This window comes from Rhinatrema bivittatum, chromosome 1 (genome assembly GCF_901001135.1).
Source record: "Rhinatrema bivittatum chromosome 1, aRhiBiv1.1, whole genome shotgun sequence".
Taxonomy (NCBI): Eukaryota; Metazoa; Chordata; class Amphibia; order Gymnophiona; family Rhinatrematidae; genus Rhinatrema; species Rhinatrema bivittatum.
This window is the reverse complement of record NC_042615.1, coordinates 706,597,496-707,750,928: the sequence shown is the minus strand read 5'-3', so window position 1 is coordinate 707,750,928 and position 1,153,433 is coordinate 706,597,496. Positions and strand designations below refer to the sequence as shown.

The following is a 1,153,433-nucleotide window of genomic DNA, read 5'->3' as shown; positions in this document are numbered from 1 at the left end:
TCCAGAGGGTGGGCCCGGCTGTAGAAAATGTGCATTTTCTTCATGTGGTTTTTACCGGTGGTGCATATAGGGATCATTTATAGGCGTTTCTGATTGGTCTATCAGATGTGTGCGGGCGGAGTTGGGAGCTTAGTTTGAGATGGGCTAAGCCGTGAATGTCCTTATGAATCATCATAAGGGTTTTGAAGGAGATCCTGGATTTTATTGGAAGCCAGTGAAGGCTGTGCAGTATAGGTGTGATGTGGGCTCTTTTGTTTGAGTTTGTAAGTATCCTAGCCGCAGCATTCTGGACCATCTGTAGAGGTTTGATAGTTATCGCAGGGAGGCCAAGGAGAAGAGAATTACAGTATAACTTTGTAAGGATGATAGACTGAACTACTAAGCGGAAGTCGTTGAAATGTAGGAGAGGTTTTAGATTTTTGAGGACTTGTAGTTTAAAGAAACATTCTTTTGTTGTATTGAGGACGGAGGATTATAAGTTGAATAGGTTATCAAGCCGAACCCCTAAGTCTCTGACAGAAGAGGAGTGGTTGATGAATGAATTTGCGAATTGTGGAGCGCTTTGGGTGTTGAGGAGAGCGTGATTATCGTCTGGAGAGATGATGAGGATTTCAGTTTTATTTGAATTAAGGATGAGGTTCAGGCTGGTAAGCAGACTATTGATGGATTGTAGACAGCTGTTCCAGTGTGCCCGGGTTTTTTGTAGGGATTCATAATGATCCATAATACCTATTAAGATTGATATGCTACTATTTTTTGGTATGAAACCAGATTGAAAAGGGTCTAGCATAACTAATCCAAAAATTATTGTAATTGCATAGCCATTGTTTATTCTATGATTTTTCTAAGAAACAGGATATTTGATACTGGCTTATAATTTTCTAGGGTTTGGACTTTTTAAACAATGGCTTAATTACTGCTTTAAGAGTCAGGGTATATTCCTCTCCTTTTGTGAGGGATGAAATATCTTTTTTAGTGGTCCTAATAACCCAACCTTAGAGTATTTAATACATTTACAAGGGCAAGGATCTACTTGAGAGGTTGTTGGATGCATTTTCTGTAAGGTGTGACTAACATAATTACAACTGATCTCTCTAAACGCTGCTAGTTTCATTAGACTTGGGAAGTCAGACTTTAAAAGTTGCCTTAATATTAATTTCATCTAACAAAATTTTCTCAGAGAAATAATGTGCAAATTTCTCACAATCAGAATTTGAGTGAACAACTGAATTAGTACCAGCAGGCAGGTACAAAAAGCCCTTCACAATCCTAAATAGCTTCTTCAGCCAATTTATAGATGATTGAATAGCCATGGAAACAATAACTTTTTTTTTTAGCACTCAGAATTGCAAGCTGATAAATTTTGGCATGTGTTCTACATTCCTGTCTATCAGTATGGTTCATGGTCTTTTGCCACAACTTCTCTAAGCATTGACCCTTTCATTTTAATTCTCAGAGTGCTTTGGAAAACCAGGTACAGGCTTAGCTTGCCTGCGAAGCATATTCCTTCTGACACAAGCAGGTTAAAAGTTCTACTAAACACAGTATTCCAAACAGCCACATGCTGTTGCTATTGTAATTAATGACTCACAAGCGAACAGGATGTGGAACAAATAACCTTTTCTTAAACAATCCAGTGCAAATTTACTTAATACATAATTGCTTGGCTGGTCCTTTACTGCTTGCTATTGCCTCAAAAAAATCACCTTTTTGCATCTGTTCCTGGATTACTTCTTTTCCTCACAATTTCTTTGCATGTAAATTAAGGGAGGGTAACTTTCAAACAACTCTGCCACATGTACACATATATATGGCTGTGCAGAAATCTACGAGAGTATTTTATAACCCACATGTATCAGACAGTCATGTATTATAAATTCTGCAGATACTTTTTAACCACAGAATATAACCTGAATTGTCAAAATGGATTTATGTGTGCAAATCTGCTTTGAAAGTTTTCAGTCGTGTACAGAACCAGGGCTGACATGCATGCACAAAGTTCCATCTGGTCCTGTATTTGTATATTTGCGCGCATCCTTTTGAAAAATGAAAGTATGCATGTAAATCATGTCTCTGCTCCCTCTCTGCCCTCCGGAACACCTCTTTGTAAGTGTAAGCTCCTCCCCAAGAACGCCTCCACTAGTCTGGGTAAATTTATGTGTTCACTGCATAATCGGTGGGCAATTTCAAAGGAGCCCATTTTTGCAGATAAAGCACTGCAGAAATACTTTCAAAAATTACCCTCGTATAGAATGGACGTCTACATAATGAAAAACCTCATCTGACTCTCCTTAAGCTGAATATTCAGCAGAAAAATGTTCTTGTTTCTTGAATAATAGATATGATTTATATATTTTGCTTTTCAGGCTCTTCAAAGTGGATTATATTCAGGTACTCTGGTATTTTCCTGAGCCCAATGGGCTCAGGCCTCAAGGATATTGCATTGGTTAACAGGCCAATGCAATATCAGGTGCTCACGTCAGCGTGCCACTAAGCGCGTGGTTGGAATTCTGTTTTAGACGTGCCAGACATATGCCCAATGCAATCCCAGGATCAGCACATCCAAAACGCGCATCCAAAGCAGCGCGTAGCTAATAGCGCTCATCACATGTATGTAGATGAGGCTATTAGCTGCACGCGATTCAAAAAATTCCTGCATGGCCAATGCGCCCATTGTAACATGGCAAATTTAACGCCAACCCAGGAGCTGGCATTAAGGCATGCTGTGGTCAAGGGCTCAACCAAAAAAACCCAAAATCCTGCTTTCTGTGGTTCCCCCTATTACTATCGTCGTGATACAATTAGGAAGAACCACAGAAAGCAGCATTGTGCAAAAAATATTAAGTTTTGAATGTGTATATTGGATCCCCAATATACACATTCAGTATACACGGCCCAGGCCATGTATATTGTGCATATATATTGGCTGGAAGCGGGAGAAAACGGATGCTGATATTGAGCATCCGTTTTCCTAACATTCACTGACAGCTACGTCTCCAGGGCGCCTGATGCAGAGGAGGAGCTAGGAACACACAATTTCCCCCAGTGCCTCCTTTTTTTACAGGGCAGCTCATTTCCCTATTGTATCGTGCCCAGAAGAAGTGGGTGGGCATGCGTTAGGAAAGCGGGCGGTCAATCATGAGCACCAGTTTTTCACGCACCAACAATGCATCGGCCTATTTGTCTGCACTTGAGGCAATGGAAGGTTATTTATTTGTAGTCCTTTTATTATACCTTGAATAATGTGCAATATTAAAGATTTAAGTAAAAAAAAAGACCTAATATAAATAGAAAAATTAATAACTCAGAAGTATATATCAATAATATGAATGTCATGAGTTAGCATCAGTTAGTCTCCTTCGAAAGATATCTGCTGTATAAAAAATCCAAAGTATTATAACCAAGAAAGATTCTGATGGAGAAAAGTTCACCAATTCACAGAGGTAAAACTTCAACCTTGACATATCTGCATTTCAACTCAGTCAGAGCTGTATGAAAATAAATACTTTTTAAAGCTCCAAGTCCAATCTGTAACCAAAGCAGGTTGTATTGAGTCACCTTATAATGTGACTAAGAGAATATAAATTGTTCAAACACAGCTAATCCATCTAGAGTAGCGATTTCTTGGATATCTGCAGAACACGCATAGCTGCTGCAACATATGGTCTATGTCAGTTAATATAGAAGCAATAGCTGTTTCTTTTTATCCCAGCAGCTTCATCCTGCTTCTAGGCTTCCAGCTCACTTGAAATATGATCTGCATCAGGAACATTAATTCAATATTCAAAAGATTTGTCTGGGTAACATTTGGAGATTTTAATATTATCCCTGCTCCCCAGCTACATTTTGTCTGGGAAACTCATTACCTGCACAAAATCTAGCCAGGTACAAAGAGGCGGTACTGGGGGCATTCCCAGAATACAATTTCACTTTATATGGGCAATATTGATATTCAGTGCTGCCTGGACATTACAAAATTATGTGGGCAACTCTGGTTGGTCAAATAGCTATTCTAAAGTTACCCAAATAAACAGAGGAACCAGGTTGCTGGCACTAACTTTCAAAAAAGAGATTGATCAGCTTTTAAACTAGAGCAAGGGAGGAAGCTGACAGTCACTCAGCAGTAGGGATGTGAATCATTTTTTGACGATTTAAAACAATCATCAGATATATTTTAAATCATCAAAAATCGTTAGAGCCGCGATACAATAACAATTCCCCCGATTTATTGTCAAAAAATCGTAAATCGGGGGAGAGGGAGGGCGGGAAAACCGGCACACCAAAACAACCCTAAAACCCACCCCGAACCTTTAAAACAAATCCCCCACCCTCCCGAACCCCCCCAAAATGTTTTAAATTACCTGGGGTCCAGTGGGGGGGGGGGGGGGTGTCATGGCACGATCTCCCGCTCTCTGGCCACGGCTGCATTAAGAGAAATGGCACTGGTGGCCCTTTGCCCTTATCATGTGACAGGGCAAAGGTAGCGCCAGTGCCATTTTGGTTCCTGGCTCCCAACGTCACGCGTGCAGGAGATCGCTCCCGGACCCCCGCTGGACCCCCAGGGACTTTTGGCCAGCTTGGGGGGGCCTCCTGACCCCCACAAGACTTGCCAAAAGTCCAGCAGGGGTCCGGGAGCGACCTCCTGCACGCGGGCCGTATTGCCAATATTCAAAATGGCGCCGGCACTACCTTTGCCCTCACTATGTCATACGGGCGACGGTCAATTTTGGCTGGGGGGGGAGGGAAATCTGATCATCGTGTTTTGTTTTTTTTAAATCATAAATCGGGGGAGGGCGGGAAAACCAGCACACCAAAAAAACCCTAAAACCCACCCCGAACCTTTAAAACAAATCCCCCACCCTCCCGAACCCCCCCAAAATGTCATACGGTCGCCTGTATGACATAGTGAGGGCAAAGGTAGCGCCGGCACCATTTTGAATATTGGCAAAACGGCCCGCGTGCAGGAGGTCGCTCCCGGACCCCCACTGGACTTTTGGCAAGTCTTGTGGGGGTCAGGAGGCCCCCCCAAGCTGGCCAAAAGTCCCTGGGGGTCCAGCGGGGGTCCGGGGGCGATCTCCTGCATGCGTGACGTCGGGAGCCAGGAACCAAAATGGCGCCGGCGCTACCTTTGCCCTGTCACATGATAAGGGCAAAGGGCCACCGGCGCCATTTCACTTAACGCAGCCGTGGCCAGAGAGCGGGAGATCGCGCCAGGACCCCCCCACTGGACCCCAGGTAATTTAAAACATTTTGGGGGGGTTCGGGAGGGTGGGGGATTTGTTTTAAAGGTTCGGGGTGGGTTTTAGGGTTTTTTTTGTGTGCCGGTTTTCCCGCTCTCCCCCGATTTACGATTTTTAATGATTTAAAAAAACAAAACAAAACACGACGATCAGATTTCCCTCCCCCCAGCCAAAATCACACCCCTACTCAGCAGTGCATGGTTTGGAGTAATGTATCTTTGAAGGATAAAATGAACAGGAGAGTTAGTGCATCCCAACAGAGAGGTTCCAATAAAAGCAAAAGTAGCCCATGTGCTTATAAGTAAAGAATCACTTGAGCTAAAGAATTCCAAATTATCAATATCAACTAAAAAGAAGGCTGTTAATACAAACAAAAAACACACATGTCTATGCCAATGCTAAGAAGTAATATGGAAGAGTTAGAATGTATAGCAGTGAATGATGAGATAGATATAACTACTAGCATTTCAGAGACCTAATGGAAGAAGGATAACCAATGGGACAGTGCTATATTAGGGTACAAATTTTACCATAATGATAAGGAGGATCAACTTGGTGGGGATGTAACACTTTGGGGTAGATTTTAAAAGGGTTACGCGCATAAGTTATGCGCGTAACCCTTTAAACACCCCCCCACTGTGCGCGCCGAGTCTATTTTGCATAGGCTCGGCAGCGCGCGCAAGCTCCGGGACGTGCGTAAGTCCCGGGGCTTTGCTAGGGGGGCTTGTCGGAGGTGTGTCAGGGGGGCGTGTCGGGGGTGGCGTGACGTTCGGGGCATTCCAGGAGGAGTGGTTCCGGGCCGGGGGTGTTTCGGGGGCGTGGCCGAGGCTTCTGAAATCGCTCCCGGGCTGGGGAATCGCGTGGCGGTGGCCGACTGGCGCGCGTAACTTTCACGATAAAGGTAGGGGAGAGTGTAGATAGGGCTGGGGGGGTGTGGGTTAGGTAGGGGAAGGTGGGGGAAGCTGAAGGAAAGTTCCCTCCGAGGCCGCTCCGATTTCAGAGCGGCTTCGGAGGGAATGGGCAGCGTGCACAGGGCTCGGCGCACGCAAGGTGCACAAATTGGAAGAAGGATCCATCTGAAGAAAATAGGAAAAAGATAAGTGTAAAACATTGATAAGGCAGGCTAAGAGAGAATTTGAAAAGGAGGTTGGCCGTAGAGGCAAAAGCTCATAGTAAAAACTTTTAAAAATATATCCAAAGCAAGAATTCTGTGAGGGAGTCGGTTGGACCGTTAGATGACCGAGGGGTTAAAGGGGCTCTTAGGGAAGATAAGGCTATTGCAGAAAGACTAAATGAATTCTATGCTTCTGTGTTTACTAATGAGGATGTTGGGTAGAAACCAGAGATGGTTTTCAAAGGTGATGATTCAGATGAACTGAACCAAATCACTGTGAATCTGGAAGATGTAGTAGGCCAGATTGACAAGCTAAAGAGTTGTTGTGGAGCGCTAGGAGAGTGGTCCCACTTACCAGGAGGTGTGTGTTCTTGGGCCATGGCTCGACCTCAGAGGAACTCCGAAGAGGTGCCGCGGTAGGCAAGGCATGCCCGAGCATGGGCTGGACGGGAGCGAGGCTGGACTGAAGACTGGAGATACTGACCCTCCTCCGGACCTGCACGCTTCGGAAGACCAACAACGCAATGATGGTCTTATGAACAGTCCTCCGACCGTTCCAAGCCCTTTCGGACCTGCCGCAGGGTACGGCAAGAAGTGGCAGTCTGGATGGAGGCCAGCTCAGCGAAGACTGGAATATGGAGATTCAGACGAGATTCAGGGATGAGGTACTTCGATGCACAGATGTAGACTTCAGGAATGAGGTACTAAGATGCACAGACGTAGACTCAGGAATAAACGTAGACTCAGGAACGAGGTACTTGGATGCACAGACGTAGACTCAGGAACTGACATAGACTCAGGAACGAGGTACTACGCTTTCAGAAGACTCAGGAACGAGGTACAAGGCTTTCATCAAACTCAGAAATGAGGTACAAGGCTTTCAGCAGACTCAGGAATGAGGTTCAAGGCTTGCATCATGAAGTGCCCTACTCAGCCCACCCGTGGGGCTGGTCACGGACCATGACATGGCTTGCCGCGGGGTACCAGGCTTTAAGCAGACTCAGGAATGAGGTACAAGGCTTTCAGACGATTCAGGAATGAGGTACAAGGCTGGCAACATGAAGCGCCCTACTCAGCCCACCCGTGGGGCTGGTCACAGACCACGACATGGCCTGCCAGGGGTTCAGGACAACTGAAGAGGAACACAGACAACAGGATCAGGAGAAACAACATTTGGACTGTAACACGGATACTGGCTCAGGAGACAGACCTTAGACTTGGAACACGAACAACAGGCGGACATCTGGACTGGAACGTAGCTTACAGGAACAGTAGGTGGACATCTGGACAAGACGAAGAGCTCCAACGAAGAACAGGAAACACAGGACCTTGAAGAAATGCTGGAACAAGGACGACTCCTGGAGCGAAGGACAGCAGGATCCCAGGAGTGACCAACTCCTTGCGAAGGCAAAGCTGGAATGGATGCTGAGCCCTTTTGTAGGGCTGAAGAGGACAACGCCCAGAGAGGGGTCAGCAGAGGGCCACACCTGGCTGGCCCTTGAAAAACAGACGAGAGGCACGCACCCGCACCTAAGGAAGCTGGTGAGAAGAGAAGCAGGATCCGCTGGTGGCGTTCCCAGCCACGTGGAAGGCTCAAAGAGAAGCAGGCAGGCAGCGGAGCAGCCCTGCCACAGAGCTGAATGTAGGCAGGCTGCAGGAGCAGCTCCATGCCATGAAGACTGAAGCTGGAAGGGCTGCAGGAAACAGATAATGGCTGCAGGCACAGGCAGGGATGGCTTCCCTGCCGGGTGAGGACCTGGACTGCAGCAGGCACCGGCAGGGACGGCCTCCCTGCCGGCTGAAGACCCCGGCATCGGCTGCAGCACGTTGGACGGCACAGGAGCGGCTGCGGGGGTCCTGACCACGAGGGAGAGCTCGCGGCGGGTCGGCCCTGCTGTGCAGAGCAAAAGGCAGCCGGGGAGGAGTCCGGACACAGCGGCAAGACTGCCAAAGAGGCAGCAGCCTCAGCGGCCTGACTGGCCTCATGAGGTAAGGAGCCTGCCTGTGCTCCTTGCGGGCAGGACCACAACAGTACCCCCTCCTCAAAGCCCCCCCTCAAGCCTCTTGTCAACAGCTTGGGGAGAAGGCGGTATTCCCTATACCGTCAGGGGCAAACAAGGATCCAAGGACAAAGCTGGAACTTCTTGGCGAGGAACTGTAGCGAGAAGAATACTTGAGCAGAAGACAAGGCAGAAGTGGTCAAGGTCCAGGCAAGACAAACACAACATGGAATGTTGAAGGCGCAGTTCAGGCAGGGTGCCGGGTTCAGAAACACAAGATGGCATCTTGGTTCAAGGATCAAGGTGGCAGAGGCAAGGCTCCATCCAAGACTTTGGCTTTGAATGGAAGTCCTTAAGGCTGAAGCTGTAGTGCAGGATGGAGTAACCAAGCGAAGACTAGCCGCTGGGTTGACGGTTCCAGGAACTTAGCACTTCAGTGACTCACGATGGATGCATGGAGTCAAGGTAGCAGTTTGAGATGCGGCAAGGATTAACCTTGGTATCACTAGAGGATGTAAGACAAGTTCAAGTTGGCTTTGAAGTATGGTGGGGTACTTGGTGTTGGATACTAACCAATAGTTCAAGAATCAAAGCTTGGGAGTATTGGTGACCAGATGACGTGGCAGTTTCTAGATGATATGCAGTAAGAGCAAGTGTGACTTCCTTCTAGGCATTGGTGCAAGAGGGCAGGTGAACTGCTAGTCACTGCTGGCGGTCACAGATGGAAATATGCTTGGCAAAGCATGTAAGCTGAAGTTCTTTGGTAGGCAATTGTGTCCCCAGAATGGACGTATGGCCAATGCTAGGCTAGTTGAACTGGTAATTCAAGTGACTGGGGGTGAGACCCAAGTTTTAAGGCAGAGCAGAAGTACTGTAGGTTCAAAAGTTCTGTAATTCCCATCTTAGGAGTGGGCCCAAAGGCTGGGCAGAATATTGCGGTGCTTGGTTAGCTGACACTCCCACTAGAGTGGTCTTAGACCGATGGTAGGAGATGGAAATCCTCTGGACTACTTGAGAGCAAGCTGAAAATAAATGTACTTGGCAAGGCACACTTGGACACCTTTACTTGGATGGTGAAGCTTGCAGTGAATTCCAGAGAAGAGGTCGCTGGTCTTGAGCTCGGAGTGGTGAGCGAGGCAAGCATGTGGTAACTGGAAGCACTGAAGAAACTGAGTGGGAAGAGCGAAGAAATCTGCTGGTTCAGTGTGAAGAGATGATCGATGCTCCAGGCCCCATTGGACGGATGACAACAGATGGGGTGCAGGCGCATCCTGTAGGTCATCTGGAGAGAAGTGTCACAGGCTGGCAAGTTGAAGACATCTCTTGCAGGATTCCAGCAAGATAAGCTCTACGGAGCAAGTGAGTCCTGAGAGTAGAACAAGAGTGCTCAGAGGAGAAAGATAAAAAATTCTGGACAAGATGGTCATGCAGGTCAGGAACCAGATGCTGCAGCTTGGAAGATGGTGGTGAACCTGGGTGCAGGTGCCTCCTGCAGGTCGTACAGCAAGTATACCCAGGTTAAACAAAGTCTCAAGAAGGCACTTGGTGGAAGCAGGTGCTAAAGCCTCTAGCGGTGTGGGAAAACAAAAAATTCAAGCAAGCTGGCGCCTCCAGTAGATTGGTAGATCATAGCGAAAAAACTGGGTCAGAAGTTTTTTCTTTAAAAAAAAAAATCTCTTGGCAAAGAACTCCGAAACTAGGCATGGACCCATCACAAGGACATGAACGCCGAACACATGGCCTTTGCAATCTGTTGTAGAGCGCTAGGAGAGCGATCCCACTTACCAGGAGGTGTGTGTTCTTGGGCCACGGCTTGACCTCAGAGGAACTCCGAAGAGGTGCCGCGGTAGGCGAGGCATGCCCAAGCATGTGCTGGATGGGAGCGAGGCTGGACTGAAGATGAGATACTGACCCTCCTCCGGACCTGCACGCTTCGGAAGTCCAACAACGCAATGATGGTCTTATGAATAGTCCTCCGACCGTTCCAAGCTCTTAAGGACCTGCCGCAGGGTATGGCAAGATGGATGGATGGCCGGATGGAGGCCAGGGCAACGAAGACTGGAACATAAAGATTTAGATGAGACTCAGGGACGAGGTACTTGGATGCACAGACGTAGACTTCAGGAACGAGGTACTAGGATAAAGAGACGTAAACTCAGGAATTGACGTAGACTCAGGAACGAGGTACTTGGATGCACAGACGTAGACTCAGGAACTGACGTAGACTCAGGAACGAGGTACTAGACTTTCAGAATACTCAGGAATGAGGTACAAGGCTTTCAGCAGACTCAGGAACAAGGTACAAGGCTTGCATCATGAAGTGCCCTACTCAGCCCGCCCGTGGGGCTGGTCGCGAACCACAACATGGCTTGCCGCGGGGTACCAGGCTTTAAGCAGACTCAGGAACGAGGTACAAGGCTTTCAGAAGACTCAGGAATGAGGTACAAGGCATTCAGACGATTCAGGAACGAGGTACAAGGCTGGCAACATGAAGCGCCCTACTCAGCCCACCCGTGGGGCTGGTTGCAGACCACGATATGGCCTGCCAGGGGTTCAGGACAACTGAAGAGGAACACGGACATTAGGATCAGGAGAAACAACATCTGGACTGGAACACGGATACTGGATAAGGAGACAGACCTTAGACTTGGAACACAAACAACAGGCAGACATCTGGACTGGAACGTAGCTTACAGGAACAGCAGGTGGACATCTGGACAAGACGAGGAGCTCCAACGAAGAACAGGAAATACAGGACCTTGAAGAAGTGCTGGAACAAGGATGACTCCTGGAGCAAAGGACAGCAGGATCCCAGGAGTGACCAACTCCTTGCGAAGGCAAAGCTGGAATGGATGCTGAGCCCTTTTGTAGGGCTGAAGAGGACAACGCCCAGGGAGGGGTCAGCAGAGGGCCACACCTGGCTGGCCCTTGAAAAACATACAAGAGGCGCATGCCCGTGCCTAAGGAAGCTGGAGAGAAGAGAAGCAGGATCTGCTGGTGGCGTTCCTAGCCACGTGGAAGGCCCAAAGAGAAGCAGACAGGCAGCGGAGCAGCCCTGCCACGGAGCTGAAGGTAGGCAGACTGCAGGAGTGGCTCTATGCCGCGAAGACTGAAGCTGGAAGGGCTGCAGGAAACAGAGGATGGCTGCAGGCACCAGCAGGGATGGCCTCCCTGCCGGCTGAAGACCCCGGCATTGGCTGCAGCACGTCGGATGGCACAGGAGTGGCAGCGGGGGTCCCAACCGCGAGGGAGAGCTCGCGATGGGTCAGCCCCGCTGTGCAGAGCAAAAGGCAACTGGGGAGGAGCCCGGACACAGCAGCAAGACTGCCGCAGAGGCAGCAGTGTCAGCGGCCCAACTAGCCGCGTGAGGTAAGGAGCCTGCCCACGCTCCTCGCGGGCAGGACCGCAACAAGAGTAGCAAATCACCTGGACCAGATGGTATGCATCCCAGGGTTCTGAAGGAATCAAAAATGCAATTTCAGATCTATTAGTTAAAATTTGTAACCTATCATTAAAATCATCCATTGTACCTGAAGTCTGGAGGGTGGCCAATGTAACCCCAATATTTAAAAAGGGCTCCAGGGGTGATCTGGGAAACTACAGACCAGTTAGCCTGACTTCAGTGCCAGTAAAAATAGTGGAAAATATTCTAAAGATCAAAATCACAGAGCATATATAAAGACATGGTTTAATGGAACACAGTCAGCATGGATTTACCCAAAGCAAGTCTTGCCTCACAAATCTGCCTCATTTTTTTTGAAGGGGTTAAACATGTTAAACATCACTTCACAATTTCAAGAAAGGAGTCAAGACATGGCTCTTCCGACAGGCCTACTCCGATACAAACCAAACATAAACTATCTCCCTTACTCAGCTCCACTCTACTCGACCTCCACTCCCTTTGCCCCCCCCCCCCCCCCTCTGTCCCATCCATCCTCTGCCCTTCTACACCCCACCATGCTACCCCTAAATCCTCCATGCCATCCCCAAAGACTTTATATGTAAGAGAACAACCGTCGAATTGATAAAATATTGCCGGTCTTGTATAATACCATCTTAGTACTACATAAGTTGATTGTAACTGTACATATTTTCAACTGTATATAGTTTCCTCTATTTGTTTTTATTTTTCTCAATTTTTACTGCCTTCCCCATCTCCTCCCTGTCCCCTCCCTCTCCTCTTTTCCCCCCTCCCCCTCCCTTGTTTTATTGTAATTTTCCTCCTTCAGTTCATTGTAAACCGGCATGATGTGCTTCACGAATGTCAGTAAATAAAAGTTAATAAATAAATAAAATAAATAAAATAAATGTGGATAAAGGTGAGCCAGTAGATGTAGTGTATTTGGATTTTCAGAAGGCATTTGACAAAAGTCCCTCATGTGAGGCTTCTAAAGAAACTAAAAAGTCATGGGATAGGAGGTGGTGTCCTTTCATGGATTACAAATTGGTTGAAAGACAGGAAATAGAAAGTAGGATTAAATGGTCAGTTTTCTCAGTGGAAAAGGGTAAATAGTGAAGTGCCTCAGGGATCTGTACTTGGACCAGTGCTTTTCAATATATTTAGAAATGATCTGGAAAGGAATACGACGAGTGAGGTAATCAAATTTACAGATGATACAAAATTATTCAGAGTAGTTAAATCACAAGCGGATTGTGATAAATTGCAGGAGGACCTTGCGAGACTGGAAGGTTGGGCATTCAAATGGCAGATGACATTTAATGTGGACAAGTGTAAGGTGATAAATATAGGGAAAAATAATCCATGTTGTAGTTACACGATGTTAGGTTCCATATTAGGAGCTACCACCAAGGAAAAAGATCTAGGTGTCATAATGGATAATATATTGAAATCGTCAGCTCTATGTGCTGCAACAGTCAAAAAAGCAAACAGAATGTTAGGAATTATTAGGAAAGGAATGGTGAATAAAACGGAAAATGTATCGCTCCATGGTGAGTCTGCAACTTGAGTACTGTGTACAGTTCTGGTCGCCACATCTCAAAAAAGATATAGTTGTGATGGAGAAAGTACAGAGAAGGGCGACCAAAATGATAAAGGTGATGGAACAGCTTCCCTATGAGAAAAGGCTAAAGAGGTTTGGCCTGTTCAGCTTGGAGAAAAATGACTGGGAGGATATGATAGAGGTCTTTAAAATCATGAGAGGTCTAGAATGGGTAAATGTGAATCAGTTATTTACTCTTTCAGATAATAGAAGGACTAGGGGGCACTCCATGAAGTTAGCAAGTAGCACATTTAAAACTAATCGGAGAAAATTCTTTTTCACTCAACGCACATTTATTTATTTGTTTATTTATTTGTTTGTTTGTTTTTTATATACCGATATGCAACTAGAGTCTTCACATCGGTGTACATATAACAAAAAATTAGAAATGTTACATTGTAATAATCATAACAGTGAGAAGACTAAATGTAAAAAGAGAAGAAAAAATAAAAAATGTGTGAAAAAGAAGTAATGAGAAATAGTTAAAATGATATTAGAAGAATAATACGATTTATCCAGTTGAGTATGCTTTTTGAAAAAGCCATGTTTTCAGTTCTTTTTTAGAAGATTGTGAAGAAGGCTCAAGTCTTAAATCAATTGGTAGGGAATTCCATAGTATTGGGCCAGCAATTGAGAAGGCACGTTGTCTTGTTGAGATGAGACAGTATCTTTTAGGAGAGGGAATTTTGAAGAGGCCAGTGTTTGTGGAACATAAAGTTCTTTTTGATGATTGAAAAGTGAGTTTTGTATCCATCCAGTTAGACTTATTATTGTATAAAGCTTTATGAATAAGATATAAAGTGTAGAAATAAGATATAAAGTGTAGAAATTTGAGAACTGGGGAAATGTGATCTGACCTTTTGTGATTACTGAGTAATCTAGCAGCCGAGTTTTGTAAAAGTTGAAGAGGAGTAATGGAAGAAGCAGGTAATCCAAGAGTAATGTATTACAATAGTCTATTTTGGTAAATAGTAGAGTTTGCAGAACAATGCAGAAGTCAAAATGGTGAAGGAGGGGTTTAATCCTTTTCAAAATTTGAAGTTTGAAAAAGTCATCTTTTATAATGTTGTTAATGTGCTTCTTAAAAGATATTTCAGAGTCTACATTAATTCCAAGGTCTCTTACATTGAGTAAAATTGTTTTGCTAGATAAATAATTAAGATGTATGTCAGGTTCAGGTGAGGATTTGTTAAAAATATATAGTATTTCAGTTTTATTATGATTGAGTGAGAGGGACATTTGTATTAATAGATTTTGGATTGTAGTAAGATATGAATTCCAAAGATTATGTTATGACCGCTGCCCACGGGTTTCCCCACGAGCAGGCACCTTACCCCGTGCTGCCGCATTCCCGACGCGACTGGTCACCGCCAACGTCGGGCCTCCCTCGCGGCCGGAGCTGCGGACTCAAGTTCCTCTCGCGGCCCGGAGGCCATCCATCATGCCTTCCTCTTCGGCGGCGTGAGCCGCAGACCTTCTGCGCCTTCTTCCTGTTGGGAGCCGCCACCATCTTCATTGTCCTCTTCACGGCTGGAGGCCGCAAGCCCCGAGCTGGATTGGTGGCTGAAGCTGCCCTCGGGGTCTCCTGCAGCAGCAGGAGCCGCTGCCATCGTCGGGGCCTGCATCCAGGCCCAGCCCTGCTGCTTCTGACGTCGACGTTGGTGCAGGACCGCTGTAATTTCAGCAGGGTACAGCGTTGACCAGGATGGCCAGCCAATTTGGAATCATGAGCCCAGTATAGAAGTTTCTGCTGCGTTCATGCCTATTCTCACCCTCACTCCACCCTCTCTACCTTTGTGGCGACTCCCTTAGGCTCAGACTGACAGATGCAGCCTCAGCTTCTCTCCACCTCTTGGTCCCGGAATCCCCGAGCTGGCTTGACGCTACGGATCCGCCATGTTCCTGATGACGTAAGGGCGCGTACGCGCTCCAGAATTTGTACCAGCAAGGGCGCGAACCTCAGGGGGTGTTCCCCCCATAGTGATGTCATCCATTTTTGATTTAAAAGGTCTTTGTTTGCTAACTGCAAGCGAGTTAGCAAGGAACTCCAACAGGACTTGCTTCGGCAGTCCACGCTACTTGCAACTACATTCCGAGTCAGCAAGGGGAAACCTTTCTCCACTGCTCGGCATTTTCAAACTTACCACGAGTACCCCGCTCCTCGGGGGCTCCGCTCTTCTTGATTTCAGATTGCTGGACGGGATCTGGTACTCACTCCTCGAGGGCCTACGTTCCCGAAGACTCAGAAGACTCCTATTGCCTGGAGGCGATCGCAGACGTGAACACAGTGAGTCCTATTACAGACAGGAACCAGTACTCACTCCACGAGGGCCTATGTTCCTAATTCCTTTCTCAGACTCTCTTCTTCCTCAGAAGATACCGCATACCTATAATACAGATTAATAGATAGGAACCGGTACTCGCTCCATGAGGGCCTATGTTCCTAAATCTCTCCTGTCCTCTCTTCTATTCCAGAAGCCATCCCATACACAGCTATTGTGAGTTCTATTTCAGACTGCCTATAGGAACCAGTACTCGCGTGCGGCTCCTGTTCCTGAGTACTGAAGATTCTCTGTCGCATAAGAAGACATTACAGTTATCTACTATTGTGAGTGTACCATCTACCATCTACCACTGGTTATGTCCAGCATACCTTGTCTACTCACTACCTATAGTCTTTCCATATAGCTCAGCAACTCAGAGATCGTAGTACCAGTATCAGAGGGACTTCAGCCCTGCCGGGCACATCAACTCACTACTGTCACCTCTGGTGGTTCTACTTCCAGTCTAATAAAGAACTATCTGTGTTTGTCTCAATACTCCAGCCTAGCCGGTGGTCCCTCTCAGGATCTCCACTTGAGGGCGCTGTCATCTGCCATTGGCCCAGGGATTCACTATTCTACTACGTGTTATTCCTTACACTAACAGAGCAGTATTATCATCTGCCACTCTGTGGGAGCCAACCTACATCAAACCATTACTCCTCTTTCTATGGAAGCTGTTCCATATCAGATAGCTATCTCCCTGTGGAGATCATACAGGTTGCTGGCTCATCTTCTACAGGAACAAAGCATAACAGTAGATACTCCTTCCCTCTGGGGAAGCAGAGCACTAACAGATTGCTATACTCCTCCTCCTACAGGAGTCAAGCCTATCAGATTGCTAACTTCCTAGCAAGATCAGTAAAAGATTACTAACTCCGCCTCCCTGATGGGGTGATCCTTAACAGATTGCTAACTCCGCCCCCTCTGGAGGGGTGGTCCTGAACAGTTTCTTTCTGAGGTTCTTAGGCACAATTGTTTTACTGGCAGGCACAGAATGAGTAGCCGCCAAGATGACTTTCTTCGGGTCGATGATGTGCTGAGGTTCTTCAGGAACCTCCTCAGAGAGGAAAGAGTGTGATAGGGCATCAGCTCTGGTATTCTTGTCTCCGGGGCGATATTTGAGCATGAAGTCAAAGCGATTAAAAAACAAGGACCATCTGGCATGTCTGTGGTTAAGACGTTGTGCATGACGGAGATACTCTAGATTCTTGTGGTACAAGAATACGGTAATTTGATGTTGGGCACCTTTGAGCCAAGGCCGCCATTCCTCGAATGCCAGTTTAATAGCCAGGAGCTCTTTATCTCCGATCCCATAGTTCTTCTCTGCAGGAGAAAACGTTGCGAGAAAAAGGAGCAGGGATGTAAGGCTTTAGAATCTCCAGTTTGGCTTAACACAGCCCCTATAACATCTGAAGCGTCAATCTCCACGATGAAGGGTCTATTGGGGTCTGGGTGACACAGACATGGCTCAGTGGAAAAGGCAGTCTTTAATTTCTCGAACATGGAAATGGCCTCTGCAGACCATTTAGAAGCGTTGGCCCCTTTCCGTGTCATTGCAGTTAAGGGCACCGTCAAAGAAGAATAGTTCTTTATAAAGCTTCTATAGTAATTTGTGAACCCCAAAAATCATTTCAGGGCCTTCAGACTGGTAGGTTGAGACCAATTCTTGATACTCTCTAATTTTTGGGGATCCATCCGGAAGCCTTGTTTCGAGATGATATAGCCAAGAAAAGGCACAGACTCTTTGTGGAATTTGCACTTTGACAATTTGGCGTAGAGGCGATGTTCTCGAAGTCTCAGAAATACTTGTTTGACATTTGTTAGATGAGTAGCCATATCCTGTGAGAATATCAAGATGTCATCTAGGTAAACAATGACACTTTTGTACAGAAGGTCCTGCAGAATGTCATTCATCATGTTCTGAAACACAGCAGGAGCGTTGCACAGGCCGAAGGGCATTACCATATATTCGAAATGGCCATCTCAAGTGTTGAAAGCTGTTTTCCACTCGTCGCCGTCGCGAATGCGAACCAAGTTATAGGCTCCCTTTAGGTCAAGTTTTGAGAATATCTTGGCTCCTTGAAGTATTTGAAACAGCTCTGAGATCAGAGGTAAGGGGTATTGGTCTTTAATCGTGATCTCGTTCAGACCTCGATAGTCGATACAAGGACACAGAGTGCCATCTTTCTTCCCCACAAAGAAGAAGTCTGCGCCCGCAGGAGACTTAGATGGTCTAATGAAACCGTTTTGCAGGTTTTCCTCAATGTATTCGGACATGGCCTTGTTCTCTACCACTGACAGCGGGTAGACACGTCCCTTAGGAGATTCAGCATTAGGTTTCAGTCGTATTGCGCAGTCATAAGATCTATCTGGCTGAGGGATGTCAGCAGCTTCTTTGGAGAAAACATCATGAAATGATGCATACTGAGGCGGCAGTCCTGGCATCACTGGAGTTGTAGGCATGCAGAGAATAGGAGAGACCTCCTTTAAGCATTTGCCATGACATTCTGGGCCCCAACGGGAGAGTTCCAACGTAGTCCAGTTGAATTGTGGCATGTGCAGCTGCAACCAGGGTAACCCCAGAACGTTAGGGTGCATGGCCTTATCTAACACAAATAAGGAAATTGACTCTGTATGGAGGGCTCTGGTGCAGAGGGATACCGGTTCGGTACAACAGGTAACATCACCTGGTAACCGCTTTCCATGTATAGACGATAAGAGTAGTGGAGTCTTCAAAGTGGTGAGAGGACTCCTCATATGTTCCAGTAATCATCGTAGAATAAAATTACCTCCTGCCCCTGAGTCTACCAGGGCAAGGGTCTGGAACTCCGAAGGTCCGCAGATCAGAGAGAAAGGAAGAGAGAGCGGAGGAGAGAGTGTAGTAAGGCCTAAGAAAAGTCTTCCCACAGGACTTAGGCCCGTCCGTTTCCCAGACATATGGGGCATGTTTGGTCTGCATGACCAGCTTGTCCACAGTACATGTCAAACCATTCCTCTTCCGAAGTCTTCTCTCTTTGGATGTCAAGTGACTGCGATCAAGTTGCATTGGTTCTTCATCACTGGCAACAGGCATTACAGGAACCATCCTGAGTGCAGGCTTAGCACGAACTTCTTTCTGAACAAGTCCTTTACCAGGCTTGAGTTCTTGCACCTTATCACAAAGCCGGTGATCAATTCTAGTAGCTAAGGCCACTAGCTTATCCAGTGAGTCAGGTATCTCACAAGCAGCCAGCTCGTCCTTCAAGCGGGAATCCAAACCTCTGAAGAAGAGAGTTATCAGGCATCTAGGGTCCCAAAGTAACACAGTTGCAAAAGTCTTAAACTCTATAGCGAAATCAGCCAGTGGTCAGTTGCCTTGATTCAGGTCCACCAAAGCAGAACCAGCAACAGTGTGTCGGGCAGGATCGTCAAAAACGGATTTGAACAAGTCCATAAATCCGTCAATATCCTGGAGTATAGGGTCTTTGCGTTCCCACAGCGAGGAAGCCAAGACAAGTCCCTTCCATCAAGATAAGATAGAATGTAAGTAGTCTTGGCATAGGCTGTAGGGAAGTGAGAAGGTTGTAATGCAAAATGCATACAACACTGGTTTAAGAAGCCTCTAATTCTATGAATCTTCCCAGAGAAATGTATTGGAGCAGCAAGAGGCACAGTAGTCTTTACAGTTACTTCAGGTAACTGAACTTCAGTACTGGAAATAGAGCCTTGATTCTTCTGTGCATGCAGCTGATGAAACGCAGTAGTGAGTTTTTCCAATGCATCTTGTTGTTCAGCAATGCGCAGGGCCAGGCCTGGAATGGCCTGCAAGGCATTGAGCTGAGCCGGATCCATGGAGTTAGCAATCTGTTATAGTTATTGATGTTTGGGTGGATCCTTGGACACTGTGGCAGCTGACCATGCCCACAGGGGGCAGTCCTGTGAGGGACCACAGTGTCAGGCTAGACTCTGGACACACAAACACAGATTTGAATCTTTTATTAAACAGTTTTGGAAACCACTGGCAGTAGTGAGTAGTAGATGTTGAGCCTGGCTGGGCAGGTCTCCCACAGAACGCTGGAACAGCAAATCCTCTGCTAGGCTGTGCTGTAGTGGAAAGAGACTGAGAGTTATGAGTACACGGTAAGGAGCATTCAGAGTCTCAGGTAGACTTAGGAGAAGCTCCGAGACAGGGAGAGCAGGCCCTTGAGGAGCGAGTACCTGATCCCTTAGAGCAGAGAGACTCAGTTGTATTGTACTCACGTAGCAGTAACAGAGATTCCACTAGACGAGAGGTCTGGCACCGGAACAGAGGGCAGCCCTTGAGAAGCGATTACCTGGTTCCAGTGAAGCAGTACTATGGAATAGATGGTAGTTGTACTCACAGATGGAACTGTTAGTGAAGTCTTCCAAGTAGAAGGGTTTGAAGATGCAGGCAGCGACTCTGGGAACATGGGCCCTCGAGGAGCGAGTACCGGTTTCCTGATAGCACCTGAAAGAAGCAGAAGAGGCCCCCGAGGAGCGGGTAACCCGTTAGCAAACCCCGAAGGGTGTAAGAGTTCCAGATAGCGCTGGAGTGGCAGAGCAGCTTCGGTATGGAGAGCGAATCCCATCCGTAGAGTTACCGTTGCTAACTCAATGAGCTAGCAAATACTGTAGGCTTAAATATCCGGGTAGCGTGAGGTCAAATCAGGGGGACGCCCCTGAGGTTCTCGCCAATGTGGAAATAAAGATGAGGGCGGCATGCGCGCGCGCGCCCTAAGGTACCTTGGAGGAGCATGGTGGGAGGCAGCACCAAAGCCGGTCTGGGGATGCCGGAGAGGACGGCAAACAGACGCCATGGCAGCCAGTAGTCCGAGGTGAGCGGGAGGAGCTGCAAGTAGTGAGAGGTAGGTGGGGCGAAGCTGTCGAAGACCAATGGTCGCAACACTGTTTACCTATTCAGTTCCACTCATGATTTTATAAACTTCTATCATATCCATTTTCACTCACCTCTTCTCTAAACCAAAGAGCCCTAATTTGTTTAGCAATTCTTCATAAAAGAACACTTCCATCCTCTTTATTATTTTTGTTGCCATTCTCTTTTCTAGTTTGGCTACATTTTTTTCAAGATAGGAGACTAGAAATGCACACAGTAATCTATAGGGATGTGAATCGTTTTTTGACGATTTAAAATATCGTCCGATATATTTTAAATCGTCGAAAATCGTTAGAGGCACGATACAATAGGAATCCCCCCGATTTATCGTCAAAAATCGTAAATCGGGGGAGGGGGAGGGGAAGGGGGAGGGCGGGAAAACCGGCACACTAAAACAACCCTAAAACCCACCCCGACCCTTTAAAATAAATCCCCCACCTTCCTGAACCCCCCCCAAAATGTTTTAAATTACCTGGGGTCCAGTGGGGGGGTCCCGGTGTGATCTTCCACTCTCGGGCCACGGCTGCGTTAATAGAAATGGTGCCGGTGCTACCTTTGCCCTGTCATAGGGCAAAGGTAGCACCGGCGCCATTTTGGTTCCTGTCCCCCGACGTCATGAGCGCAGGAGATCGCTCCTGGACCCCCGCTGGACCCCAAGGGACTTTTGGCCAGCTTGGGGGGGGGCCTCCTGACCCCCACAAGACTTGCCAAAAGTCCAGTGAGGGTCCGGGAGCGACCCTCTGCACTCGGGCCGAATTGCAAAATGGTGCCGGCCGTATGGCCGTATTGCAAAATGGCGCCGGCCGTATGGCCGTATTGCAAAATGGCACCGGCCATATAGCCGGCGCCATTTTGCAATACGACCCGAGTGCAGGAGGTCGCTCCCGGACCCCCGCTGGACTTTTGGCAAGCCTTGTGGAGGTCAGGAGGCCCCCCAAGCTGGCCAAAAGTCCCTGGGGGTCCAGCGGGGGTCCGGGAGCGATCTCCTGTGCTCGTGATGTCGGGGGACAGGAACCAAAATGGCGCCGGCGCTACCTTTGCCCTGATGACAGGGCAAAGGTAGCGCCGGCGCCATTTCTATTAAAGCAGCCGTGGCCCGAGAGTGGAAGATCACACCGGGACCCCCCCCCACTGGACCCCAGGTAATTTAAAACATTTTGGGGGGTTCAGGAGGGTGGGGGATTTATTTTAAAGAGTCGGGGTGGGTTTTAGGGTTGTTTTAGTGTGCCGGTTTTCCCACCCTCCCCCGATTTACGATTTAAACGATTTAAAAAAAAAAAACAAAACCGCGACGATCAGATTCCCTTCCCCCCCCAGCCAAAATCGATCGTTAAGACGATCGATCACACGATTCACATCTCTAGTATTCAAGGTGCAGTCTCAGCATAGATCTAGTATGATGTACTTCATTTTATTCTTCAATCCTGTCTGAATAATTCATAATATTTTATTTGCTTTTTTTGACAGCTACCACACACTGAGCTGAGAGTGTCAAATATTGTCCACAGGGAGTTCAGATCCTTTTCCTGGGTGGTTATTCCTTTTGGATGAATTTTCAAAGCCATTAACGTGAGGAGTCAAGATCTGTGCTTGGCTCTTGCCATCCCTCCCAATAAAACAAGACACATTCTTGGCGTTATAAAAGGCCACAGTTTATTAATCATAACCGAGCCCCGCCTGAACAATAAACATCATGCTGACAACATGTCAGCTGAAACATTCCCCCCCTTCGCTTATGCCCTCACTCACCACCACGTCCCAGCAGTAAGCGATATGCCCCCCTCCCCCCTATTGTCTTACCCTGTGTTGTACCAGTGAGGGCAAGCCATGGCTTTTGAGCTTTAGCCCCCTAGCTCATTCCAGTCTTCTCGTGCAGCAGCTCCCCCCCCCCAACTGCACGAGACCCCCCCCTTCCCCCCCCCACCCCCCGTGTCCTTTAAACATCCAATTATTTACAACATTCAACTTGGGCTCGGGTTTCCGCCACAAAACAAGGAAGCGTATGCTTCCTTGTTCCCCCACTGTGGCCCCTTATCTACCTTCAATTGCAGCCTCTAATCCTTCTTGCAAGGCATTGGGAGTGGTGCAGGTAATAAATCGGCTGTCAGCAAAATGTTTAATGGTTTCTGCCTTGATACGAGAATTAGTAGGCATGTGCTTGAAGTTGAATGTGAAGATTACAGCAAAGCATGTTCCAGGAGTGGGAAATCTTATAGCAGGGGAGGGGGGGGGGGGGGGGGGCAGGTACCCAGGTTAGTGAAGAAGTATTCATACCACTATTGGTTTGGTTTACTGATCGATTGGTGCTTGAGATGATAATACCACTTCTGTTGGTGCCCTTTGCCTATCTTTTGGAGCCTTTAAGTATTCTTACTACTGTTGGTCCTTCTTTCTTCCTCTCACAGTGCCTTGGAATGTTCATGCCTTTGTTTGGGCTGCTTTCTCCTTTACCTTGGACTATTCATGCCATCTTGGAGTCACTTTACCCAACTCTTGGTGTCTTGGAGTGTTCTTACCTCTGTTGTGATACCTGCTTCAAGTTTCACTAAACTTGGATAGAAAACTCCAATTTTAGATCTAAAACAGAATTCATTGCTTCCCCCACTGACTTTAATGGAAAATGAATGTTTAAATGACATGAAAAAAGAGAATTGTTTTGGCCCAGTTAAAATGAAACAAATCATTGAGCCAAACAAACCAAATGAATGAACCAATCTGAACTTTTTTTCTACTTTGGGATATTAATGCCACTGTGTTGATATCTTGTGATATTGATATCACTCTTCTTCTTGTTTACCCCTCAATCAATGTCTTTAGGTGTTGATGCCACTATACTGACTGCAATACTCCTCACGCAAAGGATTGTGGTTTAATGTCACTCTTTTTTCTCCCTTACCTCTCTCTCAGTGCCTTTAGGTGTTGCCTCTTTTCTTGATGTCTTTCTTTGTACATTGTTCCGTTGGGTATTGGTGCCACCATGTTTGCTGCCTCACCCTTCACTCATTGTCTTTAGATGAAGGACTAGAGCGCATTCCATGAAGTTAGCAAGGAGCACATTTAAAAAAAAATCAAATAAAATTCTTTTTCACTCAACGCACAATTAACCTCTGGAATTCATTGCCAGAGGATGTGCTTAAGGCAGTTGGTATAGTTGAGTTTAAAAAAGGTTTGGATAAGTTTCTGGAGGAGAAGTCCATAAATTGCTATAAATCAATAAGGAATAGCCACCGCTTGTGTTATGGTTATGAGGTGTTGGAATGGATTCTTGGGTACTGAGGTGCTGGCCACTCCCATGGGGAGAAGCCCTGTGAGGAACCGCAGTACTAGGCTAGACTCTATACACGCAGACACAGAGAAGTTGTATTTATTGTACAGCTTGATGGTACTGCCCGGGGAGCGGGCAGCAGTGAAGGTAACCCAGCAGAAGTAGTCCAGGGGTCCTCAGCAGAGGAGACCAGTCTCACACTCGAGTAAGTGATAGGCAGCGTGGCATAGCAGGGACAGGTCCCGGATGTAGACACAGAGCGCTGAGGCTGAAGGTGAGACAGACTGAAAGAAGGGTTAGTACTCACTGAAGCAGAAAGTTGTATTGTTGAAGGTCCTGGCAGGCAGAAGTTGATCAGTGGCAGGCACCAGATTAGGGAGAGCAAGCCCTCGAGGAGCGAGTACCCGGTATCCCAAGATAGGTACCTGAAATAGACCAGAAAGGCCCCCGAGGAGTGGGTACCCAGGTTAGTGAAGAAATACCCCGAAGGGCAGAGAGAGCTTCCTGCGGCAGCTAGGAAGCAGCAGAGCAACTTAGACCGGAGGCAGTCCAATCCAATCTCGATCCTTGCTAACACACAGGTCTATCCAGTACCGAGCGGTAGAAAGAGCTGCGTTAGTGCCTACGGCACCCGTGGTTGCCGCACGCACAGTGCAGCTCACCTACCGCTCGATCCTGAACACTAATTTTATTTAAATGTAAACCGCGTCCGTAATGCCTTAGGCCCGCGCAACCCATTTTACTGGATAGAGCGCCTATACAGTATCCTGGGTGCGCGGGCCTAAGGCTTCATGCCACACTGGTATCTGTCATTTCAAATGTCATTTGAAATGACAGATACCAGGGAGGAGGGGAGAAGAGATGACAGCGGCGAAGCAAAAAAAAAAGCAAAAAAACCAAAAGCAAAAAGTAAGTCGCTTCGCCGCTTCACTCTTCCCTCCTCCCGGAGCAGGGAGCGAAAAGCAGCCTTGCTCCGGGAGGAGGGAAGCGGCGAAGCGACTTACTTCTTGCTTTTGGAGGAGGAGAGACACAGCGGCGAAGCAAAAAAAAAACAACCAAAAGCAAGAAGTAAGTCGCTTCGCCGCTTCCCTCCTCCCGGAGCAGGGCGCGAAAAGCAGCCTTGCTCCAGGAGGAGGGAAGCGGCGAAGCGACTTACTTCTTGCTTTTGGTTTGTTTTTTTTTGCTTCGCCGCTGTGTCTCTCCTCCTCCCGGAGCAGGGCGCGAAAAGCAGCCTTGCTCCGGGAGAAGGAGAAGAGACACAGCGGCGAAGCAAAAAAAAAAACCAAAAGCAATTTTGGTTTTTTTTTTCAAAAAGCGACAATTTTGGTTTTTTTCCAAAAGCGACTTACTTTTGGGATCTTGACAGATCCCAAAAGTAAGTCGCTTTTGGACGCCTGCAGAACTTACTTTTTTGAAGCCATCAGCAGGAACACGATCATAGCTCCTCCCGACGAAGAAAGATGGCCGCCTGCACGGGGGGAAGCGTACAATTGGCCGCTCAAGACGTGGCGTCACATCCCGTGACGCCAAACGTCGTGACGTCACGTCTTCAGCGGCCAATTGCAGCTTTCCCCCGTGCAGGCGGCCATCTTTGTCTTCGTCGGGAGGAGCTATGATCGTGTTCCTGCTGATGGCTTCAAAAAAGTAAGTTCTGCAGGCGTCCAAAAGCGACTTACTTTTGGGATCTTGACAGATCCCAAAAGTAAGTCGCTTTTGGAAAAAAACCAAAATTGTCGCTTTTTGAAAAAAAAAAACCAAAATTGCTTTTGGTTTTTTTTTTTGCTTTGCCGCTGTGTCTCTTCTCCTTCTCCCGGAGCAAGGCTGCTTTTCGTGCCCTGCTCTGGGAGGAGGAGAGACACAGCGGCGAAGCAAAAAAAAAAACAAAATTGCTTTTGGTTTTTTTTTTCTTCGCCGTTGCTTCGCCGTTGCAGTCTCCGTGGCAGCCCCAGTCCGGACATCGGAGGGGGGCTGCAACGTTTTTCTCGCTTTTTTTTTTTTTTTTTTGGCTTTGGGAGCAGGGGAGAGGACTGGGGCTGCCACGGAGACCGGCACCCATGATCGCGGCCGGGGCAGGTGAGCGGGGGCTGGGGGAAAGCTTGCCACCTACCCTTACCCCTGCCTCTACCGCAGGGGTCAGGGTAGGCGGTAAGTTTGCAGGTTAAACGCGTGACAAAACGGCAGGGAAAGCTAGCGATAGTCGGGGCGCGGGTTACGGGATGCTAGGGAATAGCTAATTCGCTCGTTTGCATGCAATATGCATGCCGCGTGCGGAAGGGGTTGCCCGGGGAATTTAGGACGCGGTAGGAGTAGGTTAAAGGGGATTCGGGATCGCAGGAAGGGCTAACATGGCCGGAAAGTGAGTAAAAGGCGGCTTAGGAGCAGGGTAAACGCGGCCGCACTTTACAGGATGGACCCGACAGTTTGTTAGCAAACGAAGGGCAGGCTAAATACCAGGATGTAATGATGTCACTCGGAGGGGATGCCCCCGAGGTTCCCGCCATGATGTGGATAAAGACGTGGGTGGCGTGCGTGCGTGCACCCTAGGAGGCCCTCAGGAAAATCATGGCGAACACCGTTGCCGTTGCTGATCTGGGGACACCGGAGAAAGCAGCATGAAGACGCAGTGGCAGCCATCTTCCCAAGGCTGAGGAGAGAGAAGGAAGAAAGGTGAGGCACAAAGGTCAAAGCCATCTGAGACCGATGGATGCAACAGTACCCCCCTTCAAAGGGCCCCCTCCAGACCCCCTACCTGGTCTAGGTTTTTGAGGATGCGATCGATGAAATTGACGAAGCATCTCTTTGTCCATGATATTAGCCAATGGTTCCCAAGAGTTTTCTTCTGGTCCGTATCCCTCCCATGACAGGAGGTATTCCCAAACTCTGCCGCTCTTTCTTACATCAAGGATGGCATCAACCTTATATTCGATGTCTTCTTCTTCATCAACCGGGGTACGTTCAGGTCCCTTGGTGGAAAACTTGCTAAGAACAAGCAGTTTCAGCAGCAAAACATGGAATGCATTGTGAATCCTCAAAGCTGGAGGGAGTCTCAGACTATAGGTGAGTGAGCCCAACTGTCGGAGAATAGGAAAGGGTCTGACAAAGCATGGAGTAGAGATGTGCAGGCAAAACGTTTTCGTTGCGTATGCGATCCGTATTCGTGGGGGGTCAATTCCGTTTCATGCAGAAGTATGGAGAATTCAATAAGTTGTCGATCTGTAAATACGTTACTACTAAATTAACTACAACCCCCCACCCTCCTGACCCCCCCAAGACTTACCAAAACTCCCTGGTGGTCCAGCGGTGGGGTCCGGGAACTCACTCACACCCTCGGTGCTAGTTTCATCATGACGCCGATAGCCTTTGTCACAGGGGCTACCGGTGCCATTGGTCAGCCCCTGTCACATGGCCATCGGCGCCAGCTTGTGCTCCTACCATGTGACAGGGGCTGACCAATGGCACCGGTAGCCCCTGTGACATAGTATGGGCAAAGGCTATCGGTGCCATTTTGAGTCCTGGCCTGGCGTCGGACGGCAGGTCGCTCCGGGACCCCCGTTGGACCCACAGGGACTTTTGGCCAGCTTGGGGGGGCCTACTGACCCCCACAAGACTTGGCAATAGTCCAGCGGGGGTCTGGGAGCGACCTCCTTTCACGTCCGCCGCCCGATCCCAATACTTAAAATGGCGCCGATCGCCGCCATTTTGAGACTCAAAATCGCCGTCCCGGCAATACTCAAAATGGCACCGATTGCCTTTGCCCTCACTATGATGGCGATCGGCGCCATTTTGAGTATTGGCGGGACGGCGATTTTGAGTCTCAAAATCGCGGCGATCTGCGCCATTTTGAGTATTGGGATCGGGCGGCCGGCGTGAAAGGAGGTCGCTCCCGGACCCCGCTGGACTTTTGGCAAGTCTTGTGGGGGTCAGGAGGCCCCCCCAAGCTGGCCAAAAGTCCCTGTGGGTCCAACGGGGGACCCGGAGCGGCCTGCCGTCCGACGCCAGGCCAGGACTCAAAATGGCGCCGATAGCCTTTGCCCATACTATGTCACAGGGGCTACCGGTGCCATTGGTCAGCCCCTGTCACATGGTAGGAGCACAAGATGGCGCCGATGGCCATGTGACAGGGGATGACCAATGGCACCAGTAGCCCCTGTGACAAAGGCTATCGGCGTCATGATGAAACTAGCACCGAGGGTGTGAGTGAGTTCCCGGACCCCACTGCTGGACCACCAGGGAGTTTTGGTGAGCCTTGGGGGGGTCAGGAGGGTGGGGGGGGGGGTTTAAATTTTTATTTAGGCCGAATTAAACAGAAATCTGTTTAATACGTGGGGAGTTGCGATGCGTTTCGCCTCCCCACGTATTTAACAGATAGCAAAAAATAAGTTGCGGATTACAAATACGTGGAAAACAGATGCACACCTCTAGCATGGAGCAAATCGAACAGATGGAAGCTTAAGTCTCAGATGTTTAGTATAAAGCCAAACTTTATCACCAGGCTGGAATTCAGGAGCCTTGCTTCGGTGAGTGTCATAGCCTTTCTTTGCTCTTTGTCCTGCTTTTTGGAGCATCTCTTTAGTCTTTCTCCGGAGCTTCTGTATATTTTTGGCAGTAGATTGAGCTGCCGGGGACAACACAAAAAGTGGAAGTGGTAAAGGTGATAAAGGTTGTCGTCCGTAGACCACTTCAAATGGAGTAGATCCAGTAGATGACACTGGATGCGAATTGATGGCAAATTCAACCCAGGGCAACAGTTCAGCCCAGTCATTCTGTCGTGAACTGACATAAGCGCGGAGGAACTGTTTGAGAGTTCTATTCATTCTTTCAATTTGGCCATTCGACTGAGGATGATACACAGAGGTGAAGTCAAGTGTGATATCGAATTTTTTATACAAGGCTTTCCAGAACTTTGCTGTAAATTGAGCTCCTCTGTCAGAAACAATATGTTTAGGCATGCCATGTAGGTGAAAGATGTGACTGATGAATAACTTAGCAAGTCCCATGGCTGATGGTAAGTCAGGGAGAGCCATGAAGTGAGCCATCTTCGAAAATCGGTCCACTGTAACCCAAATGATATTGTTACCTCCAGATAGTCGCAGGTTCACCACAACATCTGTTGCAATATGGGTCCAGGGCTCATCTGGTGCTGGCAAGGGTTGAAGCAGGCCCCAAGGATGTCCGGGCAGAGGTTTCTGTCTGGCACAATTGGAACAGAAGGCTAGGTAAGCTAGAGTGTCTTCTTTCATGGTGGGCCACCAATAGTACTTTTGTAACTTGGCCAGTGTTCGCCGTTGACCAGGGTGTCCGGCCAGTTTCGAATCATGAGCCCATCTTAGCAATTTCTTTCTTAGATTGCAGGGTACAATGGCCTTGCTCGGGGGTACCAGATGTGTAGCTGTGAGAACCACTCTCTTCGGGTCAATAATATGCTGGGGTTCATCAGGTATGTCTTCTGAGAGGAAAGAGCGAGATAATGTGTCTGCTCTGACATTCTTGTCACCAGGGCGATATTTCAGCAAAAAGTCAAATCTACTGAAGAACAGGGACCACCTCGCCTGTCTATGGTTGAGGCATTGAGCATGACGGAGGTACTCCAGATTTTTGTAATCAGTGTAAACAGTAATCTGATATTGTGGACCATCAAGCCAGGGGCGCCATTCTTCAAATGCCATTTTTATTGCCAACAGTTCTTTATCCCCAATGCCGTAGTTCTTCTCCGCTGGTGAGAAGCGTCAGGAAAAGAATGAACAGGGGTGCAAGATCTTTGAATCACCGGTCTAGCTTAGCATGGCCCCTACACCTACATCAGAGGCATCGACTTCCACAATGAAGGGTCGAATAGGGTCCGGATGGCGGAGACATGGTTTGCTTTGAAAGGCATCTTTTAACTTCTGGAATGCAGTCACAGCTTCCATAGACCAAGTAGCAGCATTGACTCCCTTCTTAGTCATTGCTGTTAATGGAACAGTGAATAAAGAGTAATTTTTAATAAAGGTCCGGTAGTAATTGGTAAATCCCAAAAATCGTCTTAGAGCTTTTAGGCTCGTGGGTTGTGGCCAGTTTTGAATACTCTCAAGCTTCTGAGGGTCCATTTTGAAACCATTGTTTGAGACAATGTAACCTAAGAAGGGCTCAGATTCTTTATGAAATTCATATTTAGACAATTTAGCGTGCAAGCGGTTCTTGCGAAGTCTCTGCAGAACTGTTTTGACATCTTCCTGATGGGATTGCAAGTCCTGAGAAAATATCAAGATGTCGTCTAAGTAGACAATGAAACATTGGTAGAGTAAATCACGCAGAATATCGTTCATCATGTTTTGGAAGACAGCCGGGGCGACGCACAAGCTGAAGGGCATCACCAGGTATTCAAAGTGTCCATCCCAGGTATAAAAAGCAGTCTTCCATTCATCGCCAGAGCGAATGCAAACTAAATTATACGCTCCTTTGAGGTCAAGCCTGGAGAATATCTTGGCTCCCTGTAACCTATCAAATAGCTCCGAGATGAGTGGTAAAGGGTAGCGATCCTTTATGGTGATCTCATTCAGACCTCTGTAGTCAATTCATGGACGTAACGTTCCGTCCTTTTTCCCCACGAAGAAAAATCCTGTGCCGGCAGGAGACTTAGAAGGTGTTATGAAGCCTTTCTGGAGATTCTCCTGGATGTACTCTGACATCGCCTTATTCTCCACTATGGAGATGGGGTAGACCCTTCCTTTGGGTGGTTCCGTATTTGGCTTCAAATTAATTGCGCAGTCATATGATCTGAGTGGAGGTAACACATCAGCAGCTTCTTTTGAGATACATCTTGGTAAGATGCATATTGAGGCAGCAATCCAGGCAACAACAAGGTAGTTGGCATGCATGGTATTGGAGAAACTTCCATTAAGCATTTGCCATGACAATCTGGACCCCAACGTGAAAGCTCCAAAATGGTCCAGTTGAATTATGGCATGTGTTTCTGCAGCCACGGTAGCCCAAGTACCAAGGGGTGCATGGCCTTCTCTAGCACAAAGAAGGAAATAGTCTCTGTATGCAAGCTCACTGGTTCTGTAAGCAGAGTTACTTCACCCGGTAAGGGCTCTTCATGAATAGAGGACAATAGTAATGGTGGTGTCATAGTAGTGGTAGGGATCCACAAATGTTCCACTAGACGTTTCAAAATGAAATTTCCCCCTGCCCCAGAGTCTACTAAGGCAAGGGTCTGATATTCCAAAGGTCCGCAGATTAAAGATACTGGAAGAAAGAGTGGAGGAGAGGGTGCAGTTAGACCTAAGAAGAGTCTTCCCACAGGACTTAGGTCTCAGAATCTTCTCTCTTTAGAAATCAAATGACTGCGGCCCAATTGCATTGGTTCTTCTTCGCCAGCAACAGGCCCTGGGAGTGTAGGCCTGGGTACAGACTTGACACAAATCTCTTCCTGGAGTGGTCTTCTGGGACTCTTGACCTCTTGAACTTTGTCGCAAATTCAGCGATCAATCTTTGCTGCCAACTTCATAAGTTCCGCTCAGGTCAGGCATCTCACGAGTCACCAGTTCATCTTTCAACCAGGAGTTCAGGCCTACAAAAAGATAGGGTTTTCAGACACCTAGGGTCTCAATGTAATTCAGAAGCCAACGTCTTGAATTCAATGGCAAAGTCTGGTAAAGGTCTGTTACCTTGTTTTAGATGAACTAAAGCTGATCCTGCTATCGAGAACCGGGCTGACTTAAACAGTTCAAGAAACCCAGCAAGATCATTCAGGATAGGATCATTGTGCTCCCACAGCAGTAAGGCCCAAGCCAGTGCTCTTCCATCCAGATACTAAAGGATATAGGTGGTCTTGGCATATGCTGTAGGGAAATAATTCGATTGCAGAGAAAAATGCATGCAACATTGATTAATAAATCCTCTACACTTCCAAACTTCACCCGCGAAGCGTGTTGGAGCAGATAAGGGGACTGTAGACTTGACCATCAATTCTGGCGGTGTAACTTCTTTACCTGCGGCAGCCGGTGCATCCATCTGTGCGTGTAACTGATTAAAGGCAACAGTCAAGTTGTCTAACAAATTCTGATGTTCGGAGATTCGCTGGGCCAGGCCCAGAATGGCCTGCAAAGCGGTGAGTTGAGCCAAATCCATGGAGTTAGCAATCTGTTATGGTTATGAGGTGTTGGAGTAGATTCTTGGGTACTGCGGTGATGGTCACTCCCACGGGGAGGAGCCCCATGAAGAACCGCAGTACTATGCTAGACTCTATACACGCAGACACAGAGAAGTTGTATTTATTGTACAGCTCGATGGTACCAGGGAGCATGCAGCAGTGAAGGTAACCCAGCAGAAGTAGTCCAGGGGTCCTCAGCAGAGGAGACCAGTCTCACACTCGAGTAGGTAATAGGCAGTGCGGCATAGCAGGGACAGGTCCCGGATGTAGACACAGAGTGCTGAAGCTGAAGGTGAGACAGACTGAAAGGGTTAGTACTCACTGAAGCAGAAAGCTGTATTGTTGAAGGTCCTGGCAGGCAGAAGTTGATCAGTGACAGGCACCAGATTAGGGAGAGCAGGCCCTCGAGGAGCGAGTACCCGGTATCCCAAGATAGGTACCTGAAATAGAGCAGAAGGGCCCCCAAGGAGCGGGTACTCAGGTTAGTGAAGATATACCCCGAAGGGCAGAGAGAGCTTCCTGCAGCAGCTAGGAAGCAGCAGAGCATCTTAGACCAGAGGCAGTCCAATCCAATCTCAATCCTTGCTAACTCAGTTTGTTAGCAAACGAAGGCTGTTGCATCAGCTGCTGATGCCTGCCTACAAGTTTCATAAAATTGGGATGGAAAATCTCAATGTCAGAGTAAAAAATAGTACTCAATCAACTCAGAGGAACTCGGCAAAATATCAAATCCACACTTTATTATTCAAATAATTTTTAAACATCATTTGCATCATCACACTACTATGCAACCACAATGCCTACCTCTATCTAAAATATTCCACCTCATTCATGCATTACCTTTCATTCACATCACTCATACCTTCCATACCACATATCTCTTAAAATATGATCACATTTTATTTATTTATTTATTTATTAAAGGCTTTTATATACCGACTTTCTTGATACAAGTCAAATCAACTCGGCTTACATCGAACTAAGCAGTAACTCTGAAGAGAGAGCAGTTTTAAGTGGTGTACCGCAAGGATCGGTGTTGGGACCGGTCCTGTTCAATATCTTTGTGAGCGACATTGCGGACGGGATAGAAGGTAAGGTTTGTCTTTTTGCGGATGACACTAAGATCTGCAACAGAGTGGACACGCCGGAAGGAGTGGAGAGGATGAGATGGGATTTAAGGAAACTGGAAGAGTGGTCGAAGATATGGCAGCTGAGATTCAATGCCAAAAAGTGCAAAGTCATGCATATGGGGAGTGGAAATCCGAATGAACTGTATTTGATGGTGGGGGGGAAGGCTGATGTGCACGGAGCAGGAGAGGGACCTTGGGGTGATAGTGTCTAATGATATGAAGTCTACGAAACAATGCGACAAGGCGATAGCAAAAGCCAGAAGAATGCTGGGCTGCATAGAGAGAGGAATATCGAGTAAGAAAAGGGAAGTGATTATCCCCTTGTACAGGTCCTTGGTGAGGCCTCACCTGGAGTACTGTGTGTTCAGTTCTGGAGACCGTATATACAAAGAGACAAAGACAAGATGGAAGCAGTACAGAGAAGGGCGACCAGGAAGGTGGAGGATCTTCATCGGATGACGTACGAGGAGAGATTGAAGAATCTAAATATGTACACCCTGGAGGAAAGGAGGAGCAGGGGTGATATGATTCAGACTTTCAGATACTTGAAAAACTTTAATGATCCAAAGACAACGACAAACCTTTTCCGTAGGAAAAAATCAGCAGAACCAGAGGTCACGAGCTGAGGCTCCGGGGAGGAAGACTAAGAACCAATGTCAGGAAGTATTTCTTCACGGAAAGGGTGGTGGATGCCTGGAATGCCCTTCCGGAGGAAGTGGTGAAGTCTAAAACTGTGAAGGACTTCAAAGGGGCGTGGGATAAGTCTAGTGGGCATAAATAGAGAGGAGGCAGCAAACACTGCACGGAGCGGCAGTAGCCACTGAGGCATTCACGGAGCGGGATGCCAGTGGCCAGTAGTTGGTGTTCCACCTTCAGGCAGCAAAACACTGCACGGAGCGGCAGTAGCCACTGAGGCATTCACGGAGCGGGATGCCAGTGGCCAGTAGTTGGTGTTCCACCTTCAGGCAGCAAAACACTGCATGGAGCGGCAGTAGCCACTGAGGCATTCATGGAGCGGGATGCCAGTGGCCAGTAGTTGGTGTTCCACCTTCACGGAGCGGAAGGATGGAGGGCTGCCATCTAAAAAAAAAACAAGCAAACAAAACAGGGGTGGGTAAGGGGCAGGGGTGTGGCCTGCTGGTTGTGGCGGTTGCTACCCCTGATTGAGCTGGATGTTCACTGGGATGGCGCTGCTCTCTGCATTGGTGGAGAGGTGGAAGGGAATTGGGGCCGGAGGGTGCTGGAAGCCAATAGAGACGGGTGGGAGGGAGAAAAAGGGGGGGGGGGGGAAATGGATAAACTGCGTGGCTTGCTGGGCAGACTGGATGGGCCGTTGGTCTTCTTCTGCCGTCACTTCTATGTTTCTATGTTTCTATGTAATTAACAAGAGACAATTTAAAGGAGCATAAAGTTACATTATAACAAGGATGCCTTAACTGGGAGTAGGAAATAAAGAAAGGGAGAACGAAGATAAAGTACTATATGCATGGGAGGGAGGCAAGGAGCCAACCTCATGATAGTTTGTAAGCGTGATTTAGCATTTGTTTATTTACATAAGTGATGGAACAATTCTAAGTCAGGCTGTGGGGCTTGTAGTGGAGAAGGCTCGGCAGAACAGCCATGTCTTTAGTTTCTTTTTAAAAGTTAGTAGACAAGTTTCCTGCCTAAGGTCCGAAGGCATGGCGTTCCAGATGGAGGGGCCTGCGATAGAGAATGTCCGGTCTCTGATGTTTGAGTGGTGTACAACTTTGATTGGAGGAACATGTTAAGGATCCCTTGTAGGCATCCCTTAAGGGTCTGGCCATCGAGTGCAATTTGAGAGGGTGTAGCAGATCAAGAGGGGTCTGATGGTGAATATTTTTATGGATAATTGTGAGTGATTTATGGAGAATCCTGAAGTTTACTGGATGCCAGTGAAGACCTTTTAGAATGGGAGAGATATGCTCTCTCCAATTGGTATTCATCAAAATTCTCGCCGCTGTATTTTGGAGCAACTGGAGAGGTTTTATTTTATTTATTTATATTTATTTCAGATTTTTATATACCGGCATTCGAGACAGAAGTCACATCGTGCTGGTTCACATAAAACAGGGGTGCATAGTAAACATAACTATAACAATGGTGTTGAAAAGGCAGTTACATATAACAGGGTAATAAGAACTTGGCTGAGAAGGAAGAGAAAGGAAAGGTTATTAAATTCACACAGGTAAACGATAGAAGATAAGGATGACCATGGTGTATTTGGAGATTAGTTAACCGAGTTGGAGATTAGTTAACCATGTTGGAGATTAGTTAACCATGGTATAGTTGGAGATAAGGGGTGGCTTGGAGGTGTTCTATCAATTGGCGTCCGGGAAAGCTTGTGTGAATATCCAGGTCTTTAGTCTTTTTTTGAAAGTTGAGATGCATGGTTCTGTTCTGAGATTTGAGGGGATGGAGTTCCATAAAGGTGGAATGGCTGTAGAGAAAGCCCGGTCTCTTAGTGTGCAGTGTCTGGTGGATTTGGACGGAGGTACCTGTAGCGATCCCCTGTATGCATCTCTTGTCGGTCTTGACGAATTGTGTAGTCGGAGCGGGATCTGTAGGTCAATGGGAGCCAGTTGGTTGATGTTTTTGTATGTGGTAAGAATGGCCTTGTATATTATTCTAAAGTGTATAGGTAGCCAATGGAGGCTCTTTAGAATGGGGGTTATGTGGTCCCTTCTCCTGGTATTTGTCAGAATTCGTGCAGCTGCATTTTGCACCATCTGAAGCGGTTTGGTGTATGAAGCGGGAAGGCCTATAGTAGAAGCCGGGAGACCTTGCAAGAAAGAATTGCAGTAGTCGATCTTGGAGAACAGAATGGCTTGGAGGACGGATCTGAAATTGTAATGGAATAGGAGCGGTTTGAGTTTTTTGAGTACTTGTAACTTGTAGAAGCACTCCTTTGTAGTGTGTTTTATAAACTGCTTTAGGTTCAAGTGACACATAAACCTAGCATTACTGATTTTCCATTCTAATGACCCCACCACTTTCATGTAATCTATACGCTTAACACTGTAATATTTTAAATCACATGACTACCATGTTACATAATGAAAATTGATTCTAGTAAATGTATATCTGTTTTATACAATTAATGTTTCCATTTAAACCATATACATATTCCAATCTGCTGCATTTAATAAATATTGTATAATTATATATGCATATTGATATTGTCATTAAACATATTTATATCCCTCCTGTGTATATATGGGCCTCCAAAAAATCAAGTACCTTCTTGCCAGCCTAAACCTCGTATTAAATGCTGCCAAAACTGAACTCCTACTCATCTCCCCAGAAAATAGCAACACCATCATTACTCCTCCAGCCAACCCACTCTCCACCCAAGTGAGAGAATTAGAATTGATAACAGGATGAATTTGAAAGCTTTTATCAACCGTACAACCAAGGACTGTTTCTACAAACTCCAAGTGCTGAAAAGGATAAAACCTCTATTCCACTCTCAAGATTTCAGAACGATACTACAAACAATAATCTTCTCAAAGATAGAGTACTGTAACGCTATCTTACTAGGTCTCCCATCTTCGTACACCAGACTGCTACAGATGGTCCAAAATGCAGCAGCAAGAATTCTTACTAACACCAGGAGAAGAGACCACATATCCCCTATCCTAAAAAACTTACATTGGCTCCCTATTCACTTCAGAATCATCTTCAAGTCCATCACCATTATATATAAAACCATCCACCACCTTACAACACGACCTACTATTCCCACTCAGCCAACATAACTCCTCAAGACCCACCAGAGAAGCATACAGAGGATCTCTTCAGGTACCTCATACTAAATCCATTCGGCATATAACTTTAAGAGAATGGGCCTTCTCGACAGCTGGACCATCACTCTGGAATTTCATCCCACCGGATCTCCGACAGGAGCCTTGCCTCCCAACCTTCCGAAAAAGACTTAAGACTTGGCTGTTTAAACAAGCTTTTCCGGACTACTCCTAAATTCCACCTCATCAACATCTATAATGCAGCCACACTAGTTCTTTGTAAATAACTCTATATGATGTTAAATTACTACTGTATTTCTATCTTCTCCCAGTTCAATCATCCTTGTTCATTGCAACGGCAATTTCCTCTGCACAGCTTCCAGTTTTAATGTATTCTGCACCCCCTTGTTCAACTGTAAACCAGCATGATGTGATTGTGTCATGAATGCCGGTATATAAAAACCTTAAATAAATAAAATAAATAAATAAATAAATATATCCAACGAGAGCCTCGTTTCGCCCTCAGAACAGGGCTTCTTCAGGGAACTACAGTGCTTGTACGTATCGTCAAACTTTCATCATAAGATGTATTTTTCATGGATCAGCGACAACTTTTCATCGATGAACTTTTGTACTGCATGTGGTCTATTCCATAGCAATGATATCTATAAATGACATACTATCATGATACAACTACTTATCTCATCTTCCTGTAACATTTAACATCATTTTATACACCATCACCACTAATATGGACAATACCAGCTTGATGTTATCTTGATCATGTGGATCTCATAACCGCCACATCTCTTCATTGGAATGTCATGTTTCACTAGCTCTATGACTAAATCAAAAATTTACCGCATATCAGCTTCTTATATAGCTCATGCAATCCCATATCTGTAACAAATATGTAGTAAAAATTAGCCACTATCCAAATAACTCTAGTATACTGTTCTTAATACCAACACTTTCAACAAACTTAAAAATCTCCCCCTGATTTACTCCATATTAGCTTACCACGTAATCCCTCAATAATGACTAAAGTATTTCAAAAAATGCCGCGTATTGGCTTCTTATATAGCTTATGCAATCGCTTATCTGTAACAATTGTATAGTAAAGATAAGCCACTATCCACATAACTCTAGTATACTTAATACCAACACTTTCAACAAACTTAAAAATTAAGGATGTGAATCGTGGGCCCGATCGTCTTAACGATCGGGTTCGGCTAGAGGGGGAAAAAAATCTGATCGGTGGTGATGTGAATCGGAATAGGTTCCGATTCACATCATTATTTATTTTTTAGTAAGGCTCGACCCTTTAAAATTGACCCCTTACCTTCCCCCACCCTCCCAAACCCCCCCAAAACTTTTTACGATTACCTGGTGGTCCAGTGGGGGCGCGGGGACCGATCTCCCGCTCTCGGGCCATCGGCGCCATTTTGGCTGCCACTCAAAAATGGCACCGATGGCCCGATAAAAAAACCCCCACCCGACCCTTTAAAAACGACCCCTTAGCTTTCCCCACCCTCCCGAACCCCCCAAAACATTTTAAAATTACCTTGTGGTCTAGTGGTGGTCCCGGGAGCGATCTCCCGTTCTCGGGCCGTCGGCTGCCACTCTTAAAGATGGCGCTGATGGCCCTTTGCCCTTACCATGTGACAGGGTATCCGTGCCATTGGCCGGCTTCTGTCGCATGGTAGGAGCACTGGATGGCCGGCGCCATCTTTAAAGATGGCGGTGGCCATCTTTACGACGGCAGAGGCCATCTTTAAATACGGCGGTGGCCATCTTTAAAGATGGCGCCGGCCAGCCAGTGCTCCTACCATGTGACAGGGGCCGGCCAATGGCACGGATACCCTGTCATATGGTAAGGGCAAAGGGCAATCGGCGCCATCTTTATGAGTGGCAGCCGACGGCCTGAGAATGGGAGATCGCTCCCGGGACCACCACTAGACCACCAGGTAATTTTAAAATGTTTTGGGGGGATCAGGAGGGTGGGGGAAGCTAAGGGGTCATTTTTAAAGGGTCGGGTGGGGTTTTTTTTATCGGGCCATCGGTGCCATTTTTGAGTGGCAGCCAAAATGGTGCCAATGGACCGAGAGCGGGAGATCGGTCCCCGCGCCCCCACTGGACCACCAGGTACTCGTAAAAAAGTTTTGGGGGGGTTCGGGAGAGTGGGGGAAGGTAAGGGATTCGTTTTATAGGGTCGGGGTGGGTTTAGGGGTTGTTTTGGTGTGCCGGTTTTCCCCGCCCTCCCCCTCCCCCGATTTACGATTTTTCACGCTAAATCGGGGGAATTTCTATTGTATCGTGACTCAACGATTTTTGACGATTTAAAAAATATCTGACGATTTTTTTAAATCGTCAAAAAATGATTCACATCCCTATTAAAAATCTCCCCCTAATTTACTCCATATTAGCTTACCACATATTCCCTCAATAATGACTAAAGTATACAATCTTTACCCATACAAAGCTTGTTAGATTTAATATAAGTATTGTTAATCTTCTATCCGATTGACCACTCACTACAAAAAATCCCAATGACCCGATACTCACTCAAACCAGACTTCAGACGTTCTCCCACCGAACCGTGTAGATCCTAAATAACTTGATAATTATACAACGCCACTCTGTGCATATTTAAATGTAATATACCCAATCAAACTGCATGGTATGTCACGTTTACGTACGGTCTACTACATCCGTTAATCTTGTTATTCAAACCAGCTTTATCAAATTTGAAAACTACACCACCATCACATTAATACATCCGGGAATTGGCTCACTTTATCAAATAACTTTATGGCGCATTCAAATTCAAACACAATTTCAACCATGATGATATGATCAAATACACACAAAAACTTACGATAACAGCTTTTATCCACTTAAAAATCTCCGTTTTAACTGCCCCTATAACAGGAAAACCTCTTACCTCTGCAATCACAAATTATCACCACACTACCCTTATTGCTACACTAGGTTCCCTATAATCCCAAATTATCACCACACTAACCTCATTGCTGTACTAGGTTCCTTATTCTATTCCCCAATCACGTCTCCCAGTATGACCCATACTCCATATCATACATAGTACCATACATAAACAAATCTACATCTTTAGATATTCAAATCTTTACATGTTCAAATTATCTGAAACTAAAACTCCATCACCTATTTCATCCAATCTTAAATTGTCCAGAGCTAAATACCTCAATTGTGTATGGGCTATTATTCATACTGTATACTAGCCAGCAATTCCTGATCAATTAATTACAAGATAATAACTCCTAAGCAACTGGTTAATGCATACCTTACCCTATTATGATCCATAAAAGGCCTCCCATTCCACCATCTCATTAAGTCCCCTGGGGGAAACTGTTTTCCATTGATATATGTATTTCTGCTCTATCCTTCTTAATGCTGTAGTTATCTCGCCTTGTTGACGAATATAGCACTGCTGGACAACGAAAAACTGAAGTTGCTCAATACTGTGATTTGCATCCCGCCAATGGGCTACCAGGGGGGCTCCAATTTTCTGAGTTCTCAACCTACTTTTATATTCAATAATGCGCTGTCTGATCTGTCTCTTTGTGTGTCCTATATATAGGAGGTCACATGGACATATAATCGTATAAATGAGCATGCTAGAGCTACATGTGAATCTTCCCCTAATAATAAACGGGTACTTCCTGTCCGGTACATTAAAAGATTTTATCTCTAATACATTATTACATATAGAGCACTCCCCACATTTAAATTGGCCCCAAGTTACCTCCTCCTCCAATTTACCCCTATTAGTTAGCATGGACCTCAGATTAATCCCTCTTTTCATGGTGAAGATAGGTGGTTCATCAAACCCTGGCAGACCATTTAAAATGTTCCAGTGCTTGAGTATGCTTCGTTTAATAGAGTAGGACTTGGATGAAAATGGGAGTGTGCATATTGGTCTAGTTATCCGATTACAAGGACTCAATTGCAGGAGATTATTTCTATCAGCATATAATGCCCTCTTATATGCTCACTTTATGCATTTTTGGGGGTATCCTCTCTCTTTAAACTTAAACATCAGTGCATTAGCATATTTTTTATATTCATCAACCGATGAACAGATGCGTCTATACTGCAAGAATTAACTTACGGGTATACTCTCTTTTAATTTTGTAGGATGGGAACTTTGAAAGTGGAGTGTTGTGTTTTTATCTGTTCGTTTTATATATATAGACGTAGAAATTTTTCCATTGCTTAATCTCACATTCATATCTAAATATGGCAGTTGAGTTACACTGGATTGTACAGTAAATTTAAGATTAGAGTCACAGGAGTTCAAATACTGTTCAAAATCCTTCAACTCTTCAGTATTACCCTCCCAAATCCAAAAAAGATCATCTATATATCTCTTATAGAAACATACTTGATGAAAATATCTAGATGTATATAGATATCTCTCTTCATACATGCTGACATACAAGCAAGCAACTGAAGGTGCTAGGGGTGACCCCATGGGAATACCCTTGATCTGATCGAACAATTTACTCTGAAATTGAAAATAAAATTTAGAAATTTCAGTCTCTGCAAGTTGGTTGATGACATCCTTTTTTGATCCTCTAATACCTAATTTAGTTAGAGACATATTAATAATGTATAGAGCTTCCTGCTGGGGGACGTTCATATACAGCGATATAATATCCTCTGTGACGAGTCTGCTGTTATACCCTACATTATCCAGATGTTCAATCATGGTGATAAATGCAGTGGTATCTCTAACATAGGATTTAATATCCTTAACTAAAGGTTGCAATACATTGTCAATAAGTTTAGCCGCATTTTCAAAGACCGATTCCCTCCCAGAAACGATCGCCCTCCCTGGCGGCTTCAATAAAGATTTATGTATTTTGGCGGTAAAATATATATAAGGAGTACTAAATGTTTCTATCCACAGAAACCTCTCCTTTCTGTGTGTTATACTACCTTGTTGTTATACTACCTTGTTGTTTAGCATTTTTTACAATGTCATTAATCCATATCATGATATCTATATATTCATAAAATTCAGTATTATTTAACCGCGACCAAGCCTCTGCATCGTAATCTACAGTGTCCATAATAACCAGGGCACCCCCTTTATCGGCTCCCTTAATGACTATGTTTGAATCCTCACATAATTGTTGGATAGATTTTCTTTCCTCACTGGATATGTTAAATTCAATCCACTCATTTTGGGACTCAATTAAATCCACCTCCCATATGACTAAAGATTCAAATGCCAAAATTAATGGATTGGGGGGTTCTTTCGGTAGCCATCCAGTTGACTTGACCAGTGTATTCCCAATATAATCCTCTTGTTGAGGACCAAAGAAGTTCCTGGGTATTAACCTCCTAAAAAATCTCTGTAACTCGATACGAGTTGAAAAACTATCATGTTTCCTTACCGGAACGAATGACAAGCCCTTATTTAACAAATCCAGGGTGACAATTCCAAACTGTTTAGAGGACAAATTAACCACATTATCAGTTTGCCCAACATTTGAAGCAACCTGAGAATATCCCATATTATCTCCGAAAATTGTAAGGTTCCCTATATCCATAGGATTTCTCGTTTTAAAATTCTGATTGTCCCTTGCTCCTCTTCCTCGAGTTATGGATCCCTCTTTAATCAGATGATGTTCCTCATGATGTTGTACATCTAACATATTAAAACAGACCTGTCTGGCATTCTCTTTATCTTGAATATTCTTATCCTCATCAGAAGACTCTTCCGATGAGGTTGACAAATCTCCCTTACTCTTATATTTGTTGTTTTTCTTGGTTTGCATCCAGGAATACACGTAGCCAATAGTATAATCTTTCTCATCCTGTTGAAATTTGCTGAGTTTAATTTTCTTAATGTCATTGCGATAATTATCTAGTTGCTTCTGATGTTCACTTAATTGCAACTCAAACGCCTCTATAGAGAAATTGGTTTGCAATTTAAGTGCCTCCCTTTCTATTTCTTTATTTATATCTTCTGTGTTTTTATTGTAGAAACTATAAGAATCATGAGATCATGACTACATTTGTTTAATATGGCATTCCAACAATTAACAAAGGTATCATCAGTGGCAAAAAGATGAGGCTCTTTAAAAATTCTTAAACCCCTCGGTATTCTATTAGCATACCACAATATTCAGCCAAAGTGAGATAGAGAATCCATCAAGTTAGGTTGAGAGAACATTGCACAAATCTCATCTTTGGGTGAGTTTCTCACTCCGAAGGTCATCAGATCTTCACAAGAGAGCATTATTCTGTTCTTACGTCTCACTTTGAATTTCAACGTGGCCCCTAACCCCTACACTAATACCTAAACCTCACCTTGAGTGACTAGGTAGGCCTCATATAGAGGTATAAATACCTACCTAGTATGAGGGCATTATGGCAAGGTTCTCTCTCTCTTTCTCTCTCTCTCTCTCATTTGAAGCAGCATAAAATGTTCCCCCCAGTGGTTGTATATAGGAAATAGAACAATTCTAACACTTATCACAGTGAGAAAAAGATATTGCAGTTTGTTCTAATTCCTATGCAAAGCACTAAGATAATGCACTTTGCAATAAACTGCCTATTACCATAAAACAAGCCCCTTTTCCTATCACATGCAATATTTACTGCATTTTGATAAATCCAGGCCTAAATGACCTAATCAAGAAACAAATGAAATGACACAAAATGGCAAATGAAACAAAATAATGTAAAACAAAGGTTTTTTCTGTGCATACCCCTATTCACTTGAGCTCACAGAGTACTCCTAACCTGAAAAAAATCCTATGAGTGACAGCTATCATCCACTCCTGGGAAACTCTCACTTTCCTGGGCCATGATCTTACAGGTTGATTTTAAAAGCCCTGCATGAGCCAAAAATGGGAAATACGTGCACAAGTTGGGCTGTTGTGCACAGAGAAATTTATAAATCATCCACGAACCTGCATATCTCCTGTGCAAGCACAAGGGAAGAGGTTTTAAAAAGTGGTAGTGCATAAGCATAGTCTGGGTAGGAAGTGGAGGTGTCAGGTCTTGGCCAAAAAATATGCATGCAAATGCATATGTGCACAGGCATGCGCTGGGGTCCCCTACCTCGTAAATTTACTTCTGCTATGGAAGATGTGTAAGTAGTAAACTAAAAGAATTTAGGCCAGGCAGCAGGGTTTTAAGAGGCAAGACTAAAAGGGGAAGGGGGAAGGTGGTTATAAAATTAGGGGGGCTTGGAAGTGCTATCCCTAAACTGGACGAACAGGGACCAAATAGGGAAAACATGGAATAGCAAAAGCATGCATCCCTTATAAAATTCCTCGCACATGCGCGCATCCATATAAAATTGCGCACACATGAATGCACATATAATCTACTTTATATCGTGTGCATATATGCACTAGAGATGTGAATCGGAACCAGAATCTGTTCTGGTTTCGGGGACTATCGGGAAATTTTTTTTCCTGCGGTCCGATCGTTTTTTGTTTTTTTATCGGCTGTGCCCGAGCCGATAAACAAAAAACCCACCCTGACCCTTTAAATCTGATTCTTTAGCATCCCCCACCCTCCAGACCCCCCCAAAACTTTCTTAAAGTACCTGGTGGTCCAGCGGGGGTCCCGGGAGCGATCTCCTGCTCTCGGGCCGTCGGCTGCCAGGAAACAAAATGGCGCCGATGGCCCTTTGCCCTTACCATGTGACAAGGGCTATCTGTGCCATTGGCAGGCCCCTGTCACATGGTAGGAGCAATGGACGACCAGTCCTCCGATATTTTCATTCGTCAGAAAAACTATTCACATCCCTAATACCCCCAAATGTTATAAAATGGCCACATCTATTAACTCGAGCTGGCAAACATGGCTGTTTCAAAGTTATCCTCTTAGGAAGAAAATTAGAAATGGAAAACTTTAGCCTTGCTTTCCTCTCCTTAAATCTTTTTGGAGAGAGGGAGAGAGAAAACAGACCCTTTTTAATCTGCTCCCTGCACACTACAGCTCCTTGCTGTCTGTGTGTGTTCCAGTCCTTACTTCTTCTGACTTTCTTGAAATTCTAAGGATTTCTATAATCATTACTGCACAATCCACTCAAACAACCTCACAAATGGATCATACCAATTCCTTACCAACCAAAATGTTTCCTTTATTAAAGGGACACTTTAATTTAGTGGGGAATCTAAGGGGTCCCTACACTAGCAAGGTGTATGCTTTCTGAGATGGATTATAAAGACATTTCACATTTTCCAATATGCAGGACCTTCCTCATTCTTGGACTGCAAACAAACTCACAGCTGTTATTTGTTAAACTATTCATGTAAAATGTCCGAATGAAAGTATCAAAAGCTGTAGTCAGCTTATGAAGAGGTTTCCAACCAAATCTGGTCATCACAAGCAATTCAACAGAAGCACCAAATAGATTTTTATTTCCAATCAGTGGCAAGGACTGGAAAATGTATGCAGGCCAAGCATCTTCTTGGGTCTGCTTTTTATTATTTTAGGGGTTTTTTTTTATTTACTCCATTTGTATTTTACCCATAGCCTGCTGATCCAGTTAGTTTACTAAGCATGCCAAGTTAGAGACCATATAAACTTGCCACTTCATGGATCTAGTGTTTGCAAACCTCGCCTATCCAGCAAGAAGAATGTTCATCTTAGCTTTTATTTCCTCCCAAGACACTGAAAAAAAGCCTCAGGTGGTTGTTTCTGCGTCAGCCTTCACTGAAATCTAAACACTTGATTTTCTTTGCCACCACATCCTTTCACTGGTGCAATCTCTCTGTCTTTTTATGTAAAACAAATACTTTCCAAAGTCTCACATTTTTGTTGGGTTCTATTTACAAGGCAATAAAACAACATAACACAGGATATTTATAATTTGTTCAGTTTCATGTTTAGCTATGAAGTCCTGACTGTAATGGCTGACAGCTATGAAAACAGTGAGTTAACAGCAAAGATAAAGCAAGAAGTAATTGAAAACAGATAAATAGCTCTGTTTAGAGCTATCGCAATGTTCTTTTTTAGAAAAAATAACTGATTGTGGACTACGGTATCTCTAGGGTTGCCAACTGGCTCCCTTTTTTTTTTTTTTCCAGAATATGCTGGTCTAGTCCTGATTTTTTATCTTGGAGAAATCAGACCTACAAGTCTCTGCCTGCAATGAAATAAAACCAGGGCTGAATCAGCTTGTCCTGCAAAAGTGGAGCCAGATGGCAAATCTAGATCTTTTCAGAGCTAGTTATATTTTAATCATGTATAAGTTAACATATCTTACAGGTGATAGCTCTTATTGTGAGACAAGTAAAAAAAAAAAGTAAGTGGCTCTGTCAGCCAAAATTGCTGACAGATACAACTTCATAAGACATATTAATGTCTTTTAAAAAAAAACTTAGAAATTTCAGAGCCATAAGCGTTTTATGTATGTGAACTTTTTGTGCATAAAAAGGGGGAAAGATTTTCAACAACTTGTAGTGGAAGGGACAATGGGACAATTGTGTGTGGTGGCACTATATGAGAAAATAAGGGCAGGGTTATCTCAATCAATCCACTGATCTGATTGACTTAATGCCAGGCCTCTAGAGGTCACCCACATCCTCTCATGGACTAGTAGATACTCACTGTAGAAGAGTTCAATTGGTTGGAAAGATACCAAAAAGCACAGCAGGAAGTCGGTAGTGGTGCTGAAAAGAAAAGAAAGAATTAAATTCAACTTGAAAAATAAAATCCAAGCTAACAGGGTGATTCATCAAACCGCATTAGGGTTCTAACGAGCATTAAATCATGTATATCCCCGCCCAGATACCTTCCTCTATTACAATGACCTTCTTTGTATGTCATTTGCATGCATGAATAATGCAAATACATGCAAAGAAGGTAATTACTAGACAATTCAATGCAATTATTTTATTGTGGGAACTGAAAAGGTGGTGGGGGGAGAGGGTTTCTCCTTCAGGGGGCATGGGGTAGGGGTGCTTTGTCTGTTAGGGGGCCAGAGGGTTGCTCCATCAGGGCTGGGGTTGGGGGGGATGGGAGCTTTGCCTGTCAGGGGACAGGGGGTGCGGGAAGGGGGCTTTGTCTATGTGTGGGGGCCAGGGGGACTTAGACATCGGGGAGTGGTCACCGCCACTGCTGCCACCGCCACACAAATACTTTAAACCATTTTTTTATTTTGGGGGAGTTGGGGCCCTCCTCCACTGGTGGCCCCAAGTTAAATGGGGGTCAGCAATGCCCCCCACTCAACCTCCCCATTTGCCTGTGGTTTATTTTTTTATCAGCCAGCAGCCCTTTAAGACGTTGGTGGTCCTTTGTGAGTGGGGCCGCCATCACATTAAGGGCTGCTTGCCACATCCTTTTGTGTTGCGGTGTTTGGGCAATGACACAAATGAATGCAACATCAAATCATGATGTGTTTTTGGGGGAGGGGCCCCACTATCAAGGTGACAACCCCCCACCCTATGACAGTGGGACCTCTCCTGTGAGAAAGAATTGCAGCTTGATAATCTAGGGATAAGACTGCAAACAGTAAAAGAAAGATGATTATGATTTGTCCATGGTGCACTTTATCCTTGTTCTCTTCCTTTGGTCTGAATCAGTGTCCACTCCAGTACTCCCTCCCCTTAGAGAATGGGAAAATTCTCATTTCTCAATATCATTTCTCAATTCTCATTTCTCAATATCATACACCAGATGGAAAAGTTTGCAAAAAGGAGAAAAATCCTTATTGTTTCAAAACTATAGACTAAAGTTCTCAAAAACCAGCAGTCCCCACATTGGTTGCAGCGGCAAAGTGGCTGAAAAAGTCCAGTCACTCCAGCAAGGGTATTGAGCTCACTGCTGGCAACTGGTCAAAGAAAACTGAATACAAAACTCTTCTGTATATTAGTCCTTGTCCCACTATTAAATGGTCACAGATTGAAACCACAGTGAAATCCAGCTCTTGCAGACAGGGGTGAAATGGCTCTCCTGTTAAAGACTGGTCAAAAATCTCAAAAGTCTTCCAAAATCTTCTGCTGATAAACCATGTGGCTCACCAAAAACACCACCTCAAGACTCCTTCCTCTCCATACTCTGACCCAAGAGGATCCAGAGGGAATTTCTCCTGAAAATGCTTAGCATGCACTTATATATCTACTGAGCCCATCCCAAAAAGAAGAAGGACAGAAGCTGGAGGGAATATCCTCATAATGGAAAAACCCTCCTGAAGACTGGAAAAAGGTTTAATAATGGTGGGAAGCTACTGTTACATGCAGTAAAGACCCCCATTGAAGGAGTAAGTGGGGCCAAGGAAGCTCTAGCTCTGTCTTATATGTGGGGGCAGGGAAGGCAGAGAGACCTGAGGAGGTCTGGAATGGGCTTGGCTCAGCCCAGCCATGGGAGGCTCTGGCCCCAGCACCAGGTGATAGGTAGGAGCTGGGGAAACTATAAGGTCCAAGGGTGGCCCTGGGACTGGAAGCATCAGGGAGGCTAGAGAGGCTCCTTTTTTATTTTATTTTTATACATGTTTACATTTTATCTTAACAAATTGAAAATATTCAAAATATTTTGGATATTGTCAGTCATCTCCAAAAATAGACTTTTTCTTTATATAAAATGCATTCATTCAAAACAAATGCAGATCCGTAGTGTACAACATTAAAATAAACATCATAGCACATGATGCACACTAAGGGCCAAATTTTAGAAGGGCTACGTGAGCCGGGCCCATTTTCAAAGGCCCGGCCACGCACGTAAAACCCCGGAACACGTGTAAGTCTCAGGGCTTCGGGAAAGGGGTGGGGCGGTCAGGGGGCGGGACGTGGCTGGAGGCCCCCCTGCACCGCAGCCGAGACAGGCACAAAAGGTAAGATAAAGTTTTGGGGGGGGGGGCTAGGTTAGGGTTAGAGGGTGGGTAGGTTAGGGGAAGGGGAAGGGAGGTTAGTGTAGGGGGTTGGGAAGTTTCCTTTCAATCCACTCTGAAATTGGAGCAGACTGGGAGGGAACTGAGGAAGGCTGCAGGCTTCAGCGACTCCCTTGCACGTGCCAACCCCTAATTTTGTAACATGCGCACACCTGCATGCGCATGTTATAAAATCGGGAATCGATGTGTGTGCGTGCGCTTCTTTGAAAATCTACCCCTAATTGTCTTCTTCCTTTTTCTGTTTCCATTTCCACTCCTAAAGGAGCAGCTCATTGTGGGGAATTATGAGCTTGCCAGCAGGCCATGTCAGGGGTTAATACTAACTCTGACCTTTGCACTGAATACAGCAACACTAGTGCATCTAAATCTCTAGCTTATAATTAAACCTCTCTGCCTAAGGAGAGGATACCTGGCTGTCACGTATTTCTCTAGCTTATAATTACCCCTGACTGCCTGAAAGGATAGCTAGTTGCCATGTAGTCAGATGCAGGAAAAAGACAGACACATTATGGTATAGGATTCAGCAGCCAATGAAATGATCTGTGCACACCCCCTGAGCCAATGGTCTAATGACACGTCTGTATGCTATGGCTAGGAGAGCCAATGATATAATGACACGTCTGTATGCTATGGAGAGGGGAGCCAATGATGTGATGGCACATTGTATGCTATGGATGTATGTACAATAAAAAGGGACCCACGGGTGTGGTCAGCCCTTCTCTTCTCTTCACTTCCCTTCTTGCCATGAATCCTGCCTGATGTATCTTCATTGCCGCAATATCTGGTGACCCGCGCCACGATAGCCCCTGCTCACTCGGCTGGAACAGCCTAGGTAGCTACCGCAACAGCAGACTTGCTCCCGTAATCGTAAGTAATTTTTCAGCAAGTCTGCTCCCAACAAGCGTGAGTATGGGGGGGAAACTGTCAGCTAAGCAGACGTGTCATGCTAGAAAGCTGCAGATAATAATAAAGAATCATTATTTCGTCACCAAGGGAGAAATAGCACAAGTCAGACTAGGGGACTTAGAAAAATTGATAGGTGAGATAGCTTGCCATTGCCCATTTTATCCAGAGGCTGGAACTCTGGATGTCCAAGATTGGATTAAGATAGGCAACAGCCTGCATACGCCCCCATGAGCTCCTATAAGGCAATTGTTACTCTTGCAAAAATGCACAGAAGCGATAGAATATCTGGGGACATCACCGTCCCCTCCCATGGCTCCTGTGGCTTCCTCTGCATCCACCTCAGAGAAAAAACCCCAGGAAACTAAAGACACTGAAATCAGAGAAGCTAGCCTCCCTCCACCTTACCCGCAAGCCCTTCCCCCACCAACCACCAACTCCCTGTACCCCCAGTTGCCATTGCCTGAGACAGTCATTGATTCTGCATCACTGATTTGTCCAGGTAAATTACCATCTCAAACCGCTGCTCCCGGTAACAATTTATGTGCTGTGGTCAGCATTGAGTTTCACCTAGAACAAGTGAATGGAAATCTCATAAGGGAGGAATTATTGGAAGGGATTCAAGCCTCTCCCATTACAGAAAGGACCAAAGAACTAGGTGGGACAGAATATAGTTTGTCCGCCCTTCCCTATAGTGTTCTTAGAGAACTCTGCACAAGTATCAAAGAGGTAGGGTTTCACTCCTCTTACACCCGAAGGTTGCTAGAGAGATCCCTGACAGCAATCGAATTGAATACCGCCCGGAGTGCCATAAGCAGTAACTATGCCCCCAGGTCTTCAAAGAAATTTGCATATAAGACCTTGGGCCAAGTAGCCGCACTCCTGATAACACAGTGGCATTACCTTGGTACTGTTTTTGTTTGTGAGAGAAATGATCTAATGAGACAGTACAATGACCTGTTACAAACCAGACTACACCTAGTGCTGGAGCAGACACAGCGAACCTGAAAGGAGTGTTTATCTTGGTCTTTGATATTCCATTACAGAAAGTCTGCATACTTAGAGAGCATTTCCCCACAGAAAGTGTATACAGAGCCTTATGTTATAACTGTACTGAAACTCGAACAATATACTGTGTAAATTTCATGTGAAATGTTCCCCTTTTGCAAAGTTAAATTGTCTCTCATTTAAAATGACTCCATTTCTCTGAGATTTAAGTTTATAGCAATTGCTTGCATTGCCAGTGCATACAACTTGTATTTTTACTGCAATTTTCCCTTTAGGACAAAGTAAGTTAAGATAGAATCTGTTTACAAGAGATCAGCAAATCCTTGCCAGTCATTGTCTCTGGTTGATGTTATCTAGTTATGTTATCACTTGCTGGTACACTTCTTGCATACGGATTATAGTTTAACTAAGTTAATGTTAAACAGTGCTGCCTTTCAGTTCCTATAGACTGAAGGATTAATTGATTGAATGAAGTTCTCTCCTCTGTTTATTTTCTTTTGAGAAACACTGTTCCTCCCCCTCTCACTCTGTCTTTCTGTTATTAACTCTTGGTTGCCACTCATGGGGGGGGGGGGGGGGGCAGGAGAACTTTTGAAAAGAAAAAACTGGACTTAGTACTGCAGTTTCTCTCCCTAATTTCTGTATTTGTTATAACTCTGATACATTTCATTAACTGTGCGCTGCAGCTTTCAAAGGGGGGCACAGATCAGATCTCCTGCTGATCCAAACCTCCTTCTCCCTCTACCTTCAATGCTGAACCTTTATTACATTAATACTTTCAAACTTCTTTAATACTGAACTGAGGTTACTGACAAGGACATCTAATAGTAGTAACAGTTGCTTTAGCATGCAGCAGACAGAGCTGAGCGAACAGCATGTTTAATTTCCTATTCTAATAATTAAATGAAGATATTGTATTCTGATATTCCACATTGAAATTAAGCTCAGAGTATTATTGATTGAATTTATTGTTCCAGGTTGCAATCTATAAAGTAATGATGGTGCCTCCACTAGGAGGCGCTATGCTATTCTACCAGTTATATTATATTATTATTTTAATAATTCTGTTGTATACTAATTTTTATTTTTCAGGTCTACAGTCCTCCGGTCTTAAGGAAACTTCAGGGTTTTTTTTCTTTTTCTAAATTTTATACAGAATTCTGAACCTTAAAATTTTTACTGACAGGTTGCTACATCTAAAGCAATCCCTCCCAAGCCTTTTCTTGCAAATCCAAATTGATTTTATTAAATTGAATAATAGAATTGATTCTCCAAGGTTAAAAAAAATAAAAATTTCACTTTAATCATTACCTTAGTAAATTTTTGCTGTGTGCCAGTTTTTAATATTTTCCAGATTGACAGCCTTCCTGCCATGAGAGATGTGAAGATGAACACTTTGCAGCTTATTTTAACATTTTTCAAACATTTTTCTGACACCTTTTGATTTTTGATCTTTGATCTAAATTTGTTTTTGATACCTTTTTGATACGAATTTTGAACTCAAATTATGTGTTATCTGTTGTCTGTCTTGATGTCAAGAAGACTATGAATGAATATTTGCAGGATGAATGAATATGTGTCAGTCTTGTGTAACATATATTTAATGTAATGTCTGAAATACTTGTTGTTTGTGGTTCAGCCTACTGCAAATGACTTTTCCTTTAAATGATTAGTTTTCATTCAGTAAAATTGCATAAATGCAGCCACGAAACAGGCAGTGCTTACTGTCACTCCCTGGAATAGTCATTCCATGTTTCATCAGAATGCTAAGTCTATTGTTAAAACATTAAACACATATTTGGCATTCCCTACAACTCCACAGGTCAAGCCATTGTGGAGCGAGCCAATCACACCCAAACGAATGCCCTTGACAAACACAAATAAAAAGCAGGGATTGCCCCTGGACTTCCCCCTAAGCAGGACTGGCTGAACAAAGTATTGTTCACTTTAAATCATCTAAACATATCAGGTTCAAATCAGACCACAGCCGTGGATAATCATTATGGGACTAGGGTTAGTCACCCACAGCCGTCAGTCTTGTATAGAATGTTACCTAACCCTGTCTGGCATGGAAGCTGCTGTGCTTGCTCCCACAGGTCCACTTTGGGTTCCAAGCCGTTGTATCAAGCTGTGGAAAGATGGAAAGGCGTCCGGATCTACAGAACCCAATCCCCAACTTCTCCCTGAGCCTCCACAGCCCTCAGAAGGACAGAGACCGGACTCCTCACAAAAAGCAGCACCACATGACCTGGGGACAGATCAAAGCCCTATCCAACCAATCTGCACAACTCTTGGAACAGCAAGGCCTTGAGAAAACTCCAGAGAACTTCTTATTAGCTGCCTTTTCTTGCCTGAATGCCAACTCATTAACAATGGTGCTCTGCACCCTCCTCTTTTGCCTTATTTCTCCAGCTATGGCGATTTCCGAACAAGGACTCTGGCAGGACAACATGTACATCCTCGATGCACAGAACTTTTCACACCTGTTAAATCGAACAGACTGTTGGATCTGCACACACATGCCAACTCATACCTGTGGAGGACTACTGATGCATGCCGTACCATTTAACCTTAAAGTATGGACTAATTATCATTTACAGAGAGGTGTTTTCATTAACTCTCCAGTTAATAATACCATACTACACATTGGTAGCTGTGTTCAAGAGACTGCTGCACTTTGTTAGGAATATGATCCAGGCGATGGTAAGGGGCTTCAGGTGGGAAAATATCCATATTGTAATCGAACCTTTGTATTACAAGAAGCCATGAATAGAACACATTTTAACGCACGCACAGATGGGCCCATAATCACTGAACACTTACATAATTATACCACATATATGTGCAATTGGCAGATTTCAGGATGTGCAGTGGGAGACCCAAGCAGGTGCAGAGAGTATAGAGGGGACGAGGGATTTACCCTTTGTAGTTATGTAGCCCAAATGATAACACAAATTAAAAATACCAATGACATGTCAACTAACCAGATAGGGAACATTTGGATGTTATGTGGGTGTAGAGCATATATGCGAATTCCCCCCAACTGGACAGGCAGATGCACTCTAGGCTACATCCTCCCCTCATACTATGCAGTCAACAATTTACCCAAAGCAAGACTCCGTAACAAAAGGGAGGCGATCAAGAGTCCCATAGATAACTATACAGAAACCCAGGTAGCTAGAAGCCTGTTTCCTCCAATGGGAACAGCTATGAATTACAGGGACTTATACATCCTAGCTAACTGGACGACTGCCCTATTCAATCAGACAGTCCATGCATTAAAACTACTCACAACAGAAGTTTCTCAGATTAGAGAGGTAGCATTATAGAACCACTATTCCTTAGACACCATTTTAGCTTCAAAGGGTGGTGTTTGTGCATTAATTGGATCTCATTGCTGTGTGTACATATCAGATTATAAAGCAAACCTCACACATACCATAGAGTAGATAGAAACCATGGTTGCTGATGCACCACTTTCTGACAGAATACCAACTTCTCCATGGGACTGGCTATGGTCCTGGCTCCCTGATATTTCTGGTCTCAAAAGGGTGATTTCTATTATAATGACTGTAATTGTCTTATTTGCCTGTGCTGCTGTATTCAGTGCATACCCAACCTCATATCCATACTAAAACCTTGCTTTCAGCCTGGATACAAAGATGTCTTGTATGCTGCTTAATAGGGAATCCTGAGCCCTGCAGCAGTTGGCACACCACGCTGCACCAGCTCTGGGTGATGTGGAGATTCAGGAGCTCTACGGCAGCTGGCACACCACGCCGACCCAGCTTTTCTCTCCATATCCCCCTTCCCCTATCTCCAGCCCATACCAAGACATAACAGATTTCATTAGAGGTCTAAAGCATGGATTCAGAGATATTCTTATGCTGCTTAAATAAAAACAGAAAAGGTGAGATGTGGGGAATTATGAGCTTGCCAGCAGGCCATGTCAGGGGTTAATACTAACTCTGACCTTTGCACTGAATACAGCAACACTAGTGCATCTAAATCTCTAGCTTATAATTAAACCTCTCTGCCTAAGGAGAGGATACCTGGCTGTCACGTATTTCTCTAGCTTATAATTACCCCTGACTGCCTGAAAGGATAGCTAGTTGCCATGTAGTCAGATGCAGGAAAAAGACAGACACATTATGGTATAGGATTCAGCAGCCAATGAAATGATCTGTGCACACCCCCTGAGCCAATGGTCTAATGACACGTCTGTATGCTATGGCTAGGAGAGCCAATGATATAATGACACGTCTGTATGCTATGGAGAGGGGAGCCAATGATGTGATGGCACATTGTATGCTATGGATGTATGTACAATAAAAAGGGACCCATGGGTGTGGTCAGCCCTTCTCTTCTCTTCACTTCCCTTCTTGCCATGAATCCTGCCTGATGTATCTTCATTGCCAAAATAGCTCATGCCATCTATGATGTCCTAAAATTTTGTCACAACACTCCTTCAGATCTTTTTCATTGGCTTCCTATTGTCCAACCTATTCTTCTGCTTGCATGTAACCTTTCATTTAAAACAGCAATGATTCCTGAAGAGTGGAAGGTGATGCTGATTTTTAAAAAGGGCTCTAGGGGTGATCCGGGAAACTATAGACCAATGAGCCTGATGTCAGTGCAGGGCAAAATGATAGAAGCAATTTTTAAAAATAAAATCACTGGCTATATAGATAAACATGGCTTAATGGAGTGGAGTCAATATGGTTTTAGCATGGGGAATAATTTTTTGAAGGTGAAGTTAAACATGTAGGTAAAGGTGAACTGATTGATATATTGTATTTGGATTTTCAGAAGGCATCCATCAAAGTTTCCCATGAGAGACTCCTCAGGAAATTACAAAGTCATCTGGTAGGAGGCAATGCAGTAGAGTAGATGAAACTCCATTTCAGAAGAGAATATATGAGAAGAGCTAGGAAAACTGAAAGTGGACAAAGCCATGGGGCCTGATGAGGTTCATCCCTGGATACTGAGGGAGCTCAGAGATGTGCTGGCGGGTCTGCTGCATGATCTGTTCAATAGATCCCTAGTAACGGGAGTGGTGCCAAGTGATTGGAGAAGAGCAGTGGTGATCCCGCTTCACAAGAGTGGGAGCAGAGAGGAGGCTGGAAACTACAGGTCGGTTAGCCTCACCTCGGTGGTGGGAAAAGTAATAGAGTCGTTGCTGAAAGAAAGAATAGTGAACTATCTACAGTCAGAAGAATTGCTGGACCAGAGGCAGCATGGATTCACCAGGGAAAGGTCCTGTCAGACAAATCTGATTGACTTTTTTGATTGGGTGACTAGGGAATTGGATCGAGGAAGAGCGCTCGATGTCATCTACTTGGATTTCAGCAAAGCTTTTGATATAGTCCCGCAAAAGTGGCTTGTGAATAAAATGAGAAGCTTAGGAGTCAGTGCCAAGGTGGTGGCCTGGATTGCAAACTGGTTGTCGGACAGAAGACAATGTGTGATGGTAAATGGAGCTTACTCTGAAGAGAGAGCGGTGTTAAGCGGAGTGCCGCAAGGATCTCCAGTATTGTATATTTGTTTGTTTGTTTATTCTGTTATTTGTCACAGGTGTTCTCATAAGCACCTGTTGTGTACATATATATATATATATATATATATATATGTATATGATATAGCAAATATAGCTTGTCATTGTTTCACAAAAAAAACATAGGGGCGGATTTTAAGAGCCCTGCTCGCCTAAATCCGCCCAAATCCAGGCGGATTTAGGCGAGCAGGGCCCTGCGCGCCGGTAAGCCTATTTTACATAGGCCTACCGGCGCGCGCAGAGCCCCGGGACTCGCGTAAGTCCCGGGGTTTTCGGAGGGGGCGTGTCGGGGGGCGTGTCGGGGTGGGCCCGAACCGCGCGGCGTTTTCGGGGCATGTCGGGAGCATTCCGGGGGCGGGCCTGGGGGTGTGGCCGTGCCCTCCGGACCCGCCCCCAGATCGCGGCCCAGCGCGCTAGCGGCCCGCTGGCGCGCGGGGATTTACTTCTCCCTCCGGGAGGCGTAAATCCCCTAACAAAGGTAAGGGGGGGGGTTTAGACAGGGCCGGGCGGGTGGGTTAGGTAGGGGAAGGGAGGGGAAGGTGAGGGGAGGGCAAAAGAAAGTTCCCTCCAAGGCCGCTCGATTTCAGAGCTGCCTCGGAGTGAACGGGGGTAGGCTGCGCGGCTCGGCGCGCGCCGGCTATACGAAATCGATAGCCTTGCGTGCGCCGATCCCAGATTTCAGCGGCTACGCGCGTATCTACTGAAATCCAGCGTACTTTTGTTTGCGCCTGGAGCGCCAACAAAAGTACGCCTATTCGCGGTTTTTGAAAATCTACCCCATAGTGAGTGTTGTTAAGAACATAAGAAATTGCCATACTGGGTCAGACCAAGAATCTATCAAGCCCAGCATCTTTATTTCCTGTTATTTTCTTAGTCTGACCATGTGATAAACACCACAGGGCAAATATAAATACCTCACCCCAAAAAACCCATTAACAAATGGCGATGATGGGATATAAAGTCTGAAGTGTATTTGACCCTGATTGAGTATTTTTTGTTTTTCTAGTGTGACAGCCAGATTTGTTTGTTTTGCTCTCATGTACTTTGTATTACTGCTTTTTCTGGTTACAGGATTGCTCTTAGGAAACATGTTGGGTACAGACTTTTGTGTGTATTTAAATTCCACATTATGTGGTTGCAAATATTTCATTTGTTAGGAATCTAAAAGATTGTAAGGTAGAACCAGCAGAACCATGGAGGAAGTCCCTTTTGGACATTGCAACAGCATGTGGAAAAAATCCATGGGATCCTACTGTCACGTTAGGCTTATATTCTTTTGAGGATTTAAAGTTTACTTTTCTCAACTTCACTTTTGTCCATGGCAAAAAAACAACAGCGCTCTTTCTTGTTGTGGTTGCTGTTAGACTGTGTAAAAGTATGGTTTGCAGCATGATATACAGGAAGGGATATCTGCTGCTCAGTTGGTGGCAGATAGGCTACAGGATGAGGAGCATGCAGCTGATTTACTTCTGAAGCTCAAATTTACTAGTGCCCCGAATGAAACTTTACAGTGTGACAATAACCAGTTTTGTACCCTGCATGAGGCTTTAATGTCTGAAGCTACCCATTTAAATGCCCAGAATGAGGCTTTAAAGTCTGAACTTACCATTTGTGTGAACAGTTTCTCACCACAAACGAGGCTTTACAGTCTGAGATTTTCCATTTTACGGACCAGTTGCTTGATAAAGATAACAAGCTGGCAATCCTAAGGGACTGTTGTACACCTAAATTGTCCTCTGATGCTGAGGATTTGGGAGAAGATATGTAAGTGAAGTTTCACTATATTTGCTTTCCATGTAAAAGGAAGGGACATAGAGCCAGGAATTGTTCCCAGATTTCACATTTAGTATCTAACTCTCCCTCCCAGCAGGTTTGATGATTAACCCCATACAAAAGACAGGTGACTACATATCTTATACATTGTATGTGGCAAATCCAGTATTTGCTGAAGCAGTGTGGTGGTATCTGGATTACTTGAAATGCTTATCCATGGTAGTAAGAGTATATTATCTTTTTTTTTTTTTTAGCTACTCCCTTTCATATGCTGTGCTGTGGAGTCTCTGCCTGTGAGGGCTTAATTGGCTTTCTTCTGAATTCCTGACAGTTTTAGAAAGGACAGTGATTTATTATTTTTCCCTGGGCACTCCACAGTTCCCCAGGCTGTGAAACTGATGCTAGTTTCACACTGCTTTAAAGTGAGATATTTTTCTCCTGATTTGTTTGTGATTGTTTCTGAATATGCCTTTTGTGGTCCCAGATAGTGATACTGCCCCTAACCACTTTGCTTTTTTGCCTGCCACTGTTCAATTACCTTCTGGGAGTGAATCTCTGGATTCTATACACAGACCAGTGTTATGTGACATCTCTGCTGTCTTACAATGTGTCCCTTCCTCAGCATTTGTTTCAACTAAAGATTATGCAGGATAAAAGGCATTTTGTCCAGTTAATCTTCTATAGATGCTGCAATTGCCAGCTGGCTCTGGATCTTCCAATCTAGAGACTAGCTCGAAGTTTTCAGACTCTTTGCAAAGGGAGCGTGCTCTAGGTGCCTGGCCAAAAAGGTGATGGCAGGGGGATGAGTTCATCCTGAGCCTGTTAAAGGTATACCACCCATCATGACAGGAGGGCACTCAGGACCAAAGGCATCCTGTTTCCCACTTTATTTAGAAATAAATATGTATAGCTCTTTTTGTCTTGTGATGTGCTTTGCTTTTAAATATTGAATTAACCTTTCTTTGTATGTGAGATTTTTAATTGATAGAGACTGATGAAGATGAAGCCTCAGAACTGAATATAATTCTGAAGATTTATATTACCCATTTGTTCCTTTTACCTTTTTGAACAGATCGGTTTTGTTTTTTATTTAATTCTTACTTTTGCTTAATTTTGGATCCAAATGCTTTTTTTCTCTCTTCCTTTTCTTTCTTTTTGACTTTTTTGAGCTTAAATGTTCGATAACTGGTGTCAGTCATTATGTGTTGTGTTTGTGCATTATTACAGATGAAGACAGTAGAGTCTGATGAAGAAATGTGCAATGAAGGCATTTGTGCAGTCAGTTCAGTGAAATAAATGTTTTGCGTCATGATCCTCTATGCAATGTTTAAATGGATGAATGAGCACCTAAGTTGCTTGTGTCTTTGAATATTGTATGTTAAATAGGGGGATGGGAGACAATATCATGTAGTTATTTATAGTGTACATAGGGATTATTAGATACAAGAAGTTATTGACATTTATTATTAAGTTTCTCTATTAATTAATTTGAATTTTTATTGATCTTATATCAGGCTTAATCCATAGCACACACATCTGACTTAATGATGAGGGTGCAGAGGGTGTGCTTCAATGACAGAGTATGCAGTGCTGAACGAATTGTATATATTAGAGATGTGAATCGTGTGATCGATCGTCTTAACGATCGATTTCGGCTGGGAGGGGGAGGGAATCGGATCGTCGCAGTTTGGGTTTTTTAAATATCGTGTAAATCATGTAAATCGTGTAAATCGAAAACCGGCACACTAAAACATCCCTAAAACCCACCCCGACCCTTTAAAATAAATCCCCCCACCCTCCCGAACCCCCCCAAAATGCCTTAAATTACCTGGGGTCCAGTGGGGGGGGAGGGCGGGAAAACCGGTACACTAAAACAACCCTAAAACCCACCCGACCCTTTAAAATAAATCCCCCACCCTCCCGAACCCCCCCAAAATGCCTTAAATTACCTGGGGTCCAGAGGAAGGGTCCCGGTGTGATCTTTTACTCTCGGACCTCGGACCTCCGTGCGTTGTAGAAACAAAATGGCGCCAGCGCCATTTTGTTTTTTTGTCCCCCGACGTCAGGAGCATAGGACATCGCTCCCGGACCCCCGCTGGACCCCCAGGGACTTTTGGCCAGCTTGGGGGGGCCTCCTGACCCCCACAAGACTTGCCAAAAGTCCAGCGGGGGTCCGGAACGACCTCCTGCAGTCGAATCGTTTTTCGCTCCCGGACCCCCGCTGGACCCCCAGGGACTTTTGGCCAGCTTGGGGGGGCCTCCTGGCCCCCACAAGACTTGTCAAAAGTCCAGCGGGGGTCCGGAATGACCTCCTGCAGTCGATTCGTGTTGCCGTACAGCCGGCACCATTTTGCACAAAATGGCGCCGGCCATTCGGCAACACGATTTTAAATCGTCAAAAAACGATTCACATCCCTAGTATATATCATTTGTCAGTGATAACAGTCGATATTGCACCCATGGCAGCAAAATTACACTTCTACCCTTCATTTTATGGATTGAAGTGCTCAGAATTTATGCATATGCTCTGTCTTCATGTTTTCATGTTCCATGGGGGTGGTCTTACATAGATATTGTTTTTTTTTTATGAAGCAATATGTCTTTATTTGAAATGTAATTACTGATTATCATATCAAATATTTTTCTGCATGCTTAGTTAATACCCAGTTACATACTTACTTGCAGATGCCACTATTTTGATTCTCACAATAATGATGCAGTCTGAATTGATGCAGTTTTATTGCCCCTTAGTTGCTACTTTCTATATTCATGGTCAGCAGAATATACTATCTGCATGTCGATCTGATATTCATATAGAAATCTTTCTTTTTAGAGAGAACTAGAATAGATTTTTGAAACAGGGGTTTGTTTTTGTTTTTCATTTATTTGTACCACCGGTGGTGGTGGGGGGGGGGGGGGGGGGGTAGGTAGCATACCTGAGTTTGTTCCAGATACCTTAAAAATAATGATTAGCAAGCTGTGCACTGATTGTAGGAGATACCGAGGAGCAAGGATCTGAAACCATACTTCATTACAGGGTGAAGAGACACCAAAATAACTACAAATGTAGAGCTTTCATTACTCAGGCTATGCTGAGTGCAGTAAGTCTGACATTGAACACACAATGAAAGATGACCTATGTATTTAATCTGATGAGTCAGGTATCCTCTGAAAGTTAGATAGGCTAACCATTTGTACAACTACCTAGATGGAGATCACAATGGACAACATATAATACTACAATCAATCACTGTGGATGCTCATGGCAGATCAAAGTTACACTTTGCCATGGATTTAAATTGGACAGCTTTCTGGATCAAGTAATCTCCAGGTATACTTGAGTTGGGGTTTAGATGTTACTGATGAGGGTTATCTTACCAATTGAACAGAAAAAGCAATACCTTTCCCTCTTTAGTGAAGACATTTTAAGAACATAAGAACATAAGAAATTGCCATGCTGGGTCATCAAGCCCAGCATCCTGTTTCCAACAGAGGCCAAACCAGGCCACAAGAACCAAGAAGAGCCCATGCTACTGATGCAATTAATAGCAGTGGCTATTTCCTAAGTAAACTTGATTAATAGCAGTTAATGGACTTCTATATGTATGTTGCAGACGAGATGTACAACTGTTTGGGAAATGGTTAGAGACAGCCACATGGAGAGAGAGAGAGATTGATTAATAAGAAAGATTACAGAGAAACTGATGGTGTAAAGTTTGGACTTTTGGTATGAGAGGCATTGTGTTGTGCAGCTCCTCATTTTTTTCTTTTTGGTATTTTTTGCTCACATTTTGGGGGACTGAATGTATTAGCATATATATAATTGTGTATTTTATAACACTGTCATATTTATTTATAATGATTGCATATGGTTTTGTGTTACTAAGGAACAGTTTGCTTCATGCTTAGAAGATCAGTATGCACACAGGCATTCACTCTCCCTAGTCCCCCTTCACAAGAATTCCCCACCATCTCCCCCTTCACATAGTTCCCCTTCCTTCTTCACCTACAGTTCTCCCCCTTCACACAGTTCCCCCTCCTTCTTCGCCCATAGATTTTGCAAGTAGCCCTCCCTTCTTGCAAAACTTCAAGGTCACAAACCAGTACTGAGCACTGAAACATCTGACAACTATCCAGGGCAGAAAGCGTTATATGGCAATTATAAGCAGTGAACAAGAAAGACAAGAAATCCACAATTTTAGAGTTCATACTCATAAATGTTTTCTTAGTGGCAACTTCATGATTGTTCTGGCCATGCATAAGTGAAGGATATAGTATACAGATGCAAGGTGGAAGAGGAGACACTGTTGACTAACCAGAACTGACCAGGGACAGAGGGAAAGATTCAGCATCTCAGGTATTGTATATTGGTTTGTTTGTTTGTTTACTTTATTTGTCATGGATAAGGAAAAATGATTTTATTGTTGGTACCCTCACAAACTTTCAGCCTCAGGAGGAATCTTAAGAGTGGGGATATAGTTGCTGGCTAAGCCAGTGAACCGCTGATCTTACCTCCCAGCCAGGCCCTTACTTGCCCTAGATGCCACCACCATCAACCTCCAACACAGCAGAATGCCACCAGCCCGACCAACCAGGCCTCTTCAGGTGCTGTCTGTACAAGGGCTTGGAGACGCATGTGCACACCTCTTCCTAGGTGTGCGCGCATGCCTCTCCTCTTGATTTAAAGGGAACATGGTGGAAAACCCCCCATAGCCCCTTTTGATGATGCCAGCCTTAGGCTCTATAAGAGGGCAGCGCTGCAGTCACAATTTCCCTCGGCAAGAGGTCTCTACTGTCCAAGTAGTGTGAGTTGCTACAGCATCCGTGTTCTTCAGTCCCAGCATCTTCTTCAGTTCCAGCATTCTTTGTCCTTGCTCTTCGTTCCACTGGTTGTCATCCTTGTTCTCAGTTCCTGGTCCTTGTCTCATTCCAGTTTCCAGTGGTCATTGTCTTCATCTTCAGTCCCAGTGGTCTTTGTCTTCAACTCCTTTTCAGTTATTGTGGACAGTTCTTCAGTTCTTCTGTGTTCCACTTCTCCTCCCCTCTCTGCCTGCCTATCCGCTCCACTTTCCCTTGGACAGATTCCCAGTACTGACCTCGGCTTGCCTTCTCGGCTTGCCTTATTTGAATACCATCTGCTACTGACAACTGCCTGACTTCTGGATATCCTTGAACACTGCCTGCCACTGACCACTGCCTGATGTCTGGATATCCTTAAACACTGCCTGCCTCTGACCACAGCCTGCTTACTGAATATCTCCGAACAACATCAGACACTGATCCTGGTCTGTCTCAAGATATGCCTGGTCTCTCACCTCTCTGACCCTGCTACTTCAAAGAACCTCGGCAGTCTGCAGAGACCTCCTCCTAAGACTTGCTGTCCCCAGCACCCAATGGCTCAACCTGAGGGGAACAAAGGCTGGTAAAGGCGAAGCTCCAGTTGGGCCTCTGCCTCATCCAAGTTCACCTGCCGATGGTGGGGACCTGCAGGGCTCCTCTCTGCAGGTTGAGTGAACACCACCTTGGCCTAAGGGTCCATGCCTGCCACAGAATGAACCTGACAAAGTTTTCATTACATCTTCCAGCTTCACTGAGATTTATTTCAGTTCTTATGAATCTTTACTTTTAAATATCATTTCTGGCATGTGTATCTGCCTTACATCTTCCTCAGTAAAGGCCAAAGCAAAGAATTGATTTAAACTCTCTGCTATGGCCTTGTCTTCCCTAAGTTCCCCTTTTACCCCTTGATCATCTAATGGTCCAACTGACTTTCTCAAAAGCTTTTGTTTTGAATGTACCTTGTATATGTGCTTCCATCATGCTCACTGCACAGGATGCAGATAGTTTAAAACTGTGCTGCTTATTTGGCAGCTGGGGAGAGAAAAAGGAGTATTTCACTCCAATTTTAAATATTTATTTATTATTTATTTATTTGAAAACTCTTCTATGCCATTGTTAAGTTAATTCACCATCACAACGGTTTACAGAAAGGCACAATAAGGAAAAACTATAATTGGTATAGATTACAAATTATATATGTGCCAACATAAAACGGTAACATATTTTAATAAGAGAAACTATGTGTTTAATTAAGGCTTATATGCCAGTTGAGAAACTGTCAAGCAGTTCAAATCTAGCATTAATATGCAATTGGAGATATTAAAGAAAAAAAACTGATTACTTGGTGCGTCCCTATCTTTCAACTGTTTTCCTCCTTCTCTTTCTCTTTATAAAAAGCGTGTTTAAAAAGCCAGGTTTTCAGACTAGTTTTAAATAGTTTCAAATTTCTCTGCAGCCTTATTTCGAGTGGCATGGAGTTCCATAGAACAGGTCCAGCCAGTGACAGTGCTCTCTCCCTTACCTGAGTGAGGTGTGCTGATTTAACAGAAGGAATAGTTAGTAGAGCTTTATTAGCAGATCTCAGGTTTCTGTGTGGTACATGTACACACAGTGCTGTGTTAAGCCAGTCGGCCTTTTCATCATGGATTAGTTTATGAATTATACACAATACTTTGTATTGTATTCTTTGTTCAATTGGAAGCCAGTGTAGCTCAGCAAGTGTACCTGTGATGTGGTCTCTTTTCTTTTTGCCTGTCAAAATTCTAGCAGTGGAATTTTGCAATATTTGGAGAGCGGTCTAATGGTAACTTGAGGTAGCCCTAATAGCAGAGAGTTACAGTAGTCTGTGTTCGCGAATATCATTGCCTGTAAGACTGTGCGAAAATTATTCAGCGTTAGCAGGGGTTTCAGTCTTCTAAGGATCATTAATTTAGCGTAACCTTCTTTTAATTTCTGTGCAATGTATTGTTTCATGTTAAGCTCAGGGTCACTTATTACCCCTAGATTCCATACTTTTATCGCATTGTCTTCCTAGAGAATAAAATTTAAGATGGTATGTTTGGCTTTTCAATCCTTAAGGGAAAGCGGCTTATCTTATCTGCAATCAAATCTCATGTTTCTCATGAAGACCTTTAATTAAGGCATAAATATGTATTCCAACGCTTAAGACTTTTCATTTGACCTTTTCCTGCAATTGAGCATTTTCATATGAAATGGCCATAATTTGGAATGATTTCTAGCTACAAGAAAATTATCTAAGATTTATAAAATTATTGAAAGCTTAGGGTCAGATTTTAAAAGCCCTATGCACGTAAATTGTGCACCCCCTTGTGTGCGCCAACCCCCGATTTTATAACATGCGTGCACCTGTACGCACATGTTATAAAATCGGGCATCCATGTGTACGCGCTGGGTAGCGCGTGCATATGGACACCTGCGTGCAATTTGCTAAAATCTACCCCTTAGATTTTAGAGATGCATTCCTTGGCTGCTAGTTTTCACTTATAACATGGAAGATTAATTCAATAGTCTTAGCACTTCTGTGAATATTTAATCACATTTTGAATTGGAGATTCTTAATGTTGGAGGATATGTAATTTTGCACTGAAGTATTATGACTAGATTTTAATTCCTAATTTAGGTTAAGATGTTCATTTTTAATTATTTTCAGGATTAAGATATGCATATTTGTATTTGTGTATGATTGTAATGTGCTTTTATATTTATATAGGGGTAGATTTTAAAAGGCCTACGCTATAAATCCGGTGGATTTACATGTGTAGGAAGACTTACCTGTGCCGGGCCTATTTGAAAAAGGCCCGGCCACGCACATAAAGCCCCAGGACATGCGTATCAGAGGCTCCCGACACAGCGGTCATTTGCTGCTGTGCCAGGAGATCACGTGCCTGCAGGCACAACAGGTGGAACAAACATTTTGGGGGGTTTAGGTTAGGGCTGGGGGTATAGGTTAGGGGAAGGGGAAGGGAGGTTAGTTTAGAGGGTTGGAGCGGACTGGGAGGGAACGGGGGAAGGCTGTGGGCATCAGAGTGTGCAGGTTGCACAATTGTGTACCCCCTTACGCGCACCAACCCTCGATTTTATAACATGTGTGCACCAGCACACGCATGTTATAAGATTGGGTGTCCACGTGTGCGCGCCGGGTAGTGCACGCACATGGACACCCGCGTGTACGTTTTAAAATTTACCCCTTTTTGTCTATTTATTATAGTAACATAGTAGCATAGTATATGATGGCAGAAAAATACCCAACTGGTCCATCCAGTCTGCCCAGCAAGTTATGATTGTAATTTCTGTTCCGTGCAGGTTACCCCCATACAGAAATGTTATAGCAAAAGTTACACTTTTTTTCTCTCCTTTTTCTCCTTCTTTCCTTCCCACTCCCCCTTTCCTTTTTTCTCCCCACCGCTTGAAAAATGGTTTGGCCCATCCATTGCTCCTACCATGTGACAGGGGCTGACCAATGGCACCGGTAGCCCCTGTCACATGGTAAGGGCAAAGGGCCACCGGCACCATTTTGATTACTGGAAGCTGAAAGCCCGAGAGGGGGAGATCACTCCCAGGACCCCCGCTGGACCATCAGGGACTTTAGGCAAGTCTTGGGGGGGGGGTCGGGCAAGTCTTGGGGGGTCGGGATGTGGGGGTTTGTAATTAATTAAATTTGAAGGGTTGGGGTGGGTTTGGGGTTTGTTTGTTTTTAAATGTGCCCTTTCTCCCCCCCCCCCCAAAAAAAAGATGGGAAAACCACACGAAATTTTGTGGGTTTTCCTTTCGTTTTGTCAGCCCCCTGAAATGCAACAAAATAGGAAATATCGTCTTTATTTCCTATTTTGTTGCAAACGAATGCACATCCCTACTCAATATTTCATTTACATTTTTTTGGTTTATAGATATATGGAAGGTCACGTCCTCTTGACACAGCCCTGACGCGAAACACAGCTGTGCCGGGGTCCTTGTTCTTACACTACGCATCATTATATTTGCCTTTGAACATGTACCACTGATGTGACTGTATTCACAATAAAAATGTGTTGTTAATATGTATTGACCAGTGAATATTGTTTGCCACACATTATTTACGTTACTACAGGTTACCAGGTTTCTTCATTTCTATCCTTTAGCCTCTGTATCTATTCCATGACCTTTTGAATTCTGTTTTTTTCTTTACCACTTCTTCCAGAAGGGCATTCCATGCATCCATATTCCTTTCCATGAAAAAGCACAGGACTGCTTCTACAGCCAAGTCCTAAAGGAAATGAAGAAAGCGTGCATGGGGGTAACTTGCTGGTGCAGGGGTTACTACCCTTAACCAAACCTTGATATTTTTGATGCAACTCCAACATTGCTCTCTGTTTCAACGGCAGGGGAAAAGAGGAATTGGATTCAGATTGCAACCAACAAGGGCCCTGATTTTCATGGTCTGGGAAACTGATAAGCATGGGGGTAACATGCACAGAGCTGCAGTTACTACCCTTACCAGAAGGCATGGGATTACTACCATTAACCAATAAGCAATGATGCTTTTGATGCAACTGCAAAATCGCTCTCTGAGTCAAAGGGGGCGGTGTGGAAGGATAGAAGAATTTGGATTCAGATTCAACCAACACGGGCCATGACTTTTTTACAGTCTTTGATAGATGAGCAGACATTAAGGAAGAAACACAGGACTCCTTCTATGGTCAAGTCCATAAGCAAAGCACATCAAGCAGCACTGGGGGTAATCTGCATGCACAGCATATACTACCATGGGAAGCTTGCTGGGCAGATTGGCTGGACGATTGGTCCTTTTCTGCCATCCTTTCTATGAAGAAATATTTCTTGACATTGTTTCTGAGTCTCCTTCCTTGGAGTTTGATATCATGACTCCTAGTTCTGCAGTTTCTTTTCCATTAGAAAAGGTTAGATTCATGTGCATCATTTATAACTTTCAGGTATTTAAAAGTCTGCATCATATCTTCTCTATCTCTTCTCTCCTACAGGATATACATATTTAGGTCCTTCAGTCTCATCTCATATGGCTTTTGGTGCAGACCCCACACCATTTTGGTTGTCTTTCTCTAGACTGCTTCCATCCTGACTCTATCCTTTTTAAGATACAGTCTCCAGAATTGAACATAGTACTCCAGGTGAGTACTGTACCAATGAGCTGTAGAGAGGCATTATCACCTCCTTTTTTCTATTGGTCATGTCTCTCTCTTTGCAGCTTAGCATCTCTCTGGCCTAAGTCACTCAGTTGTCACTTTTGTTTCACCACCTTCAGATCATCATACACTATCAACCCAAAGTTTCTCTCAGTCCGTGCATATCAGCCTTCTTCCCCCATCAGATACAGCTCCTTTGGTTTGCTGCACCCAAAATGCATGACTCTGCATTTCTTGGCATTGCATCCTAGCTGCCAAACATTTGACTATTCTTCAACCTTTCTTAAATTGCTTCTCATTCTCTCTATTCCTTCTGGTGTATCAACTCTGTTGCAGATCTTAGTGTTATCCACAAAAAAGGCAAACTTTTCCTGCTAACTCTTGAGTCCAACAGTTATCACTCTTCTCTCCTCAGATTAGGTTCCATTTATCACTACTTGCTGACATCTATCAGTCAACAAATTTGTAAATCATTCCAACACCTTGGAATTCACTTCCAGACTTCTCATTTTATTTATGAGCCTCCTATGCAGAACAATATTAAATGTTTTGCTGAAATCAGATTTGTTTGACATGACCTTTCTTTGGTAAAACCATGTTGCCTTGGATCCAGCAACCCAACAGATTGAAGATTAGTCACTATCCTTTTCTTCAGCAGAGTCTCCATTAATTTTCCCATCATTGAGGTAAAGATAACCGACCTGTAATTTCCAGCCCCTTTCTGCTATCGCGTTTGTGAAGTGGAACCACAACTGCCTTTATTCAATCTTGTGACACCACTCCCGTCTCCAAGTATCTATTGAACAGGTGCTTCAGTGGACCCACCAGGACATCTCTGAGCTTCTTTAGTATCCTGGGATGTAACTCATCTGGCCCCCATGGCCTTCTCCACTTTCAGTTTTGCTCATTCTACCCAAACACTGTCCTCTGTAAATGGGATGATATCTACTTCATTCTCATATATGCTCTTGCCAAGCAGCAACGGTCCTCTTCCATGGTCTTCAGTGAACACTGAACTGAAGTAAATGTTTAATATTTCTGCTATTTCTTATGCTTTTTCCACCCAAGGTTCCTTGTCTCCTTTCAATCTTACAGTTCCACCTCTGGCCTTCCTTCTTTCTCTGGATATATCTGAAAAATGTTTTGTCTCATTGGTGATTCTTTTTCCACTTGGGATTTTGCTATCCTGATTTCTTTCCTCATCTCTTTCAACTTCACCAGATATTCTAATCTTCCCTGTGTTCCTCTTTTGAATTCCTTTGTACTTTTGGAATACTGATCTTTTTGCCTTTATTTTTCCAATCACCTTACAAATACAGCATCTTTTGAATTGTTGTAATAATGATTTTATTATCTGCTTTGACTGAAGTTCTGAAAAGCAAAATATAAATATGCTAAATAAATAAAAATATAGATTTAACACTTTCATTGCAAGTTTGTATATAAATTATAACACTGTCTCTTCTCAGATTTTTACCTCTGGCACTACCTTTTAATCCTCGTTCAATATTTTCTCTCTTTTTTTATACTAGGGTTTCCCAAACCTGTCCTGCTATCATCCCTGCTATGGTATTATAGTCTTATCTCATACTTTTGAAATCTAAACATCATTTATTGTAATCTTTTTCTATTTTTAATTTGTTTACTAGGAAAGTCATATTAAGACTAGAGATTTCTGAATTGTCCAAAGTTGAACATGAACCAGATGAATTCAGTGAAAAATTTGTTTTTTGCTACCTCTAGGTTTCTGTTGGTAATGTCACCCCCTTCTTTCTAGGAATGTTAGACAGAGCCTATGATGGGAGCCCATGGTAGCATCAAAAGAGCCCAAACCTTGTGTTGCACCCTCCTCTATCCATTGAAATCTGTAAAGCTAGCAGGCAGGCTGATTCCATGAAGAATATCTCTGACCTTGTGTGGACTGCTGGGGCTTCAAAATTCTGTTTTCCTCAATGGAACATGTAACTCTACCATCTAACAGGACAGGCAATAGGTGTTGAACTCCTCTTGTGGCTGGAGCCACAGGAGGTGCTTACCTTTGTGGCCCGGAGGCTGCAGAAGCCAGGGCCTTTCCTGCAGCATGGAGCCAGTCCTCCTGGGAGCTTCTCCTCCATGGACTTCGCTGCACCTTGCTCCTGCCTGGCATCCGAGTTCCTGATGTCCGCGTTCTTGAAGTCCGAGTTCCTGATGTCTTCATCTTATGTTTCAGGTCCTGAGTACCCATGCCTCCAGAGGTTCCTTGTTTTTAAGTGATCCGAGATTCCGGTATCCAAGTTCCGTGTTTTAAAGATTGTATCCTGTTCTGACTCCGGAGGATCCAAGGGGTAACTTGTCCTGACCTGTGTCTTCGTCCAGAGCTTGCTCGCTCCTCTCGTGGTCCGCGACCAGCCATCCAGCTGAGTAGGGAGCGTTGAGGACAGTGTGGTCTGTTACCAGCCTGCAAGCTGTCTAAAGCACCTGAGGGACCTTGCTCGCCTTGTCTCATCCTCTGTGTTCCAAGTTCCACGTCTTGTCTTCAGAGTTCCAAGCTCCACTCCCAGATAAGGCTTCATCTCACCACAAGGGGGACACATTCCTCGTCCTGCTCTGGGGAGTGCCCCCTAGTGCTCCCTTCCACCGCAATGCAACAGATTTGCCAAGGCCTCCGAGCGTCCCGATGCTCAAGGCCTCCACCACAGCGTAACAATGGGATGATGCAGCTTGGATCCACTCCAACATTTTGCAACTCTCTGAACTTTTCCACCTCTAGAATTTTGTACCTTAGCCACAGGCCTAATAGATTTATACAGAAATACAGGTCTCAGCCTGATTTGAGTTTAACAAAAGCTGCTGAAAAAAATCCATCAGTTTTTTAGATCTCAGAAAGGTTCCATGTGTATCTACAGAAATTCACTCTGGATTTGTTCAGATCCACATCAGATTTTTGCATGTTAACTGCTGATTTTGCCAGCAATAATTTTTTAAAATAAGTTTGTACATTCCTAATTAAGAAAAATATATTGTTTTTAATTGAGCAACAAAAGCAAAGAGACTCGCTGAAAGTCACAGAGTCAATGGAAGAGTGGAATTTTGAACTTTTGTTCCAGGACTTTTGACTCATAGTTTAATACTGTAACTATTAGATCACTTCTCCTCCCTAATCTCTTAGGAACTTTCATCAAAGGTCATTTTAAAATGGTATCCAGTGGTTTGTGGTTGGAGAATATATTCACCACATGCCCATATACATAACTGTGGAATTTCTTCTTGTCAAAGAGGACACTAACAGATCCTTCTCAGTTTACAACAAGATTTCCCAAACCTGTCCTAGTAATCCCACAGCTGGTTGGGTTTTCAGGATTTGAACAATGAATATGGCGTGAGATAAATTTGCATATGGCCTCCAATGTATGCAAATTTACTTCATGCATATTCAATATAGATATTCTGAAAACCAACTGATTGTGGAGTCACCAGGACAACTTTGGGAAATATTGACTTACAAATACTCTGAATTTCTGTCTGGTTGGAAAATTAGTTACCTTGAATCCTGATCATGAGAATTAACTTTTAACAACTTCTAATTTGCAAGAATCCTAATTCCAAATTTTCAGATCATATATTTCAATATTGAGCTCTTCTTGACTGTACAGAACAATATTTCCCAACCAGTCCAGGAGGCATACCTAACCAATCAGGTTTCCAGGACACCCACAACACATATGCATGAAATATATTTGCATACACCAAGCCTCTAAAGTATGCAATTATATCTCAGGCAAATTAATTATGGATGTCCTGAAAACTAGACTGGTTGGGTGTTTTTGCAGGGCAGTGTTGGGAACATTTATTAAAGAGCAGTATTTCTCAAGTCAGTCCTGGTCTGTCCCCAGCCCTGGAATCCCCAAAGTTTCAAGGGAAAGACCACATAGGAAATTTTAAATCATTAAGAGGGCTGGGGAGGCTCCATGGAGCTTCCTGACCTGGGGGGGAAGCATATCTGGCCCTTTGGGTGATTTGAAATACTGGGAAAGAAAGGAAGCAGGATTCCAGTAATAGTATTTCTAGATATCTCAGAAGTTGGCAGTGCTACACCCTGAGAACCCTGCTCCCTTACACCTGTCCCACTGAGATAATTGTGTGGGCAGGGGGAGAAAAATACCACCCTTCCCCTCCCTTCCATAACATCTCCCCTTCCTCTTCCTTCTCTTCTCTCCCCTCACTCTTTTCTACCCTACTCTTTTCTAGGGTCACCAACTCACCCCAGATTGATTGCTCCAGTCCTGATTTTGCCCCATTGCATGAATGGAATTGTAGTTCTGACTGTCTAAGAGAATCAATGGGATAATCAGAATTATAACTCCATGTATGGATAAAGGTGAACCGGTAGATGTAGTGTATTTGGATTTTCAGAAGGCGTTTGACAAAGTCCCTCATGAGAGGCTTCTAAGAAAACTAAAAAGTCATGGGATAGGAGGCGATGTCCTTTCGTGGATTACAAACTGGTTAAAAGACAGGAAACAGAGAGCAGGATTAAATGGTCAATTTTCTCAGTGGAAAAGGGTAAACAGTGGAGTGCCTCAGGGATCTGTACTTGGACCGGTGCTTTTCAATGATCTGGAAAGGAATACGACGAGTGAGGTTATCAGATTTGCGGATGATACAAAATTATTCAGAGTAGTTAAATCACAAGCGGTCTGTGATACATTACAGGAGGACCTTGCAAGACTGGAAGATTGGGCATCCAAATGGCAGATGAAATTTAATGTGGATAAGTGAAAGGTGTTGCATATAGGGAAAAATAACCCTTGCTGTAGTTACACGATGTTAGGTTCCATATTAGGAGCTACCACCCAGGAAAAAGATCTAGGCATCATAGTGGATAATACTTTAAAATCGTCAGCTCAGTGTATTGCAGCAGTCAAAAAAGCAAACAGAATGTTAGGAATTATTAGGAAGCGAATGGTTAATAAAATGGAAAATGTCATAATGCCTCTATATGGCTCCATGGTGAGACCACACCTTGAATACTGTGTACAATTCTGGTCGCCACATCTCAAAAAAGATATAGTTGCGATGGAGAAGGTACAGAGAAGGGCAACCAAAATGATAAAGGGGATGGAACAGCTCCCCTATGAGGAAAGGCTGAAGAGGTTAGGGCTGTTCAGCTTGGAGAAGAGACGGCTGAGGGGGGATATGATAGAGGTCTTTAAGATCATGAGAGGTCTTGAACGAGTAGATGTGACTCGGTTATTTACACTTTCGAATAATAGAAGGACTAGGGGGCATTCCCTGAAGTTAGCAAGTAGCACATTTAAGACTAATCAGAGAAAATTATTTTTCACTCAATGCACAGTAGAGCTCTGGAATTTGTTGCCAGAGGATGTGGTTGGTGCAGTTAGTGTAGCTGGGTTCAAAAAAGGTTTGGATAAGTTCTTGGAGGAGAAGTCCATTAACGGCTATTAATCAAGTTTACTTAGGGAATAGCCACTGCTATTAATTGCATCCGTAGCATGGGATCTTCTTAGTGTTTGGGTAATTGCCAGGTTCTTGTGGCCTGGTTTTCACCTCTGTTGGAAACAGGATGCTGGGCTTGATGGACCCTTGGTCTGACCCAGCATGGCAACTTCTTATGTTCTTAGGGCAACACTAAGACTAGATCAACCTGTTCAGTCAATTTGGAATGAGTTGTCAACCCTATTCCTCTCCTCTCCTTCTACTCCTCCCTTCTTATTTATTTATTTATTTATTTATTTATTTGATTTATAGTCTGCTTCTCAGGCACTTCTAAGCAGATTATATTCAGGCACTGTTGGTATTTCCCTGTCCCCAGTGGGCTCACAATCAAAATGTGTACCTGAGACAATGGAGAGTGAAGTGAGTTGCCCAAAGTCACAAGAAGCAGTAGTGAAATTTGAACCAATGTTTTCCTGCTTCATAACCCACTCTTCTAATCCTCCACTCTGCTTTCTTCTGGTAGCCAAGTTTGGACTATGGGCTGTATTTTTCTATGGAGGAATTTTCTTTTTTACCTGTAGCAATGTCAGAAAGGCTGGCAATGAAAAGAGGTCCAGTATCCACCCGCTTCATTGAAGAACATCAGAGACAGCGAACCACATGACTCCACAGCAGGCCAGTAGGGGTATGGCCTTCTTTCTATAATCCCTCCTTTCCCTTCCCAATCTCATCCCTCCCCTCTCTCACCCCACTGTCCTTTCCCCTACTCCCTTCCCCTCACTTCACTCACCCAACTCTCCTCTCATGCTACTCCCCTGCCTTCCTTCACATTCCCTCCCCACCTTTCCCTTTCTTTTCACCCTCTCCCATCAACCTACTTTCCTCTCACTCTAATCCCTCTATCTCAACCCAACTCCTTCCCCTTCCCTCACTCATCTTACACTTTGCTCACTCTACTACCCTCCCTTCCTTCTCATTTCCTCCCCTTCCCTCCTCTCCCTTCAATATCTCCACTCTCTTCTCATCCAACTCCCCTTTCTTCTCATTTCCTCTCATTCTTTTCATTCTTTCTCTTCACTCACTCCACTCTTCAATCTCACCCTATTCCCCTATTTCCTCTCATTCCCTCCAAACCTTTTCCCTTCCTCTCACCCCTACCCTTTGCTTCACTCACTCTCTTATCTGCTGCCCTTATACTGGCCACCTTGCCAATGACATTGTTTATTGGGGCAAGTCCTAGGGAGTCTTTCCCCACTGGTGGATTCTAGCCTTCTCATCAGTGGCATTGTTCATCAGGGTAGATCCCAGCAATTCTTCTGCTGGCAGGGCCTGACTTCTTCACCAATAGCATCAGAGCATTCATCAGAGCAGATCCCAGTGCCTCTTCTCTCACTGGTGGTGGGTGGCCTCCTCATCAGTGTAGTTCTTCATTGGCCTGTAACTGCATGTGGGAGAGACACCCAGGCAGGAACTAGGGATGTGCATTTGTTTTCAACGAACGTGCAATCCGTAACACATAAGTCCCTGTTTGTTTGATTCATGGGTTCACGAAACGCATGGCGATCCCCCACGAATGAAACATATCATATTAGTTTCATTCTTTTGGTTTGCAGTGATTTCTTAGTGGCCGTTTGAAATAGGAGAAGTCCATGTGGGAGTATCCATAGCAACAACCAGCCCTTTCCTGTGACCTCACAGCCCTGTCATAGAGCGGGTCAGACAGGTTGGCAAGGAGACCAGAATACCAACGTATCAGAGCCAAGCATTTTTCTAATGCAGCCAACTGCTGCTCTCAGTGCTCTGTGATGCTGTTTCTGCTGTACTATTTATACCTTAAGCACGCGGCACGCCACACACTTTCTTCTTGGCTGTTGCCTGGGTAGGTGGCATTACTCAGAGCTAGTCTGAGTGTCTCAAATCTGTATTCAATTGTTTTGCTTGCTACTTTGATAGAATTTTCTATTGAAAAAATATTTTATTTTGCTGCTGTGCCAGCTAGGCTTTTTTTTACTGCACTTTGTTTTATTGAACTCAGACTGTCTCTCCCACTGAGACAAGCTACCAGCAGTGGCATTTTGCTGCTGATCTTACCCCCCTGGGGTAGGTTGCAGGCAGGGTATGGGTACGGTGGGTGGGAGATAGTATGAGAGTTGCAGTGGCTATCTGGGAGTTGGTATTTTCAAACAAGAAGCAGCATCACTAGGAATTGTTCTTGCTCAGTCTTCCAGTCTTGTCTCTGGAGTTTCATTTTTTTGTGCACATTCAGCAGTCTCAGTTGTAGTGTACAGCAAGGCACAGCACTGTGCATCTATGTATAGTTTTCCAGACTCATATATATTAGTACAGAGGTGTTCATTCACCAATAAAGAAATAATTCTTTTAATTGAAATCCCAAGTAGGCAGTGACATTAAGGGGCAGATTTTTAATATTACGCACGGGGGATACATTTGTGCACGCTACCCGGCGCGCACAAATGTACACCTGATTTTATAACATGTGCGCGCTGCCGCAAGCATATTATAAAGTCTGGGGTCAGCACGCGCAAGGGAGTGCACACTTGTGCACCTTGCACGTGCCAAGCCCTAGGGGAGGCCCGATGGCTTTCCCTGTTCCCTCCAAGGCCGCTCTGAAATCGGAGCGGCCTTGGAGGGAACTTTTTTTTTGGTCCCCCCCCACCTTTTCCTCCCTTCCCCTATCTAACCCACCCCCCAGCCCTACCTAAATCGCCCCAACCTTATTTCGTTGAGTTACACCTGCCTCTGGCAGATGTAACTTGCGTGCACCAGCTGACTGCTGGTGCGCCAGGCCCCAACACAGGCCGCTATGTTGGGGCACTTGGCCATGCCCCCAGACTGCCCCTGGACTGCCGCCATGCCCCAGGACATGCCCCCGGACTGCAGCCCCACCCACAGCCCCGCCCCAGGCTGCCCCTTTTTCGAAGCCCCGGGACATACGCTCGTCCCAGGGCTTGTGCGCGCCGCCGAGCCTATGCAAAATAGGCTCGCCACACGCAAGGGTAAGTTTTCAGGGATTCTGCACATATCTTAAGCGTGCAACCCTTTGAAAATCTAACCCTAAATCCAGGATGTCAGGGAAAGGTATGCGAGTGATTGGGACTGGCAGAGGAGGCATTTCAAAAGGCAGTGCCAGTCTCCCATTAAAGTTAAAAAGGGAGCTGTTCCAATCTAAAAATTCTGGAGGGGCAGGCAGTTCCATCCAGAAAAAACTGAAATTTAAAGATGGTGCACTGCCACCACTTGTTTCTGACCCTGTTGTTTTGGAGGTGAGGGAAGGGAAGGCTGAGACATGCAAGACAAAAGGGCAAGACCCAAAAGCAGCAGTGCGACAGCAGACTCTAGTTAGCGCTGACAATGTAGCACAGACACTGCTTCTGATTCTGCTGAAGAATCATCTTGTGTGGGATTCTCATCATCAGAAATGGAAGACGTAATAGCTGAAGAAAGTTTAGGAGGATTAGTTAGTTCTGTCTTAGCCTCCACTTCAGTGCTGGAGGGGAGAGATGAAACTGATGATGATCAGAGGAAGAGCAGTCAGCGCAGGCACAGAGTGTGACTGATGCCCCTGGCATTGCTTCTCAGGGTGCTTTCAGTACTTCAACTCCAGTGCCAGCATTCACCCCAAAGCCTATAGAGAAGAGATCACAAAAGAAATCTGTGATCTAGAGCCACTTTAAAGTGATGGAGGACCTGCATTTGCTCAGTGTAATTACTATGCCAGGGCTATTAGCAGAGTCAGGCAAACGAGACATCTAATTTTGGCATGATGCATCATATGCAGAAGTAACACAGAACAGCACTGCCATCTGCGGATGGTGGCAGTACCAATCAGGGGACTCCTTTTTCCAGGCAGTGTAAAGTGGTTGAAAAGGAGCAGAGTCATCCCATGCCCTCAGCCCCTTCTAGCAGTCATGTGGCAGGCCAGCAGCCCCCTGCCATGTGTCAGAAGCGACAACCCACCATGGTGGAAATGGGGTGCTGTTCGATAACGCTATCCCGGGGAAGGAAGCAGGCAGCCTCAAAAGTTGTAACCAGGAGCATTGGGGAAATGATTGCCCTTGATGACCAGCCCTTGCAGGCAGTGGACAATGGGGGTTTCAAGCATTTGCTAAAGGTCTTAGTTCCAAATTACAAAGTCCCCTTCAGACCCACATTTAGCAGAAAGGTCATCCCCAGCCTGTACAACCAGTGTCGCAGTCGCATCCAAGCGCTGCTAGCTAAGGCAGAGGAGAGTGTGCATTTCACCTGCGATATCTGGACTGCCCATGAATGCTGCACACTCTTACCTCTCCCTGATAGCACACTGGTGGGACTCAGGGACAGGCAGCAGCTCTATTTGTGAATAAGTATCAGGGGAATGTGGGCTTTACTGCACACCCACCTGACGGATGAAGCCCATACCTCAGCAAACATTCTAGCATGCATCAGACAGATGCTGGCAGGCTGGCAGCTACACCAGCGAGACAAGAATATTCAGGCAGGGCTCTATGTCGCAGACAATGGTGCAAACATGGTTCAATATCCTACAGGCGCTTTCAGAACATCCAATGTTTTGCACACACTCTGCACCTGGTAATGGTCAGCTCTGGGGTTGGAGTCCAATCACCAAGAGAATGAATACCTGCATACGTTAATTCAGAAGTGCAGGAACATAGCAGTGCACTTCCACAGAAGTGTGAAGGCGGGGCAGGTTCTCCGTGAAAAGCAGACTGATTTAAGGATGCCTCACAAGCGTCTCATTCAAGACATTGGCACCAGGTGGAATTCCAGCTATATTATGCTGCAGAGGGTAGTGGAGCAGCAGACATCCCTTCATGACCTTTCTGTGGAAATGGACATAGGTGTGCAGAGTCCCCTAGGGCATCATGATTGGTTCGTCATGCGTCAGCTGGTAAAAGTCCTGCAGACCTTCAAGGATGCCACGGAGGAGCTGAGTTCCAGAAGTGCCACCTTGGCTGACATCATCCCTATAGTTAATTTTCTGGAGGAAAATTTGGAAGGCTTTAAACAGGAAGAGGGAATGACAGCAGAGGTCTGCATTGTCTGGACTTTTTGCAGAAGCAGGTGCAAGAGAGATTAAGACCTTTATTATTTATTTATTTATTTATTTATTTATTTATTTAACATTTTTATATACCGAAATTCATGTAGCAAAGTTACATATCAATTCAGTTTACATTATAACATTAAACAGGCATGACCGAATGCAATTACATCGAACAGGAGAATAAACTTGGATCAAGTAAACTGGGGATTAAATAACAAAGAATACAATAAAGAATGAGTGAGGTTCTAGAAAGGATCTGGCTAAATATAAAGTAGTCATGGTACAAGGTGCACATATTTGGAAAGCTTGAGTGGAATTATTGTTATGGATAGAAAGCTTGTTTGAATAGCCAAGTTTTGAATCTTTTTTTAAAGGCAATAGGGCAAGGTTCTTTCCGGAGCAATGGTGGTAGAGAGTTCCATAGCGCGGGGCCTGCTGTGGAAAGAGTACGTTTATTTAATGAGGTATTGATGGTTGGGGCGAGGAGAGTATCCCTATAGGCTGTTCTCACCAGTCTGGAGGGTATATGTGGCTGAAGAGGGATATTGAGTTCCAGTGGAATGAGCTTGTGTATAGATTTGTGTATGATTGTTAGTACTTTGTAGGAGATTCTAAACTTGATTGGGAGCCAGTGTAGGTTTTTCAAAATGGGGGTAATATGATTTCTTTTGTTAGACTTAGTCATAATCCTGGCTGCAGCATTTTGAAGCATTTGTAATGGTTTTATGGTGTTGGTTGGGAGGCCGAGTAGGAGGGAGTTACAATAGTCAATTTTTGAAAAGATGATTGCTTGGAGAACTGCCCGGTAGTCTTTAACAAAAAAAGACCTTTAACAAAAGACCACAGATACATGCTCGCCACATTCTGTAATCCCCATGTGAAAGGGAAACTCGCCCTACAGTCCAATTGTCTCACATTTGTGAAGGACCTGCTGTTAGTAAACATCCATGAACAGGAGTGCCATAGGCAGAGACATATTAGGCATGAAGCAAAGGAGGAAACTGCGGGCACTTCAGAGAGTAGTGCAAACCCAAGCAGGAGCAGCACTCTGTCAGTGCTAGCTAGCACTTCCTCCTCCACTTCAGTACGCCAAAGTCATGTTGCCCCTAAAAAAAATCATCTGTGCTGGAACGGGCTAGAGTGAAAGCAGCTGGCAAGAAGGACTCTCAGCCCACCCAAGCAAAGGAGACACCAGCACAAATGTCAGTGACATGGTATCTCACAGAGCCCATAGAGGACATGCAGCCAGATCTGCTGGCATATTGGGCACCCAAGTCCACTGTCTGGCCATCCCTAGCCAAAGTGGCTCAGCGATATCTGTCATGTCCACCAACCAGTATGCCCAGTGAATGTGTATTTTCAATGACAGGGGATATCATGAGCCCTCATCGCTCAAGGCTGGCACCAGAGTTGATGGAAATGCTAGTGTTTTTGAAAATAAACATGCCTTTGCTGGGGTTTCCAGATCTCCCCTGTGAATGGCAAGATGAATAAAAGCAATTGAAAGCTTTGCAGCAGCTCCAACTGCCTCATATGCTCCAGATAATATCAGCACATGTATCTGACCTCAACCGCTGTGCCTGTCCATCTCGCCCTTACGTCATCACAAGGGCCTGACCCCAAATGCTGTGCCTGCCTGTCCAGCCCTTACGTCACTACAAGGGCCTGACCCCAAACTCTGTACCTGTCAGTCTAGCCCTTATGTCACTACAAAGGCCTGACCCCAAATGCTGTGCCTGTCTGTCCAGCCCTTACGTCACCACAAGGGCATGACCCCATATGCTGTGCCTGCCTGTCCAGCCTTTACGTCACTACAAGGACCTGACCCTAAACACTGTGCCTGTCTGTCCAGTCCTAATGGCACTACAAGGGCCTGACCCCAAACGCTGTGCCTGTCTGTCCAGCCCTTACGACACTACAAGGGCCTGACCCCAAATGCTGTGCCTGTCAGTCCAGCCCTTATGTCACTACAAGGGCCTGACCCCAAATGCTGTGCCTGTCTGTCCAGCCCTTACGTCACTACAAGGGCCTGACCCCAAACGCTGTGCCTGTCTGTCCAGCCCTTATGTCACTACAAGGGCCTGACCCCAAACGCTGTGCCTGTCTGTCCAGCTCTTACGTCACTACAAGGGCCTGACCCCAAACGCTGTGCCTGTCTGTCCACTGTCCAGCCCTTACGTCACTACAAGGGCCTGACCCCAAATGCTGTGTCTGTCTGTCCACTGTCCAGCCCTTATGTCACTACAGGGGCCTGACCCCAAATGCTGTGCCTGTCCTTCCAGCCCTTACATCACTACAAGGGCCTGACCCCAAACGCAGTGCCTGTCTGTCCACTGTCCAGCCCTTATGTCTCTAGAAGGGCCTGTTCCCAAACTCAGTGCCTGTCCGTCCAGCCCTTACTGTAACCCATAAGGGTTAAAATAAAAAAAATGTAATTCCCTGGATCTCAGGCTGGGAAATTGGTGTAGGGGGAAAAGCAAAGGAGGGAAAAGAAATTAAAAAAAAGAAAAGTGCTAAAAAGAGGTAAGGGGGAATAAAGAGGGCAAGTTTAGGTGTGGCTGAATGGAGGTTGTGTATGGATGTGGCTGTCACAGGGTCACTGAGCTTGGGACGGCTGCTGTCAGCATTCCAAGTGTGACAGTTAAACAGTGAGTGGGTGGGAAGCCTTGAGAGAGGAAGATTGTGTATGGGAAGATCCTCTCTTTCAAAGGCATTTTTGTGAGGTTTTTTTATGACAGTCTGAGAGCGTAAGGGGGTGAGTGTAGGAATGAGAGTCTTAGTTAACTTAGAGAGCCCTGCGGGAGTTTGGCTCTAGCGTGTGATTGTGATAGGGACTCTTAAAAGAAAAGAAATGGAAAAGAATTTTGTTGAAGTTTTGTTAGTTTTAAGCTGACAGTGGCTAGTTATTGTAACAAACCTCCTATCTGAACTGGTTGAACGTAACCCTGGCTGCTAGGAAGACAGACCACTGTTAAGTTGTTGGTTCTGTCTGAATTTAAAAGGAATCATTTAGGAATCTAAGGATCCTATATTGATTTAAAAGGAATTTCTATAGCCCTAAGAAACTTTTGTATGAAGTTTGTTGGTTTTGAACTGACAGTGGGCTAATTGATTTCCTCTCTGAAGCAGGTTGAGCTTAAACCTGGCTGCTAGGAAAGCAGGACCTCTGTTAAGTTACTGTAACTGTCTGAAAGTAAAGGAATCATTTAGGAGTCTGAGGATTCTATATTTATTTTAAAAGGTATTTCTTAAGCTTTAAGAAATATTGTGAAAGCTGAGGCACAAATAAAAAAAAAAATCACTATATTTATTTGCCCAAGTGTCTATAATTAATAGAGATGTGAATCGTGTCCTCGATCGTCTTAACGATCGATTTCGGCTGGGAGGGGGAGGGAATCGTATTGTTGCCGTTTGGGGGGGTAAAATATCGTGAAAAATCGTGAAAAATCATAAAAAATCGAAAAAACGTAAAATCGCAAAACCGGCACATTAAAACCCCCTAAAACCCACCCCCGACCCTTTAAATTAAATCCCCCACCCTCCCGAACCCCCCCCAAATGACTTAAATAACCTGCGGGTCCAGCGGCGGTCCGGAACGGCAGCGGTCCGGAACGGGCTCCTGCTACTGAATCTTGTTGTCTTCGGCCGGCGCCATTTTCCAAAATGGCGCCGAAAAATGGCGGCGGCCATAGACGAACACGATTGGACGGCAGGAGGTCCTTCCGGACCCCCGCTGGACTTTTGGCAAGTCTTGTGGGGGTCAGGAGGCCCCCCCCAAGCTGGCCAAAAGTTCCTGGAGGTCCAGCGGGGGTCAGGGAGCGATTTCCCGCCGCGAATCGTTTTCGTACGGAAAATGGCGCCGGCCATACGCGTATGGCCGGCGCCATTTTTCAGCGCCATTTTGGAAAATGGCGCCGGCCGAAGACAACAAGATTCAGTAGCAGGAGCCCGTTCCGGACCGCTGCCGTTCCGGACCGCCGCTGGACCCGCAGGTTATTTAAGTCATTTGGGGGGGGGTTCGGGAGGGTGGGGGATTTAATTTAAAGGGTCGGGGGTGGGGTTTAGGGGGTTTTAGTGTGCCGGCTCACGATTCTAACGATTTATAACGATAAATCGTTAGAATCTCTATTGTATTGTGTTCCATAACGGTTTAAGACGATATTAAAATTATCGGACGATAATTTTAATCGTCCTAAAACGATTCACATCCCTAATAATTAAGCCTTTTCATTTTTACTTTCCAAAGAGGGTTAGTATCTGTATACTATGCTGATGCATAAAGAACCCTTTCATCTATTTGAATATATTTTTTAAGACTGTCTGGTTAAGGGTTTAGTTAGAGGGATTATAATTATTCATTTATTTGTATTAGTTAGATAGTGTAAAAAAAATAGAATAGATAGTTTCTTTTAATTAGTTTTTTTAGATAGGTAGTAGGTGCCTGAGGAACCTGCAGTGGAGAAAACTGGACTCTTTGAAAAGAAGAAGTGCAACCTGAAAGAAAGGGCCCCACCAGCTTTCAATTGGTGAGCTCACTAAACCAAAGACAATATAAAAAAATGTCTTTGTAGGAAAAGAAAAGGAAAAGGAGAATGGACCGAAAAGCATGTTAGAGGCTATGTGTAAAGACTGAGAAATTTATGAAAATGAAAAGGAAGGATACATAATTGAAAGGATAGAGGAAGCAAATGTTGTTGTATTTATATTTTTCTGACTTATGTTGTTGAATCTGTTGTATTTGAGATATCTTCAGAAAGTTATGTAACAAACTAAAAGTTTTTTTTATAAAGAAGTTATTAGCTCTAAAAAAACTATCAGTTTGAGTCTAAGTGTTTTTTTTCCTATGAAATAATTCTTTATTCTTGTAAACCTTGTTGCCCACAGCTAACAACCACCCCTTACATTAAACGGCCAGTTTAGCGACTACTCTAGCTTGGAGTGTGAGTTGTTTCCCAGGGGGCGGGGTTTACATTATATCACTACAAGGATCTGACCCCAAATGATCTGCCTGTCTGTCCAGCCATTATGTTACTACAAGGGCCTGACCCCAAACGCTGTGCCTGTGTCCAGCCCTTAAGCCACTACAAGGGTCTGACCCCAAACACGGTGCCTGATGAGTTTAGTTCTAGTATCTCTAATTTCAGTTTCATGTATTTGTGCATCACTTCTTTCCAGAAAATTATTTTTCCTGTTTTGCAACATTTGGAATGTAAGAACATAAAAAGCTAACCTAAGATGTTTGGAACTTGCATGTTTCATATGCTCAATAGTTTTCATGACCTTCATAATATGGGCCAATTTCCCTAAATCTTTGTTAGGTGCCAACATTAATGTTTCTAGTACTATAGAAAACTGGTGGTAGTTGTACTCTAGTTCATCCTCTGTGTTCCCATAGTTTACAGAGGCACTGTGTAGGGTACAAACTCAACATAAGTTGATATTGTAGATTTGGACTTGAGTAGCAATTTTCTTATTTCTGAGAGCTCTTCAAGTTCCTTTGTCATCAGCTGAAGTGCATAAGTACAGTTAATAGCTTCTGGGTATTCACAAATAATCTCCAGCTCAGATCTTGCTTCACAAATGGCAGTATCTATTGCTCTAAAAGCATCCTCTGTTGAATTATCTTTCACAAATGAAAAAGATGCCATTTTATCCACCAGATTTTAAAAGACCAGCGAGAGCTCACTAGATGCCAACGGATCCAGCACACTCTAGGAGTGAACCCATTCTAGGGATCCCTTTCCTGTGCAAAGGAAAGTGAATTCTCCCCGGGGCTCTTGTTTGAATATTTGCTACTACCACCAAGATCGGCACCTGCAGTAGCTCCACCCCACCCAGGCATAGTTCATCATTTTTCAGGTCCTAGAATGCGTGTTAGACTCCTTATTCCGTGTTTCAAGACAGTAAGCCCCGGTTGACAGTCGCACCGCATGCAGGGGGCCCCATCCCGCTTCACCCCGCTCCCGTCATCTTGGGTTCTATCTGAGAAACTTGTTTGCTGTTGTTGCGTCCGTCAGTCTCAGACAGCTTTGACCCTTGTGCCTCACCTTTTTCTCTGCTCTCCCAGCTAGCCTTGGGATGATGGCTACTGCCGCGTCTGCAAGCCGCGTACTCCAGCGTCCCCGGAACGGCTATGGCAAAGCCTCACATCATGTTTCTCCTAAGGGCCTCCTAGGGTGTGTGCACGCACACCACCCATGTCTTTATCCACGTCATGGCGGGAACCTTGGGGGCATCCCCCTTGAGTGATGTCACGCCATCCGGGTATTTAGCCTTCGCTTGTTTGCTAGATCATTGAGTTAGCAAGGATTGGATTCATCTTGTCTAAGCTACTCTGCCGCTTCCATGCTGCTGCTGGAAGCTCTCTCTCTGCCCTTTGGGGTAATCTCTAACCTGGGTACCCTCTCCTCTGGAGCGCTTTCTTTCAGGTGCCATACTGGGATCAGGTACTCGCTCCTCGAGGGCCTGCTCTCCCTGCCTTGGTGCCTGCAACCATCTACTTCTGCCTGGCGGAATCATCAACCTTACAGCTACCATCTAGTGAGTAATCTAATTTTTAGTCTGTCTCATCTACAGCTCTGCTATGCTGGGATCTCCCTAGACCAACTTGATGAGACAGGTTCCCTCTGCCGAGGGTCCCTGGACTACTACATCTGGATCTACTCACTACTGCCACCTATGGTGGTATACACCAGCTGTTCAATAAAAGACAAAACTGTGTTTGTGCGTCCTCAGTTTAGCCCAGCACTGTGGCTCCCCATGGGGCTGCTCCCCGTGGGCGTGGTCATCTGCCACAGTACCCAAGAATCCACACAAACACCTCTAAACCATAACAGCTGTTTGAGCTCTCTGAGTGTCTCAAATCTTTATTCAATTGCTATTGCTAGTTTGCTACAATTAATTTTCTATTGCTGAAAAAGATATTTGTCTTTTTTGCTGCTGTGCCTGCCAGGCAGCCAGGCTTTTTTTTACTGCACTTTTTTAAATTGAACTACTTGTTGACTATCGGTCTCGTGCCGGTATTTAGCCTTAAGTGGAGTTTACCACCCACTTTCGGCTGCATTCACAAACAACCCGACTCCGAGAAGACCTGGTCACGGCACACCGGGGGCCATTACTACCGACCTAACACCATCCACGGGCTGAGCCTCGTCTTGTCTTGTCTTGTCTCCTTTTCTTTCCCCTATCAAAACCACAGGGATCTGACTACCTCAGCTCTGCCAACCTGTCTTGCCCCTATCAACTTTCTGCCACTCTGCCTTGCTGCCATACACCAGATGACTCACTCTACTCCTTGTGGTGTTCTTGCCACTATCATGGTTCCTCAGTGTGTTGGAGCTAGTCTTTCTGCAGCTTTGTCCTTTATCAGCGCCTTGTGTTTTTTTCTGACACTCTTTCTGCTTGCTATGTTCCCCCTTCATTGTGCTGTAGGATGTTGATGCCACTTGTCTTGCCACCTTGCCTGTTGTGCTGTCTTCGAGGGTTCATGCAACTGTTATCGGTGCTCTCTTTTGAAGCTGTGGTGTGTTTTTGACACTCTCGCTGCTGCTTTGCACCTCTGTTAAAGCACTCTTGCCACTCCTGGTACCCCTTTGCCCCTTTACAGTGCCTTAGGCTATTAATGCCACTTTGGTGCCACTTTGCCACAGTCTAAGTACCTTGGAGCTCTTTTCTCATTCTGATGATTGCTCTCCAGAAGTTTCATCAGAATTGATAAGAAAACCCCAATTCTGTAGCCAAAAATAGGCTGCAAATACTTCCCCCCATTGAATTTAATGGCAAACGAAAAATGAATGAAACTAATAAACAAATTGGTTTTTCCCCTATGAAACAAATGAAATGAATTTGGGTCCTGATGAAATGAAATCCAAAACAAAACAAATGTTTTCCTTCTGCACTTCCTCAGCAGGAACCAAGGCACAATCATGAAGGGTCTAGAGAAAATATTTCCTCAGATCCATGCCAGTGCTTTCAACCCCCACAGAAAGTTGGAAGATCAATGGAGGGAGTGAGTGGAGGATCACTGTCTCTCCCCCCTGTCCACTGAAGTAACTGATGGTATTTTGTTGTGGCTGAGCCCCTGGAATCAACTATTTGGGTCATTGGAGGTTTTCATCTTGAGAGACCAGCAGCTGAAAAAAAGTTGTTTGGTTCTAAACTGAAGTGTTGCAGGTAAGATTTGGCCTGGAGACATGCAGGTTAAAGATTGATGGAGAAATGCTTTTGTTTTCTGATGAAGTAAAATCTTTAGGTGTGAAGCTGAATTCTGGTTGGGATTTGGAGGATGGTGTTACGAGCGCGACCTTCGTCGGCCGCTACGCTCCGAGGCACGGAGGCGCGGTTGTCTCTAAACAGGGTTGTGAGCCCTTGGGCCACTGCATGACCCAGGGAGGAGCCCCAAGCCAAACCATGGGAGGTGAGCTGGTACGAGTATGGGTACATGGCAAGACATGGCAGACGCAAGGACTCGGGTACAAGAGCTGATCTTCAACCGGACCTGAACACCCCGGACAACCAACAACGCAATGTTTATTGATGAAGAGTCCTCCGACCGTTCCAAGCCCTTTCGGACCTACCGCTGCTGGGTATGGCAATGGGCGGCAGGCCGGAACGAGGACGAGGGCAGACGGAGTCCTTGGAACACAGAAGACTTGGGACTATGACTGATGCGAAGACATCACAGACGAGGGGCTGATGCGAAGATATCACAGATGAGGGGCTGATGCGACGGCATCACAGACGAGGGCTGATGCGGAGATATCACAGACGAGGGGCTGATGCGACGGCATCACAGACAAGGGCTGATGTGACAGCATCACAGACGAGGGGCTGATGCGAGGGCATCACAGACGAGGGTCGATGTGACAGCATCACAGACAAGGGTTGATGCGACGGCATCACGGACAAAGACATCACAGGCGAGGGCTTGATGCAACGGTATCCCAAACAAGACGAGAAGCTGGGAAGGTAGACATTGGCACTGTCTCTCAGGGTGCCCTACAGAGCCCACCTTCACAGGCGGACCCAATGGGCTGGTCGCGGACCACCCCGTCCCACTGCGTGCCCTACACAGCCCGAGGAGGCTGGTCATGGACCATGCTGGGAGCGGGACAAGTACAGGAAGGAATCCAGCAGAGGCGGGACTTCGATGACGGAGCTGATGTCATCTGGAGAACCACAAAGGCTGGCAGGTCAGGAAGCTCAGGAGCACAGGACAGAGTCCACGGCCGGCATCTCCACAGACAGAGATGTGTCACCCGGAGATCCACGGCCGGCAGAACGGAAGGCTCAAGAGCACAGGAGCAAAACATCCGGAAAGGCTGGAACATTAGGTAGGCTGAGACATAAGGAAATGTGGACGAGGGACCTCTGAAATATGGAGACATGGAACACAGGAAGCATGGAGACAACAAAAGAGCAGAACATCAGGTACCGGGAACTTGAAGACATCTGAAGACAGGAACAAAGGACGTCAGGAACCTGAAGACGCTGAAGACCTGTACGAGGAACATCTAGAACATGGAAACAACTGAAGACACGGACATCTGGACTTGGCTGACGTCAGGACTGGAAACAAGGAACATGAAGACACTAAACATGAAGCCATCAAAGCAAGGAGACCATGGAGGACCTAGACCGGTCTGAAGACACAGGCAACTGTGGAACCCGATCCGAATGTAGACATCAGGACTGAGGACAAGGAACATGAAGACACTGAACACGAAGCCATCAATACAAGAGGAGACCTTGGAAGACCTGGATCGATGAAGGAGCACAGACGACTGTGAGACTCAATCCGAAGGCAGACATCATAGAAACATAGAAACATAGAAACATAGAAATGACGGCAGAAGAAGACCAAATGGCCCATCTAGTCTGCCCAGCAAGCTTCACACATATTTTCTCTCATACTTATCTGTTTCTCTTAGCTCTTGGTTCTATTTCCCTTCCATCCCCACCTTTAATGTAGAGAGCAGTGATGGAGCTGCATCCAAGTGAAATATCTAGCTTGATTAGTTTGGGGTAGTAGCCGCCGCAATAAGCAAGCTGCACCCATGCTTATTTGTTTTACCCAGACTATGTTATTAGCCCTTATTGGTTGTTTTTCTTCTCCCCTGCCGTTGAAGCAGGGAGCTATGCTGGATATGCGTGACGTATAAGTCTTCTCCCATGCCGTTGAAGCAGAGAGCCATGCTGGATGTGCATCGAAAGTGAAGTATCAGGCCCATTTGGTTTGGGGTAGTAACCGCCGTAACAAGCCAGCTACTCCCCGCTTTGTGAGTGCGAACCCTCTTTTCTTCTCCCCTGCCGTTGAATCAGAGAACTATGCTGTATATGCATTGAAAGTGAAGTATCAGGCTTATTTGATTTGGGGTAGTAACCGCCGTAACAAGCCAGCTACTCCCCTCTTTGTGAGTGTGAATCCTTTTTTCCACATTTCCTCTTGCTGTTGAAGCTTAGAGCGATGTTGGAGTCAAGCCTGTGTATGTTTATTTAATAAGGGTATTGACTCCAGGCAGTAGCCATCATTCTGGCGAGTCACCCACTCTTCATTGGCAGCCTCTTGACTTTATGGATCCACAGTGTTTATCCCACGCCCCTTTGAAGTCCTTCACAGTTCTGGTCTTCACCACATCCTCCGGAAGGGCATTCCAGGCATCCACCACCCTCTCCGTGAAGAAATACTTCCTGACATTGGTTCTGAATCTTCCTCCCTGGAGCTTCAAATCGTGACCCCTGGTTCTGCTGATTTTTTTTCCTTAGGAAAAGGTTTGTCGTTGTCTTTTGATCATTAACACCTTTCAAGTATCTGAAAGTCTGTATCATATCACCTCTGCTCCTCCTTTCCTCCAGGGTATACATATTTAGATTCTTCAATCTCTCCTCGTACGTCATCCGATGAAGATCCTCCACCTTCCTGGTCGCCCTTCTCTGTACCGCCTCCATCTTGTCTTTGTCTTTTTGAAGGTACGGTCTCCAGAACTGAACACAGTACTCCAGGTGAGGCCTCACCAAGGACCTGTACAAGGGAATAATCACTTCCCTTTTCTTACTCGATATTCCTCTCTCTATGCAGCCCAGCATTCTTCTGGCTTTAGCTATCGCCTTGTCGCATTGTTTCGCCGACTTCAGATCATTAGACACCATCACCCCAAGGTCCCTCTCCTGCTCCGTGCACATCAGCCTTTCCCCCCCCCATTAAATACAGTTCATTTGGATTTCCACTCCCCATATGCATGACTTTGCACTTCTTGGCATTGAATCTCAGCTGCCATATCTTCGACCACTCTTCCAGTTTCCTTAGATCCCGTCTCATTCTCTCCACTCCTTCCGGCGTGTCCACTCTGTTGCAGATCTTAGTGTCATCCGCAAAAAGACAAACCTTACCTTCTATCCCGTCCGCAATGTCGCTCACAAAGATATTGAACAGGACCGGTCCCAACACCGATCCTTGAGGTACACCACTTAAAACTGCTCTCTCTTCAGAGAAGGTTCCATTTACCATCACACATTGTCTTCTGTCCGTCAACCAATTTGCAATCCAGGTCACCACCTCGGCACTCACTCCCAAGCTTCTCGTTTTATTCACCAGTCTCCTGTGCGGAACCGTATCAAAAGCTTTGCTGAAATCCAAGTATATGATATTGAGCGCTCTTCCTCTATCCAATTCCTTGGACTGGGACTGGGACTGGGAACAAGGAACATGAAGACACTGAACACGAAGCCATCAGTACAAGAGGAGACCACGAGGACCTGGATCGATGAAGGCACACAGACGACTGTGAGACTCAATCCAAAGGCCGACATCAGGACTGAGGACAAGGAACATGAAGACACTGAACACGAAGCCATCAATACAATGAGATCATGGAGGACCTGGATCGACGAAGGAGCATAGACGACTGTGAGACTCAATCCAAAGGCCACGAGAGACTGACGAAGAATCCCTTTATAGGGCTGAAGCAGGAAGTCATCATTAGGAGGAGCCAGCAACACTTCCTGTGGCTGGCCCTTTAAAAGCTGTGAAGAGGCCCATGCTGGCGCCTAAACGAAGGCTGGAGAAGAGAGCAGGACCCTGGACAGTGGCGCTCTCCTGCACTCTGCCTCGACAGAGCAGGGAAGGCAGATTGGTCGCAGGCAGGCCCCGGGGCAGCCTCCAGGCTGCCGAACGAGGACCCCATCAGTGGCGTCATGGCTCCCGGCCACGGGGCAGGCCGGCAGTGGTTCCCTGCCACGGAGGCAGGCTTTGGGATGGCCTCCAGGCTGCGAAGAGGAGTGTCGGGGGCCCGGCTTCCAGGGCGCGGGTCTCAGCGGCGATTCAGCCGCGAAGAAGACAGAGAAGTCCGCGGCTCCGGCCACGGTGAAGAAAGCCTGATGGGCGGCCTCCAGGCCTCAGGAGGCAAACGGAGTCTGTGGCTTCGGCCGCGCAGAAGGCCTGATGTTGGCGGTGTCCAGCCGCGTCGATTAAGACAACCACGGCCTCCGGGCCGTGGCAAATGGAATCGGCGGCGTCCTGCCACGTCGAGGAGACCAGGTGGGTGGCGAGGCCTGCTCACGGAGAGTAGCTCCGCGGGCAGGAATCATAACAGATGGTCAAAGCTAAGATGGATACAGCCTATGGATGTTTGAGGGTGTTGAGATAACTAAAACCATTTCTGAATTTTAAAGCACTAAAATCTATCATTTATGCTCTATTATTAACAGTACTAGATTATTGGAATGCTATATATTTTGGGGTCTTCCTGGTGCTGTGGTTCAGAAACTACAAGTAATTCAGAATATGGCTGCAAGGATTGCTCTGGGCTGGTCCAGATGGAACTCTGCAGCAACCTTATTCATAAAGTTACGCTGTTTTCTGGTAAAATTTAAAGTTTAAGATTCTGGTACTTCTATTTAAGATCTTGCATGGAGTGTGTCTGCCATATAAGCAACATCTTTAACACTGGAATCTGTCATCTAGGAATTTGTGTTCGCTGTACTGTCATCAGCTTCAGCTTCCCTCTGTTAAAATCTATCAGTATGTTAAGTTACAGAAAAGATCATTTTCCATGATGATACCCAAGTTATGAAATAATCTATCTCTGTCGATTAGAAAGGAAAAATATTTAATGTGGTTTCAGCATCAAGGAAGACCTGGCTAATGATATCTGAGGTAGGAGTTGATAGACCTAGTGTTAGTAGTTGCAGATGAGTTTGCTCTGTTATGAAGGGATGGAGCTGTATATATATATAGAATGTTTTGTTTTTGTTTTAATTTTTAATTTTGTTTTTAGTTTTTTATTCTTATGGATTGCCATGTTGTTGGTTATATGTATTGTATTATTGTTCTGTCCCCAGCAGTGGGTACAAGTTGGTGCCTGTACATACATTGCAGTTTAACTGTGTCTGGTGAGTCCTTATTTGTAACCCATGATAAAAGCCTGTGAGCCCTGCCTTTAAGGGGAGTTTTGCCTTTAAGAGAAACTCCCTCCCCCCTGCTTCTCTTATTGGGAAGGGTCTGCATGCTCTCTCAATCTAACTTGAGCCTTCTTAAGTGCCTTATTAGCTCAAGAGACTGCCCTTCATGTTCCCCCCTGTGTCACATGAATCCTAGGCTCGCTACCATTGGATCTCGCCCTCTAGCCCCAGCTTGTGGGGAAGTTTCCTGTAATCACTCTCCAAGACTGTTAGTCAGTCTTGAGGCTTCAAAGTCCAGAAGTGCCTGCGCCCTCTGTAATACAAATAGCTTTTTTACATTTCTTCTTACCACTTTAATTCTAAAGACTAATCAGCTTCAGAATCCCTTGCCTTCTCACCCTGAATCCCAAGAAACTCCATCTTTCCTCTCCTGCCTATCTCCAGCTACAAAGATCTCTGCTGGAAGCATATGCGTTTGGAATGCGATAATTGTAAGTAATGGAAAATTATCTGTACAATAAATAATTTCAAACAAAAGATCTTTGTCCTGAGGACTGATTAAGAAGAAAAGTTAGCTGTCTGGAGGAGGGAAATTCGTATATTTCTTATTGAGCCAGCACAATTATATTATTCCTATGTACATCGCTTTGGGTGACTTAATTGTAAAATCTGGAAAGCGAGTCATAAATTTTATTCAATAAATAAAAAAATTAAATCACTCTGGAAACAATTTGGCTGGCTGTTTTGAACTTGTGTAACACAATATGGAGTCATTTTTAAAACAAGCATGTGTGTCCCCATACATGCGTTTATCGGCATGCAAGCGAGGATGCGCTAGAATTTTTAATCATGCGCACACTTACGCATGTATGTTTTAAAATGCACCAACTGCACATAAGTATGCTTCTAATTTTAAGAGGTTACGCAAGCACAGCTAGCTCGCATGTGTCTGCAATAGGACCATGTTGGCTTTTAAACACATATGTCAGCAAATTTTAAAACATGCTCACGCGAGGCACGTTCCTAGTTTCCAATTAGTCCACCAATTTTCACAGTTAATAGTGAGAGCTTTCAGATCCGTCTGGTTCTTCATCCTGAATGCTATCCAGTTGACCTGGACCTCTGATTCTGTCCTATAAGCCCTAAAACCTGAGATCTATAGATTTGCTTGTCATCAGGAGCAACAGTAAAGTTACATGGATATCTAGTGTATGTGTGTTGCGAGTTTCATTTTTAAAATTAAGAGTTATGCATGTAAGTCTTGGCCCCGGCCCCAGAATACCCATACCACACCCCTTTTTGCCCCCTTATTATGAACACATAGTTATATATGTGCATACTTTGTGGCTTTTTAAATCTGTGTTGGTAGTGCATGGCCCACATGTGTGGGTACGAGGGCATTTTTGTGCAAGCAATGCTTTTATAATCGACCTGTATAAGGTGAACTTTAAAAAAATGCATGCATACGTGCGTATAATAGCACATACGTGAGTATATGCTATTTTAAAAACTGAAACATATGGGCATAAATAAGGATCCATATACTGAAAAGGGGCAGGTCAGGAGTGCTCTGGGGAGGAGACATATTTATGCACATATGTTGCTATTTTACAGCCTGCCAGTTGATGCTCTTAAGTCTTTTCCTTGCATATATTTACTTCTGTTCAATATCTGGTGTAATTGATTGTAAACATCTCAAAAGTCAAAAAATGACTTCGTGAGGGTTCTGGGTGACATGGGTGGACTTCAGGCTGAAGAGCCAGGAGGGTCTTCATGAGGTGCAGATGGACTGGGAGAATTGGTAGACTAATTGGTAAAACTTGTAATTTCATTGCGGCGTGCATGTTATAAAATCCCCTGATTTAGGGCCTCATTTTCTAAACGGATCGCACGCGTGCGATACCAAAATGGGGGCGGAGTCGGCCCCAGAAGAGGAGGAGTCAGGGCGTCACCGGGGCCGACTCCACAAAGACGCCGCGGACGACGAAAAGGTAAGGCCCTTTTCACGTCCGAGTTCGCGCCTAATAGCTACACCTTCTATGGTGGCACTATTGGGTACGAAACCGTAAGCAATCGCACCGCGACGGTGCGATCACTGCCGGCTAGCACAGGCCCGCCCCCCCGTTTCAGCCCCCCGCCCCTCATTCCCTAAAGTATCACAGGCCTGCGATACTTTAGAAAATGAGGCCCTTAAACATGTAAAAGCTGACTTATGGGAGTTAAATGTGTCTAAATAATATGAGTAAAATCTATTCACATATCCCTTTAAAATCTGAAGTACAAATATGTGTGTGTATCATTTACATACACTTAACCAGCTAATTTCTTTTACCACTACTTTGATGGACAAATGTGAATTTATGTGGATAAATTGTGCTTTTTTTTTAGACTTTTCCAACTGTCTTACATACGTGGAAAAGTCCAAGAAGTGTTACTTAGATCGATAAGTACCACTTTTCATATGTATCCAACTAAGTACCACTACTTAGCCACATAAATTGGAACTTATCCAGATAAGTGCCACTATTTTTCCAGATAAGTCTGAACTTGTGCGGCTCACGGTTTTTACATATTCAAGCATGTATATCATTTGTACGCAGGTTATAAAAATACAGTAGTAAATTACCGTGCTCATATACACGTGTATATGGGCACACGTGAGAGTTTTGAAAATTATCTTCTAAAAGAGCAGATAACTTTATTTATTATTTCACAAAAGAGGATAACTTTATTTAATGAAGGCTGAGAAGAAAATTCTGAAAAGTGACCAGCATATCTTTGATTTAAAAGAATGTAAAACAACATTAGAAATTAAATTTGAGAAACAGTAGAAGGTGGACAGCCTCAAACAAATTGTTTGGTATTGAGTGCGGAATATTAAGACCTTGCAAATAAATAAGTTATAAATGATGGCAGATAAAGACCCAGTGGTCTATCCTGTCTGCCCAGCAAGCTTTCTTTTTACTTTTTTTTTTAAGGAAGTAACTACTGTTCCCTGCTGGTTTACCCCTCTCCCCCACCCCCATGCTTTCTGATAAGGGTTAACTACCACTCCGTGCAGGTTATCCCAGTTAACACAGGTTACCCCTTTCTTTCATTTCTGTCTTTTAGCCATTAGGGATCCTCTGTGTTTATCCCAAGCCCTTTTGAATTCCATGATCATTCTTGTCTTCATTACCTCTTCCAGGAGGGTATTCCATGCATTCACCCCCCTTTCTGTGAAGAAATATTTCCTGATGATGTCATGAGTCTACCTCCTTGGAACTTCATATTATGTCCCCTACTTCTACAGATTTCTTCCCACAGAAAAAGGCTTGATTCCTGGGCATCATTAATGCCTTTCAGGTATTTAGAAGTCTATATCAAATCTCCTCTGTGCCTCCTCTCCTCCAAGGTATACATATTTAGGTCATTTGGTCTTATCTCATAAGGCTTTTGGAGCAGATTCCACAAAGGTTTGGTTGCCTTTCTCTTAACCACTTCCATCCTGTCTCTTTTATTTTTGAGATACAATCTCCAGAACTGAACACAGGCCTCATCAGGGACCTGTACAAGGGCATTACCACCTTCTTTTTCCTGCTGATTATGCCTCTCTCTAATTAAGGACAATTTGTGTATCTCTCTAATTTAGCATAGAAACCATGGAGTTTCCACCATATGTCCCTAGTTCCCAGCCCTTGGGTAGACAGCAGCAGAGGGACAAAACATTCTGGTGCGCACCTCCTCCACAGCTTGTCTGGAATTGGAAGTGTCTTAGGCACCAGAGAGGGCTACTCTAGGTGAGGTGAGGGCCCATGTAGTTTGTTTTCAGAAGTGAAAGATATGTATCATGTGCTTTCTGAGTTAGGCTCCGAAACTGAAGAAGAGAGGCACATGTCTTGCCAGTTCCTTTAATAGCAGTGGAAGGAATAGGGATATTACAGTTTTTTCTGGATTCTATATTTTGACCTGGTCCATTCCTGGCAAGCAGGATACCCTGCCCAAGGTGGTCAGGAGGGACTGTACACCTTTTCAACCAGCATAAAAGTAGATTTCCGCACCCAGCTGTGAGAAGAGATCCTGATTTAAGTTTTGTGAGTTTTGTATTTTTCCACCTTTGAGAAAGGGAGTTTTTTTTCCTGCCCTCTCCTTTTCCCTGAACTGGAAACTTTTAGGGACTGTTTCCAGTATAGGCCTTTCCTCCTGGGAGACCAGCACAGAGCTGTTGAAGAGGAGCATCAAAGGTTTGAAAACCTTTGGAGACACCCAATGGAGTTTCCAGCTATGGAGGATAAGTCAGTTTCAAGCCTCTGCCTAGCGGGACACAGAGTTAGAAAACATTCAAATCCTGGCTCAGGTAAATCTGGGGAAACTGGAAGTAATTGGACACTTACTGTTCTGCATCTATTGATTATTTTAAGAGGAATTACAGTCAACTTTAATTTGAACACCCATCCAGAGAGTCCTGCTCGATTTCTAAGTGTACCTGTCCCAAAGAGTTATGGTAACACACTCACAGAGAATATCATTAGTGCCTGGACCAAGAAGGTTTTGCCTTCACCACCATGGAAAGGACCCACACATTGGAGATTGTAGAGAGGGGAGTGAGAAATGAATGCACACAACTCAGTGAATAAGAGCGATTTATTTCATTCAGGGGCCCCAAAAGAAATCGAGGGGCCCATGAATGAAACAAGCCTTAATCATTGCATTTGTTTTAAATGAATGCATCAGGCCTAGGCCTAGCACTGATGATGGGGCCTCGCGTATAGGGAATAGGCCGAGGTCGCACCCTGTGCCTGAGCATGATACTAGCATTTCAGCCTAGGCCTAGGCCCAAAGCGGGGCCTCTGCCAACATCCAAGCACCCCCCTGAATAATCACTTGCCTGATCCATTGGGTATCCGCGGAAGCAGCCAGCTGGTTCCCAATGCCTGGGCCTGAACCTGGACCCAGGCTTGACACCAGGGCCCAGTACAAAGACCAGGTCCCCACACCTAGGCCTCAGTCTAGGCTGGAACCTGGGATGCTGCAGCTCGGCCCTGAAGCCGGGTCCTGATGTTGGGACCTCAACCCAGACCCAGGCCCAACACTGGGACACAACCTGGAGGCTGTGTCCCAATGCTTGGGCCTCAACCTAGGCCAGAGCCTGGGCCCAGGGCTGATGCTGTGACCTGGCCCAGAGGCCAGGTCCTGATGCCGGGGCCTCAGCCAAGACCCAGGCCTGATGCCTGGACCTCGGCCTAGGGTCAGGCCCAAGCCTGGACCCTGGGCCTTGAAGCAACTCCCACAATGTCCTCTTCTTTCTTCTTTAACTGATGCTGTCTGCTGGGATTGTGCCAGAGTTAAATAGTTGTATCCGGCTAACTTAACTCGCGGTTCTGCGACTGAATATCAGCCCCCCCTGTTGCTAGAGTGACTATCTTCTGCTCTTTAAGAAGAAAATGGGAGGAGGTGAAGCTGGACAAATAAAAATATCTCATATTTCTCAGGAGATTTTGAAATTGACTCTTACAAAGTTCTAACAAGAATATTGCAATTGCTGCAACTTGATCCCTGATCGTGACTAGATGCTGCTCTTTCCTTTAGATGTCATGTTATCTTTTATAATATGAAAATCTGGATTTTTCCTGATATATTTAAGACAACTCAAATTAAAAAGATGTCTTTTCTGGCACTGCAAGCAAGGTACATAATTTTTTCTCAAATTCCCATGTAAATATTTGATCAAATATCAGGGAACAAGTTATGTTTTGTTCAAGCCATCTCATCTCTCATTCACTTACGCAATGCCAAGCTGCCGCGGCCAAGCCAGTCCCTGGCGCCCTCATGATGGTGGGCAGTCGCCGCCGACGCTGTCCCTTATACTTGCAGCCCTGAGTGCCGCTGCCACCATGGAGTCACTGCTTCTCCCTTGCAGTTCTGGGTACCACCACACTGCTGCTGCTTCTCCACAGCTAGAATGTTGCCTATGTCCTGCCATGCGCTTGACCTCCTAGGTGCGCGCACGTGCCTCTCTGCAGGAGTTAGAGGGCCCATGGCTGGAAAAAGCCCACTGCCCTTGCTGATGACAACATCACCCAGGGACTATATAAGGCTGGTCCCTGCCTGCAGTCCTTGCCTTGGCAATAGGTCTTCTCTCTCCTGAGATGGCTTGCCTGGTCCTGAGTTCCTCCCTCGCTCCTTCAGACCGATCTTGGCTTTGACTTTGGACTGGACCTTGACCACGAGCTTTGCCACCTGCCACAACCTTTGCCTGGACCGTGACCATGAGCCACACCACCTGCCACAACCTTTGCCTGGACCATGACCATGAGCTTCACTGCCTGCCACAATCTTTGCCTGGACCTTGCCCATGAGCTTTGCTGCCTGCCTCTGACCCTTTGGCTTGTCATCTGCTATGCTTCTTTTACCTGGTCTTCAATCCTCGCAAAGACCCCACCTAAATCCAGCTGGTCCGGCATCTAAGGGCTCAACCTAAGGGGAACATGGGCTGGTGGTGGTGAAGCTCCAGCTGGGCCTCTGCTTTCCACCAGCCTCACCTACCAACAGTGGGAACCTGTGGGGCTCCTTCCTACAGGTAGCATCAACTCCCCCATAGGTCCAAGGGTCCACCTGCATAACAGAAATGTTCAGCCTGTGACTAGAGGAAGGGTCCCTAATTTATAAATTCTCTTGCTTATGCTCCTTTTATCTGCCTTTTTATTTCTTTCTTTTTTATTTCCTTGGGGATTTAGGCTTGGATCTCTTGCAATTGTGGACTTGTGATGGGGCTAGTGATGTGTTTCTTTATGATATTGATTACATTTTATTTTTTTCTCTATCCCTTGTTTTTGTCTCTCATGATATTTCCTTGACGTTATTGGAAAATTTGCATAAATAAAATAATACTAAAAAGAATGAAATGAAACTCCATAAAGTCTAAAAATTGTCTTTACCACCAATATATGCCATGCTCTGAAATGATTCTGAAATTGTGCCATAGCATGTGTACATATCTGGTTTTCAGCCTAGCATAGTTTTGAAAATTAACCCATATTCAAACACACATACACACACACATACCAATACAGAACTCGCAAAAATCATACACAGAGAAATATGCACCCACTTACACAAACACCCAAACATGCACACATAATACATCACACATATACAAAAACATAAAACGTATATGAGGATACACACAATTGGTTTTATGTTAGTCTGTGGAATGCTTCTTCACAAATTGTTATTGAAAGTTGGGGCACCTATCATATTATTGTGAAACATAGCCATCCAAACATATAACAGTAGATGTTTTCTGGTAGTAAATCTAAAGTTACATGTCACAGAGTTCTCTGGAAATGGAGAAAATGCATTAATCTTATTTCATTTTGTTATTTATTTTACTATATTATTTTGCTTTTTTACTCCCAAGGTTACATATTATTACTTAACTTTTAATTTTTTAAAATGTATTCTCCCATAAAGTGAAACCCTATTATTGCTAACATCAAACTTATCTCAATCTCTTGCTGGCAATCAAAAACGCTACGAATTGACCGCTTCTTTTACTGCTGCTCACTGTCGCCCACTACGTTGCTCCATTCTTAAACACCCAACAATGACAATGTTTCGGTGTGTGGTCACGCCTTCTTCAGGGGACTCAACTTGCTCCTACAAGCAAAAAAAACACTCCATTCATACAACCTATCTCATACTGTAAACAATGACTAACTTTCTTTACTTTAGCCACTTTCCTGTGAGACTTACTCATTGGCCGATCTCGGCTCTAATATCTCAGCACTCCTTCAAAAAATGGCGCTCAACGCTTTAACCCCTGAATACTGGAAGATTAGTATTTATACACTCCCTTTTACTTGAATCTTGACCAATCAGAGTATCTTTCTCACAAAAACACAGACCAATCAACTTCTTTATTGAGCCTGGCAGGATATACTGTATTCAACTTAAAAATCCACCACTGCTCTCTTTGCAACAGCCTTTGATTCACATTGCCACCACGTTCATCTTTATAAACCACTTCTAAAACAGTACAATGCAAACTTTCAAAAGTGTGACTCTTCTCTATGCAATGCTGTACTAAAGCTGCCTCCATTTTATTGCATTTCAACGTGCTTTTGTGCTCAGTCAGGCACGTTTTGAGTTTTATGGTGCTCTTATCTATATATAATAACTCACATGGGCACCAAATTACATAGACAAGATTTTCTGACACACATACTGTTTTCACTATAGGCATGTATTTCCTCAGTTTGGCTAGTGGAATATTAATGTTTGGATGTGTTTGTGCACACATTATACAGGAATTACACAGAAAATGTCCCACTTCGCCTATTGCTTTTGCTTCTGCCCCTTTAAAAAAAGAATGCACTACCTGGTCTTTAATATTATTGCCACATTTGAATGCTATCAGTGGTTGGTTTTAAACACTGAATACAATTGGATGACATGCCAGTGTTTTCTAATACTTTTCACTACCTCCTGAATTCACGGAGAGAAGGGCAATACACAAGTTATCTGATTAACTTCTTCTTTTTTCTTCAATGTAAACAACAACTCCCTATTGTTCCACTTGGCTCACTTCCTGGCCTTTCGCACCACACTCTCTGGATACCCTCTCTGAATGAACTTCTGACTCATGTCTTCCACTCTTTCTTTAAACTCTTGCGTGGTGGAACACGATCTTCTGAGATGTAAAAATTGTCCGAAAGGAATGCTATTTCTTAGATTCTGCGGGTGGCAACTCGAATAATCCAACAGTGTATTTCTATCTGTAGGCTTTTGGTATATTGTGAAGAGAAATTTTTCTGCAACAATGGATATTTGTATATCTATGTTGTCTCCCCAAAGGTGTAAGTAAATTGTAATGCTGAATCACAAGTATTAAGCCTGTTGACAAACTGATGAAATAATTCTTTACCCCCACACCATAGAATAATGATGTCATCAATAAAGCGGTGCCAAAAAACTATGTGTTGTTTATATGGCGAATTATTTATCCATTGTGATTCAAATTGGCCAACATACAAACTGGCCACACTTGGGGCCATAGTGGCTTCCATTGCTGTTCCACCGACTTGTTGATAGAAAACACCATCAAATAGGAAAACATTTTCCTTCAATGCTAACTTTGCTAAATCAACTATAAATCTGACTGGAGGTCGTGAACCCCTCCCCTGTCTGTCAATTGGTCACTAATAACACGCAAAGCTGCATCTTGGGGTATATTTGTATACAATGATACAATATCAATCGTTGCCAAAGAAACCCCCTTCAAGGGAACATTCATTTCTTCCAAAATTTTAATTAATTCTCCCGAGTCTCGGATATAAGATGGTAAACCCGGGATTAGGGATTTCAGGAATACGTCTACGTACTGGGATAAGGGCTCCAACAATGACCCACGAGATGAAATAATCAGATGTCCCGGGAGGTTCTCCAGGTTCTTATGAACCTTTGGTAGATGGTAAAAAACGAGGACCTTAGGATGATCTACCTTTAAAAACCGGTATTCCTTCATTGTCACCCACTCTTTTAACAAAGCCTCCTCCAAAATTTGGTCTATGCGATTTTTTAAAAGAGATGTTGGATCTCCATCCAACTTTTTGTAAAACTTTACATCAGCTAGTTGTCTCAACGCTTCCCCTCTATATTTATCTCTGTCCATCACAACGACAGCTCCCCCCTTGTCTGCTGCTTTATCTATTATATCTGGATCTTTTTTTCAATTCTTGCAATGCTTTGATTTCTTGAAATGACAAATTTTTGTTCCCATACGATGTCCCATACGATGTCCACTTGCACCAATCTGCAAAAGGTATGGATTATCGGATCGATACTACCAGGTGGGCACCAGTTGGACTGTGGGATCACTACTGAATCATCAGAACCACACTCTGTTGGCTGTGTGTCAAAAAATAGTCTTAAACGTAAATTTCTAAGAATTTTTTGAAAAGATTTACACACCTCGAAGTGATCAAATCTAACTGTTCGAACATATGACAAATCTTTATCAAGAACCCTCCATGTTCTTGAGATAACTCTTTGGTAGACAAATTTATTACTATTGTTCCTTGTTCATCCGGCCTTTCCCTTGTGACCGTGTCCAGCATTTCTGATATCTTTGTCCGACCTGCGGGTCTTGATTGTTTAACTGAAACCTGACTTTGCGATCTTGTCTTGACTCTAAAAAAAGTTGTTTGTTGCCCACCTCGGGCTTCATTACTTACTGCTACTCATGGTATATCATCGCCCAAAGAATTGTCCGAACTTGAATCAAATGTTTTACTTTGCACATGTGATCTTTTCAACTGTGGATTCATCCTAAAATAGATTGATCCCTTCTTATAATCCTGCTCATCTCTAATGAATTTTTTAACTTTCTGCTGTTTAACTTCTTCTGTAAAATTGCTCATAGTGCCTTGAAATTCTTTCCATTTGCTATCAAAGGCTTCTTCATTTTGCACTTTTATCCTTTGTATTAGCTGTTCTTGTTCATGCTGTAAGGTCTCTGCTGTCACAGGAGCAGTTTGTTTGAAAATGCATTAATACCATGAATATCATTACTTTTTTTTTCCCCACTGACTTTTACATTCAATTTAAACATCTACAATTTTCAGTAAAACTTTGATTTGCTATGACTATCAATAAAGCACAAGGTCACTCTTTAAAAGTTGCAGACATAGCATTACAATTACGTTGTTTTTTGCAGGGAGAACTGAATGTGGCCTGTTCCAGAGCTGGAAGTCCAAATGTTTTGTACATTTTCTCACCAAGTGGAAAAACAGCTAATAACAATATATAAAAGGAAGTTCAGGTTATATCGGTGGTGTTTGTGAATGTGAATGTGCATCTGCAGCCCACTCTGTGCAGATGCAAATGTCATCAGGCACCATTTGAATGTTTGCCAGCTGCAGACCAGGTGCATTGTTGTGGCAGCACAGGAGGAGCAGTAGTGCTGGAAAGGTGGCAAAACCCAAAAGTGCCAGTGGTGGGGAGAGAGAGAAATGGGGCAGTACTGGGAACCATTCTAGGCTGGCAATACTGAGTTCAGATAACAGTTTGGTTGCTATGCCCATCATGTTGTGATGAATAGCATGGGTGTAAAGCCTTAGTGCTGTGGTGTAGTTGATGCAGCCTCGTAGGTGAACCTATGAGACACCAACAGCTTTCCAATGCGCCCTGAAGCGAAAAAGACTGGAAGTTCACCTATACTGTAATACCTACAGTTCCTGAATGTAATCCACTTTGAAGTGCTGAAAAAAAGTGCAAAAAAGCGGAATATAAATCTAAATAAATAAATAAACACTGGCCACCTCCCCCTCAGGGGGAGCCCTTGGGTTCTAGCGGCCAGCAGGTGTGTCCCTAGGGTGATAGGATGAGTGAGAGTCAAGAACATGCCAAGGTCAGGACAAGCTGTGGCCAGGAGGGACCGAGAACAGGCCGAGGGCCGGGACAGGTGGCAGGCAAGCATAGTGGGTTCCAAGGCAATGGTCATGTCCAGGCGACAGGCAAGTATAGTCAGGTCCAAAGCAGTGGTCAGGTCCAGGTGGCATGCAAGCATAATCAGGTCCAAAGTAGGAAGTCAGTAGAGGAGATCAGGCCAAAGAATGGATGAGAACAGGTGAGGAGACACTGGACAAGACGAACTGGACAAAACAAAGCTACACAAGACAGGCTGGGCAAGGCATGGCTGCATGCAGGAACACTGGAACGAAGAGCAACACATACTGCACTAGGCAAGAGACCCATTACTGAGGCGAGGAGTGCAGGTCTCAGTGGGTTTAAATAATCTGAGGAGGGTGACATCATCTGCACACACGGTGTCTAGTTTCCCGCCGTGGAGGTCTATATCATGTGCGCACAAGCATGCGCATGCCTAAAGAGGATGCCAGCGGGGACGTGATGGCAGCATTGAAGCCGCATGGACAGCCAAGGCCCATTGGTAAGCGCAGCCGGTTGCGGGCCTACCACATGTCCAGCCAAACATAACACGTTTGCTGCATCTCCACATAAGAAGGCCTGGGTAATGTGGGAGTTTCAAGGCAGGAGAGTGGTTGTCTAGGGAAGTGGGGGATGGGATTTTCTCCCATTGTTTTGGGAAGGGCTTTTGTATTAGTATTGTATATCAAGAGTTACATAGAGGTTACATTACTAAAATTGGCATACATGTTTAAATAGCATGTAAACACATATATGTGGAAGGCAGGGGAGTGCAGACTACCCTGCCACCTTTTACATGGCAGCAAGGGTAGGAGCTGGGATTTGGTTGGAAACAACCCCCTGTCTCCTCGTTCCTGGAGGTTTATTTCCTTGACTTTTCCACCCGAGCCTTGGGTGTTCATGGGAGGTGGGTTAGAAATGGGAAAGGCTAGCACTCTAATTGATCAGTGGGGAGAAGAGGGAAGGAGAGAGAGAGCATGGGCAGTTAGTTGGAGAGGGTTAAACTTTTTCCTCACTCTGTGTACTATGGGCTCAAAGCGTCCTCATCTTTCATCTGGTTGTGGCTGCAGCTCTGGTCTGTGCGATGAGAAGGGCGGGCATCTTTGGGGCTGCGGTAAAGAGAGGCACAGTTGCTGGGATTCTAGGTGGCGCTGTCCGTGAGGAGCGGCATCCGTGGGGAGCGGCATCTGGTATTGGAGCAGATTGAGCACATTGTAGGGGGAGGGTTGGAGACCTGGATGCAAGAGGTGGGAAGCAAGTCCAGCGGATTGCAGAGGGGGGCGGTGGCCCTGATGCAGGAAGCAGTGACATCGAGCGAGCAAGTATGGAAGTTGGGAGGTGGTGTTGTGGGATGGTCCGGACTGCAAGGGTGAGCAAGGAGGAGGCAATTCAAGTGTAGGCATGGTGTCAGCATCGTACGTGGAAGAGCATGAGGATCAGGTGACGCCGGGGAGGCAGGGCCCTGAGTATGGTGCTGGAGACTCAGGGCCAGTGAGACAGCCAGGGTGTGAGGAGGGTGTCACGGCGCATACAAGGGAGCTTGGGCCGGCCATGGGAGGAAGCGAGATGCAAGGTATGAGTCCACAGGCAGAAATCATAATGGGGTGCCCAGGGACCAGGTTCTGCATCACAGATATGCACATGTATTTTCAGAGCTGAAATACAGGGTATTTTTATAAACTGTGCTGCTCTCACAATATAGTTTATAAAATCCTAGCCTAAATCTCTGTGGGCCCACTTACAAGCACATTTGGTTACTTACACAGACCACTGAAAATTGGGCTCCCAATTTTTTACGAATTATACGATTCCTTTTCTGAAGAAAAACTTTCACTACTAGTCAAACATATAGATATATTAGCCTTCGTTCTGCTAAAATCCTGAGCCATGTGGCAGGACAAATATCTGGAAATATTTACATGCTGCATTGTTCGCATGCTAAAAGAAAATATTTGTGTTGGCACAGGAATATTTGTTCTGCTGATGGAAAATTTTTTTTGCCATAAAGTAGGAGTGTCTCTGATAGACACTTCAATTCTGTCCTCTCCTATGGTCAAAAAAGTTTTCCTGCAAAAATCTCAGGATGTCTAAGTGTGTAGTGTCTTTAGAATTGGAAACTGTATGCCTGCCATATGAAGGGCAGACGTGTTCTATATTTATTTTATTTGTTTGTTTATTTATTTATTAGCATTTATATACCGACATTCTTGGGTACATCATGCCGGCTTATAATATAACTGAAGGAGGAAAAATACAAAAAACCAGGGAGGGGGGAGGGGAGCAGCTAGGAAGAGAGAAGGGGCAAGAGAAGAGGGGGAAAAAGAGGAGGAGGAGAATAGGAACAGTACCTGATGGAAAAACAACCAAAGAACATAATATGTAATATTGCAAATTATACACTCAAAAAGGGACTGTGTATAACCTTATACACTCTGGATAACATTATACACTATATATAAATTATATACTCCAAAAAACACTATATACAACAATATACATTATCTTTAACTAGTACATACAGAAGACACTCTATATGACATTACAAATTATGGGGTAGATTTTATAAGAAGCGCGTGGGCGTACTTTTGTTCGCACAACCCTGCGCAAACAAGAGTACGCCGGATTTTAATAATTACGCGCATAGCCACGCGTATCTTTAAAATCCGGGGTCAGCGCGCGCAAGGGGGTGAACATTTATGCACCTTGCGCACGCCGAGCCCTGCGAAATAAGAGCGGCCTCGGAGGGAATGTTTTTTTTGTTCCCCCCCACCTTTCCCTCCCTTCCCCTGCCTAACCCATCCCCCAGCCCTAACTAAATCGCCCCCCATGCCTATGCCTAGGGTGGCAAACATTTCGAGGTAGCAAAATCCTAAATCCGCTCCCTGAGTGGGAGCACCTTAAGGTCTGGGGCAGGGGTGGGCGGCTCCGGTTCTGGAGTGCCACAGGACAGCTCTGATTTTCGGAACATCCACGATGAATATACACGAGGTAATGTATGTTTGCATGCATCCCCCTCCACTTGAAGTCAAATCTATCTCTTGCCTGTTCATCGTGAATGTCCTGGAAAAGCCAACCTGTTTGTGGCACTCCAGGACCGGAGTTGCTTACCCCTGGTCTAAGGGGATCTCAAGACTGAGAAGCCCCAGAGGTAAAGATTGGTGAAGGGGTGTTAGTGCCATGCACCTTGGTCTCCTTGTAGTCTAAAAGGTTTAACGTTTTCGAGAAGAGTCAGAGGAAGGACTTCCAGACCTGGGAAACAGCTAGAGAGTTGTTTTTCCTCAGAGTTTCTGCAGGAGCTCGTCCATATTTGTATCAGGAGACGTATTCAAGGGTTTCTAGTGAATAAACAAATAGAATTTAGGGATTATTTGGAAAGGAACAGAAAGACAAGCTGGGAATAAAATAATGCCTGTGTATGGCCTGGTCTTTAAGATCATGAGAGGTCTTGAACGAGTAGATGTAACTCGGTTATTTACACATTCGAATAATAGAAGGACTAGGGGGCATTCTATGAAGTTAGCAAGTAGCACATTTAAGTCTAATCGGAGAAAATTCTTTTTCACTCAATGCACAATAAAGCTCTGGAATTTGTTGCCAGAGGATGTGGTTAGTGCAGTTAGGGGCGGATTTTCAGAGCCCTGCTCGCCTAAATCCGCCCAAAACCGGGCGGATTTAGGCGAGCAGGGCCCTGCGCGCCGGTGAGCCTATTTTACATAGGCCTACCGGCGCGCGCAGAGCCCCGGGACTCGCGTAAGTCCCGGGGTTCTCCGAGGGGGGCGTGTCGGGGGCGGTCCCGGTCGTCGCGGCGTTTTCGGGGCATGTCGGCAGCGTTTTGGGGGTGGGTACGGGGGCGTGGCTACGGCCCGGGGCGGTCCGGGGGCGTGGCTGCGCCCTCCGTACCCGCCCCCAGGTTGTGGCCCGGCGCGCAAGAGGCCCGCTGGCGCGCGGGGATTTACGCCTCCCTCCGGGAGGCGTAAATCCCCCAACAAAGGTAAGGTGGGGGCTTAGACAGGGCCGGGTGGGTGGGTTAGGTAGGGGAAGGGAGGGGAAGGTGAGGGGAGGGCAAAAGGAAGTTCCCTCCGAGGCCGCTTCAATTTCGGAGCGGCCTCGGAGGGAACGGGGGTAGGCTGCGCGGCTCGGCGCGCAGCGGCTATACAAAATCGATAGCCTTGCGCACGCCGATCCAGGTTTTTAGCAGATATGCGCGGCTCCGCGCGTATCTACTAAAATCCAGTGTACTTTTGTTTGCGCCTGGAGCGCAAACAAAAGTAGGCCTATTCGCGGAGTATGAAAATCCGCCCCTTAGTGTAGCTGGGTTCAGAAAAGGTTTGGATAAGTTCTTGGAGGAGAAGTCCATTAATGGCTATTAATCAATTTTACTTAGGGAATAGCCACTGCTATTAATTGCATCAGTAGCATGGGTTCTTCTTAGTGTTTGGGTAATTGCCAGGTTCTTGTGGCCTGGTTTTAGCCTCTGTTGGAAACAGGATGCTGGGCTTGATGGACCCTTGGTCTGACCCAGCATGGCAATTTCTTATGTTCTTATGTCTGCCTGAGGCAGGCGTAACTCGCGCGCGCCGGACAGCTGCCGGCGCATCATTCTCCGGCCTGCGAGCAATTTTGGAGGCCTCGACCATGTCCCCGGAATGCCCACAGGCCGGCACCATGCCCCCGACATGCCCCTCCCGACACGCCCCTGAATGCCACACCGCCCCCAACATGCCCCCCCAAGCAAAGTCCCGGGACTTACGCACGTCCCGGGGCTTTGCGCGCGCCGGCAGCCTATGCAACATAGGCTCGGAGCACGCAGGGGGAGCTTGGGGCAGGTTTTCGGTGGGGACATGCATATCTTATGCGCGTACCCCTTTGAAAATCTGCCCCTATATGTTCAGAAAGGCAACTATATATGCTCTAGCCAGGATTGCTAATAGGAAGGAAGGGTTTAAGGACAGGGGAAAGGGGTATATAAAGGGTATAAAAAGGGGGTATATAAGGAGGTGCAGAGATATGAGAGACAAATCGGAGTACAATTAAAGGAATAAAGGGGAAGGCATTAAGGCAATAAGTATGGTAATGACAGGGCTCTTTCTCTGAAGGAGTAGAAGGAGCACGGGGACTCCGTAGGATCCGAGACAGGGTAGGCCATTTTAATGATCCATGTTTTAACCCCTGTTTTAAATTTCCGAATGCATGGTTCTAGTCGGAGCTCAAGTGGCATAGTGTTCCAGAGGGAGGGGCCTGCAATGGATAGGGCTCTTTCTCTGGTGGAAGTGTGGTGAGCACATTTAAGGGAAGGGGTGTGGAGGGTTCCTGATAGTGCGGTTCTAGTATATATATGGTAATTTACTTGGAATTGCTGTTATAAGGCAAGAAGAGAGGAGACAATGAACTAAAGGGGCAAACATCTCTGCAGGCCCTTCCGGTGGAGGCTGCCTGTAAGTTTAAGGAGCCTGAGAAATTTTCCATTTGTCACAATGCTTCTGAAACATATTCTATACATACTAGATATCATTTTGTTTTAAAGTGTTTTAAATGACCAAAAAAACTTTAAGTAGTGCCTAAAAGGTACAAGTTATATAGAGTATTCCCTAAAATGTAATACTTTAATAAAGTAATTATTTTTAGCTACTAAAACAAATGCAAATGTCAGTTGTTTTTTTTTTTAACACTTGACTTTTCTTCTACCCATACATGCAGAATTTCTTTTGCACATCTAGGATGTGCTTCATAATAGAAACCTATTTTCTGAAGCATTTAAAAAAAAAAATTGTATCGCATAGAGACTGAAAGGGAAAAAAGCTTTTGGAAAACAGTTCTCTAGTTATGGAAAATTGGTTATCAAAATATCCAACTGAAAGTGCTATTCTGTGTATTTTTTGTGAAACACAGGCATGTGCTTATAAGGAATGATTAAACTAGTCATAGTTTTCACTAGGAAACCACTGACCAACTATGGAAGAAAACTTAAACAAGCTTTTTGCTGTTATTAAAAACTTTTCATGTCTATGCTTTTTGAGCTTCAGAAGCCAGAAGGTCTCTTGGATTATGTATACAGCTTTTGTAATTGCATTCGTGGAGCCCAGAAAATGCCACAAAGCTCAGTATTTTCCAAAACAGCTATTGCAAACAATGACAATTGCTGGCCAGAAAGAGTCAAACACAGCAGGTTATTGGCTTTGACAGTGATGGAAACCATAAAAAACACATAAATATTTTAGAATACACAGTAAATCAAACTTGTGCATGACAATAACATTGGTTAATTTGCCTCAAAATAGTCAAAACATGTTATTAATGTCTTTGTTACAGGAAAATTTGAAATATTGAATATCTGGAGATACTTAGTTTGTAACACTAAATAGAAGAATGAAACCCGCAGACAGGAGAAACGATACAAACCAAAAATGCAAAAGGCCTCCCGCTAAATAGAACGCATTCAGAGCACCAACAAATCAAGGATGATAAATCATAAATTCAGACGTAACATGAAAGTGACCTGAAAGTGTCAGAGACCACTTGACAGTGGACAAATATAATCTGTCATTTATAATCATGAATCACACATATTTTTATAAACCTTTTTTTTATAATAATGCACATAAAAACTTAGCTTGTGAAGCACACTGTGATCCGCTAACCCAACCCTGGTCCAATGTTTCAAAATCTGCGTCAGGGGTAAGAGAGAATGATGCAGAAACCAAAGTAGCTAAGGCCTGATCACCGGACCTTACTCCATTTGCATGAGGCAAGATCAGGTCAGTGCTATTTTCTAAAATGGCGCCAACCAGAATAGGTGTAAGGGTACATCCATCCCAGATGCAGAATCCAGGTTAAGGTAAGGTGGGCTCTGGGGAGGGCTGGGGGATGGGAGGTTTGTATGCATCAGAGGGGCCAGGGAGGGGAGTTTAGACTTGGGGGGCCGCTGAAGCTGCCAAGCGCATTATTGAAATTTTATTTTTTATTTTGGTGGCAGTCGGGGCCACCTGGATCGGCTGTACTGTGTTGAAAAGGGGGCCAGCACTAACCCCCCACTTGACATCCCCATTTGACCGCATTATTTGGGGGGAGCCAGCAGCCCTTTAAGCTGATGGCGGTGCTGTGAGGTTTGGGCCACAATCGCGTTAAAGGGTTGCTCTCTGCCTTCTTTTCTATTGCAGTGTTTGGCCATGACACAAAAGAATGTGCCATAAAGCCGCGATGTGTTTTCGGAGGAGGGGGGCCCACTATCGCGGTGACACTTCCCATGATAGTGGGACCCTGCCTGTGAAAACACATTGCAGCTTGATGAATCTAGGTGTTAGTTTTTGACATTTTTTCTCATGCTCCAAAAATAATAGAGGCAGTTATGGAAGAGGATGACTTAGATGTAGTGATTGTCAAAGAGATGTGGTACACAAAAAACCATAACTGGGATATAGTTATACTAGGCTACAACTTATTCAGGAAGGATAGGGTAGGAAAAAAGGGAGGAGTGGTGCTAGTCTAGATATAAAAAAATAACATTAAAGCAATAGAACTTCAGGGTTTACAAGGTAAGGAGTAGGCACTGTGGGTTAATCTGGAAAGTGGTAATGGAACATTATTTATATTAGTGTGATTATACATACTTCATTCATAGGCACAAGAAATTGATAAAGATTTAATGGAGGATATTCACAAAATTGCTATGAAATGGGAGATGCTATTGCTGGGTGATTTCAATCAGTCCTGATATTCCTGGTCTTTATCCTCCATCGGAGCTCTTTCGTCACCTGTTCCATGTCCTGATGTTCTGTTCCTGAGTCCTGATGTTCCAGATGTTCTATGTTCCTGATGTCTTGGTCCTGATGCCTTCATCTTCGCCTCTGCATCCAGTTCCCAGTTTCCTGCGTCCACCTTTCCTGGCGTGCCACCGTTGTGGTCCGTGACCAGCCCATGGGTGGCTGAGTAGGGCACTTCGTGGTACAAGGCCTTCTTCTCGTCTGCAAGCGCAAGTTTCTGGAAGACCCTTGTTTTTAATGTTCCAAGTTCCGAGTTCCAAGTTCCGAGTCTTCAAGACTCGGAACTTGGAACTCGGACCTGTCCTGGTCTTTGTTTCTTGCCTGCTTCCGTCCATGCCCAAGACACTGCCAGAACCTGCTCCGCTTCAGCGTGGTCCATGACCAGCCACAGGCAGCTGTGTAGGGCGCACCCTGGTGCAGTCCTCTACTGAATTTTCAACATGTTCCAGTCTCAAGTTCCATTACTTCACCTGGAGTCTGATTCGAGCTCAGCGTTGTCCACGACCAGCCATGGGCGGCTGTGTAGGGCATGCTGCGATGCAGTTCTCACCCAGTACTTTCGCCTGAGTCCTGAAACCTTGTTTGAGACCTTCTGAGTAACCTGAATCCTTGTCCAAGTCCTTCCAAGTCCTTGTCTGAGTCCTTCCAAGTTCCAAGTCCTCATTTGTTCCTGCCCTCAGCCTCCGTCTGGCCTCACGCACTTGCTGTTCCCAAGTGGTGGGTCCGAAAGGGCTTTTGAGTGGCCGGAGGGCTACTCCTGAGACCAGCATTGCATTGCTGGGTCTCCTTGATGCATGTAGATCCAGCGGAGGGCTGATCCTGCTTGGTGCCTGTTCCGAGTTCCTTGTTTTAGTTCCAGTCTTGCTTTGTTCCTGCTCCGTCTGTGCTTGCATGTGCTCACATCCTATGGTGTGGCTCGGGGCTCCTCTCTGAGTCGTGCTGCGGTTCAGGGGCTCATGCTCTCCCATGAGCTAGTGGCCGCGACTGCATCAGGACCTGTAGGTCGCGGTCACAACAGGATCTGAAAGCCATGAGACCAGTGATCTGTGCCTGTGATGGGCTCAAGTTCCTGGATATCTTTTTAACCTTGTTCCTTGCATAGAAATGTTTTTTGCTCCTAGTTCCTGGACCCTTTCTCTGGTTAACATTTTTTTTGGTTGTTTGCTTCGCTTTTGAGTATGTCCGGATTTTTTCACGACCCGCAGGAGGCGCCTGCATCCAGATCTTTTTTTTTAGCCAGTCCAGTCCTGGAACTCCCTTTGACCAGCAGGAGATGCCTGCACTTGTTCCAGAGTCTATCTCTGTTCGATCCTACAGAGATATGGTGTTTCATCCTGTGTTCTACATGACCTGCAGTAGGTGCCTGTGCCCAGGTTTCCACATCACCGTTACCAAGTTCCGCTTCGTCACTAAGCATCATCAAGCTTCAAGGAGTATATACCTACTTGAATCAGATTACAGCAATTCCAGGCCCTTGGGTTTGACCGACCGGCAGGAGGCGCCTGCACCCCAGGCCTGACTTTGTTCCACTAGTTCTAATTCAGCCCATGCCTTTTCCAGCTTGGTACTTGTCATGGAACTAATTACAGCTTCAATCCTGACTCTGCTCTGCACAAGTGGGAGTCCCAGCTTCTAATTCCACTTCAGTTTCAGAGATGTCATCTTATATCTCTCTCCTTAATTCCAACATAGTGAGTTGCCTTGTATCTACAGCTTGCAGACCACCCTTCATCCTTCTGGTATTCTTTGCACAGCTTCTGAGCTGCTAGAGTCTGGATTCAGAAATCCGACTTGCTCTTCATCCGTCCATCTGATGCTGTCTCTGCTGCCAGACAGGGTCCGTGATCACCACCTTCAGGCTTCTCTGGAAAGCCAATGTTGTCCTTCAGCTCAGCTTTCATCATGAAGGACCTCTTCCTCCATCAAAGGATGTTCAAATCTTGCCAGCCTTTTGCTGTTTTCCGCCTGTGATGGAATTGACCGTCTAACAGTCTCTGCTGGAATCTCCACTTGTCAACTGCAACTCTGTGTCATCTATTATCAAAGCTGTAGAATTACCTCAAGATCAGCTTTCCATTTTTTGAGCAATGTTTGTTGGACAGTCTAGCTCCACCTGGAGCTCTTCATACCAATGTTCATCTAACAAGTGGGTACTGCAAGTTTGCATTCACCTGATACACTATCTTGCATCCAAGATTCCAATAGTGATGCCTTAGACCACTATTGGCTATTGCTCTCTAGAAGAAGATGCTGTGGAGGTGTTCATCACTCTCGCCTTGATGTAATACAAACCTGAACTGGACCATCTCTTAAGATGATTTTTCTACTTCTATGCCTCCAATTCAACCTGGGTCATGTCGTCTTTTGAGTTTCTTCGTGTGTCTACGTTGTCTTCAGTATGTTGCTTCTCCTCATTGCTTCAGCTCCTTCCAAACTTTGAAATTCTTGTGTTTGGACCCCCAAGTTCCCCAGCTGGTGTAGTAGATATGCATTCTCGCTTTCAGCCGTTGAGAAGAGGCTGAATGGGGGGCTTTGAGGAGGGGGTGCTGTTACGATCCTGCTCGCGGAGCCCTACCCACGAGCAGGCCTCTTACCTCCAGCGTAGCTACCCCACCTGACACCACTGCCGCCGGGATTTAATCTTCGTGGCTCCGTGCCACCACCACTCCTCCGCTTCTGTGCGGACCTGCAGCTGCCGCCACTGCCACTGACTCCATTTTTTGCATGGCATGATGCTGATACCCCTGGATTTCTGCTGCAGCAGGAGACTGTCGCTGCCATGGTCCCATCTTCGCGGCCTGTTCGCCACTACCAGGACCTCCCATGCAGTGTGGGAGCTGCCTTCTGGCCTGCTCTCCCTTGCGGCAGGAAGCCGCCAACATCGGGCCCTCGTTTTGCAGCCTGGTGCCGCCCCTGCCTGCTTCTTCGTGGCGGGGACGCCATTGGCCATGGTCCTGCTCCTCTCAGGGCCCTCCTCTAGGTGCCAGCGCGCACCTCTTCAAGATATTTAAAGGGCTAGTGGCGGGAAAATCCCGTGGCCCCACCAGAAGTCCTCTTCACTCCACTTCCTGCTTCAGCCCTATAAAAGGGCTCAGTTCCCGTTTGGGGCCTTCGAATCCAGAATTCACAGTTGTCTGTGTTCCTCTTCGGGTCAAGGTCCTCCATGGTCTTCACTTGTCTAGATGGCTCTTCGTTCTGTGTTCCTGGTCTCCTCATCCTATGTTTCTTGTCTCATCCTCCGTCGGAGATCCTTCATCACCTGTTCCATGACCTGATGTTCCGTGGTTCCGTTCCTGAGTCCTGATGTTCCAGATGTTCCGTGTTCCTGATGTCCCAAGTTCCAAGTCCTCGTTCCTGCCCTCAGCCTCTGTCTGGCCTCTCGCACTCATTATTCCCAAGCTGCAGGTCCAAAAGGGCTTTTGAGTGGCTGGAGGGCTACTCCTGAGACCAGCATTGTGTTGCTGGGTCTCCTTCGTCCATGTACGTCCAGCGGAGGGCTGATCCTGCTTGGTGCCTGTGCCGAGTTCCTTGCTTTAGTTCCAGTCCTGCTTTGTTACTGCTCCGCCCGTGCTTGCATGCGCTCACCTCCCACAGTGTGGCTCGGGGCTCCTCTCTGAGTCATGCCACAATTCAGGGGCTCACGCTCTCCCATGAGCTAGCGGCCACGACCGCATCAGGACCTGTAGGTCGCGGTCGCAACACTTTCCTCATAGAAGAATTGTTCTATCCCCTTTACATTTTAAACACCCTTCTCTGAACCTTTTCTAATCTTTCTATAATCTTTTTAAAGATGTGGTAACCAGAGCTGCACACAGTATTCAAGATGAGGTTGCACAATGGAGGTATTATGATATTCTGTGTTTCATTCTCCGTTTCTTTCCTAATAATTCCTAGCATTCTGTTTGCTTTCTTGGTTGCCGCATCTGCACACTGAGCAGAAGATTTCAACATATTATCAACAATAACACCTAGATCCTTTTCCTGAATGGTGATTCCTATTCTGAAACAATGCATTGTATAGCTATAATTTGGGTTACTCTTCCCTAAGGGGGTCATTTTCAAAGGAGTTACGCATGTAAATGTGACATACTATCGTAGCAATTTTCAAAAGCTATTTACTCGAGTAAAGTGCACTTACTTGAGTAAATCCTATGGACAATTAAATGGCATATATTGTAGCAATTTTGAAAAGCCCACTTACTTGAGTAAAGTGTATTTACTCGAGCAAAAACCAGTTTTGCTCGAGTAAATGCTTTTTAAAATCTACCCCTAAGTGTATCACTTTGCACTTGACCACATTAGATTTAATTTGCCATTTGCTTGCCAAGTCTCCAAGATTTGCAAGCCCTCTTGCAATTTCTCACAATCCTCTTGTGATTTAACAACTTTGAATAATTTTGTGTCATTGTCAAATGTGATCACGTCATTTTTGTTCCTATTTCCAGGTTGTTGATAAATGTGTTAAAAACAGTAGTCCCACAACAGATCTCCATTGAGAAAATCTACCATTTAACCCTACTCTCTGCTTTATCTTTTAATTAGTTTCCAATCCACAATAGGGCACTGCCTCCTATCCCATGACTTTTTTAAATTGTCTATGAAGTATTTTGTGAGGGACTTTTACAAATGCTTTCTGGAAATCCAGATAACATTATCAACTGATTCATCTTTATCCACATGTTTATTTATTTCTCAAAACATGTAGATGATTGGTGAGGCAAGACCTCCCTTGGCAAAATCCATGTTGGCTTTGTCCCATTAAACTATGTCTATATCTATATTCAGTAATTTTGTTCTTTATGATAGCGACTACCATTTTGCCTAGCACAGACATCAGATTCACTGGATCTACACTGGATCCCTTTTCAAAAATTGACGTTATATTGGCAACCCTCCAATCTTCAAGTGAGTTTAAGGATAGTTTACAAATTACCAATAACAGGTCTGCAATTTCATTTTTCAGTTCTTTCAGCACTCTGGGATGTATACCATCTAGTCTAGGTGATTTATTACTCTTTAGTTTGTCAGTTTGCCCTAATATATTTTCCAAGTACAATGAGATTTGTTTCAGTTCCTCTGAACTGCTCTCAAGTCCCGATAAGGGCACCAAGGGCAGAAGAGGCCACTTACTGTAACCACAATGGGCTTCTCCTCCCTCAATATGCAAGTGGTTTGCGATGCCATGGGCTTCATCCTGGATGTTGTGCCAGGTATCCGGGATTCACTCATGATGCCTACATCCTCTTGCAGTCAGGAATTTATAACCACTTCCAGGAAAGACACATCATGGGGGGGGGGGGGGGGGGGTGTTTGGCTGGCTTCTAGGTAGGAAGGAACTTATTACACCACCATACACCAACTAACCTCCTATTATTTTCTCCCTCATGTCTAGATGGACTGACAGTATTAGCCAGGAGGACTGCTCTAACCATGTCCTGTGAATTGCCCTGTTGCCCGGCTCTAAGACATATATACCTCTGCTTTTTTCTACCTTCTCTCTCACAAGTGACATATACTCAAAACGTGGCTCCTCATCCCACTGGCTAAGCAACAGACTGTTGCAGAGTCTCACTATAATAGGGCTCACTGGTAGACCAGGTCAATCATTAATAGAACCTTTGGAATTATCAAAACACAATTCTGACAGATCTGGAGGATGCCTTCTCTACAACCCACCTAAAGTTTGTAAGATATTTCTAAACTGTGGTATACTGCATACAAAAGCAGTAGGCATGAGCATTTGGGTAAACTCAATTTGAAAAACAAAATGAATAAGGCCAATTTGTTTCTTTCTTGGGGTCACGAAACAAATTGAGGGGCTCCCCAAATTAAAGGAATCCTAGTCATTTCCTTTGTTTAAAAAAAATCTCCCATTGAGTCTAGGCCCAGGGCCTTGGATTCGCCTAGGGATAAGCTGAAGCCGAAAGCAGGGGCTGTGATATAAACCTATGTGAGACACTGAGGTCTCACTCTAGGCCTAGATCCACTGCCAGGGCCTTGGACATGACCCAAGCAATGGCCCAGGTTCCCAAAAATATTTTGCCCCACTTACATGATCCATTGAGAATCCAATGCCACAGCCAGGCTCAGGCCTTATGCTGGGGTCCAGCCCAGATTTCAGGTCCCAAAGCCTGGGTCTCAGTCTAAACCAAGGCCAAGGCCCAGGCCCAGGCCTGACACCAAGACCCAGTCCAGGGAAAATAACCCTTCCTCCAAACTGCAGTCTTGACATTCATTGCCTGACAAATGCCCTATAGCACATGCTGCATGCCCAGCATCTCCTCTCTCACAACATCCCTGAGACCTTACATTTCCTGCCTCACAGCATTCTGGAGGCCATGCATCTCCATTCTGAATCCCACTATCTCCTCCACCACTCTGAAATTTATGTCAAGGAGTTGCCTCTACACAGGAGAGACCTGTACCTCTTCTTCTGGAGGAAAGACAAGCTCCTCCACAGCTGAGCTGCCTTCCTGCTAGCCACCTGCAAGCTCCCCAAGGTCAAGAGACTGTGTGAAAGAGAAGTGTCTGGCTGGGTCTTTTCTTCTCATCTATGGGTTGTCGCTGCTCCTCTGCTGCTCCCTCTTCTGCCTCAGTGTCCTTTTTGGGGCTAGCAGGTAGCACCCATAAGTACTGCTGTGCCCTTTGGAAGCCACTTGGTCCTGGATCATCAGAGTCATCACCAGGCTGTTCCTCTGCAAAATGGCAAATGTGTACATACTTTTAATATGCATGCTGTTTGGGTATTTCTTTTAATACTCAGTTGACAGTACTTTCTGTCTAACAGAACAGCTCTCTGATCCTTAATATAGTACCTCCTGCTACACCATAAACTATATAGAAACCATTCTTGTGGTCAGGGCCAGATTTAAGATTTTGATACCCATAGGCAGAGAGCCATGGTTATACCTCTTTGAAGCTGTTTCAGCACATGGCCCTAATGCAAGCCTGCATTTTTGATGCCTTCAAAATTTGGAACTCTAAGCAATTGCCTATGTTGCCTATGCCTGTGGTGCAGATATATATCCTGGAAACACTTGTTCAGCACCAGCTTGCAAAGCCATAGAGAGGACTTACTAAATGGTGTGGTTCTGCACATGTTGAGAACTGGAAGATCCAGTCCTGGAATTTCACCATAGCATTCTGGAACTTGTACTTCAAACTTCCATTAAGTCCCTGCATGCCTTGGGGTAAAGCCTGGACGAGGTCAGCCTGTTCAGAAAATCTGGAGCCAGTTGGCAACTCAACTCTTGATTGCTAGGCTATTTACATTGTGCACCAAATGATATATGCAACTGCTGTAAATAAGCTAATATTTTATATATATGTGTTTAATTGTTTAATAAGTTTTTCAATGTAACCCACCATAACTGCTGTAATTAAGCTTTAATATATTTCATTATATAATCTATTTATCCTGCATTAACCGCTGTAATAACCAACCATGTTCTAACCTCGTTAAGCAACCTTTTTTGTAAATACTGATACGTTCCTTGTACCTTTCTCAGCTGCTGTCTTTCCTCCTTTACCTCTCTCCCCACTCTCCCCCCCCTTTTTTTTCTCGCTCCTGCTCCATTCCCCCACTCCCTGTTTTTTGTAATTTCCTCCTTTCTCAAGTTTATTGTAAACCGGCGTGATGTGCTTGCACGAACACCGGTATATTAAAAGCTGTTAAATAAATAAATATAGGTAAGGGGTTGACCGATTGTGTACTTGTAGATTTCTTGGCTCCTTTCTAACATCCTGTAGGTACCTTTAGCTGATCTGAGAAGCCTTAGTAGGACACTGGTTTCATGAGGCCTAGCCTGTCAGTTGTTATCATAGTGGCAGTTTGCAAAAGAGGTACTTCACTCGCCCACTGGGTGGAATGTGTTCCCTGAGTGCCAGCATAGGGACAGTATCTTCACAGAACAGGCTCAGAGAAGAGTAGAAGAGAAGCTTTCCAGATAAGAATCTAGAAAAGTATAGAATAGTGATGAGAGAAAGAAGGTCCAACAAGCAGAGGACTAATGTCAAGGGAGATGCAACAGATGCCTAGATCTTCTAATATGGAACGTAACATTGTGTAACTATAGCATGGGTTATTTTTTCCTATATGCATCACCTTGCACTTATCCACATTAAATTTCATCTGCCATTTTGATGCCCAATTTTCCAGTCTCAGAAGATCTTCCTGCAATTTATCACAATCTGCTTGTGATTTAACTACTCTGAACAATTTGGTATCATCTGAAAATTTGATTATCTCACTCGTCATATTTCTTTCCAGATCATTTATAAATATATTGAAAAGTAAGGGTCCCAATACAGAACCCTGAGGCACTCCACTGCCCACTCCCTTCCACTGAGAAAATTGTCCATTTAATCCTACTCTCTGTTTCCTGTCTTTTAGTCAGTTTGTAATCCACGAAAGGACATCGCCACCTATACCATGACTTTTTACTTTTCCTAGAAGCCTCTCATGAGGAACTTTATCAAATGCCTTCTGAAAATCCAAGTACACTACATCTACCGGTTCACCTTTATCCACATGTTTATTAACTCCTTCAAAAAAGTGAAGCAGATTTGTGAGGCAAGACTTGCCTTGGTAAAGCCATGCTGACTTTGTTCTTTTTTACTCGGTGCGCGGTTGAGCTCTGGAGTTTGTTGCCGGAGGGTGTGGTTGGTGCAGTTGGTGTGGCTGTGTTTGGGAGGGGATTGGGTGGGTTCTTGGAGGAGAGGTCCATTGCCTGCTATTAGGTTCGCTTGGAGAATAGCCACTGCCATTAGCAATGGTAACATGGAATAGACTTAGTTTTTGGGTACTTGCCAGGTTCTTATGGCCTGGATTGGCCACTGTTGGAAACAGGATGCTGGGCTTGATGGACCCTTGGTCTGACCCAGTATGGCATTTTCTTATGTTCTATTAAACCATGTCTTTCTATATGTTCTGTGATTTTGATGCTTAGAACACTTTCCACTATTTTTCCTGGCACTGATGTCAGGCTAACCGGTCTGTAGTTTCTCAGATCGCCCCTGGAGCCCTTTTTAAATATTGGGGTTACATTAGCTATCCTCCAGTCTTCAGGTACAATGGTACCTGATAGAACCTGATGGTACCTGATAGAACATAAGAACATAAGAAATTGCCATACTGCCATACTGGGTCAGACCAAGGGTCCATCAAGCCCAGCATCCTGTTTCCAACAGAGGCCAAACCAAGCCACAAGAACCTGGCAAGTACCTAAACACTAAGAAGATCCCATGCTACTGATGCAATTAATAGCAGTGGCTATTCCCTAAGTAAACTTGATTAATAGCACAAGAGCATGCCATACTGGGTCAGACCAAGGGGCCATCAAGCCCAGCATCCTGTTTCCAACAGTGACCAATCCAGGCCATAAGAACCTGGCAAGTACCCAAAAACTAAGTATACCCCATGCTACTGATGATAGTAATAGCAGTGGCTATTTTCTAAGACAACTTATTTAATAGCAGGTAATGGACTTCTCCTCCAAGAACTTATCCAATCCTTTTTTTAACACAGCTATACTAACTTCACTAACAACATCCTTTGGCAACAAATTCTAGAGTTTGATTGTGCGTTGAGTGAAAAAGAACTTTCTCCAATTAGTTAGGTTACAAATTTTTACTAAGAGGTCTGAAATTTCATTTTTTCAGTTCCTTCAGAACTCTGGGATGTATACCATCCGGTCCAGGTGATTTACTACTCTTCAGTTTATCAATCAGGCCTACCACACCTTCTAGGTTCACCGTGATTTGGTTCAGTCCATCTGAATCATTACCCATGAAAACCTTCTCTGGAACGGGTATCTCCCCAACATACTCTTTAGTAAACACCGAAGCAAAGAAATCATTTAATCTCCCTCACAGGCTTTCTGCTTTGGATATATTTTAAAAAGTTTTTACTGTGAATTTTTGCCTCTATGGCCAACTTCTTTTCAAATTCTCTCTCAGCCTGTCTTATCAATGTCTTACATTTAACTTGCCAATGCTTATGCATTATCCTATTTTCTTTTGTTGGATTTTTCTTCCAATTTTTGAATGAAGATCTTTTGACTAACTTTCATCTAATGATGGGGGGGGGGGGGGGGCAGAGTTGAAGTGGTAGCTGTCCCAAAGGCCTATCCAGTTTTGTGGGTCTGAAGGTGACAGGAAAATGGGATCTTGTATTTCTGTCTGCATACAGATACTGAGGCAACACAGGACAGAAAAGGTTCCTGGTTAGACATTCATTTCCAAGCCAGCAATTAATAATGTTTCTCCTATACCATAGAGGTATAGATTGTTTTATTGCAGTTTGACTAAGGAGCTGGAGAATTCTCATTGCTCACAAGAGCATTATGGCTAATACAATATGCTGCTTTTTATCTTGTCTAGAAACATTGGTAGGTCAGAAGGCCTTAGGTGCTTACTGGCCCTCCCTGTGTTCCCAAATGCTCAGGACCTTCACTTAAAAAGGACCATGTATATTAAAATATGGTACTATACATATTATATAGCATTCCATACACACTTTATCTGATGTTCCAATATACAATGCACACCTTGCTGGTGTTTAGTTTGGGAGGTTTTCAGGCTGCCAAACTCTCCCACAGCTGCATCAGAAATAGTGCTCAGCACCAACCGTTCAGCTCCAGTGAAGCTGACCTGGCTATCAAACCCCTTAGCTAGCATTTTGGCCTGTTTCCTCTTCACTAATTATCGGAGGTTCCGCTACTTGTGGCTCAGGTCTTTTGCACTGTAGACATTATAAAAGACCATATTGAGCCTATAGCAGATCTTCTCCCACCCTGTCTCTTTCCTGTAGGACCTCACTATCCTTGTCTGGGGACCATATAGGACATGCTAGACCTTCATCACCTGATGGATCAGAAGGTCTACCTTTCTAGGTAGGAAGGTGGACTTCCTCACGAGTGCTCCACTCGTTTGGGACATGGTACAATTAGGAAGATATGCACTGAATTTAGCCTTTTATACCTACAAACATGTGTAAATGGGACTGATTTGCATGTGTAAAGGGGTGGGGTATACACAAGCAATTATTACCCATGTAAATAATTTAACAGGAGAAAGTCTGTAATTTACTGATGCAATTACTGTCACAGTTATTGATAGGTAGCTCTGATATGATTACATCCAACTCTGTGGTTGTTTGGCAAAATTATGATTTGTTTACCCCTACTGGATTACAGGAAACTGTTGCGGGATTAGGCTGACTTCATGTTTATTAGTTCCCTGTCCCTTTTTATTGATTAAAAACAAGCTGTCTCTATTTGATAATTATCTTGTGCACTTACTTTATCTGTGATTAATGAGGTTCTACTGTCTGCATTGAAATAGGCTATAGTGCGGCTGGTACAGACTGTTTCATCAGATTTGCTGTCCAATTATTATCCTATATAGAATTTGTGTGCCCTCAGCAAACTTTTAGAAAAGTGAGTTCTGAAGCATTAGAAAATTAGAAATTGCCATACTGGGTCAGACCAAGTTTCCATCAAGTCCAGCATCCTGTTTCCAAAAGTGGCCAATCCAGGCTACAAATACCTGGCAAGTACCCAAAAACTAAGTAGATCCCATGCTACTGATGCCAGTAATAGCAGTGGCTATTCCCTAAGTCAACTTGATTAATAGAAGTTAATGGATTTCTCCTCCAAGAACTTATCCAAACCTTTTATAAACCCAGCTACACTAAATGCACTAACCACATACTCTGGCAACAAATTCCAGAGCTTAATTGTGCGTTGAGTGAAAAAGCAATTAGATGATTATATTGAAGAAAATAATGTGTTGGATAAACAACAGTTTGGGTTTTGACAAAGTCATGGTACTGAAACATTACTGTTAATGTTATTGGATGAAACACGTTGGTTTTGGAGCAGAAAAATCAGGCATTTTGATACAATTAGATATTACATCAGCTTTTGACACTGTAAGTCATGTAAATTTACTAGATAGATTAAGTAGTATAGGGCTTGGGGGAACAATATTGAAGTCGTTTGCATCCTTCCTGGAAGGAAGAATATAAGAAATTTGTCAGAATATCTGCAGTTCAAATTGATTTTCCTGTAAGGTGGGTGTCCCTCAAGGTTTTGAATTGTCTGCTGTACTTTTTAATATTTTCCATAGTCCATTAAGTAAATTGTTAAATGAGCTTGATTTAATTTACAAATTTTGTGCAGATAATATGTAGTTTTTCATCCCCGGTATTGTACCAGGTGAGGTCCCTGTAGAACGATTTCAGTTTTGCTATAAAAGAATAGGGTATTGGATGACAAAAAGTGAGTTATTTTAAGATGATAAAACATCTATTCTCTGGCTTGGAAAACAATTTAATGGGCCTTTTCTAAGAACATAAGAAATTGCCATGCTGGGACAGACCAAGGGTCCATCAAGCCCAGCATTCTGTTTCCAACAGAGGCCAAACCAGGCCACAAGAACCTGGCAATTCCCAAACACCAAGAAGATCCCATGCTACTGATGCAATTAATAGCAGTGGCTATTCCCTAAGTAAATTTGATTAATAGCCGTTAATGAATGATAGCTATTGGTAATTATAAACTTCAAGTTAAAAATTAAGCTCACAATCTAGGTGTTTTACAAGATTCAAAGTTGTAACTATGATAAAAAATCAATAGAGTGACTAAATTAGCCTTCTATAAACTCCAGCTTGTTAGGCCATTGAAAAGAGTGCCATTGAGTTCAAACTTGTAGTATAAGCTCTTTTCTATATCATTTAGGCTACTGTAATTCTATTACTTTGGCTTTCCAGCTTATTTACTTAAAGTTCTACAACTTGTGCAAAATACTAAAGTAAGAACAATATTTGGCCTACAATGGAGAATGAGTGTTACTTTACATATGAAAGAGGTCCATTTGCTGCCATTAAGCAGCGTATACAATTTAATGTCATTGCTGTGCTTTATAAAGCTATGTATGGTAAATAAACCCTATTGTTTAAGCAATAAACTCTATTGGTATGTGCTGTCACATATGTTTCACTCTTCTTCACAAATAATGTTTATAGGTTACTTCAGTACATGATTACCATTTGCAAACTACAAGAGTGTGAGCTTTCTCTATAGCTGCTCCAGGTCTGTGAAACATTCTACCATTAAATATAAGACAAGAACAAAGTTGATTACAGTTTCGTGAAGGCAGATTTATTTAAGCAGACCTATGCAGGTAGTAAGCATCAATAAGATGGAGTATCTAAAGATTATGCAGGCTATTGAACAGCACTAGATTGATGTTTGATTTTATGTTTGATTTATTTTTGTTTGTATATGCTTGTTTTAATACTATTTTAATAATGTTAAGTTTTGTGTTCATATATTTTGTTATGTATGTGCATATGTGATTTGTGCTGAATACTATGTATTTGTGGGAAATAATATGTACAAATAAATAAATAATAGATAAAAATATAGCAAATATGCATGTATTTGTTATTACCAGCATAAATATATGTACTTTATGTGTGGATATACTATTAAAACAACTGAGATACCTGTATTTTGGGATAATAGCTGGATCCATCTGCTCAGGGACTTTAGGATCTGATCAGTGTTTCTCCCTACAGTTTGCAATATGGGAAAAACCTGGAACAGACCTGCATGTCACTGATGTCATGTAGTCCATGTAGGATGCCATGTAGTCTACCTACAAAAGACATATATTGGATGTTGAGAAAGCATGGCAGGTATGGTTGAAAATCTAACTGAAAGGAACCCAGATTATTTAATAATTAGGCTAGTCCTTTGTTCATTTAATAAAGTTTTTCTCCAAAGTATGACAATGTAACACCAAAGTGGGTGAGGATCCTTTCTTATAGTATCATCAACTTGATCACTCGAAGGCAACGGAAATCCATCTTTAATATAAATAAAGTAAACAGGAAGTTTATGGTCCCCAGAAAAATGGACCATGTTTCACCACGTCGGCTTCATTGGGAGGGACAATTCAGAATAGCTACAAAGAAACAAATAGAGTAGCGTAAGAAGAAGGATCCAGGAAAAACAAGGCTACAGGCTACATAAAACAAAGGTTAGGATGCATACCTAGGAGTTCATAGCACAACATAGAATATGGAGATGGCAGGACAGCCCAGAAATGTCAAACGACAATGAGAAAGTCAAAAGAAAGCTTAAGTATTTATGCGGACACAAGATAATCAGAATTTTTTTTATGTGAAAACAGGAGTATACATAGTACTGGCAGGGTTACAACAGGTTACATGAAGGGTTAAAAAATTGAATTCAGTGTATGCTTGTAGTGTTTACAGAGATGACAAGAGGCAGGGTACAAATACTGTAAAAAGAGGAGATTTCACAAAAGTGTTGAGTCATGTGGTGTGACCCAGCAATCGTAGTGGGAGGTAGGTCAAACCAATCAAAAGGCAGGGTTAGGAAATCATCCATGTATGAGAACAAAACAAAAAAACAAAGAAATCAGAAAAAGACGGCTAACTCAGTTTCAAGATTGAAATCAGATGAAATCAGTAAATTTAATATATAAATCCACCATTGTTCCTGGCGTACTAGCTATTCTCTGAAGTTACCACCATGGGGGCACTAATAGGGTACTTTGATGGCGAGGAAGTGTATAACATTAACTGTATGGCTAAATTCCAGACAGTGGGAAACTAGCGAGCTGTGAATGGAACTGAGGTGTTCAAAAATGAAGGTTTTTAACATGCATGTGCTCTTACCTTCATAAGGAAGTGGGCAGGGGCATGTGAGTATATACACTAACCCACTAGTGTGGCAAGTTGAAGAGTAATGTAATGGAAAAACTTGGCCAGTATTGGGATGTGTGAATTCCATAATAAGGTATGACAAAGGGCTGGCCACGCAGGAACTACCAAGGGCAAGACCAGAAAATGATGGCATGCTAGCCATATCACCATGAAACTCAAATGAGATCAATTGATCTCTCAAGTTGCGTCCACAGGTAAAGGCAAAGTGAGGCAGTTCACGAAAAATTGGATGGGGAGAAAGCACATTCCAAAAACATCTAATGATGGAACACACCTGGCCTACTTTGGTGGAGAAAGGCAGGACACAGATCAGTTGGTCAGATGTTGTTTGGGCATGAGGAGCCAATAATACATTGCGGTCTCTGTAATATGCTCTTTAAGTGACGGTTTCGAAGGTTTATATGGGTAACCACAGGATTTATTTTATTTTATTTTTTTTACAAGGCAGTGAGTCCCCCAACCAAAATAAAGAGGGATTTTTTTCAAATCCAAAACATCAGGACAGACAGGCATGATAATCCTTAAGAAATTGAAATTTGGGGAGGATATGCTAGCACCAGCTGTGTTGCAGCCAGAACCTGTTGTGTTAGAGGAGAGGGAAAGCACAGGAACTAGTAGCAGCCACAGAGTACAACCATCAGTGCCTTTGGAAGAAGTACAAGCGATAAAACTTAAAGCACCAGCAGGGCTTAGTGCAGCATAGGCTGCAAAAAGAGGGTTTTTTTTAATATTCCTCCTCTGAATCAGAAGTAGAAGAATCTCCCTTGAAAGGATATTCTGAAGCAGAAATAGGAAAGGTTTTAGCTGAAGACCTTGTATTAGAAAGATTAGTTAGTAGTGTGTTAGCCTCCAGTGATGGAGAAGAGAGAGGCAGGAGCTGTTGTTGATAAGAAAGTAGGCCACATTGACAGTCCAGGAACAGAGGAGGAGTGGGTCTACTGCCACAGTTTCTCACGGTTAGTCTCCACTGCCACTTCAGTGCCAGCATCATCCATCCTAAGGATGTAGACAGAGGCATGGGATCATGAAAGAAATCTGTGATCTGGGCCACTTTCAAATGAGGGAGGACCCACGCTGTGCTCACTGTAACTCTTGCATGAAGGAAATCAGCCAAGGGAAGCAACTGTGATGCTTCTGGGATGGAGCATGACATGAAGAAGCAGCATGCCCTCCAGCAGTACCCCTTCTGCAAGACAGAGGGCACTATTTGAAAAGGGGATGAGTGTTCAAGCTGCTTCCAGGCCTTTGGCTCCTTCTACCAGTCAGTTGGCAGGCCAACAGCAGCAGCAGCCCCCCAGCTGTACCTAGGAAGCAACAGCCCACAATCAAGGAAATGGGGTGGTGTTTGGCGGCACTGCCACGAGGAAAGAGGCAGGCAGCATCCAAAGTGCTGACCAGGAGCATCGGCGAGATGATCGCTATAGATGATCAGCCCCTGCAGGTAGCAGAGAATGTGGTATTCAGGCATTTGCAGCAGGTGTTAGCCCAAACTATAAAAAGCACTCTAGGACTATGGGTCTGTAGAGGCCTAAGGAGCATGAATGTGGCAGCTGAAAGCTGCAATTAAACTGCAAGCTGCTCAGCTGCAAAGATCAATCCACAGTGAGGTGAATGCGGCAGAGTGCCATGTCATTGCAGGAGATGCTGCAGGAGCCTGGAGAGGTCCCAGCAACTGAGAAAGAAGAAAGCCATGTGCACAAGAGCTGGAGTGGGCAGGTGTGAGACAGCCATGACCTCTCCAGGTGTCCTGTGCAGCTTTTTGTGTCCCACCACATCAAAAAAATTAAGGTCCAGATTTTCAAAAGGTTACGCGCACCAGGCTTATTTTCAAAAGGCCCGGCAACGCGCATAAAGCCCAGGACGCGTGTAAGTCCCAGGGCTTGTAAAAAGGGGAGGGGCGGGGTGAGAGACCTCCAACACAGCGGCCATTTGCCGCTGTGCCGGGGATCGCATGCCGGCAGTCAGCCAGCACGCACAACTTAGTTCAGCCCCAAGGCTGAGGTAAGTTTTGCAACAAAACCAAAAAGAAGAAGAAGATGGGGGTAAAGGGAGGGGGAGATAGGGGAAGGGAAGGGAAGGTGGGGTGGGGGGTAGGGAAGTTCCCTCCGAGGCTGCTCTGATTTCCGATTTTGGAGCGGCCGGGGAGTGAACGGGGGAAGGCAGCGTGACTCGGCGCGCACAAGGTGCACAATTGTGCACCCCCTTGCACGCACCAACCCCTGATTTTATAACATGTGCATGCCTGTGCGCAGATGTTATAAAATTGGGCTTACATGTGTGCGTGACGGGTAGCATGCGCACATGTACGCCCACACGCACATCTTAAAATCTACCCCAAAATGAATAAAAACACTTGCATAGCCACGCAATTCAGGCAGTCCTCGGAACACTGCCGCTGCACCAATTAGGAGGCAATCATGGAATCAGGGCCTTAGGCAAGTCCCAGAGTGATATTAAAGGCAAGCCTGAGGACCCCTGATGAATTTATCAGTGATGTCATTGGGCAGCCAGAAAAATGCCTGTAGGCATTATTTTAAGTAAAAAAAAAAAAAAAATAGAAATGGGCAATTTTATGTTTTGAAAAGATGGTGATTTTGGTGGCAAGGCAGAGAGAAGGCTGCCACCTAAGTTTTAAAGCCCTAGGAATACTTTAAAATACACAATCCCTAAAACACCAAAATTCAAAAGATTCACTTTTGTTGGTGGTGGTCATGAGAGGAGAAATGGAGGTCCAGATTAAAGTGGAAATAGTGTCTGAGCAAGTGATTTAAAGCGAAATATCTGCCCAAGTGCACCCAGTGCCCATTCTAATGAATTTTGAATAACTAAAGTGCCTCAGGGCAGGGAGGGGATTATTGAGAGGACCAGGAGAGGAGCTGAGAGTCACATTGAAGCTATTTCAAAAGAGACATTTTTTTTTCATTTGGAATTTTAGTACAAAGGATATTTCCAAGGGAATTTCTAAGTTTTTGTCATGGTGGTTGTCTTTGGTGAATGTGGGTGTCTTTAAGAAATGTGTGAGAGATAGATGAGTTTGGAGTGATTTTTGTATTTTAAGGGAAATTTATATTTTATTTGGGTGGGTTTACTTAATTTTATTTTAAATTTTAATGCTGGCCATCAAAGAAAAGTCAGATCCATCACTTGGAGCAACAGGGAGATGGCAGATAAGGAAGCCAGTTTCCAGGAAACACCATGATGATGGAATATTTCCTGGAAGCCAAGATGCTGAGGGGCCAACATAATTATAGTTTTATTTAGGCAAAGTACAATTGGTTTTAGTTTATTTTATTGATTACAGAAAATGTAAAAACTACCTAAAATATCTCTAGTTCCTGTACACATAGGCTGAATAATTTAAATACAAATCTATGAAGTAAAATGTTTAGAAGAGATGAGACAAGTGCTATTTTGAGAGATGACATCACTAAAAGCAGGAATCTTTTTGAAGATATGTATATGACAGTTTTAGAACACTGTGGTTAGAGTTGCACTGGATTGCAGTGGGAGAAGAGTTGTGTTGCCTCTACTCGCACAAAGGCTTAGTTGGCATATAAAACACCATAGGGAATAGAGAGAAAACATTTTAGATGTTAGAGTGTGATTGTTCCTAATTTATTTCAGTAACCTAAAAAAGTAAGAAAGTGTGCGTGACAATAGAAACTTAGAATTAAAAAGCTGATTACCGTTATCATTGATAGTATATTAATTGAAAGAAAAGAGGATGGGAGAAGAATAGAAAGAGAATTTCCACACTTAGGGCCAGATTAAAAAAAAAATACTTGCACACGTCCACGTGTGCGCACTACCCAGCGAGCGCATGTTATAAAATCCCGGGCAGCGCATGCAAAGGGGGGTGGAATATCGCTAAATTGTATGTCGACGAGATCGGGGCTTCCCCAGTTCACTCCCAGTCCGCTCCAATTAAGGAGCGGACTGGGAGGGAACTTTCTTACCCACTACCCTACCCTCCCTTCCCCTTCCCCTTTCCTCCCCAACCCCAAATTTACATTGTTATTTATTTTTTTACCTTTTTGGCCCAACTTACTTCAGCTCCCAAGCTGAAGTAAGTTGTGCGCGCCAGGACAGTGAACAATGGCACTGACCCGGCCCGACCCCCATTCCACCCCTCCCTGCCTATAACACGCCCTCCGGCTCACCCCTTCCAAGAAGCCTGCCACTTGAGCACGTAACGGCCTTTACGCTTGTGGCCAGGCCACTTGGAAGATTTGCCCGGTGCACATAAGGCCCAGCCACGCACATAAAGGCCAGGATTTACGAGCATTGGGCATCTAAAATCTACCCTTTAAGTTCTATAATTCCCAGAATTTATTTATTTTTGATGTAGATAAATCAGCTCCTTTCTGAATAACTTTCCTTATTAATAAGGTCAGATTAATAAATACCCTGTTTAATACAAGTGCTGAAATTGTACTTAAACAGTCAACATTGGCAAACCATATAGGGTGAATTTAAAAGTCCTAGAAGTTTAACAATATTGTTTTTTGCCTAAGCTAAGTTAAAGGACTGTTCTAAAAATTGAAAAAAATGGTGATAATTAGTTTCTGATCAGATAGTCACAACGATAAAAAAATAAAAAAAACAGAGCATATACACTATATTGAGCTAACAGAGATCCAGAAATGTCTCTAAAGTGTTATAGAGGAACAAGTGAAATGTAGTATGGAAAAGAAAGCATGTAAATGTGCATGAATGAGAATCTCTTTGAATGAACACATGAACACAACATTATACTAGTACCTTATCAGGTAAAAATATATACTATACCTCATTAAGATATTGTAAAAAAATAACTCCCATCTAAAATTAGGTAGGGTGGTCAAATTATCTTTTGTTTTGATAGCTAGTTTTCAAAAATTCAACAAGTCTTCAAGAAATACGACAGCAAAACTTTAGTTTCCAGAAAAGAAATTGGTAATAGGGAGATAACATTTCTTTTTAAGTTGTTTATAGTTTGGTTACTAAGATGACGTGGTCAAAAGCTGGGCTTTGAATCCAGCTTTGAATCACTAGCATCTAAAGTTTCCCATTATCGGGGTATTTCAAACCAATGACAGCTGGCAGTAAAATCAAACTCCACCCCCATCTCTCTAACATCTTTGCTGGCCTCCCTTCCAAGCTCCGTCACTCCCAATAACCGCCGGCATGGTCCAGTGCTGACATATGCTGCAGGGGCTGCCCCCCGATCGCAGCACTCTTCACCCCAGGCATTCTGCCTCACCACAGCCCTCCCAGCCAGCTAGGGACGTGCATCCGTTTTCCACGGATTTGTAATCCGCAACTTATTTTTTGCTATCTGTTAAATACGTGGGGAGGCAAAACGCATCGCGACTCCCCACGTATTAAACAGATTTCTGTTTTATTTGGCCTCCTAAATAAAAATTTAAACCCCCCACCCTCCTGACCCCCCCCAAGACTTACCAAAACTCCCTGGTGGTCCAGTGGTGGGGTCCGGGAACTCACTCGCACCCTCGGTGCTAGTTTCATCATGGCGCCGATAGCCTTTGTCACAGGGGCTACCGGTGCCATTGGTCAGCCCCTGTCACATGGCCATCGGCGCCATCTTGTGCTCCTACCATGTGACTGGGGCTGACCAATGGCACCGGTAGCCCCAGTGACATAGTATGGGCAAAGGCTATCGGCGCCATTTTGAGTCCTGCATCGGACGGCAGGTTGCTCCGGGACCCCCGTTGGACCCACAGGGACTTTTGGCCAGCTTGGGGGGCCTCCTGACCCCCACGAGACTTGCCAAAAGTCCAGCGGGGATCAAAATGGCACCGATTGCCTTTGCCCTCACTATGACACACATAGTGAGGGCAAAGGCAATCGGTGCCATTTTGAGACTCAAAATCGCCGACCGATATCCAATACTCAAAATGGCGCCGACAAGGGAAACACTCACCCACCAAGGCTTGAAAAAGTAAGGTTTCCAAGAGGGCAGGGATATTCTTGTTTGGGTAGAAACCCCCCCCCCCCCCAAAACTGGTAATAAAAACAAAAAAACAGTCTTTGCAAAGGTGAAGACTCCAAAATGGGGGTTTCAGAATACGTTAATTTGGTTTTACTCACAGTTCTCCAGGCTCTCTCTCTCTCTCTCTCGACTTTCACGATGTTCCTACTTCAGGGCAGGAAACCTTTCTCCCAGATCTCCCAACTCAAAAAACTTTCCACAAACTGATTCCAAACACTGGAATTCACTTGCAGGGGTCACCACCATACCTCTCTCCTTGTTGAGGATGGAAAGGGGCAGGTCTTCCCTATCTTGGCTCATCCAGGGAAAGACTTCCCTGTAATCTCTCTCCAGGCCAAAAACCAGGGTTCTCACAAAGTTTCCTACCAATAGACTGGAAAAAAATCCTCAAAACAAACCAGAAGGCAAACCCAACTGGCCAAGAAATAGACTGGAAAGGTAGCTTTCTGACTTTTTCCAAGGGACGACATGCTGGAGTGCCTGAACCCCAAAGGTAGGCCCAAAAGCAACCGAGGCTAAAACTCTTCTGCTTTCTCTAACTCCAGAAGTCAAGCTGCACTGCTCTACTCTCTCGGGGAGAGAGCTTCTTTTATACCCAAGGGGGTAGCTATCCTGGTACCCTCTAAAAGGAGGAGCTGTACCAAATGGTGCCTCCCCTAACTTACTTAGCTCTGTCTTTCCTAGCTCAAGGAATTTACTAGGGCCAAAGGATCATTACACAGGTGCAGAAGTCTGCAGGTACTTTGTACTCATGTGAAGTTTCAAAGGAAAGGTACACTCAAAGGGGTTGATGCAATAAATCAGTGTGGAAAACAGGCGCTCAGTGTTGTGCCCACTTTCCTAACGTGCGTCCAGCACCTCTCCTGAGCACACGATCGAATATTTAAATGAGGGGTTCATGCTGTCAAGTAGGGATAAATGTGCGCCCCTAGTGCCTCCATGGCAAAGGGCACACAGAAGAGGTGGCTGGCAGCGGGTTAGGGAAAACAGACGCTCAATTTTAAGAGCGTCCTTTTTCCTAATTTGTGCACAGCCATGGGTTAGAAAAATGGACTCTCGTTAATTGAACATCCCCTTTCCTAACCTGACACCTGGTACACTTTTATTTTTTTTAATTGCTTTTTTTTAAACCTTTTGGTTCCTCTTACTATTGCCACGATATTAAGTCAGAGAAAGTATAGAAAAGCAGTATTTTCTGCTTTTCTGTACACTTTCTTGTGCTGTGTAAAAATGCGAGAGTCAGGCGCGCATTTGTTTTGGATCTGGGAAGAATAGCGAATAGCCTTATCAACATTCATTTGCATGTGGTGAATGCTATTAGTTTTGGGGGGAGGTTGGATGCGCTAATCCCCTTATAGAATAAGGGGTTGTGGGCGTGTGTCCAAAACCTGCATCCAACCACAGGTTAAAGCTGAGCACACTGTATTGCATTGGCCCTAAAGTTTGAAAATTAACCCTATAATGACTCTTCCAAACTAATTTCCTCCTTGTTGGTCCCTGCTGATCAGTTTCCTCATTGTTTCTGCAAGGTTTATTCAGCTGTAATCAAAACTGAAATTTTGGTCCTGTGAAGCCCAGTGATCAATTTTGCTTGCTACACTTTTCTCTTTCAGAAAAAGAACAAGATTTGTCTCTAAGTGTTTTCTAGTGACTAATCTACACACATTTGTTAATCATCAGGCCTTTTGCATGATTAACAAAATATGTGGTGACTCAGAAGGAAGTTCCACAATATGAAATAGTGAACAGTACTAAATCAATGTCTTTTCAGTGTTAGTGTCACACAGATTTTAATTAGGACGCTACACATTTCTGGCTCTCTCTGCAGGCAGCAATTCAGTGGGATTTCTTCAGGTAAGAATGTTTAAATTTGTTAGACCTACTGATTACTGCTCTTATTCTGATTTTTGGTTTCAGAATAGGAAGTGAAATTGCTGGTCTATTCAGAATCCCACCCATCCCTTTTTCTGCTTTTCTTATCCAGGGCCTGATATAATAAGATCTGAGTGAAAAATACTGTGCTGAATTTCAGTGCAATTTTTCTTTAATCATGTACAAAACAAAGAGTTAACTCCTGATACAGTAAGTTAATGACATGTTAATGCAATGGGAGTTTAAAAAAAAAAAGTACACCAACCCGGAAATGAGTATATAAAGCCATTTTTTGCATGCACAAAATAAGGTTTATGTATATTATTGTGTACAGAAAACATGATTTGTGCACTTAAAGGTGTGCACACAAAACATGAGTTAGGAATATAAAAGTGGTGCTCATAAACGTTAAGAACACAAAACATGAGTAAGGAGTATAAAAGTTGTGCTCAGAGGGCCTGAATTTCAAAGTGACTTCTGTGCATAAAAGTGGAACTATGAAAATTAACTGAAGGTGCAGATGCTTATGCACATAACATGGTTTTGCAAATATTTTTACACACACTGTAAGTAGACACTCTGGAGGGCAGGGTTGGAGCCGGGATACAATTTACATGAACACACGTATTTTTGGAAGTATGCATGTAAGTTATCATGTACTTACAAACAGAGAATACCTTATAAAAATTGATGATTTCGAATCTGCTCACGTTCCCCTCAAGCAAGGCGTCCCCCAAGGCTCTTCCCTGTCCTCCACTCTTTTCAACATATACCTCCTCCCACTCTGCCACCTACTCTCAGACCTAGGCCTGGACTTTTTCTTATATGCAGACGATGTGCAAGTCCTCATCCCCATTCAAAAAACACTCAATGACACCATTCATTTCTGGGAATCCTGCCTAATCGCCATCAACTGCCTTTTAGCCAACATTCACCTTGCACTCAACACAACCAAAACCGAATTACTCTTCATATCCAAGCAACCTGAACACACCTCCTCCGCCTCCCCCCTCTCCACCCTTACCCAATCCCTACCCCCCGCTGTAAGAGACCTGGGAGTCTCACTTGACCAGCACCTCAACTTCAAGCCACACATCAAATCTCTACTTAAAGCGGGTTTCTACAAACTCCAGATCCTCAAAAAACTGAAGCCACTACTCCACACACAAGACTTCCGTCTAGTCCTGCAGTCCACTATTTTTTCCAAAGTGGACTACTGCAACGCCCTGCTGCTAGGCCTCCCATACTCCACCATCAAACCCCTGCAAACATTACAGAACGCCATGGCAAGAATTCTAACCAACACACGCAAAAGAGAACATATTACACCCACACTTATAGATCTCCATTGGCTACCCATCCCATTCCGCACCCAGTATAAAACCCTCACCATTCTTCACAATATTCTCCACAAAAGCAACTCCCCCTGGCTTAAAGAAATGCCCCACTTTCACTGTTCCCATCGCCCCACAAGATCCTCCCTTGCAGGTACCCTACACACCCCACCCCTCAAAACAGCGCACCTCTCCACCACCAGGGAAAGAGCATTCACCATCGCAGGCCCTGCCCTCTGGAACTCCCTCCCTACACACCTTCGTCTTGAACCCTCCCTGCCCAAATTCAAAAAAGGCATCAAAACCTGGCTCTTCAGACAGGCCTACCCTGAAACCAACCCCCCATAGGCACCTCCCCCCCTACACTTCGACCCACCTGCATTACATACACCCCCCCCTTGGACACCTCACAAACCTGCTACACGAATATTCCTGCCATAAGTTAATTGTGACCTATACCCTGCTGTAAATAAGTTGTATGTATTTTTTACAATTTTTAAGTTAACTGTTCCTAAGTTATAAGTTAATTGTAACCCTCTGTCCTCTTAGCTGCTACCCCTCCCTCCTCTGCCTATCCACCCCTTCCCGCCCCTCTTTCTCACCTGTCTCCATCACCCGCTCCCTGTTTTTAATGTAACTTTTTTCCTCCTTTCTCAAGTTTTACTGTAAACCGGCGTGATGTGCCCTACGAACACCGGTATATTAAAAGCTGTTAAATAAATAAATAAATAAATAAATAAATGTACAAGTTATGCTCTGCTTAGAGCATGTGTAAATTTGAACAAATCTTGTTCCTGGCCAATTAAGGAAATGATTTCCATAGTGAACTTATGTGCCTGTTTACTTTGAAAATCCTCAGCAAAGTCTGCACGTGCATTGTGCATACAGACTTTGCCACTATGCAGGGAGTTATAAAATTATTCTTATAAAATGTAGACATGCACAAGTTGTGCTCACAAAAGATTAGCTATATAACTAGTCATGGAGATTAGCTATATAACTAGTCATGGAGATAAAAGTCCCACTGAATATCCCCAATTAAACTTATCCAGCTAACCTTAACCAGATAACTTTAAACATAACTGAATGGATCACTAGGGGGCATTGTAGGGAGAAGATGTGATTCCTTCTCTCTCCGCACCAGACCTCTAAATCGGACCCCATCCAACCTCGGATTGGCGCATAAAAACCCCAATATTGCAGAATAAGTGTTGCAGTCCCTGAGTGCCTTTTTGCTGGTATGTCAAGCCGAGTGATACGCAAGGAGAAAGACAAGGGAAAGGAGAAACCGAAGCCTGCATCTCCTCCTGCCATGGCATCACCCGGTGAGAATTCCCATCCCCCGGTAGCGCCCATTGCAGACATTAAATGTGCAGTGCTGGAGGCATTGGGTCCGGAGCTGCAAAATCTCTCATCTAAAATCACAGAGTTGTCTACGACCCTGGGGAAATTTGAAAGCCAATTTGCAGAGATTGAATCCCGCGTTTCAGAAACCCAAGATGGTCTCCACGTGGCTCAGTCTGAAATTGGTGATCTAAAAAAAACGGTAGCTGCTCAGGCGGCGCGGCTTGAGGACCTGGAAAATAGATCACGCAGGTCAAACCTGTGGTTCATCGGGGTGCCGGAGTCTATTGATGACAGAGCTTTAGCCCCGAGGTTGGAGGCCTGGTTGGTCGCGGATTTGGGGATACCGACAACGAATGGTCGGCTGCGTGTTGAGAGGGCACACAGGCTGGGCCAGAAAACTTCCAACGCGACGAGACCCCGGGTTGTCATTGCCAAAATTTTAAATTATGCGCACAAGCAAGCAATATTACAGGCAGCCCGGGTCAAAAAAGAGCTTACCTTTGAGAATTCAAAGATTATGATCTTCCAGGATTTCTCCGCGGCCGTGTCCGCGCAGCGACGATTAATGGCGCCGTTTTGCACGCAGCTCATTTCGCAGGGAATCCGTGCCACCTTGGTGTATCCGGCGAGACTGCGAGTAGTCCTGACTTCGGGGGTGCGTTGGTGTGAAACAGCAGCGGAGGCGCGTCTGTTGATGGCTGAGAAAGGAACGTCGGCGGCAGCGGGTTCATTGGCCTGAGCTTCAATTAGACTCAATTAGTGTTAATTGGCCACGTGGTTGATGGACGGCGCTCTTAAAGCAGCAGGGCCTGTGCACGAGCTTTTCTCTTCTATGAGTTTGGCGGAGGACTGGACTGGGGACCATAATCGGTAGTGTACCTGGACTGGGGGAAATGGGGGAATATATTGTTATAACAGTAAATGTTTGTTTTGTGTGCTAGCGCAACGGCGGCGGGATGGGCAGTGGGAGGGGGAGGGGAGACGTGGAGCAAAGACTGCAGTGGAGTTCAAGTTATACTTTAACGGTGGATTAGGGGATTGAATAAGGGATAGGGTCCGCTTTGTTGGGGCAGATGGGGACCTGCTTGTTTCACGTATTGAGGGGACGTTTTTTTTTGGGTTTTTTTTTAGTTTCGTTGCACACTGCTCGTTGAGGATTTTGGTCGCACACATTTGGTTTAGCTCGAGGTAAAGGGGGGGGGGGCGGGGTATAGGAGGAAACCCTTGTTAATGGCGGTAGTTCCCACCTGAGTAAGAGGGAGACCATTTTTGGCGTACCGGGCTTTTTAGGGTCTGTGTGTGCAGTCAATTTGCGCTGGCCTGGGACTTTAGGGTAGGGGATATTGGGGCAATGTTTCACTGTGTGGCGCGAGGCGGGAACTAGGGGGTGGGGATTGTTTGGGCCATCACGTGGGGCGCTAGTAGTTTCGCTTTTTGGGCCACAGTAGGCTAGGGGGGGGGGGGGGGACATATGTGGCACTCAGAAAGGAAAATAGTGGAGGGTGGGTTTCGTTTGGTTCTTTTTTTTTTTTTTTCTGTCTCGGCAGGGCCGACGTGTAAGTTGTTGCTCGGTTCAGCTGCACTGTTCAATGTGATTTGGGGGAGTTTATCAGTAGCTCCAGGAGGAGTGGATGGGGTCCAGAGGTGGGGTATCGGGGTTCTATAGAGGTCAGTGATCTTGATCTTAGCTAAGATCAGTTGGGTATGAAGGGGGTTGGTGTAAACGGGAAGGGGAGGGGAGGTTGGGGGAGGGGTAGGGGAGTTAAGGGGGGTGTTCTCTTTGCCATCGTTGGGGGTGTGTTTTTGTTACTAGAGGGCAGGTGGACAAGGGATTTGGGAATCCTTTGGCAGGCAGTGGGAGATCTTAGCTGGGAGGGTCTCCACTGTGGCATATTAACACATTGGTTTTTTATTCTGTCTCACTTATTAATACATCTCTAACAATCACTAATGTAACAACATGGAATGTGTGTGGAATTAATTCGCCTGTTAAGAGGAAGAAGATTCTATCTTTGTTGAAACGGAGGAAGGCTCAAGTGGCTTTCCTGCAAGAGACTCATCTGACGGATTTGGAACACATTAAATTGGGCCGTTTATGGGGGGGAGACATCTATTATGCGTCAGCTACCACAAAGTCGGCAGGGGTGGCCATTCTCCTGCAGCGCTCCTTAGCTTATACTTTATGTAAGGAAATTAAGGACCCTCTGGGAAGATACCTCATTTTGGTAGTTGAAATTGCAAATTCCAAAGTAATTTTTTGTAATGTGTATGCACACAATAACTATATACACAGTTTTTATAAAGATTTGCATAATCACTTGATCCCTTACTTGGGGGATTTTATGATAGTGGGCGGAGATTTTAATACAGTGCGCGATCCGATTTTGGATAGGTCCCCACCTCTGAAGCAAAAATCGGATCTGGGTCGCGGCCCATCTTTCCTAGAATCCTCTTTGCAGTTAATGGATGCATGGAGAGTTTTTCATCCAGGAGAGAAGGATTTTACCCACGTTTCGAGAGCACATGGGACTTTAACCAGGATTGATTATTTTTTGACAAGTGTTCAGGGATGTGGGAAGATTCGGGGCATTGAGATAGCGGACATTGTGATCTCGGACCATGCTTTGGTGAAGTTAGAGGTCGAATTAAGTCCCTCTGGCCTGCATTTTAATCAGTGGAGATTTCCCTTTTTTCTGGATGCTGATGAGAAGTTCCGAGTGGCGCTACTTAAAAGTTGGACAGACTATGCGACCTTCAATGAGACACAGGTCTCTTCTCCAGTGCTTTACTGGTATGCTGCTAAGGCAGTATTACGAGGAGATATCATCTCTTATATGTCGCATAGGACAAAAGTCATGACGCATAAGCTCCTCTCCCTGACTGCGCAGCTTAAACAGGCACGCCTTCGTTTAATACGGAATAATACCGCAGAAAATAGAGCATGTTATCACACAGTTCAGGGTGAGTTAAACACCTTATTGCATCATAGAGCTCGTAAAAGTATTTTGTTTTATCAATATAAGTTGTATCAGCATAGTAATAAGTCTGGGAGGTTGATGGCTAATTTGGTGAGGTCAGCACGGGGAACGCGGCATATACCCGCGATGCATTCCCGCGCCGGGGCCTTACTTACCGAACGCAAAGAGATCTTACAGCGATTCCGGGATTTCTTTAGTGATCTATACACCACTGAGGGTTGGAGTAAGGAGGCGTGTGAAAACTTTTGTTCTAAATTTCAATTCCCGCGGTTAACAGCGGCCAAACCGCTGGTTTGAATAGGCCTATATCAGAGGCCGAAATACGTGGGGCGATTCAGGGTGCGGCCAAATTTAAAGCGCCGGGTCCGGATGGTTATGGGGCAGAATTTTATAAATGTTTGATAGACCAGGTTACTGGACCGTTGGCACAGGCTTTTGCTGCCATGTTGGAAACGGGTTCTTTCCCACAAAATGAAAATCGCGCTCATATCACGCTTATTCCCAAGTCGGGACGGGACTTGTTGGATCCTGAATCTTATAGGCCAATTTCCCTGTTAAACTTTGATAATAAGATTTTTGCAAAGGTCATGGCGGATAGGCTGGCTACTGTAATTCCGTCATTAATTGGGGAAGATCAGGTGGGATTTGTGCGGAAACGTTACGCGCTTGCTAATATTCGGAAGATATTGGCAGCTATATCCATGTGTCAATGCTCAGACACACCCTTTTTGGCGATCAGTTTCGACGCTGAGAAGGCCTTCGATAGGGTGGAATGGCCATATCTTTTTCATGTATTGCACCTGATGGGATTTGAAGGGTTATTTGTTGACGCGATACAGCTACTATATTCTAATCCGGAAGCGATCGTTTTGGCAAATGGTTCACAATCGGATGTATTCCCGATATCCCGCGGCACAAGACATGGCTGTCCGTTGTCCCCGTTGTTGTTCATACTGCAATTGGAGCCGCTATTACTAGCTATCCAACTCACAAGAGAGATCAGAGGGGTACGATTTCAATTGTCCCTTTTTAAGTATGCAGCGTTTGCAGATGACATGTTGGTTTTTTTAACTGACCCGAGAGAGTCCTTGAGGCGGCTTTTACAGCTTATCCGGGTGTTCGGGACGTTTTCCGGGTTGCGATTGAATATGAGTAAATCTAGGGCCCTGGCAGGCAAGGTGTCATTGCAGCAGGCGTGGGGGGGAGATTTTCCTTTGCAATGGGCGGTGGATTCTTTTAAATATCTTGGTATTCACATTCCCCGGGACCTCACGAAGTTATATTCCTTAAATGTGCTTCCACTGATGCAGAGCACCCGTGACAGGCTGAGTGCTTGGACGGACCTCCCCCTTTCGCTGGGGGGACGAGTGCAGCTGTTTAAGATGGTGATTTTGCCTAGGTGGTTGTACCTGTTTCAAAATTTGCCTATTATTTTGCGTCGGGCGGAGCTGACTCAGCTGGATAAGCTGCAGAGGCGTTTCTATTGGAGGGGGGGGGGAAAGCGCGCATTCCTTTGGAGTGGCTGCGAAGCCCTTGGGGGAGGGGCGGATTGGGGGTCCCAGATCTGGCTTCTTATAATTTGGCAGGAAACCTTCGATTAATAAAAGACTGGATATTGGGTGACTCCACCTATTCACCTATTCGGGTGGATCAGGCATGGGCACACCCGTATGGTTTGATGTCTGTATTGCAAGCCTCGCCTACAAGCTTGAATACTTTCTTGGTCTCAAATGTCCTGGTTAAACCCCTTCGCCAAACATGGGTTAAATTTACGCGCTTACTCAAGATCGATAGGGTAAGCCCCTTCTTGTTACCCGTTCAGGGAAACCCGGATTTTGTGCCGGGATTTACTACGGCTCCCTTTCAAAGGTGGGGCAAGCTGGGTATTACATATGTGGGACATGTGGTTAATGCAGAGGGCACTCTTTTCTCTTTGAAAGAATTGCAGGAAATATATGGAGTTTCAACTAAGGAGGTGTTCCCATACTTACAACTCAAGCACTATATAACTTCTTTACCACAGGGAGGGGATCGGGTAGCCTCACTCGGGAAGATCAAGGCCTGTTTATTATTAGAGCAGGTAAAGCCAACGTCACTTTCTCAGCATTATCGGCTGCTTAAGCAATTACGAATAAAAGATAATTGTGCTATTTTGGTCGAAAGATGGAATAGGGATGGTATATTTGTGTTAAATACCGCTATTCTTAATATGTGTTTTCGACGGATCTCGAAGCTTTCTACCAACATGTATTACCGCGAAATGCAGTATAAATTCTTACGTCGCAGCTATATAGCCGCTCAAGAGGCGTATTACTGTAAAATCGCTTCTTCCCCGCAGTGTGTGCGCTGTGGCGCAGTGGGGGGCTCTTTATCCCATGCTTTTTGGCCTTGCCCGCAGGCTCAACTATTTTGGCGAAGAGTGGTGCAGTATCTGGAGTGTGTTTTGGAGCTCCCTATCCCTCTTTCATATTATTGGCTACTTTTTGGCTGCATTTCGCATCTGAAGATGAAAGCGCTGGGAGCTCGTCTGTTTATACAAAAGGCGTGCCTAGTAGCTAAGAAGACTATTCTTCTCTATTGGAGGGAACCTACTAAGCCTTCTTATTGGGCATGGCGCAATAATTTGCATCGTATGATGCAGATGGAAGCCTCAATCATGCGCCTTGACCCGCGGCAGAGGAAACACTTCTTGGAGATTTGGGAGCCGTATTTGCAAAGACTTCCACACCGAGTACGCAGTTTAATTATCAATTGATGATTGATGTCTGATGATTTCCACAGTTAATGTCGCAGAACTGAAACAGGACCTGGATTACAGATGGCAAAGAGACTTTGGGGATTTGGGGAGGGGGGTGGTGGGGGTGGAGGAAGGGTTGAGGTGCTTCTTGTTCAGGCAAGCTTTGTATGTCTTGTCAATTTGTTTCTTGATTTTGTTGTTATTCTGACATAAAAATTCAATAAAACAGTTTAAAATAAAAAAAAAACACAAAAAAAAAAAAAACATAACTGAATATTTGAGTAACTGCCATACAGCAGAATGATGCCCTCAGCTGAGTTGAATGCGCTGGAGTTAATTACTTCAGTGCATCCGCAGCAGATGGCAACATTTGAAGAAAGAAGAATGAAGAAAGTCTCCGAGGAGGCCTGGACTTGGTCTGAGGCCCAAGTGTCGGGACCTGGCCTCCGGGCTAGGTCCTGGCATCAGGCTTGGTTGGGCCTGGGTCTGGGTTCTGGCTTAGGCTGATGCCATGGCGTCGGACCTGGGACTGGGCCTTGATCTAGGCTGAGGCCCAGGCATCAGGACCCATCCTCCAAGCTGGGCCCTGGCATTGGGTCTAGGCCTAGCCATGGCATCACATTCTCGACTGATCAGGTAAGTGGTGTCAGAAAATTTCCTGACCTCAGCAAACTTTTTCAGGGGGCATGGGCCTTTTCTCGAGTCTTGGCCAAGTCCCTGGCATCAGGCCTGGGCCGAGGATGAGACCCTGGTATCCTACTCAGGCATAGACCACGGACCCTGCATTGGTGGGACTATGGTCTATGCCTGGCCTTGGGCCTAAGCTTAGGCCCGATGGGAGATTTTTTTTTTTAATGACCCAAACAAATAGAATTTAATTAATTTGTGGGGAAGGCCTCAATTTGTTTCCTGGCCCATGAAAGAAATGAATTAGCCCTATTCATTTCATTTTTGCATTCAGGTAAAATGAATCGCCATCCCTACTAATCAATCACACAAAGTATTAAATCTTCATCTAATACGAGAAATTAAGAAAGAAGTCAGGAAAAAATCACTAATACACTTTTACCAAGCTCCTCAGTCACTTCAAATTAATCAGAAATAAAAGCCTTGAAATCTTGTTCCTCTGAAAAACCACTACACATTTACAGGGAAATTTCAAAGTAAAAGAAATCCATAGCTCTAAAACACATTTTCTAAGATCAAGAAATGCCTCTTTCTATCCTGAGTCTCCTTAGATATATCTGGAAAGATCTGTATCATTTGCCTACAGAATGGAACCTCCTTAAATTTGAAATATTGCTGAAAAACTGAATCTTTATCAGATTCTAAGATAAATTAGATTACCAGAGTAGTTCTTGTGGTGTTATGGTTAAGTGTGTTTTGGTGGATCCTTGGGTGCTGTGGGAGATGACCACGCCCATGAGGAGGAGCCCTGTGAGGAGCCACAGCACTGGGCTAGACTCAAAATGCACAAAACACAGTTAGTTCTTTATTAAACAGCTTGAAGAGAGCCACCAGAGGTGGCAGTAGTGAGGCAGTCTGGTAGTTGCAGTCTCAGGGACCTCAGCAGAGGGAGCCCTTCTCTCCTTGATAATGATAGGAGGTTCTGCAGCAGGTTTCCCAGCTAGGAGATACTGTGGATGAGATAGACTGAGAGTTAGGTATTTGCTGTTGGTATGCGATTCCACCAGATATGTTGAAGAAGGTACAGGCACCGAGGCAGGGAGAGCAGGCCCTCGAGGAGCGAGTGCCTGTACCCTGTAAGACATTTGAAATAAAGCAGAGGGCCCCCGAGGAGCGGTTTCCCAGGTTCACAGTTACCCCAAAGGGCAGAGAGAGAGCTTCCAGCAGCAGCACGGAAGTGGCAGAGTAGTGTAGACAAGAACGAATTTGAGACCTTGCTAACTCAATGAGCTAGCAAACTAGTGAAGGTAATATACCCAGATGGCGTGACATCAGCATGAGGGAATGCCCTTGAGGTTCACGCCAAGGGTGGCATAAAGACGAGGGGTGCATGCACACGCGCACCCTAGTAGATACCTGGGAGGAGCAATGGCGGGAGGCTGCACCATAGCTGTTCCGGGAATACTGGAGAGGTTGGCTTGTAGACGCTGTGGTAGCCATCTTACCCAGGTAAGCGGGAGGAGCCGTGAATAAGGTGAGGCAAACGGGGCAAAGCCGTCTAGCACCGACAGATGCAACATGTGGTTATATTTTCATAAGAACCCTGAAAAAAGGGAGCAATCAGAGCTTTCTAAAGGGGCAAAAACATTGGAAGTACCTTCCTCTGGATTTATCAACCTTTTTATCCAAGAAATATAAAAACACTTGGAAAGATCAACATTTTTTATCAATGGAAAGTTGTAACACTTCAGTAGCATATTTCTTAGAAAACTCAAATCCTGAAAGTAGACTTTTGAGGAAAATTCAAAAAGTGAAGGCTTTTAGACCTTATTTTCCAATATTTCACTTTTAAGATATAAAGACAATCACATTTTAATGTCAGCCAACACAGTTATAAATTAACAATTGAATTAGAGGTAGATTGCAAAGTTCTAACCCTCTGGTCCAATTGAGACAATGTAGAAAGAAACCCCACTAAAAAGACATATACATGAGAGACAGGCTGAACTAAGGAGGCCTCCATACAAGTAATCACTCTCCATATTCACATCACTTGAATCAGATTTTATGGAAACACCACTGACTCCGGAATAGGAAAAACTTTATTTCCCATTAGATTTTGAGATAGAGAAGAATTCACAAGGAAATTACCTCCAGAGTGAAATTGTGCCCCCAGGATGCTCCAATCCAGAGGAACATTTATACCTTCCCGGCCTTATCTACATTGAGATGCATCCCCTAACCCTGATGAGTTTACAATCCAAGAAGGATTCCCAGCTACTACAACTTCATGCGACTTAGACAATACAGGTGAGTAGCGCTCACCAGGGCTCAAGGCAGATTCCAACCTGGATTTAGCTGGCTTGTTGGGCCTGAGAGGATCACATGATCCATCAGAACTCTCATTGGCGTCAAAGTAGTAAGTGATGAAGAAGCTGACATTTTGCCCTTCTACTTCTTTTGTATAGTCTCAAGAGAGAGAGAAAGGAAAAAATCATCCAGGGGCATGCCCCTTTGGCGTGCTGTGTACTGAAATGTAAAGGTTACGGCATTCCAAATCAGCACCAGCTGGAGGCTTCCGATCTTCCCTGCTTCCCGGGACCTCAACTGAAACAGCATCAATAGGAAACGGCTCCCTCACAGGTAACCACAGCATAAGGAAATTTAAAGGTTCTGGTGTTGCAGTTCTGGCCGTGAGCACCGCAGCCAGGCCCTTACCTCCGGGTTCCCGGTCCTGCTCCCGCTTCCAGAGGCCTGGTTGGCGGCCTGTTTGGCGGTGTCCCCACTGGGGCTACGCCGCTGTGAGCTCTCCCATGGACGCCCTGCTCCTAGGCATGCGCGCGCGCCACTTGAGCGCTTTTCTAAGCCGTTTCCCGCCAGTGCTGACTCCGCCCAGACCCTGATGTCAGACGCCGCGGCCTTCATAAGCCGGCCGCGGCCAACCAGTCTTTGCCTTGCAACGGGTTAGCCTCCTGGTTCCCTGTTGCGTTGTGCCCCGGAGCGTCTTGTTTCATCTCTCCGTTCCTGCTTGCCTGCTACTAGGGATGTGCAGCCAAAAAGTTTTCGTTGCGTACGTGATACGTATTCGTGGGGGGTCAATTCTGTTTCATGCGGAAGTATGGAGAATTCCATAAGTTGTCGATCTGTAAATACGTTACTACAGCGAGTTAAATTATTGTCCCAGCTAAAATTAAAATTGACTACAACCCCCCACCCTCCTGACCCCCCCAAGACTTACCAAAACTCCCTGGTGGTCCAGCGGGGAGTCAGGAAGCCATCGCTGCACTCGTTTGCCGGTTTTATCACGGCGCCGATAGCCTGTGTCACAGGGGCTACTGGTGCCATTGGTCAGTCCCTATCACATGGTCACGGCACCATCTTGTGCTCCTACCATGTGACAGGGGCTGACCAATGGCACCGGTAGCCCCTGTGACATAGTATGGGCAAAGGCTATCGGCGCCATTTTGAGTCCTGGCGTCGGACGGCAGATCGCTCCGGGACCCCCGTTGGACCCACAGGGACTTTTGGCCAGCTTGGGGGGGGGGCCTCCTGACCCCCACAAGACTTGCCAAAAGTCCAGCAGGGGTCCGGGAGTGACCTCCTTGCACGCCGGCCGTCCGATGCCAATACTGTGTCACAGGGGCTACCGGTGCCATTGGTCAGCCCCTGTCACATGGTAGGAGCACAAGATGGCGCTGGTGACCATGTGACAGGGGCTGACCAATGGCACCGGTAGCCCCTGTGACACAGGCTATCGGCGCCATGATGAAACCAGCACCGAGGGTGTGAGAGTGCAAGGAATGGCTCCCGGACTCCCCGCTGGACCACCAGGGAGTTTTGATAAGTCTTGGGGGGGTCAGGAGGGTGGGGGGTTTAAATTTTTATTTAGGAGGCCGAATAAAACAGAAATCTGTTTAATACGTGGGGAGTCATGATGCATTTCGCCTCCCCACGTATTTAACAGATAGCAAAAAATAAGTTGCGGATTACAAATCCGTGGAAAACGGATGCACATCCCTACCTGCTACAGTACCTGCTTGGTTCCTGCTTGCCTGCCACAGTACCTGCTTGGTTCCTGCTTGCCTGCTACAGTTCCTGCCTGGTTCCAGTACCCGAGTCTTGCTACAGTTCCTGCCTGGTTCCAGTACCTGAGTCTTGCTACAGCTCCTGCCTGGTTCCAGAACCCGAACCCAGTTACAATATTGCTACTGTCCTAGTCTGGCTCCAGTTACCTGTCCTGAACCACTACCCGCCTAAGTCCCAGCAGCCGGGCCCTACGGGCTCCTCCCAGGGGGGCTTCGGCTTCCAAGGGTGAAGCCATCTAAGTCCCAGCGGTTGGGCTCCTATGGGCTTCTCCCGAGGGAGTACCAGCTTCCAGGGTGAAGAGCATCTACGTCCTGCCTGAACATCTGCCTCCCAGCCTGCTATTCATTAGAGACATTGACCATCTTTCCCAGTCTCTAGCAGGTCGGCCCAAGGGTCCACTAAACAGAGACTTCCATAACACCTGGCCTCCAATTTTAACAGTGTTAGCTGGAAGATTGCAGTCTTTCCTGCCTTCTGTGATCTTGACTGAAACAGTGTCAACAGGAACCAGATCCCTCTAAGCAGTACTTTCTTAGACTTATTCCAGCAATCTTACATAGCTGGATAAATCTGAAAAGTGCTACTTAGATGGACAAGTAGTGCTTTTCAGACTTGTACAACTAAATAGTGGCTATGTTTAAATATAACTGGATAGCTTTAAAATAGGGATGTGCATTCGTTTTCAACGAATGTGCAATCCGCAATGCATAAGTCCCTGTTAGTTTGATTTGTGAGTTTGCGAAATGCATGGCGATCCCCACGAATAAAACATACCATATTTGTTTCATTCTTTTGGTTCACAGTGATTTCTTAGCAGCCGTTTGAAATAGGAGAAGGTCATTTGGGAGTATCCATAGCAAAAACCAGCCCTTTCTTGTGAGTCATAAGTGACCTCACAGCCCTGTCATAGAGTGGGTCAGACAGGTTGGCAAGGAGATGAGAATGCAACCTATCAGAGCTAAGCATTTTTCTAGTGCAGTCAATTGCCGCTCTCACTCAGTGCTCTGTGATGCTGTTCTTGATGACGCTGTACTATTTATACCTTAAGCATGCGGCGTGCCACGCTCTTTTTTTTGCGGGTGTTGTCTGGGGAGGTGGCTTTACTCTGAGCTAGTCTGAGTGTCTCAAATCTGTATTCAATTGCTAGCTCCTTTAATAGAATTTTCCATTGAAAAACATATTTGTTCGTTTTTGCTGCAGTGCCAGCCAGGCTTTTTTTGACCGCACTTTTTTTTTTATTGAACTCAGACTGTCTCTCTGTCTCTCCCACTTAGACAAGCTGCCAGCAGTGGCATTTTGCTGCTTATCTTACCCCCCTGGGGTAGGTTGGTGCAGGCACAGGCAGGGTGTGAGTGGGAGATAGTGTGAGTTGGTATTTTCAAACAAGAATGAGCATCACTAGGAATTGTGCTTGCTCAGGCTTCCAGTCAAGTCTTTTCTCTGCTGTTTCATTTTTTTGAGCACACAGAGCAGTCTCAGTTGTAGTGTACATCAAGGCACTGCACTGCGTCTGTGGGAAGTTTTCCAGACTCACATATATTGGGACAGCAGTGCTTTTTAAGCCAAATCCCCAGTAGGCCTCTTTTGTAGTTACAAGTTTGGTATGTGCACATACAGCGGTCTCAGTTGTAGTGTACATCAAGCCACTGCACCGTGCGTCTGTGGGCAGTTTTCCAGACTCACATTTATTGGGACAGCAGTGCTCTTTTAAGCCAAATCCCCAGTAGGCCTCCCTTGTAGTTACAAGTTTGTTGTGTGCACATACAGCGGTCTCAGTTGTAGTTTACATCAAGGCACTGCACTGTGTGTCTGTTGGCAGATTTCCAGACTCACATATATTGGTAAAGAAGAAATAATTGGCAATAAAGAAATTATTATTTTAATTGAAATCTCTAGTAGGCAGTGACATTAAATCCATGATGTCTGGGAAAGGTAGACATGGTCGAGTGATTGGGACTGACAGAGGAGGCACTTCAAAAGTCAGTGCCAGTCCCCCATTAAAGTTAAAAAGGGACCTGTTCCAATCTAAAATCTCTGTAGGGGCAGGCAGTTCCATCCAGAAAAAAATGAAATTTAAAGACGATGCACAGCCACTACCTGTTTCTGACCCTGTAGTTTCGGAGATGAGGGAAGCGGAGGCTGAGTCATGCAAGACAAAAGGGCGAGACCCCAAAGCAGCAGTGTGACAGCAGACTCGACTTAGCATTGAAAATGTAGTGTAGGCACTGTTTTCTTCTGATTCCAATGAAGAATCATCTTGTATGGGATTCTCTTCATCAGAAATGGAAGAAGTAATAACTGAAGAAGGTTTAGGAGGATTAGTTAGTTCTGTCTTAGCCTCCACTTCAGTGCTGCAGGGGAGAGATGACACTGATGATGATTAGGAGGAAGAGCAGTCAGCACAGGCACAGAGTGTGACTGATGCCCCTGGCATTGCTTCTCAGGGTGTACCCACTACTTCAACTCCAGTGCCAGCATCCACCCCAAAGGCTATAGAGAAGGGATCTCGAAAGAAATCTGTGATCTGAAGCCACTTTAAAGTGATGGAGGACCTGGGTTTTGCTAAGTGTAATTACTGTGCCAGGGCTATTAGCAGAGGCAAGCAAATAGGACATTTAACTGATTTTGGCATGATGCATCATATGCAGAAGCAACACCCAACAGTTCTGCCATCTGGGGATGGTGGCAGTACCAGTCAGGGGACCCTTTTTTTCCAGGCAGCGTAAAGTGGTTGAAAAGGAGCAGAGTCACCCCACGCCCTCAGCCCCTTCTAGCAGTCAGGTGGCAGGCCAGCAGCCCCCTACCATGTGTCAGAAGCGACAACCCACCATGGAAGAAATGGGGTGGTGTTCGGTAACGCTGTCCCAGGGAAGGAGGCAGGCAGCCTCAAAAGCTGTAACCAGGAGCATCAGGGAAATGATTGCCCTTGATGACCAGCCATTGCAGGTAGTGGAGAATGTGGGTTTCAAGCATTAGCTGAAGATCTTAGTTCCAAATTACAAATTCCCCTCCAGCACATTTAGCAGAAAGGTCATCCCCAGCCTGTACAACCAGTATCACAGTGACATCCAAGCACTGCTAGCTAAGGCAGAGGGGAGTGCGCATTTCACCTGCGATATCTGGACCGCCATGAATGCTGCACACTCTTTCCTCTCCCTGACAGCACATGGTGGGACCTGGCTGAGGCAGGGACAGGCAGCAGCTCTATTAGTGATCAAGGTTGGAGGGGGGCTTTACTGAACACCCACTTGACGGACGAGGCCCATACCTCAGCCAATATTCTAGCGTGCATCAAACAGATGCAATATTCTAGCATGCATCAGACAGATGCTGGCGGGCTGGCAGCTACACCAGCAAGACAGGAAACATCAGGCAGGGTTCTTTGTCACAGACAATGGTGCAAACATGGTAAAGACAATATGCGACGGGCGCTTTCAGAACATCTCATGTTTTGCACACACCTGGTAGTGAAGTCAGCTCTGGGGTTGGAGTCCAATCACCAAGAGAATGAATACATACTTACGTTAATACACAAGTGCAGGAACATAGCAGCGCACTGCCACAGAAGTGTGAAGGCGGGGCAGGTTCTCTGACAAAAGCAGACTGATTTGGAGATGCCTCACTAGCATCTCATTCAAGACATTGGAACCCGGTGGAATGCCATCTATGTGATGCTACAGAGGTTAGTGGAGCAGCCGACACCCCTTCATGAACTTTCTGCAGCAATGGACATAGGTGTGCAGAGTCCCCTAGGGCATCATGATTGGTTAGTCATGAGTCAACTGGTAAAAATCCTGCAGCCCTTCAAGGATGCCACGGAGGAGCTGAGTTCCAGAAGTGCCACCTTGGCTGACATCATTCCTATAGTTAATTTTCTGGAGGAAAATTTGGAGGGCTTTGAACAGGAAGAGGGAATGACAGCAGAGGTGCTGCATTGTCTGGACTTTTTGCAGAAGCAAGTGAAAGAGAGATTAAGACCTTTAACAAAAGACCACACATACATGCTCGCCACAGTCTGTGATCCCCGTGTAAAAGGGAAACTCGCCCTACAGTCCGATTGTCTCACATGTGTGAGGACCTGCTGTTAGTAAAAGTCCGTGAACAGGAGCACCATAGGCAGAGACAGATTAAGCATGAAGCAGAGTAGGAAAAAGTGGGCACTTCAGAGAGTAGTGCAAGCCCAAGCAGGAGCAGCACTCTGTCAGCAACAGATAGTACTTCCTCTTCCACTTCAGTACGTCAAAGCCATGTTTCCCATAAACAAGCATCTGTTCTGGAATGGGCTAGAGCGAAAGCAGCTGGCAAGAAGGACTCTCATCCCACCCAAGCAAAGGAGACACTAGCACAAATGTCAGTGACACAGCATCTCACAGAGCTCATAGGGGACATGCAGACAGATCCGCTAGCATATTGGGCACACGTCCACTGTCTGGCCACACCTAGCCAAAGTGGTTCAACAATATCTGTCATGACCACCAACCAGTGTGCCCAGTGAACGTGTATTTTCAATGACAGGGGATATCTTGAGCCCTCACCACTCAAGGCTGACCCCAGAGTTGATGGAAATGCTAGTGTTTTTGAAAATAAACATGCTTTTGCTTGGGTTTCCAAATTTTCCCTGTGAATGTCAAGATGAATAAAAGCAATTTAAAGCCTTGCAGGAGCTCCAACTGCCTCATATGCTGCAGATAATATCAGCACATGTAACTGATATCAACTGCTGTGCCTGTCTGTCCATTGTCCAGCCCTTACATCCCTACAAGGGCCTGACCTCAAATGCTGTGCCTGTCTGCAGTGTCCACTGTCCAGCCCTTAGGTCACTACAAAGGCCTGACCTTAAACGCTGGAACCTGTATGCACTGTCTACTGTCCAGCCCTTACATCACTACAAGGGCCTGACCCCAAACACTGTGCCTGTATGTTCACTGTCCAGCCTTTACGTCACTACAAGGGCCTGAACTCAAACGCTGTGCCTGTCTGCAGTGTCCACTTTCCAGCCCTTACGTCACTACAAGGGCCTGACCTCAAATGCTGTGTCTGTCTGTCCAGCCCTTACGTCTCTACAAGGGCCTGACCCCAAACGCTGTGCCTGTCCGTCCACTGACCAACCCTTATGTCACTACAAGGGCCTGACCCCAAATGCTGTGCCTGTCCATCCAGCCCTTACGTCACCACAAGGTCCTGAACTCAAACGCTGTGCCTATCTGAGTTTAGTTCTAGTATTTCTAATTTCAGTTTCATGTATTTGTGCATCACTTCTTTACAGAATATTCTTTTTCCTGTTTTGCAACATTTGGAATATAAGAACATAAAAATCTGACTTAAGATGTTTGTTTGAAGCTTGCATTTTTCATATGCTCAATAGTTTTCATGACCTTCATAATATGGGCCATTTTCCCTAAATCTTTCTTAGGTGCCAACATTAATGTTGCTAGTACTATAGAAAACTGGTAGTAGTTGCACTCTAGTTCATCCTCTGTGTTCCCATAGTTTACAGAGGCACTGTGTAGGGTACAAAGTCAACATAGGTTGATATTGTAGATTTGGACTGATATTGTAGATTTAGACTGTGGCAAAGTGGCACCAAAGTAGCAGATTTCTTATTTCTGAGAGTTCTTCAAGTTCCTTTGTCATCAGCTGAAGTGCATAAGCAGTTAATAGCTTCTGGGTATTCACTAGATGCCAACTCTCCCCGGGTATAGCCAGCCTATCTCTTAGTTGACCCATGTTGAACTAGAACTGCTGTTCACATGGAAACCTCCTCTATGTTGACTCACCATGCTTTGAAGGCTCATGCCCCACTCTAGGGGATAACCCATTCTAGGGAGCCCTTTCCTCCACAAAAGAAAGGGAACTCTCCCTGGGTGTAGCCAGCCTAGCACTTAATGCCCGCTGACCCATGTTGATCCGCTGTTCACATGGAAACCTCCTCCACGTGGACTCGCCATGCTTTGAAGGCTCATGCTCCACTCTAGGGGCCAACCCATTCTAGGGAGCCCTTTCCCACACAAAGGAAAGGGAACTCTCCCCGGGTGTAGCCAGCCTATCTCTTAGTACCCGTTGACCCATGTTGAACCAGAACATGTTGAACCAGAACATGGAGGAAACCTCCTCCATGTCGCAACACTTTCCGAGGCTCAAGCCCCACTCTAGGGGCCAACCCATTCTAGGGAGCGCTTTCCTGCGCAAAGGAAAGGGAACTCTCCCCGGGTGTAGCCAGCCTATCTCTTAACACCCACTGACCTCTGTTAAACCGCTGTTCACATGGAAACTTCCTCCGCCTCGGCCTTCAAAATTCTCTTTTGTATATCTGCTACGTCCACCAGATTTTAAAAGTCCAGTGAGAGTTCACTAGATGCCAACGGAACCACCCCGCTCTAGGGGTGAATCCATTCTAGGGAGCCTTTTCCTGCACAAAGGAAAGGGAACTTTCCCCGGGGTCAGCCTGTCTTGCCCCTATCAAAACCAAAGGGACCTGACTACCTATGCTCTGCCAGCCTGTCTTGCCCCTATCAACTTTCTGCCACTGTGCCTTGCTGCCATACACCAGATGACTCACTCTACTCTTTGTGGTGTTCTTGCCACTATCATTGTTCCTCAGTGTGTTGGTGCTAGTCTTTCTGCTGCTTTGTCCCTTTATCAGCGCCTTTTGGTTGTTTCTGACACTGTTTCTTCTTGCTATGTTCCCCCTTCATTGTGTTGTAGGATGTTGATGCCACTTGTCTTGCCGTTTTGCCTGTCATGCTGCCTTCGAGGGTTCATGCATCTGTTATCGGTGCTCTCTTTTGAAGCTGTGGTATGTTTTTGTCACTCTCACTGCTGCTTTGCACCTCTGTTAAAGCACTCTTGCCATTCCTGGTACCCCTTTGCCCCTTTACAGTGCCTTAGGCTATTAATGCCACTTTGGTGCCACTTTGCCACAGTCTAAGTACCTTGGTGCTCTTTTCTTGTTCTGATGATTGCTCCCCAGAAGTTTAATCAGAATTGATAAGAAAACCCCAATTCTGCAGCCAAAAATAGGCTGCAAATAGTTTCCCCATTTACTTTAATGGAAAACGGAAAACGAATAAAACTAATCAACGAATTGGTTTTTCCCCCTATGAAACTAATGCAATGAATTTGGGTCCCGGCGAAATGAAAAATGAATCGAAATGAATTTTTTTCCTTCTGCACATCCCTAGTTTTAAAGCTATCTGGGCTTCATGTGGCTGGATAACTTAAGACTTAACCGGCTATATTCAAAAGAATATAGCCAGTTAAATGGCAGCCCCACCCATACCCCTTCAAAAGTATGATAAAAAATGTGTTAGATTCTTCAGGTTGGCCTACCCTCCTCCCTGGCTGCACAGAAAATGGCCCTATGTGACTCTCCTCTCTCCATACCCCAACCAAATTTACCCCTTCCATCCATCCAGTACCTTTAGAAATGCAGTCCTTCTGCATTGATTACAGTGCTCAAGCCCAATCCTGGATGCTTTCAACATTGCTATGTGGGGGCTTTTCTGGTATGCATGACATCTCTTGCCAGTCTTCCTCAAATGCAGGATACAAAAGCTGTTATTCACCAACCATGGTGAAAAACATTTGGTTTTCAATTTTTCGAAGGTCTGAGTGGGGATGATTGGTGCCTTAAAGGTGAATTTTTCAAAAGTTGTGCATATAAAAAATAGTAGTTACATGTGTAAAATAGCATATATGTGAGTATATTCTATTTTAAAAACCTCAGCATGCACACATAAATCAGGATCTGTGAGTAAATTTTCACAAGTAAAAAAGGGATGGACCTAGGATGCCAGGGTCTGTAGATCCTTGTAATACCACCCCCCACAAAACCCATCCTGAGTTGAAAGTACCCCCCTTACCATGGGAGATATACATAGCCTGTCAGATTGGTCCTTTAAAAGAGTCTCTCTATCTCTCTCTCTCCCTCTCTCTCTGACTTTCAGCAGTCACTTGTGAATACATGTAGCAGGGGCATTTTAAATAGTGCACACACAATATGAAATTGAGCGTATTTTTGCTTGTGTACCCAATACATGCGTTTATGGGTGCATGCGTGCACCTTTTAAAATTTACTTGTAAGAAAGGTGGAAGGAAAGCCAAACCTCTTCCAGCTTGTTTAAAAGGTGAAATGAAAGAGGTTATTTTTGCCAAAATAAATTCTTCAAAAACTAGAAGAAGAATCCATCTGAAGAAAAAAACAGGAAAAAGCATAAGCAATGGCAAGTTAGATGTAAAGCACTGATAAAACAGATTAAGAGAATTTGAAAAGAAGTTAGCCATAGAGGCCAAAAATTCATAATTAAAGCTTTTTAAAATATATCTGAAGCAGGAAGCCTATGAGAGAGTCAGTTGGACCATTAGATACCGAGGGGTTAAAGGGGCTCTTTGGGAAGATAGGCCGTTGCAAAAAGACTAAATGAAATCTTTGTTTTAGTGTTTACTAATGAAGATGATGGGGAGATATCTATTCTGCAGATTGTTTTCAAGAGTGATGATTCAGATGAAGTGAACCAAATCACAGTGGACCTGGAAAATGTAGTAGGCCAGGCTGACAAACTGAAGAGTAGCAAATCACCCAGACCAGATGGTATATACCTCAGGGTTTTGAAAGAAATAAAGAAAGAAATTTCAGATCTATTACTAGTAATTTCTAACTTATCATTAAAATAGTCCATTGTTCCTGAAGACAGAAAGGTGGCCAATGTAACCAGGATATTTAAAAAGAGCTCTAGGGGTGATCCAGGAAAATATAAACCGGTGAGCCTGAGTTCATTACCAGGAAAAATTGTGGGAACTATTCTAAAAAACAAAATCACATGACTTATAGATAGACATAGTTTATTGGGACACCAGACAGCATGTTAGGAATTGTTAGAAAGGAAATGGTGAATAAAATGGAAAATGTCATAATGCCTCTATATCGCTCCATGATGAGACCGCATCTTGAGTACTGTGTTCAATTCTGATTGCCACATCTCAAAAAAGATATTGTTGCACTGGAGAAGGTATAGAGAAGGGTGACCAAAATGATAAAGGGGATAGAAAAGCTCCACTATGAGGAAAGGCTGAAGAGGTTGGAGAAGAGACAGCTGAGGGGGATATGATGGAGGTATATAAAAGCATGAGTAGACTAGAATGGGTTAATGTAAATCAGTTGTTTAATCTTTCAGATAATACAAGGACTAGGGGGCATCCATGAAGTTAGTAAATAGAACATTTAAAACAAATTTAAGAACATTATTTTTCACTCAAAGCATAATTAGGCTCTGGAATTAATTGCCAGAGGATATGGTTAAGGCAATTAGCTTATCTAGGTTAAAAAAAAAGTTTGGATAAGTTCCTGAAGGAGATGTGCATAAACTGCTATTAATCAAGCTGACTTAGGAAATAGCCACTGATTATTACCGGCATTAGTGGCATGGGATCTATTTAATGTTTGAGTACTTGCCAGATTACATGTATCCTAGATTGGCCATTGTTGAAAACAGGATGCTGGGCTTGATAGACCATCAGGCTGACCCAGTATAGCAACTTCTTATGTTCTTATGTTCTTATTCAGGAACATAGCCATACAATATATCTTGTACTTAAATAGCCAGCTTTGAATATTGGCCTCTGTATTTATAACATTTGAACACTGAAAGATGTTCTGCAAAATCCTTAGCTGAAAGCTAGCATTATTTTCTAGCTGAAATACTGTTGGGAATAGGTAACAACTTTGGTTCTGTATACAACAGTTTTGACACTTGAAAGAACTAATCAGCTCTCTCAAGTTTCTCTGATAAGGCTTTGTCTGCTTTTGCTGCCTTTATCACAATGCTACAACTTTCAATATTCTTAGGCGAATAAGTCTTACAGTCAGGAGTCAAATTTGCTTGAGACTGTTTTTTTCTCTTAAAAGTGTTACACAGTATCCTTAACAAAACACAGTGATTTAAAACATCTTAAAATATTAGGGTTTTTCTTGAGTCAAAAATCTTCAGGTATAATGTCTCATTCACTCAGTTACTGAATTTTCTTTTATATATTGTACCATTCGCACCAGTTAGCTATATAAGCTGACAGCTAATCACCATGAGTTGGCAAACTTTTATAATTACCCCTAAGTCTTAAATTGGCTGGTTCCCTTTTACCACCCTAAAATACTTCCTACACAGACTCCCATACTCACAATCAGGCTGATGCAGTACAGTGTGCTCAGCTGAGCGCACTGCTTAACCTGTGGTTGGATGCAGGTTTTGGATACACGCCCACAACCCCTTATTCTATAAGGGGATTAGTGCATCAAAATGCACGTCAAACCCCCGCCCAGAGCAGGCGTTAATTTCTGAGCAGCCCAAAAAGTGTACAGAAAAGCAGAAAATATTGCTTTTCTGTTCTTCCTCTGATGTAATATTGTGGCAATATTAAATCAGAGGTACAAAAAGGACAAGAAAGTTAAAAAAAAAAAAAAAGTGTGCCGGCGGTCAGGTTAGGAAAAGGGATGCTCAATTAACGAGCATCCATTTTCCTAACCCGTGGCTGTGCATAAAATTGAGCACCCATTTTCCAAACTCGCTGACAGCCACCTCTCCTGGGTGCCCGCTGCCATGGAAGCGCTAGAGGTTCACATTTGTCCCTAACACCTCCTTGGCAGTGCGACACCTCATTTAAATTTTCAATCGCACACCCAGGAGAGATGGCTGGGTGCACGTTAGGAAAGCAGGCGCTTAACACTGAGTGCCCGTTTTCCCTGCTAAGTTATTGCATCACCTTGTTTGTGTTCCTACACTGTCCTTTCCAAGAGGAATAGTGTTTTTGTTTAACTTTTACTCTGTCTCAGAGAGAAACCTTATTACAGCACCCCTAGAAGCCAATGCAATATCAGCGCACAAAAAATGGGTGCTCATGATTGAGCACCCATGCACCTAACACATGCCAATCCACCTCTCCCAGGTGCCCGATTTAATATTAAAATTAGCTCCCATGGTAAAAAGGAGGTGTTAGAGTAAATTGTGTGTCCCTACCTCCTCCTCAGCATCGGGCGACCAGGAAAGGTGGCTGTCAGGGTGGGTTAGGAAACAGACAATACGAGCTCTGTTTTCTCCTGCTACTAGCACAACATATACCCACAATATACACAGCCTGGACCATGCATATTGTGGGTGTATATTATTGGGTGCCCAGAATTTTTTTTTTTGTTTTAGCAAATTTGTTTTACATGATTCTGCTTTCTGTGGTTCCTCCTACTTAGAATCACCACGATACACAGAAACCAGGAATTTTGTTTTTTACAATGAGCCCTTGAGCGCTCATCAGATGTACTTTACATGTGATGAACACTATTTACTTTGCGCTCGATTGGACGTGCGTTTTGGATGCACTAATCCCCATTTTACATCGGGAGATATGGATGCATGCCCAAAACGTGCATCCAATTGCATGTTGAGCCATTTGCTAGCAGCAGCATATGGTATTGCATTGGCCTGTTTCTCTGGCAAGATTCTATCATTGCTCTCATTATAATTGTAACTGGTGCATTTGTGGACTTCTGTGCCGAGGTGAGGTTGTTACTACCCACAAAGATGGCCCTTTTAGGTCCTCACCGTCAACTGGCTGTGTTGGACGTAGGAAAGGTCTTCCGGAATCTTCCAGATCTAGTGTCGCAGAGGCAGATGGGAGATGGTCCTCAGTCAATAATCACAAGTCCAGAACACCATCCAAGAACAGGGCAGGCAGCGATCAGAGATACCAGTAACAGTCCAAGGTCAGGGCAGGCAACGAGCAGGGAGTCCAATAAACAGTCTGAGATCAGGGCAGGCAGCAAGCAGAGAATATCCAGAAGCAATTAGAGGTCAGGCAGGCAAGCACTTCACGAAGCAAGATGAGCAGGCTGATCAGCAGGAACAAGGAGGACCTGTTGCAGAGGGATCAAGGAAAGGAAATGCTAGCCTAATATAGCACCTGCCTCCTGATGACACGGGGAGGCGTTAGAGCCATTTTCCTGCCATGGGTCCTTTAAGGAAGGCTGAATTGCATGTGAACGCACATAAGCACGCTGCCTGTGCAGTGACTCGGCGCGTCGCAGAGAGACTTTGTGGTGGTCAGCCGCATCTCCTGCTGGTGAGTTTGATGGTCTAATGAAAACCCGCTCCAAATTTTCTTTGACGTACTGGGTCATGGCCGCAGTCTCAGCAATAGATATTGGATACATCCTCCCATGCGTAGGAGTGGTACCTGGTAGAAGGCTGATAGGACAGTCGTAAGGATGATGGGGAGGTAGTCTTTCGGCCTTGGTCTTAGAGAATACATCAGAAATATCCGCATACAGAGGTGGTAGGCCTGGGAGGGTAGTGGCCAATAATAACTCAGGTAGAGGCTGGACCTGAGTGAGGCAGAAATCATGGCACTGGGGTTCTCACTTGGATAGCTGTAGTGACTCCCAGTCGAATTGCGGTAAATGACATTGCAACCACGGAGTCCTAAGACAATAGGGTGAACAGCCCTTTTAATCACCAAGAAGGTTATGCTTACAGATAGAGAATTCCAGTGTGAAGGCAAATGGGAACAACGGAGGTAGTGATATAACCAGGAAGTGGGTCTCCCTGAAATAACCAATGGTATCTCCAGGGGGTTTAGCGGAAGTTCCAAGTGTTTAACAAATGCTTCCATTATGAAATTCCCTCCTGCTCCAGAATCAACAAGGGCTATAATCGGGAACTCGTGCTTGTTCATGCAGAGGATAACAGGTAGCGTAAGTTGAGGAGTCAGTGCAGTCAGCCCCAGGAGCAACTCCCCACTAGTTCCTAGGTTCACCCATTTCCCAGCTTCTGTGGGCACTGTGTCAGGCGATACCCTGAATCACCACAGTAAAAACATAGCCCCAAGGTATGACGGAAAAGCTTTTCCTCGGCAGAGAGGTGAGACCTTCTTAGCTGCATGGGCTCCTCAGGGTGTGAGGTGTTAGGAGCAGCAGGGGCCAATACCACTGGTTGTTGAGGTTTTAGTTCCCGAGCCCACCTTTGTAATCTGTGATCAATCTGACCCATTAGGTCAAATAGGCCTTAACTCATCCTTAATTCGAGGGGACAACCCTTCCAGGGTGGCAATGTCTGGAACTCAATAGCATAATCCATGAGTGGATGTGTCCCTTGGCAAAGATGCAGGAGATTCGTGCCAACTGTAGCAAGTTGGCCGGGCTCATCAAAAACTTGCTTGAAGGCCTTGACAAATTCTTGCATAGTTTGAAGTAATTGATCCCATTATTCCCAGAGAGGGGTAGCCCAGGTCAAGGCTTTCCCTTCCTGGAGGGAAAGGATAAAAGTAGTCTTTACTAAGTCCATGGGAAATTGCTTGGGCTGAAGAGCAAAGTGCATAAAGTACTAGTTCAGGAATCCCCTGCACTGTGCCAGATCTCCCATGTATCGAGGTGGTACCTCGATACATGGGAGATCTGGCACAGTGGCACATACACCTCACCTCGGCACAGAAGGCAACTGAATCATGGGTGCAGGAGCTGCTGCAGCAGAGTTCTCAGGAGGGGGTGTAACCGTAGGCATGGCCACTGCATCCAACCAAGCACTTAGATGCTCTAGGGAGTTGGCGAGGAGTTCCAGACCCTGTTGTTGTAAAATCCTCTGAGCCAGTCCTGGAATGGCCTGCAGGCCTGAGAGATCTGCCGGGTCCATGGCCTCTGCAACCTGTTGCATTTGTGAACCCCTGAGCTGAGGTGAGTTTGTTACTACCCACAAGGATGGCCCTTGTAGGTCCTCACTGTTGACTGGCTGTGCTGGTCGTAGGAGAGGTCTTCTGGAATCTTTCAGATCCGGTTCCACAGAGACAGGCGGGAGACGGTCCTTGGTCGATAACCACAAGTTCAGAACACCATCCGAGAACAGGGCAGGCAGCGATCAGAGAGTCCAGTAACAGTCCAAGGTCAGGGCAGGCAATGAGCAGAGAGTCCAATAAACAGTCCGAGATCAGGGCAGGCAGCAGGCAGAGAATATCCAGAAGCAATCCAAGGTCAGGCAGGCAGTGAGCAGAGAGTCCAATAAACAGTCCGAGAGCAGGGGAGGTAGCAAGCAGAGAATATCCAGAAGCAATCCAAGGTCAGGCAGGCAAGCACTTCAGGAAGCAAGATGAGGAGGCCGAACAGCAGGAACAAGAAGGACCTGTCGCAGAGGCATCAAGGAAAGGAAATGCAAGCCTGATATAGGGCCTGCCTCCTGACATCATGGGGATACATCAGGACCATTTTTCCGCCTCGCATCCTTTAAGGAAGCCAGAACCATGCGTGCACCTAAGCATGATGCCTGTGCAGTGACTCGGTGAGGATGGCCAGCTGTGGGATGGGAATTTGGCTGGCCGGACACAACAGTAGCAGGGTTTCTTTTCTACTGGTATCATTGTTCACCTGATGACATGTACAAAAATAATCCTTTTCTCTCTGAGAATCCTATAAAACAATCCCTGGCCAACCTTTTTTTCCCCCTTTCTACAGGTATATATAAACTAGGGAATTTCTGGTGTCTTTAAAATTTCTTTAAATGGAGTAAAATAATTCTGGGGACACTAGCCACAGTACAGCCCATGCATTCCTCCACTGGTCATATTACTATGCTGTTTACCAAACTGTTTCTCAGACTCCTAGGAAACGACTTCAGAATCTTAGTGGTGCTGGCAGAACAGAGCTAGTTTTCCAAGGGAAAACCTGGACCTCATAGTCAAAACTGAACCAGAGTGAATTTTGCAGAAAAACTGAATCCCAAGATCCAGAAATGCTCTGAAATTGTTTCCCAAGTATTAAAGACATATTCAAGGACACCTGACTCCATCCCTCACCAATTGTCTTCTCAGTATAACCTCAAAACCTTGCAGTAACAGTAATGCCCGATCTAAAATACCCACAGAGGTTTCAAATAAAATAAAGACTTATAAGGATCCTCAACTCCCTTTCTCATGTTCCCTGTGCTGTTTTAATTATTACTATCTGTTTACACTTTTATAATACTTTTTTTGTCTATGGCAGAGCTTTTTTCAGTGACTGTGATTATTGGCCCCTAGGCACCGGAGACCCTTGCCGGACCACTGTACCTGAGGTATGACCTATATCCATCACCTGAGTGTGCACCCTGCTGATTAGTTCCCACAAGAACTGCTTCCTGTCCCTGATTCAGCCAGCTGCCATCAGTGTGCCATCAGGGAGAGGTAGGCTAGTCTAGATGGTGCTGGTAAAATGCATGTTACTCCCCTCTGCCTTGGCCAGACACACCTGCATGTGACTATGGCACTGATTGTTCAGGGTGGGGAGAACCTGCCTACTGAATGTATTTTATTTATTATTTATTAAAATCATATATATCCTGACTATAGCAGACCAGCTGTTCTAAGCTGGTCACATAAAATATAACCATAAAACATAACACTAAAAATCCAATCCAATAAAAAATAGTGCAAGAGACTTTAACACTAATGCAACTAATCAGCTCTTGAACCACCTGCCAAGCAATGAGACAACTACACTGCCAGTCAGTGGCTCAGACACAGACATAAACTATCTCAGATACAAACACACACATTCATTCTCTTGTGTGCTTCTGCTCATGTGCTAGCTCACTGGCTAATTTTAAAAGAAAACGTGAGTGCACCCACAAATGCGCATATCGGTACGCAAGCGGAAATACACTGCAACATTATATCGTGCATGTACGTATGTGCATATCATTTAAAATCCCCCTTGAGGTGGCTCTAGTAAATGTCCCACATGTATTTCTGCTAGGGCTTTAGCGGCTTTTACGCGCGTAAGCAGGTGGATTTTAAAACATGTGTGCGCAAGGAAAAAACAGTTTTTCCAATTAGTCCACCACTTTGTCCAGTTGATATTGAGGTCTTCAAGATGCCTCTGGTTCTTCATCCTGTAAAGTCCACTCTTTTCTCTGAATCTTCACGCTGTGCTGAAATCCCTAAAACTCAAGACCTCTAGACTTGCTCCCCATCAGGGCCAGCAGTAAAGTTATGCAGATAACACACGGATGCGCGCCATTGTCACCTTTTCTAAAATTCGGAGTTATGTGAGTAAATCTTGGCCCCACCACAGAATGCCCATGCCCCTCCCCTTTTCCACTCCCTTGTTCTAGACACGCGCATGGGTATGTAGACATGTACTTTGTGGCTTCTTAAAATTTGCATTGCTTGCACGTGGCCGTTTTTGTGTGAACAACTCTTTTAAAATCTACCTCTATGTGAGTGCCCTCCACCTCAGCACTATGCATCATTAACGTTCTTGCTTTCTGCCATCCCTTCCCCAACATGATAAGGGCTAGGTCACTCCCTTGTTCTAGATCACTCCCATATTGATTTTTTGATCTGGAAATGACTCTAATCTTCCTAAATGGGATAAAGGTTTATAAATCAAAGAATGAGCTTAGGGGATGGTGGAAGGGAAAGAAAGACACTAAAAGAAATTAGCTACCTTTCCTAGCTTTTAATTAAGGCACACATACATATACTTGAAGTTAATTTACCCTACAATTTCACCTCTCCCCAGACATACCCAGAAAGCAAACTTACCATGAATTTCTCACTAGCCACACTCCTTAAAAGGAATCTTGATGGGGCCAAAATGATTCTTGGAGATAACAGTTTCTGGAAATTAAATTGTGGGGTCAATAATGAGCCACTAGGGAGGGAGCCAGAAAAGTAAACCAGATAGGTTTATCCTGCTAATTTTAGGACTGCTCTCATGTAAGATAATGCTGATAATCATATTATCAACTAACCTAGCCAGCTAACTTAACTCCACTCTGCAACACTCCAAGGAATGCATCTGATTTATCTTGCTAAATTTATCTGGATAATTCTTTAGCTTAATATATTTGGAAAAGCTGGAGATTAGCAGGAATTTAAAAAAAATGAGGTTTATCTGGCTAAGTCCTAATTTAGCTGGAGTAAGTCCTTAAAATAGATCTCTTTGTGACTAAGTCATAGCACAAGAAAAATTATGTATGTCATACTTACGAGACAAATGATATTTTCAAGGCCACAGTTATAAAATGTATTATGATGTCCTATAAGGGTATATCTAAAAAGTATCTTATTTTGTAGATCTCACTGATAAGAACATAAGATATGCCATACTAGGTCAGACCACAGTTCTATCAAATCCAGTACCTTGTGTCCAACAGTGGCCAGCCAAGTCACAAGTACCTGGCAATTACCCAAACATTAAATGAATAGATCCCAATCTACTAATCCTTATTGATTAATAGCAGTTCATGGACTTCTGCTCTAGGATTTTATTCAAAACTTTTTTAAACTCAGTTACACTAATTGCTGTAACCACATGTTCAGGCAATGAATTCCAGAGCTTAATTGTGCACTGAGTGAAAAGGAATTTTCTGTGATTTGTTTTAAATGAGCTACTTGCTAACTTCATGAAATGCCCCCTAGTCCTAGTATTATCCAAAAAAGTAAATTACCGATTCACATTTACCCTTTTATGATTTTTAGACCCCTATCAAATTCCACCCCCCCCCCCCCCCCCTTCAGCCATCTCTTCTCCAAGCTGAACAACCCTAGCCTCTTTAGCCTTTCCTCATAAGGAAGCCGTTCCATCTCCTTTATCATTTTGGTTGCCCTTCTCTGTACCTCTAAGTTTTATGTTAACATGTTACCTTTCAAGTTTTTCCTTCTCAGGCTCTAATCTATAGCCTACCCTAATAATTACAGCATCGTTGCTGCACATGTTGCATTTATTGTCCCCTCCCTGCTCCCTGTTTTTTGTATTTTCCACCTATTGTTTTAATGTAAACCGATATGATGTGCCCACTAATGTCGGTATAAAAAAACTGTTAAATAAATAAATACTTTCTCCAGTGCAACTATATCTTTTTTGAGATGCAGCAACCAGTACTGCACACAGTATTCAAGGTGTGGTCTCACCATGGGGCGATACAGAGGCATTAGGACATCCACCATTTTATTTGCCATTCCCTTCCTAATAATTCCTAACATTCTGTTTGCTTTTTGGACTGCCACAGCACACTGAGCCGACAATTTCAATGTGTTATCTGTTGCGCTCCCCATCCGCGTCTGGCCCGCACAAGGGCCTGCTCACCTCTCTGGCTCCTCTGCAGGTCCCGGGTCAGCCTCCCCAGCGGCAGCCGCAAGCTCTTCCAGGCCTCGGCATCCCGCGGCAGCGGTCACCACCTTCCACTGTGCACCAGGCCTCACGCTGGAGTTCGGCATCTCCTGTGGCATTGGCCACACCCCTTGTAGGGCCAGGGGCGGGTCCTAGCTCTGCGGCACACCCTGATTGAGGGAGCTACTTAAAGAAGTCGCTGCCTGCACTTCCTTGCCTTGGCAATCAGGTCCGCATTGTATTGTGTGCTAGATTGTCACTGCGCTTCTAAGCCTTGTTCCAGTCTCATTCCCATCTCGTTCCAGCTTTGTTCCTGCATCCTACTGTTCCAGCATCCTTCTATTCCAGTGTTCATCTGTCCGTCTCCCCAGGTAGTACCTTCGAACTGTCTCTCTGGTACTGACCTTGTCCTGTTCCTTGACCACTCTGCCTGCTGCCTACCTTCTGACCTTTGCCTGCCTTGTGACTTCGTCTGACCTCCGGAATCTGACCTCTGCTTTGCTGACTACTCTTCAAACTGACCCTCGGATTCTGACTTCTGCCTGATTGACTACATCTCATGATTCTGGCTCTGTCCCTTGCCTTCTCAACATCTATGCTCTGGTCTTCTTTGCTCGTTCAGACCTACAATCTCAAGTCCAACCGTGCTCCCTTGCTCTCCGTGGGCACACCTGTCTACTACCTCTCCAGGAGACCCTGCGAGGCCCACCTAAGTCCAAGCAGCCCGGGTCCCCACGGAAGCTCATCCTAGTCTCCTCCATTGCTCCGCCCTGGAGGCAGGTGCTTTATGGTCCCTTCCAGTGAGCCGATCTCCACTGCTCCAGGACAAGGGTTCACCCCCGAGCGCAACATTATCCATCATCTGTATCATCTGCCATTTGGATGCCCAGTCTTCCAGTCTCACAAGGTTCCCCTGCAATTTATCAATCTGCTTGAGATTTAACTACTCAAAGTTGTACAGTTACATCCTGCAGGTTTCTTATGAGGGTGATGCCAATAAGACATCAGCATGGATGATGAAACTGATCAATATATGTGCTGTTTCAAGCTTGCAAAACAGTGTGATAAATCACTAATGAGAGCCAGAGGAATGCTAGATTACATAGGAAGAGATAACCATTAGAAAAAAGGAGGTAATATTGCCTTTGTACAAGTCATTGGCGATATCTTATCTGGACTAGTATGTCCATTTCTGGAGGTAATTTCCCCAGAAGGATATAGATAAAGTAAAAGCAGAATAGAAAAGGACTATCAAAATGGTGTAGAGCCTGCATATATATCACTATGAAAAAAGACGTATAAATTTAAATATATATGCCTCATAGCTGAATTACCACATCAGATGGGTACCAAGATATTTATTTATTTATTTAATTTATATTCCGCTTTTCGCACTTTTTTTTTCAGCACTTCAAAGTGGATTACATTCAGGTATTGCAGGTGAAAGTGTAGTACCCATCTGTCACAAGTACCTCTCATCTGCTTTTCCTCTAGTAGCTTGTGCACTTCACATATAAGTTGCATGAACTATATAGAATTCCATAGATACACAACTAATCAGTTAATTATATGATCTGTGAAGAAGGGCAAAGGTGCCAGCTGTGCCAAGATTAGCAGCTGGATTTGAAGTGTTAGGCAAGAGCAGAAAGGGGAAAAGTGAGGAGGAGTATTATATGGGGACTATGGGACTAGGGGATAGGGAAGGAAAAAGGACTGTGTCATGACATTGACCTTACCAATCCCTCCACATGGACTACCCAAGGCACCATTTATCCTGGTGAAGGTCCTGCTCTAGAGGAGAGAAAGGGGCATATGATAGACATTCAAATACTTCAGAAGTACAAATAATGTACAATAAGCAAGTAAATGTTTTCCTGAACAACAGGACCCAGTTTGTATTGTGGGCAAACAAATCATCCTTACCCAAAGGCTTCACCTGTGGACTACCTCAGAGTCCGGTGCTTTCCCCACACCTTTTCAACATTTACATTTGTCCAGTTTGTGACATCATCCAGTCCTTCAATAATAAATATCACCTTTTTACTGATGACATCCAACTCTGCATCAAGATAGGATCAGACCAAACCTCTTTCATCACCAATGTTATTGTTAACCACTGTCTCACTGCAGTAGTTCAATGGCTGAACAACCATGAACTCAAGCTCAATCCCTCCAAAACCAACAAGGGCACCCTATACTATCCCTGCCCTCCAGGTCAGGAACTCCCCTCCAAGCCAAGGATTCAGTGGAAAGTTTGGGAGTTCAAATCAACCATCTTATCACCATTATATGCACATTAATAACCAGTTGCATAGGTTACTGTAATTCTCTGTAGCACGGCATCTCACAGTATAATCTCAAATACTTCCAACTCTTACAAAGTACCACTGTTAGAATTCTAGAAGGGTCCAAAGCAAATCACCATATCAGATCAATCTCACATCAACTGCACTGACTTTCAGTCATATACAGGATTCAATTCAAAACTCTTTGCTTTGTTTTCAGGTATGTAAACAACATGGCCCCTGCATGTCTCTCCCAGGTTCTGCTTTCCTACACGCCCTCAAAAAAACTTTATTACTCTGAAATGGCCTTCCTTGCCTCTTCCCCCTTGACTTCTGCAAGAGTAACTTGCTCCAGACTCTGCACATTCAATTGATTTCCCCCCAAACCGGCCTTTGGCAGCAGCATGCAGCATCACACCACTGGCTTGGCCTCCGGCAGTGGCACACAACAGCACGCAGCTTCACTCTGCTCTTCAGCCACCACTGGCTTGGCCTCCGGCAGTGGCACACAGCAGCACGCAGCTTCACTCTGCTCTTCAGCCACCACTGGTTTGGCCTCCGGCAGTGGCACATAGCAGCACGCAGCTTCACTCTGCTCTTCAGCCACCACTGGCTTGGCCTCCGGCAGTGGCACACAGCAGCACGCAGCTTCACTCTGCTCTTCAGCCACCACTGGTTTGGCCTCCGGCAGTGGCACATAGCAGCACACAGCTTCACTCTGCTCTTTGGCCACTGCCGGCTTGGCCTCTGGCGGCAGCATTCAGTGTCTCTCTACTCTTCAGCCACCAACAATCTGGCCTTCAGCGGTGGCATGCAGCATCTCTCCGCTCTTTAGCTGCCACTGGCCTGGCCTCCAGCGGTGGCACGCAGTGTCACTCCGCTCTTCAGCCACCGCTGGCCTGGCCGCAGCATCACTCCACAATCAACTATATCGGCCCCCCTCCCGGGGATGACCAATCCACAGATACGCCAGTCCACCCCCAGGGAGAAGGGAAGAACAACTGGGGCAGTGGGACACCGGGAGCTGCAACACATCTGCTGGTGCTTGGCGACACACTGGTTGAGAATCGCTGTTAAAGACTCTCAATATGTCCCCTTTGGGTTTTCCTATGCATTGTTTATTGTAAACTAAGATGCAAATGTAACAAGAATATAGTTATACATTTTATTGTAGCCCACTCCGAGTCAATCTTGTTAAAGGCTGAAAGTTCTAAAATGGCAGGTCAGGATATGAGATTCCAAGGGGGTAGACTGAAGAGTAACATTTAAAAATATCTCTTCACTGATAGGATAATGAGTGTATAGAATGGCATCAATGAAGAGGTAATGGAGGCAAAACAGTAACAGAATTCAAGAAAGAATGGGTCTTGGAATAAGCACAGTGTGATAGAAGTGAATGGCATAACTTGTTTAATCTAGGTTTCACAATTTTGTCAGATGAGAAAGATGCAGCGCTGGGCCAGGTTACGGATGCCACCAGTAACCTGGTGTTGCATCTGGAACGAGTGGACGGGGGAGGGTTACGACTCACCGGCTGTGCTGGGACTGGTTTGGGTGGATGTTGAGCGTGGCTATGCGTCAGTGGTGATGTCATCGGTCATACGCGAGTGGCATCGGCAGCATTTGATGACATCGCCAACACAGTGGCTTCACTTACTGGCGCGGGCATGCACACCTAGGTGCTGGGACCTCACGGTGTGCAGGAGCAGAGAAGAAGGGGAGGCCTCCAGGGAGGGGCAAGACCATTTGAAGGAGTGCCAGGTGGATCCTGGATGGCCCATTGGTAATTTGAAGTGGGTCGGCTGTCCCTGGGGTAAGTGCAGCAGAGCGCGGAGGTAACCAAGCTGCACAGCTTGATTCCGTCCCTTTCGGCTCCTGCTCCCCGTGCTGCTGCCTTCTCTGAGAATGGGCTCATAGGTCCTTCTCCTGTACGGATGCTAATTCGGCTCTAATTAGTGCAATTGGATGGATTAGATTTATTATTTTATATATATATATATATATATATATATATATATATATATATATATATATATATATACAGAGAGAGAGAGAGAGATAAAAAAAAACTTGAGCTAAAGGGATAAAACTGCATGGTGACTATCCGTTTATTTAATTTCCTTCTATCGTGCAGCCATGCCATGCAGCCTTCCACGGGGGGAACCTGATAGCGCAGTTATGCCAGCTGATGAATCGGTGGGTATGCTGCCATCCAAACCAGCCCGTGGTGGCATAGGGTGAAGAGGTCACAAGGTACCTCATAGAGGAGTCAGCACAGGCCCCAGTTCTCTCCTGGGAACATGCCAGATGCTATGACCATCCCAGGGACCAGCAGCGCAGCGAGGGGGGGGGGGATTGGGACATCCTGAGGAGAGTTACCCTGCTGGAGGTAGCCGCATTCCTCAGTCCTCTCTATTGTTCTTGCAGCCAGTTGGATGGCGGCTTCCTGGGAGCATGCAGCTGGCCAACCAGGTGGTTTCATCCCTGTGGAGCAAGATGGTATCTGGCTGGGGGAGCCCAGCCATACGCCTACCCCACTTTCTCTTACAGCACACCACCAGATCAGATACCAGTTTGGAGAGCTGCTGAGGCTGTACCACCAGCCTGGCCAATGTGGCCATACTCAGGGCCTCCTAGTTATTATCAGGGGGGCCCAATCACAATGGCAACCTGTGGTGGTCCCTGACCTGGGGCACCGTGCTTCTGAGTATGCTCCATGCCCGCAAGTACAGATTAGTAGCCCCTCTGCCCAGTTTGAGCATGCGGCATCTATTCCCCTGCACCCTGACGTGTGCATGGCTCTGGCTCCAGTTTCTGCTCCTGCTCCAAGTGGGAGCAGAAACTGGCTCAAATGACTCTGCGAACACCACCATCACAGATACAGCTCCGGCCTCCTGGGTACAGTCAGTTGCCACACAGTCTATGGAAGGTGAATCTAATGTTGTTATTCCCATGGTCGGGGTTGGGGACATTTGAAGGGGGTTGATGGGGGTCACCATAGACCAGACCCCCACAGAGGATGGTAAGACTGCAAGTCAGAAGCACAAGAGGAGAAGTAGGAGGCACTCCCACTGTTCAGAATCCTCAGGCAGTGGCCGCTCCTCTGTATCTCCTCCAGCTCGTATGGCTCATCAGTGGTAGAGGGCACACGGAACACTATTGCTAGTAGATCTGCATGGTCCAATATGCTTCCTTTGACAGTGCGCTTGACCTTCTCATGGATTGTGGGGAATGGCTAAGGTGGACATAAAGTCTGCCTTCCAGTTATTATCTGTGCATCCAGACAGCTTCCCACTGCTGGGATTCTTCTTTGAGGGTACTTATTACTTTGATAGGTGCATAGCCATGGGGTGCTCTATTTCGTGTGCCTACTTTGAGTCCTTCAGTACCATCCTGCAGTGGGAGATGTCTCGGCGCACAGGTTTAATGATGGTTGTACACTACTTAGACAATTTTCTATTCATCGGTCCTCGCAAATCAGATGTGTGCTGGGATCCCTTTGACAGCTTTCAAAGAATGGCCCATAATTTTTGTGTTCCACTGGCGGCAGACAAGTTAAAGTCAACAACTAATGTGATTACCTTCCTTGGCATTGAGATCAAGACCATTCACATGATGTTCAGGCTCCCAGCCAATAAGATTCAGAAGCTGTCAGAGCTGATCCATGGTGCATGCCTGGCTTGCAAGGTTACCCTAGTCTTTGTGCAATCCCTCTTTGAAAGTTTGGCTTTTGCCTGTCAGATTGTCTTAATGGGGCGAGCATTTCTGAACCAACTGATTATGGCATCCATGAAAATCAGAAGGAAGAATCACCACTTGAGGGTCACCCACGCCATGCATAATGATCTCGGGGTTTGAGAGAGATTCTTGGCTGATTTTCATGGCCCAGTAATGTGGCTTCCCCACCCAGTATCTAGTTTCGACCTGGAGCTCTTTTCTGATGCCTCTGGGGGTGTGGGCATTGAATTGTATTGTCAGGGAGTCTGATGTGTTGAAACTTGGCCACAAAGTTGGATGGCGTCAGGGATCACATCAAACACCTTTCTGGAACTGTTCCCAGAAGGGTTTGCACTCTATTTTCTGGTCTAAATGTTCAGGCATAGAATAGGTTTACAATTTGTCTTGCAATATATCAGACAACAACAAATTATATGGTTTGGCCACCTTTTAAGAATGCTCTGAAATAAGCTGCTCTTAAAAGATTACAAAATAGATGGAAAGCCAGAAAAAGACTGCAGAATATAGGTAGATAACATTAAGTACACATTGAACCATCATCAAATAGACATTGTAGAAGCAACATCAAGTGCTTCTTTGCAGTTTCCCTCGACACCCAATGAGTAGTAGGTGGATGCACAAAGAAGAAATCAGTTCCAGGAGGCAAATAAAAGTCTTGTAGGTGGATGGGTGAATGATTTTGCTCTGTGGGCAAAGCAAAGGGAGTGTCATGGTGACTTGTCCTCCTGTACGCCCCTGACATCATTTTTTAAGTTGAGCCAAATATTTGTTTGATTATCTTAAATATCTCCTTACAGCAACTACTATTTGGCAAATGCTGCATATCTCAAGATATTTTCCTTCTGAAGCCCAAAACCACAGGAGGTGAATCAAGCCCTACAGAAATTTTGGCTTGGCTTATATGATTATTAAGAGGAACATTTTCTTCACATGTCATTTCTAAAAGATGCAAAGGGCCAGATGTGTTAGAGGGCTTTTCCCATATTGTATCTATGGGAAAAGCGTCTATTATATCAGGCCCAAAATGTTCTCTCTGGAGAAAAGATTTGTTTCTTTTAATTGATGTTTTCTCATTTTAATCCTCTCAGCCCCATGAGACATTTTTGAGGCTGGAGAAGTCACTGAAGGTAATTTAAAAAATTTGTGAATTGCAAAGAAAACAGGCTTTTTTTGAGGTGAGTCGCCAATTGTCTTGCTAATCAGATATTTTTCTTCCTCATAGACATGTAAAAATAAAAACAGAGTTTCTGCATTGGACCCATTTAGTGTTTATTGAATTAACCCCTTGGTGCTGGATTGGCATTTAAATATTGAGAAGTAAAAATGGCTCTCCATTACTGGTCAAGCATTCAGAGGGAGAAGGCCATATGAATGCCTGAACTAGTCTTTTTTCCTCAAGAGACCTGTGTTTAAAATCTGGATCAGGTTGTACTGAAAATTTGATGGCCTTAGTCTAGCTCTTTGTGTCCTAATTACAAAACCACCATGCAATATGGAAGCAATCAATATAGTTGGCAGTGTCTCCTGACTTGAGCTTTAGAGGTGGATGGGAGGAGTGCTGCCGGTCAGGGTTAAAGTGCTTCGGAGGGAGTCTACCATATGTTTATCTAGCCATACCTGAATCTAGCCAGCACCATCAATCCCTCACTTTTATGAGTGCTAAAACCAAGTTTTACCCAATTCAGACAGTTAAGTTCCAAGATTTCTGGCGGATAAGATATTTAAATACAGATTTTTTTTCCATTGAAAAGTAACAAACTGTCTATCCCAGACATTATTCTACACATTTTTTTTAAATTTGGAATGCTTCTGCATTTAATATTTTCCTTCCATATTGGGGAATGATAGGAGTTTCTGGCTTCATAATTCAAACCTGGTGTCCAAAGGCTTCTTATGTGGTAGGCATAACTCCCACATTATGCATTCATCTAATCTTTTCATGAAGTTGAAGCTCAATATAGTGTAAACCAAAAAGACAGACATGCCAAGGAAAGTTATTAAGGAAAATATTTATTACATAACAAAAAGTGCCTACTTTTTGTTTCCACGGAGTCATCATTAGCGTTACATACATTGTTTGTACTTACTGTAGGTTGAAAGAAGAGCAGATGATCCATCAAGTTCATCTTTTTAGATTGCCTAACAGCTTTCTACCTAAACATTACACCTATTACCCTTGCTACCTTACACGTAATAAGCATATCAGTATAATGTATCTATTAAAAATGTTTATTTATTTAAAAATGTATATGCTGCACTATAAGCAAACTATTAGAGCAGTTTAACAATAAAAACATCCAACAAACAATATAAAAACAAACAAAAAACAATCACCTACTTCACTGCTAAACCCTTTACCCCTGCAATTCCACCCACTGAAGTACTAGGGAAAAGGAAAGCCTCAATATGTTTCCAGAATTTTTGATAGCTCTGTTCCGACCACACTGCAATTGGTAACATATTCCACAGTTGTGGAGCTCTGCTAGCAAAAGCTCTTTTACGAAAATGCTGCCATTAAAATCCATATCCCACTGAAGTTGACAATTGAAAATCTTGCAAAGACCACAAGGCCCAACCTGGAACATACCATTCCAATGTATCATACAGTGTTTCCATGAATGGAATATTTTTTATAGTTATAACCATCATGATATGTAATAACCAAGGCCCCAGTTTTCTGAGGCAAATCATAGGTAGAATCTGGAATAAAGCCTTGAAAATTGTGCAATACAGTTTTTGATAGTGTGATATATATGCATATGCATATGGCTGTAGATCACTTAAAAGGTGCAACAAAGCACAGTTTTTATTTTAAATCTTTTATTAAACATTTTCTTTAAAAAATTGTTTTCAGTTTTAAGGTGGTTCCCTTGTTCATCTTTCATTATTTAAAACCTTTCAGGGGATTGTTTTGTGATTCATGTCATGCTTTTGTGGGCTATAAATCAGGCAAATAAATATATACCATTTTAATTCTGTTTTCTGTTGTCTTTACTTTTTATTTCCTTTTGTTTTTTACTTTCTTTTTTCTGTCTCTTTTCTTACCCCATCAGTTTTCACTACAGCTTAGCTAACTTGCACCTGTCTTTTCTCCGCCCAAGTCATTTTTTTCCTCATCTTCCTTCTGTTTAGTTTACTCCCTGCCCATTCTTTTTTTCTTTCCAGTGTATCTCATTCCCAGTCTCCTCTCTTCATCTCCTTCCTTCCATTCTTTCATCTCCTCTTCTAGAATATCTATTGACTCATTCCCCTTCCCAATATTGTTCTTCTCTGTCTTCCTTGCCCTCCAGTCTCTTCTGCCCTTTTCATTCACATCTACTCGGTCCATCCCTTCTACCACCCTGCCTGACTGCCCCCATCCCTTCATGTCTCCTCCCTCCCTTAGATTGCCTTAGCTTTCTGAATTCTTCCTTTACACCTGGTACTATGTGGCTAAAAGAGGGTAAATCTTGCTGTGCAGACAGCACCAGTACTGACAGTAGTAAGGTGGGGAGAGGTGATTTGCAGTAGAGGTGTGACATTGTTATATAGGAAGAATGTAAGTATTTTAAAATAAACATAAATAAAACAGTGATGATGGGTAGCTACAGTGGCAGAGGAGCAAATAGCGGTGGTGCATTCATCTGCTATAATAATGACAGGTGGTGGGTGAACTGCATCACTGAATGAGGAGAAAAGAGTAGTGTGGTGGGGAATAGTTAACAAGGAGAGAATAACCCACCCTTCCTGCAATTCTGTAGAATTTACTATGGCTACAGAAAAATGGGGACTGACAATAACCATCAAACAATTCCTTACTCACACACAACACTTAAAGCTTGATGAAAATATATCACAAAAGCCATTTTACTTACGAAGTTTATTACACTCATACATTACTATGACTATCATTCACAGCGTGACTTACATTCATCTATATACTCTTAAGGGCCAAAGCAATAACGTTTTTTTTAATTTTATATTTATTGAAATTTTTTATCCAAACATAATCATATTTGAAAAGAAAAAAAGAGGTTATATTGCTGGAATAAAATTATATATTGAAATAGAAATAATAGGGAAAAATAAAAAGCTACAACAGTCCCCTCCTGGTAAATATATATTTATAAGGGGGGGGGGAAGAAAAATGGGTCTATGGGCAAATAGACCAATTACAACTAAAAGAAGGGGAAAAAAGACAGCGTTCTAAATAAGCTTCACCCAATCAGAAGACATCATCTTAAGCAGAATGAGGAGGAGCGGTACTTCTAGCCTGGATAAAGTCCCTCAGTTGTACAGGGTAAAAAAAAACCAATCTATTGGAATTCATTTCCACGATACATTTACATGGCTATCTGAGAATACAAGAAGCCCTCAAAGCTAATAGATCCAGTCGCATAACAAGAAAATTTTTTTTCTATGCTCCTGAGTAGACCTATGTAGATCAGGATAACTCCAGATTGTTATGCTCAGGCTTGTGAACCCTTGGGCCGATGGGAGGATGGTATACCTTAGGAGGAAGATCCGTAGGTTCTCCTGTAGGGTGGCGAGGCAGGAACAGAAGATGTGACCAGCTGACCCTCGGCACTGGAGACAGAGCCGACTGTGGAGGCAGATGAAGAGTCGTGTCGTCGAGGGAAGGAAGTGTGTCTTCGCCACTGGAAGTCCGCGGTCCCCCCAAGAGGAGCCCGTAGGGACCCGGACCGCTGGGACTTAGGTGGACCTTTGAGAGGTCAAGAAATCGAGCGTTCGGTGCAAGGGCTGATGGGAGCTTCACCCCTGGAAGCCCACGGTCCCCCGGGAGGAGCCCGTAGGGGCCCAGGCCGCTGGGACTTAGGTGGGCCCTTGGAGACGATGGTCAAGAAGAAGTCCCAGGTCAAGTGCCAGATGGTCGTTGCTTACCAGTCTGAGGTCACACACCGAGGGATCACCACTTGCCAGTCTGGAGTCACACACCAGAGAATCACCGCTTGCCAATCCGAAGTCAAACACCAGGAATCACCGCTAGCCGATCCAAAGTCACACACCAGAAATCACTGCAAGCCAATCCGAAATCAGGACCAGGAACACCAAGACGAGACAGGAACAAGGATTCAAGACACAAGAACTCACAGAAGCAAGTAGACCTGACCAACCATGGAAGTTGCCAAGTCAAGGAATGAGCAGAGGAAGCCTTCTTTTATACTTCCTCTGCTCAGGCTCATTGAAGACAGCTGGAAGTAGTTAAAGGGATCAGGTCCCTTTAAATCTAGTGAGGAGGCGTGGCCTCGCACCTAAGATGGCGGCGGCCATCTTGGATTCTGGCCGCGGGGGAGAAGCTGGAGCTGCTGCGCAGGGGGAGCAGGGACGGCTGTCAGCCCTGTGGACACCCCGGGGGCCTGCGCCGACATGCGGGAACAGCAGCACCGGACCATGGCTCCTCACCCAGTGTTTGCCGCGGCAGGTCGCCGTCGCCGTCACCATCGCGGTCAGGTAGGGGGGCGTGCCTGCGGACAGCCGCGGGCACGGAACACAACACAGATCTTCTCTCCTTTAAATAATACATCACATTTACAAAAAAATAAATGGAGAATATTATCCCTGTCATGCAAAAACACAAAAGAAACTAATAAAATAGCTCTATTATGAGAAAGAAAAACTGAGTTCTCAAGAAATTATGTCAGATTTAAAGAAGTCTCTTGTGTTTTATCCAGCATTTTCTTGATAGATGGTAGTAGGTAAAAGATTTTTTGAATAGGTGGATAAGCCGAATATGAAATTTGCAAAACTTCTTTCAATTGGAGACAGTAATGGTACTTGAGGAAAATTCAAAATACGTAGATTTAAATTTTTTGAAGCATTCTCCAAACTTTCCAATTTACATGATACCAGAGTAGATTCCACTATTTGTGTAGCTTGTTGTTCTTTGAGCTCAGAAACAGATTCTAAAGAAGAAATAGATCCTTCACATGTAGCCATCTGTTGCTCTTGATGCAGACATTTAGAATGAATGTCTAATGTTATGGTGACCAAAGATGACACAGACTTCTCAACTGAAGCCAAAACATCCCATAGACTATCCAGAGTCACTTGAGAAGGTTTAATTAGAGCAGGTCTAACCTGAAGATTGTTGAAGGAGTCTTAAATCTCCTGTGAGCCGGAAATCTTGTTGAGCTGAGAGGCTTGACCCACTGGCAAAGCACCCGAAACTGCTCCATCAAACAAACCAACTGCCTCCTGTGATGGTGGAAACTACTCTAAAACAGACAGCTGCTACCTCTCAGCTGCAGCAAAAGCACAAATGCCACCAAGAGAAATGGGAGGAGCGCCGGAAAGAAGCAAATGCTCCTGTGCCTCCACTCCTGCATGAGCAGCAAAATCAGGAGGACCCAATGATAATCAGGTGACCAGCCTGAGGGAAACCTTTGCAAAAGACGGGCTGGCTGCCCCACCATCCAAGTCAATGGTCACTAATGAGGGTGAAGAGGAGGCAGCAAATTTGGGCAAGGTGGTCTGTCGCATGGTTCCAGCAAAGGAATAAGATCTTACTACCCCTTTCCTCTTCCTCATGGCACCAAAAGAGAGAGAAACAAGTGTGATGCAGTACAACCTGACCCGGGGCAGAAACAGCTTGGATATAGGAAAACAGCCGCAGGTAATACCAAACCTAGACACCAGAGGGCGAACAGGAGGGCAGCAGGAACTACAGTTCCCAGGTTCCCTGAACCGGCACCTGACCCCTGGCCGGAGAGTGAGCAGGAACAGGTGGGGGAAACAGGGGCTGATGATGATGACTCAGCAGAGTCCATGGAACTAGAGGAAGAGGGCGTGCCAGCGTGGTGGCGTTGGCCACAAAAGCCCAGCTACTCAGAGGAGGAGATGGAGGTAAGTTCGGGAGAGGAAAGGTCCAGCAGTTCCTCTATGGAGGTGGAATAACCAGGAGGTTGGGGGATGGTCAAATACTGTGCTTGTAAAAGGGATGTTTGAGAAATGTTGGAAGGGAAATGTTGCTTTAAATGCGGTTTAATTCTTGACTGGTTAAGGAGAACCTAAGTGTTTGTGGCTTGGGCTTGCAAAGACAACCAGGCCTTACTATATGGGCTGCAGCCGGTTAGGCTACAAAACCACATTAAACTCTTTATTGACAAAGACCTTTTCTGTGTACTGTTTGGGGAGTGCCGGGGTTAGGCTGGGCACTCTGAATGGAGGCGTGGAGGAGTCCATAGCAGCGGTGTGCAGGAGCCGTATGGGTGGACAGGAAGTGGAATAGGAGCGGAGAGGGATTCCTGAACCCTGAAGAGGCCCCACAGACAGCTGAGCAGAGGGGGCGAGATCGTGACACAAGTTAAACAAGAAATGTAAGGGAAAAGAAGCTGGAGCTGAGAATTCACACATCTGATCAGGGCACCATCTTGACACACCCTCGCAATAAAGTTTAATATGCATGTTAAGGGCTTTTTCTGAGTGCTAAAAGTAGCATACTATGCAGCAAGATCTTAACATGCATGCTAAGGTGGTCCCACATCACATTAATGTTTAAGCACTAAAGTTAGTTTTTACTTGTATGTAAATGAGGGAGCATCATATGCAAACAAGGCTTTATTGGGCCCACACAAAATAGTATGGTATGATATCCACAACTATTTTTTTCTGTGGGCTCAGTAAAATCTAACAATTTAAGACCTGCCTCAGAACAGATGTTAAAATTTTATCGGGCCCATTGTGTTCTGAAATACCCCAAGCTAACCAGGCCTTTCACTTTCAGTCAGCTAGCCTGAGGGATTTCCTCTTCTCCCAAACCCCTTAACACTAAAGATATGAAACTTTCCCTGCACTGGTGGAAACCTCAAGCCCTCCACTCTACTGATCAAGAGCCTTCTCCAGGGCAATCTTCATCCAGAATCCCTAAGCAACATCCTCCTCCAGGGCAATCCTCTCCTACCCAGAGCCCTCTTTACAGCCTAGCCAGATACCATCACCCATCCTACCTGTTGTATAATGGTGTCTGGTTATTAATTGTTAGCTAATTCTTTTGGTTCCCATGCTGCTATTTGTTAGAAACTTTCTAACCAATGTTAGCATTTATAGACAACCCTCTGCAGGGGAGGCAAATTGATACTTTGACCCTGAACGTTTATGCCAGCCATGTTGATATGACTGATGAGCATCAGAGTCAGAACTGTTGCAAGTTCTGTATAAAAGCCAGTATGTCAGCACAATGTTGTGGCTGTAAGTTATTAGATTGGCAATAAGGATAAAAAGAAAAGAAAAAAAAAACTGTTGGAATGGTTACTTATGGAGCAATAGCTGAAACTGACAGCACCAGGGAGTGAACTGAATATGTGGAATATTTGAGACATTTCTTTAAAGCAACAACAAAAAAAAATCATTGATGAGGATGGTCAACTGTCCATTTTCCTTACCTGTTTGTGGTCCCATCTAAAAACCCAGCTTTTTGAGGCTGCTTTTAAAACTTAGTCCTGATTATCCACTTTTAACCTCATTAACTTAAAGATGAATTTTAAAAGAGATGCACATGCACAGATGCATTCGCCGGGTGGATAACTTTAAAATATGCACACGAGTACCCATATATTCATATATATGGGCTTGCAGCAAGATGCCCTAAAATTGTATCTCCTGCGTGCACTTATGCAGGTATATTATAAAATAGGTCTGGTGTGTGTATGTGTGTTGTTAATGTTAAAAGTACAAGGGATTCAGCTCGAAAGAAGCAAGGGAATATTTGTGAAAACTCTGGGGAAACCTCTTATAGTGCCACTAGAGGCTACAAACTGATATAAACAGCTCTGGAAGCACTAGGGCTTTTTAATCATTGGAATCCCAGAGTGGATGATTCTTGCAAAGCTATCATCTGCATAGGTATAGAGAGCCCGCTTAGGACCTTATATTTTCTATGTTACCAGTCCTGTAGAGTTACAGTCAGACCACGCTGGGTTTTTTTCATAGAATAACTTATGCGATCTGCACGTAGTCCGACATTGCAATGTTTCGGGAGATCCTTCTTCAGGGAAACAAAAACTGCTAGATGCCGGCAGATACGACTGGTGTATGACTTGATTTAATGCAGGACGGTCAATGAATCGGCGTGGCCAAGACTTAGGACATGGTGCACGGTGAAAACCTGCTGCATCCGATGTGTTTGTGATTTAATGCAGGACGGATGCATCGGATGCAGCTCCTCTGCCTGTCTGCCGGAAGTATGGTACTTATTTCTGCTACACACCTTCATATTTAATTGGGCCTTTATGTCTCTGGTACCTGTGGGCTACCTACTCGATACTGCACTGAACACCATTTTGCCATGAAATTACCTGGGCAATGGTGTGCCAGATGTGGCCCTTGGCTGCCTTACAGGTCCTGCCAGCACGGATTCCAAATAGTATTGCATAATGCTTCAGGATCCCAGCAATATTCGTTCATTGTCCTGGATGCTGAACTTGAGAGCCCTCAGGCAAGGGTGTCCTGATGCCTGGCTGCCCGAAGGGGGTGCCACTTCCTCTTCCGGAGAGGCGTCCTCCTCCCTTTCCCCTTTCCTCATGCTTACTCCCACTCCAGTTTCCCCTTGCTTCTGCCCCCCACCCCACCCCGCCCCTCCCCTACCAATTCCCTTCCCCTCTGCCCTCTCTCTCTCTATCCCTAGCCTGCTGTCCTCCTCCATCGGTCCTTACCTGCCTATCCCTTCCCTCTCCCACCTCCTCCTATCCCTTCCCTCCTGTCTATCTCTGTCCCTGTCCCTACTCCTACTCCTCCTTCCCCAAGCACTCCTGCCCTCATCCTCCCTCCTCCTCTCCTCTATCCTACCCTCCTCTCCTCGTGTCTCTCCTCCCTCTCTCCCCACGCCTCTCATGCTCCATCCTCTCCAACCCTCCTCACCACAACTACCACTCCTCACCACCACTCCTCCACACTCTACACCACTACCACCACTCCTTCTCACTCCTCCTCACAACAACCTCCACTCCTCCTTTACTCCTCCACTCCACAGAAAAAGACACACAGTCAAACGGGACAAACTACAAAAATCTTTCACACATACCAAAATAAAAAAGAGGCCAAGGAAAAGGGAAACAGAAGAGAAAACAGAAAACAAGTCAACTCACTCAGTAATCACTATAAAAACCTTCCAACTAGCCACCAACAACAAATACTTACCTCTTCCTTCCAAACTTCTGACACACCCTCAAAGTGGCAGCTGCAGGAAGCCAGGATATATAAACAAAAGAAATAATGTGTAATGTATAAAATAACGTGAGATGTGGCTAATGACATGCGAGAAACTAACGCATGACATTTCGTAATACAGGATTGCCCTTTGTGGTATGGTATCACATTTTGTGGTACTGCATTGCACTTTGCGGAAATTGCCTATGCGATGTGGAAGGAAGGCTCTTCCCCTAACCACACTCATTTTTTTTTTATCACGGGTGCTATTTATGCTATTTTATAGCAAAATGATCCTTCTAGGCCTTAGATAATCAAATATATTCAATAGTGCAGCTGCTCCATTGAATGTCCCACCAAAGCTGGAGGGATATGTTTATCCAGCTATCTTTGCAGGCTTGTCTGCAGCTAAAAGTGGCCCCCTCTATATCGATTTTCCCTATAAGGTGATTTACTGTTTACAATTGGCTCACCATGTGGCAGCAAACCATCTGACTGGCACTGGTTTGTGAGACCATATTATATAAGTCCTGAAGGAGCTTCACTGGTTTGACAGTCTGTTAGCATGCAAAGTTTAAGACTGGTGTTTAAATGTCTGCTTGGTATTGGTACTCTTTATTTGTGGAATAAATTATCTTTGTAACTACCATTTCGATCATTTCATTCTCAGGAGGAAGGCCTTTTAGTAGTATCTTTTTTTAAGGATTACAAACTAGCTGTTACTAGTAATCAGTCCTTTTCTTGTGTTGGTTCATTTTTTTGGAACCAACTATCTTGAGAGATTCGCTCCCTTGAAGACCTAATGACTTTCCATAAGTAAGTAAAAAAGTGACCTTTTTCTGCAAGCTTTTCAATAGCTTTCAGGTTGAACAGTTGTGGGTGGCTGATGAATTGTAATGCCCTACCATTCACACAACCCCATATTTTCTTATCAACATTCCTTTGTATGAAGATCCTGATTTTTTTCTTTTTTTCTTTTTTTGTATTTAATTCTATTTCCTTCACCACATCGTGTGTTACCATTAAACAATTGTTAAAGATGGAGGTGAATGTCTCATGTCATGACCTTAATCCACTAACTTGAAACCCATTGGAGTTAATGTTAGTCTACTTTATGTATTGTAATCATCGACAATCCACCTACCATCCAATTTACTTTATTCAAAAAAATCTAAAATCTCCCATAGTTTCAAGTTTTATTTTAATCCAGCACCAACTGCTTCGCTCACTTTTTTTCTTCTATTACCCGTCAAATACTTAACTTAGTGCTGCATCCTGCTTATTCAATGTCCTCCCTACAAGGCCTTGTTTCGAAACGTCCACGTTTCTTCTTCAGGGGAGATGAATAATCCGATGTTTCTCCTTTCAATGTCTGCTTTGCACTGCGACGGTGTTTCCTTTTCTCACATACCCATAGCTTCTTATACTTAAGGTATATATATATTGTGGCTGGCACGCACAACTTATAGGATAAAGATAAGGGAGGGGTTAGGTAGGGCTGGGGGCGGGTTAGGGAGGGGAAGGGAGGGGAAGGTGGGAGAGGTGGAAGGAAAGTTCCCTCCAAGGCCACTCTGATTTTGGAGCGGCCTCGGAGGGAACGGAGGAAGGCTGCGTGGCTCGGCGCCCACAAGTTGCACAATTGTGCATCCCCTTGCTGCGGCTGTGCGCGCATGTTATAAAATCGGGCATACATTTGTGCGCACCGGGTTGCACACACAAATTTGTGCCCATGCGTACCTTTTAAAATCCATCCCTAAGAACTTTACAGGTATTCTTGGCTACCTTTTAAAGTGGCATCAACCTTACTTTCTAATCAATGTGGTTTTCCTGGTAAGTTGTGAGGTTTGCTTTAATCAGAAAGCTTCTCCCATATTCTGTAGCTGAACTTAGGCTGTTCCATTTCTTGATTTTCTGGTTTTTTATGAGTTCTCCCTACTGAAGCTTTTACCATGTTCGAAACATCAAAATGCCTTCTATGTTCTTTCTTTCTTTCTTTCTTTCTTTCTTTATTTGTTGAGTTTTATATACCGTCATTCGGTTTCGCTATCATGACGGTTTACAAATTTCAGTACAAGTAAAAGCACTTAAAATTGATATAATACAGTGTAATATAAGTCAGGTAAAACTTACAATTAAGTACATAAAATTGAGATAAATTATATTATAAGTGAGGAGAAATATTAAAAGTTATAAGTACTAAAAGTAGTAAAAGTGGTGAGGTCCAATAGTTTAGGGGAAGAGGGAGATGGTTGCAAAAGTGTTATTGAGGGTCTTGATGAGCTTTGGTGAACAACTTAAATGTTTCCAAGTTTGGTTATAGTCTTAGTTCGGTTGGGAGTGTGTTCCAAAGTTTAGGGCTATTGAGAGAAATTGCACATTCCGGAACTGAGATGAGTTGTGTGGAGCGAGCAGAGGGAATTGTCAAAAGGCCTTTGTTGGCTGAGCGAAGGTTTTGCTGTGGTACATGGAGTCTGATAGCCACGCCTAACCAGTCAGTTTTTTCCTCATATATTAATTTGTGTAGAATGGTCAGAATTTTGTAATCTATTTGAAATTTTATTGGGAGCCAGTGTAGAGATGTTAGGATTGGAGTTAGAATTCTGGCAGCTGTGTTCTGTAAGATTTGAAGAGGACGAATACTAGAAAGCAGTAGTCCAAATAATAGGAAATTACAATAATCCAGAGTCAGAATTCAAACAGACTCATTTATGATATTGGGTCACTTTGCCTTTATTTAAATACCATTTATATTTTGTGCATGTTTTATATATTTTCCATAAAAACCAATATCGCAGGTATGCTGACGAATTTAAGGTCTTCCAACAAATTGTCTTTCCAAGTAATGCTGAGACAGAACAAAACTATCCAGTCATAATCCCAAAACACCTTATTTTAAAGCATGATACTTATCACCAAAGAGAGCGTCAAAGTCCCAACACGGCCATGTTTCAGACCAGAGGTCCTGCTTCAGGGGAATGACTTCTTCTATATCTCTTAATAGTCCAAATACATACACCATTCCATCAGTATCTCAAACCGGCTATTCCTGTGCAGATATTCTCTTCCCGCGGTCTACATTCTGACTCGCATAATTCAAAATGGCGACGAACCGGAACCTTTATGAGCCCCTCACCGGAAACACGGCTACACCCTCAGTCCTCAATCAAGTCCACTTCTAAACATAGCAACAAACCTAAACAAGTCTTCCATCACGTCCAACAACTAGGTACACGCCCCTCAGTATCTTCACAATTTTGCCAATCCCTATGCAGGGTCCTCTATAACATCCAATCAAACGCTTAACTATGATAATATTTGAAAAATCTTTGAAAAATCCCTCGCAGATTTATTCATAAAATCTAATACATAGCGGATGTCTCTGTCCACTTAGGGGAACCCCAGTAAAGATCTATGCTATCATCACCAAAAACTCTTCACTTGATAGATGGATATTTATTTATTATTTATTTATTTATTTATTTATTTAGCATTTTTCTATACTGACCTTCAAGGTTAAATACCTTATCAGATCGGTTTACATCGAACAGGGACATAAACAGTAAACATAAACAACTTATTATAATCAGGAGAAACAAAGTTACATTTAACAAGGACTGCAAAACTTGGAAGCTTAAACAGCTGGAAAGAAAGGCTTAAAAGGGTAGTAAATTAAGAAACTAAGACCTAAAAGTCCGTGCTAGTGCTAGTTGAGCTATTATGAAAGTATGCTAGTTGAGCTATTATGAAAGATATGCATAAAACAAACAGAAAACTTCAGCAGATTAGATCAGCGAGTACCAGTTAATTTTTTTCATTAAGGCCATGAGGGTCTACAGAGTTCAGAGTAAAAATGCAATAGTGCTCGCGTCGATTCAGCCAAAATTGTATATTGCCACCTCTCGGGTTTTGTTGTACCTGCTCCAAAATAGACCATCGTAAATCGGTAAACCTACGGTTCTCCTTCATACAGTGTTGGACAAGCAGAGCTGTAAGCTTCAGAGTTTTAATACAGCTCAAGTTCAATAAGTCTAGTCTGGATTTTTCTTTTAGTCCGCCCAACATATACCAAGTTGCATGGGCATTGAATGACATAAATGACACCCACAGAATCACATGTGGTCAGAGTGTCTAGATGTACCACAATATCCGAATGGGGAAGCTGCCATTGGTCACCTGTCAGTGCTAAAATGCACATATCACAGTTGCCACAAATCTGATGTCCACCAGATTGAGGCTTCATCCAAGTGGAGGAAAAATTGGATTTCACAACAAGATCCCGAATATTCTGTCCTCTAAATAAGCAAACCTAGGATCATATTGAAAAACCCGGTGAAGGGATAAAACCTGCCAATGTGAGCGTATGATATTCACTACAGCATTCACATGTTTCAAAAATTTCAATGTACATGTAAGATTTTGGTTGTAAGGACGCTGTTGATATTGGAGCAATAGTATCCTATTTGCAAAAAGCACCCGCTTAAAGGCCTTCCTGATTACAGCCTTAGGATATCCCTTCTGAGCAAATCTGCTGGATAAAGCCACTGCCTGTAACTTAAACTCATCCGTAGTAGAACAAATTCTCTGCAAACGCAAGAACTGGGAAATAGGTAATCCATCCTTTAACCTTTTAGGATGATGACTTGAATACCGAAGATAATGGTTACGGTCCGTCTCCTTTCTGAAGAGTGTGGTGTTAACAGAACAACCCTCCCGTACTATTAGAATGTCCAAAAAAGCAACAGAATACTGATCATAATAGGCTGTGAATTGCAAGTGCGAATTTTGTAAATTAAGCCATTGCAAAAATAACTTCAGATTATCAAGAGATGCTATCCAGATAAAGAATACGTCATCCATGTAACGTTTCCATAGCAATATATTGCAAAACCAGCTAGAAGAAAACAAATATTGATCCTCAAACTGAGCAACATATAAATATGCAATGTCTGGAGCGACAGTGACCCCCATCGCTACTCCTTGTACTTGCAAATAGAACTTGTCATCAAATCTGAAAAAGTTCTCAAACAACACCAGCCTCAGAAGTTCCAAAAGAAAACCAGTAGGCACTTTATGTGGACGGGAGCGTCCTTGTGAGATGTTCTGTACTAATTCATAGGCTTCCTGTTGAGGGATATTGGTATATAGGGATGTGATATCTAAAGTCACTAACCAACATCCCTCCGGTAAAGGTGGTAAATCCTGTAGCAACCGTAGCATATGCGACATGTCCTGTAAAGAAGATTCGATGACAGCTGGTTTTAATAAGAAATCCAAAAAACTCGACAAAGGCTCTAAAACAGAGCCTTTCCCTGCCACAATAGGGCGTCCAGGAGGTATCCTAATGTTCTTACGAATCTTCGGTAGAGTATATAGAACGGGATAAATGGGGTGTTGCACTTTAAGAGCCTGAGCTTCCCTAGATGTCAAAAACCCTTTGCATAACCCATCCTCAACCAGCTCCGCAATCCTATCTTGTAAGCCAACAGTAGGATCTTTCCTCAAACCCCGATAGTCAGGATCATTTAGCTGACAATGGATCTCCACCACATAGGCTCCAGTATCCTGAATCACAATGGCCCCGCCTTTATCAGCGGGCTTCACTACCACTTCCTGATTCTCCGAAAGCTTTTTGATGGCACAATATTGAGCATAGGACCAATCAGAAGAGTGTATTCGATCCATCTTATGTTGTTCTTCTAGAGCAGAAAGATCTTTCAACACTAACGGGCGGATTTTCAAAGCCCTGCTCGCGTAAATCCGCCCGGACGCGCGTAAGTCCCGGGGTTTTTGGAAGGGGGCGTGTCGGGGGCGGGGCCGAGTGACACGGCGTTTCGGGGGTGGGACGTGGTGTTTCGGGACCGGGGGCATGGTCCAGGCCCGGGGGCGTGGTCCAGGCCTCCGGACCAGCCCCCGGGTCGGAGGACGGCGCACCAGCAGTCCGCTGGCGCGCGTAGATTTACGTCTGCTTCTCGCAGGCGTAAATCTAGGAACAAAGGTAAGGGGGGGGGTTTAGATAGGGCCGGGGGGGTGGGTTAGGTAGAGGAAGGGAGGGGAAGGTGAGGGGAGGGCGAAAGAAAGTTCCCTCAGAGGCCGCTCTGATTTTGGAGCGGCCTCGGAGGGAACGGAGGCAGGCTGCGTGGCTCAGCGCGCGCAGGCTGCCCAAAATCGGCAGCCTTGCGTGCGCCAATCCAGGATTTTATAAGATATGCACGGCTATGCGCGTATCTTATAAAATCCAGCATACTTTTGTTTGTGCCTGCTGCGCAAACAAATGTACACGATCGCGCTTTTTTTAAAAATCTAACCATAATTGCATGAAAGTTGCAATAATCGGGTCAACTGGTCCCAGCAGTACCCACGTAGATCTCGGGGTGATAATGGAACTATTCCCAATACCCATATCAGAGTCAGCAAAAAAATAATCTTAACTGAAGTCGTCTGAAAAAACGATATAAATCAACCCGTGTCTGAAATGAATTGTACTTAGTAGACGGTACAAACGAAAGACCCTTTTCCAATGCTATAACCGTATCCTTAGACAAATCCACCCGAGATATATTCACTATTGCAGTAGATTCTAAAGATTGATCACTATTCAATATCTCTGTTGGTTCCACTGCTGTGCTCTTGTCACCGAACCTTCCCAATCTGGGGGTCGTGTATGTGGGCCTTCCCAATCTGGAGGACGTGTTCGTGATCGGCCCCTGAACAGACGAGATCGATAAGTTTCTCGTGGTGGACCTAAAAAAGATTGCGCCTGTTTTGTTTTATCATCTTCACCACCACTACTATTAGATTCATCCGAATCCTGAAAGATGACATGAGGACGTTTAGCCGGTTCCTTTTTATTTTTCCAAAAATAGACATTATCCTGTTTGTAATCATGTTCATCCCTCTGAAACTTCTGAATTTTAAATTGTTTCAGTTGATTCTTAAATTGTAAAATTGTTTACAATTCCAAGTCCTGCCAGTAGCTGACAGATCGGGAGTAGGTAGATGTTAAAGAGGGTTGCGGATAAGGCGGAACCTTGAGGAACTTCAGTTTTTAAATGGATTTTTTTAGAAAGAGCATTGTTAATTTTTACCTGGTAGTTCCTGTTTGATAAGTAAGATGAAAACCAGTACAGTGTTATATCAGTGAGCCCTATTTCTGTCAAATGGTCAAGAAGAATTGTGTGGTTTACTGTGTCAAAAGCTGCTGATAAGTCTAAAAGGATTAGTAAGTAGCTTTGACCATTGTCAAAACCTCTGAGCATGGTGTCGTTTAGAGAGAGGAGTAGTGTTTCAGGGTATAAAATGTTGTTCTATTCCAAGTGATCAGTGAGTTGCGAGTGGACCACCTTTTCAGTGATTTTGGCAATGAATGGTAAGTTGGATATAGAACGATAGTTTAACAGGTTATCTGGGTTGAGATTATATAGTTTTATAGTTTTATAGTTCCTATTCCCCCCCCCCCCCACCTACCTGTTTTATGTAATTTCCAACCTTTTTGTTTTTGATGTAAACCGATATGATGTCCCCACTAATATCGGTATAGAAATTTAAATAAATAAATACATAAATAAATAAAAATATTCTTTTTTATGATGGGTTTAATTACTGCTGATTTTTAGGGACGTGAATCGTTTTTTGACGATTTTAAAAAATCGTCAGATAATTTTTAAATCGTCAAAAATCGTTAGAGTCACGATACAATAGAAATTCCCCCGATTTATCGTGAAAAATCGTAAATCGGGGGAGGGGGAGGGCGGGAAAACCGGCACACCAAAACAACCCCTAAACCCACCCCGACCCTTTAAAACAAATCCCCCACCCTCCCGAACCCCCCCAAAATGTTTTAAATTACCTGGTGGTCCAGTGGGGGGGTCCCAGCGCGATCTCCCGCTCTCGGGCCATCGGCGCCATTTTGGCTGCCACTAATATAAATGGCGCCGATGGCCCGATAAAAAAAAAACCCCACCCGACCCTTTAAAATTACACCCTTAGCCTCCCCCACTTTCCCGACCCCCCCCCTAAAACATTTTACACATACCTGGTGGTCCAGGGGGGCCGCGGGGACGGCCCCTATGACATAGTGAGGGCAAAGGTAGCGCCGGCGCCATTTTGAATACTGGCAATACGGCTGGCGTGCAGGAGGTCACTCCCGGACCTCCGCTGGACTTTTGGCAAGTCTTGTGGGGGTCAGGAGACCCCCCCAAGCTGGCCAAAAGTCCCTGGGGGTCCAGCGGGGGCCCAGGAACGATCTCCTGCACGCGTGCCGTATTGCCAATATTCAAAATGGCGCCGGCGCTACCTTTGCCCTGTCACATGGTAAGGGCAAAGGGCCATCGGCGCCATTTTTTTTTTTAGAGCAGCTGATAGCGTGGGAACAGGAGATCGCTCCCCGCGGCCCCCCTGGACCACCAGGTATGTGTAAAAAGTTTTGGGGGGGTCCGGGAGAGTGGGGGAGGCTAAGGGGGTAATTTTAAAGGGTCGGGGTGGGGTTTTTTTTATTGGTGCGGGCCTCACTAAAAACAATTAGTGATGTGAATTGGAATCGGAACGATTCCAATTCACATCTCGTAATGATCAGATTTCCCCCCCCCTCCCAGCCGAACCCGATCGTTAAAATGATTAGGCACACGATTCACATCCCTACTGATTTTAGACTATCAGGGTAATTTCTTTTTGCAAGGGATAAGTTAATAATATCAGTTACAGTCTTGGTTATAGTGGTTTCTATTGCTTTGAGTGTTGGTATGGGAATACTGTCCAGGGGGTGGTTGGCTGGATTCATTTTTTTAATAATTGCCTGAATATCCAGTGAAGAGGCTGGATCAAAGTTAGACCAGCTTGGTATTTCTTTTTTTTCCATCTTGATATTTTAAATATTTTCAGTAAGATTATTGCTGATTAAGTTGTTAACTTTCTCATTAAAAAAACTCCGCAATCTCATTGCATCTGTTTTCAGCTAGTGGTATTTTGTGCCCATTTGGGGTTTTAGTAAGGTTCTGTACAATGGAGAACAGCATTCTGGAATTATGTTGAAACTTATTGATTTTGTTTGAGAAGAACTCTTTCTTTGTGTTATTAATAAGAAAAATGCTTAGTAAATGAGGCCCTAAGTTTGGTATTTTATCATAAAATTATAAATCTTTATCTAGTTTAACTCCCAGAACTTTCACTAATTATTTTAAACCATTCTCAACACCTGCCACTAGTGGTGCTTTTTTGTCAGAATTACTCCTTCTGCTGATTCATAACACCTCAGAATTCTGCAGATTCTCTTTTAATTTATGCTTTTGAAGCCATGATGCAAAATAATCCAAACAGCTATTTAAGTTCCCCAAATCAACTTGCTGCTTAGTATCGACAAAAGCGATTACTTGCAAATCATAGGCATAAAAGTAACAGCTAAAACCTAAACCTTGAATGTCAGCAAAGAGCCATAAATAAATTAAAAAGAATGGGAACAAGCACAAGAAAGGGTTTTTATCTCTGACACATCTGCATTCCCATTGACCTGAAACATTCGATTTAACAGAAATGACATAAAAACATAAGAACATGCCATACTGGGTCAGACCAAGAGTCCATCAAGCCCAGCATCCTGTTTCCAACAGTGGCCAATTCAGGCCATAAGAACCTGGCAAGTACCCAAAAACTAAATCGATTCCATGTTACCGTTGCTAGTAATAGCAGTGGTTATTTTCTAAGTCAACTTAATTAATAGCAGGCAATGGACTTCTCCTCCAAGAACTTATCCAATCCTTTTTTAAACACAGCTATACTAACTGCACTAACCACATCCTCTGGCAACAAATCCCAGAGTTTAATTGTGCGTTGAGTAAAAAAGAACTTTCTCCAATTAGTTTTAAATGTGCCACATGCTAACTTCATGGAGTGCCCCCTAGTCTTTCTATTACCCGAAAGAGTAAATAACCGATTCACATCTAGACCTCTCATGATTTTAAACACCTCTATCATATCCCCCCTCAGCCGTCTCTTCTCCAAGCTAAAAAGTCCTAACCTCATTAGTCTTTCCTCATAGGGGAGCTGTTCCATTCCCCTTATCATTTTGGTAGCCCTTCTCTGTACCATCGCAATTATATCTTTTTTGAGATGCGGCGACCAGAATTGTACACAGTATTCAAGGTGCAGTCTCACCATGGAACGATACAGAGGTACCACAACATCCTCCGTTTTATTCACCATTCCCTTTCTAATAATTCCCAACATTTTGTTTGCTTTTTTGACTGCCGCAGCACACTGAACCGATGATTTCAATGAGTTATCCACTATGGCGCCTAGATCTCTTTCTTGGGTTATAGCACCTAATATGGAACCTAACATTGTGTAACTATAGCATGGGTTATTTTTCCCTATAAGCATCACCTTGCACTTATTCACATTAAATTTCATCTGCCATTTTGATGCCCAATTTTCCAGTCTCACAAGGTCTTCCTGCATTTTATCACAATCTGCTTGTGATTTAACTACTCTGAACAATTTTGTATCATCTGCAAATTTGATTATCTCACTCATCATATTTCTTTCCAGATCATTTATAAAAATATTGAAAAGTAAGGGTCCCAATACAGATCCCTGAGGCACACCACTACCCACTCCCTTCCACTGAAATTGTCCATTTAATCCTACTCTCTGTTTCCTGTCTTTTAGCCAGTTTGCAGTCCACGAAAGGACATCGCCACCTATCCCATGACTTTTTACTTTTCCTAGAAGCCTCTCATGAGGAACTTTGTCAAACGCCTTCTGAAAATCCAAGTATACTATATCTACCGGTTCACCTTTATCCACATGTTTATTAACTCCTTCAAAAAAGTGAAGCAGATTTGTGAGGCAAGACTTGCCTTGGGTAAAGCCATGCTGACTTTGTTCCATTAAACCATGTCTTTCTATATGTTTTGTGATTTTGATGTTTAGAACACTTTCCACTATTTTTCCTGGCACTGAAGTTAGGCTAACCGGTCTGTGGTTTCCCGGATCACCCCGGAGCCCTTTTTAAATATTGGGGTTACATTAGCTATCCTCCAGTCTTCAGGTACAATGGATGATTTTAATGATAGGTTACAAATTTTTACTAATAGGTCTGAAATTTCATTTTTTAATTCCTTCAGAACTCTGGGGTATATACCATCCGGTAACCATTTTAATATATATAAAAAAAAACAAAACAAAACATAAGAATTGCCATACTGGGTCAGACCAGGGGTCCATCAAGCCCAGCATCCTGTTTCCAACAGGGGCCAATCCAAGTCACAAGTACCTGGCAAGTAGCTAAACTGGTCGCCACATCTCAAAAAAGATATTATTGTGATGGAGAAGGTACAGAGAAGGGTGACCAAAATGATAAGGGGAATGGAACAACTCCCCTATGAGGAAAGACTAAAGAGGTTAGGACTTTTCAGCTTGGAGAAGAGATGGCTGAGGAGGAATATGATACAGGTGTTTAAAATCATGAGAGGTCTAGAACGGGTAGATGTGAATCAGTTATTTAGTCTTTCAGATAATAGAAAGACTAGGGGGCTTTCCATGAAGTTACATGTGGCACATTTAAAACTAATTGGAGAAAGTTCTTCTTCACTCAACACACAATTAACTCTGGAATTTGTTGTCAGAGGATGTGGTTAGTTCAGTTAGTATAGCTGTGCTTAAAAAAGGATTGGATAAGTTCTTGGAGGAGAAGTCCATTATCTGCTATTAAGTTGACTTAGAAAATAGCCACTGCTATTACTAGCAACGGTAACATGAAATAGACTTAGTTTTGGGGTACTTGCCAGGTTCTTATGGCCTGGATTGGCCATTGTTGGAAACAGGATGCTGGGCTTGATGGACCCTTGGTCTGACCCAGTATGGCATGTTCTTATGTTCTTATGTTCTTAATGCAGACATAGCAAGGTTAAGTTATTCAATGATTTTCATCATAATTTAACTCAGGGTGAGGATTCAGTCACCTTTCTTTTAGATCTCATGGCTAAATTCAATATAGTAGTTCACAATGTCCTTTTGCTCAGGCTTATGAACATTTGGATTGCTGAGTCAATACTGAACTGGTTTAAATCTTTTCTATCTGGCAGGCTCAAGACAGTTGGGATCAGTTCCTTTGTCCTACACTTTCTCTATTTTGTGGTGTCCCTCAGGGTGCCATCTTTTCACCTACTCTATTTAATATATATTGTTGTGCATTGGGTCAGGCAGTCCATTCCTCCAGTATTGGTTGCTTAATATATGCTGATGACATCCAGCTATGCATATCTTTTGGCCAATACCATTAAGATGTTGTGACCATATTTAACAACTACATACTGAAGGTCTTGCTATGGATGTTAAGCAGAAAATTTACATTAAATCCCTCCATGACAGTGTTCTTTTTGATTAGGAACCCTTCTAACTTAGTTTCTGTACTGGATGTATAGTTTGGATGATGGAGTCTTACCTGAGTGTGTATTCTGATGATTATTTTTTTACTTTCATCTTATATTTGACAGGCAAAGTCTGTTATTTACATCATCCACCTCCTGCAACAGGCACGGCCGTTATTTGACTCCAAATTCCCTTGTAAGAATGATTCAAGTTTTAATTATTTCAAGGCTCAATTACTGCAACAGTCCATCTGGACTCCTTGGCAAAGGCTGTGCAGCAGTTATAGATATGTCAGAATAATGTTGCCCGAGTCATTGCTGGCCTTGGTCACTCTCAACATATTAGTTGCACTCTTTATCATCTTCATTGCTTCCTTGTACTATTCAGACTCTGATTTTTCAAGCCTTAACAGCAATGATCCAGTTTATCTGTCTGGCTGTCTTGTAAGCTATGCCCCAGGCAGTAATTATGAACTATCCAGGCAGCATTATTTCAACTTCCACCACCTAAGACCTGCAGATTGGAAAGGACTCGCTAAAGAGCTTTCTCATTTGCTGGTCCTAACTAGCTGAATTCTATGCCACATGATTACTGTTTTATAATAACAACTTGAAGTATTTGCCTATTGTTGTGATCCTTAACTAAGTAGCTACGATCTAGCAGGAGTGGTAACTCGTTATTATGTCATAGTCTCTCTGCCTTGCGGCTCACACTTAATTCATTTAGGTTTGATGTTACGATTTTGTTATCATAAGGCTTGATTTACTAAAGCTTTTCCTCTAATGTGTATGGGAAAAATGCTTAGTAAATGAGGCCCTTAATTTATTATAACTATTTAGTAGTATTATTGCTAGGTTTATTGGTTATTTTGCTATACTTTGTTGACATGTTAGATTTCATATATTTGTGATGTTATAGAATTTATCTTGTCACTTTTTTTCCTTAATTCATATTTATTTGTTTCATTTCAATGCTGTCTTATTTCCATTTTAAAAAAATATGTAACTATTATTTGTTGCATTATATTATACAGTATATTCAAGATATAGTTTGCTTTGTTTGCTACCTAGAGCTGAGGGATTTGTTGTCAGCGGGTTATAAGTTTTATTATTAATAATAATAATAATAATAATAATAATAATAATAATTTATGTCCTATTCAGCCTATTGTGCAGCCTATTGTGCAGGCTCTTTTCCAGTTTTGGATAACAAATATTTGTATCACCAGGATTCCTACATACGCATTCACTTTAGTCTTCTTTCCAGCCAGATGAGTTAGCCCCTAAATTAGTAAAACTAATCTTTATTAAAGCTATGTAAATCAGCAAGCACCTACACATTTTAGACTGGATAAAGATGTTGATCCATTATGTTGAGCCTTCTTCTGAGTAGACACCTACTGTTAATGGTTACATGTTTTGCAAATAGAAAAAGTTAAGTCAAGAAAATTTACAGCATATACTTTGACTCACAACATTTCTCCTTATGTAGAAAGTCGGGTGTCTGGTTGGACTCCAGACTCTCCTTTGAATACCAGATTAAGGCTACCATCAAATCCATTTTTTTATTTTTTTAGCTAAGATTACTCCATGGCCTGAAGCCATTGCTAAAGGCTGATGATTTCCACTCTTTTGTTATGGTAGTGGACCCTTGAGCCGGCTAGGAGATGGAGAGAGGCTGTTGAGGGAAGGCCCGCAGCAGAATCCGCAGCCGGGAGGCAGATCAGAGCCAGGAGACCAGCAGGGGTTTCACCTAGACCAACCTCCGCAGGTTGAGCCCTTGGATACTGAGGGGCCGGCAGGACTTAGGCGGGGTCTCCTGGTGAAGAATTGTCCGACGAACAGTCCGGGTCGAGGCAGGTGGAGAAGGAGCAGAGCCAGAGGAAGTCCAGAGGTCGTGGCAGGCAGCAGCGGAGCACAACGAGGAAACTGACCAGGAATCGGGGCAGGCAGCAGAACAGCAGAGACCGAAGAACAAACCAAGGATAAATAAATGGGCAGCAGACACGAATAACCAGGAGCCAAGCTGGAGTCAGGAACCAAGAAGACAAGCCAAGAGGGAAGCAGGAACTGGAACAAGAGAGCAAGGACGGAGCAGAAACTGGATCAGGAACACGGAGGCAGGAGCAAGCAGGAGCTGGAACAGGATCAGGAACACGAAGGCAGGAATGCAGGAACAGAAGAACAGCAACTAATAGCTCCGAAGAGTGAACCCTGTTGCAAGGCAAAGAATGGAAACAGCTGCTGTGTTTAAATACTCTACCGGTATCTGACATCATCCAGGGGGCCAGCCGAAGTTTCCCACTGCGGCTCCTTTAAATCTGAGCCCCTTGCGCGTGCCTAAGGGGTGGGGTTAGCCAGAAGCCCAGCCATGGCCCAGCAACGAGCGGGGAATGCCATGGCATGCCAGGAGTTGGCAGTGAAGGAGGTGAGAGCCCAGCCGTGGAGTCCCGCAGCCGGGAATCATAACATCTGTAGTGCAAGCATTAATTTTACCATCAGTTGATTTTTGTAATATAGTTTATCTGGGTCTAACCCTTCAGTTACTAGAAAAATGCAACTGCCCTTTTAATTTCTGGCACACACATTAGGGAACAACATACTACTCCTGTTCTTTATAATTTCATTGGCTCCTGATTCAGTGGAGAGTAAAGTACAAGTTCTCTACAATGGTTCACTCGCTTTTGCAGTTCAATTCATTTCCCTCATTTCCCTGAGCAAATTCCCTTCTAAAAGTTTACACACCAAACAGGAACCTACGTTCATAAAGCCATGGTTTTCTCGAGGTCCCCTCTTATAGATTTGCTCGACTTCAAGAAACTAAGGAAAGACCTTTTTCCATTGCTGTTCCAAACATTTGGAACTCCCTCTCTCTATCAACCTGCGGTTGGAGACAGACATAAACAAATTTAAAGCTGATTTGAAGACTTATCTATTTAATTTGGCTTATATGTAACTTCAAGCCTTATTTTAAGTTTCCAAGCTTACGTGTCTCTGTTAAGCTAATATTGACTATACTTTACTTTTGAGGTATTATCTTTTTATTTTTTCTCTTGACTATTAGGATTTTATGTCATTTTTGTTTTTACTTGCTTTTACTAAGTATGTTGTTAATGTAAATAACTATGAGCCCTGTGAATCTATCAATCCATACATTTTAATAAACTGTAAACTGTACTTGAATAACCTGAAATATATATATGTATGTGTGTGTGTGTATATATATATATATATATATATATATACATGTATACTAACAATTTGTTTTGATCTAGCAGTTTCCACCTACTCCTTTGGGCTTCCGGCTCAATCAGAGCCAGGGCTGGAAATTGGCATCATGAGTCTTCATTCACAACTCCTCAGGCATTTCCCTCTCTATTTTCTATCTCCTCCCCTTACCATAGTGCAGTCATTGCAGCAAATGTCCTCAGCCAGGGGCCATGCACCAGGGATCTTTCTGGAACACTGTAATTATGAATCCTGTAACTTTCAAAGCAGCGTGCTGGTGCATATTGGCTCATGTGTACTGGTGCGCACTCAGGGATGCAATTTGATAACTTGTGTTCACATATGCACACAGCAAGCATATGTGCATCCAATCTTAAGTGGGCATGCACCTAGCCATGTAAATCCCACTTCTACCATGGAAGTTGGGGAAGTTTAAAAGGGGTGCATATCCACTCCATTACCAGTTTCACCAGCTTGTCCATCAGTTCACCCAGTTAAGAGCTTGTCTGATCCTCCAACCCCCAGTGTAATATTCTACACTCCGCCAGTTACCTCCCACTCCCCCCTTAAAACCCCTCAGGTATGGCTTTTTTTTTTTTTAATTTAAACGTATCCTCCTTCCTAGCAGAAGTAAATGTACACGACACTTGACATGGGTGCGTGACCTGGCATGTAAGTATTTGTATGCATATCTCTTGGCCCTGCCCCAAAATGCCCATGTCGCACCCAGACCATGCCCCTTTTTTGGAGTGAGATGTGTGCACTGCATGAGATACGCATGCATCTGGGCGGTTTTCAAAATTTGGTGGCGCATGCCAGCCTGACTTGTGCATACATCTCCCGATTTTGGCATGTGCCAGGCTTTTAAAATCAACCTTTATATCTGGCCACTAGGTATCGCCATCACATCATGACTATGACACCCTCCCACCGCAAAGGCTGTGAATGCTGTCTTCATGGCATTCTCAGCCCCAGCTGACCTGGAGAGAAAACTTGACTCAGCAATCATATCCATGTCTGACTGCATGGCAATACACAGCATTGCCACTGAGCCAGCCACATGCACAATTTGTCAAATAATAAATATGTACCCTCAGTTTGTATAAGGGTGCCCATGTATTAAATTGTGTCCAAAACATTCTTTGCATGAGCATGATGAAAAGTAGCATGAGAGTGCAGTGCTATTTTTAAAATCGCCAGCAATGGGAGGAGGAAACTCTGTTCTTTTGAAAGTCTTGATCTTCGTCTGCTCATCGGGTGCACAAACTTCATAAGGCATGAAGGCCCCTTTATCCTAGGATCATGGGATGGGATTATCCCATGCTGGCCTTATTACTTTGATGCCCGGAGGGTTGGAGAGAGGAGGAATTAGGGCTCAGAATTTCCTCCACCTTTGTGGCAGTGGTGGGGCTCAGATGCCCCCAATATTAAATGCTAGAGTGCTAACTTTGCAGATATATTAACATCTGGTCCAAGGCAGTTGTTAAGTTTTAGGATTTAATGGGCTCACTGTAAAGAACAGGTGGAGAAGAGCATACCATGCTATTTCCATGTGCCCACCAAAGTCTAATTAGTACATGATCTCCCTTTATTTAAATGCAGGTATGTCTGCATGCTAAGCTTTAGTTCATAGTCCCCACAATATTCTCTCTATATCTACTATATTACTAGAAGACTTACTCGTTTCTTTGTAATTATGCAGTAAGAGTTCATAACATGCTTCTGGGCATCCTTATTATACCTCACATTAAGAGGTAGATTTTCAAAATGACCTAATTGCCTAAATACGGAGTCAGCCAGCTAGAGTCAAAGTTTAGCAAATTTCTGCTGCCAAGTGAAACTAGGCGGTTATATTTAATGGCTCAAAAAATGGGTGTTCAGTGAAGCATGGGATTTAGCTAACTGGTGTTGATATGCCAACGCTAGCCAGCTAACCCCTAGATTCATCAAAATGCTATACTTTTCGCATGGATAATGCCTGTGATAAGAAAAAGGGGTGTGGCTATGATCATTTTAGAAATACCACTTTGCTTACTGCACTCTGTGATACTTGTACTTTGCAAAGTGCTGAGAGAGAGACTCTATATAAGACCTTCATAGTAGTCACCTATCTATATCACTAAAGGAGGGCCAGGCCAGCTAGTAACTGGAGGTGAGGCTTTGGTGGTGGAGTAGGGTTTTAGGGTCAGTTTAACATGCAGATTGAGACGTTTGAACAGCACAGTAGACCTCAGTGAAGATTTGATGTCATTTGAAGTGAGGAAAGGCAGACTAAGATGAGATTACTTCAGTCCTCTTTTGCCCTAGCTTGATAGTACCCTAATAGAGAGTCCAACAAGCTAGGGCAAGAGAACACTGTAGAAATCTCATATTTGTGTGACTTTTCTCACTCCAAATGACATCAAATTTTCACTGAGGTCTACTGTGTTGTTCGTACATCTCACTCTGCATGTAAAACTGGCCCCAAAACCCTACACCACCACCAAAACCTCACCTCGAGTTACTAGCTGGCCCTCCTATAGCAGTATAAATAGTTGACTACTATGCATGCCACCCCAGAGGCTTTCTCCCTTTCCACTCCTTTTCCTCTTTCCCATGCCCAAAACAGAGTTTGCAATATTTATGACAATTCACATTATGGCTGTTTCAAGCATATCGCACAGCTTAACACCTGCAAAAAAGGTGCAGCTATTTCCAGCGTTAAAAGTGCGTGCTAGTGTGCGTTACGATATTGCATGGTGTGATAATGCACCTCATCTTTATTAATACTGCCCAAACCCCTTCCCAATCCCACCCCTTTGAATATATCTGGCAAATTTGCATTTGTGCTGCGTGTTGTGATAACCATTGCATGTGTTAATGCAATAACGCACTTTGATGAATGACCCTGTAAATTTAAATTATGTGGCTATTGCTGTGCAGAGATAGCTGACATATCTAGCCAGGTAAGTTATTCCTTAACGTGTGTAAAGCTTCATGATTAAATTTGTCTGTAATTAACAATTATAAACATATTGGGCCTTGTCCATCAACAAATATCTGGCCAGCAGGGTATACAAACCTCAAATTAGCCAATCTAATTGGCCAGTTCCAGGCTTACAAGTGTTTGGAGGAACTTGCATGCCTCACTTCATTTTGCTCTTTTATACACATTTCCATCATTTTCCAAGAAATATTCCAGCGGAAATACAGTGTAAGTGATGAAGGTTGCTTTCTAGGAATTGAAGTGCCAGCTTTAAAAGTTACCTATGTGGTTAATTGCATTGATTGTTATGCCTTTTTATTTTGGAGTGCCTGCCTGATTTCTGTTATTTTTGTACCTTAGCAATTCCTTGAGGTTTTCCACCAGTTAGTAAGTGTACCCATTTTTGCTTATTTTTGTACATTCTATTATCTCAGCTACATATCCATGCCATTTAAAGATTCAATGCCAAGCAGACATTTTTAGCATTATGGAGTGGCAATGAAATTCTCCCAAGGTGCATGCTCACCAATAGCCAAACTTTAGCTGGAATCTTTATTAGAGCTGTTCAGACATTCTTGGCTTAAGTTTAAACAGAATACAGTAGTGAGATCATTCTGCTGGAAAAGCACGTGTCCATATCCTCCCTTTTCCATCTTTCTTCATCACACATTTCCCACCTCTCTTTTCCTAGCACAGCAATGCAATATATGGTAAGTCTCCCTGTACTCATGGATATCACTGGACAAAGAATAAACGTGGAGTACATTTCAGTTTGGAACACACTGTGTGATATCTCACAAAAATAAAGCATAGCTTTTCAATAAAATTCACCAAGGAAATATTTTGTGGTGGCTGGCTTCCTCCATCTGTCTCCCACAGAACAGACAATCACCACCTGAATCATTCTTCAAAGCTGCAGTTTTATTTAACTAAAGTAATCTACGTTAAAAAAAAAAAAAAAAAAAAAAGGAAACCTGGTGCCTGGAGTGGAATTTCACTGCATGAAGTATTACAATTCTTGTTTTCATTACAAGCAGAAGAATGAATGTTGAACAAGTGTACGAAAACATGGCAATAAATTAGAATATAATTTACAAAAGCCAAAAAACATTAGTAACAGTGTACCACATGAATACTGAGTATAAAATAATAAGCAACTAATCAAAATAATACAAAAGTAATTTCATTCTGTATTGTATAGGATACCTATGTGATGTTCACTTGATTAATAAAGCCCATAATGTTTATGGATATAACCATCTTTAGGGATATATGGGGTTTTTATTCTTTTTGTTTAAACATGCAATTACCAATTTGTGGTATTACCAAAAATGCAAATCTTGGAACAGGGGTCCACTGTGCATTTGGTGTAATTCTACTTAACTCTAAACAAGGCAGGCCATCAATTTTTGTCCAGCTCATACAAATAAAATTGCTCTATGATCTTTATTTAAGAAAATAAAAATTTTAGCTTAGATTTCCTACTGTAAATGGCTACAAAGTAGCAGCAGCAGCAGCAATGTATTGTGTTGGAGTAAGGAAAGATTGAGGGGAAGGGGGGTAAGTTTTATGTTCAGATCTCAGTCTAAATAAGCTCTAATTAAAAAAAACAAACAAACAACAACAACAACAAAAACCAAGCACCTTTTAGTGTTTTGTTCCCTTTAATAATGCAACCTAATGTTGCTCCAGGGAGTTCCTCAAATTGTAATCTCAATGCTGTTTTAACTTGCAGGATAAATATTTCACTCCCCAGTCCTGTAGCACCAGTGAGAGAACAAAAATGGCTGCAGAAACAGACTTTGCAATGTTAAAGTCTTGTGTGAGGTAAAGGTTTTTTTTTTCTTTTTAACTTAAAAAACCCTGTTGTTTAAGTGAGATAGCTAATAAACACGATCATCTTGTGGAGACAATGAAACTTTGCTATGATAAGGTCACACATGGAAAATACCATAGCAACATTTTTCCCTTTACGATATTTAAGATGCAGCTAAGGCATGCAGCACCAAGGCAGCTAATTTCTAAATGTGATATTTAACTTCCTTTAACTAATAAACTATCTGGGGAAAAAAAGCCTATTGGAAATGTATACACCTGGTTATGGATATGAGGAAACGGAAGCATGCAGGGACCCTATTTATAAAGGGCCATACATTGTTAGATAATACCTTACAGAAATTGATTTTGATCATGATTGTAACCATTGACCCTTAAATGATACTGTTTTCTTCATCAAGTTCTTCCTTGTTCGTCCTGAGAGCCACCATCTCACACATTCTCTCTGTGTGGGAGCAGACGAACAATCAGTAGGCACACAATATGGCCAAGTGGTACAAGCATGGAGCAGCAGGAACTAAAGGTTCAGACCTTTATTCACGGTGTGATTATCTTAGAAATCATTGCCATTGCTTTTATTTCACTCTCCATCATTCAATCTGCTATATTGTTTGCACTGCTTTCACAAGTGCACTATTCTGTTTTAAAAGAATTTACTGTATAAACTCATAAAAAATACTAGTGTACCTCTTCGCACTGTCCGCCATGAACTCATTACAAGTTTCTGGATAATGCACCTTGTGATTGTGCGTACAGTGACAGCACCTAATAAACGTTTTGAGGAATTAAAAGAAATCACAACTGGTCATGAGAACATCTACCAAATAGAGGACATAATTTAGGGTTTTGCCAAGTATCTGTTTCTTCACATCAGAAGCAACCTACCAACACAGCTAAAAGAAGGTAGCTTCTAAGCCATAACAAAGAGAAGCCTCAGGTTTAAATTATTTACTCCAGGGTTGAAACATTAAGTCACACCCTTTGTAAATTTTCAAGATAATAGCAAACCCATTAGGCGCCTTTTTCAGAAAGTAGCTGGTTATCTTTAAACAAACTATTAAGAGGTAGCAGGTGACAGGATTTCTAAGCACTGTACACTGAACAACATCTACATAGATTGTCAAAAGAATTTCTGCTTTGAATAGTAGAAGAGTCATAAAACTCTATTTTTCTTTCCAATTCACAACAGCAAATAGAGTATATAACACATTTGGCTTTTAGAGTATATAACACATTTTAAATAAACTGACACATTCAGATCTAGAATTATATTTTATAACTTAACTGTTTCATTGAAAGAGTATTACTTTTCTTTTTTCTTAAAAGTGCCGTTTGATTTTAAACTTAATTGCATGTTGTTGGCAACAGAATTTAATTGCACTACAATGGAGGCACAATTGGACACAAATGCACATTCATCGTCTTCTGCAAACTGCAATTTTTCAAGTACAATATATTAATATAAACACGTATCCTCTTTCTTTCTCTCTTTGTTGATTCTTATCAGGCAGGGGTGAATCATATTGGCATTAAGCCCTGGAATCTGAACGTTCTAAGTAACTTGGTTTGACATATGCAATTCAGAGCATGAACAACACATTGTTAAGTTAATTTTAAGTCTGTTACATGATCTAAAGCACCCCACGTCCACACACACAACCTTCCTCCCCCGCCCCCAAGATTTTTAAAAATCTTTGGCTGTAATCCTTACCTATTCCATAAGGCTCACAGAATTTGAATTTGAAGTGTTCACTGATGTGTACACACAGATCAACACGTTCATATGATAAATACCCCCCCATTATATCATGCCAGATGGGAGCATCAGGAAGAAGTCATTTTAACTATAGTACCCTCTTGATGATGTTAAATATAGGAGTGCTGAAGAAAATAAAACCCAAGGTGCATTCAAAGTTTAAGCCACTCTCTGGATGATGATTTAAACAGTAACAAGCTGAAATGGTAAAATGCAAGCTGAAATATCCTACAGGATACAGTGGCAGTGAGGTACTCAATTTGGTGGTCTTCAGTTATTACTTGATCCTTACTACTTCATGTTTTCTCCCTTTTAAAACAAATTTCAGCCACATGTGTACAACAGGAATCATTAGACCAATTGCTTTGAAGACATAATTTTACAGACTTGCACTACATGCATGCTTGCAGTAATTTATGCATAACTCACTAATCCTTAGTTGTATTTAGATAGATATAGCTTTATGTGGCTCACAGCAGTATTTTAGAAATGGTGAATAAATCCTATGGAAATCAGATGGAATGAAGAACAAATATAGATTTTCTTTAGTTCTAATTTATAATTGCTCCTTAAATAACATTTCAAAGCCCATTTTATAATTTAAATTGTGGTGCTAAAATAGTTAATATTATTTTTTAGATATGACTTAAAAGAATTTTGACTCTTTTCTTTCATGGTAGCCCAAATCACAACAGCTATATTTTTTAAGAGTTTTAAATACAAATGGATTCAGTGTCATTGCTAGTCCATAATAAAATATTATCTTAATGGTCAATGGAGGTACTATATGTAGACTATTGGATTTACTCAAAAGAGCACAAATGTCCTATAAAAATCATCTATACATGTTGTTCTGATCATTCCAATTTGGCTTTCCCTCCTTATGCTGTGTCCAGCATTTTGAAAGAATAAATCCCACTTCATAGAAGTTAAAATATTGAAATCCTGTCAGCTGAGGCTGACCAGTGGTTATGTTTTCCACAGGGTAATGCATTTGCAAGGGTCGCAGTCCCATTCCTCTGTATGCCTCTTTTTGACAGACATATTTCCACAACAGAATAATAAGGTTCTTTCTCAGTTGGTTGGGTCAGTGTCCTTGGCAGGTCTTGCAACATATCTGTCTGAAGTATGCTCGGCTGCAGAACTTGAACTTCAGCACCAGTGGACAGTAAGCCACTTTGTTCACATCTTTGCACTCTGTAGAAGAAGGCATAAAATGCAAATTAATTAGATCCACATAAATAAAAAATATAAACCAGTACAGCATAAGAAAATCTAAACTTAATTTGAGCAATGTTATTTGTTTTAACTATTTTCCCTTTAAGTTCACTGAGCAAATCTTTGGGATATTTAAGAAAGAATTAGAAGCACTAATTTCTCTATAAAACTGTAGGACTTTCCAGTCATAATTATTCATGATTACTGTAAATATAGCTTGTGATTAAGCCCTAAGTAATAAAAGCCTTTAGTCACTCAGGGGGTTAATTATCAAAGTGCTATATGGTGTTTTTGCATGCAAAAAATGCCTTTAATGCATGGTGTGATGGAAATGAGAGGGTTTTTGATCAAGTGGGCTGGGCTCACAGTTTTGTGAAGCTGTATTGCACAGCTTTAACTACACCTTTTTCATGTGTGATAGGGCTTTATTAATGAGCCAGCCTAGCTATGAGAGAGAGAGAGAGTGAGCCAGCCTAGCCATAATGCCCTCACACTAGATAGGTATTTATATCTCTATGGGAGGCCCACCTAGTAACTCGAGGTTAGGTTTAGGTATTAGTGTAGGGGTTAGGGGCCACTTTGACATTCAAAGTGAGACGTACGAAAAGAACAGTGATCTCTTGTGAAGATTTGATGACCTTCGGAGTGACCTTTGGAAACTCCAGGCCAGGATTTGATCTCGTACCAGCAACCTCTTGACCTGTGAGCTGTCTTGTGATGTCAGCACTTTTCTTTGAGCTGACCTGTCTGATAAACTTCCCTTTGGATAGGCTGATTTTCATCTCCAGGCAGATTTGGATTGTTTTCGCATCTGTGACCTGTCCCTGTCCTGGGCAGCATTGATTGTGGAAAGAAGCTAGAGCCCTTAGTTAAACAGGCAGAGCAGACATCCTGGTCAAAAGTTCCTCATCTCGTTTTTCTGTTGAAACACACATGTCAGCGTCCATCTTATGAAGTCAGCGTCCCTCTTGTGGGGTCAGTATTTATATTTGGTTGCGTACCATGGTAAAAACATTTGATATCTCATACAGCTCTATAGGTAAGATTTTGAGCTCTATGGCTATCATAACTCCTAGGTAACAGAAGAGGCTTCTTAAGCTTCTCCCTGATTAGCAGAGTGCCTTCATCTGAAGATAGCCAGCTATACTCTATTGGCTGCATTTTTACTCTGGTTTAACCAGTTTGCAGCACAGGGCAAGCCTTGGATTGGTTTAAATATATATTACCCTTTTTGATGAAGAAGGGGTGGGTACCCTATTGGATACCTTTCTTTTGTTCATAAAGTTCAAACCTGGACTGATGAACTAATCTTCCTTTCTGGGAAAGTGTGCAGAAGCTTACATGGGATGTAACACATATTCATTTGGAAAGTGATCTGAAAATATTTCTACTTAATGCACCAGTTGATGGAATACCAACAACTGACAATAAGTTTATAACTCAAGTCTTCTTGGTGGTGAAATATGAAATAGCCGCTAACTGGAAATGGAAAGATCTTCCTAGTAAGATTTTAGTATATAGGAAGTTATGGGACATATATCAGATGGAAAGATTAACAGCTATACAACGGAATTCTGTTTCTCCTTTGTTTATACCTGGGCAGTATTTCAAAATTGGGTTAAAGGTCATCATTGGGAGAGATTGGTAACCTGAGTTGGGGCGGGAAGGGGTAGGATGGGAGGGGTATTGCTGTTGTTGTGATTATCACTGACTATATTATTATTTTGGGGTTGTTTTTTTTTGGGGTGGGGTTGGAAAATTTAAGAAGAGAAAATTAAAAAAAAAAAAAAAGTTCAGTCCTTTTACAGCTCATAGCAACCCTGGACAGAAAAAGACAAGGGCAGTGGAAAATGGAGCTTCATCTTCCTCATACAAGGGCTCCATCTCTGCCACAACTACCATACAGACCTTCAACAAGGGCATCCCCACCACACCCATCCAATGCCTTCAAATAAGCCATTCATTATAGCAAGTCATACCAGCTTCAAAGGGACGCGCTGCTGATCAGGAGATTGGTGTACTGCTTTCTAATGCTACTTTTGAGATACTGTGGTATGCAATTTAAGATGCGAAAGAAAAGCTTTACTTTCAGATATTAAGATGCTTAAGGAGAAAGTGGAAGCTTTTGGAAGCAAAGTAGACTCTCAGCAATGTTCCCTCCAAATGAAGTCCCATGGTGTTATTAAGCTAAAACAGCAAACAGAGGAATTTCTATCCTTTAAATCTGCAGTGGCAAAGGACAGTCTGATTATCACCAGAAGAGTGAAAATAATACAGAATGCTCTACGTGTAAAGAATATTCAGGTTGTTAACCTTTCAATATTACAAGCCATTTCAGCTCTGGAATTTTTCAAGAACTACTTGATAGAATGTCCTCCGAGCCTTAAAAAAGGCTTACCCTAGAAATCCAAGCATTCTGTCTGTTTTATTTACCTCTTCTCAAAAGGAATCGCTTTCTTTAATTTTGAAGCTGAAAGCTTCACCAGAGCTTGTTTCAAGCAAAGGATCTCTCTTGGTTGTATTTATATTGGAGCCAGATAAGGAACAGACGATGTAACTATTCTTTCATAATATTTCAAAAATGCTTATAGAGTGTAAAGTCAGGCTCTATCCCAATGTTTCTATGGATCTTCACCCATCGCACTAAATATAGGTGTTCTCCAGGGTTCTGCATTCTCTGGTACTCTTTTTAATATTTATATTTTTCCACTCTTTCAAGTGTTGACTAATTTTGGAGTGGGATACACACTGTATACTGATGACATCCAATTTTATTTAGCCGTTTCCGTGTCAATTGATTACACTCTGTCAAAGATAACACAATGCCTATTCACAGTTAATCAATGGATGATTTGTATCGAACATTCATTAAATAAAAAGACAGATTAGTTTATTAGCATGGTTTCCTGTACCTGATATGCCTTCTATGCTGTATTTTGATGGTTTATAGATTCTTGTCTTTTGTCAAGTTTGGAATCTAGGCACTTAGAGGAACTCTGCTCTGTCACTTCATCCACAGATCAATTCTGTTGTAAAGTCTACTTTTTTAAAATTTTGTATGATACTTAACTTAAAAACAATTTTTTTTTCTGAAAATAATCTTAAAACTGTTACTCATTTTTAAGATTTGATTACTGTAATGTTTTATATATTGGTCTCCATCAATGAGTTTCAAAAGCATTTACAAATGTAAAACTGGATAATACAAATGTAAATTCATTTTATCCGTGTAAGTGAACTTTTGAAAATTGCCATTGAATTGTCAATAGGTTAACCGCATTAAGGGGTAGATTTTAATACCTATGCGTGGGCATTCATGTACGCGCACTACCCGGCGTGCACACATGGATGCCCAATTTTATAACATGCGCACGTTATAAAATCGGGGGTTGGCGCGCGCAAGGGGGTGCATACTAGTGCATCTTGTGCGCACAGACGCCCGCGGCCTTCCCCTGTTCCCTCCCAGGCCGCTCCAATTTCAGAGCGGCCTGGGAGGGAACTTCCTAACCACCTAACCTAACCTCCCTTCCCCTTCCCCTAACCCTCCCGCCCCCTAGCCCTATCCTAAACGACCTTTGTTTTACCTTTTGAGCCTGTTCCAGGCAGGTGCAAGTTGTGCATGCCAGCAGCCTTCCGGCATGCGATCCTCCGACACAGCGGCAAATGGCTGCTGTGCCGGAGGCCTCTGGCCCCGCCGTACCCCACTTGCCCCGCCCCCTCCCCACCCCTTTTTCGAAGCCCCGGGACTTAGACGCATCTTGGGGCTTTATGCGCGTTGCCGGGCCTTTATAAAATAGGCCCGGTGCGCGTAACCCCTCCTACATGCGTAAATCCTATGGATTTATTCACGAAGGGCTTTGAAAATCTGCCCCTAAGTGCATGAATAATTGGCTTTTGAAAATCGTTACAATAGTGTGTTACATTTACATGTGCAACTCCTATGTAAAGTCACCTTTAAGTGTGCTTCAGCTGATTCACAATGCAGTAGTACAAATTGTTCATTGGACTCATTTACACAGATTTTGGCCAAAATTCAAAGGCTTCTGGTTTTATGGAGAATGAGTTTAAAATAATAATGCTAGTTTTTAAGGTAATAAATGGCCTGTGCATAATTGTATTAACTCAGTTTCAAAGCTTTATTGGCCTTCTCGCAATCTGATGTCTTTGTTCTAGAGTTTATTGGATGTGCCTTCAGAAAAGCAAATTAGACTGAAAAGCATGAGCACATATTCAGTATTGCTGGGCCCCTTTTATAGAATTCATTTCCAGAAGATCTAAAAGCCAAAACATCAGTAGATTCTGGAAATTGCAGAATGCATTTTTATTTGTGCAGTCTTTTAATGTTTGACCACAAGCAGATTATTACAGTTTTTAACTATAACAATATTATATAACAATATATTATGTCTAATCGGCCACCATAGCTCTCTGTCCAGTTTTCCACTTTCAGATTACATCTCTTCAGTTTTGAGATGATTTACAATGAGTTAGGACCTTGCTTTAAGTTTGGCTTTGTATTGATTTATTATGTTAGGATATGTTATACTATGACTCGTTCTACTGTTAATTGCCTCCTCTGTTCTATGTAACGCCCTTGTGCGATCGTTTGTGTTGCATTGTGAAACGATGTGATTTGTATATTTTTACAGGAATGTCGGTATATAAAAACTACAAATAAATAAATAAATAAATAAATAAATAAATATACAAAGTAGAGCTGTAATAGATATTTTACAGAGTTATATGGACTATGTGTTTGTTGTATTAGGAGATGCTTGTTTATTATATATGGTTCTTAATTGGCTATTTTCATTGGTACTTGTTTACATTTTATCTCGGTTCCTGAACCAGTTGCTTCATGGAGCAATTAGTTCAGGAACCAATGAGAGAGAGAGCTATTTTAGATGTAATTCTTAGTGGAACGCAGGATTTGGTGAGAGAGATAATGGTGGTGGGGCCACTTGGCAATAGTGAAGATAACATTATCAAATTTGAACTAATGACTGGAAGGGGGACAATATGTAAATCTACAGCACTAACACTAAATTTTCAAAAGGGAAACTTTGATAAAATGAGGAAAATAGTTAGAAAGAACTAAAAGGTGAAGCTGTAAAGGTTAAAAGTGTACAATAGGCATGGACATCGTTTAAAAATACAATCTTGGAAGCACAGTCCAGATGTATTCTACGCATTAAGAAAGATGGAAGAAGGCAAAATGATAACTGGCATGGCTAAAAGGCGAGGTAAAAAAAAGCTATTTTAGCCAAAACAAATCCTTCAAAAATTGGAAGAAGGATCCATCTGAAGAAAATAGGAAAAAGGAAAAGCATTGTCAAGTTAAGTATAAAACACTGATAATGCAGGCTAAGAGAGAATTTGAAATGAAGTTGGCCATAGAGGCCAAAACTCATAATAAAAACTTTTTAAAATATATCCAAAGCAAGAAATCTGTGAGGGAGTCGGTTGGACCGTTAGATGACCGAGGGATTAAAGGGTCTCTTAGGGAAGATAAGGCCATTGCAGAAAGATTAAATGAATTCTTTCTTCTGTGTTTACTAATGAGGATTTTGGGGAGATACTAGTTCCAGAGATGGTTTTCAAGGGTAATGAGTCAGATGAACTGAACAAAATCACTGTGAACCTGGAAGATATAGTAGGCCAGATTGACAAACTAAAGCGTAGCTGTTGCGTTGGAGGTGGATCCTTGGCCTGGCCCAGGAAAGGTATGGCCTTCTGAGGGATCCCAGAAGGTGCCTGCCACCAGGAGGTGGAGTACACAAGGAAACAGAGGCCCTCAGGAGCTTCACCAATAACAGTACGGGGGTTCCGCGGGTTGAGCCCTGGGATTCCCGGAGCGATGGGATTCCAAGTCCTTGGAGAAGATCATCTAAATAGACTACGACAAAGGAGTATAGAAGATCTCGGAAGATCTCGTTCATCATTCTCTGGAAGATGACCAGAGCATTGCATAGGCCAAAAGGCATTACTATGTACTTGTAGTGCCCATCATGGGTGTTGAATGCTGTCTTCCAAATGTCCTCAGGCTGGACGCGGACCATATTGTAGGCCCCGCGCAGGTCCAACTTAGTAAAGATTCGGGCCCCCTGAAGTCAATCAAAAAGCTCACTGATGAGGGGCAATGGGTATCGATCTTTGTAGGTGACGGCGTTTAGGCCTCGGTAGTCTATACATGGTCGTAATGTCCCGTCCTTCTTTTTTTACAAAAAAGAACCCGGTGCCTGCAGGGAATGCAGAGGGCCTGATGAAGCCTTTAGCCAGGTTCTCTGGAAGTGACAGCGGGTAAGTTCTGCCCTTGGGAGGCATGGTACCGGGTAGTAGCTTGATTGGGGAGTGGAACTTCCGGAGTGGTGGTAATATATCGGCTTGCTGTTTAGAAAAAACATCCTGGAAGTCTGCGTAGGGTGTAGGAAACCCCAGAAGGGGCATGGAAGTAAGCACAGGCATGGACGGGGAAACCCACCATAGGCAGTGGGTCTAACAGCAAGAACCCCATTCTATGAGCTGGAGTGACTCCCAGTTGAAGTGCGGGGAGTATAATTGAAGCCAGGGTAATCCAAGGACAATGGGTTGTACTGACCATTTCAGGACCAGGAGAGAAAGTTCTTCATCGTGGAGAGTCCCTACGGTCAGTCGGATTGCTAGGGTATGATGGGTGATGCGATCAGGCAAAGGTTCTCCGTGGATGGTGGCTATTCTCAAAGGAACCTCAAGAGGTTGCATGGGAATCCGAAGTAATGAGACCAGCTCCTCCAGAATGAAATTTCCACCTGCCCAGTATCCATGAAGGCGGTGGTGGAGAAGGAATGTGTCTCCCTGAAGAGAGAGACAGGCAGTAGAAGTTGAGGGCCAGTAACAGTAGTGCCCAAGCTCGGGACCCCCACTGGGCTTAGGCTTTGAATTTTCCCGGATGCCGGACAGGTCTGGATAAGGTGGCCAGGACATAAGTACATAAGAAATTACCATGCTGGGTCAGACCAAGGGTCCATCAAGCCCAGCATCCTGTTTCCAACAGAGGCCAAACCAGGCCACAAGAACCTGGCAATTACCCAAACACTAAGAAGATCCCATGCTACTGATGCAATTAATAGCAGTGGCTATTCCCTAAGTAAACTTGCTTAATAGCAGTTAATGGACTTCTCCTCCAAGAACCTATCCAAACCTTTTTTGAACCCAGCTACACTAATTGCCCTAACCACATCCTCTGGCAAACAAATTCCAAAGCTTTATTGTGTGTTGAGTGAAAAAGAATTTTCTCCGATTAGTCTTAAATGTGCTACTTGCTAACTTCATGGAATTCCCCCTAGTCCAGGGGGAATAACAGATTCACATCTAATCGTTCAAGACCTCTCATGATCTTAAAGACTTCTATCATATCCCCCCTCAGCTATCTCTTTTTCAAGCTGAACAGCCCTAACCTCTTCAGCCTTTCCTCATAGGGGAACTGTTCCATCCCCTTTATCATTTTGGTTGCCCATCTCTGTACCTTCTCCATCGCAACTATGTCTTTTTTGAGATGCGGCGAACAGAATGGTACACAGAATTCAAGGTGCGGTCTCACCATGGAGATACTGATTCTTGGTACTGACCTTTGCTTGCTCATCTGACTATGCCTGGACTGATACCTGGAACCGATCCTTGCTTGTCTGACAATGCCTGGACTGATACCTGGAACTGACCCTTGCTTTAGCTGACCATTCTTGGACTGGTACTCTGGCATTGACCTTTGCGCTCCACTCGGACACTCTAATTTCTCCTCCCGAGACCACCAGGTCCACCTGCTTCGACGCTTCCTGCAAACTAGACCTTTAGGCGTGGCCTTTCCTGACGGAGGACCTTCTGTTCCTGTCTTGTTCCCATGGTTTCCGGTACACTCTGTTCTGGTCTAGCTCGCCTCTTCAGCTACAGCCGCGACCTCTACTCATGGTGGGCACACCTCTCTTCCATCTCTCTGGGAGACCCCTCGAGGCCCACCTAAGCCCAGGCGGTCTGGGAATCCAAGGGTTCAACCCATGGAGCCCCTAGACTGTTATTGGTGAAGCTCCTGAGCGGCTCTATCTCCTTGTGTGCTCCGCCTCCTGGTGGTAGGCGCCTTCTGGGTTCCCTCAGAAGACCATACCTTTCCTGCACCAGGCCAAGGGTCCACGTCCAGTGCAAAAGGTTGCCAAGGCCATGGACTCGGCGGTGTCCTTCGCCTTACAGGCTATTCCAGGCCTGGATACATGTGTATGGGAGCAGCAGCAATTCCTCGAAGCTTTGGCTACCTCAGTCAAAAGACTACATTCAAAACGAAGAGTCCACCATGGCCAACCCTGGGACTCTTGCTAAAAACACTTCCTCTGGTTCTTCGCCCTCACAGGCACTGCTGGCCCTCCCAGCTCCTCCCCAATTCAATGGGGATCCTCATGTCTGCCGAGGCTTCATCAATCAATGCTACATGCAGTTTGCATTACAACCCTCTCTGTTTCCAGATGAAGTGACCAAGATCACATTCATCCTATCCCGTTTGGAGGGGAAGGCCCTGGCATAGGCCTCCCTGGTTTGGGAGCATTCTGATTCCATACTTCAACAGCTACCTCACTTCGTCTCCACGTTCCGACACTCCTTCGATGACCCAGGCTGACAGGTGGTCGCCGGTCACCATTTCCTCCACCTCTTCCAGGGATCCCACCCTCACAGAATACACCATGGAATTCTGAACCCTGGCAATGGAACTGGGATGGCAGGATTGCCTGTGGTCACTCTATCTTGAGGGACTGTCACCTGCTCTGAAAGATGAACTGGCAGCCCGAGAGATTCCTGCGTCATTGGAGGACCTCATTTCCTTGGTTGGGCGGATTGACCATCGCCTCCAGGAGAGGCATCGGGAAATAAGGACCATACGATGAGCGGCCCCTGAACCACCTTAATCCACTAGCCCCAGATCAAGAGCTCCACCGGTGGTTTCTTCACCTAAGGAGGAACCTATGCAAATCAACTTCCAAAGGCGGAAGTCTGGTCTCTGCCTCTACTGTGGAGAACAATAAGTAAATCTGCAGCTCTTTCAAAAAGGAAACTTTGATAAAATGAGGAAAATAGTTAGAAAAAACCTGAAAGGTGCAGCTGCAAAGGTTAAAAGTGTTCAACAGGAATGGACATTGTTTAAAAATACAATCCTAGAGGTGCAGTCCATATGTATTCCACAAATTAAGAAAGGTGGAAGGAAGGCAAAACGATTACCGTCATGGTTAAAAGGTGAGGTGAAAGGCTATTTTAGCCAAAATAAATCCTTCAAAAATTGGAATAAGGATCCAACTGAAGAAAATAGGATAATCTTTATCCCCAGATGGTCCAATGCCTTTGGGTCCTTCCTAGGAGATGTGTTGGAGTAATCATGAGTGCCCTTAGCATGTTTCAATGCTGACTCATCCACTACTGAGTAATGGGGTAGATGGATGAACACAAACCCTGAGGAACTTTGGACCCTGTATTATAAATCCAGTTTCTGGGCTACCAGAAGACATGATATTGGTATTTGCCATATCCTCATCTGGAGATCCTGAAGGAGCTTGTAAACTGACATAGCTTTGGAACCCACTGAAGGTTGAAGAAAATGAAGAAGCTCAAAGACATCTGTTCTCAGGTCCTATTTTTCCTGACACTGATGTACAGTTTATTCAAGATTTTGTAGTAGTAGTAGAGATCCGCTGAAAGAGAAATACTTTAAGGCAAGTCTGATCTGAAGGAATTCCTTTAAAATCCTCCTCTTCTCCTGACAACAGGGAACAGTAAGCCAGACCCTTAAGAGAATAAGGGTTACTTAAGAGAAGACTTCTCTTCTCAGAAGGGGAAATATTTGATAAGAACTTAGAATGGGCAGAATCCATTTCTTCCCCTTTTGACTTATGAAGAGAATCCCAAGGATGAGGAGAATCTACCATCTTATGGTGAGGACTTATTTCTAGCTCTGGAAGCTTTTGAGGAAAGGCTTGAACCAGTGTGGGACATTGAGCAGCTTCACTATGTGGGAACATTTCCTCCATCTTTGACAGGAGAGGTTCTAATTTCCTTCTCTGGTATCCAGGACTTAAAGGAGGCAAAGAAATGCTTCACTTGGTCTGATAGCTGGGTCTGACAGCTGAGTCTCTTCTACAACTGTGTAGGAGTTGGAGAAGAGACATCTTCTTCAGAATCATAAATAGGTTCATTGTCACTGTCTGGAAAACTATACAGGAAATCTGCACTGTGCCAGCAGCTGGCTTTGAGATGCTCTGCGCCAATTGCATCAACACTTTCTATTGAACAACAACCCTAGTCCATGGATGGCACTAGCTGCACCTCTTGCCATGCCCTAGCTTCAGCAGCATCATTCCTGGGTTTATGCACCAAAGCACTTTGCTCAGATATGATTAATGTTGCCTTGACATTTCGTGTCATGTGGGACAACTATGCCTTAGAGTGTGAGCTCTACATTGAACATATGGATGGCATTTTTTAAGACTTATCCAGATAAGTAGCATTTTTCAGACTTACCTGGCTATCTGACTTAGCCGGATAAGTACCGCTTTTGAGACTTATCTGGCTAAGTAACTGCAAAGCCAATACTTAGCTGGATAAATTAGAATTTATCTGGATAAGTGCAATATATATTTGTGGGTTGGTTTTTTTTTTACATATGCACACATGTTGCTGGGTACATAGGCGAATAATTTATAACCAACACATATCATATATGTGCAGGTTATAATATACAGGCGTAGATTTTCGCACGCTCATATACACATATCTATGGGTGCATATGCAGCTATTTTAAAGTCATCCTCCCTTAGAGAAATGGGGAAAAAGAGCAATATCTGGAAAGTGATATACACTAATGCACACAGTATGAGAAATAAAGTACCAGATATAGAGGTAGTCATGAAAGAGGTCGACTTGGATTTAGTGGCAGGCATAGAGGCAAAGAACCATGACTGAGATTTAGTTATAGCATAGATGAAGGTGGAGAAATGATGTGGTACACAAAGTGGATAAACCACAATATATTAAAGTGTAGCGCCATGATACATGCAGATCCTTAAACTTCAAAAATGAATCAATCAATATGACAGGTGCCAAATGACATCAGTCTTTAATAAGTAGATGTATGTAGATGAAATACAAGCAGGTCCCCCAACACGAACCGTGTTTTGCTAGTCCAGCTGTGTCAGGAGGGACCGAATCCCAAAACTAGTCATTTAAACATGTGACATAAGAAATAATATAGCTTGGCATCTCTAGGTTGCATGTGAAGAAGTCCAGGTGGCTTGAAAGACCACTATTAGTCCCCAAAGTCTCATAAGCATGAAATAAGGAATTTGAAGGTGAATACTGGGATCCACAGGGTCGCAAAACAGCAGAGCCTAGAGAGTCTCACAGCACAAGGAGATTTAGTTATACCAGCTATAATCTATTCATAAAGGATAGTATAGGAAGAAAGGGAGAAGTGGTACTATATATAGAAAAAATATTAACGCAACAGAACTACATGGTTTACAAGGCAGAGAGGAAATACTGTGGATTAATCTCGAAAGAGGGATGGAACATCCATTTATATTGGTGTAATATACAGAGCTCCTTCACAAGCAGAATAAATGGATAGAGATTTAGGGCCTCATTTTCCAATATCGCAGTGGTAACGCATGAGGGGGCGTGTCCTATGCAAATAAGGCATGTTTCATGCAGTGGGGAAACATCGCCGCACGCGATGTTTTCGCCATTCGCGGAACTGGAGTCGCAAATCGTGAAAACATCGGGCACCGTGATGATTCATTGGTTGTTTTATTGCGGTGCACGATGTGTTCGCGAAAGTGTCCAGCCAGGAGTATCGCGGTCCACGATATTCCCATAATGCCTTTGCCCTAGCCAGGTATTTGTATCCCTATGGGAGGGCCACCTAGTAACTCGAGGTGGGGATTAGGTACGAGCGTAGGGGGTTGTGGGCCACTTTCACATTCAACATGAGACCTACGGAAAGAACAGTGGTCTCTAGTGAAGATTTGCTGGCCGTCGGAGTGAGGAAACTCACTCCAAGAAGAGACTTTGGGCAACGTTCTCTCAACCTAGCTTGTTGTTGCCCAGGTAGAGTGTCCATCAAGCTAGGTTGAGAGAACGTTGCCCAAATCTTTTCTTGGAGTGAGTGTCCTCACTCCGACGGCCAGCAAATCTTCACTAGAGACCACTGTTCTTTCCGTAGGTCTCATGTTGAATGTGAAAGTGGCCCACAACCCCCTACGCTCATACCTAATCCCCACCTCGAGTTACTAGGTGGCCCTCCCAAAGGGATACAAATACCTGTCTAGGGCATAGGCATTATAGGAAGTCTCTCTCTCTCTCTCTCTCTCTCTCTCTCTCTCTCTCTCTCTCTCTCTCTCTCTCTCTCTCTCTCTCTCTCTCTCTCTCTCTCTCTCTCTCTCTCTCTCTCTCTCTCTCTGAAAATGACCCCCTTAGTTGCTAGGTGATTTCAATCTACTGGCTGTTGAATGATACATCCCTGCTGTGGTATCATCTACAAACAGGGAGATATAAGAGTATCTGCAGGAAGAACTGTTCTGGCAACTAGTAATAGAACTGGCATATGAAAGGCAGTAATGGACATTGTGCTTACATATATGGAGTGTGTTTCTGATGTCACAGCAGGGATCTAGTGATCCCTGGATGATATGATTCAGTATGAGAACACAGATAATGATCGTGCATTTGTCCAGATGGTGGAGTACCTCAAGGATTCACTGACTGTATGGGGGAAGCAGAACAGCAGTGGGCAAAACTCAAAGGAGTTATTATAAGGGCAACAAACCCTTTTGTTAGGAAAGTAAATAAAGGTAAGAGGAAAAAGAGGCCACTATGGTTTTCTACAAGAGATTGTAGAAAGAGGAAGACAAGCAATAATATCTGGAAAACTTAAGAAAAGGTAGGAAAGTAGACAGCATAGCAAATGTGCAAATGGATGAAAAATTAGCTAATATGGTAAAACGGGGGACAAGACTATTTATAGATATGTTAGTGACAGGAAGAAGTGTAAAAATGGATTATAAGATTCAGAGGAAATGCAGAGGCTAATGAGGAGAAAACAGAATCGCTTAATAATTCCTTATGCACATAAATCCGCTTTCAAAATTATCCTACCAAATCTATCTACATGCTAAAATGTCTGCACACATTTTCTGTGAAAATGTACATGCATACTTTTTAAAATCCAATATTATGTGTATAAGCCCACCCCTCCTCCCCACTGGGAACACTACCACACAGCCCAGGGAAATGTATGTACGAACATGACATATACGCATTAATTTGCCTACATATTAGGAGGGCAGTTTTGCAACAGGCCATTTCTTGGCCCAAAACACTATTTTACCCATGGAAATGCCTTTGAAAATTACCCACTAAGGCTGAAATTTTAAAGCCATTTACACGCATGTACAATGGTTTTATTTATATATATTAATAAGAGTCTATTCATATCAAGTTATCCAGGTGAATTTGTCCTCTTTTGTCTTTCTTATGTTCATTATCTAGATTCTTTCTGTACCACCTATTTTTTATCATAAATTTATTTCAGTTAAGTTACCAAGTTCACTGTACTGTTTTCCCAAATTGTTCCATGTAAACCGATGTGATGTCCTTCGAACGTCAGTATATAAAAGTTTCAAATAAATAAATAAATAAATGATTGTTCTAAAATTGTACAGGGCTGAGTGCGCATAAAACTATGTGCATAACCAGATGTCATCTGTACTTTTACGTGCACTGGAAAAAGGCATTTTGAATGGGATTTGAGGGAAGAAGTGAGACTTAAATACTTAGGACCTGATTTTAAAAAGTATTTGCTTGAGAAAAACTGGGTTTTACTCGAGTAAATGCACTTTACTCGAGTAAGTGGTCTTTTGAAAATTGCTATAATATATGCCATTGAGTTGTCCATAGGTTTTACTTGCATAGGTGCACTTTACTCGAGTAAATGGCTTTTGAAAATTACTATGATAGTAGTTCCATTTACGCATGTAACTCCTTTGAAAATTAGCCCCATAATTTTGAATTTTAAAAAGTAGGCATGTAAGTTCATCTGCACAAGTTATGCTCTCAATACAGCAGGCATAACCTTGTGTGGGAGACATTCCATCACCTGTGCTCCAGAGCATTTTTTGTTGGTGCAAAGTCTGCAAGTCCATGGATAAAAAGCACCTGCAGACATTGCAGGAAAGCAACCAGGTTGAAAATCGCCCCCTAGTATTTCTATAGGTAACTCGAAGCTTACTAAAACAGGCATTACAAACAGAGCACATGTTTCTGACCTGCAACAAGTTAGGGAAAATTATGATGTGCAATCTAAATGTAGCCAGCATAAGGGAGTAATGTGTAAATATGTACATAAATGCATAAAGAATACATCTCATGGTCTTCACCACATCTAAGTTATTTTATGTCCATGCTATAAATACAAACTGCTTACTTTAATCAAAATGACAACCAAAGTGCATCTGCTGCATTTGGAACATTAGGACTAGCCATAAATCAAAACTAAAAGAACAGTCATTGTGCTCTGTCTTTTATACTGCTATTTTTGAGAGCCTGCTGACAATTTATATGTTATGACTAGATGACTAATACAACGCAGGATTGATGATAACATTTTAGTTTGGAAATTAAAAAGCACCTCAATACTTGGAGGTCATTACTGGAGGGAAACATAGGAAATTCATCCGCACTTGGCTCAGTGATATGCTATCACATCAGTTTTATATTTCCAAAAAGACCTTGCTTAATAAGTCCATTTTTTAATTTTCTGTTATTAGTCAGGAGCAGTTATTAAACATAAACTACCACAATATACATATTGGTTCATTTCCTAAAAGTTTTCTATATATGTTTACCAATTGCTGCCCTCCTTCCACCCCAGCCTTAAAATAGACCGAATACTAAAGGGTGTGCAGAGTCAAAAAAATTGTTTTGGTTTTTTTTATTCATTTTGAAGGTCACAATCATTTGTTTGGTTTGGCTCAACTGAAAAAAAAAAGTTGTATTTGTTCTTTTGTTTGCCATTATAGTCAATGGGGGAAGCAATGTAGCCTATTTTGCATACCCAAATTTGGCATTTCTAATAATTTCTAATGAAACTGGTGGGTAGACATCATCAGAAGGTGAAGGGCTTGGAGTTGTTCTTCACTGAAGGATAAAATGTTACTAACCAGGGGCAAAAATTCTCTTTAGTTATTAGCTGTTTAATTTCCTGTGATTAAGGGAATCCAGATATGAAACTTCTCCTGAATCATTTTTGCAAATACTGCCTCTTTTTAACTTAGAAGCAGTAATCATGGAAAAGCATGGCTCTTGTTCTCGGTGCTACACTTCTGCAGCTCTTGCCTTTTGCTGTGGTATAATCCACCGATGGCTAAATATTGCTTGAGGCCAATATTCACATAACTGTAAGAAACTATAAAGAATTTGAAGAAAATATCCAGAGGGTATGAAGCTGTTAAAGATCTCTGGGTGTGCAATGCCTGTGTAAAGCATCATATGGCTAGAACAAGCCCAAGAGTCAGCAAATATCATAAGGAAAGGGGATTTGGAAAGAACCAAGATAGCCCGAGCAGTGGAGGAAAAACCTTAAGGGATTAAGATTGGCTTGGAGTAGCAGTGGTGCTGGCAATTAAAAACTGAAATAGTAGGAGCAGAGTAACACAGCAAAAGTAGCCAAAAATCCCAAGGTATACTTTGAGGGCTGAGGCAGAGGAACAATGATATCAAAAGCCAGAGGAGTGAAACAGCAAGTGTGCAATGCAACAGATGGTCAAGGCAAAACTAAAAATTGACAAGTATCATAGAACCAATACATGCTGGTGGAGTGCTAACCCCCAAGATATAGTGTGGGGGAATGGCAAATAACAGAAAGCTGTCAAAACCCCTGTTGCAAGTTCACTCTGTGGGTGTAGTAAGTCACATATCCATTGCCTTGAAACAATCTCTGTCTGTCCATCTCCCTCTTTCTCTGTGACCCCTGCTCTATCTTTCTCTCTCACTCTTATGCTCTCTGTATCCACTGCTCTGTAACACAAATGAAGCCAGAATTCTGCAGGCTCCCTTCCTGACAGAATTTGCTATATAAAGCACTTCACGCCACAATCACACCCTGAGTCAGCACAATTGTAGATGCCAGGATATGCAGTGTTTTATTACTAATGCTGTTAAGCTCCAGAAAGCACTGCAACAAAAGTATACAGATATAGCAAAGACAATAGTTGCAATAATGCAGTACAAAATTAAATACCTTTCTTATAATTATGAAGAAGGCAGCTAAAGATTAAAGATTTCCTCTCTCTGTCTGTCCCTCTTCCCTTTCCTCTCATGCCTCTCTTAATTATACCCTTTTTCACTGCACATTTGAAGCCATGTTTGAGAGACATTTGTTGTACAGTCACATGATGTAGTGTCAGTGTGAGAATGGTGAGCCAATTGGGCCCACCTTCTGAATACATCCGGAGTCAAACTTGTCAGACTTAGGCCAAGCAATCCATTATATTATGCCCCTGGAATCATAGGACTCACAGTGACAGCTGCTGGATGAAAGTTTTCCTAATATATGGTTACATCAGTATTAGAAATATTAAAAGCAATGGAGTAAGTTTCAAATTGTTACATGCATAAAAATTAGCATATATAATGTAAGTAGCCTATACTTACATAGTTGCTATGTTGTAAAAGTTGAACATATGTGTGCACTTTACATTTCATCCACACATATACACACATAAAATAGGGGCAAAATAGGGGGCGATCCAGGATGGGGCCAACAGTTATGCATGTAAGTTGCTATTTTAAAAGACACGTATATGCGTACATTTGGCAAATTGCTCGTGTAATAATTTTATACCTGAAAAACATCTTGCTTAATTGATTTCAGACTTGTTCATTGTGTAATATTGGCTGCTTGGGAGATCTGAGTATACTGAGGGGAATTAAGACTAAAGAACCAGGAGGATTTTAATGATATAGACAAAGGCTGGGCAATCTGGTGGAGTAATTGGTAAACTAGTTAATTTCATTATGCACACATTTTAAAATATACCAACTTGCACACATAAATCGGGTTTTACATAAGCAAGTCATACTTTATTTTCATGCATAAAATATAAGCATATATATTTTTAAAATAGGTAGGAAAAACTGTATATGTGTGTTCAATGCAATGAAATATTCATTTTCAAGGCATGGCATATATGCTTGTCATAAGCATACATATGATATTATGTTCCAGGATAAAGATTTGCGTATTTTATAAAGTGCATTGGTATATAATATATGTGGGTTATAAAACACTATCATAGATCTATAAGCGGCCATATACACGTGTATATGCCGCTACATGTATTTTGAACATTATCCTAAATATGAATAATCCATTTAGTACATAAATGCATTAAACACTGGCTTACTCAAAATTGGTAATTTACTAAAGACCAAGGCAACTACCATATTTTCAAGAAAGGCTAAGGAATATTTAATCATCATCTAAACTTTATTTCACCTGAAGTTTAGTTGCTCCAGAAGTCTGGCCAAATTAAAGTCTTTAGCTAGGGTGTCTCCATGCTGCCAGGATTCTCTGTATGGTTTTTGGCATTTCCTGTTATCTGCTGTGATCTTCCTGGTTTGAGCTTTGTGCTGATGTTTATCATCTGATTTTTGGGGGATCCCCAGCTTGCCAAAAGTTTATGGTCAAGCTATCTTTGGCTCAGTTCAGGCCTTTTTGGTCATCATGGTCTATTTAGCAAAAGTCCATGTTATGTTCCTGAGTTGTACATTTGCAGTTATTTGGGTGTCTTTCCATGCTGAATTGATTTCTAGTCTCAGGACCTTGCTTGTCAGCATCTCCCACTCACAATTCACAACCTACTTTATTACATTTTGTATGTTTTTGGAGCACTCAAACTCAGGTGTATCTTACTCACCTATCTCTCCTCTCTTGACATTTGGATGCCACTTGACAAAGATAAAAGCATACAGATATCAAAATATCCTCTGACCCAACCAGCAACACAAGGAAGGCAATGATGTACAAGAAGAAAGTTTGTCATAATAAGGAATGTATAGCCATATGAAAACCATGGAAATATGCAGCAGATAGAATAATGAGTATATATTTCAGAAATGCAAAATAATTTACCAATTTATAGAAAACAAAAAAATGTTTACAAATTGTGCAGCAAGTATGTGCAATTTGAATTTATTCTGGGAACTCATTGAAATCTTTACAGGGAGTGAACTGAGAATTAGGTATAATTATCTACATAGAAGTTTCTAAATTATTACCTCATATGAAAGTGCATTTTCTATACTCTGTAAGGTTAAGAAATGTGCTACAATAAATATGAAATTGTTGTTTAAGCAGTCCATTCTTTCTCCCTATTAACCTAGATGCCTGTGGATTATTACATGATAAAAGGGAAATAAAAAATAACCTAAAGCCCAAGTTAAGTGTCAATTGCTACTTCCTCCTTTAATAAAAAAAAAGAAGCAGCTGCATAATGTATTCATACCCCCTCCCCCATTCCACAGGACAACAAACATATAAGACTAATAGCTCACTACAAAGACTTCATATACAAGATATTATATAATCCCCCCCAAAAAATGAAAAGAGAAAGTAAAAAAAAAAATTCAAAATAAAAACACTAAATTACTTGTGAGAGAAAAATAAAATAAATTCATAAAACCAAAAACTCCACAAAATCTGTTCACAAAAGCAAAAAGCACAAAAAAAAAAAAAGCCAAGACCAGGGAAGAGAACAAATAATCTTCTCAGATCTTGAAGCTTCCATAGGAGCAGGACAAAAGCCATCTTTTATTTCTTACAAAAATATAAATTCTTACATATAAAGGGGCAGATTTTAAAAGCCCTGCTCGCGTAAATCCGCCCGGATTTACGCGAGAAGGGCCTTGCACGCCTATTTTCCATAGGCCGCCGGCACGCGCAGAGCCCCGGGACGCGCGTAGGTCCCGGGGTTTTTCGAAGGGGGCGTGTCGGGGGGGCAGGACCGGATGACGCGGCGTTTCGGGGGCGGGACCGGGGGCATGGTGCCGGCCCGGGGGCGTGGTCCAGGCCTCTGGACCAGCCCCCCGGTCGGAAGACGGCACGCCAGCAGTCCGCTGGCACTCTTAGATTTACGTCTGCTTCTCGCAGGCGTAAATCTAGGGACAAAGGTAAGGGGGGGGGTTTAGATAGGGCCGGGGGGGATGGGTTAGGTAGGGGAAGGGAGGGGAAGGTGAGGGGAGGGCGAAAGGAAGTTCCCTCCGAGGCCACTACAATTTCAGAGCGGCCTTGGAGGGAACGGAGGCAGGCTGTGCGGCTCGGCGCGTGCAGGCTGCCCAAAATCGGCAGCCTTGCGCACGCCGATCCAGGATTTTAAAGGATACGCGCGGCTATGCGCGTATCTTATAAAATCCAGCGTACTTTTTTTAAAAATTTACCCCACACAGCTTAGCCAATTAAGACATAAATTCTTTGTTTTGGATCAAGTAAAGCAGGAAATATCTATTTCCTGTCACATTTCTTTATCTACCAATAATTTACTTTTAATAATTCATACAGAAGGGGATAAATTGCTCTTTGTCTTCTTTTTTAGACTGGCTTAGACATATCTGCTCAAGATGGTGTAAACATCTACATTCCTATGTATCAAACAGAGAAAGAGCAGGAAAGATATCCCTTTTTTTATGACCAATTTAAAAAGACAGACCAATGCAAGTGAAGGCAAGGAGGAAGAAACAGGAAAAAAAAGTATTTCTTTTTGCCCTTCACAGCAACAGGTATTAATGAAAAAAAAGGAACAAGTATACTTGAACAAGTGCCGAAAGAGCACACTGTTATGAATTTGCGCTGCCCGCGGGTTTCCCCCGCGAGCAGGCTCTGACTCACCCTCGCTGCCGTCTTCACCGACGCGGCAGGACGCCAACGTCGGCCTGCGCTCGTGGCCCGGAGGCCACCCTGGATCCTCTTCTGCTCCGCGGTCGGAGCCGCGGCCTTCCGGTGCCTCCAACGGCACTGGGACCGCCCCCGACGCCAATTCTATCTTCGTGGCTGGAGGTCGCAAAAGCCCCGGGCTGGGGTAGCAGCAGGAGCCGTCCCCGGGGCCTCCGGCAGCGGCTGGAGCCACTGCTCACATTGGGCCTGCATTCCAGGCCAGCCCTGCCTCGTCTGACGCTCCTACGCTACTACATCGGTGCAGGCCACTGTCCGCGGTCCCTCACAGCTCCTTCACTCTCCTAGGCTCGCGGCCGCGTCTTTCTTCAGCATTTAAAGGGCTAGACACAGGAAGTGTCTTGGCCCCACCTTTGGGACTATTTCCTGTATCAGCCCTATAAGGGGCTGCTCCGCCAGTTCTTCAGGGCCTTGCATCGTCATGAGTCTTCGCTCTGGAGGCTCCTGCCTGCCACAGCCGGTTGTAAGGTCTTCTCATCTCGTAGAGCTCCTCGTTTCGTCCATTGTACCATGTTATGTCTTCGTGCCTGAGGTCCATCTCAAGGTGTCTTCGTGATCCTCTACGTCCCAGTGTTCCTGCCTTCCTGGATGTTCTTCCCTATGCCATGCCTCGTCTCTGCTCTCGAGCCTTCTGGTCCGGTAGGCCGGGGGTCCCTCAGATGCAGTACTCCTGAGAGGACTTGCCTGCCAGTGGACGGTTGTTCTGTGCTCCTGAGCCATCATGCCCTGGATGTGTGTTCCTGTGCTGTCCCGCTCCCGTCATGGTCCATGACCAGTCTGCAAGGGCTGTGTAGGGCGTGTAATGGACAGGGTGGTCTGCGACTCAGTCCCGCAGGTGGCCTGAGTAGGGCGACCTGAGAGACAGTGCCAATGTCCATGCATCAGCCATGTGTCTTCGTCTAGATGCCGTCGCATCACTCCATAATCATGTCCATGTCAAGGCCCGTCTGCCCTCAACCTCAGGCCAGGCCTGCTGCTCCATGCTGCTCGCAGCAGGTCCGAAAGGGCCCGGAATGGTCGGAGGACCATTCAACTTCCATCATCCTCGGATGTTGGCCATGGGAGCTTGCCGGCCTGGCAAGGGCACGATTGTTCAGCCATGCGGAGCCACCATCAACCCTTGGCTCGGTTCCGAAGGTCGGGGTCGGGCTGAGGCCCATGGGCACTCGAAACCACCAGTTCTCAACACATACACAATTCTTATCTTTATAACGCTAAATCAAACAGAACTCCAATAGCATAGCAAACTGGAACTTGAGTTTTTTCCACACATTTACATTTTTCTAATAGCAACAAAAAAATATCTCTCTCAAAATAATTTACTTTAAACCTGAAAATTGACTTGTGCCCAGAATACCAAAAGGCCCCTGTGGTGGATGCATGCCTTCAATTTACAAATTACTTAGCTTAATAAGACAAAATTTATAAATACTCCAAAGAAATAAAAATAAAAGCAAACACAGACAAATACAGTAACATGGCCTGAAGCCAGATTCTGGTTTTGAATGACTGATTATCTCAGTTTGTCAGATGAAACAACACAAAACAGAAAAAAGACTGACATCACAAAAGAGAATGAACATGATTTCTCATTTTCTCTTCCCAGAACAAAAAACCTTTTGGATACAGCAAACTTACAAATGACTTTCATACTGTACCATTCAGAGATGAAGAGAGAATTCTCACCAGCGTAAAAAAAAAAATACAGTTAATCAACTTCGCTAGTTTCAAGAGAAAGAAAGAAAGTTCAGCTGGTGAAAAAGAAAGAAGACAAATAAAAAAAATTAGCAAGGAGTTTCAGAGATAAGAGACCCTGAGAAAAAGAAGAGATGGTTTAGAAGAAAATCTAGAATGGCTCAAACATCAACAACATAGAAATCTTGGGATCCTAGAAGACTGTACACAGAACCACTCTGTGGGTGTGGTAAGACACATATCCGCTGCACTAAAACACTCTCTCTCTCTCTTTCTGTCTGTCTCTGTAAATCATTCTCTCTGTGATCCCTGCTCTCTCCTTATCTCTAGTGCCTAGAAAACACAAATGAAGCCAGTATCCTGCAGTTTCCCTTCCAAAACGATCTATACTCAAAGCACTTCATGCCACATTCACACACTCACACCTTGAGTCAGCACAATTGTAGATACCATGATAATCATTGTTTTATTAGTAATTCAGTGTTACACTCTAGAAAGCACTGCAGCAAAAGTAATATAGAAATATAGCAAATATAATAATGCAGCACAAATTATTTTCTTAGAATTATTAAGAGAGCATCTGAAGGTTTGGAATGCTCTCTCTGTTTGTTGGAGCACCAGACATGATTCCTCTCTCCTCTCCCTCCCATGCCTCTGTTAATTATACCCTTTTTGTCTGCACATCTGAAATCATGTTTTGAGAGTCACATATAAGTTTCCAGCACATGGTCCAGGGAGAGAAGCAACTTTTTCTTGTGACCCACTTCCACCACACAGAGCCTGTGCATATTCCTCCCTTTTCCACACTAATGTAGGGTTAGTATGAAAACACTGCGTTCAATAAGGACTACCTTCTACATACATCCTAACTCAAGCTTGTCAGACTGAGGCCAAGTAATCCCATTACAACCCCCAAGGCACAGATTTTGCAGGAAACTGCAAACATTACAAAGTCATCAAAATCCCCAAAGCATGGGGTGTAGTCAATCACAAACAGCACAAAGACATCTAAAGCTGAAGACATAGAATATGGTCCATTGCAAAAAGCACAAGGCATCTAAAGCCCTATGGCACAGAATGCAGGCCACTGGAAACAGCACACAAGTATCCAAAGTCCCATGGATTAGAATGCAGTCCATCGCAAACAGCACAAAAATGTTGAAAGCTCAAATGCACAGAAGTAGTTGTGGGAATCTATGCTGAGCTTTCTTTATTTATTTCTTTTAATAACAGGCTAGGGTTTTGTTTCTTTTAATGCTAACTCTGAGACATACTTTACTTTAATATTCCTATTGCACTTTTTCTTTCGCTCATCCAGAAACATGAAAGTTTGATTCATTTCCTACTTCTGGATGCCTTCAGACTGCAGCTTTTTCAGAAGTACCAAAGTTTAAATAAAGAAAATAGTCCAGTGGCTGCCTTACTTAAGTCTTCAGTTTTGTCATAAGCACAAAAGTCTTAAATGAAGAAAAGATTTCCAACTGCTGATTTGCTTCAGTCTGTAGTTTTTACTACCCTTTTGGACTTTGCTCTGGTCTGGTTCCCTGAATAGGAGACTTGGATCTTTACCTGGCTTTCTTCCTTGTGGCTTGGGTGGTGCATGGTCCCCACTGGCTTCCTGGTGCCTGCTTCAGGAGTCCAGCATTTCTCTTCTTCCCCTGCAGTCCACCACCCTATTTTTTTGCAGCCTGTTTTAATCTGTAGGAGAGAAGACCTGCCCAGTGGGTCAGCAAGTTTCCATTTTGTTTTAAGGTGGCCCAGTCTACTTCATGGTTTATTTTTAAAGGTGAGGGTGCTTTCCCATCCCCTTTGTTCAGTAAGTCTGGCAAACATTTGGTTAAACCTCCTGTAATAGCCTTTTAGGTCCTAGAATGACCTGACTTCTTTTTTGGTTTGTGGGAATTCTACCTTGGCCATCATTTCCATCTTTCTGATTTGTAGATAAATGTGTCTCCTGCCTAGGATACTAGACTTCTTGCCCTCTTAGAACACATTTCTTTGGGTTTCTGGTCAAATTAGCATATCTCAGTTTGGCTAGTACTGATTTCAGGTGATGTAGGTGGGAAGGCCATTCATACCTAAAGACCTAATGTCAAATAGGTAGACAGCAGTGTACCTGTAATGGACTCAGATTAAGTGGTATGAACAGTTTGAAAGGCAGCAGGAGTACCAAGAAGATTAAATGGGAGGATTGTGAAATGAAAGAGCCCTTCTGGGGTGCAGAAGGCAGTTTTTTTCTTTCACAGTCAGGGTTAATGGGACTTTCTAATAACATTTTGTGAGATCTAAGGTTGACAGAAATTAGGGCCTTCCCTAGTCTTTCAATTAACTCATTAATTCAGGGCATAAGATAGGCATCTAGGCATGACACGTCAATGAGTTTTCTGAAATTTATGCAGAATCATATAGTCCTATTGGGTTTTGGAAATAAGATGACTGGCAAACACCAAGGACTAGAAGACTTCTCTATAACTCTGAGTTGTAGCATTTTGTTTATCTCCTGAGAAATCACCTTCCATTGAGCTTCCAGGATTCAATATGGTCTTTGCTTGATTACAAACGATCTCTGGGTCTGTAATGATACCATGTTTTATTATTTGGGTTCATTCTAGAGTCTCAGGAAATACATTCTGAATCTGGTGCATCAGCTGAAAAAGACTTTGTTGGCGCTCTGTCAGATGGGACACAAACTGGATCTCTGGTTTACTTGATTTAGGGAGCTCAGGCCCAAAGTCCTCTTTAATTCCCTCTCACTGGATTAAATTATAGGACTTGTTGACCTATCTCTTCAGCAGATTGACATGGCGGGTATATAACCTTTTCTTACTGTAAAGTCTAGAAACCTGATAATTTACAAACCCTATCTTCACTACAAACTCATAGGGTTCTTGCCACTTTGCAAGCAATTTGCTCTCTATTGAGAGAAGGAAAACTAGTCCCCAGCTTTAAAGGTTCTTGTCACAGCAGATCTATTATAATGGATAGCTTGTGAGGCTTGAGCCTTTTCTAGGTGTTCCTTCATGGCCTTACCCACTTTACTGAGGTATTTTTGCATCCAGAGGATGTAGTCCACAGTATTCCTTGTTGAGTCCGGTTGTTCTTTCCAGCTTTCACAGGTCATGTTGAGGATGCCACAGGGCCAATACCTCTACAATAGCTCAAATGGAAAGAAAGATGTTAAAATTTGAGGCACTTCCTAAAAAGTAAAGGGGAGATAGAGTAGATGGCGATAACAATCTTTTCCATCAGTGGTGGCTGCCTTTTGAAGCATCTATTTCAATGTTTATTGAAATATTCTATGAGCCCATTTGTTTGCGAATGATAGACTGATGTTCATTGGATGTTGACTCTTGACAAGGATTTTTCTCTTGTGGCTTGAGTGTTTCAAGGTCCCAGTGGCTTCCTGGGACCTGCCTCAGGAGTTCTGGGCTTCTCTTCTTCCCCTGTAGTCCACTACCCTGTTTCTTCCTAGCCTGTTTTAACCTGTAGGAGAGAGGCACTGCCCAGTAAGTCAAAGTTTCCATTTTATTTTTAAGGTGGCTTGGTCTATTTCCTTGTTTTGTTTTGTTTTTAAGCTGAAGGTGCATTTTCTTCCCCTTTGTCCCTTACAGTGTTCCATCACAAACGTGTCTAAAGCCTGAAGGCACAGAGTGTAGTAAATTACAAAAGGCACAAAGGTGTCTAAAGCTCCAAGATATAGGGGCAGATTTTTAAAATTACGTGAGGGGGGGTACATTTGTGCATGCTATGTTATAAAATCCGGGGTCGGCGCGCGCAAGGGGGTGCACACATGTGCACCTTGCTCACAACGAGCCCTAGGGGAGGCCTGATGGCTTTCCCCGTTCCCTCCAAAGCCACTCCGAAATCGGAGCGGCCTTGGAGAGAACTTTTTTTTGTTCCCCTCATCATTCCCTCCCTTCCCCTATCTAACCCACCCCTCAGCTCTACCTAAATCCCCCCCACCTTATTTTGTTGAGTTACGCCTGCCTCTGGCAGGTGTAACTTGCGCTCGCCGGCTGTCTGCCCGTGTGGCATGCCCCGACACAGGCCGCTGTGTTGGAACACTCGACCATGCCCCTGGACCACCTCCATGCCCCTGGAACACCTCCATGCCCCAGACATGCCCTGCACCATGGCCCACCCATGGCCCTGCCCATGCCCCGCCCATTTCTGTGAGCACTGGGACATATGTGCGTCCCGGGGCTTGCGCACGACACGGAGCCTATGCAAAATAGGCTCGGCGCATGCGGGGGGGGGGGGGGGGGGGGGGGTTAAGAGTTACGCACGTAACCCTTTTAAAATCCGCCCCATAGAGTGTGATCCATCATACAAAGACATCTAAAGACCCAAAGCATACAGTACAGTCTATTGTAAACCATTCAATGGTATCTAAAGCCCCAAGGTATAGAATGAAGACTGTTGCAAAAAACAGAAAAATGTCTAAAGTCCCAAAGTTCTGAGTGTGATCCATTGCAAACAGCACAAATGTGTCTAAAGCTTCAAGGCATAGAATACTTTCTATTACAAACAGCAAAAAGGTATCTAAAGCCCCAAGATATAGAGTGTAGTCCATCTAAAGACCCAAAGCATAGAGTACAGTCTATTGCAAACAGTACAAAGGTGTACTGTTTGCAATAGACTGTGTGCCCCAAGCACACAGTACAGTCCGTTATAAAAATCACGAAAGTGTTTAAAGTCTCAAGGCATAAAAGTGCAGTCTATCACAAAAAACATAATGACCCAGACAGACCTAGACAGCAAAACAGAAAAACAAAATATAGTTTGTGGGAGAAGAAACTTATATTTTTTTTCTTTTTCACATTTTTTTTCTGGGATCAAAACAACCCAGGATAACAAAGAAATAAGTAGGGTGGGAGAACTAGGCTGGGACTGTAGTGGAGAACAAAAACAAAGAACCAGAAAATAGGTGGGGTGGGAGGGAAGACTTGTATTTTATTTTATTTTTTTTACATTTTTATTTCTGGGACAAAAATATAACAAAAAGAATTGCAGTGAAAGAACAAGGCTGAGATCTAAACAGCAAACAAAAAGGAAGCATCAAAATGCCCATGCTGGTACATCACAGACATGGCAAGTAGGCATAGTAGCAGCATGACACTTAAGGTATATCGTGGACATGGTAAGTAGGCAGAGTGGCAGCAAGACATCCAAGGTGGTATATCTGGGACATGGCAGGTAGGCAGGGCAGCAGGAAAACCTCTAAGATGCTTTCAATTGTCTTGCTATTTGCATGGAAATTCTGGAAAGCCCACCAAATATTCCATCAAGTCTGGCACCAGCCATGAATGATGAGGGCTTATGATGTCCCTGCCATTGGGAAGACACATTCACTGGGTACGTTGGGTATGTTGTAAAATACTATGGTAAAACTAAGCACAGTCACATATATACGTATATGTCGCTATGGGCAATTGTTTGAAAGTTATCCTCTTAGGTAATTTTCAAAAGAGTTCTGTGCATAAATGTAACATACTATCATAGCAAATTTCATGAGCCCATTTACACACTTGGAGGATAACTTTAAAAGAATTGTGCGCAGATATGTGCATATTTTAAAATATGTGTATGTTTACCCCATAACAGACACATGTGTGAGGCCAAAATGTGAATACATGCAATGCATTGAAACCATATATTTCAATGCACTGAATGCACGTACTTTACCCATCTATTTTAAAAATATACATGCATATATTTTACATATGAAAATAAAGTATGATCTACTTATGGTAGTCAGGATTTACATGTATAAATTTGTGCAGTTTAAAACATGCACACATGAGTGAAATTACCAGTTTAACTAAATAGTCCACTAGTTTGACTATTCCTTCTCTAGATCATCAAGACCCTCTTGATTCTTCTACCTGAATTTCTCCCAGTTCACCCAGACCTGCCATCCAGTTAGTACCAAACAATAAACACATATAGGGCCGGATTTTTAAACCTTCTCGTGTAGCCTACATTTGTGCACGCTACCCCGCACCCTAAACCTACTCTAACTATCCCCAAATTGTTTATTTTCCTACTTATTCCTCCTCTGGAGCAGAAATAATCTTGCTGTCGCAGCCCACCCCTCCCTACCCAGACCCCCATTCCCTGCCCACCCTTTGTTCAGGCCCAGCACTTTGTTGTGTGTCTTTTAAAATAGCAACTTTTGCACGTAATTGTTGGACTCACTGAAGAATGTTCCAGACTCCCCCTTTTTTGCACACATATGTGTGTGCGAAAGTGAAAATATATGCATAATATATAGAATATGCGAGTAGCAGCTACATATGCCCGTATATTTTAATTTGTATGTGTGTAAGATTTTGAAAATTCACTTTTTAGGGCTAATTTTCAAAAGGATTTACAGGCTTAAAACTGGGATTTTACACGTGTAAATGCACTTTACGCATGTAAGTGGGCTTTTGAAAATTGTTATAATATATGCAATTAAATTGTCTATAGGTTTTACATGTAAACCATACATATCGCGTCGGTTTTCTATGTAAACCGACGTGGTATGTACTAGTACATGAACATCGGTATATAAAAGCCTTCAAATAAATAAATAAATAGATAAATAAATAAATGTATAAGTCAACTTTACATGTATAAGTGGGCTTTTGAAAATTGCTATGATAGTATGTTACATTTATGCAACTAAATTCTTTGAAAATTACCTCCCCTAAATGTACCAATACATATAAAACCTATTGAAAATTCAATAGTATATTTTTTAGTAATTTTTGAAAAGTATTTTATTTATAAGTAAAACATACTTATAAATAAAATACATATTATTATCACAAGAATTGCTTCCACAGGAAAGGACATACTAGGATTTTGTTGTACTCTAGTTTCTGAATAAATGTCAAAGACATACTACTATCTTATTTCTGTTATGAGGTGATGCCAGGGAGAGGTGAGCAGAAAAAGAAAATTATCCAATACACATATCTCAGCTTTAAGCAGCTCTTGCTCAGGACTTTATATAATTTCAACCTAGGGGATATTTACTTCCACAAAGAAATGTTAAATAAAACCTTTCAAAATCAAAAAATTGATGTGACAAGATTCATTATTTTTTACTACAAAAAATTACAATTAGGGCTGGTAACTTTAAACCGGCGAATGGGCACACATATGCGCATTCGTCGCCCTGCTCCCAGGATATGGCCATTTTATAACATATGCCCATAAATGCATATATGTTATAAAATAGCCTGACCGCGTGCAATTTTAAGTGGATGCATACCTGTGCTCACAAATGCCACTTCTACTGTGTAAGTGGGGGATTTTAAAAGACATGTGCAATGACGCCATTACCAGTTTTCCCAGTTCATTAGCAGTTCACCCAGGTAAGGAATAGGACTTCCACATCCCCCTGGATCTTTTGGCTAAAATAGCTTCTTTCACATCACCTTTTAACCATGTCGGTGATCATTTTGCTTTCTTTCCACAATTCTTAATGTGTGGAATACATCTGGACTGTGCTTCCAGGATGGTATTTTTTAACAATGACCACGCCTCTTGCACACTTTTTACCTTTGTAGCTGCTCCTTTCAGTTTTTTTCTATTTTACTCATTTTATCGGTTTCCCTTTTGAAAGTTTAGCACGAGAGCCATGGATTTGCTTACTTTCCCCCTTCCATTCATTCAAATTTGATCATATTATGATCACTATTGCCAAGCAGCCCCACCACCATTACCTGTCTCACCAAATCCTGTGCTCCACTGAGAATTAGATCTAAAATTGCTCCCTCTCTTGTCGGTTCCTGAATCAATTGCTCCATAAAGCTGTCATTTATTCCATACAGGAAATTTATCTCTCTAGCGTATCCCGATGAATCATTTACCCAGTCAATATTGGGGTAATTGAAATCTCCCATTATTACCGCACTACCAATTTGGTTAGCTTCCCTAATTTCTCTTAGCATTTCACTGTCCATCTCACCATCTTGTCCAGGTGGACGGTAGTATACTCCTATCACTATAGTCTTCCCCAATACACAAGGGATTTCTACCCATAAAGATTCAATTTTGCATTTAGTCTCATGCAGGATGTTTATCCTTCCTCCCTGTTTCCACTCTCCTCCCCGACCCCTAACTAGCACCATCCTCTGCGACCCCTAACTAGCATTTTTTTTTCATGCTTACTGCTCCTCCAGAACAGACGTAATTGTGTGCCGGCTGGCTGTTGGCGTGCACCTTCTTGGGACAGCGTCTAATGGCGCTGTCCAGGCCCGACCCCTGCCTGCCCCTCCCCATCCAGACCCTGCCCCCGGCCTGCCCCCTTTGTTCAGGCCCAGTACTTTGGTGAGTATCAGGGGATACACGTGTGGCCGGGCCCTTTAGAAAATGCACGTGAGGGGTACAGGACAAAGCCACGCGCATAACCCCTGACATTTTACATGCGCAGGGCTTTTAAAATTGGCCCTGAGATTAAGAAATTTTAATAAATAAACAAACAAAGGTACATCAAGCCCAGTATCCTGTTTCCAACAGTGGCCAAGCCAAATCACAAATACCTAGCAGAATCCCAAGGGAAAGATAGATTCCAAGCTGCTTATCCCAGGGATAAGCAGTGAATTTCTACCATGCCACCTTAATAATTGTTTATGAACTTTTACTCCAGGAAAAAACGTTGTCCAAACCTTTTTAAAATGCAGCTACACCAATAGCTTTCACCACATCATCTGGCAATGAATTCCAGAACTTAATTATGCACCGAGTAAGAAAATATTTTGTCTTATTAGTTTTAAGTGTATCATCTAGTAACTTCATTGTGTGTCCTCTAGGTTTTGTACTTTTTAAAAGAGTAAACAACCGATTAACGTTTATTCGTTCCACTCCACTCATTTTATAGACCTCTATCACATCTCCCCTCAACCATCTCTTCTCCAAACTAAAGAGTCCTAACCTATTTAGCCTTTCCTCATAGAGGACTCGTTCTATTCCCTTTATAATTTTGGTTGCCCTTCTCCATACCTTTTCTAATTCTTCTATATCTTTTTTGAGATATGGTGACCAGAAATGCACACAATATTCAAGTTGAGGTCCCACTATGAAGCGATTCAGAGTCATTATGATATTCTCTGTTTTATTCTACATTCCTTTCCTAATAAGTCCTAGCATTCTATTTGCTTTCTTGACTGCTGCTGCACACTGAGCAGAAGATTTAAATGTATTATCAACGATGATGCTTAGATCTTTTTAAAATGTGGAACCTTGCATTGTGTAGCTATAATCCGGTTTACTCTTCCTAGGGATGGTAACTTTTAAACAGGCGTGTGAGCACACATGTGTGCACATTCCTAGGCCCACGCCCAGGGAAGCGGGTATTTTATAACATACGTGCATATGTGCATGCATGTTAAAAAAAGGCTGAACACACTCACATGTGCATGCAATTTTAAGCAGATGAGAGCCTATGCGCGCAAATACTGCTTCTACCACGTAAGTGGGGCATTTTATTAGACCCACACGCTGACGCCAGTACCATTTTTCCAGGGGGTCCTCAGCAAGCTTAAGCTCCAGTCTTGCCAAGTTCCTCCTCAATGCTTGCATCACACCCAAGCTCCAGACCCATTTAACCCTTCCTTCAAAGATGCCTCTTCATAAAGTCACCCTTGGCTCTCTGACCTGGCCACTCTAGTGTTATACCTTACTTTGTGGCCTCTCGACCTTCTTGTTCCTTGTCCTGTAGTCTATCTAAGTCTTACCTTGCCTTGTGGCCTCCAAGCAATTCTTGTTCTTTGCTCCTTGCCTTGTGGCCTATTCTAGGCCTTACCTTGTCTTGTGGATTCTGGGCCTGTCCTACTCCTGTATCCTGCCTTGTGTTCTATCCAGGCCTCTCTATACCTAGTGGCCTATGGGCCTCCAGCCTTGCTGCCTTCGGGCTTCTATGTTCTTTGTTCTGTGTTGCCTTGTCTAATCCTTGTCTGGTCCTGTTCTAATATGTTTGGTCTTGCTGTGCACAGCCCAGTCCTGGTTCCTGTTATTTATTCCCTGTAGTGTCAGTACCTTATTTTGCCTCAGCCAGTATCTAGTTCCAGTTCCTGTCCAGTATCCTGCTTTGCCTGTATCTCTCCCAGTCCGTGCTCACCCTGCCTTGTCTCTGTCTGTACTCAGCCCCAGTCCTTGTTCTGGTTCCAGCTCTAGTATCCAGTCCAAGCCTTGCCTTGTCCAGCCTATCCAAGCCTTGCCTTATCCAGCCTTCTCTTGTCCATCCTGTCCAAGCCTTACCTCACTTCATGCCACTGCAGCCAAGACCTGCTAGCCCCCAGAACTTAAGGACTCAACCTGCGAGTGAGGGGGTTTACTAGGTGGAAGACCGGCCCATGTCTTGCCTTCCAGTCCTGGACTACTGCTGGGGTGATGTAGCCTGTGTCCAGCCCAGCACCCTATGACACTTGCCAAGAAAACTAATAACAAAACAGTTATAGGTCGATTTTAAAACCTGTGTAAGCGCTTCCAAGTGTGTGCGGTACCTGGAGCGCGCACATGGAAGCGCCGATTTTATAACATGCGCGCAGCAACACATACATGTTATAAAATCCGATGCCCACGCGCACATGCATGCCCGATTTTGTATCGGCCCATGCATTTGCGCATGGATGCCCCACTCGCGCATGCAAGGGGGAGGAATTTTTTCAATTACATGCAGCAACCCGAACAGCCCTTTTCTCAGTTCCCTCCCAGTCCACTCCAATTAAGGAATGGACTAGGAGGGAACTTCCCTACCTCCCCACCTAACCTTCCTCCCTTTTCCCCTCTCCACCCCGACCCCTAAATCTACTCTAGCTATCCATTTTTTTTTGTTTTATAACTTACTTCCTCCTTCCCGTAGAAGTAAGTTGCATGCGCTGGCCGTCTGTCGGTGTGCGAGTCACCAGGACAACGCAAAATGGCGCCCCACCCCCGGCCCGCCCCTTTTGTGAACCCCGGCTCCTCCGTGCATATTGGGAGATATGCGCATGACTTGGCCGTTATAAAAATGTGCTCATCACACGCTCGGCCCGGCCACGTGCGTATCTACCGATTTTTACTCATGCAGGGTTTTGAAAATGTGGTTGTTAATTTTTAAAAGCTTTTACATGTGTAGGCTTTTTGAAAATTACCCTGGGGATTTTACATGTAAAAATCTGTGCAAAAACAATTTTGTACAAGTGGGCTTATATATCTAAGTCTGCTTTCAAAATTAGGGCTGAAGTCTGCATGCAACCCTTTGCAGGCGATTAAAAAATGCCCTTAAAATGTGCAGATCTAGAGAACATAAGAACATAAGACATGCTATAATGGGTTAGACCAAGGATCCATCAAGCCCAGCATCCTGTTTCCAACAGTGGCCAGTCCAAGTCACAAGTACTTGGCAAGTACCCAAACACTAAATAGATCCCAAGCTACTATTCCTTATTAATAGCAGTTTATCCAAACCTTTTTTAAACCCGGTTACACTAACTGTGTAACCATATTTTATTTATTTATTTATTTATTTATAGATTCTTTTATACCGCGGTACGTATAGACATACATCACCTCGGTTTACAGTGAAACAATAAATTAGCAACCGGCTTTACATGTAACAGTTTAAAAAACAGTAAAACATTTAACAGCAACAGGCTTTACAGAAACCAGGGTTTTAAAGATAATATGCATACATCATTAAATATCAAACAATAAAATATAAATAACCATGTATTCGCAGGAGCAAATTAACTGTCATATCCTCTGACATATCCTCTGACATATCCTCTGACAATGAATTCCAGAGCTTAATTATGTGTTGGGTGTCAAAGAATTTTCTCCAATTTATTTTAAATGAGCTACTCTCTAACTTCATAGAATGCCCACTTGTCCTTTTATTGTCTGAGAAAGTAAATAACTGATTTACATTTACCTGTTCAAGTCCTTTCATGATTTCGTAGACCTCTATCATCTTCAGCCATCTCTTCTCCAAGATGAACAGCCCTAACCTCTTTAGTCTTTCCTCATAGGGGAGCCGTTCCATCCCCTTTATCATTTTGGTTATCCTTCTTTGTACTTTTTGCAATGCAACTATATCTTTTTTGAGATGCGGCAAACAAAACTGCATACAGAATTCAAGGTGCGGTCTCTCCATGGAGCAATATAGAGGCATTATGACATCTACCGTTTTATTCGCCATTCCCTTCCTACTAATTCAAGTTTACTTAGGGAATAGCCACTGCTATTAATTGCATCAGTAGCATGGGATCTTCTTGGTGTTTCTGTAATTGCCAGGTTCTTGTGGCCTGGTTTGGCCTCTGTTGGAAACAGGATGCTGGGCTTGATGGACCCTTGGTCTGACCCAGCATGGCAATTTCTTATGTTCCAACATTCTGTTTGCAGAAATCAAATAATCTCCAGTGCAACTAAAGAGTAATTAAAGGTTTATAAAAATATCATGACTGCATTATTAGGCCCCCGCAAAATATAAAATATGATATATATATATTTAAGATTACAACTCACCATCCCCATTGGAAGTAGGAGAACTTTCACATTTGCTTTCACACTGCTGCATTGATGGAGGCCGAGTTGTTTCAGAACACTCACTGGATGCTTGCCCAGTGTATGAAAGACACTGCACTGTTCGCATCTGTTGCCCAAGACCACACTGTGCAGAACACTGAGAGGAAGATAATCAGAGAAAATGAGTACAGGAAGATGTTTTAACACATTTTGAAAACTAGTATAATGATGAAATTTTAACACATTACATGATTTACAAGAAACGTTTTCCAAACAATCTAACCATGCTAAAAAAAAAAAAAGAGCAATCCTATATTACTCTGTTTGAACATTGCCCTCAGCTTGGCTAAAAGTGCATATGGGTTTCTGTAATATGTATATTTTTAGCTGTATTGTGAGGAGGCATTCCTGGAGGTATGTTTAGGCTGTGGGAGGAAAAGAGTGTGTATACTTGACAATTCCAAAAGTACATGCAGCTATTTCCCTCTCCTTGGCCACCCTTACAAAATAGCAGGTGCAAAATAGGCAGGTACTTTTAGTGTGCATATTTTTTATTTGTTTATTTAAATCGTTTATACTCCACTAATATGACATGTTCATCAGAAGAGTGCAGCTTAAAATCAAACAATAATATTACATCATAAAATTAAAACACACATACAGAACATAAAAACTAAATAATTTCAGTTGTTATTCTTTAGGGGGAAAACTTTTATTTTTACCCTATTGATTTACCTCTAATGTATTTGCTCTTTTTTTTCTTCTGCCTCCAGGAGCTATTATATTATTATCTATAATTATTCCCTTTTTGAATATTAGATGTATTAGTTGGTGGTTAAAATTGTAATTTAATATGCCTGTTACATCTATATTCAATAATATGTTGTTATATTGAAAATGCAAAATTAAAAATTAAAAAAAAAAACAACTAAATAATGCATAACACGCACTATAAAATGCTAACTTTCAAAGAGAAACTACCCAGGTAGTCTCTTTTTGAAAATCTACATAAATTATGTACGGCCAAGTGCCTGCATATTTTATAACTATACAGGCTATTTGAAAATTGCCCCCTTAATTCCCCCCAAAATATATGAAAGTAAGGATAAAGCTAATCTTAGTAGATCTAGTATCCTTTTTACCCTATTGACAATGTGATTAGAATGCAGAACTACTAAAAAAAAATTCTAGAATTTGGCTGTATATATTGCTCTATGAGGGACAGCAAGTAAAGCAGAGTTGCTTACCTGTAACAGGTAAGGACAGCAGGATGTTAGTCCTCACACATCGGTGACATCATCAGATGGAGCCTGGCATGAAACTTTGGCTGGCACACTGAGCATGCCCAACATACCACTATCCATGCATCCATGCAGGGTCTCTCTTCAGTCTCGTAATATATAATTATGAAAAAATAAAGCAACAAACAAAGGAGAAACCCAACTCCGTGGGGTGGTGGGCAGATTTCATGAGGACTATCATCCTGCTGTCCTAGGAGAACACTTATTACAGGTATGCAACTCTGCTTTCTCCTAGGACAAGCAGAATGGTAGTCCTTACACCATGGGTGAATCCCTAGCTATAGGCTGCTCCCGAAGAACAAGTATGGCCAACTTGCACCCAACCAGGTGCCAACCAGCACAACAAAACTGGTGCTCTTGGTAAGAGAGGAAGTCAGCCTGAACCCGAACAAAGAGCCTGACATAAGAAGAGTTGGGTTTCACAACTGAAAAAGATTCCAGAGGAATCTAACTGGCCAAAATTGCTGTCATGTTGGCTTCCCTGTCCAAACAGTATTGTGAGGTGAAGGTGTGGAGAGAACTCCATGTTGCAGTTTTGCAGATCTCATCCACAGGGACCGCTTAAAAGAGGGTCACTGAAGTTGCAATGGCTCTAACAGAATGAGCCTTTACATGGTCTCCCAGCTGCAGTCCTGCCTGCACATAGCAAAAAGAAATGCAATCTGCTAGCCGGTTAGACAAGGACTGCTTGGTCACCGCAACTCCTACTTAGTTCTTTTCAAAAGAAATGAAGAATTGCATGGATTGCCGATGGCCTGCTGTTTGCTCCAGGTAGAAGGCTAAGGCTCTCTTGCAATCCAGACTGTGCAGAGTCCGTTCACCCCAATGCGATTGAGGCTTAGGAAAGAAGGTGGGTAGAATGATTGACTGGTTCAGGTAGAAATCAATCACCACTTTTGGCAGGATGTGGACGCAGACCTACCCTATTGTGAAAGAACTTCAACACCAAAGCTTGAAGTTCACTGACTCTGCACGCCGAGGTGACCACTAGCAAGAAGATGACCTTCCAGATCAGGTACTTCAGGTCACAGACAGTGGCTCAAAAGGCTCCTTCATCAGCTGAACTAGGACCACGATAAGGGCCAAGGACACCGTGGGGGGCCTTAGGGGAGGATTCAGCTGAAGCAGATCCCGCATAAAGGGCCCCACAATATTTATTTAAAATATTTTCTATACCGTCATTAGGTCATGCTCCATCACAACGGTTTACAGAGAGGCACATATATTTAATGTTCAGCTTGGGTCATACTATCTTACAAAGTGCCAATATAGTTTCGGTTACATGTTTCAATAATACATTGTATATGAAAGGTGACATGGATCTTGTCCATATATATGATTAATAGGGAAACCATATAAGTATAGTACTTTATACTGTCTCTATTTAGCTTTAGACGTAAAGTATGAGAGAAAATAATAAAATATGCAAATATGCATCTAGGTGACTTTGTGCTGTGCGTCGATGTTCCGTTGCCCGTTAGTTCATATTTCTTATTCTCCATTTTCACTGTAAAAAGCTTTTTTGAAAAGCCAGGTTTTTAAACTTTTTTTGAAGAGTTTTAAATCTCTCTGTAATCTAGTTTCTAGGGGCACTGTGTTGTTGAGAGTCAGGAGGTGGATCCTTGGTCCGACCAGCGGAGAGGTACTGACGTAGATCCCCGTAGATGATGTAGGTCGGTAGGCGGTACCGCCGCTGCAGGAGGATAGCTCTTAGCCCAGAAGGTCTGTAGCTTCTCCTGGAGATCCTATGGAGACTTCGCCCTGGAAGCCCGCGGTCCCCCCAGGAGGAGCCTGTAGGGACCCAGGCCGCTGGGACTCAGGAGGCTTCGCCCTGGAAGCCCGCGGTCCCCCCCAGGAGGAGCCTGTAGGGACCCTGGCCGCTGGGACTTAGGAGAGCGGCAGATGACGTGGACAGGTAGACAGACCAGGTTCAGGGCAGGTGGCTAGAGGCATAGATGAGCAAACAGACCAGGTTCAGGGCAGGCGGCTGAAGCAGGCAGGCAGGCAGGTTGGGAGGCAGGAGCAGGCAGGCTGGGTCAGGCGGGCAGACGAACAGGAGCAGTCGAGCAGGATCGGGCAGGCAGGCAGGCAGACGAACAGGAACAGATGAGTAGGGTCAGGCAGGCAGACGAACGGCAACTAGTTACTCACAGGAATCGACCACGTTGCAAGGCAAAGTCCCGGGGTGGACGCCGGGGTTAAATTCCCCTCGGTGTCTGACTTCATCCTGGGGGCTGGCCAGAGTTTAGTGTCGGAGGCCCTTTAAAAGAGGAGCCCTCCGCGCGCGCGAGCCCAGGGGGCGGGGTCAGCAGTGCCCGATGGCGTCTCCCTCGTGGAGACGCCGCGATGTAGGCCCGAACGGGCTCAGCGGATCCGGAGGCTCTGGCGGCGTCCCGCAGGGAAGAGGAGATAAGGGTCAGGTCGCGAGGTGAACGACCGGAGCCGCAACATGTGTTCCATAAAATTGGTCCAACTAAGGATAGGGCTCGCTCTCTGACTTGAGTCAGTCTGGCTGTCCTGACTGAAGGGATGCTTAGAAGGGCTTTATTGGCTGATCTAAGATTTCTTTGGGGGACATGTAAGCGCAGCGCTGTGTTTAACCAATCTGCTTTTTCTTCATTAATTAGTTTGTGAATTGTGCAGAGTGTTTTATATTGAACCCTTTGTTCTATTGTCAGCCAGTGTAGTTCGGCAAGTGTTTGAGTGATGTGATCTCTTTTATTTTTACCAGTAAGTATTCTGGCGGCAGAGTTTTGTAAGATTTGGAGTGGTTTTATAGTTGAATACGATAATCCCAGAAACAGTGTGTTGCAGTAATCTGTGCTAGCGAAAATAAGTGCCTGTAGGACTGTTTGAAAGTGTGTTTGGGTTAATAAGGGTTTCAGACTTCCGAGGACCATAAGTTTGGCGTAACCTTCTTTGACCTTCATTGATATGTGTTGCTTAAGGCTAAGTTCCGTGTCGATTATTACACCTAGGTTTCGAGTTTTCTCGGCTAGTTCTACTTTCTGATCATTTTTAGGTCTGATGGGGGTTTGAATCAACTCAATGTTTTTTCGCTCTAGGTGTATAAATTCCGTTTTTTCGATGTTGATTACTAGCTCCATTTGGTTTAGCAGTTGTTTAATTATATCTAGGTATATCATTGCTAGGTTGTATTGACATGGGCGATCCATCCATTCCGTGGTGGTAGGCCCCAATAGCACTAAGATGTATCCTGAAGGAGTTGGTTTTCGGGCCAGATTCCGAGAAGTGCAGTAGATAGTCCAGAAGCTTTGGGGTGGAGTAAGAGAAAGTTATCTAAACCATAATGCTCACACCAAATAGAGAATCTCTTCCACTTTAAGACTTCCTAATGGATGGCCTCCTGGACTCCACCAGGACCCAGGTCACATCATCCAAGAGGTCCAGGGCTGTAAAATCACCCTCTCAACATCCAAGCCATGAGAGACAGGGCTCATAGATTGGACTGAGCATGCCCAGCATGCCACTATCTACATGTCTATGCAGGGTCCCTCTTCAGCCTCTTTTCCACCAGGCAGGTCGGTGATGGTTGGTGGAGGCCGCCATTCTCCCCAATGATGACAAGGCAGCAAAGAAAGAGATGAGTATTAGTGGTCGCAGCCATCTGCAACTGACGGGTGTAACAGTACCTCCCTTCTTAGGGCCCCTCCCCGGGGGTTTTGGTTTCCTAGGATGAGAAGTGTAGAATTGTTTGATCAATTCCTTGTCGAGCATATTGGTTGCAGGCTCCCAACTATTCTCCTCGGGACCAAATCCTTCCCATGAGATAAGATACTCCCAGCGCCTTCCACGTTTTCTTACATGCAGGATGTCTTCAACCTGATAGGTGATGTCCTCTTCTGCTGTTAGAGGTTGGGTTTCAGGTGTTTTCCTTGAGAGCTCTGACAGGATGAGCGGCTTTAAGAGAGAGATGTGGAAGGCGTTATGGATTTTAAGTGAAGAGGGTAACTGAAAGCTGTAACTGGACCCAGGCGGCAAAGTACTGCAAAAGGCCTGATGTATCTGGGTGCAAATTGAGTGGAAGGCAGTTTTAGGCAGATGAAGCAGGTACTGAGCCATACTTTGTCTCCAGGGTGCAACTGAGGAACTGTCCAGTGATGAGCATCGTAGACCTTCTTAGCCTTTTGACCAGCCTGTTGAAGGTGTTGTTTGGTGTGCTCCCAGAGTTGGTGCAGTTCTTGTGCCAAGGCCTGTGCTGCGGGAGATGACACAGACAGAGGCACTGGAAGAGGAGGCAGAGGTTGGCGTCCGTAGACGATTTGAAATGGCGAAGATCCAGTTGAAGCTGACTGGTGGGAGTTTAAAGCAAACTCGGCCCAGGGGAGTAGATCGGACCAATCACTCTGCCTAGAGTTTACGTATGCCCGGAGAAACCATTTTAAAGTATGGTTCGTCCTCTCTGTCTGTCCATTGGCCTGCAGATGATAGGCTGATCTGAGATCCAGGGAGATGTCACATTTTTTGCATAGTGACCTCCAGAATTTAGCTGTAAATTGGATCCCTCGATCAGAGAGGATGTGTCTTGGTAGGCTATGGAGGCGAAAGACATGGCGGATGAATAGTTTTGCTAATTCTGGGGCTGAAGGTAGACCGGGTAATGCCAGAAAGTGAGCAATCTTTGAAAAGCAGTCCATGGTGATCCAGATGGTATTGCTGCCACTGGATAGGGGTAAGTCGACAATGAAATCCATGGCTATATGTGTCCATGGCTCACTAGGTGCAGGAAGTGGCTGGAGAATTCCCCACAAGCGACCTGCCGGTGATTTTTCCGAGCGCATTCTTCATGGTTGGCCACCAGTAGAACCTTTGCAGAGTAGAAAGCGTTCTGGCTTGCCCAGGATGGCCTGCGAGAAGAGAGTCATGCGCCCATCTGAGGTTCTTCTTTCTGAGCGGTTGGGGAACCACTGTCTTCCCAGCCAGAAACATATGGGTAGCGGAGGGGAGCACCCTTGTAGGGTCAATAATGTGACATGGAGTATCTGGAATGTCTTCCGTGGAGAATGAACGGGAGAGTGCATCAGCTCGGCTGGCTGGTATCGCAAGAGGAAGTCGAACCGGTTAAAAAACAGAGAACAGGGGGCTGGCTTTGGCTGGAAGGGATATCGAGCCGTCCTGGTTAAGAGACTCTGAGGAACGAATCGCAGCTGTTTACCATCACAATCGCTAGAGGAGGAGGTGAGAGCGAGAGAGCGAGAGACAAGCGGACCAGAGTCATCGACGTCATCACCAGGGCCCGGGACCTTTAAATCCCAAGGCACGCCGGCGTTTCAGTGGGGCTGGCTTTGGCTGGAAGGGATATCGAGCCGTCCTGGTTAAGAGACTCTGAGGAACGAATCGCAGCTGTTTACCATCACAATCGCTAGAGGAGGAGATGAGAGCGAGAGACCAGCTGACCAGAGTCATCGACGTCATCACCAGGGCCCGGGACCTTTAAATCCCGAGGCACGCCGGCGTTGGCTGCGCGCCGGCATGCTTTGGCACACGCGGCTTAGACCGGCTTTGACCGTGTTTGACTGTGTTTGTGAGAGAGAAACCCCTCCAAAAGTGTGGGAAACAACTTGGAATGGGAAGAAAGAGGAAAGCGAGATATATCACATCATCGCCAACTTCCTCCAAAATCGGACCCATGGACGCCCATGTAAATCGGCTAGAAACGCCAAGAATGGACAGTATGTGTAGCACTTCAGATGCTACATTAAGTCCAGGCACAGCGCTTACACCTCCACAACCGCCAGGAGCAATGAAGGAGGTACCTCTTGCTGAGACGGAATCGTCAAACGTGAGTGATTTTGAATTGCAACATGTTTTGGCTGAGCCTGAATCAGCTACCTACGCTGAAGCAGGGGAGGAGAATATCATTGTGAACATTGGTGACTCTCAGATAAGTTCTGTAGACCCAGCCAATGTGAATCTTGGGGACTTGTGGAAAGTGCTGGTAAAATTGGACTCCAATTGAATACAGGTTAATTCATCCCTCTCAGCTTTAGTAAATGTGAACAGATTATCTATCGTAAATCAAGGTAAAAGGGTGAATGAAGTAGAGTCAGTACTGAAAGATCTGTCTATGAAAGTTAATAAGACTCAGAATCTAGAAAATATGATCATTGGAGATACTAAATTGCTATATTCTGAATTAGAAAATGTGGAAAATTTAATTAGAATTAAAAATCTGAGATTGGTAAATTTTCCAATTACTAGGTTGTTGTCACCTAAAGAAATGTTAGTAAAATACTTGAAAGAGATTTTGTTATATAATGAAAAGGATATACCATCTATATCCAAGATATATTACTTTACTCCAAGATCTAATAAAGATGTAAATATAGTTGAAGGAAATTCTCCAGGAATTTCTACTTTTCTAGAAGAAAGTACTGACATTATTAATAAAAGATCAACACTTTTTGTGTCACTTGCTTTAGAGAGAGAGAAAGATGTATTATTGGAAAAATATTTTAGAAATAAAGATCTAAAATTTTGTGGCCAAAAAGTTTTTATTTTTCCAGACATCTCTAGAACCACTCAGGTTCGTAGGAGAAAGTTTCTGGAGCTTAAGAGTAAAACTTTGGAAATTGGTGCTACTTTTTATTTAAAATATCCTTCGAAGTGTTTTATAAATTACCAAAGTAAAAAATTTATATTTACTGAGCCACATCATTTGGATTGTTTTCTAAAAGATAAATTGAGCCCAATAGAAGACCAGAAGGGAACATCAGATATAGCGCTACAGGAAGATGAAATTAATATCCCTTCTTAAGATGATATTATTTTTATTTTGTATTTGACTTAATTAAGCCCCCGACATTATTTTGTTCTTACATAGAAAAATTTGAGAAGAAATTCCTTATGTATAGTTATTATAAGTGATTGTTATGTATAATTTCTCTTTAAGATTGCCTTTGAATTGGAGAATGAGATTTATGTTGTGAATTTACATTGAAAATATAATAAAGAGATAATTGAAAAAAACAAACAAACAGAGAACAGCGGGCTTGCCTGTGATTCAGGCGTTGCGCATGACATAAGTATTCGAGATTTTTGTGTTTGGTGTAAACTGTGATTTGATGTTGCGCTCCCTCGAGCCATGGATGCCATTCCTCAAATGCTAATTTAATCACCAGTAGTTCTTTGTCTCCAATTCCGTAGTTTCAATCAGCAGGAGAGAAGTGTCGAGAGAAAAACGAGCAGGGGTGCAAGGTGTGATTGGCAGAATGTTGACTGAGGACGGCACCAACTCTGACATCAGAAGCATCCACCTCAACGATGAAGGGTCATCGAGGGTCTGGGTGGCGTAAACATGACTTTTGGAGAAATACCTCCTTGAGTTCCTGGAAGGCAGTCACGGCTTCCGGAGACCAGTGAGAGGGGTCGGCTCCCTTCTAAGTCATGGCTGTAAGTGGAGCGGTCAGCGTAGAATAATGGTGAATGAATGATCTGTAGTAGGTTAGTGAAACCCAATAATCTTCACAGAGCCTTAAGACCAGTGGGATGTGGCCAATTCTGAATACACTTGGTCTTTTGCGGATCCATCAGGAATCCCTGGCTAGAAACCACATAGCCCAGGAAGAGAACGGATTCCTGGTGAAAAGAGCATTTCTCCAGTTTGGCATATAACTGGTTGTCCCTTAATCTCTGCAAGACGTTGATGACGTCCGAATGATGGCTATGAAGATCTTGAGAGAAGACCAGTATGTCATCCAGGTATACCTTTACACAGCTGTAAAGCTTGTCCCTCAAGATTTCATTCATGTTTTGAAATACGGCCGGGGTGTTGCAAAGGCAAAAGGGCATGACTAAATATTCAAAATGGCTGTCACGGGTGTTAAATGCGGTTTTCCATTCATCACCATGTCGTATCCAGACCAGGTTATATGCCCCTCTGAGATCTAATTTAGTGAATATGTTGGCCCCTTGGAGCCTATCAAAAAGTTCAGAGATCAATGGCAATGGGTAGCAATCTTTCATGGTGATCTCATTTAGGCCATGATAGTCTATGCAAAGGAAACCATACTTCTTTCCCACAAAAAAGAACCCAGCTCCAGCAGGATTAGAAGGCCGGATGAAACCTTTCGCCAAGTTCTCTTGAATATAATCAGACATCGCCTTGGTCTCTATCAGAGAAAGTGGGTATACCCTTCCTCTGGGAGGTTCGGAGTTGGATAATAAGTTTATGGTGCAATCAAAAGAGCGGTGCAGTGGTAGAGTGTCTGCTGCTTTCTTGGAAAACACGTCTTGATAATAAGAATACTGCAGAGAAAGACCCGGAAGTGATGTGGTAGTGGTCAGCAAGGCATAGGAGTCACAACCTCTAGGTACTTTCTATGGCAGGAGTTGCCCCACTGGGACAGTTGCAGCGTCCTCCAATCGATTTTGGGTGTGTGCATTTGTAACCATGGTGGTCCAAGCACCACAGGATGTATTGTCTTATCTAAAACCAAGAAGGAAATGGTCTCCGTGTGCAGTGACCCAGGTGAAGTTGGATTGGCTTAGTAGAGTAGGTAACTTCACCTGGTAATGGTTCGCCTTGAATCGAAGACAATAGCAATGGCGTAGGTGTCCGAACGGTGGGGATTCGTAGGTGCTCCACGAGTTGTCTGAGTATAAAGTTCCCACCGGCACCGGAGTCCACCAGGGCTAGGGTGTGGAATTCTAGGGTGTCTGAGTTAATAGAGACAGGAAGTGTCAGTGGAGGAGATGGTGCAGTTAGACCTAGGAGGAGTCCTCCTGCAGATCCTAGGCCTGGGAGTTTGTCGGACAGAGTGGGCAGGAGGGCACTGCATGGCCAGGTTGACTACAGTTCATGCAAGACCTGATCTTTGCCAATGAAGTCTCTCTTTAGCAGATAGATGACTGCGACCCATTTGCATGAGTTCTTCTTCCTCGATATCGGGTGCGGGAGCAGTTTGTGTGGTAGGTGTTGTGTGAATGCGCGGAATTCCCGATGGTATCTTCTTGGATCCCTTAATCTCATGTGATCGCTCACATAGGCGATGTTCAATGCGACTGGCAAGGTCGATAAGGGAGTCCAGGGCTTTAGGGAGTTCACGTGCTACTAATTCGTCTTTGATGCATGAGTTTAGACCTTCCAAGAATATAGCATGCAGGCAACCCAGATCCCAATATAATTCTGAGGACAGAGTTCTAAACTCAATAACATATTAAGTCAATGATCTGGCACCTTGTTGCAGATGCAGGAGTGCAGATTCAGCAACGGTCTTGCGAGCAGGGTCGTCAAATACGGAGCGAAATAAGGCAAGGAAGCCTGTCTGTCAAGTCATTGAGAATTGGATCCATTTGCTCCCAAAGAGGTGACGCACAGGCCAGGGCTTTTCTGTCCAAGAGGGACAAGATATACATAGTTTTGGACACCATGTCGGGGAAATATGCAGGTTGCAGCGAAAAGTGCATACTGCACTGGTTCAAAAAGCCCTTACATAACAAGGGGTCACCAGTAAAACGAGGAGGTGCTGGTAAAAGCATGGAGGGCTGGATTGGCAATACATGAGAAGCGGAAGTAGGCTTGACAGGCATCGAGACAGAGTCCAGCCGAGAGCTTAACTGATTGATGGCGTTAGCCAAAGTCTCTAATACCTTTTGTTGTTCTGAAATTTGTTGGGCCAGGCCAGGAATGGCCTGGATGGCTGAGACCTGAGCCGGGTCCATAGAGTTAGCAATCTGTTATGACTTGTAGGTGTGTGAACCCTGGGCCGAGGTGAGAGGTGGTACTGCCCACAGGGAGGAGCCCTGTGAGCCTCACTGTCGGGAGGCGCAGTCTCAGCAGTTGTCAGACACAGCTGTGGAATAGAGTCTTTATTATGAAAGAAGAAAAGCACAGCCCGCAGAGCAGGAGGTGCAGTAAAAGTAAAGTTCTGAGCAGAGGGGTATACCCAGAGAAATACCTCAGACGTGTAGATCCAGTAGTGGCCCGCAGAGCGGGGTATCCCGAAGAAGTCTCTCTGAAGTGGTGATGCGGTAAAGGCCTGCAGCGCAGGGTACCCCGAGGGATTCCTTACTCAGAGATGGTATGGTGGTGATCCGAGGTACAGGAACACGGGTGAGGGTCCTGTAAGTGATGGTGTGGTAATGGCCTGCAGCTCAGGATATACCAGAGTGGCTCCTACAATGAGGCTTGGTACAGCGGAAGTCTGTAGAGTTACGGTACCCACAGGAGGTAGTTCCAGAAGGGGTCCTGGAGAATGGGAACAGACAGCAGTCCAAGGCAAAAGGCCCTCCGAGGAGCGGATAGCCAGAGACGAGGAAGGGCCCCTGAGGAGCGGGTACCCAGAGCGTCTCATGGCAAAGTGCAGTCCCTGGAACAGGAAGTCCAAAAGGATGATGCAGATTCAGCAACGAGGGAACTCCTTGCTAACTCGTCAATAGGCAGGGCCAGCCAGCTTAAATACAGCAGAGAGATGACATCATCAGGAGGGGACGCCTAGGTGATCCCAGAGGCAAGATGGCGGTCGGCAGCACCCACGCTGTCCCGGGAACGCCAGGCAGGTCAATGGTGGTTGGTGAAGGCTGCCATTCTCCCCAATGATGACAAGGCAGCAAAGAAAGAGGTAAGCATTAGTGGTTGCAGCCGTCTGCGACCAACAGACGTAACAAAATATTGATCCTGCTCCAAGCCCACCCCTAGAATACCTATTTAGTATGCCTGTAAAAGAATGTATGACATCGTATTGTGTGCGTGCTTTTATACTTGTGCTCACTGAGGCTATTTTCAGAGTCACTTACACACATAAAACCGAGTTTTATGCATATAAGTACCTTTGAAAATTACCTCCAAAAAGTGTGCAGGTTAATGAAAAAAATATGTTGCTTTCTCTATTACTATCATATGTTGTACAGCAATAGAAGAGGGGGAAAAAGCAACTTGGTTTTACAGCACAATTTATGCTCAAAAAATTATACTACTACTAAGTCATCAATATCTATCAGTCTGCATGGGAATTAGGAGTTCTGGTTTAAGTCATTTTTATCTAAAAGAATACAAAAAGTAATAATAGGTAAAAATTCCTCTCAAAGTTATACATTATTTTATTGATTTCCTTAGGGATTCACATAGTAACATAGTAATGATGGCAGAAAAAGACCAAATGATCCATCCAGCCTGCGCAGCAAGTATCTTATGGTAAGTAACTGTCACTCCATGCAGGTTTCCCCCAAGCCTTATGTTAAGGATAGTAATGTTTACCCATCAAAACTAAGCAACTGCCAAATCCATAACAAAATTACTACCAGCAACACTTTTATGTGGTAAGCAGTCTTGATAATTCAGACAATGCTACTTGAACGTGCTTTACTTTTAGACTTGGCCGTAGAAACAGGCCTAACTTTTTCCCTAATGTTTGCATTTCAGTACCCTAGACTGTAAAATTTAATGCCCAGTACTGTCTGTCTGTCTGTGAATCCAATTCCTGTTTTACCCCTGCCATTGATGTGGAGAGTAAAGTTGCCATTCTATGTAAGTTACACCCATGCACCCTTTTCTTCATTTCCATGCTCTAGCCTTTAGGGATCCACAGTGCTTATCCCATGCATTTTTTTATTTGTTTACTGTTTTCATCCTCACCACCTCTTGCAGAAGGGCATTCCAGGAATCCACCACCCCCTCCGTGAAGAAAGACTTCCTGATGTTGGTTATGAGTCGTTCCCCCCCACCCTAGAATTTCATTTCGTGACCCCCTAGTTCTACAGTCTGCTTTCCAACAGAAAAGGTTAGAAGTTTGTGTATCGTTAAAACCTTTCAGGTATCTGAAGGTCTGTATCATATCTCCTCTGCACCCCCTCTCTTTCAGGGTATACATATTCAGTCTCTTCTCATAAGTCTTCTGAAACAGATCCCACAACATTTTAGTCACCCTTCTCTAGACTGCTTCAATCCTGTCTCTATCCCTTTTGAGATACATTCTCTAGAACTAAACTGACACCTTATTCCCCATTTTATTTAATATATATTTAAAGCCATTAGAGGACTTACTTCATCAGCTGGGTTTCAAATTAATTTTTAAATTCAGATATCCAACTATATTGTCCTCTGACCCCCAACTGGGAAGATGCAATGGAGAAGTTAAACATATTCTTGGATAAAATTAAGGATTATTTGGTTTCAAATAAATTTAAAGCAAACCCAGAAAAAAATAGTTCCTTTGATTAGAAAAGCTTCAACCCATTTGTTGAATATAATGCCTGTGCTAGACAACTTCTCCATATCGCCGAGTGATGAAATGAGAAGACTCGGAGTAGAATGTAATGCCTCCCTTTCGTTTGATAGACATATTGATATCATGATAAGATTTCCTTTTCTCAGTTATGTTGGGTGAGGAAACATTATCTCTTTTCATATAAACCTGATCTTGTAACAGTCACAAATGCTTGAATCACATCAAAGTCAGATTATTATAAAAGGATTATTAGTCGGCCTCCCTGATAGAAGTATAAATCCAGTGAATGCAAAATGTAGCTACCTGCCTTAAAGTAGGTTGCAATTGGAGGAATCATATTACTTTGGTGTTGGAGGCTCTTCATTGGCTATCCATACATTTTAAAGCACAGTTTTAAGATATGGAGGTCCATATTCAGCCAATGTGTGGCTTGGCAAGTTAGCCAGATAAACTTATCTGGAAAACTTAGTCTATACACTCAGCAGTGCAGTTGCACTGCTACATTTATCCAGCTACCCTAAAGTTAGTCAGAAAAGTTTATCCGGCTAACTTTAGGACAGGACTACAAAACTATCAGACTTAAGGGTAGATTCATTTAGTGTCTATGGGAAAAACCCTTAATGAATCAGGTACTTAGCCAGATAACTTATCTGGCTAACTCAGCTCCTCCCAGTTATATCCCCGGAATGCCCTTCTGATCAAATCTGATCAAATCTGATCAAATCTGATCAAATTTTAGCCAGATAAAAAGTTATCTGGCTAGAATTTAGCTGGATAAGTGCTCAACTATTCATTTAGCAGGATAACTTCTGAATATGGACCTCATAGTGCTTAAGTGGTGCCAGTCCAGCAACTACACTTTGGAGCAGTCCTAATTTAGAACAGATAAATAAATCCCCATCTGTTGGTCATTATATTTGGACCCTTTCCCATATTTTAACTGAAGGTCATCTTATGTCTTTTAAAGAACTGAGCACATTTACTCTTTATATCTTTCTGCTTGGTTTAAATGGCTTCAATTAAAACATTTTGTGCTTTTTTGAACTACTGACATTACTATGCTCATAGATTCTTTTGGCATAGTAGATAATAGTATCAAGCATAATGCTATGGGTCAAACTGCTTCAGATGATAGATGTCTGGAATTCAGTCACTGTAATTATCACCACTTTAAAGGTTTGTATTTAACAGTGGTTTAAAAAGCTACCTGGTTTTCTAAGAAATAATGAGAAATGAAAACTCAGGGCAGGAAGTTAGAATGCACCTGGAGAAAATCACAGCACCCAAATGATAAACAACAGTACAAGGTGAATCTGGTCATCTATAAAGTTAGGACTGCAATCTCCCCCCAAAAAGGAATGTCTTTCAAAGGCCCCGATTCATCAAGGTCTCTGCCCACAGACAGTTTGGGAGAAAAGTTTTAGTGAATCAGGCCCTATGATTCTAAACATTTCTCAAAATCATCAAGAGAATTTTTAATATTCTTAAGGGATTAATTCCTACTAAGTCTCCTTCGGTTCACTCACTGGTGCTATCTGTAGAAACTGAAAAGATTTTATTAAGAAAGAGTTGGATGTGAATTTCCCTATTAAAAGGGGTCGATAACTCTGAAGGTTAATGACAAGGCCAATTTAATCTGCTCATTATTCCTACCTAATGCAATAATGCTGACCTTACTTGATATCTGGCTTGAAATTTAATACTTGAACAGAACTTTATATACCTGAATAATACCAATTTTTAACTTATTGTTTTTAACCTGGCAGTTTCCCTCTGTTCCTTTGCACTTCCAGCTCAGCTAGAATCAGGACTGGTATCTAGCACTTTGAGTCTTTATTTTCTACTATCTGGGGCATTTTTTTTTTACCCCTTTTTATATCCATCTTCCCACCCACCCATTGCAGCAACACTCCTAGGCCAGTAGCCATACACCAGATATTCCAAGCAGATTTGTCCACGAAAGTGTGCTTTGAAAATCAGCAGGATGCATGTAAATGATTTTCCTGCCCCAACTATACATCCCCGGGAACGCCTCTTTCATGAAATCGCTTCCACGTGTACTTTTCATGCGTTCAAATTCCAGTGTTAATTTTCAAAAAGCACATTTTATGCACATAAATGCTTTTGAAAATTGCACCCTATATATCCTTAACCACAAGCATAAAATCATTTAACAATCTACATATAACTGAGATTGATTATGCTAGTAGTGCCCCCTTGATCCCATAACCAAAGCAAAGTGAAAAGCATATTAATCTCAATACTTATGTTCTGTGACCTAAAAAAGAATGGGAACATGTATAACGGTTTTGAGGTACAGATGCTCAAATGGGGGAAAAATATTAAACATTAAAGTATCACAAAGCACGGTTACTATACCTGTCCCCATTCCCCAGTGACCCAGCGAGGAGGAGGGCAGCGACCCAAGCTGCAGCGAATACGGACTGGAGGCTTGCTTTCCTCAGCGCAGTGTGTGGGAGGAAAGATTTTGGAAAGGTCGCTGTTCTTGCACTGAACAATCCGATGCTTGAATCCTGGACCACATTTCGGTGTACACTGTAAAAAAATGGCAAACATGGATGAATGAATACAGATGTTTACATATTAGAGAAGAAATATCTTTTTATATTTTTGAAACACAGCTATATGGAATAAGTCATTTCAAGATATTATATGAAGGGGAATCAATATCTAAGGTCAATTTCAGTTTAGCAATCACATAGTTTATTCCAGCAGAATAAAGAAGATACATTATTTTTCAGTGTAAACACTGACAAGCTTTATGATTCCGTTAAAGTTTCTGTAAAAAGCATAGCCAATTAATGCATTTTAAAAATCTGTATCAACCATGAACTAGTGACCTTTAGTGCATTTTTAAGTGGGTCAAATATTAAAAACAAAAGCTACAAGATCAGGAGTGTATGGCAGATGTGGTAGGGTCTCTGATTTCAACTCATAGAAGCATTCCCATATTCCTTAGGCAACATCGGTCAAGCATCACCCTGTTGTTCAGGTACTACATCTTTTCAACCAAATTGCTGACTTCACAGTGCCACAAAGAAGTTCCTAGTAGGAAGCACTTGTTATTGTATTCTTGTCTTCATAGAGATGTACCATAGTAAGACCCTGGTCATCATTATCTTCCCAGCAGATGGTTGGATTTTGAACTTTTTGCCAGCAGAAAAATGTCTTCCATTGCATGTTTTGGTTTTAGCTCCTAGGAACATAATTGTATTTATCAAATTTGAGTGACCGCAATTTGTAGTGTGGCTATGGGGTGTGGGATGCTTGTCCTGTGTGACCCAACAGAAATAAGGCACAGACACTGAGAGAAACTGGCCGTGGCAAGGATGCACTGGAAGCGCTCCCCTCCCCGGGAATGACAAGGGAAAGGAGGGACCTGCCAGTGCCGCAGTGGCTCCCAGCCCACAGGACACCCCACCGCACAACCTCCTCCCGACCAGAAGATCCCAGCGGTGACGATGGGAGGTGCGCACCCTTGGCTCAAAGAAGCACAACAAAGGAGCTTGCCCCTTTGTGCACCCCTTCATGCGCGTCTGATGTAGAGCCCAAAGTGGTTATCAATAGGGATGTGAATCGTTTTTTGACGATTTAAAATATCGTCCGATATTTTTCCGATTTATCGTGAAAAATCGTTAATCGGGTTTGTGTCCACTAACGGGAGTTATTTGGGGGAGGGCGGGAAAACCAGCACACCAAAACAACCCCTAAACCCACCCCGACCCTTTAAAACGAATCCCTTACCTTCCCCCACCCTCCCCAACCCCCCCCCAAAACGTTTTAAAATCACCTGGTGGTCCAGTGGAAGCCCCGGGACCGATCGCCCACTCTCGGGCCATCGGCTGCCACTAATAAAAATGGTGCCGATGGCCCGATAAAAAAAAACCCCACCCCGACCCTTTAAAACTGACCCCTTAGCCTCCCCCACTCTCGCAACCCCCCCAAAAACGTTTTAAAATTACCTGGTGGTCCAGTGGGGGCACCGAGAGCGATCTCCCGCTCTCGGGCCATCGGCTGCCACTAATAAAAATGGCGCCGATGGCCCTTTGCCCTTACCATGTGACAGGGTATCCGTGCCATTGGCCGGCCCCTGTCACATGGTAGGAGCACTGGCTGGCCAGCGCCATCTTTAAAGATGGCGCCGGCCATGCCCGCACCATTTTTAAAGATGGTGCCGGCTAGCCAGTGCTCCTAGCATGTGACAGGGGCCGGCCAATGGCACGGATACCCTGTCACATGGTAAGGGCAAAGGGCCATCGGCGCTATTTTTATTAGCGCAGCCGACGGCCCGAGAGTGGGAGATCGCTCCCCGTGCCCCCACTGGACCACCAGGTAATTTTAAACATTTTTTGGGGGGTCGGGAGGATGGGGGAGGCTAAGGGGTCAGTTTTAAAGGGTCAGGGTGGGTTTTTTGTTTATCGGATCAGGCGCAGCCGATAAACAAAAAACCAATCGGGCCGGACGATAAAAATTATAAGATTTGAATCGGAACCGGAACCGAACCGATTCCAGTTCCAATTCACATCTCTAGTTATCAAAAATCACTATAACCACTCAACTACAATAATGGAGCGATACCACCTAATCAAAACTATACTAGGACACAGTATATACGGAAACTTAATGAGATCCTAAGAAACAACCAAAGAAAGAAAGCTAAGACAGTCTTCCCTATTATATGTAACAACACTCAATATATCTTCCTGCCTAACATTTATACTGCTATTACTGAATGATAAGGCTTTGTAAAAAAAAATTCCATTGATAAATTATCTAATAGAGAAATTACTGAAACCTGGTTGAATGACAAAGACGATGTGCTCCTAAATCAAATTGCACATCCTAATTATGATGTCTTTCACTTCCCCAGACCTAAACCTAAAGGGGGTCCATTAATAATCACTTAAAATCCTATATAAATTCTAATACAAGCAGTGTTTCTTTCTTCAACATGCTGCTTCTCACTAAATAAAACAATTAGCAACAACATTTTATTGTATATAAGCAAGCAGTATATAAGTGTGTGATCTTTGGCAGTGAATCATTTTGATCCATTTTATATAGGAGCAACCTAAGCCTCTGTATCCTTTTCTCTAATACATAACTCATCAGCCACCATTCCAGTGTAAATCAAAGTTATTTATAATAAAATAAAATAAACATACAATATAAATGTTACGGCTATGGCTGCTGTGCAACCGCCTCACCACCAGGGGTCCCTCAAGTGCAGGCTCTCCTGGCTGGCCCAATCCATCTGCTCTATGTCCGGGATGTTCCTTTACAGCCCTGCCTACCCTAGACTCCAGTGCTTCGGTATCGAGCTCGTTTGGGCTCCCTGCTCTAGCCTTCCTTGCCTTGCTGTGTGTGGCCTTCGGGCCTTCTGCCTTGCTTTGTCTTGCCGTGCGTTTGGCCTTCAGGCCTTCTGCCTTGCCTTGCCTTGCTATGGGTGTGTGGCCTTCGGGCCTTCTGCCTTGCCTTGCTGTGTGTGTGTGGCCTTCGGGCCTTCTGCCTTGCCTTGCTGTGTGTGTGTGTGGCCTTCGGGCCTTCTGCCTTGCCTTGCCTTGCTGTGTGTGTGTGGCCTTCGGGCCTTCTGCCTTGCCTTGCTGTGTGTGTGTGTGGCCTTCGGGCCTTCTGCCTTGCCTTGCCTTGCTGTGTGTGTGTGTGGCCTTCGGGCCTTCTGCCTTGCCTTGCCTTGCTGTGTGTGTGTGACCTTCGGGCCTTCTGCTTTGCCTTGCCTTGCTGTGTGTGTGTGTGGCCTTCGGGCCTTCTGCCTTGCTGTGTGTCTGTGGCCTTCAGGCCTTCTGCCTTGCCTTGCCTTGCTGTGTGTGTGTGGCCTTCGGGCCTTCTGCCTTGCCTTGCCTTGCTGTGTGTGTGTGTGGCCTTCGGGCCTTCTGCCTTGCCTTGCCTTGCTGTGTGTGTGTGTGGCCTTCGGGCTTTCTGCCTTGCCTTGCTGTGTGTGTGTGACCTTCGGGCCTTCTGCCTTGCCTTGCCTTGTTGTGTGTGTGTTTGTGTGGCCTCCGGGCCTTCTGCCTTGCCTTGCCTTGTTGTGTGCGTGTGTGTGGCCTTCGGGCCTTCTGCCTTGCCTTACCTTGCTGTGTGTGTGTGGCCTTCAGGCCTTCTGCCTTGCTGTGTGTCTGTAGCCTTCGGACCTTCTGCCTTGCCGTGTGTGTGGCCTTCGGGCCTTCTGCCTTGCTGTGTGTGTGTGTGGCCTTCGGGCTCTCTGCCTAGTCATGTGTGTGTGTGTGTGTGGCCTTCGGACTCTCTGTCTTGTTATAAGGTTCTTGTGACCCTGCCTGGACATTGACTCTGTTTGCCTGCCGCCTGCCTGGACATTGACTCTGTTTGCCTGCCGCCTGCCTTGACCCTGCCTGCACTTTGACTCTGTTTGCCTGCTGCCTGCCTTGACCCTGCCTGCACTTTGACTTTGTTCCCAGCCAGTACTCTGCTCCTTTTCTCAGCCATCGCCCAGCTCCATTCACTCCTGCCTGCATCTCATTCCTTCCCAGCCATTCATCACAGACCTTCCAGCTGTCTCTGTCTCTCTCCACCTGGAGTTGCTCTTGAAGGTGGTGTTCACAACACCGGACCACTGCCCAAAACGTAACAATAAACATACATAACCATTAGCAAAAAACAATACAATAAAATCAACAAAATTTCTGAACAATGTTATGACCACTGGCAGCGGTCGTCCATGGCAGGCTTAACTCACCGCATGTCTTGCTTGGCTCTCCTCCTCCGGTGTTCTAGCAGTGGTGGCCAGTCACCACCGCCATGTTTCTCCTGGCTCTCTGCACTCCACATGGCTCTCTGCACTCCACATGGCGGCCGGGACGTCGCCGACCAGCGTTCCGATCCTGGGCCTCCCTAGGCACGCACGCGCACTATCTGCCCTGCCTTTAAAGGACTCATGGCGGGAACTCCAGATTCGTCCCCGCCGACATCATTGACCCGGGATATTTAAGCACCACCTGCAGCCTTCACTAACCGACTTGGCAGAGTTCTATGGTTCCTTTTGGTGCCTTACTCTCTCCATGGACCGATTGCTCCTGTCGTCGTACCTCTGCGCTTCTCCTTCCAGGTTCCTCTCACAGCGCTTCCCGCTCCGCGGTCATTGGCTCAGCGCAACTGGACTCTCTCTCAAGCACTTCCCGCTCCTCGGCGCCAGGCTCAGCGCAACCTTACCTGGACTCTCTCTGCACCTCCCGCTTCGTGGGCCCTGTCTCAGCACAACCTAACTAGTCTCTCTCTCTCAGCACTTCCCGCTCCTCTGAGCCAGGCTCAGCGCAACCTATTGGACTCTCTCTCTGCATCTCCCATTCCGCGGGTCCTAGCTCAGCGCAACCTAGTGGACTCTCTCTCTCAGCGCTTTCCGCTCCTCGGGGCCAGGCTCTTCACCAGTCTACTTGTGAGTTCCAACCGCAGAGCACACTGCTCCTGAGATTCCCCACGGTATTTCACCTTGTGGACCTTTGCTACAGTGCCTTCTCTCTCCGGGAGTTGGCTCAACGCAGTACACCTTCAACGCAGTACACCTTCAGTCTGGGTCTCTGTGCCCCTGCTCCTCGGGGCAGCCCTCTGCACTGGTACCATCATAGTTGGTGATTTGATTATTAGAAATGTAAACAGATGGGTGGCTGGTGGGCATGAGGATCGCCTGGTAACATGCCTACCTAATGTGAAGGTGGCAGAACTCACATGTCACCTAGATAGGATTTTAGACAGTTCTGGGGAGGAGCCGGCTGACGTGGTACATGTGGGCACCAACGACATAGGGAAATGTGGGAGGGAGGTTCTGGAAGCCAAATTTAGGCTCTTAGGTAGAAAGCTTAAATCCAGAACCTTCAGGCTGGCATTCTCTGAAATGCTCCCTGTTCCACGCGCAGGTACCCAGAGCCAGGAAGAGCTCCAGGTTCTCAATGCGTGGATGAAACGATGGTGCAAGGAAGAGGGATTCAGTTTTGTAAGGAACTGGGGAACCTTTTGGGGGAGGGGGAGTCTCTTCCAAAGGGATGGGCTCCACCTTAACCAGGGTGGAACCAGACTGCTGGTGCTAATCTTTAAAAAGGAGATAGAGCAGCTTTTAAACTAGAACAAAGGGGAAAGCTGACAGTCGCTCAGCAGCGCATGGTTCGGAGAGAGGTATCTTTAAAGGATACTAATGATGCATTAGAATTAGGGCATCCCGACAGTGAGATTCCAATAATAAGAAAAGTAGTCCAAGTGCCTGTAACTAAAAACTCACATGAGCTAAAAAACTTATCTCTATCAATTAAAAAGCTGAATGAAAATACAAACAAAAAACAAACTTTGAAATGTTTGTATGCTAATGCCAGAAGTAAGAAGTAAGATGGGAGAATTAGAATGTATAGCAGTGAATGATTCTCCCGATCTCCGCTGAAAGTGAGACCTAGCAAATATATATGTATCTCAAATGTTAATCTCACCCTCCTATACCCAACAATTTTTTATGTATCAATTTTTTTGTTTTAATTAAAAAATAATAATATGGAATGGAAAAAGGTAAGTTTCATACATATGAATGCATGCCTCCTCGGCCTTGCTTCAATTTTGTAGTGTAATCATAAGCTTACCAACCTTCCAATCCTTTTGTTATTTATATTTCTTCTTTATTTTAATCAATGTGTGAATAAATAGTAAAATTATTCTCTATATGACGCCAGTACTGGCTTTTGGCTTATTTACTTTGTATAAGATATTTATAGTCAAAACGCCATTAGTGTGAACCTCTTTAAGGTAAGATTTTATACTAGGAAAATGTCCATGGTGAACGCCATGATAGTAAGGTATAGAAAACGTATCACTTATCTCCCAACACAGCTGTGTTTCGAAAAAGTATCCTTTCTTCCTCAGGGGAGTTTGTATCCTTTTAATGGAATGCGCTCTCAAGTTCCGCCAGTTCTGCAGACTCTTCTCCTGGCCCAAATTTGAATATCTCCTGCCTCAAAGTGGCAAACGCTAATTCAATGGCGTGCTGGTTTCCTCGACATTATCCTTGTGCTAACTAGCACTGATCCATGGCATTAGTTGTTCCTTTCTCTCAGGCTTAATCAGCTCTGAAGCTTATACAAAGTAAATAAGCCAAAAGCCAGTACTGGCGTCATATAGAGAATAATTTTACTATTTATTCACACATTGATTAAAATAAAGAAGAAATATAAATAACAAAAGGATTGGAAGGTTGGTAAGCTTATGATTACACTACAAAATTGAAGCAAGGCCGAGGAGGCATGCATTCATATGTATGAAACTTACCTTTTTCCATTCCATATTATTATTTTTTAATTAAAACAAAAAAATTGATACATAAAAAATTGTTGGGTATAGGAGGGTGAGATTAACATTTGAGATACATATAGCAGTGAATGATGACATAGACTTAATTGGCATCTCAGAGACTTGGTGGAAGGAGGATAACCAATGGGACAGTGCTATACTGGAGTACAAATTATATCGCAATGACAGAGAGGAGCACTCGGAAGGCGGGGTGGTGCTTTATGTCCAGGATGGCATAGTCCAAAAGGATAAACATCCTGCATGAGACTAAATGCACAATCGAATCTTTATGGATAGAAATCCCTTGTGTGTTGGGGAAGACTATAGTGATAGGAGTATACTACCGCCCACCTGGTCATGATGGTGAGATGGACAGTGAAATGCTAAGAGAAATTAGGGAAGCTAACCGAATTGGTAGTGCGTTAATAATGGGAGATTTCAATTACCCCAATATTGACTGGGTAAACGTATCATCAGGAAATGCTGGAGAGATAAATTTCCTGGATGGAATAAATGACAGCTTAATGGAGCAATTGGTTCAGGAACCAACAAGAGAGGGAGCAATTTTAGATCTAATTCTCAGTGGAGCACAGGATTTGGTGAGATAGGTAACGATGATGGGGCCGCTTGGCAATAGTGATCATAATATGATCAAATTTGAATTAATGACTGGAAGGGGGACAGTAAGCAAATCCACGGCTTCTGCGCTAAACTATCAAAAGGGAAACTTTGATAAAATGAAATAAGCAGCTACAAAGGTAAAAAATGTGCAAGAGGCTTGGTCATTGTTAAAAAAAATACCATCCTAGAAGCACAGTCCAGATGTATTCCACACATTAAGAAAGGTGGAAAGAAGGCAAACCGATTACCGGCATGGTGAAAAGGGGAGGTGAAAGAAGCTATTTTAACCAAAAGATCTTGATTCAAAAATTGGAAGAAGGATCCAACAGAAGAAAATAGGATAATGCATAAACGTTGACAACTTAAATGTAAGACATTGATAAGACAGGCTAAGAGAGAATTTGAAAAAAAGTAAAAACTTTAAAAAATATATCCGAAGCAGAAAGCCGGTCAGGGAATCAGTTGGACCGTTAGATGATCGAGGGGTTAAAGGGGCAATTAGAGAAGATAAAGCCATTGTGGAAAGATTTTTGCTTCAGTGTTTACTGAAGAGGATGTTGGGGAGATACCTGTATCAGAGAAGGTTTTCATGGGTAATGATTCAGATGGACTGAACCAAATCACGGTGAACCTAGAAGATGTGGTAGGCCTGACTGACAAACTGAAGAGTAGTAAATCACCTGGACTGGATGGTATATACCCCAGGGTTCTGAAGGAACTAAAAAATGAAATTTCAGACCTATTCGTAAAAATTTGTAACCTATCATTAAAATCATCCATTGTACCTGAAGACTGGAGGGTGGCTAATGTAACCCCAATATTTAAAAAGGGCTCCAGGGGCAATCCGTGAAACTACAGACAAGTTAGCCTGACTTCAGTGCCAGGAAAAATAGTGGAAAAAGTTCTAAATATCAAAATCACAGAACATATGGAAAGACATGGTTTAATGGAACAAAGTCAGCATGGCTTTACCCAAGGCAAAGCTTGCCTCACAAATCTGCTTCACTTTTTTGAAGGAGTTAATAAACATGTGGATAAAGGTGAACCGGCGTTTGACAAAGTTCCTCATGAGAGGCTTCTAGGAAAAGTAAAAAATCATGGGATAGGTGGCGATGTCCTTTCATAGATTACAAACTGGCTAAAAGACAGGAAACAGAGAGTAGGATTAAATGGACAATTTTCTCAGTGGAAGGGAGTGGCAATGGAGTGCCTCAGAGATCTGTATTGGGACCCGTACTTTTCAATATATGTATAAATGATCTGGAAAGAAATACGACAAGTGAGGTAATCAAATTTGCAGATGATACAAAATTGTTCAGAGTAATTAAATCACAAGCAGATTGTGAAAAATTGCAGGAAGACCTTCTGAGACTGGAAAATTGGGCATCCAAATGGCAGATGAAATTTTTTGTGGATAAGTGCAAGGTGAAGTATATAGGGAAAAATAACCCATGCTATAGTTACACAATGTTAGGTTCCATATTAGGAGCTACCACCCAAGAAAGAGATCTAAAAGAATCTAAAAGAGATTTAAGCTACCACCCAAGAAAGAGATCTAAAAGAATCTAAAAGATTTAAAAAGAGACTCAAAACCTGGCTATTCGAACAAGCCTTCTATCCATACCAATAATTTTACTCTCAACCTTTCCAAATATGTGCACCTTGTAACATGACTACTGCATATTTAGCCAGGTCCGTTCTAGTACTTCATTATTTATTGTATCTTTTTGCTCTTTAATACCCAGTTACTTGATCCAAGTTTTATCCACCTGTAATTGCACTCTGTCTTGCCTGTTTAATGTTATAATGTAAACCGAATTGATATGTAACTTTTGCTACATGAATTTCGGTATATAAAAATGTTAAATAAATAAATAAATAGGCATCATAGTGGATAGCACATTAAAATCATTGGTTCAGTCTGCTGCGGCAGTCAAAAAAGCAAACAATGTTGGGAATTATTAAAAAGGGAATGGTGAATAAAACAGAAAATGTCATTATGCCTCTGTATAGCTCCATGGTGAGACTGCACCTTGAATACTGTGTACAATTCTGGTCACTGCATCTCAAAAAAGATATAGTTGCGATGGAGAAGGTACAGAGAAAGGCAACCAAAATGATAAAGAGAATGAAACAGCTCCCCTATGAGGAAAGACTAAAGAGGTTAGGACTTTTCTGCTTGGAGAAGAGATGGCTGAGGGGGTATATGATAGAAGTGTTTAAAATCATGAGAGATCTAGAATGGGTTAATGTGAATCAGTTTTTACTCTTTTGGGTAATAGAAAGACTAGGGGGCACTCCATGAAGTTAGCATGTGGCACATTTAAAACTAATCGGAGAAAGTTCTTTTTCACTCAGTGCACAATTAAACTCTGGAATTTGTTGCCAGGATGTGGTTAGTGAAATTAGTGTAGCTGTGTTTAAAAAAGGATTGGATAAGTTCTTGGAGGAGAAGTCCATTACCTGCTATTAATTAAGTTGTCTTAGAAAATATCCACTAGAGATGTGAATCAGAACCGGAATCGGTTCGGTTCCAGTTCCAATTCAAATCTTATAATTTTTATCGTCCGGCCCAATTGGATTTTTTGTTTATTGGCTGCGCCCAATCTGATAAACAAAAAACCCACTCTGACCCTTTAAAACTGACCCCTTAGCCTCCCCCACCCTCCCGACCCCCCCCCCAAAAACGTTTTAAAATTACCTGGTGGTCCAGTGGGGGCGCGGGGAGCAATCTCCCGCTCTCGGGCCTTCAGCTGCGCTAATAAAAATGGCACCGATGGCCCTTTGCCCTTACCATGTGACAGGGTATCTGTGCCATTGGCCAGCCCCTGTCACATGGTAGGAGCACTGGATGGCCGGCGGGGGAGGCTAAGGGGTCAGTTTTAAATGGTCGGGGTGGGTTTTTTTTTTATCGGGCCATCTGCGCCATTTTTATTAGTAACTACAAAAATACAAATCCTGAGACATGAAAGGAGTGGGAAACAAAGCTCAAAGAGACCTCATATTTGAATGCCAAGAGGCTAAGCAATTATGAGCTTGTAATAGCATTGAGTTGTTCTAATCATTGGTCTCTTTGGGCTGTGTATGGAGGGCGCTTCACCATAAAGCTGCCCGGTATGCACTTTGAGTCTATAAAGTACTTGAAACACGGATCGCTTGAATGTTAAAGCTTAAATCCAATGATGTACTTATCTTGTCCATTGACTAGCGGTTCGTGCCACCCAAGATCTCGATCAGATATCTGGACCCCCTGGACAGACACAGTGCGGGAACTGCAGTTTTTGCATTCAAGCCATCACAGGTATTGAATGGCAAGACCCTAACACCCATGTGCGCATTACACACAGACATTCTGTTCACTGCAATTCCAATTTTGTAATTTATGGACTTTTTTGCCCGTGTCAAAAAATATACGTAGGCAGAACCAAACGTAAAATCAGGACCCGACTCACTGAACATCGGAGTCGCATCAAGAATCTGGACCTTAAAGCCCCCATTGTACAACATTGTGTCACTCACCAACACAAGTTTGAACAACTCCAGTGGCTTATCATAGAACAAGTAATATCCTCATGGAGGGGTGGAGACAGGCTCTCAGCCTTGAATCTAAGGGAACAACAATGGATTCATCGTCTTCGATCTGTGGAACCACTAGGTTTAAATGAAAAAATTAAGTGGTACACCCTCATTTAAGTTTCCTAGTGACATATCTGCATGCCAACGTACTCTCCTTTTATCAATACTTGCATTAATTGATTTTGTTTTCCTTCCAAGATGGCGCTGGGTATGACGTGTATGCCCATTTATGGACAGTCCTGGGTTTCCCCGGATGGAGAAAGATCCAATATGGTGCCCGGTGACTTCAATTTCCTTTTTTGGACAAGTGGTCTCTTCAAGATTTATTTATTTTATTTATTTATTTGAGATTTTTATATACCGCGGTACGTAAAGGTCTACATCACCTCGGTTTACAGAGAACAATAACATAGCACAATGCTTTACAAGTAACAAGTTATACAGTAAGAAAACAATAAATAGCAACAGGTTTTGCATACAACAGTTAATAGAAATGTGAACAATTAACTTCAACAGTAGTAGATAACTTTATACAGAAAACTGATTCTCAATTAAATCTAATTTTTTTTTTTTTGTTTTTATTTAATCAAGTAAGACATTGATCATCTATGGTATGCTTGTTCAAACAGCCATGTTTTGAGGTTTTGTTTGAACGTTTTGTGGCAGGGTTCACAATGTAAGTCCAATGGCATATTGTTCCATAAGTTGATCCCAGCAATAGAAAATGAACGCTCTCTTGTGGATACGTGCTTGATGTGTTTGAGTGGATGAGCAGCTAATTTGGCTTTGTGGATATTCCTAATTGGTCTATTAGATGTGTGGAAAATAAACTGATCAGAGAACCATTGCATCTCTTGGTTGTGTATTGATTTATGGATGAGAGAGAGTACTTTAAAAGTGATCCTGAACGTTACAGGAAGCCAATGTAGGAACATTAGGGCAGGGGTGATGTGTTCGTGTCTTCGGGTATTAGTTAGTATGCGAGCAGCAGCATTTTGTAGCATCTGCAAAGGTTGAATAATGTTTTTTTGGGAGACCCAGCAGAAGTGCGTTACAATAGTCTAGTTTTGGTAAAATTGTGGCTTGCAACACTGTCCGGAAGTCCTGAGCATGTAAAAGAGGTCTAATTCTTTTCAGCGTGAGTAACTTAAAGAAGCCACTTTTAATAGTAGATGAGATAAAATTTTTAAAGGAGAAGTGATTGTCAATCATGACCCCCAGGCTGTGGACATGCTTTAGATGGAGGCTGTCAGCTGTAAGGATAGATGATGTGTTAGCAGTGTTGTTCTTGTTCGGTGTGATGATGAGTAGTTCCGTCTTGTTAGTGTTTATTGCAAGACATATTTCCATGAGAAGCTCTTTTATTTCAGCAAGGGCCGAATCCCAAGTTTTCAGCGCTTTGTCCAGTGAATCATTGATGGGAATGAGGATCTGCACGTCGTCGGCGTATATAAAATGGCAGAGATCCAATTTAACCAGCAGTTTACATAGAGGAGATAGATAAACATTGAATAGAGTTGATGACAGTGAGGACCCTTGTGGGACACCTTGTGCTAGGTTTCTAGGTTTAGAGGTTTGGTGTCCTATCTTGACACTGTATGTCCTGTCTTTCAAAAACGATTGGATCCAGCATAATGCAGAGCCATTGATGCCAATTTGTGAGAGTAGAGAGGAGAGGATATTGTGGTTTACAGTATCGAATGCCGAAGATATGTCCAGAAGCGCCAGAAGATAAGAGTGACCAGTATCCATGTTTTTGAGAATGGAGTCAGAGAGGGACACGAGCAAAGTTTCGGTACTATGGTTCTTCCGGAATCCATATTGCGAAGCGAAAAGTAGTTGATTTTCGTCTAGAAAGTCAGAGAGTTGTTTATTTATGACTTTTTCTAGGATTTTTGATAATAATGGGAGATTCGAGACTGGCCGATAGTTTGCTGGTTCAGAGGGATCTAGATCAGGTTTTTTAAGAGTAGGCTTAATAATGGCGTGTTTAAGTTGAGTAGGAAAAACCCCATCTGTTATGGATTTGTTTATGATGTTAGAAATAGCCGGTGCAATTCTAGTTGGGATGGCCAGGAGTGTTTTTGTTGGCATGACATCAATTGGGTGTAAGGCCGGTTTTATTTTTTTTATAATTGCTTCAATTTGTAATGTAGATGAAGTTTCGAAGTTTGCTAGTATGGGTGCAGTGCTTGTGGTGTTTGTGGGCAGTAGATTTACCGGCAGGACAGGGGTGGAAAATCGAGCCATTATATTAGTAATCTTGTCCTGGAAATAGGAGGCCAATTTCTCACATTTATTTTTATCCTCATTTTCCGAGTAGATGTTAATTGAAGGAGTGATTAAGCTAGAGACGTATTGGAAGAGGGCACGTGGATTGAATTGGTATTGATGAATTTTTGACGCGTAGAAGTTTTTCTTGGCTTCATCAGTTGATTTTCGATACTTGTGTAGTAGCGATTTAAATTTCTGTAGAAAAGTTGATTCTTGGTTTCTATGCCATTTCTTTTCCAGTTTACGGAGTTCTCGTTTCATATTTCTGAGGTCCGTGGTGTACCATGGTTTTTTATCTTTCTTCTCTGAGTTGATTTCTTTTGTGATCAGGGGGCATAGTCGATTAGCAATGTCGCTTGTGAGTTGGTGCCAGGACGAACAAGCTGAGTTGGCATCTGTGAGATCTATTTTATGGAAGTCATCTGTGAGTGCTTCAATTATTTCCTCCATTTGGCATTTTTTCCTGAATTCTATAGTTCTCAATTTAGGGTGAGTAGCATTGAGGTTACTATTAACTGTGCAGCTAGTATTTACTCTGTAATGGTCTGACCATGGTATGGGCGTGCATTTGGGGGGTTTCGTGCTGATTACTGAGTTTGTGAATATCACGTCCAGTGTGTGCCCTGCCTTATGCGTTGGGCCTGAAACAGATTGTGTAAATCCCATTGCCCTGAGAGTGGAGAGAATTGCTTCACATGCTGGCGTGAGCGGGTTGCGGTCGAAGTGTAAGTTGAGGTCGCCTAGGATGATAGTCGGTAAATTTATGTTAACGAATTTGGTGATATATTCCGTAAGAGAAGAGGGGTTTTTTTCCAATATGCCCGGAGGTGCATAAATTAAGCAAATTTGAAGGTTTTTCGATTTAAATAATCCAACTTCGATTTTGTGTGGTGGTGAGCTGGTTTGCAGAGAGAGTTTGAATTTCTTTTTAGCAGCCAGTAGAATACCCCCTCCCTTCTTTTTGGGTCTCGGGATGGAGAATATATCATATGAATCTGTTGGAAGTTGGTTTATTATTGGGGTGTCTGTGTTTTTGAGCCATGTCTCTGTTATGGCACAAAAGTCCGGGGATTCATCAGAGAGTATATCTCCTAATAGTATGGCTTTTTTTAGTAGTGATTGTGTGTTCAGTAGAAGGATGGAGAATGTCATTAAGCCCATGATTTGCGTGATGGGAGATGTCATAATAGGAATAAGTGATGTGTAGCATGCGTTAACCATCTTCGTTCTTGTTGAATTGGTTGTAAAGTTGGAGTATTTCAGCACTGGAATGTGGGAGGTGAACATGGTAAATGTGTTATTCCCAGATAAATCAAACACTGAGTGTGATAGTTTCAATGGAAGTTACGACAGGTTATGAGTCCAGTTAGTTATTGCGCAGTTGCATAACAATAATGGTGGTGTTGCAATTTGTGTGGGGCTAGATGAGTGTTGGCTTACTCCAGACAGCATTTCCGTTCGTCCATTAGTCCAGGACCTTTGTCCTTAGTTAAAGGCTTTGGAATTCTTCCGTGGGGATGTCTCGTGGCTTCGTGGCTTCCTCGGGGCTGTACGAAGGGGCGAAATAAAGGGGCAGGCCCCTTTGTCACGCCCCTTCGGCGCGCGGCACGCGGCGCGCAGCGCCGGGGTGGTGCTGAATTTAGAGACGCCCGGCGTGAGATGCCGAAGGGGGCGGTAGGGATTTAAATCCCCTGCTTACCTCCTCTGCGACGTGTTGCCTCTCGCTGATAGGCTGCCTCGTGGTGGGAGGAGGAGCGCCGGGACGAGCTGCGTGGCCGGAGCTGGAGCCCCGGAGGTGAGTGCCCGAAATGGTAAACTAGGCCTTGCCCTGACGGGCTTCAGCGCCGGCTGCGCAGGCCAGCTGCCGAGGTCCGATGCGGGTGGACCGGTAGCGGCAGTCGCGATCAAGGGGAGGGTTTGAGGAGTGGCAGGGATTTAAATCCCCCACTTACCTCCTCTGCGACGTGTTGCCTCTCGCTGATAGGCTGCCTCGTGGTAGGAGGAGGAGCGCCGGGACGAGCTGCGTGGCCGGAGCTGGAGCCCCGGAGGTGAGTGCCCGAAATGGTAAACTAGGCCTTGCCCCGACGGGCTTCAGCGCCGGCTGCGCAGGCCAGCTGCCGAGGTCCGATGCGGGTGGAGCGGTAGCGGCGGTCGCGATCAACGGGAGGGTTTGAGGAGCGGCAGGGATTTAAATCCCCCGCTTACCTCCTCTGCGACGTGTTGCCTCTCGCTGATAGGCTGCCTCGTGGTGGGAGGAGGAGCGCCGGGACGAGCTGCATGGCCGGAGCTGGAGCCCCGGAGGTGAGTGCCCGAAATGGTAAACTAGGCCTTGCCCCGACGGGCTTCAGCGCCGGCTGCGCAGGCCAGCTGCCGAGGTCCGATGCGGGTGGAGCGGTAGCGGCGGTCGCGATCAAGGGGAGGGTTTGAGGAGCGGCAGGGATTTAAATCCCCCGCTTACCTCCTCTGCGACGTGTTGCCTCTCGCTGATAGGCTGCCTCGTGGTGGGAGGAGGAGCGCTGGGACGAGCTGCGTGGCCGGAGCTGGAGCCCCGGAGGTGAGTGCCTGAAATGGTAAATTAGGCCTTGCCCCGACGGGCTTCAGCGCCAGCTGCGCAGGCCAGCTGCCGAGGTCCGATGCGGGTGGAGCGGTAGCGGCGGTCGCGATCAAGATGGTGCCCAGAGTGACGAATATACCCATTTAAGGACACATCCTCCAAATTGGCGGGCTTTCAACTTCCTTAAAGGTCAGCGTTCTTTCTTTGTCATTCGCCGCCGATAGATGTCTCACGGCTAAGCGAATGACTACAGACCAGCATCGCATAAGTCAGTATCTCGTGGGTACCAGGTATTATTATTATCTCTCTGATACAAAACTTATCTTTGCGCTCTATCATTACAGACTTTAAATTGTTTTATTTTTAGAGCTGCATTTGGACGCCATCGGTGCCGCCGTACAATTAATTACTTCTGCAATAGTAAGTGTTCCTCTGCACTTTCGCGCCAGTACCTAAATTTTAGTGGGATCATCTTGCACACATTCTTTTGTACTTATTCCTTTTTAGTAAGTAATCCACCTCCGGAATACGACAGAGCCGGTCTCAGTGGCACCCGACCCCCTGAAGAAGGAGGTCTGCTCCGAAACACTCAGTGTCGGGATTATGTCGGTGTTCACCACTTTTACATCATCTCAAGGCTAGTCAACGGACAAGATAAGTACATCATTGGATTTAAGCTTTAACATTCAAGCGATCCGTGTTTCAAGTACTTTATAGACTCAAAGCGCATACCGGGCAGCTTTATGGTGAAGCGCCCTCCATACACAGCCCATAGAGACCAATGATTAGAACAACTCAATGCTATTACAAGCTCATAATTGCTTAGCCTCTTGGCATTCAAATATGAGGTCTCTTTGAGCTTTGTTTCCCACTCCTTTCATGTCTCAGGATTTGTATTTTTGTAGTTTCTGCTACTGACTTCCTGTTCTTGTGGATTCTTTATTTTTTGTATTGATGCCATTTTTATTAGTGGCAGCCGACGGCCCGAGAGTGGGCGATTGGTCTCGGGGCTTCCACTGGACCACCAGGTGATTTTAAAACGTTTTGGGGGGGGGGTTTGGGAGGGTGGGGGAAGGTAAGGGATTAGTTTTAAAGGGTCGGGGTGGGTTTAGGGGTTGTTTTGGTATGCCGGTTTTCCCGCCCTCCCCCCAAATAACTCCCGTTAGTGGATACAAACCCAATTAACGATTTTTCACGATAAATCAGGGGAATTTCTATTGTATCACACTCTTTAACGATTTTTGACGATTTAAAAAATATCGGACAATATTTTAAAACGTCTAAAAACAATTCACATCCCTAATAGCCACTGCTATTACTAGAAATAGTAGCTTGGAATAGACTTAGTTTTTGGGTTCTTGCTAGGTTCTTATGGCCTGGATTGGCCACTGTTAGAAACAGGATGCTGGGCTTGATAGACCCTTGGTCTGACCCAGTATTGCATGTTCTTATGTTCTTAACTCAGTTTCATTCCTTTTGTTGGCTAGTTTCTGGTAGAAGCTTCTATCAAGTATTGATGATAGGAACAAGATATTACAAGCCAAGATAATTTTTCTTGAATCAGAGGCAGCTCTCATTGCTAATATTATTGAAGAAATAAAAACTTAAAAGATCAGTAACCCAGAATTCTAATAGAAGCATGTCTTGTAGTAAAAGGCATTGAAAGTTTGCCACAATTACTGAAGATAGACACAAACCAGAAGAGATTTCATGATGAAGAATCCCTTTCCACCATTTCTGAAAATGATCCAAAATCTTTGGATCCAAAATCTTTTGCATTTTCAGTGCAACTTTGGACAATCTTATCTATGAATCTGCAGCAAAGTACCCAACAATATTTCTGTAATATTTTGCTTGGGTTTGTTAGTTCCCTTTGGGCCATAAAAGTATTTATAAGTCAGGGCTGTTCTTGCCATCCTTCCCCTCCTTCCTGAACTTCCCAGTGAGCTTTTTCTGTGGAAGGAAAGGAAATCCTCTGTGGCCCAGGTGATGGAGTGTCCTTTCTGGTGTGTGTGTCTTTCTGGAAACGAGTCATCCTCAAAGACAAACAGGCTGGGCTCAGACTGGGTGTTCAAATCATATTTACTGATTATGTCCAAAAGGTCAAGCACTGTCCCACAAACATTCAGCAAATTAAACTGTACAGTTGAAAAATGTACATGGTGTCTCTTCTGGGATGCTGGTGCCCATCTCTCCAGCTCCTGGGAGGAAGCTTACCACTGCCTACTCATCTGTGTAACAACCCAGTAGAGGGAGAATCCTAGTGGGGAGCCCCACGCCACAAAAAGATCCTACCTGAGTCCAGCATTCAGTCTGAAGCGCACAGCCTGTGTCCTGATCCCTTTGGGGAGGAGATCCGATTGGGAGTGCCCCAAGGCTTGATGGTACAACTTGAAGGACTTCTCAGGGAGAGAGTCCAGATGTTCCAGTTCAGCTCACAGCTCTCTACCTCCTTCACCAGATTGTGCAGAGGGATGGGACAACAACCTCCCCATAAAGAAAGGGGAAAAATCCAAAAGTCTCTATCCAAACATTCTCACGCTGGGTAGTGCTGACACTGGTCTTGCTTCCTCTAGGGAGTAGAGGGGGTTGCTTACAGATGGAGCACCTGCTCTCAGGATTAGAGGGGAGTTGCTCCTTTCCTAAGGCACAGAGTGTTCCCCAGAATGAGAAAATTTAACAAAAGCTACCAAAACCTTCACTCTCTACAGAAAGGGGAGGCAGACCCTCTTAGACAGGGAGTGTACTGAGAGGGGATCTCCTCAAAACGCAAGAAAAATACCAAGCTGCGCTAGTGGGCCAAACTCAGTAGGGAAAAACAAACAAAAACAGCTCCTTACTCCTTACACTCTAACTCAAACTGACCACACTCTTTACTCCTCTAATTCTGCCTTATGCCCCTGGGATAGCCAATCCAGTCAGCTCAGTGGAGAGACTGAAAGAGAATGGAAAATTCTAGGGATGTGAATCATTTTTGAACGATTAAAATTATCATCAGATAATTATAAAATCGTCCAAAATCGTTAGAGTGCACGATACAATACAAATGCCCCCGATTTATCGTCAGGGGCATTTGTATTGTATCGTTAAATAGGGCGCGGGAAAACCGGCACACCAAAAAAACCCTAAAACCCACCCCGAACCTTTAAAACAAATCCCCCACTCTCCCAAACCCCCCCAAAATGTTTTAAATTACCTGGGGTCCAGTGGGGGGGTCCCGACGCGATCTCCAGCTCTCTGGCCACGGCTGCGTTGAGAAATGGCACTGGTGGCCCTTTGCCCTTATCATGTGACAGGGCAAAGGTAGCGCCGGCGCCATTTTGGTTCCTGGCTCCCGACGTCACGTGTGCAGGAGATCGCTCCCGGACCCCCGCTGGACCCCCAGGGACTTTTGGCCAGCTTGGGGGGGCCTCCTGACCCCCACAAGACTTGCCAAAAGTCCAGCGGGGGTCCGGGAGCGACCTCCTGCACGCGGGCCGTATTGCCAATCTTCAAAATGGCGCCGGCGCTACCTTTGCCCTCACTATGTCATACGGGCGACCGTCGATTTGTTTTAAAGGTTCGGGGTGGGTTTTAGGGTTTTTTTGGTGTGCCGGTTTTCCCGCCCTCCCCCGACTTACGATTTTTAAAAAAAACAAAACACGACGATCAGATTTCCCCCCCCCCCCAGCCAAAATCGATCTTAAGACGATCGATCACACGATTCACACCCCTAGAAAATTCCATGCTGTTACTAGCCCAGATAGTAAGGGACCTAGGGCCATCTAGGGACAAACCGAAGGGTTGGTCACATTTTTGTTTACATTTTGACCTAAACAATGTGACACTAGAGCCTGAGGAATTAAAATAAGCTTTTAAATGCCTATTTCACAAGTATTTTATAAATCTTTCTGAGAATTTCCCTTGTGAAATGTTGCATTTAAAAAAAAAAAATCTCCAAATCTTCTTTTTGAAAAGAGTATGAACTACTTCTGCTTATCTTATTTAGGCTTATATTTACTAAATGTTTTTTTTACCATTCTGTGTCTTTGGTAAAAATGCTTAGTAAATGACCCCTTTAATGATATGTGAAAAAAACCAAAACCCTGCAAATAATTTACAGTTTAGTGTACATAGCACTGTGGATTTTCTTTTCACAGTGCCAGTGATTGTAGCAAGTAGTTTCATCAATTCAAGATAGACTCATCAAAAACTACAAGTGTTCTACTATAGGACAACAATGGTTAAGCAACTTTGATATTTTGTCTATGGAGTATAAACTTGCAAGAGAAATTGACTTTAGGGAGAGAATTCTTTTTTTAGCCAGTAATAAAGGCAAGAAAAATAGATTTAGAGTGAATTGTTCTATTTATAAAATGTTTGCAGCCAATGTTAATCCATTAGAACAAAAAAATCAAAACATCAACAGGATAATAGCATGGTAGGACCAACAACCAAGTTACAAAAGTCGTAACATAGAAGGTATTTCAGAATTAAAATAGAACATTTTCTTTTATGATTCAGGACATTTTATATATGTGGCATGGTGTGTGGGTGGCAGTGGGTCCACTTGGCTCAAATAAATGCTGCTTAGGTCCTACTTCTAGCAGATGATTCTTACAGAGAAAAAAGTATAGCAGTATTCAAATTTATATTCCACAGTAATACAATGCGAAATACAGGAAGTCCTCGGACTTAAGTCAGAATTGCTTCCTGAAAATTGTATCTTAGGTTGCAATGACTTAAGTTGAAACTGAATTTCCCATAGGAAACAATATCCATGGGGGATTGGTTCCAGCACCAAGGCCACAACTCTACTTTCGCTTTAAAAAAATTTAATGACTTTTCAAATGCTGGAGAATTCCACAGGCGAATGTCACAGATACTAGCACTTAACAGGCTGGCTTAGAAAACTGAAGGAGAATTTTTATGGGAGACATACTGGAGGATGCAGATCCTTTCTAGACCTCTCCTAGGATCCATCTCCTACTGCCGTGCCCCCTCTCGGTGCCTAGTCCAGCCCTAAGGCGAGCTTGCTGTCTTCAGGCAGCTTAGCCTCTTCTCCAGCCCTCAAGATAGAAGCCCCTTCCACCAGTCCTGGAAGAGCTGAAAAGCAGCTGCTACTGCCGCCAGAGCTGTGCCTGACCTGCCATTGTGTGGGACATCAGACTGCGCTTTCTTGCTAGTCAGTGCTCAGCCTAGCCTTGGAGAGGGTACGTGTGCTCTCTTCTGGCATCCTAGCAGGAGCAGGGATGAAACATGATGACATCAGCAACAAGAACCTCCTGCACACTCAGCAGCAGGGGCTGGGAAAGAATGTGCTGACGTCAGTGCTCAACGACACAATCAGTGTGTTGGAAGTTAAAACGGGCATTGGAGGTCCGGAATAAAGTGGTGATTCTTCTGTGCTGCAGGTTTGGAATGTCACCAACCGGGTGATGTAACAATGACAACTTGCTGCACATCTTGCTGTACAAGCCCTACAACAGAGGTGGCCAACTATGGTCCTCGAGAGTCTCAGGATATTCATAATGAATATGCTTGAGATAGATTTGCATGCATTGCCTCCACTATATGCAGATCTATCTCTTTCATTTTCTTTGTGGATATTCTCAAGGACCAGAGTTGGCTACCTCTACTCTACAGTAAAGCAGACTATCCACATAAAAGGGAAGGAGCAGCTGTGCTAGTAAAACAAGAGGCAGAAAAAATGTTTTATTACTGGTAATTATTGGGAAACTGTAACACATTTGGCACTTGAGAAGATGATGCCACAATCATTGTAGTTAATTTTTTTTCCTTTTCAAACCATCTGTTCAGATTTGGCACTTCGTGATACTGCAGCTGGCCTCCATGCACCCTCCTGTCGCAAGCAAACATCTTTATTTAACAAAATTGTCTGCTTGTGCATCCCCTTGGGTTATACTGTATGTGCTCTTTTAGAAAAGAAATCACATCTTTCATGATTTGCAGAAGAAAAGTTTATAGTTTACAGCTGGAAAGCAGTTTTAGCAATAATTTCCCTTTGTATAATGGCTTCCCTTCTTAACCCATGACCCCTGAAAAGTTCAGATGTATATTAACAAAACGCATCTCCAGATATGGGTTCTAACCAGGTTCTGAACTGTCCATACATGTTTCTAATAATACTTTCTGAATATAAGATGAGGGTCCTTTATTAGAGGCAAACTTTTTTTTTACAAATCACAAGAAAGTGCTATTTTCCTAGAAGCAGCAGATAATTGTTCTTTCTTTCCTAGAAATATTAGGAGGAATACAATATCCTGTGGGATTTTTGTTTTTTAAATACAAAACAAAGGAAAGGGGCCATCACTAATGGTAATGCAAGCTAACCAGCCATATCTGGTAAAAACATTTCCCAAGGCATAGCTAGAAATCTCATTTAAGTTTAGGAATGCCAATTGACATATCTAATCTTTTCTAAGCAATTCTGTTTTCCCAGAAACAACAATGTGAAAGTGAAAAGCTAAATCATTATGCTTGGGCAATGTGTCACTTCCGGCCTGCAGTAAGCTGGCTCCTCAACCTTTCATGTCCAAATTTAGTTATTGCAGTAGGAAAGAGTCTATATTTCAATTCCTCCAATTTTGTAGGGGAGGGGCAAGTTTCGTTAACCAGCATTGTTGTAAAGTACACAGCTGTTTCTGTTTCTGCGGACCTTGTCGCTATTTTTCAAAGTGAAACAGCATAGGTAGTTTCCTTTTGAAAATTGCCTACACAGTACACAGGTACAAAGTTATTGCATGCTTTGTGCCTGCTTTATCTGTGGACAGTGGACAGTGGAACGGTGGCAAAACATGACATATACATTTGAAAATCTGCATGTAAGCGTGTTATTTTTGCCATCAACATCAGCCTACTGCTAGGAACGCCTCTTTTTGATATGGCTAAAAGTACATGCTTTGCGAAGGCCCACACGTACTCTTAGCCACATTGAGGATGGTCGGTTTTCAATTGGGGCAATCTAGTGCAATAAATAAGTGCAAACAATAAAACCAGTGTGCAAAAATTAGACTTTTCGGTTGTTTTCGTGAGACTGGTCTGTGAGTTACAAATCATGTCCGCTTAGCTTACTGGTTAATAACACAAACATGTTTCAGACCATTGTCATGCATTTGTACTTCTCGCATTCAAAGTGATTTTCTAAAATAAAAAAGGTATTCGGTTGGAAGGGGGCAGGGCAGGGGTAGAGGAGATGCCAGCATTGGAATTCTCTCCTCCCCTTACCAGACTTGTTTTTTCTTCTCTTGCTCTCCCAAATAGCCACATAAGTACAGTGGTGCGAGCCTCTTTCCTGTCTTTGATAACCGGTGTGATGAGCTTCGCCAGTCACCCCCCTGGCACCTCAATCATTTTTTAAATTCATGGGTGGCTGTTTCTTATTATGGTTCTGAGCCTGGCTGGGGCTGGTGAACCCCACAGGACACGCCAGGACTTCAGGACAAATGACTAAGGATCTTCGGCCTATACCAGCAACCTCCCCCACGTTGAGACTTTGGGTTCTAGCGGCTGGCAGGATTTAGACTGTGGCTGACGTAGAAGTGCAGACGGTGCAGGACTGGAGACTTGAGATAAGGTGAGGCTAGAATCAGACAGGTGTGGAACTGGAGTCTGGAACCGGGTGCAAGTAAGCGTGGGACATTGGAGCCGGGTGCAAGTAAGGCTGGAACAGGCTGGAACACTGGAACAGACAGAACATACAGAACAGGACACGACAAGGATAGGACAAAACAGAACAAGGAACAAAAACCAGAAGGCAACAGACTAGAAAGCAGGTCTGAGAAGGCCACCAGGCAGGACTATAGTAGAAGGCCTTAAAGGCCACAGAACAAGGCAAAGTCAGGGGGCCTGAGAAGGTTACAGGACAAGGCAAAGGCAGAAGACCTGAGAAGGCCACAAGGCAAGGCAAAACAAGACTGGAAGGCCTAGAGGCCAGAGATCAGTCCAAGGCAGGACAGGGCCAAGCAAAGAGCTAGGGAACTCAATAACAAGGCAGTGAGTAAAGCCAGAGGCAGGGTTAAATAGGCAGAACCCTGCTTAGACATGAGATCACAGAGGCTAGCATTGGAGCGAGAGTAGAAGCAGCTCCACGGGGACCTCTGGTGGTTGGGATGATGCATAACAGGCAGAATCACAACATTCTTGGCTGATGATCTTGCAGTGTATGAAATCAACTTCCAGGAAGTGTCCTCCCTCTTGGTGTTGAGAAACTGAGTCAAACAAGACTGAGAGCTTTTAGCTTCTATGCTCCCTTTCTGCAGAATAGTATTCCTTTAGACTTAAGACTGGAGTCAAATTATTTGATTTTCAAAAAATACATTAAGGTCTGGCTTTTTTACTAAGCCATACGAAGCTAGAATGCCACATGTTAGACTGATACAAAATTTGAGGGGGGTCATTGGAACCCCTTGTGGATGAAAGAAGGGTGGCGACTTAGACGGTGTGTGTAGTCGCGCTCCGGCTTGCTGTTTCCGCAAATATTAAATTTAAGTTGCTTTTAGAAAAAGTTTACTATGCCGCATAAGCGCAAGGGCAAGATTAGGGTCTTCCTTGCAGATCCTGACCCTGCTGTGGAGCAGCGTTTGATCACCCAGTACACCGTCACTGCACATTCTAAGCCGGCGGAGAGCCCCATTGGCGACTCGCGGAGAGAAGCCACGATTTCGCCCGGGGAAATCACCTTAAGCCCACCGGATTCAAAGCAACCTCTAATTGCATCCTCACCGAATCCGGCCACTTCTGCATCGACACCGACTGAGGGTGGAAGTCTCGTCGGAAGGCCTTTGCTTGTGGGGAGGAGTGGCAGCGACGTGGAAGAGCTCCCAACTTCCTCGCTGTTGAACGCCCCGGATCCACCGGAGGAAGGAGCGGTTGGAGGTGAGATCTCTCCGGTTGGAGAGGAACGCAGCTCAACCGAGGGAATTGGATTAAAAGATCTAGAGACAGAGGAATTGGTCAAACCAGAGGTTGTATCGATGGATTCCCTATGGGGAATGATGGCAGGTATGTCCAAACTGATAAAGGAACAAACCTCTCAAATAGCAAGTTTGGGGAGAAAATTGGATTTGGTGTCTGGGGACAGTTTTCGAGCACAACAAGAGCAAGTGCATGTGACTGAGACGCTAAAGATAGAAGTTAAAAAATTACAGGACCCGTCTACAAACCTAGTGCGGGACTCTCTGGTTTCTTCAAGGCGTTTAGAGGCAGTCGAGAATTTTCTTAGGCACTTGAACATCAGACTCTTGAATTTCCCCAAGGTTTTGGGAGAACTGCCTATCGTGACTTAAGAAATATCTTCAAGAGGCCTTAAAAATCCCATTGGAGCAGATACCTTCAGTCAAAAAAATCAGTTTTTTAACTCAAAGAACTGGTAATGTTTCCTTAAGGGAGGGGAATAGGCCTGATTTATCGAATCTTACCCAGTATTTGAAGAATTCAGAAGTCGAGGTAACAGAGAGAGCTGTATTGTTCATTTCATTATATTCGGAACAGGACTTTAGTCTTATTATGAGGGCTTATTTCAAGAATATGAAAGAACATTATTTAGGTCAACTGATCCGTATATTTCCTGATCTATCTCGGCTGACCCAATTGCGGCGAAAAGTTTTCCTATCGATGAGAGCGGAAGTGTTGACACTGGGTGCGAGTTTTCATCTTCGCTATCCATGCAGATGTGTAGTAAAAATTTCTAATAATGTATATGTCTTTTTCAACCCGGACCATTTGAGAGAATTCCTTGTTAGTAAAAGTCAACCGCCTCCCAGTATTTGAAAATAATCTCTGTGTTGTGCAGTGTTCGCCACCTTTTTTTTCCTTTTTATATTGATTTAAATATCTTCTCAACAATAGTAAATGCACCCCTCTTTCTAAGTTTCTTATATAAATCTGTTGGGATACTAAGTGGGAGAAGGATTATATCTAATGATGTAACTATACTCATGTGATGTATGTAATTTAATTTTCTTACTATTTTTTTTTCTTTTGTATCTCACAGAAGTGTTTCAAACAAAGTTTATTCTTTGTGAATTTTGTTTAAAAATCGATAAATAAAAATTAAAAAAAAAAAAAAAGAAAGAAGGGCTATGTTTGTTAGGAATTGTGGACCCTTGGCCCGAGGTGGGGTTGTTGCTACCTGAAGGGTTAGGCCCCACAGGTCCCCACCATCGGGAGGCGAGGCTGGCCGGGAACAGAGGCAAGCTGGGACTTCACCTGTGCCGACCCACGTTCCCCACAAGTTGAGCCCTTGGGTGCCGGGGCTGGCAAGGCTTAGGAGCGCCCCTGTGAGGCTGGTCCTAGAGAGGGTAGGCGAGTGAGTGCAGAGAGTGGACAGTAGGCCTTGGAGACACATCCTTGGTGTGAAAGGACAATGCACCACCTGGAGAGCAGGTCCTTGCTACAGGATCCTTTCCTGCTACACCAGGTTGATGCTCTCCGATCATGAGACCTTCTTCCTCCAAGGCAGCCTCAGGGTTGCCAGTCTGAAGTTGGGACTTGGCTACTAAGTTACATTAACTTTTCAATGATTCTAGTTGTGATTGAGCTTTGTATATCAAGTTTCATTCAAGAACACATTCCATTGCATTCAGAATACCTGCAACGTGCTTTGTTAGTGAATGGAGAGCATCAGCATGTGCACTCCAGCAAGTTTATGACGAAGAGTAGAGTGAGCAGTGTATTTTATCTGTTACAATCTTCTACCTCACAGGACTAGCAATGAAAAATACAAAAGGTTGCTACACACAGCCAAAAATGTTTCAAAACATACTGCTGCCGCACTAACTATTACACAATTTAGAGAATGTGGAGAATACACAGCAAGTTCATTTTTGGACACATTGCAGGCCTAAACACCTTTTATTTTCTTTGACATATCAGAGCTATTATCAAAACCTTGACTTCTACAGTCATCAAGAGGAATGTTATGATGATTCAAGCTGGCAAATAGCATTTCAACTATCTGTTCTCCATTTTTTTAAAAATAGAATTGATAAACTCAGAAAAATATACCATTATCTTTGTTGTGAACTACAAATCGTAAAAGCATGTGTTGTTCCTAGTAAGAAAAATCAGGAATAGTTTCATATATGACAAAATAATAAATGACCTTTTCTTTCTCTGTAAAGCAGGCTTTCTATACACTTGAATAAACTGATTTGGATTCTTGTATGAGAGATATTGAACCATTCATTGCATTGTTTTTCCTTCTGTTTGCATCTTTTTAACTTTGGACAATGGTTACAAGTGATGCTGCCATATTAAGCATTAACTCGAGAGTTGCAAGAAAACTGCCATTGTGTAGGCCACACTGCAGATTATCTCCTCCTTGGAATGTTAAAACTTTTGAAGTAAGATATAACATAACATACAACAATCTTTCGAAATAACTCTTTCCATGATTTTGCTTTTGTTAATGTTTATTTTTCAACCTCATTATCGCTGGTAATGACTGCTGTAATTCCTTCCTCAGCAGTAGCAAGTTTTATATTCTATGCTTTTTTCATGTTCATGAAGCTTATGCCAGTTTTTTCTCATTTGGTGAATACCCTTCACCTTTTGACAACATATTCATTATTTTTGTCTCCCTTCAAAAAATAGCTGACATGGAAAATAATAAAATGTGTGATTGGTCCAAACATGCCATTCTCTTGGAATCTGTTCTCCATTGGAAGGCTTACATTTCAGAAGAAGTTCAGAAAACCTATGCCCACCAACATCTTTTGACATTGACAAAAGTGAGGGCACAGATAAAAAAAAAAGCCTGGGTCTTTGAAAAAGTATGAATCAGATAGTGTAGTACTACTTTCTCCTGTTTTTTGTAAGCCTTCTTCTGAAGTGGCACTAACAGTGATATTACATATATTTTGAAAGCATTAGATTTGAGTCATGATGTATCTGGAATTTTTTCTTCATCATCAGCTGCTTCAGACATAGTCTCCATATTAAAATAATTTCAGTTTTCTTTTTTGTTCATCTGCTTCTCTAGTTAGTGTATCGCCTGAGCCAAGCTGCAGAAACGCCTGGTCTTTTTTGTAACATTGGTGGGGTTGATAGGTGCCTTTAGCTTAAGTTTCTAATTGCCTGAATTGTATTTACAGCTAGCCTATCCCTATTCCATTTCTTTTCTGTGCAATGTGTAAGCCATCAAGTCTAACTCATTACTCACTTTTGGGCCTATAAAACCTACCAGCAACTATGGAGACTTACACTTTCCTTGGAATCTGGAATCAATGTCTCTTCTTGATAATATGGCGCTTTGTCCCTCCCCTCTCTATCTATATACACAGAGGGGTAGATTTTAAGAGAAGCGCATGTGGGGTACATTTGTGCGCGCTACCCGGTGTGCACAAATGTATACCCGATTTTATAACGTGCGCGTGCTACTGCGCGCACGTTATAAAATCCAGGGTCGGCGCGCGCAAGGGGGTGCACACTTATGTACCTTGCGTGCGCCAAGCCCTAGGGGAGGCCCAATGGCTTTCCCCGTTCCCTCCAAGACCGCTCCAAAAACGGAGCAAACTTTTCTTCCACTCCCCCCCACCTTCCCCTAACTAACCCACCCCCCAGCCCTACCTAAATCCCCCCCTACCTTGTCAAACTTTTTACGCCTGCCTTTGTCAGGTATATCTTGCGCGCGCCGGCCAGGTGCCAGCACATCAATCCCCAGCACAGCCACTGTGCCGGAGGCCTCAGTCCCGCCCCCGGACCGGCACCACGCTCACACCCCGCCCCTTCCCGCCCCTTTTTCAAAGCCCCGGGACATATGCGTGTCCCAGGGCTTACGCGCGCCGCCAAGCCTATGCAAAATAGGCTCAGCGCGCGCAGGTTTTCGGGGTTACACGTGTAACACTTTGAAAATCTACCCCAAAGTATTCTGTTTCTCAAACTATAAGTGCTAGAATTAACCGGACAAGCAAACTCTCTCTGTACTACAGAAGTGACCTGGGCTGGCTAGCAACTCACTGTTCAGAACACAGCTTATTCTGCTTTTGATGGGCTCCAGTATCTCTCACAATATAGGTTGTACATAATAAATATCTTTATGCAAGACTTACAATTTACCCTTATTTTTAATACTTATAGAAATATGGCTGTAGCCTGGCCCTGGCCAAAAGTTATTTTTCAGTTATTCCTGCTATATTCATAGCTTGTATAGGATTAGTTAGCGCTCAAACAAATTTATGAGGCTAGTTATCGTAAGAGCACAAGGCTCAACTCACCCAATTTAAGGAAGAAAAGGAGGCTGTATCTTTTCATACTAGGTGGGCCTCCTATAGAGGTATAATTACCTACCTAGTATGAGGGCCTTATAAGTAGGTACTCTCTCTCTCTCTCCTTAAAATACTGAAAATGCTATTTGTGAAAACATTGCAAAGTGCGATAAAGCCATATCGCACGGCTTAACGCAAATGAAAAAGGTGTAGTTAAAACTGTGCAATATGGCTTTGCAAATTCTGAAGCCAGCCCACTTGGCCAGAAATCCCACCTCAAACTCCTCCCCTTTTCCTAATTTGCATCGCACATGCGTTATGGTGTTTACATATGAGTTAAAGGCATTTTCGCACGTGTTAAAGGTGCTATTCGCATGCAAAAACACCTTAACGCATGCAAAAACACCCTATAGCACTTTGATAAATGACCCCCTAAGTAAGTGTTGCGTCGGAGGTGGACCCTTGGGCCGAGGTGGGTTTGACTCAACCCCTAAGTAAAACCTGGAGGGCACGCGGCTCCACCAAGTCAATGGCCTTTGCAACCTGTTGCGTCAGAGGTGGACCCTTGGGCCGAGGTGTGGTTGATGCAACCCGTAGATAAGGACCTACGGGCCCCACCATCAGCAGGTGGAGTGGGCTGAAGCTAGAGGCCGCTGGAGCTTCACTTATACCAGCCCTCGTTCCTCTCATGTTGAGCCTTTGGGTGCCAGGGCCGGCAGGACTTAGGTGGACCTAAGTAATGAGAGGTGGTTCAGCCCAGAGACAGCAGCTGGTAGATGGCGTAGTCCTACCCTGGACTGGATTCGGTACAGGAACTCAGGTGCCATAGGAACAACAAGTAATTGGAGGCATTCAAGCAAAGGAAGGCCTAAGCCTTATAAGTTCCTGTTCAGAGGATAGGCAAGAGGAGGCGTCACTGACAGGTTAGGATCAGAGTCGGCGGCAAGTGGAAGTCGTGGCAAGCAGCTAAGAACTCTGAACACAGAAAGGTCTGTAGCGTAATCTATCACGGCAGTGGTCAGGGCACGGAGAAGGTAGGCATAGTCAATCAAAGCAAGGGTCAGGGCACAGAGAAGGCAGGCGTAGTCAATCAAAGCAAGGGTCAGGGCATGGAGGAGGCAGGCGTAGTCAAGCGCAGCTGAGGTCCAGGATTGGAGATAGGCTGAAGAGTAGTCAGGCATAGCGGAGTTACGGGGTTGGAGATAGGCTGAAGAGTAGTCAGGCATAGCGGAGCTCTGGGGTTGGAGATAGGCTGAAGAGTATTCAAACAAAGCAGAGAACCACAGGAATCAGGAACACAAAGTAGAGAGAATTCTCTATCAGCAACGAGTACTCAGAGTACGAGGAGACCTGTTGCAAAGGCAACACTATGGAGCAAGGCCTGAGCTTTTATATGCTGAAGAGTCTGACATCAACATTCGGGGTTGCAGCCAGGTTCCCGCCACGGGCCCTTTAAAAGAAGTAGTGATGCACGCGCCTAGGGAGAGGCATGGCGCCAATGGCGGCATCTCTCCACGGGCCACGCGGAGAGGCCCGACGAGCAAGGACATCTTGGCTGGCAACACTGGGGACCATGTCAGAGCTGGAGGCACTGGAGGCGACCCGAGGTCGCAGCTGGCGGCCCACTGCTGCCAGCAAAGAGGAACCAGGAGCTGGAGTCCACATGAGAAGGTGAGAGGGCTGCGCCATGGGTCTGCCACGGGCGGCACGCATAACAGTAAGATAGCTGGATAAGTCTAAGACTTATCCAGCTAAGTCAGATAGATTTATCCGGTTATCTTACTTAGGTCCTGATTCACTTTTTCCCGTAGACACAAAATGGGAGAAAAATCTTAATGAACCTGGCCCTTAGCCAGATAAGTAGCACTTTTAAGATTTATCTGGCTAAGTAGCAGCAAAAGCGCCACTTAGCCAGATAAATCTGAACTTATCCAACCAATCTGAATAGCTGTTCATGCATAATGAAATAGAAAGTGATCATACAGCAAGGACCTGATCTCTAGGTGATACATTATCCTCTTGCACCAAGGACGTGTCATCAAGGATTTAAGACCAGGAGGGAAGGGTTAGGTCTGTCGTCATAGTTGGTGATTTAATTATTAGAAATGTAGATAGCTGAGTGGCTGTGGATCATTTGGTAACTTATCTGCCTGGTGTAAATATGGCAGACCTCATGCATCATCTAGATAGGATTTTAGACAGTATTAGGGAGGAACCACATGTTATGATATACATGGACACCCACAACATACGAAGATGTGGGAGGAAGATTCTGGACACCAAATTTAGGCTCCTATTTATAAAGTTCAAATCCAGATCCTCCAGGATAGCATATCTGAAATGCTTCTTGTACCATGTGCAGGACCTCAGAGACAGGCAGATGTCTGGAGTCTCAATGTGTGGATGAGGTGATAGTGCAGGGAAGAGGGCTTTAGCTTTGTTAGGAAATGAGCAACATTTTGGGGAATGGGAAGCTTATTCCAAAATGATGGGCTCCACCTTAAATAGGGTGGAACCAGCCTGCTGGTGCTAATTTTTGAAAAAGAGTTAGAGCAACTTTTTAACTAGAACATGGGGAAAAGCTGACAGTTGCTTATCAGCATATGGTTTGGAGTGAGGTGTCTTTGAAGGATACTAAAATAACAAAGGAGTTAGGGCATTTCTAAAAAGTGGCCCATGTGCCTAGAAGTAAAGAACCATCTGAGTTAAAATATTCCTAATTATCCTTGTCACTGATAAGCAGATTGTTAATATAAACATAAAACAGACTTTGAAATGTCTGTATGCTAATACCAAAAGTCTGAAAAGTAAGATGGGAGAGTTAGAATGCATAACACAAATAAAAAAACAGATATAATCTACATCTCAGAGACCATGTGGAAGGAGGATAACAATGGGACAGTGCTATACCAGGGAACAAATTATATCACAATGACAGAGTGGCACTTTATGTAAGGGATGGCATAGAGTACAACAGGCTAAAGATCCTGCAGGAGACTAAATACACAGTAGAATCGTTATGAGTGGAAATTCCATGTGTGATGGGGATGAGTATAGCGATGGTGATATACTTTCCCTTAACCCCTCCTCCCTTCAGAATCCCACAAAAAAAAACCTCCACGGAACTAAATTCATTGGAAACCACTACCACATCAGAAATTGAATCTATACTAAAGAAAATTAGACCATCCTCTCACCCGTCAGATACGATCCCCACTAAATATCTCCTTTCCATCCCCAATATAATAGCCAAGCCGATAGCCAACATCATAAACATCTCCATCACTCTTGGCACAGTCTCAAACCCCCTGAAACAAGCAATAGTCAAGCCTATACTAAAAAAAACCTAAGCTTGACCCATTGGACCCGTCTAACTACTGCCCCATCTCCAACCTACCTTTCATCTCTTGAAAAAGTAGTTAACCATCAATTAACAGACTATCTTGACAACCAACAAATCCTCTCTCCATCACAATATGGTTTCCGTAAATACCACAGTACTAAAACCCTCCTGCTGTCCATAGCAGACTCATCAAAAGTCTCGACAAAGGCCAATCGTACATTCTAGCTCTCCTAGATATATCTTCGGCCTTTGACACCATTAATCATAATATTCTCATACAGTGCCTCAGCTAAATCTGAATAACTGGAATTGCCCTTAGCTGGCTTAAATCTTATCTTAGCAACAGGCAATATAAAGTCAAAATTAGAAACAATGAATCTAAAGCAATCCCACTTAACCAAGGTGTTCCACAAGGCTCCTCTCTGTCATCTACCCTTTTCAACATTTATTTACTACCCCTCTGTCATCTCCTCTCTGAACTTGGTCTTCCGCACTTTGTATATGCAGATGATGTACAAATTCTCATTCCAGTGACAGATACTCTACCCAAGGCCATCAACACTTGGGAATCCACCCTTATCTCAATCAACAATCTGCTAACCAATATCCACCTGGCCCTCAATACTGCAAAAACTGAACTGATGCTCATTTCACCACAAAACCATAGTAATATTTTCCCTTTACACTATTCGCCCCCCCCCCCCCCCTCAATTTTGCTCTCTCAGTATGTAAGAGACCTAGGAGTCACTGTAGACAACCAATTTAATCTAAAACAATTCATTAACACTACACTAAAAGAGTGCTTTTTCAAGCTACACACCCTAAAAAAACTAAAACCCCTTCTTCACTTCATCGACTTTCGTACCGTTCTACAAGCCACTAACTTTTCAAAAATTGACTACTGTAACACCCTCCTCCTAGGTCTACCCAAAAACTCTACTCACCCACTCCAAATTCTTCAAAATGCTGTTGCCCGTATCCTCACTAACACTCGGAGAAACAAACATATATCCCCTGTCCTCAATGAATTACAATGGCTCCCTATCACATCCCGTATACTATACAAGACCTTCTCCCTCATCCACAAAGCACTATATAACCCTAACATGAAATGGTTCAATGACTCCTTACTATTCCACACCACCTCACAACTGACATGAAATCAATACCTGGCTACTCTGGATACTCCTGCCCCAAGCTTACCAAACTTACAACTACAAAAGCTAGTGCGCTTTCTATAGCCCGACCTGCCCTATGGAACATTATGCCAGTTGATTTATGCAGGAAACTCTGCCCTAAGAGATTTAAACAGAAACTAAAGACCTGGCTGTTCAAACAGGCATATCCCTAAACCCTGCTCACCCCGCTCTTTCCACCTATTCTCTCCACCCTTTCCCCTGACACTCTTGACTTTCACTCTGTACATAGCCCACAAAATCCAAAAGCCTGCCTTCCCTTTACATAATCTATATAATTATGTCATATAGTCTGCAAAATATTTTATCGATAGTTATTCTGCAAAATATGTTCTCTGTATATAGTTTTCTAACTATCCAGTTCTATTTTGTAGTAATTATCCAGATTCTAGTTTACAGTAATTATTCAGTTCCCTGTAAAGCAATTTTAGCTAAGTTCATGTTCAATGTAAACCGATGTGATATTCCCAATGAATGTCAGTATATAAAATCATTAAATAAATAGATACTATCATATACTTGGACAAAATGAACAGATGGACAATGAAATGCTAACAAAGATTAAGGAAGTTAAAAAATTTGGCAACACAGTAATAATGGGAGATTTCAATAACCCCAAGATTGACTGGTAAATGCCACATCACGACATGCTAGTTTCTAGATGAAATAAATGACTGTTTCATGAAGCAGTTGTTCCAGGAACTGATGACAGGGGGATACATTTTAGATCTAATTCTTAGTGGAATAACGGATTTTGGTGGGGCAGCTTGACAGCAGTGATCAATCATAGTGCCATCAAATTTGACTACTGACTGGAGGGAAGACATTCAATAAATCTACAGCTCTAGCATTAAACTTTCAGAAGGGAGACGGATAAAATGAGGAAAATAGTTATTTAAAAAACTGAAAGGTGCAGCTACAAAGGTTAACAGTTTAGATAAGGCAGGGTTATTGTTTAAAAATACCACCTTGGAAGCCCAGTCAAGATGTATTCCACACATTAAAAAAAGTGAAAGGAAGGCCAAACGACTGCTGGCATGGTTAAAATGTGTGGTGAAAGAAGCTATTTTTGCCAAAAAAAAGATCCATCTGAGGAAAATAGAAAAAACATAAGCATTAGAAAGTTAGATATAAACATTGATAAGGCGGGCTAAATAAGAATCTGAAAAGAAGCAGGCCTTAGAGGCAAAAATTCATAATAACAACTTTTAAAAATGTATCTGAAGCATGAAGCCTGTGAGGGAGTAGGTTGGACTGTTAAATGATCTAGGAGTTAATAGGGAACTTAGGGAAGATAAAGCAAAGAAGGGAGGGGGAAGGGGATTTTGTCTAGAGGGATCATCCCCACCCTACCCCCACCCTCACAAGAAGGAAGGGTAGGATAACACCCCTCCCCGTAATGCCTATGGGCACATGTCACTTTAATCCAGTCCTACCCCAGGGGAAAGGCAAGATATTATAGAGACATTTAAATACCTGCAAGGTTTCCATGCACAAGAGATAGAACTCTTTCAATGGAAAAGAGGCTCTAGAATGAGGGGGCATGGGATAAGGCTGAAAGAGGAGAGACTCAGGGCTATTCTTAGGAAATATTTCTCTACATAGAGGGTAGTAGGTGAATGGAATGGCATCCTGGTGGAGGTGGTGGATACAAAAACATTATATGAAATCAAGAAAGTATGGGATAAACACAGGGGATCTCTAAGGCAGTCTGTCCCAACCAATGTTCCATGGCACATTGATGTGGCTTCAAATCTGGTGTGCCCTTGCAAAGTCACCACCATCTGATGCTCACATTCAAACCAGCATCTGTGATCTGCTCTCAGTATCTTACAGCAACAAGAGTCACCAGTGGTCAGTGGCATAAGTCTGACCACTGTGTCACCAGTGGTCAGTGGCATAAGTCTGACCACATAAGTCTGACCAGTGGCGAAAGTCTTCAGAGCCAGGGCCGATACAATAGTGTGCCTCTCCAACGCCCCCCCTCCTTCTTATACTAATGCTTAAGGTCACAGAAAATTAGTGATGTCTCTAGATAGAATTATTTGGGGGGGGGGGGGAGACAAAATGACATTTCCTCATATCACATTCACTTCCACAGCATGGCCCCTGCTTTAAAATTGGCTGTAAAAAAAAAGTCTTAATAAGAAAGTCCAAAGGGTCTTCTGCATAATTAAAAAAAAACAAAAAACTGGCTAGTTTCACACTTCTAGTAAAACTACTATTAAAATTATTTGATAGTCTCATTCAAATAATTCTATATGGCTATGAGAATGAACTCTGGAATATATATAGGAAGGGAAAGAATGTCAATAAAAATCCTGCACCTCCAATTCTGTAACACACTGTGCATCCACAGAAATTCGCTTGACAATGGAGCTTGGATGTTTCCCTTACAGCTTATCATACAAAAAATAATTTTCAAATTCTGATGTCAACTCACAGTAATAGCAACACAAACACCTTCCACTGCCAGAAATGTTGTGAACTAACACTCAAAATTTATACAGCTAACCTATCATAATGTAACAGTAGTAACACCAAGGACTCAAACAACAAGAACCCTATCTGTGAAAAAGCACAGGGAAATATTACACCGTGTCCCAGAATACCAGTACACCACCTACTGGGGAAACAAAACAAACCCAATTGGTATAGATCTCTACAAAGACACTACACGCTAGCAGAATCTCTAATCTTGGTCACATGCACAAAGCAGAGACATACCCTTACCAAATAGAGAATAAAGGATCCTAAATTAGAACCAGCAATATGCAGACAAAAAATGCGATGGAAACTCCAAGAAGCCAGACTCTGTGCGTAACAATGGAAAAACAGAATTACCATGCCTCATAAAACAAATAAAATCAAGAAACATAAAGCATCGATTATAATAGTAAAACCATAATAATAAAAGAATATTTTAAAACTACTGACAAATAGAATAATTTCTATTAATTAAAATCATATACATTTTTTAACAATTTCACAAGTACCAATAAAAGATTTCAAAACAGCACACATATCAAATAACACCCAATAATTAAAACTAATAAGGATTTTTAAAAAGCCCCTATTGTCCATATCTGGGAACTCTTGATTTCCAGTTACCCTGAGATTGTTGAGGATTAGGGGTTTAGTGTGGGCACATAAATTTCATCCTCTTTCTCTCACGCATACTCGCATGTTGTGGGAAATTATTTTAGGGAGCTATTTAGCTTATGTGAAGAATTTTGTCCTGTGATAGAAATTAGTGAAGCAGAGAATCACTGATATTACTAGTGTAATTATTTGATAAAAGGCCTATAAATTCTGAGAATAAATATACCATTTTTCTTAACCTGCTTGTAAGTAAAAACAAGTCATGATATCAGATATATTAAAGAACAGTTACTCAGGGGGCCAACTGCAGATATCAGAGGAAAACAGGACAGTAGCAACTTAGCCACACCTACGTGTTTGCTGATGTGATAAGGACAGACAGTTGGAGCCTCAAGAACACATAGGAGTAGCCCAGAGAAGAAACTAGAGCAAAGGTCAGAAGAATTAACTTAAAAAGAGCAACATGAGACAAAATGTTTGAAATCAAAGAAAAAACAGCTCAGAGGAAAAGTTTTTGGACATTACAGTAGTTAATGAAGTGCCTGATGAACTGTTCCTGATTTCCTGGTACTGTGTTTCTGATTTACAAAGATATATAAGACTCACATTAGAAACTATGAGGGGAAGTATTTTTGTATATATTCTTTAAAAACTCTAATCTTGTATGCTTTTATTGCTTATTCTCAGACTTATAAGTTAACTTCTATACTTGTAAATACGTGTATAGTGTATTCTGTGACATATAACCTAACAGCCACTGTTTATATTTGGTGTAACTAAAAGGATTTTATGTCATAGAATTCCATTTTGGTTTGTTGATTGTTAGGTAATTATGTTTAAGAAAAATAAGTCTATTAAGCATACACAGTTGATTCCAGGCTGGTTCCTGAATCAACCATGGTTTTGTGTAGCAGAGCAACTTTCTAGGACTAATGTGATTTGTGATTAATGGGAAAAGGATTTGGACAAAGAGATAGGACCCTAAGAGGTCAACGTGTCCACAATTTTAGAAAGAATACAGTTGGAAAATTCAGATGTGAATGGGGCATGTGTTTGCTGTTTATTGTTACAAACTAATGTTCATCAACGTAATGAGAATAAAGGTTGCAGGATCAGATTGCCTTGTTGGAAAAACACAATCGGGACTATGAGGCACAGCTCTTAGCTCTAAGAACTACCCTTAAATCTGCACAGTCACAACAGGACCTTGCTTTAAAACAAGCTGCTCTGGTTGCTCAGGATTCAGCAGCTTGTCATGCTCACGTTTTAGCACAGTGTATGCAGCAGGGTCTTCAAGTGTCTACATCTAAAATAACTGCTATTATTAGGGGAGACACCCTCGCTACAGATTCCAGTGTCTGGAAGGGCTGTGATAGTGATTATGAGGAGGAAAAGACAAGTTGTGGCAGTGCTCTACCAGGAGACTACGACTGCTTGTCACTGTTACATTTTCACAGGATGAGAGATTGCAAGAGGAAGAGGGAGTTGGAGAGGAAAGTGAAATTCCCAGAACAAGTGCAGATAACACAACATGGAAAAAGGGATCCCTGCTTTAGAGCAGGCAGACTATTACCACAACTTATATTCCCAAACAATTGGCAGATAGATTAGTGCAGTTAGCAGATAGATTTTTTTTCCAAAAAGAAAAGAAAAATTTGGGGGCTTGGCTAGTGTGTCTGTCAGAACAGGGTGCTGGGTCAGTACATCTTTCAGATGATGAGCTTGCTGTGATAGGCCCTATCTGCCAAGAAAGCTTTGTACATGATCATGCATACCATATACTTGCTGCTTTACCTACTGAGACAGAAATACCATGTCTCCTTAATGTAATTGGGGCAGTCTTTCGGGACAAATATAGATACCCCGGTGATTGGCCAGGACCTCATAAGGTAGAAAAGTGGAATATACTAAATGAGGGTGCCAGTGTACTATGGAAATAAGGGTTATTATTAGCTGTCCAAAAGGATTTGCCTCTTGATGATTATGACAAAGTGCATATTACTGCCAGGGTCATCATGGTCTGGATTGGCCCTCTCTCGTTAAGGAGGTGACACAGGAAGAAAACCTTAACACCATTAAACAATTGATTTCTAAACTAGAAGACCTATTTCACCTAGGTTTACTTAAAACTAGTGGAGACAGTCATGAAAGGGGTGAGCCCGGTAAGGGCATTTTTCCCATGGAAATGGGAGATTCACATGGATGGGCTCCTTCACCTTCCTACTCAGTGCAGGATTGTTTGCATAAGCCATCCTTGCAGCACCTTAGGAGTCAGGTTTGGTGCAACTTAATTCAAATGGGTATCCTAAAAGCTCATATTGATGGTTTGACTACAGAAAAAGTGATAGGTATGCTACTGAAGCAGTAGGAGTATATAGGTTCTGGGGTCCCTCAGACCCCAGCTCCCAGACACCACAAACCTCCAGTAGAATAGTGGCCGATCCTCTGTTGCCACATTAAAATACATAACTCCTATGAATGATCAAAGCCCTCATATGAATGTTACCATCTCATGGAAAAGGGGTAATAGGCAACAGATTAATGCTCTGGTGGACACAGGGATGGAGGCCACCATTATAAGGAGTAACCCACTTCGATACAGGGGCCAACCAGTAAAGCTGGAAGGATATGGACATTCCATTACAACAGGTGAACAGGTCCTAGTGTATATAATTATAGAGGATGATCAACGACTGTCTCTTCCTGTTATCATTTCTCCCCAGAAAGACTTCATATTAGGTATTGACTTTATCAATTTAAATGAGAAGTTAGACAAGGACGGATGTTTATCTGCCCAAAACACACCATGGTGTCTGCAGTTCATGTTGGTTGTCTTCCTGAGTGTGTGTTCCTTCCCAAACCTAAAGAGATTGTTCATTCTGAGCAGTTTAAAACCAAATTCAGTTTTGCAGACAAGTATTGATCATTTAAGGGAAGCAGGAGTAGTGACACTAGTGAAATCTCCTTTTAATAGTTCAGTGTGGCCATTGTTAAAACCAGATGGGTCTTGGCGCCTTACAGTAGATTACCGTAAATTGAATGCTGTCACCCCACCACTTCATGCTGCTGTCCCATCTATAGCTAACCTAATACATGTCATCCAAGAACATAATGGTACCTGGTACGCTGTAGTATATATTAATAATGCATTTTTTTGTATTCCTATTCTAATCAGGAAATGTTTGCCTTGTTATGGCTTGGGTGACCATACACCTTTACCAGACTGCCACAGGGATACATACATTGCCCAACCATTTTTCATGAAAAGGTCACACAGACATTGGAACGGTTAACTCCCAAGTTGCTGTGTTCCATAAAGTTACATCATTATGTAGATGATATCTTACTTCAGGGAAGAAACACACAGGAGACTGCTGAAGCTTTAGCCTTGCTATGTCAAGAATTGGAAAAGATGGGTGGCTAATAATTCAGACAAAAGTCCAGGGACCCAGTCAGGATGTGAAATTTCTGGGTATTCGGTGGCAGGCAGGTAAACGATGTATTCCTGAATCAGTGTTCAATAAAATTCAACAATTAGCAGCCCCTACTTCGCAAAAGGTGGTATAGTGAGTTTGTGGTATTTTTATTTTCTGGCAGAATCATGTACCATATCTCTCACAGATACTACGTCCTCTATATGCACTATCGTAAAAAGAAATGTATATTCCAATGGACAGAGGAGGTGCAGAGTGCATTTGATGCTGCCAAACTGTCAGTGCTTACTATTCAGAATTTGCATATTATTAAAGAGGATGCTCTTTTTATTCTTGAAGTATCTATGTCTCCTACTGGAGCAGATTAGTCTCTTTGGCAGCCAGATGAGACTGACTGAAAGAATGCATTAAAGGTTTGAGGAAGGAAATGGACTCCATTGGCTTTGCAATATACTATGTTAGAGAAACAAATGTTAGGGGTTTATTTGGCTTTGATTGAGACTAATCAGGTTACTGGGGAACGGTATATTTACCTGAGAACACAAATCTCAATTATGACATGGGTAAATTCAGAGCACACCACTGCATTAACTGGTACTGCCCTTACAGCTAGCCTCTTAAAATGGAAATGATATATTGCTAGCCATGTCTGAGGTTCCTCCCCTGAATTATCCAAAATTCATAAAGAAGTTATGGAAGTCCCTTGTGTCTCTGAAGTGCTTCCAGTGTTTGATAGTACTCCACTTCGTAGTCTGGTCTTAGAAGCTCCGGAATACAATAGCCTGATCACAGAACAAAAACTACTTGCCTGGTTCACGGATGGCAGTTCTCGCTATAGTCAGGGACAGAGGAAATGGAAGGCTGCAGGCCTATTCTCCTGCTATTCAGGAACATCGATACAGGGAAGGTGTGGGGCAAAGTAGTCAATATACAGAGTTAAATGCAGCACTTCTAGCCCTTCAATCAGCACAATATGATGGGGCTAGTTCCTGTTACATATACACAGACTCTTGGGCAGTTTATAAAGGACTGTTACACTGGATGGCAAAGTGGCATCAGGATGCATGGACAATAAAGGAAAACCACTTTGGGGTAAAGATCTCTGGCCTGAAATTTGGGAAATCTGTCAGGAGATGCAGGTTTATGTTAGATAGATAGATGCACATGTAGATAGAGATAATGGTGAGAGTACCCATAATGAGGCTGCTGATCAATATGCAGACATTCATACACTCAGCATAGGGAACTATGTGCATGAAGCATCAGGTCATTTGGGTGCAAATAATATGTTGCAATGGGCTGATTTTAAACATCTCCCTAGGAGATGTTTAAAGGAGAAGCAGAACAGGCAAAAAGAGAAAGGGAGAATTCCAACAACCATACACAGAGTTGCACCTGAAACTACTAAGCATGGTACAATTCCATGGGAAGTTTTACAGGTAGATTATATGGGATCACTGCCTACTTGATAAACATGGGCATAAGTTTACTCTGAACATTGTTCAGGAGCATGTCAACTGTTTCCTTTTAAAAGAGCCACTGCAGACAATACTGTTACAGCCTTAAAAACAATTTTCCACTTTCATGGCTACCCTCTGGAAATTCAATCTGATAATGGTTCCCACTTTGCAGGGGAAACAGTACAGTCTTTTGCAGGTTCTTTAGGGATTTATTGGCTTTTACATATTTCTTAACGCTCAATGGCAGCAGGCTCAGTAGAAAGAATTAATGGGCTTGTCAAACAATAACTGTGATTGCAGGGCAACAGGGTGGGTCACTAATTTACCTGTTGTGGAATCTTATTCAAATGCTCGACCTTCAGTACTTAATGTTTTACGTTCCAGCCTATAGACCAAACCCACTGTTTCTTTGGGAGACATATCAGAAAGGTTGTTCTGTGAAGGAAAGAAAGTTTCAGCATGTTTTCCACTTCTAACATCTGACTGGAGCAAAGGTGAAATTTTAGTGTTGGGTCTAGGGCATATTACATCTGTACTGAATGAAGGACACACCGCACCTGTCTTCCTTCCAAGTCACTGACTTAAAGTTGCAGAATGAACATCCTATACAAAAGACTGTTTGGTTTGTTTGCTTTAACCTTTTTGAGTTTGTTAGGTTTTTTGATGTTGCATTTTACATGCTTAGCATTAGAATCATTCACTAAAATCACCTGTTATGATTATTATAGTATCAAAACAACTTTGCTGGTGTATATATTTTTGGACTTCTGCTGTATGAAATGAATCTTAATGATCCCAAAAATCTTTTTCCTTTTAGGATAGGCAAAGCAAGGCTGGAGCCAGAGGTAGGTATGGAACTGGACAGACTGGAAAAGGGTGCAAGTAAGCGTGGAACTGGAATAAACTGGAATAGCATGCAGATATGAGTGGAGCTGGAACAGACTGGAACAGTGTGCAGGTAAGAGTGGAACAGGAACCTACTAGAACAGTGAGTAGGTAAGCATGGAACTGGATCAGACTGGAACAGAAAGGCAGGACAGGACTAGGCAGAACAAACTGGAACAGGGTGCAGTAAGTATGGAACTGGAACAGACAGGACAGGACAGAAAAAGAGAAGGACAGTGTTAGGTGGACCAGAGAATAAGGAACACAAAGCCTGAAGGCAACAGGTTAGAAAGCAGGTCCATGACTCAGCAGGGCTCAGTCTACTTAACCCTGCGTCCTGCAAAGCTCAGTGCCTTGGCTCTCTGCTTGGCCCTGTCCTGCCTTGGACTGCTCTCTGGCCTCTGGGCCTTCTAGCCTTGCCTTGTGGCTTTCTCAGGTCTTGTGCTTAGCCTTGCCTTGTGGCCTATCAGGCCTGCTTTCTAGCCTGTTGCCTTCGGGCTTTAGTTCCTTGTTCTCTGTTCTGTCTAGTCCTGTTCTTGACTTGCACTGTCCTGTATGTTCAGGTCTGTTCCAGTTTCACACTTATCTGCACCCTGTTCCAATCTGTTCCAGTTCCATGTCTACCTCTGGCTCCAGCCTCGCCTTGTCTGTTTCCAGTCCTGCACCTCTACTTTAGCCACAGCCTAAGTTCTGCCAGCCACCAGAACCCAAGGACTCAACCTGCGGTGGAGGTCACTGGTTTACGCAGAAGATTCTCCAGCTCTGTCTTGTCTTGCCCTGAAGTCTCGGACTGCCTCCATGGAAGTTCAACCATAACAGCTTTAACTTCTCACTGAATTGTTTAAAAATTGTTTATAGTGGTACCGTTGATTTCATACTTACAGACTGATGAACTAAGCTGCAAAACATTTTAGCAAAAGAGTGCTTCATGCAAAAAATATCAGGAAAAGCCCAGAAACAAGTAAATGTGCTAAACTGTACTAATTTCTGGTAAAACAACCAAGAATGATATTCTGCCACCTGTTTTCCAGCAGTAAATTAGTTCTGGCTCCCCCAAGAAAACAAGCAGAGCTGAAGGTGTAAATCAGTTCCTATTCCCTGAAGAAATAGAGCAGACCTAGTGGTGGGAGGATCGTTTTTGGCCCCCCAGACCCCAGAGAAAGAAGAGTAGAGTGTGTTGGGAGTTGCTTACCCTAAGACGAGAGCAGCCACATGGCCTTGATTTTTGTGCAATTTCCTGGCACAATTGAAAGGCCAAGAGAGATGCTGGGAAGGGGTGAACAGACCCTGAGGTGAATACCTGTCAGTCCCACAATCACTGCTGCTGCTGGGTGTGTTACAAACCAAACTGCGAAAAAGGCACAAAATGAGTGCAAGTAACTGTAAACAAAGAATCTGTAGAAAAAGCCCTCACTGCATTAAGACAAAGTTTTACTAAAAATGTTATAAAAATGTGTAAAGGTAGATGGTGAGGGTTTCATACAAATATCACTCATTAGAAAATACCAACCAGGTAATATATAATCATTAACCTCCCACCAATCTCCTTGTAAACTGAAATTCTCAAACCACTGGGGTAGATTTTCAAAGGGTTATCCGCGTAACCCCGAAAACCTGCCCCTGCGTGCGCCGAGCCTATTTTGCATAGGCTCGGCGGCACGCGCAAGCCCCGGGAATGCACGTATGTCCCGGGCCTTGAAAAAGGGGACGGAGCCTCCAGGCACAGCGGCCATTTGCTGCTATGCCCGGGATCGCGGGCCGGCCGTTGGCAGGCTCGCGTAACCTATGCCTGCCCAGAGGCAGGCGCAACTTAGAAGTTAAAGGTAAGAGGGAGTTTTAGGTAGGGCTGGGGGGCAGGTTAGGTAGGGGAAGGGAGGGGAAGGTGGGGGCTGGAAGGAAATTTCCCTCCGAGGCCGTTCCGATTTCGGAGCGGCCTCGGAGGGAACGGAGGAAGGCTGCGCGGCTCAGTGCACACAAGGTGCACAAGAGTGCACCCCCTTGCGCGCGCCGACCACGGATTTTATAACATGCACGCGGCTGCGCGCGCATGTTATAAAGTCGGGCGTAGATTTAAAAATCTTGCCCACTGTGAATATTTTTCTTTTCTTATTATTTTGTCATGGGCAACATTTTCTGATAGAGAATCATTGCTCATGTATAAACCTAAGAAGGAAAACGATCGTTTGGTTTGCGTTTTACAACAAAGTACAACCTCTTTGGCATGTGTTGGCACTCCATAACATATTTAAAAAGCCCCCTTTAACAATGACTTCACGAGGCTCTAATATACATGATCGGGTAGTCCATTCATACTTTAATGACAATGAGATCATTGCAGGTGGCAATCATACTAAATGTAATCATTACAGCTTGTGTGATAATGCTATTTATTTATTTATTTATTTATTTATTTATTTAACAGTTTTTTATACCGACCTTCATAGTAAATAACCATATCGGATCGGTTTACAATATAACAAGGGAATAACTGGAGTAGCAATTCAAGTAAAATGACAGATAACAATGGTAGGAATAAGTCAAAGTTACAATCAACAGGGAGAGAGAACTTGGAAGCTTACAACAAGCTGGAAGGAAGAAAGGCCGGTAATAAATAAGTAGTGTTACCATAGAACGTACGAGTTAACAGCTTAAACGGTGCTTTGACCTGAAAGTCTCAGAGTCCATTTCGTGCAAATGATTGCCAGACCGGGTAGGAGTGAAGGGCAACTAGTAATTGTCTGGAGGATCAGGAAAGGCTTGGTGAAATAGCCAGGTTTTAAGTCTTTTTCTGAAAGTTAAAAGGCCACATTTGGCAAGATTTGGCCACACAAAGTTAAAAGTTGAAGGCCACATTTGGCAAGATCCCCTTACAGGCTATCACATTAAAATGCAAATCTGCCATTAATTGTGAGTCAACTAATATTGTTTATATCATCAATTGTTCTTGTCCTAAGGTATACGTGGGACGTACTAAATGCATGGTGAAAAAATGATGGAACAAAGATTTCGACAATACACTGGCCATGACAGCTCCTATTGTTCCACATTGTGTCGAGGAACATCATACTTTGAATAGTTGCAATGGACAGTTATCAAACACATCGCCCCCACCATACATGGTGGGGATTTTGCTAAGCGGCTAAATTATTGGGAACAATATTGGATTTTTACTTTACGTACAATGTATCCCATGGGTTTGAATGAAGAATGTGATTGGACTTCATTGATTTGACATAATTTAATCTGATTGGTTGATTCCAACTCCTATGTTCAGCTAGACATAACAGAATTTATATCGGAGATCAGTCCAGCCATTTTTGAAGCTGCATGGATGGAGTTTGTTTCCCTGTATATTGTTATAACATTGCGCAAGAGATTATCATGTGATTTTTTTGAAGCTTTAAAAACATCTTTCCAATTTACATGTCCCCTGACCAATGATTTTATATCTAAAACTTGGCCATTTTGGGAGCATAATTTGACTGGGAATAGCTTTTGCAAACAAGGGAGCACAACTCGATTGGGAACATTTTTCCACACAACATCTTTTGGAAGCGAGTTTTGTGGATGAATCTCGGCAATTATGTTTGGCCATACAGCTTAAGCTATGTATCATTTTTGTGTGCAAGTGATTGCATTTTTTACGGGGAAAATGTGAGCACTTAATGGACAGCGACAAAATAAATAATAAGAAAAAAAAAATATTCACAGTGGTTTGAGGATTTCAGCTTACGAGGAGGTTAGTGGGAAGTTAATGATTATATATGTCATTAGACTACCTGGTTAGTATTTTCTAATGAGTGATATTTGTATGAAACCCTCACCATTCACCTTTACAAATTTTTAGTAAAACTTTGTCTTAATGTAGGGAGGGAGTTTTCTACAGATTCTTTGTTTATTGCTGGGTGTGTTGGATTATATATGTACGAGACTGAATACGTGCGTGTGTGGTCCACTTCTTTTTTGTCTACAAAGTAAGCCCTGCAAGCATGTGAAAAAGGCTTTGTGGGTCCATTTTCACAAAAACAAACCCAAAAAATCACTACACCTCAATGAGATATAGTTATTTTTCAGAATTGCCTGGGAAAGTGGCAGTTCACATGAAATGCCATGTGAATTTAAAGGGGCCATGCAGTCCATCCTCCCTCTGCTAGTACCAAATCCCTAGTGGTCCTAGTGGAACCTGTACCATGATCCTCTTGTAGGCTGTAAATGTGAAAAAAAACCAAAGGGGCTCAGTAAGCCATGCCCCCAAGGGCTATCTCTTTGTCCCAAATATGCATAACAAGTGTGAATCGGTGCTACTCTGAATCCTCCTCAAGTTTACCCCACAGCAGGGTAAGCAATCCCTTCTTGCTCCTGCCCTGCTGGGACCATTTACAAAAATGGTGCTGGCTGATTCTTTTACATTTCTAGAAGACAAGGACAGGCCTTGGACGGACATGGCTCATGCCCCGTGAGGGACTCCAGGGGTGAGGGTCCCATAGGACAACCAGGGACTTGGTATGAGCAAGGGGGAGGAAATGAGCTGCACAACTCCTTGAAAACATGGCAGGCCCCTATGGGGTCACCAGTTTGCAATATGTCCCAGTCCTGGCAATGTATGTAACAAATTTTTCAAAAATGTTTGCTAACCCACAAAGAATACCGTATGTTGGTCTATCAGCTTATTAGTTTTTCTTCTTGTATACTTGTTACAAATTAGATGTTTTTCCAGAACTGTGTGCAAGTGATGTCTTTTTCTATTACTGCAGCAAGAAACATTTTGAAGATGTTTATACTTAGTGTAGCACCAGTATTAAACATGTCAGTAACAAGAGGTTAAAAGCAGTATTAGTACAATGAATAAAAAGCATTAAAACCTTCCTTACTTCAGACCAATCCAGAGCAACCCACTGAGGTGGACAGGACTGATTGTAACAGGTCTCTTTTTCTATGGGGCGGTGTGTTAGACAATTGCTGTCATCCAGTGATTCCTCCTCAGATGGTCCCATCTTCCTAATACAAAGAACTGTCCGTGTACGCATACCTCCATCACAGGTCTTGCTGCATTCTGACCAATCACCAATAAACCACCTGGAGAGAGAAAGAAAAATTCCCTAATTCATTTAATGATATTTGTCATTCATATGGGGTGTCATCATTGTAGATGGTATTGTACAACATAATTCACATGGTAGTCTTGTCCCCTTTCTAAAGAGCTTAAAATCTAATCTTGAACATAGAGAGATTGATGTGATTTGCTCAAGTTCATTCATCCACTAAATTGCAAATAGGGGACATATAGCGGTCAATGCAATAAACTTTAACATGCATATTAAGGTTCTCTTGTGCATGCAAAATATAGAATACAATGCAATAAGGCTTTATTGTGCATGTTAAAGTGGCCCTGAAAAATATCAGTGTAAGCACCTTAAAATTATCAAGGTCCATATTCAGAAACAGTCCGGCTACCACAGTAGCCAGATAAACTTATCTGGCTAACTTTGGAGATATATTCAATAGTGAAACCGCACTACTAAACATAATTTGCTATCTGAAATTTAGCCGGTTAAATATAGCCTCCTAACTTTAGGACAGCTCTTTGGCTCAACTAGACTTAGCAGGCTAAGTAATACAGCTAATTCTGAATATCAGAGTTAGCCAGCTAAATTAACTGGCTAACTGAACTACTCCAAATTATGCCCCTAACTTAGCCGGCTAAATTCTAGCCAGGTATCTTATTAGCCGGCTAGAATTTAGCCAGATAAGTGCCCAAATATTCAATTAACCTGCTAACTACTGAGTTAGCCGGTAAATGCTTTTGAATATGGACCTCAGCATGTCCACACATGGCATATACAAAATAAAGAGGGTGGTATGCTCTCCCTCCATGTTATTTATTGAGTACATCCTAATGGCACAATATTTAATACTTGTCCAGACTAGGTGATAACTTTCTAATGTGCATGCTACTAATAGGGCTCATCTAACCGCAAATAGAACGCCAGAAAAATGAAGGCCATTTACAAGAAATGACACTGTTAAACTTTATCAAACACAGAATCAGTGGGAGACATGACCATCAATCAATAGGCAGGGAGGAATAGCCAAAGATTTAGGATGTCCAAACTTTACAAAGTTCAAGCATAAATATTTATTTAATTCAAAGCTGTGTCACCAGACAGCATTTATATTCTTCATCCCCAACTCCCAATTCCAAGCTTTCTGTTTTGCTGCATCAAACACCTGGAATAGACTTCTTAAGTCGGTGTGTCATGTTTCGTTTCTAACCATATTAAATTCCAGTCTAAAAACTCACCTTTTGAGGCTACTTTTAAATCTTAATCACATCTCTATAATAAAAGAATTTGCTTTAGACTCTTGTTTGCTATGTATGTTTGTCTTGAGTAAATTTTAAGTTCTGTAAAGCAGAGACAGTCTCTTAGGAGTATCTATACGGTGCTGAAAACATTTAGTAGCATTTTAGAAAGGAAAAGAAGTAATAATAGTAGTAGTCTAACCACTGAGCACTGCAGGCATTTACAGGTTTAAGCATGAATAGTATTTTGAAGGAGGCCTAGCACCTTCCTCTGGTTAGTCTCAAAAACAGAGGGCCTTCTTCCAAAGGTCTAACCCCCAGGAGCAAGTGACTAACAAGTGGCACCCCCAGTTCTCACCCACCTGCTCACCCCCAAAAAGTTGTCACAGGAAGCCAGCAGCTAACCTTGAAAAATGACATAGCAGCTTTTAAACTAGAATAAGGGGAAAGCCGACAGTCACTGAGCAGCACATGGTTCAGAGGGAAGTATTTTGGAAGGATACTAAGGAAACAGGAGAGTTAGGGTATCCCAACACAGAGGTTCCAATAAAAGCAAAAGTAGTCCATGTGCCTATAAGTTAAGAGCCTCCTAAGTTAAAAAATTCCAAATTATCTTTGATAACTGAAAAGCAGATTCATAATACAAACAAAATGCATACTTTGAAATGTTTGTTTGCCAATGTCAGAAGTCTAAGAAGTGTTAGAGTGTATAGCACTGAATTAAGAGGTAGACATAATTGGCATCTCAGAAACCTTGTGGAAGGAGGATAACCAATGGGACAGTGCTATACCAGGCTACAAATTATACTGCAATGATAGGGTGGGTCAACTTGGGGTCAGGGTGGTGCTTTATGTTCGGGATAGCATAGAGTCCAACAGGATAAACATCCTGCAAGAGACTAAATGCACAGTAGAATCTTTTTGGTTTGATATCCCATGTGTTTTGGGGAAGAGTATAGTGATAGGAGCATACTATACTACTGTCCATCTGGCCAAAATGATAAGATGGATGATGAAATGCTAAGAGAAATAAGGGAAGCTAACCAATTTGGCAATGCAATAATAATGAGAGATTTCAATTATCCCAATATTGACTGGGTAAATGAAACCTCAGTACATGCTAGAGAGGTAAAGTTCCTGGATGTAATAAATGACTTCTTCATGGAGCAATTGATTTAGGAACCAATACGAGAGGGAGCTATTGTAGAGCTAATTTTTAATGGAACGCAGGATTTGTTGAGATAGATAACAGTGGTGGTGGCCACTTAGTAATAGTAATCATAACATAATGACATTTGAATTAATGAGTGGAAGGTGGACAATAAGTAAATCTACAACTCTAGTATTAACTCTCTAAAGGAGACTGATAAAATGAGGAAGATTGTTAGAAATAAACTGAAAGGGCAGCTACAAAGGTTAACAGTCTACAAAAGGTGTGGACATTGTTTAAAATGCTATCTTTGAAGTGCAACCCAGATGTATTCCACGCACTAAGAAAGGTGGAAGGAAGGCCAAATGACTGCTGGAGGAGCAGAGGTGATATGATACAGACCTTCAGATACTTGAAAGGTTTTAATGATCCATGGTCGTCAACAAACCTTTTCCATTGGAAACAATTTAGTAGAATCAAGCCCAGCATACTGTTTCCAACAGTGGCCAATCCAGGCCATAAGTATCTGGCAAGTACCCAAAAACTAAGTATATCCCTTGCTACTGATGCTAGTAATAGCAGTGGCTATTTTCTAAGTCAACTTGATTATTAGCAGGTAATGGACTTCTCCAAGAACTTATCCAAACCTTTTTTAAACCAAGCTACACTAACTGCACTAACCATATCCTCTGGCAACAAATTCCAGAGTTTAATTGTGTATTGAGTGAAAAAGAACTTTCTCTGATTAGTTTTAAATGTGCCACATGCTAACTTCATGGAGTACCCCTTAGTCCTTCTATTATCTGAAAGAGTAATAACCGATTCACATTTACCTGTTCTAGACCTTTCATGACTTTAAAGACCTCTATCATATCCCCCTCAGCTGTCTCTTCACCAAGTTGAACAGTCCTAACCTCTTTAGTCTTTCCTCATAGGGGAGCTGTTCCATATCCTTTCTTCAAAACACTTTCCATTAGGGATGTGAATCGTTTTAGGACGATTAAAATTATCGTCCGATAATTTTAATATCGTCTTAAACCGTTATGGAACACAATACAATAGAGATTCTAACGATTTATCGTTATAAATCATTAGAATCGTGAGCCGGCACACTAAAACCCCCTAAAACCCACCCCCGACCCTTTAAATTAAATCCCCCACCCTCCCGAACCCCCCCCAAATGAGTTAAATAACCTGCGGGTCCAGCGGCGGTCCGGAACGGCAGCGGTCCGGAACGGGCTCCTGCTCCTGAATCTTGTTGTCTTCAGCCGGCGCCATTTTCCAAAATGGCGCCGAAAAATGGCGGCGGCCATAGACGAACACGATTGGAATGCAGGAGGTCCTTCCGGACCCCCGCTGGACTTTTGGCAAGTCTCGTGGGGGTCAGGAGGCCCCCCACAAACTGGCCAAAAGTTCCTGGAGGTCCAGCGGGGGTCAGGGAGCGATTTCCCGCCGCGAATCGTTTTCGTACGGAAAATGGCGCCGGCAGGAGATCGACTGCAGGAGGTCGTTCAGCGAGGGTTCCGGCGCCTCGCTGAACGACCTCCTGCAGTCGATCTCCTGCCGGCGCCATTTTCCGTACGAAAACGATTCGCGGCGGGAAATCGCTCCCTGACCCCCGCTGGACCTCCAGGAACTTTTGGCCAGCTTGTGGGGGGCCTCCTGACCCCCACGAGACTTGCCAAAAGTCCAGCGGGGGTCCGGAAGGACCTCCTGCTGTCCAATCGTGTTCGTCTATGGCCGCCGCCATTTTTCGGCGCCATTTTGGAAAATGGCGCCGGCTGAAGACAACAAGATTCAGGAGCAGGAGCCCGTTCCGGACCGCTGCCGTTCCGGACCGCCGCTGGACCCGCAGGTTATTTAACTCATTTGGTGGGGGATTTAATTTAAAGGGTCGGGGGTGGGTTTTAGGGGGTTTTAATGTGCCGGTTTTGCGATTTTTAGATTTTTCACGATTTTTCACGATATTTTACCCCCCCAAACGGCAACAATACAATTCTCTCCCCCTCCCAGCCGAAATCGATCGTTAAGACGATCGAGGACACGATTCACATCCCTACTTTCCATTAATTTTCCCATTACCAAAATCAGACTAACAGGCCTGCTATTTCCAACCTCCTCTCTATTACCATTCTTATAAAGAGGGACAACATCCACCCTTCTTCATTCCCATGAAACCACACCCATCTCCAAAGATCTATTGAACAGAACCTTTGAGCTCCCTTAATATCCTAGGGTGTATCCCATCTGGTCCTATGACTGTTCATTTTCATAGCATAGCCACTAGCCCACTACTATTCATACTTTTCCAAAAATTGGCCATCTTTCCAAAAACCTGCGTTTTTTTGGATACCATCCATTCTGTATATATCCTTATCCTACAAAACAAAATCTCCCATAATATTATAAATATTCACATGAATGACTCTGTATTTATATTTGTAAGACCGCTATATATACTGCCTAAATATAATTGCGATGGAGAAGGTACAGAGAAGGGCTACCAAAATGATAAAGGGAATGGAACAGCTCCCCTATGAGGAAAGACTAAAGAGGTTAGGACTTTTCAGCTTGGAGAAGAGACGGCTGAAGGGGGATATGATAGAGATGTTTAAAATCATGAGAGGTCTAGAACGGGTAGATGTGAATCGGTTTTTTACTCTTTCGAATAATAGACAGACTAGGGGGCACTCCATGAAATTAGCATGTGGTACATTTAAAACTAATCGGAGAAAGTTCTTTTTCACTCAACGCACAATTAAACTCTGGAATTTGTTGCCAGAGGATGTGGTTAGTGCAGTTAGAATAGCTGTGTTTAAAAAAGGATTGGATAAGTTCTTGGAGGAGAAGTCCATTACCTACTATTAATTAAGTTGACTTAGAAAATAGCCACTGCTATTACTAGCAACGGTAACATGGAATAGACTTAGTTTTTGGGTACTTGCCACGTTTTCATGGCCTGGATTGGCCACTGTTGGAAACAGGATGCTGGGCTTGATGGACCCTTGGTCTGACCCAGTATGGCATATTCTTATGTTCTTATGTACAGACTGATAAAATCCACTTGCTCCATTTTAATTTGCTTTCATAATTTCATAATTTGCTTTCATATTTTCATAATTTGCTTATTTGTGAGTCACTCCCAAAAGTCCAGAGCAGATACAATGTCCCAAAAGTCCTTATCTCAGAATTACATCAAGAACCCCAAATAAAACATTAATGTGGCTCTGAGATAAATACTTTTAGGACATTTCATCTGTTCTGGACTTTTGGGAGCGACTCACTCACATATGAACTTTTTTGTGGTATGCTGACTTTGAAGACCAATTTCATTTGCAGTAAGAAAATGTATAAAAGCAAATTAAAATGGACCAAGTGGATGTTATCAGCCTATAATTTCATATATCTAGTCTGTATATATAGTGGTCCTACAAATATAAGTACAAAATGACATTCATGTGAATATTTATATTATGGGAGATTTTTTTTCTTTTGTGGTATTCTTTTGTGGTATATATCCCGCTTCACAAGAGTGGGAACAGAGAAGAGGCTGGTAACTACAGACCGGTTAGCCTCACTTTGGTGGTGCTCCTCTCCTTCTATCCTTCTCTCCTTACTTTGTTGTCCTGCGGACTGATTTCTGGTTTTGATCTCAGCCTGGACTTCGACACTGCTCTTGAACTCTGCCTGCCTCTGACCACTGCTTGGATACTAACTTGATTGAAACTCTGCCTGCCCTGACCTTCTGCCTGGACCTTGACTCTGACTGGATTCTGGCTGCCTCCGACTCTCACCTGTTTCTGACGCTGTTGCTTGCTGCTGGTCTAATCTGTCTCGCTCTTCATCACTGGCCTGTCATGTCCTTGTTTCTTCAGAACTTCACTTCCTCAGGAGCCTGCGCCTAAGCCCAGCCAGCCCCGGCACCTGAGGGTTTAACCTAAGGGGAACGAGAGCTGGTATTGGTGAAGCTTCAGTTGGGTCCCTGTACCAGCCAGCTCCACCTGCCAACCTGCAGGGCTCCTCTTTGCAGGCAGCACCAATTCTGCCTCAGCTCAAGGGTCCACTTCCACTACATACAGTGTGCTGTCCAAATCTTGAGGTCCACACAATGATTTTTGTTTAGCTTTTCTCATTACAGAATCATTTAGCAAGGCTAAAATCAAATTTTTTAATCAGCTCTACATTTTGCTTAACAGATAGGACATGCCTCTTCCTTTTCACTCCTGGACTTCTCTCTGAAGAAAGCTGTTCTTCCAAACATGGTGCTTAAGGGTCTTTTGCCCTATTTTTATGTTGGGTTGTTCACCACTATCAGAAACCTGAGAACAATATAAAGGAACAATGCTGCTACTCTATTAGAACTGTGTCAGCACATGAATGGAAGTGAACAAGGCAGGATGGGGCCGAGGTACTGGCTTATGATGTCTCCAGAGTGCACAAATTCTGGATAACAGAAGTTTTACCAGATAATCGTTGCATTAGGGAGGAATCAGATGCAATTTTTAATACATATGGTTTTTTTTGAGTTTTATGTTTTGTATTGTTTTTAAATTCACTTGTGATCCATGTCGATTGATTAACTTGGAAATAATGGACAATAAGAAATGTAAATAAATGAAATAAATACTGCAATACAGCCCAGGGACCGTGATTTTTTCCAGATAACAGGTCTTTGGACAAAATGTACTGTATGTAAAAAAAGAAAGAGAAGGTTTTTCTTTTGGTACGTTATCAGCATCGCAGCTTGTATAGTACATACCGATTACTCTGTGTTCTTCAATTATGCCCGGAGAGGTTGGCTTTTTCCTCCTTTTCTTGCAATTGTTTGTTTCTTTTCTGTTCTTTACCCACTTTCCTACATTTCCACCCTCTCCCCCAATTTCCTCTCTAACTAAAATTCTTCCAAGCAAGTTAAGTGGCTTTAGATACCTCTTGCTGTTTCCTATTGTGGTTTTTCAATGTTTAAACATTAATATATGTTAACGTTTTCTATTTCTGGCTGTGGCAAGCAAAATATTGTTGATATTTAAAATAAATCTTGAGCATTATATTCCATTTTGTATTCAAGAATCTCATTCACTAAGGTAAGAGTTCCGCAAAGTATTTGAACTTAATAAATTCCAAGCTGTTTGCCAGACACATTCAAAGGCAAATAAACATTCTTTAAATAGTTATTCAGCACACATTATTATTATAAGAAAAAGGCTTACCAAGTCACAAATGTAAACCTTGTTTCCTTATTTTTATGGGTTTACAATGATGTGACCCTAAGCGCAATTCAGTGCATTTCTTTATTTGATTCACTTTTCTTATAGCAATAGTATAGTTTATATTTATATTGTTTTCTTTTAATATAGCAACATGACTTTGCACTGATTAAATTAGTTTCACTACTGTGTGACCTCTCAGGAGGGCCCAACATACAGCTCGATACAGTAACATTCAGTTGAAGATTTCTCGTCTGTAACGAGCTCGCTGCGCACAATTCCGACGCGTAAGGCAAACCAGCGATACAGTCTCCAGTTTCGCGCGTCCGTAGCGCTTCTTAAAACAGACGCGTAACCCTTCCCCACCCAGCATGTAAATGAACGAATTAGCTGTATAATGAAGGAATTAGCTATTCCCCTCCGATACCGTAACGCGCGCTCAGGTTATCTCATTAGTAACGCACTGTTTTGCCGCGGCCGTAACGTGTTAGTTTACCGCCTCCCCCTAGTAGGAGTTAGGACTGTGAGTCTAGTAACAAATCCATCGACTCCGCTTAAGACACTCAAAAACAATAAAACACAATTAAAAAAAAAAGCGATACAGAGATGATCGAGAAAATGTAATGATGTGGGACACATAAAACCTGTCAGAAAAAAACAATAAAAATTTTTAAATACCTGTCGGAGGGCCGCGTGGGTCCAGGCGGCCGGCGGGCGGCGGGAGCCGGGTGGTCGCGTGTTAAATCTAGGCCGCGGGCGGGTGGGCGCCTGTTCCAAGCGGCAGCGGTGGGACACGCGTTAGTTCGAGACGGCCGATGGGCGGCGGGTGGTCGCGTGTTAAATCTAGGCCGGGGTCGCACAGGCGCGCATTCATTCACTGCCGGTGGGGGCTGCCCCGGCAGTGAATGAATGCGCGCCTGTGCGACCCCTGCGATTCGGCGCTCAAGGCAGTCACATGCCGTGACGTCACGGCATGTGACTGCCTTGAGCGCCGAATCGCAGGGGTCGCATTCATTCACTGCCGGTGGGGGCTGCCCCGGCAGTGAATGAATGCGCGCCTGTGCGACCCCTGCGATTCGGCGCTCAAGGCAGTCACATGCCGTGACGTCACGGCATGTGACTGCCTTGAGCGCCGAATCGCAGGGGTCGCATTCATTCACTGCCGGTGGGGGCTGCCCCGGCAGTGAATGAATGCGCGCCTGTGCGACCCCTGCGATTCGGCGCTCAAGGCAGTCACATGCCGTGACGTCACGGCATGTGACTGCCTTGAGCGCCGAATCACAGGCGTCGCACAGGCGCGCATTCATTCAGGCGGAGGAGCCGGCAGCTTTCGCCGCCGGCTCCTCCGCCTGGATGAATGAATGCGCGCCTGTGCGACCCGGCCTAGATTTAACACGCGACCACCCGCCACCGCCTGCCCGCCGGCCGTCTCGAACTAACGCGTGTCCACCCGCCCCCGCCGCCTGGAACAGGCGCCCACCCGCCCGCGGCCTAGATTAAACACGCGACCACCCGGCTCCCGCCGCCAGCCGCCTGGACCCACGCGGCCCTCCGACAGGTATTTAAAATTTATTTTTTTTTGAACACTCAGGTTTTTACATATTTTTGGTATTTTTTTTTTTCACTTCATGGTGCCTGTCATTTCAAATGTCATTTGAAATGACATTTGAAATGACAGGTACCAGCGCACCCTGGTTACTGTATAGGCGCTGTATTAAGCGCCTATACAGTAAAATGGGTTACGCGGGCATAACCCTTCCCTACCGCTTTAAAGCCCCAGCATGCATTTGCATGCGATTAGAGGAGAGTATCGGGGAGTTAGTGAAGAGAACTGTGCGTGCGGGGAGGAAGGGTGCGCCTGACACTGCCGCACTGTTATTACCGCGGCCTTACAGGATCGACCTGATAGTGATGACCATCTCTCAGAACTGTGATTTCTGTGCAGGCATCATCTGTATATATTTACCACCTCAGCCTCTAGTTGCACCAGATGAAAGAAACTAAGGCCTGGATTCTCCATTCTCGCACAGAATGGTGAACCCAGCAGTAATGGGGGGTGGGGGGGCGGGCCTGCGAAAGCCGGCAGCCATCGCACCACTGCGGTGTTATCGCTGCTGGCTTTCGCACCCAATAGCGCCACCGTGAAAGGTGGCGCTACTGGGCGCGCTACTGGCGACGATAACATAACTTACCTTATCGCCGCCAGTGAAGACATCGCCAAGTCCGCCTCCTCGCCGCCCCGACTCCTCCCCTCCCCGACTCCGCCCCCCCCCCCCCCCCCCGGCAAGCTATCACACGCAAAAAGGGACTTTTCGCGTGAGATAGGCTTAGAAAATGACCCCCTAAGTTGGGCCAAACCTGGACAACATTTGGATGGGAGACCTTCAAAGTAAACTGGGTACTGCACAAGCTGACATAGGTGGTTCAACAGGAGGCTGTTGAGAGTACCATCTTTCAGGTAAGATGTTATTTCAAAGTCTGGCATGAAATATGCTGCAATTACGCTATTAATATTAGGGAATATTAACCCATTGTAATACCCAAATTCTAAATCAGAAATACAAGAAACACTTACCTAGATATCTCTAAGCTATACTATTATGTACCTATCTCTTGTTCCCTTTTTTCTTGGCACAGTTATTCCTCCTTTTTCATTTTTCTTCCAGCTCTGTCAGAGCCAGTGCTGGGAATCTGGCAAGATGAGCCTTCATTCGCAACTACCCAACTCTCTTCCCCATATTTTTAAAAGACTCACCATCGAAGGTCACCGAAGCAATGATTCTAAGGCCGGGAGTCATGCTCCAGGGCGCCTTCCAGAATCCAGGATCATGGGTTCTATATCTGGACTGGGGGGGGGGGGGGAATGGGAGGGAGGAAGCCCCAGTTAGTATGCTTCATTTCTGGCCATAAGGGAGGGAGGAAGGGAAGGTAGGAAGCAGCCATGGGTAACTTTCTTTTTTTAATGATGTTAGGGAGGGATAGAGAATCTCTATAGCTGGAGTTGGGCAGAAAGGCGGGGGCTTTTTTAAACATGTTCATTCTGATGCAATATCGGTGTGCATTAAATGGGCACTCATGACTGAGCACCGAGCCACCTCTCCGGGGCACCCAATGCAAAATGCAAATGGGCTGCCACTGTAAAAAGGAGGCACTAGGGTAAATTGCGCACCCCTAGCGCCTCCTAGGTAGCAGGCACCCAGGAGAGGTGGCCGTCAGCCAGTTAGGAAAACGGACACTCAATTTTAAAGTGTCCCTTTTCGTAACCTGACCACCGGCTCCCTTTTTTTGGGGGCGGGGGGGGCATTTACATTTTTTAGTTCCTCCGACTTAATATTACCACGATATTAAGTTGGAGGAAGTACAGAAAATTAATGCCTGCTCGGGGCAGGCGTTAATTTCGGCGAGTAAAAATGTGCACATTGGGCGCACTTTTTTTTTACATTCAGGGGAATAGATAAAGAAGATTTGCATGTGATGAGCGCTATTACCTACACGTGCAATTGGACATGCGTTTTGGACACGCTCAATCCCTTTGCATTGGGGGTTATGGATGCAAGTGCAAAACATGCTTCCAATCGCGGGATGAGCCACGGGCTGCAGCCAGCGCATGCTATTGCATCGGCCTGTTACAGAGCTGGGAGGGAGGAAGGAGGCAGGGTTATCTTTTGTTATATAGAAGGTGAGTGGGAGGAAGGGAGAATCGGGTAATCAGTCCTAGGCAGGCTCTTTTTTAAACCCCCTACACTAATACCTAATCCCCACCTCGAGTTACTAGGTGAGCCTCTTATAGGGATACAAATACCTGTCTAGGGAGTAGACATAATAGCAAGTCTCTCTCTCTCTCTCTCTCTCTCTCTCTCTCTCTCTCTCAGCGGGAGGGAGGAAAGTGCATTGGCAAATGGATGTTTCTTGGAGTATTTTACATTTTAAATTGGCCAGCAGGAGGGTTGTCCAATTAACTTTAGGACTGCTCTTTGGCTAACCAGAGTTAACCAGGTAATTTTGGCTAGCCAGTAATGAATATCAGAGCTTATGGGTAAGATTTAACTCCATCCCAGAAATTCCCCTCAGGCCACCTCTTTTTGTCCACCTATGGAGGAGTGAGGGAGTGTTGTCGTGTCGAGAATGTCCACAGGCCAACAGCAGAGGCCTAGAGGGCTGCTGCTTAGGACCATGCAGACTTCCACAGACTGGCTGGCACCCCTGTACTGGCATGGCTTGGGGATCTGTATAATACGTGTAAGGTAAGGATAACCTTATAGGTAGTATCCAGATTGCAAAGGCAGCCCACTGGGCAACACGTACATTCCTGGAATGTTTGTCATCAAACAACATTGATGTGTGTAGCAGCTTGTCCATAACTGTTAATGAGGTAGTCAGTCCTTCCTTGGCACTGATTATGTATATACCTGGCCACATAAAACACATCTGTCAGAGGCATATATGACATCTACTTTGTCTGAGGTACTAACATGGGCCCCATAAGGCCTTAGATGTCACTAAATGTGTGTCTGGCAAGAGACTAACACAGAAAGGCCATCAGCCATCATGCCAACCACGTGAGACCTCTGGGATCAGTAGGCCTATACATTCAATGTTGTGTGCTGTGTACTATGGAGGCAGCTTGTAGGCTCATGAAGTCATCAGCTGACAACAGTTTCTCTAGCCTCAATGCTTTACACAGAGAAGATCATTGAGAGTGTAGGAAATATGGATCCAGTTGGAAAACTGAGTCAGTAGTGGCTCTAAAACCGGTGACGCAGTGGTGTCAGCTTTGTCTTGGCACGCCTATGTGACAGTAAGCCAACCCAGTACAGGTGATTAACTTCTCATGCCACACGTTTGTCAGCTACGGAATGAGGCAGTAAAATGGGAACCCTTTCATTGAAACATTTAACTGTCTACCTGTACCTTTAGGCTGTGCCTTTAAGCTTCAGAGATATTTTAGCAAAATGATGAATCTAGGCTGTCTGAGGTGACTGGGCTGAGCTTTGAGAGGGACAGCTGGCTGTGGAACCAATAAGTTTTCTGGAGCATGAGGGTGAAAAGAAGGAGTCAGACTGGCGCAGGGAGGAGGCTGCTGCAGGCTGAGGAACAGATGGCAATAGCATGAACTTTTACATAATGATGTGGCAGTGCTGAGGAAGGAGGTACTACTACTCACTTAATGAGCACACAAGCAACAGCACAGCAGCAAAGGTATTTGTGTGTGTGTGTGTGTGTGTGTGTGTGTGTCTGAGCCACAGGCTGCCAGTGTGGTTGTCTCATTACTTGGTAACTGGTTCAAGAACTGATTGGTTGGTAAAAGATTTTAACACCAGACCAGGAATCCAGAATATATAAGAAATATAATCAGTTTTGTAGGGGGCCCACCCAATTGCATCGGTTGAAGGAGGAATGCAGCTCAGTTTGCTGACTTCTGGTCTAGGATGTGCTCTACTTAGCTTGTTAGGGAAAATGTGAAGATTGTTGTCTCATTTTTGCCAGGCTCCAGGTCACATAATATATTTTTCAACAATTATCTTGGTGCGCTTTTAGGGGCTGTAGAAGCACATGCATAGGGAGTAGAGGAGTGAGTCACAGGTACCCCATGGGTCGGTTTCGAAAAAAATCCCCTCGGCTGTTATTTGTCTGCAATCCACACTTGCATGGGGGTAACCTACATGGAGTGGCAGTTACTACCCTTAAAAGAAGGCTCATGGATTACTACCTTTATCCAGATAGCCTTGATGCTAATTGGACACAACTGCAATATTGCTCTCTGCTTTGATGGGGTAGGGGGTGGAGGGGAGTTGAGGGAAATTGGATGCAGAAGACAGCTAACACTGGGCCTTGACTTTTCCGGTCTGGGGTACTGATACGCAGACATTAGGGTAAAGCACAGGACTGCTTCTACAGCCAAGTCCAAAAGCAAAGCACATTCAAGCAGCATTGTCTGACTTATCAATAAAGCTGCTCACCCCGTAAACATTTTGCTAGCAGTAATTTTGTTACAGGTTTGACAGTTGCTGGGTTTTGATTGTAAATATTCTTACCCTTAACATAAGACTTAGGGATAACCTGCATGGAGCGGCAGTTGCTGCTATAAGAAACTTGCCAGGCAGACTGGATGGACCATTTGGTCTTCTGCGGTCATTACAATGTTACTATATAAATAGCAGGGATACATGAAGTGTGTAACTGTCATCTTGTGTTATGCTCAGGCTTGTGAACCCTTGGACCGACTGGAGGATGGTAAACCTTAGGAGGAAGATCCGTAGGTTCTCCCATCGGGTGGCGAGGCAGGACAGAAGATGCGACCAGCTGACTCTCGGCACTGGAGACTGTGACAACTGTGGAGGCAGACGAAGAGTCGTGACGTCAAGGAGAGGAACTGTGACTTCACCACTGGAAGCCCACGGTCCCCCCAGGAGGAGCCCGTAGGGACCCAGGCCGCTGGGACTTAGGTGGGCCCTTGGAGACGATGGTCCAGAGGAAGTCAGAGGTCAAGTGCCAGGGGGTCGTCGCTTACCAGTCCGAGGTCTTACACCGAGGGATCGCCGCTTGCCATTCCGATGTCACACACCAGGAATCACAGCTAGCCAGTCCGAAGTCACACACCAGGAATCACCGCTAGCCAATCTGAAATCAGGAACCAGGAACACCAAGACGAGACAGGAACAAGGATCCAAAGCATAAGACTCATCGAAGCAAGCAGACTTAAACAGCGCTTCAAGAGACATTGCCAAGTCGAGGAATGAGCAGAGGAAGCCTCCTTTTATACTTCCTCTGCTCTGGATCATAGGGAACAGTTATGTGTAGTTAAAGGGATCAGGTCCCTTTAAATCTGACAAGGAGGCGCGGCCTCGCACCTAAAGATGGCGGCGGTGGCCATCTTGGATTTCCTCCGGGGAGGAAATGCTGCTGGACGCCGCGAGGGAGGAGCAGGGATGGCTCCCCACCCGGCAACCATCACTGGGGCCCGTGCCAGAGCGACAGGCATAGGATCAGGGGCCTCCCCCGGAGCTCCCACGGCGGGTGGCCGTCACGGACACGGTAGGGGACCTCGGTCGTGGCCTTCCACGGCCGCAGAACACAACACCTTGGCTTGCTCCCTACCCCCTTTCATATTTATCTTGCAGCCTCCTGTTGCTACCCCAAATATTTATGCCTAGACATACCCTTGACATATGTTTTCCCTCATATACAAAACCCTTTTAAATATGAGTTCAAAACTTTTTAATCTCAGAAGTAAAACAAGTTAAGCTATTTCACTAAAACAGAAATATCCACAAAACAAGTTGAAATATCTGTTTAGAAGTTTTTTCTTGAAAACTGAAGATATCGAGAAGATGGCAAGAGTGAGCTGGCACTCATCATGTGACCTGTGCACACCTTAGCACTTTCTACATAGATGCAGCTAACAACTGTTTAAAAAAACACAGTTGGTAACCAAAAATTTTCCAAAAATGTTTAATGCATTATTTCAAAATTAAAAGAAAATGCGCTTTACATTATTTTTTTCCATTCCAAAGCTCAGTATTCCATTTTCTCTTAACATTAATTTAGTGATTTTCTCTTCTGGTAGTTCAGCACATTCAGTACAATTTTCAGATTCCTGTAACAATGTGTTGTACATTGACTGTATAGGTTTACATTGTAGACAAGAGCAAAGATGTTTTCTGGATACTTTATACTATAATAAGCAGGAAACAATTTCAGTATTGACTCTCTCAAAGGTGCCCTGTTATTTCTATATAAATTGATTTGCTGCTTCTTTTCTGATGACTTTTGGTTTCATTATTTTTTACATCTGTGCTAATCTATATTGTGCCAAAGAATTCTTGCATTTTTTAGAGAAAAGTGACAATGTGTCTATGCACTTATTGTAATCTCCTTTTAGGGACATCATTATTTTCTCTAATGACATTATTGCTCCTGCTTTGGTTTTCATTCAGGCCAATTCAGTAAACTCCGCAGGAGAGCCGGCGCTCGGAGGCAACTGCCCACTCTCCCAACACGTGCCCAAGCACCTCACCTGGGCATGCAATTCTTTATTTAAATTAGGGCCTGCACTAATAAGGAGGCTAGTTTCGGGGGGGGGGGGGGTTGCTGTGCATTTTCTATGTGCTATTACCCCTTACAGACAGACAGACAGACTAGCTATTAAGTGCCTCATAGTAGTTAGGTATTTATACCTCTATAGGAGGCCCACCTAGTTACTCGAGGTGAGGTTTAGGTATTAGTGTAGGGGTTAGGGGCCACTTTGACATTCAGAGTGATACGTACGAACAGAACAATACACTCGTGAAGATATGATGTTTACAGAATTGGAGGTGCAGGATTAATATTGGGTTTGTCTTGCAAATATAATGACAAGAATGAACCTCATTCTGAAATTTCTCAAATTTACAGCCGATGCCCTTCTTAATAATTGCATTGTGCTAAATAGCTTCCTTGTCAGAGGATGTGGTAAAAGCATATGGGTTTAAAAAGGATTTAGACTAGTTCCTGGAGGAAAAGCCCATAAAGCACTATTAGCCATGTAGATTTGGGAAAGCCACTGATCAAAGAATGATCAAAGTATGACGAAGAATGACTGGATCTATTCTATGGATTTTGTTGGGTTCTTATGACCATAATTGGCCACTGTCAGAAAGAATGCTGGACTTGATGGACCTTTGGACTGACCCAGTATGGCCTTCTTATGTTTCTGAAGCTTGTCCGGTGTAATATATGCAGGCAATATATCGAGGTGAACTTGAAAGTTCTTTTAAATCAGGCGAGTGGTGCTCAAGCTATTAGGACTGTTTCTGTATCTTTAGGCCACATTTTCTTGGCCTCTGAGTACATCTCTTGGTACTTGACGATCTTCTCTTGCTTCATACATAATACTGAATAGTCGCTTAGTAATGACAGTTCTATTAGTAATGCTGTTTTTGTGGTTTTCTCCTTTACCACTTTGTCTGGTTTTCCAGTATCAAGCTTTTTAGTGGTTGGTCTGGGAATGAATAATTATACTCAATGATTTACACAAAGAATGTATGAAAGAAAGAATGACTAACAGTAAACATGAAATAAGAAATTGGCAGTGGGAGCTCTAGGGCAGAGCGTGGTTGATTTCCTTGGTTGCCCCCCACCCCCACAATCCAACCAAATAGATATTTTGCTGCCTCTATTTTAGATATTAATCCTTTATAAACTCAGTTTTTAAATAAACATTCTTCTAGTTCATGGGGAGCCCTCAATATGTTTCTTTTGTGGTCTGATTTGATAGCAAAGAACCTGAGTTGAAAGTATTGGCAATAGGGCATTTGGGTCTCTGTCTTAGTTTCAATATGCTATTGTGATAGAAATAGTTGTGCCATTCATACAATACAATCCCCCTTCTGTTTCAGTCTGTCTGTTCTCTGAAATCTATTGCATTGAATAGACTGTAATATTCTATTTTACTATATGGGAATAGATTCCCTATTATATTAAATTTTTTCTGTGATTAGCGTTTGGAAGGCACAACAGTTTTGATCAACAGGTTTCTTTGTAGCATTTTCCATTATGTTTGATTGTCTCTGTTTTATTAGTGGCTCCAGAAAGGACAAAGGGATCAGGATCCTAACTTTTGGAGTTAGGTTCCTATATTGGCCCTTTTGTGGGCACAAGTTTCTACAGCTAGTGCAAACAATAGGGGGTAGATTTTAAAAGGTGCGCGCGGGCGAAGATTTGTTCTCGCAACTCGGCGCGAACAAATCTACGCCCAATTTTATAACATGCGCTCGCTGCTGCACGCATGTTATAAAATCCAGGGTCGGCACGTGCAAGGGGGTGCACAATTGTGCAACTTGCGTGCGCCGAGCCGCGCAGCCTTCCTCTGTTCCCCGCACCTTCCCCTCCCTTCCCCTATCTAACCTGCCCCCCAGCCCTATCTAAGACCCCCTCCTAACCTTTATCGTAGAAGTTACGCCTGCCTCCAGGCAGGTGTATCTTGCACGCGCCGGCTCTCCATCCTCTGGCAGGGCGGCTGTGCCGGAGGCCTCAGTCCGGCCCCTGGCATGCCCCCGGGTCGGCGCCCCGCCCCCGGAGCGCCTCTTTTTGCAAGCCCCAAGACATACGAGCGTCCGGGGCTTGCGCACGCCGCCAAGCCTATGCAAGATAGGCTCAGCATGCGCAGGGGCAGGTTTTCGGGGGTTACGTGTGTAACCCTTTTAAAATCTGCCACTTAGGAATGCTAGAGGGCACCCTGTCTGGTCCCTCTGTGTAGTGTAAATTCTTCTGATCTGTCAATTTATCAGAATTGCAACTTGCAGTTTTTGATACAGGGCTCTAATCCATTTTACAAAATTATTTTCTAGGTTTAGCAATGTAAACAGGTATTTCCATTCCACACTGCTATAGGCTTTCTTTGCATCTGGTGAGATGAGTAAGGCCTTTGCTTTTTAGTCTGTGGGTCTACTCTCCTCACAATGGGGTAGATTGTACCCCCCAAAAACCTACCCCAAACCCCCCCTGCGGCGGCGCGCACAAGCCCCGGAACGCGCGTAAGTCCCGGGGCTTGCATGGAGGGGCGTGTCGGGGGGCGTGCCGCGAGTGACGCGGCATTTCGGGGGCGGGCCGCGAGTGACGTGGCGTTTCGGGGGCGTGGCACTGGCCCGGGGGCATGGTCGAAGCCTCCGGACCAGCCCCTGGGTCGGGTGATGGCACACCAACAGCCTGCTGGCGCGCGCAGATTTACGCCTGTTTTCCGCAGGCGTAAATCTGCCAACAAAGGTAGGGGGGTTTAGATAGGGCCGGGGGGGTGGGTTAGGTAGGGGAAAGTGAGGGGAGGCGGAAGGAAAGTTCCCTCCGAGGCCGCTCCGATTTCGGAGCGGCCTCAGAGGGAACAGGCAGCGCGCGCTGGGCTCAGCGCATGCAGATTGCACAAATGTGCACCCCCTTGCGCGCGCCGAACCCAGATTTTATAAGATACGCGCGTATCTTATAAAATCCAGCGTACTTTTGTTCGCGACTGGTGCACGAACAAAAGTACGCCCGTGCGTACATTTATAAAATCTACCCCAATATATGAGATCTGTCTTCCTGGGATAAAACCCATTTGATCCTAGGATTCTAATTTTGGGATTAGCCATTTTATTCTTTCAACTAAGAACTACTCCCTTTAACCCCACCCCTAATTTCAGATTAAATTATTGACCTGCTTTATTTTTATGTTCAAGGGTCTTACCTGTATAGTCCTTTATAATCTGTTTATTCACTCTCTCTCATTAAGCCCCTACCTCATCTTCATGCTCCTGTCTCAACCTGTGAGTCCTTTGATCTGTCTGACTTCTGTTTTTTGTTCCCTGTCACTGCTTATCTCACCATTCCTGTGAATCATAACAATGACAGTAATCTTCCTATTCCCTCCTGTATCCACATTTCTATTGATGTGCACACATACACACATCTACATTTCCACATATATAACGATACTCCCCCTTCCACCAGGAACCAAATCATCCTTTATTTTATCTGTTTAGGCTTTCCTCCCCCATCTCTCAGTATTGTGAGTGGATACAGCCTCCACCCCTCCTAGTCCAGGCAAGCCACACTGGTTGTTATCACCTCTTTCCCACACCTCTATGATTACATATTTATTTATTTATGGCTTTTTTTATACCACTGTTCGAAGGCCATCACATCGGTTTACATGTAAAAGGTGTAGAAGCAAAACATAAAATGCTTGGTGGCAGCTGGGGCCTTCTGATTTCCTTTTATGTCTCCAGTCTCTTCCCCTACATCAGTAAAAGCAATACAGAGATACAGAATACAAAGCAGTAAAATGAGATGAAGTCTGCGCCATGCAACAACACCTGGCTTCTGATCACCCAATGATCCAACCCCCCCAAACCTCTCAACACCTTCCTCTGCTTCGATCCTTACCCCTCCCTTGGTGGCTCCCCTTATGAGCTGAGGAGTGTGCACACACAAGAAAAGGAAGAGAAAGGGGGAGCATGGAGAAAGGAAAGAGAGAACAAGAAAGTGCCCATCCCCTCCTAAAGAAGATAAAACAGGCCGTGCATCTCTTATATTCTTCCCTCTTTTGGATACTTCCAGTTTATGACCTCTTCTCTTTCCCTCTCGCCTCAGTTCCCATTATTGTCTGCACCCCTGTTCATTTTAGCCTGTGCTTTCTCAGCAACTGTCTTTGCTTTCTCAGCATCTTTTGCTGTTTGCTGTCGGTTTCTGGATATCCAGGTAGTCTTGTTTTTCTCTGGTCTGTTGGGAGGGGGGAGGAGTCTCAGCTTGTTATGTTTCATTTTGGCTCTGTAGATTTCTCTCCCTTGGTCCTTCATACTCTTCTTACTGTTGTTTACCGACTGTTGTGGTAATTCTCTCTCCGTTCACTTTCTCTACATTGTGGATATTTTAATATGTTTTTCTTCTTTGTTGCTTCTTATGTTCCGGGTTGCTCTGGTTGTATGAGAGATTTCTTTGGAGGGTATTTTGCTAGCAGGCATTCCACCAAATGTGGGGGGTCCGTTCTGAAGAGTTTCCAGACATGTGCCTGCTTCTGGGGGATTTTGAAATAATTTCCTTTTTCCATTTTCCAGAAATTTAGTTTTGCCAAGTACCAGGTACAGGACCTATAGCCTTTCTGGTAAAGCTCTCTTTTATATTTTTGTTATTCTTTCCCAGTCTAAATTCAGGACTGGGAAAATTAAAACTTTCCACTTCTTGTACCTCACGTGGCCCAGATATTCTTGCAAGTTGGATTATTCTTTTGCTGTCTTGAAATCGTGGCGTTTTTACTAAAATGGCTCTTGGTTCCTCATTTTCTGGTCTGGTCTTGGACTTGTCTCTCTGTGAGCCATTTTATATGTTGGGAGGTCACATTCCTGTGGAAAAGTGGTCGGTGACAAAGTTCTGATAGAACTGATTGTATCCGGCATTTCAGCTCCTTCTGGTATTCTAAATATTCTCAGGCTCTCCCCTCTGCTCTCCCTTTTCTTTGAGGAATCCAACTGTTTTCCTCAGTTCTTTTATTTCTTGCTGGTATATCAGAAATTCAGCTCTCCAGTTCTGGCTTCTCCTTCTGTGATCCTTATCTGATAGCTTTCTAATTTTGCTTCAAGGTTTTCCACGAGTACTGTTTTGGTTTCCCTTATTTCTGTCAGCGGAACTTCTGCGTTCAGCTCCGTATTACCTTTCCTTTGGTGTGCTGTACTGAGATGCTAGAGGAGAAACTGGAACTGACAAGTGGCCATTTAATTTCTTCATTTTTTTCTACATACATTTCCTTAATTGTTTTCTTGGTTTCTGGCTTTAGCTGCCTCAGCATTACCTGATGTTCTCACTGTGGTGTTTTGTGGTGGTTTTTGCCAGGATTAGGACTCTGAATTCTGTTTCTTGGGGGTGGGTTTAAGGAGCTCGCCCAGCACATGTCTGCTAACATCCCCTGCTCCACTGGAAGTCCACATCAAATAAATATTGGAAATAGATCAGGTCCAAACAAAAGAGCCATTTTGGGGCCAATTTTCACAGGATTTATGCTCCTAACCTTTGGAGCTAAGCTCCTAAATTGACTCTTTTGAAAATATGCTAGTTTTATTAGGCACTTGAATTTAGGAGCCTAAAAAGGGTGTGGCTACCGGGAAGGAGTTAGGGCAGGAAGACAAAGTTAAGAGCTTAGCACTGATTTTCAGAACTAGGCACCAAACATACTGGGTCATTTATTAATTTGCGTTAGGGCTTTAACATGCACAATAAAGAACGCAATGCATATATGTATCTATATATGTATCACTGTAGAGGGGTGGGGTTTGGAAGGTGGGGGGAGTTAGAGGGGTGGTGTTACAGAAACATTCTGAGGTATTCATAGTAAAATTGACATCACTAAAGTTTTGTAGTCATTATAATGGATGAAAAATATAAATTTAGTGATGTCAGTTTTACTATAACTACCTCAGAATATTTCTGAAATACCACCCCCTAAACCCCTCCCCCACCTTCCGAAACCCACCCCAATTCAAAGTGCCCCCTCTATAGTAGCTATATTCAATAGTGTAGCTGCCCTATTGAACATACCTCCAATTATCTGGCTGTCTGGACAGTGACTGAATATGGATCGCCTAATTTTATGTGAATTTTCAGCTGAAAACTTGGGCTCCTAAGTTCAGCTGAAAATAGGCACCTAACTTAGGAGTCTAGATTTAGGTGCTCAGATTTTTTGGAATATCAGCTTCTTTGACTTCATAGCACTAAAGAGCTCGCTGGCTACAAACAAAAAGACCATTGTAAAAAGCTCAGTTTGCCTCAGTTTGAAAGTTACCAAAAATGCGTAGAAAACATTGTATATGTGCACAAACCATGCTTTTCACACACAGAGTATGATTTATGCACACAAAATGTGCATTCTGTGCATAATCTGGAGCAGAGAATTAGGAGCTTAAATTTTGTGCTCCTAACTTGAGTTGTGCTCATAACTTGATTTAGAAGCATAGCTTTTGAGCATATCCGCTGAGTTCTGTAGATTGGCGGGCTTTAAATTTTAAAATGAAAACTAACACTTGATAAGTATTGTAAGGCAAAACAAGATAATAAGGAATTTGTTGGCTAATGAAGATAATGGTAGCATTTGAAATGCCCAGTACTGTCTTATATGAAGTCAACTTTTTCTTTATGTAAATGTTTTTTGGAACACAGTTAAATATAATTATTTTTTCATCTGGTCATATGTTGGTTTTCATTTTGATATAACCAGATTTCCTCCTCATTTAATAAATATATATATTTATTAAACCTTTTTATATATGCCGTATTAAGTTATGCCATTCAAGCATGTTATAATTGTATAAAACCGTTATTGAACATAACCAGTTCTCAGTTAAGCTGTTATAATGTACTATGTCATTACAAGGTTCGCCTTAGACATATTGTTAGATGTAAACCGATGTGATATACCAAATCGAATGTCGGTATATAAAAATAAATAAATAAATAAAATAAAATTTATTGGGGCTTTAAATTTTATAGATAAATAAATAAATACTGTGCACATAACTCATGTTGTACTCTTAACTTGAGAAGCAGGACCTGTACTCATGATTTAAGCAAAGAAAACGCTTTTTTGTGCATAAAGAATATTTTCTGCACATAAAATCCCAACTACAGGTCCCAGCACCCGAACTTCAGCTTCTGCTACTAGACTAACATTAGCCCAGGAAACTTTACTCCACCTTGGTTTAGAAGATAAGTTTCTAGTGTTAAGAAAACACAAAATAAACCAGAGCTCCTCTCTGCATTGGGTGGGGGATGGGGCGTAATAACTAATGCCCTCATTAGCATGGGATTTCTATGCAAGGGTGCTAATGAATAAGCACAGTTCTAAGCACACATTTTTTGTGCAAAAAAGTCTACTGCATCAGCAGTAAAGTTTGTGCACAAAACAAAGCGTATGCAAAACTGCTGGTTAAAATGTGCACTCTGCCGCAGGCACCTTATTGCATCAGCCCCATAATGTCTTTCCTCTGTGAATTCCCTTATTTTTGACCTTTTGCTAAAACTTACAACATGTAAACAGAATACATGATGAATATCCGTTAGGTAAAAATTGTATTTTGACAGATGTGTGAAGAAAGGTATTGCTATAATTCAAGAATTACAAAGTTACAAGCTGGTTATTAAATCTTTATCCTCTCAAATGAACAAGGAGAATAACCCTTGCATCCAATATGGGACCTTTATGTGTTGTGTTTATGTTATGTATAAAACCATTTTCTTTAAAAAGACATTTAAATTATCTTTCACAGTTGCTTTGTAAGGTTGATTGGGTAGCCCAGCATCCTTTCTTCAACAGTGGCCAATCTAGTCACAAATACTAGGTAGGATCCCAAAGAATAGGTCCAGTTCTTCTTGATCTCAATCAGGGTTAAGCAGTGGCTTTCCCAAGTCTGTATGCTAATAGTGATCGTTTCTCCCAGGAACTTGTCTAAACCTTTTTTATAACCCGCTAATTGCTTTCACCACATCCTCTGGCAACAAATTTCACTCTTTAGTTCTGCACTGAGTGAAAAAATACTTTCTCTGATTTGTTTTATGTATGGCGTAGTGACGCTACCTAAGTTTAATTTTTGAAGGCACAAGAACCTCCAAGCTTTCCTCCCTGAAGTAATAAGCATATGACGTTTGTAAGATATAGGAACGGGCCCCCGGCATTTGTATCAACGTTTTCCTATTAACTTTATGGAGTACCCTTAATCCTAGATCCACCCCATTCATGACTTTATAGACCTTTGTCCTATCTCCTCTCAGCTGCCTCTTCTCTAGGATAAAGAACCCTAACGTGTATAGCCTTTTCTCATGGAGAAGATGTTCCATCCTTTTTATCATTTTGCTTGCCCTTCTATGTATCTTTTCTAGTTCAACTATGTTGGGGGTTTTTAATTCGGTGACCAGAACTGCACACAGTTCTCCATGTGCAGTCGCACCATGGATCAACAAAAATAAATAGCTTCCATTTTATTTTCCATTCCTAACATCCCTATACAAACCCTAGTAGCCTCAGGGAGTGGAAAGTCTCTTAATTGGTGGGAGCTAGTCCAGAGAGTACATATTGACTACAAGAAAATAGCGAACCTTGCCTACATACATGGTGTCGAGCAACAGTACCCATCCAGCCAGATTGTGCTGACGATCGCAGCTGGACAAGCCAGTATAGAAGTGGAAATACTTCTTGAATTCTCATATCCCATTGTTCTGGAAAGTGACTATCCACAGTTCGAGACTCTTTGGGGCCAGCTTACAACTAGTCTGACCAGCTCAGACTACAATAAGACTTCTTTTCTGGAAGCATCCCAGTTAGAAGCTCCTAAGGTGTTCAGACCATGATGGCAACACTAGAGAAGAAAACTCATCAGGTTCCAGTATTTGGAGACTGTTCTATCTGAGTAGAATATCCTCAAATACTCCATAATCCAATAGTTCTGCAAGAGAGGGATGAGAAAAGTAACCCGAATAGTTTTGGGAGTACCCAAGAGTAAAATGAGCCAGTTAGGTCTACCTGGGAATATGGGAAAGAAAGAAAGTGAGTCCCTAGGTTCAAGGGCTACAATTCAACTTCACTCTTATTCTTAATAAAGAAAGAAGAGATAAAACATCAAGAAGCCATGGTAAATCCAGGAGACTATTCCCATTCCAGGTAATTCTAGTGGGGGCAGGCACTCGACTTGGTAATGTCAAGCTGAGGAGGAGGGTATGTAAAGCAGTATATATCAAGACCACCTTAATAGACCAAGGAATTTAACTTGGTTGACCTTAAGGCTCAGCCCAGAAGGAAATCCTGGTCTCACTATGTTTCCCTGAGAAGGGAATAAGAGAACAGGCCCCAGAGGGAATGGAGGCCCTGGGGTTGGAGGAAGGCAGATATCCTGTTGAGACTGTGAATGTTTGAGCTCCTTGTTTGAGCTGCTGAGTTAAGCAGGCTGTCTTTGTTATTGTTTGTTTCATTGTGAATAAAGCATTTTCTGTGAAAGGCTGGAGTCCAAACTATTCTGTTCTCCAGCCCCTCTCCAGCATGGCATTATTTATTTATTATGTATTTATTTATTTGTTTTTATATTCCGACGTTCAAAAAGATATCACATCGGTTTACATATCAAAATCAATATAGATAACAAATGTAACAAATAAATATAAATTAAATGATAAAAAACAATAAAATACTTTAAAAAATTGACACATCATCGATTATACCTATTATCTTTTCATAAAATAAGATAAAATGTTAAAATACAATAAAATACATAAAATTCCTTAAAAAACAATAAAAATTTTAAAAGAATTTTCAATTTACAAATTACCAGTAGCAAGTTTGAGATTTCACATTTGAGTTCCTTTAGAACTCTGGAGTGGATATCATCAATTTGCAAGTGATTTGTTATTATTTAGTCTGTCAATTTGCTCTAGTACCTCTGCCAGATTCACACTGATTTCATTCAGTTCCTCTGAAATATCACCCACAAAGAATGGCTCATGCATGGGAATCTTCCCATATCCTCCTCAGTAAAGACCGAAGCAAAAAATTAATGTAGATTTTCTGCTATGGCCTTATTTTTCCTGAACGTCTCTTTTACCCTCAGTCATCTAATGACCCAGAAATGCCTCTGCTAAGTCAGGAGAAAATTATGAGCAATGAAGATATACACGTGTAAATTTATCTCCATATAGAGCAGGTCATTTTTATCTCATTTCTGTGCGTAAAACACAATCTGGCAGATTTTAAAAGTGTTATGTGTGCCAAAGCCGGGAGATACACGCGCGACTTTGCCCAGCATGTACTGCGCGGATTTAAAAAACTGCAAGTATACACAAGTCTCCTGGTATGCATACAAATAAAGAAGTTCAAAAAAAAGGGGCAGGGCGTGGGGCAAAGTATTTGCAAGCTGAGGTTGTAACATGAAGTCTGCGCGTAAGTATTTACGCGCACAAGTATGCGCCGGGGTCCCCTACCGCGTAACTTTACTTCTGCTATGGACGGTTTGTAAGTTATAAAATAAGAACATAAGAACATAAGAAATTGCCATGCTGGGTCAGACCAAGGGTCCATCAAGCCCAACATCCTGTTTCCAACAGAGGCCAAACCAGGCCACAAGAACCTGGCAATTACCCAAACACTAAGAAGATCTCATGCTACAGATGCAATTAATAGCAGTGGCTATTCCCTAAGGGTCAGATTTCAATAGGTATGCCCAATTTTATAACATGCGCAAGCAGCCGCGCGCATGTTATAAAATCCGGGGTCAGCGCGCACAAGGAGGTGCACACTTGTGCACCTTGTTCGCGCCGAGTCCTAGGGGAGCCCCAATGGCTTTCCCAATTCCCTCCGCCCCCCCCCCCACCTACCCCTCCCTTCCCCTACCTAACCCCCCCCCCCCCCCCCCGACGTTTGTTTTTAAAGTTGTGATGGCCTCTGGGCAGGCATAGGTTGCGCGCGCCGGCCAAGTGCCGGTGCATGATCCCCTGGCATGGCTGCTGTGATGGAGGCCTTGGTCCTGTCCCAGGACAGCCCCACCCCGCCCACTCCCTACCCGTTTTTTCAAGCCCTGGGACATACGCGTGTCCTGGGGCTTGCGCTCGTTGCTGGACCTATGCAAAATAGGCTCAGCGCGCGCAGGACTGGGTACTTGCGGTTACACATGTAACCCTTTTAAAATCCGCCCCTAAGTAAACCTGATTAATAGCCATTAATGGACTTCTCCTCCAAGAACTTATCCAAAACTTTTTTGAACCCAGCTACAGTAACTGCACTAACCACATCCTCTGGCATCAAATTCCAGAGCTTTATTGTGCATTGAGTGAAAAAGAATTTTCTCCGATTAGTCTTAAATGTGCTACTTGCTAACTTCATGGAATGCCCCCTAGTTCTTCTATTATTCGAAAGTGTAAATAACTGATTTACACCTACTCGTTCAAGACCTCTCATGATCTTAAAGATCTATCATATCCTCTCTCAGCCATCTCTTCTCCAAGCTGAACAGCCCTAATCTCTTCAGACCTTCCTCGTAGGGGAGCTGTTCCATCCCCTTTATCATTTTGGTTGCTCTTCTCTGTACCTTCTCCATTGCAACTATATCTTTTTTGAGATGCGGCGACCACAATTGTACACAGAATTCAAGGTGCATTTTCCATTTTATTAACCAATCCATTCCTAATAATTCTTTTTTGACTGCTGCAGCATACGGAGCTGACAATTTTAAAGTATTATCCACTATGATACCTAGATCTTTTTCCGACAATTTTAAAGTATTATCCACTATTTATTTATTTATTTATTTTTAGATTTTTATATACCGGTGTTCCTATATGAAATAAAGATCACATCGGTTTACATTGAAACAGAACATGAAAATTGCCAAAAGGCATTACATAGAACAAGGTTATGAAACTTGGAACAGTGTACATAAGTTCAAAATTTAACAATAACGTTGTAACATTGAAACTTGGAACAGTGTACATAAGTTCAAAATTTAACAATAACGTTGTAACATTGATGCCTAGATCTTTTTCCTGGGTGGTAGCTCCTAATAAGGAACCTAAATCGTGTAATTACCGCAAGGGTTATTTTTCCCTATATGCAACACCTTGTACTTGTCCACATTAAATTTCATCTGCCATTTGGATGCCCAATCTTCTAGTCTTGCAAGGTCCTCCTGTAATGTATCACAATCCACATGTGATTTAACTACTCTGAATAATTTTGTATTTTCCGCAAATTTGATAACCTCACTCGTCGTATTCCTTTCTGGATCATTTATATATATATATTGAAAAGCACCGGTGAAAGTTCAGATCCCTGAGGCACTCCACTGTTTACCCTTTTCCACTGAGAAAATTGACCATATAATCCTACTCTCTGTTTCCTGTCTTTTAAGCAGTTGGTAATCCACGAAAGGACATCGCCTCCTATACCATTACTTTTTAGTTTTCTTAGAAGCCTCTCATGAGGGACTTTGTCAAATACCTTCTGAAAATCCAAATACACTATATCTACTGGCTCACCTTTGTCCACATGTTTATTAACCCCTTCAAAAAAATGAAGCAGATTTGTTAGCAAGACTTCCCTTGGGTAAATCCATGTTGACTTTGTTCCATTAAACCATGTCTTTCTATATGTTCTACGATTTTGATCTTGAGAATAGTTTCCACTATTTTTCCTGGCACTGAAGTCAGGCTCACTGGTCTATAGTTACCCGGATCGCCCCTGGAGCCCTTTTTAAATATTGGGGTTACATTGGCCAACCTCTAGTCTTCAGGTACAATGGATGATTTTAATGATAGGTTACAAATTTTAACTAATAGATCAGAAAATTCATTTTTTAGTTCCTTCAGTACCCTAGGATGCATACCATCCGTTCCAGGTTATTTGCTACTCTTTAGTTTGTCAATCTGGCCTATTACATCTTCCAGGTTCACAGTGATTTTGTTCAGTTAGTCTGACTCATCACCCTTGAAAACCATCTCCGGAACAGGTATCTCCCCGACATCCTCATTATTAAACATGGAAGCAAAGAATTCATTAAGTCTTTCTGCAATGGCCTTATCTTCCCTAAGAGCCCCTTTAACCCCTCGGTCATCTAATGGTCCAACCGACTCCCTCACAGGTTTCTTGCTTCGGCTATATTTTAAAAGGTTTTTATTATGAGTTTTTGCCTCTATGGCCAACTTCATTTCAAATTCTCTCTTCGCCTTTCTTATCAATGTTTTACACTTAACTTGACAATGCTTATGTTTTATCCTATTTTCAACAGATGGATCTTTCTTCCAATTTTTGAAGGATTTTTTTTGGCTAAAATAGCCTCTTTCACCTCATCTTTTAACCATGACGGTAATCATTTGCCTTCCTTCCACCTTCCTTAATATGTGGAATACATATGTATTGCACCTCTAGCAGTTTTACATATTCCTTTATATATATACTGCAAAGAAACATTCCCAGGGTGAAGGTGGAGCAGGAAAATAATTTATGCATGTGCTCTCAATTTTTGAAAAGTATGTGCATAAATGATCATGTGAACATATACACCTGCTCCCTTACATGTGTGATTATGTGCACCTATGCTGGACTAAGGTACGCATGTCCTTCTAGTTTTCAAAACAGACTTATGCATGTAAGTCTCCTTTGAAAATAGGGTCGGTAACTTTCAAACTGGCATGTGGGCGTATGTTTGTGTGCATACATCAGCCCATGCCCAGGGATGTGGCTATTTTATAACTTGTGTGCGTATATGCATGTATGTTATAAAATAGCCTGGCTGCGTGCAGATATATGCTGAATTTTAAGTGGGTGCACAAATCCCGCTTCAACCGCGTAACTCAGGGGATTTTTACCAGTTCATCCCCAGTTCACCCAGTTAAAGGATAGGCCCTCCAAATCCCCCTAGTTTAATAGCCTTCATTCCCGACAGTTAGTCCTGACCCCTAAAACCCCACAGATAGTTGTGATGGAGAAGGTACAGAGAAAGGCAACCAAAATGAAAAAGGGGATGGAACAGCTCCCCTATGAGGAAAGGCTGAAGAGGTTAGGGCTGTTCAGCTTGGAGAAGAGACGGCTGAGGGGGGATATGATAGATCTTTAAGATCATGAGAGGTCTTGAATGAGTAGATGTGAATCGGTTATTTACAATTTCGATAATAGAAGGACTAGGGGGCATTCCATGAATTAGCAAGTAGCACATTTAAGACTAATCGGAGAAAATTCTTTTTCACTCAATGCACAATTAAGCTCTGGAATTTGATGCCAGAGGATGTGGTTAGTGCAGTTAGTGTAGCTGGGTTGAAAAAAAGTTTGGATAAGTTCTTGGAGGAGAAGTCCATTAACTGCTATTAATCAAGTTTACTTAGCTAATAGCCACTGCTATTAATTGCATCAGTAGCATGGGATCTTCTTAGTTTTTGGGTAGTTGTCAGGTTCTTGTGGCCTAGTTTGGCCTCTGTTGGAAACAGGATGCTGGGCTTGATGGACCCTTGGTCTGACCCAGCATGGCAGTCTCTTATGTTCTTATGTTCTTTATTTTATAACTTACACCTCCTCCATAACAGAAATAAATTTAAGCGGTACGGGTTCTGGGCATGTGCCCAGACACATATTTACATTCACATCTCTGTTAGAAGTTTGAATTTACCCATATTTAATTTAACCATAATTTCAGTTATTTCACCTTTGGAACTTTTCACAATCTACCTTAGATAAGTTTTGCATTATTCTGAAGAACGTTTGCTTCCTTTAAGTAGGATATTCTACCTTCCCACTGAGAAGAAGATACAGATAGTTTGAACTTAACTGGTTTTCTTCAGAAATCTACAGAACAAATATCCAGCTTGACTACTCTTCTGGTTACTTTTGCTTTTTTACAGGATTATAATTCATTTATGCAACTTTATTTCAAAATCATCTTGCATTGTTTAAAGGCTTTAAGGTTCAGATATTTTCTGATCTGACTAGAGTAACATAAAATCATAGGAAAAGGTTTCTTTCTATGTGACCGGACTGTTGGCACTGAGTGCCACTTGTTTGATTTGCTTTCCTTATAAACGTGTTCTTGTATTGGCTGCAGAAATGCATCTTTATTTAAGCCATCTCAGTTGAGATTTTTTTACATTCTAAGAATTAGCCATAGTTTCTTGTTAAGATGGTATTATGAGGATGGGTTGCTATAAATTAATGTTCTATTTTGATAACAGTTTTCTTTTTTTTTTTTAGTGTAATAACTTTAGTATTTTCTCTCTTTAATCACTTAATTTTAGTTTCTTGGGTTTGTACATTATAAGGTGAATTTTCAAAGAGTTGCATGCGTACAAATTAGCAGATGCACGCACAAATACACATATTTGCATAAATGCTATTTTATAAAACTTAAACATACACATGCAAGTAATGAAGCACAAATACATTTGCTCATATAAAAAAAGGGGTAGGTCAGGGATGTTCCAGTGCAGGGCCAAATTAACACATAAAGTATGCTTTATGCGCACAAAAAAATATGTTGTGTGTAGTTCGGAGCAAGGATCATAACTTTTGTGCTCCTAACCAGAGTTAGGAGCATATCTTTTCTGCTCCTAATTTGAGTTAAAAGTATAGGGCTGGATTTTAAAAGGGTTACGCATGCCGGGCCTATTTTAAAAAGGCCCGGTGGCAAACGTAATGCCCCAGAACGCGTGTAAGTCCCAGGGCTTTACTAAAGGGGCGGTCTGGGGGCAGGGTGGTCTGGGGGCGGGGCGGGGGCGGGCCAGAGGCCTTGACAGAGCGGCCATTGTCACTGTGTCGGAGGATCACGTGCCGGCAAGCTGCCGGCATGCGCAACTTGCGCCTGCCCAGAGGCAGGCGCCAAAGGTAAGATAAGAATTTGGGGGGGTAAGAGTAGGGCTGGGGGTGAAAATTTTGTTTTCCCGTGGTTTGGGCCGAATTTATTTAGTCTGTCCCCGAAACGATGCCAAAAACCTGCCCCAACCCTTCAGATTTAATTAATTGCAATCTCCCACCCTCCTGACCCCCCAAGACTTGCCTGCCCCCCCCCCCCCCCGCAAGACTTACCAAAAGTCCCTGGTGGTCCAGCGGGGTCCAGAGAACAATCTCCCCCTCTCTAGCTGTCGGCTGCCACTAATCAAAATGGCATCGATGACCCTTTGCCCTTACCGTGTGACAGGGCTATCAGTGCCATTGGCCGGCCTCTGTCACATGGTAGGAGCAATGTACGGCCAGCGCAATCTTAAAAAATGGCATGGGCCATCCATTGCTCCTACCATGTGACAGATGCCGACCAATGGCACTGATAGCCCTGTCATACGGTAAGGGCAAAGGGCCATCGGTACCATTTTGATTAGTGGCAGCTGACGGCCCATTAATTATCACATGGATAGCGCCCACGATAAGGAAAAGGGGTGTGGCTATAATTCAAGAGTTACTGCGCCCTATATTACTGCTTCACACAGGTACTTTATTGCACCGTACTTCACAAGTTGCAAAGTGCCCAGACAGGCATTTCTCACTTTTGAGAAAGAAAGAAAGAGAGAGAGAGAGGTGAGGATTTGGTAGAGTCCACCAAGATCTACTGTGCTGTTCATATGTCTCACTCTGCATGTAAAACTGGCCCCAAAACCCTAATCCACCACCAAAACTTCACCTCGAGTTACTAGCTGGCCCTCCTATAGCACTATAAATAGTTGAAACTTTGTGTGCCACCCCAGAGGTGCTCTCACTCTCTCTCTCCCTCCATTCCCCCTCTCCCCATGCCCAAAAATGCCTGAAACAGAATTTGTGATATTATTGCAAAAAGTGTTTTGGGCATATTGCATAGCTTAACACCAGGAAAAAAGGTGTAGTTATTTCCGGCAATAAGCATGTGCGATAATGCCCCTCATTTTCATTGATCCCGCCCAAACCCCTCCCTAATCCAACCCCTTTGAATAAATTTGTAAAATTTGTATTCACGCTGCACGTTGCGATAACTATCGTGTGCATTATGGTGTTATCGCACGCGTTAACGCCATAACGCATTTTGATAAATGGCCCTGTTAGTTTGGGAGAATCTGTTAGACACGTGTCCAATATATTTGCACATATTTTTCTGGATAATCTTTAAGAAACTGACACAGATTAAGCAAGTGATTGGAGATACCCATAGTACAAAAAGTTGATAATACATAAAACTTGATAGAATAAAAACTGTCTTTTATGACTTTGAGATCATAACTACAGCTTCTAAGAGTTTCTACAGATGCAACCCTGGTCCTTAATATGTGCAGGTTCAATCCTCTTTCATACCTCCCCCCTCCCTCCCATTGCCCTACTTCCCCTTGTCCAGTTATTTGCATGTAATGAAGACAGCAAACATTCGATGAAGTCAAAAACTTTGATGGAATATATTAAGGCCGCAGCACAAGCTTAACTTTGTCAAAACTTATACAACCAATCTTATCAAACTTACATATTCATTATCAAACAACTATTACGCAAGCAGAAGGTTTTTGGGGTGACCATACCGTGGTAGGTAAAGCTGCAAGCTGCTGGGCAGTCATTGGGAATATTTCCTGCTCGATGCTGAACTATTCAAAGCTGCTGGGCGTTCGTAGGTGAAAAGGGGGCTTTCCTTGCGTGTGGATGCTTTTTAAAGGGCTCACGGTCTCCAATGAGCTTGCCTCTTAATCTTTTCTTTTCTTCCTCTTGTTTCTCGTCATCACCTCCCTTGCTTTTCCTCCCTCCCCCTCTTTTCTTTTTCCCTCTAGAGTCTAGACTCCTACCTGACTAATCGCTATTGTCTTGCCCTACTTCTAATCGGCTTCCCCGCCCATATTGTGCCCTGCTCGGAACATGCGTCCCTTTGCAGGAAACTTTATTACTATGCCAAATAAAATTCATACGTCCATGCTTTTTCTTTGCACATGGGGGTAAGTAATATTCAGTAAGCCAGCAAGCAGGCAAGTTATCCGGCTACATTTAGCCAGATAACTTGTCCCAGATAGTCAGTGAGATAAACATCCCATTGAATATCTCTGATTAAAATTATCCAGCAACTATTAGTTGAATAACTTTAAACCTAACTGAATATCTTTTGAATCCAGCCAGTTAGGTTTAAAGTTATCTGGCCTCGTACTGCCTGTTCGCATGTAAGTTTACCCAGACTGAGTGGAGGCATTTCTGGGGGCAATCCTGGTAAGAGGTTTGGATTTAACACACATACATCTTCCTGGAAATTTTACATTCACATATCATAAGGTTTAATTATGTGCAGGTAAATTTGGTGGGATAATTTTGAAAGATGACTTATGTCATCTTTATGAGTGTTTTTGCTGCCTAATGTTGGTTCACAATTTACTCAGCACAATACAAAGAAAAACTAAGATCAGGCCCAGTAAAAATTGTATATCTTGTTCCTAGCACAGTGTATGCCATTTTTTTTTTTTTTTTAAATCTTTAAGTCTGGAAGACAGTACATGATCTATTAAAAATATAGTTTCCTCTTTTGAAAGGTCAGGCCATGTTCCACTAATACGTACTATCGCAGCATGGATTTGAATTAAATTGTCATTTTTTAATGCACTGCTTAAATACACAGTTTTTGGCACAGCTCTGCTGAAAATCCCCATACAAAATGGGAAAAAAATCTGCTCATAATATCACAGTAGTATTCTAAAATTGTCCAGCTCAATTCAAATTTGTTGGATTTTCTTACTTTGAATCGAGAAACATCTGTAGGAATCACATCTGTCCTCTGTCATAATATTTTCCTCATTGGCATTTCTGAGCATGAGGATACGTGCCTACTTCCATTAATGGGTCACTGTCATGCGAGACCAGTGTGGAGCTGCTTCTCCCGAGGCACAGACTTCCAAGTGTTCAAAAACCGAGCTGAACTCTGTGGGGAAGGGATTGGTATGTAGACTGCTTTCCAGTGGTTTACCAAGCTGATTCCTCTAAAACCAACCAAATGAGTAACAGCCTATGAAGCTGGACTAGGACCAAATGTCCCTGAATCGTGCAACCTCAGTGAAACGTTACTTATCCTCCTTTCTTGAACAGTCTGTCGCTCAGGCTTGCAAATAGTTTATATTAAGCTTGCATTCCAACTAAAAATTCATTAAAGAAGACAATGCTAAAGAAAATTCAGGAAGCAAAAACATGACCTTTCCCTCCTGATGTCATCTGGCATCTGTTGCAAAACTGTCTATGGGTCAGCAGAAACCGAAAGGTCTTCTTTGTTTGTTTTTACTGTAGCAATTTGCAATTTATTAGTAGGCATCAGCTTCCATTTATTGTGCTAATAGTTATAACTGACTGATATAACAAGAGCAAGTTAATAAAAAAAAAAGTCAAAAAGAAGGGAGGAAAGCGTTGAGCTGCTAGCAAAACAAGAATAAATGATACTTGTCAAATAACAGCATGTTCTTGACTGATTTACAATAAACATATTAGCAACATATTTAAGGATGTATCACTAACTAGATTCTGTGAAATATAGGACTCTGTTTCTTTCTATTTTCATCTTATCCCAAAGCATTTTCTTTTTTTTTTCTCCTGCTGTTCTTTATTTGATATATATATATATATATATATATATATATATATATATATATATATATATATATATATATATATATATATATTTCTACTTTCTTGGGCTTGATTTTTAACAGGATTTATATGCGTAAAACATGGTTTATGCATGTAAATGGTCTTTAGAAAATGGCCAGAGGGATGTGCACATAAGAAGTACAAGCCAAAGTGATTCTGAGCATATGTTTACGTACACTAAGAAAATGGCATTCCGGGGTGGAGTTAGGGCGGGGATACCATTTATGCCCATACTTTCACTTTTCAGAAGTATGCATGTAAATCTACTTGCACACATTTACACCTGCTTGTCTGCGCATTGGCAGTAGGGGATTTCACTTATGGCTAGTTTTCAGGGTGGACTTATTTGTAAAAGTCTTTGAAATTCAGGCTAAAATCTGCCTATACTCTGTACATGCAAACTTTAGCTCTAAGCAGATTGCTGAAAGTTTCCCATTTGGGTTTTTACAAGCCTCCTTCCATAAACCCGTGCTATTGCAGTGCTTTATTCGCCCTTTCTTTGTATCTCCTTGGAATCTTCATTGGGTGCTGATGAAGAAAAGCACAGAGATACTTGATATGCTTGCATTCCTAATGGTGGGAGTGGCTAAGAAAGAGGAGGTTTTACAATTTAAAAAATAAATACCTTATCAGGAATGAAAACACTCCAAATAAATGGATCTTAGTAAATGTTGCAATTGCCAAATGAGTTGTCTATTTTTGTCACTAGTACGCTACTTGCTTTAAAACAAATTAAAAAGATTTTTATACCCATTGTTCAAAGTCGATTAACAAAAGTCTGCTTTACAGCAATAGTTACTTTTATTTCTGATTGTATTTCTGGCAGCTTCCTTGACCTTTCAGTTCACCTGGGATTATGACCTATTTACAGCTACCCTGTTTTTCCACTCTTTTCATTACTGCTGTTGCGAGTGCGGAGGTGCGGTCGCTTGCTCAGAGAGATTGTGAGCCCTTGGGCCACGGTGTGGTTCAGGGAGGAACCCCAAGACACATACCGTGGGAGGTGAGAGTGTTCAGGCACGGGCTGGAGCTGGAACAAGGCTGGAGCAGGATCAAGACTTGGAAAATCAGGAAATGGAACAAGGCAGGCTCAGCCCTCCACTGGACCTGTGTGCACCAGTGAGACCCAGAAAAGCAATGCTGGTCTCAAGAGTAGCCCTCCAGCCTCTCGGTAGCCCTTCCAGACCCACCGCTTGGGAACGACAAGTGTGTGAGGCCAGACGGAGGCTGAGGGCAGGAACAAGACAAGAAATGGAACTCAGGAACTAGGAGACGAGGACTTGAGGAACTTGGAAGACTCAGACGAGGTTTCAGGATACTTGGAAGACTCAGACAAGGTTTCAGGATTCTTGGAAGACTCGGACAAGGTTTCATGGAACTTGGAAAACTCAGGCAATGTTCCAGGAGACTTGGAAGTCTCAGGTGAAGATTCAGAGTTCATGCACTAGTACAGGGTGAGTACTGCACCACAGCACGCCCTACACAGCCACCCATGGCTGGTCGCAGACCACGCCGAAAGCGAAGGAGACTCCAGATGAAAAAATGAAGACTTGGAACTGGAAACATGTCGAAGATTCAGGAGAGGCCTGCACCGAGGTGCGCCCTACACAGCTGCTCGTGGCTGGTCACAAACCACGCTGAAGCGGAACAGATTCTGGCTTGAGTCTTGGGCATGGATGGAAGCAGGCACAAGGTACTCCAAAGACCGGAAACAGGATTCAAGACTCAGGATTCAGGAACATACTTCGAAATTAAAAACAAGGAGCCTTCAGGAGACTTGCGCTGCAGACATGAAGACAGGCCTTGTGCCACGAAGTGCCCTACACAGCCCCCATGGACTGGTCATGGACTACAACGGTGGCACTCCAGGAAAAGTGGACAAGCAGGGAACCTGGAAGCAGGATGAAGAGCTGGGGATGAAGATATCAGGACCAGGACTGGAACATCAGGAACTTCTGGACATGGAACATCAGGAACTTCTGGACATGGAACATCAGGACACTGAAGAGACAACGAAGGAGCTCCAACAAAGAACAGGACCAGGAACATCAGGTTGAAGGAGACCAGGAACATCAAACAAGAAGCCAACAAGACACAAGAAGACCACGGAAGACCTTGACTAGAGAGAGAAGCATGGATGACCATGGATTCAATTTGAAGGCCCCAAGGAAGTGAAAGAGAGCCCTTTTATAGGGCTGGACTAGGAGCAGACTGATGATGTCATCGTTGGAGCCACGAGGCTTTTCCCACCATTGGCCCTTTAAATGTGAAGGAGAAGCACACGCCTAGAGGAGCCAGGGAGATGAAGGAGGAAGCCAGCATTGGTGGCGTCCCTGCCACGAAGGTAAAGCTATCAGCGGCGGCACCAGTCGCATTAAGCAGAGCAGTCGGCGGCGGCTTCCTGCCGCAAAGATGAGGCGTCCCGGTGGCGGCACTAGGGCTGCGAAGCAGCGGTAGTGGCAGTCCGGGGCAGCATAGGCCGCATCAACAGGGGACCGGCGGTGTGCACGGTGAATGAGGGCCTGCTCACGGGATGGGCTCCACGAGCAGGATCGTAACACTGCTCCTCTAGCAGCAATTTCAATGTAACATCTTTTGTTTACCAACCTAATACCTAGTGTTCTTTTATTATGGGTTTGGCCACTTGCACAATGGCACAAAATGAAAATGTCTTGCAACTATCATGTGACCTTAAAATGTTAAAAAATAAGTATAACACCTATAAAATATGAATCCACTCCATTCTCTTATAGTCTCCATGACTTTATTACCATTAATAAAGATACTTCAGAAGAAACTACCTTTAATATCAAAAACTATCAAAACTATCTTTTTATATATTGGTAGAATATTGCTCAATTAATACACATAATTTTTAAGTATTTGACTAGAATTTATGAGGAATTTATTTGGTTTTATTTTAAATCCAACAAGCAGACTATTCTCAATGATGGGCCTATGAATATTTAAATTAACATTTCAGAGAGTAACTTTATAACGTGCACAGAAATCTGTGGCCTGTTACATTTATAAGCTGAATAAATAAATTGCACAAATTGTTACAGCGTACTTATGCATGTAAGCTTCTTTGAAAATTATGCCAGCCAACTCTTGCTAATTTATGCAGGTAGTTGTTCCCAGAAAATTTGCATGCACACTTTTCAAAACTGAAAAACATCTATGTAAATCCAAACCCCACCCAGACTTCAGGGCCTCCCCCCCAAGAACGCCTCTGTACAGTCCGGATAAAAGAATGTGTGAAATAGAATTTTATGCATGTTTTTATCCACACAAACCCTGGGCAATTGTATAACTGCCCATTTATGCAACATAAAACATTGTTTATGAGTGTTAAAGGTTTTGGAAATTACCTCCTTAATGAATGCACCATAAAGACATCACAAAAATGTATTCTATTTCAAAGGGAATAAGTGGCTTTAATTGGATGCTATAAACAAGAATTATAAGATTGGGCTCTACAGAGTTCCGGTAATTTGCAACATTCTTACGGTAGAAAAACAGCATCCAAATAGTAGCCTGAAGGATTTCTACATAACCATCAGAAATGGTGTTTTACTCCAGAAAAGTGGAAAAATGTAGGACATAAAATAGTGCATAAACATAACATTCAATAATGCTCGTTTCATCAATGCAGTGAATAGCATTATTTTAAAAAGAGAACCTTCATATCCCTAGCCAAAAGCATTCATGATTTTAGTCGTCTATTTGCTACCAAGTATATAATCATAGGTCCCCACAGAATCAAACTTTTTATAATTTTTGAAATTGCATGTAAAAACTGGATTACTTTTCTTATCAAATGATTCTAGTCACTAGCCAGACATGATATCACATTTCAAAGTATATCCACTCTGCTTCAGGGGCTCAGTTCTCGAGATGCTGCACTAATAAAAACCAAGAGTTATTGAATATTATGTTTATGTGTTTTGGCAATGCATTCCAACTTTAAGACTCTATTTGTAACTTGAGATTGGAAATAACACAGTAACATAATGGGGTAGATTTTAAAAGGGTTACGCGCATAAGTTATGTGCGTAACCCTTTCAAAACCCCCCTATGCGCGCCGAGCCTATTTTGCATAGGCTCGGCGACGCGCGCAAGCTCCGGGACACGCGTAAGTCCCGGGGCTTTCCTGGGGGGGACATGTCGGGGCGTGGCCAAGGCCTCCGAAATCGCTCCCGGGCCGGGGAATTGTGCGGCGGTCGCCAGCCAGCGCATACGGTTTATGCCTGGATTTTCAGAACGCCTGGATTTTCAGAAGGCATTTGACAAAGTTCCTCATGAGAGGCTTCTAGGAAAAGTAAAAAGTCATGGGATAGGTGGCGATGTCCTTTCGTGGATTACAAACTGGCTAAAAGACAGGAAACAGAGAGTAGGATTACATGGACAATTTTCTCAGTGGAAGGCAGTGGCAGTGGAGTGCCTCAGGAATCTGTATTGGGACCCTTACTTTTCAATCTACCTTATAAATGGCCTGTGACCGACGGCCCGCAAATGCGCAGTAGAGACCAGCTCTACCGCGCATGTGCGGGCGAGCACGTCGCTCTGAGGCAGCTTCAGAAAGAAAAAAAAATGGCGGCGTCCAGTGGCAGCAGCGGCGGTACCGGCAGCGGGCGGCGACGGCAGTAGCGAGCGACGGCTGTGGCGGTAGCGGCGACGGCGGTAGCGAGCGGCGGCGGTGGCGACGGCGGTAGCGGGCGGTAGCGAGGGAGGGAGAAGAGAGAGAGAGGGAGGGACGGACTGAGTGGGAGGGAGGGACGGAGAGAGAGAGTGGGAGGGAGTGACTGAGTGAGAGGGAGGGATTGAGTGAGGGGGAGGGATTGAGTGAGGGGGAGGGACTGAGTGAGAGGGAGGGAGTGGGACTGAGTGAGAGGGAGAGGGGGTCTGAGGGAGGGAGTGGGACTGGGAGAGAGAGGGAGGGAGTGGGACTGAGGGAGAGTGAGTGGGACTGAGTGAGTGAGAGGGAGGGGGGAGGGAGTGACTGAGTGGGAGGGAGGGACTGAGGGAGGGAGTGGGACTGAGGGAGAGGACGGAGGGAGTGGGGACTGAGTGAGAGGGAGGGAGAGAGGGGGGAGGGAGTGAGTGAGACTGAGTGGGAGGGAGGGACTGAGTGATAGGAGAGGGAGGGTGGGGAGGAGTGGGTGAGGGAGGGGGTGGTGAAGAGTGAGGGGAGAGAGAAAGAGGGGGAGGTGAGAGACAGAGGGATGTAGCCCGTTTTAACGGGCTTAACGGCTTGTATATTTATAAATGATCGGGAAAGAAATACGACGAGTGAGGTAATCAAATTTGCAGATGATACAAAATTGTTCAGAGTAGTTAAATCACAAGCAGATTGTGATAAATTGCAGGAAGACCTTGTGAGGCTGGAAAATTGGGCATCTAAATGGCAGATGAAATGTAATGTGGACAAGTGCAAGGTGATGCATATAGGGAAAAATAACCCATGCTATAGTTACACAATGTTAGGTTCCATATTAGGTGCTACTACCCAAGAAAGAGATCTAGGCATCATAGTGGATAACACATTGAAATCATCGGTTCAGTGTGCTGCGGCAGTCAAAAAAGCAAACAGAATGTTGGAATTATTAGAAAGGGAATGGTGAATAAAATGGAAAATGTCATAATGCCTCTGTATCGCTCCATGGTGAGACTGCACATTGAATATTGTGTACAATTCTAGTCGCCACATCTCAAAAAAGATATAATTGCGATGGAGAAGGTACAGAGAAGGGCTACCAAAATGATAAGGGGAATGGAACAGCTCCCCTATGAGGAAAGATTAAAGAGTTTAGGACTTTTCAGCTTGGAGAAGAGACGGCTGAGGGGGGATATGATAGAGGTGTTTAAAATCATGAGAGGTCTAGAATGGGTAGATGTGAATCGTTTTTTTACTCTTTCGGATAATAGAAAGACTAGGGGGCACTCCATGAAGTTAGCACGGGGCACATTTAAAACTAATCGGAGAAAGTTCTTTTTTACTCAACGTACAATTAAACTCTGGAATTTGTTGCCAGAGGATATGGTTAGTGCAGTTAGTATAGCTGTGTTTAAAAAAGGAGTGGATAAGTTCTTAGACGAGAAGTCCATTACTGCTATTAATTAAGTTGACTTAGATGATAACCACGGCTATTACTAGCAACGGTAACATGGAATAGACTTAGTTTTTGGGTACTTGCCAGGTTCTTATGGCCTGGATTGGCCACTGTTGGAAACAGGATGCTGGGCTTGATGGACCCTTGGTCTGACCCAGTATGGCATATTCTTATGTTCTTATGCCTGGGACAGGCGTAACTTTCGCGATAAAGGTAGGGGGGTGTAGATAGGGCTGGGGGGGTGGGTTAGGTAGGAGAATGGAGGGGAAGCTGGGGGAAGGCCGAAGGAAAGTTCCCTCTGAGGCCGCTCTGATTTCGGAGCGGTCTCGGAGGGAACGAGCAGCGTGCACAGGGCTCGGCGCATGCAAGGTGCACAAATGTGCACCCCCTTGCACGCGCCAACCCCGGATTTTATAAGATACGTGCGGCTATGTGCGTATCTTATAAAATCCGGCGTACTTTTGTTTGCGCGAACAAAAGTACGCGCGGGCATAGTTTTATAAAATTTACCCCAATATTGGCAGATATGGACCATTTGGCATAACCATTATGGATGTGCTAATGTTTAAAATGAATGCGTAAAATGCAACAAATGAGGATATTTTCAATTTGTTCCAAATGAAACACACAAACAAATAGTCTTCTACAAAAATACCCAAAACTTTTCGGGTATTTTATATTGGTGCATTTTAAAAAAGATAAATAAATATATACAGACCTTTGGCAGAATCAGGTCATGGCCACACCCATCACCAAGGCTTAGGCCCAGTGCCCGGGCTCAGTCTGTAGGCTTAGGCTCAATGCCAAGGCCTAGATTAGATGCCGGGGCAGCATTAGAATGGATTCCATTGCTGATGCCTAGACTTGTCATGACACATGGGCCCAGCCCGAGACGGGGGTCCCATTGCCAAGACCTAGGCCTGATATTGCCCCCCCCCCAGACAGGGTCCCATCACTGAGGCCTAGGCCCAATGCCAGACCCCTGACTGAGGCAGGGTCCTGCACTGAGGCCTAGGCTTAGGGCCAGGCCCTACACCTAGTCCCAGCGTGGAATCCTAGGCCTGATGCTGAAGCACCTTAGAAGGGGTCTTTTGTAGGAGGAAGCCAGGTTCTTTAGCCTGAACTCCCTCCAGTTCACCCAGACCTCCCACCCGGCCAAGAGTACATAATAAACATGTTTAATATCACTTACGCCAGATAATTAGCAGGTGTAAATATACACAAGTAAATTGGAAAATGTTCATGCATAAGTATCTTTTAAAATAGCAATTTACATAAGAAAATAAGAAATTGCCATGCTGGAACAGACCAAGGATCCATCAAGCCCAGCAACCTTTTTCCACCAGAGGCCAAACCAGGCCACAAGAACCTGGCAAGTACCCAAACACCAAGAAGATCCCATGCTACTGTTGCCAGTAATAGAAGAGAGGCCATTCCATAAGTCAACTTGATTAATAGCAGTTAATGGACTTCTCCTCCAAGAACTTATCCAAACCTTTTTTAAACCCAGCTACACTAACTGCACCAACCACATCCTCTGGCAACAAATTCCAGAGCTTAATTGTGTATTGAGTGATAAAGAATTTTCTCCAATTAGTCTTAAATGTTCTACTTGCTAACTTCATGGAGTGCCCCCTACTCCTTCTATTATCCGAAAGTGTAAATAACTGATTCACATCTATTCGTTCAAGACCTCTTGTGATTTTAAAGACCTCTATCATAACCCCACTCAGCCATCTCTTCTCTAAACTGAACAGCCCTAACCTCTTCAGCCTTTCCTCATAGGGGAGCTGTTTCATCCCCTTTATCATTTTCTTTGCCCCTCTCTGTACCTTCTCCATTGCAACTATATCTTTTTTGAGATGCAACGACCAGAATTGTACACAATATTCAAGGTCTCCCCATGGAGCAATACAGAGGCATTATGACATTTTCTATTTCATTAACCATTCCCTTTGTAATAATTCCTAACATTCTGTTTGCTTTTTTGACTGCTGCAGCACACTGAGCCAACAATTTCAAAGTATTATCCATTATGATGCCTAGATATTTTTCTGGGTAGTAGCTCCTAATATGGAGCCTAACATGGTGTAACTACAGCAAGGGTTATTTTTTCCAATATGCAACACCTTGCACTTGTCCACATTAAATTTCATCTGCCATTTGGATGCCCCATCCTCTAGTCTTGCAAGGTCCTCCTGTAATGTATCACAATCTGCTTGTGATTTAACTACTCTGAATAATTTTGTATCATTCACAAATTTATTAACCTCACTCATCGTATTCCTTACCGGATCATTTATAAATATATTGAAAAGCACTGGTCCAAGTACAGATCCCTGAGGCACTCCACTGTTTACCCTTTTCCATTGAGAATATTGACCATTTAATCCTATGCTCTGTTTCCTGTCTTTTAACCAGTTTGTAATGCATGAAAGCACATCGCCTCCTATCCCATGACTTTTTAGTTTTCTTAGAAGACTCTCATAAGGGACTTTGTCAAATGCCTTCTGAAAATCCAAATACACCTTTATCCACATGTTTTTTAACCCCTTCAAAAAAATGAAGCAGATTTGTTAGGCAAGACTTCCCTTGGGTAAATCCATGTTGACTGTGTTCCATTAAACCATGTCTTTCTATATGCTCTATGATTTTGATCTTTAGAATAGTTTCCACTATTTTTCCCGGCACTGAAGTCAGGCTCACTGGTCTCCAGTTTCCCGGATTGCTTCTGGAGCCCTTTTTAAATATTGGGGTTACATTGGCCACCCTCCAGTCTTCAGGTACAATGGATGATTTTAATGATAGGTTACACATTTTAACTAATACATCAGAAATTTCATTGTTTAGTTCCTTCAGGACCCTAGGATGCATACCATCCAGTCCAAGTGATTTGCGGCTCTTTAGTTTGTCAATCTGGCCTACTACATCTTCCAGGTTCACAGTGATTTGGTTCAGTTCATCTGACTCATCACCTTTGAAAACCATCTCCAGAACTGGTATCTCCCCAACATCCTCATTAGTAAACACGGAAGCAAAGAATTCATTTATTCTTTCTGCAATGGCCTTATCTTCCAAACGACTCCCTCACAGGATTCTTGTTTCGGATATATTTTAAAAAGTTTTTATTATGAGTTTTTGCCTCTATGGCCAACTTCATTTCAAACTCTCTCTTCACCTGTCTTATCAATGTTTTACACTTAACTTGACAATGCTTATGCTTTTTCCTATTTTCTTCAGATGGATCTTTCTTCCAATTTTTGAAGGATGCTTTTTTGGCTAAAATAGCTTCTTTCACCTCACCTTTTAACCATGTCATTAATTGTTTTGCCTTCCTTCTACCTTTCTTAATGCATGGAATACATCTGGATTGTGTGTCTAGGATTGTATTTTTAAACAATGTCCATGCTTATTGAACACTTTAAACTTTGCAGCTGAACCTTTCAGTTTTTTTCTATTTTCCTCATTTTATCAAAGTTTCCCTTTTGAAAATTTAGTGTTAGAGCTGTAGATTTATTATTGTCCCCCTTCCAGTTATTAATTTAAATTCGATCATTTTATGATCAGTATTGCTGAGTGGCCCCACCACCGTTGTCTCTCTCACCAAATCCTGCATTCCACTAAGAATTAAATCTAAAATAGCTCCCTCTCTCATTGGTTCCTGAACCAGTTGCTCCATGAAGCAGTCATTTATTACATCCAGGAACTTTATGTCTCTAGCAAGTCCTGATGTTACATTTACCCATGCATATGTGTTGGCCCCGCCCTGTTATGCCCCTAGAACGCCCCTTTTTTACACACATATATGTGCATGCAAAAGTGAATATACACACATATTTTATAAAATATGGAATACAGAAGAAGAGCCTACTTACACGTGTACATGCTAATTTTTATGAGTGTAAATTTTTCAAAATGTACCTAATACTTTTTAAAATGTAAACATATGCACATAAAGGCAAACCCTTTCCCAATCACATCTTAAGGAATACCTCTGCTCAGTCCAGGTAAACTTATGCACAAATGCGCGTAAACTTAGGACATACACATGTAAGTTTATCTTAATATTGATGGGCAATTTTATAGCAAGCCATCTGTCTTTTATCCCTCCATTTGCCTCGTCTCTCCTATCCTTCCTACGCTTCTCATTGCTCTTCCTTTCTCCTTTCACTCATTTCATCTTCTCTCTTCTCTCAACCTGCTTCCTTCCATTTATTTGGCTTCTCCAGAAAGCTGTGAGGTCTCCTGCTTTCTAGTGATCAGAGTATAAAACTACAACAGAGATTTACTGAGCTATACAAATCCCATCCTGCTAGTAACTATCTGTGTCACCTGGAACAAGTCATTACTTCCCTGTGTCTTAACTAAATGCATAGGGTAATATAACCGTATTATTGTTTCTTAATTTTAAAAAACACCATGGGTCTAAATATCTTACTACTGATAATATGGATTCCAGAAATGTATTCTCAAGCAATCTACCCCATAGATAGCTGCATTTATGTTCTTAAGTTGTACAGCTATAAATCCAGTTTATATATTAGCATATTAAAAACATCAAACTTATAGATGCTGGTTTAATTCTCCTTTTAAAAGCTTCCCCAAGACAAGATACTTTAAAATGTAACTATCCTCCTGCATAGGTAATTAAGAAATAAATTACAGTTTCTTCACAGGCACTTACTCTGGTGGGCAAGGTTCAGTGTTGCAGGATCTTTGGTTTTCTGGTGGCTTACTGTCAGGGTCACAGTAATTGTTCTGTACAATGGAGCTGTCATCTAGCCTTTTACACACCACCTCTTGCTTCTGCATACCTTGAAAAGAAGTTAGATGCTATTAATATTCATTTCTACTGACTGCTTGACACGCCACCGATCCTGCATTTCTGGTCTTCGTTATAATAAAAATCCAATACTGAAAACACAGTATAAACAGATTAATGCTTTATTGTCCTTACATAAGAAGTCTTACTTTTTGCATTTTTTAGCATCTTAAAGTTAATTGCAATTATAATAAGTAAAAATTATACTGCATTCAGATACATAACATTTTAGAGGATCCCTCTTCTAGTTACGACTGTGCTGCAATGAACTTGCACATTGTGTGTGAGCTCAGGAAGGTTAAGCGTCACAGCCATAGTCACATAGTAAGAGATGAATAAGGTAAATAGACTGGGAGGTCACTAGGCGGAGCACGCTGTACTCCAATTACTAAGTATACTGTCAGCCTTAGTGCTAGAAGTGTTACTCAGGAGCTGCTCCTGGGCTTTGGTTGTAGTGCTGTTCTCAGGGTCTTCATGCATGGCAAAGGTTATTTACTCAGGCTCTAAGGGGTGGTTTTGCATTGCAGAGCACTGCAATGAGCAGGGGAGGTAATTTAAGGCCAGCAGGGCACCTTGGTTTACCTAATGAAATAATGAACAGTAAGTGGGTGGCGAGAAAGAGAGGGGAAATGGTCCCACTGGCAATAAGTTACTGAAGAAATGAGACCTTTAGATCGCTTGTGTACAGTTGTGCTGTGATATGTAACTCACATCTGCTCAATGCAGAGGTTCCATATACTCAGAGCATATCCTGTGCTTCTTATGCTCTGTGTGATAATTGATATAAGAAAAGAACTATCAAGGAGGAACAAGCGGGAGATTTTCAGTATACGGTATACGGTCTCCAACTCTGCATCCTGGCCAACCCCTTGCCCCATACCCACTGCCCATTCTGGACTCTGCACTTTTACCACTCCCCACTGGAAGAACTCTGGATCCCTTCCTAGCCCTCCCCTTTCTCCCCCCAATCAGGCTAGGGGTGTGCATTCATTTTTGATGTATTGGCAATCCGCAACGTATATGTCCCTATTCGTTGTATTCGTGGGGTCACGAAACATATGGCGAACCCCCACAAATACAACGTATCTAATGAATAAACCCCCCACCCTCCTGACCCCCCCCCCAAGACTTACCAAAAAATCCATGGTGGTTCAGCGGGGGTCCTGGCGCGATCTCTTGCACTTGGGCTGTCGGCTGCCGGTATTCAAAATGGCGCCGATAGCCTTTGCTCTCACTATGTCACAGGGGCTACCGGTGCCATTGGTCGGCCCCTGTCACATGGTAGGAGCATAAGATGGCTCCATTGCTCCTACCATGTGACAGGGGCCGACCAATGGCACCGGTAGCCCCTGTGACATAGTGAGTGCAAAGACTATCGGCGCCATTTTGAATACCGGCAGATGACAGCCCGAGTGTAAGAGATCACGCCAGGACCCCTGCTGGACCACCAGGGACTTTTGGTAAGTCCTGGGGGGCTCAGGAGGGTGGGGGATTGTAGTTAATTAAATTTAAAGGGTTGGGATGGGGGATTTTTTGGGAAACAAATACATACGTAACTAATGAACGGATCGGGGTCCCCCGAGAACGGATGCAACGGATTAGGCTCCCCACGAATACGAATACCGAATGGGACGAATCCGTCCCTGCTGCACATCCCTAACTCAGGCACATATGGGAGAGGGAGGAGTCATATGTAGCACATCAAATGGACCAATAATTTCTGTAGGGCATCGATGTCGCAATGAAAACACCTCAGACGGTCTTCAGGGTGAAGCGTGCTCTCCCAGGCTTTTGGGAAGGCTGCTCTTTTATTGTAAATGATCTCATAGCATTTGATATGATACATACGTCACATGTTTACTGCTACAATATTTCCACATAAATGTTTATGCTGACCTTTTACTACGTGGGTGCAGAGAGGTGCAAACGGTCAATCTTCAGGCAGGGAGGGGGGAGGTCATTAGCTGGTCATGAGGCAATGGTACTGAGCTATCTAGGTGTGAAAAACCACATACATGCTAGTAGGTCATAAACTAAGCTGGTGCTGCAAAGCTTTTGCTGCAGATATGTTCCTTGCAGACTTCCTGTTAGCTATAGACAGGAAGTATGTTTGCTTGCTAAAACTTGCTGCGGTCGGAGCAAACAGTTTCTTTACGCTACGAGTAGGTTTTAGACATGGGACAGATGTTGACCTTCTGAGGTGGCGTGCCATCTGTCAGGGAAGCCAAACACCCAACCCCCACACATCGACAGCTGCATGCACTGGTGGTGCTGCTCTATGAAGCTGGGTAAGGCAATTTTTTCATTTTAATTTATACTATTGGCCTTTGCAGGAGGAGAGGGTCTAACAGACCGAATTTTAAAAGCGTTACTTGCACAAAAATTCTCACATATGCATGTATGTGGGCTGCGAACAAGCAAAACAGATTTAAAAAAGTCGCAAAATACATCCGAATGTACCTATGCTTACGTAAGGAATAACGGGGCTGGGCGTGGGCGTGGCATGCCTGGGCATAGGCATTCCAGGGTGGAGCAAAGACTTAAGCACAAACTCTGAATTTCAAAACTGAAAACTGCAGCACAAGTATACTAGATATCCACAGAGCTTTCCTGCTGCTTCTGAAGAGAAGTAAGTCTGTAGATCTTGAGTTTTAGGGTTTATAGTACTGGATGAGGGGTCTGGATCAACTACGGTATGTGTAGGATGAAGAACCAGAGAGGTCTGTAAGACCTCACTATTAACTGGACAAATTAGTGGACTAATTGCAAAACTGGGAAAGTGCCTCGCGCAATCATGTTTTAAAATGTGCTGATATATGCGTTTAAAAGCCAACAAGGTCCTATGGAAGGCACATACTCGCTAACTGTGCTTGAGTAATCTCTTAAAATTAGGAGCATGCTTATACGCGGTTGGTGCATTTTAAAACTGTTACAAACCTGCCCTGGCTAGCGCCATGGGCAGCTTCTTCACTTCTCTTTTTTCCCGTGGCCCGGAGGCCACCAATGCTTTCCTGGCGCAGCTGGAATCGTCCCCGTGCAGCCTATGTGACCGGAGGCTACCGATGTCCTTACTACTGCACTGTGGCCAAGAGACTGCCGGCATTCCAGCAGCTGCCTGGTGGCAGGGAGCCATCTCGGTGCATGTCTGCACAGTCCGGAGACTGCCGTCAGCATTCTCATTTGGCCCAGAGGCCACCGAAGTTACCTTGTCCCCTCCATGGGGAGGGGCCTTCGTCCTCGGCCTCGCCTGTGCTGCGGAGCCATCCTCAATTCATCGTCTGTGGCAGGGAGCCGCCTCCGACATCGCTAGGCCAGGGTTTGTGGCCTAGCTTCTGTTCCTGCCTTATTCAGCGGCAGGGACGCCGCTGTCCAGGGTCCTGCCCACGTCCAGCTTCCCTCCTAGGCGTCTCTCTTCAGTATTTAATGGGCCAGCGAGGGAGTGGTGCTCCAGTGATGTCATCAAGGGACCCTCCTCTTCCGCCCTATAAAAAGGGCCTGTCTTCATTGCTTCGTGGCCTTCGCAAGGAGCCAGTCCTCCCTAGGACTTCTCTTCCATCTTGCTTCTCGTTGGCACTCTGTTCCATGCTGGAATTCCATGTCTTGTCTTCATCGTTGTCTTCATCAAGGTCTCTCGTCAGATCCTGTGTCTTCTTCGTCCAAATCCTGATATTCCTGGTGTCGTCCTTCAGATATTCTGATGTTTCCATCATCCTTCTCCTTAGATCTGCTGATGTTTCATTCTTCAGATCTCCTCCGTTATTGCAGCGTAAGACTCCAGAAGATTCCGGCTTTTATGTTCTTCACTCCAAGTCCCGTCTCCGAGCTTTAAGCCTCAGGTGCCACACTCAGAGTCCACTTGAGCTCCCATGCTGAGTGAGTTTCTCTGAGTCCCTGGATCCTGGAATCTTTCTCCGAACCCTGCACCCTGTCCAGATCTTCGGAATTCCTTGCGCCTGCTTCCTTCCACGCAAATGAACTCTACTTAAAACCTGTTCCGTTGGCGCGGTCCGTCCCTTGCCTTGAATGGCTGTGGAAGGTGTGCCTCGGAGCAGGCCTCACCAGAGTCTTCGTTTTGATTCTTCAATCAACCTGAGCGGGGAACCACTAATGTGGTCTGCGATCAGCCCTTACTAGCTATGTAGGGCACGCCTACCAGCGTGGTCCACGACCATCCCTAATTGGCTGAGTAGGGCGCGTGATGTGGCAGTACCTATTCAGAGTTCTTCAAGCATCTTTGTGACTCTTTCGGAGTGCTCCTCTTCAATCAACCTGAGTCCGTCTCAGTTCTTCAATCAACCTAAGTCTTTGTGTCAATTCTTCAACTATCCTCTCAACCCTCAAGTATCCTAACTCTTCGTGTGAAGCCCTCACGTATCCTGAGTCTTCGTTTTCATTTGATGTCTTCACCCTTCAGCCTCTGTCCGTCCTGTCGCATTTGCTGTTCCGTACAGCAGGTCCAAAAGGGCTATCGAGTGGCCAGAGGGCTACCCCAGAGACCAACATTGTGTTGCTGGGTCTCTTTGATGCGATCAGGTTCAGCAGAGGCCTGGTTTCTACATCTTCAGCCTGTGCTTGGACACTCCTCGCCTGCTTTGGCACTTCCCGGAGCTCCTTTGCGGTTGCGTTGTGGCCAAAGGGTACACGAAATCCCAGAAATGGGATTGCCTCAAGCATTCCCTCAACAAAATCATACATGCGTAAGTGCATGCATGATTAAAAATTCTAGCGTATCCTCACTTGCGCGTCAATATGCACTGTGTATGGGCACATACGCACTCATTTTAAAATCAACCTTTAAGTTAGGGCCTCTCACCATGGCAGACCTACCAAGTCTCCCGTGGGTTCTCTCTCTTTCAGCTGCTCTCCCTTAGTCACTGTGTGGGAGATTAGAATGCCCCAGCAGGAGAGGACTCGCCAAACTGGGAGTCTCCCTCTGACTAGGGAGTACTTGGTAGGTCCAAAAGACAATAAGAGAGCTATGACAACAGATATGGAGAGGCCAATCTTCAAAGAGCTTAGACTCCTAACTTTTGGAGTTGGCTTCTAAATTGGCCCTTTTGAAAATTTACTATAATTGAGTACCTAAATTTAGGATCCTAGTTTCACTAGATGCCTAAATTTAGGGTTCTAGGTTGGGGAAATAAATTTAGGATCTTAGCACTGATTTTCAGAATTAGGCACCCAATTTAGGTGCCTAAATTTAGAAGCTCAGCTTTTTGTGAATATTGGCCCCAGAAGGAACAGTTGCCTGTGTTTGTAAATGTATTTTCTATGTGCAACAAATGTATATAAAAGCAATTTAAATTAAAATGAGCAGATGTTAACTGGCAGTTATGCTACAGGCAGTGGCATGTTATCAGGGCATTCAAGGGATTCAGTGAATCCCTAGCCCTAACCAATTTCTTTTATGCATTTCAGTTTTGTTGGGGTTTTTTTTAGTTTATTTTTTTTTTAGTCTAGCAGGGATAAATCAAGTTGATCTGGCCTCAACCACACCATCCACTTCATTGACTCACAGCAGGCCTGGCAACAGGAGGTGCATATAAGTGAACATCATCTCCTGCTCTGCAGGGCCAATCTCTCAGCTCTTATTGCAAAATTGGCTCGGCGGTAGCAGATGATATTGCATCAATGTGACTCCTGCTATAATCTATACCACAGAAAGAACCCATGATCTGGTAAGCCCACCACAAAGCCCATCCTGTGGCCTTCAGGAGAAAAGAGGACACCCCATGGCTGCCAGTGGAGCCAATCCCGTTGGTGGATGAAAAGGAGACCTGGCAGGCCAGTGAGGAGCCCTTACTGCAGCGGCCAAAGGAAGGACCTGCAACCCTGAAGCATGACAAAGAGGTGGAGAAGAGATCGGGAGGACTTGAATCTGTGTGCGTTAGAGAGTGAGTGTGTGTAAGAGCGAGCAAGCCACTGAATTTTAGAGAGTGTCTGTGTGTGTATGTGTGTGTGAGAGCCACTGAGTGTGAGAGTGCCTATGTGTATGAAGAAGAGAGATCCACTGGAAGAGAGAGAACCACAGAGTGTGAGTGTGCATGAGGGAGAGAGAGCCACTGAGTGTGACTGGGCCTATTTAAGCTAGTAGGGGGCAGGAGCCACTGAGTGTGAGTGTGCATATGTGTGAGGAAGAGTGTGTCTTTTTTGTGTGAGATAGTGCCTGTGTGTTTGAAAGCCACAAAGTGTGAGAGAATGGTTGTGTATGTGTGTGAGGGAGAGAGAGAGAGCCATTGCATGTGAGTATGTCTCTGTATGTGTGTGAGGGAGAGAGAGCCATTGCATGTGAGTATGTCTCTGTGTGTGTATGAGAGAGAGAGAGTTACTGCATGTGAGAGTGTCTGTGTGTGTGTGTGTGTGTGTGAGGGAGAGAGTCACTGAATGTGAGAGGGTGCCTGTGTGTATGTGAAGCAGAGAGAGCCACTGAATGTGAGTGTGCATGTGGGAGGGAGAGAGAGCCACTGCGAGTATGCATGTGTGTGTGAGAGAGAATCCCTGTTTGTGTGAGAGCGATTCAGTGTAAGGGAGTGCCTTTTTTGTGTGATAAAATGCCTATGTGTGTGAGAGCCACTGAGTACGAGACTGCCTTTATTTGTGAGGGAAAGCAAGCCACTGAGTATGAAAGAGTGCCTTTGTGTGTGTGTGTCTGTGTATGTGTGTATGCATGAGTGAAAGAGAAGAGTGCATGGGGAAGAGAAAGAGGTTAAAGTTTGTGCACCATCTTCCTACCAACTAATCCAGGACAATCTCAAGGTGACTAGAAATCAAAAGTTCCCAGCTATGGAGAGCAGAGGATGTTGGGTTGTTTTTTTTTTAATCCCTATTAGTTTTAATTGTTTGATGTTATTTGATATGTCTGCTGTTTTTAAATATTTTATTGATGTCATATTTGCAGTGTTGCTCTTTTCTGGGTAGGATGATTGATGTTTGAGTCCTGGGAGTTAGTGTTGTTTTGATATGGCAGATTTGTCTCTTGGTGCAACTGTATTCTTGACAAACTATGACAGCTTTTATTGGATCTACCGTGTTTCCCCGAATATAAGACAGCGTCTTACTTTCTTTTTACCCCCAAAAGTCCCACTATGTCTTACTTTCAGGGTATGTCTTATATTGGAAAAAAAACCTGAGTGTTCAAAAAAAAATTATTTTTAAATACCTGTCGGAGGGCCGCGTGGGTCCAGGCGGCTGGCGGCGGGAGCCGGGTGGTCGCATGTTAAATCTAGGCCGCGGGCGGGTGGGCGCTTGTTCCAGGCGGCGGCGGCGGCGGCGGCGGGGGGGGGGGGGCGGGTGGACGCGCGTTAGTTCGAGACGGCCGGCGGGCGGCGGGTGGTCGCGTGTTAAATCTAGGCCGGGTCGCACAGGCGCGCATTCATTCACTGCCGGTGGGGGCTGCCAGCTAAAATACTAAAATACAACTGCTAGATTTTATTTTATTTTATTTTTAACCCTATTACTAGTTTGAAGATTGAATGAATGTATGTATTTTATTATTTTTTAATCGATTATAGTATAATTTAATGTTATTATTTATAGGGTTTTATTTTAATTTCTAATTTAGTTTTATCATTTATAATTTTATTTGTTTTAAGACTTGTCGTTAAAGACAGTCAGTTGTTTGATTGTAAACCGACTTGAAGTGTATACAATATGTTCGGTATATAAAAATGTTTAAATAAATAAATAAATATCTCTGATCTGACATTTGAAGAAGGGACTTGTGTAGTTTTAAATGCTTTTGTACAATATTTTTAGGTACAGGTATTTTTTATTTTGTACATATTTTTAGGCAGCCAGTCTTGTTCCTGACCTGCCTGCCTGTCTGCAGCCTGTCTACGACCCCAGCTAGTTCCTGACTCATCTGTCTGTCTGCCGCCTGCCTCAAAGACCTCAGCCTGTTCCAGATCTGCTTGTCTGTCTGCCGCCTGCTTCAAAGACCCCAGCTTGTTCCAGACCTGCTCGTCTGTCTGCTGCCTGCCTCAGAGACCCCAGCCTTTTTCAGACCTGCTCGTCTGTCTGACGCCTGCTTCAAAGACCTCAGCCTGTTCCAGACCTGTTCGCCTGTCTGCCCCCTGCCTCAAGGACCTCAGCCTGTTCCAGAACTGCTCGCCTGTCTGCCACCTGCTTCTAGACCTCTGCTTGCCTCTGACTACATCTGACCTCCAGTATCTGACCCTTGTTTCAGTGACCACTCCTCGGACTGACCTTTGGACATTGACTTTTCACTTGCCTGACCTCACCTCCAGATTGACTCTGTTCCTTGCCTTGTCATCACCAACACTGTTCTGGTTCTCCCTGCTCCAGCTTGAACCCAACCGTACTCCTTCTGTGTCTGTGGGCACGCCAGACTTCCATTCTCCCAGGAGACCCTGCGAGGCCCACCTAAGTCCAAGCGGCCCAGGTCCCTACGGGCTCCTCCAGGGGGGACCTCAGGCTTCCAGTGGTGAAGCTCTACCTAGCCTCTGTCTCCTTCAGTGCTCCGGACCCTGGGGCCAATTACCTCCAGTTCCCTTTCAGGAGCCATTCCATTTTTGCCCCAGGACAAGGGTCCACCCCCGATCGCAACAGTGAACCTGGAAACTACAGACCGATAAACCTGACCAGTGCCTGCAAAATCGTGGAAACTGTTATAAAGAATAAAATCACAAAACATTTATATAGACATAGATTTACCCAAGGGAAGTCTTGCCTCACAAATTTCCTACATTTTTTTGAAGGGTAAATAACATGTGGTCAAAGGTGAATCAGTAGATGTGGTGTATTTGGATTTTCAAAAGTTGTTCCACAAAGTCCCGCATGAGAGGCTTCTAAGAAAACTAAAAAGTCATGGGATAGGAAGCGATGACCTTTAGTGGACTTCAAGCTGGTTAAAAGACAGGAAACAGAGAGTATGATTAAATGATCTGTTTTCACAGTGAAAAAAGGTAAGCAGTGGAGTATTTCAGGGATCTGTACTTGGACCAGTGCTTTTTAGTATATTTATAAATGATCTGGAAAGGGGTACAATGAGTGAGGTGATCAAATTTGCAGATGACACAAAATTATGCAGAGTAGTTAAATCTCAAGCAGGTTGTGATAAATTGCAGGAGGATCATGCACTCTTCCTCACACATATGCACACTCACACTTCCAAATAGCACATGAAATTTAACATGGACAAGTGCGAAGTGATGCATATAGGGAAAAATAACCCTTGCAGTAGTTACACAATGTTAGGTTCTATCTTAGGAGTTACCATCCTAGGCGTCATAGTGGACAATATATTGAAATTGTCGGTTCAGTGTGCTGCGGCAATCAAAAAAGCAAATGGGGGGAAGAGGGATTTGAGGGAGAAACCTCTCCTTGAGAGAGGTACTGGCTGGAACTGAACCCGGGGCTCCTATCCCCTTGCCGGGGTCGGAGTCGTAAGACCAACATGGACCCTCCGGAAGCCCCGCCCCCGTGAGGTCATCGGAGGAGGACGGACTGAATTCCCTTTAAAATCGAGGTAGCTACGGCATTTGGTGGAGGTATTTGAGGGAGTGCTGGCTGGAACAGAACCAGGGGCTCCTATCCCCTTGCCGGGGTCGGAGTCGTAAGACCAACGAAGACCCACCAGAAGCCCCACCCCCGTGAGGTCATCGGAGGGGGACGGACTGAATTCCCTTTAAAATCAAGGCGGCTACGGTGTTTGGTGGAGGTATTTGAGGGAGAAACCTCTCCTTGAGAGAGGTGCTGGCTGAAACTGAACCCGGGGCTCCTATCCCCTTGCCGGGGTCGGAGTCGTGAGACCAACGTGAACCCGCCGGAAGCCCAGCCCCCCGTGAGGTCATTGGAGGGGGATGGACTGAATTCCCTTTAAAATTGAGGCGGCTACAGCGCGCAGCCATCGGCGCGCTGCCTAAGCCGCACGCCAAAGGGGCACGCCCCTTATGAAAAATATTTCCTGGTTTTATCTTTTCTTGCTATCTTTATGGGCAGGAAGAGGAAGGTGAAAATCTGAACTTCCTCTCCAGGGTTCCCGGTGAGAGGACCGATGGACTCACACGTCGCAAGGGGGGTAATCGACCTTTACAAAGAACAATTCCAGATATATCTTTTTCTTCTGGATCCCCAGAGGCTCAGGGGCCAACGCAGTTGTCTCAACCAAATATGGAAGATTCCAATCTTACACCTCAGACAATTATAAATGGACAAAGAGATTTTGTGAATTCAAATAGTGATGGGACTAATGTAACTTTGAATACTGTAGTCGTAGGGGTGAAATTGGGTGCCAAGCTGCAGGAAATGGTTATGGAACCCATTGATCCCCGGAATGTTACCTTAAGAGATGTTTGGTTGGCTTTAAATAATCTTCAGAAAATAATGTCCAATTCAATTGAGCAAAAGAGAATTACCACACTTGAATTTAAAAATGTAATGGAGAAGCATAATAATCGTTTGATACAATTAGAAGAAAAATGTAAAACTTTCTCCACTCAGATTGAGGTCTTAAAGGAAGTAAATAATTCCTCTATAAAAGATGGGTTAATAACACATAGACAGATGGAAAATCTGGAGAACCAAAACTATATTAGAAATCTCAGGTTCTTAAATTTTCCTGAAACCAGATTGATATCTGCTATGGAATTACTTACAAAATATTTGGTGGAGGTATTATCTATAGTGACAATTGATGAGGCATCAATATCTAAATTATATTATATTCCTAAATCTAGATTAAGGTCACAAGTGGGGCAAGAGGATATGGATCTTGTCCAACATTCCCCAAATTTAACTTCATTTCTGGAAGCCTCTCAAGATGATATACCACAAAGATCAACATTATTAGTTACTTTTTGAGAGAGAGAGACAAGAACCAGGTATTACAGAAATATTTTGAAAATAAGGGTTATAATTTTTGTGGTCAGCGGATCCAAATATTTCCTGATGTGACCAAAGTAACACAAGCTAGGCGTAAACAATTTCTGACCTTGAAGTCTAGAGTGTTAGCCCTAGGGGCAACATTTTATTTAAAATTTCCATGTAAGTGTTCTGTGGTTTATCAGAAAAACAAATTTATTTTTCAAGATCTCACCCACTTAGAATCATTCTTGGTTGATAAACAAGGGTTGAGAAATGAAACTGCAACAAATTGAAATATTCTCCCAGTAACTGTAAAATATGATTACAGATTTCCTGTGGTTTTTTTTTCCTATATAGAGAGCCTCCCATAATGTGGACTAAATATTCTTGTTACTGATAGTTTATGGGAAATTGATTATTCTGTTACATAGAAATAAAACATAAAGTATTTTCATGTGTTTTATACAATGTAAAATTGTTTAAAAACTAATAAAATATAAATTAAAAAAAAAAAAAAAAGCAAATGGGAATTATTAAGAAGGGAATGGCAAAAAAAAACGATGGATGACATAATACCTCTGTATCGCTCCATGGTGAGACTGCATCTTGAATGCTGTCTGTAATTCTGGTCACCGCATCTCAAAAAAGATATAGTTGCACTGGAGAAAGTGCAGAGAAGGACGACCAAAATGATAAGTGGCATGGAAGGTTGCCCTATGAGGTAAGGCTAAGGAAGTAAGGGCTGTTCAGTTTGGAGAAGAAATGACTGAGGAGGGATATGACAGAGGGCTTCAAAATCATGAAAGGACTTGAAAAAGTTAATGTAAATTGGTTATTTACTCTCTCAGATAATAGAAGGACTAGGGGGCACTCTATGAAGTTAGTAAGTAGCTCATTTAAAACAAATCGAAGAAAATTATTTTTCATTCAACACATGGTTAAGTTCTGGAATTCATTGTCAGAGGATGTGGTTAAAGCAGTTAGTGTAACTGGGTTTAAAAAAGATTTGGATAAATTCCTAGAGGAAAAATTAATAAATTGCTATTAATTGATAAGCGATAGTAGCGTGTGATTAATTTAATGTTTGGGTACTTGCCAGGTACTTGTGACTTGGATTGGCCACTGTTGGAAACAGGATACTGGGCTTGATGGACCCTTGGTCTGATCCAGTATGGCAATTCTTATGTTTGTTCTCATGCTCTTAAAATTTCAAAGGACCACTACCTAGATACCTGCTTGTTTTTTCATTTTTGTTTGTGAAAAGAGAATCAATTTGTAAATCAGTTGCTGTGCATGCAAATATCCAGCACCTTAATTAAATACTGAAACAAAGTACAATAAACCATTTCATTTTAGACTTTTCCAGTGTGAGAAAACAAGATGTTTGGGTGATCCCTGTGTAGGTGGAGACTTCCTGCTGCGTTTCCTGATTAAAATCACACTTAGATGCATTTTGTTACTTCTTGGTATAAGCTGATGCCTTTTTATTGAACAAAATACATTTCTGGACTAGACTGTACGAGTTAGTCAAGAAATGTATTGTTAGTCCAACAAAAAGGTTTTATCTTATTTATTTTGTTTCTGACAATATTTCCTCTCAATCAAGTGGACTAACATGGCAACCACACTGCTTTTAATGAAATCAAACACAAAGCTCTGAGTGTTTTCTTTCAGTAACTGATGTCACCAGAGAATAGAACCAATAGGAGGACCACAGTATAGTGATATCCCCTATCTGATAACAATTAAGAGCTGAAATGTTAGTTTCTCTGTCTTGGGCCCCGATAAAATAAGGTGCGCTAGGCTGTGCACACATGTCAACACACGGTTCTGCATACATTTTTGTACACAGACCTGTACTCCCAATGTAGCAAGAAGTTTTCCACATGAATAAATATGCATGACCCTGAGCAAAAAGATGCAAATGGATTAGCGCTCCTCTACGCAAATTCCATGTTAATCAAGGCATTAGCTATTACTTCCTAATGCAGAGAGGAGCTTAGGTTTTGCTCATGTTTTCTTAACACTGAAAATGTTACCACTGGTTAGAGGTGGAGAAAAGTTTCTCGGGCTGGTCTACGGAACTGAACATGGAATTTGTGGTGTACTCAGCATTTATGCACAGAAAACATAATGGGTAGATATTCAAAATGCATTCAGCACTATTTAGCCAGATAAGTTTATGTCTAAGTTTAGACGCCTGACAGAGCATGTCTAAACTTAGCTGGATAGACTTACCTGGCGAAGTGCACACACATATATGTGTATATTCTGCAGCTTTGCCTTGCTACTGAATATACATCGTATCTTAACTGGATACGTTCTAACACATCCAGCTTTGAATATCTACCCCATTGAGTATTTTGTGAACACAACTTTTATAAGCCAACCTGTGCACCTAACTCATGTTTTAGGGGCACGACCTTTGTGTTCCTAGCTCACATTGGGCCTCATTTTCCAATATCGCATTGGATACCAAAAAGGGGTGTAGCTTATGCTAATAAGCATGTGTATTACAAATTGCATTATCAGCTATGGAAAAGGCTGTTAAGTTTCTCGGGCTGGTCTATGGAACTGAACATGGAATTTGTGGTGTACTCAGCATTTATGCACAGAAAACATAATGGGTAGATATTCAAAATGCATTCAGCACTATTTAGCCAGATAAGTTTATGTCTAAGTTTAGACGCCTGACAGAGCATGTCTAAACTTAGCTGGATAGACTTACCTGGCGAAGTGCACACACATATATGTGTATATTCTGCAGCTTTGCCTTGCTACTGAATATACATCGTATCTTAACTGGATACGTTCTAACACATCCAGCTTTGAATATCTACCCCATTGAGTATTTTGTGAACACAACTTTTATAAGCCAACCTGTGCACCTAACTCATGTTTTAGGGGCACGACCTTTGTGTTCCTAGCTCACATTGGGCCTCATTTTCCAATATCGCATTGGATACCAAAAAGGGGTGTAGCTTATGCTAATAAGCATGTGTATTACAAATTGCATTATCAGCTATAGAAAAGGCTGTTATTAGCCCAATTTGGGCTACATTGTGGTTCATGATGTCTCCTGACAGGCCTGTTTCAGTATGATGCTGAGAGAGTGAGAGAGAGTGAGTGAGTGAGTGAGTGAGAGAGAGAGAGAGACTGACTTGTCACAGTGCCTCCTCCCTAGACAGGTATTTGTATTCCTATGGGAGGCCCGCCTAGTAACTCGAGGTGAGGTTTAAGTATTAGTGTAGGGGGTTAGGGGCCACTTTCACATTCAACGTGAGACGTACGAACAGAACAGTGGTCTCTTGTGAAGATTTGATGACCTACGGAGTGAGAAACCTCACTCCAAGATGAGATTTGGGCAATGTTCTCTCAACCTAGCTTGATGGACTCTCTACCTGGGTAACATCAAGCTAGGTGGAGAGAACATTGCACAAATCTCATCTTGGAGTGAGTTTCCTCACTCTGTAGGTCATCAAATCTTCACAAGAGACCACTGTTCTGTTCGTACGTCTCACGTTGAATGTGAAAGTGGCCCCTAACCCCCTACACTAATACTTAAACCTCACCTCGAGTTTCTAGGTGTGCCTCCCATAGGGATACAAATACCTGTCTAGAGAGGAGGCACTATGACAAGTCTCTCTCTCTCTCTTAGTTATTGGCTGCATTAGGAACAGTGTGGCTGTTTCGCAACACACCATAAATCCTCCCTACTTTACATTTACTCCACCCCCTGAATATGAAATTAAAATTTGCAAATCACGTTAACTGCTGTTAACACAACTTACAGAATTATCACACGCGGTAACTCCTTGGAAAATGAGGCCCATTGTGCCCTTAACTTTTAGACACACAGCTGTTATGCGCAGAATGCATGTTTTGTGCACAGAACTTTCAGGAGCACAACTTTTAAGTGCAGAAATCATGCTTTGTGCACCTAAATCATGGTTTGAGTGCATAAATAATTTTTCCTAAGCATAAACCATGATTTGTACACATTACATGTGATTTATATGCAGGTAAAGAAAATGCATGCTGAAGTTCAGCGCATAATTTTTTACTCATGTCTTATGACATCAGGGTCTTTGTTAGGCTAGTGCCTTTCTTTTTCTGCGAGCATTTCATTATTTAGAAAGAGTGAAAAGGGATGTTTTTCAAGTTATAACTGCATGTTTTTCTGAAACTCATATATTTCTGTGTAACAATAGTGCTGAAATGTGAATTTCTCCAATTGTATTTCCCATTCTTCCTACCTCATATCCACCCCTCTATCAGCTGTTTTTTTTAGATAGACTCTTAAGAGACCTCATATTTCTTGCAGTTTCCCACAATTAAAGCTCTTCTTCCTTAATTACTCCCATTTATTGTTGCGTCTGTCGGTGCTAGACGGCTTTGCCCCGTTTGTCTCACCTTATTCATGGCTCCTCCTGCTTACCTAGGAAAGATGGCTACTGCAGCGTCTACAAGCTGCCCTCTCCGGTGTCCCCGTAATGGCTATGGTGCAGCCTCCCGCAATTGCTCCTCCCAGGTACCTACTAGGGTGCACGCGCGCGCACACCCCCACATCTTTATACGACCCTTGGTGTGAACCTCGAGGGCGTTCCCTCATGCTGACATCACGCCATCCGGGTATATTACCTTCACTAGTTTGCTAGCTCTTTGAGTTAGCAAGGACTCAAATTCGTTCTTGTCTACGCTACTCTGCCGCTTCCGTGCTGACGCTGGAAGCTCTCTCTCTCTCTGCCTTTTGGGGTAACTGCTAACCTGGGTACCCACTCCTCGGGGGCCCTCTGCTTTATTTCAGGTGCCTTACAAGGAACAGGTACTTTATCCTCGAGGACCTGCTCTCCCTGCCTCAGTACCTGCACCTTCTTCAACATACCTGGTGGAATCGAATACCAACAGCAAACACCTAGGGGTAGATTTTTTTAAAAAAGCGCGATCGCGTACTTTTGTTGGCGCACCAGGCGCAAACAAAAGTACGCTGGATTTTATAAGATACGCGCGTAGCCGCGCGTATCTTATAAACTCCTGGATCGGCGCACGCAAGGCTGCCGATTTTGGGCAGCCGGCGCGCGCCGAGCCGCGCAGCCTGCCTCCATTCCCTCCGAGGCCGCTCCGAAATCGGAGCGACCTCGGAGGGAACTTTCTTTCGCCCTCCCCTCACCTTCCCCTCCCTTCCCCTACCTAACCCACCCCCCCGGCCCTATCTAAACCCACCCCCTACCTTTATCCATGGATTTATGCCTCCCGGAGGGAGACGTAAATCCACGCGCGCCAGCGGGCTGCTGGTGTGCTGAGACCCGACCCGGGGGCAGTTCCGGAGGGCACGGCCACGCCCCCGGAAAGCCCCGGGCCAAAACCACGCCCCCGGGCCCGCCCCAAAACGCCGCGTCGTTCGGCCCCCCTGACACGCCCCCGACACGCCCCCTAAAAAAACCCGGGACTTACACGTGTCCCAGGGCTCTGCGTGCGCCGGTGGCCTATGCAAAATAGGCGCGCCGGTGCACGAGGGCCCTGCTCGCATAAATCCAGGCGGATTTATGCGAGCAGGGCTTTTAAAATCCACCCGCTAGTGAGTACTCTCAGTCTATCTCATCCACAGTATCTCCTAGCTGGGAAACCTACTGTGGAACCTCCTTTCATCATCAAGGAGAGAAGGGCTCCCTCTGCCGAGGTCCCTGAGACTGCAACTACCAGACTGCCTCACTACTGCCACCTCTGGTGGCTCTCTTCAAGCTGTTTAATATAGAACTAACTGTGTTTTCTGCATTACGAGTCTAGCCCAGTGCTGTGGCTCCTCCCCATGGGTGTGGTCATCTCCCACAGCACCCACCAAAACACACTTAATCATAACATTTATAATGCACCTAGTTTAGTTCTTCCCATTCACACCCTTGCTCTTTTTAACTGAAAGCCTCTTGTTTTTTTGTCTGTGCATCTTGTCTGTTATGTTTTTATACAGTGCGATAGAAATCTCAAAAATAACATTATCAACAGAAAGAATATACCCTGAGCTTCATATTTTAGCCCCTCTGAGCAGTAACTGGGTAAGCACAAAAGTGATTTTTTTTTACCAGTAAACTGAGCAGATAAGAGCATTTAAGATAGCCTGTTGATTATGACAATGCCTACAGACTAGCATTTCCTTGGACAAAGGCCAATATTGAATATTTGGGCATCTAATTTAGCAAAAAGAAACCCCTTGATTTCTGACAGCTTCTTTAAATATTTAAAGGGCAGTGTGTGTGTTTTCATTTAAAAACAGCATAGTACATATTAATATGTGTATAGGTGATAACCCACCTGCATTCAGTGATTCTGTTCTGATATATTTATATTTGTGGACATTAGTATAGAAAATGCAAATCACTGTCAATTCCCATACTCTCTAACTTATGAATATTCTACTGTGGTTGACTTGCGACTCAAAGAAACAGAATTTTAAAAATACTATTATCAGTAATATGGGCTGGTGATGGTGGGGTTTAACAAATAGAAGATATGAAGAAGAGGGATATACTTGGGATACTCGTGGAGGGTGGTGATTGAAGCAGGAATGGAAATCTGGGTGCTCATCTATCCGAATGAGACAAAACCAGAGAGAAAGAGTCTTCATTCTGGTCAGACTGGATGGGGTCAGTTGGTCTTCACATGCCATCATTTACTATAATTACACTTTATTTATATGATTTTTCCTACTACCTTTTTTTTAATAAGAACTTCACCCACAGCAAGGTAACAAACAGTCAAGCCCCCCTAGGTGGAGCAGTTTAACTATTCTAATTTGAAGGAGAGCTGGAAAGTAAGGAGAAAATTAGAAATATATCATGATAGGATTGAATTTAAAAATACACATCTTGGGCAGCCTCTCAGTAACATACACAACACCTCAGCAAAACAATAGATTATAGCAGCAGCAAACTCAGGCACTAGTATATGGCTAGGCAGCAGTTTACAGCAATAATGAAATGTAATAATGAAAAGAAGGCGTGGCCTAATGGTTACAGCACTGGATCATGTGTTAGGCAATGCATGGGAAAATGAATTTATAAGTTTTCTCTCACCAACTCTATGCGTCTGACTTGGGGTAAATCACTTTATTTCCTTACACCTCCAGGATCCATTTGAAAACAAGGTATTTATCAGCATCTGACCCTTTTCGGTCAATAATTATTATAAAAATAAAACCTGTTCCTTAAACCTGCCCGAAGGTCTCTGCCATTTATTTTTTATTTTTCGAATGGTGCAAACGCTGAAAGATTTTTAAAAGTCTCACAGTGATCTGAGATCTTTGAAATGTTTTCAAAAATAGCGTAAAAAATTATTCTCACTCCATCTAGCATGTCTCAGTCATCTTGTTCGTTTAACAACAAAAAAAAAAACCCAGGAAATTTCAAAATACTCAACAAAAGTGCATATATGTTTATTTATATAAACACAGAAGGAATCTTACTAGCATAAAACAACAAAGCCCCTTAACCGCTGCCTGGCAATGAAACTCAGAACAAAGCAGGATCAAATGCATCTGAAACATGATCATTCACTGTCGGAAGCTTTTTCTTTTTTTCTTTCTTTCCTTAACAGGAGGTTTAATCCTCCTGCTTTGGTAATTAAATCAGCATGTCCCCTCAGTGGAGTCAGGTGGCAAGGTATTAAACCAAACCTCCCTCCCCCTGCGTCCCATATGCAACAGCATTCAATCTCAGCCAAAAGGCCAAGAAGGGACCCTCCTCAACTCATAGTTGAAAACCCCATGTTTGACACTCCACATTGATCTTAGCTAAAAGGCAGAGGAAACTGCCAGCTCAGGCTCCAAGTGCCAAATGTTTTCTCTTAGCTTCTGCTACAAAAGCCATTAAAGTACTGTCAGTTTTCTTTTCACACTTCCACCTCACGGGTTATTTCACTACAGCAAAATAAGTCTTGGGACAAACTCCGTGCTTACAGTGTACACTAAGTCTCAAGAAGCTGACAGGAAAAGCCATCAAGCCCACCAGGGCTGCCAACCCCCAAGGGCCCTCAGGCTGGTCACAGGGATCAGCAGGAGAAAGCCTTTTCATAGTCTGTGAGTACCGGAGGGGCTTCCAGCTAATTTAAAAAGGATTTACTTTAAGGCTTTCTATTAGTTGTTAGCAGATTTAAACAACTACAGGCAATTTAGCTTTGTGATATTCCTATGTCATTTATTAACTTAAGCTTTCTTAGATTATATAGTCAGATATTTTACTTTGCAACGGTGTCCATAAGTACTATGGACTTTTTATTTTGGTAAAAACCTCGGAAAATTAATGAAGTAAAAAAACACCCTAGACTTCTAGGCTGCTGTTCACTTAACCTCACAGCTGGCTCCAAGTACAGTCACTTCCCAGATCAGGATACTGGAAATTAGAATTATCCATTGTAATGTGCTGAGATGATCCCTTTCTCTCCTTTTATTTTTTCCTTTCTGAAGCAGTGAAAATAAAGGCTACGGGTCTTATTTACTAAAGCAGGCTAAAAATGTATGTTAATGCAATCCAATTAACACGGGATGTTAAGTTTTTAGCGAATACTGAATTAACCTGGTTTTACTGAGTCCCTCCCCCCCCCCCCCCCCCTTTCCATTAAGAGATATCCACCACCCAAAGTAACTTTCCTTCTGGCTAAAGCACTCCTCCCCCTCCAGCTGGAGCCCTTACCCACCCCTGCAGGAGCCCACTTCCCCCAGCTGAGACCCATCCCAGAGGTGTGAAAGGACTCCAAGCCTGAATGTCTCCTTCTATGCCCCCTTCCAAGAGCTTAGATGGGGCTCTGAGCTCCCCTCTTGTATGGACTGCTTCCCTGTTCCTGCTTACCCCTTCTGAAGTGGTGAAAGGGGCACTTTGGGACAGAAGCAAGCCCTACTTAAATGCTGCTGGGGGATGATGCTCTCCACATTCAGGAGCCCCTTGAGACCTTTGAAGTGCTCATCATAGAGGGGGTATGCTCCTGCAGGGAAGGAGAAGTGTGCTATTACTGGGGGTGGGGGAGGGAGTTACTCCAGGCTATGGACAATTCTCTATGGACAGTGGGTTTTGTGAGGGGTGAAGGGGGGTGGGACCAAAATATTGGTAAGCAAATTGTACTGCCAGTGCTCTCAAAAAAAAGTTTACACTTTTGTGACTGGTTTAAGGTGAACACAGGCCAGAAGATATGTCAACATGCCACAAATCCGTTTCTAAGTGCCAAACAGTTTTATTCATTAAATTATGTGCAAAAGGTTATAGGTTCTACCTCCTACTGTAACCAATTTCTCTGTTAGCTGGAAAAACTGCTCTGCCAAATCTGGCTGCAGGTGGGTAAACCCCAGTCCCTTCTCCTAGTCTCATATCCTTGGGCCTAGGCCCTAACCTCAGGCCTAAATGTTAACAGAAAGTCTGAATTCTGACTACACACAGTTTATACAATTCTAATTCATTACTTAGCTTTTGGGGTTTGCAGTCCAGGCTCCATGGCTCTCTGATTTCACCATTGATCTGGCTTTCCTGTCAGTGATGAATTTAGGTTTTCTGCTACCCCTGGGCACTGTTAGTGCTGTCACCCACACTCAGTCTGGCATACATACACACACCCAGTGCCAATCCCTTCTCTTTCATATGCTGAAACACTGTTCCCCATTTCCCTATCCCTCACATACAGACACACGCTACCCAGCTGATTCTCCTTTCACTCCCTAACCTCTCTCCTCACCCCCCCCCCCCATGACTCCCCTTTCAGCTCCTTCTGACCTTGCCAAAATGATCCCCCTTTGTTCCCTCAGCCACGCCTTGCCCCCTACAGCTGATCCCCTGTTATTCACCCCCCCACCCCCCAAATCCCTCATCCCCACCTCAGGACAGAATGGGAGGGGCTGAATTAAAGAGCAGATAGTTCTTATTTGCTCTGCTGTCTATTCTAGGATCATACTCTCCCTTCCTGTTCTTTGCACAAGATAGGAAGGGAAGAGCTGGATTAGGGAGCAGAGCAGGTGTTCTTTGCTCTGTGCAGTCTGCTCCAGCCTCACCTACTTCTCTCATGTTCCTTGCACACTGCCTGGGAGAGGAGGGCTTAGAGCAGGAAGCAGAGGGAATGAGATTCAGTTCAGCTGGGAGACAGCTAATGTTCAGAAGGCCTGCACCCTGGATAGAGGCCTAGTGTGCCTTCTGGCAAATCCAGGCCTGCTTCCAGTAGCACAGACTTTACTTGCTTGACACAGTCAGCTCGCCTCTAGCTCTGGCAGAACTGGTTTCTCAAGCTTGTACCCAGTTAGCTTTCTAGCCAACCATACCCAGGTTCCGCCAACCTGCAAGCTGTGGTTTTAACATTCTGTCTGATCACACACTTTTGCTAGCTATGGCCAGGATAGACTCTTGTCCCATTCTCATTCCCAAAATCTTGTTCTCAGTATCTCATTCAGATTCTGGATTGGCTCGTGCCAATTCTTCTCTTTCATATGCCCTCTGCATTGCCTGCAATCATTGTTACACATCATATGAAATGCAGTTTATGGTGTTAACGCAAATCATAAGGATTAATGTGGGTTGTGTTAATCTATTTTAATATTAATGAACTAATTTGCAAGTATTTGCATGTGATACGGCTCATTAACATTCTTTTCATGTTAAGGAGACTTTTTTTGGCATTAATAACACTAGTGTGGTAATATGGTAACATGCATTAATGCCATTTTAACTCATGTTAGAAATCAAAATCGGCATTTAATGTGTACAAAGCACTTTCAGAAATATGTCCCTGTGGTTTTACCACAGCCCATATGATTCTAATCAGATGATTTGTTTTATTGATTTTCAACGTAATATCACAAAAGAATCTTGTTACAGCAATCAAACAGGAAATTGACAAGTAAATAGCATTTATATTAAAGTACACTAAATGGGAGAATCCACAGGTTCCGAACCAAAAAGAAATAGGAAAAACAACAAATGGAAATCTCATTACAGGAAGGTTAGCAGATATATTTCTATAAAGTGAGAAATGAACAAACATCTAATTTCCTAATGGTGGTTTTTTCAAGTCTAGAAAAGTATGCAGCTGTTCAAGTTCAAAGAAAATATACTTAACATTTCCTAAATGTAATAAACATTTACAAGGAAAATGAATCAAACAGCCCCCAAAGCGATAGCCTAAAAGCGCATTACAAGAAATGTATTTCTCCTAGCCTGGGTTACCCTACACAAATCATAGAAAATTCAAGGAAAAGAGCAGATCTGTGCATAAAATAAAATGTCAAAGCTGTATCTCCATCTTGAGAAAAGGCAAAAACCACTAATAATGTCCCTTTAGTTGATAACACCATCTCAGAAGATATTTCTATATATTCAGACAAGTTAGAGTTTCTATATGTTCTGTTGGTAGGAAAGCCTGATTTGATCTTTCATGCACATTTGATGGCAGAAAAAAGACCTTTATAATAGGAGGGAGTGCTTCAACAGGAATTAACAAAATCTTCCAAAGATATTCTTTGAAGGGGTCAACAGGGGTACCCAAGCCCAATGTAGGGAAATAGAGCACACATAAATTTAAATATGTAGAAGCATTCTCCAGATTTTCTAATCATCTTTGCATGGATGCAATCACTTTTAGCAAATCAGTTTGGACTGTCTCAGTAGCTTCTAACCATTTCTCCAAGGCACCAATCTTAGGGCATGATTCATCAAGGCATTATCCCATAAACCTAGAATGGGAGAAATACCTTAGTGAATCAGTTTGGCAAACTTCCATAGATTTCTGACTGGATTGCAGAGTAGTATGAATTCCAGCAGTAACAGAATGAAGAAATAGAAGATTCAAGAGAAACCAAAGCATTCCACAAGGAATCCAACGTTATAATGTCTGGTTTCATCAACGGAGAGTGTATAATGTTGCCGGGAACAGATGGTGTTATTTCACCCCCAAGAGGGGGACTCACCTCACCAGCAACTCCCACCAAAATCTGTAACATCCACATCTCCTGCTGCAAATGTGACGTATTTCCCACAGGGTGTCCAGCCCATGTGTCCCTCCGGGGAGACCACAGGAAAGAGCCCTCCAGCCGAAGTGAACAATGATGCTATCACAGGTGTTGAAGCTAGGACTGGCACTCTGCCTCCTCTATCCCCACGAAGCAAGGAGGAAGGAACCACTGTAGCTCCCAAAAGTCAAAGGTGTTTCAGTGCCAGAATGGGGGCCAGCAAAACCCTCCAGACCACTCAGGGCACCGTCCAAAAAACTGAAATGGGGAGATTTGGGAGAGGCAAGAGGAGCATGAGATGCAGCAGATCTAGGGTTGTCGACTGACCCCAGGTTGACCAAACAGACTGATCCAGCCCTGGTTTTGTCCCATTGCATGCAAGGATTTGTAGTTCTGATTGTGTCAAATATATGCATCAAAGGGGCTAAACCAAGACTGAATCAGCCTGTTGGCAACATTAAGTCTGCAGATCAGAATCAGACCCTGTAAAAATATTAACCACCCCTGGAGAGGATGATGGCGGCAGGCTGAGGCAAGGGAAGGTGGTACAGGCTCAGTGCTGCAGACTGTGGCAGACAGTGGGGCGGCAACCACTGCCAGAGGCTGGGGATGGTCTCTCATTCTGTGTGGACCAAGAGGAATCTGGCAGCAGCATGCACACCTTGCAGTCAGGGCAGACAATGAAGACGTTCTTCAGGCCATGCCACATCATTCCGTCATCATCATCAGTAGACAGAGACAATCACTGACTGCATCAACCCCTCTCTGCCTGTTGCAGTTGCATGAATTGGCACTTGGTGCTGGCGGCAGCAGCCCTGGCTGAGTCACAGCAAAGGAAGAGCCGGGAGTGGAGGTCTGGACTTGGAGGGAGAGGGACAGTACAGGAGCTGGAGCACAGAGCAGAGATACAGCAGCAGCAACAGCTGAGTCAGCATGAGAAGCATGTGGTCAGGTAGGCAAAGCATGCTGCTATCTTTTCAATTCTGCAGCTGTGACACCAAGCCAGATTTAAGCCAGCTGATTGGTGCTGGGTGTACCACTGATTGGCTCTTGAGATGCCCAGCCTTCCCCCTCAGGGCTTGCTTAACCAGGCTTTACAGTGTCTGTCACAATGGTACAGCAAGCTTTAAAACCAAGCTATCTGGTTCTAAATCTGTCAGATGACTACCCCAGGCCAAGGTGGGATGTGCTCCACTGCGGCCCTTGTTGGCCTCCTCTTCTCTTCGGGCCATGGTGGGATGAGCTCCACCACTGCCTTTCTGGCCTCCTCTTCATTTTGGCCATGATGGGATGACCTCCACCTCGGCCCCACCGGCCTTCCTGTGCTTGGGCGGGGGAGCTGCACGCTGTGAGGGAACACTAATTCCACCTCTCTGAGGACACAGGTGGCTTAGGAGAAAAGGCCCACCCTAGTTGTTGACCTATCTTCTCGAAGGACTGAGAGCCTTGCAGGTCCCTCCAGCAGCTCTGTTGATGTGCCACTCCCCTCAGGTCCTGTGCCCTCCAAGGGCAGTGTTAGCTGTAACAGGACACCGCTGCAGAGGCTGAGCGCACTGTTTTGCATCAGCTCCTATGTGCCTATGTGCAACCCACGCCCCAACATGTCCTTTTATTTCATGAGTACTTTTGCTCACCTATGTACATAAATAGGTTTATGTGACCCCTTTTTAAAATATGCATTATGCACGATCAGGCTATATACCTGCGTATATGGCCTTTCTTTTGCTAGTAAGCCTTTGAAAATTCTCCTTTCAGAAGGCAGATCCAAAGGGGGGTGCAATTTTATTCCCCTTTGGCAGTTCAGCAGAATTGTTGTAGCCAGGCTGATGGATTATTCTCTATAGAGGAGGAAGCTTGTACTTCAAGACCCTACTAGTGGGGACTTATGAACGCTACTTGAGATTTTCCTCAGATAAGACACACCACCGTTAATTGATATTCCCAAAACTATTCCGTTACTTTAACCACTGAATGGAAATATGTTTACAAAAAACAATTTATACTCTATTTACATTCTTTTGGCCAGATAAACTGCTTATCTTCTGTTGTATAAGTACTGTTCTTCCATGCGTAGAGAGCCTATTAGTAATTGCATGGGTAGGGAAGGGCTCATGCTGGAGGGGTAGGAGTGCCCAAATTCCTAATTGCTATTATATAAAAGTCTTTTCCTAGTACTGAGAATGTTTTCTCACTCCAGTCTACTGCAATCGATCAAGGAGATGACTATTTCCTGGTCATCTGTAGATCACTTTGGGATTTTCTCCTCCCTCCCAGCAAAGCATTATCACTAGAAGCACTTGGAGATCTCTTCCCAAGGAGACAACAGTAAAAGGAAAGAGGAGGGAGGAGGGAGGCCCAAGACAAAACTCCTTTATGCACAGCAATATCAAACTACGGCTGAAGCACAAGGAAGTTTTATTGAAAAGCATGCCGAAGCTGGGAGTGACCCACAAATACAACTTGCACTTCATTCTTCACTGCCAAATGTGCCATTGAAACAGCAACAAAATTCATGAGTAAGGATTGGAGTTATCTGCATGCTGGGTATGGTATATACATGTTCTCACAGTTCAAGCTTCTCTTACTCATCTGGTAATGCACTCATTCTGCAGCTCCTCACTACCTATCTTCTCTTCTCCCTACACCATTCCTCGTGAACTCTGTTCATCCGACAAGACACTCTTATCTGTGCGCTTCACCTCCACCGCCAGCTCCTGATGCCATGGTCTCCACCTTGCTGTGCCACCTGCCTGGAATAGACTTCCTGCGTCTGTGCGTCATGCTCTTTCCTCTGAAAATCTAGTTTAAAATATCACCTTTTTGAAGCTGCTTTTAAATGCTAAGCACCTCTCTACAATAAATACACTTCCCATAGACTAGTTTGCCATGTATGTTTGTCTTAACTAGATTGTAAGCTCCATGAAACAGGGGCTGCTTCTTATGTGTATCTGCATAGCGCTGCATGTGTCTACCAGTGCTTTAGAAATGATAAATTGTAATAGTAGTGGTACTAGAAACACTGCATTAGTAACTGAACGTGCGGCTACAACCTACTCTTTTGCTGAGAGGTTCTGTACATTTTTATGAGGTGTTGTGTACTTTACCAAGATGCTTCAAAGATAGGATCCCTGCCTGCCAGCAGTTTCATATAGGAACTCCTTTAATTATGCCTGATATACTTCACAGTGCCCACCCTTTGCTTCAGGAACAAGCCACTGGCCATCGGATTCAAGGCCAGTCACAAACTTTTGTGCTCCCCCCCCCCCCCCCCCCCATATTCAACAGCTTTCTAATCTCAGCCAAACAAGGACCATACTCAGCTCATATCTCAACTCTGTGCTTAGCAGACAAAATTAAATAAGAGTGTGCCATGGCAAAGCCAAAAGGACAACAATAATCACCCGATAGCAACTTGTGGCATGGCCCTTTATTAGAGAGAGAAAAACCTCTGTTCCTTCCACATTGTGGTGTATGGAATGCTTACTGGTAGCTGAGCCCCTTTTAGTAGCGTGCACATTCAAAACTTAACACCTGCTTGGAGACACACGCTACATAGTGAGTGGAGGAGCGCAGCCGCATACCACATTATTTACCTTGTATACGTTAAAGCCTCATTTACGTAAGACAGGGGTGGCCAACTCCGGTCCTCAAGAGCCACAAAGAGGTCAGCTTTTCAGGATATTGCTAATGAATATCTATCTCATGCATAGTCATTGTGGATATCCTGAAAAGCAGGCCTGTTAGTGGCTCTTGGGGACAGGAGTTGGCCACTCCAGTATATGACATCACTTCATTTACATGTGTGTTCATGCCAAATTTTAGCATGCACTTGCTAAGGTCTTTTCAGACAAGTTTAGCATGAACATGAAGGAGGTAAGTTTAAAAAGAGTTACACATGTAAATGTAACATAATATCATAGTAATTTTAATAAGCCATGTATGCACATAAAGGGGTAGATTTTCAAAGGGTTACGCGCGTAACCCCTAAAGCCTGCCCCTGCGCGTGCTGAGCCTATTTTGCATAGGCTTGGCAGCGCGTGCAAGCCCTGGGACGCGCATATGTCCCGGGGCTTTGAATAAGGGGTGGGAAGGGGGCGGTGTTGTGGGCATGGCGCCGGTCTGGGGGCGGTCCGGGGGTGGGACCGAGGTCTCTGGCACAGTGGCTGTGCTGGGGGACGGCGTGCCGGCAGCCGGCCGGCGTGCGCAAGATATGCCTGACAGAGGCAGGCGTAAAAAATAAAACAAGGTAGTGCTGGGGGGTGGGTTAGATAGGGGAAGGGAGGGGAAAGTGGGGGGGGGGGGGGAGCGGAAGAAAAGTTCCCTCCAAGGCCGCTCCGATTTCAGAGAGGCCTTGGAGGGAACAGGGAAAGCCATTGGGGCTCCCCTAGGGCTCAGCGGGCGCATGGTGCAAAAGTGTGCATCCTGTTGCGTGCGCTGACCCCAGATTTTATAACATGCGCGCGGTAGCGCGCATATGTTATAAAATCGGGTGTACATTTGTGCACGCCGGGTAGCATGCACAAATGTACCCTGCGCGCACTCGTTTAAAAATTTGCCCCAAAGTGCACTTATATGTGAATATCCTATGGACAATTTAATGGCAGATATTGTAGCAATTTCAAAAGCCCACTTATAGAGGTAAAGTGCATTTACACATATAAAACCAAATTTTAGGAGTATAAATGCTTTTAAAAATCAGATCCTAAGGCCCTCTTGCACTGCATGCTAAATTTAGCATGTGCTAAAAGGCCTGAATGTGCATACTAAGCTTTATTGCATAGAAACATAGAAACAGAAATGACGGCAGAAAAGGACCAATGATCCATCCAGTCTGCCCAGCAAGCTTCCCATGGTAGTATCTGCCATACAGGTTTCCTCCAAGTATCAGTCAGTGCTGCTTGACGTGCTTTGCTTATGGACTTGGCCGTAGAAGCAGTCCTGCGTTTTTTTCCTTAATGTCTGCATAGCAGTACTCCAGACTGTAAAAAAAAATCCATGGCTCGTGTTGGTTGTCCCTGGATCTAAATTTCTCTTTCCCTCCACCCTTCGAAGCAGAGAGCAATGTTGCAGTTGCAGCAAAGGCATCAAGGCTTATTTGTTAAGACTAGTAATCCATGCCTTCTGTTAAGAGTAGTAACTGCTGCTCTGGGCAGGTTATCTCCAAGAGTATCAGTTTCCCAGACCGTAAAAGTCGGGGCCCTTATTGGTTGCTATATAAATTCAATTCCCCTTTTCCCAGATGTTAAAGCAGAGAGCAATGTTGGACGTGCATCAAAAGTATCAAGACTTATTAGTTAAGGGTAGTAACCACTGCACCAGCAAGTTACCCCTATGCACAATTTCTTCATTTCCTTTAGGACTTGGCTGTGGAAGCAGTCATGTGCTTTTTCCCTTGTGTTTGCATATAAGTATCCTAGACCATGGAAGTCAGGGTCCTCGCTTGTCTTCTGCCAATTCCTTTTTTCCCCCTGCTGTCTAAGTTGGGAGCAATATTGCAGTTGCATTAAAAGCAACAAAGCTTTATGGTTAAGGGTAGTAATCTCCATGCCTTCTGCTAAGGGTAGAAACTGTCCTACCAGCAAGTTATTCCCCTGCTTGCTTATCTCATTTCCATCCTCTAGCCTTTTAGAGATCCACAGTGTTTATCCCATGCCCCTTTGAATTCATTGGCTGTTCTCTTCTTTACCACCTCCTCCAGAAGGGCATTCCAGGGCTCCACCACCCTCTCCATAAAGAAATATTTCCTGAGGTTGGTTCTGAGTTGACCCAAATGGAGTTTCATTTTGTGACCCCCCTGGATTTATTGTTTTCTTTCCAACAGAAAAGATTCAAAGTCCATACATCATTGAAACCTTTCAGATATCTGTCGTTTTATATCATATCTCTCTTGTACCTCCTCTCTTCCAGGGTATACATATTCAGATTCTTCAGCCTTTTCTTATAGGTCTTCCGATTCAGATCCCACACCATTTTCGGAACCCTTCTCTGGATCGCCTCCATCCTGTCTCTATCCTTTTTGAGGGACGGGCATGCATTGCTTGTGTAACATGGGCTTTACATGCCAGAAATGCATTCTCTATCTCTTATCTTGTTCAGTGACAGATTTAGGGTTTTGCCACCTCTAAGTACAGTTGATGATGTTGTCCCCCCACCCACCCCCTCGACGTCTAGACACTCGAGCAGGGGCACCAGTTTGTCCTAGGAAAACTGCACTTTTTCCTAGGACAAGCAGGATGGTAGTCCTCACAGATGGGTGAATACCAAGCTCCAGGCTACTCCTGGCAACAACCAAGACAAACAGGTACCGAACAAGGTGCCAATGGGCACAACAACAACAACTATGGTCTGTTGGTCAGTAGGGAGACAGCCTGGTTCCAACCAAGGGGCCTTAGGTAAGAAGAGTTGGGTTTAAGCCTGGAAGAGATTGCATAGGACAGATTGGCCGAAGGCACTGTCTTGTCAACCATCCTTGTCCAAACAGTAGTGGGCAGTGAACGTGGGCAGGGTACTCCACATCGCTGCATGGCAAATGTTGGTTACTGGAACTACCTGCAGGTGGGCTACCAATGTTGCCATGGCGCTCACAGAATGAGTTTTGATTCAGCCTCCCAGCTGAAGGCCCGCCTGTGCATAGCAGAAGGTGACGCAGTCTGCCAGCCAATTGGATAGAGTCTGTTTGTTGTGCCCGTCGGTCGCAGACGGCTGCGCCCTCTCTGTCTCACCATTTTTCTTTCTCTCTCCTCTCCTCTGGGCAAGATGGCTGCCTCTGCCTTTCCTCGCCAGGGCCGGTGGAACCACTAGGCAAGCTAGGCCTGTGCCTAGGGCACCGAGACTTTGGGGGCGCCGCAGCAGGCAGCAGAATTTTGAAAGGGCAAAAAGTGCCCTTTCAAAATTCTGCCAGCCTTCAACTCACCTAGATGGAGACCAAGCGCCGAGATTTAGGGGTCGCCGCGGCAGGCAGCCAGCTCCCGACTCGCCCTGCCTCCCCCCGAGTGTCACCCTCCCGACACCCCCTCTAGTGGTCCAGCAAAGGTCCCGGGAGCGATCTTCCGCTTCCGGGGCCTCGGCTGCCACTAAGCAAAATGGCTCCGGTGGCCTTCAGCCCTTATCATGTGACAGGGGTCAACCAATGGCACCGGTAGCAGGCTTGGATGTTGAGCGCCTAGTCCTTCAGCCCCTACACCGCTCAGAAAATGTGTCCCAGGTGCTGGTAGCTTCTAGAAAGTCTTCCAACAGGAAGTCTTATAGTTAAAATGGAAGCAGTTCTCCACCTGGTGTGTGGGGCATGGCTTAGATCCATTCACATCTCACATTTTCACCTTGTTCTTCTACACAACTATTTTAAACTGTTATTACTTGCTTTATTACTAGAAAACTGTGCAGAATAGGACGGATTTTAAAAAGGTTACGCGCCGGGCCTATTTTCAAAAGGTCCGGCGACGCGCATAAAGCCCCGGGACGTGTGTAAGTCCTGGAGCTTTACTAAAGGGGTGGGAAGGGGGCAGGGTGGGGGCAGGGTCAGAGGCTCCAGGCACAGTGGCCATTTGTCTCTCTGCTTGGGATCGCGCGCCAGTCAGCCAGCCGGCATGCGCAACTTGCGCTTGCCCAGAGGCAGGCACAAAAGGTAAATGAAAATTTTTGGGAGGGGGTTCGAGTAGGGCTAGGGGGAGGAAAGGTTAGGGGAAGGGGTGGGAAGGTCAGGTTAGGGGGAAGGGAACTGGGGAAGGCAGCGCGGCTCGGGGTGCTCAAGGTGCATAATTGTATACCCCCTGTGCGCGCTGACCCCCGATTTTATAAAATCGGGTGTACATGTGTGCGCGCCGGGTAGTACGCGCACATGTAGGCCATGCACGCTTCTTTTAAAATCTACCCCAATGTTTGGTGCAACCAAATTATCCCAAATATAAAAATACCAATAGCTTTAAGGCTAACAGATTAAAAAATTGCTTAAAAAGGGCTCAAAAGCTGATTACTCCATCAGGCATTAAGTGAGCAGCTTTTAGGAATTTAATTGAGAATTACAATCTAGGATCTATGTTTAACATTGCTTTATTTAGTATATTTCCATTTTAAATATGAAGTTTTATTTAATGATGTGCCATGTTTACATTATATTATGTTGAATTTTATATTGTCTTATATTGATGATTTATTTTATACAATGTTGTTTTACTCTGTTTTATGTTTAGAAATGTGCCATTATTTTATGAACCACTTTATTAAAAGTCGTGTAGAAGAAAAATTTAAATAAATAAATATAATAAACATCTTTCCTATTATTTAGAAATCCAAAACTGAATCCAATGTTCCAAATGTGGTCTGTTAAACATCTTAATCGGTGGAAGGATTATATTCTCATTACTTGTTTCTAGCTTCTGTTTAATGCACGTCAAAATAGATCTAATTTTGGCTGCTGCTGCTTGGTTTTGTTCATCCTTCATAGTTTGATATTAACGAAAATGTACAGGTCACTGTCTTGGTTAGTACTAAGATGTACTGCCTATTCTTGTGCCCCAAATTCATTATTCTGCACTTGTCTACACTAAATCTCATCTATCAGTTGTCGGTTCATTTTCCTTAAGTATCTATATCCTTCTGTAAAAACAGTGATTGCAGCTGTGTGTTTGCAATATGAATAATATCAATATTCCTATGTATTCATTCCTCTAGATCACTGATAAAAAGATATTCAACAGCAGTAGTCCCAGCCTTTATCCCTGTGAAAATCTACTTGCCACCTTAAACGATATGCCATTACTGGCCAGCCTGGTGCCATACAGAGAACCTGGGTTCAATTTCCAGGACCAGCTTCTGCTCTCTGGGCCAGAACTGGGGATGTTATGGAGGCAGCATTCACAGCCTTTGAATAGGAGGAATCTTGGTACCCAATGGCAAAACCTAATGGCCAGACCACAATAGCTAGGATCCAAAGGGAGTGGCAGTTTGTGGCCCATGGATGTGAGTATACAGCAATTTATGAACGTAAATCAGCCGTCTGAAAATGACCGTCCCTGAATGCAGTTAAAAGTAGGAGTTTGGCTCACAACCTGTGTACTTTTATCTTCCATTACAGGGGGCATTCCAGGCTGTTTAATTCAGGGGAAGAAAAGTATGCAAGCACATTGCATCAGTACACGAGATTAACCACAAAAAATCTCTAACACTAAAAGCAGATAAAATTGCTCAGTAGGTACTCTGTACCCGCAGCATGTTTCAAAGCAAAAGTACGCATAGACTTTCACTTTGAAAACTGGTTTAAACTCAACAGGAAAAATGTATGCACAACTTTTGTCTCAATGCGGACAGGTTGGAAATTGCCTCCTTGGTCATAGAACATCAAACATTTTATTTTCCAGTTTAATAAATTTGCCCCTAGACTCATCAAATTGCTATAAATATAGTGGAAATAGTGCCTGCCATAAAATAATGAAAGTGGTTAGGAAAATTGTAATTGTATCGCATAGATAAATATTGCCAGATAGAGAGAGAGACAGAGCACATATCACTGTAAGAGGGGACACTTTCAATGGGGCGGGGTTAGGGGAGTGGTTTTACATACAGTCAGAGGAATTAACTGCAAATTTGATATGACTGAAGAATTTCTGTCATATGAATCAATAAAAGGTACCAACAAGAGGAACTGATTTTTACAAGAGCTAGCAAGAGACAGCATTGTACAAATCAACTCCTCTTATTGGTTCCTTTCATTTTCATTGATTCAAATGATAGAAATTCATTAGTGGTATCAAATTTGCAATTAATTCCTCTGTGTATGTATAACACCCCCAGACCTGCCCCAAGTTAAAAGTGTCCCCCTCTTACAGTTGTATTAGGGATATGAATCGTTTTTGAACGATTAAAATTATCGTCAGATAATTTTAAAATCGTCCAAAATCATTAGAGTGCACGATACAATACAAATGCCCCTGATTTATCATCAGGGGCATTTGTATTGTATCGTTAAATAGGGCGCGGGAAAACCGGCACACTAAAAAAACCCTAAAACCCACCTCGAACCTTTAAAACAAATCCCCCACCCTCCCGAACCCCCCCAAAATGTTTTAAATTACCTGGGGTCCAGTGGGGGGGGGTCCCGAAGCGATCTCCAGCTCTCTGGCCATGGCTGCGTTGAGAAATGGCACCGGTGGCCCTTTGCCCTTATCATGTGACAGGGCAAAGGTAGCGCCGGCGCCATTTTGGCTCCTGGCTCCAGACGTCACGCGTGCAGGAGATCGCCCCCGGACACCCGCTGGACCCCCAGGGACTTTTGGCCAGCTTGGGGGGGCCTCCTGACCCCCACAAGACTTGCCAAAAGTCCAGCGGGGGTCCAGGAGCGACCTCCTGCACGCGTGCCATATTGCCAATCTTCAAAATGGCGCCGGCGCTACCATTGCCCTCACTATGTCATTCGGGCGACGTCTCTCTCTCTCTCACTCTCTCTCTCTCACTCACTCAAATATTTTCCCTGGTATCCATTAAATCCTCCCACTTGAAAACTAATCATAGCAATATTTATCACACATGTTAGGGCTCTAATGCATTTTGATGAATGACCCGGTTGGGCAAGCCCCAATGTGGCTGCCTGGATTAGGAATTAGTTGAGTGAAGAGGCTAGTGCTAAATGGAGTTCACTCAGAAGAAATAAGGGTGATTACTAGCATGCTGCAAGGTTTGATCCTGGGGCTGATTATGCTTGATATCTTTGAAAGTAATATTTATTTATCTATTTAAAATAATTTCTTAACCACTATATTATACAATTTTAGGAGGTTTACACATAAAACATAATAAAAATTGAATAGCACATTACATAAAATACATAAATTGCTCTTCCATAATGATTTTCAGAAATAACCTGTAGCTATTGATCATATTCTTACCCTGAATTTTTTCAGTCGATAAGTTCCAGTGAAGTTGGTGAACTACGAAGTCACAGGATGCTGCTGCTCCTGGGGTTGATGTTTATATCTTTGTATTTTTCATGTTTTTTCATTTTACTACCTACCAGAATGTATTTTTAGGCTGCTAGTACTACTTAACATTTCTATAATGCTACACAACACGACACGCACCACGCTGTACAAACATACAAAAAGACAAATACCTGCTCAATAGCTCTTACAATCTAATAAGACAAACATACAGGACAAGAGACTTGAGGTAGTTCATAAAGCAAGAGAATGGTTAAGAACATAAGAACATAAGAAAATGCCATACTGGGTCAGACCAAGGGTCCATCAAGCCCAGCATCCTGTTTCCAACAGTGGCCAATCCAGGCCATAAGAAGCTGGCAAGTACCCAAAAACTAAGTCTATTCCATGTTACCATTGCTAATGGCAGTGGCTATTCTCTAAGTGAACTTAATAGCAGGTAATGGACTTCTCCTCCAAGAACTTATCCAATCCTTTTTTAAACACAGCTATACTAACTGCACTAACCACATCCTCTGGCAACAAATTCCAGAGTTTAATTGTGCGTTGAGTAAAAAAGAACTTTCTCTGATTAGTTTTAAATGTGCCCCATGCTAACTTCATGGAGTGCCCCCTAGTCTTTCTATTATGCGAAAGAGTAAATAACCAATTCACATCAACCCGTTCTAGACCTCTCATATCCCCCCTCAGCCGTCTCTTCTCCAAGCTGAAAAGTCCTAACCTATTTAGTCTTTCCTCATAGGGGAGCTGTTCCATTCCCCTTATCATTTTGGTAGCCCTTCTCTGTACCTTCTCCATCGCAATTATATCTTTTTTGAGGTGCGGCGACCAGAATTGTACACAGTATTCAAGGTGCGGTCTCACCATGGAGCGATACAGAGGCATTATGACATTTTCTATTTTATTCACCATTCCCTTTCTAATAATTCCCAGCATTCTGTTTGGTTTTTTGACTGCCGCAGCACACTGAACCGACGATTTCAATGTGTTATCCACTATGACACCTAGATCTCTTTCTTGGGTTGTAGCACCTAATATGGAACCCAACATTGTGTAATTATAGCATGGGTTATTTTTCCCTATATGCATCACCTTGCACTTATCCACATTAAATTTCATTAAAAAGAAAAGAAAAGAAAAGAAAGTTAGTTAACAAGTCTAAAAGCAGACTATCAGGCATAAGATTTAAAAACGGTTTCAGAAAAGGTGAGTCTTTAGATGGGATTTAAACACCGCAAGAGAAGAAGCATGATGCTCCAGTTCAGGAAGACTATTCCAAGCACATGGCATAGCCAGGTGGAAAGTATGGAGTCGGGAATTGGCAGTGTAGCAGAAGGGTACAGATAGCAGTGACTTGTCCAATGAGCATAGTGTACAAGAAGGGGTGTAGAGAAAGATAAGAGAGAAGAGGTAGTGAGGTGCTGCAGAATGAAGGCATTTGTAGGTGAGAAAGAGGAGTTTGAACTGTATATGGGAGCAGATAAGGCACCAATACAGTGGCTTTAGAGGAGGGGTTATGTGAATGTAGTGACTTTGGTGAAAGAAAAGTTGTGCAGCTGAATTTAGGACTGACTGCAGTGGAGAGAGATGACTTGCTGAGAGATCTGTGAGGAGCAGGTTGTAATAATCTAAGTGGGTGATGAGAGAGTGGATATGGGTTTTATTAGTGTGTTCAGAAAGAAAAGGATGGATTTTGGCAATGTTATAAAATAAAGAAATCACACGATTTAGCAGAGTTTTGGATATGCGTAGAGAAGGAGAGAAAGGAGTCAAAGAGAACGCCAAGGTTATGGGATGATGGGACTGGGATGATGACTTTGCCTTGGTGCTCCCCACACAAAAATCTTCTTTGAGCAAGAGAATATAAGAACACAAGAAGTTGCCATGCTGGGTCAGACCAAAGGTCCATCAAGCCCAGTATCGTTTCCAACAGTGGCCAATCCAGGATACAAAAGATAGTATGTTGATAAAATCTTTGCAGGTGTAGCGTGAAAAATCAAGACCAGCTGAATTTAAGGTGGCAGCTAGAGCAGAAGTGTTGCTTCTGGCATTTAAAGAGGACCTCATTAAAGAAATCTCTAAAAATGTGTCCATGATCATTGAAGCCCTGGAGGAGATTAAGGAAGGCATTGAATAGCATATGCACTCACTCACAGACATGGTTCAATGTTTAGAAGCATAATAAATGATATTGGACCAACTCACAACTCAAATAGCAGCTCTAAAAAGGGAGAAAGAGTCTCTTCTGGATCAGGAAAACTGAGGCAGAAAAAATAATCTTCATATCATTGTTTGCCAGAATCAGTAAAGGATTCAGAGCTGCTACATCCAATTGAATCATGGCTGCCGAAATCATTAGGTTTCTCCCTGGAGATGGAGCCGGAATTAGCTGAGTGAGTGCACTGCGTCAGTCTGGCTGAAGAGGTTTGCTCTCGTCGTAGACTGGTGGTGGCTTGAATCTTGAACTATGCAGTCAGTTAAAGCCAAATTGATACAAGCATATAAAAGGAAAGGCTTCCTAGAACATGATGCCAAAAAACTTTTATTATTAAATGATTATTCTGCCCAAGTGTCTGCGAATGAGAAGGCCCTTAATCCTATGTGCAACGCACTTATCTGCAAGGGAATTATGTTTGCTGTTCTCTTTCCTGCTAACCTGAAAATCTTTCAAGCTGGATTTGCTTGAGATCTGGACCCTAGGGTGTGTCTTCCTGCCAAGAAGAGGTATAGAGCTGGGAAGGAAGCTGCACTCCCTTCGAGCTTATGGATTTTATTTCTTTGTGTTTTATCTATGTCTGAGTTTGTGGTATGTTTGTGGCTGTGATTGGAAGCCCTGTGGTGTTTCTGTTGGATGGGTAATGGCATATGTTGGGTTTATATATCTGGACCTGGATATCTATGCTAGGGGATGATCCGGGTTTTCGTTAATGTAATTCTTTTCTCTGATCTTTCCTCTATTTTATATTTTATGTGGTAGCAGAGCTGGATGTTGTGTTTCTGAATGTTGACAGCATACACGCTCCTACTAAATTGAAAAAAAACTCTTGAATTTATTCAAAAAATCTAAGGCTCAAATTGTTTACTTACAGGAAACTCACCTATCTAATACTAAACATAAAACGTTTTGGGTAGATTGGGTTGGGCAAGTAGTTTTCGCTTCTTTTTCCAGTAGGCAAAGGTGGGGGGGAGGGGTTGTCGCTATTCTTTTTATAGGAATCTCTCTTTCCAACTAGAAAACAGGTTGATTGATCTAGAAGGACAGTTTTTTCTAGTCACTGGAGTGTTGTAACGTAAAAAATGTTTTTTGCAATGTATACTCCCCAAATTTTCATAGTCATATTTTCTTTTCTCATCATGTGACATTGCTGAGTCAGTTTCCAGACCATCTCATAGTCTTATTTGATGATTTCAATATTACAGCAGACTTACCCTAATACTGATGCCAAGCCACCAAGATGAGGCAGGTAATTATCTCAAGTAATAGGTATGCTATTTCTTTTGAAACAATTTCAACTTTTAGATATCTAGTAGTTATTGCATCCCTGGGAGCAAGATTTTTCTTTTTATTCTGATTCTCATGATTGTTATTTTTGCATGGATATGCAGGCAGATATAGAAAATATTTCTATTTCTAATCATGCCTCAATCTCACTACAGCTCCAGTAGGTGATTCTCCTTCTGGAGCCGTCACTTATATTTTGATAAAAAATGTAAAGCATTTCTTAAATGTAAAAGACGAGAGTATGTGGAATTTAATTCCCTCTCTGAAACATGTCTTGACATGATATGGGAAGCAGGGAAAGCAGTTATGTAGGGAGAAATAATTATCTCAGCCAATCTAAATAATAAAAGTGACCAGCCTTACATAGCTGAACATGCTTCTTTAAACAAAAAAAGCCTTTAACATCTTCCTGAAGGCTAATAGTTCTAATATCATCAGGGAGAGAGTTCCATATTTGTGGGCCTGTGCATTAGAGCAACTGGTACAAGAACCAACAAGAGGTGAAACAATTTTAGAGCTAGTCCTTAGTGGAACAAAGGATTTGGTGTAAAAGGTAATGTTATGGTTGTGGACCCTTGAGCCGGAGTGAGTGATGAAACCACCGAGGGATTGCCCCCAATGGAACTCATCTCCGGGATGTGGTGCTGGTGAGGACAACCCGACAGGACCTTCACCTATACCAGCCCTCGTTCCCTGCAGGTTGAGCCTTTGGGTGCCAGGGCCGGCAGGACTTAGGTGTGGGTGCCTCGGAGAAGCAGGTGAACAATGAGACGAAGGCAAGGACAGCAGTCTGGGTCTGGGCAGGCAGCGAAGAAGCAGAACCAGGGTCTAAGCAGAAGATCCGGGGCAGGCAGCGAAGAAGCGGAGACAGTGAAAAGGCCAAAGGTCAGGACGGGCAGCAGGCAAGCAGAGACGAGAAGACAAGCCGAGGTCAAACCTGGAGATCAAGCCGAGGATTGGAGACAGGAGCAGGGACGAGGCAGGAACTGGATCAAGGCAGGAACGGAGGCTGAAACTGGAACAAGGCAGGAACAAAGGATGTCTGTAAGTAACTAGCACTTAAGCAGAGAAGACCTGTTGTAAAGGCAATCTTCGTAGCAGCTGTGGGTTTTAAATACCCCTCCTTCATGACATCATTCTCCGGGGCCGGACTTGATTTTCAAGCCACTGCCCCTTTAAAGGGCGGAGCCTCCCGCACGCGCGTGCCTAGTGGAAGCCCCGCTGAGGAAAGCAGGACGGTGTGGGAGGCCTGCAACGGAGCGGAGCGTGCCGTGCCGTGGAGAAGAGGAGCAGCAGAACCGGTAGGGGGGGTTCAGTCGGGGGTTGCCGCGGCTGCGAGCCACAACCAGTAACAGTGTTGGATCCACTTGGAAAATGGTCCGTCTAGTTTTCCCAGCAAGATTATGGTAGCATCAACCACCCCATAATGGTAGCATCAGGAGGGAGCATCTGCCATGCCATACAAGTTACTCTCATACTTAGTTTTCCAAACTGTCAACTTCAGGGTCCTTGTTGGTTGCTGTCTGAGTCCAAGTCCCCGTTATCTCTTGCCGTTGAAGCAGAGAGCAATGTTGGAGTGACATCACAAGTATAAGGCTTATTGGTTAAGGGTAGTAACAGCCGCATCAGTAAGTTACCCACATGCTTATTTGTTTTCCCAGACCATAAAAATCAATGTTGGTTGTTGTCTGAAACTAATTCCCCTTTATCTCTTTTCCCCCTGCTGTTAAAGCAGAGAGCAATAATGAGTTGCATCAACAGTATGAAGACCTATTGGTTAAGGGTATTAACCACCTCACCAGCAATTTACCCCATGCGCTTTTTTCCTTATCTATATCCTCTAGCCTTTGTGGATCCACAGTGTTTATCCTATGTCCCTTTGAAATCTTTCACCATTTTTGTCTTCACCACCTCCTCCGGAAGGGCATTCCAGGCATCCATCACCCTCTCCATGAAGAAATATTTCCTGACTTTGGTTCTGAGTTGTCCTCCCTGGAGTTTCATTTTGTGACCCCTAGTTCTACTGATTTCTTTCCATCATAGGTTTGTTGATTGTGCATCATTAAAACCTTTCAAATATCTGAAGGTCAGTATCATATCTCCCCTGCACTTCCTCTCCTCCAGGGAATACATATTTAGGTCCTTCAACCTCTCCTCATAAGTCATTTTGTGGAGACCACCCACCATTTTGGTCACCCTTCTCTGGACTGCCTCCATCCAGTCTGTCTCTTTTGAGATATGGTCTTCAGAACTGAACACAATACTCCATGTTAGGCCTTACCAATGACCTTTACAAGCGGATTATCACTTCCTTTTTCTTACTGGTTATTCATCTCTCTATGGCATTCTTCTGGCTTTAGATATTGCCTTGTCATATTGCTTCACTGTCTTCAAATAACTAGACACTCCAAGGTCCCTCTTTTGCTCTGTGCACAACAGCCTTTCTCCCCCCATCACATACATCTCTTTTGGATTACCAGACCCCAGATGCATGTCTCTTCACTTCTTGGCATTGAATCCCAGCTGCCATATCTTTGACCACTGTTCAATCTTTCTTACATCACATCTCATTCTCTCTACTCCTTCTGGTGTATCCACTCTGTTGCAGATCTTAGTATCATTCGCAAAAAGGAAAACATTACCTACTATTCCTTCCACAATGTCACTCACAAAGATATTGAACTGGACCAGTCCAAACACTGATACTTGCAGCACTCCGCTTAATACTGTTCTCTCTTCAGAGTAGGTTCCATTTACCATCACACGCTGTCTTCTATCCAACAACCAGTTTTTAATCTAGGTCAATACCTTGGCGCTCACTCCCAAGCTTCTCATTTTATTCACAAGTCTCCTATGCAGGACTGTATCAAATGCTTTGCTGAACGCCAAGTAGATCACTTCGAGTGCTCTTCCTCGATCCAATTCTTTAGTCACCCAATCAAAAAAATCAATCATATTTGTCTGACAGGACCTTCCCCTGGTGAATCCATGCTGCCTTGGGTTCAACAATCCTCCTGACTGTAGACAGTTCACTATTCTTTACTTCAGCATCGTCTCTATTACTTTTCCCACTACTTTTCCAGCCTCCTTTCTGCTCCCACTTTTGTGAAGCGGAGACCACCACCGCTCTTCTTCAATCACTCGGCACCACTTCCGTTTCCTGGGCTCTATTGAATAGGTCATGCAGTGGACCTGCCAGCAAACCTATGTGCTCCCTCAGTATCCTGGGATAAACCTCATCAGGTCCCATGGCTTTGTCCACTTTCAGATTTCCTAGCTCTTCCCATACATTTTCTTCTGTAAATGGAGTTTTGCCTACTCCACCCACCTCCATGCTCTTGTTAACTTGCAACAGTCCTTCTCCAGGGTCTTCTTTAGTGAACACCAAACTGAAGTATTTGTTTAATATTTCTAGCATTTTTTCGTCTCTCTCCACACATTGATCCTTTTCACCTTTCAATTTCACTATACCACTTTGGACCTTTCTCCTTTTTCTGATGTATTTGAAAAATGTTTTGTCACCTCACTTTACCTCTTTGGCAATCCTTTCTTCTGCCTGACTTTTTGCTTTCTTGATTATGTTCTTCGTCTCCCTTAGTTTCACCAGATACTCTTCCTTGTGTTCCTCTTTTTGGGATCCTTTATATTTCTTGAACGCTGTTCTTTTTGCTTTTATTTTATCAGCCATCTCCTTTGAGAACCAGATAGGTTTCTTATTTCTCTTGCTTTTGTTTACTTTTCTAACATAAAATTGCTCCTTTTAGTTTTACCCACTGTTGTTCCACCTCTCTCAAAAATAAAAAACATTCAACCGGCTAACTCAGAAGTTAGCCAGCTAAATGAATATTTGAGCACTTATCCAGCTAAATTCTAGGCAGCTAATAAAACACTGGCTAGAATTTAGCCAGCTATATTAGGGGCATTCCAGGGGTGCAACTGGGAGGAGCTGAGTTAGCCAGTTAAGTTAGCCAGCTAAGTCCGATATTCAATTAGCTGGATGACTTAGCCAGCTAAGTCTGATTGGGCCAAAGAGCAGCCCTAAAGTTAGGCACCTATAGTTAGCCCGCTAACTTTAAGATAGCTGGCTAAATTCAATAGTGCCGTTTCACTATTGAATATACCTCCAAAGATATCCAGATAAGTTTTTCTGGCTAACTACGCTACCTGAACTGTATCTGAATATGAACATTATCAAATCTGACTTAATAACTGGAGGGCCCACACTAAAGAAATCCACTGCAACAGTATTTAATTTTTAAAAAGGTGAATATAATAAAATGAGGGAAATGGTTAGTAAAAAATTGAAAGGAGCAACTGTAAAAGTTTAGTTCAGGCATGGACGTTGTTTAAAAATATCATCTTGGAAGCCCAGACCAGATATATTCTACACATTAGAAAAGGTTGATAAAAGGTGTGGTTAAAAGGTGAGGTGAGAAAGGCTAAAATATCTAAATAAACATCTTTCAAGAAATGGAAAAGGGATCCAAATGGAGAAAACAGGAACCAGCACAAGTACTGGCAACTCAGATGCAAAGCGTTGATAAGGAGGGCAAAGAGAGAATTTGAAAAACTTGCCGTGGAAGCAAAAACTCATAATAAAAACTTTTTCAGGTACATTTGAGGTAAAAAGCCTGCGAGGGACTCAGTTGGATCATTATTTGAATAAGGTATAAAAAGGACACTTAGGGATGACAAAGCCATAGCAGAGAAACTAAATTAATTCTTTGCTCCAGTATTCACGGAGGAAGATATATCCATGCTAGATATGATATTCAAAGGTGATGATTCCGAGGAACTGAAACAAATCTCAGTGAACCTGGAGGATGTACTAGAGCAAACTGACAAATTAGAGAGTAGCAAATCACCTGGTCCAGATAATATACATCCCAGAATGCTGAAAGAACTGAGAAATGAAATTGAGGACCTGCTATTGGAAATTTATAAACTATCAGTAACATTGTCTATGGTACCTGAAAGCTGGAGGGTTGCCAATGTAACACCAATTTTTAAAAAAGGATCAAGGGGTAATCCAGGAAACTACAGACCAGTGAGTCTGAAATCTGTGCCAGGCAAAATGGTAGAAACTATCATAAAGAACAAACTTGCTGAACTTGAAGAAACATACTTGAAGAAACATACAAATTAACAGCCACTTACCTAAGCAGAATAAAGAAAATACTAACCAACTTAAAACTCATCCTTAACTTCAACAAGACTGAAATAATCATATCAGACAGAAAGAACAACTCCCCTCAACTTCCACCACTCAAACTAATGAACCAAAATACGATTATATCTCTGGTCATTCATGCCCGCAATCTTGGAGTAATAATTGACAAGGAACTTTCTTTCAAAAACCACATCTCAACAAAAATCAAAAACGGATATCATAAACTACTAACACTCCATCAATTAAAACCTTTCCTTTCCACCAATGACTTCAGATCAGTCCTTCAATTACTAATTTTCTCTAATCTGGACTACTGTAACTCACTCATTTTCAACTTACCTCTAAACACTATCCATCCACTCCAAATCCTACAAAACGCAGCCGCAAGAATCCTCACTGGATCTAAAAAACATGACCACATCACTCCAACACTTATCTCACTACACTGGCTACAAATAAAATTCAGGATTGAATACAATATACTATCCATACTTCATAAAATCATATATGAAAAACAAGAAAACTGGCTAAGATCCTCCATAAAACTACATACCCCAAACAGAAACCTCAGATCAGCAAATAAAGGACTTCTAAAGACACCACCTACTCGTTCCAAACAACTCACCTCAACCCAAAAGAGAGCAATCTCACTAGGAAGCCCAAAACTCTAGAACTCCCTCCCGACGGAACTCAGAACTCAAGAAAACCTAAAAACTTTCAAAAAGGATCTAAAAACATGGATGTTTACCAAAGCATACCAACTCACCCAATAAACAAAACAAAGACAACCCCATCCGGCCTAACCTTAAGAAAACTGAAACGCAACACAAGTATATATTATAACAAAGAATTGAAACATAAAAACCTGAACAGCAAATTGTTATACTGGGACGTAGAACCAAGGCTTACCTTGAGTAGTAGAGACAGTTGGAACAGGAATTTCGAAGACTGGCGTTGGGTTAGGAAACCCCTGGTAGTCCAGGTAGAGCCGGTAGCAATGACAGGAACCGGGATGAGTTGTCCAGAGGCAGGCAGCAGGCAGAGTAATCCAGTAACAGTCCAGGTCAGGGCAGGCAGCGAACAACAGGAACCAAGGCAACTTTGCCTGCTGCCTGCCTCTGGATGAGTAATCCAGTAACAGTCCAGGTCAGGGCAGGCAGCGAACAACAGGAACAAGGCAACTTATCCAGAGGCAGGCAGCAGGCAGAGTAATCCAGTAACAGTCCAGGTCAAGCAGGCAGCAAGCAGCAAGAAAACAGCAGAAAAAACTCACCAACACTACTCATGGCCAAAGCAACACGGAAGAGAAGAAGCTCCCTCAAATAGGGCAAGCTTCCCGCGCTGCCCAGCACTTCCGCCGGCGTCTGACGTCATAAGGGGCGTGGCCAAGCCCCGATTCGGGCGGAGCCACGCCGCGAGCGAAGCCAGCGTCAGAGGGAAACGCCGACGCCATCAGGAGAGTTCCGGCAGGTAAGAGTACCCCCCCTGCAAGGCCTTCCTCTCTTCTCCCTTGGTCTGGGCTTGAAAGGAAAGCGTTGATGGAATTTTTTTAAGCAAACGAGGTGCCTGTATATTATGAGCAGGTTCCCAAGAGTTTTCTTCAGGTCCAAAGTTCTTCCAAGAAATTAAATTTTGTAGTTGTCCCCTACATCTTCTGGAATCCAGGATGTCCTCCACTTTGAATTGGTTATCATTCTGAATTATGTGTGTATTAGGCCTCCTCTTTCTGGAAGGCCAAGACATAATTGCAGGTTTGAGTAAAGACACATGGAAGGTGTTGTGAATCCGCAGGGAGGATGGTAAAGACAGTCTATAAATGACTGCATTAATCTGCTTCTCAATAGGGAAAGGACCAATAAAGCAAGGAGCAAATTTTAATGACGGCATGCGTAATTGAAGATTGCGCGTGCTCAACCACACGAGCTCTCCTGCCTGGAGTCGAGGAGCAGGACATCTCATCTTATCTGCTTGGATCTTCATTCTAGCGGCATTCTTTAATAGTAAGGCTCGTGTCTCTTCCCATAACTTAGTCATAGAGATGATGGTTGTGTTGACAGCCGGACAAATTGAAGATGTAGCAATAGGTAACGGGAGTCGTGGGTGTCTACCAAAGACTACAAAAAAGGGAGACCTCCCCGTAGCTTGGTTCAAATGATTATTATGACATATTTCTGCCCAGACCAACAAGGGAGCCCAATTATCTTGTCGTTGATTGACATTAGATCGAAGAAAAGCCTTCAGGGATTGATTCGTCCGTTCCGTGAGTCCATTGGTTTGGGGATGGTAGGCTGATGAAAATTCAAGTTTGATTTTTAGAAGTTTGCACAGTTCTTTCCAAAATCGAGCTGTAAATTGCACCCCTCTATCTGAAACAATACTGAGAGGTAAACCATGAAGATGAAAAATGTGTTGAAGAAATAAGTGAGCTAACTCTGACGCAGAAGGTAATCCCGGCAGTGGAATAAAATGAGCCATTCTGGAAAAACGGTCCACCACCACCCATATGACAGTGTTATTGTCCGAAGTCAGAAGATCAGTGATAAAATCGGTGGCAATGTGAGTCCACGGTTTAGTGGGGACAGGTAACGGTTGTAAAAGACCAAAGGGTTTCCATCGAGGAGTCTTCTGAGCTGCACATACCGAGCAGGAATCTACATAGGCCTTAATATTTTTCTCAAACCGGGGCCACCAATAATGTCTAGATACCAGATCCTTGGTACATGAAATTCCCGCATGCCCTGTTAATTGAGCATCATGCGCCCAACGAAGAACTTTTAATCTCAACCGTTTGGGAACCACAGTTTTACCAATGGGAACCATGAAGGTGGCAGCCAGCTGTATCTGTGCAGGATCTATTATGTATCGAGGAGGGTCAGGTATATCTTCACGATCAAAGCTTCTCGAGAGGGCGTCCGCCCGCAGATTCTTCTGTGCAGGTCGGAAATGCATAACAAAATTAAACCTGCTAAAAAAAAGTGCCCAGCGGGCTTGTCGAGGATTGAATCGTTGAACCTTCGCCAGGTATTCCAGATTTTTATGATCCGTGTAGACAGTTACAGTATACCGAGAGCCTTCTAAGAGATGGCACCATTCCTCAAAGGCCAACTTTATCGCTAAAAGTTCCCGATCTCCGATGGTATAATTTCTCTCTGCTGATGAAAATTTTCTTGAAAATAAAGTGCACGTCACCAGATTCCCATTGTCTGTCGTTTGTAGCAGAACCACACCCACTCCTACAGCAGAGGCATCAACTTCTAGAATAAAGGGTTTGGTGGAGTCGCGGCGCTTGAGACACGGGTCCTTGGTGAATTCCTTTTTTAATTGAAGAAAGGCATTGACAGCCTCCTCTGGCCATTTCTGAATGGGCGCTCTCCTCCTTGTGAGAGCGGTAAGAGGAGCCACTAAAGAAGAAAAATTCATAATGAATTGTCTATAATAATTGGAAAACCCCAGAAATCTTTGTAAGGCTTTCAACCCTATGGGTTGGGGCCAGTTCAAAATGGCTTTGAGTTTAGCCGGGTCCATGGATAATCCTTTGTTGGAGATGATATATCCCAGGAATGGTAACTGATCTTTATGAAACACACATTTTTCTAATTTGGCATAGAGTTTGTTTTCTCTGAGACATTGCAGAACCTGTCGCACATGCTCCTGATGCTGTTTCAGGTTGTTAGAAAAAATTAATATATCATCCAAATATACGACATGAGAGTAGAGGATATCGCGAAAGATGTCATTGATCATGGCTTGAAATACGGCAGGGGCATTACAAAGACCAAACGGCATTACCCTGTATTCGTAATGTCCATCGTGTGTGTTAAAAGCCGGTTTCCATTCATCTCCTTCTCGAATTCGAATCAAGTTGTAGGCCCCTCTTAAATCCAATTTAGTAAGATTTGAGCTCCTTTAATCCGATCAAATAGCTCCGAAATAAGGGGAATGGGATACCTGTTCTTCTTGGTGATGTTGTTAAGCCCTCGATAGTCAATACAGGGTCTTAAGGACCCATCCTTCTTTTTAACAAAAAAGAATCCCGCTCCAGCTGGTGAAGTGGAAGGTCTGATGAATCCTCGTGCTATATATATATATATATATATATATATATCCTCCTCGATATATTGTTTCAAGGCTGTCGATTCGGGTTCTGATAGGGTATAAATCCTACCCCTAGGAGGAACTTTCCCTGGGAGAATGTCAATTGCACAATCATAATCTCGATGAGGTGGTAAAGACTCTGCTTGTTGTTGACTAAAAACGTCTGCGAACTCTTCATATGGGGCGGGAATACCGGAAGAGAGCTGCGTATATTGGATTCGACAATTCTGAACTTGTTTTAGACAGTTTTGAAAACAGAATGGACTCCAACTAATTAGTTGTAAGGAGGCCCAATCCAGTCAAGGTTGATGTGTCCTTAACCAGGGTAGACCCAAGATTATTTGGTTGACTGAGGGAAGTACATACAGCTGAATGCTCTCTTGATGAAGAACTCCGGAATTCAGTAGAATGGGTTTGGTAATGTGAGATATCCGAATTCCCACGGGCTGTTCGGATACAGAGGTAACTGAAAGGGAAATGGGTAATGGTTCCACAGGAATATGATGGCTTTTTACCAGGCCTTCTTCAATAAAATTGCCGGCCACCCCTGAATCTATGAAAGCCTGAAGTTGAATCGGTTTGTCCTCCAAGATAATGGTTACCGGAATCAGTTGTTGAGGATAGGGAATGGTGGGACCCAGGGAGGCCTCTCCTACCCGACCTAGGTCTGAGAGTTTCCTGATTTGTTGGGACATTTGTTAACGAAATGGCCTGATCCAGCACAATACATGCAGAGATTTTTCAGTCTTCGCCGTTGACGTTCCTCAGGAGTTAATCAAAATCTGTCAATTTGCATGGGTTTCTCGACATTCACTGGTGCTTCAGTCGGTCGTGGAACGACAACAGGTTGCTGAAAGGTGGGAGCTAGCCGAAATGTCCTTCGAGTGGCCGTCCGTTCACGTGCCCTTTCTTGAAATCGTAAATCCAGTCGAATGGCTAGCCGGATAAGTTCTTCTAAAGATTCCGGGGGATCCCTGCCAGCCAATTCATCCTTTATGTTTTCAGCCAGCCCTTGTCGAAATATGCCGGTGAGACTATCCTCACCCCACGCGAGTTCCGCTGCCAAGGTTCGGAATTGAATGGCGTATTCCCCTACTGAACGAGAACCTTGTTTGATTTGTAGTAAATCATTAGCTGCCGAGGTAGAACGACCTGGTTCGTCAAAGATAAGCCGGAATTCTTTCAGGAACCGATCCAAATTGTTAAGAATAGGGTCATCTCTCTCCCACAAGGGTGAAGCCCAGGCCAGGGCTGGACCCTCCAGCAATGACAAAATAAAGGTAGTTTTAGTCTTATCTGATGGGAAGGAAGATGACTGCAGTGAGAAGTGCATTCGACATTGATTAATGAAGCCCCGGCACTGCGCTGAAGTTCCGTTAAATCATGGCGGAGGAGGTAAATGGATAGGGTTAGAGGAAGCGGTGGTATTCGTCACTGGGGTTGCAGGAGCATGGGCTAGTGCATCCATACAGGCAACTAAGCGGTCGAGTACCCCAGTTACTTGATCGAGGACCCCTTGTTTTTGCTGAAGCCGGGAGACCAAACCTGGGGTGGCCTGCAGAGCGGTCAGGTCGACTGGTTCCATGGCTTCGGCCAACTGTTATACTGGGACGTAGAACCAAGGCCAATGACCGCTTACCTTGAGTAGTAGAGACAGTTGGAACAGGAATTTCGAAGACTGGCGTTGGGTTAAGAAACCCCTGGTAGTCCAGGTAGATCTGGTAGCAATGACAGGAACCGGGATGAGTTGTCCAGAGGCAGGCAGCAGGTAGAGCAATCCAGTAACAGTCCAGGTCAGGGCAGGCAGCGAACAATAGGAATCAAGGCAACTTATCCAGAGGCAGGCAGAGTAATCCAGTAACAGTCCAGGTCAGGGCAGGCAGCGAACAACAGGAACCAAGGCAACTTATCCAGAGGCAGGCAGCAGGCAGAGTAATCCAGTAACAGTCCAGGTCAAGCAGGCAGCAAGCAGCAGGAAAACAGCAGAAAAAACTCCCTAACACTACTTGTGGCCAAAGCAACGCAGAAGAGAAGAAGCTCCCTCAAATAGGGCAAGCTTCCCGCTGCTGCCCAGCACTTCCGCCGGCGTCTGACGTCATAAGGAAGCGTGGCCAAGCCCCGATTCACGCGGAGCCACGCTGCGAGCGAAGCCAGTGTCAGGGGGAAACGCCGACGCCATCGGGAGAGTTCCGACAGGTAACACAAATAACTTGTATATGATCTCTATGTTAACAATCATTTGAACCTTTTTGAAAACCTTGTTAACCTCCTAACCTTGTAAACATCGTATTTTTTGTAAACCGTTATGATGGCAAAACCGAATGACTGTATATAAAACTCGATAAATAAATAAGTAAATAAATATGGATAGGCATAGTTTAATGGAAGAAAGCCAACATGGATTTAGCCAAGGGAATTCTTGCCTCACGAATTTACTACATTATTTTGAGGACATAAATAAACATGAGGATAAAGGTGAGCCAGTTGATACAGGGGCGGATTTTCAGAGCCCTGCTCGCGTAAATCCGCCCAAAACCGGGCGGATTTACGCGAGCAGGGCCCTGCGCGCCGGGAAGCCTATTTTACATAGGCCTCCCGGCGCGCGCAGAGCCCCGGGACTCGCGTAAGTCCCGGGGTTCTCCGAGGGGGGCGTGTCGGGGGCGTGTCGGGGGCGGGCCCGGTCGTTGCGGCGTTTCAGGGGCGTCGGCAGCGTTTTGGGGGCAGGTACGGGGGCGTGGCTACGGTCCGGGGCGGTCCGGGGGCGTGGCCGCGCCCTCCGTACCCGCCCCCAGGTCGCGGCCCAGCTCGCAGGAGGCCCGCTGGCGCGCGGGGATTTACGCCTCCCTCTGGGAGGCGTAAATCCCCCGACAAAGGTAAGGGGGGGGTTTAGACAGGGCCGGGTGGGTGGGTTAGGTAGGGGAAGGGAGGGGAAGGTGAGGGGAGGGCAAAGGAAAGTTCCCTCTGAGGCCGCTCCGATTTCGGAGCGGCCTTGGAGGGAACGGGGGTAGGCTGCGCGGCTCGGCGCGCGCCGGCTATACAAAATCCATAGCCTTGCGCGCGCCGATCCAGGTTTTTAGCAGATACGCGCGGCTCCGCACGTATCTACTAAAATCCAGCGTACTTTTGTTTGCGCCTGGAGCGCAAACAAAAGTAGGCTATTCGCGCGCCTTTTAAAATCCGCCCCACAGTGTATATGGATTTCCAGAAAGCATTTGACAAAGTTTCTCATGAGAGACTTTTAGAAAATTAAAAAATCATGGGATGGGTGCAGTGTCCTATTGTGGACTGTCAACTGGTTACAAGATAGAAAACAGAGAATAGGGCTAAATGGTAAATTTTCCCAATAGAAAAAGGTGAATAGTGGAGTGCCCCAGGGATCTGTTCTGGAACCACTACTTTTTAATATATTTATAAACGATCTGGAAATGGGAAGTGGGTGATCACATTTGCCAAAGACACAAAATTATTCAAAGTTGTTAAATCACAAGAGAATTGTGAAAAATTGCAAGAGAATATTGCAAAACTGGGAAACTGGGCATGCAAATGGTAAATGAAATGTAATGTGGACAAGTGTAAAGTGATGCACTTAGAAAAGAGTAACTCAAATTATGGCTATACAATGCAAGGTTCCACATTAGGAGTCACCACTCATGAAAAGGATCTAGCTGACATTGTTGAAAATACTTTGAAATCTCCTGCTCAGTGTGCAGTAGCAGCCAAGAAAGCAAATAGAATGCTAGGGATTATTAGAAAGGAATAGAGAATAAACAGAGAATAACGTTCTGTATCGCTCCATGGTGCAAACTCATCTTGAGTATTGTGTGAAATTTGTGTCACTACATCTCAAAAAATATATAGCAGAATTAGAAAAGGTACAGAGAACGGCAACCAAAAAGCTAAAGAGGTTAGGACTGTTCAGCTTGGAGAAGAAACGGCTAAGGGGAGATATGATAGAGGTCTATAAAATAATCAGTGGAATGGAACGAATAAACTTTAATCAATTGTTTACTATTTCAAAAAGTACAAAGACCAGGGAACACACAATGAAGTTACTAGGTAATACTTTGAAAACTAATAAGAGAAAATATATTTTTTACTCAATGCATAAGTAAACTCTGGAAGTCATTACCAAAGGATGTAGTAAATGCTAATAGTGTAGCTGTATTTAAAAAAAGGTTTGGACAAGTTGGTTGAGGAAAAGTCCATTAATCATTATTAAGATAGATTTGCAGAAATTCACTGATTATTGTTGGGATAAGCAGCTTGGAATCTATCTACCCCTTGGGACCCTGCTAGGTGCTTCTGACCTGAATTAGCGACTGTTGGAAACAGGATCCTGAACGTGATGGACCTTTGGTCTGACCCAGTATGGTAAGTCTTATGTTCTTATGTTCTTAGAGTACACAGAAAGTCACATAAGCAGTAGAAAAAAGGCAGTGATAATGCCTCATACAGACTGTTGGTGAGACCTCATCTGAAATTTTATGTCTACTTCTGGAGGTTTATACCTCAAAAAAGATACAGAGTGAATAGAGATAGCCCAAGGAAAAACTATTAAGCCCTCTGATATGAGGCTTAAGACCTGATATGATAGTGACATTCAAATTCCTCAAGGGTGTAAATAATATAAAAGGACATTTTATTAATGAAGAAGAATATTTATAACAAGAGATCAGAGTATGAGGTTCCAAGACATTAGACTCAGAAGTAATTTAGAAAATATTTCTTCATTGCAAAGATAGTGGATGCATGAAATGGCCTTCCAGATGAGGTAGCAGAGGCAAAAATAGTAACAGAATTTTAAAAAATCCATGGGATAGACAAAGAGGGTCCCTAGTTGCAAGGATATGATGGCAAAGACAGAGATCAACTGAATCACCTAGGGCCCAATATTCAAAGCGTGTACAGTGAGATTTAGCTAATTAAGTGGAACTTCTATAGCTAAGTAGCAGCCACTAAATATGCACCTACATTCAGAGGCTGCCGCTTACCCATATAAGTCCCTTATGGATTGGGGGCATAGCGAGTTAGCCGTTTAACTTTTACAGCTAATTACTGATATTCGGAGTTAGCCATATAATTATTCGTGGAAGTTTAGATGCCCATAGTGCAGGTCTAAACTTAGCTGGGTAAACTTATCTGGCTAAGTGAGTATATGTATGCATATATTCAGTGGCTTCATGTGTCACTGAATATACATTGTAACTTAATCAAATAAGTTCTAATCGGCTAAGTTACTTACCATGGCTAGCATTGAATATTGTCTAAGGCATTCTACCAGCAAAAAAAACTGGGCATACTAGATGGCCTTACAATTCTTATCTTCTGTTAGATTCTATGTTTAATCCTAAGAACTATATCACTTGGGAAACAATTGTCAATGCATTAAAGAACTTCTCCCATTTTGCAACTGGGAAAATTCTTCATGGAAATATTTGGATAGACAATACATTTCCAGCATATTTCATTAGTAACAGGCCTTGCTCTAGCCTAGATTCTGTTGGTCAAACTGGACTTTCAGTTGCACCCTATGATCAATTATGGAGCTTAACATAAATGTTTGTTAAATATCCTAATAGATCATAGTATGCAATTAGCCAGTCTTTCAAGCCTGATTATATTCAAGTATAAAACAATCTTTTGCTCTAATGTGCTCATTTTGTTTTCACTTGATGAAGGGAGTTTTCGCTTCCAAAAGCCAGTTAAAAAATGCATTTAGTCCAATAAAAAAGTTTCATCTTCTATTTTTTTTTGTTTTTTGACCTTTATTTCTGTTAAATATAAAACAAGATATTGAAAAGCAGTAACCTGATAAACTAAATTCATAATAAACTTCAATTAAAATTACTTATAATTTCTACTTGGGCCAATTTTTTAAAATTCTTACTCAGCCTGGCTATTGTAGCTTTTGTCCAATAGAGGGCCTCCGATCCCAGCAATATATTCAAATTATATATATATTGTGTGCAATATCATCTTATTTTAGGCTTTTCTGACTATTGTCACATACAATTTTTCACTGGGTAATACAGCTTATTGACACAAATGTCCTCATAAAAATTAAGAAAGCTTAACAAAGGTAACCCTATTTTAATTCTTCCACATAGTCAATAGGCAACAGCACTTAAAATATTAAGGAGCTTCATTCTTTTCTCATGTGTTTATGTGTAGTAGTTCAAGGACATTTACAGTATGCACCATTAGGCTTCAACGCAAGGTCAGAACTAAGTCTTGTTCTACACTGAATGATCCTAGCAAGGGTAGCTTTTTACCGAACACATAAGAACATAAGAAACACCTTGCTCTGTTACCATTTGTAACACAAATGTCAACTGTCCTCTTTCCAAGGGACCTGTGGTAAAATGGAAAAATGGACCCAAGTGAAGTTTTGAAGGAAGTACCAATATTATAGGTGAGCTAGAAAGAAGTCTCCTTCTAGGTACAGCAGAAGCCAGGAATACCAGTCTTACTCGGATTCCTAGATTCTGCTGTTCAAAAATGGAACACAGAAAAATGATAAATCATTTAAACAAATAATGAATTGAAATTGCAACTATTAAATGAAAGTATGCACTAATTTTAATTCACCCTTGACCAGCCTTTCTGAAAGAAAGCTATCTGCAGCTACTCAAAGAAGGAATAGATAAAAGGCATAAATAGCTTGACTACTCTAGAATATTTGAGAGCTGAATTTTCAGAGGATAACTTTAAAAGAATTGCACAAGAGACCATATTCACTCGCATACGAGTTTACATGCATATGCACATGAATTTTATATAGGGTACATGCAATTGCACGCACAATATAAAATACATGTAACTTTTGCATGAACATTGCATTGGATATTGCATGTAGATTTGTGTGTGGTTCACATGCAAATTTGTGCATGTATCATACATATGTATGCTTCCGCAATGCACAACTTCTGGTTCATCCAGATCAGATTCATTCAGCATGCCAGCCAAACTTCACTGCCAGGGTCGTCGCTCGGTTGGCATTAGGGATGTGAATTGAGCTTCGGACGATTGAAAATATCGGATGATATTTTCAAAATCATCAGAAATCGGGGGCTCCCGATAAGAGAACCCCACAATTTTGTTCCTGGAGTTCTCTTATCGTTTTGGGGGAGGGTGGGAAAAACGGCACACCAAAACAATCCCTAAACCCACCCTGACCCTTTAAAACTGTTCCCTTAGCTTCCCCCACCCTCCTGAACCCCCCCAAAACATTTTACAAGTACCTGGTGGTCCAGTGGGGGTCCCAGGAGCCCTTTGCCCTTACCATGTGACAGGGTATCCGTGCCATTGGACGGCCCTTGTCACATGGTAGGGGCACTGGATGGCCTGCGCCATTTTTAAAGATTGTCCATGCATGCCCAGACAAAATATTATATAGAAAAGCAGGAGGAGAAGGCGGCTGGAGCGCACACACACACACACACAGAGTACCTATTTTTTATGTGAGGACTATTATAAATTTATTTTTGTACATCACTTTTATTTATATATTTAGAAAACTAATTAAGTAAATAAATTAAACATTCCCCCGTACATAATTCCTCCAAAACTGTTGTGTCCGTCGATGCCTGACACCCTCTCTCCGCCCTCCTTATCTCTCTGGTGCCTCCCTCTTTGACCGCGGGAAGATTGACTGCTGCGGCGTTCTCCTGCCAATTGTCCTCGGGCGTTCCCAGACCGGCTCGATGCTGCTACCGTCATATTTCCTGGAGGCCTAGGGGCGCGCGGCAATGGTGCGAACCTCGGGGACGCCCCCCAAAGATGACGTCACCTGCACCGGATATTTAAGGTCTCAGTAATTGCTAACAGATTGAGTTAGCAAGGGAAGGGTTTTGCTACCTAAGCTACTCTGCCTTCGGACTTACCAGACGTACTCCCTCCTCGAGGGCCCTCGTTCCCAGACTTGCTCTTCTGTCTGGAAATCTTCACTACCAACTATCGGGCCAATACAGTACAGTGCGCTTCGATGGAGTGCACTGTTAACCCGCCATTGGACGTGTGTTTTCCCTTACCCCTTATTCAGTAAGGGGCCGAAAACGTGCATCCAACCCGCCGAACCTAATAGCGCCCTCAACATGCAAATGCATGTTGAGGGCCCTATTAGATATTCCCACGCGATTCACAAAGCAAAATGTGCACCGGGAAAGTGCCCAGAAAAGCAGTAAAAACTGCTTTTCTGTGCACCCTCCGACTTAATATCATGGCGATATTAAGTCGGAGGTCCCGAAGGGAAAAAAAAGTTAAAAAAAAAGAAAAAAAAAGTTTGAAGTCAGCCCGCTGCTGTCGGGTCGAAAACCGGACGCTCAATTTTGCAGGCGTCCGGTTTCCGAGCCCATGGCTGTCAGTGGGCTCAAAAACCAACGCCGGCAAAATTGAGCGTCGGCTGTCAAACCCGCTGACAGCCGCCGCTCCGGGCCAAAAGGAGGTGCTAGGGATGCGCAAGTGTCCCTAGCGCCTCCTTTTGCTTGTTTCTACTGCCGGGCCTCATTTAAATACAGAATCGCGCGCACAGGCGAGTGGTCTGTGCGCGCGCCGGGAGAGCGGGCGTTCGCCGGCTCTCCCGCGGACTTTACTGAATCAGCCCGTATATCAGCTACATCAGTGAGTTATCTTCGTTCTCTCTGAGCTTTCCCTGGAACCAGGTTCTCTCTCCTCAAGGGCCTATACTTGCCAGCTCCTGGGCTTTATTGGGACATTGTATGAATGCTATCATCTGCATACTCTGCCTACTCACTATATCTCAGTCTCTCCTCAGCTCAGCCTCCAGGGATCGCTGTTCCAGTCTCTAAGGAACTACAGCCCAGCCGGGCTTATCAGCTCACCTCTGCCATCTCTGGCGGTTCAGTAAACTGTCTAATAAAAGAAGTAGTGTGTGTCTGTCTCCATACTCTGACCCTGACCGGTGGTCCCTCTCGGGATCTTCCCCCAGGGGTGTGGTCATCTGCCACTGGCCCAAGGATCCACCCACAACTACCTCAAATACCAACAGATTGCTAGCTCCTTGCAACAGATTCAGAGCGTTAACAACAAAAACACAAGCCATCCATGACACTCACTCCTTCACACACACAGTCTCTAAAATATAAAATCACAAACACCCCAACACATATCCCTCAAATTCCCCACCCCCCCACACACACACACTCCTCTTCTACTTCCCCAAACACCCTCATATATCCATACACACACACACTATCCCCAAAACACACACCCCAAATCATCACACAGAGGCAGAGAAAAACACAAAAATGTATCTCCTTACACACACCCCACTTCCCATACCCACCCTATATACACCCTCTACATGCTCCCCATATACATCACTCATCCTCACACCTCGCCCAAAGCACACATATATTCCTCCAAAAAAACCACCTACAACACACCCCAGCAATGAAAAATCCCCTCTACACACACACACATATATACACATATCACATCCCATATATACCCATCCTCCTAAACAAACATTTATTTATTTGTTTATTTATTTATTTTAACATTTTTATATACATGAACTCACAATATACCTCTGACACACACGACACTCAAAAAAATTATTAGGGAGAGTGTCAGGATTGGAATTAGAGGCAAGCTTCTCAACCCTGTCCTGGAGGTAAACCTAAGCAGGTCTGGTTTTCAGGATCTCCACAATCAGTATGCTTGAGGTAGATCTGTACACAGTCAAGACTCAGTAGTCTGAAACTCAGAGACAGCTAGTCCCACAAAATAGGGAGGTACCAACAAGCAGCCCTATTGGTCCTGGAGAAAACTGGGATCGTTGCAGTTTGTGATGCCTTTTATTGAATCAGAGTAAGAATAATCCAAAGATAATGAGCTTTTCAGACCACATGGGTCCCTTCTTCAGGTCTGCCTGTGCAGCTGTATATTTTTTCCTCTTTTTTTTTTTTTCTGTTTGTTCATGAAACCAAAGATCACCACCCTTTTGTAAAACGGCTTAAGGGTTCACTCATTAGGGCTGGTATTCCCCATCCCCCTCCCCCTCCTTTGAAGATTAAGTTAAGGATTTACAAGTTTTCAGAGATGGATGCAAATCACTTGAAAACTCTCTTGTAAATATGCCCTAATATGACAGCATATCCTGAAACTAAAGCCAGTTCTTCCGAATTACTGCATTCATATGTTTTACGAATACAAACAGTAAAACAGATAACATTTTTACAAAATTAAATAACTGTGACACAAATCTAGATTAATTAAAGTAAAAATGTTAGCTTACAAAATACATTTTTAAAGTAGTAAGTGTAAAGGTTTGCTTTTCATCTGGGAGCCTTGCAAATTCTCTTCAAATTATCTACCTTCCCTCTCCTCTTCCCCTCCTTATCTGAGTACATGGCTTTCTTTAAAATATTCTGAAAAACATTACTAAACAAGTTGATTTAAACTCTAAAGGGAATAATTACAACCAGTTACACAGAAACAGTGCTTTTAAATTCTACAGATTTATAGTTTACAATAAAAGACATAAAATGTCCTCATGACTGGTCACTGAAAGCCTAATAGAAAACAAACCTCCAGTGGTTTACTGACCACATATTCCCTAGAGACTTGCAGATGTTTTGCAAAATTCCAATTTCAAATACTCTTCATAGACTTATAATGGCAAAATTTGAAATTACATGAAGCACACTTTATTCTAAAATTGAACAACTACAACTAGAAGCATGGAAATGCTTCAAGATCCATTTTAAAGATCCACCACAAAAAATGTAGAGGTAAATTATATAGATGTAAATAAATGGTGAATATTACATTATTAAAACCACTGCAATCTAGGTAATTCAGAAATACTTTTTGAACTCAATCATCAAATCACAACACATTACTCAAAATTACAACATACTATTGAGTTATACAAACCATATATTTCAATGGTATTCTGGATAGCTCATTAAAGATGTCCCTTCAAAAACCCAAGCTACTGCTGTAATATATTTGGGAACCTCTCTCTTCCTTGCTTTTCTCCATATACATGTGTAGAACCACATTGAAACCCCTAAGAAGTATGATCCAGTGGCTAGGTCAGGAAAGTGTAGTATAGAGGAATTTATCACCTGTGTCACAGTACCACTAGTAGATGCTGTTGGTTTGTTCCTGATTGCATAAAAGCAAGTGACCCCTAGGGTCTGTGTAGATAGTTTGGATTTACAAAATGAATATTTCCTTTCATTTTTCAGAATAAAGGCCCAAAGCCTTGGAACAGGAGACTTAAAAAGTAAAGAACTTACCCCTAGATGCATCAAAATGCTATAACTTTGTATGGATAATGCCTGTGATAAGAAAAAGGGGCGCATCTATGATAATTTTACAATTACCACACCATGTTAGTGCTTTGAATAGGTAGTACTGCAGTGTGTGTAAAAGTTTTCACTCCCCATAAGTAGGGGAAGAGAGAGAGAAAACTCTTTCTAAAACCTTCATAGTAGTCAACTATTTATATCACTATAGGAGGGCCAGCTAATAACTCGAGGTGAGGTTTTGGTGGTGGTTTAGGAATTTGGGTCCAGTTTAAATGCAGAGTGAGATATACAAACAACACAGTACACCTCAGTGAATATTTGTTGTGATTTGGAGTGAGGAAAGTCTCACAAAGATGAGATTTCTACAATGCTCTCTCACCCTAGCTTGATGGACTCTATACCAGGGTACTGTCAAGCTAGGGTAAGAGTTATTAGCTGGCCCTCCTATAGTTTTAAAAATAGCACACTAACTCCTGATAGAGTGCACTACCCCAAAAATCGGGCCCCCCCAAAAAAAACCCCAAACCATGGGAAAAATGAAATTCCCACGGGGGGGGGCCCCGAAATGAAGCCCAACACAAAATTTTTACCCAAAATTCATCTCTAATTTAGATCCTTTGGCCTCTCCTCATACCCCACACCATTTTCATCGCCCTTCTCTGGACTGCTTCCCTCCTGACTTTATCGTTTTTGAGATACGATCTCCAGAACTGAACACATTACTCCAAGTGAGGCCTCATGAAAGATCTATGCAAAGACATTATCACCTCCTTTTTCCTGTTGGTTATTCCTCTCTCTATGCAGCCCAGCATCCTTCTGGCCAAAGCCACCACCTTATCACATTGCTTCGTTGTCTTCAGATCTCCAGACAAGGCCTTTTCCCAATCCGTGCATGACTAGGATGGTTGAAGATTGCTCTTGGTCAGGTTCACCCCCCAACCGAGCTCCTGCAATAAGAAGATCACCTTGGGTGTCACCAGGAGGATCTCTTCCTGAGACTTGGCTCGAATCAGCCACTCCTGCTGATACGGGTGCACCAAGATTCATTTTTATCACAAGGCTGCTACTAACACCATAATAATCTTGGAAAATGTTCTGGGAGCAGTGGCGAGACTAAAAGGCAGTGCCCGAAACTGATAATGGCGCCCCAATACCACAAAGCATAGAAAGCCTTGGTGTTCCAGTCAGATGGGAATACGAAGGTAAGCCTCTGACAGATCCAAGGAGGTCAGAAATTCCACTGACTGCACTGCCATTATTACAGAACGTAAGGTTTCCATTCGAAAATGAGTCACCTTCAAGTGATGGTTGAACCTCTTGAGATCCAAGATGGGACAAAAGGAGCCCTCCTTTTGGGCACAACAAAATAAATGGAATATTGCCCCATACTTTCTTAAAACGTGGGCACCGGAACCACAGCCTTCAGTCTGAGGAGCCTTTGAAGCGTAAACTCCACTACCTGCTTCTTCTGCGGGGAGTGGCCAGGGGACAACATGAACACATTCCAAGGAATAATGCCAAATTCCAATGCATATCCTTCATGTATCACCTCCAGGACCCTGGTCCAACATGATTTTAACCCACCTACAATAAAAGAGAGAGAGATGTCCCCCTATTTCCTAGTCCAGAAGGTGGGTTGGCAAACTTTCACTGGGAAGCTCGGAAAGGTCCACCACCCGAGCCTGCTCCTCTCTTGGGCTGCCAGCGACGAAAGGACTGAGCCCTACTGAAAGGCCAAGTCTGCAGAAAGGTTGTCCTTCTGTAGGGATGAAAACATTGAGAGCCCTGGAAATGACCCCCTCATATCAAAGGGGCACTGTAACTGTTTCTTATCCTCTGGCAACCGTGGCACCAGAGTCTTGCCCCATTTACTGGCCAATTTCTCCAACTTGCTCCCAAACAAGAGCGAGCCTTTAAAGAGCATCTTGGTAAGATTGGCTTTGGAAGCTGTGTCAGCTGACTAATTTCGCAAGCAGAGTTGATGCCTGGCCGCTTTCACCAAAGCCACTCCTCTGGCTGAGGTCCAAACCAAATCACAGCCTGTGTCTGTGCAAAAAGGCGGCAGCAGGTTCCATAACTACTTTGGAATTCCCTCCAGACTCATCAACCTCCTGAGAGAGAAGCAGACAAGATCTCACCACTAGGGCGCAACACGTACTTAGGAAATACACAATATCATTTTAAAATATTGGAATGTTCTTAGGTCTCATGACATTTTTCATCAGGTCCCTTTTTTGCTAAGACCCGGGATCGTAATATAAGAGACTATTTAGTTGATACATCGGATTGCAATGTAGTTAATTTAGATTCGAAAGCACATGGACAATATGCATGTGGGAAATGTGTTTTTTGTCCAATGTATTGAACACTTGTGAGTTTCAGCATCCTTTTTTGCCCATTAAGCATACTTTCCATGAGCGCTACACATGTGAGACAATCTGCCCTTGTCATAAATGTTATATAGAGCACACCAACAGAGAAATTAAAACACACATCATACAACATAAGAGCTGTATTAGAACACAAAAGACAGATTCTCCATTGGTGCAGTCTTGGATAAATCAGCAGCACTGCATCGATCAGCTGTGTTTTTATTATTCACCATGTTCCCATGACAAGAGGTAGGAATGTTTCCTTATGCTTGTGTCGTAAGGAACAAGCTTATATCTTTAAGTGGCAAATAGTTCATCCATTTGACCTGAACCAAGCTATTGAGTGGGAAGCTTTTTACTGAGGGTAAGAATAAAGTTGTATTATTCAAATTGTCGAGGTCATTTTGGTTGGTGTCTTTCCGATATGATTCACCATTTTTCAGCAATTCCGTGACCGTTTTGCTGCGGTTGTCTAGCCATAGAGGTAAATGGGGTTTAAACTTTGTGTTTTTATAATAGTACTGTTAAGCTACTTTTTTTTTTTGTAAATATCTGTTTATTATGCCAAAGTATAAATTAAACATCCATGAACGTACAAAAACACATAGTATGAATACATGTAAACAACTACAAGGATTACAAGATACAATTTCTTTATCAGCCCACCCCCCCATCCTCCTCCCTCCCCCCCTTATGTTGATCATCATCATCCTCAATGCCCCAGAGAACTTTCATTTTTAGCAATCCATAGTTGAAAATCATGCCAAATGGTAGAGAAGCGTTGAATATTGTCTCCTCGTAAGGCAGTTAGATATTCCATATAATGTGTCCATTTCAGTCTTAGAAGCACTGATGTCAAGGACGGCGTCTTCGCCTCCTTCCAATGTTTCGCAATCTCCCCTCTCACTGCCATCGCAACTGCTCTGATGAAAGGCCTTTGGAGATTGGATACTGCATCCATTGGATCATGTAACAAAGCCCCCCTGACAGTCCAACGTATTTCCGTACTCAGCAAGTCACGTAACCAACGTTCTATCTTCTCCCACAGTTGCTGAATATCCGGGCAAGCCCACCACATGTGATGGAAATCTCCCACCATCCCGCACTTTCTCCAACATAGGTTATCTTTTTTAAGACCCATTTTCTGTAACTTGTAAGGAGTTAAGTACCATCTAAACAACATCTTATAACTTTGTTCTACTAATTGAGCAGAAGAGAGCTTCGGCGTACCTCTAGATAACATGCATCCCATTCTCCCTCTGCCAGTGGACCCCCCAAGTCAGCTTCCCAGGCTTTCAAATGTCTCGCTGTGTGAGGAAGCGTCCCATTCAGTACTGTGTACAGCTTAGATATAACTCCCTTTAATAGGTGGGCCTTGTCACAATAACTTTCCACCAATGTTTTCCCTTTATTCAGATCCACACAAACTTCTTTAGAAACAAGGAAATGTTGTAACTGTAAATAGGCAAAATGATCTTGTACAGTAAATCCATATTTTTCTCTCAAATCCTCAAAAGGTATCACCCTCTGATCTAACCATACCTGTCCCAGGGATTGCAAACCGTTCTCTTCCCATTTTTGAAACCAATTTCCCGTCTTCCCTGCAGGGAACATTTCACAACCCCTAATCGGGGTGGAATACCAGTTTTTACTAGAGATGTGAATCATGTGATCGATCGTCTTAACGATCGATTTCGGCTGGGGGGGAGGGAATCTTATCGTCGGGGTTTTGTTTTTTAAAATATCGTGTAAATCGTAAATCGGGGGAGGGCGGGAAAACTGGCAACTAAAACAACCCTAAAACCCACCCCGACCCTTTAAAATAAATCCCCCACCCTCCCGAACCCCCCCAAAATGCCTTAAATTACCTGGGGTCCAGAGGGAGGGTCCCGGTGTGATCTTTTACTCTCGGACCTCCGGTGCGTTGTAGAAATGGCGCCAGCGCTACCTTTGCCCTGTCATATGACAGCAGGGCAAAGGTAGCGCCGGCGCCATTTTGTTTTTTTGTCCCCCGACGTCAGGAGCGTAGGAGATCGCTCCCGGACCCCCGCTGGACCCCCAGGGACTTTTGGCCAGCTTGGGGGGGCCTCCTGACCCCCACAAGACTTGCCAAAAGTCCAGTGGGGGTCCGGGAACGACCTCCTAAACTCGAATCGTTTTGCAGTACAGCAAAATGGCACCGACCATGCCGTACGGTCGGCGCTGGCCAAAAGTCCCTGGGGGTCCAGCGGGGGTCCGGGAGCAATCTCCTGGACGCGTGACGTCGGGAGCTAGGAATCAAAATGGCGCCGGCGCTACCTTTGCCCTGTCACATGATAAGGGCAAAGGGCCACCGGCGCCATTTCTCTTCACAGCAGCCGTGGGCAGAGAGTGGGACATCGCGCCGGGATCATCACGCCGGGACCCCAGGTCATTTAAAACATTTTGGGGGGTTCGGGAGGGTGGGGGTTTGTTTTAAAGGTTCGGGGTGGGTGTTAGGGTTTTTTTGGTGTGCCGGTTTTCCCACCCCCTATTTAACGATACAATACAAATGCCCCTGACGATAAATCGTGGGCATTTGTATTGTATCGTGCACTCTAACGATTTTGGACGATTTTAAAATTATCTGACGATAATTTTAATCGTTCAAAAACGATTCACATCCCTAGTATTTACGAGCCCCCGTCATCTGTGATCTCCAGTTATGCCAGAGACGGAAAGTAACCGCTGTGCACGGCGACATTTGATCGTCCTTGATTTGTCTCCGCCCTGCTGTCCAGAAAAGCTTCCTAATGGATAATCCCTGGGCCATACCATTTTCTATTTGAACCCACTGTTTAGGATGTACTTGATCATGAAAATCTATCAATGCCTTAAGTTGAGAGTCTACATAATATTTAAGAAGGTGTGGAACCCCCAATCCGCCATCCACTTTACCTTGGTAGAGCACAGATCGTGACACCCTAGGGGGTCGTCTTTTCCAAATAAAAGAAAAGATCTTAGCTTGCAAACCCTTAAGATAATGCACCGGTATCAAACAGGGAAGTGTCTGAAAGAAATATGCTAATTTTGGCAAATAAGTCATTTTTATAGCAGCGATCCTGCCCAGCCATGATAACTCCAATCTATCCCACGTGAGAAGGTCTTTCTCTAATTGTTTAAATAAGGGTAGATAATTCCGATTGAATAGATCCCCATATTCCGAACCGATTTGTACCCCTAGATATTTTACTGACTGTTTGGCCCATTGAAAGGGGAAGGACTGTTTCAGCTCATGAACCTTGGGGGGTTCCATGAAGATTGGAAGTAATTCAGACTTTTCCTTATTAACTTTAAAGCCAGAAACTCTGCCAAAATTTTCCAGCTCTACCATCAATGCAGATAATGACTCCCCCGGGTTGGACAGTGTAAAGAGCACATCATCAGCATATAGCGAGATCTTGTAATCCCAGTCCCGAATCTGTACCCCCCTAATCTCTCCCTTTGTCCTTATTTTTTCAGCTAATGGTTCTAAATATAATGCAAATAATAATGGTGATAATGGGCATCCCTGCCTCGTTCCCCATTGCACACTGAAGTTTTCGGAATACCCTCCATTTACTTTTATACAAGCAGCAGGCTCTCTATATAATTCTTGTACCCATTGAAGGAAGCCCCCCCCCCCCCCCCCAAACCAACTGTTTTCATGACCTGAAAAAGAAATTGCCAATGCACCCTATCGAATGCTTTTTCAGCGTCTACCCCAAATAGCAGGGACTCCACGGCATTCTTCCTAGCATGATGAATAACGTTAATCACCTTTCGAATGTTATCCCCAGCCATCCTACCTGGCATAAAACCTGCCTGGTCATCATGTATTAGAGTAGTGATGACCGCATTCAATCTAGAAGCTAATATTTTTGCCAAAATTTTCAGGTCAATGTTTATAAGTGATATTGGGCGATAAGAGCTACATTGTGTGGGGTCCTTGCCAGATTTAGGTAGGATAGTAATGCCAGCAACATTGGCAGCCTGCAAAAGATGACCACCATTCCCTAGCATATTAAACATATTGACTAACGGTACTACTAATAGATCTTTACATTTTTTATAAAAAAGTGGGGTGTACCCATCGATTCCTGGAGCTTTCCCTGGTTTTAGCTCAGTGATTGCTGCTAATACTTCCGCAGAAGTGATAGGTTGACTCATACCATCTGATAAGGTTTGATCTAAGCAAGGCAGGTGAATTTCCCCTAAGTATTTATTTATATCCTCCTCAGGAACCCCCTTGTCTTGAGCATAAAGGTCAGCAAAAAACTGATTAAATTGAGTTCTGATTCCCTCACCATCTAGAATTAAAGACCCATCTCTCGCTCGAATTTTAGTAATCTGTGACTGGGATGCCCTTGCTTTCAATTTATGTGCCAATAGTCTTCCAGCCTTATTGCCATGTTCATAATAGGTTTGCTTAGCTAAATCCAAATTGTAAGCCAACTCCTCTGCTTCCAACATACAAAGTTGATAGTGAATATCTCCCAATTCCTTTAATAAAGACCTTGACGGAGTCTGTTTATGAGCCAACTCCACTTTTGCTAATCGCTCTCTTAATATCTTTTGTTTTTGGCCCTTCTCTTTCTTTTTATAAGCAGCTATCGCAATAACCCTTCCCCTTATAACTGCCTTTAAACAATCCCATAGTACAACTGGGGTTGTGTCTTCAGTATCATTAGTTGTTAGATAGTCTCTAATAACTGTGCGTATCTGTAGTTCTCCCTCTTTATCTTTTATTATAGAATCATTAAGTTTCCATAACCTACGCCCACAGTCTATTAAATTCCCACCACACTGGCGCATGATCCGACTATACTATATTGCCTATACCGACATGAGAGGTACCATTCGCCATTGTTTTATCTATGAAGAGAAAATCAATGCGGGTGTACGTGTCATGGGCTGAGGAATAGAATAAGTAATCTCGCCCTGTTGGATTTCTCTCCCTCCAAATGTCCACCACATTCCATTTATTAAGAAAGCTCTGTAGAGCTCTTCTATCTAGTTTTGAGTGGTTCTGCCTTTGGAGCAATCTAGTGTCGGATCTCTTTCCAGATTGAAATCTCCTCCTATGATCATAATACCACTCTTACATTGTAATAATATCTCATCCACCCTCTGAAATATCTCCCTCTAAAACAAACTCGGATTGTAAATGTTAACCAAAGTATAGAGAACCTTATTAATGTACACAGAAGCTATCAAGAATCTCCCTTCCTCATCCCGATGAACAGTGTCAACGTGCACCATTAAATCTCTGGACAGTAAAATCCCCACCCCAGTGTATTTATGTTGAGGTGTGCTCGCTGCAAGCAGAGTGTGTGGATATTGAGATGACGTTAACAACTTTTCATACTTTTTTCTCAGATGAGTTTCCTGTAAGAAGATGATGGAAGCCTTTAAAAAAAGTGCTTCCTTAAACATTAGTTTCTGTTTAAGCGGCGTGTTTAGACCCTTAACATTAAGGGTCACCACTTTAATGGACATCATCATAATAGAAGATTGCCCTTAAAGCATTACAGCTAGGTGGCTGAAGCTCCTTCCGCCCCCATACTAGACTGACAGGTAACTGTCATATCAATCTCCCAGGCTGCTTATTTGGTCTACACCTCCCACCCTACCCCCAACCCACTTGCATCCCCCCCCCTCCTGCCCCCCCTCCCCTGAACACCCACCACTGATACATCAGTAGTGTTTCTCAGAGAAGTTGTCAACCTCCCTGCCCCCCCCCACCCCTCTCCCATAACAATAGACTCATCTACTGTAAAACATTTTAGCGTCTTAAACTCGTAGAAACATATGTTGATACCAAACCTGCAATATGTATTTGGCAAATATAGTAACTAAGATACACAGTTAGAATTCAATTTTCCAGAAATCGAAGCGGTGCCCCTCTAGATTGTTAATGAATCTAAATCAGTAGAAATTGCTTTTCATTCTTCACTCCACTCCCTCTATTGGTAAGCTGGGGTCCACAGATTTACGGCGTAGCCGGGATCCCGATTTTCCTGTTCTCTGCCATCGTGGTCGATCCAAACCCCCAGTTGGTGGAGCAACGATTGTGTCTTCTGGCAAAGTTATGCCCACCTCTGCCATAATGGAACTGGCATCTACCCTCTTCAGGATCCAGCGCATTACACCGTCCTTTGTAAATGCCAATCCACTGGGATAAATCCATTTATATCAGATATTCTCCTTACGAAGTAGTGAAGTGGCTGCTTGTAATTCTCATCTTTTTTGAAGAGTTGCAGCAGCTAAATCATTATATATGGCCACTTTATGCCCTTCCCAGGTAAGTGTACCCATTTGGCGGGCTTTCTGCATAATCTTTTCCTTTTGCCTGTAGTGGTGGACACATGCGATTATATCCCGCGGTGCATTGTTTCTCGGGGTCCCTAGGGCCCTATGAGCCCGGTCCAGCTTGATATCATTGTCTCGGTCTTCTGTATCTTCAGACCCGCCATTTAGAACCATGCGGCATATTTTTGTAACCACCATTGCTGCATCCACATACGCCTCAGATTCCGGTACACCCCGTATTCTAATGTTCGACCGCCGAGCTCTATTTTCAATGTCCTCAAGTTTGAGCAAGATTTCTTCATTTTTACTGTGGAGCGTCGACAATTCAGCGTTAAATCGCGAGGATTCTATGACCTGACCTTCCACAATGTTTTCCACATCCTCCACTTGGCGGCCCAACTCTCCCATCTCCGACCGGAATTCCGCTAACGCCGCCTGCATGTCCATCCTGATCAATTTAATGTCACTGTATCTCCTTAAACCATATGCGAAAGTCTTCCTTGGTAGGGTCTCCCGCTTGTCTTGTCGTACCATTCTCCATCTGATTGCCGGACTCTAGAGAGTGCTGCGCGCCATCATTCGCCATCTTGCCTGCCTCTTCCTCCGTGCCTTCTCGTAAGGCCGTGAAATGGGAGCTGCCTGCCTCATAGGACAACGTTTTTAAATCAATTGCTTTTTTCTTTGATGTCATGGTACACCTTTTAAGAGCGGTTTGGTACAGCAATATCGCCGAAATCTCAAGAATTATGAAAAGCGTGAGGGGATCTAACGCTTCAAGCGTCCATGCTAGAAGGCTGATGTCACTTCCCCCCTATTAAGCTACTTTAACATGTTTTAAAATTGTTAGTAAGCAGTTACAGTGGTAGCAGGTTGATAGGTAGGACATTAAATGATTTAAGCTTTTGGGTATATTATATATTTTGTTATTAGTCTCATGAAGTATTTCTAGCTGAGTTTCCATATTGACTCATATATATAAAAAAAAACAGAAAATTAAGAGAATTGGGGACATTAGTCCCTTTCCATTATTTGAAGTGGATTGCCAGTTTTGGTTTTACTATATATACCTATATATATATATATATATATATATATATATACCTGGAGAGAGAGGAGATACACAAAAACCAAAGTTTAATATTTTAAAGTTTGATGTACAATTGTGTGTCTTTACAGAATCATTCTGGGAGGGGTGCAATGAGGTTATCATCATTGTTGAGTTTAATTTTCAAAATCTCATGGGGTCTAAGGTCCTGAAAATGAATGGGGGGGGGGTGTGCAAAGCCAAAGGTTTGCCTAAGGTGCCTAATATCATTGTGCCAGCCCTGGGTGAAGGACATGGAGGATGCTTGTGTGTGTGTGTGTGTGGGGGGGGGGGGGGGGAGGGAATCTCTCTCCTACCCACTTCACCCCTCCACCCTGCACCAACCAGTGTCTTAGTCTTCCTACCTCTCCTCCTCACCTTACTGCAGGGCCTGTGGCTCCTGTTAACTAAAGCCCTTTGAACAACAGGATCCTCTCCCCATTTAACTGGCTGGCCCACTCACCCACTTTCTAAACACTTTTCACAGCTTTTTCTATGCCAGTTGCAGGGGTTAAATGAGTAAATTGCTCAGAGACTTAACTCACTGACATCAACTTCAAAACAAATGCAAGTACCTATAGATCAAAACAGTCACCAGAAAAACCTAATCTCTGATCATTTGTACTTCTGTTCACAGTAATGCTACTTTCAAGCTGTTGGGTTTGCTGAAGTTCTCCTTTTAAAGATATTAATTTATGGACAAAAGTGAAACATAAGAGTTTCCTGTTTATAACAATGTACATACTTTCATTTACATATTTCTTTTGGGGACTTTTTTGTGACTGATATGAAGTTAAAAAGCAATATTATTTCTTATTTTTCAAGGCTGGATAAAATGAGTTGCAAATTTATACAGTGATATGAGTTCACACTTTCAGATGCTTGAAGGCCTAAGAATGATGGTATGGGTCATGTTTCTGAATATTAGTTATAGAATAAAAGGGAATTATCTCCCTCCTCAGCTACAAAAGAATCCAGAGTTACAAAATAGTAAGAAAAATGGAACTGATGGGGGAGGGGGAGGTTGGCTGATAGAAGGTTTTTGGCCTTAAGTGATGAACCTATTTTGACTTGGGAGCAAGACTCAACAAGTATTAGCACAGGAGAAATTTTTGCAAAGTAATCACCTCTGCTGTCTAAATTTGTACAAAGAATGGCAATCAGGGGAAGTATAGAAGAATGAATGCATACCATAATGATGTATCATTTATTTTATTATTTTGATCATTAACCCACTTGTGCATGAGTTCTTTTTCTTTTAACACCTGCATATTTTGCTGAGACATCCCAGGCATCAAAGAGTTAAGCTTAATGTACACTACAGCTACAGTACTATAGTACTTTGGCAAAATACAATAGGTACACAGGAAAGTATGTCTCCTCCCAAGATGAGGGAATTTTTGAGTTGTCTTTTTTTTAAATACATTCAATAACAAATAGTTCCATTTTTACTTTCAAATAAGAGGGTCTTAAAAACCTGACTCACATACATCCCTTCACTGGTATAGAAACAAGCTAAAGAAATGGAATAGCCTTACATATTCAAAAGAGAAGCATGAAACAAGACCAGTTTTCACAAACTATGCGCAAGAGTAGCACTTTTTTTCTAATCGCTTTGCAGCGCCTATTACCCCAAAACAAGTCACTAAACAATGTAGCCAAAAATAGTGAGGTGCATATTCAAAAGAATTTAGGGCTAGATTCATCAAACTATCGCATGTGATAGGAAAAGGGGCTTCTTTTATGGTAATAGCCTATTTATCACAACATGCGCTATCTTAGCGCTTCGCATAGGTATTTCTGCAAAGTATGTTAACTTTTTGCACTTTGTAGTAATACCACAATTATTGCATTTCTTACCTGCAACCACTGGGGGGGAAAGAGAGAGAGAGAGACTATCTATAAGACCCTTGTAGTAGTTAGCTATTTATATCTCTATAGGAAGCCCATCAAGTAACTCAAGCCAGGTTGAAAGAACATTGTACAAATTTCATCATTGTGTGAGTTTCCTCACTCCGAAGGACATCAAATCTTCACAAGAGAGCACTGTTCTGTACCTACGTCTCAGTCTGCATGTCAAAGTGGCCCCTAACCCCTACACTATTACCTAAACCTCATCTCGAGTTACTATGTGGGCCTCCTATAGTAGCATAAATAGCTGCTTACTATGGTACCACCCCCAGAGACTCTCTCTCTCTCTGTCTCTCTCTCTCCCTCTGCCTCTCCTTCTCCCTCTCTCCCCTTCTCTCCCCCCCCTCCCCCCAGATCCTTCCCCAGCCTAAAAATGCCCAAAACGCAATTTGCATTATGGGATTATTGCACAGCTTAATGCTAATGAAAACGTTATTTTTGGCGTTAAAACTGTGTGATATGGCTTTGCGAAGCCAGCCCACTTTTACAAAAGTCCCGCCCCCGACTCCTCCCCTTTTAAAATGCCTTAACGCATGCGAAAACACCATAACGCAAGTTGAAAAATAACACCCTTAGCCGGCTAACTCAGAAGTTAGCCGTCTAAATGAATAACTGGATATGTATTCAGCTAAATTATAGTTGGCTAATGAGTTAGGTGGCTAGAATTCAAGAGCGTAACTGGGAGGAGTTGAGTTAACTGGCAAAGTTAACCGGCTAAGGGGGTCATTTTCAAAAGCAACCACACATGAAAACTCCCTTTTCGCATGTGATCACTAAATGGGGGCGGAGTCAGCCCCGGAAGAGAAGGAATCGGGGCGGCACCGGGGCCGATGCTGCGGTGACATCGCTAGTGGCGTAAGGTAAGGACCCTTATCGCCGCCAGTTTTGTGCCAAATAACTACACCTTTTATGGTGTAGTTATTCGGTGCGAAAGCTGGCTGTCGGCTTTCGCAGGCCCGCCCCCCCGCTTCGCCCCCCCGCTACCGCCGGATTTTCTAAGGTCTGTGACCTTAGAAAATCCAGGCCCAAGTCAGATATTCAGAGTTAGCTGGATGACTTAACCGGCTAAGTCCGGTCAGGCCAAAGACCTGCCTTAAAGTTAGCAGGCTATATTCAAAAGTGCAGCTGCATTACCGAATATACCTCCAAAGTTAGCCGGATACGTTTATACAGCTATCCAGACTGTATCTGAATATGAGACTGTATCTGAATATGGACCTCAGTGTAATTACTTTTGGAAATGTTGTGCAGGATCCCTCATACAGACCAATGTACTAAAGTTTGAGCTGTGCAAAAGTGCTAACACATAAAAAAAAAAAACCAACAAATAAATGCTCTATTCTGTTTATAAAATTTTGCAGGCATTATTTGTAATTTTTTGCATATTTAGCTATTGTGAATTTCACCACAAAATTATGCAAAACTATGTAATTAGCTGCATAATAATATAAATCTATGTTCACGTTGCTCAATAGCAATGAAAAAAAGCAAGAATTTCAATACAGAGCCATTTTGGCAAGAAACTAATCTCAGAACAATGTTGCTACGTTTTTTGTAATAATGGCTACACAAACACACTAAATAGGATATGCAATATTTACCTAAAAACAAATTTGTATGTGATTAACATGGCTTTATCAAGTAGCAGTTCATATTATTGCACCTTAGTACATCAGCTTCATATATGTAAAGATGTTGCAGTTTGTTACAGCATACACTGAATGAGATCACCCAGTAATTGATTGGAAAGAGCTGTGCAACACATTTGCAAAATAGAAGCAACCTAGCATAATGTTTGTAAAAATAATTCCCCAGTTCATGCATCTGTAACTTATTTGCTATATTATTTTGTGGAAAGATCTTTGCAGAATATAATATTCTACAAGCTAGCCCAGAAAGGTAATTGCAGACTTACAGAACAGATAAAAGTTTTGCTGCGTGTAGCTATTTTGAAAAATATACCACAATAGAGTTTGCAGTTGTTAAGTTGCCTAATTATTTTCTCTTCTCAGAAGTGTAAAAGCACTGTAGGTTGGAGTATCTTTCAACTTTGCAAACTTAGAATTGTTCAAGCTGAAGGGCTCATTTCAAAGGATGTTATCAAGTTTTACATTTAAAACATTCTCAAAATTAAAAGAAGCTTTTCAGCACACTGCAGTAAGGAAGATCCAAGTTAAATTAGACCTGTCTCGTTCTGCTCTAATTGGCTGGCACTCGGAGCTGCAGAGGGAAAGATAACTGATGCTGCTCTAACAAATGACCCAATTATATTTATCCTTACTCTCACTGTCCAGACTAGTTCATAATAAGGATATGCAGGGTCAAAAACTTTGTTTTGATTCATCAATTCATTTCGTAGGTCATAGTCATCATCAGGTTCATTTGAAATGAAAAAAAAAAAGATTTTTCATTCCATTTATTTTTTATTTTGCACTGAAATCAATGGAGGAAAGCCCTTTTGGCTTCAATGTAAAAGAAAAAATGGGCCGGGGCCCAGGCCTGACACTGATGGTCAGTTCCAGTCTCCAAGGACCAGGCCTGACCTGGGACTCAGACCAAGGTGGAGGTCCCATTGCTGAGGTCTGGGTCTAGGCTTAGGCCTAGTCTTGAGGCTGGGTTCCATCACCAGGGCCTGGGTCTAGGCCCGAGCCTAGGCCTGGAGAACCAGGACCAGGCCTTCTGCAGGCCTTCTTTCTTCTGATGATGATGAAAACCGATGTTTTCTGGTGAAAGGACGTACTTCAGTGATGTCACTGGGGCACTTCCTCCTGACTGGACAGCGTTATATTGGTGTATGGCCCTTCTTCAACCCTTCAACATTAGTCTGTTGGAATCATCTTTTCAGCAACAGTCATTCTTCCTCCAGGCCCCACTCTTGTAAGAACTTTAACATATCACCTCCATAATAAACCTTAATGCCACCAGCCCTTTCAAAGAGAAGACTGGAATATAAACCTCCTGCACTGCAGTACAGAGAGCTATGGCTGAGCCATAAGATGAATTATATCGCAATGACAGAGAGGAGCACCCGGGAGGCGGTGTGGCGCTTTAAGTCCGGGATGGCATAGAGTCCAATAGGATAAACATCCTGCATGAGACTAAATGCAAAATTGAATCTTTATGGGTAGAAATCCCTTGTGTGTCGGGGAAGACTATAATGATAGGAGTATACTACCGTCCACCTGGTCAAGATGATGAGATGGACAGTGAAATGCTAAGAAAAATTAGGGAAGCTAACCAAATTGGTAGTGCGGTAATAATGGGAGACTTCAATTACCCCAATATTGACTGGGTAAATGTATCATCGGGACATGCTAGAGAGATAACGTTCCTGGATGGAATAAATGATAGCTTTATGGAGCAATTGGTTCAGGAACCAATGAGAGAAGGAGCAATTTTAGATCTAATTCTCAGTAGAGCACAGGATTTGGTGAGAGAGATAACGGTGGTGGGGCCGCTTGGCAATAGTGATCCTAATATGATCAAATTTGAATTAATGACTGCAAGAGGAATAGTATGCAAATCCACGGCTCTCGCACTAAACTTTCAAAAGGGAAACTTTGATAAAATGAGAAAAATTGTTAGAAAAAAACTGAAAGGAGCAGCTACAAAAGTAAAAAATGTGCAAGATGCATGGTCATTTTTAAAAAATACCATTCTAGAAGCACAGTCCAGATGTATTCCACACATTAAAAAAGGTGGAAAGAGGGCAAAACGAATACCGGCATGGTTAAAAGGGAAGGTGTAAGAAGCTATTTTAGCCAAAAGATCTTCATTCAAAAATTGGAAAAAGAATCCAACAGAAGAAAATAGGATAATGCATAAACTAAGAGAAAATAATGCTAAACTAAGAAAGAATTTGAAAAGAAGTTGGCTGTAGAGGCAAAAATTCACAGTGAAAACTTTTTTAAATATATCCGAAGCAGAAAGCCTGTGAGGGAGTCAGTTGGACCATTAGATGATGGAGGGGTTAAAGGGGCATTTAGAGAAGATAAGGCCATCGCGGAAAGATTAAATGATTTCTTTGCTTCGGTGTTTACTGGGGAGGATGTTGGGGAGGTACCCGTACTGGAGAAGGTTTTCATGGGTAATGATTCAGATGGACTGAATCAAATCACGGTGAACCTAGAAGATGTGGTAGATCTGACTGACAAACTGAAGAGTAGTAAATCACCTGGACCGGATGGTATACATCCCAGAGTTCTGAAGGAACTAAAAAATGAAATTTCAGACCTATTAGTAAAGATTTGTAACCTATCATTAAAATCATCCATTGTACCTGAAGACTGGAGGATAGCTAATGTAACCCCAATATTTAAAAAGGGCTCCAGGGGTGATCCGGGAAACTACAGATCAGTTAGCCTGACTTCAGTGCCAGGAAAAATAGTGGAAAGTGTTCTAAACATCAAAATCACAGAACATATAGAAAGACATGGTTTAATGGAACAAATTCAGCATGGCTTTACCCAAGGCAAGTCTTGCCTCACAAATCTGCTTCACTTTTTTGAAGGAGTTAATAAACATGTGGATAAAGGTGAACCGGTAGATGTAGTATACTTGGATTTTCAGAAGGCGTTTGACAAAGTTCCTCATGAGAGGCTTCTAGGAAAAGTAAAAAGTCATGGGACAGGTGGCGATGTGGATTGCAAACTGGCTAAAAAACAGGAAACAGAGAGTAGGATTAAATGGACAATTTTCTCAGTGGAAGGGAGTGGGCAGTGGAGTGCCTCAGGGGTCTATATTGGGACCCTTACTTTTCAATATATTTATAAATGATCTGGAAAGAAATACGAGTGAGATAATCAAATTTGCAGATGATACAAAATTGTTCAGAGTACTTAAATCACAAGCTGTTACGGCACTCACGCGATCCGGAGCAGCACGGCGCGAGGCAGGGTCCGTCCGGGGTCCGGGGCGCACTCGGGCAGCTTCCGCGACATCGGCAGCGCGGGTTCGATAGTGCTGGGGGGACCCTCCATTTTGGCTTTGCTGAAATCGCGCGACGGCGAGGGGAGTCCCGCGCGATTCGGATCCTGGCCACGCCCCCTGACGTCAGACGCCGACGGAGTCCCTTTGCGCGGGAAATTGGAACTATTTAAAGGAGTGCAGTTCTCCTGTTTCCTGCTTCGGCCACGATTGTCTTTGAGCTTTCGCTGGATATTGTTTTGCTCGCTTCCTGACTAGACCCGGACTGTGCCTTGGATATTCTGCCTGCTGCCTGCCCTGTTGGATTATCTGCTGTGGTTCTGATTGCTCGCTGCCTGCCTCGACCCGGACTGTGCCTTGGATATTCTGCCTGCTGCCTGCCCTGTTGGATTATCTGCTGTGGTTCTGATTGCTCGCTGCCTGCCTCGACCCGGACTGTGCCTTGGATATTCTGCCTGCTGCCTGCCCTGTTGGATTATTTGCTGTGATTCCTGATTGCCTGCTGCCTGCCTCGACCCGGACTGTGCCTTGGATTACTCTGCTTACCGCCTGTCCTGACCCGGACTGCCGTCCGGTGCCTGCACTAATCCCCAGCGTCCCGAATACTACTACACTAGGTAAGCGGTCTAAACTGTGGTTCCACTATATCCGTCTGGTAACCGTAACAGTTGGCCGAAGCCATGGAGCCGGTGGATTTGACCGCCTTACAAGCCATTCCTGGAATGGCTAATAAAATCCAACAACAGCAGGGGGTCCTGGATCAAGTTACAGGGGTCCTGGACCGACTGGTCGCACGTATGGATGCCTTAGCCCACCTACCAACGGGACCCGCACCTAGCGCAGTGGTGACCCCTACCCCTGTCAGGGTACCACCACCGCCTCGTTTCAATGGAACTGCGGCATTGTGTCGAGGATTTATTAATCAATGCAGAATGCATTTCTCTCTGCAACCTGCCTCGTTTCCCAACGATAAGACAAGGACTACTTTTATCCTCTCCTTGTTAGAGGGTCCGGCCTTAGCCTGGGCTTCCCCTCTATGGGAACGAGATGATCCTATCCTCAATTCTTTAGATCGGTTCCTTAAAGAATTTCGCCTGATATTCGATGAGCCAGGACGCTCGTCCTCTGCGGCTAATGATATCCTTCAGATAAAGCAAGGCTCCCGAACCGTTGGGGAATACGCCGTTCATTTCCGCACCTTAGCCACTGAACTTGCTTGGGGCGAGGAAAGTCTGACTGCCATTTTCCGTCAAGGCCTGGCGGAGAATATTAAGGATCAGATGGCAGGTAGAGATCCTCCAGAGACCTTGGAGGGTTTGATTCGACTCGCCATTCGCTTGGACTTACGTTTCCAGGAGAGAACTAGAGAGCGAGCCGCCACTCGGAGAAATTTTCGTTTGGCTCCAACATTTCAGCAACCGATGGTTGTTCCAGCATCTGGCCAGATGTCAACAGATACAGATGAGCCAATGCAGATTGATCGGGTTCGTCTGACTCCCGAGGAACGCAATCGAAGACGAGCCAAGAACCTTTGTTTGTATTGTGCAGGAGCCGGACATTTCCTCAACAAGTGCCCTAACAAACCGGGAAACTCCCGGACCTAGGTCGGGTAGGAGAGGCCTCCCTGGGTTCCACCACTCCCTCTCCACAAGTATTATTACCTACAACCATTTGTTTAAACAACGAACCATTGCATCTGCAGGCATTCCTAGACTCAGGGGGGCTGGCAACTTCATCCAGGAACTTCTGGTACAGAAATATCAGATCCCGGTGGAGTCCTTGCCCACTCCACTGTCGGTAACTTCTGTCTCGGGACGACCAGTGGGAATGCATATCACCCAGATTACCAGACCTGTGCTGTTACGTACCGGTCTCCTCCACCAAGAGAGCATTCAACTATTAGTACTCCCGTCATCTGTTAATCAGATAATCCTAGGATTACCTTGGTTACGCCTTCATCAGCCTCACATAGATTGGGCGTCTCTAGACCTTGCGAAATGGAGTCCATTTTGCTTTCAACACTGCCTCAAGAAATTTCCAGAAATTCCACTGCAATCTACGCAACTTGTTAATGGAATACCACATTCCTATAAGGATTTTCAGGACGTTTTCAACAAGCAATACGCAGAATCTTTACCACCTCACCGCAAATATGATTGCTCCATTGAAATCCTACCTGGAAAGATTCCACCCAAGGGACGCACCTACTCCCTATCGGAACCTGAATCACTGGCTCTCCGCCAGTATATTGCTGAGAACTTGGAGCGCGGCTTTATACGACCCTCTACCTCCCCGGCTGGAGCCGGATTTTTTTTTGTTAAAAAGAAGGATGGGTCTTTAAGACCTTGCATCGACTACCGTGGTCTTAATTCTATCACCAGGAGAAACAAGTACCCCATTCCTCTCATTTTGGAATTATTCGACCGCATTAAGGGGGCACAAATCTTTACCAAATTGGACTTACGAGGGGCCTATAACTTGATCAGAATTCGGGAGGGGGACGAATGGAAGACCGCGTTTAATACCCATGATGGTCATTATGAATATTGCGTGATGCCCTTCGGGCTTTGTAATGCCCCCGCGGTATTTCAGGACATGATTAATGACATCTTCCGTGACCTTCTTTATTCCCATGTAATAGTATACTTGGACGATATTCTGATCTTTTCCCACTCCTTGTCTCAACATGTGCTTCACGTCCGCCAAGTCCTCCAACGTCTCCGTGACCATCGTCTGTTCGCCAAACTAGAGAAGTGTGTCTTTCATCAGCCGCAGTTACCGTTTCTCGGCTACATTGTCTCCAACAGGGGGTTGTCCATGGACCCTGCCAAGCTCAACGCCATCCTCAACTGGCCTCAACCGGTGGGATTGAAAGCCTTACAAAGGTTTTTGGGCTTTTCCAATTACTACAGGCAGTTTATTCCCCATTTCTCCACTTTAGTGGCACCCCTCACAGCGCTTACGAAGAAAGGTGTCTCTATGCAGCCCTGGCCAGAAGAGGCGGTATTGGCCTTTCATCGTTTGAAGGAGGAGTTCACCACCGATCTCTGTCTCCGCCGTCCAGACCCGGCACGACCTTTTACTCTCGAGGTAGACGCCTCTGCCATGGGAGTAGGGGCAGTGCTTCTCCAACGATCAGCAGAGGACCAGTGGGTAACATGTGCATTTTTTTCCAAAAAATTTACGCCTGCGGAACGTAATTACACCATCGGTGATCGTGAACTCTTGGCTATAAAATTAGCCTTTGAAGAATGGCGACACCTTTTAGAGGGAGCTCGCCACGTGATCACAGTCTATACGGACCATAAAAATCTCGAATATTTGGCTACTGCCCAGCGTTTGAATCCCCGGCAAGCCCGATGGGCACTTTTTTTTAGCCGGTTTTTTTTTCTGGTCCGCTTTCGGCCTGCCCTAAAGAATGTCCGCGCGGACGCTCTCTCCCGGAGCTTTGACTCTCTTGATGCTCCCGACCCTCCTCGCTTTCTCATCGACCCCGCCAGGATCCAAGTGGCTGCCGCATTCACGGTCCCTCTCGGTAAGACTGTCATTCCCAAACGTCTCCGCTTACGGGTTCTTCGCTGGTCCCACTCTGCACATCTGGCGGGGCACCCTGGGGTTGCTCGCACCAAGGAACTCCTTTCTCGGCATTACTGGTGGCCTACCTGGGGGAGGGACGTCAAGAATTTCGTGGACTCTTGCCCCGTATGTGCGGCCCAGAAGACGCCTCGCCGGAGACCTTTCGGGTTGTTACAGCCGCTCCCTCCTCCCTCGGCTCCGTGGACCCATATTGCCACGGACTTTATTACTGATCTTCCTCCCTCCGCAGGGAATACTGTCATCTGGGTGGTGGTGGATCGTTTTTCCCGGATGGCGCATTTCATTCCTCTTCCTGGGTTGCCCTCCGCTCCTGAACTGGCTCGTCTTTTCTTGCACCATGTCTTTCGCCTCCATGGACTCCCTCTCGATATTGTCTCCGACCGGGGTGTCCAGTTCACGGCGCAGTTCTGGACTAATCTTTGTAAACTTCTACGGGTAAAACTTGCGTTTTCCTCCGCCTATCATCCTCAATCCAATGGACTTACGGAGCGGACTAATCAATCGGTGAAGGCATTTCTCCGGGCCTACGTGAATCAACGGCAGGACGATTGGGCTTCCCTGTTGGTTTGGGCTGAGATTTCCCATAACAACCTTGTCCATCATGCTTCTGGTTGTTCTCCGTTCTTCCTGGTGTATGGCCGGCATCCGAACTTCCCTTTGCCTGTTCGTCCATCCTCTAATTGTCCGGCAGTCAACACTACCGTCGCCTCCATGTCCCGGTTATGGACTGCAACTCATGCCTTGTTGACTAAACACGCCGCTGCCATGAAGCGCCAGGCTGACAAGCAGCGGTCTCCGGCTCCTGCCCTCCGGTGTGGGGACCTCGTCTGGTTGAGTACTCGTCACCTTCGCTTGCGATTGCCCTCTGCTAAGTTTGCTCCGCGTTTCATTGAACCCTTCCCCGTCCAGCGGCGGCTTAACCCGGTTACTTATCAACTTTGTCTCCCGTCCTCTTTACGGATTCATAACGCATTCCATGTCTCCCTCTTGACACCTGCCGTACTGTCCTGGCCTCATCGTCTGCAAAAGCCCACGCTCCCAGTTCTGCCTGAGGATGATCGCTACGAAGTTCAGGCTATCTTGGATTCCCGACGTGTGCGTGGGCGGCTCCAATACCTCCTCTCTTGGAAGCACTTTGGCCCGGAAGAAAACACGTGGGAGCCTTCTGGTAATATACGGGCCCCTCGGTTACTCCGGGCCTTTCATCGTCGTTATCCCTCCAAGCCTGGTCCTCCGGGGCGGAGGGGGGGGGCTTGCGGGGGGGGTACTGTTACGGCACTCACGCGATCCGGAGCAGCACGGCGCGAGGCAGGGTCCGTCCGGGGTCCGGGGCGCACTCGGGCAGCTTCCGCGACATCGGCAGCGTGGGTTCGATAGTGCTGGGGGGACCCTCCATTTTGGCTTTGCTGAAATCGCGCGACGGCGAGGGGAGTCCCGCGCGATTCGGATCCTGGCCACGCCCCCTGATGTCAGACGCCGACGGAGTCCCTTTGCGCGGGAAATTAGAACTATTTAAAGGAGTGCAGTTCTCCTGTTTCCTGCTTCGGCCACGATTGTCTTTGAGCTTTCGCTGGATATTGTTTTGCTCGCTTCCTGACTAGACCCGGACTGTGCCTTGGATATTCTGCCTGCTGCCTGCCCTGTTGGATTATCTGCTGTGGTTCTGATTGCTCGCTGCCTGCCTCGACCCGGACTGTGCCTTGGATATTCTGCCTGCTGCCTGCCCTGTTGGATTATCTGCTGTGGTTCTGATTGCTCGCTGCCTGCCTCGACCCGGACTGTGCCTTGGATATTCTGCCTGCTGCCTGCCCTGTTGGATTATTTGCTGTGATTCCTGATTGCCTGCTGCCTGCCTCGACCCGGACTGTGCCTTGGATTACTCTGCTTACCGCCTGTCCTGACCCGGACTGCCGTCCGGTGCCTGCACTAATCCCCAGCGTCCCGAATACTACTACACTAGGTAAGCGGTCTAAACTGTGGTTCCACTATATCCGTCTGGTAACCGTAACACAAGCAGATTGTGATAAATTGCAGGAAGACCTTGTGAGGCTGGAAAATTGGGCATCAAAATGGCAGATGAAATTTAATGTGGATAAGTGCAAGGTGATGCATATAGGGAAAAATAACCCATGCTATAGTTAAACAATGTTAGGTTCCATATTAGGTGCTACAACCCAAGAAAGAAATCTAGGCATCATAGTGATAACACATTAAAATCGTCGGTTCAGTGTGCTGCGGCAGTCAAAAAAGCAAACAGAATGTTGGGAATTATTAGAAAGGGAATGGTGAATAAAACGAAAATGTCATAATGCCTCTGTATCGCTCCATGGTGAGACCACACCTTGAATACTGTGTACAATTCTGGTCGCCACATCTCAAAAAAGATATAATTGCGATGGAGAAGGTACAGAGAAGGGCTACCAAAATGATAAGGGGAATGGAACAGCTCCCATATGAGGAAAGACTAAAGAGGTTAGGACTTTTCAGCTTGGAGAAGAGACGGCTGAGGGAGGATATGATAGAGGTGTTTAAAATCATGAGAGGTCTAGAACAGGTAGATGTGAATCGATTTTTTACTCTTTTGGATAATAGAAAGACTAGGGGGCACTCCATGAAGATAGTATGTGGCACATTTAAAACTAATCGGAGAAAGTTATTTTTTACTCAATGCACAATTAAACTCTGGAATTTGTTGCCAGAGGATGTGGTTAGTGCAGTTAGTATAACTTTTTTAAAAAAAGGATTGGATAAGTTCTTAGAGGAGAAGCCCATTACCTGCTATTAATTAAGTTGACTTAGAAAATAGCCACTGCTATTACTAGAAACGGTAACATGGAATAGACTTAGTTTTTGGGTACATGACAGGTTCTTATGGCCTGGATTGGCCACTGTTGGAAACAGGATGCTGGGCTTGATGGACCCTTGGTCTGACCCAGTATGGCATGTTCTTATGTTCTTATGTGCACTCTTTTTTTTTTCCCAGAAAAAATTTTAATATATTTAAAAAATAAAATACAGTATATCAGGAGAAAATGCAAAAAGGGGAAGTGATAGTAAACATGTTCAGTTAGTTAGCATTTTAAAGTCTACAATAGTTACTTTTGCTGCCTTAATACTGGATCTTTCTAAGTTACATCAAACCATCACAATTTCAGGTTTGTGAGAAACACTTGTTTCAATTTTTATGATGGCTGTCACACTTACAGCATTAGAATAACAAATTGAGATCATTATTTAAGATATCAAATAATGATCTACCATTATAAAATGTAAATACAGGATGTAAACATGCCAGCAAGCACTCATCTACTGTGAGTAACATAATCTGAGGGAGCGACAAAAGCTGAGAAGGGAAGTGGCCTAAGGGCTTGGGTGATGTTTGCTTAGATTGGTTCTGATTTTTGAGCAAAGAGGGATAGGAGTTGCACTGTGGCATGATAAACTTTATTTTCTGAGAATTCTTCATTAGATTTAATTACCACACAAACTTTACTTCTTGAGCAGCTTGACCACGAATGCAGGACATATTCAAATCAAAATTAAAACTGCATAGAAGGCTGCTGATGCGGTGAAGCATTGAAGGTGAGGGTGCATCTGGTCAGGACATTGATTTTCTGTAGAATATTCCCACCAGAAACATGGATCATCAGGAAAATTTAGGATAATGGGGGATTGGAGGGAGAGGGAGTGGGGGTGAGGGGGTCTGAGCTAGGGAAGGTATTATGAATGGGGTGGCAGAGGGAAGAGAAATGCAGAGCTAGCTTAAAAAGAATACAGGTTAAAAGCAGTCTATAAAAATGCTATCGTTGAATATTAGAGGGTGGAATATTTCTACAAAGAGATAATTGTCATTTAAGGAGGTAAAATATCAAGGGCAGATATTGTGTCAGTGCAAGACACCCATTTGAGGAAAGCTGGTGAGAGATGTTTGAAGCGCATTGATCCCTATAAGTAAAACACTACACCTACTATTTGGCTCTATATTCCACATATTTCCAGGACAGACAGGATACTGATGAATTCAACATTTATGGGGGAGGGTTAAAGCAGCTGAGACTGAGAGTGTGGTCTGGACAGACCACGCCCCAATATAGATGTAATTACAAGGGCTCTGGGGCGGGGCGGGGGGACCTTTTTGAGGCTAAATTATCTGCTTTTGAGTGATGACTGGATCTGTGCAAATAGAGGCAGAAATTAAAGAATATTTTTAAGTTAACAGAGGGAATGTAAAGTCTACAATAATTCAGGATTGTCTGAAAGCTGTCTTGAAGGTCAAACTTATATAATAGGCTTAGTACAAGAAAAACGAAAAAGAAAGAGGGGTCATTTCATTGTAAAATTCAATTAAAGGGTTAGGAACACCACAATGAATCCCATCAAGAAAGTTCTGGGTCAAATGGAGCAGAAGAGAGGGAAATTGAGATCCTTTTTTTGTGGACTCAATTGGTTACCAATTATGGTTTAGCAAAACAAGTTTATTTTGAACATGGAACTAGAGCATCTAAATTACTAGCCATTAATTAAAGAAAAGGGTGGCACAAACTCGCTTCATACACATTAGAGACAAGGAGGGGCTTTTCATTTTTTATCCTAGTGAGATAGAACATAGATTACAAGAGTTTTATAAAAAAACTTTATTTGCTTGAAGTAGATATTTGGGATGATTTCACTGAATTATTTCTGGAAGATATGGACTTACCTGGTTTATCACAAGATCAACGGGAAAGACTCGATAAGGAAATCTCTGATCAGAAAATACTTATGGCTTTAAAAGGGGAAATACTTATGGCTATAAAAGCTTTGAAAGCAAATAAATCACCTACAGGCCGATACAGTACAGTGCATTTTCCCTTACCGCTTATTCAGTAAGGGGAGGAAAACGCGCGTCCAACCCGCGGCACCTAATAGCGCCCTCAACATGCAAATGCATGTTAATGGCCCTATTAGGTATGCGCGCGGGATACAGAAAGTAAAATGTGCAGCCAAGCCGCACATTTTACTTTCAGAAATTTCCGGCACCGGGAAAATGCACAGAAAAGCAGTAAAAACTGTTTTTCTGTGCACCCTCCGACTTAAGATCATAGCGATAGAGTAAAAAAAGCAAAGAGTAAAAAAAGTAAAATAAATAAATAAATAAATTTGAATTCGACCCGCAGCTGTCGGGCCGAAAACCGGACGCTCAATTTTGCCAGCGTCCGGTTTCTGAGCCCGTGGCTGTCAGCGGGCTCGAGAACCGACGCCGGCAAAATTGAGCGTTGGCTGTCAAACTCGCTGACAGCCGCTGTTCCTGTCAAAAAGGAGGCACTAGGGACGCGCTAGTGTCCCTAGTGCCTCCTTTTACCCGGATCTACCGCCGGACCTCATTTAAATACTGAATCGCGCGCACCGGCGAGTGGCCGGTGCGCGCGCCAGGAGGGAGGGCGTTCACCCGCTCTCCCGCAGACTTTACTGTATCAGCCCGCTAGTCTAGATGAGTTTATGGCACAATTTTACAAGAGATTTGGGAAGTTGTTGGTACGTCAGCTGAAGGAGGCATTTAATTCCCATTTGGTTGAGGGGGGATCTTCCACCTTCAATGAGATTAGCAGGTATCTCTATTATACTGAAGGAGGGGAAAGATAGGGTAACTCATATAGGCCTATTTCCCTTCTAAACATAGGCATGAAGATCTTGGTAAAAATACCGGCAGACAGGTTTTACATGTGTAAATGCACTTTATGCATGTGTAAGTGGGCTTTTGAAAATGGCTACAATGTATGCCATTGAATTTTTCAATAGGTTTTGTACATGTCAGTGAACTTTATGAGAGTAAATGGCTTTTGAAAATTACTACGATAGTATATTACATTTACGCAACTAACTCCTATGAAAATTACCTCCAATATTTGGAGAATGCTTAATTTAGTTTGGGCAGCAACAGATGCCGAAAAAGCTTTTGACAGAACATTAAGAGAAGCTAGACCTTATAGTAATTTTAGGACATGAGTAGCAAAGTTATATGCCCCGCCTGAGGCCTGACTTAAAATTAATGGGGGATATTCTCTCACTTTCTCATTGAAGAGAGGAACCAGACAAAGGTGTCCTTTGCCTCCTCTGCTTTTTGCCTTAGTAATGGAACCCTTGGTGGCTAGGGTGAGAAGGAACCCTAACATTAAAGGAATAAACATAGGGAGGGAAGAATTTAAAATTTCTTTATTTGCAGATGACATTGTATTTATATTGGCTAATCCTACTACTTCTTTACAATTTTGATAAATTAACTCAAATGATTTTAGAGAATTTTGGACTTAAAGTTAACATGAGTAAATCTGAAATCCTAAATATTAATATCCCAGAACAGCTAGAGTGTTGAAAAGTAATTTTCCATTTAAGTGGGCAAAAGACCAGTTAAATTATTTAGGGGTGAAAATTGTGGTCAGTGGGACACAATATAGAAGGCTAAGTATACTCCACTGTTAGAGGATATTTATAGTGATTTACAGGTTTGAACAGCAACAAATCTGTCATGGTTGGGCAGAACTGCAACCATAAAAATGAATGAGCTGCCTCAATTATGCTATATTTTCAAGCCTTACCAACTGAACTGTCTAAAGAAATATTAAATAAGATTCAGAAGACGTTTTTGATTGTGAGAACAAAATCCACCTAGGTTACCAAAAGAGATTTTGTTTTGGCCTAAAGGGATGGAAGGCTTGGAAGACCCTAAGGTAGAGAAATATTATAAAGCAGCACAGTTACGAGCAATACCAGAACAACCAAAAGAGTGAAGCATTGAGTTCAATTTGAGTAATTCTTTCTGGGGAGGACTCCTATTTCTTATTACCCATGGATCCCTTGAGAGTGCAGCAACCCCACATTATTATAAAATCCATACACTAGAAATAAAATCAGTCTCTGGGACAGAGTTAAGGGAAGCATTTTGGTTTGCAGTAGGCTTTCTCTTTTAACTCCTATTCAATATAGATTTTTTACCGGGGGAGGAAATGGGCCTCTATATGAGGTGGGAGATGCAGGGGTTATATAGGTTAGGGCAATTATTAAGTAAAGAGGGAGTATGGGATCTGTTTGCATACTTTCAGGTCAGGCATTTTATAGAGCATAAAATAGGAAAACTATTTGTAAGAAAGGATAAAACAATGTTTGAAGGGCTTTGTATATTACACCAGGATTACTTAAAGGCTTTATATCAATGGTTAATGAAGAAATTACTTAACTGATAATTTCGTTTTCCTTAGTGTAGACAGATGAACTCAGGACCAGTGGGTTTATGCTCCCCCGCCAGCAGATGGAGATGGAGTAAGCTGATGTTACAGTATATATAGTCCTGCAGTGACCCCAGCCTGCCAATATTCTCTTCAAAACCAACTGTGGCCAGACTTGCAAAAAACGTGATTAAAACAGGCAACCATAACTGTACCCAACCAACAAGAAACACGGAACTCAAGTAAGATTCTAGGCCCCATATCCCCATAGAAGGACTATTGACACACTCATGCGGCAGCTGAGGGCGGGAAGCTGAGTCCATCTGTCCTCATTAAGGAAAATGAAATTATCAGGTAAGTAATTTCTCCATTTCCTAGCATGTACACAGATGGACTCAGGACCAGTGGGATGTACCAAAGCTACTTCCCGACAGTGTGGGAAGCTGCCCTCAGTCCAGTCAACACCATATGTGCAAAGGATGCAGCCTCCCGGGCCTGTACATCCAGATGATAAAACCTGGAAAAAGTGTGTAAGGAGGACCAAGTTGCAGCTTGGCAGATATCAATAGGAAACAACAAACCAACTTCTGACCATGACACTGCCTGAGCCCTAGTGGAATGACCCTAACCTGAATAGGCAACGGCTTTTCAGCATCCACATACACAGCCTTGATTATCTCCTTAATCCAGCGAGCTATGTAGCCCGCGAAGCTGAACTGCTCTGCTTTCTCCTGCCATGGAGAACAAACAGTAGATCCTTTTTTCGAAAAAAGTTCAGAAACCTCCTGATACTGCACAAGTCTCTTCATGTCCAAAGAGCTCAAGAGGCAATACTCCTCTGCATCCCTGACCTGATGGACTGATTCAAATGAAAGTCTGAGACTACCTTGGGGAAGAAGGATGGAACAAAATGCAGCTGTAACACCCCCAGGGTCAACCGAAGGAATGGCTCCTAGCAAGTCAAGGCTTGCAGCTCAGAAATTCGATGCGCTGAACATATAGCCTCCAGGAACACAGTCTTTAAGGTCAATAACCGCAAGGAAAGGCTATGGAGCGGTTGGAACATAGGGCCTGCCATAAAATCCAGCACCAAGTCAAGACTCCACAAGGGAACCAGTAACAGATGAGATGACAATGAACAACCATTCACCTGGCTCTTGAAAAGGGTAAGAGCTGCAACCTGCACCTTCAAGGAATTTATTCAATCCATCCTGCAAAAAGTCCAGCATGAGTGGGATAATAACTGAATGAGGAAGAACACCACGCACCTCACACCAGCCCTCAAAAACTCTCCAACCCACACATAAACCAAGGAAGTGGAGAACTTGCGAGCACGGAGTAAGGTGGCAATCACCATAGCGGAATAACCATGCTTCAACAGGTGAACCCTCTCGAGGTCCAAACCGTAAGACAGAACCGAGTCAGATCCTCGTAAAGAACTGGTCCCTGCTGTAATAGATCCATGTGCAGCGGAAGACGAAGGGGGGTCTCCACCAGAAGTCTTTGGAAATCCACACATCACAGATGCCTGGGCCAGTCTGGTGCCACCAGGAATACTAGTCTCCTGTGGCGAATTATCCTGTCCAGCAAGAGCCATGGAGGAAAGGCATAAAGTAATCTGTCTTCCATTCAGACCTGTATGAGATTGTCTATTCCCAGGGACCATGGATCTCCTGCAACTGTAGAATAGAGGAACCTTCGAATTGCGAGAAGTTGCCAGCAGGTCTAGGAATGGAAAGCCCCAGCAATCCACAATCAACTGAAACACCTCAGCTGAAAAACCAACTCTCCTGGGTACAGACTTTCCCTGCTTAGAAAGTCCGCTCCTATATTGTCTTTTCTTGCAATGTGAGAGGCCGAGATCATCTGCAGATGACCTTCCGCCAATATCATAAGCTGGTCTATTTCCTGCGACACTGGCTGGCTCTTGTTTCCTCCCTGGTGATTGATGTAGGCCACCATCGTCGCATTGTCCGACATCACGCAAACAGCTTGAACCTGTAGACTTTGGCTGAACTGGAAGCATGCCAGCCATACCGTCCAGACAATTGATGTTTCAGCAGGACCCTTCAGTACTCCATTGCCCTTGGGCCATCAACTCCAGACATTAAGCCTTCCATCCATGGAGAATCACATCTGTCATGAGTACCAACCAGGTCAGAGAGGATAAGGGAACTTCCTTTCCCAGAAGGTTCTCCTACACCACCCTTGGAAGCGGGTGCAGACTTCCATCGGCAAGTGGAGCTGAATTGCATAGTCCTGAGTCTGCAGGTTCCAACGAGACAGCAGAGAGCATTGAAGAGGATGCATATCTGCCCTCACCCACAGCACCACTTCAAGGGTTGCCGCCATCAAGCCGAGTACCTGGAGGTAGGACCACTCCTTTGGGCACATAGTGTTCGCCAACTGATGCATTTGAGACATCAATTTCTGAATCTGAATTTCCGGTAGGAAAACTTTGTCTTTCCCCATGTCAAACCAGACCCCCAGATACTCCAACGACTGGGATGGCTTGAAGATTGCTCTTGGTCAGGTTCACCACCCAACTGAGCTCCTGCAATAAGGAGATCACCTTGTGTATCACCAGGCAGCTCTCTTCTTGAGTCTTGGCTCGAATCAGTCAGTCATCCAAATACTGTTGCACCAGGATCCCTTCTCTTCACAAGGCTGCCACTACGACCACCATAACCTTGGAAAATGTTCTGGGAGTGGTGGCTAGACCAAAGAGCAGTGCCCCAAACTGATAATGATGTCCCAACACCGCAAAGTGTAGAAAGCGTTGGTGCCCCAATCGGGTGGGAATATGAAGGTAAACCTCTGACAGATACAGGGTCATCAGAAATTCCCCTGACTGCACCGCCATTATCACAGAGCATAAGGTTTCCATGTGAAAATGAGTCATTTTAAATGACGGTTGACCCTCTTGAGACCCAGGATGGGATGAAAGGAGCCCTCTTTCTTGGGCACAACAAAATTAATGGAATATTGCGTCATACTTTCTTGAGATGTGGGCACCGAAACCACAGCTGTCAGCCTGAGGAGCTTTTAAAACGTGAACAACACTGCCTGCTTCTTCTGTGGAGAGTGGCAAGAGGACACCAAGAACATGTCCCGAGAAATACTGTGATCTTGAGCCACCTCTGATAAAAGAGAGAGAGAGAGATGTCCCCTATCTCTTATTCCTGAAGGTGGGTTGGCAAACCTTCATTGAGAGAATGGGAGGGTCCACAACCTGAGACTGTGCCTTGGCTGTCACAAATGCCTGGATCCTGTAGCATGACCTCTGCATAAAGAGACACTGCACCTGTCTCTTATACTCCAGCAAACAAGGAACTGGAGATTTGCTCCACTTGCTGGCCAGGTTCTCCAACTCATCAAACAATAGCGACCTGTTAAAAGGCAATTTGGTGAGATTAGCCTTGGAGGACGTATTGGCCGACCAATTTCTCAACCATAACTGGTGCCTGGCCACCACAATCAAAGTCATCCCTCTGGACAAGGTGTGGACCAAGGAACAGCCCACATCAGCCAAAAAGGCAGCAGCTGGTACCATAACAGTGCTAGAATTTACACCAGAGTCAGCAACTTCCTGGGGGAGAAGCAAACAAGAGTGAGCCACTAAGGAACAACATGAAGCGATGCAAGGTCACTGCTACAGCTTCAAACACCTGCTCAAAGATAGTCTCAATCTTGCTAACATGAGCATCCATCAAGGCCTTTCCTCCTTCTACGGGAACAATGGTCTGTATGGAGACTACACACACAAGGTCATCTACCTTCAGAAAATGGAAGTGTTCTCTCACCACTGAATCCAGAGACTAAGGCCTTCAAAAATCCGACCCCTTTGGAAATAACTTCTGGGGCACCGCACTAAGCTCAATCAATTCTTGAATGGCTTCCATCACAAGGCAAAAACAAGAGGCTTTATGCAAGGAAACCAAACTAGGATTTCTTCTTTGCTCATAAACAGAATCTGCCCCAGGAACTCCAAGCATTGTCAAGGTCTGGGAAAACAGAGCTAGCAGTTCATCTCTATGAAAGAGCCATCACATAGTTCTCTATGGCTCCAATCAGGGTTGGGGATGGGAGGGGTTCCTCATCCAGAGGACCCGCTGCCATTTGATGGGCACTGTGGCATTGAAAAAAAGCAGAACCACCCATACCGAGAGGCATCTGAGGACTCCTTACTGAGCCACCTTCCCCTGATGAGGAACAGTTAGGGGAGGACCAAGGTCAGGCGCCCCACCTGAGACGTCTTTAACCAGACCACATCCGACTGGGAAAAACCAGGCTTAGCTAAAAACAGAGGAAGACAAGGCACTCTGAGTCTCCAAGCAACTCTGGCACAAAGCAGCAGGCACTCCAGGGGAAATGCCCGAAAAGAACAGGTAGTGCAAAGATAAGGCGCTTAGGCTTCTGAGGCACAGGCGCTATCATGGCTGACAATGCGCTGAGCGGCAGCCAGAGGCATGCATCTAGCTGCTTTTTTGCGCCCAAAAATTATGCGCCAATACTTATGTGCACACACCTCGGTGCTCAACTATATGCCCAAAAATTATGTGGCCAAGACTTATGCGCGCACACCTAGTTGCTCACCCAGGCAACCAAAATGAGAGCGCACAAAAACTCAAGCACACAGTGCCATTTGAGCGCTGATTGAAGCACAGGGCCAGTAGGTGGTGCTTAATGGGTGCGCTCTAAATTCAAGGCTATACTGTGCACAACTGGATGCACAGCGAGACATACACGCCGGACTGATAAGTCAGTAAAGGGCAGCCTCAGAAAGCGCGCAAAAAGACATTGCAGCCTACCACACTGCGCACAGAAAAAAGCCTTGGAATGGGGCCTAGTCTACCGAGGATGTTCAACCTGCCAGGTTGCCCATGTCCCTCGATCTCCCACGGAGCGGGTCGAACATCAGAACAGCATGCCGAGCTCAGAGACTGAGCGGGAGAAGGAAGCCCTGCACAGTAAAACCTCCCGCTAAGTCTCTGTATATAATCATCTTCTTATTTTTCTTTTTCTTTTATTTTTTTTTAAACTTACTGGAGCTTAGCCTTACCTGGCTGAATACAGAGATGGTCTCCAGCTGCAGGGGGAGAAATTGCTGTCACCGTCATGCTCAGCTTCCTGCACCCACTGCCTTTCAGCCACTCAAACAACTAAATCCATGCCGGCAAAACCAGATACCGGACCAAAGCACACCTCTGAGGGACCACGGAAATCACCTCAGGAATTCTCAACTGGGGGAGGGACCTTTAGGTATAACCGCAGGAGAGCAGGGCTTTCTTTTCCTTAATTTAAATTTCAAATTTCTCCTTCCAAAAAACTTGAAGCAATCCCCATAGGGAGAAGCATGCCTACCATCTGCTGGAGACGGAGAATAATGGCAGGCTGGGGTCAGTGCAGCACTATATATTACTATGATGTCAGCTTGCTACATCTCCATCTGCTGGAGGGGGAGCATAAACCCACTGGTCCTGAGTCCATCTGTCTACACGCTAGGAAACAGGGTATTGACCCTTCTACCAGCTGGGAAATTTAAACATGAAACAGCTTGGGAAGGGGACGAATGTTATCATGAATGAAGATGACTGGGTGGAGATCAGGGCAGGATTAGCAAAATCTTCTATTTCTGCTCAGCTGACAGAGAACTCTTACAAAATGTACTATAGCTGGTACCTTATACCATATAGACTGTGTAAAATATCCAATACTGAAGGAACTGTGGTGAAACAGGTACAATGGACATATTTAGTGGGAGTACACTATAACAGTGTTTGGATTGTGAACCCTTGTTGCTATGGAGCGGTTGACTCTTCCTACAGGGGAGGCCTTGAAGATCCTCCCCAACAGCTGACGGGACTGGCCAGGTGCGAGACTAGCCTAGGGCTTCACTTTTACCAGCCCCTTTCCCCTTAGGTTGAGCCCTTGGGTTCCAGGGGTGAGCAGGACTTAGACTAGAGTCTTGTGAAGAGTGGTGCAGTGGGAAGTCCCGGTCATGGCTAGGGTCATGGCTAGACTTTATTGTTCTAATTTTATGTATGTAATCATGTATATCGCTTAGGCCAATTGTGTTAAGTGATTAATAAATTTTTAAAAAATGAAAAAAAAAATGGTTCAGGCTCTGGTCAGAAGCAGGCAGTATGCGAGAATAATAAAGGTCCAGGCTGTAGTCTGAAACAGGTGGCAGGCAAGAATGGTCAAAGTCCAGGCTGAGGTCAATCTGAAAGTCAGCCTGAGGAGAGGCTTGGCTAGGAACAAGGCAGGCAGGCAGGGCCAGAGAGATGAGGCAGGAAGGCAAGGCTGGAGAAACGAGGTATGCAGGCAAGGCTGGAACTGGAACATTGGGTTAGGCAGGCAGGAACAGGAGCACACGATGCAGCAACTCACACTACAAGGCTGAAGTCTGAGGCAATGAGTAAGTGTCAATAGGCTCTTTATATATGTCACGGAATCTAATCAATGGTTTTTTTCCCCACCTAGGCCTTTAAATGACAGTGAGTCCCACACGCGCACATCTAAGTGCATCAGGAGGAAGAGGGAGTGGCAATGTCTAGCCGCAAAGCCAGGCGGGGAGTCTGAGTGAGTGCGCTGGCTCACAAGGGCAAACATAACAGTTTCCTTTTGGAAGAAAATGCAGAAAAAATAAAAGTAATAATGGAGTGTAATGCAAAATATTTTTTGCTTAAATCGTTAATAGAAGAAGCTTCGAAAATCCAGTCTAAGATAAAGTCACAGATTTTGTCAGCTGACAAATACGAGATTGCGGATCATTGGGAAAAAAGCGTATTCACCTGGTTTTCTGGCATTCTTCAGTATACAATATGGAAAAATGAACTGCAATAAGAAGGGACACTATGCTTAAGTCTGTGCACTTTTGGAAGCCTTTTGAAAGATAGTATGAAAATAATGCCAAGGAATTTGGGGAAGGGGAAGGGGTGGGAAATTAAGAACTATTTCCTGATTTGATTCTGCTGCACATATTGGCATTTTGTATTTCCCTCTTGAAAATTCAATAAAAGTTTAAATTAAAAAAAAATTTAAATATAGGATACAAAATGTATCTTGCCTAACCAAATATTTAATTATGGGTTATGCAATTCTTGTTAAGTTTTAAGGCAGTGGTTTCCAAACCTGCTCTCAGGGACCCTAAATTAGTCAGTTATTCAGAATATCCACAATAAATAAGCATACACTGCATCCATGGTTTGGGAACCAATGTTTTAACTTCTCTCTCTCTCTTAGATGCATGAGGTGAAATGAATAATGAAAAAATACTTTATAACCATAATTTCTGCTATGCAAAGGAAACATAACAATAGACCTTATTTACTCACCTATTGTCCCCTTAGACACAGGGAGGGCAATTTTCAAAGCGACTTCTGCAGGTAAAACTGTGTATTAAATATAGAAATCATCTTTTACAAAACTGCTCGCCCAATATGAGGATATGATATTGCCCTTGTATCCCTGGTGAGAACTCACTTGGAATACTGTGTACAAGTCTGGAGACTGCATCTTCAATAGGAGGATGGAATCGGTCCAGAGGGTGGCTACTAAAATGGTCAGCGGTCTTCGTTCTAAAGCTTATGGGGATAGACTTAAAGATCTAAACATGTATACCCTATAGGAAAGGCAAGATAAAGGACATATGATGCAGACATTCAAATGTCTCAAAGGTTTCCATGCACCGGACATGAATCTTTTTTAATGGAAAGGAGGCTCTAGGAACAAGGGGTCATGAGCTGAGGGAGAATAGGGTTAGATTCAGGAGTAATCTGATGAAATATTCCTTTACAGAGAGGATAATGGATGCATGGAACAGCCTCCCAGTGGAGGTGGTGGAGACCAAAACAGTATTTGAATTCAAGAAAGCATGGGATAAATACAGGGGATCTCTAAGGAAGTGATGGGAGTTGTAGTGCTGGACTGGTTGGACAGATGGGCAGACTGGATAGGCCATATGGTCTTTTTCTGCCATCATGTTCCTAAGTTTCAAGTGCATAGATTTATTTGGACTAACCAGAGAAGCTACCAGTGGTGGGGATAGGGAGGGGTTTGGACTTATATAAATACTTTTGGATAAGTAAATGTTCTCAAAAAATTCTGCTGGGATCATTTTCAAAGTGGACTTGTGTGCCACCTCTGGCTTTCTCTCATACAGAAATACTGCCTCTGGCTCTCTATCACATCCCCACCCTCTTTCCACTACCATTTTTGCATCTCTCCACAGGTTTTGTGCCACTGTACTCCCCCCACACACTCTTTAATGTACTACCTCTCTCCCACAAGTTCTCATCATCATTATCGTCACTTTTTATTTATGTATTGCATTCCATATACATCCCTTACCCTGAATCTCTTGCACCCCCTTTAATCCCTCAGGCACACTTTTGCCCTATCACATAATAGGGGCAACTTGCGTCTGAGGCCAGTGGATACCATTTTAGAAATGGAGCAACCGGAGCCAGAGCCCTAGGGGGTTGTAAGTTGCAGATCTGGGGTCCGAGGAGGTGGGGGCAAGCCTTTGGATACCAAAGGGGTGAGGCTTGTCTTGTTTAAACTATTGTCGCCTCAGGGGTCGGAAATGGGGGTTCTCATTAGACTCCCATGGATTTGGACACTACGGTGGAGGTGGGGCCAGGTCACATGACTCCTTTAAGGAACAACCCTGGGATGCATCGGGACATGATTTAGCATTCCTATACTCCCGGGAGAATGTTAATTACAAATTTTGAGTCTAGTTAACTTTCGTCAAACAGCAAGACTTGCAAACTTTAAAGCAAAATGTTTTATTAAATTAGCATATGAGTTCAATATTAATGAGCTGATATGGATGCACCTGCATGCAAATCAGTTCCTTAAAGTACTTGTATCGTGCCAGGTTAAGTAATAGATAATGCATTTAGGGGCTGATGCAATACAGTGCGCTTAGCCCAGCGCACTGTATAACCCATTTGTCAGTGAAAGGACCAATCCCCTTTCAGGACAGCCTTCTAAAAGGTGATTGGTCCTTTCACTGACATGTGACAGTAAAGGGACCAAGCAGCAATAAGTAAAGGAGTGAATAAATTAATATTAAGTGCCCGACACTTTAATATTGATTTATTAACTCCTTCTGGTGCCCCTAGTCAGGTTCGGAGAATGGACGCTGAATTTATCAGCCCCCATTTTCCTAACCCCTGCATGTGTGCTGGTTAGGAAACCAGATGCTGATAAATTCAGCGCCCGTTTTCTTAACCGGCAGACAGCCACCGACAGCGGACCTCTCTCCCGCTCGCGCTGTCAAGGAGGTGCCTGGGGGTGCATTATGAAAGCAGGCACTGAACACACAGCGCCCACTTTCAGCGCAACATTTTTGCATCGGCCCCTTAATGTGCAGTAAGCACATAACTGCGGCTTAGTAACTGAGACCTTGGAAGTTAAAAAGTTTGATGATAACGAGATGCATCTGTGTGCAGATGTTCTGCTTCTGCATGAGGTGCCTGTGTGTGTGTGTGTATGTGTTGCTTGCCTTGGCATTTGTCACTATTATTGACAGATTTGATTAACATTGTTTTAGCAATAACAAGATGCCTTGCTTCTTCAGAAGGTCCATACAACAGTGAGAATTAGGAACGCTTACCATTTCTTACAGCAGTGTTTGGTGACTCTAACTACTTTTTATTTTATGTATTATATACATGCATTCACTTTTTACAAAATATTTCATTTAAAAAACGAATAACTTATTGAACATTTAAATGTATTTGCTCTGTACATGAAATCTTCAAAATTCTAGCTTCCATAATACAATTACAAATTAAAGATCAGAACTCTAAACCGACAAAATGGAAATTATTGCAGCACTCTCTCATATGAAAGCATAAGAGAACCCAGCAGTTATCCAGTTAACATAGCCGAATAGAGCTAAGTTAGCTGGATAAGTCAGATCTGCCCGCCTCTTTTTTTCCAGCTAGATTTTAGCCAAATATGACTTATCCAGCTAAAATCTAGTTGGATAAGTGCCCCAATATTCAAAAAGTTGGCATTTTGCTGGATAACTTGTCAATTCTCCAGCTAAATGGCTTTGAATATTGACTCCTCAATGTAGACCCTTGACATCTGCCTTCTGATTCTAGTATTCAAATAATTTCCTTCCTTAAAAGTCCTAATTCCCTTCATCGGGAAATCATCTGTGAAAGGCAAGTATCAAAAGCTGAAGCTAATCTTAGAAAAGGTCTAAGTAAAAATCTTCCACACACCAAGAGTTATTTTACAGTTTATAATATTATAAGAATCTGAAAACAAATGAAACTGCCATGTTTTTGTCATGAAAAGATAAACTCTGATAATGAAGTGATGCTGGAAGCAGAGCCAAAGGAATTGCCTTCAGTTAATCATGGAAAGAAATTTGAAGAGCAAAATGCACTGTGGCATGGTCATAGCACTCCTCCAGTATATCTTACCTCCGGCACAAGTAGCAGAGCATTCTGACCAGGGCAAGTGATTCCACGCAAAACCAACTTCATTGTCTCCGCTGCCCGTGCGTGTGATGGGAACATTAAACTTATACCTAATTCCCATATTTTGTTCTTGCAGCAGAACCTGTGGTCAGAAAACAACTGGTTATATCATTAATAAAGGCTGAGCAGATCAACACATAGGAATTTGCTATTTCTATTTCATATTTTGCATTTTCCCAAAGTTAGTCTCAAGGAAAATTAGGATAAATGTTAATGAGCCCGTTGCATTAGAACATCTTATGTCTTACTGAGTCAGAAGCAAATATCATAAGCAAACCATAATAGTTCTTGCAGGTATTTACTACTAACTGAGTGTTTTGTATTGAAAAAAAAACAAAAAGAAAACAAAACAAAACAAAAAAACCCAAAAAGTAGCCAGAAGCTAGAAATAAGCTAGGAGCAGTGTATACCTAAGTAAAAAAGTTGAATAGTTCAGCTCAGTTACTCACCTTGGAAAGGTGTTGAGGTAGTGTGATTGGGTTTGAATAGGGACCAACATTAGTTAATCAAGAGAGCAGTGAGTCACTCAGGCTGACTAACTAAGTGTTAAGGTTGTGTGTTTGATGTGAATAGGTACTATTCTTTGTTAATCAGCACAGCAGTGAGTCACTCAGGAAAACTAACTGAAGTGTACATCTCCTAAAGGATTGTTTTGCACTAATTTATCTTAGAGGCACATTATAAATTAGAAGGGAAGAGCTCAGTAACAGACATTCCTGTAGGAACACTGAGAGGAGAGGATCACCTTGCCGGTGGCTGAAATGAATCAGTAAGTTTTTGCTTGGGACATTGTCTTTTTTAAAAGTATTGGGGCAAAGTTAACTATTTGGGAATATTATTTAGTGTGTTTGTGCCTTTAATAGTCAGAAAGGCAGTGAATAAACAAGTTAGACTGTATTTTTAAATAGTTAGTCAATAAGGTAGCAGTAGGTAGTGTGTTTATTTTTAAAAGTCTGCAGAACTGAGTGTTCTCCAGACTTTTAAAGAACTGAGTGTTTGTATTTAATACTAACTGAGTGTTTGTATTGAAAAAAAAAAAACCAACCCAAAAAGTAGCCAGAAGCTAGAAATAAGCTAGGAGCAGTGTATACCTAAGTAAAAAAGTTGAATAGTTCAGCTCAGTTACTCACCTTGAAAAGGTGTTGAGGTAGTGTGATTGGGTTTGAATAGGGACCAACATTAGTTAATCAAGAGAGCAGTGAGTCACTCAGGCTGACTAACTGAAGTTAGACTGTTTGTATTTCCCAACCCTCCCACCCCTCACCCACCCACCCCTAGCTCATCCCTTAATTTATAGGCAGGTGCCACATTCACCAAAAAAAACCCCTAAAACATTAACAAAAATTTTATTGAGAATTCGATCAGACCCGGGTAGGCCACTACCAGACACATAGTGAATTCACTAATACATTTAAAGGATGTTAGACACATTCCTACTCCCATAGCAACCTAAAACTTAACTAGGAACTGATCAAAATTGAGATTAAGGCAGCAGTCCAGCAGCAAGAGGGGGGCTTCCCAGTCTTTTGCATCGAGTGTCACATGTATAATTTTTTACCCACCGGTGAGAATTGTACATGTGCATGCGATGCAAAGAGCTCCTGGCTCTCAGAGAACGAGTCCGATCTCTGGAGGCTAGAGTGGCAGACCTGGAGGAGCTGAGGCAGACAGAGAGGTATATAGATGAGACCTTCAGGGACATAGTAGTCAAGTCCCAACTTCAGACTGGCAGCCCTGGTGCTGCCTTGGAGGAAGAAGGTCTCATGATGGGAGAGCACCAACCAGGTGCAGCAGGAAAGGATCCTGTAGCAAGGACCTGCTCTCTAGGTGATGCATTGTCCTTTCGCACTGAGGATATCTCCCCAAGGTCTACTGCCCAGGAGGGAAGGGTTAGGTCGGCCATCATAGTTGGTGATTCGATTATTAGGAATATAGATAGCTGGGTGGCTGGTGGGCGCGAGGATCGCCTGGTAACATGCCTACCTGGTGCGAAGGTGGCGGACCTCACGCGTCACCTAGATAGGATTTTAGACGGGTAGATATGAATCGGTTATTTACTCTTTCGGATAGTAGAAAGACTAGGGGGCACTCCATGAAGTTAGCATGGGGCACATTTAAAACTAATCGGAGAAAGTTCTTTTGTACTCAGCGCACAATTAAACTCTGGAATTTGTTGCCAGAGGATGTGGTTAGTGCAGTTAGTATAAATGTTTTTAAAAAAGGATTGGATAAGTTCTTGGAGGAGAAGTCCATTACCTGCTATTAAGTTCACTTAGAGAACAGCCACTGCCATTAGCAATGGTAACACGGAATACACTTAGGTTTTGCGTACTTGCCAGGTTCTTATGGCCTGGATTGGCCTCTGTTGGAAACAGGATGCTGGGCTTGATGGACCCTTGGTCTGACCCAGTATGGCATTTTATGTTCTTAGGTATTCCCAAAGGGAAATTCCGCTAACTTTTAAAAGACACACACACGCACACACACATCAGTTTAATTTTTGGGTAAGGTGGGAATTTTGTTTCTGATTTTCCATACAATTTGCTGTTTATTCCCAGCTATAATTAATACGTCATTAATTTGAATAATACAACATTTAAAGAATAAGGTAATCTGAATTCAAGCAAGCATTGGATAAGCACAATGGATTGCTGAGAGAGTGGTAGGGATTGTAAACTGAGTAGTTGGTATGGATGGACAGTCTAAATAGACCATATGGTCTTTTTCTGCTGTCACATTTCTGTTTTTCTGTTTACTGTGCCAAAAAGTTGAAACAAGTAAAACCTTTAATCTAGTCCTTTAAACAAAGATATACAGACATTCTATTATACTCCCCATAAGCTATAACCTGTGGGTACTACTGCTCAATGAGTGTTATTGAGACCAGCAGCATCAAACTACAAATTGTATCACTTCCTGTCCCACCTCCTCCTACAGTCATCCTTCCCATCCAGTTTTCTGCTTCTCTTTAGGACTGGATCAGAAGAAGCAGCAGGATCTCCTTTGGAAATTCTACTTCTGAATTCTGCAGCAAAAAAAGATCTGCCATTGGTGCTGCTTGAGTTCTGACTAGATTGCGGGTGCTTTTGGTTGTGGAAGAAAGCGCACGCCACACACATCTTTCTTTTTTTTTTTTAATTTATATTTTTATTGAGAACTTAAGCACATAATACAGAAATTGAAAAACATTGTAAAACATGGTGTCAATAACTTGTACAAAATAAATAAAGTTACATTCTTTCTCAACAATGATATGGTTCATTACCCCTTTTACTACCACCCTTCACCCCTCCCCCCCTCTCGAGTAGAGCTGTGATGTTTCAGCTACGAGTAGAGAAGTGTTGTAAACCCTATAGAGCATCGAAAAGGTAAATAAAGCTCAGCCACCTGCTGGTAAGTAGTAGTAGAGCTAAGGCAAGGCATCCATGTCCCCGCTGGCGACCCTTTGAATCCAATTGTGTATGAGATACCATGTGTGTTTGTGGTGTGATCCCCCAAACCTTCCCACTGAAGCCTGTTCATGTAGATGACAAAGCCTTGATATCCTCGCTCGGACCTCTGTATTCGTAGGAAAGGCATTAGATCTCCAGCAAGATGCGAGTGTGCACCTTGCCGCCATTATGACTAAGCGTACTGTCCCTTCCAAGGCTCGTGGGAGTTCAGTAGGTAGATTCAAAAGGGTAGTCTCATTCAGGCCATTCCCTAGTGATGGCCTGAATGATGTGGGATATGCTCGACCAATACTCTGTGACCTGTGGGCAGGACCACCACATGTGATAGAAGGTACCAATTTGACCACAACCCTTCCAGCAACTGCGATCCTGTGAGGAATGGAATTTATGAATCCAGGTTGGAGAATAATACCATCGTAAGAGAATTTTACAGCTATTTTCAGCTAGAGATGTATAGGGGGAACTCTTCTTGGTATTCAGAAAGACTAAATCCCAGGTGGCTTCTGAGAGTTCCTTCCCAAGATCATCCTCCCATGCTTTCATATATGCCGGTTTGTGCGAGGGGTCCCTATTTATAAAATTATATACCTGTGATATTGCCCTACGGAGTTTATCAGCCTGATCGCACCAATTTTCCATTTGTGTCTTTCCTTGCCTTAACTCTTGGCTCACCTGTTCCGAGTGGATAGGTCGTGTAACTCCTGTAATATAGGGAAGGAAGACAGTGTGTCTCCTGTCCAAAATTGGAACAGATATTTCAAGCCTAAACGTTCCCACTGGATGAAGGCTTTGTTCTGTCTGCTGGAGGGAAATCTATTATTAGCATATATATAGGAACTATAAAAATATCTCCTGTTTCCCACCAACCTCTCTTTCCATAATTCCCACACCCGCAAAGTAGTTTGGGTCACCAACGGAATGTTCCGTATCAGGAGCCATGACTGTCGGGGTTGCCACAATAACGAACAGAGTGGCATTCTTCCAATTAAACACTGGTCTAAGGTTACCCACTGTTTCTGCTCTCCGATCCTATTTCAGTCAAAAATAGCCCTCATTTGAGCTACAGCGTAGTACCAACTAAAATTGGGAACTCCCAGTCCACCCCTTAGTTTGTGCCTGTATAATACTAATTGAGATCCGAGGTGGCTGCCTTCTCCATATATAGGAGAAGATTCTCTGTTGCCATCACTTGAAAACAATAGGCTGGACAATTATTGGCAGGGCTTGAAAGAGCCTAGTCTCGGAAGGATGTTCATCTTGACTGACGCTGTCCTGCCGAACCAGGAAAGGTACAGTGCCGACCACCTGTCTTGTCCCCAAATATTCTCCGTATAAGGGGGGGGGGGATAATTGATCTGAAACAATTCAGATAAATTATTGCTAATATAGACACCTAGATACTTAATCTTCTTTGGGGCCCATTGAAAAGGAAATAAAGCTTTTAAACTAGGGAGTTCGCTTGCAGGGATGTTAATGTTAAGGATTTCCGATTTATCCTCATTTAATAAGAAACCCAACACCCCACCAAAAGCATGTAGTTCATTAAGGACTTCTGTTAGGGATTGGGATGGATGTGTTAATGTGAACAGGACATCATCGGCAAACATAGACATTTTATAGTCAGACTCACCGATAGGGACTCCTTTAATGAGGAGATTCTTCCTGACCCGGATGGCCAAGGGCTCTAGGAAGAGTGCAAACAGTAAGGGTGAGAGGGGGCAGCCCTGCTGAGTACCACAGTTGATCTGGAATGTTTTCGTATAAATACCATTGACCTTCACCCTGGCCTGTGGTTCGTGATACAATTGGGAGAGCCAGTTTAAAAATTGTGGGCCAAATCGCATAACTTTCAAAGTGCTGAATAAGAAATCCCAATGTACCATGTCGAAGGCTTTTTCTGCATCTATCGACAACAATACAGTTGGGGTCTCCTGTCCCTGGTCCCTCTCTATTAAGTCCACTATTTTTTGAATGTTATCCGCCGCCATCCTCCCTGGGATAAATACCGCCTAGTCTGTGTGAATAAGCCGAGCAATAATGGTGTTCAGACGAGTTGTCATGATCTTAGCCAATAGTTTGAGATCCACGTTGATCAGGGAAATTGGGCGGTAAGAACCGCATTTGGTAAGATCTCTCCCTGGCTTACCCAGGATAGTGATGCCGGCTACATTTGTTCCCGTTCTAAGGGATTGTTCCGAGCCCAGGGAATTAAAAAGATCTGTCAGAGGCTGAACCACTGCTGGCGTCACCTTTTTATAGAATTGCGGGGTGAAACCGTCTAGCCCAGGCGCCTTGTTAGCTTTCAAGTCCCTTATGACCTGCTAGAGTTCCTATCTAGAAAGGCACATTCGTCCTCAATGAGAACTTGCAATTGCAAGCCCCCTAAATACGCATTAATTTGACCTACAGTAATAGTGCGTTTTGCCTCATATAGAGCACCGTAGAACTGTTGGAACCTAGCTCTAATATCTGGTGGGGATGTAATTAGAATATCGTCTATGCTTTTGATTGCTGTAATTTGATTTTGGGCCTGTTTGTGTTTCAGGTATCAAGCAAGGAGCCTCCCCAATCTGTTCCCCCATTCAAATTTTTCCTGAGGGATCAGAGCCACCTTGGAAGCCAAAATGGAGTCCTCTAGCACCTGGAGCTCATCCCTAGCTCTTTGTAATTTGGCATAAATGTGCTTGGATAGTGTCTGTTTATGTGTGGCAGAGAGAGTGTCGATTTCCATTAACAGCTTGTGCTTAGCCATCTGTTTTCGGTTTTTAACATACATGCCATGTGAGATAAGATGGCCTCGAACCACAGCCTTTAGACAATCCCAAAGGAGTGCAGGTTCCCCATGGTTGATTTGTAAATAGGTATCTATATTAGAGATGTGAATCGTTTTCCATATCGTCTTAACGATAGAAATCGTGTGGCAGGGCAAGAAAATCGTGTTAGGCACGATTTTTTAGTTAAAAAATCGTTAAAAATCGTTTTTTCCGATTAGTGCGCACTAACGGGAGTTAGTGCACACTAACTGAAAATGATACAATTTGACACTTTTCAGGTCAGTTAAGGTCAGTTTAGGAATGAATATGTATTCCTATTGGCTGCCCTCTTATTTATTCATGTTACCAAGCTTCCCACTGACAGTATATGGGGGATGGGAAATGGAAACAGTTGGTAGCTTGACAAAACAAGTAATGTGATCAGTTAATGTGACTAGAACTTGTGCCCTAACCCTGATACCAGGGGTATTGTGATCTTCCTGCACACAGTGCCCTATCCCTATTAATACCAGGAGTGTTGTGATCTTCCTGCACACAGTGCCCTAACCCTGGCACCAGGGGTGTTGTGATCTTCCTGCACACAGTGCCCTAACCCTGGCACCAGGGGTGTTGTGATCTTCCTGCACACAGTGCCCTATCCCTATTAATACCAGGAGTGTTGTGATCTTCCTGCACACAGTGCCCTAACCCTGGCACCAGGGGTGTTGTGATCTTCCTGCACACAGTGCCCTATCCCTATTAATACCAGGAGTGTTGTGATCTTCCTGCACACAGTGCCCTAACCCTGGCACCAGGGGTGTTGTGATCTTCCTGCACACAGTGCCCTATCCCTATTAATACCAGGAGTGTTGTGATCTTCCTGCACACAGTGCCCTAACCCTGGCACCAGGGGTGTTGTGATCTTCCTGCACACAGTGCCCTATCCCTATTAATACCAAGAGTGTTGTGATCTTCCTGCACACAGTGCCCTATCCCTATTAATACCAGGAGTGTTGTGATCTTCTGCACACAGTGCCCTAACCCTGGCACCAGGGGTGTTGTGATCTTCCTGCACACAGTGCCCTATCCCTATTAATACCAGGAGTGTTGTGATCTTCCTGCACACAGTGCCCTAACCCTGGCACCAGGGGTGTTGTGATCTTCCTGCACACAGTGCCCTATCCCTATTAATACCAGGAGTGTTGTGATCTTCCTGCACACAGTGCCCTAACCCTGGCACCAGGGGTGTTGTGATCTTCCTGCACACAGTGCCCTATCCCTATTAATACCAGGAGTGTTGTGATCTTCCTGCACACAGTGCCCTAACCCTGGCACCAGGGGTGTTGTGATCTTCCTGCACACAGTGCCCTATCCCTATTAATACCAGGAGTGTTGTGATCTTCCTGCACACAGTGCCCTAACCCTGGCACCAGGGGTGTTGTGATCTTCTTGCACACAGTGCCCTATCCCTATTAATACCAGGAGTGTTGTGATCTTCCTGCACACAGTGCCCTAACCCTGGCACCAGGGGTGTTGTGATCTTCCTGCACACAGTGCCCTATCCCTATTAATACCAGGATTGTTGTGATCTTCCTGCACACAGTGCCCTAACCATGGCACCAGGGGTGTTGTGATCTTCCTGCACACAGTGCCCTATCCCTATTAATACCAGGAGAGTTGTGATCCTCCTGCACACAGTGCCCTAATCCTGACACCAGGGGTGTTGTGATCTTCCTGCACACAGTGCCCTATCCCTGGCACCAGGGGTGTTGTGATCTTCATGTACACAGTGCCCTATCCCTATTAATACCAGGAGTGTTGTGATCTTCCTGCACACAGTGCCTTATCCCTAATACCAGGGGTGTTGTGATCTTCCTGCACGCAGTGCCCTATTCCTGATACCGGGGGTGTTGGGATCTTCTTGCACACATCCCGGTATCAGGGATAGGGCACTGCATGCAGGAAGATCACAACACTCCTGGTATCAGGAATAGGGCACTGTGTGCAGGAAGATCACAACACCCCTGGTATTAGGGATAGGGCACTGCGTGCAGGAAGATCACAACACTCCTGGTATTAATAGGGATAGGGCACTGCATGCAGGAAGATCACAACACCCCTGGTATCAGGGATAGGGCACTGTGTGCAGGAAGATCACAATACCCCGGAGGAGTGAGGGTCAGGCAGCTCCCCCCTGTCTGTGAAGCCAGCCTCTCACTAGTAATGCAGGGAGGGAGCTGTCTCAGACTTCACAATCCTCCCCCCCCACCACCCACACACCATTCACTAGCTGGGACATGGGGGAAGTCAGGAGTGAGGGTCAGGCAGCTCCCCCCTGTCTGTGAAGCCAGCCTCTCACTAGTAATGCAGGGAGGGAGCTGTCTCAGACTTCACCATCCTCCCCCCCCCCTCCCCCACACACCATTCACTAGCTGGGACATGGGGGAAGTCAGGAGTGAGGGTCAGGCAGCTCCCCCCTGTCTGTGAAGCCAGCCTCTCACTAGTAATGCAGGGAGGGAGCTGTCTCAGACTTCACCATCCTCCCCCCCCCCCCTCACCCACACACCATTCCCTAGCTGGGACATGGGGGAAGTCAGGAGTGAGGGTCAGGCAGCTCCCCCCTGTCTGTGAAGCCAGCCTCTCACTAGTAATGCAGGGAGGGAGCTGTCTCAGACTTCACCATCCTCCCCCCCCCCCCTCACCCACACACCATTCACTAGCTGGGACATGGGGGAAGTCAGGAGTGAGGGTCAGGCAGCTCCCCCCTGTCTGTGAAGCCAGCCTCTCACTAGTAATGCAGGGAGGGAGCTGTCTCAGACTTCACCATCCTCCCCCCCCCCTCACCCACACACCATTCACTAGCTGGGACATGGGGGAAGTCAGGAGTGAGGGTCAGGCAGCTCCCCCCTGTCTGTGAAGCCAGCCTCTCACTAGTAATGCAGGGAGGGAGCTGTCTCAGACTTCACCATCCTCCCCCCCCCCCCCCACCCACACACCATTCACTAGCTGGGACATGGGGGAAGTCAGGAGTGAGGGTCAGGCAGCTCCCCCCTGTCTGTGAAGCCAGCCTCTCACTAGTAATGCAGGGAGGGAGCTGTCTCAGACTTCACCAACCTCCCCCCCCTCACCCACACACCATTCACTAGCTGGGGCATCGGGAAAGTCAGGAGTGAGGGTCAGGCAGCTCCCCCCTGTCTGTGAAGCCAGCCTCTCACTAGTAATGCAGGGAGGCAGCTGTCTCAGACTTCACCATCCTCCCCCCCCCCCCCCTCACCCACACACCATTCACTAGCTGGGACATGGGGGAAGTCAGGAGTGAGGGTCAGGCAGCTCCCCCCTGTCTGTGAAGCCAGCCTCTCACTAGTAATGCAGGGAGGGAGCTGTCTCAGACTTCACCATCCTCCCCCCCCCCTCACCCACACACCATTCACTAGCTGGGACATGGGGGAAGTCAGGAGTGAGGGTCAGGCAGCTCCCCCCTGTCTGTGAAGCCAGCCTCTCACTAGTAATGCAGGGAGGGAGCTGTCTCAGACTTCACCATCCTCCCCCCCCTCACCCACACACCATTCACTAGCTGGGGCATGGGGGAAGTCAGGAGTGAGGGTCAGGCAGCTCCCCCCTGTCTGTGAAGCCAGCCTCTCACTAGTAATGCAGGGAGGGAGCTGTCTCAGACTTCACCATCCTCCCCCCCCCCCCCCCCCCCCTCACCCACACACCATTCACTAGCTGGGACATGGGGGAAGTCAGGAGTGAGGGTCAGGCAGCTCCCCCCTGTCTGTGAAGCCAGCCTCTCACTAGTAATGCAGGGAGGGAGCTGTCTCAGACTTCACCATCCTCCCCCCCCCCCCTCACCCACACACCATTCACTAGCTGGGACATGGGGGAAGTCAGGAGTGAGGGTCAGGCAGCTCCCCCCTGTCTGTGAAGCCAGCCTCTCACTAGTAATGCAGGGAGGGAGCTGTCTCAGACTGGTATCAGGGATAGGGCACTGAGTGCAGGAAGATCACAACACCCCTGGTATCAGGAATAGGGCACAGGTTCTAGTCATATTGACTGATCACATTACTTTTTTTGTCAACTACCAACAGTTTTCATTTCCCATCCCCCCAACCATCACCTCAGTGGGAACCTGGTTAACATCAATAGATAAGAGGGCAGCCAGCCAATAGGAACACATATTCATTCCTAACTGACCTTTACTGACCCGGAAAGTGTCAATTTGTATCATTTTCAGTTAGTGCGCACTAACTCCCGTTAGTGCGCACTAACACGATTTAACGATTTTTAACGATAAATCGTTAGAATTTCTATTGTATCGTGTTCTATAACGATTTAAGACGATATTAAAATTATCGGACGATAATTTTAATCGTTAAAAAACGATTCACATCCCTAATCTATATGCTCTTGCAACTCCTTGCAATAATCGCCGTCAGCCAGTAGGGAATCATTTAGCTTCCAAGGACGGTAACCTCCCTCTCCTCCTGCTTGGTCTAACTCCAAAACTATGGGGATTGATAGCCACCTTCCTCACCCTCCCAGCCACCATGTGAACAATCAAGAAATAATCAATATGGGAATAGGATTGGTGTGGTGCAGAGAAGTAAGTGTAATCTCTAGCATGCGGATGCCTCTGCCTCCAGATGTCTAAGAAGTGCCATTTATGAATCAGGGTTTGCAACCGTTTCCTATGAGGGCGACTGCTCGCCCCACTCCCTCCAGAATTATCAAGTTGAGGGTTAAGAGTTAAATTGAAATCCCCGACCAATATTACCGTCCTTTCCCCCTCCTGGTCAAGGAGATTGTCAATATGCTCATAGAAGCCATTCTGATCGGTATTAGGTGCATAAACATTCAGTATAGTGATTAATTCCCCTTTATATTGAAAATTGACCAGTATGAATCTGCCCTGTTAGTCTTCCACATGTTTTTGTATTACATAATCAAAGCCCTGTTTAAAAAGGATACACACTCCCGCATATTTACTGTGTTTGCTAGCGGCTGAGAAAAAATGATAGGTATAGTCGGGCCAAGCCAGGAGGTGATCATACCTTCTTTTCAAATGAGCCTCTTGTAGGCAAATAATGGGGGCCCCGGTTTGCTGTACCTCCTGCCTTATTGTTGTTTCCAGGGTGAGTTGAGGCCCTTTACATTTAAGGAAAAACAATGAAGTGCCATAATACTATTTTATTGTCCAGAGTCTTGGGGAGGACATCTCATGTTGCATATTTTGGCTAAGAGGTTGTACCAGCGAACTGGCAACCCAGCCGCTAGCGTTCCTGGCCTTTATAGTGCACCAGCTCGTTGGTAGGGCTTTGCTTATGCCTTGCCTATTCCTCCTCCCAAAGTTATAAGAAAATCTCCTCCTATCCATTCTACTCCCCCACCCCTTCCCACTTCCCCCCTCCCCCCCTTCCCCCCACATGAATGCCATGATTTCATGGCCTTCCTGCTTCTGCAGTGGGGGTCAGAAACCGCTAGATGGTGGTCAAACAGACGCCCCATACCCTCATATAAAGCTTTCCATATCACAGACCCAGCCCCCCCAATCTACACACCATCTGCATTGAAAAGTTATAACCTTAAAGCCATTATCGAGAACAACAGCTAGCAGGCCCTCAACAACAAAGAATAACAGGAGAACAAACAGTCTCTGAGATCACGTGTACTTATCAGGGATCTACGCCTGATCCCGGCCATCCAGTGATCACCCAAGTCCTTCTGTAGAGGTGATGGTTGGCGGCTCTGCGTTCTGGCGCAATCTTCGTCCCCCTTTCTCCACGCGCTGCCACCTCGGGGGCTCTGTTCTGCCTGGATGCACTGCCGAAGTTGCAACTTGTATCTGTGTGCCTGCGTTGTTCAAAATGGCCAACGCTTCATCCGGGGTAAAAGCTTTGGATGTGGTGCCCCGTATGGAGATCGCGATGCCTGCTGGATAGAGCCACCGATAGCGAAGATTTTCCCTCCGAAGTAGGGTGGTAATAGGTTGTTAAGCTTGTTGTCGCTTTAGGGTCCCTGGAGAAATATCAGCATACACTGCAACTGAGTGCCCCTCCCAGTCCCAGGATTGCTGTTTTCGTGCCGCGGCCTGCACTTTTTCCTTTATAGGATATCTGAGAAAGCATGCAATGATATCTCGCAGCTGGTTTCCGATCCTGGGGCCCAATGTTTGATGTGCTCTCTCAAGTTCAATCGGCACCTCCTGTGCTTCCGGGGTACTATCTCGTGCTTGCGCCAGAAAAAACTTGCACAGCGATTGGACGACCTCGTGGCTGTCAGCATAGTTTTCTGTGTCGGGGATTCCCCAGAATCGCAGGTTACATCTGCGATTCCAGTTTTCCAAGTCTTCTAGTTTGAGAAGCATATCATTCTCATTTTTGTCCCTCTGATCACAGCGAGTGGTTAGCTTTTCAATTTGATCAGCATGGGCTTCTAGACGAATGTCAGACTCATCCACCCTGTGGCCCATCTCCGCCATTTCATCTCTAATCTCTGCCATTCTTTCCAGCAATTCTTGTTTATTAGCCTTCATGTCCTTTCTCAAGTCCATAAACCATTGGCGAAATTCGTCTCTTGTTGGGACAGAAGAGGACTGCTGTGGAGGCTCTCCCGAAGGTATTTCCTCCTCTCTGTCCCCAGAACCAGCCTGCACCAGGCCCTCTGTGGCAGGCAGGCCTTCACTATCCGATCCTCCTTTGAGATAGGAATATTGGCTGAGATCAGCTCCTTTTCGCCTGGAAGCCATTATAAGATGTTAGGAGACACAGTGGGGCTCCTGAAATCCTCGGTAAGGGAGGGATGGTCTGCGATGGATGCAGATTCTGGCTTTGGGTATGCAGCCATCTTAGCCCATGGTCACTCCACACACATCTTGAAACCAGTTCACACCCTCCTTTAAGGGCTGAACAGTCAGGTTCCCCCATTCCCCCTTTGGACTGATTAAAGCTTTACTGTGGCTGATGAGAGAAAATCCCTCAGAAAAGGAAATGCTCTTGTAACCCTCTTTTCCTCCAGGGTCACCTTCCCAGCCCTAAGAAGCTATTGTCCAGCTTTTCCAAGGTGATGAAACACACAGTCTATTGGGCTGGGGACAGTATAACCTGCAGGGCCAAACCAGATAGAGGACACACAAACAACCTGATAAATAAACTCACTGTCCACACCAATGGTAGTGCTCTAAAAAAATAAAATAGTTTACAAGAATAAGTTTAGTAGAGAAAAAGCACAACATTCAAGGCCACAGTCCTTAGCTCCACATAGTCAAACAAGGAAAAATAATATCCAGATGCAAGCAAAAATAGTATTTCAGTTCATGTCTCCTTAGTAAGGGAGAAAATCCTCCTCACTATTCCCTTTCCATCACTTGGACCTATCCAGGCTCCAAAATGCAGTCTCTTGGCCCAGCTTCTTGTATTCACAGATATCCAGAACAGCTCTAGGTGTCAAACACTTTGCCCTCAGGATGACCTTCCCACGAGCACAATGACACAACCCTTGCAGAACTTTCCTTACGAGGAACATCACAGCTTTAATATAATACATTTTCTTTCTATTAAACCTTGCACAACTCTGTGGCACGCAGTACTAAACTGTAATGTTTATGGGACCAGACTTCAAGCTTCCAAAGCTGGATTCTTTTATCTGCATGTGTGTAGGATAGGAAAAATCCAAGGGAGCTTTCAGGTCTCAAGGAGGAAAAAGGAAAGTCTGAGAATCCAGACACCCTTGAAGCTGGAATTAATGGAATCACTCAGTTTGATGCATCAGAAAGGTTTTCTCTGTAAATTAAGTATTCAATAGCCCCAGCAGAAGACAAAAGCTTAGTGAGCCCTCCTGAGGTTCTGGCCTCAGAGGGCTTACATTCAAGTTCTGATCAATTTAGAATTTATAGTGCAGAATTTCAGTGTTTGGTTTACAATTTTTGTTTTTCTTCTTTTGCCTGTATTTTGGTGTAATAAAATTAGTCCATGCAGCATGTGGGTAAACTGACGAGTGTATGTCATATGTATGTATAACTTTACCGGGACTGAGGAGAGCTGTTCCTGGGAATGGAGCTGGGGAAGGATTTTGCACTTACATGCATACTTTTGCATTTCCAAAAGTATGCACATAAAATTCCTGAACACTTTCTGTGCGCATAATAGCAGGTGTAAATTTGTGTGGGTAATTTTGGTGGAATAATTTGCAAAGTGAACTTACCCGCATATCAATTCATTTTGAAAACTGGTGTAATTTATGTGCATATTTGCTGTCTAATGTATACAGGATGTTACAGAATTTCGCTCTCTATTACTAGTATTGCCGCTTTAGCTGCTTTGTTTTAACTGATCTTATCCAATCACTCAATGCATTCTGCAAATGCTGTGGTCCTGTTTCCCAGGAGATCAGGTCTAAACATATCAGGACATACTGGAAATGTATTATTTATTAGATTTTCTAGACACATGAACACATTTTATGGTCTCTGGCTACATTACTGAAACAGAACATCAACAAGAAAGACAGTCTTTGGCAGTCAAACACTATGTTATGCATAAAATGACAATGCTGGCAACATAACTCAATGTTATCATGAGATATTGGTGTGGCAGAACAAGGATCATTCTATATTAGGATGGGAGTAAAATAAAAAAAATAAAAAAACAATTGGGATAACTGAAAATCCCATAAGGAAATGAAATTGGATTGGCAACATTAACATGATCAGTTTTCTGACAGTGCAAACTACAAACAAAAGTACTTTTTTTTTTTAGAAGTCATGCAAGAGAATGTAAGTATCCCCAGTAAAATCCAATGCAGAATGCATGAGAAAAATGTCCCTTCTTCGAGGTACACAAGCAAACTTTTTGAAAAGGCTGTGAACCCCAGATCAGAACCTGCCACATGTAAATCTAGGATTAGAGAAAACGGTTTAAATATAACTCAGCAGAAGAGCAACATTACCAGCAGAGACTAGCATAACTTCCATTGTTAGAATACGGTACTTTCTCTGCTAGTTTCATTGCTACTACTCAAAAATACAACCTAAACTTGACCAGTGCACAAAGATCTCTTTTATTACTTTACCATAACAATAAGATTTTCGGTTGTGGGGCCCAATGCTTCTAAAGACTCAGGTTCATCTGTTGGTCTCTTGTAATGGAAAGCAGTTCCAGCTACATCAAACTTTCTTGGCCAGTCAATAGTCCATGCCCCATTGATATAGTAGTCATCCCCTTCAGCTTTCAAAGCTAAAATAAACAAATATGTACATGAATTCATTCTAAACCACTTAAAAATAAGAGGCAGCATTAAATATAATTTGCCACAAAAAGGATTCAAAATAACAAGTCTGCTTTCTAGAAACGGGGATCTCTAAAGACAGCAAAATGAATTAGCCTTAACATGTGAGTGACATCATTCAATAGCACCAAATTGACCCATCTTTCTAGCTCAGTTAAGTTTTATTACAGAGCGTGCACCAGGGATCCTGTGTGCACACATTACCTCATGAGCCCTTTAGTTGATTGTAGAGCTTAGCTTTAGCTAGTTAGTCAACATTCCAGGGAGGCGGATGAGTATTAAGCATGGCTAATTCATCCTGCTGTCTATGAAGAACTCCATTTATGGTAAGCAAACTCCGTTTTTCCATTGATAAGCCGGACTGAATTAGACATGACACGTGGAGAGTCCCAAGTTGACAGCTGCAGTGGAGCACTTGCTGAAAAAAGCAACCCAGACCCTCCTTGTGAAGAATGGATTGCAGGGTGAACAGGCTGCACAAAACTGTTTGCCCAGAGCAACTTTCACTTCTGGTAAGAGTATCTAGGCAGTAATGAGACATGTAGGTGTGCACAGATGACCAAATTACAGCTCTGCAGATGTTTTAAATGGACATGGCTCTTAGGTGAGCCACTGAGGTAGCCATGGCTCTTAACTGATGAACCTTAAGAACATAAGAATTTGCCATACTGGGCAGACCAAGGACCAATCAAGCCCAGCATCCTGTTTCCAACAGTGGCCAGTCCAGGTCACAAGTATCTGGCAAGTACCCAACCATGCTACTAATGCTACTAATGCTACCCCTTCAAAAAAATGTAGTAGATTTGTGAGGCATGACTTCCCTCGGGTAAATCCATGCTTGCTGTGTCCCATTAAACTATGTCTTTCTATATGTTCTGTGAGTTTGATCTTTAGAATAGTTTCCATTATTTTCCCAGCACTGACGTTAGGCTTACCGGTCTATAGTTTTCCAGATCATCCCTGGAGTCTTTTTTAAAGATTTTATTTACATTGACCACCCTCCAGTCTTCAAGTACAATGGTCGATTTTAATGATAGGTTACAAATATTTACTGAAATTTCATTTTTGAGTTTTTTTAGAACACTGGAGTGCATACCATCTGGTCCAGGTGATTTACTACTCTTTAATTTGTCAATCTGACCTACTACACTTTCCAAGTTTACCGTGATTTGGTTCAGTTCATCCGAATCATCACCCTTGAAAAACATCTCCAGAACTGATATCTTCCTCATTAGTAAACACACACAAAAAATAATTCATTTAGCCTTTCTGCAACGGCCTTATTTTCCCTAAGATCCCCTTTAACCCCTCGATCATCTAACAGTCCAACCTCCCTCACAGGTTTCCTGCTTCGGATATATTTTTAAAAGTTTTTAACATAACTTTTTGCCTCTATGGGCAACTTCATTTCAAATTCTCTCTTAGCCTGTCTTAGCAGAGTTTTCCACTTAACTTGATAATGCTTATGCCTTTTCCTATTTTCTTCAGATGGATCCAATGTTTGTAGGACTTTTTTTTTAATCTAAAATACCTTCTTTTACCTCACCTTTAAACCATGCAGGTAATCGTTTGGCCTTCCTTCCACCTTTCTTAATGCATGGAATACATATGGACTGCACTTCTAAGATGGTGTTTTTAAACAATGTCCATGCCTGTTGTACATTTTTAACCTTTGCAGCTGCACCTTTCAGTTTTTCTATTTTCTTCATTTTATCAAAGTTTTAGAGCTGTAGATTTACATATTGTCCCCCTTTCATTCATTAGATCAAATTTGATCATGTTATGATCACTATCGCCAAGTGGCCCCATCACCGTTACCTCTCTCACCAAATCTTGCATTCCACTAAGAATTAGATCTAAAATAGCTCCCTCTCTCATTGGTTCATGAGCCGATTGCTCCATGAAACAGTCATTTATTCCATCCAGGAACTTTATGTCTCTAGCATGTCCTGATGTTACATTTACCCAGTCAATATTGGGGTAACTGAAATCTCTCATTATTACTAAACTGCCAAATTGGTTAGCTTCCCTGATTTCTCTTAGCATTTCATTGTCTGGCTCATCATTTTGGCCAGGTGAATGGTAGAACACTCCCATCACTATACTCTTACCCATATAGATTCTACTGTGCATTTAGTCTCTTGTATGATCTTTATCCTGTTAGACTCTATGCCCTCCCAGAAATAAAGCACCACACCCCCACCATGCTGATCCTGCCTATCACTGCGATACAAATTGTACCCTGATATAACACTGTCCCATTGGTTATCCTCCTTCCACCAGGTCTCTGAGATGCAAATATGTTTATCTCATCATTCACTGCTGTACACTCTAACTCTCCCATCTTACTTCTTAGACTTCTAGCATTGGCATACAGACATTTCAAAGTGTGTTTTTTGTTTCTATTAACAAGCTGCTGTTCAGTTGATAGGGATAATTTGGAATCCATTAGCTCAGGTGATTCTTTCCTTATAGGCACATGGACTACTTTTCCTTTTATTGAAACCTCTTTGTTGGGATGCCCTAACTCTCTTGTTTCATTACTATTCTTCAAAGATACCTTCCATCAGGGGTGGACTGGCCTATCAGGGGATTGGGCATCCCCCAGTTGACTGGCTGCCCTGGTCATGTGGTAATCTCAGCTCTTGCTGAGTGATTGCAGTTGAACTTGACGCAGCCCGAGGAAGGTGTTGGCAGTGCTGCGACGGAGCCCAACCCGTAACGGCCTGAGGGAAGTGTCGGTGCAGCCCAGGGGAAGTCTTGGCAGGGTGGCGTGGCCCAAGAGAAGTGTCGGTGTGGCCCGAAGGAGGTCTCGGCACAAAGAAAGGCCTACAGGTTCAACAACAGGAAGCATCTGGCAGTTGCAGGGTTGCTTAATCCCACTTCCCTCTCCAGCAGTAAATGAGCAGCGTGAGTTTGGCCAAGTTCTAGAAGAAAGGAAGACGTCTGAGAAGTGTGTGTATGTGTGTGTGTGTGTGTGTGTATGAGAGAAAGTACCAGCATGTATGTATGAAAGAGAGAGCTTGAATATGTGCATGAGAGTAAACCTGCATGTGTGTATGAAAGAGAGAGCCTGAATATGTGCATGAGACTAAGCCTGCATGTGTGTATGAAAGAGAGAGAGAGAGCCTGAATATGTGCATGAGAGTGAGCCTGCATGTATGTATGTATGAAAGAGAGAGTGCCTGCATGTATGTATGAAAGGCAGCCTGAATATGTGCATGAGAGAGAGTGCCTGCATGGTGTGTATGAAAGAGAGAAAGCCTGAACATATGCATAAGAATGAGCCTGCATGTGTATATAAGAGACCAGAACATCACAAATATATGCAGTTTTTCATACTAGCCTTTCATTGGTGAGTCTAAATCAGAAATACATACCAAAACATCTGGGTCATTCATCAAAATGTATTAGGGCTCTAACACATGCGATATTTATTTATTGCAATAGTCTGCAAATTTTAAATTTATTGTGGGAGTGAGAGAGAGATAGAGAGAGAGCGTGAGAAAGACTCTGTATAAAGTCACTGTGACATGCTATATAGATACCACTGTAAGAGGGGACACTTGCAACTTAGGGCGGGTTTGGGGAGGTGGTTTTACATACACAGAGGAATTAACTGCCAATTTGATATGACTAATGAATTTCTATCATTTGAATCAATGAAAGGTACCAACAAGAGGAGTTGATTTGTACAATGCAGTAGAGACTGATTTGTATATGCAGCCTGGCTTAACCTAGGGGGCAAATATTCAAAAAAGCTGAGCTCCTGAATTTAGGCCTTCAAATTAGGTCCCTAAGTTTTCAGCTAAAAATTCATATAAATTAGGTACTAAAAGTTAGGGACCTAAATTTAGGTTCTTAATAAAACTAGGATATATTTATCCAGCTAACTAGCCAAGCCGCACTATGGCTGAAAATGGACCTTATTGAAAATTGGCCCCAGGTGTCTTAGTTTAACAGGAAATCCTCCTAACTTTAGATGTTGAGGTCAGACGCTCATCTTTCTTTGAAATTTGACCTATAAGTAAAGTGAAAATATGCTTATGAGAGGAAAATGAAAAATAAAACAACAGATCTTGTTGTAGAGAAAGAAAGGTACATTTTAGCTTTAACATTTGCTCCAATTTTCTCAGAATCCTTGATCATGAAAATAAGTCCGTATCTCTTTATATGCAAAATTGTTTTTCCCAGCTCCCTCACTCCATTCCAGTAAGCTCCTTCCATAAAGTGATGATTCAAAACTTGCTATGCTCTTTCTGACAGCAAAAGAAATATGCTAACTACTGCGCATGTCAATGACGTTATTGGAAATATTTCTCCCATCTGAAGCATTTTCTTTTCTCGACCATAGTGGACATAGTTCATGCTTACATTCCACTCACAGCCCCCCTCTTAAACTTACCTATATAGTTTTTTGACATTGCAACTTCTTTTACTTCAATATGAACGGAACCTCTTGGAATCTGAACTACTTCCATGTAGCCTAGAAGGCAAAAAGCATATAGCCCGTTATGTCCAATATCTGGAATTTCAGGCAGACAACAAGTCTCCATTGAATTAGGCAGTATATTAACACTTCTTAAAATGTTGAGATTCCACTGATGTCACCAGAGCTCACTCCCATGCTACTGTTTGCTGCAGTGATAAAAGAATCTTGAAATCTCAAAGAGGAACCCTTCCTGTGGAGTATAAACAAGGTACAGTATTCATGTTGGCACTTCAGCAAAGAAATAGCTAGAGGGAACGAACCAGGTGTGTGAGTGTCTGGGACTGAAGAGGGAGGTTAGAGAGGGTTACAATATCTCTTCCTTCCCTGACTGCAAATACCAGAGGCAATGACTGCAAAGCAGCTAATCAGTACAAAATTGAGCCCTAAGGCTTTGATTAAGCTATTAAGAGCTACCTTACCACCTATCCCTCAGTTGCAAAGCAACTCCCTTTACCATCATCCCTATCCATCCAATTCCGGTCCACAAACAGGACAAATTTTCAGGATATCCACAATGAATATGCGTGAAATAGATATGATAAGATATGCATACAATAGAGGCAGTTTATGCAACTCTATCTCACGCATATTCATTATGGTCATCCTGAAAACCTGGCTTGTTTGTGGCTCTCAAGGACCGGAGTTGGCCACCCCTGCAATATAAGGAGGTCTATATCCAGACACAGTCCATATAGCAAAGTTAGGCCAGGATTCTTCATTCCGTGAAGCCTGCGCTACAGGGGAATGGTGAAGCCTGCGCTAAAGGGGGCGGGAGGGCGAAGGAGGGGGCGGGCGGGCAGGCGATAACCCGCAGCTGATGGTGGTGCCATTTCGCCTGCCGTGGTGCGGCCGGCTGCAGTCTGTCGCGAGCATAGTGCCACCGTAAAAGTTGGTGCTATTCCCCGCGCTACTGCCGGTGATAATGTTCGAAACATTATCACCGGCAGCGGTGCCGCCGCCGCCAACTCCTCCCTAAGTCCGCCCCGACTCCTCCCCTCCCCATAATTTTAATGTTACCGCCGCAAAAAGGCCCTTTCGCGTGCGATAAGGGCCTTTTTGCATGTGATAGAGCCTTATTGTGTGCGTTAGGGCTTAACGCATGTTAAGCTGGATAATCTTACCTGGTTAACTTTGGAGGTATATTCAATAGAGCAGCCACAGTATTCAATTCAGCCGGCTATCTTAAAATTAGCCGGTTAAATGAAGCTGGCTACCTTTAGGACTGCTCTTTGGCTTGACCAGACTTAGCCAACTAAGACAGCCAGCTAACCCTGAATATGAGAGTTAGCCAATAAATGTAGCTGATTAACTCAACTCCTCCCAGTTATGTCCCCCAGAACTTATTTGCCGGCTAGAATTTAGCTGGATAAGCATCCAAATATTCATCTAGCAAGCTAACTTCAGGATATCCACAAAGAATATGCATGAGATAGATTTGCATGCATTGCCTCCGTTGCATGCAATTTATTTCATGCATATCCAGCGAGGATATCTTGAAAACCCAACTGGCTGGGATCCCCCAGAATAGGTTTGGGAACCACTGCAATAGCAAATGCACACTCCAACGGCAACGTGTTCAAATTGGGACAACAGACATTGGCTGTGTTATTAGAGATGTGAATCGTGTGATCGATCATCTTAACGATTGATTTCGGCTGGGAGGGGGAGGGAATCGGATCGTCGCAGTTTGGGTTTTTTAAGTATCGTGTAAATCGTGTAAATTGTGTAAATCGAAAACCGGCACACTAAAACATCCCTAAAACCCACCCCGACCCTTTAAAATAAATCCCCCACCTTCCCGAACCCCCCAAAATGCCTTAAATTACCTGGGGTCCAGTGGGGGGGGGAGGGGAAGGGGAAGGGGGAGGGGAAGGGGGAGGGGAAGGGGGAGGGCGGGAAAACCGGCACACTAAAACAACCCTAAAACCCACCCCGACCCTTTAAAATAAATCCCCCACCCTCCCGAACCCCCCCAAAATGCCTTAAATTACCTGGGGTCCAGAGAAAGGGTCCCGGTGTGATCTTTTACTCTCGGACCTCCGTGCGTTGTAGAAATGGCGCCGGTGCTACCTTTGACCTGTCATATGACAGAAGTGGCCGGCGCCATTCCGGACCCCCGCTGGACTTTTGGCAAGTCTTGTGGGGGTCAGGAGGCCCCCCAAGCTGGCCAAAAGTCCCTGGGGGTCCAGCGGGGGTCCGGAACGACCTCCTGCAGTCGAATCGTTTTTCCGTACGGAAAATGGTGCCGGCCATTCGGCGTATGGCCGGCGCCATTTTCCGTACGGAAAAACGATTTGCGGCAGGAGGTCGTTCCGGACCCCCGCTGGACTTTTGGCAAGTCTTGTGGGGGTCAGGAGGCCCCCACAAGCTGGCCAAAAGTCCCTGGGGGTCCAGCGGGGGTCCGGGAGCGATCTCCTACGCTCCTGATGTCGGGGGACAAAAAAACAAAATGGCGCCGGCGCTACCTTTGACCTGTCATATGACAGGTCAAAGGTAGCGCCGGCGCCATTTCTACAACGCACGGAGGTCCGAGAGTAAAAGATCACACCGGGACCCTTCCTCTGGACCCCAGGTAATTTAAGGCATTTTGGGGGGGTTCGGGAGGGTGGGGGATTTATTTTAAAGGGTCGGGGTGGGTTTTAGGGTTGTTTTAGTGTGCTGGTTTTCCCACCCTCCCCCTTCCCCTGATTTACGATTTTTTAACGATAAATCGGGGGAATTGTTATTGTATCGCGGCTCTAACGATTTTTGACGATTTAAAATATATCGGACGATATTTTAAATCGTCAAAAAACGATTCACATCCCTATGTGTTATACCGTTTTATATAAACCTCTAAGAGGGGTGCTGAAACGTGAGGTTCTCTGGTTGCAGTATGCTCCCTTTCCCTCCGCACCAAAGGCTGAAACTTTTCCCCCTTCCTGATATCTTGTGGATTCCCCCAGCTGCTCTTCCACCCTTTTCTTCTGAAAGAGAAATGCAGGGCAGAGAGTAATATCAATCCAGGGGTTACATGGTGTGGGGCAAAGACCAATATCCAAGATAAGCCATACTAAGAGTGTCAGACCTATCATTTGAAAAGAAAAAAAAAAAAAGAACCTTTGCCATTTTGAAATTATAGTCACCCAAAACGAAGCTATAGCACCTGTGAAGGAGTAAGGTTTCACCCCCAGCCCCAAAGACCATCAGAGGAAGAGGGGGGGGGGGGGATCTGTCAACCCTGGGCAGTACCGGGCAGCACTAGCTTAAGAAAGAATTCACGGGAACCCCGGGGTGAAGGCAGAGAGAGTTCCCATGGGAGAAGGAGGGACCAGCTAACTGGATAGGTCCTCCTCAGGCAGGAGGGACACCGTGGAAGGTCCTATGGCAAGGAGGGGGCAGGTCCCACCTCGACGAGGCCAGCGAAAAGTCAGAAGCACCTGACCTGGGGGAGGAGGAGCTACAAGCGGAATCAGAAGTTGAAGAGGAGGAGATGTTCATACCAGCAGGAGAAAGCCTGGAAGAGGAGGGCACAATCCATGCCGGGGAAGGGGAAGGTTATAGACCAGGCCACGGACACAGGGTGAGCCAAAGGAATCAAAAGAGGAAGAGAAAAGAACCTGTATTCAGGTACAGCTCACCTTCGAACAGGGAAAGTTAAGAGTGGGAGCTTGTGGGGAGCTAAGCTAATCAAGGAATTAATACCTGCATGGTCAAGCTCTACCATAGGTGGGAGTTGATTAAACCTGCTCAGGTTGAGAGCAAGGTACAAAAGAAAAAAAGGGAAAAATAAACTGAAAAAAACCGCAACCTCGTCTTACTCTGAAGAGGAGGACTTTGATTAACAATGAGATTTTTTTTTGTTGTTTTATTTTTTTGCCAACCTTTGTGCTGAGGACTGCTATGACTTAAAGGAAAGAAAACTGTTTCTTACCCTGTAGGGGAGGGCTGTGATTAACAGTAGTTTTTTTTGTAAGTCCTGGGGCTGAGGAGGGTTACCATTCAGGAGGGGACCCCTGCCTCATACCCTTTAAAGAAAGCTCAGGTTGGGCAGGGTTTTGCAAGCCTTTAACCTGACGACCAAGGGGATACATCAGGGCGGTGCACCAGCAGGCCAGGGCGACACTTATGGAGGTAGGGCTACCAGGAGGTAAAGCCGTGAAAGAAAGTTTTGCCCTCTGCTTACAGGAAGGGAGGAACCCTGGCAGATGCTCAGAAGAAGATTGGGAACTTTGTATCTTATCTGTGGTGCTCGTGGAAAAATTATTTTGTTTTTTACTTTTGCTAACTAGTCTTGAAGGGTGCCATAGCATGGCCCCAGGCGGAGGTGCTAGAGAAAGAAGCGACGTTACTTTTCTTCTGTCTCCTCAGGGTGGCTTTTAGGCGAACCGGGAGGCTCACAAAGTTTATATATGTATCTTTTCAAATTTTGCCAAAGTGGGCCCTGGAGTTCTGCAGAGTAGAACAAGAGGCGGAAGACCCATCTGTGTTCTGGCAGACAGGGAGTGCCAGATGGCGGCAGATCTTCACACTCACTGCATTTCAATGGAGGAGTGAAAGTATAAAATGCATCTCTACCAGGGCCGGTGCTAGCTGCCCTGTGTGAACAATTACTGTGCTGCCCCCCCCCCCCTCCCCCAATTCATTCATTCTCTGCCCTGGGCCCACCAAAAAAAAATCCAGCTCCCTTCAGTAATACAAATTTTAAAAACTGACACCATCTCCACCCCATACCATTAATAATCATCAGCTATGGAGCCAAAGTGTCAATTTGCGGTTGATAGCAAATTGACAATGTCAAGGGCCATGTGATTAAAACAGCCAATACAAAAATGAAGAAAATAAAAAAAAAAAAATCTTCATATCAAAAAGAAGGTACAAGATTTGGTGAGAGACTTGTCCTTAGGGATGTGCACTTCAAATTTTGGCCATTTTGTTTTGCTTTCTTGTTTCCTTTTTTTTTGGGGGGGGGGTTTGCAATTTGTTTACTTTCATTTATATGAAACAAAATACATGAAAAAATGAATAAAACCCCAAACACAAACAGAATAAAAAAAGCCAGCCCCCCCCCCATCACTCCTTCCCTACTCACCAAAATATAAAAATTCAAGGCTCCTGCCCCTCCTCCCGAACTCTACTTACCCCACCGAGTGGGACTGCTGAAGTGAAAAGGGGGCAGGAGTGACTCCTACCCCCTATCAACTTTGGCAATCTCAATGCTGGAGTAGGTGGAGTTTGGGGGTGGGGACAGGACTGGGGAAGGCCTTGAATGTTTCCCTATAGCAGCAGGAGGAAGGATGGCTTAGGCTGGTAGCTGGTGAAAAGGAAAAAGAAATAAAACGGTGGGAAAAAAAATGTGTTTTTCTTTCGTTTCCCAAACGAAATGAAACAAAACAGGAAATGTCATTTGAAACGAAAGCACATTATTAGGTGTTGCCCTGTATGCTGTACTCACCTCCTCTGGGTAGTGAATCATTGAAGAAACCCTCTGTGGCTTCACAAGTACTCCCATCTCCTCCACAGACCCGACACCTGTCTTCCTTTGCATCAGAGCCCAAAATATTATCACATCCTACGTGCTGAGAAAACACAGAAAGGATCTTATAGTAATGCTAACAGAAAGAAAGGCTTGCAGATTGGCCATGATGATTTTTAAAACTGTGCTCTCTTTGTAAAGTACCGTTCTGACTGAGGGCTAGGGTTTATTTGACCTAAAGCTCTCCATGGCCCTAAATATGATTCTGTTAAAGTCCAGAATGTGTAAATCTATGCAGAATAGCCAAAGGCAAAACCTCTACTTCAAGATTAAAGAAGATTTGGACAGAGTTTGCTAACACTTGATTAATTGCTAAAACATCTGTTTAATCAACAGCAAATATGCACCACTAATTAAGACTCATTTAAACCCTGCTAGACTGACAGTGGTATAAAACACTGGACTGGTCAGTTTCTGCAATATGAATGCAAGCTGCCCATTCCTGACCCTGACAGACCGGAACTGAAGCAAGATATCTCTTTTTCAGATTACATCTATCTTCCTGTACATGTATTTACACAATGCAGTGTGGTAGTAGTCTCTTGCATATATCAGTGATGGGGGTGGTAGTGGTAAGTACCTTACCTGTTTTTTCACAGACTTGGTGGATCATAAACCACTATGTGACTGACATGCTTGACATGATACTGCAGAGCTTTTTTTTACCATTGCCTTCTGCAGCCCACAGCACCTGGCCTTCCCTAGTGGTCTCCGCATCCAGGTCAGCTTTGACAGCTGAGGATCACTGAGGGTGGTGTTATTGGGGGTCATATATCAGTAAGTGCTGACTTTTTTTTTTTTTTAATTTTCGCTCAACATTGCCTTTTTTATTGTTTTATTCTTTAAGCAGTGTCATGTCCTGTGACTATGGGAAGAATAATCAGTCTTTTGTATTTTAAAATCTACCACTGTGAAAATGCCAATGCTTAGCTATAATCTACTATAAGTTTCTTATTTGTCTATCCTTATGTGAAGGACCCAAAGAGTTTTTCTTCAACAACTATCAGGCCGATGTAATATTGGCGTGCGTTAATCGGGCGCTCATGATTGAGCACCCTCTCTCTTAATGCGCGCCGATTCATCTCTCCTGGGCACCCAATTAATATTTAAATGGTATGCCTCAGTAAAAAGAAGGCACTAGGGAAAATGTTGCATTCCTAGCGCCTCCTTGGCATCAGGTGCCTAGGAGAGAGACTGTCAGCGGATTAAGAAAACTGTCGCTCAATTAACGAGAGTTCATTTTCCTAACCTGTGGCTATGCATTCATTTTCCTAACCTGGGCTATGCACAGGTTAGGAAAATGGATGCTCATAAAATTGAGTGCCTGTTTTCCTAACCTGACTGCTGGCAAAACTTTTTTTTTTTTCGGTTCTCCTTTTTTCAGTTCCTCCAACTTAATATTGCCACAATATTTCCTATTCCATCGCGTTTCGGGGCCACGACGAAACGATATGAAACACCAAGAAATTTTGTCTTTTTTTTTTGGGGGGGGGGGGAGAAAGGACATATTTAAAAAAAAACAACCCCAAACCCACCCCAACACTTCAAATTTAATTGCAACCCCCACCCACCCCAAAGACTTACCGAAAATCCCTGGTGGTCCAGCAGGGTCCCAGGAGTGATCTCCCCCTCTCGGGCCATCGACTGCCACTAATCAAAATGGCATATGGTAGAAGCAATGGATGGCCCGTGCCATTTTTTAAGATGGCGCCAGACGTCCATTGCTCCTACCATGTGACAGAGGCCGGCCAATGGCACCGATAGCCTGTCACATAGTAAGGGCAAAGGGCCATCGGTGCCATTTTGATTACTGGCAGCCGACGGCCCGAGAGTGGGAGAATACTCCCAGGAGCCCCGCTGGACCACCAGGGAATTTCGGCAAGTCTTGGGGAAGTTGGGAGGGTTGGGGGGGTTACAATTAATAAAATTTGAAGGGTGAAGATAACCTGGATTAAATAACTAAATAATGAAATTAGAACAGTTTTGCACAAGAGAAGGAATGTGTATTTGTTTTAAAAACAGGCTTTGCATGAGAGACGCAAGCAGTTTGTATGGAGCCAGCTCAAGGCCTAGCGTACCAAGATAACGGTACTTTTACATCATTAGTTTAGGTAAAAGGTTTAGTCCATATAAGGAAGTCATCCCAAAACAAAAAACGTACACTGTTAGCAAAATCTGTATATAAGAATGTAATGTGTAACTTGAAGACAGAAAGAGGAGACAACAGAAAGCAGAACAGGTTAGGTACTTTGCTGTTAGATGCACTATGACAAATTAATTATATATTCATTTCTTGCATTTTACTAATAAATATTATTCATTAAGATAAGAAGTTGTGAGTTATTACAGAAGGGCAGGCCTTCTGCCCCATCCTTTGAAATCCCGGAGTATGCCAGCGCTCCGGTAATGAACAAGGGTTGGGGTGGGTTTGATTTTTTTTTTTTTTTTTTTACAACCCCGTTCTAATTAATTAAATTGGAAGGGTCGGGGCGGGTTTCAGATATCGTTTCGGGGGCAGCCGAATTAAATTTGGCCCGAACCACGGAAAAACGAAATTTCCTGTGGTGGGCCGATAACGAAGGCCAAACCAAAAGGTTCGGCCGAATCACATCTCTAGTATTTTCTGCTTTTCTGTAAACGTTTGGGGCTCCTCAAGAATTAACACCTGCTCTGAGGCAGACGTTAATTTTTGAGAGTAAAAATGTGTGTGTCGAGTGCACTTTTTTTTTTTTTTTTGCATTGGAGGGTAATAGTTAATAGCCTCATCAACATAAATTTACCTGTGACGAGCACTATTAGCTTCACGCTGGTTTAGATGCACTTTTTGGACGCGCTAATACCCTTATTCTATGAAGGGTTTTGGACACACATCCAAGCGCCTTTAAAGCTGTGCGCTCAGCTGAGTGCACTATATTGCATCGGCCTGATGTGCATTCTAAAACTTCTAAGGTAATACAAAATAAATCTTTTTTTTTTTAATCCAAATCTGGGAATTCATAAAACTTGTAATAATTAAGACTATTGCTCTTTTTAGAATTTGATTTGATGTTAAACTTTGCAACTTTCCTACAGACCTGAGAAATAACAATGAGACCAAATGCTAAAATGTACAATAGAGAGTAACTATTTTAATGTCCTGTCACACCTCACTGATATTATAAACCTAGACTTTTGTTAGATACATTTGTCATTCTACAACGATTTACAAGCTCTGTTCGGTAAGGCAGTAATACATTTTTGTGAAGTGACTATAGGCCGTGCAAGCAAACAGAAGGACTCTTCCCAGACCATATAGGGTATCTGCCATCTGTGTGCTCCACGCTGTACAGCATGCGGGAATGTTCAACGGATACAAACTAAACTGCTGACATTCATTTGCATGTCTCCAAAGTGCAGGAGTCCTCCGAAGTGAAAGGTCCACAGCTCTATTCAATGTTGCAATTACACATACTAAAGAAATATACTGCAGGGTCTTTTAATACACTTTAGATGCAAGAGATATATTTTAAAGTTTATAGTGTTACCTGCTGTGTCTTCTTTTATATTCCTTCATGCTAGTTTTATGGAAGAAACATTTTCAGTGCCAAGTTTTTGAATGATAAGGTATCCGCCTGTTGATCTGGCATTAGTTAGAGCAGCGGTTCTAAATCAGTGTGTCGCCAAGCATCGGCAGCTATGTCGTGCACTTCCTGGTCTCCCACTGCTCTTCCCTCCCTCTCCTAAAGCCCAGCGAGAAGCACCCATTTCTTCGATGAGCACTGCTGCCATTCCTGCCCAGGCCATCAGCACATTCAAGCCCGGAGGGGCACGGCAGCAGTGCTCGTGAAAGCGAGTGGCGCGGTTTAGCCTTGTGCTGGCGAGGTTCCCACCCCCACCGGCGGTATGAGGACAGCGCGGTTTACAGATGTGCCCGGGAAGTTTCCACCCTCACCAGCAGGACAAGGACGGCATGATTTGTTGACTGCCCAGCAGGCAGAGAGTTCCACGGGGGTGCGGCAGCACAAATTGATGACGTACCAAGCCCCCCTGGCAAAAAGAATTATGGTGTGCTGGCTGGGTTTGCACCCTCTATCTGCAGAGCAAAAGCTTGTCAGGAGAGAGAGGGAGTGGAGGAGGGCTGAGGGAGAGGGAAGGGGTTGTGGATGAGGTGTGAGGTGTGAGGTGTGAGGGGAAGGAAAGGGAAGGTGAGAGGGGATGGAAGGAAAAGGGAAGAGGATGTAAGTGAGTAAGTGGGGAGGGTAAGAAACTGAGGGTTAATGAGGGGAGGAAAGGAAAGTGGCATCAGGCGAGCCACTAGTGAGTGTTCAATGGGGAGGTCAAGCCTCACCCATAGAAAAATAGCAATGGGGCACTTTGTAGGAGCACAGCCACTGACTGGGAGGCAAGGACACACCAAAGAAGACCTGGCTGGACCAAGCAGGTGAGGATGGGAAGGGAGGGGAGAGATTGGGGATGAGAGAGAAAAGGAAGAAATGAGAGGGGAAGAAAGGGATGAGTGAGGTGGTTAGGAGGGTAAAGGAGTGGATGAAAGGCGGTGTGAGGGGGGAGGGAAAGAGATGGATGGAGCAAAGAGAAGGGAGCAGTGTGGGGAGAGAAAGGAAGGGAGAATGAAAGGGAAGGGATGGGGGGTCTCACCCTTGGAGAGTGGAGGCAGCAGTGGTAGAAAGGGTGAGACCCAGAGAGGACCACTGCAGCCGAAGGAAGGAAAGAGAGAGGGGGGCCAGCAGCTGAAGAAATAAAGTGAGAGAAAGGCCCTGGCAGAGCTGCTGAAGGCAGAGAAAGGAAAACTGGAGAGAGGCCTTGGCATGAGGAAGTGTGTGTGTGTGTGTGTGTGTGTGTGTGCGAGAGCATGCGTAGCGGGACGCGTGGGAAGAAGAGGTCATGCTGCATTGAAAAGCAGCGGCAGCATCCGTCTCAAGCAGCAGCGCAGGCCTGGAGCAAAATCAAAAGCAACTGGCGATCAGCAAGGGAGACGGCAGAGTTAGCCCCCTCGGTCAGTGGGATGCTTCTTGCTTGGGCCGTGGGGACTGGAGGACGCTGCGGCAGCTACCATTTATGCTCTGGGGAGGGAGGGAGGGAGTGGGAGTGAGACAGTCATCCAGCCAGTGTATAAGTGAAAGAGAGAGCATGTGTGTGATTGAGAGAGTGAGAACGTACATGTGATTGAAAGCCTGCGTGTAAGTAAGAGAGAGAGAGAGCATTGTGTGATTAGGAGAGTGGTGAGAAAGGTGACATGCATGCATGTGAGAGAGCCTGGTCGGGAAGAAGACTGGTCTGTGAGAGACAGAAACTGGTCCAGAGGGTGTGACTGGTGTGTGTGTGTCAGAGAGGGAGCAGAGACTGGTTGTGGTCCCTCAGGAAGAGGACCGTGAGGACAGAGCTTCAGCAGCCACTGCTGCTTCTGGGGAGTGCTATTGGCCTGCAAGGGAAAGTAGGAAAGCTGCTGGAGAGGGTAAGTTAAGGAGGCTTTTTAAGTTCATTTTTCTTGATTGAATACCATTTTAATGATTGGATATTATGTGATGTGTCTGGTGTTTTGGATAATTTTTAATAATTTTAAGAGTTTTTAATTGTTTTTAATTGTTAGATGTTGTTCTGTTCATCAGCTGTTTTGAAACATTTATTAGTATAGTTTTACAATTATTTCTGTGTGGGAATCCATAGCAGCTTGGCCTGTTCTGTTTTCCTAACTGGAGGTGCATTGGAATTTAGGGCCTGGTTTAATATTTATAGTGTTGCCTTTTAATAGGTAGGATTGTTCCATTTGAGTGCATGCCATAATGCAGGTGTAACTTTGTGTGGAATAGTTTGTGTGCACTATTGCAGATCTTGGAAATATGTTAGGAGCTATATCTCTGTTTCCATTTCTCCAGGTTTACACTGAATGTAGAGTGGCTTTTTTGGGTTTCCATTCCAGTTTCTGTCTCTATTTGTAATTTGTGGTCTTTCTGTACTTGGTGAAGGTCAGTTCTGTGTGTGTGAGAATGAGGTGAGGTATTTAACTAGCATGGCTAGTAAAATACCTCACCTTATTTGCTGTGTTTTCTCAATAGGACATGCATTGGTGGTGAACTGCTGTCTTTTTATAAGTAGGGCTATTGTGACTGGTAGTAGAGGAAGTTTATTTTATTTATTTATTTATTTATTTATTTATTTGAAATCTTTTCTATACCGTCGTTAAGTTAGATACCATCACAATGGTTTACATAAAGGCACAAATGGTTATGTTCAATAAAGAACTGGGTTGTGTGCTGTTATTAAAATAACACCATAATATCTTTTTTTGTATGATGAATTGTACAGGGAATGTTCTAGTTCTGCTGAGGGGCGGAGGGTGGAGTTCCTGTGGATGCAAAGTATACTTTAACATTTAGTCTTGTAACTGTCATGTTTCAGTGTGTCACGCATGTGAGAACCATCTATCAGGTGTGTCCCGACAGAAAAAAGATTGAGAGCTACTGAGTTAGAGGGCCCTAGGCATAGTTTGTCATGAACTTGATACACGACAACCATAAGCTATACTTTTCTATTAGAAATGTTGTGTATATGGAGCTACATTTGCAAATATGAACAATTGGGATTTGTACCTAATATCTGCTCCAATTCTATGCCTACTGCTAAGGCTTTTTAAAGAGGGTTCTAAGAACTTCAAACTGACCAGTAATGGGACATTCCTATTTATAAATAGGACTGTTGTCCCCAAAGAGATGTGGCTTGCAGAAACAGTGAGTTCAGCTCCATGAGATAGTGCCAGAGGGTCATGTATCTCGAAAACAGCAGCTGCATGGAGCGAGTTCAGGTACTTCTATAGGGAGAAATCCAGAGGTGACATAATATGTTCCTGAGGTGGTCCGAGCACATTGGCTTGCATACCCAGAGATTATGCAAAATGGCCACTCATCAAGATCAAGGAATTTATTCTTCCAAAGTACTGGAGAGTCTATTCTTACACCCCCCCCCCCCCCCCCACCACCACCTTTGCTCACATAAAAGAAACAAACTACAATGTATGTTGCCTCCCTGAGAGCAAAGGATGAGTTGAACATGAGTTACACTGCTGTTTTAAAATGCTGATGAAAATTCAACATGGTGTACAATATCATAGCTACAATAAATGATATCCCAACTGGAGCATCTGTTGAGCACATGAGCCTGGCTGATATCGTAATAATCCCTCACACATATTATTTTCTACCCAGCTTGTGCATGAATAGTGTTGCAGAATAAAGGAAGGGGTTGATTCAACAAACCTCATGAACAATGCAACTTATTTGTTAAAGAACATACTGATGAAAAACCTGCAATAAATGCTACAAATTTTGAGAAATATTGTGCATTTCACAAGCTCATTCCTGAAGTTACATAATACCTGACAGATGTTAGTCAGATGTGAGTACAGGGAACGTTTCTTTGTTCAGCTTTATTTCTAATCTATTCACAAAGTCCTACTACACAGCATGGAAGTAACAGTAAAAGATGATGCTTTTAAACTTCAGTACTTTGGCAAGAATTCCATAGTCATAACCAGCTCTCCATACACCTTCATGGAAATGTCTGCAGAGTTGTGGTATTTCCTTATACTATACAAGAAATACACTACTGGTGAGAGATCCAATGCTAATAAAAGGAAATCTTTGTAACCTTGCATTCTCCATTGATGCAGATATCCAGCGAATCAGCATTGCAGCGGGTTCCATCTATCACAGCAGGGGCACGCTCAGTGTAAAAGTTGTAACCTTCGGCCAAGCAGTTTAATGCACAAGGTTTAACCCCACCTAGATGCACAGAGGAGACATTTTAATGTTTTATACAATTAGGGCACAATTTTCAAACGCATTTATACTCTTAAAAAATGGGTTTTGCACGTGTAAATGCACTTTACCACGTAAGGGGGCTTTTGAATATTGCTACGATATATGCCACTAAACTGTCCATTTATCCACGTAAGTGCACTTTATGCTTTCGAAAGCTTTGTAGCTTTTGAAAATTGCTACAATACTATGTGATAGGGATGTGAATCGTGTGATCGATCGTCTTAACGATCGATTTTGGCTGGGGGGGGAGGGAAATCTGATCGTCATGTTTTGTTTTTTTTAAAAATCATAAAAAATCGTAAATCGGGGGAGGGCGGGAAAACCGGCACACCAAAACAACCCTAAAACCCACCCAACCCTTTAAAACAAATCCCCCACCCTCCCGAACCCCCCCAAAATGTTTTAAATTACCTGGGGTCCAGTGGGGTGGTCCCGGCGTGATCTCCCGCAATCTCCCGCTCTCGGGCCTCGGCTGCGTTAATAGAAATGGTGCCGGTGGCCCTTTGCCCTTACCATATGACAGGGCAAAGGTAGCGCCGGCGCCATTTTGAATATTGGCAATACGGCACGAGTGCAGGAGGTCGCTCCCGGACCCCCGCTGGACTTTTGGCAAGTCTTGTGGGGGTCAGGAGGCCTCCCCAAGCTGGCCAAAAGTCCCTGGGGGTCCAGCGGGGGTCCGGGAGCGATCTCCTGCACTCGTGACGTCGGGTGACAGGAACCAAAATGGCGCCGGCGCTACCTTTGCCCTGTCATATGGTAAGGGCAAAGGGCCACCGGCGCCATTTCTATTAACGCAGCCGTGGCCCAAGAGCGGGAGATCGCGGGAGATCGCGTCGGGCCCCCCCCCCCACTGGACCCCAGGTAATTTAAAACATTTTGGGGGGGTTAGGGAGGGTGGGGGATTTGTTTTAAAGGGTCGGGGTGGGTTTTAGGGTTTTTTGGTGTGCCGGTTTTCCCACCCTCCCCCTCCCCCGATTTATGATTTTTTGACGATAAATCGGGGGAATTGTTATTGTATCGCCGCTCTAACGATTTTTGACGATTTAAAATATATCCTACGATTGTTTTAAATCGTCAAAAAACGATTCACATCCCTACTATGTGACATTTATGCACGTAAATCCTTTTGAAAATTACCCCCTTAGAGCAAAGATGACTACCAGTGTGACAGCCACATAAGATATTGTCAGATTCATTATTTATTTGTTACAAATATTTGTAGTCTGCCTTTCAACAATGACAGAATTTGAAAATACAAAGTAAAATAAAAACACTAACATCAACAAATTAAAAATACAAAGCATATTAAAACAAACAATAGCCACTCCATCAAAACAGTGTTCTGTGTGGGTAGCAGATCCCCAAGTTAATTTGGATTTAAATCAATGGAGCCTTCAAATTACCCAAACAATTAAAAGCTTATTTGTCAGTTTCCTGAATTTCAAAAAGCTATTCTCTGGCTGGCAAGGAAACTGTAGTGTTCCAAAAGGATGCCACAGAACACATAAAAGCTCTGATATATGAGGACCACAAGCCATGCTTCATGCTGAGACTGTAAAGGCCGAGATGGAATGTAAGAAACTAAGTGGGAATGCAAGTATATGGGGCCACTGCTTTTTAAATCCTTAAAGGCAAAACAGGCAATCTTAAATGTAGCTCGCCAAAGTATAAGAAGCCATTGAAGATTGCACAATACACGGTGGTAATATGCTCACTTTTCAAAGGAGTTACGCATGTAAAATGTGACATACAATTTTAGCCATTTACCCGTGTTAATTGCTATTAACACAGATAAAACCTATTGACAATTGAATAGCATATATTATAGCAATTGTCAAAAGTCCATTTACACAGATTAAGTGAATTTAATTTAGCAATGTAAAACCCATTTTTAAGCATGTAAATGCTTTTGAAAATTAAGCCCTATGCCCACAGCTTAATTTTCAATCTATGCTACAGCGTTTTGAATCAACTGGAACTGCTGCAACACACCTGTAGGTAATCTTACAAAGAGTGCATTGCAGTAGTCCAAATAAAACAGAACAGCATTGATCTGTAGGTTGCAACAGAGGCTACAATAAGTACAGTTTATGCTTTGTCAAATGCCAGTTTTGCAGCCCCAGAGAGATGGGCATTTATTGACAAAATGGAATCCATAATTACATCCAAGTTAGTCATCTCTGATTGCAAAATTAAAGAGATCCCTACCAGCTCGATGTTAAGATCCTGCTCAGGCTTCAGATTCCTACTAACCCACAATAAATCCCTTTTTGTTGGATCAGATTAAGTTTCTTCTGTTTCACCCAAGTATGAATTTTCAATAGGACTGATTTCAATTCTAACACTGCTTTTCCCTAATCTTGCCCTAAAGGGGATTGTTGGAGTTTTTCTTTCCCAACATGGCAAACTGTGTCATATCTGTGAAGAAGAACAGAGCCAAGAAAGGACCCTGCCTCTAATCCCAATGCCCTGGAACTTCTACAGCAAAAGACTATGGTCAAGCATGCCAAGTGCTGCAGAAAGATCCAGGGGAGCTATGATCACAGCCTTGTCCAAGTTACAATATAACTCATTAGTAGTAACAGAGACCAGATGTCTTTGTGCTGTATCCTTTTCAAAAGCCTGAATGATATGGATCTAATAGATCTTGTTCACTCAGAAAGGACAAGAGTTATTGCAAGACCTCATGTTCCATCAACTTTTCCAGAAATGCTAAATGCGACATAGGTCTGAAATTCATCACATCATTAATGTCCAAAGAAGGAGGATTTTTTTTTAGCAGAGGACAGATCAATGCCATTTTCAGGGGTTTGGGTATTAGGCCTTCCACAAAGGCAATATTAATTACAGTATCCTAACGAATCAATGCACAAATGCATTCTCAGGCCAGCTTCCATTATTAAATGTGAGGAATAAGGGTCCAATTGTTCAAAAGTTAGCCTCATTTTCTTCAACATTTATTCAGCCAATGGGTCCTCTACCATTTGAAAATCATCCCAAATTTCAGTGAATCCTATATCTATGTTTAAATCACCAGTCTTCAATACAGTGCCATCAGCTACTGATTGACAAACCTGCTTAATCTGATCAGAAATGTAATGTGCGAAAGAGTCAGCATCAATTTCAGGGACCTTCTCGGTTTTGACACCAGTATCAAACATGCAAAAGAGAATTATAAACCAAAAACAACTCTTTAGCACAGTTCTTAGACCTTGTAAATTGATCACATAACCAGCATTTTTTTTTTTTGCTAAAATAAAAACTTCTTTATATGCTTTTATAAATTCCAAGTAAATACATTTCTGAGAGACCAAATCAGATTTGTGCCAGCAGCATTCCAGTTTATGGCTTAATGGTTTTAAGGATGAAATGTTCTCAGTAAACCAAAAAGAAGGCTGCTGTCCTCATGCTATATGCTTTTTCAATGTGACTACTTGATCAAATGTCCTTGCTAATTTCTATTCCATAAATCAACAAAAGTAGATACTGATCCTAATGGAGACAGCCAATCTGGCAGTTGGACTAACTCAACTAATTTCTCAACATCAATCTTTCACGTCTGAATTCAATTTTCACAACATCTTTAGGACATTTGAAAATACTGGGGTAGATTTTAAAAGGGTTACTCACGTAAGTTATGCGCGTAACCCTTTAAACCCCCCCCACTGCGCACGCCGAGCCTATTTTGCATAGGCTCTACAGCACGTGCAAGCCCCGGGACGCGCGTAAGTCCCGGGGCTTTGCTAGGGGGGGCGTGTCGGGGGGCGGCACGATGTTTGGGGTGTGGTTCCGGCCCGGGGGCATTTTGGGGGCGTGGCCGAGGCCTCCGAAATCACTCCCGGGCCGGGGAATCGTGCAGCGGCAGCCGACCGGCGCTCGCAAGTTACGCCTACCTGGGGCAGGCGTAACTTTCGCAATAAAGGTAGGGGGTGTAGATAGGGCTGGGGGCACGTGGGTTAGGTAGGGGAAGGTGGGGGGAGGCTGAAGGAAAGTTCCCTCCGAGGCCGCTCCGATTTCGGAGCGGCCTCGGAGGGAACGGGCAACGCGCGCAAGGCTCGGCGCGCACAAGGTGCTCAAATGTATCTTAAAAATCTGGCGTATTTTTGTTTGTGCCTGATGCGCGAACAAAAGTACGTGCTGGCGTACTTTTCTAAAATCTACCCCACTATGTTTTAGATCAAACTGAATCATATAATAATCAGATCACAGAACTAATGTTATAGCCAAATTTAATAAGGACACCAAGATTCTACCATCCTGCTCAAGTATAAAATCAAGATGTAAAATATGACTAGCCACTTGAATGGGTGTAACAATTTGCAAAACATCATGAATAATTACAAGTATTTAGCCAACCAACTGACTTGTCAAGTTAGATACTGAGACCTCCTGCACAGATATTTTCTCCGCATTTGAATAGCTCAATAACAATGAAATGACTCACTGTATCTCCACCAGTTTGTGTTTTCGCTTTATAAATGTTGCATTTTTAGTGAACATAAAAATTGCCATGCTGGGTCAGACCAAGGTTCATCAAATCCAGCATTCTGTCTCAGTCAGTGGCCAGTCTAGGTTGCAATATCTGGTAGATCCCATATAGTACAACTAAATCATGTTATACAATCCCAAGGATAGCAATAACTTTCTTTAGACTACCTGGCTAATAATGGTTTATAGACTTTTTCTCCAGAAACTTGTCCAAACCTCTTTTAAACCCCGCTCTGCTAGTCGCCTTGTTCATGTCCTCTGGCAACAGATTCCACAGTTTGATAGTGCACTGAGTGAAATAATTCTTTCTATGATTTTTTTTTAATCTGATGGCTATTAGTTTTAGTATTATTTGAAAGGGTAATAGTCCTACATTTAGCCATTCTACCTTATTTGTGATTTTATAAACTTGTATCATGACCCCTCTCAGGCATCTTTTCCAAGTGAAGAGCCCTAGCCTGCGGAGCCTCTCATCATAGGAGAGATGCTTCATCCCATTTATCATTTTTGTAGCCCCTTCTCTGCACTTTTCCTACTTTCGCTATGTCTTTCCTGATATGGGGTGACAAAATTGCACACAATACTGAAATTGAATTATGATACCTCTCCAAGTTACTTGGCAAGATTATTTAAGAAATTTGTTCCAATGTGTGATTAAGGTCATCTTCCCAATGCCTACTTGAGGTACTACATGTGCGTGAACTAAATTTGTAGGAAGTACTCAATTGTGTAGTTTCATCAATTGGCCCAAAGTTATGGAATGCTTTACCGGATGACCTTAAGGTCATTCTGACTTGAGTTTTCCATAAAAAGGCCTCTTCAAAGTCTTTTAACTGTATGGCCTTAATTTTATGTCTTATTTTTTAATAATAGTTTAATGATGTTTTAATGATGATATTGATTTGATGTATTTATTTATTTATTTATTTACCTCTTTTCTATACCGACATTCATGATACAGATCATATCATATCGGTTTACAGGGAACAAGGGGGTTATAACATTAACATTGAAGAAGAAGCAAAGTTACAATAAAACAAGGTTGTGGGAACTTGGGAGCTGAAGTAGCTAGAGGCAGAGGTTTAACGAAGTATACTTAAGGGTATACTGGAAGTGCCTTGAGTCAGATATAGAGTGCTCTGTATAAGTGGCACATACATACAAACCGTAAACTGGATACGAAAGCGATGCAGTGTCAATAAGGGGGATTGGCAGGGGGAAGCTTGCTGGGATTAAGGAGTGGAGGGGGGAGGTGGGCTGGGTTACAGGAAGGCGTGTTGAAAGTCTTCCAAGGATCCATGCTGGCAGGGTGTATCGCTTGCTACCAACTGTACATGTACATGTATTGTTTCTTGTACTGTATTATTTTAATTTCTATGTACTGCACTTAGCATGATTCATTATAGGCTGATTATAAGTACTGTAAATAAAATAAATAAATACTCACGATACAGTCACTCCGTGGCTCGCATATTTTCCATTTTATTCTCTATTCTTTTTGGATCATTTCTAACATTCTTTTTGCTTTTTTGACTGCACTGAGCCGAGGATTTCAACGTATTGTCCTCGAGGATTTCAAGGCCCTTTTCCTGAGTAATGATTCCCAATACCAAATATCTGTAATTGGAATTATTTTTCCCTATTTGTATCACTTTGCACTTTTCTACATTAAATTTCATCTGCTATTCAGTTGCCCATGTCCTAGTCTCACAAAGTCCTTTTACAGTTCCTCACAATCTGCTGCCATTTTAACAAATTTGAATAACTTTGTGTCATCTGCAAATTTGATCACCCCACTAGTTGTTCCCTTTTCCAAATCATTTATGAATATGTTAAACAGCAGTACCGATTCCTATGGTATTCCACTAACAACCTTTCTCCATTTGGAAAACTGACCTTTACCCAGTTACCAGTCCACAAGAGAATACTGCCTCCTGTCCCATGACTTTGCAATTTCCCAAGAAGTCTCCAATTGGGGACTTTGTTAATTGCCTTCTGAAAGTCCAAATATACTATATCAACTGGCTCATCTTTATCGATATGTTTATTTATACCTTCAAAAAATTCTTTAAAAAAAACAAGTTCTGTGAAATATGCAGTACAGTATTTATACAAATATAGACACACATTAAGGGGCTAATTTTCAAAGTGTTATGCAGATGTTATGCACATAAAATTGGTGTATATGTATGTAAGTAGCTTGTACACACATATATGCTATTTTAGAAATATCTCGATTACATGCATACTTGCGGTGACACACATGTATATTAACAGGGTAAAAGGATTGCTTGAGGCAAGATGCTATTTTGTAAGCAATATACATGCATACATTACCAACATTTCTGTACATTTTTACACCTGCTAATTAAGGCATGAAAGTGAAATCGTACTTGTTCTTTGCACTTTTTGGTGGGAAGTCTGGGTTAAGTGATGGGGCTCAGGGTGAGGGATCAGGGTGAACTTGTGGAGTGTTGGCAAACTGGTAATTGCAAGTAGGTGCACAAGTAAGTATTTTCATAAGTGGAGTGTGCGCATTCTTTATAAAATACCTGCCTCCGCATGTAACTCAGGGCCATTAAGCTCACATTACAATTATTGACGGTAATTTTTAAACAACTATGTGGGCATACATGTATGTGTGTATGGTGGCTCGCATGAATGGACGCAGCCATTTAATAACATACGTGCATATGATATAAAATTGGCTGTATACACGTATATATGTGCACAATTTTGTATGGATGCTTGCTTGTGCGCACAAATGCTGGCTCTACTGCGAAAGTGGCAGGACTTTTTTAGATATGCCTGCCGATGCAATTACCAGTTTACCCAGTCTGTTCCCAGTTCACCCAGGTAAAGGCTTGCGACTTCTTAACTCCCCTAATTAACCTTCCACCCTTTTACCCTTCAAACGCCGTTGACTAGCTCTGATTTTTTTTTATTTTAAAACATACACGTCTTCCATTGCAGAAGTAGAGTTATGCAGCAGGGGATCCTGGCATGTGCACCAACTTGTGCATGTATGTGCTGACTTACCCAGAGGAGTGAAAATTACCCTCTAAAGGTTCTCCTGTTTTTATTGGACATGTTTTATTTGCAGCTTGGGTTTGATTGAAAAGACCAAACAGCTAGCCCAAGCTGCCCATGTGATGCCTCCCCTCTTTCAAACACTAACTCCATGGAACTAGGCTGTCACAGCAGCGCACTCACAATGCTCTTGGCATTCAGTTCCAAGATCTATTTCTTCTTGTTCCTTTCTCTCTTGTTAAAAAGGCTCCTGAAGTTGTGGTCCAGAATCAGGTGCCTGCATCAACCGGACTGCAATTAAGCTCTCTTGAATAGTTTTCAAGGTTAATGCTGCAAATTTTCTAAAGAGAGCAAAAATTTTAAAGAAGATTTTCGAATCAGCAAACAGCAGATTTAAAGGAGTAAAATAATGAGTTTTCTATATAAAAGTACTGTTGAAAGTATTCCTATTTATCACTGAAATTCAAGGGATCACGTTGCAATCTATTATTTAAATTTAACCAGAATAACTGTATTAAGTAGGGATACCTTATTGGACCAGCACAAAAACATATATTAGTAAATGAACTTACAAGACCATTTCCTGTCTTAGGATCTGTCAGCAAGGCTAAAGTACAGAATACTGTGGGTCAGGGGCTGGCAAGTGAAGATCAGTTAATATCAATTAGTAATCCTTTTCACACTTGCCATTTCCTGAGGACCTCTGCTGTGATATTTCCTGTCTCCTAACATTCTCCAGGTATTAACACATCCTCCTTTCAGCCACATCTGATAAAGGACCCTATTTAGCTTCAAAGTTCAAGTATTATACCATCTTTTTTGCTGGTTCAATAAAAAAAGTATCACAAGTGGCAAATATTCCAGTTTACTCCAGAACTAATGCATCTGTTATATTTCTGCACTACATTAAGGGTTAATGCCAGGGTCCTTCCCCCTTAAAACAAAGCCTGCAAAGTGATAGAAGGATAAAACCATCTGCAGGAACAGCAGAAAACTGCACTAGCACTAACCTCATTTCAGGATTTCAGAGACTTTAGTTCTATCCCAGGACAGAAATAATAAAATTAGTATGTGCAACAACAATTTACGCGTTTTAGTGTTATTTTTTTTTATGTAGGATACAAAGAAGAAGAAAAGCCTCAGTGACTGGTTGTCAGCACATTCTATTCTTGCAGTTTCAGGAGACCTCCTGTTTTCAGTAGCTCTTCCCTCCCCAACCCTTGCAAGAGGGCAGCAAGAGAATAACTCAAAAACATAACACAGAACATTCTCTGCTCGTGACTTTATTATATTATACAGCCCTGCCTAACTGTAGCCAAAGGATGACCCTTAGCAGCTTACAGCAGACAGAAAGCAAAGTGACAGCAGAAAAAGACAAGTCCTTTCAAATTGCTGCTACTGCCTCACTCTGCCCTGTCCTACCATGTCCTTTTCAACTTTGTCCTAGGGCACTACTAAAAGAAATTCTCCTTAGCAGCAGGGAGCAATGCTTGCTGTGAAAGAGGAGGAAGTTGCTAGCCACAGTGGAATAAGACAGAAAACTAAAAGTGGGACAGGGAGGAAAGCAAACAGGGAAGATAAGGCCAAGTGCATGGGTGAGAGAAAAAGTCTTGCAAAAGGAAGAGGTCACAGGTGGACCAAAAATAAAAATAGAAAGACTGGGAAGATGACTCAAAGACAAGAAGCAAGGGAAAAGATCAAATGTCAACAGAGTCCAAAATTAAAATAAAGACAGAAATGGACTATAACCAAAAAATAAAGAAAGAAAAAAAGAGGTCAGAGAGAGAGAGAGGCAGGATACCCATGACTGAAAGAAACAAGTGTTTAAAACTAAGTAAGAAAAAGTTTTAAAGATAAAGAGAGAGAAGAACAAGAATGGGACATAACATCAAATATTAGAGAAGAAAGAAAAACTGGAAAAACACAGATAGAAGTGAAGAATTCTGGATAAAAAGAAGAGAAGAAAGCAGAACAAAGTCTGTGAAGAACAAGAAGATAGAATCAAAGAATTACACAAAAAATGAAATGAAAGCCTGAGAGACAACAAATGTTGGTGTGAGAGGTGGTCACCTCACATAGGGACAGATGTAATAAGCTGCAGTAGGCCTTCCACGGGATTCTGCGCATGGTATCACGCGCATTTTTCTGCACCAATTCTACACTTGTACGTAATGATGAGATTAGCACGAAAAACGCATGCACAAACCCGCTCAAAAAGCCACGGCTGGTTTAGCGCAAGTCCATGCAAAGGAGGCAATTAACTATTCATGGGCAATGGAGAGAGCCACACTGGCATTAGTGAAAATTTTTTCAAGTAGGCTTTTTAGCGCTGGATCAGGGCAGGAGTTAAGTGTATGCGCCTGTCTGGAGGTCGAAAAATTAAGAGGCAGAAGCCAGAAGAGAGGTCGGAGATGGACCAGGCACATGTCAGAAACGCTGAATGCTTTTGTAGTCCCTTCCAAATCTCTACTGCATTTCCCCCGCTCACTGGCATCTGCCATTATAGCTTCCAGGCGGTCGGTGACAGACCATGAAGGAGTTAGACATTGCTCTACTCACCTTCAGTCCCATTCCTGGACCACTCACTCACTACTGCCTTAAAGGTTTTCAACCAAGAATCAATCACGGATCACCACATTAATGTGTATTTATGAGTGGTTTATTGCATAGGGCCTTCATCATGAGTTTCAGCACACATATCTGCGCGGATACTTGCTTTGCATGGAATTTCTGCACATGTCTCATTTGCATGTCATCCCTTTATGACATCCCAGGGAGTTACCTGCCTTTGCCGCGCACTCTAAAGAAAATACACGCAGACAACTATCACCAATTCCACTGCAGGTCATATTATACCAGCCCCATAGTCAGGAACAGCCCAGATATTGGGATAAAGTAATCAGCCAGAGATAGAGAAAGCAGTATAAAGAGAACGCCTGAGGTCAGGTTGCTTTAAGAAAGAAAGAAACAGGAAACAGCCCCCCGGGCATCCTAGTTCCAAGAAAACCGGGAAACAGGAGGCTGCTGAGAAGTGTAGCGGTAAAGAGCCTGAACCCGAAGCCAGCCAGGAGGAGGAAAGAGCTCACAGAGCAATGTGAGGGTAATTGGGAGAGCCAGGTAAGAGTTACTTAGAGGGAACAGTCTCTCTTAAGGGGAGAGGAGATGACTGCAGAGGAGATAGGTAGGTAGAAAGGAACTGCTAAGGAGGACCAGAGAAGCAAGGGTCTGTTGGATCGAGACTGTGATAGACCAAGAGCAACCACTCCAGCTGGGAATAGTCCTGTGAGAAGCCTGCAGAGCCTGTGGCTGGAGGGATAGCAGAGAGATCAGAAGACAGCACTGAAGGACATTCTGGGTAGCAGTGTAGCGTTATGCCAATCTGTGTTTTAATGCCTGCTGTACATGTCTGGAGTGAACCTGATGCCTTCAAGATGTAAAATGGTGCAATCTGTGAAGAAACAGAGACTGGCATAGATTAAAGGTGTTATTTTACTGCAAGCTGGCAGCAAGTGAGGACAGGTCACTGGTGGTGATGCAGGATATTTGGGAAATTGTTTAATTTATTATATGAAAGATGTGTGGCCATCTTATTTCTTTAGTCAAATTTGATGTCGATGTAAAGGATGCTGCATCACAAAATTCCTTCTCCCCTCCTTTATCCCTTTTGTTCCTCTGATTAATTTATTCTATAACTAGGTCTAATATTACAGTCACTGGCCTATTATTCAGCCCCCTTGAGATCTGAGCTAGGTCAGATTATTGGAAGTGTTCAATATCTGGCATTTGTTTCCATGCAGTGCCTCTTGCTTCCAAAAGGAGTAGCATTACAAATCAGTGGGATTAGTGGGATTGCTTATCTGGATTATTTTGATTATTATCCTATCATGAGACATCCATCACTGAAACAGTTACGTGAGACAATCACTCTTGGCAGTCAGAGAGCAGGTAAATGACAGTATATAAGTGTTCTGGTTTAGGCAGATCGGAAGGCAGGAGGTGGAACCTTGGGCCGGCCTACCAATGGCTGGGCAGGCCGGGAGGCGGAGACAATGGCTGGCTAGGTTTCACCCGGAGCCCGGGACCCCCCCGGGAGGAGCCCGAGCCCTTGGGACTTAGGAGCTGCAGTGAGAAGTAGAGACAAAAGTCCAGTAACAGGCCGGAAGCCTACCAGGAAAGTCTGAGAGTCACAGAAGAAAGGCCCGAAATGGATTGCGACCCGGGTAGCCTGGTTAAAGGGCTGGCAGGCTGGAGAGTAGTGCGAGGCAAGCCGGAGTCTTGGCGGGCAGCAGGCAGAAGCGTAGTCAGAGACAAACCGGAGTCTTGGCGGGTAGCAGGCAGAAGCGTAGTCAGAGGCAAACCGGAGTCTTGGCGGGCAGCAGGCAGAAGCGTAGTCAGAGGCAAACCGGAGTCTTCAGAACGCGGAGACGATCAGGAAGCGCAACTGGCAACAACTAAGCAGTTGGGAACCTCGTTGCAAGGCGCTTGAGTAACGGCTGGGCGCCGGTTATATTGGGAGCTGGGCGTGAGCTCATCAGAGTAGGCGGAGCCGGGCTTCCGGGAGCAGGACGCTCAAGACGGGTGCCCTTGTGCGCGCGCGCGCGCGAGCGAGGCCGGTGAAGGACGAGTCAGCAATGGCGTCCACCACGTGGAAGATGGGCGAGCAGGGAGAGCTCCGGCACCTGGGCCATGCGGGAACCTACGGTTGCTGGCGCGGAGGTAGGCAGTTCTGAGCCTGATCAGAGGGGAAGCGGTCGAAACCGCAACAGTACCCCCCCCCCCCCTTTATGGCCCCTCTTAAGTGGACCAGGTTTATCCGGATGCTCCAGATGAAATTGGCGGAGAAGGGACTTGTCCAGGATGTTCCGGCTGGGTTCCCAAGTGTTATCCTCGGCACCGCAACCCTCCCAGGCGAGGAGATACTCCCATCTGCGACTGTGGAATCGTACGTCGAGTACCTCGCGTACTTGGAACTTGGGATCCTCGGCGACAGGGGTAGTCGTAGGATCCGGAGGCTTGCGATGATAACGGGAGAGAACCAGAGGTTTCAACAGCGAGACGTGGAAGACGTCATGGATCCGGAGTGAGGATGGCAACCTCAATCGGTAGGACACAAGACCTACTCGCTCTGCAATCCGGAAGGGACCACAGAATCTGGGGGCGAAGCGTCTCGAGGGAAGCCGAAGATGAATATTCTTCATGCTCAACTATACCCGGTCTCCTGGCAAGTACATGGGTGCCGGGCGTCGGTGGCGGTCAGCTGTGCGCTTGGCAGCGGCAGCTGCGCGGTTTAGCTTGTCCTGAGAGTCTGTAGTTGTTGTGCCGTCATCTGGGCGGCTGGGGAGACACTGGACGCATGACTGGTAAGTGGAGGCCTAAGTTGCTTCCCATAAACCACCTGGAAAGGAGAGAGTCCAGTGGCAGCATGGACCTGATTGTAGGCAAACTCAGCCCAAGGCAGAAGCTCAGTCCAATTATCCTGTCTTTCATTAATGAAAGCCCGTAGGAAGGTCTTTAGAGAGCGGTTCATCCTCTCAGACTGACCATTGCTTTGGGGGTGAAACGCGGTGGAAAAACTGAGTTGTACCTTGAAACACTTGCAGAGGGCCCTCCAGTATCGTGCAGTGAATTGGGGCCCATGATCCGAAACAATGTCCACAGGAAGTCCATGTATACGAAAAATATGTTGGGCAAACAAGAGGGCCAATTCTGGTGCTGATGGTAGCTTTGGTAATGGGACGAAATGTGCCATTTTCGAGAAACGGTCGACCGTGACCCAAATGACCGTCTTCCCCTGGGATAAGGGCAGGTCGACCATAAAGTCCATGGCCAAGTGGGTCCATGGTTCTGCAGGCACCGGGAGCGGCTGTAACAGGCCACAGGGGGGCCCGAACTGGGTTTTTGTTGAGCACATGTGGGGCATGAACTCACATAGGCGCGTACATCCTGTCACAAGCTAGGCCACCAGTAGAACCGGTTGAGGAGCTCCAAGGTCCGTTCTCGTCCGGAATGTCCTCCCGTGAGGGAGTCATGGGCCCAACGTAGGACCTTTAGCCGATCTCGCCGGGGAACTACAGTCCTATCTTGGGATAGGATCGTTAATGCGGAGTGGAGAACCTTATCGGGATCCAGGATGTATTGAGGAGGATCCATCTCTTCCTCTGCCATGGAGGTCCTGGACAGGGTGTCAGCTCATAGGTTCTTCGCTGCCAGGCGATACTGAACGGTAAAATCAAATCGGCTGAAGAACACGGACCATCGGGCTTGGCGGGGGTTCAATCGTTGAGCTTGGGATAGAAATTCCAGGTTCTTGTGATCTGTGAAAACAGTAATGGGGTGTCTTGCGCCCTCGAGCCACTGCCTCCACTCTTCCAAGGCAAGCTTGATTGCCAAGAGTTCCTTGTCCCCAATTGAATAATTCGCCTCAGCCGGGTAGAATTTCTTGGAGAAGTAGGAGCAGGGCAGTAGTTGTCCAGAGGAGGAGTGTTGGCTGAGGACTGCCCCTATGGCCACACTGGAGGCGTCAACCTCCACGATGAAGGGTTTAGCTGGATCAGGGTGACGAAGGCAAGTATCCGCCAGGAACGCCTCTTTTAGGTCCGAGAATGCCTTCACGGCGGGGTCAGGCCAGTTCCTAGGGTCAGCTCCCTTACGGGTTAAGGCGGTGAGAGGAGCGACTCGGTGAGAGTAGCGAGGAATAAAATGTCTATAAAAGTTGGCGAACCCTAGAAACCTTTGGAGGGCTTTGAGGCCTTGAGGCTGGGGACACTAGGTTATGGCCGAGACTTTCTCAGGGTCCATCCTAAAGCCAGTGGAGGAGATAATGTATCCTAAGAAGGGCAGTGACTCGGCTTCGAAGATACATTTTTCTAGCTTGGCATAGAGGTGGTTATCTTGGAGAGCTTGCAGAACTTGTCGGACGTGTTGGCGATGAGACTCCAGATCCTTGGAGAAGATGAGTACATCATCTAAGTACACTATCACGTGGGAGTGTAGCATTTCACGTAGGACCTCGTTCATGAGGTTTTGGAAGACGGCCGGCGCATTGCAGAGTCCGAAGGGCATTACCAGATACTCGTAATGCCCATCTCTCGTGTTGAAGGCCGTCTTCCATTCAACCCCAGGCCGGATACGGACGAGATTGTAGGCCCCTCGGAGATCTAGTTTGGTGAAAATGCGTGCCCCCTGCAGGCAGTCCAGAAGCTCAGGGATCAGAGGCAAAGGGTAGCGATCACGCTTAGTTATGGCATTCAACCCACGGTAGTCAATACAGGGGCGGAGTGAGCCGTCCTTCTTAGCCACAAAGAAGAAGCCCGCTCCTGCGGGGGAACGAGAGGGTCGAATGAAGCCTTTGGCCAGGTTCTCGGTAACATATTGAGACATGGCTGTGGTCTCTGGTAAGGACAGCGGATACACTCGGCCTCGAGGAGGCGTGGTGCCCGGTAGTAGATCAATGGGGCAATCGAAAGGCCGGTGCTGCGGAAGAATCTCTGACATTTCTTTGGAGAAGACGTTAGCAAAGGCCTGGTAGGGTTCTGGCAGGAGGAGCAAGGAACAGAGTTGTATTGGCCTCCTGGGACGAGGAACCTGTAGGCAATGAGTGAAGCAGTGGGGGCTCCATTGGGTGAGCTGGAAGGTGTCCCACTGGATGACTGGTGAATGGTGCCGTAACCAGGGCAGGCCCAGGACCAGAGGGTGTACCGCCCGTTCGAGGACTAGGAGAGAGATCTCCTCAGAGTGAAGCAGTCCGGTCTGGAGGGTCAGAGGACCGGTGCAGCGGGTAACGGTCCCTGGGAGCAAGGTGCCACGAATGGAAGAAATGCGCAGTGGTGGAAGCTGGGGTTGCGTGGGAAGTAGAAGTTGGTCAACCAGGTCGGCGACGATGAAGTTGCCCTCTGCCCCAGAGTCTATAAAAGCGCAAGTCTGAAGTTCCCCACCGGGATATTTGAGAGTCACTGGAAGGGTGCAATGAGGAGCTGAGCCTGCAAAGCCTAGGAATAGCTCCTCATGATGACCTAGGCTCGGTCGTTTCCCGGACGTTCAGAGCAATTAGCGAGAAAATGACCCTTGCCCCCACAGTAGAGGCACAGGCCCAAGGAGCGGCGTCTCTTTCTCTCCTCAGGGGTCAGGGGAGACCTCCCCAGCTGCATGGGTTCTCCAGGCGTGGCGGAAGCAGATGGTGCCCTGGGGCTTGGAAGCCGTGCGGAACTAGGAGTTGGTGGTGGAGTTCTGCGAATGGAGCGATTCTCCTTATCTCTCTGCTGTAGACGACGATCCACCCTCCCAGCAATATCAATCAGGTCATTGAGGTCATCCGGGAGATCTCGGCCTGCGAGCTCGTCCTTGATACAGCTAGCTAGGCCCTCCAGAAAGATCCCCCTCAGGCAATCGTCCCGCCAGCCAACCTCCATGGCCAATGTTCGAAAGTCTATCGTATAATCGGCCACGGAGCGAGTCCCCTGCCTAAGGTGCAAGAGCTCCGAGGTAGCCGTGGTCTGGCGTGCGGGATCGTCAAAGGCAAGGCGGAAGTTCAGTACAAACTCTTGAAGGTTCTGCAACAAGGGATCCTGATGCTCCCACATGGGCGAAGCCCAGTCCAGTGCCCTGCCATCCAGCAAGGAAAAGATGTAGGCCACCTTGACTGCATCAGAGGGGAAGCAGTCGGAACCGCAACAATAAGATTCCATCTGAAATAGATTTGATTCATGTGCTTAGCATTTGTACAATTTAATAATTCAATGGCATATGTTGTAAACAAGATGTGTGAACACTTCACGATGTACAGAAATGTGTATCCGGTTATGAAAATTGTTCTGTGAATTTCTGTGTAATAAGTATATCATTAAACATTTGAATTAGTTTTCCCCTATAGGAAACAAGGCAAGAACTGGAGTCAACTGCTGACCAGAGGTACTAACCAATGGCATGGTAGCTTTACATATACTCAATGACATCACAATGTAGTATGATTTCCCTGAGATTTCAGCTGAACTGAACTAAGTCCGTTTGCCTATAGGAGGTAAAAAGAAAAATGGATTCTAAGTGTCAGGGGCATTGAGCACATATGAAGTGTGAGGCCGGGTCATTGGGAGCTCTACTATCTGGAGCACAAAAATTAAATTTAATTGGCATTACAGTTTTAAAGTTATTGGGTGGGGAACTATCTCCTATAGGGAGACTGAAATTGTCAGATCACCATATCTGTGTATTTATCTATATGACAAAGTTGGTTTCCTTATAGGAAACGAGGCTAAAAGGTAACAAAAACAATGTGACATGACTAAAAAGTTGATTTCTTGAACCACCACAGTGGCAAATAGTATTGTACAGCTACTTCTAAGGCCACTTGCTTTTCTGCCCTCATAATCATACAAAATCAGCACATCATGGCTTCAGTCATAAAGTTTTTTTTAATTAAAAATTTACACTTTATAACTGTCTGTCAGAAATATTTTGGATAAAAGCATGCATGCTGGTGATTTATGTAGCCCCCTAATTCAGTGTGCAAAGCCAAATTGGTTGCAGGTTACACACTCATTTCTGGGGTTAAGTCCCAGTTCAGCAAGTACCAGTCCTTTCATCCCGAGGCATGGATTCTTTGAGAGGAAGGGAGGATAAACTTCCAGGGCCCAAGAAGTACAGAAGGAAATCTCTCTCATATCCTTTCTCACATGATTGTACTTACAGTTATATGACCTGGCTACAGTGACCACCTCCAATCCTTAAAAACACACTGGACACTCAAGATGGGGTGTTTCAAACTCAAACTTTACTGTAACAAAAGTCCTCAACTCAAATACAGGAATCTTCTCATTTAATATTCAAAATCCAAGGGTCAAGTAAAAAAACAGTCTTGGTCCTGTTCGTAACGTGAGTGAATGGCAAGGTATGATGTTTGTAGTTACTTCCCAGTGTTGTGGAACTGGGTGTACTGGGTCTCCTGTCTCTCCTCTCTCATAGGGACCTCTCTGGCAGACAGCCCCAAAAGCAAAAACTGTCACCCCCTTCACTTACTTCTCCCAGACTGGAATGGTAGGAAAAATGCCGCTCAAATAAAATGAAAAAATCTTCTGTAAACAGCAAACCTTCTTGAGAACCAAGATGCTGTTATTCTTCCTTGTATAGGGGATGATTGGGAACCTCACCACTTTCCTTGCCCTCTTCTAAGCAGGAGAAGAATCATCTCAGAGGAAGGAGCAGAGTCTCTCCATGCACAAAAAATCTTCTAGAACAATCTTTCTCTCCTCTGCACAACTCCTTCTAGACCGACTGGGTACTGAAACAGCGATGCACCTCTTCCTCTTCTCCTAGGTACTAGGCCGTGAGACCTAAAGTTGGGGATTGGGAAATTCCAAACCACACCCACCTCCTGCCATGAAACTTAATGGAAAACTCCCACACTGATATCCCATGCTCCCTGTTTTTATACCAGCTGGCTGACCAATCCAAGCAGCCTCTCCAGAGGTGCTTACCAGGGTTGGTTGGCCCGTCTTAGTCCCTACAAACTAACCTATGTCTGAACCAGGGACAAACAATAGTGGAGATCTAGAGGCTCACTACAAAAAAAAACCAGTTACTTGTTCAACTTTAAAAATGTATTTACTAAATTTTGGTCTCCAATTATTTTCAGATATGGATTCTTGTCCATTCTCCCTCAGGATTAAAAGCTAATGAAAATTCAATACAAATGTAACAATTCAATTATTTTGGACAAAAAAAGCAATGCCAATGTTTTTTGTGACTCTACTAGAAATTTGTTTTTCAAAATTGGAGGGCTTATACAATGCACCTTTTGCATCTCCAGAACAAGCATGGCACAGACAAGAGAGGTCATGCAGTCTTTTCCTGTGCCATCATTTTAGTAAAAAAGTCACCTTTTGGAATAAGAGTATGAACTCCCCTCCCCCCACATACACACAAGAGATAGAGGTTTGAGCATGCTACCATTTAAGTGAACTGCAGCAGAGAAAAAATAGAAGGGCAATGCAACTATGTAGCTTGAGCCACCAGCTCAGGAAATTGAAAAAATTGCTAGATTCCTTCTTGTGAAGGTACTTAAATGACCACTGAATAGATTAGAGATTCAGGTAGGGGATTTGCATATCACTGCTGGCAATTTTGCAGGAAATAACACTAAAAATCAAAGGATTCAAACTCTTACATTGCAGAACTATGACTGGGAAAGGGATTTATGAGAGAAATGTACTGGAGAACTGTCCTAGGAAGCAAACAGATTCTCACCCTGATTAACAACAGTATTCAGACTCTTGGGTGCCGAGTTCCCAGACAACAGAAAGAGATAGCCAGGCAGGATAGAGGGGCATGCACATGGTCACTTTCTGTGGTCCTGCCTAGGTTTTTGCCTTTTGGCTGAAAGAAGGTGACCTATACAGGGTCAGACAACAAAGGGTTATGTTCCTTGCTTGGATTTATTAGTTATTACAAATGGTTTGTGAAAGATTATGCAAATAATGTAAATCCATTGTTGGAGTTCATGCATGGTTATCCACCCATGACTAACAGGAGGGAATATTATAAGATGTCAGAGTCCTTTGGCATAAGATGGAATCAAGAATGTGAGGTTGCCTTTAGAAGGATCATACAGTGACTGTGTAATGCACCAGTACTTGCTTTTGCTGACCCAGGCAAACCATATGAATTTCATATAGATGCTTGCCTGGAGGGCTTAAGGGCAGTTTTACGTCAGCTACATCCACGACTAAGACCTGTGGCAACTGCAAGCTGCAGACTGAGTAAAACTGAGAGAAAATACCCCACTCATAAACTGGAGTTCTTAGCCTTTAAGTGGGCAGTTGTGGACAAATTCAGGGATTACCTATATGGGGTTGAGTTTACAGTGAAAGCAGACAGTCCATTGACTTATGTTTAACAACTCAAAACTGGATGCAACTGGGCACCGGTGGTTGGCAGCATTATCCATTTACAAATTCAGTTTGCAGTACTGACCTGGAAGTGCAAACAGGGAAGCAGATGCATTGTCCCAGCAGCCCCACAGGAATGACACTATCCAGAGGGATTGATACAGTCTATCAGAGACTGGAGTGGCAGCAGTGTGTAACCAGGTGGGGAATGGAAGTGAAGGAGTGAAAGTGATACTGAGAATGTATGTCGTGGTGCAGACAGCTTGGGGATTCCCCCCCCCCCCGACAGCATTCCCACTGCCTACTGTGATGTTGTGTCTCTGGTCTCCACTAACATGCCAAGATTGACTTTGCAGGACATTCGATAAGCACAACAGACTGATCCCTTAATTGGTGATGTGCTTAGTGTCAAAGAGAGAAATCTGGGAGCACAAGCAGTCCATCAGAGCCACCCAAACACTCGGTTACTAATCAGAGAGTGGGATCGTCTATTTGTGCGGAATCAGGTACTGTAAAGAGAGAGGAACGATACCAACTCAGGTCGTCCTGAACAACTGTGTTTACCACAAAAATTCCACAGAACTGTGCTACAGTCTCTCTATGATGGCATGGAGTACATGGAGGCAGAGAGGATCCTACAACTGGTGAGGGACAAGATGTTGAAAAACATTGTAGACAAGGCACCAGTTGTATAAAAAGAAAGACCATACAGCATAGAGCAGCAGAGATGGTAAACATTACTAGTCAAGGGCCCTATGGACTTGGTGAGTATAGATTTCTTGACTTTAGAAATTGACTCCCAGTGTAAAGAGAACATTCTGGTTGTGACAGATCATTTCACCAGGTACGCACAGGCATACCCCACCAAGGACCAGGGAGCAGAGACTATTGCCTGAGTATTATGGGAGAAATTCTTTGTGAACTATGGACTCCCAGCCCAAATACCCTCTGAGCAGGGAAGAGATTTTGAAAGCAGACTCATTAAAGAGATGCTGCAGGTGGCTGGGGTTAGGAAGTCACACACATCTCCCTTTCATCCCCAAGAGGTTTAACAGGACAATTCTAAACATGTTGGGGACATTGAAGCCAGCTGAAAAGAGGAACTGGAGCCAGTATATGAGCTATTTGGTGCATGCTTACAACTGCACATATAATGATGCTACAGGGTTTTCACCCTATTTTCTGATGTTTAGGCGAGAGGCCCAGTTGCCAATTGATTTGTGTTTTGGGGCTTCAGTAGATGGGTCATTGCCTCAGACTTTTCAAAGCTATGTGAAGAGGCTAAAAGAACAGTTGGGGGCAACCTATAAGTTGGCAGCAGAGTCTGCTTACAAACTGAGCCAGAGAAACAAGCACCGATATGACCAGAAGGTGAGGCAGAATGATGTGATGGCAGGGAACAGAGTACTCTTAGAGAACTGGGGGCTGACTGGGAGACACCAAATTGCTAATAGGTGGAGGTCTACCCCTATGTCATTGAAGAAAAACTGAACAATCTGCCAGTTTACCTGGTAAAGCTAGAGTGGGGTGAAGGACCAATACAAACGGTACACAGAAACCATCTCCTGCCCATTGGACAGTTGGTATTTCCCCTAGAGGAACTCAACACTAGAGCTGAACCCCGTCCACCTCAACCAAGAAGAAGGGGAACAGTAAGACCTGAGACCCAACCTCATTGGGAGTTTTACAAGAATCCCCATCTGGAACAGGTAGGGACCCCAGAGGATTCAGAAGGAGAGTTAGGTGGGGGACATATGAGGTTTAGCTGGGAGCCACATTGGAGAGACTATACCCCTTACCAACAGGCACATGATGGGGGCTTATTAAGACAATTCCCGGGAATGGAAACCCAGGAGAGGAAAATCCAGGAAGCCCCCAAGAGCAATGCAAGGACTGACAGTGGTACAGATGGCGACAGAGAGATGGACAACCTGGAACAAGAGAGAGAGAGGTGCTACAGATGAGATTCAGTGCCAGAGAGAATCAGAAACTACAGAGGCCACCCAGAGAGCCCAGAAGGACAGGTAGGACTGTGAAGCCCACAATAAGGTCCACTTATGATAGCCCTGGAAACCCAGTGAATGTCCCCCTGACAGTAGCACACAAACAGGTGACTGCCTATTACCAAAAGTAATGAAGGAATGCCTTGAGACTTTGGTCTAAAGGAGAGGTACATATAAAAGAGTGGTGTCTTGTTGAGGACAACAAGAAATTTAAGTGGGGGAGAGTGAAACCCACCTCACAAGAGACACAGGTTTGGGCATACTACCATTTAAGTAAACTGCAGCAGAGAAAAAAAAGGAGGACAATGCAACTATCAGGTCGATACAGTAACGTGCGGTTAAAGATTCCCCGTCTGTAACGTGCTGGGAGCGCACAATACAGACGAGTAAGGCGATCCAGCGATACAGTCTCCAGTTTCACGCGTCCTTAGCGCTTCGTAAAATAGACACATAACCCTTTCCGCACGCAGCATGTATATGATGTGTAAATGAACAAATTAGCTGTATAATGAAGGAATTAGCTATTCCCCTCCGATACTGTAACGGGCGCTGATATTATCTCCTTACTAACCCGCTGTTTTGCCGCGGCCTTAACGTGTTAGTTTACCGCCTCCCCCTAGTAGGTGTTAGGACTGTGAGTCTAATAACAAATCCATCGACACCGCTTAAGATACTCAAAAACAATAAAACACAATAAAAAAAAAGCGATACAGAGATGATCGAGAAAATGTAATGCTGTGGGACACATAAAACCTGTCAGAAAAAAAAATAAAAATTTTTAAATACCTGTCGGAGGGCCGCGTGGGTCCAGGCGGCCGGCAGCGGGAGCCGGGGGGCGGGTGGTCGCGTGTTAAATCTAGGCCGGGTCGCACAGACGCGCATTCATCCAGGCGGAGGAGCCGGCGGCAAAAGCAGCCGGCTCCTCCGCCTGAATGAATGCGCGCCTGTGCGACCCCTGCGATTCGGCGCTCAAGGCGTGACGTCACGACGCCCGACGTCACGGCATGTGACTGCCTTGAGTACCGAATCGCAGGGGTCGCACAGGCGCGCATTCATTCATCCAGGCGGAGGAGCCGGCTGCTTTCGTCGCCAGCTCCTCCGCCTGGATGAATGCGCATCTGTGCGACCCGGCCTAGATTTAACACGCGACCACCCGCCCCCCGGCTCCCGCCGCCGGCCGTCTGAAACTAACGCGCGTCCACCCGCCCCCGCCGCCGCCTGGAACAGGCGCCCACCCGCCCGCGGCCTAGATTTAACACGCGACCACCCGCCCCCCGGATCCTGCCGCCCGCCGGCCGCCTGAACCCACGCGGCCCTCCGACAGGTATTTAAAAATTTTGTTTTTTACACTTCCTGGTGCCTGTCATTTCAAATGTCATTTGAAATGACATTTGAAATGACAGGTACCAGCGCACCCAGGTTACTGTATAGGCGCTGTATTAAGCGCCTATACAGTAAAATGGGTTGCGCGGGCATAACCCTTCCCTAACGCTTCACAGCCGCGGCATGCATTTGCATGCAATTAGAAGAGAGTACCAGGCGCTAGGTCAAGAGAACTGTGCATGCGGGGAGGAAGGGTGCGCCTGACACTGCCGCACTGTTTCTACCGCGGCCTTACAGTATCGAGCCGTATGTAACTTGAGCCACCAGTCCAGGAAATTGAAAAGATTGCTAGACCCCCTACTGTGTAGGTTCTTAAATGACCACTGAATAGATTAGTCAGAAATTCAGGTAGGGGATTTGCATGTCACAGCCCTCTGGACTATTGCTGGTAATTTTGCAGGAAATATCACAAAAAAAATCAAAGGATTCAAACTCCTAAATTACAGAACTATGACTGGGAAAGGGATTTATGAGAGAAATGAACTGGAGAACAGTCCTAGGAAGCAAACAGATTCTCACCCTGACTAGCAAGGGTATTCAGATACTTGTGTGTCGATTTCCCAGACAATAGAAGAAGACAGCCAGGCAGGATGGAGGGGTGTGCACATGGTCTCTTTCTGTGGTCCTGCCTGGGTCTTGGCTTTTTAGTTGAGAGAAGGTGACCCATATGAGGTCAGACAACAAAGAAAGCAAAACTTGGCATTTTAGTTGAGAGATGACTTATCCAGGCTGGGTGACAGCAAATGAGTGGCCATGAGCTTAGCAGAGCTAAAATCACTGAAAGCTGAGACTGTGGTGGGCCTGAATCACTGAATGCTAAACAGCCACGAGCTAGTGGAGCTGTAAAACCCACGCCAGGGAAAACCCTCCTACTAAGGGAGAATGGAAGGACAGCAGCAGATGCAGAGATTGAGCAATCTCCACGGAAAAGAGTAACCCAATGGCAGATCTGGAGGTGGAGCGGTCATCCACAGTAGATCCAGAGGCAGAGTTGGGTCTCTTAAGAGGGCATGACCCTAGCAGCAGACCAGGAGGAGGAGTTGGATCTCTCAGGAAGGTGTGGACCCCAGCAGCAGTCTAGGAGGGGGAGTTGGGTCCATCATGAGAGTGTGGACCACCGTGGCAGTCCAGGAGGCAGAGTAATGGACCCCATCAGCAGTCTAGGAATTGGATTTGGGTTCCCCACCAGGGCATTAACTACAGTGGCAGTCCAGGAGGCAGAGTTGAGTTCCCCAGGAGGGCATGGACCCCAGTGGCACTGCAGTCCAAAAGGCAGAGTTTGGTCACCTAAGAGGGAATGGACCCCAGAGAAAGACAGGGAGGCAGAGTTGGGTCCCCAAGGAGGGCGTGGACCCCAGCATTGCATGGATCTTTCAGTGGAGTGGACCTCTCAGGTTAGCAGAAGGAGACAGTTTAAATACAACAGACCACCCCCCCCCCCAACACTGCCCACCAGCCCAGTTGCATCTTTTCACATGGGTGAAACTTGGGGAAAAAAAAGGGGGGAGGATAATAATAATACTTGTTTAAGCGGGAACGTAAGAGGTCCCTTCTATTCCATATGGTGGTAATTGCGGGGGCCAACTACCCCAATGCCAAATATTAAATGTTGTTGCTATCTTGTAGAAATGTATATAGTTGTGTGGCCTACTAACCACGAGTAGAAAAGTGTGCTGTTTGACATCCTATTAGCAACCTATAGTCATGTAGAAATATACATGCTTGTATTGACTAATAAACCTCTATGTATTTGTACATATTACCAGCCTTGTTTACAGTCCCATTTGTTTCCTGGAGGAAAGGGAGGGAAATCCCACCCACTAACACCTTCAACCCTAGGTGGAGGCACCAGGCACCAAGAAAGTGTGGAATGACAGAGTCTGCCCTAGGGAAGCTCCCGCCAGTTCGATTACAGATCCAGGAATGCCCCACGAGGCAAGCAGTAAAGGGGGTGTTACATCAGTGTCCAGAGCCATTTCATCCAAGACAGTTTTCTAAATCTGTTGAAGGTGAAGGAACTAAAAAATGAAATTTAAGACCTATTAGTAAAAATTTGTAACCTATCATTAAAATCATCCATTGTACCTGAAGATTGGAGGACAGCAAATGTAACCCCAATTTTTAAAAAGGGCTCCAGGGGCGATCCGGGAAACTACAGACCAGTTAGCCTGACTTCAGTGCCAGGAAAAATAGTGGAAAGTGTTCTAAACATGAAAATCGCAGAACATATAGAAAGTCATGGTTTAATGGAACAAAGTCAGCATGGCTTTACCCAAGGCAAGTCTTGCCTCACAAATTTGCTTCACTTTTTTGAAGGACTTAATAAACATGTGGATAAAGGTGAACTGGTAGATGTAGTATACTTGGATTTTCAGAAGGCGTTTGACAAAGTTCCTCATAAGAGGCGTCTAGGAAAAGTAAAAAGTCATGGGACAGGTGGCGATGTCCTTTCGTGGATTGCAAACTGGCTAAAAGACAGGAAACAGAGAGTAGGACTAAATGGACAATATTCTCAGTGGAAGGGAGTAGGCAGTGGAGTGCCTCAGGGATCTGTATTGGGACCCTTACTTTTCAATATATTTATAAATGATCTGGAAAGAAATACGACGAGTGAGATAATCAAATTTGCAGATGACACAATTGTTCAGAGTAGATAAATCACAAGCAGATTGTGATAAATTGCAGGAAGACCTTGTGAGACTGGAAAATTGGGCATCCAAATGGCAGATGAAATTTAATGTGGATAAGTGCAAGGTGATGCATATAGGGAAAAATAACCCATGCTATAATTACACGATGTTGGGTTCCATATTAGGTGCTACAACCCAAGAAAGAGATCTAGGCATCATAGTGGATAACACATTGCAATCGTCGGTTCAGTGTGCTGCCGCAGTTAAAAAAGCAAACAGAATGTTGGGAATTATTAGAAAGGGAATGGTGAATAAAATGGAAAATATCATAATGCCTCTGTTTCGCTCCATGGTGAGACCGCACCTTGAATACTGTGTACAATTCTGGTCGCCGCATCTCAAAAAAAGATATAATTTCAATGGAGAAGGTACAGAGAAGGGCTACCAAAATGATAAGGGGAATGGAACAGCTCCCCTATGAGGAAAGACTAAAGAGCTTAGGACTTTTCAGCTTGGAGAAGAGACGGCTGAGGGGGGATATGATAGAGATGTTTAAAATCATGAGAGGTCTAGAACAGGTAGATGTGAATCGGTTATTTACTCTTTCAGATAATAGAAAGAGTAGGGGGCACTCCATGAAGTTAGCATGTGGCACATTTAAAACTAATCGGAGAAAGTCTTTTTTTACTCAACGCACAATTAAACTCTGGAATTTGTTGCCAGAGGATGTGGTTAGTGCAGTTAGTATAGCAGTGTTTAAAAAAGGATTGGATAAGTTCTTGGAGGAGAAGTCCATTACCTGCTATTAAATAAGTTGACTTAGAAAATAGCCACTCCTATTACTAGCAACGGTAACATGGAATAGACTTAGTTTTTGGGTACTTGCCAGGTTCTCATGGCTTGGATTGGCCACTGTTGGAAACAGGGTGCTGGGTCTGACCCAGTATGGCATGTTCTTATGGCATATGATTTAGGGTTTAGTAAAATTGTAGTTAAAAATTTGCCATAGAAAAAAATGGCCCAGACCTTTACCCCCACTTATTTAAAATCATACCCAACAGTTGAAATGGAACTGCACATAAAGCAAGAGTCAGTCGCATTGGCACCTTGTCATTGTGCTTACTGAGAGACCCAGAAGGAGACAAAGGGACCAGAAAGAAAACATGCAGAGATTATGGCAGTGAAAGAGAGAAGGCAAAGGTTAACAGGATTTGAGTAGTAGGTCCAATGGTAAGAGGCCATGTCAGGGCCGGAGGAACCACTAGGCAAGCTAGGCCTGTGCCTAGGATGCCGAGACTTAGGGGGCGCCACGGCAGGCAACAGAATTTTGAAAGGGCAAAAAGTGCCCTTTCAAACTTCTGCCAGCCTCCGACTCGCCTAGGTGGAGACCAAGCGCTGAGACTTAGGGGGCGCCGTGGCAGGCAGCCAGCTCCTGACTCGCCCTGCATCCCCACCAGTGCCACCCTCCCGACACCCCCCTAGTGGTCCAGCGGAGGTCCTGGGAGCAATCTGCCGCTCCCGGGTCCTCGGCTGCCCTAAGTAAAATGGCGCCAGTGGCCTTCAACCCCCTACCATGTGACAGGGGCCAACCAATGGCACCAGTAGCCCCTGTCCTTTAGCCTCTGTCACATGGTAGGGGCTGAAGGCCACTGGCACCATTTTGCTTAGTGGCAGCCGAGGCCCCGGGAGCGGCAGATCACTCCCGGGACCTCCGCTGGACCACTAGGGGGGTGTCCGGAGGGTGGCACTTGGGGGGAGGCAGGGCGAATCAGGAGCTGGCTGCCTGCCACGGCGCCCCCTCAGTCTTGGCGATGATCTTCTTTCTGTGAGTGTGTGTGTATGTGAGAAAGGAATCTGCCAGTTTAAAAAAATGAAATATAATATGTATACCTGAACTTTTGAAAAGTTGGATGAAAGATGAAATTACTGATTTTCCCTCTTCTGGAAAATAAAATTTTACTTAAAGTGGGTAGAGACAAATACTAAAGCAAAAAAAATTAAAGTATGTAAAATGTTCATCTCAGCAAAATCACAAATTTAAGATACTGATGCCAGGAGGGGTTTGTTTGGGGGTTTTTTTAAGCATAATTTAAGCATGAAGACAAGAACAGAATCTGAAACGGTTTTGCTTTTTTTTTTTTTTTTAAGCCTTTAGAAAATGTATATTTTTAAATGACTAAGACTACAATCTTCCCATTTAAAAGGGAAGCCGACTAAGGATGTCTTTCTGTTCCATATCTCCCACATGAATAATCATACGACTGATAGTTTGAAAAAAGACACTTGCTTTATTGCCTGAAAGCGTAAAACAAGAAGCTATACGGTGTGTGTGGCTGTCCCTTGGGAGGACAGAACCTGAAGGAAGGGTGTCATTTCACCTTCTGATAGGAATGTGGTTTTCTTATTTAATGGTTGGGAGCATCACTTTCACTTTTAGTAAAAGTGAAAAATGCTGCAAGTCTGAAAGCAATGTGCTTCTGTGAGAGTGTAATGTATATGTGAGACAGGGAGGGTGCTTCTGTATGTGTGTGGTGTATATGCGAGTCAGGGAGGGTGCTTCTGTGAGTCAATGTGTGTGTGAGAGAGAGATGGAGCATGTTTTTGGCTGGCTTGTGGCTGTGAGAGAGGGCATGTGTGTGATTGAGCCTGTTTGTAAGTGATATAGAACATGTGTGTGATTGCGAGCTTGTGCGTAAGTGAAATAGAGCATGTGTGTGATTGAAAGCCTGTGTGTAAGTAAGAGAGAGCGAGAGCATTATGTGATTGAGAAAGACTGGCCAGAGAGGTGACGTGTGTATATGTGAGGAAATAACAAAGTGGTGGACGCCACAAGAAGTCTTTTTCAAATATTTATTGATGGAGACGTTAAAATCATATGCAAGTGCCCGACTCTGGCCGAGTTTTGCCACCAAAAGTGGCTGCCTCAGGGGCTTTTGTATCAGAGAATCAGTGGGATGATAGTCTAAATAGATTCCGACGTGCATATATATATCTTATTTCTACACCGGCACGGTCCGTCTCCACTCACGCACCGTGAGTGGAGACGGATTCTCTGATACAAAAGCCCCTGAGGCAGCCACCTTTGGTGGCGAAACTCGGCCAGAGTCGGGCACTTGCATATGATTTTAACGTCTCCATCAATAAATATTTGAAAAAGACTTCTTGTGGCGTCCACCACTTTGTTATTTCCTCATGGCTCTACTGGATCGCCTACCCTGGTGTGTATATGTGAGAAAGACTGATCAGGGAGATGACTGGTGTTTGTGTGTGTGTGTGTGTGTGTGTGTGTGTGTGTGTGTGTGTGAGAGAGAGAGAGAGACTGGTTGGGGAGATGATTGGTGTGTGAGAGACAGAAACTGGTCCTGAGGGTGTGACTGGTGTGTGTGTGTGTGTGTGTGAGAGAGAGAAGAGACTGGTTGTGGTCCCTAAGGAAGAGGACTGTGAGGACAGCTTCAGCAGCTACTGCTGCTTCTGGTATGGCCTGCAAGGGAAAGGAGTAGGAGAACTGCTGGAGAGGGTAAGTAAAGGTGGCTTTTTAAGTTCATTTTTCTTGATTGACTACCATTTTAATTATTGGGTAGTATGTGATGTGTCTGCTGTTTGAAATATTTTATTGGTGATTGGTAAAACTTTCAAAATTTGCATGAGTCTTTAATTATTGGATATTCTATTCATCAGTTGTTTTGAAATTATTTTATTTGTATGATTTTACAATTATGATTAATGATTTATATAATCTTTATTTTATTGATTTGTTTCACAAGGAATGGTGAAATTTTTGTTTTTCCATTGTTTCACTGTATAGAGTCTGGCGTGATGCGTTTTACAGTTCAGTTTTTGTCTGCACATTTCTATTTATACTTTATGTGGCTTTATTCTGTATTTGGTGAGGGTTTGTGTTCTGCATGCAAAGACTGAGATGAAGCATTCTTTTAGCATGTGGTTTCTCTGTAGGGATCTGTAGTAGCTTGGCCTGTTCTGTTTTCCTGATAGGAGGTGTATTGATATTTTAGATTCTGGTGTAATATTTTTGGTATTCTTTTTCATAGGTAGGGTTGTTATTCTTTGAGTGTTGGCAGATAGTACTGTGTTGATAAGGGAGGACCATGCCGAAATATATGCAAAGTTTTCTTGTTGGCATCACAACTGTGCATGAAATTATCACAACAACTTGTATATTAATTTTACCTCAGAATGTCATTTTTCATGTAAAATATGTTATAAATGCATAATTTAAAATTGTGTATGGGGAGGGGGCGCCAGACTGTAAGGTTTGCCTAGGGTGCCTAATACCCTTGCACCGGCCCTGGGCCATGTTGCTCTGAAGCAGAACAGAGATACAAATATGAGGACTGGGATCATGGCCATTGCTTTGGTTCTAAGGTCTGTGAAGATGTGAAAGTCAGTGGGGACCACACTGGCTATAGATCCTATGAATCACAGGTCCTGACAGCTAAAAGCAATAAGCAGGAGGGAGAAAGGGAGCTCCACGCAGACTAGTGTAGAACCGTAGGAATACTTCCTACTTTCCAGAGTTTCAGATTGTGACTCGTCAAACATCCTGCCTGGAAGCAGGATTTCCTGCAAGCCACAACCCTGCTATTCTGGAAACATAGGAGGTTTCCCTCAGAGTCTAAAACTAGGTTGATATATCTTCTGTCTCTTTAGAAAAACCTGGTACATAGAATTCAAACAAGAAAACCTCTCTGTCATGGGTTGTATCAAAGCTGACATTTCAGTCAATAAGGCTCACAGCAGGGTAAAGAGATAGTGCCAAAAAGAATTCACTCTGGAAGAGGTCTGTGCCAACAGACCATGGAGTATCAGAGGCAGTCCCAGACAGACTTAAACCAGGGGGTCTGGCCTGGCTTGTCAGCCAGCGAGAAGGAGGGCAGTAGCACACCAGAAGCATATCACAAGTGGAGCCCCAGCGAGGCCAAGGTGTGGGAGCATACTCAGATGAAAATGCCAAATAGAAATGACTATGGCTATTTCCTCATTATCCACGGGTACTGACTGTGTCGTCTGGTGATCACTGGCTTTGGAGTATTGGAAGCAGAGCCAGGACAAGAAATTTTTGCAATCAAAATAAATGTTTCTAAATTGTGCGCTACACCACCCATGAATAAGTTACGCATCATTTCAATTTACATATTTCCCCCTTTGCTCTCATCTCTCTCACCTTTCCCTCGGGTCCTGCCGCCCTTTCTTTGGACTTAATTTTACTGCACTTCTCTGCTGTTTTCCAGTTTCCATTTCCCAGCCAGTGTGCATAAAAAGAAAAGCCAGTACTGGGCAGACTAAACTGGGGCAGCAGCCAGGCCAGAAAGGAGTGGCTCTCAGCTTGCTGCTGCTTCTCCTGCATCCCGTGGTTCATTGGTTCTCTCGAGCAGCGTGAGCCAATAGACAGCAGGAGAAGCTGCACATTGAAAAGCACTTCCTGCCCAGGACATGGCACATAGCTCAGCTGAGCTGAAGATAGAGGGAGAGAGAGAGAGGCAGCCATGCCTGGAGCCTGTTCTCTTCTGCTGGCCCAACATGTCATCCAGCTCTTACAGCTGCCACTCGCCCCACCAGACTACTCTTTGTTCCTGTCAGCTCCTGCTATGAGGACAGCTGTTAACGTGCTAATTGAACCCATGCCAAAGCTGGATCCTTCTCAGTTGTTGCCCGCTACAGTGTTTTGGTCTTCTGCCAGCTCTCTCTTTAGCTTTTTTTTTAAAGCTGCCACCCGCCGCCACCGTAATGTTTTTTCTGCCAACTTCCACAGGGCCAGTTGTCAAAGCGTTGGTCAGCCCACACCACATGGGAGCAAGATTTTATACAGCTGCTGCCTGCTATCACTGGAGTGCTTTTCTGCCACTGTCAAAATGCTAGTTGAGCCTGTGTAGGAGCTGACTTTTTTACTGCTGCATTCTTATGGCCATTTTTGTTCAAATTGTCATTTGTGCAACCTTGCACATTATATCCAAGACGGTTTCCTCCCTCGCCTTACTCTTGTCCCAGATCTGACTGGGTGTTGGATTATTTAAATTGCTTTTGGATGTTATTTTTATTGCAATGATTATCTGTTTATTTAATTTAATTAATTAAGCCCAGTTATTTAATAGATCATATGCTTGGTGATTTCTTTGGTCAGATAAACATTAGTATAGAGCATCCCTTGGCATCTGCCGTTGACACAGCCTATTGATAACTAGACAGCGATAAAGAAAAAAGTAACAAAACATGTGAAACAGATTCAAGAAGAGGTAGGCTTAATTCAAGAGGAGATATGGTCTCAACTGAGGATATCGTTTTTGGGCAATGAATCTTCAGAAGAACTTAATCACCATCAGAGGGTCTTATTTTATTTATTTATAAGCATTTGATATTCACCCTTTTCCTTTAGGTAGGCTCAAGGTAGATTACACAAAGGAATAAGGTATTGAGTACATAAGCAGCCCTGGACTTGTCAATAGGCACTCATTATGCCTGTACTGAGGGTGACAAACATTTACAGGCAGCAAGCTTGCTAACATTTGCTGCGTTTGAGCTCTGTTTTATATAAGAACATAAAACTTGCCATACTGGGTCAGACCAAGGGTCCATCAAGCCCAGTATCCTGTTTCCAAGCCAGGTCACAAGTACCTGGCAGGATCCCAAGGGGTAGATAGATTCCAAGCTGTTTATTCCAAGAATAAGCAGTGGATTTCTGCAACTCTCCCTTAATAATTGTTAATGGACTTTTCCTCCAGGAGCTTGTCCAAACCTTTTTTAAATGTAGCTATACTAACAATTTAAACCACTTCCTCTGGCAATGAATTCCAGAGCTTAATTATGCATTGATTAAAAAATATTTTCTCTTATTAGTTTTAAATGTAATTCTTAGTAACTCCATAGCATGTCCCCTCATCTTTGTACTTTTCGAAAGAGTAAACAACTGATTAACGTTTACTCGTTCTATTCCACTCACTATTTTATAGACCTCTATTAAATCTCCCTTCAGCTGACTCTTCTCCAAGCTGAAGAGTCCTAACCTCTTTAGCCTTTCTTCATAGGGGAATTGCCCCATCCCCTTTATCATCTTGGTCGCCCTTCTCTGTACCTTTTCTAATTCTGCTATATCTTTCTTGAGATGTGGTGACCAGAACTGAACACAATACTCAAGATGAGGTAGCACCATGGACCAATACAGTGGGATTTTGATATCCTCTATTTTAATCTCCATTCCTTTCCTAATAATCCCTAGCATTCTATTTGTTTTCTTGGCTGCTGCTATACACTGAGCAGAAGATTTCAACATATTTTCAACGATGACACCTAGATCGTTTCCCTGAGTGGTGACTCCTAATGTGGAACCTTAGATTTTGTAGCTATAATTTGGGTTTCTCTTCCCTAAGTGCATCACTTTGCACTTGTCTACATTAAATTTCTTTTGCCATTTGAATGCCCAATCTCCCAGTTTTGCAATGCCCTCTTGCACTTTCTCACAATCCTCTTGTGATTTGACAACTTTGAATAATTTTGTGCCATCGGCAAATCTGATCACCTCACTAATTGTTCCTATTTCCAGGTCATTTATAAGTATATTAAAAAGCTTCGGTCCCAGAACATATCCCTGGGGCACTCCACTATTCACCTTTTTCCACTGGGAAAAATTACCATTTAGCCCTACTCTCTGTTTTCTATCTTTTAACCAGTTGGCAATTCACAATAGGACACTGCCACCTATCCCATGACTTTCTAATTACCTAAGAAGTCTCTTATGAGGTACTTTGTCAAATGCTTTCTGGAAATTCAGATACACTATATCAACTGGCTCACCTTTATCCACATGTTTGTTTACACTTTCAAAAAAATGTTGCAAATTTGTGAGGCAAGGCTTCCTTTAGCTAAATCTATGTTGGCTTTGTCCCATTAAACTATGCTTATATATATGTTCAGCAATTTTGTTCTTTAAGATAGTTTCTATCATTTTGCCTGACACAGACATCAGACTCATTGGTCTTTAATTTCCAGCATCACCCCTTGATCCTTTTTAAAAATTGGCATTACATTGGCAACCTTCCAGTCTTCAGGTATCATAGATGATGTTACTGATAGTTTACAAATTTCCAATAGCAGGTCCGCAATTTCATTTCTCAATTCTTTCAGCACTTTGGGATGTATACCATCTGGTCTAGGTGATTTGCTACTCTTTATTTTGTCAATTTTCCCTAATATATCTTCACTGAACTTTGTTTCTGTTCCTCTGAATCATCACATTTGAATATCATTTCTTGCATGGGTGTATCTCTTATATCTTCCTCGGCAAATACTAAAGCAAAGAATTCATTCAGTCTCTCTGCTATTTGTCATCCCTAAGTCATCCTTTTACCCCTTGTTTATCTAATGGTCCAACTGACTCCCTCGCAAGTTTTTACCTCGAATGTACCTGAAAACATTTTTATTATGAGTTTTTGCTTCCATGGCAAGGTTTTTTCAAAATCTCTCCTTGCCTTCCTTATCAATGCTTTGCATCTGACTTGCCAGTGCTTATGCTGCTTCCTGTTGTCTTCATTCAGATCCCTTTTCCATTTCTTAAAAGATGTTCTTTTAGATATTATAACCTCACCTTTCAACTATGCCGATAGCCATTTAGCCTTCTTTCTACCTTTTCTAATGTGTGGAATACATCTGTTCTGAGCTTCCAAGATGGTATTTTTAAACAACATCCATGCCTGAGCTAAACTCTTAACCTTTGCAGTTGTTCCTTTCTGTTTCTTCCTATCCATTTTCCTTTTTATCATAGTCCTCTTTTTGAAAGTTAAATGCTGTCACAGTAGATTTCTTTTTTTTTGCTCCCTCCAGTTATTAAGTCAAATTTGATAATGCTGTGATCACTATTACCAAGTGGCTCCAACACTGTTACCTCTCACACCAAATCCTGTGTTCCACTAAGGACTAGGTCTAAAGTAGTTTAACCTCTTCTTGGTTCTTGTACCAACTGCTCCATTGTTATGGTTTTGATAAATTGTGAACCCCGGGCTGAGGTGAGAGATGTCTCTGTCCACAGGGAGGAGCCCTGTGGGCCTCACCATCAGTAGGCATGGTCTCAGTGACATAGGACACAGCTGTGAGAGACTTTATTAAAGAGAACAGATAGTACATAATCCAAGGAGCGGGAAATTTAATAAACACACTTTGAGTAAATACTGTAGTCAGGATAAAGATGTAGATACAGAGGTCCGGTAGTGGCCCGCAGTGCGGGATACACACAGGGATTCCTGCAAGCTGATGTAAATACCTCTGAGTGCAGATCCAGTAGTGGCCCACAGCACAGGGTATGCCGAGGAAGCTGTACAATAGATGCCAAGGAGGCAGAGGTCGGTGATACAGGAACCAGGCAGTAGACCTTGTATAGATGGTGTAATTTTGAGGCACAGATAGAGTAGTGTAGACAGGCTGAAGAACAGTAGTGGCCCAAGGAATGGGGTATGCCGTGGAATCTTCAGTAAAGTTGATAGAAGTTGGAGAATGTACTCACACAAGGAAGTCCCAGCAGAAATACCCGAGATGCGGGTCAGGATGTCCCAGTCAGGAGGGCTCTCCGAGAAGCAGATAGCCAAGATGCAGAAGAGCCCCCAAGGAGCAGGTATGCAGAGCATCCGAATGCCAGGAGGCGAGTTTGGAACAGAAGATCCAAGTTAGAGCAGATTTAACAAGTGAGAGAACTCCTTGCTTACTCGTCTTAGCAATGGGCCAGTCATATAAGTAAACTAGCGGTGTTGACGTCATCGGGAGGGGATGCCTCCAAGATTCCTGCCATGATGTATTCATAAGGAGGCCCTGCGCGTGCGTGCCTAAGTGATATCGGAAGTAGGATGGCAGTTGGCAGCACCCACGCTGTCCTGGGAACACTGGGGAAGTCGGCGTTGGTTGGCGGAGGCTGCCATTCTCCCAATGATTGATGGTGCAAGGAAAAAAGAGGTGAACATGAGAGGTCACAGCCATCTGCGACCGACGGGCGCAACAGTACCCCCCTTCTTATGGCCCCTCCCCGGGGTTTCGGCTTCCTGGAAAGAGCTGATGGAATTGCGTGATTAGTTCTTTGTCCAAAATATTGCTTGCGGGTTCCCAGCTGTTTTCCTCTGGTCCGAAACCTTCCCAGGAAATTAGATATTCCCATCGTTTCCCATGTCTCCGCACATCTAAGATGTCATCTACCTGGTAGGTTATGTCTTCCTCCACAGAGAGGGGCTGCGGCTCAGGTGTCTTCTTAGAAAACTTGGACAAGATGAGTGGTTTCAGCAGGGAGATGCGGAAGGCATTGTGGATCTTTACTGATGATGGAAACTGCAAGCTGTATGTGACTGGATCCAGTCGGCTTAGTATAGGAAATGGTCCTATATACCGAGGTGCAAATCGAACTGAAGGCAATTTAAGATGAATGAAACGGGTACTTAACCATACCTTATCTCTGGGCTGAAGTTGAAGACCTTGATATTAACTGAGCAAACTGGTGCAATAATTGGAAAAATTGGATTGTCCCTCGCACGAGCATGTTTTAAAATCTGCTTATATATGCATGTAAAAGCTGACAAAGTCCTATGGAAAACACACGCACTAGCTGGGCTCAAGTAACCTCTTAAAATTAGGAGCATGCTTATGCTCAGTTGTTGTATTTTAAAACATATGCACATGTGCTGCACGATGCAAAATTCCAGGATATCTTTGCTCACACGCCGATACGAATGACTATGGCCGCAATGACATTCATTTTAAAATTAGCCTATATGTGCGTAAATTTACCTGAAAGAAATCTGCAACCAAATTAGCAGGTGAAAATGTGTATAGGAAGTTTTGGTGGGCTAATATTCAAATTGAAAGTACATGCCAATTTTCACACTAAAACTTGATATAACTTATGGATGTTTTTGATATAAAATGTATGGAGGCTGTTTCAAAATTATACCCATATGTATTGATATGAAATTTGGTATAACTTATGGACATATTTAATTTAAAATGTATGCAGGCTGTTGCAAAATTACACTCACATGTATTAATATGCTAAGCTCCTTTCCACTGGAAATCTAGCAAGAAGCACATTGAGGCAATTTCTTTTAATTTAGTCTTATGAATCTCAAATATTTTCTTCCACAAAAAGAGTCATGGAAGAGCAACATATCTGAAAAATACCATCTTGACCTAGTTTAAAGCTGAACAAATAAGACTTAAAAATAATTCTTCTTCAATACTCTGACTGATTTGCAGACTCACCACGTGCAATGAAAAATGAATTCAGTGCTGTTTCCTAAGAGACATATGCAACTACATTCTGACATGAGCTCACCATAGCAAATGATTATATTTTTTAAAAATATCTAACAGTGAATATAACCATTTGCAACCACTGTGGTACCATCATTTGCCAGTCTCAATGGACAAGTGGTTTTACTTCCAGTTCGGTCAAATCCCTTTACCTGTTCTGAATTTTTGTCTGTATATTTTTTAAAAGATGTTTTCTATATAGAACACATGCCATCAAAGACATAACACACAGCATCTTATCTACAAACCACAATGTCTGATCTGACCTTTACTATCCATCATGCTGTCCTGTAGAAAGATGGCACCTAAACTCTGGATTCCCAGACATGTCTGAGTCATGGCTCCAAGAGCTGTGGTATCCCTCCTTTACATATCAGAATGAATGCTATGCTATCAGTACATTTATCTCAACATATCTTAACTTGGCTCTTAATGACAGGTGATCCCTAAGGTTAACTGCAGTTAGAGTTCATGCTAAGTTATAGGGATGTAAAGTAACCTACAAATAGTTTGCATACTATATAGTTCTTACACTCTGACATACCTTCTCTTGGTTTTCAGAGGAGCAAAAACATTTTAGTTATCTTATGGAAATACCTCGCCTTGTGTGAGTTTTCAACATCATCAATTTACCATGAGGAATTTTAGCAATGTCTGCTCTCCTGGTGAACATTAAGAGCAAACCAAATACAATATATTTAAGATATAATGGGTCAATTTTCAAAACTGCATTTTAATGCAAATTCCTTGGAAACCTTTACCCATGAACCTTGTACCAGATCTCTAAGGGAAGGTATGCATGTACTTTCCCTTTGAAAGTTACCTAGGGCAGGGGTAGGCAACTCTGGTCCTGGAGTATCAAAAACAGGCCTGGTATTCAGGACATCTACAGTGAATATTCATAAGCTATATTTGTATACAATGGAGGCATATTTGTTGTGGATAACCTGTCTGTGGCACTCCAGGACCAGAGTTGTCTATCTCTGGCCTAGGAAAAAAGTACTCAAAGATTTGCACCTACTTTATCTGCAAATACTTTCTCCTGAAAAACAATGCACAAAAATAAAAAACTAGGTGCATTGTTGCATTCCCCACCATAACTCCACCCCTGGAATGCTGCAACTCAATGGAGATATAATTAGAGGTGTAGTAGTACAATGTGCACATACCACCCGCATATTATGTGGGCAATTTTCAAAAAGTCCTTTTGCTCAGATAAAAAGCCATTTACATAGATAAATGGCTTTTGAAAATTGATCTCAATAAGCCACTATGAACACATCTATGAAATATTCCAAATTGAGTCATGTAATTTATCTGTAATGTTTAGTATAAGAACTGTCACACTTTTATCTGAAAGAACTGGTCTCCTGGTTATGTATTTCATATAGTAGTGAAATCATATTTTAATACATGAATACAGCACATAAACAACAGCTATAACCCAAGGAACAGACTGATAGGGACTGATCAAACTATTTGCTTTTTATCTATAAAATTAACAGTTGAACGCAGTTACTAGTGCTGAAAGAAGAGCCTTGGACCAGTTGCTAGTCACACACACACACACACACACACCCTGCCGGAACTAGGTGAAGTTGACCCTGGCTACCTATTAACTTCAGCTCCTGGGGCTTGATAATCATCTGAATGAACCACTGTGGTGAGCCTCTTTGTGAGATCTTAGGGAGATCTCAAAGAGACTTGAAAGATGGTATTTCATTTTATTTCACATATTGTGGTAGATTTTTAAAGTTATATGCGGGCATAGATTTGTTTGCGCAACCCGGCGTGAACAAATCTATGCCCAATTTTATAACATGCGCACGCTGTCATACGCATGTTATAAAATCCAGGGTCGGTACGTGCAGTTCCCTCTGAGGCCGCTCTGAAATCGGAGCGGCCTCAGAGGGAACTTTTTTTCCGGCCCCCTCCACCTTCCCTTCCCTTCCCTTCCCCTACCTAACCCACCCCCAGCCCTAACTAAATCCCCCCTACCTTTGTTAAGAAAGTTACACCTGGATTTACTCGCACAGGGCTATTTAAATCTGACCCATTATTTTTAATATCCCGCTTGTTAAGCATGTTATCCAAGCAGTGTCGGTTAATAAGGTCTCTTTAGGGGTCTCTAATTTTTCCTTGTATGGGAAAGGGGAAATATTCTAGGAATTACTGTTATGACTGTCAGTTGCAGACGGTTGTGACCGCTATTACTCACTTTGTGTGCTGCCGCCCTCTCTCCCTTGGGGGAACTCGCAATTGTGGCTAGCCGCTTCTGACGCACATGGCCCCACTCCAGGACTCCCCAGGGCAGCGAGGACGCCACCGACCGCCATGTCTCCCCTGGGCCTTCCTAAGCACGTGCACGCGCCACATGGCTTTCCTTTAAGGACGCCAGGGCGGGAACCTCAAGGGCGTCTCCTCCTGATGACATCTCTAGCCCTGGACTCTTAAGCACCATCAGGGCCTGGCTCTAATTGACCTGGCAATGAGTTCCTTCCTTGCTCTATCCTGCTGATCTCTCCTCAGTCCTTGGTTCCTGGATCCTGCTCCTTTGGTGTGAGACACTCTCCGGTACCCGCTCATCGGGGGCCTTGTTCCTGTCTCTGGCTATCCACTCCTCAGAGGGCCCTGTGGCTCGGATGCTACTTGCCAGCTCCCCTGCTCCTTGGGGTTGCTTCCGGAACTACTCTACTCGTGGAGACTCTCCATTGGTGTATCCCGCTCTGCGGACCATTGCCTTACTACTCTGCATCGTGTAGATTCAATATAGGTTACTCGGCCCTGCGGGCCATTGCCTTACTACTCTGCTTTGTAGAAGACTCAGAGTTGGTGTACCCTGCTCCGTGGGCCATTGCCTTATGTCTGTGACTGTGCCATGCTCCATGCTCCTCGGGCAGCACGCTGTGTACCTCTGTGACTGTGCCGCACTTCCCTGCTCCTCAGGGTAGTGCTCACATCATAGCCAGTGATCCCTGGGCTTCCCCGCTCCTTGGGTAAGTCCACGTCATTCCTCCGTGCTGACTCACTCTGTGGCTCCGCCCCCTGGGGTTCCTCTCTCAGCTCTCCTCCATACCCTGCCTTGCATTCCCCACTCCTCGTGGCCTGCTCTGCACTTCACCACTAGGGGGACTTATCCTGGCTATTGTATCCTCACCCCAGTCTCTGCTCTCTTCATACTTCCTGGCCTGTGTCACCCAGTGGGGCTCCTCCCCGTGGGTGGTACCATCTCTCACCTCGGGCCAAGGGCCCACTAACTCATGAATCCTAACAATTACAAGGAAAAACTGGGAGGCTTTGAGGGGAGGGAGAGTAGTGTGTTGGTTACAACACAGAGAAATGGAGGATTGGTATGGAGGGATGTAGGCAATAAAGGAGCTGGGGAGCTAAAATGTATTTTATAGGGATGTGCAGCTGGAAAGTATTCATTGGATTCGGGATACGTATTCGTCGGGGCCCAGATACGTTGCATTCGGTCAAGGGGGTGAAAGCCCGATCCGTTAATACGTTGAATTCGGCATTCGTTCCCTTTAAATTTAATTAACTACAATCCCCCACCCTCCTGACCCCCCAAGACTTGCCTAAAGTCCCTGGTGGTCCAGAGGGGGCCCTGGATCGATCTCCTGCACTCGCGCCGTCGGCTGCCGGTATTCAAAATGGCGCTAATAGCCTTTGCCCTTACTATGTCACAGGGGCTACCGGTGTCATTGGTCAGCCTCTGTCACATGGTAGGAGCACAAGATGGTGCCGGCTGTCCATTGCTCCTACCATGTGACAGGGGCCGACCAATGGCATCGGCAGCCACTGTGACATGGTAAGGTCAAAGGCTATTGGCGCCATTTTGAATACCGGCAGCTGACGGCTCGAGTACAGGAGATTGATCCAGGACCCCCGCTGGACCACCAAGGGACTTTAGGGAAGTCTTGGGGAGGTCAGGAGGGTGGGGAGTTTATTCATTCAGGATTCGTTGCATTTGTGGGGGTTCGCCATACATTTCACGAACCCTCGAATGCAACGAATAGGGACCTATACATTGCGGATTGCGCATTCGTTCACAACAAATGCACATCCCTAGTATTTTAATTAATGCTCATTCAATTAAAAAGCATTAGCTATATATACATGATTTAGTGTTGTTTAATGATGTTGATATAGTATTTATTACAGAAACTTAGATAAACATTCTCACATTCTCAGACACCTGCAATTTCTCAAATTTGCCCTAAGGGTTATAAAATTGTTTGGATAACAGGGTAGGTAAATATGGGGGTAGAGTGGCTACAATTTTAGAGACGTTTTACTTTTTAAATGGCTTTTTATAGATTCTATTCTAGGCTGTGAATGTATTTTAATGAAACTTATTTCTATGTGATACAGTCCTCCAGGAAGTCCTGTAGAGTTTTTTGATCAGGTTATAGAAGTAATTTTAGCACAGGCTATGAGGTATCCTTATCTTTTAGCTATGGGTAATTTTAATTTGCAGATAGATCTGGATTCTTGTCTTAAGGGAAATAGTTTCTTGATGTCTTATTGTTTAGTAATTTATTACAGGTAGTAATGGATTCAACCCATTCAACCCACTTGACTACTAATTTTGAATTTGCATATGCATTTCACGATGTGGTATTTATCACATGTATTATGCCATTATCATGGGCGTTAAGACCCTAGGGGATAATATGATTGCAGTAATATTTATTTGACAGCTTTTCTATACCGATATTCGAATGAACATCATATCAGTTTACATCAAAAAACAAAAAGGTGGAAAATACAAAGAACGGGGAGGGGGAGAGGGATAACATGTTGTAACAACGGTGCTGCAGCAGGAAGAGGCTCTAATGGTGAGCCTGAAGGATAAAACAAGAGAGGAAACATATTAAGATATTAATGTATTAACATATTAATGTATTAACATATTAGCATGTAAACATATTAACATACGACTTTGTGAGTGGTAGTGTTAAAGCAGTTGAGAGGGGGGCATGGTGGGTAAGGGGTTTCTAGAACTAGTCTCAGAATGCCTGGTGGAAGAGCCAGGTCTTTAGCATTTAAAGGGGCATGGTTCGAGGCAAAGGTTTGTGGGTAGGGTATTCCAGCGGGTAGGTCCAGCGATTGATATTTGAGATATAGTCATTTTTTTCTTTCTGTATTGATTGGATGAGGAACAGATGGATCTAAGATAATATAAAATAACATGATTTGTTTTATATGATATGTCATTAATTAGCATATCTATTTTTTGTTAGACTTATTAAATTTTGTTGTGAACCGCCATGATTGAACACAGTGATGGTATACAGATAAATACATAAATAAAATAAATGAGGATATGGATGGTACTACAGAGAATCTAATTGAGAGGTAGTATATACTGATGGGCCAAGGGTTAGAGTGAGTTATAAAGGGTCAATAGTTAGGAAGGATAAAAAATTCATTTCCCCCTATTACTCCCTTGAATTAGCTGAGCATAAGAGGGGCTTACACCACTTGGAGCATCGCTGGAGAAAAATGGTAATAATGATTATAGGTGAATGGGAGAGGGTGGCTATGGTTTATTTAAAGTTAATTGTGGAAGTTAAGAAGAAATATTATTCAGGTATTATTGAGAAGGTGCATAATAACCCTAGAGTACTGTTTAAGGTTGTAAATTCACTGTTAGGGCAAGGAGTGAATGATTCATTGAAGTATGATAATTTACCATATTGTGAGAGGTTAGCTACTTTCTTTCAGGAGGTTAGGAAGCTAAAGGATTCTCTAGATGGAGATGTGAAAATAGTAGTATTTGGAGATGAGGAATATCAGATGGCCCCTAGAATGGGGGCAGATAAAATTAGTATGAAATAATTTGATCAGCTATCTTTATTGGAATTGTAAGCTTCATTTGGGACAGGTGAAAGTTTTCAATTGTTTACTGAATCTTTGTCCATCTTTTCTGGTCTTCCAGATAACGTGTTGCTTCATCTAATAAATGTAGTAAATTTTTCTCTAGTGGAGAATGTTTCTGTCACTTTAAATAAAGCAGTTGTCTCTCCAAGAACTGTAAATTGGATCCAATAATTTGTAGCAATTACAGTGGGCCTTTGGGTTACGAATGGCTCGAGTTACGACCAACATTTCACGTTTCAAGTTACGATCAAATTTTGAGTTATGACCAAAATTTTCGGTTTTGAGTTATGACCAAATTTCAAGTTACGACCCATGCCATGTGTGTGCAGTTTTGGGTTTTTTTCGCGGATTGGTTGTAATTGGCCCATTGTTACTGCCTATCACATTTTTTTGGTCTTTGAGGGCGGGACTTCAATAGAGATTGGCTGGCTAGTGTTGCACGTGGGCAGACTAGGCATGGAAATGCAAACAACAGCATCAGGGTCTGCATCAGGGAACAGCATCAGGGAGAGCATTGGGGAACAGAATCGGGAGACAGCACTCAGCTGGCAAGGTACAGAAGGGTTTCTGGAGGGCCATAAGTTGTGGGGAGGGGGAAAACAGAGTCTGGGGTTGGTGTTGTTTTTGGTTGTACATCTTTTTAGATTTCTTTTTTTTTTTATTATTTCTTCTCCCTGCAGAACACCAAAGAAGTGTTAAAAATAGCTCCAAAGATAAAGAAAGCAATCACTATCGAAAAGAAGAAGGAAATTGTGCAGAAATTTGAGAGTAGCGTTCGAGTGACTGATCTCACTCTCATATACAGCATGTCAAAATCCACCATTTCGAAAATCTTACAAAGAAAATATTTGTACAAGGAAGTTAGTGTGGCTAGAGGTGTCACTCAAATTAGTAAGTCACGATCAACAGTGTTAGATGAGGTAGAAAGCCTATTGCTAGTGTGGATAAATGAAAGGCAGATGGCAGGTGATTGCCTATCTGAGTGTCTAATCTGTGAAAAAGCTAGGGCTATAAATGCAGATATCGTAAAGAATAATCCATTGCCAAGTGAACATGGTGAAATATTTCATGCCAGAAAGAGGTCAATTTTAAAGCAAGAACTGGGGTTCATAGCGTAGCTAGGCATGGTGAAGCTGCCAGTTCAGATAAAAAGGCTGCTGAAAACTACATATCCCACTTCAAAAGCAATGACACAGAGAAATGGCTTTTCCTGTCAGCAAGTTTTCAACTGTGATAAAACTGGACTATTCTGGAAGAAAATGCCCAAGAGAAAATACATTACCCAGGAAGAAAAGAAAATGTCAGGCCACAAGCCAATGAAGGATAGGCTAACCTTATTGCTATGTGCCAATGTGAGTGGTGACCTCAAGATAAAGCTTCTCTTGGTTTATCATTCTGAGACCTCTAAAGTGTTCAGAAAACAGAATTTCATGAAGAATGGGTTAGGGGTCATGTGGAGATCTAACAGAAAAGCTTGGGTGACAAGAGTCCTTTTTCTTGAGTGGATAAGGGAGGTTTTCTGTCCTACTGTACAGAAATATCTGGAGGACAAAGGCTTACCACTCAAGGCTCTCCTCATCATAGACAATGCTCCTGCTCACCCACGAGACTTGGAAGACGAGCTGGCTGAATAATTCCCATGGCTCACAGTAGAGTTCCTCCCACCCAATACAACTCCTCTACTGCAGCCTATGGACCAGCAGGTCATAGCTAACTTTAAGAAGCTATACACCAAGGAACTGTTCCAGAAGTGCTTCCAGAAGGTTTCAGATATGGATTTAACCCTTAAAGAATTCTGGAAGGAACATTACAGCATTCTTTCATGTGTGGGGTTAATAGAGAAATCCTGGGCCAATGTCTCTCAAAGGACATTCAGATCTGCCTGGAAGAAAGTGTGGCCTAAAATTATAGAAGAGCGAGACTTCAAAGGAGAGGAGCCTGAGCCTGCAACTGACCTTGTGGTCAATGACATTGTCACTATAGCAGAGTCCATAGGCTTGCAGGTAGACAGTGCTGATGTTGAGGAACTGATGGAGGAACACTCAGAGGAATTGTCTACAGAGGAACTTCTTCTGGTTGAGCAACAGAGAATGGCAGCTGAGGAGCTTTCTGAAGAGGAGGAGGAGAAGCAAAAATCAGTGCAGCAAATTTCCTTTTCTGGAATTAAGGAATTCCTGAAAAAATGGACAGAGCTACAAACATTTGTAGAGAATACCCACCCAGACAGAGAAAAAGCCAATCATTGCATTCCCTTGCTTAATGGCAATGTCATGTCATACTACAGAACAGTGTTGAAGAAAAGACAGAAACAGACATCCTTAGACCAGTTTTTAGTTGCAAAAAGGTTGAGATCAAGTGAACCAGAAGCAGGTCCTAGTGGGCTACAGACCCCCCCCCCACACACACACACACACACACACACACACTTTCCCTTTCCCATTACGTAATACCCGTTAGACCCCTATGCATGGAGGGGGGTGATTATGTGCACATTTAAGGAGATTACAAGGAAACACCAAAAAATCATATAGAAATAAAGGTCTCGCAAACCATATAGTTGCTCCCATGAAATTAGAATTGGATCTTTTAAAATAGGCCTGCATAATATCTCCTAAGTCTTTTTCATAAAAGAAAGATATTAGGAGCGTTGTTCTCTCCACAACTTCATATGCTGACGATTCCAAAAATTCGGTCAAATTCTCAAGAACAATAGGAGTTATCTGCTTTTTCTGAGCTTTTTGTATCGGGAGAAAGTATACTTTATCCAGAGGCGGTGTTTTTTCAGAAGCAATTTCAAGAACTTCAGTAAAGAATCTTTTTGTAGTTAAACGAGGTAATTCTCCTACTACTCTGGGAAAATTTAAAATCCTCAGATTTAGATGTCTCATCGCATTCTCCAGATATTCTATTTTTCTATTTATAGCTCCATAGTTCTGTACCATAATTGACTGAACCATCTTAACTTGTTTTATTTCTTCTTCCATTTGTTGAAATTTTCCCACTGTTTCCTGTTTAGATTTTTCAAAATTCTCATTCAACAGGCACATCTGAGAGGATAATACACTTATATTTACAGAACAATCCGATACTGACTTTGCAAGGGCAGATGTTAAAAACCACAGGGATTCTAAAGTCCCTACCTCTGGTTTTATCAAACTTATAACTTTGCCAGGTTTAATAGGAGTAATGGAATCTAGGTTCTCACCACATCCACTAGCTTGACCCCCTACGATTTCCAGCACAAGGCCTCTGGCGCTATTCTCTCTGGGCATCTGAGCAGTATTGCTCTCCGGCTCAGCCCCCTCTGCCCGATTGAGAGTCCACATCGGGGCTTCCTGTCAGGCGCAGCATCGAAGTTCCCCATTCAGACGGAGGTAGCCTCTGATCCAAGGGGCTGAGGGAAAACACCTCCGAGGTCAGGTCGAGGTCTCCTTCCAACAGCCCGACAGCCGGACCACTCAAGCCCTACTCTGTTGGTTTGGCGGCACATTGTGGGATGGTCTTCTGCCCAGGGGGTAGTGAAGACATAGAGGGGTAAGTCCTCTGCTTCCCTTTTCGTTTAGGAGGCATTAATCTTCAGGAAAAACTTTTCAGATAGAAAGAAACGCCGGGGCAGTCTCACTATGCTGCCGGTCGAGACGCCATCTTGACTCCACCCCCCCGATAATCTTCTTTTTAATTTCATCTTCTAGGTGATATTATTTGGTCATTTGGTTTTACTTCAATTATTTATGCAAATGACATAAATAATTTGGGTAGAGATGTTATACATGCTGTACAGCAAACTAATGAGTATTTATGAACAGTGAGTAAATGGTTAAAGAACGGGTTGGTTTTGAATTTTAGTAAAACAGAGTTGTTGCAAATAAGTTTAAATAGCAGTCAGATTTTTCCATCATTTTGTGGTCAAAAGTTGATTCCAAGGGATGAAGTAAAATCATTGGAAGTAAAATTTGATGACTTTCTGTCTTTGGAAAAACAGATTTTGTAAGTGGCAAGAAATGTCTGTGTGATTAAACAACTAAAACCTTTTTTGGAACTTTGTCAAAAAATTGATTATTGTAATGCCTTGTATTTGAGCTGCCAGGTACAATGATTGAAAACTGCAAATATTACAAAATTCTGCAGTGCGCCTAATTATTATTTGAAAAAACTACCTCGACTGTCAACTTACATGAAGGCAATACAACAAAGACTAACTCAGTTGAAATTAACACTAAACACACATAAAACAAATTGTATAGTTAAGGAGAAATAATCAAACCGCCAATTATAGACATAGGAAACTTTAACATTACTCCTTCAGATCAGGTACAAGACCTAGGAATACAGATTGATGAAAATTTGTCAATGAAAAAGCATATAAGCAAACTAATTAAAACAGGATATTCTAAGCTTAGAATATTACATGGACTGAAACATTTACTAACGATACAGGACTTCTGCACCATTCTACAAACACTAATATTCTCCAACATAGATTACTGCAACTCTCTACTACTAGGCCCACCCTCTGGAGTCATAAAACCACTACAACTACTATAAAATGCCTCAGGGACAAGGAAATTTGACCACATCACCCCAACTGATAACCACTGCACTGGCTTCCTGTACAATCCAGAATTCATTATAAAGTATTGACTCTAATTTTTAATATCATCAATAACATCAGCCCATGCCTATTAGGAGTAACTCTTCAACCATACACTCCTCAGAGAGCCCTAAGATCGCACGATAAAGGACTTCTAAAAGTACCTACAACATGGAGCACACACTTGACACAAATAAGAGATCTCATGTTTTCCATAGCGAGCCCCAAGTTAATGAACTCTCTCCCAGAGTCACTACATCTGATAACAGAAAGAAAGAGTTTCAAATGGGAACTGAAAACATGCCTCTTTAGAAAAGCTTACAATCTAATGTAATAGCCAATAAACTGATAACATCACTATCAGATCTTTAGACAATTGTATTAAAATGAGCAAAAGGATTTGAATGATGTAAAGTAAAAAGACGACATTCTGAGTATGACATGTAAGATAATGGAATGAAATAGCACCTTAATTAACTCATACATGATGTTGTTGTGTTGACCTAGAATAGGTATTTATAATTGTAAGAAACTAAATAATGCATAAAACTAGTTTATGCATGAACATAACCTAGATGACGCATTAGCTGTTTGTGTTTATCCAGAATACAAATGATAACCTAGATGGGAATATTGAACCTGAAACTGAACAATGACTTTATAAACCATTATGATCTTATCTTGGAACAATGGTATATAAAGCACCTAAATAAATAAAAAGAAAAGTATTGCAGGCAGTTAGCAGCATATGCTGCCAGACCCATTACTTAGGCAACTGCATTGGTTGCCTATTGTGCAATATTGTAAATTTAAGTATTTGGTGTTAAAGGGGTTTGTGTACCCAGCATTTGAAAGACTAATTGAGGTGGTCAGTTAGTATTTTATTTATTTATTATATACTGACATTTGATCTGAGATATCACATGGGTTTACATAGGTATTTCCCTATCCCCAGAGGGTTTACAATCTTTGGGGGTCATTTATCAAAATGCGATAAGCTGTTTTCACATGCTATAAGCCTGATGTAAATTTAGAAGATAGGAGGAGTGTGGGCTGGGTTAGCTATTGCACAGCCATAATGCTGATTTTAACAACACCTCTTTGGGTTGTGTTAGGCTGTGATGTGAATTGAAGAGAGAGAGAGAGAAAGAAAGAGAGAGAGAGAGACTGGCCATAATGTCATCCCCATAGGTAGGTATTTGTATCCCTATGGTAGACCCACCTAGTAACTCAAGGTGGGGTTTAGGTATGAGAGTAGGGGGTTAGGGGCCACTTTGACATTCTACGTGACACGTACGAACAGAACAGTGGTCTCTTGTGAAGATTTGATGGCCTTCGGAGTGAGGAAACTCACTCCGAAGGCCATCAAATCTTCACAAGAGACCACTGTTCTGTTTGTACGTGTCACGTAGAATGTCAAAGTGGCCCCTAACCCCCTACACTCATACCTAAACCCCACCTCGAGTTACTAGGTGGGCCTACCATAGGGATACAAATACCTACCTATGGGGATGACATTATGGCCAGTCTCTCTCATCCACCCAGTGGTCATATGCAGGAAATACAACAGGTCTGATACCTATTGCAAATTCTGATAATGTTATCACAATATGCACTACCTTAGCTCTTTGCATAGGTAATTAGCACAAATTGCAATAAACTGAATTTTTACATAAACCACACCCCTTTTGTAATCACATGCAGTACTTACTGTATTTTGATAAATCCAGGCCTAAGTTTGTACTTGAGGCAATGGAGGGTAAAGTGACTTGCCCAAGGTCACAAGGAGCAACAGCAGGACTTGAACCCTGGTTTTGTGGTTCATAGCCCACTGCTGTAACCACTAGGCTATTCCTCATAATCTAAGATCAATTTCAGCTATAGCTTTCAGAAGCGAAAGCATTTAAGCATGTACGTTTGCAAAACTGGGCATTTTCCATAGCAATTCCTAGATTCTGGAATGAATTACCCTTATATTGAGAAAGAAAGAGGGATCTTTTGAAATTTTGGAAAGGTTTAAAACATGGATGATGTTCCCAGGGTAGTAGACTTTGAAATGGACGGATATGTACAGTGATCAGTAGAATTGTCTATGTTATGTTTAGTTTGTATTGAGTTTTAATGAAATGTTATTTTTTGTACAACGATTTGGGTGATTTTTAATCTGGAAAGCAATTTATAAATGCTATTAAATAAATACAAACAAATTGATATAAACATTCTCCATTCAACTGGGACTAAAGTTTGACAGGTCTACTTGCAGTACTATTTCCAAGATAAACATATGAGGGTCAATATTCAAAAGAGTTTGTCTGGGAGACAGTCCATATAAGGGCAACCAAAATGGTGCAGGGTTTGTACCGGAAACCCTGTGAAATGAGACTGAAGTAACTTAATATGAATACCCTTGAAGAGAGTTGAGCAGGGGAGATATGTTACAGAAAGGTATTAAAGCACAGGAAGCTAAGCTTTTTCAATGGAAAGGAAGCTGTAGACCTTAGGGTCATAATATGAAGCTCCAAGGGGATAGATTCAGGAACAATGTCAGGAGGTATTTGTTCATGGACAGGATGGTAGATGCCTAGAATGCCTTCCTGGAGGAGATGCTGATGAAAAAGACAGTGACAGACAGACTTAAAAAAAATATGGGATAAAAACAGAGGATTCCTAGTGGCAAGAGATTGTAATGAAGGCACTAAGTGACAGTTGCTGCCCAAGGCAGCAGTGATATGGCTGCACTGTGCTTCCTGGAAGGCACTGGAAAACCTGCATGGAGAGGCAGCCTCAACCCTAAATGGGATTGGGGTTTGGGTTCACTGTTCCCTCTAAGCTGTGCGCATGTGCATACGCAGACAGGTCGTGAATGGTGCATTCAGCAAAACATAGCACGCACAAGAAATCCCGATATTATTTGCATTATACTGGTTCATAATGCACACATTTCAACAGCTTATAAAAAGTTGCACAAAAGAAATTTTTTGCACATGTAGCCTTTAAAAAATTAGAAGGAACATTGGTTGGTTTCCATGAGGAAATTTGATCTGTTTTGGGTAAATGTGCATAAAATTGCATAAAAGATGGGTCTTTTGATTTTTATCTGCTGTCATTTACTATGATACTATGTTACTTGACTAACACCCCCCTCTTGGTTTCAGTACGCCTAACTGAAAGGTCAAAGCAATTCCCCAGGCCTTACTCACTGTCCCCGACCTTATTTCTCTCACTTTCACTTCTCTCGGCTTTGCTACAGTGACAGGCCACTGGGAAGCTGGAGTCCAGTCCGGTGGGAAGGAGGACAAGCCTCCGGGGCCCTTGGTGCTGGTGGTACCAATCTAGCACAGTTTCTTCCCCTCTTTTCTCTTAATGTTCCCACTGTGCTCACATCCAGTAGAACTCTCTCTCTCTCTCCAAGCAGATTCTCCAATGCAGGTGGAACAAAAATCAGGCCAGAGACAAAGGAGTGGTATTCAAAATAAAAAAGGATTTATTGAATCTTAAAGAAAAGTATCCATGCTAGGCTTGCAAAAATCATCAACAAAAGCAAAATAATCCCTCCCAAAATCACTGGCTCCTTGTCCATTCTGAACCTGAACCAGTGTCCTTCTCCCAATATTGAAAAAGGGAAAAAACTGCTTCTGAAAGACAGAGCTCTTCGAAACAGCTTCTCTTGGCCCCAAAATTCTCTTCAGCCCAAACTCTCTGAGCCCTTGCAAGCCCACTTGATAGGTAGGCAAGCAGTCCCAAAATCACTCCTACCCAGAAGGGGGCTTCCCTTCAAGGCTTGATAAACTCTCAAAACAGGCCCCCTCTGAAAATCCCCAAATCTCTTCACTCTTCTCCCCTGCTCACAAGAAAACCCCTTTGTGACCAGGAGATCACAAAATAGGGATTTGTTCCTGCTATAAACCATTATGATCTTCATTTGGAACGACGGTATATAAAATGGCGAAATAAATAAATAATGGGCTGGGGCCCTCTGGGGATCTTCAACTCCCAAAAATCTCCAAGCCTCCAAAACTCCAAAAAGGGCTAGTAACACTCTTCAGCACCAACATCAACTCCAACTCGACCCACACCAAGCCTTAACAGAACTGAGTTGAGCATGCCCAACCCCAGGATATAAAAGGGCAAGAGCCATCCTTAAAAAAAAGAAAGGGCTAACCATCAGGGAGGATCTCAAAAAGATGCCACCAGGGAAAATTTAGTGAAGGTGCAAAGCCCACAGTCACAGGGGCATTCTGGGGGCATGGCTTAAATTTACCCAGCTAGTGCTGATGTTCAGCGTTAGCCAGGTAAAGTTATCAGGCTATCTCTGGTTGTAAAAACTGCAGGCATCAAGTAAGGCAGGTAAGGAAAGGTGCAGTCGAACAGCGGCCAATTCCACACCCCCCCCCCAATTTTTTTTTAAATTAGCAGTCATCCCCCCCCCCCACACACACACACACACTTCCAAAAGGCTCTTCAATGCAGAACAGAACGAGTACATCCTCTTAACCTCCTCTAACGGGCTTAATTCACAAGTGCCGATAGCTCTGACAGCTCCTAGCACTTAGGTATTAATTTCTTAAATAGACTCCTTCACTGACAGCTAAAGGGCCATGCCCTGTTCAGAACTCAAACCTGAGGACCAGTTTGAGAACTACTGAGCACTCTACTTATGTGACACATGCAGCCATGTGATGTGAGTGGGAACCTGGCTTCTGAGGTCACTGCAGGAATAAATGCAGTGCCGTCTGTGAAGAGTGCCCTCCTTTCAATGCCAGGTTTCAAAACACGAAAAATACTAACGTGAGTTGTAAAAAGCCTTCTGTTCCTAATATCACAGCTCCCAGTATTATTCTTAAAAATAAAAAAAGTGGAAGTCTTTCAGCGTATACCCTGGATTCAGTTTCTCCAATTTTCCCCAAGAGACAGAATTTATTTTTGCACAGTGCTAAAAGACTTATGTGGTTTTGGCTAAGTGTTGTTATTTTTTGATGCTGGGGCTCCTAATCCACCAGCTTCATTAGACTTCAGCATAACTCAGGCAGGTCGGGTCTAGCGTGACTGAGACACCTTAGCAGCCCATGAGCCCTATCTTACAATATAAGGAAAGACTGGGAGAAAACCTTTGCAAAATACACAGCTTATCAACATTCATCTACCTATAGATCTCTGAAGCTCTCTATTAGTGCGTACTAAATCAGAGCATAAAGTACCTCCAGTGTAGGGCTTCCAGTTATAATACTTTCCCCGGAAAGGCATATTGTCAAAGTCCGCACACTGTTTTTCTCGGAAATCACGGGATCCTGAAGGACATGACTAAAGTAAAGAAATACATGTTAACTCATAATCAATGTGGAAGGACACAGTATTACGTGCAAGTTGTAAAAAAAAAAAAAAAAGATTTTTTTTTTTTTTAAGGGCGCACATCCTGCTCCCCAATTCTGAAAGTTGCCTTATGACTCTACAACTGGCGTTCAGACTGAAGTGTCTGTTTTGCAGTCTTCGACAGGAATGAAGTTACCCAAGTAATATAAACAAAGTTAAGTGTTAAGAGGAGTTTCTGTATAACTTTGCACTTTGATACATGTCACAGCACACTTTGCAATCAGTCCATCAAGTATCTCCTTATAAATGGATATTAAATAGCAGATGACGAAAGTAAAACACTGTATCTTCCTTGATAACTCAGATCCAGACTTGGTTGCTATGGCTGTCCCTCACTGCACATTTACGATATCAGGAGGCCAATCTGTAGCCTTACATTCCACATTATTAATTGTGGTTTGGAAACTTATGACTAGCTGTAACTGTTTACTGTCGAGGGCTGACACAAGCCATATTTTAAGACAAAGGTAAAGGCTGGGTAAAACATTTGGCATCAAATCTAAGTAATAGTGGAATCACTAAGATTCCCCAATTAACCAATTAAAACTTCATAGCTTCCAATTTAGAAAACATCACTATCAGCCTCCTCAAAATAACAACTTGCAGTTTCTATGCTCTCATACTCACTTCCTTGGGTCTTATTCCTAGAACACCTTTCTTTTTTTTTTTTTTTTTTTTGCTTAAACACTATTTGGACTAACAGACATAAAATATTGGAGATAATTCTTAACTGATCCTTTAACATCCCCAATTCTAGAAGATGCTGCAGACTTTTTTATTATTATTATTTTAGCATTATAAAACCAATTTCCACTTCTTTTAATCCAGAAAATGGCTATTGATCTCCTCAGTAACTACCCTGTCCTTACTCCTTCCCATCCACTTCTCAGGAAAGAGTTATTATGCTTGACACTAAGCATTTTTCTTGTTCTCATTCATATGCCTACCCTGCCACCTTACACATACATGCATAGCTCAAGAATTGCAAAAAGACTTACACCATCCAAGCACAACCAAGTGCAAGCTTTAGAGTCTGAACACTGGAAGCAGTTTTCTTCCCAATATGAAACTGTTAAAAATGCTCCAGGTAATGCGGCAAGTGTGGTTTGCCTCAGTTCTAGTTATGAAGCATTCTGCTTCTTCTCAACAAAACACCTTTAAAAGGACACAATTGTGTTTCTAGAGCAATGTGTGGCATCCAGCAGAATGTTCTCCTGTTGGAGATGCTAGATCAATTTTTTGAAGAGACAGAAAGGAAGAAGGAGTACTATGTACAGAAACATTTGTTTTCTCAGTTTATGGAGAGTGTTTAAGAACAACATACTACCTCATAGCCTAAAGCCTTAAATATCAAACTACTGTAGCTTTTCTATTTTTTGGAAGGCTATAATAAAGTATAGTATTCCATACTGTGACAGAAAGATGAATCTGGAAACCATATCTCAAAAAGGATAGAGACAGAATTGAAGCGGTCTAGAGAAGGACAACCAAAATAGTATGGGGTCTCCATCGAGGGACATAAATATGTATACCCTGGAAGACAGGGAGGTGCATAGGAAATATGATACTGACTCTCAGATACCTGAAAGGTTTTAATGATGCATGAACTTCAAAGCTTTTCCACTGGAAAGGAAACAGTAGAACTAGGGATCACAAAATGAAACTTCAGGGGCGATGACTGAGAACCAATGTCAGAAAATATTTCTTTACGGAGAGGAACGCCCTTCTGGAGGAGGTGGTGAAGACAAAAACAGTCAAAGAATTCAAAGGTGCCTGGGATAAACACTGTGGATGCCTAAAGGGTAGAGGACGGACATGAAGAAAAGAGTATATTGAGGTAACTTGCTTGTGCGACAGTTAGTAACCTTAGCAGAAGTACGAGGATTTCTACTCTCAACCAATAAGCCTTGATACTTTTGATGCAACTGCAGCATCACTCTTTGCTTTGACAGCTGAGCAGGGAAGGGTAAATGGATTCAGACGGCAACCATCACGGGCCCTGATTTTTATGGTCTGGGGAGCTGATATGTAGATATAAGGGGAAAAGCACAGTACTGCTTCTACGGCCAAAAGAAAAGCAAGTCAAGCAGCACTGCCTGAATTTTCAAGAAGGCTCCTCACCCAATATAAATGTTGCTAGCAGTGATTTTTTTATGGATTTGACAGTTCCTTGGTCTTTGATTGTAAATATTAACTATCCTTATCATAAGGCTTGGGGGTAACTGCACAGAATTCCCTTAAGAGAAACTTGGGGGTAACCTGCATGGTGCAGCAGGTATTACCATAAGAAGCTTGCTGGGCAGACTAGATGAACCATTTGTCCTTTTCTGCCGTCATTATTATGATACTAAATATAACTACAGAGGTACCATATTGGGAGACCTTTACTTCTTTGTAGCAAAACCCTCATTTAATTTTTCCTCTTTCCCCAATAATTTATCTTGAACCTGTTTTAAAACTAGTCCAAGAAAATTAAAGGCAGGTTTTTTTTCAGGTTTCATTTTAATTTGCAGTTTAAAACGTTTTTTTGATCTGGTGAGGAAAGCTGTCTGTACTGTAAGGGCCCTGTCCAAGAATATATATCACACTATAGAGATGGATTGGGAGAAGGAAAGTCAAGCAATGGCACCTAGGGATGTGAATCGTTTTTTGACGATTTAAAATATCGTCCGATATTTTTTAAATTGTCATTAATCGTTAGAGTGCAATACAATAGAAATTCCACCGATTTATCGTGAAAAAATCGTTAATCGGCTTACTGCACACTAATGGGAGTTAGGACACAACCTAAAAACCCACCCCGACCCTTTAAAACTGCTCCCTTAGCCTCCACCACACTCCCGACCCACAAAAAAGTTTTAAAATTACCTGGTGGTCCAGCGGGGGTCCCGGGAGCATTCTCTCACACTCGGGCTATCAGCCGATAAACAAAAAACCTACCCCGACCCTTTAAAACCGCTCCCTTAGCCTCCACCACCCGCCCGACCCCCCAAAAAACATTTTAAAATTACCTGGTGATCCACTGGTCCCCGGGAGCGATCTCCTGCTCTAGGGCCGTCGGCTGCCACTAATAAAAATGGCGCCGATGGCCCTTTGCCCTTACCATGTGACAAGGTAACCGTGCCATTGGCCGGTCCTTGTCACATGGTAGGAGCACTGGACAGCCGGTGCCATTTTTAAAGATGGTGCCGGCCAATGGCACGGTTACCTTGTCACATGGTAAGGGCAAAGGGCCATCAGCGCCATTTTTATTAGTGGCAGCCGATGGCCCGAGAGCGGGAGATCGCTCCCGGGGCCCACTGGACCACCCGGTAATTTTAAAACGTTTTTGGGGGGGGTCAGGAGGGTGGTGGAGGCTAAGGGAGCGGTTTTAAATGGTCGCGGTGGGTTTTTTGTTTATTGGCCGACAGCCCGAGCGCGCAAGAGAATGCTCCCGGGACCCCCGCTGGACCATCAGGTAATTTTAAAATGTTTTTGGGTGGGGGTCGGGAGGGTGGTGGAGGCTAAGGGGGCGGTTTTAAAGGATCGAGGTGGGGTTTTTGTTTATTGGATCGGGCGCAGCCGATAAAAAAAAAAAACCGGTCGGACCGGATGAAAAAACATGCACGATTTGAATCGGAACTGGAACTGAACTGATTCCAGTTCCGATTCACATCTCTAATGGCACCGCATGCTGCCCAATACTTATTACTTGATAGAGCCCCAAACTGAGTGTTGCACTTGGAGGTGGACCCTTGTCCTGGAGCAGTTGAGAATGGCTCCCTGGTAGGGACCAGGAACAACCTGCCCCCAGGGGGCGGAGCATTGGAGGCGAAAGAGGCTAGGATGAGCTTCACCACTGGAAGCCTGCGGTCCCCCCGGGTGGAGTCCGTAGGGACCCGAGCTGCTTGGACTTAGGTGGGCCTTGCAGGGTCTCCTGGAGAGGTAGTAGAGAGGCGTGCCCACCAGGGGTGGCTTGGCTTATCGGGGGATTGGGCATCCCGGTGGGCCGATGGCTCCAGTCACGTGGTCTGCCATGCGCGGCCGTGACAGACCTCGCTCGGCAGACCACATGATGTGTCCTGGGCCGGTCTGGGCAGGGAATACCCTGGCTGGTCCGACATCGTGAATCCACCGCTGGTGCCCACGGACAGCAAGGGAGCGTGATTGGACTCTAGACTGTAGGTCTGGAGGAGCAAGGAAGACCCGAACAGTGTAGGCGATGACAAGGCAAGGGACAGAGCCAGAATCAGGAGACATGGTCAATGGCAGCCAAGGTCAGAATCCGAGGATCAATCCGAGGAGTAGTCAACAAGGCAGAGGTCAGGTTCTGGTGGTCACGAGGCAGGCAGAGGTCAGGATCCAGGCAGCGGACAGAATGGTCAAGGAGCACGTTGAGTTCAGTACCAGAGAGACAGTCCGAGGGTACTACCCAGGGGTGGATTGCCCTATCGGGGAATCAGGCTTCCCCCGGTGGGCCAGTCATTCCCATCACATGATTTCTTTTCTTTGACTTCCCGGCCAAAGACAAGAAGAGGGTCTGCTGGCACTGCAAACCCATCCTGCCACAGCCGGAAGACAGCCATGCGGGGCCAGAAGAGAGGCCTGCAAGGTCACGGCAGAGCCCCCACCAGAGCCCAAGCAGAAGGGGTCATGAGCCGTCACCGGAGCACAAGCCAGCGGTAGCTGAAGAAAGTAAGAGGGACCGCGAGCCGCTGTTGGAGCTCAAGCTGGCGACGGCTGAAAAAACTGAAGAGAAACCCAAGTGTCGCTGCAAGAACCCGAGAGAGTGATGTCCGAGAGGAAAAAAGAGGCCACGAGCCACTGCCGGAACCCAAGCCAGTGGCGGTCAAAGAAAAGGAAAGGAGGCCATGGGCCAATGTGAGAGCCCAGGTTGGTGGTGGTGGTGGAAGAATGGGATAAGGCCAGTAGCAGTGTTAGTGGAGGCTGGCAACTGTGGCTGGGCCTTTTCTTCTTCTCGCACCTGCCCCCCTGGCCCGGAACAGGAAGTGACGTGCAGTGGGGTGCGCGGGAAGAAGAAGAAAGAGCCATACTGCATGAAAAAATAGCGGCGGCAGCAGTGGCCCCGAGCGGTAGCGTGGGCCCGAAGCAAAATTAGAAGCAGCCAGAAATCGGCACAGGATACAGCAGAATTAGCCTCTTGTGGCCAATGGGATTCTTCTTTCTTGGCATGCGGGGACTAGAGGAAGAGGCTGCTGCAGCTACCATTTGTGCTCGGGGGTGGGGGCAGGAAATGAGAGAGAGAGAAAGCCAGCCAGCCTGTCTGTAAGTAAGAGTATGTATATGTGATTGAGAGTGTGCATGTGTAACTGTGACTGAGAGCCTGTGTGTAAGTGGGAGCATGTATGAGTGATTGAGAGTGTGCATGTGTAACTGTGACTGAGAGCCTGTGTGTAAGTGAGAGCATTTGATTGAGATCCTATGTAAAATGTGTGAGAGAGAGCATGTGTGTCATTGAGAGAAACTGGTCAGAGAGGTGATGTGGTATATAGGAGAGACAATGGAAGTGACTGGTCAGGGAGATGACTGGAGTGTATGTGTGTGTGTGTGTGAGAAAGAAAGTGATTATGGGAATGAGAAGCCTGTGCATGTGGTGAGAGCTAGCATAGGAGTAAGAAACTGAGTGTGTGTGAGACACAGCATGGGAGTGAGAAGCCTGTATATGTAAGACAGAACATGGGAGTGGGAAGCCTGTGTGTGTGCGTGAGAGAGAGAGAGACTGATCGGGAAGGTGACTGGTGTGTGTGTAAGAGAAAGACTGATCATGAGATGATTGGTGTGTGTGTTAAGAGAAAGACTGGTTATGAGATGATTGGTGTGTGAGAGACAGAAACTGGTATGTGAGGGTGACTGGTATGTGTGCGTGAGAGAAAAAGAAAATGATTATGGGAATGAGAAGTCTGTGCATGTGGCAAGAGCTAGCATAGGAGTAAGAAACCTGGGTGTGTGTGAGACACAGCATGGCAGTGAGAAGCCTGTATATGTAAGATAGAACATAGAAGTGGGAAGCCTGTGTGTGTGTGTGTGTGTGTGCATGTGAGAGAGAGACTGATTGTGAAGGTGACTGGTGTGTATGTAAGAGAAAGACTGATCAGGAGATGATTGGTGTGTGAAAGACAGAAACTGGTCATGGGGGTGTAACTGGTATGTGTGTGTGAGAGAGAGACAGAGAAGAATGGTCCTGGGCGCTAAGGAAGAAGACCATGAGTACAGAGCTTCAGCCACTACTGCTTCTGGTGTGTGCTACTGGCCTGCATGGAAGAGGAGTAGGAGATCTGCTGGAGGGGGTTAGTAAAAGTGGTTTTTTAAGTTTAGTTTTCTTGAGTGACTGCCATTTTAATTACTGAATATTATGTGATGTGTCTGCTGTTTTGAAATATTTTATTGGTGTTTGGAGAATTTTAAATAATTTTTATGGGTTTTTAATTGTTGGATATTATTCTGTTCATAGTTGTTGTGAAATATTTATTCTGCTTATTAGTATAGTTATACAATTATTTCTGTGTTGGGATCTATAGCTGCTTGGCTAATTCTGTTTTCCTAATAGGAGGTGTATTGGTGTTTAGGGCCTGATTTAATATTTGTAGTGTTGCCTTTTCATAGGTAGGGTTGTTACTGTCTGAGTGCATTACATAATACAAGTGTAACTGTGTGCAGGTTAGTTTATGTGCATTACTGCAGATCCTGGGAGTATCTGAGAGCCTGTGTGTAAAAAATGGTGGGAAAAGTAATGGAGTCACTGTTGAAAGAGAGAATAGTGAACTATCTACAGTCCGGAGAATTGATGGACCAGAGGCAGCATGGATTCACCAGAGGAAGATCCTGTCAGACAAATCTGATTGACTTTTTTGACTGGGTAACCAAGGAATTGGATCAAGGAAGAGCGCTCGATGTCATCTACTTGGATTTCAGCAAAGCTTTTGATACGGTTCCGCCCAGGAGACTGGTGAATAAAACGAGAAGCTTAGGAGTGAGTGCTGAGGTGGTGACCTGGATTGAAAACTGGTTGACGGACAGAAAACAATGCGTGATGGTAAATGGAACTTTCTCTGAAGAGAGAGAGGTTTTAAGTGGTGTACCACAAGGATCGGTGTTGGGACCGGTCCTGTTCAATATCTTTGTGAACGACATTGTGGACGGGATAGAAGGTAAGGTTTGTCTTTTTGCGGATGACACTAAGATCTGCAACAGAGTGGACACGCCGGAATGAGTGGAGAGAATGAGACGGGATTTAAGGAAACTGGAAGAGTGATCGAAGATATGGCAGCTGAGATTCAATGCCAAGAAGTGCAAAGTCATGCATATGGGGAGTGGAAATCCGAATGAACTGTATTCGATGGGGGCGGAAAGGCTGATGTGCACGGAGCAGGAGAGAGACCTTGGGGTGATAGTGTCTAATGATATGAAGTCTGCGAAATAATGCGACAAGGCGATAGCAAAAGCCAGAAGAATGCTGGGATGCATAGAGAGAGGAATATCGAGTAAGAAAAGGGAAGTGATTATCCCCTTGTACAGATCCTTGGTGAGGCCACACCTGGAGTACTGTGTTCAATTCTGGAGACCGTATCTACAAAGAGACAAGGACAAGATGGAAGCGGTACAGAGAAGGGCGACCAGGAAGGTGGAGGGTCTTCATCGGATGACATACGAGGAGAGATTGAAGAATCTAAATATGTACTCCCTGGAGGAAAGGAGGAGCAGGGGTGATATGATTCAGACTTTCAGATACTTGAAAAACTTTAATGATCCAAAGACAACGACAAACCTTTTCCGTCGGAAAAAAATCAGCAGAACCAGAGGTCACGAGCTGAGGCTCCAGGGAGGAAGACTAAGAACCAATGTCAGGAAGTATTTCCTCACGGAAAGGGTGGTGGATGCCTGGAATGCCCTTCCTGAGGAAGTGGTGAAGTCTAAAACTGTGAACGACTTGAAAGGGGCGTGGGATAAACACTGTGGATCCATCAAGTCTAGAGGGCGTGAATAAAGTGGAGGCATTCAAACACTGCACAGAGCGGCAGTAGCCACAGTGGCATTCAAACACTGCACGGAGCGGCAGTAGCCACAGAGGCATTCACGGAGCGGGATGCCAGTGGCCAGTAGTTGGTGTTCCACCTTCACGGAGCAGAAGGATGGAGGGCTGCTATTTCCAAAAAAAAAATAAAAAAACAAAAAAATAAAAACAGGGGTGGGTAAGAGTATGGGGCATGGGGGTGGCCTGCTTGTTACAGCGGTTGCTACCCCTAATTGAGCTGGATGTCACTTGGATGCAGATACAGAGCTGCTCTCTAAATTGGGTGGAGGGGAATTAGGGCTGGAGGGTACTGGAAGCCAATAGTAACAGGTGGGAGAGAGAAAAAGGGAAAAAAAATGGATAAAGTGCGTAGCTTGCTGGGCAGACTTGATGGGCCGTTTGGTCTTCTTCTGCCGTCATTTCTATGTTTCTATGTTTCTATGTTATCTTAGATCAGTTCTGTGTATGTGACTGAGGTAAGGTATTTTATTGTATCAGTCTTATTTGTTTTATTTTCTCAAGAGGACATGCATTAGTGATAAACTGCTGTCTTTTCATAAGTAGGGCTATTGAGCCTGGTAGTTGGAGTTTGTTGCTGTTACTGAGATGACGCTAGAACCAGAATATATTTTTTGTAAGGTGAGTTGTACGGGGAATGTCATAATTCTGCTTTATATCCATAATTGTGGGTCAGGGGGGTTCCTGGGGATGCAAACTGTACTTTTACATTTAGCCCTATGATGGTCATGTGTTCAGTGTGTCACGCATGTAAGAACCATCTGTCAGGTGTGTCCTGACAGAAAAAAGGTTGAGAACCACTGTGCTAGAGAACAACTAATTCATGTCCATCTCAAGGTGACTGGAATTAAAAGTTCCCAGGTATGGAGAACCGGGCATTTTTTTATCCTTATTAGTTTTAATTATTGAATATTATTTGATGTCTGCTCTTTTTGAAATATTTTATTGGTGTTATATACAAATTTTTGAAAATTTCCCTGAGTTAAATTACTGGAGGTTCTATTCATCAGCAGTTTTGAAATATATATTTTTACTATGATTTTCCTATTATGATTGATGTTTTATAGTTCTTGATTTATTGTTTGATGTTTTATGAGGAATGATGGTATTTTCTGTTTTTCCATTACTGCATTACATACAGTCTAACTTGTGATTTCCAATTCAGTTTGTCTGTGCATTTCTGTGTATATTTTATGGTCCCTTTATTCTGTATTTGGTGACTCACCAAATTGTATGTGTAATTGGGTACCCATGGGCCAGTATGGAGAAAAATCCCCCGGGCCACTATTTTCCCATAATCCGCCCCTGGTACTACCTGAGGAGACAGGACAGACAGACGCTGGAACAGAAGGACGCTGGACAAGGCTGGAACAGTAGGACGCTGGAACAGTAGGATGCTGGAACAAGACTGGAACAAGACTATGGACGCGGAGGCAAACTAGTACACATGCAGTGCCGACCCGATTGCCAAGGCAAGGAAGTGCAGGCAGGGACTTCCTTATATTGAACATTCAATCAGGACGCGCCGCGGAGCTAGGACCCATCCCGGCCCTAAAAGAGACCGGGCGGTCCAAGCGTGCGCGCACGTAGGGGCGTGGCCAACGCCACTGGAGACGCCGAACTCCGGCGTGAGGCCTGGTGCGCAGTGGAAGGCCCGGCAACCGCCAGCGTGGGACGCCAAGGCCTGGATGAGCTCGTGGCTGCCGCTGGGGAGACCGACCCGTGACCTGCAGAGGAGCTAGCGAGGTGAGCAGGCCCATGCGCGGGCCAGGCGCGGACGGGGCGCAAAACACTGAGGTAGCTAGTGACCCGTGTTTACACCCTTCCTACTATCCAGTTGTTTTGAGGAGACATTAGCTACTGCTAATTTATCCTTCTGATCTCAGCAATTCCATTAACACAAGCCTTCTCAATTAAAAATTCACATGTGGTTGAAAACAATATTTCATTAGAAATCTAACGAAGTATATGCTTAAGCAGGAATTGAGATCACCAGCCTGAAGGAATGAGAGTGGTCAGAAGGAACGGCAGGCATATTAGCTCATCATCTTAAGAAAAATAAAGTAGAGGAGATATGTCTTTCATTTATGAAAAGCAAGACCTTGAAGGAGTAATGCCTTTTAAATTACAGGATGGATAATGAATGCTGACACTACACAGAAACACTTACAGAAAATAGTGGTTAGGAGCAACAAATTTTTCATATGCACACTGACAAGTCTGCAGCCCCTTAATGCCTACATTAATCAAACATGTTTCTCGCTTCAGAATCTGACCAGCAATTTGGTCTGCCTTAAATCCTGAACTGAAAACTGCAAGTCTCAGCATCTTCTGTAGCAAGTTGGTAATGAAGAAGCCAAAATATCAAGAGGTTTACAGCTCATTGCAATCAACTGATACCAGCCGTTGCTGGTCACATTTATGATTTGGGTTAAATCCTGGCTTTCCCCTTCTTGGACTGAAGATTCTAATATTTTTAATAAGGAACACAAGCCTGGCTTCAGATCAGAATTATCATTAGAAGACTTGTAATGAAGATGGCACTCATGATTAATGTATAGATGGGATTGTGTATAAAGCTGAAAATAAAAGCTTTATTTGACTGGACAAGATTGATGGGAGAAAGAACTCATTATAAATGAACAAGTTATGAGATCACTGAAAGCAAACCATCCCAAAATGCAATCACCCAGTAAAACTGCAGAAAAATCCCCTTACCTGTCAAATAAAATGTAAAAGAAAACTACAATACACAATTAAGCTGTTATTGCACTTTATAGATGCCACAGCATCCAACAGAGTCCTTAAAAATAGATAAAGTAGTGGGGCTGTTGTGTTAGTCCACCTGAATGCACAGAAACAAAGTTTAACAAGAAAATAACATAAGGTGATGCCTTTTTATTGGACTAACTATATTCTTGACTTGCTTCTGAGAGTTGCCACTCCCTTCCTCGATCCAAAACAGAATGAGCAAAAGATGACAATGCCAGAGAATAGAAGGGAATCGTACATTATACTACAATGGTAACGTGAAGGGAAAAGAGGAACCTGAGGGTTCATGTGTTAGAGCAAAGGTGGGGTCCTTGAAGGCCCCTTCACTAGTTGGATTTTCAGGATATCCAATGAATATGCATGAGATAGTATTACATGCACACTACTTCAATTAACTACAAATTTATCTCATGCATATTCATTAGGGATATTTGGAAAACCCAATTGGCTAGGGGGCCTTGAGGACTGGCGTGCCCACCCCTGTATGAGACATGAAATTCTACTGCTTGTCACTTTCTTATCACTAACACATCAAATCTGCTGCCTCCGCCTTTAGCTTCACACCACCATTGTAACGTATTTTATAATTTATTTTGTATTTTCTGGCAGTGTCATCTTTTACTCATTCTGTTTTAGATCTGAGTAAGAAAATGTTAACTCCTGAAAGCTAGTCAAGAAGTGTATTACGTTAGTCCGTAAAAAGATATCCCCTTGTATTATTTTTTTTGTTAACTAATATTTATTGCCATGCTTAAAAACCGATGAGCTTCCCTATATTCTCCAAGGGTTTTTAGAACTTTGTTGAAACATTTTGTTTTTAGGATTTTTATTGATGACCAATTGATTTTGATCATGACCTGGGTATATTAGATGAAACATCACATGATGAATCAGTTGAAGGGTAAAGCAAAATGCAGAATGTCGATGGGTTTAGTAGACCAGAAAAACAGAAAGCAGAGTCCAGGACCTCAGATTAGAAAGGCCCAGATTAGGCAGTGTGTCTGGAGACTAGACAGATAAACTGAACTCTGATGGAAACCATGAAGCTCATCTTTGTTTCGGGTGGTCTAGCATGTGACAGAAAGAAAAAATACAATGCCCAGATGTTACTTGCACATGGACAAAAAACAGACTTGCCTCAAATTAAAGCAGGTAATTTAAGGGTCACTTGTCAAGCATAAAATTTATATTTTAACCCACAGGAAGAGAGTTTACTTTTTGTAGCTAGTAATGTTTTAGTTATATTTATATATAAGGTCCATATTGAGTAATCTGGGAAGCAGGAAAGTTGTGCTGGTACTTTGCTCAGATGTTCAGTGGAACAGAATCAGATCTGCATATACCCTGGATATGCCCAGCTAAAATCAAAGTTACCCAAATAAAGTTATATGGAAAACTTTAGAACACCCCTCCAGCATGACCAGACTCACCTGAATAACTTTATCTGGCTAGCGCTGAATCAGTACTCACCAGCCCAAACCTGGAATGCCCTATCACCACTTTTTTTTTTATCCGACTAAATTTTGTGTAGGTAATGAGGTAACACACAATTTGTGACTTGTTCATCAGCACTTTTTCTTCCTGGTGTACAACCCTGCAGCTACAGCCCCATGAAGGAAGGAGGAAAAGCAATTGCTAGGGTTTGGTTTTAGTGCAGGATACGGGCAGCTGCTGGTAAAATATGAGGCTCAGCAGAGAAGGCCAGAAAAATCTTGGAAAGATGCTCATGAGCTGAGCCTGAAAGAGAGAGAGAAGATATGATGGCACTGTTTGCTTCTCCTGTCTCTGGCAAGAGAAGGAACAAGAGATGGCCAAAAACAAAAGCAGGATGACCAGGACTGAGGAAGGAGACAGCATGTAGACAGAAAATGGGTTGGGGAAAAAGGGAGAATACTGAAGGCAGGAGAAAGAGGCAAGGATTGGAAGGGGAGGAGACAGCCAGGTACAGAGAGGCAGGGAGGAATTGCAGGGCAAGAGATGCCTATGATAGGAGAGAAAGAAATAAAGTGAAAGCAATAATAGGGAAGGAGGAAGAGAGAAATGGAAAGATAGGCAGGAACAGGAGAGAGAGAAAAACACATGATGGAGGTACCCAGTGCACAGTGGAAGACAGAAGAGAATAAGAGAGAGGAAGCAGAAAAACAAGACTGCCCAAAAAAGATAGAAGAAAATGGTTGATTTTTGGGTGTTGGGGATAGTCTTTTCCCCTCAAACATCTCTGGCAGCGCTCTGCAGCCTGGCTCATGCTTTCACCCATAGAGCCTTGTAAAACTCTTTGGATCGGCTTTGTTTTGGCCATCGCATTTTCTGGGTTGCCTACCTCTACCCTAAGCAGAACAGTAACCAGGAAACAGCAAACACTGCCTGCAGGGAAATAAAAAGATCAAGAGCATTCTACTTAATTGTACTTACATCAGTGTTACAGGAGCGATAACGTTTCCTCTCTCCAAGGCAATATTTTCCACCACCTGAAGGACTGCAAAAATATTTCATTATATTTCTGAGTGTGTCATATATACCCAGAAATGTAAGCAATCTGCATGCATATAAATTATCAAATTAAAATATGAATACCTAATATTAAACTCTCAGTATGCCTATCCATCCTGAATAATTTGCAAACATGTAACAAGTAATGTTTGCTATATTTATGTAACAACAAAAATCAAAAGTTAAATTACTTTATTACATTATTTGTGAATTTGTCCAAAGCATTGGTTGCATAACAGAATGTACATATGCAGTGTGTAGACAAAGATAAATAAAAAACAGGAGAGAGACAGACTAGAGATTGGCAGAGAAATGGGGACATTTTAGGCAGTATTTGAAAAATCTTCGAGAGGAAAGAATGAATATATCTAAGGAGTTTACAGAACAGAAGCTGCCACCAAAGAGTCCAAAATAGGAGGAGGGGAGTGATAGCACTTGTGACTAGAATGAAGGCTATGAGAGGAAATATAGAGAGGATAATGGTCTGATGCATATAAACAATGCTGATTAATGCATATTAATTGGCTTGCCTTAACAGCTCATGTTAATCACATTCAAATGTGTTTTGCATTCATTTACTTTCTTTAAAGTTAGCTTACGTTATCATAAAATTTTAACTACACCTCTTGGAGGTATAGTAACATTTTTGTGTTAATGGGTCTGTGTTCACTTTTATGCATTTTAACGCATATTATTTTTCTATATGCTGATGCCACGCCCCTTATTGTGATGTCATCAGTAGCTATGAAGAAGATGGCCACACCAGAAGGAAGCTGTCAACAGGGGAGCAGCAGAGGCTGTGAGAAATAGGAGCTCCATTCATCATGTTTCCCTTGCCTGCCAGATGGTGTTCCTAATCTCTGTTTCTGCTTACTAAGGGCCCAGTTTCCATGCTGCTGATTCCCCACCTTTTCCTGTGTCATCATCAACAACTGCCCTTAAATAAGACAGCCACCCTTGGGGGCTCCTGAGGGGGTAAACCAAAAGGTGTCAACCCTTTGGGAGCAACTGGTAGCAATTGGTAAGATCAGGATTGAATTTAGTTGGGCTGAGATATGTGAGTGTTTTATCCTCTAAGGGAACTGAGATGGGTATTACAGTTAGTATATTACTGATAGCATGATTATTTTTGGATTTGTTATTGTACATTGACCTTGATATTTATTGTACGGTTGGGAGGGAGTATTATTTTTAGCTATGGGATGCAGCCAAGTGAGAGTAGGAAATGGGGCAGGTCAGTATCAGAGAACTGGAATTATTATTGTATTTGCTATCTTATATTGATGTATTTTTTCTGATGAATGATGTAGATAATATAGGGGTAGATTTTTTTAAAAAGTGCGATCGCGTACTTTTATTTGCGCAGCAGGTGCAAACAAAAGTACGCTGGATTTTATAAGATACGCGCATAGCCGCGCATATCCTCTAAAATCCTGGATCGGCGCGCGCAAGGCTGCCGATTTTGGGCAGCCTGCGCGCGCTGAGCCGCGCAGCCTGCCTCCTTTCCCTCCGAGGCCGCTCCAAAATCGGAGCGGCCTCGGAGGGAACTTCCTTTCGCCCTCCCCTCACCTTCCCCTCCCTTCCCCTACCTAACCCACCCCCCCGGCCCTATCTAAAACCCCCCCCCCCTTACCTTTGTCCCTAGATTTACGCCTGCGAGAAGCAGACGTAAATCTACGCGCGCCAGCAGACTGCTGGCGCGCCGTCTTCCGACCCAGGGGCTGGTCCGGAGGCCTGGACCACGCCCCCGGGCCGGCACCATGCCCCCGGTCCCGCCCCTGAAACGCCGCGCCCCGCCCCGAAATGCCGCGTCATTCGGTCCCGCTCCCAACACGCCCCCGACACGCCCTTTGAAAAACCCAGGGACCTACGCGCGTCCCGGGGCTCTGCGCGCGCCGGCGGCCTATGGAAAATAGGCGCGCCAGCGCGCAAGGCCCTGCTCACGTAAATCCAAGCGGATTTACGCGAGCAGGGCTTTTAAAATCCGCCCGATATTGTTTTATGATGAATAATGTAAACCACTATGGGTCCCCTGTGGGGGAAAATATAGTATAAAAATAGAAAACAGAAATAGAAATGAGCTGCTTTTTGCATGACTTTGCATTATACTGCCTAATCAGCATAGTTTTTGCTTTAAACGTCTCCTGAGTTAATTGACATGCATTAAAAGTGCCATTAATGCATAAGTGCTTCCAGAGTAACACATTTTATTGCACCAGCCTCAGAGAATGAGTAGACACTGCACTAAATAGTTATTGCCCAAATTCTGAAGAACAAAGGAAATTGAGACCCCATGTTTTGCATTGTATGCGCTGAGTAACAGATAGTTAGGGACCTTCCTTTTCAGTGTTTATTTGATTTTTTTCCTGGGCAAAAAACCCAGTGCAAAAAAGTGAGTTGACTTTTTCCCATTGATTTTCTTCCATTTTTGTTTGTTATAATAAGTACTGAGAAATTTCTGGGGAAAATAAACTAAAAACTGAAAAAGAAGGTCCTTATAGATAGTTAAAGATGATTTTGAGAAATGGAGTGCAACATGAGCAGCTGTATTGTTGGACCCACTGGAGCAGGCAGGAAGACCTTTGAAGAGAGCATCACAATAGCCATAGCAACAGAAACAAGTTAATGAACAAACTGTTTAGCAGAGCAGAAAGAAAGAAAGGGTCAATACAGGAGATAAGAGAAGAGTAAGATTATTTTCTCAGCAGTGGTAAGCTCTGAGAAGGAGGGGTGATGACACAAAAACAGAAACCCAAGGCTCTTAGCTAAGAGAGGAGGCATGATGGATGAAGAACAGCAGCAAGGGAGCTGGACAGATAGCGAACTAACAGGCCGATACAGAAGGGTGCGCTCGGCTGAGTGCACCATTTACCTCCCGTTTGGCCGCGCGTTTTAGACATGTTATTATTACCCCTTATACTGTAAAGGGTAATAGCGTATGGAAAATGCATGGCCAATCCCCCCAAAGCTAATAGTGCTCATCACATGCAAATGCATGTTGATGAGCCTATTAGTTATTTGCCCAGAATACTGAAAGTAAAAGAAGGTGTTAACGTTGAAATCACAGGGAAACGTGTACAGAAAAGCAGAAAAAAATGCTTTTCCGTACACCCTCCGACTTAATATCATAGCGATATTAAGTCGGAGGCACCAAAAATAAAATATTTTTTAAAAAAAATCTGCCCGACAGTTGGCGGGTTCGAAAACGGATGCTCAATTTTGCCAGCGGCCATTTTCCAAACCCATGGCTGTCAGCGGGTTTGAAAACTGACGCTGGTAAAATTAAGCGGTGGTTGTTGGACCCACTGACAGCCACCTCTTCCACTATTAAGGAGGTGCTAGGGACTCGCTATTGCCCTTAGCGCCTCCTTATTACCTCCTGGACTCATTTAAATACAGAACTGCACGCCCAGGAGAGGTGCTTGGGAGAGCGGGCACTCAACTCGGAGTGCCGGCTCTCCCTCACCTTTTATTAAATCGGCCTGTAAATCCTGGTCATGCATTTCTGAATTAGCTTCATTCTACACTAACTTCAACGTGATAGATTTGACATAATAGGATTAAATGTAAGGCAATGAGGTACATACGGCCAGTTATATATTTTTTCATTTTGTTGGTTATTAATTGTGGATCTTATTTTCTGAAAAGTAAAGGTTCTGACCCTTACAAATAGGAAAAATGGAATTTCAGCACAGAGTGTGGAGGAGAGTGAAGAAGAGAAAAGACTGGAAGGCTGATCCTCCAAATTTCTCTACTTTCAAAAGCCAGAAAATAAAGGTGCCTGTAGATAAATTAAAACCTGATGTGCAAATTGCCTTTGAATGGTGATTTTCACTTCCAGAACAGCTCATTGCCTAATAAGGTAACAATGCATATACACTGCTAAAATCACAAACTCAGTCCTAAAATGATTCTATTGCCATATAAGAAATGCTCCTGTACTGTGCTATTTTAGTGCGGTTATCATCATTACAATAATAATGTTAGGTTCCATGCAGAAAGCTTTAGTGATATATTCACCACAATTTAAAATTACCACTGTTGAGAGAGAAAGCAGATTTCATTATTGCTAAATCAAGAAAGCCAGTTTATTTTACTACTACATGCATAAAACATTCTGTGAGTTTAAAAGGATCTAGCAAACCTCTCCTGCATAGCTATTTCTTTCTCCTGTTTTAAAGACAAGCATTGGCATGGAAGTGGAATATTTTTACAGATAACATGTGAAACCGCAGTAGTGAATTGTTTCCAAATGTGTCTTTTTGTTGGCTCCGGCTTACTTTAGCTACTTACGCTGGACTGTCACAGTGTCTTATGGATGAGGAGACTCCTCCCCCACAGGTCCGGCTGCATTCTCCCCATATTGACCATGGACCCCAGCCCCCATCCACACTCTGGGGCCAAGTGCCAAAAGGAACGCACTCCCCCTGATAGCACCACTGCAAGATTCCACAGAAAACACAGAATTAGCTTCCCCAGCTGGTAGACTTATCAGGACAGCAAAATATAAGGTCAAGCAATGACCAATTATAGGCATTAGCGCACTCCACACAGATAACAGAGAGCAGATATTTTACTTTCTTTAGACACAGGGTTACAACATGTGGGATTTGTTAACTACTTTTAGCAATCTGCCAACTTATAAAATCCTTAATGGATATTGAACAAGTGAGGAGACTTAGGTTTTACTCTTCTTCAATAATCTCAATTGGGTGTTTATCATTCTGGGGAGATTATAAAACTCTTACTTCTTTTCAGATGGTTCTGTCCATTTTTAATATTGTCTTTGAAAAAAGAAAAGTAGCATTGTTTAAATCATGGAAATGATACTAGAACATGGACAGTTCCCCTTTAAGGAATTTTTATGATGGTAATTCCTTTTCTTTTGTCTGGTTGAGGCTTCAATAGTAGAGGAATTTGTTTCAATACTTTGTCTGAGCTAACACTGCAGACATAATAAAAGCAATGCCAAGACACCAGGAGCGGGTACTGAAAACCATTATGTACACTGATTAGCTTTCGCTTGGAGTACTTATACACTGGATATATGTGCCTGTGTTTATCTATGGCCATGCACACATGCTGTAGAGAAATATGAAACCATGAGTGAATTTCCAGCTATAACAAGTAAGAATAAATGCATTATCTCAGCTCCACCATGATCCTGTTTCTTATTCATATTGTATTGTAAGCCGCAAAGGTTTCTTCATCCTCCCCAAATTAAAAGCACGAGTCCAATATATTGGTAAAAGAATTATATAGTTAGTGCCAGGACTGTCATAAGGAGTGGGCAAAAAGAGTGACTTCCCTGGGAAGCAAGTGGGAAGGGAAGTCCGCCAAATTTCCCTTTTGTGTCAGTCTACAATTCTGTGACACATATAAGCCTAAAAAGAAAGCTGAAAGCACCTCTTGCCTGGGGCACCATTTTGTTCAGCGACTGCCCTGGTGTGGGCAGGTTCCTGGAGTTGCCATGTTGTTGCAATGCCGAAAGCTTTGCAGTTTCCTGCCTCGCTGGGCCTGCAAGATTTGGGTGCCGCATAGAGGGGGTCATGCTTCATTTTATTATAGTTTGTCTGGTTTAGTATTCCTCCTCAACTTTTCCTTTGGTTTCTACTGCTGCTATCTGCAATGCTTTCTCAAGTTCAAGGAGAATTTGCATTCTTTTTCTCATTATATTTTTTTGTCTACATTACAGTACAGTTGTAAAATAATGCTTTCATTCCACCACCAAAATCCTAATCTGCAACATTATGTATTTATTTATTCTATTTATCGATTTTCTTCTTTATTTATTTAGATGTTTTATATACCATCGATCGAAAAGAAGATCACAAAGGTTTACAAAATCAGCATTCATATTCTTGGACAACATTTATATTCTAGGTCAACACAACAGCAAATACATTTCTTGGTTAGCACATCAGCTTCTTGTACAAGTTAGCTAGTGGACTATGATTGTGGTTAGTAATCCATAAACAATATTTCATTATCCTTCATGCATTAATCAGTAAGTTGTTGTGTTCCACATCACATCGTTCAAAACTTATTGCTCATTCTACTAACATTATCTATCTTTAGTTTTGACAATGAGGTTATCGGCATATTGGTATTTTACGTTAGATCATATGCATTTCTAAAGAGCCATGTTTTCAGTTCACGTTTGAAACTCTTTCTTTCTGTTACCTGGCATAACGATTCTAGTAGAGAGTTCCACAACCTGGGGCCTGCTATGGAAAACATTTGGTCTCTTATTTGTGTTAGATGTGTACTCCATGTTGTAGGTACATTTAGAAGTCCTTTGTTTTGTGATTTTAGGGCTCTCTGTGGTATGTATGGTTGCATGGGTTAATGTTGTTGATGATATTACAAATTAGAGTTAACACTTTATAATGTATTCTGGATTGAACAGGAAGCCAGTGCAGTGCTATTAGCGAGGGGGTGATGTGGTCAAATTTCCTTGCCCCTACTAAGAGTCTAGCTGAGGCATTTTGTAGTAACTGTAGTGGCTTTAATAGTCCTGAAGGTAGACCTTGTAAAAGGAAATTGCAGTAATCTAAATTTGAGAATATTAGTGTTTGTAAAACAGTACGGAAATCCTGTATTGTTAGTAATGGTTTCAGCCATTGTAATATTCTCAGCTTGGTGTATCCACTTTTGACTAATTTGCTTATATGCTTTTTCATTGTGAAGTTCTCATCAATCTGTATTCCTAGATCCCATACTTGATCTGATGGTGTAATGCTAAAATCTCCCAGGTCTAGGGTTGGCGGTTTGATTATCGAGGTGTTTCTTCTTAACCACACGATTTCAGTGTTTAGTGTTAGTTTCAGCATAGATAGTTTTTGTTGTGATGCCTTCATGTATGTTGACAGAATCAATGCAGTTTTTTTGATTGATTTCTTGAATGGGATGTAGAATTGTATATCGTCTGCATATAGGAAGAAGTTGATTCCTAGCTCCACTAGCAGTGTACATAGAGGCAGCATGTAAATGCTGAAACGAGTAGCTGAGAGTGCTGAACCCTGGGGGATACCTGTATCAATTGGGAAGGTGTCAGATATGTGATTGCCCAGTTTGACTTGAAATGACCTTTCAGGAAGGAAGATAACCATTTGATAACATTTCTGTCTATTCCAATTTTTCTCAACTGATGGCATAGCAGGGAATGGTCTACGATGTCAAAGGCTGCTGTCAGATCAATTAGTACCTATAGAGGATTCATCATTGTCATACCCCTATAGTACAGGGTCGATTAAGGAAATGAGTACTGTTTCTGTTGAGCGATATTTTCTGAATCCGAATTGGTTTGGGTATAGAATATTATTGTCTTCTAGGTGGCTTTCTAATTGGGATAACACTGCTTTTTCTAGAACTTTAGCGATGAATGACTGGTTGGATATTGGTTGGTAGTTGTCCCAATCATCAATTCTGCCAGTTTTATTTTTCAGGATTGGTTAATCACAGCTTGTTTTGCCCCAGTGGGGACCAGTCCTTCTGATAATGAATGCTTCATTATGGTTGTGATTGTTGGAATGATTACACTGTTTACTGTTTTCAGGGAACTTACGGGGATTATCAGCAACAGTGGTAATTTTCTAAAAAAAAAAAAAAGCAGTAGGTCAGGTCCACTGGCAGTCCTCCACCTTCCACTTTGTTCAAAAGTCAAAAAGTAAGCAAGATCTAAAAAGTTCCCGGTGGGTGACCTGGCAAAAAAACACCATGGATTAGCAAAATCATATGTAATCATTAGGGATGTGAATCGTGTCCTCGATCGTCTTAACGATCGATTTCGGCTGGGAGGGGGAGGGAATCGTATTGTTGCCGTTTGGGGGGGTAAAATATCGTGAAAAATCGTGAAAAATCGTGAAAAATCTAAAAATCGAAAATCGCAAAACCGGCACATTAAAACCCCCTAAAACCCACCCCCGACCCTTTAAATTAAATCCCCCCCCCCCCCCAACCCCCCCCCCAAATGACTTAAATAACCTGCGGGTCCAGCGGCGGTCCGGAACGGCAGCGGTCCGGAACGGGCTCCTGCTCCTGAATCTTGTTGTCTTCAGCCGGCGCCATTTTCCAAAATGGCGCCGAAAAATGGCGGCGGCCATAGACGAACACGATTGGACGGCAGGAGGTCCTTCCGGACCCCCGCTGGACTTTTGGCAACTCTCGTGGGGGTCAGGAGGCCCCCCACAAGCTGGCCAAAAGTTCCTGGAGGTCCAGCGGGGGTCAGGGAGCGATTTCCCGCCGCGAATCGTTTTCGTACGGAAAATGGCGCCGGCAGGAGATCGACTGCAGGAGGTCGTTCAGCGAGGGTTCCGGCGCCTCGCTGAACAACCTCCTGCAGTCGATCTCCTGCCGGCGCCATTTTCCGTACGGAAACGATTCGCGGCGGGAAATCGCTCCCTGACCCCCGCTGGACCTCCAGGAACTTTTGGCCAGCTTGTGGGGGGCCTCCTGACCCCCACGAGACTTGCCAAAAGTCCAGCGGGGGTCCGGAAGGACCTCCTGCCGTCCAATCGTGTTCGTCTATGGCCGCCGCCATTTTTCGGCGCCATTTTGGAAAATGGCGCCGGCTGAAGACAACAAGATTCAGGAGCAGGAGCCCGTTCCGGACCGCTGCCGTTCCGGACCGCCGCTGGACCCGCAGGTTATTTAAGTCATTTGGGGGGGGTTCGGGAGGGTGGGGGATTTAATTTAAAGGGTCGGGGGTGGGTTTTAGGGGGTTTTAGTGTGCCGGCTCACGATTCTAACGATTTATAACGATAAATCGTTAGAATCTCTATTGTATTGTGTTCCATAACGGTTTAAGACGATATTAAAATTATCGGACGATAATTTTAATCGTCCTAAAACGATTCACATCCCTAGTAATCATATGACCACTTGTATTGTTTTTCTGTCTATATGAAAGCCCAAGAAAAATTAACTGTGATATCAGCAGCTATGCAACACTTAGTTGTTCCATTATGCATGGTACAGGTTTTATAAATCTTTTTACTCTTGCTTTTTACCCCTCTTAGGGGTCTTGGCTTCTCTCTGTCGCCAGGCAGGTTGCCTGGGCTGGCCCCAGAACTAGAGGAGCGCTTCCTCTCAGGGGCACACTCAACATCATTAATCAGCCGGCAATTGTTGTTATTGTATCAGTGGCCTGCTTCCCTGCCTCTGAACCTGGATGCCCCATACTATAGTGCAGAGCACTGAGGTCGAAGCTACTGGACACAGACCTCATAGTCCTGTTTTAACCAAAACATGGTTATCTTCTAATAAAAACATCTTCCTCTACCAAAAGAAACAAAGGAGGGTGCTCCTGTGTTTTTATTCATAACTTTTAAGGTAAAATATCTGACACCCTATTCAGTTTCCCTACCACCTGTTTTTCATTGGCAGTATGGTATTGAGAGAAAGATTTAGATCTGTAAGAGTAGCCCCAGACTTTTCTTAAATATTTCTGCAGCCTAACATGCATAGAACAAACATCTCCACGTGCCAACTGGTACAAAGTGCTTGTGAGCAAACCATTCTTAACTTGGCCTGTTGTGTCTCCATAAAATCCTGTTGTATACCTTGTTCCGCACTGACACAGGTCTGTGACTGCACAAAAGCAATTTTGAACCTAGTCCTAAATGGCAAATAAAAAGAACCTAAAAAGAAGGGAAGGTGCAATAAAAGTAATAGAACTGTTCACTATATGAAATGAAAGCAAAATTGGTTTATTTAACACAGCAGTTTCAAAATGAGAGAAAATAGCTAACGGATGTCAATTGCCAGTTGCTAAAAGAAACAAATCCCAACCCTAATATGAGCTGTGTTTCACTATTACGTTGTTTCAAGGGAGGCAACCATCTAACAATAAAAGAACAACAGTCAGTAGATAGTAAACAAAAAGTCATCAATCTTTACACAAAGAATAAATTGATCAATGTATATATGTCATTATATATAGAAATCAAAAATTAAAATTTACAAAGCAGTATAGTGTTAGTCAAGCATTCTCATAAGACTTAAGAGCAAACATCTCTATAACATGGGTAACCAGGTCTTCAGTCTTTCCCATTTAAGAACCAAATTAATGATAAAACAATAAAATACTAAGCTAACTGCTTGGGAATCATCACACCACAGGTTTATTTAAAGTCAACAAATCAACAACCCGAGTCTACTGCATGATAATACAGAAGGAAGCTCCGGTGGACATCCACCATGTCCCAACAAAATGTATAAACCCCCAGACCACCTGGCCTGCAGGTCACAGATAGCCTCATGCCACCTCAAACTCCAGCCCCTGCCACAGCCTAGCAAGGAGCCACCTCAAGAACAACTGTACCCAATCGCTCCTGACAAATACACTATGGCAAGCTTGAGCCAACATGGTAATGCATCAGCACCATGCTAAACATTAGCCTGGCTCAGGAAATCCCCCCCACCCCAATAACACACCGTTGCAAAAGTCATTACCAGCAAACATGCCAACAACCAAACAAGGAGTGGGTGGGAGGGATGCAGCCTGTCACAGCAGTCAATAAAATGCAGGAAAAACTTCCAACTTAAGCCTTTTATTGACTTTCAACTCCTCCCTTTCTCCCACATTCCTCAACGAAACCCAACTAATCAGGTCATAGGAAAACCAAAAATGAACATAAGAACATGCCATACTGGGTCAGACCAAGGGTTGATCAAGCCCAGTATCCTGTTTCCAACAGTGGCCAATCCAGGCTACAAGTACCGGCAAGTACCCAAAAACTAAGTATATCCCATGCTACTGGCTCAGGAAATCCCCTGAGCAGGTATCGCTCCATGGTGAGACCGCACCTTGAATACTGTGTTCAATTCTGGTTGCCGCAACTCAAAAAAGATATAATTGCGATGGAGAAGGTACAGAGAAGGGCTACCAAAATAATAAAGGGAATGGAACAGCTCCCCTATGAGGAAAGACTAAAGAGGTTAGGACTTTTCAGCTTAGAGAAGAGACGGCTGAGGAGGGATATGATAGAGGTGTTTAAAATCATGAGAGGTTTAGAACGGGTGGATGTGAATCGGTTATTTAGTCTTTCAGATAATAGAAAGACTAGGGGGCACTCCATGAAGTTAGCATGTGGCACATTTAAAACTAATCAGAGAAAGTTCTTTTTTACTCAACGCACAATTAAACTCTGGAATTTGTTGCCAGAGGATGTGGTTAGTGCAGTTAGTATAGCTGTGTTTAAAAAAGGATTGGATAAGTTCTTGGAGGAGAAATCCATTACCTGCTATTAATTAAGTTGACTTAGAAAATAGCCACTGCTATTACTAGCAACGGTACCATGGAATAGACTTAGTTTTTGGGTACTTGCCAGGTTCTTATGGCCTGGATTGGCCACTGATAGAAACAGGATGCTGGGCTTGATGGACCCTTGGTCTGACCCAGTATGGCATGTTCTTATGTTCTTATGTTCTTACTGATGCTAGTAATAGCAGTGGCTATTTTCTAAGACAACTTGATTAATAGCAGGTAATGGACTTCTCCTCCAAGAACTTATCCAAACCTTTTTTAAACCCAGCTACACTACCTGCACTAACCACATCCGCTGACAACAAATTCCAGAGTTTAATTGTGCATTGAGTTCTTATGTTCTTATGAGAGGAAAGACCAATCAATCAAGGTTGTCATGGAAAAAGTGAATTATATAAAGCAGAATCAATTTCAGAATTAAGACCAGAAGGTTGTATTCAATAGAAAAATCAAACATTCGCAATTCAATAAATGCAAAGCAAAATTACCACTATGAATACTAGGTCAGCAAAACTCGAGAACAAAATATTTATGATCCTAAATGTCATAATGAAAATGAAGCCAATGAGTAAGTAATGGAGCATCAACCCTAGAATTGCGAATGTTGCTACAGTGTTCATAAATTCAGGTTTTAATTTTATGAAGAGTCTTTCCTAGGTATAAAGATTGGCAAGGGCAGAGAATTACAGTCATTATTATTTCTTAGTGAGGAATGATGTCCAGAGACAGGATGAATAAAAGTAGAGACAGCATGGGAAAACGCAAAGAAAGACAAGAGCCAAACGGTGTTTCAAGCGCAGCATTCAGGGGCCGATGGTGTGGGCTTGGCACGCATCACTTGGCTCATAGGAGAGCTGAACCCTTGGGCCACAGGGCGGCTCAGATCAAGACATGAGTCGCACCCGTGGTGAGGTATGTGTGCGGGAATGGGCAACACAGGAGCAGAGCGGCGGGCCTGCCCCCTAGGAGGGGCAGGAACAGGAAGTCCAGAACCCTGGACAGCGGTGTCCCTGATGCTGTGCAGGGAGGAGACAGAACAGAGGAAGCTGGGCCTTTGGGCAGGCCCCGATGACGTTGGCGGCATCCTGCCACTTTGGAGAGGAGAAGGCTGGGCCGTAGGCAGGCCCCGACGAGGAAGGCGGCCTCCAAGCTGCATTGGAGAGACCCGGCACAACTCCTGCTGTGCCGGCAAGATGGCGGCTGGATTGCAGAGGTCCATGGCAGTGGCGACTCCGGGCTGGCCGCAGGAGCGGCGAGAAAGCAACCTCCGGACCGCAGGGGAGTCAGGCTACGGCCTGCTCGGAACAGTGCTGGAGGTAAGCATCGCAGCACACGGTTTATGCCAACAATGTCAATAGAAACAACCAACTCAGTTCGTGATGATTCAGATGATATTAGGAAATCTCTCAAACTTCATCCATGATAGAACACAAAATGGGAAGAAAATTGAAGAGCTGGCAAGGGAGATAAAATCGGCCAGTGCTGGCATATGATGTTATATATTTCATGGGGATAATTGGAAAACAGGAGGACACAAGTCAGTCTATCAATCTGAGGCAAAATCTAAATTCACAGTGGGTAAACAAAGCATGTTTAAAGGCTCTCTTCACTACATGGGAGAGATAACCATGGGATAAAAAAAATCCGAGGTATAGTCTGTTTATGAATCAGAAGGAACATACAGAATTGTGATGAAAAAAAACTGTCTGACTAGGATATTCTGTCTCAAAGAGCAAGGATAATGACTATGATAATGAAGGAGGGTGTTTTTATCTGTCAGTTTTTTGAAAATGGACATAGTAGGACAATTACCTTCAACAGAAATCACCATATCTAGGAAAGAACGATGATACTGATAGGAAAAAAGGTAAAGATCACAGGAATTTAGCCAGACAAAGAACAGAAAAAATTAAGAACATAAGAACACGCCTTACTGGGTCAGACCAAGGGTCCATCGAGCCCAGCATCCTGTTTCCAACAGTGGCCAATCCAGGCCATAAAAACCTGGCAAGTACCCAAAAACTAAGTCTATTCCATGTTACCATTGCTAATGGCAGTGGCTATTCTCTAAGTGAACTTAATAGCAGGTAATGGACTTCTCCTCCAAGAACTTATCCAATCCTTTTTTAAACACATCTATACTAACTGCACTAACCACATCCTGTGGCAACAAATTCCAGAGTTTAATTGTGCGTTGAGTAAAAAAGAACTTTCTCCGATTAGTTTTAAATGTGCCCCATGCTAACTTCATGGAGTGCCCCCTAGTCTTTCTACTATCCGAAAGAGTAAATAACAGATTCACATCTACCCGTTCTAGACCTCTCATGATTTTAAACATCTCTATCATATCCCCCCCTCAGCCGTCTCTTCTCCAAGCTGAAAAGTCCTAACCTCATTAGTCTTTCCTCATAGGGGAGCTGTTCCATTCCCCTAATCATTTTGGTAGCACTTCCCTGTACCTTCTCCATTGCAATTATATCTTTTTTGAGATGCGGCAATCAGAATTGTACACAGTATTCAAGGTGCGGTCTCACCAAGGAGTGATACAGAGGCATTATGACATTTTCCATTTTATTCACCATTCCCTTTCTAATAATTCCCAACATTCTGTTTGCTTTTTTGACTGCCGCAGCACACTGAACCAACGATTTCAATGTGTTATCCACTATGACGCCTAGATCTCTTTCTTGGGTTGTAGCACCTAAAATGGAACCCAACATTGTGTAATTATAGCATGGGTTATTTTTCCCTATATGCATAACCTTGCACTTATCCACATTAAATTTCATCTGCCATTTGGATGCCCAATTTTCCAGTCTCACAAGGTCTTCCTGCAATTTATCACAATCTGCTTGTGATTTAACTACTCTGAACAATTTTGTGTCATCTGCAAATTTGATTATCTCACTCGTCGTATTTCTTTGCAGATCATTTATAAATATATTGAAAAGTAAGGGTCCCAATACAGATCCCTGAGGCACTCCACTGTCCACTCACTTCCACTGAGAAAATTGTCCATTTAATCCTACTCTCTGTTTCCTGTCTTTTAGCCAGTTTGCAATTCATGAAAGGACTTCGCCACCTATCCCATGACATTTTACTTTTCCTAGAAGCCTCTCATGAGGAACTTTGTCAAATGCCTTCTGAAAATCCAAATATACTACATCTACCGGTTCACCTTTATCCACATGTTTATTAACTCCTTCAAAAAAGTGAAGCAGATTTGTGAGGCAAGACTTGCCCTGGGTAAAGCCATGCTGACTTTGTTCCATTAAACCATGTCTTTCTATATGTTCTGTGATTTTGATGTTTAGAACACTTTCCACTATTTTTCCTGGCACTGAAGTCAGGCTAACTGGTCTGTAGTTTCCCGGATCGCCCCTGGAGCCCTTTTTAAAAATTGGGGTTACATTTGCTGTCCTCCAATCTTCAGGTACAATGGATGATTTTAATGATAGGTTACAAAGTTTTACTAATAGGTTTGAAATTTCATTTTTTAATTCCTTCAGAACTCTGGGGTGTATACCATCCGGTCCAGGTGATTTACTACTCTTCAGTTTGTCAATCAGGCCTACCACATCTAGGTTCACCGTGATTTGATTCTGTCCATCTGAATCATTACCCATGAAAACCTTCTCCATTACGGGTACCTCCCCAACATCCTCTTCAGTAAACACCAAAGCAAAGAAATCATTTAATCTTTCCATGATGGCCTTATCTTCTCTAAGTGCCCCTTTAACCCCTCGATCATCTAACGGTCCAACTGACTCCTTCACAGGCTTTCTGCTGCGGATATATTTTAAAACGTTTTTACTGTGAGTTTTTACCTCTACAGCCAACTTCTTTTCAAATTCTCTCTTAGCCTGTCTTATCAATGTCTTACATTTAACTTGTCAACGCTTATGCATTATCCTATTTTCTTCTGTTGGATCCTTCTTCCAATTTTTGAAAGAAGATCTTTTGGCTAAAATAGCTTCTTTCACCTCCCCTTTTAACCATGCCAGTAATCATTTTGCCTTCTTTCCACCTTTCTTAATGTGTGGAATACATCTGGACTGTGCTTCTAGGATGGTATTTTTTAACAATGACTACGCCTCTTGCACAATTTTTACCTTTGTAGCTGCTCCTTTCAGTTTTTTTCTTACAATTTTTCTCATTTTATCAAAGTTTCCCTTTTGAAAGGTTAGCAAGAGACCCGTGGATTTGCTTTCTATCCCCCTTGCAGTCATTAATTCAAATTTGATCATATTATGATCACTATTGCCAAGCAGCCCCATCACCATTACCTCTCTCACCAAATCCTATGCTCCACTGAGAATTAGATCTAAAATTGCTCCCTCTCTTGTCAGTTCCTGAACCAATTGCTCCATAAAAATGTCATTTATTCCATCCAGGAACTTTATATCTCTAGCATGTACCGATGATACATTTACCCAGTCAATATTGGGGTAATTGAAGTCTCCCATTATTACCACACTACAAATTTGGTTAGCTTCCCTAATTTCTCTGTTTTATTGTAACTTTTTGCTTCTCTCCACTTTTTAAATGTTCAAGGTTATCACACCCCCTGTTACTTGTAAACCAGCATGATGTGATTGTATCGTGAATGCCGGTATAGAAAAGCTCTAAATTAATTAATTAATTAATTAATTGATTGATTTCACTATCAGTCTCATCATCTTGACCAGGTGGACAGTAGTATACTCCTATCACGGTAGCCTTCCCCGACACACGAGGGATTTCTACCCATAAAGATACAATTGTGCATTTAGTCTCATGCAGGATGTTTATCCTGTTGGACTCTATGCCATCCCGGACATAAAGCGCCCCACCGCCTCCCAGGTGCTCCTCTCTGTCATTGCGATATAATTTGTACCCTGGTATAGCACTGTCCCATTGGTTGTCCTCCTTCCACCATGTCTCTGAGATGCCAATTAAGTCTATGTCATCATTCACTGCTATACATTCTAATTCTCCTATCTTACTTCTTAGACTTCTGGCATTAGCATACAAACATTTCAAAGTTTCTTTTTTGTTTGTATTTTCATTCTGCTTTTTAATTGATAGGGATAAGTTAGAATTTTTTAGCTCGGCTGAGTTTTTAGTTACAGGCACTTGGACTACTTTTCTTATAATTGGAACCTCACTGTCGGGATGCCCTAATTGTAATGCATCATTAGTATCCTTTGAAGATACCTCTCTCCGAACCATGTGCTGCTGAGCGACTGTCGGCTTTCCCCTTTCTACAATGTACCCTCACCCTAGCTTGATGAACTCTCTACCTAGGTGCTAGAGTACATTGTAGAAATCTCATTTTTGTGTACCTTTCCTCATTCCAAATCACATCAAATGTTCACTGATGTGTACTGTGCTGTTCGAAAGTCTCACTGTGAATGTAAAACTGACCCCAAAACCCCAGATCACTACCAAAACCTCACCTCTAGTTACTAGTTGACCCTCCTAAAGTGGTATAAATAGTTGACTAATACATCTGCCACCATAGAGGATCTCTCACTCTCTCTCTCTCTCTCTCTCTCATATTGCACAGCTTAACACCTGGAAAAAAGGTGTACCCGTAATGTGTGTTATGCAATGCTCCTCACTTTCATAAACCCTGCCCAAACCCTTCCCCTTTAACAAAAATTTGCATATGCATCTCTCGATGCAATAAATAACATGGGTGTTAGGGCCTTAATGCCCTAACACGTTTTGAGGAATGACCCTGTCAGTCTTAATTTATCAAAAACAGAAATAATGATTTTTAGACATCCTCATTTTGATAACATTCCTAAAACTACTTCTTCTGACAATACAATCATCAGTATTTCTAAGAATATCCGCAACCTTCATGTCATTCTCAACTCCAAGTTAGACAGGCAGACTCACATTAAATCTGTAATTAAATCCTCATTTTATAAACTCTGTCGTTAAAGCACATTAAGCTGTTGCTGGACCCATCTGCTTTCTGAACAGTGGTTCAATCCTTGATAATCACAGGAGTTCATTACTGCAATTCCCTTTACGTAGGATTACCTCAGTCATCCATATGATCTCTTCAGTTGATGCAGAATGCAGCGGCTCACCTATTGTTCAACAAGAAATTGCATGACCACATCTCCTCAGTCCTCTTTACTTTACACTGGCTACCAATTAAATGGCATATTCAATATAAAATTTTTTCCATTTTACACAATCTCATCCATAATAATAAAAACTCATGGCTCTCCGCAATTTTTCACCTTTACACTCCATCGCGGAAACGTAGGTCAAAAAATCAACTGATCTTACAAATGTCCTCACCTAAAACTACCAGACTAATTGTGACTCACGAGCGTGCGTTTTCGATATCCTATAGTGATATAAATAGTTGACTTATAGGAAAGCCTTATAAAGAGTCTCTCTCTCTCTCTCTCTCTCCAGGAGCAGCCCAAAAGAAGGAAATACTTGTCTGGGCTCTTTGCAGAGTGAAAATCAAAAATTACCCTACCACACTCCTTTTTTATTGCGGGCGCTATTCATGTGAAAATTATAGCAAAATAATTAATCTAGGCCTGAGTTTGTTGTGAGAGGGCTAGATTTTAACTGAGGAGAGACATAGTACAATGAATTGTGAAGTGGAAAGTAAAACTGATGCGTCCATCGGTCTCAGACGGCTTCGCCCGACATGCCTCACCTTTATTTCAGCCTTCTCCACCAGCCTCGGGAGAATGGCACCCGCAGTGTCTCCTTGCCGCACCCTCCTTGCCACACCCTCTGGCGTCCCCAGAGTGGCTTTGGCGTGAACCTCGGGGGCATCCCCCTCAAGTGACGACACTGCTTCAGACTATAAAAAGTTGCCCATTTGTTGACTCTCGCCGAGTTAGCAATGGATTGGATTCGTTCCGTTCCGGTCTGAAGCTGCTCTGCCGCTTTTGCTGCTGCTGGAAGCTATCTTCACCCTCCAGGGTTCTATTAACTTGGGTACCCACTCCTCGGGGGCCCTTTGCTTATTTCCAGGTACCTATCCTAAATACAGGTACTCGCTCCTCGAGGGCCTGTGTGTCTATCCTGGTGCCTGCTACCAATTCTTCTACCTGCTGGAACACCACCTATCAGCTATAGAGAGTGAGTACTACTTCTTCCAGTCTGTTCATCTACAGCTCCTCATTGTCTATCTGCATTGGGCTCTAAACTACCATTGTGGAACGGGGCTCCTCTGCCAAGGATCATAGACTGTTGCTACCTATCCTCTCTCTACTGCTTATTGGGAACTCTATCTACTCAGTTACAAGGGATGTGTAATAACATCTGCCAGTCTGTCTCTCCTACAGCACCTCACTGGATACAGACTGTTGCTATCTAATCCACTCTCTACTGCCACCTCTGGTGAACCATGCAAGCTGCATAATAAAGATATATTCTCTGTGTTTGTGCATCTGAGTCTAGCCTGGTGCTACAGTTCCCTACGGGGCTCCTCCCTGTGGGAGTCACTATCACTGTTGCCCCTAAGAATTCACCAAACACCTTGATATCATAACAAGTACTAGATGATAGGAGCATTTCTGTGCTGTGATTAGGCCTAAATCCAAATTGATATTGGTCAAGCAAGTAGTGTTCAAGATAAGCAGTGAGTTATTTTAACATGACGGATAAAAAAGGGAGGGAAGAAACAGGATGGAAATCTGGAAAGGAATACGACGAGTCAGGTAATCAAATTTGCAGATGATACAAAATTATTCAGAGTAGTTAAATCACAAGCGGATTGTGATAAATGGTATGATTGTGAGACTGGAAAACTGGACATCCAAATGGCAGATGAAATTTAATGTGGATAAGTGCAAGGTGATCATATAGGGAAAACTAACCCATGCTATAGTTACATGATGTTAGGTTCCATATTAGGAGCTACCGCCCAGGAAAGAGATCTAGGTGTCATAGTGGATAATATTTTGCAATCATCAACTCAGTGTTCTGCAGCAGTCAAAAAAGCAAACAGAATGTTAGGAATTATTAGGAAGGGAATGGTGAATAAAACAGAGGATGTCATACTAGAGGCTGTCATAATGCCTCTATATTGCTCCATGGTGAGACCGCACCTTGAATACTGTGTACAATTCTGGTCGCCGCATCTCAAGAAAGATATAGTTGTAACAGAGATGGTACAGAGAAGGGTGACCAAAATGATAAAGGGGATGGAACTGCTCCCCTATGAGGAAAGAGTAAAGAGGTTAGGACTGTTCAGCTTGGAGAAGAGACGTCTGAGGAGGGATATGATAGAGGTCTTTAAAATCATGAGAGGTCTAGAACTGGTAAATGTGAATCAGTTATTTACTCTTTCGGATAATAGAAGGACTAGGGGCACTCCATGAAGTTAGCATGTAGCACATTTAAAACTAATCGGAGAAAATTATTTTTCACTCAATGCACAATTAAACTCTGGAATTTGTTGCCAGGGGATGTGGTTAGTGCAGTTAGTGTAGCTGGGTTTAAAAAAGGTTTGGATAAGTTCTTGGAGAAGTCCATTGCCTGCTATTAATCAAGTTGACTTAGAAAATAGCCACTGCTATTACTAGCATATGTAGCGTGGGATATACTTAATTTCTGGGTACTTGCCAGGTACTTGTAGCCTGGATTAGCCACTGTTAGAAACAGGATACCGGGCTTGATGGACCATTGGTCTGACCCAGTAAGGCAGTTTCTTATGTTCTTATCGATTCTTTGGGATAAGAGTAACAGCAGAGATTTTACAGAATCTGGGAGAATGGCAGAAAATAAAGAGGAATTGAAAATATTAGCAATGGGTAAGGCTATATCATCTTTAATAAGATTGAGAAGAACAGTAAAGCAGGGTGAGAGAAGTTGCATGGAGGATTTCATTTTTTAGATGATTTGTAAAATTTCTGTACTGACTACAGTTTCAAATGTATCCCAAGTACAGACAGGAGAGACAGTGGGAAAAGTGTGCAGTGTGGTTGGAAACATGTCAACAAAATTTTGAATTTTTGAATGAAAAAATTTTCCAAATGAGTCACATAATTCATGTGAAGAACTGGCATCAAGATATTTACAATCGTAATTATGGTGTTTCGTGATAGATTTAACAGTATTAAAAAAGACTTTAGGATTGTTATTAGCCTGTTGAATGCGTCCTGAAATGTAAACTTTCTTGGCGGAGTTAACGGCTGTCAATTCAGCGAGAGCTGGTTATTAAAAAGGTTGAGATTGCTGGCAGTTTTATGTTTCTTCCAAGCACATTCTAGTCTACATAATTTTCTTTTATGTAGAACTAAGGTATGAGTATACCAGGGCGCATAGCAGGTTATGTTACAAATTAGTTTTTCAATGGGGGCAAATTTATTCATGGTGTTGAAAGGTTCAAGGAGGACTGTTCATATGGGATCAAGCCCACAGCTGTATCTTGCAGGGAGCATGAAGTACAGAATGGGATTCTAAAAAAAGATGAAGAACCAGAGGAGCCAACTGGAGACATAGATGGCTTTGATGTAAAAGGCTTGTCCCCAGATGCATCATCGGAAGAGAAGTTGAAGATAACTTGTTGCAAGCAGAGTGAGTCAATGTCATCAATAGATAAACATAGCCCTTTGCATATTTCTGGGCATCAGGTTGGAATTACTTGAATTTATGAGATTTCAGTCAGTCTGATATTTCTCAATATTATGTTCAGAAAATTGAGAATCAAAAGAATCAGCAGGGGCCTGTAATTGAAGTGAATCCAAGTGAGAGGCAGTTTGTTCCTGCACAGATGTGACAGATGTTTTAATGGTCTCGATGATGAGAATCATTAATTCAAAGAAGGAAAACCCAAGGACTCAACCTGCGAGTGAGGGGACTGGTTAGGCAGAAGAAACAGTCCAGTCTGCAGTCCTGTCTGTTTCTGTGGGGGTGCTCACTGACTCCAGGCTGCCAGTCTGCCACATTGAGTATTTGATTCCAGCACCAGTAGGTAACAAACCCGGGATTTTTAGCATGAAGTTTGGGCTCCTTCCAAATTCGTAATCTACAGGGAATCTGACTTATGCAGCAATACTTAACTGGGTTCTCTTCGTGGAGTTCAACACAAACTTCTCAGTGACATAGATGAATCAATCAGACCAAGAAGTAAATTCCAAGGTAAGGTCAACTGAAGAAAGTAATGGGGTAGCAGACAAAAGCGAGTTAAAGTCCTAGTCTTTATAGTTGAAAGTATTGGCAGACTTAGATGCCATAAATGCTCCACAGGGCAACAAACAGCAGAAGATAGGAGCAAATAACATATCAAATAACAAATATTCTAAAAAGAAGGGAAGGTGCAATACAAGTAATAGAACTGTCTGCTCGTTGAAGTGAAAGCAAAATTGCTTTATTTAACACAGCAGTTTCAAAATAAGAGAAAATAGCTGACAGATGACAATTGCCAGCTGTTAAAGGAAACAAATTCTGAACCCAACATGAATTGTGTTTCACTATTATGCTATTTCATGAGGGACAACCATTTAACAATAAAAGAACAACAGTCAATAGGCAATATATAAAAAGTATACAAAAAAAACACAAGGAAGGAAATAAGCACCAATATTGCCATTAGCTATTCCTGGTCATTAATAGAGCTGAACCATTTCAGAAAATAAAGCAACAATTTTGATGCAAGCATTGGGGTAGATTTTCAAAGGGTTACGCGCGTAACCCTTTAAAACCTACCCCTGCGCGCGCCGAGCCTATTTTGCATAGGCTCGGCGGCGCGCACAAGCCCTGGGACGCGCGTATGTCCCGGAGCTTTGAAAAAGGGGCGGTCCGGTGGCGGGGCCGGAGGCAGGGGGGCGGTCCAGGGGCAGTCAGGGGCGGTCCCGAGTCCTCAGGCACAGCGGCTGTGCCGGGAATTGGCGCGCAAATGTACCCTGCGCGCATAGGATTAAAAATCTGCCCCATTATTCACAATGGGCCGGGAATTAAGAGGTACACGTGGGCGTAGATTTGTGCGCGCAACCCAGCACGTACAAATCTCTGCCCAATTTTATAACATGCGCGCGCAGCCATGCGCATGATAGGATATTTGTTCCTTAAGTTGAGCCTGCCTCTGGGCAGGCGTAGGTTGCGCGCGCCGGCCAAGTGCCGGCGCACGAACCCCCAGCATGGCCACTGTGCCAGAGGCCTCGTTCCTGCCCCAGACTGCCCCGCCCACTCCCTGCCCCTTTTTTCAAGCCCCGGGACATATGCGCGTCCCGGGGCTTGCACGCATCACCGGGCCTATGCAAAATAGGCTCGGCGCATGCAGGAGCGGGTACTCGCGGTTAAGCGCGTAATTTACATGCGTAACCCTTTTAAAATCCGCCCCACTGCGTACAGAACCTGAATGTAATTCACTTTGAAGTGCCTCAAAAGCAGAATATAAATTGAATAATTAAATATCAATATCAAATGTTACTAGAACTTCACTCTTAATAAACCTAACAAAAAAAATGTGTATTTGTGTATGTTTGTATGTACACTACATAAAATGATCTATTGGCCTAATGACAGTGAAGTGACCCTACTTTATGAAGCTAGGTAAGAACTGATACATCACTAGTTCAGGTGCTTGAATGGTCACTGTGCCATTGAGAGGAGTACAGACCCCTAGACCAGTGCTTCTCGACCCAATCCTTAGGGCATACCCTACCAGTCTGGTATTCAAGGTATCCACAATAAATGTACATAAGATAGATTTGCATACAATGCATACATATTCATTGTGAATATCCTGAACACCAGACTGGCTGAGCTTGTCCCGAGGACCACTTCTATAGAGGAAAGATAGTTTTTGTTGCCTCTGAAATAAGAAAAACAGAGAGGCAAAACAAATTTCCCTGTAGAGTAGTGGTTCTCATACTTGTCCTTGTTTCCACCCCTGCACCAAGTCAGTCTGGTTTGAAGATGTCCCTAATATTTGCATGCAGGATTTCTATTGCATGCAAATATATCTAGGGCTTCTGATTCTAAAATGGAAATTTAGGGGTAAATTTTTCAGGCAATGAGGTGCTTTTGGTGGGTACAAAAAGAAGCGTTTATAGGTGTTTTTACAGCGCTAATTAAAATGTTGGCACATTTTTAGGTAGATTCAATTTAATAAAGCATAAATCAATTTATCTTAATATTTCTGTATGCTGTGTTGGAGGGTGTGTGTGTGTGTGTATCCCTCCCCATTACACTCTCCTAACCATTTTATTCCCCTTTCCCTCCCCATTGTACTTCACTGGCCATTTCACTTTCCCCTCCCCTCCCCTCCCTTTGCATTCTCCCATCCCTTTCAATCGCCCCTCCTTTCCCCATTGCTCTTCCCTTTCTCAGCTCTGAAGCTCCTCCTTCGCTTGGCAGGCCTTTATCTCCCTGCCAGTCCACTGCTCCTGTACTCTTCTTTCTGAGTCAGCAAGGCTTGGGTTCCCTGCTGGCCCATTACTCCCGCTCTCCCTGACTTGGGCCAGCATGGCTTGCTCTCTCTGCTGACCTGCTGCTCCTGCATGCCTCTTCTTAGGCCAGCAGTGCTTGGGCTACCTGCTGGCCCTCTGCTCCCTTACTCCTCTTCTTGGATCAGCAGGGTTTAGGCTCCCTGCCGAGCTGCTGCTTTCATGGTGCCTCTGGTTTTTTTTTTCTTGCACTGATGGGACTTGGACTCCTCACTGACCCAATGACATCATCCAATGTCATTCCAATGACATCATCCCGCCACTGCTCGCAGCAGCCAGATGACATCATCACAGCACCTCAAGATAAGCCTATTTTTGCAGTTTTTCCGATTAAAACCAAAAAAATCCCCATCGGGATTTCTTTATTGGGGTTTTTCAGTTTTAACTGAAAATGAGATACCCTAAACATAACTGTGCAGTAGGTGAAGTACTACAGCATGAGGAAGAAAGAACGCAACTCGCAGGGTTACAATGGAAGCCTCTGGCATCACGATCAAGCAACAGAAACGATTTCAAAAGCAATTTGATCAGTGTTACTCAAGGTCTGAATATTTTCTGTCAACACAGGAAAACATTTATTTGCTATGCAAAGAATGCCCACAAAAATAACATCATAGTTAAATTGGTTTATCTTTACTAAGCAGCATAGCTCCTAGTTACACCCATTTCTCCCACCACCCTCCCGATCCCGTTTCATGTCAAGCTGGTTGATTGTTATGGTTTAGGTAAACTGGATAAAACAGTCCCAGAAAGTGGCAGCATAACCAAACATGTAACTGTTAAGTGTCTGTGGGTAATATGCGAGCTCTCCCCTCTAACCCTCTCCCTTGACCAATAATTCTACAGCGAATAAGCTAAACCATATTTGGCCACAGTTTGCTGCTTTTAATTATATTTCCAAAAAGGTCATTTATATCATCTTGAAATTTTATTGTATTTCCCCATGAAACTTAGTTGGCTAACTTGGCTATCTAAATTACATAAGATATAACAAATATTACCTTTTATAGAATGTAGTGGAAGTTAGTAGTATCATGTGTTTTTTTTTTAGTTTCACTTGCAGCCTCCATGTGCAGTCTTTTTTTTATGCCAACTAAAGATTAGCTGTCTGCACTAAACTGTGTTAATAAAACAGTTTACCACAGTTTGTGTGTTTCTCTCACAGTTTTCACATATAGCAATGAGAGACTTTTGTTTCAAATATTCAAAATATAAAGAGTAAACCAGAAAACTGAAACATCCCCAAGCTAATTAACTAGGGGAACAATTATTATAAGCACAGTGACCTGCAGTTTTGAATGCTCAGGACAGCATAACTTGTGAAAGGAAGACAGCGTCTCATTGAAGTGAACCGAGTGTGCAAGTGGTTGTCCTCCTAACAGTCTGCACTCTGTTGCTTTTCTCTAAACAGGGACTCAAATGTAAATCTAAAAGCAAAGAACTCTGACGGCTTAGGCCTGGATTTTCTAAGCTTGCAGAACTTAGAAAATCCAGCGGGTAACGGGGGGGCGAAGCAGGGGGCGGGCCTGCGAAAGCCGGAGGCGATTGCACCACCGCGGTGCAATCGCTGCCGGCTTTCGCAAAGCAATAGCGCCTCCATGAAAGGTGGCGCTATTGGCCGCATTACTGACGGTGATAAGGCTCCTTACCTTTTCGCCATCAGCGATGTCTTCGCAGCGTCCGCCCCGGTGCCGCCCCGTCTCCTCCCCTTCCGGTGCCGCCCAGAACCCGCCCCGATCTAGGTATCACGTGCGATACCTTTGGAAAATGACCCCCTAAGTCACATATCATAGGGGTATTTAGTAGGAAAATTCCTCATCTAGGCCTGCTAGTGCGCATGAGCCCTAATCAGCAATACCACTGAGTTTCCATTCTTGTACAGGGAGGAGGGCCAATCTTACTGAATAATGCGATAATGTTGTGATGGAGATGGAGACTGAATGGCAGTTAGGCTTAGTGCATCAAAGTAATATTACTCAGGACCAATGCCAGCATTTCATCCCAGGTCTCAAGACATGCAAGGATAGTGTGCTCTACCTGGCATTACTGGTCTTTAATTCTTAAATAAGGAGCATTACTGTATACTATTTACAAAACAAGCAGAAGCAAAAATAATTACTTTGCTATATCAGGTAATTATCAAATTCATGATCTTTCAAACTCCCCTTGAAGTCATAGCTTGAAGAAAACATCCTGAGGTCCATATTCAGTAAGCCGGCAAGCAGTCAAGTTATCTGGCTAAAGTTAGGTGGCTAACACAGGACTACAGCCAAAATGAATGTATTCAAACTTTACTAAAACTGAGCCATTAAGAATGAAAACGATGCTTAAAATTATTGATTGGATTTAGTTTTCAAGATATGCTACTGGGTCAGTATATGCGACCTTTGACTTGGGAATTGTGGGGCATAAATGAGTTAAGAAGGGAAAGGATCTCAAATTAAACCAAAAATAATGCATTTAACTGTGCATTGCATGGTAAGGAAAAGACAGCGTGGAAAGCCTTTCAGTTAGTGGTAACAAATTTTCTTGGAAACAATAAGGAGTTGCTGGAAAACCTCCTGAAAGCATACAAAAGCCTTGGCTGCAAAATGTCATTAAAGACACATTTTTTGCACTCTCATTTAGATTCTTTTTCCATCAAAATGTGAAGCAGTGAGCGATAAGCATAGGGAGTGATTTCACCAGAGCATTGCTGCAACGGAAAAACAGTATCAGGACAAATGGAGGTCATCAATGCTTACAAACTATCACTGGACAGTGACATGAGATATTCAATTTAATGGAAACAAGAGACAAACCAAAAAGAGCCGAGTAGCCACTGAATAAGGACTAAACTATGTACATAAATACGCATTAGTAGGCTAATTTTAAAATGAAAATGCATATGCCCATACACTGGAATTTTAAATTATGAGCACACTTGTGTGCGTATGATTTAAAATACACCAACCATGCGTAAGTATGCTCCTAATTTTAAGCCATTACTTGGGCAAACGTACTTTGCATATCTTCCTTAGGACTTTGCCGGTTTCAGCACACATAGGTAAGCGGATTTTAAAATATGCTCACACAAAGGACATTCCGAGATCTTCCAATTGGTCCACCAGTTTGCCGAGTCAATCTCAAGGTCATCCAGACCCCTCTGATTCTTCATCCCGCACTCTTCCTAGCTGACCCGGACCCCTCACCCTGTTGTGTTAGGCCTGAAAGGCGATTTCTGCAGACTTACACTTTATCAGGTGCAGTAGTAAATATAAGTGACTAACAAGCCACCGAGCGCTGTGGCCTCCGGTTTTAAAATACGAATTTACGTGCGTAAGTGTTGGCCCTGCCCCTTTTCTTGTAGCTCATGCATGCTCAAATACACACAAAATTAATGACTTTTAATGTCCACATTGCTCAAGCGCGGTCCACATACTCGCATATATGGCCCTGTGAGCGTAAGGAACGCTTTAAAAATTTGGCCCAATAGTTTTGGGCCTTTTTTTTTTTTATTATTTCTGTAATTCTTTTACATAAACAAGGCAGGTGAAATATTATGCAAGCATAAATACAAGGAAAGAGCTAATTTTACAATTTATGATTAAAACTCTACTACCTACACACTTTATTTTATTTATTTATTTATTTATTGTTTTTGTTATACCGAGTTTCATGATAGGCATCACATCAACCCGGTTTACAAATAACAAGGAGTGTAAAGCATAACTTAACGTAAAAAACAATATTTTCAATAAGAACCTTGAACTTTAAATACAGTGAATCAGAAAAAGGGAGAGGGAAAGTTACAAAAAACAAGGAAAATAAACTTGGGATGGAAGGGGAGAAATTGAACAGCACAATATTTACATTTCAGCCTATTGATACATTAGAATAGCAAGTGAAAAAATAAGACTATGAAACGGTACATAGGTAATCAAATGAATAAATATGACACAGTTGTGAATGGTAATAGTATGATAAATATTCAGCAGGAATTAGTGAGAGAGGGTTTGAGGTTGGTTGATTCGTGTTTACATTCCATTATTGCATACGAGTTAGTGCTAGTGAGAGGAGGTTTTATTCAAGGCTTGGAAATGCTTTTTTGAAAAGCCAAGTTTTTAGTCTTTTCCTAAATGTTAAAGAGCATGGCTCTTGTCTCAAATCAGGTGGGATCGAGTTCCAGAGAGCTGGACCTGCTGATGAGAAGGCTCTGAGACTCAAGGATTTATGTTGGTAGGTTTTGGCCTTTGGAATTTGGAGTGACTCTTTGTAGTGTTCCCTGATAGGCCTGGCGGAGGTGAATTTTTTAAGTGGTATTTGTAGGTCGAGTTGCGTGTGTTGGTTGATAGTTTTGTAAATGATGTTAATGGTTTTGTACATGATTCTATAGTGGATCGGAAGCCAATGGAGGTTTTTGAGAATAGGTGAAATGTGGTCAGTTTTCCTGGAATTTGTAAGGACTCTGGCTGCAGAGTTCTGAACCATTTGTAAAGGTTTGGTGTAAGAAGCTGGGAGGCCTAATAGTAATGAGTTGCAATAATCTAGTTTGGAAAAGATTATTGCTTGCAAGATTGTTCTGAAGTCCTGAGTGTGAAACAGCGGTTTTATTCTTTTCAGGATATGTAATTTGTAGAAGCAATCTTTGGTGGTTTGGTTAATGAATGTTTTGAGGTTGAGACGATTGTCTAGGATGGCTCCTAAGTCTCTTACGTGGGTTGTTTGAAGGAGTGTGGGTGGTTTAGGAAGTGTGTTATTGTTTTCCGGTGATATGAGCAGGAATTCTGTTTTCGAAGCATTGAGTACAAGGTTTAGACTGTTGAGGAGAAGTTTAATTTCTAATAGGCAACTGTCCCAGTATTCCATTGTTTTTGAGATTGATTCTTTTATAGGGATTACGATCTGTACGTCGTCTGCAAAAAGGAAATGTTTCAGGCTTAATTTTGTAAGTAGTTGGCAGAGTGGTAGCAGGTAGACATTGAAAAGGGTGGGTGAAAGTGATGATCCTTGCGGCACTCCTCTATTAGAAGGGTGGTATTGGGATTCTTTATTATGAATTTTGACTCTGTATCCTCTGTTTTCTAGAAATGTTTTGAACCAGTTTAGTGTGGCACCTGTTAAACCAATGTTTGCCAGCTGTTTTAGAAGAAGGGCGTGGTTGACGGTGTCAAAGGCCGCCGAGAAGTCAAGGAGGATTAGTAAATATGCTTGGCCTTTATCAATACCAGAGAGTAGGTAGTCCATGAGTGAAATTAGTAGCGTTTCGGTGCTTGCGGCTTTGCGAAAACCATATTGGTTTGGGGACAGAATACTGTGGTCCTCTAGGTAGTTGGATAGTTGGGTGTTTACCAGTTTTTCCATGATTTTACCTATAAATGGTAGGTTGGATATAGGGCGGAAGTTGTTGGGATCACATGCATTTAGATTTGGTTTTTTTAGCAGTGGCTTGATTGAGGCAGTTTTTAGGTCATCTGGGTAGATGCCATGTGATAAGGAGCAGTTTATAATATCTGCTAGGGTTTTTGCTATTGTGTCCGGGATAAGAAGAAGCATTTTGGTAGGGATTTGATCAAATGGGTGTGATGACAGTTTCATTCTTTTTAATACATTTTGTATCTCTGTGATTGTGATGGGTTCAAAGGCATTAAGCTGGATGTCTTTATTTTGGGGAAGATATGTGTTATCTGGAGACGTAGTGTTTGGAATCAGCTGATTAAGGAGATCCGATATTTTTTTGTTAAAATGAAGAGCCAATTCGTCTGCTTTAGTCTGGGCTTGTTCGGGTGGTATATCTGGAGTGATAGGTTTAGTGAGGCTGGAAACGAAGGCGAATAGAGCTTTTGAGTCAAAGCTGAGATGATGAACCTTTCGGGCATAGTAGTCTCTTTTGATTTTCAACGTGGTACTTTTGTAAAGATGGAGTGATCGTTTGTAATCAGAGAGTGAGGCTGGTGAAGGGGCTTTGCGCCATTTTCTTTCTTTTTGCCGAAGTAATTGTTTGAGTTTTCGTAGTTCATCATTATACCAGGGATGTCGTTTGGATGTATTAGCAGACCTTGTTTTGGTTGTCAGTGGGCAGAGAGTGTTTGCTATAGATTTTGTTATTTTGCACCAGGATTGGAGGGCAGCGTTAGGGGTAGATACTTCAATGAGTGGTAGATCCGAGGTTAGAGCTTTACTTAGATGTTCCGAGTTGCAAGGTTTTCTGTATAGGAAAGAGGGTCTTGAGTTGAGTTTGGAGTCTGATCGAGGTAAGGAAAAGCTGGTGGAGATTAGAGAGTGATCTGACCATGGGACTTTTTTGCAATTTGGTTGTTTTGTAAGAGAAATACCAGTGTTTGTAAAGAGTAGATCGAGCGTGTGGCCTGCTTTGTGGGTGGGTTTATTGATTTGTTGTCTGAATCCCATCGCTGACAGTGCGGTGAGGAGGGCTTCACAGTTTGTAGAGAGGGGAACTTTGTCAACATGTAAATTGAAGTCACCCAGGATTATAGCAGGGGAGTCAAGATTCAGATGCAGAGTTATGGTTTCGATGATAGGAGAGGAGTCTGACTCTAGTAAGCCTGGAGGGGCGTAGACTAGCAGGATTTGGAGTTGTTCTGATTTGAACAATCCTAGTTCTAGTTTAGTTACTGTACTGATGGGGTGGTGTGAGAACCTTAAGGATTTTTTTGCAGCTAGGAAGATACCCCCTCCTCTTTTTTTTTGTCTTGGGATGGAGAAGAAATGGTAAGTCTGCGTTGGTAATTGGTTAATGAGTGTGATGTCCGTGGATTTGAGCCATGTTTCTGTTATGGCGCAAACGTCTGGGGTTGTGTCCTGCAGTATGTCGTTGAGTATAAGAGTTTTGTTGGTGAGAGATTGGGCGTTGAATAGGATTATGGTGAATAGGGTGAGGCCTAGTAACTGTGTAGTGGGGGAAATCAGATTGGGATGAGTGATTTGTAGGTGCGTGGTCAGTAGTACATTATTGTTCAGGTTGGATCGGTGCTGGATGAGTGCTACTGGAGCTTGGATGTGCTGCTAGAGACTGGATGTGTGCTTCTGTAGCCTGGATGAGTGCTGCTAGAGATTGGATGCGTGCTGCTGGATGAGTGCCTCTGGGGACTGGATGAGTGCTGCAGGAGATTGGATGAGTGCCTCTGGAGACTGGTTGAGTGCCTCTGGAGACTGGATGAGTGCCGCAGGAGACTGGATGAGTGCTGCTGGATGAGTGCCTCTGGGGACTGGATGAGTGCTGCAGGAGACTGGATGAGTGCTGCTGGATGAGTGCCTCTGGGGACTGGATGAGTGCTGCAGGAGACTGGATGAGTGCTGCTGGATGAGTGCCTCTGGGAACTGGATGAGTGCTGCTGGATGAGTGCCTCTGGGGACTGGTTGAGTGCCTCTGGAGACTGGATGAGTGCTGCAGGAGACTGGATGAGTGCTGCTGGATGAGTGCCTCTGGGGACTGGATGAGTGCTGCAGGAGACTGGATGAGTGCCGCTGGAGACTGGATGAGTGCTGCAGGAGACTGGATGAGTGCTGCTGGATGAGTGCCTCTGGGGACTGGATGAGTGCTGCAGGAGACTGGATGAGTGCTGCTGGATGAGTGCCTCTGGGGACTGGATGAGTGCTGCAGGAGACTGGATGAGTGCTGCTGGATGAGTGCCTCTGGGGACTGGATGAGTGCTGCAGGAGACTGGATGAGTGCCGCTGGAGACTGGATGAGTGCTGCAGGAGACTGGATGAGTGCTGCTGGATGAGTGCCTCTGGGGACTGGATGAGTGCCGCTGGAGACTGGATGAATGCTTCTGGAGACTGGATGGGTGGATGTGTGATCGCTGGATGGATGGATAAGGGTGGGTAATGGCTCTTGCTCTGGGACGCTCCAAGGGGCGCGCTAAGGGGCAAGCCCCTTAGGTCGCACTCCTTCGGGTGCGCGACGCCTGGTGCGCGACGCCCCAGGGAGCGTCTGCAATTTAAGGGCCTGAAAACAGTGCTGGGTTAGATGGCTGGGTTGGGGGTGGGAGCAGTATCACTCACCACGTGGTCCTGCTGCTTCTCTTTATTTTGCAGGTTTCTGAGCCCTCTTGTCCCTTTTTTTCTCTTAATTTCCCGGTTCACTGTTCACTGCTGGCTCACAGAAGGGAGGGGTGAGCGGGCTCTTGCCCCGACTGAGCTGTGCCGACCGCACGAGCCCCTGCAGTGGAGGAGGACAGAGACTGAGAAAGGATCCTGGCAGAAAGAGGGACGCCCAGGGAAGCGTCTGTAATTTAAACGCCTGAAAACAGTGCTGGGCTGGGGGTGGGAGCAGTATCACTCTCATGTAAAATGTAAAATGTAAAATAAACATGTAAAATGTAAAATGTTTATAAAAATGTAAAGACTTAAATATCTTGGAAATAATAGCTCATCAGATGGTTTAATAGTCATATTTGAATTCAGCTCATCAACATCAATTATAAGTGGCATATTTTATCACTGAAGCAGATGACTTCTAAAAATTTGTATACCATGGTAATTAGTCACAGATATTCTCATCAAATATCCCTAATTTAAGTTATCTGGCTAACTTTAGACGGATAACTTTAAACCTAACCAGCCAGCTTTGGAATATGGCCGGTTAGGTTTAAAGTTATCCATTCTTGTGTGGCCAGACAACCTGCCAGTTGATGAGAAATCTTCAAAAGACACCCAGTTAAGAGGCACTCTTATGAGTTAAAAAACAAATCTTCACTGTGGGTCTCCTGGCCCAATTCCCTTCCTATAAATGTTATAGTCCCCTTGCTTGCCGAAACCCCCACCCCAAAACCCTTCTGACGAAAAAAGTAAAACTTTACAGCAAGACTCTTGGCGGTCCTTCCCTGTTGCGGTCTCGGTCGCCAGTCTGGCAACCGAGCCCTTACCTCCTTCCTCAGGCCGTGGCCGGCGGGTTCCAGTTCCGGGTAAGCTGCTCCCGCGGGGGTCGTGCCGGCTCGGGCCTGGTCGGGTGGTGCCGTGGCGGCATCTCCACGAGGGAGATGCCGCCGACTCGCGGAACGTAGCCCCTCCCCAGCGCACGCGTGTGCAAGGAGCAGGAATTTAAAGGGCACTTCCCGCCAAGCCGCGGGTCAGCCCCCAAAGTGACGTCAGATGCCGGGGGGGGGGGGGGGGTATTTAAACCCAGCGTCTGATCACAGCAGATCGCCTTGCAATGAGGTTCCTGCCTGTCCCTCGTTGTGCTGTGCTGCTTCAGGTACTTCCAGCCTGTGCTGATCCTTGTTCCTGAGGATTCCTTTCCTGTGTAGGTCCTGTGACTCAGTTCCTGTCCGGGGACCTTTTGCTTGACTTCCTGGTTCCTGACTTCGGCCTTGTTCTTGACTCTTCTGCCTGCCACCTGCCTCGACCCTGGTCAGTCTTCGGTTTCTCTTCAGCATCCTAGATCTCCTAAGTCCCAGCGGCTCGGACCTCATGGGCTCCTCCCGGGAGGTCGCGGGCTTCCAAGGCGAAGCCATCTCTTCAACCTCCTAAGTCTCCTAAGTCCCAGCAGCTTGGCCTCTCGGGCCTCTCCCGGGGGAATCGCAGACGTCCACGGCCAAGTCCCACATCCTTGTTTGCTTAGCTCATCTCAGCGGAGGGCTTCCATCTTCTCCGCAAGGCCGGTCCAAGAGTCCACCAATCCGCTTGCAACATTCCCTCTGGCCTGTTTGATGCAACGAGATCACAGCATGCTGCACTGCAGCATGGCGGTGCTGGAAGCGTAATCTATCAACACTACTGTCCCACCCAGTCACTGGATAGTAATGCTGACAGCCTACACTGCCAGCGCTGCTGACAGAGCAATGCTGGAAGCATCCAGGATCGCAGCAAACGAGCCCAAGGTTCCAGCAGGTACTGGGTAAGCAGGAGGGTTAGAGTTGGGGTGGGGGGAGCAGACATTTCTAGCTCCTTTTACCAGGGAGGAAGTGTCTGGGGGGGGGGGTGAGATTTAGCGCAGAGAGCCTTGCATTAAAGTTTTACTTTTTTCATTGGAGGAATTTGCGGGGATGAGCTCAGCAAGCAGAGGCCTTTAAAATTTATAGGCAGGGTGCAAATCAAGCTGGGAGGCCGGTGGCGAAAGCGGCCGGCTCCCTCTGCCTGGATGAATGCACGGCCCCCGCCGGCAGTGAATGAATGCCCGTGCGATTTCGGCGCTCATGCCTTGAGCGCCGAAATCGCACGGGCATTGTTTCTGTTTATCCCAGTCTAATCGGTTGCCCATTCAGGAGCCAAAGTTATTTTCATTATGACTAAGGTTCAGTGGTCTTTTTCTGATTTTAAAAAAAAAAAAAAGGCTGGAGATCAACTTATTTGTTAGAAAGAGGTTTTCCTATAAGGAATTTGATGCATGAATGAATGCCCGTGTGATTTCGGCGCTCAAGGCATGAGCGCCGAAATCGCACGGGCATTCATTCACTGCCGGCGGGGGCCATGCATTCATCCAGGCAGAGGGAGCCGGAGGCCGCTTTCGCCGCCGGCGCTCAAGGCGGCCACCCGGCCGCCTTGAGCGCCGAAATCGGGAAGAGAGGAGAAGGGAGAAGGGACTATCGTAGCAGGCCCGAGCCTTGCTACTTTTTCGTTTTTTGTTTTTTTTTGCCTCGGGAGGAGGAGACAGACTGGGGCTGCACCGGAGACCGGACGGGGCCAGGGCAGGTGAGCGGGGGCTGGGGGAAAGTTTGCCGAGCATCGGGGAACATAACTGTCCACTTCCTGGTACCTGTCATTTCAAATGTCATTTGAAATGACAGATACCAGCGCGGCCGTGAAGCGTTAGGCCCGCGAACCCAGGATACTGTATAGGCGCTCTATACAGTAAAATGGGTTGCGCGGGCCTAACGCTTGCCTAAGGCTTCGCAGCCGCGGCATGCATTTGCATGCAATTAGAAGAGAGTATCGAGCGCTAGGTGAAGAGAACTGTGCGTGCGGGGAACGAGGGTGCGCCTGGCAATGCCGAACTCTTTCTACCGCGGCCTTAGAGTATCGACCTGTTAGCTGGATAACTTTACCCCATACCAGAACTCCTCCTTTTAGCAGGATAATGATTTACCTGGCTAAAATTTAGCAGGATAAGTGACTCAATATTCAAACAATTGCCACTTGTGAGTTATCAGGCTAAATGCCTTGAATACTGATCTCCCTATTTATCCCTAATGCTCAGGCTTTTATTATGGCAGATTTTGTTATGTAGACTGTCTTTATCAAGTTGCAAGAATGTCTTGCTTGAGATCTTTTAACCAAAATCAATAAAAGCAACAGAAAAGAGGATAAAGTGAATGACAAAGCCTAGGGTGGGCCATTATCTCTATATGATTGCATGCCTGGAGAGAACAGTCTGACCAAGTCTTTGGCTTTTTTGAGGCTTCTTTCAACAGCAGCTTTTATGTTTTTAGGCAATACCATTATATTCTTGCCAAATAATTGTCAGTGTGTATACGTAATAACAGCATTAGGCACTACTCAGTAAATAATCTCATTATAATGAGAGTAGATAAAGGCACTACAATGACCAAACCAATAATTCCACAGATATTTCATTTCAGGTGCTTAACTAACAGTGTAAACAATATTATTCACAGATTCCAAAAGGATAAAAAGTTATGAAGCATTTGCTTCTTGTATAGATCATCTGCAGTCTCTCCTTTTATATTATGCTTCAAGAAGAAACTGAAGCAGTAGGGTTCTCAATGTAAAAATCTAAAACTATATTTGGGTTCTTTCCAATGTCTCATTAGACTTACAAAGGATTGCAGGGTCTGGATCTTTTACTACAGCTCAACATGCTGAGTTACATTTCTGGACATTAGTGCTGAATGTTGAGAAGAAAATACACTGGAAAATGAATCTGTTCAAAGTCTTGTAATTTTGTATCAGAAAATTCTCAAACCAGTGAAACCACTGTTTCATCTTGAAGCTATAAAGAAGAAACTGAAAATAGGCCTGCATGATTTTAGGTGGCCTTGCAACCAATGTACTAAAATATGTAAAAATTTGCAAAGTCAGCTTCATGTGCTAAATTGCTAAAAAACACTTTCAGTGGGAGAACACATGCTATAGGCTCATTTTTTCAGAGGTAATTCATGTGACCAAGAGCCTGGCAGAATTGAGCCAAAAAGTCTGCAACATAAATTTCACATTTTTCCTAAATAACTAAGTGGTAAACACACCACCCTAGACAAGTTGTGAGCAAATAGAGCTGTGAGCCCTCTTCCATCCATGTAATCAGTTGCATCTGCCCCCAAGTCTAGTTACATCTCTCATATATATCTTGGATTTGTGGTCTGGTAATAAAGTCTCTTGATGACCAGTCAGCTCTTGAACCAGCTGCCAACTAATGTGATACCACATTGCCAGCCTGTGTCGGACACACACACAGTCTTCGGACACAAACACCCATATACACTCTTTAGACACCCACTTTGTGTCCTAGAGAGGATGTGTGTGGGTGTCTCTCTCTCTCTCTCTGACACAATAACACCCACACACACACTCTCACTCTCAGTGTATGGGTGTGTTATAGAGAAAGCGTGTGTATGGGTGTCTTTCTGTGTCAAGGAGAAAGACACACACACACATACCCTCTCTCTCTGTCTCTCTCTGACATACACATTCCATCATTGTACTGCTGCTCATATGCCAACACAGTGAGGGCCCCTGCACCAGCAATGCCAGAGCATTATGTAAAAAGTTTTTGCTTGCTGCCAGATAGTTTATTTGGTTTTATATACTGTCACATCAGTTATTCAACCATCACAACGGATATTCCTCAACCTGCAGCAGCCCTCTCCCTTTCTCATTCCCACCCCTACCCTCAGGGGCGGATTGCAGGAAAATATCAGCCTGGGGGATTTTTTCAAAACCGGCCCACAGAGTATCAGACTCCCTCGTGCATCTTCTCTGCAGCACATGTGTCAACAGCTCCCTAAAGCATGCCAAGTCGACTCCGGAACCTGGCAGAATTAAGCCTAAATATCTCCAAAATGAATTTCACATTTTTCCTAAATTTCTAAGAAATAGAGCATACTCTAGACCAGCAGTGAGTAAGCAAAGCTGTAGACCCCATTCCATCCATTCAAACTGGTTAGCATACATACACAAATATCCTGGTCTGGCCAACCAAGCAGCTCTTGAACTAGTGAAAGTAATGAGACAACTGTTTTACATTACAAAGGACATTCAAAGTACATTCTTATGAGTTTAAACTATTACTTACAGCATGTACATTATATATACATGCACTGCTGTGGTGCCAACCAGAAAACCCTGCAAAATAAAACATAAAGAGACACTTGGATCCCATATTGCCTTAAGCCTATTGCAATAAATGTTGAGTATGGGCTCGACTCTCAGAAAGCCTTGGATAAACTGAATTACAATTAAAATATAGTAAAACTCCAACACTAGAACAGCAATAACAGCCAACATTCAAACAGCAACAACTCCACTTATGAAAAGGCAATGCTACAAGCATTACAACAGGCCCTACAACACCAATTTGGAAACCAGAACAAGCTAAGCTACTATAGGTCCCTATGTTATAATTAGTGCGGTTTGGGTGGACCCTTGGACACTGTGGCAGCTGACCACGCTCACGGGGGGGTGGGGGGGGGGAAGTCCCGTGAGGGGCCACAGGTCAGGCTCAGCTTAGGGCACACAAACACAGAGATTGATCTTTTATTAGACAATGTGGTGAAGCCACCCGAGGTGGCAGTGGTGAGCAGCAGAAGTAGCCTGGCTGGGCTAGTATCCTTCATGCACTGGAACAGCGACTCCTCCGGTAGCAGTGCTGTAGTGGAAGGAACTGAGAATAATGAGTACAGTGGAATATGCACAAAGCCCCAGTATGGAGAACCCCAGGATAGGGAGAGCAGGCCCTCGAGGAGTGAGTACCTGATCCCTGAGAGCTGAGAGGCTTGAAGGTAATGTACTCACACAGCGGTTCCATGTAGGAGATGGCACTAGGGCTGGAACGGAAGCAGGCCCTCGAGGAGTGAGTACCTGGTTCCAGGGAACATCTCTGAGGTGAAGATGGTAGTACTCACTGGTGTTGAAGATAACGAATCTTCCAGGCAGAAGAGAAGGTAGGAGCAGGCAACATGGGCCCTTGAGGAGTGAGTACCGGTTTCCTGATAGCAACCTGAAAAGCAAGTGAGGCCCCCGAGGAGCAGTTACCCCGTTAGCGTTAAGAGTCCAATGAAAGATTGGAGAGGCAGAGTAGCTGGGTGCGGAGAGCAAATCCCATCCATAAGATTCCCCTTGCTAACTCAAAGGCTAGCAAACAACTTAGGCTTTAAATATCCGGGCAGCGTGACGTCATCACAGGGAGATGCCCCTGAGGTTCGTGCCAAGTAGGAAATAAGAGTGAGGGCCGCGCGGCGTGCCCTAAGGTACCAGCGGAGCAAGGCGGGAGGCAGCGCCCAAGCCGGTCCGGGGACGCCGGAGAGGACGGCAGGCAGATGCTACGGCAGGCAGATGCCACGGCAGCCAGGCATCCATCCATAGCGAGAGGAGGTGCAAAGAAAGAAAGGTAGGATGAGTGAAGCTGTCGGGAAGGGCCCGTTGCAACACCCTACACAGAAACTACATGCTAGCAGAATACTTCATCTCTGTCATATGTGCAGAACACAGATTGACCCTCATCAAATACATAATAAAGAGACCATAAAGTATAAATAGAAATGTGCAGACAAAAACTGAATTGGAAACCGTAACAAGCTAGATCATGTATGCAGTGCAACAATGGAAAAAGAGAAACATTAGCATTCCTCATAAAATATCAAATCAAGAAATATAAATCAGCAATAGTAAAGCATACTAATATAAAAAATAAATATTTCAAAATAGCTGAACATTCAATAATTTCATTCATATAAAACTTTTAAAAATTTCCAAAAAAAAAACCAATAAAATATTTTAAAACAGCAGACACATCAGATAACACCCAATAATACAACCAAAAAGAATTTTAAAAATACCCTGCTTTCTATAATTTCCAGTCACCCTGAGATTGGTCTGGATTAGTGGGGGTGAGGGAGCACACAAACGTTCTCTCCCCTCACACGTATGCTGAAACATACCTACACACATGCGCAGACACACACACACACACACACACACACACACACACACACATTCTCTCACACCCACTGACACATTCACTCACACAAACACACACATACCCACTGACACATACATACATACATGCTCCCTCCCACCTACTGACACACAGAGTCCCTTGCACCCACTGACTCTGCACACACACACTCCTTCACACCCACTGACACACAGACACACACGTCATTTACACCCATTGGCTCAAACAGACACACACGCACACTGTCATACCTGCTGATACACACACACACACACAGTTTTACACCCACTGACACATACACACACATTCAAGCTCCCTCACACACTCCCACTCTCTCTCTTTTCCCCTGCCACCTCTGAAAATGTAAGAAAAAAAATGACTTATGCTGGTGGGCAGAGCTATCAGATGGCCCTGCTGGGAGAAGAGGTAGGTAAAAAGGCCCGAAGCAGCGGAAAGGGTTATTTTTTTCTGTGGCTCCAACATAAGGGGAGCCATGGGCAGAACTCAGTCAAAGGCCTTCAGCCATGAGGCAGCAGTGGGAGGTCTGCTGGCTGCCTTGCAAGGCAAAGAGAGAGAGAGATTGGTATGAGTGAAGGCCTTAGGAGCATTTCCCGCTACCGCAGTGGTAAGGGGAGGGATAGGGAGATCAGCAACGCTGCAGAAAAGAAAAAAAAATGCAAGCCTATAGAATCATGCTGCAGTCATGGAGACGAGAACAAGAAATGAAAGAGAAGCCATGGCCATGGGAAAATAAAAATAAAAACACAAATGAGCAGAGAGCCTCAGTGGAGGCTTTCGCTCCGCCAGAACAGTTGCTACAGGCCGGGTGTTAACCACTGCGACTCCACGGGCATAGGGCTACTGCGATCAACACTAGTGTCACATGACTGCCCTGACCAGCCCACCGAGCCATGCCTGAAGCCCAGATAGACAAATTCTCCCCTGGCTGGAAGGCAGGCTGAATGAGGCAAGCCTGGAAGGCAGGCTGGAAGGCAGACTTGATGTGGCAAGGCTGAACGTGGCAAGGCTGGAAGGCAGGCTGGACAAGGCAATACTGAAAGGCAGGCTGGATGAGGCAAGGTTGGAAGGCAGGCTGGAATGAAGACTGGACGACGCTCTCATGGCAGGCAAGGGAGCCAATACTGAGGCAGGGCAGGACAGTGCAACTGGGCCTTAAATACCCAGCCACATAAGGTCATCAAGGGCTGGGACTTCCCACTGTGAGCACCTTAAAGGACAGCGAGCTGATACACACGCACCTAAGGGAGGGCCCACAAGATGTAAGAGGGAGCATTGTGTCGGTGGCATTCTGCTGTGATAGAAGAGGTTCCTGGCGTCTTGGGAAATGTAACACCTCATTAGCATGGTCATCCATCTTATAGAAGGAACATAGCCATGACGCTTGTTCAGTTTTAAGTTTAGCCCTTCCTATCAAGGGTTCTTCATTTTCTTCTTTGTCATGGGGCAAAAATCTTCCTCATGTCCATTCCCGGCACAAAGTGAACAAAAGGAAAAGGTTTCTGGACCCCTGCTAGTCAAGAGAGTGGGAACCTCCAAGTTTTTCTTTTTTCTCCAACTCTTCAGTCATCTTTGTTTTGAAGGTCCTCTCTTGACAATGTATGCATTAGCCTCTGGTGTTGGCTGAGTTACCAAGTTGATATCCATGGCCTCAGTTCCTTGGCATTGGCAGTCTCAGGCCAAATGTCCTCTCTTCCCACAGTTGAAACATGCAGATTTGTTCTACTCTGAAGGCTGCTGTTGGGATCTTGTGCTTTTATTGCCATGGTAGGGAGCCTATGCAGGTTGTCTCTCCAGTCTCTGCACTACTACTTCTGGCATCAGCTGAGCCTGATGAAAGGTGTCTGCGACTTCCAAGGCATTCTCCAGTGTGGGCCCCTGGGTGTCAATAGACCAAATTCAGCATGAATTAGTTCAGCCCATCCAGGAACTGCTTCAAAAAGGACCTGATGGGCTACCTTTAGGCTTGTCTTCAGCTCAGGCTGTAGCCACTTCTATACTGTATCTTTTAGTCGATGGAAAGGGGTTTGTGGCATTTTTCCTGGTTATAGGATACTCCTTTGGAACTACTGACAGTAGGTCTCCATCATATAACCCGCTCTTTCCAGAAAAGCAGTTTTGACCACAGAATAATTGGCTTTCTCATCGGGACTAGCTGCTTGGAAGGCTGCTTGACTCTTGGCAGTGAGTAGATTTGCTAGGTATGTAGTCCAACTGGTCTCTGGTCAGGCCATCATATGGGCAGTTCTTTCAAAATTTTTTTAAGAACACATCTGGGTCTTCCTCCGCCTTCATCTTAAACAGAACAGGAGGTAGAGGGCATGCTTGCAGCATTGTGGTTTGCATGGCGTGTGCCAACTGGGTCAGTTCCATTTACTGGTTGCTCACCTACGTCACCTGCTGGTCACTTGTTCAGTCCGGGTAAGGACCACCTCCTCCTCAGGTTTTCTGCTGCCCCTCGGCGAGGGCCTACATGGCTCACTCCATGCCAGCCCACTGGCTCTGGCCCTGTTCTGGAATACTCAAACATAACTTCCTTTCTCTTTGCAGGAAAAATAAAATAAAACCTGCCTGTTCAGCGCTGACTCACTACAAATATAAGTCCCTGATTCTAGATGAAGCTATCCTTCTTAGCCTGTTCATAAATTAAACATTTGGCTGTCAATGCAGTGAAGTCCAATAAAGCAGAAAGTAACAGAAGGAAAAATTTCACTTTTTTATTCATCCTTTAGCATGGTTTCTCTGTGCATGCAAAGTTTTAGTGCAGAAATCCCCGAAGTGACACTATATGTGGCACTGTGAGCAGTCTTATAGTAGCCAGAGGAAAGATTCAGGATGGACTCCGGCAGAAATCTTGCATAAACATCTTTAATAGTGATAAGGAAAATATACAAAAGCAGCCCTGCTATTCTTCACGTTCAACAACACAAATGCAGTATTACAACTTACAGTTCAGTAGTGTTTTCTCTTTCTCTAGGCTTCTTTCTCTCCCCTGGGCCTCTTGTTCCCTTCTGAGCTTGGCTAGTTGTACACCTTCCCAGGAACCTCTGTCTGGACCAGGATTCCCTGCTGTTTTAGGCTTAAGGTAGGCATGGCCAGATCTCTGGATCTGGTCTTTTAAGGTGTTTTGGGGTTTTCTCCTCTATACTCCTTGAGAAGGACATACCCACCAGCCTGGAGACTTTAGTACTGGGTTTGAAATATTTTGTGGTGACACAATTTAAAGAGTGTGTTTTTAGGTATATTTTAAGAGTAAATTGCTAAATTTTTCAAAGAGACATTCCCGACAACAACCCCCTCACCCCCAAATGAACCAGTTGATCACTACTGGTACTAGTATAAGTGTACACTATAAATAACAATACCTCAAAGATATATCCCCCCTACCATAAACCATTAGCACAATACGGGGACTTAGAAAAATAAAAACCAAGTTCTGGTGTCCAGTACAGTGTAATGAAAAATAACCATGGATGCGGTTATTGTTCACATCTTACTACAGTATCATTTTTACTTTGTGTGATTTGTGATCAGATTTGATGGAATGAAGTTATAAGTTATATTCTCATTGGGGGAGCTATAGTCATTTGAGGAATGACTGATACAGACACATTAAAGAGCTTTATCACAAAAAAATAAAAAATAAAAAATTAATTATCTTTTAGATCACACATTACACAAAGTAAAAACGATACTGTAGTTAGATGTGAATAATAACTGCATCCATGGTTATTTTTCATTACAAAGTACCGGACACCAGAACTTGGTATTTATTTATTTATTTTTCTGACCCCGTATTGTGTTAATGACTATAAGTGTCCCAGATTCACCCACTAGAAATCTGGCAATTTTACTCTAACCCCAATGCAACTATAAGCGGTGTTCAGACACTCATAAAGTTATTGTTGGAAAAAAAGAGAAGCCCATGAAGGGCTCCATTAGAATCTGGGGGGTGGAAGGGTACAACAGCATGGTAATTGTTTGCACAGAGAGGCATAACCGGTAGCAACAGTCCTATGGCCATCCAAGTTAATAAAGCTAGTAAGTGAGGGACTCATAGCCTGGGCATCCAAAATTATAAATTCCTTCATAACAGAAACCCAGATCTATAAAAGCTGTAGTAAGGCTACTAATAAAAATGACAAACCTAGATCGAGACAAACCTGAAAACTAGCACCTGGTGTGCAATATCCCTTTCCTAGGGAAATTAATGGAGCAATCAGTAAAAGCTCAACTGAATGACGGGCTACCAGAAAACAAACTGGCTAACCCTATACCAATCTGGATTCAGAAAAGGCCATGGAACTGTCACCCTGCTGTATGACCTTTTTAAATATCGTGAAAGAAGTCAAGGAGCAATGCTAGTGCTTTTGGATCTCTTTGCAACCTTTGACACCGTAGATCACAGTATTATGCTATCTCAACTAGTAGAAGGTGGCCTAAGTGGAAAAGTCCCAATCTGGTTCAATTAATTTCTGTCAGACAGGCACCAGTTTGTTCATTTTGCTAATACCCTGTCAACATCCTGGATCTTAAACTGGAGACCCCCAAGGCCTCATACTGTCACCAGTACTCAACATATACTTCAAACAACTGACACAGCTGATCCGAACTTTTGACATAAAATCCTACATCTATGCGGAAGATGTCCAGCTTGTGCTGCCAATGGACCCAGACCCACCTACAGCAATAATTAAACTAAGCAAGTATCTTAAGCAGTGCTGGTGGAAGGGTGTCCGGATGTCCTAGGCGATGATGTCATCATGTGATCTCTCTCTTTCAAAGTGCACACATCAAATGACCCCAGCTCCAAAGAAATACATACCCAGAAATGGAAAATGCCTTCTAGCTCCATGCCTCAGCCGTGCCACTTCTCATCTCATCCATCCTTTTAAAACTGCCGCCCTTACCGGCTACTCTCCTGCCCCACCCACTTCTAGTGCCCTAGGCCACCACCTACTCCGACTAATGCTTCAGCGGGCCTGATCTTAAGTTGTCCAATAAACTCCATCAAAATCCAAACAAAACAGATATTCTCTTGGTATAAAATATAAACAGACAAGTTCTTGACCTGAAATCCCCATTCAGAACCTATGAAATTCCATTAAAGAAACAGGACAAAAGCTTCAGAGTCATACTGGACTTGGAACTCACCATGATGCCACAAATCCATGCAATTGTAAAATATCTGCCACTTTCAATTATGAAACTTGTGAAGACTGTGCCTGCTCATCAAGAAAAAAAATCTATTCACAGTTACTCATGCCATGGTAACTACACAACTGTGCACTGTACAAGAGTCTAACAGATAAGGCCCTGCGTAAACTCCAGATAATACAGAACTCCACTGCATGATTGATAGGATGCAACCCAAATGGCTACATCACACCTATCCTATACAAATTACACTGGATAACAAATTACACTGGATAACAATGAAGTATAGAATAAAAATATTCAAACCCTTAAGACGAGAAGGGCCTATCTATGTGAACAAAGGCTAACTTTATAAATGCAATCCAAACCAATAAGATCCTCACTTGGATCCTTAATATAAATTCTGTTGTCAAAAGAAACTGAAAGAATAGACACCTGCAAGAGATTCTTCACGGGATTAGCACCTGCCTTCTGAAGAAGAGCTCCAACAAATATCTGATTTTTTTATTCTGCTTTTCTGCACTTCAAAGCAGATTATATTCAAGTACAGCAGATATTTCCCTGTCCCCAGAGGGTTCACAATCTAATAGGGTCATATCGCCATAACGCATGCAATAATCATGTTACTGCACAGTGCGAATGCAAATTTTTTGAAGGGGCGTGATTGGGAAGGGATTTGGGTGGGATTAATTAAAATGAGTGGCAATATTGCACTCTGTGATATCATAATGCATACTATTGAAAGGTTTTAATACCAGAAATAACTATACCTTTTTTCCTGGAGTTAAGCTGTGCAATATCCTTGAAATGGCTGTAATGCAATTGGTGATAAAGATTGCAAATTGCATTTTTGCCATTTCTGGGCCTGGGGAAAGGGTCTGGAGTAAAGCTGAGTGAAGTAGAGAGAGAGAGAGAGAGCACCTGAGCCTCTGGGGAGACCTTCACAGTATGCACCTATTTATAACACTATAAGAGGACCAGCTAATAACTCGAGGTGAGGTGTTGATGGTGGTTTAGGGTTTAGAGGTCAGTTTTACATGCAGAGTGAGATATATGAAGAGCACAGTACATCTCGGTGAAGATTTGACATCATTTGGAGTGAGGAAAGTCTCACAAAGATGAGATTTCTACTTTGTTATCTCGCCCTAACTTGATGGTACCCTGTTATAGAGTCCATCAAGCTAGGGCGAGAGAAGACTGTAGAAATCTCTTCTTTGTGAGACTTTCCTCATTCCAAATGACATCAACTCTTCACCGAGGTGTACTGTGCTGTTGGTACATCTCACTCTGCATGTAAAACTGGCCCCTAAACGCTAAACCACCACTAACACCTCACCTCAAGCTATTAGCTGGCCCTCCTATAGAGATATAAATAGTTGACTACTCAGAAGGCCTTATAAATAGTCTCTCTCTCTCCCCCTCCCCCTCTCAAATTATGAGATAGAAGTATTGTGGAGTGTGAAAACCTTACCACACCGCATGATACACTACATATACAAAGCACATGGTATGGTAATTTTAGAATTATCATAAACATGCACTTTTTTATTACCGTGGGTGTTATCCATGCATTATCATAGCATTCTGATGAATCTAGGGGTAAGTTTGTACCTGAGGCAATGGAAGGTAAAGTGATTTGCCCAAGAGCACAAGGAACAATAGTGAGATTTGAACACAGGTCTCACCAGCTTGTAGCCCACTGCTCTAACCACTAGCTACTCCGCCACTACTCTCATTTCAGTATGCAAATAAAAGTCTGGCTCTTCTGTCAAGCTTTTGATACCCAATACAAGTGTAGGGATCCTTTCAGCTCCCTACTAAAATTCTCACAGAGTGGAGGAGACAGAGCAATAATGTGAGTATTTGGTTTCCCCCATGTGGAAGAGAGTTATTGGTAGGTTACTCTGGTATATAAAGCCAGACCACCATCTTAGGGTGTGGATTTTTCTGTATCTTTCCAGTGGCAGTATGCCTTAGCTTTCCCCTGATTTTTCTGTTGTTTAAGTTTTAATGATGGATCTTATTATGTCTGGATGGGAGTTTCTTTCCACCCTCCCAATCCATTTTATATTTTTAAATTGCTTTAAGTTTGAATACCCATTAACTAGGGACTCAACTAAGTTAATTTCTTTGCTGTTCTAACATCAAGTGGAAGACGTTTCCTTCAAGAAACAGGAATCTAAGATCATCAAGATCTGAGAAGAGGGATGGCTTTCAGCCATCCAGAGAAGAAGGAAAGAGGAGAGAAAAGGAGTTGGAATGGACCCCCAAAAGGGCCCATGAATATCTACAGGAGATTTGGAGAAGTAAAGCCATAGGAATATTACTTTATTATTATTATTATTATTTATTATTTTTATATACCGACATTGGATCAGGAATATCACATCGGTTTACATTCAGGTACTGTGGATATTTTCTTATCCCCAGAGGGCTTACAATCTAGGTTTGTACCAGAAGCGAAGAGGGGTAAGGTGACTTGCCCAAAGGTCATTAAGGACCATATTAGAGGGAGAGGGAGGTTAGTTCAAGGGTTGGTTTAATACTAAAAGGGAGAAAAGGATACTAGTTGGTGCCAATCAGATATTGGAAGGAGGAGGTAAAATCAGAGGAGAAGACATCATGAAGGAAACAGGAAATAAAAAATGACTATGTAAAAATGGATTTCATAGAAACATAGAAATGACGGCAGAAGAAGACAAAACGGCCCATCCAATCTGCCCAGCAAGCTTTCAAACTTATTTTTTTCATATTTAGCTGTTACTCTTGGCCCTTATAAGTAACTTTTTGGTTCTATTTCCCTTCCACCCCGCCATCAATATAGATAGCAGTGCTGGTGCTGCATCTAAGTAAAGTATCTAGCTAATTGTTTAGGGGTAGTAACCACCATAATAAGCAAGCTACTCCCATGCTTATTTACCCAGCCTGTGCAATTCAGTCCTTGTTGGTTGTTGTCTGAATATAAATCCTCTTTTCTTCATTCCCCCTGCCGTTGAAGCAGTGAGCTGTGCTGGATATGTATTCCAAGTGAAGTATCAGGCTTAATTGATTCTGGGTAGTAACCGCCGTAACAAGCAATCTACACACATGCTTATTTGTTTACCCAGACTATGTAATTCAGTCCTTGTTGGTTGTTGTCTGAATATAAATTATCTTTCCTTCATTCCCCCTGCCGTTGAAGCAGAGAGCTATACTGGATATGCATTGAAAGTGAAGTATCAGGCTTATTTGGTTTGGGGTAGTAACCGCCATAACAAGCAAGCTCCTCCCCTGCTTTTTTGTGGATGCAAATCCTTTTTTCCACATTTCCTCTTGCCGTTGAAGCATAGAGCAATGTTGGTGTCGCATTAACCGTGTGTATGTTTATTGAATAAGGATATTAATCTCCAGGTAGTAGCCGTCATTCCCGCAAGCCACCCCCATGCCTCTTCTCTTCATTCACATCCTCTAGACTTTATGGATCCACAGTGTTTATCCCACGCCCCTTTGAAATCCTTCACAGTTTTGGTCTTCACCACTTCCTCCAGAAGGGAGTTCCAGGCATCCACCACCCTCTCCGTGAAGAAATACTTCCTGACATTGGTTCTGAGTCTTCCTCCCTGGAGCTTCAAATCGTGACCCATGGTTCTGCTGATTTTATTTCCAACGGAAAAGGTTTGTCGTTGTCTTTGGATCATTAAAACCTTTCAAGTATCTGAAAGTCTGTATCATATCACCTCTGCTCCTCCTTTCCTCCAGGGTGTACATATTTAGATTCTTCCATCTCTCCTCATAAGTCATTTGATGAAGACCATCCATCTTTTTGGTCGCCCTTCCCTGGACCCCCTCCATCTTGTCTCTGTCTCTTCGGAGATACGGTCTCCAGAACTGAACACAGTACTCCAGGTGAGGCCTCACCAAGGACCTGTACAAGGGAATAATCACTTCCCTTTTCTTACTTGATATTCCTCTCTCTATGCAGCCCAGCATTCTTCTGGCTTTAGCTATCGCCTTGTCACATTGTTTCGCTGACTTCAGATCGTTAGACACTATCACCCCAAGGTCTCTTTCCTGTTCCATGCACAAAAGCCCTTCTCCCCCCATCGAATACAGTTCATTCGGATTTCCACTCCCCATATGCATGACTCTGCACTTCTTGGCACTGAATCTCAGCTGCCATATCTTCGACCACTCTTCCAGCTTCCTTAAATCCCATCTCATTCTCTCCACTCCTTCCGGCATGTCCACTCTGTTTCAGATCTTAGTGTCATCTGCAAAAAGACAAACCTTAACTTCTAGCCCGTCCGCAACGTCGCTCACAAAGATATTGAACAGGACTGGTCCCAACACCGATCCTTGCGGTACACCGCTTAAAACCGCTCTCTCTTCAGAGAGAGGTCCATTTACCATCACACATTGTCTTCTGTCCATCAACCAGTTTGCAATCCAGGCCACCTCACTCACTCCTAAGCTTCTCATTTCACCTTTAGTACTTCACATACATTGGGAAGGAAGCAATTAACTTACCCTATGCTAATGGGATGGGAGAAATATCAACTTGACCGAATTAATGGACTTTACCATCTATACCTTAAATAAGACTTTGAGAAGTCATGCATTTATTTAAAATCATTTGCACCATCTAAAAGTGAATTCAACGGCTGTAAATATTCTTTTCACCATTTTACAACTTTAGTAAAAGTACTGCTGGAAACCATCAAAGCTTCCAGTGTGTTTCACTGTCTAATTAATTTAACCCTCATTAGTGCTGTTGTCATCACTGCTGTATATAAGAAGTTGAAACTGGGATTTAATGATGCAATGCAAAGAGCTTTGAAAGAAATCTTTTCCCCCTGATCAGAGACCCTGAAATAACATCATTAAACATTGTTGGCCCGATACTTAAAATTAAACGTTTATTTAAGTTAACCGAATAATACTTATCCGGTTAACTTAAATGGAATATTCATCAGTACAGCTATGCTGCTGAATATACATGTATAAGTCTCTACTTAGCTGGATAAATTATGTCCGGCTAAGTTAGATCTGCTCTATAGCAGGTCTAACTTATCTGATTAACTTATTAACTGATTAACTTAACTTAACTTTATATACCTTTAACCTTGTTAAAGGTATATAAATGTTTTTATAAATGAAAGAGTAATTCATTTGTTAGCAGGGTGGGTTTGCTGCAGGATATTTGCTAGAGGCAGACAACTACCACCTGAAAGACTGAAACTCTGAACAAAATACAAACCCTAAGTGAAATGCATTTCAGGAGGTACTGAAGGACGAAGGAGAAATCAAAGGGCTTTTTCCTTCTATCCGATCAGAAACCACAGTGCTGGTTACCTTGGCAAAGAATTGGGGTTTCCATACAGTAATCAAAACTGCCTGCATTGGTGCAAGCTCTGCAGGTACTCTTCCTCCCAGGCAATAATCAAAGCCTTGGCTTTCATAAAAGCCCACCCCCCCCCCTCACTCTATTTCTAGATAAATTACCCACGGAGACTGCACCTGTTTTCTCTGCAGGTAATATTTCTATTGGAAACAATGCACATACTTTCAATTATACACAATTATGTTCTTTGTTTTTCTCTGCCCCCACCCCTGGACTGTCTCTTCACTCCAAGGGTAAAAGCACGTGTGTTGGTGCTCAATGTGAATACTTTTACCTGCAGACAGGTTGGGCAATAATGAAAGCCCCCAAACTTTATGATCGGTCTCTGGTGCAACCAGCATCAGCCAGATAAGTTATCAGGCTAACCTGAATATCAGAGCTAGTCGGATAACTTATCTGGCTAATTCAACTCCTCCAAGTTATGCCCCCATCCTGCCCACAACTTAGCCAGCTATTTAGCCAGATAAGTAGTCATCAGGCTAAGTGGCAGCTGCTGACCTTGGTTAGATATTCAGCAGCCGCCACTTAGTCAGATAAGTAGAAACCTATCTGGCTAAGTGGCACTGAATATGGACCTCTATTTTGTTTAATTTAGGCGATGTGCCTCGCATGTTTCCCTGAAAAGTACAGTTCCTGTGGGAAGGGAAAAGCGACCTTTAGCTGTTGGTGGCACCCAAGGAGTGTCTACATTTTGCCTATTCTAGTTTTACCCCCATGGGGGGGAGAGGAGGCAGAGTGCAAGTTCAGAGTCAGTTAGCCTATCTATCTATTTATCTATCTATCTATATCCATCTTTTGCTTGGAGTTCAAAAGTCAATAAAAATTAATGTTGCAGGAAAGTTTACATTAAAGATGCATAAGCTGAAAATAAATTAGAGGGAAATAGGCTTTTAATGTAGATACTGTGTCCTCTTGAATTAAGATGATGACACAAGGATTTCCACTTCATAGGAAAGTCATGGCATTTTCTGTTTAATGGAATGAGTAGGTTTGCTTAAAACTAAAGGTGCTGAATGCATGCTTGCCTGCGCCCAAAAATCCAATTATAGCACTACGTAATCATCACTGGAAGTTTTGTCTTCTAGGAAAGAGATAATTAGAAACTGAATGAAAAAGGGACAAGGTAGCACTTTCTTGACATTTCTTTAGAGTAACCGCCCTTTGTTGACTAAGCCAGGCTTCCAAAATAAACCTAGATTGTTGCTTTAAGCTGGAGGCCAGTGGCGTTTTCTACTACTCTAATAAAAAAGGTAGTATTTTGGGAAGAAGATCAATGTCTGCATTTTTTTTTCTGGTCAACTAAAATGTAATGCTTTCCTGCCCCCCTTCCAACTATGAAAAATCCTTTTATTCATTCAAAATAATCCCATCAATTAATGTATTTAACACGGTTTACCACCATTTCCAAACTCAGCATGGAAAAACCATCCATATGACACTGGGCCCTGAATGAAACCATCAGCAAGGATTAATAAACATTGACAGCTGTCCAAAAGCTTTCACTCTCTTTATTTAAACTTCAGATTGCAAGTTTAAGTGCAGCGTAACCTCTGCTGGAACTAGCCAGGCTAACAGGGTGGGAATTAGAGCCGAGGACAAAGGACAGGGGTTATTATTACCTTTAATCCAGCCTGCAGTAGTCACTTCAAGGGGTTGGTCGGCAAATAGAGCTGGAATAAATGCAATATTTCCCTAAGAGCTATTAGGAAATGCAGATCACAATCTCTTGAGAAATCAGCCCCTTTCCCATCCACTCACTCCCTGAGTGCACACACTTCTGAATGGGATCGGCCTCAATTTATAAAACATTTTTTTTCTGTTGCAAATCTTTACAAGGATAGAAAAAAAAAATGTCAGCAGCCTTCCTTGATAAGCAAGACAAATAGACATTTAAACATTTCCTTTTTGTGGCTAGGAATGCCCAGATCATCTTTGAACCTGAGAAAATAAATACTGCAATGCATCTTCAATGTCGGCGATTAGGTGAAGACACCCTAGGAGAATGCTAGTAGCTGTTTTGTTTCTCTAGTTTTGAATGTTCTTTTATTTCGGTCTAGTCAATTTATTTTGTAGGACAAATAAAGAGCAAGACTTGCCCCCTTTTCGATGTTCCCAGTCTGGCACAGTGTCCCTTCGGCAGCTGGAATGCTGTTGGTAACACAGCGGTTGCTTTTACTGAGGCACCAGAGCTCTCTACACACTTCCTAGGAAAGAAGGCAGAAAGAAGCAAGTTGATCAGAACTACAGTTTTTAACAGTTTCACATCCTTTCATATAATAAACAGATTAAAGACATCTTTGGCTCTGCAAAATAATACTTGGCAAGTATTCAGAAGCACCTCCCTCTCCTTCCCAGCCCTCCTCATGAAGCACTGTCATTTTTTTTCTTCCTCAAAACCCTATCACCCATTTAAATTTTGATAACTCCAAAACAACCTGTCTTGCAAACAAATCCATATAGCTGTTACTTGGAATAAGGAAACCTGAAACAATTATAAGGGGGATGGAACAGCTCCCCTATGAGAAAAGGCTGAAGAGGTTAGGGCTGTTCAGCTTGGAGAAGAGATGGCTGAGGGGGGTAATGATAGAGGTCTTTAAGATCATGAGAGGTCTTGAACGAGTAGATGTGAATCAGTTATTTACACTTTCGAATAATTGAAGGACTAGGGGGCATTCCATGAAGTTAGCAAGTAGCACATTTAAGACTAATCGGAGAAAATTATTTTTCACTCAGCGCACAATAAAGCTCTGGAATTTGTTGCCAGAGGATGTGGTTAGTGCAGTTAGTGTAGCTGGGTTCAAAAAAGGTTTGGATAAGTTCTTGGAGGAGAAGTCCATTAACTGATATTAATCAAGTTTACTTAGGGAATAGCCACTGCTGTTAATTGCATCAGTAGCATGGAATCTTCTTAGTGTTTGGGAACTTGCCAGGTTCTTGTGGCCTGGTTTGGCCTCTGTTGGATACAGGATGCTGGGCTTGATGGACCCTTGGTCTGACCCAGTATGGCAATTTCTTATGTTCTTATGTTCTTAGAGATGTCCATATTTAGAAGCATTTAGCCAGATCTGGCTAAATGAATATTTGGGCACTTATCCAGCTAAACTCTAGCTGGCTAAACTTTGGCCGGATAAGTTAAGGACATTCGTTGGGCATAACTGGGAGGAGAAGAGTTAGCTGGATAAGTTATCTGGCTATCTCCGATATTCAGAGTCAGCCAGATAACTTATCTGGCTCAGTATGGTCATCTCATAGACCTGTCCTAAAGTTATCCAGATAGACTTATCCGGCTAACTTTAGGATAACCAGATATATTCAGCGGTGCGTCTGAGCCACTGTACATACAGGCTAAGTTAGCTAGATAGTTTCATCTGGCTAGCTAGCCGAGCCACACAGGAGTTGAATATGAACCCACCATACTTTAGCAGACAGCTATAGGAACCAGGAATAAAGGGGTGCAAGGGGTAAAGGTGATGGAGTCACTTGTCAATAGTAATCATAACGCAATCAAATTTGACACAGTTACTAGAAGCAAAATATCAAGTAAAACTACTTTGAAGCACATGAGAAGTACAATATAAATTAAATACATAAATAAAATAAGGCAATAGCATTTAACGTTATCAAGGGAGACTACAATAGGGACAGTAACTTTTAAACAGGCACATGGGCGCACATGTATGCGCGTATGCCAGCTCACGCCAAAGGAAATGGTCATTTAGTAGCATATGCTTGTAGATGCACGCATGTTATAAGATAGACTGAATGCACGTACATGTGCGCACAATTTCAAATGGACGCGTGCATGTGTGCGGAAATGTCACGTCTACTGTGTAAGTGGGGAAATTTTATAAGGGGCATGCACTGATGTCATACCCTTTTTTCCCAGTTCATTCCCAGTTCACCCAGTTTAGGGATAGCACTTCCAAACTCTCCCTTTTACTAGCCTCCCTTTCCCCATTAGCGCCAAAACTTAAAACCCCACTGACTAGCCTAGATTTTTTTGTTTTTGTGCTTACACGCCATCCAAAGCAGTAGTAAAGTTACACGGTAGAGGAAACCCAGCATGTGCCTGTGAGCATAAGTATTTACGTGCAAATCTTTTGACTTTCCATTGACATGTCCATGCCCCACCCAGACCACGCCCCCGCTCTGCTCCTTTTTCTTAACTTTTGACTCGTGCACATACCGGGAGATACATACTTTTTATTTGTATTTATTTATTTATTTAGCGTGTTTTGTATACCATCATTCGGTTTCGCCATCAAAACGGTTTACAGTAATCGTGAAAAAAGGTTAGATAAACATCATCACAGCAGATTGTCTTGAAGTCAGATTACAGTTTCGAGATTTGTGTGTTAGTTATTACATACAACATGTTCTACTAATGCGTAGAATGGGGTTAATAAGTAAGGTAGCAAGGAAGGTATATAGCTTGGATGAGTTATACGGTTATTTCGATTGGTATTGAGTTCCATAGTGTGGGGCTGGCGATGAATATGGCTCTCACGGGTTGTGTTCAGTTGTGTGGTTCTGGCGTGAGGGATTTTGAGGAGGCCTTTATTCGTTGAGCGTAGGTTCTGTTTTGAAGCGTGGATTTCGATGGATTTGCTTAGCCAGTTGTTTTGATGTCCTATGATTAGTTTATGCAGGATTGTCTTTTAAAATCTGCCCAGTGTGCACCAGCCCAGCTTCTGCATGTATCCCCTGGCTTTGGCATATACCAGGCTTTTAAAATTCACCCCTAAGTAAGGAAATTAGAAAAAAAACTAAAAGAAGCTGTTGAAAGGGTTAAAAGTCTGCATGAGGCATGAAGATAGTTTTAAAATAGCATCTTGGGGCCCTTCTAAGATGGTGACTAGCAGCTAGTTGGTGTCACTCTCTTCAAATTCTGCCTTTAAATCAATATGGATTGCAAAAGAAAACCTCGGTACTGTCCTAGCCCTGCAGCACCTATCGTTTCTTCTATCAGAGGACTGATGAACGCTCATATTAGCTGAGAACTTTTATTGCACCATTGTTCCTGTTGTGAAGCCCTGGAGGGGAAGGTTCTCCTCCATCTTCCCCTAGTTCTTTTGCCACTCTAGGCCCAGCAGCTTCAATAATGCCTCCAGGCCCCACTTCTAGCAGGTCTTTTTCTTCACCGCCTGGTGTGTCACCCACCAATGACATGGGAGTGACTTCTCTGGTGACAGAGAATGCAGTCAGAATCTCTGTTATTGACACAACTGCCATTGATGCTAAGACTAAGATTTTAGTGGTATCTGATGCTGCATCGTCATAGAATGAGTGAAGCCTGTTTGAGATCTTCCTGGACTAGATGATTGTTTGTCTATGGACTCTGAAATGCTGGGTAGCTTCAGGATAGTGATACCGGCAGAGTATACACTAGAATCCATTTGTGTTGCTATAGAAGGCTTGGATAAAGTAATATCCTCTCAATTAATGCCTTGAACTGTTAAGTAAAAGAATATTGAATCTTGAGTAACCAATATGGAAAAATTGGAAGTTGTAAAGGCTCTGCAGATTTCAGAACTTCAAAAAGGTTTACGTCATGTTAAGTAACACTTACTTGTCCAGCAAGGTGGGAAATTTAGAAAATGGTCTACGATGTAAAAATTAACATTTATAAATTTTCCTTATATTTCCTTGGGACATGATTAGAAAATATTTACTGGAGGTTCTCAAAATTCCAGAACCTGCTCTTCCACCTTTTGCACGGATTTACTATTTACCACCTCCTAAACGTGGATCTACAGAACCATTAAATTCTTCGCTGCTAATGGATAATGCTTTGGATTTATCAACAGTATTTGAAACTTCTGATTCATCTTTGGCAAAACCCTCTACTTTATTGATTACTCTGGTATTGTTTTCTGACAGAGACAGGCTCATGAAGATGTATTTTAGACATCAAGGAACGCTTTTTTTGCAGTGTAAAATCATAGTCTTTCCTGATGTTGCTAGATTGACTCAGAAGAAATGGAAACAGTTTCTCCTTTTAAGACCTAGGGTTTTGCAACTAGGGTCACAATTTTTTTTAAGTTTCCTGTAAATGTTTTATTAAATTTATTTATTTAAGGCTTTTTTATACCGACTTTCTTGATACAAATCAAATCAACTCGGTTTACATAGAACAAAGCTGTAACAATAACAGAGCCAAAACAAACTGATATGAGACACAGATTAGGAGAAGCATAAAGTTACATAATAACCCCCATAATATTAGCATTAAATATAATGCTAATATTATGGGGGGGGGTTTAAGCCAATCAACTTTCCTTTTCTCTTGTTCATAAATGTATTTCAGACCCTCCTATTTCTGCTTCTGAGTTGTAGATGTAGCTGAGATGCAGCTTTTAAACTAGAACAAGGTGGAAAGCCAACATTCACTCAGCCGTGCATGGTTTGGAGGAATGTATCCTTGAAGAATATTAATGAAACAGGAGAGTTAGGGCATCCCAACAGAGGTTCCAATGAAAGCAAACGTAGTCCATGTGCCTATATGTAAAAAATCACCTGAGCTAAAGATTTCCAAATTACCCCTATCAACAGAAAAGCAGGTTGTTAATACAAACAAAAAGCACACTTTGAAATGTCTGTATGACAATACCAGAAGTCTAAGAAGTAAGATGGAAGAGTTAGAGTGTACAGCAGTGAATGATGAGCTTGACATAATTGGCATCAAAGAGACGTGGTAGAAGGAGGATAACCAATATCATCCTGTGAGGGAATCAGTTGTACCACATTTGGTGGGGGGGGGGGGGGGGGGGGGTAGAAAGGAGAAAGGGTTGCTCAGAGAAAAGAGGGCAATAGCAGAAAAACTAAATGAGAACCATGTTTCGTTCTTTACTGGAAAAGATGTTGATACCCACACTAGTAACGATCTTTGAAGGTGATGATTTAGAGAAGAAGTGAAGTAAATAAATGTGAAACTGAAGAATGTAATACAGCAAATTTACAAACTAAAGATTAAGAAATTATCAGGTCTGGATGGTATTCACCTCAGAGTTCTAAAGAATAGGGATGAGAATCGTTTTTTGACGATTTAAAATATCGTCCGATATTTTTTAAATCATCATTAATCGTTAAAGAGTGCGATACAATAGAAATTCCACTGATTTATTGTGAAAAAATTGTTAATCGGGTTAGTGCACACTAACGGGAGTTAGGATACAACCTAAAAACCCACCCTGACCCTTTAAAACCGCTCCCTTAGCCTCCTCCACCCTCCCGACCCCCCCCCCCCCCCAAAAAAACATTTTAAAATTACCTGGTGGTCCAGCGGGGGTCCCGGGAGCATTCTCTCGTGCTCAGGCTGTCGGCCGATAAACAAAAAACCCACCCCGACCCTTTAAAACCACTCCCTTAGCCTCCACCACCCTCCCGACCCCCCCCCCCCCACCCCAAAAAAAAATGTTTTAAAATTACCTGGTGGTCCAGTGGGCCCCGGGAGTGATCTCCCGCTCTCGGGCCGTCGGCTGCCACTAATAAAATGGCGCCGATGGCCCTTTGCCCTTACCATGTGACAGGGTAACCGTGCCATTGGCCGGCCCCTGTCACATGGTAGGAGCACTGGACAGCCAGCGCCATTTTTAAAGATGGCGCCGGCCGTCCACTGGATGGCCCGCACCATTTTTAAAGTTTACAGAGCATGACGACCACGTGTTCTCGCTGGACGCCACAGCTGGGGAACTGCAGGAGAAAAATAAGGATTTGGAGCTCAAATTGGAGAACTGAAGCAGGTGCAATAATCTGAGGAACCTGGATTATTTCGGTTCTGTGAAAAATGGCTCCCTGAGACACTTCAGGTGAACACAAAAGCCCGCCCAATTCTAGTGGAGAGGGCCCATAGGCTGGAGGCTGGTGGACCAGTTCAGGCGCGTCCTAGGCAGGTGATTGCCAAGTATCTGAACTATATCGACAAAGAAAAAATCCTGTCGGCTTACCGTAAAACAAAGGAGCTCTCCTATGAGAACGGTAAGTTGCTACTTTTCCCGGACTTCTCTGCTATGGTCCTGGCTGCCCGCAGATAGTTTACTCCATATTGCACCCAACTATTTCATAAGGGGGTGGGCATCTCCCCGCCCGACTTAAAGTATTTCATAATAATGAGTCGCGGCTTCTGGCTATGAGTGCTGAGCCCAGGGAGTTTGTCGCCGAGCTCAGTTGAGAGGAGGGTAAACAGAATAAGGAAAGAAAAAAAAAAAACCGACTAATGAAGGAAAATTTCTGCTGTTTTTGCTAGCATGCCCTCCGTTTGGTTGTTATTCCTAAACTGTAGGATAAAGTTTGAATCAGTTTGATGTATTCGCGAAGACCTAGGGACTTGGATTATTTTGTTTTTCTAAACTGCATGTCTGCTGTATCAGCCTTTTTGCCCCATGTTCAATGGGAGAGAGCCTGGCATATCCATTGGTCAGTCCCTGGCTATGTTTGAGACTTGCTGATTTTCAGCATGGATGGTCGTCTTCTCGTAGTTTTGTGCAGCCTCCTCTCCTAGTTTCTGTTACAGAACCACTGGACTATGTTCACTACTTCTTATCTTTAATCACCAAGCTAGCAGGTATTGGTAGGGGAAAGAACTGCTGATGGGATCAGTTAGCGTTGCGACATGGTTGAAATGCATGCTGGAAAATGTTTAGGGTTGCAAGCCCCAGCACTGGGCTGCTAAGACTATCTGCACATGTGGGGCTGATGGGCGGCTTACATGGTGACTTTGTCAGTCTATGCTCAGCCTCAGTTTAAGTTATTGTTTGCTTTCCATCTCATTCCTATGAGCTGTTGCCCTTGTGGGTCACACTGCTGAAGCACCTGCATGTTGGACCATTTTCGGGTTGTTTTGGGTTCCTGGGGCTTGGTCACCTTTCTGGGTTTTTTTGTGCACCACTGGCCTCAGGAGGCCCCTGCTTTGAGAGGTAGTCTGCCTGTTGGTGAAGATTGCAGAACCATGACTCTTTGCCAGGGACACAGGGGCCGGATTTTCTAGACAAGGGTTGAGGAGTGTTTCATTTGTTGATGAAAGCAGGGGGGGGGGGTTGGGGTATGGATGGTCTGGATGAGTGTGTGTGTGTGTATGTGTGGGTAGATATCCATCCTGGTGAGGAGCTCTTATGTACATGGACACAAGACATACAGGAAGTTTGGGAATGGGGGGGGAAGACCTCTGCTGGGGGTGTTGTCCCTAAAATCTGTGAATACAGTGGCAATGGAACAAGCACTAGGAGTTGTTTATGACCACAATTACTGTCTGTTCCATTAAAGTAGACAGTTTGCACTCCCCTATCAAAAGGAAAAAGTTGCTTAATGATCTAAGGAAGGACAATGCAAACATGGCTTTTCTTCAAGAAACCCATTTGGAGGATGGGAAGCAACAGAAACTGAATCAGGAATGGGTTTTGTCAGTGCTTCTTCTCCTCCTCTTTCTCTGCTAGGAAGAGGGGAGTTGCAATTCTCATTAACAAGAATGTGGTTTTTGAGAAAGAAAAATTATTTACAGATTCGAATGGCAGGTTTGTCATAGATGCAGGGGTGTTGCAGGGGCAGAAAGTACTCCTGGTAAACATATATGCTCCTAATAAATACTCCCATGGGTTTTTCACTAACTTGGTGGAGAAATTAGCTTCCTGGGAAGGGTATGCAATTATAATGGGAAGTGATTTTAATCTGTTGGATAACCCTTTAGTGGATTGCAAACCGGCTAAGACCCCTAGAAAAAATTAAGCAGATTTTGAAGATGGCTTTGTGTGTCAAGAGCTGCAACTGATTGACAGTTGGCAATCATTGCATTTGGAAGATAAACCTTTTATTACCATATTCACAATGTATACTCACAAATTGATTTTATTCTTGTTTCTGAAACGTTATTTAGCAAGCTGTTCTTTAGCTATATAAAAGATGTCCTATTCTCCAATCATGCTGTGGTGACGACTGTGGTGGCAATGACAGATGTTAATCCTGGGCCTAAGAGGTGGTCAATGTCCCCGCATTTGTACCATGATAAAGTATTTGCGGGTTACTTGCAAAAAAAATGGAAGGAGTATGCTGTATTTAATCTGCTCCCTGAAATTGAGCCGATGATATTCTGGAATGCTGCTAAAGTGGTTTTGCGGGGACTTATTATTGCTTACCTGGCCAGGCTTAAAAAGACAGGATTGCAAAAGTTCTAGCACTAACCAGAAAGATTGCAGCTCTTAAATGTATACATGTCCAGGATCTTTTGCAACAGTCAAAAGAGATGTTGTTTGCAGCCAAAAGAGAGCTTAATGTGTTTTTGAAGGCGAGGGCCCAGCAAACTTTGTTATTCCTGAAGTATAAACTATATCAGTTGGGGAATAAATCAGGTATCTTACTTGCTCATTTGGTTAAATCAAGCTCCTGTAATAAAAGCATTGTGTCCCACTTATGTTATGATTCAAAAATGTATTCAACCATAGCTTCTATTCTTAAGGCTTTTGAGGCATATTATAGAAAGTTGTATGCTGCTGGTCCCAGTAATGAGCGGACAAGGCACTCATTTTTTCAGGGCTTGCTCTGCTCCAACTGGGAGATAGTGTGCAACGGCTGTTAGAAGCTCCTATATCAGAAGGGGAGATCCGGAATTCCATTCAATTCCATTGAAGTTAGTCAAAGCGCCAGGGCCGGATGAGCTGGGGCCTGTGTTTTATAAACTCTTGATTGATTTGGGGCTAACTCCTCTTAAAAATATGTTTTATGTGGCTAAGGAGTTTGAATGGGGTCATAATCTAGCAATGGTTACTATTGGCTAAGCCAGGTAAAGACACCTCACTTTCCCAGTCATATAGGCCAATATCACTTTTGAACCAAGATATCAAAATCTTGGCAGCCATCCTGGCTTCCTGGCTGAATATGGTAATTGGAGGTGTGGTCTCCTCAGAACAGAGGTTTGTTAGGGGGAGGCTTGCTAACTCCAATATTCTGAAAGCTTATTTGGCTATTCCAGCGGCTATAGTAATGGAGACAGTTTGTTGGCCCGCCTTGACACTGAAAAAGCTTTTGATTGCATTGAGTGGCCCTATGTGCAATGGGTGCTAGAGAAATTTAATGTTGGGATCCATTTTTTGTGGTGGGTGTGGCTTTTATATTATCAGATGCTGGTGCAGGTATTGGTGAATGGGTCTTTATCGGATGTCTTTGAGCTAGGAAAGGGTACTAGACAGGGATGTCCCTTGTCCCCTTTGCTTTTCATACTCGCTTTGGAGTTCCATGCACTTAAACTTCATGGTATGCCTTCCTTACAGGGGATTAAGATTACATGTGAGGAAATAAAGATGAGTCTGTTTGTGAATGATCTATTGCTTTTCATAGGGAATCCGCAACAGAGTATCTCGGAGATTATTGGCATGATCAATGATTTTGGAAGTTTTTCAGGACTGTGGATCAGCTGTGATAAGTCTGAGGCCTTTCCACTTCATATTGAACTAAAAGATCAAGAGGTGGGCCCTTTTTTGTTGCAATGGGCCAAGGATACGTTTCGTTGCTTGAGTATTAATTTAGCTTGTGCTGAGGAGGAACTTTGTTTTCTTAATTTTGATGCGAATCTAGTAAAGATCAAAGCTCTATTCTAGCGGTGGAAATCAGTACCCTTATCACTCTTGGGAAGAAGTGCTTTGGTAAAAATGGTTGTTCTTCCCAAAAGTACTATATCCCTTGCAATGGTGCCCCTGTGGATTGACAATAAAAGAGTAAGGAAGTTCCGGCCCTTGTTAGGATCCTATGTGTGGAGTAATAGAAGGGCAAGAATTCGTTATGATGTGTTGAGATTGGACAGGAAGAAGGGAGGGGTGGGTCTTTTGGACTTGAGAGTGTATAACTCTGCCTGTCTATTGCAGGAATGGCCCTCAGGTAAGAAAATGTTTGATGTGGAGGGTCTGATGATGGACTGGACTTATCCTTATCAATCAATTAACTTGGTACATTTGCAGCATAAGGCTTTCATATCTTTAGGAGTCTCTGCTTTCTGTTGGTAGCTGTTAGGAGAACCTGGGTGTGGTGGCGGGGGCTTCTGGGTTGCGATATTCAGGTTTCACTCTTCCTCAACCTGTTGGGGAACTCAGAGTTCCTGCCTGAGCTTCATAGCTCTGTGTTTTGGAGATGGGCTAGTAAGGGTTTGCGTAATTTGGTGTCATTGGTAGATCTTGATACTCCTTGTTGGTTTTCATTCCAGCAATTGCAAGCTGAATGGGAGTTACCGAATTGTCAATTCTATGTTTTTTTATGGCTCGTCATTATGGAGTAAGTGTTTGTGCAGGAGATGTGTCCTGAGTTGTCCTCATGGATGAGGAAGACAGTTTTCTAGATTCTATCCCTAAATTCAACAAAATTTCAATCTGGACTACTCATTTGAAAACACTATTACCTTCTACTCATATGGTGCATTTGGCAGCACAGTGGAGTGTGGATTGGGGGGAGTAGACTGAGGCTGATTCCATGAGTCTAGCCTTTGCTTTGATATATAAGTATCTCTTGGCAGCCAATTTATGAGAGCAATTCAGTTTAACCTGCTACACAGCATATATATTACAAGGGCTTTAGGGGAATTTATGTCACATGTTTACTGGATGTTTCAAGCTACAATTCTTTTGGGATGAAGTCACTGACTTTCTGGATGATATTCTAGGGGGTGGGATTCCCTGGTCTGGATTGTTAATCTACCTCGACTCAAACTGCTATAGAATCAACCAGGACATGATAGTGTTCACACTCATTTAACTAATTTTGATTAAAACTATGTTACCGAACATTATGGCACCTGTGTAAACTGATAGAGGTTAATAGCATTACTTTTTTGTGCCTTATTGTAAACCGTTGTGATGGTACCCACCTTAACGACGGTATAGAAAAAGATTTAAATAAATAAATAAAAAAAATACCTGAACATCATAGATAGGAAAGTCCAGCTACTGCAGGGAAGAATGTGATTCTTAGCATCAGCATTGTTGCTTGCTAAGAAAACTGTATTGCTATGCTGCAAATTCAGTGAAACTCCTGCTTTCACACACTGGAAAGAGTTGATGCAGAGTACTGCGCAAATTGAGAAAATACGACAGAAAGATCTGCTTCCTAAAAGGACGTTCAAGGCTCTTAAAGGATACTTCCTTCCATGGGATAAAGAAAGTCTAAAGGGTGGATCATGTTTTCTGGCTTTCATCATTGTCTGGGCTACACACTAGCATCAAGTTCCTCTGATGGTTGTATGAGTGAGTGAATGGGGTATGAAAGTGGTATGTATGTTTTGGAAGGTTTCAAAACTTGTTATAAAATGCTATTTGAGCCTAAGTATATTAGCTCAAGGAATAGTGTATTCTTGTTCTGCACATCTGTTATATGACGACTGCTGCATTTATTATTATGGAGTTTGATTGTTGGCTCAAATAAAAAGATTTAAAAAAAACCAAAAACTAGAATATCCTTGCAACGGGTCACCACCATACCTCTATCCTCCAAGAGGGTGCAAAGGGGCAAATTTTTCCTATCTTTGGCAGGTATCTCCGTGACTTCTCTCCAAGCAACACCCAGAGGTTTCACAAAGCTTCTTACTAAGAAAATTTCAGAAAAATCCCAAATCAAACCAGAATGCAGACCCTTCAAGCCAGTGAGTGGACTTGAAATGAAGCTTTCCAACTTTTCTCAGAGACATCAAGCTGAAGTGCCTGAGCCACTAAGGTAGGCCTCAAAATCCAAATGGAAAAAAAAACTTCTTCACTTCTTCTAACTCTGAAATTTAGACTGCAGTGTCCTAAGTTCTCAGGGAGACAGCTGCTTATATAACTTCAAGGGGAATGGCCATCCCAGCACCCTCAAAGAGAGGGGTTGTACTGACTGATGCTTCCCTTAATCTCCTAACCTATCTGTCCTAGCTACAAGAGTTAAACTAGGGTCTTATTAGTAATAAATCCAAGAGGTCAATATAGAGTTTTACCCCCCTTCCCCCTCATCCCATGATCCCTCATTTTAGAGCCTCACCAGGGACCTATAAAGAGGCAATATCACTTCCCTTATTCCACTGACCATTACTCTCCCTATGCATCCAACTATCTTTCTGGCGTTTGTCAGTTTCTTTACCGGTTTGGCCACCTTAAGATCATCAGATATAATCACCCCCAGATCCTGCATATCTTTGGTACTTGGAAGAATTTTACCTCCAAGACTGTACCTCTCCCTTCAGATTTTCCATAACTCTGCATTTTCTTGGCATTAAAACTGATCTGCCAGACCCTAGAACATTCACCAAGTTTCCAGCAGCTGGGCTGGACAGTTACACTGACAGCTTATATTTCCAGAACTGCTGCTTAGACTACTGCTGAAGTGCCTAGGATTGTAGCCTGCTGTGATCCTGGTCCTCAAAAAGGGTGCACTATGACATACTGGGTGAGTGGCAGCTGGCTGGTAAGGTTTAACGTTATTCAGCTAAAGTAAGATGGATAACTTTAGGTGAGTATATTCAACGGGGCATTTATTCCATTGAATATTCGGGAGAAGTTATCTGGTTAACCTTAGCTGGATAACTTATTCATTCACCAGCTTACTGAATATGGATTTCTTATGTAATTCCCAAGGTCCTAGATAGGAAAATTAGGCCTGGATTTGTCAATAGGTTCATTAAGCCTGTGTCTAGGGTGGCAAAATGCTGGAAGCAGAAGACTGGCTGAAGCATTGCAGCCTTCCAGCTGTGCTGAATCTCACAGAACAGCCCTCTGCCTCCTGATCCAGCCCCTCCCCTCCCCTCCAAGGCAGCCTGCAGGGAACAGGAAGAGAAGGAGTGTGCCTGGAGCAGATAAAGCAAAGGGATCATTTTAGAGAGGTTAGGAGGTGCTAAGTGGGGATCACTGGGAGTGAGGAGAGGGGCTGGGAAATGAGAAGGGATCCAATAGGGAGCGTGTGTCTGTGTGTGTGAGAAAGGGGAAAGGGTAGTGTTTATGTGTGTGAGAGAGAAGGGATTGGTACCAGGTGTGTGTGTTCATGTGTGTATGTAGATGTATGACAGATTGGGTGGGAGGTTAAAGAGGTGATGCAAGGGTGAGCAGGACCAGAGCATAACAGTGACACCTTCCTTCCTAGATCTTAAATTCTATCCTATCTTGCCCATCTTCCAAAACCTGGAATTATCCTTACCAATCCCTAATCCCAGATCCATACTCCTCTGATCCCCCTTATATCTTTTCCCTTTCCTAGTTTCATGATGCTCCCCCTATTATCTTCATCCCCTTCCTTGATTTTCCCCATCTCCCATCGTTCCCATTCCTAGTCCTCTTTTCTTCTCTCCCCAATCTCCAGCCATTCCTCACCTCTCCCCATTTATGGTCCTCTCATCTTCTATTCCTCTCCCCTTACCCAAAATGATCTCCCTGGGCTGATCCTTGAGATTATTCTTCCTCATGCAATAAGAACAAATAAATTATACAGGAAAAGGTTGGAAACAATTGACAATATGCTTCAGAATTTTCTAATTCCTGCCATAGGAAACTGTAGGGTTGAGCCTTAGATCTTCTACTTCCTGTTTGACCTTCTTGGGGGGAAGGAAGGGAAAAGGGAGGCAACAGTACCAATAGTGCCTAAGGATAGCAAAAACCTAAATCTGTCATTGTGGAGAATCAGAAGACCTGCACAAGTTTTGCATGTTTCAAAAGCAGTATTGTGCTGCTAATTTCTTATTAAGAGATTACCAACAATTCTGCTCCATTCAGGGAGATGCACTCTTTGTACTCACAAAATAATTTTAACAAGGGGCACTCAGAAAGAACCTCCTGAACATGATTATTCTAAAGTTTTGCTTTTATTTTAAAAACAGTGTCAGACAATAAATGGGCAATCACCTGTAATGGGATGTCCATGAAGGAAGGTTGCCCCAGTCTTAGCTCATCTTCATTCCTAGATGCTGGTAAAGGCATGGGGGCGGGGAAGGGAAGTCCGGCTTCCTTGTCTCTTATGGTGCTGACATGTGATCATGTGGTTGATACCTGCCCTTATGGGAGATGCGCTGGGTGCCAATTGATGATGCGGGTCCTAAGTCATCTCATGACTGGGCTTCACAGGGCATACTGATGTTGGGGGGAGTAGCCTGTAGACCAGCCATGATGTCAGCAACAGCACACCACAGGATTGGCCATGCTGAGACACACTAATGTCACAGGAAGGAGCAGGGCCGGCAGCAATTTTTAAATCATGTCAGCTCCATCTGTCTCCCTCGGATCTGGTATAATTTTGGTCTCACCAATCCCACCTCTTGCATGCCACTATGCAATCTGTAACTGACTCAGAGATGTTAGTGATGATATCCACATGTTAGATTCATTTGTAGTGCCAAGGTACTTTAGCCTAGTTCTAAGGAGGGACAGATTAGAAGGGAGGCCAGATGGTTCAAGTAAGAAGGTGTGACTTAGGTTGTGGCCTTAGGCCAACTAAGTAGAAGACCAAGGGGTGCAACATCACACGGACCTTGTAGATTGGGTTGAGAAAACATTTGGAGAGTCATACTCCACTGATAGGAGAGAAAGATTGTAGTCTTGTTGTGCATAGTTAGGGCTGCCAAAAGCGACACTACGCCCTTTACAGGTGCTTCAAAATACTGCGGCCCGTATCCTCACAAATACAAGAAAGATCATATCACCCCGGTCCTGAGAAATTTGCATTGGTTGCCAGTGGAAAGTAGAATAATGCATAAAACTTTATGCATTATTCACAAGATATTGTATGGCGAAATGACCGACTGGTTAAACTCTATTATAAGATTGCACATACCTCAGCATGATTAAGGTCAACCAACAAAGGCCTCCTTTCAGTACCTACAGTAAGGTCTGATCATTTGAGTGAAGTCAGAGATTGTGCTATATCATTGCAGGACCAAACCTTTGGAATAGATTGCCACAAGAGTTACAGTTGCAACACAGTTTGAAGAGATTCAAAAAAGATTTAAAAGCATGGCTTTTTAAACAGGCATTTGAGACAGACATTCAAGACACCAGCCGAGACTTTTCACACTTTTTATTATCTTTAACTTGTCTTTAGTTCATTATAATGTTAATTTTTAGCTTTTTAATGAGTTTTTATAGTAATTTATATTTGATTATTACATGATGTATTTATATTATTTTCTTAATTCTTAGATTTTAGATGTATCTTGTAAACCGTGGAGATAGAACTTGTTTCTGTGCAACAGTAAAAAACAACTGAATAAATAAATAAAATAAAAATAGTGGCTGCTTAATCTGGCCCCTCACCGCTGATCAGAGGCAGGTCTTGGAAGACCTACATATGCCGCCCTCTAGAACCATCCCCATGGATAAAGAAGGCTTGAGGCCCATATTAGATCCCCATGTTAGTTATCTAGTAAAGGCTGTGGCCATTGTTATCCAATATGATCTTTGTCGAGTTTTAATTGTCGCTGGTCTTATTCAGAATACAGGGCTGGATTTAGGAATAGGTAACAAAGGAAAATGTCTAGGGTACCAAATTCTGAAGGTGCCTAAAATCTGGGATTCTTCCTGCTGCTCTCTAATTTCCAGGGGTGAAACCCGTACAGGGATTCCTCCTGCTGTCTCAGGGTGAAACCCGTACCCTCAGTCCTCTGCCTATGGGCGCCATAATATTAAAAGCCCTGCCGGTATAAGATAGAGGGTGACAATGCCTGATGTGTCACAGCTGCCCCAGTTATTTGCTCCACAGTCTTCTCCCAAACCAGTGTGGAGTTTGTCTTCTATATTAATGCAGCACTTGCTTACTCTGCTCTAAATTTCAAGACTACAAAAAGCTACTTTATCACTGGAAGTGAGTAACAGGACATAAATCTACTTTGGGATTTGCTGGGTACTTGGGATACAGACTGGCCACTATCGGGCTCAATGGACCTTGGTCTAACCCAGCATGGTATTTCTTTTGCTCTTAAGAGCTTCTTAAGCATTTGTTTAATTATTTGTCTATTTCAGTTCTATACTACTTTTCCAGTAATAGCTCAAAGCATACATGGAATTAACAATTAGTTCTATGATATATGCTTAACTCAATAGAGAGAGGAGGGGAGGGGTTTATTATTAGTTTCAGATTTTTTCTTCATGGTAACAAGCAAAAGTAGTACTTACCAAATGAAATGTTTCTACTGTTACGATTCCTCCTGTAGCTGTGCCACAGGAGGCCTCTCACCTTTCTCCGGAGGCCGCTCCGAAGCCAGGGCCTCGCCTGAGCAATTGTCCGGATCCTGCTCCACAGCCTGGGAGGCCTTTGGTGGTGTTCAGGGCCTACTCGAGGCCTGCTCCTCTGCAGCCTGGACGTTCTGGTTTGGGCCATGCCCTTCTCCCTAGGGGCGGGCACGCGGCTTCTCTCCAGTCTTATAGGGCTAGCGAGGGGCGGCCCATCTGGACTCCTCCCAGGGAGTTGCCTGCATAAAGCAGTATAAAAGGATCTTCACTTCAGTTCCTCTGGGACTTCGGATCGGATGCCATGCTTGTCCAGGTTCTCCTGTGCCGATCCAGGTTTCCACTGCTTTCTTTTATTATGATGGCTCCATGTCCTGTGTCTGCTTGTTTCTGATGTTCTTCTCCAGTGCCTTCAACTTCTCCTGACCTGCCAGCTCCTTGGTTCTCTGGGTGACACTTACTCCGTCACTGGAGTTGCCTGCAGCTGGATTCGTTTCCTGTGTTCCTGAGTCTTCCTGATCTGCCAGCTCCTTGGTTCTCCGGGTGACACTTACTCCGTCATTGGAGTTGCCTGCAGCTGGATTTGTTTCTTGTGTTCCTGAGTCTTCCTGACCTGCCAGCTCCTTGGTTCTCCGGGTGACACTTCTCCATCATTGGAGTTGCCTGCAGCTGGATTCGTTTCCTGTGTTCCTGAGACTTCCTGACTTGCCAGCTCTTGCGGTTCTCCGGGTGACACCGGCTTCGTCATTGGAGTCTCGCCTTGGCTGGATCCTCCTCCTGTGCTTGTCCCGATCTCTGCGTGGTCCATGACCAGCCTCTTCAGGTTGTGTAGGGCGCACAGTGGGACAGGGTGGTCCGCGACCAGTCCCGCGGGTGGACTGTGTAGGGTGCCCTGAGAAACAGTGCCAATGTCTAATCCTCCCAAGTCCTCATCCTGACCTAAGCCTTTGTCTACAGTACCTTGTTTCAGAGTCTACGTCTACAGTACCTTGCCCCAGAGTCTTTGTCTTCAGTGCCTTGTTTTGGAGCCTTCTATGTTTTAAGACTTTTGTCTGCCCTCATCTTCTGTCTGGCCTGCTGCCCATTGCCATTTCCCAGCAGCAGGTCCGAAAGGGCTTGGAACGGTCGGAGGACTGTTCATTAACCAACACTATGTTGCTGGTCATCCTGAGGTGGGCAGGTTCGGTTGAGGGTCAGACCTTCAGTTCTTGTCTTTTATCTTGTCCTGCTCCTGGCTACCCATACTCGCACCAGCTTATCTCCCATGGTGTGGCTTGGGGCTCCTCCCTGAGTCGCGCCATGGCCCAAGGGCTCACAACACCTGCTTTAGAGGCGACTGCGCTCCTCGCGCTCGTAACATCTACTGTACATTTCTAGCTAGCACGTAACATCTACTGTACATTTCTAGCTAGCACATATCTTGCCAGTTACACCTTGTAACTATAATCAGCTAGGAAGAAGAAAAAAACTACAGTTTCTGAATGTAATCCACTCTGAAGTGTCTAAAAGGCGGAATATAAATCAAAATGAATAAAATAAAATGATTAATTACTACAAAATAATAACTGCAAGAGATATAGAGATGTTTCTGTGATGTACCTTGAGGCCCCACTAACTATAATAAAACTGAAAAATAAATCAGTTACTTGTTTTCCATAGATGATCATTTGTACAGCAAAATAAAAACAGTATCAGAGAAGGATTTTACCATTTCATTTCAAAGATCATAAAAAATATGGTTAAAAAATGCTTGTAATTTTCAAGAACTTTTCCCTTGATGTTCCTCTCAAATAACTAACCCTTCAAAAAAAAAAAAAAATAGCATAGCTACACTGAAATAGAGCCTTTATAGTTAACACATTGGTAAAGAATAGAAAATGACCTTTAGAAGTCTGAAAGTATTTTTACAACTATTATATCATTCCACAGAAGAGAAATTAATTGGCTGACTGAAAAGATAATGCCAAACGCTGATCAATTTTAGCACACTAAAGAGAAGGCTCTGAAAATTATTAGAATGCCCATCACATTCTGCCCTCCAGGATAACACTAGACCCGCTGCTGGGTTTAGGCTTTTAGTCTGGGATGAAGAAACTATCCCTACTCCCATTATCTTATCTATGCACCTTTCTTAAACAGATGTTTCTAATAAACCAGGCAGAAAGCCATCCAAGAGCACTGCCCTGGAAAGGTCAGGCGAGAGCTGCTACCAGGTTACTGATATGTCACACAAAAGAGAGAAAAATAAATACTGAGAACTGACCCAGTGCCCCTTTCTCCAGGTGCTTTTGTGTTCAGTGGGTATCAGGTATGGATAATGTATATCCTTACCGCAACTTCAAACAATGGCTTAATTAGACAGAGAAGGAAATATAATCTGTGACTTTCCCAAGTAGTTTATAATGAGAGTCAATGAATTGGTGGGTATGGTATCACTCATTATGCAAATAAAACAAAAACTGTAGATCTTGCAAATTGCATCTGTAACCATGAATAATTAATTGCATCTATGACCATTGATAAGAGTAAGAAAAATTACTGTAGGTAATGTGCAGCAGCTGTTGGGTTTATAAATTTGGATCTTTCTGTGTCTGGAAGCAAACACAATTAAATGTGCTTATTTAAATAGAAGGCCGCAATATCTGGCTGTCATATTGAGGGTTTGATGTGCCATGCACAAGACTTATACACTGACAGTTTTTCATTAACACCTACAGAGCACTGATTCGTCAGTGTAAAGAGAATGTTGGAAATACTTAACTTAAAGGGAAACTAATAGTCCACTTCAACAGAAGTCCTAACTTGCTTCTCATCAGAATCATTATTAGCAGTTTTTCTCGCTTTCTCTACAATCTCCTTCTAGTAACAACAGAATTCTAAAATTACTCTCTAAACAGCTAATAATTTTCAGGTTAGGAACATTTCTTGGCCATCGCTGTGCCCATCATGTGTGCTCTCAAATCATGCTAAACTGTATTACCTCCTGGCAATAAAATCAACAAAAATGAAAAGCCAAGAATGCTCCAAAAAACAATTAAAGATACAAATATGTCAGAATGGTGGCAGAGTAAGCTAGAAAAACACTCCAGCAGAGCATCTGCCAGCTAACCACCAAGCTACAAGCATAAAAGTGATGGATCTTTTTCTTCTGAAATGAACATTCCAGTGGGAGCACTGAGAGGAGAGGATCACCTTGCTGGTGGCTGAAAGGAATCAGTAAGTTTTTGCTTGGGACATAGTCTTTTTTAAAAGTATTGGGGCAAAGTTAACTATTTGGGAATATTATTTAGTGTGTTTGTGTGTTTGTGCTTTTAATAGTAAGTAAGGCAGTGAATAAACAAGTTAGACTGTATTTTTAAATAGTCAGTCAATAAGGCAACTAGTAAGCAGTAGGTAGTGTGTTTATTTTTAAAAGTCTGTAAGGCAGCTAGTAAGCAGAACTGAGTGTATTTTTAAAAAAAACAAACCACAAAAAGTAGCCAGAAGCTAGAAATAAGCTAGGAGCAGTGTATACCTAAGTAAAAAGATTGAAAAGTTCAGTTCAGTTACTCACCTTGGAAAGGTGTTGAGGTAGTGTGATTTGGTTTGAATAGGTACCAACATTTGTTAATCAAGAGAGCAGTGAGTCACTCTGGCTGACTAACTGAAGTTAGACTGTTTGTATTTCCTAAACCACCCACCCCTAGCTCATCCTTTAATTTATAGGCAGGTGCCACTTTCACAAAAAAAAACAACCCAACAACAAAAACTTTATTGAGAGTTTGACCAGACCCCTGTAGGCCACTACCAGACATATAGCGAATTCACTAATACATTTAAAGGACATTAATTAGACACATTCCTACTCCCATAGCAACCTAAAACTTAACTAGGAACTGATCAAAATTGAGATGAAGGCAGCAGTCCAGCAGCAAGAGGGGGGCTTCCCAGTCTTTTGCATCAAGTGTCACATGTATGATTTTTTACCCACCGGTGAGAAGTTGTACATGTGCATGCGATGCAAAGAGCTCCTGGCTCTCAGAGAATGAGTCTGATCTCTGGAGGCTAGAGTGGCAGACCTGGAAGAGCTGAGGCAGACAGAGAGTTATATAGATGAGACCTTCAGGGACATAGTAGCCAAGTCCCAACTTCAGACTGGCAGCCCTGGTGCTGCCTTGGAGGAAGAAGGTCTCATGATTTGAGAGCATCAACCTGGTGTAGCAGGAAAGGATCCTGTAGCAAGGACCTTCTCTCCAGGTGAAGCACTGTCCTTTTGTACCAAGGATATCTCCCCAAGACCTACTGCCCAGGAGGGAAGGGTTAGGTCGGCCGTCATAGTTGGTGATTCGATTATTAGGAATGTAGACAGTTGGGTGGCTGGTGGGCATGAGGATTGCCTGGTAACATGCCTACCTGGTGCAAAGGTGGCGGACCTCACGCGTCACCTAGTTAGGATTTTAGACAGTGCTGGGGAGGAGCCGGTTGTCATGGTACATGTGGGCACCAACGACATAGGAAAATGTGGGAGGGAGGTTCTGGAAGCCAAATTAGGCTCTTATGTAGAAAACTTAAATCCAGAACCTCCAGGGTAGCATTCTCTGAAATGCTCCCTGTTCTACGTGCAGGTCACCAGAGTCAGGCAGAGCTCCGGAGTCTCAATGCATGGATGAGACAATGGTGCAAGGAAGAGGGATTCAGTTTTGTTAGGAACTGGGGAACCTTTTGGGGAAGGGGGAGTCTCTTCCAAAGGGATGGGTTCCACCTTAACCAGGGTGGAACCAGACTGCTGGCGCTAACCTTAAAAAAGGAGATAGAGCAGCTTTTAAACTAGAACAAAGGGGAAAGCCAACAGTCACTCAGCAGTGCTTAGTTCGGAGAGAGGTATCTTCAAAGGTTACTAATGATGTATTAGAATTAGGGCATCCCGACAGTGAGGTTCCAATATTAAGAAAAGTAGTCCAAGTGCCTGTAACTAAAAACTCACCTGAGCTAAAAAATTCTAACTTATCCCTATCAATTAAAAAGCAGAATGAAAATACAAACAAAAAACAAACTTTGAAATGTTTGTATGCTAATGCCAGAAGTCTAAGAAGTAAGATGGGAGAATTAGAATGTATAGCAGTGAATGATGACATAGATTTAATTGGCATCTCAGAGACATGGTGGAAGGAGGACAACCAATGGGACAGTGCTATACTGGGTTACAAATTCTATCACAATGACAGAGAGGAGCACCCGGGAGGCGGTGTGGTGCTTTATGTCTGGGATGGCATAGAGTCCAACAGGATAAACAACCTGCATGAGACTTAATGCACAATTGAATCTTTATGGGTAGAAATCCCTTGTGTGTTGGGGAAGACTATAGTGATAGGAGTATACTACCGTCCACCTGGTCAAGATGATGAGACTGTCAGTGAAATGCTAAGAGAAATTAGGGAAGCTAACCAAATTGGTAGTGCGGTAATAATGGGAGACTTCAATTACCGTAAAAAAAGGGGGAAACTGATCTTTAATTCAAAATATTGCCTATAGTGACAGTGTCATCAAGCCAGACATTGTGATTCAAACCCAAATCCAACCGGACTTCTAATCATTCACCATCACTTGAAGAACTCTTTAATTATTTTTATATGAAAACTATTTTTATGTATTTTTCTTTTTCTTTAAAAATTAGTCAAAAGAACTTCTGTATTTCACTCCATTGATAACATGAAGATAAGAAGTAGCTGGCATTCTCTCAATGCATTGTATAATGCATTGTATAAATAGACTTCAATTACCCCAATATTGACTGGGTAAATGTATCATCGGGACACGCTAGAGAGATAAAGTTCCTGAATGGAATAAATGATAGCTTTATGGAGCAATTGGTTCAGGAACCGACGAGAGAGGAAGCAATTTTAGATCTAATTCTCAGTGGAGAACAGGATTTGGTGAGAGAGGTAATGGTGGTGGGGCCGCTTGGCAATAGTGATCATAATATGATCAAATTTGATTTAATGACTGGAAGGGGGACAGTAAGCAAATCCACGGCTCTCGTGCTAAATTTTCAAAAGGGATACTTTGATAAAATGAGAAAAATAGTTAGAAAAAAACTGAAAGGGGCAGCTACAAAAGTAAAAAGTGTGCAAGACGCGTGGTCATTGTTAAAAAATACCATCCTAGAAGCACAATCCAGATGAATTCCACACATTAAGAAAGGTGGAAAGAAGGCAAAAAGATTACCGGCATGGTTAAAAGGGGAGGTGAAAGAAGCTATTTTAGCCAAAAGATCTTCATTCAAAAATTGGAAGAAGGATCCAACAGAAGAAAATTGGATAATGCATAAATGTTGGCAAGTTAAATGTAAGACATTGATAAGACAGGCTAAGAGAGAATTTGAAAAGAAGTTGGCCGTAGAGGCAAAAACTCACAGTAAAAACTTTTTAAAATATATCCAAGCAGAAAGCTGTGAGGGAGTCAGTTGAACCGTTAGATGATCGAGGGTTAAAGGGGCACTTAGAGAAGATAAGGCAATCGTGGAAAGATTAAATGATTTCTTTTCTTCAGTGTTTACTGAAGAGGGTGTTGGGGAGGTACCCGTACTGGAGAAGGTTTTCATGGGTAATGATTCAGATGAACTGAATCAAGTCACGGTGAACCTAGAAGATGTGGTAGGCCTGATTGACAAACTGAAGAGTAGTAAATCACCTGGACCGGATGGTATACACCCCAGATTTCTGAAGGAACTAAAAAATGAAATTTCAGACCTATTAGTAAAAATTTGTAACATCATTAAAATCATCCATTGTACCTGAAGACTGGAGGATAGCTAATGTAACCCCCATATTTAAAAAGGGCTCCAGGGGCAATCCGAGAAACTACAGACTGGTTAGCCTGACTTCAGTGCCAGGAAAAATAGTGGAAAGTATTCTAAACATCAAAATCACAGAACATATAGAAAGACATGGTTTAATGGAAAAAAAGTCGGCATGGCTTTACCCAAGGCAAGTCTTGCCTCACAAATCTGCTTCACTTTTTTGAAGGAGTTAATAAAAATGTGGATAAAGGTGAACCTGTAGATGTAGTGTACTTGGATTTTCAGAAGGCATTTGACAAAGTTCCTGATGAGAGGCTTCTAGGAAAAATAAAAAGTCATGGGATAGGTGGCGATGTCCTTTTGTGGATTACAATACAAACTGGCTAAAAGACAGGAAACAGAGAGTAGGATTAAATGGACAATTTTCTCAGTGGAAGGGTGTGGGCAGTGGAGTGCCTCAGGGATCTGTATTGGGACCCTTACTTTTCAATATATTTATAAATGATCTGGAAAGAAATACGACAAGTGAGGTAATCAAATTTGCAGATGATACAAAATTGTTCAGAAGTTGTTAATCACAAGCAGATTGTGATAAATTGCAGGAAGACCTTGTGAGGCTGGAAAATTGGGGCATCAAATGGCAGATGAAATTTAATGTGGACAAGTGCAAGATGATGCATACAGGGAAAAATAACCCATGCTATAGTTACACAATGTTAGGTTCCATATTAGGTGGCCACTAACCAAGAAAGAGATCTAGGCGTCATAGTGGATAACACATTGAAGTCGTCGGTTCAGTGTGCTGCGGCAGTCAAAAAAGCAACAGAATGTTGGGAATTATTAGAAAGGGAATGGTGAATAAAACGGAAAATGTCATAATGGCCTCTGTATCGCTCCATGGTGAGACCGCAACCTGAATATTGTGCACAATTCTGGCAGATGCATCTCAAAAAAGATATAATTGAGATGGAGAAGGTACAGAGAAGGGCGACCAAAATGATAAAGAGAATGGAACAGCTCCCCTATGAGGGAAAAGTCCTAACCTAAAGAGGTTAGGACTTTTCAGCTTTGAGAAGAGACGGCTGAGGTGGGATATGATAGAGGTGTTTAAAATCACGAGAGGTCTAGAGCGGGTAGATCTTAATCAGTTTTTTAATCTTTCGGATAAAGACAAGACTAGGGGGCACTCCATGAAGTTAGCATTGGCACATTTAAAAACTAATCGGGGAAAGAAAGTTCTTTTTCACTCAACGCACAATTAAACTCTGGAATTTGTTGCCAGAAGATGTGGTTAGTGCAGTTAGCTGTGTTTAAAAAAGGATTGGATAAGTTATTGAAGGAGAAGTCCATTACCTGCTATTAATTAAGTTGACTTAGATAATAACCACCGCTATTATTAGCAACGGTAACATGGAATAGACTTAGTTTTTGGGTATTTGCCAGGTTCTTATGGCCTGGATTGGCCACTGTTGGAAACAGGATGCTGGGCTTGATGGACCCTTGGTCTGACCCAGTATGCATGTTCTTATGTTCTAACAGAACAATTAGAGGGATGGAGAGGGGCAAATACAAATACAATATCATACAAATGAGTGATATCATAGAAATGTTCCTTCCTCCATAAGGTCTTTGCTGCCTCCACTAAACTGCTGTGGTAAATAACTTAGCTAGTAGTTCTAAACAAATTAACACGGGTAGAACTGCTGAAATGCAACATGATCAAAGCATAAAATTAGAAAAGAACCAAAATGTCTTACACCTCATCCCGTTCCTTCTGTAGTATTGGACAAGTAGAGGTCAATATTCAAAGCCATTTAGATAGGTAACTCACAAGTTATCCATCTAAATATCAAGTTTTGAGATATTCAGCAATTTAGCCGGCTAAATCATAGGTGGATAGGTTATTATCTGGCTATGAATTAGCCAGATAAGGAGTATGAGAAACGTATTCAGCTAACTTAGCCAATTTTCAGTTGTAATCAGCTAATTTAGCTGGATAACTTTAGACCTCCTTCAGAGCATGTTAAAGTTATCCAATCTTGTGTGGCTGGATACCTTCCTATTGTATTTAACAAGATATCTTTAAAAGATATCCAGTGAAGTAGCGTTGTCAACATTTAAAAGAAAAACAAGAAATAAAAGTGCCAGCAGTTCAGTCCCCTCCCTTCCCCCCAAAACATAATACATGGCCCTGTCCCCAAACCCCTCTTACATTTCGTTACAGCTCCAGGATCTACAGGCCGGACACCTAGAAGATCCGGCTGTCCCCGCAGCCTCCACTCACCCAGAATATATATGTGGCATGCTGCCCCCATCCCTCCTGATCCACTCTATAGTCCTCACTACCTTAAAATACCCAGCTGGAAATAAGATAAACACTTCCCGACTTCTGGTGCTTACAATGCTGTTTTGCCAGAGTCAACGCTGTAGTATATGCTAGGAGCATAAGCTTTTGCTCCCAATGCTGACTCTGACAGAGCAGCACTTGAAGCACGAGGAGCAGAGAAGTGGGGTTTCTTTAATGTTAACAGTGCTACTTATCCAGGTGTCTTTTAAAGATATCCGGTTACACAAGGCTGGGTAACTTAAAAACCTAACCAGTTATATTCAAATATAGGCCTAGATTTATCAAAATGCACTAAATATTGCATGTGATAGGAAAAGGGGCATGTTTTATGGTAATAGGCAGTTTATCACACCAGCCTAGCTGTCAGGGCCCTTCTAGAACCATGGAGAGAGAGAGAGAGAGAGAGAGAGAGAAGTCATAATGCCCTCATCCTAGGTAGGTATTTATTTATATCTCTAGAGGAGGCCCATCTAGTAACTCGAGGTAAGGTTTAGGTATTAGTGTAGGGGTTAGGGACTACTTTGACATTCAAAATGAGACGTACGAACAGAACAGTGCTGTTTTGGGAAGATTGACCTTCGAAGTGAGGAAACTCACCCAAAGATGAGATTTGTGCAATGTTCTCTCAACCTAGCTTGATGGTCTCTCTACCTGGGTAACATCAAGCTAGATTGAGAGAACACTGCACAAATCTCATCTTTGGGTGAGTTTCCTCACTCCGAAGGTCATCAAATCTTCACAAGGAAGCACTATTCTGTTCGTTCACCTCATTTTGAATGTCAAAGTGGCCCCTAACTCCTACACTAATACCTAAACCTCACCTCGAGTTACTAGGTGGGCCTCCTAAAGAAATAAAAATACCTACCTAGGATGAGGGCATTATAGCTTCTCTCTCTCTCCCTTCCTCCCTCTCCTTCCCACATGAAAAATTTTCCTTATAGCAATTTGATAAATGACCCTGACAGTCAGTTAGGTGTTTCAGTTATGTAGCCAGATAAGTTTAGGGAACGTATTCAGCAGGACATTTATCCTGCTGAATATACAGGACAAGTTATCCAGCTAACTTGTACATTAAACAGCTTCAAACTTTTTCAGCAAAATCCCTAGAACAATGATAGGCAACTCCAACCTTGGAGTGCCAGAAACAGGTCTAGTTTTCAGGTCATCCACAATGAATATGTGTGAGGTATATTTGTATGTACTGCCTCTGTTGTATGCAAATATATTTTACGCATATTCATTGTGGATATTCTGAGAACGAGACCAGTTCATGGCACTCCGAGGTTAGAGTTGCCTACCCCTTCCCTAAGCAGTTGAGCTAAGAGAACTGTGAACCTTTATGTTGAAAAAATAGCTCGACTCTCCTTACATACACTCATTTCAGCTTTACACAAGGTTTTCTAACTGCCTGCAGCACAACTACAAATCTCTGGAAAAGCTGAAACAGACAGAGCGGCAGAGTAATATACTCAGGACTACTTAGGCCACATCTTCAGCACCGTAATATACTGATACTGAAAAATGCAACATTTATGTAACACACCACAACAATATCAACCAAGCATTGTGTGGTTACATAGCTGGGTAGGTTGAAAGAAGATCAGGGATGCATCAAATCTAACTTTCTTCTGACTGCCCAGCAGTTATGTCTAGAGGGAAAAGGGTATGTAAAAAAAAAACACAAACTACATCTGTGATCAATTCTCCAGCAAATGGAAAAAATGTGTATGAGGTACAATAATAATGAAGTAGCTGTAGTTTTTTTTTTGTTTTTTTTAAGATCCTTTTTGCTGCCCAATCAGTGAAGATTAAAAGTCTTATTGAAAAAAAAAAAAAGGAGTTTTTCCTATAGAAAAAAATCTTTATTGACTAGAGTCCAAAATCTTTAAAGTAAAGGGAACCAGTAAATAAAGTGCACACGGTTTTACTGTGAACAAATTGAAGAGCCTCTACTAATTTAAACTTAGACAACCGATCTCTGGCTTATATAGTACAATAGCCTGGTGGAAAATCAGTTGTGAATACATGAACATGGGATTAAGAAACACCTGGCTCCTGAGAGGAACAGCAGTCACAAGCTCTCTTTGCTTTCCCTCCAAGTCAGTGCCTCCTGTACTCCTCTCCCCCTAAAAGGTGTGCATATGGAGGGAGGAGCATGGGTCAAGGGAAAGGAGGCTGGAAGGGCAGTGGCAACCTACGCTGATGCCCAAGGCGTGCTCAAACTACAGTGATTTCTTTTGCATTGGGTGGCTAATGCCTGCTCCCAGAGACTATGAAAATGTTCCCTACTGAGAAGAACTTTTGCCATCCCAATACCCCCTCCTACCCAAAAAAAAAGAAGCAAGGACAGCTTTCCATCAACGTAAGGCACAACCTTAAATCCTGATTTTCCTTTTTTATTTCACTGGATCAAGAAAGCGTTAATGAAGTTACATTTTCTTGTTGTCATTTACCTTTTTTTTTTTACTCTTCAGGAGAAGCGGAACGCCTTTTTGGTTGGGGAGGGGGAAGGACCATGCAAATTGTCCCCAACTCCACCCTCTCTAATTAATGTCATTCTTTCTTACATATACTCTTTGCATAAACAATATAAAGGTGAATTTTAAAAGCCCAATGGGCGCATTAACTAAGGGATGCGCAAACATGTCAGGCTCACGCATGCCGAGCAGATTTTGAAAGCCGCCGAGATACACGGGGATCTCCTGTAGCAGGCACGCTCGCTACGTTTTTTAGAAAGGGGAGGGGCAAGGGTGTGGCCTGAGTGGGGCATGGGCGTTTCAGAACATGAACCTGAGATGTGTGCCAAGGCCCCCCTGCCACGTCACTTTATTTCTGCTATGGATGACGGGCAAAGCTACAAAATAAAGAAAAATAGATCTATCTGCAGGGTTTTAACGGTCAGGGCTAACTGGCAGGACTGAAGGCTATTAAACTAAGGGGGGTTGGAGAACCTATCTCTTAACTGGGTGAACTGGTGACAAACTGGTAAAACTGGGAGTAGCCTCAGCCCACCCTTTTGAAAATCCCCCAACTTATGCGTTAGAAGCGATATTTACGCTCCCACTTAAAATTTGGTGCAAATGTGCGCACAGCTAGGCTATTTTATAAATGTGCAGATGTTAAAAAATGGCCGCATCTCTGGATGCAGGGTGGCATACGTGAACAATGTGCACCCACGTGCTGGTTTGAAAGTTACCGTCATAAAATATAATAGACTATTATTGTAACAATGAGGAGGTGAGGGCAGGGTGGGGAAAGAAGGGGGATGAGGGGAATAAGACAGAGCAAGGGGCAAAAGCAAAGGGCTAGAAACAGGGGGAGAGAGGAGGGGGCTGAAAGATAAGAGGAGGATGGGGAGAGAGAGGTGGGATGCTGAATGGGTCAGAGGAGAGCTCTGGGAGCAGGAGGGCTGGTGGCAGGGGAGAGAGAGGAGGTGACTGGGGCAGGGGAAAAGTCCTCTCCACTCTCTCTCCTACCAATAGCCTCTTTCCCCTGCTCCTAAGCCTCACCTCTACTTCAGCACCTATTGTTCTTGCCCCCTGCCCTGTCCTCTCCCCTCAGCCCCTCATTTTCTCCCCACCCTTGAGCTCTTCTACTGCCCATCCCCTCTTTTCCCCTGCTCTTCCCCTCCTCTTTCTTCAGCTTCCCATCTCTCTATCCCTCCCACTACTTTCCTGTGCTCCAACCCCCTTGCTTTTCTTCTCCCTGCTTGTAGCTATCCACCTCTCTTGCTGTCTCTCCCTCCTGTTCCCACCCCATCCTCTTATGTATGTATTTATTTCCTCCATAGAGAAAATACCACCATTTTGTTAAGGGGGAACAGAAAGTGAAATACAATGTTGTGTAATAACAGGTAACTGTGAAATAATGAGTTGACGAGTCAAGTCTTGGAAACAGGAGAGAGCAGAAAGGTGTGTGACGCCAAACTTTCAGGCCGATACAATAAGAAGCGTGGAAGAACTGGTGCTCCATGTTGAGCGCCTGCTCTCCCAACCCATGCTCAGCCACCTCTCCTGGGCACGCTAAATAGGAGGTGCTAGGGACAATAGTGCGTCCCTAGTGCCTCCTTATTAAGCAGAAACCCAGGAAGGTGGCTGTAGAGGGGACAGGAAAATGATGCTCAATTTTTCCAGCATCGGTTTTCTGAGCTTGCTGACAGCCATAATGTTAGGAAAACCGATGCTGGTAAAATTGAGCATCAATTTTCCTAACCTGACTAGCTGGCACATTATTTATTTATTTATTTATTTATTTATTTATTTATTTATTTTTAACATTTTTGGTTCCTCTGACTTATTAAATTGAAGGGTGTACAGAAAAGCAGTATTTTCTGCTTTTCTGTACACTTTTTCAGGCTGCTCAGAAATTAATGCCTGCCCTTGGGCAAGCGTTAATTTCTGAGCGTAAAATCTGCAGCTTAGTTGCACATTTTTTTTTTTGGTATCCTGAGTACATAACTAATATCCTCATCAACATGTGTTTGCATGTGATGAGCATTATTAGTTTTGGGGGGTGTTGGACACGTGTTTTCAAAGTACTAAACACCTTACAGTATAAGGGGTAGTGGACGCACGTCGAAAATGTGCATCCAACCGTGAATTAAACAGTGCACTTGGCTGAGCACACTTTACTATATTGGCCCATTTAAAATAATGAGAAAAATTGTTAGAAAAAAACTGAAAGCAGCAGCTACAAAAGTAAAAAATGTCCAAGAGGTGTGGTCATTGTTAAAAAATACCATTCTAGAAGCACAGTCTAGATGTATTCCACACATTAAGAAAGGTGGAAAGAAGGCAAAACGATTAACGGCATGGTTAAAAGGGGAGGTGAAAGAAGCTATTTTAGCCAAAAGATCTTCATTCAAAAATTGGAAGAAGGATCCAACAGAAGAAAATAGGGTAAAGCATAAACATTGGCAAGTTCAATGTAAGACATTGATAAGACAGGCTAAGAGAGAATTTGAAAAGAATTTGGCTGTAGAGGCAAAAACTCACAGTAAAAACATTTTTAAATATATCCGAAGCAGAAAGCCTGTGAGGGAGTCAGTTGGACCGTTAGATGATCGAGGGGTTAAAGGGGCACTTAGAGAAGATAAGGCCATCGCGGAAAGATTAAATGATTTCTTTGCTTCGGTGTTTACTGAAGAGGATGTTGGGGAGGTATCTGTAATGGAGAAGGTTTTCATGGGTAATGATTCAGATGAACTGAATCAAGTCACGGTGAACCTAGAAGATGTGGTAGGCCTGATTGACAAACTGAAGAGTAGTAAATCACCTGGACCGGATGGTATACACCCCAGATTTCTGAAGGAACTAAAAAATGAAATTTCAGACCTATTAGTAAAAATTTGTAACCTGTCATTAAAATCATCCATTGTACCTGAAGACTGGAAGATAGCTAATGTAACCCCCATATTTAAAAAGGGCTCCAGGGGCAATCCTGGAAACTACAGACTGGTTAGCCTGACTTCAGTGCCAGGAAAAATAGTGGAAAGTATTCTAAACATCAAAATCACAGAACATATAGAAAGACATGGTTTAATGGAAAAAAAGTCAGCATGGCTTTACCCAAGGCAAGTCTTGCCTCACAAATCTGCTTCACTTTTTTGAAGGAGTTAATAAACATGTGGATAAAGGTGAACCTGTAGATGTAGTATACTTGGATTTTCAGAAGGCATTTGACAAAGTTCCTGATGAGAGGCTTCTAGGAAAAATAAAAAGTCATGGGATAGGTGGCGATGTCCTTTTGTGGATTACAATACAAACTGGCTAAAAGACAGGAAACATAGAGTAGGATTAAATGGACAATTTTCTCAGTGGAAGGGTGTGGGCAGTGGAGTGCCTCAGGGATCTGTATTGGGACCCTTACTTTTCAATATATTTATAAATGATCTGGAAAGAAATACGACAAGTGAGGTAATCAAATTTGCAGATGATATAAAATTGATCAGAGTTGTTAAATCACAAGCAGATTGTGATAAATTGCAGGAAGACCTTGTGAGGCTGGAAAATTGGGCATCAAAATGGCAGATGAAATTTAATGTGGACAAGTGCAAGGTGATGCATACAGGGAAAAATAACCCATGCTATAGTTACACAATGTTAGGTTCCATATTAGGTGCCACTAACCAAGAAAGAGATCTAGGCGTCATAGTGGATAACACATTGAAATCGTCGGTTCAGTGTGCTGCGGCAGTCAAAAAAGCAAACAGAATGTTGGGAATTATTAGAAAGGGAATGGTGAATAAAACAGAAAATGTCATAATGCCTCTGTATCGCTCCATGGTGAGACCGCACCTTGAATACTGTGTACAATTCTGGTCGCCGCATCTCAAAAAAGATATAATTGTGATGGAGAAGGTACAGAGAAGGGCTACCATAATGATAAGGGGAATGGAACAGCTCCCCTATGAGGAAAGACTAAAGAGGTTAGAACTTTTCAGCTTGGAGAAGAGACTGCTGAGGGGGGATATGATAGAGATGTTTACAATCATGAGAGGTCTAGAACAGGTAGATGTGAATCAGTTATTTACTCATTCGGATAGTAGAAAGACTAGGGGGCACTCCATGAAGTTAGCATGGGGCACATTTAAAACTAATCGGAGAAAGTTCTTTTTTACTCAACGCACAATTAAACTCTGGAATTTGTTGCCAGAGGATGTGGTTAGTGCAGTTAGTATAGCTGTGTTTAAAAAAGGATTGGATAAGCTCTTGGAGGAGAAGTCCATTACCTGCTATTAAGTTCACTTAGAGAATAGCCACTGCCATTAGCAATGGTAACATGGAATAGACTTAGTTTTTGGGTACTTGTCAGGTTCTTATGACCTGGATTGGCCACTGTTGGAAACAGGATGCTGGTCTTGATGGACTCTTGGTCTGACCCAGTATGGTATTTTCTTATCTTTTCTTATCTTATCTTATCTGCAGTGAGGCTTTCCCAACTTCCCAATTTAGCAGAGTTTCTTACCTGTAACAGGTGTTCTCCTAGGACAGCAGGATGTTAGTTCTCACACATGGGTGACATCATCGGATGGAACCCGGCACGGAACTTTGATCTCAAAGATTCTAGAGCTTTCAGCATGTCTTAATGAGCATGTGCAGCTGAAGTGATAACCGTGCCCCTATGCAGAGTCCCTCAGTCCATGATATAACTAATTCATGGAAAAACCAACTCCCAGGAGAGGCAGGAGGATTTTGTGAGGACTAACATCCTGCTGTCTGTTATTGTTTGTAAGGTTTTGGGTGGACTCTTGGACACTGTGGCTGCTGAACATGCCCACGGGGGGAAGTCCCGTGACGGGCCACCGGTCAGGCTCAGCTTTAGGACACACAACACAGATAGATCTTTTATTTATTTATTTATTTGTTTGTTTTATAATTTATAATTTAAATTATAAATAAAGTATAAATTTATAATTTATACTTTATTGTATACACTGCGCTTTATGGTTCTACTTGTTATTTGTTACTACACTACGATACTGAGCTCAAACATTTCTTGTAACTATACTATTTTAAGTTCAATTTGTACTTTGTTCTATTGTTTTATGTAAAGCCCCTCCCTTTTTGGGCATCTCACTGTTTGATGTAAACCGGAGTGATTTGTATTTCCTACAAGAACCTCAGTATATAAAAATTAAAAATAAATAAAATAAATAAATAAATAAAGTACAGGCAGCGAGTCCGGGAACATGGGCCCTCGAGGAGCGAGTACCGGTTCCAGACAGCGACCTGAAAGAGAAGAGAGAGGCCCTCGAGGAGCAGGTACCCCAAATAGAGTAAGTCCAATAATGGAGAGACAGAGTAGCTAGGTACGGAGAGCGAATCCCATCCATAAGGAATCCCTTTGCTAACTCGATTAGCTAGCAGTAGCGTAGGCTTTTTGTATCCGGGATGCGTGACGACATCACAGGGGGACGCCCCTGAGGTTCGCACCAAAGAAAGTATTTGAAGCAGGGCCGCGCGGCGCGCAGGAGGCAGCGCCCAAGTCGAACTGGGGACGCCAGAGAGGACAGCAGGCAGACGCCGCGGCAGCCAAACATCCATCAACCGAGGGAGGAATCGCCAGAGAGGTAAGGAGGGAGGAGTGGAGATGTCGGGCAGTGACAGACGTAACACTGTCCTAGGAGAACACCTGTTACAGGTAAGCAACTCTGCTTTCTCCTAGGACAAGCAGGATGGTAGTTCTCACACATAGCTCCAGGCTGTCCGAGCAGGACAAAGCAGTAAACTGCACAATACTGGAGCACTACCTCCCTCCTTTACCTGCAAGGCAGTCGACCCACCAGGGTGCAAGCCAGTTAGGTTCTACCAAGAAAGCCAAGAAAAAGACTGTGACACAAACCCTCATGCGAGGCAGGAATGCCTGAGGCAGGGGAGTGATGCAAGTGCAAGCAAAAGAAACTGTGCATCATTGAAACAGTGCAAGCAGGGTTTCTGACAAAAACAGTGGATGTAGACCCTCCTGGACACAGGAAAGACCAGAGATGTAAATAAGATAGACTCTAGGTGAAAACCGCACAGTTTCCTTTGATGTGAAAAAACAACCGAAAAACAAACTGGGATCCAAGAGCCCTGCAGAAAGAGACTGCTGACCACTGACAGCCAAAGGTCTGGAGAAGAGTGCTCAAGTATGGCTGGTAGGCCGAAAGGGCAAAAGAAACCCACGCCACACTTGGAAGAACAAGCAGTACACCACAGCAGGGGCTGGGACGGACACTGCGTGCCGAAGCATCAGACTTAGTTGACCGCGCAGGACAGTGTCAAGGGTTTCAGGGAATGAGAACAATCCCCAAAACAGACCTGTAGCCCAAAGCTTCTGGAAGGGAGATAAAATAGGCCTGAAGCTCTCTCAAGAACACCTGCCAGAACTGGTTCAGCTATCCTGTCACAGGATAACAGGGGAGCAGACAGGCCCTTTGGGCAACCCAGAGAATGAGAGAAACTAAGGCAGAAGTTCTCCCTGCAGGTATACGGAGAGATACCACTGGTGCCTTAGCTTCCTCTCCACTCACCCCTACAAACCAAACTGGAAGTCGAGAGCAGCGAAGAACACAAGGAAGCAGACTGGCAAACCGCTGGGGCAAGCACATTTCACCTTGTTGGGCATGAACCCCAAGCGAATAACTCACTGCCGAAGACAGCAGGGAGTATCCCACTGAGATGGAGCCCTCAGTCTTCTTGTAACAGCGGAAACTGAGAGCAATTGCCCCCAGGGAGAAGCCCCGAAGGTTTCACCAGGAGACGGGAAGCCAGAGAGTTGCATGTGTACACTCCGGCAGAACCTGATGTTATTACTAGCCTGGAAGTCCAAAGGGCATCAGGGCAGGTCCAGGGCGATCTCGGAATAGATTACCAAGCCACCCGGCTGCAGTATCACTACCCCAGCCATGAGGGTATATACTTCCCCTCCTAAGGGAGCATGTGGCCCAGCAATGAACAATGCTGCATGACCCAGGACTGCTCTGTCTGTAGACAGGGCGATACTAAAATAACAGCTTGCATGTTACCGCTAACAGAGGGCAATGTCCCTCATGTTGGGACTGGACCCTCTATTCCCTCAGCCATAATGACAAAAGGGAAAAGGCACAATCGCCTAGCTGATGGCTGAAACACTCCTCACAGATGAGGGTCCCCCAGGCAAGGATGACCGATAGTGATCCTTGAGAAAGATGGCCACAGACCTAGGTAACTCCCAAACCAGGGAAAACCTGGAGGGTAACCGGGGGTAACCCTGAACAAGCTCCCTAGAGGATAGACCTGCCGCGCCTCAAGCATACAAGGGAGAGTGCTATACTCCACTATTCTTGGGGCTGGTGCCTGTCAGAGTAGTGACATCCCTCATCTGGAAGCAGAAGGGGTACATAGTGGGACGTCTGGAGGGGAACCCGAAAGGGTTGCCCCGGGGGAGAGGAAAGCTGCGGGATCGAGGCCTCCTGATCCTGATAGAATGAGCAACTCCCCAAAGAAGAGTAGATGTACAATCACAGACCGCCAAGGCTCCGAAGCGACTAACCCACCACAGGCCACTAGCCTCAGATAAGAGAGGTCACCACTGCAATCCCCAGAGGGATCCCAGTTGAAGACGGTCCAATGACCGCCTCAGCTGCTCCCCAACCCTGGTCTTCAAGGAGACGTGCCGATGCAGAGGATCGAGGCCCCAGATCAGAGAAAAACTTCTCAGGGACAGAGCCTCAGGGACTGTTCTACAAGAACATGGTAGAGGGCGAAAGATATAGGCCTCTGCTGAGAAAGGAGAGGACGCTCTAGCCACTCTTGTGATGTCCACTCATCTCAGGATCCAACCAGGAATGCAATTCTAGGTTAGAGTACAAGCACAAACACACACAAACGACCAGGCAACAGAGGGAAGCCCTCCGCTGCGAAAGCATGCTGGGCGGAACTCATGCAGTGGTAACCCATCCATGAATGGTAGCACACCCATGATCCTGAGTGCCGGGCTTGTGGGAGAAACCTCACGCCCAGCAAGGGCTGAGAACCACGTGCCAGAGTTGGTGGTTACACATCGCCCTGTGACCAAGCAGAGATTGTGAAATGATGCCTCCCCTCTCCAGTGCTCCTCAGCAATATGCAGTGCAGACTGACATGGAGGCCAAGACCAGGCCAAAAGATGGCAGAACTCTAATATGGCTGAGGACTGCACAGCCAGGGAGAATGCCACCTGCCAGCATCTGAGGTCCTTGGAACAGATGCCTAATCTGGTATGCTTATGGGGACTGCAGACATGTCCTGTGATCTACAAGCAATTTGTCAGTGAATAGTGCCATTCCTGACACCCAGATGCCCATGGGTGTTGATCTCAGAGGGGCCCCGATGCCCGAAGGTACGGACCAATGAAGCCATGAGCATCTGCAGGGAGAGGCCCTGCAGTCCCCTGACAAGTAATGTCAAAAGGAATTGATGACCGTCAATGCTGACGGCAATTCCCTTTGGCTCACCGATTCATCCAGTGGGGTTGATGATGTGAGTTCAATGACCTCGCAGGCAGCATGGTGAATGAGAGCTTCACTAGCGACCATTAATAGCAATGGTGTGCGCATTTTGGTGGGATCATCGGCTGGAGCGATAGCTCTGAGTTCCCAGTGCTCTGCAATGGACACCAAACAGGAGTCCTGAGGGCACCAGCGCACCCAGGGTGCTAAGTAAATGGTGCCCCTGTGCTTGATCCGCAAGAGGCCAAGAACCTTTGCCCCTCCCAAGGGCTGCCGGGTCATGCGGGGCTTCAGAGAGTCCAGGTAATCAACAGCCACAGGGGTGACAAGGGGGATCAATGGCGGATCCGGTGCCTGGTCGGTGGGGGCTTGACATAGCCAAGGCGGTAATGAGATGACTCGGTACCTTAGGTACCTTAGGCTCTGGTGGCCTTTCCCATCAGGCCACAGAAGTGGTTTGTCGCTTCCACAACTCTCTTTCTGCTACCTTGTTGCCAAGTGCTGTAATCTTCTCTTTACCATGAAACTTGCTCGCAGCGGAAGTCAGGTCTTAAAGACATAACTTCCGCCACGAGCAAGCTTAAATGGATAGCAGCAGTATATGTGGGCCCTTTCCGCCAGCAGAGTTCCTTCACTTGCTGCCACTGCCACGAACTTTCACCACTTGTTCTTGCCTTCCCCATAGGGTGGGATGGGTTTGGGTGTGGGCTACAAGTGAAATGAGGCGAAATGTGTTGGGCGGGGGGGGCAAAGGAAGATTTAAAGCGACAGCAGCAGCTTGAGTGGTGAGGGTCCAGTTGTGTTGTTCCTGGAGAGTCAGTGTTGTGGTGGTGGGGTCCTCCTGCATGCTTCATTCATGGGGCATCCTCTTGGCAGAGCAGGTGTGGGACGCTCTGCAATCAGCTGCTTGAAATTCTGCTTTCTCAGGTCAGGTGAGGAAACCTGACAGCACTGTGTATAACAGTTATAGAAATCAACAAAATGTAGATTCCCCTAGGGCAAGCTGGATGGTAGTCCTCACACATGGGTGACATCATCGGATAGAGCCCGGCACAGAACTTTGATCTCAAAGATTCAAGAACTTTCAGCATACCCTACTGAGCATGTGCAGCTGTAGTGATAACCCTGCCCCTACGCAGAGTCTCTCTGTCTTTTCTTTTCCACAGAGCTGTCGTCTCGCAGTTGAGGAGCTCGTGCTCTTTTTTTTCAGAAAATGTTTTTTTCGGTACTTAGCTTTGCTCTCTCCTTACAGTTTTGCAAGGGATTTTTTTCTAGAGCTGCAGCTTTTTTCTTCTGGTAATTTTGTTACTGTTTCCAACTGTCTGCTGGCCACATGATGGGTTCTCCCCTGTGCAGCCTGGCAGAGTCTGTTATTTAAAAAAAAAAACAAAAAAAAAATTGCTTCTGCAGGTTTTGTTATTGTGTCCTCTCTGTGTTCTTTCTGTTCTTTCTCTTTTTCCTCAGTGCTGACAGGACTGGGCTGTGCAGTCTGACGATGATCCTTGTAGGCCACTGAGCCTGGGGACTCACCTGAGTTCTACCTGGCTGGAGTTCCATGGCGGCTTACTGATCACTGGGCATCGATGGATTCAGACAGTGGAAGGATCAAAGACCTTGCTGTTCCTGTGGGGGGAAAGTTCATCCTCTCAATGTATCAAGAAACTCATCTCCACAGGCAGGAGCCCTGGATGACGTTGCCTCCCCTCCTGCTTGCCAGCCTTTGGAAATCAATCTTCCTGGGAGAGAGGGTGAGCAGAGCCTGGGCTAGCAGCTTGCTGCCGCACCTCAGTGCTATGCCCATGAATGGTTACCCATACACAACTGTGACCACTGCACCGTTCATCCGACGCATTGATGTGGGGAGCACGTCAGGAATGGGACCCATCTTCTACCATGGTCCCCTTGATGCCTTTGAGATCCAAGGTGGTCCTCATTGTGTCGAAGTGCGTGACTGCCCCCAATGCCATGGTGGCTTTTGGTGCCATTAGCATCTATGGAACTGGAGTCTCGCTGCACCAGTATGGGCATCAAGGCCTCCCTGCCCTTAGTGCCGCAGTTCCCACAGTGCCATGGTGCCATGCACTCGATGTCACGGTGCCCTTGCTACATTAGATGACTCAGGCCCTAGTTGCACTCTGTGCCCTCGGTTCTGCGGTAAAGTGCACTCGATGACATGGTGCCCTCACTATACTCAATGACTCGGTGCACTCGTTGCTCTCTGTGCCCTCAGTTCTGCGGTAAAGTGCACTCGATGACACAGTGCCCTCGCTGCACTCGATGTCACGGAGCCCTCAATGCACTCGATTACTTTGTGTCCTTGTTACACTCGAGGCCTCGGTGCCATGGTGCCTATGCTGCACTCAATGTCACGTTGCCTTTGATGCACTCAATGACACGGTGCTTTTGGCTCAATCCCTCAGCACAGTTGCCTCGGTGCACTTGCCACAGTGCCCTCAGTGTCTCTGTGCCCTCAATGCACTCGATACCTCGGTGCCCTCGGGTCACTTGATGCTTTGGTACCCTCGCGGCACTCAGTGCTGTGGTGACCATGGGGTGATCGATGCCACTGTGCTCTCGATGCCCGTGCTGCTGTCGATGGCAGCAGTGCCCTTGACACACTCGACGCCTGGATCCATCAAGGTGTGTGCATGGCCACCCTAGGGGCTGGCAAGGTCGAAGTGGAGGCAGGCCTTTAAAACTGTTAAGGGCATAACATTGATACTGCGGCAACCCTCGCCACTGTCGAGGGGGTTCCCTGAATGCCGTGGCCCCCCAATAGGTCATTGAGGTGCATGGCCTTGTTGCGAGCATGGTCTCAATGCCATCACAATGCAGTGCTGCCCCAATACCATTGACGCCCTTGAGGCCATCTAGGTGTGGGACCACCAGAGAGGCCTTTCCCATCCAAGCTTTAGGAAATTTGCAGACAGCAGTAGCAGAAGAAACAGCACCCCAAGCCACAAAGAGTGGGGCAAAGCAGCACAAAGAGTGGCATGAACATCCCATGGCATCCCATGAGAGGTGGTACCGCCCACGGGGAGGAGCCCTGTGAGCCTCACCATCGGGAGGCGAGGTCTCAGCTGATGTCAGACACAGTACAAGTCTAGAGTCTTATTAAAGAGGTAGAGCAGCACTACCCGCAAAGTGGGGGTGGAAGAGTAAAGTCCCATAGACACCGAGGTGCCACAGTCCTGTGGAATGGGGGATACCCAAGGAGGATAGATGGTACTGCAATGGTCCGCAGAGCAGGGTGCACCGACGAGGGTTCTCCAGCAGAGACGAGATGGTAGTGGTCCGGGGAGCGGGGTACACCAATGAGGATCCTCAGTAGATATGGTAATGGTCCACAGCGTGGGGTACACTGTAGAGATGGTAGTGGTCCGTGAGGTACACCGATGAGGTCCTCAGTAGATATGGTAATGGTCCGCAGAGCGGGGTACCCCGATGAGGTCCTCAGTAGATATGGTAATGGTCTGCAGAGCAGGGTACACCAAAGAGGGTCCTCAGTAAAGATGGTAATGGTCCACAGAGCGGGGTCACGGCAGGAGTAGCGATGGTTCCAGAGAAGCCCCGGGGAACGGGACAGGCAGGGCATCAGGCCCTCCGAGGAGTGGATAGCCAGAGATGAAGAGAGGGCCCCTGAGAAATGGGTCCCCAGGACTTCTCATGCCAAAGGAACAGGAGCTGGAACGAAGGGTCCTTCTGTGAGCGAGGCGGAATCAGCAATGAGGGAACTTGTTGCCAAGTCGTCGGTAGGCAAGGCCAGTCGGCTTAAATGTCCTGGAGGGATGACGTCATCCAGAGGGGACACCCCCGAGGTTTCCGCCATGATGTGGTTAAGACTGGCCCGTGCGCGCCTAGGGAGATTCCAAGGGCAAGATGGCGGTCGGCAGCGTCCGTGCTGTCCCGGGAAGCCTGGGAGTGGCAGGCAGGTCGGCGACAGCTGGTGGAAGCTGCAAGACTTCCCAACGGGGCCAAGCCTGAGCAAAAGGAGGTGAGCAAGAGCAGTCACAGCCGTCTGCAACCAACAGGCATAACAACAGCAGAGTCAATAGCATCACCACCCCAAAGTACTGAGTGAAGGGTGAGGTGGAAAGAAAAGTATAATCAAAACCCCAAGACACAGTGCAGAGTAAGACAGCAAGAAGAGAGGCATCAACACCCTAAGGCACTGAATGAAGGGTAAAGCAGGAAAAAGAGTGACATTAACACCCCAAGGCACTGAGTAAGAAATAAAGTAGCAAGCTCAGTGGCATATACACCCCAAAACAGAGAATACACAGCAAGGCAGCAAAATGAATAACATCAAAGTGCTGAACTTAAACAGCGGCAGGGCAGCAAAAGCAAGCCAGGTAGAAGCAGCATCAGTAGAAACAAGATCCCAAGGCATCCAGAGACAGGGCAGGGGAGGGGAGGAAACATTTTTTCTTGTTCTTTTTTATATTTTCTTGTCTTTCCTTTTTTTGGGGCCAGAACACCCCAGTGGAACCAAGAGAGCGAGAGAGCAGCAGGAGTAGGCCAGCCAGTAGCAGAAAGAATGCAATAACACAGCAAGATGCTAAATCAAGAAAAAAGAAGGGCAACATATGCAGGTTGGGCAGAAGCAGCAACAGAAGTGACAAAATCCCAAAGCATAAAGAGAGGGGAAGGAGATTTGAAACATTTTGTATTTCTATTTTTTTTTTCTTTCTGGGGCAGAAATTTGCAGTAGAACCAAGAGAGTGGCAGGGTAACAGGAGCAGGCTAAGCAGCAACACAGCATGATACTGAATGAAAAGAGCAGCAGAGCAGCATCAAGACTGACAACAATACAGCAAAGCACTTGAGGGTAAAATGTATGGGCATTGGCTCATGGAGGTAAAGCTCCAAAGGTTTGACCATTGATGATCAGTGGACAGGAATAACCAAAGATGTAAAATGTAGCTGTGTTCTCATTTCTTCTGCCACTCACATGAAAATTCAGGGAAACTATGGGAGATTTATCTTAATGACAATCATCTTTTCTACCAATTCTGATGCCACCTGTGAATGATGTAAACTCACAAAGTTTCCCACCAAAAAGAATATCAATTCACTAGACATTCTGGGTGGTAGTTAGTAAAGGAAATGTTGGGTGACCTTAGCAAGGTCTGGCCAGTATACGAAGGAGTTTGTAGCCATGTCCTCTCCAAGGTACCATGTGTGACTGAAGTTTGTGCAGGGGGCTCCTTTGATGGGTAGGGTGAGTGAAATACAGATCTCAGCTGCCAACTGAGATGAAGTTGAAGTTACAGCCTGTGTAAGGAGACCCCATTAAGTGGTAGCCAGAGGTGGTGGTGGTGGTGACTAAAAGTGAGAAAGGAAGTAGTAGCCAACATGATACTACTAACACTGATAGTACTGCATGGGGAACCCACTTTTTCCTTTGCATCCACTCTGCCTCTTATGCTCATATTCCTGCACCCTAGCCAATAGCTTTTCCTTTCAGTAAGCTGATCATTGGACTGGAGGGTGATACTCCCTTTCACCCAAGGATCACACAGAGTAATTAGTGTGTAAGAATCCTGCTGGGTGAATGGTTTGAGCCACTTTTGCAGTTGCTGCTACAAGCACTACAGGAACATCAACACCTCAGTTGCCATTCCCTGCCAAAAGCCTTCTCTTCCAGGATTTTGATTATGGGGATTGCCTTGGTCATGTTGGCTGTGGTTGACCATAGGGCCTTTGTGGCATCATTGATGGGTTTCAGAATGTCATGGATGTGAGTCCTTGGGCTTTGGCGCAGTTGATGCAGCCTAGCAGGCAAACCTGCTAGGCCCACACTGACAGCTGATGGATTCATACTGCGATTGAGATTTCACCTATACCATCCCCATTTCCTGTAAGTTGAGCCTTTAGGTTCCAGTGACCATCAGGGCTTAGGTGAAAGTCCTGCAAAGACACTGACAGCTGATGGACTCAGACTGAGATTGAGATTTCACCTATACCAGCCCCATTTCCTGTAAGTTGAGCCTTTAGGTTCCAGTGACCATCAGGGCTTAGGTGAAAGTCCTGCAAAGAGCAGTTAATCATAGTCATGAGACAGGAAGAGGTCAGGGCTGGCAGCAAGCAGGGGTGTCCAAGTCTAGGCCAAGGTTGGGGCAGGCAGCAATCCAGCAAGCAGTCAGTATCCAGGTCCAAGCTGGGGTCTAGGCAGGCAGCAATCTAGCAAAGAAGTCAGAATCTAAAGCAGAGGTCAGAACTGGGAATCAGGCCAAAACAGAGGAGACAAATGAGACAAGTCACTGAGAACCAGGATAAGGTACGGCGGATGGCAAAACAATGGAAGGGTAGGGCAAGACAAAGCAGGACAGCAGGACATCAAAACTAGATAGGACAATGAGGCAAGGCAAGACAATGAGGCATGGAAGGTAGCAACATCCACTGCAAGGTAGGAGGACCTGTTGCTGAGATGCTGGCTGGTTGCAAAGGACTTCCTTAAATACTCATGGAGGATGTGATGTCATCAGCCAGCACCAGAGGAAGTCCCGGCTGGAGTAGCTATAAAGGAAGTACATATCCACAGGACGTTTGAGCCAGGGTCCATGGAGTAGCATGTTGCTAGAAGCTATGCTGGAGTCGTTTCAGATCAGAGATGAGGAGCATTACAGTACTCCACCTCTTAAGCCATCTTCCCAGGCCCTTAGGTTTGGCTTGTCCTTTATATTCTGCATTTTCTTGAGAAGCCACATCATAATTAAGTAAAATCCAATACTTGTTCACTTTCCTCCCTGAGTAGCAAGGCTAAACCAGGCTCCTCCCAGAGCAGGCTAGCTGGGCAGGGATCCTCCTGAAGCAAACTGGCTGGGCCAGGCCCTTTGCGGAGTGGACTGCCTGGACCAGGCTCTTCCCAGAGCAGACTGGCAGGTCCAGGCTCCTCCTGGAGTGGATTAGCTGGATCAGATTATTTCTGGAGCAGACTGGCTGGACCATGTTCCTCCAAGAGTGGACTGGTTAGACCAGACTCCTCCTAAAGCAGACCTGCAGGACCAGGCTCCTCCTGGAGCAGACTGGCTGGGAATACTGGTTCATACAAGTATTGGCAATCAAGCCCAGAAATTCATGCATGGCCTAAGAAAGTCATCTTTCTTCTCTAGTAAGAGGTCAGTGGCATAAACATGTAAGCTAAGAGGCAGTTTGGTCTCGACATGGTTTTTACGGATAACGTCAGTGAAGGTAGTGCCTTCTGGTGGGCATCCTTGAGGCACTGTGATGGGTGTCCAAGTCACGTTCAGTGGTGGCACAGCTGGAGGGAAGCATTCCTGTTGGCATCTAAGTCGCCAACAGGAGATCTTGAGCACCTACCATTCAATAACATTTATGCTTGATAAGCCAGGGTAATCCCAAAATAATTGGGCTTTCTGTTCTGGGAAGAACACAAAGAGTAATCTGCTCCTGTTATGATGCTTTTATTTGCAAGGAAAGAGAGGACATTGACATTGCCATATGACCTGGGAAAGGTTCCTATATATGCGTGATATCTCACAGAAGGTATCAATGGAACCACAGGGAAGTTATACTGATGCACCAAGGCTTCTTCAATGAAATTGCCTGCAGACCCGGAATCCAAGAAAACTTCCATGATAACTTCTGCAGTGTCGGAGCTGAGGCAGACTGGAACTAGCAGTTACAAAGAGGAGTGGGAGTGACCCAGAGCAGCCTCTCCGACCAACCTTAGGTTCAGGAGTCCGGACCTCTTGGGACACTGAGTGGCGTAGTGCCCTTGGCTGGCCAATACAGGCAAAAGATGAGACTTCAGTGCCTCTGCTTCTCCTCAGTGGTCAGCCTAACTCTTCCAAGCTGCATGGGTTCCTTAGCACTAGAAGCAGTAGCAGGGTCCTCAACAGGAAGCACTGGTAGGCGCTAGAGTTAGGGGCCAATTGCCAGTGTCAATGATTGAAGTCTCATTCTCTTGCTTGCTCCTGGATGCAGACATCAGTCTTGATGTCAAGACTGATAAGGTCATCCAGGCCTGTTGGTATCTTTTCTCCTATAAGTTCATCCTTCATGTGGTCTGTCAGGCCTTGCCAAAAGATACCAGTTAAGCTCCACTCATTCCATCTGAGTTCAGAGGCCAAGGATCTAAACTGGATGGCGTAGTCGCCGACAGTCTTGGTTCCCTGCTTTAAGCGAAGCAATTCCATGGCTGCAGAGGAAGAGAGTCCAGGTTCATCAAAGATATGGTGGAACTGCTTGGTAAACTCCTCCAGGTTCCGCATGAGGGGTTTGTTTCACTCCCAAAGAGGAGATGCCCAGGCTAAGGCTGGATCAGTAAGCAAGGACAACATAAATGTCCTTGGACCAGTCAGATGGAAAGCCTGTTGCTTGAAGCTCAAACCAAATGAGGCACTGGTTGATAAATCCATGACAGGTCTTGGAATTTCCTTCATACTGGGGTGGGGTGCCACATGGGTATAGAGTCAGTACAGGTACTAGTACAGGTGAGGCCGGTATCGGAGGGACAGACTGTGGGGCTCGGGTGCAGAGCGCATATACACGTGGCCAGGCTTCGCTCTTGTTGCTGCTGCTATACTGTGTGGGCTATTCCTAGAATGGCTTGAAGCAAAGATGTATCCATAGACAGGGGAGGTGCAGCAGGTTCCAGTGTGGGAAGATAGGCCTGAATGGTGTCCATTCAAACAGCGAAACTTTGAAGCAGACTAGCTATTTGATTCAGCTGTTCCTGTTGCTGCTGGACTCGGTGAGCCAATACAGGCATGGTCCGGGCTGGGGAAAGTCCACCAAGCTCATGGCCTCAGCAATCTGTCACAGATCTGAGCCCTTGGGCTGTGGCATGGTTGACGCAGCCTAGTAAGTGAACCTACTAGGCCCAAGCTGACAGCTGGAGTACTCACTCTTGCTAGGGCTGAGAGTGGGGTGTCACCTATAACAGACCCATTCTGCACAAATTGAGCCTTTGAGTTCCAGAGGCTGGCAGGACCTTTGAGAAAGTCCTGCAAGTAAGCGGTCAGTCAGAGTTGTGAGATGGGCAGAGATCAACGAGCAAGGGTGACTGGGTCCAGATCAAGGTCAGGGCAGGCAGTGAGCAGTCAGTCCAAGCTGGGATCTGGGCAGGCAGCAATCCAGGAGAGAAGTCGGAATCCAAAGAAGAGGTCAGAACCAGGAATCAGGCCAAGACAGACAAGACATAGAGGACCAGGTCAAGGCAGGGCGGATGCCAAGGCAACGGAGGGGCAGGGTAAGGCAGGAACAAGGTAAGGCAGGACAGCAGAACAATGGGGCTAGAGAGTACAATGAGGCAAGACAAGACAATAAGGCACAGAGGGTGGTAATACAAACTTCAAGGCAGGAGGACCTGTTGCTGAGGCACTAGCCGGTCGCAAAGGACTTCCTTATGGAGAATGTAATGTCATCCACCAGCACCACAGGAAGTCCCAGCTGGAGGACTTATATATTTAACATCTTTATTGAACAAGTGATATAACAATTGTACAATTAAAAAACTTCATTATGTGCACAACATTGTCACATTCAGTAAAAATACATTCCAAAACACATAACAAAAGCAGAATGCCTTGTATTTTTTAAGCTTCCATTTGTGAACTCTTTATACTTTTCCTTTTTTCTCCCTTCTAGAGTTCTATATAAAACATTATCCTGAGTGCCTTTTTTCTGGTACACTCAGGATCCACATTAAATTCAATCAAGTATATTCCCCTCACCCTCCCACAACAGGTCCATGTACTCCTGGCTATCTCTCTAAAAATATCCCTTCATCCTTCTTCTATCCCTTATCATTAAAAGGGTGTATATTCTATCCATCCTTCATAAATTAAATTTTACTGGGAATGTCTCACCTCTCTGTTACAAATTATTCAAAATTAAGCTGTTAGCAAGGGGAGCCAGACTCTGAATATAGTTATCCCACACCATCAAAAAACACTTTCTATATGAAAAAGTGATGAGAGAAACCATAGATTCCATAAACATCATATCATGTAACAAATGTCTCCATTGTCAACAAGATGGTAAAGTTTTGTCCCTCCATGTCAATAGGACTGATTTTTTTTTACCAAAAATAAAAGCCTTACAAGCGAAAATCAAATCCCTCTTTTTCTTTTTTAAATACTTAGGAATGTGTGCCTCAAACATTACTAATTCTGGAAGCACAGGGATGGGATATCCCAGAACTTTCCCTAATACTGCAACACCTTTTCCCAGATTTCCAGTATCACTTTACATGGCCAGAAAGTGTGCTTTAAGGAGCTCTTCTCCATCTTACATTTCACACATGTTCCCGTAATTGGCAATTTAGCATGAAAGGCTGTTACTTGGGAGATGTATGCCCTTTGCAAACATTTTAATTGTAATTCTCGTAAATACGTATTAGAAGATATACTCTTTTAATTCTTAAAACATGTTTTCAACATACTTAGTGTTAATGCAAAGTTACATCTGGAGGACCCATAAAGGAAGTCCAGAGCTACAGAAATTTTAGCCAGGTCTGTGAAGCAGCATGTTGCCGAAGGCTATGCCGGTGTAGCTTCAGATCAGAGGTGAGGGGGCATTACACAGGATGTGCACTGCTTGCATCATCTGTAACAAATTCTGATGCCCCAGTGGGCGATCCAAACTTATGTCGGCATCCATAAACAACTCATAAGTGGTGTCTGCTGTTCAACTAACCTCTACATCATGAGGAAGATAGAATGGCCACTTTCTGCATTAGGTGGTTCAGAGGTACTCTGACTGCTTCTAGCTTCCTGCTTCTGTTGTAGCTGTTGCCCACCCTTCAAGCTGCAATTAAAATTCCCATCTATTTCCCTGCATCTATCAGATCCCTCAGTACAAAAACTGATGCCATCCTTGTCCCCCTGCTCAAGGGTGTCCCTTATGCAAGTGTGCAACCCATAGGATCCCTGGTAGCCACCATCAACCATTGCTATGATCATATTGCCGCCACCATCTATAACAAAAAAAAAAAAAAAGAATATTCCTGTCTGCCCGGCCTCTCCATCCTTTCCCTGATGATGATGCCATGTTGTTGTATGGCAAAGACCAATGCTATTATGAAAAATAGCACTGGCAGGACAGGATTGACTAGCAACCACTCCTGCCCCCAAGGGAAGATACCAATTTTAGAAATGTTAAGAGGAATCCAGGGGAACCAGAGGAGGCGGCACCCCACATGGGGTAGCAGACTGTTCAGGGTAGCCCATAAGAAAACGTCTGGGAGGCTTTTTAAAAATGGCAACCTGCATAGCAAATAAATTAAATGCTTTCTAAAATGACACACAACAATGAAATAAAATAATAAACAAAATGAAACAAAGCCAAATTTTGTACATGTACACCCCTACTGTTGAGCCTGTGATCAAGGATCTGACTCTGTATTGTTTTCTCCAAGTGACCTGCTTCAATGAATCATGGTAAAGAGATGTATTTTTTACAGAAGTCCTGATAATTCACTTTCTACCTCATCTCTACTGGAATCAAGTTCTACAGTGGGGGATGGCATCTGGACCCATATCTCTCAATGCCTTGAAAGCCAGTCTCAAGGCCTTAAAGATGATTCTTAAGTATTATGGAAGCCAATGCAGAGAAATGAGCAGTGGTGAGGCCCTATCTTACCTATAATACTCTGTAACATTTCGGGCCACATCATTTTGTACTGTCTGGAATCTGAATAAGGTTTTCAATGGATTCCCAAATACACAATGCTACAGTAGTCCAAGTGGGACAGCATTGCTATCATGGATGTGAGCCCTTGGTCTGTGGCGTGGTTGACGCAGCCTAGCAGGCGAACCTAGTAGGCCCATGCCAACAGCAGATGGACTTGCTCTAGGGCTGGAGCTAGCGCTTCACCTATACTAGTTCCATTTCCCACAGGTTGAGCCCTTGGGTTCTAAGTGCTAGCAGGGCTGAGGCGAGAGTCCTGTAGCCATAGTCAAGTACCGGGCAGAGGTCAGGTCAGGCAGCGAGCAAATGATATCTGGGTCCAGGCCAAGGTCAGGGCAGGCAGCAGGCAAGCAAATCAAGGTCCAGGCTAGGGTCAGGGTAGGTAGCGAGCAAATGGTATCCGAGTCCAAGACAAGATTGGGACAGGCATCAGGCAGGCAGATCAAGGTCCAAGCTGGAGTTAGGACAGGCAGCAGTCTGAAAGGGAAGTCAATGTCTGTAGCATGGGTCAGAACCAGAAGCCAGGCAGAGACGGACAGACAAGACAAAGACAAGGCACTGAGGAGCAAGATATGAGCAGGGCAAGGCAGGGCAAGAGAAGGAGACAACAAGAAAGGCACTGCAGGAGCAGGAGGACCTGTTGCTGAGGCAGCATCTGAGAGCATGGATGGGGTTTAAATCCCCAGCCCACACCGACATCATCTCCATAGGACCTATGAAGGTAGGGCTGTCGTACACGCATGAGCCCTCGGGAGCAGTGTAGTGCACCTGGGAGAGAGAGATGTGGCAATGCACCTGCAGTGAAGGAGTCCAGGAAGCATTAGGGAGAGTCAGTAATGTCCTGGGTGAGTCCCTCAACCAGTCAAATATTACAACCACTACTTGCATGATTGTTTTTAGCTCATTTTAATAAAGGTAGGGGCACAGTTATTTCACTATGTGCAAGTTTAGGAGCATTTTTTTTAACTATGGTGGCTACCTGGTCCTTCATAGAAAGCAAGATGCTAAGTATGACTCCAACACTTTTGATTTGAGATGAGGGATTTTTAACTGAATTGTCAGTGAAGAGTTAAAAATTGGCATTTCACTAACACCAGTCTTCCCTCTAGGAGCAACTGGAGAGGGAGGGAGCATTTTTAGGGAGTGGTGGGGTGAGGAATATGGGTTAAGTTCTCCCTGCCTTTTCTATAAGAGGAGAGGGGAGAGGGGAGGGGGAGCAGGAAAAGGATAGTTATTGGTTTTCTTATATTTTAATATATGCTATTATATTTTTATGTATTGTGATTGCTTAGGTAACCCTAACCTCAGATACATAAAATGAAGGAAGAGATCTCCCTATTTGTAGAAGGGTCCTTTTCTCAAATTAATTTAGTGGGTTCAGAAATTAGGTAATGCAGATGGTGGCATGGACCTGAATAGAGACAGCAAGGGGTAGTTGACAACTCTTCTGTTCCCTGGATACAGAGGACACCATCTCTCTCCCCTCCATGAACCCTGGACCAAATAAAGCATGAGCAGAGAAACACTTTCAAGTAACTAAACTCTTAACTTTATTTTCTGGTTCTGAAGCCAGGTGCTTATAACAGGTATAGTATGGAGTAATAATAATCACTAAATAATCAGAATTCATGGGATACACAGTCAGATGAAGTCTCTCACAACTCACTGGCGAGAAGCAAACAGACTCTCAGCCTTCACTTGAACATCAATTAGATCTCTAAATCTCCACTCTAAACATTTTAAAAGGAAATATAAAGGGGTAGATTTTCAAAGGGTTACTCGCGATATATATGCGCGTAACCCTTTAAAAACCCTCCTGTGCCGAGCCTATTATGAATGGGCTCAGCAGCGCGTGCAAGCCCCAGGACGTGCGTATGTCCCGGGGCTTTGAAAAAGGGGCGGGAAGGGGCGGGGCCGTGGCGCGGTCCGGGGGTGGTCTGGGGGCGGGACCGAGGCCTGCGGCACAGAGGCCATGCCGGGGATGGCGAGCCGGCAGCCGGCTGTCACGCGCAAGTTACCCCTGCCAGAGGCAGGCATAACTCCTGAAACAAAGGTAGGGGGGGATTTAGGTAGGGCTGGGGGGTGGGTTAGATAGGGGAAGGGAGGGAAAGGTGGGGGGGAGTGGAAGGAAAGTTCCCTCTGAGGCCGCTCTGATTTTGGAGTGGCCTCGGAGGGAATGGGGAAAGCCATCGGGGCTCCCCTAGGACTCGGCGCGCGCAAGGTGCACAAGTGTGCACCCCCTTGCGCGCGCCGACCCTGGACTTTATAACATGCGTGCGGCAGCGCATGCATGTTATAAAATCGGGTGTACATTTGTGCGCACCAGGTAGCGCGCACAAATGTACCCCGCGCACGCTTCTTTAAAAATCTACCCCAGAGATAAGATTGCATTCCCCACCATAAATTTCTCCCAATATCACCCCAATAGATACACTTTCTTCTTCCATATTCCACCTACCGCATACCACAAGGGGCAAGCAGCACACTCCCAGATTCCTTTTCAAATTTAATTCCAGTCTCACAACTGCAGGGAAGTAGGTTCACACACTTATTTTCTCACAACTCTGCTGACATGCAACTTCACCATTCCTTTTATTCCACACCAGACCCACACAGTGATCCCCCAGTATTCTGCATGCCCTGGTTCCTTTTTTGGGCGCTCCTTATTTCAGACCATCCCCTTACTCCTTCCTTCTGGTTATTATTCTCAAGGGGAGGACTCACCATGGGTTCACCTCTACCTCTGTAGTTTTTCCTTATGGGAAGGAAACTTTCCTGCTTTCACAGCCTCGGGTCTCCTCTCTTGAGAGGAAGAGTCCCTGTAGGTCTGGGGGCTGGGGTGGTCCTTGGGCCCACCAGCCAGTAGGCTGGCTACAACTGGCCACTACATCCTAGAGGTCCCTTCCTTCTCCAGCTCAATCCAGAAGGGCAGGAACAAAAGACAAGAAAGTACAAGCTCCTGCCAAATCCTCCTACTTTTATACCACCAGCTAAACCACTTTCTACCAATCATACACCCTGAGTTCTTAAGGGGATATCCACCATCCCTTATGCAAAACCACATAATTTAACACATCACGTTATAATACCTACCTCTCTAAGATGCTATCCCGTGGTCACTTGCTATTACTACAAGTGCAAACATTCAAACATTTCCCAACAAGTCAACCATGATAACTCCCAGGTCTCCCCCTTCCAGAATATCTTGTGCAACTAAAAACCAAAAAGGTCAAATTTGGGTCTCCCCACACTTACAACATTGTTGTTGTGTTGTAAGCCACTCTGAGTCCTTTGTGGAGGAGAACAGCATATAAATGGAAATGTACCAAACCACAGCATCTCTGTCTTGTTTGGGTTACGTTTTAATCCTTCATATTACATCCATGCACCAATGGCAGAAAAGCATTGGTCTAGTAGTTGCAGAGCCCTCTTCCAAGAATCTTTCAGAAGTAAGATCCGTATGTCATCAGCTGTGGGGCATTTTCTCTCTTCCATCGGTGATGTTCCTGGGTGTCTGCTCCCCTCTCCCACTGATGATGCTTCGGGGCACCAGCTCCCCTTTTCTATCAGCCGCACTCTAGGCTATCAGCTCTCCTCTTTCACCAACTATGCTTTGGGGTACTGAAATTCAATTTCCACTGGCCATGCTCTGAATTGCTAACTCCTCCCTACCACTAGCAACTGTTTGGTGCTCTGGATCTCTGATTCTGCTGGTGATGCTCTGCGGCAGTGGATCTCCACTTCCATTGGCCGCTCTCCAGGCTGCCAGCTCCCGTCTTCTGCTGGGGATGGCTCAACATGGCTTCTCTATTTTTCACAGGGATTAGGGCAAAATACAGCAAACTGGATAAATGTATTCCATGAGCCAGTAATAGCCCAAGGGCTGTAATTTGGAGACCCCCTGGTCCAGGGGAAGGGGAAAGTAGCTAAGGTTGAAGTGTTGGTGCTTGGTGCTTCTGCTCGCATGTTTCACACTCATGCTAATTCAAACAGAAAAAACTCTTATTTTTGACACTGAGAATGAAGCAATAACTAGATTCCAGTTAGGAACCCAGCATCACAAACCCACTTGCATTACAGCATTTCAGAATTAAATTTATTAGTAGAAAATGTTTCCTACTAATTTATCCAATTCTGAATTGTACCTTCTCAAGCATTTCACCATGATGTACAAACAAATGACTCAGAGAAAATGGTATATAGGTTTCTTACCTCATTATTTGCACTGGCACTATGAAACAAATTACTACAGACAAATTCCCTATGTCAGCTCAACATTTATGCCCAAGGCAACAACATGCACAGATGACTAGATGAAATGCTCAGCAGAAAGATTCTAACTTCTTACCCCATATTTACATTGGCGGGATGTTGCTCCGTACTGGAAGCGACACTGTTCATCTGCATCGTACACCTGACCCGGGGCCACAGCGGGATAAACAAAGTCGCGCTTGGGAGGTTCATTATCAAGACATGTGCCACGGCCCGAGCTGTTCAATATAAAGGACAAAACAAATTAGGAATTCTCTTAACTTCTTTATGCATCATTTAAAATAGCACCTACGCTGACTCTGACTGCAACACGTCCAGGTTTGCGGAGAAACAAAATACTATTGGAAGTAAACCAGCAGCATGAAAGTACACTTTTTCTGAAATTCCACTATCATATTGCATAGAGCAAAACAATCATTTGCTTTATTGCTGTTCTTTATATCATCATTTGCTCCCTCTTTCACACAGCACAGAGGGGAAAAAAAAGCTGGTCCCCAGAACAATGAATTAAAATAATGTTTGGCCACACAAGACTAAAACAGCCAACTAGAGTCACAGTCCCTCTGGTGAAAATAATAAATGAAGACAATGAAGGCATGGAGTTGGGATAACCTTTAAAGATCGAGGATCCACCTTAGACCTTTTGTGCAGAACAGGAAAGCCCTTCTGTGCACAGAATCTATGCCTAGACATAATTCTCTCTCAGGTCCTACACTACTGCTGCCTTTCACAAGGAAACAACCAGTAAAATATATCCACAAGCCTTTCAGAATTCCACTGATAAGCGGGTTTAATGTCATTAGTCATGGCTACACAAAGGAATCCCCTTCTGAGGCATTAGTAGCATTTAGTCTCTGACAGATTTAAATGTTTCAGCAAACTTGGTCTTCCTTGATAACAAAGTAATGTGCCCTGGTTCTGCAAGCCCTGCTTTTCAAAGCAAACAGTATCCTTACAACACAATTCCATGTGGTAGGAACAACAAAGGCAGAGCAAGCCAGGAGACTGCCATGGTTCCTTTGTTTGAAAAGCTAAAACTTACATGCTGCTAAACATAATTATTCCTTTTTATTTAGTCAGTATGTGTAAAACAGGACAGATGTTTCTTTTCTTTAATTTGTATTTCACATGTGAAAACATTTGACTTTTTATGGAATTCCTATGCCAATATTTAACCATTTTCTTCTACCAGCATTCCTTTCAAATATGCCAAAATTAGTGGGGCTCTTCCTCCCCCCAAATCCTTTCCATACACATTGCCAGAAAGAAAACTATTTCACATGTAAACATTTTACAAGTATTGTTTTGGACATCAGAATTCCAGATTTTCTCCAAGCACAAATGAATGTACAACAATTATATTAGGTATTATTCCTTTACAGGCTAATTTTAAAATGAGCGCGCCTGTCTCCATACACGCCCGTATCGGTGCACAGAGATACGCTGGAATTTTAAATCCTGCGCGCACTTGCGTGTGTAAGATTTAAAACACACCTACCGCATGTAAGTATGCTCCTAATTTTAAGAGGTTTCTCGAGCAAACCAACTTCACCTATCTCCCCTAGGACTTTGCCAGCTTTAACATGCATATATAAGCGTATTTTAAAACATGTTCACATGAGGGACATTCCCAGTTTTACAATGTCCACCAGTTTGCCCAGTCAATATCAAGGTCTTCCAGGCCCCTCTGGTTTTTCATCCTGCATGCCCCCCAGTTGATCCGGCCCCCTCACCCTGATCCGTAAGTCCTAAAACACGAGATCCAGAATTGCTTGTCATCAAGGATAGCAGTAAAGTTACATGGCGAACAAGCTGATGCGTCCTGTGGCCTCCAGTTTTAAAATATGGAGTTACGCATGTAAGTATCGGCCCCGCATATGCTCCACCCCCTTATTTTTGACGTATGCACGGTTATACAGGCACATAAGTCATGGCTTTTAAAATCTGCTTTGCTTGCATGCAGCCTACATATGCACATATATGGGCATTTTTGTGCGAGCAATGCTTTCAAAATCAACCTCTTTGCTTTTATAGATTTTACTGCTACTTTATTCAATCATGTTGATTTTTCCCCATCTCTTCAGATGCAGTAAAATCGCTGATCATAAAAAAAACAAACGGGCATATTTTGGGAATGGGGGAGGGGAAAGGGGATTCCCCCATTATCCAAGTTCATTAGCTTCTAACTGAGCACATTTCATCTCTAGCCAATCTGTGTCAAAATATCAAGATATTTGTTAATTAGAATGAAAGCAAATGTTGACACGGGGTGTCACGTAATCTTTAAATCTGTCAAACGATGAATTGTTGAAAAAATGCAGAGAACGATGGGTTGCAAGTTGCTTTCATCTGACCTTTGCTTCAGTCCCTTGAGAGAAATATGCATTTTCCCTTTTATTCTCTAAATTCTAACACACCCTCAACACAAACAGGCTCTTGTAAAGTATCTCAGATTAGCTCAGTCAAAGAGAGAACAATGTAAATTGTAATTCAATCAAGGAACTTGTGTTGTGTCACAAAAGTGAATTATTTTTCAGGTTAACAATCAAAAGCCTTCTCAGACTCTCTAGGTTGTTCATAGTTGGGGCTTGTTTATTTAATAAATCATAGAAGATTTCCATTTTATAGACCAATAGTAAATGGAATAAGTCCTATTGCTACTATTTATCATTTTTAAAGTGCTACTAGACATACACAGCCCCATACGGAATACATAAAAGACAGCCTGATCCAGTAACCCAATCAGGAACAGCATGGATAAAGACTAGACAAGTTTCTCCCGCCAGATCTCAAAAAAAATCATGAACCTCCAGAATCTATAAAACCTGTATTTAATTCACTGATTAAAAGAGGGGCACATATGGCTGTGGGTGAGGAGGCCCAGTGAAGGCAACTAGCCAAGCTCAGAGGGCATGCACATTGGTTTCTGAAGGAAGCAGTCTGCGATCCCCTGTGGCCATAGGATTTTTGGTGCAGTGGCTGGACAATGAAGGAGAGCAATGTTTTTTCTAATTTTTTAGATGATGCATGTTCAAACATTTTTTGTGCAACTTTTTATAAGCTGAGTTCAAATTTGTGTGCTACAAGCCAGTATAATGCAAAGAATATTGGTATTTGTTTTGCCGTGTGTGCATGCATGCACGCATGGCTTAGAGTGAACAGTGAAGGAGAGAGATTAGGGATATGAAAATGATGACAAATTTTAAGATAAAAAAACCAGTATTTTATAAAGGGGTATAAAGAACACATTGCAGTCATGGTGTTCAGACACAGCCCTACCCATAGTGAAGAAATAATTATGGGTATGGTGGGGGGCTAATTTTCAAACTGTCTGCATTAGGACGTAGATTGCACGCACTTTTTACCTGCGGGTTATACCAGTTCTCAAAGGGAACTTTCTCTCTAAAAACTGCTGTGGGGAGACAGCAGTGGCCATGCAGCAGTGGTCATGCAGCATTGGGCATGCAGGTCAAATTTTGCTTGAAAAGTACATGCATAGATGTGAAAATGCAATCTACATGCATACATTTTCTCCCCTAACCTAAACACACCCTCTGGAATTCCTCCTCCCAATGTGGCTAAAGGTTTGCATTGAGGGTGGGCATCTTTAAGACAGCCGAGTTACATAACTAAAATGCTTTTTACCTGCGGAAATTGTTGGGAAAATTGCCTTCCAAAATGGACTTTGGGGGTTCATGATTCTTCTGGATCTCATAGGAGGTGCCTAAGTCTCATGGCTGTATCTCCACTAACTTCATGGTGTGGAGCATCACTGCCATTCTTACACTTATCAGACTATAGACAATCCTCCTGACTTTGATTCATATTAGACATTCTAGGATTATTTTTTGTTGCCAAGGAGACTATTTAAAAATGAAATAGAAATACTTAAAAATAACATTAATAAAAAATTGGGGCTGGTCCAGAGACTCAGCAACAGTGCTGATAATTGTCACACAGAAAACTAGGATTCTATTCCTTGGCCCTATTTCTGCTCCCTTGGCTAGCCCAGGGCAGGAGATGCTATTGAGATAGGTTCACATCCACTGGGAGGAGGGAATCTCAGCTATTACTCAGTGGTGACACCTACTGTCTAGACTTGAGGCCAACTGGTAGCAGGTTCCAAATGGAGCCGTTGTCTGTGGCCCCGGGACAAGGCCTATCACTAAAATGCCTGGGCTTGATGAGGGCTAAAAACCTAGGGAGATGAGAATGACAGTTCATGGTGCTGGAGCCCAACAGAGGCCAATTTGGGCTGAAAGCCCAAAAATAGCAGGAAGAAATTGCTGGGTCAAAAAATAATAAAAAAAAATATAGAGATATATATGTTCCTGTCAAACAAAGCACCTGGAACTCGCATCTGATTTCCTGGTTGAGACATTCCATAATAAGATAACAATGTGAAGGGAGAAACTGCAATTCATTCTCACACATGAGAACATGGCACTTACAAAATGGATGACTATGGAACTATATTCCTTCCAGCTTATGAATTGTGAAGCATCACAAAATGATAGAAAACGGATTGCATAAAGTTTCCTATCATTGTTGGCAGGCTTATAAATCAAGAAAAGAGTGAGTTCTGCAGCTCCTAATTAATTTAATTGCCAAAAATATTTTCTGTACTTTCTGAGAGGGAAAGGTTGGGGTTAGATGAAACCTCTAAAGATACTATCTTATTGGCTTTCCTTTTCCAGTTAGTATAGAAATACAAATAACATTCTTTATTGATGTTTATATAAATTGTTCCTCAATTGTAAAAACAAAGTTTTTCAAACTAAATTTACAGAAAGCTTCCCTACAGGAAGCTGATGCACAAAATCAGCATCCTGCCCTTGCCCAAAAAATGTTAAATATCTTTGTATTTCTACACATCGCTGTGAGCTCACCTGTGTGTTCCTGTGCACTGATATGCCAGGAAACTGATCTCTGCTCTCGTGATCCCCAAATATCATGGGCTTACTATTTTGTCAGATCACCAACAAAGCATAAACATGATTGCATCAGGATTCCAAGAAGGCAATGGGATAAATTGCCAATTGCATCAGTGTTCCAATCTGGAAGACTGGATGGGCCAAATTGTATTTATCTGTTGTCATTCACCATGTTACCTTCATCTGGAATCATCATGATAACAACTTCCTGCTACCTGGCTTCTCCTATTAGGTTGTGACTCATGAGATCAGTGCCATTTTATGATCACAGGTACATTACCTTGAAAAAGTAGCTGTGCAAGTGCAAATAGATCAACAGCACTAGCCCAAGGAGGTTGTCAAAAAAGGATGAAAAATATATTGTGCAACTGAAAGCCAACATTCTTTGCAGTATGTGTTATTCTATTCCAGAGCTGCCGACAATGATAATTTATCTTCATCTTGACAGAACGGCAAATTTTCCTTTCTCTACAGGGTAGGCAATAGAATCATTCTTTGAAATAAATGCTTCCTTGGTAGGGGGGAAGACCATAAAATTAGTTAACTTCCATTGCTGCCTTAACACTGTTGAAATAACTGGCTCACTTTTGTATTAATTAGAGTCTTGACAGTGATACCTTTTCAAGGACCAACAAAAAATGTGATGGGTGAGCTTCAAGTATTCACAGGTCTCTACTTCATATGTTCATTTATGTAATTTATTTGTTGCTCATTTAAAAAGGTACCACTACATACAAATATTCCATTTTTTTCCCAACACCAATACAGCTACTAGAACTATTGTCTTTATCTATATCAGTTAACTTTCCTTTATCCTGATTTGGGGCCTGTATTATCAAACATTGGCCCCCATAGAGAGAGAAAATGGAAATAAAAGCCTAAGTAAATCAGCCCTTTAGGAAGGAAGGAAGAAACAAACAGCTACAGAAAGTGCTCTAACTACCCCCCCCCCCCCCCCACAAAAAAAAAAAAAGAATAATGTTCCCAGCTGAGCAGCTGCTAGCTTGTTTGTTTTTAAGCTTGGTCTTCGAAGTGGTCTGTGTTTGCTGATATCTTGGGCATGTTCTGCCCAATATTCAGCTGCTTATCTGGCTAACTTTAGGATATCCAAACAGCAGTCCTACACTTATCCAGCTAAATAAGATAAATAACACACAATATTGACATTTATTTAGCTAAATTAGCCAGACAAATGGCTCCAGCCCGGAATGCCCCTGGTCCCACCCTTCACTTAGCCAGCTAACCTTTTACCCAGAAAAAAAAAGTTAGCAGGCTAAGTAGCAGTCGCTGACCGAACCTGGATATTCAACTGCCACCACTTAGCTGGTTAAGTCTAAACTTAACCAGTTAAGTGGTGCTGAGTGTTGGGCCCCTTGTTCTTAGAAAAGAAACATACTTCCACCTTTCTGAACAATTTTATTTGCTATACAGAATAATCAACCTTTTTGATGAACAGAATGTTTTAGTTCTGAGGAAAAATAAGGGTTCACCTTATTTGTTTCAAAAGACCATATTCTTTTTCTTTCTACCAACTAGTCAAGCTTTTTATGTAGAATACTCAGCAGATTAGGTATGTCTACAGCTGAACTAGCTAAGGAAGCCTTAAGCCCAGTTACAGCCAAATGACTCCCTTTGATTTGATGCCTAATCCTCATGGAGGACACATCTAGTCTAAACTGCAGGCTTTATGAGAGTCTTGTGATGGGAAGGAACAACATTCTGATCAGTAGAGATAGGTCATATTATTTCTTATAGAAGAACCTACCATTGTGACAAGAGGAGAGCTAACTTCCAGGCCTGGTGGTAGAAGAGAGATGTCCCACTGTTTCCAGTACAGACAGAGGTGACGCCGAGGCAAAAGAGTGACCAGCTCTACAAGAAAGAGGTGCCACTACTGCAAGATCTAGCATGATTCCAGGGTACAAATTATATCAGAGACAGGATGCTGGGCTTGATGGATCTTGATATGACCCAGCATTGCATTTCTTATATTCTTATCATAGGCCAGGTCAAATTGGTGGAGGGGTAGGCTACATGTTAATAATGACATAGAGTTGAAAAGGATAAAAGTCCTGCAGGAAACAAAATGTACTGTGGAATCTATAGGGAAATGTGTGGTGGGGAAGAGTATAGCTGTGGAGATATATGACAATCACATAGCCAGGATGAAGACAGAGCCATTGAAATGCTAACAGAAATTAGGAATGTTAACTAACTGAGGAACACATTAATAATGGGAAACTTTAATTACACCAAAAAATAGACAGTTAGTTCTTAACACAACGAATACAAAATCTCACAAGAAAACGTTATGCAATTCAATTTTTTTCTTTCAACGTGCAATATGATTTTTTTTCTTCTAAACGACCATCATAACACCCGTGGGCATACAGGCTCATTTGCATTCATGTATTGCCTCCTCGGGTCATGCTTAATCATGGGTCCATGTCCTTTATTACTAAACACTTCTTTCTTATTTTTTATCTTATTTTTTATGGAATTTTCTTTAAAATGAAAGTGGAGTGATACCTTCCTTTTGTGAAGCTTTCTCAATTTTCGCTCGGTGCAACCACACTCCAAAGCCAATTTTATTCGGAAGACCCTCCGGTAGCAATTTTCACTCAGAGGACTAATTGCCCTTGGCTCCAGGACTGGAGCCAAGGGCTAATCGGGGTAAAGAGAAATACTACAAATTAAGGTATGGAGGATTAGAAGGGAAAGAGTTGGTGTGGCCTGCAGGAGATGGGGGGGGGGGGGGGTCTGGACACAAGATGTTAAGATAAAACAAATGGAAAGCAGGAGCAGGGGATAGGGGAGGGAGAATAAAGGCAGCATTCGCAGACCCAAAGGTAAGGGAATCATAGTAACATCGTAGATGACAGCAGAGAAGGATCAAATTGGCCCGACCAGCATCTCTAGCTGAGATTCCTTCCCCTTTGGAAAGATAAGCATGCAACTGCTCATATGTAACCTAACACCAACTCCCTCCTCTATCTTGTCCTCTGTCTACCCTCTCAATCCTTTTCCCACCACCACCCTCCATATTCATGCCAAGCATGCCCAATATCTGCTAAAACTGCTGTCCTCTGCAAGACTACTTAATCCAACATTGAGGCCCCTTCCATGTCTTATTATCAAGTTTTAGAATAATCCCCATAGCCACCAAATGAAGTGAAGCTGTTGTTTCTCAAAAAAAAAAAAAAACCAGCCTCCTCATGCTCATTGAAGTTTTATGGTTTAAACCATGATCCCTTCATGCAGGTTACTCAAATACCTTCTTGGAAGTCTAATGCAGTCCTATCACTGTTGTTTTGGTTTGTAACAACCACTCTGTACAGGTTACCCCAAATCTTCGTTACCATCCTTTGTGCCATTAGAAATCTGCTGTGTTGGGGGAGGGGGTTGCTGATGAGCACCACTAAGATAGCAGCCTAATCCTTTACTACTCCTGCTTCTCAAGACTTTTTCATGAAATCGTCTGCTAAGAATTACTCTTGTCAGGATTTATTTTACTATCTTCCAAAGCACAAAGATCTGCTGCTCATGGTAACCTCAAGACTTACTATCCCAATTCCAGCACAGAATGAAGGGAGTGAAGCAGAACCTTCCTTCACCTTCCAAAATGGCATCAGGCAAAGACCCTGACATTTTCTTGCAGGCCATAATGATGGAGGCTTTGCAGATTAAAGAAACGATGAAGGATAACGCAACCGCTATGGCTGAGATAAAACAGATATTTCTGTTTAAAACAGAAATGAAGGCTGTGCAAGAAATATCGGGTCAGGCGGAAGAGAAGATCTCACAGAACACCGCTTATTCTATACATTTATTTAGTTATTTATAGAATTAATAAAAATAAAAAATGTATAAATTTACTGACCTCCAATATTAGGTTAAATGGATTGTGATACTGGAAAGGGATCTGGAAGTTCTAGATAATCTCAATGCAGCAATCTCTGGATCTTCGGTATTACAGAGAGATGTGAAGGTGCAGATCTGATAGGTTTTCTATAGGAGCTTCTACCTAAATTGTTGGATTTGCAATTTCATCAGCCCTTCAAAATTGAATGGGCACACTGCTCTCCATCCCACCTGCAAGATTTCCATGGTCGTTTGTGATCAAGGTCCTCAGATATCCACAGGCCATAGTGATTCTCCAGCAAGCTAAACTTTGTTACCCTTTATCTTATGAGAGGTGAAAGATTTTGATTCTCCCTGACTTAAATGAGAATATGGTGGCTCACTGGAAGCAATTTCTGGCTAACTATGCGCTACCAACTAAAAAAGTGTAAATGCACTCTATGACCTCTTCTATCCTGCGCAAACATGGGTCACTGTCAATAATGCTACTAAGAACTTTGATGACCTTGTGGTGCTCCAATCCTATTTACATGAGCATACTGGAACTCAGATGGAATTTAGATGACTGCCTATTTGCTCTTGTGTTGCACTATAATGGCAGCTGGGCCGGTATGGTTGTGCCTTGACTCAGATGGTGGTCTTTTGGTACGACTGTCCTGGACGTTCTCTGTAACTGTGGGCCTATATGGGAGCACTTTGATTTTGACTTTCCAGACTGGCTTGGATGTGACCTTTGCTCCTTGAGTTTGCTCAACTTACTGCGGCTCATTTTTTTTCCTTTATTTTTGACAAGAGACTCTATTTTCAATTTGGCATAAAACTGTTGGTTTCGTATCCCTCTTCTGCAGGGCCTTATAAGATGGTGACTATTTCTATGTGCACCTTCATCTTTGTTGTGTTGTTTGGTATGAGGTCATATGGGCAGCATGTGAATGTCAAGATGTTTGAGAGCTGGGTAAGAGTTTGGCAGTAGTATGTGTCTGATAGTTTAAGTATTGAGGCTGCAAGTGTTGGTTGGGTTGGATGCAACATGGATGTGGTGTGTAGGTATCAGAGAAACTCTGTGTGTACGGCGCTCATGGAGAGTGCATTTAGTAGAGGATATATCTGCATTTGGATGCAGTTGGCATGCTGCTGGTTGATCGTTCGAAGTGTGTGGATGAGATTTCTTTGATATAGGTGAGTTAAGGAGATCATACATTTTATGGAAGGTTTTTGAGGTGAGAATTTTTATTTCTGATTCTAGACTATCCTTGTGGTTGTTTGGATTTTATGTTATGCAGGGGAGCTGTAGTGATGACACCACTATGTCACTCGCTAGTACATGGCTATACTGTTTTGGTTGGGCTGCAGTTTGGAGTTGCTGAATTTTGATTCTATAATACGGATGGTGTTGAACTTGAGGACATTTCTGTCTTTATTTTCCATCAGTCTTTTTTTTCTTTCTTTATTTTGGAACCCAGGCCTTTAATTCAGTGCATGTTCTGATAGTTTTTTGTAATAGAGACCTTTTTGAAATTCCTCTCCCTAAAAGGTAAAGGCTTGAGGAATGCCATAAAGCAGAAAAGAGTAATGCTGCATTTGAAATATTTCCACCCTGATATAATGTATTTACAAAAAACTCACTTGAATTTAAAGGAGTCCAGCAAACTTGCTCTTCATGACTACACAGTTTTGACTTTCTCAGTAGAACTGGGAAAAAAGAATGGGGTGGCCATACTATGCAAAAAATCCTTAGATATCAAGGTTATATCATTGGTTTCAGATCAGGAAGGCCGGTGGGTCAAAGTTCGGAGAGTATTTTTGCTTTTGAATGTTTATGCCCTTACAAATGACATTCCTGTTTTTTTCATGCCCTCACTGACATAATTGCTGAAGAAGGTGCCCTTGCTGACATGACTGCTGAAGAAGGTGCCATTCCATTGGTGGATGGTGGAGACTTTAATTTGCCCCTTGATTCATTTTTAGATAGATAGTCCAAGGTACATCTAGGAAGCTCAAAATCCAATTTGGTTCTTCATTCAGTCATGGGCCCCTAGGGTTTTATGATCTTTGGCAGCTCCAACACCCTATGGGTTAAGATTATACTTTTTTTCCCTTCTCCATCAGTCTCACTCTAGAATTGATTACTTTAGTTGTTCTAAACAATTAATTCCGCATGTGGTAAATTCAGTTATTAAAACTATTGTAGTGTCAGATCATGCATCTTTCGAGTTGACTCTGGAATGACCTCTGTTCAGAGACCATTTTCCCATTGGAGGTTGATTTCAGGCTTGCTTTAAGATCCTGACTTTGCTACTTTATCTCGTAGAAATGTGAGGGGTATTTTAAATGTAATGCAATCACTATCTCTCCTTTACCTACAGGCCGATACAGTACAGTGCTCCGATGGAGCGCACTGTTAGCCTGCTCTGGGACGCGCGTTTTCCCTTACCCCTTATTCAGTAAGGGGAGAAAAATGCACGTCCAACCTGCGGCACCTAATAGCGCCCTCAACATGCAAATGCATGTTGATGGCCCTATTAGGTATGCGCGCGGGATACAGAAAGTAAAATGTGCAGCCCAGCCAAGCTTTGGAGCCTTTGGCTATAACCAATTGCCAAGATCTTAGATTGATGTAAATGAAATTTCATCTTGTGGAGGGCAAGCTTGCTATATACACAGTTGATTTAATGTTTCTGGAGCTGTGCTCCATCTCTAGCCTTCTGGAAGTTATTGAAGTGTATTCAAAGATATCCAGTTACAAAATCAATTGGTCTAAATCAGAGCTATTGCCGCTTACCAAAGTTACTTTTCCTTCTGATGTTGATTCCTTTCCTTTCAAATGGGCAGGTTCTAGTGTCAAATACCTGAGGGTTTGGCTAGATTGAGATGTTTCTGTAATGATTGAGTGGAATGTACTATATATGTAATCAAACGTATTACAGTTGACTTCTTGTTGGTCTCCTCTTTATCTCTCCTGGTGGGGATCGCTTAGAGGCCACTAAAATAGTAATTGCTTCTAAGCTACATTATGTACTTGATATGCTCCCTCTACCTCTGAACCGGTCTGTGTACCATTGTTTAGAAAAGACCTTGACTGGCTTGTTGCAGAAGCAGAACCACCGAGAATGGCGCTTTAGAAACTGAAATTGCCCAAAGAGCAGGGCAGAATAAATTTCCCTGTTCTAAAGTTTTATCATGAGGCTTTCATTCTGCGACAGGGCATACATTAATTGTTTGATGATGAGACTGATGAGTCCCCGGTTTGGACTGCATTAGAGAAAACTTTGATTGCCCCATTTTCTATTTCTTCTTTATCTTTCTTATCTCTCCCTGCCCAGATGTGCCATCTGTTAGTGGTAAGAGCTACTACTGAGGCATTTTGGAAGTTTGGTAAGAGACTTGGAATCACTGATGATTTTTCTCAAGCTGCGTTCCTATGGAATAATCCTACTTTTAATATCACCAAGCTGACACTTAATTGGGTTTTATGACTGGATTCAGCATTTGGAATCTGGGACAAATGGTAAAAGATGGCAAGCTGCTAACATTTAAGACCTTTCAACAGCTCGTTCCTATCCCAGATCGCAAGTGTTTCCAGTGGCTTCAGTTAGCTCATTGTATGATATCTCAGGGAATTAACCTACCGGGTCTTGAGAAGGAGTCTAAACTCTTTAAGCTGTGTGAGGTAGTTTGGGTGTCTACTAAGTTGGCAGCTAATTTCTATAAGTTGATGAGAGATGTGACTTGGATCAGCCATTGTTGGAAACAGGATTCTGGGCTTGATGGACCCTTGGTCTGACTCAATATGGCAACTTCTTATGAAATTCCTAAGCAAATCCAGAGAACTGAGCGAGTTAGGCAGAGCGAACTTTCTATGCAATTAGATAACACCAATGTGCTTCTTTATGAATGAAGTCCTTGAAAACTTCCTTATCTGCCTCCAGTATGGAGTCTCTATTTTTTTTATAGTATATCAGGTCTTGTGGGCCCCAGTGAAGGGTGGTAAACTTTCTGGAGAGGCAGATAGTCTTTGTTGGTCATGTAAATTAGATTAAAGAATATTCTCACATTTATTGTTTTATTGTGGAAATGTGCATACTTTTGGGTTTCTGTGTGGAATCGTATATGTCATATAATTCCTATAGAGATTCTCTTACCTTGCCGCTGGTTACATGGAGGTCCACTGCTTTATCTCACCACTTTCAGGCAGATAGTCTTTGTTGGTCATGTAAATTAGATTAAAGAATATTCTCACATTTATTGTTTTATTGTGGAAATATGCATACTTTTGGGTTTCTGTTTGGAATCGTATATGTCATATAATTCCTATAGAGATTCTCTTACCTTGCCGCTGGTTACATGGAGGTCCACTGCTTTATCTCATCCTTTTTGACTTTTTAATATTGGTGACCTTACATTTGCTAATGTTGCACTGGAAAGATAATACTGTATTCAATCTACAGTTATGATGAAATGTATCTCAATTTTATAAATATGAGACTGCAGCAGTGGAATGATTGGGCCATTTGCATTGGTCCAAACATGTCTGGACTTCATTCCTCTGATATATTTCCTCTGTTCATTAAGACTGTATTACTTTTAAGGAAGCATCCAGCTGTTTTGTTTTTGTTGTTTTGTATTTGTTTTCTAATAAAAATATCTGAACTTAAAAAAAATATGCTGTGTTTATCCTATGCTTTTTTTAATTCTGTTATCAATTTTGTCTCCACCATCTCTTCCAGAAGTCCACTCCATACATCAACCATCCTTTCCATGCAGAAATATTTTTGAATGTTGCTTCTGAGGCCATTGGGGCATAATAGTCATTGTGTAATGCAAAAAGTTAGCAACTAGATTTAGGGCCCAGGATTGCAAGGTTCTCAACAGTGGTGATCCAACATCTTTTTGGCTACCAGCCAGATACCATCTGCTGGAAAAGAGTGACGCACACGGTACTTGGTGACAAAAAGAATAGGATGAAAATCACTGCTGTCCAGGATCTCTTAAGAGCAGCAACTCATGCCCAATAAAAAAGAAAGTAAGGCCAATCACACCCCCAGGAGTATGCACCATCGCTACCCTCTTTCCTGCCCAAAGGAAAGAAGCATGGGGTCAATCATGCCCAGGGAATGTGCACTGCTGCTGCTCCCGCCCCCCACCCCAACCCCCTTTCACCAAGGAAAGAACTGCGGAGCTGATCGCACAGTTACTACCCTCTTCCTTGCCTGAAGGAAAGAAGTGTGGGGCTGATCGCACCACAGATGTTTCCTAGAAAGAAATAGGAACAGCACCTCAGCTCATAGCAACACCTGGAAGTTTGCACCATTGTTGCCCACACAAAGGAAGCCTGCACTGTGGAAAAGAAAAGCGTGAAGGAGAATCAGCAACAGCGGCAGAAACAAGGTGAGCCACAGCCTAGGAATGAGACAGAGATGATGCTGGTGCTGAGAAGGGGAGAAGGGAGACTGCTGAGGATGGCTTGGAGGGGAGACAGCATGGTTGGGGGAGGGAGATAAAGGAAGAGACTGGTAATGATGGTCTGAAAGGAGAGAAAATGATTGGGGAGAGCAAGAGAGACTGGTGGGGGTTAAGTAGTAGAGGAGAGACTCATGGTGATGGGTTTGGAGAGAGGACTGATAGGGGAAAGAGGCAGACTGGTGAGGATAGGTTGGGGAAACGAGTGGTGGGGAGAGAGAGAAAAAGTGGAAATGAGCTGGAGAGAGAAATTGATGGAACTTGATTGGGAGCAAGTGTTGGAGTGAGAGACTTGGAAGGATGGGCAGGGGTAGAGAATAATGGGGTTCGGGTTAGAAAGAGACTGGTGGGAATGGGCCAGGTCTAGAAAGTGGTGGGAGAGTGATTAAGACTGGTGGAAATGGGAGGAGAAGGGCGAGAGATCTGGGGAGAGAGACTGGTGAGGATGGACTGGAGATAGTAGTTGGCTAGATAGAAAGACTGGTGGGGATGGGCTGAAGGTAGAGAGTTGTGGGGACAGTGAAGAAGAAAGTAGTGAGGAGAAAGAAAGAGAGAAAACTGAAGGAGAGAGATAGAGAGACGTTTGGCACACTACCCCTCTCCCACTGAGTGAGGCCCAGCAGTCAGAACTAGCCAGTCTGGACTCTGGCAAAATCTTTATAAGCTTCTTTATTGGTGAACAATAATAAACAAAACAATTTATCTGGTTTGTGCAGTTTGTTAGGAACGTGGACCCTTGAGTCGGCTGAGACGGATGGTGATGCACTGTGGGAACCTACAGTGGACGTCGCAGCCGGGAGGCGATGCTGAAGAGATGGCCCAGGAAGGCTTCACCCTTGGAAGCCCGCAGGCCCCCTGGGAAGAGCCCGTGAGGACCTGAGCCATTGGGACTTAGGCGAGGCCCCCTGGTGGGTGAAGAACCGGATGTCTGTGGATGAAGAGAAGCCAGAAGCCAGTGGATGAGTCGAGGTCGGAAGCCAGGAGTCAAAAGCCGAAGACAAGCCAAGGACGGAAGCAGAGTCGGAAGTCCAGGGACGGAAGCCGGAGTCAAGAACCAGAAGTCAAAAGCCAAAGACAAGATCAGGGATCCAAAGCAGCAACTATCAACTCAAACAGAGCGAACCTCGTTGCAAGGCGTTGGACAGGCCTAGCTGCAAGGTTTAAATACCCCTGAAGCGTCTGACGTCATAGGAGGGCTGTCTTGCCTTTTCCCGCACTGGCCCCTTTAAATCTGGAGCCCCCACCTAGGGGGTGGGGCCAGACGCGTTGGGCCGGCGGCGTCTCCCTCAAAGATGGAGCGCCGCGGCAGGGCCAGGATCAGGCCTTGCTGGCCGGGGAGGAAGCTCAGCGGCCCAGGCCAGCCTCGAGGTAAGTGGGAGAACCCAGGCTTGGCCCGGGACCATAACACAGTTAAACAAAATAGTAACTTGCAGTTTGTTTTCTCAAGGTTTCCATCTCTCTCTGGGGCCTCCCTCATCCCCTGGGCCCTGGCCTCTTATCCCTGCTTGCAGTAATCCACCCTAGCCCAGAATCTCTGGCTGGGTTTGGAATTAAGGAGGATTGGTACAGACAGCTGTAGCCAGTCCTTTAAGGTATTCTGAAGGAGTTTCTTATATGCTCCCTCATATCCTGCTTCCCCAAATCCCCCTCCCTCTTACCTCCTACATACCACTGACTCAGTACCCTTTTTAAATTATTTTTAGAAAATCATCCCTGATTCTGGAGAAAACCCTGATGTATGGCCCCCATCTTAGGACTGTCACTGCAATGACTGGACTAATGAAATTGGAAGAGGATATAAAATAGGTGGAAAGAATCCCTGGGTAGTAGTCAGTGAATGCTCATGGTGCCATATCCCATTCAGGTTCCAAAAAAGCTGAAAGTATAAAGGAGTAGAAGGAAATGGATAGGTCAGATTATCATCCTGGTGCTAACTAGCATCACATGCTATGGTCCAAAGTTTATCACCCACTCAAGATCACATCTTAGGCACTAATTTCAAATGCTATAAAAGTCACCTGCTGCATAGGAGTTTGTTGGAGAAAATGGAAGTATTGTGGCTGCAGTGGGGTAGACTCAGGGACAACATCGAAAATATTTCTTCACAGCAAGGGTGGTGGATACATGAAATGGGACTTCCAAAGGAGAAAGCAAAGATAAAAATGGTAGCGAAATTCAAAAAAGCATGGGATAAACCCAGAAGATTCCTAATGGCAAAGAGGATCATAATGAAGCATTGGGGTAACCTGCACAGAGTGGCAGTTACAATCGTAAACAGTAGATGATACAACAGTGGTGAGCTTCCAAGAAGGCTGGGGTGACCCTCATGAAGGGATCACGGTTAAAACCCAAACCTCAATGAGCAGGAGGAAGCACTTGTGCACCTTGCGCGCGCCGAGCCCTAGGGGAGCCCCGATGGCTTTCCTCGTTCCCTCCTAGGCTGCTCCGAAATCAGAGCGGCCTCAGAGGGAACTTTCCTTCCACCACCACCCCCCCACACACTTTCCCCTCCCTTCCCCTACCTAACCCGCTCCCCAGCCCTACCTAAATCACCTCCCTACCTTTATTTTATAAGTTGTGCCTGCCTTTGGGCAGGCGTAGGTTGCTTGCACCAGCCGAGTGCCGGCGAGCGATCCCCCGGCACGGCCACTGTGCCAGAGGCTTGGTCCCGCCCCCGCCCTGCCCACTCTCTGCCCCTTTTTTCAAGCCCTGGGTCATACGCACGTCCCAGGGTTTGTGCGCGTCGCCAGGCCTATGCAAAATAGGCTCGGCGCGTGCAGGAGCAGGTTTAAAAGGGTTACGCACGTATATTATGCGCATAACCCTTTTAAAATCCGCCCCTTAGTGCCTGATTCACTATGGGTTTTTCCCATAGACACAAAATGGGAGAAAAGCCTTAATGAATCTGGCTCTTAGCCGGAAAAAGCAGAGTTGCTAACCTGTAACAGGTGTTCTCTGAGGATAGCAGGATGTTATTCCTCACACATGGATGACATCATCAGATGAAGCCTGGCACAGAACTTTGATCTCACAGAATCTAGAGCTTTCAACATGCCCTACTGAGCATGTGCAGCTGTAGTCAGCACCCTGCCCCCTAGGCAAAGTACCTCAGTCCATAATATAGCTACTGCATGCAGAAACCAATCCCCAGGGGAGGTGGGTGGATTTCATGAGGACTAACATCCTGCTGTCCTCGGTGAACACCTGTTACAGGTAAGCAACTCTGCTTTCTTCGAGGACAAGCAGGATGGTAGTCCTCACTCATGGGTGAATCCCAAGCTACAGGCTGTTCAAGCAGGACAAAGCGGGAAACCGCCCTGTGCTGAAAGCACCACCTCTCTCCCTTTTGCTTGTTAGGCAACCGACCCACAAAGGGGTCTAGATGGGAAAAGAGTTGAGTTCTACAAAAAGAAAATCATAGAAAAGATTGAGACTCAAAACCTTGATGCGTAGCTGAGGCACCTAAGGCAGGGGAGTGATGAGAGTGCCAGCAAGAAACATACCCCGCATCATGGAAAACATTATAAGCAGGGTTTCAGATCAGTAAACCATAACAACAACAGTAGGCCTAGAACCTCCTGGATACAGGAAAAAGTCTAGAGATGTAAACAAGAGAAGGACTCTTGGACAAAGACCACTTAGTTTTCTTCAGTGTTACAAGACAACCGAAAAACAAACTGGGCCCTAGAACTCCCTAGAAAGAAACTGCAGTCAACTGATATCCGAAAGACAGAATGTCTCTGCAGAAATGTATCCATGTTTGGCTAATAGGCACAATGGGCAGTAAACCCAAGCAATGCTTGGAAGAATAATCAGCAACAATGGCAGGATCTGTGACAGACCCTCCGTGCCAAAGCACCAGATAGAGCTAACCAGCAGGACAACATCAAGAGTTTCAGGGGATAAAAGGAAATCTCTGAATGGGATCAGTAGCCCAAACCCCCGAGCAGGGAGATACGTTAGGACTGAAGCTTACCTACACTGCACCATGTCAGGGGCAGGGCTATCCATCCTATCTACAGATAGTTCAGGTGAGCAGGAAGACCCTTTGGGCAACCTAGTGAAGTGAGAAAAGCCAAAGGCAGTCTTGGCAAGAACTTGGCAAAAATATAGGAAAAAGTTGTGTATCTTTCCCTATAGGTATACACTAAGATATACCACGAATGCCTTAGCTTTTTATCCCTCCGCCCCCCCCCCTGACATTCTAACCAGAAGTCGGAAGGAGCAAAGAACACAAGGAGGCAGACTGCTGTACTGCCGGGGTAAGCACAAGTCACTAGACTGTATAACTCAACCCCTTGCAAATAACCACTGCCGATTTCAGTAGGGAGTTACCCAAAGAGATAAAGCCCTCAGCTTGCTTGGAACAGCTGAAGTTGAGAGCAAATTCCACAGGGAAGAAATCCAGAAACACTCCATTAAAAGCAAGGAAGCTGAGGTGCTGCAAGTGGAAACCCCTAACAAACAGGATTTCTTCACCAACCTGGAAACCCTAAGGGTACCAGAGCAGGGCAAGGACGATCTTGGAACAGATTACTCCAAACCTGACTTAAGCATTAATACCTCAGTCATGATAGCATATACTCCCCCCAAGGAAGTACATGATCCAGTAAATGGAACAAATGTTGCATGAACCAGGACTCCCCTTGTCTGCAGACAGGGTTATCCCTAAAATGGGGAAGTATAGCTTGCAAGCCATTGCAACTAAAGAGCAGCACCTCTGTTATGGGGTCCCTCAATCCCCAACTCCCTCAGCCATGGATATGGCAATAGGCTGAAAGGCAAACTTGCCAATTAGATGGATTAGAACCCTCCTCACTGAGGAAGGGTCCTGCAGGCAAAACACCCATTGAGCTCGGCAGGTATCAAAGGTGACTCCTGAATGGGAGAAACCCTTAATCTTCACCAGGGAGCTACTCTGGAAAGGATCCCTCACAGAATAGACCTGCTGTGCCTTAGGATGACCTTCGGAGAGTGCTACCGGTCAACTGGCTCTCGGATCCCACAAGGAACTGAGAGCAACTGCCAGTCAGAAGCTGTGACATGCCTTCTCTGGAAAATGGAAAATGAGGGACACCCCTTGCAGGGTTGGACAATCAGGCATCCAGAGGGGAACCCAGTTGAATTCCCCCCTGCCTGAAGGGACAAGAAAGCAATGGGAATCGGGGCCTCCCGATCCCGAAAAATCTGTCAAATCTCCAGTTGAGAGTTGAGACATAATCACTGATCACTGAGGTTCAGAAGAGACCAATCTGCCACTGGCAGCCACCCTCAGATGGAGAAGGCCATCATGGTAATCAATGAAAGGGCCCCAACAAAAATAGATGACAGCTGCTGCCATCCACCGGCTCTGGCCTACAAGAAGATGCACTGATTCAAAGAATTGAGGCTCCGGTTCAGCGATAAACCTGCCAGTGATGGAGCCCCAAGGGCTTCTCCACCAAGGGGATTTTTGACACAGAAAGGGTTGAAACACATATTCTTCTTCTAAGGAGGGAGAAGACTCTACACTATCCTCCTGGTGTCTACTCCCCTTAGGGTTCGACCAGGAACACCATCCTAGGTCAGTCCTGTGGCTGCAGCACAAAATCTGTTGAGCTCGCTACAAGGGAAACATACACACACACACACCCATACAGTAGAGGGCCACTGGAGAATAGAGCCCTCTGATGTAAGAGCATGCTGACCAGTACTCATACAGTAGTATCCTATGGATGGCAGCATACTTATGACCCCACTCGCCGTGCTTGTGGGTAGAATCCCATGGCACACCAAGGACCGAGCACCACTTGCTAGAGTCAGTGGCTGCGTGCTGCCAAAAGGCAAATCACAAAGTGTTTGATGATGCCTTCCTTGCCAGTGTTCCTCAGCACTTTGTGGTGCATAATTGAAGAGATGATGGCAGAACCCTGGGAAGGCTGAGAACTGCATAGACAGGGAGAATGCAGCCTACCATCACCCAAGGTGCTTGGAGTAGATGCTTTGCTGTACCCGACCATGCATGCTGCACTCCACAGTCACAGTAACTTCCAGTGGAGTGCATAGGAACAGTGTGACAATGGCATCCCAGTACCACTGGGGCTCTGGGTATGGTATGATGGTGGGTGGCATTCCTCTGTATCACCCCCTCCAGTACCTGATAACGCTTCAAGAGGTTGGACAAAGCCCTTGAACTGTGTTGGGAATGGCTCACCACAATTTTCTTCATGGAACAACAACAGCAAAGTCCATGGCGACCGATAGTGCCCATGGTGCTCTGCAGTCATACTGAAATATCCGACCACGACCACTGGTGCCACAGTGGTGATGGCGCCCGCAGGGCACATAGCGCTTTTGCGCTCACTAACTGGATCACATCAAGGGCACCAAACAACATTGCATCCAGGGATTCGACAGCGCTTGACCAAATCTTGATCAGTTCGATGGTACATAGCGCCATCCCTGGTGCCACAGGCACACTTGGACTCAAAAGCCTGGCAGCACCAATAGACATCCCAGTGTCCAAAAGCATCAGTGAACCAGCAGTAACAAAGGTGCCAGCGTCACCTGTAGGCATGGGCTATGCTGCCCAAACATGCCCCCATCGGTGCCCAGAGGAACTGATTACTGCCAGCGCCATCAATTGTTCCCCTTGGCTCACCTATTCGTCTGAGGACGTCGCTGCTGTGAGCTCGATGGTGTCTCTCCCCAGCGGCTATGGCTGACAATAACCTCTCTAGTGCTCATTAACACCAATAGTACACGAATCCAGGCGGGGCCTCCAATGCCCCCCCCCCCCCCGATCCCAGTGGCTCAGGGCCCCCGAGATCAACAGCATCCATGGTACCCAATAGCCGTATGCCAGTGATGGAAAAGCACAATGCCCCTCAGTGCCTGGATGCCTCAGCGTACCAGGGTGCCTTGAGTAAATGTTGACCCTTACGCTCAATCCATTCAAGGCTGAAATTCCTGTCACTCAAGGGTTTCATTGGCAGTGAAAGGATCTCAAGAGCTCCAGTGGTCAATGGCCTCCGGGACAACCAGGGCGCTCAATTGTGATGTTGCATTTCCCGGCCGTGGCAGGTCAACAACCGGCCCCACTCACCCACAACGCCCAGGTGCAGGACCTGGCCCTTCCTCTTTGGCAGTGGTAGGCAATCACCTAGGCACTCGGACTCCTGCTACACTCCCAGGTTCCTCCGGCAGCTCACAGCCTCCTCTGGTCCCAGTCGGGTCTCCCCACATGCGCCAAGGGGAGACGCTGCCATTACCTAGCTCTAGTCTGTATGCCTTAGGCACACGCGCATGTGCCTTCCCTGACTTTAAAGGGGCCATGGCGGGAAACCTTCCCACGGCCCCGGATGATGATGTCTCCAGGCCCTGCTACTTAAGGCAGGCTCCGCCATTTGGTCTTTGCCTTGGCAACAGGTCTCCACGCTTCAAGATGTGTGGTTGGTTGCTGCTAGTTCGTGTTCCTGTTCCTGTACCTGACCTAGTTCCAGTCCTTGTACTTCAGTTCCAGCTCCCTGTTTCCTGATTAGCCTTTGGACGGATTCTTTGGCTTGGCCCTCGCTTGTTCTTGACCATGCTTTGAACAGATTCCCTGGCTTGGACCCTCACTTGTACTTGACCTTGTCTCCAGCCACCTGCCCCGACTTCAGTTTGTCCCTGACCTTGTCTCCAGCCGCCTGCCCTGACTTCAGCTTGTCCCTGACCTTATCTCCAGCCACCTACCCTGACTTTGCCTCCAGCTGACTACTTGGATTTTTTTAGGCTTTTGCCTATTTACAAGCCCGGACTTAACATGTTCCTGACTCTTAGCCTGCTTCAGCCTGTCTGGACATCTGGATCCAGGCCCTGTCTTGAACCCAGCTTCATTGGACCTTGTGTCTCCGCTGCTTTGTGGCTTCCTGCCTTGAGCACCTTCCACGGGATCAACCACGTGATGGCCCACCTAAGACCAACCAGCCCCAGTACTGAAGGGCTCAACCTGCGGGGAACGAGGGCTGGTATTGGCGAAGCTCCAGTTGGTCTCCGCTTCCCGATCTGCTCCGCCTCCTGATGGTGGGGACCTGTGGGGGCTTCCCCACGGGTAGCGCCAACTCCACCTTGGGCCAAGTGTCCACCTCCACAACAGACAATCCCAGTGCCTCATTGGTGGTACTTGACATTGTTGAGAGCGGCAATGAAAGGCATTGGTGGCCACTACTCCTGATGGCCTCCATGGTGGCCCTGTACCTCAATGGCATCAAGGGCATCAATGGTATCAAGGCAGCTCTACACCACGATGCCATCGAGGCCATGTACTGCAATGGCCCTGAGGGCGGCTGCAGCATCGAGACCATGCACCTCCATGGCATCAGGGGTGACTACTCTCGATGGCATGGATGGAACCGAGGCATCCATGGTATGGATAGGACCGTGACATTGATGCACTAGAGGAAGATGCTACTCAGTCACCTCGAAGTCCACAGATGCTTATGGCACGGAGGGTCCTTATGGCATTGAGGGCAGTCACGCAACCCGATGGCATTGAGGGCACTCCAGCACTTCAAAAGCGTCAAGGGTGACCATGGCGCACAATGGCAGTCCTGGTCCCTGGCACAGTCTTGACATCAATGTGTCAGATCAAGGGTGTGCTGGTCACAGTTGTGCATGGGCAACCGTTACTGGGCATAGCACTGAAGGTGTGGCACAAGCAGGGCCGGTGCAATGGTATAAGACACCCTAGGCAAACCTTACAGTCTGGCGCCCCCTCCCCATACACAATTTTAAATTATGTATTTATAATATATTTTATATGAAAAATGACATTCTGAGGTAAAATTAATATACACGTTGTTGTGATAATTTCATGCACTGTTGTGATGCCAACAAGAAAACTTTGCATCTTGGAATTCAAATGGCATCATACCTATTGTGATATATTTCGGCATAGTCCTCCCGAATCAACACAGTACTATTTGCCAACACTCAAAGAATAACAACCCCACCTATGAAAAAGAATACCACAAATATTATACCAGAATCTAAAATATCAATACACCTCCTATCAGGAAAACAGAACAGGCCAAGCTACTACAGATCCCTACAGAGAAAACATGTGCTAAAAGAATGCTTCATCTCAGTCTTTGCATGCAGAACACAAACCCTCACCAAATACAGAATAAAGCCACATAAAGTATAAATAGAAATGTGCAGACAAAAACTGAACTGTAAAACGCATCATGCCAGACTCTATACAGTGTAACAATGGAAAAACAAAAATTTCAATATTCTTCATGAAACAAATCAATAAAATCAAGATATATAAATCATTAATCATAATTATAAAACCATACAAATATAATAATTTCAAAATAGCCGATGAATAGAATATCCAATAATTACTAATGCAAATTTTGAAAGCTTTACCAAACACCAATAAAATATTTCAAACAGCAGATACATCACATACTACCCAATAATTAAAATGGTAGTCAATCAAGAAAAATGAACTTAAAAAGCCACCTTTACTTACCCTCTCCAGCAGTTCTCCTACTCCTTTCCCTTGCAGGCCACACCAGAAGCAGCGGTAGCTGCTGAAGCTGTCCTCACAGTCCTCTTCCTTAGGGACCACAACCAGTCTCTTCTCTCTCACACACACACACACACACACACCAGTCACACCCTCAGGACCAGTTTCTGTCTCTCACTCACCAATCATCTCCCCAACCAGTCTCTCTCTCTCTCTCTCTCTCTCTCTCTCACACACACACACACACACAAGCACACACATACCAGTCATCTCCCTGATCAGTCTCTCTCACACATACACACTTTACCTCTCTGGCTAGTCTCTCTCAATCACACAATGCTCCCACTCTCTCTTACTTACACACAGGCTTTCAACCACACACATGTTCTATCTCACAAACAGTCTCAATCACACACATGCCCTCTCTCACAGCCACAAGCCAGCCAAAAACATGCTCCATCTCTCTCGTACACACACATTGACACACACAAGCACCCTTCCTGACTCACATATACACCACACACATACAGAAGCACCCTCCCTGTCTCACATACACGAGGCACCCTCTCTGTCTCACATACACATTACACTCTCACAGAAGCACCTTGATTTCAGACTTGCAGCATGATTTTTCACTTTTACTAAAAGTGAAATGATGTTTCCAACCATTAAATAAGAAAACCACATTCTTATCAGAAGGCAAAATGACACCCTTCCTTCAGGTTCTGTCCTCCCAAGGGACAGCCACCCACACTGTACAGCTTCTCTTGTTTTACGCTTTCAGGCAATAAAGCAAGTGGGAGATATGGAATTGAAAGACATCCTTAGTCAGCTTCCCTTTTAAATTGGAAGATTCCAGTCTTAGTCATTTAAAAATATACATTTTCTAAAGGCTTAAAAAAAAGCAAAACCATTTCAGATTGGAACTATTCTAGTCTTCATGCTTAAATTATGCTTAAAAAAAAACCAAACAAACCCCACCTGGCATCAGTATCTTAAATTTGTGATTTTGCTGAGATGAACATTTTAAATACTTTAATTTTTTTTTTTGCTTTAGTATTTGTCTCTACCCACTTTGTTAAATTTTATTTTCCAGAAGAGGGATGCTTAAAATTCAGTAATTTCATCTTTCATCCAACTTTTCAAAAGTTGTGCTACCAGCACAAAAGTTGAGGTATATGTATTATCACATTTCATTTTTTTAAACTGGCAGAATCCCAACATAAAGGTTGTTAATACCTGTAACACACACCTAGATATTAAAAGAAAAAGTTTGATCAAATAGGCTGCATAACCAAGTTTGTTAAAAGTATGTCTTCCTACTAGAAGGGATATGTACCTCGTTTTCCCCATTATAGTACCCTTTTTTTTTTTAAGATCCCATCTAGGATAAAATTTCATATTTTTTATTCCCATAGTCATCAGTCAAAACACCCTGCTGTGTAAGGATGGTGTGCGCTTAAATAGATACTGCCATAGGTCATGGACACACAGTGTCGGGTCTCTGTTTCTATGGTGGCCTGCATGGCGACAGGCTTCTGGATAGGAAGACTCCGTGCCACAGGCTGGAGGTCAGCCTGGAAGCTGGTGGTATAGGGCCCTGTCTCACACACAGAAGCACCATTCCTTTCTCACATACACACCACATACACACACACACACACACACACACACAGAAGCACCATTCCTTTCTCACATATACACCACATACCCACACACAGAAAGAAGATTGGCGCAGCCGGTCTAGTTGATCATGTGGCCGAAGAAAGAAAGATCAGTGCAGCCAGAGACCAGGCGCCAAGACTTAGGGGATACCGCAGCAGGCAGCCAGCCCCCGACTCGCCCTGCCTCCCCCCAAGTGCCACCCTCCCGACGCCCCCCCCTGGTGGTCCAGCGGAGGGCCCGGGAGCGATCTTCCGCTCCCGGGGCCTTGGCTGCCACTAATCAAAATGGCGCCAGTGGCCTTCAGCCCCTACCATGTGACAGGGGCTACCAGTAGCTTTGCATAATACCATTTTTCTTTCAGAACCAGCATCTTTCATTTCCATCTAATTCCAGAATCAGTGATATTTTTGATAGGGTTCAAATGAGTACAGTTAAATGTAGATCTTTGGTCATGTCCAGCATTTGATGAATAGCTCTTTTTGACTGACAGTTTCAGAAGCTGCTGATAGGTTTAATTAGAGGAGCAGTATTTGTCGTTCTTTCTGTCACATGGTAGGGGCTGAAGGCCACTGGCGCCATTTTGGTTAGTGGCAGCCGATGCCCCGGGAGCGGCAGATTGCTCCCGGGCCCTCCGCTGGACCACCAGGGGGGGCGTCGGGAGGGAGGCACTTGGGGGAGGCAGGGCGAGTCGGGGGCTGGCAGAATTTTGAAAGGGCACAGGCCTAGCTCGCCTAGTGGTTCCTCCGGCCCTGGTAGCAAGCTTCTTGCCCAGTCTCCTGCACAAGGAGAGTGCACTGCCATCACAGGCAAGCAGGAGTGGAGGCTACATCGTCCAGAACTCCTGCCTGTGGAGACTAGATCCTTTGAATTTGAGATGAGCTCTTTCCCCTATACAAATAGTGTGATCCTTGATCTCTGCAGTGCTGAACTTCCATCGATGCTGATCAATCAGTGAAATGATATTTAACTTCTGCCCAATTAGAACTCAGGTGAGTCCCCAGGCTCAGCAGCCTACTTGGATCACCTATGGACTGCATTCAGTCAGTCCTGCCAGCACCTGACAAAGTACAAAAACAGACATAAATATTAAACTGCCAGTGTAGTATTTATTTATTTTTCTTCTTTTTAAGGAATGGACTCTGTCAGACTGCACAATGACTAAGGCCCACTATGCGGCTGGCAGACAGAGGAAAGGAGAAGAAAAAGGAAAAGAAATAAAACTACCGTACGATAAAGGAAAGAAAACAGCTGCAACTCTATAAAAAAAAATCACTTACAAAAACTGTGAGGAGAGAGCAAAGCTGAATACCGTGACACACACAGCTTCCGCAACCACACGGCTCCGCAGAAAAGAGACTGAGGGTCCCTCAGTGAGGAACTCTGCCTAGGGGGCAGGCTGATGACTACAGCTGCACATGCTCAGTAGGGCATGTTGAAAGTTCTAGATTCTTTGAGATTAAAGTTCCGTGCCAGGATCCATCCAATGATTTCACCCATGTGTGAGGATTACCATCCTGCTTGTCTTCGGAGAATTGCAGATTTTCAACGTTATCTGGCTAATATAGCCAGGTAACTTTAAGTCAGTCGAAGAGCTATCCTAAAGTTAGCTGGATAAACTTATTCAGCTAAATTTAAGATAGCTAGGGATTTTTAGCAGCTCCGCTAAATATTTGCTGAATATTCCTGCAAAGTTAGCTGAATAAGTTTATCCAGCTAACTTTGCTAACCAGCCAGCAACTGAACATGGACCTCAACATGAACAGGCTGAAACTGGACAGTGTGAAAGCAGAAGTTCAAATCTGCATTGATTTTCAGAAGAATGCAAAGACATATACCTTCACTTCCAGAAGAACTAAAAAATTCTGACTGATGCCAGGAAAAAACAAAAATATTAACACTAGTCACTCCTACAATTGTCAGTAAACATTTAATTTTAACTCTTTTGGTAGATTTTATAGATTTAGCTACTGTGAATTGGCACTATATTTAGAAAAAAAAATGTATTATGCAATAAATGTAACTGTTCTCTATTCTTGAGGTACCTGGATGGCCACCTTCCACCTGACTCACTTTGTAAATAAATCAGCACTTCAGCAGTCTTGCATCAAATGTGTTATGGACTGTACCTTGGCTGCCTCTTCTGCAGGAAAGGAGCCCCTCACACAAGGCAGTAACACAGAATGTTATACAGGGATTCCAGAAGTGTCACATGTATGGTGAAGTCTGAAAATGAAAAAAGAACAAAAAACTTTGCCTTGCCCTCTTTCCCTTAGTAGCTGCACTATACATCATGGAGGACCATTCCTTTACAAAGGAAATCTCTGAATTCCACTACTCTCTGAGGTTCCATTCTCCACTAACACTTTTTTAGTATAATATGCACTCATATCTCTGCACTATGCAATGGAGAATTCATTATTCAAAGGAGTGGAATTTGGGTGAAGAGAATGTAAAAAGAATTGCTATATGGATAGGACACCACAGTCATCCCCAGGCTCACATCGCATTCAGCAAGTGATCTGTCTCATAAAAGCACAGTGGCATCTTTATCACGTTACACCCAAACATGATGTTCTGAGGGGCAGTAACCAAACATGCCATTCAAAAATGAAATTATACATCTGTACACATAGTACATATTAATGTTACTTGTGTTTCATGACCTAGCAGCCAGCAGGCAACTACTATATTCAAAGTATTTCTTACACGTATACTAGAACAACCATTGCCTATAAATGCATAACCATCTCTAACACATGTAAACTTGATTAAAAGGCCTGCACTAAACTATCCATGAAACCAGTAATGGTAAAAGCACAATTAATACAATCCAACGTTTACCTCTATAGTTTAAACTTATAGATAACATATAAAATTTAAAAGGAGACCATCATCCTCAAGTAATGTTGGAAAAACAGCAACGGTTAGTGCATAACTCTACTTTTTAATCATCAGTCTCCATAAACAATGTCTTATTTCATTTTTGATTCTGCAGAAAACATATCAGTTATCTTCTTGAGAATCTTTCAATTCCATCACTAAAATTTTTATAATGCACATAAAACATATAACTTATCTTCTTAAGAGATTTTCTATCACCCGAGTTTCTTCATCACCCAACACTGGTCGGTGTTTCATAATCTGCCTCAGTAGTATGCTTTTAATGTCATTTATTCCATCCAGTGCAGATTGTACTAAACTATATCATACCACATGTTGATAAGAGACTGACTCCATAACAAGCTGGATTTTATCCAAGCAAATTTTAAACAATTCACAGAGGATGGTTTCCAGAAAGAACTACAAATACTGCTCCTCTAATTAAACCTATCAACAGCTTCTGAAACTGTCAATCATAAAGAGCTATTCATCAAATTGCTGGACATGACCAAAGATCTACATTTAACTGTACTCATTTGAACCCTACCAAAAATATCACTGATTCTGGAACTAGATGGAAATCAAAGATGCTGGCACTGAAAGAAAAATGGTATTATGTAAAGCAGTTTGCTTGTTTCAGTACTATTTAATATTTACACCGTTGATCAGCCAATTCGCCCAGACACTATAAATTTAAAGTATGCAGATGACCTTTGTGTGACAACTCAAGGCAAGAATTTCCAATATATTGAAATGATCTCGATGATGACTTGTACAATCCAAACTGAATCATATGAGGAAATTTAACAAGTCCACCCAATTATGACTCAGATATGCATCTTCCATGTAATAAAAAGTAGAAATTCTATGTCATATAGAATGGCTTAAAACTGTTCAAATCCAGTTTACTTTGGTATAATGCATATTCAGTCTCTGCCATAGAAGGCACATGTTGAGAAAATCAGGCTGCAGTGAACTCATGATGTAACATCATCCAGAAATTGATCAATGCTAAATGATGAGTGAATGCATACATGCTTTGTCAACCATACTGGCTCTCTGTTATTCAACTGCACAGGGTGTGTGTGTCTTATAGGTGATAGGTCCATACATGCAGAAAAGATTGACCCAATGTTAAATGACTGCTTTAGAAAAAGTCAACTAATGTAGGCAGCCTTTAATTCTTGACAACCAGCATTGCACATTAGAAGGATGGTAGCCGACTATACCGCTGGATTCTTTGTGGCATGCGATAAAGGGCTTGGAGAAAGCTGTTATTGATTTGACAAACATCACTCTACAGGCTAACACTAAAATATTAAAAATGGAGAAAAGCTTAGTGGAACATACGGACACTCTGCAAGAAATGGATCAACGTATGGGAAAAATGGAAAAGTCACAATTTGAGATCATGAGAGTGGAAAACATAAATGTGAAGAAGTTGGAAAATCTGGAAAACCAAACTAAATATTTAAACCTTCGGGTTTTGAATATCCCATACATAAAAGAAATATCAGCGTATGATATGATTAAGGAATATATGATAAAGATATTGAAGATCCCTACTGATGGACTACCTGTGCTTGCAAAGGTATATTATATACCATCTAAGGAAGAAAAGGAGAAAGGGAAAGAATCAACTCAAGAAGAAAATGAACTGAATTTGACCCAGATCCTGGAAATGTCATTTGAAACAGAAATTAAAAACAGAATGACGCTATTTCTCCAATGTACCTTTCCCTCAGACAGGGATCTCATACTGAAAAGATATATGAGAAACAGGGAGGAAGTATACCACGGGAGCAAAATTTGGATATATCCGGATATTTCACGTTTCACCCAAGAGAGACGTAAAATTTTTTGGCTCTTAGGCCTCATGTTGTAGCTAAGGGATCCAGTTTTAGTCTGAGGTACCCTAGCAAGTGTGTAATTAAACACTTGAATATGAAATATATTTTCTTTGAACCGGCCCAGTTACAGAGGTTTCTGGAGCCTAGTAACCCCCAGAGCCTGTAGCTTTCGAAGCTATTAGTAACTCCTGTTACGATCACACGACGGTTAAATATGTTATAAAATGTTTAAAAAATTTCTTGTAAACCGCCATGTTAAATTGACTCCCCTATATTTCTTGGAATAGTAGATAAAAACTAGATGTATGACCGAGTAAGAAATGAAAAGTCTGTTTGTTATAAAAAAATTGATGATGGATGTAATCTACGCAATGTATTATATTTACTGGAAGTGAATATTGAAAATTAATAAATATTAAATTTAAAAAAAAAAAAAGAAGGATGGTGGCCAACCATGAAGAACAGTTGAAACAAACTACAGACCCAAGGCATCCATTTTATCATCATATACCTGTTTACCAACTAACTTAACTCACATAAGAGTCTTATTACCAGAATAGAACCTCTCAGCTTATCTCCAAAGACAGCTCCAGTTATGGAAATCATGACTATAAACAATATCAGCAACTGATGTTGACAGTACATATCAATGTTCTCCCAGAGGGGACAGAGAAACCCAGGCAATCTAGTGATACATAAATAAGCTTCATACAGGTATCGACTACTGCAGAAGAAGCTCCAGAAATTGACCTAACTCGATCAGACCCAAAATAAAATTTGCATTTGCTGTGAATAATAGACTATGCCTTTCCAGTTCCAATGCTATCTGTTAGTTGAGCCATGCACAGTTGACAATTTAAGTACCTAGGGCCAGTTCTCCCATTAGACAAACTAGGTGGTCGCCTAGGGCAACAACATTTTGGGGGGACAGCAATAACCTCCAGATGCCACCTACCCACTTACATGATACAGCACCACAAGAGAGGTGGGGGGGAATGGATGCTGAGTAGATGTGTGGGGTAGAGACTTGAAGGAAGCTGGATGAGTAAGGGAGCTGTGGAAAAAAGTGTGATGGAAAGAGAGAGAGACAAGATTCTGGTCAGGTAGTGGGTGGAGAGAGAAGATGCTTGTCAATGGAAAAAGAAGGCAAAGAGACTGGAGTGATGCTGCTATGATGAGCAGGGAGTGAAGGGGAGAAATTGGATGATGTTGGAGGAGAGAAAGAAAAGAGGAGAGATGCTGGAGAGAGGGACAGAGAGATGAGATGTTGGGCACTGTGAATAGGGAGCAAAGGAAGGAGGATGCAAGACTTGGCAGAGGCTAAGAAGAATATGAGAGGTGAATGCTGAGTGGGATGAGACAAGTTGATGTTGTACCAGAAGTTCCAATGATAGGCAGGTGAGTAAGGGAGGGTTGCAAAATTGAAGGTTCACCTAGGGTCTCTAATACCCTTGCACTGGCCCGGTAAGTACCATTATTGACCCTGCAAGGAAGGGCCTGTGCCCAGAAATGGTTATCATTGATATGATGGGCATGGAATGATAGCAATCTCCTGCTTACAGAAATGAACATGAAAAAGGCCAGTCAGTCATTTACATCCCTACATGTCTAACATATTTCCATCTTTAATAAGACAAGTAACTTGGAAATCATATCACAGCTCCTGCCCTTCTATAAATGAACATAATATTGGGCAGCTGGCCATTAGTAGGGACTCTACAGTAATTATTGGAAACCAGAAAGGGGATGATGTCACTTTTGGACAAAATATGCTGAAAAGGAAAATTGCAGGAAGACCTTGTGAGACTGAAAATTGGGCATCAAAATGGCAGATGAAATTTAATGTGGATAAGTGCAAGGTGATGCATATAGGGAAAAATAACCCATGCCATAGTTAAACAATGTTAGGTTCCATATTAGGTGCTACTACCCAAAAATGAGATCTAGTGGATAACACATTGAAATCGTAGGTTCTGTGTGCTGCGGCAGTCAAAAAAGCAAACAGAATGTTGTGAATTATTAGAAAGGGAATGGTGAATAAAACAGAAAATGTCATAATGCCTCTGTATCGCGCTATGGTGAGACCGCACCTTGAATACTGTGTACAATTCTGGTCGCCGCATCTCAAAAAAGATATAATTGCGATGGAGAAGATACAGAGAAGGGTGACCAGAATGATAAAGGGAATGGAACAGCTCCCCTATGAGGAAAGACTAAAGAGGTTAGGACTTTTCAGCTTGGAGAAGAGACAGCTGAGGGGGGGATATGATAGAGGTGTTTAAAATCATGAGAGGTCTAGAACAAGTAGATATGAATCGGTTATTACACTTTCGGATAATAGAAAGACTAGGGGGCACTCCATGAAGTTAGCATGTGGCACATTTAAAACTAATTGGAGAAAGTTCTCTTTCACTCAACACACAATTAATCTCTGGAATTTGTTGCCAGAGGATGTGGTTAGTGCAGTTAGTATAGCTGTGTTTAAAAAAGGATTGGATAAGTTCTTGGAGGAGAAGTCCATTACCTGCTATTAATTAAGTTGACTTAGAAATTAGCCACTCCTATTACTAGCAACGGTAACATGGAATAGACTTAGTTTTTGGGTACTTGCCAAGTTCTTATGGCCTGGATTGGCCACTGTTGGAAACAGGATGCTGGGCTTGATGGACCCTTGGTCTGACCCAGTATGGCATGTTCTTATGTTCTTATGGTTCTTACCTGTTAATTTTTGTTCCTGTAGTACCATGGATCAATCCAGACTCCTGGAGTTTCCCTCCCCTCCAGCAAATGGAGACAGAGAAGTTTTGACTGACCTGCCCTATATCCTGATGTGCCACCTGCAATCCATCAGTATTGAACTGTACCCAAGCCAGATGAATAAAAACTTTAGCAAAAACAGTAACTATAAACAATTTTCCCCCAGATGAGCAGAGGGACGTAAAACCATGCAAACTCAAAAGCCTTGCCCACCCTAAGTGGGACTGGAACCTGAGCCACACTGAATCTTCAGAGCAAACAAAATAACTGGTCAAGTGGACTCTCAAATTTCCCTTTCCCAAACTGGGTAGGACTCTAGACTGATCCGTGGTACTACAGGAACGAAAATTATGAGGTAGGAACCAATTTTCCTTTCCCTTTACAAACCCGGATCAGTCCACACTCCTGGGATGTACCAAAGCTTTCCTACACTGGGTGGGACCCTGAGAGTCCCGCTTGAAGCACACGCTCACCAAAGCCCCTTGTTTCTGGGGCCTGGACATCCAGACAGTAGTGCCTGGCAAACATGTGCAAAGACTTCCAAGTAGCCACCCTACAGATCTCTTGTGGCGAAACCTGCTGATACTCAGCCCATGAGGAAGCTTGCAACCAGGTAGAATGAGCACGAAGCCCAACCGACATCGGTCGACCTTTAGCAATGTACGCAGAGCTGATAGCCTCCTTCAACCACCAAGAAATAGTGGCCCTAGAAGCTTTTTGCCCTCTCCTGGAGCTACGCCACAGCACAAAAAGATGATCTGACAGGCGGAAGCTGTTGGTAATCTCCAAGTAATGTAACAGGGCCCACCTCACATCCAATCTTCGCAAATCTCTGGACTGAGTGGAATAATCCAAACCCGGGAAGGAAGGGAGCTCCACAGACTGATTCAAATGAATCTGTATCTGTAATCCTCAAGAAAGGTTCCCTACAGGATAAGGCCTGAAGCTCCAACACCCGCTGAGCTGAGGATATAGCCACTAGAAAAATCACTTTCAAAGTAAGATCCTTTAGCATCACGTGCTTCAAAGGCTCAAACGGTGATGCACACATGGCCCTCAAAAACAGGATGAGGCTCCAGGAAGGACAAAGATTCTGGACGGGAGGACATAAACACTTCGCTCTCCGAAGGAAGTGCACGATGTCTGGATGCGCATCCAAGCAAACTCCGCACAGTCCACCATGTAAGCAACCCAGGGCTGCTACCTGAACTCTCAGGGAATTAAAGGATAAACCTTTAATCAGACCATCTTGTGAAAAAAGGCCAAGGTATCACTCACGGAGGCAAGGGTGGGATCCACCCTGTGTTCCACACACCAAACTCGAAAACACCCCACACCTTGACATATGCCAGGAAAGTAGAGGTTTTCTTGGACTACAAGAGAGTAGCAATCACTGCATCCAAATAACCCTTATTCCTTAGCTGCTCTCTCTCAAAAGCCAGGCCCCTAGACAAAAGTGATCTGCCCCTTCCAAACAAATGGGGCCTTGATGGAGGAGATTTAGCAGGAGCTGAAAATGCAAGAGGTTGTCCACTGCTAAGTTGAGCAAGTCAGCAAACCACTGCTGCCTCGGCCTTTCCGGTGCTATGAGGATTAAGTCCCCTCCATGGAAATCTATGCGGCGCAAAACCTTGCCAATTAGCGGCCATGGAGGAAACGTACAGCAGAACATCCGACGGCCAAGGGAGGACTAGAGCATCCACCCACTCCACTCCTGTCTCCCAACGCCAACTGAAGAACCTCTGGGCCTTGGCGTTGTGAAAAGTCGCCATTAAGTCCATGCAAGGATGTCGCCACTTGCGGCATATAAGGCGAAATGCTTCCTCCAAAAGCTCCCATTCTCCGGGATCCAGCTGGTGTTGGCTTAGGAAATCCACTTGATTGTCCATGCCTGCAATGTGGGAGGCTGTGATCCTCTCCAGATGCAGTTTTGCCCAACTGATCAACTCCGGACCTCCAAGGCTACCACCCAGCTCTTAGTACCTCCTTGGCGGTTTATGTAGGCCACTGCTGTTGTATTCTCCAACAGGATCCAAACTGATCTCCCACTCACCAGAGGGAGGAGAGTGTGTATAGCCATCTGCACCGCTCTGGTCTCTAACATGTTGATTGACCACGATGCCTCCTCCACCGACCCCCGTCCCTGTATCGAACGGTCCTGACAGACTGCTCCCCACCTGGAAAAGCTGGCATCCGTAATTACTACTGTTCAGGTGGGGAACTCCAAGTCCACCCCCCCAGCACAACCTGTCTGGGAGGAGCTACCAAGAGAGGTTGGAGCATGAAGATTTGGTGAGAGGAAGAGGTAGGTGAAACTGCTCTGAGATGGGGTCCCAACGGGATAACAAAGTGGACTATAGAGGTCTCATATGAGCAAAGTCCCATGGAACCAGCTCCAAGGTGGAAGTCATGGACCCGAAGACCTGCAAATAATCCCAGACCCTAGGCAAATGCTTGTTCAACAGCGAGCGCACTTGAGCCTGCAACTTGGATATCCGATCCTCGGTGAGAAAAACCTTGCCCAATTGCGTGTCGAAAAGTGCCCCCAGAAACTCTAAGGTCTGGGAGGGGACTAGGTGACTCTTGGTCAAATTAATTATCCATCCTAGAGACCTCAAGAGCTGGAGGACATGATCCACGGCCATCTGACAGAGAGATTCTGACTTCGCTTGGATCAGCCAATCATCTAAGTAAGGATGAACCAAGATGCCCTCCTTCCAAAGCACTGCTGTCACCACTTCCATCACCTTGGTAAATGTCCTGGAAGCCGTCACAAGTCCGAAGGGCAGGGCACAAAACTGGAACTGCTCCCCCAGAATCATGAACCTCAGTTACTTCTGGTGGTCGGGTCAGATCCTTATGTGTAGATATGCCTCTGTAAGGTCCAGCAAAGTGAGGAACTCTCCTTTGTGGACCGAAGCAGTCACTGAACAGAGTGTTTCCATGTGAAAACAAGGAACCTTGAAGGAGTCGACATTCTTCAAGTCAAGAATGGGCCAGATTGTGCCTTCCTTCTTGGGCACTATGAAGTAAATGGAGTAGCGACCTGTCCCCAATTCTTCCGGGGCCACTGGCACAACGGCCCCTAATTGGCTGAGGCAACGGTGGGTGTCCCGAACTGCTAACCATTTTTGCTCGTAAGAGCACAGGGAGACCAGAAACTGATCTTGGAATGGACAAGCAAATTCCAAAGCATAGCCTTGTCTTACTACACTGAGGACCCATTGGTCCAAGGTGATTTTAGTCCACTCCTCATAAAACAGAGCCAATCAGCCCCCTATTACTGGGACCGAGGAGTAAACTGGCCTCGCCTCATTGGGAAGACTTGGGTCTACTCGACCCTTGGGAGGAACCGTCTCTGCCTGAACGTTGGCCATGAAAGGACTGGCTCCAGGACTGCCGCATGCCCGAGACCTGTCTGAAGGAGGATCCCGAAGACCTGGACACTCGAAATCTTTGATTCCCCTGGAAACGGGAGCAATAGGGAAAAGGACTCTTGGCCTTTGGCTTATCCTCTGGCTGCTTGTGGACCTTATTTTCCCCCAGAGAGTTAATCAGATCCTCCAACTCTTTGCCAAAGAGTGGCTTGCCCTTAAACAGCAAAGAGCTCAGATGCGCCTTGGAAGAGATGTCTGCCAACCAGTTCCTCAACCAGAGGAGATGGTGAGCAGAGACGGCTGACATCATTGACCAGGGCGAAGTCCGGAACAGATCATACAGTGCATCCGCACTATAGGCCACCACAGCTTCCAACCATACAGCCTGACAAGGACTTGTCCATCAGCAAGTGCTGTACCCAGAGAAGATCGGCTCTCAACATAAAGCTGCTACACATAGCAGACTTCACCCCCAGAGCCGCAACATCAAAGACTTCTTCAGATGAGCTTCCAGCTTCCTATCCTGGAGGTCCTTGAGAGCCATTGAGCCTGTGACTGGAATGGTCGTGTTTTTGGGTACTGTGGACACTGCAGCATCCACCTTAAGAATCCTCAGAAGTTCAAGTGCCTCTTCCAGCAACGGGTACAACTTGTCCATTGCCCGACTAACTTTCAAACCTGTGTCCAGAGTGTCCCACTCTTGAAACAACAGGGCGCTGACTGACATATGAAAAGGAAAAGACCTGGTTGGACCCCAAAGACCCATCATGACTGGATCCACGGCCCCCAGCTCCATACCCTCCTGAGGGGCCCCAATGCCCAGTTCTTCCAGAACTGCGGGAATAAGAGAGCCCAATTCCTTCTTGAGGAACAAACAAACCACCTTGGGGTTATCACCTTCGACCATCGGGGCCCCTGACAACTGCTGATCCGGGCCCTGGTTGGTAAGATCGAGGTCCACTCCCTGAGGGTCCAACCCCTGCTAGTCATCTTGTCCTGAAGTCTCTGAAGTGGAGTCGTCCACGGGCTGCGCAGCCACAGACCGGAAGGGATGCTTGGTGCTTGTGGTGCCCTCCTTCTCTGGGACCTTGGGTCTCTTAGGAGCCGAGACACCCTCCTTTTCAAGGGTCCAGTACTTCTTGGAGGTCTTAGGGGATGCTCTTTTATCCCCGCCTTTCTTGTTGCTTTCCTGATTTTAAAAACCTTATGCAGCAACAGAACAAATTCAGATGAAAAGGACGATGAGGAATCTGAGCACCCCCCCCCCCCCTCCAGGGCCCTCCACGGAGGAAGAAGCTGGATCCCCGGTGATTCTGCCCCCTCCCCCGGAGGCTCCAGGCTGCGGGGATAGGGGAGGAGGGAAATCCCCCTTCCTCTCCATTGCCTTCGCAGGAGCTGTGAAGGTGGCCAAAATGGCCTCAGCGCAGGAACGGGTCTGCAGCCTCCGGGAAGGCACCAGGAACAAAGACCGGCGCACGAAAGCTGTGCGCGTGCTTCCCTGCATTCACCATAGGCCTCACCACGAGGCATCGGGAAACGGGAGCCAACTGCAGGAAAAGAGCAAAGAAAAACCCCAGCGGCGGGGGAGCATGGAGAGAGCCAGAAGAGAAGCGATCTCAGCACCTACCTGACAGAACCACCAGAATTCTGAGACCTTGCTGATTTTTTTTTTTTAACTTGATTGAAAACAAAACCAAACCAGGCTCCAAAGGTTTCCCCATTCCCCCCCAGGGAGAGTGAGCTGGGAACCCAGGTATCACCCTGGGCGCAGAGCTTACAGGTACCCCGACCATCTGCTCGCCTGCCTCATCTACCAGGGGGGATGATCCCACCAGGACCTGACAACCCCCTGGGAGGCTAAAAATTCAACTCCTTTGTTGCTGTTTCTCCTCTTCTTTATTTTTCTCTTTTTTTATTATTTTTATATCTCTATCTCAGACTGCAGGATTTTGCACCTCCACCATCTGCTGGAGACAGAGAAATATTGATGGACTGCAGGTGGCACCTCAGGATGTAGGGCAGGTCAGTCAAAATTTCTCTGTCTCCAGAAGGGGAGGGGAGGCAAAACCCAGGAGTCTGGACTGATCCAGGTATGTACAGGGAAGGTATAGTTTTTAGGGAATCTGATTTGGTAAACCACATAAAAACAATTAAGGAAATTAAAGTTGATGGAAGCACTAGGTCAACTAGACAGCTACCTAGAGCATCATCATTTTAGGGTCAGTGCAGGACAAAATTCTCCTCCTTCCTTCCCACAGTGGGGCCCAAAAGATCAAATGGTGTAGTGGGCCCATGCACTGAAGGAGGAAATACCATTTCTCTAATGAGCGGAAGCCTAACACATTGCAGCATCAGCTGGTGGCAGTGAGGACCAGGAGGCCTAGGAACCAGCCCACAGTGTGATCAGATAAGTAAGAGCAGCCAAGCCTCCCCACATTCAAGAAAAGGAGTGAGGGTGTGCTTGGTCAGGAGGAGGAGTCGCCCCCACCACCACAGTTAGGAAGAGGAGCAGTCGAGCAAACATCCCTCTACACAGTCAAGATCAGAAGAAGCAGTGGGGCTGCTCATAGATAGGAGTAGGAGGCAGAGCATTGTCAGCCTCAGTGGTCTAAAAAAAGAGGAAGAGTTCTGTGGGTCATGAGGGCTGAAGGAGGTGGCTGCTGCTGCTATTGCTCTATGTGTTTTTTGGAGGGAAGGGTGAGCAAGTGGGTGAAAGACCTTTTATATGTGTGTGCTTCAGAGCAAGTGTGTGAAAGAGCATGTGTGAGTGTGTCTGAGAGTGTGAGTGAGCATGTAATTGAGAGAGCATGTGTGTTTGTTTGTGTATGTCTGTGTGTAAAACTGAGAGTGAGCATGAATAAGAGAGATCTTGCTTCTGAGTGTCAGACAGCCAGTGTATGTATGTTAGACCACATATGTGATTGAGAACATGTGTGTGTATATGTGTATGTGATAGAGAGCATGTCTATGTGACAGAGATCGTGTGTCTTTGTATGTGTGTTCATATAACTGAAAAAGAGAGCTTGTATGAGTGTCAGAGACGAGAGCCAGTCAGTGTTTATGGTGTGCAAAAGGGCTTCTGTGAGAGAGAAAGTCTGTGCAAAAACAACCCCCACCCCCCTCCCCCATGACAATCTCAGTGCAACTGGAAGTCAAAATTTCCCAGGTAAAATGAATGGGGGATATTTTCTATCCAAATTTTAATTATTGGGTGTTATTTGATGTGTCTGATGTTTTCAAATATGTTATTGGTGCTAGGAAATATTTAATGAGTTTTTAATTATTGGATGTTCTATTTGTTAGCTTTTTTGAAATATTTATTCTTTTCATTAGTATGGTTTTACTATTTTGATTAATATTTTATATTTCTTCATTTTATTGTTTGAAGTTTTATGAGGAATGGTGATGTATCTGTTTTTCCTCTGTTCCACTGCATACAGAATCTGATTTGTTGCAGTTTCCAGTTCAGTCTTTATATTTCCATTTATATTTTATGGTCTCTTTAGTCTGTTTTTGGTGAGGGTCTGTCTGTGTTCTGCATGTGTGACCTGATAAGGAATTGTGCTAGTGTGTAGTTTCTGTGTAGGGATCTATAATCATCCTGACTTGTTCTCCTTTCCTTTTAGGGCCATGTGTAATATTTACGGTGTTGTCTTTTCATAGGCAGGGTTGTTATTTTTTGAGTGCTATCATTTAATGCTGCTTTGGTATGGGTTTATTATACTGTATTTGTAATTCATGATTTTCTGAGGACCAAGCCCACACTAACATGTATTACAATAGGCCTAATCCAAACAAAAAAAAAGGGAACCTAAAAAAAGACAGAATTCTCATGCAGGCAGTAGGAAAATAAATTTTACATTATGAAATTAAAGAAAAGGAGTCAGCAACCCTGACAATGTGTCCTGCCAACTGAGGCAAGGACCATGCGGACAGTTCAATCATCCACCTTAATCTAATGTCTATATATTTTTTAAGTATTTTTCAGCAGACAAAAATCCCAACAGTCTATATTAATAATCACCGAGCCCAACATGGCTAGTGTTTTTCTGTAGCCAGCTTCTTCAGCTTCTTTTAAGACTGTTTCTCAAGGAAATGTGTAGCTCAATAGGTCTAATACCATATGGGTTCCAAGTGTATTTTTTGTAGGGTTTTCTGGTTGCACCACAGCAGTGCATGTAAATATAATATACATTTGTTGAAAGCAATATTTTTACCTCAGAAGACTGTACTTTGTCCTTTTTCATGTAAAATCTGATATTATAAAAGCATAAATTTTTAATTATGTGTGTGGGAAGGGTGCGACCAGAGGGAGGGAAACACAAGGCTGTAAAGTTCACCTAGGGTGCCTAATACCCTTGCAACAGCCCTGAGGGAAACTGGGGAACATAGAAAAATAGAGACTAGCTAGAAACAGTCAAAGAGAGAAAGAAACAGGTGCTGGGACATCGTCAGAAAGACAGAGCCCTGGTTCTAGCCAGGAGAGCCTGAGAGCCAACATGCTTTTTGGAGAGTCTCCATTTGAAAATCTGTGGCAGCCAATTGCTAGGGAGTTTGGCAGCTTGTCAGTATACAAGAGTAGAGCTTGTTTTCTCACTACATGGACATATGCTAGCTTTCATTTAAACCATATGCCCAATCAATGCCTTGGTGATCAGGGCCGGTGGAAGCACTAGGCGAACTAGGCGATCGTCTAGGGCGCCGAGCATTGGGGGGCAGCTAGCCGCTGATGGCCGACATGAAGGCTCATGTGGCCGCCGGTGGACCTCATCCCACTGGCGGCTGAGTAGTGAACTACTGCTGTGCTGTGTGCCGGATACACACAGCAAGAAGATCGTCAGGGCCGTGGTGGAGCTCACGTCACCATGGCCCGAAGAAAAAGGTCTCGTCTAAACCTGCAGGTGCTCCTCCTCCTTGCTGCCCACACGGCCCCAGGAGAAAAATGTTGCCGGAGCTGCGAGGGCAGGAAGGAGGAGGAGCATCAGCCGTGTGCAGAAGAGGAGCAGTGCTTACGGGCCACCGCGAATCCCACTTTGCAGGCGGCCCGAGAAGACCAGGGCCGCTGCAGAGCCCATCCTGCGGTGACCGTGAAAAGGAGGCCCAGAGATGAGAGAGAGGCTGAGGGCCTGGAGAGTGTGTAGGTGTGCGAGTATGAGATGAGTTGAGAGATTGTGTGTGAGAGTGAGTTGAGAGACTGTGTGTGGGAGTGAGGATCTGAATGTTTGCAGAGACAGCATGTGAGAGCCTCTGTGTGTGTGAGAGAGACAGCATGTGACAGTGAGAGCCTGTGCTTGAACAAGACAGCATATGGGAGTGAGAGAGAGCCTGTGTGTGTGTGAGAGAGTCAGACAGCATGTGCCAGTGAGAGACTGTGTGTATGAATGATTGTATGAGAGAGAGCAAGTGAAAGTGAAAGCCTGTGTGTGTGTGTGTGTGTGTGTGTGTGTGTGTGAGTGAGAGAGAGAGAGAGAAAGCATGTGAGAATGAGAACCTGACTGTGTGTTTGAGGGAAGAAGACAGATGGAAAGAAAAGAAATAGAAAAAATGACACACAGTGTATGTGTGAGAGAGAATGGACATGTGAGTATGTGTGAGAGAGAGAGGATAACCTCCTAATCCTCGACAATATCAGGGTGACTGGAAATCAAGAGCTCCCACGTATGGACAGCAGGGGCTTTTTAAAATCCTTATTAGTTTTAATTATCGGGTGTTATTTGATATATGTGCAGTTTTGAAATATTTTATTGGTGTTTGGGAAATTGTAATAAATGTATATGATTTTAATTAATGGAAATTCTATTTATCAGTAATTTTAAAATATTCTTTTATTAGTATGGTTTTACTATTATAACTGATGCTTTATGTTTCTTGATTTTATTGTTTTATGAGGAATGATGGTTCTGTTTTTCCATTGTTAATACACAGAGTCTGGCTTCTTGGGGTTTCCATTTCAGTTTTTTCTAATTTGTGCTCCTTTATTTTGTATTCTGTATTTGGTAAGGGTCTGTCTCTGCTCTGTGTGTGTGTGACCATGAGAGATTCTGCTAGCATGTAGTGTCTGTATAGGGATCTATAGCAATCAGGTTTGTTTTGTTTCCTCAGTAGGTGGTGTATTGGTATTCTAGGACCCAGTGTAATATTTACCCTTGCTTATTCACAGGTAGGGTTATTGTTGTTTGAGTCCATGGTGTTATTACTGTTATGTTATGATGGGATTGCAGTATAGATGTTGAGTGTCTTTCTTGCGGGGTTTTGTGTTAGTTCACAATGTGTTTGGCAGTGGAAGGTGTTTGTGCTGCTGTTACTGTGAGGTGACACCAGAATTTGAAAATATCTTTTAGTATGAAGAGCTGTAAGGGAAACATCCAGGCTCCATTGTTTGGGGGAATTTCAGTGGATGCACAGAGTTACAGAACTGGAGGTGCAGGATTTATATTGACATTCTGTCCCTTCCTATATATTCCACACTTCACTCTCATAGCCATATAGAATTAGTTGAATGAGGCTATCAAATAATTTTATAGTAGTTTTACTAGAAGTGTGAAACTGACCAGCTTTTTAAAATTACGCAGAAGACCCTTTGGACTTTAACACTTTTTTTTATATCCAATTTTAAAGCAGGATCCATACTATAGAGGTGGGTGTGATGAAGAAGTGTCATTTTGGCTCCCCCCCCCCCCCCCAAAAAAAAAAATTCTTCTGTCTAGAGATGCCACTGATTTTCTGTGACCTTAAGCATTAGTACAAGAAGGATTACGGGGGGGATGCTGGAGAGGCACACAAATGCATTGGCCCCCGGGTGTCGGAGACCCTTGGTGCGCCACTGGGTGCGAACCATATGGGGCCGCAAGCAGTGGCAAAGAGGAGTGGAGATTTGGCGGGCCGCGAGCAATGCCTAACAGTCAGCAGGCGTGATCGAGAATGAGGTAGGAGTCGGGGCCGAGACTGGGGGTGGCGGCACAACGGGGGGAGGGGGGGGAGCGCAAGGGAGAAGGCTCGCCTAGGGCGTCTAATTCCCTTGCACCGGCCCTGTTGGTGATTTAGGTCATCGAAGTGAGTTGTGTCCTGTAAATAATGGAGTTTTGTATGGAAATAATGAAAAATGTCCTGTTCGTCACACATCACATCTGGGAAGGGGAGAGAAATAAAGTTCCCACACCCAAGTGCTTACTGAAGGGAGCACTACCTCACACCTTCTTATCGTGCAAGGCCATTACTGAAATTAGGTATTCTGTGCAAAATACTCAGCAGTTAAGTGAAACAACCAAAACTCCTTTAAAGTTCTCTGCATCACCATCCTTTCAGTAACTTACAGAGCTCTTCAGCCGCCTCCATCACATGATTTCAAGATTTCATATAGGGTTTCAATAGGGAGGAGGAATAGTCTAGTGGTTAGAGCAGTGGCCTATGAACCAGGTGACTATGGTTTGAGTCCCACTGTTGCTCCTTGTGACCTTGGGCAAGTCACTTTACCCTCCATTGCCTCAGGTACAAAACTTAGATTGTAAGCCCTCTGGGGATAGGGAAATACCTACAGTACCTGAATATAAACCAGTGTGATATCTTAATTGAGATTGAATGTCAGTATATAAAAAATAAAATAAATGATTTCCTTCATTGATTAAATGACTGAGAAAATGGCAGCTTCAGTTATCATTATGAAACCAAAGATGTCGCCCCTTCTTCCAGATGTTGTGATAGAGCCACAACAAGGTATTCTGGCATGTTCTCCTACCTCCCCCTATAAACACAAACTTTTTGGTTTGCTTTGATCAAATGGTGAACGTGTCATAAAGGGGGCTGCAGTACGACCTATACCTGATGTCTCTATATAATCCATGAGCATATTCATAAGGTCCATATTTAATAAGACAACAAATGGAAAAGTTATATGGGTAAAGTTATTCAGACAGCTTTATCCAGATATTCAGTGGGCCTTATCTGCAGCTGAACATACATGCATGAAGATATGCAGATAACTTTCAGACACCCTTTCTTCCAACCAGAATTACAGGCATAACTTCACCCAATGATGAATCCCTGCACTGACCAGCTAAAGTTTTACTGTGCCCAGATAGCGCCTCCAGCCCTGCCTTTCTTTTTGTAAATATATTTTGTGCCCATTTCCCCCTTGAAGATTTGTCCAGCTAACTCTCAAACTTAGCTGGACAAATCTTTTGAATATGGACCTCCTAATGTATGGTGTAAAATAAGAATTGTATTCCATGTAGTCAAGTTGTCCGTGTTCATATTTGTTAAATGACATGTATTCACTTCTTTTTTCTTTTCACAAACAGCAAGGACAAGTGACAAACCTCTTCGTACTTGGAAAGTACAGCATGGGTCCCCTGTCAATGGGACATGTGGTTCCAGAAAAGATGGATGATACGATGCCTTGCTTCCTGTATGAGGGACCAGAAGTGCCAGGAGTCCAGCTCTGGAGGAATACTGCTCGGCAGGATGGTCAAGAAATGTCCTTCAGCTTTCCTGCCTGTTACGTGTGTCTGCAAGTATGAATGTGTGTGCTTTCTGTTTTTAGTGCTGTGTCTATTCTGCAGATGTGAGGTGGTCTGACGAGCTGCGTGTTTACAGTGGTGGTCTTTCATAATGCCGTCTGGGAGTAGGTGCTGCTTGGTATGTTAACCATGTGTTACTGTTGGGCGGGGGGAGGGGGATTGTCATTCAATTACTTAATGTTTCCCTTTGAAAATTAGTCTGCAGTTCTATGGTTATTATGTATCTATGAACTTGTTGTTGGACTGCTAGAAATGGCATTTCTGAATCAACATAAGCCTTTTTAAACCTCTCCACAAAGAGAAATCTAAGTTACTGCAACTACACAGTGAAATCTGTTTAATGTTTTCAAGAAGATCAAAAAATGAATTCCGCTGTTCCTCTAATACCGCTCGCGTATAATCTGTCTTATCACTAAGGGGGGAATTTCAGAACAAGCTGCCTAAATTAAGAGGCAAAAACCCGAATAAATTACAGAAATTTCCAGAGTGGACTTACACATATGGGTTTGCTTTAAAAATTATTGCCCCAAATTTGCCTGCACCCAAGTCCACCTGCTCTTAGGTGCACGGGAAAGTTTAGGCCTATACTTTTGAAAACATAAAAATGTGCGTAGAAGCCCAACTTATCCCCAACTCTGCCCCTGGTAACATCTCTGCTTGATCGGGGTAAACTTAGGCCCGTGTGCCATAAATTTCCCCGCATCTGGAGGGTGCAGTTTTGTAAAAGGCCACTTCTGTGGGCCTACCTCAGTTTTGCAGGCGGAAAGGCCTTTCAAAATTTCCATCTAAATACAAACCAAAGCTTTTCTAAGGATGTTTTGGCGGGTGCTCACTGATAAATCTAATGTATAAGCCTATGCACCACTGACACATGTAAATTTAATATAAAGCATCCTTAATACGTACATTTATGAAACATCTTTCCTGACAAATCATACAAACATTTAGATAGACAATCAAAGTTGCAGCCTGAAGTGGGTTAGAGAAAAACTAACAGCTGACTATCCCTTGTACACAGAAGGGATATACTGAAAAAATTGCCGTCATACAAAATAATTCCATGGCAAGTAAACTTATGAAGCTGGATCGCCATGGCTTTAATACCAAGCACGAAACTCTGGAGCAATTCACCACTTCTCCCCTGACGCATGTTCCTACAGAAATACTTACTCCAGAAAGCTGGTAATGTAGTCCCTGCTGCACGCAGACCAGGAGAAGGGGTTGGTGTTAGCGGTAATGTGAGCTGCCATAAGTTTTGCTGCTTCGTGACCTTTGGTCCCACAGGAGTTTCCAATTCCATCATGGTTCATGCCGAAGCTATCAAAAAAAAAAAAAAAACCCCAGGAACAAACCGGGAAAACAAACATCGGGAAGGGGCAAGGGGGTAATAGGAAAGAGAGAGAGAAAAAAACAGGCAACCAATTATCACGTTATCCCACAAAAAAAAGGACGATTTATTTGCAGTGCCAGCATTAAGATGTTGCGAGAGAATTTATTAAATAAATAAAAATCAGTCATGTTCCATTTTAATAGAGAAATTTACTGCATTTACAGCTGGAGGAAGCATATGCAGGCAACTCAGAATCACACAACATATAACCGTATGGAGTGGAGTGGTTCATACCACTTGTCTGCGTTTATATTTGTTCACCATAAAAATCACTGATAATTTTACAGCAGTTAATGAGAAAATAATACAGAACTCCATCATGGTTGTTATATTTTTTTTTAGATTCCTTCTTATTAGCAAGATAAATGATATGGATATACACAAAAATTACAAGGTAACCAAGTGTAAGGACCATGTGAAATGAAGACAGCACATCTCAGTAGAGTGTATACAGCGGACATGACATATCATGCCATTTTACAATAAACAAAATATTACCTGATAAACAAAACACCACCTCAATTTGCAAACCCCCTATTCCCACCCTCCCAGCAACAGACAACTCAAAAAATACACACACATCCACACAAACACACACCTTGCAAACAAATCTCTACCCACACCTACCCCCACTGACAGCATTTCAATATGAAACAAAAAAACAAACCCAAGAAAAAAAGCATAACTTTATTTATTTATTTATTTATTTATTTAGCGTTTTTCTATACTGGCATTCATGATTAGAAACCACATCATGCCGGTTTACATAAAACAAGGGGTGAGAACAAGAAACGAAAAAACAAGTGCAAGGAGAACAAAAGTTACATTACAACAGGGTCTTAAAACTGGGAAGAGAAATTAGAATAAGAGAGCCGAACGGTCGGGATTAAAACTTCCACTCCTTAGCATAATCCAGCTCATGCAAACTTTCCCCCTCATTTATCAAAATGTGCTAAGGTGTTTTTGCATGCTATGGCACCATATTGTATGGTGTGAGGCAAATCTGAAAAAGAGGGGGAGTTAGGGGTGGGTTTACTATTTTGTGAAGCCCTATTGCATGGCTTTAACACTGATTTCCTAGCCTAGCTATCAGGAACCTCAGATGAGAGAGAGAGAGGCTGAGAGAGAGAAGCCATAATGTGCTCACACTAGATAGGTATTTATATCTCTATGGGAGTCCCACCTGGTAACTCGAGGTGAGGTTTAGGTATTAGTGTAGGGGTTAAGGGCCACTTTGACATTCAAAGTGAGACGTACGAACAGAACAGTGCTCTCTAGTGAAGATTTGATGACCCTCGGAGTGAGGACACTCACCCAAAGTTGAGATTTTGCAAAGTTCTCTCAACCTAGCTTGATGTTATCAGGTAGAGAGTCCATCAAGCTAGGTTTAGAGAACATTGCACAAATCTCAGCTTTGGGTGAGTGTTCTCACTCCGAGGGTTATCAAATCTTCACAAGAGAGTACTGTTCTGTTCGTACGTCTCACTTTGAATGTCCAAGAGGCCCCTAACCCCTACACTAGTACATAACCCTCATTTCGAGTTACTAGGTGGAATTCCCATAGAGATATACATACGTATCTAGTAGAGGGGCATTATGACTAGGGTCTCTCTCTCTCTCTCTCTCTCTCCCCCCCCCCCTCACCACATTCTGGCACTTGTCTGAAAAAAGTTATCACAATTTGCAGTAACTTAGCTCTTTGCATAGGTATTATTGCAATAAAGTACTCATTACCATAAAACATGCCCCTTTTTCTATCACAGGTGATATTTAGTGCATTTTGATAAATCCAGGCCTTTGTTGCTTATCAACAGAGAGCATGTCATAAAAGACATTCCAAGATTCAATTTATGATAAGATAAATAAGCATCATGTCTCTCCATTGCACGAGCATTATCATCTTATCCTGCCTTAAAGAAAAAGCTGAAAGCGAGCTCTCCACCCGCATTTGGAGAATACACTTGCGTGCCAGAAGAAGACACAGCTTGATGAACCAGCTATAACCCTGGGGTATCTCCAGACCTGTCGTAGGGGAATGAAAATCCACAAATAACAAATTTTCTCCTTTAAAAAGGGAGAATTGCTATACACTGCACTCCAGAAAGGAAAATGTTTGTGACAAAACAAAAATAGATAAGTCAAAGTGCTTTGAGTGAGGCTACATTTATGACACTAATCAGAATCCGCCAAGCCCATACACATCTTTTTCACACTGTCTATGTAAAAGTGATGCAGTACTTTGTATTACATACCTCTGAGATCAGAGTCTAAAGGGCATTTTTGAGCCTCTGAAAACAAATCTTTGTATATAATGGAGCGACAGCTCACTGCCTAGTTCTATGTGCCAATAATTAACCAGGGTCTCTAGACTGTCAGCAGAGGAGGAATGTTTGCACAATGTTTTCCAAGTGGAAATAGAATTCCACCCCCCCCCCAATCCTACATGTTCTCTATCCTCCCCCCCCCCTCCCCGAGTGACAGTAGCATTAAGACCAAAAGAAAGAAAATAGTACCAAATTTATAAATATGCAAATAATTGGGTGTGTGGGATGCCAAAATAATTTTATAATGGTGCAAAACTCAAAATACAACCTGCGTCCTCATCCACTGTGTCTCAAGAAAAACTATCCCTTAACATGCCATTCAGAGAAAACCTTATTTTCCATACATGGTATAAAATCACCATTCCCTCAAAAGAAACACCAGAATTTTTGAAGGTACCTCCAAGCCAGGATCGTTGGGGGAAGTAGTATATTAGTGTTAGCTGCTCATAGGCATATGGGGAGATTACATGGTCTCTATTAAATATGGAATGTCAAATTTATAGTTCCCTACCACGCATTCCCACATAAAGCGCATCTGACAAGCAACATATAGCTTAATATTAGGCATATCCAGACCACCTATCTCTACATTCCCAGGGCCGGTGCAAGACTATTAGACACCTAAGCAAAACCTATAGCCTGCCACCCCCCTTCCCCATCATACCTTTCCCACACACAATAAAATATTATGCATTTATAATAATAGATTTTACATAAACAAGAACTTTCAAAGTACAGTCTTCTGAGATAAAAATATCACTTTCAAAATGTATATTATACAGGGTGGCCCATGGAAAACTTGCCTGCCTGCGTAGCACTGGTATTGGAGGTGGGCTATTTTTCCATGGGCCACCCTGTATTTGCATGCACTGCTATAGTGCCAACCAGAAAATCCTGCAAAAAAAAGTAAAAAGGATCCTTGGAATTGGTATTATGCCTATTGAAACGTGTGTTGGGTGTGGGTTTGATCCTCAGAAACAAGTAAACTGAATTATAATTTCAATATAGTAAATCATACCAAAACTGCCATAACTGCCAGTACTCAAACACTGACAACCCAACTTATGAAAAGGCAGCACTGCAAATATTACACCAGGTCCTAAAATGCCAATACATTTACTGTTAGGAAAACAGAAAAATCCAAGCTGCTATAGATCTCTATACAGAACCCTCATGCTAGCAGAATATGTCACTTCGATCACACATGTAAAACACAAACAGACATTCACAAAATGCAGAATAAAGTGACCATAAAATAGAAATACAAACATGCAGACAAAAACTGAACTGGAAATCTCAGCAAGCCAGACTATGTATGCAGTGTAAAAATGGCAAAAGAGAAACATTACAATTCCTCATAAAATATCAAACAATAAAATCAGGAAATATAAACAACAATAATAAAAAGAATAAATATTTCAAAGCAGCTGATGAAATGAATAACATCCCATAATTTAAAACTCTTACAAATTTTTCAAAGATCAATAAAATATTTCAAAAAAGCAGACACAAACGCCATCTAATATTTTAAATTAATATAGATAAGAAATCCCCTGCTATCCATACCTGGGATCTTTTGATTTCTAGATGCCCTGAGATTGCCGTGGATTAGCAGGGGGAGAGGAGAGGGATTGTTACTCACAAACTTTCTCCTCTCTCGCTCTCTCACATGCTCAGTCACAGGAACATGCTCTCTCTCATACACACTCTCCAACACACACATACAGACATGCTCACACAGACATGCTTTCACACACAACACACACACACACACACACAGGGCCAGAATGAGACATTTTGGTGCCCAGGCAGGCCAATAATTTGTCCCCTCCCTAAAAACACTTCAAATCTGAGACAAAAACTGAAATAGAAACCACAACAGGACTGACTGTATTATGCAATGCAACAAAGAAAAAACAGAAACATCATCATTCCTCACAAAAATCAAGCAATAAAATCAAGAGATATAAAACATCATTCATAATATTAAAACCATGCTAATAAAATAATAAATATGTCAAAATAGGCAATGAATAGAATATCCAATAATTAAAATCTCACATAAATGTCTTCTAATTGTTCCTAAATATGCAAAATTACTGCAAAACAGCACCTAAAAATGTTTTTAAAATTTCCTGCTCTCAGATTGTTGAGGATATGGGGAAGAAGGCCCACACAAACTTTATTTTCTTTCATACACACATGTTCTTTCATACACATATGTTCATGCTTTCATACACTCCTTCACATGATCTCACACACATTTCTTTTTCCTGCACACATACACATGCACACACACACACACACACATGCTTGCTCTCTTCCTTACACATACACATGCTCTTTCATATATACCCTCTCTCTCCCTCACATACACATTATTACACACACACCCTCTCTCTCCCCTCACACAAACATGCTCTCATTCACACATGCCCTCCCTCTCCTTCACACACACATGCTCTCATACATACTCCTTTATTTTCTCTTCCTCACATACACACATATTCATACACATTCCCTCTCTTTTCCTCACACACACATACTCTCATACACATTCTCTCTCACACACACACAAGCTCTCACTCTCACATGCTCTCCTATACAGACAAAAGCTATCATTCTCACATATTCTCCCACACATATACATATACACAAGTGCGCTCACATGCTCTCCCTCCCATAAACACATAGGCTCTCACTCTAACTTGCTCTCCCACACCTACACACACAAGCTCTCACATGCCCTCCCCTACACACACACATAAGCTCTCACTCTCACGTGCTTTCCCATAGATATACACAAGTTTTGACTCTCACATGCTCTCTCTCACACACACATATAAAAGCTCTCACTCTCACATGCTCTTATACACACACACAAGCTGTCACTCACATGCTCTCCCACACACAAGCTCACATGCTCTCCCATGTATCCAAAAGCTCACATTCTCATATGTAGTCCTTAAACACACACAAGCTTTCACACTCACATGCTTTCACACAAACACACACACACACACACACAAGCTCTCACTCTCACATGCTCTCCACTCAGACCAAGCTCTCAATCTCACATTCTCTCACACACACACACATAAACTCTCACTTTCATATGTTCCCTCTTTCACACACACACACAGCATCTCCAGCTCTTCTTTGATTGGGAACTGTCAGGCAACCTCTTCCTTATCCTGGCTGCCAGCAGAATGGGGCCTACTTCATGGCCCTGTGGCTTTATTGATCTTGGTCGTCAGCTAGTTGGGTTCCTCCAGTAGCACCGCAGCCTCCTCCAAACTTTGGCAGCAGGCAGATTGGGGTCCATCAGGCGCCTCGCAGCCTTTCTGATCTTCTCCCACCAGCAGGATGGGGTCCACTGGGTGGCCCTGTGGCCTCTTCCAGTCTTTAGATGCCAGCGGGTAGGGCTCTGCTGGGTGGCCCCACAGCCTTTTCCAGTCTTCGACTGCAAGATCTTCCATAGTGGAGGAGCTGGAGGGAGGCAAAGAGTGTCTTTTAGGTGGCACCCCAGGCAATTACCTGGTTCTCCTGCCACCTTAATCCAGCTCTACACACACCCACACACACAGACATGCTCTCACATACATACATAAACAAACACACATATAGTCATGCTCTCTCACACATACATACTCACAGGCATACTTTCTCACACACAGTCAGACATACTCTCTCACTCACTTCCTCCCCCCTCCCCTCAAAAGTACAAGTCCAGCAACAGCCGCAGTCTTCTTCAGCCCCTGAGACTGTTGGGACTCTTCTTTTTTCAGGCCCAGGGTTGATACTGTTCTGCTTCCTGTGCCTAATAGCCCATGACAATGCTACTCCTCCTGCTCCTATGAGCTCCTACTGCTGACTATAGACCAGGGCTGATGCTGCTGTTTCCTGGGGCAGGAAAGGACTGTGCTGATGTTTCTCCTCCTGCTCTTAAATGCTGCATGACCCTAGAGCCAATACTGCCTCTTCCTATGGCAGGGGATGTGCTGTTCTTCCTCCTGCATCTGGTGACAATGGCTTGTTCCCTCCTTTTTCCAATCCATGCAAACCCATGCCATACTACTTCCTCTTCCAAGACACATGGGCAGGAAGAATAAGCCAAGCCATCACCATCCTCAGGCCAGTGGTGCTTTAGGAAGCTGCCAAGTCGGCCTGGTGCTTCCACCAGCCCTAGAGGTTTAAGTTTATTAAAAATGTATATACTGCCAACACCATAAAATTTCAAAGCTTTTTACAAAGAAAGTGCACATACATAATAAAATATAATTAACAATAAATTCATACATACTAAAATGAAACATCAGAAAACAAAAGTGCTAAATCTACAGATCCAAAAAGGCTTACTTAAAGAAATATATTTTCAGAGCGTTTTTGAAAGTTTGACGCATGGGGGGAGTCCTACTTGCAGCTTCTCAAGCAGAGTGGGGTCCCCTTTAGAGCTTCTCAAGCAGCTTCAAACGGCAATCAACAGATTTATTAGCCATGTTTTGCCACAACTATCCTTTCCTGCACCTCCATTCCCCCCCCCCCCCACACACACACACACACACAAAAAAGGTTGGCAATCACTAGGGGAATGTTTCCCTCAACTAGCAGCTCCAGGCAGCTAAAGAGAGAAAGAGTGTATACAAGAGATGGGAGGGAGAGGGGCAGTGTCTCCTATCTCTCTCACTAACACATTCTGCAAACTCATGCACACAAAACTCAAGGGGTCAACTCCCAAGCACTGGCCAGTTCTGCAGGGCCCAGGCAAAAGATGACCTTCACTTCCCTTTCCCTTCCCCTTCCTCTACCGGCCAGTGGACAACAATGACTCACTGCAGCTCTCAGACTCAAGGATGGGAAAGCAACTCAGCTACTGACCAAAGAGTAGGAAGAGGCAGCATGGCTCTAGGCAAGATACACTCATTGCCCCAACGCCTCTCATCTGCTCATCAAAACTGTGCACATACCGCCTCTCATGAGAAAATGCACCGCTCAGACCCTGCTTGTGCCACCCACACCACTACCACTGCTGCTTTTTTGCAGCCTGCCCAACATCATTAGCATCAGCCCAAAGTAACATACTGACACATGTGACATTGGCCAGGCTGTAAGAGAACAACAATGGTGATGTGGGTAGCACAGGGTGGTTGGAATGATGTGTACAAAGACGGAGGAAGAAAGCACAAACTAGAGTGGCCGGCGGCAATCCATGAAAAAAGCACATGCAGACATCGGGTGGCATGTTGGCAAGATGGATGAAATGGAGAGTGCATTCGAAGTAGGCAGGATGCAGATGAGGCAGAGAAGATAGTTCTGGCCCATGGGCCATAGTTCGCTCACCTTTGCTCATACAGATCATATCAGATAATAAATTCATCTAGTCCCAGTCTCGAGCATCCACTTCAATCTGTCAATAGCGACTCTGGAGAGCCAATGTTGAAAACATGGTTGATCCTCCAAAGACATGTAGACACTCCTTTATTTTTGGAAAAGGATAAGCTTTATAGTGATGTTGTTCAGGCTCTGGTAGTCTACGTACCAAGGTACCCTCCATCCTATTTGTGGACTAGGTCCACTGATGAGATCCACTCTGACTTGAATGATATGATTACTTCTGCTTCCAACATATTAGTAAGGTGCTGCTCTTCTTCATCTTGGAGCCCTAGCAGAGTCTTGTGTTGGCCCTTCCAGTTGGGTTTGGTTCTGCCCACATCAATGCAACCACCTCCAAGTATCATGTTGTCACCTCTCCTGCTACATCTGAGCTCCAGGGGGTGGACCCTTCACCCCGGTGGATCTGTCGCGCTCCTCCGACATCATCAGGGAGGAGCAGGAAGGGCTTTAAATCAGCCCTTTCTGCAGCGCACAGTTGCCACCGGCACGTGCCTAAGCCACGCATGCCAAAGGGGCGCGTGGCTTTGTCTGAAACTGTTGAAATTGAAGAATTCTTCTATGGACTTTGAAGCTACGACTTTGAAGATTTTTTCAATAAGGTACTGATTTCCTTAAATTTATGAGTATTTGAAATACTTGAAACCTCCATTGCCCCAACGAGTTAATTTGATTAGTGGGAGTTAGTGGTAAAGATACATTCATATTATTTACCTCAAATATTTACATATATTTTTTGGAGTTAACTCTCGAGGTATGACCCACACAAAAAGGAAGGCCAGGATCTGAGAAAATGTAACATCTACTCCTGATCCAGCGACATCCCAGCCAAGAATATCTATGTTCTTTCCACTTACACTGGGAAGAAATCCGGAGGACAGGGTCGCAGTAGTATCTGATAGGGATGTGAATCGTTTTTTGACGATTTAAAAAAATCGTCCAATATTTTTTAAATCGTCAAAAATCGTTAGAGTGCACGATACAATAGAAATTCCCCCAATTTATCGTGAAAAATCGTTAATGGGTTAGTGTCCACTAACGGGAGTTATTTGGGGGGAGGGCGGGAAAACCGGCACACCAAAACAACCCCTAAACCCACCCCGACCCTTTAAAACTAAACACTTACCTTCCCCCACCCTCCCGAACCCCCCCAAAACCTTTTTTTGAGTACCTGGTGGTCCAGTGGAAGCCCTGGGTCCGATCTCCTGCTCTCGGGCCATCGGCGCCATTTTGGCTGCCACTAATAAAAATGGTGCCGATGGCCCGATTAAAAAAAACCCCACTGACCCTTTAAAAATGACCCCTTTGCTTCCCCCACCCTCCCGAACCCCCCCAAAACCGTTTTAAAATTACCTGGTGGTCCAGTGGGGGCGCGGGGAGCGTACGGCATGGTCGGCGCCATTTTGCTGTACGGCAAAATGATTCGAGTTTAGGAGGTCGTTCCCGGACCCCCGCTGGACTTTTGGCAAGTCTTGTGGGGGTCAGGAGGCCCCCCCAAGCTGGCCAAAAGTCCCTGGGGGTCCAGCGGGGGTCCGGGAGCGATCTCCTACGCTCCTGACGTCGGGGGACAAAAAACAAAATGGCACCGGTGATACCTTTGCCCTGCTGTCATATGACAGGGCAAAGGTAGCGCCGGCACCATTTCTACAACGCACCGGAGGTCCGAGAGTAAAAGATCACACCGGGACCCTCCCTCTGGACCCCAGGTAATTTAAGGCTTTTTTGGGGGGGTTCGGGAGGGTGGGGGATTTATTTTAAAGGGTCAGGGTGGGTTTTAGGGATGTTTTAGTGTGCCGGTTTTCCCGCCCTCCCCCGATTTACGATTTACACGATATTTTAAAAAACAAAACCGCGACGATAAGATTCCCTCCCCCCCCCAGCCGAAATCGATCGTTAAGACGATCGATCACACGATTCACATCTCTAGTACCTTCTGTAGACTCAAAGACACGTGATAGAACGTCAGCCTTGACATTCTTCCCAGCGGGCCTGTAACGAAGGACAAAGTTGAATCTAGTGAAGAATAGGGCCCAACGTGCCTGCCGGGGATTGTATGTAGGTCTGAGCTCTACTAGCTCTTCTCTTATTGTTAAATAATGCCTTAGCATGCATCCTACCATAGGTTTCTAAGTAGTCTACAACAGCCATTATGCATCAGGAGTGAAACGTTTTAGAATATTTTAACTCAATTATTTCAAGCACTTACCAATAGGGAAATAACTAAAGTACCTGAATGTAATCCACTTTGAAAAAAGCGGAATATAAAAATCTAAAATAAATAGGTAAATAAATAAATAAATAAATAAATCTATTAAAAATGCCTTTTGGATTAATTTATTTTATATTTATTGCAGTTTATAAATACACAAAATATCATGTAAAAACCAAAGAACACAAACATCAGATCCAATCAATTTTATTTATTTTATTTTATTTATTTATTTATTAACTTTTATTTACCGACATTCGTGAAGCACATCATGCCGGTTTACAAAGAACTCAGGTGGGAGATACAATGAAACAATATAACAATATAATATAATATAACAATAAAACAATAAAACATTATAACAAAGTGAACAAATAAAACGGTACAGAAAAAAAAAAATGAAGCCATGGGAGCCGAATTGAGGGGGGGGGAAAAGGGGGGGAGGGGAGGGGGAGGGTGGGCAAGGGGTAGGAGGGGAAGGAGGGGTAGGAGGGGAAGGGGAAAGCATAGTTAGAAGGAGGTAAGGGGAGAATACAAAAAGAATAGGGTGAGACTATGTACAGGAGAACTGTATAGGTGTCATTTAACTACGTAGAATTACGGAGACATCGAAAATTGGGGAAGGCGGTAAAACTGGGAAATAGTTACTTCAGAGGGTGTAAAAAAGGGGGGGTGGAGGGGGGGGAAATAAGGGAAGGGTGGCGGCCGGGTGACGCGGAAACGAAAGGGTGACAGGGGGCAGGGAGGAGAAAGGGATAAGACAGGCGGGAGGAGGGTGAGAGGTGGCCGGGCCGAGCGGAAACTGAAAGAAATATCAATGTATTCTTTCATGAATCCTCTTTCCAGAAATACAGAGATCATTATAACTACAATAAAATAGCAATAATCATGAGAATGGGTGCAGAGCAAACTATCACAGTTCACGTTACAATCCAAAATGAAATTACAATTAAAATATAATACATTTCCTACACCAAAACAGCACTAACTGCCAGCATTTAAAAAAGTAACAAACCTACACCAAGCCCTAAAACGCCAATGCACCTCCTAATAGGAAAATAGAAGAAACCAAGCTGCTATAGATTCCTACATGCTAGCAGAACATCCCTCCTCGATCACACATGCAGAACACAAGCAGACCCTCACCAAATACAGGGAAAAAACCCCCCATAAAGAATAAATCGAATAATGCAGGCAAAAACTGAATAGGAAAACTACAACAAGTCAGATTCTAGGTAGTGCAACAATGGAAAAACAGAAACCATCACCGATCCTTAGACATTAAACAATAAAATCAAGAAATATAATAAATAAATTAATCATCAATAGTATAAACATACTAATAAAAAAATTTCAGAACAGCTGGTGAATGGAAGATCTCATAATTAAAAACTCATGAACAATTTGTTTTAAATTTCTTTAACACCAATAAAATATTTCAAAACAGCATCCAAAAATTAAAACTAATAAGGATAAAACAATTCACGCTCTCCATATCTCAAAATTTGTGATTTACAGTTACTCTGAGATTGTCATGGATTAGTGAAAGAGGAATGCATAAACATTCTCCTCTCTCTCTCTCTCTCATAGAAACATACATATGCTCTCTCCCTCATACATGCACATGTTCCCTCTTACATATGCATGCTCATATGCACATCTTCCTTTATCTCACACGCATTCTCACTTACACACATGCTCACAAATCCTTCCTCCTACATATACATGTTCACACACACACATTGTTCCCTCTTACATACACATATACACACACAAGATCCCTCTCTTTCTCACATATATATGCTCAGACACACACACAAAGAGAACACCTTATGCTTCAATACCTAAACCTTTCCTGATATAAACTGAATAATTTACTGTTCCAAAAGAACTTACTACTATTTAGACCTCTTATTCCATCATCCCTAGAGCTTGCAATGTCACAGTGCTCCATCTCACACACACACACACACACACGCACTCTCTATTTCACACACATGCCTCCTCTCACATGCACATGCACATGCTCAGACACCACACAGACTCTGCTTCTGCTCAGACAGACACACACATTCACACTCACACACACACACACATATTTATAAATATATATGCTCAGACATACACAAACACACACATGCATGCTCAGACACCCACACACACTCTGCTTCTGCTCAGTCACACATACACACACACCCACACCCATGCATACACATGCTCACACACACAGTTTCCTCCTGCTCATACATACACCAAAGCCATTACCAGTTGTCCTGACCCTCCACTTCTGCCACAGGGAAGGCTGGGAGCTGCCTCGTAGCTTTTTTCCTTCTAGCAGGTTGGGAACCACGTGGTCCTGCATATTATCTTCACCTCGCATCTCTGCAACTCATCTACATTGCATGGTAGTTTGGGAACCGCCACGCAGCCCTATGGCTCCTCCTCTTCTTTGCCGCACAGCCCTGCAAATCTCTCATCTTTCCCACGCAGCGGGTTGCAAAACACTGTGCGGCTCTATGACTCCTCCTCTTCTTCATCGCGCAGCCCTCCAGCTCTTCCTCAACTTCGCTGTGTGGCAGGTTGGGAACTGCTACGTAGTCCTGCAACTTCCTCCTCTACATCGTTGTGGACTTCAGCTCCTCCTGTTCTTTGCGGTGCAGCAGCACCAACAGCTCACTCAAATTGGTCTCAGCCCTCAGGCCGCTGCCCTGTGCAAGTGCATGGCTTACACATTGGGTTGTGCCAGCCCTGACCAGGCCCTAGAACATTAATACACCAACTACTGGGGTAACAGAATAAGCCAGACTGCTACAAATCCTTACAGAGAAACAACACTCTAGCAGAAATACTGCACCTCAGTCACACACAGGTAGAACACAGACTGACACCAAATACAGAAATAAGGAGCTACAAATTAGAAATAGAAACATGCAAACAAACCCAAAATACGAAACCTGAGAAACCAGACTCTGAGTAGTGGAACTCTGAAGAGCAAAATGCAAAAATATAAGAAATGCACATACCCAAAATTGGCCATATTTCAATTGCAAAAATATCAAAATATATTTTTTTACCTTTGTTGTCCAGTCTTTTTATTTTTCTAATTAGTTGGTCCCAGTCTCTGTTTCCATTTTCCCCTTGACAGTCTTTTCCTAATTCTGTCTCCAGGGTCACTCTTCTCTTTATGCGTCTTCTCTCACAGACTCCCTGATACATACAAGCTCTCACTTTCATATACACGCTCAAGCTCTCACTCTCATGTGTGGGAGCATTGAGAGGAGAGGATCACCTTGCTGGTGGCTGAAAAGAATTGGTAAGTACTGCTTGGGGAAATTTTTAAAACTTAAAAGTATTGGGGAGAAGAAAACTATTGAGGTATATTATTTAGTATGTTTTGTGTGTTTGCATTGAATAGCTAATCAGAGGGCAGGCAAAAAAGAGAAGTTTGTCTGTTTTGTATTAAATAGATAGTCAGAAAAGCAGACAAAAAACAGAAGTTTGTGTGTCTGTATTTCCCACCCCTCTCCCACTCACTCCTAGCTCATCCTTTAATGCAGTGGTTCTCAACAGGTATGTCGGGACACACTGGTGTGTCGCGAGGTCCTGGGAGGTGTGTCGCAGGGCCAGCTTACATTGGGCCTGATGGGAGACTACTCTCACGTCTTTTTCTCTTCTTTATGACTCAGTGGGAGGCTGTTTCCTCCTTCACCCAGATCAGAGCGAGACATTGCCAGCTCCTCCTGTTCTGGGCCTGATGGGACACAAACTTTATCTTCCCCTGCTGAGTCTGGGAGGGATGCTGCTGCTGATCTCTTCACCCTGTGGAGGGTGGGGGAAAGGAGGTTGGGGATGCTGGGAAGGTGAAGGTGAAGGTGAAGGTGGAATGGAGAGGGAGTGTGGGGGCTGCTGAGCAGGAATGGGTGGGAAACAGGGGGATGGGGAGCTGGGCAGGCAGGGAGATGGGATGAAGGGGGTAGAAAGAGTCAAGCAGGACATTGAGGGAGTACAAGGAAGAGGATGTGGGGAGTCAGGAATGCTGGACAGGGTCAGGAGTGTGAGTGGATGATTGAAAGGGAGTAATTGGGGAAAGTGAAGGATGATGGAGACATGGCGGGAGAGTAACAAAGGGTGCAAGAGCCATATGTCAGTTTTGGGAATGTACATTTCTTCTATCTTTGTACTTTGCTTAGTGTAGGAGGATATGTATTTCTGTTTCTAGCTTCCCAGTTTTGCACTGCATGCAGAGTGGCTTTTTGAGGTTTCCATTTCAGTTTTTGTCTCCACATATGTAATTTGTAGTCTTTTATTCTGTATTTGGTGAAGGTCGGATCTGTATGTGTGACTGGGGTGAGGTATTTTACTAGTACTAGGTAGGGATTTGAATCAATCTTCTTTGTAGCGTTTCCTCATTCTAAATAGGACATGCACTGGTGGTGTGCTGCTGCCTTTTCATAGGAAGGGCTATTGCTGTTTGAGTTCTTGGTATTAGTGTTGCAATGGTATGGAAGGTTTGCTACACATAAGCCGAGTGGGGTTTTTTTTTCAGGTTTTGTATTTTACAATGTGCCTGATAGTAAGGGAGTTTGTGTTTTTGTTACTGAGATAGCACCAGAATCAGAATTTCTTTTTTATAGCGAGTTGTATTTGAAATTTCCTAATTCTGCTCTGCATCCATTTTTTGAGCATGGGGGTGGGTTCCTGTGGATGCAGAGTATATGTTTAAATTTAGTCCTGTGATGGTCAAGTATTCAGTGTGTCATGCCTGCAAGCATTTATCTGCCAAGAAAGTCCTAACAGAAAAAAGGTTGAGAACCACTGCTATAATGTATAGGCAGGTGACACTTTCACACTAAAAAAAAAAATTAAATAAAAAATGAATCAGCCTTTTAACTTTAATTCAGAAATTCCCCACACCTTAGCAAGACTTTAATCATTCTCTTTTCGGTCACTACCAGATATATAATGAATACACTAATACATTTAAAGGACCCTAATTGTACGCCGTCCTACTCCCACAGCAAACCTAAAACTAGGAACTGAACAAATTTAAGATGAAGGCAGCAGACCAGCAGCAAGAGGGAGGCCTCCCAATCTTTTGCATCGAGTGTCATATGTATGATTTTTTACCCACCGATGAGAAATTATATGTGTGCATCAGATGCAAAGAGTTCCTGTCTCTCAGAGAACAAGTCCAATCTCTGAAGGCTAGAGTGGCAGACCTGGAGGAGCTGAGGCAGACAGAGATGTATATAGATAAGAACTTCAGGGACATAGTAGCCAAGTCCCAACTCCGGTCTTGGAGGAGAAAGTTCTCAAGATCGGAAAGCATCAACCTCAGACAGCAGGAGATCATCTTGTAGCAAGGACCTGCTTTCCAGGTGGTGCATTGTTCTCTCATACCAAGGATGTGTCTCCCAGGGCCGCTACCTAGGAGGGAAGGGTTAGGTTGGCTGTTATAGTTAGCGATTTGATTATTAGGAATGTAGACAGCTGGGTGGCTGGTGGGCATGAGGATCGCCTGGTAATATGCCTACCTGGTGCGAAGGTGGCAGACCTCAAGTATCAACTAGACAGGATTTTAAACAGTGCTGGAGAGAAGCCAGCTGTCGTGGTACATGTGGACACCAATGACATAGGAAAATGTGGGAGGGAGGTTCTGGAAGCCAAATTTAGGCTCTTAGGTAGAAAGCTGAAATCCAAAACCTCCAGGGTAGTAATCTCTGAAATGCTCCCTGTTTCACGCGCAGGTCCCCAGAGGCAGGTAGAGCTCCGAAGTCTCAATGCATGGAAGAGACGATGGTGCAAGGAAGAGGGATTCAGTTTTGTAAGGAACTGGGGAACCTTTTGGGGAAGGCGGAGTCTTTTCCGAAGGCATGGACTCCACCTTAACCAGGGTGGAAACAAGCTGATGGCGCTAACCTTTAAAAATGAGATAGAGCAGCTTTTAAACTAAATCAAAGGGGAAAGCCAACAGTCGCTCAGCAGTGCATGGTTCCAAGGGAGGTATCTTCGAAGGATACTGTTGCAGAGCGCACCCTCAGGCCTGGTTAGGAGTGCAGAGGCGCGGTCCCATCTAAGGTAGGATGTGAGCCCTTGGGTCACGGCACAGCTCAGTGAGGAGCCCTAAGACACACCACGGAGGTGAGCCAGTACTAGCACAGGTGGAGCAGGAGCAAGGCTGGACTGAAGACAAGGCGAGGATTATCTGGGACAGGAACAAGGCAGGCTCAGACCTCCACTGGACCTACACGCACTAATGAGACCCAGCAATGCAATGCTGATCTCGAGAGTAGCCCTCCAGCCACTCGAAAGCCCTTTTAGACTCGTTGCTTGGGAACGACGAGTGTGTGAGGCCAGATGGAGGCTGAGGGCAGGAACATGAAGACACAGACGAAGGCTCAGGATACTCGGAGGATTCAGACAAAGAATTGGTTACTCAGAAGACTCAGACGAAGGATACTCAGGACACTCAGACAAAGACTTGGATACTCAGACAAGGACTCAGGATACTCAGAAGACTCAGAGGACTCAGACAAGGACTTGGGACACTCAGGAGACTCGGACAAGGATTCAGGATACTCAGAAGACTTGGACAAGGATTCAGGATGCTCGAAAGTTTCAGGCAAGGATTCAAGAGTCAGGCGAAAGTACTGGGTGAGAACTGCATCACAGCACACCCTACACAGCCGCCCATGGCTGGTTGCGGACCACGCTGAATGCAAAGCAGACTCCAGGTGAAGACGTGGAACTTGAGACTGGAACATGACGAAGATTCAGTAGAGGGCTGCACTGGGGCGTGCCCTACACAGCCGCCTGTGGCTGGTCGCAGACTGCAGTAGAGTGGAACAGGCTCTGTCAGAGTCTTAGGCATAGACAGAAGCAGGCACAAGGTAACTCTGTAGACTGGAACAAGATTCAAGACTCAAGATACTCAGAAGCAAAGCATTAAAAACAGAAGTCTCCCGGAGGCTTGCACTGCAGACGAGAAGAAGGCCTTGTACCACAAGGCGCCCTACCTAGCCATCCCATGGGCTGGTCACGGACCACGACATGGCACGCCAAGAGAGGTGGATAGACGAGGGATCTGGGAACTGAACAAAGAACTGAAGATGAGACAGACAAAGTCAAGACAGGAATATCGGACATCAGGAACAAGGAACATTGGACAACAGAACACGGGACATCAGGATATCTGGACACGGAACATCAGGAACAGAAGACAGGCGATGAAGGAGCTCCGACGAGGGACGAGACCAGGAACATCAAGGAGACGAAGTTCAGGAACACGAAGAACATGGAAGGAAGATCCATCAAGGCACAGGAGACCACGGAAGACCTGGATCAGAAGGAAGAACACAGACACTGTGCAAACCCGATCAGAAGGCACTGAAGTACTGAAGCAGGACCCTTTTATAGGGCTGAAGCAGGAACATGCTGATGATGTCATCAACGAGGGCCGCGGGGCTTTTCCAGTCGCTGTCCCTTTAAATGTTGGAGAGAGGCACATGCTCGTGCCTATGCAGAAGCCAGGAAGCAGCAGGGGTGCATCGGCGGCATCCTTCCGCATGGGAGGCCCGAGAAGGAGCGGCTCCCTGCCGCGAAGCGGGAGAAGAGGCAGGTACAGGCAGGGATGGCTTCCCTGCCATTCGAGGACCCCAGCAGCGGCTCCAGCCGCGAAGAAGCACATCGGGCGGATCAGTCCTGCCGCGCAGCGCAGGAGACAGCCGTGGCCTCCGGGCCGCGGAGGACAGAATTGGCAGCAGCATTCCGGGGAAGAAGGTAGGTGGGAGACTGTCAGCGGCTCGCAGGCAGAACCACAACAAATACTAATGAAGCATTAGAGTTAGGGCACCCCAACAGAGAGGTTCCAATAATAAGAAAAGTAGTCCAAGTGCCTTTAATTAAAAACTGACCTGAGCTAAAAGATTCCAATTTATCCTTGTCAACTAAAAATCAGAATGTAAATACAAACAAAAACACACTTTGAAATGTTTGTATGCTAATGCCAGAAGTCTAAGAAGTAAGATGGGAGAATGAGAATATATAGCAGCGATGGATGTCATAGACTTAATTGGCATCTCAGAGACATGGGTACAATTTATATCACAATGACAGAGAGGAGCATCTTGATGGTGGGGTGGCACTTTGTGTCTGGGATGGCATAGAGTCCAACAGGATAAAGATCCTGCATGAGACTAAATGCACAATCGAATCTTTATGGGTAGAAATCCCTTGTGTGTTGGGGAAGAGTATAGTGATAGGAGTAAATTACCGTCTACCTGGCCTAGATTGTGAGACGGGCACAGTGAAATACTAAGAGAAATTAGGGAAGCTAACCAAATTGTTAGTGCAGTAATAATGCGAGATTTCAATTACCCCAATATTGATTGGGTCAGTGAAACATCAGGACATGCTAGAGAGATAAAGTTCCTAGATGGAATAAATGACAGTTTTATGGAGCAGTTGGTTCAGGAACCGACGAAAGAGGGAGCAAATTTAGATCTAATTCTCAGTGGAGCACAGGATTTGGTGAGAGAGGTAACAGTGGTGGGACTGCTTGACAATAGTGATCATAATATGATCAGATTTGAATTAATGACTGGAAGAGGGGCAGTAAGTAAATCCACGGCTCTAGCACGAAACATTCAAAAGGAAAACTTTGATAAAATGAGAAAAATAGTTAAAAAAATTTGAAAGGTGCAGCTACAAAGGTAAAAAGTGACATTCTTAAAAAAATCCCATTCTAGAAGCACAGTCCATATGTATTGCATGCACTAAGAAAGGTGGAAGGAAATATTGCCAGCATGGCTAAAAAGTGAGGTGAAAGAGGCTATTTTAGCCAAAAGATCTTCATTCAAAAATTGGAAGAAGGATCCATCAGAAGAAAATTGGCTAAAGCAAAAGCATTGGCAAGATAAATGTAAGACACTGATATACACGCTAAGAAAGAGAATTTGAAAAGATATTGGCGATAGAGGCAAAAACTCACAATAAAACCGTTTTAAAATATATCAAAAGCAGAAAGACTGCGAGGGAGTCGGATGGATCGTTAAACGATTGAGGTGTTAAAGGAGCACTTAGGGAAGATAAGGCCATCACGGAAAGATTAAATGATTTCTTTGCTTCTGTGTTTACTGAAGAGGATGTTAGGGAGATACCCGTTCCAGAGACAGTTTTCAAGGGTGAGGATTCAGATGAAATGAACCAAATCATGGTGAACCTGGAAGATGTGGTAGGCCAGATTGACAAATTGAAGAGTAGTAAATCACCTGGACCAAATGGTATACACCCCAGGATTCTGAAAGAACTATAAATTGAAATTTCAGACCTATTTCAATTAATTTGTAACCTATCATTAAAACCATCCAATGTACTGGAAGAATGGAAGATGGCCAAGATAACCCCGATATTTAAAAAGGGATCCAGGGAACTATAGATCGGTGAGCCTGACTTCAGTGCCAGGAAAAATCATGGAAATTGTTATAAAGAAGAAAATCACAAAACATTTAGATAGACAATGTTTAATGGGACAGAGCCAGCATGGATTTACCCAAGGGAAGTCTTGCTTCCAAATCTCTTATTTTTTTGAAGGGGTGAATTAAACATGTGGACAAAGGTGAACCAGTACATGAGGTGTATTTGGATTTTCAGAAAGCGTTTGACAAAGTCCCACATGAGAGGCTTCTAAGAAAACTAAGAAGTCATGGGATAGGAGGCAATGTCCTTTTGTGGAGTACAAGCTGGTTAAAAGACAGGAAACATAAAGTAGGATTAAATGGTCTGTTTTCACAGTGGAAAAAGATAAACAGTGGAGTGCCTCAGGAGCTGTACTTGGACCAGTGCTTTTTAATATATTTATAAATTAAATAGAAAGGGGTACGATGAGTGAGGTGATCAATTTGCAGATGACATAAAATTATGCAGTGTAGTTAAATTTCAAGCAGATTGTGATAAATTGCAGGAGGCCCTTGCAAGCCTGAAAAATTGGGTTTTCAAATGGCAGATGAAATTTAAAATGGACAAGAGCAAAGAGATGCATATAGGGAAAAATATCCCTTGCTGTGGTTACACAATGTTAGGTTCTATCTTAGGAGTAACCACCCAGGAAAGAGATCTAGGCGTCATAGTGGATAATACATTGAAATCATCAGCTCAGTGTGTTGTGGCAGTCATAAAAGCAAACAGAATGTTAGGAATTATTAAGAAGGGAATGGCAAATAAAATAATGGATGTCATAATGCCTCTGTATCGCTCCATGGTGAGATTGCATCTTGTCACCGCATCTCAAAAAGATATGGTTGCCCTAGTGAAAATACAGAGAAGAGCAACCAACATGATAAGGGGCATGGAACAGCTGCCCTATGAGAAAAGTCTAAGGAAGTTAAGTCTGTTCAGTTTGGAGAAGAGACGACTGAGGGGGAATAAGATAGAGGCCTACAAAATCAAGAAAGTACTTGAACAAGTTAGTGTAAATTGGTTATTTACTCTCTCAGATAATAGGACTAGCAAGTAGTTCAAAAAAAACAAATTGAAGAAAATTCTTTTTCAGTCAGCGCATAGTTAAGCTCTGGAATTCATTGCCAGAGGATGTGGTTATAGCAGTTAGTGTAACTGGGTTTAAAAAAGGTTTGGATAAGTTCCTAGAGGAAAAATCCATAAACTGCTATTAATTAATAAGCAATTGTAGCTTGAGATTTATTTAATGTTTGGATACTTGCCACTGTTGGAAACAGAATACTGGGCAAGATGGACTCTTGGTTTGACCCAGTATGGCATATCTTATGTTCTTATGTACCACTCACACAAGCTCTTACTTTCATATGCTCCACCACACACACTAGCTCCCTCTCTCACTCACACACACAGACTCCATTCTTGAAGACACAAAACACCCAGGCTCCCGTTCTCAAACATACACACTCACACACAACACCCAGGCTCCCATTATTACCTACACAAACAACCCAGAGTACCACTCTTACCCACACACACACAGGCTCCCATTCTCACATACACACACCTACACACAAAACATTTAAGCTCCCATTCTCACACACAAAACACTCAGACTACCATTCTTACACGCGCAAACACCTATATTTAGGCTCCCATTCTTTCACATACACACAACCCAGGCTCCTATTCTTACACACACACACACACACACACACACATTACCATTCTCACACACACATACACACAAGTTCCCATCCTTAAACACACACAAACACCCAGGCTCCTATTCCCTCTCCCAAACACCCAGGCCCCCATTCTCACTCACATACACACACATGCACAAGCTCCCATTTTTACACATACACAAACACTCAGACTCCCATTCTCACACACAAACACCCAGGCTTCCATTCTCCACACACATACACACACACACTCAAAACACCCAGGCTTCCATTCTCATACACACACATATGCACAAGCTCCCATTTTTTATATGCACACATGCATACAAGCTTCCATGTTTACATACACACCAATACTCATGCTCCCATTCTCACACACAAGCACCCAGGCTACCATTTTCAGCTATGTACATACACTCAAGCTCCCATTTTTACACACACACAAACACACACACACACACACACAAAAACACTCAGGCTTCCATTCTTACACACAAACACCCAGGCTACCATTCACACACACACACACACACACATATACACACAAGGCATGTACTAGACCTCACTGCCAAACCACTTCTTTCACCACTGTGGGGCTGGGCTCCCGTGGTGGCCCCTGCATACCTAAGACGTAAAAAAATGGGGATACAACAAAGACAAACCCATAGACACTTTCATATCCTCATGCACTCTGGAAGGCAAAGACAAACTAACAAGATGGGAAACAAGAAGCACAAAAGACAACACACTCAGAATCACCTTAAAACTACTCTACACAAGAAAAAGCTTACCTTCCTTTCCTGGGTCCAAATGCACTGCTTTTCCACGTCATAGCATTGACAGTAAGTGTTTGCATAAGTCAGCCTTTTATATTTTTCAGAAGGGGGCAGGGTCACCTGCAATAATTTGCTGATCTCGCCAATATTTTGCTGATCTCGCATATAAGATAACCACACAATAGCATGATTGCCATACAGTAATTAATTGCAATATAGTAACATTGTATCTTAGCTTAATACATAGGATATTACCAGTCTTTTTTTTTTATCTTGGAGTGGTAAAACGATCTCATCCATAGTAACCGACTGATTTTACCAAGGTTTAATACATCGCCTCTAAAGTATTCAAGATTCTCTGCATACTTTCTCTTATCCAAAGTCCTAATGCTTTTAAACCAAAATTTGTCTCGCCTCATATGTCATTGAAAGAATCTGAATCGGGTTTTGGCATTACAGACTTTTATTTTCAGTTTTGGTCCAAACCCATAGAAAGCCCAACCTTCCTCTACTGGTGGATGCCAAAAGGGAAAAGGCAAGAAATAAAAGGTGAGTTCCATTTTTCAATCAAGCTAGAACTCACATCATTGATCGAGACCCAAATATCACTTGTACATTCTTGGGAATTCAACCTATATTTCTAGGATCTTATTGAAAAAGTGTCTTGTCTGTCTCACTCTCTTACTCTATTAGCATATTTTAATAGAAGACTAATGATTTTAATGTCTTTTAAAGCTAAGCTGAAAAAATAAGTTTTCCAAACAGCACAAAATGCGACTTTCATTTAATGCAAATAGCAAACTCAACCACATCACAAAAACCAGAACTGTTTTCCTAAGCCCCATATTATGACATTTCAGTCTGTCTGAGCAATAAATCATTGTAGTGAAAATGGCAATGAAGTATTTTTTAACATTTACAGAAGTAGTATGTTTTTACAACTGCAAAAGAACAGAAGCAGACAAGAGACATAATACAATAATTCACCATTTCTTGAATTGCAATCAGTAGATATAGAATCAAATATATCAAAATGTAATAATTGAACGGGGAGAGGGGAAAGGGATTGTGCATAACTAAGTAGGACACACATGTTCCATATAATTATATATATATATATATATATATATATATCGTGTCCAGCTAAATAGGACACAAACATGTCATATACAGATATATAAATATATAGATATAGATATGTTTGCATTTGGAAGCAAAATTTTATGTTGAATCTTTATGGATAGAAATTCTAAATGATAAGAGAAATAAAATAGCAATGGGGGTGTATTACCATCCACCTGGTCAAAATGAACAAACAGATAATGAAATGCTAAAAAAAAATTAAGGAAGCTAACAAAATCAGCAGCACAGTAATGTTGCATTTCTGGCTGCTGCACAGCCTCCCTTCCACCAGAGAACCCCAGTGAGCCTGGCTTCGAACTGCTGGCACCTCTTTGGTCCCTGGCCTCCACCTGTCCTACAGCTTCCGCGCCACCAGAGGACCTCCACGAGTTTGCGCCCCTGGCAGGCCAAGGCCCTCTCTTCTGCCTGCATCACCTCCAGACTCCTGTCCTACTTAATCCTGCTTCTCCCATGCCTCAATACTTCAACATCGAGTCCTTCTTGGCTCCTTGTTTTAACCACCTCTGCCTTGCAGCTTTCTCAAGCCATTCCTAGCTTTGTCTTGCAAGCCTCCTGCTTGCTTTTGATTTGCCTTGTGGCCATCTGGCATTATGCTCTGTGACCTGCTGGCCTTCCAATCCTTCCTAGCCTTGTGGCCTACCCTAGGCCTCTCTGACCCCTGGCCTAGCCCTGAAACTCCCAGATCTCTTCTGTGATACTAGGCCTCACTCTGTTCCCTGACTTAGTCTAGCCCTGAGACTCCCTAGGTCTCTGCCTATTTCTAGGCCTCTCTTTGCCTTGCCCTTTGGGGCCTTCCTTGCCTACACTTCCTTCAGGTATTCTAAGTTCCATGTTCTGTGTAATCCTTGTCCTGGTTTGTCCTGTCTTGTCCTAGTCTGTCTTGCCCTAGTCCCTGTTTCCAGAGTCTCACTTCCACACTTGCTTGCTCTCAGTTCCTGTCTGATCTAGCATTCCAGTTCCACATATACCTGCATTCACTCCACTCTTACCTGCAACCAGATCCAGTCTGTTCCTGCTGTTCCAGTCCATGCTTACCAGAACTCAGTTCCAGTCTGTTCCTGGGGTTACCTGCACTCTGCTTCAGAACTCTATACCAGCCAGCTCCTCGCTCCAGAGCTCCATTCCAGGCTCACCAGACTGACCACACTCAGCCTCCAGCCTTACCATGCTGCGCCACTCCCCGCAACACCCCCTCTACAGCTGCCCTTCACAATGGTAATAATGAGTGATTTCAATTATCCTGGTATTGACTGGGTGAATGTCACATCAGGACATGCTAGAGAGGTAAAGTTCCTAAATGAAATAAATGACTGCTTCATGGAGCAGCTGGTACAAGAACCAACAAGAGGGGAAACTATTTTAGACCTAATCCTTAGTGGAACACAAGATTTGTTGCGAGAGGTTGGAGCAACTTGGCAATAGTGATCACAACATGATCTAATTTGACTTAACAACTGTGGCATCAATCACCAGCTTGGGCCTGGGCCTGTAGGTGTCACGGTGCATGTTGTGCTCTGGCGGTGGCGTCATCGCAGGCGCGAGCATGCTCTAATGCGTGGCGGGACCTCATCAGGAGCAGGAGGCACGACAGGAGTCAGGCAGGGCTAGAGAGAAAGGGGATGTGCCAGGGGAGGAGGCCGGATGATTCGGAGGCATGCAGGGTCACTTCTCAAATGCCCATTGGGCTTTTTAAAGTTGGGGGGCCAGCCCGGGAGTGCAGATAGCAGTGCAGGGAGGTAACTTTGTGGCATGGACTGGTTCTGACCCTTTCTGCTCCTGCTGCCTGTGCTGCAGCCTTCTCTGCAAAAGGGTCTGGTAGGTCCTTCTTCTCCACAGCTGCTATTTGTTTATTGGCTTTATTATTTGGCTGGATTCGACTGATTGGCATTAGTGCAGTAAAAAAAAAAAAGAGGAAAAGGAAGGAAAACTCTTCAACTGGCTAGCAGTGCATTTAAATCCCCTTTGATCTTGCAGTTATGCCACGTGGCTGCAGAAAGAGCCCCACTATGCAGTCCAGACCCCCGGGGAAAACCTAATAGTGCAGCTCCACCTGCTGAGGAATCAGGGGGTGTGCTATCTTCCAACCCCATCTGGGGTGGTGCAGGGCGGAAATGGTGCAAGGAATCTCACAGAAAGGTTGGGCGCTGGTCCCAGTTCCCTCCTGGGGACAAGACAACAGACGTGACCAACCACGAGACTGGCAGCACAATGAGGGGACAGGATTGATGATAGTCACTCTGCGATAGGCAGTTGTATCCCTTAGCCCTCCCTGCCAGCCCTCCAGCCAGCAGGATGGGGGCCTTCTATGGAGCATGTAACTAGACAACCTAGCAGTTTCACCCCTGGTGGTGTCCAGCTGGGGAAGACCAGCCATGCAACTACCCTACTCTCTCTTACAGTGCACCACCTGGTCAGATACCGGTTTGGAGAGCTTCTGAGGTTATACCTCCAGCCTGGCCAATGTGGCCATGCTCGAGGCCCTCTAGTTTTAATCCATGGGCCTAATCACAATGGCAACTTGGGGTGGCCACTGGTCTAGGGTACTGAGCTTCCAGATATGCTTTGTACCCAAAAGCCCAGTATGGTGGCCCTTCTGCCCAGTTGGGCCATGTACCCCTGCACACTGTGGGGTACATGGCCCTGGCTCCCTCAACCGCTGCAGCTCCAAGTGGGAGCTCCTGTCTTTCAGGTTTGCATGGTTCTGGGACTACCAATGTTGCAGATCCAGCTCCTGCCTCTGCAGTCCAGTCAGCAGTGAGCCTCATGTTGATATGCCTACAGTTGGGGATGGAAAGCCTCCTTTTCCCATACAGGGGGTTGATAGGGTCACCACTGACAAGATCCCTGCAGAGGACAGTAAGACTGCAGGTGAGAATCACAAAAGGAAGAGTAGGAGGCACTCACTCCATTCCGACTCCTCAGGAAGTAGGAACTCCTCATCAGTATCCTCCTCCAGTTCGCATGGCTCATCGGTGGTGGAGGGCATGCGGAACACCATCTCTGCTTAGAGCTACACTACAAAGCAGCTATGACAGGGTGTTCCATGTTCGCTCTGGCGCCATATACGCCACCACCAGTACATCGGCATATTTAATCTGATGGAAGGACGCAGGCAGGAGGATGGTTCGTGCAAGGGGCATAGGTGGTAGGAGGCCTTCATGGGTCCCAAGCGGGTCCCAAAGACCATCAATAACTGGGTGCACTCCTTTGCCCGGCTGGCAATTAGCGGAGCTGATCCCTCACATTTGGTCCTACTTGGACACCATTGTTGCTGCACATTCTACATACGAGGATTTTGCTTGACTGAACTACAATGAGCATTTCCGGGAGAGGATGGCAGAAACCCCGAGCATGTCCTGGGATACCCACGACATCGAGTTATGGTTGACTCACATGAAAGCTATGAGCTCGGACATGCAAGTTCCCTGTCGCTCCTTTCGAGCCCAGGGGGCCTCCCAGGGCCAAGGGTGCACATCTCACTGCACTGCAGAAGCCTGCTGGTGCTTCAATAAAGGGGGATGTGCTGTGCAGGATTGCAAATACAAACACATTTGCATCACCTGTTCCGCGAGTCACCCCACCACTAAATGTCCCAAGAAGGTACCCGCTGGGAAAGGCAAGTCCTTTCAAAAGGGCCCTAACCCCAGTTCATGGGAGCAGCTGGATTTGGGTCTGAGCCTTTACCCTAACAGGTGTCCTGCTACTATTCTGTGGGAGGATTTTAGAGATTGCATCAAAATCCCTTTAGAGGATCCTCTGAACCCAGCAAGCCACAAGAACTTGCCTTCTGCAACCAGGTTTGCAGAGGTGGTGCGGGAGAAGCTGAAGGTGGAGATTAGTCTAGATAGGATGACAGACTACTTCCCCCAGTCTCCTTTTGCCAGATTGGTTTTATCGCCCCTGGCGGCCACACCTAAAAAAGAGCCGGATAAGTTTAGACTCATTCACAATCTTTCTTACCCAACTGGTCAGGCAGTGAATGATTTCATCCCTCAGGAGATTGGTACGATCCAATATGTTTCCTTTGATAGTGCACTCGACCTCCTCAGGGATTGTGGGGAGGAGGGCTCTCATGGCGAAGGCAGACATAGAGTCTGCCTTCCAGCTCTTACCTGTGCATCCACTATGTGGTGCTCAATTTTGTGTGCCTACTTCGAGGTCTTCAGCACCTTCTTGTATTGGGAGCTGTCTCGTCGCCCAGGTTTAACAAGCATTATGCACTACTTAGACAATTTTCTATTTGTCAGCCCTTGCAACTCAGGCCTGTGCTGGGATCTGTTCAGCAGCTTTAAAATAATGGCACAGGAGTTGACTTTCCACTGGCAGCGGACAAACTGGAGCCTCCAACTAAGGTATTTACCTTCCTTGGCATTGAGCTGGACACCATGCAAATGAAGTCCAGACTCCTAGCCAATAAGATTCAGAAGCTGATGGAACTGATCCACAGCGCATGCCTGGCTCACAAGGTAACCCTAGCATTTGCACAGTCCTTCATTGGGAGTTTGGCTTTCACCTTCTGGGTTATCCCGATAGAACAGGTATTTCTGTGCGGACTGATCCTTGCGTCCATTACAATCAGAAGGAAAAACCACAGCCTAAGGGTTAGGCACATTCTGCATGAGGATCTTGGGATCTGGGAAAGATTCTTGGCCAATTTCAATGGCTCGGTGATGTGGCTGCCCCCCCCTCCCCCTGATGTCTAGTTTCAACTTGGAGCTGTTTTCTGATGCCTCGGGGGGGGGGGGGGGCTTTGGCTTGTATTGTCAGGGAGCCTGGTGCATGGAGATATGGCCACAAAGTTGGGTGGCATCAGGAATTACATCGAACATCACCTTCCTGGAACTGTTCCCAGTAGTAGTTACACTCTATATTTGGGTGAGCAGCTGGCTAACAGGAGGGAGCGAGATCACACTCAACTTTCTGAACTAGTCGATCTCACCATCCACCTGGCAAGCATACCCAAGAAGCTACAATGAAGTCATGGATTTCCTGGAAGCTTCTGACTAGTCAAAGGACCTTGAATTATCAGATAGGGTAGTGGAATACATAGCACAGGCTAAATGGTGCGGTACATCATGGGGCATGGTGCAGAGTAATCTGGTGGGCTACACCTTTTTCGTTAAGGCACAGGGTGGGCCCAACCCAATCAGGGACTTCACTGTTAGGTGGGTCCTTGCGGGATGGGCCTAATTCAATCCGTATGTTCCTGATGCGCGCTGTCCAATCCTACACAATCTCCTCCTAGCTGTTTGGCATAGATTACCCAAGACCACATTGAGCTGACTCTTTTCTTGGCTGCCTTTTGCATTGCCTTCTTTGCTGCGTTCCATGTGCTTGAACTGGTGGCAGTGGCAAGCTGTAAGCATGACTGCTCCAGCCTCCAAGCTTGTGATCTCTCCATCTACAGTGGAAAGTTGACACTCCAGATACAGAGATCCAAGACTGACCAGTTGGGCGGGCTTCGGCAATTATGCTTGCTGAGCTTCCAGGTCTGGTTACATGCCCTGCTGCGAATGCGGCACACATGTCGCTCAGACATGTTGGGGAGTCCAGTTTTTAATGCATGCCTTTGAGCAGGTACCAATTTAATGCCATTCTTAAGCATGCCCTGGTCGTGGTTGGGTTGCAGATGGAACTGTTTAGAACCCACTCATTCCAAATTGGTGCTTTCTCCAGCGCAGCTGCATCCGGGTTGCCTGGTACCATGATCCAACACATTGGTAGATGGCGATACCCATCCTACCTGTCCTATATTAGGCATGTGAATGGATCCCTGGGCCTTTGCATGTCTTAGCGATTTGGGTAACAGGTGACATGGTGGGGGTCTACTGGTGACGTTGAATGATATGGATCACAGGATATTTGTTTGTGTTTTGGGCAGATCATCACATGAGGAAGAGTCCCATTGATTGACACCTGGGTGTCACATCAGTTAACGGAATGGTGCGATGACATGGTCAAAGAGTATGCGCTGGGATCACCTCACTCCCCCTACTGAGGCAACAACTGACCAGATCTGCCACCTCTGAAGTACTGATCTTGGAGACCTTGGAGACAACGATTTGGGAGACATTCCTGGGCGGTTGCTCCAGGATAATATGAGTAATGACATCACACTTATTTCATCCTTAATGCCCTGCAAGAGAATCATTTAATCCAAAATCATCCCCCATCGCTGGTTCCTGAACTCACCACGGTGGGGACTTTGGATGCAAAAACTTAATAAACAGTTTAGCAATTTCACAGAACATCATGAGGGCATCCATATGAGGCATAACTGGCTATGCGTGGATTGCGTGAAATTGTTTTGCATCTCTCGGATATGGGACAGAACCTGTTCTTGAATACCTTGAGACGGGCCATTCACAGGATGTCAGCTGGTTTTTAGACTATTGGCCACAGCTAGTGTTGGGGGAGTGTCCCAGGTAAGCATTATTGCTACCCCAGGCCCTATGGCGGGAGTACCCGAGAGGGGAAGGGTTCACCATCTGGAGGCAGTGCACCGCATGTGGTCTACCATACTTTATTTTTATTTTATTTTATTTGACACTTTTTTATACCGACATACGGTTTACATGGAACAATTTGAGAAAAACACAGTACAAAAAACTTGGTAACTTTAGAGATAAATATAAGATTAAAAGGAAGAGATATGGAACAAATCTAGATAATGAACAAGCGGGCAATGAGTTAGGACAGGTTAACCTAGAAAACTTGATAAGAATCTACTCTAATTAATAAATACGATTTTGGAGCAAAGGGGAGAGAGGATATGCTGGGGAGCTGTCTGCCATCAGAGCTCACTGGCCCTGGAGCGACAGCAAGCCAGATGCTCTCTTCGGTAGGGCAGTCACCTTGCTTGGGTGAGGTGGGTGACTGGGAAAACCCAGGAGGAATACCTCCTGGTAGGACAGGACCATACTTGGCTGCAATGGGTTCTGGGTCTGGAGATGACGCATTGCTTGCCACAAGGGGTTCTAGATAGACTCCTGTTATGGCTCAGGCATGTATGCATTGCTGTATGTTTATTATTCAGTAAAGCTGCGACCAATTTTGCCCACATTTGGTCTTTGTGGTGTTTTGGAAGTGTGTGACTGAGAACTGCCATCACCCAACTCCTCCCCCCTCCCCCATTCATGACAACTGGTCGCGGTTTCCCAGGTTAAGAAATCTACTGTGACAGCATTTAACTTACAAAAAGGTAATTATGATAACATGAAGAAAATGGTTAGAAAAAAACCTGAAAGGAGCAGCTGCAAAGGTTAAGAGTTTACATCAGGCATGGACATTGTTTAAAAAACCTATCTTGGAAAACCAGACCAGATGTAAGGAAGGCTAAATGACTACCAGCATGGTTAAAAGGTGAGATGAGAGCAGCTATAATAGCTAAAACAAATGGAAAAGAGTTCCAAATGAAGAAAACAGGAAACAGTATAAGCCCTGGCAAATTAGATGCAAAGCATTGATAAGAAAGACAAAGAGAGAATTTGAAAAAAAGCTTGCCATGGAAGCAAAAACTCATAATAAAAACTTTTTCAGGAACATTTGAAGTAAAAAGCCTGTGAAGGATAATTATATGATCAAGGGGTAAAAGGGGCACTTAGGGATTACAAAACCATAGCAGAGAGATTAAATGAATTCTTTGCTTCAGTCTGAACTGAGGAAGATGTAAGAGAGATATCCATGCCAGAAATGATATTCAAAGGTGATGATTCAGCAGACATGAAACAAATCTCAGTCTTCCTGGAAGATGTAGTAGGACAAATTCACAAACTAAAGAGTAGCAAATCACCTGGATCAGATGGCATACATCCTAGAGCGCTGAAAGAACTGAAAAATGAAATTGCAGAGTGGCTATTAGTAATTTGTAAACTTTCATTAAAATCATCTATGGTACCTGAAGACTGGAGGGTTCCCAATGTAACACCAATTTTTAAAAGGGATCAAGGGGTGATCCACAAAACTACAAACCAGTGAGTCTGAAATATGTCCTAGGCAAAATGGTAGAAACTATCATAAAGAACAAAATTGCTGAACATATAGATAGGCATAGTTTAATAGAACAAAGCCAACATGGATTTAGCCAAGAGAAGTCTTGCCTCACCAATCTGTTACATTATTTTGAGGGCATAAATAAACGTGGATAAAGATAAGCCAGTTGATATAGGAAATTAAAAAGTCATGGGATAGGGGCAGTATCCTATTGTGGATTGAGAACTGGTTAAAAGATAGAAAACAGAGTGTAGGGCTAAATGATAAGTTTTCTCAATGGAGAAAGGTGAACAGTGGCACAGTAATTTGTTTTGGGGCCACTGCTTTTTAATATATTTATAAACGACCTGGAATTTGGAATGAGTGAGGTGATCAAATTTGCAGATGACACAAAATTATTCAAAGTTATTAAATAACAAGAGGACTGTGAGAAATTGCAAGAGGATCTTGCAAAACTGGGAGACTGGGCATACAAATGGATAATTAAATTTAATGTGGACAAGTGCAAAGTGATGCACTTAAGGAAGAGTAACTCAAATTATAGCTACACAATGCAAGGTTCCACATTAGGAGTCTCCATTCAGGAAAAGGATCTAGGAGTCATCATTGATAATACATTAAAATCTTCTGCTCAGTTTGCAGCAGCAGCCAAGATAGCTAATAGAATACTAGGAATTATTAGGAATGGAATGGAGAATAAAACAGAGAATATTATAATGCTTCTGTATCACTCCATGGTGCAATTTCATCTTTAGTATTGTGTGCAGTTCTGGTCTCCACATCTCAAACCATATATAGCAGAATTAGACAAGGTACAGAGAAGAGCAACCAAAATGATAAAGGTGATGGAACGATTCCCTATGAGGAAAGACTAAAGAGGTTAGGTCTCTCTTCAGCTTGGAGAAGATATGGCTGACAAGAGAAGATAGTGGTCTATAAAATAATGGAATGGTATGAGTAAACGTTAATCTGTAATATACTCTTTTCAAAGAGTACAAAGACTGGGGTACATACAATGAAGTCATTAGGTGAAAGAGAAAATAGTTTTTTATTCATTGCGTAATTAAGCTGTGGAATTCATTGCCAAAGGACGTGGTGAAGGCTATTAGTGTAGCTGCATTTACAAAAGGTTTGGACAAATTCCTGGAAGAAAAGTTCATAAGCACAAAGGGGGTGCGGAGAGGAAAAGGTCATAAACCATTATTAAGGTAGAGTTGCAGAAACCCATTGCTTGTCTCTAGGATAAGCAGCATGGAATCTATCTACCCCTTGGGATTCTAACAGGTACTTGTGACCTGGATTGGCCACTGTTGGAAACAGGAAACTGGGCTTGATGGACTTTGTTCTGACCCAGTATGGCATTTTCTTATGTAAGTTTTTAAAGCAGTTAATTTTATCTAACACGTAACAGGTATCATACCAAGACAGATCAATAGTCCTTCAAACCCAGCATCCTGTCTCCGACAGTGGTCAGTCGGGTCAGCAGATCCTAATAGAAAAGTCCATTCCCTATTGCTCACTCCAAGAAGTAATAGGTGGAGGCAGCATAGTGTACTGGCCGTTACTAGGTAACATCATTCAGCAGAACTCAGCCGTGCTGGCAAGAAGACTGCATGCATCCTGCCCCAAAAAGGAAGACCTTCTTTTGGATTCTGGAGGAGAGCAGGGGATCTTCTGGTTAAGGTGTGGGTGGGGGAAGAACTACCAGGGATCTTCTGGTTATGTGGAATAGAAGCCACCTTGGATTCTTTATTGTATCAAGCAGTGGGAGGGAGGGGATTGGAGCCCCAGCAATCAGAATCACAGTTCCTGAGGGATCAGGGCTCCAGGGGGTTCACCTTGATCGAGTTCTGTGCTTCAGTCTTCCATTTTGTTATGAGTCTTATGTGTAATTTAGAATTACTATGGGTGGTGGGATTAGGGGGAAGCCTCAGTGGCCTGTGAATGAAGGTTCACAGTACTCACTGAAGCTAGGTGCCCATACTGGGTTGCCAGGCAATAAATTGAATGGGAAAACAAACAAACAAAAAAAAATACCCCAAACAAATTGAAGCCTGTATTTAAAATAAGCAAAATGCAAACCCTATTTATAAATAAATCTAGACGTGTGTGAGTATCACACACAGATTTTGATGTAAAACACTGAAAACATATTTCATAACTTATGTTTTTATATCATCATAAATTGAGAGATCTTCTCTCCCCTACTTGTCACTCCCAATTTGTCTCCTTTTCACTCTTCCCTTTCTTGAACGCTCCTTTTTCTCCCCTTTATCGAAGACATCTTTGAAGCATTTGTCCAGCCTCTCCAGAAGGCTGTGCTGCTGCTGTTACCCTGTCTTCATGCAGACATCAGACACCCTCAAATACAGGTATCTAAAGGCTAACTGTGAAGCTGGTGGGATTCCCAGGCTATGCCACCTTTCCTTTTCTTGTCTCACACATCCTCTCTTCAGCTGATACACATTTGGAGAACCCCCAACAGCCATGACTGATCCTCCTAGTTAGAAATCTTTGACTTTTGGTTGTGAATGAGCATTTTAATAAGTGAATATAACCACCACTAAAACATATTATCATTAAATTATGTAGTTTCCTGACTCATGGAAACCAAATCGCATATTTTAAAAATCATTTTATTGGTAGGTATCACAAAACATGGCATTTAAGTACATCCATAAGACTGTTGACTAACACCCCATGGCAGAGAATAAGCATAAATACAAGTTTGAACATTATCAAAATATGCATTAACCAAAACACTATGGGGTCAGTTTTCAAAAATAGGTCAGCTGGGAGGACGTAAAACCGTATCCTGCTCCTGGCTCAATTTGGAGAGATTTTGAGGTGTTCTGAGGGATAGAAGGGGGTCAGATGGGTTGGCATACAGTAGGGAACATTTTTTAAGCTGAGGTAAGAGAAGGCATTGGAGGGGAATAGGCCCTAATTTATGCTCCAGTGGGGTGGGGTGGAGGGGTCAAGAGGAATATGATGCTAGGGGTAAAGGCCGGTTGGCACCATTTTGGACAATGGTGTCGACTAACCCAGGGGTGCTCCAGGCCACCACAAGACACCAGGTATGTCTTCTCAAGATATGTGAGGGGGATCCAGGAGGTAAGCCTCTAGACTACCAGGGACTTATTTTTAATAAAGGGGGATCTAGGGATAGAGAGCTGCTAGACACTAGTGACTTGAGCTATGGAAGGGGGTCGGAGGGGGTTGGAGGGCTTTGGAAGAGGAAGGAACCGTGGGGCTTAGAACCACGGGAGCTGATCATTTTGGAAAGGGAAGGAGTTTGGAAAAGGAAGTGGTGTGTCACAGCATGATTAGTTTTCATATTTTTCTTCTTTTCAAACTGCTGGACCGTCTCTATAGAGGCAGCGGGGGTGGGCAGGGGTCTTCCAAGATCTCTGAGAGGGATTTTTTCATTTTGGGAGGAGGAATGTTTTTGGTCAGCATGGCTCTTTATCACATTGGTAGCCCAGGCATAGTGGACACTATCGTGCATTATTTTAATATTCCTCGGCAATATTTATGTGGGAGGGGCAAAATATCGCAGAAATCCCACTCCTATGATATTTCACCCCTCCCAGGGACAAATATTACAGTTTGAAATTTTGTACTTAAAGTAATGAAGGGTGAAGTGACTTGCCCACGGTCACAAGGAGCAGCAGTGGGATTTAAACCCTCGCTTCCCTGGTTCATAGCATGCTGCTTTAACCATCAGGCTTCTGCTCTACTCCAGGTTCTAATTGATACCAGATTTGCATCAGTCAATTAGGTGAGAAGCACAGTGGGAGTCAGGATGACTGGAGCCTCAGGATCAGTGGAAACTGGTTTTGCATTAATGATAGCAAAAACTTTGGCCAGAAGCATTGTTAGGACTTTATGGATAAAATAAATGGATCCAGTTTCAGAGAGCATAAAGTTCATAAAGTGGCAAGCGATCCCACTCATTCATTCCCAGACTCCACCTGTGTGTGAAGAATGAAGAGAATTGAATACCCACAAACACTTTTGTTCAGACAGGTACCTATTGACAGTGGAACTGTTAAAATTATCTGTTTATCTCAAACTCTCTGCAGGCCCAACAAAGTTGGTTCTACAGTCAGAATGGAGCTGTTTAGCTGGATTTCTGATGGAGATGAACCTTCAGAGGACATTTATGAAGCTGGACATATCCATGGATTCAATAACTTCAATATGGACAGCAAGAATGCTCATACTTGTGAACATCACAGCCCATCATTTGCTGTTCACATGTCCTCCTCTTATTTATTGCAAGCTGATAGACAATGGTCCAAAAACATTTAACACTATATAAGTAAAGAGTGTGTTATGACCATCAGCCGCGGGCGGCCACAACTGACTCAACTCATGTCATGTATTGCCCTGCTCTCCTCACCAGGTGAACTTGCGGTTGTGGCTAGCTGCTACCGCCGCTTACCTCCGGGTTCTCGAGACTCCTTGTGGCGGCTAGGACGCCGCCAACCCACACGCCAACTCCGGGCCTTCCTTGGCACGCACAAGCACCACTGGGCCTCCCTTTAAAAGCCCAATGGCGGGAACCTCAGGGGCGATCCCGACTGATGACATCACAAGTTTGGGATTTATAAGCACCTCCCTTGGCCTACGCTAACTGACTTAGCAACGAGTTCCTTCGCCTCTGGTGCTTGTTCCTGTCTTTCTGGACCTGTGGTTCCTGCCTTGAATCTCCAACTGCTGATTTGGACTCTGGCTCGGGTACCTTGGGGGCCTGCTTGCGCTTCCTTCGGGAGACCTGGTCTCCAGGCTTCTCCACTCCTCGGGGTAGCTCCTGCGTTCCTCACCCGAGGTCCTGCCTGCTCGCTTCTCCGCTCCTCGGGGTTACCTCAAGTACTGCCTATCAGAGATCCCATCTCTACGCTTCCCCACTCCTCAGGGCAGTCTCTCCCTTACCACACCGGAGACTTTGACTCTTCAGTTCCCCGCTCCTCGGGGCAGCCTCTATGTCACTTATCTGAGACTCGATTCTGCACTTCCCCGCTCCTCGGGGCAGTCTCGACGTCTTTACACAAGTGGCTTTACTCTACACTTCCCCGCTCCTCGGGGCAGCCCCTACGTCATCACACCAGAGACTCTGTTGTTACGCTGTCCCGCCCCTCAGGACAGTCTCTGCATCACTCCTCCAGACGTTCTTGTCTTATGCTCCCCGCTCCTCGGGGCCTGCCTAGCACTCCTCTGACTTGGAGGTTCCTGCTCTGGTACACTGTCTCTTCAGTCCTGCCTAAGTACTGTGACTCCTCTGGACTGTGCCTTTTCGCCCGCTTCTCGGGACGCCTCTCAGTGCAGGTACCTGTGATCACATGGCAGTGACGCAGGACGTTCTCACTCTACTGAACTACAATCGTGTCCTCTGCTGCAGCTAACCTCACCTCCCGACGGTGAGGACCTGTGGGGCTTCACCCCTCAGGTAGTATCAACCTCCACCTCGGGCCAGGGTCCACGAAACCCACGAATCCAAACAGGGTGATTCGATGCTAAGCCAGTCAGCTGGTAGTTCTGCCATCTTTTGTTCTTGGTATTGGCCTCATAATTTTTGGCATTTGATACGCTCATAAATAACTGCAGTGATGTGCTATTTTGCACCGACAATCCAGATTCCTGCAGCTCTAATTGCTCTTTCAATGAAGTGTCGGTTTTGGTGTTTGACCTGCTGTGCTCATGGTTGTGTCGTATGAGCAGTTGAGCACAGTATCAACATGATGCCGGCCAGGGATAATCAAGGGTTTCTTTCACTCTTGTCCAGTGAGGCATGATTCAATCGACCATCAACTCTTATTAGGCCAATTTCATCAATGAAAGGGTTCAACTCCAAAGAGAGCTATCTTTGGGAATGTTTTCTCTCTTGCTGATGCAATTGATTTCTTTAGCATGTTGTGTACAATTTCTTGTTGTGTACAATGCAGGATGAAATTATTGGAACAAGAGAGATCAACTCTCAACTGTGTGTGTCTTGTGAAGAGATGCCAGTGGTAACAAGCACTGATGAACTGTCTGGGCTCTGATAAAAAGAGAGGAAAATGTAGACGAGATGCACCATAGTGTTGTCTACTTTGAAAAACAGTTGAGCTGGTGTGCTTCCAATTTGCCTTCAAGTTTGATGCTGGCGGCAAGGGCAGTTACCTGTTGGCAGATCTCTGTGTCAGATCTGGGATCCAGAAGCTCAAAAGGGTTTCTTAAAGCTAAGGATCTATTGTTAATCTTTCCAAGGAACTCAGGTCCTGTTAGCTGGTGAGACAGACCTTGTAGTTTGGTCTCCTGGGTTCTGATCAGTGGGCACATAATGCCACTGCTCTGTTCATGCTGTCTTCCTAATGCACTCAACTCTGTAGCTTACATATACATAAAACTTTCTGGTTTGTTATATATGTTGTCCAGCACTACCTTGCTGTTAATGTAGAACTTGACTATGTCTGGCTTAACACCTGTTTCACTCCACTGCCAATACTGCCCCACATAATTTAAGTTGTGGTATGATATGGATAGGCCGAGTTTAGTCTTGCCAAGAATAAATCCTATACCTTCTGCATCTATTGCCTTACAATACGCTACTACAGCTAGAGCCTTTATGGAAGCATTTGAAAATACACAGAGTTCTTTGTAATGAGCTGCAGAGATACAGAAGTATGTGTATATAGAATCTGGAACTGCTCATGAGTTTGTAGAGAGTCTTTCCACATTTGTTTCTTCTCTAAGGGTATTGGGGCATTCTATTCTTTTGTCTCTAATGAATGTTCTCTTAATAAAGACTTTCCTTGTATGATGACTAGAGCCACTAATCTAAATTAGTCGTATAGGCTGTTATCCTGGACAATATGCCAAGGCAGGTAAACAGTTTTTCCTTACTTGCAATGTGACCGTGTCTCCTTTCAGGTCCCAATTTAGTCCAAGGCTACATAGGAGTGGTAATGTGTCAACTCCAAGATCCAAGTTCTTAGATCTTTCTTGTGCTCTCCTGAAGGAAATGCCTTCATTACTTGGGCACTGTTGTAGGCTATTTTATGCAGCATCGGATTATTTATTTATTTATTTATAAAATGTATATACTGAATAATCTGTAAAAGCAATAAAAGTGGTTCATGAGCTAATATTGTGTTCTCTTTAGCAAGTCAATGGCTTCTTCTTTTGTAGTCAAGGACTTTAATCCATAGTCCACAAAATAGTCTCTTTCTGCAAATTTTCTGGAGTCTGCACCAATCTCCTTTTCTCCTTATTCTGTTCTCTTGCATTAGGACCTAGGCACTGCAGCTGATAGACTGTTGCAGAAGACATCCATTAACATCCTATACTCAACAATCTTGTTGCTGATGTTGTTGTCATTTACCTCAGGAATCTTAGGTGGTTTCTGTAGTCTTTAAACAATGAAACAGCAGAACATCTGTTGGATATCAGCCATGATGGTGATAGGCTCTTTCCTGAAATGGACTAAAACTCCCAAAAGGATATTGGTTAAGTCGGGCCCATTAAGGAGCATATTGTTCAAAGAGATTTCTTGAAATTAAATAATTAAATCAAATAGAACACTGATTTGATCCAGTTTCTGAGGATGGTATACACTGAAAGTGGAGAAGAACCAGCATTCTTCAGCTTCCCTCAGAGGTGGCACTATCTCCACATGACCATTATTAAATATGTCCTTCATAAAGGTCATAAATCGTGATCCTTGTCTCTGGCTTCCTCTCCAAAGTTCAATATAATGAGGTCAGTCTTGAAATGGCCTGCTCTTTGTTACTGGGAAGTCTGTTTGATATCTGGATGTTCAGAAAGGGAGGTGAGCCAACCCAGCTGTTTGACTTATCTTTGAAGAATTAATTGTCCATTATCTTCAGGAACTCCTTGTCTTCCATTGAGAGTACAGATTTGTCATCATTCTTTGTTTCCTGGAATACTGCATTCCCAAGATCTCAGCCTAGTATTTTAGTGTGAAGGCTTCCTCAACATCTGAGGACGATGATTTGGCTGCTCTTTATGGACAGGTATCTCACTTATAGAAAAATGGTTAGAACATGGCTTGAAACAAGGAGGTGCATCTATCCTCTAGCATGTTAGTGGCAAAGATATTAACTACATCTGGTTTACACATTTCGTCAATGAAGACATCTCCAATTATCACCCATCCTAGGTCAAGGTGATGAGCATTACTCAGCTGATGAACGTTGTGTAGTCCCAGGACATCTCTGCCAAGAAGGAGCAGAATTTGAGTATCTTGATCCAAGGGTAGAAGATGTTTATCTATAGACCTCAGATGGGAATGATTTCTGGTATAGGAATTTCTTTCCTGTTGTTTGATATTTGGTTGCATTCTAGAAAAGTTGGAAACTGTGATTTAATGCTGCTATCTATGGCCCCTACCACATATCCCTTTGTACAGGTCCATATTCAGAAGCATTTAGCAGATAACTCACAAGTTATCCAGCTAAATGCCTTTTGAATATTTTAGGAATGTCTCTTGCTTAATTTTAGCTGGATATCTCATTATCCTGATAAAATTTAGTCAAATAACTTAGGAGCATTCTGGGGCATTTCTGGGAGGAGTTAGGGCAGCCAGACAAGTTATCCAGCTAACTCTAATATTCAGGATAACATATCTGACTTAACTCTGGTCATACCAGAGAACAGTCCTAAAGTTAACAGAATATGGCTTCAGCTTGTCTGAATGCCCTCAGTATGACAGAAGTCTCATCAAATCTGCCCTTGTGATATCAGTGACAGTGTGGTAAGAAAAAATGCCATTCCCACTGGGAGGAGTAAAGTAGTGATATAAAAACCCTTGCTACCACATGAGTAGGATTGAGGAGGACTCTAATACTTAGTGTCCTAAGTATTTCTAGAGCCCTCTCCCCCAGAGGGATGCCAACGGGCCTGTTTCCCACAGACAGGGTCCTGAGAGAATGAGTTAACGGAGAAGAATTCCAGGGTGGAGTGCCTGGGAGTCTGGAGAGAGAGAGAGAAAGAGAAGAAAAAAGTTCTTGCAGAGTGTGGTGGACCAGTGCACTGGAAGGTGCCAGGGGACATGGTAGACTGCCTGGTAAGGCCATTAGAGTCAAAGACTGATTCCTCTATCATCAGCCCATAACTCCACTGAGAGATCAGAAAAAGAGCAAAGGATTGCAGAGAGAAGGATTAGTTACCAAACAGGTACCGGGAGGGCCTAGGGAAGAAGAGAGTACCTTCCCTGAAGAGCTAACCTGTTTTGAGGGGGAGTTGGAAGGAGGCTGTGATTTTTGCTTTGTTACTGTGGAATTTTTGTTGCAATATTGGTGTACTATTTGCTACCAATTGTTTTCTTCAGTAAAGATTTTAATTTGAACAACAGCTTGGGAGTGAATGAGTGATAATTGGAGTGTCTGGCTGGTGTGCAAGACGAGCCCCTGTGAGTGAGTAAACCCTAAGGGCCTTGAAAATATGTGTTTTCCCTCCTGTGGGGGAACCCCATGGTCATGGGGTCTTGCGTGGTCCATGGCCCTCGCTGTGTGCCCCCCTACCCAGACCCAGAACGGGATGGAGGCTACAATAATAACATCAAGTACAGTTTCATGAAAGCCAATCAGCATTTTTTTCACTTTCATTAGAAACAATTGAAAGTAGTTATGTTTGATAATTCCTACAAAATTTTGTTTAAAGTCCCACATTTAAAAATGATTCCAATAAGAACCTTAAGGGCTCTGCACTTCATGGGGGAGGAGGAGGGTGTCCAAAATAATCTAAACTAAATGATAACCAAGGAAAATAATATTTTTAGAAGGTCTGTGACAAGTTCTTAGAGAATAAACAAAGTCTATTGAACTTCTTAATATCAGGAGCTCTGGCAAATATAATCCATCTGATAAAGCCCTAAAAAGCTTCATAATTAGCCCTTTCTAAACTAATAGTTTTTAGTTTTGTAGCTCCAGAATACTATCAAAGTGACTGAAGACTAAGAGATCCTGCGAGGGACTGTTGATTATCAGTAGGTGCCCATGTGTGTCAGATGTTGTCACAGACATACACATATCACCCTGTGGTGATAACACCCATCCATACAGGTAGACTATCCACTTAGTCCCTGCAGCATGAAATGTTTCCCCTCTTTTCAATGCTTCAAGTACCAGTCACCCATGAGCTGCCACCATCTGCCATCCTGAGAGTAGCCACTTCCAAGTTGCAGTCATGTGGCCTGTTTTTGTAGACCTGACCCTGACACTTCCCAGCACTGCCGCAATTGAAGCAGACTGGCTCCATGCTCCCTGCCACAGGCCCAGATGCCGACCCAACACGACTGCCAATCGCAGCCCTCCTGGCTATGCTGCCAGACACCCACACTCTCCACTGCCAGCCCAGCACAAACCAATGGTGTGAGTGAAACAGACCTGCTACCCCAGCGAATCCCACTCACATGTGTACTGCAGATGCAGCCTGAATCCCAAATTTACTGCCTGCTGCTGCTGTCTCTCCCAGGGCAACTCACTATCTGGTACTGATCTCAGAGCTGGCCTCATACCTGTGCCACTGTTTATGCATGACTTAAAAACAATCAGCCTAGTTAATGCTGAAGTCTGCAGCCAGAACCCGGCCTCTTAAAGGGGCAGACACTGCTGTCACTGACCACCATTGTAAGTAAAAAATAAATGATTTAACCTCTGGTTTCAATCTGAAGTCTGGCAGCTGCAGTATGTTTATCAAAAAGCATTGCTAGTGCTCCTGTAATCCATGTCTGTAGTACTCTTCATTTTTTTATTATATTGTCAGAGGCTCCCTGCCAGCCATGCTTGCCCTGGCTCCCCAGGGAAAACACCACAAAAGAAGAGGCTGGTAAAATGAGAAAAACTTTTTCTGATGACTTACAAATTAGCAAATGTAGTCCAGAAGAAATTCCAGGTTTCTCCATAGCAGTCATGTGTGCTAGACCAATTCAGTTTTAAATTTCCAAGGAAAAATTTAAACCAGTACAACATAGATCCCTAAAGTCAATGTTATAGCGAAAAATGAAAAATGCTTGTAGAATTGTCAATAATTAAGTCTATGGATAACATAACCAATTTTTTTAGGTCCGTTTAATGTAATATCAAACTTTTTAAGCAATGTCCAATATTTTATGTATTGAAAGCATCCAACTTCATGCATCAGTTCAATATGTGTGTTTAAAAACTTCAGACACTTAGCTTATTATGACAACTGTAGTCCACACCATGCAGAACGTAACCCCAACACAAAGCCATGTTTTGAACTATGCTATGTCAGGGAGTATTGTTATCAACTAGACTCTTGTGCTCGCCTGACAGTCCAGCAACATAATACACCTATCTGGCTAACTTAACCGGGATATTCGGCGGCGCAGCTATGCCGCTGAATATACCTGGCTATCTTAAAAGAGGACAACCTAAATTTATCAATTAAGAGGTCCATATTCAGCCGCTGTGCAACTGTGCTAGTTAGCTGGTTATATATAACAACTAATTAGCAGGGTATATTCAGCGGTGCGGTTGTATAACCGGCTAACTTTAGGACAGCCCTAGGGCCTGACTAGAGTTAGCCACAGAAGTAACCGGCTACCTCCGACTATCAGTTAGCTGGTTAACTTACGCGGCTAACTCTGCTCCTTCCCAGAACACCACTGGACCACCCCTGGATTACCCCTCACTTATCCGGCCAGATTGCTGGACAAATAATTATCCAGCTAGAATTTAGCCAGATAAGTGGCCAAATTTTCATTTACCGGATAACCTCAAATACATTTGAATACGGACCTCTAAAAGATAATCATACTACATTAGTCAGAGGTTAATCTCTGAAATGGCTAGCTGGGCTGAACTGGAATTTTTTCCCTTTACTATTCACCATAGTAAAAACATTCAAATGACATTGTCACTTCAGTTACTGTTATGCCGGTCAGTCGAGGAGGCCGACCAAGCTTACCCCTTCAGGTCTCGGTCTGACACGCTCTGGACCCCTGGGGGCTACCGCGACATTGAAAGGCCTACCCCTGCGCTCGGGACGCCCTCACAGTGGAAGCTCCGCCCCCGACGTCCTCTAGACGCGCACGGCGAAGCCAGCCTTTGTTTTAAAGAAATCAGCACTGGAAGGCCGGCCTACTACCACTGGTCTCCGCCCCTTCCTGGAGGTATTTAGCCTGCCCTTGTTTGCTAGCTTATCGAGTTAGCAAGGATCGTGTTGGATGAAAGCCTCTGGTCTGAGCTACTCTGCCACTTCCTTGCTGCCGCTGGAAGCTCTCTCTGCCCTTCGGGGGCCCTTTGCTCTCTTTCAGGTGCCTATCTGGGATCAGGTACTCGCTCCTCGAGGGCCTGCTCTCCCTGGCTCGGTGCCTGAATTCAACTACTTCTGCCTGCTGGAATCTTCACCCATGTGGTAAACATACTAACTGCATATCCTCTAAAAACTCAACAGAAACTGTGTGTAAAATCAGAGGGTCTAAAGCAATTATTCATGCCAATGTATCTTTTATTTATTTCCAATTATACAAAAACATTAATTCTTATGCAGGGACTCTATCTCAAATATAATTAGTCAAAGCATCCATTTAAAATAATTGAGAAATGAGGTATGAATGTGAATTGAGTATGTGTAGAGTGTAGCTAATGAGGGGTAAAGCATGCTATAAGGGGGAAAGCATGTTTGGATTATTTTAAATGGATACTTTGACTAATTATATTTGAGATAGAGTCCCTGCATAAGAATTAATGTTTTTGTATAATTGGAAATAAAAGATACATTGGCATGAATAATTGCTTTAGACCCACAGATTTTACACACAGAATCTTCACCCATACAGCTACCAACTTACAGGCCGATACAGAAAGAAACGCGGGAGAGCAGGCGCGCACAGGACACTGGCCTGTGTATCGCGCGCATAGGCCAGTGTCCTGTGCGCGCGATACAAATATTCAAATTAGGGCCCACGGTAAAAAGAGGCGCTAGGGACACTAGCACGTCCCTAGCGCCTCTTTTTTGACAGGAGCGGCGGCTGTCAACGGGTTTGACAGCTGACGCTCAATTTTGCCAGCGTCGGTTCTCAAACCCGCTGACAGCCACGGGTTCGGAAACCGGACGCCGGCAAAATTGAGCCGATTTTACATTTTTTTTTTTTAATTATTTTTAACCTTTGGGACCTCCGACTTAATATCGCCATGATATTAAGTCGGAGGGTGTACAGAAAAGCAGGTTTTACTGCTTTTCTGTACACTTTCCTGGTGCTGAGAGAAATTAATGCCTACCTTTGGGTAGGCACTAATTTCTGAAAGTAAAATGTGCGGCATGGGTATTTTATATTATTGCCTTGGCATTTTATTCATTATACCTGTTTTTTTTTAAGCTGTAAGGTACAGAACCTTCTTTCAGCAACAAACTATCTGATAGGACATTGTATGTATACTGTGTATTACTATATATCAGGCAAATAGTTTCAACTGGGTCTATTTAGCTTCATCTACCCTACAAACAATGTGTAGTGTAATTAATGACTGAATGGGAAGCAGCTGAAGGGAATTACAGTTCTGACCCTGCTTCAAGTGATAGCAAACCTCTGAAGACTTATAGTGTGAAAATCTTCAATGATTACAGGTGGTGAAGGTGGGAGAGGGAGAAAGATCATGGAAACAGCAAGGAGTTCCTGATAGCTCACAGCTGGGAGCTTTTGTATGAGAGCCCTCAAATAGGTCATTACCCTACATATCTTGCAAAACACAGGGCAAACCAGTCTTTTGCGGGCAGATCTCCAATGAAAGGTGGGTATTTCAGAGATATAAGTGTGGGCATGTCAATGAAGGAATTTGAGGATGGAAGATGGAAGTTGGAAGCCCTGGAGAAGGAAGCTGGATCCTACCAGGGAAGGTAGATAGTGTGAGTATGCCCAATCTCTCCCTCCCAGTGCTCTTATCTGTCTCCCAATGCGCTCACCACTCTACCCCTGCCAGTGCTTTGATCCTTTTCTCTAGGTAGACCTTCATCGCTGTGGGGCGTGAAAGATTATTTTTCTGGTCATTGACATATGCAGCTTTTTGGATTATAGAGGTGAACTGTTACAACTTGCAGAAGACAGCTTCAGCTGAATGATGCTCCTACCTGACATCTATATTAAACCTCGTCTTTGAGGAAAGTTGTGCTGTAGTTGAAATGCCCACTTACTGTGTGTGTTCCTAGTTTCCCCTTGCAGTAGTATTACTAATGGAAAAGCATGCAAAAAGTTCTCTCTATAGATTCAACCTGTGTTTGAGGTTTAATGAACTCACTTCTTTCGTCCTTTGAGGAGGAAAGAGGTAAATGTTGACAACAATCAGTAATGTGTAGTATCCATTATAGGAAGATCATTCAGAGGGGAAAACTAGACATTGCATACCCAGTTAACCTGAAGTTACACATAGGCTGCTGTAAGGATAGATTTGACTGGAAAGCCCTGTATAGCAAGCTACATGCATGGCAGAGTGTGGGTGAGAGAATGAATGTAATAAGCTGTCCTGAAAGTGGATTTACTGGGGTATAAAAGGACTAAAGCTTGCATCAAATAAAAGAGACACACAGAGAAATGTAACTAATTATAAACTTTTATAATAATACTAACAATAATGTTAGTAAAAATGTTAAAAAGTATTTACAATAAAAACAAATTTTGGGAAAGGGGTGGGACAAATAAACAAAAAAGACCCAGGAATCTTGGGCAGTCAAGACCTAAATTGCCTAGGGGGCTGGAAGCTGTGACAGTTGCCTCATGGCCATCAGCTCAAGAGCAGCTGTGAAGCCCTCTTGGACATGGATTAGTCATTCCATCACCTTGACCAGCCTCCTGAGGCCAGCTCTGATCCTGCTCACCTTCTTCCCCATCCTCTGCATAGCCAGGCATATTGTTGCCTGAGAACCTGCCTCCTGGCCTGGAGCAAGTACTCCTGTCACTGAGGTGGCCTCTGCAGCCAACTGGTGCTGTGCAGAATCAGGTGGGTGGTCTAGAGCTAGGTCTTCACCTCCCTCGCTCAGAAATGGCTGGGCAGCCTCAGGATCTGAATCCCAAAGTTCTGGGGCAGAAAGGGGAGGAGGTCCTACAGGGAAGGGGAGAGAGACGGGTGGGGAGGTGGAGGGAAGTGGTTGTAGTGCCACTGCTGAGTCCACCACTGCTGGTGGTGGTGGTGGATGCTGCTCCCCAGGGGCCGGGAGCTTGGCTTCCTCTTCCTTTCTCCTCCTCTTCTAGGCTGGTGTTTTCTGTGAGAGAGCAAAAGGTATGGGTGTTAATCCATTAGCTCTTATGCTCCAGGATGTAATGTACGTCATCATATAAGCAGTTAGAATGCATTGCATTAGTGGGAGAAGTGGAGGCGATGGTAAGTGCTCTTAGTGGTGGGACACCCATGTCCTATAAGTGGTGGCAATGCCATAGATATGCTCCCTGAGATATGGAAGATTTTGCAAAGCTGTCTTTGAAAACCCGATGACCTGCTATTGATTGGGGCTCAGAGGTAGGATAACTGTCTGGCTAGTTTGTGTTGGGGTGTGTCCTAGATAGCAAGCCATTAAGGGCCAGGATGCTGCCAATAATCTATGGGTGTTTGTTGGTTGAGGGGTATTGAGTTTCGCTGGTAAGGAATAGAATCTAACACCCTCTTGAGTTCAATACTAAGCCTGAGAGTGCATAACAAGCTCTGCTTCATGACAGTGCTGCCCATGAACCAGGGAATAGTCAAGGATGAAGTAACTGGGCAAGGGGGTTTCTTGATGCTGAAGGCAGAGACAGGATCTTGTAGAGTGGCAGAGCAATAGTAGGACCAGTGATGGAAGCAGGAAGTCGGCAGACCTTGTTGACATGTCCCTGATGGTCATGTTATGAACTTACCGGCCAGGTATGCAGCTGGTCCAGCCATTCTTTCAATCTCAGCTCCCAGACCTTCTTCTCAAAGTCCTCAATCTATACAGAGAAAAAGTAATTCAAAGCAGTTAGTTCCGTGTAGTATAATCAGTGACTTTGAGAAAGGTAGGTTTACATTTATTCATTTGAAACCTTGAGTCTGTTTGGCTCTTAGCTCTCCCTGTGTGCTGTTAAATGTAGTCTCCGGCCACATGCCCAGAAATTAAACCAGAACCTGGACAATTTATTTATTTATTTATTTATTTAGAGAATTTCATATACCGACAGCCGTTTGCACATCGTATCGGTTTACATATAACTTATAACTATTTGGCAATGCCTTTACATAGAACAGGAACAAAGCGTACAAAAGCTAACCCTAACAAGATAACCTGGATAACTGAGAAACTATTTACAATCTCATAACAGCCAAGGTACCCTGTTTCAGGAGGTATTTAACAGGCCAATACAGTCTTTGGGACAACCCTATTCAGGTGCATTATAGTTTCAAAGGGGTGAATCAGGGACAACATATACTACTCAGCTTTCGGGATGCCAGTTTATAAATAAGAATGTCCCAATTGTCTCCCTTCTGGAAGAGAGACTTAGGTCAGCTATGCAACAGGGGCCAGCAACAAAACTAGACTCATGACCCTGAGTATGATTTCCTTACTCGGACCTTTACTGTACTTGGGGGCCTTATAATTGTCCCTTTTTTTCCCCCAAAATGTTATTAAAGTCTTTCAGGCCTATACATTTGCTACACATGTACATAGGTCATGCCATTAATGTAATATAAAACCGTTTCAGAATCCATATATTCCTATTGCCTCTTACTCTCCCGCAAGCCCACAATGGATACCCCATGCACCCTACCTCCACAATCCTCCCCAAATCAACTGCCCCAACCCTACCCACAACCCCAACCCCCAATTGCCCCAACCTCCTACTCCCAACCAATAATTGCCCCACCAACTGCCTCTAACCCATCCCCTACCCACAACTGCCCCACCAATTGCGACAACCCATCCCTAAAACCCCTACTCACACGCCAATCCAAAATTGTTTACTAACCCACCCCAACATCCTCTACTCGCATCCAACCCAAAACTGCCCCCCCCAAATGACCCAACCCACCTCTAATAGCCCCTACCAACAACCCCAATTTACTTACCCCTTGAGGGTAGGAAGTCAGACTATTTAAATGGAGCTTGCAGTTCCCTCCAGGCCTGCCTTAGTCGCCGATTATGGTGTTAGAAGAGCATGTGTGCTTCTCTCACTACCAGAACCACCAGAGTATACATGTCCGTGCTGGTGAAGTTTGGCTGCCTTGCTGGGGCCTGCCTTGGAAGAACCGGAAGTTCACACATGCCATAGAAATACATAGATGCATATGATAGATATTTGTTCAAATGTACATGGAGAATCACTTACATGCAGGCCCATAGTAGCTAATTATCTATATTAAATTGGTAGTAATTTTAGAGCTAAAAAGTGCATTAAAATAGAATAAAGTATTCACTTTTTAGCTCTAAAATTACTACCAATAAACACTACCAATAGACACAGAATGGGAGAAAAGCTTTAGTGAATCAGGCGGTATATGGATAATGAAGTTAAAATTTAGCATGGCAGTTAAAAAAATGTGTGCTCATTTTTAGCACTGATTTTTAAACTATCGTTTTATTACTTCAGCCCCAGTATGCAGTAGAAGCTAATAATTTGCTTATACAGGCAGACACAAAAACAGGCTGAATTAGCACAAGTTTGAAACTTGTAAGCAGTAGTGCCAGTCATCAAAGGTTCAACCCTGGCCAGGGAGGGGAAGCCTTGACATTTGGCGCTACTGCTCACAAGTTTCAAACTTGTGCTAATTCAACCTCTTTTTGTGTCTCTTACCCTGTATCCACTATCTGCACATGTGCTTTTCTAATACAGACTTAACATCTTGGGTTGCATAGTATGAACTATGTTACAGTTTATTGGGCTTCATATAACCTCACTGACCAACAACAGTGTGCTGAAAAACCCTATATTATTAGATTTCAGAAGCTAAATAGTAGCTAGATGGGAGACCACCAAGGAGGAGCAAGTGCTGTGATCTGCAAAAGGAAATGTATTTATTTATTCTTCTCCATATCCTGCAATGTACATCAATGTACATCAATGTACATCGATGTACATCAAAGCTGGTGACAATAAATTTTGAATACCACCTTCCCAGTGGAGATGGTGGAGAGAAAAACACTATCTGAATTCAAGAAAGCATGGGTAAATACAAGAAATCTCTAAGGAAGTGATGGGAATTGTAATGCTAAATTAATTGCATGGATGGACAGATTGGATGGGCTGTACAGTCTGTTTCAGCTTTCATGTTTCTCTGTTTCGACATACAATCAACCTTCCTTCCTCCGCCATCTTATCATACATTTAAAAACAGAGCCTCACCCAAACCTCCACAGTATTCTGCCAAGAAAAAGGTCAAAGGTGCTGTGGTGGGTTATGATCACCTAACCCTCAACACCCAGGAAAAGGAAAGGGTGGATAAATAAAATCCCTTCATCTTTGTCCTAATATTCTAGGTTAACATAATTTAAGAACAAACTTTTCTCTGTTACATATGCTGAAGTTCCACATTTTTATTTGACAGTGTTCATTATCTCCTCAGAGCAAAGGTGTTGTATTTATTTTAATTATTTATTTATTTATTTTGGTGTTTTATATACCGTTGTCCCAAAAGAAGATCACAACGGTTTACAAAACATATTCTTAGGCAATATTTACTAACTGGGTCAACGATCATGTTTTAGGTCAACATAACATCAGGAAGGAAATCAAGGACATACTCATACACTTTCTAAGTTAATATAACATTGTTTACAAATTCTAATTTTCCTAGCTTTATACTTTACTTTGTTCCATTCTTATTGCTCATTCTACTAATTATGTCTCTGGTACTGATGGAGAAGTTTTCAGTATATTGTTGTTTTATGTTAAGTCATAAACAATTCTAAAGAGCCATATTTTTAGATCACATCTGAAACTCTTTCTTTCTGTTATCAGATGTAATGATTACGGGAGAGAGTTCCATAACTTGGGGCTTGCTATGGAAAACATAATGGGGTAGATTTACAAAAAGGGCGCCCTCGCGTACTTTTGTAGGTGCATCAGGCGCAAACAAAAGTACGTGGGATTTTAGTAGATACGCGCGTAGCCGCTAAAATCCTGGATCGGCGCATGCAAGGCTGCCTATTCCGTGTAGCCGGTGCGCGCCGAACCGTGCAGCCTGCCGCCGTTCCCTCCAAGGCCGCTCCGAAATCGGAGCGGCCTCGGAGGGAATTCGCTAACGCCCTCCCCTCACCTTCCCCTCCCTTCCTCTACCTAACCCACCCCCCCGGCCCTGTCTAAACCCCCCCCTACCTTTGTTGGGGGATTTACGCCTCCCAGAGGGAGAAGTAAATCCCCGCGCGCCAGCGGGCCGCTGGCGCGCCTAGGCGCAACCCGGGGGCGGTTCCGGAGGGCACGGCCACGCCCCCGGGCCGAAACCACGCCCCCGGGCCCGCCCCCGAAACGCCGTGTCCCGCCCCGAAAACGGCTCGCTGCTCGGCCCCGCCCCCGACACGCCCCCTCGGAAAACCCCGGGACTTACGCGAGTCCCGGGGCTCTGCGCGCGCCGGTAGGCCTATTGAACATAGGCGCACCGGCATGCAGGGCCCTGCTCGCGTAAATCCGCCCGGATTTACGCGAGCAGGGCTCTTAAAATCCGCCCCATGGTCTCTTATTTGTGTTAGGTGTGTGTTCTGTGTTGAAGGTACCATTAGAAGTCCTTTGTTTTGTGATCTTAGAGCTCTCTGCGGTTTGTAAAATTGAAGTGTCACTCCTAATAAGCATGGGTTAATATTGTTGATGATATTAAAAATGTATAATGAATTCTGTATTGTACAGGAAGCCAGTTCAGTGCAATAAACAATGGGGTAATGTGGTCAAATTTTCTTGTTCCTAGTAAGAGTCTGGCAGAGGCATTTTGTAGTAACTGTAGTGGTTTTAATAATCCTGCGGGTAAGCTAGTAATAAGGAGTTGCGGTTATCTAAGTTTGAAAATATCAGTGTTTGTAGTACAGTGAGGAAGTCTTGAATTGTTAGTAAAGATACAGTCTCTATAATATTCTCAGCTTAGAGTATCTTGTTCTCATTAGCTTCTAGGGATGTGCAGAGGGACGCCATACGTTCCATTTGTGATTCGGATTCGTCGGGGAGCAGATACGTTGCATTCGGCCGTATGGCGCCCCGATGCGTTAATACGGCGATTTTTATTCGTGTGCCAGCTAAAATTCAAATTAACTACAACCCCCCACCCTCCTGACCCCCCCAAGACTTACCAAAACTCCCTGGTGGTCCAGCGGGGGGTCCAGGAACCATTCCCTGCACTCACACCCTCGGTGCCAGTTTCATCATGGCGCCAATAGCCTTTGTCACAGGGGCTACCGGTGCCATTGGTCAGTCCCTGTCACATGGCCATCGGTGCCATCTTGTGCTCCTACCATGTGACAGGGGCTGACCAATGGCACCGGTAGCCCCTGTGACATAGTATGGGCAAAGGCTATCGGCGCCATTTTGAGTAGTGGCATCGGACGGCCGGAGTGCAGGAGGTCGCTCCGAGACCCCCAGGGACTTTTGGCCAGCTTGGGGGGCCTCCTGACCCCCACAAGACTTGCCAAAAGTCCAGCGGGGGTCCGGGAGCGACCTCCTGCATGCCGTCCGTCCAATGCCAGTACTCAAAATGGCGCCGATCGCCTTTGCCCTCACTATGTCACAGGTACCGACGGTCGGCCCCTGTGACATAGTGAGGGCAAAGGCGATCGGCGCCATTTTGAATACTGGCAGCAGATCGCCTTTGCCCTCACTATGTCACAGAGGCCGACCATCGGTACCTGTGACATAGTGAGGGCAAACGCGATCGGCGCCATTTTGAGTACTGACATCGGACGGCCGGCGTGCAGGAGGTCGCTCCCGAAGCCCCGCTGGACTTTTGGCAAGTCTTGTGGGGGTCAGGAGGCCCCCCCAAGCTGGCCAAAAGTCCCTGGGGGTCCAACGGGGGTCCCGGAGCGACCTCCTGCATGCCGGCCGTCCGATGCCAGTACTCAAAATGGCGCCGATAGCCTTTGCCCACACTATGTCACAGGGGCTACCGGTGCCATTGGTCAGCCCCTTTCACATGGTAGGAGCACAAGATGGCGCCGATGGCCATGTGACAGGGGCTGACCAATGGCACCGGTAGCCCCTGTGACAAAGGCTATCGGCGCCATGATGAAACCGGCAACGAGGGTGTGAGTGCAGGGGATGGTTCCCGGACCCCCCGCTGGACCACCAGGGAATTTTGGTAAGTCTTGGGGGGGTTCAGGAGGGTGGGGGGTTTGTTTAGATTTTTATTTAGGTGGCCGTATAATTCGGGGGAAGATTCGTGTATTCGTGGGGAATCGCGATACATTTCGCTTCCTCACGAATACTACGAATAGTGCAATATAAGTTGCGGATCGCCAATACGGCGAAAACGAATGCACACCCCTGTTAGCTTCCCTAATGTGTTTTTTCATGGTGAAGTTCTCATCTATCTGTATTCCTAGATCCCGTACTTGATCTGAGTATATCAGATACTGTACAAAAGATATTAATTATCTTTGTCAATCTTGGAGCAAGTCTTTCTGTCAAGATTGATGAGAATCCCTGCATCTTCAAGGTGGAATATAAATAAATAACTACTCATACAAGACAAAGGGGCCAATGCAATAAATCAGTGCGGAAAACGGGTGCTCAGCTTTCCTAACGCCACCCAGCCACCTCTCAGGGCACGCGATTGAATATTTAAATGAGGGGTCGTGCTGCCAAGGAGGCGCCCAGGAGAGGTGGCTGTCAGCGGGTTAGGAAAATGGATGCTTAATTTTACGAGCATCCCTTTTCCTAACCTGTGCACAGCCACGCGTTAGGAAAATGGATGCTCGTTAATTGAGCATCCCTTTTGCTAACCCGACCGCCGGCACACTTTCTGTTTTTAAATCTTTTGGTTCCTCCAAGTTAATATCGCCATGATATTGAATCAGAGGAAGAAAAAATACTGCTTTTCTGTACACTTTTTTGGGCTGCTCAGAAATTTCTGAGTGTAAAAATGTGTGGGTCAGGCGCACATCTTTTTTTTTTTGATCTGGGGAGAATAACAGCCTCATCAATATGCATTTGCACGAGATGAGGGCTATTAGTTTCACAGGGGGGGGAGGGGGGGGTTGGACGCATGTTTTGGACGCGCTAATCCCCTTATAGAATAAGGGATTCTGGACGCACATCCAAAACCCACATCCAACCACGGGTTAAACAGTGTGCTCAGCTAAGAGCACTGTATTGCATCAGCCCCAATGACTGAAGGTGAAAAGCACTGGCTCGTATTTTGAATTACTTTTACATTTTCAATTACATTTTAAAGGTTCTTAAATAACCTGGCTCAATGTCCAACACAACAAAATTCACCCTATAAACTTTCCAGCAGACAGCTCTTTATAATTATGAATACTAACAGTTCAAAAAAAGGGTTACATCTACGTTTTCATACAAGTGAAAGTCAGCTATGTCAAAATGCTGCCTTGCGTCTGAGTGTATTCAGTACTATACAATGCCAGACGATCTTTGCAGTGAAGAAAGCTGAATTGTAAAAATGATTTCAATTATATAGTTTTTTTGGGTTATATCAAGTTGTTTGTTTTTCTGATCAGAATCTGGCCTTTATGGGACCCCCCTTCTCAGGGTAGGCATTCCCTGACAAGAACCAGTAGGGAAGAAACGACCTGCCAAGGTGTTGGCATGCAGAACATCGTCCTGTACTGAGATCACGTTTTAATTTTTATTTATAACTTTCTACTTTCCGGGGGTGGGGGGGGGGGGTGTCTTAAACTATCCCATGACGCAAAATCTGTGTGGCTGAGCGCTTCAAAATAGCCAGCTAAAATAAATGGTTTCACTGATGTGCCACCTGGATAATTTGAGCAGTGGTTTGCTCAGAGATGAACTGGCATGACAGGTGGGCTGGGAACAGCCGTGCCTTTGGAAACTGCTGATGAACAGACTGATCATTACAAAGTTCGGTTTTATGTTGGATCATGTATGGTTAGTGACTGGAAAAAAAAATACACGAGCCGTTAACTCAAGGAAATGATCACTTCAAGTAAACATGGTACAGAAGTGGTTGCAGTGAATTACAAAGTAACCATCCAGGCATGCTATAATATATCCATCAAAAGGGACCAGGGAATCATGTTTCAAGAATTACCAATGTCACATCCTTCGATGATTCCCAGTTTTCTAATTCTCCCTTAATAACATCATTTCCTCTAAAATGATAGATTTGCGGGTGTACTGAAAAGCGCAAGTGTTTTTATGTTGACTGCTGCGCAGGCCTCAAGCCTGGAAAAAGATGCCCACAGCTGTACCAACAGAAATATCAAAGTAATATTGTGAGAAGATGTCAGGAGTTATTTATTTGTGCCACAAATTCATGCAAGGGAAACATGAATCATTAACATTTAAAAGGGTTATTATACAAAAGCAGGTAAATGTGATAAATTAGGGGCAAGAACTGAGAGAGACTACTAAGCAGCAAATCCTTAAAAGCTCATCAGATGTGTCTGCGACTCTGGAACTCCCCCAAGAGTTATGTGCCTATGGAAAAATCTTGATTGAATAAAGCCCAGACTGGGATCTGAAAGAGCAGGAAATATGCAACAAATTTTAAGTTCTTTGCTTAAACTGGCAATGAGACCAGTTTTCAAGGCTTTTCAAAATTTGGCCACCTAGATTTCTGTGAAATTTCAGCTGAAAATTTAGGGATGTAGGTTCATATAGAAGCTAGCACAAATCTAGGCAGACAAGACAATGGGGCTGCCTAGACTCAGGATGCTCAATGGGCACCTAACCAGTGCTCCACCACCACCACACACCGCCCCCCCCCCCCCCCCCCGCCCTCAAGTCACAATGATTTCTCTCTCCCGCCTGACCACTGATACTTGAAACCCATCTTCCCCCTTCACAATCTACCTGCTAAATCATGATTCCTCTCCCTGGGTCACTTAATATACTTTAAATGGTCATATGGCCTTTCACCCCATCATCCCCTGCACCAAGAAGATCCTGGCTCCTCCCACTCTTCCTCAGCCCTCCAGAATCTGCGCTTAGAATTCAAGAGTGTATTAGTTCTTCAGAGGCAGAAAAGATGTGATCTCCATCCTGCCAGCACCATTGCTCTGAGTTTAAATGATGCCACCCATTGCTTGGAGGGGGCAAAAGGTCACCATCCATCTAAAGTATATCGGGCAGCTCAGGAGAGGGGATTGCACAGGAATACAGCTTGGGGGGGGATGGGGGATTTTTTTAGTATCAATGGTCTGGCAGGAAGCCATGGAGACTCGGGTGGGGAGCATGGCTCGGCTCATTAGCCAAATAAACTTATACAGCTAACAGCTCATATAGTAAGCTAAATTAGTTTATCAAGCTAAATTTAGGACAGCCCTATGGGTTGACCAGACTTACCCAGATATAAAGCCGCATCTAAGAGTACCTATACTGCCTACCATTTATTACTTATGTGCCTTATGTTATTATTTATTTAACTTCCTTACCCAATATTCTGTTATTTGATGACATTATACCCCAATTTAATGTGTATTTTTATCTACTATAATACAATTTGATCTCTCCTAATGGAAAAACATAAAATAAATAAATTATGCTGACCTTTTTCTTTTTTGGCCCAGAAGATCCCTCTTGCTTGTTGATCCTGTGAACTAAATCAGAACAGACCTCTGCTTGCCTACAGCTCCATGGGCTTTCATTCTCAACTACTGATGTTATTTGGTCATTTTTAACCTTCTCACCCTCATACCCAGTCCAGTCAATTGTTCTTGACTAGGATCCATAGGCCATGGCTTCCTCCAGAATCCAGTGCATATGCACCCTGGGTATTGCTTTAAAGAAATCAATGTCCTAACCATTACTGCATTTAACAACACTTCTAAAACAACAACATACAACTTTCTTCATGTGGAGCAGACTTTACCAAACATTTTCAAAGCAAACTTATGAGCAGAAAATAAAAACATAAGACTTGCCATACTAGTCAGACCAAAGGTCCATCAAGCCCAGTATTTCTAACATTGGCCAATCCAGGTCATAAATACCTGTCAAGGATCCCAAGGGATAGATACATTCCAAGCTGTTTATCTCAGGAATAAACAGTGGATATCTGCAACACTACCTTAATAAAGATTTTTAGAGTTTTCCTCCAGGAACTTGTCCAAATTTTTTTTTTTTTTTACTCTATTAAATTTCAAAGTTACAATAACAAATAAATTCTTTGTCATAAAGAAATTTTAGTGCCTTTACAATTGAAATAAGGAAAATACAACATAAATATATTGACATTCTCAATACAGGAAACTTTTCCACCTAACTCCTTTTATGCACTATATCATTATAGAGGAAAATATTGGTAAGGGGGCATAAGAAAATACAGAGGAGTTAAGATTATAGGAAAATTCTAATTAGATGGTGGTCAACTGAGAGTCTACATTCATAATTATTATCCCTCATTAGATGTTTCTACTGTTATTGGATTTCTAGCACTTAAGAATTCTCTCAACTGTGGTGTATCAAAGAAAATATAAGTGGACCCACGCCAACATATGACACACAATAAAGCTTGCACCCAAAGATAAAACTTCGGGTTTCATCTGTAAAAAGGCTTTCCGCCGCACCTAGGTAGCCTTGGCAAGGTCAGGAAATATCTTTACCAAGTCCCCACAGAAAGGTACCCTTAAATTCTTATAGTAATTACGCATTATCAAATTTATATCTTCTTCTGAAAATAAAGTCACTAAGGGCCTCATTTTCTAAAGTATTGCAGGCCTGAGATACTTTAGGAAATGAGGGTCGGGGGGCCGAAACGGGGGGTGGGCCTGCGCTAGCCGGCAGCAATCGCACCGTCGCGGTGCGATCGCTACCGGTTTCGCACCCAATAGCGCCACCATAGGAGGTGTAGCTATTAGGAGCGAACGCGGACGCGAAAAGGGCCTTACCTTTTTGTCGTCCGCAGCGTCTTCGTGGAGTCGGCCCCGGTGATGCCCCGACTCCTCCTCTTCCGGGGCCGACTCCGCCCCCATTTTGGTATCGCACGCGAAAAGGGACATTTCACATGCGAAACGTCCCTTACCGCGTGCGATACATTTGGAAAATAAGGCCCTAAGAGTGTCTCGCTCCCTGTGACCTCTATTTCTGATGCTTCTAAGTACTGTGTCAGGTTAGCCATGTTATCCAAAACGTTGATTCTAGGAGTACTTTGCCTTTGAGATAAACGTAATATCTTTTTTATTGCAGGAATTTTCTCCTGGGGGATATTCAAGAAGTCTCCAAGGTATTTCTTTAATGTTACAAGGCTCAGTTCATCCTTAATCACTGGGAAATTTAACATGCGAAGGTTCAAGTGTCCGATAGAGTTTTCAAGAAACTCCATTTTGCATAGTGTAGCAAGCCTTTCCCTAGAGAAAGCTGCTGAAACTTCTTTTAAATCTTTAACCTCCACTTCTATTCTTTGGATAGCAGATCCTTGTTCCTGTAATATGTGTTGGTGATCGTATGCTACAATGTCCAACTTCGCTGAAACCCCATGTAACTTATAGAATTGCTCTTGTAGTTTAATATCCATTCCAGCCATGAGCTCCCATAGGGAGTCTAAAGTCACAACTGCAGGTTTTTCAATCCGATGATCGATTTGACTCACCCCATTGGCTCTAGAAGTTGAATCAATCCTCTCAGCTGCCTCCACCATGCTTCCAGCCTCACCAGCAGCTTCGCTCAGCCTTTTTGGGGTTGATGTCTTCGCTACCCCGGAGCTATCTCCCTTGGCTCCCTCCGACTGGTCAGCTCCAACCGAGTTTCCTCGAGGCTCACCAATAACTCCAGGAGTCTCCGGGGAGGAAGCTTGCTGCAGTTATCTTGGGTTTGGCGGACTTAAAGATATCTCTCCCGGCGAAAAAGGCTCTCCTCCAGCCACTCTGCCCTATTGAAGTCGCATATTCCCGGATTAACCTCTGGTCAGAAGGTAGGGTGGGTTTGGAAGGGTATACCCTCACCCTACTTTTTCTTTTGTGGGGCATTTTTTAAAAAGTAAGGCAATACGAACCAAAGATAATCAGAAACGATCAGAGCGTCCGGGAGCAGAAGGCTCTCGGTCGGCCATCTTGGTTAAGCCCCCATCCAAATCTTTTTTAAATGCAGCTACACTAATAGATTTCACCACATCCTCTGGCAACGAATTCCAGAACTTAATTATGCATTGAATAAAAAAAAAATTTTCTCTTACTAGTTTTACTCCTGGGGGATTTCTGTGCAAAAATATTTAAAATTCTGCATACAAAAATTTAAAATTCTGCGCACAAAATCTTAATATTCTGCATACTTTATATTGTTCAAAATAACAATATACATGACAGTCTTTAAGTAATTAATTTTAAATGTAATGCAGGAAAAAGTTATTATTTAAAGATACAGAGTTTTAAATATTTTGAGCAGAATTTCCCTAGAAGTTCACTATAGAGTGTCTCTTCTACCCTCTCTCCACACTACCCTGGCAAGTCTCCTTTCACTGTGCCCTCTCAGGCCCCAACTCTTCCACACTCCACTATCTCTCCCCTCCCCCTCTAGGCTCAATCCCTTCTACTCTATCTCCACTCCCAGAGTTTGTCCCCTCTCTCAGTACTGCCCCTCACAGCTCCCTCTGTCCCTCTCTCTCTCAAACACACACCCAGGCTCACTCTCGCTAGTGCACATACACACCCGTCATATAGGCTCCCTCTCTCTCGCACACATACATCCCCTCATAGAGGCTCCCTCTCTCTCTCATGCACACACAGACATACACCCTCATACAGACTGCCCCCCCTCTCTCATACACAAATACACCCTCATACAGACTCCCTCTCTTGTACCCACACCCACACAGGCTCCCTTTCTCTTTCACTCATATACCCTCACCTAGGCTACCTATATATCTCTCACACACACCCCTGCACACTGGCTCCCTCTCTCGCTCACCCCACACACATAGGCTTCCTTTCTCTCACACATACACACATCTCTTCACACAGGGTCTCTTTCTTACACCCTCACACAGGATCCCTCTCTCACAAACAATCATGCACCCTCACATACACACAATCCCTTTTTCACACACACTGGCTCCCAATCTCTCACTCATATACACACTCCATCACAATCTCCTCACATAGGCTCCCTCTCTCTGGCACCCACACCCACACACCCTCACACAGGATCCCTCTCTCATAAACAATCATGCACCCTCACATACACACAATCCCTTTTTCACACACACCGGCTCCCAATCTCTCACTCATATACACACTCCATCACAATCTCCTCACATAGGCTCCCTTTCTCTGGCACCCACACCCACGCATCCTCACACATGCTCTTTCTCACCCCCCAGGCTTGCAGTCTTACACAGACACACACACACAGCCTCCGCTCCCGGCATGCCTGGGATTGCTCCTTCTTCACTGCAAGCAGAGGTCGTCCTGCTTGCGGCATGCCGGGGCCTGCCAAATTCTGCGCAGAAAGGGAATTCTGTGGGAAATCTGCAGTCCGCAGTAGCGCAGAATTCCCCCAGGACTACAGTTTTAAATGCTCAATTTACTAACTTCATTGTGTGGCCCTGGTCTTTGTACTTTTTGAAAGAGTGAACAACCAATTAATGTGTACTCGTTCCATTCCATTCATTATTTTATAAACCTCTATCATATCTCTCCTCAGCCGTTCCTTCTCCAAACTAAGAGTCCTAACTTCTTTACCCTTTCATCTTCACAAAGTTACGCCTGCTCCATGAAGAACATGACTTTTGCAAATTAACTTATGCACTTACTTTGTAAAATAAGGTATGCGTATCAGTCTCAACTCCAGCCTCTGGAACACCTCTCCCCAGCATGCCCAAATGTGTGCATGAAATCGGATGACACACATACACTTACATGCATTGAGCCACTGTTGTATAACAGCCAATCACACATATGAAACACTGTTCTGCATATGTAAATGGCTTTGAAAATTCACCCTTAACGCCCGTTACTCTTTTAGCCTTCACTACATGCTCTGGGAGGGCATTCTATGCATCTAGAACACTTTCCATGGAAACATATTTCCTGAGTCTCCTCTCTTGGAGCCTCATATCATGACCCCTTGTTCCAGACCTCCTTTTACAGTAGAAAAGGTTTACCTCTTGTGCATTATTAATACCTTTCAGATATTTTAATGTCTCTGTCATATCTCCCCTGTCCCCTCTATCCTCCAGGGTATACTAGTTCACCTCACAGGGCTTCTGGTATACACCCTATACCATTTTGGTGGCCTTTCTCTGAACTGCCTCTATTGATTTCTGTAGGCACGAGCTCCAGAATTGGACTCGATTCTCCAGGTAAGGACTCACCAATGACCTATAGGTCAGCATACTCACTCCCTTTTTCCCTCTAGTTATTCCTCTCCCTATGCACCCTCGCATCCCTCCAGCTCTGGTCACTGCCATGTTGCACTGCTTCGCTACCATTAAATCAGTGGCTATAACCATCCAGAGGTATTTTTACTGCTTTGTGGATATCAATATCTCATCCCACTCCTATGTCGGGTACCATTCCATCAGATTCCTGCACCCTAAATACATAACTGTATTTTTTTAGTATTAAAACAGAGTTGTCAAGCACTTGATCACTCCATGAGTTTTCTTAGTATGCTTCTCATCCTGTCTACACCCTTAGGTGAGTCCACTCTGTTGCGGATATTAGTGTTGTCTGCATAAATTCACTTTCCTTCCTAAGCCCTCCATAATATCGCTCACAAAGATATTGAACATAACCAACCCCAAAACTAAACTCCAGGGCATTCCACTAATCACCTTTCTTTTCTCAACATGAACTCTGTTTTACCATCATACACTGTTATCTGTCCCTCAACCAGTTTCTAATCCAGTCTACCCCCTTAGAGCCCACCCCCAGGCAGCGCAGTTTATTTATGAGCCCCTTATGTAGAACTATAACAAAAGCTTTGCTAAAATTCCAGCACATCATATTCAGCACCCTATCCTGATCTAATTCTCCAGATACCCAAAGAAAATCATAAGAAATTAAATAAATCCCTATAAAAAATACAGCTTTTGTCCAAAACAATTAATAAATAGAGCTGTAAACAGTCAATACCACAAGCATCTGGCCCATAGCACAGAAACAAAAAAGCCTGTGGTTAAAGTGCTTCCGGGCAAGTCCCCAAATGTATCTACAAAAAGAATTCTCACACAAAAATCACTGCAAAAATAGATGATCTTAAATGCTATTGTCTCTATCATCTGACACACACATGTTTTAATAAAGGCATTACAAATTAATCTCCTCTCAAAAAAAAACACTCTGTTATAGAACACATTTAGCAAACTGCCCACATGTATACAAAATACTCCAACAAGTCGAAGTTTAAACACAACACACAATGTCTATTTCAAGGGAAAAGAAACACCTAAAACATTGCTTCGATAAACTTCTCTGTTGAAATCCCAGTGATGAAAACAATACCGAAGGCCACAGCTGTCAGGCATTTTTGTCCTAGGCATTTAGGGCCAGGTTTGCATTTGAGGCTCAACTAGGTTGACCCTTTCAACCTTGAGCCGATGGCTGTGGTACTCTGAGATTTTTTGGAACGGCAGGCAGGATGGAGTGCCTGGCTGCCCAAGATAATGTGGCTGCCAGGCTCAACCTTGGGTGGCTCAGGAAGGGTGGGGATGTTGGAGGAGATGTCCTGTCAGCATAAACTGACGGTTAAGTTAGGTGACTGGCAGGAAAATCATAAATAAGCTGGGGCAATCTGGACAGACTGATTGGGCTGTGGGGTGCTAGGAATCAAGGGGAAAATGGGAGGAGTTTTGGGACAAGTGAGTTAGGAGATGAAAGTGGGTCATTTGCCTTTTTTTTTTTTTTCCTACAGTGAGCTGCATCTGGGATCATGGCTGTGGGTCAGGATGGTGCAGTGGTCGGTGAGGGTTAGCAGTCATCCGTCCAGTCAGGGACAATATGAAGACCTTGACCTGTAATCGGAGGAGGTGGCGATGGTCAGTGATGCTGATTCCAGAGAGAAGAGCATTCAGGATTGGTCTGTGGTGGTGGCTAGAGCAGTGGTTGCTAAGTGCATGCAGTCTCAGTTGCCGCTATCGACTGTCATGGCGACAGTGAGTGACTTCAGTGAGGAGGGTTCAGCTGGGAAGCCGAGGCCAAATGACTTTGTGTCAGCGTTGTGGGGTGGCGGGGCTGATGCTGGGATGGTCAAGGGTTTAGGTTTTAGTGTGGGGGGGGGGGGGGGCTGCACACATTTTCCCAGGATGCACACGTGCGAGGTTGGGGTCGTAGTCAACAGATAACATTTCATGGAGGAGATGCTGCAGCTGGGATTAGGCTGCCAGGAGGAGTTTTGCTGATTCCAGGAGGCATGAGCTCACTTTAAGGGTTCAAGGAGCTGGTGTTAGCAGCGGTGTAGGCAAGCGAACTTGGATGGTATGGGGGCATTTGCTGGACCGGGGACTACCAGAAAGGTGTCATTTTGTGGGCTTGAGTTGGGACAGTCTGGTGTTCAGTGAGCAGCAGCTGTAGGTGTGAGTGGAATAGCTGCAGGTGCTTCTGGGCAGTGTGATGGGATGCTTATGATGCTGTGGCTAGGGTTCATCCTGTTCCACATTTTGTTTGTTGGAGGGTTGCAATGGGTTTGGGGGATGGGTATTTCAGGGCGTGACAGCAGAATACGAGGATCTTTTGTGGGTACTGGGCAGCAGTTCCCAAGTGGGTTTGAGGGTGGGATGCCTTTGTGGGTTGGTGGTGGGTATCCCAGCAGATTCCTTTTGCCGGGTATGGGTAACTGGGAATATTTTCTGGGATATTGGCAGATTGGTGGTGGTATGGACGGCATGGAGTTTTGGGCGGCCCAGCACAAGGGATTGGCATTCAGTCGCAGGCATGTTTCCTGGGGGAGCCATTTCAACAGCTCAGCCTCGTCTTATGGGTGGTATGGATTCAGTTGTTCAGTCTTTTGTACCTTCTGCTTCATCTTCTGTTCTTCTTTCATAGGGGTTGGCCTCTCGCAGGACAACAGATGGACCTGGCACTTCATGTCAGGAAGAACGGAGAGGTGACCCAATGCTGGCCGAGCTTAATGCTTCCTGTCAGTCAGTGCAGGGTGGTGGAGGCAAGGAGCAAGTGACAGCTCAGCAGGATGAGTTGGTGATAAATAGCGCTTCTGGAGTGGGTGGTATGGTAGCGCAGCCAGTTTCTGTGCCTACGGGTGAGGATTCAGTTGATGGGGTAGTGAAAGTTGAGAGACAAGTTGAGAGAAAGTCAGTTGGGGCTTCCAAAAAAAAGGATTGGAGTAAGTCTAATCATAGGAAGCAGCAGGATAGGTCCAGTTGTCTGGTTCATCGTCTTCTACTTCCTCCTCATCCAGTTCTGCTTTGTGGGGTAAGTCACAGGTCGCCTCAGAGGTGGTGGATAAGAAGAAGGATAGGGAGGCCCTGGCTTTGGTAGCACTTTCAGAACTTTGGGAAGGTGTCTCCCGCTCGATGAGGAGTAAGGTAAGACGGCATAAATATATTGATATATTTACATTGCTCAAAGGCTGGTGTGGTTGGAGGAAAGACAGCAAGAAAAAGAGGGACAAGGAGCAATTTCAGAGGATACAAAAGAGGGTGCTGCATACTATTTTGAAATGGATTGGGTATTTTCTTTGGTTATTGAGCATGATAGGGTATCAGGATGCATCACAGTTTGGGGCTTTATTAACCTGTCTGGATGCGATATTGGCGGCTAATAAAGACTATGAAGATTGGGCATGTCTCAACTATGATGAGCGCTTCCGTGATAAGATAGAAGAGAATACATTTATGAAGTGGGGTACACAGGATATAGGTCTTTGGCTCATGCTAATGACCAATAAGGCACCATAAGCATCTGCTGTGGGTATGGAGGGAGCTGTTGGGGGGTCAGAGATGCAGCCTTTACAAGGGATGGCCGCACCAGGTAGTGCAGCAAAAGGAGGGCCTGGATTACTCGATGTTAGCTTGGGGTATAATAGATCGTCTGCAACTTTCAGCACTGCAAGTTCAGATGACTTTGCTTGAGCTGCGGGGCCAATCATCCAGCCAGTAAATGTCCCAAGCGCACAGGGGGTGGCATTTCTGGAGGCCCAACAGCCAGTGGGGGGGCTCCAAAGCCTATTTTGGCAGCAATAGTGCCTTGGCTTCAGGCTTATCCTAAGATGGATGTTGTATTTATCATGTTTAATGGGTTTTCTTATGGTTTAAGATTCTTTACACTGGTCCTGTTGATGTAGACAAGGATAAGAATTGTCCCTCTGTGAGTAAATTGAATAATGTTGTTCAGATGTAGTTCCAGGGCTGAGCTAGACTTTTGTGGAACCTCCTTTCTGGGGGATGATTTTGTCCCCTTTGGTGGTGGTTCCTAAAAAGGAATCTAGTAAGTTCAGACTGATTCATAACTTGTCCTTTCCCAAGGGATGTTATGCGAATGAATTTATTCCTCAAGAACTCTGTACTGTGCGTTACGCATCCTTTGACTCTGCAATGCAGTTGGTGTGTCGTCGTGGTCAGAGTGTACTTATGGCTAAGGTAGATATCAGTTCTGCTTTTCGGCTTCTGTCTGTTCATCCAGATAGGTTTCCTTTATTGGGATTTTATTTTAAATGGTGCTATTATTTTGAAAATTGTATGCCGATTGTGTGCCTATATTGAGATTTTAATACCTTTGTACATTGGGTGTCTGAGAGGGAGTCGGGGATGCCAAACACCTTGATGATTTTCTATGTGTAGGGCCAAAGGGATCTGGTGTTTGTTCGGGGATCATGTATTGTTTTTTGAAGATTACTTCTGCTTTTGGAATACCTATTGCTCAGGGGAAGTCAGAGGGTCCTTGCACTTTTGGTATTTTTAGGTATAGAGTTAGACTCGGTTGAGATGATGTCTCATCTGCCTATGGATAAGGTGGATAAGTGAGGGAGCTAATGAGGAGGGCATTGCATAGTAAACAAATGGCCTAGCAGCAAACATCGGAAGTTTGAACTTTACATGCAGGGTCATTCCCATGAGGTGGGTGTTTTTGAGATGGCTATCTGCAGCTATTTTTATTTATTTATTAAAACTTATATACCGCAAACTTATATACTATTTAGTGTTCAGCACGGTATACATAAAACATACATAATAAGCATATAAACATAAAACTAATATCACATACACAAAACGGGTATGACAAAGAGAAACCATCACATTTGCATTATTCAAAGGATGTGGGAAGATTTGGATATTTGGGCAAAGGTTCTTGGCTGAGTTTAATGGGATATCTTTATGACAGGCAGATTCTTTGTCTAGCCATGATTTGGAATTGTTTAAGGATGTGGCCGGGGCCTTTGGTTAGGGATTTATTGTCAGGGTTCCTGGTGTGCTATTTGGCCAGAGGAATGGAAGCAAGCAGGTACCACCAGAATTCTTGCTTCTGTTTCCAATGGTGTTGGCCTTGCATCTGTGGGATTCTCGGTTGCAAGACAAGAAGGTGGGACTCTGGTGTGATAAGCTGGGGGTGGAAGCGGTTATTAATGAGATCAGTAAAGTATGTAATAGTTTCTGACCTGATGTGTGAGTTTGTGATATGCTACATGACGTTGAATGTTACTGCTTGGGCTCATCGTGTTCCTGGTGTGGCTAACATTATCATTGATTCTCTTTCTCATTGCAAGTGGGCACAGTTCCAGAAACTTGCTCCAGAGGCAGACCAATGCAGGGAAGTAGTACCAGACCCTGGAGAATGTATTGCTTTAAGAATCAGGGGCCCAGGGTACATTCCATCTGTCCATGCCTGAGGCAGGTTGTCCAAGCCAGATTAAAGTTTCAGCGGCATGTTGAAGGATTTGATGACTTGATTGTATGGTTAGGTCTGGAAATTCTAGGGTTGGAGCAATTGGGTGCAGTTGTTCCAGGGACGGCTTCTTGCTGGGCTGTGGAAGGGACTGTGCTATGAGGTGGCCTGGAGCTATCCATGGCCTGGGGATGTGTTAATCTTGCTGGGGGTTGTGGCAGATGAGCACCAGGGCTAGTTATTTGGCGTTACTTTTGGCACGGGCTGATTGTTATGTGTTTGGTAATAAAGCTGTGGCCTATTTGATTCCAAGCAGGTATCAGTGTGTTTATTGTGTGCGGGGTAATTATTGTAAAGGGCAGATGCAAGGAGAGGTTGAAGTCCTGGTTACCCATGTTATCATCACTGAGACGTAGGAGTTCATCAGAAGAATGTATTCACAATAAATCTTTTTGCCCTTTAAACGGATAATGTGCGCTATGATGAAACTTCTAGGAGGTCGAGATATTTTATGCACATATGGCCAGTTTGATAAATAATGTATTTCATAATACAGTGTTTTTTTCTAGTGGAGATACATTTTACTGTTTCTTTGTGAGCACATCTGTGTCAGATGATACAATCCTCCGGGAATTGGGGGTTGGGGGGGGGGGGGTTTGCGGTTCTCACCAATTTTGTGCGAGAAATTTTTGTAGACACACATTCAGGGAACTTGTACTGAAGCACTTTAACCACAGTCTTTTTGGTCTGTGCACATTTTTTTTAAGTTACCCAACGATAATTACATAACAAAATGCATTGTGACTTTTGTAAAACCTCACTCACTTGTGACCGATCTCGTGTGCAATGGTAAAAGCAGAGCCCAAGCCAATGTCTTCATTAATGCTGCAGCTCCTTTCAGGCTCACACATTCCAGCCACAGAGGCCAAGCCTGAACAAACAGAAGGAGACACAAAGGGTCAAGCCAAGGTGTTTCAGTCTTAAAAGCTCTAGTTATAAATGACTGGATTCTTTTTAATAACCTCCATGCGCAGAAGGAGCAGTTGGCAAAAGGTTAACTTTCTAGTCATTTGCAAAATCACTGGGGGGAATTTCACTCTGCCGGCTAGACATTAATATTTTTTTGAACTGCAGTCAGTGCTGGAAAATGTCTAGACTAGGGGTTAGATTTATAAATTTTACTTCTGGTAACTTGGGACCACCTAGTAACTTGAGCCAGAAGAGGGAATTCAAGAAAGCATTTCTACTTTAACATTCTTGAGGCTACAGAAAGCAAAATGTATCCACACTAGGTTGTTGTTTTTTTTTTTTCCAAAAAGAGAGATGTTATCTGTTTAGGTTTAGTGGGTTCTGAAAAACATACAAGCAAGGAATTTTTTAAAAAACAAAACCCTATGTGGTAAAAGGAGGGTAAAAGAAGTACATTTTTATAACAACACAATGTGAAAGAGAATGGAATATATTTAAGAGTATACATTCCCTGAATCACTGAAGGCAGCTCAAATTTCATTGTCCTATTAAGATCCCCTGAAATTAACTCTTTTTTTTTTTTAAATTAGTTTTTAAGGAGATAGACAAACCACATTAATAATTAGAGCTGGACCAGCTGGAAACTGCGCTATGCTGGAAACCTGGGACTGGGCGTAACCCACTGCACAGGTCATGCGTCTGACATGAGGAGGAGAGAGATGATGAGCATTGCCAGACAATTAATAACCCCAGTTGATTTACAATAATAATGTGTTTTGAGGGGGAAGAGTAATCTTAGAAAAAGTGGCAAGGTGTGCTCTGGAACTGGATTCAGACAAAGTGGGCTGAATTTTCAAAGCTATTTACGCACATAAAATATGTCTAATGTGCACAAATGTCAGTTAGAAAATAACCCAGAGCTCAACAAAGGTAAACACACATGCGGAAGTTGGTTTTGCATGAACTGGGAAGAGGCGTTCCAGAGGGATGGAGATGGGACTTCCATGCATACTTTTTGATTTTAAAAAGCATGCGCATAAGATAACCCCTACAAGTTATGCCCTCCAACGAACAGGTAGAATTTTGTACGAGGTATTCTGTATGTGTATCTGGCCAACTACCTTCAAATTTTCAAAACAAACTAAGGGGTAGATTTTCAAAAAGCGCGATTTGGCGTACTTTTGTTGGCGCATCAGGCGCAAACAAAAGTACGCTGGATTTTAGTAGATACGCGCGTAGCCGCTAAAATCCTGGATCGGCGCGCGCAAGGCTACCGATTCCGTATAGCCGGCGCGCGCTGAGCCGTGCAGCCTACCTCCGATCCCTCCGAGGCCGCTCCGAAATCGGAGCGGCCTTGGAGGGAACTTTCTTTTGCCCTCCCCTCACCTTCCCCTCCCTTCCCCTACCTAACCCACCCCCCCGGCCCTGTCTAAACCCCCCCCCTTACCTTTGTCGGGGGATTTATGCCTCCCGGAGGGAGACGTAAATACCCGTGCGCCAGCGGGCCGCTAGCACGCCGGGACGCGACCTGGGGGCGGGTCCGGAGGGCGCGGCCACGCCCCCGGACCGCCCCGGGCCGTAACCATGCCCCCGGACCCGCCCCCGAAACGCTACATCCCGCCCCAAAAACGCCGCGCGGATCGGGCCCACCCCCCGACACGCCCCCAACACGCCCCCCTCGGAAAACCCCGGGACTTACGCGAGTCCCGGGGCTCTGCGCGCGCCGGTAGGCCTAAGTAAAATAGGTGCACCGGCGAGCAGGGCTCTTAAAATCCGCCCCTAAGTGTTTAAGTTCGTTTTGAAAATTCAGGGTAAAAATGCCTATGTGTAAAAGGTCTGCATAGAGTTATAAAATTATCTTCCATATGTGCTTAGTTAGGTTGTCTCTTTGGCCCACAATCTGAAAGTAATTGTACTTACTCCCATCCTCATTAATAACATAACAGAGCGAACTCAGTTTCTGCTAGATAAGGACCTCTCAATCTGCCCATTCGCCCCTGCCTACCTCATCACAGCAGACCCTACTCAATCTCCAGTAATCTACCTCCTTTGCCCTTACTACAACCCACTATATCAGTTCTACACATGCCTGAATTCTGTCACAATTTTGCTTACTATCACTTCTGCTGGTAGGCTATTTTAGGCATGTAATACCCGCTTAGTCATAGAGTATGCCCTCACATTTTTTAATTTTTTCTGCTCCCTCCCCTTTCAACTTCATATCAAGACCGCTTGTCCCTCACAATGCATCCACTGGAACTGGGATTGAATGAATACCACGCTTAAGCACTGACTGAACAGCAAATGGCTTTCGTTTGCTTAATCAATCAAATCTCATTTCAGATCCAGAAGCTCTTTAAAAATGATGCCACATTAGCTGGAGGGAGAAAAGTAGGGGAGAGGAGGGAAATTAGCAAATGTGAGAATAGAACGCTGGGCAGCGAGAGCAAGAGACAGTGCAGGGAATTCAAGATATATTGAAGAAAAAACCATTTAAAAAATGTAGAGAGTCTGCATATGATGTCAGTTCTAACAATAAATGAGGACTGTAAATATGAGAGACTCATAGTCAACATGTTTCCCAATCTATAGGCCTCTAGTATTAGGTCATTCTTCACTCATGGTGAGAAACCCTAAGGATGATGGGACTGATTCAGCTTTCTATTATACAGAGGAAGCCAATATTCAAAAACTGTTGTGAACCCTCCTGCATCTGTGCTACGGGAGGCTCCTTACCTCTTCCTGGGGGCCTCTCCGAAGCCGGGGTCTCGCCTGCGAACTGTCCAGGATTTGCTCCAGGGCCTGAGAGGCCTCGGTGTTCTTGGGGCCTGCCTGAGGCTGCTTGTGTTTGCATGGACTTCCTAGTTTGAGCCACGCCCTTCTCCCTAGGGGCGGCCCACAGCACTCCTCCGTAGTTATAGGGCCAGCTAGGTGTGGGCCTCCCAAACTCCTCCCAGGGAGTCGCCGGTCTGCAGCCCTATAAAAGGACTTCAATTTCCAGTCAGCTTTGCCTTGCATCGGAGTTACTTTGTCTCTGGAAGCTCCTGCTGTCCAGCGCGCCGACAGGCCTTTGTCTTTTTCGTGGAGCGCCTCATCTTGTCTGTGTCTTGAATCATGTCTTCATGCCTGAGGTCCTTGTCCAGGTGTCATGGTGTCTCATCTTGATACTCCGCTTCCTGATGTTCCTGCTTCCTTGGTGGTTTGCTCCTGTGTCGTCAGTGCTCTGGAGCCTTCTGTTCTGCTGGCTGTGGATCTCCGGGTGATGCAGCTTCGTCATGGGAGATGCCGGCAGTGGACTGGTGTCCTGTGCTCCTGAGCCGTCATGTCCTCCCAGCCCTTGTGGTACTTTGGGCGACATCTGGCTTCGTCGTCGGAATCCCACTTCGACTGGATTCCTCCCTGCGCTCGTCCCGTTCTCAGCGTGGTCCATGACCAGCCTCCTCGGGCTGTGTAGGGCGCGCAGTGGGACAGGGTGGTCCGTGACCAGCCCATTGGGTCCACCCATGAAGGTGGGCTGTGTAGGGCGCCCTGAGAGACAGTGCCAATGTCTTCCTTCCCAGCTTCTCATCTCGTCTGGACTTCGTCAAGTTCCTCGTCTCTGATGCCGTTGCATCAGCCCTGGTGTCATGTCTTCACCTTAACCCTCTTCTGTGATGCCGTCGCATCAACCTTGCTGTCATGTCTTCATGTCAAGGCCTCTGTCTGCCCTTGACCTCAGGCCAGGCCTGCTGCTCCATGCCGATCCAAGCAGCAGGTCCGAAAGGGCTCGGAATGGTCGGAGGACCATTCACATTCCAACATCATCCTGTTGTTGGCCTTGGGAGCTTGCAGGCCTGGCAGAGGGTAAGACCGTCAGTCATGCTGGAACACACCGTCAACCCTCAGTTCGGTCCTGGATCCGTCTGGTGTCGGGCTGTGGCCAGATAACTTTCTACTTAACCAGATATTTTCAAAATTAAGAAGCGATGTCACTCTCAGCGGGAAAAAAAAGGGCACGTGGCCCAATTGTGACCCTTCCCCCCCCCCCCCCCCCAAAACCTGCCCTTTATACATAAATGGCCCTGCCAGGCTCAGTGCCCCTCAGCTCCAAGAAACAATCCCTTTCCTCAGCCTCCACCCAGCCACAACCTTTGCCTTTCATAAAAAATATTGCAGTGAAACCTCCCAGACTTCACACCTCTCTCCCCCCCCCCCCCCCCCCCGGGCAGTATGGAATGAAGGAGCATGGGAAATAATTTGATCTATGGCTCCAGCAACCTGGGTTGAGGTGTTGTTTCTAGATTCCTTTGAGATCGAGGTTGGAGAGGGGGACTGGTAAGAAATGCATAGATGGTAAAGTTCAAATTGTGGGCTAAGCAGATAAGTTATTCTCTTGCGATAGCAAGGGCGCAAGTGGTGGGGTTTTCTTTCTTTCAGAAGATTATGGGATAGGGCAATCCAGTGGTAAGTTTTTGCATTAAACGTCTTTGACTAGTTGGCAGGGGGGGGGGGTTGAAGAGCGATGGTAGGAGGCTGATCCGTTATCCGAAATTGTTGGCCATATCAGAATGTTTGTTGGGAGTTTGCTGGTCTCCATATGAGGTTTTACTCTTTTGGGTGATGTTTACATTTGCTTTTTTTGAGGTGTTGTGGGTGTTGGAACTTGTTGCGGAATCGGCCATGCACCTGGGAACTAGGGGTTTGCTAAGGGAGCATGTCTATGTGTTGGATGACCAGGTGTGTCTGTGTATTCATCAGTCTAAAACTGATCAAGGGGGCAAGGGGCCCTGGGTTCAACTGGGTTGTGGGGCTTATGCTTCGATTTGCCAAGTACAGTGTACACAAGCTTTTTTGCGAATAAGGTCACAACATGATGGGTATTATGTGGAGCATGTTGACTGATTACTTTGATGCGGTATCAGTTTGCCAGTGTGCTGTGCCTTGTTATTGGCAGGTTGGGATGGGATGTTAAGTTGTATAAAACGCATTCCTTTCGTATAGGCACTGCTACCGGAGCAGCCAAGGCAGGGTTGTCCGAGGAACAGATCAGAAGTATTGGTCAGTGGCGGTCTAAGGCATTTGTTTCCTGCATACATATGAGGGGTAAACCTGTCATGGAAAAGGGGGTTTCTGATATAAGAGTGGTTAATTTGTTTGTTTCTTTCTTTCTTGCAGATTCAGAGTGGGTAGCATTGACTATGTCTGTGCCTGGGTCGTGGGCTACTCGTTCATCCATTGGGTTCACAAGAGGGCTTTGGCAAGACCTTATGGAGCTCATTTGGTCTATCATCGCAAGGTAGATGAGTTTGCTGGTTTGGACATTATAGGATGATTTAGAATCAGTTATTGCCAATTATCACGGTCTTGCAGAAGAGGCGTCAATGTCCAACAGTCCATGTGGTCCACATGATGCTGTTGGGAATTAGTTGCAGCATCCCAGGAAGATTTTGCCAGGCATTTGCTTTGTGTAGTCAGGTGGAAGTTTAGAGATCAGCCTCTTTGGAAGGGCAGGGTTAAAAAATCAATAAGCAAGTGGGGTCATGGGCTGAGGAGCAAGGGGGTTTTCGTACTAAGCTTGATTGGGTGGTTGCATGTGTGGGTCTTTATAGGTCAGATGGTATCCATTTGTCGGATGTGGGTATTGATTTATTTAATAATGTGCTTCAGGAGGCATTAGAGAGGTTCTTTTTGAAAGGCTGGTCAGGCCACAATTTTGGGGGCAACAAGGGCTACTGTGGTGGTCCTTGTTTGTGGCGATAAACCCGAGCCTAAGTTGGTTATTGCTACTTGATTAAATTTTGGACATGGGGGAGATATGGTGGGGACACTTGTTAGCTGGAGTGGCTGCTAAAAGTGACTGTTTTTGCAGTGAGGTCACTGCTTTGCTGAAGATGCTTCTTGCTGGATCAAGGCAGGGAGGACTGGTAAGCAGCAGGGGTGCTGCTGGATAGCAGCTGTATGTCACTGGGATGTGGTGGCATAAGGACTGGGGGGGGGGGGGGTCGAATAAAGAATAATTTGTTTATTAGTTGTCTTGGGTATGTTATTGTTAATAAGCTGTGGCCATGTTAATTCCCAATTGGTGCACTGTGTTTTCTTGGGAAGAATGCCTTATTTCCCGCCTTGCCCATGTTAGAACGATTATAAGCTGCTGTATATTTATTTTTATTTATTTAACAGTTTTATATACCGACCTTCATAGTAAATAACCATATCGGACCGGTATAGATGGTATCTCACCACTCACAGAATTAGTCAAATATTGCCTGGGGCAAAAAGTGATTATTGGAGGGGATGTGAGCATTGGTTCGCTATTATTATATATCTGGTGGAATTGCCTGGAGGTATGTGGATTCTGGGAAAGGTCCATTTCAAGAGCAGGTGAGCATTTACGATACACAGATATTCAAAAGAAATCCAGAAGATTATGGGGAAAACAATGGGATGGAACCTGAAAATATTTCTGTTTGCACTGCCAGAGGAAGGAATATATGGTCAAAAAGACTCTGATCACACAAAGCTTAGTGGCAGTAAAATGCAAAAGTACTGCAGTGTGAAAGCAAAGTAAAACTCCTAGCCTGCAGTCCTGATATAACAGAATGTGGAATATATACCTAATGGGGAAAAAATAACAGCAATGAGGAATGAAATGTTCTCAGGTCTGGAAGTCCTTGGTGGACTTTACAGGGGAATAAAGAGGGGTTAAATAACAAGGAAGAGACAAAATAACAGGGATGGGAGGAAGGTAAGGAGGAAGTTAATAGATCAACATGTGGTATTAGGGAAGGTCAGGGGAGGAGGGGAAGGAATACAAGAGTGAAAAGAGGGGGTTAGGGTATGTTCTGGATAAAATATCACAAACAAGAAACTGAATAAAGAAAACACTAACAGGAGATAGAATGAATAGGGAGGGGTTAGTGAGGATGGCTGAGGGAAGAAGGGGTGAGAGAGGGGGAATTATTCATCTTGTTGGGTGGGGATGTTGTAAACAAATAAGAACATAAGTTTTTCTGCATATAAAATGTTGAATTGTTGTACATACAAATACAAGGAATGTTATACAGTTGAAAATCTTTAATAAAATTTAAATAAGAAAAACTTGCCAAAACCTAAAGTTAAATACAGACTAAGACACTTACTGTAACTATGACTGTTTGCCTTTCCAAGTCTGTCTCTCACATGACATCTCTCCTTTCATGATTTTCAATTTGAAAAAATGTTTTTTTTCCTTTGATCCTGAATTGTATCTAGATAAACAAAATCATCAAGATACTTTCTAATTTTTACCCCAGTTCCCTTGATTTGTATACTCACAATCAGCAACTGCACTCCAATATATCCCACTCATGGGTAAATATCTGGATTAAACCCTGGGTTTAAGAATGCCATCACTGATTGCCATTGTCTGGCACATCCCATGTGCAAGTCTGCTTTGCAACAAAAAGGTTTCAAGAATGCAAAGCCTTTTTACACTGTGTTTTTTGCCAAAATTAATTGTGACCAGACCAGGCTTCCCTTTCTTCCCCAGCAGTCAGCAGTGCCTGATAAATTACTGTCAAGACTCCGAGAGTTTCCAAATGACACACCTTGGTCTGTGCACCAAGGTCACAAATCAGCCAGGAGTGGCAGAGCTCTCTCCTTCACTCTTGGGACAGAGACCGAGTGTATGGAAAGAAGCAGTAAGCTTTGTCGTCCTGTAATTATTGTTCGCTAAGCCTGAATCATCTCAGCAGGTTTTATCAGCAATTAAAGCTGCCAGAAAGGAAACACCCAGCAGCAACAGCCTGCATCATTTTAGATTATCGGTGACCTAAAAATAACAGATGAGCTCATAAAACTTAGCCTGTAAATATTCCTCCTTGTGAGACTTACTAATGGCATAGTTAAAGGTTATTAGATCACTACCTAAGAGAGCACATTATACAACCCACAAAGCTTTTCTTCTCAAACTTACCCAGTGTTCCACAGGGCTTGTTCTTGTAAGTACAGATGTCATATCTGTTGAAGAAATAAAGGGAGGCATAATTAGCCAGGGGAACACTGTTGTTGACTTTATTATTACTACCACTACTACTATTGCTTCTACTATTACTACTATACTTTCAGGTTGTGTTCCCCCCATGGTTCTGCACTGAGGCTCAAGTTGTCAGACCGCGATCAGTGTAATTATGAGCAGCCAGCTGGAGTGCCGACATTCCCAGCACCCTGGTGAAAACCACAGGCTGCAGCAGAGCACTCAAAGGCTCTGGCCATGGGCCAGCAGGACACCTGCCAGCAGCATGGGGAGAAAAAAAAACGTTTAAGTGGATCTTTGTAATCACTGACTCTATAAAACAGTCTCCTGTGTTGTTGTGGCGTTAACGCGGCACGTCTGCAGTTGCTACTGCTTTGGAAAGGAGAAGAACAGGGAGTTGAGGGATTGTTTTGTTTTATAAACTTTTTTTTTTGTTGTAATAATCACAAACCTATAACTGCAGGTAGTATTTGTTGAATCTCTTATTCACCATAATCATTGTTAATTATGAGTTTCTACCCTCTAGTTGTGTTTTGGCAATTAGTTTATGTCCACGATACCAGGTATGGGTATTGGGTTTTTTTTATGCATCTGTAGTTTGTCTGAGTATTGTTATATGTAGATATAGGAACTGAATTACTTATTAGTGTGATTTTTATTGTATTTCACTGGGAGTGAATATTGGTCAGTAAACAATAAATTTAATGAAATAAATAAACAAATGTGCTGTCACAGCAAAAAAAAAATCTATAAAAACAAAACTATTGCTCGTTTTCTGAATTCCTGTTCTCATACAGCCATAGGCTACTGACTGAGATGGTTCTAGCTTCTTCAAGTATCACTTTTATGACTAAGCTGGGCGTCCTCAGATATTTTTAAGTTGCAAGTGGGTCCTGAGTCTTAGTGAAATTCTCTAAGTGATTGGAACTAAGGATCAAAGGGGAATTTTTCTCTTTCCAACTATTTGACGTTTTCTTACTTTCTTCTGGAGTGCCCCAAAGATAAATGATTTGATGAATGTTCAACTAGATGTTAAGGATGGCATAGAGTCAAGCAGGATAAAAGTTCTGCATAAAACAAACTGCACTCTAGAATCTTAATGGACTGATATTTTATGTATGATAGGAAATAGTATAGCAGTGAGTGTATGCTAACTTCCACCTGGCGAGGATGAAGATATAGACTGTGAAATGCTAACAGAGATTAGACAGGCTAATAAAACTGGCCACACAATATTGATTAGGTAAATATCTCATCAGAATAGGCAAGTAAGATAAAGTTCTTAGATGTCACTAATGACTGCTTTATGAAGCAGCTGGTTCTGGAACTGGCCAGTGGAAGACCAGTTTAGATCTAGTTCTCAGTGGAACACAAGACCTGGTATAAACAGTAAAGATGGTGGGGCTGCTTGGCAATAATGATCATAATGCAATCAAATTTGAAATAATCACATGAAGGAGGATGTGAAGTAAAACTACGCTCAGATAAAAAATATTCTATGCATTTAAAATGACTAAAGGAAGACTAAACAACTGCCAGTATGATTAAATGGTAAGGTGAAAGAGGCTATTAAAGAAAAAAAAAGACATCTTTCAAAAAATAGATGGTAGATCCAAATAAGGAGAATAGGAAAAAAAACATTGGTAAATTAGGTGTAAAACATTAATAAGACAGGTCAAGAAAGAATTTGAGAAGAAATTTGCCACAGAAGCAAAAACTAATAATTCAAACTTTTTCAAGTACATCAAAAACAAGAAGCCTGTGAGGACCAGGGTGAAAAAAGTGTGCTTAGGGAAGACAAGGTCATAGCAGAAGACAAGGTCATAGCAGAAAAACTAAGAGGTCAATATTTGTGAGTTATCCATTTAACTCACAAACTATCCATCTAACTCCAAGTTAGCCATTTAAATGTTTAGTTTTGAATATTGACCTCTAAATGAGTTTTTGTTTCAGTCCTTACTGAGGAGGATGTTGGGAAGATATCCACACGTAACAATTTTTGAAGGTGAGTCAAAGGAATTGAAGCAAATAATTGTGAAACTGTAATGCAGCAACGACAAACTGAAGATTAACAAATCACTAGGCCCAAAAGTTATTCACCCCAGCATACAAAAATAACTCCAATATGAAATTGCAGATCTATTAGTAATTTCTTATTAAAATCAGCCACTATGTCTGAAGACTGGAGGGAGGTCAATGTAATGCCAATTTTTAAAAAGGGCTCTGGGGTTATCTGGGAAATGATAGACCAGAGAACCTGATATAGGTATGGGACATAATAGTGGAAGTTATTGTTAAGAACATGTAGCCGGTCCCCTGGATAAGTACTCAGCCTCAATCAGGGGTGCTACGGATCTGTGTCCAAGTGCAGATGGGAAGAAAGAATTATCTTTTGGGGCCCCTGGTGCCGTCCATCACTGTCACAGCTTCCAGTTCACACTCTCTCAAAGATCCCCAGAAGGTGTCAAACTGTCCAAAATAGAAGCAAGGAAGTCAGAATCAGTAAAATAGGGAGAAACTAGGATTCACACCAGTGTCCATCCATCCAGTCAATGCACTGGGTGAAAAGAAGAAAAAAAAAAAAAAACAGAGTACAGAAGTAGTGTTCAAATTAAAGTCTTTACTGCAACTTAAAGGATCCAAGCCAAAATTACAAAAATCAAAATCAGCATACTGCCGATCATCAAAACAAAACAGATGGGTTTTTTTATCCATTCTCTTCCCTCTAACTTCTCTCCCTGCTCTTGCACCTTCACCCATAGAAAATATGTTCTCACCAATAAGGGAGGGATAAATAGAGTGAGCAATAATATCCCCAAGCACAGCAGACAAAAAATACAAAGATCCCAACAATGGGTCAAACTGGTGAACTGTAATCCAAATGCAAAATCTTCAGGGCTCAAAAGTCTGAAAGGTTGATTTTAAAAGCCCTACGTGCGCCAAAGCCAAGAGATACGTGTGTATCTTAGGCTGGGGCATGCTGCATGGATTTTAAAAAGCACACAAGTACATGGGTATCCCCTGGAAAGTGCACAAATCAAAAAGTTTAAAAAGAGGTGGGGTGTGTGCATGATCTGGGTGGAGCATGGGTGGGACATGGGCATTCTGAGAAGTTACCTTGAAATGTGCACGTATTTATGTGCACAAGCATGCGCTGGGCTCCCCTACCATCAGGTCAATCCAGTAACGAGTGGTAGGAAGAGCTGCGTTAGTGCCCGGCGCACCCGCGGTTGCCACACACACAGTCCAGCTCACCTACCGCTCAATCCTGTATGTAAATAGCTTGCAAATGCAAGCGGCGTCTAAGAAGCGTCCGTGAAGCATTAGGCCCGCACAACCCATTTTACTGTATAGAGCGCTATACAGCGCCTAAACAGTAACCTGGGTGCGCGGGCCTAACGCTTCACGGACACGCTGGTATCTGTCATTTTAAATGTCATTTCAAATGACATTTGAAATGACAGGTACCAGGAAGTGGACGGTTCTCCGATGCTCGGGATTGTCAGCCCTCTCTCCCCTCATCCCGAAGCAAGGCGCGAAAAGCAGCCTTGCTCCGGGAGGACGGGAGAGAGGACTGGCAGTGTAAAGCGACGAAGCGACTTACTTTTTTTGCAGCCCCCCCTCCGGAGACGGACATCGGCGAAGACGACCGCGGCTCCCCTGCCTCCAGCTGCCCACGAAGATGGACGCATGGGTAAAAGCGGCCCCTGTGCGTGCAATTGGGCCGCTCAAGACGTGACGTCACATGCCGTGACCATGTAACTTTACTTGTGCTATGGATGGCATGTAAGTATTAAAAAAAAATAGGTGAATCAGCAGGGTTTTAAGGGTCGAGGGTAAAAGGGAGGCAGGATGCTGGGTTGGATGGACCTTTGGTCCAACCCAAACTGGCTCATCTGATGTTCTTACGTAGATGGACAATGTTGTTTTTCAACCCAATTAAGTATATGATTATGTAAGTTTATTACATTAAACTTTTAGAAAACAGGGGCAGGCAAAACACCTGGCTTGCATATGAAAGATCTGCAGGTATCTTCAGGTCAAAGGTATTCATCCCTAGAAATAAGTGATCTTCTATAAAAGGGGTTTACCACCTGATTAGACAAACCTGTGAAAAATTGGCAGATTCATCAAATCATACTTGTCAAACATTTTTTGACAGAAAAAGCCCTCTCTCCATGTCAGCCACTCCACAGGGGTTAGCTCACCCTCTGTATTTCTCTCTCTAAGCCTCACCATTTGTGTTGACACTTTCTGTATCACCATGCTGATACTCTGCCAACGCTTCCTCTAAAATCTTCCTGACTGCCCCGATGGCCAACATTATCTCCACCTATCTCACCCTCTGCTGACATGCTCTCTACTCCTCACCCTCTTTACTAGTTTTTCGCCCCCACCCCGTACCAATGCTGTCTCTGCCTACTCTATGCCAATGCTCTCTCCACTTTTGTTCAATCCCCTGATGTTCTCTCTGTCATCTACTCTCTCTCCCACTAGTACCAATGCTCCCCCTTCCTCCCACTGAAGGCACTGCAATAGGAGGATATTCCTAGTGAAGGAAGTTTCAAAGAGCACGATTAGGAAAAGGCATTTTTCAATCTTATGCCCTGAATTGTGGAATTTAGCTCAAAGGGAGTTGCAGATGGAGTCCAATTATTTATCTTTAGGAAAAAGGTGAAAGTTTGGCTTTTTCCATGTTCCATGAAAATGGAAAATGGAATGGTGGACTCTTTGGCTTGCTGCAGGTCATTTTTATTTTTATTTATTATTGCATTTACTTTTTGATGTTTTATTTTAATTTAGCTTTGTAATGGTTGGATTTGTATTTTTTATTGTTTATTTTATTATGTTATTGTACACCACACCAACCAGGGATCTCTCAGAATGAGTGGTTAATAAGATTGTTTATTTATTTATTTAAAGGGGTAGACTGTGAGGGCATGATGGCTGGAAGAGCAGAATAATGAGGTGGGAGTGGTGTGACGGGGTGGGTGAGAGGTAAGGACAAGAGCAGAGGTGGGGTAGAGAGTCTGTTTATTTGGCTGGGGAGGAGAGATGAGAGAGTGGCAGGCAGGTGCGAAGAGGGCAGCACTCCGTGCAAAATCTGTTTGATGTTCTCTCCCTTCAGTTTAATCCAGTGACTCATGTCCATTTTGTTAAACTTGTATTGTTTTATATTTTTTAGTTATTGATATTTTTAAACTTTAATATTTGTTCCAGTATTTTAACTTTGATTGTTTTATATTTTCTGGATGTAATATTTTCTGTAAGCCACTCAGAACATGGGAGTTATTTATTTATTTATTTGCTTGATAACATTTATTAATCGCCTTACAGATTCAAAAGAATCGCCCAAAGCAATGTACAACATATAAAATAAAAAAAACAATACAACTAAAAAATAAAAATATCTGCTCGCTGCCTTTTTGAACCCCTGCGCATCAAAGTATACCAAATATTATAGCTGCGTATAGCATTTACATACTGTATTACTCATCTCTGATATCATCAGCCAGATTTTCAATTTCTTCCTGAAGCTCATCGACTCAATTTCCTGACTCACTTCCAGAGGTAAATCATTCCATAATTTTGGCACCACTGAAGAAAAAGTTCTATTTTGAAAACTTGAACTTGCGAAATGCCTTTCCTGAAGGAAACGGTAATTGTTATTGGTGTTGTGATGGTAGTAACCTCTCAGATTTAAGCCAACAGATTCGATTGTGTAAATGTGGGAGACAAGGCCCTCGAAAAATCTTGAAAGCGTAAAACAAACTTTTTAATGTGCAACGTGAGGCATGGTGTGGCTTATACATTTTTAAGTAATTAAATATATAAATAAATAAATATATGCTTGTTACCATTGGATTATAAATGGCCTGCTGCTTCAGAAAGGTCTTATTCTGCATATAATATATGTATGCTGGAAACAGCTACTTTATTACAACACATTACCAGAAGACATAGAGAAGGAATAGCTGAAGTATCAAAGCTTTTTAAGGGAGGCCTGAAGAAACATGAGGAGTGAAACCCACCCCAGACCTCTGAGAAGTGAAACAAGTCATGCATGCATTCAGCTGTTGGGCCATTGGCATTGTTGGCTACATATAGTAGCTGTTAACACATAATCTGAGACGGAAGATGGCACACGCTGTAATGAAATAATTGGTTTTAGTACTCATATACTCATATCTATGAAGTTTGCATAATGCCATTTGTTTAGAGAGATGAGAGGTTTTTACATTTCAATGGTGATCTTCATGTGCGGGTGCCATCCGATGATATGCATCTTGCGCAATCACCAGTGAGCCTCCCTGTCAGTATCACTGTACTACATTTGCGTATCACTGTACTACAAACTGCTACTTTCGTACCGGGCTGACTACGGGTTTTCAAAATGCCAAAACAAGAAGAATACATTTCATTCCCCAGGATGGAAACATCAGCTGAAGTCACTAAATAATACCATTTGTTTTATGACACGAGAGACGGAGAACTGGAATAAAGTGTTGGATTACAACCATGTCCTAAGACATTAGCAATGGAGCCCTTTCCAGCAAAGGTTGAACGTGTCATTTTTCCTTGCACTGGGATTCTTTTCTAGAACCAAACAGGGGAGCTACTAAAGATCTGCCTGGCTGATATCACCAGTAACCATTTAAAGAGCACTTTAAAAACATTCATCAGAGGGAAGATATTAGCCAGGCGATGCTGCCAAAATCAGTTGTCATCTTGTAAGAGCGCCAGCTTCACAGGTTGGACCACATCTAGTACAACTTTATACCAACTTTTCAAAAAAGGTTAATGTGTGAATTGCCATTCACTGATTTATTCTGCCTTTTCCTCTATTCCCTATCATTTTAAGTGTACTTCCTCTCCCTCTTTTCCTTCCCTTTTCAAGAGCATATCGACCGCTCAATGAGCACAGAAACATATGCAAGTAATTAGGAATTTCTGTATTAATGAAAATAAAGGGACATTGTTTAATATCTTTGAGGGGTCTTGTGTGCATTCTTCAGATGCAAGAACTGCAAAGTGAAGCTGAGCAGTCTGACCTTTAAAGGAGGGAATGTTTATTCTCTATACAGCTGGAGCCCTGTAAAATCTTACACAGATAAAGCAGGTCACAGACACATTCTTTTGATGATAGAACCCTGAAGTGAGACTCTACAAGTCTACACTAACTGAAAGCAAATGAATCCACTTATAAAAGCTTCACGGTATTCTAACAAATATTATTACTTGGAAGCTTAGGAAGGGTATAAAAACCAGCAAGAGCTGCTGAGAATATGGTAGACATTGCCATGCCTCTGCTCCCCAGTGCGGAATTGTGTGATGTGAGTAACCTGTGCACAAGACCAAGCTCTAAGGATCTGACCACACAATACACTGAGGGCACCTGACTGCCTTCATCACTGTCTGTAATAAGCATTAGAACAATAGTGCATCTTTAAAACAGCCCCTGGAAAACATTATCATTATCTGTTGCGGTCCCAGTCGCGGCAGCCGCGACTGGGCCATTACTTCCTTGGTCCCGGCTCATCCCCGCAGGTCTGCGGCCTGTTTTGCGGCATCCCCGCAGGGGGGACGCCGCCGAGAAGCTGTGCCTGGACGCCTTCTCCCTAGGCGCGTGCGCGCCCACAACCCGCGCTTATGAAGGCCGTTTCCCGCCATTGGAAGCTCCGCCCTATCGATGACATCAGACGCCGCGGCCTATATAAGGCCGCCGCGGAGCCCAGAACTTTGCCTTGCAATGGGGTTCCTTGTGGTCCTCTGTTGCTCCGTGCCCCGGAATGCACTATTGCGTTAGCGACTCATTTCCTGCCCGAGACTTGCTTCACTCCGTGCCCAAGTCTTGCTCTTGTCTGGCTTGCTTGTAGTAACCTGTTCTGCTTCAGTTCCAACTTGGTTCCAGGTTCTAGTAGCCAGTCCTGCTTCAGCTCCTGTCTGGTTCCAGTAGCCAGTCCTGCTTCATCTCCTGTCTGGTTCCTGTGGCCAGTCCTGCTTCAGTTCCTGTCCGGTTCCAGTAGCCAGTTCTGCTTCAGTTCCTGCTTGCTTCAGTCCTAGCCTGCTTCAGTCCCTGCCTGCCTGCTCCAGCTTCAACTTCCGTGATCTCCTAAGTCCCAGCGGCTGGACTCCTACGGGCTCTTCCCGGGGGATACCGGCTTCCAGGGCGAAGCTCACGTCCAGCTCCTGCCTGGTATCCGCCCCCCGACCTGTCACTCACCAGAGACTATAGTATACCTCTGCCCAGTCTCTCACAGGTCGGCCCAAGGGTCCACTAAACAGTTCACTCACAACAGATTGCAAGGCCATGTACTCGGCCGAGGTACCAGGATCCCAGGATCTTCCTGGGTTGGCTCTGCAGCTACAACAGCAACAATAGTACCTGGACGTCCTAGCCGGATCCGTTGGGCAATTGGCTGCCGATTGGATGCCCACGACACCCATTCTTTGCCTGCTGTGGGTTCAAGACCCGAGGATGCAGCCTCACCCGTGACTCAGCTGCCGCCGCCTGCTCGCTACGCTGGAGATGCTAGGATCTGCCATGGGTTCTTGAACCAGTGTTTCGTGCGCTTCTCGCTATTGCCCCGGCAGTTTCCCACAGACTCCGTCAAAGTAGAGTATATTCACTCACTGCTCGATGGAAAGGCCCTGGTGTGGGCCTCCCCCCTGTGGGAGCATAACGACTCCTCCTTGGACGACTTGCAGCAGTTCGTCACCAACTTTCGCCAAGCCTTTGATGAACCTGCCCGCTAGGCCTCTGCCACGTCAGAGTTGCTACAGCTTCGCCAAGGATCCAGTTCCCTGGCGGACTATGCAATGGATTTCAGGACTCTCGCTCAGGAAGTAGGTTGGCAGGACAATAGCCTTAAAGCCATCTTCTTGGAAGGGTTGTCAGGGCGCATCAAGGACGAGATTGCCGCCCGGGATCTCCCGGAAGATCTTAATGCCCTCATTGACATGGCTGCCCGCATCGATCGCCGACTGCAACAGCGAGCACAAGAATTACGCATGACAAAGTACAGCCCTGCCTGCAGTTCCTCACGCCTGCTGCCTTCACCCAGACCTGCCCGTCCTGATGTTTCTGCCGCTGAACCCATGCAGTTGGGACATGCCCCGCTCTCCCTTGAGGAGAGACAACGCCACCGCTCGATGGGCTTGTGCCTTTACTATGGTCAGAAAGGCCATTTCTTGGCATGCTGCCAGGAGCGTGCGGAAAACTCCAGAACCTAGGAGATCGGGAGGAGCTCCTCCTAGGTTGTGCCACAGTTCCTCAGCGTATGAAAACCATTACCTTGGAATTTCCCGGAGGGTCCTTGGAAACCCTCGCCTTCCTGGATTCTGGAGCCGGAGGTAATTTTATCCAGCAAGACTTGGTCTCACAACTGCAGATTCCTACGCAGAGACGAAAATTTCCCCTCCGGATTACCTCCATTCAGGGAACGCTCCTTCCAGGTCACATATTGACCACCTCGGCTCCCATCACAGTCTGCACCGGGGCGATCCACTCGGAGGAGATAGCCTTCCTGATTCTTGAAAAGGCTGTCCACCCCATGGTGCTGGGGCTGCCGTGGCTTCAAAAGCACTCGCCTGTGATCCAGTGGGATACTCTGCAAATCACTAAGTCGAGTTCCTATTGCCTCTCTCATTGTATGAAGGTTCCCAAGCCTCCTGCACTTCTGCTCTTGCACTCCGCCCTTGGACCTCCAGCACCCTATGAGGACTATACAGATGTCTTCTCGAAGACTAAAGCCGAGATTCTTCCGCAGCATCGTCCATATGACTGCGCTATTGACCTATTGCCCAGATCTATGCCACCTCGGGGTAGGGTGTACCCCTTGTCCCTGCCCAAGACACAGGCCATGTCTGAGTACATCACTGAGAATTTGGCGAAAGGATTCATCCGCCCGTCAAAGTCGCCCGCCGGGGCGGGATTCTTTTTCGTCAGCAAAAAAGATGGCTCCCTGAGGCCCTGTATCGACTATCGAGGGCTCAATGCAATTACCAAACGGGACCGCTACCCTCTCCCGTTGATTCCAGAACTACTTGATCGGCTCCAAGGCGCAAGAGTCTTTACTAAGCTGGATTTACTCGGGGCCTACAATTTAGTTAGAATCCGTTCCGGGGACGAATGGAAGACCACGTTCAATACACAGGATGGGCATTACGAATACCTTGTAATGCCCTTTGGCCTTTGTAACGCCCCAGCAGTCTTCCAACACCTGATGAACGAGGTGCTACGGGATTTGCTCAACGTCTATGTGATCGTCTACCTCGACGATGTCCTGATCTACTCTCATGACCTGCCTATGCACCGCCAGCATGTTCGCCAGGTGCTCCAAATTCTCAGAGAACACAGCTTATACGCTAAGCTTGAGAAATGCAGCTTTGAAAAAACTTCCTTGCCGTTCCTGGGGTATATTGTTTCGGCTGATGGCTTCCAGATGGACTCAGAGAAAGTCACTGCAATTAGGAACTGGCTGCAGCCGAGGGGTCTCAAGGCGTTGCAAAATTTCCTCAGCTTTGCTAACTTTTATTGGCATTTTATTCCCGGCTATTCTCGCATAGTGACTCCTCTGACTGCGCTCACCCGGAAGGGAGCCAATGCGGTGGACTGGCCTGCCCAAGCCTGCCAAGCCTTCGAAGAACTGAAAAGGGCCTTCTTACAGGACACATGCCTCCGCCATCCTGATCCCAATTGGCCGTTCATGGTTGAGGTTGATGCCTCGAGTGTAGCTGTCAGAGCGGTGCTGAGCCAGCACTCCAACACGGGACAGCTTCTCCCGTGTTCCTTTTACTCTAAGAGGTTCTTCCCGGCCGAGAGCAATTACGGAGTCGGCGACAAGGAACTGCTCGCCGTGAAACTCGCCCTGGAAGAATGGAGGCAGTGGTTGGAGGGAGCCAACCACCCCTTCACCATTTACACGGATCATAAAAATCTCTCTTTCCTCCGCCAAGCCCAGCGCCTAAACCCGAGACAAGCCCGGTGGTCTTTGTTTTTTGACCGATTTGACTTCACTCTATGATACTGTCCTGGCTCAAAAACTGTGCGTGCAGATGCCTTGTCACGGTCCACCGAGATTGAGGAAATCCCAGAGATGCCCCAGAACATTTTGGATCCCAGGAAAGTGTCTCTCGCCGCCACCTCCGTGTCTTCCGAAGAAAAGACTGTGGTCTCTCACTGTGCTCATAGGGCAGTGCTGGCATGGGCCCACGAATCCCTCACTGGAGGGCTTGCGGGCCATGCCGGTACGCTAGACCTCCTCAACCGGTACTATTGGTGGCCAACAGTAAGACAAGATGTTTGTCTCTTCGTCGACTCTTGTCCCACTTGTGCATTGCAAAAACCGCTTGGCGTGAAACCTAGAGGGTTGTTACACCCCCTGCCTATCCCGGTTTGAGCCCTGGACGGTCCTCTCCACAGATTTTGTGGTGGATCTCCCAGCATCTGATGGGAACACGGTCATCTGGGTTGTTGTGGACTGGTTCTCCAAAATGGCACATTTTGTTCCCCTGTCAAAATTGCCTTCTGTGCCCGACTTGACTAACTTATTTGTTCAACATGTCTTCCGACTTCATGGTCTGCCCCAGGACATCGTATCAGACCGAGGACCACAATTCACCGCCCACTACTGGAAGGCGTTATGTAAACACTTCAAAGTCCAGTTGAGTCTCTCATCAGCCTTCCACCCTCAGAGTAACAGGAAGACTGAACGTACGAACCGGACTCTGAAAATCTTCCTGCGCTCCTTTGTGAACGAAAGACAAGACGATTGGGAAACTTCTCCCGTGGGCGGAATTTTCATACAACAATCATACACACTCCGCTACAGGAAGTTCTCCCTTTTTATCTGTCTACGGAAAGCAACTTTGGCCACCCTTGCCCTTGCCTGAACCCAGCACACTGCCAGCAGTGCAACTCTCTGCCCGCCAACTACTTGCCCTCTGGACGTCTATCCAAAAGAAGATGCAAAGAGCTGCCCTTGCTGCCAAAAGATGGGCAGACAGCCACCATCAGCCAGCACCAGTCTACCTCCCTGGGGGACCATGTTTGGCTGAGTACAAAGAACCTACAACTTCGGACTCCATCCCGCAGACTCGCCCCCAGATTCTGTGGACCGCATTGCCGAGCACGTAGGAGCCGTTTCCTATCGCTTGCACTTACCCTCCTCGATGTATGTGCACAATGTCTTCCATGTGTCGCTTTTAAAGCCTCTCATCCTCTCCAGGTACCATCCCCAAGCTCCCGAATCTGCAGATCCTTCCGTGCCAGGAGACACCACCTACCAAGTCCGGGAGCTGCTAGATGTCAGATTCCATCAACGTTGCTGGGAGCACCTCAATGCCTGGAAGGGTTGTGGATCCGAGGACAACACATGGGAGCTAGCCCGCAACATCCTTGATAAGTACTTATTGAAAGCCTTTCATCAAGACCACCCAGGTAAACCTGGGCCTGCTAAGAGGGGGCGTAAGAGGGGGGTACTGTTGTGGTCCCAGTCGCGGCAGCCATGACTGGGCCCTTACCTCCTTGGTCCCAGCCTGTCTCTGAGGGTCTGCGGCCTGTTTCGCAGCATCCCTGCGGGGGGGACGCCGCCGAGAAGCCCTGCCTGGACACCTTCTCCCTAGGTGCGCGCGCGCCCACAACCCGAGCTTATGAAGGCTGTTTCCCGCCATTGGAAGCTCCGCCCTATCGATGACGTCAGACACTGCGGCCTATGAACGGCCGCCGCGGAGCCCAGGACTTTGCCTTGCAACGGGGTTCCTTGCGGTCCTCTGTTGCTCCGTGCCCTGGAGTGCACTATTGCGTTAGCGACTCCGTTCCTGCCCGAGACTTGCTTCAGTCCGTGCCCAAGTCTTGCTCTTGTCTGGCTTGCTTGTAGTAACCTGTTCTGCTTCAGTTCCAGCTTCGTTCCAGGTTCCAGTAGCCAGTCCTGCTTCAGTTCCTGTCTGGTTCCAGTGGCCAGTCCTGCTTCAGTTCCTGTCCGGTTCCAGTAGCCAGTTCTGCTTCAGTTCCTGCTTGCTTCAGTCCTAGCCTGCTTCAGTCCCTGCCTGTCTCCTGATCCCTGCCTGCCTGCTCCAGCTTCAGCTTCTGTGATCCTCCTACGGGCTCCTCCCGGGGGAGTACCGGCTTCCGTGATCCTCCTACGGGCTCCTCCGGGGGAGTACCGGCTTCCAGGGTGAATCACCTAAGTCCCAGCGGCTGGACTCCTACGAGCTCCTCCCGGGGGAGTACCGGCTTCCAGGGTGAAGCTCACGTCCAGCTCCTGCCTGGTATCCGCCCCCCGACCTGTCACTCACCAGAGACTATAGTACTCCTCTCCCCAGTCTCTCACAGGTCGGCCCAAGGGTCCACTAAACAGTTCACTCACAACATTATCATTATTTAAAAGTGTTACAATTTGTCTGACTTTTAGTTTTCCAGTGATGAGAAGTGTTTTAGCATTCAACATTTTTATTGTAGACAGGTAAATACAATATATTACAATCTAATGCATAGTGTCACATCTTATAAACAGAGGCAGTTCAACATTTTTTCTCTCTACCCCTAACCAGCAACAATAACATCATCATAAAAACAGAACAGAAACCCCTGGATCAATTATTCCAGTTGTCTTCTCCTAGCTGACACTGAAATCTAGCAATAACTTTGTTAAAATAACCAGTTATGCACTAACAACTAATTTAAAATAATCTAGTTGCCACTCCATTTATCACATGCCAAGAATTTTCTTAATTCATAGGATACGCCACTGATTAAAGGCCCCCAGACTGTGTAAAAGTTAAAAAGAATAGTATTCTTGCTATCTGGTTTCAAGGTAACAGTTTTAAACTCCATATATACAAATTCCAACAGCACAGTTCTTCACTCTACAAAGTCGGAAGGTTCGCAAGTCAGCCAATTATCCAATGTATACTTTATGGCTACCAAAAAGGCCTTTGCCATTAATAATTTGTGATAGTCATCCACAAATATTGTCTCATACAAATGTCCCAAAACACAAAGGGCAGCTGTCAATAATATTTTCTTGTTACAGCTCAGAAAAGATGTGCGATGTTCACCCAAAAGTTCTGTGTCCTAAAACATTCTCAAACACAATGTATTAGATTACCACTCTGAGAATTACACCATGGTGAGACTGCACGTTGAATACTGTGTACAATTCTAGTCGCCGCATCTCAAAAATGATACAACTGCGATGGAGAAGGTACAGAGAAGGGCGACCAAAATGATAAGGGGAATGGAACTAAAGAGGTTAGGACTTTTCAGCTTGGAGAAGAGACGGTTGAGGGGGGATATGATAGAGGTGTTTAAAATCATGAGAGGTCTAGAACCGGTAGATGTGAATCGGTTATTTACTCTTTCGGATAATAGAAAGACTAGGGGGCACTCCATGATGTTAGCATGTGGCACATTTAAAACTAATCAGAGAAAGTTCTTTTTCACTCAACGCATAATTAAACTCTGGAATTTGTTGCCAGAGGATGTGGTTAGTACAGTTAGTATAGCTGTGTTTAAAAAAGGATTGGATAAGTTCTTGGAGGAGAAGTCCATTACCTGCTATTAATTAAGTTGACTTAGAACATAGCCACTGCCATTAGCAATAGTAACATGGCATAGACTTAATTTTTGGGTACTTGCCAGGTTCTTATGGCCTGGATTGGCCACTAGGGATGTGAATCGTTTTTTGACGATTTAAAACAATCATCAGATATATTTTAAATCGTCAAAAATCGTTAGAGCCGCGATACAATAACAATTCCCCCGATTTATCGTCAAAAAATCGTAAATCGGGGGAGGGGGGAGGGCGGGAAAACCGGCACACCAAAACAACCCTAAAACCCACCCCGACCCTTTAAAACAAATCCCCCACCCTCCCGAACCCCCCTAAAATGTTTTAAATTACCTGGGTCCAGTGGGGGGGTCCCGGCGCAATCTCCCGCAATCTCCCGCTCTCGGGCCACGGCTGCATTAATAGAAATGGTGCCGGTGGCCCTTTGCCCTTACCATATGACAGGGCAAAGGTAGCGCCGGTGCCATTTTGGTTCCTGTCACCCGACGTCACGAGTGCAGGAGATCGCTCCCGGACCCCCGCTGGACCCCCAGGGACTTTTGGCCAGCTTGGGGGGGCCTTCTGACCCCCCACAAGACTTGCCAAAAGTCCAGCGGGGGTCCGGGAGCGACCTCCTGCACTCGCGCCGTATTGCCAATATTCAAAATGGCGCCGGCGCTACCTTTGCCCTCACTATGTCATACGACCCGTATGACATAGTGCCTGCGCCATTTTGAATATTGGCAATACGACGCGAGTACAGGAGGTCACTCCCGGACCCCCGCTGGACTTTTGGCAAGTCTTGTGGGGGTCAGGAGGCCCCCCCAAGCTGGCCAAAAGTCCCTGGGGGTCCAGCGGGGGTCCGGGAGCAATCTCCTGCACTCGTGACGTCGGGTGACAGGAACCAAAATGGCACCGGCGCTACCTTTGCCCTGTCATATGGTAAGGGCAAAGGGCCACCGGCACCATTTCTATTAATGTAGCCGTGGCCCGACAGCGGGAGATCGCGGGAGATCACGCTGGGACCCCCCCACTGGACCCCAGGTAATTTAAAACATTTTGGGGGGGTTCGGGAGGGTAGGGGATTTGTTTTAAAGGGTCGGGGTGGGTTTTAGGGTTGTTTTGGTGTGCTGGTTTTCCCGCCCTCCCCCGATTTACGATTTTTTACGATTTAAAAAAAAAAAAAAAACCCATGATGATCAGATTTCCCTCCCCCCCCAGCCAAAATCGATCGTTAAGACGATCGATCACACGATTCACATCCCTATTGGCCACTGTTGGAAACAGGATGCTGGGCTTGATGGATCCTTGGTCTGACCCAGTATGGCAATTTCTTATGTTCTTATGTTCTTAAGATGTAGCCAGTAAAGCAATTTTAGTCTTAAAAGTCTTTGATGGAGAGAACACCCTTTCGATGAAGAACATGCAGCTGCTGTTCTCTAAGAACTACATTTTCAGTGATTTTACATGTGAAGGTAATGCACACAACAATATCATGGTCTTCTAGAAAGATTCCCAAATCCCTTTGCCACACATCTGATAAGGTAGAGAAAATTAAGAAATGTTGGAGAAGTATTTTATTCCAATGTTACCAATATCTGAAAAAAACTCAAAACATCCTATTATGAAGCATCATACCTATGCTAACGCAGCACCCAATGGGGTAGATTTTAAAAGCCCTGCGCGCGTAAATCCTGCCGCGCTCCCTCAGGTTACTCCAAATTTTATATTAAGGGTAATAATATTAACAGTCAAAACCAAGCAACTGTGAAACCCATAACAAAATTACTGCTAACAACATTTTTTCAGAGTGAGTAGCCTTCTTGATGTTTCAGACATTGCTGCTGCTTTATTGTGCTTTGCTTTTTGACTTGGCCATAGAAGCAGTCCTGGACCTTTTCTCTAATGTACACATATCAGTACCCTTGGACCATAAAAGTCATCTGAATCTTATTCCCCTTTTATCCCCCCCTCCCCCCCCCCCCCCCCCCCCGCTGTTGAAGTGGGGTAACTGTTATTGTAAGCTGCTCTGATGTGTGATGGATTGGAAGGAGATAAAGACAAATATATAAATAAATAAAGAGGATGATGGTTCTCAAACCAGTCCTAGTGACCCCCATTAGCTAATCTGGTTTTTAGCATGTCCCTAATAAATGCCCATGAGATATATTTGTATTTAGTGGGTCTAAGAACCAGGTGGCTGTATGCAAATATCACTCTTGTATATTCATCAAGGCTTAACACAGCACTGCACGTACATGTCCCGCACAGAAACCTGAGATCTGTTAATAAGGCTCTACTAACTGTCCCCTCTGTTAAATCAGCACCCCTCACTCAAGTAAGGGAAAGAGCACTGTCACTGTCTGGTCCTGTGCTATGGAACACCATGCCACTCGAAATAAGGCTACAGAGAAATTTGAAAATATTCAAAACTAACCTGAAAACCTGGCTCTTTAAAAAAGCTTTTATAAAGATAAGGAGAAGGAGAAAAACAGTTGATTGATAAGGACGCACCAAGCAAGCAGTTGTTGTTTTTAACCTACCAATGCATATTAATGTTAAATTCGAACCGCTTAACAATTTCCTAACAAACAGATAGGCTTAACAAACACATTGAGGTACATTTTAAAACACAGTGCGCGTGTGTACTTTTGTTCGCGCGTATCTTATAAAATCTGGGGTCGGCGGCGCAAGGGGGTGCACATTTGTGCAACCTACGCGCGCCGAGCCCTGCGCGCGCTGCCCGTTCCTTTCCTTCTGCCTCCCCCCACCTTCCCCTCCCTTCCCCTACCTAACCCACCCCCCGGCCCTATCTAAACCCCCCCCCCTACCTCTGTCGCACAAGTTACGCCTGCTCGAAGCAGGCGTAACTTTGCGCGCACCGGGCTGGCTGCCACGCGCCATGTTCCGGTCCGGGGGCTGGTCCAGAGGCCACGGCCATGCCCCCAGAATGCCTCTGGGTTGAAACCACGCCCGCGGCACTGCCCCCAGATGACGCGCCGACCGCATCACACCCCCCGATGACGCGCCGACTGCGTCACACCCCGACACGCCCACCCCATGAAAGCCCCGGGACTTACGTGCTTTCTGGGGCTTTGCGCACGCCGGAAGCCTATGCAATATAGGCTTGGCGCGCGCTGGGGCATTTTAAAAGGGTTACACGCGTACTTTATGTGCGTAACCCTTTTAAAATCCGGCCCATAGTTTATCATACTAAAATGTTGCCGTACTATGATGACACATGTTTAATTTGTAATCTACACCACTCATAATTTTCTTTGCCTTTCTGTAAACCGTTGTGATGGTTATCTAACTTAACGATGATATAGAAGAGTTTTTAAATAAATAAATAAAAATTAAATATCATGGCTGGGAGAGGGAGCAGGGAGGTCACAAGAACTAGTCTGAGAACTGGGGTTCTGCCATTAAAAGTCACTGTTGGCTATAACCTGTAAGATCTGTAACTTAAACAACAGACTAATAATAATAATAATAATAATAATAATAAAACTATTGCAGTAACTGAGTAGGAATCTTTATTTGAGAAAAGTCACATTATACAGTCCTTCAAAGCAAGAACATATACCTCATCTATAAACACAAAATCTCTATTGTGTTTATCAATGTGAAAATCCCATTCACCTAGAGCAGCAAGAGCTCAGAGGATTAAAGGCATCAAATCTTAATTTTAATACATATTAGTTTTCTGACAGGACTCCAAGTGATGGTTTTATAAGCCCCATACAGAGGTCCATAATTTTTCACCACGCTTTAATAACATAGCGTTCTTCAAATGTAATACAATACATTGCACAATATGAAAAAAAAATACCCTCAATGCTTTCTATCTTAAACTTTACTATGCTTTGTCTCACCAAAGTGGTACACCACACAGCACTTTGCCTTGAAATAAAGTCTTGTTTTCTTCCTCAAAAACCTCAAATCCAAAGCAGTTATTTCAATCACGGAAGGAAAAGTACAATGTACATTTTATGCATCTCCCAACAGAAATAACATTTTCTATTATTACTTCTCTCATGACTTTTGAAGCTTGCCACCAAGAAAAATCTGGCTCCATACTAGATTATAGCTGTCAATTCATTTGGCTATTTAAAAAAAAAAAAAAAGGTTTTTAAGATGAGAGATAAACCATTATCTTGTTTATGTTGTTTTACATAATCTTTATGTGACAAAAACCTTGGTTTAGAGGCTGGCCCAATGGATCAGCAGTGAGGCTGTCCACAACTATGTGGAAAACCTGGATTCGATTCCTGAGCTCAGCTTTTGCTCTTCTGGCTGATGGGGGCTGAAGGTGCTGTAGAGGCAACATGAACAGCTCCCGAGAGAAAAACAGCCCCGGCTATTGTGCAACAGCAACACCTACTGGCTAAGAGCACACCTCAGCTGGGTTCCAGAGAGAAAAGATAGGTCTATGCCTCTCAACCAGAAGGCTGTTGCTATGATGCTTAATAGTCAGAAAAATCTGGGAATAACCAGTATACAATCAATATGCAAGAAATAACTACCGTAGTTATGTTCAGAATCTTTGCTGCAAGAAATCACTATAATTAATTTGTGCTGAATTTTGACTGTTAAAAATTATTTTACCTTTATTAATCTTAATTGATTCTTTAGAAAAAATTTGTATGTAGAGAGAAGACCTCAGTATTGGCAAGAGATCCGAGTTCTCAGAAACCTTTGTACGCCAATTGTTACAGTCACCAGTCTTTTATTCTCTTATTTTAAATTTTGATAAAATTGCTTGAAGTCACTTATTGTTGAGATCAAATTGTAGTACTGCTGTGTGTCCCAATAAAGTTCTTATAATGTCTTCACTGATCTTTTTCACACAGCTATAAATCTGTATATGATTTCCATGTGCCTTCAATTTTTACAAACTTTGATCATGAATAAGAACTTTATTGGGACACACAGCAGTACTACAATTTGATCTCAACAATAAGTGACTTCAAGCAATTTTATCAAAATTTAAAATAAGAGAGCAAAAGACCGGTGACTGTAACAATTGGCGTACAAGAGGTTTCTGAGAACTCGAATCTCTTGCCAATACTGAGGTCTTCTCGCTACATAAAAACATTTTTCTAAAGAATCAATTAAGATTAATAAAGATTCTGAACATAACTAGTTATTTCTCGCTATGATGCTTAAGCCAGGTGACAGGGCTTTAAAAAGGGAAAAAATACCCAGGTTGCAGTATATGAAAGGCTCATGACACCAAAGCCTCAGACGGACAATTCTCATTAAGCTTGGAGTCCAAAATAGCAGGATAAATATGCTCGGCTCAAAAAATGTGGAGGTAGATATTAGATGGATAACTTAAAAGTTATCCATTTAAATGGTTAAACCCCAATATTAAAAGACTTATCTGGCTATATTCTAGCCAGATAAGTCGAGGGTGTTCTGTGGGCGGGTGGGAGGTGTTCCGGGAAGGAATGGAGTTAGCCGAATAAGTTAACCGATTAGTTCCAATATTTAGGGTTATCCAGTTAACCTATCTGGCTAATTCTTATCGTGTCATTGGGCTGTGCTAAAATTTGCCGGATATACTTATCTGGGTAACTTTAAGATAGCCAGGTATATTAAGTGGAGCTGCCACATCACTGAATATCCTGGTTAAGTTAGCCAGATAAATGTGATAGGCTTATATGATATGTCTAATTTAAAACAATCCTTTAACGACTAACATACCCAAAAATACTTTATGAAGATACAGCTATTTATTAAAATTGTGAAAACTATTCTAAAGACCAAAATCAAAGAACATATAAATAGACATGGTTTAATGGGACACACCAGCATGGATTTACCAAAGGGAAATCTTTACTCACAAATCTGCTAGATTTTTTTGAAGGGATAAAGATGAACCAGTAGATGTAGTGGGGTAGATTTTCAAAAAGCGCGCCTTCGCGTACTTTTGTTGGCACATCAGGCGCCAACAAAAGTACGCTGGATTTTAGTAGATACGCGCGTAGCAGCGCGTATCCGCTAAAATCCTGGATCGGCACGCGCAAGGCTGCCGATTTCGTGTAGCCGGCGCGCGCCGAGCCGCGCAGCCTGCCGCCGTTCCCTCCCCTCACTTTCCCCTCCCTTCCTCTATCTAACCCACCCTCCCGGCCCTATCTAGACCCCCCCCTACCTTTGTCGGGGGATTTATGCCTCCCGGAGGGAGAAGTAAATTCCCGCGCGACAGCGGGCCGCTAGCGCACCGAGACGCGACCTGGGGGCAGTTCCAGAGGGCGCGGCCACGCCCCTGGACCGCCCCGGGCCGAAACCACGCCCCCGGGCCCGCCGCATCCCGCCCCCAAAACGCCGCGCCGATCCGACACGCCCCCCGACAAGCCCCGACACGCCTCCCTCGAAAAACCCCGGGACTTACGCAAGTCCCGGGGCTCTGCGCGCGCCGGTAGGCCTATGGAACATAGGCGCACCGGCGCGCAAGGCCCTGCTCGCGTAAATCCGGGCGGATTTACGAGAGCAGGGCTTTTAAAATCCGCCCCAGTGTATTCAGATTTTCATGAGACACTTTTAAGAAAATAAAAAGTCATGGGATAGGAGGCGATGTCCTTTTATGGATTGCTTGCAAACTGGTTAAAAGACAGGAAACAGAGAGTAGAATTAAATGGTCAGTTTTCTCAGTGGAAAAGGTAAACAGTGGAGTGCCTCAGGGATCTGTGTTTGGACCAGTGCTTTTTAATATATTTATAAAACATCTGGAAAGGAGTATGATGAGTGAGGTGATCAAATCTGCAGATGACACAAAATTATTCAGAGCAGTTAAATCACAAGCAGAGTATGATACATTTCAAGAGAACCTTGCAAGACTGGAAGATTGGGCATCAAAATGCCAGATGAAATTTAATGTGGACAAGTGCAAGGTTATACATATAGGGAAAAATAACCCATGCTGTAGTTAAACAATGTTAGGTTTCATATTAGGGGTTGCCACCAAGGAAAAAGATCTAGGCGTCATAGTGAATAAAACATTAAAATCATCTGCTTGGTGTGCTGCAGCGGTTAAAAAAGCAAACAGAAAGCTGACCCGCCTCAACCAGCAAGGTGCTCCACCTCTGCAGCAAGGGAAGGGGCAGAGGCTGGGGGGGGGGGGAATTAAGAGAGCAAACAGAATTTAAAGGCGGGCTGGCCCGCCCCCAAGCCTCTTTTTTCGTTGGTTTTCCCACCTAGCTCGCTCACGTGGGGATGGCTTATATGGTTGTGATATTGGCGTAGTGGGTATAGAGGACCACAGAACAGTTGTGGCAAGGGGTGGGGGTTGACCACAACCCAGGGTGCACAGCACATGCAATTCTTGAAAGCTGGCTGGGTAGAGAATACCAAGTAGCATGGTATTCCTGCTCCTACGTTGCATCAGTGGGTAACAGAGAGATAAGTTGACCGTCAAGACTTCAGCTTCGACAGCCAGGATTGGCCTGTGCATCACCCAAAAATTGTGTTGGCTTGCTTAATGAGTGAAACCTGCTCTTTTAAGGAGCAGGACTTCTTTGCACCACAGAGAACTTCATCAGTAATCAGGATTGAATGGCAGGAGGGGGCAAGGCTTTGATGGCCCTGTGTCTGCCAACAGCGCTACATTGCAGAAGCAGGATCCTATGGAGCATTTAATGAATTGAAATTCAGCAGGTGAGGGTGGGGTCACCCCTGGGGATGAGAATATATTAGTGATTGATATTCTTGAAATTGAATGAATATTAATAATTGATCTGTAAATTAATTGTTGTGTACGAACTATGCTGTGGTCATATCTATCCAATAAAGATCTTCTTTTCGAAAAATGGACTGATAGAGTTGTCTCTTACAAATACGACAAGAAACTTGGGACAAGGGTGGGGTTAATTATAGATAGGTGAGAGGAGGCGGTCACACCTGAGATGGTTGCGTTAGAAATTATTAGGAAGGGAGTGGTGTATAAAACTGGGAATGTCATAATAGCTTTGTATCGCTCCATGGTGAGTCCACACCTTGAATACACTGTGCAATTCTGGCTGCCGCATCTCAAAAAATATATAGTTACCACTGGAAAAGTTACCAAGAAGGGTAACCAAATGATAAAAAGGATGGAAAAGCTCCCCTATGAGGAAAAGCTAGAGAGGTTAGGGCTGTTCAGCATAGAGAAAAGACGGTAGAGGAGGGATATGATAGAAGTCTATAAAATCATGAAAGGGCTTGAACAGGTAAATGCAAACCAGTTATTTACTCTTTCAGATAATACAAGGACTAGGGGGCACTCCATGAAGTTAGCAAGTAACACAATCGAAACAAACTGGACAAAATTCTTTTTCACTCAATGCACAATTAAGCTCAGGAATTCATTGCCAGAGGATGTGGTTAAGGCAGTTAGTGTAGCTGGTTTAAAAAAAGGTCTGGATAATTCCTGGAGGAGAAGCCATAAACTACTATTAATCAAGTTGACTTAGGGAATAGCCACTGCTTATTACCAGCTTTACTAGCATGGGAATCTATTTAATATTTGGGTACTTGCCAGGTTCTTGTAACTTGGATTGGCCACTGTTGGTAACAGGATGCTGGACCCTCGGTCTGACCCAGTAAGACAAATTCTTATGTTCTTATTTTTACTTTTTTAGTAGCTCACCAAATCAAATTCACTGATAATACAGGAGCTGCTGGTGAACGTTGATGTCAACACAGCAAATGCCCCTCACTGTGTTTATGATAATACTTTCATGATATTATTCTATCCTACTTCCCTTCAGAAGAATGCTTTATGCAATCAGGGAAACACAGGCAAGCTTATAAACAGGGACATATTATTTTTCCCTTTTCTCAGGGCACAGAGCACAATAGCATGATGCATTGAAATGCTGCCGAGTTGTAGCATGCCATTTCCTGTCACAGATTACGCATTTGCATGTTAAATCCAATGACGCTATCAGAAAATAAATGAACTTTTCTCTGTGCTTCACACAAATTTAGGTTTGTTTAAAAAAAAAAAGATCTCTCTGGCAGGATTCTGGCACCCACCAGAAGTTCCTGAAATTAGCACGTGAAAGCAGTGCAGAAGGGCAGATTGATCAGCCACTTGCTGCCATTCAAAAATGACAAAGCAGTTACGCATTACTAAGAACCTCAACACTGCTAGTGATATCACTACTGAATAGGTTTCCTGCTCTATTCTCCAGCCCATTTATCTCTTTACAAAAGCAATTTTCAAAAGCCATTTACCCGGGTGAATAGGGCTGCCTGAAAATTCCCCACCCTGCATGCAGGTAAATGTACGCACAGGCATCAATAACGTGTGCATCTTTGCCTGTAGGAAAAGCAACTGGGGTCAGAGGCGGGGTTAGGTTAGAGGAGGTAATAATTTACAGGATTAGTGTTTTCAGGAAGGAATTTCCACAGAAAAAGCGGATGCAAATCTCTTTAGGCAATTTTCAAAGGGAAAGCGCGTGAATACTTTCCCACTGAAAATAAATCAACGTAAAGTCTATGGGGAAAAGTAATCAGGGGCTTTCCAATAATGCAGGCACTTATTTAATCAGTCATATAGGTAATAGTTCCTGGATTAAGGATATTATATGTTTTAATTATTAACAGTATATTGTATGTAAAAGTATATTTGTACATTTATGAACTGATTAGTTTTACCAGATTTGCAGACTAGAAGATTCGGAAATTAATATATTAATTTTTTAATTCCCCCCCCCCTCTCAATATAATACAGTAGAGTGATAGCTGTAATAGTCCACTTGAATAAATAAAAGTTAACAAACAAAAATAATAATACAAGGTGATTGTAAGAAATTGCATATGCGTGAGCCCCTCTTGCTTGTGGCACAACCTCGTGAACAGGGCCCCAAGGCTCGCGCTGACGGCAGGTGAGTGAGTCTTAGCACAAGCCAGACTATCAAACGTCTATACCAAGGCAAAGCAGAGGCTAAAGACCCAGAGCTGGCAAGGCTGTTGGCTTGAAACAAGGCTGATTGCTTGCACAGCACTGGTGGAACCTGAAGCAGAGCTGAAGATTACAGTGGAGCCACAGGCGAAGATTGAAGCAAAGCTAAAGGCTGAGAAGACAGAAGTGGATCTGAAGACTGAAGACTGGAGCAGCTGAAGCTAAGGTCGGGAACCAGGCAGAAGCTGAAGGCAGGAACCGGGTTAAAAGACTTGAGCAAGACAGAAGACTGGAACCAGGGCGAACAGGAGCCAGGAGACCTTCTTGCTGAGGCAACACTGAAACATTTAAAGAGCCCATTTATAGACTGCTGGCAGTGACGACAAATAAGGAGACTGCGGGCCCTTTAACTTGCACAGTAACGCGTGCGCACCCAGGAACTGACCTTAGAGGAGTGGCAGCAACTGCCGCAAGTCAGCGGCTTACAGCCACATGGGAAAACTGGCAGAGTCTCTACCGTGCAGAGCGGCAGCATTGAAGGAGCAGCATGGGATGTGTGAAGCTGCTCATGAGTCTCCCTTAAGCGGCGAACCTAAGAGTGATACCCTTTTATTAGATTAACATCATACACTTCTTGACTAGCTTTAAGGACTTAACATTTCCTTCCTGAGATCCAAAACAAAATGAACAAAAGATAACATTGCCAGAAGGAAAGGGATAAGAAGATGACAGAAAGGCAATAGGATTATTTCTGGTAGTGAGCTAACATACATTCAGGCCGATACAGTACAGTGCACTCCAACTGCTTTTCTGTACACCCTCCGACTTAATATCTTGGCGATATTAAGTCGGAGGCCCAAAAGTAAAAAATAAATTTAAATAAATTTAAAAAAAAATTTAAATCAGCCCGTGACTCGCAGGTTGAAAACCAGACGCTCAATTTTGCCGGCGTCCGGTTTCCAAACCCGTAGCTGTCAGCAGGTTTGAGAATCGACGCCAGCAAAATTGAGCGTCGGCTGTCAAACTCGCTGACAGCTGCCGCTCCTGCCAAAAAAGAGGCGCTAGGGACACTAGCGTGTCCCTAGCGCCTCTTTTTACCGCGGGCCCTAATTTGAATATTTTTTTTTACTGAATCGCGTGCACAGGAGAGTGGCCTATGCGCACGCCAGGAGAGCGGGTGCTCGCCCGCGACTTTTACTGTATCGGCCTGATTGTTGTAGTCTCCTTTTTCATTCATTTTTTTTCTTCCCTTCCTGCTACATCTACAATTGTATGTTCCCTATCCAGATACCGTATCTGTGACCTGTAGGTGTAACCCATGTCTCTATGTTTTCAGGACAGGCAGATCGAGTCTTGGTATTTTACCACACTGAATGTAAAGATGGGTAGTCCTTCATTTACGAGAGAAATCAGAACTGCACATCAGTGCATACAATGGGTTAAAATCAGGACTGGATCTGCCTATCCCGCCCACCCCTGGAACATCCCTGACTTTTCAGTTATCCATCTAAATGGCTTTTGAATATTGATCTCCCTGTCTATAGCAAATGACTTGGGCCTGGATTCACTATTCTCACAGAGAATAGTGAATTGCACGGTACCGGGGGGGGGGGGGCGAAGCGGGGAGGCGGGCCTGCAAAAACCGGCAGCGATTGCACCACCGCAGTGCGATCGCTGCCGGCTTTCGCACCCAATAGCGCCACCGTGAAAGGTGGCGCTATTGGGTGCGCTACTGGCGGCGATAAGGATTCTTACCTTTCGCCTTCAGCGAAGTCATTGCGGGGTCCGCCCCAACGCCACCCTGATTCCTTCCCTTCTGGTGTGGACTCCGCCCCGATCTAGGTATCGCACGCAAAAAGTCCCTTTTCGCGTGTGATTCCTTTAGAAAATGACCCCCTTGGTTTGTAGTAGATATGGCTTTCCTATGACTACAATGACTGACTTGGTTTGTAGTAGACATGGCTTTCCTGTGTCTGCAGTGTTTCATCTTGGTGTCAGTTTCAGACATGAAACATTGGGCAAGGGGTAAGAAGCTCTGAGTAAAAACAAGGAGAAGAGGCCTCCTGCAACACTTGCCTTGCCCACAATTTGTCTTCAAGGAAAAGTCAGAATTAGGTGCAGCAGCTAATTAAACGGGATGATGCAATAAGGCATGCATTAAAACGGGCGCTCATATTGAGCACCTGTTTTCATAACGCTTGAACAGCCATGTCTCCTGGGTGCCTGATGAAATATTTAAATGAGCTGTTGCGGTAAAAATGACATGCTAGGGAAGAATTGTGCATCTCTAGCGCTCAAAAGCATCGATCACCCAGAAATGCAACAGGCGCTCAATACGAGACTCCGTTTTATCCTGTTTCAGGTCGTATAATGCAATGACTTGATGAAAAAATAAAATTCTGGAAGCACAATAGACACGCACAATAGCAAGGAGCAAAATCGGCCTGGAACGTCTCTATCATGTGTTCAGAATTTTTTATTTCATCAAGCCATTGCATTACACCATTATTCTTAAACACCACAAGCAGTAGATTTAAGTATTGCAACGATACTAAGTAGGAGGAACCACAGAGGACAGTATTTTTTTAAATTTCTCCTAAGCCCTAAGGAATTATTAGGAAGGGAATTGCAAATAAAATAGAGGATATCATTGTGCCTCTATACGCTCCATGGTGAGACTGAACCTTGAATACTTTGTGCAATTCTGGTCACTGCATCTCAAAAAGGATATGGCTGCACTGGAGAAAGAGCAGAGAAGGGCGACCAAAATGATAAGGGGCATGGAATGGCTGCCCTATGATGAAAGGCTAAAGAAGTTAGGGCTGTTCAGTTTGGAGAAGAGATGACTGAGGGGCGATTTGATAGAAGTCTACAAAATCATGAAAGCAAGTCCTTGTTTAACTTGTTCAATGCAAATCAGTTATTTACTCTCTCAGAGAATAGAAGGACCAGGGGGCACTCCATGAAGTTAGCAAGTAGCTCATTTAAAACAAATTGAAGAAAATTCTTTTTCACTTAGTGCATAGTTAAGCTCTGGAATTCATTGCCAGAGGATGTGGTTACAGCAGTTAGTGTAACTGGGTTTAAAAAAGGTTTGGATAAGTTCCTTGAGGAAAAACCCATAAACTGCTATTGTGGTAATTAATAAGAATAGTAGCTTGTGATTTTTCTAAAGTTTGGGAAATTACCAGGTACTTGTGACTTGGATTGGCCACTGTTGGAAACAGGATACTGGACCTGATGGGCCCTTGGTCTGACCCAGTATGGCATATCTTATGTTCTTATGGGTTTAAAAAAGGTTTGAATATGTTCCTTGAGGAAAAGTCCATAAACTGCTATTATAGTAATTAATAAGCAATAGTAGCTTGTGATTTATCTAATGTTTGCGTACTTGCCAGGTACTTGTGACTTAGGGCCTTATTTTCTAAACGGATTGCACGCGAAATGTCCCTTATCACGTGCGATACCAAAATGGGGGCGGAGTCGGCCCCGGAAGAGTTGGAGTCGGGGCGTCACCGGGGCCGACTCCGCGAAGACGCTGCCGCAGACGAAAAGGTAAGGTCCTTTTCGCGTCCGAGTTCGCGCCCAATAGCTACACCTTCTATGGTGGCGCTATTGGGTGCGAAACCGGCAGCAATCGCACCGAGATGGTGCGATCGCTGCCGGCTAGCGCAGGCCCGCCCCCCGTTTCAGCCCCCTGCCCCTCATTCCCTAAAGTATCGCAGGCCTGCGTATGACCCAGTATGGCATCTTATGTTTTATGATCTTATGACTCGTGAATTGGCAATGCCAACTCCAGGGGTTGGAGTTAAATTTGCCCCATTAAAAAGTGTGCGTTGGGTGCCCAGTGATTTTCTGCATCGAGGGTTATAGTTAATAGCCTCATCTACATGGAATTTGCACGTGATGAGGTCTATTCACTATGCATGTATTTGGGAGTGCATTTTGGATGTGCTAATCTCCTTATTGCATCAGGTGCTAGTTTAGTGCGTCCAAAACGCATGTCTAATTGCACTAAAATCTGTTCGTTAAGCTGGACACATTTTATTGCATTGGCCTGAAAATATTTAAAAAATGGCAGCTGCTTCTTTGGCTTGTATTCAGCAAAAATAATTCCCTGCTGAAACAATCCTCACAGAATAGCAATATTTCTATACAGTTGAAGAAGAAATCAATAAAATGAGCATGACTTAATTATGTGGAGGATAAGCCACACAGATACATCTCTGACACAAAATGCTTGCAATTTAAGTCGGAATACAGGAAGCTAAGAGACTTGATTGAGATTTCAGTGAGTAGGCTGAGAAATTAAACTGCAGGTTTATAGTTCTATGCTTCGCTATGCTGCCAACACTTCAATTCCTATTGTTCCTAACTACATCCCTGGTACATGTTACAGTTACTTGGTGGTAGATGTTCCGGGAAGAGGCCTTATTTTGCATGTTAGTATCCATTGCCATTTTCCAAATTTGGCAAAACTGCAAGATACATCACCGAGACTTGTTTTTGCAGCTGTTTTTCCAAGTTTAACCTCAGGCATCAGAAGAAAAATGTTGTGGGAGCGCTAGAGAGCGATCCCGCTTTCGGGGAGAGTGGTGTGCCCTTGGACCATGACGCGACTACAGAGAGGAGCTCCTTAGAATGCCGAGGCAGGTGAGACGTATCCCAGCATAGGCAGACAGGTAGAAAACCAGGGACTTGCACCTCCGCAGAACCTGACGCATCAGTAGAGATCCAACAACGCAATGATGGTCTCTGGGGTAGCCCTCCGGCCACTCGATAGCCCTTTCGGACCTGCCGTACGGGAACGGCAAATGCGCCAGAACGGACAGAGGTCGAGGGCTAATGATGGAATTGGAACAAGACGAGACTTGAAGACTGTAAACAATCAGATGATACTTTAAGATGAGGATCAGACGAGGACTTGAAAACAAGATCAGATGATACTGGATAAGATGAGGCAAGGCTGAAGAGAAGAACATCAAGGACATTGATGAAGACACTTGCTGAGTGGAAAGACGACAGAAGAGTTAAAACTCAGTAAGAAGATATCCAGCTATGACTCGTAGCAGCATCCATCCTGAACTGAGCTTCGGGGACCAGGCATGATTGGCACACCTGACAGGTCAATCGAAGGAAGACGAAATTTCCAACCCGGCATGGAAGACGCATCCGAAAGTCATCCAAAGTTGAACTGAGGACGGGCCACTAGGAGGTAAAATCCAGACCCAGGATATCCGAGAGGAAGGCTACCCTGATGAGGAAGCCAAAGAGTCTGAAGGCTTCCTTGATGAAGGAGCCCAAAGGTTCCGAACACTTGACAGTGAAAAGGACCGAAGACTGAGACGTCAAAGGATTCTGAGGACAAAGACAACTTGACACAAAGATGTCTGGCATGTCAGGACATTGGACTTTAACCCCCAGGGCACTCAGTCAAGAGCATCGAGGAAGTGTCAAGTGAACTGGAGAACAAGACATCTGAGACACCTGGACAACTGGACTTCGGACCCCCAGGTCACCCAACGAAGAACAGCGAGGAGACTCTGAGAGGAAGAACAACAGGATGATGGACTTCAGGAAGGACAGGACATCGGAAGGCGAGGACTTCAGGATGATCTGAAGGTGAAGACATCAGGAGGGTCAGATGATGAAGACATCTGAAGACAAGGACCTAAAGATGGCGCCAGCCACCCAGTGCTCCCTCCATGTGACAGGGGCCGGCCAATGGCACAGATACCCTTTCAACTGGTAAGGGCAAAGGCCATCGGCGCCATTTTGATTAGTGGCAGCTGACAGCCTGGGAGCGGGAGATCACTCCTGGGACCCACACTGGAACACCAGGTACCTGTAAAAGGTTTTTTGGGGGGTCGGGAGGGTGGGGGAAGCTAAGGTATTAGTTTTAAAGGGTCGGGATGGGTTTAGGGGTTATTTTTGTGTGCCCTTTTTCCCACCCACCCCTCCCCCAAAACGATAAGAGAACCCCTACAAACAATTCCGTGGGGTTTTCCTATCAGTTTCGGGGAGCCCCTGATTTCTGACGATTTTGAAAATATCGTACGATATTTTCAATCGTCAGAAGCCCAATTCACATCCCTAGAAAATGTTCTAAATATCAAAATCACAAAACTTATAGAAAGACATGGTTTAATGGAACAAAGACAGCATGGCTTTACCCAAGGCAAGTCTTGCCTCACAAATCTGCTTCACCTTTTTTGAAGGAGTTAATAAACATGTGGATAAAGGTGAATCGGTAGATGTAGTATACTTGGATTTTCAGAAGGCATTTGACAAAGTTCCTCATGAGAGGCTTCTAGGAAAGTAAAAAGTCATGGGATAGGTGGCGATGTCCTTTCCTGGATTACAAACTGGCTAAAAGACAAGAAACAGAGAGTAGGATTAAATGGACAATTTTCCTAGTGGAAGGGAGTGGGCAGTGGAGTGCCTCAGGGATCTGTATTGGGACCCTTACATTTCAATAAATTTATAAATGATCTGGAAAGAAATATGATGAGTGAGGTAATCAAAATTGCAGATGATACAAAATTGTTCAGAGTAGTTAAATCACAAGCAGATTGTGATAAATTGCAGGAAGAACTTGTGAGACTGGAAAATTGGGCATCGAAATGGCAGATGAAATTTAATGTGGATAAGTGCAAGGTGATGCATATAGGGAAAAATAACCCATGCTATAGTTACACAATGTTAGATTCCATATTAGGTGCTACCATCCAAGAAAGAGATCTAGGCGTTACAGTGGATAACACATTGAAATCGTCGGTTCAGTGTGCTGTGGCAGTCAAAAAACAAACAGAATATTGGGAATTATTAGAAAGGGAATGGTGAATAAAACGGAAAATATCATAATGCCTCTGTATCGCTCCATGGTGAGACCGCACCTTGAATAATGTGTACTATTCTAGTCGCCGTATCTCAAAAATATATAGTTGCAATGGAGAAGGTACAGAGAAGGGTGACCAAAATGATAAGGGGAATGGAACAGCTCCCCTATGAGGAAAGACTAAAGAGGTTAGGACTTTTCAGCTTGGAGAAGAGATGGCTGTGGGGGGATAAGATAGAGGTGTTTAAAATCATGAGAGGTCTCGAACAGGTAGATGTGAATTGGTTATTTACTCTTTCAGATAATAGAAAGACTAGGGGACACTCCATGAAGTTAGCATGTGGCACATTTAAAACTAATAGGAGAAAGTTCTTTTTCACTCAATGCACAATTAAACTCTGGAATTTGTTGCCAGAGGATGTGGTTAGTGCAGTTAGTGTAGCTGTGTTTAAAAAAGGATTGGATAAATTCTTGGAGGAGAAGTCCATTACCTGCTATTAATTAAGGTCAGTTAGAAAATAGCCACTGCTATTACTAGCAACAGTAGCATGGAACAGTACCCAATACATGGGTACTTGCCAGGTTCTTATGGCCTGGATTGGCCACTGTTGTAAACAGGATGCTGGGCTTGATGGACCCTTGGTCTCACCCAGTATGGCATATTCTTATGTTCTGATTTTGTGTTTTATATAGAGGAACGCGCATCAATAAACTCTGCTTGTTTTGCGCAGACACCCTTTCCTACAAGAAGTGTAGCAGTTCTTATTTGCTCATGCAAGTGATATTATGGAAAGATTATGTAACTAACCATACCTCTCTGTGTATATGCAGTATGCTCTGAATTATGGCTAACTTCACTCCTGTGTTTTGGGGCTCTTGAGGGCGAGCACCTGAAGACATTCAGATTCTGCTCAATGACAGCTATCGTAAAATTCAAGAGACATGTATTGTGGCTCAAAAAAACAACAACATTTGGGACAATGTAGACATTCTGTTAGCAATAGCATCCTCTGCTCACAAATTAACCCACAAGGAATATTCACTGCCATATATTATAGCATTCTTATTCATGTCCCAGAATGCTTAGACTCAGCTAGGTTGGAACACCTCTGTAAGGTTCTTTGCTGCAGCTGCCATAACTCCCATTATGGTCTATGCAAGCAATTTTGGCACTAATTTTCTTTTCCTCTCATGGCAAAAATAGGAATTTTAGCTGATACAACCCATGCTGTTTTACTCTATTACTCTATTACATGCCATCAGCGGGAAATGGAAAACAAGCTTCATCTCTGTAAAAACCACAGACTGCATTTTCTTATGGCTTGTGTGTCTGGATCTATCCTCCCTCACACATCCTCCTTTGCCTGGATGACAGAATGTGCTCATTTATAGTTCTTTTTTCTGATAGTTGGCAGCAACATTTTTTTTACAAATTAGCCTTAAAATTGGGGCTTGAAGAACTGGGTCAAAAATAGAGCTTGGGGGTGATTCTGAATCAGGAAAAGGAGGAGGATGGGATTCCAATTTGAGCCACTTTGACAGAGAAATCTACAGTCACTTCTTACCTCAGGCCCCGATGTAATAAGATGAAAATAAGAAAACATACACACAACTTCAGCACACATTTTCTTTCTTCACACTAAAGAAAAGTAACCTATGGTGCTGAAGCCCTCGTAAGAAAGCACAATCGAAAGGTTTTGTGTCCCTTCTGACTTACAAGGAGGAGGAAATCCAGAGTCTTCATGCCCTTTTGCAGCTTGAGAAGAGAAAAGGGCACCTCCCTGCAGAAACAACTGCTTCTCTGTACTTCTTCAGCAAAAGAACAAAAATAAAAACCTCGGCAGACCGCCGAGTTATGAAGACTGACGCCGGTAAACTCGGCATCGGTTTTCATAACCAACCGTCTGCCAGCAATGAAAATGGACGCTGACGTCCGGCAGCCACCGTGGGGTCACGTTAGCAAGGAGGCGTTAAGGTCGTGCAAGCGACCCTAGCGCCTCCTTGCTAGCGCAACCCCCTAATCTGCCTTTTGCATGGCGCCCCCTCCGGATTTACGCGCGTAACCTTTTTAAAATCTGGCCAAAAGGTTTGCTCCTAAATTTTGTGCACACAAAACACATGTTCTCCACAGAAATATTGTGCTCTAAAAGTGATAAATTTTATTTATTATTTCAAAAATTTATTTCACACCTATCAACCATTCTGGGCTGGTTACAAACTATAACATTCATAAAAATTACATGATAAGACATACAAACAAACAAAAGATCAAACAACAGCAACCAGCATAGCAGTAAAGAAAGAATAGCCTATCCTACTGAATGAAATAATTAATAAAATAAGCCAAAATAAAGATGAAAGATTCGTTAAGCTGCAAGCCTTGATACAGAAAATCAAAGAAAGTGTTAGGTACTGAAGGTTTCATGGACCCTTGGGCCGAGGTGGGGTTGAAGCTACCTGAGGGGTTGGGCCCTGCAGGTCCCCACCATTGGTAAGTGGAGCTGGCTGTTTGACAGAGGCCAGCTGGAGCTTCACCACTACCAGCCCTTATTCCCCGCAGGTTGAGCCCTTGGGTACCAGGGCTGGCTGGATATAGATGGGCCTCTGTCTGAAGTCTTTGGAGGGTCAGCCAGGAGCCAGCAGCATGGTCAGATGAGGCAATGGTCAGTGGCAGGAAACAATCTGTAGCATGGTCAGGTGAAGCATTGGTCAGAGACAGGAGACAATAAGTAGCATGGTCAGGCGTAGCAATGGTCGGAGGCAGGAGACAATCTGTAGCGTGGTCGGGCGTAGCAATGGTCGGAGGCAGGAGACAATCTGTAGCGTGGTCGGGCGTAGCAATGGTCAGAGGCAGGAGACAATCTGTAGCGTGGTCGGGCGTAGCAATGGTCGAAGGTAGGAGACAATCTGTAGCGTGGTCGGGCGTAGCAATGGTCGGAGACAGGAGACAATCTGTAGCGTGGTCGGGCATAGCAATGGTCGGAGGCAGGAGACAATCTGTAGCGTGGTCAGGCGTAGCAATGGTCGGAGGCAGGAGACAATCTGTAGCGTAGTCAGGCGTAGCAATGGTCGAAGAAGAGAGTCAGGAATACAGACAAATCGCAAGAAGCAACTAACACACAAGAGTGAGAATCAGTTGCCAAGGCAAGTCCTGACAGTCAGGATTTGTCTAATATACCCCTGAGGTGGTGACATCACGAAGGAGGACCGGCAGCCATAGTGTGCCGCGGGTCTTTTAAAAGGTGTAGAGAGGCGTGAGCGCCTGGGGGGCCAGTACAAAGAGCCGCCAGTGGTGGCGGCAGCGTCTCCACTATAAGCAGAGGTTTTCTGGCGGCAGGCAGAGCCGCAAAGGGAAGGACAGCGCTGGGGGCACTCACCCTGCTCAGAGCCGAAGACCACCCCGGCAGTACGGCAAGGGAGGTGAGAAAGGCCAGTTGCGAGCTCCGCAGCCGGCCGACGTAACAGAAAGAATCAATAATCATTCTAAGTAAGGTTGCCAAGTGGCTTCAGTTATTCAGGACAGGTTGATCCTGTCCTGGTTTTATCCTATTACATGTTAGGATTTATTTTGATTTACCTATTGCATTCCCTAAGGAAAGCAAGACTATAAGTGCCTGCATGCAGGGGAGTAAAACTAGAACTGGATCAACCTGTCCTGAAAATCTGGATCCAGTTGGCAAATCTAATTCTAAGAAGCTAGAAATGGATGAGCAGTGAATATCAGCACAGGAAGACTGGGTGACACAAGTGTATCAGCAATTACAAGATCTTCAAGACCAAAACACTCAATTACTTGACGGCTTGAGGGCTACGAAAACCAATTGTAGGAATAATTTACGTATCATAGGCCTCCCGGAGTCAGTGAAAGATGTTGATTTACCGGACTTTATTGAGAATTGGTTCTAGGTTAGTGGGTCTGAATGCACCAGAAGATAATCGAAAAAATGAAGGTAACTACTTAATTTCTCTCACAAATTATGTAAAAATAAGAACATAAGAACATAAGAAAATGCCATACTGGGTCAGACCAAGGGTCCATCAAGCCCAGCATCCTGTTTCCAACAGTGGCCTATCCAGGCCTTAAGAACCTGGCAAGTACCCAAAAACTAAGCCAACTCCATGTTACCATTGCTAATGGCAGTGGCTATTCTCTAAGTGAACTTAATAGCAGGTAATGGACTTCTCCTCCAAGAACTTATCCAATCCTTTTTTAAACACAGCTATACTAACTGCACTAATCACATCCTCTGGCAACAAATTCCAGAGTTTAATTGTGCGTTGAGTAAAAAAGAACTTTCTCCGATTAGTTTTAAATGTGCCCCATGCTAACTTCATGGAGTGCCCCCTAGTCTTTCTACTATCCGAAAGAGTAAATAACCGATTCACATCTACCCATTCTAGTCCTCTCATGATTTTAAACATCTCTATCATATTCCCCCTCATCCGTCTCTTCTCCAAGCTGAAAAGTCCTAACCTCTTTAGTCTTTCCTCATAGGGGAGCTGTTCCATTCCCCTTATCATTTTGGTAGCTCTTCTCTGTATAGAGACTGAGAACACATATAATTACTTAATAAAGAATAATACTTTTTCAAACAATTTATTCAAATGATTCAAACTAATATATTACACTGGAAATCAGTTACATAATAATAAAAACCCAATTAAAATCCCAAATGCACTCAACTCAATTGAACACACTCCCTCATTTCACTCATCTGAAACATACCCCAATACCCACAATCAATAACTCAATTTATCCATAGATATATTTCATACAAATTACCTACACCAAATGTAGCATTGAAATTCCTTAAATAAAATGATTTTCAAATATGTCTGAAGAATATCCCAAGGTTCAATATAAACTGAAAGAGTTTGACTCCAGGTAACATACTGCATTCGGCAGCTGTGAGGGAAGAGGGAGAAGACTGGTCAGAAACAACGGCGGTGAGCATTAACTTGGAGCAGCCCGAGGAAATTTCACTGGGGAATATGTGCTTTGCATTAAAAACGATTGAAATGGCTTTAAAATCATTAGCTTAAACCACAACAGTGATAAATAACAATTTAATTGTTATGAAACCTGCCGCGGAGCTAACCCCCGCGAGCAGGCTTTGCTCACCTCATTTTGGCTGCCAGCCCAACGCGGCTGGTGCCGCCGGAGTCAGGCCTTCAGCGCGGCCGGAGCTGCAGACTGGAGTCCCAAAGCGGCCCGGAGGCCGTCCCTGGTGTCAGTCTGCACCGCGGCCGGAGCCGCGGCCTTCCCTGCTCCTCTATGCGGCACAGGAGCCGCTGCCACCACCGTTTCCATCTTCGCGGCAGGAGGCCACATCCCTGGGCTCGATTGGCGGCTGGAGCCGCCCCCGGGGCTTCCTGCAGCAGCTGGAGCCGCTGCCGTCATCGGGGCCTGCGTTCAGGCCCAGCCCTGCTGCTATGCTACAGACATCGGTGCAGGACCGCTGTCCTCGGTCCTGCACAGTCCTGCTTCCTGTCTCTAGGCGTGCGGCCGCACCTTTATATTGAATTTAAAGGGCCAGACACAGGAAGTGTTGCTGGCCCCACCTATGGACTGATTTCCTGCTTGAGCCCTATAAAAGGGCTGTCTTTGCATTACGTCATCGCCTTGCATCGGAGTTACTTCACTCTGGAGGCTCCTGCCTGCCAGAGCTCCGTCAGGTCTTCTATCTTCTCCATGCAGTTCCTCGTCTCGTCTGTTTCTTGTCATGCCATGTCTTCGTGCCTGAGGTCCTTGTCCAGGTGTCTTGGTGTTTCGTCTCCTGATGTCCTGCCCTTCTTGGTGTTCGCCTCAGCACTCCTGAGCCTTCTGGTCCTGTCAGGCCGTGCTCCCTCGGATGACGTCTTTCCCAAGCGTGGAGTGGCCTACAGGTGCAATTCGTTCCTGTGCTCCTGAGCCGTTATGTCCTGCCAGCCTTTGTGGTGCTTCGGACGACATCTGGCTCCATCGTTGGAGTCCCACCTCGACTGGATTCTTCCCTGCGCTCATCCCGCTCTCCACGTGGTCCATGACCAGCCTTCTCGGGCTGTGTAGGGCACGCAGTGGGACAGGGTGGTCCGCGACCAGCCCATTGGGTCCGCCCATGATGGTGGGCTGAGTAGGGCGCCCTGAGAGACAGTGCCAATGTCCTCCTGCCCAGTTTCTCGTCTCATCTTGACTTCGTCAAGTTCCTCATCATATCTCTGATGCCGTCGCATCGACCCTGGTCCATGATGTCTTCGCATCAGCCCTGGTGTCATGTCTTCAATAGTCCTGGTGTCATGTCTTCAATAGCCCTGGTGTCATGTCTTCAACAACCCTCGTCTGTGATGCCGTTGCATCAACCTTGGTGTCATGTCTTCATGTTAAGGCCCATCTGCTCTCATCCTCAGGCCAGGCCTGCTGATCCAAGCAGCAGGTCCGAAAGGGTTCGGAATGGTCGGAGGACCATTCAACTTCCAACATCATGTTGTTGGCCTTGGGAGCTTGCAGGCCTGGCAGAAGGTAAGACCGTCTGCCATGCTGGAACACGCCGTCAACCCTCGGTTCGGCCCTGGATCCATCTGGGGTCGGGCTCAGGCCCAAGGGCACACTAAATACCCCCTTCGTAACATTAATTGGAACTTTTAACCTTAAGATTCAAAACCATGAAGAAAAAATTATCAAAATGGAGACTTTGCAGCAAAATATAGTAAAATCTGATATAGTAATTGGGAAAAAATTGGAGAGAGTTGAGAACAACTTATAAGAATTTTGAACTTAAGGATATTGAATTTTCCAGTTGTCAGATTGATTTCTCCGATTGAACAGTTTAAAATATAGATGAAAGAGATCCTAAAAATACCTGAGACAGTGATACCTGAATGTACTAAGGCAGTGGTTCTCAACCCTGTCCTGGGGACCCCGCCCAGCCAGTCGGGTTTTCAGGATATCCACAATGAATATGCATGACAGAAAATTTGCATGTTATGGAGGCAGTGTATGCAAATTTTCTGTCATGCATATTCATTGTGGATATCCTGAAAACCCGACTGGCTGGGGGGGTCCCCAGGACAGGGTTGAGAACCACTGTTCTAAGGCATACTACATACCCCAGCCGGGAAGCTAAGTTAAAGCAGAGAGAAATATTCCTTCAATGGACATTTCACTATTACTAGAAATAAAGGAGAGAAAAGCAATGCTTGTAAGATTTGCATTTATATCTGACCGTAATTATGTTTTGAAAACCTTTTTCAGGAGGAACAGGTTAGCTCTATTTTACGGTGCCCAGGTTTGGATTTACCCCGATGTGGTGAGGGAAACGCAGCTGCGCAGGAAAGAATTGTTGTGTTCTGCGGCCGTGGAAGGCCATGACCGCGGTCCCCTACCATGCCCGTGACGGCGACTCACCGCGGGAGCTCCGGGGGAGGTCCCTGATCCTTGCCCGTCACTTCGGCACGGGCCCCAGTGATGCTCGCGGGGGGGGGGGAAGCCGTCCCTGCTCCTCCCTCATGGCGTCCAGCAGCATTTCTCTCGGCGGAGGGAATCCAAGATGGCTGCCGCCATCTTGGAGAGAGGATTGCCTCCACGGGATCTTCTTGGAAGGGCTAGCCTCACGCCTGCAGAATGAACTAGCAGCGAAGGAACTTCCGGATGACCTCAATGGCATGATAGAATTAGCCAATCGAGTGGATCGTCGTATGCAATTTCGCCTTCCAGAAGTAAAGGCAGCAAGAAAGTCCTCGCCTTCCCCCAAGGGCGATTCAGGAGCCCTTCGAACACCCATCGAGGAGCCCATGGAGTTGGGCCGTGGGAGAGTCTCTCCACAAGAGCACCGGTGGCGAATGAAGAAAGGACTTTGTTTTTACTGCAGAGCAGCAGGCCATCAAATAGCTGCATGCCCGATGCGGTCGGGAAATTCCCAGGCCTAGGACCTGAAGGAGGTCTCTTCCTGGGCCGTACTTCACCTGCACCTCCACTAATGCTGCCAGTGGCGTTAACCTCTGCGGACGGAGAGTTCCACACGTTAGCTCTGGTGGACTCTGGTGCCGGCGGCAATTTCATTATGAAGAGCCTGGTGGAACACTTAAAGATCCCACAAGTTCATCTTTCAGTTCCTTTGGTCATCTCCTCGATCCAAGGGAAACCTCTTCCGGAACGAGTAACTCACACCATGGGTCCCGTCTAGCTGAGGGCTGGGGTCCTTTTTCAAGAGCAGATGCCGTTCTATGTCTTGGAGTATTCCATACATCCGGTCGTCCTGGGCCTTCCCTGGCTCCAGGAGCATGCTCCCCAGTTCAACTGGAAGACTTTGCAGCTATCTCGCTGGGGGCCGAATTGTTACTGCAATTGCCTCCAATCAGTGACTCCAGTCTCCTGTTGAATTGCCTCCACCAGTCTTCAGTCTGCCGACCCCTTATGCCTCGTACGCGGACGTTTTTTCAAAGCAAAAGGCCGAGATACTTCCTCCTCATCGATCATTCGATTGCACCATCAACCTCCTCCCTGGCGCTGAGCCTCCTCGGGAGCACACCTATGCCCTCTCACCTGCGGAGACGCAGGCCATGACAGAGTACATCAAAGAAAACCTGGAGAGGGGCTTCATTCGGAAATCAAAGTCCCCAGCAGGGGCTGGGTTCTTCTTCGTCGGAAAGAAGGATGGAAGCCTTCTCCCTTGCATTGATTACTGGGGCCTGAATGCTATAATGGTCAAAGACCGTTACCCCTTGCCCCTCATCTCCGAGTTCTTCGACTGGCTGCAAGGTGCAAGGATCTTCTCCAAGTTGGATCTCTGAGGGGCTTACAACCTAATCCGTATCAAGGAGAGTGATGAATGGAAGACGGCCACTATGAGTATTTAGTGATGCCGTTCGGGCTCTGTAATGCTCTGGCGGTGTTCCAGAACACCATGAACGAGATACTCCACGATCTCTTCTATCAGTGTGTGGTAGTGTACCTGGATGACATTTTAATATTCTCGGACTCTCTGGCCACTCATCGTCAGCACGTCGTCCAAGTATTGCAATGAATCCGAAAAAACAGACTATATGCAAAACTTGAAAAGTGCCTGTTTGAGCAGGAGTCCCTTCCCTTCCTGGGGTACATCGTCTCCAGCAAGGGTTTCTGTATGGACCCCCAGAACCTGAAGGCCATTCAGAAATAGCCACAGCCGTCCGGATTAAAGGCACTTCAGCGGTTCCTGGGTTTCACTAATTATTACCGATCATTCATACCTCACTATGCGTCCATCATTGCCCCGATGACAGCCCTGACCCGGAAAGGCGCGGAACCCAAGAACTGGCTTCCGGGAGCAGAGGTCGCCTTTTGTCACCTCAAGGAGGCGTTTCTACAACAACCGTGCCTTCGGCATCCGGATCCGCAGTGGCCGTTTGTCATCGAAGTGGACGCGTCCTCAGAAGGCATAAGGGCCGTTCTGAGCCAGACTTCTGAAAGTCATAAGTTACGCCTGTGTGCCTTCCTCTCCCACCAATTCTCTCCGGCAGAGCGGAACTACTCCATAGGCGACAAGGAACTCTTGGCTATAAAGGTAGCCTTAGAAGAGTGGCACCCTTGGCTAGAGGGGGCACAACACCAGTTTATGGTCTATACAGACCATAAAAACCTTGAGTACCTGCACCGGGCGCAGCGACTCAATCCTCGACAGGCACGTTGGGCACTATTTTTCACCCATTTTAACTTTGTCCTGCGATATCACCCTGCCGGGAAGAATCTCAAGGCGGATACCTTGTCACGAGTCTTTGAGACCACCGAGAACCCTGATGACCCTCAGTTTCTCATCGAGCCATCACGGGTCCTATTGGCCGCCACCACGACCATCCCTCCTGGGAAAACTCTGGTTCCGCCGCACCTGCGGAAACAAGTCCTGGCGTGGACTCACGACTCCTGTTGTTCCGGTCATCAGGGACAATCCTGGACCTTACAGACCCTGCGCCGATACTACTGGTGGCCAAAGGTCAACAAAGATGTCCGGGCTTACGTAGAGTCCTGCCAGTCATGTGCTCGCCACAAGAAGATCCACGGTTTGACTCCAGGCTTGAGCCTTTACCTGCACCCTCGGAACCATGGACCCATCTGGCGACCGATTTCATCGTCGATCTGCCTTTATCCAGTGGCAACACGGTCATATGGGTGGTCGTCGACCGGTTTAGTAAAATGGCACACTTCGTGCCACTCCCAGGATTGCCGTCCGCACCACAGCTGGCCCAGCTGTTCGTCCAGCACATCTTCAGACTACATGGCCTACCAAGAAGTATCCTATCGGATCGAGGGCCAGGTTTTGGAGGGCCCTCTGCCAAAATTTCGATATTACCCTGGATTATACATCTGCTTACCACTCGCAGACCAATGGTCTTGCAGAGAGAACGAACCAAACCTTAAAGCAGTTCCTCCGTATTTATGTCAACGAGAAACAGGATGACTGAGCTAGCCTGCTACCTTGGGCAGAATTTTCACTCAATTCTCATCTCTCCACGGCTACCGGATCCTCGCCATTTCAGATAGTGTATGGGAAGCAGCCACGCCCTCCGCTGCCAGTTCCCATTCCAGTTACATCCCTGGTAGCCCAACTCTCTGCAGACGAGTTATACTGCCTGTGGATCTCCACACGGCACGCGCTGATCAAAGCCAGTCAGGCGGCAAAAAGGTATGCCGATCAGTGAAGAAGACTATATCCGCCCCTCAGGCTGGGCCAAAAGGTATGGCTGAGCACACAGTTCATCCACCTGAAGCTGCCATCAGCGCGACTGGCCCCGTGATTTATTAGGCCGTTTCCCATCATCCAACAGGTTGGTGCCGTTTCATATCAGCTGTGTCTGCTGCCTTCCCTCAAGATTCCCAACACGTTCCATGTTTCCCTCTTGAAGCCTCTGATGTTATCATGGTCTTCCAGCACGCCTCTGACTCTCCAACCTATTGCCTCCGAAGATGACCTCACCTATCAAGTTCGAGAGGTCTTGGACATAAGAAAGCATAGGAAGAAATGGGAATACCTGTTAGCGTGGGAAGGGTTCGGCCCCGAAGAAAACACCTGAGAGCCATTGGCCAACATCTTGGACCCTGGCTTTCTTGAGCAATTCCACAGAGACCATCCGTCTAAGCCCAGGCCTCCGGGGAGGCGCCCTAAAGAGGGGGTACTGTTGAGTTCCTCGGCCGTGGAAGGCCTCGATCGTGGTCCCCTACCATGCCCACGATGGCGACCCTCCGGGGGGGTCCCTGTTCCTTGCCCGTCGCTTCGGCACGAGCCCCAGTGATGGTCGCCAGGGGGGAAGCCATCCCTGCTCCTCCCTCGCGGCGTCCAGCAGCGTTTCTCTCCACGGAGGGAATCCAAGATGGCCACCGCCATCTTTAGGCGTGAGGCTGTGCCTCCTCCTCAAATTTAAAGGGACCTGATCCCTTTAACTACACTCAGCTGTTCCCTATGAGCCAGAGCAGAGGAAGTATAAAAGGAGGCTTCCTCTGCTCATTCCTCGACTTGGCAACTTTTGGGTTAGTCAGGTCTGCTTGCTTCGGTGAGTTCTTCTACTTCAGATCTTTGTTCCTGTCTTGTCTTGGTGTTCCTGGTTCCTGAGTTCGGATTGGCTAGCGGTGATTCCTGGTGTGTGACTTCGGATTGGCTAGCGGTGATTCTTGGTGTGTGATTTCGGACTGGCAAGTGGTGATTCCTGGTGTGTGACTTTGGACTGGCAAGCGACAATCCCTTGGTGTGTGACCTCAGACTGGTAAGCGACAACCCTCTGGCACTTGACCTTGGACTTCTTCTTGACCATCGACTCCAAGGGCCCACCTAATTCCCAGTAGCCCAGGTCCCTACGGGCTCCTCCCGGGGGGACCGCGGGCTTCTAGGGGTGAAGCTCCAGTCAGCCCTGGCACCAAACGCTCGACTCCTGATCTCTCAAAGGTCCACCTAAGACCCAGCGGTCCGGGTCCCTACGGGCTCCTCCTGGGGGGACTGCGGGCTTCCAGTGGCGAAGATACAGTTCCTTTCCTCGACATCACGACTCTTCGTCTGCCTCCACAGTCGCCTCAATCTCCAGTGCCAAGGGTCAGCTGGTCACGTCTTCTGCTCCTGCCTCGCCACCCGATGGGAGCCCCTACGGATCTTCCTCCTAAGGTATACCATCCTCCTGTCGGCCCAAGGGTTCACAACCCTGAGCATAACAAGAATTACTTGTAATGAGAGAAAGGGTACTAAATTTAGGAGCCCGATATGTCTTACAATATCCTAGCAAATGTGTGTTAGATACCAGAATAATAATGATTTTTTCGAGCCTGAGCAATTAAAGGATTTCTGACAGATCACTCTCATAGTACCCCCGGAGATGGATCGACTATTTAGAAATAGGGAAGCTCTCCTATCTTATACCTATTTTCTTTTTGAACAATGTATACTTTGTGATTGCTCAGATTTCTATTGCCCCATATTTCCTATATTTAGGTACATAACCTTAGTTAAAAGTAGATTATTTTTTGATGCAAGTTTTTCTTATATAAAATTATATGAAGGTGTATGTTCTGTGTTCTTGTAAGAATGTATTTTATGGAAAATTTTGTGAAATTTAAAAATTAAAAATAAAAAAATACGTACAGAATCATGCACTGACATGTGAACACAGCTTAGCACATTTTATTATATCAGGCCTGAGTCTGCCAATCCATAATAAGCAGTTGAAAAGAGAAAGTGGTTAAAAATTAAGTTATTGCAAAAGCACTGAAACTGCCAAGAATGCCAAGAACAATACATGCAAATCCCTAATTCAGGGTTACCTCCTCTTCATGAAGAAGGTGAAAGCCTGGCTCTTTAATGGGTGATGTGATTAACTAGCTAACCCCATACACCAGCCATATACATTCTGCCCATTTCTAGCCAGAAACCCAAAATAGCTTACCCAGTCATTAGTATATGTATAAAGAGGTTGATATTCAAAAGCCATTTAATCTGATAACCGAAACGTTATCCTTCTAAATGGCTAACCGGCGATATGAAAAATTGTATATGTCTAAATTCTAGCCACATAATGAGTTCTATGGTTAGAATTTAGCTGCATAAGTTGAAGGTGTTCTAGTGATGGAGGGGAGGCATTTCAGGGATTTTCAGAGTTAGCTTATGCAGCTAACACTGCTCGCACCATATGGCTGCCCTAAAGTTAGCCTCATAAACATATGCAGCTAACTTTAAGATAGCAGGGTATATTTATCCAGCTAACTAGCTGAGCTGCTCAGTGGCTGAATAGTGGCCTCATAATTATTATGCATCCTAGTCTTTTATACTTTTGTCTTTTATATTATACTTTTGTCTTTTATATTATTTATAATTATTATTATTATTATTTATATTATTATATTATTTATTATTATTATTATTATATTATTTATATTATTTATAATTATTATTTATATTATTTATATTATTTATAATAACTTCTTTTGTTATGCTCTGTTGGTCTATTTGTGTGTTCCACTCCCATATGTCCTCTCTGTAAAGGAGTGAAGGCATGTATGTTCCACTCCCATATGTCCTCTCTGTAAAGGAGTGAAGGCATCCGTTATAGATGGACTTTTCTATTTGGCCTTCAGTTCAGTATTCAAGATCAATCAATTAGGGTAAAATCTGTGGAAACAGCAGTGGAGATTTTGCGCAAGGCAGGAATCTCTGTTCCGGACGGAGAATCCTCAGGAACTTTGGGGCCTCATATGCAAAAGAAGAACGAGTGGGCTAAATGGCAGAGGGTACCAGGTGGTGGTAGGCATCTCAGGAAGCAGCCAGATTCACACGTCACCGGGAATGGCGAATGTTGGTTGAGGACTTTAATCCAGGGATACTTTATTCTTTCGGGTCTTTTAATCTTCTCCTGTCTTCTGCTATCTTATATTTTATGCACAGCTGAGGTGGGGAAATTAGTTTTGACCTAGGGTTTGGGTCTCAGATTCTCTTTGTTAGGATGGGTGTTGGGGTGCATTCTTTTTAAGTTTCTTGTAACTTGAGTAGGGTTGGGAGGTAAAGCCATGACTGGTGGAGTCTTCCTCTCAGGGGTATTTTGCATCTTGTGGGACTGAGGTGTAGTTTAAGAGAAGATGGGGGGAGGGTGAAGGGGAGGGGCAGGGGGAGATCTTCTTCCAGGATTAGGATCTTCTGGTACTTTTAGTGCCTTTGTGCATTTGGTTCCCCATGAGGGTGAGCCCCTAAGGTTATGTTGGTGGGGGGCGGGGCAATTTAGAGGTTGCTTGTTGAGTGCAAGTTTCTTGTTCTTTGGTTGATGGAATCCCTCAGGATTATGTCTCTGAATGCTAAGAATCTCAATTCTCCCATTAAATGTAAGTCCAGGCCCTGCTGAACTATTTTCTGGAAGTCCTACTGAAATTGTTGCAGAAGGCATTCCCCAAACTCTTGGGCTTGTTTCCAAAGGTTTACGGAATACTGCCCCTTATAGAGTTGATAGCAAGCAATCCTGGCTGCTAACATTGAACCCTGGAACACCCAACGTCTGAGAGCACCCAGAGGTCTGTGCTCATGGCCCGGGGGGGGGGGGGGGGGGGGGGCTGAGGCATGAGTCTGAAGTCTCTTTGCCTTCTTTAGGGCCGATTCCACCACCACTGACTGGTGAGAAAGCTGTCGGAATTCAAAAGCAGTGGTGGGCTGGACCAGATAGACCACGTCCATCTTCCGGTTCACAAGAGGAATGGAGATGGGGTATTGCCAGAGTCGGATGACTAGCTCCTTAAAGATGTCATGTTCTGAGACAGCCACCATTTCCTTAGAAGCATCAAGAAATTGCAGGATCTCCAACGTCTTGTGACGAGAATCCTGTTCTGTTAATAGCTGGAAAGGCACTGACTCCACCATGGCCTTGACAAACCCAGAAAAAGAAAGATCCTCTGGAGGGGATTTCCACCTCTCCACTGGTGGAGAGGGTTCAGAAAATAAGTCCAATTCCTCCATGGAGGAAAAAGATGCCTCTCCTTCCCAAGGATCATAGGACACTTCCCCTTCACTCTAACCGTCTGGAGACGTGGGGGGTGGAGCCCGCACCTGAACCCTAAGCCATGAGCCAGAGGGCCCCAGGGGCACCGGGAGAACCGAAGATGGTACCAAGAGCACTAGTGGGATCCTGGGCTGCCTGGGCACCAATGGATCCACCGGCATTGGGAATGCCAGGGGCATCGATAGCACTGAGGGCATCGGTACCGATGGCCCCAAGAGTGTCAGAGGTTGCTGGGGTGCCATGCACAGCCGAGGCGTCATCAACCCCGATGGACCGTCCTCGCCCGAGGAGTCGCTCACCGGAATGGGGACTGGTGGTGGCAGCAGCGATGCTCCCTTCGAAAGCAAAGGGCTTCGGGGCACAGAATCTGACTGTGTCAGTAAGACACTGAGCAGCAGGTCCAGCCGCTCCAAAAAAGGCGCAAGCACCAATGGAGTCAGCTCCTTCGGCGGTGGCTGTCCTGGTGGAACTGGAGGCTCAATGCCCTTCAGGGCCTGGCCGATTGTCAGCCACACACGCTTCTCTAACTTCTCCTCAAAGCTGCTGAGGACAGGACAGATTAAGGAGGAGGAAGCAGCGGAATCAGATCAACCCCGGAGTCTCCGGGGGAACCGAACCTTCCACCGGAATTTGTGGGGACCACCGAGAATCCTTGGGAGGACCGGAGGGTACCACCTCCTCCACACGAGACCACTTCAGGGGAGGCACCGACATGGTCCATGCCTTCCCGTGGTCTGATTTCGAAGAGGATGTTCGGTGATGGCGTTTCCTAGACTTTTCTCGGAGCTTCCCTTGGTCTTTCTCCAGAATTGACAGCGACGGAGAGGAACCCGACCTGGATCACAAGGATAATGACCTCGCAAGGTCCCCTGCCCCTACCTCGGGATCGAGGATCGGTAGCGGAGGCGACACCGAGGGGGTCAATGCCGAAACTCCTTTCCCTTGCGGTGTGGAAGTCCTGGACGCTGGTGACGGATCCGATTTCTTAGCGCCAAACAGCTTTTCCATTTTGTCTAAATGCTCCTGACGGCACTTAGGGGTCATCTGGTCACAAAGATTGCAGACAGGGACGTCGCACAATGCCCCCAGGCAGAGGACACAGACTCATGGGAATCTGTGATGGACATGGTCCAGGGCTACTGTGGGCAGCAGTGACAGCCAGATGATGCCATGCCAAAAAGAATGTGGTGTGTGGTCGATGGACGGTGGCCACCAGGAGGCGACATCATCGGTAATTGTCCATGAAGTACCACAAAAACTTACCAAAAGTGATGAGCAAAAAAACCCTGAAGCGCAGAGGAACCCAACGCAACATGGGAAGGAAGAAAAAACAAGATTTCTTGCAGAAAAAGCGTGAACTCCACAGCCGCGAAGCTTCGTGGAAAAAGAGAGATTGAAGAGGGACCTCTGCGTGGACATGTGGTTAGCAGCATGCTGGGCATGCTCAGTGTGTTTTAGAAACTTTGACAAAAGTTTTCCATGCCGGGCTCCATCTGATGATGTCACCCATGCGTGAGGACTACCCTCCTGCTTGTCCTTGGAAAAATACTGTTCTGCAGTCACCACTTAGTATGGATACATCCACCTGACCTCTTCATCAGGTGAATCACCTTGTCTTCTGGTAATTTCTTCAAACTCACTCATCACAAATTTTGCTCTAGGTGGCACAAGTCCTACAATGACTAAAAATGAGTCTTTTTCCAGTTGATGATCCAAACCATAATCCTGTAGTGATTTTACATCCTTGACTACCACAAAGCAAAGGCACTTCTGATCAGTGGCAATTTTCTGCCAAGTTGTCAACCTGGAACCTTTGTAACTTGCTTTCTTTTCTCTGTTGGGAAAAAGTGGAAGGTGGAGGTCGCCTCTGGTCCTTATTTTAGAAAATTACCACTGCTTCTGATTAAACTGCTCTTTTAGAAGGTGTAGATTTACTTCTTGTAGATCTATCTAGAAAGTCCAAGAAATCATTGGGTCTGAACTATGGACAACAGAGATTCCCTTAGAAATGTCTTCCACAAACATATTTAGTCTTTTGAAGTCCAGGTACTGGTCAAAATATAAAGGTGTTCTGTGGTAGGGATGTGAATCGTGTCCTCGATCGTCTTAACGATCGATTTCGGCTGGGAGGGGGAGGGAATCGTATTGTTGCCGTTTGGGGGGGTAAAATATCGTGAAAAATCGTGAAAAATCTAAAAATCTAAAAATCGCAAAACCGGCACATTAAAACCCCCTAAAACCCACCCCCGACCCTTTAAATTAAATCCCCCACCCTCCCGAACCCCCCCCCAAATGAGTTAAATAACCTGCGGGTCCAGCGGCGGTCCGGAACGGCAGCGGTCCGGAACGGGCTCCTGCTCCTGAATCTTGTTGTCTTCAGCCGGCGCCATTTTCCAAAATGGCGCCGAAAAATGGCGGCGGCCATAGACGAACACGATTGGACGGCAGGAGGTCCTTCCGGACCCCCGCTGGACTTTTGGCAAGTCTCGTGGGGGTCAGGAGGCCCCCCACAAGCTGGCCAAAAGTTCCTGGAGGTCCAGCGGGGGTCAGGGAGCGATTTCCCGCCGCGAATCGTTTTCGTACGGAAAATGGCGCCGGCAGGAGATCGACTGCAGGAGGTCGTTCAGCGAGGGTTCCGGCGCCTCGCTGAACAACCTCCTGCAGTCGATCTCCTGCCGGCGCCATTTTCCGTACGAAAACGATTCGCGGCGGGAAATCGCTCCCTGACCCCCGCTGGACCTCCAGGAACTTTTGGCCAGCTTGTGGGGGGCCTCCTGACCCCCACGAGACTTGCCAAAAGTCCAGCGGGGGTCCGGAAGGACCTCCTGCCGTCCAATCGTGTTCGTCTATGGCCGCCGCCATTTTTCGGCGCCATTTTGGAAAATGGCGCCGGCTGAAGACAACAAGATTCAGGAGCAGGAGCCCGTTCCGGACCGCTGCCGTTCCGGACCGCCGCTGGACCCGCAGGTTATTTAACTCATTTGGGGGGGGTTCGGGAGGGTGGGGGATTTAATTTAAAGAGGTCGGGGGTGGGTTTTAGGGGGTTTTAGTGTGCCGGCTCACGATTCTAACGATTTATAACGATAAATCGTTAGAATCTCTATTGTATTGTGTTCCATAACGGTTTAAGACGATATTAAAATTATCGGACGATAATTTTAATCGTCCTAAAACGATTCACATCCCTATTCTGTGGCACTATTGACCAGCTGGGGGCACTGCAGAAATCTCTCTGCCAGAGAGTCCTGATTCAAGGTAGGAACATCCCTCCATGCCTAAAGGGACCCCTTCCTGCTCCAGCTTACTTCCCCTTTCCTTGATTAATAAGACAGGGAATTTCAGGAGCTCCTATAAGGCATGAAGTAAAATCTTTTTCCGTATTCCCTTGGAAAAGGACAGTAAGAAAAGGCTTCTCTCTCTCCATTTTCAAAGCTGCTAGTCTCACCCCAACAGATGGCGCTGTATCCATCCAGTAGAGTCTGAGGTGAGACACAACAGAATGACATTTATATGCTTTCATTTTTTATTATATTACAAAGCTCAAGAGACATATAAAAGCTTTTAAATCTTTGAAAATAATGATAGCTGTATACAATACTGTGTATGTCTAGTAGCACTACATAAATGGTAACGGTAGTAATATTAGCTCTCTGTATTGCCTTTGTACCAGTGACATTTCCCAGTTATCATCCCACTAACTGCCCCATAAATTCTAAGAAATACTTTGATAGGACTAAAGAAAAATACCAACGTCCATAGTTGTGCACATTATCTCAGCACAAACACCTTCCAGAATGCAGGGAATGGAACACGCTCTCATGCAAAGACAAGAAAAGGGCCATTCTACTACACATCTACCTGAGCTTCAAACATCCTGCTAAAAAGTTGATGATTTTTAAAGCTAGTCAGAGTGCATCCACAGATTATCCTTGGGATTCCCCTGAGCTTCAGCAGGCATACTGATGCTATGCAATGTAAACATCACTTTTTTTTTTTTTTTACTTCTCTCAGCACAAATTATGGGGAGAAAGGGATCAAAAGCATTTGAGAAGCAGAAATCCATATTACACTAGCTAAAATGCCTTTCATAAAATGACAGAAATCCATAGTGGAGCAATGATCACATGGACCTTGGTGCATATTTTCCCATGGGTTCTTCACATACACAGACACAGCCGCACACATATTCAGATTAACACAAAGACAGACACATTCAGATGCCTGCACTTTCACTCCCTCTCTCCCTTCTTGTTCCCAAGTCAGACTTCTGTTATGACCGTTGGTCGCAGACGGCTGCGACCGCGTCTACTCACGTCTTGTGCTACCCTGCTTCCCTCTCCGGGCCTGGTCGCAGCAGGGGCTAGCCTCTACCGCTGCGTATCTCATGGTTCCTCGTGGTGGCCGGGACGCCACCACCTCCCACGCCGACTCCCGGCCTTATTAGGCATGCATGCGTGCCACCGGGCCCTCTTTTGAAGTTGCTACGGCGGGAACCTAAGCGGCGTCCCTGACTGATGACATCATTTGGTCAGGGTTCTTAAGCACCGCCTTTGCCCCCTGCTAGCCAACTTGGCAACGAGTTCCATCGCTACTCTACTAGCTCCTGTCTCCTCGGACCTGTGGTGACTGTCTCAGACCATTCTTGGACTCTGGACCCTGGCTCAGGTACCCGCTCCTCGGGGGCCTGCGTGTGCTCTCTCTGGAGACCTGGGCTCCTGGCTTCCCCTGCTCCTCGGGCTAGCCCTGCGCCTTCCAGGAGTCCTACCCGCCGGCTTCCCGCTCCTCTAGGTTGCTTCTGGGAATGCTCTCACCGCTTGGGAGACCTATCTCTGTGCTTCCCCGCTTCTCGGGGCAGTGACTACATTCTACACCAGAGACTGTGCTTCCCCGCTCCTCGGAGCAGTGCCTACATTCAAACACTGGTGATTGCCAGTGCTTCCCCACTTCTCGGGGTTGTCTACATCATTGCCTGGAGACCTGACTCGGGCCTCCCCGCTCCACGGGTTAGCCTACTTCATCACATCAGTACCTTCCTCGCTACGCAGCTCCACCACTCGGGGTTACCTCTGCAATATACCTCCTGTATTTCCTGCCTCGCGGTTCCCGCTCCTCGGGCCTGCCTAGCACCACCCTCTCGGAGGTTTCTGCCCAGGTACTACTCTCCAGCACAACCTGCTTGCTGTGGGGTTCCTCATTGCTGTGTCTCTCACCCCGCTCCTCGGGACCTCCCCACAGATTCTCTCCCAGAGCTCCTACTGTACCTGACCTCATCTCCCGACGGTGTGGACCTGTGGGGCTCCTCCCCACAGGTGGTAACAACTCTCACCTCGAGCCAAGGGTCCATGAAACCCACAAACCATAACAACCTCAACACTCTTCCTTTCTTCCTCCTCCCCCCATACTGGATATCACTATTCTCTCTCTATCTCTCCCTCCCCCTACAACCCAGAACCCATCACACTCCCTCTTTATCTCTTCCTCTTTCCATCCTAAGCCCAACCTGAAACACAAACTCTCTCTCTACTCCCCACCAAGCTGGAACCCACCATACTCACTATATCTATCCTCTTCTTCTCTAAGCCTAACCTTAGCATGCTCCCTCTCTCCCCTTGTCCTCCCTACCCAAAATAATGGCATTGGGTTTATTTCAAGGGCTCCATGCCTAAAAGTCAGGCCAACAAGAGGAGAAGCCACATATTCAGCTTTGTCAGCCACGTCAGCTGTTTAATGGGGTAGGCAGCATTTTCCAGAAGCCTCACTGACAGAGCAAATCTTGTTGTGTTCAGGTAGCAGAGCTGCAAGGTGCCAGGAGGGATACCACTATAGCAGCAGACAAAATGGGAGTCAGTCTATGCCACGGAGGAAAATGTAGCCATAATGGAAGAGTCCTAATTAGATGCATCGGCAGCGCTTGTGGTGATCCAGTGTCACCCCAGCCAAAAAACGAATTGAGGGAACGGGACAGGACAGAAACCAGTTTTTATAGTATATAACACACAATTTTAATACAGAAAGCTATTACTATCCTACTGGTAAGCTGTCTCGCAAACAGGTGAACAGTGCCATAAGGTGCTCTCTGACTCAATGAGAAGCAGCAATACATTAAGGGGTCAATTTTAAGACCCGTGCGCACGTCCATTGTCTTGAGAATTCTCAGTAAAGTCTCTGTGTACATTGTGAGGAGTTATAAAATTACCCTCCCTTTGTGTCCATACAGGATTCTTTGTAGGTGGTAATATCTTTTATTGAACCAATTTGAGAATAATTATCTTTTCTGAATTTATGAGCCCAATTTTAAAACAGCCTGTGTAGGGGTAAAGTCTGCATGTACAAAGTACATGTGGAATTCAGTCCTAATTTTTGACGTGGGAAGGCATGTATCGTAGCATGGGTTAAGGCACACATATTCCCACTTGCCAGAGAGCAGGTGTAAATGTCCATGCAGAAAATCAAAGGAATGTGGGAAATGATTTACCCCCGCCCTAACTCTGCCCTTGGAAATGCTGCTTTGCAGTACATGGAAAGGTAAGCATGAAATCGATCGCATGCATACTTTATTATTATTCATTAATCTATTTATTTATTTTTTTGTTTATTTACTAGGCTACATTTCAACTTAACAAAAAGTCATTAAAGTGGTTTACAAATGAATAACTTTAGATTATATAACCAATATTTATATCCTAATATCTTAGCTAAAGTTAAAAAGCAACATCCTAACACTTAATAATTTACAAATAAAATTAAAAATGACAAAATAAAATAAATTACAAGCAAAATTAACATCAAATAATAATGACATTTATTACTTGATGTTAATTTCTATTTATGTATACAGCTCCAGGGGTAATTTTCAAACATCCTGTATAGGCGTGTGTGAGACAGTGCCTCTAGTGTTCCCTTATTTACCTCTGCAGGACCAGACTAGATGCCTGGTCCAACTTAAATTCCTTAGGTAGGGATGGCGAACTCCAGTCCTTGAGTGCCGCAAACAGGCCTGGTTTTCAGGATATCCACAATGAGCACGCATGAGAAAGATTTGCATCCAGTGGAGGCAATGCATGCAGATCTTTCTCATGCATATTCAATGTGGATATCCTGAAAACCTGGCCTGTTTGCGGCCCTCAAGGACTGGAGTTCGCCATCCCTGCCTTAAGGAGAGTATGTTCTATGGGTGGTATCCTGTGGGGCTCAGAGGGTATAACCAGAAACTGGGGAATAAGAGCTGGGACCAAGGAGGGAGATAACCAGACCAGGTCCCGGTCTCCAGGAGGAAGGCAGCTCCTGTAATGTATCACTGTCCAGATACTCAGCTGAGAGAAAGCTGTGGGGCCAATGCAATACAGTGCACTTGGCCGAGCGCACTGTTTAACCCGCTGTCGGATGCAGGTTAAATAGGCGCTAATCCACCCCCTAATGCAATAGGGGGATTAGCGCCTATTTAACGCACGTCCCACACGGAGTGAATGAGTTAGTGCTCATCACATGCAAATGCATGTGAATGAGGCTATTACTCATTCACTCCAAATGCAAAAAAATAAATGTGCATCTGGAGCTGGGGTTAATAGCTGAGCGCACTGAAAAAAGTACAGAAAAGCAGAAAAACTGCTTTTCTGTACTTTTTTTAAAGTTAAAAAAAAGAAAAAAAACTCTGCTGGCCGCTTTGAAGACCGATGCCGATATGCTCGGCGTTGGTTTTCATAACCGGCTGACTGCAATTATGAAAACTGATGCAGAGTTTATCGGCATCGGTGTTCATAACCGGCATACCGCCAGTAACCGCGGTGTCGCGTTAGCAAGGAGGCGCTAAGGTCACGCTAGCAACCCTAGCGCCTCCTTGCTAGTGTGACCTCCTAATTTGTTTATTGCATGGCGCCCCCTTGCGGGCGCCGTGCGTGCAATGAGAAAGTGGGCGCTGAAAAGTCAGTGCCCGCTTTCCATAAATTTTATTGCATCGGCCCCTGTGTGAGTACTGGGGGAAGGAGTACAAGCTGTGAGTTGAGAGAGTACACTGTCTGAAGATAAAGGCAGTCTACTGTTGTGTATATGATTGAAGCTGTGAATAAAGATATACTGTTTTAAGAAAGGCTGGAGTCAGTCTAGTTTTGCCTCCAAGTCTGTGGGAGCCACCATTTGTTCCCCCAGCATGGTAACTTAAACATAGGGAGGATAACTTTAAAACTACATGTGAAAGCATATACACACATACATGGCCACATGTAGATCTACGATAGAAGTTTATAACCCACATGTATAACATGTGTGCATATTATAAAATCATGCATCTTTACCTTGCAACATATACGTGTATATTTGCTTATGCGTTAATATAGTCACTGCATTGAACACACATACCTTTCCTTTCTATTTTAAAAATATATGCTTGTATATTTTATGCATGAAAATAAAGTAGGACTTACTTGAATAATCGGGATTTGCATATGTAAGTTGGTATATATTATGTTTTCCGGATCACAGCCAGCTCACTCACCCCTTGATCCCGGGTCCCAAGCCTCAGCCCTCTGAGTGGCCCAAAAGCCCCGTCAGCCCATGCAGCCACAGGCGCCACTGCCACCAACCGCTGGGATCTCATCTAAATGCACGCACCAAAACTTAAGGGCCACGCAGTGGGAATAGTGCTGGACGGCATCTCCTGATGATGTCATATGGCAAGATATTTAAACCCCAGTTGTGCAATGCTCCAGTGGCTCAGCAACAGGTCAACACTCACGAGCGTGTGAGTTGCGGCTTCCTTCATCTTCACCCAGACACCGCCAGCCGAATACTGCTGCTTCACGCAGTAGGGAAATGCCACCACTCCTGTTCTGCCCCTAGGCCGAATGCCAAGCTATAAAGGTCCCACAACAGGAATCCGTGCTCTCGGCGAATCCTGATGACATCACAAGGCCGGATATTTAAACCCCGGCCGTGCAACACAGCACTGCCTTAGCAAAGTTCATCAGCCTTGTCTTTAGCTTCAGTTGCAGCCTTGATCTTCAGTCTCACCCACAGTCTTCAGTCTACCTTCATCTTCAGTCTCAGCCACAGTTTTCAGTCTGCCTTCGTCTCAGCCTCAGCCACAGTGCTCAGCCTTGCTTCATATTTAGCCAAGCCTGCCCTTTGGCTCTACCCATAGCTACAGACCTCTGGACCTTCTCTTAGCCTGGCCCGTGCCCGCTGTCGATGTAAACCTTAAGGATCTGTCCCTGAGGTTGCATCAATTGCACCATGGCAAGAGGGGCTTATGCTTACATCACTCGCTACACCCGCACCCAGGTTTGTGGCCATTTTATAACATAAGTATGCATGTATACCAAATTTTAAGTGGATGCGTGCATGTGTATGCCAGTCCCGCAACTACTATGTAAACCAGGGGATTTTAAAAGGGGCGCACTGTCAATTTTACCAGTTCGTCCCTAGTTTAACCCAGGTAAGAGATAGGTCCTCCAACCTCTCCCTGGTTTGATAGCCTTCACTCCTCCCAGTTAGCCTCCACCCTTAAAACCCTGCAGATCTGCCTCGTTTTCTTTAAATTTTAACTTTCACAGCATCCATGGTAGAAGTAAAGTTATGCGGCAGGGAGCCTCGGTGCGTACTGGGTCACATCAGTATTTGCACGCACATCTGAGATCATGCACCGAAATGCCCATGCCCCATCCAGATCATGCCCACACCCCTTTTCGAAAACTTTAGAGATGTGCGTGCTGTGGAAGATACGAGCCTATCTCAGTGGCTTTTAAAATCCACTCGGGGTGCGCAAGCCTGACTTCTTCACACATCCCCTAATTAAGCCCAAATATTCAAAGGCCTGCACGCATAAAAATTCAGGGGTTATGCGCGTGGCCGGGCCCTGCGCGCACTGCGAGCATTGTACAATGGGTCTGGCTGCGCACATAACCCCTGTTACGTGCAGAACTGCTGGGCCTCTCCAAATGGGTGGGCCTGGGGGGCATGGTCTGGGCGGGAGGGGTGGGGCGGAGGCCAGCCAGGACAGCGGCCATTAGGTGCAGTTCCGAGGAAGCTCACACCAGCTGGCTGCCGGAGTGCAGAAAATACTTCTGCTCCAGAGGAGCAGTGAGAAGAAAAATTAAAAAATTTCGGGTAGATAGGTAGGGGTTAGGGGTCGGGGTGGAGAGGAGAGGAGAGGAGAAAGGGAAGGAAGGTTAGGCAGGGAGGGTAGGGAAGTTCCCTCCCAGTCCGCTCCTTAATTGGAGCGGACTGGGAGGGGAGGCCTGATTGCGTCGTCACAAGTATGAATGTAAAATTTGGCCCCGCAGCGCGTGCCACCTCTTCCTCCCCTATGCTAGTGGCTGCAATATTAAAGAAACACTGAATCCTTCTACAAAATCTCTGGTTTTCCATATTAGCTTCATTGGTAAATTACAGGAAGTAAACAAATATCATCTATTTTAAATGTGCAAACAAAATACTCATTTACAAGCAGGCTGATATAGTAAAGACGCGCGGAAAACAGGCACTCAGTGTTGAGCGCCCGCTTTTCTAACGTATGCTCAGCCACCTCTCTTGGGCACGTGATACAATATTTAAATGAGGGGTCACGCTAAAAAAGAGGTGCTAGGGACAATTGCGCACCCCTAGCGCCCCCTTGGCAGCAGACGCCCAGGAGAGGTGGCTCTCAGCGGGTTAGGAAAACAGATGCTCAATTTTACGAGTGTCCCTTTTCCTAACCTGTGCACAGCCACGGGTTAGGAAAACGGACATTTGTTAATTGAGCGTCCCTTTTCCTAACCTGACTGCCGGCACACTTTTTTTTTTACTATTTTTTTTTACCTTTTGGTTCCTCCGACTTAATATCGCCATGATATTAAGTCGGAGGATGTACAGAAAAGCAGTATTTTCTGCTTTTCAGTACACATTTTTGGGCTGCTCAGAAATTAACGCCTGCTCTGGGCTGGCGTTAATTTCTGAGCACTAAAATATGTGGATCAGTGCACATTTTTTTTGTATCTGGGACGAATAGCTAATAGCCTCATCAACATGTATTTGCATGTGATGAGCACTCTTAGTTTCAGGGTGGGGGTTGGATGCTCGAAACCTCTGAGCACATGTATTGTATTGTCCTGTGTGTGAGGGGCATTGTTTTGGATAAACAGATTGACCTGTCTTCTAATACAGCTCCTGGCTCATCACAGTCCAAGTGTCAGATTACCAAATTTCAATACCCCTTCCCCATTCCCCAAGTATTGTTTATGAGTTCACAACACTCTATATATTTTCTTTTCCAAGACAAAAAAAACACAACCTAAATTTTCATAGGGATTGATTTAAATCTCAAAAACAAATTAGGCTATCTGTCCCAGAAAGAGGTGCAGTACTGGTAATTAGAACCCAAATAGCATTCAGACCAGTTATAAATGGGACACAAAGGATATTTATCTTCATTATTACTCTTATTTAGCTCTTGCTGTGTTTCCAGATATGGGGCAGTAGCCATTATTGAAAGCTCAACTTCTGAGAAGTCATACTGACTACTCAAATGCCAAACAAAGTCATACTTACTACTCAAATTCTGATGAAGTCTCTGAAATCCAATCTGAAAAACTGTAGCAGGGAATGAGTCGCACAGTCCCAGAAAAAACATAGGTTGCTGAGTCTTGCAATGTTGATGTTGTAATATAGCTACGGTTACACAATCCACTAAAATTGCATTCATGTAGTTTTCTTATCCTAACGTATAATGATGCAAACATGTTTACTGTTTTATGAAACTGGCATTTAAGATGTTTGAAGACGCTCAGTTTTATATAAAAACATAGGTTCTCAGTTAATTAACGGATTACCGAGTCCTGGTATGTAAACCCAGACGTTTCAGACTCTAACGCAGTAATGATGAACCTTCTTAAGCCCTGGTGCCATCTAGAATTATCAGACTGGTTCATGCCAACATCTCTGAGACTTAATTTATTTTCAGTAAGGAGCTGTGCCTCCTGACTGGTAGCAGAATTGGTCATGAGAACTATTTTGAGAACACAAGTTATAGGTTTGTCATCCCTGTCCCAGCAAGAGAGGAACACCACTTGGGTAGGAGACGGCACGTAATGATTGTTCTAAAATAGCATATCCTGTACTTCTACTTTTGCTGTGAACTATAGCTTAAATTTCCACTACATTTTGTTTGCTTGAAATACTGCTATTCTTCACCATTCTTTTTTATATATGCGCTATTTGGACTCATGAATTTTTTGGGATAGTTTTCTTCTTTGTAAATTACTTTTTTAAAATAAATTCTGATAAGAAGAAGACAAAGTTACATTGTTAAATGGTACACAGAGAAACATTAGCCCCCAGTAATATATACAGACAGCAGAAAGTTATTTAAAAACTTAGCACAAGATACAAACAATTACCATAACTTTGGTCAGGGCTACGATGCATACAGCTTTAAAGAGCGAAAAAGCAATACAAGTAAACAACAAGAATATTTGTGTAATTATGCACTCAAACTTTCTGGAATCCAAAAAATACTTATAGCCAGAATTAAACATCAAGAGGAAAGCTGGCCAGAGCCTTAGGCTTGGCGTAGGTCAGAGAATGAATTTTTATAAACCAAAAAAAGGAAGTTATGTTGCAAAACAATTCTGTAATTTGTTCCTTGGATTCATAGTTAGTGTACCCACGTAGATGCTATTCCTTCAGCTAAACAGTATGTACTGTACCAAAGCTACTGGCTATTACTTAACTGAAAGAAGTTTCTACAAAATTTCAGTTTTTTCACTGACAAATCACAAGAATCAAACAAGTATCAATTTTAAACCTTTAAACAAATCACTGCTTCTCTATGTACTAGTAGTTATAAACGCTCAGAATAGCGTTTTTGCCCACGTTCCCTTGTCATTTCAGCGGCATAACCTCGGCAAGGCTGCTCACTTTTGGCGCACCGATTACAGCCAGTGGTTTTTACCGCCTTTTGATTGACCATAATCTCTCTCTCTCTCTCTCTCCCCTTCTGAATGACATCATGTCCTGCTGCCATGGGGCCAGTCTTGCAAGAAGAGCTGCAAGATACCTGCTCCTCTTGAAAGACAGGCAGCAGGAGATGATGTCATTCAAATGCTGCTGCTGCTGCTCTTGTTGCCGGCTCACGTGGGAGATCTAAGAGTCGATGAACCAGATTGGGCAGGGGTTTGGGTTACCTCTGCCCAATCCGATAACTAAATCTGAGTTGGCAAGCCTCTTTTAGCAGCTCCTATGCCGCAGGTGGTCTGTCGGCTTTTTCTTTACTTCATCCGCTTTGCTGCTCCTGCTGCCTGTTCATGCGGAAAGGAGGGGAAAGGCAATCCTGATTGTAAAAATCTGTACCAAGGGAGTGGGAGGAGGAAGAGCTTGGGGAGGGCTAAGAAGCTGGAATTGACTGAGTGAGAAGGTGGGGGTAGGGCATAGGGAGCCGGCAGGAAGAAAGTGGGGAAAGTATAGGAAGGGATGACAAGAGGGGAGGACGGAGCTTATAGAGGGGATGAAGGCAAAAAAAGCTGAGATAATGACTCACTAAGGAGGGAGAAGAATCTCTAGAGGGATAGGGATGGGGGAAGAAATGAGGTAGTGTGAGAAGTGAATGTCTAGAGGGAAGGAAGAAAGGGGATGGAAAGTCGGAGAAAGAGCAAGATAGTGAGGGGAAAGGGGAAGAGGAGCTGAGGTAGTGAGGGAAGGGAATGAGAAGTGAGGGAAAGAGCTAAGGTACCAGGTTATCTGGTAGACCCCATCCCGTTCACTGTTAGCCTAAGCAGAGAAGAGGCTGCAGGCTGCCAGTGGACCCCATCTCACCAACAGCCAAAGTGGAATGGAGGTCACCTTATCCCAATCTGATGGAGGCCAAAGTGAGGAGGTGGGCCCAAGGCTGCTGGGGGAGCAAGTAGAAGAAAAGAAGGTGAAGCCCCTGAGTTTGAGAGAACATGTGTGTGAGTATGTTTGAAAAGGAGCATGTATGTGTGTATGTATGAGAAAGGGAGTTTATGTGTGCGTGTGCGTGTGTGTCTGTGTGTGTGAGAGCCAAGGAAAATGTGAGAGAAATAGTATGAATGTGTGGGAGTGTGTGAGAGAGAAAGAGCATCTGTCTGTGTGTGTGAACATATATGTGAGAGAGAGAGCATGTATGTGTGTGTGTGTGTGTGTGTGTGCACGCGCGCATGGGAGACAGAAACTGTGTGCATCTGAGACAGGAAGCATGAGTGTGTGAGCATGAGTATGTTTGAGGGAAAGAAAGTGTGTGTGCATATATGAGAGAAAGAAAGGAGAAAGAATGTGTGCCCTCCCTCCCCCACTAATTCACAACAATCTCAAGGTGACTAGAAACCAAAAGTTCCCAGGTATGAAGAGCAGGATATTTTATTTTTATCCTTATTAGCTTTAATTATTGGGTATTATTAGATGTCTGCTCTTTTCAAATATTTTACTAGTGTTTGGGAAATTTAAAAAAAACAATTTATATGAGTTTTTAATTATTGGATGTTTATTCTTCAGCTGTCTTGAAATATTTATTTTCATTATTAATTTGGCTTTACTATTATGGTTGGTCTTGATTTTATTGTTTTTATGATGAATGGTGATGTTTCTTTTGTTGCACTGTATACAGAGTGTGCCTTGTTGCAGTTTCCAGTTCAATTTTTACCTGCAAATGTTTATTTATACTTTATGGTCTCTTTATATTCCATGATGGACTTTATATTTGGTGATGGACTGTCTGTATTCTGCATGTGTGACCAAGGTGAGGTATTTTGCTAGCATTTAGCTTCTGTGTAGAGATATAAAGTAGCCTGGCTTGTTCTATTTTCCTAATAAGAGGTGTATTGGTATTTTAGGAGCTGGTTTATATTTGTAGTGACACTTTTTCATAGGTAACTTTTCAATATATTTATAAATGATCTGGAAAGAAATACGACAAGTGAAGTAATCAAATTTGCAGATCATACAAAATTGTTCAGAGTAGTTAAATCACAAGCAGATTGTGATAAATTGCAGAAAGACCTTGTGAGACTGGAAAATTGGGCATCAAAATGACAGATGAAATTTAATGTGGACAAGTGCAAGGTGTTGCATATAGGGAAAAATAACCCATGCTATAGTTACACAATGTTAGGTTCCATATTAGATGCTACTACCCAAGAAAGAGATCTAGGCATCATAGTGGATAACACATTGAAATCATCGATTCAGTGTGCCGCAGCAGTCAAAAAAGCAAACAGAATGTTGGGAATTATTAGAAAGGGAATGGTGAATAAAACGGAAATTGTCATAATGCCTCTGTATCGCTCCATGGTGAGACCGCACCTTGAATACTGTGTACAATTCTGGTCACCGCATCTCAAAAAAGATATAATTGCGATGGAGAAGGTACAGAGAAGGGCGACCAAAATGATAAAGGGAATAGAACAGCTCCCCTATGAGGAAAGACTAAAGAGGTTAGGACTTTTCAGCTTGGAGACGAGACGGCTGAGGTGGGGATATGATAGAGGTGTTTAAAATCATGAGAGGTCTAGAACGGGTAGATGTGAATCGTTTTTTTACTCTTTCGGACAATAGAAAGACTAGGGGGCACTCCATGAAGTTAGCATGTGGCACATTTAAAACTAATCGGAAAAAGTTCTTTTTCACTTAATGCACAATTAAACTCTGGAATTTGTTGCCAGAAGATGTGGTTAGTGCAGTTAGTATAGCTGTGTTTAAAAAAGAATTGGATAAGTTCTTGGAGAAGAAGTCCATTATCTGCTATTAATTAAGTTGACTTAGATAATAACCACTGCTATTACTAGCAAAGGTAACATGGAATAGACTTAGTTTTTGGGTACTTGCCAGGTTCTTATGGCCTGGATTGGCCACTGTTGGAAACAGGATGCTGGGCTTGATGGACCCTTGGTCTGACCCAGTATGGCATGTTCTTATGTTCTTATTGCTATTGTTTGAGTGCTGGCAGTTAGTGCTGGTTTGGTATGGGAGTACTCAAGGCTTTCTGAGGATCAAGCCTACATCCAAAGGGGCGGATTTTAAGAGCCCTGCTTGCCTAAATCCGCACAAAACCGGGCGGATTTAGGCGAGCAGGGCCCTGCGCGCCGGTAAGCCTATTTTACATAGGCCTACCAGCGCGCGCAGAGCCCCGGGACTCGCGTAAGTCCCGGGGTTTTCAGAGGGGGGCGTGTCGGGGGGCGGGCCCGAACCGCGTGGCGTTTTCGGGGCGTGTCGGGAGTGTTCCGGGGCGGGCCCGGGGGCGTGGCTGCGGTCCGGGGGCGTGGCCGCGCCCTCCGGACCCGCCCCCAGGTCGCGTCCCGGCGCGCTAGCGGCCCGCTGGCGCGCTGGGATTTACGACTCCCTCTGGGAGGCGTAAATCCCCCGACAAAGGTAAGGGGGGGGCTTAGCCAGGGCCGGGTGGGTGGGTTAGGTAGGGGAAGGGAGGGGAAGGTGAGGGGAGGGCAAAAGGAAGTTCCCTCCGAGGCCGCTCCGATTTCGGAGCGGCCTCGGAGGGAACGGGGGTAGGCTGCACGGATCGGCGCGCGCCGGCTATACAGAATTCATAGCCTTGCGCGCGCCGATCCAGGATTTTAGTGGATACGCGTGGCTCCGCGCGTATCTACTAAAATCCAGCATACATTTGCTTGCGCCTGATGCGCCAGCAAAAGTACGCCTATTCGCGTTTTTTGAAAATCTACCCCTAAATGCATTGCAATAGTCCCAATACCATATGGTATTTTTGCAGGGTTTTCTGGTTGGCCCCACAGCAATAGAAGTAAATATAATATACAGGTTGTTCTAGGTGATATTTTTACCTCAGAAGACAATACTCAGAATGTTCTTTGAAATATAAATTCTGTTATTATAAATTCATAATTTTTAATTGTGCATATTGTGTTTGCCTATGACATATTATTATATGTCTGTATTCTGGCCATGGGTTCCAAAGAAGAGGGGATAGACCTGGGTAGGAAGGAATGTCAAATTTTAAAATTTAGATTACTGGAAGGAGATGAACTGGGTACTAGGGGAGGGACAGCACAGTAATTGTTCACAGAGGGCAGCAAAAAAGCTAATACCAGCCCTGCTTATTTAATAATGATCCGAAAAAAGGAACAGTGAGGGAGGTGATCAAACCTGTAGATGACACAAAAATATTTAAAGTAGTTAAAACCCAAGCATACTGTGAGGAACTATAGAATGACCTTGCCAAACTAGAGAACTGATCAAATCTTATTAAATCATTATGGTATGAATCCTAGGGTACTAAAGGAACTCAAAAATGAAATTTCTGATCTATTTGTAATCTATCATTAAAATCATCCATTGTACCTGAAGACTGGAGGGTGGCCAATGTAACCCCAATATTTAAAAAGAGCTCCAGGGCGATCCGGGCAACTATTAGGGATGTGAATCGTTTTAGGACGATTAAAATTATCGTCCGATAATTTTAATATCGTCTTAAACCGTTATGGAACACAATACAATAGAGATTCTAACGATTTATCGTTATAAATCGTTAGAATCGTGAGCCGGCACACTAAAACCCCCTAAAACCCACCCCCGACCCTTTAAATTAAATCCCCCACCCTCCCGAAACCCCCCCCCCCAAATGACTTAAATAACCTGCGGGTCCAGCGGCGGTCCGGAACGGCAGCGGTCCGGAACGGGCTCCTGCTACTGAATCTTGTCTTCAGCCGGCGCCATTTTCCAAAATGGCGCTGAAAAATGGCGGCGGCCATAGACGAACACGATTGGACGGCAGGAGGTCCTTCCGGACCCCCGCTGGACATTTGGCAAGTCTTGTGGGGGTCAGGAGGCCCCCCCCAAGCTGGCCAAAAGTTCCTGGAGGTCCAGCGGGGGTCAGGGAGCGATTTCCCGCCGCGAATCGTTTTCGTACGGAAAATGGCGCCGGCAGGAGATCGACTGCAGGAGGTCGTTCAGCGAGGCGCCGGAACCCTCGCTGAACGACCTCCTGCAGTCGATCTCCTGCCGGCGCCATTTTCCGTCTCCTGCCGTCTCCTGCCGTCTCCTGCCGTCTCCTGCCATCCAATCGTGTTCGTCTATGGCCGCCGCCATTTTTCAGCGCCATTTTGGAAAATGGCGCCGGCTGAAGACAACAAGATTCAGTAGCAGGAGCCCGTTCCGGACCGCTGCCGTTCCGGACCGCCACTGGACCCGCAGGTTATTTAAGTCATTTGGGGGGGGGGTTCGGGAGGGTGGGGGATTTAATTTAAAGGGTCGGGGGTGGGTTTTAGGGGGTTTTAATGTGCCGGTTTTGCGATTTTACGTTTTTTTGATTTTTCACGATTTTTCACGATTTTTCACGATATTTTACCCCCCCAAACGGCAACAATACGATTCCCTCCCCCTCCCAGCCGAAATCGATCGTTAAGACGATCGAGGACACGATTCACATCTCTAGCAACTATAGACCAGTGAGCCTGACTTCAGTGACGGGAAAAATAGTGGAAACTATTAGCAAGATCAAAATCATAGAGCATATAGAAAGATATGGTTTAACGGAACACAGTCAACATGAATTTACCCAAGGGAACTCTTGCCTAACAAATCTGCTTCATTTTTTTGAAGAGGATAATAAATATATGGATAAAGGTGAACCAGTAGATGTAGTGTATTTGGATTTTCAGAAGGCATTTGGCAAAGTCCCTCATGAGAGGCTTCTAAGAAAACTAAAAAGTCATGGGATAGGAGGTGATGTCCTTTCGTGGATTACAAACTGTTAAAAGACAGGAAACAGAGAGTAGGATTAAATGGCCAATTTTCTCAGTGGAAAAGGGTAAACAGTGGAGTGCCTCAGGGATCTGTACTTGGACTGGTGCTTTTCAATATATTTATAAATGATCTGGAAAGGAATTCGACGAGTGAGGTTCTCAAATTTGCGGATGATACAAATAGATTGTGACACATTACAGGAGGACCTTGCGAGACTGAAAGATTCGGCATCCAAATGGCAGATGAAATTTAATGTGGACAAGGTGTAGCATATAGGGAAAAATAACCCTTGCTGTAGTTACACAATGTTAGGTTCCATATTAGGAGCTACGACCCAAGAAAAATATCTAGGCATCATAGTGGATAATACTTTGAAATCTAGCTAGCTCAGTGTGCTGCAGCAGTGTCCCTAGCACCTCTTTTTACCGCGGGCCCTAATTTAAATAAATTAAATTACTGTATCACGCGCACAGGAGAGTCTCCTGTGCAAGTGCCGAGAGAGCGGGTGCTTGCCCGCTCTCCCATGATTTTTACTGTATCGGCCCGAAATAAGGCTGCAAACAGTATATTCTTCTGTTTTACTACGATTGTAATCATAAGAACATAAGAACATAAGAAAATGCCATACTGGGTCAGACCAAGGGTCCATCAAGCCCAGCATCCTGTTTCCAAAAGTGGCCAATCCAGGCCATAAGAACCTGGCAAGTACCCAAAAACTAAGTCTATTCCATGTAACCATTGCTAATGGCAGTGGCTATTCTCTAAGTGAACTTAATAGCAGGTAATGGACTTCTCCTCCAAGAACTTATCCAATCCTTTTTTAAACACAGCTATACTAACTGCACGAACCACATTCTCTGGCAACAAATTCTAGAGTTTAATTGTGCGTTGAGTAAAAAAGAACTTTCTCCGATTAGTTTTAAATGTGCCCCATGCTAACTTCATGGAGTGCCCCCTAGTCTTTCTACTATCCGAAAGAGTAAATAACCGATTCACATCTACCCGATCTAGACCTCTCATGATTTTAAACACCTCTATCATATCCCCCCTCAGTCGTCTCTTCTCCAAGCTACAAAGTCCTAACCTCTTTAGTCTTTCCTCATAGGGGAGTTGTTCCATTCCCCTTATCATTTTGGTAGCCCTTCTCTGTATCTTCTCCATCGCAATTATATCTTTTTTGAGATGCGGCGACCAGAATTGTACACAGTATTCAAGGTGCGGTCTCACCATGGAGCGATACAGAGGCATTATGACATTTTCCGTTTTATTCATCATTCCTTTTCTAATAATTCCCAACATTCTGTTTGCTTTTTTCACTGCCGCAGCACACTGAACCGACGATTTCAATGTGTTATCCACTATGACACCTAGATCTCTTTCTTGGGTTGTAGCACCTAATATGGAACCCAACATTGTGTAATTATAGCATGGGTTATTTTTCCCTATATGCATCACCTTGCACTTATTCACATTAAATTTCATCTGCCATTTGGATGCCCAATTTTCCAGTCTCACAAGGTCTTCCTGCAATTTATCACAATCTGCTTGTGATTTAACTACTCTGAACAATTTTGTGTCATCTGCAAATTTGATTATCTCACTCGTCGTATTTCTTTCCAGATCATTTATAAATATATTGAACAGTAAGGGTCCCAATACAGATCCCTGAGGCACTCCACTGTCCACTCCCTTCCACTGAGAAAATTGCCCATTCAATCCTACTCTCTGTTTCCTGTCTTTTAGCCAGTTTGCAATCCACGAAAGGACATCGCCACCTATCCCATGACTTTTTACTTTTCCTAGAAGCCTCTCATGAGGAACTTTGTCAAACGCCTTCTGAAAATCCAAGTATACTATATCTACCGGTTCACCTTTATCCATATGTTTATTAACTCCTTCAAAAAAGTGAAGCAGATTTGTGAGGCAAGACTTGCCCTGGGTAAAGCCATGCTGACTTTGTTCCATTAAACCATGTCTTTCTATATGTTCTGTGATTTTGATGTTTAGAACACTTTCCACTATTTTTCCTGGCACTGAAGTCAGGCTAACCGGTCTGTAGTTTCCCGGATCGCCCCTGGAGCCCTTTTTAAATATTGGGGTTACATTTGCTATCCTCCAGTCTTCAGGTACAATGGATGATTTTAATGATAAGTTACAAATTTTTACTAATAGGTCTAAAATTTCATTTTTTAGTTCCTTCAGAACTCTGGGGTGTATACATCCGGTCCAGGTGATTTACTACTCTTCAGTTTGTCAATCAGGCCTACCACATCTTCTAGGTTCACCGTGATTTGATTCAGTCCATCTGAATCATTACCCATGAAAACCTTCTCCATTACGGGTACCTCCCCAACATCCTCTTCAGTAAACACCGAAGCAAAGAAATCATTTAATCTTTCCGCGATGGCCTTATCTTCTCTAAGTGCCCCTTTAACCCCTCGATCATCTAACGGTCCAACTGACTCCCTCACAGGCTTTCTGCTTCGGATATATTTTAAAAAGTTTTTACTGTGAGTTTTTGCCTCTACAGCCAACTTCTTTTCAAATTCTCTCTTAGCCTGTCTTATCAATGTCTTACATTTAACTTGCCAATGTTTATGCTTTATCCTATTTTCTTCTGTTGGATCCTTCTTCCAATTTTTGAATGAAGATCTTTTGGCTAAAATAGCTTCTTTCACCTCCCCTTTTAACCATGCCGGTAATCGTTTTGCCACCTTTCCACCTTTCCACCTTACTTAATGTTCCAATTTGTTCCTTGTTCAACCATTTCCGTTCTGAGACGAACATGGTTCAAATTGATTGCAACCGTTGTGAGGCAGAAGAATACACTGTTTGCAACCTTATTTTAGTGGTGGTACAGTTGGAGCATTCTCGTCATTCCCCTGAAGAAAAAACTTATATTTTCAAAACATGGCTCATGTCAAGTTTCTTTAAGAAGTCACATCTCAATGAAGACTTATGGAAGACTCAGATAAATGCTTATGATTATAGAGCAGCTTAGAAGGATTATTTAAAGGACCACTTTTAAGTTATCACATTGAGCATTTAAAAATATTTTTTTCAAAAACTTAACTCTATAATATGAGTTGAGGGGGACAATAATGATAATATGGCTAACCAGTAGTTTCAATCTGTAAGCCCTAATACTTGAACATTTTCCTTCACATGCTTTTCGTTTGTCTTTCTGCGTGATCAGATGATCTAATAAAATTTGATATTTTTTTCATTTGAACGTGGATCTCTTTCAAGGAAGAGACTAGAGAACTGAGCATGTGGACAAGTGCAAAGTGATGCACATAAGGAAAAATAATCCTAACAATAGGTACACAATGCTGGGTTCTCTATTAGGAGTCACCAACCAGGAAAATGATTTTGGTGTTAATGTGGAAAAAAGTTTGGAAATGGATGGTATATACCCCAGAATTCTGAAAAAACTCTAAAATAAAATTTCTGACTCATTACTAGTAAACTCTAGCTTCTCATTTAAATCTGCTATGGTACTTGAGGATTAGAGGGTGGCCAACATTAAGAGGGAGCAATTTTAGATCTAATTCTCAGTGGAGCACAGGACTTGGTAAGAGAGGTAACGGTGGTGGGGCCGCTTAGCAATAGTGATCATAATATGATCAAATTTGATTTAATGACTGGAAAAGGAACAGTGTGCAAATCCAAGGCTCTCGTGCTAAACTTTCAAAAGGGAAACTTTGATAAAATGAGAAAAATTGTTAGAAAAAAACTGAAAGGAGCAGCTACAAAAGTAAAAAATGTCCAAGAGGCGTGGTCATTGTTAAAAAATACCATTCTAAAAGCACAGTCCAGATGTATTCCACACATTAAGAAAGGTGGAAAGAAGGCAAAACGATTACCGGCATGGTTAAAAGGGGAGGAGAAAGTAGCTATTTTAGCCAAAAGATCTTCATTCAAAAATTGGAAGAAGGATCCAACAGAAGAAAATAGGATAACAGGAAGACAGGCTAAGAGAGAATTTGAAAAGAAGTTGGCTGTAGAGGCAAAAACTCACAGTAAAAACTTTTTAAAATATATCCGAAGCAGAAAGCCTGTGAGGGAGTCAGTTGGACCGTTACATGATCGAGGGGTTAAAGGGGCACTTAGAGAAGATAAGGCCATCGCGGAAAGATTAAATGATTTCTTTGGTTCGGTGTTTACTGAAGAGGATGTTGGGGAGGTACCCGTAATGGAGAAGGTTTTCATGGGTAATGATTCAGATGGACTGAATCAAATCACGGTGAACCTAGAAAATGTGGTAGGCCTGATTGACAAACTGAAGAGTAGTAAATCACCTGGACCGGATGGTATACACCCCAGAGTTCTGAAGGAACTAAAAAATGAAATTTCAGACCTATTAGTAAAAATTTGTAACTTATCATTAAAATCATCCATTGTACCTGAAGACTGGAGGATAGCAAATGTAACCCCAATATTTAAAAAGGGCTCCAGGGGCGATCCGGGAAACTACAGACCGGTTAGCCTGACTTCAGTGCCAGGAAAACTAGTGGAAAGTGTTCTAAACATCAAAATCACAGAACATATAGAAAGACATGGTTTAATGGAACAAAGTCAGCATGGCTTTACCCAGGGCAAGTCTTGCCTCACAAATCTGCTTCACTTTTTTGAAGGAGTTAATAAAGATGTGGATAAAGGTGAACCGGTAGATATAGTATACTTGGATTTTCAGAAGGCGTTTGACAAAGTTCCTCATGAGAGGCTTCTAGGAAAAGTAAAAAGTCATGGGATAGGTGGCGATGTCCTTTCGTGGATTGCAAACTGGCTAAAAGACAGGAAACAGAGAGTAGGATTAAATGGGCAATTTTCTCAGTGGAAGGGAGTGGAAAGTGGAGTGCCTCAGGGATCTGTATTGGGATCCTTACTGTTCAATATATTTATAAATGATCTGGAAAGAAATACGACGAGTGAGATAATCAAATTTGCAGATGACACAAAATTGTTCAGAGTAGTTAAATCACAAGCAGATTGTGATAAATTGCAGGAAGACCTTGTGAGACTGGAAAATTGGGCATCCAAATGGCAGATGAAATTTAATGTGGATAAGTGCAAGGTGATGCATATAGGGAAAAATAACCCATGCTATAATTACACGATGTTGGGTTCCATATTAGGTGCTACAACCCAAGAAAGAGATCTAGGTGTCATAGTGGATAACACATTGAAATCGTCGGTTCAGTGTGCTGCGGCAGTCAAAAAAGCAAACAGAATGTTGGGAATTATTAGAAAAGGAATGATGAATAAAACGGAAAATGTCATAATGCCTCTGTATCGCTCCATGGTGAGACCGCACCTTGAATACTGTGTACAATTCTGGTCGCCGCATCTCAAAAAAGATATAATTGCGATGGAGAAGGTACAGAGAAGGGCTACCAAAATGATAAGGGGAATGGAACAACTCCCCTATGAGGAAAGACTAAAGAGGTTAGGACTTTTCAGCTTGGAGAAGAGACGACTGAGGGGGGATATGATAGAGGTGTTTAAAATCATGAGAGGTCTAGAACGGGTAGATGTGAATCGGTTATTTACTCTTTCGGATAGTAGAAAGACTAGGGGACACTCCATGAAGTTAGCATGGGGAACATTTAAAACTAATCGGAGAAAGTTCTTTTTTACTCAACGCACAATTAAACTCTGGAATTTGTTGCCAGAGAATGTGGTTCGTGCAGTTAGTATAGCTGTGTTTAAAAAAGGATTGGGTAAGTTCTTGGAGGAGAAGTCCATTACCTGCTATTAAGTTCACTTAGAGAATAGCCACTGCCATTAGCAATGGTTACATGGAATAGACTTAGTTTTTGGGTACTTGCCAGGTTCTTATGGCCTGGATTGGCCACTGTTGGAAACAGGATGCTGGGCTTGATGGACCCTTGGTCTGACCCAGTATGGCATTTTCTTATGTTCTTATGTTCTTTTTTACTCAACGCACAATTAAACTCTGGAATTTGTTGCCAGAGGATGTGGTTAGTGCAGTTAGTGTAGCTGTGTTTAAAAAAGGATTGGATAAGTTCTTGGAGGAGAAGTCCATTACCTGCTATTAAGTTCACTTAGAGAATAGCCTCTGCCATTAGCAACGGTAACATGGAATAGACTTAGTTTTTGGGTACTTGCCAGGTTCTTATGGCCTGGTTTGGCCACTGTTGGAAACAGGAAGCTGGGCTTGATGGACCCTTGGTCTGACCCAGTACTGCATGTTCTTATGTTCTTATGTTCTTAAGGGCTCCAAGGGTGATCGATAAACTACGAACCAGTGAACCTGGTATTAATGCTGGGCAAAATGGCAGAAGCTATCCTGAAGAACAAAATTACTTACCGTCTGGGTAATCACAGACTAATATGGGGCAGGGCCAACATGAATTTAGCAAAGGGAAGTCTTCTCTTACAAATCTGTTAGATTTTTTTTGAAGGGTTTAACAAACATGTGGACAAGGGTGAATCTGTTGATAAAGTATATCTGGATTTTCACAAGGCATTTGACCAAGTCCCTCATGACAGATTAATCAGCAAATTAAAAAGTCATGGGATAGGAGTCAATACCCTATTGTATTGAGTGGTGGGAGTCTCCGGACATGCTGGTGAAGTCGACGGAGCAAATGCTCGGAAGAGAAAGAAGAGTGTGATATGTGGATGTGGTGATATATTTCCCCTTAAGAAACCCTAGTCGGGTGAAACAAGGAACCTTGTCGGGACTTTCAATGTTTTCAGTAGTGAATAAAGAATTTGTGAGTGAAGTCTCAATATAAAGGCATCAACCATTCTTTTTTGATGTGAACATCCTTTTTTCAGGCTCTGTAGCTTGAAGCAAAACGGATTAGGATTATATCATCGAATAACATTCAGAATATATAGGAGCATTTGTTCTTTTTATGTAGTTTTATGGTGTATGTATGTGGTGTGAATGTGATTATTTATTATTATAAGGGTGTTGGGGGGACATGTCCGGGGGATATGATATTTGATGATGTTAAATGAATGTTAACAAGATGTCAAAAAGATTTAATTAAATTTTTTCAATTCACTTAAGATGTTTATGATATATCATATATATCATATTATGGGTTAATGTTTAAAAGGCTAATAATGTTTATGTGGTATGTGGGGTAAAATGCAATATATAATAAAAATATTTTTGTGAACCCATTGTTATATGACAGTCTGTGTCTTTGGACTTATGTATTAAAATATATTAAATGCAGTTCAGAAATATTTAATAATACTGATGAATATTTAATGTGGTATTAGTAAATGATTCCCATGATGTTTTTTGATGTTTAAGTTGGGGGGATCAGGTAGTGACTCTTGTGGTTGTGTGCTTTTTAATATACACCATAGACCTGATATAATGCGATCAATGGGGTTAAAAAATTTGGTCCACAATATAAGTAAGCCTGTGTTATATAGAGTTTATATTCAGTGTAATTTAGCTGGATAAGCACAGACTTATCAGGCTAAGTGAAACTGGAAGCCAATCTTTCACTGCTTTATAATCGATCTCATGTATTAACGAGCCACATTATATCAGGTCTACACTGTATAAATGATCAATAAAAGGGAGTGATAAGTGAGGTGATCAGAATTACAGTTGGCCCAAAATTTTTCAAAGTTGTCAGATCACGAGCCTGTGAGGAATTGCTAGAGGACCTTGCAAAACAGGGGGATTGGGCATCTAAATGTTAGATGGAATTTAATGTGGACAAATACAAAACAATGACACAGGTAAGAATAATCCAAACTGTAGGTACACAATGCTGGATTCCATATTAGGCATCACTACCCAGGAAAAGGATCTTGTAATCATTATGGACAACACTTTGAAATCCTGTGCTCAGTGCATGGCAGCAGTTAAAAAAAACCCAAATAAAATGTTACATATTATTTGGAAAGGAACTGAAAATAAAACAGAGGATGTCATAATGATCTAATGTATAGTAAGTGCAACCGCACCTTGAGAACTGTGGGTGTGCAGTTCTTGTTGCCACACCTCAAAAAGATAGCAGAACATGAAAAAAATAGAGAGAAGGGTATCCAAAATGATAAAGGGGATGGAATTTCTCCCCATGTGGAAAGGCTAAATAGTTTAGGACTCTTCAGCCTGGAGAAGAGATATCTCAGAGGAGATATGAAAGACGGTAGGGTGGAACAGGTAAACAGGTAGTACATTTAAAACAAAATGGAGAAAATATTTTTTCATTCAATTCACAATTAACTGTGGAATTTTTTGCCAGAGAAAGTGTAAAAGTAGTTAGTGTAACTGGATTTTTGAAGGGTTTAGACAAGTTCCTGGAGTAAAAGTCCATATACCAGGCAGACGGGAAAGCCATGCTTATCCTTGGTTATAATCTTTGGGATACGGCTGAGTGCTTGTGACTGGATTAACTGCTGAAGGATGCTGGGCTTGACAGACCTTAATCTGACCCAGTAAGGTATTTCTTTTCCTTAGCTCAATGTGTGGCAGTAGTTTTAAAAAAAAGTGATAAAACGTTTGCAATTATTTGGAAAGGAATGGAGAAACAAACTAAAAATACCATAATGCCTTTGTATAAATCTATGGTGCAATCGCACCTTGAGTACTGCGTTCATTTCTGATTACCCCATCTCAGAAAAGATATAGTGGAATTAGAAGAGGTTCAGAGAAGGGCAACAAAAATGATAAAGGAGATGGAACGTCTGTCTTATTAAAAAAAAAAAAAAAAGACTAAACAAAACATAGAGATCTTCAGCTTGGAGAAGAGATGACTGAAAGAGAATATGATAGAGGTTTATAAAACCCTGAATTAGGTGGAATAGGTAAATAGGAACAGTTATTTACTCTTTCAGTTAGTTTTATGGAGTATCCCCTAGTCCTTGTACTAATGGGTAACAAACATAAAACAAAGTAGAGAAAGTATTTTTTCACTTAATGCATAATTATGCTATGGAATTTATTGCCAGAGGATATCAGATAGTTATTTGATATTGATTTAAACATGTTTGTAAGTACATCTAATATTAAGCAGGTTGGTTTGTAATATTTTATTTTAAGGCTTTTTTTGAAAAGTAAACAATACTTTCCCCTGAAGAAGTGGACAGTAGTGAAACAATTGGGCCCTAGCCGGGTAGGAAGAACCGTGCTTGTTTTCAGGCATTAAGGAACTGCAAGATTTTCAGTTTGCCACTTTCATTCAGGCCGATACAGAATGGTGCACTCGGCTGAGCGCACCATTTACCACGCAATTGGCCGCACATTTCTGACCCGCGTCTATTACCCCTTATACTGTAAGGGATAATAGCGCGTCAAAAACACGCAGCCAACCCCCCTGAAAACTAATAGCGCTCATCACCATGCAAATGCATGGTGATGAGCCTTTTAGTTAGCCGCCCGGGATACTGAAAGTAAAATGTGCAGCCAAGCCGCACATTTTACTCTCAGAAATTAATGCCTGCCAAAGCAACCTAGAAAAGTGTACTTTTCTGTACACCCTCCGATTTAATATCCTAGCAATATTAAGTTGGAGGAACCAAAAATTAAAAAAAATTAAAAAATAAAATTAAAATTAAAAATAAAAAAATCTGACCGCCAGTTAGTGGGTTAGAAAAACGGACGCTCAATTTTACCGGCGTCCATTTTCCTAACCCGTAGCTGTCAGTGGGTTCGGAAACCCATGTCGGGAAACCCACGTCGGAAACCCACGTCAGGTAGTGACTCTCGTTGTTGTGTGCTTTTTAATATACACCATAGACCTGATATAATGCGATGAATGGGGTTAAAAAATTTGGTCCCCGTCGGTAAAATAGAGCATCGGTTGTTGGGGCCTGCTAACAGCCACCTCTATACTAATAAGGAGGCGCTAGGGGCACACTATTGTCCCTAGCACCTCCTTATTAGCGCAACACCTCATTTAAATAGAGAATCGCGCGACCAGGAGAGGTGCCTGGGTGTGCGTCGGGAGAGCGGGCGCTCAACACGCATTTTTTACAGTATCGGTCTGATTCTGTGGTTTGGATTACATGCTATGTGCTGGTGAAATCAGTAGGTCACACGCTGCACAACGCTCTGTAAAGACTCTTGTGAAATAAAAGACTTTAATGCTCAACAGTTTTAATTGCACTCTCAGGATATCAGAGTGTTTAGGTTAACATATTGTTCAATATATACACATCTCATTTTAATTACTTTTCCTAAATGACACTTAAATATGTTACATGCGGCATTTTGAATTTTATTTCAGAGAATAATAGTGTTTCAGGGCTTTATTTTGTTATACAAAAGAATTTTAAAAATGAATAATCATTAGACATTTTTTTTGTATATTTACGGGTAGATTTTTTAAAAATACGCAAATGGACGCGCAATTTTATAACAAGTCTGGCCGGCGCGCATGGGGGGGTAGATTTGCCCAGTTTATGCGTAGTGATGAGATTGGGCCTCCACCAGTTCCCTCCCAGCTGCTCCCAGGCTGCCCCTTGGAAGAGGCCAGGCTCTTGTGCGCATAATGGGGGTTACGCGTGTGGCCGGGCCTCTTCTAAAATGCACGCAGCGTGCGCAAGGCCCAGTCGCGCACATAACCCCCGTTTTCCCCGCGCACAGGGGATTAAAAATCAGGCCTTTAATGTTTTCTCTTGTTCCTATAGTTAGTTTTGTCTACCTATACAAATTTCAGGCAATATCACACTCCTTAATGCTTGTTAAATATTCAACATAAAACAAAACTACTCCCTTTGGAGCAAAATACAAGCACCATTAATATACTCAAATCAATCTTTTTTATTATTTTCTTCAGAACAATATCAAGAAGGCTAAACAATCTTTAGAGATATAAATTATATAATAATCATTTATATTAATATCTCAATAAAGTGCATCATTAATTCCATGGTATTTATTTCTCAATAAAGTGCATCAATAATTTCATAAAGCTGAAACAACCCTTCAATCATTCTCAATCATACCCATTCACATACATACTCACTACTTATCTTCATACATAACGAAGTTAAAAAACAACAAACATACAAAATCTAAAACAATATCATTAATCCAACTCCTTTCTATTAAATTTCGCTAGTCCCTGAACTTCATCAATCCTGTTCCTTTCTGTTGAATTTCATTAATCCCAACCGGGCCCTTGTTTCACCTTGGCGGCTTCGTCAGGGGAATGTATAATAGTCTAACCAAGGATTCAATCTTGATTGAGTTCTTTCTATATGGAGCATAACTTCTGTAGTAGGAACATCACAAATCCTCTTCAAAATCCCACTCTCTTGTCATACATAACCAAGTTCTGTATCCGTACTGGCAATTCTGCGTCTTAATCGAAACCACCTCCTGCTGCTGTATTCGCAGCTAAAGATCTCCAAGAACAATTCGTAACAAAATTCAAAATCCTCTCCTTAGTGGTTGAGTAATACACAAGTGCCCCTAACCGGCACTTTCCTCCGTTTACCCACGTATCCCTATTTTCCTTCCATTCATCGGAGATTTCACTCAAGTTTAAAGGCTCTTGCATATTGCTTCAACGTATTCCTCTCTTTTCTTTTTTCTTTTCACGGAAGTACGAATGCGTAGTGAGTATGTATGTGAATGGGTATGTGATTATTATATAATTTATATCTCTAAAGATTGTTTAGCCTTCTTGATATTGTTCTGATGAAAATAATAAAAAAGATTGATTAGAGTATATTAATGGTGCTTGTATTTTGCTCCAAAGGGAGTAGTTTTGTTTTATATATATATGTATACTGTTTACAATAAACATAACCTAGAAACAGAGAAGTGACAGCATCTCTTGGGCACTTCCTGCAGAATTATACAAAGGGCTAAGCAACAGGTATTCTTTTAACACTTTTTCACTTGCAGATCCACTCGAAGGGTAAACTGACTGAGTCTAATATCTGAATGACATTCAAGTTGGGTAAACACGTGTCAATGCTTTTGATCACACGTAATAAATCTGATGGAATCCTGTATTTAAAATATCTTTTCCAATCGTCTCGAATAGTAGTGGAGAGAAAATAGACTCCAACTTGTAAGGCATGATATTTTACAAAATGTTTTTACCCTTTTCGAGTGTCTGATGAAAATTTTCGGGACACGTAATGAGACGTGCACATAGGGGTAGATTTTAAAAGGAGTGCGTGCAGCGTACATGTGCGCATGCTACCTGGCGCGCGCACGTGTACACCCGATTTTATAAGTTGCATGCACAGGCACGCGCAAGTTATAAAATCAAGGGTCGGCGCATGCAAGGGGGTGCATAATTGTGCACCTTGCGTGCGCCGAGCTGCCTTCCCCCGTTCCCTTCCCCCTAACCTGACCTTCCCACCCCTTCCCCTAACCTTTCCTCCCTCTAGCCCTACTCTAACCCCTCCCCCCAAAACTTTTATTTTACCTTTTGCACGCACCGGCAGCCTGTTGGCACGTGTTCCTCCGACAGAGCGGCAATGGCCGCTCTGTCGGAGGCCTCTGGCCCCGCCCTCGGACCGCCCCCTTTGTAAAGCCCCGGGACTTACACGCGTTCCGGGGCTTTACACGCATCGCCAAGCCTTTTTAAAATAGGCCAGGCATGCATAGACCCAGATTTACGTGCGGAACCCTTTTAAAATCCGGCCCATAGAGTGCCATTGACATTTCAAACCAGAAGCATTGACACATGTTTACCCAACTTGAATGTCACTCAGATATCAGACTCGGTTTACCCTTTGAGTGGATCTGCAAGCAAAAAAGTGCTAAAAGAATACCTCTTGCCTAACCCTTTGTATAATTCTCTATGAAGTGCCCAAAAGATACATTGTAACAGAAACTTACTTCATGATATGATGCATATGGAGCAAATGACCTCCAATTATACTTTCCGTTGTTGGAATTTGTTTATGACTGTTTGGGGAAAGTATGTTCAGACATTATCTCCTAGAGTGCAGAGTTTGATATTAAATAGTGCACCGTGATAAAGTTTATCCACACCTAAATCGGTATACTGAACAACACTGGAGTGGCCCTGGACCCATAGATCTTTGAAATGGTGTGAAGAAAAGGAACTTATGATTCCCACGGACAAGTGGAAATATAGAAAGGAATGAGGTTGGAGGAAGGGGTGGGGGTGGGGGGAAATGAGATATATATGTATTGGAAAATGTTTATCTGTTTGTAAATGCCTTCCGGATGCCCAAGAACTGGAGATATGTTTTGCTGGCTGTTTTGTTTTTCTCAGCTAATAAAAATGTTGAAACATAAAACATTCATATAGTACATTGCGTACAGAACACCTAAATTGAAACATTACATACCCACCATCTATTTCTTAATGTGGCCCAGGCCCTAAGTTCTGGTCCCTATGCTACTGGTAATGTGTCCTTAAATTTTCCCCATATTCTCACTTAACCACTACTTTGGTTATATTGGAGTTATGATGTAAAACAAAAGGATGGTACTTTTTTTTGCCTATCTCTTTAAATAAGTATATAAAGAGAGGGCCCCCTATGTGGAATATGTCCTATATAAATATTAGCTGGCACTCAGAGTGAGAGTGGGTGATCTTATTTTCCCTGAAGAGATTTAAAGGATGATTTTTTAAAGTGATTCTTAGGTATCCCTATAGGCCTGATGATTATTCCAGTCCAACAAGGCCATGTGTTATCATGGCTTGCTAGTCAGTCAAGAAAATTCTCCTAGGCTTTTGCCAAGATGCACTGGGGAGGAAACATGAAAACTAACTATAATATGGGAGATCCTTTGGTCTTTTCTGAAAGCTCCTCTTTGGAAGAAGTCAGTGATTCTATATGAGTTCTGATAAGATTATGTTTGAAGAATGACTAATACATGTTAACAGAATAGATATGGATCTTATTTCACTGCTAAAGAAAGGGGAAGAATAAAGTAAATGTTTATTCTGTTGCTGCTGTCATCTCTGCAGTGGAATCTTGTGACTCATCTTATGATTTTGATTTCTGATTGTTGGTTCCCCAGAAGAACAAAAGTTTTGATAATTTTAAAATACAAGTCTGTATGAGACTCGGCTTATGAAATCCAGGGTTTCAAGGTCTTGGGACTACTAATTAGAGTTGCCAACTGGCTCCAGATTCACCTGACAGGGTTGATTCAGTCCTGGGTTTACCTCATTGCCTGCAGGGGCTTACAATGAGGTAAACCTTCCCCAGAACTCTGAGATTAGGGCCTCAAGAGATTTTGTAGAAATATTTGTTGAAACACTGAGGATCCTCCCGGAGCCAATGCACCCCTGTGAATAAGGCCTATTATCTTTTGATTGGGAAATGCGCCAACTCAATGGACAGCTTTACCTGAACAGTCCACTATAGAAGAAACCAACAGGACCACCCTAATGGTCTCCTTTGTTTTCCAACAGGGTCTCAGCAACTATATTCTCATAATTCACAAAAGTTATTTATGGGACAAAGAATATGGATCTGGCTCGATTTGGTGAAGTCTACACAAGAGACCAACTCAGTGACTACATTGATTTGGTGAAGTCTACTATTTGACCAACACAGAGACTACATCGGCAAGAGCAATATCCTCCATCCATCACAGTCAAGTTTTCGCAAATTTCATAGCACAGAATCTTCGCTATTGGGCCTAATCAGTGATATCAGATTAAATTTGAATGCAAGCAAGACTCGTTGTCTTTTTAGATATGAATGTGGCTTTTGATACTATTGACTGTGCATTACTATGGTTTACTTTCTATTTATCAGATCAAGTTTTTCTGGTTAAATGGAGTCAGGAGGTACCGAGTCCTGCTAACCTTCTTTTAGGGGTGCCACTGGGCTCTATACTCTCCCTGCTTTTCTTTAATTAATTTATTTTGCCTTTAGCCACTCTCATAGAGGACTGTGGTTTCTAGCCAGCTATTTATGCTGAGGACTTACAAATTGCAGCTTTCTCGCATTTAAAGACCATTCCAGATCTTACTGACGTAAACCACTGTCTTGACTTAGTTGCTTCCTGGTTTACCAATCATAAATTACAAGTAAATCCTTTCAAGTCAATAGCTTTGTGTATTAGTACTAGATCTAATATCCCTACTCTCACTCCTGTGATGAAGGGTATCTTTATTCCTGTTAAAGGGGTAATGACAGCATTAGGAGTAGAATTAGTTTCCCATCTTATTATGATTCAGAAATCTTAGATTTTGTCCTTTTCCTCTTATGCTTCTTCAGTTATTTCCTATTGTATGAGCTACTCCCCCACGCAAAGGTATGAGGACTAATGGTGTCGAAGTTCATCTATAATTTGCATATTTTTTTGTTTCTGTTGATGATTTACAGATCATGCTTCTTATCTTATTTCATTTGCAAATTAAGGGCTAGATTTATCAAAATATCACATGCAATACAGACAAGTTTTAAGGTAATAGCCTATTGAGGGAGAGAGAGAGAGAGACTACCTAGTAGATTGCTATTTATGCTACTATAGGAGGCCCACCTAGTAACTCCAGGTGAGGTTTAGGTAGTAGTGTAGAGGTTAGGGGCCACTTTGACATGCAGAGTGAGATGAGCGAACAGAACAGTGCACTCTTGTGAATATTTGATGTCTTTTGCTGTGTGGAAATGCCTTAACGCGAGTTGGAAAATGACTCTATAAAATAGGAAAAAAAGTCCAGAATATTACAAGGGTATGTGCCTTTATTCTAACACACTGAATATAACATTTTATTTTACAAAAATGATTATTTTATTAGTATTTTGTTTTCAGAATTTGAGATCAAAAGAGTGCTGAGATATCACAATTCAAGCACAGTTCCCATGTATGCAACTTGGACAACTAAAATTCTTGAGAAGAGGTTTAAAATAAAAAATCTACTGCTTTTATATTACTTACAAATGTCCCGCTTATGCTGTTATCCAAGTGAGTCATTAATCATGACTATGGTTCATTGTTTCTTTAAAATAAATACTAGAAGGAGTTTGAGTGAAACAAATATGACCTATACTGAACCTATGGCTACAGCAGCACTACCAGTGCTGATTAACTGTGACAGATCAGCAAAAAATGTCCCCAGAGTAACAGTGAAGAAAGAATCAAGGTTTTAAACACTTACAATTTATACAGAGACTTTACAATAAAGTTAGATTTCAGAATACAAGCATTACTGCAATACTACTACATTTATTTAACTGCATTAGCCATTGCAAATCTTTGGACATATTCAAAATGTGAAGCAACTAGAAAAAAAATAAAGTAATAAACAGAGAAATAAACTGAAATCAGACTTATAAGGAAATTAAGAAGTTAAACTATGTGGTTCAAAGTTTAGCATCTCCATGTCTGTTTCTGATTAGTTCAACTCATTGTTCAGGGATTCGTTTTGGCACTGAAGTCAGACTAATAATATACATGTAAATACAGCCACTGGTACTCAATGGCTAAAGAAGCCATTTCATTGTCTAGTGTGCCTCAGTGCCTCTATTGCCCTTTTCTCAAATACAGAGTATGTCACATTTCTACATGTCTAATAAGAAATATCTAACAACTTCCACCTTCCACTGCACCCACACTCTACAGGAGCCTAAATATCACTTGGCCACAGACTAGAGGTAGAAGGTATGGAAGTAAACATTTATTCAACCACGTAGCTAAAGATTCAATGGAGCATGAGGGTACTTCATGAAGAACTTTGTCTTTTGCACCTACTGTCAGTGACTGGCAGGTTCCACCAATAGTCTGCTTTCCTTGCAAACTGTCTATTAGGTTAGAGAATGATAATCATTCTCTGTTGTGTTATACGTACTGTAATATATGTTTTCCTGTTGCCTTTTTTAAGTCTGATTTCGGTTTATTTCTCTGTTTACTGCTTTTTTTCTAGTTGCTTCACATTTTGAATACGTCCAAAGATTAGCAATGGCTAATGCAGTAAAATAAGTGTAATACTATTGTTTTAATGCTTGTATTCTGAAATCTAACTTTATTGTAAAGTCTCTGTATAAATTGTAAGTCTTTAAGACCATGATTCTTTCTTCACTGTTACTCCCAGGACATTTATTTCTGATCTGTCACAGATAATCAGCACTGTTGCTCCACCAATACTCTGCTTTCATTTACAAACTGTATAATTAGATAAGAGAATGATAATCATGCTCTGCTGTTTTATACATACCTTAACATATGTTCTTCTGTTGCCTTTTTATAGCTACAGTAGTTACTATATGGCTTATTAATACAGATGTTGATATTCAATGGGCCAGTACGTTGTAAGGTAACCCAGATAACCTTTCCTGGATATTCAGTAGAAAACATCCTGATAGTGTTCTGCTGAATATACCCAGATGACTTTAGGGCAAGTATTTTTCTGACCAAACTTACTCAGCTAACTTTAGCCAGTTAGTGCTGAAAATCAGCACTCACTGGTTCAAACATAACCACTCCCCTAAAAGGCCTCCATCACTACCTCTTTTTTTTTTTTTAAGTATCTTTATTGTCATTTTCAGTGTAGTCCAAACAGAATTGAAAATATCTGTATTCAATAATTGCACATCATATTCTTAAGGATAATATCTCATAAGAGCGCATATTCAGAAAGCTAATATCAACAAACAGAAGGACTAACCAGAACATTAATGTTACCATTATCACCAACATTATGATAACAGTACATTTACTTTCTCCTTTCTCCCCCTAATCTTCCCACCCCTACCCCTACCCCCTCTGTCCTACAGGCTGCTACATATATCTATACAACCTATTAAACATATATGTATACAGTATCAGTGAGAATAAATAAAAACAAAACAGAAACAGAAATTCACATATTAAAAAATCAAATATAAATGGTAATTGAAACTCACAATCTTAGATCTTAATCAGTACCCACATCAGTCCAAGAGGTCAATATCACATAGTTGATTACCCCCACACTATAGATAAATCTGCTTTTTATAGATAGTGAATTAATATATTTATATTCCAATAGTAATAATTCCAACATATTTGCCTTCCACATACTCACAGTTGGGCCAGCGTTATCCAACCGTTTGCTAAGAATACATTTCTTCACCACTAAACTAAAAGAGCCTCTTGGGCTTTCTCTGCTTCAGTTGTTTCATCACGTACCCCCAGCAAGCAGGAAGATGCTGGCCATGAAATTGTACCGCAGTAAAGGAATTCAAGAATTGTAATGTGTTCTCCCAAACACCTGAATATTTGAGCATTCCCACAGGAGGTGTAACAACATAGCTCCAGTATTAGAACATTTCAGGCAATTATCTTTAAATGCCTTTATAGGCAAAAATATCAGCTGAGTGACAATTTTATATTGCATTTCTCACAGTGCAATATTCTCTGTCGCTTTATTAAACAAAATCATTCCTTCACACATATCATCATCTTGTAATAGTAAAGACATAGCTTTCCCCCATATTTCCACCACTATTTGAAATAAGTGGTACTGAGTGATAGAATGAATATATTTATATACCATAGACATTGACATCTTTCTTGTAGTAACCTTTGAAAAGCACCTGATGTATTGTTGGATATTCCTTTTACACTAAAAAATAACATTGAATTTGAAAAATAAGCTAAATAATCATTTTTTGTCATACATAGATGTTCTATGCAATAGTCAAAAGTATATAGCTTTCCCTTATTTAAATCTACAAAAGGCTGTATAGAATCTAACCCTCTAGATTCCAGTCTTTTAAATGTAAGCTGCATATCCCCTGGTTGAAACTGTGGAATCCCAGTCAAAAATGCCTCCCATGAAGGTTTTAGAGTCTTCCTTAAAAATGTCCATGCCTTTCTAGCTGTTTCAAAAAGCCAAATCTCATTAGCACATCTCAAAAAGATTAATACCAAATATATCACAGCAAGACTGCCCTTTCCCAATTCAAGCCTCAGTCTCTCTGTCATTCTTGTCTCTTGAACTGATTTAACTGCATCATCCATTCTTTCAAATCTATTTGAACAGCCTGTATGATATAAAACATTCTGGTTTTATATCATACAGGCTGGTTTTATATCATACAGGCATAAAAAAATATTTAATGTCAGCATACACTCCTTCCCTATCCTTCCCCCTCACCTGTACCCCATAATAAGAAACAAAACACATAAACCCCCAAACAAAACATGCCTTCCAGAAGTCCATAAGTAGAAAGCCAAAGTCACTACTAGATGCATTCAGGTATCATTCCCAAAACTTTGCAAAATTCAATAACTTTTTTATTGACCAATTTTATTGTGCCCTCACATATTAACTCCGTTCTTCAGCCAGTATCTCACACTAGCAACCAGTCTCAACCCCTTGATAGTCGTGCATTCCCTTCATAGAACAGGCAGAGAAATGCAAATAATTCTGTTAGTGGAATCTGTAAAATCTGATTTAAGGCAGAATAAAGTTCCAATGATCTCATTGCTCATAAGGCGTCTGCCTCATTAAAACTTGCTGAACATCTCAGAGTTGCTCTGCCGAGTACAGGCAAAATCCAAAGAAATACCTAGATTATTCACAGTCCCTACAGTAAGGCTGTATAGGTGCCAACGAAATATATGCTCTAGCCTTCAGGTTATATTTTGCAAAATGAAATTTAAAACTTTTATTTCCAAGATTAATGAACTTGATAGCCCAGTCACCATACTGCCAACAAGTTGATAAGCAAATAAATGCTCATTAAAATGGACCAAAATTAGTCAGGAGCTTATTTACTAATTTCTGGCAGCATATCCAGCAATTTCTGGGCTTCTTCCATCATATCAAAGATTTGGTGTTGTTTTGGTGCCATACCCTTAATCTTGCTGGGGAAAAGTCCTGGAATAAAAGTATGCATTGATCCAGGAGTCAGCATTCTGAGCTTCTTACCTTTATGGTACTCCTTTATTATCTCCACTTTTTGGGCGTAATTCAGCAATTTTAGAATTACCACTCGAGGCCTATTTCTCCCCACCATCATGCCTCCCAAGTGATGCACATGCTTGATGATAATTGGGCTTCTCAAGTTTGGAAGGTCCAGCTCTTTAGCTAGTCATTCTTTGAGGGTGTGTTTCAAACTTTTCTCCTCTACCAATTCATTTTATCTGGCTAACTCACTTAACCAGCTAGTTTTTAAATATCTACCTCAATATTGTTTAGTTCTTCAAATCCAGAGCCCTATTTACTAAAGTGCATCAATGCAATAATGCATGTTAAGTGCCAAAATCAGTGCATAAAGGTGAATTTTAATACCTGCGTGAGGGAGCACATATGCGCACATTTGTCGGCTTGTGCACATGGATGCAGCGATTTTATAATATTCATGCATATATGTGCGCCTGTTATAAAATCAGCTATACGCGTATACATGTGCGCATGATTTTACATTGACACATGAATGTGCTCGCATAAGGTTTCATTCATATTTCTACAACACTCATGCCCTGCCCCAACCACATCCCACCCCTTTTATGAAAAAAATGTTTACTCACATACTGGGAGATATGTGCATACTCAGGCACCTCTTAAAATCTGTGCAACACGTGCCTGTTAGAATCCGGCCATCTTCCCAGACTCCTCGCCTTCAGATGCTCACTGCATGGCAGGGAGACGCCACTGATACTCTGACACATGTGTTGCTAGAACCTGGTGAAGAGATACATAGGATCGTGCATGCGCATTGGTGCACACGATTCTGTGAACTCTGGTGGAAGAGTCGGGTGATTGCCCTGATGATGATGTCACACGCTCAGGACTACTTATCCTGCCTGGACTGGGTCTCCTTCCCTCGGCAACAGGTTCCTTGGCCTGTTCCTGGTCCCTGCCTCCCTCGTCGTGTGCCTGGTTCTGGACACTGCTTCTGCCTGCTTGCTGCCTGTCTCGACCTCAGACCATTCTGGATTCAGCCTGCTTGCTGCTCATCTTGATCTCGGACCATTCTGGACTCTGCCTACTTGCTGCCTGCTTTGACCCCTGACTATGTTGGATTTCGTTTGCCTACTGCCTGCCCTGTCTCTGGGTCTTCTATCAGACTCTGCTGCTTTCCACCTGATTCACTCAGTGCTTGGACCTGGAATCTCTCTGCCTGTGGATTTCCTTTGTGGCATTTCAGCTGGGATTTCCTTTGTGGCATTTCAGCTACCATTCCAGACTGGGGTCCACATTGCCTACACCCAGTCCAAAAGGGCTTACAAAGTGGCTGGAGGGCTGCCCTCCTTACAGCACCAGGCCGATACACGTGCATATCTCCCGGCTTTGGTGCCCAAAGGGCTATTAAAATTCACCTGTTAATGTACATCAAAAACAAATTAAATATGCAATATCAGTATTGCCTGCTTGAGCATTACTAATAACACTAAAAATATTGGGCCACTGCATAGCAAAACGTACATATTAAACAGCTCACTAATATTATAGAGGTTACATTTCAGCAGCTTGTGAAGGGTTTACCCACAGACTTTATCCCCAATTTTCAAAGCGGACTTATACGTATAAGCTGTTTTGAAAATCTGCAAATGTCCCCATTACCTGTGCGCACATATACGCACAGGAAGTTATATCAAAACATGCAATAACTGAGGAAATATAGTAGAAAATAGAACAATATCATGGCTAGCAAATTAAAAATTAAACTTCTCTGGTCACAAGCACAGGTGTGTGTGTCTCTAGAGAGGCATCTAAACAATTATTTCTCTTCTATTTAAATTACTTCTTAATCAACCCCTGCAGAGCTTTGTGAGTCACTAGACCCAGAGGCAATTAGAACTTTAACACCAGTTATTTCTATACAACCTAAAAGGAGTCTATAAACACTGGATAGATTAAATAGATCGAGATTTCAAAACATGCAACAACAGAGGAAATATAGTAGAAAATAGAAGTCCATGGGCACACACACAGTCCTGGTGTTAAGAATTTCTGCACATCCCATATAGTCCACATAGCCACCGGCATATTCCGGGCCACAAAGTGTGAGGCTTAGGATTTCTTTTTAAGCTAAAATCTGGAACTCAAATAAAACACTCCTTACTTTCTGATGTCTAACTAAAAATACATACATCCACAAAGGAGGGTTGTACTTATATAGGAACAGGCAGCAACCAATGCAGCAGCCTCACAAGGAGGAGCTGTAAAATAGATGGAATACTCCTCTAAAGTTACTCCTCCTCCCTAGTTAGGCTAATAAGCTATATTTTAGTAAGGAACCCAATGGATCCTACATGTGCATTACCAATCATGGCATTTACTAAATTGTGGTACTCACTTACTGCTTAGTATATCCAGCATTAAATAAAGTGTATTAGAACTGCAAATTGTCTTTTAGTCATGGCGGCCTGCATAGAAAGAGCTCCCGGTTAACACCCCCCCCCCCCCCCCCTTATTTTTTTTAAATCTACCATCCAGTGCTCTACTGGAAGCCTCTATGGAGTACAAACTTGAAAGCATTCCAGTGATATGTCCATCACGGGGCTGGTAGCGCAATAGATCCTCGGAGAGCAGATTATCCTATGCCATCCAACCCCACAGGAAGGTTAAGTAGGGCCTGCCAACCCTGCAAGCCAGCTAGTAGCTTTTTCCGGTGCATCAAAGTTAAGCATCTTGCCGTCTTTCCAGACTTTTAGGAGAGCAGGGAACTGTAGCACAAACCTGATGTTCTTGTTGTAGAGGTCATTGCAAACAGGTTAAAAAAGCCACCTTTTAGCCGCCACAGCCACAGAGAAATCATGGAAAATCACAATCTTGTGCTCCTGATAGTGTAAGTCTCTATGTTTTCTGTAGGCAGCAAGTACCTCTGATCTCTGTGCCCAGTTCAAGAAATGTGCAATCACAAGTCTCGAGCGCCTGTCTGTGTCCCTCCGGGGGCCTAGGCGATGCGCCCATTCTATTGCCAGCTTCCCTTCCAGGATGCCTATCTGCAACGCTCCAGGGAGCCATGTCTCCAATAAATTTTTCGTCCATCTCCTGCACTACTTCAGGTATCCCCATAAATTTTGTTGTTGCGCCTAGCTCTGTTTTCTAGGTCTTCTAGTTTGTTATCAACCTCCTTCACCAAATTTTCCAGCGTGGACACCCGAGTAGTGAGAGCCTGCTGATCTTCTACAGCCGTGATTCTGCCCTGAGCTATCTCGATGTGGCACCCAATATCTCCTAAAGATTCTATTACCACAGTAAAATTTGCATTGATACCTTCAAAGTTATGTTCTAATGCCACCACCACCGCCATAGTCAGGCATGCAACCATCGCGTCATCCAAGCTTGTGCTCTCAGAGGCCCGTCTGCTGTTGGCCATTTTAAGATCTGTGTTACCTGGCTTGAGTTTTTCTTTTTCCTATTGTTGTGGCTTAGCTGACATCGCCGGTTAAATCTGGTCAGCAAATTTCTTTGCCGCAGTAATCACCCGTGCCCTGCTCTTCTTTTCCTGCAAATTTTATTTATTTATTTATTTATTTTAAGTTTTTCTATACCGGCATTCACGATAGGAATCGTATCATGCCGGTTTACAATTAACTAGGGGTGCAACAGGAGATATAAATGAATAAATAAGAACATTAACAAGTGCTGAGAGAAATAGTTGCAGTTACAATAAAACAGGGATACCACAAAAACTTGGAACAATGAAGAGGCGAAGGGGAAAACAAAAACTTGTGGCAGAGCAAAGGCAATAGGAATTCAACATTGATAACAAATTTGCCAGTTAATGGTGATTTAATGGTGATTTAATGGTGATTAATGGTGATTTAATGGTGATTTAAACAAATTTGCCAGTTAATGGTGATCTACACTGGTTGCCTATTCACTTTAGAATCCTATATAAGTTGATGACCACTATCTACAAAACAATACATCAACACTCTCCACTTAACTTACAAATCCCATTCAAAAAATACACCTCCACCAGACCCATCAGAGAGTCATACAGAGAAACCCTGCAGGTACCACACTCCAAAACCTCTCTCCACATAACCTTCAGAGACAGAGCTTTCTCCACTGCAGGACCTACATTATGGAACTCCATTCCACCTGATCTGAGACAAGAACCATGCCTTCCAACTTTCAGGAAAAGACTCAAAACATGGTTATTTAGGAAAGCCTTCCCAGACTACAGCTGAACTTTAACTCACCTTGAATCGAAAAAGCAGATCTTAACATTACCTGGTAAATGATAACTCTTAAACACCATAGCAAATTTTAGCGAGTTTTCCCCGCAATTTGTTAGCTTTTAGAGGGCCAGCACCCGGAGCTCCGATGAAAGAGGATCACCGGGCTCACCGCATCACGTGACCTCTTCCAAAATGTTATTTTTAAAGAATGTCCACACCTGATGTAAATTCATAACTTTTGTAGCAGTATCTTTTAATTTTTTTCTATTTTCCACATTTTATCAAAGTCTCCCTTTTGAAAATTAAATGCTAGAGCAGTAGATTTATTAATGTCTTCCCTCTAATCATTGATTCAAATTTGTTCACATTATGATCGCTGTTGCTGAGTAACTCCACCACTGTTATCTCTCGCACCAAATCCTGCATTCCGCTAAGAATTAGGTCTCAAACAGCTCCCCTTCTCATCAATTCCTGGACCAGCTGCTTCATGAAGCAGTCATTTATTTCATCTGAGATGGGTTTGCAGATCCTCACAGATAAATATCCCAACTGTGTACATAGTCTTAAAATTTGCATGGCAGTAAACGATATGCTCATTTGCTATAGTCAGTTGAAGAAGGAGAGGAAGAAACATTAAGATCAGCTATCACTAGATGCATATTTTGTAAAAGAAACCAGGAGAATGAATGCTCCTACTCCTCATCCAGAAGAAGAAGATGATGATCAACAGGATGAGGGCTATGATCCACAGGAAGAAGCACATGATTCAGAGGATGAGACAGAAGGCAAGGGACACATAAATGAGATAATTTCACTGATCTTCCATTTCTTAAAGAAAAATTAAAAAATGTATTCTTTTTATTACTTCTTGCATCTGGTATTTTTCCATAGGAATTAATCTCAAGACTTAAAGTAGGAGACAATGGGAAAAGAGGTTTCAGTATATAGCATTTTCTGCAATGGACAAAAATATTTTCAGAAACATATCTATTCTGGGTCAATGGGCTTTTTCAGCCAGCATCGAGGGACCCTGTACCCTGAGCCTAGGAGGGCTTTAGTTACCTCTGCAATTGTTCCCTGCACTATGCCGTGCATCTACTGACCCCTCCAGGGCTCTCTGTGTGTCCTGGAACAACAGGCCAATCTGAGGGGACGGAGTATGTGACAAGTCAACATATCACTTTCTGTCCTGGGGGCTTTTGCAGCCAGCAGGTCACTGCTGAAGGGTTACTGCCAAGGGGCATAACTAAGCCCTTTAATAAGCACCTGGGAACTCATTTTTGCCTAGTTTTTGATTTAAATGAAGATCTATGACCTCTGAGTTTTCCCCTATTCTTGGAGGTTTTTTGGCCTTTCTGGTTCCAGGCTCAGTTGTTTATTAGCTATGCCACCTTCCCCTTTTGATCCTGACACAATTGTGTGCATTTTGGGCTCCCCTTGGAGGGAATTTTCAAAAGGTTTTATGTGCATAAATGGACTTTACTCAATTAATGGGATTTTGAAAACTGCTGCTCTTACACACGTATCCATAGGGCTGAATTTTCAAAAGGTTTTACATGTGTAAATATATGCTATTTTTACATTTATTATTTATTTATTTATTTATTGATTTTTATATACCGACATTCGTCGAAACATCATGCCGGTTTACATTGTAACAAAATAACAAGAGAGAGAAATACAATTGGGAATGAAAGATATGCAACTGGGTGTTTCTGGCAGACTTTGTGAAATTCGATTGTTGCATTAGGAGTGGACCCTTGACCTGGTGCAGGATTGGTATGGTCCTCCGGACGGACCCGGAGAGCGCCTGCCACCAGGAGGCGGAGCACAGCAGGAGACAGAGGCTAGCTGGAGCTTCACCAATAGCAACCCAGGGTTCCATCAGGTTGAGTCCTTGATTACCCAGGCCACCTGGTCTTAGGTGGGCCTCGCAGGGTCTCCTAGAGAGAAAGTTCAAGGGAGTGCCCACCACAAACAAGGGTGTGTGGTCGGTGTTCAGATAAGGAAGTCCAGGGTCAATCTGGGCATGGTCAGGTCAAGAAGAAGGTCGCGTTCCAAGTAGCAGTCAAGGGTAGTCGGAGTTCCAGGCAGAGGTCAGATCAGGCGGTGATCAGAAAGTAGTCGGAGTTGCAGGTCAAGCGGCGATCAGAGAGTAGTCGGAGTTCCAGGCAAAGGTCGAAAACCAGGCACAAATCAAAAGAGGTCAGGGACAGACGAGCCGGGGAAGCAACTAACCCCAAGGAATGGAGAAGTTGCTAAGGCAACTCCTGAGTGTCAGGAGCCGCCTTAAATAGTTATCCGGGGCTGACGTCATCTGGAGGGGCCGGCAGTCCTGTCGCGCCGCGGGCCCTTTAAAAGGAGAGAAGGAGCACGTGCAAACGCCTAAGGTCCTGCCCTGGGAGAATCGGCGGTGGCGTCTCCACCGTGAAGTAAAGGCCTGCAGCGGGAGGGGCCGGCCGGAAGTGCCTGCAGGCTCTCCGAAACGCCTCTCCCGTCCTCCCCGGAGCAGGGCTAGCTCCGGAACGGCGCAGGAAGGGAGGTAAGATGGGCCAGTCATGAATCCTGCGACCGGCCGTCGCAACATCTATTGTTTTATGTGTTAAGTTTTAATTTAGTTATTTAGACAAATTTAGGTTTATAGTTTCTTTTTAAAATATGTGTGTCTTCTAAAATTGATTCGAGTATTGAAGTAGTTATTGGGAATGAAAGATATGCAACTGGGTAAACAGATTAAGTGGGGAAGGACAACTTCAAAAATGGGGGTCTTTTGTGCTGCAGTAAATAGCCCTTCTCAAGAGCACTGTCAGTGCTATTTAATTGGAGTAAAGCAAGATACTCTGGCTAAACTACACCATGTTATTAATTCAAAAGCTGACATAATCAACTGCTGCTCAATTATGAATTAAATTATATTAACTATGATTTGATCTATAATCAGCAGTGGGACACAGCTTTTTTCACAGAAATCTGGTTGTATTATGATGACCTGCTGCTATGTTCTCAGCTGGCTTTCCAAGGTTTTAAGTTCTACTAAACTCCCTGTTTAGAAGATCAAGGGGTGAGATAGGGTTATGGCTAGGGATATCCTCAGGATTAGTAAACAAAAGGCTATTTACATAATTGGGATAGAAGGTCTTCTGTTGGTTTTAGGTCTGGATTATACTCTGTGGGGCTGATTTCCCACAGCATTTAAATGCTTAAAAATGGGTTTTACATGTGTAAATGCACTTTACCGAGTAAGTGGGCATTTCAAAAATTGCTACTATATATTTGCCATTGAATTGTCGTTAGGATTTACCTGTGTAAGTGCACTTTACACGGCTAAATGGCTATTGAAAATTGCTATGACAGTAGTTACATTTACACGTGTAAATCTTTTTGAAAATTATCCCCTTTGTATCTTAAAAATTTATTGTGCACCTAGAGATTCACACAAGCAGCTACAGGATCTAAACCAACTGATTTCCTCAATAGTTATTGACTATTCAGGAGTGCTACTTAATGATTTTAATTTACTGATTGATAATGCCCTATATCATTTTCCAATTATTTTATTTCATCATATAAGCTCTTCAGTTAAATCAAGTACCGTATTTTTCGCTCCATAAGACGCACTTTTTTTCCCCAAAAGTGGGGGAAAATGTATGTGCGTCTTATGGAGCGAATATAAAAAAAAAAAAAAAAAAAAAAATCTAACAAAACCCCCCCCCCCCCGACTCCCCCAAGACCTGCCGACTTAATTTCCTACAACCCCCCACCCTCCTGACCCCCCCAAGACCTGCCGACTTAATTTCCTACAACCCCCCACCCTCCTGACTCCCCCAAGACCTGCCGACTTAATTTCCTACAACCCCCCACCCTCCTGACTCCCCAAGACCTGCCGACTTAATTTCCTACAACCCCCCACCCTCCTGACTCCCCCAAGACCTGCCGACTTAATTTCCTACAACCCCCCACCCTCCTGACCCCCCCCCAAGACCTGCCGACTTAATTTCCTACAACCCCCCACCCTCCTGACCCCCCCCCAGACCTGCCAAACATCCCTGGTGGTCCAGCGGGGGTCCAGGAGCGGTCCGGGAACGATCTCCTGGGCGTGGGCTGTCGGCTGCCAGTAAACAAAATGGCGCCGACGGCCCTTTGCCCTCACTATGTCACTGGGACCGACCGCTGCTATTGGTCGGTCTCAGTGACATAGTGAGGGCAAAGGGCCGTCGGCGCCATTTTGATTACTGGCAGCCGACGGCCCACGCCAGGAGATCGTTCCCGGACCGCTCCTGACCACCAGGGATGTTTGGCAGGTCTTGGGGGGGTCAGGAGGGTGGGGGGTTGTAGGAAATTAAGTCGGCAGGTCTTGGGGGGGTCAGGAGGGTGGGGGTTGTAGGAAATTAAGTCGGCAGGTCTTGGGGGAGTCAGGAGGGTGGGGGGTTGTAGGAATTAAGTCGGCAGGTCTTGGGGGGGTAGGAGGGTGGGGGGTTGTAGGAAATTAAGTCGGCAGGTCTTGGGGGGGTCAGGAGGGTGGGGGTTGTTAATTTAAAGGGTTGGGATTGGGGGTTTTTTTGGGGGGAGGTGTTCCCAGAGAAAGAAAAGTTTTCTGATCTGGGGAGTGGACCGAAATGGCCCTTCCCAGACCCGAAAACAAAATGGGGAGAAAAAAAAAAGCTATGCACTCCCCTAATTTGCTCCATAAGATGCCCAGACGCAGAGCCGGTTTAGCACAATTTTTTTTTTTTTTTATTTTCCCCATCTGAATCCTAGGTGCGTCTTATGGTCAGGTGCGTCTTATGGAGCGAAAAATACGGTAAATCATGAAAAAACAGTTATGATTAGGTAGCTCAGTTCCTTCTGTATTGTCTGATAATGATGTATTATTTGGGCACCCTGTGAAGGTACAAAATAAGGTAGGGTTAATACCAGATTCGAAGAAAGCACAAATTGCTAATGTTGCTAGAGTATCCTTTTTCAAATTAAAAATGATTCGCCCTTTAAAAAATACATTGCCCAGTGAAGATTTCAGAGTAGTAATACAGCAGCTATTTTAAGTCAGCTAGACTATTGCAATGCTATTTATTTAGGGTTGCCAAAAGACCTAATTAATATATTGAAATTGATGCAAAATGCTGCTATATGGTTTGCCATGAGGTCCATATCGACTCCTTATCAGAAAAAATGTACAATGGTTGCAAATAAATGAAATAATTTGTTTTAAGGTTCTGACCATGTCTCATAAATCTATGTTTTTGAAAGAGTATTGTCTTATTGGGAGGTTAAGTTGGTATATCCCATTGTGTACTTTATGATCATCAGAGCAAAATTTACTTGCTCCCCCATCTACTGCTTCTTTTCATTTAAAATCAGCTGTTCATAGAGCTTTTCCCCTTGCAGTCCCAGTGTTATGGAATTCATTGCCTGCAATAGTACATCACGAAGGAAATTGTTTAAAGTTTAGAAAACAAGTGAAGGCATTTCTTTTTGCTAGGGTATATGCAGAATCTATGGAAATTTAAAGTGGGTTCTATAAGAGTGCAATTTATGTTTGTTTTAAATATTATTTTAGTGTGTATATTGATATGAAAATGTTTTTATTGTTTTTAATATTTTATGTATGATGCATTGTGAATGTAAAGATGTAATCCACCTTGAACGTATGGAACTGGCGAAATATAAAGTGGAATAAATAAATAAATAAGTGATCACCATTGAACAAGGCAGACCACTCTCTAGATCTGGGTTTTCACTCAACAAGAGACAGTGGACTTAAGAACATAAGAACAAAAGACTTGCCATATTGGATCAGACCAAAGGTCCATCAAGCCCAGTATCCTGTTTCCAACAGTGGCCAAGCCAGATCACAAGGACCTGGCAGGATCCCAAGGGGTAGATAGATTCTAAGCTGCTTATCCCGGGGATAAGAAGTGGTTTTCTGCAACTCCACCTTAATAATGGTTTATGGACTTTTCATCCAGGAACTTGTCCAAACCTTTTTTAAACACAGGCTAACAGCTTTCACCACATCATCTGGCAATGAATTTCAGAGCTTAATTATGCATTGAGTAAAAATATTTTCTCTTATTAATTTTAAATATACCACTTAGAAACTTCATTGTGTAACCCCTAGTCTATGTACTCTTTGAAAGAGTAAACAACCAATTAATGTTTACCCATTTCACACCATTCATTATTTTATAGAACTCTGTCATATCTTCCTTAGCCATCCCTTTTCCATGCTGAAGAGACCTAACCTTTTTGGTTTTCTTCATAGGAGAATTGTTCCATCCCCTTTATCATTTTGGCTGCCCTTCTGTTAGTAATCTGTTAAGATCTGTTATACTCTGTAGGCAGAGTTAGCAATCTGATGTGAAACTTGCTAGGGGTTAGCAGTCTGTTATGAGTTGACTCCTAAAGAAGGAGTTAGCGATCTTAAGTGTCTCAGATATCGTCTTGCTAAGGAGTAGCAATCTGTAATGAATCTGAGATAGTAGTGGGTGAATCCCTGGGCCGGTGGCAGATGACCACTCCCCTGGGAGGATGTCCCGAGAGGGACCACCGGCTAGGCTTGAGTATGGAGACAGACACACATTAGTTCTTTTATTTAACAGGTTTTAGAAACCACCAGAGGTGGCAGTAGTGAGCCAATATGCCCGGCAGGGCTGTAGTCCCTCAGGTACTGGAACCGTGATCCAGGATGGCTGAGCTGTTGAGAAACTGTAGAAAGTGAGTAGGCAGAGTAGACAAAGTTCAGGAACAGAACTAGATGACAAAACTCACATAAGGTCTCAAGGAGGCTCAGGAACTGGAAAGGTGTAGGCCCTCGAGGAGCGAGTACCTGGTTCCAGGGAAAGCTCTGAGAGAGCGATGGTAACTCACAATTGTTTGTAGCAGCGATAGCTTCCAGGCAGTAGGGAATCTTCAGTGTCCAGGAACATGGACCCTCGAGGAGCGAGTACCGGTTCCTATCTGTAACCTGAAAGTAAAGAAAAGTGCGAGGCCCCCGAGGAGCGGGTACCTCTGCTAAGTCCGAGGAGGCAGAGTAGCTTGAGGGAATCCTAACCGGATCCGAATCCTCTCCTTGCTAACTCGATTAGGTAGTGAATTAGAGACCTTTAAATATTGGAAGCGGATGACGTCATCTCAGGGGTCACCCCTGAGGTTCGCGCCCTTGCTGGTACTTGAATCAGAGCGTGCGCACGCGCCCTAGGTCTTCAGGCAACATGGCAAATCTGCGTCATCGAGCCAGTCCAGGGACGCCGGAGGGAGACAGCATGGAGACGCCGCGGCAGCCAGCCGTCCATCAGTCCCGGAGGGAGTCGCCACAGAGGTAAAGAGGGAGGAGTGAGGGTGTTGAGCAGTGACGGACGCAACCCCTTCTCTGAACCTTTTCTAATTCTGCTATATCTTTTTTGAGAAGTGGTGACCAGAACTGCACACAATCAAGATGAGGTTGCACCATGAAGCGATATAGAGGCATTATGATATTCTCTGTTTTATTCTCCATTCCTTTCCTAATAATTCCTAGAATTTTGTTTGCTTTCTTGGCTACTGCTGCATGCTGAGCAGAAGATTTCAACATATTATCAACTATGACACCTAGATCCTTTTCCTGAATGGTGACTCCTAATGTGGAACCTTGTATTGTGTAGCTACAATTTAGGTTACTCTTCCCTAAGTGCATCACTTTGCACTTGACCAAATTACATTTAATTTTCCATTTGCATGCCCACTCTCCTAGTTTTGCAAGGTCCTCTTGCAGTGTCTCACAATGCTCTTGTGATTTAACAACTTTGAATAATTTGGTGTCATCAGCAAATTTGATCACCTCACTCGTTGTTCCCATTTCCAGGTCATTTATAAATATATTAAAAGGCAGTGGTCCCAGAACATATCTGGTGCACTTCACTATGTACCTTTCTCCATTGGGAACATTTACCATTTAGTCCTACTCTTTGTTTTCTATCTTTTAACCAGTTACCAATCCACAAGAGGATGCTGCCCCTATACCATGACTTTTAATTTCCTAAGAAGTCTCTCATGAGGGACTTTGTCAAATGCTTTTTGGAAATCCAGATAAACTACATTAACTGGTTCACCGTTATCCACATGTTTATTTATGCCCTCAAAAAAATGTAGCAGTTTGGTAAGGCAAGACTTCCCTTAGCTAAATCCATGTTGGCTCTGTCCCAATAAATTATTCCTATTTATATGTTCAGCAATTTTGTTCTTTATGATAGTTTCTACCATTTTGCCTGACAAAGACATCAGATTCACTGATCTATAGTGTCCTGGATCACCCCTTGATCCCCCTTTTAAAAACTGCTGTTATATTAGCAACCCTCCAGTCTTCAGGTACCATAGACAATTAAAATGATAGTTTACAAATTACTAATAGCAGGTCAGCAATTTCATTTTTCAGTTCTTTTAGTATTCTGGGATGTATATCATCTGGTCCAGGTTATTTCCTACTCTTTAGTTTGTAGGGCACAATGACAGAAATAGATGAGAACTGTGCATTCTGTTTGAAAAAGAAAACTTACTGCAAGCTCTTTTTAGCCCATATTAAGTAATTTTTCTGAGAAGTTTGTGATATTAACACTGAATAAGATGGTTTTAAATCGGTTTTCAGAGTTATAATTGATCATGGATCAGTTAACTCTAAGTCTAGGTATACTACAAAAAACACAACCAGTGTGAAAAAATATTGATAAATTTATAATTATCTTTGACTAGCATGAAGGATCCTCATATAAAACCCTTGCTGTTTTTAAACTTTTAAACAGCAAGTTTTAGGTTATAATCATTAGTCCAGTAACAAGTCCCAAATCAAAAACTCTTGAATTCACTGAACTCTTTTACAAGTGTATTTTTTGGATATTTATATTTTTTTAATTCACTTAAAAAGCTCTCTGACACAGGTTCATGTTTTGAGTCTCTCTGCATCAAAGGGAACACCTTCTCTCCTCTCGAAACAATTCAATCCTCATACAGCCATCTTAAACATTATTGAAGCCTTCATCCTACCAGAAGGAAACAGAACAATTCATAGGTATTCCACAGGCACATGATCACTGTAATCCTCATAATCAATGGGGCAGTGCTGTTGTCAATCACATTTAAATGACTGAATGCCATTCAGCTTTGTCATTTAAACCCTCAGGCTTAATTACATTATTTAAAAATCCAATATTGTTCCCATAGAGTTAAATGTGCTTGGGACTGACACCACAAATGTATAATGGTACATGCTCCTATATATTCCAAAGCAGATTAGTAAAACTGTGTCCAAATAGAATCTAATGTTCCACTATAGATGCCTGTAGTTTTTTGGTATTTAACAACACCAGTGTTCAGTAATATAGATTCTAATCATATGTTTAGTGTGCCCAATACAGATTTTTCTGACCCAGACATATAATGAGATAAATCACTTGCGTGAATTTACAGTCAGTAATGGTAAGATTATAAAATGAACATGACCCACAAGCATGGTGACCTATATGTGCACCACTCACATCACTGTTCTGAGATGGTAACTAGGACTTCGCTATTATGTCTACAGTCCTTGGAAAATGCTATCACCTAAAGATGTGATATAAAGACAAACTTGCCAGAGCCTTCTTATGATGTTAACAATCTCATGAGCTTTAGCCAACTTGATGTACCGAAGGTGGACCCTTGGGCCGAGGTAGGGTTGACGCAACCCATAGGACGGATCCTACGGGTCCCCACAGTCGGCAGGCAGAGTGGGTTGAAGGATGGAGGCGCTTCACCAATACCAGCCCTCGTTCCCCGCGGGTTGAGCCTTTGGTGCCAAGGCCGGCTGGACTTAGGTGGGCCTCCGTATGTCATCGTCGATGAAAGGATCAAGGTCAGCCCAGAGGCAGCAGTGGAGAAGAGGAGAAGTTTGTACTGGATGAGACGGAGTCTCGGAGACCCGGGCGCCAATAGAACCAAAGTCAGACATGGGGACACGAGCAAGAACAGGCCAAAGCCTGAATAAGCCAAGTCCAGGACGTAGACTGAAGAGGTGTCGTAAGGCAAGCTGGAGTTAGGGCTGGCGGCAATCTGGAAGCAGTGGCAAGCAAGGCTGAGGTCAACACGAGGAGAGAGTCAGGAATGTAGGCAAGCAATGTATAGGTCAGGGTCTGGAGAGAGGCAACGGAATAGTCAGGTGATGCAGAGGTCTGGGTCTGGAGAGAGGCAATGGAGTAGTCAGGCAATGCAGAGGCCTGGGTCTGGAGAGAGGCAACGGAGTAGTCAGGCAATGCAGGGGTCCAGGCTTGGAGAGAGTCAACGGCATGGTCAGACAAAGCAGAGGTCCAGGCTTGGAGAGAGTCAATGGTGTGGTCAGGCAAAGCAGAGGACCATGCTTGGAGAGAGTCAATGGCGTGGTCAGGCAAAGCAGAGGTCAAGGCCCGAGGAGGCACTCCGAGGATAGGCTGAGAATCAGGAACACAGGAATGAGGAAACTGGAAACAGGAGTCAATGACCCTACTTAAGACACAGAGACGCATGCGCCTAGGGAGGGGCACAGCGCTGAGTAGCGGCGTCTCTCCTCAGGCCATGCGAAGAGGCCCAACACGGAGCACAAGGATTAGTAGCTGAGCCGGAGGCACCAGGGGAGGCCCGAGGACAGAGCCAGCAGCCTACCACCACCAGGGATGAGGGACCAGGCACTCCATACACTTGAGAGAGGTGAGGGGGGTCGAGCCGTGGGTCTGCCATAGCCGGCACATGTAACACAACTAATATAACACACACACACTGATGACACTGCTGATCAGATTGTGCAACTGGATTGTGCAACAGCCATTCACAATCATACTGCGTGAAAAAATGCAAATTAGCATCAACTGAATTTAACCAATTAACAAATATCTGTAATTTTGGCTTTTTTAGATGTCCAAATACAAAAGACATCATCAATGTACCAAGTCCATAATCTAACATTGATAATCCAATGGGACCCATAGAGATGTGTTGATCCTAATTTGCATTTTTCCATGCAATGTGATTATGGAAGACTGACTTTTTTGGTTATTTGGATATGAGGATCTCTGGGAGCATGTGCCTGTAGAATATTTATAAACTGTTATTATGTTTCCTTTCAGTAGGATGAAGGCTTCACTAATGTTTAAAATGGCTGCATGAGGATCGAATTGTTTGGAAATGAGAGGAGGTGTTCACCCTGATGCAGAGAGATTTGAAATACAGACCATGTCAGAGAGTTGCTTAATTGCATTTAAAAAATATATAAATATCCAAAAAATACACTTGAAAAAGAGTTCAGCAGATTGAAGAGTTTTTGATTTAGAGTTTGCTACTAGACTGATGATAACAACCTAAAACTTTCACTTTTAACATTTTTAAATAGCAAGCTCTTTATATTAGCATCTTTCATGTTAGTCAAAGATGATTATAAATTTATCAATATTTTTCCAGAATGGATGCATTTTGTAGTTTCACTATATCATACTTCCATGTGTATTTTGGGAATTGCCCTAAGAAATCAAGGCCTGATTTAAAAATACATTTACATGCTTAAAATTGGATTTTACACATGTAAATGCACTTTACTTGTGTAAGTGGGCTTTTGAAAATTGCAACAATATATATCATTGTATTGTCCATAGGTTATGCATGTGTAAGTGAACTTTACACGTGTAAATGGCATTTGAAAAGTGCAAGAAGCACAAGAAAATATGAAGTAAAGAGCACACACACATAAGGTAAAAATAAGAAAAAAGGAATGTGAGGCAAGACAGTAAACTGTTCTGTTGTGTAAATTAGCCTGTATATTTTTATTTCCAGACAATCAGGATAAACTTAGTTAATAAATTCCAAATAACATGTAAATAGTGCCCCGATACAGCCGTGTTTCCCACCATAGCTGCATCAGGGGGACCAGCGAACAAACATATCTATAAGTAAGAAACAAATCACGAACGAGAACAGTAGGCAAATACAGAAACAAAAACTATTTTTTAACAATAAAAAAACTGAAGGTTAAAAAGACATACCACAGAAGCTCATATTCAGACAGGGGTGGATTTTAAAAGGTTGCGCGCACGCATCCATGTGTACACGCTACCTGGCATGCGCACATGGATACCCGATTTTATAACATGCGCGTGCAGGTGCGCGCATGTTATAAAATCGGGGGTTGGCGCACGCAAGCGGGTGCACAATTGTGCAACTTGCGCGCACCGATGCCCGAGGCCTTCCCTCATTCCCTCCCAGGCCGCTCCGATTTCGGAGCGGCCTCGGAGAGGACTTCCCAACCCCCTAACCTAACCTCCCTTTCTCTTCCCCTAACCTTCCCTTTCCCTAGCCCTATCCTAAACCCTCCCTGACCTTTATTTTACCTGTTTCGCCTGCCTTCGAGCAGGTGCAAGTTGCGTAGGCTGGCAGCCTGCCTGCACACGATCCTCCAACATAGCAGCAAATGGCCACTGTGCCGGAGGCCTCTGGCCCCACCCCGCCCCACCTCCTGGACTGCCCTGCCATATAAGATGGAGCAAAGGCAGGAAAGAATAAAAAAACACAATATAAGTACCTGCAAAATTAATTTATATATGAACCACTCTTTATGCAGAGGACAGCTTCATGGATACAGTACTGGCGTATTTTGTTAAAACAGAGAACAAACAATGGGCCGGATTTTAAAAGGGTTACGCGCATAAGTTATGCGCTTAACCCTTTTAAAAGCCCCCTGTGCGCGCCAAGCCTATTTTGCATAGGCTCGGCGGCACGCACAAGCCCCGGGACGGGCATAAGTCCCGGGGCTTCGCAAGGAGGGCGTGCCGGGTGGGCGGCGTGAATTTCGGGGCAGGGAGGGAGGCGTGTCGGGGGGGTGACGCCGGCCCGGGGGCGTGGTCGAGGCTTCCGGACCAGCCCCCGGGTTGGGTGATGGCGCGCCAGCAGGCCACTGGCGCGCGTAGAGTTACACCTGCTTCGGGCAGGCGTAACTCTGCTGACAATGGTAGGGGGGGGTTTAGATAGGGCCGATGCAGTGGGTTAGGTAGGGGAAGGGAATGGGCAGCGCGCGTAGGGCTCGGCGTGCGCAAGGTGCACAAATGTGCACCCCCTTGCGTGCACCAACCCCGGATTTTATAAGATACGCGCAGCTATGCGCGTATCTTATAAAATCCGGCGTACTTTTGTTCGCGCCTGGTGCACGAACAAAAGTACGTGCGCGCGTATGTTTATAAAACCTACCCCAATGTTTGCAGAAGGAAAAACTTAAAGTTTGGGGACCGACAAAACAAGGGATTGAACCTACTGGAAATTTAGATGTTTCTCACGGCATTTTGTCAAACACAATGGTGCATGCCCCTGAAAATAAGAAAGAAGAACAAAAACTAGGAACAAAGACCAGAAAGGAAAGAATGGCAGGCAAGACTGTGTATAAACTTCTCAAAATGTTTAAACAGCATGTCCTACAGCAGCTGGTCAGACTGTATACCCAAAGGAGCTGGGAAGCACTTCAATATAAATATACTAAGTCAGAAGCATGTCAAAAAGTCATGTGATAGAGAGAGCCAATGAGAAAAGAACGACAGGTAAACAAAGCAATAGAGAACTGCGGGATTTCAAGAACTGCTGATTGTGAAAATAATCCGCAGAGCCCAATGGAAACTTAATAGTAAACAAAGGGTACTTTACAAGACTGATCAGGGGAGCAGAACAGGCAGATAGTAAGCAAGACTTTAAATGTCATACTAGAAAAAAGGTGACCATTCTATCTCCCAGTTAATTCCCTGGGGAATTAAAGAATTGAATTAAAAATACAGTGTTGTTGCTTGCGAATTAGGGCGGAGGAAAAGTCACCGCCCCTCTCTGGATGATGTAGTTCAAGCGCAAAAAATTTGAGAGCAGTAATGTCATGGTTGAAAGCTAAATATATCAAGAAAGTCACCACAAAAAATCAGCGATCCTCAATAATTAGACATAAATCAAAAGAGAAAACTCTGTCGCTGACTAGATAATAAACTTTAAGATGACATTTATATATGACTTTGTTCGTATTCTCTAAAGCTTTCATGCACCTACACTCTGTAGAACCATTGATTTACTATCAAACTCATCTTAATTCAACAAATATTTTTATGGAGTAGGAGGGAGGTTTCATATGCTGTGTAGGTGTCCCCGCACCAATACATAATTGGTTATAATCATTAACCAACCTCCTCCTCCGTGGTGATTTTTTGTGAAAATAACGAAAAAAAAATTTGTGAAAGTCCCAATGGAACTTCAGACTTAAAGTAACAGCGAGACTGCCGGCATTAAAAGCCGACTTCTTTATAAATTATTGTCCTGTTGGCGCTGTAATGGCTACAAAGCTGAAGTTATCTGATCAAAACAAATGACATTTCTAATTTACTATATCCAGTGCCACTCTGATGTGTTTATAATGATGTTAACGAGAAACTACTGAACTGTCAAAACCTGATGACAAGAATACGGGTGCTCTATATCGTGCTGTGGCGCCGGGTATTGAAATGTAACTTAGAATGTCCCTATTTTATGTGCAGAATATTGTAAATCTACCCTGTAAGATAAATCACAGCAGAGAATTAAAATTTATTTCATCATTCATACCCCGTGGGGAAGATGATGTGAGAGTGTAGATCCAAAAAGCCTCTCGTAAATTGAGCATCGACCATATATCTCCACCCCTGGAGGGGAGTTCTATATACTCTAAGACTGTCCAATGTAATTCAGCTATCGTGTGACCAAAGTCTGTGAGATGTTGTACCATGGGGGCTGTCATCTTGGATGTAGTGAATCTAGATTTGTGCTCTACCAATCTGACTTTGATGGGTCTGGTAAACAACGTTGTATGACCGACAATTGGTGTTGCTTCTCCGCCAAACTTTGTATTTGGAAACGGGGTCCTCCCATAATATCCCCGTGAGGGTTTGTGCACACCAGCTGCAGTGTCCACAAGATTGATGACCCACAACTGTCTCTTCATTGCTGAAATTATCTATCTGTGCGTGAACTGTCTGATCTCGAATGTTTCTTCCCCGGGTCATGGCAAACATGGGTGGTTCTTTAAAGATATTGTGTAATGAGAGTACGTGCCAATGACGCTTAATGGCTGCTGTGATTATACCTACTGCTGTAGATTGTCTCAGAACGCACGTCAATCGTGATTCTTCCTTCTTCGGTTTATACCGTAGTAAAGCTTGACGATCGCTGAACTTGGCTCTTTTAAGCTCTTGTAAGCTAGCCAGTGTGCGACCAGAGGAAATTCCTGCCGACCAGACCAGAGGGAGGAGCGATTTTCAATGATTCTAGCACGGAGTGCACACATAGTTTTGCCTATTTTTAACAAAGGGCATAAGATCACATAAATGATGCTGCTTGATGAGCAAGTAGTAAGATGTTTCAAAGGGTAAATTTTCTGTGTGATCAGATGTGTGAAATTCTGAATAGATAAAGAATGGACACATACTGAGCATTGGGTGCATAGGAAGTGACAATTGGTGAAAGAGCTTGGGGCTGAAGTTGTAGGTTTAAGTTCAGAGCTAATCAAAATATCCCTGAGGTTTCTCCCACTGGTGAATGAGAAATGGGGTAATTCCTGGAAAACAGAGTGGGGTGAAAGAATGTTCCAATGATTTTTAATAATTGAAGTGACTGCTTTGGTGTTGGCTGAAAAAGGAAGGATACAAGATAAACGGTTATCAACTATTATCATGTTGCAAAAATAAAAGGTCACAGTTGATATAGAGTGCTCTTTCCTAAGCCTGCTTGATAACCTGAGATGGGATAGCCTCAGGCCTGGATACATGCAGACAAGACCTCAGCTTGTGTAATAAAATCCTTCCATGAAAAGCAAAGTCTACGGAGACGAAAAAATTGACCTACGGTGATATTGTTACGCATTGGATAAGGGTGATGGCTGGCATAATGTAGTAGTGTGTTACGGTCGGTGTGCTTCCAATACAAGGATGTGACAAAGGAGAAAGTGCCAATACTTACCAGAATGTCTAAGAAAGGAATATGAGACTGGGTGTAAATGATGTTTGAATTGTAAATGGGTATTGCAACTATTAAGCCAGTCAAAGAACATATAGAACTGCACTTCCGTACCTGTCCAGATGAAAAAGATACTAAGAATTCAAAAAACTCAAAAGTGTAAGAATAATACCAATCTATACAATGAACAATCTCACTTAATCAATATAAAGATGTGTGAAAAAAATAGTAAGTTTAAATAAAAAGAATGACCATCATATTGCAGTGTGTGAAACATCATTTAGAGTTCTAAGTGCCGCCTCTTTTAAGTGCATAGGTTTTAATCATCAGTTATTCTAGAATTTAAGGGGCAGATTTTAAAAGCCCTGCGTGCGTAAATCCAGCCGGATTTACGTGCGCAGGGGACATGCGCGCCGGCGCGCCTATGTTGCATAGGCCGCCAGCGCGCACAAAGCCCCGAGACGCGTGTAAGTCCCGGGGCTTTGCTTGGGGGGCATGTCGGGGGCATGTCGGGGGGCGGGTCGGGGGTGGCGCGGCATTCGGGGGCGTTCCGAGGGCGGGGCCATGGGCATGGTGCCGGCCCAGGGGCGTTCCGGGGGTGTGGACGAGGCCTCCGAACCAGCCCCCGGGCCAGGTAATGGTGTGCCGGCAGCCCGCTGGCGCGCGTAACTTTCGTAACAAAGGAGAGGGAGGATTTAGTTAGGGCTGGGGGGTGGGTTAGGTAAGGGAAGGGAGGGAAAGGTGGGGGGGGGGGTCAGAAAAAAAGTTCCCTCCGAGGCCGCTCTTTTTTCGGAGGCAGGCTGCTTGGCTCGGCGCGCGCAGGTTGCACAATTGTGCACCCCCCTGTGCGCACCGACCCTGGATTTTATAACACGCGCGCTGCAGTGCGAGCATGTTATAAAATCGGGCGTAGATTTGTTCGCGCCGGGATGTGCGAACAAATCTATGCCCACGCATAACTTTAAAAATCTACCCCTAAGTGCACAAATCAAAATCCACTATTGTGCAGTCCAATCTTCCCCTATTTTTTATATATATATATATTGAAACAGTTTTTGCAGTGTATAAATAACTCAAATACCACTTATCTGTAGAGTTATTGTGTAGAAGTCTAAGGGATGCTGTATATAATTAATTCCACATCATTGTAATAAGATTGCCCAACATTGCAATGTTTCGGAAGACAGTATTTTCTTCCTTCTTCAGGGACACAAGCAGAATGGAATCAGCAGAGCCCCTATATCTGCAAAAAATGCACATCAAATATAGGGGAAATGACCAAGAGCTCTTTGGACACACATCAATTGCTTTTGGCAAAAAGAAAAAACAAGAGAGATCAATATATACTCACAGTCATAAGAGGAACTACACAGACTCAATGCAGACATTGCTTTAGAAGTTACGGGAGAAAAGCTGCTAATGTCAAGAGTTATAAAAAATTCAAACTGATGCAGGTTCTAAAAACCAGGTACATTAAAATAATAACTGTTTCGAAACTTACTGCTATCTTCACGCTCATTATTCTTCTCCCTGCATTGTATTGATCCGCGGTCAGGAAAAATGCTTGCTGGCCGTAGGCAGCATCTTTCTGGCTTTTAATCAAAAAAATGGCGCAAAAAGAGCTGTCAATCACCCAGGTAGTTTTCGGTGAACTCAACTTTTTAAAAAGATGTCATCAATATACCGAAACCAGACAGGGAAAAATTGCCTGAAAGGGGAGCCATAAACATGGTCAGACTCAAACTTGGAGACATATAAGCAGGTGATCGATGGGGCCATAGTGGCTCCCATGGCTGTACCTGTAATTTGTTGATAAAAATCACCTAAGAAAGAGAAATAATTCTGGCTTAAAGCCAAACATGTAAGGGACACTAAAAATGAGGAGGGTATGCGCTCATTCACTTGTTGTTGCGCTAGTGTTATGCCCGGTCACAGATCGCTGCGGCCACGTGTACTTACTTCCTGCACTGCTCTCCTGCCCTCCCCGGGCTGCTCGAGACTCGGGCCAGCTTTCACAGCCGTGTTCCCCGGGACTCCTCATGGCGGCCTGGATGTTGCCGCCATCTTCCTGGACTTCGGGCCTTCCTAGGTGCACGCCACCGGGCCCTCCTTTGAAGCCTCCTCAGCGGGAACCTCGGGGGCGTCTCCAGTTGATGACATCATCAGACCGGTGTATTTAAACTCCACCTTCGCCCTCAGCTAGCTGATTTGGCAACAAGTACCGTACATCTTCGATAACTCTTCGCTTCATGCCTTGGACTTGGACCCTGTCTGGTACCTGCTCCTCGGGGGCCAGTGCATGCACTGGGGACTCGCTCTCCTTGCCTACCCCACTCCTCGGGCTGGCTCTGCATCTCCTGGGTTCTAACCTGCAAGGCCTCCCGTTCCTCAGGACTACCTCTGGGACACCTCAACTATCCGTGAGTTCTACTGAGGGACTCCCCCACTCCTTAGGGTTGTGCCCGCAGTCTGAACAAGACTGGCCGTGCCTCCTGCTCCTCGGGACTGTGCGTACATGTTATATTGACTGCCAGAGCATCCCCGCTCCTCGGGGTAGCACCTACGTACTATATTGAGACTGCCTACACGTCGCCGCTCCTCGGGGCTGTGCTACATCATCACTAGAGGCTCAGCTCGAGCTTCCCTGTCCTGTGGGCTGGTCTATGGCATTACATCATCATCCTAGGCTGTGCAGCTCCTCCCTTCGGGGTTGCCCTCTGGAGTACCTCCTGATTGGCCAAGCCTCACGCCCCCCCTCCTCCCTCCGCTCTGCGATCTGTCTGGCATTCCTTCCCTGTCCAGGTATTACCTCCAGTCTACTCTCCATGGGGGTCCTCTCCTGGTGCCGCGACTCCTCTCTTTTGCTTCACCTAAAGCTCTCCACTGTCTCTGGCCTCACCTCCCTTACAGTGCAGACCTGTGGAGGTCCTTCCCACAGGTAGTAACAACTTGCATCTCGGGCCAAGGGCCCACATACCTACAAATCATAACAGCTAGAGTAGATTCTACAACTGATACTGCTTCCTCTTGGGTTATATTTGAATATAGAGAAACTATGTCTAAATTAACCAGCCAAAAGAGACAAGATGGTAAACGAATTGTGTCTAATAAAGAAATAAAATGACCAGAATCGCAAACATATGAGGATGCCAGAGCTACAAAAGAACATAACAGATCAACAAATTTGGACAGGGATTCCAAAATGGAGCCAATACCCACTACTATTGGTGGCCCGGAGGATGTTCAAGAGACTTATGTATTTTAGGCAGTACAGAAAAAAAAAGGAACAATTGGAAATATTTCAACAAGAAAATCTGCCTCCTTATTAGTAAGAAAATGACTATCCAGCCCGAATTGCTCTAATTCAGAAACTAAAGCCTACAAGTGTGGTGTAGGATCTTCTGACAGAGGTTTATAATAGGTATGATCTGAGAGTTGCCGGATAACCTCAGCTACATAGTCACTTCTGTTTTGAATGACTATACTTCCACCCTTGTCGGCCGGTTTAATAACTACAGTGGGGTTGATGCTAAAGATGAAAGTGCCTTACATTCCAAGCATGAAATGTTCTGATACTGGTCGACAAGAGACTGCTCAAAAAGGAAGAGGTCATGCAAGACCACCCTTTCAAAGGCTGTTAACAGGGATCTGTGGGGCCAGGAGGAAGCCAGTGTGATTTTCATGTCAAGGAAAAGTTATCAAAAGAGGAAGGGGTAGTGGCAAAAAATATTCTCATTCCCTTAATCCCCAATTACATATATTCCTGTAAGTTGGTAACTGTTTCTGTTAATTTCTCACTTATTTTTTGTTGTTTTTATTAATATTTTGTTCTTGTGAAGTTATTTTTAATCATGGATGTCAATTCCGATCAATCTTTTATTTAATTTATGTGCTTTTATTGTTTTCTAATTCATTTGCTTTTGTAACATTATTTTTTAATTATGTATGTTACTATTGTAAACTGCTTAGACCTATATTTGTATAGGCGGTATAGAAAAAAAACTTTTAAAATAAACTTAACCTTTAGCAGCCTCAGAAAGCATTGAAAGAACACTCAAAAAGTAAATGTGTCATAGTGTACTGATGATACAAAGGAAAGTCCATGCTGTAGAATTTGAAGCTTAGGCATAGAAAGAGATCTAGAGGAAAAGTTAAATACTGTGAAAGACGGTTTAGTGGAAGAAGGGTTGAATGTCCGTGTTTGTGACTGTATAGTTCTGGATATTAGACCTGATTGCTTGTGTTATTGGCATGGTTGAGGCCGTGGATGGCTGGAGGAGAATTTGGTTGACGCATATCCAAAAAAAGGTGTTTGTTCACAATCCAAAGAAGAAGAAGTAACAGATGGTTGGTCTGAGGGAGCACATACTTTTTCCCTTGATGAGTTGTCAGAAGATGACTGATCAAAACGTAACCTTTTTCTTTGAGGAGCAGAAAGTTGAAGACATCCACAGATAAATGAATCTGAGTGCATAATCAGAGGCATCTTCTTAAATTTCTTAAACTTGCTAAGTTTAAGATCAGCATGGAATTTTTCAAGATTTTGGTGAAATTTTGCTGAGTGGTAAAAGTGTCAAGAGGAAATAATGTCTTGAGTTTGTCAATTTTAATATTAACTTGTTCCTGTAAAGAGGAGGCTTCTTGTTTAGTAGTTTCAATACTGAGAACCATCAAATCAAAAGAACATTTATTAAGTATTTGATTCCACCTTGCTAAAAAGTCCGGGTTCTCAGTATGAAGAAGAGGTTCTTTGTTGATCCTTAGTCCACGTGGAATGTGTCGAGCTCGGCAGTATTCTGTTAATGTTTCAGTATGAAGTTTGGATCTTGTGGCGCGTTTCTGTATAACAATAGTGTCAGTCCATGTAAGAAAAGAGGGTAAGGAAGTAGTGTCCGTGAAAAATGGGGGTTCAGTATATAATGCTTGGTAGTCTTCTTCTGAATAGCTGAAGGTATCTTTAGATACTGTAGATGCCATAAATATCTCCAATCTTATTGGGCAAAGCACAAAACAAATGTGGAGTAAAGAGCACACATTTATAGGGTAAAAATAAGAAAAAAGGAATGTGTGGCAAGATAGTAAAATGTTCTGTTATATAAATTAACCTGTATATATTTATTTCCAGACAATCAGGATAAACTCCGTTAATAAATTCCAAATAACATGTAAATAGTGCCCCAACATGACTGGGTTTTGCACCATAGCTGCATCAGGGGGACCGGCGAACAATCATATCTATAAGTAAGAAACCAATCTCGAATGAGGATAGTAAGCAAATACAGAAACAAAAATTATTTTTTAACAATAAAAAATTCAAGGTTAAAAAGACAGCATAGAAGCTCATATTCAGTAAACAAATTGCAGTGAAAAGATTTAGTGTGTAGTTCCTGGGCAACCTCAAGTCGAGGTGCAAATTAACATTCTTCTTTCTTTCTTTCAGATGCATGCAACATCTTGTTTGACGAAGTGCCGCGGGAAGCGTTTACATTTTTGTTCGTACAATCCCTTGTTTTGTCAGTCCCCAATCTTTAAGTTTTTCCTTCTGCAAACACTGTTTGATCTCTGTTTTAGAAAAACATGCTGGTAATGTATCCTCAAAGCTGTCCCCTGCATAAAGAATACTTCATATATGAATACATGTTTTACTCTTTCCTGCCTTTGCTCTGTCTTACATGGCACATAGAACCCTTCCTGTTTAGGCGCTACAGAAAGCGCTGTTAAAACTTTAGTAGATACACCCCCTTTCTCACTGATCTTTACCACCTTGTCTTTTGCCTTTAGTGAAACACACCTTGACAGTATCATTTAGATGTGCTGAGTGATTAAGAAGCTTTTGCTCTGCCTCATAACAAATTTGAAGGTTAGTTTTCTCTGCTGAGCTCCTTTACCTGTTCTTTTCCCAGTTTCTCTAAAACACATGCGGCATCTTTTAATTTTAAGGTGCTCTTTTTTCACCCCTTAGGACATTAACCCTATATTGTTTACATTTTAGAAACTAACGCTGCATCGTGGCACTAATTTGCACCACTTTGAACCGACTTGAGGTTGCCCAGGAGCTACACACTAAAACTTTTCACTGTAACTTATTTACTAAATATGAGCTTCTGTGGTATGTCTTTTTAACTTTGAATTTTTTATTGTTAAAAAAAGGTTTTTGTTTCTGTATTTGCCTACTGTTCTCATTCATGATTTGTTTCTTACTTATAGATATGATAGTTTGCTGATCCCCCTGATGCAGCTACGGTGCGAAACACGGCCGTGTTGGGACACTATTTACATATTTGGAATTTATTAACTGAGTTAATCCTGATTTTCTGGAAATAAAAAATATACAGGTTAATTTTTACAACAGAACAGTTTACGGTCTTGCCACACACTCCTTTTTTCTTATTTTAAAAAGTGCTACAATAGAACGTTACATTTACACATGTAGTAACTCCTATTAAAATTACCTCCATAGTAAGAACTCTTCCCCATAGTTCACAGATTTATGAATATTAAAGATACAGTAGATACAGTAGAAGAGAGGAAGTTAGAACAAGTTAAGTTAAAATTTGTCTCTGAGGATAGATTAAAATATAAAGATCATCTGCAATGTTATACTGAGGTAATAAATGAAGTGAAGAAATCTGTTTTGGATAAATTAACTAAAGCTTCAAATAGGCCTAGGTAGCTTTTCAGCTTAATGAAGGATCTAGTTGGCTTCCCCCACACTAAGGCACTAGAAAATGGCTATGTTTTCTGGGTTGTTTTTGCACAATATTTTCAAGATAAGACTGTAAGTCTTAAGAGAGGTTTGGAGTACATAAATCTGAATACGGGATACAAGGATCCTGGCTTTGAGTTGGTTTTCCCTAGGCTTGATGAGGATAAATCAGAAACTGGGAAAAAGCTAGAGTTGGTTAATGAACTTTCTTGTTTTGAGTTGGATAAAATTCTGAGCAATTCATTACTAATAACCTGCAGATTGGATCTATGTCCTTGTATTCTAATTAAAAGAGCAGAATTAAGTTAACAGATGTGTTACTTGGGATTATAAATGCCTCTCTTGGAGAAGATTATATGTCAGCTAAATTAAAAGAGTCTATTTTCTGCCCACTATTCAAAAAGGGGCGGATTTTAAAAGGGCCGCGCGCGTAAATCCTTCCGGATTTATGCGCGCAGGGCCCTCGCGCGCCGGCGCACCTATTTTGCATAGGCTACCGGCGCGCGTAAAGCCCCAGGATGCGCGTAAGTCCCGGGGCTTTCGAAAAGGGGCGGGAGGGGGCATGTCCGGGGGCGTCCCCGAAATGATGAGGCATTTCGGGGGCGGGCCCGGGGGCGTGGCGCCGGCCCGGGGGCGTGGTCGAGGCCTCCAGACCAGCCCCCAGGACCGGAGGACGGAGCAGGGCTGCCGGCGACGTGCGCAAAGTTAGGGGGGGGCTTAGATAGGGCCAGGGGGGTGGGTTAGGTAGGGGAAGGGAGGGGAAGGTGGGGGGAGGGCGAAGAAAAGTTCCCTCCGAGGCCGCTCCGAAATCGGAGCGGCCTCGGAGGGAACAGGCAGGCCGCACTGGGCTCGGCACTCGCAGGTTGCACAAATGTGCACCCCCTTGTGCGCGCCGACCCCGGATTTTATAAGATACGCGCGGCTACGCGCCTGCTGCGCGAACAAAAGTACGCGCTCGCGTATCCTTTGAAGATCTACCTCAAAGGTTTCTTTAGATTGTCATGTAATAAATAAGTTTAGCCCTGTTGTCTAATTTGCCTTTCTTGGGGAAAAGTTTGGAGCAAGCTGTTTTTAGCCAACTGCAGCCTTTTTTTAAGTCAACCTCCCAGGTTATTGTCAATTGAGGATCTGTCTCAGCACAGAGACTGTACTTATATCCTTATTGGATGAGTTTCACCATTCATTGAGAAGGGGAAAGACTCTGCAGTTGTTTTGTTGGATCTTAATGCTGCCTTTGACACTGTGGACCATAGGGATCCTATTGGATCACCTTAGGTCCTGAGGTGTCGGGTACAGGATATTGTCTTAGATTGCATTCTATCTGTCTATATGAAGAAAGGCTAAAAAGGTTAGGATGCTTCAGCCTGGAGAAGAGACGGTTGAGGGGAGATATGCCAGAGGTCTATAAAATAATGAGTGGAATGGAATAAGTAAACGTTAATCAGTTGTTTACTCTTTTGAAAAGTACTAAGCCCAGGGGACACACAATGAAGTTACTAGGTTTATACATTTAAAACTAATAAGAGAAAATATTTTTTTATTCAACATATAATTAAGCTCTGGAATTTGTTGCCAGAGGATGTGGTGAAAGCTATTAGTATAGCTGTGTTTAAAAAAGTTTTAGACAAATTCCTGGAGGAAAAGTCCATTAACCATTATTAAGGTAGATTTGCAGAAATCACTGCTTATTCTTGGGATAAGCAGCTTGGAATCTATCTACCCCTTGGGATCCTGCTAGGTACTTGTGACCTGGCTTGGCCACTGCTGGAAACCGGATACTGGGTTTGATGGACCCTTGGTTTGACCCAATATGGCAAGCCTTATGTTCTTAAGTTCAGTTGCTTGCAGCAGGTACTGTTTCATGGTTGTCTCTCAGTTCTTAGGGGTATTGAACGTGGATAACCCCAAGCTCTATATTGTCCCCTACTCCTTTTAACTTGTACATTAGACTTCTGGGCAATTTAATTAGATCCAAGGAGATACATTTTAACATGTATGCAGATGACATCCAGCTCTATGTGCAGTTGGGTTCTATGAGAGATGAAAGACTTGCGATGCTTAATAACTTTCTGAAGAAAATCTCCTATATGGCTTTTGTAAAATAATTTGAAGTGAATCTCAGGGAAGCCAAAGCTACTCTGGGTTAAGAAGTCATTGATTAAATCGATTAGCCCATTAGTACAGATGGAAGGAGAATATGTAAGACTTTAAGGATTAAGTGCAGGTGCTGGGTGTGATTATTGACACAGGGCTAACAATGAGGTCACATATAACTAAACTGTGTTTCTTTCACTTGCATCAGTTCTGTATGAGTCATTCATTTATTATTAATAAGCTTGCCTGTTGTGACTCAGTTTGATCAGCTTACCCAAGGCATCTTTAGTAAACCTGCAGAAATTCAGCTGCATGACTTACCATCTTACTTGAGTAGGTGCTTTGGCTGCTATATCCCAGGTAGACAGCTCTGCTGACCAGATGACATCTTGCTATAACAACCAGTGCTATCTGATGTCAGACTGAAGGGGACAAGCAAAAAGGCCTTTTTGTGTATTGTTCCCATATTGTGGAACCTTTTACCGAGTTCAGCATGGAAGGTAAATAAATAATGTACCTTCAGGAAATTAGTGAAAGTATTCTTTTTTACTTTTGTTTTTTGTTAGGGTGAACTGGCATGCTTCTGGACTTTTAAAAAGTGCAGACCTTACAGCTAAATTTGTAGGATAGCATTTATTTATTTATTAAAAACTTATAGACCGCCTATCAACATTTCTAGGCAGTTTCCATAAAAATATTCATAATCAAATTGCTAATAGCAAATAGTAAAACAATAAAGAACATTAAAACAATAAAAACTAAGACTATACACTTATCAAGACATATTATCTGCTATATAGTTTAATAACAGTGGTTTTGGGATTCAGGTATTGTTGGAGCTTCTATTCAATATGGATTGACTGTGTTTCTATTTATTTGTTATATATTTGGTTTTATATAATGTATCAATGTTTTAACTTCTGTACCTGTAAGCCACTCTGGGCAAATAAATTGAAGGATTGTTGTACTTGACTATCAAGGGATTCAGCAAACAAACCCTTCAGCCCATCTGATATATGTATTTACCCTATTCCCATCTATTATACACGCATTACCATGCACACACTCATAATAGTCTCCTATCCCTTCTCATCCCCCATAAACTCTTTCACCTTGCATCTCATCATCCCTCCTTTACCTCTTTGTTTTACAGCTGTGGTTGCAGCATGTAATTGACCCAACAATGAGCATTTTATTTTTGACTGCTCAGACCACTCATGACTCCTTAGAACTATGTGAAGCAATCATCCACCTAACAGTTGATATACTCAGGTCAATGCAAGTGGAGGAACAGGCCACAAACTGTCAGGGCAATCAGTGCCAGTAAAGGGGGATCCCCAGGACAGGAACAGGCTGACATCAGGAACAGAGCTGTCTAACGTCAGGGTCTTTTGCCTGACCAGCCTTGGGTTAAACCCGCAGGTTCTGATGGCCAGCAGGACTTATTATGCAGTGCACAAATTTAGGAAACAGGGCAGCTACTAAGGCAGCAAGCTGTAGAGAGGCAGGGAACAAAAAGATACCCAAAAACAAAAATACAAAACACAAAATAAAGGTGCACCACAAAACCAGACAGAACAAGGACCAGAAATAGGACAGAACAGAACAAATACAAATACAGGGTGGTCCATGGAAAAGTAGCCACCTCCAATACCAGTGCATTGGAGGCAGGCTACTTTTCCATGGGCTACCCTGTAGAATGATAGGCCACAATAATAGGGCCACACACATAACAAGCAAACTAAATAAACAAGATAATAACAAGGATAAACACAGAATAACAAAGGCCACAAACAAGGGCCAGAATATCAAGGCAAGGTAAAACAAGGACAGGAGTACCAATAAGGCAAGTAATGTAGGGCCACAAAAGGAGCAGAGAATACTCCAAGCTGAGGCAGGGAGCTTACTGTAAGGCAGGCTTAAATGGGAGTGGCAGTGCTGAGTCATTGCCATCATGGCTGCCAGCAGGATCTCCAAGCCAGAGGAGCTTGGTAGACTGAGGCAACATGGAAGAAAGCCCACTGAGGGCCCCTGCTGATGGGAAGACAGCACTGCAAGCTGTGTCCTCGCACAAACAATTGATCTGATGGGCCTTAGCTGCCTGATGCGACTGGCTCATGCAGACCACTAGAGAAGCTTCACTGCCAGAAGAATCTAAGAATGGGCACTAAGCTCACCAGAATAGGATTTGCAGTTGTCATGGAAACCTGACAACTAGGATTTTAGCAGGTCTGTGTCTATATATTATATCAGCAACAGGATAATCCAGAATGGTTTGCTTTTCTGTCTTGTCCTTGGTACATTATAATCGTAAGAGGATGGCTTCACAGGGAGCCTGACTACAACCTGGGGGTCACATTGAAATGGAACGATAAGTTATTCCATGGCATTGGTCTTCCTAAGTCCTCCCATTGCAGGTACTGTCTTAAGCTACTATACTGCCATGTCAGACTACATAAGATAGAAGCATGGATCCTATTTACTTAAGTGGTTTAATGCATTAATGTGCTTTTTAAATGTACTTTAGAAAATCTGATCCAACATGTTGGTGCCACATGAGCTGAAACAAATGCCGATAATTCAGTTCATTATCTGGTGATCCTCCAGTTGAAGATGATTTACAGGTACCAACATTTTATGTGAGATGATTGTATCATAGGTATTACTGAGAATATTTAGTTTTGTTTAAGAAAATATTACCTCAGGCAGAATTCTTTATTGTTCAACTACTGTTTTCCCAGGGAAAAGAAGGTGTGAACTCCAGAGTGACTTGAAAAATCCTGGGATTCACTTCCAGTATTCTCTATGAAAACAGGGACTGAATAATAAAGCATCAAGCTAGAAATAATATTTTATAAAATGAAATAAAATGACATGTATGGAAATAAATGACATCTTTTTTGTACAAAGTGTTGTTACCCACAAGCTCCCTTGAGCTAGATTATTATAATAAAATGCAGAAAATATACTTTTGCTTTGCTCCAGTTCAATGGGATTATGGATGACAAAGCACTGATTTAAAAAAAGCATGTAACATATATCTGAAAACAACATCTTTCCCTGATTTCAAGAAATATAACATGGACCCTGGTACTTATTATTTTCCCATAATGTGGGCATGTAAAAGGTGGAATGGAGGAAATAGTAAAAGGTAATTGCACTGCTGACCAGACCCCTTCTCCCCTTATATTCTATTTGACAAAACAATACAGTACCCAGTTCCACGTTCTTGAAATTATAGGACAAAATCCACTTTTGTCAGTACCTATTGATAATTGGTGTTTTCCAAGAATGTCTATTCATTTTCCATGAAAGTGAAAAACGTGACAAATGAGACTATTTTCGGTTTGTTTCAAATGGAACATACCAAAAATGGTCTCTAACGAAAATACCTAGACATGTTCAAGTATTTTCATTCTTGTATTAAAAAGGGCCTCCCAAGGATTTCCAATCCCCTTCTTACCCTGTAAAATCAAGACTGGGACCGGGGCCCTCCTGCCCAGTAAACATCAAGACCAGGATCCAAGCCTACCTGACTGAACCTTCATGGACTCCCCTCCCCTCCCCCCATTCCCACCCCATCAAACATTTCTGGAGCCAGGAACCTCCTCAGCTCCCTCTTACCCCATCCATAGTGCCACAAATTTGAAAGGGCAGGAGTGATACCTACTGCTCTAAGCAACGTAGTACTTTCAAAATGGCAACAGTGGCCTTCAAGGTAGATGTTGCCAAAGAGATGTCACTTTGGCACCTCCTATCTCCGGGATGGACAATGCCATTTTATCAGGAGTAAGGTTGGAGGGGCCCAATGAGACCCAGCCAGGTAAATCCAGTCCCTGGCCTTGATTTTACACGGCGGGGGATGGGGGGTGGAGGTCTGTTTGGGGTTTTTTTTTCTTTCTTTGGGGATTTAAGGTTTTGTTCAGTTCAGAAAAAAAAACTGAACCAAATAAAACATTAAACAAACAAAAAATGAAAAAAAAAATCTTGAAATGAAAAAAGAACTGAAACAAAATATTAAGCCTGCACAATAAAAAAAAAACTACATGCACACCAAAATGCTGCAACTTTTCTACATTCCATCAGTATCTGTCTTCCTCATTCTTTTTTTTTTTTTATTAGTTTATTAGTTTTTTTATAGTTTATTATAATTTCTTAAGTACATTCAAGTAAAATAAGAAGAGAAAATATGGATTTACAGCAAAAATCAAAATTTTTAACTACAACCTCAAGAAAACATTATTCTGTAAATTCACATACAGACCCCATAATCAATGGAGGAGCCTATTATATCTAAGAAAACAAGGTAATTATGAAACATAAATCAAGAGAGACTTTTTCCTTTTTACCAAACTCTTTCTCCAACTGGGGTAGTAACCCTTTTAACCACCTTTATCCTGAAGAAAAACTTCTAAGTGTCCTGGGTCAGTGAAAACAAACTTATTTTTTTGAAAAGAAATCATACATTTGCATGGATATTTAAGATAAAAGGTAGCCCCTAAGGCCAATACCCTCTGTTTCATTAACAAAAATTGTTTCCTTCTGTGCTGAGTAGCTCTCGACACGTCTGGAAACATTTGCACAGTTTGTCCACAAAACGCAAAACTTTTATTCAAAAAATATTTCTGGAGAACCAGATATTTCTGACTCTCCAGAGCAAACACCACTACCAATGTTGATCTTATCTGGATATTATCCACTGACGCCTCTAAGAAAGATGTTAAATTAGGGCTTTCAGGCTGGAGAATATCCATATCTCCATCATTTTTTGCCAAGGTTTTTTTTATATTAGATACATAATACAAGTTAGAAATTATTATATCTTCAGAAATACCCAAAATTTCTTGAGTATTTCTTAAATAATTCATGAGCCGACAAAAGTCTAGTGATGGGAAAATTCAATATTCGAAGATTCTTTTTTCTCAGAACATTATCTATATTCTCTAACTGCTTATATATTATTAAAGTGTCTTTTATGAAGGCTGATCCTGACGCTTGCATAGCTGGGGCTATTTAAGATCAGCACAGCGAATTGTTACCTGGGAGCCTATCGCCGTGAGAGCGCACCGGAGGGCGCAGGGCAGGAGGACGCGATACCGGAAGGAGCCGAAGGAGATCCGGCTCCACCCCCGACGTCAGCGGGAGCCGCTGGGGCTATTTAAGATCAGCACAGCGAATTGTTACCTGGGAGCCTATCGCCGTGAGAGCGCACCGGAGGGTGCAGGGCAGGAGGACACGATACCGGAAGGAGCCGAAGGAGATCCGGCTCCACCCCCGACGTCAGCGGGAGCCGCTGGGGCTATTTAAGATCAGCACAGCAAATTGTTACCTGGGAGCCTATCGCCATGAGAGCGCACCAGAGGGTGCAGGGCAGGAGGACGCAATACCGGAAGGAGCCGAAGGAGATCCGGCTCCACCCCCGACGTCAGCGGGAGCCGCTGGGGCTATTTAAGATCAGCACTGCGGCGCGCAGCCGCCGGCGCGCTGCCAAAGCCGCGCGCCAAAGGGGGGCGCCCCTGGGTGAAATTTCGGCAGACAAGTTATCCATCTGATGGGGAGAAAGAGAAAGGTAAAAACCTCCACTCCCACGGTGAAAGAAGTCAGAGGCCCCATGGATGACCACCTACAGTGAAGGGTGAGTTATAATGTTAGAGAACTGGCTTCAGAAATATCTTTCTCATCGGGTGATTCCGGGAGTCCAGCCCAGATCCAAACGTCCATTTCACCCCTGACTGGAGGGAAGGTTAATGGGATTGAACATGACCCTTCCCAATTAGCAACGACATCTGCTAATCCAGCAGAGGCAAAAGAGAGGGTACAGACAATAGTCATGGGAGCAGTAGGGGAAGTGAACATCACGGAAGAGGGGGGTAGTAGACCCCTTCCGTATGAGGAACCATGCATGTCTGAACCTGAAAATATTTCATTAACTGATGTGTGGAGGGCAGTAACTAACATGGACAGGAGATTAATCCAGTCCATGAATCAAGCCACCATCTTCGCAGCAGATACTAAGACTGCCCTGGAGGATCATGAAAAGAGACTAAAAGATCTAGAGGCGACTAATGTGGTAAATGCCACACAAGTTACCTCTATGTCTTCCTCATTCTGATCTATTTTTTATCTCTTCTTTTTATACTTTTCCCCACTTCTGCTTCCTCTTTCCACTTCTCAAACCACATCTATTGGCATACTTTTCCTTTCTTTTTTATTTTATGATTTCTTCTACTTTATTTTAGCAGCTTTTTTTCCTCTGTCTCCCTTCTCCATATCCCCTCCCAGGGCTCTCTCAGTCCTTCGTCACCTTCCTAGCCTTCCTTCATCTTTACCCATGATCTTTCCTATCTCCTTCCTAGCTTTCTCCCCCTATCACTATCACTATGCTTCCCTTCCTGTCCCAGTTTTAACCTTCACTTTCTTTTTTCTTGACCCTCCTATGCCAGCTTATCTACTCCCAAGCCTCATTTTCTTCCCCTCCTTCTCCGAAAGGATCGTACCTGTAGTGGTATCCTCCCTGCACTGCCAGAACCTGTGTCTTTCTCAGCTCCTACTTGGCTTGATTTCATGCCATCAGTCCCTTGAAGTGCTAGCTTTCTGACATTACCACTGCTGCAGCAGTGGCAACTCCAGGAACAGTGCTGCTTGCCAGGATATTCACTATATATCAACAGTGCTCTGAAGATGCCCTTTTGTTAACATACAGAGAAGATTAATAGTTACTAAATGGATTAAACAATAATAATACTGTTCTTAAATAGTAAGTTTGTCAATTTCTGTGCTCTGAAGATGCCCTTTTGTTAACATACAGAGAAGATTAATAGTTACTAAATGGATTAAACAATAATAATACTATTCTTAAATAGTAAGTTTGTCAATTTCTGTTTGTTCATGGCTTTCACTGGTTCTTATTTTCTCTCAAACCCTTGTTGCCCACTTACATTATATTCTCTCGATTCTCTATTAACCAAATTCCCTCCTATATGAAAATGTAAAAATATATTTGACCCTCTGGTTACTTCAGTCACCATTCCAGTACAGAGAAGCTTCTAAACACAGAGCCTATTCAATGCCATGGCTGAATAATTATTATAGCAAATCAATTCCATTAAGTACACATATGCTAATGCAAAAAATATTACAAAAACAGTGAGATCCATATTCAATACCATTTCTCCAGCAATGTCTTAGTCAGAAAATCCTGCTGCGCTGACCAGCCCCAAGACAGCTAGATAACTGTTTCTCTAATTAAAAAGCTGAGAGAAAAAGAGAGCGAGAGAGAGACCAACATGTCACTTTACTCAGAGTGGGGGTTTGGGGGGGGGGGGTAGGGTAGATTAGGAGGGCAGTATCACAGACACAGTAGGAGGTATGAACAGCAAAGTTGACATCACAGAAGATTTTCTGCTGTTTGAATCAATGAAAGGTACAAGAGGAGTTAATTTGTACAATGAACTCTCTATCTCCATGACCACAGATATTTTTATTAGTTGCTTAGAATCTTCACCAATAAAGAATGTTTCAGGTCTAGATATATTCCCCTAATCCTCCTCAGTTCAGTAATGACCGAGGTAAAGAACTCATTCAGTTTCTCTGCTATTTCCTTGTCCTTCCTGAGTGCCCCTTTTACCCTTCAGTCACCTAGCAGACCAACTGATTCCCTCACAGGTTTTTTGCTTCAAATTACTTGAAAAATATGTTAGTTTTTGCTTCTCTGGCAAGCTTCTCAAATTTTCTCTTGGCCTCTCTTACTACTGTTTTACATCTAACTTAACAATGGTTATGCTCTTATGCTCGTCTGTTTTCATCATTTGGGTCTGATTTCCATTTTTTGAATTAGGCCCTTTTAGCTTTAATCGCCTTCCTCAGAACCAAACCATGCTGTCAGTTGCTTGGTCTTCCTTCAATCAGTTTGAATGCATAGAATACATTTTATTTGGGCTTCCAAACTAGTCAATCTTTAGTTCTTGCTATTCAGTGCTAAGTTTCTTTCCTTATCATTGAATAAGGAACAACCTAGTTCAAAAAGCTTGCAGATGTAAAAGAATAGAAAGGAAAATCTGTTGAAGATGATAGGAACTCAAAGGATGAGTTTGACAGTCATGTAATTTTTAGTTGGCAAATTCTGCCTTTACCAGCAGGCATCTGACAAAGTAGACTCCTGTCCTCAAAAGCTTATTCCCCTGTAAATCTTTTACTTTATAAAGTGCCACCAGCTTCTATGTTGTTTTTGTTAGAGAAGTGTTTTTGTGATAGCATGGATGGATAGAAAGGGATTAAAAATGAGAGGAAAAAACTGGGGAGCTGTACAGAAAAGCTCCTAGAACTATAACCATAGTAGGGGCAAGTTCTGATTGAGCAGGAATGCTAAAGCAGGAAAAAATAGTCTACCCAAAGAAGTTTCTACAAAATGGAAAATTTCTACTATTAGAGTGGAATAACCATTCAGTAAGAGGCCAATTTTTAAAGACATTTCGATGGGGAAATGGGCTCTTTGAAAACTGCGTACCGTACCTATTTCCATGTAAAGTTATTCAAAGATAGGAGAGGCATTTCTAAGGACAGGGTTGAGGAGCAGTTAGTATATCCTCCTGGAAAAAGTACCTACACAAATAATAGGTGCAGGTCTGTACACATACTTTTTCTCACTCAATTTTCAAAGGGGATTTTTTTCTCTTTGACAAACTTTATTCTCTAAAGTGTATCAAACTTGACAATGGGCTTGATAACATTGGATACACTAAAAAAAGGGGGGAAGTGTATATTTTACTACTAAAAGTGTGCACAAAAACCCTATTCAAAAAACATTGTTTAAGAAGTACACGTTTGAAGAAAATATTTCATTCATTTTTGGACTGATGATTATATAAGACCCAACTGGTTTCTAAGAACATAAATCTCATTCTCAAACCAAGAGTGGTATGATGGTCCATCAGTAATCACTGTGTTATATATATTATGATTCATTTTGCCTAGCAATATATGTTTATATATTTCTGGAATCATTTCATTTGCGGCAGTATTAGACTCTTATTTTTGAGATTTACATTGGTAAGCTATTCCAGGCATCTACCACCTTCTCCGTAAAGAAGTTTTTTCTCAAATGTTCTCTGAGCCTTCCTCCTTCCAACTTCATTTCATAACTTCTTTGCCCTTTCCTTTCTTTCCTCTGCAAGAATATTTTTGGGTAGCCTTACCCATTTTCATTTTTTATATCTTGAGAAATTTCTCATGAATGGTTCTGAGTTTATTATCCAAACAATAAAACTGGGCTGAAATTGAGGTAAAAGAAATGAAAGGAAAAAAACAGTTAAAATCAATATAAAGAGCCAAAATTGAAAAATATAGTAAGACTGTATGGGGTAAAATTTGGCATTTTCAACGCAAGTGTAATTTTTTTCTTTCCTGTGGACATTATGAGAGTCATTTTCAAAGATATTTCTGCAGATAAAACAGTGCCTTTACCATCAGAAATGACCTTTTATAAAACTGCCTGCCTGATACGTGGAAAAACGTACATGTGTAAGCTGTAAGCAGATGTGTTCCCGGGGGCAGAGGTTTACACTTATGTGCATATTTTTTCATTTTGAAAATTCCAAATATGAATGCACTTTTCCTCCCCTGACCTAAAAATACCCCTGGGTGGGAATGCCTCCTTTGAATCCAGCTAGAAGTACATATGCTATGGAAGCCCTACGTGTGTTTAGCTGCTCTGAGGGTGACAATTTTCAGACAGGCATTTTTAGCTGCATAAACTAGCACTTATCTGGGTACATGGATTTGAAAATTGCCTCCTCACAAGGGTTGACCTTAGCTCCAAGTTACCCCATGGGTCAATTTTCTTCACCAATTAGATCACCATTGAGTTCTGTTGCTTAGCCAGCTCCTCAACTAATTAACAACTTTTTGGCCTACTCCCATACTGGTTAGTTAGCTTACCAGTGTTTTATGTGGAACAATGCCAGAAGCTTTATTAAAATTCAGATAAGGTATTGTAACCCCTCTTATGACATACATAAAATATCGAGAGGATCTAACTTATATATAGAAAGGGTCAGTCTCTCTGATTTGTTTTGTGGGGTCAGATGGTGAACTGGACCTATATAGAGACAATGTGGTGAGTAGCCCTTCTCCCTTTCTCTCTTGATCTGCTAAGGAAGAGGTAGACCCATCTCTTCCCTCCATGAACTATATCCTCCCTCTCCCTCCAACCAGATACCTTCCCTTTGCTGCACCCTCCCACCCCACCTTAAGATCTAGCCTAGTGGATAGAGCAGTGGCTATGAACCAGGAGACCAGCGTTCAAGTCCCACTGTCAATCCTTGTAATCTTGGGCAAGTCACTTTACCCTCCAATGCCTCAGGTACAAACTTAGGCCTGGATTTATCAAAATGCACTAAATATCACATGTGATAGGAAAAGGGGTGTGTTTTATGGGAATAGGCACTTTATTACAAAGTGCGCTATCTTAGTGCTTCGCATAGGTAAGAGCATAAGAAATTGCCATGCTGGATCAGACCAAAGGTCCATCAAGCCCAGTGTCCTGTTTCCAACAGAGGCCAAACCAGGCCACAAGAACCTGGCAATTACCCAAACACTAAGAAGATCCCATGCTAGTGATGCAATTAATAGCAGTGGCTATTCCCAGAGGGGTAGATCTTTAAAAAATACGCGATCCTGTACTTTTGTTTGCACCCAGCGCACGCTGCCTGTTCCCTCCCTTCCCCTACCTAACCCACCCACCCCCCCCCCCCCCCGGCCCTATCTAAACCCCCCGACTACCTTTGTCGGCAAAGTTACGCCTGCTGAAACAGGCGTAACTTTGCGCGCGCCGGCCGGCAGCCCCACTCTGTCCTCCAGTCCCGGGGTTGGTCCGGAGGCCTCGACCATGCCCCCGGGCCGATGCCACGCCCCCGGGCCCGCCCCCAAAACGGCACGCCCCCGAAACGCCGCTTCGTTTCGGGAACGCCCCGGACACGCCCCTCCCGCCCCTTTTCGAAAACCCCGGGACTTACGCGCGTCCCGGGGCTTTACGCGCATCGGCGGCCTATGCAAAATAGGCGCGCCGGCGCGCGAGGGCCCTGCGCGCGTAAATCCGGAAGGATTTACGAGTGCAGGCCTTTTAAAATCCGCCCCTAAGTAAACTTGATTAATAGCCTTAAGGGACTTCTCCTCCAAGAACTTATCCAAACCTTTTTTGAATCCAGCTACACTAACTGCACTAACCACATCCTCTGGCAACAAATTCCAGAGCTTTATTGTGTGGTGAGTGTAAAAGAATTTTCTCCAATTTTTCTCCGATTAGTCTTAAATGTGCTACTTGCTAACTTCAAGGAATGCCCCCTAGTCCTTCTATTATTCGAAAGTGAAAATAACTGAGTCACATCTACTCGTTCAAGACCTCTCATGATCTTAAAGACCTCTATCATATCCCCTCTCAGCCGTCTCTTCTCCAAGCTGAACAGCCCTAACCTCTTCAGCCTTTCCTCATAGTGGAGCTGTTCCATCCCCTTTATCATTTTGGTTGCCCTTTTCTGTATCTTCTCCATCGCAACTATATCTTTTTTGAGATGCGGCAACCAGAATTGTACACAGTATTCAAAGTGCGGTCTCACCATAGAGCGATATAGAGGCATTATGACATTTTCTGTTTTATTAACCATTCCCTTCCTAATAATTCCTAACATTTTGACTGCTGCAGCACACTGAGCCGACGATTTTAAAGTATTATCCACTATGATGCCTAGAACTTTTTCCTGGGTGGTAGTTCCTAATACAGAACCTAACATCATGTAACTACAGCAAGGTTTATTTTTCCCTATATGCAACACCTTATACTTGTCCACATTAAATTTAATCTGCCATTTGGATGCCCAATCTTCCAGTCTTGCAAGGTCTTCCTGTAATGTATCACAATCCGCTTGTGATTTAACTACTCTGAATAATTTTGTATCATCCGCAAATTTGATAACCTCACTCGTCATATTCCTTTCCAGATCATTTATATATATATTGAAAAGCACCGGTCCGAGGCACTCCACTGTTTACCCTTTTCTACTGAGAAAATTGACCATTTAATCCTACTCTCTGTTTCCTGTCTTTTAACCAGTTTGTAATTCACAAAAGGACATTGCATCCTATCCCATGACTTTTTAGTTTTCTTAGAAGCCTCTCATGAGGGACTTTGTCAAACGCCTTCTGAAAATCCAAATACACTGGATCTACCGGTTCACCTTTATCCACATGTTTATTAACCCTTTCAAAAAAATAAAGCAGATTTGTTAGGCAAGACTTCCCTTGGCTAAATCCATATTGACTGTGTTCCATTAAACCATGTCTTTATATATGCTTTACGATTTTGATCTTGAGAATAGTTTCCACTATTTTTCCCGGCAGTGAAGTCAGGCTCACTGGTCTATAGTTACCCGGATCGCCCCTGGAGCCTTTTTTAAATATTGGGGTTACATTGGCCACCCTCCAGTCTTCAGGTACAATGGATGATTTTAATGATAGGTTACAAATTTTAACTAATAGATCTGAAATTTCATTTTTGAATTCCTTCAGTACCCTAGGATGCATGTCATCTGGTCCAGGTGATTTGCTACTCTTTAGTTTGTCAATCTGGCCTACTACATCTTCCAGGTTCACAGTGATTTCGTTCAGTTCGTCTGACTCATCACCCCTGAAAACCATCTCCGGAACTGGTATCTCCCCAACATCCTCATTAGTAAACACAGAAGCAAAGAATTCATTTAGTCTTTCTGCAATGGCCTTATCTTCCCTAAGAGCCCCTTTAACCCCCGGTCATCTAATGTTCCAACCGACTCCCTCACAAGTTTCTTGCTTCGGATATATTTTTAAAAGTTTTTATTATGAGTTTTTGCCTCTATGGCCAACTTCATTTCAAATTCTCTCTTCGCCTACCTTATCAATGTTTTACACTTAACTTGACAATGCTTATGTTTTATCCTATTTTATTCAGATGGATCTGTCTTCCAATTTTTGAAGAATGTTTTTTTGGATAAAATAGCCTCTTTCACCTCAACTTTTTGGCTAAAATAGCCTCACTATTTTTGGCTAAAATAGCCTCTTTCACCTCACCTTTTAACCATGACGGTAATCGTTTTGCCTGCCTTCCACCTTTCTTAATGTGTGGAATACATACGGACTGCGCCTCTAGGATTGTATTTTTAAACAATGTCCATGCCTGTTGCAGACTTTTAACCTTTGCAGCTGCACCTTTCAGTTTTTTCTAACTATTTTCTTCATTTTATCAGTTTCCCTTTTGAAAGTTTAGTGTTAGAGCTGCAGATTTACTTATTGTCCCCCTTCCAGTTAAGAACATAAGAAATTGCCATACTGGGTCAGACCAAAGGTCCATCAAGCCCAGCATCCTGTTTCTAACAGTGGCCAATCCAGGCTACAAGTACCTGTCAAGTATCCAAAAACTAAAGAGATCCCATGCTACTGATGCCAGTAATAGCAGTGGCTATTCCCTAAGTCAACTTGATTAATAGCAGTTAATGGACTTCTCCAAGAACTTATCTAAACCCTTTTTTAACCCAGCTACGCTAACTGCACTAACTACATCCTCTGACAACAAATTCCAGAACTTAATTGTGTGTTGAGTGAAAGAATTTTCTCTGATTAGTTTTAAATATGCTACTTGCTAACTTCATGGAGTGCCCCCTAGTTCTTCTATTATCCAAAAGAGTAAATACTGATTCACATTTACCCATTCTAGACCTTTCATGATTTTGAAGACCTCTATCATATACCCCTTAGATGATGCATGAGGTCCGTCACCTTTGCATCAAGTAGGCATGTTACCAGGCGATCCTCATGCCCACCAGCCAGCCAGCTGTCTATATTCCTAATAACTGAATCACTAACTATGTTGGCTGACCTAACTGTTCCCTCCTGGGCAGTAGCCCTGTGAGACACATCCTCGGTGCGAGAAGACAATACAGCACCTGGAGAGCAGGATCATTTCCTGTTGCACCATTTTGATGGTCTCCAATCATGTTACCTTCCTCCTGCAAGGCAGCACCAGGGCTGCCAGACTGGAGTTGGGACTTGGGTACTATGTCCTTGAAGGTCTTTCTGTCTGCCTCAGCTCCTCAAGGTCTGCCACTCTAGCCACTCTAGCCTCCAGAGATTGGATTCGTTCTCTGAGAGATAGGAGCTCTTTGTATCGGATGCACACATAGTTTCTTACTGGCTGGTAAAAGATCATACATGTGACACTTGATGCAAAAGACTGGGAGTCACCCCTCTTGCTGCTGGACTGCTGCCTTCATTTTAAATTTTAGTTCCTAGTTAAGTTTAATAATTCCAAAAGTAGAGGGCCATGTCTTAATCCATAAGCCACTGCCCATAAAGGTGAAGGATTCTGTCAGGGATCTGAAAGGTAGTTGGATTCTTTTGGTATGTGAATTCTTTTCTTCTTATTTTCTCCTGGGATCTAGTTTAAATTTGATCATGTTATGATCACTGTTGCCAAGTGGCCCCACCACCGTTACCTCTCTCACCAAATCCTGCGTTCCACTAAGAATTACATCTAAAATAGCTCCCTCTCTTGTTGGTTCCTGAACCAATTCCTCCATGAAGCAGTCATTTATTATATCCAGGAACTTTATGTCTCTAGCAAGTCCTGATGTTACATTTACCCAGTCACGGGGTAATTGAAATCTCCCATTATTATTGCACTGCCAAACTGGTTAGCTTCTCTGATTTCTCTTAGCATTTCATCATCTGTCTGACCATTTTGTCCAGGTGGACGGAAGTATACTCCTATCACTATATTCTTATCCAACACACATGGGATTTCAACCCATATAGATTCTACTAAGCATTTAGTCTCTTGTATGACCTTTTTCCTGTTGGACTCTATACCCTCCCGGACATAAAGTACCACACCCCCACCAACTTGATCCTCCCTATCATTGCGATATAATTTGTACCCTGGTATAGCACGGTACCATTGCTTATTCTCCTTCCACCAAGTCTCTGTGATGCCAATTATGTCAATCTCATCATTTGTTGCTATACATTCTAACTCTCCCATCTTTCTTCTGGCATTGGCATACAGACATTTCAAAGTGTGTTTTTTGTTTGTATTAACAACCTGCTTTTCAGTTGTTAGGGATAATTCGGAAATCATTAACCGGTGATTTTTTACATATAGGCACATGGACTATGTTTGCTTTTAATGAAACCTCCCTGTTGGGATGCCCTAACTCTCCTGTTTCATTAGTATCCTTCAAGGATACAATTCTCCGAACCATGCACTGCTGAGTGACTGTCGGCTTTCCCCCTTGTTCTAGTTTAAAAGCTGCTCTATCTCCTTTTTGAAAGTTAGTGCCAGCAGCTTGGTTCCACTCTGGTTAAGGTGGAGCCCATCCTTTCGGAAAAGTCTCCCCTTTCCCCAAAAGTTTCCCCAGTTCCTTACAAAGCTGAATCCCTCTTCTCTGCACCATCGTCTCATCCATGCATTGAAACTCTGGAGCTCTGCCTGCCTCTGGGGACCTGCACATGGAACAGGAAGCATTTCAGAGAATGCCACCCTGAAGGTTCTGGATTTCAACTTCCTACCTAAAATCCTATTTTGTGATAAATTTTTTGTACTTTGTGATAAGTGCCAGAATTGTTGTATTTTGTACCTACAACACGGGGGGGGGGGGGGAAGAAGGGAAGAGAGAGGGAGAGGGAGGGAGAGAGACTAGCTATAAGGCCCTCATACTAGGTAGGTATTTATACCTCTATATGAAGCCCACCTAGTTACTCGAGGTGAGGTTTAGGTATTAGTGTATGAGTTAGGGGCCACTTTGACATTCAAAGTGAGACGTACGAACAGAACAGTACACTCTTGTGATGATTTGATGTCCTTCAGAGTGAGGAAAATCACCCAAAGATGAGATTTGTACAATGTTCTCTTAACCTAGCTTGATGTTACCCAGCAAAGAGTTCATCAAGCTAGGTTGAGAAAATGCCTTAACGCATGCGAAAACGCCATATAGCACTTTGAGAAATGACCCCGTTAGACTGTAAGCCCTCTCGGGATAGGGAAATACCTACAGTACCTGAATGTAATCCACTTTGAAGCGCTGAAAAAAGTAAGAAAAGCGAAATATAAATCTAAATAAATAAATAAAAATAAATATAAGATCTAGAAAAATGAAGACTGCTCAAGGATATTTTCAAACACTCAACTTTTATTCATCTGATAAATCCCAGCCAGCAACAATAAACATGACATACAAAGGGCAGATAGACAATACTGAAAAATCAGAGTTCATGGGATACACAGTGAAGACCAGCATTCAACTAAAATAATTATACATTGTATCCCAGGGCTTGGAATACCGCCTCCTACCTTAAAGTATGTTCGTCCCTCCATTACTCCCATAACTTTCTCCAAACACTAATTAATAGAACATATGACTTACATTCCTGGATGCTCTAGTACTGTTGCGCCAGGAGGTGGACCCTTGGCCTAGTGCAGGATTGGTAGGCTCCCTGGTCAGACCCAGAGAGTGCCTGCCACCAGGAGGCAGAGCACAAAAGGAGACAGAGGCTAGCTGGAGCTTTGCCACTAGCAACCCGGGGTTCTCTCGGGTTGAGCCCTTGGTTACCCGGGCTGCCTGGTCTTAGGTGAACCTCGCAGAATCTCCTTGATAGAAAGTTCAGAGGTGTGCCCACCATGATCAAGGGTGCGCAGTCGATATTCAGGCCAGAGGTCCGGGGTGCCTGAGAAGGCCAAAACAGAGTCTCTGAATGTATTGCAAGGATCAAGGCCAGAGTCAAGGAAGTGTGGTCAGCCAATGCGAGGGTCAGAGCCAGTAATCAGTCCGTGGATAATCAGCCAAAGCAGAGGTCAGGTTCCAGGAGACAGTCAGACGTGGTCGAGTTCAGGCAGAGGACAGTTCCAGGCAGTGTGCAGATGTGGTCGGTAATCAGGCAGAAGGTCAGAGGCAGGCAGCGATCAACATAGTCAAGAACAGGCCGAGGTCAGTACCGAGAAAACAGTCCGAGAGGTACTACCTGGGGAGACGAGGAGACAGAAGGACGCTGGAACAGGAGAATGCTGGAACAGAAGGACGCTGGAACAGGACTGGAACAAGACTGGAACAAGGCTGGAACGAGACTGGAACACAGACTGGAACGCATTGGCAAACTAGAAATCACGATGTGAGCAACCCGATTGCCAAGGCAAGGAAGTGACGGTGGGAACTTCCTTTTATGCTGAGACTAATCAGGGTGCGCCGTGGAGCTGGGATCTGCCCCTGGCCCTTTAAGAGGCCGGGTGAACCATGCGAGAGTGCCTGGGGCGGGGCAAAGCTGAGGAGGACGCCGAGCCCCGCCATAAGGCCTGACTGGAAGGAGAAGGCCGTGGGACGGCGAGGCCTAGCTGGATTCGCAGCTGCTGCTGGGGAGGCCGACCCGGGACCTGTGGAGTCTTAGCAAGGTGAGCAGGCCAAGGCGTGGGCCGAGCACGGACAGGACGCGCAACAGTACCCCCTCCCCCCTTCTAGGCCTCCCCCTCCTCGGACAAGGCTTGTCAGGATGGGATCTGTGGAATGCTTTCAGGAGATCCTTATCTAGAATATTTTGTGAGGGTTCCCAGGAATTCTCCTCAGCCCCATACCCCTCCCAGGAGAGAAGATACTCCCAATGGCCTCGACATCGACGTACATCGAGGACCTCTCTCATCTGGAGGGTATGATCTGGCTCGGCTGACACTTGAGGCAGTGGAGAATCTTAAGCAGCAAAATGTGGAAGGTATTGTGGATACCTAGGGATCGTGGCAATTGTAGCTGGTAGGTAACTGCTCCAACTCTCCAGAGGATGTGAAAAGGTCCATTGTATTTTGGTGTCAGATGATGTGAGGGGAGTCACAGTCTAATATGCTTGGTACTTACCTCATACCTTTTGACCGGGTCTGAAGAGTGGAGCTGGCCACCTATGAGTATCAGCGATTTTCTTTGAGCGTTCTGCGGCTTGAGTGACTCATTCTTTTACTTGATTCAACACATTGCGGATAATTTGAGCAGTGAATTGCGCTGCTGGCGAAGGCACAGAGAGTGGTACAGACTGGTGTCCAAATACCACTGAGAATGGGGAGATGTCTGTGGTGGCAGCAAGATGTGTATTATGTGAAAGTTCGGCCCAGGGAAGTAAGTCAGCCCAATTGTCCTGTTGTTCATTCACATAAGATCTTAGAAAGGCTTTCAAGGTCCAATTAGTTCTTTCGTTTTGGCTGTTCGCCTGAGGGTGGTATGCTGAGGTGAAACTTAACTGAATGTTAAATTTTTTACATAAGGATCGCCAGTACTTCTCGGCGAACTGGGGAACTCTGTCCAATACGATTTCCTTAGGTAGCCCATGTAAGCGGAAGATATGCCTCAGGAGCAGCTTGGCAAGTTCAGGGGCTGATGGGAGGCTCCGGAGTGGAATGAAGTGTCCCATCTTGGAGAAGCGGTCGATGATGACCCAGATGACAGTGTTGTTTTGAGATGGAGGAAGATCAGTGATGAAGTCCGTTGATATGCTGGACCACGGTTCAGTGGGTGCTGGAAGTGGCTGGAGAAGTCCCCTTGGCCGACCGGTAGGAGGCTTTTGTTGAGCACATATTGGACATGAGTCCACATAGTTGCGGGAGTCTGTTACCATGCTGGGCCACCAGTAAAAGCGCCTCAGCATCTCTAGGGTTCGCGCTCGACCTGGATGTCCAGCTAGTTTTGAATCATGGGCCCAGCAGAGTACACGTTCATGCAGTCGGCGTGGAACGACCGTTTTACCCGCAGGTACTGTTGTCGTCACTGCAAGGGACACACAGGCTGGGTCAATGATGTGTCTTGGGATGTCTGGGGTGTCTTCAGGCTCGAGAGAGCACGAGAGTGCGTCTGCGCGAAGGTTTTTTGAGGCTGGTCAGTGGCGTAACTCAAAGTTGAATCACTTGAAGAATAATGCCCAGCAGGCTTGTCTAGGATTTAACAATTGTGCCTCTTTTAGGTGCTCTAGATTTTTGTGATCCATGAATATAGTAAATCTGTGTTGTGCACCCTCCAGCCAAGAGCACCACTCCTGAAGTGCTAGTTTGACGGCTAGGAGTTCACGATCACCAATGATGTAGTTCTGCTCCGCAGGTGAAAATTTATGAGAATAAAAAAAACATGGTACCAGTGTACCCTTAAAAAACAAGTTGAAAGGATGTATTCCCATTGGGTGTATGACAGTGATGTACTAGTTCACATATGGGCTCTCCTCCCTTCAGCATCAGGTCTGTCTCCTGCTATTCGCATCCAGAGTCCACTATCTCTCCCTACATGTCTTCCTCCCTCTCTGGTTACCATCTACTCTCTCTCCCGGGTAGATCTTAATGTTCTGCTATGTGATCAATGGGGACTGCAGCCAACTTTGAAACAGAAGAAATGCAAAGTGGGACAGCAACATGCCTGCACAGGCCAAAGGATGACACAGCACCTCCTCCCATTCAGCTTTTGAAACAGGGTCACACAGACAGACAGATGGATGTATATGGCCTACTTATTAAATGTTCCTTTTCACTTTGTACCAGAACACCTAAAAACTAACAAGCTAAACAAAATAAATTAAAAATCCCAGATCTCTGCTTCCTGTTGTTTTGAAAGCAGAAGGGAAACCCACAAAGGACTGAAGAGTAAAAGGCAGTATATATTTGTAAAATAAATAACATATAATGGCAATAATTCTAAAATAAAAGTATCCTGCCTGCACTTCAGAAATGTTCAGTCTTAGAGGCTGATGTACTAAACTGCATTTGCAAATTCAACAGTGTGCAAAAAATGCATCATTAATGTAATTAAAATGGTTATCAGCGCATTTAGGGCATGATATTTTGATCCTGCAAACACAAATGAGAACTACAGGGTGGCCCATGGAAAAGTACATTGGAGGTGGGCTACTTTTCATGGGCCACCCTGCATATGTAAAATTGGTAATGAACTGAAATATTATTCTAATCAGCACATTACAAATGTTTGCATAATTCAACATTTATTTATTGATTCTTTCATTCATTCATATATGATATAAGCATTGTTGAAAAGCCTTTAACTGCATTTTTCTGCAGGACTTAGCTACTTCTTGGAAAGGTGTAGTTAAGTTTGTTTGCAATGAAGTCCAGATTTCACGTAAACTTTACCACAAAAAAATTGTCCAGAAATGCAATTTGCATATGTAGATAATTCCATATCATGAGAAAAATATCTCACGTTACCATGCCATTCCTATAGAGCACTCTGGAGCTTAGTACATTGTCCCCTAAGCAGGCTAACATTTGTAATCTGGTAAAGGGCTCATAGTCAGCCCTAAAACGCACAAAAAAGTAAAAACAGCAATTCAGTCAATTAATATTTGATCAAAGAGGCATTCTTTACTTCATGAAGGGCAACAAGACAAAAAACTATTTTGCCACAAGTTAATATTTGCCATAAGTTAATTGGTCATTTCTCATAGATTACATGAGAAAACATTAATTGTTTGAACAGTTAGGAAAAGTATTCCACTATTTTCCTTTGGAGTCTTTCTCTTGAACAGAGACTAAAATGGAACCAATTAGAGTAATCTAAGCACAATTTAAACAACCTGTTTGCTCAGAGCACAAATACACATTTCAGAGTCCTAACAAAACCCTTCTTCTTTGTCAGCTCTAATCTGTAAAGCCTTTTGTTGAAGGATGAGAGGGTTTAGCAAGCCTTAGCTCACTGCAATCTCTGTTTGCAGCAGCAGCAGAGCATACAGTCTCTTTTTTCCATAGTGGGACCACAGCATGGCTGTTTCAAAGGCATACAGAAGGGAACTGGTGGCATTCTTTGCATGCTTTAAAACACAATGTTATGCCAATATTCAGCAGGAAAGAAAAGGATCAAGAGTACTCTTCAAAGTGATTTAAATTTGCTAACAAGCATTAAAACTAGCAAGGTAATATAAGTTTTCTAATGCTATTAATGCCAGTGGTGATAAGGCCAGTAAGTATAGAGAACTTCTCCCAACCATCTCACAACTACAGCAGCTCGCTGCCTCCATAATCTTCTTTACATCCCCAGAGACAATGGACCTCTTTACCCCCAAAGACAATCACAGGCCTCTAAATCCACAACACAAAACAAATGGTCTCCAAACCCCTTTTCAACCCAAACAAAATCCAGACTTCTTGGCTCATTCCCAATTCCTCCCCGCCCCCCCCCCCCCCCCCCCCCCACCCCCAAGAAAAGTCTGGCATCTCAGCCCCTTCCCATAATTCCAATATTCCGTCCAAAGACTATGACAGGCTTCTGGGACCTCACATAGTTCTACTTCCCCAAAAGACAATTATGGGCCTTCAGACCTTCAAAATCCCCAACTCTCAGCCACTGCTCCTACTCACCCAAAACAAAAATACAGCCTTTAAGCTCCTTCACAAACCTATCCACTCCTAAGCAAAAATCTGACCCTCCCACCCATCAAACAAAAATTCAGCCTCTGGATCCCTTCTCACAGCCCACCCTTCACATAAGAACATAAGAAAAAAGAAATTGCCATACTGGGTCAGACCAAGTGTCTATCAAGCCCAGCATTCTTTTTCCAACAGTGGCCAAAACAGGATACAAGTTCCTGGCAAGTACCCAAACATTAAATAGATCCCATGTTATTAATGCCGATAATAAGCAGTGGCTATTTCCTAAGTCAACTTGACTAATAGTTTATAACTGAAGACATGCTCCAATACTCTGTTGGCAGGAGGAAGCCAGGTTCCCTCCTGCTAGCTGTTACAACAAATACAAAATGGTGCCACTGGCACTCATATATTTTACTGTGTGTGTGATAATGCAAAAGCTCACACAGATAGCACATGCACCCACATTAACTCACTTGAAACACAGACATTAACACTAACATTTAGTCCATGGACTCCTTAAAATCTTATTTTTTTAAAATGACTTTTCCCCATTTGTGAAAAAATATTTATCAAATAAGGCTCAGGCTCAAATTCAAACTGGGGAGGAAGAGGAAGACTACCAGAACACATGAAAATAATTAAATACATTGTAATAATATATAACTACTTAAAGTGTAAAATATTTTTATCTTTAAATCCAAATCAGGTTATCCCACCTCAAAATGGGTTCAACTTCTATTCGGTGTTGTCATTTCAGATTCTAAATACAAAGACAGGTCAGTTTCTTTAAACAGGTCAAACCTGTTTAAAGAAAATATATGAAATAAACAAGAAAGTGTCAATTCACTAAAGTTCATTAACAGTTATTATACAAACTAACCCTGATTATTTAAGGTTTCATAAGGAAGTAAAAAATTGGATTTTCACAGCTGCTTTTAATTAATGATTATTACTTTTACAGTTTTATCTTCAACTGAAGATTGATTATTAATAATTGTTTTTTACTTTGCTGTTCTGCACTTTTTATTATCTGTTAATGTTTTGTTTGTATTTATAGATTTTATGAATTTGTTATGTATTGATTTGGTGGTTATTATATGTTGTGTTTTATCTGATGTTTTATGTATTATGTATTGTGTTTTATTATTTTATGCTGTGCACTGCTTTGATTTTAGTGAAAATCAGTGTATCAAAAATAAATATTAATTAGGGAGGTTTTAGTTTTGTATATTTAATGTTGCCCATTTATTTTATGACGTGTATGTAATTTATTTTATAATGTATATGTTAATTTTATTCTATTGTTCCTCATGCAGAGGTTTATAGTATGAATGAGCATGTAATAATTCTAACCAAATAAAATATAATAAAGCCTCAGCATCTAAGCTAAAATACCCATTCATGCTTTAGCAAGTGGATGGTAAAACCATAACTTCTAGGCACATGATAAAGAGAATAAGGAGATTCAAACAAAGGCACAACGAGCATCCACAAATCATCACCTCATTCACCAAACCGATTAGCAACTGCATTCTAACTGCCAAATATTTATCAACCACTCTAGACCACATATTTCGCACTGATTGCACAAGCTATAAACAACACCTGCTGACTGGGAACAATTTGTAGGAGAAAACAGAGGCGTTTTGGGCTGCTGCAAGAGAAGGAGGAAGGGGAGACAGAAACAGAAGAGAAGATGACGTGGAGGAAGGGGTGAGAAAGAGAGTGACAGTAGGGGAGATCAACAAGGTGGCTCAGATCACAGATTTTATGGTTCAGGACAACCTCCTTCTGGTAACAATGCCTTCCATCTTCCTCTTGACACTGCTTCTGGCTGCACAGCTTCTGGCAGCTCTTTCTAATTGTTCAGATCACTGTGGGGTGGAAGAAGGAGTCAAGGGTTAGACCTTGAGTCAAAGGAGTGGAGGCTTTGGGGGGTGGGATATAGAACTGGTGGTGTGGACCCTGCAGTATAGTGTCTAGCACGCAGCAAGAGGCAGCATCATAAACACTTGAGGATATTGGGAAGATAGGAAGAATAAGAGAGGGGAGGGAACACCCCCTCCCTTTCACCACTCCAATTTTTTCATCCTTTTCTCTTATCCAGCCTCAATCACTCCTAAGGGAAAGGGAAATATATAGGAAAGATCCCTTCCCTTAACACTCAAATCTACTCAATAAAAACAAAAACACAGTTTTTCCAAAATAAAACACTGGTATTGACAAACTATAGAACAATACTAGCAAATGTTATGCATAGCATGAAAAACAACAGTAAAACATATTAAGTACAGTATGTATAAGGCAATATAACATAAAATAACTATCATTCTCTTATGCAACAGAAGACAGTCCTCAAGGAAATCAGATTATTTGTGAGACATGCCATTTATCAACAGTCAGAAAGTGCCAAAGACATAGTCCTTCAGCAGTAAACCATCATAGGACACTCTCATACTTCACTAGCTCTTCAGCTATAGGGTGCAGCAGATTTTCTCTTTCCCCCCACTGAATATCTATCCAGTTCCAGGCCTTCTACCTCTAATGTGTGGCCCATCGATGCTTAAGCTCTTGTAGGGTGTGAATGATGTGGACTTGGAGGAACTTCTAGACAAGGGGCTTGTTGCTTACAAGGTAGCAAAACTCTGCCAGTGAGTGAGGGAGAGATCAGAGACAGATGTTGACAGTACTGTCCATCACATTCTTCATGCAATGTGCTTGCCACATTGTATATGGACTTCGGTAATACCTTCATCAGATTGGTCTGTAAATGCAGCAACTCCTTTTTCTCAAACTTGAGGCCTTTGTATATGGTATTGTCCATGTGCTAGTGGTCAACAAGAAGGAACAGTATCATGGTCTAGCCCTCCATGACCAGCGCCAGAAGATCTGCCCATGGAGTTGGCCCTTGGGACCTGGTGTGGAATGTCTCTGATGGTAGGAACCCTGCTGTCAGCTGAAGCTTGAAGCTATCTACTGGCTCTAGGACTGGCATAGGGAATATGGATTTTGGTGTTACTGTTTTGGAAACATGAAACTCCACCTCTTCCTCTGATTCCCCAAGGAGGTTGTATGTAACCTCCTGTGCTTTCATCCTCCTGTCTCTGGCTAGAGTTGTGTGTGCTCCAGACACCAGTAACACCTGTTAAAGCAAGGAGAAGCAGATAAGTCTAGGTGTTGTAGCACATGTATGCCATATATTCAGCTGACACCTGCCACCCTCCTTTCTAAGATTACCCCCACAGAATAATAAGGTCATAAAAACATAAGAACATTAAAAATTGCCATGCTGGGTCAGACCAAGGGTCCATCAAGCCCGGCATCCTGTTTCCAACAGAGGCCAAACCAGGCCACAAGAACCTGGCAAGTACCCAAACACCAAAAAGATCCTATGTTACTGATGCAATTAATAGCAGTGGCTATTCCCTAAGTAAACTTGATTAATAGCAGTTAATGGACCTCCTCCAAGACCTTATCCAAACCTTTTTTGAACCCAGCTACACTAACTGCACTAACCACATCCTCTGGTAACAAATTCCAGAGCTTTATTGTGCATTGAGTGAAAAACAATTTTCTCCAATTAGTCTTAAATGTGCTACTTGCTAATTTCATGGAATGCCCCCTAGTCTTTCTATTATCCGAAAGTGTAAATAACCGATTCACATCTACTCGTTCAAGACCTCTCATGATCTTAAAGACCTCTATCATATCCCCCCTCAGCCGTCTCTTCTCCAAGCTGAACAGCCCTAACCTCTTCAGCCTTTCCTCATAGGGGAGTTGTTCCATCCCCTTTATCATTTTGGTTGCCCTTCTCTGTACCTTCTCCATCGCACCCCTATCCTCCAACTAACACAATGAGAATCCACGACATACCACCTCATTTAGAGATGAGAACTCCCCTAGATGGAGAACTTTGTTCTGGCATAGGTAGTTATTAACCTGCTGCTTTGTCATGCAGTTGTGCAGCAATCTCCAGATCCTGCAAGAGGCCAAAGATGGGTTCTGGTCTCATGATGTCACAGAGCCTTTCCTCCATTCTGCTCAGCTAATTCACCTCCTGATTTGCTTTGATGTTGCATATCCTGGCTGCCTTCTCCCAGATGGTGCACCCGCTATCCTGGTATCAGTGTTTGATGTGTTTGATGGTCCTTGGAGGAACTTCCAACTGCTTATATCACGTTCCAATTGTGCTCCTTTGTAGCCAGTGTCTTGATTGGTGAATCTTTCCTGAACAGGATGTAGTAATTATGTGAAGCACATTCCAGGATGTTGTCACTCTCCTCTTGGACCTAGTGAAGCATCCACAACCATGCCATGGCCGCAGCACTATTGGTACTCAATCCTGCCTCCTCCTGCTCCAGTGGTAACAAGCCTCCTGCTTCCCTATCAGCTCCTTCTGTGCCTTACCTCCTCCCCCTCCTGTCCTCTCCTGCTCTCCTCTCCTCTATGTCTACTGGTCCCTCCCTCTACCACCTTCTTCCCCTCCAGCATGACCTGTATTCCATTGCTTTTCTTGCAATTATGACTTGTCCCCTCGTGATCTTTCCTCCTCTTTCCCTCAATACAGCACTCGTCCCCTTAAGTATATTGTCAGCACTCCTTCTCCCATTGCTGCCATGCATATAGCAAAGCATGCACTTCATGCCATGCTCCATTCTCTTCTCTATCATACAGCTGAAACAGGCAGAGACACTGACACTCACAAAGAACAAATACTAAAAGAAGTTTGAGAAGAGAGCTATGTGAAGTGTCTTGTGCTGTATCAACTATGATGCCCAAATCTTTTTCCAGGGTGGTAACTCCTAAAATAGAACCTAACATCTTGTAGCTATAGCATGAGTTATTTTTCCCTATATGCATCATCTTGTACTTGTTCACATTATATTTCATCTGCTGTATGGACGCCCAATCTTCCAGTCTCACAAGGTCCTCCTGCAATTTATCACAATCCGCTTGTGATTTAACTACTCTGAATAATTTTGTTTTTTCTGCAGATTTGATCACCTCACTCATCATACCTCTTTCCAGATCATTTATAAATATATTAAAAAGCCGTGGTCCAATTACAGGTCCCTGAGGCACTCCACTGTTTACCTTTTTCCACTGTAAAAACAAACCATTTAATCCTACCCTCTGTTTCCTATCTTTTAACCCTGGTATTTTGCCATCAAGGAAAATACCATGGGGTTTACTAAGCTATGATATTGAGTATGTTGCTATGATGATTCACTTAGTTTTGCTTTAGTCCCTGCACTTCAAAAAGCAAGAAATTTCTATATTTCCTTCAATAGGAGCTTTTGTGAGAATTAGAAACAACATGCTGCTAAGAAGGATGTCAGGAAAAACTACAAATACCAGACATCTTGGGAGTAACTTGCTAGGATGATTTGAGCAGGCAGGTGTGGCTACCCAGTCCTGCAGTGGTAGACTAGCTCCTGTATAAAGTGAGTACTGCCAGTAATGTAAGGAGAAAAAGGGGACACACAGAGATCATAATATACTTTGTAGTGAACACAGCAGCTCAGACAGCACAGTTGCAAGACTGAGCTCTCAAAACCAGAGAGGCTGCTCAGACCAAGAGTTTGGTGTAATGGAGGAGGAGTCAGAGGACCCAAATCAAGAAAGATTTAACAAACAATTCATAAGATTAAGTTAACTGAAGTTCTACATTTTTTATGGAAAGATAGCTGGTAATTTTAAGTTTTAGGATAGTGGGAGGTTTTTTTTGTGAGGAATAAGTAAAACAAGAGACTTTCTAGAAATCCTGTGGGGAACTAAATAGAGCTAAACACATGAGCATGCAGGGTAACTATACACAGCAATGTCCTTCAGGTGTTTGTGAAGTTTTTTTTCTTCTTTGTTCAATTTACTACTGTTGTGATAAATGGCTATATGTTTACTAAGAGGCAGGACCTGTTGCAGCTTAAGTGAAAAGCAAACAGTGGTCAAGATAAGGCCTTAAACAATACTAAAGTAAAGCTGAGAGAGAGAGAAGCCCAGTAGGGGCAAGTATTGTTGGTAATAGCTGCCTTGGGAGGAGGTTAACTAAGAATACGTGACTGCAAGCCATACAGGAAGACTGCAGTCAACACTAATTGAATATCATCTGTTTTGGATTAAGCCTGGAGAACAGGACTGTTTCAGCGTGATGGGATACTGCAACTGGTGTTTCACTACAAAGTATATTATGATCTCTGTCTTAAGAACTTGCCAGTGCAAGTATTCTAGACTGAGGGGGCATCTCTATAATTCCCAGAGAGGGTTGAGATGAGATAAAAATGTTCAGTCTGTTAGAATTAATGGACTGCAGGCTATAGGGGCAGTTCTGTTGGCTAATGCTGAAGAAAGAAGAAGCAGTAGGAGTGCTGAGTGCTCTTCTCTTACGAGTAGTTGAAGTGACTCTTGAGCACAACCAGCCCATGCTTTAGGTTGGGATCATGAGTAGTGTGCCTTAAGTAAAGCATGAGTAGTGTGCCTTAAGTAAAGCATCCCTAACTTCACATTATTGTTTTCTTGTGGTAACTGAGGAGGAAGGAATAGCCTAGTGGTTAGCGAGGTGGGCTATGAACCAGGAGACCAGGATTTGAGTCCTGCTGTGCTCCTTGTGACCTTGGGCAAGTTGCTTTACCCTCCATTGCCTTAGGTACAAAACTTAGATTGTAAGCCCTCTGGGGATAGGGAAATACCTACAGTACCTGAATGTAAACTGATGTGATATCTCAGATTGAATGTTGGTATATAAAAATAATAAATAAATACTTGTCCATGCTGTCATAGGGTCTGCCTTCTCTCAAGGATTACCCTACAGGTCAAGTCTCACAGTACCCCAGAATTAATTCCGAGGCACCTGCCTCATGACAGTTGTTTAGTACATGAGCCCCTAAGTTTGTATCTGAGAAAATGCAGCATAAAGTAAATTGACCAAGATCACATGGAGCATCAGTGAAATTTGAACTCTGACTTTCCTGGTTCTTAGCCTGCTGCTCTAATCAGATATGATTGTGAGCTACCCTTGCAGGGGGGTATTTGAGGGAGAGCTTATATATATGTCTGGTTATATATAAAACTTGAATTTACCTGGAGGAGTTATGTGCGTGGAGGTGTCTTAGATTAAGGGTGCATGTATATGTGGTGAGGTACAAGTGTGTGTGTATTGCTGGCAGAATGTGTGCTGGAAGATGTGTTTGGGTAGATTTGGGGGGGGGGGGGTAATATATGGAAGGTACATGTGTGTCTATAAGGGGAGTTATAGATTGTGAGGTTTATGTAGAAAAGAGGTATGCTTACATGGGTATGAGGTGTGGTTGAAGAAAGTGTGTGTGTGTGTTTATGAGAGTATGCGGGGAAGGAGTGAATTAAAAAGCTGCATCATTTATTTTTCCTGTCTCTGTGGGGGCTGTAGAGATAGGTGGCAATGTGCTGGGTGGTATGTGTGGGGGGATGACTGGGTGTGGGGGGGGGAGTGTGGGATGTGTAGGTATAAAGGTATATAGGTTAGAGTATGGGGAGGTGTGGGAGGTATATGTAGGTGTGAATCCATATTAGGTGCTACAACCCAAGAAAGAGATCTAGGTGTCATAGTGGATAACACATTGAAATTGTCGGTTCAGTGTGCTGCGGCAGTCAAAAAAGCAAACAGAATGTTGGGAATTATTAGAAAAGGAATGATGAATAAAACGGAAAATGTCATAATGCCTCTGTATCGCTCCATGGTGAGACCGCACCTTGAATACTGTGTACAATTCTGGTCGCCGCATCTCAAAAAAGATATAATTGCGATGGAGAAGGTACAGAGAAGGGCTACCAAAATGATAAGGGGAATGGAACAACTCCCCTATGAGGAAAGACTAAAGAGGTTAGGACTTTTCAGCTTGGAGAAGAGACGACTGAGGGGGGATATGATAGAGGTGTTTAAAATCATGAGAGGTCTAGAACGGGTAGATGTGAATCGGTTATTTACTCTTTCGGATAGTAGAAGGACTAGGGGACACTCCATGAAGTTAGCATGGGGCACATTTAAAACTAATCGGAGAAAGTTCTTTTTTACTCAACGCACAATTAAACTCTGGAATTTGTTGCCAGAGAATGTGGTTCGTGCAGTTAGTATAGCTGTGTTTAAAAAAGGATTGGATAAGTTCTTGGAGGAGAAGTCCATTACCTGCTATTAAGTTCACTTAGAGAATAGCCACTGCCATTAGCAATGGTTACATGGAATAGACTTAGTTTTTGGGTACTTGCCAGGTTTTTATGGCCTGGATTGGCCACTGTTGGAAACAGGATGCTGGGCTTGATGGACCCTTGGTCTGACCCAGTATGGCATTTTCTTATGTTCTTATGTTCTTAATGTGGGTACGTTTTTGGAAGTGCCTTTTGTGCGACCCTTGCCAGTTTCCCTGTTGTTGTTTTCCCTGTCTCTGTCTCTCTCTGCCTGTAATACTCTGTGGCAAAGTACTTGTAGGATGAGGGAAGCACTGGTCAGCATTCTCACAATTCCAAAATCTTCTAACAGTTTCTCCTAGAAATCAATGGGGATTGTTTTTGGGGGCTCGATTTTCTGAAAATACTGATCTGATGTTTCTGGTTTTCAAACTCATCCAGGAAATTCACTTTTCTTTTGCATGCCAAATTATGGTGTATTTCCATCCCTTTTTTGAAAAGTAATTGTGCCTATAGATGGACAGTCAGGCAGACATTGATCCTTTTTACAAAATAATTTCCAACTTTCTATACATTGCAATGTATAAAACATACAAAAAAATAGTGTCAAATGTATGTAAATCAAATCCCATTTACATGAACAAATTACAATTTTAATGAATAAATAAAGATTAAAATAGTAAAACAGTAAGATGGTAGATAACATCAGAGAAAAACAAATTAGTCTACTCAATTAGCCTAGTTGTTCCCATTTACAATACTCTAGCTAAAGATACATCCCAATTGTCAGCTACATAAGAACGACTAGGTGCACGATATCACTTATATCAAGTCAGTTTTGTAGGCTTCCCTCTCTAATCTGCTACCATTCTGCGTAGATAAGCAGACAAGTTCCCATACTTAATCCAATATCCGGGCCTACCACAACCCTCTCTTCTCTCACTCCCATGTCTTTTACTTAAACTCTCAAACCTATTTCTATCACTATCCTCTATATCCATCCCAAGCATGTTTAAATTATGTCACAGATTAGATGGTCAATGCACAGGTAGCAGAGAATTTAAAGTCCTTGTTGTACAAAAAATTATTTTCAGTCATAAAATACCTGTAGCCACAGCTCTACTTTTTAATAAAACTGCAACTACACTTGGCCTGAGATACTAGATTTACTAAGGATGTTTTCCCAAATGGATTATCTGGATAAAACTAGTTAGCGCAGTTAGTGTAGCCGGGTTTAAAAATGTTTTGGATAAATTCTTGGAGGAGAAATACATTAATTGCTATTAATCAAGTTGACTTAGGGAATAGCCACTGCTATTACTGGCATCAGTAGCATGGGATCTACTTAGTGTTTGGGTAATTGCCAGGTTCTTATGGCCTGGATTGGCCTCTGTTGGAAACAGGATGCTGGGTTGGAGGGACCCTTGGTCTGACCCAGTATGGCAATTTCTTATGTTCTTATGTCCTTAGCAAGAATAGGTAAAGTTGCTTTAAACAAAGCAATAAAACAAATAACTGATTTATTTATGTATTTATTTGATTTATATTCTGCTTTTCAGACACTTCGAGCAGATTACATTCAGGTACTGTAGGTACAATACTACTACAAGCAGCAACACAAACACAAGCAGACATCCTTTTATATAACAACCTCATTTCTCAAGTAAGAAACCCACATAGTATAGTGAAAGATGTAAACAGCTTATTTAGATAAGCTGTTTACATCTAAATGTTGCCAAAAATGTATCTGAGAAATCAAGGAAACCTCTTGATTTGTGGTTTTTGTGCGGTTGCTATCTATGGATCAGCCACTTGTCTTAGCTGGCCCATTAGAATAGCTCCCGTGTTTTATTCTTTAATTTTCTTAACAAACCATTTTCTTTTTTCGTTTTTTGTTTTTTAAATTCTCTTTAAAACTACGTGCTTCTGTCCTCCCGATATGCGGTGCGACCCCTCATTTATTGTTATCTTTCGTAAAAAGATTAACTTATCTTTTAGCTGCTCAATTGCTGCCGCTATTCATGGGACCATCTCCGCTTGCCCGACATGAAGGCGCCGCTCACGTCAACGAGTTAGTATGCAGAAACAAAGGATTCAAGTGCATTCTGACGGAGGATCCGCAATACAAAAATTTCTTCCCGTGGCCCCTGAAGCAGGCAGATAACTGCCGAAACATGGCCAGTGTCGGGCAAGCGGAGGTGGTCCCATGAATAGCGGCAGCAATTGAGCAGCTAAAAGATAAGTTAATCTTTTTACGAAAGATAACAATAAATGAGGGGTCGCACCGCATATCGGGAGGACAGAAGCACGTAGTTTTAAAGAGAATTTAAAAAACAAAAAACAAAAAAAGAAAATTGTTTGTTAAGAAAATTAAAGAATAAAACACGGGAGCTATTCTAATGGGCCAGCTAAGACAAGTGGCTGATCCATAGATAGCAACCGCACAAAAACCACAAATCAAGAGGTTTCCTTGATTTCTTGGAGGTTGTACAATTATAGTACTAAGGAAACGAGGTTGGTTGTTGAAAAATGTATCTGAAGCTAAATGTAACCCAGACCACTTTTTAAGTTATTTAATAGGTCTTGTAACAGTCTAGTGCAGTTAAGGAAATAATTAGGGGAGTATCCATTCATGGCCAGCCCTCCCACTGGTGGAGCTGTAATAGATATCCCTGAGGAGAGGTTTTATAGCAAAGCTCTGCAATAGGCTCTGGGGGCAGTCTGAGAGTGGGAGGTTGTATTTTCCTAAGTTGGATTTTGGGCCTACCTGGAGTCTCAGAAACCCTCTGTGACCCCCTCTAGGATAGGTCAAAGGGGCTCTACTGCTGTACTCTCCATATGAGGTACAGAGTGGCTGCTCTGGGACTAATTTTGGGATTTTGAACGTAAAGAGAGTAAAGCATTATTTTGGACACTGCCTATATGGTCCAAGTGTGGTTTGTTTGGCACAAAACACACAGGGGTAGATTTTCAGAGCCCTGCTCGCCGGGAAGCCTATTTTACATAGGCCTCCCGGCGCGCGCAGAGCCCCGGGACTCGCGTACGTCCCGGGGTTCTCGGAGGGGGGCGTGTCGGGGGGCGGGGCCGGAGCGCGCGGCGTTGCGGGGGGCGTGTCGGCAGCGTTTTGGGGGCGGGTACGGGGCGTGGCTACAGCCCGGGGGCGTGGCCGCGCCCTCCGTACCCGCCCCCAGGTCGCGGCCCGGCGCGCAGCAGGCCCGCTGGCGCGCGGGGATTTACGTCTCCCTCCGGGAGGCGTAAATCCCCCGACAAAGGTAAGGGGGGGGTCTAGACAGGGCCGGGCGGGTGGGTTAGGTAGGGGAAGGGAGGGGAAGGTGAGGGGAGGGCAAAGGAAAGTTCCCTCCAAGGCCGCTCCGATTTCGGAGCGGCCTTGGAGGGAACGGGGGGAGGCAGCGCGGCTCGGCGCGCGCAGGCTATACAAAATCGATAGCCTTGCGCGCGCCGATCCAGGATTTTAGTGGATACGCGCGGCTCCGCGCGTATCTACTAAAATCCAGCGTACTTTTGCTTGAGTCTGATGCGCAAGCAAAAGTAGGCTGATCGCGCTTCTTTTAAAATCTACCCCACAGTGCACAGAAGAATGAAGAAGCTCCAGCACAGCTCACTAGTCACCCCGTACTGGGACCAGAGAGGACTCCTTTCCATCCCTAGTCTGAAGAACCTACACCATGGGATAGTAAGATAAGTAAAAGCCAGCCAGGGTCCCTGCCCCAAAGAACTTACAAATTCTTTTATGTCCCCACCCATGCAAGACAGGCACACAGAGGTGGGGTTACATAAAGTATAACCTTTACCTATATTTTTATGAAGTAATTTAGCATCTATACTTTTCCATTCAGTCATACGAGTTATTCATAGGTGAATGGGTAGTGGATCATCTTTAACCCAATATTGCAAAATAACCAATTTCACCAACAACAAAGCCAGTTGAACAAATTTCAAGAATCCCTTGGATAGGGAAATAACCCAAGCAATATCTCCTAGAAATAAAGCCTCTCCCAAGAAAGGTGGTTGAATAAGAATCACTTTCTGTATAAGTAGTCAATACATTAGCCAAAAGTCATATAAAATAACACTTAATAAAAAATTATGCATCAGTTAGTGCTGAAAATTTTACATTTTATACAAAGATCAGAAGTCATAAAGCCCATTTTGACCATTCTATCAGAAGTATAATAGCTCCAATGCAAAATACAAAACTGCATCCCTTGCAATTTAGAATTAATCATGAACTTATTTAAACCCTTCAATAATTTTTCTAGCATAGAACTAGTTACATTAGAATTTTTTCAATTCATAGTTTATTCATAGTTCAATTCATAGAGTAAAGATCTGAAACAATTTTAAAACATGTTTGAAATTTCAGAAAAGGAACAATGATATCTGGACTGAAAAAAATATATATAATAATTGCCAAACTAGGTCAGATCAAAGTCTCTCTCCATGTGATCTTTGCTGTGATGTCTTGGAGTTTTTAGACAAAAGTAGAAAACATCCCTGAATAAAAAGACTCCTTAAATGTTGCAGTCCCAGTCGCGGCAGCCGCAACTGGCCCCTTACCTTCTTGGTCCCAGCTCATGTCCCAGCGTTTGCGGCCCATTTCGCGGCCTCCCCATGGGGGAGACGCCGCCGAGAAGCCCTGCCTAGACGCCTTCTTCCTAGGCGCGCGCGCGCACACAAGCCGCACCTATCAAGGCCGTTTCCTGCCACTGGAGGCTCCGCCCTACCCATGTCGTCAGACGCCCCGGCCTACTTAAGCCTGCCGCGGAGCCCAGGACTTTGCCTTGCAATAGGGTTCCTTGCGGTTCTCTGATTGCGCCGTGCCCCGGAGTGTGCTATTGCGTTAGCAACTCCGTTCCTGCCTGAGACTTGCCTAGCCCTGTACCCAAGTCTTGCGTTTGTCTGGCTGCTTGCTTAACCTCTGCTTCAGTTCCAGCTTGCTCCATGCAGCCAGCCCTGCTACAGTTCCTGTCTGGTCCCCGCGGCCAGTCCTGCTACAGTTCCTGTCTGGTCCCAGCGGCCAGTCCTGCTTCAGTTCTCACTTGGTTCCAGCCATCACTCTTCTACAGTACCAACCTGACTCCAGATCCCTGCCTGCCAGCTCCAGTTCCAGCCGCCGTGATCACCTAAGTCCCAGCGGCCGGGCTCCTACAGGCTCCTCCCGTGGGAGCTCCGGCTTCCAGGGTGAATCACCTAAGTCCCAGCAGCCGGGCTCCTACGGGCTCCTCCCGTGGGAGCTCCGGCTTCCAGGGTGAAGCTCACATCCACCTCCTGCCTGGTACCAGCCTCCCGACCTGTCCACCTCAAGACACTATAGTACACCTATCCCCAGTCTCACACAGGTCGGCCCGAGGGTCCACTAAACCCCTATTTCACAACATTAAATTCTAGCAGCTAATAGGAAAGTCAGAAAAACTAATTCCAAATGATCAGCGCTAAGTGCATGGGAGGGACTTGTAATGTTTATCTGCAGATACCTGCAGGAGTTTTGCATTTCAGCTGAAATAAATCTTGCCTTCTAGTTCTTTTTGAATCAACAATTGAAAATAAAAGCTCACAGCGCCTTCAGCATATTCAAATGTAAACAGAGTATAACACAGCTAAAAGGCTTAAAAATCATAACAAAAAGGGTAGAGAAGTGAAGCCAAACAGTAGCACAAAGGAAGGGCAGGGTTGATGAGATATTGCAGTAAACACTGCCAAAAGTGATATGATTTAAAAAAAATAAATTTCTATGACGTCTTACCTACATGCAACAGGATGCAATGGTCTTACATTAACAATATTGTTGAGTGACCCTAGCAGTCATTCAAAACAGTGTATAAAGGAAAATGTCAGCAGTTGCCCTTTTTGAAGCCTGAAAGATGAGAAAAAGGGAATGGTTAATAAAATAGAAAATGTCATAATGCCTCTATATCGTTCATGGTGAGACTGCACCTTGAATACTGTGTACAATTCTGGTCGCCGCATCTCAAAAAAGATATAGTTGCGATGGAGAAGGTACAGAGAAGGGCAACCAAAATGATAAAGGGGATGGAACAGCTCCCCTATGAGGAAAGGCTGATTAGGGCTGTTCAGCTTGGAGAAGAGACGGCTGAGGGGGGATATGATAGAGGTCTTTAAGATCATGAGAGGTCATGAATGAGTAGATGTGACTTGTTTATTTACACTTTCGAATAATAGAAGGACTAGAGGGCATTCCATGAAGTTAGCAAGTAGCACATTTAAGACTAATCGGAGAAAATTCTTTTTCACTCAACACACAATAAAGCTCTGGAATTTGTTGCCAGAAGATATGGTTAGTGCAGTTAGTGTAGCTGGGTTCAAAAAAGGTTTGGATAAGGTCTTGGAGGAGAAGTCCATTAACAGCTATTAATCAAGTTTACTTAGGGAATAGCCACTGCTATTAATTGCATCAGTAGCTTGGGATCTTCTTAGTGTTTGGGTAATTGCCAGGTTCTTGTGGCCTGGTTTGGCCTCTGTTGGAAACAAGATGCTGGGCTTGATGGACCCTTGGTCTGACCCAGCATGGCAATTTCTTACGTTCTTATGTAAAGGATGTGCTATGGCAACTAAATGCTCATTAGTCCATAGACTTAGTGGTGATTATTAGGGATGTGAATCGTTTTTTGACGATTTAAAATATTGTCCGATATATTTTAAATCGTCAAAAATCGTTAGAAGCGCGATACAATAGGAATTCCCCCGATTTATCGTCAAAAATCGTAAATCGGGGGAAGGGGGAGGGGAAGGGGGAGGGCGGAAAAACCGGCACACTAAAACAACCCTAAAACCCACCCCAACCCTTTAAAATAAATCCCCCACCCTCCCGAACCCCCCCCCCCAAAATGCCTTAAATTACCTGGGGTCCAGAGCGGGGGTCCCGGTGTGATCTTTTACTCTCGGGCCTGCGGTGCATTGTAGAAATGGCGCCGGCGCTACCTTTGCCCTGTCATATGACAGGGCAAAGGTCATATGACAGGGCAAAGGTAGCGCCGGCGCCATTTTGTTTTTTGTCCCCCGACGTCAGGAGCGTAGGAGATCGCTCCCAGACCCCCGCTGGACTCCCAGGGACTTTTGGCCAGCTTGGGGGGGCCTCCTGACCCCCAAAAGACTTGCCAAAAGTCCAGCGGGGGTCTGGGAACGACCTCCTGCAGTCGAATCGTTTTGCCGGCCATACGGCAACACGATTCGACTGCAGGAGGTCGTTCCGGACCCCCGCTGGACTTTTGGCAAGTCTTGTGGGGGTCAGGAGGCCCCCCCAAGCTGGCCAAAAGTCCCTGGGAGTCCAGCGGGGGTCCGGGAATGACCTCCTGCAGTCGAATCGTGTTGCCGTACGGCCGGCGCCATTTTGCGCAAAATGGCGCCGGCCGTACGGCAAAACGATTCGAGTGCAGGAGGTCGCTCCTGGACCCCCGCTGGACTTTTGGCAAGTCTTGTGGGGGTCAGGAGGCCCCCCAAACTGGCCAAAAGTCCCTGGGGGTCCAGCGGGGGTCCGGGAACGACCTCCTGCAGTCGAATCGTTTTGCCGGCCATACGGCAACACGATTCGACTGCAGGAGGTCGTTCCGGACCCCCGCTGGACTTTTGGCAAGTCTTGTGGGGGTCAGGAGGCCCCCCAAGCTGGCCAAAAGTCCCTGGGGGTCCAGCGGAGGTCCGGGAGCGATCTCCTACGCTCCCTACGTCGGGGGACAAAAAACAAAATGGCGCCAGTGCTACCTTTGTCCTGTCATATGACAGGGCAAAGGTAGCGCCGGCGCCATTTCTACAACGCACCGCAGGCCCGAGAGTAAAAGATCACACCGGGACCCCCGCTCTGGACCCCAGGTAATTTAAGGCATTGGAGGGGGGTTCGGGAGGGTGGGGGATTTATTTTAAAGGGTTGGGGTGGGTTTTAGGGATGTTTTAGTGTACCGGTTTTCCCGCCCTCCCCCGATTTACGATTTACACGATATTTACAAAAACAAAACCGCGACGATCCGATTCCCTACCCCCCCCCCCCCAGCCAAAATCGATCGTTAAGACGATCGATCACACGATTCACATCTCTAGTGATTATTATAATCTATTTTTTGTGCAACATAGTATAAATGATAAAGGGGATGGAGCAGTTATCTTATGAAGAAAAATTCAACAGGTTATGGCTCTTCAACTTGAAGGCAAGACGACTGAAAGGCGATATAATAGAAGTTTATAAAATCATGATGGGCTAGAATAGGTAAACAGAGAATGGGTATTTGCCCATTCAAATGGTTCTAAGACTAGGAAACAGTGTATGAAACCAATAAGTAACATAAAACAAATCAGGGAAAGTATTTTTTTCACTCAACACACAATCAAGCTGTGGAGTTGGTTGCCAGAGGGTCTGGTCAAAGCATCTAGCATAGCTGGGTTTAACTAGGATTTAGACCAAGCAGAAATGTCCATAAACCATTATCAGCCAGGTGAACTCTTATCCCTCAGAGTGAGCAACAAGGAATTGGATGTACGGTTAGGTATTTGCTGGTTACTACCTAGTGACCAGATTGGCTAACGTCGGAGACAGGATGCTGAACTAGATGGATCTTTGGTCTGACCTACCATGGCACATCTAATGTTCTTAACAATAGCAGATCTCTCAGTCCCTGGTCATGGAGTTCAGACATACAAAGAGAAAATAAAGGAGGGAAGTGGATGCTTGCTTAACAAGTGCATTCTACCATGTAACTAAATGTGTAACCCGTGTGAGGTTTGCCTCATGAGCTGTCCTCAAAGGCATCTGTGCATTTGGATGCATTCAAGAGTGATAGCAGATATCAAGCCTTGGAGTAATCCCTGTTCAATACTTTTTATTGGCTAAACTGAGAATCCTATTGAAAAGTTTGTCACTGTATTATTTGCCTCTTATCTATTCAACAAAGGAGTCCTACATGTTTTGAAAATGTTCAATGGAATCTAGTTTTCTTGTTTAATTTAATTTCATACTTACACTGAAAAATTAAGCATCTTATTAACATCTGTCATTTTGGGTTTTTTTAAGTATAATTAGAAAATACAAAATGGTACATACAATTTATAATTTATAGCAGAGGACCCCAAACTTTTCACTAGAAGGGCCACATAGGACATTTCAAATTAGTGAGGGGGCTGGGGTGTCTCTTTTGGAATTTGCTGAGCTTGGGGGAAGGTTTTGTTAGATTTCTTGGAAGTTGGCAACCCAGCCATAGCCCTGGAACCTTGCTCCCTACTTCCCTCAGTTCCCCTGAAAGGAGTTGGTGTGGTAGATGGATGACAGGGTGGGGTAATTGTGTGGCACACTCTCTTCCACTCATATCCTCATAAACTCTCACTCCCTCTACTTCCCTCCCTTTTTTCTCTCTTAGATCCTCTCCTTCTCCTTTTCCCCTCCCCTTCTCATGCCCCTCTCACCCTTCATTCTTCTTCCCTCTCCTCCCCTCCCTTTCCTTCACTCTCCTCTTAGTCCAATCTTCTTTTGCTCCCCTTCTCTCACTCCCCTCTCTCACTCTTGTTTTATCAATCAAGGCCACCATTTCTCTTTGGCTGCTGGAACCTGGGAACACAATTAGTATTGCCTTTCTCTGTCACAATGTAGGTGTGATAGAGTACATGACAGAAAGCCTCAGACTGCCTTAAGGGACCAGCTCCAGCTATCTGGCCCATCAAGACAGACAGGAAGGGGATCTTTGGGTGGGGCGTTTCCCTGAGGTAGGGGATAAGAGGCTGAGGCCCTGAGAGAGAAGAGAAGGTCCCAGGAAGAGAAGGAAGCTGTAATTAAGTTCTGTGTCTGTTTTGGAAGTTTTTCCTTTGCTTGTCAGTCTGCTGAATTAAGCAGCCATTTTCTTCTATTCTGTTATATAAATCTAAAAATAAATCGGTGAAAAGCAGTCAGAGTCCAGTCTGGTCTGTTCTCCGGACTACCCCAGGGCCTCACATACAGTGTTAGAAGTGGGATTGCCTGCTCTAAGCGCCTGCACAGATGGGGACCCACACTAGCAGGAAAAAAAAAAATGTTTTTTTGGGGGGGCCTGGCTGCAGCGGCAGCCGCACAGGATTTTTTTTTTTTTGGGGGGGGAATTTTGATTTGTTTATTGGTACCGGCTAAGGAGAGAAGCTCCGCCGGAGTGAAGGAACAAAAGAAGTGAGTCAGAGCTGAGAGAAGCAGGTTTTTCTTTTGTTTGTTTATTTTCCTGAAAGAAGGGGAAAGGTTTCTGGCCTTGAAAGGGCAGGAGCTCAGAATAGCCTTTGCAGGAACCTCCCTGAGAAATGGAGCAGTTACTGCAAGCCCTGGTGGAGGGACAGCAACAGCTCCGGGCATCCGCTCAGACTCAGTATGCGCAGCACCAGCACTACAGCAACTATTGCAGCAACACCTGGAAGCCTAAGCACAGCTTAACACCCAATTATTGCGAAGAACACCAGCAGTAGGGGTCGCTGGGGTAGACACCGGCACAGAACAGAGTCCACTCCCACAAATACTGGAAATCCGGCTGACAAAGATGGAGCCCCAAGATGACCCAGAAGCATTCCTGGTCACCTTTGAGAGGGTAGCGGAGGCCAAGGCCTGGCCTAGGTCCCAGTGGGCCATGACAGTGGCCCCACATTTAACCGGTTAGGCTCAGGCCGCATACCAGGCCCTTAACAAACAGCAAGCCCAAGACTATCAGGAGGTCAAGGCTGCCATACTCGATAGACTGGGACTATCTACGGAGTCTTATTGGAAAAGTTTCCGAGGCTTAACCTTTACACCAGGAGAGAGGCCCCGAGTTCTGGCTCAGAAGTTAAAGGACCGGTGCTGGTGGTGGCTAGAACCCAATAATAAAATGGGAGCCGAAGTGGTAGAGGCTGTCGTGGCGGAACATTTGTGGTCATTCTCCCCTCCCGAGTGCATGAATGGGTGCGGAGACAGACAGCGGTGATCCTGAAGGATGTGGTTTCCCTAGTAGAGCGTTATTTGGATACTGCAGACACAGGTCTTGGGCCCACTCCAGCAAAGAAGAATTCCTGAATAAAGGGCCTAGAGAAGGAAAGGAGAGAGTCAAGGGGCAGAACCCTAAGCTGCTATATTGGTCGAGAAGTAGAGAGTCTCCCTACTCCCCGAGACCTCGATAACGCATTAGAAGGGCCTGAGGGCGGAAGGAGTAAATGCCCAGAAGCAGTGACGCCAAAAGGGACCTGCTTCAACTGTAGAGAGAGAGGGCACTTTGCTCGTGACTGCTATCGAGTGGAGGATGAATCTATGGACGTCAGGTTGGTGGCCCCTTACTCCTGCTCGTTTGTGGACATTCCCCGCTCAGGGTCTGCAACCTTCGTGGTTCTGGGGGAGCTAGATGGAGACCCGACCCAAGCCCTAGTAGACTCAGGAAGTGTAAAAACTCTCATTCGGAGGGAACTTGTCAAAAGAATAGAGATTGATTATGAACAGACAGTGACCCTAGCTTGCATACATGGAGACTAGAGACAATATCCAAAAAGTCAGGTCCTGTTGAAGGCTCCAGTGGGACAAGCTAAAATAGAAATGGGAATGCTCCCGTGGATACCATATCCTGTGATATTGGGACGAGATTATCCAGACTTTGGGACTCTCTGGACCTGGCTCATGAGGGGCCCAGATGACTCCGGCAAGGAACGGACCTCATTTCTGGGAGTCTTTCTGTTAGAAGACCCGGACTTATAATAATCCTAAGACTCCCAAGCCTCGTAGACAGCATAGGCTTAGAAAAGTATAATTATACACAACGTTTAGAGGCTGTAAAGTAAGAAAAACGGAGAATCAAAAATTGTTAAATGCAATAAAAATATTACCAGTATAATCAGCAAGTATTTTTGAGAAACAAATAATTTTTTTGTAAACGTTGCACTGATTTAACCGCACATGATCGAGAAGACTGGAAGCCCTTGTTGAATACGAGGGTCTTTGCCTGGCTTGCTGATGCGGTTTTAGCTAGCAAAAAATCTAAAAAATTCTGAAAAATATATGGAAGAATGATTTAAATTAATATTTTGTGTATGGATGAATAAGAATGGTAATACTCCCTGTTATTCCTTTTTGGAGTTCACATTTTCCTTTTTGGTATATATGCTGTTAGAGTAGCCAGCAAGTAGACAGAGGTTCCAAATACATAGGTTGTGTAGAGGACAAGTGAGAAGTGATACGGGGAAAATCAACTGCTACCCTGCCCCCTAAAATCGATTGCAGAAATCTGCCACCACTTCTATGTATGCACACAAAACATATCGAGCTACATATGGCAGCATCTTTGTAGGTGAAAGCTGGCAGCAGCATATACAGCTAGTAGAATAAGGTGCAAAAGATGTGGCAGCTTCTATTTGGCATGCCCAGGATCTGCTCCGCAGAGAGGAGGGTAATTAGGGCCATGATCTGGAATAGAGAACCTCTACTTAGAGTGCTAGTGGACCTCAAGCAACCCCCCCCCCCCCCCCAAAACAGCAAACCCTCTCTGGCAGCTGAAGTACTTGGACCCATGCATATCCCCAAATAAGCGGAGAATTAGGCCCACTCCAAGTATTAGGTGGATGAGCATCAGGATTGGGGGAATGGAAGGGATACACTACAGGCTGATATCTACTCATGCAAAATACAGGGGGGCCCACGGAAAGGTAGTCTGCCTGCATGGCTCTGGTATTGGAGTCAGACTACTTTTCCATGGGCCACCCTGTATAACACACCATATCTGAGGTATGACTCTGGCAAGTTTCAGATTCCCTCCCCCTCTCAACACAAGGAATAAACAGTGTAAGTCGTAGGTGGAATGATCTTTGAGTAAGCTGGAGGACATTTTCTCACCCTACAATTCAATTATTTCTCTAAAACACCCATTGAAAACAGTGGAAGCACAAGATCAGTTCTGGTGAAAGACAATCTGTGCGAAATTGATGCACATACATTGCCTGTTCTAGGGTATGCAGAGGTATTGTAATAGAGGGAACAAAGAGGTAAACATCACCTGCAGACATAGATGTAGACTAAGGCTAACCCAGCGCGTCACTCACCTAGGCACACACAGTCACATATATGTATTTGGCCTTTTTTGGGGACAGACTACCTCCAGAAGTTTGTGCACCTACAGTTATGTTCCAGGCATATAATCCTACATCACTGATGTCTCTGGCTGCAAAGTACACATAGAAAATTAGGTGCACCTGCCAGCATGACAGACATCTGCAAGAAGCATATATGCTAAGTACTTTATCACAGGTACTGACATGGACCAGAGGGCAGGAAATGCTTCTCTTGAAATAGACCAACACAGAAAAGGCATAAGATACCATACCAACCACATGACACCTATGGGAGCATTTGCCCCATATATTCAGCACAGTGACAGGTTTCCCAATGAGACAGATTTTTACGCCTCTGAGCTCATCAGCTGACAACAGCTTTTCTAGCTTTTATGCTATACACAGAGCTGATGATTGAGAGTCTATCAGCACACCTGCCCTGCTTACTAGAGATGTGAATCGGAACCGGCATCGGTTCTGATTCCGGTTCTGATTCACATCGTTAAATCTTTTTCTTGCAGTCCGATCGGGTTTTTTTTTATCGGCTGCGCCCGAGCCGATAACCAAAAAATACAGCCGACTCTTTAAAATGAGTTTATTAGTATCCCCCCACCCTCTGGACCCCACCCAAAAAAATTTTAAATACCTGGTGGTCCAGCGGGGGTCCCGGGAGCATTCTCCCGCGCTCGGGCCGTCGGCTGCCAGTAAACAAAATGGCGCCGATGGCCCTTTGCCCTTAGCATGTGACAGGGTATCCGTGCCATTGGCCGGTCCCTGTCACATGGTAGGAGCAATGGACGGCCGGCGCCATCTTTAAAAATTGTGCGGGCCACCCAGTGCACCTACCATGTGACAGGGGCTGACCAATGGCACTGATAGCCCCTGTCACATGGTAAAAGCAAAGGGCCATCGGCACCATTTTGATTAGTGGCAGCCGACAGCCCGAACGCGGGAGAATGCTCCCGGGACCCCCGCTGGACCACCAGGTATTTAAAAATTGGGGGGGGAGGGGTCCGGAGGGTGGGGGGGATACTAACAAACTCATTTTAAAGGGTCAAGTTGTGTTTTTAGGTTGTATCCTTTCTTCCCGCCCCCCCCCCCCATAACGATAAGAAAACCCACTAAATTAATCGCGGGGTTTCCTATCGCTATCGGGGACCCCCCGATATCTGATGATATTGAAAATATCGGACGATATTTTCAATCGTCAGATAAACGATTCACATCCCTACTGCTTACCACTAACTGCAAAAGTGACAAACACCACATGAGGCACAGCCTAGAGGACAGCAGATCTTCCAGCTTGGTCACAAGTCCTGCCAGCCATAAGGATCAGCAAGGGCCTGCAACCATAAAACCACGGAAAGGTGGAAGTGACCTTGGAAACAGACTGATCTGCAAGCTGTTTGCCCCATGAGTGCTCAGCCTATGTGCTATAAAGGTGGCCACAGATAGCATTAGGATTGTAACTGATACTAGCTATCGCTACAAGCAAACTACTCTGTATATTTTCTAGTTACATACATGCATACAACAGCACCAAATGACTAGCCGTGAGCTACCATGGCCAAGGGCCTTGCAGCACTGTGACAGCTCCTGGGTACCTGGCCACCAAATTGAGGAGGCATATTTGAGCATCACAGAGCACTTGTATGTTGATAGAGTGGAAGAGATTTCTCTTGCGGAAGATCTCTTCCCTGCCACAGCGCGGGATGATGGCCACCTGAGTGCAGTTGATAGCTCCCAGAACATTGGGAAAGTTTGCAAAGGCATAAAAGCCTCTCTTCAAGTCCATCAAGTCCTGCCTGCCCTGAGGAAATGCTATGTAGCGATTAATGTGGTCAGAGACTGCTGTGATGACCTGGTCCAGACAGTGGGAAAAAGTGGTTTGGGTCATCCCCCCCCCCCCCCCCCATGACCCTTACTGTTGTTTGGAAGGAGCTGCTTGCCATGAAATAAAAGGTGGCCAACAGTTTCGTGAGGCCCGGCACAGAGTGGGACCTTTCCATGACCAGATCCTGATCCCCTCTAATTTCTTCATATAATTCCAGGATAGTCCAAGAGCTGAGGCAATACCTGCTAACCACATAATCCTCTGGCACGCCCAGCAATGAGGCTCAGGGAAGAAAGATGCACTCCCTGTTCCTCCTCCGCCGTGGTTGCCTGCGTGCAGGCACTGCCATGGGCCCCAACCCTTTCCCTGGGTGCCAGAGGCTTGGCCCCCAGTACAGGGACTTCCCTAGGAAGGGTTGTAACAGCTCTTGGCTGTTCTTGTGGTTGTTGTTGTTGTTCCTGTTGTTCTTGTCTGTGGCGAGCATCCTGAAGCATCCAGTATCCCCCAACAAGTAAACTTGCTACAAACATTATGGGGCAGATTTTCAAAAGGTTACGCGCGCCGGGCCTATTTTCAAAAGGCCCGGCGAAGCACGTAAAGCCCCCGAGACGCGTGTAAATCCCGGGGCTTGCAAAAAGGGGCAGAGAGGGGGCAGGGAGGGGGCGGGGAGTGGACGGGGTCAGAGGCTCCCGGCACAGCGGCCATTTGCCGCTGTGCCAGGGATCGCGCGCCAGCCAACTGCCGGCACGCGCAACTTACTACAGCCCCAGGGCTGAAGTAAGTTTTAAAACAGAAGAAAAACAAAGAAAAAGGTGGGGGGAAAGGGTGGGGGAGGTAGGGGAAGGGAAAGTGGGGTGGGGGGGTAGGGATCAGGGGAAGGCAGCGCGGCTCTGTGCGGGCTTGGTGCACGCAAGGCGCACAATTGTGCACCCTCTTGCGCGCGCCGACCCCTGATTTTATGACATGCGCGTGCCTATACGCGCATGTTTAAAATCGCGTGTCCATGTGCGCGCGTTTGGGAAGCATGCTCACATGGACGTGCTCACGCAAGTTTGAAAATCTACTCCTATGGGTTTAGGAAGACAGCCAGGTAAGAACAGGTGTTTTTATTGGGCAAGGAGGGCCTGGTGTGTCTGACAGAATACCTCTTTTTATCACAGATGATAATTGCCGCGATAATAGCCGCAATCTGCGCTAATGGCTGTGGTCGTTTGATAAAATGTTTTTTCCCTTGTTCTGCAAAAAACAAGGTGTAGTTATTTCTGATGTTAAATCCCGCATTACTGTGCGTTAATCTACTGCATTCCGCGGTAGGAGACCCCTATGCATTAATTCCTCCCAATTGTATAACAAATGTAAAATCTACATGCTAACTTGCGTTGCGATATTTATCACATTCGTTAGACCCATTTAAAGTGCGTTCGGGCCCTAAAGTATTTTGATGAATGACCAGGTTAGATTGTGAGACCTCTGGGGACAGGGAAATACCTACAGTACCTGAATGTAATCTGCTTTGAAATGCTGAAAAGTTGAATATGAATCAAATAAATGAATAAAAATAGATTAAGTGTCTCTCAGATGGGCCAGACCAGTATTTTAAGCAGAATTGCTGCCATGCAGAGGCACCTGGGTTCAATTCCTGATTCAGGTCCTCCCACAACCCAGGGTGACCAAGGCTGGGAATGCTACATATGTCCAGAAGAAGGGAGCTTTAGTCAATGTGCAATGCTGACACCTAGGGCTCATGATTGCAGGAGTCCCCTGAAGGAGCTCTAGGGCATGGCCCCCAGCTGAAGTCTGTCACTGCAATGACTGGTCTAAAGTCAACTGGGAGGAAATATAAAATAGGGGCAAAATCCTTGCATAGTTGTGAATGCAGACTCATAGCATTAGATTGCAAACCTGCTGCCAAATGAGCTGGAAGCCCCAAAAAGCAGAAGGAAAGTGCCAGGTAAAAAAAAAAGTGGTGTCTCTCTTATATTTCCAAAGAAAATCATTAGCAGCATATTTTGATAATCTTTAAACATAAATTACCTTCAGATTATGTCCTTGATTAGCTGTGAGCCTCAAAAGCACCTTTGAATCTAATGTATAGTAACCTAAACTCTACGCTTACTCTGCCCTTCTCACTTCTTTCCCACCACATATACAAGCTATTTCTGCATATGTACATTATAGAAGGATATGAGAGAGACAGATTCTTGCTCTGTAGTTGGAAATTATCCATATACTTCTAGTATGGGGTCAACAGTCTTTGACCTTAACCCAGACTGGATATAGCTTGTAAACTGAGCCAACAAACAGGTCGATCCAGTAAAGTCCGTGGGAGAGCGGACGAACGCCCGCTCTCCCGGCGCACGCACCGGCCCTTGGCCGGTGCGAGCGATCCAGAATGCAAATGAGCTGACGCGGTGCAAACGAGGAAAAGGAGGCGCTAGGGACACTAGCGCGTCCCTAGCGCCTCCTTTTGGCCTGGAGCGGCGGCTGTCAGCGGGTTTGACAGCCAACGCTCAATTTTGCCGGCATCGGTTCTCGAGCCCGCTGACAGCCACGGGCTCGGAAACCGGACGCCGGCAAAATTGAGCGTCCGGTTTTCGGCCCGACAGCCGCGGGCCGAATTCAAAATTTTTTTTTTTTTTTTACTTTTTTTTACTTTTGGGGACCTCTGACTTAATATCGCTATGATATTAAGTCGGAGGGTGCACAGAAAAGCAGTTTTTACTGCTTTTCTGTGCACTTCCCTGGCGCCGGAAGAAATTAGCGCCGACCTTTGGGCGGCGCTAATTTCTTAGAGTAAAATGTGCGGCTTGGCTGCACATTTTACTTACTGGATCGCTCGGGCATACCTAATAGGGCCATCAACATGCATTTGCATGTTGAGGGCGCTATTAGGTGCCGCGGGTGGGCCGCGTGTTTTCCTCCCCTTACTGACAGCCCGATCCAGTAAAGTCCGTGGGAGAGCGGACGAACGCCCGCTCTCCCGGCGCGCGCACCGGCCCCTCACCGGTGCGAGCGATCCAGTATTTAAAAGAGGCGACGCGGTGCAAACGAGGAAAAGGAGGCGCTAGGGACACTAGCGCGTCCCTAGCGCCTCCTTTTGGCCTGGAGCGGCGGCTGTCAGCGGGTTTGACAGCCGACGCTCAATTTTGCCGGCGTCGGTTCTCGAGCCCGCTGACAGCCACGGGCTCGGAAACCGGACGCCGGCAAAATTGAGCGTCCGGTTTTCGGCCCGACAGCCGCGGGCCGAATTCAAAATTTTTTATTTTTTTTTTTTTTACTTTTTTTTACTTTTGGGGACCTCCAACTTAATATCGCTATGATATTAAGTTGGAGGTCCCCAAAATATCGCTATGATATTAAGTCGGAGGGTGCACAGAAAAGCAGTTTTTACTGCTTTTCTGTGCACTTTCCTGGCGCCGGAAGAAATTAGCGCCGACCTTTGGGCGGCGCTAATTTCTTAGAGTAAAATGTGCGGCTTGGCTGCACATTTTACTTACTGGATCGCTCGGGAATACCTAATAGGGCCATCAACATGCATTTGCATGTTGAGGGCGCTATTAGGTGCCGCGGGTGGGCCGCGTGTTTTCCTCCCCTTACTGAATAAGGGTAAGGGAAAACACGCGTCCAGAGCAGGGTGACAGTGCGCTCCGACGGAGCACACTTTACTGGATCGACCTGTGAATAAGGGGTAAGGGAAAACACGCGTCCAGAGCAGGGTGACAGTGCGCTCCGACGGAGCACACTTTACTGGATCGACCTGTAAGTCATCTGCAGCCAAGGCACACCTCTCTGAAAACTGTTACCAGAACTAGGAGCACAAAATGGAGTCCAGCTTTTAAATGACCTATCCCCAAGGGAAAGCAAGTACTAGTCTAGAAAAGCAGTAACTCACAAAGAATGCAAGTATTTGGAAGAAACCAACATCAGCTCTGAAAAAAAGTACCAAAATTACTATCAACAGTTCTTCTAAGACGGAGCCTAATATATGAGTGTGTCTAGCACTATGATATATCTGTCTATATACCGTACATATTTCTCAATTAACTCTCCTCAAACGACCTTGAAATGCACTCTGTACAATTTGCAAATGCATTTGAGCAAATGGTTTTGAAACCCACATGAAATGCATTTGTAGCTCATTTCAGGGAAAGTTAAATGAGGACAGCACTGTAATGTAAAACATATCACAAAGTACTAATACAGCATATTCTTTCCAATTTTCTGTGTCTGAATTGCTCACTGATCCTTCTGGACAGTACAAGCAATGAGCTGTCAATCTTTGGCCTAGGTTCTTTGATTACTGCCCACCTTGCATGACTAGGCAGAAAAAATCTGAGGTAGTACATAAAACTAATAATTTTTGCATGTCTTCATGATCTTAGAATATCTAATTTTTATAAGAAACAGCGCTGAATAATTATAATTCATTAATAATAGGAAAAAAAAGAATTATTCTTATAATGTGGGCAAGTTCTTCCTAACCAAAACCAGATTTTGACTAAACTAGAGGAACCAAACCTGCAATATAAATAAACAGAAGATTCTTGATTGTGAAAGTGAATTGCTCCCATAAACTGGCCTTAAAGTTTGCATCTAACATAAAAAGAACAGATTATATCAATCCAAATGACTGTCCATATTCATATGCAAATTAATCCATATCACCTCTTCCCATCTAGAAATCAGCACCCACATGTTAACAATTAGTACTGAGCTGTGAAAAAGTGAATGGGAAAAAAATAATTCAATATAAACTAAAAATAATAAAAATGTCAGCCATGAGGAATGATCCAACAGTAATCATCTAGAAAGCAGTGATTCTCTTTGATGAACTGATAATGAGGTCATCAATACGGTTATGTTGTGAAGAGACTCATCACTAGATTTATTTTGTTGTATTTATTTATTTATTTAGCCATTTTAAATACTGTCATTCCAAATAAAGATCACAACAGTTTACAACATGAAGTACATAATATACATTGACAAATTACATTGACTTAATGAGGTCAAACAACATACACATTAAAGACTGACATGTACTTGAGATAAGATATTTAGATCAGAGGATAGTGTTGCGCCCGTCGGTCGCAGGCAGCTGCGACCTTTGCTGCTCACCTCCTTTCTCTATTCAGCTCCAAGTCTGGGGAGGATGGCGGCCTCCGCTTCCACACGCCGACCCTCATGGTGTGCCCGGGACGGCATGGGCGCTCCCAGCAGCCATCTTACATCCGGGGTTACCTAGGCACCTGTGCGCCTGCCCCCTTCTTAAATGCATCATGGTGGGAACCTCGGGGGCGTCCCCATTGCATGACATCATCCGTTTACCATACTTAAGGTCAGCTGACCTCTCGCTATACGAGTTAGCAAGGATTCCTGTCCTGCTATTTCCGCCATTCTGGGACTTCGCCTCGCTGTCCTATCTGAGTCACCTAGGTACCCGCTCCTCAGGGGCCTTGCCACACTCAGGGCTATCTGCTCCTCGGAGAGCCATTGCTGCCTTCCTTACTTTATTCCGTGAGTTCCTGCACCATCCTCGGACAACCCCAGCTGTTCCAGTTCTGGGTTTCCTCAGTGCCTGATCATTTATCTTCTACCTCAGATTCAGTGTGAGTACAGAACCTGCTCCTATACCTTTGTGGAACGGATTCTCGGGTTACCCCGCTTGCAGGCCACTACCGGATCCATCCTGTCTTGTGCAGCTATCATCGGCTTCCAGCCTACCCCGTGCTGCAGACCACTACCGGAGTTGCCAGCACAAGCTACGCCTATTCACCGGACTATTCCGCGCTGAGGACCTCTACAGACAGACCAGCCTGCAGGTCATACTCTCCGGACTAATTCTACTGATCTGCTCCTCGGATCACCATTGGCTGTATAATGAAGAACTGGCCAACTATTTCCAAAAGCAAAACTGGCCAACTATTTCCAAAGCAAAATCTCCAACCTTCTCTCCAGATTTTCCCCCACCAACCCTTCCCCCCCTACTAACCCACCCTTGATCCCCTCCCTGTCCCAACCTTCAATGGCCACTATAGATCTTACTTCCTCTAAAGAAATTACAGGCCTCCTTCGAAAACTTAAGCCCGCCTCTCATCCCAACGACACCATTCCCACCAAAGCGCTAATAGCCATTCCCAACAGCATATCCAGCGCCATAGCTGAGATTATCAACTGCTCCATCACCCACGGGATAGTCCCAGATTCCCTCAAACACGCTGTTGTCAAACCCCTCCTCAAGAAACCCTCCCTAGACCCGAAAGACCCTTCCAACTTCCGCCCCATTTCCAACCTCCCTTTTATCTCCAAACTTATGGAAAAGGTGGTAAATTCACAACTCATGGACTACCTAGAAAACCATGATATTCTCCATGTCTCCCAATTTGGATTCAGGAAGCACTTTAACACCGAATCCTTACTACTCTCCCTTACTGACTATCTTCTCAGAGGTCTTGGACAAGGCCACAGCTACCTCCTCGCCCTCCTTGACATCTCAGCGGCCTTTGACACTATCAGCCACCACCACCTCCTGACACGGCTAGAAAGCATCGGCATCTCAGGAATAGCTCTAACTTGGTTCAAATCCTATCTCTCTAACAGAAAGTTCTCTGTTAAAATTGGAAACAACCTATCTGCCTCATATCCCCTACAACAAGGAGTCCTGCAAGGCTCATCACTCTCATCTACCCTATTCAATATTTACCTCACTCCTCTCTGCCACCTCCTCTCTGACCTTAAACTCAAATTCTACCTTTATGCTGATGATGTACAGATCATCATTCCCATTCACAACTCCATATCTGATGCCCTGGAACACTGGGAAAAGTGCCTCGCAGCCATCAACGCCCTCCTCACCAACCTCCAGCTTGCTCTCAACACCAACAAAACGGAACTCCTCCACATCTCCTCGCACCCCCCTGACCTACTGCCTAACGACCCTAAACTTAACCTCCTCACAGCTCAACCATCCGTTAGAGATCTTGGAGTCCTTCTTGATCCCAATCTAAGTATGAAACCTCACATCAATTCCATCCTCAAAACTGGCTTCTTCAAGCTTAATGTACTAAAGAAACTCAGACCCCTGCTCTACGCCCATGACCTCCGCACAGTGATCCAAGCCACCCTCACCTCTAAACTAGATTACTGTAATGCCCTCCTCTTAGGGCTCCCAATATCCTCTATAAAACCCCTCCAACTTCTGCAAAATGCTACTGCAAGACTCATTACAAACACAAGCAAACATGACCATATTACCCCTATCCTCAAGGATCTACATTGGCTCCCCATAATGTCCCGTATACACTACAAAACCTTGACCATAATTCACAAGTCCATTTACACCCACAACTCCAACTGGCTCGACTTCCCTTTCACTGCCCCCCAGTCCACCCGAGCCACCAGATCGACCAACAAAGGCACCCTACATGTTCAATCCTTGAAACTGGCGCATCTCTCCTCTACCCGCGACCATGCCATCTCTATTGCCGGTCCCGCCCTCTGGAATACACTACCTGTCCACATGCGACTTGAACCCTGTGCATTTAAATTCAAAAAGAAACTAAAAACCCTTCTGTTCAACCATGCCTACTCAGAATAACGCCTTCCACTCCCCCCCTGTAGTCCCCTTTTCAGGTGACCACCCTCTCCTTATATTAAGGAGACTTTCATTGTAAATTGTTTTGGTTATTACCTTCTTGTTCTCCTATCCTTCCTACTGCCTTTCTGTTCTACCCCCGCCCAGTTACATTCCCCTGTTGCAATGTATTTTCCAATCTTTCAGTTACTATGTGAACCGGTATGATGTCCCCACAAATACCGGTATATAAAAGTTTCTAAATAAATAAATAAATATAATAAAGATTGTTTCCCTCTGTTGTCCATCACTGCTGAGACCTTGCCTGTTGTGGTGAGTGCCCACAGGGCTCCTCCCTTGGGTGGAGTCTACACTACCTCAACCCAGGGGCCCACTATAGTTCAAGACATACAGAACATAACAGATAGATTCTTAATGACATTCTCCTTGAGGGTGCATGCTCTGTGTTCAGGTGATTTTGTTAGTTTATAGGCATTTTGAAATAACCATGTTTTTAGGTTACATTTGAATTTCTTTGTTTCTGGGGTCAGTCTTAAGATACTCGGATAGAGAGTTCCATAGCATTAGGCCAGCTACTGAGAACATGCAGTCTCTTATTTTTGTTAGATATTTTTGTTATCTGTTAGAGAACATATCAGTCTGTTATCCTGAAACTGCACAGTATAATACAAGGCACTTTCTTCTGCATAGTCCTTCAATATACATATATGCACTCACATGCTCCTTTACACCTATGTGCCTGCAGTTCACCTCTCCACAGTCATCTAACAGACTCTCCTAACTTTCCAGTTGATGTTATTTTCACTACCATCCACACTGCTGCCAATACCACATTTTAGAAAGATTCATTTCATTAAGCACTGCCAGGCATCTCTAATCCACTTGAATACGAATTCCCATTTCCAGCAATTAAACCTGTATCAGGCCATGTCCATTCTGCCCACAGAAGATGCTTCCATTCATGCTCAAATGTGTCATGGTTCTGGATCTCCAAGGTGACTTCAAAATCCTTTCAACTTTGATTGTCCTCAGAGTTTTTCTCTAGTGATATTACCTGACCTGGGCCTCCAGGGGGAGTGTTCATGAATAAAAATATAATAAAGGATATCCTATATCTCTCTCAATCTCTTTTCTTGCTCTAGGGCCCTGTGTCCCCTGCAATTGCAGCAGAACAACAAATATGTCATTTAAATATGCTCAACAGCAATGTTTCCAAGGAAGAGACACCATTAAGTACTTCCACACAGTACATTTTCCCTCAGCATTTCCACAGTCTGTCACAGTCTGAGCTTATAGAGCCTCGGACACTTGTGAAACCAAAATCTCACATGAACAGAAAGTAGTTAACTCACAAAAATGAAATGTAAATGTTATGTTAAGTGACTCAGAAAGCAGCTATGCCACAAACGCACGGTAGCATCTAAACATATAATTGCAGTCAGTCAGGAAAACTATACCAGGAAGAGTTAGGGACTGCTTGGCTAAAGTGATGATGGGTTCTGAGTCAATCAGTATATATATATATATGAATAATGGTAGAAAGAGCAAAGGGTCCGGACTACTTGGTTACCAGAATGGCCATGCTTTCTCACAGTTGTGTTCTTCCTCTTAGTCATCCAAAAATAACAAGTAAAGTCACAGGTAATTTGTGGCACTACACTGTCCTGCTTTGTCAGTACATTTCTAAACTCTGCCTTGACTTTTATTTTACCTATCATCCTTGAATTTAATCTTGCCATTTCATAGTACAGTAGAACCCTACTGTCCTAATACAACCTTTGCACTGACATTATCCTTTAAAAATAAATGTTATATACATCCTTCCAAAAACTAAGCTTTTTAACAATAGCCATTTTTCCATAATTTTCTTAAAAGAATACATTTGGAATTGCCCGATTTCTCCTTATGGCTCTCTGATCCTACCCCTGGCTTATCAAGGTGTTAGTGCTTTGTGTGTCTTTCTCTAACAATCCACTAGAGGCCAACTGGAAGCAAAGAACTCAGCAAAAGCCCATCAAAATTAGCAGAGATATTTTAAAATATAACCATTTCCCTCAGAAAGGCATACAAGACTATTAGGTAGCATAATATAGTACATGAGAGAGTCAACATAGTTGACCAGCTTTAGGATGACTATGCTGAAAATGTACTTTATGCCAACATTTGTTCATGCTATATGATAACTTTCTATACTTGAACTTGACTACACAAACTACAAAGAAGCATTGTCTGACCTGAAGGCAGATACAGACCCAGAGAAGCAAAAAAGAAGAAATGTACGGTTAATAGACCTCAGAACTGCCTACTACACCAGAAGACTATTAGGTTAAAAGCTCTGCACAAATGTATTTTATCTTATTTTAGTTGTCTATTCATGTCAACAGTGTAGACACTAGGCATGTGCACCCCTCAGAATTTTATTTTGTTTAATTTTTTTGGTTTCTGGAGGGGGAGTTCTAAGTTTTAACTTTTTAATGTTTATTTCAGTTTGGTTCATTGAAATAAACATTAAAAAAATCAAACTCCCCCAAAATAAAATATAAACCAAAACAGGACTTCCTCAGACCTCTCTGATACCTCTCCCACCCAGCCCCCTCCCCCCCAAAAAAAACAAACTGCTGGGGCTAGGAACCTTCCCAGCCCCCATCAACCCTTATCCATGGGGGTCCTGGACAATAAAAGTAACAAGAGGGAAGCTCGCTCACCTCTTGACCCTATGGCATCACTTGATAATGACACCAACCAGTCCTGAGTCCAGCACCTTAGTGACGTCAAAATGGTGCCAGTCTCAGGGCTGGACAGTCCACTTTTAAAGGGATGCTGGCAGGACAAGAGGCAAGTGGTCAATCCTCCCTACTCCTTTTATGATCCAGTACCCCTGCAGAAAGGGGTAGAAGGGGGCCGGGGAGGACCCCGGACCCAATAATATTTTGGGGAAGGAGACTGAAAAGGCCAAGGGATGTCCCAGACCCCAGAATCATTTTGGGGGGAGTCAGAAGGGTCTAGGGAAGTCCCAATCCCTGGTAACCTTTTCAGGAGGTAGAAGGGGGTCAGAGGAGGCCTGGGGAGTTACCGGCTTCAGGCCCAGGCCAAGCAACGTTTTTTGTGGAGATGTCCTGGGAATGCCTTGGAGAAGCTTCAGTGAGGCCACAGGGAGCCCCAGACCAACAACAGAGGGATTTGTTTTTCAGCTTTTTTTCAAAAGAAAAGGAAAGGAAAACCAAAAAAAAATGTTGTTTTTTTCTTTCACTCCATTTTGAACATGAAGTGAAATGAAATAGGAAATGTAGTCGACATTTCTTATTTTGTTTCAAACAAATACACATCCCTAATTAAACACCTCACAGTCACCAAGATTTTGTAGCTGCACCAACTATTTTGCCCCTTGTCAGAGATGATATGCTGCATACAAGTTATCTGGAAAAGGGACACAATAAGTGACTGTGTATCATATCCAGTATAACTTTTAGAAATATTCTCTCACTGTCCCAACTTGAAATATTGAAAGCATAATGTTGCATGCAAGTAAAATAAGAGTGGAAACTATTCTGATTTCCTAATTTGAGTGAGAGCTATAAGGTTTAAACTTGAAATGGTAAGCTGCAATCTTTATCAACATCTGGCTACCTTATTATTTATTAATGTTAATCATGCCATCATTCTAGCATGTTAAGAGAATACTCTTTTCTTTATTTCTGGTTACTACCTGTCAGATAATTTTAAAATACTATTAGGATTTGGAAAATAACAGTTCAATTATACCACCACATCTCAGTCTTTAACCCTCACTACTTGTCATGGAAAGAAAACTCTTAGAGGATATTTGGATCATGGTGTATAAATAAAAAATGAATAAGCAAATCAACACTGGCGCAATTCTGGAGTTCTTTTGGACCTCAACCCAAAAACCCCAAGAAACAGGTACAAAACAACTCTGGAAAAACAAGATTTAGTTTGTTAAAATGAATTAAACTTTTTTACTTAATTTAAGAAGAAACCCTTATTTCCCATGAAAACACATTTTTATTTTTGATAAATTTAGAAAAAAAACTTTTTCTCAGGAATAAACATTTTTTTTCGGTGACTCAAAGTATTAAGTAATAAGAAACACACATCAACATGTTTTTTTTTTTTAACTGAACACAATCAGAACATAGCTTTATGGTAGTCATGTGCTCTGCAAACATCAACGTTTTTGCAGTCCTCAGCACTTCTTCATTATTTGCGGTCTGATGCTCTGGGACAGGCAGTGCCCTTTTCTCCTTAAAGCAAATGCAGCCATATAAATTGGGATTCTGTAGTAAAGTGCAACTGACATGGTTCTCACTGGTCAGGTCAGATTGTTGGTAGTCTTTGTTTGATTAGTCCAATCGATCAACTACTCTCCCAGCTGAGTAAGGAACAGTCTCAGTCCTTCTCAAGGTAATCTGCGGTTCCAAACAGATGATTTCTCATCCAAACAACAAAGCTGGCAATGGCACCCCAACATCAATCAAATTGAAAAACAATGTCATTGGCCACTTGGTTATTTTGAATTTGCAAATCATCAGATGTAGTAAATGATCCAGTTTGTCCACCCCCCACATTTGGTTTTGTTATAGTCCATAATAACAAAATTACTCTCCAGCTACTGCCATTTTATAATGCATGGTTGATAGCAACCATACTGCTTCCGACTTCCTGGGCATATGTCAAACTAAAGTGAGCAAAAATGGATAAGAACTCCTCTCTTTTGAGATCGGGCTGAGATGTCAGCCTTGCTTCACCTGAGTGAACCCTCTCCCCCTGCCTTGGGGGGGAGGGGGGGTAAGAGAGAGCAATGCTACCATTGAAATGAACTGAAGGAAGGAAGAGACAATATAACAGAGCTGTTATAGCAAGGCTAAAAAGGTTACAGAACTTCCTATTGTGGAGGTGATCAGTCCCTGTTGTATAAGTGTGAGTCAGAGTTTCAGGTTAAGGGATTTGCATATGATAACCCCCTGACTCTTACAGCTTAACTGCAGTCAAATATTGCTTCACAAACAAATAATAGCAAAGTCCTAAACTGTACAACTTTGACTAAAAGAGGAATTTGTGTTGGAAATGTACTGAAAAATCCTCACCCCCAACCATAAGGTGGCAAAAATTCTCGGGTACCTGGGTTTTAGAGTAAAAAAATAGAAAAGATTAGATTGGAAAAAGTTGTACTTTTTCTTTACCTAAAACTTTATCTGTGGTTTTTTGCCTTGTGGCTAAGAGAAGGAATCTTTGCAGAGTAGATAAAGCAAACAGTTGGACTTTGCTGAGCTAGAATCACTGAATAATGGGCAAGCTATTGTAACTCTTTTTCTTGGAGGAGTGTTGCTCCTTAGGGCCCATAACTAATTTATTTCTTCAGGTAATATGCTAGCTGCTCCAGCTAGCATATTACATCCCACGCTTGACTCTCAATCCCTGGGGGGGGACTCTTTTTATGGGGTAAACTTTTGCTTACGGCCCAGACAATGAGAAAATGTCATCAGTGTGTGTCAGAACTGCAGGTGCTTCCCATGAGGTAAGAGGCTGTAATAACTCAAGCAGGACCAGGTCTGGGTGTTAAATAAAAGTGTACTGATTAATACTTATAAATTAAAGTCCATCCATCCATAATTTTGAAGATATATCTGAATGTTGGTATATATGTAGTTATAGGTAGGTAAGTGGCCTTTTTTCAAGCATCTGAGTAGCCCTATGATGATTTTTAATGAGCACAGCATACCTAGCAGCTGTGAGGGAATCCTAGTCGAGGAGTCTCCAACTTTACTGCAAAAATCCTACAGGACCGGAAGGTTCATTTGCATACTGTTCCCAGCATCCCCCGGGAGAGGACTCCAGCAGTCACAGCAAGCGATCCAGGCTTCGACCTCCACAGCCCCAGCATCCAGAGGCCCCGCATTCTTTGCAGTAGAAGAAAACCGGAAGTGCGCACCATTAGGCGCACAAATCTCAAACCTCTCAATCCTTTGAGTGAAGATCAACTTAATGGCGGTTGAAGAGGATTGGTAAGTATAGCTTTGGAAATTCTTAGGACTTAAAAGAGTTTGGAGAGAGGTTTAATAGTGGGATATATTCTTTAGAGTTTATGTGTGTCTGAGATAATAAGCAAGCCAGAGGGAGTAAATTCTAGTGTCTGTCTTTCTCTCCCACTCACCCCTAGCTCAACCCTTGATTTTTAGGCAAACACTTTCTCAGTAAAAATCAATCAGGCTCTTATCTAAATCGTACTATTGCACCAGCCCTTAATGGAAGTTTAATCATCCCCTTGTAGGTCACTAGCAGACTAATTAGTGAATACACCTATACATTTAAAGTACTCTAATTCCAACTCCCTTAGCAACTTAACCTTAACTAGGAACAACAAAACTAAGATGAAGGCAGCAGTCCAACAGCAAGAGGGGGGCTTTCCAGTCTTTTACATCGAGTGTCGCATGTATGATTTTTTACCCGCTGGTGAGAGACTGTATGTGTGCACCTGGTGCAAAGAGCTCCTGGCTCTCAGCGAATGAGTCCGATCTCTGGAGGCTAGAGTGGCAGACCTGGAAGAGCTGAGGCATACAGAGAGGTACATTGATGAGACCTTCAGGGACATAGTAGCCAAGTCCCAAATCCAGTCTGGTAGCCTCGGTGCGGCCTTGGATCAGAAAGGTCTCCCGGTTGGAGACCATCACCCTGGTATAGCAGGAAGTGATCCTGTAGTAAGAACTTGTTCTCCAGGTGAGGCGTTGTCCTCTCACACTGAGGACAAGTCTCCCAGGGCTACTCCCCAGGAGGGAAGGTTTAGGTCAGCCATCATAGTTGGTGATTCGATTATTAGAAATGTAGATAGCTGGTGCTGGTGGACGTGAGGATTGCCTAGTAACTTGCCAACATGGTGCGAAGTTGGCAGACCTCACACATCACCTAGATAGGATTATAGACAATGCTGGGGAGGAGGTGGCTGTTGTGGTATATGTGGGCACCAACAACATAGGAAAATGTGGGAGGGAGGTTCTGGAAGCCAAATTTAGGATTTTAAGTAGAAATCTGAAATCCAGAACCTCCAGGGTAGCATTCTATGAAATGCTCCCTGCTCCACATGCAGGTCCCCAGAGGCAGGCAGAGCTCTGGAGTCTCAATGTGTGGATGAGACAATGGTGCAGTGAAGAGGGATTCAGTTTTGTAAGGAACTGGACAACCTTTTGGGGATGGGAGACACATTTCCAAAAGGATGGGTTCCACCTTAACCAGAGTGGAACAAGGCAGTTGGCGCTAACTTTGATAGAGAAGCTTTTAAGCTAGAACAAGGGGAAAAGACAACAGTCACTCAGCAGTGCATGGTTCAGAGCCATGTATCTTTGAAGGATAATAATGAAACAGGAGAGTTAGAGCATTCCAACAGAGAGGTTCCAATAAAAGCAATAGTAGTCCATGTGCCTATAAGTAAAGAATCACCTTTGCTAAAGAATTCCAAATTATCCATATCAACTGAAAAGCATATTGTTCATACAAACAATAAATGCACTTTGAAATGTCTGTATGCCAATGCCAGAAGTCTAAGAATTAAGATGGGAGAGTTAAAATGTATAGCAGTGAATGATGAGATAATTGTCATCTCAGAGACCTGCTGGAAGGAGGATAACCAATGGGAAAATGCTATATCAGGGTACAAATTATATCGCAATGAGAGGGCGGATCAACTTGTTGGGGGTTTAACATTTTATGTGCAGGAGGGTATAGAGTCCAACAGGATAAAGATCATACAAGAGACTAAATGCTCAGTAGAATCTATATGAGTAGAAATGCCATGTGTGTTGGGTAAGAGTATAGTGATAGGAGTATGCTACCATCCACTTGGCTAAAATGATTAGACAAATGATGAAATCCTAAGAGAAATCAGGGAAGCTAACCAATTTGGCAGTGCAATGGGAGATTTCAATTATCCCAATATTAACTGGGTAAATTTAACATCAGGACATGCCAGAGACATAAAATTCCTGGATGGAATAAATGACTGCCTCATGGAGCAATTGGTTCGGGAACCAATGAGAGAGGAAGCTATTTTAGACTTAATTCTTAGTAGAACACATGATTTGGTGACAGAGGTAATGGTGGTGGGGCCACTTGACAACAGTGATCATAACATGATCAAATCTGAATTTATGACTGGAAGAGGGACATAGAAACATAGAAACATAGAAATGACGGCAGAAGAAGACCGAATGGCCCATCCAGTCTGCCCAGCAAGCCTCACACATTTTTTCTCTCATTCTTATCTGTTTCTCTTAGCTCCTTGTTCTATTCCCCTTCCACCCCCACCATTAATGTAGAGAGCAGTGATGGAGCTGCATCCAAGTGAAATATCTAGCTTGATTAGTTAGGGGTAGTAGGGGCAGTAACCGCCGCGATAAGCAAGCTACACCCATGCTTATTTGTTTTACCTAGACTATGTTGTACAGCCCTTGTTGGGTTTGTTTTTTTTTTGGTTTTTTTTTCTTCTCCCCTGCCGTTGAAGCAGAGAGCCATGCTGGATATGCATTGAAAGTGAAGTATCAGGCACATTTGGTTTGGGGTAGTAACCGCCGTAACAAGCCAGCTACTCCTCGCTTTGTGATTGCGAATCCTTTTTTTCTTCACCCCTGTCGTTGAAGCTATGCAGGATATGCGTGAAGCATCAGTTTTTTGTTTTTGTTTTTTTTTTTACCCTGCCGTTGAAGCAGAGAGCTATGCTGGAAATGCGTGATGTATCAGTCTTTCTCCCATGCCGATGAAGCAGAGAACCATGCTGGATATGCATGGAAAGTGAAGTATCAGGCACATTTGGTTTGGGGTAGTAACCGCCGTAACAAGCCAGCTACTCCCCGCTTTTTGAGTGCGAACCCTTTTTCTTCTCCCTTGCCGTTGTAGCAGAGAGCTCTGCTGGATGTGTGAAGTATCAGTTATTCTTCTCCCCTGTCATTGAAGCAGAGAGCTATGCTGTATATGCATTGAAAGTGAAGTATCAGGCATATTTGGTTTGGGGTAGTAACCGCCGTAACAAGCCAGCTACTCCCCTCTTTGTGAGTGCAAATCCTTTTTTCCATTACCTCTTGCTGTTGAAGCTTAGAGCGATGTAGGAGTCACAGTAAGCATGTGTATGTTTATTTAATAAGGGTATTGACTCAATAGCCATCATTCTGGCGAGTCACCCACTCTTCATTGGCGGCCTCTTGACTTTATGGATCCGCAGTGTTTATCCCACGCCCCTTTGAAGTCTTTCACAGTTCTGGTCTTCACCACTTCCTCCGGAAGGGCATTCCAGGCATCCACCACCCTCTCCGTGAAGAAATACTTCCTGACATTGGTTCTGAATCTTCCTCCCTGGAGCCTCAAATCGTGACCCCTGGTTCTGCTGATTATTTTCCTACGGAAGAGGTTTGTCGTTGTTTTTGGATCATTAAAACCTTTCAAGTATCTGAAAGTCTGTATCATATCACCTCTGCTCCTCCTTTCCTCCAGGGTGTACATATTTAGATTCTTCAATCTCTCCTCGTACGTCATCCGATGAAGATCCTCCACCTTCCTGGTCGCCCTTCTCTGTACCGCTTCCATCTTGTCTTTGTCTTTTTGTAGATACGGTCTCCAGAACTGAACACAGTACTCCATGAAGTTAGCATGGGGCACATTTAAAACTAATCAGAGAAAGTTCTTTTTTACTCAACGCACAATTAAACTCTGGAATTTGTTGCCAGAGGATGTGGTTAGTGCAGTTAGTATAGCTGTGTTTAAAAAAGGATTGGATAAGTTCTTGGAGGAGAAGTCCATTACCTGCTATTACGTTCACAAACAGGCCGATACAGTAATGTGCGGCCGCGATTACCCCTTTTCTAACCCGCTTTGTACCCACAATTTGGCCGCGTAAGTCCAACCCGCGATTCACTATCCCTTTTAACCCATCCTTACCGCTTCTTTAAATCAACAGGTAACCCTTTCCGCCTACGGCATGTATATGATATGTAAACACTCCGATTTGCTATTCCCTCCCATACAGTAACGTGCGCCTCGACTATCGCCTTTTTAACCTGCAGTTTAGCCGTGTCTTTAACCTGCTAAATTACCGCCTACCCTTACTCCTGCGTTAGAGGGTAGGCGGTAAAATTTGCCCGTGAAATTTCACGGGCAAACTTTCCCCCAGCCCCCGCTCACCTGCCCTGGCCACGTCCATGGGTGCCAGTCTCCCGTACGGGCCCGCGCTGACAGGGACAGGGACATTGACTCACAAATGTTCCTTCACTTTCTCTTTCAGCATGCCTTCTCCCGCTTTGGCTCACAACCCTTCACTCTCTCCTCCAGCATTCCTTCTTCTGCTTTGGCTCATGTTGTCCCTTCATTTTCTCTTTCAGCATTCCTTCTCCCGCTTCAGCAGCCCGGGGCGGATCGGGCGCTCTCCGTGAGGCGGCTTAAAGCAGCCCCCGCCGGCGAAGATGCATGAACGCATGCCTGTACTTCCAATTTGGGCGCTCAAGGCACCTTCGCTGGCTTGAGCGCCCAAATGGGACGTACAGGCGGTGCGAGCTCATCATGCCAAAATAATTGCACCGGCAGGCAACTGGAAGATTGCTAAATCGGCAGAGCCAGGGCCAGGGGGGTGTGCGCGGGAGGGGGCGGGGTGGGGGCGGGGTGGCAGCAGGGTGGCGGCTCCCCTACCTTTCCTGCATGCGGGGCAGCTCTGGCTCACCTGACTGCCTGCCTCCCTCCGTTCCGCCGCTCACTGCCTCCCCAGCGCCATCTTGCAGCTTGTGATGTCACCCCTGACCCTTGAGCGCCCAAACGCTGGCGAAAATGCATGAACGCACGTCCAATTTGGGCGCTCAAGCAGCGAAGGCGCATGAGCGAATGCCGTGACCTCCGTGGGGAGGCAGTGAGTGGCGGAACGGAGGGAGGCAGGCAGGCAGGCGAGCCGGAGCTGCCCTGCATGCAGGAAAGGTAGGGGAGCCGCCACCCCGCCCCCTCCTGCGTGCACCCCCCCCCCCCCCCGGCCCTGGCTCCACTGCTCTGGCAATCTTCCAGTTGCCTGCCAGTGCAATTTTTTTGGCATGATGAGCTCGCATCAACTGTACGTCCCATTTGGGCGCTCAAGCCAGCGAAGGTGCCTTGAGAGCCCAAATTGGACGTGCGTTCATGCACCTTCACCGGCGGGTCTGCTGGAAGCCGCTTTCTCCGCCGGCTGCCCCCGGGAGGCAGGGAAGCCGCGGTGGGCGCCTCGGGAGGAGGGGAGAGAGGACTGGGGCTGCTGGAAGCATGCAGTAAGTTTACTTTAGTTACAATTTCTATTTTCTTAATAACATGTCGAGTCGATTTTCGCCCTGCGCCTTGCTTCGGGAGGGGGGAGAGAGGACTGGCAATCCCCGATGCCCGAGCGTAGGAGAACCATCCACTTCCTGGTACCTGTCATTTCAAATGTCATTTGAAATGACATTTGAAATGACAGGTACCAGCGCACCCAGGATACTGTATAGGCGCTGTATAGTGTTCTATACAGTAAAATGGATTGCGCTTCATGGACGCGCTTTGGACGCGGCTTGCATTTGCATGCCATTTAAATACTGTATCGAGAGGTATGTGATCCGAACTGTGCGAGCGGCAAACGAGGGTGTGCCCGGCACTACCGCACTCTTTCAACCGCGTCCTTACTGTATCGGCCTGTTAGAGATTAGCCACTGCCATTAGCAATGGTAACATGGAATAGACTTAGTTTTTGGGTACTTGCCAGGTTCTTATGGCCTGGCTTGGCCACTGTTGGAAACAGGATGCTGGGCTTGATGGACCCTTGGTCTGACCCAGTATGGCATTTTCTTATGTTCTTATGTTCTCAGATGTGTGAATATGGCGCCAGATGTCTACCAATTCCCATTCCTTCATAAAGTTCCTTAGGCATTTTCTATGTGTCTTAGAGTATGCAGATTTGCCCGTACTAGTGTCTAAATATGGGTAGCAGGGCAAGTTGAAGTCTCCGCCCACTATCACCATGCCCTCCGCCCATTGCCTCAAAACTGTAGCCATTTTGTCAATAAAGGGTCCTTGACCCGTATTAGGGACATAAATATTTACTATTGTGTAAACTTGATGTCCTATTTTAAGTTTCAAAAGAAGATAGCGACCTCCCATATCCCAGATTACTGTCTGCACATCAACCGTTATATTTTTTGAAAAAAGAATGCCCACCCCACTATATTTGCCTTTCACTTTGGCCGCTGCATAATACTGAATTGGGAAATGATGAGAAATCATTAGTTTCTCATGTCTCTTCCGAAGATGCGTCTCTTGACAGAACAGGATATCTGTTTTGGCATTGAGGGCATCCTGTGAAGGGTCTACATACATATTCCAAATGTTTATGTTTGGAATATGTATGTAGACCCTTCACATTCCATGATAATAGTTTAATTGTACCCGCCAAAGTAATAGCAACCTCTATTCCTCTTACTATTATACACCAATCATGCATATTTGAAAATCTACCCTTCTTCCTAACCCGCAACCCTTCTCCAATCCTATATATTACCAAACCACTAATTACCCTTCTCTGCCCCCCATCCTTCCCTCCCTCCCCTCTCCCCCCTCCCCCTTCTGTATGAGAAGGAATGACCACTCAAAGGTCGCCCTAGGAACCCGAATCCGACCTTTCAGTTACTGAATGCTAAGCTGGCATAAAACTGGCAGCAGTAAAGAATTAACACTCTAACTTTGTACTGAACAAGCAACCAATCACTGTAAAGAGTGCAGTCTCAGTTGTCCTAGATGAGAAAGAACATTAATCTTGAAAAAACTTGAAGAAACTCACAGATGCACAGCTTCATCCATTTGAATCTGAATCCGGAGTAGTTCCTTCTGAGTTCCTGCGCAGCCTCTTGCCTTCGGATTGTACTCTCTACCATCTCTGCAACTGATCCCTCTGGTCATGCTCTGTGTTCTGTGCTGCGTCTTCTCCATGAAATGATATCAGCCCCGCATCGGCAAGGATTTTTTCTAGCTTCTTCCCCAATCTGAACCCTAGTCATGGATCCTTTAATAGTGAAGGAGAGTCCAAAAGGAAAGAGCCATTTGTAACGGACTTCTTCTTTTCGTAGGACCGCCACTATGTCCTTAAACTCCCTTCTCTTCAGAATGGTATGGGCAGATAGATCCTGAAATACCTCAATAGGGTACCCCTGTCAGATGATGTCCTTCTTTTTTCTAGCTTGCGCCATGACTTTTTCTTTAATCTGATATGAGTGGAAGCACACCACTATATCCCGTGGCTGATTACCCTGGGGTTTAGCCAGGGTTCTATGTGCCCTATCCACGATAATCTCCGATCTTCCTTCTGGTGGGTTGTTATCATATAAGAGGAGCTTGCAAATGTCTTTTATCACCACTTTGCAGTCCAGATAAGCTGATTCCTCGGGAATCCCCCAGAATCTTAGATTACCCCTCCGTGAATGATTTTCCAAGTCATTGACCCAAATCCTCAATTCTCTGTTTGACTCTTGCAAAGGCTTCACTTCCCGATGCTGGGACTCCTGCTGCTCCTCCACCTCTCCTACCCGTTGCTCCTCTGCACCCACGCGGTCTTCCAGCTCCTCATAGTCGTGAAGCAGCTTCCCGATCATTGCTTTTATTTCAGCTTTCATAGTGCCCATCTTGTCCTTAATGTCCCCGAACCAGACTTGAAAGACCCCTCGGGTTAGAGGGAGCAGGTCTGCAGTAGAAATCGGGGGCCCGAGCACTGCGCTCACCCCTCCCGGTTCCGGCTCGCCGCCATTTTCGCAGGCTTCTCCCTCCTCCATCGCTGCTCCGGGGGGCCGTGACTTTGCTGGGTCAAATGAGAAGTGTTTCAAATCTCCTATTTTCTTCCTTACAGACATCCTGGGTCAACTACACTGTCTGTCCACACTTTTCGCTTCAAAATTGGAGGTCCTGCGCGCTAAATACTGCTAGTCTGCAAATCGGGTTCAGGAGCTCGTTCCCTAGGCTGCCATTCGGTGGAGTGACATCACTTCCTCCTCGTCAATAGTAGCACTTTAAGCACATAAATGAGATTTTGAAAATCGGTGATAGTATGCTACATTTACTAATAAGGGCCAAGAGTAACAGATAAGTAAGAGAAAAAAACAAGTGTGGAAGCTTACTGGGCAGACTTGATGTGCCGTTTGGTCTTCTTCTGCTGACATTTCTATGTTTCTATATGTTTCTATGGCCCTAAGGCAGACACCAGTTCAACATCAGTTTTATTGTAAAGCCCGTTACGCTGCATTTTTGTTACATGGAAACCGATGTGATGGTCCCAATGAATGTCAGTCTATAAAAACATTAAATAAATAAAATAAATAAATAAAGAATGCATGGGGATCGCTCCTGTCCATTTCTGTATTAGAGACTCTTGCAGAAGGGTAAATGTGGTCAGGAAGAAATTGGGAGTGGGGAGGGAAAGCATTGGAAAAGGTGGGGGTTAGGGGTAAATTTCAATTCTCAGTTTTTTCATTGACTTTCTCAAACCAAAGTCAAAGAGGAATTTGTTTCATTTTGCTTTTAAACAAAATGAAATGAACGCGAGGGTTTCGTCACATTTTTTCGTTTCATACCCCTCCTCTCTGGATTATAGAAAAAAATAACATAATAGTGCAATGAAATATAAAAAATTGGACTGCATTGAGCCTTTTCTCCCACAATAAATAAAGTCTGTTTATAGGATAAGCTTTGCCAAGCCAGAAAAAGGACAGGATTCACAACTACCCCCCTGCAAATTGCAAGCAGAAACTGACAACAGCATTATCCACTTCAACACATGGCAGAGAAGCAATCAGAGGTAATTGCTCTTGAGGCAGAGTCCACTGTGCCCAAGATCTGTCCTCTTTCTGTATAAATTCCTCCTTCTTTCTTGTTTCTCTTTCCTTGCATGTACCAATGGGGCAAAGAAGCCCATACTTTCATGAAAGAGGAAAGCATGCATGTGACAAATCTTTGAGAGCTCAAAGAGGTGATGATTTGGCTTCCTGAAATTGGGAAGGTCATCATAAGATTGCATCTTCCAAGATGTTCAAACTCTCAATGAGAGGTAATAATGAACATTTCTAAGGGCCAGAGATGACATGGGATTCAGATGAGTTTAGTACGTGGTTAGACGCAGAAAATCAAGGTTTTGTTTCCAGCAAAAAGGCATTTTGCTTTGACGCATAGCATAACAAAACCTGGACAATGGTAAACTTTGAACACACCTAGTTACCCACAAAAATGCATGCTGAGTTATCTCTGGGACCAGAATCATGCATTTAATTGGAATACTTGGTGTTATGAAAGTTAACCTCTTATGGAAAAACCCATTCAAGTAAGGGTATAGCTGAACTCTACATAGGGATCCATTTCAACCCCACCAGATTTTCAAGTGCAATGGCCAAATCATTTTTGGAATTAAATAAGAGCTGATGAGATTGTATACTAGGAAGTCAATGAGAAAAAGCTAAAAGGATAACATTTTAGAAACAAAACCAAATAATTTATTCACTTTTTAGGCTGCTGTGTGGTCCAAATGTTCCCCATAATGTGTGGTTATGGTTAAGAATAAACTGTCCTGCATTAATGGGATTACTCTATGTTTTCAGTATATGAAACCTAATGCCAAATAACAAATCTTGAAGCCATCATATATGAAACGCTATTGCAACATTACGGTTTTGGTTGTTCACCCATGGGTTTTTTGAAACATAATCATGTATGAAACAGCTAATTAGAGTCAAAAAGAGATTTCAGAGAAAATAAATTAAGTTTTAGAAACATTACTGTTTCCTCATGAAGCACTAGTTCAACATATCTCTTACCGGGCATTGAAAACCTTTCTGTGGTTTAACAATATGACAGCTTTTAAGATGAAACTCTGTACATCAGAAAAGTAAATCCTGAACATTTCTTGATGCATGTTACAAACCATGAATGTCAGGCCAGTAATGCCAGGGTGAATTAAAGTATATTAGTAGTCTCGCTATTAATGAAAGTTTGGACGTAATGCTTCTCACTGTCAAACATGAGAAGGCAAAAATGGTTTGAGGTAAGTTTTAGAAACTATGCTGCCACCTGCTGCAAGAATCATATGTATAAATGGAAATATTGTATAGCTAGCATGACCCTATATGAGCCTCCACCTGCATGAAAACTTTGTAGGTATGCAACTTTGTACTTAGTAATTTATCCCCATCTTTCTTGTTCAAGGGCACCTCATATGCTACAACTCTACACTTAAATAACATGACATATTTTATTTGACTGTAAGGTTTCACAAGTGTTTAAAATTAGAAGACAATGTATCTTAATTCATAGAATTGTGTATAAATAACTAGGTCCAAAATTTAATATATCTTGCTCCTGTCTTGATGGAGTGGCACCATTTAGACAGATTAGAGCTCGGGGAAAGCATCTATCGTGGTTTACTAATGATTTAGGGATGCAGAAGCTATTGGTTTGCGGTTTAGAGCAGTGGTTCTCAACCTTTTTTTCTGTCGGGACACACCTGACAGATGGTTCTCACATGCGTGACACACTGAACACATGACCATCATAGGGCTAAATGTAAAAGTACAGCTTGCATCCACAGGAACCCCCCTGACCCACAATTATGGATGTAAAGCAGAATTATGACATTCCCTGTACAACTCACCATACAAAAAAAGATATTCTGGTTCTAGTGTCATCTCAGTAACAGCAACACAAACTCCTATTACCAGGCTCAATAGCCCTACTTATGAAAAGACATCAGTTTAACACTAATGCATGTCCTCTTGAGAAAATACAACAAATAAGACTGATACAAATGCTTACATGTTAGTAAAATAGCTCACCTCGGTCATATACACAGAACCGACCTAACTTACTCCCAGGATCTGCAGTAATGCACATAAACTAATCTGACACAGTTACACCTATATTATGGAATGCACTTAAACAATAACAACCCTACCTATGACAAGGAAACACTACAAATATTAAATCAGGCCCTAAACACTAATACACCTCCTATTTGGAAAACAGAACTAGCCAAGCAGCTATAGATCCCAACACAGAAATAATTGTAAAACTATACTAATAAGCAGAATAAATGTTTCACAACAAGTATAAACAGAATAATATACAACAATTATAAACTCATAAAAATTATTTAAAATTCTCCAAACACCAATAAAATATTTCAAAACAGCAGACACATCACATACTATTCAGAAATTAAAATGGCAGTCAATCAAGAAAAATAAACTTAAAAAGCCACCTTTACTAGCCCCCTCCAGCAGCTCTCCTACTCCTCTTCCATGCAGGCCAGTGGCACACACCAGAAGCAGTAGTGGCTGAAGCTCTGTACTCATGGTCCTCTTCCTTAGGGCCCACGACCAGTCTCTCTGTCTCTCAATCACACACACACCAGTCACACCCCCATGATCAGTTTCTGTCTTTCACACACCAATCATCTCCTGACCAGTCATTCTCTTACACACACACACCAGTCACCTTCCCAAACAGTCTCTCTCTCTCATGCACACACACACACACACACACACACACTCAGGCTTCCCACTTCCATGTTCCCACTTACATATATAGGCTTCTCACTCCCATGCTGTGTCTCACACACCCCCAGTTTCTCACTCCTATGCTAGCTCTCCACATGCACAGGCTTCTCATTCACATAATCACTTTCTCTCTTTCACACACACACATACCAGTCACACTCACAAACAAGTTTCTGTCTCTCACACACCAATCATCTCCTGACCAGTCATTCTCTTACACACACACCAGTCAACTTCCCAAACAGTCTCTCTCTCTCATTCACACACACACACACACACACACACACACACACTCAGGCTTCCCACTTCCATGTTCTATCTTACATATATAGGCTTCTCACTCCCATGCTGTGTCTCACACACCCCCAGTTTCTCACTCCTATGCTAGCTCTCCACATGCACAGGCTTCTCATTCACATAATCACTTTCTCTCTTTCACACACACACATACCAGTCACACTCACAAACAAGTTTCTGTCTCTCACACACCAATCATCTCCTGACCAGTCATTCTCTTACACACACGCACACCAGTCACCTTCCCGAACAGTCTCTCTCTCTCGTGCACACACACACACACACACACACACACAGGCTCCCACTCCCATGTTCTGTCTTACATATACAGGCTTTTCACTCCCATGCTGTGTCTCACACACACCCAGGTTTCTCACTCCTATGCTAACCCTCTCCACATGCACAGGCTTCTCATTCCCATAATTACTTTCTCTCACACACACACATACACTCCAGTCATCTCCCTGACCAGTCACTTCCATTGTCTCTCCTATATACACACATCACCTCCCTGACCAGTTTCTCTCAATCACACACACATGCTCTCTCTCACACACTTACATAGATGATCTCAATCAAATGCTCTCACTTACACACAGGCTCTCAGTCAGTTACATATACACACTCTCAATCACAAATACATTCTCTCACTTACAGATAGGCTGGCTGTCTCTCTCATTTCCTGCACCCCCCCCCCCCCCGAGCACAAATGGTAGCTGCAGCAGCCTCCTCCTCTAGCCCCCGCAAGCCAAGAAAGAAGAATCCCATCGGCCACGGGAGACTAATTCTGCTGTCTCCTGTGCTGATTTCTGGCTGCTTCTGATTTTGCTCCGGGCTCACATTACTGCTCGGGGCCAATGCTGCTGCCGCTACTTTTTCATACAGCATGGCGCTTTCTTCTTCCCGTGCACCCCACTGCACATCACTTCCCATTCTGGGCCATAGGGGCAGGCGCGGGAAGAAGAAAAGGCCCAGCCGCAGTTGCCAGCTTCCAATGACACTGCTGCCGTTCCCATCCGGGCTTGAATGTGCTGATAGCCCGGGTGGCAACAGCAGCAGCGGAAGATTGGTGAAGGAAGAGGAGGGAAGAGCAGCGGGAGACTGGTAGCACACGACACAACGGTTGAGAATCGCTGGTTTAAAGCATACTGAAGGAAAGCCCCTTCTTCTAATCTTAAAGCAGAATGGAAATTAATGGCTAATAAGTATATGGCATTTACAATCGAAGCAAAAAAGGCTTATTTTATGAATGCCATCAGTAAAACCAATAATAAAGCTAGGGATCTGTTTAAAATAGTTAACAATCTGCTACAGAAAATCTTAAAGTTGCCTGGGGAGAACCAAGGGATTCCAGATGTAGAAAAATTAGCAGTTTATTTATCAGATAAGGTAAAAAAGATCATTAGCTTTAGTAGCTGAACAAGGAGTACAAGGAGAGGAGGATGGATCCTTGGTAGTATCAGAAGATGAAGTTAGTACGCAGATAGTGACTAAGACCATAATTAGAAAGGGATAAACCCTACAGATGGATAGGATGAGATCCATATTCAAGCCATTTAGACAAATAACATAACAGTTATCCATCTAAATGGTTTACCTGGCTCTATTCAGCCCTTATCCAGCTAAAAAGTGTACCGAGGGGAATCAGTACTGTTAATTTTATTGTACCTTTCATATTTTATTATTGACCATCATATTTTATTAGAAAGTTGTAGATGGTTGGGTTTATGTGGTAAGGTGCTAAATTAGATACAATTCTAATTATGATAATTAGATACAATTCATTTATGATCTCATTTAACAATTAAATTTATCAGCCAAAGTTTGTTCATTGCGGTGTCCCAAGGGATCCTCTCTTTCCCCTTTGCAGGTCAACATCTTCATGTCTCCCTTGAGCCAACTGGTTCGCTGTTTGAGCTATGTGGGCTCTCTATATGCTGACGACATTCAATTGATTGTACCATTAGGTAAGAAACCAGAAGCAGCTTTAAAGTACCTAAAGAAGAATCTGATGATGCTGAACAGTTGGTTTAGAGATATTAAGATGATAATTAATAAAAATAAGACAAAGATGATGTGCATTGGGAAGGTAGAGATATCGCTGGTTGGATCTATATTAACCTGGGAAGTAATTAAAGAAAAACATAACTAAAAAAAGTTCTCTGATACTGTCAATGCTAGAAATGATCTGAAAAGGAATAGAGAATAAAATGGAAAATAACACTTACAGACAGGATACTGGGTTTGATGGACCTTGGTTTGACCCAGCCTGGCAATTCTTATATTCTTATGATGTGATGTGATATACACTGATAGACCTACTGATAATGCAGACCATTGGGACCAGAGTCAACAAGGTGACTACACATAAAAAAATTTGGGGGGGAGGATAATAAATTAAAACATATTTGTGGGTGTATCACTGTGAAAAAATATCGGAAAGTTAGAAGTGAGTGCTCTGGCTCGTGAATGATATCCAAGTCTGGGGAGATGTGGAAGCATATTAATGCTGTCTTAGATATCACAGACAAATTGAATTGCTTGGGGAAGACCTCAGAGATGATCCTGTATATGTGATATTACTGTGCCACTTGCCAGGTTTTCTGGAACTCACATTCAACTCTGTCAAGGATCCTGAATCCTAAGTTCCCTCATGTGAGGAATCGGAACAGCTTCGCTTCAAGATAAAATGTGGGACTTCAGCTGCAATCCTGACCTAACAGCGTGCCATGCCTGTAACACACATGTGGTAAAAAATAAACTGTCTAAATTATTTTTTAGATTTGGTTTCAGTGATCAGTGGTGTTCAAACTGGCGGCTCTTGATTCTGAGGTGTTCCTAGGATCTGAACTCCTTTGGCAGTTCAAAAAGATATAACACACAACACTATCACCTGGGCAGGGAGACTTGTGTCACCCAAACAGGGGGCCCTCGTGCCATACCCCATGTGCCTCTAAAGTAACCTAGAAACCAGACACCTTGATGCCTCAGAGTAAATCCCTGACCGGACCTGCCAAACAACCTGCAAGCAGGTGTCCTCATCTATGGGTAATCAAGCTGCCATAGTGACATATAAAGTCATGAGACAAACTTCATATTCAGCAGCTTCTCCCCTCTCAATGAACCAAAGTTAACCATGGTAATCGAACAGAATTTCCCACTGGCATGCAATTGTATGTCTGGTGCCTTCAAATAGAAAATTCAACAAAGAAAGCAAAAAAAAAAAAAAAAAAAAGGGTGGAATGGAGTTGCAAAGGGCTAAACTGCCTACCTGGACTGTGGAAGGAGACATACCAAACTGCACATTATCCCAATCCAACAATTTGTGGGAGGTCTCTAGCAACTTCTACCCTCATCTGAAGTGAGAAGTGGATGAAACCTGCTGCAGATAGGGATTGTTTCATACTGTACACAGTATGTGAACTTAAGCTAGTGGCTATTTACCCTAAGTGAATATGTCACCCAAGAGTGCCAGCTACAAAGCCAAAACACCTGTCCCTCCTAGCAAGGGATATAACCAAGCTGACTCATTGGTAAGAAGCACAGAGCATGTGGTAAGGAAGCAGGCGGGGATATAAAATCTTACCGCAGGATAGGCGAGGTGACTTTTCGATGAGACAAGCCCAGCGTAGACATCTGGGGATATAGAATCCTACCCTGTGACAGGCCAGGAGACTACCAGAGGTGTCCATTTTGAAGAGTTCCCAAAAGCATCACCACTGAGGAGAGGCATGGTGATGCAGCAGAATCATAGCACCACCAGTAACCTCTTAGCAACTGACCATGCAAGGGGATCTCAGACAGTCTGGATAATACAGAAAGGAAAGGAGGACTGAAGGCCATCCAAAGAGTATGGTGCCAGGAAATAACATGACCGTGAACCTGGCAGACACTGAAAGACCAAGTGGATGTGAGGCCAGCTGGAAAGAGCAGAAAAGAAATAAGAAACCCTTCTGAGAGGACATGTCCTGTACCATTGAGGGTCTTCCACTAAAGGCCACAACTTCCTCCTGAAACCCCATGAGGATAAACAGAAGGTAGACTGGTCTGGATGATGACTTTCTCAATTCTGTGCTAGAAATGGATAACGTGGGAAGAAATACAATACCAGGTACAGCATAAGGTTTCCGGGAAGAATAAATGGTAATCACTGATATTCATATCAAACCATATAGGAATTATATTCCTTAAACTGCTATGCAATCCACAGATGTGAAATTGATATATTAGTTTCTCCATACTCCAAGAGACCATATAGTTTAGGTGACTCCAGCTGGCCACAAACAAAGATCTATGTAGACAAAAAAGGGGAGGGGGAACAGGTGTTCCAGCTCCGGAGGTCTTATAAAAAAGCTCCTGCTGGACATAAACTGCACAAACCAAGGTCTACTTTGACAAAGTGGAAGAAGGTGTTGTGCATCAAGAAGTCTGAGAAAAATTACCATTTGTACAAACATTAGAACAATAATGAGATCCCCCACAGCATCAATGGAAGTACAATTATAAGCCTTTGCTTGATATTTTACATAGTGGCTCTAGGTCCTCCCTGAGCATGATTAAAAGATCCCAATATATTAAACATGTCCTGTTAACTCTTCGCTAAGCAGAGATGTGTGACCTCATATCCCCAGAAACTTGAAACATCGGAACTGGATTGAGCTTAGATGCCTCGGAACCTAGCAGCACTCCTAGTGATACCAACTCTCTGGTGGCCACAGGAACAACACTAAGATACCAAAGAGCAGCAATCTAGAAATATCTGACACCGCTAGGGAATCTTGGGCCACTCTGCCATCCCTGTCCCTCTCACATGGGAAGACAACAAGAACATAGGACACCTGGCCCCTTGAGCTGAATCCAAACCTCTTACCCCCCCACCCCCCCAAAGCAAGGTTGGGCTGCCACTGGTACAGCCCCCAACCACAAGAAACGTGAATATTCTCCTCCTTTTCAGGGTAATGAAGGCATCAAGGCATGATTACCTGGATCATACAACTTCATCCACTGAATAGGGCAGTGAAGTCACACCTTGAACGTGAAGGTTGCTGGATAACCTCTTTGCTAATCTGCATATGTACCTTGAAACAGGAGCAACCAATAGCTACCCCACAGGCTTGGGATGTACACTACAAGCACAAAGGCTAGAACCAGCCAATAGTATGGTGCCTCTGCTGAAGGGGATTAAGGTATCCGCCAGTGCCATCTCAAAGAAGGTCTAAAATCTCACCCCTGTTTTTTCTAAATGTATGGACATAATAAAAGAAAGGCAGACTTCATCACCCAGCCACAAGCTGAGACAAACTCAATAGAAGAGAACCCATACAGGCAACAGCACATGCCAGCAGCAAGTTCCTCCTGTACTCTATGCAGGGCCTTGAGGGTCTCATACGAACCCTGTGCAAGCCACAGGGTCTCTCTAGCATCATGCTACAAAAATGCAACCCACAAGAGTGCCACATAGTGGGGGGGGGGGGGAGCAGATTGCAAGAGAATTGGAACTAGGTCATGGGACTAGGTCATGAGGGAGCCACAAGAGGGCCAGGCCAGGCCAAAAGGAAGCTGCAAGGAGAGGGGCCAGGATGCAAAGGCACCATAAGAAGGAAGGCTAGTGCCCACGTGGTAAGAGGATGGAAGAGAGCCAACCACACTTCCTCTGAGCAAGGCCAGAAAAGAATTGTAAGGGGAGTCAGGCAGGAAGAACCACAAGGGGGCAGGTGATGGAGAGCCAGCCCTCATGGCTGGCACCTTTAACAACACCTAAGTACCATGCTCCCTCCTTGAGCTACCCCCCTCCCCAGCCACAGATCGGAGGCAGGTAGATGCGGCAATCTCTCTGCTGGGTGCACAGGTGGCGTCCATGAATTTGCACTAGGGTCTGCCCAAAATAATAAATTAAATGTGGAATTTTGATTGCATTTTAAGCTTGATTTTTAAGAGTATGCATGCTGCAGTATAGTCACCACATTCTTTTAGAGTTGACTAGAAGATTTGGTGGCTTGTCTTCTTCCTGGTTGATAATTCAACTCCATATAGTCAATGACAAAAAATGGAACATAAAGCAACTTGCTGCAAGTTTGAAGTGACATTATCCAGCAATCGATGCCTGCTGAAAATTCACAATGGAAACAAAGGTTGAGAAAATGAATAAAAACTTTCTATAGCTAGGTGTAATTTCCTTTACAAACTCTATTTTAGAAAAGACAGCATCACATTGGTAGATAGTTCTTTTGCTGAGATAATCTCCCTTCAACTCATTTAGATTTAGTTAAAACCTTTTCATTGATAGCTCAAAGTGAGCAGTCTGTAGATACTTTGCTGTCTGAAGATACTTTGTATCACTGGTTTTGTAGATCCTTGTGATCTCATACTCTGTCCCTTCCGATGCAGCCACTGCAAAATACGGCCCGTGTCGAATTGTACTTCTTTAACTTCTTTAACCTTTTCAAGACCAGACTGCCTGATACCTGAATTGGTAAAAATAAATTTATTTGATGCATTAAGACATATTTTGTCCGTAGATTAATTTAAATGTTCAAACACATCCCTTCCCAGTAGATTCATTCTTTGGTATGCTCCTGTCTTCCACTTGTGTGTTAGGTCAAGGTGAGTTACATTCAAGTAAGCGGGTAGCCTGATTTACCAAGGCTTTTCTCCCATTCTGTGCCTATGGGAAAAAATGCTTAAATGAGTCCCCAAGTTTTCAGCTGAAGTAATAGAAGATTTAATCCCTGGATTTCATGGTTCTCAGACTACTGCTCTAACCACGAGGCTATGCCTCTACTCATCAGATGCCTCTGCTTTTAGTCTGGGCTTGGAGTGCAGGCAGATGACAGAGCCCTCTATCACTAGGATTATTGTTTACTATCAATTATATCTTTTTTTATATGACACCGAAAGAATATGTAGTGGTGGACAAGATAAATATGAATACATAAGCACAGCAATACAATGCATATAGTGAACACACATCATGGAGGTCCAAAACGAAAGGCAGGTTCTTCCTCCAAAGAGCCTGTACTTTCACAGGACAGAGAGAGGATATAAGATGGGGGAGTTGCAGGATTGATGGCATGGAAAATCAAAGGAGACAGTGAAGACTGGGGCAACCAAGCCTGATAAAAGGTTAAAAGGACTGTTTTGAACATACAGTACAGGAAGGGAAATATAACATGCAAGTCAGTTCTTCACAGCAGGAAAGATTTCCTAGGTTATAGCAGGAATGATTTCCTAGGTTATAGTAAGGATTTTTACTATAAATCAAAACTATACCATTTCATCCTACTAAACAGTCCTCCGTCAGATATTTAGCCTGGCTTTGGATATGAATGCTTTAACAGATTTCCTAACCTGCTATATTACCAGAAATCGCATTTCCTGGAAAAACTATTATTTCAATTCTTTTTTATGATCTTTTGTGAGAGCTAGAGTCTGATGAAAGATGACTGATAAAGCACAGTGAAACAGATTTTCTTTGCTTCTGCAGGAGGAACAGGTTGAATTTACATCCTAAATCATGCTTAAGATATCACTGTTTTTCCAAGACAGAGTTCTCTCCTACTGTCTGTCACATTGAGAATATATTTTTAATCAACCAGTCATTTGTTTAATAATGTACTTCTTCTTTTCATGCCTTTCTTGAATAGGCTCCAGAATGAATAGAGCAGTTTCTTAGCAGGACGCTAAGTCAACAAATCTTTTACATTTTCATTGGCAATATCGTCAGTGAAGTTTAAGCTTATTCCTATCAGCCATACCACAATCATTAAATTTGCATTAATGGAAAAAAATCTTTTGGGGGGGGGGAAGGGGTTCAGTCAATAAAACATAAAAATATAGGTCTTCTATATAAATAGTTTTTGAATCAAAAACCTATAGACACTGATTAATCAGAACTTAAGAACAATCTGCTAACTGCTTTACAAATGAAAAATAAGTAATTAGAATGCATGTCCCTTGCTCATTGCTAGTGATAATTGGCTGCAGATCACCTGCTGGCTGACATTTAGCATGTAGTCAGCAACCTTTCAGAATCCCATGCTAGCATCTTTATTGGTCTATGTGAGCTCTTAATTCCACCACAATCTACTTGACTCTATTAAGGCTCAGTTAACTATTTTACTCCCACTTCTCCATTATTGGAAGCTCAACCTGGGAATAAAATCAATTAAACCTTTAAAAAATTGAATTTTCTTAGTTTCTTCCCTTGAGCCCGTATCAACCACAACAAAAGATTTCTTGGAAATCTCATTTCCACTGAGCATGGCCTCCAACAGGCTAGAAACAAGGGCAGTTCAAGAGAGAGAGAGCAAGAAGTTTTAATCCAAGTGATAAAAGTTATTTAAATTATTATTTAATTCTTAAATGAAATGCAGTCTTTGCTTCAGAGATTGGCTCTTCCTGAAATGAACATATACAATTCTGGAATTACTGTTCAGACAGAAAGACTTAAGTGGTAAGTTTGAATTGAAGGAACTTTAGAAAATTAGTACATTAATATTTTAACATTGTAAAAAAATATTGGTTTAGAAAGGTTAGCTCTAAAAACAGGAGATGTGACAACTTGAGATTCTGATGATATGTTATGGAAGAGAACAAAGGGTTTTTCTTTGACATTAAACTAATCTGTCTAGTGATTCCAGTTTTTGAAACAGAATTATAAAGCTCTAGAGAGAAGAGGAGATTTATCAGTGTTTTGCTTCAGTTTAGCCTGAGTGCAAAAGTTGTTCCAGTGCTACTCTGGTGCTTTCCCATGCAAACATGGGGATATTTCCATTGATAAATCTGGATTAAGCTTTGCACTGAGGCAAAACTAGTAAAAAGAGTTAATAAATCTGTCCTAAAGTGATTTAAAATCCATCTGATGCTAAAGGGAGGCACAGTGACCTTGTTAGCTCCAAATCAAAAAATGTTCAATTTATTTTTTGTAGCTTGATAGTACATCTGTGGTATAAAAATAATTTACAAGCTAACTGAATTCAGGATAACATACTAATAGTGTAACATAAACATTCTTAAGAGAATAAAGTTTTTTTTCACTAGGTTATATTAGAATGAATGAATGAAGAGAAGAGGCATGGGGGTAGCTTGCCAGAATGACAGCTACTACCTGGAGATTAATACCCTTATTCAATAAACATACTCACTGTCAATGCGACTCCAGCATTGCTCTATGCTTCAACGGCAAGAGGAAATGTGGAGACAAACAATGAGTTTTGGCTGCTGCTCGGAAAAAGGGCACTCTTATGCATGGAAATGCCAAAGTGTTTATCTTTCAAGATTTTTCACAAGATGTGATGAAGAAGAGACAGAGCTTTTCTGATGTTAAAAAGCAGTTGCGAGAAAGAGGGATGCAATATGCAAGGTTGTATCCTGCTAGACTGAAAAGTATTCATAATGGAACATCTCACTTTTTTGACTCTCCTTCTGATGTGTTAAAAGTTTGTACAGGAGGATATACCTGCAGCTGGAAAGTGAATTACATGAAGTAATGTAGCTCCAAAAAACTCGAGAAGTAAAAACGTTCTTTCCTAAAATGTTTCCTAATATAGTGGTTGGTGGGGTCTCGTGATTGGTGGTTTGTTTTGTGGCTCTTGCAACACGGATAGTGCACTCTGATGGTGTGTCCAGTCTCTCCCATGGATTTTTTCTTTTATTATTTTTTTCATGGTTGCAGACTTTCTTGACTTCCTGGTATTTCTTGGTCTTATTCTCCACAATTGTTCACAGTGCTTTTGGATATATGTTTTTTGCTGACTGGCTAGTGCACTCAAGTGCATTGTTGTGTTTGAGGGGATGGATATTAATCTTTTTCTTTTTTTCTCTGAGACTATTATTTACTATGCTGGGACTTGATTATTTTTTTTTGGTCCCTTTTGCAAATACTTGCATAAGCCAGAAACAAGCTTGGCAAATTATCTGGCTTATTTCATTTTTATTATTTTTGTTCTATACGAGATTTTCAGTGCAGCAATTACTTCTTGCCATGATTTTCTCTTTAATCTTTCAATATTGGTTGTGTTTTCAATTTATTTTTTCTCTCTTGATATATTTCTGTGCAAATTCTGAGCCTGTTGGAGTACTTAGCTCAGCCTGGCACAATTGGGAAGATGAGAGAGAGGGGGAAGCTGAGGGAGGGTGGGAATGATTGTTACACATATTGAAGCTGGGTGATCAAGAGAATTTTTCTATTATTCTTAGGGACTTTACTGCTTGGGTTTTGGTTGGGGGTGGATTTACTTTTGGATATGGGGGATCATTATATTGAAAATGGATTAAGTAGGCATTGGGTGTGCAGGCTGTTGCAGTGGTTTCGGCTAAAAAACAAAAATTGGAAACACACAGTATCATTTTTATTGTGTTTATGTTCTACTCTGATACGATGGCAGGAGTGTTTTTTATTTCCTTGAATGTTGCCTCTTTCCTTGCCTTCTCTTATTATAGTATGAGGCTACAGTTTTTGCAGATTCAGGATGATGGTATTGCCATTTAACATAATTTCTCTAAATGTTCAGGGCATTTCATCACTGATTAAAAGAACATGAATTTTACAGTTCTTGGGTAAAATAATGCCCAGATTGTTTATCTTCAGGAAACTCGTTTCTCCAGGGAGGAACATCTCAAGTTACAAAGAGATTGGGTGGGCACTGTGGTCTCTGCTCCATATACTTCATGTAGTAGGGTGGTATGCATTCTTTCCCATAAATCTCTTCCTTTTACTATGCAACAAACGTTTTCAGATCCGAGGGGGGGAGGGGGTCGATATGTAATTGTTGTAGGTACTTTTTATGGCACCTTGTTTACTTTTATGAATGTATATGGCCCAAATGGAGGACAGGCCAAGCCTGGCTTCTACTATTGCCAATTATGATGCAAATTCCTTAATTATTGGGGGTGACTGGAATGCCTGCCTTTATTCTGCAAGAGATCGTTCCATCTCTAAGGCAACCTTTCTGGTCTTTTCAGAACTTAATGATATTTTATTGCTTTTTGATCTAAAAGACTATTGGCGGGAACATAACCCAAGTGGGAAGGATTACACCTATTACTCCCCTAGACATCAATCCTTTAGCAGAATTAATTATTTTCTTGGCAGATCCAGGTTTTCTTCCCAAATTTTGGATTGTGATATTCTTCCAGGGTATTTATCCAATCATAACCCTATTAGTTTGGTAATTGGGGGTTTTACTCCTGGTCAGGGCAGGTGGAGGTTCAATGTTTCTCTTCTGAAGGATAAGACGTTTGGGGTTAAGGTGAAGTCTGCTATTGCGGAATTTATCCAGATTCATCTGAAGGAAGAATATGACTCAGTCTTACACAGGGAAGCACTTAAAGCTGTATTGTGGGGCAAGATTATTGCTTTTGCCAGTTACCAGAAACGGTTAAGGGAGAGTAAACAGAAAGATCTAATTGCTAAGCCTCCAGGAGACATCAAGATTTACAGAGAACTTACACTGGCCCATGATGAACTAAAAAAGATGCAGATCTCCCAAACTGATAGATTGTTTCGAGGTAGCGATTCAACTTTAAATCATTTGTCCAAAATACTACTAAAGAATGCTTCTTTAAGTTACAAGTACTTAAAAAACTGAAACCTCTTTTGCATTTTCGAGACTTCCACCTGGTGCTACAATCTATTATCCTCTCTAAATTAGACTACTGCAATTCCCTCTTGATAGGTCTCCCTGCAATAACCATCAAACCCCTGCATATGGTCCAGAATGCCGCCACTAGGATACTCACCAACTCAAATAAAAGAGACCATATCACTCCCATCCTTCAATCACTTCACTGGCTACCCATCAAATTTAGGATCTCTTTTAAAGTTCTTATGATGATCCACAAGGACATCCATAACATCGCCCCTCTCAAGCTCAGTAATCAATTCCGCCCACACACCTCAGACAGACCTGTCAGAAGAGCGTACAAAGGCTCCCTGTTTGCCCCCCCTGCAAAATCCTCTCTAAGTAAGCGAGCACTATCTACAGCAGGGCCCACTCTATGAAACACTCTGCCACCAGATCTACGTCAAGAAACCTGCCACCAAACCTTTAAGAAATATCTAAAAACGTGGCTTTTCAGTCAAGCTTTCCTGGAAACCCAATCCCACCCAGACACCGTTCGAAGGACATGGACCAAAGCTCGATGATAATCTGAGCACGCCGCACTCCCCTCCCAGGCCTCACCATGGCTCTTCTTCCCCTTATTCCTCCCCCGCTTTTCCCTCCTGCCCTCCACTGCCCTTCCTCCCTCCCTTCACTCCACTTATTTCCCCTCTTCTCCTTCGAATCCAAGCATCATGTCTATTGTTTTATTTTCTTTTATCTTTTATTCCGTATTGAAGTCCTATAGTTATTCCGCATTAAGCTTCTTACGGCTTGCAATTGTTCTGGAGTTCCTCCATACGTTTCATATGTTCTCACGTTCTAATAATCAATGTTTAATGCTCTAATGTTTAATGTTTTCTCCAACGTTTCGAATGTATTTTTGCTTTTATTGTTTAAGGTTCAATGTAACGCCCTCCGGCGGCAGTTCTGTTTCACTGTAAACCGGTATGATCTGTATATTTTACAGGAATGTCGGTATATAAGAATTCAAAATAAATAAATCTATATAAATAAAAATGTTAAATAGTTTGTACCAAATCGCTAATCTCAGCAACCACTTAGCTGATTGTGTTCAAATTTGGACACAAGTTTCACCTCACATACGGCAAGGATCTTCTACACTTACATTACATATATGTCACACCGGGGGCTGGTAAAAAAGTTTTAAAATTTGGTTACACAAAACAGCGACATCTGGTGGACGTAAGCGGAAGCTCTTACACCTTGCACAAATGCTCATACCCCACACACACACGTGACCAATGTTTGCGATTCACACACCCTCTGAGCAGACACAAAACCACCCTCCTCACACCCCCCCACACATGCCAATTGTACTTATTTCACACACCCTCAAAAAACACACAAAAACCCACTAAATACCAGCATGCTACACCGGGAGGCCACTCACATGCCACATGTTTGCAATTCCCACACCCTACGAACTCACACACAAACACCCTCCTCACACCCCTCACGCACATGACTTTTCTACTTACTGCCCTCAACCTACGAACGTCCAGAAAACTGCAGAATAGTTCGGGCTGCTCCAGCGGGGGGGGGGGGGGGGGGGCTGCGGCAACACCGCTCCGGGACACATCGCATACACTACGGCTGTCGGCTGCCAGCAATCAAAATGGCGCCGACAGTTCTTTCCCTTACTAGGACACTTGGGAACGCCAATAGCAGCAGTAGCCCATGTGACATAGTAAGGGCGAGGGCCCGTCAACGCCATTTTCTGGACTGGCAACTGGCGCACCTTCGCCCTTACTATCTTAGCGAGACGACCGCTCCCATTGCTCCACCTCGAGGGCCCGGCACCAATACTTCCATGCCGGAACGAACGCCCGCTCCACCGACTACCATTTTTGAAAGGTATCGTCGGGCCTGCAGGGAGGGGGCATGGGGATGTTCTTGCGTCCATGTTCGGGGGGGGGGCCAGGGGGCAGTTCCGAGATTCTGAAACTCTTGTGGGTTGGTCTATTTCGCCAGCCTGGGGGGGGGAAGGGAGGGTGGGGGAGGCTTATATAAACACAACGTTTCTGTGGGGATTACTTTGGGGTGCAAAGGGGGAGGGCACACACAAACACCTATCACCTGGTGGGGAGTCACTGAGGTGACAGTGAGGGGAGGGAGAATGAGGAGGGAGGTAACTGTCAGGGGAGGAAGAATGAGGGGAGAGGTGAGTGTGAGGGGACAGAGTTGGAGTGGTGACCAAAAGGGAAGAGGATGAGTGACTGAGCTAAATGAGCAAGGGGAAGGGGCAGGGAGGGCAAAGAATCTGACTCAGCCACTGCAACGCGTGGCAGGGGTCCACTAGTAATAAATAAATAAATAGCAGACAGAAATGTTATGAGTTCAGTAACAAATCTGGGGTTAGTTCTAGTGAAATTGGCAAAGCAATCTTCATGGGCTACAGTTATTTGCAGCATACGGGATAAATCCGGACTATCCCTCGGGATATTAATTAGATGTTTAGGGTTCATCTTTCCAATTTTTATTCTGCTACCGGGGAGACCTCTGAGCCCAGGATTGATACGTTTCTTACTAAACTTGATCTTCCGACTTTATCTCCAGAGGCTGCTGCAAAGCTGTTAGGTCCTATAACCACAGATGAGATACTCTCAGCCATCTTGGCTCTGCTCTCCCACAAGTGTCTGGACCCAGGTGGCTTTCCAGTGCATTTCTATAAGGCATATTCTGAACAACTGATTGTTCTTATTCAGTCTCTATTTGTGGGAATGAGTACATGCATTGTTTTTTCTTGCTCTATGAAAGATGCCTTTATCACTTTAATTCATAAAACTGGGAAAGACCCATTGGATTATGCTTCGTATAGACCCATTTCCCTCCTTAGTACGGATGTTAAAATTCCGGCTAAGGTTTTGCAGCTCCATCTTGAGAGGGTCCTGGGCCTTTTGATTCACCTGGATCAAATGGGCTTTATGAGGGGCAGGTCTTCCATCATTAATGTTTGTCAGGTGACTAATATAATTCATCTAGCTAAGCAAAAGAGACAATCAGATATATCGTTAGATGCGGACAAGGCATTTGACAGGATCTCTTGGGTATTTTTATTCTCTGATCTTAAATGTTTTGGATTTCCTGCAGAGTTTATTACTTGGATTAAGGCACTTTACAGATCTCCTAGGGCTATGGTTATCACAAATAGTATGCAGTCCACTTCCTTTTCTGTTCAGAGGGGAATTTGGCAGGGTTGCCCACTCTCCCCTCTGTTTTTCAATCTTGCCATGGAACCCCTAGCCCTTATGCACCGATCTTCCACAGCTCCAACTGGGTTTCTTTTTCATAAGATATCACACTAAATTAGCTCTTTACGCTGATGACCTTATTTTATTTCTCACTAAAGAACATACTTCTGCCCCTGAGTTTCTGCACCTGCTGCAAGAATATAGTGTTATGTCTGGATATCAGGTTAATTATTCCAAGTCACAGATACTGCTGATTAGACCTAAACAGCAGCTGCCAGGTTGCTTGTCTAGAGTTCATTTAGTTCAAGATAGCTTTTATTATCTGGGAATTAATATCTCTGACAATGTTCGGGATTTATTTATTTATTTATTTATTGTTTTTGTTATACCGAGTTTCATGATAGGCATCACATCAACCCGGTTTACAAATAACAAGGAGTGTAAAGCATAACGTAACGTAAAAAACAATATTTTCAATAAGAACCTTGAACTTTAAATACAGTGAATCAGAAAAAGGGAGAGGGAAAGTTACAAAAAACAAGGAAAATAAACTTGGGATGGAAGGGGAGAAATTGAACAGCACAATATTTACATTTCAGCCTATTGATACATTAGAATAGCAAGTGAAAAAATAAGACTATGAAACGGTACATAGGTAATCAAATGAATAAATATGACACAGTTGTGAATGGTAATAGTATGATAAATATTCAGCAGGAATTAGTGAGAGAGGGTTTGAGGTTGGTTGATTCGTGTTTACATTCCATTATTGCATACGAGTTAGTGCTAGTGAGAGGAGGTTTTATTCAAGGCTTGGAAATGCTTTTTTGAAAAGCAAAGTTTTTAGTCTTTTCCTAAATGTTAAAGAGCATTTAAATTGAATTATGAACCTCTTCTATGGAAAATTCGATCTGATTTGGATAGGTGGGACTTTCTGCCTATTTCTTTATTGGGAAAGGTCAATTTGATTAAGATTATTATTTAAGACTTTTTTTTTTGACCATCTTACCAAAATTTCTTTATTTATTTCAACACGTTCCTTGTGACATGCTTCATAGGTTTTTTACATTGTGCGTAGAAATCTTCTTCATTCATTCATAAACAGATTGCAAGAATTAAAACGGAGACATTGCAGTTGCCCAGGGATTGTGGTGGGCTTGAGGCTCCTAACATTTTCCTCCATTATACTGCCTCAAGATTACAGGGCCTTAGAAGATGGTTTGGAGTGGAGGAGAGCTCTATGTGGTCTGATGTGGAACAGAGTCAAACTCTAAATCAGTGATGGCTAACCTATGACACGCGTGTCAGAGGTGACACGCCGAGCCGTTTTGGCTGACACGCGCAGCGTTTCGAGGACCATCAGGAATTTATTTTTTTTTTTATCGGCTGCGCCGAGCCTTTTCTTTTTCAGCTGCGCCGAGCCTTTAAATGTGTTTTTTAGTTTCCCCCTACCCTCCACCAATGCCCCCGGGCGCAGGGAGGCTCATGCATCGCAGCGATGAGGCTCAAGACAACGCGCTGATGCTCCTCCTTCCTGCCTGTGCGGCCCCGGAAGTAAACGTTGCCGGAGCCGCGTGGGCAGGAAGGAGGAAGCGAATCAGCGCGTGCAGAAGAGGAGGAGCCGCCGCGGGTCGCTGCGAATCCCAAGTCGCAGCGGCCCAAGAAGAGGAAGAGGCCCGGTAGCAGGGCTGCTGCGGCCCGAGAAGATCAGGGCCGCTGCAGAGCCCATCCTGCGGCGACCCGCGAAGAGGAGGCCCAGAGGTGAGAGAGAGGCTGAGGGCCCGTAGAGTGCGTGTATGAGGTGAGTTGAGAAAGAGGACCTGAATGTTTGCAGAGACAGCATGTGAGAGCCTGTGTGTGTGTGTGTGTGTGAGAGAGAGAGAAAGAGCATGTGCCAGTGAGAGCCTGTGTATATGAATGATTGTATGAGAGAGCATGTGCCAGTGAGAGCCTGTGTGTATGAATGATTGTATGAGAGAGAGCATGTGCCAGTGAGAGCCTGTGTGTATGAATGATTGTATGAGAGAGCATGTGCCAGTGAGAGCCTGTGTGTATGAATGATTGTATGAGAGAGAGCATGTGCCAGTGAGAGCCTGTGTATATGAATGATTGTATGAGAGAGAGCATGTGCCAGTGAGAGCCTGTGTATATGAATGATTGTATGAGAGAGAGCATGTGCCAGTGAGAGCCTGTGTATATGAATGATTGTATGAGAGAGCATGTGCCAGTGAGAGCCTGTGTGTATGAATGATTGTATGAGAGAGAGCATGTGCCAGTGAGAGCCTGTGTGTATGAATGATTGTATGAGAGAGCATGTGCAAGTGAGAACCTGTGTGTATGAATGATTGTATGAGAGAGAGCATGTGCCAGTGAGAGCCTGTGTATATGAATGATTGTATGAGAGAGAGCATGTGCCAGTGAGAGCCTGTGTGTGTGAGAAAGAGAAATGCATGTGAGAATGAGAACCTGACTGTGTGTTTGAGGGAAGAAGATGGAGAAAAAAGAAACAGAAAAAAAGACAATATAAAAGGAATTGGCAAAAAAATAAGAAAGGGAAGGTGAAAAAAAAGCCTGTGACCAACCAATTAGAAAACTAAGATCAGACAGCAAAGGCAAAAAAAAAAAAAATGTACTTTTTAGTGATTGGCACATGTACTCTTTGGGAATGTGCAAGAATAGCACTTTCTCAACGGATCTCACAATGTACGAGATCAGCATGGAGAAAGTGGAAGCCCACGGGGCCTGCACAGAGGAGGCAGCAGAATGGACTTCAGTGTCAGTAGCAGCAATCGGCACCTCCGCAATAGCCACGCGGCATCAGTGACAGTGGCAGCAGAGGAATGAGAGAGGTTCTGAGGTTGCTGGCAAAAGAAAGAGAGGGGGGGTCTACCTTTAGTGTGTGAATTTATTTATTTATTTATTTATTTTTAATTTTTATAGACCGAAGTTCTTGTAGGAACTACAAATCAATCCGGTTTACATACAACTTTTAAATGTGTATGAATGTGTATGTGTATGAATGGGACTCTGCCTGGGGGTGTATGTGTGTGAATGCATGGGTGCCTGCCTGGGGGTCTGTGTGTGTGAGAATGAATGTGTGCATGCCTGGGAGATGGGGAGGGAGTGTTGTGAACATGAATGGGAGCCAATAAAAGAAACCGACTGACAGATGAAGTTTGTAACGCTTGCTTGGACTTGAAGTGTACGAAATACCAACCTTCAATTGAAGATTTAGCCAATGAAATTCAGCAACAAAAAAGTCACTAAGCAGGTAAGGTAAAGAATTATTTGTTTTTGCTTTATTAATAAATACAGTATATATATTAAAATTATAACTTTGTTGATTAGAGCCACAAATATCACAAAATTATGGATTTTTCTAGAAGTGACACACCACCCGAGTTATGCTCGGTTTTTTTATGAATTTTGACACACTGAGCTCAAAAGGTTGGCCATCACTGCTCTAGATCATAACTTGGCTAACTTATTATTTTATCCACCCAGGGCAAATTGACTTAATAGAATAGGTATGGGGCACTTTTTTATTTCTCACTCTCTCAAGATATGGAGACAGGTCCTAAAAAAGTTAAATAGACCAGAAGTGTTACGGCTATGGCTGCTGTGCAACCGCCTCACCACCAGGGGTCCCTCTAGAGCTGGATCTCCTGACAGGCCCAGTCCATCTCCCTTCTCCTCTCTATGTTCTGGGCTGTCCCTTATAACCCTGCCTGACAGTTCCCTCAGTGCTTCGGCATCGAGCTCGCCTGGGCTCCCTGCTCTAGCCTTCCTTCCTTGCTTGCTGTGCATTTGGTCCCTGGACCTTCCCTTGCCTTGCGCGGCCTTCGGGCCTTATTCCTTGCCTTGACTTGCGCGGCCTTCGGGCCTTATTCCTTGCCTTGCCTTGCCTTGCACGGCCTTCGGGCCTTATTCCTTGCCTTGTCTTGCCTTGCCTTGTGTGGCCTACAGGCCTTCTGTGTGTGTGTGGCCTACGGGCCTTCTGACCTGCCTTGCCCTGCTTACGGTGTGTGGCCTATGGGCCTTCTGTGTGTGTGTGTGTGGCCTACGGGCCTTCTCTGCCTTGCCCTGCTTACGGTGTGTGGCCTACGGCCTTCTGTGTGTGTGTGGCCTACGGGCCTTCTGACCTGCCTTGCCCTGCTTACGGTGTGTGGCCTACGGGCCTTCTGTGTGTGTGTGGCCTACGGGCCTTCTCTGCCTTGCCTTGCTTACGGTGTGTGGCCTACGGGCCTTCTGTGTGTGTGTGGCCTACGGGCCTTCTCTGCCTTGCCTTGCTTACGGTGTGTGGCCTACGGGCCTTCTGTGTGTGTGTGGCCTACGGGCCTTCTGACCTGCCTTGCCCTGCTTACTGTGTGTGGCCTACGGGCCTTCTGTGTGTGTGTGGCCTACGGGCCTTCTGACCTGCCTTGCCCTGACCCAGCCTAGACCCAGACACTGCTACTTGCCGCCTGCCCTGACCCAGCCTGAACCCAGACACTGCTACTTGCCGCCTGCCCTGACCCAGCCTAGACCCAGACACTGCTACTTGCCGCCTGCCCTGACCCAGCCTGGACCCAGACACTGCTACTTGCTGCCTGCCCTGACCCAGCCTAGACCCAGACACTGCTACTTGCCGCCTGCCCTGACCCAGCCTGAACCCAGACACTGCTACTTGCCGCCTGCCCTGACCCAGCCTAGACCCAGACACTGCTACTTGCCGCCTGCCCTGACCCAGCCTGGACCCAGACACTGCTACTTGCTGCCTGCCCTGACCCAGCCTGGAACCAGACTCTGTTTCTAGCCATCCCTGTCTCTCTCCACCTGGAGCCACCCTGCTGGGTGGTGTTCACGACTCCTGACCGGAGCCCAAGCGTAACAAGAAGAGGCTTTTTCTCCAGTATGTTCTCTGTTTGCCAATGCTCATCTTGAATTAAAAAGGGTCTAAGATTTTTAGATCAATTATGGATGGGATCTTCTTTTACCACCTTTGAGGATATCCGGAGTAAATTTCATATCCCGGTACAAACTCATTACCTTTATCTGCATATACGCAAATTGACTTTTGAGAGGGATGGGGGCGAAAAATCTATGAGAAAGAGAAATTATATTGAGATGATCTTGTCTCAGAAAGGGCCTCTTTCCAGGGGTATCACAAGGTTATATTGCTACCTTGCATATGGTGATAGTGATCTGGACACTAATCCATTGCTTATTGCACAGTGGAATCATGGCCTCCAATTAAATCTAGATGAAACTGATTGGCAACTAATATGGGGCTCTGCAGCAAAACTCTACATTTGTAATAAAAGAAGTTTCTATTCAAATTGTTACATAGAACGTACAGGTACCCGGTGTTATTTTCTAAGTTTAGGTCCTCTGGCCCATATTGCTGGTGGTAGTGTAGGGTCCTTGGAACTTACATTCACATGTGGTGGAAATGTGCTAAGGTACAACAATTCTGAGATGAAATACATGTGATTATTCAAGATATTATTGGTTCAGACAATTGGTTCAGAATATTGGACAGGAATAAACAGAGGTTGGAGGGACTTTGTTTACATGCTGCCCAACTCACTATTGCTTTCTTTTGGAAGAGATGCACACAGCTCTCTCATTGGTATTCTACATTAGCAGAAATCACTTTGATGGATAAGATTATCTATATGTAGTCTGGGAAGGAAAGCCTTCCCAGACTACAGCTGAACTTTAACTCACCTTGAATCGAAAAAGCAGATCTTAACATCACCTGGTAAATGATAAATGGGAATGATAATCCCCATCGCCTTTGCTCTGCCACAAGTTTCTGTTTTTCCCCTTCGCCTCTTCTTTGTTCCAAGTTTTTGTGTTATCCCTGTTTTATTGTAACTGCTACTATTTCTCTCAGCACTTGTTAATGTTCTTATTTATTCATTTATATCTCCTGTTGCACCCCTTGTTAATTGTAAACCGGCATGATACGATTCCTATCGTGAATGCCGGTATAGAAAAACTTTAAATAAATAAATAAATAAATAAATAAATAAATAAATATATGCATCGAGACAAAGTTATACAGTAGAACACAGTATGGGGCACATATTGGAACTGGAGGCAGCATACAAGTTCTTAACACTTTTCATTTCTATATGTATTTTCTTTTTTCTTTCTGCGGGACTGCTGTTCTACATTCTTCTGTACTGTTAATTGTATCCATATTGTACCTTGAGATGAACTTTGCAGTTGCAATTTTTATTGTTTTTCTTTGTGTTTCTTTAAATAAAAAGTTAAAAAAAAAACCAGTTAACAGGTTTAACAATGCAATGAGTTAAGAAATAGTGGGGTAGATAGTCAAAGCTGGCCGTGTAAGTAACTTAGGCCTGGATTTTCCATTCTCACAGAGAATGGTGAATCCCAGCGGTAACGGGGGGCGGGCCTGCCAAAGCCGGCAGCGATCGCACCACCGCGGTGTAATCGCTGCCGGCTTTCGCACCCAATAGCGCCACCGTGAAAGGTGGCGCTATTGGGCGTGCTACTGGTGGCGATAACAGTCCTTACCTTATTGCCGGAAGATACCGCCACGTTTGCCTCCTCGCCGCCCCGACTACAACCCCGGTAACCTATCGCACACAAAAAGTCCCTTTTCGCGTGTGATAGGCTTAGAAAATAACCCCCTTAGCCAGTTAGAACTAATTCGGCTATATGAAAACTATATTAAAGAAAACTACATCTTGTGAGAAAAAGACACAAAAAAATAGTAAAAATGAACTGAGATGTTAAAAGAGAAAATCAGCGATGTGAAGACTCCCCCCCCCCCCCGACGTCATGACGACCAGCCAGCGGCGACCCGATTAACGGCACGATTCCACCAGGCGCTGTTACAGAGGGGCAGCCCACTACCATCGGGCACTTAAAGAAAACTACATCTTGTGAGAAAAAGACACAAAAAAATAGTAAAAATGAACTGAGATGTTAAAAGAGAAAATCAGCGATGTGAAGACTTGCCCCCCCCCCCCCCACGTCATGACGACCAGCTAGCGGCGACCCGATTAACGGCACAATTACACCAGGCGTCGCGTGCCGGGTGTGCTCCCCTTCATGCTAACCTTTGTGCTCCTTCTAATATAATTATGTTTATGTTAATAATTTAACTTTTATTAATGTTATTTAGCTTTTTGCTTTGTTTAAAATTATTTCATTATTGATGTTTAAATGTATTAGACTAAGGAATTTTACTTCCTGCTCATTCTGTTTCATTGTAAACCGGTTTGATATGCATTTTATGCAGGAAAATCGGTATAAAAAAACTTAAAATAAATAAATAAATAAATAAATATGACTGGATAAGTTTACCCGGTTAAATTTAGACCTGTCCTATGGGGCATCTAAACTTAGACGTAAACTTATCCAGCTAACTCCAAATATCGGCTAACTCTCTCTACCCCCGAGCTGCCCAGTACATGTCCACTTTTTTTCTGTGTAACTGTTAGCTGTATAAGGGACTTATATGGCTAATCGGCAGCCGCTGAGCATAGGCACGTATTCAGCGGCCACTACTTAGCCACATAAGTCCTGCTTATCTGGCTAAATAGCACTGAATGTGCTTTGAATATTGGGTCCTGTATTAGACTGTTCATGCTTATCGCCAAATACAAAAAGCCTCAATTCCAATAATGTTTAAATACAATTAATTGTTGCTGCATCTCAGAAAATGAGTGGCTTGCAAGAACATTTTACGAATTCACAAATGAGAACATGGATTTTCTTCTATAGGAGATATTTCCACACCCTAAAGTTACCTTAAGCTTTGGCCCACACATTAAAATCAAACAGGCCAATACCGTAAAGTGCGCTCAGCTGATTGCACTGTTTAACCCACTGTTGGATGCATTTTCAATGTGCATCCACTACCCCTTATACTGTAAGGTGTTTAGCACGTCAAAAACGCGCATCCATATGCAAATGCAAGCTGATGAGGCTATTAGTGATTCGCCAAGGATACCAAAAGAAAAAGTGCAGCCGATCCGCACATTTTACACTCAGAAATTAGTGCCTGCCCAAGGGCAGGCGTTAATTAATGAGCAGCCAGAAAAAGTGTACAGAAAAGCAAAAATTACTGCTTTTCTGTACATCTCCAACTTAATATCATAGCAATATTAAGTCGGAGGAACCAAAAGGTAAAAAAAAAGATTTTAAAAAATGTTTAAAAAAAGTGCCAGTGGGTCAGGTTAGGAAAATGGACACTCAAATTTACAAGCATCCATTTTCCTAACCTGTGGCTGTCAACTGGTTCGAACCCGCTGACAGCCACTTCTCCTGGATTTCCACTGCTAAGGAGGCATTAGGGACGCACTATTGTCTCTAGCCCTCCTTTTTAGCACGACCCCTCTTGTGTTTTCTATGTTTTTCTGGCTTGTTTCGATGTTTATTCTCTCAATAAAATTACTTTACAAAAAAAAAAAAAAAAAAAATACAGGATCGCACACCCAGGAGAGGTTTAAGATTTAAGGTTTATTTTATTTATATACCGTCATCTCAGCGGTAGCCTTCACGACGGTTTACATTACAATAAAAACATAATAAGAAAATTACAATCGTTTATAAATAAAATAAAGTAAAATTACTAGCTTAGAGAAATAGCTTAAAAGATAAAATTACTAAAAGACAGAATAAAACTATACATATTAAACAAATAAAATTTTAAAATATAAATATATAGTTTCAAGATAGACTTAAGGTCCCCAGAGATGGTGTCCCCAGAGAGGTGGCTGAGCGCCCGTTTTCCCGCGCAATTTACAGAATCGGCCTGAAAGTAACTGAAAGCTCTGCAATCATTAGATTTTTTCATACCTGCTGGTGAATCAGGATTTTTATGAACTTTGAACCCTAAAACTAACATGTTTCAGAACTGCTGGCCAGTATAAGAAAGCTATCAAGGGAAGACTAGGTGAACAGCTGGAACTAAGCAACAAACCAGCGCTGCAGGTGATTTCTCACTCTGACACTCTAAATACAGAAAAAAAGTCAAATTACATTTTATCCATATGAGAGCAAATCCTGTATCAAAACCATACCAAAAATCTGTTTGCAACAGAATTTCCCTACATTACTCAGCTATTCACATTTCATTATTAAAAATCTGAAATCAGTTCAAAAACAATAGCTTCACCCCCAGTGGCAAACTGAACAACGAACAAAAAGACAGACATATTCAGCAATCAACCCTAGGCTTGGCTAGTACTGGCAGATCAGGAAACATTCAACCTCAAGGGTGCTAAGCTGCTATTGGCTGATTTAGGACTTGATTTTTAAAGTTAAAACCCTGTATTTATGTACATAAATCATGCTTTGAAAATCATACAGGGCTGTTAAAACAGGTAAAAGTATACACGAAACCCAATTTTGTGCGTATTTTTAGCTGTGCTCACAAGCGATGTCCCAGAGGGACGGAGTCGGGGCAAGGAAAGGAATTACATGCATACTTTTGATTTCCAAAAGTATACACGTAAGAGCCTGATATTCAGAGCTACTTAGCCAGATAAGTAGCAACTTATCCGGCTACATGGCAGCTGCTGAATATCCAGCTACGTTCAGCAGTCACCACTTAGCCGAGAAGCCACATCCAGCTAAGTAGTTAGACAGATTTCCTGTGGGTGGGCAGTGGGTGGATCGAGGCAGCTCTTCTTATCCAGCTAACTTACTGGGAGATTCATCAAGCCATGGTAGTGTTCTAACATGTTAAACAGCATATATTGCATGACAGAGCACTATCATGGTGATATCGTACAATATATGTGACATTATACATGGCCCCGCCCAGGCTGCCTCCCCTATTACAATGACCTGCTTTGCATGCATAAATAATGAAAATGAATTGAAAGATTGTCATTTAATAGGCAATTTCATGTTACTATTTTATCATGGCCGACCAAGAAAGTGGTCAGCCGCAATAACATAACTCCTACTGGGAAAGCGGTAAATGTGACACGGGAGCCCAGAGACCCAAGCGCGGGTCCCGAGGCTCCCACGTTATATTTAAAAGGCCCAAGAAAGCCACAGCAAAAAGAAAAGTTGTGTGGGGCTCAGGGTTGACTACCGGCTCAACATAGGGCTGCCACTTTAGGTGGCCCAAATTCTCAAAATTTCATAAAATTTAAATGTCGTGTGCTGTGATGGTCCGTCCACCCCTAAAATGTTAACATAAAAGTCATTGAGATTCAGGATGACCCCCCACAATAGCGAAATTATCTTATTGTTGTAAAGTGTCCCCAGCAGCCCCCTCCCCCCTCAACTTAAAACCACTGAAGTTCAGTATAGGTACTCCCCCTCCCTCTCCCTCTCCCCCAAAAATATCAAAAGCCCTTGTTGATGTTCAGGGAGTCCTCCACTCCCAATGCTTACTTTTTTTTATTTGAGGAGTTAGAGCCGCCTCAATTGGCGGTCCCGGGTTGAGCCAGTATCAGTCCTTACCCCTGCTCAACCTTTTTTGTTTTTCAACGGGCAACTTCTTAAGCAGCCCTCCCTTTAAGGCGATGGCCTTGAGGTTAGAGCTGTCATCATGCCTAAAGGGCCATTCACTGTGTTCTTTTGTCCCATGGTGTTTGGCTGCAAGATAAAAGAACGTGTTGTATAGTCCCAATGCTTTTTGGGGGAGGGGCCCCACAATCATAGTGACAAACACCCCCCCTCCTCAATAGTGGGACCCCCTCTCACGATAAAAGCATTGCTATTTAATGCATCAGGGCCTTAGCCATATAAGTGCTGATATTCTGACTTATCCGGTTAAGTTAACCGGAAAATTCAGACCTGCCATAGATCAGGTCTATCTTAGCCATATATAAGTTATCCGGATATGTAGCACCAAACACAGAGATATTAAGCAGCATAGCCATGCTGCCGAATATCCCATGTAGGTTAGCCAGATTAGTTTTATCTGGCTAACTTAATTAGCCGTTTTATTCTGAATATCTAAATGTATACACAGAAAGTCCAGTGCTTTAATGAATTTCACCTTCCTTTATACAAGAGGTCCAGTGCTACAACAAAAATAGTAGTAGAATGGTACAAAAGAAGAAGAGGTAACCTAGGATGGATACAACAAAAATCTTACGGGGAGGAGCAAATATGACACCCTAAGTGAAGCTGGGGCTGGAGCGGAGTCTGAGTAAGATCAGTGGCCTACCAGTTTGGTGAAGTGAGAAGGGAAACTGCGAGTAGTCCCCTCTAAAACCACAGATTCCCCCTCATGGCCCTATTGACACCTTTGGGTCCAGAGGATTGGAATGGTATTAATGTCGGGACGATCTTTGTTGGGAATGTTGTCAATGTTGGAGATTCTGTCAGTCTCCCCATCAGCCCTTCGATGCAGTCAACTATAGATGACGTTGTGCCAACTGCATGAATAGAGGGAAAGAGAGCTGGGTCAGGCAGTGTGTCCTCGGTGCCCCTTGGCTATTGAGGATTTACTGCTTTCGGAGACCAGAGTAATGCCAGTTGGTGTAGTACCTGGAACTGGACTTGGGCTATGATGGAGGTTTGCAATTAATGGAGCCCTGTGTTTTTCAGTGTCCTGAATCTATTAATTTTGTTACAGTTTGGAAGGCTATAGCAGCCCAACAGACTTCGCTGACTGCTCAGATTAAACAAGTTCTGGATCACTGCCAGAAAATAACATCAGATTCTAAGAGAATGAAGAAACAGATTGATCTTTTGATTCAGAAATGTGTTTCCCAACAAAATCAGATAAAGCAATTGGGACTTAATATGTAATTATTGGTCAAAGACAATGTAAATCTTCATAAACTTGAGAACTTGGAGAACGTGGTTCGCTCTAGAAATTTGAGATTGATTAATTTTCCTTACACAGTTTCTGTTTTGCCTTATGAGATATTTGAAAAATATTATTTAGAAGTGTTGAAAGCATCGCCTACATCTTTTCCACCAATTAAAAAAAAATTCTATCTCCCTCAGGGTAAAACTGGTACTTCTGAGGGTAGACAGGCTCCAGTTTCTTCTGATTACCTCGATCTGTCTGCTATTTTAGAGTGGTGAGATTCTGAGGCTCCTGTTTCGGCAACTTTGTTAATTAAATTAGCTTTGGATTCAGATGGAGAGTGGCTGCTTAAGATGTTTCTTAAATATAAAGATGTTGAGTTTCTGGAATTTAAAATTTGTATGTATCCTGATGCAGCTCGTGGCACACAAAGAAAGAAGAAAACCGTTTCTTTTAATGTGTTGCCACTTATTCTACCATGTCCTTGTAAGTTTGTTGTTAGATTCAGAGGAGTACAATACATTTTTTGACACAAATCCCCCCCTTGATTGTTAGCTTTTTAGGCCAATAAGATTGTATCATCTTCTCCAGGAAAACAGACTACCTAGGTTTAGTATCTGTCCGCCTGTTGGATTTGTTATAGTCACCCCATCTATGGTTATTTCCCTTTCATTGTTATGTTGGTTTCTTCTCTCTTCCATCTCTCCTTCCCCCCTATTTTTGTGGATTAATTTGCAATTAAAAAAACTACCTTTAGATCAAAGATTTTCTTGTTACCAATTCTCTTTGCTGCTGTTTTCTTAAAAACACTTGCTTTCTTGTAATTTTTTGAAAAATTCTAAATAATTAAAAAAAAAAAAATCTTAGTCCAAATGGTTTATTATTTAGGCCAGGAATAGGCAACTCCAGACCTGAAAAGCCATAAACAGGTCTGATTTTTCAGGATATCCACAACGAATATGCATGAGTTATAGTTGCATACCATGGAGGCAGTACCTGCAAATGTATCTCATGCATATTCATTGTGGATATTCTGAAAACCTGGCCTGCTCATGGCATTCATGGACCAGTTTTGCCTATCTCAGATCTGGGTGAAACAATGACAACAACCAGCAGCACAGGGCAGCGGGGGACTGCCTGGCCCACCACAAGGACAGAGATGTGTTAGTGCTGAATCTCTGTGTGCACCAGACTGTAGAACAGGGACAGTAGAGATGGAGAGAGCACCACTTATGACACGAGGGACCATGCGGACGAGGCGATGACTGCCTAGTAAAATGTTTTACTTGGTGCCAGGCCACGAACAGTCCCGCTGCTGCCTGCACTGTGCTCTGTTCAGCCGCCGGTCTGCAAATGTTTATAAACACAGGCCATCTGCGGCTTGGAAAGACATTTTGGTCACATTCAGTTGCAGGATTCAGGCTGCCGCTTTTTCAAACAATACATCTTGTAAGGAAAACAAGCTGGAAGTGACAGGTGGTACTGTGAATGCTCTGTCGGTATGAGTATACAGCCACAAAAAACATATCGAGGTCCTGAACAGAGGTGTGCACAGTGCAAGATTTCACAGGGAAATGTCAGAAGGAAAGCAATGAGAGAGAAGACAGCTTCCAATTGTTTAGCCCTGGAGTTCAACAAGCCTTATCTTGTCAAAGGAACACATTGTTAGCATTGTTTAAAGCTCCCACAGCAAAAGCTGCAAAACTCTTTTACAGGTGTACCCTTATCTGAAAGCAATTCTGATCCACTCCTACAGTCTGCAAACATGGAGCAGCAGACCTACCATACCAAGGGGAATGTTTACAACAGCACAACTTCACAGTCCTAAAATGAATATTAAACATGCTTGAAGCCCCATTAACATCACTGATGAGAAAGGTGGTCCCTTACCACTCACATTAATTCTCTCCTCTGTTTCTCCTCCCCCATTTATAGCTTCATTATTAACATAGGACACTTAGAGGTCCATATTCAGAGGCATTTAGATAGATAACTCACAAGTTATCCAGCTAAATGCTGACTTTTGAATATTTTGGGCATTTATCCATCTAAAATTTAGCTGGATAACATAGGGGTGTTTCAGTGGCCTTTCTGGGAGGAGTTAGGTTGGCCAGGTAAGTTATCCTGCTAACTCTGATATTCAGACTTAGCTGGATAACATATCTGGTTAACTCCTGTTGTGCCGCAGAGGTGTCCTAAGGTTAGCCAGATAAACCTATCTGGCTATCTTTAAGATAGCCATTTATATTTAATAGTGTGACTGCACTGCTGAATATCCCTCCAAAGTTAGCCAGCTACGTTTCTCTGGTAACTTTATAATCCAGCCAGTGGCTGAATATGGACCTCGTTGTTCATATTGGATAAATAGTATGGGATATCCAATGGCACACTATTTAAAAACCTTCCACCCCACAGTAAAAAAAAAAAACTATATCTAATGAGAATCTGCAAGCTAAGCTCTACTTAATAAATAAGCATGTACTATAACATCTCTTTCGCTGCTTTTGCTTGTTTGTTCATGTTGCAACTTTCACACATTCATTTCATCGCGCTGATTCTCATGTATCTGGATGGCCATGTTTCTCTTATTCTGAATCATAATTTCTCTGGAAATTGTTTCGGGAGAGGGGGGGGGAGGTGTTGATGAATAAATGCCTAGTTTATTAAGGTGGCCCTCCGGTAATGACCAAAGCAGCCGGCAAGAGAATGCTGAACTCCAGCGATGCTCTGCATGAGCCGATGACAGGGAGGCATTGTCTAGCGATGGCAGCGCCTGACAGAAGCAAACCGAGCCCTCCTGCAGTTGTACAGAGCAGTGAAAGGCGATTTGTAAAGCAGTGAGCTGACATATGAGTCGCAGGGCAGGCTCAGACAGGGCAGCACCAGGACCTCACTTTTGCAAAAAGTGACTTATCTCTAGCAGACCACTTCAAATGAACTGTGGAGCTGACTGCAACACGTTAAAGGTTACTGCAAAAATTACCCAGACAGAATCACACAGTGCCTTCAGACTGACTCTTGCTATGTTATCTGAACAACTTCAGTTCTTCTTTGACAGAGACACAGTCTATTTTTTTTTTTTAAACATTTCACTATCTCTTTTTTTTTTTTTTTTTTTTTAACCTAACAGGCCTATCTGTTCTTTGGAGCATCTTAATCAGGAGTTTAACACATAAGCAGATACAAGAGAAAAAGAATGGAAAAATCAAAGGGTGTGGGGGGAAAAGACACAAACCATACCTAGTGATAAGCACTGCGTTATCATGGTGGGCAATCCCATTTTCTGGAATGGTGTTTCCATCACTTTGCTGGGAGAGAATGGATTTCTGCCACTTACAGAAGCTATCGAGGGACTTGTCTGCATGGTGGTTTATCTCCAAGTTTGGCTGCAATACAACATGCATACCAGAAATATTCCAAACAAATTACTAAGGTCAGTTTGTTAAGCCTTTAGAAGACTAAAATGGGACTATAATTAGAAGCAGTGGTTTCTAGGAATAATGTCTTCTTGCCAATTTTTATCTCTATAAAATCTGACCCAGAGCTCAGTCAGTGTATTACTTAAGAGGCAATCTTTCAGTTCCAACTGTAAGAATGATTACGTCAATTTAACAATTTTAGTTTATCAGCGTAGAATAACAGAAATAAAACCATAATTGTAAAACGACAACTCCTCAAAAGCATGCTGATCCTTCCAAGTTAATCAGTAAGTTAGACATACAAAGCTACAGATATGTACCCTCTATATGATAAATTATGTGTTACGCTATTTTAATCTTACTGGATATAGGAAAACACTTACAGTGCTGAGGTTATATACTCAAATACAACCCCTCCATGTAATAATTAGTTGGCCTCTATAAACAGTGCCTACACTGTGGCAGTCTGTACTTTTAAGAATTTAGGATTTCTGGCATTAGAGCTCAGTCTTACCTGATCTTCTGTGAGAACAATTAAACGAGTCACTATAATGTTCACAACGTTTCCTAGGCTGGAATCACGGTAAAGTTTGGCAACCTGACCTCCAGAAAATAAGAAAAGGCACAAAGTCAGACAAGAAGCATCAAAAACATTGCCCTCTTTTTAACACTGCCACAGTTTTGCTTCTTCTCGTGTTACTTGTATTCCTTCCCTTTGAGCACTTATATTCAAGATCTCTTGGTTTGTCTTGGTCTATTTGTTTCTTAAAGAAGAACTGCTGTCAGCTCAAGTTACAGTCACGGGCTGTGTGGAAGGCAATCATGCAAACAAACCCCATTATTTTCAATTCTGCCCCATTGTAAATAGGAAAATGCAACCGACAAATAGTATGGGTCCTATGCACTAAACCTTGCACTAAAATATTTTAGCAGTGCATGCTAGAAAATTTAAAGCGGATGCTAAAATGTCACGTGACATGCAGTGCACTACTTTTTTTGCATCTGTGCAAAAAAATAGCCTTAATAGTGCATGATCACTATTAGCATGCACACTAACCCATAAATCTGCAGGCTTTCTGCACCAGTAGCAACGGTGTGCTAAACAGAATGAAGTTGCTATAAAAATGGCATGTACATGTTAAACTGAGCATGCACTGTCCTCTTTTCCTCATGAATCAGCTGGTATGCTTCAAACCAGTATAAACGTAAGCCTGGCACATTGGGCTAGTTGTCAGTGCTAAGGGCAGAAACGGGACAGCATCTGGACCTGAAGGGAGGAGGTGAAAGAAGAGAGTGGTCTTTCAGGAGAGGAAAGGATTTCTGGAAAGGAGGAGAAGGACTTTTATCCGACGGTTTTTCGGCCAGCCCCAGTACATCCATCCCATTGACACGAGGGAGGAAAATCTGCCAAGTCTGAGTTAGAAGGACACTGGCATCCAACCATCCCTTCTGTGAGCACCTTGTAGCATTAGAATAGCAATAGCATATTGACAGTTGCACATGCTGAAACCTCAGAATGCCTGCAAATGTCTTTGGATAGACTAATCACAGCAACAAGAGAAACAGTCATCGCCATAAGCCAGTAAAACACGTTCAAATGACTGACAACATCATTATATGCTCCATCCCCTGAAGCTATGTCCTCCCTCCCTTCATCATCAACTCCATCCACACCACTGGGTAGCAGCCATCTCAGAGGCCTACAGACCAGAAAAAGCTGAAGAGGAGGGTCCAACCTTGGGTTGAAAGAGACTGCTTAATGAGAATCCCTCCTAATTTTCATTCATTGCTGTCTGTGAGGAGCATCCATCAGCAACAGCTACATTGCAACACCTGTCTTACAGGCTGTTTATACCATCTGAGACCATGCAGGATACAGAACATCTGCAGTGCAACATTTCAGCACAACCATGACAGTGGCTTTGAACTTGTGTGTGAGTCTTTACTTATATGCACTAGTTGCAAAATTGTGCCTTACTCAAAGTTCAGGTAAAACAATGTCTGAGAAACAGGTTAATTAATGAACCATTCGTTTGAAAATATATTTTCTTTACTAAGTAAATGTAGAATTCTTTTGGAAGTGCTGAAGTGTCTGTTGGCATCTCTTCCTCTTGCCACTATCACGTTACTTCATTCTCTACCGTTCCCTCTATTTCCCCTGTTCTCTGCTCCACACTTCTGACATCTCCCGTTTTAAAAGCTCCATCTTCTCCATCAGAAACCCCCATAGCATCCTGGTAGCTGAGCACTTTAAATCACATATGAGCTAAAAAGCTCATAAGTCTAGTGCTAAATTTTAGTCCTTACCAAGTGTGTGCTAAATAGTGCATGAAGGAGAGCGTGCCATGCTGCACAGCAATTTAGCACACATCCATTACAGCCTCATTTGCATTTGACCTTACTCATTAACATGCACATGCAAGCAAATGCCTTTTCAGACCAGTTTAACATCCAAGGTAGGGCCTTTGAGCACAGCAGACTATTTTTTGGGGAATGTTAATTAGTAGGGATGTAAATTGGGTGCCCAATCGTTTGCGCTTTTTGGGTTTGTCTGGCCACGGGAAAATCTCGTTTTCCCCGCGGATCGGCATTTTTTATTTTGTGAAAACTTGTGTTTCAGCTTAGTGCGCGCTAACGGGAGGTAGCGCGCACTAACGAAAAATAACAAAACGTAACAAAAAAATAACAAATATAAACGGTTAGCGCGCACTAACCCTAAAAAAGGATTTTCACGAAAATTTGGGGGGAAAATGTTCATTTCAATTTTCAACCGATATATAACGAATTAAGAAATATCATAGGATATTTCAATTCGTTATAAAAACGATTCAAATCCTTACTAAATAGCTTTAGCATGCACGCTAAGCATAGTTTCCTATGTCTGACTTGAACAGGAGCCTATATTTCAATACAACACATCTTGAATGTTTTTTTCTTAATATTACACAATCTTTAAAATAAACCACACTAATATTTTATTTTTAATATTAATAGTCTGCTCTCAACAGGGCACTTACGCTTGGATTATGCCAGGACTACCAAGGATGTTGCGTCAATAGACTCTTGGACTGGAGTGAGATTGAGTCTACCTGCAGAGAGGAACCTTACAGGTTCTCACCGTCAGCAGGGCAAATCAGAGTCCAAGAGGGAGTTTCACCTATACCAGCCCTCGTTCCCCTTGGGTTGGTCTTAGGATGCCAGGGCCAGCAGGACTTATGTGAAGGTCTCTGGCAATGGCTAGTAACATGGTCCAAGGACAGGCTGAGGTCAGAGGCAGGCAGCAGTCAGGTGTAATTGAGAGTCCAGGCAAAGGGTCAAACCAGATATCCATCTGAGGGAGAAGGAGAGGGATGGATAGGGCTGGAGCAGGCTGGGTAGATGAAGCAGGTACAGACTGGGCAGATCAAGCATGAAGCAACATAGAAACTTAGAAACATAGAAACATAGAAATGACGGCAGAAGAAGACCGAATGGCCCATCCAGTCTGCCCAGCAAGCCTCACACATTTTTTCTCTCATTCTTATCTGTTTCTCTTAGCTCTTGGTTCTATTCCCCTTCCACCCCCACCATTAATGTAGAGAGCAGTGATGGAGCTGCATCCAAGTGAAATATCTAGCTTGATTAGTTAGGGGTAGTAGGGGCAGTAACCGCCACGATAAGCAAGCTACACCCATGCTTATTTGTTTTACCTAGACTATGTTGTACAGCCCTTGTTGGTTTTTTTTCTTCTCCCCTGCCGTTGAAGCAGAGAGCCATGCTGGATATGCATTGAAAGTGAAGTATCAGGCACATTTGGTTTGGGGTAGTAACCGCCGTAACAAGCCAGCTACTCCTCGCTTTGTGATTGCGAATCCTTTTTTTCTTCACCCCTGTCGTTGAAGCTATGCAGGATATGCGTGAAGCATCAGTTTTTTGTTTTTGGTTTTGGTTTTTTTTTTCCCCTGCTGTTGAAGCAGAGAGCTATGCTGGAAATGCGTGATGTATCAGTCTTTCTCCCATGCTGATGAAGCAGAGAACCATGCTGGATATGCATGGAAAGTGAAGTATCAGGCACATTTGGTTTGGGGTAGTAACCGCCGTAACAAGCCAGCTACTCCCCGCTTTTTGAGTGCGAACCCTTTTTCTTCTCCCTTGCCGTTGTAGCAGAGAGCTCTGCTGGATGTGTGAAGTATCAGTTATTCTTCTCCCCTGTCATTGAAGCAGAGAGCTATGCTGTATATGCATTGAAAGTGAAGTATCAGGCATATTTGGTTTGGGGTAGTAACCGCCGTAACAAGCCAGCTACTCCCCTCTTTGTGAGTGCAAATCCTTTTTTCCATTACCTCTTGCTGTTGAAGCTTAGAGCGATGTAGGAGTCACAGTAAGCATGTGTATGTTTATTTAATAAGGGTATTGACTCAATAGCCATCATTCTGGCGAGTCACCCACTCTTCATTGGCGGCCTCTTGACTTTATGGATCCGCAGTGTTTATCCCACGCCCCTTTGAAGTCTTTCACAGTTCTGGTCTTCACCACTTCCTCCGGAAGGGCATTCCAGGCATCCACCACCCTCTCCGTGAAGAAATACTTCCTGACATTGGTTCTGAATCTTCCTCCCTGGAGCCTCAAATCATGACCCCTGGTTCTGCTGATTATTTTCCTACGGAAGAGGTTTGTCGTTGTTTTTGGATCATTAAAACCTTTCAAGTATCTGAAAGTCTGTATCATATCACCTCTGCTCCTCCTTTCCTCCAGGGTGTACATATTTAGATTCTTCAATCTCTCCTCGTACGTCATCCGATGAAGATCCTCTACCTTCCTGGTCGCCCTTCTCTGTACCGCTTCCATCTTGTCTTTGTCTTTTTGTAGATACGGTCTCCAGAACTGAACACAGTACTCCAGGTGAGGCCTCACCAAGGACCTGTACAAGGGAATAATCACTTCCCTTTTCTTACTCGATATTCCTCTCTCTATGCAGCCCAGCATTCTTCTGGCTTTTGCTATCGCCTTGTCGCATTGTTTCGCTGTCTTCACATCATTAGACACTATCACCCCAAGGTCCCTCTCCTGCTCCGTGCACATCAGCCTTTCCCCCCCCATCGAGTACAGTTCATTCGGATTTCCACTCCCCATATGCATGACTTTGCACTTCTTGGCATTGAATCTCAGCTGCCATATCTTCGACCACTCTTCCAGTTTCCTTAGATCCCGTCTCATTCTCTCCACTCCTTCCGGCTTGTCCACTCTGTTGCAGATCTTAGTGTCATCCGCAAAAAGACAAACCTTACCTTCTATCCCGTCCGCAATGTCGCTCACAAAGATATTGAACAGGACCGGTCCCAACACCGATCCTTGCGGTACACCACTTAAAACCGCTCTCTCTTCAGAGAAGGCTCCATTTACCATCACACATTGTCTTCTGTCCGTCAACCAATTTGCAATCCAGGTCACCACCTCGGCACTCACTCCCAAGCTTCTCGTTTTATTCACCAGTCTCCTGTGCGGAACCGTATCAAAAGCTTTGCTGAAATCCAAGTAGATGACATCTAGTGCTCTTCCTTGATCCAATTCCTTGGTTACCCAGTCAAAAAAGAGACTACATGCACTAAGAGATGTAGGAGGACCCATTGCTGAGGCATCTAAAGGGCATCTGGACTGCCTTATATATGAGCAGGTGGGTGACGTCATTTAAGGGCACCACAGGGGTTTTTCCACCACTGGTCTTTTAAATCTGAGAGTGTCGGCACAAACTAGGGAAAGCTGACTGTGTCCTGCCATGCCGATGGGGATGGTGGTATGCCACCATGTCGGAAGGGAAGGTGTCAGAGTGAGTAGCGCAGCTCAATGGGACCTCCCACAAGCCGTGAAACACAACAGATGATTATTGATTAAAGAAAATGTGATGTGGAGTTTTGAAAATGGAAAGTAATAAGAGTGGGCACTTTGCAATAAAACTCGTACTAAAAACATTTTAGAATGCAAGACCATAAAACTTCTACATGCATGTTAAAACCCACTTAATGTGCTATGTAATGAATGTTAGCAAGCTTGTATTAAAATGTGCTCTCAAAAGCATGGCCAAGATACTAGTGTGGACATTAACACAAAAACATTTGGGGGTTAGTACTCAAAAGTGTCCAGGATGGTGCAAACTCCATGTGTTATTTTGGCTGTGGAGTTTGCACGATTAATCACAGCAGAACTATGCCAGTAGTTTTGCTTTGATTATTGCCTACCGAAAAGATACCCACAGAGATTTGTATCCATTTTCTCTGCAGGTCAATTTTTTGGAAAAAACAATGCACAAAGATGTGAATAATCACAACTACAAGCCTTGTTCTGTTCTCTAAGTTCCCCCCCCTCCCCACACACACACACACACATACACACACACACTGGGAATGTCTCCACACAATACAGATAAAAGTATGCGCATTTTCCAAAAATATACATCCTTTTACTCACATATAGGGTAGACAATAATCAAAGAGCCCATTTCCCTGGGAAAACACTGTTTTATCTTCAATTATTGCCTTCTTAATGACCATGGGGCCAATGTAATAAGGTGCGCTCAATGGAGAGCACAGTTTGACCTGCAGGTGTATGCACATTTTTTTTGTGTGCAAACTTTACTGCCAATGCAGCAAGGGGTTTTGCACACAAATAATGTGCAAGTTAAACTATGGGTATTGATTAGTGCCCTCACATGGAAACCCATTGCTATTGAAGGTATAAGCTATTATCCCTAATGCAGAAAGGTACATAGGCTTAGCCCCATAATTTCTTTGCACTGGCAATTTAACTCCTAGTCTGAGGCAGAGTAAAGTTTCTTGGACTATTGTATGGGCAGAAGATAAGAGTTCTAGTGCCAGAATCTGTAATTGGGATTTTCTATGCAGAAAACATTGTTTATGTATACGAATCACGTATTTAGGAATATTTTCAAGTTTCTATGCATTTTTTAACTTCTGACGCATTAGCATAACTTTAACCTACAGCAACTGAATTTAGCGCACAGTTTTAACACGCAGCTTATTACCTTGGTCCCCATATTAGCTACAATCTGAAATCCCCTGTGCCCTTTCACCTTGCTCTTCTCTCACGTCACTGAAGAGTGTGGTCCCCTTTCGACCACACTCAATCCCCCACATTTTTCCTGTGATGCAGAGGTTGAAGGGGGGGGGCGGCTAAAAATCCCCAGCATAGCATCACCCCTCCTTCTCAATAGGTATCACTTCACCATCACCATCAGTGCACCATGAACACTTTGTCACCCCTCCCGATATTCATCCTCTCCTCCCTAAGACATTTTTTCTTGAGGCTCTCACATAGCGGCCCATCCCTCTAAGCTTGCGAGCTTCCAGCAAGGAGGGGCAGTATCTTTAAGGCAGAAGGGACATCAGAGTTACAGCCGAATGATGGTATAAGGAAGCACTTCACCATATATGGTTAAGCACCTCCAAGAGCAGAGGTTCTCATCAAGGGCACTGCAGTACACTGAGGAACCTCAGGGGTACTATAAAAGTGTGACACCCACCCTGCAAACAGAAGCTAGGAGCGGCTCACAGCTGCCACCATTGCTGGCAGCAAAGTCTTACTCTCTCTCGTTCCCCCTGCCTGCTACACAATGGCATCCTACTGGCAGCAGGAGTCAACGAGCATTATTCATTAGCTGCTGCCTCCTTTGCCAGCCTCCTGCTGAAGTCAAAGCTGCACAGAGCTGGCAATCTCACAATATTAAGGGACCCCCATCTGCTTCCAGCTTCAGCAGGAAGCCAGCAGAGGAGGAAGCAGCAGCAGCAGGTAAAGAGCCCTGCTCAGTCCATTTATTTTGCCAGACAGAGATAAACCTGAGTGGGAAAGGAAAGATAGTAATGCTAGGGAGGTAGGAAGGAAAGTAGTGTTGCCAGGGAGTGAGGGAGGGAAGAGAAATGGTGCTGCCAAGGGAGTACAGAAGGGAAGGAAGGAAAGATGGTGATGCCAGGTGGTGGGAGGAAAGGGAAAATAATGATGCTAGGGATGTGGGAAGAGAGAATGGAAGAGTGGATAATGCCTAGCCTGAGGGTTAGATAACGTGTGATTCTGTGTTGGGGGGATTTCCTACAACACAGGGGCATGTAATGCTGCTTAAAAGAAAGGGATCTCTTTCTCTGCAGCAGAATTTAGGGGGAGAAGAAATCTCCTATGGTTAGCACACAGGATTTCGAACCTTAGTGTGTATGGTAAAAATTTCATACTCGGTCAGAAGTAGATGTTGAATTTTTATCCTTGACCAAGCCCACAGTAAATAGCAGCTAAGGGGTTCATCCCATACTATTTCCCATGGGCCTGCTAAAGCCTCATTTGCATGATGTTCCTTCATTTACATGCAGGTAAGCGCTAATTCTGGCACTTACCGGGGGATCATTTTAACATGCACAATAAGGCCTTCTTGTATAGTGAGCTATTTTTAGCATGCACAAAAGGTCTTTACGATGTATGCTAAACTTTATTGCATAGGTCCCAATATGATTGCACACTCATGTGGTTATCACCTCAAACTATACATCTGATTATAGACAAAGCATGATTATTGCTTTACTGCATAGTAATTGAATTTACTATGCTCCTTTAAATGCATTATCTTTGTGCATTGACCATGTTCTACCATGAACCATTGAACCATCTACTGCAAGAATCTTTTACTCTTGTTGGTATCAAACAGCAAGTCTGAATTTCAAAAAAATGACAGTTCTTGTTGTTAACTGTGAATATTCTACGCTGCTATATAGCAATATTGTATACACCTTTACAAATATTAGATGTTAATAAAATGTAAACTTAAAAAAGCCATAGTTGTTCAATGCTCAGAGCTCATAATAAGGGGATGAAGTGGCTAACTCTCTAAGGACCATAACATGTTTCATGGACTATGAAAAGGCAACAGTTTGCTCTTCCCTCATCTACTTAATCATAATTTGCATTTCAGTGCAGTTAATAACTGCATTTTGCACAATGTGCAAAGGAAAAATTGAGGAAGTTACTATCTTGACTTTTAAGATCATCGAGTTTTATTCATTGTTTATGCTGAAAGGAAAACTTTGTTTTAATGATAGGGTGAGGTGTCAAACTTACAATATTCATTACGCTCAAAATGTAATGCTCAATGTCTTTACGGCCATGGTATCCCACCATCATTTTGTCTGCCACTACCAGCGTCTCCACGAATCGCTCAATGCTTACTGATCTCTTCTGCCGCTGGGGACTGCTCAGAGTCTCATTAACTGGAAGTGAAGTTGGGAATACAAGCGTCTCGTTCCGCCACCCTCGTCTCCTGCTTCTTGTGAGGTCTTCTAGGAATCAAAGTAATTAACCACTTCAGATGGGTCACCAGTTAATCCTGTTCAAATACAGCTGCTTTTGTAGACAGGATTCTCTTAAAGCACTTAAGATATAGAGGTTACATTAGGAAGACGAATGAACTTTGCTCTATAAACACTTTGTCCTTGAAAACGTTTTCACATTTTAATCATAATGTATTTTCTTTAGGCTACATTTGACAGGTAACACTTCAGAATGGTTCAATGTTATTACAATGGCCTCCCAGTAGTAAAAGTCACTTTGTTAAAATAAATGAGATGCCTGTGTATCTCACCTGGTATTTCCAGCAACACCTACTCAGTTTATTAGTTTCTTTCTAAATTCAATTACTATGCAGTAAAAATGGACATTACAGCACAGGTGTATCATACTTTTGTAGGCTATTGCCCTTAGACAATCTGATAACACTGCCAAACTGTCTTATGACATTCCTGAAAGAGTGATAAGGTTAACTGAATTAGAGCCATGAAAGAGAAAGAACAAAAAAAAAAAAGAATGCTAGAAGCCAAACCTTCAGTAAATATAAATCATTTGTCTTGCTTCTGAGTTGTCCACATCTGCTGTCCACACACCTCCCCCCCCCCCCCGCCCCAGTCATGGTGACATTTGTATGAATGATGGAAAGTCCCTTATTCTATGACAAAAACTCCGATGATGTCCTCTGTACTAATTAGCTTTAGATTATGGATTAGCTGATTAGTACAACCAGTAACTAATAATATCTTATTAGAAAACGTTGCAAGTTTAGTATAAAGAAATCACCTGAACCTAGGAGGAAAAAGGAACAAAGAAGTGAGAACAGCAAGGTGAAACAAAGCAAGTGTCAACAGAGAACGAAGAAGATGAAAAACTCAGAAGTTTTACAATGAGGAACCCTGAAGCAGAGGATGAGGATTTGGTAGCAGAAAGAACTAAGAAAGGAGAAACTCAGTAGCAAAAGAAGTTTGTATTAAGAACTGAGAAGCAAATGAGGACTTTTTCCTCTGTCTGTTTCTTCTTTCTGTGACAGCTGTACTGAGTCCAACCAATTTGGTGCAATGTGAATAAAACGTTAATATTAGTCTGCTAAAGGAACCAAGATGGCTGCATACAGCCATACTCTGAACTAACAATTGTTTTTTCCTTTTCTAAGTTTTGCTTTTTCCTCTATTCATTTTATCCTCTGCCAATGGGGAAATGAAAAGGGAAGGCTCGCACCTTCCTGGAAATGTTGGCAACACCATTGCCAATGGGCCCCATGGATAGCCAAATCCTCATACCGTGAGCAGAAGATCCTCTGCAGGGCTCCAGTGAGACATCCAGGGCCTTACCGACAGGGGAAAAATTGCTGCCGGCTACACCTGAGAACAGAGGCATCCTTAAACTAGGAGCAGCATTCAGCTCCTTTATAGCCGCAATTGCAAGCAGTGGATGATAAAGAAGAGCTTTTTTGCATTCTCAACATGAGTGGATGACATCACAATCCAGCCCGGGACAACATCATCAGATTCCTAGGTATGGGAGACATTTGCTGTTGGGGGGAGAGATTGAACCCATGGAACTGAGAGTAGATGGAGGGCCTGTCCAGGCAGAAAGATCAAGGAGCAGCAACTGGATCATTGGCACCTATCTGATAATGTCTAGCTGGGTTCTGTGTGGGCTACAGAATTTATGTGGATGATATACAATTCGCCGTCCATGCTCAACCTACTTGGTCTGATGCATCTGAATTATTAATATTATATTTATCTACAGTTAGGCATTGGCTTTTTCATAATAAGCATGCACTTAACCTCGCTAAGACTGAAATAATTACCTTGCAACATCCTAACACTGGCCCTTTACTAACTTCAGTTGCCATTGATAATGTTCAGTTGCCAATTGTTCCTCATGTTAAGAGTCATAGGGCTTGGATAGACTCTAGTTGTAAAATCTGTTTTCTTTAAGCTAAGGGATCTCTGCAGCTCAAAGCCTCTGCTTGGTTAGTCTGATTTCCACTCAGTGGTATAGGCATTAATTCTTCCTCTTTTAGATTATTGCAATTTTGTCTGGTGGTCTTCCTGTCTCCTCATTGAAAGCATTGCAGCTTTCGACTACTTTTACCTCAAGGAACAGTATGAGAAATTACATTACCCCAGTATTACATGGACAGGTTGCCAGGTCAATGGAAAATTCAGTATGAGATTGTAATGCTGGTTCATAATTTGCTGAGGCTTGATTCCTTTCCATGGACAAATGCTCTGCTGTAGGTATACAATCCAAACTGTGCTCTTAAGTCACAGAGAAGTCTTCTAGATATCACCTCTCCAAAGACTAAATACAAATTGAATCTTTATGGGTAGAAATCCCTTGTGTGTCGGGGAAGACTATAGTGATAGGGGTATACTACCGTCCACCTGGTCAAGATGGTGAGATGGACAGTGAAATGGTAAGAGAAATTAGGGAAGCTAACCAAATTGGTAGTGCAGTAATAATGGGAGACTTCAATTACCAATAGAAAGACGTCATGTAACTATGATTTTTCTTAATGTGCTATTGTTTATGGAGCCATCATAACACCTGCGGGCATACCAGCATATTTGAGCTTAAGGTTTTGCCGCTTCAGGTCGTGTTTAATCATTGGCCCAAGTCCTTTATTCTTTTGCGTGTTTTTTTCTTGGTATTTTTTTCAAATTTTTTTTTTTTTGTAAAATTCTGTATCGGGGTAATACCTTCCTTGGTATAACTCAAGGTATCAAGGAAATTTAAAGTCCAGTCCGACGCGCGTTTCGCATCGCTGCTTCAGAGACTGAAACGAATACACTCCGCTTTTATGTTTAACAGGTTTCCTCTTACCGGCGGTAAGAGGAAACGGAGCTGTTCCATTCCCCTTATCATTTTGGTAGCCCTTCTCTGTACCTTCTCCATCGCAATTATATCTTTTTTGAGATGCGGCGACCAGAATTGTACACAGTATTCAAGGTGCGGTCTCACCATGGAGCGATACAGAGGCATTATGACATTTTCCGTTTTATTCACCATTCCCTTTCTAATAATTCCCAGCATTCTGTTTGCTTTTTTGACTGCCGCAGCACACTGAACCGACGATTTCAATGTGTTATCTACTATGACGCCTAGATCTCTTTCTTGGGTTGTAGCACCTAATATGGAACCCAACATTGTGTAATTATAGCATGGGTTATTTTTCCCTATATGCATCACCTTGCACTTATCCACATTAAATTTCATCTGCCATTTGGATGCCCAATTTTCCAGTATCACAAGGTCTTCCTGCAATTTATCACAATCTGCTTGTGATTTAACTACTCTGAACAATTTTGTGTCATCTGCAAATTTGATTATCTCACTCGTCGTATTTCTTTCCAGATTATTTATAAATATATTGAAAAGTAAGGGTCCCAATACAGATCCCTGAAGCACTCCACTGTCCACTCCCTTCCACTGAGAAAATTGTCCATTTAATCCTACTCTGTTTCCTGTCTTTTAGCCAGTTTGCAATCCACGAAAGGACATCGCCACCTATCCCATGACTTTTTACTTTTCCTAGAAGCCTCTCATGAGGAACTTTGTCAAACGCCTTCTGAAAATCCAAGTATACTACATCTACCGGTTCACCTTTATCCACATGTTTATTAACTCCTTCAAAAAAGTGAAGCAGATTTGTGAGGCAAGACTTGCCTTGGGTAAAGCCATGCTGACTTTGTTCCATTAAACCATGTCTTTCTATATGTTCTGTGATTTGGATGTTTAGAACACTTTCCACTATTTTTCCTGGCACTGAAGTCAGGCTAACCGGTCTGTAGTTTTCCGGATCGCCCCTGGAGCCATTTTTAAATATTGGGGTTACATTTGCTATCCTCCAGTCTTCAAGTACAATGGATGATTTTAATGATAGGTTACAAAGTTTTACTAATAGGTGTGAAATTTCATTTTTTAGTTCCTTCAGAACTCTGGGGTGTATACCATCTGGTCCAGGTGATTTACTACTCTTCAGTTTGTCAATCAAGCCTACCACATCTTCTAGGTTCACCGTGATTTGATTCAGTCCATCTGAATCATTGCCCATGAAAATCTTCTCCATTACGGGTACCTCCCCAACATCCTCTTCAGTAAACACCGAAGCAAAGAAATCATTTAATCTTTCCGCAATGGCCTTATCTTCTCTAAGTGCCTTTTTAACCTCTCGATCATCTAACGGTCCAACTGACTCCCTCACAGGCTTTCTGCTTCGGATATATTTAAAAAAGTTTTTACTGTGAGTTTTTGAATCTACAGCCAACTTCTTTTTAAATTCTCTCTTAGCCTGTCTTATCAATGTCTTACATTTAACTTGCCAACGTTTATGCTTTATCCTATTTTCTTCTGTTGGTTCCTTCTTCCAATTTTTGAATGAAGATCTTTTGGCTAAAATAGCTTCTTTCACCTCCCCTTCTATGAGGAAAGACTAAAGAGGTTAGGACTTTTCAGCTTGGAGAAGAGACGGCTGAGAGGGGATATGATAGAGATGTTTAAAATTATGAGAGGTCTAGAACGGGTAGATGCACGAGGCGCGAACAAAAGTACGCTGGATTTTATAAGATACGTGCGTAGCCGCGCGTATCTTATAAAATCCGGGGTTGGCGCATGCAAGGGGGTGCACATTTGTGCAACATGCGCATGCCTAGCCCTGCGTGCGCTGCCCATTCCCTCCGAGACCGCTCCGAAATCGGAGCGGCCTTGAAGGGAACTTTTTTTCTACACCCCCCCCCCCCCCCCCGCACTTTCCATTCCCCTACCTAACCCACTCCCCCGGCCCTATCTAGACCCCCCCCCCTACCTTTATCAAAGAAGTTACTACTGCCTCCGGGCAGTAGTAACTTACACACGCCGGCGCGGCAAGCCCCGGGACTTATGCGCATCCCGGGGCTTGCGCGCCCTGCCGAGCCTATGCAAAATAGGCTCGGCACGCGCAAGGGGGTTTGGGGTAGGTTTTCGGGGGGTACGCACGTATCTTATGCGTGTACCCCTTTGAAAATCTACCCCTTAGAGAATAGCCACTGCCATTAGCAATGGTAACATGGAATAGACTTAGTTTTTGGGTACTTGCCAGGTTCTTATGGCCTGGATTGGCCACTGTTGGAAACAGGATGCTGGGCTTGATGGACCCTTGGTCTGACCCAGTATGGCATTTTCTTATGTTCTTATGACAGGTGCATAATAGTGAGACGAGGGAGAGAGAGAGCTTTTTCTGTCCCAGTACTATGGAACTCCTTGCCAGAGAATGTGCGTCTTTTGACATGTTCACAGACCTTCAAATCTGTTGAAAATTTTTTGTTCAGGCAAGCTTATATGAAACTTTTTTTTACTTGGTTTCAGTGTCTGTGACAACTTTTATTCTGTTTTACAATGTGTTATAAATTTCTTGCAATTGTGCATGTTTGCTTGTACATCACCTAGCACTTTGGGTATAGAAGATTCATAAATCACAATAAAGATAAAGATCCCATGTACAACACCAACAAGGTGTGGTATCTGGTTCTGCTTTTCCTAAACCACCAGCTATAATTTTAGAACTCAATTGGGAAGCAATTACAAGCCTACCCTTACAAGTGGGGCAATTTGCGCATCAACACAGGGGGTTAACCTCTTCTCTACAGACTTGCCAAAAGAAATTTCTTCTGTGACTCAAAAGGTTGAAAGTTTGGAAACTAAATTAATAGCGGTGCAAGACTCTGTTGGGTCTCTCTCTAAAGATCATTTATTTCTCCAGAATAAGTTAAAAATATTGGAAAATTTGGTTTGTTGAAGAAGCATTAGGTTTATAAATTTTCAGAAGAAAACATTTGTCTTTCTGCTGGAAATGCTAAGGAAATATTTTATGAAATATTCAAAATTCTAGAAAATACTTTACTTCCTATATCCAAAGTGTGTTATCTTCCACTATTTAGAAAAGAGCCTGAGGGAACTGATTTGTCTCCTCAAATCTCATTATATATTTTGAATTTAACAGCCTATTGGGAAAAATCTGATGATGAGGAGGTTATTCCATCAATCCTTATAGCAAGTTTAGTACTAGATTTGGATAGAGATTGTATTTTGAAGCTTTTCTTTTGTTATGAATATGTTTACTTATTCAATACGAAAGTTTGTACATTTCCCAATGTAGTAAAGGCAGCACAAACTAAGAGGAAATATTTTTAATGATGAGACCTTGGGTAATGCAGCTGAGAGCTTTATATTAGCTGAATTTTCCCTGAAATGTGTGTTGAAATTCAGGTGATCTGTCCCAGCTTGCCAAGTTTATAAATGACGAGAGACAGGTCAAGATGATTCTCCTTGCCTTAGGGCTACCTTCTCCCCAGTGAAGTTGAACTGCACTTGCTTTATATAGGAGGATCTCATCTGCGTTCAGCTATTGTATGATTTAATAATTGCATATATGTTTTTTTCTTCTGATACTGGATATTGGTTCTCGCCTCTTTTTGTGAACTGTTAGAATAAAGGAAGGTATTGTTTCTCTTTTTTCCTTCTCTTTAATTTATTTAATATATTGCCCTTTGTATCATTCTCGACAAGTTTTCTACTTTGGGAGAGGATGGTGGATGCCTGGAATGCCCTGCCAGAAGAGGTGGCGAGGACGAAAACTGTAACCTAATTCAACGGGCATAGGATAAACATTGCAGATCCCTAAAGGCTAGAGATTGGAAATGAAGAAAAGGGTGCATGGGGGTAACCTGCTCTGTGTGGCAGTTATTACTGTTAACAGAAGGCATGGGGATTACTGCCCTTAACTAATTAGCCTTGATGCTTTTGATGTAACTGCAACTCCATTTTCTGCTTTGACGGCAGGGGGAAAAGAGGAATTGGATTCAGACGACAGCCAATGCTGGGCCTCAACTTTTACAGTCCAGGGTACATAGATATTTGGGAAAAAGCACAAGACTGCTTCTACAGCCAAGTTCAAAAGCAAAGCACATTCAAGCAGCATTGTCTGAATTTTTATTTATTTATTTAAAACTTTTTTATACCGACCTTCATAGTAATAACCATATCGGATCGGTTTACATAAAACAAGGGTATAACTGAAGCAATAAATAAAAGTAATTAACAAGAGAGGTGAATAAGGCAAAGTTACATTTAACAAGGAGTAAAAACTTGGGAAGCTTAAAAGCTGGAAGAAAGGTAAAGGCAGGAGGTAATTAAAACATAATACAAAAGGAATTTGGGTTAGAGCTTAAGATGCTTTAACCAGTGAGTGCCAGGGTCCTTCGTTCGAAAGGATAGAGGACCTCAATCCTCTACGTCCAGGTGAGAAAAAAGACGACTAATGATATGTGATTATCTATAATTGGTCTGTTGGAGGAGTGTAGTTTGAAGGGGATTTCAAGGTCGAGTTGGAGTTGATGATGGATGGATTTGTGTATTAGGGTGATTGATTTGTAAAGGATTCTAAAATTTACTGGTAACCAATGTAGGTTTCTGAGGATGGGTGAGATGTGGTCTCCGCGGCTGGTGTTGGTCAGTAATCTCGCTGCAGCATTTTGTATCATCTGCAGTGGTTTAGTGGTCGATTTGGGGAGGCCAAGGAGAAGGGCACTGCAATAGTCTATCTTGTCTATTTGTTTTTTTATTTATTTATTTATTTGAATTGTCAAAAAAGCTGCTCACCAAGTAAAAATGTTGCTAGCAGTAATTTTGTTATGGGTTTGACCATTGCTTGGTTTTGATTGTAAATATTACTACTCTTAGCATAAGGCTTGGGGTAAACTGCATAGAGTGGCATTTACAACTCTTAACAGAAAATTAGGAGTAACCTGCATGGAGAGGCAGATTAGATGGACCATTTGCTCTTTTTCTGCTTTCATTACTATGTTACTATATATGTATGTTTCCATGTTATAAATAAAAAAATAAACAAATGTAATATTATGAAGAAACAACAGGACAAAGAGTTCCTCTGTTACTATATTGGGTGAGATTTATAAGGGAATTCTAACTAAATTGACATCTGCCATTACTATACACAATGCCATTACACTACATACATTCAGAGTACAGAGCTGTACACAGATGTCTTGTACAAAGAGAGATCACAGATCACTCTAAGTGAGGGTTTGCCACAGGCTCTGATATTGTAACAGGTAGAAAACTGTGAAAACATGATGGGTTTTATGGCCTGAGCTGCCATGATAGTCCATGTTTCATTTAAAATTAAAGATCCACTCCAGCAACTCTAATGAGCCTAAAGCTATGATGTCTTAAGTTGATTTCTCGATCAGACTTTGTTTTCTTATTTACTAGAAGGAAACTGATGCCATTGCTTTATCAGTGGTCAAAGTACTAAACTGTACTATTATGAAAACTGATTTTGTAAGATCCATCAGGATGCGATCGTACTCACTTTGTCACGACACTTTAGAATTCCAATCATTTTGTCACTCAGTAGCTGGGACACTGTATTATCTACATCATTCTACTAACTGCCATTCTACCTGTTGTGTATATCATACAGTGCCCATGCAGCTTCTTATCTGTTCGCAAAACAAAATGCTGTATTAAATCTCACATGACTTGAACATAAGAGCTGCATAACATCTGGTAAAATTGAGACTCCTTTGGTGTCACAATGTCTTGAGAAATGACATGGTTTTGAAGAGCTCTACTGGTTTGTTAGATCAACTTAATATATTGAGAGGATGTAACATAGAACATCATCTTGTTTGTTTAGAACAAAAATAGATTTTCATCTTACATACTAGGACTTAAAAAGGAGATTGAATGGAGCTCTTTATTTAAAAAATAGATAATTCCTCAGTAAGGTCTATATGTCATCTGATTCTTCTCTTTGGATTGGTTCTAGGCATTGAGATCATTCCATTGGTGAATAGAACCATGTGATATTCAATTGGAAGTAAATAAAAGATTTATTTCAATAAAGTAATCCCAAGCATGGAACACTAAACTTCTTGTGATTTTTAAAAGACCTTCCTCCAAGACAAGCAGGATCATTAAAAAAGGTTCTTTAATTAGTTTTAAAAAACGAATCTGTAGAGATCACTCTTAATAGCAGTAAAGAAAGCGAAGATCGGTGTATGGAAAAAGCCCTTTATTGAAATTTGCCTGACTCTGGCCGAGTTTCGCTCTTTGGTCGAGAGCGGATGTTAATCTCCAATTTAGTTTTCATCACAGTGAAACCGATATTAGTTTTCTTGATGTTAGAGTACGATGTATTAATCGTAAGACTGAAACTTCAGTGTTTGTAAAAAAACGGATAGGAACTCCATTTTACATTTTGGGAGCTTTCATCTGAGGAGACTCAGGGAAAGTGTGCCTATTGGCCAGTTTCTTAGATACAGGAGGATTTGTTCATCTGTATGTGAATATAGAACTAAGGCTGAAGTTCTATAAAAAAAATTTTTGGTACGGGGGTACCCTAAAAAAGTAGTTAAACGCGCTTTTAAGCACGGTTTATATGCACATAGAGACAATTTATTGTTGAAGGCTGAGAAAGAATCTGTGGATAGGATTGTCTGCGTGTTACCATATTCTACGAGAAGTGATTCCATACAAAAGATTATTAATAAACACTGGAATTTGTTGAAGTCTATCCCGGGTTGTGAGGAACGCCCGGTGTTCACGTTTTCGAAAGGTCGGAACTTAAGGTCTTGTGTCACTGATAGGGTGGATAGACAATGGATGAGAGTGGATAGAGATGAAGTTTGTTCTGGGTGTTCAGTGTGTCCAAATAGACTACAATTAGAGAGTTATCAATATGATAAGCATCGGGACCCATATATATTTAATAAGGAATATACTTGCTCGGCTAAGAGGGTTATATATGGGATATTATGCCCGTGTCAAATGTTATACATTGGCCATACGAAACGTCAAATTAGATCTCGTATCATTGAACATAAAAGTAATCTGAGGGTTAAAAAAGATGGAGGGCCATTGGTGACACATTGGAACCTCATGAAACACGGGGTGGATCAATTAACATTTTTTATTATTACGCAGATTGAGTCTAATGTTCAGGGTGATTTGACCAGTATCCTATGGAAATTGGAACAGAAATTTATATTCTGGTGGCGTTCGGTGCAACCGCATGGTCTGAATATGGGAGTAGACTGGGAAGCTTTCTATAAATGAGTTTTGATTCTTTATAGTTATGGCTTTCGAATGGTGGGTCTGTATGGTGTGTGTTATGATTGAATGGTGTGGGTCATTTGTATGGGGTTTATTGGTGTGTGTGTTTAGTGGGTTTGGCTGTTAATTATATGTGGTTGAGTGGGAGTTTTATGGATGTTATTGGATGTATATGAGTTGGTATATAGTTGATATGTTAGAGTATTGAATGAGTGTGCTTGGTTGATCGGCAGGTCTGTTTTAAGTGGTTGCGCATTATTAGTGGGTTTGAATGTATGCACGGTTGATTGAATGTTGAATTTCAAGGTTGTTTGGTAATGTAAAAAAATTTTTATGTTGGATTCGGCGTTATGCCATGTTATGTATGTATTGGTAAATTAGTGGTTACATTATGTGAGGTGTTGTGAATATGTGATGTTGTGGGGATATATTTTGGTATATCTTGGATTTTAGTGTGAATGTTTACATTTTGCATTGTGTTGCAGGTTGTCTTATATATTGGTTATGGTGATTGGTTGCGTTGTTATGCATATTGTGGTAGTGGTGAATAGTGTGATTCTATTGGTGGATTGGGTGCGTGCTGTTTGAATGGTGCATTAGGTGTGGTTGTCTGAAAGGGGTTTATAGGTGGCGTGTCATTCCATGTGGTTGACTGCGCCTTGGGAAGAGCTGCTGGTTTGTGAGAAGGGCGATTATGGAATTGGTCTGTCGTTTTTGAAGTGTAAAAATTTCCTCGGCGTTTGGAAAATTGAGTGGAAGGTAAAGGTGGAATTGAAGGTGTTGGGTCAGCTTGAGAGTTGGAATTATGAAAGGTTATGGCTGTATTGTGTGCCTTTTTTTACAGGCACATATAAAGCGGATCGATTGAGAAGTGTTGAAAACAGATTGTTGAATCTACAAAAACATTGAAGATTTGTATAAAGTTGGTTGTGTGAAATTTTTAATAATGTTTAGGTGGTGTATATGATCTTTGAGCAGTCACTATGCTGTTTTTCTTATACAATAGGTGGTGAGTTCGTTTGATGGGTGTGCAGCTGTGCTGCTGATTAAGCTCGTGGAAGAAGTGAGTTCTAGGAGATGTATATTAGTGCGTAGGGGGTGATAGTAGGTGTATGGTTTTATGAGATGGTGTTATAATTAAAGATAATACTTGTGGAGGAGTCACATGATGTGGTGATCGGGGCTGGTCGCAGCTAGCTCGGCTCCAGGTGGCAGGCCCGTGAATCTTTTATTATCTGCTACATCCGCCTATATTTGGGATCTCTGATCGGCTCTACGGCTTGGGCATATGAATATCGACCGATATATGCATAAATCGCCATCCACCATGCCGGCTAAAGTGGCCAAAAAAGACAAAGAAAAGCCGAAAACTGCCAAAGACAAAATGGCCGCCAACACAGACAAAGGGGGTTCTGGCGTAATGGAGGATGCTGCGTTAACAACATTATCTGCTGCAGTGACCACCGCAGTTACGGCGGCTCTTTCGACAAAGCTGGATAAGATCTCTGAGCAGCTAACCACCCTACAAGCAGCTTTTCTTGAGATTCCCCCCCGCATTGATACTCTGGAGCTACGGATGTCCGCGGCAGAAGACGAAGCGGTGGCGACCGAGGGCAAACTACATAAGTTGGAACAACTTGTTAAAAGCCACGAGGATAAAATTGATGAGCTTGAGAACCGCTCACGGCGCAATAACCTGCGTTTTATTGGCATCCCGGAATCCATCCTGGATAACGATCTGGCGGCTTACTTAATGAAATGCATTCCGGAGGCCCTCAATTCTTCAGACCTTGCTTCGTTGCAAATCGAGAGAGCACACCGGCTGGGCGCGCGCTCCTCACAGCACACACGCCCTCGTGTCGTTATCGCTAAGATTCTGAATTATGCCGACAAGCAAAAGATCTGGCAAGCCTCGCGCAAAATCCAGGCGCTGAAATTTCAGAACGATTCGGTACGTATATTTCAGGATTTTTCTGCCCGGCTGGCGGCCAAGCGTAAAGAGTTCAGTCCTCTCTGTACACAGCTGGCGGAAAAGCAGATCAGATTCACTTTACAATACCCAGCGAAACTCCGCGTTTGGTTTAATGGCCAAACTCAGGTTTTTGAGGCCCTGCCTGCAGCTCAAAAATACGTGCAGGAAATTCTACCAACTGACCCGGAGTGAAATCGGCAATAGAGGCCTCCCATGATGGAAGTTTGTCAAATAACTATATACTCACGACAATAGTCGTTTGAGGGAAGGTTTGAAGTTTATTTACTGTTGATTAGTCACTTCGCTACGGATCGCACATGCTGAACTGGGCAATGATTACGGAACGTTCGTTTTGATCGGGTCCTATACATGGGCCTGCCACCTGAACACTCACATTATGGCTCCTGCTCTCGACATGGAGAGCGTTCAGGGAACTGGTTGGATAGCAGGGGGAGTTGTAAATCTTGGGATGGGGATAAGGGGTAGGGGGTGGGCTTGCACCTTAAGCATTGGATTGGGGCTTACTTTTTCTTCTATGTTCTGATTTTTTCTGTTAGCGATGTACAACATATGCTAGCTATTTCTCTCATGTTTTTTCATCAGGGGTGGGATGCAATGTTATGTAATACGATGGGATGTATGTATGCTTTCTTGAAACTGTTTTCTTGGTTCATCTGGTCCGGACACAGGCAGTTATCCCGCAGTTTCAGGTTCTTCCCATTTGGCTGGTTGCCCCAGAACTATTATATCTGCTCCTGTCACAGGCCTAAAGCACAGCACTCTTATGAGTCCTAAAGTTAACTATATGACTTGGAATGTGGCGGGGATGGGTTCGCCCATTAAAAGGGAAAAAGTCATGGCCCATTGTCACAAAACTAAAGGGGAAATACTTTTCCTACAAGAAACGCATATGCTGGATGCTGAACATTTAAAACTAAACAATAAGAAGGGTTTTAATCAAATATTTTTTTCTTCTGGCACACACAAACGAAATGGTGTGGCTATTCTAATACACAAAACTATTCCTTTCCATGTTACCTCTCAATGGAAGGATGATGAGGGGCATATTGTTATTGTTCAAGGTAACCTTTTTGGTAAACCAATCACGCTGGCTTCGGTATATGGTCCTAATAAATACAGTCATTCCTTCTACACTACTTTAATTACTAAATTATCTGAATTTGGACCTCACTCTATGATGGTTGCGGGTGACTTTAATTGTTTGATGGACCCTGAGCTGGACAGGAGCTCTTCTAGCCCTGTTTCTGCGTTGGGCCCTGACAAAGGTATCTTCTTTTTATGTTCCACCCTGAATTTGGTAGATAGCTGGAGGGCCCTTCACCCTACAGACAGGGATTATACGCATTACGCTAGGGCTCACAACACTAAGTCCAGACTTGATTATATTTTGTTGTCTGAGTCACTTTTTTCAATGGTTGACAGTGCAGACATTGGTCAACTGGTGGTGTCGGATCACTGTCCTGTTATATGTAAAGTGGGTTCAAACACCAATGTGCCTTCCCTTTTTCAATGGCGCATGCCTGAATGGCTCGCTACGGACAAAAAATTTGCGTCATTTTTGGAGGGGAAATGGTTGCAATATGAGGAATTTAACCAGCTTCATAAGGATCAGCCGCCCCTTTTTTGGGAGACGGCCAAAGCGGTCCTCCGTGGCGATATATTGCAGTATGAGATTCAAGTTAAACGTGCGCAAAATAAGCAGATTTTACAACTAGAATCGAAATTAGCTTATTTTAAGAAGCAGTGGAACACTCATAACACTGTTTTATGGCGGGACAGATTTCGGACAACACAAAAAGTTCTTAATGATATTATTCACCAGAAAGCAACTGGCAACATGTTTGCTTTTAAACATAGGCTGTTTCTACATGGCAATAAGCCTGGCCGGCTTCTAGCTCGCCTAACCAAAGCCAAACAGGCCTCCAAATATATCACCTCCATTAAACGCTCTGATGGTACTCAAGCTGTTTCTACATCTGAAATTGGCCAAATATTTCAAAAATTTTACACTTCTTTGTTAGCAGCTGAAGAGCCACATCTCAGTAACCAGCATGCATTTTTTGAAAATTTGGCTTTACCCCAAATCACTACCTCACAACGGGAGCTGTTAAATCGTCCTATTACCAATCTTGAAATCACGAAAGTGATTGCTGATCTCAAACTCCATAAGTCACCGGGACCAGATGGCATAACATCGTTGTTCTACAAATCTTTGTCTACACACATTGTGCCCTCTCTTACAGCACTTTTCAATCATATGATGTCTCATGAAGCGTTGCCAGACACCATGAAAGTAGCAGCCATTACGATACTTCCCAAGCCGGGTCGAGACCCAACAGATCCTGGATCCTATAGACCCATATCTCTCCTTAACCAGGATGTAAAAATTTACGCGAAGATACTTGCCAATAGATTAAAATATGTGTTACCTGACTTAATATCCTTAGAACAAACAGGTTTTGTACATGGGCGGAGGCCAATTTCCAACATTAGACGGCTGATAGTGGCCCTAGACAGCTGCCGTATGCAGGGTATACCAGATCCCTTATTGGTAAGCTTCGACGCTGAAAAAGCGTTCGATAGAGTAGCATGGCCTTATCTATTCTCGGCCTTACAACACTTTGGCTTCTCTGGCACATTTTTGGCAGCTATCCGGAGTTTGTATAAAGATCCTAAGGCATTTATCTGCCTCAATAATTCAACTTCCTCTTTGTTTTCCTTGGGCAGAGGCACACGGCAGGGATGCCCCCTGTCACCCCTTTTGTATATCCTGTCCTTGGAACCTTTAATACGTAAAATTAAGCTTTCTCATGACATTCCTGGGGTGGTTACAGGGAAATTTGAACAGAAAATGATGCTTTTCGCAGATGACATGCTGATGATTCTTTCGCATGCCAAATCTTCCCTACCTATCCTATTGGACCTCATTCATACTTTTGGCTCCTTCTCGGGTTTAAAATTAAACCTTACTAAATCTGAAGCAATGGATATCAATGGTACTCTTAAGTCACAATGGAAAGATTTTCCTTTACTTTGGGCCACAGATACCATTAAATACCTAGGCATTAAAATTCATAGCAATCCTCAGAAGTGGTATTCATACAATATAACTCCTCTAATCCAAACGTTCCGGGTGAAGGTGGAGAGTTGGAACGCGTTCCCACTTTCTATCTCTGGCAGAATAGCGCTAGTTCAAATGATTTTGATTCCTAAGTTATTGTATATGTTACAAATGCTTCCTGTGTTTTTGTCTGCTAAGGATGTTAAACAGCTACAGAAAATATTTAGTAAGTTTTATTGGAATGCTAAACGAGCTAGGATGCAATATTCTAAGTTGATGGTTCCTAAAGTGGATGGAGGCTTGGGAGTGGCAAACATTCGTTTTTATAATCTTGCATGCCTAATGTCCATGTTTCGAGAATGGCTGGGCTATGGTGGCAACTCCATGATAGTCTCCTTGGAGAGGGAATTATTGCAACCCTTGAGCCTGGCATATTTGCTACATGCACCTGGCCATGTAATTCCTGTCTCTGTTAGCGGCAATTTATTAATCAACGCTTTCAGGAGCTGCTGGCGCTTTCTCAGACGACATTTAAAATTACCCTGGCGTGTTTCCTATTGCCTCCCTTTGCTGGGGAATCCCGACTTTCCTGCGGGACAAGACAGTTTGCATTTCCGACATACTCTAGACCCCAATAGTGTGTTAACACTGAATCATTTTATTAATCTGCAAACTAATACAGTTTATTCTTTCTCATATTGTTGTCAACATTTGCATTTCCAAGCCTCTGACTACTTATGTTATATGCAGATTCGTAGTTATGTTAAGAATGTGACTTCCATGACTTCTACAATCCTCACAAATGGACCTTTTCAAAGATTTCTTCATTTATGCTCGAAACAGCTGATTTCTATTTCAACTTTTTATCAATTCTTACATACTACTGCGAATTATGGACTACACGCTGTAGTGGCGTCCCACTGGTCATCTGTGTTGGGCCAAACTATTACTGGATCAGCTATCCGGCGCAGCTGGCTTATCAACAAAGTGGTAGCGCGTAGTGTTTATATGAGAGAATTGCACTTCCGGATCCTCCATGCTCTCATTATTTGGCCGAGGAAAGCGTTTCTGGCCGGGATCTCTACATCTCATGTATGTCCTAAATGCCAGCAACCCCATGCCTCATTATTACATTGCTTATGGGAGTGCACTCCTATACAAAACTTTTGGACATTAATACTCCACTATATCACTAATTCATCTAGCACTCAGATGGCATGGGAAGTGTCTTTCTGTATTTTGGGACTTGCTTCACCTTCAAAGCATATACCTGGGTTATCAGTCCAACTTTTACATAAAAGTCGTTTGATGGCTTTACGGGTCATCCTACGTCATTGGATTTCTACTTCCTTGCCCACTGTGAAGGAATGGGTAGACACCATGTTGGACCTTTACCTTTTGGAGAAAAAATCTATTCCTTTGGAGTCGATAAAGAAGCGACGGTTGCTTGAATCTATCTGGAAACCATTTTTGAAATCCATACCGATTACCGTACCTGACTGAACTGGGGAAGGAAACCGATCGACGTCCTTTTCTGTATCCGCCTCCCTGTACCACTCTGGAATGCACGCTTTGAGGATTATACTAGCTCATAATCCAATCCTATCCAATCTCTCAAGCTTTCCTATATATATTCCCACAACCATATTTACTAAGACTTTCCATGTTCTAAGGTGCTGGGTAGGGGTGGGTTGGGGTGGGTTAGGTGGGTAGGGTGGGATGGGGAGTTGGGGGATGGGATGGGTGAAAACTACATGCCCTAGACTGTACCATGGCTATTATCTTGTTTCTCTGACGGCTCATTGTTCAATTGTTCAGTTTGATTGTCTGTTGTTTTGTATTATGTCAGAATCCTGTTGCAATGTTTATTGATGTACTATGGTATTGTTCTCTGTGGGCTGCGATTTAATAAACATATTACAAACAAAAAAAAGATAATACTTGTTATCATTTTGTGAAGGTGCAATAAGAAGTGCAATATTCCAGAAGGCTGGAAGGCCTCGCCGTCTCTGGTTGAGGTGGGAGTGAATTGTCCCCTGAGGAAGCTGCGGCGAAACGGGGATCCCTGTTGGGACGTTGTGGAGTGCTCCCGATTGGAAGGAGTTTGGGCTTGAACAGCAGCTAATGAAGAGAATTTCAACTTGACAATTAGTGGTGATTTTTGAGAAGGGGGGTGGTTTTAATGGGTGGGGAGTGTGTGTGGATGAATGACTGATGTGGGGTATGTTTTAAGATGTTAATATATTGCTGCTAATGTATGTGGGTTATTGATGTATATCAGGTTGCACATGTCTTTGCTTTATTGTTAATGTAAGTATTAATGGATGTAATTAATAAAATGATTAAAAAATGATGTGTATGTACTGTATTAACAACTTTTTTGTAATTAAGGAATATTAATAGTAATAAATTGTTATAGTAGTACATCAATATTTGAATTTTAAGATTGATGTCATAGGATTCCCTATATATGTGTGTTTTGATGTAATAAGTAGGGGGTCTGTACTCTCTGATGTTGTGATTACTGTACCTAGATATCACCAGGGTTACCCAAGAAAGAAGAAGAACATTTATAAGTATGAGAACTGAGGCTTTGACAATTTATTCTATGTATACTTTGCGTTACCCATGTAAATGCATTGTAAAGTTTCATTACTCTACTTATACATTTTTTGAAACATCACAATTGTGAATCTTTTTAGATTCACACCCTACGTGACATAATCAGTGTAGATAGGCAAAAGTATAGGCTACCTCAGATTTCCTTTTACTTATTTCTTGTTATTCGCTCTTAGTACCTATTGAATCCACTCCCCAAGATTACTTATAATAAAGGGGTATAACATTTGTATTACTTTAGTGAGTTTTAGAGGAAGATGTATGTAGTAGGTTATACTATTTCTTTATTATACCTCTGATTTCTGTCGCAAATAAATGTTTGTGTAAAAAAGTGAAATACAATAAGGTAAAGGGAATCTTCCTTCACCTAGAACCCGTTGCAGCATTCTCCATTGAGGAGGACTGGGTTAAAAGCCTGTACTGGGCTCCTTAAGATAGAATGAGGGATTTGTCGGTAAACTCCATCAGACTGTGTAAGCGGGCTTTTGAAAATTGCTGCAATATATACCATTGAATTGTCCATAACATATTCACATGTAAGTGCACTTTACTTGCATAAATGGCATTTGAAAATTGCTATGATAGTAAATTACATTTCCCTCTAGGGAAAATACTGCAGTTTAGTACATGAGCCATATGTAAGACAGTTAAACATAAGCTGATTATGTAAAACTGTAGGAAGATCTAGAAAAATTGAGAACTTGGGCATTCAACTGGCAAATAGAATTTAATATAGACAAGTGTAAAGTAACGTATGTTAGGAGAAAAAAACTCAAACTTCCAAAACACACTGCTGGAGTCTGGAAAATTGCTATCAATAGAACCACTCGCTGAAACCATCAGCACAGTGTGCAGCAGTGGCCCAAAAAACCAACCGTATGCTAGAAATAATTTGGAAAGGCACTGATGACAAATATGAGGATATTATCATGCTTCTGAATATAACTCTGATGCAACCACACCTGCGTTCAGTTCTGATTTCCCCAACTGATAAAGGATGCATTAGAGCATAAGAAGATACAGAAAAGGGCAACCAGAATGGTGACAGGATTGGGGTATCTCTCATTTGAAGAAAGGCTGAAAGAGTTCGGGCTTATGAGCTTGTAAAAAGAAAATTGATGGGGGGGGGGGGGGGGGGCAGGGGCATGACAGATCAGGAGTGGAAAAGAACAAACCACAAGCAAGCAGTTATTTACCCTGTCCAAAAGTACTAGGACCAGAGGGCTTCCAATGAAATTATATAATAGCAGTTTCAAGATGAGTACAAGAAAATATGTATTTTGTCAACAGGTAGTTAAATTGTGGAATCTATTCTCATGGGATGCGGATGCAGATGCAGCAAGCAGGTTCTTGTGGCCTGGTTTGGCCACTGTTGGAAACAGAATGATGGGCTTGATGGACCCTTGGTCTGACCCAGCACGGCAATTTCTTTCTTCAGTGTAACAGGGTTTGGGTTTGTTGGGTGTTAATAACTCTGGAGCCACTGCTGGAGAAAAGATGCTGGACTAGATGGACTATTGGTCTGACCTAGGTTGGCTGTTCTTAAGTTTCTTATTTTTTGTTTATTGTATCAGATGTTTGCTCAGCTTGCATCTCAGAGCAGCCTAAACTGCAATGCTTTTGTGAGCCTAGGCGGCCCAGACCCACAGCCTTTTACATTGAGCCCCTCCCCCTTGTAATTCACAGGCCTCTTCAAAACCAAAATCCTGGAGCCAGACCAGGCCACATCAGTGACTGTGACAAGTATATGGCAACTCTTCCAATTTCTGTACCAGACAGAATGTGACTGATCACTCAACTATAAACCATAAACTATGTTGAAAACTTTTGAATTTGGCTCCCAGAACAGATTATTATTATTATTATTGATTTAATATGAAACCACTTCAAAACATTTTTTCAGTGATCATTCAAGCAGAGGGTGACATACTACTGAAATGCTTTTGCACAATCATAAAATAGTAGGGATATGTTTTAGTTTGAAATTACACAAAGTCAATGACATAGCGTATATTGTTTTGTGTCGTTTTGTAAATTAAATAACAGTAAAATACAAAACATTTTGTTTTTTTAATTTTGTTCCCATTTTCAGTGTGCACTAAATTGAAATAGCGCATGCTAACTCAAATAGGAGCAGATTTTCAAAGGGGTACACGTGTAAGATACGAGTGTACCCCCTGAAAACCTGCCCCAAGCTCACCCTGTGAGCTTGGGGCAGGCGTAAGCCCCGGGACACGCGTAAGTCCCGGGGCTTTCCTGGGGGGGACGTGTCGGGGGCGTGTCGCGGTGACATGTCATCCGGGGGTGGGGCCATGGGCGTGGTTCCGGCCTGGGGGCATTTCAGGGGCATGGCCGAGGCCTCCAAAACTGCTCCTGGGCCGGACAATCGTGCGTCGGCGACCGGCCGGCACACGTCAGTTAAGCCTGCCTCAGGCAGGCATAACTTTTATAATAAAGGTAGGGGGAGGTTAAGATAGGGCTGGTGGGTGGGTTAGGTAGGGGAAGGTGGGGGGAGGCGGAAGGAAAATTCCCTCTGAGGCCACTTCGATTTCGGAGCGGCCTCGGAGGGAACGGGCAGCGTGCGCAGGGCTCGGCGTGCGCAAGGTGCACAAATGTTCACTCCCATGCGCGCGCCAACCCCGGATTTTAAAAGATACGCGCATATCTATTAAAATCCGGCATACTCTTGTTTGCGTCGGGTGCGCGAACAAAAGTACGCGCTTGCGTATTTTTTTGAAATCTGCCCCATAGTGCACACTATTTGAATTAGTACTCACTATTTGGATTTAGTGCACTCTAAAAATAAAACAAAATTTGAAAAAAAAAATAAAAGCATACAAAACTAAACTTTAAAAATGAAAATAAACTAAAAATGAAACAAAAATAAAATGACACAAACATTATTGCCATGCACACCCTTAATAAATAGTATGGGAATCATCATTTTAAGCAGTACTATGCATCTAGTCAATTACTACTTTGTGATGTATTAATCTAATATGGCTAACTTTTCTCTGCAGCAATTTCTTATTCTTATTGCTCACGAGCAATCAAGGGTAATGGGCTGGTAACCAGATGATCTCTGTTCATCCTATTTCTATCACTCGCTCTATGACCTTGAGGATGTCACTTTATCAATCGATGCTTCCGGGTATCCACTTAGACTGTGAGCTCTTCTGGCACGAGTTCATATGTAATTTACTTTTCTATGCACAAGTTTAGGGTGTCAGATAAACAGGGGTAGGGAAGACAAGTGCCTGTGGGTAGCCACTCCAGTGAGGCAGTCGCCCTGCCTGTGTGAGTCACTTGTTTTACACCATCAACTGTGGCACCTTACCACTACGTCTGTTTGTCTTCTTTGCTGCTTTCTAAAGGTCAAATACAAAAGTTGTGGGGATGGTGGCAACCAGCTGTCCACATTCCTAAGGATAACCAGAGGTATAAATCCGCCGCCGAAGATAAATGTAATTAATAAAATTACACAACATAAAGTCAAAATAATAAAATGTATGCCTAGTAATTTATTTTCAAGATCAAACTACATTGACATATTACCACTACCTCACTGTATCAGTTACATAAGCAAAGTAAGATCTAATCCCAAGCTTGCATCCTTCAATAACAACCAATACTTGAATCCAAGAGCATTACAAAGATATTTTAAAGTCCGTTTTTCCCCCAAACATATTCCCATGTGTAGAACAAAAAATCCTTGGCGAACAAAGCTTTTAATCTAAAATGTAAAAAACAATTTAATAAATTTTAAAAAATCATCTGAAATAAGTCCCTAATAAAGTCAGATGCTTGATATGGATACACCTTTAACTACATCAGTTAGGAATGAAAAAAGGATTTAAAAGGAGCACAGACTTCTTTACCTGTCACATCACAGTGGGAGAGACTGGATGAGTGCCGTTGATGCAGAGCAGACTTTTTGTAAATAACATGAGGATGCCCACTTTCATTACTAAAATAATTCGAATTGTCAGTTGTGTTGTTTAAAGGCTCAATAAAATACTCTTCATCTTCTGTAGCAATAACACCATGCTTGATGAGAAACAAAAAAAAAGAACAAAGACATTTTTGATAAGAAAGAAAAGGCCTTAGATTTGACTTCTAGTTTATGGTCATTGAAATAAAGGTCAATAAATAATTTGAGGGCAATACCTTTAAACTGCACTAAATTAATACATTTTTGACTAGGTATGGAGGGCTATGCTCCATACATCAGATAAATGCTCTTGAAAGCTAGCTGGAAACGTGTTGTTAGTTCTAATAATGAGGTATCACTGATTTGTTGACCATTATTTCTATGTATTCAAGTCAAATAACAGGGTAAGCATACTGGTTTAATCAATTATTACACCTTATCATGTGTGTGCTACTTCCTCATTCCTTGAAAGCTGTGTGCATCACAAGGTTATTTTTTCACTTTGCCCAGAAAACCTTTATCATCCTCTCTAATGCAAATCTTGAACTCATTGAGAGTAATTTCAAAACCATTTCCACAGAACAGGGCTTTTTTTAAATTGTGTGAGTAAACTTCCCCAGATAGTGCCACTGCACCCGCAAACTTACCCACACTGAGAAGAGGCATTCCTAGGGGCAGGGCTGGAGAAGAGCCTATGCGTTCCAAAAGTGTGACAGTAACTTTTAAACTGGCACATGTTTGTCGGCCTGTGCCCAGGGACGCGACCATTTCAGAACACACACGCGTATATGTGTGCATGTTGTAAGACAGACTGGCCACCCACACGAGCACTCAGTTTTTTTTAAGTGGGCAAGCACCTGTGCGCACAGCTTCCACTGCTATTGCGAAAGGGAAGCATACCAATACCATTCCCAGCTTTCCCAGTTTGTTCCCAGTTCACCCAGTTAAAGAATGTGTCTTCCAAACCTCCCTAGTTTAATGGCCTCCCCTCCCCCCCCCCCCCCCCCCCCGTTAGCCCCAACCATTAAAACGCTGATCTGACTAGATATTTTTTTTTGTTTATTACTTCCGCGTCATCCATAGCAGAAGGAAAGTTATGCAGTGGGACCCCCCCCCCTGCTCACGCAGGATCATGTAAGTATCGATGTGCAAATTTCAGGTTAAAATCCCAGAACACTCCTTTCCCACCCATGCCTATGCCCTGCCACTTTTTGAGATGTTCTGATATGTGCACACAGTGGCATTGATGCACATATCCGGGCAGCTTTCAGAATCTGCTCGGAGCACCCCGAGCCCAATATATTTCTGCATCCCCCAATTTTCAGGCTTTTAAAATTCACCTTTACGTACGCATTTTTTTTCCTCAGGAAGCCTACGGCAGGTGTTAATATGTGTGTGTGTAGTTTTCCTGGGATTATTTTCAAAGTGAAAATATATGCACAGTTTCAAAATTGAGACAAAGTCCATGCGTAAAACACCAGCCACTCAGAATCCTCTCAATGCTATGGGGAAGTCACAAAGCCATGTATTTCTCTAACAATTACAGACACAAATTACCAAATGGATCTTTATTCGGAGCCTTCATTAATTTTTTAGATCTGTCATTTTAAAATGGTAATTATAAAGAAAACAGTTTACTAACAGGCCAGTATGTTTGGCAACTCCTTTCTTACTCATTCCATGCCTTCAAATGGTAAGTAAGGATTTTCTTCCATTTCTCCCGTGAGTTTGTTCTAATTGATGCAATATAAAAATGGACAAAATCTGACTGATGCACAGTCTACTCAGTGGAAGTCTATGTCAACAACTGGAAGTTGACAAATAAGGATGTCTACAGGAGATTGCCTTGGATTATAATCTAATGCACCCTGGTGCAGGTACAGCTACCGAAATGTGGTTGTGTTTGTTGGGAAATAATTTACTTTTTTACTTTCAGTTTGGACCGTGTTTTCTCTATAATTAAGAATTTGCACATTACAGTGGTAATTTCATAACAATGTACGCAAGTTAGCTGGTAAATATGCACATAAACTACACCAACTTTCAAAGTGGAATTATGCACATAAATCTGCTTTGAAAATTATCCCACTAAATCTACTCTCACACAATTTTACCTTCTAAAATATGCGCAGAATAATTCAAGAAAAATTACGTGCATACTTTCAAAACCTAAAGTATGCACGTAAGTGCAAAGCCCTCCCAAACTCTATCCCCAGGGAAGCTTCCACTGAGCCAAAGCAAATTTACGCACAAACAGGATATGTGCATAAGTTTACCTGGAAATTGGCAGGCAATTTTTTAAATTTCTGCAGGTAAAGTATTGTTTTACATATAGAGATGCTTTTGAAAATTACCCTCTAAAAGGACAAGGCTAAGTGTGATTTGAAATGTTTTAAGGTGTTTTGTTCACATCGATGCACTATAAAAATGGATAAAAATTGATATTTGTGAAACTAATGATTATTTATACATGGGTTTGGGAGAATTTTCATGTTAAGGCCCCTTTTTGCTCTTCCTTACATGTGTAGAATGTTTTCACTATACCACTGTGGGTCTGGATGTTTTGTAGCAGGTGGTTGTTATCTTTCTTATTCAAAGAAAGGGCCTTACTAACTTAGCCAATTAAGGGGATCATTTATCAAATTGCTTTATGGCGTTAAGCGCCTGCAATAGTACCATAATACATGGTGCAATGCAAATCTGAAAAAGAGGAGGAGTTGGCTCACAGTTTTGCAAAGCCCTATCGCATGGCTTTAACTATACCTTTTTCATTAGTGTTAGGCCTTTATTGAACCCATGCTGGATGGATGGAGATGGAGAGAGAGAGAGAGAGAGAGAGAGAGAGAGAGAGAGACTGATTAATCATAATACCCTCCCACTAGACAGATATTTATAGCTCTATGGGAAGCCCAACTAGTAACTCAAGGTGAGGTTTAGCTATTAGTATAGGGGTTAGGGGCCACTTTGACATTCAAAGTGAGACGAACAGAACAGTGCTCTCTTGTGAAGATTTGATGACCTTCAGAGTGAGGAAACTCAGCCAAAGATGAGATTTATGCAATGTTCTCTCAACCTAGCTTGATGTTACCCAGGTAGAGAGTCCATCAAGCTAGGTTGAGAGAACATTGCACAAATCTCATCTTATGAATTGCACATTGCACAAATCTCTACTTATGAATTCATATGCAATTACGACTTGGGGGATGGAATTCTGCTGGGTGGGTATAGGAGTGAAAGAGTCCTTGTGTGTACTGTTTAAGGCAAGTATGATTTATAAGCAGTGCCCCCAGGCTCCCACAATGCTGAGGTCCTGGGAAAAACCGCATAATTTTCAACCTGTCATACAATCAATAAAGAAGAAGTTCCTTTACCACATAATTCAATCATCTGAAGGAAGCTACATTGTGTTTGAAGAAAAACTGTTCTCTCATTTTCCTGCTCCAGCCCCTCCCGCTCCAGGCAGCATGCAGGGAACATTAGTGGAGATGATAAGGCTGAGACAAAGCAGAGAAGAGTCACTGTGCTTCCTAATCCAGCCCCTCCCCTCCTGTCCTGAAGGAAGCAGAAGAGGAAGTGAAGTTGGAGTAGACAGAGCAAGCAGTCAGAATGTTTGATTTCTCAAAGGCTTTTTAAATCAATGAAAAAATGATTTTGATATAATGCCTGGATGAAGTGATGACCCTTTAGAATTCTTTATATAAAGGTTCTTGCACCTATATATGTGGTCAACCATATAATCAGACGACAGACACCTGGATGTGTTTTGGAAGTTCTGCAATGGCTCATGTCCCACAGTTGGCACAGATAGTATTAATTTACATGATAAGTAGATGATTTTTTTTAATATGTAAATTTTTATTTTTTAGTTTAGTTTAAAGAATTGTTATTGCAAAATTACACACAAACTATACAAAACATTTTACAAAAATAAGACAACGGGCAAGCTGTGAATCTAATTTCAAAAGTGAGTTTGTACCAATATATGGAAACCAAAAGGGGCAATTTTCATAATAAAACCCCACACCCCCGATAGAGAAACCCTAACCCCATCATATTGGCAGAAACGAAAAGATCAAAATTCCAGAAAAACTCCACCTGACTGGCTGACTCTGGCCCAGATAGGCTACTACATATGTGTTGAAGTCCATATGATTCTCTGGTAGCCCCACCCAAGTCCTATGAGAATAACCCAAGAAACCATCCTGAGCAGACGGGCTACAGATAATCATAACCAGCCAACCCAAAAAGTCAAAAGGCCTGCTATAAATTATTTAGGAGTAAACTCCTAGCCCTACCTGAAAGACTCTGAATATCTTTACCCCAAATGATCAAGAACTTTTGTATTAAATTGGGGGAAGTATGAAATGCATTCCTCTACTGCTTAAATGAAGGAGGGCTCACCTTCCTCCAGTGCAATAAAATAGATTACCAAAAAGCACCCTCTCTAAGTCCATAGGAATCCTAATGGCTAGACTGTTTTCTAAGTAGTGAAGAATTTTTTTCCAAAACATTTTAGTAACAGGACAAGTCCAAAACATGTGAGTAAGAGTTCCCACTACACATGAACATTTTGGGGCAGGCGTCCGAAAAGGTGAGATGTGACTTATGGGCCAGGACAGGTGTAACATAGGCTCTATGCAAAAACTTAAATTGTAATTCCTGTAAACAGACATCAAAAGAGACAGATTTCAGTATCTAAAAACAGGAAAGCACACCTCCCTGTGAAAGAGAAAAGTCACTCTCCTTTCTCCAAGCCTCCCAAAGGGCTCGTACCCAAGTAACCTGCCTCAGTTTCTGGAGTCTTTTATGTAGCCATGGCAGCGAAAGCTTGCTTTGCTCTACCTGAAAAATAATCATCAATCAAAATTACCTTAGCCATATCGAGTGCTTCTTTGGGAAAAGAAGAAATATAATGTCTCAATTGTAGGAAGGAAAACCAATCAGAATCTCGCAAGCCATATTGCTCTTTCAACTGAGAGAAAGACAACATACTCCTGTCCTCCGACAATATATGCTGAACAGTAGAAAGGCCCCACCCTCTCCATTGGAAAAATGCCCTGGAATGAGACCCAGCAGTAAACTTGGGATTGCCCTGAATAGGCAAATATGGAGAATGACCATCTACTTTCAAAAGGGTCATCAATCTACGCCAAGCCCAGCATAAGGGGGCAACCAAAACATTACTTGCCAATCCCGTCGGTAATTTATTAGCGAGAACATGAAGTACATAGCGAAAATCTATAGCGGTAATCAATGCTTTAACACTTGCAAGGGCTGTAAAGGTAGAGTCATCATACAACTAATCCCATACAATGCGTAACATACTGGCAAAATTATAAAGCTCCATGTCAGGGAGCCCCAGCCCCTCCTTTGTCCAATTCAATTTCAATTTCTTCAGCACAATTCTTGTTTTTTTACCCACCCAAATAAAGTCAGACAGAAAGCTATCCAATAAAGTAACATTTTTCTTGCCAAGTCGATTGGGCAGAATTTGTAATACATACAACCTATACAGAAATAAAACCAGGGATAGCGGTAAAGAATGCCAGATTCTTAGTTTTAAGTCAATCAGAGGATGGATATTAACCGCATAGATCTATGACACATCCAAAGAAATCTGGACCCCCAATTACTTAAAAGTTTGGGAAGCCCATTTTAAAGAAAAGGGCCTTGCCAAGTCGATTGAACAGTAGCCAGGAAAGCAAGAACTTCCAAATATCTTGATTAAGTCAGAATCCAGAGAATACACCATAGTCCTCAATAAGCCTAAGAATTGCAGCAAGTGAGTTGACTGGATCCGTGAGCTATACCAGCAAGTCATCAAAAAATTCTTTTTCACACAATGCACAATTAAGCTCTGGAATTTGTTGCCAGAGGATGTGGTTAGTGCAGTTAGTGTAGCTGGGTTTAAAAAAGGTTTGGATAAGTTCATGGAGGAGAAGTCCATTAACTGTACATTAACTGCTATTAATCAAGTTGTGTTTGATACGCACCCCGTCCATGTCCAGCCCACACATAGGCCTGCTCACCTCCATGGTTCCACGGCAGGTCCCGGGTCAGCCTCCCTAGCGGCAGCTGCAAGCGCTTCCAGGCCTCGGCGTCCCACAGCGGCGGTAGCTGGGCCTTCCACTGCACACCAAGCCTCACGCCGGAGCTCGGCGCCCTCGGCTGTGTTGGTCACGCCCCTACGTGCGCGCGGACCGCCCGGCCTCTTGTAGGGCCAAGGGAGGGTCCTAGCTTTGCAGCGCGCCCTGATTAATTCCCTGCTTGTACTTCCTTGCCTTGGCAATCAGGTCGGCTTGTATGCTAGATTGTCACTGCGTCTAAGCCTTGTTCCAAGTCTCGTTCCAGGATCCTTCTGTTCCTGCCTTGTTCCTACATCTTAGTACTCCAGCGACCTTCTGTTCCTGTTCGTCTGTCCGTCTCCCCAGATAGTACCTCAGGACTGTCTCACTGGTACTGACCTCGGCTTGCTCCTTGACCTGCCTGCCTGCTGCCTGCCTTCTGACTTCAGTCTGCCTCTCGACCTTCCTGCCTGCTGCCCGCCTTCTGACCTCAGCTTGTTCCTAGACTCATCTGCCTGCTGCCTGCCTTCTGACCTCGGCCTGCCTGTGAACTCGTCTGACCTCTGGAACCTGACCTCTGCTTTGCTGACTACTTCTTGGACTGACTCCCGGACTCTGACCTCTGCCTGCTTGACCACGTCTCTAGATTCTGGCTCTGCTCCTAGCCTTGTCATCACCTACGCTATTCTGGTCCTCCTTTTTCCATCTGACCTCCAGGCTCGAACCTGACCATGCACCCCTTCTGTCTGTGGGCACGCTGACCTTCCATCCTTCCAGGAGACCCTGCAAGGCCCACCTAAGTCCAAGCGGCCCAGGTCCCTATGGGCTCCTCCCGGGGGGACCTCGGGCTTCCAGTGGTGAAGCTCATCCTAGCCTCTGTCTCCTCCAGTGCTCCGCCCCCTGGGGGCAGTTGCTTCCTGGTCCCTACCAGGGAGCCGTTCTCCACTGCTCCAGGACAAGGGTCCACCCCCGAGTGCAAAAGTGTTAGAGAATAGCCACTGCTATTACTGGCATCAGTAGCAAGGGATCTACTTAGTGTTTGGCTACTTGCCAGGTTCTTGTAGCCTGGATTGGTCACTGTTGGAAACAGGATGCTGGACTTGATGGACCCTTGGTCTGACCCAGTATGGCAATTTCTTAAGTTCTTATGTTCTTATCTAAAAGCTGCACATTTAAAAGAGAAATGCCCCAAAAAGAATCCCTTGACAGTAGGATCATTGCGAATAGCTAGGAGCAAAGGCTCTAAAACCAGCAGGAATAATAAGGGAGACAAAGGACAGCCCTGCCTGGTTCCTCTACGAATAGGAAAAATGGAAGATCTATCCCCATTAGCTGCAACTTCAGCTATGGGATTTGTATATAACAAATGTAAACCATCACGAAAAAAGCCTTCCAACTTCATATGAGTAAGCAGCTCAAAGAGATATTGCCATTCTACCCTTTCAAAGGCTTTTTCAGCATCAAAACTAACCACCATAAATGGTATGTCAGCCTTGGTGCCCATGTAAATAGCTGTTAACAATTTACGGATATTCATGGTAGCATGTCATCCTCTCACAAATCTCACTTGCTCAGACCTAATTAGGTTTGGCAACAGCAACGCCAAATGATCCACCAAAATCTTGGCCAAAAGTTTTTGATCAAAATTTAGCAGTGAGATTGGGCAATAAGAAGATGCAAGTGTGGGATCTCTGCCTGGCTTAGAGAGTTCAGTAATAATGGCTTTATTCATGTCAAGAGGATAGTGACCTCTGGCAATCAATGCATCAAAAGTTGAACTATGCACAGGAGAAAGATAGTCCACCAGATTGTGTAAAATTCACTGGAAAACCCATCAGGTCCTGGTGCCTTCAACCTCTTGGAAGACTGAATACCCAGAAACACCTCCTCAGGACTAATAGGTCTATTCAACTGAGAATCAGTAAAGGAACATAATGGAAGATTTCATAAGAATTCCCTAAATCTGTGAACATCAAATCCTTTAGAGGTATATAAATTGGCGTAATACTCCCCATGGTCCCCATGGCCTTTCAAATGTGATATGAACCAAGGCCCAGTAGTGGATTTAATTAGGGTAGACATAAGCTTTCCTGCTTCATTACTATGATAATAAAACAAATTTATAATAAAGAATGCTCTTTTTTGCTCTTTGGTGCAACAAGGTGTTCAGCGTGGCTTGAGCAGACAAATATGTTTCCCTATTAGTGACTGAGGGAGCTGCTGCTAATTGGAGTTTTTGGTGCCACAGGGTACTCTCTGCATCTGTTTTTGAGAAAAACTGTGCCCCCCATAAAACATCTATGGATGTATGCCAGAATAAAACGGGATCTGTTTCCAGATGGATAGCATTATGGATAGCATAATCTTTCTATTTTGGGGTGAGATATTCTCAGAAAGAAGTATCAGTAGCCATATAATAGGGAAATTTCCATTGCAAATCCGCTACCTTGTTACCAAGATGACTCAACGTGATCCAAATTGGGGAATGGTCTGAGGCCTTAATTTCCTCAATATCTGCCTCTTCAATCTTAGAAAAGCAAGCGGAAGAGGTTAAAAAGTAATCAATTCTAGAGAAGGTAGAATGTGCTCTAGATAGATGGCAGTAACTACAATCTGTTGGGTGGAGAACCCGTCAAATGTCTAAAAGATGTAACTCTGACTGCTACAAGGGAATGCCTCTTTACCCAAAAATTGGCTGCCCCTTTGGAGATTGAGATTTGTCCAAGGAAGGATCTGCCATGATATTAAGGTCTCCCCCCAAAATAATAAAATCTAAATTAGGGAGTAGGGTATGTATCAAATTTGCGACAAAAACGTGATCATATTTGTTGGGGGAATAAACATTGCAGAGAACCACCCTTTCTCTATTTAATTCACACAGGTTAATGATATAACAGCCGTGTGGGTCCTTGATTTCATTCAGAATCATCGAAGGAGAATTCTTATGGATTAGTGTAGCAACCCCAGCCAATCTAGTAGAGGCTGAGGCAAAGTTAATCTGTCCCACCTACCAGTGTATAAGCTTCAAATGTTCTTGATTGCTTAAATGTGTCTCTTGTAAAAATACTATGCCTGCCAACATGCGTTTTAGAACAATAAGTATTTTAGTTCTTTTGATTGGAGACTACTTTCACATTAGAACTAGCCATGAACAACCCAATCAACAGCTACACCAGAAACAAAATACCAAGAACCATTCCACAGGACAAGAGCCTCCCCAGCTAAGGCCCCCATCCCCCAGCTCACAAGAACAGCTACAGTGCTGGCCATTATAGCCCAAAGACTCACCAAGACCCGTAGTGATAAAAAAAACCTAACTCCCCTCCACCCCTAAAACCACCTCTTATCAAACCAGCCTATTCCCATCACCCAAATAGGCATAGAGAATACGAATAACCCCGAGATCTCCCACCCTCTCACCCATCCACCCCCCACCCAGGCTGGTACAATATGGGGCAGAAAGTATAAATCATTCCCAGGACACAATAGTAAAAGACCAAAAAACATTTGTAAACAATATTGCCCCTTTCCATGAGGGTATGCCAAAATTATTACTGAAATAGGTTCGGGAAGTACTGTGCAAAAATGTAAATGGATCCCACATGTTGCTAAACCGTGCATCTGAAAGTAATAAACTACGTACGCCACAGTCACATTGGGGAAAAAAATAAAGCTCTGGTCTGCATGGGGGCAACACATCCTTACAAACAGAAAGGAACTAAATAAAAAACTGGTCCAAAAATGTTGCAAAACCATCCTTGTGTTCCCAGTGCAAAGATTCCTCAAAAGTCCACTGGAACCTGGAGACTGAGAACAGCAGTAACATAAAGAATTGTAGGAACCCATACAAATGGAATAATAGAGAATGTCCAAGCTCAAAACAAGAAGTAGCACTCAAAACGAAGAGCTTAAAAGCTACTCTTGAAGGTGGAGAAAGATCACACAAACAGCTGCACTCATGTCTTTTCTGGTACCTTGGCCACCGCCATGTTGTCAGCGAACTGCAGAGCTTCAGCTGCAGAAGTGAACAACTTGTTGCCCTCGGGTAGAGACACTCACAGCTTCAGGTAAGTTAAAGTAAATCCAACTCCCAAAAAATATAGTCGCTTGCAGACAGGAGCAAATTCCCTCCTCTGGGCTGATAATTTAAGTGCATAATCTTGAAACACCAGAACATTAACATTATTATAAGTCAAAGTTTTCCCATTCTGAATCACCTGCAAAATGTCCGACTTGTAGACAAAGTCGAGGATTTTAGCAATCACCACCCTTAGACGTCCAAAGTTATCTTGCCGGCTAACAAGACGATGGGCCCTCTCAATTTTAACAGGTCCCCACACCAATGCCAGGCCCAGCTCACTCACTAGCCAAGATTCCAAAAACGGGTGCAGTTCTTTGTCTCCCAGCAAGTCGGAAGGTCGATGAATCATAAATTTTGTAACAAAAGTGATTTTTAAGCTCCTCAAGTTGCTCTTCCTGTTGCTGAAGCTGGGTTTGCCTCTATCGCTCCATGGTGAGACCGCACCTTGAATACTGTGTACAATTCTATTCGCTACATCTCAAAAAACATATAGTTGCGATGGAGAAGGTACAGAGAAGGGCGACCAAAATGATAACGGGAATGGAACAGCTCCCCTATGAGGAAAGACTGAAGAGGTTAGGACTTTTCAGCTTGGAGAAGAGACGGCTGAGGGGGGATATGATAGAAGTGTTTAAAATCATGAGAGGTCTAGAACGGGTTAATGTGAATCAGTTATTTACTCTTTCGAATAATAGAAAGACTAGGGGGCATTCCATGAAGTTAGCATGTGGCACATTTAAAACTAATCGGAGAAAGTTCTTTTTCTCAACGCACAATTAAACTCTGGAATTTGTTGCCAGAGGATGTGGTTAGTGTAGCTCTGTTTAAAAAAGGATTGGATAAGTTCTTGGAGGAGAAGTCCATTACCTGCTATTAATTAAGTTGACTTAGAAAATAGCCACTGCTATTACTAGCAACAGTAGCATGGAATAGACTTAGTTTTTGGGTGCTTGCCAGGTTCTTATGGCCTGGATTGGCCACTGTTGGAAACAGGATGCTGGGCTTTATGGACCCTTGGTCTGACCCAGTATGGCATGTTCTTATACCTTGCAGGTCCTCTTGCACTGTAGTAATGGCATCTTGGTTGTCCCATACTCGGTGTTCCAGCTCCATACAGCAAGATTCATAGAAGGTCATGCGGGTGGTGAAGTCTTTGAGTTTGTCAAAAACTTTCTTAAATTAAGGGGGCCAACGCTTCAACAACCGCCGCTTTGATATCAATAAGCCCTGTTTCCTGTAGCGGTCCTGCCATCGCCAGGGAAGGTGCGTTTGCCATTTTGCTGACCCCTAACTTTTCCTTGTCTTTATCTTTCTTCACCAATCAAGTCGTCATGCCTCTATCAGAGGTCAGGAAAGCTAGGCAAGTGACTTCAGCCTGCCGAACAGTTACAGAGCAACTAAAAAGAAGTGATGCGTGTGGATGGTGAGATGGTAGAGATCAAAGCTAGGCAAGTCACATCCTACCCACTCAAGATGTCACGTGATCTCATCAATTTTTATTTTTTAAAGTTTAAAAATGGTTTAAAAGTGGGAGGTAGGGGGAAGTACAAGATTGCCAATTGAAGAAGCCACACTGAAGCAGGCCTTTGACAACCTGTCTGTGACTGTATTTCTTTATATTATTTTGTTCAACCTTTTTGGTGAAAAAATGCAAAGGTAATGTTTGGTGAGGTCCTCCCTTGCCCCTGAACATTCCTGAAGGCCATTAAACTGTAATTACCAGCTTCATACAGCCTACAACTCAGTAAAGGTCTGTTGAGCCATGAGAACCAGAAGATTTGGCTTCTAGCTCTAGGACAGACAACTCTCTCAGTCTAGGCCTCAATTTTACTCATATACATGGCTAAACTAGAAGAAATGTTTATTTATGAATCCCATTGGTTTCAATATGTGAAATGTTGGCGTCATTATATAGATGATTTATTTTGGCTGTGGCTTGGTGATTTTACATCATTAGAGGAGTTCAACGTTTGGTTGAACCAAGTGGATGAGAATATTAAATTTACATTTCAGGTTGATAAATCATCTATTCCGTTTTTGGATATGAAAATTTTTTGGCATCATGGTAAGCTTTCTTCCACAATTTACATCAAACCTACCGATAGAAACTCTATTTTACATTTTAGTAGTTTCCATCCAAGAAGATTGAAAGAATCCATCCCTATTTCTCAGTTTTTGAGATATAGACGATTGTGTCATTCAGTTGAAGAATACAAGGATAAAGCCAAATTTCTGAACAATAAGTTTATTGTTAGAGGTTATCCTAGGAAAATTGTTAAACATGCTTACAAGAGAGGACTTTATGCCAATAGGGAAAATGTATTAATAAAAAGTGATAATACTCACTTAGATAGAATGGTTTGTACCATTCCATATTCCTCCAAGGGATTTCTAGTTAAAAAATTGGTCTTAAAACATTGGGGCTTATTAAAATCCATAGAGGGATGTAAGGATCCCCCTGTTTTTGCTTTCACTAAGGGTAGGAATTTGAGATCATTGATTGCCTCTAATAGAAATAAGACCCTGTTGGAACAGTGTATGGAGGAGGTGGGGCAATTTACATGCCACAGTTGCTCGGTGTGTGATAATGTATTGATTGGGCATAAATTTTATCATCATCATAAAAAGATTACATACTTTTTAAAGGGACACTTTACGTGTTCCACTAGACAAGTTGTGTATGCTATTGTTTGCCCTTGTCAGCTCATATACATTGGATACACGACTAGAGGTATTCGTCAACGAATTATAGAACACAAGAGTAACATACGGATTCAAAAGGAAGGGGCCCCATTAGTGAAGCATTGGATTGATTTAAAACACACACTTATGAATTTGAAATTTTGTGTTCTGATGCAATGTACTACCGGATTTCGTGGGGATATCATGAAGTGGCTATGGCGAAACGAACAAAAATTAATTTTTCAGTGGTCCACAATTATTCCTTGGGGTTTAAATTTGGATATCGAGTGGGCAGCATTTTATACTTAGGTGTCCCAGACTTGTATTCGGCTGTATTCAATTGCTTGTATATTAATAGATGTTGAATTAATGGCAATATGAGATATGTTTGTATGAAGTTATTGTTTTTGGATAAACATTTGTTTAAGATTGTAAGTAGCTCAATTTATTAAGAAAAACTTGTTGGTAATTGCCGTATATTAACGGGGAGGTGATATTGATTGACATTGGAAGGGGTGGGTTCTATGGAATAGCGTCATGGTTTGCGTTGATGATTGACAGCTTGATTCTGAAGGTAGGGGATTTAAAAGGTGGAAATGATTGGAGAGCTTTCGATCTTTGAGCCGTTGTATAGCGGCGGTATGAGGTGGTGTTAAATCACGAAGATACGCGGAGTTGTGGCAATATGAGGAGATGTTGAATTATGCAGGCATTAAGTTGTGATATGTAAGCGTTTATGTTGGGCATGTGGTTTTGATAACCGAGGGAGGTGATAATGATTGACATTGGAAGGGGTGGGTTTTGTGGAATAGCGTCATGGTTTGCATTGGTGATTGACAGTTTGGTTCTGAAGGTTGGGGATTTAAAAAGCGGAAATGACTGGAGAGCTTCCGACTTTTGAGCCGTTGTATAGCAGCGGTATGAGGTGGTGTTAAATCATGAAGAGATGCAGAGTTGTGGCAATATGAGGAGACGTTGAATTATGCAGGCATCAAGTTGTGGTATGTAAGCGTTCATGCTGAGTATGTGGTTTTGATAACTGAATAATAATAAATATTGTGTCAGGTTTTTGGGTTATATGTATATTTCTTTTGTTTAGGAGAAAAGGATGTATGAGGCTGGTGAAGCCCGTTCTACGGAGGAGATTGGAGATTTTGTGGTGCCCTCCGTTGAAGACAATTGTGAAAATAATAATTTTTTGCTACTTTTAAAAAATTATAGATACCTGTGTGGGTATGTGGTTTATGATATTATTAGGATATTGTTATTTTTATTGTTAATAGATGAGATGGGTAGAGTTAAAATAATTTTTCACGTCTAGGAACTTTCACGATATAGTTATTGATAATTTATATTATAGGTAGTGTGGGTACCAACGAACTAGTGGAAGATTCAACATATTGGAGAATTGAGCACCCATGTGAGAGGGAGTGTGTAAGAGAAAACCGTGGTAAAATACAACCCCTGAGGAAGCTTAATTGCGAAACAGGGTCCTTGTCGGGATTGAGAATACAATACACATTCAACACGTGGGGATCGTTAACGAATGCTGAAGGATTAAAGATCTACATTAAAAGGAAATATAGATATTGTACATGTGTATAAACATTATATGAGTGATCACTGACTTGGATATTGTATATTGTAATCTTTTCATGTGTAAAACAGGTATTTGGGAAATGTGCAATAGGGTGGGTATTTTAATAAGAGTATGGTTGATGTGAGTGAATGGGTAGTGCATTTTATGGGATAGTGTGTTATGTTATTTATGAAAAATGTTTTTTGGGAATTGTCACGGGTATCCACACTATGTTAAAAAATAGTAAAAAATTAAAAATAATAAATTATATGTAACATGTTAATACAATAGTTATATGATATATGATGATTCTTGATAAGATGTATATGTAATAAATCATATGAATTTCAAAAGAATATTTATGAATTATTTAACAACTATAATTAATGAGCAGATCATGCTTTTCATGTCCTTATGTGATGTCAGACTCAATTTTACTCAGCCATCATGCAGAGATAATGTTGTAGACCCAGAGATTTCTGCAGATGCCATGAAGGCTGGAAATACTGGGAGGCCAGGATACTCAAAGTTTGCAAGAGCAAGGCAAAATGGCAGGGTACATTCTGAAATGTTGCATAAGTTGCTGATGGCCAGAGAATCAGTCGAGACAGATGCCAAAATGTTAGCATAGGGGCTGGCTGGGCAATAAGAGGCATCATTGTTGGAGGTAAGTGATTTGATGACCCCTTCTTCCTGCTAAGTGCATACTGTTCCCCTGCAGTTGTCCTCCTGGGCAAGCCTGAAGTAGTTACTTTGGATACTACCTGGACTGCACGGGCTTCCCTTTACCAGGCAACTTCTTTGTTGATGGCTTCAACTTCACAAGTTGAAATACGAATTCAGGCTTAGGAGTCCAAGTTATCTGGTCAAGCCCAGGAAATGGAATGGATATCTGGTCAAGTTGACCAGTTGTCAATAGTTCAGTAATCTTTGGCTCAAGATAGATTGACAACCAGCAAAAGCTTGAAAATCTGGAGAATTTCACAACATATCTCAATCTGAGTGTGATTAATTTTGCTAGAATGGTTACAGTTTTCCTACTTGATATGTTTAAGAGATACTTGCTAGTGATATGCATTCATTTGAAACAAACAGGTAAAATGCAACGAATGAGTCTATTTTTGTTTAATTCGTGGAAGGTGCTAAAGAATTTAACAAAAATTGTTTTCATTTGTTTATGTTTCCCATGCAAGTCTATGACTGTGCTCAGCAAGGACCTGCTCTCCAGGTGGGGCATTGTCCTCTCCCACCAAGGATGTGTTTCCCAGGGCTACTGCCCAGGAGGGAAGGGTTAGCTCGGCCGTCATAGTTAGTGATTCGATTATTAGGAATGTAGACAGCTGGGTGGATGGTGGGCGTGGGGATCGCCTGGTAACATGCCTACCTGATGCGAAGGTGGCAGACCTCAAGTGTCACCTAGATAGGATTTTAAACAGTGCTGGGGAGGAGCTGGCTGTCGTGCTACATATGAGCACCAATGACATAGGAAAATGTGGGAGGGAGGTTCTGAAAGCCAAATTTAGGCTCTTAGGTAGAAAGTTGAAATCCAGAAACTCCAGGGTAGCATTCTCTGAAATGCTCCCTGTTCCACACACAGGTCCCCAGAGGCAGGAAGAGCTCCGGAATCTCAATGCATGGATGAGACGATGGTGCAAGGAGGAGGGACTCAGTTTTGTAAGGAACTGGGGAACCTTTTGGGGAAGGGGGAAGTCTTTTCCGAAGGCTGCTGGCACTAACCTTTAAAAAGAAGATAGAGCGGCTTTTAAATAGCACAAAGGGGAAAGCTGACAGTCGCTCAGCAGCACATGGTTCAGAGGGAGGTATCTTCAAAGGATACTAATGACGCATTAGAATTAGGGCATCCCAACATTGAGGCTCCAATAATAAGAAAAGTGGTCCAAATGCCTTTAATTAAAAACTCACTTGAGCTAAAAGATTCCAATTTATCCCTATCATTTAATATGTAGAATGAAAAAACAAACAAAAAACACACTTAAAATGTTTATATGCTAATGTCAGAAGTCTAAGAAGTAAGATGGGAGAATTAGAATGTATAGCAGTGAATGATATCAACTCTAACTCACATAAACCCCAATATCACAGATTTTAAGTACTCAGGTGAAAATACCGCACTGTCAAAATCAAAATACCACCAATACTGTAGAAATATTAGATAGACGCTTAGGGTAAATTTTGACCAGTCATAATAGGCTTCATCTTATAAGCAGATTTGCTAGATGATTGGCCTTATATTTAATCATCGGTCAACATCTCACATAATAGAGCTTGTTCGTGTAACTGCACAAGCAAATGAAAATATTGAAAAAAATAGCTCTATTATGTGAGATGTTGACCGATGATTAAATATAAGGCCAATCATCTAGCAAATCTGCTTATAAGATAGAAGTTGGCCATAGAGGCACAGTAAAAACCTTTTAAAATATATCCGAAGCAGAAAGCCTACGAGGGAGTCAGTTGGACCATTGGATGACCAAGGGGTTAAAGGGGCACTTAAAGAAGATAAGGCCATCGCAGAAAGATTAAACAATTTCTTTGCTTCAATGTTTACTGAAGAGGATGTTGGGGAGATACCCGTTCCGGAGAAGGTTTTCATGGGTAATGATTCAAATGAACTGAACCAAATCACGGTGAATCTAGAAGATGTGGGAGGCCTGATTGACAAACTGAAGAGTAGTAAATTACCTGGACTGGATGGCATACGCTCCAGGGCTCTGAAGGAACTAAAAAATGAAATTTCAGATCTATTAGTTAAAATTTGCAACCTATCATTAAAATCATCCATTGTACCTGAAGACTGGAGGATGGCTAATGTAACCCCAATATTTAAAAAGGGCTCCAGGAGTGATCTGGGAAACTACAGACCAGTTATCTTGACTTAAGTCCCATGAAAAATAGTGGAAAGTGTTCTAAACATCAAAATCATAGATCAGATAGAAAGGCATGGTTTAATGGAACAAAGTCACCATGGCTTTACCCAAGGCAAGTCTTGCCTAACAAATCTGCTTCACTTTTTTGAAGGTGATAATAAACATGTAGATAAAGGTGAACAGATAGTGTATTTGGATTTTCAGAAGGCATTTCATAACGTTCCTCATGAGAGCCTTCTAAGAAAAGTAAAAAGTCATGGGATAGGTGATGATGTCCTTTCGTGGATTACACACTGGTTAATAGACAGGAAACAGAGAGTAGGATTAAATGGACAATTTTCTCAGTGGAAAAGGGTAAAGAGTGGAATGCCTCAAGGATCTGTTCTAGGACCTGTGCTTTTCAATATGTTAATAAATGATCTGGAAAGGAATAGAACAAGTGAGGTAATCAAATTTGCAGATGATACAAAATTATATAGTAGTCAAATCACAAGCAGATTGTGATAAATTGCAGGATGACCTTGTGAGACTGGAAAATTGGCATCCAAATGGCAGATGAAATTTAATGTGGATAAGTGCAAGGTGATGCATATAGGGAAAAATTAATCCATCCTGTAGTTACACGATGTTAGGTTCCATATTAAGAGCTACCACCCAGGAAAGAGATCTAGGCATCATAGTGGATAATACATTGAAATCATTGGCTCAGTGTGCTGTGGCAGTCAAAAAAGCAAACAGAATGTTAGAAATTATTAGGAAGAGAATGGTGCATAAAACGGAAAATGTCATAATGCCTCTGTATCGCTCCATGGTGAGACCACACCTTGAATACTGTATATATTTCTGGTTGACGCATCTCAAAAAAGATATAGTTGTGGTGGAGAAGGTACAGAGAAGGATGACCAAAATGATAAAGGGGATGGAATAGGTCCCCTATGAGGAAAGACTAAAGAGGTTAGGGCTATTCAGCTTGGAAAAGAGATGGCTGAGGGAGGATATGATATAGGTCTTTAAAATCATGAGAGATCTAGAACGGGTAAATGTAAATCTGTTTTTTACTCTTTTGGATAATAGAAGAACTAGGGGGAACTCCATAAAGTTAGCATGTAGCTCATTTAAAACTAATCAGATAACATTCTTTTTCACTCAACGCACAATTAAATTCTGGAATTTGTTGCCAGGGGATGTGGTTAGTGCAGTTAGTAAGCTGGGTTTAAAAAAGATTTGGATAAGTTCATGGAGGAGAAGTCCATTACCTGCTATTAATCAAATTGACTTAGAAAATAGTCACTGCTATTACTAGCATCAGTAGCATGGGATACACTTAGTTTTTGGATACTTGCCAGCTACTTATAGCCTGGATTGGCCACTGTCGGAAACAGGATGCTGGGCTTGATGGACCCTTTGTCTGACCCAGTAGGGAAAATTCTTGTGTTCTTATGATCTTAAACAAACAGCTGGTAATTATAGGTTTAGGTTTAGGTTACTTTACTTATATTCTGCTTATACAAAATGCCCTAAATGGCTTTCACAGAACATTCACAATAAAGTGACAAAATAAAAAAAAAACCTGACAGAGACATTCATTCTAAATCCGTAATACCAAATACTATAGGCAACAAACTCTTGCCTATGTGACATCACGGCCTCCTCTTGAGCCAAAACAGGATAAGTTAGCAAGAAGATCAGACACAGGACAAATATCGTTGAAGCATCTTTTTAACAAGCCTATAGCTGCCATCTGGATCAAGTGATTTTGACGTCCTCCCACGAAAGGTCAGAGCATGTGCAAGAAACTATTATACTTGCTCTCCGGCAGTTTGAAGAGAAGTATCTCTTTTCCAGAAGCTTGCTCGGAGTTTTAAAAAAGCTGTAAAAAACTAGGCTTTGACACTGGTAAAATATTTTTTCTGATCTTCCTTGCTGCAGTCACCAGTCAATGGTCTGGTTGCTCTCTCTCACTCACTGTCACAGAAGAAAGACGGAAGCAGTGCCAGTGATTTTTTTTGTCTCTGTCTGACCTAGCAAAGTGCAGTCAGTGAGGTTAGTAGTTAGATTGAAGTAAAGAAGAACCTTGCCAATCTGCCAAGCTTCTTGGTTCTGTTTCTAACAGGTGTTTTTGTGTGCAAAAGGATTCAGTCAACAGTGCATGCACGTAAATGTAGATGTGTATGTGTATACATATACAGGGGTACATTTTCAAAAACAGCGCGTGCGCGAACAAAAGTACACTGGAGGTCGGCGCACGCAAGGGGGTGCACATTTGTGCAACCTGCGTGCGCCGAGCTCGGTGCACGCTGCCTGTTCCCTCCGAGGCCGCTCCGAAATTGGAGTGACTTCGGAGGGAACTTTCCTTCCGCCTCCCCTCACCTTCCCCTACCTAACCCACCCCCCGGCCCTATCTAAACCCCCCCTACCTTTGTCTGCAGATTTAAGCTTGCCCGAGGCAGGTGTAAATCTGCGTGCACCAGCGGGCTGCTGGCACGCCATCACCCGACCCGGGGGCTGTTTCGGAGGCCTCGGCCACGCCCCCGGGCTGGCACCACGCCCCTGTACCCGCCCCAAACCTCCCCCTGACCCCGGACACGCCCCCAGACACGCCCCCGCCCCTTTTATGAAGCCCCGGGACTTACGCGCGTCCCGGGGCTATGCGCGCACCAGCGGCCTATGCAAAACAGGCGCTCTGGCGCGTGAGTGCCCTGCACGCGTAAATCCGGCTAGATTTACGTGCGCATGGCTTTTAAAATCCGGCCCACAATGTATATGTGTGTGTGTGTGTGTGTGTGTGTGTGTGTAAGACTATAAAGCAGGCATTTGTGAAAACAATAGAGTGATTCTGTGAGTAGTGGTACAATATCATTAAATTCCTTTGTGATTTCAAAATCTCTAGTATACAATTCAAATTCCATCATGCCACTGCAAGGTAAGAGCAACTTGCTACAAAGCCAGTTCAGCTTGTATTAGCAATCAGAAAAAAGGAAGCCCTGCCCCTAAACTAAAAATAAACTTTTTTAGCTGCAGTATGCCAGCAATGGAAGCCAGCTCAAGCCAGAAAAAATTGAAATTTGCAGAGCATGTACCACCATCACCAATTCCTCTCCCTCTTATTTTAGAGCGGTGGAAAAAGATGGGGAAAGACTTCCAAGGTTGGCATTAGAAGGGCAGGGGCATGTACAGGAACAGCAGAAGTGCAACAAGAGCAACCCCAGGAAGAGCAAGTAATGCAGGTAGTGTGCATGAGCAATGCCTCTGGCCTTTTTCCTCATGGTCCACCATCAACCTCAGTGCCAGAATCAGTTCCCAAGGATGTAGAGAAGAGATTGTGCAAAGCATCCCAGTTCTGGAGTCACTTTAAAGTGATGGAGGAGCCATGTTTTATTCAGTGTTTTCACTGTAGTAAGGCAATTAGCCGAGGGAAGATATTGAGGCATCTGATAAATGCTGGTGTGCAGCATTATCTGCAGAAGCAGCAATCACTAGCATTGGCATCAAGGGAAGGTGACAGCACTAGCCTGGAGACCACCTCTGCCACTCAAAGCAAAAGTCAGAGAAAAGTGGTTGAAAAGGAGAAGACTTTTCCCCAAGCTGATTCCACAGCTCCTTCTAACAGTCAGGTGGCAGGCCAGCAGCCCCCTGCATTGCAACTGCCATGGCAAACCACCAAGGAGGAAACAGGGTGGTGTCCCATATCATTGTCCCAGAGCAAGAGGAAGGCAGCATCAAAAGTAGTAATAAGGTGCATCAGGGAAATGATTGCCCTAGATGACCAGCTCCTGCAGGTAATGAAGAACATAGGCTTTAAATATTTGCTGTACCTGTTATTCTCAATTACTAAATGCCCTCCAGAACTACATCTAGTGGGCATTTTATCCAACCAGTGCCATAGTCGCACAAAGGCACAGCTGGCTAAGGCAGAAGGGAGTAGTGTGCATTTCACCAGTGGTATCTGGACCAGCGTGAATGTTATATATGCTAACCTATCCCTGATGGCACACTGGTGGGACCTGACCAAGACAAGGGCAGGCAGCTGCTCTTGCAGGAACTGAGCATCAAAGTGCAGGAGGGCTGTACTGCACACCCATGTGATGGATAGCCATCATACTTCATGCAATATTCTATCAGCTAAAAGAAAGATGCTGAATTGGCAGCTAGACAGGAGAGACTTTTTTTTTGTAAGGACCGTTTCCGTAAAGTCCTCTTTTGGTTTTATCTGGGTTTTGTATTTGTGCGAGAGCACTGGAGTTTACATATAGAGGTAGATTTTCAAAGCAACGCATGGCTGTCTATGTGCATGTGCACGCTGGAAGCATGTGCGAGTGGCACGCGCAGGGGGAGAAGGTTTTCATAAAATATGTGCAGCAACGCAATCAGGCCTTCCCCAATTCCCTACCCCCCTACCTCCACTTCCTCCCTCTTTCTCTTCCCCCTCCCCCTACACCTAACCTACCTTACCCTAAATTTTTTATTTTATTACTTACTACTCCTCCAGAGCAGAAGCAAGTTTCACGTGCCGGCCCACTGCCGGCGCACACTTCCCCAGAACAGTGGCTAATGGCCGTTATCCCAGCCGGCCTCCATCCCGCCTTCCCCAATTCCCTACCCCCCTACCTCCACTTCCTCCCTCTTCCCCTCCCCCTATACCTAACCTACCTTACCCTACATTTTTTATTTTATTACTTATTACTCCTCCGGAGCTGAAGCAAGTTTCACGTGCCGGCCCACTGCCGGCGCACGCTTCCCCAGAACAGTGGCTAATGGCCGCTATCCCAGCCGGCCTCCATCCTGCCCCACCTCGCCTAGACCACACACTCCCCCCCAGCCCACCCCTTTTTCAGGGTCTGGCACTTGTACATATATCGGGACTTATGCGTGTGGCTAGGCCCTTTTGAAAATGCATGAGGTGCACGCAGGGCCCGACCACATGTATAAGTCCCGATTTTTACACACACGGCCCTTTGAAAATTCACCCAATATTTTTTGGTATTGTGCAGTGATTTATTTATATGTGAGTGGTTAAGTTGGATGACGTCACTGGGTCGCTAAGTCTTTCTTGATGTAATTGATGGGAAACTGTGGCTGTGTGCTAAGAAGGGTGAGGATTGGTTAATTTGATTAAAGCAATTTGCTGTGAGCCAGAGGCGTCTCCTTGGTTTACATCAGACATTTAAGGTTTGCTCAGGTTTATCTTTTTTGATGGTTTAGATTTTCCTTTTTTGTATTTAATGTTCTTTTTATATAGTATATAGATACTATGAAGTTATTGATGTAAATCGTGGGGGGATTTTCATTCATTTATGGGAATTCAGTTAGTAGGTATTGTGGTGTCAGCTATTTTCTTTTCTTTTTTTTTTTTTTTTTTTTAGATTTTTTGTTTCTTGTTATTGGTTTTGGTTTTTTATTTTTTTATTTTTTTTATTTTTTTTTATTTATATTTTTGAAATTATAACATTTACAAACAAATGATATAATCAAGTATTACATAACTCTTAGATCACAATATTTAACAAAGAAAAATCAATTTATTCTAGCCCACATTTTGGGGGAGGAAAGAATTATTAACTGCAGCTATTAACATTCTCTTACACAATCATATATCCCCTCTCTACCCTTTCATAAAACTTGAGTTTTATCTGAAATAAAGCGTTGCAGGTGGGATGGATCAAGAAATATAAATTTGTTATTTTGAAACAAAATCTGGCATTTGCACGGGAACTTTAAGAAAAAGCTAGCCCCTATATTTAATACCGATTGTTTCATTGATAAGAAAAGCTTCCTCCGTGCTTGAGTCGCACGGGAAACATCCGGGAAGACTTGTATTTTCTGTCCACAGAAGTTTTGATCTTTATTTTGGAAATATTTATGAAAAAACAAGTCTTTTTCCCGTCTCAAAGAAAAAGAAATGAGTAAAGTTGCTCTAGAATTTATCAAGTCCAGAGAGTCTTCCAAAAAGGTTGAAATCCCTGGACTTTCTAAATTATCAATTCCACCCTCCTGATTTTGCTCTATCTTTCTTATTGGTAAATAATACAGTCTAGAAAGAGATGGTATTTTCTCTATTTCAAACTGTAATATTTCTATTACATATTTCTTATATAACTCTTCTGCCGACATCAATCTAGAAATAGGGAAATTTAGCAATCTTAAATTGCCTGATCTTAATTCATTCTCTAGACTCTCTATTCTACTATGCAATATCATATTATCCTTAATTGAAGCAACATTTACAGTTTGTAAATTATTTACCACAGGGTTCAATTTTGCAACTTCCTGTTCAAGTCTATCAGTTCTCTTATCCAGTTCTACAAATTTCTCCGATGCTTCTACTGAAAAATTTTGTACATTTGAAATAAATCCTGACATTTTCTTATCTATCATTACAGATAGTTTCCACACATCTAATAATGTTACTTTATCTGGTACTACTATATTTTCTTCTCCTTCATTTCTTATTACAGAAATGACAGAGGGACACTTAACCTTGACACAAACATTAGTTGCCTTGCCACCCATATTTAAATCTAAATGTATAGTCTGTCCCGGTGGTGATTCATTACCACTTCGGTTTTGTATCACCCCTCCCATTTGGACTATACCCCCATTAACTGCATTTGTTGCTTCTTGTACGGGGGAAGGGGAAGATTGTATGGCCATGGGGGTATGAGGAGTTCCTAACAAGGAATCTCTCTCAACTGCTCCCCCCAAAGCGGACTCACCAGTATACACCACATGGGAGTCCATTGGGCCAGTTCTCTTGATCAAGGGAGTGATGGTAGGCGAGGAGACGTAGTTTTTAGATTTCCTCTTCCTTCCCATATTTTCTTCCAGGGGCGCACCCCTTTGGCGCGCGGCTTCGGCAGCGCGCGCCAGCAGCTGCGCGCCGCTGTGCCCAGATTTTATAGGTGACCCGGGGCAGTCCGATGACGTCACTGGGGGCGGAGTCCGTCTCCCTCTCGACCGGGAAAAAGTTCTTTAATTTTCTTTTCTCGCCGCTATTCAAGCAGGAACCGGGCGAGGCCCAGCGCCACAGGTAGTCTCTCTCTCCTCCTCCTTATTTTTATTTTTTTAGTTCCCCTGAGGCAGCCTTGATTGTGAGGTGATCATGGATCCATGTCGGGAGCGTAATTCAGGATCTTTGACAACTTGAATTGAGACCTATTGAATTCATCACTTGGTTGCACTGTTAGATGAATTGGCTGCTTGAAATCATAACATCCCAAATGTCTGTATTTGGACTTTAAAACACACTAATTCAGCTGTGCTGCTAGAAAAAAACGGCTTTTCTGGGATCCCTCTTTTTTAGAATACAATCAAGTGTGATGGTAGAAACTATTATAAAGGACAAAATTATGGAACATGTTTAGTTTAATGGAACAAAGTCAACATGAATTTAGCTAAAGAAAGTCTTGCCTCACCAATCTGCTACATTTTTTGAAGGCATGAATAAACATGTGGATAAAGATTTTCAGAAAGTGTTTGACAAAGTACCAGATGAGACACTTCTGAGGAAATTAAAAAGTTATGGGACAAGAGGCAATGTCCTATTGCTGATTGTGAACTGGTTAAAAGATAGAAAACAGACAGTAAGGCTAAATGGTCCATTTATTCAATGGAGAAAGGTGAATAACAGAGCGCTCCAGGGACCTGTACTGGGACCACTTTTTACACATTTATAAATGACCTGGAAACAGAACAATGAGTGAGATGATCACATTTTCAGATGACACAAAATCACTCAAAGGTGTTCAATCTCAAGAAGATTATGAGAAATTGTGAGACTTGGAGACTGAGCATCGAAATGGCAGATTAAATTTAATGTAGACAAGTGCAAAATGATGCAAATAGGGAAAAACAATTTGCTAATTCCTTATGTACCCACTGGCTATCTTTGCTCCTTTTTGCGCTTTTAAAAATTCCCAGTTTTAAATCTGATTTGATGTTTGTTTTATGCCTTAGAAATATTGTTATTAAATAACTGTTTTTATTGTACACTGTCTTGGTTTTTAAATGGACGAAAAGTGGTCTTATCGAATAAAATAAAATATATACCTCCATGGCGGTCTTGCTGCCAATATGCTTAACTGCCATGTCCCAGATATACCACCTTAGAGGTCTTGCTGCCATTGTGCCTATCTGCTATGCCCATGATGTACCAGCTTGGGGGTCTTGATGTCTCTATGCCTATCTGCCATGCCCCAGATGTACCATCTTAGGTATCTAGCTGCAAATATATCTAGCTGCCATGCCTATGATTTACAACCAAAGTTTTGGTGCTTTTGTGTTGATGTTGCTTGGATCCCAGTCTAATTCTCCCACCCTACTTCATTCTTTGTTGTACTGGGGATTTTTGCTCCTAAAAAAAAATGTGAGACAAAAATGTTTCCCCCCACCCTAAATCTTTTCTAATTCTCCACCTTACTGTTCTGTTCTACCCTCTACAATCCCATTCTAGTTCTCCCACCCTGCTTCTTTCCTTGTTATACTGGGGTGTTTTGACCCTAAACTAAAAATGTAAAAAGAGGAAAAAAAAGTTTCTCCACCCATCCCATATCTTTTCTGGTATTCCATTTCTGGGCCTATCTAGGCCTTTGTGCTGTTTGCAACTTGCCACACTTTATACCTTGGGGGTTTGACACCTTTGTGCTGTCTGACTGAATGTGCTCTATGCCTTGGTGATTTTTGACACTTTTGTGCTGTTTGCAATTGACTGTGCTGTACACTTGGGGGTTTTGACAACTTTGTGCTGTTTGTGATTGACCACATTATACACCTTTGGCTTTTGATACCTTTGTGCTGTTTGCAATTAGCCACACTCAATGCCTTGGGAATTTTGATGCCATTATGCTGTTTGCAATTCTCTGCACTATGTTTTGGGGATCAGCATTTGTCAGCATGTATTAGCTCTATAATGAAGCTCTATAATTACCATAGTTAACCAAGTAAGAGATGGAACCATAATTGATTGAATAAGCCATTCTCACTTTCATTGCACTGGCCATATATAATTAACACTTGCATGGCTCAATCTTTATTCTTTGACAAAAGCATATGCTACCAGTAGAATCAACCAGGTAGCCATGCCTCTGACTTGGCAGTTACCCTACATTGCTACAGATTGCCATGCACCAAACAGAGACCCACCCTCTGCTGTCTGGTAGAAGGGAGAGCCTCAGCACAGTTGAGAATGAAAAGAGGGGCCAGCCCGGCTTACCCCAGGTTGGGAATAGTGAAGTCACAAGCTCTGAAAAAAAACGCAGTCATGAAAGCCAGACACTGACCCTCTCCTTGCCCTGGCTGCTGGAAGAAGAGGCCGGTCCAACATACGAGCTACCAATTGAATCAGCCTTGCCTTGCCAAAGACAGCCCTCGGTGAGGGCTCCCCATACCATGTTACAAAGTCTTCCAGAGAGAACCTATAGAAAAAGCTATTATTGGCACCTTAGTGTGCTTACTCTGCTCCAGCTGCCTTGTTGGTTTTTTCCAAATCCTTTTCCCCATAATACTTGCCAACTCTTGGTCTTGGCCATCTGTTGCTTAGCATTCTTGCTATATCACTCCTTGTGACCTTCATGTCACTGCTGGTACCACTTTGCCCCTTCAAGTACCTTGGGCTTTTGATATAATTTTTCCTCCTACCTCAGCCCTCAAGGTACACCTTGGGAGGGTTTCAGTTAGTTTTCTTGCTGCATTGCTCTTCTCCTACCGATCCTGTTTTTAATCACCAGCACCACTACTGCTGCCACCAATCCAAACCAGTCTTGGTAACATAGGGTGCTTTCTCCTCTGTTCCAGCTGTCTTCAGCTTCTTTCCAAATACCCTTTCCCTATGGTACTTGCAAAATTTTGGTCTTACCCTGACCATCTGATGCTTTACATAGGCCTTACTCACCCAGTTATCTTTAACGGTTTCATGCCCTCTTGATCATTTTCTTCAAACTACGTTCTCTTGTGGTTCTTATGATTATTGAGCTCATCCGAATTTTAGACTTCAATGGATTATACCACAGAAATAAGGCAAGGGCTGCAGATATGCAGCAGCCTGAAACAGAACCGCACTTCTCCATGATTACTGCTCCTGAGGTAATGGAGGCAGTATTTGTAAAAACTAATTCAGAAGAAGAATCATGTCCTGGATTCCCTGAATCACAGGATATTAAACAGCTAGTAGCTTAAGAGCATTTGGTGCTTCTAGTCAGTAGCATCTTAGCCCCTAATGAAGTCCAGCCCCAAGCCTGAACAGCCAGCACCTTCACCTAGTGATGCCATATAGAAATGACATTGGGCTTTCTCCAGGAATTTCCTCTGGCTTCTCCCTGCCTAGAGGTTTCTACCAATTTGGTTGTGCCCTTTACCTCTCATTTGGAACCTTGGGGTATTCTTACCATTCTGGGTGGTTGCTTTGAGTCTCTCATTATGCTTTAGGGTCTTCATGCCACTCTTTCAGTTGCTTTGACCCTCTATCACTGCCTTGGAGGGTTTTCTGCTTCTTTTGGTGCTTTGCTCCCCCTTCATGATGCCTTGAGCTGCTCATACCATACTTGGTGCTGCTTTGCCCTACTCATACAGCTTTGGGGGGGTTCATACCACTATTATGGGTGCCCTTTGTCCCACTTTTAGAGCCTTGGGGTGTTCTGGCCACTCTTGCTGCCGCTTTGCTCCTCCAATGATTCTTTTGAGAACTTCTGCCACTCTTAGTAGTATTTTGCTCCATTACAAGTCCTTGGGCTCATCATGCCCCTTTTGGTGCCACATAGACATTGTCTTTATGCACCCTTCTGATTATGTCTACCCTCCAGTTTCATTAGAAATAATTAGAAAATCCAATTTGGGAGCCCAAAATAGGCTGCATTCTTTCTCCCGTTGACTATAATAGTAAACAAATGAACAAATAAACAAAAAAATTGTTTTCATTTAGAAATGAACCGAATGACTGTAGCCAATAACACGAATGAACAAACAGAAATACATTTTTTATCTCTCCACATGCATATTACTGAAATTTTCAAAGTCCCAGAGAATACCATCTCTCCTCTCAATAAGGTTATTTACCTGAAGATTGGAGGAGATCAGTCAGGCAGGGAGTTGTCTTTAGATAGTTTGGGCTTGACATCTTTATTGGAAAGATATAGACAGGATGAAATCAAGGGCACATTTATTGGTGTTCTTTATTTGTGCTCATGAGAAGGACTCTATTATATGCCTTTATTTCTGTAAATGTAAGACTTTGTTTAGGGGTGGGAAGATTTGTGTGTTTCCAGATTTATGTAAGGATAGTAGAAAGAGAGTTTTTGGAAATGACAAAAGAGGTTTATTTGATCTGATCTGAGAACAGTTAAGTTCATAGATAGCTGTACAGTGCCATCAAGCCATTGTCTCTGTTCAGATCTAGGGTGAAGGTGTTAATTTGTTTTGATGTTCCAATTCAGCACTGACCCTTTGTAGTTTCTTTGTACGAGTATGGCAACCTTAAGGTCAGATAATGTCCTGGAAGGTTGAAATATTCTCCTAATGGATTATGAATAGTGCCATTTCTAATGTCAGAATTATGTCCATTTATTCTTTTCCTTAAGGATTGACCTGTTTGTCCTATGTAGACAGCAGAGGGACATTGCTAGCAGGTGATGGAATATATTATAATGGAAGAAGAGCAGGTGAATAAGCATCAGATGTTGTATTAATGTTGTTGGCTCCTGTGATGTGTTGAGTAGGTTAATATTTGGACAGACTTGGCATCTGGGTTTCTGGCAGGGTCTGATTCCTGAGTTGGTGTTATTTTTGTACAATTTGTAGTTGCTGGTGAGTATCCATTTGTGGATGGGGGTAATGTCGGTAAGCCAGGTTAGGCTTGCCACCCGTGGCCTGTGAGAGGGTGGTATTATTGTCCAGGATGGGTTGCAGATCCTTGAATATATGCCTCAGTGGTTTCAAATAGGAGCTACAAGTAACACCCAGAGGTGTTCTGTAATTTTCTTTTTTGAGATGATCCTGAAGCAGAGTGTTCCTGAGTAAATGTTTTCTTACCTCATTGAATGTGTACTGTAATTCCAAAAATGTTAGCTGTAATTTCTCCAGATGAGAGTCCTTCTCTGAGAGGTCAGAACAGATGTGATTGTACTATACAGCTTGACTGTGGACAATGCATCTTGAGGAAGGGAGTGGGTGGAAGCTGGAGGCATGTAGGTATGTATGGCAGTCAGTGGATTAACGGTATAATGTGGTTCTTATAGTCCATTACCTGCTATTAAGTTCACTTAGAGAATAGCCACTGCCATTAGCAATGGTAACATGGAATAGACAGTTTTTGGGTACTTGCCAGGTTCTTATGGCCTGGATTGGCCACTGTTGGAAACAGGATGCTGGGCTTGATGGACCCTGGGTCTGACCCAGTATGGCATTTTCTTATGTTCTTATGTTCTTATATGTCGCTCATATAGTTAGATAGTGGTGTCCAGAAAGTGGAATTGCTGTGTGGATGTTCTAGGCTCAGGATGATGATGGGGTAGGGTTTATTGAATTCTTGGTGGAATTCTTTAAGTGCCTCAAGTCCATGGGTCCAAATGATGAAGATGTCATCAATGTAGCTTAGCTAGAGGAGCAGCTTCTGGATGTAGGAGTTGAGGAACTGTTGTTCTAAATCAGCCATGTAAATGCTGTTAACTTTCAGAGGCAAGACCTTTTCAAATGTGACGTAGTTGTGTATGAGAACAAAATGGCAAAGTTTGTTGGTCAGATCAGCTGTGGGGACATCAGATCAGCTGTGGGGATATTCCAGATGATGTGTAATCTGTCTTTGTGGGGGATGTTGGTGTAAAGGGATTCAACACCTATGGTTGCCAGAATGGTATTGCCTTGGAGGTGACCAATAGAATGGAGCTAAGACTGTTATGGGTTTGAGGTGTTTGAGTGGAATCTTGGGTACTGTGGAGATGACCACGCCCATGGGGAGGAGCCCCGTGAGGAACCACAGTATTAGGCTAGACTCGAGACACTCAAACACAGAGATTCGTCTTTTATTATACAGCTGAGGTATACCACCTCAGCTTTTATTATACAGCTGAGGTATACCACCAGAGGTGGCAGTAGTAAGGTGATCCAGAGGTAGCAGTCCAGGGACCCTCGGCAGAGGGAACCCGTCTCACAGAGATAGTATAGGGGGAGCCGGATGCAGGCTCCCAGTGCAGCAGAGCTGTAGATGAGACAGACTGAGAATGTTAGATTTCTCACTAAGCTGGTAGCTGTATAGGTGGTGATCCCAGCAGGCAGAAGTAGTTGAATACAGGCACCGAGCCAGGGAGAGCAGGCCCTCGAGGAGTGAGTACCTGATCCCAGACAGGCACCTGAAAGAAAGCAAAGGGCCCCCGAGGAGTGGGTACACAGGTTAGAGAAATACCCCGAAGGGCAGAGAGAGCTTCCAGCGGCAGCAAGGAAGCGGCAGAGTAGCTCAGACTGGAGGCTTCCATCCATACACGATTCTTGCTAACTCGAATAGCTAGCAAAAAAGGGCAGGCTAAATACCCGGATAGCGTGACATCACTCTAGGGAGACGCCCCCGAGGTTCCCGCCATGACGTGGATAAAGACGTGGGTGGCATGCGCGCGCGTGCCCTAGGAGGCCCTTAGGAGAAACATGGCGTAAGGCTTTGCCATTGCCGTTCCGAAGACACCGGAGAGAGCAGCATACAGACGCAGCGGTAGCCATCTTCCCAAGGCTAGCAGGGAGAGCAGAGAGAAAGGTGAGGTACAAAGGTCGAAGCCGTCTGAGTCCGACGGACGCAACACAGACCTTCCCCTTGTCACATGATAGGGGCAAGGTCTGATTGGTGCCTTTTTGGAAAATAGTGCTGACCAGGCACAGGGCTAGAGGACATCCCAGGCCCTCACACTGAACACCAATAAGTAATTTAAGGTAATGGGGTGTGGGGGGATCTGTGGGGAGACACTAGGCCACTCATGTTATTTTACAAGAGTTGGGGGATAGGGGGTTAAGGGGAGGCCACTACCATCCTTTTATTTATATGGAAAAAGAGGGACAGGAGGCTCACCCTTTGGGGGAGCATGACTGTATAAGGACGGACTTGGCCGGGAGTTAGGGAAGTCATCATCGCGTGACAACTTTAATCTACTTTTTAACTTTTTTTTTGGACTGCCTCAATTGGCAGCCCTGGGTAAGTAGAGAATAGTAAGACTCCTGGTGACTTTTTTTTTTTTTAGTTTTTTGGGGGATGTCGTATTGGTCTGCATGGCTCTTTAATTCTACTGTGGAAGCATCTGGACTCACATTAGGGTCTTGGTGCTCCCATGGTAGAATAATGTTTATAGAAAATGTTTAAAAAAATAACATGGCTGAACAATTTCTAAGTCAGCCATGTTATTTTTTTTATTTTTATTTAACAGACAGAATACATTTAAGAGTGTTATGTTTATAGAAGAATGTGAACCCTGGGCTGAGATGAGAGGTGTCTCCGCCCACAGAGAGGAGCCCTGTGAGCCTCACCATCAGCAGGCGCAGACTCAGTGGTGTGGAACACAGCTAGAAGTAGAGACTTAATTATAAATGGAGAAAACAATAATGTCCACAGAATAGCAGATGTAGTAGTTCAGTACTGAGCAATGTGGAATGCCCAGAGTGAGACCACAGATGAGAAGATCCGGTAGTGGCCTGCGGAGCGGGTTACGCCGGGAATCCCTTCTGACGAGTGTAGGCACCTCAGTAACACAGATCTGGTAGTGGCCTACAGTGCGGGGTACGCCAATACTGTCAGTATAGTAGATGTAGAAGCACTGGTAGAGATGCTGGAACCCAGAAGTGGCTACTGAAGTTGGTGTACAGATATTCTGTAGTGCAGGAAAGCTGAATGACTTCTATTGAAGGAAGGCAGTAGTGGCCCGGGGTAAGGGTAGGATCCTTAGCACAGTTCGTATAGTAGAAATCAGTGCAGGTAGTCATAGAAGATGGTTCCTGGCGAGAGAAAGAGACCCGAGAAGCAGGTCTGTAGCAGTCAGGCAGGTAGGCTCTCCAAGGAGCGGATAGCCAGGAACGCAGGGGAGCCCCTGAGGAGTGGGTACTCAAAGCGTCCAAATGCCAAGGACCAAGTCAGGAACAGGAAGTCCTTGAAGAGGAGAATTCAGCAAGTCGGAACTCCTTGCTAACTCATGGAAGGCAAGGGCTGGTTGGATTAAATAACCAAGCAGGTTGATGTCATCGGGAGGGAACACCCCCGAGGTTCCCGCCATGACGTCTTCAAGAGAGGCCCTTGCGCACGCGCGTGCCTAGGTGATTCCAGGTCCAAGATAGCGGTTGGCAGCACCCACGCTGTCCCGGGAACGCCGGAGAGGTCAGCGGGGATTGGCAGAGGCCGCCATTCTTCTCAGACTTGATGGAGCAGGGAAAAAAGAGGTGAGCATGAGAGGTTGCAGTCATCTGTGACTGTCAGGCATAACAGTACCCCCCTTCTTATGGCCCCTTCAGGGGTTTTCGGCTTCCTAGGATGTGACCTGTGGAACTGCTGGATTAACTCCTTGTCGAGGATGTTACTTGCAGGTTCCCAACTATTTTCCTCAGGACCAAATCCCTCCCAGGAAATAAGATACTCCCATCTGCCATGTCTTCGTACATCAAGAATGTCTTCCACTTGATACGTGATGTCTTCTTCGGCAGAGAGAGGCTGGGGTTCCAGTGTTTTCCTGGAGAATTTTGACAGGATGAGTGGCTTCAGAAGGGAGATATGGAATGCATTATGTATTCTGAGTGCCAGTGGTAACTTCAAACTGTACGTGACTGGTCCCAGGCGTCAGAGAACTGAAAAGGGTCCTATGTACCTTGGCGCAAATCGAACTGATGGCAGTTTAAGGCGGATGAAACAGGTACTAAGCCATACCTTGTTGCCGGGTTGTAATTGTGGAGCGGCTCTGTGATGGGCATCATAGAACTTCTTAGCCTGTTGTCCAGCCTTGTGAAGAAGTTCTCTTGTGTGCTCCCACAACTGATGTAATTCTTGCGCCAATGGCTGGGCTGCAGGAGAAGTTACATATAATGGCAGTGGTAGTGGAGGTAACGGCTGAGGTCCATAAACAAGTTGAAATGGCGATGACCCAGTTGAAGCGGATTGATGCAAATTCAGTGTGAATTCAGCCCAGGGAAGCAACTCAGACCAATCGCTCTATCTGGAGTTCACATAAGCCCTGAGGAATTGTTTTAGTGTGCAGTTCGTTCTCTCCGTCTGTCCGTTGACTTGCGGGTGGTAAGTTGAAGTAAGATCCATTGAGCTGTCAAATTTCTTGCACAGGGATCTCCAAAACTTAGCCGTAAACTGAACCCCTCTGTCCGAGAGGATGTGTTTAGGCATGCCATGTAGACAGAAGATGTGTTGGATGAACAACCTTGCTAATTCTGGGGCAGACAGTAAGCCGAGCAGTGCCACAAAATGTGCCATTTTGGAAAAGCAGTCAATGGTGACCCAAATGGTATTATTACTGTTGGATAAAGGTAAATCAACAATAAAGTCCATGGCAATGTGTGTCAATGGTTCACTAGGAGCAGACAGTGGTTGGAGGAGTCCCCAGGGACGGCCGGCTGGATGTTTTTGTCTCGCGCAGGTGGGACATGACTCTACGCAGGCCCTTACATCCTCCTTAATAGAGGGCCACCAATAGTATCTCTGTAAGGTGGTGAATGTTCGGGACTGTCCAGGGTGACCTGCGAGCAGGGATTCATGGGCCCATCTGAGGACCTTCTTCCTGAGGGAGAGAGGTACCACTGTCTTTCTGGCTGGAACCGTGTGTGTGGCTGAGAGAAGTGCCCTGGTAGGGTCAATGATATGTCGTGGTGTGTCCGGAACGTCTTCTGGAACGAAGGAGCGGGAGAGTGCGTCTGCCCGGGTATTCTTGTCCACTGGACGGTACTTCAATAAGAAATCAAATCGATTAAAAAATAGGGACCAGTGCGCTTGTCTATGGTTCAAGCGTTGCACATGACATAGGTATTCAAGATTTTTATGGTCAGTGTAAACCATTATCTGGTGTTGTGCACCTTCGAGCCATGGATGCATTCTTCGAACGCCAATTTGATGGCAAGCAGCTCCTTGTCTCCTATCCCATAATTCCACTCAGCAGGAGAGAAACGCCGACAGAAGAAGGAACAGGGATGTAATGTGTGGGTGTCACTGTGTTGACTAAGGACAGCACCAATTCCAACATCCGAAGCATCTACCTTGACAATGAATGGTCGTCGGGGATTTGGATGGTGTAAGCATGGTTCCTGAATAAATGCTTCTTTAAGTTTCTGGAAGGCCAGTGAGAGAGGTTGGCTCCCTTTCGCGTCATGGCTGTAAGAGGCGTAGTCAAGGTGGAATAGTGATGAATGAAGGACCTGTAATAGTTCGTGAATCTGAGAAATCTTCGCAAAGCCTTAAGTCCAGTAGGTTGGGGCCAGTCCCAGATGCTTTTGGTCTTTTGCGGGTCCATTTGGAATCCCTGGCTGGATACCACATAGTCAAGAAATGGAACAGATTCCTGATGGAAAGAACATTTCTCTAATTTGGCATATAGGTGGTTATCCCTGAATCTTTGGAGGATGTTGGCGACGTCTTCTTGATGGCTCTGTAGGTTTTGAGAGAAAACCAGTATGTCATCGAGATATCCTACTACACAACTGTATAACATGTCCCTGAAGATTTCATTCATCATGTTTTGAAATACAGCTGGGGCATTGCAAAGGTCAAAGGGCATGACTAAATATTCAAAATGGCCATCACGGGTATTAACTGCTGTTTTCCATTCATCACACTGGCGTATATGGACCAAGTTGTATGCCCCCCTGAGGTCCAGCTTTGTGAATATTTTGGCTCCTTGGAGCCGATCAAAGAGTTCAGAGATCAGTGGCAATGGATGGTGGTCATTTATAGTGATCTCGTTTAATCCGTGGTAGTCTATACATGGGCGAAGGGATCCATCCTTCTTACCCACAAAAAAGAATCCGGCCCCGGCTGGAGATTTAGAAGGCCTGATGAAGCCCTTTGCCAAGTTCTCTTGACGGAGAAAGTGGGTACACCCTTCTTCTGGGTGGTTCGGAATTAGGAATTAAATTGATGGCGCAGTCAAAGGATTGGTGAGGGTCAAAGTATCAGCTACCTTCTTAGAGAATACGTCCTGGTAGGATGCATATTGCTGAGGTAGGCCTGGAAGGAAGGTAACAGTGGTCAGGCCCGGCATGGGAGTGACCACTTGTAGACTTTTCCATGGCAGTCTCTTCCCCATTGAGACAATTCCAAGGTGTTCTAATCAAATTGGGGCGAGTGTGTCTGTAACCAGGGTATTACAAGTACTACCGGGTGCATAGCTTTATCCAAAACCAGGAAGGAGATAGTCTCCAAGTGAAGCGATCACATGTGGAGATGAATAGGTTGAGTAGAATAAGTGACCTCACAAGAAAGTGGCTTGCCGTGTATGGATGATAGCAGCAGTGGCATAGGTGTCCGGACGGTGGGAATTCGTAGGTGCTCTACGAGTTATCGGAGTATGAAGTTTCCCCCGGCTCCAGAGTCTACTAGGGCTAAAGTGTGGAACTCGAGTGTATTCAAAATGATGGAGACTGGATGAGTCAATGGAGGAGATGGAGAAGTTAGACCTAGGAGGAGTCCTCCGGCAGATCCTAGGTCTGCGAGTTTCCCGGACAGATAGGGCAGGAAGGAAATGCATGGCCAAGCTGCCCACAATACATGCAGAGGCCTAATCTTTTATGATAACGCTTCTCCTTGGCTTTTAGGTGACTGCGGCCCAATTGTATGTTTTCTTCCTCCTCGATGTTGGGTATGGAAGTGGTCTGTGTAACTGGAGCAGGAAGAGAGCATGGAACTCCCGGTGTGATCTTCTTAGGACTCTTTATCTCTTGCGAGTGTTCCTGCAAACGACGATCAATTCGTTCGGTGAGATCAATGAAGGAGTCCAAGGTATCAGGGAGCTCACGGGCTGCTAATTCGTCCTTGATGTGATAGTTAAGACCTTCCAGACAAATAGTCCGTAGGCAACCCCGGTCCCACAGTAACTCAGATGACAAGGTTTTAAACTCAATAACATAGTCCGTCAGAGGTTTGCTACCTTATTGTAGGTGTAGGAGTGCAGATCCAGCGACGGTCTTACAAGCAGGGTCGTCAAACACTGAACAAAATAGGGTAAGAAATCCCATCAAATCACTGAGGACAGGATCATTACGCTCCCAGAGAAGTGAAGCCCAGGCCAGGGCTTTCCTGTCTAAAAGAGACAGGATGTACGTAGTTTTGGACACTACATCTGGGAAATAGGTAGGCTGTAAGGAGAAGTGCATACAGCACTGGTTCAGGAAGCTTCTGCATAATAGTGGATCACCTGTAAAATGAGTGGGTTCAGGTAAGGGCACAGAAAGTCTTACAGGTCCAGCAGGTGAAGAGGAGGGAGCCTTGTCAGCCAGAGATGCTGCATTCAGTCAAGAAAGCTGATTGAAGGCATTAGCCAGTGTCTGCAATGTCCTTTGCTGGTCAGCCAGATGCTGGGCCAGGCCAGGGATGGCCTGAAGGGCTGAGAGCTGAGCCGGGTCCATGGAGTTAGCAATCTGTTATGTTTATGGAAGATTGTGAACCCTGGGCTGAGATAAGAGGTGTCACCGCCCACAGGGAGGAGCCCTGTGAGCCTCACCGTCAGCAGGCGCAGACTCAATGGCGTGGAACACAGCTAGAAGTAGAGACTATATTATAAATGGAGAAAACAATAATGTCCACAGAATAGCAGATGTAGTAGTTCAGTACTGAGCAATGTTGAATGCCTAGAGTGAGACCACAGACAAGAAGATCCGGTAGTGGCCCGCGGAGCGGGTCATGCCGGGAATCCCCTCTAACGAGTGTAGGCACCTCAGTAACACAGATCCAGTAGTGGCTCGCAGAGCAGGGTACGCCGATACTGTCGGTATAGTAGATGTAGAAGCACTGGTAGAGATGCCGGAACCCGGAAGTGGCTCCTGAACTTGGTGTAAAGATATTCTGTAGTGTGGGAAAGCTGAATGACTTCTATTGAAGGAAGGCCCGGGGTACGGGGTACACAACATAGGATCCTTAAAACAGTTCGTATAATAGAAGTCAGTGTAGGTACTCACAGAAGATGGTTCCTGGAGAGAGAGAGAGAGACCCGAGAAGCAGGTCTGTAGCAATCAGGCAGGTAGGCCCTCCGAGGAGCGGATAGCCGGGAACGCAGGGGAGCCCGCGAGGAGTGGTGTTATTGTTTGTAAGGTTTTGGGTGGACCCTTGGACACTGTGGCAGCTGACCATGCCCATGGGGGAAGTCTCGTGAGGGGCCACAGGTCAGGCACAGTTTTGGGCACACAGAACACAGAGTTATATCTTTTATTAGACAGAGTTGATAAGCCACCAGAGGTGGCAGTAGTGAGTAGAGATGAAGCCCGGCTGGGCTAGGGTTTCTCAGGCTACTGGAACAGCGATTCCCTCTATGGCTGTGCTGTAGTGGAGAAAACTGAGATAGTGAGTACAGTGGAGCATACACAGAATTCTGGTATAGAGCCTCGTTGGTAAAGTTACTCACACAGCGGTTTCTCCTGGAAGGTAACACAGAAGCTGGAATAGAAGCAGGCCCTCGAGGAGCGAGTACCTGGCTCCAGGGAACAGCTCTGAGGAAATAAAGTTGGTAACTCACTGATGATATAGGCAGCGGTTTCTTCCAAGCAGAAGCGATAAGTTCAGGCAGCGAGTCAGGGAACATGGGCCCACGAGGAGCGAGTACCGGTTCATGATAGCGACCTGAAAGAAATGAGAGAGGCCCCTGAGGAGCGGGTACCCCCATTATGATAAAGTCCAAAAGTTGGAGAGGCAGAGTAGCTAGTTACGGAGAGCAAATCCCATCCGTAAGGAGATCCCTTGCTAACTCGATTAGCTTGCAAAAAGTGTAGACTTTTGTATCCGGGATGCGTGACGTCATCACAGGGGGACGCCCCTGGGGTTCGCGCCAAAGAGAGAATAAGAAGCAGGGCCACGCGGCACGCACAACCTATGGTACCTGGACAACATGGAGGGATGCAGCGCCCAAGCCGGACCGGGGACGCTGGAGAGGACGGTAGGCAGATGCCGCAGCAGCCAGACGTCCATCAACCGCAGGAGGAGTCACAAAAAAGGTAAGGTGGGCGGAGTGGAGACGTCGGGCAGTGACAGTCATAACAAGTGGGTACTCAGAGCATCCAGTTGCCAAGGACCATGTCAGGAACAGGAAGTCGTTGAAGAGGAGAATTCAGCAAGACGGAACTCCTTGCTAACTCAAGGAAGGCAAGGATTGGTTGGATTAAATACACAAGTGGGTTGACGTCATCGGGAGAGGACCCCCTAGGTTCCCGCCATGACATCTTCAAGAGAGGCCCTTGCGCACGCGCGCATGCCTAGGTGATTCCAAGATGGCGGTCGGCAGCACCCACGCTGTCCTGGGAATGCCAGAGAGGTCGGCGGGGATTGGCAGAGGCCACCATTCTTCCCAGACTTTATAGAGCGGGGAAAAAAGAGGTGAGCATGAGAGGTCATGGCTGACAGGTGTAACAAAGAGCAACATGAAATAAACAAGAATTATCACCAAATTACAAAGACTGGTAGTCTGAATCATAACAAACATTCCTTGCTTCCCCCCCCCCCCCCAAAGCAACGAAGGAATCCAGAAAAAAAAAACCTCCACCATTAACCATGACATAGATATGCATGAGCTGCTTTGATTGGATTTGCAAAATTCATGCATGCAAATACTATGCAAAGCAATTTATTGTAATATGGGTAGGATTATTGTTATGTGAGGGTGCTTTCGTGTGCCCATGAGCCTCAGCCCGACCCCAGACGGATCCAGGGCCGAACCGAGGGTTGATGGCGTGTCCCAGCATGGCAGAACACGGTCTTACCCTCTGCCAGGCCTGCAAGCTCCCAAGACCAACAACATGATGATGTTGGAATGTGAATGGTCCTCCGACCATTCCGAGCCCTTTCGGACCTGCCGCTTAGATCTGCATGGAGCAGCAGGCCTGGCCTGAGGTCGAGGGCAGATGGGCCTTGACACGAAGACATAACACCAAGGTCGATGCAACGGCAACGCAGACGAAGACATGACACCAAGGCTGATGCGGACGGCATCAGAGACGAGGGCTGGCAGAAGACATGACACCAAGGTAGCTTAAGACAAGACATCACGGACCAGGGTCGATGCAACGGCATCCCGGACCAGGGTCGATGCGACGACATCAGAGACAAGGAACTTGACGAAGTCCAGACAAGACGAGAAATTGGGTGGAAGGACATTGGCACTGTCTCTCAGGGCGCCCTACACAGTCCACCCGCAGGACTGGTCGCGGACCACCCTGTCCCACTGCGCGTCCTACACAGCCCGAGGAGGCTGGTCACAAACCACGCTGAGAACGGGACGAGCGCAGGGAAGAATCCAGCCGAGGCAGAACTTCGACGACGGAGCCATAAGTCATCCGGAGCTCCGCAAAGGCTGGGAGGACATGACGGCTCAGGAGCACAGGAACAAATTCCACCTGAAGGCTCAGGAAAGACGTCATCCGAGAGAGCATGGCCTGACAGGACCAAAAGGCTCAGGAGTGCTGAAGACACAGGAGCAGGACACCAAGGAACTTGGGACATCAGGAAGCAGAAGATCAAGATGAGACACCAGGACACCTGGACGGGGACCTCAGGCATGAACATAACTTGATGTGAAGAGACGAAACAAAGAGGAGCTCCACAAAAAAGACATGATGGAACTTTGGCAGGCAGGAGCCTCCAGAGTTAAGAAACTCCAATGCAAGGCCAGGCTGACTGGAAGTTGAAGTCCTTTTATAGGGCTGCAGACCGGCGACTCCCTGGGAAGAGTTTGGGTGGCCCACACCTAGCTGGCCCTATAACTACGGAGGAGTGCTGCGGGCCGGCCCCTAGGGAGAAGGGCGTGGCTCAAACCAGGAAGTCCATGCAGACACAAGCAAGCCTCAGGCAGGCCCCAAGAACATTGCGACCTCCCAGGCTCTGAAGCAAATCCTGGATAGTTCGTAGGCGAGACCCCAGCTTCGGAGCGTCCTCCAGGAAGAGGTAAGGAGCCTCCTGTAGCACCGCTACAGGAGGGTTCATAACAATTATGGCTTAAACACTGCGCGATATCATGAATATCATACGATATTGCCGTAATAGGGCTATATCAGCACAGGGAAATTATCACACGATATATACTCTATTTAACATGCGTTATAGACCTATCACAGCTTGATAAATATCACCCTTAGATAGATAAGTTTATCCAGCTAATTTTGCTGGCCAGATAGCAGCTAAAAATTCACCCCACATGATCAGTCAATTTTGTCTGGTGCCTCCACAGTCACAAAACAACATTTTTACTGCTTTTGGACTAATGAATTTAATTCTTCAATTAAATTTGGTTGTTGATTCTTTCTGAAAGAGATTCCTTAGTGAATATAATCATATTTTTTAATTATACAGCAAAAGGCAGTCTAAGCACTCACAATTTTTATTTAATTTTTCAAGTGATATATGTGCAATCAGTGAAATCAGAGAAACAGGTAGTGAGAAAGTAGGGACTTAAATGTACAATAAGCTGCAGAGTTCATGCTGCCCTGAAGACAAATACCCCAACCAGGCAAAATATCGGGGGTAGAAGCACAATAAACCACACAGCAGTTCTGGAATCATGCAGATGCTACACAGGTGTTAAAATAGCTTAAAGTTTCTTATTGCTGAGATGAAATGTAAAGAATTAATTTTGGATGCCATAAAGCAAGAATCTGCCTCAGAGAAATCCCTTCTCAATAAACAGGAAGGAAACCAGGAGGAACACCAGCCACTACAAAACACCCTTCTCTCATCCCATGCCCTCAGGGCTGGTTCTCAGAATACGTGCGAATGAACTCCATTTGTAGACCAAACATCTGTAAATATAATCACAAAAATGTTTTGTTGTAGATATCCTGAAGCCAAGCCGATTTGGGAGGGCCTGAGGAAGAGATGAGAACCAAATTTAAGAGCATTCAGTCCTTTCACTATTCCCTTCACTGGATATCCAGGGGGCATGTAAGAAGAACAGCGTGTTTATACATATATTCTTGCAAATAAGAGGAATTTTGTATACAGTATATATTTCTTTGGTATTTTTTGACATTAGCTCTTCAAACCACATGTGCAGTAAGTGTGAGTGCAGTCTGAAGCACAAATTTAATGACAGTCAAAAATCCCAGGATCTGAAGGTTCCAAATGATTTAGTATCTGCTAAAGTTTTCTTTAAGCTCTTGCTATATTTACAGAGATATCTCTCAACTAAAACATAACTTTCTTGCCCTAAAACACATATGAGCATGTTGAGGTCAATATTCAAAGCTGCCGTTTAAGTATAGCTGGATATAACTTACCCGGCTAAGTTACAAGGTACATTCAGCAGCACAGCTAAGCTGCATACACGTATATGCCTGTGCTTAGCCGTATTAAGTTATAATCGGCTAAGTTTAAACCTGCTCTATGGCACAACTAACTTAGCTGCATAACTTATGCGACTAAGACTGCATAAGGAGGGGGGTGGCTGGGACTTGGGTAGGTCACATATTTTATAAGGCTAGCTCGCTCCAAGCCAACCCACCCACTACACGCCCACAAGTTATGTGATTAACTTTTTAGTCACATAAGTGACTTATATAGTTAAGCGGTGGCCACTGAACATAGGTGCATATTCAGCAGGCACTACTTAGCCACATAAGTTACAGTTATCTGCAGCAGCGGATTCACGTTGTGGGACCAGCCCGGGTATTCGCCACCCAGGCCGTCCCAGGACACATCACGTGGTCTGCCGAGTGGCTCTGTCATGGCCGCGCACGGCAAATCACGTGACTGGAGCGATCAGCCCATTGGGGGATGCCCGATCCCCCAATAGGCCAATCCGCCCCTGGTTATCCGGCTAAATAGTGCTGAACGTGCTTTGAATATTGACCTCATTATACATAGTTAGATTAAAAGAAGCCTGAGGTCCAATAAGTCCAACCTTTTTCTAATTGGCAAAAAGATCTGCTTATACAGATTTCATATCAACAGTGCATGTGTTCAGACAAATTATCTGGCAAATGCAGTAGATGGCCTAAGTAGTTATATATAATATCTCAGATAGTAAAGATTTTAGGACACTCTTATGCTATAGTATTGTTTTTTCTTTTTTGTGGGGTTTTTATAACAAAAGTGTGAGAGAGAGAGACAGAGACAGAGACAGACTTACTATAGTGTCTCTTCCCTAGACAGGTATTTGTATCCCTATGAGAGGCTCACCTAGTAACTCGAGGTGGGGATTAGGTATGAGTGTAGGGGGTTGGGGGCCACTTTCACATTCAACGTGAGACGTACGAACAGAACAGTGGTCTCTTGTGAAGATTTGATGGCCTTCGGAGTGAGGAAACTCACTCCAAGATGAGATTTGGGCAATGTTCTCTTCACCTAGCTTGTTGTTGCCCAGGTAGAGTGTCCATCAAGCTAGTTTGAGAGAACATTGCCCAAATCTCTGGAGTGAGTTTCCTCACTCCGAAGGCCATCAAATCTTCACAAGAGACCACTGTTCTGTTCGTACGTCTCACGTTGAATGTGAAAGTGGCCCCCAACCCCCTACACTCATACCTAAACCCCACCTCGAGTTACTAGGTGAGCCTCTCATAGGGATACAAATACCTGTCTAGGGAAGAAACACTATAGTAAGTCTCTCTCTCTCTCTCTCTCTCTCTCTCTCTCTCTCTCTCTCTCTCTCTCTCTCTCTCTCTCTCTCTCTCTCTCTCTCTCTCTCTCTCTCTCTCTCTCTCTCTGAAACAGGCTGTCTGTGAACCACAATGTAGCTCAAATTGGGTTAATAGCATGATTTGCACTAAGAGTGTGTTGCATAGCTGTTATTGCAATACACATGCTTATTAGCATAAGGTAACACCCCCTTTTTGGTATACCATGCGATATTGGAAAATGAGGCCCATAATTTGCTAGTTTTAATGTATTATTGTACCCAAAAAATCCAGGAATAACTAGTATACAATTAATATCCAAAAATGAACTAGTTATACATGTAATTATTTACTGTCAAATTGTCTTTATTTATTTGGTTAGATACACAATTCTATAAGTCTTGCTGTTAAAATTTTCAACTTTATTAATCACATAATGAAAATACAAAAAAGTTGAAAATTTTAACAGCAAGAGTTATAGAATTGTGTATCTAACCAAATAAATAAAGACAATTTGACAGCAAATAATTACATGTATAACTAGTTCATTTTTGGATATTAATGTATTATTGTACCTCACTTAGCCTAACAGTGTTATTATAAGCGGGTTATAAATATGATAAATAAATAACTGGCTAAAGAGTTTAATGTACTTTAAATAACTGCGAGGTCCATATTCAAAAGCCTTTTAGACTGATAACTCATAAGTTAGCCTTCTAAATGGTTAACACGGCATATTCAGCCGCTTATCCGGCTAAATTATAGCTGGATAACTACATATACAGCTAAAATTTAGCCATATATAGGCATTACAGGGGCATTCTGGGGAGGGGCTGAGATATCCAGCAAACCTAGCCAAATACCAAGTATATCTGGTTCGGGTAGCCGGGTAACTTTCGACTGCTTCTGAGCAGGTCTAAAGTTATGCGGCCTTGTGTGGTCTTGTGTGGCCTTGAAAAGATGTCTGGCTTAGTAGCGCTGTCATCTACTGAGCTAAAGAAAAAAATGTTACCCCCATCCTTTCCTTCCCTCCCTCGCCCCCCCCCCCCAAAGTATTACTGAAGCCATACAGCATATCCTAAACCCCCCATCACCACCCTCTAAATCTTTTTAAATAGTTTTGATTTGTCCAAGATTGTAGACTGGGTCCCCCTACCGATTTTACCTTCAAAACAAGCTCATCCTGCCTCCTTCCCCCCTTCACACAAGGAAAAGATGTCGCTCCTTCACCCTATCCCCCTGCCCTCCCAATTCCTGCCAATATCTATTTCTTCTCAGTCAGGAGCAAGGAGCCCACTTCCCCGCTCCCGGTCCCTCCCATGCTGCTCTGACAGAGCTTGTTTTGAAGGTAAAATCAGTAGGGGGACCTAGTTTACAATCCTAGACAAATCAACACTATTTAAAAAGATTTAAGAGGGTGGGGGGGGGGGGGAGGTTTAGAATACACTGTATGGCTTCATTTATGCTTTGGTGGGGGAGAGTGGGAAAAGATGGGGCAACTTATTTTTTCTTTAGTTTAGTAGATGATAGTGCTTAAAAAGATATCTGGTAAAGTATCATATTATCTGTCTACACAAGGCCGGATAGCTAAAAAAAAAACCTACCTGGCTATATTCAAACATAGCCGGTTAGGTTTTTTAGTTATCCGGTTATATGTAGCCAGATAAATTTAGGATGGTATATTCAGTGGCATGTTTCTCCCACTGAATATATGGGACAAGTTATCCAGCTAACTTTAGCTGGATAACTTGTCCACTAACCAGCCTACTGACTATGTACTTCTAATTCAGTTCCTTCTGTAGATCTCACATCACAATATGGAATTTGTTTTCATGCGCTAGAAGTAGGGACCTTTGTTTTCAGTTTTTATTTCATTTTTCCTGGGAATATAAGAGTGTTTATTACAAGAACAAGCAAGAGAGAAATCAGTGGAAAAAAATGGCTCATCATTTTTCCAGATAAATACAGTATAATTGTTGTTCTTGTTGTAACAAGTTCTGGCCAATTCCCAGGAAAAATAAATAAAACCTGAAAACACAGGTCCCTAGCTACAAGGTAAAATGTCAGGTTATTTTTCTTCTTATAAAGCATTAAACCAGAGAATATACTCACCAACCCATTGCAGTTGCTCAAAGCCACTCGAGTTGTGCTATCTTGGTCTTGCAAGTATCCCGTGTAATGACAGTTGTTTATAAAATCGTGTTTCCATTCAGGTCCACCTTTCCCCCAGTACTCTACTGTAAAGTGTTTGGAAACTAAATCTGTGTTCAAAGTCAAGTTTAAATAAAAGTGCCTGCCATAGGCAGAAAGCTTAAAAAATAATTTAGCTGCGGCCTGTTCATTGTCAACAGGGTCTGCACTCCTCCTCCGTCTCCTTGGGTGTTGCTCGTTGTTCACAGTAAAGCTGAGGAAGGCTCCATTTTGATCAACCCTGACTGGAATTGTCAGTTGGTAGTGTTCGAGGTAAGAAAGGAATTCCTCTTTGTACGTAGGTCAGTCCAGAAAGTGAGCGGGAAAGAAAAGGAAAGAAAATATAACAGGACGTAACAAGCAGAAGATGAATATTCGTATAAAAAAAATATCATTGTTACATAGTTCATAATATAGTTGGGTAAGTCTTATAAATTTGATTTCACATAGCACAAAATCATTTTTACGGAACTTTGACTTTTTACGGAACTTTGACATCTACCAAGAGACGTTTACATGACAAGGCAATCCCTCCCTTCTCTGTCCATAACCACAGTGTCACCCTTGGTCCCAAGCTATCTTTCTGTATCTCACTACTTTTACATCTGAAAATCTGCCTTTCACTATTTGTACAATAATGCCTGTGTTAATTATTTCTTTGACTCCTGCCTCTGCTCAGATCCTTATTCATGCTTTCATTTTCCCCCATATCTTAATTATTGCAACTCTCTTTTTCCATGACCTTACTAAGTCCTACATCTCTTTCTTCGGTATGCCAGAACAGAGCACTGTTGCTTAATTTCTTACCCATTCCAAAATTCGGGATTATATCACTCCAGTCTTCAAGGAACTTCATGGGCTCTTTCTATCAGAGTACAGTTCAAAGTTGCCCTCTTTCAAATCAAATTTCTCCATGGACTGGCTTCTCTCAACCATTCCAGACTTGTTTCTATGCATTCCTCTCCCCATTCCTGCTACTCACATCTAACTACTGTCTTATCTCTATCCCAATCCATATTCTGATCACTGCTGAAAGAAGACTTCTGTAACCCTGTGACTGGAATGACTGATTGTGTCTCTTCTGCTCACTTAGCCTTGCATTCTCATCAAAGCCTGTCTAGACTCAACTCTTGGCCTTTGCCTAGGAGTGCAAATCTTATCCTGACCTGTTAAAGCAAGGGTATATTCTTGGATTTTATTGTCTTTGGTACTTATGCTATATGTAAAGGTAGGGAATTTCATTTTCAGTTTTTATTTTTCCATGGAACTTATTAGTGTTTATTTTAACAAATAAATATCAGTGGGGGAAAAAAAAGACTCTTTTTTTTCAATAAAGTTCTCCCATTTTTCTTTTTTATAATAAATGCTGATAAATTCCTGGGACAAATAAAATAAAAACTGAAAATGAAGCTCCCCATGTAATGGTAAGACATTGTGAGATACATTTCTATGAAAGAAGGAAAGCAAAATTAAACTGTATTAGATAACACAAATCTTTGGTAAACACATTCCTATAAGCACTCTGTGTTCACGCTGTAATAGTTATATAAGAAAAATAACAGAGCTAGATCCACCTGCACAAGAAAAGGTCAGATTTAATGAAAAAGACCATATGGAACTGCTGGGGAGATATCCTTTATATCAGTGGTCCCCAACCCTGTCCTGGGGGCCCACCAGCCAGTCGGGTTTTCAGGATATCCACAATGAATATGCATGAGAGAAAATTTGCATGTTATGGAGGCAGCGCATGCAAATTTTCTCTCATGCATTTTCATTGTGGATATCCTGAAAACCCGACTGGCTGGTGGGCCCCCAGGGCAGGGTTGGAGACCACTGCTTTATATGAATTTAGATTCCCCTTTATCACGGTGAACACTCGCCAGAGGAAATGCTGCTCATGATAAAAGCAGCTATCGGAGTGGGATCAGATTTTGCAGAGGTATCTATGAAACTTGCTTATGGCTGGAATAATGGAAAAAATGGAGATTTCAGGCCTAAATTTTTTTCCATTTCTATAATTACATAAAATCTTTAACCGAAACAACAAAAGAGACATTGGGCCAAAAATTCTTAAAATTGTTCCCTGGCTAAGCTTTCAAGAGAATCTGATTAAATCATTCAATATTCAAGATATTTTTTACCATTTTTCTCCTGTCTCTCTCCTAACAGTTTTTTTTAACTTCAACACATTGTACTTCACCGAGAAGTTCTCACCTGCTCGTTAGGGCTTCCAGGTCAATTAAAATTGGCCCCTAGGGTGTCATAAGCCTTGATTCACAACTACATAGGGCGGTTTTTCCTCTACCAAATTTGACCAGCTATTGCAGCAACAGCCTTGAACAGGAGCCACAGACCGTAGATCCCTCTGGAACATGGTAACATGGACCTCGAGTCTGGGCACTGAGTGACGGCTGAGACTCCTTCCCCCAGGGGTTTCAAGTGCTGCCTGTGCAGTATCCACCCTCCTGGCTGGCCCTCAGAGTGGAGACCTGGCCCAAAGAATTGGGCAGCATTGACATTGAGCAGCCAGGTTAGACCCTCTCCAATCCATTTCAGACCTTCCCTGTCTTAATGAACTTTCCCTTTGGGGAGGGTAAATTTTAAACATCTCACACAGGTTAGTCTGCAGGTACATTTTAACAGCAGTTGAGCCAGAATTTTCAAAGCAGACTTAAATCCGCTTTAAAAATTTGTGGGTGTGCCCAAAACGCTGCACAGAATATATATACAAAGTTACACCTGCTTGAAACATGTCTTTGAAAATTACCCCTAAGAATTTACAAACTCATTTTAAAGAAATGAATGATTGGTTGATACCTCAGTGCATGACTATTTTTGGCCACATGATGCCTGTGAAATAATTTATAAGTTGTCCACAATAATAATTAGCCCTCTGATAAATCATCAGGGCTATGCTTATCCAATTATAACATCTCACCTTGGTCTTATCTTACACTTTCGAATTTAGATGTGTTTGGTGTTTGATGCAGTTTGGCTGAAGATATCTGTGTGGAGATATATCTTTGTTGGCCAAAAACAGACTCTGCATCAGGATGTTTGGGACTCTGTCTACTTCTTGGTGGGCTCATGTTTAGTATTTTTTTAATTAAAAAAATAAAATAAAATAAAGGGGCTGGCTTGATGGATTCAATTTCCAGGTCAAGTCTTCTGTTCTATGGCCAGCCAGAGCTGGGAAAACTGCGATGACAGCCCATAGCCAGATTTAGAGGCCAAGGTCGCAGGGTTTTATTGCAGGGTTCTGGAAGAAGCTCTGGTGTGTGGCCCCCACTGAGGCTGTTGCTAGAATGGATGGGCTAAGTAAGTTGGGAGGGGGTACAAAATAGGAGAAAAATCCCTAGCTAGCTACCAATGAAAGCTTATGCTGTCAGATCCTAGTCCTGGACTGACTGATCTGGCAGCCCAAAGCAGCAGGCTGAAAGTACAGGGCCAAAAAATAATAATAAAATGAAACACAAATTTTGTGTACTTAATACATCTTTTACTTTAGTGGCTCACAATTATTGCAAACAATTGTGATATCAAGAGGCTGACAACCAACATTACATAAGCTTCCTGTGAAGCCTCTATAACATTCTAGAATATTTAATGGTGCGGCCCAGGTGCCAGGTCTGGTCCATATGGCCAGTAATATTTACACTTTTTATCCTCTATATAACCTATACTTATCTTCTACCCATAAGAGGTAATGAATTGCATTGTTTTCAATGGTAGGTGATATAAAAATTGCAATTGTGCCTGAGTGATGTCATAAAGTGACATCTCCTGGCATAAAGGGTGATACCTGCATAATATTCAAAGGCTGTTTCTGTTCATATTTGGACTAGGAGTCTTTTTCCAGCATTTGCTTGATTCCTGTGTGTTTTCTCCCTGCTGCAGACTCCCAGGGAGACACATTTTGCTATGGACAGAGAGAATAACTTTTATATCTTAGGCTTACGGCAAAGCTTCCTTTGGAGGCGTCCCTAGGAAGATACCAGTTCCAGAAATGGTTTTCAAGGGTGATAATTCAGAAGAACTGAACCAAATCACTGTGAACCTTGAAGATGTAGTAGGCCAGATTGATAAGATAAAGAGTGGCAAATCACCTGGACCAGATAGTATACACCCCAGGGATCTGAAGGCACTCAAAATGAAATTTCAGATATATTAGTTAAAATGTGTAACCTATCTTTAAAATCATCCATTGTACCTGAAGACTGGAGGGTGGCCAATATAACCCCAATATTTAAAAAGGGCTCCTGGGTGATCCAGGTAACTATTGACCAGTGAGCCTGACTTCAGTGCCAGGAAAAATAGTGGAAACTATCCTAAAGATCAAAATCGTAGAGCATATAGAAAGATATGGTTTAATGGAACACAGTCAGCATGGATTTACTCAAGAGAAGTCTTGGATCACAAATCTGCTTCATTTTTTGAAGGAGTTAATAAGCATGTGGATAAAGGTGAGCCAGTAGATGTAGAGTATTTGGATTTTCAGAAGGCATTTGACAAAGTCCCTCATGAGAGTCTTCTAATAAAACTAAAAAGTCATGGGACAGGAGGCGATGTCCTTTTGTGGACTACACTGGTTAAAAGACAGGAAACAGAGAGTAGGATTAAATGGTCAATTTTCTCAGTGGAAAAGGGTAAACAGTGGAGTGCCTCAGGGATCTGTACTTGGACTGGTGCTTTTCAATATATTTATAAATGATCTGGAAAGGAATACGACGAGTGAGGTCATCAAATTTGCGCATGATACAAAATTATTCAGAGTAGTTAAATCACAAGCGAATTGTGATACATTGCAGAAGGAACTTGCAAGACTGGAAGATTGGGCATCCAAATGGCAGATGAAATTTAATGTGGACAAGTGCAAGGTGTTGCATATAGGGAAAAATAACCCTTGCTGTAGTTACACGATGTTAGGTTCCATATTAGGAGCTACCACCCAGGAAAAAGATCTAGGCGTCATAGTGGATAATACTTTGAAATCATCAGCTCAGTGTGCTGCAGCAGTCAAAAAAGCAAACAGAATGTTAGGAATTATTAATAAGGGAATGATTAACAAAACGGAATATGTCATAATGCCTCAGTATCGCTCCATGGTGAGACCGCACCTTGAATACTATGTGCAATTCTGATCGCCGCATCTCAAAAATGATATAGTTGTGATGGAAAAGGTACAGAGAAGGGCAACCAAAATGATAAAGTGGATGGAACAGCTCCCCTATGAGGAAAAGCTGAAGAGGTTAGGGCTGTTCAGCTTGGAGAAGAGATGGCTGAGGGGGGATATGACAGAAGTCTTTAAAATCATGAGACGTCTTGACCGAGTAGATGTGAATCAGTTATTTACACTTTTGGATAATAGAAGCACTAGGGGGCACTTCATGAAGTTAGCAAGTAGTACATTTAAGACTTATCGAAGAAAATTCTTTTTCACTCAAGCACAATTAAGCTCTGGAATTTGTTGCCAGAGGATGTGGTTAGTGCAGTTAGTATAGCTGGGTTTAAAAAAGGTTTGGAGGAGAAATCCATTAACTGCTATTAATCAAGTTGACTTAGGGAATGACCTCTGCTATTACTGGCATCAGTAGCATGGGATCTTCTTAGTGTTTGGGTACTTGCCAGGTTCTTGTGGCCTGGTTTGGCCTCTGTTGGAAACAGGATACTGGGCTTGATGGACCCTTGGTCTGACCCAGCATGGCAATTTCTTATGGTCTAATGTTCTTATTGCTGCCCACAGACTAAAATGCTAAAAGATTAGACTGGCTAGTAAAATGGACAATATAATAATAATGGAAGACTTCAATTATCTGAGTATTGATTGGGTAAATGTCATATCAGGACATGCAAGGGAGGTAAAGTTCCTAGATAACAAACAATGACTGCTTTGTGTAGCAGTTGGTCATGGAACCTACCAGAGAGAAAATATATTAGATCTACTTCTCAGTAGAATGCAGGACCTGGTGCAAGAGATAAAGGTGGTGAATCTGCTTGGCAACAGTGATTATAATGTAATTAAATTTGGCATAATCACTGGATGGTGAATACTAAGGAAAACTACTGCAGTAGCATTTAACTATAAAATGGGAGACTATGATAAAATGAGGAAATTTGTTAGAAAAAAACTAAAAGGAGCATTCTTGCAGGAGGCATGGACACTGTTTAAAAGTACCATTCTTTATGCTCAGACAAAATATATTCCGTGCATTAAGAAAGGCTGAAGGAAAACCAAACGATTGCCAACGTAATCTAACAGTGAGTTGAAAGAGGCAATTAAAGCCAAAAGGGCATCATTCAATAAATGGAAAGCAGACCCAAATGAGGAAAATAGAGAACATAAGTACTGGCAAGTTAGAAGTAAAAAACTAATAATAATTATGCAGGCTAAGAGAGAATTTGAAAATAAGCTTGCCATAAAGGTAATAATAATAAAAACTTTTTAAAGTAGATTTGAAGCAGAAAGTCTTTGAGAGAGTTAGTTGGGCTCTAGATGACCCAGGGGTAAAAGGGATGGACAGAAAAGACAAGGAAACAGCAGAAAAATTAAATTAATTCTTTGTCTCTGTCTTTACTGAGGAGATATCAAGGTCATAACCACACTGGAAACATATTTTGATGGTGATGACTCTGAGTGACTAGACCAAATCACTGTGAAATTAGAAGACGTAATAACTCAGACTGACAAATTAAAGAATAACAAATCACCAGGACCAAAGTTCTGAAAGAACACATAAATGAAATTGCACACCTATTTCTGTTAATTTGCAATCTATCATTTAAAAAGGCCATAGAAAATTGGAGGGTGGCCATTATATAAGAAAATAAGATACGCCATACTGTGTCAGACCAAGGGTCCATCAAGCCCAGTATTCTGTTTCCAACAGTGGCCAATCCAAGTCACAAGTACCTAAACATTAGATAAATCACAAGCTATTACTGCTTATTAAGTACCGTAATAGCAGTTTATGGATTTTTCCTCTAAGAACTTATCCAAATCTTTTTTAAACCCAGTTACACTAACCCCTCTAACCACATCCTCTGGCAATGAATTCCAGAGTTTAACTATGCACTGAGTGAAAAAGAATTTTCTTTGATTTGCTTTAAATGAGCTTTTATAAAGGGCTCCAGGGTGATCCAGGAAACTATAAACCAGTGAGCCTGATTTGAGTACTGGGAAAAATGGCAGAATCTATTCTTAAAAGCAAAATGATTGTCCACATAGATAGACATGGTTTAATGGAGGAGAGTCAACATGTTTTTTTGCAAAGACTTGCTGTTACGCATGCCGCCCACAGCAGCCCCACGGCACTGCCCTCTCACCTTTTCAGACGGACTCCAGCTCCTGCTCCTCTTCACTGGCGGCAGTGGGCCACCAGCTCCGACCTCGGGTTCCCTCCAGTACCTCCGGCCCTGCCACGCTACCCAGTATTGCCAGCCAAGATGTCCCTGTTCATCGGATCTCTCCGCGTGGCCCGCAGAGAGACGCTGCCATCAGCACCGCGCTCCTTCCTAGGCGCATGCGCGCATCATTGATTCTTTTAAAGGGCCCATGACGGGAACCTGGCCACGGACCCGGATGCTGACGTCAGACTCTTCAGCTTCTCTCCAGCACCAGACCTCCGCTACACCTGACTACTCACAGGTCTCTGAGTACTCGTTGCTGATCCTAGAATCGTCTCTTCGTTGTGTTCCTGTTATCCTGTGGTTCCCAGTTCCTGTTCTTCTTCTTCCTGTTTCATCTATGTGTTGGACTGACTCTTTGGATTTGACTACCGCTATGCCTGACTACTTTTCAGCTTCTGTCCAGCCCCAGACCTCCGCTACGCCTGACTACTTTTCAGCTTCTCTCCAGCCCCAGACCTCCACTACGCCTGAATACTCTTCAGCATCTCTCTAGCCTCGGACCTCCGCTACGCCTGACTACTCTTCAGCTTCTCTCCAGCCCTGGACCTTCACTACACCTGACTACTCTTCAGTTTCTCTCCAGCCCTGGACCTCCGCTATGCCTGACCACGCCTGCCTTCTCCGTGCCCTGATCACTGCCTTGATTGACCATGCCTGCCTTCTCCGTGCCCTGACCGCTGCCTTGATTGACTATGCCTGCCTTCTCCGTGCCCTGACCACTGCCTTGATTGACTACGCCTGCCTTCTCTGTGCCCTGACCCTTCCTTTGAATGACTACACTACAGACTTTCCTGTGTCCAGAGTTCCACGTTGCTTGCCACAACTTCCACTCTCCACCAGCTCTGATCCTAGCATTTCAGTGATGCCTTCTCTCGCCTATCTTCTGGATGTGGACTTACAAGACTTAGGCCTTCCTTTACTCAAGTGCCTCCAGTTCCTCTTTGTTCCTTTGGTGCCTGAGTTCCAGTACCGAATCCAGTCCAGGATAGGACTACGCCATCTACTGGCTGCTGTCTCTGGGCTGAATCACCTTTCATCTCTAGCTAACCTCGAGGTCCACCTAAGTCCTGCCGGCCCTGGCACCCAAAGGCTCAACCTGAGGGGAACGAGGGCTGGTACAGGTGAAGCTCAGTGGCCTCTAGCTTCAGCCCACTCCACCTGCTGACGATGGGGACCCATAAGCCCTTGCCTACAGGTTACGTCAACCCCACTTCAGCCCAAGGGTCCACCTCCAACGCAACACTTGCCTTACTAATTTACTATATATTTATTGAAGTTGTAAATAAACATGTGGATAAAGGTGATCCATTGATATAGTGTGTTTGGATTTTCAGAAGGCATTTGACAAAGTCCCTCATTAGAGACTCTTCAGCAAATTAGGAGGTCACTGGATGTCAGGCAGTGTTCTATTGTAGATTGGTAACTGGATAACAGACAGAAAACAGAAAGGAAGGATTAAATGGTTATTTACCAAATGAAGAAAAGACGTTAGCGGTGTGCCCCAGGGGTCAGAATTGGGACCTGTGTTATTTAGCATATTCATAAATTATCTGGAAAAAGGCAAAATGAGTGAGGTGACCAAATTTGCAGATGACACAAAATTGTTTTGAGTCATTAAAACAGCAACAGATTGCGAAGAATTGCAGGAGGACCTTATGAGATTAGGAGACTGAGCATCAAATGGCAGATGCAATTTAATGTGGATGTGCAAATTAATGCATGTAGGGAAACATAATCCCAACTGTAGGTACATGATGCTGGGTTGTGTGTCAGAGGTTACCACCCAAGAAAAGGATCTCAGAGTCCATGTGGACAATACCTTGAAATCTTTGGATCAGTGTGCAGGGACAGTCAAAAAGCAAATAGCATGTTAGGAATTATTAGGAAAGGAATAGAGAGCAAAATGGAGAAATTATTAACCTGATAATTTTGTTTTCCTTAGTGTAGACAGATGGACTCAGGACCAGTGGGTTTATGCTCCCCTGCCAGCAGGTGAAGACGGAGCAAGTTGATGTCACAGTAGCCTGCAGTGATCCCAGCCTGCCAATATTCTCTTCAAAAGCAACTGTGGACAGACTAGCAAAAAAACTTGATTAAAAAACATGATTAAAAACAGGTAACCAGAACTGTACTCAACCAACTATAAACACTGAACTCACGTAAGATTCTAGTTTCCCAAGCTAGGGACTGCATGAACACTTACCTATAATCCTTTGGGTCCCAGTGCCCCACAGGATGACTATTGACACACTCATGCGGCAGCTGGAAGCTGAGTCCATCTGTCTATACTAAGGAAAAATAATTATCAGGTAAGTAATTTCTCCATTTCCTAGCATGTAGACAGATGGATTCAAGACCAGTGGGATGTAACAAAGCTACTCCCCAACAGGGTAGGAGGCTGCCCGCGGTCCAGTCAACACTGCATGTGCAAAGGCTGCATCCTCCCGGGCCTGCACACCCAGACAATAAAGCCTGGAAAAAATATGTAAGCAGGGCCATGTCGCAGCTCAGAGGATATCGATGGAAGACAACAGACACTGCCTGAGCCCTAGTGGAATGAGCCCTAACCTGAGTAGGCAAAGGCTTTCCAGCATCCACATATGCGGCCCTGACCACCTCAGTAAGCAGGAGTAAGCAGGGTGTTCCCGCAAAGCCGGAACACCCTGCTTACTCCTGCCATGGAGAACAAACAGGCGATCTGTCTTTCAAAAAGACTCAGAGATCTCCAGATACCGCATGACAAGATTCTTAACATCCAAGGAACACAAAAGGCAAAATGCCTCCACATCCCTGACCTTGTCCAGGGATAGCAAGGAGATGGACTGATTCAAATGAAAGCCCGAGACTACCTTGGGCAAGAAAGATGGAACAGTTCGCAGCTGCAATGCCTATGGAGTCACCTGAAGGAACGGCTCCAGGCAAGACAACGCCTGTAACTCACAAATCTGACGTGCAGCACATATAGCCACTAGGAATGCAGTCTTCAACGTCAATAACTGTAAGGAAAGGCTATGCAGTGTCAGAATGCAGGACCCGCCAAAAGGTCCAGCACCAAATTAAGACTCCACAATGGAACCTGTAACCTCAAGGGAGGCCTAAGATGCTTCACCCCCTTCAAAAAATGGGCCATATCAGGATGAGACAACAAAGAAACACCATTCACTAGGCCTCTGAAACAGGCAAGAGCCACAACCTGCACCTTCAAGGAATTAAGGGCCAAGCCTTTATTCAATCCATCCTGCAAAAAATCCAGAATGAAAGGGATCTTAACTGAATGAAGAAGAACACCCCACTCCTCACACCAGGCCTCAAAAACTCTCCAAACATGCAAATAAGCCAAGGAAGTGGAGAATTTGCAAGCACGGAGTAAAGTGACAATCACTGCAGAGGAACAACCATGCTTTAACAGGCGAGCCCTCTCAAGTGCCAAAACATAAGACAGAATCAAGTTGGATCTTTATGAAGAATCAGTCCCTGCTGTAGCAGATCCATGTGCGGTGGAAGATGAAGGGGGATCTCCACCAGAAGTTGTCGCAAATCCGCATACCACGAATGCCTGAGCCAGTCCAGCACCACCAGGAGTACTTGCCCCCTGTGGCCTTCAATCTTGCAAATTATTCTGCCCAGCAAGGACCACGGAGCAAAGGCATAAATTAATCTGTCATCCGGCCAGACCTGTTCAAGAGTGTCTATTCCCAGAGACCACGGATCTGTCCTGCGATTGTAGAAGCGAGGAACTTTCACATTTCGAGAAGTCGCAAGCAGGTCTAGGAATGAAAAGCCCCCAGAAATCCACAATCAGCTGAAATGCCTCGGCTGACAACACCCAGTCTCCTGTCCAAACTCTCCCTGCTGAGAAAGTTTGCTCTTATAGAAACATAGAAATGACGGCAGAAGAAGACCAAATGGCCCATCCAGTCTGCCCAGCAAGCTTCCCTCATTTTTTCTCTCATACTTATCTGTTTCTCTTAGCTCTTGGTTCTAATTCCCTTCCACCCCCACCATTAATGTAGAGAGCGGTGATGGAGCTGCATCCAAGTGAAATATCTAGCTTGATTAGTTAGAGGTAGTAGGGGTAGTAACCGCCGCAATAAGCAAGCTACACCCATGCTTATTTGTTTTTACCCAGATTATGTTATACAGCCCTTATTGGTTGTTTATCTTCTCCCCTGCCATTGCAGCAGGGAGCTATGCTGGATATGCGTGAGGTATCAGTTTTTTTCTTCTCCCCTGCCGTTGAAGCAGAGAGCTATGCTGGATATGCATCGAAAGTGAAGTATCAGGCACATTTGGTTTGGGGTAGTAACCGCTGTAACAAGCCAGCTACTCCCCGCTTTGTGAGTGTGAATCCTTTTTTCTTCTCCCCTGCCGTTGAAGTTATGCTGGATATGCGTGAAGTATCAGTTTTTCTTTTCCCCTGCCGTTGAAGCAGAGAGCTATGCTGGAAATTCGTGATGTATCAGTCTTTCTCCCATGCCGTTGAAGCAGAGAGCCATGCTGGATATGCGTCGAGAGTGAAGTATCAGGTACATTTGGTTTGGGGTAGTAACCGCCGTAACAAGTCTTTTTCTGCAATGTGAAAAGCCGAGATCATCTGCAGATGACCTTCCGCCCATTCCATCAGCTGGTCTATTTCCTGCGATACTTGCTGGATCTTGGTTCCTCCCTGGCGATTGATATGGGCCACCATTGTCATGTTGTCCAACATCACACGAACCACTTGATTCTGCAGCCTGTGGCTGAACTGCAAGCATGCCAGCCATACCACCCGGGCCTCCAGGCGATTGATGTTCCAGTGGGACACTTTGGCATTACAATGCCCCTGGGCCTTTAACTCCAGACAATGAGCCCCCCATCCATGGAGACTCACATCTGTCATAAGTACCAACCAGGCCGGAGAGGACAAGGGAACTCCCTTTGTCAGATGATCCTCTTGTACCACCACTGAAGATGGGAGCAGATTTCCATTGGCAAGTGGAGCCAAACTGCATTATCCTGAGACTGTGGGTTCCAACGAGATAGCAGAGAGCGCTGAAGAGGACGAATATGCACCCTTGCCCATGGCACCACTTACAGGGTAGCTGCCATCAAGCCGAGTACCTGTAGGTAAGACCACACCATCAGGTGTAAGGTGTTCATCAACTGACACACTTGAGACATCAATCTCTGGATCCAAACTTCCAGCAGGAAAACTCTGTCCTGTCCCATGTTGAACCAGACCCCCAGATACTCCAACAACTGGGATGGTTGAATATTGCTCTTGGTCAGGTTCACCACTCAATCAAGCTCCTGCAATAAGGAGATCAATTTGTGTGCCACCAGGTGGCTCTCTTCCTGAGACTTGGCTCAAATCAGCCAGTAGTCCAAATACGGGTGCACCAGGATTCCTCCTTTTCGCAAGGCTGCTTCTACTACTACCATAATCTTGGAAAATGTTTTAGGAGCAGTGGTTAGACCAAAAGGCAGCACCTGAAACTGACAATGGCACCCCAACACCGCAAAGCATAGAAAGCGTTGGTGTTCCAATCAGATGGGAATATGAAGGTAAGCCTCTGACAGATCCAAGGAGGTCAGAAATTTCCCCCACTGCACCGCCATTATCACAGAGTGTAAGGTTTCTATTCGAAAATGAGTCACCTTCAAGTAACGGTTGACCCTGTTTAGACCCAGGATGGGACGAAAGGAGTCCTCCTTCTTGGGCACAACAAAATAAATGGAATATGGCCCAATACTTTCTTGAGACATGGGCCCCTGAACCACAGCCCTCAGTCTGAGGAGCCTTTGAAGCATGAACTCTACTGCCTGCTTCTTCTGAGGGGAGTGGCAAGGGAACACCATGAACACATCCCAAGGAATACTGTGAAATTCCAGTGCATTCCCTTCACGTATCACCTCCAGGACCCATTGGTCTGACATGATCTTGACCCACATCCAATAAAAGTCCCCTTATTTCCTGTTCCAGAAGGTGGGTCAGCAAAACTTCATTGGGAACCCCAGGAAGGTCCACCATCCAAGCCCGCTCCTCTCTTGGGCTATCGGGGTCAAAAGGACTGAGACCTACTGAAAGGCTGAGTCTGCTGAAAGGTTGTCCCTGGAACCCCTGAAACAACCCCTCATACCAAAGGGAAACTGTAACTTTTTATTATCCTCCGGAAACCAAGGCACTGGAGACTCGTCCCACTTACTGGTCAGTTTTTCCAACTCGTTCCCAAACAAAAGCAAGCCTTTAAAGGACATCTTGGTAAGACAGGCTTTGGAAGCTGCATCAGCTGATCAATTTCACAACCAGAGTTGATGCCCGGCCACTATCACCAAAGCCACTCCTCTGGCTGAGGTCTGGACCAAATCACTGCCTGCATCTGCTAAAAAGGCAGCAGCAGGCTCCATAACCACTCTGGAATTCCCTCCAGACTCATCAACCTCCTGAGAGAGAAGCAGACAAGATCTTTCCACTAGGGTGCAACAGGAGGCAATCTGTAAATTCATCTCCACTGCCTCAAAGGATTGCTTAAGAATAGCCTCAGTCCTTCTATCATGTACATCTTTCAAGGCCGCTCCTCCCTCTACAGGGAAAGTCTTCCATTTAGAAACAGCACATACCAAAGCATCTACTTTGGGAAAGCTCAAACAGTCTCTCACAGCCAGATCCAGGGGGTACTGGCCTTCCAACGTCCAAATTCCTTTAAAATTTGCCTCTGGGGCATCCCATTCCAGATTAATCAATTCCTGAATGGCATCCATCACAGGAAAAAAACAAGAGGCTTTACATAAGGAAACCAAAATGGGATTCTTCCTCAGCTCTGACATAGCATCCAAACTAGGAACTCACAGTTGTTTCAAAGTCTGGGAAATCAGGGCCGGCAGTTCATCTCTATGAAAGAACTGCGACATGGTTTGATATGGTTCCAGCCCTGGAGGAATTTCCCCATATTCTAGGGAATCAGGATCAACCTCATCATCAGTACCATCCAGATTCCTGTCAGGAACACTCACAGGGAGCAGAGGCAAGCCCCGGCGCTTAAGCATAGGACTGGAAGAGGGAGGAGGTCCAACCAGACAGAAATGGGGGAAGCAGAGGACTGCACCTGAAGAAAAGCTGAAAAGCGCTAATATGACAGGCAGCACAAACAGGAAGATGCTTAGGTTCTTGCTTACCGGCGCCATCGCTGTGATAAACGTGCATCAGAATGGCTTGCGCTCAAAAATGAAATGTGCCCAAAAAATAAGCACCTAGAAAAAGACGCAGCAAGGCACATGCACAACCTGTGTGCCAAGTTAAGCGCGTAAAAAAGTTTGTGTGCATAAAAAGTGCGCCCAAAAAACGAGCGCACAACGCGTGTGCAGAGCCAACACACTGAGCATACTGACGGCCTATAAAGGGCAGCAGAATACGCACAAAAACAGCTGTCACAGCCTACCACACAGCATGCAAAAAAAAAAGCCTAAGTGCGGGGCCTAGCCCGCTAGGCTACTCAGTTCCCCCACCCCGATGGGAGCAGGAACGAACTTCGGTATGGCACGCCAAGAACAGAGACCGGAGAAATTCCTGAAACCCCTCTGTCTCTGATTCAGGGTAAAACTTTTTTTTTTTTAAACCTTACCTGAGCTCAGCACTTACCAGCTGAGTACAGAGACGGTCTCCAGCTGCGGCCGGAGAGGGCATCTGCCGTCACCGCCACACTCGGCCTCCTGCACCCGCTGCTTTTCAGCTGAACTAGCAGATAAGTCCATGCCGGGAAACCCAGCTACCTGACCAAGGCACATCTCTGAGAGACCATGGAAATCGCCTCAGGTATTCTCAGCTGGGGGAGGGACCTTTTGGTATCACTGCAGGAGAGCGGGGCTTTCTTTTCCTGAATTTAGAATTTCAAATTTCTTCTTCCAGAAAGCTCAAAGCAATCCCCATTTGGAGATACACGTCCTCCATCTCCTGGAGACAGAGAATACTAGCAGGCTAGGATCACTGAAGGGTTATATATACTGTGACGTCAGCTTGCTACATCTCCATCTGCTGGAAGGGGAGCATAAACCCATGGTCCTGAGTCCATCTGCTACACACTAGGATACTGAGAATATCATAATGCCTTTGTATAGACCCATGGTGTGACCACACCTCAAGTATTGTATGCAGTTCTTGTCAACCCATCTCAAAGAAGACATAGAAATACTAGAAAAGATACAGATTGGGGCAACAAAAATGATAACGGGGATAGAAAAGTTCTCTTATGGAGAAAGGATAAACTGATTAGTGCTCTTTAGCTTGGAAAAGAGATGACTGAAATATGATTGAGATTTATAAAATCAAGAATGGGGTGGAACAGATAAACAGGGAAAGGTTATTTACACTTTCAAACAACAGTAAGACTAGGGGAACATGCCATGACACTATTAACTAGCAGATCTAAAACTAATCGTAGGAGGTATTTTTTTACTCGGTGCACAATCAAGCTATGGAACCTGTTGCCGAAGGACATGGTCAAAGCAGCTAACAAAGTGGGGTTCAAAACAGGAATGGACAAGTTACTGAAAGAAAAGTTCATAAACAGGTAGACTTAGGAAAGCCAGTACTTATCCCTTGGAGTGAGATACAAGAAATAGATCAAGTATTGGGAATCTGCCAGGTACATGTGACCCAGACTGGCCACTGTTGGAGACAGGTTACAGGGCTCAAGGGAGCTTGGTCTGACCCAGCATGGAACTTCTTATGTTCTTATTTCACAACTGGCTCTTTCGATTCCATACTGTGGAAGCCTGTGAACTTGGATACCCCTGTGTTATGTTAATAAATTTGGCATTATTGGAACCGCCAACCCAGAGTGTGCACTGAATCCTTTTCCCAGGGTTTGTGTTCCATTGAAGTAGAAGATGTCTATGAGTTGTGGTGTGTCTTATGTTCTCCTAAGAACATAAGAAATTGCCATGCTGGGTCAGACCAAGGGTCCATCACGCCCAGCATCCTGTTTTCAACAGAGGCCAAACCAGGCCACAAGAGCCTTGCAAGTACCCAAACACTAAGAAGATTCCATGCTACTGATGCCAGTAATAACAGAGGCCATTCCCTAAGTCAACTTGATAAATAGCAGTTAATAGACTTCTCCTCCAAGAACTTATCCAAACCTTTTTTAAACCCAGCTACACTAACTAAACTAACCACATCCTCTGGCAACAAATTCCAGAGCTTAGTTGTGCGTAAGTGAAAAGTATTTTCTCCGATTAATCTTAAATGTGCTACTTGCTAACTTCATGGAGTGCCCTCAGTCCTTCTATTGTCCGAAAATGTAAAGAACCGATTCACATCTACTCATTCAAGACCTCTCATTATTTTAAAAACCTATTTCATATCCTCCCTCAGCCTTCTCTTCTCCAAGCTGATCAGCCCTAACCTCTTCAGCCTTTCCTCATAGAGGAAAGGCTGAAGAGGTTCCATCCCCTTTATCATTTTGGTTGCACTACTCTGTACCTTCTACCTTCTGCATCGCAACTATATCTTTTTTGAGATGCGGTGACCAGAATTGTACACAGTATTCAAGATGTGGTCTCACCATTGAGCGATACATTTTCCGTTTGGTTAACCATTCCCTTCTTAATAATTTCTAACATTCTGTTTGCTTTTTTGACTGCTGCAGCACACTGAGCCAACGATTTCAATGTATTATCCACTATGATGCCTAGATCTTTTTCCTGAGTGGTAGCTCCTAATATGGAACCTAACATTGTGTAACTACAGCAAAGGTTATTTTTCCCTATATGCAACACCTTGCATTTGTCCACATTAAATTTCATCTGCCATTTGGATGCCCAATCTTCAAGTCTCGCAAGGTCCTCCTGCAATGTATCACAATCTGCTTGTGATTTAACTATGAATAATTTTGTATCATCTGCAAATTTGATAACCTCACTCGTCATATTCCTTTCCAGATCATTTATAAACCAGTCCAAGTACTGATCCTTGAGGCACTCCACTGTTTACCCTTTTCCACTGAGAAAATTGTCCATTTAATCCTACTCTCTGTTTCCTGTCTTTTAACCAGTTTGTAATGCACAAAAGGACATCACCTCCTATCCCATGACTTTTTAGTTTCCTTAGAAGCCTCTCATGAGGGACTTTGTCAAACACCTTCTGAAAATCCAAATACACTACATCTACCAGTTCACCTTTATCCACATGTTTATTAAACCCTTGAAAAAAATGAGAGGGTCTTCAAAGATATCTATGAGCCTGGTCCACTACGCCATCTGCTCGACGACTGTTTTTGTACCCACAAAGTAGTGAAAGGAAAGAAAAAATAAACATTTGCTTAGGGGTTATTTGATGTACTCCTTGCAGGGGTTACAATGAATTTAGACAAACTTTATTTTGTAATTGTGAATTTCAATACTCAAAAATATTTTTGTTAAAAACATGTTCAGTGCTATGCCAATATTGACTGTCTTTTATAAGAAATAGATCCATGGGCTTCTTTCTATGTATTACTGTAATAAAGATAAAGGACCTGATTCATAAGGATAGGGCTTTTCTTCCATTCAAAATTTATGGAAAACAAATTGTACATCAGGCTCTAGGATGTGCTAAAGAGCTTTACTCGGCCCATTTGTATCATGAATGTTGGTATAAAAAAGAACTAAATAAATAAATAAATAATAAATAAATTTCAGGTGTCCAGTATATATATATCAAAACCAGTGCTTTAGTCACTTGAGAAATTGTACAATATCCAACTTAAAAAAACAACCACCTGGAATATCAAATTGCTATGTTAATAGGCACAGTTTCCACTGATACTGTTTGATTTGAAATAGTGAAGATTTTACATGACAGCAGGTATAACACTGCAAAGTTTTCATCCATTAGTTTTTAAGACCACATTATAATAACTATTATAATAAAACCCTTAATGTCTATGGATGAAAGCCAAAGTGCAGTTAACAACAGGGAGCTACTATGTGATATCAGATATGATTATAATAACCAGGTAAAAGCACTAAGACATCACACACCTTCAAAATTGAATTAAAAGTTATGCTTGTTACATAAAAGCACCAAGGTTCTTATAGCCCAATCAAGGACTCTGCTTATAGTTACCTGAATTAAATAACTTCACTGATCTTAAAATTGAATTCTCTCAAGTTCACACCCTGCAAAACCCAGCTTTCATGTCCCACTTCCATTTTATTAACACATAAGTTATATAAATTATCATAAATAGTGTTCAATAAGCTTTAACTCTATACTGCTTTTGACTGATAATAATTTTGATGCAGGATATGATTCAGATAAACTCCACTCCAATTTATCCTTGAACCCCCTAGAATCTCAACCACCATAGATATCGAGAGTGTGTATGAACAGTCTGGTGATATGTGAAATGCATGAGTCTTGTCAGTTAGAACAGTGGAACCCTACCTTGAGAACTATATGCAAGTCTGTTGTCAACATAAAATTCCGATGAAGCCATGACTAGGCCCAAAATCCAGGTCGTCTTCCACAAAATTTCCATAATTTACAAAAGAAAACGTTTTTTGGAGGGCTTCCTGTGGGCTAGAGAGTTAACCCCGCTCCAGAATCGCAGCATAACAAGTCCATTTATTGTAGGAGTCTTCCAAGTTAGTTATTAGATGAGCTATTTTTTTTCAGTTTCTCTTTTCCAACAATCTGTGTGTGCTTCCAAGTCTGAATTCATTTTCTCAATCCGAACAAAAAAAAAAAAAAAAAACTAGAACAGCTGTAAAATCCTTCACATATCACTAAGCTTTTTTAGACAGGATACGTAGTAACCAATGGACATCTTTTCACCTGAAACAAATTTGAGGAAAAAAAGTAAATTAAAGTAAATTATTTTCTTCAGAAAAAGATAACAAGCCCTGCGAGTTGTTCATGAGAGAAGATAACGAACACTGTAAAATGCCAAGCAACTCGATTAGACTAGTGTTGTTCTTCATAGCCTAAATAAACATTCACGAGACTAAACATACTACTCTAAACCTAAATAATATGTCCAGCAGCATGACTTTGATGCTAGCCAAAGAAGGAACCTAGTTGGGCATTATATCATTCTTTTTCTTGTAAAGGCAGGGTATCTGATCTCACAAGCTGATAAAAGTGAAGCTAAACAGCGCGTGAAACTTAAATCCTTTCAATGTTAATCCAAATTCTCTGCATGTAGCTTTCGGCACCTGACGTATGTGTGAAAACGATACCATGTTTCATAGCCACATTGAAGACAACAAGAGCTTACACTGCTGACGTAATCAGAGAACCGAAAATCTACCGGTCGCAAACGCAGTGCTGGACTACAAAACAATCCAGTAATGACTTGCTTCGATCTGGGCTCACGTGCAGCTATAAATTACTTATTAGGGTAACACTCATCAATTTCTCAAGTCACTTTGTAATCCACAACTCAAAGTATCTTAGATTTAGCAGGAATGGTTAATAAAATGTCTGAGCACAAGAGTACTAGTTACTAAAAGTAGCAAGAAGAATCAACATCCGTAAAGTCAATCTGTATTAAACGCTGCTGTAAAAATTCATAGTATGTCAAGCAAAGGAATTTGGACTAACACTGGATCACAGTGTTTCTTAAACTCAAAAGCAGCTGCATCCACTTCTTGGTGTCAGTGGGGATGCAGTTATTTTGAGCCTCTCTCTTCCCCCCTTCCCCCCCGTTCAGGCTTATTTTCTGAGGTTCACCTCAATGTCATACAATCAGTTGAGTCGTGAAATTAAGCAGGCAAGATTCAAGATTTGGCACTTATTTTAGATGCCTGAGAGCCCTCATTGGTAGCCTCTTTCCAGGTCCCTCCCTCTCGTGCTATACCAGGCATTATTATGACCTTTTGCGACCAGTGAAAACAGCTCTCAAAGTTTCAGCTCTCCCATCAGCCAACAAGTACTTGACGCTCCCTGTGCCTTCTCAATATAGCACTAACCACTCAATGACAATGAACATATTTAGAAAACTGCATCCACGTAAAAGAAATAAGTAGAATGTATGATATTCTAGATAGTCTCAGTTCGTTTGGAAATATGACAACTTTGTCCTCCCCTCCCTCCCAAAGCACTCACCAACTTTTAAAAGTGGAAAAAAGTCTGCTGTCCCTCCAAGGACCTACCTGCACACAAAGTTTGGTAGAACTAGGTCCATCCATTTCAAAGTTATAAAGGAGACATACAAATCGTAGGCATTTCTTCTGAGAAAATTGCCAAATTTGTCCCCTTCCTCCCCCCTCACTCCCCCCCCCCAAAAAAAATTACTTAACAACTTTGAAAAGCGGAAGTCTGAAGTCCCCCCCAAGAATTTACCTCCACATAAAGAGACAGTGCTGGGACCAGCTGATCCAAAGTTATAAGGGGAGGGTCAGATTATACATACAAAGTGACAAACCACATTTAACCATTTGATACGCCTCTAGTTCCCCTTGAACCGAGACTAAAATGCAATCGATTGTTGGAGTCTAGTGCCCAATCCCAGATTTGAAAATAATAAACCAGGGCCTGATTCATCAAGGTATTTTCCCATAGGCACAGAATGGGAGAAAAGCCTTAGTGAATCAGGCAGTTAGTCAAAAATGCATGCAATATACAAAACAGCAAGTATTAGCAGTCCAACAAGGATCGAAGATATGAGAGTGAGAAGTACATCAAAGAGCTCAGGCAACACCAGGACAAAGTCCAAGTTAGGAAGCAAGCAGAAATAGAGCAGAATCAGTAAAAGGAGTCAAAAGACAGGTTGAAATGTGATTTAAAATGGCAGAACAGATGGGTCTGGGCAGTGCAGAGTTGAGTAAGGAGACAAGGTGACCAACAGTTGGGCAGCTGGGCAAACTAGTTAAGTCTTTTTCTGCCATCACATTTCTCTGTTTCTATGTGATAAGGGATGTCCTGTACTTTGGTTTTAAAAAAATTGCCTCTCCTGTATGGAAACTGTCCTTTAACTTTTCGCCCACAATCAGGTCGATACAGTAAAATCACGCACATTCTTAACGCACACCCAGCCACTTCTCCTGGGCGCGCACCCAGAAGAGGTGGTTGTCAGCAGGTTAGGAAAATGGCTGCTTGTTACTTGAGTATTTTCTGTTTTTCTGTACATTTTTTTGGGCTGCTCAGAAATTAACGCCTGCTCTGGGCTGACATTAATTTCTGAGCGAACAAATGTGCAGATCGGGCGCACATTTTTTTTTTTTGTATTTGGGGCCAATAGCTAAAAGCCTCATCAACATGCATTTGCATGAGATGAGCGCTATTAGTTTCGGGAGAGGAGGTTGGACGCGCAATTTGGACACGCTAAATCCCTTATGGTATAAGGGGTTGTGGACACGCATCCAAAACGTACGTCCAACTGTGTGTTAAACAGTGCGCTCAGGTGAGCACGCTTTACAGTATTGGCCTGAAAGTTGGCAACCTTACAAGGAGAAGAAACAGGAAAATGAGGCAGAAATATGAGAACCTGGAGCAAGGAGATGAACAGTGAGGACAGGAATACAAGGAGAGATCAGCATTGCAGGTTGAGAAAACCAGGTGCAAGAATTTCAGCAAATCTAATGATGAGGTGTTTAAAGTTAAAGTGGCCCATTGGTGAAAATTGAAACTGCAAAAGAATGCAAAACTCCAGACAGTTCTTTCAGCACATAATAAGCTGTTAAGACAGAACTGCCATAAGCCCCAATGCATTTTTCCTATGCCATAAATGAATGAGGAAGAAAGGGATTTTTAACCAGTGAACTGAGCAGCTCTAGCCGAAAGTCTCATTCTTACGAAATGACTTTAAGCTCCAAAAGCCTGATTTATTTATACATGTGCACCCTTCCCTATTTGGGGCTTGCAAAATAAGCCAGAGTTGTTTTGATCACGCCCCATGCACTATAAGGACCATGACCAATTCCAGTTTAATTTAATGGTAGACAGTGCCAAGATTACAAATTCCAGGATGCAATATTTGCCACTCTCTGGTGATTCTTTGCACCTTTATCTGTCCATCAGTGAGCAGTCAAAATCATTTACAAAGACTCAACCAACTTCGCAGAAGAATCCAAAGTAATATTACATCTGTAAAGAGCTCTGTATAGCATGATGAACTGGTTAAGAAGCAAGCACTTTCTCTAGGCATTACCTGAGAAAGTGAAGTCCTGAAAAAATCAGGGTTAGTAAACCACCTGTACTATCTTACCTAGGATTCAGTGGGATAGGAACTAAATAGGAGACCATAGAAAAGATATTCCCAAGCAGCAGGGCCGGTGCAAGAGTATTTGGCACCCTAGGCAAACCTTCGGACATCCACCCCCCCCTCTCCAACTTACCTATTGGTGGCAGCTCCAGCACAGCACTCCCTCCTAGTAGTGGCAGTAGCTCCAGCACAGTGCTCCCTTTTTCTGGCGGTATTAGATCTGGCACAGTGCCCTTCTATGCCTTGCGCTGGCATGATTTTGCCACCCCCAAAACATTGGTGCCCTAGGCGACCACTAGTTTGCCTAATGGAACCACCGGCCCTGCCAAGCAGCTACTGCTGGGACAAACATATTGATATCAAGACCAAGCTGTTATTGCAGGTCTGCTAACAACAAACCACAGCACACATACTACTTCGGAACCAACTAGTCACTAAAAGCTAGTCAGAAGAGACACAAGTTGAAATCTTAAGTAACCCCAGAGATTATCCTTACTGTTCTAAAACGCTATTGTACATGCTCATTTAACCCTGGTATACCTGAGACCCACAGTCTTACTTTCAGACTAGGGTTGCCACCTGGCTTTCAGAGGATGAAAAACCAAGAGACCCCCATTGATGTGTTTGTTTGCCCAGTTGTCACATCCTCATGCTAGAGATTGGGTCTCAATGGGTGCCACCTGGGGTGAAGACTAGGGTACGTACATAAAACGTGACAATGCGCTTGAAGTTAGCATTCCCATGTTCAGTGAGGGCACATCTCAGCCAGTGATATGGTCAACTGCATTTACTACTTTGACATCTCATCTCATCAGCTTCCTCTGCCAGGATAATAATCCTGTTTCCCCTAATTTTAAGCACAAGGGCTACTGTTTTGTTTTGTTTTTTTAACAGAAGGTTTAATCCTCTCTGTTTGGGCAGGATCCAAATGGTTGTGTGTGCCCAATTTGAACAAGTGGCAGGGCATTAACACACTCTATTGTACATATTCTCTCTCAGTCAGAACAAGAAGGGACTATTCTCAACTCATAGCTCACACCTTACATTCACTCTTTAGACAAAAAGAGGCAGAGAAGCTTAGCGTGTAATTAGAAACCTTCACCTTCAGTTTTTATTTTATTTTTCCTGGGAATTTCAATGTTATAACAAAAACAAAAATCAGTGGAAAAGAAAATCAATACAGTCCCTGGTCAAGATGTGTGGCAGCGGTGGATTGGGGCAGGGAAAAGATTAGTCAAATAGCCACATGCACTAAACAAAGTGAATTAACTAAGGAAGTCAATAGGAGGAAACTAAAAAAAAAGTAAAACAAAACACTGTGACAGAAAAAGCAAGTTTGTTTACCGTAAACAGTGTTTCCGTAGATAGGAGGATGAATTAGCCATGCTGTCATGGGATCTGTCAATCAGGTCCGGGAGGCGGAGCTTGTCAAAGCAGAGATCAGAGTGTTGCTCTCTGCAGCTGCGTGTGTGTTCCCGCGCAGGAAAGTAATGGAATCTCCTGTGATTAAGCCTTAGTGTAGTCGAAGACTTGGTGACTGCCAGGGAGGAGGGTGGGTCAGCATGGCTAATTCATCCTGCTATCTACGGAAACACCGTTTACGGTAAGCAAACTTGCTTTTTCCCGTCGATAGCAGGACTGAATTAGCCATGCTGTCATGGGAGTCCCAAGCTCCCGATCACGTTGTATTGATATATATGTTTGTACGTGATCTTTGACAGTGTGGCAATCATCGTGGACAGGAGGATAGAGATTGCAGGATTGCTTGCCCTATCTTCGCATCCGTGGCTGCTTGTTGATCAAGGCAGTAGTGAGATGTGAAGGTATGGAGAAATGACCATGTAGCTGCCTTGCAAATGTCTATGGGTTGCACATTCCGTAGGTGTGCCAATGAGGCTGCTACTGCTCTGACTTGGTGAACTTTCGGCTCTGAATGTAGTTGTAGTTTCTGTTTGTCGTAACAGAATCTGATGCACTGTGCTATCCAGCTGGAGATGGTGCGTTTAGCCACTGGTAATCCAGGTGCCTTTGGGTCAAAGGAGACAAAGAGTTGAGAAACACGGGAGTCCGAGTTTGTCCTTTCTTTGTAGTATGCTAAAGCTCTTTTACAATCAAGTGTGTGCAGTAGTTTTTCCCTATCATTTGCATGAGGTTTAGGGAAAAAGGTGGGTAATTCCATGGTCTGATTGAGGTGGAATTGGGAAACCACTTTTGATAGGAAGGATGGGTGACTTCGGAGAATTACCTTTTGGTGATGAAACTGCAGATATGGTGAATAATGGACCAAGGCCTGTAATTTACTAACTTTTCGTGCCGATGTTACTGCAACCAAGAATACAACTTTCCATGTGAGGTATTTAATATGTGCCGAGTCCATGGGTTCAAATGGGGAGAGTATGAACTGTTCCAGAACTATGTTGAGATTCCTTGGAACTGGAGGCTTAGAGATCAGAGGACGAATGTGGGTTAGCCCCTTAATGAAGCAAGATAGTAAGGGGTGATTGGATATAGGAATATTATTAACTGGTCTATGATATGCCCCTATGGCACTGAGATGAACTCTGATGGATGATGTTGCTAGACCAGCTGTATATAGTGTATGAAGATAATCAATGAGCAACTCAGGTGAGCAGTCCAATGGTGGTACACCTTTGGAAGTGCACCAGGTAGAGTAACGTTTCCATTTATAGCTGTAATTTTTTCTTGTGGAGAGTTTCCTGGATTCTAACAAGATGAATTGTGCCGAGGTGGAAACTCCCTGTTCTGTTAGAAGGAGCCTCTCAATCTCTACACTGTCAAGTGTAGAGATGAGGGTAGCGGGTGTAGAAGCGACCCTTGATCTTGGCAGAGAAGATCCCAGTGATTCGGTAATCGAATTGGATCCATGATGGATAGTCGGAGAAGGAAACTGTACCACGGTTGCCTCGGCCAAGCCGGGGCTATGAGTATCAGTTGAGCTTTATCTGCTATGCATTTCTAAATTGTCCTTGTTATGAGTGGTATGGGAAGAAAGGCGTATAGGAGGCCTGTCGTCCACGGGATGAGGAAGGCATCTTGAGCGATCCTGAATTGGCTTGGTCTTATCGAGCAGAATTTGGGAACTTGAGCATTGATCTCTGTTGCAAAGAGATCTAAGGTGTCCCCCACTGCATGAATATGTCTTGGGCTATTTCTGTATTGAGTGCCCATTCGTGAGGATGAAAGATGCGGCTTAGCTTGTTCGCTCTTGTGTTTGCAACTCCTGGTAGGTAAGTTGCCTGGAGATGTATGCAATTTTGGTGAGCATGTTTGAAGATTGTCAAGGTCTCCTTGCAAAGGGACCATGAACTGGACCCTCCTTGTTTGTTGACGTAAAACATCACGACTTGGTTGTCCGTGTAGATCATGACCCTGCGTCCTTTTAGGTGGTCTTGGAACACTCGTAATGCATTGCAAATCGCTCTGAGTTCCAATAAATTTATTTGCAGGTTCTGTTCCGAGATTGTCCATAACCCTTGTGTTTCGTAAATCTCGAGGTGTGCACCCCAGCCTTTGCAGGACGCATCTGTGGTTAATACTGCGTTGAGAGGAGGGGAACTGAACAATGCTCCCTTGGATAGGGTAGAGTTTAGGAGCCACCATGTTAAATCTTTCCTCATTTCGGCGGTCAATGATAACTTCTGTGTCAATGGTTGCGAGTGTTGTTTCCATTGACGTTTCAAGCCCCATTGCAGGCGTCTCATGTGTAGCCTGGTGTTGGGAACCATGAAATTTGCCGCTGCCATGTGGCCGAGGACTACTAAAATCTGTCTCGCTGAAGGCCTCTGAATATGGTTTAAGGTATGTAACAGAAGACGGAATTGTGATATTCTGTCGCTTGGTAGGTATGCCCTGTTGCACGTAGTGTCCAGGCATGCTCCTATGAACTGTAACTGTTGTGTTGGTTGTAGGTGTAATTTCTGAAAATTGATCACCAATCCTAATTCCTGCAAGCATTGTATCACTTGATGTAGGTGCTCGAGTAAGATGTTTGGAGTTGGGGCGATTATGAGCCAATCGTCCAGATATGGGAAGATGGTTATACCTTGTTGTCTAAGATGAGCCACCACCACTACCATGCATTTGGTGAACACTCTGGGTGCAGCCGATAGTCCAAAGGGGAGAACTTTGTACTGGTTGTTTTGATGCCTGTAGCGAAAGCATAGGTAACGCCACGAGGATGGATAGATTGGAATGTGTGTGTAAGCACCCTTCAGGTCGATGAGGAAGGATTGATTTCAACGATACCATTTTGAATTTCTCTTTTAGTGAGAAATTTGTTCAATTCCCTTAGGTCTAGGATGGGGTGAAGGCCAACTTCTTGGGTATGAGGAAGTATGGGGAATAAAATCCTACTGATTGGGTCCCTGGGTAAATTTGCTGAATTGCCTGTTGTTTGCGAAGCAAAGCAATTTCCTCCCCCAGTTGTGGTTGGAAGTTGTGAATCTTGAAAGTGGAAAGATGAGGTAATATGGGTTTTGTGACAAATTGGAGTTGGTAGCCGTGATGTACTATCTCCAAAACCCATTGATCAGATGTTATTCTCTCCCAGGCTGTCAGGCAGGAATGAATCCTGCGGGTGGTGCTTGATGTTGTGGTGGTGGCTGAGTAACTAAAAAGATGAAGTCGCTTTCACTGTAGTAGCCGGTTGTTGTGCCTGCTGTCTCTGATTATGTGGTTTGCCTCTACGTTGGTTTGAGGTATTTTGTTGTGGAGCAGGACGCTGGTACGCAGGGTAAGTCTGTGTACGAAAGGACTGGTAAGATCTGTAGGGTCTCCTGGCATAGGATTGCCTATGAGCAGATCCAATATAACGACATGTGGTCGAATAGTTAGCATGTGATGTTAATGATTAGGGATGTGAATCGTTTTTTGACGATTTCAAATATCGTCCGATATTTTTTAAATCGTCATTAATCATTAAAGAGTGCGATACAATAGAAATTCCACCGATTTATCGTGAAAAAATCATTAATCGGGTTAGTGCACACTAACGGGAGTTAGGACACAATCTAAAAACCCACCCCGACCCTTTAAAACCACTCCCTTAGCCTCCACCACCCTCCCGACCCCCCCCCCCAAAAAAATGTTTTAAAATTACCTGGTGTTCCAGCGGGGGTCTCGAGAGCGTTCTCTGATGATGGTGCCGGCCGTCCACTGGATGGCCCGCGCCATTTTTAAAGATGGCGCCGGCCATCCAGTGCTCCTACCATGTGACAGGGGCCGGCCAATGGCACGGTTACCCTGTCACATGGTAAGGGCAAAGGGCCATCAGCGCCATTTTTATTAGTGGCAGCCGACGGCCCGAGAGCGGGAGATCACTCCCGGGGCCCACTGGACCACCAGGTAATTTTAAAACGTTTTTGGGGGGGGTCGGGAGGGTGGTGGAGGCTAAGGGAGCGGTTTTAAAGGGTCAGGGTGGGGTTTTTGTTTATCGGATCGGGCGCAGCCGATAAAAAAAAAAACCGATCGGGCCGAACGAAAAAAATGCATGATTTGAATCGGAACCGGAACCGAACCGATTCCGGTTCCGATTCACATCTCTATTAATGATTGTACTGCTAAAGCTTCTTCCTTTAGTTTACCCACTGTGTCCTGAAATCGTTCTCCGAACAGGTTATCTCCTGTAAATGGGAGGTTCGTTAGTTTCTCGTGCAAATCTTCATGTATGGAACTTGATCGTAACCATGCTAGTCTGCAGGCTGCGATGGCTGTTGCTGATGCCCTAGACGATGTTTCATATGCTTCATAGATTGACCTGAAAAGATGCCGAGAACAATCTTCCATGTCATGAAGAGGTGGAGGTATCTGATCCGCAGTCGAGGAAAGCATACCTTTTATAGCTTGTATGCATTCATATAGGTATTGTACCATGTAGAACTGATGGTGCATAATTCGGGCATTCAACATTGAGTTATGGTATATTTTCCTGCCAAATATTTGTTGTCTTTGCCTGGTGGGTATGAGGAATGTGACTTTGTTTTCTTAAATCTTTGCATCGCCGACTCTACTACAATTGAAGTATGAGGTAATTGTGGCACAGAGTACGGTGATGTTTTCCTCGTATGGAATTTTATGTCCGTTTTCCTGAAAATGCTGCAATTGCGTAAGGTGTTTCCCAGGACTTTTGTAAAACTGAATGCAGGAGCTCTTGCGGAGGAAGAGATGTTGGTTCCCCTGGAATGTCAAAACTTTTTAGGAGACCAAAAGTTTCTGACCTAGGGTCTGTCTCTTTTTGGACCTCTAGATGCAGTATTGTACCCAATTTTTCCAGAAATTTTGGGTATGTGAGGTCTTCTGGAGGGGAATACGGCTCCTGAGGTTGTTCCTGCGGATCCGATGGCAATCCCGTAGATGATGATGGGGATGTTTGCGGTGAAGGAGAATCAAATAATGTATCTCGTTTATAATTTGGTGAAGCTGGTCGGTTTGTTAAGGGAGATGTCGGAGGCTCCACCGACATTAGTCTGCATCTTATGTTCCGGTGAACTATCAGCAGCAATATTAGTCATTTTGAATGATGACTGAAGAGTTTCATAAAACCCTGCTAAGGATTGGACAATTGGTAAAATGCCTCTTTTGTACAAGGGGGCATTATTGTACGATCATCTGGTTCTTGTGACCCACCTGCTTTAGGGTGTATTGGTGTGTTCTGAGGTAAAGTAGTGTATACTTTATGGTCTTTCCATTTTTCGTCGCATATGATGTCCCTCGAATCCTCTGAAGTTGTAGAAGCGGTAGAGGAAGCAACTTGTATTATCTCTCTGTGAGAGAAGGTATTTGAAGTTGGTATATGAGATGATTTAGAAGTCGAAGGGCTTACTTCCCATGTTGCACTCCTCTTTGTCAACTTTTTGTGGTGGGAGTGTCATGAGTGCTTATGATAATAGTGTGACGAAGAGTGTATGACTTCTCCGTGAAGACGGTGATCGTTTTCTACGTTTTATTGTAAACTCTGTCGAATTATCTCTCGAAGAAAGGGAAGTACCGGAATGAGGTGAGGTTATTGATGGAGAGGCTGAAGAAGACATGTGAGAGGGTCCATGTCAGTTTCAACTCATTTTGTACTATATGAGATAGGTGCTCATGTGTCTTATGCGTGGATTTTGAGTTATGCGTGGATCTAGACTTGTGCGCATATCTGTTTCCGTACGCGCAAGAGTGATTGGCGCCAATGTCTCCGGTGCCGTGCGCATAGATATGGATGGCGCCGGGCGCACAGGTGGTGTTGGCTCCATGCGCACAGATGTCGACGGCGCCGTGCGCATAGGGTTTCTTTTGGTTGTGCGCACGGACTGCTTTAGCGCCTTGCACGCCGATGACTTCAGCGCCCTGCGCGCAGAAATCTTCTGCGCCATGCGCACAGGGTCCTTCATGTCGTGCACACAAGTGTCTTCGGCGTCATGCGCATAGAACTGTTGTGCGCTGATACTTCTTCAGGCGCCGAAGGGTTATGCGCCGACACTTTTGTATGCGCATAAGGCGCCTTAGGCACAGAAGTTTTCGGCACCAATGTGTCCTGCGCCAGCGAGTTTGGCACTATGGATTTCTGAAAATCCGATGGCCGTTGTCGGCTTGTCACCGCCTTACCTCCAAAATTGGAGAACTGAGGATCCCACGATGATGCCCTCTTTTTTGAGGGAGCCGATAAAATCGCAGGGCCTCGATGGCTCCGGTGAGGCAAAAGGTTCCTGAAGTCTGTAGGCCCTTTGCTTCAGTGCCCTTGGTGACATCCTCGAGCAAAATTCACAATCTTCCCGATTGTGATCTGGTCCTAGGCATCGGTAACATCGGTCATGGCCATCCGTGACCGACATTACCTTGCTGCAATTACAGGGCTTAAACCCCGATTTTGACATGTTTTATTTTATTAATACTGAGGAGAAGAATAGCTCCGCATGCGATCCCGTGTGCAGAAAGAACAGACTGAGGAGATTCCGTTACTTTCCTGCGCGGGAACACACGCGCAGCCGCAGAGAGCAAAGCTCTGATCTCTGCTTTGACAAGCTCCGCCTCCCGGACCTGATTGACAGATCCCATGACAACATGGCTAATTCAGCCCTGCTATCGACGGGAAAAGAGGGGGCAAAATCTGCCCAAGATGGACACCTAGTGATGATATGAGGCGGGGAAGGCAAGTGATAATGGCAAGGCAAACGTTGCCCCAATACTGGAAGCTATTGAAAGAGAAGAGAGCAGGGAAGAGGAGGAAAGCATAGGAGATGTTTGGTACCAGAGATCTAACTCTACAAGAGTGAGTTAAGGATATGTGAGTCATCAAAAAAACAGTATAAAATGCAGTCAGATATTTTGGAAGGGGAGAATGATGGCAAAGAAAAAGCATTGTGTCTTATTATAAAAATGCATAATGGTATGTTGGCTGTATCCTTATCACAAAAAAACAATTTTGAGAACAGATTTTAAGATATCCAATTTCTTTGGCTGACACCTAAAACAGTTCAGCCAGGTACCGAACATGAGACCTTCCTTTCTTGTCCTAAGAATGTGGGTACAGTAAACCAGTCTGAGTGTTTATAGCTCAGAGCTAAGTTATTTAAAGTCATTCAACAGAAACAATCTTCAACTATGCTGCTTTTAAAACTGATGCCTGAATGAGACTGAAAACAAGGGGAAAAAATCTTTTTGAAAATCACTTTTATGACTTTGTTATGTGGCTATAAAGCATTTTTAAAAGTCACTTAATTCTCTTGAACTACTTTCAAACCTCCATTGGATAAAGTCACTGAGTGATAATGATTTTGTCATCCAATACACCACAACAAAAGCCTCTCCTCAAATGTTTTTTGCACACTCAAATCAGGAAGCCAGACAATTACAAGGTAAAGCCAGGCTGGGAGGCAAGCTACTGAAAAACTGGCCCCCAGTGAGCAAGCAGCGATTACCAGAGCCAACAGAAATCCACATGGAGCAAGATTTTAAGAAAAGTGCAGTTCCCCGTGGACTTGTTAAGCTTGTTCTTGGCTTCCTCATTCTGGGAGAGGGGAAACAAAAGCTTCGTTTTCAGTGAACCTGGTGGATTGGACAAAGAGGAAAGGTAGTTACTGAAAACGTATATATTTACATTCTGGGCAGGGGCTAAACAAGGAGATTTTGCACAGGAACTAAGAATTACTGACCAGCCTGAAGGTCAGTAAGAGGTCGAGAATCTGAGCATGCCCAAGCTCTGCAGATACGCTAGCCCCTTGGGCATTGGAACTATGTGCCAGTATACCAATACAGCCTCTCTAAATTTATTTAGCCAACACAGCAAAATTAAAACCTCCCCAAATAACACAGAAGGGAACTGGACTACAAATAAAACACACCAAACTATAATATATATATATATATAGTGCTGGATTCACCCAAATTTGTAGCTGAAAAAATTCCCAACAGAAAAGTATTTGCAGACTCTGGTGAATGAAAATAAAAATGGGATCTTATGTTAAAACCCCACAGCTCAGAGAGCCTACATATCTTGGAAAAGAGGCATAAGCCCCTGACACAGCTTTTTATGACAGCCCCGACCTGAACACAGAATCCATTAGCTTAATTTCACTATGCTTGAGCCCTTTCACAATGAGAGTCACCTTGATGACACCATGCCTGACAACAAACCCGACAGACATGAGGTCGCAGGGACACTCCCTTCCATGACTTCCTCTCAGTGCTGCTCCTTTTGATGGCAGGTCCGAACCCTGGCAGACCAGTTAAGTCTTCTTTGCCATGATACAGAGCACCTCCATTTGAGCCCTGGGGCTGGCCCCAGATTTTTTACCTATTTCAGAAATCAAGCATTCTGCATACCACAAATCATAGTCCGGTAACACAGCCCAGTTTAGGGTCAGGATTCTAGGCTTTAAGGAGCAAAATAAAAAGAGAATGACTGATTGCATCTCTCTAGAAACTTTGCACGTCCCCTACTAACCTCTGAAGAGGAACTTATGTGTAGCACGACCAATACTCTGACAAAGACCAAACAGCTTCACTGCACAACTCAGATGCCACCTCGCCTACAACCGGATCAGAGATCAGCACAGAACTACCACAAGGGCCAGGGGGGATGGAGAAAGTGATGCTCATCTGGTTAAGAAGTTAGAGGCGATCTACTGTCTCACAAACAACCAGCCACTAAACACAAAACCAGTGAGGATAGCTTAATTAGGAACTGTACTACTCCAACACACACATTCTCACATTAAAGCATGCTTAGGTTGTTGTGAAGAAGAATGTCTCTGGGAAGTTTCTGCGCATCCCTTCTCTTTCCCGCACACTAGGATGGGGACTGGGTATCATGAATGTTTGATCAGGCCCAGTGTATAAAATCATGAAAACATATCAAGTGGATCCATTATTCATCTAGAAATACCTGTAGTCCTCACTAATGGACAGGTTGCAAGGGTAATAGGGAGTAATATCCACATAGAAAGTGTGAAGGTTTAATTGCAACTATGATAAAGGTGTGACCCAAAAAGACAGACTTATATTGTGAAAGATAGGAAAATACTGTTGAGGACAGAAGAGAAGAGATCGTTTTCAGGTTTTGACACTTACTTGACACACATTGAGGCGGTCAAGAAAAAGAAAAGCTTTAAAATTAAGATAAGGATATGAAAATTATTTGCTTCCTTTTTAAATACAATTAAAAGTTGAGGAGCAATTAGAAAAAGAAATGTGGGAAAGCTTTTTAAAGTGATAAAATAGCATATTTGGACCAGCATGGAGGCTGAGGTGCACTGCCATTCCACAAGGCCCCTGTTTCAATCCCCAAGTTGGGTCAGCTGGGGCTGGGGAGACAGCATTCACAGCCCCTGGGGGCAGTCATGGTCACTGCTTCAGGGTGACACCCAATGGCTGGATTCAAACCCATGATTGTAGGGTTCTGGAAGGAGCTCTGGTGCATGGCCCCTGGCCCAGGATAGTCCCTGCAGTGACCAGACAAGGTACAATGGGACAGGGGCCATATAAAATAGGGCAATAATTCCCAGTTAGTTGCAAAGGAAGGTTCATGTAGCCTGGGACTGGCCTGGGCCTGGCCCTGGCCCTAGTTCCAACTGAGCTGGTAGCACAAAGGAGCAGGAGTATATTTCCAGGTTAAAAAAAAGACACCTGCTGCCCAGCTGCAGTCCCCCAGTGCCATGAATAAATGCTGAATAGTAGAAGGTGCACTCCAAACTGGAAATACTCCTGTATTTGAGCCTGAGGGCTCTAGGAGGGGAATAGATAGCTCACGTATATTTGGGTGAATCAGTCCATGGAGGCAGAGTCAAGGGCATCAGTGGAGAGTCCAGAGTGACACTTCCTCTTATGCAGTATGAATTTTGGCATTCAGGCCCACGTAACTACCTTTATGACAGTTGCTTGGGAAAAATGAAGAGTTGCTATTTACCTCCAAATGATGAGCAAAATACATTCCCCTCACCACACACACACACACACACACACACACACACTTTTGTATCCTAGTAACATCCCTCTTTGAATTAGATTTCCTAAACTTGGGAGAGGTGGGCTCGCAGAATGAGTGTTGCTAATCTCACAGCAAACCAAAATAGGAGGGAAAAAAAATCCCCAGGTAGTAGTGAATGATGGTTCTTGGCACCAGATTCCAGTCCTGGTACTAAAGGTACTCAAAGGAGCAGGAAGAAACTGATACCCTGCTGCTGTCCCTTTTTCACCCCAAGTGAGAAAGTTTTACTACCAAAGAGTACCTCCTCCCAACATATGTAAACTTCTAGCTATCCCAGATGACATCCTGTCTCAGGGAGCAATGATATACAAATCTATTGGATGGTATACAAATGATATACAAATCTATTAGCTGGAGTGGAGGAGCAGCCTAGTGGTTAGAGCAGTGGCCTAAGAACCAGGAGAGCAGCATTCAAGTCACTTTACTCTCTGTTGCCTCAGGTACAAACTTACAGGCTGATACAGTAAAAAGCATGGGAGAGTGGGCAAGTGCCTCCTCCCCTGTGTTCAATACAGTAATTAAATTTATTTAAATTAGGCCCGGCAGTAAAAAGAGGCGCTAGGGACACTAGCACGTCCCTAGCGCCTCTTTTCGGACAGGTCGGACAGGAGCGGCGGTTGTCAGCAGGTTTGACAGCCGACGCTCAGTTTTGCGGGCGTCGGTTATCGAGCCCGCTGACAGCCACGGGTTCGGAAACCGGACGCCAGCAAAATTGAACATCCGGTTTTCAGCCCGTGAGCCGCGGGCCTATTTCAATTTTTTTTTTTTTTATTTACTTTTTTAAACTTTCGGGACCTCCGACTTAATATCACCATGTGCAGCCAAGCCACACCATATGTGTGGCTTGGCTGCACATTTCACTTACTGAATCGCGCCGGAATACCTAATAGGGCCATCAACATGCATTTGCATGTTGCGGGTGCTATTAGGTTCGGGGGTGGGGGGGTTGGACGCGCGTTTTAGACGCACTAGTACCCCTTACTGAATAAGGGGTAAAGCTAGCGCGTCGAAAACGTGCGTCCAAATGCCGGTTAACATATCGGCTAACAGTATCAGCCTGAAAGATTGTAAGCTCTCTGGGGATAGAGAAATACCTACAGTACCTGAATGTAATCCACTCTGAAGTGCTGAAAAAAAGTGTGAAAAGCAGAATAAAAAAAGCAGGTGGTAGACATTGCATCATGCCCCCTGCATCTCTCTCAGTATTCCCAGCCAGTCATTTCTGTGTTTACGGTGGAGCTGAAGCATGACACCAACACCAGGTCTCAAAACACATTCAAGCTGTGATGATGGTGTCCTTCTAATCACCAAACCTGCTGGTGTATCTTTTGTAGGTACAAGGGTGACTAATGGCAAAGCAGGGGCCCTCAAAACCCATTTTCATATAGCATGGAAATAAAACCTAACCAACAAAAACAATAATATAAGGTGATACCTTTTTCTTGGACTAACTTAATGCATTTTTGGCTAACTTTCGAGTGTCAACATTCCCTTCCTCAGATCCAAACAGAACGAGCAAAAGATGACACTGCCAGAAAATACAAAATGAATCATATAATACAATACAATGGTAGCGTGAAGGGGAAGGCGGAGGGAAGGGGCGGAGATTTGATGTATTACAGCAGTGGTTCCCAACCTTTTTTCTGTTATGACACACCTGACAGATGATGCTCACGTGCATGACACATTGCACACTATATTTAACAGCTATTCTAAAAAAAAAAAAAAAAAAAATCCTAGATATTTTATTGTTGAAAATGATGCAGGAGAAAGATAAAATATTACTTATTTAGTAACTGCTTGTAAAATATCACTAAATGTTATTTTTTTCACAAACATTTTAATCTTTACCTACTGCATCAGTGAGAAATCTGGAACTGATATGCATATGCAGCACACAGTTTTTTGATACAGACAAACTCTCATGCATTTCACTGTCAACCTCAGGAAGTTCTGACCTTTTCTGGAGTTTATAGAGAGCAGGGCTAGGAAATTTCCCCATTTCAACTCATTGTACAAAAAATATATTCAAATTCTGTTATGCCCTCAGTAATAGTACTTCAAAATCCCTTCCCTGCCAGGCACTTTGTGGAATAACATGAAAACCTGCTAAAAAAAAAAAAACATTTAGAAATTATATAGCATACCAGCCATACTATAAGATCACTAACACCCAGGACTTGAACAGCAACAACCTTACCTACGAAAAAGCAACACTGCAAATATAGAACACACTACTGGAAAAACAAAGCAAGCTAGACTGCTATAGATCCCTACACAGAATCTACATCCTAGTTAACAGAATCCTTCACCTCTGTTAAACATCCAGAATGCAGACTGACCCTTATCTGATGCAGAATAAAAGACCATAAATTATAAACAAGCATACAGAGAAAAACTGAAACTCCAAGAAGCTGGGAGTGGAGGGGGAGGGGGGCGGCAGGAAGGCAGGGGCAGGATATAGCATGCCTGCAACATTTCTAGCTTGGGCTGGTGGTGGCAGTGATTGCCAAGGGTGAGGGAAAAGCAGGAACAGCGATGGGGAATTTTAAGTGCCAGGCTCCTTACTCTCCTCAAGCAGCAAGCACATGTGGCTGTTACAGAAAGCAGAGGCTTGCTTTGTCAAATTTTTTAGGACACACCTTCCACCCCTTGGTGACACACCAATGTATCCTGACACTGGTTGAGGACCACTGTGTTAGAGCAATACCGTAAGAAAGTGACATGAGAGGCAGTAGGATTATTTCTGGTAGAAATTATAAAACCCAAGTCTCTGGTAAGTCCTTTTAGGTGATCCTTTTCATACTGGGACTAAACAACAGGACAACAATGAAGCCCTTTCAAAAGGGAAGAAGAATAACAATTATTATGTTTTTAATTAAGCCTTAAATGAATTATTTAATATAGATTCCATGACACTTCCAGGCCTATTATATGTTTACCAGTAACACAAAATGCATTTTAAAGTACTGGAACCTGCCATGTGTGATTAGACTGGCTGCAACGCTGTGTGTATACAACCATGCTCCGAGGTCCCTTTAACAAGCCCCACATGCCATCAGTCTACTCCGGTCTAACAACGCTAAACAAATACGGGCAAAGAAGGGAATAAGACCTGCCCTTATCTCGTCTGCGCCTTGCTAACCTGCAAATGCACATCATGCATGGAGAATGACCCCTGTTCTGAGACAGAGATCAGAGTTCAGAATAGAAAAACAGTTCTAAGCTGAAATATGTAAAACTCGCTATCAGGAGTATTTCTTTTGCCGACACCATAGAAACAATCAGCAGGTTAGACACACATGGCTGGCTGTCAGCTATGCCTTTAGGCATCTACTGCAGTTCAGAAATCTTAAATTGTTGGGGGGGGTTGTTGTTGTTGTTGTTCTGTCTCCCACCCACCATCCATGCAGGGGATATATTCATCAAAATCACTCCCACTCGTCCTCCTGGCTGGAGTGAAGCACAAGTTCGCCTTCCCTTCAGCTCAGACTTCAGGGACAAGTGCTACGAGAGGTTGCTAAGGAAATGGAGAGGGAGGGCCCAGGAAAGGAGAGGGAATAAATCAGAACAAATTCAATTACAGGTATCGAAGCGGACATGAGAAGCGCTGCTGGTTCAAAGGGGCCAAGGCTTACAGCCCTCCGCCCTAAGAGTTATAAAAACATAAATCCCCAGAGAGGAACCTCGTTTTATAGAGCCTGCAGAAAGTGACTGCTTTACTTACATCTTTTGTGACCCAAAGTAAAGGGGCTGGAAGGGTTACTGCAGCCCTTCTGCACAGCCTACACACAAATCAGTTCCTGCCCTGAAACTTAACAGCGCAGCTTCAGAAGGAGAAAATATATTGCTCTAGAGCCAGCCCCAGAGAAATCTGCACCATGCTGAAGGGGGGGGGGAACCTGTACTAAACAAATAAGAAAGGGAGAATTCGTTATCTCCAGATCCATTTTTTTCCATTCTCTCCCCCCCCCCCAACCCCCCAACCTCCAACCGTTTCTCAAGATTTCTTTTCTAAGAGCTGTCAGTTGTATGCCAAGCTCAGACCAATCGAAATAAACATGCATAACATTAAAAAAAAAAAAAAAACTTCTCGGGAAAGACTGGGGTGCCCCCACCCCCAATCTTCTGCGAAGGAAGAGAGAGAGAGAGAGCTTGCAATTGAAAAAAAAAAAAAAGCGCGAGCTTGCAATCGCAGCTGGAGGGGAGCAGTGGCTCGCGCTGGCTGAGCCCAGCCTGGAGCTAAGTCAGCAGCCCCCTTTCCAGACAGCAGCGCTCCATCTATTTGGATAAAACGAGTGTGACCCAGACAGTTGGCATTCGGCCCAAACGCGCTGCACCGGCAGCTCGAGTGAAAACAAGCAGCCTCCTTCTCTCTCCTCCGCCGTGAGCCCCAACAAGGAGAGAAATCAGGCGAAGAAAAAAAAAAAAGCCCCAAGTCTACTACACCCGTCAGGAGGAAGCGGGCTTCAATCAAATATAAAGTGTGTGTGTGTGGGGGGGGAGGGGGTTCCTTTGAACTCTGTGTTACAGACACACACTCACACACACCCGATAAATGAGGCTTCTCAGCGCTGAGCGTCTAGCAAAAACCCCAAGTGGCCGCAAGGAAATGAAAAACACACGCTCGCATCTCTTTGATTAGCCCATTAAGAGCTTAACATATCCTGCAGCATCAGACCGAGCGATCCCGTTACTGCTGGCAGCCCGAGCCCAGACACAATCTCTGCACTTGTCTGACTTCTTAAAACACTAACAGACTTTTTTTTTTTTTTCAACATGCAGCTAAAAGTCTTGTTTCTTTTCCAGCTGCAACGATTTCAGTAGCTTTCCTGTATTTTTCCACGATTGTTCCCCAGAGCAGAGCCCAGCTCAAACCTGTTCATAGAAAGTCGGTCTTTTGGGGGGGGGGGGGTGCGGGGGGGAGGGTGCATGATACAAATAGGTGCTAGGAGGGTTTTATTTTCAGCATTGCTTGCAAGGATGGATTGATTTGAGAGAAAAGTTCCGGCTGCAGCACTTAGGTGCAAAGTGCTTTTAATTCAGCACCGTTCAGAGGCACAGCACTATTCAAAAGCTCTTTATGGAGGAGATAAGAAAAGCCAAAAAAAAAAAAGAAGGGTTTCATTGAGAAGCACAAAGTCCTCCTTACCGTGTTCATCTTCCGTCTCAGACATAAAAGTAAGTTCCAAACAATAGAGTTTGCACCAGCAGTTCTTGCCCCTTGAAGTCACAATGGATACACTCCTAGCCTTTCATTGGGTCTCTGCAAAGCGGACCGAGCCAGCAAGCCAAAGGTTGCCATCAATTCACCCAGCTAGCAGCAACCATGCTCTTTCTTTTTTTTTTTTTCTTTTTCTTTTTTTTAGTTGGCCGAAATAAAAACCAAAGGGTTTAATTTTGCTTTGCTTTTTGCAAGCTCATCTCGGCCAGCAGCTGCCCCCTTTAGCATGCAAGTAACATGTGGATGTTCACAGCAGGCTGAGCTGCAGGAGGAGCGCTGCGAGAGCTGGGGTGGAAGTAGCCCCTCAGGTCTCAGCGCCGGCCCGCGGCCAAGAGTTGAGCGCTGCACAGACTTGGAACGGCGGCCGCGGCGGCCGAGAGAAGGGGAGGGGGGGGGCAGAGAGCGCTGACGTCAATCAGTATCGTGTGTGTGTGTGTGAGTGTGTGTGTAAATGTGTTCCCAGCTCGCGCACTGCGCAGGCGCCGCCCGTTCAGTACCCTTTCGGGGGAGGGTTGAGATGTGGAGGACGATTGAGGGGGGTCCCGTCAGGGTAACTCACAGCCTGGCCTGGGATTCGTGCAGAAAGGCGCAGGCTAGGGACGGGGAAGAGAGGCAGCTGTGGCAAGCCTAGCGGAAATCCTCCGCCTTTCACTTTATACTCATGCAGCTTAATATATGGGCCATATACACATATATATATATGTGTGTGTGTGTGTGTGTGTGTATGTAGAAAAAGTGTACATGTTTATACACATACATATACAGAGATACGCGCACACACATACAGATACATTATATATATGTGCATGTGCGAGTGTTTATCAGTTCAAATCTGGTTGCAGCTTCTTTTTCTGGATGGATGGTGTAATGCAAGGATAGACATTGACTTATAATTTTGTTATATTTTCCTCTCTTTTCTTACCACTTTAATTATTCTGCATATTACTTTGGCAACACATGTAAAATTGTCATTCCAATCAAGTTATCTACATGTGAATCCAGTGCTTCTGCTAGTGGTGACAAGTGCAGCAGATGCACCGAGCCTGGAGACAGCGCTGGGGGGTGGGGGAAGTCGAAGCCGGCACTTAGCCGTTCTTCTTTGCGGGACTGGGTCTCGGTGATCTGGCTTTGGTTTCCATGACTCAGGTGTAGAATAGCGTAAAAGATCTTTTGCTGTAGCAGCCAGCTTCTGCTTACTTTTCTCTCGGACCCTCTCGCTGCAAGCACTTCGCTTTGTTGTCAGATCATGAGTCATGGACGCGACTGCGTTAGCTAAAAAAAAAAAAAATTAGGGAAAATGTGTTTATGTACATATTTTATTTTCAGCTTTCTCTCGTCTTATGTTGTAGCTGAACGAACGACAGATGAGATGGGGGGGTCTCAGCAGGGTCTTGTCAGTGTCCCCCTAGCATCACTTTCACTTTCATTTGTAGGGAGAAATCTGGTGACTGATAAACCCCAAGGCTTGCAAGACCTAACTTTAAAACCGTGATACGCGTTTTTATGCTCTGACACATGTTTAAATGATTGCATTCCACAATGTAATCTGCTGTATCATTTATCCGCGGAGCTGATGATGTTTTTTTGGACATTGGCACCGTAAAAGTTCAAGAATTACTCAACAGCTAAATCAATTTCCGATGGCCTGAAGAAGAAGAGATTCCTACTTATAGGATATAAGGTTTCATATTTTCTGCTGCTAACATTATTTCCCATTAGATTTTTTTTTTTTATCATCCTACACCGGAGGTAGTAGGTGTAGCTCTGGTGAATCCATGAATGGTTAGATAATTTGAAAAACGATTGAGATTTATCGACATCCAAAAAACTGAAGGGTTATTCCAGTTGTTAGAGCCGCAAGCCTAGCCTTCTCTAGTCTCCTCATCATGATCTTAATCAGGATTTGGCCTGATGCCAAATGCACAAATCCCGCCTGTGGGATCGACAGCTTCAAATAAATACACTCCACATGTTAGCCGCACGTCCTATTTTTTAAAATAAAGAGTTATGAAGCAAATGGAACTTTAGATTTCGAGTTCACCATCTTGGCTGTCAAAAGTAGCTTAAATAATAAATTTCAATTTAAAAGGCAGTTTCGGTTTGCCATCTTTCGCACTGAACGGTGAGGTTTAATTTAAATAGCTTTTTCGGCACTCTAAATAAGACTCAGACTACATGCTGGGTGACGATCACAATACGCTACAGTCAGTGTTCGCTGTAGTAATGTAAAGTTACACGAGTCTATGGAAACATGCACAATAAACTATAACTCCCTAAACAGAAGATAACTGCCCGAGCATTAATCTGCATGATGCCCTTATTGTACTGTAATTGCTCATTCAAAGAGCGCCACCCTGCGTTTGAATTTGGTAAAACAATGATAACATGAATGTATATTACAGGTGCTCGAAAAATCGTTATCACGTGTTCTTTGCACCAGATTACATTGAAATTTTATTATTACATAGCGAAAGGTCCATTTTTTTTTCAATCTGTTTTTTCTTAGAAATTTAGTGTTGATTTTTATCTTTCCCAAGCACAAATAATAATAATATTAATAATAAAGTAACAGGCTCAGATTGTTAAATATTTCTCTCACTTATACATGGAATATTGAATTGTTAAATATGGCCCCAAAGAACAGAATGTCCAGCTATATGCACAAGTAAAAAACTGAATATTTCCAAAGTACACACATTTTTTGCTATAGGATTTAGTTAATGGTCTTGTGCCCTGATGCCACAGGAAAACACTTACATCCTTAATCTGGAATTTAGCATTTAGACATGCCTAATGATCTGATTTATTTGTTTGTCTTATTCTTTCAGTGATTCATCCTCTAGCCTATTCAAGAACAAGGTGGACTGCCTTCTCTTTTACAGTTGGCATTATTTTATCTTCACTCACATATTGAGTAGGGATATCCACTTTTATCCACAGTATATGTAAATGAAGGACAATTCCCACCGCACTGCTCAGACCTGGATTTCATTTCTAACAGGAGGTTTATTCCTCCTGTTTTGGCAAGGTGGTAACATAATCATGTCCCCATGCAGTGAGGTAGCAAGGCATTAACTCCCTATATCAACCTCAGCCCAAAGGCCCAGAAGGGACTATCTTCTGCTCATAACTCAGACCCTACACTTGACCTTAGCCATAAGACTGAGAAGCAAACCGTGGTGTTATAATCTTGTTAGCACATGAGGCAATTGTTGGTGCAGCCCTGATTGACCATTGCAAGGGAGAGGGGGGTGCTGCTAATATTTCTGATGCTCATGCTTACATTTTCCTATGCATTATTTTTTCAATGGTACAATAGAAGCAATTTCCACATTTTTTTCCTTTCTTTCATTTCTGGAGATTTATAATGTGATTGTTATACCATTTAACATTGCACCAATCTAGGTAGAAAATATAGTTCTAGTGGAATTTATTGCAGCTTTGTACTTTTTACAAAACCCCAGGCTCCTGCAACAGTTCAGGGCTAGATTCAGCAGTAAGGGATAGAACATTCTGTTGTACATCTCTCTAGATTCTGCAGCAATTCTGAGGCATGTTTGCAGACATTTGTACACTATTTACACTGACTAATATGCACAAAGTATTTTCCTCAAAAATAGTTTCCCAGACTTTGTGTCTGGATAACTTTTTATTCTTTTATTATTTTTCTCTATTTCATAATCTCCCTATCTTTATTTTAATTTTCAATTCCATTGGTTCCAGCTTTTTATTCCTTCTCTCCCTCTCTCAGAAATATTACCCCATCTCTCTTGCCCAATAGGTGCTTCTGCCTCCACATCCCAATTTACCTTGTTCTTCCTTCCACAATCTATTCTTCACCTCCAACTGCCTTCCTTCCATTTCTCTCGTTTGCTTCCTCACAGTTTTATCTCCTGCCACTCCTCCTTTGTTTTTTCCTTTCCCAGTTTTCTCTCCCCCCCCCCCCCCCCAATTGTCTTACAGCCCCCTCTACCTCCATCACAATCCTAGTTAATTCAGTGAATGGCCTGCCTTCCTTTTCCACTCCTCATCCAGCTGTTTTCTCCCGCCTTGCAACACCTTGGGACTCTATTTTGTGCTGTATGATGGGAAGAGAGGCAATGTTAGGTCGAGCTGCAGGATGCATCAGGCTGAAGCGATGAAAGCAGGGCCCCACAGAAGCAGTGAAATACTGAATGGGCATCAGATTGGGCCTGCATGGCAGGCTTAAAGGAAGAAGACAGCAATGGGGAATAACACTGAGTTGACTGTCAGTATCCTGTGATAATGCAGTATGGCAGGAAATGGGGGGGGGGGGGGGGGGGGGGTGCTTTTTGTGGTATCGTATACAACATTTTTCTGACAACATTTTGTGCTATTGTTTGCAATATTTTTTGCCAAAAAGGCTGATTTAGTTAACCTCATCGATTTATTCTGCCATTCTTGGTGACTATTCCTCAAAAGTATAAGGGGCTTGTGATCCTGTGAATAATATGATTTTGTCCCATAGATTTATAGAAAGTGTTTATCAATTTTAACCCTGCACACTCAAGTTAATCCTGGTATTGCTAGGGTTTTGTTTGCTTTATAATACATAAATAGACATAATACATAATGTACTTAGGGGTAGATTTTCAAAAAACGCGAATAGGCGTACTTTTGCTGGCGCATCAGGCGCAAGCAAAAGTACGCTGGATTTTAGTAGATACGCGCGGAGCCGCGCGTATCCACTAAAATCCTGGATCGGCGCAAGCAAGGCTATGAATTCTGTATAGCCGGCGCGCGCCGAGCCGCGCTGCCTAACCCCTAATCCTCTAACGCCCTCCCCTCATCTTCCCCTCCCTTCCTCTATCTAACCCACCCGCCCGGCCCTGTCTACACCCCCCCCCCCCTTACCTTTCTCCGGGGATTTACGCCTCCCGGAGGGAGAAGTAAATCCCCGCGCGCCAGCGGGCCTCCTGCGCGCCGGGCCGCGACCTGGGGGCGGGTACGGAGGGCGCGGCCACGCCCCCGGACCGCCCCGGGCCGTAGCCACGCCCCCGTACCCACCCCCAAAACGCTGCCGAAACGCCGCGACGACCGGGCCCGCCCCCGACACGCCCCCCTCGGAGAACCCCGGGACTTACGCGAGTCCCGGGGCTCTGCGCTCGCCGGTAGGCCTATGTAAAATAGGCTCACCGGCGTGCAGGGCCCTGCTCGCCTAAATCCGCCCGGTTTTGGGCGGATTTAGGCGAGCAGGGCTCTGAAAATCCGCCCCTTAGAGTAGTAAGTAAATATTTGATTATTTCTTTTCAGAATACTCAAGATCAAATTACCATGGTTTGGGAATTTTTGTAGTTTTCGACGCGCTAGCTTTACCCCTTATACAGTAAGGGGTAATAGCGCGTTGAAATCGTGCGGCCAACCCCCCCAAAATTAATAGCACCCGCAACATGCAAATGCATGTTGATGTCCCTATTAGTTATTCCCGCGCGATCCAGAAAGCCGCACATTTTACTTTCAAAAATTAACGCCTGCCCAAACGCTGGCGTTAATTTCTGCCGGCGCCAGAGAAGTGTACAGAAAAGCAGAAAAAACTGCTTTTCTGTACACCCTCCAACTTAATGTCATAGCGATATTAAGTCAGAGGCCTCAAAAATAAAAAAAATAAAAAATTTAAAAAAAAAATTTAAATCGGCCCGTGGCCTGCGGGTCGTAAGACGGACGCTCAATTATGCTGGCGTCCATTTTCCAAACCCATGGCTGTCAGCGGGTTTGAGAACCGATGCCGGCAAAATTGAGCGTCCGCTGTCAAACCCGCTGACAGCCGCCGCTCCTGTCAAAAAGGAGGCGCTAGGGAAGTGCTAGCGCCTCTTTTTACCGCGGGCCCTAATTTGCATAGGCCACCCTCCTGAATCGCGCGCCCAGGAGAGTGGCCTGTGCGCGCACCGGGAGAGCGGGTGCTCGCCTGCTCTCCTGCGCGTTTTTCTGTATTGGCCTGACTTCAAGTAAAAGTGTGTGCCTACCGGCCCTATGTGCATGCTGTTACTTGCGTAGCAAGCAGGTCATTTTGTAAAAGCCCTTTTCCAGAGGTAAAGCACCGTTTTACCAGTGAGAACGGCTTTGAAAATTACCCCCATACCAAAAAAAAAAAAAAAGCTTTTCAGTCGTAAGACACTAAAAGGTTAAATGTTGATGTAGCTAGGAGGGAGGAGGAATAGCCTAGTGGTTAGAGGAGTAGACTATGAACCAGGAGACCAGGGTTCAAGTCCTGCTGTCACTCCTTGTGACCTTGGGCAAGTCACTTTACCCTCCATTGCCTCAGGTACAAAAACTTAGATTGTAAGCCCTCTGGGGATAGAGAAATACCTACAGTACCTGAATGTAAACTGGTATGATATCTCAATTGAGATCAAATGTCAGTATATATAAATAGGTACAATCAGTGAAGCAAAAGATCATAATGGTGGTTCAGTTTGTTGCTGCTATATCCATGGAAAGATTGTTAGGGCATGAAAGTGGATCCCCTGCAATTGTTTCTTTTCACTTGTACCATCTCTCCCCCCCCCCCCCCCCCCCCCCCCAAGAGCTCTGTGTGCTTACTCTGAAAACAACTGCATGGATAACTGTCGAAGCTGTTAGACAACTGGAGTCCACCTTCGGCATGACTACTCAGATTCGGAACTCACAAGAGAAGCAATCCACGTGCCGATCTCTTAGAAATAATCAGATTGCAAGTCATTGGGAGATCATATTACATTGAACAGTATCGGTTCCCAGTGCTGGCAGAGCTCGGGCCGAGATTGCATATGATATCTGAGCAAAATGAAAGTCAGGGTCTCTTTTGGCATGCAGCGGTTTCAGGTGTCCTGTTAAGACTGCATTTCTTCAAAGGATGGGCAAACCGCTCAGAATAGATCTTATTCATCTAGTTTGTTACTTGGTGATTTCTATTTTTGACTGCTCAGTATTTTTGAAGTGGAAGCAGGTTTAAGGAGCAGCACAGAGTTTATTTTATGACTGTGGGTGTTGCTTTCTTTAGATAAACTAGGCATTTGCCTGGGGTGGTGAGTGTGGATGAGCATTATGCATGCGTAGTAGCTTGCATACAGATAATGAAGGTTTCCCTGTTCTTTCAAGCCTACGCCCAAATGGAAGGAGGAAGATAGAAAGCTGGGAAGGGCCAATTGGGTTAAAATATAAACAGAACAGGAAAATGGAAGTGTGATTACGTTTTTATTTAGTGATAAAGACGACGGAGAGCTGATAAGCCATGCAGATGCCAGTGTTAGAAGCCAGCATTAGGGGCCCACTGCCAGCTCAGGAGATTAAAGGGTAATGATATGAAGTTAGAAGGAGGAAGGCTTGGAGGACAATAGGAAATACTTCTTTACTGAAAAGGTGATGGATACCTGGAATAGCCTCCATGCAGAGGTAGTGGCAGCCAAAATGGTGTCAGACATTAAGCATGCTTGAGAAAGACACAGAGCACAGTTGTAGGAGCAGGTGGGGGAGTAGCAGGAAGAAGAGATTGGTGGGTGGAAGAGGTTCTGAGTGTTGCACTAGTAATAATATAATCTTATATGTTCAATCATATGGAATATTAGGGGTCAAAATGGGAAGATGACAAAGCAAACATGTACACAGTGCCGCATCCAGCTTCGAGGAAGTGGAGGCAAAGTCAGCCAACATGAAGCCGTAGCAAGAGTGACATATTCTTAGGCAGGGGATACCAGGCAGGCTAGGTGGACCAAATGATCTACTGACAGCTACTATGTAAGAGCAGACAAGGAGCAGCTGTTGGGGCCCAGCGTGAGAGAAAACTTGGGAGCTGTCAAAAATTCAATTAATGTTAGGGCAATAAATGCTTGGATCAGTCTTGTTGCACCATAGAATGGTTCTGGCAGCCTTGCATAAGAGCTTGGTGTTATTCTAGCAGTCAGGCCCCTAAGGAAACTGATTTGTCCTCAGAGCTTTAAAAGAGAACTCTGGGAACTCCTTAGTTTTCCCAGCTATCCTATGGTTCAGAGGCCCAAGTTGTTGCAACCCGTGAGTTCCTGCTGTTATAATGTCTGAAGTCTCATCTAGTATTGTCCAAGGGTATGTTGTGTTTGTGAAGAAAGAAGAATTAATATGTTCCTACTCACTGGACTGGACATATGGAATGGATTTAGGCCTTGCCCCAAACAGTAAGTGTTTGTAATGGAAATCTGAGTTGTATATTCTACATGCCAGCGGTGTGTAAGTCCTGTTTACATTCTACATTGTATCTAAATAAACCCTTAGTTAGACGTTACTACTGAGTTGGTCTCATCACTGCAGGTGCCCCCAACCTGACAATGAGGCCTACAGCCACCTTGATTCTAGAATTGTGGATGACCAGAATAATAATTAGATTTGTGATTACAGAGCATAAGATACAGTGAACATGATGTGATGTAAAGCAAGGCTGTAAATATATTTATTTATTTATTTGTTTGTTTGTTTGTTTATTTATTTATTTAGCGTTTTTCTATACCGGCATTCAAGATAAGAATCACATCATGCTGGTTTACATTTAACAGGGGGGTGTAAAGTAAAATAAAAACTGAAAAACTGTGACAAGTGAAAAGAGAAAGCTGAAGTTACAATAAAACAAGGATGTTCAAACTGGGTGGAGGAAAGTCTAAAGGAATTTAACAGTAAGATCAATTATTTACAATGTTCTAAAAATGTCTGACTGTGGTTGTCATTGAAATGAGATTTAATTAGGGTCTGGAAAGGCTTGTTTAAACAACCACGTCTTAAGCCTTTTTCTGAATGTTCGAAGGCAAGGTTCTTGACGAAGTTCCGGTGGACTGGAGTTCCATAGTGATGGTCCTGCTGTAGAGAAAGCCCGGTCTTTAAATGTTATATGTTAAGAGTTTTTGGCATGAGGTACATGTAGTGAGTTTCTGTAAGCTTCTCTAATAGGTCTGGAGGAGGTATGTTTTCTGAGTGGGATTTGAAGGTTGAGTGGAGCGTGGTGATGGATGGCTTTGTAGATAGTAGTAATGGACTTATGCATGATTCTGTAGTGGATTGGCAGCCACTGTAGGTCTTTAAGGATGGGAGAGATGTGGTCTCTTCTCGTGTTTGTCAGTATTCTGGCTGCCGCATTTTGGACCATCTGAAGAGGTTTGGTGTGAGATGCGGGGAGACCTAGTAAGATAGAATTACAGAAGTCTATCTTAGAGAAGATTATAGCTTGCAGATCCATTCTGTAATCTTGAAAGTGAAGGAGTGGTTTTATTCTTTTCAGGACATATAATTTATGAAAACAGTCCTTAGTTGTTTGGTTGATAAAAGATTTCAGATTTAGCCGATTATCGATGATAACCCCTAAGCCTCTTGCTTGGGTGATGTGAAGGTTTGCTGGTGTGTTTGTGGTGATGGTGCTGTTTTCTGGGGAGATGAGAAGGAGTTTGGTCTTAGAAGAATTTAGAATTAAGTTTAAGTTGGTGAGGAGGCCGTTGATTTCTTGAAGGCAGTTTTCCCAAAATTCAAGTGTTTTTGTGATGGATTCTTTAAGGGGGATCACGATCTGGACATCGTCGGTGTATAAGAAGTGTTTTAGGTTCATTTTGGTTAATAGCTTGCATAGAGGAAGAAGGTAAATATTGAAGAGGGTGGGGGATAGGGAAGAACTCTGGGGAACTCCTAGGGAGGAATGATGACGGAGAGATTCTTTATTGTGTATTTTAACCTTGTAGCCTCTGTTATCAAGAAATGTTTTGAACCAGGCCAATGCAGTTCCTGTTATTCTGATGTATGACATCTGGTTTAGGAGGATGGAGTGGTGAACAGTGTCAAAAGCTGCCGAGAGGTCCAGGAGAATCAGAAGGAAGGAGTGGCCTTTGTCTAGGCCCATGATGAGATAGTCTGTCAGGGATATGAGAAGGGATTCTGTGCTAGCTGCTTTTCGGAATCCATATTGGGTGGGGAACAGAATTTTGTGGTCTTCGATGTAATCCGATAGTTGTGAATTGACTAATTTTTCCATGACCTTGGCTATAAATAGATCGGGCGGAAGCTATTGGGATCTTTAGGATCCAGATTTGGTTTCTTTAAGAGTGGTTTGATGGAGGCCAGTTTAAGATCATCTGGATAGATTCCCTGGGATAGAGAACAGTTAATGATGTCCGCCAGTGCTTTGGAGATGGAGTCGGGGATTAGTAGTAGTAGTTTAGAGGGGATTCGGTCGAAGGGATGTGAGGATGGTTTCATTTTCTTCAAAACTGCTTGGATCTCTGAGGCTGTGATGAGATCAAAAGATTTGAGAGATATGTCTTTATTGGGGTGGTGATATGTACTAGAAGGCAAGGTGGTGTTGGAGGGAAGCTGTGATAGGAGGTTAGCGTTGATTTGGGTTAAATTGGAAACGTATGCAAAAAGGGCTTTAGCGTCGAAGATGAGGTCATGGATTTTATGAGCATAGAAGTCCCTTTTTGCTTTTAGGGTGGAGCTCTTGTAGTAGTGCATCGCAAGCTTGTAGGCCGAGAGGGTATTGAGGCAAGGTGCTTTACGCCATTTACTCTCTTTCTGTCGTAGGCACTATTTGAGTTTTCGGAGTTCGCTAGTGAACCATGGTTGTCTTTTGGAAGAGTTGGGGTTGAATTTTTTTGTTGATAGCGGGCATAGTTTATTTGCTATAGCTTCTGTTATGTTGGTCCAGGAATGGAGGGCTGAATTGGGAGAGGAGACGTCAATATGTGGGAGTTCTAAGGCCAGCTGTTTGCTGAGTTCGTCTGATGAGCAGGATTTTCTGTAGAGAAATGAAGGTTGAGGGAGGTGGATGTTATTGGTTTCCGCCATCGTGAAGTAGTGGAGATTAATGTGTGGTCTGACCAGGGGACCTGCTTACATACTGGTTGGGATGAGTGTGTGATACCAGAGTTTACAAAGATAAGGTCCAAAGTGTGACCCGCTTTGTGGGTAGGTTTGTTAATTATCTGCTTAAATCCCATGGCTGACAGGGCAGTGAGGAAAGCCTTGCAGCTTGTTGAGCGTGTGGGGTTGTCGGCATGGAAGTTGAAATCTCCGAGGATTATAGCTGGGGAGTCCAGATTTATGTGTGATGCTGTTATTTCAACAATGGTGGAGGGCTCTGCTTCCATGAGGCCAGGTGGGGCATAAACAAGGAGGATTTGTAGTTGGTCTGATTTGTAAAGGCATGTTTCTAGTTTAGAATTAGATTTAATTGGGTATTGTGCGAATCTCAAATCTTTTTTGGCTGCTAGGAGTATGCCCCCACCTCTTTTTTTCTGTCGGGGAAGAGAGAAAACGTTATAAGTATGTGTTGGTAGTTGATTTATTATTGCTATGTCTGTAGGTTTAAGCCATGTTTCTGTTACGGTGCAAATGTCCGGGTTCTCGTCTAGAAGAAGGTCATTGAGGACCAGAGATTTCTTGGTGAGGGATTGAGCATTAAATAGTATCAGGGAGAATAAAGCGAGGCCTAGGATTTGGGTAATCGGTGAGATCATGATGGGGATGAGGGATTTGTAGGTGTGGGGACGGGATAGTATAGAAGATTTTCCAGTGTAGAGTGTATTGTGATGAAGAATCGGTATTGGGAGACCAGGAGGCATTATGGCCTGTAGTGTCAGGAGAGATGACTGTTAGAATGAGGTGGATGCGAGCTGGCACAGGTTTGCTGGCGGCTGAGGAATGATGATACTGGGATGAATTAGATGAAAGGCTATATTGGAAGAGTGGGAGTCAGTGAGTAGTAGAGTGCTGTGGTGGATGAATGCTGGATCCGGTTGAATGCAGTAAGAATGCTGGATCTGGTTGAAAGCCGGATGAATGCTGGATCAGGTTGAATGCAGTAAGAATGCTGGGACCAGCTTGATTTAGCTGGTGTATATGAAGGCTTGAAAAGGGTAATAAAAGCAAGAATGAGCTAAAGCTGGGGTGCGTTGGTTGTCTGCTGGCCTGGGAGACTGTTTAAGTTCTATTCTTTTTAAGTTCTATTCTGTTTAAGTTCTATTCTTAGGATTATGTACTGCCTTATTCCCCCTCAAGTGGACCTAAAGTGGTTTCCAGATAAGATAACACCTTGCTCTTCAACAGATTATAAAACTTCAAGGAGTTTGTTAGGGTGAGACAGTTTAATAGCAGATCAGTTCTCAGAAGTTTTACTGGGCTAGAGCTGCAAGAACACCACAGTGTAGCCTTCAGCAAATCACTTAAAGCAGCAAGACTAGTAGAACTGCTTTAAATAATTCATTTGGCAGTTAAAATAAACTAAATAAAATAAGCTTTTCTTGGTTTAGATTTTTTACTCTATCTAGAGGAGCAGTTCATACATGAAGTTTTTGAAAGCTGCACCTACCTAGCCATTCATCCATGATGAGGGCAAGTAAATCTCCAAGCTGTGATGCTCGTCATTATCAGAACTCATTGCGGGTATCACACTGGTACAAAGAAGATGATGCAAGGCCTATCGTAGTGTTTCCATGTTCCCTTCCCACTTAGTGCCACACATCCAACTTGATCTCTGACTTTACTCTTGCATAGTTACCATGAAGGATAATCTGTGCTAGACCCAGAGACCTGAAGTAGAGCTGGTGAGATGGATAGATCCAAGTTCTGGCCAGCATCATTCGACAACCACAATTTCATTACTGTTAACACCCATACCACTTCCATTGGAAGACTGTTCCATGCATCCATCAACCTTTCTGCGAAAAATATCTCTTCATAGCTCTTCCAAGTTTACCTCTTTTCAATCTTGTGACTGTTTGGATCAAAAACTTACTTTTCAGAACTTTTCTCCCTCCCAAAAAAAAAAAAAAAAAAGTTTTGCTCTGGTTTTGCATTTTACCTTGAAATGTGAAGGATTTGCTCTCTTTGCAGCACCTCAGAAGGTTATAAAATGTCTCCCTGAAGGACTAGCTGCAAAGCTCAGTCGTCAAGCTGTGTGCTGCCGCAGGTAAGATCTTATGTTGATTCTCCAGCCTGGCTTCTGCTCCACCGGGCAGCTAGAGATGGGAATGTTGTCAAGAGAGTGATCACAGCCCCTGTGAGGGTGGGAATCTCATCCATCACAAAAGAAAATCTACTGAACCAATTCGGGGTGGGCATGTACCGAGTTTCATGGGGAGCCATGTTTTGTGGACCCTATGATGGCTCGGGAGAGAAAATATAAAAATGTAAGAAAGCCAGATACTTGCATATGAAGGCTCAGGGTGCCAAAGCCCACATAGAGGCTTGTTCCAATTGAGTTGGAAACCAAAAAATAAAAATCTCACCAATTAAGGCTCTCGGGATTTAAAACCTGCAACCTCCTGAAGAACTCTACCATTGAGGTAAAGGAACAACTAAACAAAGGCTTAAACTAGGATGGTCTGTTGCGACCAAGTGCTGCCCTGCAGGAGACCCAGGTTTTCTTGATCCTCAGGCAATTCAGCATTGAGGTTGCTGTGGAGGCAGTGTTCCCAGACCTGGGGAGGGAAAGCGGGAGAAATCCTGGTTGGTGCACAGCAGCTATACCTACTATCTGGCAAGGCGCACCCTTGTACTGGGATCCCATTAAAGGCCAAGTACTGCCAGCACCTGGGAAATAGATCAAACTCTTTCAATGCATATCCCAGTATAAGGAATTACACTTATACTGCCCAGGTGTAAAATCTCAGCTTGTGTTTTCCAGTGAAAATAAAGAATGTCAACTTCTAATCCTTATAAACATTGACGTTTAATGAGGCTGGAATACATTATGATATCAGTTGCTGCTATCAGGCTACTGCGTTATGATGCATTGATTGTGCATTGAAGGATTTCAACAGCCACAATACTGTCTGACAAATCGCCTTACTCAATTGTATTATTCTATAAACACTGAGAAAACTACAAAACATGCCATTTTATTTAAAACAAATAACATACTACTGTCACTGCTAAAAGTCAGCAGGAGCTCAAGCCTGCAATTGTTTCACAGACCAAACTCTCTTTCCAGAATTTTATTTTCCCAAGAGCTCCTGGCAAGAACACAAGATCCAAAAAAACGAAAACTATAAGGAATCAATAAATATAATTCAGAATGAAGACAAAAATGAGAGGAAAAAATGGAGAAGTTGCTTAAACATTTCTTTTGGGGGATCTTGTATTCCCCTCTGGCAACATTGCTTTTCGTTTTAATTTCTTGGTCTCTGTGATGCCCACATGGAATAAAAGCAGTCTCCCACCCCTCAGTTCTATCATTACTTCTTCCAACACTGGCTGCAGTGGGATTGATGCACTTTGTAGGTGCTGAACGCACAGGGTCTTCCATTAGGCGAGCTAGGTGGTTGCCTAAGGCGCCAAAATTTTGGAGGGCAGCAAAACCCCCAGAAACTTCCAGGTGCTGCCTACCCAGCCAGTTTTAAGGCACTGTACCACAAGAGAAAAGGGTGTGTATGCTGGATAGATGTAAGAGGTAGAGACAGAGGAGGCTGCTGGGTGGATGGGGATGTTGTGGAGAGAGTGGGGTGGAGAGAGAGAGAGAGAAGATTCTGGGCAGCTACGAGATGAAATGAGAAGGCAGTGTTAGTTCAATGTTCCAGTTTTAATTGGGCTTCCTCCCAAAACACACACAAACTCCAGTCCTCCTCCCACACCCAGTATACTCACAATACACTCTCCTCTCCACACACAAATATACCCAATGGCCCAGGGTTCTCTTGCCACACTCCCCTCCCCAGCCCAGGGCTTTTACTCTACATTACTTACCTGCACAGGGTTCTCATACCTCTCACTCCACTCCAACTAGTGCTCTCGCCCCATACACTCACCTCTACCCTGTGCTGTCATCCCTATCTCTCCCCACCTAGTCTCTCATCCCACAGTCCACTTCTATCCAGTGAGTTTTACCCCATACTCACCCACCCTATCCAGTGCTCTTGTCCCTCTCTTCCCCTACTCAGTGCTTTCATTCCACACCTCCTTCCAGTTCTTTCTCTTCCTGCTCACTGCTTTCACCCTTAACACACAGCCCCCCCCCCCAGAGCTCTCCTGTCTTCCCTCCCATGTGCTCTCATAATGTTTTTCCCTGTGCTTTCACCCTCTCCCTACCCCACTCAGTGCTCTCCTTTCTAACCTCCAAGCAGTGCTCTCTTGATTCCTCCCTCACAAATACTCTCACCCTTATCCACCCTTCTCTCTCTGCTTTTGTCCCTCTCCCCCTGTGCACTCCCACCGCTATCGTACCTCTCCCCTCAGTGCAGTGCATCCAGACAGTGTTTTCCCCTTGCTCTTATCTCCTGCAGACCAATGCAAGAAGCAGGAAGAAGCCATGCCCAGCACAATGCTCTTTCTCCTGCCTCCCATAGCTGATTGGCTTAGTCTTTTCACAAGAACCAATTATTTGTGGGAGGTGGGGGCAGCAGCTCAGCAGGCCTTCCTCTCTACCTCACACTGCAGACCAGCATCAGAGGAAAGAACAGATGAGGCGATGGGGAAAAGAGTCAGTTCACTGTTCTTCCTGCCTATTCCTCTTCTGCTGGGGACCCTGTATTTGAGCCAGCTCTGGAGGCAGGGCCCCCATGCAGCTTCCCTCACTGCCCTCCCTGCCCCCCCCCCCCCATACCTCCTCCACCCCTGAGAGAGAGAGGGTGCTCGTCACTGCAGAAAGGGGGCAGAGAGATTGGAGTGATGCTGGTGTGTTGAGCAGAGAGTGAAGGGGAAGAAAGAGGAAGATGCTGAGGTGGAGAAAAAAGAGAGGAGAGATGCTGGACAGGGGGATAGCGAGGAGTGAATCTGGGCAGTATGGACCAGGACCTAAGCAGGTACCAGAAATGTAGCCAAAGATCAGAACCAGAGCAGGAACCAAGAAGCACAGAGCACAAGGAGCCAACTTTTCAAAACAATTGAGGGTGATAAACTCAACACAAATTATCCCTCTCTGGACATACGGGCTGATTCAGTAAAGTCCGCGGGAGAGCGAACGAACGCCCGCTCTCCCGGCGCGCGCACAGGCCACTCGCCTGTGCACGCGATTCTCTATTTAAATTAGGTGGTGCGGTAGAAATGGGCAAAAGGAGGCGCTAGGGACACTAGCGCGTCCCTAGTGCCTCCTTTTGACCCGGAGCGGCAGCTGTCAGCAGGTTTGACAGCCGACGCTCAATTTTGCCGGCGTTGGTTCTCAAGCCCGCTGTCAGCCACGGGCTTGGAAACCGGACGCCGGCAAAATTGAGCGTCCGGTTTTCGGCCTGACAGCCGCCAGCCCATTAAAATTTTTTTTTTCTTTTTTTTTTACTTTTTTTACTCTTCGGGACCTCCGACTTAATATCGCCATGATATTAAGTCGGAGGGTGCACAGAAAAGCAGTTTTAACTGCTTTTCTGTGCACTTTCCCAGTGCCGACAGAAACTAGCACCTACCTTTGGGTTGGCACTAATTTCTTAAAGTAAAATGTGCGGCTTTGCTGCACATTTTACTTTCTGTTTCGCGCGGGCATACCTAATAGGGCCATCAACATGCATTTGCATGTTGAGGGCGCTATTAGGTGCCGCGGGTTGGACGCGCATTTTCCACCCCTTACTGAATAAGGGGTAAGGGAAAACGTGCGTCGAAGGGCAGGTTAACAGTGCGCTCCGTCGGAGCGCACTGTACTGTATCAGCCTGATAGTAAAGGAGTTTGCTCAATATTGGGAGTATTCAGGCATCCACTGCACCCACAAAGCTGGCACCTACAGTGCAGGGAAAACCAGTCAGGCAATAGGAAATCATGGAGCAAATTCTGTGTGGACTGTTGGACCAGCAAAGATGTGTCAGGTTAGCGCTCCTTATATACAGCCCTCAATTTGGGACACACCTAATGCTGGTTTAATAGGGAGTCTCCAGAGGTGGGTCTCCGTAACTTTGCTTCACTTAGTATTTTCTGAAGGGTTCTTAATGCTTCAGAGTCACTGTAGCTCCACTACAAGCTCCCTTGCCCTTAAATACCTAGCGCTACAGGTTCTCTCCCCACTGCCTCCTGATAAAAGGGAGGGGATGTAGGAGTTGGTGGAGAGTGAGGGTATGTAAGGGGGGACTGTACAAGATAGAAGGTTTGCATAGGGAACATAATGCTCTTGCTCCAGCCCTGCAAATACACTCAGTCTACGTCTCAGCACACATACTGTCCTGTGTCCTGGATATGTGCACACTTAGTAGCAATACATAATTAACAATTTACCATGCTACACTGCACGTTATCCTGTGGCATATTTTAAACAGAGTTAAATGGGGGTAATTGTGTTCAGAGGGACCACAACAGCCTATTCACAAAATATTTTGATCAATTTACAAACAACTCCTGTCACTGCTGAACAAACATGCACATAAAGATACCTATGCCCAGTGTAGTTCTCTTTGCCCAGTCATATGACAGCTCATGAATCAGTATCTGGGGTCTTGCATTAATGAAAATCTGAATTATCCATGCAGTCCTATAAGAAAACCACAGAAATCAGCTATTAAAAAAAAACCAAAACCAAGCAGAACTTGCTTTCTGTCTACGTAAATGAATGTATACTGCATACTTGTGTGCCTAATCAGTAATGCAATCATTAGGGCCAAAATAAAATCACATGTTGGTCCTACTATGGGTCTTATTTAAAAAAGATGTTTTCCACAGGCACAGAATTGGGAAAAATCCTTTTTGAATAAGGCTCCAGTGTTCTATTCAAATAAGTTGATATCAGTCAAATGTCTCAAACTGTTTATCCCATTTTATATCTATGGGGAAAATGCTAAGCAAATTGGATCAGCAGTTCCTGCAGAGAGGATGGTCCTTCAGATGAATGTGTATCACATCCAACGATTTTAAGGCAATCACCATATGCTGGGGTCAGGAAGAAATTACTTTCACTGCTGCCGAACTGGCTGCAGCTGCACAGCGGGGGAAGGGGTGTTCCTCCTTCCTCTGCATGACTGTGTAGTGGGATCAGTTAGGAAATCAGGAAAAGCTTGAACCTGATGGGTCTCTGGTCTCCCTTTAACCCAACCATGTAACAACATCATTAAGAGTCACTATATTAATCTTATTTCAGCCTTGGTGTATGACTGTGAGCATCTTTCTGGGAAAGCTATTTTCATTTTGATTTATTTTATGAGCCTTTATAATCTTGACTTTGATGCTAGCTTAGCTGGAGCCGCCATCAAGAAGCAGCAGTTTGCTTCTTTCACTGTACCGGGACAGCAAGGTATAATTGCTGAGACTTAAAAGTTCAGCCACCAGTTCTCAGCCTGTAAATGCAGAGTCCCACTCTAATGTCTCCTTGTTGTATCATCTTCTCGCGGTATATAGGTATATTTATTGGCTCATTACATCTATAGAATTTGCCAATTAAATTCTACCCTTTGGCTCATCCAGCATGATGTTTTCACTATTTATTTGAATTGCCTACTGCCTTGATTTTAATTATGATGTACTGTTTGTTTTTTATGATATTTTGATGCTGACCTTATAGATATGTTGTACACCATATTGTACAAGTTGTTAACTTAGAATCCTGTTTATAAACTTGTAAATTAAATTAAATTATTTAACATGCATTTGCCACCATGTGCTAGCACATGACTAAAATTAAAGAAAAATCCCTCAAAATCCAGAAGCTTGAAACCAGTGGTTATTGTTGCGCTGGAGGTGGACCCTTGGCCTGGTGCAGGATTGGTACGGCCCTCTGGTCGGACCCAGAGAGCGCCTGCCACCAGGAGGCGGAGCACACAAGGCTAGCTGGAGCTTCACCAATAACAGTCCGGGGTTTCCGCAGGTTGAGCCCTTGGGTACCCGGACCGCCTGGACTTAGGTGGGCCTCTGGTGGTCTCCCGGAGAGATGGTGGAGGGGTGTGCCCACCACGAGCAAGAGTGTGCAGCTGATACAGAATGGATGGACTAGGCCCGAACTGGAAGCTCCGGAGACCTCAGGGAGGTAGCAGTTCAGGGAGGTTCTCCGGGCAAGACAGGTAGCACCTGTGGGTTTAGTCAAGTGGAAGCTGCGGTCAGTTTCGAAGCAGGTTGGAATAGGCCAGAAGAGAGTGTCCGAGTGAAGCGCAAAGGTCAGAGCGAGAGTATTAGTCTAGGAATAGTCAGCCAAAGCAAGTCAGGTCCAGGCAGCAGACAGAAGAATGGTCAGGCAGGCAAAGGTCAGTACCAGAGGTCAGTCTGAAGAGGTACTACCGGAGAAGGACACGGGAACACATGGAGACACAGGGAACGAAGAAACAGTGGACGCTGGAACAGGAGACACTGGAATGCTGGAACACACGAGGCAAACTAGAACACCAACGGTGTCGACCGGATTGCCAAGGTGGGGATCAATGGACTGAGCCTTGTCTTATATACAGGGCTCAGGTGATGCGCGCCATGGAGGAGTTTACCATTACATCTATAGAACTTGCCAATTAAATTCTACCCTTGTCAGAAGGGAGACAGAGGGTGACTGGTGCCCCTGCTGGCATTGCTTCTCTGGGTGCACCACCCACACCCACTAGTACCTCAACTCCAGTGCCACCATCCACCCCCAAGGTGGTAAAGAGAGGAGGATCACAAAAGAAATCTCCGATCTGGACACATTTTAAAGTGACAGAAGACCCGCGTTATGCTCGGTGTAATTACTGTGCCAGGGATATTAGCAGAGGCAAGCAAATGGGACATCTATCAAATTTTGGCATGACCCATCATATTAACAGGCAACACCCAACAAGATTACTGCCATCTGGGGATGGTGGCAGTTTCAGTCGGGGGACCCCTTCCAACCAGGGTGCAGTGGTAGGAAAGCAGCAGAGTCAGCCCACGCCCTCATACCCTTCTAGCAGTCAGGCGGCAGGCCAGCAACCCACTGACATGTGGCAGAAGCGACAATGCACCATGGAGGAAATGGGGTGGAGTGCGGTAACGCTATCCCGGGGTAGGAGGCAGGCAGCCTCAAAAGTTGTAACCAGGAGCATTGGGGAAATGATTGCCCTTGATGACCAGCCCCTGCAGTTAGTGGAGAATGTGGATTTCAAGCGTTTTTTGAAGGTCGTACCTCCAAATTACAAAGTCCCCTCCAGAACCACATTTAGTAGAAAGGTCATCCCCAACCTGTACAAGCAGTGTCGCAGTTGCTTGCAAGCACTGCTAGGTAAGGCAGACGGAAGAGTGCATTTCACCTGCGATATCTGGACCGCCATGAATGCTGCACACTCTTACCTCTCTCTGACAGCACACTGGTGGGACATGGCAGAGGCAGGGGCAGCCAGCAGCTCTATTACTGAACAAGCATCAGGGTGGAGGTGGGCTTTACTGCACACCCACCTGACAGACCAGGCCCATACCACTGCCAATATTCTAGCATGCATCAGAAAGATGCTGGAGAGCTGGCAACTACACCAGCGAGACAGTAAAACGCGGGCAGGCTTTTTTGTCACAGACAACGGTGCAAACATGGTTAAGGCAATAAGCGATGGGCGGTTTAAGAACATCCGATGTTTTGCACACACTCTGCATCTGGTAGTGAAGTCAGCTCTGGGCTTGGAGTCCAAGGACAAGGAGAATGAATACCTGCGTAGGTTAATACATAAGTGCAGGAACATAGCAGCACACTTCCACAGAAGTGTCAGGGCGGGGCAGGTTCTCCGACAAAAGCAGACTGATTTGGATATGCCTCAGAAGCGTCTCATTCAAGACATTGCCACCCAGTGGAATTCCACCTTTATGATGCTGGAGAGGTTACTGGAGCTGCAGACACCCCTTCATGAACTTTCTGGTACAATAGACATAGGTGTGCAGAATCCCCTAGGGCATCACGATTGGTTAGTCATGAGTCAGCTGGTAAAAATCCTGCAGCCCTTCAAGGATGTCACGGAGGAGCTGAGTTCCAGAAGTTCCACCTTGGCTGACATCATCCCTATAGTGAAATTCCTGGATGACCATTTGGAGGCCTTTATACGGCAAGAGGGAATGACTGCTGAGGTGCTGCAGTGTGTGGACGTTTTGCAGCAGCAGGTGAAAGACAGATTAAGGCCTTTAACAGAGGACAGCACATACATGCTCGCCTCTGTCTGTGATCCCCGTGTGAAAGGTAAACTCGCCCTACAAACCAATTGTCTGTCATTTGTGAAGGAGCTGTTGTTAGCAAAGGTCCGTGAACAGGAGTGCCATAGGCGGAGACAGATTAGGCTTCAAGCAGAGATGGAAACAGCAGGCACGTCACAGAGTTGTGCTGCTGCTAGCCCAGGCAGGAGAAGCACTGTGTCAGTGACAGATACTATTATTAGTACCTCCTCCTCCACGCCAGAACACCCAAGGCATGTTGGCCATAAAGATTCATCAGTTGTGCAACGGGCGAGAGAGAAAGTAACTGGATTGAGTGACTCTCAGCCCTCCCAAGCACAGGAGGAGACAGCAGCACAGCTCTCAGTGACACGGTATCTCTCAGAGCCGATAGAGAACATGCAGACAGATCCGCTGGCATATTGGGCACACAAGCCCACTGTCTGGCCACACCTAGCCAAAGTGGCTGAACGATATCTGTCATGTCCACCAACCAGTGTGCCCAGTGAACGTGTCTTTTCAATGACAGGGGATATCATGAGCCCTCACCGCTCAAGGCTGGCACCAGAGTTGATGGAAATGCTAGTGTTTTTGAAAGTAAACCTGCCATTGCTTGGCTTTCCAAATTTTCCTTGTGAATGGCAAGATGAATAAAAGCTATTGAAAGCCTTGCAGCAGCTCCAATTGCCTCCTATGCTCAAGATAATGTAAGCACTGCAGCACATGTTCTTGACATGAATCGCTGTGCCTGACCGGCGTCTACTGTGCAGCCCTTGTGTTCCTACAAGTGTTATACCTCGATTGTTGTGCCTGTTCATCCAGGCCTTGTGTTCCCACAGGTGTTTTAACTCCATTGCTGTGCCTGTTCATCCAGGCCTTGTGTTCCCACAGGTGTTTTAACTCCATTGCTGTGCCTGTTCATCCAGGCCTTGTGTCCCTAGCTGGGATTGACCTCTGTCCTCAAATGATGTGCCTGTTCCATCCAGGCCTTGTGTTCCCACAAGTGTTTTAACTCAATTGCTGTGCCTGTTCATCCAGGCCTTGTGTTCCTACTGGTGTTTTAACTCAATTGCTGTGCCTGTTCATCCAGGCCTTGTGTCCCTAGCTGGGATTGACCTCTGTCCTCGAATGATGTGCCTGGTCATCCAGGCCTTGTGTTCCTCTGGGGATAGGGAAATACCTACAGTACCTGAGTGTAATCAAGTATGAAGTGCTAGAAACGTTTTAAAATAAGAATATAAATACATTAAAAAAAAAAAATTACTATCCGAGTATCCATGTTCATCCAGGCCTTGTGGGAAGTGTTTTAACTCAATTGCTGTGCCTGTTCATCCAGGCCTTGTGTCCCTAGCTGGGATTGACCTCTGTCCTCGAATGATGTGCCTGTTCATCCAGGCCTTGTGTTCCCACAAGTGTTTTAACTCAATTGCTGTGCCTGTTCATCCAGGCCTTGTGTCCCTAGCTGAGATTGACCTCTGTCCTCGAATGATGTGCCTGTTCATCCAGGCCTTGTGTTCCCACAAGTGTTTTAACTCAATTGCTGTGCCTGTTCATCCAGGCCTTGTATCCCTAGCTGGGATTGACCTCTGTCCTCGAATGATGTGCCTGTGCATCCAGGCCTTGTGTTCCCACAAGTGTTTTAACTCAATTGCTGTACCTGTTCATCCAGGCCTTGTGTCCCTAGCTGGGATTGACCTCTGTCCTCGAATGATGTGCCTGTTCATCCAGGCCTTGTGTTCCCACAAGTGTTTTAACTCAATTGCTGTGCCTGTTCATCCAGGCCTTGTGTCCCTAGCTGGGATTGACCTCTGTCTTTGAATGATGTGCCTGTTCATCCAGGCCTTGTGTTCCCACAAGTGTTTTAACTCAATTGCTGTGCCTGTTCATCCAGGCCTTGTGTTCCCACAAGTGTTTTAACTCAATTGCTGTGCCTGCTCATCCAGGACTTGTGTTCCTCTGGGGATAGGGAAATACCTACAGTACCTGAGTGTAATCAAGTATGAAGTGCTAGAAACGTTTTAAAATAAGAATATAAATACATTAAAAAAAAAAATTACTATCCGAGTATCCGTGTTCATCCAGGCCTTGTGTTCCCACAAGTGTTTTAACTCAATTGCTGTGCCTGTTCATCCAGGCCTTGTGTCCCTAGCTGGGATTGACCTCTGTCCTCGAATGATGTGCCTGTTCATCCAGGCCTTGTGTTCCTACTGGTGTTTGACCTCCATTGCTGTGCCTGTTCATCCAGGTCTTGTGTTCCTACTGGTGTTTGACCTCCATTGCTGTGCCTGTTCATCCAGGCCTTGTGTTCCTACTGGTGTTTTAACTCAATTGCTGTGCCTGTTCATCCAGGCCTTGTGTCCCTAGCTGGGATTGACCTCTGTCCTCGAATGATGTGCCTGTTCATCCAGGCCTTGTGTTCCTACTGGTGTTTGACCTCCATTGCTGTGCCTGTTCATCCAGGCCTTGTGTTCCTACTGGTGTTTGACCTCCATTGCTGTGCCTGTTCATCCAGGCCTTGTGTTCCTATTGGTGTTTTAACTCAATTGCTGTGCCTGTTCATCCAGGCCTTGTGTCCCTAGCTGGGATTGACCTCTGTCCTCGAATGATGTGCCTGTTCATCCAGGCCATGTGTTCCTACTGGTGTTTGACCTCCATTGCTGTGCCTGTTCATCCAGGCCTTGTGTTCCTAGAAGTGTTTGACCTCTACGGTACAAAGTCAACATAGGTTGATATTGCAGATTTTGACTGGAGTAGCAGTATTCTTATTTCTGAGAGATCTTCTTCAATTTCCTTTGTCATCAGCTGAAGTGCGTAAGTACAGTCGGAATTCACTAGACGTCAACGGAATTCACTAGACGCCAACGATATTCACTGGACGCCAATGTAAACACCGGGTACACCCAACTCTAGGGGTGGACCCGTTCCAGGGAGTCCTTTCCTGCACAAAGGAAAGGGAACTCTCTCCTGGGCCAGCCTGTCTTTCCCCTGTCAAAACCACAGGGCCCAGACCAGACTACCTCCACTCTGCCAGCCTGTCTTGCCCCTATCAGCTTTCTGCCACTCTGCTTTGCTGCCATACAGCAGATGACTCACTTAACTCCTTGTGGTGTTCTTGCCACTCTCATGGTTCCTCAGTGTGTTGGTGCTAGTCTATCTGCTTGCTATGTTCCCCCTTCATTGTGGTGTTGGATGTCAATGCCACTTGTCTTGCCGCTTTGCCTGTGGTGCTGCCTTTGATGGTTCATGCATCTGCTATCGGTGCTCTGTTTTGAAGCTGTGGTGTGTTTTTGACATTCTCACTGCTGCTTTGTGCCTCTGTTAAAGCACTCTTGCCACTTCTGGTACCCCTTTGCACCTTTCCAGTGCCTTAGGCTATTCATGCCACTTAGGTGCCACTTTGCCACAGTCTAAGTACCTTGGAGCTCTTTTGTTGTTGTAATGATTGCTCCCCAGAAGTTTCATGACAATTGATAAGAAAACCCCAATTCTGCAGCCAAAAATAGGCTGGAAATCCTTCCCCCATTGACTTTAATGGGAACCGGTCAACTTATGGACAGACCCTCAACTTATGGAATTCTCCATATGTCCATATTGAACGAAATCGACCCTCAACAACTTATCAACGAAAACTTTTTGTCTGCACATCCCTATTATACATTATCCTTGTAAATGTGAGATAACTCTTGATTCTTCCAGATTTACTTTTTTTGATCCTAGCCAGTTAAAACATTTTCTGGATGCCAGACGAGTGGTTGTGGTTTCTTCTTCCTCTGCTAATGCGGTTATTGTTTGATAGGGTAGCTTTCTGCTTTGCAGCTCCCATCCTTACTATGGTTGTATTTGTGTATTAGCCATTCCCCTTGGTTATTTTCTTGTTCCCTCCCTTCATTTATTGGAGTCTAATGGAGGCATTTTACATAGATACAAATTTCTTACAATTTGTTTTATTATATATTGTCTATTTTTCTTTGTCAAATCTTTTTGTATATTTGATTTAAAACTATAAATAAAGAGTTTAAAAAGTCACAGAATACTGTGAATATTTTTTGTTAACTATAGAATTAGATAACTTGTCTGGGCTAAAAAAAATATCTATCTATTATAGATAGAGCTATCTCAACCTACCATGTCTTACTAAAACTCAATGGGGAAAGGGAGAAAAAAGGACTAACTTAGACTAGGGGTGCTCAAACCGGTCCCACAGGCCTCGCCAGCCAGCCAGGACATCCCTAGAGAATATGCATGAGAAATATTTGCATACACAGGAGGTAATGCATGCAAATAAGTCTCATGCACATTCACTAGGGATATCCTGAAAACCTAAGGGGTAGATTTTATAAATGTACGCCCGCGCGTAATTTTGTTCGCGCACCAGGCGCAAACAAAAGTACATCGGATTTTATAAGATACGTGCGTAGCTGCACGTATCTTATAAAATCCGGGGTCGGTGGGCGCAAGGGGGTGCACATTTGTGCACCTTGCGCGTGCCTAGCCCTGTGCGTGTTGCCCGTTCCCTCCGAGGCCGCTCCGAAATCGGAGCGGCCTCGGAGGGAACTTTCCTTCGGCCTCCCCCCACCTTCCCCTCCCTTCCCCTTCCTAACCCCCCCCCCCCCAGCGCTATCTACACCCCCCCTACCTTTATCGCCGCACAATTCCCTGGCCCGGGAGTGATTTCGGAGGCCTCAGCCATGCCCCCGAAATACCCCCGGGCCGGCACCACGCCCCTGTCACACCCCCCCGGAATGCCCCGAACGTTGCGCCGCCCCCGACACGCCCCCCTAGCAAAGCTCCGGGACTTATGTGCGGCCCGGGGCTTGCGCGCGCCGCCAAGCCTATGCAAAATAGACTCGGCGCGCGCAGGGGGGTTTTGAAAGGGTTACGCACATAACTTATGCGCGTAACCCTTTTAAAATCTACCTCTAAATGACTAGTGAGCCCCGTGGGACTGGCTTGAGCACTCCTGACAGAGAGGTTATTTACGAAAGCTTTATCGCGTACGTTAGGGCCTTTTCGCATGCGATATAATGCAAATTAGGGTGAGGGGAGGAGTTGGGGCGGGGAGGGGGAGCAGTCGGCTGCGGCACCACTGCCGGTGATAATGTGAAGAGCACAGAGCGAACAGCTGCAGCCTTTCACAGGCCCACCCCACCCCCCTTCATCCCTCCACCCCCTTTTTCGAGGGATTCATCATTCCGCGAGGAATGATGAATCCTGCCCTTAGACTACAGAAGGATCACCTTGCTGGTGGCTGAAAGGAATCAGTAAGTTTTTGCTTGGGACATTGTCTTTTTTAAAAGTATTGGGGCAAAGTTAACTATTTGGGAATATTATTTAGTGTGTTTGTGTGTTTGTGCCTTTAATAGTCAGAAAGGCAGTGAATAAACAAGTTAGACTGTATTTTTAAATAGTCAATAAGGTAGTAGTAGGTAGGCAGTGAATAAACAAGTTAGACTGTTTGTATTTTTAGTCAGTCAATAAGGTAGCAGTAGGTAGTGTGTTTATTTTTAAAAGTCTGGAGAACTGAGTGTTCTCCAGACTTTTAAAGAACTGAGTGCTTGTATTTAATACTAATTGAGTGCTTGTATTGAAAAAAAAAAAAAACCCCAAAAAGTAGCCAGAAGCTAGAAATAAGCTAGAAGCAGTGTATATCTAAGTAAAAAAAGTTGAATAGTTCAGCTCAGTTACTCACCTTGGAAAGGTGTTGAGGTAGTGTGATTGGGTTTGAATAGGGACCAACATTTGTTAATCAAGAGAGCAGTGAGTCACTCAGGCTGACTAACTGAAGTTAGACTGTTTGTATTTCCCAACCCTCCCACCCCTTGCCCACCCACCCCTAGCTCATCCCTTAATTTATAGGCAGGTGCCACTTTCACAAAAAAAAAAAAAATCAACAAAAACTTTATTGAGAATTCGATCAGACCCCGGTAGGCCACTACCAGACTCATAGTGAATTCACTAATACATTTAAAGGACGTTAGACACATTCCTACTCCCATAGCAACCTAAAACTTAACTAGGAACTGATCAAAATTGAGATAAAGGCAGCAGTCCAGCAGCAAGAGGGGGGCTTCCCAGTCTTTTGCATCGAGTGTCACATGTATGATTTTTTACCCACCGCTGAGAAGTTGTACATGTGCATGTGATGCAAAGAGCTCCTAGCTCTCAGAGAACAAGTCCGATCTCTGGAGGCTAGAGTGGCAGACCTGGAGGAGCTGAGGCAGACAGAGAGGTATATAGATGAGACCTTCAGGGACATAGTAGTCAAGTCCCAACTTCAGACTGGCAGCCCTGGTGCTGCCTTGGAGGAAGAAGTTCTCATGATGGGAGAGCACCAACCAAGTGCAGCAGGAAAGGATCCTGTAGCAAGGACCTGCTCTCCAGGTGATGCATTGTCCTTTCGCACTGAGGATATCTCCCCAAGGCCTACTGCCCAGGAGGGAAGGGTTAGGTCGGCCGTCATAGTTGGTGATTCGATTATTAGGAATGTAGATAGCTGGGTGGCTGGTGGGCGTGAGGATCGCCTGGTAACATGCCTACCTGGTGCGAAGGTGGCGGACCTCACGCGTCACCTAGATAGGATTTTAGACAGTGCTGGGGAGGAGCCGGCTGTCGTGGTACATGTGGGCACCAACGATATAGGAAAATGTGGGAGGGAGGTTCTGGAAGCCAAATTTAGGCTCTTAGGTAGAAAGCTTAAATCCAGAACCTCCGGGGTGGCATTCTCTGAAATGCTCCCTGTTCCACGCGCAGGTCACCAGAGGCAGGCAGAGCTCCAGAGTCTCAATGCGTGGATAAGACGATGGTGCAAGGAAGAGGGATTCAGTTTTGTTAGGAACTGGGGAACCTTTTGGGGAAGGGGGAGTCTATTCCGAAGGGATGGGCTTCACCTTAACCAGGGTGGAACCAGACTGCTGGCACTAACCTTTAAAAAGGGGAAAGCCGACAGTCGCTCAGCAGCGCATGGTTCGGAGAGAGGTATCTTTAAAGGATACTAATGATGTATTAGAATTAGGGCATCCCGACAGTGAGGTTCCAATAATTAGAAAAGTAGTCCAAGTGCCTGTAACTAAAAACTCACCTGAGCTAAAAAATTCTAACTTATCCCTATCAATTAAAAAGCAGAATGAAAATACAAACAAAAAACAAACTTTGAAATGTTTGTATGCTAATGCCAGAAGTCTAAGAAGTAAGATGGGAGAATTAGAATGTATAGCAGTGAATGATGACATAGACTTAATTAGCATCTCAGAGACATGGTGGAAAGAGGATAACCAATGGGACAGTGCTATACCGGGGTACAAATTATATCTCAATGACAGAGAGGAGCACTCGGGAGGAGGTGTGTCGCTTTATGTCCGGGATGGCATAAAGTTCAACAGGATAAACATCCTGCATGAGACTAAATACAAAATGGAATCTTTATGGGTAGAAATCCCTTGTGTGTCAGGGAAGACTATAGTGATAGGGGTATACTACCGTCCACCTGGTCAAGATGGTGAGACGGACAGTGAAATGCTAAGAGAAATTAGGGAAGCTAACCAAATTGGTAGTGCAGTAATAATGGGAGACTTCAATTACCCCACTATTGACTGGGTAAATGTATCATCGGGTCACGCTAGAGAGATAACGTTCCTGGATGGAATAAATGATAGCTTTATGGAGCAATTGGTTCAGGAACCGACGAGAGAGGGAGCAATTTTATATCTAATTCTCAGTGGAGCACAGGACTTGGTGAGAGAGGTAACGGTGGTGGGGCCGCTTGGCAATAGTGATCATAATATGATCAAATTTGATTTAATGACTGGAAGAGGAACAGTGTGCAAATCCAAGGCTCTCGTGCTAAACTTTCAAAAGGGAAACTTTGATAAAATGAGAAAAATTGTTAGAAAAAAACTGAAAGGAGCAGCTACAAAAGTAAAAAATGTCCAAGAGGCGTGGTCATTGTTAAAAAATACCATTCTAGAAGCACAGTCCAGATGTATTCCACACATTAAGAAAGGTGGAAAGAAGGCAAAACGATTACCGGCATGGTTAAAAGGGGAGGTGAAAGAAGCTATTTTAGCCAAAAGATCTTCATTCAAAAATTGGAAGAAGGATCCAACAGAAGAAAATAGGATAAAGCATAAACATTGGCAAGTTAAATGTAAGACATTGATAAGGCAGGCTAAGAGAGAATTTGAAAAGTAGTTGACTGTAGAGGCAAAAACTCACAGTAAAAACTTTTAAAAATATATCCGAAGCAGAAAGCCTGTGAGGGAGTCAGTTGGACCGTTAGATGATCGAGGGGTTAAAGGGGCACTTAGAGAAGATAAGGCCATCGCAGAAAGATTAAATGATTTCTTTGCTTCGGTGTTTACTGAAGAGGATTTTGGGGAGGTACCCGTAATGGAGAAGATTTTCATGGATAATGATTCAGATGGACTGAATCAAATCACGGTGAACCTAGAAGATGTGGTAGGCCTGATTGACAAACTGAAGAGTAGTAAATCACCCGGACTGGATGCTATACACCCCAGAGTTCTGAAGGAACTAAAAAATGAAATTTCAGACCTATTAGTAAACTTTTGTAACCTATCATTAAAATCATCCATTGTACCTGAAGACTGGAGGATAGCAAATGTAACCCCAATATTTAAAAAGGGCTCCAGGGGCGATAGGGGAAACTACAGACCGGTTAGCCTGACTTCAGTGCCAGGAAAAATAGTAAAAAGTGTTCTAAACATCAAAATCACAGAACATATAGAAAGACATGGTTTAATGGAACAAAGTCAGCATGGCTTTACCCAGGGCAAGTCTTGCCTCACAAATCTGCTTCACTTTTTTGAAGGAGTTAATAAACATGTGGATAAAGGTGAACCGGTAGATATAGTATACTTGGATTTTCAGAAGGCGTTTGACAAAGTTCCTCATGAGAGGCTTCTAGGAAAAGTAAAAAGTCATGGGATAGGTGGCAATGTCCTTACATGGATTGCAAACTGGCTAAAAGACAGGAAACAGAGAGTAGGATTAAATGGATAATTTTCTCAGTGGAAGGGAGTGGACAGTGGAGTGCCTCAGGGATCTGTATTGGGACCCTTACTTTTCAATATATTTATAAATAATCTGGAAAGAAATACGACGAGTGAGATAATCAAATTTGCAGATGACACAAAATTGTTCAGAGTAGTTAAATCACAAGCAGATTGTGATAAATTGCAGGAAGACCTTGTGAGACTGGAAAATTGGGCATCCAAATGGCAGATGAAATTTAATGTGGCTGTACAAGGTGATGCATATAGGGAAAAATAACCCATGCTATAATTACACAATGTTGGGTTCCATATTAGGTGCTACAACCCAAGAAAGGGATCTAGGTGTCATAGTGGATAACACATTGAAATCATCGGTTCAGTGTGCTGCGGCAGTCAAAAAAGCAAACAGAATGTTGGGAATTATTAGAAAGGGAATGGTGAATAAAACGGAAAATGTCATAATGCCTCTGTATCGCTCCAAGGTGAGACCACATCTTGAATATTGTGTATAATTCTGGTCGCCGCATCTCAAAAAAGATATAATTCCAATGGAGAAGGTAAAGAGAAGGGCTACCAAAATGATAAGGGGAATGGAACAACTCCCCTATGAGGAAAGACTAAAGAGGTTAGGACTTTTCAGCTTGGAGAAGAGACGACTGAGGGGGGATATGATAGAGATGTTTAAAATCATGAGAGGTCTAGAACGGGTAGATGTGAATCGGTTATTTACTCTTTCGGATAGTAGAAAGACTAGGGGGCACTCCATGAAGTTAGCATGGGGCACATTTAAAACTAATCGGAGAAAGGTCTTTTTTACTCAACGCACAATTAAACTCTGGAATTTGTTGCCAGAGGATGTGGTTAGTGCAGTTAGTATAGCTGTGTTTAAAAAAGGATTGGATAAGTTCTTGGAGGAGAAGTCCATTACCTGCTATTAAGTTCACTTAGAGAATAGCCACTGCCATTAGCAATGGTAACATGGAATAGACTTAGTTTTTGGGTACTTGCCAGGTTCTTATGGCCTGGATTGGCCACTGTTAGAAACAGGATGTTGGGCTTGATGAACCCTTGGTATTCTGTCCCCATTAATGGGTACATGTCTATGTTTGTAAATAGTGCAGCTCACCTGTGTTTACCACAGCCTCTCCTTACTAGTAATGTGACACTTTCAGTAACCCAGCAGAGAAGTCTGAAAGCCCTGCCTTTAAAAGGGAGTATGCCTTTAACAAAAGCCCCCTCCCTTCATGTTCCCTCCTGAGTCACTGGGTCCTGGGCTTTCTGCTATTGGCTCTCGCCCTTACCTCAGCTGAGGAGAGTTTCTCCGGTATTCATTGCCGTGACGGTGGGTTATCCCAGCCAAGCCAGCAGCAGACTAACGTGCCTGTAACCGTTGTTACAGAACAGCTTTTTACGTTCCTCCTACTGCTTAAGTATAAGACTAATCAGCCTCAACCCCATGTTATCTTTCCCTGCGCCCCAAGAATCTTCACCTTCCTTCCCCTGCCTTCACCCAGCTACAAGGATCTCTGCTAGTGGCACAGACGTTTGAAAGCAACTCTTGTAAGTAGTTATAAATTAGCTTTACAATAAAGATTTCAAACTTAAAGATCTTTGTTTGAGGACTGATTGGGTGGAACGTTGGCTGCTTTGAATGAGGGAAAGTTTCTGTGAAACAAAACAGTAAAAAGCTGTACAGTGAAATGCTGTACAGTTGAGAACTGTACAGTAAAAAGCTGCTCTCTACAAAGGGTTACCAGTAAAAAGCTGGTTTCTCTAAAGACGGTTACAAACGAAGACTAGTCTGCCTTAATGAGCACATTGTTTACTCGGAGCTGCAGAGAAAGGCAGCCAGTGATCTATAAATAAAGCTCAGATCACACAGAAGGTAACAAAAGTAAAGCTGCTTGGAGAAGAGCAAAGAAGGAACTCAGTTAAATTCACTTGTATAATCTGTGAAACTTTGAACTGAAAGCCTTTAAAAAACCTGTGTGCAGTAGAAGGAAAAAGGGATTTCAGCCTGCCACAGAAGGTATACATTGAATAGGAGCAGAGACGAGGCGGGAAGTTTCTAAGCTGAGGAACTCACCCCTCCCCCTTGCAATTGCTACAAGCAGAGAGCAGTCAGTTGCCATAGAAACCAAAGCACGAGTCCTTCTGTTACAGGGACGAGAGAGATCAGAAGCAACGGCAGGAAGGCAGGGATAGAAGTTATTCCAACCTTCCACACATCCCTGTGTTACACTTCGCTGCTAGAACTTCTCACCCTCTTCACTACACTCTGACAGGCTAGCAAAATAAACCTTTGTAGTGTCAATTAAAAGAAAATCAGCCTGAACAGACATAATTACAGGGAGCATCATGGCTGAAACTGCAGAACAGCTGGTCAAAGCCATCACAGTACAAAGTGACACACAAGAGGGGAAGGAAGGCAGAAAAGAGAAAGATGAAAGCAGGGAATCAAAGAGATTGTGTGCGCCTACAGAGAGAGCTGCACAGAGATATGAGGAAAAGAAGCTGAAGTATGAAGACAAGCTAGAGAGGGAATGGCATACCATTACTAAGAAAAAAGAAAAGATTTTAGAAAACCCCACCAATCTTAAGTATCACATAGAACAGCTGAGGCTTTATGTTCAAACTTATCAGCTCAACACAGAAGAGTATCTAGGGTTCTTAACAAGGATTAATACTGCAGAAAGCCTTGAAGAAAAGGGCCGCCAGCAGAGTTTACACCAAATACGCCAGAGAATGGTAACAGACACTATTAACAGTGCAGAAGCAGGTGACATAATAGATGAGACCAACTCTCAGCACTCTCACACCTCTAGGTGTACATCAAGATCTGTTAGGTCACAAGGGTCAAGATACTCGAGCCACTCTCAACTCAGCTCTATCATCCTCCAAAAGAGAGCAGAGTCTCAAGCAGCTATAGCGCGCATACTGTATGCTGAACAAGCAGCAGCCCTCAAGATAGAAGGGCTCAAAATAGAAGAACAACAGAAAGCTGCCACCACAGCTGCCGCCACAGCTGCCGCTACAGCCGCCGCCGAGAAGCACAGAAAGGCTGAGCTAAAGATCGCCTTAGACCTGTTGCAGCAAAAGGGAGAAGCAGCAGCCCTTGAAGCCCAAATTAAAGTACTGGATGCGCCCCTGGATCAGGACAATGGGGAGGACCTACTCAAATGCACGGCCCAACAAGAACCAGTCCGACGGATGCTAGAGTACGTCATAACTCACCCTCTAACTCACGCCAGCGCGTCACCTCCTCCAGAGCAACCCCCGCATCGGGAAGTAGCACACCTCCCTTCACAGGTAGAGACCTTAAACAGAGAAATCAAACCTGAAGCACAAATGGCCATGAGTACCAAACCTCATGGCAGTAGTCCACTGGTTCTAAATCATGCGAATGTAAGGCAGCCACATAGGAAACGTTCCAGATGAACACCCCGAGCCAACGCACAACAGGAGAGATGTGCATAATCAACCACAGGATATCAATCCAGCAAGGTCCATCACCTTTCAGGAGGAGCCTTCAGAAAGAGAAGACTTATCAAGGTACATGTCTCGCCGAGAACTCATAACCACCAGCCTCTATGTGTTCAACGATCAGCCCAAGGATTACAGGACATGGAAAGCTGGTTTCCAAAATGTTGTGAAGGATATGAAGTTGGAATCGTCAGAAGTGGTGAACCTGATGATGAAATGGTTAGGACGTGAATCGGCAGAACACATGAGCAGATTGAGAACCGCCCACCTAAAGAATCCCTCTGCAGCATTAAAGGAAATGTGGGAGAGACTTGAGCAATACTATGGAAACCCAGCCACCATAGAAAATGCATGGTTTGAAGAACTGGAAAACTTTCCAGAAATATCCAGAAAAGACAACCGGAAGCTATTAGAATTGGGAGATCTTCTCCAAGAGGTGGAGACAGCGAAAACCGAACTAATTTACCTGAGTCTCAGCATCTTAGACACACCACGGGGCATGAACACCATTATAAATAAACTGCCAAGCGACATACAAGACAAATGGGCATCTCACTGTGCACAGTACAAAGAGGACAACAACATGCACACACCGTTCCATGTCCTCACAAAATTCATACGTGACTTGGCAAAGCACCGGAACGACCCTAGCTTCCAGTTCAGCACACGTGAGACACACCGAATCAGCTACCGAGTGAGTGAAAAGCCAGCTAAAAAGTATGTGTTACCTCTGCCGCGAGCTTGCCAGCGAGGATCCGCGCGGGAAAGGGCGTTTGTGGGCTTGATGGCGGCAGGGCTGGCTCGGCAGCGTTGGCAGCGCGGTCCCGTGCCCATCGGGGCGTTCCCTCCGGCGGTGACGCCAGGATTTCCGCGTTGACGTCGGCAGTCAGGTCCCGCGGGATTCGGAGCCAGGACAAGCCCCCATGATGTCAGACGCCGATGGTAGAGCAGTTTGCGCGGGAACCCGGGCTATTTAAAGAGAGCCTTTTTCCTTTGCTCTCTGCTTCGGCCACGAGTGTTTTTGGAGTGCTCGCGTTTGGATTTTGCTGTGTTCTTTCTGCTCTGACCTGGACTGCCTTCTGGATTACCCTGTTTGCTTCCTGCCCATTGGTTTGTCTGCTTTGGTTCCTGATTGCCTGCTGCCTGCCCTGACCTGGACTGCCTACTGGATTACCCTGCTTGCCGCCTGCCTACTGGATTATCTGCTTTGGTTCCTGATTGCCTGCTGCCTGCCCTGACCTGGACTGCCTACTGGATTACCCTGCTTGCCGCCTGCCTACTGGATTACCTGCTTTGGTTCCTGATTGCCTGCTGCCTGCCCTGGCCTGGACTACCTACTGGATTACCCTGCTTGCTGCCTGCCTACTGGATTATCTGCGTTGGTTCCTGATTGTCTGCTGCCTGCCCTGACCTGGACTGTCTATCGGATTTCGCTGTAATTCTCCCATTCCGGGTCCCTCCTCCAAAGGTAAGCGGTCTACAACTGTGGTTCCACTAAAATCTGAGCAGCAGTCGTAACAGTTGGCCGAAGCCATGGAACCAGTTGATTTGACCACGTTACAAGCCATCCCCGGCATGGCTAATAAAATACAACAACAACAAGGGGTCCTGGACCAAGTAACAGGGGTCTTGGATCGATTGGTCGCCCGTATGGATGCCCTAGCCCATATTCCGACTGGGCCAGTAACCAGCACGGTGGTTACCCCCAACCCTATCAGGGTACCTCCTCCGCCTCGCTTCAATGGAACTGCAGCCTTATGCAGAGGCTTTATCAATCAATGCCAAATGCATTTTTCATTACAACCCGCTTCTTTTCCTAATGATAAGACTAAGACTACCTTCATCCTGTCCTTATGGAGGGACCAGCTCTGGCATGGGCCTCCCCTTTATGGGAGAGAGATGATTCTATTCTCAATACCCTGGATCGATTCCTTAAAGAATTTCGTCTTATCTTCGATGAGCCAGGACGTTCTACCTCAGCAGCGAATGATCTGCTCCAGATCAGGCAAGGTTCACGATCGGTAGGAGAATATGCCATCCAGTTCCGAACCTTAGCAGCAGAACTCGCTTGGGGCGAGGATAGTCTCACGGCCATCTTTCGACAAGGTCTTGCAGAGAATATAAAGGATCAATTGGCCGGCAGAGATCCTCCGGAGACCTTAGAAGAATTAATCCGGCAAGCCATCCGACTGGATTTACGTTTTCAAGAAAGGATACGAGAGCGAGCCGCTACGCGAAGAAATTTTCGTCTGGCTCCTACTTTTCAACAACCCATGGCCCTTCCACAGACCACCCAGGCATCAGGGGATACGGAGGAACCGATGAAAATCGATAGATTTCGGCTGACTCCAGAGGAACGGAATCGTAGAAGAGTACGGAATCTCTGCTTATATTGTGCGGGAGCAGGTCATTTTATCAATAAATGCCCCAACAAGTCGGGAAACTCCTGGACCTAGGACGGGTGGGAGAGGCCTCCCTGGGTCCCACCATTCGCTCTCCTCAACTCTTATTGCCTACAACGATTTGGCTGAACGATGAATTTTTGCACTTCCAAGCCTTCATAGATTCTGGGGAGGCTGGTAATTTTATTCAGGAACATCTGGTTCAGAGATATCGGATTCCGGTGGACTCTTTACCCATTCCTCTTTCAGTTACATCGGTATCAGGACAATCCGTAGGAATGCGTATTTCTTATATCACCAAACCCCTGCTGCTCAGTACTGGTCTTCTTCACCAGGAACACATTCAGCTGTATGTCCTTCCTTCATCAGTCAATCAGATAATTTTGGGTTTGCCTTGGCTGCGGCTTCATCAGCCTCACCTAGATTGGGCCTCCTTACACCTCACGGCTTGGAGTCCATTCTGTTTCCAGAACTGTATTAAGGGTCTTCCGAAGATTTCACTTCACTCCACGCAACTCTCTTCTGGCATTCCTGCTCCTTATAAAGAATTTGAAGATGTTTTTAGTAAACAACATGCGGAATCCTTACCACCCCACAGACAGTATGATTGCGCTATTGAACTTCTTCCCGGGAAAAGTCCACCTAAAGGACGAATTTACACCTTATCAGAGCCAGAATCCACAGCCTTACGTCAGTACATTGAAGAAAATTTAGCTCGAGGTTTTATCCGACCCTCAACATCTCCCACGGGAGCGGGTTTCTTTTTTGTAAAGAAAAAAGATGGGTCTTTAAGACCTTGCATTGACTACCGTGGACTTAACAATATCACCAGAAAGAACAAATACCCAATTCCTCTCATCTCTGAATTATTTGACCGGATCAAAGGAGCGCAAATTTTTACTAAATTGGATTTACGGGGGGCTTACAATTTGATAAGAATTCGAGAGGGAGATGAGTGGAAGACCGCGTTCAATACTCACGATGGACATTATGAATACCGGGTTATGCCCTTTGGACTGTGTAATGCCCCTGCTGTATTTCAGGACATGATAAACGACATTTTTCGTGATATCCTCTACTCGCATGTCATCGTCTACCTGGATGATATATTGATTTTTTCGCATACCCTGCCACAGCATCTGATTCATGTACGCCAAGTTTTACAACGTCTCCGGGAACACAAATTGTTCGCCAAGTTGGAAAAGTGTGTATTTCACAAACACCAATTACCATTTCTCGGGTATATTGTTTCCAACAAAGGATTATCTATGGATCCTGACAAACTCAAAGCCATCCTAAATTGGCCCCAGCCTGTGGGGTTAAAAGCCTTACAAAGGTTTTTGGGATTCTCCAATTACTATAGACAGTTTATTGCCAATTTTTCTTCTTTAGTGGCACCTCTCACAGCGCTCACTAAAAAAGGAGCATCCATACAGACCTGGCCAGAGGAGGCGGTATTGGCTTTTCAACGCTTGAAAGAGGAGTTCACCAAAGATCTATGTCTCCGACGGCCCGATCCCACCAAACCTTTTACTCTCGAGGTTGACGCCTCAGCAGTAGGTGTAGGGGCAGTTCTTCTACAGAGGACGGAGGAGGATCAATGGGTGACATGTGCCTTCTTTTCCAAGAAATTTACGCCCGCGGAAAGGAATTACACCATTGGTGACCGAGAACTTTTAGCTATAAAATTGGCCTTTGAAGAGTGGCGCCACCTCCTGGAGGGCGCTCGACATATCGTCACAGTTTATACAGATCATAAAAATCTTGAATATTTGGCGACAGCCCAGAGATTAAATCCACGACAGGCCCGATGGGCACTTTTTTTTAGCAGGTTTCATTTTATTCTGCATTTCCGGCCTGCCCCAAAGAATGTGAGGGCAGACGCTCTTTCCCGAAGCTTTGATCGTGATGATACTCCGGATCCACCTCGATACATCATTGATCCGGCACACATCCAGCTGGCTGCCACCTTCACGGTTCCAATAGGAAGAACCGTCGTTCCTAAACACTTACGGTTAAAGGTACTTCGCTGGTCCCATGATGCTCAGTTAGCTGGACACCCCGGGGTGTCTCGTACCAAGGAACTTCTCACCAGACATTATTGGTGGCCGAGATGGGAGACGGACATCAAGAACTATGTGGACTCTTGTTCCGTCTGTGCGGCCCAGAAGACGCCACGGAGAAAACCCCTTGGATTGTTGCAGCCGCTCCCCATTCCCACTTCTCCGTGGACACATATTGCCACCGACTTTATCACAGATCTTCTGACTTCCAATGGTAATACCGTTATCTGGGTGGTGGTGGATCGTTTCTCCCGGATGGCGCATTTCATTCCACTACCGGGATTGCCTTCTGCATCTGATCTAGCCCATCTCTTTCTGCATCATATTTTTCGTCTCCATGGACTTCCGCTCAGCATTGTTTCCGATAGAGGGGTACAGTTTACGGCTCAGTTTTGGACTAATCTCTGCAAGCTTCTATGGGTCAAACTTGAATTTTCCTCAGCCTACCATCCTCAGTCCAATGGACTTACTGAACGGACGAATCAATCCATAAAGACGTTTCTTCAAGCCTATGTCAACCAACGACATGATGATTGGGCTTCTCTACTGGTTTAGGCAGAGATGTCCCATAACAATGATGTACATCAAGCCACCGGCAGATCTCCTTTTTTCCTGGTGTTTGGCAGGCATCCACATCTTCCTTTGCCCATCAGTGCCTCCTCCAATTGTCCTGCGGTTAATGCCACTGTTGCCTCCATGACCAAATTGTGGACAGAGACGCGAGCATTACTGGTCAAACACGCCACCGCCATGAAGGTTCAGGCGGATAAAAATGGAGTCCGGCTCCTCATCTCCAAGGGGGAGATCTTGTCTGGTTAAGCACCCGCCACCTTCGCTTGCGGTTACCATCCACAAAATTTGCCCCTCGCTTCATTGGGCCCTTTCCTGTCAAACAGCAGATCAACCCAGTCACGTATAGACTATGTTTGCCGCCCTCCTTGCGGATCCATAACGCATTCCATATATCGTTACTTAAACCTGCCGTCCTATCCTGGCCTCAGAGAAGACGGAGGACTAATTTTCCCGTAGTACCAGATGATAATCAATATGAAGTACGGGAGATCTTGGATTCCAGACGAATTAAAGGGCAACTTCAATATCTAATCTCTTGGAAAAACTTTGGGCCTGAGGAGAATACGTGGGAGCCTTCGTATAACATACAGGCTCCTCGTCTACTTAAAAGGTTTCATCTTCATTTTCCTTCCAAACCTGGACCTGGGAAGATGAGAGGGGGGCCTTGCAGGGGGGTACTGTTACCTCTGCTGTGAGCTTGCCAGCGAGGATCCGCGCGGGAAAGGGCGTTTGTGGGCTTGATGGCGGCAGGGCTGGCTCGGCAGCGTCGGCAGCGCGGTCCCGTGCCCTCCGGGGCGTTCCCTCCGGCGGTGACGCCAGGATTTCCGCGTTGACGTCGGCAGTCAGGTCCCGCGGGATTTGGAGCCAGGACACGCCCCCATGACGTCAGACGCCGACGGTGGAGCAGTTTGCTCGGGAACCCGGGTTATTTAAAGAGAGCCTTTTTCCTTTGCTCTCTGCTTCGGCCACGAGTGTTTTTGGAGTGCTCGCGTTTGGATTTTGCTGTGTTCTTTCTGCTCTGACCTGGACTGCCTTCTGGATTACCCTGTTTGCCTCCTGCCCATTGGTTTGTCTGCTTTGGTTCCTGATTGCCTGCTGCCTGCCCTGACCTGGACTGCCTACTGGATTACCCTGCTTGCCGCCTGCCTACTGGATTATCTGCTTTGGTTCCTGATTGCCTGCTGCTTGCCCTGACCTGGACTGCCTACTGGATTACCCTGCTTGCCGCCTGCCTACTGGATTATCTGCGTTGGTTCCTGATTGTCTGCTACCTGCCCTGACCTGGACTGTCTATCGGATTTCGCTGTAATTCTCCCATTCTGGGTCCCTCCTCCAAAGGTAAGCGGTCTACAACTGTGGTTCCACTAAAATCTGAGCAGCAGTCGTAACAGTATGGCAGCAACAGGAGGCCCATTTCGGTGCACAAAACGGAAGTGTCACCCAAGACATCTACACAAGATGAACTTCCTGAAATGAGTGAGGTGGAGGATCCGGAACGGCAGTGCCCCATACACAAAAAACCTCACCCGCTCAGAAAGTGCCGAGGGTTCAAAGGGAAACCCTTGAAAGAACGCAAAGAACTGTTGAAAAAGTACAGAATTTGCTACAGGTGCTGCTCTTCGTCTAGCCACATGGCTAAAGACTGTAACACAATCATCAAGTGTTCAGAGTGTGGGAGTGACCAACATAATAGCGCACTGCACCCTGATAAAGCAAAACCTCATCCTTCAAGAACTTCACACCCCAGTTCAAACCATGGCGGGGAGGAGAAGGATGAACAAACGCCAGAACCTGAAGTGGTCCCAAAATGTACACAGGTGTGTGGGAGGAACAGTGATGGGAAATCCTGCACAAAAATATGCTTGGCCAGAGTGTATCCCGAAGAGTCACCTGAGAAGGCAGTCAAAATGTACGTCATTATAGATGAGCAGAGCAACAGATCCCTGGCAAGGCCGGAATTCTTCGACTTGTTTGACATCCGTCACCACTATACTCCGTACAACCTCAAAACCTGCTCAGGAGTCACCCGTGTAACAGGGAGAAGGGCAGGCGGATACGTGGTAGAAGCGATGGATGGCAGCTACAAGTCAAATTTGCATACGCTCATCGAGTGCAACCAGATGCCTGACAACAGGGATGAGATTCCCACACCAGAAGCCACTCGGCACCTTCCTTATCTAAAGTCCATAATGCATCAGCTTCCATCACTAGACCCGGAAGCAGAAATCCTGCTGCTATTGGGTAGAGACGCACCAGCACTGACCAAGGTCTTAGAGACCGTGATGGCCCAACAGCCGGTCCCTACGCATACCGACTCGCCTTGGGATGGGTGATAGTTGGGGAAGTCGGCTTGAAGCGAACAAAAGGACCAAGCGTTCAGACATACGCCATGAATATCTCAGAGGATAGAAATCCTACCCTATTTGAACCGTGTCCTAACCACCTAAGCACCAAGGAGATCCTAAGCTGTGAAGGACCAAATCTCAATTCAGCTACCAGCCAGATCACCCCCCCATCAGATGCAGAGGAACATCTAGGGGACCCAGTGATTCAAGTCACCAGGGATGACGACAAACCTACCCTTTCGGTAGAGAACAGTCCATCGCCTGCAGTAGCCACATACGGGCTCAGGAGGACAGCCCAAGAAGGAGAAAAAGAGTATGGTACAGAGGCCAGACACTCTGGGGTAGATTTTCAAACCGCGCGATTTGGCGTACTTTTGCTGGCGCATCAGGCGCCAGCAAAAGTACGCGGGATTTTAGTAGATACGCGCGTAGCCGCGCGTATCCGCTAAAATCCTGGATCGGCGCGCAAGGCTATCAATTCCGTATAGCCGGCGCACGCCGAGCCGCGCAGCCTACCCCCGTTCCCTCCGAGGCCGCTCCGAAATCGGAGCAGCCTCGGAGGGAACTTTCTTTTGCCCTCCCCTCACCTTCCCCTCCCTTCCCCTACCTAACCCACCCGCCCGGCCCTGTCTAAACCCCCCCCCCTTACCTTTGTTGGGGGATTTACGCCTCCTGGAGGGAGACGTAAATCCCCGCGCGCCAGCGGGCTGCTAGCGCGCCGGGACGCGACCTGGGGGCGGGTCCGGAGGGCGCGGCCATGCCCCCGGGCCCGCCCCCGGAACGCTCCCGACACGCCCCGAAAACGCCGCGCGGTTCGGGCCCGCCCCCGACACACCCCCGACACGCCCCCCTCAGAAAACCCCGGGACTTATGCGAGTCCCAGGGCTCTGCGCGCGCCGGTAGGCCTATGTAAAATAGGCTCACCTCCGCGCAGGGCCCTGCTCGCCTAAATCCGTCCGGATTTGGGCGGATTTAGGCGAGTAGGGCTCTTAAAATCTGCCCCTTTGTGGAGAAGGACTTCTACGTAGATGACAGATTAAAGTCCTTACCTACCGCAAGGGAAACGATTAAGTTAATAAAGGCAAAATTAGCACCACAATCATGGGGACAATACCAGAAAGAACAGCTTGCCTTTGGAAGTTTCATAATTTATCTCAGTTGCAGAATTAAGTGACTGATTTCTTACTGATGAACTGTGCTGGCTTTGCCAGGACTGAATTTCCTCAGCTAAGGTATTACTAAGGATTATTGGTTTTGCTACTTTCTGCCTATATTGTACTGTGGTTAGAGCCACCCGTCCAAGTTGTGGACTGAACTGCTTTTCCAGGATTTGGGTTCACTTGAGGTGGAGGTTGCCAGTGGCTTGTAACTAGTTAGAAGATGCCAAGTACTTTTGTAGGGTGGTGGGATGTCTGTTCAACCACCTTGCATGTTTTTTGTCCTGCATTTTATCAAGATGCTTTTTTGTTTGGTGCATTAGAAATTAAACAAACAATTAGCTGCATGAGTTGTCATAAAAATCACAATTCAAAACTTTTCAAGAATTGGGATAATTCCCCTTATAAAAAAGAAGTTCTGAATACTGCCGAAAATGATCTCTATGTTTTCTAACATAAGTGCTCTTTATAGGCACGGTCATGGAGCATTGCCATGTATCAGCAAAAATGTAAAGCAGAGAAGTCTATGGTCTAAACATGTTTATGAGACATCTGACTTTTAGATCTGGCAGGTGAGATTTATAAGCATTATGGAAACATCAGCTAGCATATCTCTGAGTGAATAAAGAAGTGAAGAATCCCTTTTTTGTTTGGCATAAAGAGACACTTTCGTGCCTGTCTTCTTGAAATCCCTTCCCTCGCCAAATAAATTAACAGAGTTTTAAAGTAAAATTCTTTTGAATGTATTTTTTTGCGCATTCCCGTTTTAAGCGGCCCCACCCCCAAAAACCCTTGCGCACCCTTGTTGGCTAGCAGAGGCTCTCATTACAGCAGCAGTCACTTGCCTTCCCACTCTCTCTGGTCCCAGGTGCACACTTGCTAGAGGGCACTTCAAGGCTCATAAAATGGGGTATCTGAACCCATTTCCCCAATACCGCAGTGCTACATGGGACTGGCTCCTGTTCATTTCTTTATGTGTTGGTAAGAATATAATCTAACCTGTTGTGGTAGCTCTGTGCAGATTGCATCTGGGCATCTGTAGCTCTTGCAGAGACCTCTGCAGGAGCAACTCAGGGGCCCACTGCTGTGAAAGCATATGTACTCTGCTAGCTGAGAATCTTTACAGCACACAGCTCTTTTAAAATGTATATAGCTGGAAAAGAAAATATTTTATTTAGCGCTGCTATAAATAAACCCAAAAATATTATGTCCCCCACTTTTTGCATCCATTCACCTGCTAGACACAATAAGCAAGGCGTGAAAACAGTGCGAATGCTCCTCCTTCCATGCCCCCTTCCCATATTTTTTCACTCCCCCCACTCCTACACCAATATTTATCCTCCCCCTTTCTCCTCTCTCTTGCCAATGCTTCTCTTCCTTCCCCCTGATGTTCATATAATGTCAATTCTTCTCCTGTTCCTAAACCCTGCCTTTGGTGCCGAAGCTTATCTTTCCAAGCCCCCTTCTATGTTGCCAATCCTCCTCCTCTTCCTCTTGTTCCTCCCTCTCTTGCCAACTCTGCTCCAACTTACCTCTGTAACAGTCCTCCTTCTTCCCCTACCCATCCCACATGCTGATGTGACTCTTTTGCCCTCCCCTCAAGTGCAAAAGTTATTTCTTTACCCCCAGTCAGCAGTAATGCTCCTTTTTGATATCATGTTTCTCCTTCTCTGGTATGGTCAACCCATCTGCTTGTTCAGGGTGTATGCAGCAGGGACCTCATGCCTCCAGGACAACCACTTACTGTGAAGCAGAAATAATGCTGAACTTTTCTGTAGCAGCATGCAAGGATACTTTACTTAGGAAACTGGGATAGAAAACAATAAACATTATGTACACAGTTACATGGTTTTGTTCAGGTGATTATGCTGATATGACCAGCTTAACAGGTAGGAAAGACAATGCAGACTCGACTTACTAGTACAGCTAACATCCTATCTAGAGACTCCTGCAATCCCACCCCTTCCCATGCAGGAACATTAACCCCTTGCTTTTGGTCTGGAGCATGACCTTTTGCTGTTGATCTTCCAAAAACTGTTCACTCCCCCCCTCGCCTCCAACAGTTACATTGATCTTCTCCTTGCTTCTCCCAGTAATACCCCTTCTCCCTAACCTCCTTTCCCCAGTGATGCTTCTTCTCATTTATTGAGGCTCATCCTCTCCAGCTCCTCATTTCCCCCAGCCCTAGTTAGATATTTCCTTCTTCCCCAGTTCCTTTTGAGATGCCTTTCATCACTCCACAACTATGCTTCCTCTATTCCACTTTCATGCAAGCTTCTGTATCACTACTCCTTCTAACCCTATATTCCCATCAGCACCAAGCTTCTTCTACACCCCCTTCTTTTAAGGTCACTTGTGGCTCCTCCTCATTTCCATGATGCTCCTGTTATCACAAAATTGCCACTCTCTTCCCACCCCAGACTATCCAATACTCTTCATACATCACCCTAAAATAGACATCTGTTCCATTTCCCTCCTTCCCCCACAGCACACAGCTAGAATTTCTTCATGTCCCCTCATCATTCCTATATTCTAGAGATGTGAATCGTGTCCTCGATCATCTTAATGATCAATTTCGGCTGGGAGGGGGAGGGAATCATATCGTCGCCGTTTGGGTGTTTAGAGTATCGTGAAAATCGTTAAAATCGTGAACCGGCACACTAAAACCCCCTAAAACCCACCCCCGACCCTTTAAATTAAATCCCCCACCCTCCCGAACCCCCCCCCCCCCAAATGCCTTAAATTACCTGGGGGTCCAGCGGCGGTCCGTAGCTAAATCGGGGGAAGGGGGAGGGCAGGAAAACCGGCACACTAAAACCCTCTAAAACCCAACCCTGACCCTTTAAATTAAATCCCCCACCCTCCCGAACCCCCCCCCCCCAAATGCCTTAAATTACCTGGGGGTTCAGGGGCGGTCCGTAGCTAAATCGGGGGAAGGGGGAGGGCAGGAAAACCGGCACACTAAAACACCCTAAAACCCACCCCCGACCCTTTAAATTAAATCCCCCCCCCCCCCCAACCCCCCCCCCCCCCAAATGCCTTAAATTACCTGGGGGTCCAGCGGCGGTCCAGAACGGCCTCCTGTGATTGAATCGTGTTGTCTTCAGCCGGCGCCATTCTGCGCCGCCATTTTGCAAAATGGCGGCGCAAAATGGCGGCGGCCATAGACCAACACGATTCGACTGCAGGAGGTCGTTCCGGACCCCCGCTGGACTTTTGGCAAGTCTTGTGGGGGTCAGGAGGCCCCCCCAAGCTGGCCAAAAGTCCCTGGGGGTCCAGCGGGGGTCCGGGAGCAATTTCCTGCCGCGAATCGTTTTCCGTACGGAAAATGGCGCCGGCAGGAGATCGACTGCAGGAGGTCATTCAGCCGGGGTCTGGAACCCCCGCTGAACGACCTCCTGCAGTCGATCTCCTGCCGGCGCCATTTTCCGTACGGAAAACGATTCGCGGCAGGAAATCGCTCCCGGACCCCCGCTGGACCCCCAGGGACTTTTGGCCAGCTTGGGGGGGCCTCCTGACCCCCAGAAGACTTGCCAAAAGTCCAGCGGGGTTCCGGAACGACCTCCTGCAGTCGAATCGTGTTGGTCTATGGCCGCCGCCATTTTGCGTCGCCATTTTGCAAAATGGCGGTCCAGAATGGCGCCGGCTGAAGACAACATGATTCAATCGCAGGAGGCCGTTCCGGACCGCCGCTGGACCCCCAGGTAATTTAAGGCATTTGGGGGGGGGTTCGGGAGGGTGGGGGATTTAATTTAAAGGGTCGGGGGTGGGTTTTAGGGGGTTTTAGTGTGCCGGTTTTCCTGCCCTCCCCCTTCCCCCGATTTACGATTTTTTGACGATAAATCGGGGGAATTGGTATTGTATCGTGGCCCTAACGATTTTTGATGATTTAAAATATATCGGACGATAGTTTAAATCGTCAAAAAACGATTCACATCCCTACTATATTCCATCCCCCTTGCAGGTCTCTGTTCTTTCACACACCCTGTGACATTCATTCCCTCCTTCCCCCTTCCAGTTCTCTATTCATCTACACTTTTCTACTAACCATTGTTCCTTCTCTGCATTAAGCCTCCACACTCTCACCTTCAGAACCCTAAATTGTGCCACAAGCATGGTGAGAACATTCACTATTTGCTCTTTCTAATTTCTTTCATTCCTGATAAGATATTAGTGTAACCCCATCCTTGGCTCTTTCTTTGAATGAGGGGTCCACACTCAATACCTGGGCTGAGTCCTTGATTCTCCCTGCTCCACAGTGTGAAATCTCCAAGGCACTGACTATCTTTTGTGTACCCATAAAAAGCCAGGACTCCTTGATGGTGTTCTAACATAAAAACTTACTGGATCACTTCTTCAACAGAAACAATTTAGTTCAATGTACATTTCTTCCTTGTGGCATCCGTAATAACTGAACATCCAATAGTAATCTATGATTTCTTAACTCTTTAATTGGGGTCCTCTCTGTTCGCGCCTGGACTTTTGCTTGCCTCTTTGGTACCAGACTGAGGTTTCCCATTGTTGATACTTGTCATCCACTTGATACTTGATACTTGTCATCCACTGGTCATCCACTGCTTGTTGATACTTGTCATCCACTGTGTTGTGTTCCGCGGCTGTGGACAGCCACAGCTACGGCCCCCTACCTTACCCGTGGCGGCGACCCACAGCGGCAGCTTCAAGGGAAGCTGTTGATTCCATGCCCGTCGCTCTGGCACGGGTCCCCGGGATGGCCGCCGGGTGGGGAGCCGTCCCTGCTCCTCCCTTGCGGTGTCAGGCAGCCTTTCCTTCACGGAGGAAATCCAAGATGGCCGCCACCATCTTAGGCACAAGGCCAAGCCTCCTTTCAAGATTTAAAGGGACCTTGTCCCTTTAACTATGTTCAGCTGTTCTCAATGATCCAGAACAGAGGAAGTATATAAGACTTCCTCTGCTCATTCCTTGACTTGGCAACGTCCATCCAGTGTTGTTTGAGTCTGCTTGCTTCGGTGAGTCTTCTTGCACTTTGGATCCTTGTTTCCTGGTTCCTGTCTCGTCTTGGCGATTCCTGGTTCCTGACTTCGGATTGGCTAGCGGTGATTCCTGGTGTGTGACTTCTGACTGGCAAGCGGTGATTCCTGGTGTGTGACTTCGGACTGGCAAGCGGCGATCCCTTGGTGTGTGACCTCAGACTGGTAAGCGACGACCCTCTGGCACTTGACCTTGGACTTCTTCTGGACCATCGTCTCCAAGGGCCCACCTAAGTCCCAGCGGCCCGGGTCCCTATGGGCTCCTCCCGGGGGGACTGCAGGCTTCCAGGAGTGAAGCTCCAGTTAGCCCTTGCACCGATCTCATGACTCCATGACCTCTCAAAGATCCACCTAAGTCCCAGAGGCTCAGGTCCCTAAGGGCTCCTCCCGGGGGGACCGCGGGCTTCCATTGGCGAAGACTTTGTTCCTCTCCTCGACATCACGTTCCTTCGTCTGCCTCCATGGTCACCTCAGTCTCCAAGTGCCTAGGGTCAGCCGGTCACATCTTCTGCTCCACCTCGCCACCCGACGGGAGAACCTACAGACCCACCTCCTAAAGTATTCCATCCTCCCGTCGGTCCAAGGGTTCACTAGCCTGAGTATAACACACTGCTTGTTCTTAAACCTCCATTCTATTCCTCTCCTCCTTTATGTTCCATGTGGGCCTCTTCTGCTGTCTGCTGGGTAGCTCAATGGTTTTCTTCTTCTCACAATGTGGCACCGGATTGTCATTCATTTCTCCAATTTCTGCCATGTTGGCAATGAGTCCCTCAGGTTGAGTGACAGGGGTGAATTGAAAGGTCCACACAAACACAAGGCAATTTCCAGCCACTAAAAACAAAACTTCTTATAAAAATACTGCCAGATCCTGTCATACAAGGGACCAGAATCCAGTGGCGTTTGTCCAGGTCTTGCCTCTCGTCTAGGAAAGATTGGATGGGAAAAAATCCCTTCCAAAAACCAAACTGGAAAAAAAAAAAAAGGTCTAGCTCAGGATGGCCAACTCCGGTCCTCGAGAGTCACAAACAGACCTGGTTTTCTATCTTATGCATATGCATTGTGAATATCCTGAAAACCAGGTCTGTCTGTGGCTCTCAAGGATTGGAGTTGGCCATCCCTGGCTAGCTCATCAAGCCCTTGTTGTGGGCCAGCAGCTGTTCTCTGAAAGAAAACCAAAAATACAAAATCAAGGTATTTGGCCTGCAGATCAAAATTTGCAGGGAAAAAGAAAGTAAAAATTATCTACTCTCTCAAACTCCAACTCAAAAGTCCACTAAAAGCCATTCAGTGATACAGAAACCAGGTTGGACCATTACAGCAACCTTGAACACGGGTGCTATGGATGGATGGTACATTGCTCTGTCCAACACAGCATAGCTGGACCCTTCCACAGGGACATACAACTTAGCTTTAGTATTTACAATTCCTGAAAGCTCCTTTAGCTTAGTCATTCCCACCATCATCAATCCAAATAATTCACAGTGCTGGGCTGATCCTTATCAGAATCCTATGAGGACAGATCAGAATCCTATGAGGGCATCACAACATTTAAAACAGAGGAGTAGTCTTAGGAAAGGTCATTTTTAGAAGCAGGAGGCATAACCATAATAAAAAGGTGTATACTTTTAATTCTAAAACCTGTGAAAATACAACAGACTAAACAAGACACAAAGAAAAGAGTGCCAAGAGAAATAACAAAAGCAGACACAGTAGAGAAACAGGCAATTCAATGTTTTGAAAACTTGTCTAGTAGCTAGTACTGTTTTTCAAGGTAGATGTATTATCTGGTATCATATCTAAAATAACTGCTGAGTTGACAAACTAAAGCTAGCAACAGAATATTTTTGGGATAAGCTGATCTGTTATTTAATGTTTCAGGATAAAGACAAACCAGTGAAAGTGGATTTCTTTTCATTGCTGCTGGCTGCAGTTTCTGGTTTGGGTAAAACTCTGCCTTTGCCAAGTGCGTGTCCCTTCTTGCCTTCTTCTTTCGGGTAAAGAAGAAGATTAAACAAAGAGCTTATTACTATACAAACTTTATCAATGAAATCTGATAGAATGCATTCCTTATGCACCTCTACCAAATGCAATTAAGTACAGCGGATGCCTGACAGATGTTAGTGGACAAGAGCCTGAAAGCTAGGGAGGAAAATGCAAAGATTAACACATCCTACAATGATGTCACTAAAGGAAAAGTACATGTAAGGAACTCCTGGTTTCCGAACCAGACGGAGCGAACCAAGTTCTTAGAGGGGAGCAGAGAGAGTAGTAAATAGAAGTTGGGGTCTGAGCTCTCCCATGTGGGAGAAAGGGATGGTGGGTTCTTGAGCTTTTAAAAACCCCTGCCATCATCTTAAAGCATGGCTTCTTAGTTCAGAGTTTTCTTGAGTTGTCCTGTTGAGGAACAGCCCTGTCTGTGCAGTCCCCCTTTTGATAATGTTCTTTTCTAGGAAAAGAACTCTGAGGGTCCAGGATAAAGAGAGTAGAACGTGTCTGAATCCCATTTTTGGACCAGAGCTTTTGGAGACCTTTCTGTTTAGAGAAGGACATTTTTCCACCCTTCCTTTCTCTCTTTTGGTTGCCCTACTTGAATACATTTTTTTCTCTGATTTTTTTGTTATAATGGGACTGAGTGCCTTTTGATACTAGTGGCTCAATTTTCAAAACATCTAGGAGAGAAAGTATCTTTCACCTGGAAAGAACCTGAGGAAGTTATATCATCCAGAGGGATGGATTCACATCCATGACATGAGAGAAGGAGCTAGCAAGGTATTTTCACTATTGACTCAGATGTGCAACACTTGGGGTGGGGGGGGGGGGGGGGGGGGTGAGTGCCCATTTGCTGCTACCAGAAGGAGATCTGTGAGAACAGAAGAGGTATGAGATTGGAGACTTTGCATTTGGTTAGGGTCATTGAGATTTATAATCTGACCATTTCACAATGGGAAGAATCTAATATACATTTGGGAGTTGGAAGAAAGGACTATGCTTTCTTCAATCTAAGTAACTGAGATTAAAAAAAAAACATTAAGGAATTGGCTTAATCAAATTAAGGCATTTACTGGAAGAGTAAGGTCACAATTTTTAATGCATTTAATCAACTATCAGTAAAAGAAGTTGGAAACCACTCAGCTTCTAGAATGTTTATTGCTATCATAGACTGTGGAGATTATCAGTGCTGTATGCCAAGGAACTTACGGGGCTGTGAGACTGTGATGCATACAAAAAGGGCCTCAAAGCTAAGCTTCCCCCCGCAGGGAGCCCTGAACCACTCAGAAGTTGGACCTCTCCTGGATAACTGCTGCAAAAATTATTGTTGTGTGTCCTTGGGGACAGTTCCTAGGGTTTTATCTCACCCAGGGGTTACATATATATAAAAATAGACATATGCATGATGAAAACGAGTAAGAACAAAATGAGAAGAAACGTCTACATTTCCTATTTAAAAGAACATTAAAATAAATTTTGTCCACAGACATTTAGAGGCCAATGAATTAATGCACATTAGCATTAATGCCGGTGTTAAGTGTGTTAACACCTGGTGTTAACTAATACCCATATAGTAACTGTGTTAATATATGCTATTTATATGTACAATAGCATTCACAGTAACATGATAGTGCATGCAAATTATATCAAGTATTTACACTGAATGTACTATCCAGAGTTAATAACTACATGGCCCATTTAAAAAAATGCATAACAAGTGTAAGGCACCTAAGACATTATGGGGAAGATACGCGCGTACCCCCCCGAAAACCTGCCCCAACCTCCCCCTGCGCATGCCGAGCCTATGTTGAATAGGCTCAGCAGCACGTGCAAGCCCCGGGATGCGCGTAAGTCCCAGGGTTTTGCTAGGGGGGGGGCGTGTCGGGGGGCTTGTCTGGGGGGCGGCGCGATGTTCGGGGGCGTTCTGGGGGCCATGGTGCCGGCCCGGAGGCGTTCCGGACCAGCCCCCGGACCGGAACATGGAGCGCCGGCAGGCGGCCTGGTGCGTGCAAGTTACGCCTCCCTCAGGCAGGCGTAACTTTTCCAACAAAGGTAGGGGGGGTTTAGATAGGGCTGGGGGGTGGGTTAGGAAGGAGAAGGGAGGAGAAGGTGCGGGGGGGTGGAAGGAAAGTTCCCTCCAAGGCCACTTCGATTTCAGAGCGGCCTCAGAGGGAACGGAGGCAGGCTGTGCGGCTCGGCGCGCGCAGGCTGCCGATTTTGCGCAACCTTGCGCACGCCGACCCTGGATTTTAATGGATACGCGTGGCTACGCGCGTATTTATTAAAATCCGGCGTACTTTTGTTTGCGTCGGTCGTGCAAACAAAAGTACGCACGGGCGCAGTTTTTTAAAATCTACCCCTATGAGTGTAACACTGGTATACAAAGTTTTTGTTTCCTTCAGGCTTTTTGGTGTTCCAAATAGATTTTTTGATGTTGATCACAGATATTACTTCGAAATTTGTACATCACGTAAGGTTTTTGAGAAACGGCCAAATTTGTGTTACAATAATTATGAAATTTTAAAACAATCTCGCATACATATAGGGGCGTAAGTTACGCGCGTAACCCTTAAACCCCCCCCTGGGCGCGCTGAACCTATTTTGCATAGGCCTGGTGGCGCGCGCAAGTCCCGGGACGCGTGTATGTCCCAGGGCTTGCAAAAAGGGGCGGGGCGTGGGCTGAGCCTCCAGGCACAGTGGCCATTTGCCACTGTGCCCGGGATCACGGGCCAGCCGGCAGCCAGCGTAACTTCTTCAACAAAGGTAAGGGGGGGTTCTAGGTAGGGCTGGGGGATGAGTTAGGTAGGGGAAGGGAGGGGAAGGTGAGGGGGGGCGGAAGCAAAGTCCCCTCCAAGGCTGCTCCGATTTCGGAGCAACCTCGGAGGGAATGGAGGCGGGCTGCGAGGCTCAGCGCGCGCAAGTTACACAATTGTGCACCCCCTTGTGCGCGCCGACCCTGGATTTTATAACATGCACGCGGCTGCACACGCATGTTATAAAATCGGGTGTAGATTTGTTCGCACCGCAGGTTTTAAAATCTGCCCTATATTTTCTTGCTGGACAGTAGTTTTTATGATTTTTAAAATTCATGTCGTATTTTTGACGGCCATAAGCAACGTAACATGGAACAGAGACTAACTTTTTTAAAAATACAACAAGAAACTCTGCCTGATCATGCCAAAACTTGCTCGGGCAACCCCCAGCTCGGCTGCAAGATTCCAACTTGTTTCCATGACGACGCAGCCTTATATAAGCAGCAGCAATGAGTAGTCTCCTATGCAACGTCTGTGTGAATGAGAGAATCCTATTGCTAAAACTGTTGAGTTTAAAGCTTGTGGATTTAATTTCATATACTTTATGAAATGTCGCGCCAATGTTGTAATAGTCATGCCACGTTTTGTTACATCTGTAGTGAGTTACTCTGAAAGCACAGAAAAGGAGTATGACTTCATTCTTCATTCCCACTTGGACTTCTTCCCAGACAACTTTGGCGCTGTGAGTGACGAACATGGTGAAAGGTTTCATCAAAACATTGTCAAAATAGAGAAAGGTATCAAGGCAAGTGGAACATCTCCATGCTGGGTGAATATTGTTAGACTCTTATCCGCAAAGCATCGGACAGTGATTACAAACAAAAATCTGTGGCAAAACATTTTTAGTTTTGTTTTCTGGTACTAACATTGCCATTATAGCTTATGCCGCTACAGACACTTAATGCTTAATGTATATCACACTTTTCTGGCAAATGGTACGTGATACAGACATAATAAATGCATATTTATGTTCAGCTTGTTAAAATCTACTTGTTTCACCGAAGAAGAAGAACAGAAGAACATAAGACCCAGTATGGGTCAGACCAAGGGTCTGACCCATACTGGGTCAGACCAAGGGTCCATCAAGCCCAGCATCCTGTTTCCAACAGAGGCCAATCCAGGCCAAAAGAACCTGGCAAGTACCCAAAAACTAAGTCTATTCCATGTTACTGTTGCTAGTAATAGCAGTGGCTATTTTCTAAGTCAACTTAATAGCAGGTAATGGACTTCTCCTCCAAGAACTTATCCAATCCTTTTTTAAACACAGCTATACTAACTGCACTAACCACATCCTCTAGCAACAAATTCCAGAGCTTTATTGTGCGTTGAGTAAAAAAGAACTTTCTCCGATTAGTTTTAAATGTGCCAAATGCTTCATGGAGTGCCCCCTAGTCTTTCTATTATCCAAAAGAGTAAATAACCGATTCATATCTATTCGTTCAAAACCTCTCATGATCTTAAACACCTCTATCATATCCCCCCTCAGCCATCTCTTCTCCAAGCTGGTTGTGGAGGAAACAAAATGTTCCCAGAAATTTGTTTACCAGTGTAATGTGTACCATATTTAACATGAAGACTTTCCAGGGTTGGGAGGTTCTTGAAAGTGTTCACAAGTTGTGGAGTGATGAGGAGATGCCTTCCCCTAAAGAGGACAGCTTGAAGTGGTTTATAAAAGGTCAATTCTTCCCTAGAGGGAAGCACTTGGGAGAAATTATCCAGGGGTTATGGCATGTGAGAGTGACCTGGAGCTCTTTGAGAAACAAAAGGCTGAGACTTCCACAAACCAAGGAGCCTGTGCTGCTGAGACTGAGACCTGTAGCCTTGGTGGGAGAGTGAGAAGTGTTTCTGTTTCTGGAGAAGAGATAAGAGTGGAAAGATTCCCAAGAAGGTTTTCAACGGGGAAATAAAGTCCCTCAGTAGTCTGGGATTTTGCTGTTCTGCCTTGGGAGCCCACAGCGTGGGACAAAGGTGTGTCAGGGGAAGAGAATCCAGTGCTGCATCAAAGATCCTGAGGAATAAAGGATCTTGGGGGAGCTGGACTAGGAAAGTCCTGACAAGAGGATAATGTGTGAAGTAAAAAGAAACTGTGAATTTTTTTTTTTCAGAAGCTCAAATAATTAAGCTCCATTCTAGCTCTACTGACATGCAATTCTAAAGGTGAGGTGCCATGCCTGTGAAAGTTTCCTCTTTGAAAGGGGTCACCAAATAGCTACCCTGATTTGATTGAAAGTAGTGGGCAAGTGCAAACCAGGCAAGTTTGCGCCTCAGGTATCCTGGCCTGCGCCTCTGATGACTCTGAATGCTAGGCACAGGATTTTAAATACCACTTGCGATTTTACCAGTAACCAATGCTGCACAATTAGCAATGGGGAGGCCATATTCTGCCTTTTGCAACATGTAATTACTTTTGCAGCTGCATTGACAGCAATTTTATTTGCTAAACCCAGATAAACCGAATTAAGACTGGAAAAACAACAATCTGTACTGCAAAGCTTAATTTGGATTTACAAAGCTATGGGTGCATTTCCTTGACTATCTTCAGATTCACAAGTGCTTCCCTGGTCATTGCAGTGACCTGAGACAACATGGTCACCTCCAAATAAAGAATCATACCCAGATTTTGTACCTGTTTCTGTGGGGTCACCAATACTCTCCCCATTACTGGGAGTGGCTCATTTTAGATACGGGCATTTTAGATAATCCCACCCATAACAGTTCTTTAATCTGCATCCTATCCATTATGATTAAAAAGCACTGACTCAATAAGTAATACATATTCAGTAGCTCAGGTTTCCCTGCAATAATTGGCCCACAGTAAAAGAGCTGTTTAGCATAGAGAATGCTTCCCACCTCTTTCATACTCAAATATGGACTAACAGTTCACTTCCAAATCAGGGCCTCTGTCTCCCATTTAACCCCCTGAGCCTCTGAGTCCCCTTTAAACCCACCAACCCTTGGCCAACTGAAATTGTGCCTTAGTTCTCATAACCCTCTACATCCTATCCAGCTCAAATTTGGCCTTTGGGTCCGTGGCTCTCCTTGTCTCCACCCACCCCCCAAGCCAGCTGAAATTGGTTCTCTAGATTTGTGACTCCCCACTCCCACACACTTATTTTTGTAGAAGTCCCCTTCAATTCTTCACCACCAGGAGGGAACTGGTTTCCCTTCTAATAGTCAAAGCACTAAATCCAAAATAGCACCACTGACCCGCTGGCATACCCATCAAAGCATCTGTGGGTCAGAACGTCAGCTGCATCATTGTGGATTTGGTGCTACAGCCAGCATATAAAATTTATTTATGCTTTATTAAATTGAATCCACTTAAAAATGCACCAAAAATTGTAATTTGTGCCATGAAAACACTAATAAAACCTATTTTGGTACTCCACAAAAAACCCTATGTGCATGAAAAATAACCCTCTAAATATGTAATTTACAAACTCCAAGAATCAGAAGCCAGCCCTAAATATAAGTAATGAGCAGATATGCATAATTCTTCATGTCATTAAAATGTTTTATATAAAATTCATGTGGCAGTTCATGCTTGCTATGCTATGCTATGCGCAAAAACCAAAATAAAGCATGCAATTTCATACAAATGCAATTACTTGCATTATTTACCAGAGTTTTGTGTTTTATTGTATAACTGTAACATGGCTTATTACCTTGGTCTCTAAATATGCCATTGTTGGTCATTCCAATCTGGCTTTTGCAATTCCACAGAAAATAGCCCTTGCAAATTTTTCCAGAGACGTCTTCATGGCCAAGATCAAGGGCCTTTACTCAGCCCTCATCCTCCTTGACCTATCCACTACTTTTGACAGTGTTAATCATCATCTTTTTTTTAACATGCTGTCCTCGTTTGGATTTTAGGATGGCATTCTATATTGTTTTTTGTTTCTCTCTCCCATTGTACTTTTAGTATTTTCTCCTCCACCACTATCCCTACTTTCTTAACCTCTGTAGATCAATTCAGGCTCTGGTATCTCTATTGCTGACTAATGTGCCCCTGTCTGGTGCCAAAGCCCTCACACCTATGTCAACATATAGATGAATACTGCCATGCACACTACAAGTCTTGCTTTAAAATATGTTATTGACTGTCATTTCCTCCATGGTTAGATAGAATTTGTCCAAACTTCAATAGTAAGAAAAGTTCATGTTTGATCCTGAACTCCCACTGGTATGAAGATGAATCTATCTTTTGGTGGGTAGGCAATAAGTCAAGGAAACCTCTCTGGTCACAACCACTTCAATGTTCATCGAACAGCCTGAAAATCATTGGCAAGAAATCTGCTCTGCAGCATCACAGTCCAATAAAAACTTGGTCAGAAATATGATCAGCAAGCTTCTGGGTTATGCCTGCAATGTAAATATTAGATCACACTGCACGGTGTACATACAGAACATAGAAGATGTGCCTCTTTACTGACAAACAGGAAATCAAGGACTCCCTGAACTGCATATGCAAAAAGGTGCAGTCAATGGAGCCATATCGTAATCTCTTGCCCTGAACATGCATATTGTGGAAGGTCTGAAGCAAGACATTTAGTTAGCCTGGATCTCATCCTATAGCTATCAAACATCAAAATAATTAACCTGCATCTTTTCTGCCATTTGAAGTCTTCTTTTGCCTGGGGCATGGTACAATGTTTATCCTGGTATAAATGCCGACAATATTTCTGTTTCAGTGTTTTGGAACATCTTTAATAAATATGTAAGAGAAAAAAGTATTCCACACAAAAAGAATATTACTTTTAACCCAGTTCCATGGTGCCAACTGGGTTATATATAGATCGA

General features: G+C 43.8%; 1 protein-coding gene across 1 annotated transcript; it reads right to left on the bottom strand.

Annotated features, from left to right (window-relative positions):
- Positions 1 to 202,425: 202,425 nt before the first annotated feature.
- On the bottom strand, positions 202,426 to 1,097,206 carry ADAMTS6 (ADAM metallopeptidase with thrombospondin type 1 motif 6). The gene is made up of 25 exons (XM_029576285.1): positions 1,096,740 to 1,097,206; positions 1,076,340 to 1,076,729; positions 1,057,451 to 1,057,818; positions 1,012,239 to 1,012,407; positions 990,338 to 990,552; positions 981,759 to 981,842; positions 981,066 to 981,211; positions 767,549 to 767,592; positions 759,472 to 759,577; positions 692,582 to 692,728; positions 646,692 to 646,833; positions 594,557 to 594,664; positions 547,438 to 547,583; positions 543,067 to 543,130; positions 529,682 to 529,784; positions 477,123 to 477,256; positions 469,401 to 469,524; positions 463,880 to 463,960; positions 459,259 to 459,422; positions 443,931 to 444,069; positions 348,166 to 348,295; positions 302,002 to 302,206; positions 254,539 to 254,715; positions 238,671 to 238,827; positions 202,426 to 204,445 (listed from the first exon to the last, which is right to left on the bottom strand). The coding sequence occupies exons 2-25, from the start codon at positions 1,076,431 to 1,076,433 to the stop codon at positions 204,336 to 204,338; spliced, it is 3,357 nt and encodes a 1,118-aa protein (XP_029432145.1). The 5' UTR covers positions 1,076,434 to 1,076,729; positions 1,096,740 to 1,097,206; the 3' UTR covers positions 202,426 to 204,335.
- Positions 1,097,207 to 1,153,433: the final 56,227 nt, after the last annotated feature.

Excerpts from the sequence above, each read along its gene's own strand:
- ADAMTS6 (XM_029576285.1), bottom strand. The coding sequence starts at position 1,076,433 with ATGGAAATTTTGTGGAAGACGACCTGGATTTTGGGCCTAGTCATGGCT. Across the intron at positions 459,423-463,879 it reads AATGTCAAAAAACTATATAG|CTTTGAAAGCTGAAGGGGAT; the intron begins GTAAGTTTAAGA and ends TGTTTATTTTAG. Across the intron at positions 444,070-459,258 it reads CCGAAAATCTTATTGTTATG|GTTCTGCTGCAAGAACAAAA; the intron begins GTAAAGTAATAA and ends TTCTGACCACAG.